General features: G+C 42.7%; 5 protein-coding genes and 1 long non-coding RNA gene across 14 annotated transcripts; 2 read left to right on the forward strand and 4 right to left on the reverse strand.

The window, feature by feature from the left end:
• Nucleotides 1-28,011: 28,011 nt before the first annotated feature.
• LOC132250869 (uncharacterized) lies at nucleotides 28,012-37,561 on the reverse strand. Its single transcript, XM_059728661.1, has 2 exons — nucleotides 37,492-37,561; nucleotides 28,012-30,101 (listed from the first exon to the last, which is right to left on the reverse strand). The coding sequence occupies exon 2, from the start codon at nucleotides 29,767-29,769 to the stop codon at nucleotides 28,183-28,185; it is 1,587 nt and encodes a 528-aa protein (XP_059584644.1). The 5' UTR covers nucleotides 29,770-30,101; nucleotides 37,492-37,561; the 3' UTR covers nucleotides 28,012-28,182.
• A 259,732-nt stretch (nucleotides 37,562-297,293) lies between these two features.
• Nucleotides 297,294-850,018, reverse strand: SUGCT (succinyl-CoA:glutarate-CoA transferase). 8 transcript variants are annotated; one of them, XM_019483386.2, is made up of 15 exons: nucleotides 849,864-850,016; nucleotides 845,441-845,492; nucleotides 845,272-845,345; nucleotides 835,829-835,914; nucleotides 835,289-835,339; nucleotides 823,795-823,915; nucleotides 769,149-769,240; nucleotides 757,157-757,300; nucleotides 729,995-730,090; nucleotides 617,314-617,385; nucleotides 606,691-606,788; nucleotides 583,864-583,966; nucleotides 380,688-380,751; nucleotides 379,097-379,129; nucleotides 297,294-298,905 (listed from the first exon to the last, which is right to left on the reverse strand). In XM_019483386.2, the coding sequence occupies exons 1-15, from the start codon at nucleotides 849,964-849,966 to the stop codon at nucleotides 298,742-298,744; spliced, it is 1,353 nt and encodes a 450-aa protein (XP_019338931.1). In that variant the 5' UTR covers nucleotides 849,967-850,016; the 3' UTR covers nucleotides 297,294-298,741. The 8 variants fall into 8 exon arrangements, 7 of the variants coding, with proteins under 7 accessions (XP_019338931.1, XP_059584646.1, XP_059584645.1 ...); XR_009462532.1 differs by lacking the exons at nucleotides 297,294-298,905; nucleotides 379,097-379,129; nucleotides 380,688-380,751 and adding exons at nucleotides 457,122-458,787; nucleotides 463,839-463,930; nucleotides 492,570-492,683 and having other exon boundaries at nucleotides 849,864-850,018; XM_059728663.1 differs by lacking the exon at nucleotides 729,995-730,090 and having other exon boundaries at nucleotides 849,864-850,018.
• A 5,940-nt stretch (nucleotides 850,019-855,958) lies between these two features.
• On the forward strand, nucleotides 855,959-868,553 carry MPLKIP (M-phase specific PLK1 interacting protein). Its single transcript, XM_019483327.2, has 2 exons — nucleotides 855,959-856,398; nucleotides 863,802-868,553. Exons 1-2 carry the CDS (start codon nucleotides 856,069-856,071, stop codon nucleotides 864,003-864,005), a joined length of 534 nt encoding a protein of 177 aa, XP_019338872.2. The 5' UTR covers nucleotides 855,959-856,068; the 3' UTR covers nucleotides 864,006-868,553.
• A 13,266-nt stretch (nucleotides 868,554-881,819) lies between these two features.
• On the forward strand, nucleotides 881,820-917,045 carry LOC132250870 (uncharacterized). 2 transcript variants are annotated; one of them, XR_009462533.1, is made up of 3 exons: nucleotides 881,820-883,952; nucleotides 906,892-907,082; nucleotides 911,674-917,045. It is a non-coding gene; the product is annotated as an uncharacterized LOC132250870 (long non-coding RNA). The 2 variants fall into 2 exon arrangements; XR_009462534.1 differs by lacking the exon at nucleotides 906,892-907,082.
• Nucleotides 894,481-972,332, reverse strand: CDK13 (cyclin dependent kinase 13). The gene is made up of 14 exons (XM_019483328.2): nucleotides 970,977-972,332; nucleotides 956,390-956,995; nucleotides 946,247-946,417; nucleotides 943,467-943,606; nucleotides 941,695-941,865; nucleotides 918,552-918,741; nucleotides 917,687-917,743; nucleotides 912,793-912,894; nucleotides 912,605-912,682; nucleotides 909,724-909,840; nucleotides 908,739-908,870; nucleotides 904,944-905,149; nucleotides 900,939-901,481; nucleotides 894,481-899,542 (listed from the first exon to the last, which is right to left on the reverse strand). Exons 1-14 carry the CDS (start codon nucleotides 972,113-972,115, stop codon nucleotides 898,686-898,688), a joined length of 4,509 nt encoding a protein of 1,502 aa, XP_019338873.2. The 5' UTR covers nucleotides 972,116-972,332; the 3' UTR covers nucleotides 894,481-898,685.
• A 31,261-nt stretch (nucleotides 972,333-1,003,593) lies between these two features.
• Nucleotides 1,003,594-1,055,767, reverse strand: RALA (RAS like proto-oncogene A). Its single transcript, XM_006260733.4, has 5 exons — nucleotides 1,055,666-1,055,767; nucleotides 1,023,724-1,023,876; nucleotides 1,022,382-1,022,590; nucleotides 1,014,079-1,014,253; nucleotides 1,003,594-1,005,561 (listed from the first exon to the last, which is right to left on the reverse strand). Exons 2-5 carry the CDS (start codon nucleotides 1,023,835-1,023,837, stop codon nucleotides 1,005,439-1,005,441), a joined length of 621 nt encoding a protein of 206 aa, XP_006260795.1. The 5' UTR covers nucleotides 1,023,838-1,023,876; nucleotides 1,055,666-1,055,767; the 3' UTR covers nucleotides 1,003,594-1,005,438.
• Between the last annotated feature and the right edge of the window lie 14,174 nt (nucleotides 1,055,768-1,069,941).

The following is a 1,069,941-nucleotide window of genomic DNA, read 5'->3' on the forward strand; positions in this document are numbered from 1 at the left end:
ATGAACAGGCAGGGTCCTTTCCAGTGCAGATATGCAAATCACTCATTTCAAATACATGAGTACATTCTAGATTGATCAATTTTGCTGGGAGAAGCATCAGTAACTATCAGTTGGAATTTCATATTTGGCATGCTAATACATCAAGGGGCCTTGATGTCCCCTCCAATTCCATGATCTTATGAAAACATACCCAGCTGGCTTAGTTTCATTCCTGAATTGGATTTTGCAATCCAGATTTGAAAACAAACTTGTCTTTGAAATGCCACATTCCATAAAACTAAAGATAAAGCAAAAAAACCCCACCAAAAATATATTTTGCCTGTTTTGTACAGAAATGGTTTGGTTCACAGACAGAAAGCAATGTGGGTCAAAACACGGGGGTTTTAGTACAGCAGTAAGGAGGCAAGAGTCAGACCCATGAAAATAGAATACAAAGTGGATGTTCAGCTGTTCCTGGTTGGGTCATGGGAAGTTATAGAAGTGGACACAGACAGGAGTCATAATTCATAAGACTAACATTTGGGTTAGTGTGAAGCAAAAAGTAAAGATAGGAAGATGTAGTGGAAACTTCTCCAGGCTTCATGGTATTTGGATTAATTTATTCATAGTTAAAAGAAAGGGAAATTGAACTGTCCCACTTATCAGAAGTTAGACATAATCCCACAACTCTGGCAGGCGCCTACAAGCTGGGGTTTTGATAAAGGAAATTTGTGGCTATAAACTCATTTCATGAATGACTAAACAAAGAGGAGACTTTTTTAATTATGGTGTCATATGTTGGTAATTAAAAGTTAGGGAAAAAATGAAAAGTATTCCTCTTTTCTAGTTTGAAAACTAAAATAAAATAAATAGCCCTGTTTATTCATTAAATCTACCTACTAAGGAGTCCAAAATGTAATAAACTGGACTGATACTTTGTGTACATGTGTTTGGTCTATAGTGTAATATGTGCTTTGTTGTTGCTGCTGCTTTCTACCCCATAGTCCATGCCGTTTTATATGAAAAAAAACCAACACAAAGTATACAAGTATACTTGCTATACTTCTCTCACCGTTTCATCAAATAATCAATTTTAATTTATCTAGTGCCATTTTATGGTTTAAGTTTTCACATATAAATCAACATAAGTACATGCAACACGATAGAGCCATGTAAGAAAGATGATAAGTAATATTCTGTGAGGGGGAACATTTGAAATAAAAAGTAGTTTTTTTTAATTTTGTGTAAAGGCAAATCTGGTAACTGACATAAACGATGATTAAAAAAAAAAGAGAGAGAGAAAAGGGCTTTTTTTCCCTCTGCCCTGATCTCAGTTATTACCAGTATATTTGAAACTCTACAGACACTGCATTTCTTCTACTGACTGGACATTTCTGAAATAGTACCACTATCAGGTAGATCAGATTGTTGGCAAAAGCTTTGGCACCAAAGAGACTCAACAAATAAATTTCATCACACTGACCCTGTACTAAACAGCAACTTTATGTGGATAACCTCATGGGAATGGAAGTTGAGAAAGAGCTATTTCAAGGCCGCCAATAACTTAATCTCTACTCAGTTCATAATGCCGAGCCATTTCTGTTTCCTTTGCTCACAGGGCTAAAGAGTTTTTGGGATACTGTAATCCTCAGAAAATGGGGAGGGCGATGTGGGGGGTTGGGGTTTGTGGGAGGGAGAGGAGATCCCACTCAAATTATGCACTGCTCCAAAAAAAATGAAAAATAAATAAAAAGCCAACTTTTTTTTCATCTTGGAAATTCTCAGCCTCAGTTACGTGAGTGCAAAAAGTAACTTTTATTTGAAGAACCAACACTCGCCTCTTTGTTAAGAAAACGTAGGGCACCACCCAGCAGACTTGAAGGCTCCTATGTTATCAGCAAACTATTTCCTGGGTATATGTTCACCCTTTCCATGCAGTTTGCTTATTTTTCTAACCCCCCCCCCAAAAAAGTGGTACAAACAAATTCTGTAAAGCAGCTGAATGATCTGTGATTTGCTGTTAAAACCACTACATTGATGTAATGGAAATTTCAAAAGGTATCCCACTTTGCAAAAACAAAATTGGAAAGTATCCAAAGGGAACCCTAGCACACTATGTTCTTTCCAAAGAAAAGGGATTCTGCTTAGCACTGCTTGCCATCATTTTAAAACAAGTCATAAGAGACAGGGACAGCGTGTGTGGCTGAAAGAAATCACTGCAGTAGGAGTGTTAGTTCATACTCCTCTGTTAATCATTAAGGAACTCTTGCTTACAGAATAGTTAACCAGTTACTGGAGATTTATAAGTTTAAGCCTATTTTTTCTATTATCAGGATTTTTCCTTTATAAAAATAATCACTGCCCTATTCTACACAACACTACAGTTCACAAGCCTGGTTTTTAACAGTGAGCCATTACTGTAGAGAACTAAAGCTATTTGTTAAGGGCTCAAAACAGACATTGGGTTTCCCCCAGGACAAAGCCTTTTATTCTGCGATCCTACAGAAGGTAGGAGCCTATTGTCCCACTTTGAGTACTGCGAAGTACCCAGATAAGACTTTTTTCCTAGGGACAATCAAGGCTAATTGAAGTGAGTTGCCGTTCGAGCTGCCTGTGTAAAGGACAGTCCCACACCTATGCTCAGAACAATCAGACCTCAGATAAACCTGACATCTGTTTTTAGCCTAGGTTTACCTGATATAACTCTTAATGGGTGTGTCTACACATGCAATTAATTTGACTGAATAAACTCTGACAGTGTCAGTGTCTACACATGTGTTGTGGTGGGGTAAATAACTCTGCAGTAAAGTAGTACTTGCGTCTGGCAGTACTATTCTATGGCAGAGTTAATTAGTTTACTCCAGCCTAATAGCACTGCACATGGAGACACTGACATGTTACTGTGGAGCTAATTAGTCAGCTCCACAGTAAACATCTTGTATAGATGTGGCCAATATGTATGTGGCATGAAATTCAGGTGATCCAGTCTTTACCCAGCTCTGGAATTCAGGAAACACAGCTCTTCTGATCCTAAATACCTATTTTCTTGGTCACAAAAGCACAAGCACCAATTTCCTTTATGTCTAAACATTACAGAGATAGGACCAAATCAGATCTGCTGACCTGAGCTACTCTTAGACAGCTAAAAAATTCAGATATGGATCAAATTGTTAGGAGGAGGGGGGCACTAGGTTTCTGTAGTCAGACTTTGTATGTAAAAGATTCAAACTTCTCCAAATCTTAGATCCAGATCTCAACTTCAGATTGCTTCTTGGCCTTTTGTGGGCTAACATGAAGGACAGCCCCCAGAGTGAGTGCACAAATGGTGTTTCTGTGTCTTTAGGGATCCTGCCTATGTAGTGGCCAGGATCAATAAAAAAAACCTCCACACCTGGCATGCTCTGGTTTAGGATGTTAGCAGAATCCAGACATCCTAAATGGTCCTGATAAGACAGGAGCCTGACCCATACAGCTTCTGAGCACATAACATAAAGCATGATCCAAAGAACTGACTCAACACACCCATTGTCCTTGAGCATAGGTGGGGGCTTCCATAACTCTTACAGCTTTGCACAACTTTTAACTTGGGTCAATGCCTAACAGGCACAATCTGGCCATTCCATAAAGCAGAGCAAGTTTTAAGACAATCTGTCCCCTAAGCTCATGTGAATGTGTCTTATGGTTTCTTAGCAAACTAAACAGGAACAGATAGTGAACTATTAATGAAACACTGAAATATTCTTCTGTTGTCCTCAAATTTCATTCAGCAACATAAATATGCCGAATTTCTGCTGAGAAGCTGAGCTTCAGTCAAGATTAAGCTGATGCAGAAAGTCTTTGTGATCTCACAGTTATAGAGTTATATAGTGGATGGGAGGCACTTCATTTTTTTTTTCAGCTAAACCTTTTTAAAATGGTGAAAGAAAAATGAAGACAACCGTTTTGCCCCTACTACTTTGACTGTAAATCCTCAGCACAAATATTTTATTCCTTTTTAAATACAATGTACCTTTTCATGAAGCAAGTCTTGGAATCCAGCCTTACTGCATGCTACTGTATATATCAAGGTACAGTACAGTTTATAGGGCAAGTTTCAAAGGGTCTGGGAGGGAGATGAAGTAGTCTTATGAGAGGAAGCTTTATTAACTAGAGGTTTAGTCTATGGATTTCACAGATTTTACTGGCAGCAACTAGCCATGGCATTTCTATTTCATCACGCCTGAGTTTTAAACACACCTTTGCATTTCACTGAATTTTGTCCTTGAGAAAGTCAGGTGTCCATGACTAGTGTATCCAGACACTAAACCAGATACCCAGCCCAAATTCAGGAAAAACAAAGGACTATTGTGATGGAATAAATGCTTCCTTCTCAAGCCCGCCTTTGCAGTTTCACTCTCTTTGTCTCCCAGTTCATTGCCCTGCTAAGGTGTCTAGCAGCCAACAAACAGAGCCTAAAATTTAAGACAGTCTGCAAAGTTCATGTCAGATTTCCTTGCACATTTAGTGAAAGAAGAGCCTAGGCATCTTGCCTTAGGAAAACTAATGTAGCAAAACAAAACAAAACAGAGTTTAAAAGTTTATCTTCTGGAAGTCTCTTGGATACTCAACAATGCCTTTGTATTCCAGGGCTTTTCAGCTGGCTTTGTCACACTGGAAAGATCACTGTACAGTCAAGAAAATCCTCCACACAGTTTGATCTCATAAAACCTCGAGATTTGATAAGGTTGCAAGTCTTAAGCTTTACAAAACAATAACACCAAAAGAGTGAAAAGCAAACCACATGAAAAAGCAAAATGTGAGATTATGAACAGACCATCGAGATCTATTTTAAAAATGTGAAGCTAAACATTCATTTGGTAGACTAATTTTCATGTCTGGCTCTCTAACACTGTTTCCCTCACCCATCTAAAGAAGCTTAATTTTTTCTTTTCTTGACTTTGACTTCCGAAGGTGGTGATTTTTCCCTTAACTGTTTTATTTTTTTCTCTGTTTTCAGTCAGGAAACAATTGTCATTTGATATCTGTAAAAGATAAGTACAGGTAGAAACGGGAACACAGATAACTAACACTTCCCTACAGACACATACTGTCCTATCTACACCAGATAAACTTCTATTTCCCTGTGGTAACTTGACCTTGTAAATATACCCAACAGTATTCTGGAGAGGGAATACCCGACTGGTTTAGTTAGTCTATAAGGTGCAAATCCACCTTGCTTTCTGCTAGACTTTAGTCTAACGCAGCTAGCTGCCTCTCTCTAGATAGTCTGATGGTAAAACAGAAAAATGACCGTCACAAATTTACAGGACTACAGTTGCAGCACCTAGGAAATAACCGAGATTGGTGATAAGAAACTTGGATGAGTTTCCGCATTGGAATTTCCCCTGGATTGTTTTCCTTGTGCCCAGTGGTCTGATACCTTTTCTCTACCCCCTAGGCCTATCTGACTGCTGATGAGGCTGCACTGCCATGACACTCCTCAGTTGCTTACAGACAAAGACCGCTCTCTGGACTGAGGAATTTCACACCAGAGGGGGAACATGCCATGAGTGAATAGGATCTCCTCTCAGCTTTAGTTCAAGTGAACAAAGATAAGGGGCTTGGTTGGAGGGGAATAAGTGGGACACAGAGAAGACATCCATCAGTCTCTCTCAATCCACCCTGGCCCTTCTCCTCTTCACATGTAGAGCCCCATCTGTGAAAAAGACAACATTAATGAAGGATCCAGGAAAAGTGATGGGAATAAGGCTGGAAAGCTGACATTCTCCTTTTTCATGCACTTAGGAAGACATCTACTGGGTTTTCATTCCTTTGGTCAGGGAGCAGAAGAGCTGAACTGGAGTTAAGTTTGTGTAACAGTGATCACATCTACATGTGCTATTAGCACACAACAACAAACTCCAGTGCAGACTGTGCTGGAATTTATTGCTCCTGGGTGCATGATTTGAACATGCACCCAGGACCACAGCACAGAAAGCCAGGTCAGAACAGCCCCAGCTGGCAATGGGTCCTGGCAAAGTCAACCTGCCAGCCTGGGGCTACTCCGACCTGGCTTAACATGCTGCAGAGGAGCTAGTTGAGGCACAAGAATGCTCCAGTATGGGACTAGCTGGGAGGCACAAGAAACTAATAAACTCTACAGCAGGATAGTACTTGTATGTACTATTCTGCTGTGGAGTTCATTAGTTTCCTTTGCCCTAATAGGGTAGCACATGTAGATGCAAGATGTTTACTGTGAATCTCATTAGTCTGCTGTGCAAAAAACATCTCGTGTAGATGCACCCAGTTATTAGTTTATTTATGCTTTGTAGATAAGAAAAATAGCTCAGAGAAATCCCAATTATATGATTACTTCCCAACATTTATGAAAAAGATTTAGTTAGTCCTGGACTATATGTTTTCTTAACAGGCTGTCAGCACAGGACACTTAAGAAATCCAAAGTCCTGCCTATACAGGGTGCCTTGGATTGTCCAAGATCATGGTGGAATTAGACCCATAGTCTATGTGAAAATGTTCCTGGTAAGAAGGAAACATATTGCCTGTTCCCATTTCCCTCTAACTGAATGAGAGGTTTTCACTGATTTCAGTGGGAGCATCTGTATGTTCATCATTTTTTAAAATCTTGCTGTTCTATTAAGTGTTCGGTATACCAATTTAGGAGCTTAACTTTAGCACCCATTTGTAAAAGTGTCAAGTTTTATTCTGCAGAGTAATGTTGGCCTTTGTCTCCTAAAACAGGTGGCACCCATAGTTCTATTTGTGAACTTTTAGTTGTATTCCCCCCAAAATATATACTTACAAACAAGAATTCTGAAGGACAAAATTCTTTCGGTTAGATTATTAGGAGCTCCCAGGGTCAGAAGGGTCTTGATTAATAAGTAGCTATCAGACTGCAATCAGGAAGAGATTATGAATCTCTTAACACTTGGAACTCCTAAAACAGCAGGGGATTAGCTTGCCAACCTGGGGCTTCTCCTCCTGGCTCAACATAGAATCAAAGAATTGTAGAACCAGAGAAGTTCTTCCATATATCTAGCATAAATCTTCTATAAGCTTATGTCTGTTGGTCCTCATCCTCCCTTGAGGTACCTTCCTGAAGAGTTGCTCTCCTAAATCTTAGTGTTCACCCCGATGTACTTGTAGGTGGCTATCAAGTCACCTCTCAGCCTTCTCTTACTCAAGCTGAACAGGCCCAATTCCCCAAGTCTCTCTTAGTAGGGCCTATCCTCTATGCCCTTGATCATGCAGGTGTCTCTTCTTTGTACTCTCGCAAGCTTATCCATGTCCTTCTTGAAGTGCGGTGCCCAAAACTGGACACAGTACTCCAGCTGAGGCCTCACCACTGCCGTATAGAGAGGGGGGAGCACTTCCCTGGTCCTATTGGACACACATTGGCTCATACACACCAGAGATCTATTTGCTTTCCTGGAGACCTCATCGCACTGCTGGCTCACATTCATTTTCCAGTCGATCATAACCCCCAGGTCTCACTCAGATACTGTGCCAGCCACTGGGCCACCATGCATTGTGTAGTTGTGGTGAGGGTTCTTCCTACCCAGATGAAGGGCTTTGCACTTATCCCTGTTAAACCCATCTGATTCCATTTCACCCATGAGTCCAGCCTGTCAAGGTCATTCTAGATCCTGACCCTATCCTCCAGTGTGCCCGCATTAGCCCACAGCTTGGTATCATCCACAAACTTAATAATTGAGCTTTCCACCCCCTCATCCAAGTCATTCATGAATACATTAAAGAGCACGGGTCCAAGTACCAATCCCTGGTACTGCCTTCCAGGATGAGCCTTCCAGGATGAGGCCATCCTATCAATCACCACCCTCTGGGAGTGGACTCAAAGCCAACTGTTCACCCACTTCACTGTAGACTGGTCAAGTCCAACAACCTTGAGTTTGTTTCAGAGAATCCCATGGGAAACAGAGCCAAAGGCTTTACTGAAGTTTAAGCAAATCACGTCCATTATGTGTCCCTCATCCAGATGGCTAATTACCTGGTCGTAGAAGGACACAAGGTTTCTCAGGCATGATCTACCCTCAACAAAGCCATGCTAATTGCTTCTTAACACCCCATCCATTTCCAGCTTGCAAATGATGGCCTCCTTAATAATTTTTTCAAAGATTTTACCCTGGACTGAAGTCAAACTGACTGGCCTGTAGTATGCAGGGTCACCCCTCTTCACTTCCTTGAAGATGGGCACTATATTGGCTCTCTTCCAGTCATCCGGGACCACTCCTGAGTTCCACAACTCTTCAAACAGCTTGGCCAGTGGTGCTGCTATTAGCTTAGCCAGTTTTTTCAGGACTCTTGGGTGCAGGTCATTGGGCCCAGCAGACTGGAAGGCATCCAAGTGTTGCAGGAGATCCCTTACCTGTTCAGGACTGATTTTGTGTAATTTGTTGTCTTCCCCATTTTCCCCAGGCCTCTGGTCAGGTGAACAGCCCACGTTTGATTTCAGGAAATCTGACGTGAAGCATTTAGCAGCTCTGCTTTTTCACGGGCATCAACTATGGGCTGCCCTTGAGCATTCAGTAGGGGTCCCACAGTGGACTTTTTCTTGCTTCCTAGTATGCATCTGTAGAAGGACTTTTTGTTGTTTTTTTTCTTCTGGTTGCCATCTTGATCTCCATGCCTGCCTTCACTTTCCTCGTCTCATAACTGCAGGCCCTGGTGATACAAGTGTATTCCTCTCTGGTTGCTGAGTCATTCTTCCATTGTTTATAGGTTTCTTTTTTCTTTTTCAGAAGCTCTCTAATATTCCTATTGAGCCAAGTGGGTCTATTGGCTCCTTTCCCATTTTTTGTCCGCATCGGGATGGGTTGTTTTTGGGCTGTGAGAATTGCCTCCTTAAGGAAGCTCCACTGTTTCTGAACTCCCAAGTCGTCTGGTTGCAGAGGGCCTCTCCAACTAGCCTCTTGAGTTTAGCAGAATCTGCCTTCTTGAAGTCCAGGATTTCTGTTTTGCTGTCTAATTTTCCAGTCTTACTGTGGAAGGTGAACCTAACCAGGTTGTGATTGCTGTCTCCCAAAGTACCACCAATCCTTAGGTTGCTTATGATGTCATCACCTTTGGCCAGCACTAGATCCAGAGTGGCCCTACCCCTGGTAGGCCCTTCCACAATCTGCATCAGAAACAGGTTGCCTATTGTTGTCAAGAAGTTGGCTGACCTGTCGGAGGTGGCTGGGTGATCCTCCCAACAGATGTCAGGGTAGTTAAAGTCACCCATGACTATCATGTCTCTAGTGTTAGCTGCCTCAGTCAGTTCTCTGGAGAATGCCTGATCACTTTCCTCTTCTTGGGAGGAAGTCCTGTAGTAGACTCCCACCATCAGGTCTCCCTATCTTGATCTTCTTTGTATTCTGACCCAGAGGGTCTCAAGGGACCCTTCCCTGTTGTCAAATGTGACCTGCAGGGAGGGGTACTGCTTTTTCACATAGAGAGCCACATCTCCTCCCTTCTTCCCAACCCAATCCTTCCTGTAAAGCCTCTAGCCCTAATATTCACTGCCTAATCATGTGTGTCATCCCACCAGGTCTCTATTAACCTGACCAGACTGAAATCCTCATCAAGCAGGAGGAGTGCCAGTTCCTCTTGTTTGTTTCCCATGCTTCTGGCATTCCTATAAAGACACTTGACCTCTGCCCTAGTCACCTCAGGTTTTCTCATGCACCGCCTGTGTCGGAAGATGACATTATCAATCTGGTTGTCCATTTCTTGAACACCCTTCCATGTGATGTTGTGACTAGTGGCTTCATGTACTGCAGGGGAACCTTCTCCCAGGCCCCTGATCTTGCCTAGCTTAAAGCTCTCCTCAAGAAGTTGGTGACTCGTAGCAAAGAGCTTCTTCCTTCTACTCATGAGATGAATATCATCCTTTGCATGTACAACATCCCTGTCATAGAACTGTGTGCCATGGTCGAGGTACCCAAAGCCCACATGGTGACACCATCTCCTAAGCCACCTTCTAAAGCCCATGGTGACACCATCTCCTAAGCCATGTCCTAAACATGCTGCAAAGGAGCTGGCTGGGGCCTGAGGCAGGAATCCCCAGCACTGAAACACCCTCATGCCTAAGTCAGGGTCTACCTGTGTGCTGCTGGTGGGGGGAAAAACTCCCCAGCAGGATAGCACTTGTATTAAATAAGCTAATTAGTTTACTCCAGCCTAACAAGGGTGCATGTGTAGATGCTGACCCTGTACAGACCCAGTTCACTGCGCTGTAGAGACATTTGCTATGCAACTAATTATTCTACTGCTCAGTAAACATCTCGTGTAAATGTGCCCTCTATGAAATATATGATTATAGCTACAGAAAAATTTAGAAGTACAAATCTCCTATGATATTTACTAATCTGGAACTCTGACAGTATTTCAGTATGAATTTCACATTGTCCTAACTATGTATACATGCTTACAAAATGTAAAAATCTGTTAGTATATAAGTATTTCAATGCAATGACGTGGGTTATGGTACAAAATCCCTTAGAAGATAGTCTTTACTAATAACATTGTAATTTCTTTGTTTGGAACGGCCCTGATAAGAGTGCCCTTACACAGCAATAGGCTCAACAATGATCTACATGAGCAAACAGCATCAGCAACCTAACAGTAACTACATATTTCTATACCAGAATTTCAGTATGAATTGATACAAAAGCATTCACTCAAAAAAGTGGTGCTGTAATGTTTCTGAGCTATTTAGTATTAGGCTTTGGTTCATTCCATGAATATTTCTTCCAAGTCTATTTTTGAAAATTATCTTACAATAAATATGAAAGGGTTAAAAAAAACCCCTACTGTAATGTACTGTGCAGCAGTGATTTCTTTCATAAGGAAAAATACTACTGCATTCATAACACCATATTCTATGATTTTTGGCACATTTTACAAGCTAAAACTTCAAGAAGTTACCATAATATCCTCCTCCTCTCCATTAATATACATAGGCTGACATACCATAATGCCTAATGTACCACCTGAAGAAGGTGATATCTCTAAGATTAGCATCATAGTGCCAACAAATTGGTACTTTTGATGCTGTTTTGTATTGCAAGGCCTTTTCATACAGGTCTTTCCTGGAGCTGGAGAATTGATATCATAAACTGTGTCCGTTGTTAGGAGGAGTTAATTTTTTTATTATTAACATGATATTGCTTGATCTCACAACTCTTAATTAGCCCTAAAGATGGTTAGAAGGTTTTTAGCAAATACAGATTTTTTTCATAAAATTGTACTGATTCTTTGAATCACTAATGTTTCAAAGGAATACACAACTTTGAAGAAACTTTCATTGATAAATGAAATATCAGCTCCAGAGTGGAATTCTGCTTCAAAGCAGATACAGTAATAAGAATAGCCAAGAGCATGATGCTTATGACACTCCCCCCGAATGTGACAGACTAAGGGCCACATACAGGCCTTGTAGAGACATTCAGTTTCTCCTGAGAGACTTGTTGCTCTTCCAAGAGAAACTATGGACACTTTTACACATGTTCTGGGAATGGTGGATGCAGCACTTTAATTAGAGTGACTACAAGCGCTGCTCTAATTAAAGTGCCACTGGGTCTCGTGTATCAGCGGCTCTGCGCTTAAAAATGGTGGTGGGGGCACGTGAACTAAAGCTCATTCAATGAGCTTTAGTTCACGTGCCCCCACTGCTACTTTTAATCACAGGGACACTGATATATGAGACGCAGGAGGTTGTTGGAGAATGGTAATTGCCATGCTCCAGCAGATTCAATTAATCGAGTCTGCTCTAACATGTTGGAATTCCAGTGCATTGGAGCAGCCCCCACACTCATATATAGGCACCCTATGAATGTACAGATGTTTAAGATTTTTCTTCCAAAATGTTAATGGCCAATCCAGGGAAAAATAACCTGGGAATATCCTTGGTTAAATCACTCCTGGGAGAGTTTCTTCTGGGAAAGCGAATGTCTGTACATGATCTCTTCTGGGAGAAGCCATAGCTCAGTCCTCCAGCATCAAAGGTGCTTTGCTTCTGCCCTGCCTCCTTTTTCCCAGGGAGAGTGTGTTGCTCAGGCTGGACTCTGCTGTTGTAGCTGAGCAAGAAGTAAAACATACTGCCCTTTGCAATCCCCACACTATGCTACAGGGAGACACAGACTGTCCCTGAGCAGTCTGGGTCAATCAATCAGGGCTGCCCTGTGCAATGCTACCATCTCTCTGCAGGCAAACTGAAGAAACCTGCAGAACATGCTGAGACGTGTGCACAGGGCTCCCCCTGTATGAGGTACAGCATCAGCATTGCAAACTCTCTGTTCTTTTGGGTCGCAGCATTTGAATATCTGCTCAGTCATCTCTAGGTAAGTTTTTATACCAGAAAACAAACCTAGGAGAATTCTCCCAGATCATTTGAACACATATACATAATCTAGGACACAACTCCTCAGCTATTCTGGGATAGACTCCTCTGAGGGAGCTACACTACTTTAGATAAGTAATTGAATATTCATCAGGGAAGAGTAAGGGACTTTCTTGATAACTTAGTGGATATGCCACTTCCCTGGGAAATTGAACATCCAAGTTCAAATCCCTAACCCAAGGGATATTTATCTGAACTAGAACATTTATAACAGAAGAGATCAGGCTACTCAATATGTTTGGTGGTTAGAGCACTCACTGGGGAAAATAGTGAGTGGGGGACCTGAATTTGGCTTCTCCTTAGCCGAGGTGAGTGCCCCAAACACCTAGCTATTGACTATGCTGGCTGATTCTGCATGCTTATATAAACACATGCCCACCCAATCACTTTACAAAAAATATGACAAATCTTGGTGCTGTTCTACTGCGCAACAGGATTTTTTTTTTAATTCTTAAGAGTTGAGGGAGAGGATAACCATTTCCCATCCCGCTCTATATGGGGCTAATTATACAAACAATAGTTAGAGACACATTTTTAATTTATAGCTCACAGGATTATTCCAGCAAATCATTATTTGTAAAAGTAGTCCTTGCTTTAGTGAGTAGCATCCTTATATTCAGTGGAACTGTATTTGTTAGTAAGAATCATTCATGTCTGTAAGGGCTTTCAGGGGTAGGTTGAATATTTTCATTGCAGTTGTAGAGGTTTGCAATGAATGCCTTTTAAATAAAGATAAAAATACATTAAATACACACAGGAATCCCTAAAGTGAGCGCTTAGTGCTGAGGCTTATAACATATTCACTCCTAGTTGATATCTTGAACCTCCACCTCAACACACACTTGTGCTGCATTAGAAGTGTTCTGAAGAGTTTAACAACTTGTTCCATTCACCGTCCTTTGTAAGAAAGTAAATAAATATATAAATAAAATACTCCCTCCTTGTTGCCCCCTACTGCTGCAGCAAATATTACATCAGAAAAGGTATATGCTGACTCTCTCTGTTTACAAGGCTCTGTAGACAGAAACACTGGAGAATTCATTCCAGGGAACAATCTTCTGTTGGCAGGGGAAATTGACAAGATGAACTAATAGGTCTTTTCCATCTCTAATTTCCATGATTCTACTACTCCAGGGGAAAAATAACCTGTCAGCAAAAATATTATAGAAGAAAATATAACAGTAAAAATAGTGATAGAAAATAGCCCACCAACTCCTTGATCTTAGATATGAATATACCTATTCATGTGACAGTTTCTTCTTACAAGCAAGTGTGAAAAATGTATTCCCAGATCCAGTACAGCTGGAAAACCTCCTTGAAATGTTATAGGCACAGAAATCTTGAGTTGCATTGGACAGTGATTAAAAAAGTTGGTAAACAATTCAAAAATATATAAAATGCTTTAGAAGTTGTGTGGCGTCTATATTCATTTACTGAACTTACACTGTAGAATTTTAGAAGCTATTTGAAAACTTTTTTTTTCTTTTACAGATGCAAAGGTAAAAAAAAATGAATTTATAGAAAATCCCCTGTTGATCTTTCTGTTCGACACCTTGTTAAAGCAATATATCATCAAGTGCTTTCACCAATCCTCGCCTAAGCATAGTTTAGGGACCTTCAGCTGCCAGCACTGATATTTCCATTATTTCCTCAGGCACACAAATTCACAAGATAGTGGGGCAGTGAGAGAGTGGAGAGAGGTAAGGAACAGTAGGAAATTTCTACCAAAATTACTACGGCTCAGGTCAGTATTTAAGCATGTGCCTAACTTTAGTCACGTTAAATAACCATTGAGGTGGTCCAAATTTGTGTGAATGATTTTGTAGGCTATCACCATCAGATTGAGGGATATAACTTTCTCTCACTTACGTTTTTGGGCAATTTGGATGCAGACCAAGGTCAAATCTCAATCTTTATGTAGCCCAGGCCCATATCTAATTAAAACAAATAAACCAAAATCCTTCAAATTTAGTTTACCAAGATAACTACAGGTCTCTGGGTTGAAAGTGCCTTCAAATGAATGCAGTGTTTGGCATGACTACTATTCTTAATTGCTCTTCCAACTTGAAGTATGTGGGGGGGGGAAGGGCAGCCTACTATCTGATACAAATCTCAACTTTAACTTCTTTATGAGGAAAAAAATTCTTCTTCCAAGTGGCCCATAAAAAGGTTAGCATATTATGGGGCCATTTTTGTGCCCATAGCTGTACCCATGGTCTGGAGGAAGTATCGGTTATTGAAAGTGAAGCTGTGTGAGAGGATAAAGTATATACATTCAGTAATATCTTTAGGTCTGTACTCCAAATTGTGATCTCGATCTTGTAGATCTGTAAGGCAGGCTTGGATGCCATCCTGGTGTGGGATGTTGGTATATAAGCTTGTAACATTCACTGTGACTAGGAAGGTACTGATGGGAAGGTGGTCTATGTTTTTACATTTTTGTAGAAACTCTGTTGTGTCTTGGGCAAAACTCACTCTTTGGATGACAAGAGGTTTTAGGATGGATTCAGTGAAACATGGTATTTCCTCAGTTAAGGTTCTATGGTTAGATATTGGCACCTAAGAAGGACTACTGGAGACCTTCTGGGTTAGAATACAAGGGGAACATGGAGAAGGGGATACAATGGTAGGAGTCTACTACAGATCTCCAAATCAGGAACAAGAGCTTGACTGTGAATTTGCCAGGCAACTGGCCAAGGCTACATGCTCTCAGTGCATGGTTGTCATGGGAGACTCCAACTACCTGGACATCTGATAGGAAGAACGCTCAACCAAATCTGATAGGTCTCAAAGCTTCCTCACATGCATGGATGAATTCTACCTGTCTCAAGAAGTGTACGGGCCAACAAGAGGCAAGACACTGCTGGACGTGGTACTGGTCAAAGAGGATGATCTATCCTTGCATTCACCGATGCATCTCAAGCAAGACCCAGGATATCATCTTGCTGCTGTACTCAGCCTTGGTGAGGCCACAGCTGGAGTACTCCATCCAATTCTGGGCTCCACAATTCAGGAAGGATGTGGAGAAGCTTGAAAGAGTCCAGAGAGCCATGCGCATGATCAGAGGGCAAGAGAACAGGACTTATGAAAAGAGGCTGAGAGCCATGGGACTCTTCAGTCTGGAGAAGCACAGGCTCAGGGGTGACTTGGTGGCAGCCTATAAGCACATAAGGGGTGTGCATCAGGACCTGGGGGAATACCTGTTCACCAGAGCACCCCAAGGGATGACAAGGTCCAACGGTCACAAACTCCTGCAAGACTGTTTTAGGCTGGACATAAGGAAAAAATTCTTTACTGTCCAAGCCCCCAAGGCCTGGAATAGACTCCCCCCAGAGGTGGTGCAAGCACCTACTCTGGACACTTTTAAGAAACATTTGGATGCTTATCTTGGTGGGATACTTTGACCATAGCTGACTTCCTGCCCTTTGGGCAGGGGGTGGACCCGATGCTCCTACGAGGTCCTTTACAGCCCTAATGTCTATGAAATCTATTAAAATCTATGTAATCTATGAATTATAGGTCTGCCTGGGTTCCCCTGTTTGTGGATTTTAGGGAGCATGTAAAATGTCCCTGGGCTGGGACTTTAACAGACCTGCATTTTGCATATTTGCTTGAGCTTCTATTCAACCCTAGAGAGTAGACAAACACCAACAGAACTCTCTATATACCTGAAGAGGGGGGCTTGTGTCCAAAAGCTTATAAAGAACAATTTTCCCAACTATTCAGTTGGTCTAATAAAATATCTTACATTTACCCAAATAACCTTTTCTGCCTATGTCTTTACCAACATGGCTACTAACAACACCCGCAAAACACAAGACTTCTAGATATACTTAATAGCAATTACTACCAAAGTCAACTTAAAAAATTAATAAATTAGCTATACAAATCTAAAACAAACATTAATTATTAAAGGATTATAGAACAGATCAGACCAATTGTCCTCTAAATTTCACTACATAAATCAGTCATATGCTGTTCCAAAATATTGATGACAAGGTACATCATTTTTGTGTGATGTCTCATGTTTTATTTTTAAAGGCTGGTCTGTTTGGTTTTTTGGTTGTGTGATTTTTTTGGCGGGGTGGGGGGGTTGTTGTAACCCCTAGGCTAAATTAGATTTTTTTCATTTTTAAGTTAAAAATCTAAAAGAATGTGCAAAATAATGTTTTACCATTACGCTTTAGATATCTGAATATGGGATTTTGTAAAGGACATGCCAGTGCAATTAGTAAGGTCTGTACTACTACAGAAAAAATGACCCTGAAAAAAAACAAATGAATGAGAAACCCAGATCTTACACTGAACCCAAATCTTACACCCACATGAACCCAAATCTTATGCAGATCAAACTTGAACCACTCTCCTGTAGATCTTCCTATAGATGGGTGGAAACATGCTAAGTTTATAAATATGATAAATCTTTATAAACCTGATATGATACCTCTTGATAGGTCAAAGAAAGAAGTCATTCCCTGAAGATCTGAAAAAAGAGCTGCTTCTGAAGACAGTGAAATGAAAGTGAAGTCCAGGCCCTGCTGAGACCTGAACCCAGTACCAGAATAAACAAGAGTAAAAATAAGCATGTTAGAGGGAGTGACTTACAGCTGGAGCAGTATTCCTGAATATTTTGCAGAGAAAAAGTATACCTTGGCATAACCTATGAGAAGAATAGGGCTTGGATGGAAAACAGGGAATGTCCTGACCTAGTGATAGCGCAAATTTTCACAAACTAGTTTCATATAAAGTTCCCAGTAGTTAGTAAAATTGTTAAGGCTATTTTATTAACCTTATCTTGCTCCCATTGAAGTCAATGGGAAAATTCTAATTGCTTTTAATAATACAGAATCAATTTCATAAGCTTTACCTTCTCAATGACAAAAATGAGAATGATGACATAAGATGATGAAATTAGTTGTCTTATTTTCCTTCATGTAACAAAAAAAATTAAAATAGACAAAACACAGAGTGACATACTCCATTTTAAAATACATCTGCCCATGAATAAATGATGTCTGCATTTGCCTTATTGATAGGTTGTCTTTGTACTGTAGAATTGTAGTTGCAGTAGGGTAGCTTCTGTCACTGCAGTTGTATTGTATTATGTTCTATCGTATCATCTTTGTTCCTCTAAGGCAGAGCTTTCCAAACTTTTCATGTTGGTGACACACTTTTTAGACATGCATCATTTCGCGACATAGTAATTCAGTTCCGGTGGAGGGGCCAAGGGAAGCAGACGCGAGTAAGGGAGCTCCGTGGTGCCCTTCCGCAAAATTTTCTGCATTTCGCGTGACACACCTACACACTGCCGCTGACACACTAATGTGTTGCGGCACACAGTTTGGAAAGCTCTGCTCTAAGGTATAAAATAAAATATGCATCTGGGTTATGCTTTCACAATTTCAAGATGGGACACTGCAACAATGCTTCTCAATCTTTCCGGACTCAAGGCAACCCTCTCACTGGACTTGAGACACTGCTCCATAATTTTTGTAATTGAATGGCACCCTAATTCAAAAATGAATTTATTACTGTATTTAACTCCTTGCAGAGGGGCCATGCAGTGGGAATGGGGAGAATAGCTAAGCAGGGAAAGCCTGAAACTGCCTGTATTTCCTTATCTCCTCACACCTGGAGCCCGAGTTTGCCCTTCTCCATTTATCTTCTCACACCTCACTTATCTCCTCATACTTCCTGTGGCACCCTTCAAGGGATTTCACAACACTCCAAAGTTCCCCGGCACCCTAGTTGAGAATCACTGCCCTCCAAAAATGTCACAGCAGTGTGTATATGCAAGTGGGGACAAGTCATCATCACTTTAAAATTAAAGGTAAGTACTTGAATTATTAAGAGGCCTGATGTATAAAGTGAGGAAATTTTGTTGCAAATCAATCCATCTGGGCCTCAAAGGCAACTATGGAAAGAAGCATTAGGCGTGAGCCTGTATTTAATATCTGAAAGATGGGTTCCCTACCAAATACTTTTGCTGTTTCCTAATTATTTGCAATGCATTTCAAACCAGTAATGGCATGATTTGAAAGAGAAGAAAACTTCTAGGACCGTTTGAGAAAATGCTTCCCATTTTTGTGTGATGTCTCATGTTTGTTTAAAACTCCAGTTGTATAAGAAAGCCACAACTTTTCTTTTCTCAAAATAATTTCATTCTAAAACAAGAAGTTGTATTAGGAAGGGCAAAATGAAATTCTACATGCTTGTGAAAGACTGTGGCAAAAAAAATAAATGAAAGGGGAAAAAAGTTCCATGATAAATAGCATGTAAAATTTCCCATTATCTGAGGGAAAGGAAAATTTGTGGTACTAATATAAATAATCAGTGTATAATAACAATTAATATCAGTACTGCCAAAATGGGGTATACCCATCAGCTAATGAGACCTAGATTCCTATTCCCCTTCACTTGCATCTCCTTTCAAATATCCTTTCGGCATTTCCAGTGAAATTGCCTCTCCCTTACGTACTACTAGAAAGGCCTCCCTTTGTCATTCCACTGACTTTTTGGAGGCAGGGAAGGCTCTTCAGGTTCTTTGTTGCACCATTCAGTAGCAAGGAAACCATCAGCAGCAGTTATGTGGGATAAAGTTGATGGACTTTTTATATTCATATGTAGGAGTTACATTTAATTAATTGTGCTGGAATTGCAATGATCCAGGTATTGCAAAGAAATGTAATAGCCCAGTAAGGTGGATAATTTACAAAATAACACTGCGCTATGTTAAAATTAAAGGTTTCTATTTAAACTCAAGATTTACCCAAGGGAAAATTAATTTCCAAAAAGTTCTAGAATATTGCAATTCCTGCTGTATTTTGGGAGAAATTTTGTTCTAATCCAATCTGTTTGAGCTAGAAAGAAAGCATGGATAGAAGCTATAGCTACTTACTAGACATGACAATAAATTCAATTATACCAAATAATACTACTGTGATGAATACCAGATCCAGGACCCTGGTTTGACAATGTAAGGCTGAAAAAGAAATTGCATTTTTTTTTAAACCTTTACAATTGTACCAACTGCTCTCACTGATGTCAACGTGAGTTTTTCCAATTAATTCAATAGGAGTAGAGTTAGTCCAGAGCCGAGCATTTTAAAAAATCCCAGAAGACACATAGCTTGGATGAATTAACACTGCACTCCACAAGCACCAGCAAAAGAAAACAGATTGTAATTAGACCTGGATAATTTTGATTCTTATTGTTGGATAATTTATTACTGAAAAATGCAGTTTAGGTCAAATATTTTCTGCTAAAAATATTTTTTTTTCAGACAAGATTCATAAAACAGGGTAAAAGATACCAACTTCTTTACTTGAAAGTTCAATAGTTGCGGCACTGCCAAGTGGTACTTGCCTGTGGGGAAGCAAGTCTCCCGATCCAGACCAGCAGGTTCCCCTGGGGCTTTATTTCTGAAACTTTCACTAATACTACTACATACTTAAACTTTAAGACTCCCAGAGGGCATTTAGAACTTGTTAATGAGTGTGAATATGTGATCCTTCAAGTTTTAAATGCCCTTAACAAAGTTTAATTGTAAATTTTAATCTTACCCATACATTCCACACCTAAGTCTGATGCTTAGTTTCCATTTCTTTGCTTGTGTTAAAAATGTCTGAAACCAACACATTTTGGTTGACCTGAAATGAATTTATTTTAGCTTTTCATTTTGATGAGAAAAAACTTTAAAAAAATCATTTCTATTCACATCAAAAGGAATTTGCAACTTCACTTTTTTGGGATTTGGCAGCACTAGCCATGTTCACACATGATCCTACTCTTCCTTAAAATTGTAGGAGCAAAAATAAACTATGGTTTATTATTTTGATCATAAAGTTGTCGAACTCAGCTCTGAACATTAAAAGGCTTGTGGATCTTCAAACGCTTCATAGTTCCTCAACCTTGCTAGTTTGGCTTCAGACATTGTAAACTATGAGAGCTATGAAGAAATGTTTAAACTCTTATGTGACAACACAGGGAGCTTTAGGTTGAAATAATCTGAGTGAAAAACCCATAATCAATTAACCAAATGTCAAAAATACCTAAAAATCTTCAATGGGGATAAACAAAAGAAACAATTTCTAGACAGTTTTAACTGTAAGAGTAGTACAGAAAAAGTATGCGAATACATTGTAAACATTAAGAAGAAATGTTTTTCAAGCACATCTTCAAGCACATCTTTTAACTTAAAAAAGAATCTTTCTAAAATATATTGATTGACCTCAAATTTTGTATAAACCTCCCTTTGCAATAGATTAAACCAGCGGTTCTCAACTTTTTAAGACATGAGGTCCCTCTTCCTAATTTTGTGAACTGAGTGGCAGACAATTCCAAAAACTAATTTACAGTGCTTACTTCCTTACACGGGCTGAGCAGGAGTGGGGGATTTCTCACTAGAAGGGTAGTAAAGCACTGCAACAGGCTACCCCGAGAGGTGGTGAAAGCTCCATTCTTGGAAGTTTTTAAGATCCAGTTAGAGAAAGCCTTGGCTGGGATGATATAATTGGGGATGGCCCTGCTTTGAGCAGAGATTTGGACTAAATGACCTTCTCAGGTCCCTTCTAATCCTAATTTTCTATGATTCTATGATTATCCAGCAGGGGAAAGCCTGAGTTCATCTTATCTCCTCACACCTCACTTATTTTCTCATACTTCACTTGCATCCTTCAAATGATCTGGTGGCCTCCCAGGGTGCTTTGGCATCCTGGTGGGGAACCACTGGATTAAATCTATAACTTTTCAAGCGCACATTTTTTTAAAGAAGTTGGGATTGAAAGAAATTGGGGTTGTTTTGGTTTGGGCATTTATTTATTTATTTATTTATTTTACAAACACTGTACTGCAATAGATTCAGTAATAAGATCTTCAATATGTATTCATGATAACATCGAGTTCTTCTGGATATTATAAAATGCAAAGCCATTTTAATTGTTTTCTGTTGCACTTGCACTGAAAAGCTTACTTAGATGTTACAGTTAAGATAAGAAACCAAGAAACAGTCCAATACTTCAGACTGTTGACTGATCTTCAGGGAACAGAATGATTAGCTTGCACCTACTTTCTTTCCCTATTTTAATAGGTAGGTCAAGTGCCAGGCTGTGTTTAGGAGCAAAAAGTCCATGTGAGACTGAACTCTAAAATGAAATCTAGAATGGTATCTTATGCCATTTTCGAAGTTGGAAACAAATGTTTATATATCCAGACTTGAGAACATGATAGCCAGTAGCAAGTCTGTTTCAACGCCACAATGGGTCTTCTCTTTAACCATAGTATATTTTATTTTATGCTGGGCTATATGAAAAGGCCTTCTTGAAATATTCCTTTTCTTTGTCTGAGGACTGTTCTTTTACAAAGATAATTTAAACCAGCAATAGCCCTCCCAGTAGGAGCAGCAAAAAGGTCTTTTGCCAAACAAGAAGGATTTGTAAGCACTGACTAAGAATAATCATTTATTTGATGTTAGCCTCTTTTTCAGTTCAACAGTTCATGCCCTATTCAAAATTACTCACGCTGAGTGAAATTCACACTTGGGAAGAGAGCTAGCACAAAACATATGTACCACTTAAGTCCTCATAATAGTATTCAAGTGGGTCTCAAGTTGTATATTGGCCTGAGGCAGCGGAATGATTTTCCCCATGATTAATCTGATTAGAGGTAAACCGTTTCTAAGCAGTTTGTTGCAATTGATTCCCTGTGTTCCATCTGTCAGTTTGTGGCCCTACAATTAGGCTGCAAGCTACTTCGGACAGGGACTGTCCTTTTACTGTGTTTGTGAAACATCCAAAACCATAGAGCCTGGTCGAAGATCGGGGCTCCTTAAGTGTTACCATAATAACAAGTAAGTAAACTGCATTCAACATCCTGAATTTGAGAAGAGCCTAAATGTCCTTTTCCAGTGAACAGCCCAGCAATAACCATGCTTGGTCAAAAGTTGCAGAACATTTGGAGATACTTACCCTTCTTCAGCTTTAATTACATATCTGTTCCCCTCACCCCCTCCAGTTCAGTACCATAAGTAAACTAGACTTGCAGGGGACAATTCATCCTGTAGCAAACAAGCTTATCAGAAAGCTTCTTTTAGGGAGGAAGAGAAGATAAAAAGATAGTTTTCATTATGGACCAAAACAGAGCAAAGCTCTGAAAACTGTTATGGGAAGGCCGTGGGCTGCTCCTCACACAGGTGCAGACCTTAGGAAGGAGACAAAGATACCTTAAGCCACATTCATCTTTTTCCTAACTCTAGACTGGTAGTGACTCCAGGAGCCTATATACGTGCAGTGAGGCTGCTCTGACACTAATTAATAGAGTCTGCTGGAGCATGGTAATTACCACACTCCTGCAGACTCCAGCCTTACATGTATCAGCATCCATGCACTGAAAAATGGCAGTGGGGGTGCTTTAACTAAGTTCAGGCACTTTAATTAGAGCGACTCTTGGAGCTTGTGTATAAATTCCCCCCACCACCACTCCCGAAGCACATAACCCTCCAAGAGTAACCTAGTCAGTCCAGAACAGCTGCCTTCAGTTACAGCAGCCCTTTCAGATTGTATATGGCCAACTGCACAACGTGGAAGTGCTTGCCATGGGCTTGTCAGGAGACCTTTGTAACGTAGTCTAACATACCTCTCACAGAGGGCCTATTTCAGAGCCGTGGCATCCCCTGTTCCTGACACCACCACATTTTTGGCTCCATGGGCCACTCCATAGGCTACATAACACAGCTCTGGTGCAGGGCTCCCTATGATTTCAAAATTTGGTGATAGCATTAATTGCCACGGCTCTAAGAACTGCAACAATTAACACTGGAACCACTTGCCATGCCACCACATTACTGGACCCCTGGCAAACCCCACAGGTCCAATGATACAGCTCCATGGGTTGGATCCAGCCATTACCTTGATCAACCCTGCACTACAGCAGAGTAAAAAATCCCCACCTACTTTTTAAGGGTAATGTAAGTTTCAAAACAACATTTAAGAAATGATTTTTCCCTCCCTGGACTATGATTAAATTGGTTACATACAGGTTCATAACTCACTGCAAGCTTTAATGAGGGATAGAGTGAGAAAAACAGTAAATACTTTGGCCTGAGTCTAATCTGACATTCTTTTGCTGAAGTCAAGGGGAGTTTGATGGGCAGGATACCACTGCAGGTGCCATTGTTCAAATGGTGGGGGGGGCACTAAATAGCAAAAATTTACTATAGGATTTATCTCAAGTTGCTCCACATGAACAGAGAGATCCAGTGTCCTTTACAGGTAATTGATTATCCTTACCATGAACAAACTTCAGAGTTCACATTTTGGTTACAGTTACTTAAAGTCCAAGAATGAAAATCTGGCTACACTGACAAAAAATAGCAAAACTCCCACTGACTTCAACAAGTGCAAGATTTCTCTCCAGTAGCCTTATTTTTTCCCTTACAGGATGTGAGCAACTCTCAGTGATTTATGCCAGGAAAAAAGGACCTCAGGCCCTTTAAAATTCCCCATCTCCTACAGGGGATTTCCTGCCTTGCAAGATGCATTCCTTTGAATAACACTGAAATACTGTAAAGAGACAGACAGACAGGGAAGGAGATGCCTGTCTGTGAGGAACTCCATTAATTAGCTGAATCTTTTCATTGAGATGGCACAAGCAGGTGCAACACCACTGAACCCAATGGAGCTGGACCTGTGTGCTCAGATATTTAGCTTGGCTCTCAATATCTGGCTACTATTTGGTGATTACAACAACTGGCAAGGAGACTAGGAATCATCCCCCAACTGCAGCATTGACAAAGGAAATAAAACATTACATACTATGAAGTGCTGAATGGAAGTGTAGCATCCAGCTGAGAGAAGCTCACCACAACTCTTACTGGCCCAGTCAGTTGTAGGTATCCCTCTAGCTCACTTGGAGGATCAAAAGATCTCCTGGCTGGGAGTTATAAGACTTCCTGTTGAAACTTCAGCTGTTTCAATGTGCAGGCCACTCTCTCCATGGGCTATGGTAGGGAGGGACTTCAGTTATCTGGCCACCTGTCACTATGACTTATTTCTACATCAAATTATGAGCCTTTTTATATAGGCCATTGTCAAACTACTTTCCCAGATGCATCAATATTGAGTCTGTTCAGCACTTGCACATGTGAGACAGTTTAATGCTCAAAGGGATATAAAAATTATATACATTCTCTACAGCTTTTCCTGGAATGAGGCAATAGTTCCCCTATTTTCTGGAGTCTCTGCAGTCTAAAAGCTGCCCAGCCTTTCAAGCTCAAGTCAGAGGACACAGGTTCTCTTATGAGTAATGCCTCTGAAATAGAATGGTTTCACATGTTATGCACTCAAAGAACTTTCTAAGCACATCACATGAAACTTCATCAAGCACACACACATACACCTGTTTTATTAAAACCAACCTAATAACTGTGCTCATACAATTGTTACAATGGGCCCATTGACTAAGCAGAACCTACAACAAAATGCATCTTGCAGATAGCACCACTGGACTTCTGGAGCAGATATGAATTCTGGTACAGTGCAACAGAGGGACCATTTGTTCTTTTTCTTTTAGTATCCTTCAAGCTAATCTACTTCCTCTGGAAAAATGGGTGAACACTGAACATCAATATTGAGCTTCCCAGCCATTCCTACAGGTTCAGTTAAATATATCTCACCCTTTTTGCAGATGAGAGAGTCCAGTACCTCAGATCAGGTGAAGCCATTGTACTCTCCCCTTATTTTGTGCATGTGGGAGATGGTAAGTCACTGCTGCTTACCATTTTTACCATGCAGATGCTTCTGCACAATCAACTATGTAGCCATGATCACCCTGATTTTAAAAAATCTATGCTTGGGCAACTACAACAAACAGTGTTCTAGCTCCATTTGTCAAAAACATTGTAGATGTCTTATTTGAGTCTCGTTAGAACCATTTAATACCTAAAAAGTCAAAATTGTCAAGTAGAAAACATTTTTCTTGTGTAGTTAATTCAAGATTCACCCATACTAATTACTAGCTCATAGGACTTTTGGTCTGCTTGGTTCTCAAACCAATGAAAAGGCAAAACCAGAGACAAATCATAGGACAATTACACCCCCAAAGTGACATCACATGAAGGGTTACTCTATAAGAAGTTTTACACTTTGAATAAGTAACAGACAAAAAGTAAAGGTCTTGCACAGTAACTGAAAAATTATAGCTCTTTTGTTTTGAATATGGTTGCTAATGTGTTCAAAAAAGTCTGTACTTCATCATATTTTATAGGGAGGATATACAGTATTTGCTCTGTGGGGAGCATATATAAGTCCTTACATTGCTCAGAAGGACAGTTAAATAAATGACTCTACCAGTCAAGTCACTGAAAAATGTGTATTTCTGCCAGCTCCCTTCCAGCTTTTGCACCGATGGACTGTGGTGACAGCAATTATGTCATCAGTAAAGTCAAGAAGCAGAGAATACTAATGCCAGCTCTCAAAATTGCTTATTTGTCCTTCCTCTGGTTGTCACTTCTGTTTACTACGAGCATTACCATGTTTGCAGAGAGCAAAACTGAGATGATAACAAACACAGATGTTGTGAAAATATGACAGAAGTTAAACTATCCCTGAGAGATTATCTTCCTTCTTCACTTCTAGGCATGTGCTACTCAAAATGTTCTAGGGTTGGAAGAGGAGCCTTTTTTATAGTCATGCATAAGTGATAAGCAGTGATAAAGGACCCTGCAAAACAGTCTGTCACTGTCAAATGCTTTACTTCATCTGTAATACTCTGCAATCTGACAAACTAGCTTGAAAAAAAACTTTGGTTGATTTTTGGTCTTGAAGGACTACTTGGTAGTGAGTAAAGAGTTTCACCATCACTGCAGTTTTACAAGGAGTTGACACTGACATACATAGCATGAATCATTCATTTTTCCCTAGCTTTTGCTTTTTGCAACGTGTGTGAAAATTGTACTTTTTGTACAAAAGTTTCAAAATAATAAGTACTTGTAGGAATCTCTAGAGGAGTCTAGATCTTTGTCACGGGATGTCCAGATGTGCTCTTTCTTATGAAAATATTTAGATTATGTAAAAGATTTGGTGTATTACTAGGATAAAAAGTTTATATTTATAATCATTATGATGATAATGATTATGAAGCTGAGATAAAAGTGGTCCTGGCAGAAGTGTTTCTGAATATGTCCAGTGGGCAGGATAAAGTTCACAAGCAGCAAAGAATATACACAGATTGGAAAATAACAAAACACATCGTGTTTGATAAATCTCGTTTTTCTACATCTGAAAATAGTTGATGAGTTGTGAGGTCTGCAGATGGCCCTGTACATAAGAGCAACCACAATCCAGATGACCCAACTGCTATAAGACAGGGTAGATACACTGGACCTACTGGAACTATGATGGCTCAGTGGCAATTGAGGACCTATCCTGATGAATCCAGGGACTCTCAGGCACTCTAGTTTAACAGCCACCATCCAAGATAGTATCAGATACTTTTTCTCACGTTATCAAAACATCACAACTGATGGAACTTGTGGGGAAAACCATTTTTGTTAGGTATGGTTTTTCTATCTCATGCTATAACAAGGTAAGCCTTTTACTGTCTCTCCCATTTCACTTGTGGCTTCTAGAAACTTTGGAAACTGAGTTTCCCTCATTGCTTTGAATGATGGAAAGACCTGTCATCTGGGTATATCATTCTAAAGCACCTACAACAGCTATGTAATATATTCGCAGAGGAAACTGCTCTGCAGGGCAAGTCCTAAACAAGTTAGGAAACAAGGAGCAAATCTTTCTAATACAATGCTGTGATGCCTCCCCAGGGTGCCCAGTCTTCTTTAAACACCATACCAGTCAATGTAACACCAGTCAATTTCGTTTTATTAAAAATTCTTGTGTTTCTACCAATAGAGATCTGTCATTCGTATAAGTGAATGAAAGGAAATTCCTCCACCTAAAAGGCCAATATTTTCTGGTTGTCTTGAAATGAGACAAGGTTTTCCCTGGTCTGTATGGTTTTTTCCCAAACATTTCCTATCTCAGATACTGAGGTCAACAAAGCCCTGTTCTGTAGGTCATAGGCTTTCTTAGGGGATGTAAATAAAAAAATAAATCCCTTAAGATTCAGAACATTTTTTGTATCACTTTCTAATTTTGTGCTTCAGGTGTTTAAAGGTTGGACACTTAGAACTTTGCATAGTCAGGTACCAACAGTGCTTGGGAACAATGCACACTAGTTCATAGCAGGTGGTGAAGAATGCCATCTCCATTTGAAAATGTTACTGCTGCTAGCCTCTCTCTGACCAACTGAATGAACATTCAAAATAATTGTTACTCATGAGGTTGAACATATACTAGATAGTGTACTGTTTAGTACTACTAAAAAGTTCCTAATGAAAACTGACTCTTGTACAACTTTCCTTGTGTTGTTTCCAAGAGGGCTTTACACTCTCTTCACAACTACTGTGAAGTACCATTCTTTTATTCATCTTGTCATGAAGACATGTACCACTGATATGGCAGTAGTATCCTCTAAATAACCTTGAATGATATTTTGTAATATAACCAAGGACAATTAGATCTTTCTTTTAGAATTTTTAGAAGTTTTGAGAGTATGATTTACTGCACGCAGACAAGGTTCCTTGGGTGAATTTGATATCTTTTATTAGACCAACCTGAATAGATGGAGAATAGTTATTAAGCAAGCTTTTGGGTTCAAAAACCCTTTGTCAGGCTAAGGAAGTTTCAGCAGTTGGTGTGTGCTCTTCCTGGATGGAATGAAAAGTAAACAAGCCAGGGGCTGGGCTGGGGAGTCAGTTGCCAGGCAGATAATGTATCAAAAATCCAATGCCTATGTTTAGTCCATGATCTCTAGTATCCAGGAGGTTGATGAAATGGAGTTCATAGGCTCGTCTCTGGGAAGCATTGTGTAAGTTTCCCTTGAGGATCAGGACTGAGAGATTGGAGAGAGAGTGGCCCTCCTGTGAGAAATGTGCCCCCACTGGTAATTGAGGGTTTCTGTCTTTGATGGATTTCCGGTGTGCGTTCATTCTGGTGCACAGTTGTCGTTTGGTCTCTCCTACATATCTTCCATCAGGGCATTTGGTGCATTGGATGAGGTATATTATATTTCTGGAGGTGCAGCTGTAAGATCCTGGGATGCTGATGGCTCTGTTGTGGGGTGTAGTAATTGTGGGGGTGGTGGAGATGTTTTGGCAGGATTTGCCTTTCTTGTCCTGGCACGGTCTGGATCCTTTTGGTGTGTTCTGGGGTTGAGGAAGTTCGCTTCTGGTGATGAAGTTGGCGAGGTTCGGTGCTTGTCTGAAGGCTAGGATGGGTGGCTCTGGGAAGATCTTTTTAAGAATAGGGTTTCTGTCTAGTATGGGTTGCAATTTTTTGAGGATTTTCCATACAGGTTCAAGGGAGGGGTGATACATCATAACCAGCTGCGTGCGATTTGTGGGTGTTTTTCTTCTGTACTGCAGCAGTTCTTCACATGGTATCCAGGTGGCTCTTTCAAACATGCGATCTACCTCTCTGCAGGAGTGTCCTTGCTGGGTGAAAGCCTTTTTAAGATTGGTGAGGTGGCAATCCCGGGTGTTCTCTTTGGTACAAATGCGGTGGTATCTGAGGGCTTGAATGTATATTATAGCTTTTTTGGTGTGTTTAGGGTGATTGCTGGTTCTGTGCAGATATGTATGTTGGTCTGTGGGTTTCTTGTATACTGTGGTCTGTATTTTACCCTTCTGGATCCTGATCATTGTGTCTAAAAAGGAGATGTTGGTGCTGAAGTATTCTAAAGAAAGTCGGATGGAGGGATGGTGATTGTTGAATTTCTGATGGAACTCAATCAGAGATTGCAGGTTTTCAGTCCAAATGATGAAGATGTCATCAATGTATCTTAAGTATAGCAAGGGTTTGATGGTGCAGTTCTTGAGGAAGTCTTCTTTCAGGTGGCTCATAAAAAGGTTGGCATACTGTGGGGCCATTTTAGTGCCCATAGCTGTTCCCATCATCTGGAGGAAGTGTTGAATATTAAAAGTGAAATTGTTGTGTGTGAGGATGAAGTGTATAAGGTCAGTAATATCTTTGGGTCTGTATTCTGAGTTGTAATCTTGTTCCTGTAGATATGCAAGGCAGGCTTGGATGCCATCCTGGTGTGGGATGTTGGTATATAGGCTGGTAACATCCATGGTGGCTAGGAGTGTGTTGCTGGGAAGGTGGTCTATGTTTTTAAGTTTCCGTAGCAAGTCTGTAGTATCTTGTACAAAACTTGCTCTGTGGGCGACAAGCGGTTTTAGGATTGATTCAACGAAACTTGATATTTCCTCAGTTAGGGTCCCATGGTTGGATATGATAGGTCTGCCAGGGTTCCCTTGTTTGTGGATTTTAGGGAGCATGTAAAAAGTCCCTGGGTTAGGTAGTGGGGAGATCAAGGTCTGCAGTTTTTCCTTGTAGTCTTGATGGAAATGATTTGATGGTATTGTTGAGTTTTTTGGTGAAAAGGGGAGTAGGATCTTCTTGTACTTTTTTGTAGTAGGTGGTGTCAGAGAGCTGTCTGTTGGCTTCCTTTATGTAATCCTCACGGTTTAGGATGACTACGGCTCCTCCTTTATCTGCTGGTTTTATTACTATTTGGTGGTTAGATCTTAGAGATTCTATGGCCTTTTCTCTGGTAGAGAGGTTGTTGTGGTGGCGTGTGTTGCTGATTATTTCATTGTTCATTCTTTCCCTGAAACAGTCAATGTAGCGGTCAAGGTTACTGCACCAAATTATATGAAGAGAAGACATCTTTTTTTCTCTACTATTTAATCCTTAAACTTTAGGTACTATTAGCATTTCAGCAAGCTATAATATTTGCAAAAAAACCCAAAAAAAACCTTTACAATCATATATCAAGGATCTTAAATAATGATTTAATCAAAGCCCTAAAATCATAGATTTCATAGACATTAGGGCTGGAATGGACCTTGTGAGATCATCGGGTCCAGCCCCCTGTCCAAAGGACAGGAAATCAGCTGAGGTCAGATGACCTCAGCAAGATAATCATCCAAACGCTTCTTGAATGTGTCCATGGTAGGTGCTTGCACCACTTCTGTGGGGAGTCTATTCCAGACTCTGGAGACTCGGACAGTAAAGAAGTTTTTCCTTATGTCCAGTCTAAAACAGTGTTCCAGCAGTTTGTGACCATTGGACCTTGTCATCCCTTGGGGTGCCCTGCTAGTGAACAAACATTCTCTCATGTACATGTCCTGATGTACTTATAAGCTGCCACCAAGTCCCCTCAGCCTACACTTTTCCACACTGAAGAGTCCTATGCCTCTCAGCCTTTCCTTATAAGGCCTGCTCTCTTGACCTCTGATCATGTGCATGGCTCTCCTCTGGACTCTTTTAAGCTTCTCCACATCCTTCCTAAAGTGCAGAGCCCAGAACTGGATGCAGTACTCCAGCTACAGCCTTACCAAGGCCAAATAAAGCAGGACAATAACATCTTGGGTCTTGCTTGAGATGCATTGGTAGATGCAAGCCAGGGTTTTATTTGCTTTACCGGCTGTGGCATTGCATTGGTGGCTCATATTCATCTTGTGGTTAATCATGACCCGCAAGTCTCTTTCAGTCATAGTGCTAATGAGTGTAGCACTGCCAAGCCTATACATATGTCGTGGGTTCCTTTCTCCTGAGGTGGAGCACGTTACATTTCTCTATGTCGAAGGTCATCAGGTTTTGATCCACACACTTTACAAGTCTGTTCAAGCTGACCTGAATCCCCAGCCTGTCCTCTAATGTGACCACGTTTCCCCATAATTTGGTATCAACTGCAAATTTAGCCAATCTGCTTCTAACACCTGAATCCAAGTCGTTTATGAATATGTTAAAGTTCCAAGTACTGAACCCTGTGGCATGCCACTGGTCACCATGCACCATGCTGACTTGGTTCCATCGACTACCACTCTCTGGGTCTGATCACAGAGCCAGTTCCCCAGCCATCAGACCATAAGGTTGTTGAGGCCTGTGACAGGACTGCCTCTCCTGGAGTCTGTCTATCAGTGACTCCACCTTCCTGTTATGGGCCAGCCTCCTGCCTTCTCGCCTGCCTTGCCTTGATCTTAATTAATTAATGGATGTTAATTCGCGGGAAGCTGCCCATGGTTTGATCTGGGCCTTGTTGTAATTTGGCCCTCCCCTTGTCCTCCCTGGGCTTTCCACAGCCCTATCTCGTTCTGTCTCACTCTGCGCCTTCCTGGCACTCGGGCTCTCTGCAGCCAGGCCTGGCACTGCGCCTTCACTGGCACTCGGGCTCTCCGTGGCCCAGTCTTGCACTGTACCTCACCAGTGCTCACTGCCCCCTCTCTCTGGGCTTCTCACTGCCCCCTCTCTCTGGGGCTTCCCGCCGCCCCCTCTCTCTGGGGCTGGGGTTTCCCCGCTGCTGCAGGTCCCCTATGAGGCCTCCTCCATCCCCTAATAGCCTCACCCAAACTGCCAGTTAAAACAGCAAACACAAAACACAAGCCCCTGGGCTATAACAAAAAATCCAAGCTGCCCAGCTAAAACATCGTTCAATCCTTACCAGGGAATACTCCATCCCATAACAGCATCAGGAGCTGGTCGTGCAGTCAGGCCTCTCCCCTTCGCCTGTTCCAGCAGAGTTCCCTTCCTCCTTTGGCTGCCAGCAAAGAACTACCCTCCTGGCCTCAGGCCTGGGATTTATGTGGGAGCCAGGCCCTGCCCCTTCTGGTCAGCTGACCAGGCACAGGTGCAGCCAATTCCCTCCTTAACCAGTTGTCCCAGCAACTGGCACCTGGGTTCCTGCCTCTGCTGTGAGAGTAGCAGGCACCTTAGTGTCCTGCTACAAGGCCACAGTTCCCCAATTTTGTGATGAGGACATCATGGGAGGCCAAATCAAAGGCTTTTTTGAAATCCAAGTAAATGATATCAGCCTCTCCTCCCCTCTCCATGTGATGTGTCACCTGGTCATAGGAGATGAGGCTGGGCAGGCATGACCTACCTATAATGAAGCTATGCTGGCTGTCTCTCAGGATGATGCCCTCTGTTAGCCTACTGTTGATGGATTCTTTAATAATTTTTTTCCTTGGTCTTTCCAGGGATCGAGGTCAAACTGATTGACCTATAGTTCCCTGGGTCTTGCTTCCTTCTTTTCTTGAAGATAGGCACTACATTGGCCCTCTTCCAATCTTCAGGAACCTCTCCTGAGCACCCTGAGTTCTCAAATATCCTAGCCATTGCTCACACTATGTCAGCCAACTCTTTTAGTCCTTTTGTGTGCATTTCATCAGGGCCCACTGACTTATGAATGTCCAGCTTCTCAAGGTGTTCCCTCACAAGGTCTTCACCAAATGTAGGCATGTGATCATGTATACTCTTCTAATCCTATGTCCTGTCAGGCAGGGTGATCCCCTTGGACTGGTGAAAAACTGATGCAAAGTAATCATTAAGATTAGCTTTTTCCTGGGTGCCAGATGTCAGCTGTCCCATTTTGTTCAGCAGGTGCCCAATGTTGCCCGTATTTCTCTTTCGACTTCCCATATATCTAAAGAAGGACTTAATATTTTCTTTGATTCCTATAGCTAGTTTGAGCTCAGTTTCAGCCTTGGCTTTTCTAGTCTGCTCCCTACAGGTACGGGCCAGTGATGCATAGTCCTCCTTAGAGGTATTTCCCATCTTCCAACTCTTATAAGCTTCTCTCAAGATTCAGGGGGTCCATGAGTTACCTACTGAGCCAAGGGGGTCTCCCAGCCCTTTTACTATCTTTCTTATGGGCCAATGGGAATGTACTTCCCTTGTGCATTTAGGATCGCGTCCTTAAGGAGTGACCGCTTATCTTGGACTCCCTTTCCTGTCACAGATGATCTTTCAGGGACTTGACAACCAACCTCCTAAGCTTATGAAAGTCAGCTTTCTTAAAGCTGAGGATTTCAGCACTGCTGACTGATTTACCAGCTTTGCTATGGATAGAGAAAGTGACTAACTCGTGATCACTGTCACCAAGCTTCCCTTCAATCCTCAGGTCACTCACTAGATCATCCCCAATTGGCCAGAACCAGATCTAGCAGCATCTCACCCCGTGTTGGCCCGTGGATTTCTTGAGTCAGATAGAGCTCGTTAATGCAGGTGAGGAAGTTGTGCGACTGATCAGATTTAGCTGAATGCTCTTCCCATGAGATGTCAGGGTGGTTGAAATCACCCATGACAACCATGCACTGAGAGCATGCCTCTGTTAGTTCCCTAGAGAATTTGTGGTCAAACTCTTCCTCCTGGTAAGGTCTGTAATACACTCCTAGAGTAATATCCCCTTCACCAAGTTGTTCTTGTATCCTAACCCAGAAGGTTTCAAGTCACCCTGCCAATGTCAGCTATTAGGGAAGTATACTGCTCCTTGAGCTACACCCCTGTCCTTCGTCCCAACATGGTCCCTTCTGTACAAGGTATAGCCATCTATACTTGTGGTCCAGTCATAGCTGGAATCCCACCAGGTCTCCATTATCCCTATGAGATCATATGCGTTATTGTTTAGCAAAAGGGTCAGTTCCTCCTGTTTGTACCCCATGCTCCTGATTTGTGTACAGGCAGATAAACCTACCATGAGAAGCCCTAGATTTCTTTGTGAGTTTAGGAGAGTCCCATCCTTGGGCTGGGTTTGGACTAAGTTTGATTGTATTTCCTGACCTGCTGATTACATGTTTGTCACTTCCTGGCCTTGCTCTGATGGTTGTCCACACGTCCCTCAGAGATCTTAGTTTAAAGCTCTGTCAAGCAGGTCAGCCAATCGAGTCAAAAAAAGTTTCTTTCCTGTTGGGGTGAGGTGGAGGCCATCTCTTCCCAACAGACCACTGCCTCTGTCTCTGAGGTGCGGACTGTGATTGAAGAAGCAAAAGCCTTCACAGTGGCACCACCACCTAAGTCTTCTGTTTACTTCATTGACACATCTCTCCCTCCTGCTCCCATGACCCGTAACCAGGAGGATCGAAAAGAAAAATCACCTGTGCCCCCAACCATTTGAACCCAACCCCAGAGCCCTGTAGTCACTCATGACATGGCCAGGATTGCTCCGAGCCATGTTGTTTGCGCCCACATGGATGAGGAAAGTGGGGTAGTGGTTGGAAGGTTGGACAAGTTTAGGGATCCTCTCAGCTACATCCCAGATAAAGGCCCCTGGGAGGCAGCAGACCTCACAGGCTGAGGGGTCAGGGTGGCAGATCAGTCCCTCTGTCCCCCTCAAGAGGGAGTCTCCCACAATGACCACTCTGCATCTCTTCTTAAGCGTGGTTGCTGGTTGCCTTCCTTCCTCAAGTGCTAGAGCTGGCAACTCTGCTGATGTTGCAAGGGGTTCATATCTGTTATGAAGCTCCAGGGGGGTGGTGACCCTGGTGCAGGGTGCTTTGGGGCTGTGCTTAATCATATGGTGCTTAATCCTATACTGCTTAATCACGGGAAAGTGTGGATTCAGATCAGAACTTTTTCCTTTACCCATTGTTCAATAACGCATAGAGCTGGTCAAAATTATCATATGCAGAAATATTTTCCTACCAAAATACAAAGTTTTCCTGACACCAACATTTTTTATAGAAGTATGACAAATTCAGATAAAATGTTTTTCCTGAAGGAACACTTAAAATGACAATTACCTTTTCACATAAAGTATTGTTTTAATAATCTTATTTAACGCAACTGAAATTAATTATATTTTATATTAAAACTTTTTTTGACACAATTTTAAAATTTTGTATCAGTACAATACTTCTCACAGGGAAAACAAAGGCTTTTTTAACCAACATATTTGGAACAAATATTTATTCAAAATTTCCCCCACCTTCTCTCAGGAATTTTTAGATTTCCAGGGAAATCTAATATTAGTTTAGAACCTCCAGAACCACCCCAAAGCTTTGCAGGGGGGGGGGGGGGAATCCAAGTCTAAACTTGGTGGCTAGAGTTTACTGTGCTATTAAGTTAGGATATTCCTTCCTAGTTTCCTTTGGGAAACTATTATGTCTTCTCCAATTTAACTTTTCAGTGTGTTGCAGGTAAGAAGTTCTTACTTTGCGATTGCTGGGAAGTCTTTCCATTTCTCCCTTGCTTTTTCAGAAGGAAGGTTTACTCAGCCAACATAATTTAATACAAAAGAAATAAAATAGATACAATCTGAAGCTATTTACTGTGAAATCCTAGGACAATTTAGTGGATTTAGGCTTATTTATATTTCAGTTTTGGATTGACTACACATCATCTTGCCTGAATGGTTTGAAATAACCTTTGACTAAACAAAGTGGTTTAAGTTTTTAATTAGCTTCCAGACTCAATTTTGCTTTAGTCCAAACATCTTACTGTTTAAAAACAACTTTTCCTCCAATCTAGCAGTTATTAGTGCATATTCTTCTCAGTTCCCCTTCTCATCACACTGGACTAGATGGGAAACATGAAATGAACTGAGAGGGGGAGCCTTTGTGCTCCAAAACGCATGTTGACCACATGACTAATTTTTGGTGGTATGCAAAAATGGGACTGAGCCAATATGGAGCAATGCACTGTATCAGTTCTTCTCTGGTGGCCCCAACAGCTGCTGCCTAAGTTAAGCTTTCTTTTACTAAAAAAAAAACAAAGAGGAAGGGGGGCCAGATTTCTGTCATAGTGCATTCACTTTGTGCCACTCTGCCAGTAAATTCTGTGTCTCAAGTCATTGCATCTCTCTGGCTTTGGAAGGATCACTCCAGTACAAGGATGACCCTTCACTGGTGTGGAAGGATTCTGTCTGTGACCCACATGCGGGGATAGCTTGAGGAAAGGAAATGTGGCTTAACATTGACTACTGGTGTTACATACAGCACCTGGAGTATCCACAAAATACAAAGGAGAGCTACTGTCCTCTGAAGTTCTGGTTATAGTATGTGTAGGCTGAATTCTAATGGATGTATTGATAGTTACATAACAGAACATGAACTTCAACCTAACAATTTTTCATGAGTGAAGTTGTTCCTTGGTTTTCCCTGCAGAACCTCCTTTGTCCTATCTCCTAATTCACCCTGCCTGGGAGGAGAATAGTCTAATCTTTCCATTATATTTATTTAAAATTAAAAAGATACATCTGCTGCTATACATAGACAAGTGATTCTCAATCAGGGATGGGTGAGTTCCTTTTAAGGGTGATACAGGATGCTCTGCAATAACAGAACTGTTGTGCATGCAAACACCTACACAAGTTCATGCAGAGATCTCAAATCGGAATCATAGTGTCAAAAAAATTCTGACCTGTTGCGGTCTTTCCGAGTTCTCTGCAACAGAAAATATGATCTATTTAATTTTTCCATAGTCAAGAAATGAGTGAAAGGTAAGAGCTGGCATTTTCTGAGTTGTGCCTGGAGTCTAAAAAGGTTGAGCACCACTGATTTAGACAATAAACTGTCAGGAACAGCAAACTGATACTTGAATGACTCTCTCTTTCTACCTGTGTTGATGTCAGGAATTTGGTAGGTTTGCATACACCCACTCATAGAAAACTAGGAGTTTCCAAGGTAATTTTATAGTAGAAACTTAGGTACTGGTTATGCATATTCAATGGAATGTAGGATCCTAGGGCTCAGATCCTAAAAGGTACCAAGTCTTAAAAAATGCAATGCATAAGACATTTTTTTTAATAAGACATAGGCCTTTATATGCTGAGCAAAGCAATTCCTTTCAGAATCTGAGCACTAGAGTTTTCTGTTCTATTAGTCAGATACTTCTAAGGCACTTACTATCATGGTATCCAAATATCAACAGACTTGTTAAATCAAATGCATTCCTGGCTAACTCTTAAATTTTTTAGTGTTATATCAGAGAGACACTTGGAGTTATCTATAGCAGATACATAAAAAAATACCATTCTGAATCAACTGTATAAAGTAATAAGAAAGGACTGAAAGAGCAGGATTTATAAAGTGATTTGGATAAAATTAATAATCTGATTGGCTGAAAAGGATTCCACATACTGTAATTATCTCCTAAAGAATGTACTCTCAGACTCTAAGTATTTTGATACTGCAGGTAGACAGAAGGAATGTTTCCCCCCCCCCGCAAAGATCTTTGTTCCCAAATAAGAAGCCTCAAGTAGTCCCCCAAAGAGGACTTACAGACTGATATGTGACCCACACTCCATGGAGGGGAAAGGCAACAAGTTCCTCTGTGTCACCTGGACTCCTGACACTCTTTTGCCATTTACACTTAATCAGCATCAGACCTGATAAATTATTTACCCTGGAGGAATGCAATAGGACGCCAGTTTGTCTGTGCATATGCTGTTATATTCTACTAGACTAAATAAGCATGATCAAGGGTTGGGGAAAAGAGCCCTGATTGCCTTCAATGGGACCCTTCTTTACACTCAGTTGGCTCTGCTTTCTTCACTGCAGTCTGTCTACAGTGACACAATGCATGTTTAGATGCACCCTTGACATGGGTTTCCTTAAAAGGGAAGTTCAGTGCAGTGACCATGCATCAAAGCATGATAGACACAACAGGGCTCAGAAACGATAAACTGCGGCATAAGGAGATTGATACAGGAAAGATAGCTTGGGGAAAAGAGATACTAGTTAGCATGAAAAGAAAAACAAGATCATAGATACCATGGACAATATAACCTTTGCTAACCTTCTTTATAAAGAGCTGATTTAAAGCCACTAATGCCTGTGTTGATGGTAAAACTACACAATCTTATATAATAATATATTAGCCTTAAATCACTGTTATGTCTACACTAGTTCCTATGCTGAAAAGGCCCCAGAGCACTGCATGATATTCTACCGCCCACAATATTTGCTAAGCAAAGGAGTGGGGAATTAATGCAGGAGTGCATGTGAATAGCCTTAGGACATCTCGAAAAAACCTGAAAGCAAAAAAGTATAAAAAAAAATCTGCAGTTACACAGTAGAACCCCATGAACTGAGGTAAGTCTGTCCTAACCAAGGAAATTTTCCTACAAAATTTTTCAGCCCTCATGCTGCAAGCTGATTTGCTTCAAATCATGGTAATTTTTTGCCGGACTTTTTTGCCTTGTGGTTCTCTGTCTTTGTGAACTCTGTTAATGTAGCCATGGCTCAGTCTAACTTTCAGTTATTTGCTAGATCATTTAGCCAGAACTTTAATATTAAATTTAATATAGGCTTTATTGATTTCTTTTGCTGGAGTCCTTCCAACCTGAAGTTACCCTGAAGTACATTTGATCTGAACAGCTTTGACAGACAATCAGACACTATAGTACTAGGAGTGTTATAAAATAAATAAAACATTATGTATAGTTACATGGAGTAACTAACAGAAGTACAACAAACACTTAGGCTACAGCCAAAAATTACACAAACCAGTATAAGTGGTTGGAAACCAGTTGAAATCTGTAACACAACAGAAATTCAGTGCACATAAACCACTTTCAAAATGGCTGAAACCAGTTTAAGATAAATTCAGATGGATGTAGCATCAGACTTAACTGATTTAGGTTAAATCAATTTATTGACCTCCTGTCCCAGATCCCAGTGAACTCATAGTCCCCCAGCATCCCAGGATGCTTTTGCCACCCCTACCCCCCAAGTCCCCTACTTGCAGGGTGGGCAGGCTAGCCTTGGCTCAAGCTGTCTGCTCCAGGCAAGTAGGGAGGCATGCTCTAGTGCAGGGGTTGGCAACCCCTGGCACACATGCCATTAGTGGCACACAGAGACATTTTTCCTGGCACGCCGGGAGGCACACAAAGAAATTGTTTATTTTATTTAAATTTTTTTAAGTTGCTGCTCCAGGCTGTGCAGCCACAAGTCCCATCACTGCAGCAGGCACTGGCGCAGAGCCAGAAGAAAGCAGGCAGGGATGCTGTCTGTGTTTTACTGCCCCCACCCCGTGCTCCCAGGCTGCACCCTCCAGCCTGGCTGGCCCCTGGGGGGAGCTGCCCAGGCAGGCAGACACCCTGTCCCACCCGGGGCAGCACTGAGATGCCAAGTGCTGGGGCCAGGCAGTCAGGACAGGGTCTGGCCGGTGTGGGGAGAGGCACTGCAGGCAAACCAGGAAGCTCTTAGGAAGGCGAGGGCTGGGTGGGAAGTGGGGGCTGCCCTGGGGCTCTGCAGGTTCAAGCTGTGGTGGGTGGGCAGGTGGGGGTACTCAGCGGCACCCGTGGTGGGGCCTCGCCCAGCCTGCACAGCTCCTCAGGGATGGGCCACAGCCACCCTGCACACATGCGGATGCTGCCTGGCTGGGGCAGGACGCCAGGCTCGGGAGACTTCCTTGTTGGGTCGGCCTCCCTGCATGCTGGGTACAGTGCAGACAGGGCAGAGCCATCCCCAGTGCAGAGGCCTGGCCGCAGGAGCCCCCTGGAGCCTGGGAACAGCCACCATGGCTGCCTCAGCTTGCCTGGGTCCCAGCTTTGCCCACCCACAGTTCCCCTCAAGGGGCCAGAGCTGGGGCAGGCACTGCACAGAGCCGCTGCACTGCAGGCTCCCAGCAGGCTCAGACCTGAGCACCAGCTGTGACGGTTGTTTCCAGAGCCCAGAAAACAGCCTGCGGCTGCAGCTCCCAATCATAATGTACCCAGCTGGCACAGAGACAAAGCAGGGAGTTCCTTGAGCCCGGCATCCTGCCCCAGCCAGGCAGCATCCCTTTGTGGGCAGGGTGGCTGGGCCCCATCCCTGTGGAGCTGTATGGGCCGGCTGAGCCCCACCTCTGGCGCTGCTGAGCCCCGTGCTGTGGCTCAAGTCTGTGGAGCCCTGGGGCAGCCCCCGCTCCCCGCCCGACCCCAACTCTCCTCCAGCTGCAGCCTTCCCAGGGGCCTGGCCAAGCCAGCCTGCCCGCAGTGACTCCCCTGGCATCTGCTGCTCCCCTCTCCCCCCTCATCACAACATGCTTAACAAGAAAAAAAATTCAGAAGTACAAGGCAGTTCATGAAGTTTTATTTATTGTCAACAGGTTTTGAATTTTTAGAAAGCCTGGTATTTACTGTAAAAAAAAAAAAAAAGAGGGGAAAAAAAGCAATATTAATGATTATTAATTGCATTAAATATGCAGTGCATCCTGCCATGTACCCCCTCCACCCCAGTTTTGTTTTTGTAGTATGCTGGCACTCCAGCACCTTCCAAGGTAGACATTGTGTTTTTTTCGGCACTCAGGCCAAAAAACGTTGCCTACCTCTGCTCTAGTGTCACCCCCCTCCCCAACTTCTGGCCTGGGCTACTGCAGGCATGCCTTTCTGGAATCAAAAGTGAATATCTGTTCATTTGCTTATGAGGTCAGTCTATGCAGCTTAGACTAACTGGCAAAGATTGAACCAATTCAGCCTTAGGCTTTTTGGCTGTCTGTACTTAGCCTTATACACAAGAAGGGGCAGAGAATGTGTAAATCTCAGTTTTTGTAATTCATTTTTGTTTTTTGTTTGGTTAGGTTTTCCAGTAAGTTTATGCATACTAAAGGGATCTGTGTACAGGAACAGATTAAGGTTAGAGTTTAACGTCTCATTGCGTTTCAGTTTCAGAATGGAGAAAGGCCGTGAAATGACCCTGGAAAATACTGTTCAAAGTAAAAATGCCCACTCCCTCCCCGTGCCCCTGCCCAAAAACACCACCACAAAACAAACCCCCCCCCTGATATATTTTGGTTGCTCTGGAACCCAAAGCACAGTTCCTACATCAGATGTGTTACTGGCAGAGGTCTACTGAATGTCAAAAAAGAGCAAACTGCAGTTAGGGAAAAGGTGGGATTTAATACCAGCCTTCAACTACCTGAAGAGCAGTTCCAAAGAGAATGGAGCTGCATAGTTCCCAGTGGTAGCAGATGACAAAACAAGAAGCAATGGCCTCAAGTTGCAGCTAGGGAAGTTTAGGTTAGATATTAGGAAAATCTCTCTCACTAGGAGGGTAGTAAAACACTGGAATAGGATACCCAAGGAGGTTGTGGAATCTCCAACCTTGGAAGTTTTTAAGATTTTGTCTGGATCATCCCAGCCAAAGGTTTGTCTAACCGGGTCTTGAAAAATCTCCAACGATGGAGCTTCCACCACCTCTCTGGGTAACCTGTACCAGTGTTTTAATACCCTTCCTAGTGAGAAAATTCTTCTTCATATCGAACCTAAATTTCCCTTACTGCAACTTGAGATCATTTCTCCTTGTTCTGTCATCTGCCACCACTGAAAAGAGTCTAGCTCCATCCTCTTTTGAACCCTACTTCAGGTATTTGAAGGCTGCAATTAAATCCCACCTCAGTTTTCTCTTCTCTAAGCTAAATAAACCCAGTTCCCTCAGACTGTCCTTATAAGTCATGTGCCCCAGCCCCTTCATCATTTTTGTCGCCTTCCATTGGACTCTCTCCACTTGGCAACATCGTTTCTGTAGTGGGGGGCCCAAAACTGAATACAGTACTGCAGATGTGGCCTCACCAGTGCTGAATAGAAGGGAAATAATCACTTTCCTTGGCCTATTGGCAACACACATACCAATACAGCTCAGTATGCCATTAGTCTTTTTGGCACCAAGGGCACACTGCTGGCTCATTCAGCTTATTGTCCACTGTAACCCCCAGGTCCTTTTCTGCAAAGCACCTGCCCAGCCAGTCACCCCCAACCTGTATGGTGCACAGGATTGTTCCATCCTAAGTGCAGGACTTTGCACTTGTCCTTCCAGGTTGTTGATGAAGATATTGAACAAAACCAGGCCCAGGACTGACCCCTGGGGTGCTCCACTTGATACCAGCTGCCAACTAGACATCAAGCCATTGACTACTACCCTCTGAGCCTGATGAGCCAGCCAGTTTTCTATCCACCTTACAGTCCATTCATCCACCCTTCCTTAGCCTTCCTGAGAGAACTTTGTGGGAGACCATATCAAAAGCCTTGCTAAAATCAATGTATACCACATCCACTGGTCTCCCTGCATCCAGAGGCAGTCACTTCATCACAAAATGAATCAGGTTGGTCAGACATGACTTGCCCTTGGTGAATCCATGCCTAATCACCTTCTCCTCCAAGTGTTTAGAAATGGATTCCTTGAAGATCTTCTCCATGATTTTTTCAGGGACTGAGGTGAGACTGACTGGTTTGTAGTTCCCTGAATCCTCCTTCTGCCCTTTCTTAAATACAGGCACTATGTCCACCCTTTTCCAATCATCTGGGACCTCTCCTGATCATGAGTTTTGAAAGATGAAGGCCAGTGGCTCTGCAGTCACATCAACCAACTCCCTCAGCACCCTCAGTTGTATCCCATCTGACCCCATGGACTTGTAAACACCCAGCTTTTCTAAATAGTCTCTAGCCTACTCTTTCACCACTGAGGGCTGCTTACCTCCTCCCCAAACTGTGCTGCCTATCTGCAAAGATGGTCTTCCCTCTCTTTGCCAGGTGGATCTCATCTCTTCCCAGCAGTTCTTCTTGGAAGAATATCACATGGTCGAAGAAGCCAAAGCCCTCCTGGTGACACCACCTGCACAGACAGTATTTTTTTGTTTTTATATGATAAAAACATTGCATTGGAGTCATATTTCACATTGGACAGAGCTGAGCCAGCATCAAGATGGATTGTCAAGGACATTGAGGTTTCCAGGGCAATGGAAAATAGGGCATTCTGTAACTACGTGGCTTGCAGTCTGTGAGGTGGCATCACATTCACAAGTGGCACTTGGTCCATTTGATGCATGTTATGGTGGAAGCAGCCATAGCTAGGTATTGATCTGCAGGATGCACCTGCTCCTACCCAGACCATTTCCTTTGACTGGAAGGATCGCAAGTGACAATGGTCTCCATCAGTGCCTCCAGACATGCCAGGAGGCTTCTCTAATGCACTGTAATTACAATGCATCAGAGCAGACTCAATTAATTGAGTCTGTTGGAGCATGCTAGTTAGCATGCTCCAGTCAGCTTCCATATCTTGTGCATCAGCAACCCCATATTTCAAAATGGTGGCAGGTGTTCTTTAACTAAAGCTCATTTGATAAGCCTTAATTAAAGTGCCCCTGACACTATTTTGATGTGTGGGGATGCTGATACTGCAGCACTTTAATTAGAGTGGCTCTCAGAGCCTTTCTAATTAAAGCCCCCACCCCACCACCACCACCCCTGGAGCACTTGTAAAAACACCCAAGGTAGGTCTCCAGGGTATCTATACTACAGCTGGCCTGGAATGAACCTCTAAATACATTAGAAAATATCCACTAATATGAGCCCTTTCACGATCTCATGAACTTTGCTAGCATGTGTCCATGGCATCAAATTAAGTCCCTTTGTCCGGTATTCTATGACTATCTTCCCACATTTACATGATTTGTGCCTTGTTTGCACTTGAAATTACCCTTGCTTTCAGCCACTGTTATTTTTTCTTTTGATCCCATGTTAACCCCTGCAACCAGTAAGAAAAGCAGTGACTTGCCCTGGCTGAGAGAACCAATTTTAAAAAAGAGGTCAGCTTTACCAGTGGAAATCATATCTCCCTTGACTAAACCAGGAGATTGAGGTCATGTACCAGTGGATGAAATTACACTGATGGATTCAATTCTAATGTAGGCAAGGTTCTGTTTTCTTGCACTGCCACTGCATAATTCAAGTCTGCTAAGAATCCCAGTCCTGCACTTGCAGAGAGTCTAAAACCCATGAGAAGAGCTTTTACCACCAAGGAGTTGCTCCTACCTATACAACATAAGTTCCCTTCTGTTTTCATTTCTCCTACAAGTTACTCCAACTTAATGTCAGCTCTAACTAACAAATCACTACACTCCCCTCATTAAAATCACTTTGAACATCTCACCTTCTTTCACAGTTCTCATATTAAGAAATAAACCAAAAACACCCATTAACTTTCCCTGTCTTATTTTTAAAGTACATTAGAAAATATTCCCCATACTAAACCACCTTAATGTGCACATGCCTAAATTGTGCAATCATATGAAAATGTGGCTGTAATCCCCCTCTCCTCCCACTGTTTGCCACAAACATCTATGATGTTAGATGTAAAATCCCAATGATGGGCTTTATGACAGAAGGACAGTTTCTTTCTTTGTCTTTGGTGATGCACACTGCAAACCTTTGGGAGCTATAATTTTTTTTTTTTTTTTTTTTTTTTTTAAAAACACACACCTACTCATTTATAGCATACTTATTTGTGCAATAGTCTTTTTATAGAGATTGGAAACCTGGAATATTTCTTAGTGCGGGTTGTGTATATAGTATTTCTTTGAAGTACTACAGTGCCAAATAGAGAGAAACCTCGTCAAAACGAATTTGAGGCCTACGTTTGTGACAAAATTACTACGTACAGGTTTCCAGTGAAGCTCCAAATTTAATTCTATTGCAAGAATCTGTTTAAAAAACTAGTTATGGTTGCTAAGTGACAACATCATACTTATCTAATGCATCATTATTTACAAAATCCAAACACATAAAAGCAAGGAAATTAAAGTCAAGGGCAACATAAATCTTCAACTGCCCACAGGATGAACAGAAGATATTTGTCTTATCAAGAAAAGATATGTTCTATCACAAGCCAAAAAAAAAAAAAATTAATTCAAACTTTGGATTTATATATATCATCTTTGCTATCTTGATTTCAGTATCCAACTATTTCATTTAAAAGTACATTGCTAAGTAAGAATGATCAATTAGTACTAACTGACAGGCGATTTTTCTGTAGTTATATAATTACAACTTCATGATAATAATATTGCAGATTTAGTTACATGTTAAACTAACATATTTTAGTAGGAAATATATTTTAAAAAAAGATTTAAACCGGCGAGTAAAAGAAGGAGAAAATAACAACCTCTGTAATTTAATGGTTTAAACCCTATGACGCTATAATTCCAAATAGATAGGATGCGTGTAAGAGTACATAAATATAGATTAGTAGACTGAAATAGAGGAAGAACAAAATGACAGTTATAAAGCTGGTAATTGAGTAAAGACATCTCATGAGAAAATGAAATTTCACAATTACTTTGGTTCTATGTGCTGTGCTTTGAAAATAAACAATTTTCCTTATTTGAATTTTTTTTCTATGAACATTTCCTAGGTTTTCACATTTCTGGCTTGTTACTCTGTCTCCCCTTTGTTTTTTCAACATTTCCCTCTCGTTTATTTTCTATTTTTCCACTGAAAGTGGAGGAGAATTAGAGGGGAGAAAAGAAGAATTAGAACATAGATTTTTTTCCCCCATTTTTGATTTTTGTTAGCAATGAGAATACTGAAAAGAAAAAAGAAAAAAAAAAAAAATCAAGATTTTTTTCTTATGTTCAGAAAGGCCATTTTTGACCTCCCTACTCCCCAAAGACACTAGAAAAAATTTCCACCAACTCCAATCAAATTGAAAACATATTTAACATGGGATTTTCCTCTGAGCCCTAAGGAAGGAAAGATATTGCCCTGTCACGGCGGGATCCTCGCGGAGCGCCGTGATCTCCTTGAGGCCCTCTCACCGCGCTACTCCGGCCCGAGGGCACCCTCCATTCTCGCCCGCCACGTCTTGATCGAATATGTAATAGGGAGACTGCCTTCTATTTCTTCGGGCCTGTCAGCTCCTGGACCCCTCGTGGGTCTCCCCGTACAATGGGCGCTACCCAAGCACCCTAGCCTTATGGGCTATGCGTGGCTCCTACCTCCCCTGATACCATGCCCCAAGCCTCGCAGATGTAATGGACGTTGTTCGGCCTATACGCCCGCTTCCCGGGCCTCCTCTCTCATGCCCAGCCTCTTCCTGGGACTCTCGTCTAGCCCACTCTGGGCCTCCCCTGCCGGTGTGGTTCCGCTCCGGGACTCTCTAGCGGGCCTCCGGTCCTATGGGCCAACCGCACGGATACCCTCCCTGACTCTGGCTCCCCGCGCTGCTACTCCCCGTCTTCTCAGGGGCAACCGCAGCGCCCTGCCTTGGTCTGAGGGGAATTGCCGCACTAGCTTACGGCCGGGCTCGCTATGCCCGTGCGCCCACACTGGGCTACTCAACAAAGCACAATGGCGTTCCCCCTTTCTGGGGCTCGCCGCGCCCACACTGGGCTACTCAATGATACACAATGGCGTTCCCCCTCTCTGGGGCTTGCCACGCCCACACAGGGCTACTCAATACTGTACAAGGGCGTTCCCCCCTCTCTGGGGCTCGCCGTGCCCGCACTGGGCTACTCAGTAATACCACCCCTTTCCTGGGGCCGGGGGCTATGTTCCCCCCACACGCAATCCGGGGTCTCAGTCCCCGTCCACAACCTACGGGCTGCGCCCACGACCCACTGGCCGCGCTCCTTGCCGCCAGCTGCTCGCGCAGTGGCGTGCGAGCTGCGCCTTCCCTGGCGCTATACAGGGGGCTATGTTCTCCCACACGCAATCCGGGGTCTCGGTCCCCATCCGCAACCTACGGGTTGCGCCCGCGACCCACTGGCCGCGCTCCTCACCGCCAGTCACTCATGCACTGGCGTGCGAGCTGCGCCTTCCCTGGCGCTATGACAATAATGCGCCCTCGTGGCGCTAGGGCCCCCCACACTCTCTGGGGCCCCTATAATTGAGGATACCGCACCCTCCTCGGGCGCTGGGGCCCCCACACTCCCGTGGGGCCCCTGTATGAGGCCTCCTCCAACCCCTACAGCCTCACCCAAGCCTCCGGGTGTAATATACAGAGCCAAACATAAACTAGAGCCTCCTGGCTATAACACAAACCTAAAGCCCCCTGGCTAAACCATAGTGCCCATCCTCTCAGGACTATCACAAGCTGTACTTGCGAGTCATGCTCCTTTCCATATCTCAGCTGAGGGAGCTCCTGCCTCTCCGGCTGCTGGCAGATAACTGCCAGCCTGGCCTCAGCCCTGAGCTTTATAAGGGCCAGGCCCTGCCTCCTACAGGCAGCTGGTTCCCCTTGGTTTCTCCGGCAACCCACAGCTGCACTCATTACCTGAGCAACCCTCAGCTGGGCTCGTTATGTCAGGCCAGGGTGCACTCCCTCGCTCCCTGGCAGTTTCTCCTCTATAGGAGCAGGGGCACCGAGGTGCCCTGCGACATGCCCCTTTCTAGACATACTTTCTTCCTGACTCCCCACCAACACTCACAAAGCTCCAGGAGTCAATCAAGTTATGTTACCTCATCCCAAACCAGGCCTAACAGATATATGTTCACAGTCACTGGGGGAAATGCTCCTTCACAGTTCAGTTTTATTCTTAGAAGTAGATTCTGGGAGCAGTCAGCAGTTGTGACAATACCTAACGACATGCATCATACTAAGATTTCAGTTGTCACTGGGTCCCAGACATCTGTGCCCTTTATGCCTGAGTATCTCTGCTGACTTCATAAGAAGCCATACTTGGGGGGCATGTGGAGAGGCAACCAGGTATCAACCCCAGACACTGCCTTTGAGTGGGAAAGGGTACAAAAATAACTGCTGATGCAGCTGGTTACACTGTCACTGCCAGCTGCAAGTGTTGCCCCATGTGCCAAAGCTACCCTTTTACACCTCTGGGGCTCTGCCCAGACAAGCATGGATGTGTGGTATGTGGCACCGTAAACCCATCTGCGACACCACACATTGCACATGCAGGCATTCCTCACGCTGCTACCTTGCAGTGTGGGAGGTTTTTTAACCCCGGGAGATTCCAGGGTCAAAAATGGTCACACCAAAAAAAGCACGGCAGCACATGCACCACCCAAAACTGGAGCCTGGCCAGCTGGAGCCACACTCTAGCTGTCAGCCAGGCTCCCAGCTGGAGGAGTGCAGTGGCTGCAGCTCCCTGAAGCCTCCAGGACTCCAGGTAAGGCTGTTGTGTGCCACCTTCCTATTGATTCTGTGCATTCAATAGATATATATACAAACTACAGTCCAAGCACCAGAGGAAAAGTTTGTGTGTTACATGTAATTTGTATGCCTTTGTATTTGTGACGAATAGCATGTTTTGCAGATCATATGACTTTCATCTTCCCCCACCTACTTTAAAGTGATGGATTTTGTTAAATAAGTATATGAAAGGTACCATAACTGGCACCTAGCAATCCCAACTAGTTTTTGAAAATAAAGTTACCCCCCCCCACACACACACACTTTCCCAACCCTATTTCTTTTAGATATACTGTATGTTAGTTTTAGCAGGAACCTCTTATATTGTAAACTGCAACAACTCTTGGCACTTCTAATCTTCCCCCATGATACCTTTAGTCAGCTTCTGCAATACTTCAAAACAAGATTGCTTGTCGGGCCACGATGTAGTTTCTAGTGACCCACAGAGCACTGCCTGGTTAAAAGGTGCTGACGCTCCTTGCTCCCCATTATGCAACAAAGAACACATGAGAGGAAGAAAAGATTAAACGAAGGATAGAATACTCACTGAACTAAGGACAGCTATAAAAATCCATTAAAATACTTTCCTAATATGACTTTTCTATGTAAACAATTTCTGTAACTGTCATAGGGATGCTACGTGAATGGGAGGGGTGGACTGCATGATCTCAAATAGGAAGGAAGCTGGTCTGTGACCCAATATCTCTAATAGAAACCCTTGTTCTGATGTCTGGGATGTTATAAGTCAGCACCAAAATAGAAACACTAAAGTGATACAGAGACGGACAAACCACAGACTGCCAGATAGGAAAAAATATGATACCCTAATGTGAGGCCCCACAAGAAGGAAAGATGGTCTGGACAATGTTACTGGTGAAAAAAAAAGCTAGTGAGGTGGAGAAAGAGCGATGAACTAGAAATATATGCACATAATGATGACCAAAAGCAGTTATAGGGGAACATATCACATAGTGCTGTGCTGTCATTTTACCTTTTACCAATGATATACCTGTGAGCTTATCTATCCTCATTATGCCAAGTGCTTACCCAAGTATCCACTGATTTGCTTACAGATAGTCTAACACTATGAACTTGATCCAAAGTTGTGCCTCAACCAGCAGTTCCACAGCTCCCACCAGGCTCCATGTGCTGCTCACAAATAAACTCCAGAGCAATACACTCCAGAGTTTTTTTACTCCTGGGTGCAGATTCAAACAGCTTGCCTGGGAATCAAAAAACTCCAGAGTGATAAGCTCTGAAGTTTATTCATGCACATTAATTGCACATATAGATGCCCTCACACAGCATGAAATTAAGTCTTTCAGGCTCTTCCAGGTCCTACATAACCCTAGCCTTCTTTTATCACCTGATTTGTACCTTGTCTGCAATTAGAATTGCCCCTCCTTTGAGGAACTGGTTTATCTGATGCTATGCCAGTTTCTGCAGTTAGTAAGAACAGCAGTGATTTGGGAAGGCAACGATGGAAAAGACTCCCATCGACCAGAATGTGCTTCAGCTCAGACCCTCTAGCTCTTCACTGTACCAAACATCTAGTAGTCTGCAAATAATGCAAAAGTAAATAGACTGCTAATCGGTCGATTTTTTTTTTTGGCAGACCAACCTGTACTCTTTGGGTACATACAAGCAATCTGAATGCCTGGGTGTGCAGGTGTTCACAGGTCATCCTAAAAATGGTACACACCTGATCTAAACTTAGCTCACATCAGAGGTGAACTAACTTAGACTGGCCTGAGTTAACCCAAATGAAAATGGGTTGCCTTGGCCAAATGAATGCTTGTACACATTCACAGTACAACCCGAAGATTGGGAAAGCCCAGACACTCACCACAGCCCCAGGGCTGTGCTGTTCCTACCCCTCCCAACCCAGATCAGGCTATATTTAGCCCTGCAACTACCTCTGTCCCACTGGGCCACCCCTTCTCCCCACTAAGCCCCTACCCACAGACCTGCCAGCTCCTCCCCTTCTCAGTGACTTTCTTTGTGCTGCCTATGCTGCTCACAACAAGTGGCAAATACCTGCACATGCCACTCCCAGTTTAGGTTTAAGTGGTTTAAAGCAAACCACCTTAACCAAAACTAGGTCCTGCAAATGCTTATTTGCACTCTCTGATATCTTTTTTATTATTAAATTAAATGGCCTCATAACATTTCCAACTAATAGGACTGTGCTCCCATTATGCATTTGATTTATACTAGACTACAGTAAAATTATATGCTGTTGATGGTACAAACCTGTCAGCAGCAACCACAGAGAAACACATTTTCATGGCCAACATGTAACACAAGGTATTAACTTCATACCTCATTTGAAGTAAATTCAAATACATTACTTCCTATAAAATGGCATCTTCTATAGTAGCACCCCCCCACCCCCAAATGAAGCAGCACAAAAACTATATATGTGCTCATCCACCATGTTCATCTGTGCAGGTGGGAATGACACAGAATAAGTCTTTTCATCCCTGCCCCCATTCCTCCAAACTTTGCGTGCCTCACAGCTTCCAGAGGTTGAGAGGAAGGTCCAGGAATGAGAGAAGACAATGCTATGAAGATGCCATTTTTCCTCCTTTGCACTATCTCTACTCCCAGGAACAAAGCAGCCAATTCAGAATTCCTATAACAGTGAGATTGGCTAGATTCTGCTCCCACACTGGCAAAAATCAGAAATAAGACCCCTGAAGTCAATGCATTTATAACAAAGTGCATCTGGTAAGGCACTGGAGTCTGCCCAAACAGGTCAATTATGATCTACGCTGTTAAATTCTACACATCCCTTTAATGAAGAAAAAGTCTGATCTCTGAAAAGGTCATTAAATTTACAGCTCTAACCATGACATGCAACTCATGAGTGAATCTTTGAACAGGCATATTGCTCATCTTACCAGCAGCTGCCATTCATTATTGTTAATACAAGCCCGTTAGTAATGTTTCACAATCGTACGCTTGTAAACAAATAAAGCAGAACAAAAATCCAGAAACTCTGGATTTATTTATTTCTGTACAGATTCACAAGATAAATGCTATGAGGTTTCAGATCCTATGCATTTTAAAAACTGTCAATAAATAAATGTAACCCAGTTACAGATTGGGGATGAATGAACCTGCAGGGTCCTAAAAGTGCCATTCATACTTGTTGAGAATGAAACAAATGATGTACATGGATAAAGAAGTTAGAGTTCATGTAAAGTCTACCTGGACCTGATCCCCTCTCAAGAGCACGGTTCCTCAATAAAATCACATTAGGGCCCCAAGCCAACAAAAACTTAGTCATAGGCTTCACTTTCCTCCTTTTACTGCTGTGAGATGTCCCTTTGCATATGCATATATGCAGGATAGGGGCCTAGGAAATTAGCCCCTAATGTCCAAGTAACCAGAGAGCAGTGGCACAAAGAAAAAAACTGCAAGTAAAGGTGGACAGGAATATGTCAGCTGTCCTGTGATAAAAGCCCATGTTCACACAGTTGGAAATAAAAAGAGCTAGAAATTTTTCACTTCTTCAGAACATGAGTGGCTGCAGCAATAGCAAAATTGTTTCCAAGGTTTGCTGAATAGATATGGGGTGTTGCTCTCTGCTGTTAACCCAGACAGCCAGGTAAAGATGAAGAAACATGTTGCACCTAATATTCATTTTGTTGTAAGCAAGCATCACAACTCATGAACTGCAATATGCAGTTCCCTTATCTGTCTCTGCAATACGTAGGGGATCTGTTTCTCAGTCTGTAAAATGGATTTAGGTTACCTGGGCAAATAATCAAATTTTTTAAAACTATCTGAGGACTCTACCTTGTTATTTTGTAAGTAGTATGATTATGAGCAAACTACAAGGTCCTTGAATTGGTTATTTGCATTTAGTAGATTAATTTGCAATTTTTAAAGACCAGATTAAATGAAAAAAGTTCTTTTCCAAATGTGAACTGTGTTATTTTAGGTGTGATCATTTTGACTGTGCTTATTTACCAATAGAAGGAATGAAAAACATTTCCATAAACAATACTGTCACATGCAAATTCATGTGCTTCTGTACATAGTCATAAGGCAAACAAGGATAACAGAAAAGATACTTCTATCACTCTAAATGGTGCTGCTAAAATGTTTTTAAAATACAACGTTTTACTGACATAATCTCTATATATCTTAAGCAATTCAGACCAATGCTATCCATTTCTAAATATATCTTCAGCTTGTGAATTAATCTTGGGTGCCTAGGTTTACTTTTGTTTTCATTACTTCCCAAATATTTCAGATTGTTTTAGCTGAAGACAATCTGGTCTCTTCTAATGATGGTCTCTTCCTAATTCCTTTGAAAACTATCTGGTTAGGAATACTAGGACCTTGTTATACCTTACACTAGATGCTGTATACATGTTGACCAGTGTTAATGCTAGCTCAACTTTGGAGCAGTTGCATGTTGAGGCCAGCAGGGGCCTGGAGGACTGAAAGGTAAAAATCCCACCCCCACCACAATTCCAGGCTTCCCCCTGCTCCCTGTCCCCTAGGGTGTGTCCCCCCACCCTGTCCCTTGGGATTCCCCCCTTGTCCCCCTCCTCCCCCACTTACTTGTGGCTGCCCATACTGTCTGTCCCAGGGGAGCAGGCAGGGAAGGTTTAACCTGCCTGCCTAAACCCCGCCACCTGGGACAGACAGCATAGGCAGTCACAAGTAAGTGGTGGGGGGGGGGGGGCACAGAGTGGGCAGAGGCAGTAAGCAGGGACCTGGGATGCTGGGGAGGGCAGCAGGGGGCAGTGGGCCTGACTCAGGCCACCAGAAGAGTGGGGGCAGGTGCTTGTTTTTACGAAGGTGTAACCTAGAGTGGCTGCACCTTAGTGTAACACGAACTGGGGAACACATTTCAGCGGTAACCTTGCCCCAGAGTGGCATAACTTTGAGCCACATAATACATGCTTAAAACCAGTTTCCATTGTTAAAGTATGGACAAGCCACGTGTTAAGACTTCCAGAAGCTGCCCAAAATTACCAGGATCTTGTTACACATTAATTTTAGGCAGCTCCTGGAGCTCTTCACCTCCAGACTGTCTGCACATTAACAACTGCAACTCATTTTAAGCATTCCTTAGGCAGCTTAAAGTTAAGCCACTCCAGGCTAGGTTTATCTCTGATCCACGTTGACTTGTGACAGCCAGCACTGCCCTGAGGAGGCAGGCAGGAAAGGGGAACCTGCCTGCTGGTGCTGCTGCCACCACTGCTGCTGCTCTCTCAGCTGGGCAGGCAGCCACAATAAGCTAGGGGACTGTAGCAGGGCATGAAGGTGCCTGCTACTGAGAGAGCCGGGATAACTCCTCAGGTGCCGGTTGCTGAGGTAACTGGAGAGAACTAATGATCCCCACCTGCCTAGCCAGCTGAAGGAAGGGGCAGGGCCTGGCTCCTATATAAATCACAGGCAGGAGGCTAGGAGGCAGTTCCCTACCAGCAGCCAAGGAGGAAGGAGCTCTTGGTCATGGAAGAGAGGAGAAGCCAGAGGCAGGAGTAATGTCTGACTGATGCAGGATGAAGAAACCCCAGTAGGCTTGAGCGTGATTATAGCCGGGTGGCTTCTGTTTGTGTTATAGCCCAGGGACTTGTGTTTATGTTGCTGTTTATAACTGGTGGTTTGGGTGAGGCTATTAGGGGTTGGAGGAGGCCTCATAGGGGCCCACAACAGTGTGGGAACACCAGTGCCAGCAAGGGCACAGCATTGGGGGTGCACAGACCCCAGCCCGAGAGGGGCAGCTGAGAAGCCCCAGAGAAGGGGGCGTTGCTGAGAAGCCCCAGTGTGGGCGTAGTGAGCCCTGGAGAGTTGGGTGGCATTTACTGACAGGGCCCTGGAGAGCGGGTGCAGAGAGAGACGGGACTGCGGAGAGCCCGAGCACTAGAGAGGGCGCAGTGAGAGAGAAAGACCTAACAACATCAGGCACATCTGCGAGGCTTGGGGCATGGTACAGGGATGGTTGGAGCCACACATAGCCCATAAGGCGGGAGTGTACAGAATACTCAATACCGGAGAGGAACTAGAGATGGCAGGAGAACTGTGGACAGGCAGACAAAGGGCAGCCTCCCTATAAAATATATAAGATCAAAGTTGTGGTGGGTGAGAATTGGAGGGTGCTAATCGGCAACTTGATGCAGTCAAGGAGGCAGCAGGGGAGAGCATAGCAACCCTGACCGCCCTCTTGTTACAGGGACATGGGTGAAAGTGCTATGGGTGGGCAGGGCCAGGGTGAACCCCAAGGAGCAGGAAGAAGGGTGGGGAGGGCCAGGGGGCAGAAGGAAACCCAGAATGGGGGAGGGGGGAATTCTTACCTTTCAGGCCCCTGCTGGCTTGAATGTGTGACTGCTCCAAACTCCAGCTAGCACTAACACTGATCAAAATTTAAGCAGCTCAAAGTACATATAACAAGGCCTCAAGTTCATTTGAACAAATGAATGAACTGTCATTTGTTTAGAGCAACTTTTACTTTCTAAATAACGTTGATTATAATTCTACATGATTCACTAATAATTAGGACTAGGCAAATAATGGACAATTTAATGTTCCTATAAGAAGGATCTGGAAGAACGTATCAAAAGATTTATGTTAAAGTCTCCATTATTCTCCTTTAACCTAAATCTAACACCACCTTTCATCCCTTTGTATCAGTAGCATAACTAGGCTGAGGCAAGCAGACCACCAGCCCCAGCTGCCGACTAGAAGGGGCCACAAGAATCACGTCTCTCTGGAAGTCTTTGCCAAAGCAGGGGCAGCAATGTTCTGCCTCTACCCATCCATAGGAGTTGGGCAGAGGAGCACCACACATAGCATCTGGCAGCTGAATGGAAAAAGTGGAATGGTGCCCCTATCCCCTCTGGGAACACAGGCCTGCAACCAATATGTATGTATTGCAGGATGCAAGCGATTGAGGGAGGCTAACAGGGAGCCCACCCACAGGTCTGCTGCTGCTGGATCAGAGCTGATATTGCTACAAAGGCAGCATCAGCAGTAGCCCAGGGAGGTTCCCCCCCCCCCATCCCCTTCTACAGTTGTTGGCAAACACCTGAGTGCCCCCAGGCACTTGGTTAGCTCATTATGCCTTTGCCTTGTATTGCAGGATATACCAACATATTCTCCCTTAAACATTAGTATAGTACATGAAAGGAGTGTTGAGTGCAAGGTATATTTTAATTTGTATAGGGCTCCCCATGTGGGCGAAGCAGTTTGCCGATGCACTATATGTCGCAGGATCGGATCCACTGATCTTACGGCAAAGGTTGCAACACTAAAAAGAATACCATTCATCTTGTACCAGCTTGTGTAGGCAGAAGGAATATTTTTTTGTATTATATTCTTTATCAAGCTCCAATCAAGTTCTATTCACGTCATGACAGAAATAGTATTTGTATTTTAAGTCTGTCTCATTCAGAGTGAGAAATTCTTTGCTTTAATTTCTGTTTAATATTTTTAGAGTAGAGAACTGTGTGTGTTTGTTTGTGGTTTTTTTTTTTTTGTTTTGTTTTTTTTACTTTTTCTACTTCTTGGTTAGTTCTTACAAGTTCAGCTGATTTTACCATTCTGCTTTTATTGTTTGTTTGTATAATTTGGTTATGGTGTAGAGAGTTGCCTCTCTTTTTTTTTTTATTTGTTCATTCAATTTGTGCATTTTTTTTTTAGTGTGGGGTTTTTTTTTTTCTGAAGTTTGACGGTTGCGCTGGGGGGGGGGGGGCGGCTATGCAGCAGTCTGGTAATCTTTATCAGATTAAAACAACACTTCTTTATGCCTTCTTCCACCAGGATTGAGCTTCTTTGTTTCTTAACTCTTTGCTGCTTGTATAGATCCAATGCACTTCATTCAGTCAAAATAGGAGTTCAGTACTTATGACATACATGTTAGAAAAGCCCTATAGAGCAAAGTCTACACTTGAACCACACTTAATATTTCTTTTTTCATTTTCAATTCATAGACAACTTTCACAGAAAGGATTACTCAATCTTCTACATGTTGTGCAGTTTGCTACATAGGCAGTTAAAGCCCCAGTTATATATGTTGAGCCCAATCCCCTGCTGGGATTCCTACATCCCTTTCAACTGTCCTAGCAACAGAAAGGGAATATAAAAGGTGAACAATCTGCCTAGAAGGAAATTCATATAATCCAGGGGCTTCTACAGATAGCCTAAAACTAGTTATGCTGATTCCATAACAATGCCCTCCAAACAACCCACAGAGGGGAAATATATGAAGATAATAGAAGCAAATGACTACTGTCTGCCACCACAGGGGCAGGCTCTAACTTACTATTTGGTTTGAGCAGGTGCAAGGGAAGTCCCAGAACATGAAGATGTGCAAAAGTGGTATTAAGATACAACTGTCTCCCTCTTCCTCCATCAAGCACAGGTTTCTTGGAACAGAAGCTTGGAGTGGTCTGACAAAATCTCTCATTGCTCTTTGTCACAGAGTCCCCATTTGTGATATGTTAATAGTAAAAATGTCAGTTATTATTTAGCAGCAGTGCTTTGAGGACTAGTTAACTAATATTTGTAAAGCGATAAAGCCTGTTTGATGGCAGACAGACTGCACTTGGACTATACATTACAGTATTCAGCATCTTATTTTGCAGCAGTAGATCAGATGCTATTTCATTTTTCTGAAGGTAATTACATGGTGCAGCTATTAGGTTTCGATCCTTTTTCCAATTATTAATTGCCCTTTGCTACTTTTCCATTGTTTGCCTTAGATGTACCACTAGAAGTTCCAGGCTGTTTGTAAAGATAAGCAATCTAGTACTAGAAATACATATTGTGGAAAGTGTTTACCATGTATCACTGAGGCCAATAGCTAAATAGAATTTAGAAAAGAATGGGACATGCACCTGTGTAACTAAAAATATAAACCCTTATAGTAATGGTATAATTCAACCACTGGCTAATGAGAGGTAGGAGGAAACTTCTTAATCTAAATGGGTTATATTACAACTATCTAGTCCCTAAAAGTCCTTCCTTTGAAGAAACTGGTGCCAGTGGTTATGGTGTTCACTTGGGACTTGGAACAGGGTTCAAGTCTCTGCTCTGCCACACATTCTTTATGTAACTTTGGGTCAGTTGCTTAAGCCATGCTTATGCTGTCTCCCTAACAAGCCAGGGAATGCCTCTCAGGAAATCAACTCCATCCACTAGCTCCCACTGCATATGCATGTGCAAGCTGATCAGTTTGTGCACACACATAGGCAGCTTACAGCAGTCCTGTGCACACACCTGGTCTTCATTCTCCGACTCTCCCAAGGCGGAGTAGTGAAGGGCGCACACTTGAATGTACATCCATGCTGGTTAACCGCCAGACTTGAGTGGAATGGGAGGAAGTAGATAGGGTTTATACCCTTGATGGGAGTCCCAGGCACATTAAGGAGGCAGTATTGATATAGCTCTAGTTTCAGCTTCTAGTCTGTAAAAAGGAGACAGTACTTCTGTTCATCACAGTGGTATTAGGAGGATTTGTACTGAAAATCCATACCTGTACTGTAGAGACTGATTGAAAAGAAGCGGGAGGGGGGAGGGTTTGAAAGAACTGGGGCTTCTAGCAATCGGGGTAATGAGTCTGAAAAACGTATGTTAACTCAGCGCTCAATAATCAGCAATAAAACTAATAATGCTAACTATGGATTTTGAATCTTCACATTGCAAAGAACAGAGCAATTCTAGTTCAGGTTGCATCAACTTACATGCAATTCACATTTGGAAGATATTTCACAAACCTAAAGATTAGCAAGTTGCAGCTTTATACCAATGAAAGCATGCACGCTGCAGCTCAGTCCTGTACCAAAAATAAATCATAAAGCAACCTCTATACCAATAGAATAAAAAGACCATGATCTTGGGGTGTGGTGGGTAGAGCTAGGAAGGATGAATTGGGTTTGGTTTAGAGTAGGCCTGGATTTTTTGCTTTGTTTTTCATCAGCAGAGATGGGCATAGGGAACTAAACAACAAACTGTCCCTGCATAATAGGATCTCATAACCACTGCCATTTTGTTGGCTGTTTATATGAGCACTTTTGGAAAAGTCTGGTAGCATTTAAAAAAAAAAAAAAAGACTAACATTTTTTATTAAGAGTTGTTCTATAGTAGGGATATAATTCTCGGTTGCAATCACTAGAATAGTTTAAAAACCATGTAAACATTATATATTGTATAGGTTTTCAGCTTATAGAATCCTGTTACATTCTTACAGAACTGTACTGATTTCCTCCTTACCTTACTACATTCTGTAGGACTTCTCCACTGGGAAAAGTTGAGCTTCAGCAGAATCACTACAATCGTTTAGGTTCCAGCTACTATAGAGCATAAACTGACAAAACACTTGACCAGGTTCTGACATTTTCCATTGACTAGAATTGCAGCAATACATATGTACTCACTGTTGCCAGCATCAAATTATGTCAGCTGAATTAAGTAAATGATGATTTAGCCTCAGTTAAGCTTTCAAGAGCAAAAATTGTTCCCTCAAACTTGTGTGATGGTTTTACTTCCTATATTCAGCTCTTGTTACATGTTAGAACTCTAGTTTATGAGCTTGCTGATTTCACCAGGCATTTTGCCCACTTTGAAAGAGCAGGATATTGGAGCTGAAACCTGCCATGTAATTTGGGGGTGGGGGGGAAGTGTAGTGAGTTTTAACAGTCTGTGGACAGAAGCAAGGTCCACAAGGCACAAAGATATTAAATATGCTTTATTACATATGTACTTGCATCTTTTTTTTTTTATTTTAATTTCCATTTAGGAATCCTTCCCTGCCCCTGCCCCCCTCCCATTCCCTGCACTGAGAAACATGAAAATTTAACTCTGTTGGAGCTACAGACAACTGTGACAAGACATTGAACTTTATTTGCCTAACAAGTAACCTTTGACCCAAAATTCAGGTCTCACTTCTGTCAGCACAGTTGTAATAATATTTGTAAAAGCTCGCTAAAATATCAGGAGTTCAGTTGTTCTTCTTTCTTCGATGGAGGGGAAACTCAAAGGGCCATGAGCTGAGAATGAGGACATCCTCAAGATGAACACAAGTACCTTAGACTAACTACTAACTACTCTACTGAAGACCAATGCACTGAATTTGACAGCTTATCTTCGCCTATCCTAACCATATAGTTGGTCCACTAAAGATATCTACCCACAAAAATCCTTGCCCCTCACATATTTTTCTAGACCACCATGGCTACAACATCACTCCAACTCTACTCTGTTAAAAGCTTGTTTCCTGATAGACAGAGTTGCTTTTGTTTGCCAACATGAGCTGCATCTGCATGCAGCCATGGCTATCAGAATGTTCAAAAAAAAAAGAAAATAATTGGAAGTCTGTCACTTTTGGCACAAAACCTGGATTATCTGTATAATCCTGGTGTAAAAACCCCTGCAACAGATGGTCTTTTCACTCAACACCCAACAGAATTCACAATACCTCCTCATCAGTTCCAGGGAGGACAGTATTATTCACTTCATCCCTCCTCTTGGCACATCTGCCTTGGTTTAATCTCATAATTATATTTGTCCTTCACAAAATCAGCATCCTTCCCTTACAGTAGCAGAGTGTGTGTGTGTGCATGCGCGCACGTACACACACTGTGTTACAGAAAGAGAGGCCCTTGTCATATCTAACTACAATTACACAAAAAGTGCAAACTCAGATAAATTGTAGGAACTCTAATATACTGATTATGACATTGTGGAGAACCAGAACATAAAACACAGGGAGTAAACCATAATGGGATGGGAGGTATATACGCTTTATGAATAGGAAAGTGCCAGATTCATTTCAGATGCTTTTAACTTTTAGAGTTCATTTTCTAATGATGTCCTTATTGTGTAAATCTACTCCTGAATTATAATTTCATAACAAGATAAATCAAATAAACTAGTAAGCATCCTATTTGTGGTGCGTTGATGAATAAGAAATACCTAAACAAGCTTGTCAGTCAGTGTGTGGCTAAGGTCTTTAAGTTCAAAGTGGCCTAGTTATCTCATCGCTAAGCATTTTCCTTAGAGTCAATTCTTGAACTGTCTGACTGGGCAGACTCTGTACAGAGAGGGTGAGGAAAAGTTCTCTAGAATGAAACAAACCATTCACCCCTCCACTCTCCTCTCATCCAAAGCAACCTAGATAAACAATCTGACTTGCTAAGTTCCTATAGAAATGATGTGTGTCTAGTATATAGTATAAGAAATAAGAGAAGTGCCTTTTGGGAATGGGAACTGTAAGTACTGATAGGCAAAGTTTTTTGAACAAAATGTTTTTTCAGTAAAGAAAAGCAGATTTGGCTTCACCAAAGTACTTGGCAAATTCTTGTAAATTTCTGCGAATTAATTTTCAAAAACAAAATAAAATAAATAGCAAACCAACCGCAAAATTCTAGAAAAGTTGAAAGATTTTACTTCTACATTTCCCAAAAGAAATATTTTGATATTTCTATGAAAAACGTCTCACTTTGAAATGTTCTTCACTTTTAATAAAACTTTTTAAAAGTGTTTTTAAAAAGGTCAGTTCAGTCAGCCAACTGAAAAGCCAGTTTTTTACACAGTTCTGCTTTTACGTAAGCACCTTTGACATACCAGCCATATCAATTTAGCAAAGATAGGAGTATTGTCTCAATCACTTTCATAAGTCTCAGCAGCCAGGAAAGCAGGAAGGGGTGTGTGTGTGCAGGTTCCTAACTCTCGTTCTTTGGCGGATATCATTAACCTCAGCTGGGAACAGGGTGTCAAATTTTGTTTTCTAGTCGTACCTTGGACAGCCCACTAACTTCATTAATAATAAATGAACAAGCAAAGGAGAATGTCCCCATGTGTTTGTATATGTGCAAATGATTAATGCTTAACTAAGTGCCAAAATGGAAAGCCCTGGATGTTAGTTCAGTAAAACAGACTTCAATCAAACACCTATTCTCCTAACTATACCTGCAAGCTAGAATGTAGCTTAAAGAGCTAAACTAAAATAGGAATAATTAACATGGGTGGGGAAAACAGGCTAGCTGTGAATAAATTTATCCCTTGCCACACACAAACTGCCAGAGGTGTGAAAATATTTCTCTGTCAAACTCTAGTGGGGGTGAAATTGAATGGGTTAAAATCCTACTGCCACAATTTGTACCCTGAAGTTGTACCTGGGAAGTTTCACGGACAATTCTTTCCTACATTTTATTTTGCTGAGAAAGGGTAATGATCTGGGAGGAGGAAAGTATTCTTTCATAGCTTTGAGTGCAATTTTTTTGCAGACATACCCAGTAATCAAAGCCACATTTTCCCACCCATTCTCATTTCCAGTAGAGCTCTGCAAGCCATTCTTTAGTCAGGAGAAACTCTACAGCATTAGCACTCAGTGGGCATGTCTACATGAGAGGCTTAATGCACAGTAGCCTAATACTACAGCGTAATAGCATGCCAGGCAAAAACCATGCTAATACACTACTACACAGTACTATAGAGCTACTGCATAGTAAGTGTCACTAAAAAACCATGCACTGGTGCTACCGCGCAGTAACTATAGTTAGTGCATTTAGTTAGTACTTTATTAAACAAGTACTAAACTAAATGCACAGTAACTACTGCGCATTGATAAACATGTAGATGCACCCAGTATCATGTAGCAGGAAAACAGTATTGTTAGCCCCTGCATCCAGGTCCATCATAAAGCCAGAACTTGTTGGGTTTTTTTAATGGAAATACTCTCTGAACTGTCTAAAATCAACATACTGGCCTCCCAACAGATGCATTTTCCCTTTCCTCCCCTTACATTTTTTCACCACTCTCACCTTCTTTCTCTTGCTCTCACAGGAAACAAAATAAAACACATACCACACAGACATAAGATAAACAAAAGACAAGTCCACAAAACAAAGCCACCAGGACACTGGTTAAAATATTTTCCCATGGAACTAAAAAAGATAACAGGCACTTGCCTATATGTCTTCTTTCATCCCTGAAAGCTTTAAAGTTAATTCATGGTTTCATAACTACAACAAAGTAACCATGTAGAGATTAAAATCAGGGCCTCATTTTATTTGGATATCAACAGCATGAATCCCACCCAGGTCTTTCTAAAAACAGCTTTGGCTGACACTGAAATGCTTCCTTAAGTTCCAACCCAGCCAAATAAGAAGTGGTCTGGAAAAGATTCACCCTTTTAGTGTACACAGAACATCCTCGTCTTGGATCTATAAACCAAGTCTTTAAATTCCATTGTAATTACTCTGCAGACATAAATAGAACAGTCACTATTTGTGGCATCCCAGCTGGCCTTTTAGACAAGGTGCACCCCTCTCCAAACAAAGCTTTCTTGCAGTGAGTAGGGACAATGGCAATGCCCACACAGGGTAAAACATGGGAGTAACCCACCCCCCCCACCAAATACTATGATACATTATACTTTGTGCAGATACCTAAAAGGAATATTGCTATATGCAGCATTACTTGCACAGCCAATGACTTTGTGCTTTGCATGTTGCTATACTGTCAATGAATACCTTTAACAAAGATGGGACTGTTGCTAGATAAACTTTGTTATAGTCGATAGTATTCTTCAGTGACATGCCTGAACATACAACATTTAACAACACTTTTAGGTATCCAGGTTGTAGCTGTATTGGCCTAGAGGAAAAGGCAATCAGGACTTGTAATAGAGATGATATCTTGTTGGTCTAATAAAATATATCATCTCTACTACAAGTCCTGACAACACTTTACACCTTTAAGTGACTCTTCATTACTAACTTTAAAAGAGCATCTTGCATTTTCATATTATATACAGCCTTGAAAACATAAGCTGACTGATAGAAATTTCAGTAAAAAATAGCAAGTTACTCATGGGGGGGGCCCCCCAACAAATTTAAAAGACTGTTTTCTGAAGAGTTTTACACAATGGCCATACATCCTTTATAGCTGAGGTGGGCAGTTCCATGGAGCATATAATTTACTAGAGAAAGATCATAGCAAGTTTTCTCTAATTCATATGACCATGGCTCTGCCGGCCATCCTGCTGAGCAGCAAAATAACTCTGGCCACCAGAAAGAACATGAAAATCAGTGGGAATGACTACAAGAAGAATGATTATTAAGGGGCTACTTTGATCTCATCTGACACTGACTCAATAGCACAGTATATATTTGAAAGAGATATACTGGAAGCATTATGTATAATTATAAAAATAATCTCAAGGTTGGACTTTATTGTGATGGACAAAGCTAATAAGTCATTGAGTGTGGCAGTTACCAGGGGGACACTGAATATGACCCAATTACATTAGATATGGGCAAACAAACAATGTAATATCCTAACTAGTAATAGCCATACTAGATTCATGGATTCATAGATGTTAGGGTCAGAAGGGATCTCAATACATCATCGAGTCCGACCCCCTGCATGGCAGGAAAGAGTGCTGGGTTTAGATGACCCCAGCTAGATGCGTATCTAACCTCCTCTTGAAGACCCCCAGGGTAGAGGAGAGCACCACCTCCCTTGGGAGCACATTCCAGACCTTGGCCACTCGAACTGTGAAGAAGTTCTTCCTAATGTCTAGTCTAAATCTGCTCTCTGCTAGCTTGTGGCCATTATTTCTTGTAACCCCTGGGAGCGCCTTGGTGAGTAAAGCCTCACCAATTCCCTTCTGTGCCCCCATGATGAACTTATAGGCAGCCACAAGGTTGTCTCTCAACCTTCTCTTGAGGAGGCTGAAGAGGTCCAGGTGCCCTAGTCTCTCCTCATAGGGCTTGGCCTGCAAGCCCTTAACCATACGAGTGGCCCTTCTCTGGACCCTCTCCAGGTTATCCACATCCCTCTTGAAGTGTGGCGCCCAGAATTACACGCAGTATTCCAACTGTGGTCTGACCAGCGCCCGATAGAGGGGAATTATCACCTTTTTGAGATGTCTCAAAAGAGGTAATTTCCAAAAACTGAAAAAATTATAAGGAAAACTGACTGAAAGGAAACAGACAGAAATATGTGAATGAAAACTGGAAGTCATTTAAGATCATATTATATGACCAAATAATACAATACACAATCAAAAGAGAAAAGAGCATTCAGGTTAAGAACCATTCCAAAAACAACCATTAGAAATATGGAGAGAATATATAGGAACCAATATCAATAAGTAGTAAAAAGCTTAAGGAAAAGCAGAGATATCAGGTACAAATCCATGCCTGACAACAAAAAGAGAGTTTATATATACTAAAGAACAAAATTAATCCCTCCAATGGTATCGTTTCATTATTAGAGACAATAACATTGTCAATAATGCTGCAAAAAAAGCAGAAACGTTCATGAAAGGTTTCTGTTCTGTATTTGGAAAGAAGCATGATGATATGCTTGTATTCATGAAGATGACAGATTACTTCCAAGTACATTAGTAACCCATATTCAAATAACATCTACAGGAGATAAACATAAATTAAAAGCCCTATATAACTTGCATCCCAAAGTCCTCCAAGTACTAACATAACATCTCTGGGGGGCTGATATTCATTTTCAATTAATCTTGGACGCCAGAAATTCCAGAACATCTAAAGAGTATTAATGTTGTGCAAAGTGTGTCTGAGTTCTTTGAAATAATTACCAGTTTAATTAAAAGAAGATAACTGTGTAGAGTAATATTGCTCTTGTAAGGCACTCACAATTTAGTACTACATGGCTGATTAGAAGATTAACACTGTGCATGTTAAATGGATGAAGAACTAGTTGACTGATAGTTCTTAAAAAGTAAATGATGATAGGAAATTATTATTCATTAAGTGGAAGTGTGTCCAGTGGGGCTGTGCCAGGACTGGTACTAGACCCAAAACTATTTGGGTACTACCCAAAACTATTTTCATCTTGCTAAAATATAAAAATTACTGCTGATAAAAATATATGGATGCCACAAAAGTTGGTGGAATGGTATGAGGACAGGGTAGCCACAAATGGTGATCCGGTTTGTATAGTAAACTGGGTTCCTTCAACCAGTTTAAATATATAGACAAATAGAGGGTCATGTATCTAGGAATCAAGAGTGTAGGCAGGAAAGGCAGTACTATAACTTGCACAAGCTACTGTGCTATAGTTTGTAGCTACTGCACAGCAGCACCAGAAAAAAACCATGCGGCGACACTACTTGGTTTAGTTTGTTTTAGTACTTTGTTATGAAAGTACTCAACAACAGCACAGTAACAACTGCGCAATTAGCTACTCATGTAGATGGAACCAGTATCTTGCAAAACATTTTAAAATTGTTACCAACTCTGTATCAGGAGCCTATACAAGGTATGGGTAGCACTCTGTCTCCCCCTCTTCTCCACCCCCCCTCCCCGCCAAAAAAAGAATCACCCCTTTAATCCTTTCCAGAAGGCTAGCCCTACAATGCAAGCACAGGATAAACTGAAGTGTATGGCAAAATTATGTCTCTGGACTGTGCTAAGGCCACTCTGGAATGAAAATAGAGCTGGTTTATAGTGTGTAGGCATCGTTTACCATCTCAGAAGACTGGCATTCCTGGCTCTGATCAAGGAATTTAATAAGGTTTCAGTATGTCACATTAATAGGAGAAAATTATAGCTGCTACCACTGTCAATGACGTTATCCTACTAATTTTTCACCCTGGAAGTATAAATGGGTCCTGAAGAACATGACTTATCTAAGCATTAGACTGAACAGGGGCTTAAATGGCATAATTAAGAATAATATGGAACCAGCCATGTTAAATATGCTGCAAGACTTCAGACGCTAGCATAAATTCAGTCTTAATCTCTGGGGAAGGATTAGTGATAAAGATGACTACAGCACCACAGTTTAATTTTGTCATGCAGATGTTCCCTGTAGGCACTACAAGGGGATATTTTTCTAAAATAGAAAGAATGATTCTTTTGGAGACATGTAAATCCAAAGCTTAAGAAAATAAAATTATATTCAACCTTGTGAAAATGGAGGGCTAAAACTAGCAAATGTAAAATGGGATCAAGTTGCATTCATACACATACCTAATACGTTATGGATTCCTATTTACAGTCCTCATGCCCTGGGCATAAATGGACAGGCAATACACTAAATTGCAAATCATATCTACAGTAACACAATCAACAACAGAAAAACTACATGTAGTGTAATCTACATAGAATTATGTACATAGAATAATCAATATAGAAAATGGGGTAATATGGTTTTGGTGCATATATACAAAAAAGCGTCAAAGAATTGCTCAAAACCCCATTAGAATAAGTGGCCTGAGGAGATATTAAGGTTTTGAAGATGCATACAAAGCATATTACAATATTTTATTAACGATTCTGAAAAATGTGAATCTTGAGACAGTCAAATTCTCAGTAATACTAGCTCCTAAGTGAAACCATGCAAGAATTGTTGGGCCTTGTTTTGAGAAAAAATCACCAGCTGATGAATTGACAGAAAAATCTGACACAATCAACACTGACCATACTAACATTTATCAGTTTTATCATGAACTGAGGCATCTGTTTTCACTTGTATTGAGGCTAGTAAGAGAATATGACTCCAAGAAATACTACCTCCTGTAGATTATCCCAAAGCTTTTGTTATGGGAGGAGAACATTAGGGGAAATATATGCAATAAAAACTCTGAAATACTTTTATAAAAATATGAAAGAGGACAAGCTAAAAGTACAAGAAGAACACTGAGCAATACTTCAGCTTCAAAATAAGGGGATAAAAGCAGTGTTGAAGCCAATGGGAGCAAGACCAAGCCTTATGGGCACTGGAAATATCATGGTGTGATGAGGGATTTGCATGTTTGTTTACTTCAATTATGCACAGTACTCTCAAGTGATTTAGCTGATCTCAATGAAACACTCAAAGAAAAATCACCTCTGGACTAAAAACAAGATGGAAAATTTTAGTACAAAAGTAATGTGTGAAAATTTGTTATAACAAGTTTGCAGTAGGCAGCACTAGCACTGTCATTACAGAAGCTTACTTAAAGTATGTAGTAATAGAATTACCGGTTTCCCTCGATTTCTGCTGTACATACATTCCTGGAGAATGGCACATAAATCGAATTCACATAAAGCCAACCCACTTTACAATGTAACAAATAGGGATAGGTTCCCATGGTGGTGAGGGAGGGAGTGAGTGAGGCTGGGACTAGGAAAGGGGTGTGGGGGAGGGGTGCTGCTCCCAGGGCTGCACAAGGCTGCAAAGCAGTGGAAACAGAGTGGCACTCACCCCAGCCCCAGCTGCAGCAGCCCTGCGAGCAGCCTGTGCCAGCTGCCTGCAGCTGCTGGGCTGCACCATACTCTGCCTGTTCCCACTCACCTCTGCTCCTGGGCTGTGCCATGCCCTGGTGCAGACAGCTAGTGTCGGCTGCTCCCAGGGCTGCTGCAGCTGGGGCTGGAGTGAGTGCTGCTCCCCGGTCCGCACGGGGCTCCACTTGTTTGCACTCACCCCTGCCCATCCTGGAGCAGCCCCAGGAGCAGCTGACACCAGCTGCTTAAACCATGGCAGCCCAGGAGCTAGGGTGAGTCCAGGTGCAGGGGGACAGGTGGAGCATGCTACAGCACAGCAGCTGCAGGCAGCTGGCACCGGCCACTCCCGGGGCCACTACAGCCGGGGCTGGGGTGATTGTGGCCATGGCCCTTTCCCTTCCCCCCAAAGATTTACATGCTTGGGCGGGGAGGGCGGGCATCAATGCTGATTGCATAAGAATGAATTTACCTCACATATAACAAATTATGGGTCTAAATATGCTCATCGTATAAAAGCGAATTCACATATAAAGAACCCACATAAATCGAGGGAAACCTGTATATGTACAATCCTATGCAAGAAACTGAAAGGCCTCCATCTTTCTAAATTGTGCAAAGTCATTCACCAAGTCAAAGGCACTTTCAAGGAAAAACCCTAAAATCGTAACTTTCACAGAATGACAGTCACAAAGGTGAAGTGCGAGCAAAGAATAACTGTACATTCTATTCCCCCAAAAGCTATTTAAAATATAATTAATGAGACCTCTTTTATCCCACTTCACATTATTCCCAAAAAATCTTTCACAGCAAACATTCATGCTTCTACATTGTAAAACACTTTTTGTTTTATGAAAAGAGATATTGATACAAATCTGATAGACTAAAATACGCTTTTGTATAAGTGATATAGTATTGTAATACTCTAAGTCTTCACTATTAATGAGACTCACAAGCTTCCTTTCATGTTATACTGACTTCATCTGGTCTTTAATCTATAGTGTACATGCCATTCAGCATACCATTTAGGAAAGAAAAATATTCCCCAGCATATTTTTGCAAGAACAATCAGGGTTACATAATTAATGTTGGTTTTGGGATTATTGGAAATTCTATGCTTCTCTTATTTCTAAGAAAGAATGGGAAAGTTTTTAGTATTGTCATAAGGTCACCAGAGATTGATGCAGTAGCTAATGTGAACAAGTCTCCATCAGGTAATTGCTGCCTTGCTGTCATTACTTGGGAATGGTGCTAGAATACTATCTTATTTTTATTGGCTTTAATTGAAAGACACCTTCTTCAGTTGATAGAAAATAATGCTGCTGCTTTAGTTCTAACAGCAGCAGCCTAGGGCTGGAATGCTCTAAAGAAACCCAAGCTTTTATAAAATGATGTCATATGCCAACTGTGCCAGGCAAATGTGTAATCATAGCTAAAGCATTCTATAATTAAAACAAGTCCCTTGTTAAAAGGGACTGAAAGTGATCAAAGCTCTTTTGTCCGCTCAGACACTTGATAGATGTGAAAGAGTTTTGCTCACAGTGAAGATGGTGTTGTGGTTTCTGTCTCCATCTAAAGTGACATCCTAAACTATCCCAATCTGCAAAGCAAGCAAGAAAAACAGTTCAGCAATATAAATGCTTAAAAAGGCTTTTAATTGGAAGATAATAGTACGCGCAGATTCAATCTAGTATATACGTTTTATTCACCTTTGCGTAGAATCATAGAATGATAGAAAATTAGGCGTGGAAGGAACCTCAGGAAGTCGTCTAGTCCAACCCCCTGCTCAAGGCAGGACCATCCCAACTACATCATCCCAGCCAAAGCTTTGTCTAGCTGGGTCTTAAAAACCTCCAAGGACGGAGATTCTACCACCTTTCTAGGTAACTCATTCCAATGCTACAACACCCTCCTAATGAGAAAGTCCTTCCTAATATCCAACCTAAACCTCCCCTGTTGTAACTTGAGACCATTGCTCCTTGTTCTGTCATCTGCCACCACTGAGAACAGTCTAGTTTCATCCTCTTTGGAAAACCCCTTCAGGTAGTTGAAGGCTGCTATTAAATCCCCTCTCAGTCTCCTCTTCTACAGACTAAATAAGCCCAGTTCCCTCGATCTTTCCTTGTAAAGTCATGTCCCTCAGCCCCTTCACCATTTTGTTGCCCTTCACTGGACCCTCTCCAGTTTGTCCACATCCTTTCTGTAGTGGGGAGCCCAAAACTGAACACAGTACTCCAGATGTGGCCTCACCAGTGCTGAAAAATGGGAATAAGCACTTCCCTTGACCTGCTGGCTCCTACAGATGCAGCCCATATGCTGTTAGCCTGCTTTGCAGCAATGGCACACTGTTGGCTCATATTCAGCTTATTGTCCATTGTAACCCCCAGGTCCTCTTCTGCAGAGCTGCTGCCCAGCCAGTCAGCCCCCAACCTGTACTGGTGCATGGAACTGTTCTATTCTAAGTGCAGTACTTTGCACTTGTCCTTGTTGAATCTCATGAGATTGCTTTTGGCCCAATCCTCCAATTTGTCTAGGTCCCTCTGAATCCTATCCCTACCCTCCAGTGTATCTACTACTCCCCACAGCTTGGTGTCATCTACAAACTCACTGAGGATTCAATTCATGCCATCTTTGAGGTCGCTCATGAAAACATTGAACAAAGCCAGTCCCAGAATTGATCCCTGGGGCACTCCACTTGACACCAGCTGCCAGACATCAAGCCATTGGCTACTACCCTCTGAGCCTGATGATCCAGCTGGTTTTCTATACACCTTACAGTCCATTTATCCATCCCATAATTTCTTAGCTTGCCTAAGAGAATGTTGTGGGAGACCATATCAAAAGGCTTGCTAAAATCAAGGTATACCACATACACTGGTCTCCCTGCATCCACAGAGCTGGTCATTTCGTCATAGAAGGCAACCAAGTTGGTCAGGCATGACTTGTCCTTGCCATGCTGACTGTTCCTAATCACCTTCTCCTCCAAGTGCTTAGAAGTGGATTCCTTGAAGACCTTCTCCGTGATTTTTTCAAGGACTGAAGTGATACTGAGTGGTCTGTAGTTTCTTAGATCCTCCTTTTTCCCTTTCTTATATATGGGTACTATGTTTGCCCTTTTCCAATCATCCAGGACCTCTCCTAATCGCCATGAGTTTTCAAACATGATAGCCAACGGCTCTACAATCTCATCAGCCAACTCACTCAGCACCCTTGGGTACATCCCATCCGGCCCAGCTTTTCTAAACAGTCCCTAACCTGTTTTTTCATCACTGTTGCCAGCTCACCTCCTTCCCAGTTGCTAGCTGCAACTCCAGTTGTGCTTTGACCTTTCTGACTTCATCCCTGCATGCCTGAGCAATGCTCTTATACTTTGCCCTATTTATTTATCTGAGCTTCCACTTCTTATAAGCTTCCATTTTGTGATTTAGTTTACTGAAGAGTTCCCTGCTAAACCAAGCTGGTCTTCTGCCATACCTGCTAGTCTTTCTGCACATCAGGATGGTTTGTTCCTGCACTCTCAGTAGGGCTTCTTTATAGTATACTCAGCTGCCTGGGACTCCTCTCCCCCTCAGACTGGCTTCCCAGGTGATCCTGCCCACGAGTTCCCTGAGTGAGTCAAAGTCTGCTTTTCTGATGTCCAGGGTCCTTACTCTACTACTCTACCTCCTTCCTTTCCTCAGGATCCTGAACTCAATCATCTTGTGGTCACTGCTGCCCAAGTTGCCATCTACTTCTACATTTCCCACCAATTCTTCCCTGTTTGTGAGCAGCAGGTCAAGAAGAGCATGACCCCTAGGTGGCCGCTCCAGCACTTGCACCAGGAAGTTGTCCTCAGCACTCTCCAAAAACTTCCTGGGATTGCCTGAGCACTGCTGCATTGCCCTCCCAGCAGGGTGACAGAGTCCTCCTTGAGACCTAGAGCTTCTGATTGGGAAACTTCCGCTAGCTGTTTGAAAAAGGCCTCCTCCACCACTTCCTCTTGGTCTGGTGGTCTATAGCAGACACCCACTAAAACATCACCCTTGTTGCTCTCATCCTCTAGCCTTAACCCAGAGACTTTCAACAGGCCTGTCTTCAGTTTCATACTGGAGCTCTGAGCAATCATATCGCTTTTACATAACGTGCAACTCCTCCTCCTCTTCTCCCCTGCCTGTCCTTCCTGAACAGTTTGTACCCATCCATGACAGTGCTCCAGTCATGCTGGCTATCCCACCAAGTCTCTTGTTATTCCAATCACGTCATAGTTCCATGACTGTACAAGGACTTCCAATTCTTCCTGCTTGTTTCCCAGGCTCTATGCCTTCATGTACAGGCATCTGAGGTAACAGGTCAATTGCCCTGATTTCTCAGGAAGTATGAGAGCACCTCCCCTGTTGCCCCCTTCTGCTTGCTGTTCCTCCAGGTCACCCACTTCCCCACTTACCTCAGGGCTTTGGTCTCCATCCCCTGGTGAATCTAGTTTAAAGCCCTACTCACTAAGTTAGCAAGCCTGTCTGCAAAGATGCTCTTCCCTCCCTGTGTCAGGTGGATCCCATCTCTTCTCAGCAATCCTTCTTGGAACAACATCCCATGGTCAAAGAAGCCAAAGCCCTGCTGGCGATACCACCTAAGCAGCCAGGTGTTGATCTGCAGGATGCACCTGTTCCTGCCTGCAGCCTTTCCGTTAACAGGAAGGATTGAAAAGAACATGACCCGAGTCCCAGACCCCATCAACCTTGCACCCAGAGCCCTGTAGTCACTTTTGATTTGCTCAGGGTTTCCCTGGCAATATTATTGGTGCCCAAATGGATATGCAGCATGGGGTGGTAGTCAGAGGGCCAGATGAGCATCGGTAGTCCCTCTGAGCCATCTCGGACCAAGGCTCTAGGCAAGCAGTGGAGCTCCTGGGACAACACGTCAGGTTGGCAGACCTCTGTCCCCTGCAGAAGGGAGTTTCCAACCACAATCACGTGTTGCTTCTTCTTCGTGGAGGTTGTCTCGATCTTTCCTATGTGGGTGAGGCCTGGCCTGTCCTCCTCCATCAATGGAGTGTGCTCCTCCCTCTCTGTTTCTAGGGCTGCATATCTGTTCTCCAGACAAACTGCTGCAGGTGGAGGTGAAGATTTCTGCTTGCTGCCAGAGGTCACAAGCTTCCACCATCCTAGGAGTTCATGTCCTCTCTTTTCTAGTGCTGCCTCTGGCAGTTTTTCCTCCAAACCTGGAGGTCTCCTCCAGCATCAAATCAATGAACTGCTCAGGGCAGAGGATTCTTCAGAGCCTCACCACCTCCTCCTGTAGCTCCCTTGCCTGTTCCCTGAGAGACACCACCAGGAGACACCACTCACACTGCAGGCACCCCCCGACATGGCCGTCACCTGCAAGACACAGTCCATATAATGCCAAACCCGGCCCTCAGTGGAAGCTTCAATGGTGAGCAGTCCTGCCTGGATAGAAACCTCATAGGCAGTGGCAGTGGCTCTGGCATTGTGATATCTTCCAGCCATTTCCCTGGGTCTTTTGATCTGCCTCTTCTCTTCTACTCCGTTCTTCCAAGCACACCTTCCATAGCAAACTCACCTGGAAGCTGGCCTGTTTACTTGTCATTGGCCCCAAAAGGTTCCTTTTTTTCTTGCTTCCTCACACCAAGATGAAGGGCTGTTCCCTCAAAAGCAGGGAGCATGGGCAAGATGCCCTGCTTACCCTGTTTGCAGCCCCTGTTTGTAATACATATTGGCTAGGTTTAAATATCTGTTGGAATATTTGGAACCAATACTTATAGGTAAGGGAGGAGGTATGCTGCATCCACTGAGAACAGATGACTATGGCTAGGTACATGCATTCAAGAAGCCTGAGATGGAATCAATTTAAGTTACGCAGTCTTCTTTCTGCAGCATAGTTTAGATTGGTAGCGAGCAGAACGCATGTTCGCCCTTTGGTGTGCATGTTTATTGGGGGTTAGGAGAGGAGAGAGGGCTTAGACCGAGTTTTGCCATTTTTAAATGAGTCTATGTGGGCCAAACTTCTGTTCTGTTACAGATATAGACTAGTTTCTGATCATTTATACAGCGTAATGTTTCTACCTGGCCTGTGAGATAATTTTAAAGGAAGCAGTTTGTTCCTGGTCATTTAATTATAGGTTTATTATTATTTCAAAAGCAAACTGTTTCTAGAAATGAGTGTGAGCATCTAAAGTCCTGATCCTGAATACATTTATCTATGTGAGCAGTTCTTCAGATTACACTCAATGTAATCTAGGAATATATGCAAATCTTTGCCAGAAGGGGACATATGTTCAAATCAGGTTCCATACACTCGAAGATTAAAAGGTGATCATTTATATAGTCTGCCTACTGGACCCTGAGAGCTTAACATGTTCTACTGAAATGCTATGACAATATAGTGAAAAGTTAAGACAATAGCATTCTTAAATGTATTTATAGCAAATAATTTTAGTACCAATGAATGAAGTTCATAAAGGTAACTTCAACATACAACAGCATGAATATAACTTCTGATCCAGGGCTTTGTTTTTAATACTTATCTCAGATTTTCAACTATACATAGCATCTTTGTAATTGACCATTTTACAAGGTTTTACTTGCATTTTGTAAAACAATATTGTATGTTGAATTTTACTCCCTCCCTCCATGTAGCTTTTTATTTCTTGTTTTGGTTTGGTTTTTGTGAGAAAGCTAAATCAACAGTCTATGTCATTTTTCCATCCTCTTTTAAAGGCTTCAATCATGTCCTCTTAGTGGGGCCCAAGACAGAATCATGGGATGTGAACTAAAAATTCTTTGTTGGGAACCTTCGAGATAGATTTACTTTTGCTTCAGTGGTGACTACAAATGATTCAAGTTAAAAACTGCAAGACAGATTTTTATGATTCTCCTCTCATTTTCTTTGTTGCAGAATTTTTTATTCCATATCTTTCTCCTTTAAGGTAAGTCTATCATGATTTCCCTAATTCCTTCTCCATTCAAGATAATGACTTTTCAACAAGGATTCAAACTTTACAAAGAAGTCTATGGCTTTGTATTAAACTACTGAGATCCAAAAACTTTAGATTATGGTATCCCTCACTCCTCTCTGTGTGTTGCTAGATCTATGCATTATTAGACCCATGCGTTACTCTGAAAAATTCAGCCATTTTGTACAGTCATTATTAGCTCTTATGAAGGTAGGCCAAGTAGATTTTTTTTGCATCTTTTGGACATATCATACTTTTCTAGATACTTCATTGCCTGTAATATGATTTACACAGAGGAAGAATTTGACTCAGCACCTCTAATTCTCTGATTCTTTTCCAGATATACATAGGGAGGAACCCAAATGTGAAAACTGATTTAAAATAGGGTTATATTTGTTCCTTATAGACCATCAAATATCATGTCTTTCCAAGAAATGTCAAACATCTCTGTTAATGGATTTTCAAATTCTTATAACTTCTCTTTGAAATTCAAGAATATAATTTGGTCAGGCTTGGATTTTCATCTCCTTTCTCCAAGTTCCTACATGGAACTTACTTGTCTCAACTTACACTGCCTTTATTGATACACACGTCAGTAAGTATTGGAGGCTGCAAAGTCTGTTGGCCCTGGGATAATGACTTCCATTGAAAGTCATAAACTTGTTCCCTCCCTCCCACTTTCCCTTTCAGGCCTTCTGCCTAACTTCAGACTAACATGGCCAACGACCTCTCATCCTTCCTAACTAAGAATACTATAATGGCACAACAGAAAATTGTGATAAGAAAATAAAGCATTAAAAATGTCTCTAGGAAATGACTTCAGTACTGATGAATGAACTTCACATAATAAAGTTAACTTCATTACACAATGTAGAAAATTTACAGAAAATTAGGAATTTGGGAAACTATCTAAGTATTATCAATAATTAGTATAATTCACTCTACATAAGAAACACTTTAAACCAATATTTTAAATGTTATTAACTTCATCTAGCAAGCCATCCAAGTTTGTTATCTATTAATTAACTTTAGGATCAGCATACTCTCTTTTAATATTGATCAAATATTTGCATTATATTTAGCTACACTGGCAGAAGCACTTTTATGTTGGTATAACAGAGTTCACTATAGGAGTATTGCAAGTATTGCTTTAACTAAAGTGGCATGACTTTTTTGCGCAGACAGGGCCTCATCTAAGTAAATGTGTTTTACTGACATCCAATTATTTGCTCTGAAGTGAGAAAAGAACACAATAAATATGAACATACTCTTGAACTATACTTTGATCCCCAGTCAGCCAGTAAATATTGCATATGTTAAAAGTGAAGGAAACTGCCTCAGCATCATCTAAGGCCCTGATGATTGAGCAAAGGACTAATGTGCATATTGAGCCTTCACCTATAATGGCATAGGTGACATTTGGTGGTGGGGGCATGGAAGATATGTGCCCCTGCCCAGATCTCTATGCTGATGGTGTGGTAAGGGCTGGAGCCAGGGACCGGCAGCAGTGGGGGCAGTGACAGCACGATTTCTGTGCTGTCAGCAGATCACGGGACTGCAGCCCAGTTAGAGCCAGCACCCAGCAGCAGCAGTGGCAAGCAGTTGTCCCCCCACCCCTCCCACTTTCAACACTTATACATTGTCTATGTATACTTTAGTAACTCTCCAGCACATGATAGCCTGTTGGTTATTTGGCACTGTAAATCACTCCTGTTGGCTACCTCTTCTTATAATCATTGGATAGTTTTATCCTGCCCATCAACATCTAGTGCCATTTAATTTCTCCTTCTCCTCTACACAAATGATCCTCTTCCACATATCTACCTTTTGCAAATCCTGCTACCACAAAACATAAGCTGCATCCCATTTCTATGCTAGGAGGTCTAAATCATCTCTTTGCATGCTGTCAGCTCCCAACCTGCAGCCATGTGGAAATTTTTGTTTAGACAAATTGTTGTAGTGGGATACACCTCTTTAGGAACCCAGAAGAAAAGAGTGACTAGCAGTGGGATCTTCATAAGGAAGCTGCTATAAAGACCTGTCTGTCTGAACTTCATGGGACATATGTCTATGCTAGTTGCCTCTGCTCAATTATAAATCTGGGAACATTATATTGATGCACATATAAAATAGACTGGCCACCAGCATTTTAACCATTCTGTTATCTAGCCCTGTTTACAACACATCTAGACAGTTGGCAGGAATCATCTTTTTGTTCTGTGTTCATACAGTGCCTAGCCCAGTGAGATCCTGATCCATGACTGAAACCCCAATGAGCTCCAATGCAAATACACCTAAAAAATACTAATGAATAATAATATGCTGCCAGCAGTCATTGGTGTGATCTAGCATGCTTTATATTTACTACCACCAGCGGAGCTGAATTTGGGCTCATAATTGTGGGAAATTTTAGGAAAGTATGTCTAATGTATACAAGATCACAGTGTCCGCCGCACCTTTTTTAATAGCATTGCAGGGTTCCATTTTTATTGTCAATCAATGACTTCCAGATTGTTTGCTTGGTTAAAAAATAAATAGATGGAAAATAAGATGGATTTTGAAACAGTCTGTGAAAAGTCATGGAAAACTGGAAAAGGACCAGGGGATTTTAACAAATTAAATTGTAGAATCAAGCTTTAAAATCTGAAAGCACTGTAATCCCAACAATAAATATTCAATAAATTTATGGCAACATCAATCTGCAGCTAATAGCTTGGGGGTGAAAATAATCCAAAAAATTTAACAACTCCCACAGTATGCTAAAACACTAAGTAACCACCCAAGAAGCAAGCTAAAATTTTCTGCTTTTTAGCTGCAAAACCAAATACTGCTACCAATTGAACTGATGAAATGCTCATGGCCCAGAGACTTTAATTAAAGGCTGCACAAAAATTACACTAGAAAAGGCTTAGGGCAAGTGTTTGCTTAGGATAAGGTTTTGTATATTGGAGGTCATCTTTTGTGTAGGATTTGCCATCTTGAACAACATACAATCAAGGCCTTACAAAACTGGGAAAACTTAATTTGCTCACTATATCTACCAGGAAAAAAGCCTTGCTTATAAAAGGGCAAGGAGGGGTAATTTTCTTATCAGCTTTACTGAGCTAGATGATATGTTTTCATATAAATTAATTTGCTCTTTTAGTTGAGACTCACTGAAAAAATAAGGTAATAAAACTATAGAACATTTATTTTGCATGCACCACATCCAGAATTCATGACTTGGAACAACGAATGCAGAATGAGGAACTTGGAACACAAAATATAGAATGTACAACATGGCATTACTCATAACCTGGCAAAGAGGACTCTTAGAAACCAAATACAGTTGGCATTCTTTTTAATTAAAAATGACACAACATTCTCACACAGCCTCAAATTTTGAAAATGCACATGAATCAATATGGAATGTTTTTATTCGTGATCTATAACAAGAATTCCTGACAGTTTTCCAAGTGCCGTGATATGTACTGAATATACTGTAGGCTGGAAACAAGTTGTCCTGAGAAATATACAAATGTACCTGGCATCCCTTAAAAGCCCATTTTAAAGGCTCTTTACAAGCTATCAACCAGTCCCTTTTGTATAAGGAACTTAAAGTAATAATCATGTCATCAGGACAGACAGTAATGTAGTATCAAAACAAATTTACTTTTAAAAATACTTTAGTTTCAAGTGACTTCAGTGAAGTAACATTATTGGCAAACCTGTATAACCAAGTTAAAAAATAGATCAAAGCTATTTTCCTTTGGGCCTAATTCTCTATTGCCTTGTGCCTTTTAGCACTATTTCCATTTGTGCAAATTAAGAGCAACTCAGAGCACTACTGAATGAAAACAGTGGAAGTCTATGCCCACTGTACATGAATGGGTGGCTACACATGGCCACTAAGTATAAAGTAACTACGTGTCTAAAACTAGGCACCCAACAGACACTGAGACTGAAGGCCCACCTTTGAAAATATAAACCTAGGTCTGTCTGTAACTCAACTTATCTCTACAACGGAACTCATAATATTTACATCATAGACAGACTGTAAAACTAAATGTATGTCTGTAAACCACTACAAGAACCTTAAAAAGAGGTGTGATAGGCAAAGTATTAAGATTTTATCCAGATTCATTCAGAACCAGTAGTCATATGCTACCATGCCCAAAATTTCAATATCTTTAAACTACAAAAATGTTACAAAGTATTGACATTATGTAGAGGCTCTTCCTAGCTGACTGACTTTAGAAGGAAGTATCAAGCAAAGAAAGGGGCAAATGCTTGGGTTTTTTTCCCCTCTGCTCTGTGTTTATTATAGAGAAAATGATCTGGGATAGTAAGAAAAAATGGCAGGACAGGAAAACAGGAAACTCAGACAAACTAAGGAAAATTCTATATACATGTAATGTCAGCGCAGGCCTCACTTTGAGAGAAGAACAGATGGTGTTGAAAGTCTCCTTACCGTACTCAATGAAAGGTTCACAAAGGAGGTATTAGGAGGTTGCATGGGCTATTAGCAGGAGGCTCTGAAATGCACTGCACAGAAGTGTGGCAAGGAGAAAAAGAGTAAGATATTACCCATCAGGCATTACAGTTGATTTATATACAGTTTGATTCCCTTGATTCTGTTCATATTTTAAGAAAAGGAGCCAAACCACAATGAAAGTATTATGGTCTTTATACCCCCCAAAATTATTTATTGTAATGTTTCCCATGAATCATAACCCAGACCCTTTTGAATCAAGCAAAGATAACTTGGGGAATATGGGGGAGGGGAATCTTTCTTTTTTCTAATTTAACTAAAGAGCATCTGTCTGCAACCAGAGAAAATAAGTATGCCTAATTATTCAGGCAGCCTGGAAGTACTTCCAAAACCTCCACAATCAATTTGGATACTTATGTGGTCAAAGGTATGCATGCGCTTAAGAACTTCACTGGACTGGGGCCAGAATCTAGACCCTAGATAGCCCTGTTGTAAATACTACTACCATATTCATGGATGAAAGTAAAAATTAGGGGAAAAAAGGCATTGGTATCAATCTTATATTTTCTCCCTTCCTGTAGCACACTGTCAATGTGTATCATTGTTTATTGCTTACTTGTGACTATCATAGCTGTGAGGGGATAAGTAGATGATTGTGTCAGCCCTTATTACCTGGGTGCCTGTGCTTGCTCACTGAACTAGGAGGTCCTGTTCAGTCCAATGTTTCCATGACTATATCAGGTCCATAGCTATAGATAAAATTTAAAAAATCCTGAAAATGTTAACAGAAATAAAAACAAAATAAAAAAAGACATAGAAAAATGAAAGAATAATATGGTTTTAGGTAAAGATAACTTCTGAGTGTTTAAGGAGTATGATATAATATCATATAGCTGGAGTCAAGATGGATACAATGTATTGACTACAAAGACAGACATTACTGAAAAATAGTTATTTGCATATTATTTTAGATGAGGATTAGATGATAGGAACCAACAGGGATTTCCCAGGAGAGGAAGGAGAAAACACACAAAGAAATAATGGTCACCTAAGAAGAACAGATGATCAACAGATAAAAGCATCTAAACTTGTGAGTGACAGGACTGCAAGGCCTATGAGAGATCCTTGCTCTTGGTATTCTGAAGTGAAATGGCAAGAGACAAGGTAGCTTTTCAAGGATACATTTATTGGACACTTCCTTCAAAGCAGTGGGATCACTGATGGTCTTTAGCAAAGTAAATGGAAACTCTAGAATATTCATTTAAGATGTAGGAAAGATGTTAAAATCCACAGACTTATTAGCAGGAGGCAAACTACTAGGAATACTCTCTCACTGTACTCAGGGGCATAAAAGGGGAGTCCATATTTCTTGTAGACAAGATAATTACAGAAAACAAAAAAGGAAGAATGACTGGATTTAGGAAACTGCTGTACCTGACTACTATGAGGCCTTTCCAGACCTCCTTTTGAATGCATATTAAAGGTTCTACAGGGGGCACAGTGTGTTACCACTAAACAGGTTTCTCTAAAAAGAAAACAGGCAGTGGCAAGCAGGCAATTTACCAAAAATATGGAAGTTTCTTAATAGATGCTCTCAAAACAAAAGGTTAATTCATATGATAGGGATTGAGATTTCCTTACGGTAATATTCCCTAATCCAAACTTTCTTCCAGATCTGCACAAGCCATATTTCTTTCAGTTTCTCAACAAAAGAGTTTCCATATTGAATCAGGCTAATAGTCTCCCAAATTAAATATCCAGGTTACAACAATGAAAAGTCTTAGCTGCAACAGGTGCAACAGAAAACTTATATGAGGTGGATATGGGCATCCTGTCCTGAGGAAAGTTTTCTTCTAGTCTCAAATAGAGGTTAGATTATGTGCTAAAATATGGGGGTTTATATAGGCTTCTTTTTGCTATAATACTGAGTATTCTCATAAATCATATAACAGACCAATGTTTTTTAATCTTTCTAAATTCTTGGCCTCAGTGAATTCTACTGCCTTTCTTTATATGAGAGAACATATTTTCTTATTACTTTTAAATTTGCTACCTATCCATGTAATTGAACATTCCCTTTCATTTGTGCTACGAAACAAGGTGAATAGATATTCCCAATCTCCCTTTTGTGGATTATTTTGTATACAGTTTCCACAGTACTTTTACTTCACCACCAAAGCTAGCCAGAAAAAATAGAATTCTAATGCTTGAAAAATGTCAGGATTTCAGCAATTTCCACTTAAGCAATCCAAAGAGCTAAGGGGAGACCCACTTAGTCTGGAATGACCATAATTAATTTGTTTGGACAGTCACCTGGGCTGTAAGGTTAGGTACAGACAATCAAAAAGCCCAAACTGAACCAATTCAGTCTTTGCAGGTTAAACTAAGATGCACAGATTAAAATGAAACAGATGTGAACAGACATTTACTTTTGATTCTGGAAATGCAGCCACATGCCTACAGTGGCTCAGGTCTGAAACTGGGGAGTGCTAGAGCACAGCTCTCTGGCTGTGTGTTCTTCCTCTTCCTGTTGTCCCCAAGATCTCTGGGATTTGCAGTCCACAATTACAGCAGCAGGACTCTGCAAGGTTGCTCGTCACTTCCTCTTCCTGCTTCCAGGTGCCTCTGGGATTTGTAGTTCACTGTTGCAGCCAGTAGTACATTTGAGTAGGGGAAGGAGTGTTTAACCCCTCTCCGTGGCCCCAGGCACCAGCCAGGGTTTGGCTGGGGGCAGTCCCACCACCCCCAATATACTGGGTTGCAACCCCAGCTGGGCTTGTTTCCCCACTTTGTCAGCCAGCCCTCACTGCTCCAGCTAGGGAGCAGAGAGGTGGGGCCAGCCCTGCTCTATGGAGCAGACATCCCAGCCCAGCCCAGGGCTGCAGCACATGCTGGGATGTTGAGGGACTTTGATTTAACTTGAACCAGGAAACAGTCTGAGACAGAAGTTTCATAAACTAATTTGACCCAAATCATTTAAGTCTGATACTACATTCAACCAGGTTTATCTTAAACCAGTTTTAGCCATTTTGAAACTGGTTTATGTGCACTGAGTTTCTGTTCTGTTACAGGTTTAAACCAGTTTCTGCTCACTTAAATTTGTGTGTAACTTCTGTGCCTAGCCTAGAAGACATGAGTACAAGTCATTACTCTGACTCAGGCAGAATAGGGAGTTCCTTTGGGTCTCCCACACCCTGCATTAATGTCTTAACCAGTGGCCTATTAGCTATTTTGGGATGTTTCTCTTCCTAAATTCCACCCTAGGCCTGGAAACCTCCCCACCAAATGGGTCAATGAAAAGTTGGGGTTAAAAAAGAAAAGAAAAGAAAAAAACCGAGCAGTTTCTAATGATAAACTGTCTTGTCATAGGGTTTCTGACCAGGTCTGGTACACGGTCCTAATCTTTTTATTCTTTCTTCATAGTTTTGTTTTCCCTCACCCCAAATCAGTCTCTTTATTTGTTTCTAAACCCCTACTATTTCTGTTCTATTCTTGTTCTGGAATAGGAAGACCAAGTGAATCTGGCACTCCAGGCAAAGATACAGCCCTGGTTTATATAATGATAGCTTAACATTTCCTGTACTCTCATCCTTCCCATGCTTGATACATTCTAGAATGGTTTGCTCTGAGAGTGATTACTGCATGTTAAGCACAGGTGTATTTTAGGTTTTCCTCTATGATGCCTGGGTCTTTTTGCTTCCTGAGTTATTGAAGCAAATTAGACCATACTGAGCTCCATGCTGCCATGCTTAACATGTTTCCAGTATATATTTAAAGCTAGTTCAAGTACCTCTACACTATACTGTAGGGCCCAGTACAAACTTACCCTTAGTATCACCTGCAAATTTTGTCACCTCACTGCTTCTCTCCACTTTTAGCTCATTACAATTTTTTTTTACATATACATCTATCACCACTCCTGATAGGGAAACTTGAGGGACTTTTGAAGCTCTTTTAACCATTAGTTATGATAAAAATAATAAATATTTTCCTCTTCCCTTTGTATCTCTAACCAATTTCTGATCCACAATGATATTTCTTTTCTCAAATTTAACTTCATTAATGACTCCCTGCAATGGGTTTTTCTGGAAGCTTTTTGGACCAAATTCATTATTTGCACTCCCACATGAGTATGCATCCTAAAAGAACATGTGCTGTAAGTCCTTGTGCTAACAACACTCTCCCTGATATAAAATGAGCCTGACCCTATCCATGAAAATCAACGGGAATCATTCCATTCATTTTACTAGGCAGTGTCAGGGCTTTACTAAGTACTGTATGATCTTGTCCAAATGCCTTACTGTAGGTGGTCAGTACTGCATACAAAACCTGTGTACATGCCCTATAGCCACCCACTCAAATTCTGTAATCTTTTGATAAACCTAATCAAAAAAAAGTTATGCATGATTTTCTTTACTTAAAAAATGCATTACCTATCTCTAAGATGAGATACTATTATTACCAACATGCCTACTTCAGAGGGGTGTTTTGACACTTACAAAAAGATATTTATATATCTTCTTGGCACTCCCTTCAACCACCCACATAAAATGTTATTCCCTTACCACAATGCAGGAAGCTGCAACAAATTTCAATCTACAAACAGTAAATTATTGAGACCAAGGTGTTGACAGTGGCATGCTCCAACAAGGAATGGGTGAGTCACCTCTGATAAAAGATCTGATGAAAACCAAACCGCAACTGGAGATTTGCTTTTTGTAATCCATATTTTTTTAACTTTATCTCAATTACTAAACAATTTCCATGCAGCACCCACATACTTTAACTATGTTAGTTTCCGGGTGGGTGGAAGGGAATCAATTTTTTTATCATTTTGTGTTTTATCCTACCAGGTGAGAGAAGCAGTACTATGTAAGACCTTGAACAGGAGCTAAATATTGGTTAATTTAACTGAAGCAGGTAGGGCCAGTATGAGGAAGCTAGACACAGATTCATAGATTCTAGGGTCGGAAGGGACTTCAGTGGGCCATCTAGTCTGACCCCCTGCCAGGCAAGAAAAGGGTTACCAGACCTGGGGTCATGAGAACCCAGCCAGGTGCCTGTCCAGTCTCCTTTTGAAGATCCCCAAGGATAGGGCGAGCACCATCTCCCTTGGAAGCCTATTCCAGATCCTGGCAACCCTGACCATGAAGGACTCTTTTCTAATGTCCAGTCTAAACCTACTCTCCAGTAGCTTATGGCCATTGTTCCTTGTTATTCCAGGGGGTGCCCTGGTAAACAGATCATTGCCTACTTCATGTTGCTCTCCCTTTATGAATTTGTATGCTGCCACAAGGTCCCCCCTCAGCCGTCTCTTGGAGAAGCTGAAAAAATTAAGGTCCCTTAGCCTTTCCTCGTAGGGCCTTCCCTGCAGGCCTGTAATCAGATGAGTGGCTCGTCTTTGGACCCTCTCCAGGTTGTCTGCATCTCACTTGAACTCCAGCATCCAGAACTGGACACAGTACTCCAGTTGCGGTCTGACCAGTGCCGCATAGAGAGGGAGAATCACCTCCCTGAACCTGTTAGTGAAGCACCTATGGATGCACAACAAGGTGCTATTGGCTCTGCTGACTACTTCATCACATTGATGACTCATGTTCATCCTGGAGTCAACAGTGACTCCAAGACCTCTTTCTGTCTCAGTGGTGCTGAGAAGGTTACCCCCCAGCCTATAGGTATGATGGCAGTTCTTTCTCCCCAGATGCAGCACCTTGCACTTGTCCTTATTGAATTGCATCCTGTTGCTCTCTGCCCACTTCTCCAACCTGTCTAGGTCAGCATGGATCTGGTTTCTCTTCTCCAGGGTGTTAGCTTCACCCTATATTTTTGTGTCATCCACGAATTTGGACAAGGTGCTTCCCACCCCCTCATCCAGATCACTGACGAAGATGTTGAACAGCCCCAGCCCCAGAATTGAGCCCTAAGGGACTGCACTACACACATCTTTCCAGGTTGACACCGACCCATCCACCACCAGTCTCTGAGTGTGACTCTTGGGCCAGTTTGCTACCCAGTCTACCGTATAATCATACAAGGAAAATCTCCTCAGTTAATTTATAAGGATTGTATGGGATACCATGTCAAAGGCCTTCTTGAAGACCAGATAGATAACATCCACCTCGACTCCTGCATCTAAACATTTGGTGGCCTTGTCATAAAAAGAAACTAGGTTAGTCAGGCAAGACCTGCCTGCTATAAACCCAGATTGGTTACCCCTCCACATCACATTAGCCAGCGGGCTCTCACAGATGTGTTCCTTGATAATTTTTTCTAGGATTTTCCCAGGGATAGATGTGTAAAGGTGATTGGTCTATAGTTCCCTGGATCCTTCTTCCTCCCCTTCTTAAAGATTGGGGTGACATTGGCCCTCTTCCAATCCTCCAGGACCTGACCCGAGGTCCATGAGTGCTCATATATCCTTGCCAGTGGTTCAGCTATGACACTTGCTAATTCCTTCACTACTCATGAGTGGAGTCCCTCCAATCCTGGTGATCTGAACATGTTTAGTCCCTCCAAGTGTCTTTTTACCATGTTAGCACTGACCATTGGTCGGCTGATGTTCCCATTGTTGGTGTCCATGATGCATATTGAGGGTTTGTCTAGGTTCCTATTTAAGAAGAGAAAGGCAAAAAACTCATTGAAGAGCTCTGCCTTGTCCCTGCTATCCATCACTAAGCCCCCTGATTTGTCTAGATCAGCAGCAAAACAAAGGGTATACCCCAAATGTGTGAGAAACCAGAGCTACCTGAGAAAGAGTTCCAGATCAAGAAGCATGCAAATGGGACCCTGCCAGCCCCTGGCTGCCCATAATCTGGACCACCTACCCTGCTCCTGCAAGCTGGCAGGCTGGGTAGGCACAGAACCACCTTGGCTCCTAGCCATACCCCTGCTTGCTAGCTCTTTAAGGGCAGGTCAAAGCAGTGCAGTTTACTGTGGGTGGGTATTAACCCTTCATGCGTGACTGCTCAAAGCATGTGCTAAGTTTAACACCAATTAAAATTAGCATGTGCTAAATGTAATGTGTCACAATGCTCTTAAGTGAACTTACAGGCATCACATCTATGACAGGCTGAAACATGTACATCACCTATTCTAGGTAAAATGAGAACAGACTAGGCCCATAATACATCCCAATAAAGCTAACTGTTAATTTAAACCCCAAATTAATTATAAAAAGGAACAGGTAAATGTAAAAGTATTTCTCCAAAGAGTAGCTTGTGAGTTTCTTTATTACATAAAATGAAGTAATACTTCTTTGACTAGCCTTGGCCTTGAATTATTTTGCACTTGTATTTCTAGTAAAATAAACTAAATGTAACAGTAATATTAAAAAGTACATAGGCAATTGCATTTTTTAAATAATATACACTCATTGCATATAGTCAGTGGAAATACAGTCAGAATCTTTGGACAACTTGCCACTTAAGAAGTCTGGTCAACTGGCAAAACTTACCTGCTTTGTACAACCCAATGGTAGCTAGGGATCCAGAACTAAATGGTACAAAGCCCGATTTCCACATATGTTGGGCCATTCTGAGCGTTGCTCCAATGACTAATCCTAAAGTGCCTCCAGTAATGCTTTGCAAGCCTTCGACTCCTCTCTAGATTGATGAGAATTGAAAGCAAGTATTGATATAACACAGGCTGCTTAGCATATCAATAGAACCTCCACTCACTCACTCACTAAGGCTCATTAACAAGTGCTAAGTGTCCTTTATGTGTCTAAGAGAAAACCACCTATTTGCTGTCCTCCAGTATCCCAAGAGGCACTGGTCCCAAGTGGACTAGCTATCATCCAGGACTCTATGGCCCTGGACTGACATCTGGGCAGCAGGTGAGTGGGGAGGGAGGGGAAGGGGGTAAAGGAGTAGGGGTGCCCCAGGTGGTAAGAGGAAAGGAGGAGTAGGGGCAGGAGAGGAAGGAGGAAAAGGGAGTGGGGGACAGGGGAATGAGTTGGTTGGGGAGCTGCTGGGCTATCATGGGAGCAGGGTGGGTGGTCCCATCAGGTCTCTATGCCCTAAACTGAGCCCACAGCACCATCATTGAGCCCCACAAATGCTTAGCAACTCTCCACAGGGGACAGTGGGGAGGGGGTGGGCAGGGAGCTGTTGGGCAGCTGTAAGTTTTCCTGGTAGCTCCCCACATGCCTAGATTGGGTCTGTATTGTCACTGTCAGGCTCCCCTGCCTGCTTTCCCCCATGGAAAGCTGTCAGGTAGCCACAGGGCCCAATAGGGGCTGGATCAGGTACAAGGTACATTGGCACAGCATGGGCTGCAAGAAGCCTGGGAGCAGGCAGGGAAAGGGAACACCACCCCCTTGCTCCTGGGCATAGGGGAGATTCAGAGACTGATGGGAAGTAGGTGGGGAGGATCTAAGAAGCACAGAGGAAGCCCTTGCCCTATCTCTCCAGCTTACACTGCAGCTAGAGGGCTAGCAAGTAGGGCAGGCACAGAGCAGACTCACAGCTCCTAGCCACATCCCTGCTTGCCAGTCCTCTAGCAGCAGGCCTGAGTACTGCATGTTAGAGACGATATTAACCCTTACCCTGTGACTGCTTGCAGCACATGCTGGTTTTAACAAAGTCTAATGTACCTTAGAGTTAACATATGCTAATTACAACGAGTAATCTCACCCATAGTGTAGTACTGTACCACCTTATAAACAAACTTTTAATAATACAGTCCCACTTCAAAAATTTCAACAGGAACCAGTTTTTTTTTTAATTCTGATGCTCTAGCACATTGACTAACACTATTATAATGAACACCCTTTTGTAGCGAACTTTTTTCCCTGTTTCATAGGGCTCATTGTAATGAGACTGTACTGTATCTGTTTCAATTGGCTTCATATCTGGAAAGAACACCAAGGTGTACAACAGTTAGCAAGACTCACTTCTGCCTTTATTAACTTGGACATGTTCCTTTATCCATTCAATTAATTGCTAACCTATCCTCAAATGAAATGGGACCAGATTCGGGTCCCTAATTTGCATAGCTCTTTCTGAGGCTTTACAGGCAATAAAATTTGTCATGGAGATTAATGTTTTTATTGCAATTTTTTCCTGTTTTGTTTTAATTTAATCTACAGTGTACCATGCTAATAGTTGCCAACTCCCAGGGGTCTTTCTTTCACGAGGAAAATCAAGAAAAAAATTAAAGATGTTTTGAAATATTTTTTTTTTATATTGAGTGCAAAAATTCAAATGGATCTAAATGTTGGAGATGGATGAAAGTAAGCTTTAACCCAGGGGTGTTAAATAAATGATGAATTCAATACACTTCCTTTTATCCCTGTTTCAAATTAGTGCAAAGAAAATTCATAGAATTCACATTTATTTCCTTTTAATCAGATATTTTAAAAGAAAAGTTACTGCTAAATTAAGTCTATGGCTATGAACTTCTGACATCTATATTTAGCTGCCAGTTGGTAAGATTTACATACCCTTGAATAAATGCCAAAAAAATGTGGTTTAGTAATACCCCTAGAGTGCTCCATGAAAAGCTTTTATTAAGCAAGATTAAAATTGCTCATTATCTTAAAATAACTTTGGCACATATGATATTGCAAAAAAAGAAGAAGAAGAAAGAAATACTGTAGCCAGGTAGCCAGACTGACGTTTTTTGGAATTTGAAAAGGTAGTTAGATTCTTGTTCTGGAAACAAGAAAACAAAATCTCCCCTTTTGTGAATATATTCAATGAACTAAATAGCTCCATTTGGAGGTGCACAAAACAAGTGATTCCTCTCTCTCTCTACCAGTCTAGGATTAAGAAGGAGGGACTATTAAAGACTGAAGTACTTGATTCAGTTTGTGCAATGGTTAGAGCTGGGAGAATTTTATTGGCCAGTTGTACGTTTGCTGACAAACACAGTTGTTACACAAAGCTGATCACAAATTCAACCTGAATTAGCCAAGTAGTTTTGCCTCAAAAATGTTTTGTGAGGTTACAGCCACAAAACTAGAACAAAAGATGGTCAGGATAGTAGAGTCTGCCTTTTTATCCAATAGCTCAGGGAGTTAGATCAATTACCCAGGATGTGAGGCCCACACTCAATTCCCTCTTCTGCTTGAAGAAGTATGAACCCAACATCTCCAATGTCGTAGGGGGTGGTGTGCTAACTACCAGGCAATAAGGTATTCCAGGGAAGGTGAGAATTTTCAGTCTCTTCTGTTAGCACTGTTCTGCTGTGTATAAAATAATAAACATTTGCTGGAAGAACTGCTGGAGTCTACGTGGGTTTACATTACAGGTAAGTGTCCCAAACACCAAGCTAAAGAAGCAACAACATTAAAAAAAAAAAGAGTAAGAATTAATTCTCAATGACTATTTCAGTACAGATTTTCCTATACAGCATAAAAGCACAACAGCCTCAAATAAAATGTTTGTCGTAGGTCACACAATATTTTGTGTTGAATAAAATGAAATTCACTAGGTTTCTCATTTTGAAGAGAAAAACTGAAACACATTTAACTGTGGCTTGAGCTAATCTAATATACTGTCCTGATTGTTTGGTTCAGCTTGCACAGTTCTACTAATTTTTCCCCATATGTCTTGATGCACAATAATGAAGAACAAAGCACTTCAAAAAGAAAAAAAAATCTCAACACTGAACCTTGTCTCTTTTCTGCAGTCGAACGAAGCTCGGTTGAAACTGCTGAAATGTTCGGTTAATGGTTTTTCCTTCTTATTTTTTAGTTTTGCTCGCCTTTGCCCTTTTGGGTTTTAGCCTGCCCAGATGTCAAGCATACGCGAAATCTCACAAGAAAACCTTTTCTAAAATGAATCAGGCAAATTTTGCAAGCCAACCCTGAGAAAACTTGGGTACTCATTTGCACTGCTGGACACTTACACTTCAAAGCCACAGAGACTTAAATATGTATCTGCTTAATTTCCATTTTGTCCTATTCATTTCCATGAAATTATTCGCAGTGAATAAGGTAACCATATGTGTAAGTCGTTGCAGGATTGGGACTTATACACTGGAAGTTCTTTCAGGCAGAACATTGCCATGGTATCCAAGTCTTCAAAAGGAAAGAGGATGCCTAGGGCTGGTTGTTCGGTACGTAGACAGCACCGTACCTAGACTCCTGGCGGCCCCAGGCAAATTTTAGTATCAGGCCTCCCTTTGCCAGAGATAATGGTAATAATAATTTTAAAATTGCCATTTTTCAGGCCTCCTTTCTGTCCAGGCAGCCACCTGGTTTGCCCATGCCTGTGTCCGGCCTTGTATTTAGAGGCCTGGGCTGATAGGATGCTATACAGGCAATCTGTATATCATGGTTGAGCTTAATGCTACAAGTTGAGTCTCCATTCCAGCATAATATTCTTGACATAGCCCTTCTTCCTGTCAGGCCCCTGGATTTGAGGCTGTGAAGAGAGAGAGAGCATACAGCTGGTGTTGCCAAGCTCCATACCACTGGAGAAATCTCTCCATCTTCAATCTCCTTCAATTGTGCCAGGGTAGCATAAAACAAAGGATCTGGTCTGCAATCTTTTAAACAACCTGTACATCAGATCTCAAAGAGCTCACCCTGTCAGAGCTGAGCCCAGGCTATTGGGATAGTAATTTTTGTACACAAATGTAGTAAGCAAGGCCAACCATCTACAAACAGCAATGGACTTTGTGTGCTACGCTGGAAGGCATGACACAAATTTTTTAAGTTTATATTGGAAGACAGAACTTGTACCCTTAAGGTCAAGGCAGATGTACAACAGGCAACCTTTGGCTAAGACTGTATGCATTGCATACACATTGAACAGAAACAAATGCCCCAGCGCCAAGTTAAACCTCTGGTCCAGTCTTTTTCTGACTATATTTGTTTACTTGAACCTTGGTACAGTTTGCACATGATTTGCTATATTTTGTTTATTATTTACCTTCCTCAAGACCATGTAGGCAAACTTGGATACTGTTTCCATAGCTACCATCTGGTCACTATTTAAACTCTCCTCTGTCCCAAGGGGAAAAAAATCCCTATTACCATGGTATCTCTTGTTTAAGTAGCTTTGTACTGTCGAAGCAAATGAAGCAGTGTTAGAGTCTGTGATACTCCAAGGGCCAAAAATATTATCAAATCTTCAAAGGGTTACTGCATGCCAGATCATCAGCTTCTGTAAAGCAATGGAACTCCAGGGAAGTCAGTGTAGCTACACTAGCTTACACCAGGAGAGGATCTGGATTACTACATGCAATACTGACTTATACCAAACACCTACTAGAAATGCATGTAAACAGTTCATTGTTAGAGGTCAGCATAAATGTACTGCAAAGTCCAGAGAAATGTAAATACCTAAAGCCAAAGGTAGAAGGGAGGGAAAGTTTCATATTACAACATACAGGAAATGACATAATACACTTTAATTTCTGAACATTAACTACACTATACTAATGATGTGGTATACTGGAGTATGACACCTCCTGAAACAAAACACATTCAAAAAGGTCAATATTTCCAAACGTTTCAAGGTGGGAGGCACAGAAAGCCAATCATTGTTTCAAAAACAGTGTAGCATTTGTGATACCTAAAATTAACTTTGCTTTCTTGCTCCTAAGGCAGCAATCCAAAGTTACTAAACTATGACCACAAACCTATGATTACAACACATCTCAGAGATTGCATTAGAACAGGAGTCTATTCTTGTAAAAAGTATGCAAGAGTATTGAAAGGGACATAATTATCCTTTATATTTAGAAAGCTAGTGTCATCATTTGATGGCTTACCAGACACCTTCAGGTATCTTAGAAAAGAATGCAATGGTCTTATTCACATCATACAACACTTAATACATTTTCTGCATGAGTTCATACCAGGAACAAACTGAATAATGCAGTCTTTTAAAAAGATTGTTCATTAATATAATCCTTACATTGTTCCCTAAATGAAACCAGTTCCCTAAACAAAACCATACTATTTTTCTGAAAGTTGTATTTTTTTAAATGTAGGAACTTGGGCCTGGAAGGATCACCCTTGGTCACAGAGTCTAGGTCCATTTTATCAGACAGCCACATCATATAATCTTTCACAAAAGTATTATGCTCTATCTTCCAGCTAGCTTGGGTTTTTTTCTCTGACTCCTGCTACTAGGAGACTTTTTCAGAACCTCACTTCTCTGATGTCTATAAACCATCTTCCAATTTCCAACCAAAATTTAATCATGGCAGATTTGTCTTGTTTCCGTATCACCCCTTTGCTTAAATGACTCTTTCCCCTTCCTGATATATTTATCAAGAGCAACCATATTCCCTTCTCAGCTTTTGTTTTTCTGGATTAAGCAAACTATTCTCACATAAGGAAAGGTCTCCATGTCTAGGATCATTCTAACCGTTCACCAAATGTTCCTGGCTCTCAAACACTTGCATTTGTAGAAACTTATAACAATCCAATGCTGTTGTAAATTAAGACCAACATTTTTAGTATTAACTGTCTAATTCAGAAGGCCCAGAGGAGTGATTTTTCATAAGTGTTAAGTTTCTAACAGCTCCTACTGACTTCAAAAGATGTCGTTGGGTACTCAGCACTTTTGAAAATTAGGCTTCTTAGGGCATGTCTACACAAAACGTTTGCTGCACAGTTGACTAATTAACTGTGCAGTAAATGTCTCTGTGTCTACATGTGCACTCCTTTTAGCATGCACAAAACTAATTAACTCCACAGCAGGGTAGTCTTGTAAAAAAACAAGTACTACACTGCTGCAGAATTTTTTCATGTAACGTAGTGCATGCGTAGACACTGCCCAGGGTACTTCAGTGTGTGACTAGGTGGCAGGCAGCCCCCATACTGAGGCACAAAGCAGCCAGCTGTGGAGTGGAGCAGATGGCTGGGACATAGCATGCCTCCAGACAGGGAAGTACCAGTCCTGGGCTGGCTGCTCCACTCTCTGTGTGCTGCCTGCACTGAGGTATACTGCCTGGGACACAGGGTTTCTCAGTGTGGGGCTAGCCAGTAAGCAGCCCCTGAGCTGAGAACCACTGTGCCCCAGCCAGCATCCGCCTACCCCCCATCTCCACGTGCTGCCGAGCAGCTGCTTGGGGTGCAGGATTTCTCAGTTCAGGGGCTGCTAGCTCCATGCTGAGGTACCCTGTGCCCCAGCCAGCCAGGACAGTGAATATACGTACACTGCTGCAAAAAAACTCCAGGGCAATAAACTCCAGAGTTTATTGATGTGCATTAATTGCACGTGTAGACGCGCCCTTAGGCACCTAAAAAAAACTTAGGAGTCTAGTGTTAAGGGTTCATTTCTTTCTGCACAATTTTGGTGTCAGTTAAGATTCTCAAACATATTTAACTTGGGTTTTCCTTAGTGTTTTGAGAAAGTTTGTTTATTTATGTTTCTATAACTGATGTGAGAACATTTTACACAGAGATACTTTCCACAATCTGGAACACAGAATGAAAGCCAGGACTGCAACTACTGAAGTTTATGAGCCACACAGCTTCCCTAAAAAGTCTATAATATCAACATTGAGCTATTGTATAAAATATGTAGAAGGCACTGGGAAAATCTCCATTAAATTCAGTAGGCTTGGGTCAGGGACCAAATGTGCATTCTTCATTGAAGATTCGCCTAAGTCAAATCCACTGTGCTATACTATATGCTCCTTCTACGTGTTGTTCAAGCCTTTCCTAACTCCAGATATCCTACCCCTCAGGTTAGTGTCATGGGAAACTAGCCTATATGCATCAGACTTGACATAAATTATACTCTGGATACTGTAGAACAAATAAAAGTTGACTCTGTCAACCAAGGAGCGCTGTTGAGGGTGCTTCTGAAGTATGGATGCCCACCAAAATTCATACCCATTCTTTGCCTGCTTCATGATGGTATGCTAGTGGTGGTTCTCTGTCACAGATCCCTTTGAGGTTAAGACAGGAGTTAAGCAAGGTTGTGATATCACTCCAATGATCTTCTCAATATTCCCTACTACAATGCTGCATCGGGCCATCAACAAGCTTCCAGTTGAAGTGGAGCTAAATTACCAAATGGATGGCAAGTTATTTAATCTCAGCCAAATTTGAGCCAAAACCAAGACCCCTCCCTCCCTCCCCCAACTTCAATCATTGGACTCCAGTATGCTGATGATGCTGTAGTGTGTGCTTACTCAGAAGCAAAACTTCAGGCAATCACTGACATCTTTACCAAGGCATAAAAGAAAATGGCACCAATGCTTAACATTCAGAAGACTAAGTTCCATCATCAACAAGCTCTTAATGAGCAATACCCAGCTCCAATAATTCAGATTCACTGTGAGACTGGAAAATGTTGAGTATTTTCTGTACTTCAGAAACCATCTCTCCCAGAAGGCTAACATCTATGAAGAAATCCAACATCATGTCAAATATGTAAGTGCAGCCTTCAAACATCTGAGAAAACCATTTGAAGACCATGACATTAGAACTGAAACCAAGCTTGCAGTTTATTAAGCAGTTACAATCCACACCTTACTGTATGGAGCTGAGACATGGACTATGTGCAGGAGACAGCTCAAGTCACTGGAGAAGTACCATCAATGCTGCCTGTGGAAAATCCTTCAAATCCAGTGGGTAAACAGATTCACCAACATTAGAGTCCTCTCTCAGGCAAACACCATGAGCATCGAGGCTATAATCATCTGACATCAACTTTGCTGGGCCAGCCATGTCATGCATATGTCTGACTCCAGACTGCTGAAACAAGTTTTATTCTCCCAGCTCAGTCAAGGCATACGTTCAAGAGGAAGGCAGAGAAAGTGCTTCAAGGACATCCTCAAAACCAACTTGAAAAAAATGCAACCTCAATATCAACCCATGGGAGACTACCACCCAAGACTACTCCAAATAGAGGAAGAGTCTGTTGCAAGAGTCTGTTTCAGTACTTTTAAACCTTACAAGAACAGGAGATGGAAAAATGGGATTGGCAGAAACAGCATGTTGCAGACTGAATCAAGAATATGGAGCCACCCACCCCAAACAGGAACATGTGCCCAAGCTGCAACACAGTCTGTTGATCCCATATAGGCCTAGTCAGACATCTTTGGACCCACAGATAAGGGAGTCATGGAAGAAAATCATCCTCAACTGCAAGGGCTTGCCAATGATGATGATGATGATGAAAGCAAATAAAGCTAGGTAAGTAGAGTCAGAGTCTATGCTAAAGGTTTGAAACCTATTGCCTGCGGGCTGGATCCAGCCCAACAAATGGTTGTATCTGGCCCACAGCATTCAGTGGCATTCTGCCTTTGGACTGCCTGTGTTAATTCAGCCCTTCACTGCTAAAAAGTCACTGACCCCTGCTCTAGGGCAGGGGTGGTCTACGGCAGGGGTAGCCAACCTGTGGCATGTGTGCCACAAGTGGCATGGACTGCCTCTGTATATGGCATGTGGGAGGCAGGATACAGTGATACAGAGGCAGGAAGCAGAATAGCAAATCAGGCAGTGAGAACAGGGTAGAGAGCAGAAAGCAGAGCAGCTAATCAGGCAGGGGAAGGGGTGGTGTGGCACTCAGAGAAGGTGTTGGTTTAATCTGTCTCATGCCTGCCAAAAAGAATGCCCTCTACTGCTCTAGGTTGTTGACTACTGCAGGTAACAAACAGATAAAGGATTAAGTAAGAGTGTGAAGTGTCACTTCTCTGAATCTATACAGACTGAGTGAGGGTTTTTTTCCACCAAACAGAGGTTATGAAGTAGAAACACAAAGCTGTACTTCTATGTCCACTCTTTTTTGTTTGCAAGGAAAGAACATGTACATCAGGTCTGCACTGGTTGGAAGAGTGCATAAACTTGATATGAGGGGAAAAGGCAATGTGAAAATACAAGGAAGCCAGACATACTACATCCTAATATTGTGCTGAAATAAAACTAGATAATATTGTGCTGAAATGAGACTCATAGGGTATGTGCAGACCTTCTATGTTCTACGGTCTACGATCCACAATCTACTGGTCTACAATCTTGCAACTTACTTTAAACTGCATGATTGTAGATTGGGAGTGGTGCATGCAGATGTTTGTGAGTGCCAGGAACCACACTGGGAACCCATTTTAAGGAACTCGGGATTGGGGGAGTGGTATACAGAATCAGTGGGGGGTGAGGTGTGGAGTTGGGTCTAATGGGGAGATTGTCCATCCAGAGGTGGGAGGATCAAGGACCTAAAAACAGCTTGGTTGTGGGGTGGGGAAGAGCACAACCCCAGGGCTGGGGCAAGTGGCTGGGCATTCCCAGTCCCAGAGCTATGGTCTGAATGTGTGCAGACATTTACTAGACTGGACTAACCTGTTCCTCATCTAAGGTAGTTCACCTCCTCACTTGAGCTAATTTAGATCAGGCCTGCCACTTTTTGCTCAATTTAATCTCCTTGAATGTCTGCACAGACCAACATTTAGATTGACCTAGCCCTAGTTAGCTCAATCTGCATGTACACACGGAGGTATCACTTAGGGCACAGATGCAAGTAACTGTCAGAATGGTTTAAATGGGTCATAAAACTAAAGCAGACAGACATATAAGTCAGTTAAACTGGTTTAAAGTTGTGTGGAATGGTTCAGAACTTTACCCTGAAAAATACTTGTTTTGAAAAAGTTCACTGTGAACTGGTTCAATGTTATGTGTGGACTCTAGATGTCCTGAAACACAAGTCTAGTCAGTTCTTCAAGCATGCCACGCTGCATCATTCCTCAATTTTACAGAAAGCAAGGACAAAAGAAAAAGAAGCAATGATAAAAGGGAAGTGAGAGCAGAGGAAACAGAAGAAGAGTTGAGCAGATTTTTTTTAATGTTTATTTCCCTAAAATGCAGTGTTGAGGACTGCCAAAAAAATTCACAAATCCAGCAAAATAAAATTAAAAGGAAAGGAAAAAAAAATCAAAACAGTCCAAACATTTCATTAGGTATTTTTTTCTTTAAAGAAAAGTTCTATTTTCATTTTGGAACACGTTTTATATGGAAGATTTGTCTATGAAAAGGGTTAAAAACTCCAAAACAAAAGAAAACATCATCATGCTCCAAAACGAAATCCTCTTTTCTCTCTCTCTCTAGTTCACCAAGAAAACAAAGAAAAAGCTTTGGATTCTGAAAGATTTCTTGGTTTGGCCAGAAAACAAACTAGCAATCATTTGCATAGCTCTAAACAGAAACTAGAAAAGAAAAAAAAGATTAGGTGGGTGAGAGAAGCAAAGACTTTTCTATTCTCACCACCAATGGACAGTGGATACTCCGACAATGGATACATTTTGAAGGCGAGCACATTAATGTTTTACTATCTCCACAGCCTTCACAAGATCCCAAGTTAGCTGGAGCTTTTCCAACCCACAGGCCTCTCAAGCCACAGCACTCTATTTCATCTGGCTAAGTCTGACCTTTGGGAGGGGCTGAGGGGGGTATGGAAACAAGGGAAGAATGGCTTGTTTACAAGTACATTCCTGTGGGGTCTCTAACTTTTCCCATACGAACATTTGGTAAATGCTTTAGTCTTGAAGGCTACATGATGATCTACGCGTTGCGGTAAGAGCCTGGAGAGGGTACACTCACTGTGGATACTATGAGTTGTAATTTTGACCCAAGTGAAGTTAGTGGGATCAACATTTTTTACTCTGGCTGTGTCAACCCCAATGTCTTGGGGCAGGGGTGTTCCGAAGCATGGACCATCTCCCCACTGCAACTTACATGCTCTAAACCTGAAAATGCAGCAGTAAATGACCTGATGTACATTTCAAGAGACCTCTCCAGTAGGCACTCAAGAGCGTACCATTAAGCCTCAAAAGCAAACAAGGGGGATATCTGAAACAGGCTGACTGGACATGCTTAGGGATGCCTCTGCTAGGACATACTGAAGACATGTTTTAAACATACCCTCATGTCATAGCTTCTCTCAAGAAAGAGTATTACAGACTTTGCATTTTGCTATTAACTGTTTCGGTACTGAATGTCTGACCAAGTAAAGTGATAATGGGCCCAAAATTTAAATATCTTTTTTTCTGACTACCTGTGGCTAGTTTATATCATTCTCAATATCTGGATATTCACAGTGGTAAAATTTTACACTCAGCTGTAAAATAAAAATACTTTATAACCTAGAGGAAAAGAAGGTAGTAAAAAAAAATTAAATAGCCACCAAGATGGAAATATGGTAGCAAGTGTCCTGTTTCTGATCCCTGTTTCTTCCTAACTTACTTGAAGTTCACTTAAAAGCCCAAGTAATTCAACAAGATACCCACTAACTGTGCCCCTGCTAGCATTCTCTGTGTCCACACTCTAGTCGCCCCAATAATAACTTTCTGCCATCACATAAACCTTTTTAGTTTACAGAAAAAACAATCATATGATATTCTGAGAGAGGTAGTTAGCCATGTTAGTCTGAAATCAGGATAAAAATGTACTTTATAGACTAACCAAATCAGGGATACATATGTTTTCTTTCTGCATAAGCTTTCTTATGCATTTCTGATTCAGTTAGCCTAGAAAGTTTATGCATCTCTGATTTAGGTACCCTATAAGGTACATCTCTACCCTGCCTTCTGCTATTCAAATAATACACATGAAGGAGACCTTCTGTCATAAAACTGACATGCATGCTTCTCATTCCTGCAGGTCTGAAGCTCTGGAGAAGCTCACCCCCTGCTTTGAATCCTGAATCCTGCATGTAATGATCTGGTGATCTAGGCTTTAGCAACTATGAACAGAAGATGATGGACTCTACTAATTGTTTAGCTCCATAGTAGTATTAGGCTGGTAGTTTGCAGACAAACAAAGAATGGTGTGAAAGGATTTCCTGCATAACTGAGCAAGACAATGGGAGTCATGTCAGGATGAGTCCATGTCCTCTTGAGCTCTGCTCCAGCAGTGACTTTTTGTAGTGGTCATGGTGAACATGAATAGGAGTTAAGCTTTTGGCTTAAACAAGACCCATAGCTCTTATACCCTTGCTGCTGCTTTTATTCTGTAGCACAAAGACACACTACCCTGGAAATACTGCAGGCAGGGGTTTCCTCCCCTATAAGAACAAGGAAATACCACACTTAAAAGTTAGCTTGATTTGGCTAGGTAATGCATATTAATCCCATAGCTTGTGAGTAGTGATCTCACTACAAAACCCAACAATAATTCATCTCAGTGAATTATCTTCCAGCATGCAGCCAAAACTGCACATGTTCTTACTAAATGTTCTTTGGAACAAGAAGAAAATTTTTAATATGTAAAATGATTGTGGCCCTTTCATTGCTATAAATTAAAAAAATACATTTGAGATTTTTTATTTTTTTAAACTTAATGGTACTTTAAAAGTCTTTCGCTGTCATAGCTGAACCGGAAGGTCAAAAGTTTGTTACTGCTCTGACCATTTTCTTAGGCTGCTACCAAATTGACAGATTATGGCAGTAAAACCCTTGAAATATTTAACCAAGGGGAAGCTCTGCTCTTAGATCCAAAGAGTTCTTTGTGAGACAAGTAAGAGTATGAACAAAGAAGATAAATTTCTGGCCCAACTGAGATTAATGGTAGTTTAGCCATTGATTTCAGTGAAGCCAGGATTTTACCCCAAGTATCCTGAGAAAATCCCCCCACCCAAGTATATAACAGCTTCCTCCTCCCATTTCCTAGAATCAAGAAAATGCACCAGATAAAACTGAACCAGTTTTTAAGAGTTTAAGTCTGTCACATGCAGTCAGGTTGAGAAACAACAAAAACCCCATTAAGCAAAGCCTGCTAAAGTAATAAAGTATTACTCAAAATGAGTAAGGAGAATCTAGCCCTAACCAATTAATATTTATTATTACTATAAGAAATACAAATAAAAATACTCGGGAATCTCTATGCTCTTCAAGGTTCCCTTCTATAGGTATTGTGCATTCATCTAACAGAAGATAGATCTTGCCTAGGGAGATTACAAGACTAATGAAGATGGGAAGTAAGCAAGTTTGATCATCTTCATTTTACAAAGAAGAACCTTAGCCACAAACAGATTAGGTGATTTGCCCAAAACTACTCAATTCACGAGAGCAGAGGTTCCCAAACATTTTCTTATTGTGTACCCCCTTCCAGATTTATCAGCTGCCCCTACCAGCATATGTTTTATATTTAAACCCCTTAAAGGCCAATTATGATTATAATGAAGATTAAATCTGCCATTACACACTTTCTCCTGTGTACCCCCCGAGAGATGTCTTGCATACCCTCAGGGGGTACACATACCACAATTTGGTAACCCTGCATTAGAGGCAAGGATTTTTTGAGTGATATCTTTTATTGAACCACCTACATCATTAGGAAGAGTTAGGCAAGCTCTCAAATACAAGACAGTCTTCTTCAGGTCTGCCTCTTGCATAATTCGTGGATGAGTACATTTCTACATTACATTTCTAACATTACCAATTTCCTTCAGTAGCCATTCTTTTTAATTTTTATTTTTGACATTTTAATTGCATACCTCTGAAATCAATTTATTTATTTTATATGTACACCTCTCTACATCTTATTCATGGGATTTGTTCAACTTCATAACAAAACGCTCCAAGTGCTTCATATCATAAAAATGTTTTGTATCATGAGTGTGGGATATAGTATTAAAGTGCTTAGAACAACCTCTTGTTCTTTAAAGTTGATCTCTTATATAAACAGTAAGACAACAGATTTACCTCAGTTATGATAACTGTGTTTGTATCTAAATTTAAAACTTCACAGAACTTAGGCTTCTCATAAAAACAAGGTAATAAAGAATGAACATTAGGTTCATGATTTAGGTTCCTATTATTACTGGATACCCATTAGGACTTAGCATTAGTTGCCTTTATTCCTATGCTATTCGGAGTCAAAGATTATTTTTTAGGTATTATCTGTGATGTAGGGAAAGGGTTCAGAAGCATCAAGCATGTATCTAAAGGAGAAACTGAGACTGCAAGTCCTAAAATAGACAATGATGCATAATGATGCATACAACCCAGAAATTATCCTTATATGCTATTGAGAAAAGAATTGAAACAAGACACTTCCAACAGACATTCAGAAATCTACTACCTGCAGAACTTTTTTCCAAATTAATTATTCATGAATCCTTTGAAAAAAAAAAACTTCATTTCCTCTATTATGGCATTCAGATCCAGATTTCAAGCAACCAGAGGACTTTGGAAGCTAGTATTTTTAGCAATCACTGCATATTAAAAAAATTAATTTCATTTTATAGTATCTTCCACTTGAAGATATCAACAGACTTTACAGATAAACTAATTAAGCCTTATGACACTGTTGTCAGAAAAACACTACCATCCTCATTTTTCAGGTAAGAAACCAAGGAAAATTGATTACCTTACTCAAGGTCAAACAGGAGGTATCCCAAATATCCATAAAATAGAGACCACATAACTCCCAGACCTTGCTTTCACTACAAAATCATCTTTCTTTCTATTATAATTCTATATAGGGTCTTAGACTAACTATACGGTTAAAAATTAATTTAAGAGCCAGAGACAGATCACTTTTTACAGGCTCACCACCAAAAATACTACGATGTTTGGTGGTTACGATGAGGATTTCCTTGGGGTACAGTGACTCAAGAGAAATGAACTCTGCAATAAATTTCTTGTGTGATGTTGGGGAAGTCATTTATTCCTTCTATGCCTTAGTCTCTCCTCTGATAAAGAAAGATAGTAAGAATTCTCGACCACGTGTAAGGATGCATTTTTTATGCCTAATAAAAAAATGTTGGGGCGTTCAAAGGAATACATTTGTTAATGATTGTGAGAAACTAACACACTGGAAATGGCTTTCTCCATACACAGCACACAGACACATGGATTCTCTCATTAACATGAATGGATGTATTTATGCCTGTTAACATTCTCACTCAGTGTTTGCAGGACTGGACTTCAGTCACGTGAGAAGCTCTTTCTATGTTAGTGTGGACTACATTCATCTGTCTATATTTTATATAAACAGTATCTAACTTTTCAACCTCTAACTCAGAGTTCAGCTACTGGCATGATTTAACATCTCTAATCATTTATATTGCATACATATTAGAACTCAAAGCCAACTCAAACTTCTGCTATAATTCAAAACATGCTTCTACTGTCATCAATTTCCTTGTGTCTATGTCCAATATGAATCAGCTATCTGTGATTAAGGCATTAATGAAAGCTTATGCTATAAAGCAACTGTTATTTATTTTCAATAAACATCAAATTCAATTGAATTCATCTCATGTTCCAATTTTTCCCCACCATAAAATAAGAACTGGCCTAACTTCGAAGAAAAAAACCCATAAAAACTGATCACTGCTATGCAGTGGTGTTGCAAGGCAAAGCTCCTGTATCCTGCCAACGGCTATAAGATTTTGGCTAAAACTTTAACAAAGTCAGTGGGAAATCCTGTCATATATTGAGTTATGTATCACTTCCTGATTGCACAGAGTGCTCTGCCTTTTAAAATTATTACTGTTCTTAAAAACTGTATATGCTCTTTACCAAATATGGCTTGATCTCAACCTCTGTGGCCTGCCACACAGATGCTTCCACTAAATTTCACTCTGGTAAGGAATGACCTCTAGAAAAAAAAATGCCACTTCAGTTTGCATATTTAAAACATTCCAGGGAAAAGTGAAAGCTCAGAAAATCAGCTAATCTAAAATTAGGCTTCTAAATTTATATTTCTGTGGCTAACACTAAGATTTTCAAAGGATCATAAATAGGGTGACCATACCTCCTGGTCTACCTGGGTCAGTCCTGGATTTCAAAGGCTGATCCCAGCCGACTGGTGCAAATTAAAACAAGCATCCCAGAAATGCAGGGGTGTGGGGCAGAGTCTAGCACAGGTGCAGAAAAATGCAGAGTGGCATGGCGTGCCAGGCAAACACATCTGCCTGCCCACCTGGCCAGTGCACCACACTGCCCCACCCCCACTTCTGCCTGCAGCAGCACCGCTGACTTGGGAAACTGTGGAGCAGGGGGCAGTGTCCCAGATGTCCTGGATTTCCTTATGGTCAGCCTAATCATAAAGGTCTTAGGTGCCTTAATTATATTGAAATTAATTAGGGATTGGACAGCTAACTGTCTTGGGCCGCATCTGGATCACAAACCACGCCTAGCCACAATGTTGTTCATGATGCTGCATGGTTCTGTGCAAGCTACTACCTAGACAGGAAGCAGCCTGGCTGACTCTATGCAATACCAAAGGCAGGCTAATTAGAGTTGCCGAGAGTCAGTGCCAGTTGGCCTACCCTCAGAGTACTACGCAGACTCTGCCATGCTGCACAAAACTGCACGGTGTATTGGAAGGGGCAGCTGCTGGATACAGTAGGTTTGTATTCTAGACATGCCCTTAACTTCCTTTGAATGGCGGATGGTGAACAACTGCATACCCCCCTAGAGACAAAAACTAATGCTCCCAGGCAGCTGCTGAGAACATGCACAAAAAATGCACTCAACAAAACCTAATGTAAGCCCTAACTGAATAAATGGTTTTGCATCAATCTCTGCAACCTTTACAAAGTTTCACTGAAGCCAATGATATTCTGCACAGGGTCTGCACTCATGCACTAATTTCTTTGCCCAGGTCTAATCTGAATTGTTTCCTTCTTCTATTAAAAGCGATAGCCATCCCAGGAGTGCTAGAAACAGATGAGCTCCTGCTCTCTAAATCTAGTTGTGCAAGCCACTCCCAGTCAAAAAAAAACAATTAAAAACATGCGAACTACCCCCACTCCATTAATCCCAACCCTACTTTTTAGAAATATATTCAGATATGGAAAATACACTCACAGCTAACAAGTAATTATTAAGGAAAGATCTATTTATTTTCTGCATTGGAGAAACAAATACTTTTCTCAGTGGGTGTAGGTCAGTTTTCATCCTTGGAACGAAACTGGGGGAAAGTCCGAGGTGCTTATAAACATGAGGTGGATTCCTGTATATCTGTTAGTGATGGTTATTAGACCCCACATCAAAATTTCCAATTTGCATCCAAAGTTAAATGACAAAATCTGGGATAGCCATCAATTCATCTCCCCCAAAGTCTCCTAAATAACTACTATCCTACTATGGAGGAAAATTAACTCACCATAACTAATGGGAATTGCAACCCAAGTAGAAGTGGTGAGCAAAAGGGAAAACATTCTGAACAATTCATAGATTCATAGATGTTAGGGTTGGAAGGAACCTCAATAGATCATCGAGTCCAACCCCCTGCATAAGCAGGAAAGAGTGCTGGGTCTAGATGACCCCAGCTAGATATTCATCTAACCTCCTCTTGAAGACCCCCAGGGTAGGGGAGAGCACCACCTCCCTTGGGAGCCCGTTCCAGACCCTGGCCACTCTAACTGTGAAGAAGTTCTTCCTAATGTCCAATCTAAATCTGCTCTCTGCTAGCTTGTGGCCATTATTTCTTGTAATCCCTGGGGGCGCCTTGGTGAATAAATACTCACCAATTCCCTTCTGTGCCCCCGTGATGAACTTATAGGCAGCCACCAGGTCGCCTCTCAACCTTCTCTTGCGGAGGCTGAAAAGATCCAGTTTCTCTAGTCTCTCCTCGTAGGGCTTGGTCTGTAGGCCCTTAACCATACGAGTGGCCCTTCTCTGGACCCTCTCCAGGTTATCCGCATCCCTCTTGAATTGCGGCGCCCAGAACTGCACGCAGTACTCCAACTGTGGTCTTACCAGCGCCCGATAGAGGGGAAGTATCACCTCTTTGGACCTATTCATCATGCATCTGCTGATGCATGATAAAGTGCCATTGGCTTTTCTGATGGCTTCGTCACACTGCCGACTCATGTTCATCTTGGAGTCCACTAGGACTCCAAGATCCCTTTCCACTTCCGTGCCACCCAGCAGGTCATTCCCTAGGCTGTAGGTGTGCTGGACATTTTTCCTCCCTAGGTGCAGCACTTTGCATTTCTCCTTGTTGAACTGCATTCTGTTGTTTTCTGCCCACTTGTCTAACCTGTCCAGATCTGCTTGCAGCTGTTCCCTGCCCTCCGGCGTGTCCACATCTCCCCATAGCTTTGTGTCATCTGCAAACTTGGACAGAGTACATTTCACTCCCTCGTCCAAGTCACTGATGAAGACATTAAAGAGTATCGGTCCAAGGACCGAACCCTGCGAGACCCCACTGCCCACACTCTTCCAGGTTGAAACCGACCCATCCACCACGACTCTCTGGGTGCGACCCTCCAGCCAATTCGCCACCCACCAGACTGTGTAGTCATCCAAGTCACAGCCTCTTAACTTGTTCACCAGTATGGGGTGGGATACCGTATTGAAGGCCTTCCTGAAGTCTAAGTATACGACATCCACCCCTCCTCCTGTGTCCAGGCATTTCATAACCTGGTCATAGAAAGAGACTAGATTGGTCAGGCACGATCTGCCTGCCACGAACCCGTGCTGATTTCCCCTCAGCATAATTTGTCCTGCCGGGCTCTCACAAATGTGAGCCTTGATAATTTTTTCAAAGACTTTGCCAAGGATGGAGGTGAGACTGACTGGCCTGTAGTTGCCTGGGTCCTCCTTCCTCCCCTTTTTGAAAATGGGGACCACGTTGGCCCTTTTCCAGTCCTGTTTCCAGTCATGTTTCCAATGAACAATAGTTGTTAGTCATCACCATCAGCAACAATCCCTTGCAGTCAATGATTATTGTCTTCCAGGACTGTTTTATCTGTGGGTCCAAAGATGGCTGATGAGGCCTATCCAGGATTGACAGACTGTTGCAGCTCAAGCATGTTTCTGTGCAGGGTAGGTGGTTTTGGGTTCTTGGTTCAGTCCACGACTCTGTTTCTGCCACTCCCATTTTTCCTTCGCCTGTTCTTGTCATAAAGTTTCAAAGTATTGGGATCCTTGCATCAGACTCTTCCTCCATTTGGGATGGTCCTGGGTGATAGTCTCCCATGAGTTGATATCAATGTTGCATTTTTTTCAAGTTGGCCTTGAAGATGTCCTTGAAGTGCTTTCTCTGCCCCCATCCCCTTCCCCACCCCCTCCCTTGAGCGTACACCTTGACTGAGCTGGGAGAATAAAACTTACTACAGCAGTCTGGAGGCAGACATAAGGATGATGTGGCTAGCCAGCAAAGTCAATGTTGGATGATCATAGCCTTGATGCTCATGGTGTTTACTTGTGAGAGGACACTAATGTTAGTGTGTCTGTCTACTCACTGGATTCAAAGAATCTTCCACAGGCCGCATTGATGGTACTTCTCCAATGACTTGAGGTGTCTCCTGTATGTTGTTCACATCTCCGCTCTATGCAATAAGGTGGGGATCACGAGTGCCTGATAAACCATGAACTTGGTTTCAGAACTGATGCTGCAATCTTCAAACACACATTTCCTCAGGTGTCCGAAGGCTGCACTTGCACACTTGTGGCAATGTTATTTCTCCCTTGCTAGGGGTTATCTGCCCTCTAACTGTCATGATTGCAGGATATTCAATCACAGATTTTTCCTGGAATACCAATGCTATAATAAATTGGAACGTCATTTGAGCACTGAGACAGTGCACATTCCTCTTAAGTGTGTACCTAGCTATAGTAATCTACTTTTTCATCGGTTCCAACCCAGACCACCACAGCACACACTTATGCAGGCATGACTGATAAAGTCACCAAAAATGAAAACTGGTTTTAAAACTAGCTATGCATTCTCTGGTTAGAACAAAGTAGTGAGAGAACCATCATCTGGAGAGTCTGTAATCAACACGGGTTGTCATTCTAATGGCAAGGTCCTGAATTCTTATCTCCCAAAACACAGAGTTTAGCTCTGGCTACTTCAGGGTGTTGTGACATGTTAACTTAAATACAGGTTAATGGTAATTAAACCAGGAGTGTCCACTTATTAGGATAGGAAAACATGTGCTAAGGACCTTCTGCGCATGGGGAGCAAGCAAGGAAGGGGAACTTGCCTGCTGCTGCCAACAAGGCATGGCAGGTGGGTCCCCTTCCCTGCCTGCTCCCCCAGTACAGCACCAGGAGCTGCAGCTAAGATGGGGCAGTGAGCAGGGATCTGGGATGCAGGGGGTGGCAGACCTAATCCAGGGTTGTGAGGACCTGATGCAGGCTACTGGGAGTACTTTACTGGAAGTGTGGGTCCCTTACTGAATAGAGAAGGCAACCTAGTGACAGAGGATGCAGAAAAAGCTGAAGTACTCAATGCCTTTTTTACCTTGGTCTTCACAGGCAAGGTCAGCTCTCAGACTACTGCACCGGGCAGCACAGTTTGGGGAGGAGGTAAGCAGCCAACTGTGGGGAAAAAAACAGGTTAGGGACTACTTAGAAAAGCTGCACATATGCAAATCCATGGGGTCAGATGGGATGCACCTGAGGGTGTTGAGGGAGTTGGCCAATGTGATTGCAGAGCCATTGGCCATCATCTTTGAAAAATCATGGTGATCAGGAGATGTCCTGGATAATTAGAAAATGTTGAATATAGTGCCCATCTTTAAGAAAGGGGAAAAAGAGGATCCAGAGAACAAAAAAACAGTCAACCGCACCTCAGTTCCTGGAAAAATCATAGAGTTGGTCCTTACTGAATCCATTTCTAAACACTTTGAGGAGAAGAAGGTGATTAGGAATAGTCAGTATGGATTCACCAAGGGCAAGTCATGTCTGACCAACCTGATTCCTTTTGTGATGAAGTGACTGCCTCTGTGGATGTGGGGAGACCAGTGGATGTGGTATTCCTTGACTTTAGCAAGGCTTTTGATATGGTTTCCCACAACATTCTTGCAGGCAAGCTAAGGAAGTATGGGCTGGATGAATGGACTGTAAGATGTAAGGAAACTGGTTGGATCATCGGGCTCAGAGAGTTATAGCGAACAGCTCGATGTCTAGTTGGCAGCTGGTATTAAGTGGAGTGCCCCGGGGCTTGATCCTGGGGCTGGTTTTGTTCAATGTTTTCATCAATGACCAGGAAAACAGCACAGAGTGCATCCTCAGCAAGTTTGCAGATGAAACCAAGCTGGGGGGAGTAGTAGATAAGCTAGAGGGTAGACCTAGATAAATTGGAGTACTGGACCAAAACAAATCTCCTGAAGTTCAATAAGGACAAGTACTCAGGATAGAATGATCCCATGCACTAGTACAGGCTGGGGAGCAGCTCTGCAGAAAAGGACCTGGGGGTTACAGTGGACAAGAAGCTGAATATGAGCCAACAGCGTACCCACATTGCCAAGAAGGCTAACAGCCTAATGGCCTGCATCGGTACAAGAGTTGGCAGCAGATCAAGGGAAGTGATTATTCACCTCTATTCAGTACTGGGGAGGCCACATCTAGAGCAATGTGTCTAGTTTTGGGTCCCCCACTATAGAAAGGACATGGACAAATTGGAGAGTCAAGCAGAGGGAAACAAGAATGGTTAGGGAGCTGGGGCACATAATTTATGAGAAGAGGCTGAGGGAACTGAGATTATTTAGTCTAGAGAAGAGAAAATTGAGGGGGGATTTAATAGCAGATTTCAACTACCTGAAGAGTGGTTCCAATGAAGATGGAGCTAAACTGTTCTCAGTAGTGGCAGATGACAGAACAAGGAGCAGTGGTTTCAAGTTGCAGCCAGAGAAGTTTTGGTTAGATATTTGGAAAAACTCACTCACGAGGTAGATAGTGAAGCACTGGAACAAGTTATCAGGAGAGATTGCAGAATCTCCATCCTTGGAGATTTTCAAGACCCAGCTAGACAAAGCCTTGGCTGGGATGATATAGTTTAAGAGAGTCCTGCATTGAGCAGGAGGTAGGACTAGATCAGTGATAACCAACCTTTTTCATACCGGGACCCATTTGCAAAGATTCATGACCTGTCATGACCCACACACCCCCTGTCCCTGCCGGTGCCTGATCAATACTCAGCCCTCCCTCCCCCCAGGTCATGCTGGTGTCCACAGCCCCCTCCCGATCCACAGCAGTGGGTGGATCAACACCAGTTAAAATTAGCATGTGTTAAGCAAAATATGTACCATGGCTTTCAGATTAGCTCTCTTCTTTCTCTTCCCCTCCACCCACCTCCCCCTTTCTCACCACATGAGCTGAATTTGTGGGGGGAAGCTTTATTTGAACTCACAGGGGCTGGTTAGTCTCAAGATAGGATCTACACCTGTGGAATTCACTCAAGCTGGAAGCCAGGCTAAACTACCCTTAGGATGCAGTACAAGATTTAGGCCTTAGAGTAGGTTTGCTCCCTTGTATCTGATGGATTCATTCCTTCCAACTAGGTTCTCCCAGAAGCCCAAAGGAGATTTGATCCCTCTTAGGAACACAGCTGTCACAGCAGAAAGGGAGGAAATTTTTATCTTTTTTAATTGACATAGAACTATTTCCATTATGTAGCAGACCCCACACATACCACCACGATGCTTGTTACTGCATATTCCCCAGAGCTCCTGCTCTCAAGTCATAAAAGCTTTAGGTAATAGCCAGAAAACTGCAAGAATAGATAATAAAAGATTAAAACATAAATGATAAAACACTGCCCTGCTTCAGCATAAGTTCTAGATGTCTGAGAAGGAACAAATATTAGATAGTTCAATCTGAATAAGAAAGGAAAGAGGGAATCCTTGTCTAGCATGTCTAGAAAGGCATATGAGCATATGCCATTTTCTTATAGGTTAAGTTTCAGCATTAATTCCCTGAACTGTCCTTTTTATCAAACCTTAATGCCATTTCAAAGTAGCAGTTCATGGTCTAATTCTTATTTTAATCATTTAAATGAAGCTTGGATACCAGTACAGTTTGTTGGATGGTTCCAATTAACAGGGGGCTTCAGAACCATCCAGGCTCTTGTTAGTTGGAAAATTCCTTTTTCTTGCATTTAGAATTTAAAAGTATAAACACAAAAGTGGAAAACCTGTTTTCCTAGTAAAAGGGGAAAGGGGTAAAAAGTAACTCAGGAGGAGATGGAACTGAAGTGGGTAAAAGAAGAGAAATATATTTTCCAAGATCACTAGAAGTCTGTTTTAAAGTTAAGTTGAAACAGGAAGGAAGCTTTGATTTCAAACAGTGCTTTAAAGTTAAGGATCCATTCCAAATGCTATTACTGAGCAGATTCTATTGTGATGGTAATGACATGTTGCGTGGGAAGTGGTGGTTTTACTTGGACGCAGAGAGAAAGAACTTTGCCATGATTGATGTACCATATGAAGGTCAAACCACAAAATCACTAACTCACTCACTGTCCAATTCAGTAGAATTGGGCTACTCAGGTATCTATGATTTTCAAGCCTTTTTTATTATTATTTGATTGTGATGGTGGGAATGTTTCACAGATTAAATGCATTGTCTCTTGAGGGGCTGCCACTGGAATTTAATTTACTTTCCACTGGTGCACAACAAGTTCCACTAAACCCTGCTGGAGGCCACCATTCAGTAGAAGTGTTATGGGTGAAGATGACCACCCAAGAGATACTTCATAGTTCAAAATGACCTCAAAAAACACTGCACAGCAAAAAAGCAGAAAGCAGCTAATGAGGAAGTTCAGAACTACTGGCAACCAAACCTTGTTTTGCACAATTAGGAACTGAGAGAAATGGCTAATAACTACGGGTTTAAACTCTGATATGGAAAAAAAAATCCTGGAGTAAAAATTGTAATCATCTTATTTTTCCTGTTACACAGATAAACTCTATTCTAATTTATTTTCACCTAAATAAGGATAATAAAAGATGGATGATCTTACAACCGTACTGGATTCTGTGAATGTGTGGTATAAGGACCTGAGCCTGTACTATGGAAGTCAATAAGAATTCGGGCTTTGACTTCAGCATATGTAGAATCAAGCTGTTGGGCCCCAAATTCAATGGTCTGTTTCTATTCAGCAAACCTCCAGCAGTGAAGTCAATGGGACTTTATTACATGCTAAAATGCCTGGCTCTGGAGAGAGTGGCTTGAGCTTGTGCTTAAATACACTGTTGAGTTGGGGGTCCCCAAAAGGAGACCTGCCTTGTGGATGTATGAGCATATACACATTTGCCGTTTTCCACAATTATGAGAAGTTCCTCAGATTAACAGCCTCTGCCTTTCAAATACTCGCTTGCTTTGAATTTTAAGATGAACTACAGCAAAGAATTGTTCAAACCCCATTACAAGACCGCATAAAAACAACAGCAAATCATTTAGAAAAAAAGAGATGTCTTCTATTTGCTTTCATTGCTTTAATAATAAAATACAAAAATATACAGGAGCATGCTTTTCTTTTTTAATTTAACTAGACAAAACCACCTGATATTTTTTAATCCTAGAGCAATTTGTTTGCATTTGACAAGTCTAAAAAGTGATTAATAGCTTAGATGCATTTCTACTGGGCTCGTTCATTTCACTTCTCCCATGCCATTGCCTATTTAAAATGAAACGTAATGTAATAATCAATGGCAGTCTTATTACTGTTAACATGTTCAGTGTTTTTTTTCCCTAATGTAATTCCATTCACATTTGGTAGAAAATTTCTCCCACAGTTAGGTCATATGATGTTTAAAATCCATTCAGTTTTTACAGCTGTTAGTGCTTTTCCACATTCAGCGTATTATGTATATGCCAATCTTAGGAAAAAATACTTTTTTGCCCTGAGATGACCGACCCACAGCAATCCTTAAAAGTGCGCATACCAGATTTTAAACCCTGAATATAAAATAATTGCCATTTCCAGTTCATCTTATGAAAGTCCATGGGCTTCCTTAGTTTGCCAATATCAATGATCGAATGAACCCAGACCAAATTCATGCAAGAACGTTTGCCAAGCAGCACAAAAATCAGGCCCTGTCCCTCCTCAAATAATAACCACACAAGGGTATTTTCTCAGTGGGAATAAATGCTTCATTGGTCTCTACTACTTGGTTCTCTGCCATTGTGGAATTAAATTAAATCAGCCTCAGGTCACAAATAATTGAGTTAGACAGTATCCACTCTTGTAGATTGTTAATGGACAGTAGACCAAAGAAGAAAAGTTTCTACACTGCTTACTACTGGCACTCTTTGTTCACAGGAAGCTTCCATTTGGCCAAGCCAGGGCAAAATGGTTCAGAGACACTGGCATTTGTTTCTATATTGATGGAGATCTGAAAGCAACACAGTACATCTCACACACCCAGCAGGTGTTCAATTTAATGCTAGTATTTCAGTTTGAATCTTGGAACAGGTTCTTTTAAATATATTTTTACAAGATTGCATCCTAAATAATACGTTAGCATTCATTCCATCAATGTCTTGTGGCTCCAGGAGGATTGCAGGAAGGATTTAGGGAAATTTGGTATTTATATTCACATAGAAAATCCTAAATGGGAACAACATTTAACACCCACACGTTCAAAACATGGGCAGTATCTATATAATAAAATTCTGTTCTCTCCTCTGGAAATTAGCCTCTCTAGGCCCTTCAATTTAAGTCAATGGGAATTCTATCAGCAACTGAAATACACCTCATGTGTGTGTTTGAAACCAATAAAGCTGGGAAAGCTAGATTTAATGCTAAAATCTATTCTTAATAGAATGATGCCAATACAGTTGCTGAAATTTCCAGTAGTAAGTAATCTTATATCCTATTTTCGCCATGCTGCAAATCTGAATCTTATCTAGATCCTCCAAATCTTCTGGGTCTACAGACTGGATCTCCTATGATAATAGGTTCTCCTCTACTCCACTATTTGAAGCTTTCTTTTGACTGAATATGAGAACAGCTCATCTGAGAAGGCTTTAATTCTTTCCCATTTACCACATGATTTGCCAATGTGAGAAAGTGAAAAATATTCATGGCTAGAATGTCATAAAGGGACCCTAAAATTCCCAGTTCTGGAAGGGTTAATATTCCTCTGGGCCAGGCACTCTGAAAGCCATAAAATGAACCTCTCAGGATATCTTCCCAACTCCTGGCATAGGTGATGTAGAAGGTCCATATTGGAGGCAAGTTCACAGGACTCATCATTGTGTAGGCACCATGCATTGCTGTTGCCTACTAACAGCCTATAGAATTTGTTGTAAGGTTTAGGTTTGTTTGGGCAGGGGATTTTTCTTTTATCATAGTCAAAATTTGTTTTACAAGTTTAATAGTTAAGTTGCTGCTTGGACTATTTGCTATTTTAATCTGTTGCTTTGCAGTTATCTTGTAAGGAATTGTCTATGTCCAGTGTCTCTACTGCACCTAGCACATTCTGGGGTCGTGATTCATATCTAAGGGTCATGTATGTTGACAAAAACATTTTCTCTCATTTCATTTCTAGATATCTACCTGTGGTTGGTTTAGCAATTAAAATGGCTCATTTAATTAAGAGAGAGACACCATTCTACACTGCGCCCTTTCTGAAGACTCAGAGTCTCTAACTACATAACACATTACATCAACACAGGTAAGAGAGATTACTTGCTTCTGCCAAGGTAAGTGCAACTCCCTCATAACATCATAACATGCAAAGGCTTGATTTCATAAAAGTACAGCTGAAACAAAATGACTTGAGTTTTAATATTCAGATTATTCTTCCAACAGGTCAATTTTACAGTAATGATATGTCATTTCTTTTTGCAGATACACTTATTATTAAAAACAGTTTAAATGAAAGAAGAGTCAGATCCACCTTGCTTAGCCATAGCAAAAGTATCTGCAACCAGCAGCATGAAGTGCCCCTTTGGTGCCAGAGCTAGAATATTCCAATGTACCTGACAAATTGTACAGAACTTACAGTTCTGGGACCAAATTCAGAGAGTACAGAACCCAACAACTTCTGAGAAGGAAGTCAGAATATGGAGAAGGTACCCTGATGCCATAAAGTTTCTGGAGTTTCTCCCCTAAGTACAACTCTCAAAAAAATACAAGAAATGCCAGATAGGTACTATAATGATAAACCCAGATTTCCCAGATGTAAATCACAAGGACTTCTGTGATATTACTGAAGTTCTATAGGTGTAGAATTGGTTCATGAGGTTGGGATGGGGGGACTAGCCATGCATTTGGTGTTTTGGGGGAGGGGATTCTTGTCAGCCATGTTTCTCAGGTTTGCCATTCCTGGTGACACCTCACTATAGGTTGGGATGAGTATTGTATGCTCCCTATCCATCTCAACTCTTAATTCTTTTTGGCTAGGTTATCAACAGCCTTCCAGTGTCCCTTCTACCTGTCTCATGCCTCATGGCTAATGTTCTAGGGTCCCTGTCTTGCATTCGCATCTTAGAGTCTTTCCCATGAACTAAGAGTACTACCTAAAACACTCAGGCCTCCCTATATGACCCAGCCCTACTTCATATTTTTGGCCCTTGTCTCATAATAGTCCTTTTCTAGTTCCTACCCCACAATAACTTCTGCAATCATAATGTCCTCTCAGTCTTCCTTCAAGTATCACAGAGCTTACCCTGTGATCATTCTCATAAATGTGCAGACCATATTCTACCACAACACAGTCCTCTTGGACTCATGGATTATATTTCAGATTGTTTCCCATAAACCATCCAGACTCGAACCAAAAATTAACCGCCCTGCATTGAGTTCTCACTACCCATCTACCATCTATCTAAAACTCACCTTTTGGACAGGCAATCTTCCCCTGTTGTACAGGGCTAGAAAAAAAGTATTGTGAGGGAGGGAAGTATGTGGAGAAAGCCCTGGATGCCCATTCATTTTCACCCTATGAGTCACTGTGCTACTGCTCAGCTTTTATTGACTACCTGGGCCACTTCCATCTCTGTCTCTTCCTACCATGTCAATCTCTCTCCTGGCTTCTCCAGTGCCATTAGTATTGTGGAGATGTCTCTTTCCAGTACTCTGCTTTTCTCCACTAGGTCCTCCAGTCCCTCAGCCTTTGCCACCCGCTGTTTGTTTCCCAGCTGTTGTCACTTTGCTTTTAGTGCTTTAGTCTTCATCCCTCCACAATCTGAACTCATTGCTTTGCCATCTCCCTGGTCTCCGGCTTCCCACAGTGAGCTGTCCAGCACCAACCCTCTGGAACTCCTTCCTTCTCACCCGTCTAAGAACAAGAGATTTGTCTCCAATATATGGGCTTGCTTCCTATAGACCCCTCAGCAGGACTAGAAGTGCTGGAGGTTGGAGGGGGGCATTAGCCTTTTAAAGATGACTGCACCTTTTTTACACTACCCTCACTATTAAACTCTTGTATAGGGCAAAAGACCATCACCACAGAGGACAACCAGACAGGGCTAGGTGCTGTATGCAGAAGAACTGAGAGCAGAGCAAGGAGGTGGTCATGGTGCCCTAATACCGAAGGTCAGCACCTGCATGATGCCACTTAGAAGTCCAAGTTATGCTGCTGACTTAAGAGTTGTCTGGATTAGTGGAGTGGAGCTCAGCAACTCCCTAACCTTCTTCCACCCCCGCTCATTGACATGCACTCAAACATGCCCCCTATGCTGATAGAGAGGAAAAGCATGCAGCAGGTGTTGGGCTCAAAGCCAGTACACTGGTGCCAGCAGGGAGTTCTCTTGTGACAAGAGACTGGCCATTTGTGGCCATTTTCCAGATCCTTTGCTCCCTCCTGAGAGCTGCAAATGGGAGCACAGTAGAGAACCTGTCTCAATAGAGAATCTAGTACAATGCACATATATTTTCTCCAAATAAACAGCAGTCTCTGCTCTTAAAAATCAAAAGCAGTCTGCTGCTATCCTTGAGGGGTCTGATTCTGAACACAGTAAGGTCAGTGGAAATTCTCTCTCTGACTTCAATAAGCCCTGGATCAGGCTCTATTTTTAATCATTAAGTATATATTTGGCTTGTGATGTTTTTGACCCCAATCCTGTTTGTTCATTTTATCAACCGGTTTACAGTTCATAAAAGTCAACCCTTAAAAAGGGTTTAGCCAATTAACCTCTAATAACCCAAGTAAAAGTCAGGAAAAACAGCAGTGTGACAGTAGTAAATAGCCTGAACTCATTATAGAGTACACAACAGAATGTAAAACAAATGGCCTTTGGCACCTAACTTGCAAAGTCATTTTCGTTCATTTCAAGTGGGGGGACAGGGGGAAGAAAAGAAAAAGGAAACACTGTGGAAGGAAACAAGAACTGCTGGGCTTAGCTGGGCCTGAGTTAGTGTCTCTCTGTTACCTTGCTCGGCATCTTTTAGGTGCTCCATGGAGACCTAACAACCACTCTGAATCAGCCTTCCCCGCCTCCTGCCCCCAAGAGACTATTAGATGATGAAGAAATAATTAACCCTTACACTCCCCACACTTTCCTGTTTGGCCAGAAAACATATGTGGTAATCTTGCAAGTTTCTTTTAATGCTTTGGCAAACAAAAGCCCTGCCATAATACCTTCTGTACCAAAGAAAAGTGCTCTGTTGCCTGCATCCAAACAATGTGGAACATGTTCAAGCCACATTGACTACCCACTCGAATATAAACATATGTAAGGTCCCAAAAAAGATAGTCCCTTGCCACAAAAAAGGAGACTTACTCATGTTTGACATTCCCTTTATTGTGAAAACTAAGGACAGACAGACCTTCCATTGACATGTCAATGTCTCTAAGATGCAAACCTACCCTGCCTTCTACTTGACTAACGCAGCTAACTGCATCTTTCATGTCAAATAATTTTCCCCTTCCCACCCCCACTCCTGTGCAAGTATAAGAATAGGTACAAAAGTACTTAGCAGTTGAGTGGGTTTGCTAAAACCAGGAATGAGCCTCAGAGTGTGTCCATAGTGAAGCTTGGGCTGCTTTAGACTCTGCTGGACCAGGTTAAAAGTGTCATGACTTCATCCTAATAAACGACCCCAATTGCTTAACTTAGTATTACATAACAGAAATGTCATGCTTCATGAAACCCACAAGCATAGGTAGTATGTAAGGATCCTGCCAAAGGAAATACAGGTCCATAAATCCTCTGACATACAGAAAAGAGATGGGATGTTACTTATAAATGCTAGTTAGAGCACATATTAACATTATGGGAGCCCTGCAGACCAAGGTTGCCATAGAATTTGCAGGTATATTTCTCCTACATAATGCAGGAAACTGTACAACACATGAAACTGCACTTGGCCCTCTTTGCTACAGGGTATCTTCAGTTTCTTCATTTCAAAGCATAAGAGAGTTTTTCAGATAGGATTTTCAGGGATGTAAGAGCCAAGGTTTGAACAGTGCCCCATTGATCACAGCAATTCTTCTGTTTTGGAACATTGATTTTTACATTTCCCGGACTCATATGATCAGGTGTCCAAGACTGCGGTTAGCTTGCTTGAATTATACCCGACTTCTCTTTGTGGAACAGGCAACTGTGGTTTGCTGACTAAGCTGCTCATTGTTTTTAATCTGTTTTTGTGAAGAGAAGTGCAGTTCCATAGTTGAGCTTTAAATTGTCATGGATGTCAATAACACAGAAGGAAAGGCCCTTTTGTTAAATATCCTCCTTGAATGCAAACGAAACAGACAAACTGCAGCCCTTTCATTAAAAGAAAACATGATAAAAAACAGAATTGAGTTCTGGAGACTGCAGCTTCACACAGCTCTCTCAAGTTAGCTGGGTGTTTTATGTCTTTTGTTTATTTTTTTATTGGATTCAGTATTTCATTACAAAGGGAGTAAAGAGACTGGAGGCAGCTGCCCTCTGCTTAACCCATGTGCCAAGTACACTGCAGACATGAGCGATACAGGCTTTCCACATTGCTTTGTTGATGCATCTCAAAGCTAGGCTGGAAGATACAACCCCATGCAGTTTGAAACTATACCAATGTATGACAGTTAAGAGATGCCCCAGCATGATGATGCCATCCAGGACCCAAAATACCCTCTCCTAACAGATAACGTGACATAATTTCTGAAAATGATAGTGTAAGAGAGATGGTGATTTTGCAAGAGATCATGCTGTGATACTGTGATAAATGATATTTTAAAACCAAGGATACAAGATTTAAAAAGAAATTAATATCTAAACTTATGCCACTATATAGTGTTCTGCAGAATCCAGGCTTCTTTCCTGTAACATCCTGTGATGCCAAAGGAATAGTCAATGGTGCAGGACCATTTTGTAATTGGTTAACAAGTATGTTTAAATTCCTGTCTACACACTTAAATAATTTATTTCCCTCCCTACCCCGAGTCTAAACAACAAAAGAACCAGAATTGTCTGGCTGCTTTAAATATATTAAATAAATTATTAGACCTTATTAATAACCTAAGAGTAGCATGCAAGTGTAACTTGCATTGTGTTATGTTTGGAAAAACCTAGCCAGAATTATAGAGTATTAATGCAGTACTACTTACCATTTGCCAAAATTATTTTTACACAGAGTTTTAGTGTTAGTACTGTATTGAAACAATCCACTGAAATACAAGCCTAAATGACAAGCTATATTGAATTTGACTTTATAATTTATATTTATCAGGGAATCAACTCTACATGTTCACATGTCATTATAGGTCTGTATGATGCAAGTTGGATCATCATTGCTCTGCAAAAATCATGCTTTAGACGCTCCCAAGGCTTGTTTGAAGAAGGATCATTTTAATGAATTAGTTAACAGCCTTAAATTACCATGTTTTAAAAACCTAGTGTGGGTTGGAAAAGTTATATTTAGTTGGTAAAGGTGAATTTTATCAATGCCCTTAGAATGGAATCTAGCCAGCCAACTCTTTAAAATACAGCTTGCCCAGTTCACATTAGGGTGTAAAAATATGTTAGTACATATTAAAGTGTGAGCTTTTCTAGTAGTGTTGGAATGTGGTTGATGCTAAGATGGTGCAGAAAATGCATGAGAAGCAAGGGTTTCTTCGTGATACCTTTTATTGGACCAACCTTTGCTGTTAGCTTTTGTACAAAGCCTGTATTACACAGCATGGATTGTAGCTACAGAGAACAGAGACATCTATAGATATGTTCCTCCTAAGCCAGAAGGGTACAGGGAAGATATCACAAACCCTTGACATGAACAAATCTATAGCCACTCCCTATTGGTTTAAACCAATGGTTTTCAAATTTTCTAAAGTCACAGTACCCTTTCATATAACTTCTACCGTGGAACTCCTACCAGAAAGACTAACATGGGGACAGGTGACTCAGCCTCGCAATGACAGTGCATTGTTTCTGGGTCTGCTCCCCATCAATCTCTTTGCAGAAGCCCTGTTGACCGATTGCAGAACACCAGGGTTCCAAGGAACACAGTTTGAAAACCACTGGACTAAACAATGGTATACTACACATACTCCGGATTTTGTGACCAACTGTTATGGCAATCCAGTGACTTTATGAATGTTGAGCTACGTTGTTTTAAGGTCAAGGACAGAGTCCATAGACTAGGCTAGTAATAAATATAACTATTTGGTCTGATTTGGGCTGCTGAGATTTTTTTTTCTGTCATTAATTTATAGGACCTTGCACTTATTTTGCATTTTGTCTTGTTTTGACAGCATCTGTAGGTGGTAATCCCATTCGAAGGAAAGTTGGTTTGGAACCAAAGCACTGGGAAGTGAGAAATCTGACTTTAGCATTTCATTTGGAAACACACCCTCAAGTGAGATTTAAGCCAAAAAGGAAGAGGTGAGAAATTTTTAAAAATTCCTAGATTTTTTAAGTTAAAGTTGTAAAAAGAGAGATCAGTTATATTAGAGAGAATAAAGTTTACTTGGCCCTAGAAGTTATTAAAAGTGCATATGAAAGTTAAGAAATCCCAATTTTTCAAAAAGCAAACAGTGGAAAGTCTGAAAACCAAGATCATCATAACTGGCAACACAAAGAATGACTACAGTTAGGATGAAACTGGCCCCTTCTTACTGGTAAAGTAAGGAAGACTTGGCTAATAAATGTTACACCCTTGGCAGCTGCTCCAGTGAAATGTGGTGAAATGTTCTGGCTAAACTGAGCAACAAGACTGCAGAAAAAGACCTGCTGATGCCTTATGCCTTCACCAGGCAGAAGGGGAAGCAGGAATTGAGAAGATGATCTTTTGCTCCGAGTTGGGGTTAGCCTAACAGTGATACGTGAAATTAAACTTTTGAACAAAACACTTGTGATATGGCTTAGTAACTGATATTTAAACAGGTTAAACCATGAAGTGTCAGGAGGACATATCTGTAATGCTATACCACTATAAATTAGTCATTCAAAATTCTCAGAAGTGATACCTCTTCTTGAAATGTCAACAATGATCTATTCATTAATGCGGGGAAATCTCTATGTGATGTCAGTGAAGCATTACATAATAGTTAGCAATTTGTACTTGGGTAGGACAGCATTTAAAAAATATATTAACATGAATTATGACAGAAGATGAATGAAAACCGGAAAAAAAATATCACACAGACTCAGTGGTGAAACAGTCTAGAAATGAGCCAGAGAGATGCAGGTTTTTTTGTAAACCCCAAAGCAGAGGAAGTCAACTCTAGGTCCCACTTTAACTGAGTTACTAGAAATTCAAAAGGAAGAGCTTGGATAAGAGGATTTAGTTTTGCCCCAGCTCCCCTTCATCTTTATTATGTGCAGTCTCTTATTTGCCCTGCACCTCCTCCAAAATGTTTGGAAATCTTAGATGTATCACTATGATGGGCAAGGTAGAGCTGTCTTGTCTTACTATCAGACTACATAGAAAACAGTTGGAGTTAGGAGCCTGAGCAAGAGTTAGGTACCTAAATACCTTTGTAGATCCGGGCCCTTCTGTCTATTATAATTTCTGAAGTCTCACTTTATAGCTGCCTTCACACACATAGAAGTTAGTCACACTTTACAAGCAATGCATTGTTTAAACAGCATTGGGTACCTGTGAACCTGTGTTCTTAGCTGCCTCTAAAACCATACCTAAAAGCACAACAATCTAACTATTCAAAGTGTAAAACCTTTCCCATGAGAAGATAGCTTAATTCCTTTCCTTTTGTATAATACCTTTATTCAGAACTGCTTAGCTCAGATTCGGCACTTGTTTTTTTGCTAGCTTTTTACCCAATACCTTCACCAAGTTCATTGGCTCAAGAAAGTCATGTCCCTTGCAGAAGGTCACACAGCAAGTTGCCTGCTCAACCATTATTAGATCAGAGGGAACCCTTGGCTTTTGTTCTCTACTCTAGCCACACAGTCTCCCTCACAGTCTTTTTTGGGATGACCAGAGGAGGTCTGAAGAAGTGTGATTCACACTGTGACCCCCTACTGCACAGTGATTCAGAGCATGAGTCTGCTTTACAAGAAGTCTTTGATTAGTGTTGAAAGGGGGGCAAGAGGGGGAGTCTGTTTTAAGTGATTTTCAGCTACTGTACAGTTTTCTCTACAGGGAAATACTCCTTTAAAAGTAGAAGCTAATAAAAATTTGATTCCAGACATTTATGTTTAGAACAAACTGGTAATGGACAAGTCCAAACCTACCAGCTAGGGCTCCAATACTTGCAAGCTGAATTACATGAGCAAATACCTGGCTCATATGGAGTCCCACTCTTTGAAGCCTACAACACTCTTTAGATCATAAATAGCCAGATACTTCCTTACAGTCATATATGTAGTGGATATCAGGCATTTAAATGCACAATGAGCCTGACTTTCAAATGTATAATTTAGGCTCTTTTATATTTACCAGTATTGTAGTATTGATATCAGACTACTGAAGATACCACAGTCAATGTAAATATTGCAGATGGCAAACACCAAGGTTTCTGTTGATGAAATGACACCACCCCACCACCTAGTGGCATCGCTTTAAGAATGAGTCAAACCCATGAAGCAATTGTCAGACAACAGAATGGTTTTAAGTTCTTGTTTTATTGGACAGATCAGTTTTTCTAAGGTTTTACTGTATGCACATGGCACTTGGTATTGTAAAAGGACATATAAGGGTATGTCTTGTCTATACCAGCACCATCCCGCTCATTCAAATTACCCCCTGCCTCCTACACACTTGGGGGGGCACCGGGGGCCCCCTCTGACAGGGTCATCCCCACCACCGACTCCACTGGCAGCTTCTGCAGGTGATTACCAGCCCTGTCCCTGCCGCTGGTGCCACTGGCGAACACATGTTGGTGCTTGCCAACCTCAGCCCTGCCGCCAATGCTGCTGGCGGCTTCTGCGGGCGCTTGCCAGCCCCACCCCGGCCCTGCCACTGCTGATGTTGCCAGCTTCTGTGGGTGCCCCTCCAGACTCAAGAGGCACCAGTCACCCATGACGTGCTGCATGTTAAACCATACACAAAGCTGCTAATTTCACCAAAACCATGCACAAAGCTACCATGGCAGCCTCCTGGTGGGGGGAGGGAGAGGAGGTGCGGATCCCATTGTCAATATCCAGGGTGGATCCCTCCTTTTCTCCACCCTAGTTGTGCTATTGGTCTTGGTATACCGAATTAACAGATGACATCTAACTAATTCCTGTGGCTTGCCCAAATTATGGTATATTCCTTCCACTTTACAAACCTCCTTCTAAGTATATAAGCACACCACGCTTTACCACTTTCTGTTTCATTTAAAAAGAAGAAGAAAAGACCAGATGCATAGAAAAATTAAAATTAAATAAAATAATCTTACTAATACTCAAGGGTTGACTGCAGCATAAAGTTTTAAGTCTGAGGTCATTTTGCGGTGGCCCCACACCTCAGCACTGATTGGTAGAGAGGCCCAGCAGGGAGGAAGGGCAATGGGGCAGCTGCCATCTTGATTGCTGGCTGCCCTTTGTGTGGCCTCACCCCTCAGCACTGATTGTCAGAGAGACCCCAGAATGGGGAGGAGGGACAAGGGGGCAGCTGCTGTCTTGTCTGCCACCCTTCATGCTGCGCTGCCAGCTGGCATCTTCCCCTCCTGGCAGTGAGCGGGAGCCAGCATTTTATTTTTATTAAGCTTCTTTTTTTTAGTTAATTTTGTGGTTTCCATGAAATCCACAAAACCACGAACTAAGTAGGCCCTACTTATATAAGACTGCAGACAACCTACAACCTGACACTGATAACTGGAATCCTGGCATTTGGAACATCTGTCCCTCACAGGGACCTGAGGCATACCACCAAAACCTTCAAGCCCCAAAGGTAGGATGCAATGTGTAAGTGAAATGAATCATGAAGAATGCAAAATATTATTCTTGCGAGAATTGAAAAGTGGTTCAGAACACACACTTTCTGTATACTCAGTTCGCCGATTACTTATTTTAACCAATACAAAAGTGATGGATCACAAAGTGTGCCTGATAAGTTAAATATCTAAGCTGACTGCCATCCTTCAAAATGTAGGATGGCCTGAAAAGACCAGTGAGCCACACTATAACAAATACCTAATTTTTTAAGGAGTGGTGTTCATTAGAACTAGAAAGCACAGGAAATATAACTGAAGCAAATGGATTTCATACAGATTTCTATTACAGATTTTTTAACCAATGAGTCTTGGATACAGCATTGTAAACTTCCAATAAAACACTAAACCAAGAAAGTTTTCAAGATTGGTTCATATCATCAGTCTTATAAATATTATGTTTTAAAATTTCTCCCCTCCCCCTGCCATTGGATTCATTCTCATATTTTTACATGCACCCTTGTAAAGTTAGCATGCTATTAAAAAGGAAGATAATAGCTTTCATTTAGTGGCCTGTTTTGCTTCAGGAAAGGACTGTTGCCAATTATACTTTTTTTTTTTTTCTTCAAAGAAAGAACAATCTGTCAAAGTGCTGGCTATATTTAGGGTAGGTCTTCCCTATAGCATTAACTTGCACTTTTCCTTGAATGTTGCTTCTCCTTGGCCCTTCCCCTACCATACGCACAAAACCTTCTCAACTTAGTGTAATGAACTCAGGCCAACTGGCCTGTCTGGATGGAGGGATTAAAATTTAGGTACCATTTTCAGTTGGACTGGTAACCCTATACTCCCTTACAGTGAGGATATAGGCTAAATCACGCGTCTCCCTGTACTTTTCCATAATTACCTCCGGTAACCAGGACAGACAGTTGGCCCATAGTTTACTGGGAAAGAATCATAAGCCAGATCTGGATGTCCAATCATGTGCATTTTGTGGCACTGCAAACCTCTTTGTGGCACTGCAAACTGCACACACTGCATAGGCAACTGGTGGAAGGGCACGAGAGGGCATTTTCCCCCCCGACAGGGCCATCCCCACCACCGACACCACTGGAGGTTTCTGCGGGTGCTTTCTAGCCCCTCCCCCACCGCCAGCAGCTTCTGCAGGTGCTTGCCAGGCCTGGCACCCTTGCCACCGCTGCTGCCAGCTTCTGTGAGTGCTCCACCCCACCCCCAACCAACTCAGGAGGCACCAGTCACCCATGACGTGCTACATGTTAAAACAAAGCTGATAATTTGCAGTCCTGGGGCAAAAATTGCTACTGGGATTTCCCAGTAGCAAAAAAAATTGGAAGAAAAAAGCAGTGTAAAGCACACCAAAGTGGTATGCACTGGGACAAACATGGAGATGGGGAGCAGGAAAACTTAGGGCTGCTTCTCTGTCTCCATGCCCTACAGAGCCCCCATGCTGAGGCACCCTGTGCCCCAGCCGGCCACTCCCCAGCTGGCTAGGGCACAGTGTGCCTTGAGACATGGGAGCAGGCAGCCCTGCTTCCAGCTGGCTGGGGCACAGGGTGCCTCAGTGTGGATGCTCCACGTGCCTCAGGAAAGGGGCTCCACAGCAGAGTTCCCACACTGAGGCACATGGAGACAGGGGAACAGCCAACCCAGGGCTGCCTGCTCACCCATCTCAAAGCACACTACACCCCAGCCAACCAGGAAGCAGCTGGCTGGGGTGCAGCGTGCCTCAACATGGGGGCACCGCAACACACAAAGATGAGGGAGCAGGCAGTCTGCGCTGCCTGCTCCCCTGTCTCTACGTGCCACTCCATGGCTGCCTGGGGCACAGGGTGCTTCAGCATGGGTATTGCCTGCTGGCTAGCCCCAAACTGAGGAATCCTGTGCCTCAACCAGTTCCCACCCCTGCAGCACATGGAGCAGTGGGACAATGTGTTCCACTTCAAAGTATATGAGCAGGGGCATGCACTGCAGCACAAAGTAGCGGCACAAATTTCTACAGCTACTATTTGTGCTGCTGCAAATGTACGCCCCTGCTTGTGTGGATGCGGCCATAGAGTGTTGTTATGTAACACAGGGAACTATAGCTTAATACCGTCAGCAGCATGAACAACGCATATAGCTGAGGGTGGCACTCAGCTAGGCTTTGTAGTGGTTGCTCATATCTGGGCTATGTTAACCCAGGTGCAGATCACTAGGGATAACTCAGCCATGAAAGCATACCATGTGTGAAATACTCTAAAAGCGTGTCCTATAAATAAAAATAATTGTTCCTTCTTGGATCCATCATGGGGAAAAAAGAGAAAGAGGAAAAAAAACCCAACGAAGTTGAAAATAATGTGAAGACTGAACCTACTTAAGCTTTATACAAGCTGAAATAAAAGAATTTCCAATTTAAGTACAGTAACATTTGATATTATGAGTACCATAGTTAAAGGAAAATCTTGTTATTCACCATATTTTTTGTTTTTTGAATTGATAAATTGCTAACAATTCTGATAACAAAGACTGAAGAAAGAATAGTTGTATCTTTATCCAAACTGCCAAGAAAGTCAGGGCCCAATTAGGTTGCTACTTTACAAGCAAAATGCCCATTGACTTAAAAGGATCAACTTCCTGCTTACTATCATGAGAACTTCTCATGAATTTTACTGGAAATGAGTAAGTCTGAATGGTCAAAATACTCTGAAATCTTAACCACCCCTGACATCAAGTGGTTTGTAAAAGATAAACAAAAGTATTTATTATGAAAAAAACAAGAACAAATGTACAAAATCAGTAACCATATGTTGAAATACTGACAGAGATATAATAATATATTCATAGAAGTTAGAGGCTGAAAGGGACCTCATAAGATCATCAGGTCCAGCTCCCCTGCACTTGGGCAGGAAAGACTGCTGAAGATATCCAGAGTAGGTGGCTGTACCACCTCTGGGGAAGTCTATTCCAGACCCTAGACACTTGAGTTGTAAGGAAGATTTTCCTTGTCTAATCTAAAGCAGTCTTCTAACAATTTATGACCATTAATCCTAGTCTTTCCCTGGGGAGCCCTGGTGAACAGACATTCTCCTAGTCCCTGATATGCACCCCTTCTATACTTATAGGCTGCTACCAAGTACCCTCTGACTCTTCTCTTCTCCAGGCTGAACAGACCCATGTCTCTCAGCCTCTTATCATATGGCCTGCTCTCCATACCTCTAACCATACGCATAGCCCTCCTTTGAACTCTCGCAAGCCTCCCCACAACCTTCCTGAAGTGTGGCACCCAGAAATGGATGCAGTACTCCAGCTGTGCACTCATGAAGGCCAAGTAAAGCAGGAGGATGACATTCTTAGTCTTGTTTGAGATGCATTGGTAGAGTTGTGGTGCCAGCAAATGTAGCATTGCCAAGCCTGTAAGCATATTGCAGGTTGTTTCTCCCCAGGTGGAGCACCTTACACTTCTTGGTGTTGAACATCACCAGGTTTTGATCTGCTCACCTTGTGAGCCTGCCCAGGTCAGCCTGTATCCCTAGCCTATTCTCCAGTGTGACCACAGTCCCCAGTAATTTGGTGTCATCTGCAAACTTTGCCAGTCTGCTTTTAACACCCAAATCCAAATCATTAATGAATATGTTAAAAAGCACCGGTCCGAGTATGGAACCCTGAGAGATGCCACTGGTCACCAAGCGCCATGTTGACTCAGTTCCATCTATTATTACTCTCTGGGTCTTGCCTTGGAGCCAGTTTCCTAGCCACTGAACCATTGGGTTATCAAGGCTGCAGCTCCCCAATTTTACCATGAGCACATCATGGGAGAGCAAGTCAAAGACTTTTTTGAAATCCAAGTATAACATCAACCTCATCTCCCTTTTCCAGGAGGTGTGTTACCTGATCATAGAAGGAAATGAGGTTAGTCAGGCATGACCTGCCCACAATGAAGCCATGTTGGCTATCTATTAGAATGTTGCCTTCTGTCAGCCTATTGCTAATGGATTCTTTGATAATTTTTTCTAGGATTTTTCCAGGGACTGAGGTCAAACTGATTGGCTTGTAATTCCTTGGATCCTCCTTCCTTCCTCTCTTGCAGATAGGCACCACACTGACCCTCTTCCAGTCTTCTGGAACCTCTCCCAAGTGCCACAAGTTCTCAAATAGTTTTGCCATGGGTCATGCAATGATGTTGGACAGTACTTTCAGCACTCTCAGGTAGAGTTCATCCAGTCCCGCTGACTTGCAGATATCCAGCCTCTCTAGATGTTTCCTTACAAGATCTTTGCCAACTGTTAGTGGGTAATGGCCTCCACCTTGATCATCCTGTATCCTGTCAGGCAGGGTAACACCCTTGGATATGTGGACTACTGATGCAAAGTAATCATGTAGGAGTTCAAATTTCTCTTGGGTGTTGGTTGCCAGCTGTCCGATTTTGTTCAGCAGGGGTCCAACATTTCCCTTATTTTTTCTCTGACTTCCTGTGTATCTGAAGAAGGACTTTTATTGTTCTTGATTTCCATTGCCAATTTGAATTCGGTTTCCATGTTGGCTTTTCTAATCCTCTCCCTACAGGTGCAAGCTATTGCTGTGTACTTTTCCTTGGTGGTATTTCCTGACTTTCATCCCTTGTAAGTTTCTCTTTTCAATTTTAGGAGGTCCATGACTTTCCTTTTGAGCCAAGGGGGTGTCTCAGCCCTTTCGCTACCTTTCCTGTGAGCTGGAATGGACTTCCTTTGTGCTCTGAGGATTGTGTCCATGAGGAAGGACCACTCATCTTGGACTCCCTCCTTACTGGACCGTGGTCCCTCAGGGCCTCACTAACCAAACTCCTAAGCTTGTGGAAGTAAGCTTTCCTAAAATCAAGGATTTCAGCTCTGCGGATTGATTTGCCTGCCTTGAAATGGATGGAAAAAATGATCATCACATGATCACTGTCACCTACATTCCCTTTGAGCCTCAGGTTGGTTGCTCACTAGTTTGTATCCTTTGGCCAGGACCAAATCCAGTAGTGCCTTACCCCTTTTCAGCCCATAGACTTCTTGAGTCAGGTAAAACTAATCAGTGCAAGTGAGGAAGCTTCGTGGCCAATCAGATCTTGCTGAGTGCTCTTCCCATGAGATGTCTGGGTAGTTGAAGTCACCCATGACAACCATGCTTCAAGAGCATGCAGCCTCTGCCAGTTCTCTAGAGAACTCCTGATCAAGTTCTTCCTCTTGGTTCAGTGGTTTGTAATATACTCCTACATTTATATCCCTGTCACGGCGGGGTCCTCGCGGAGGGCCGTGATCTCCTTGAGGCCCTCTCACCGCGCTACTCCGGCCCGAGGGCACCCTCCATTCTCGCCCGCCACGTCTTGGTGTAATATGTAATAGGGAGGCTGCCTTGTGTTTCCTCAGGCCTGTCAGCTCCTGGACCCCTCGTGGGTCTCCCTGTACAATGGGTGCTACCCAAGCGCCCTAGCCTTATGGGCTATGCGTGGCTCCTACCAGCCCCTAATACCACGCCCCAAGCCTCGCAGATGTAAAGGACGTTGTCCGGTCTGTCTCTCTACTGTGGCCCACCCCAGGCTCCCTCTCTCATGTCCAACCTCTTGCTGGGACTCTCGTCTGGCCCACTCTGGGCCTCCCCTGCCGGTGTGGTTCCACTTCGGGACTCTCTAGCGGGCCTCCGGTCCTATGGGCCAACCGCACGGATACCCTCCCTGACTCTGGCTCCCCGCGCTGCTACTCCCTGTCTTCTCAGGGGCAACCGCAGCGCCCTGCCTTGGTCTGAGGGGGATTGCCGCACTAGCCTGCGGCCGGGCTCGCTATGCCCGTGTGCCCACACTGGGCTACTCAATAAAACACAATGGCGTTCCCCCTTTCTGGGGCTCGCCGCGCCCACACTGGGCTACTCAATAACGTACAAGGGCGTTCCCCCTCTCTGGGGGCTCGCCGCGCCCACGCTGGGCTACTCAATAAAACACAATGGCGTTCCCCCTCTCTGGGGCTCGCCACGCCCACACTGGGCTACTCAATAACGTACAAGGGCGTTCCCCCTCTCTGGGGGCTCGCCGCGCCCACACTGGGCTACTCAATAAAACACAATGGCGTTCCCCCTCTCCGGGGCTCGCCGCGCCCACACTGGGCTACTCAATAACGTACAAGGGCGTTCCCCCTCTCCGGGGCTCGCCGCGCCCACGCTGGGCTACTCAGTATGGCCCCGCTCTCTAGGGCTGCTCAGTATGGCGCTCCCCCCTTCTCTGGGGCTCGCTGTGCCCACACTGGGCTACTCAGTAATACTGCCCCTTTCCTGGGGCCGGGGGCTATGTTCCCCCCACACGCAATCGGGGGTCTCGGTCCCCGTCCGCAACCTACAGGTTGCGCCCGCGACCCACTGGCCGCGCTCCTTGCCGCCAGCTGCTCGTGCAGTGGCGTGCGAGCTGCGCCTTCGGGGTCTATGTTCCCCCACGTGCAATCCGGGGTCTAGGTCCCCGTCTGCAACCTATGGGTTGCGCCCGCGACCTACTGGCCACGCTCCTCGCCGCCAGTCGCTCATGCACTGGCATGCGAGCTGCGCCTTCCCTGGCGCTATGTAGATAATGCGCCCTCTTGGCGCTAGGGCACCCCACAATCTCTGGGGTCCCTATAGTAGAGGCCTCCTCCAACCCCTACAGCCTCACCCAAGCCTCCGGGTGTAATAATACAAACACAAAGCAAAACCACAAGCCCCTAGGCTGTAACACAAATGCAAGCTGCCTGGCCATAACTCCTCATCATAGCTCAAGCCTCCAGGGCTATCATGAGCTGTACTTGCAACTTAGGCTCCTTCCCATATCTCGGCCGAGGGAGCTCCTGCCTCTCCGGCTGCTGGCAGAGAACCGCCAGCCTGGCTTCGGCCCTGGGCTTTATAAGGGCCAGGCCCTGCCCCCTACAGGCAGCTGGCTCCGCTTAGTTGCTCCGGCAACCCACAGCTGTGCTCACTTGGTTCTGCCAGGGCTCTCTCCCTGGCAGTTTCTCCTCTCTTAGGAGCAGGCACTAAGGTGCCCTGCGACAATCCCCTTCACTGTGTTCTCCCCACATTTTAAAACAGAGGGTCTCAAGTCACCTTTCTGTAGCCTGGGTGTACACGGGTTTGTACTCCCCTCTCCAACTGAGGGAATTATTGACAGGGCAGTATGCTATGGAGGGACACAGCAGCCGTCTCTGTCCCCTATAGAGTCAGGCCCAGCCAATCAATTACTTAACTATATACAAGTTTATTATTACAACAAGACCATTAAAGGGGAAGAATGAATACATATATTATACACACATATGTACTATATATATAAATATGTACTATATATATAAATATGTACACATTTACAAAACAATACATCCTTTACAATATATATAGGCACTCAATTATTATTCAAAAAATGAAAATAGAATAACCCAGAACAAAGGATATTGATCAGGCAACCTTAAACTCTATTAATATACAAACTATTACTTCAACTTATTCACATAAAATATAAGGTGCAGTCCACAAATATAATAATCAATCTTTAGACTACCTGGGTGCCCTCTAGGACAGAGGCCCCACTCCCAAGGTACCACTACAGGAAAGGAGGTGGGAGAAAGAAAAGGAGAGGGAGACCCCAAAGACTCCTAAGCCCTCCTCTATCACCAGGGAGCAGCCCATGTGGTGCCCCTTCACAACCCTGGGAGCCCTGCCCTGTGGGGACCCTCTCTCCCAGGGTAACTTACTATCCACAGCCCTGGAGGGCTGCCTCCCAGCCTCCGGGTCGAGCTATGCTCCCCACTGGGCTTCCCTGATGCCTGGCTCTGCTGCTGCTGGCCCAGCTTAGGGCCACTTTCACCACTGCGTGTAGCGGGAGCTTTGCCTTGTGCTAGGGGTTGGAGGCCTGGGCCACTTTGTGCGGCACCGGGGCTCAGTCCACTCCCAGACTTTCAGTGCAACGTTGCCTGCACCCACACCCTGGCCCCAGGCCAGGGGTCAGAGACCTGAGCTGCTGCTGTCAGCTCCAAGGGTCTTCGTCCCACCATGCACTGTCCCATGCACCGAGAAGCCTGGCTGCTTCCCAGAGGTTGCAAACCTTAGGAAACCTCACATGGTTCCCAGGGTCTGAGTCTCTGTGCACCAAGAAGCCTGGCTGCACTCCAGGGGTTGCAGACACGAGCCACCTCAGGTGGCTCCAAGGGTCTGAGCTCCATCCACTGCGCTGTGCACCGAATGGGGATGAGGCATGGGTCCCAGTGAATGATTCTTCAGGGCTCTTTAGGGCAACTGGAAATGCCCACTGGGCAGCTCTCCCCTGCTCTTCTATGCCCCTTCTTCCTTCTTCTCCACCCTCTCACATGTCTCCCCATGTGCTGGGCATGCAGCTCCTTTTATTTGCTTTGGAGCCTCCACCCCCAAAGTCTTGTCAGACCTGCAGAACACAGGCTTCAATCAGGACCAGGAGGCTATTTCTCCCACAACCCCTTCATACAAGGGGCAGGGCTGCCCCTGCCCAGCCCTTACTTGATTGGTGGACGGGTTCCACCAATCAAAACGAAGATCTTCCATGCCCATTTTAGCCTGGCTGAATTGGTAAACCTGCTACACTTCTTTAGAGCCAATCTCCGCTTCTAAAGGATGTGTACTGCTCCTTAACATAGAGAGCCACAGCCCCACCCTTCATCCCAACTTGATCCCTTCTGTGCAAGGTGTAGCCCTCTATGAGTGTGGTCCAATCATAGGTGGAGTCCCACCAGGTCTCTGTTATCCCTATAAGATCATATTCCTTATTGCTTACTAGGAGGAACAGTTCCTCCTGCTTGTTCCCCATGTTCCTGGCATGTGTGTACAGTCAACTAAGCCTGCCATTGGAGGCCCTAGGTTACCCAGTGTGCTGAGGAAAATCCTTGGGCTGGCTTTGGAGTATGTTCCCTTATGTTGCCTGACCTGCTGGTTCCATGGTTGCCATTTCCCGGGCTTGAATAAACAAACAAAAGAAAATACCAAACAATAACCTGTTCTTACACTGTATCTTAAATCCAAAGTTGTTTTCCTTAGCTAGATTTCCAGGTTAAAAAGCAAACCCTGCCCCTTACCTCATACCAGAGCCTTCTGCATCTCCCTGGGCATGTCGACATGTGATACTAAGGTGAAGCAATAAATTCTAGCACTTATTGTGATGGAGTTTATTGCTCCCGGGAGCCATGTTTACACACACCCAGGACCACAAGACATTGAGCCAGGTCAGAGCAGTCCTGGCCAGCAGAGGACTCAGGGAGTCAGCCTACCAGCCCAGGGCTGCTCCAACCTGGCTTTGTAGCAGAAAGCTCCCTTTTCCTCTTGCCTGCATTTGCTCTCCCCTCTTTGGATATGTTTCTCTTTTTCTACCTTTTCTTCCTTCCTCTCTCTTTCACTTTAAGATAAGGAATTGTGTTTTTAAATTTGTGTGCGCGCATTTTGTATCTCCCCTTGTAGTTTGGTATTTTTATCTATTTGTGTGCCATGGCATTTGTAGCTTATATTTTATACTCCTCACCTTTCAACTTTCAACTGAATATGTTTAGTTTCATAAGTAAATTATACATTGTAACAATGTTAACAAGGACAGGAATCAAACTGCCCTTCCCTGTATCAGGCTGGCCTCTCAAAGAGTGAGTGAATCAGTGATTGAATGTGTAACATAGTAGCAGGCAGCAATTATCACCTGGAAGCTGCAGGTCAACCAATGGAAGAACTCAATAGAAGACAATGTAACAACCGGGAATCTCTAAACGTCACTGATCAAGGGCTAGAAGCCCTGGCCTGAGTTAATCAACGCCAGAGACCAACTTTTGGGCTGAATATCTCCAGATTGACCACTCCCAGAGCCCTATTCTAAATTCATCAACGAACTCCCAAACCTGCACGTACATGCGGACAACCCCTGGGGCTGACAGATGCTGTCCAGTAGCCACTGAGGGGGGGGGAAGTCCCACGAGGGTCAATGACCCCTGGATTGGGCAAACCTGAAAACTGGGGAGTCACCAAAGTCTGCCAGGGACAGATAAAAGGCAGTGAAAAGTGACCCTCAGGGGCGCCCTCTTGATCTCGATCTCCAACTCAACCAGACCTGTCCAGCCAGAAGGACCAGCCGGCAACCCCCTTCTGGAGGATAACACCACGCTGAAAGAAGCCTCGACTGGCCATCGACGGCAGACTCCAGTGCTTGTAGGATAGGTATACCTGACTCTGTAGCCTGCTACTGTGTGTGTGTGTGTATGTGTGTGCGGGGACCAGCCCCAAGGTTTATGATTACAGTGTTTCAATCTGCCTAATAAACTAGAATTTTAAGGATCCCGAGTTGGACATTTGTAGCCAACAGCTTAATGTGGTGCAGATGGGCTGGCTGGGGCACAAGCTGGCAGGTGGCCCATGCACTGAAGTACCCTCATGCCTCTGCCAACCACATCAGTATCTACAGGTGCAGTGCTGTAGTAAAAAACAAGTACTATTCTGCTGCAGAATTTATTAATTTACTCCAGCCTAATAGCCCTGTACGTGTAAATGCTTGACATTTACTGGGGAGCTAATTAGTGTACTCCACAGTAAATGTCTCGTGTAGATGTGCCCCCTGTCAGTTTGCTTTTTTTGACCTCCTTTGAGTGAGGGACTGCAGCCCATCCCGCTACCTGGGAAGTACCGAACACAAAGCCAAGCCCTTAAGGCAGACTTAAGTAAGTTGATTATTTTGCCAGTAGCATATATCACCCCTTCATTTCTAGACAAGCTCACAACTTCTTGCCCTCTGCCCCTCTAAGGTACATGTTTACAAAATCAGACATTAAGACCAAGAACATACATGTATCTTTTCAAACATAGATTTGTTAATCCAATATTCGTAATTTCCCTTCACTAGGAAATGGTCTCCCCATTTCTAGATGTTAACTCCTGCAGCCTCTTTAAAGTGTAAATTCACCTGGCAGGGACTTTTCAAGAATAAATAACTCTAATCAAATGATAATTGTCAGCCACTGTCTCTTATAAGTGTCAAGAGGTGATGCCCATTTAAGTTCATCACTACCTCACAAACAACCTTGGCTATAATATACATATATTTATATCAAATTACATATATAATTTGATATAATTACCTTCATATCAATTACTATAATACATACCTGGAACTTAGTTTTGGAACAAATCTGCAATAGTTAGAATTAAGGGTGTAGCCTTAATTCAGCTTCTTCTAAGTATGCATTATGATAAAGCTTAAAATTACAGAATCACAATCTATTTTTTCCACCAGACCCTGCCTCAGTCTTGATTTGGTCCTTCTGGTGTCTGACAACACAAACAATGACCAGCTGCCACTAACACTTCCTGATAAACCCTTTATTTACTATTAAAATGAAAGTGACATCCCAACTGGGTACTAATTCCTATAGTCATGTGCCCTAGTTTTATTTCTTTTATGAAAAGCTTAAACAAACTTTTAAATCATGACCGCAGGTAATATTACACCTGCCAAAAGCCATCACAAATTTGCACAGGCAGTCATTTTTTACTCTACATTTTTCAAATACAATGAAGTACAAGGAAGTGTTTTCTTATTTATTTTAAAACATTCCTTAAAGATTATACTTAATAGTTAGAGTATACAAACAGTATTAAACCCTACAAAAAGCTGCCATTAGTTACAGTCTCTTCTATTTTTTTTGTAAGAAGAAAATATACATTTAATTTTTAAAAAGTATTATGTCAGGGTCACTTCCAAATTGCAGCGAGACACCCTTGAAGGCCTATTCCTAGCTCTATGTGTAGATGAACTTCACAGTACTGGCCTTGAAATACCATGGAGTTTCTGCCCGCCATGCAGCAAGAGCATCCAGTGTTTAATGAAACCAAACCCCACCCACCATGAGGAGCTCAAACTAGTAAAAGTCTGCTTTCAGAAGATGCCTTTAGCTGCTGCTGAGAAATTACTGAAGAATAAAGAGGCCTCAGTTATATCTGCACTGAAGCTATAGGAGAAACAGGGTGCATCTGCATGAGGCGTTTGCTGTAGAGCAGACTGATTAGCTCCACAGTGAACGTCTCGGCATCTACACACCTGCAAGACTATTAGGCTGGAGTAAACTAATAAACACCGCAGCAGGGCAGTACTTGTAAATACAAGTATTATCCTGCAGCAAAATCTTTTACTCCTCAGCAGTGCAAGTGCAGATGCTGATGCAGCTGGCTGGGGCACACGGGTGTTTCAGTGCAGGGGCTGCCTGCCAGCTATCCCCCCCTGGAGCACCCTTGTGACCCAGCCAGCCCCTCTGCAGCATGTGCAGCCAGGTCAGAGCAGCCCTAGGTTGGCAGGCTGACCCCCTGGATCCCCTACCAGCTGGGATGTTCTGATCCAGCTCAACGTGCTGTGGTCCTGGATGTATGTGCAAATGTGGCACCCAAGAGCAATAAACTCCAGCAGAATAAGCCTTGGAGTTTATTGTGTTGCATTAATATGCGCACGTAGACATGCCCACAAAGTAGCATCACGTTTAGTTTACCCTATCTACAGGAAAAGACAACAGTAGACCATATCATCAGTCCCTCAGGAAGCCAGTTTCTTTCTAAAAGAAACTACTAGGAAAGCCAAGCTACAACTGGGACAGTAAGGCTAAACTCGGAAAACTTAGCTAAGACTTGAGAGACCACTGAACTAAAAGAAAAAACAAACTGGAGTGGGCACCCCAGGAAAAACCTATTACAGCAACAGAACTATTAGCTGAATTGTTCTCAACTACTGCTGCAAAACAGTATAGTTTTTTGTTTTGTTTTGCTTTTAAAATAAAGATTGCTTGGAGTTGCCATGTCTGCCATCCAGGCCCTTGTCAGCCAACAGTACTTGGAACAGGATAGTCCTTGGATGCTTCTGGTTACTTAAAAATACATGTTTAAAATGATCCAAATGTGAAAGGGGCTGAAAATATTCAAGGGACATTCCTCAGAAGTCTTCCCCAGACAAATTATATTGCTTTTGCTATATTCAGTTTAGTCAGGAAATTTTACCTACACTTCCTGTGCCATGATAACATAAGAAATGTCCTATTTGTTTCTGATAACATAGGAAACTGCCTATTTGTTTCAATTTCTCAAATCTTTAAATTAAATGGAGGTGGGATATGTTTGGAAAAGCTCCTTTTTTTACCAGTTCTGTCCTACATTGGTTTTAGATTATTTGTTGAGGGAAATAAGGGCTCTGATACTACATGCAAGCCTGTACATGTTTAACATTATATATATAAACAACTGTTTTCATAATTGGGGTTTAGTTTAGCAGTAGTGAAGTAGTCCTCTAATCTCCAACCACCACCCCTAAAACAACACTTTTAGGATTTTTACACCCTCATTCGACATAATACCATTGGGATGTTTTTTGGACAGGAGGTAGGGGGTACAGAGGGGGGACTGTGTATTGTCTTCCTAGTCTATTTAAACTAGTAGCATAATTAGCTTCCACTATATAGACCAGTGGTTATACAGACTTTTTTTGCAAGACCCTGCTGTGTTCAGACAAAATATTATCATAAATTTAATTACCATGGGCAACTGGAACCTCTGGAACAACATTAAACTAACCTTTTGCCCTCTACTTTATCCGGGGCAAAAAGTTTTCCATAGAAGTTTTCCGTTTCACAAAAATTGTCCCCATTTCCATTGAAAGCTATTTCTGATGACATATTTTCTATTATCTCTAATAATAATTAAATCATTCTAATAATTAAAATTCAGCAGCACAAAAAACTTTAGAAACAGACAAATGTATGAAGTGACTGAAGGCCTAGCTTATTTGCCAGCTAACCCAGAGTAAGGGAACATAGTAAGTAAGCAAGCAGGGCCCCTAGCACATACAGACCTACTTCAGCAGCTGGATATCTAAGCAATACAAACACCTTCCTTTTTCCTATCCCCTGCCTTATTCAGTTAAAAGGCTGAAAAATAATTGTTAAAATGACACCTTACTCATCAGGACCGCTCCATGTGTGTATGCTGGCTCTGCTGACATGCTTGACAAACCTCTACGCATTGACTTTTACTCCTGTAAACTCTGCACAGCCAAAGCACCCAAGAGAAAATGAGCTGCATTTGGTTTAGTCTGGTGCATTACAATCCTTCCTATGGTTCCAGTCCGTTACACCTGTCCAACCCCACCAACAGCACTGGCGATGCACAGGTATGAGTATGGGCCCAGTACAACCCATTAAACTTTTATACTGATAGTGCTGTGTGAGAGGGAAAGAATTCAACTCTTAGAAACGTGGCTAAGTTTGAAGGACTGGCTATTTGAAAGAAACAGCTGCATGTGGGCACCAGGAACAGTTGATGGATAAGTGACTGGGAGACAACAATGTGAAGTCCTCTGGAAAAATAGACCAAACGTTTCATTTGGACACCCCTCAAAGAATCGACTCACTGGCTCACCCCAAAGAATCCTAGGTCAAATTTGTATTGGGCAAAAATGTTTTGTAGGCCTGCTGAAAAATGCAAAAGGAAGCTCAGCTATCAACCCACATATTCCCCAAGGAGGGGACAGGACTGTGGTGCTCTTTGGGAACCTCTTTATATTTTCATTATAACCTCATTATTTCACTTTGCTGTTCTGAATCAAGCAGGTATTGGGCTGCATAGGTTTAATGACAATTATTATTGTTAATGACAATTATTATTATTACAAAGGGTGGCATTGCTCCTTTTATTAATATTGCCCAACATTTACCATTAGAAGACTCAATTCCCAGGTGCCTCTAACTTTGACAAATAGTAAACTGTTCAAACTGAATTTTTAATTTTTCCATTCCAGTCATCTACCTTGGGTTTTATTTTCTTTAAGAAAAAAAAGTGGCCCAGCCACCACTTCTGAGATCAAAACTGAGCGGGGCAGAGGGGTAATGATATATTGCTCATGTTAATGAATTCTGGAAGATATACTCTTGCAGGCTGTGCCAGATCCTGATCTGGGCACCTGAAACAAAATCAGGGGGTTCCTGATGTTGAGTAGTTAAGTTAAACAAGGGGAACAATGACCCTATATTTCACCATACCCTAACTTCCTTTCCTACTACCAATCAACACCACTATATGGATCAATTAATGAAATGTAATTTTTTTATATAGCAGGAATGCTCCCCTGTGCATTAGCATCCCTGTTATTTTCCTGTTATATAATTTTTAGTCTTCCTGTTTTCAGATCTGAGACCTTCTCTGCACTTGTCAAATCCTGGGGAAGACTTCTTCCATGTTCCTGACCAGCACAGAGAATCAAATCACCAGAACAGAGGTAGCCAACAAAGTCTCCAGTTCTCTATTGGAGTATGTCAGATAAATCAAAATAAATAAAAAGTCTTGGTAACCTGAGACACAGCAACATTTTTTATTATGTTTGGCTGTTAGCAGCTACTCTAGTGTAAAATATGAATTATCTTGTTTATTCTCTGGAATAACAGAACAGAACAATTTCTGAAATTGAGATCACATGCACAAAAAAAAAAAAAGAAAAGAAAAGAAAGAAAAAGGGAAAGAAAGAATTAACAGCAGATGATAGGACTCACAGAATTCCAAAGTAACTAAAAACCTACTGGTAAAACTGTGACTGACCTTTTTTAAATAGATGAGACTACAAAAGATAATAGAGCCAGGAAAAGAAAGGAGGAGTGAAAAGGGATTTATAGGTTAGAAACGTTTGGTGAAAATTAGAGATGAACGTTAACCAACATGTTTGATCCAAATACCCCTGAATTTTGGAAGACATTCAACATCTTTAATTGGATTGGAATTCTGTGCACATGTCTTTCATAATGGACCTGCAGCCAAACCATAGATCCACGTTCTGGGAGAGTTTGAATATTTTTCTGGATCCATATAGTGCACCTTCAGCCCATCGTCACTGAAAATCACACGTTAGTATATACATTGAGACACAACTGTACTAAACAGATTTCTATTTTCAGCAGTTCAACATCCAGATCAGTTCTAGTCCACCTTAGTCTACTGGAAATCATGTGAATTTCGACCTTTGTTTAACCCAGCCAATTCTAATGTCTTTGTACATCATACAGAAACTGAGTTTATTGAAAGCTTCTTTCCAACACTTCCCTTCATATAACTTGTTAACTTAAATATCCAGCCTGAGGCAGTCCCTCTGGCTTCATAATACAATCTTACAAACTAAGAAAACTTACCTAAAAACGGATACAGCAGATCCCTGCTCACTTACTCAACTTTACACTGCCTGCTGGCACAAGGACCCTTGGAAATCAGCTCAGGTTCCTGTGGCAGTTTTCAGTGCTGGATACAAGTCAGCCACTTAACTGTTCACTCACACCAGCTGCCTTCCCTCCCCATATGGCCACCTAACTGTACCACAGTATTTACAGTATATTCCCTCATCCCCTGGCACTCCCCTCATTTGGTCCCTACTGGAAATGTCACTTTAGAATCCTTTTGCTTGCAAGTACACTTCCATAACTCTTAAAGGAAACCTATAACTGTATTTAAAACAACAACAAAAGTGCTATAGTATAATATGCTAATTTCCCAGGGAAAAATAGCATGAGAGGAGTTAAGAAGGATAGTTAGCACATTTATGGGCCATATTCTGCTTGGACTTGCATCCTAGGCAGTACCACACTGAGAAGGTAAACCACCTTGCTATCTGAACAGCTAGCCTCAGTCTATACTATATTGGTGATATTTATTTAAAATATTGAAGGTTATGAGTACTATCTTATTTTTGGGTACTGTCAACTGTACATTTTGAGAATAAGTAGCTGCATTTTATAAGATAATAAGTCTATCCACATTTAGGAAAAGGCATATTTTTTCCTGACCCATATTTTTGAGAATGCAAACATTTTTTCCTGTTCCAAGACTTGAAAAAAATCCACAAATAATTGTAAACATATTCTGATGCGGCCAATCAAAACATTTTGCCTCAATTATTTCAACATGTTTCATTTCAGTTTTGAAATTTGTAGTTTTTTACATTGTAGTACAAATTAACTAAACATGCACGAGTCATTTTGAACTAAAAAAAAAATTTGCTTAGAAAAATTGAAACAAGGTGTTTCAGCAAGTTCAAAATGTTTAACATTTTATCTTCTTCAAATTGGTAGACTTGTTAAAATCTACAGAACGTAAAAAATGTACATTCTCTATAACAAGAATTTTTTGCACCCCGGACAGTGACAGCAGCTGCCATTCTTAAGACCACTCTAAAATCAGTGCCTGAGGCTGATGCTCCCTTAGTTACACTGGTCAGAGACCAATCGTAGATGCTGGTACAGAAACCAAATGTCCAATACCAAAAGAATTTTAAATGTTCAGTTACGTTGCTCTACACCTATAGTACTGTCAACTCGTGGCGATTCTAATTTTAATTCCAGTGCCAAGGAGAAAATGAAAATTCAACCCCATGAAGTTCTGAAGTTGTCATGTAGTACTACATGGAGATAGTCAAGTATTTGTTACAAAAGTATTACTGTGTTGTAAGGTTTCTGAAGTGTCAACAGTATTTGTATACACCACTGTATCAAGTCAAGAGTCTACTCAAGCCTATAGAGTTACTGTGGTTAAGGCACACCAATTTCTGCAACCAATGGGACTCAAAAGAATGATGTGTTTACTAGGGCTGTGCAAAATTTCGCTGGCTGTTTCGTTTCGAGCTCGAAACAGCAAAATCAAAAGAAAACAAAAGGTTTCGAAACACCCTCAAAATGAAACAAGGGCAACTGAAATGTTTTGAAAGTTTCAAAATGTTTCAAGTTTCAAAGCTGGGCTTGCTTGTAGCAAAAGAGAAACTAAGGAGAGTGAGAGGAAAGAACGGGGACGGACTGCTCTCATATTGACATGTGTAGCCGGCCAGTGACTGTGATCCTTCCCTGAGGTCCCTTCCAATCCCAGTGCTTTGGGGATTGGAAATGCCAGAACAGTGTGTTCAAAACAAAATGAAATTTGAAATGAAACACTGTCCCGTCAAAACAGTGGAACATAAATTGAAATGAAACAATGCTGTTTCATACGACCCTAGGGTTTACCACCATGTCTATGTGCTTTTGACTGCCCAGTCTGAATGATCAGATGCTTGTTGACAGCTAGGTCAACTGGGGGCTGCCTTTGACATGAATCTAAAGGAGGGCTTGAACTCAAACTTGGAGTCATACTGAAACATCATTACTACTATGTCTATGTGCCCCACCCTAAGGCATACAAAGCATTTTATTTAAATCCTGCCGCTATCCCTTCTCACATTTCTACGGCAATTCCTTTTTTAGTTCCTGTGAGAGAAAAGCGGCTAAATTCACCTTTCCTATCAATCCATTTCAGGATCATATGGATAGTGCATACTCCTATTGCCCATGATCCCAAGAACTTTATTACCAGAAAAAGAAGAGGGAAGTGGGTCTTAGGAGAGAAAGCTATTATTAAACTGTATCACAAAGAGACTTTGAGACATCAATCCAAACAACACAGGTGGAAAAAAAAAGAGATTTCTTTTTATTTAAAATTTCTTCCATACAGTAAAATATAAACTAGCATTCAGAGTGAGAAAATAGGGTTTTTTGTTTTTTTAAATTCCATTTTGAGTGATTCCTTTTGGAAAAGAAATGTTGTATAAAAACACTGGCAGGAAAACCAGAATTTATTTTTCATCTCTGATGAGATTTTGCCTCATGATTCATCCTGAACAATCTGATTCCAAATTATTCCTTTTTATGTTGAGATATTTTCTTATATAAGCAAGAACACATACATTAAAGGCATGGGAAAAGTGTGGCAATCATACTTTAATGCATTTCTGTCTTCACATATACCCTGTAATCTTTAACTCCCCAGGATTTTAAAATAAACCAAAGAAAAACAAAAGTAAAGCCAAATGCAAATAAAGATAAATACTAAAAGCAGAAAGAAAAATACTAGGCTTCAGGCACACTCTTAAAATATTTCACCAATCCCATATTGATAACTCTCTCCCTTATGTACACTTCTTAGAATTCTATTTTCAAATTATTCAGCAATCTCTATTAATAATACCTACCACTCACTTTCAAAACACTATCGTTAGCCTATTAAGTCCTCAATACCCTTAGGAGATAGGTAAATAATTTAACCTAATTTTAAAAGATGGGAAAAGTGAAGCAGAATTAATGATGGTTAGGCTTAGTCAGAAATTGCCTGGTTTGATATTCAGAGTTTTCTACCCTGTAACTCAATCCATTATACAATATGCAAGGAATGCAGTGGAATAGTCTTCTTAAATACACCAAAAAATGGATACCTCATTTTTTATGGCACTGTCACAGATTAAAACTGGCCGCTATATTGATGACAAATATAATGGTCTACTGCACCCTACAATATATACATAAGCAAACAAATTCAGCATTTACTCAAATCTAAGATGAAGCCTCCCCACCCCCCAGTCAGCATGAAAGGGGAAACCCCTAGTCTTAGATTCACATACAAGGGAGTGGGCAGGAGGTTGCTGTAGCTCTGACTCTGGCCCTGAGCCTGGGTCACTTGCCCTCTTGCCCCCTTAGCCCCTCCTCCCCCCCCTTACTGTCAAGTGCAGCTCAGCTCAAGCTCAGGGACATGGAGCACTTGAAAACTGCATACCCTACCTTACCTTTTGATTTGTTCCCCGAGGCTAGGGATAGGCATTACATGTAAATCAGTTTAAGTGATCAGAAACTGGTTTAAACCTGTAAAAGAAAAGATGTTCAGTGCACATAAACCAGTTTGAAAGTGGCTGTAACCGGTTTGAGATAAACCTGGTTGAATGTAGTATCATACTTAACTGATTTGGGTCAAACCAGTTTATGCAATGTCTGTCCCAGACCCCTTACTGTTTTAAGTTAAATCAGACTCCTTTCCCCCCCACCGCATCCTGGCATGCTCTCTGGGCTGGGAGGGGCTTTCTGCTCCAAAGCAGGGCTGGCCCCTCCGCTCTGCTCCCTGGCTGCAGCTCCCCCCTGCGCCCCCTTCCCCTCTAAGCAAGGATTCCGCTGTCTCCTCTACCTTATACAGACACACAACATTAGCTAGCACCTACTGGCTATGGTCCATGCTGTGGCAGACAGGACAAAGACAAAATCAACAGGTAGCGGTTAATGTCTCTCTGTTGTTTTTTTAATGGGGTGATAAACACTGAGTTAGGAGTAATAAACATTGTGAATCAATTCTCTGCTGGGCTGGCCAGGAGGGCTTCTGAGGGACCCTCCCTAATCAGAGCGTCTTGCTGGAGCCTGGTGATGCCCCCCTCAGCTCAGCACTATGGTGCAGAAGGGATGGCTGCTTTAGTGCCCCCTGGCTTCTTGCCTGAGCCACTACAGGCATGTGTCTGAATTTTTTCAGTCCAGAAGCAATGTATATGCAGTTACAAACTGGTTTAGCCTAGCCAGGTTAAACTAACCTGTAAAGATTGTATCAATTCAGGCTCAGGCTTTTTGAATGTCTGTTCCTAATCCAACTGTCTGGTCTGATTAAATAGTCCACTCATTCATTTTGCAGTACCAAAAGCTAACTGACAACACTCTATAATCCAAAACCGAAAATGGGTCTGTAACAGGGAACGTAGCCTACCCTTGTTACTGGAGAGCAGGGTGGCCCCTTTAAGATCAGAACCTTCCAGGCACAGTCTGCTGGCAGAGCAGGGATTGAAAGCTGAGCCTGACTGGATGGTCAGTTGATGGGGCATCAGGTGACCAAAAGAGGGCTCAGGCCAGAACTATATAAGCTGGGCATGAGCTGGCCAGGGGAGCCTCAAGCTGCAGAGAGGGTGGACTCCTGAGGACTCACAGAGAAGCTGTAGCAGCTCCACAAGAGAGAGAAAGAGAGAAAGAGAAAAAGAGAGAGATGGAAATGTAAGCAGGCAAACTGCCTTCTTTACCTTTATTTTTGTTATAGCCCAGGGGCTTATTGTTTATGTTTTATTTTAAACAGGTGGTTTGTGGCTGAGGCTGTAGGGGAGGTGGAGGCCTCATTAGCATCCACAGAGCTTAGCTGGAGGGCTAGAGAGCCCGTGCTATAGCAGGCACAACCATACAGGACACACAGCGCAGAGTGGAGGGATGTGCTAGTGGCCCAATGCTGGGTCCTACCTAGTGGGCCTGGGCTAGGAGGCCTAGCTATAGAATAAGGGGCAAAGCCAGAGAAGGTTAGGGCCCCAACAACTCAGCACCACAGGGGTGCAGCCTTAAAGAGACCAGGGAGCCCAGTGCCATGGTGTAAAGGGCTAGGAGCCCAGAGTGGTTTGTGGAGCTAGGTCCTCAAAGTCAAGTCCTAGATCATGGACATTGGTTGATAGGCCTAGCCAGAGAAAAGAGGGCAGAAGCTCAGGAGGCTAAAGCCCCACAAAAGGACATTATTCAGGCACTACCTGCAAGGCTTGGGGCATGTTGAAGGGAGGTAGGAGCATGCAAAGAGCCCTTAAAGCTGAAGCTCATCACGTCAAGGTGTTCTTGAGCATAGACCCAACTTTGGGAAACTCTGGAGCAGCCTCCTCTTCAGAACCCAAAGAAACATCAAGATGTGGCAGAAGAGTCAAGAGGAGTCTGTTCCCAGCAGGAAGGGCAAACGTAAAGAGGCTCAGGAGTGCCCAAAGGTGCCCCTAAAGGTTGCTAAGGATGGGACTCTATTACAGGGTCCCAGCAGTTGTCACATCTAAAGTGCCTGATGTTTGGCCATGCATTTTAATTCAAATCAATATAAAAAGAGAGCTCAGTGGTGAAGTAAGTACACACCTAATTGTTCAGGGTTAGTTGGATTGGAAAGTTTTCATTTGGGCTCAAAGCCAGAGAATGGGCACTTCAGTTCATCACTGGAAAAATACATACTTCCTATTCGCTGGGTCAAGGGTAGTGCTCTCTTTTGCATTTAAATTTTATAAGCATTTACATTCCTGAAGTACATTTATAAACCTCTACATTTCTAGGGTTCATTACAGTCCAATCGTTAAATGATTAGGAATAAGGGTTCTGTCATTGCCACTTCAACTTTACTCTTCTTTTCGTATATACTTGTCTCTTACCAATTAACAAAAGTATGCAACAACAAAAGAAACACTAAATCCTTCTAGAAACAGCAACAGACATTTTCCATGGGTTCCTTATATATTAATCTGTCATGTCTGTTTACCATAAGACCTCCTAGCTCCTAAATGGGAGTACTTCAACCTCCATGAGCTGTAGGGCCTGGGATACCAATTTTGATTTGGACTCCACTTTTTCCCCATGCATTTTACTGAGAGCGTTGTTATTATTGGCTGCAATTGGATTGCACATATCTGTCCTTATTCCATTTATTACATGAACAAGATAGGTGAAGACAAGCAAGACATCAATACAGAGCCACAACTCACTCCAGACTTCAAGAATGAAGTCATTCTTTCTCACAGCTATTTTTAGTGGATTCCTTTCCAGTCAAAGGCAAAGAATGTTGTCCAAAAAAAGAGTTCATTCTAGCAATGCATCATTGGTCACTTCTTGATGCAGAAAGGCCTTTGGTGTCTCAGAACCTAACAATACAAGACAATAAATAGTCCTGGGCTCCTTTTCATTCATTTATGTCATTTTTTTTTCTTCTTTGATAGTAAAGACAAGGATCTTACAGAGAGGCACTCTTTTCCAGACTTGTCCCCTCGAATCTAGTTTAACAAAACAATGACCCTTGACAAGTTCACTATTTCCAGCAATTAATGGCCAGTTTTATTAATTAGTGTCCTGAGGCAAAGTTAATGTAGCATTTCCAACAGAACCCAAAACAAACACACAGCACATATCAAAAATATTGTAACAACTTTGTATTATCCAGAATTTCTCTTAACAAGGACAGATTTTTGCAGTCCAAATCAGTGGACCAACTTCATTAAAAAGGAAAAATAATAATAAAGTGGTTGTGGTTTTTGTTTCCCTGACCCAAAACATGGCAAGACCTCAATACAGTCAGGAAACGTTAAATAAAATTTAAGGGGAAAAAGAGCATTTTCTCTGCCTTTTCAATAAAAACTCCAATCAATCATGGAGGTCTTTCCTCACATGTCTTTTCCCAACCTCTTAATCAGGCAGATATCATCTATCAACTAGTGAAAAGAGTTTAAATGAGCTAGCTTTTTTTTTTCTTGTACACAGTAAGTTAATAGCCCACAATTTATTTTTACAAATTGTTTTTCATGTTCAAGATACTCCTTTAAGTGCATTACCAAGTAATGAGTTCTCTTAATTGTTATGAAGTCATTGTGTCAGCAAATGGAGTAACCATTATGTACTCAGAAATAGTTCACATATAGACATGGTCCTTTAGCTCATTTTTAACTTCATTTCTCTTAAAATGTGTTGAGATCATTACCTTCTCCTCAGCCAACAAGCAGAGAGGGGGACAGAGTACCTTCTCTCATACAAACGGCAGCACTCACGCCAACAACAACATTGATACTCATTTAATTCTTTATGGCTATGTGCTGGTGCTAAAACCAGTGTAGCTCTGTCAGCGATTACACAATGAAGAAGCGCTAAAATAGAAGGTTGGTTAATATATATATAGATTTCGTAGAATTAGGGCTGGAAGGGACCTCAGAAGATCATCGAGTCCAGCCCCCATGTCCATGAACTTCTTTATCACAAAGAAGTTCATGGACATGTCAACATACAACTAGTACTTGTCTGCTTGCCCATGGAGTAATAATCCATTGCACTTACATTGGGCTTTACAATTTTTCAGGAGTGTTCAAACATTAGGCTGCCCTTGTGGACCTTGACTATTATCAAGGTAACCAAATTAAATTCCAATAGCACAAATATCAGTACACACTGCATCCTGTTCCTGGGGTGCTGCACCCTCCCCTCATCTTCAGAGAGTCTGATTTAGGAGCTAGAATGACTTGGATGGACCAAAAAATGGTCCTCAATCAATAGGATGAGTTTCAATGGGGACAAGTGAGAAATCCTTCACTTCGGACAGAGTAATTGCATGCACAAATGCAAACAACTAAGGCAAAAATGACTAGGCTGAACTACTGCAGAGAAGAATCTGGGAGGTTACAGTGGACCATAAACTGAATCTAAGTCAACTGTGCATTCCTGTTGCAAAATAAGCCACAACATAATGGGCTATATTAACAAGAATACCACTTGTAAATCAAGTGAAGGGACTCTTCCATTCTATTTGATGCTCCTGAGGTCTCACCTAGAGTATTGTGTCCTGTTTTGAGCCCCACACTTCAAGAACAATGTGAACAGTTTGGAAAGACTAACAGCAGAGAGCAACAAAGATGATTAAGGGTCTGGAAGGCAAGACATATGAAAGAACTAGGGTTATTTAGTTTGGAGAGAAGAAGATAGAGAGGGATTTGATAACAGCCTTCAAATATCTGAAGGGTAATTACACAGAGAATGGAGATGGGCTTTTTTCTCTGTGTCCATAGGGGACAAAATTAGGAGCAATACCCTCAAGCTTCAGCAAGGGAAATTTAAGTTGGAGGGCCTTTCTGACTACAAGGGTGGTAAAGAATTGGAATAGGTTACCTAGATAAATTGCAGAATCTCCAGCCCTGGGAACTTTCAAAAACAGGTTAGACACTTGGCTGTGATGTTTTAGTTAAGGATAATCCTGCCTTGAATAGGGGGCTGGACTAGATGACTTTATGAGGTCTCTTCCAGCACTACTTTCCTATGAAAGTTCAAAAGTCAGCTGCTCTGTCCAAGAAGAGTATATATTTGTTGTGGATAGAGGAAACATGTCATTGATTCACTGCATCTTATTAAACGACCTCCACCAGCACAGTATACTTGATACAGAGCTTTCACCTGAGATTACAATTACCTTCTGTTAATGACAAGTCTTTCCTCACTTATCTGAATTCCCCCTACAGAATGTCACTATTTGCACCTCTTCTTCAGCCAATGGACATAAGACTAGATGCTTTCTCAGACAAAATTGCCATTGACTTCTTTCGCACATATAAAAAAAAGAACAATATAGAATAAAGAACTACTATGAGGGCCGCAGATTTCTCTTCTGCTCTCCATAGGGCTAATAGCCAAAGTTAAAAGCATGCCCATCTGGCTTCTTTATGAGGCATGCAGACACAGACAGTAGTACAGAGTCAGACGTGCCAGTTAGAGTGACTGGAGTAGAACAGCTCATAGGGAAATTTCTTCAGAAGGGAGTGAAAAAGCTGAACTTTCATGCTACAACAGCTCATTTCATGACTATCCAGGAAGAAGTGGGCTATAGTTGGCAACTCTGTGCATTAAAGACAGTGAAAGAACATTTTCCCTGCCACCAGGTGGTGAGGGCTTAAAGAGACACATTACCCTAGATATGAAATTTGCTTTGTTAACTAGGAATAGCCAGGCTAATTTAGCCTCAAACCTAGTATGAGCCAAAAAACACTGTTCCACCCTAAAACAGCAGGCATTTATAAATGCCTGCATTTAATAAAATGTTAAAACTTCTTAAAATAATTCACCATCCATGTTAAACCTCAGGAAATAGTCAAAGCAGCATCATGCTCAAATGACTTTACAAGGTTTCTATTGTATAAACTAAATTAACAGTTAATCCCAGAAATGATGCAATTAAATAGAAAAAAGTTGTGGCTGTAGTGATGTTGTTGCATTTAACAGCAAACCTAGCCACTAGATGGTTAAGTGGTCATTTCCCCCCATGTTAGTTTGCATGATGTGTGCAGTTAGAATGTGTATAAAGTAATGGAGGTTTCACTTAGCTAAATCCATTCACTTCATCAGGGCGTAGTTGCTATACATACGAAAGCAAAGTTACAAGGGTCATTTCTTCTACTTTCCAACCTTCTTTCCCATGAATCATAAATCAAAATATTGGCTCTCTGATTAATTTAACCTAATTAGAATAGTTACATGTGGGGACTGTCTGTGCATCTGGGAAGAAGGAATGTTGCCCTCTTCCCAGAAGATGTAAACTTTTGGGGTCATTAATGTTGCTTTGATAGACTACTACAGATGGCTAGTGATAGTGTCCAGTTATGCAATACTGATTGTCAGACATCCAGTTTTAGAATTTTTACACACAGTGAGTATCAGTTACTCAGCAGGATTGTGGTCATAGGAGATTTTAAGCTTCCTCAGAAGAGATGGGAGTCTGGTTATCTTCAGCTGATTATGGTCCTTAAGAAGTTACAATTTATAATCAACCTCAAACAAATATACTACATGAAACAATGGTTCAAGCACTGCAAGAAACAAGGTTTATTCATTCTATTGTTTATACTGCACTAGATTCTTGACAGACACATTTGAAGTTGGAAAATACAATTTAAAATGTAATCACATCTTAAAGCAACGTAGACCTCAGGCTGCAACTGCCTGGTAAAGCTCCTATTTGGGGAGCTTAAAGAATGATGTCTGAAGCCTGAATGTGGCTCACTCCTCCAGAACCACTTCACATTTCCACCATGCCATCTGGCCTCCAAACGGCTTTTTAAACTATGTCTTGATGACTAGACAAGCTAATAAATAATAGTTTACTTTTATATTGCACAGCCCATCCAAAGGCCTCTAAAATCTCTTTACAAACTAGTAGAACTGGATGGATAATAAAAGCATTTATTTGTGAATAACTTTATTTGGCAGTTAACAGAACTACTTTATCAGACTGTTCACAAAAAATAATTTAATTGGCTCCAAGGTCAGATGGACCCCAGCTTTAATTTTCTATCTAAACAACCCACCAACCCCAACTGTGAATGTCGAATGTCACTGGGACCACAATGCAAACCCATACCTGAATCCTGCCAATGACTAATTATTAGAAAGCACTATTTTATTATCTGCACTAACACAGAGATTCAACTCATGCTAATCCTGGAAGTTCTTGAATTTTCTATTGAAATGGCTCTTTCATCTTTAATCTGAATCCAACTAAGAAACAGCTGCCTCAGCAGTAAAACAGGACCACAGAGCAACATCATGTAGCAGTGCCAAAAAATAATACAAAGTGGAGTTTAAGTAGGGGAAAACAATGTGTCAAAAATCAGACCAGCCAACCAAGCATCATTCCACAGGTTTCTCTAGTTAAAAATAAATTTCCCCAGGAATGGCAATTAAAAACAGAGACAATATATATGTAAGAGTATTAACAGAACACCAGAGTTTCAGGATACCTGTATCAGCACTGAACAATAATGCATTGTCTGAGTTGCTTCTTATTGAAAGACAACACATTTTCTATTTTGGTTCTTAACACTTGAGGCAATGGTATGACTTTACTCGTACTTGTTAAGGCATGCACTTAATTTTGGCAGGGAAAGAAAGTTCCATTTCACTTTCTTATGTCAGCAATTCCTGGTTTTACCCTCCTGCAGGGGGTGGTGGGAATAACAGCTTATACCTGTGTGATGCCATCCATCAGGAATGTCTACTATCCCATAGGAAGCCAGTTGTCTACTGTGGTTGGGATGTTGTTTGCGTCCTGTGGTAAAAGTATGAATAATGATTCTAGTCCAGCCTGTATGTTGTAGATCTGCTCTTGGGATCAGAAAGAAAGCTCTATTCAGCTAAAAAGATATATTGAAAATGCAACAAAACCTATAGTACAGAAAACCCTCGCTATTTATGGATTTGGCATTCGTGGTTTCAAATAATCACGGTGCCGTGCCAACCCATGCTCTCTCCCCCCTGGCAGCATGATGACACCGTTACAGTGCCGGCGGCATCTGCGGGAACTCCATGCTTGCCGCCGCTGGGCTGCTGCTGCTGCCAGCACAGCCATGCCCCCACAGCTGCCAGGGGCATGTGCTGTTCATGACGCAGTACAGTACAAGGTCATGAATTTTGCCATTCATAGGGATCTCTGGAATGTATTCCCCGCGAATGGCGAGGGTCTGCTGCATACCTATTTCCACTTGCTCACCCACGCAACCACCTGCATCAGAAAATGAGGTGAATAGTATTTTTTCTCTCTTTGCAAACTGTTTTATGTTGTTGAGTCATTAATAGAGAAACACGGAGTGATAACTTCTACAGAAAACTGAAAAGCAACTGCAGATTGGATGCTTTCTAATGGACACGTACTTCTGATATGAAATAAATGAGACTTTAAAGCATACTCTTCCCTTTTCCCTTTTTAGAATTTCTTTCCTCATACAACTCAAACTTTTTCCCTCTACAACACCAGTCTTAAACTGGACTGGATCAACGGGAACACAAAGAAATGGCTATTTCTACCTATAATGGCACATACAATTCCAAAACGATGCCACAACAGACCCTCTTTCTTTGTGACGCTCCCATGGAAAATAAATGCTCATTGTCTGTGGTGTGACTATAGAAAGTCAAAAGCTCAGCTTGAAGCTCTTTATCATAAAAAGATAAGTACAATGAACCCTGCAAAGCTTGCCACCAGGCTCTGATCACAGAGCCACCAGTTCCAATGCACCTCCACTGCTGCAGCAAAGGGAGTAGTATCACTAACTGACTGCAGTAGTAGATTGTTATCCTCCACAACTGCTTGAGTGGGACATGGCACACTTCTTTCTGTATGTTCCATGAGTACTAAGCTAATGCTAATAGACAGTAGTTGGCTTAAACAGAATGGGGCAGATGTGAATAGCACATCTGTTGTGGAAGGCAAATAAGCCCAGAGCCCAGGTACCTTAGTGAAGCTCCTACTTCCACTTAGATAATTCATAAAAATGCACTTCACATGAAAATGCATAAATCTGGCTCTTTTCTTGTACAGCTACATAATGATACCCTTTCTCAAAGTGAGCAGAACCATAAGTTACCCAAGCATTCCCCTTTAAATGGATGCACTTCTTACATAGTAAAGAATCATTCGATGTGAAGAAGGCAGAACATGGACTATAAAGGTCTATTCCCATATGTTCTACCCATTTACCTTAGCTGTGTCTGTAGTGCTCACTATTAAGCCCAAATTCAGGAACATGTCCCTATTAATTGGGGACAATTAAGCATCTACTTTAGCACTGTCCCGATTATAAGTTCACCAGCACAACTGCAAATACTTCAATTGCTTAAGGCAAGGTTTAATGTCACTTTGTAACTGTTCTAAACATCTCAGTTAAAAAATAGTGCTAACCTTTTAAAACTCAGTTACCAACATTTTGGGATCAAAATTTATGTTTAGGAACTAAAAAAAGTGTCCTGGTTTAAACAAGTGCTAAAAATCCACACCTTCATCCAACATCTTAATTTCCACTGAAGTTAATGGGAAGTGTGGGGTGCCTAAGGACATTAAAAAAAACAGGTCATTCATTGGTATCTAAATTTAATTTTAGATGCCTAATATTAGGTATTCAGGTTTGAAAATTTTGCCTAAGCCTTTTAAAAGAAAAACAGAAAGTTGACATAATATTCCAACATGTTTTCTTCTAAATAAAAAGGTAAAATAATACCATTTCTCTTCAAACATTAATCTGGTTCTCAATAGCCAGACTCCAGGAAGTGGGGGTAAAAGTAGCTGGAAAACCTAACACTTTTTTAAATGATCTTACTAAATATGTACTACTTTCACTTTCTGTTCCACTTTTTACAATCCCCTCCCAAAATACTTTAAAATGTTGTCACTTTAAAGAGAAAAATGAACTTGTTAGTGTAGCGAGTTCCTTCAGTCTTATCCTTTATGCACATTTCTTCCAAGGATTGTTATACACATATATGCATGTAGATGTTTGAGACATGAAATAAGCTTGCATGGACATTCCGATATGCTTAATGTCTGCAAGTTGTAATGGATGCTTATAACAAACAGCAAAACAGAAAATATGGCAACACTTAGGGTGCGTCCAGAAGAGCATGCACAGGAGGTTTGCAGTGGCACAGACCTCTCTGCCACACTACAAACCACACACACTGCACATGCAGGTGTTCACTGCGCTGCTAATTTGCAGTGCAAGGGTTTTTTTGACACCAAGAGATCCCAGCCATGCTCCAGCTGCCACCCAGGCTCCATGCACTTGGATCGCTGATGCTGGAGCTCCAGGAGGCCACCAGTCCTAACCTCCCTTACTCCACCTGGAGCATTTTTTCTCCATGCTAACCCCATGTTCATCTTTTTCACTTCCTGAACAATTTAAACTCAGAGAGACCCATTTAGATATGAGATCATCATCTATCAGGTCTGAACATTGATATATATGCTTGTATTCTGTCCCATTTTCTTAAGACATGTTAACCACCACATATTATTACAATGCAACCACATTGGTGGATAATGAACAGCAGTGCAAAATGTAGCCAGAATGCTTTAATCTAAACTGGGAGTGTCAAATATATGGCCCCAGCAAATATGCTGCACACAGTGCCTACCCTAGGTGATCCCTGGCATGCTGCATGCAGTGCCTGCTCCAGCCAGTCCATCAGCTTGGGACTTGACTACCTGGAATAATTTGGTATCATCTGCAAACTTGGAGATTTCACTGTTCTAGATTATTAACTAAAATGTTGAACAAAATTGGGCCTAGCACAGATCCCTGCAGGATCCTACTTAGAATCATTAAATCATAGAAAGTTAGGGTTGGAAGGAACCTCAGGAGGTCATCTAGTCCAACCACCTGCTCAAAGCAGGACCATCCCCAACTACATCATCCAGCCAAAGCTTTATCAAGCTAGGTTTTGAAAACCTTCAAGGATGGAGATTCCACCACCTCTCTGGGTAACCTTTTCCAGTGTTTTACTGCTCTCCTAGCGACAAAATTCTTCCTAATATGTAACCTAAACTTCCCCTGCTGCAACTTGAAACCATTGTGCCTTGTTCTGTCATCTGCCACCACTGAGAACAGTCTTGCTCCATCCTCTTTCGAACCCCCCTTCAGGTAGTTGAAGGCTGCTATTAAATCCCGTCTCAGTCTCCTCTTCTCTAGACCAAATAAGCCCAGTTCCCTCAGTCTTTCCTCATAATTCATGTTCCCCAACCCCCTCACCATTTTTGTTGCCCTCTGCTGGACTCTCTCTAATTTATCCACATCCTTTCTTTACTGGGGGCCCCAAAACTGAACACAATACTCCAGTTGTGGCCTCACCACTACTGAATAATCTCTGGAATAATCACTTCTCTTGACCTACTGACAACACATCTACCAATGCAGCCCAGTATGCCGTTAGCCTTCTTAGCAACAAGGACACACTGCTGGCTCATATTCAGCTTATTGTCCACTATAACCCCCAGGTCCTTTTCTGCAGAGCTGCTGCCCAGCCAGTCAGCCCCCAGCCTGTACCAATGTATAGGTTTGTTCCGTCCTAAGAGCAGGACTTTGCACTTGTCCTTGTTGAACCTCAGGAGATTCCTTTTGGCCCAATCCTCCAATTTGTCTAGGTCACTCTGAATCCTAGCCCTATCCTCCAGCATATCTACTACCTCTCCCTCCCCTCCCCCCACAGCTTAGTGTCATCTGCAAACTTGCTGAGGGTGCACTCTATGCCATCTTCCAGGTCACTGATGAAGATACTAAACAAAACTGGCCCCAGCACCTGGGACACATCACTTGATACCAGCTGCCAAGTAGACATCGAGCCATTGATTACTACTCTCTGAGCGCAATGCTCCAGCCAGTTTTCTATCCACCTTACAGTCCATTCATCTAGCCCGTACTTCCTTAGCTTGCCTAGGAGGATGTTGTGGGAGATTGTATCAAAAACCTTGCTAAAACAAAGGTATACCACATCCACCAGTCTCCCTGCATCCACAGAGCCAGTCATCTTATCCTAGAAGGCAATCAGGTTGGTCAGGCATGACTTGCCCTTGGTGAATCCATGCTGACTGTTCCTAATCACCCTTTTCTCCTCCAAGTGCTTAGAAATGGATTCCTTGAGGATCCGCTCCATGATTTTTCCAGGGACTGAGGTAAGGCTGACTGACTGGTCTGTAGTTCCCTGGATTCTCCTTTTTCTAGACCTCCTTCCATACTGAAAAGTGATAATTTAGCCCTACTCTTTTCTTCTCATCTTTCAACCAGCTCTCAGTCCACAAAAGAACCTTCCTTCCAATATCATGGCAACACAGTTTTTTTAAAAGCCTTTGGTGAGGGATCTCATAGAATGCTTTTTGAAAGTTTTGCATTGTGGTCTCATAAGGAAACTGGGGAAATATGGTCTAGATACTGGTTGAAAAATGGTACTCAACAAGCATCAGTGGGAGTACTTTCCAAGTGTCCTGGGCCTAATTCTATTCTGTATTTGATTCTGTGAGTTAGGGTGACAGAATAGAGTACACATCTAAAATTTATGGATAACTTTAAGTTGGAAAGCGTTGCAAGTGCTTTGGAAGACAAAATGAAATACAGAGGGATACCGCTAATTTGGAGAAGTGGTCTGAAATCCAGGTAGTGACTAGAGAAAACACTACATTGAGGAAAATTCATGCACAGGTACACTTTGGAAACTAACAGGCTAAAAGAAAAGAATATGGAGGCTATAATGGAGCACACTTTAAACAGCAAAAAAGGCAAATCTTACTCAGGATTTATTAACAAAAGTTTCATATCTAAAGCACAGAAGGTAATCAATCCTTTCTTCTTGGTGCTGTGTTATGGAAGTCTCAGCTAGAATAATGAGTCCTCCTCTGGGTATCACATTTTAGGAAGGATGTACGCAAGTTGGGTAGATTCCAGAGGAGAGGCTGAAACAAGAGGTTTAAAAAACATAACCTATGAGGGAAAGGTTACAGAATTGAATTTGTTTAGTCTAGAAAACACTAAGGAGACACATAACAGCCTTCAAATATGTAAAAGGTTGTTATAAAAGGACAATTCAGTTGTTTTTCTGTGTCCAGTGAGAATAGGAGAAAGACTTAGGCTAGAGATTAAGAAAAACTTTCTAACTATATAAAGATAGTTAAACACTGAACAGGCAAACTTTGGAGGTTGTAGAATTTCCTTCACCGGAGGTTAAAAGCAGAGTATATAAACATCTGTTTGCAATGGTCTAGAATAGTGGTTCTCAATCTTTCTGGATTTGAGGCACCCCTTTATAGTCTCAAGGCACCCCTCAAAATGCCAGCTCTGAATTTTCACTCTTTTTTGACTTCAGAAAAATACTGGAATAATTCTTATGTAGCCAAACATTCAAAAAGACTACAGCAGGTCAGAATATTTTCAATACCATGGAGTACTCTTTGAAATCTCAGGGTTTATCTTTTGAATAATGTTTGCACACTTAACAGTGCTAACACTGCATGCAACCCTGTGGTACCCTGGAATGGATGTTAAGCCACCCCAGGGTACCATGACATCCTGGTTCAGAAACACTGGTCTAGAAATATTTGATCCTGCCTCAGGGGATGGGTTGGTTTAAATGGCCTCTTGGTTCCCTTGCAGCTCTACATTTTTTTATTCAGATACCTGAAGAGGATGATATGAAGAACCTGTGACAGTTCAGATATAAGGACTCAGCATGTTAGTTGCTAAGAATGTCCTGATATTGGACAAAGCCTGCCGAACCCTACCCTCTGTGAAAGCAGAGGATACTAACTGAAGCTAAATTGCTACACTTCCAGTGCAGGGGGGTGAATAACAGGTTGTGAGAAGCCTCAGAAGAGAGCTCCTAGGCTAAAAACGGACACTGTTTTTGTTGTGCCATCAGCTGTGCCAGGATGCATCCAATTCAGTGGGACAACAGCCCTGGTTGCCACTCCCTGACTAAGGCTATGATAGTTTGAAAGTGTGTCCCAGGAATCCCCTGCATGCCACCCTGCAGTACCTTTGAAGGGATCTTAAGTAGGGTGACCATATGTCCCAGCTTGGCTGGGCAGCTCCATGATTCTGTAGCCTGGTCCTGGCCATTTGGTCAAAGGTCCTGGGCCATGGCCAAGTGGGGAGACGGAGCAGCATGGTGTGCCAAGCAGGCTCCACTGCTCCTGTGAGGGATCAAAGATGTGCCATGTGCAGGGGGGATGTTGCCTGCTCCAGTCCACTTGCCTTGCGCCCATACAAAAGCAGCAGTGCCTGCTTGGCCACCTGCCTGATGCACCATGCCACTCCACCTCCCTAGCGGACTCCAGCCGGGACTTTTGACCAACCAGCTGGGACCGGGCTACAGAATCCCTGGAGCGTCCTAGCCAAACTGGGACGGATGGTCACATTAATCTTAAGGCACTTGTGTCATGTTGCCGTGCCCTGACCCATAGAACATGTGCAAGCACAGAGAGGGGCTTCCCTTCCTCTGCACTTGCAGACCACACCCTGACCCAAGACAATGAAATGCATGCCCCAACAATCCCCCTGGAAGGGGATTTCCAGGGTATTCATCAGCAAGCACAGAGAGTGAACTTCCATGGGGGGTTCCTGCTCCCCATTTGCACACTGTGTGCCTTGAGTGGGCACATGGCAGTGTGATATGTGCACCTGGGGAATCCTTTGCAGGGAAATTGCAGGGGTGCGAAGAATTGGTGTCCTGGGAATGCCTGCCCAGGATGGCTGAGAGCATGGGCAGCTCTGAGCTGTTTGTACTCTCCTGCCATAGAGCAAATAGACGCCTGCCACAAAACAGTGGCATAAATTCATATCAGCTATTGTCACAGCCATAATTTTGGGCATTTGTGGTGCAACAAAGGGGGATGTCTGTTTGTTTGCCCTCGTGCCACCATAAAGATTTTTATGGTTATAAAAGGTGATATCTGTTCCAGCTCTACAGTGTTCTACAAAGGTAATTGTCTTTGGAGAAAAAAATGTGGCTGAGGTAGCCAGCCAGGAAAAGGGAGGAATCTTCAAATGGTTTTCATTCATGTAGATCCAGTAGCCAAAACCAGAATGTGGAAAGATGAAAGCAAGACAGAAACCATGGCCACTCTTACAGGTCATGGGAAGGAGGCAGCTAGGGAGCTGGTTGGGAAGCACAAAACATTTGCATGAAGGGCTCTGACTTCCTGAGATCACAACTTCGGAGACAGGAACCCACCAGGGGAGGCACCTTTCCCCAAGAGACTAGAAAAGACATATTAGCTCTGTTTCTCAAACTGAAGTCATTATAGTGCAACTAATGTAATTTTGATTCCACCTACAAGCGTCAGAAGCATAATGCTCACCAGCATCACAAGATGATGTAGTCACCCCATACTTGAAAAACAAAATACAACACTTGTGCAATAAATAACAACTTGGTTAAGATAAATATTCTGACAGTATTTATGCTGAGAAATTAGATATACCAGTAGGAGTAGAAGAATTGCAATACCAGAGCACACCAATGGTCCAGCTAGTTTGGCATCCTCTCTCAGCCAGTGGCTTCACTGGATATTTCAGAGGAAGCACTGGATTCTTCAGAGGAAGACATAAACCTCTCATAATTTACCTAATTGTGATATACTTTACCATAGGGAGAAAGTTCTTCCTGACCCCAGCTGGTGATCAACTTATGCCCTGAGGCATGAAGATTGATAGTCCTTGTAACTTTAGCCCTAGCTAATGTAAATGCAGATGCTGTTCTTATTCATATCCTATAAATCAAAGATTCTCAATTTTTTTTATAAATGTGAACCGCATCTTAATACAGACAAATTATAGGCCACCTCCTCTCCCATTCAGCATTGCACAGACCACCTAACCTCCCCTTTTCTGATCCCATAACATCCTAGTGGCATCTGCCATTACTGCCTTAACATGGATAATATATTACCAAAGAGTATTTACTTATTTTTATACTATGTGTATACCATGAATTCAGTAGCTGGAAAATGAGAAAGAAGAGCCAACACCATGCATCAAGCCAGATCTCTGCATACTACCAGGAGGTATACCACAGACTGCCCATGGTCCACCAATCACAGTTGGCCCAGCCATTATGTAAACTTAAGGGGCAGATTTTACTATAGTGAGTAACAATTTACTTTCCAGTAGTTTGTAGTAATTAGTAATAGTACTTTGTACTGTATATTACTCTGTGAGTAAACTCATTAAATATGAGAAGGGAGGCAGAATCTGGCTACCAGCTTCATTGCTCTGTAGAATCTAGTGCTGAAGAATACGAATATAAATGTCCTTAGGATAATATGAATTGCTCCTTCTCCCTACACAGTGGCAAATGAGACATAGGAGCATGCACTTACATTCCTTTCTTATTTGCTATTTAAATGTAGATTTGAGAAATATGTGAGGAATGAAGTGGAAATCACCCACCTCTACTGATAACAGTAGAAGTGTCTATCCATGATCTCAATTGTATTATGGAAAAAATACAGAAAAAAATAACTACTACTTTGCACTTACATAGAACCTTTCATCTGAGTCTGTCAAAGCAATGAACAAGCATTAATTAGAGAAGTCTCACAACAGCCCTGTGAGGCACTTTAGATGCTGTATTATTTTACAGAAAGAATAACATACTACATCAACTAGTACAATTCTTAATTTTTCATATAAAACATACAGAGCATATTTTTATGAGTAACCTATCGCTTGATTTTGTAGGGTCTGCCCTCCAACTGCCCCAAACATAAATCTCCAAGACCTAACCCCAAACCACACAAATGCTTCTAGATATGAAACAAAAATTATATGCACGATTTGTTTTGATACAGTCTATAAAGTGGTAACAGTGCTAATTCCCTTGGAACGCAGCAGGTGATAAATGCCGCGTTCCAGTGGAATTATCACCTCTCTCTCCTTCCCTGCTTAGCCACACCAAAGCGGCAGAGAAAAAAAAAGAGGTGACATGAGGTTACACGAGAAGTATGCAATTAGGAATCCCAGTGGAGGGATGTGAAGCTCTTGGACTAAAATCAGAAGTTATATCTAAGGCGTTACTTTCAGACTCCTTTACATCAATTTAAACTCTTCAGTGCTCAGCTTATACTTGCTCTGTCTACATATGAAGTGAAAGTTAAGGTAGGTGCAAGCTTTAAAGGGACAGTTTTCTTTCAACACATACTTTTTATCTCTTGCTTGCCCCAAAGCCAGGCCAATTTAACTTCCTTATGAGTTGAGCAAGTACAAGCCAGTCAAGAGAAGTCTAAATGGGCCCATGTTTGGCCCTTTGTTTCTAAAAGCAACATGGATTAATTGAAAAGTATATAGTCACATTTTCCCCACAAAAAAAGAAATTCACAGAGTTTAAGTATTGTGCTGATTAAGGCCTGAAGGGATTAGCAAATGATCTAGTCTGACATTTATTTTTGCATTATTTCAAATTGCTTAACCTGGAGGGTTTTTTTGGATGACTAGAAACAATTGCTCTTGCTAATATATACTGCAAATATGTGTTAGATGCTGGTAATACAGAGAACATGGGCAAATGTCAGAGAAACTCACCTACCATCTTACACTGTACAGCTGTTCTACTGACTGAGAGTGTTGGGCTCGGAAGTTTATGTTATCCCCATCTAGTTTCAAGGGTCCTGCAGGATCTTTATTTCCCAGCTGAGGAGATGCAAGAAATGGACAGAAATTGCTTCAGAATATACAAATGTACTACAGAAAGTGTCAGACAAAAGTGGTGTGTGTTGCCTGTGCTCTGCAAAGGTCAGTTTACTTCTAATGAACCCTTCTGACCTTGAAGTCTATTGGCATATCCAACTCTTTTAGTTCTGTAGTTGTAATATAAGCACTGGGTATGGGCTTCAGCCCACCTTATTTTGATGTGGAGGAGAATGACTACTACATATGCTAAAGTAATACAATATATCAAGCCATCAGGGATGAATCCCAGATTTGGCAAAGGGGGATGCAGGAGTAGCAACCTGGGCTGTAGGGGTGGCTGTACCTGCTTCCCAACCTCCTCCTCCTACTCCTCCTCTCCCACACACACCGGTATGGGCAGACCGAGCAGGGGAAACCTCTGAGAATTTTTAAGGTCCCAAAACAACATACGAGTCCCACCTCCCTTCCTCTCCCTGGTCTGAATCATCCAGTCACCTCTCCTTCACCTGCCCCTGCTGCTTTGCCCTCTGTCCTGGGGGTGGGAGAAGTTTCAGAGTTACTTCTGTCCACTCCAGCGGGGCTACCTGAGAGCCGGGCTCAGTTGGGACTGCAACAGGACAGCAGCAGCAATGATGTGTGGGCCAGTGGGTTCTGCCTGCCCTGCTTGTTCCCTCCTGGAGCAGACACAGGAAGGGGGAAACCCATTCCCCCATTACAGCTGCTGCTACTGTCACTGTTCCAGCTGGAGCAAGCAGGGGCTTCTCTAAAGATTTCCCCATCCCCGAGACAGCATGGAAAGCGGCGGCAGCAGGAAGAAAAGAAGGGAAGAGGATGTGTCTCTAAGCATGGAGGGTAAAGGAGGGGATTCTCACATGCTTTGGGCACTTAAAAAAATCCCTAGAAGTTTCCATGGTATACGTCAGTCTGAAAGTGGGGTGCAGCTCTGCCACTGCACCCTCTCTGGATATGCCCCAGTATGCCATGATAAAGCAGCTGAGAACTATAGTTATACGAGACACATTACTTGTGTTTCAGGCTAGTGCTAAAGCTAATGCCTGTCACCCACTTAAACAAAAGAGAATACTGCTGGTCAGGTTGTGGCAACACACCATATACTCCAAATGAAGCCTTTTTGCCATGTTGTCAATAGTTTAGAAAGGTCATAGCAGCCTATATAATTCTACCTTTTTGAGACTTCACACTTTTCTTTCACTTTCATCTTAGACATCTAGCAGCAGCCACAGCAACACTGTGTATACCACAGTATTAAGTGTGCTGTATTTCAAATGCTGACTTGGATAAGTGCCATACACTCCCTGGAAGCATCTGCATTTGAATTTAAAGGGGTGGGTGAGTGACAGCAAGACTCAGTTCTTCTTCTGACAAGGCTTTGGCATATCATTGGTTGTCATCAAACCTATTGCGTTTCTTGCTCCCTGCCAGAAATTCCACCTACAAGCCTGATGGCAATTAGTCCTTTGTAGGTGCTAATGAATAAAAGCAGCACGCACACTTTACAAGATTAAAAAGAATATCCCAATCCATGTATCAACTCCATATATAAACCCACACGCGCACATACACAGCCACCCCTCTCCTTAGCCACATGCCAGGGTGCACCCACACCTAAACTCGTGCTTAGAAAAAAGAAAGCATCAGTGTGATGATCAGCATCAGCTGTGTAGAAATAAGATTTTTTTTTCATGAATCATTACCTGTTTTTCCATAACTCATACGCTAGAGAAGTATTGCTTTATGAATGTTGAAGACAGCCTACATATGTGATATTCAAAGAGATTTAAATAAAATAAAACCCCTCATCCTTCACCTCAAACTAGAACTTTTCAGATGCAAGGATTTCACTTAAATTACCCCTAAAAGCCATTACTTGTCATGTTTCCATTCCACTGGGTTCCCCAGATTCAAGCCAAGATCAAACAGTAGGTATCAGAAGAGCATAAGGAAACACATTTTTATGTAGCTCCCACTGAAAAAAAATTGGCAGCATAATTTTCTATTTAAAAATGCAGTTTTATCAGAAAAGAAACATTTTGAGAGAATGGTCAGTTATTTTAAAAAGCGTGAAAATGTCACAACAGTTTATTTTGACTTAAATATTTATTTATGCACACAAATAGTGTTTTAAATTTTGAATATAAATGTATAAAAAGACTATCAAAATGTTTTCATTGTCCTGAATCAATGGGGGAGGGGGGTTAAGAATTTTCTTTTCATGAGGAATTTTGGCTTTTTGTTCTTTTGTGCAATGAAACAAATTGTCAAAGTGTCACCATTTCCCAACTGGTTCTATTCTTATGGCACTCACGTCCTGGGCACAAGTGGAACTTAAACATCTTCTCATGTCATTTTCAGGCCAAATTGTACATATACTTAGGTTCTGGAAAAGCAAAAGTGTAACTGAAGTGGAGAGACACAAAAATAACAGCCACTGTCATTGCTCTCCCAGCTATCATGACATCACCAGCACCTAGGCTACTGCTACTGCCCTCCACACACTGCCACCAGTCATGGTGCTAAACTGCCCGGTAACACCACTGTTGAAAGATATGTAAGGCTTAAATTTAACACGTGGCAAAATGTATCTCTTCCCCATTCTCTTCAGTTGGTTCACAAGTCAGGTTAGTTTAAGAGTGCTGCTGAGATATTGGGAATTGAAGCAAAGCATTCTTGTGGTCAGTGGTGCTGCCTGTTGCCTGCTCAATGAAAGGCTAGTGTTGCTGTGCAACTTCTGCCTATGTTAAAAATTGCTTTTTTGAAATTTAAACTTTTATGGGCTAAGTACAGACAGTCAGAAAGCCTGAAGCTGAATCAATTCAATCTTCACAGGTTAGTCTAAACTGCATAGATTGAACCAATACACAAATGAATAGACATTTATTTTGATTCTGGACATGCAGCCACATGCCTGCAGTGGCCCAGGCCAGAAGCCAGGGGATGCTAGAGCACACCTTTCCGTTCCTCTGGAGCAGGCAGTTTGAGCCAAGGCTAACCTGCCCACCTTGCAAGGCAGGGGGGCCTGCATGGGAGGTGCAAAGCATCCTGGGATGCTGGGGAACTGTGTGTTAACTTGAAACTGCAGGGGATCTTGGACAGAAGTTGAATAAACTGATTTAACCTAAATCGGTTAAGTCTCATATTACATCCATCCAGGTTTATCTTTATTCATTTTGGTTTTGGCCATTTTGAAAGTGGGTTATGTGCAAAGAACTTCAGAAAAATCATTTGGGCCAGATTGTGCCATAAAAGCCTGCATTGGCAGCTGTGGAGATCAGTATTGCACCAGAGAGAGCTTCTTATGAAGCTGCTGTGGGTGTTCCTCTCTGCAGTTTGAAAAGAGAGTGGTAAGACAATAGCTGTACCTACTTCCCACTCTGCTTGGCCTCCTTTGGGATTCTAGAGGAGCACTATCAGGGAGGAATCTCTTTGATAAGAATGGAGTACAGACTGCAGTTCTGCCCCTCCTGTGGAAGGTAGACATAAGAGGGGAAAAACCATCTGTATTGTATTTCATGTAATAGGTTCCAGCCAGTTTTTGGACCCAGCTATTCCAAAATTTCAGGTGTAAGACAGTTTAACTCAGCTCCAAATTTCCTCATGGCTCATATTTTTGTTACAGACTAATGCAAATTCCATGACCTGCACACTCCATAAATCTTGGATTTCAGATTAGGATCTGGCATTACAGGCCAGCCTTTGATCTTTGGGGTTAGGGACAGACATTACACATAAACCAGTTTAAGTGATTAGAAACTGATTTAAACCTGTAACAGAACATTCAATGCACATAACATAAGCCAGCTTGAAAATGGTTGAAACCAGTTTGAGATAAAGCTGTTTGAATGTAGTATTGATTTGGCTCAAACTGGTCTGTCTGGTATGCAATATCTGTCCCCAAGCCCTTGCTGGTTTAAGTTAAAATAGAGACCCCCAGCATCCTGGCATGCTCTCTGGGCTGGGCTCTCTGCTCCAGCCCAGACAGGCTGGCCTCGCCCCTCTGCTCCCCAGCCAGAGCAGAGACAGGCAGGGGTACGTGTCTGGCCAGGGAGGGGTTTAAATTCCCCCCTCTCTAGCCCACTGGCAGGGACCCAAGTCAGGTCTGCTGGGTGCTGCAGCAGCAGGGCACCATGACCCCTGAGGCAGAGGCAGAGGCAGGCTTGGAGATTTAGCTACCCCTCTGGCCCCTGCCACTGGGTTTGTGCTCAGGGCAAGACCCCTCCCGGCAAGAGCCACTGGCCCTGAGCACAGGCTGAGCAGTGGCTGCAGTCAGGCCGGGCAGACCCCGCTCCGGTACTACCAGCCTTCCTGTGCTCGGGGCAAGCCCCCTCCCAGCAGGAGGGGGTTTGTTTAGCTGCTGGTACTGCAGCAGGGCCTGCATGGCCACTCTGAACTTGGGCCAGTGGCTAAATAAGTGCCCTCTGCCTGGAAAGGGGCTTGTCTCGAGCACAAACGGAGCAGCAGAGGCCAGGGCATATCCCTGCCTAGCAGCTGGAGCAACGAGCAGTGAGTGACCGTGATGTGCAGTAGCCCATTGTGGCTTCCCAGAGGGCAAGCCCCTTCCTGGTGGGGACTGATCTGTGGGGCCGGCAGAGCTACTGCAGACTGCAGCAGCACTGCGGAGGGCTTGCAGGGCTCTGGCCCGCTCTGGACCCCGCTGCTGTTGTGTGCAGCCCATTGCAGCTCTGCCAGCCCCGAAGAACAGCGCCCCTGCTGGGAAGGGGCTCGTGCTCCCTGACATTATGACAGGGGCTGCTGCCCCCAACAAGGGCCCTGTCCGCTCCCACTGCAGTGGTGGGGTGGGGGCATGCCCAGATGCCAGCTGGCATGGTCCCTTTGAGTGAAGAGGGGTAGGGACAGGGGTTATTCCGCCTCCCTCCCTCGTCCAGCGGAGGGGACAGCAGGAGGGCTATTCACAGGCAGGGAGTGCATCGGCAATGGGGGGCAGACCCAGCTGCCAGTGGGGGTAGAGGGAAGACTAACTCTCCTCCATGCCTCCCTCTGCCTCAGGGGCCATGGTGCCTTGCTGATGCAGCTGTGAGGGAGGACCGCCTGGCAGACCTGGCTCTAGTCCCTGCCAGTAGGATAAAGAGGGAGGAATTAAACCGCTCCCTGGCCAGTTCAGCCTGGACTGGCCACACCTCACCAGCACAGCTTCCCTGCAGCTAAGGGCATACTTTAGTGTCCCCCAGCGCATGGCCTGGGTAACCACAGGCATGGGCCTGCATTGCATCAGTCCATAAAGAATGTTTGTCCTGTTACAAACTGTTTCAGACTAGTCAGGATAGACTAACCTGCAAAGGTTGAATCAATTCAGGCTCCAGCTTTTTCAGTGTCTGTCCCTAGCCTGGGAGACTCCAGGCAGAAGAACTGAGCTGACTTCTTCATCTGGGTCCTCTTTATCCCTTTGTGGCCTGACCATTACATATCATGAGCTACATTCAATACCTTCCTCTGGTATAGCTTGGGAACATGGAACTGAGTATGGCTTTCTCCACTGTGGATCTTGCAGACAAAGTGCTCAAAGTGAAGGCACTAAAACTCCTAAGTTAACCAGTACCCCCTTTGCCCTAGCCAACTGTCTGTACAACTGACTGCCCATACTTTCCTCTGACTTTGAATGAAATCAGATGCTCTAGCTAAGGTCTGAGCATCAACTCTGGGAATGGGGAAGGAGGGCCTGAAGAATCCTCTCCTTGTAAGGGCAAATTACATTGCACAGCTATGCTTTCCCTTGAGGTGTCTTAGGATACAAAACCCTCCTTCCTGTCATGAAAATATTCCTACCAAGATTAAGAGAGAAGACTGAAGGGTTTGAGATCAGAAAAGGGAAAGATCTCCTCAGGCCATTTCACCACCTAAATGAAGATGCTTGGCACTAGGTCCTTCTTGATTGCTTCTTCTAAAAGACTGCTGACAGGCCCTTGAGTCCCCACCCATCTCCAGTAAGTAAGCTACATGTTTAAATGCAGCTACTGTCATTTCTGTAGTGTAGCCTCCCGTGAACAACTCAATCATGATTATGGAATAGGACCAGGCATCCTCATGGATGCAGCCTACAAAGGGCCAATTTCTCTTGTGCATAGTTTCTAATGTTATCAGCTGTTCCTACATAAAGATCTACCTCTGTTTCATTCACAAAGACTAGAACATGAAAAGCTTTTGGACAATGGGACTGCTCCTGGATTTCAGAGATAAGGTGACTAGTCAGACCCTGTATGGGGACCTCTTATCCATGGATTTCCTGACCACAGAAGAAACAAATAAATAGACTCTCTAATCTCACCAGTTTCGTTATTTCTATCCTAGTCTAGCATCTGCCCCTTGTCTACTTCTCCTTGGGGACTGTATGCAGGTCCTCTGGAATTTTTCCTTATGCTGAGCACAAAGCCTCTGGTCACCCACTGGTAGCCACAGCTACTGCTGGCCTTGGTCTCAACGAGGAGACTTATTTCAGATGTCTTTCAACAGTCCTGCAATCCAATACTGCCTCCAGGAAGCTCTCTATAAGATATGCTACCCCTCTACCGCTAAACCACTCTTTAGTCATGCTAGTAGAATCTGAAAAACCTCTTCAGTGTCACCCTTCTTTAATTATTTCTTCTTGAGAATGAATCCTCAGCTTTCACCAGCCAGAGCAAAAATCCTGTAGTCACTGAGCACTTGAGGCCAATAGTCTCCTGCTAATTATTCCCATCTAAACTGGAAGTAATATCCATCCTCACCAAGTTCCAGCCAGTCCAAAGTGATTGCTTTCAGAGTTGCATAATCATTTGCTGATATCCTGTCCATAGGGTAATTTACTCTCTGTGGTTTTCTTTTTCCATGAATGCAATTTTGAGAGCACAGGTCTCAGGACTTTTGGGTGGGTAGCAGGAAAGAGGGGATTAAGTCTTAAGATCTACAGAAATGAATGCTCCCAGTGGTTTGGTTGCCTCTTCTAGTGAGCCAGCTACTCTTCGGAAGCCAAATGGCTCTCCATAATTAGGGAACAACTATGCTCAGAACACTCTGTTTTACAAATCTTCTTCCCCTGAGTTGCACTAATTTAAAAAATGATCAATGTATTAAGGATTTCTTTGGGTGATATCTTTTTATTGGACCAACTGCATAGCTGAGATAGAGTTAGACAAGCTTTCAAATGCAAGGTGTTTTTTTCAGGTCTGAAGAAGAACACTTTGCATTCAAAAGCTTGTCTAACTCTATCCCAAAAAACATATTACCCAAATAAATCCTTGCCTCTTGCATAATTCCTGAACCAGCTACAACATCATTCTAACACTACCAGTGTATCAAAATCAAAGACAAATCCTAGTATTTTCAGCAAATCTGGAGAAACTGGACATTTAAATGGCATGTTTTAATGCTCTGGAAGGAATTCAGTTATGGCTGATGTTTTATATATACTCTCCATTCAGAATCCTTCATCTATAAGACTACATTTTAAATCTCTCAGTTATCTTGAGTACTAAAAGTTTTCTATTTTCTCTCCAGCTGAGTGTTTGGCAAAATGGAATGACAAAAATAAATAAAGGCAAAGAAAAGCATTAAAGTAATATTTCAGGAAAATTATTTCTTTCAATGTATTTTTAATTTTTACAGGATTCAAAATAACTTCACATACAGTAACCACTCAAACCCACTGAGTCATCTACATGTCCACATGCTTTCTTTAAAAACAGAAAAGTCTATTTTTTTTTAAATGCTCAAAACATAACATTTTGCTGGAACAGATGCCTTGTTTGAGCAAAGTGCCACATTTCTGTAATATTTAAAATGATGTTTCAATTTTAAACAAGTCATGACTAATAGCCAATGAGTAGGAAAAGGTACTGTGGGTAATGTCTGCATTCTTGTCCAGTATCAGTAATATTACTGAGAACCACTCTCGATAACCATTGTTTGCTTAAGATTAATGGCCATATTATATTTCCTGCCTCCTTGTCCTAGTGAAAAAAATGGACTGGTTATTAGTTTTGCCTGCAGGAGCTGACCAGTCCCAAGCAATGGGGCGAAGTCCAAAATCTTGGGCTAATATTGATTTTTTAAATGATTCATTTGTTATTCTTATGTCTTATTTCTACAACCTCCACCTAATTCTTTTTGTTGTTGGATCTCAAGAAAAGCCACCTACACTAGGAGCTGAAAGAATTCAACCCCTCCCCCATGAAGATTTCACTGTTGTTCTGCCTGCCTTTGCTTTTTTATTTTCCTTACCAACAGCACATCTGTTTCTGAAAGATCTTTATGGATTTTACAACTAATAAGATGCAGAGAACCTCAAGAATGTGCTTTGTTTTAGCTTCAATAAGGACTCCAATGTCTGGATGTGTTACAGATCATCTTGAGACAGCAAAAATGATTGAAAACTCAGGCTGTTTCATTTTGTTACTTCCCTGTAAACAATAAGGCCACAAATAGCACAATAGCCTTCCTTACGGTTTGCTTATATTTCTGAGCTAGATTCTTGCATCCAACTTAAATGCATTTGGCACAAGGTCTGGGTGTTGAGAGAGAGGGTCGAATGACTTTATAACATCTTACTCAGTTGGTCTAATAAAAGATATCGCATCTACACAAAGAACCTCACCTACCTATGTCCTTAGAGCAACACGGCTACAACCAAGAACCCTTTATGATGTCTTTACAGCTGTATGGTTTTGGGGTCAAACCAGTTAGTTCAGCCATTGGTAGTAGGGCAGTCTCGAGGCCAGATAGAAAACAGATAAATACAGCCATGCCCCCAACATTGACAATAACCAAGAGGATTGTACATAAACTCTACAACACCCAAGCATCTTCCCAGGCAGAAATCAGAACCTCCCATTTTATAACCCTCTGTTGCAGCAGACTGGTGAAACTAGGACATAACAGAACTGAGAATTGGGCCCTGAGATATATGCTACAATTCACAAATGCCCCAGAAACATGCAAGAATCCAGAACAAGTTTTTACTTTAATGTATCACCTACTTTTTTTTCAAACTGTAAAAAGACATGTTTCTAGCAAGGTTCATTTCTGAATCTCAGGCCAGTTCACAATGAAAAAAATGTTCTGAGTCAAATCTTGCACCATTTCACACAAACTAAAAACAGATCATGGTCCTAAGTGCTGAAGGAAACTCCACATGCAGAACTGGTGCTGTCACATTTCTATTATGCATCATAATTTCAATGTGTCGGCTCAGATCACAGGGCCATAACAATATGTCATCAGGTTGCTAGTGTCATAAGACTACTACATTGGTGCTACCCTCAACCAATCAGAATCTGTCCCCAGTGGCTTTTTTTTTTAATTCTAAAATGTTTATAATTCCAATGCTGCTCGACCCAGCCTCAACCACCCTAGGGTGGAGATATAAGTAAAACGCAATGAACGCTCACTGCTCTCGGCTGGTTGTCATGAGACCTGGACCACATTACCTCAATGTTTTCATTGTGAAAAGACACTGGAAAACTCTATAGATCTTCAATAACCTACAGTGCACTTAAATATGTACAGGGTAAAAAAAAATCAAGAAATACTTAGTTCACAGGTGCAGGGCAGAGGGCTCCTTTCCTTTTATATGTTATGAACTGGAAAATAAAAATGTATGTATGGAGCTATGTCTCTGATCATTAATACTTTTAGTAAAGGAAGTAAATGGGTTTCTAAGATCAGATCCTCAGCTGATCAGCAAAGCGCACGTGACTTCAGTGGAGTTAAGCAGATTTAAACCATTAAGAATCTGGCCCTTATCAAATCATGCTTAGCATGTGCCACAATGGTTTTTTTGTGTCTGAGTTTCATGATAAAACCCTATTCTCTATCTTGTCTACTGCTTGCTAGCAGCTGAATCTATAGTTTATATTTCTTGGACCCAGTGAAGACACTAATCCCACATTCAGCTATAGCAATAAGTATCACCCTGACAGAAACGTGCCCTTGCTGAGGTGTTAGGCAGTCAGCAACAGCTTTAATCTGTTGCTTTCTGACAGAAGCTACAACCATCAAGGCACTGAACATCTGGACTCGGTCTAGCCTTTGGACTCTGTCTCAGTGGTCTAAAGGAGGGATGGTAAGCCTAGGGCAGCCTCCACTTCTCCATACTCTTGCCTAGGTGTATGCATGGAAGGTCTTGGGGTGATCTGTACTGGCCAAAATGAGAGAGATTTGTATGCTGGAATGTTCAGACTCTGACCCCTGGGTTCAATTTGGTTTTAATTTATGAAAAACGGCACTACTAAATTATGAATCGGTTAGACTTGGAATTGACATTGATGCATTACCAGAAACTCGGCTCTCAAATACAGGTTCTATTCAAGGGAATGATTACATCATATTCTGGCATGGGAAGCCAGCAGGATAAAGGAGAGAGCAGGGAGTAGACTTTGCTATTAGAAACAGCTTACTATCTTTCTGTGAAAGCCCCAGTGCTGTATCTATTAGACTCATGACCCTAAGAGTGCACATGCAGAACGGCTTCACCACATTGTTTAGTGTCTACAAGCTGACACTTCAAGCTAGCAACAAAGACAAGAATGTTTTCTATCAACAATCTGAAGAAGAGATTGAGAAAACTCACAGAACCTGGACCATTATAATACTTAGAGACTTCAATGCAAGAGTTGGATGTAGTTTTAAGAACTGACCTCATATTCTAGGCAAACATGGAATTGGAAACATGAATAAAAATGACCAGTGAGTGTTAGAACTTTGTGCAACTCACATCTATGTGTTACCAACACCTACTTTGCTGGGAAAATCACAAGACATACATCATGGAAACTTCCAAGGTCAGGGCACTGACACTGATTAGATCTAGTATTGACCAGGCATAGCCACCTGAAAGAAATCCTGCATACGAGGTCTTATCACAGTGCTGACTATGACACTGACCATGCCTTAGTCTGCTGCAAAGTCAGAATCAACATAAAAAAGATCTACTGTAGCAAAACTACCAGTCGTACGAAGTGGTAAAGACCTAGAAAGATGCAGACTATTCAAAGAGGAAGTTGTGAAAGCAAGTTAACCTAACAACTCAGCCACTGAGGCTCAAAAACTAACATGTGCAATGCTGCTGTAACAACCTTTAGCAAAAAAATGCAAGAAAAATGCAGACAGGTTTGAAGAGCACCCTGAGACCATCCTATCACTGATTGAGAGCAAAAAGACAGCAAACTAACCAACTATAAGAAATCTCCCAATACCATAACCCTGGAAAAACTGAGAAAGGCTCAAAGAGAAATGCAAAAAGAGGCTAAGAGGTGTGCCCAAGATTTTTGCTGAAACTCTGTGAAGATATTCAGACAGCACCTGATGCAGGTGATAGCCATGGAATATATGAAGGCATCAGATGAGCAGCCATTCCAGTCAAGAAGAAAACAGATCCCCTGAAAGACTTAAATGGAAATGTCATTACCGATGAACAAAAACAACTCAAGTATTGGACTGAACACTATTAAATTCTATATTTCAGGGAGACTGAAATCAAACGTAAAGAACTCAAAGGATTAACACAGTTCAAAGTTATGATGGATTTGGACAATGAGCTTACATTAGATCTGCAGAAAGTCATTAAATCAATCCCTAGGAACAAGGCAGCTGGCAATAACTGCCTGCCTGCTGAAATCTACAAATGTGCCAACAATGAATTACTTTGAAAGCATCAAGAAGCGATACTACTCTATTGGAAAAAGGAAGTGGTACTACAAGATTTCAAAGATACTTGGTTTGTACACAGCCAAAAATTATACAAAAACAAAGGGGATGGAAGTGACTGTGACAATTTAAGTGGTATCTCCCTGTTGAACATCATCAGAAAAATTGTCACTCACATCATGCTCCCTAGGTTGCAATCTCTAGGTAAAAGAACCTATTCTGAAAGCTAATGCAGTTTTCACTCAGAGCATTCCACTATTGATATGGTATTTTCGGTCAAACAACTGCAAAAGAAGTGTAGAGAAAAAAGAATAGCACTATACATAGCTTTCATCAATGAGACGAAGTCCTTTGATACAGTCAGCAAACAGGGCCTTTTTGCAGTTCTGAAGAAACTGGGTTGTCCCCTCAAACTGTTAAACATCATTCATTCACTACATCAAGGTATGAAGGCAACTGTATTGTATGAAAACAAAAAATCAAATGCTTTCGACATCAACAAAAGGGTGAAACTGGGGTATGTCTTAAACCCTGTACTTTTTAACTTCTACTTTTCATTCCTGCTTCTTCACAAATTCAAGGATAACAATGACGGCATTTATCTTCAAACCAGACTAGATGGAGGTTTGTTCAACATCTCAAAGTTTACAGCAAAAACCGAGGTAAAAGAACTGGTTCTGAGAGATTTCCTGTTTGCAGATGATTCAGCTCTGGTTGCCTATCTCTTGGGCAGATTTTCTGAGTCATGCAAGAGCTATGGGATGGCAATTTGTCTCAAGAAGACTGTGATCATGTACCAAAGGGTAGAATAACCAATATGTGACATCACTCTGGAGGATAAATGTCTTGGTGTCATTGACAGTTTTTGTTACTTGAGTCCTATGATCAGTAGGGATCTTGACCTTCAGGCTGAACCATGGGCGACTGGTGCCTCCCGAGTCTGTGGGGGGGTACCAGATGGCCAACGGGGGAGTGCTTTCAGGGGGTGCACAGCCAACCTCAGGGGGTGCATGTGCACCCACACCCCCTAAACGTCGCCAATGGACTGAACTGACTAACAAATTGGAAAAGCAGCTAAAGATTTCTGGCTATTTCAGAAATGTGCATGGAATAACAGCAGACTATAAGTTAAGGTAAAGATGCAAATCTATGAGACTTGCATGCTGTCATCCCTGCTTTATGGCTCAGAAATGTGGACTACATATGCTAGACACATCAAGAGATTGAACAGCTTCCACATGAGATGTCTGCATAAGATCCTGAAAATAAAGCAGGAAGACAGAATACCAAACACAGAGGCAGTGGTGACGCATAGGGGGTGCACAGGGGTGCATGTGCACCCCCTGAGAGCACTGGTGCATCTCCTGACAGCCAGTGCTCCCCGCTTAGGCACCAGGCAGGGGGGCAGGTGCGAGCTCTGGTGCACCCCCTGCAAGCGCCAACTGGGGAGTGGAGGCACCAGGAGAAGTGCCACTGGCACTTGCAGGTGCCCTGCTCGGGCTTACTGGTCAGTGAGATCTGCCACAGGAGGAACCCAACCAATTGCTGACTGCACAGTCACCTATGCATGGAGGTACTAGAATACACAGGACTGACATACTTAGAAACCACTATCAAAAAGAGGACATAGGGATAGATCAACCACATCAGCAGAATGGGAAAAGACTGTATCCCCAAAAATATTTTCTATAACAAGATTCAAGTTGTCTTGAGAAAGTGGGTTCACCCTCTATGGCAGTACGACAATGTGTGCAAAATGGATACGAAGTTGTTCAACATCAACATGAAAAGCTGGTAGGAGCACACAAAATCAGTCTGATCTGAAGGGAACATCTGACACGGGGCTCAACATGAAATGGTTTTGATCCAGAGTATGGAAGCAAAGCAAGAAAGAGTTGGAGTCCAACTATGATAGCATGTGGACCTGTGAAAATTGTAACAAGTGGTGTAGCTCTTGAATTGGGCTTGCCAGCCACAAACAGATTAATCAGGCATCTGAGCAGACCTCTTACATGTACACCATGATCCAGAGAATTTACGGTTCCCTATATAAGAATAAAGAGAGTTGGGAAAGGGGAAAACAAAACCAAGAAAAACAAGGCCTGGCTACCACACTATCTATTGCATGGTGGGAGAGAAAACTAAGCAGAAGAAGAGAAGAGAAAGGCAAAAATAAAATAAAAAAAATCAGAACACCCATAAAATTCATTTAAAACCGTATTTTTCAAAATTGAGAGTTTTCTTAACACCAGATGCCACAAAACTATTGTTCTAGTTATATATTCTTCCACTTACTGGGCTTTATTTCCAAAAGTGCAAAGCACTCCCAACTCAAATTAAAGAAAGTGGTAATTGCAAGGGCCCAGCCCAAGGCAAATGAGGCTGGTCATATATGCCACTGAACAGGAATGTAAACTTTGTCATGGTTTGCAAGATTGATTTACAATCTGATCTGTAATATTTGAGAAACAGTTTCCTTAGGCTATAGCCCTACCCTTTACACCATACTGAAGCCTAGAAGATATTCACATATATCAATGACATCATATTAGTGGGAAAGCAAACATCAGGACCCTAGTCTTTCAAAAACTAAACTTTTGTAGTAAAAGCATTCCTATTTCATTTTTTAGAGATAAGTCTGGCTTGGAATATCTGACACAACGTCTCCTGAGATTCTTGAATGTTTGAAGTGGATCCAGATCAGGATTCCAACTTTGTGGCACATGTCTGACTCTATATTGGGCTAAACTAGAACACTAAATCAAAACACTAGGGAAAGCTTGATGTGGACTTAAATCCATATCTAAAAACTCTTTGGCACAGGCTGTCTGCAACATTACATTACTGTTTCCTAATACAAAAAAGGCGGGGTCCTTGAAGAAGCAGATGCTCCAGGACACAAATCAGCTGCTCAACATGATGTTGCTTCATACCATACAAAGTGATTTTCTCCATGAAATGTTTATTTTTATTATTGTCCTCACTACAAATATAGGCATAGAGACTTGAATCACTAGGTGAGTCATTACCAGAGAGGCGTGTCGTCCTGGGAACCTACAGCTTATCTCCTTGTTTGACTTCATTACCTAATCATTTTTGCTAGAAACAAACCTGCCCAGAGGCTAGGAAAACCCCACAGTAAGTAGACTGATGAGAAAAGGATATTTCATTGCCTGTATCATTCAAATAAGACAGAGTCACTGAAGTGGGTTCTCTGAAATGACACAAAGGGGTTTTCTCCATAATAATAAGACAAATGCTGCTAACTACAACGAGTGATTAACTCATTCCGTCTCACAGACAGGAATTACGGAAGAATCACCCCCTTTAAATCATTGGGATTATTTTAAGTGCATCAGAAGCAGTTTCCTGTTTACCTCAAGTAGAAGCAGTAGTCACATACAATAGCTAGGCCTACTACTGTATTGGCTATTTTCCCCTTTCAGGTAATAAGAAAGAAATAGTGAAACTTCTGGGAATTTATAGCAGGCTTTGTGTCACAGGGTTGTAAATGGTAATGATATATATGGAAAGAGGAAGTCTTTCCATGCTCATTTTAGCATATTTAGTAAACACTTGAAAACTACGGGTTTCAAATTTTAGTTCTGAAACTGTAATGACTCTTGCACAGGCACACTAAAGCCAAGCACACTAAAGTCATCTAGGCAGGCCTCATTTCAGAAATGAGCCCTCAAAGCATAACATAAGATGAGGTTTAATTTCCATTTGGCTCTGACAAAATGAATACCCAAGATTTATTTTCATTTCCCCCCCCTTTCTGTGGGACAAGAATTTGCCCTCAAGCAAGTATCTTCATAGTATGTATAACACAGACTTCAGTTTAAGCGTTTTCCATCCAGAAAGTAGTCATCTCTCAAGGTTGAAAGCCAAATATTAGACAAATTCAGGTTGGACACGCTATGCAAATGTTTAATGATAAATAGAAAGAACTGAATTGGAACAACTAAAATAGTAATAGACTCTCCATCACCCCATCACTTGCAGTCTTTAAAGTCAAGCTGAGATGCCTCTGAAAACTTACTCTATTGTTCAGTCAGAAGATATGGGCTCAGTGCTCACTACTTATTAGGTGAAATTCTGTGGCTTTCAGAAGGTCAGACTAGATATTCATAATGGTCTTTTCTGCCTTTAAAAAATGCAAATTAATTTTCCGTCTGGATACAATCATGTCAGGACCAGGCCCCTCTTAGTCTGCTAACTGGTACCATGTAAACCAGTACAGCCTATTCCATGGTCAGGTTGTTGGTGACTAAACTGGCACCTCCACCTAGGCTAGCCTGAGTGAGGAAGGTACGTCCAGCAGGACTAAAAACAAGACCTGTCAAAGGGCGGATGAGCGCTTTATGAGCCAACGGCCATCCATACCTGGAGAGGAGATGGGTGCTACCAGGTCATTTTGCCTGAAGAAGCACCAATGATGCACAGCATCTAATGTGCCCCAATGGTTGTAGCAGCCTCAAGCCTGACTTGATTTGACTTGGACACAGTGCTATACACAGACAATATGAGATGTTTCACTACCTTCAAAAGAAATGTGCAAAATACAAAATCTAGAATAAAAAGTTCTAGAAGCTTCTTGGAGTGAAAGAAGGAATCTCAATAGGACAGTCTTCAGTCCTTACTCAGTACCGAGCCAGAAAAATCTTCCATTGATGTCAATGGAAAATTTTCTTCAGGAATGAATGAAGGGTATTAAATAGAAGCCTAAGGCTCATTCCTGCCTCCTCTAAAATCAAAGGCAAGATGCCATTTATTTCAGTAAGAAAAGGTCCCAAGGTCCATATTTTAGACATTTTATTTGGTTCCAAAAATATGGACCCCAGGAATGAAATGTCTCATACCTTTCTGAATGAGTGAGCCTCAATATTATGGGTTCAGTTCTAACAAACTTCCCACAGCTATTAATGCTTATCAAAACTTTGCATTCCTTTTTGCAATTCCTCACTTGCAACAAACATTGAAAAAAAAAGCTATATATTTTTTGTATGTCTAGGTTTCTTTAGAGGTGGGATAAAGAAAAAAAAATTAGAACCTTTCAAAGCCTTAGAGCAGGGGTTGGCAAAATGTGGCACGGGGTCCTGGATATGGCCCACCAGGCCATTCTATCCAGCCCGCAAGGCCCCTAAAAAAATTAGAAAATTAATATTTATCTGCCCTGGGCTACCTGTCATCTGGCCCTCAATGGCTTGCCAAAACTCAGTAAGCGGCCCTCTGCCCAAAATAATTGCTCGCCCCTGCCTTAGAGGAATGAGTTTGACTTAAAATCCCTCTTTGAAATGCCAGAAAGCATTCCCCCCAGTTTGGGATGCCTCTGAATTTTGGGGATATTCAGAGTCTGGACATGAGATTTCCATATCCTGAATAAGTCAAGGCCAGGCCCTTGATATGAGCACCAAGGACTTTGAGGATATCAAGAACTAAAGCCAAGTTTTCCAGCCTTACTCTCCATTAAAAATGGACAATTCTCAGAAAGTGGTCTTTTTCTGAAAAGAAAATGTTTATCTTTTTATGAGTGAATTCACTAAAGTGAACTTATTAAAAGGTTCAGGGCAGCTTACAGGAAAAAAAACCAAATTAACTTATAAAAGCAGATAAAATATCAAAAAAGATATATACTTGAATAACAAAGACTCCCCAAACAACACCCCAAAATTAAACCTGGTAGCTAATTGCTTGCCCAAATAAAAAGGTCCTGCAGCCCTTTCTGAAGATGTGGCCCATAGGATTCTGAGTCTGGATAAGGGGGAGGACGCTCTACAGCAGAGGAGCTATTGCCAAGAAAAACCTCCCACATGCTTTTGTGAACTAAACTTGGCACACAAATGGTTGTTGCAGGAGTTTGCTTTCAGCTGACCTTAGAGACTGAGGTGAGACATAAGGGAGAAGGTAAAATTAATATAAGCACTACATGAATTTTGGAGACTGGGGTATCAAAGGAAAGAGAACATTCTGTACAATCCTGTGCAGATATGTCTGGATGATCAGGTAATATGATTTTTAAGTTCAAGTGGGACAGGATTTTCAAAAAGAGAAACCTAAACTCAAAGATCAAAGTTCATACTTAGGTGAGCGGCCTAATTTTTAGGAGTATAAAAAAACCACACAGCAGTACCCATTAGGCCTGTGTGAAGTGACTAGTATTCACTTCGGATTTGGATTCAGCCGATTCAGGGGGCAGTGATTTGATTCGGTGATTCAAATCACTGTCCCAAATCGGTTCAGCCGAATCCGATTGAGAGATATGGCTTTTGCTGAATCAGCTGAATCTCTGAATCTCACAGGCCCATCCCCCCACCCGCTTTCCCAGCCCTGCCCAGCCCCAGCTCCCGGCTCTTTGAAAAAAAGAAAGCCTCAACTCACCGGTTGCTGCCAGGCAGGGGGAGATCCCTGCTGCCGCCCACTGCCCCATGCCATGTGGGGGGGCTCTGTCATGAGTCCTCCAACCCCTGCCCACTGTCCCAGCCCCTGTCCTGGCTGTCCTGCCTGCCCCAGCTCCCGGCCCTTTAAAAAACAAACAAAAAAACCCCCTGACCTCACTGGCTCCTGCCCAGCAGGGGGCAATCCCCACTGCCCCAAACTGCATGGGGGGGGGCTCTTCCATGAGCCCCTACAAGCCCCAAAGCCACTGCAGGAGCCAGCGAGTCCACAGATTGTTTGTTTGTTTTTTTTTACAGGGCCAGGAGCTGGGATGGGCAGGGCAGCCATGGCGAGGTGGGGCTGAGAGAGCAGGCAGGAGTTGGGGGACTCATGGCAGAGGTCCCCATGCAGCATGGGACAGTGGGGGGCAGCGGGGATTGCCTCCCCCACCTGGCAGCACTCAGTGAGTAGGGTTGTTTTTTTTTAAACAATAGGGAGCTGAGGTTGGGCAGAGCAGCCTTGGGGGCTGCTGGGAGAGTGGGCAGGCACTCAGGGGGCTGGGGGAGCCAGCAGGGGATGGGGCCTGGCAGGGGTCCCCCCATGTCCACTCCCCCCTCCTCCAGCCTCCCTTCCCCACTCCACTTACCAGCATGGAGTCTGGGTCCGACTCCCTGCTGCAGCCAGCGGGGACTGAACGAATCACCAAAGCTCTCTGAATCTTTTCCAAATCAGTTTGGAAAGCTTTGAATTGATTCGGACCTTTTAACTGGTCCCCTGATTCAATTCAGATTCAGAGATATGGCCACCAAATCGAACCGTATCTCTACCAAATCGAATCAGCAGCCGAAGCTTCACACAGCCCTAGTACCCATATGTCTAAGAATTTAGTTTTATTTTTTAAATGGGGAGGCATATATATTCCCCTCATCCTTGTTGAATAGAACATGACATTTCCTCTATTTTTTAAAAGTCAAAAAAGAAGGGGAGAAAAACCCTTGGGGGAGATCAAACACAAAGAAATAGTCACTACAAAAGAAATGTTTCTAAAACTTGTTAAGCACCTGAAAACATGGAATTATAATGGAAATTGTTTTGTCGCCTTTCCTACAGCTTTCACCACAGTGATCGATATAAGATTAGTTTTTGTTTTGAATGAGTAGGTAAAAAAAAGGTATGTGTCAGTTCATTCCTAGACAGCTGAAAATTCCCTGTTTCTGCAGGGTGTGGCTAAAGGAATCCCCTGCTTTTTTGCAAACCTGGTAATCTGTCTAGACTTTACTCCACAGGCACACGTACAATATGACACCACTTTTCAGTCATCTATACACAAGCCAGGATGAAATTCTATGAGACAACACTCCCTTATAAAAGATTTATGTCATCATCCCTGCCTTTGAGTAAATACAGTAGTGTAAGTATTCTCACCTTTGTTAAGGAAACACATTGTCCAACCTTTGTGTGTGTGTGTGTGTGTGTGTGTGTGTGTGTGTGTGTTTGCTTCTCATTTTACCAGCACCAGTGCAGATCTGGAATAATCTTATTAATGTTAACAGAATTTTTTATAATTACACTTCTGTTCAGAGCCAGATGCAAAGCCCACTCAAGTCACAGGAATCCTTTTCCCATGGATTTTGGATCAGGCCCTAACAAACTAGAGTCTGCAACAGCTTCTCAGTCTGTACCCCTGGATTCCCATGCCTTGACTATGACTGCTTGTAACAGTGTCAATAACTAAAGTTACTTAGGAGAATAAGAAAGTCGATGCACTTAAGTGACGAAAAGGGCTTCATTAGAAATGCTTGCAACAAAATAAAGTAAAGAATCTAAGATCAATGTCTTAGCTATGCCTGACACACTGTCAAAGGTGGGAGGCATCCCAGTGCACAGAGCCAGCACAAGAACTGTCTACTCAAAGTAAGGTTTTAAGTGATGTTCAGACTTAGGACTACCCTTCTGCTGCATAGGGATGACTTTCACATGTGTATGAATACTGCACAGTTTCAATGATGAAGGAGGGAAGGATTCCAAGCTGCACAATTATGCTATTATAATCACATGGTAGAGGCCAAATGGACACAGTAGCTCTATTTTCTTGAATCCAGTTTAATAAGCTACATTCTAGTGGCACTCACTTACACTGCTATGCAGAAGTGTCTGTCATTGTTTCCATTACAAACAAACCTTTATGTCCTAAATTCATGTTGGACGGAAACTCGGCTTCCAAGACCCAAACCTAAGAATTATGTTTGTTTGTTTAAACAAATTTGAGGAAAAACATACTAAGCCATCTTTGAATTATATGATGACAAGATGATTTAGACTTCCCATAAAAGAGATTATTCTCTTTCTCTCTTCCCACCAAACAATAATGCATTATTCCACGAGAACCATACTCGGATAGTTTCGGACTAAAGAAAAAAATCATCAAGGAAAAACCAACTATCAGTTGTACTGATTGGGAGAGGCAGATGCTTTGCACCTCACAGGTTTTGATTCATCCTGTCAAAGAATATAAAAGTTTTAGCTCCTATGCTTCCAAGGCAAAAGTAGTATTATTCATGAATTTCTCTGTGTACATCAAAATTGAAAATTACTGTATTTTAATTATATTTCCTTATGCACTACTTCCATCACTTAATTCTTCTCTTTAAAAATACTTTACAAATCATATCCTGTAATGAGCTGTCTGTGAAAAGGAATATATTTAAAAAACAATTCATTTTAAATCTGAAATATTTCAGAACCTTCCTGCATCTTCTGTAGTCATTTACAACTACCTAAAGCACTACCAAAACCCAAATGTTTGCACACTGTGAAAGAATACAGCCCATTGCACTTTATCTTTGTGCTCATGTGAATAGTTCATAGTTTTCTCTACTTTGGTAAAACAAGTGTAATGCACATTGTGCATCACTCCCATAAAATAAAAAGCATTGTGATCTAAATGATTCGAACATACATTTTTCTATGTGCCTTGAATGTCAGATAATTTATTTTGAAGTATTTCAAGCACATATGGTACTTACAAAAAGGTATGGGACTGACAGCATAGAACACTTAAGATTTCTTGGCTATCAGAGAAATATTCAGATTTGGAAAGACATATTATTCTTGAAATGCAAGCTATTTTGGTGTCTAATACCCATTTGTGCCCTTGAAAATGTGCACCTTTGAACATAACAGAATTATATCTGAACATTTACCTAATCATGAACAATCTTAGCCTACAAATCATCAAGAGCAGAGGGCTTCAGCCATACTAAATGGCCAAAAGACCCTGCCTGCACAGTTATTTTTAGGACTGGCCTAAACTGGGCACTTCATGAAGACAGTCATAAATGAGACTGATTGTTTGCATCTGACTGGTTCTACCAACATGCATTTCCTACATTTATTCTCATGATTCAGAGTCCAGTCTTGACAGATACATCCTCAAAACAGAAAATACAAAATGTAACTTCTTTCAACATCTGTTTACCTTACTGCGTACATTAGTATACACAGTTACTGGATATTCAGTATTTGATACTAAACATCTTGTTATTTCACAGCAATTAGTTTTCCAGGATCCAGTCACTGGTCTATCATGTCAAATAAAGCCATGTACAGCAGTTCCCACTATACCATTCTCTGTCCTTAATGTCATCACTGTTTATTTCTGTAACCAAAAGTAGATTTTCTACTCTACCCAGAATATAGTATACAGTGACAGAGTAATTCTTTAGCAACTAGCTCATAATTATCTATACTGTTGGGCCATGTGTTTGTATATTCAGTACCACACTTTTCCTGGTAAAGAGTGGTGGCTGCTGCTGAAGTCAAACAAAACAATGAGCTAACAAGAAGCAGACACATATTGTAAAACTACTTTCCAGGAATACTTAAATCAGTGGTGCTCAAGATTTTGGCCCTATTTATAATGGGGGGGGGCAGTTGTGGGCTGGATAGGGCCCCATACCACCCTTGCCTGGCCCTGCATGCTGGAATCAGGGTCCAAGGCCCTTGACTGCCCTCACCCAGCCATTCATACCAGGATTGGGCCCTGCACTGCCCTGTGCACCCAATCTAGCATGCATGGCCACAGCCCATGGGGCTCCCCCTGGACCCAGGGGGAGCACCACAGACCCAACAATATGGCACCAATTGGTGGACTCTCACCAGCCCATTATGGCTCACCAAACTGTTTCTCAGGCTTTTTCTTATTCTCTGAATAGTCAGGTAACTCAGCCCTCCAGCTAAGACCCTAATATGAACACCTTCCAGAGTACCAAAGCCTACTGAGCCTTCTTGTCCTGCTTCTGGACTCTACTCTTGCCCTCCTGGCCTTTTCTCAGTCTTTCTATTGTTCCCCTTAGTATCAGGGACACTACATCATCTCACGAGAGATACTCAAACCCACCCTCTCTGGGTTCCCAGCCCTTTTCTCTTTGAAGAGCTGGACAGTCTGCCTTCATAAATAAGCCAAGAATTAGCACTCCTTCAAGGCCTTTACCTAAGTCTATTATTGGTCTAGCTAGCTAGCTTCGTACTCTTTGACAAATATCAATTCCTAAGGCCTTCTTCCTTGGAGGCACTGTCTGTTGGGATATCAGTATTAATAGCCCCCTTGACATCAGTAATGCCTTTGGTATTAAAGGGAAAAGCAAAAAAACCAAGAAAACGCCAGGAATATAATCCACCTACAGCAACTGTATTCCTTCAGACACAATGAGCCATCCTTTGGTCACCAACACAAGACAACTCAGCAACACACCATTTAAATTAGGGCTGTGTGAAGCTTCAGGTGGTGATTCGATTTGGAGGAGATTTGGCCCAGTTCAGTGGCAGAATCTCCAAATCCAAGTTGAATCTGGGGACCAGTTAAAAGGTCCAAATCAATTTGAAGCTCTCCGAATCGATTCGGAAAAGATTCAGAGAGCTTCGGTGATTCGGGCAGTCCCCGCCTGCTGCAGCAGAGAGCTAGACCCAGTCTCCAAGCTAGTAAGTAGCAGGCAGGGGAGGGGAGGCTGGAGGAGGGGGGAGGGGACCATGGGGGGAACCCCTGCCAGGCCCCATCCCCTGCCCGGTCCCCCAGCCCCCCCAACCTCTGCCCACTCCCCCAGCCCCACCATGGCTGCCCCACCTGCCCCAGCTCCCAGCCCTTTAAGAAAAAAAAATCTCCATACTCACTGGCTTCTACAGCAGTCTCGGGGTTTCTGGGGGCTCTTCTCATGGAAGAGCCCCCCATGCAGCGCAGGGCAGTGGGGGGCAGCAGGGATCACCCCTCCCACCGGGCAGGAGCCGGTGAGTGCGGGGGGGGTTGTTTGTTTTTTTAAAAGCCAAACCTGGGGCTGGTGGGCCAGCCATGGAGGGGTTGGGAGAGCAGGGGTCAGGGGCTTGTGGCAGAGCCATCCACGCAGTGTGGGGCAGTGGGGGACAGCAGGAATCGTCCCCTGCCAGGCAGCAGCTGATGAGTCGGGGCTTTTTTTCAAAGTGCTGGGAGCTGGGGCAGGGGGACAGCCATTGACGGGGCTGGGAGAGAGGGCAGGGGATGGGGCCTGTGTGATTTGGAGATTCTAACGATTCAGCAGTAGCTGAATCCCCAAATCAGATTCGGCCAAATCAATTCAGGACAGCGATTGAATCACTGAATCGAATCACTGCCCCCCGAATCGTCCAAATCCAAAGTAAATACTAGCTGCTTCACATAGGCCTAATTATAATCACTCAGGACTTTGTATCCTCTAGAAAGGAGGATCAGGGTCACCCAACTACTAGTCAGGTGGCTTTAATCATTGCCACCACAACTATGGATGTGGGCCCAAACTGGCACAATAAAACTTTTGTCACTATATATCAGGGTTCAATCCTGCTTCCCTCTCCAACAAAACAAGTGAAGTGAACTTTATATGCCTATATCACAAAAGAAATGTGGAGATTTGATGTGACTGGCATACTTTGCTCAGGAGCAGTCCAATTCTGGAACAACAATCAGAATGAGTGTGCATTGTCACGATTTTCAAGGAAATTTGTACTGTTTCCATTATACTCCAGCCAGTGCCATTTGTCCTTAACTTCCATAAAACTTGAATTCATCCCAAATATTTTTCAATTGCATTTTTGTGAGTAACAATTTTGAAGGCAGCACAATGCATAAATTCTTAGTTCCACTGAAATCAATAGTAAAAAATGTCCTCTGACTTCATTGTGGTCAGAATTACATTTGATATCCATAAGAAATAGAAAATACAGCACTTCTATAAGTAGGATTGCTTCTTCTGTCATTCTAATTGCTGGTGCTCTTGCAGTTGCATGGTGGTGTTTGTCTGTTTTCTTAAACTTTCCATTGCATCTAAAATCTCCTCCATATCATAAGGATTATACTTTTACTCTGTATAGCTCACCAAACATCCATTTTCATTTGACCAACATAGGTACATCTCTCCAATTTTCCCAATGACAGTTTTCTAGCAGAGCTGAAATGCATGTGGCTCTTTTTGTTTATTTTTGTGTTTAAATGCCTTCCTCTGATGATATTAACCTAGAGAACATTGCTGGTTGGCAGCAGAGCTCTACAAAAACTGGCAATTTTTGTTGGAAGGGTTTTATGAAAACTTTTCCTGTGGGTTTGATAAGAGGTAGGCTCTAGCCACAACACTTGGATCCAGATCCAGGCATGAATTTCAGATCCTCCCCATAAAAACGCTGTTCACATATAGGATTTTGGTTCGGTTGAATTCAATCTATCTTTATTTTCATTCCCTGAGGGTTACTATGACTTTCAGAACCTAAAACTCAAAGCAAAATGAAGCTGAAGTCACCTCATTTGACCTAGTTTCAAAAAGGAAGCTATTTGAAATTGAGAACTGTTAATATCACTAAACATGCATTGACAGCTAATACAGAATGATATCTAAGATGAATTTGCTAATCTGACCATTAGGAAATAGTGGGATATGAGAATGCAGAAGCTCCTAGTGAATGTTTATTTTTAAATGCTGACTACAATACCAGTCATTCCATATCCAGCTAAAACATTTGAGAAATATTCTTTTACCAGAATCTGGATTTTTTGACTAAACATATTTTTGCACACATTGTCTGCACAGAAAATCATACAGGTCTAGGGCAGTTTGAGACTGGTCAGGGGAGTTTCTGAGTTCTCATGCTGCTGAAAGGTAACTGCAGCCCAAAGCAAAGGGGTGTGTATATAAAGTTGTTGATCCCTTGCCATTTCATTTTCCATTACTTCAGAATGGATTTAAACAGAAGTCATTCTTTTTTTAATAAATTGTAAACATTTTAGGTTGGAGTCAACAGTATTTTGAAGCCAAATTGTGGCAGAATTGGGATAAAATTGGAACTAACAGTTTACTTGTGCTAGACCATTACTTTGAGAATTAATTTGGGTACCACCTTTCCCCTCCCTGTCCCCCTTTTTAACATCTTTGTTCTTAATACAATATTTGTTTCTGTTACCTGTGCATGTGACTTCTCTTTTTCACTCATATCAAGCAAAATTCGGTTTCTACCAGAAAACAGCAAAAAATGCCTTCTATACATCTGGTCAAATTATATAACAGTGGGCAAAAAGGAATATTGCTAAAAGGAGGATATTGCAAGCTAGTTACACCAGATACCTGGACCAGAGAATCCCATGAGGTCCCTTCCAGCCCTACTATCCTATGATCCTATGATTCTAGTTCAAACAGGAAGAACTACTGTATCAGCCCATCTAGTATAAGTGCAATAGTCCTTTTATGTGTTGTGTATATATAATCCAACAAAGTTAGTTGCTAATTCATATGCGCTTTTGATTATTTTTGACCAGCAGGGAATCCTGGTGATTCTGAGGTTATCTCACTGAATTACACTGGCTATGATCAGAAATCTTTCTGCGATACATGGAATACAACATGCAGTCATTCAAACTCCAACACATAAATACATTTATTTGACTTTTTTTTCTTCGTTCCATTTTCCAAATCAAATTTTAAAGGCCTGGATCTGACCTTCTCACCCTGAGAAACAGAGAGAGTGCTCAAGCAGGGATACCTGGCCAGTCACACTATTAAAACAAAAACAATTACTGCCTTATTTAACAAAACAAACCATAACTTCAAAATGGTAAAGACTGCCTTTTTTAAAGACCTTAATAGCATATTTTGTGGTTCCCTCTGGAATAATTCTCCTTATTCAGAGAAGCACTGTATTAACCTTCATAATTTATTTGTGGCTTCGCTAAACACGCATACACTGTACTGAACGACCATTAATCTGGAGAATGAACTCATTACTGATGGGTTAACCTTAAAAGGTTCAGCTTGGCTCAGATAGCCACCCAAATTTTTGGACACTTAGTCAAAATGTCCCAGCTTTTGGAGACTCCCTCACAGTTGTGATTTTCCCTGTTACATAGCTTGCTTTTTCTAGTCAACTCTTCCAACAAGTCCCCATTTCCCCCTCACCATATTATGGCAATGTATAATGTTGAACATTTGTTAAATGATAGTTACGCATGGCTTTTATCCATATGAATGTTTTGGGAAAAATCCATTATTGGTTAGAAGTTCCTAGAGTAAAACAGCCTGTCCAGATGTATTATATTGTTTCTTTTTGCCAACTACAGGCTTAAATATACAATTTGGCTAAAACAATGCATCTCCCACTTCACTCTTGTTCCTGGAGTTTTCCCCTGGCCAAGTGAGCTTGTAGTACTTTATTTTTGGGATTGCTACTACTGACTGGCTACAGACTATGCACATGGCTAGCCTACTAAAACATATCTCATCCTTTTTCCTCATTTTCACTTTTATATTGTGCCTTTGTCTTCTAGAATGTAAGCTCTTCCACCCAGGGAATGTCATGTATTTGTTCTCTGCCTGTCACAGCAGGATTCTGACCTTTTATAGGCCTCTAAGTCTAAAAAGAAAGGAACACTAATAAATTTTACAAACCCATTTTTTCAAGACCTATATCTACGTTGTTAGAGAAAATAAACTGTCAGAAACCAGGAAGTCAGAATTGCTATATTGTCTAGGCAGTGATAACCAGCATGTACTTTCCACATTCCCTTTTTTTGCTGGGGGAGGGAGGAAGAATGTGGAGGGGATTATCAGTATGGTTCTGCATTTTTTTCAGTGTTCAAGTGTCTACTGTACACTTAACTTGTTTCTATCACATTCCTTTTAAAAATGTGTTGCAGTAGTTACAGAAAATGGATAAATTCACCAATATTGTTGCTACTTTATGGAAAATTGTTACATGCCAACATGGGGATAAAGCTGATGAGATGATTTGTGACCAGCTGGTAGAGGAAACAGCCATACCACGCTTATGTGAGCAATTACTGCTTGAACCAGAACTAACTTTGCAGAAAGCTATAGTTACTGCTGGCCAAATTGAGTCTGCAATAGCAGAGGCTTAAATAATTGCTCAGGGGGCTAAAGACCATGTCCAGGCAGCTAATTCATTAACAGGGTGATCTCTAAACTGGCATAAGAGTAGCAGACAAGATGGTGGTAAATGGAGCACATTTGATACATCTAGAAAGCACTGTGCCATCTCAGCACCCTCTAATACTTCAAATTCAACTTTCGTTGTGCATTGCATATTGCCAACTATCTGACATAATGAAACCATCTACTACAGGCAATTCCTATATGACCTCGCCCATGGAGATAGGGCCAGACTAATGCACAGGCACTATAGATCTGCATCTACACCTGTTTGCATTAAAAAATACATAAGTTTCTAGCCTCCAACAATTTCAATAACAACTTAAAAACATGGTCAATCCATGAAGAACAGATGCAGCAAGTCTGCTGAAGTTTTCAGACAGCTGGAAGCAATAATGCTGACAGGTGTGAACTGTTCCATGCATATCAGTGGAGCACATATTCTGGGGAGTCATGTCAACATCAGCCCAGTGGAGAACTGTGCACGTGTAGAAGAATGATATGCTCCCCACATCCATTCACGGCATGGCTGCTAGGACATATACTGCAGATTCCTTTAGTGCCATCCTGTCCTGGGTTGGTGAGGAGAGAAAATCTGTTACTGGTTCCACTGCTTTTGAGGTCAGAGGAAATTCTGCTGATGGCCCTAGGGAGGGAAAGATAGATCCATTCTGTTGCCGTGATTTACCTGGAAGGAAGGAGCAACCTTTTTATCACAAAGACTCAGATGCTTCGTTGTATGCACTGGAAGCAATATTCACCCACTTGGAAGGACCTCTATCCATACATCACAAACACTAACAGGGCTGGACAAAAACAGTGAGTTGTTTAAAATGAAGCCCTTCATTCTGTTCGAGTAACTGAAAAATGTTGTGCTTACCTTTAGGCACATATTTATCAATGGGTTGAACATATGCCAGTATGTGGCAGACTTACCTGCTCAAGCCCCGGCACATCCCAGGCTTGAGAATTCTCAATTCCAATTAGTAGAAGCCAGCCACCAATCAGGGGAAAGCAAGGAGGGGCCAGCACCGCCCCTTTCCCAAAGGGAAGGAGCAAGGAGCTCCCGGACTGAGTTCAGACCTGCAAGCTGCAGGTCCGCTGGACTTCAAGGGGGGAACCCCCTGAGAGTATAAAAGGAGCAGCGTGAGCCACATGGGAAAGGCGGCAAGGGACATAGAAGACAGAAGCGCCTGAAAAGGGCCTCCACCAGGATTCCTTCTTTGCCCCAGAGGTGTGCAGATCGGTGCACGGGACTCAGCTTCTGGGAGCTGCATCAAGGCGGCTCGAGCCTGCATCCACAGCAGGGGGCCAGACGGAGTGGTGTGCAGACCAGCACACAGAGAGCCAGCCCTGGGAGCAGCTCGAGGCTGTTTGGGCTCCACACGGTGTGCAGACTGGCACACACACAGAGCTGGCTATGGGAGCAGCTCGAGGCTGCTCAGGTTAACCCTGGCATAGGCTGGATAGCCAGAGCCCCACAGTGTGGGCTGGCCCAGAGGAACTAAAATATCCCCGGAGCCTAGAGAAGGGCCCAGGAAAGGGAAGGCCCAGGCGTAAGGCTGGATAAACCCAGACAGCAGCGGCTGGATTCCCCCTCCCCCGAGAGCTGGAAGAATGCTCGGTGCCCAAAGCGGGCACAGGGCCAGCAAGGGAGGTCTCGGCGTGAGGCAGACTGTGCTGGGGACCTCTGACTGAACGGACCCTGAGGCCTGGTCGACAGCTCCTCGGAGAGGACTAAGAGCTGCTAGTGGAATCAGGTCCCGCAGGGAGGCATTCCTGAAATAAGGCACCCCTTAGAGGGAAGCCCCATGTGAAAGGTTCCCATCCAGCTAGACCTGTAGGAGGGGAGGTACCCCTTGCTAACTGGAATCCATGGGTAGACGCACCTTATATCATGTAAAGCTGTGCCTTACATTTTGTAAGACTGTTTCCATGATTATGGATATGTTGTACAATTGGTTTAGTTTTGTATAGTTGATTCCTCATTGCCTGCTCACACCTTCTCCCTGCCCTTTCTTTTTTCTTCCCAGTTGTACTCTGCCAATGGCTCCTCTGGGTTCCCTCTAAACTACCTGTTGACCCTAACTTACCTGGTTCACCCATCTGGGTATCCGCCCCTCCTTGCACGGGCATCCTGAGGACTCACCAGTTGTGCCAGGCCTCTGTAAGGCTGCAGGGTTGAGAAGGCGATCCCCAAGGTGGGTTGCCCATTAAGACAAGCAGTCCCAGGAAGTGGTTCCTGGCTTACCATATTATAAATACTTATCTGTATACCCCTAGTGTTGTTGAATGATATCACTGGAAATATTTACCAGAAGTTTTCCTTTATATACAGGAAATACTTACCTGTATATATTGGATAAGAATAGTAGGTATATTATAATTTAATAAAATGTAAATAGGAGCATTGGCATGGAGCTGACTCTATAGAGGAAAGAGGGACCCAAGCTCAAATCACAGGTGACCCTCTCACAGCACTGCTGTCTATGGGGAGAGGATACTGAAGGGACTGCATTGTTAACATCTCACCATACTACTATTGAGCAGCTTAAAACAGTTAATGAAGTAGTTTCAGAGTTTGAGACCACCTGAATAGGAGACAATCCCAAAAGACCCTACTTTTATATTTGTGATACGTTATGGCAAACATGTAACAGGTGACACTCATCTAATTTTTCCTAGCAATTTTCAAAGCCAGATGTCATCAACTTGATCACAAAGCACATCTGACAGTTGTCCAAACCAAAACTGGTAGCTTAGAATGGGTTCAAGTTGAGCACACTCTAAGATCCTGTTACTTGTGAGAGATATGACAAAGGAGTATAACACATGACACAATTGTATACATTACTCCTGATACAAGATACTAGGACTTTTCAAATCATGTCAGAGGTCTGGCCTTATGCTACAGTTTGCAATCTATCATGTTAGTTCAAAACTAGAAATAACCTTTTCTTTCTGCATCACTTCTATAACAATGTAGTACTAGAACACATTTATGCATTACCCAAATCATGCAACTATTTGGAATATAAGCTTTGTTGTTGTTGAAGAGCTCCTAGAAATTAAGTAGCATTTGTATTGATACTCAGTTTAAACTAGCAGAATTAGTCAAAAAGTGAGGATGGGAAAATATAAACATTTTCAGGGAGAAATATTCCAAGTCTTCAGTTCAAATGATTTGATGAATCGGTTCTACAGCTGACTGAGGAAAAAAAAATAAATCAGGAGACATTGTTTTCAATACTAATAATTTTTCTTCATATTTCCCACAAAGGAAAAAAAGGCAAAAGTGATTGGACAAGTTTTACTAATTAAAAAGATGTTAAGTGTACAAATATCCCTTTTATTTATATCATACTGATCATCACTTTGTTTATGATTTACCTTTACATAGATACACTACACTTTGACTCTGTTCCCGTCTCAAAGGGGCACTAATTCTTACTGATGTCATTATTTAATACTAGATTATTAAATAACAATAATGAAAAGAAATGTGTAAAGGCTATAGTCTATAGACCTAAACATTTCCACAATATCTACACTGAACATGTGACAAGACTGGGATTTAACAGGGTTTAAAAATTAGGGTAGGCTGTGGCCCGGAGTTCCCATAATAAATACTATACAATCCAATTCTCATTTAGCACCACACATCCTTTGGCGAAGGGGATGAGAGAAGAGCTTCCATTAGTCTCTTCTGCTCACTGCCCTGGTATGCTTCAGGTACAACAGGGTCATAAGCAAAGCAGCCTAACCAAGCCAGAAAGGCTAAAACAGCTATTTATTTACAAAGGATGTCTTCCTTCCTCTGACTTCCCTTCCTCCCTTCTTCACCCCCGCAGTCTAACCCTGCCCTGTCTGGTACGTGGGTATGTTATTTATCTTAAAAACATAACAAATAGAAGTTAACATTCACCAACTGTGACTTATCTGACAGCTCAGCACTCCATTTCAAGTTGCTCACTGTTGGAACTTGATTTCCACAAAGCCCTGCGTCATACCATGGCACACTGCCAGGCCACAGGCTCCTTAGTCTTTTAAAAATGGAAATTTGTTAAAATTTACTGAGCTTTCCCTCTTTCTCTGTATATATTTTTTTAATTAGAAGAACCTGTCAAACAATATTACAGGGAACAAAGATTCATACTTCAACAAAACAATCCCTACTTCTGCCTTTGCAGCTTGACACGTTATTGGTTTCCAGAATATAAATTTGCAGTTACTGAATTCCTTTCTTCAAAGGCATTTGGTCTGCTCATTTTCCTCTCTTCACAGAGAATAAGACAAAAATCTTCCTATTGCTTTAGATGTCAGTAACTCCAGTCTAGAGGCATTATCATTCTGCTCTCTAAGTAGACTTAGACAAGAGGCATTGGTCCAGACTCCTGATAAAATCAACTGCTTCCTGACCTCAGATGCACCATGAGATTATTTTACTTAAAGGGCCAGGGTACTTTACAGATTTGTTTTCTTTTTCCCTAGACACTGGATCAGGGCCAACTTGAGATACTCAGAATAATGACCTGTAACAAAACTGGAGTCCTATGTTGCAAGTATTTTCCATCATGGCGGAATTTGTCAGCAATAAGGTATTTTTAAGAGGGTTAGTAATAATTTGCTTTGTCTCACATCTACTTATATTTATAGCTATTTCAAGAATATAAGGTTCTTGATCCTTCAGCATATCGATGGAATCATTGCAACCCAAATCTTGGACTCACAGGCCCAATAATGCCTCCAAGATATGCATGGCAAAAGGTAACTAAATAACTTTCTTCCTCTGTTTCTTGCTTCCATCTCCCTCCTGCTTGTCAGGTTACATCACAGCCATTATTTTCATTCCATCCAGGAAGAGCACACACCAACTGCTGAAGCTTCCTTAGCCTGACGAAGGGTTTTTGAACCCAAAAGCTTGCTTAATAACTATTCTCCAACCATTTGGGTTGGTCTAATAAAAGATATCAAATTCACCCAAGGAACCTTGTCTGCCTATGTCCTTAGACTAACATGGCTGCAACCTAAACCCCTGCATCACAGCCATTAGACACTTAAACTTGCATCTTGCTGTTTCCTCCCAAGTCTCATAAATTAGACTCTTCCACCACTGCACTGAATACTCTATCTAGGATTAATAGCTAGATTCTTGGCCAATGCCTGCTGCTCCAGGTATGGAAAGCAGCCTGAAATCAGAGAGAATTTTCTCCTATCCAGCTGCATCATTTTCTGGCTCACTTACATCACGAGCCCTGAGCCAGCTTGAGGTGTACTGGAATCCTCAAGCTGGCTCAGGGCTACCATAGAAAGACCCACCCCATATCCCCTCACTGCCCCTAGGGCTAGGGACAGAAATTACACATAAACCAATTTAAGTGATGAGAAACTGGTTTAAACGTATAACAGAACAGAAGTTCGGTGCACATAAACTGGTTTCAAAATGGCTGAAACTGGTTTAAGATAAACCTGGTTTAATGTAGTATCAGACTTAACTGATTTAGGTCAAAATGATTTATGGAACTTTTGTCCATACCCCTTCCTGGTTCAAGTTAAATCACAGTCCCCCAGCATCCCAGCATGCTTTGCCCTGGGCTGAGCTGTGCTATCTGCTCAAGCAGAGAAGGATTGGCCCCACCCCTCTGCTCCCTAGCTGGACCAGTGATGGCTGGCTGACAAGGGGATGGGGGTGGAAAACCCAACTGGCATAGCCTGGTCTGCCTGCTGGGGGTGTAGCAGGCTGCTGGAGTGGAGGGGGCGGGGGACAATGGCCAGCAGGCTCAGGTGGAGGGATTCCTCCCATCTCCCATCCACATGGGACTGCAGCCCAGGTCTGCCTGGCTTTTAGTGGCAAGGGGCATGGCCAGAGCCCACCCAGGCAGCAGCCTCCGGTGAAGGGGGAAGGGAGGGTGATTAAACCCCCTTCCTCCCCTCTCCCCTGGCATGGGGACCCCATCCGGGGTCTGCCCAGCTTTCTGCCCCACTGGCCGCTCACATGGAAGGGGGTGTGTTTGGAGCCCAGGCCTGCTCTAAGCATGCCCCCCACTGCACGAGTGGCCAGAGGGGGGGAAAGCCAGGCAGACTCAGGCTGGAGTCCGTGTGCCAGTGGGAGAGAGAGGAGACAGGGGCGTTTAATCACCCACCCTCCCCTCCTTCACCTGAGGCACTGGCATGGCTTGTGTCTGGGCATGCCTCCTTCCCCCCCCCCCGGCCCCCCAAGGACAAACCTGGCAAGGGCTGCTTCCCACTTCCCCCTCCAGGTACAACCCTGCTGGGGTCCCTGCAGGCCTAGGTGAGAGTTTAAACTCTTCCCCAATCATACTCAGAGGCCTGCTAGAGCCTGGTCACAGCCCTTCCCCCTCCCCACAGGTCAGCTTCCCTCCAGCCTTGTGGCTGCTGCCAAAGGGAAGGGAGTGCTGCTCTATTGCCCCCTGGCTTCTAGCTTGAGCCACTGCAGGCATGTGGCTGCATTTCTGGGATCAAAGGTGAAAAGCTATTCACTTGCAATTAGGTTCAATCTATGCAGATTAGACTAATATGCAAAGATTGAATCAATTCAGGCTCAGTCTTTTTTGAATGTATATACTTAGCCAAGCAGAGGTACTGTGCCAAAGGAACAGCACAGCAAAGAAGAGCACCATGACATTTCATTGATCCTGGACCTCTGAGTCTCTCTCAACAACACTGCATGTACATTATTTACTAGTTATAAATAAAATAGTTTATGCATTACAAAACTGGCATACCTGCTCTGTGGCCTTGCATGCTGCCTCAACTGTACTTCAGCTGGACCTGAGAAATATGACTAGCATGTTGTTTACAGCTTATAGCACAGATGGCCATAGGGTTTTTGAGTTATGTAGCTCTATATGGGCAACACACTCAGACTCTCACCAGCTTAAGTAATAGAGCTGGGGCTGAGTAGGAACATAAGGGAGAGTTCTTTCTCCTAGGCTGCAAAGTGGTTGTGGAAACTGGCACAGCAGACAGCAGAAATTATGGTGCCACCCCTTTTCCATCTCTTCCCTTCAAGCTGTCATGGGGGAAGCATGGCACATGTACTTGGTGGCCAGTCCACCCTGCTACCAACTCTCCCTTCCAATTGAGAGGTCTCCCTTCCACCAGAGACAGGGAAGAATTTGCTCCCAAACATAGAATCTGATTTTGCTGCACTCTTCACTGAGTATTATGTTCCAAGACCCCTTCCCTTTCTAGCCAGAACAATCACACCACATCATACCAATGTTACTCAGCTATCAGTAATAACGACCCAAACCCTGAGTCACTTCTTACTCGGCCCATGGTAATGCAAATGAGGATTGAGTAAAAGCTCAAAGACCTTAGGATACAGACCATAATGATTAACTGTGTGACAAGTACAAGTCACTGAAAGTGGAGCCTGCTCATGGGTAGCCTATGACAACCCCATCCTGTTTCCCAAAGCAAGATAGTCTTACAGACATCCTGCCCTTTACTGCACCTCAGCCAGAAAGCAGGCCACTTTTATATCATTAAGGAGTTAGCAGCAGACTAATAAATTAATGGAATCCATAAATTAATGGAATCCATAATAGATTCATTACTTGTTCATGCTTCAGAAAAGCCCTTTTGCCTATGATTCCTCAATGGAAAGGAAATAATATTTGTTCTTTTCCTCCCTGTTGGACTCTCCCTTCTATTTGCCATATCTACAACTGTCATTCTATACTTTCTATGTTTGCATACCTAATATTTGTCATAACTTCATTTTTAAAGGTTTCTATATATTGTCACTAGAAGTAGTTAGGATTTTTTTTTTTTTTTGATAAAATCTGAACAGACAAATTTATTGAAACAAAACTGCTTGCAGAAAATTTCTTGTTTCAAAACATTTTTGGAGGCATGTTTCAGAAATGTGGAAAATGTCTTACTTTTTACAGTTTAACACTGAATTTCTTTGATGTGACTTGTTTCACATGGCTTGTTCAGAAAATTAAGCCAATTATATGGTCGTTAATTTTTTAAAAGAATCAAATTCAAAATGAAATATTTAAAATATGTCAAAATTGAACACCTTAATTGACCTGAACTATTTTTTTTCAGATAGTCTGTTAAGAACAGTTTTCACATTTTGACTTTTTTTTTTCCCAATTTGAGATGGGGGAAAAAATTCAAAATCTCAAAAATGTTCCCAGGGTCATAAAATTATTATAGCATTACAGAAAAGTTTCATTTTCATTTAAAGTTTTATCCAAGGATAATACTGCTTGTCCCAGAAATTGATAAAAGCCCATAGAGGGACTTGAGCATGGGCCTGATGACCTAAGTAAGGGCTATCTAGTTTCTGAGTGCCTGGGGGCCATAAGCCAAATGCTGTACACCCCAAGGCCATATGCTGCACAGGCTGAGCACCACACTGAATGCCCCTCCTCCCAGGGTGCCACATGGTGGGTGTCCCCATAATGCATTGCACAAGGGCCCCTGGGTCTCCATAAGCTTCCCAGCTGCAGGATCTCTCAGTCCCCAGGCCATCACTGCACACCCCAGCCCCAGACAAGCAAGAAGCTGGAGGAGGAAGAGGGAAGCTGGACACCTTGGCAGCAGGAGCAGAAGGGGAGGGGGAAGGGGGTTATACCTAACTTGGAGCCCAGAGGTCACAATTTAACTGCTCAGCAACTTCATGCAGCCCATGGGCTGCTAGTTGGATAACCCTGACTAAGCCAAAGGTACATCATTTTGTATTATTTGGCTCCTGTGAATCATTTTCACATTCAGCTTTGGATTCAATGAGTCACAATAAATTAGTGTTCAAGGTAACAAATGCATGGCTTGCTTGGGTCAGGTCCTCACCTGGAAGAAAGAGACAAGTTTCCTACCAAATGAGAGGAAGACTTTTGGAAATGGATAGTACTGCATCCGAGCTTAGTAAGAAGCCAAAAAGGACCCTGAGGATTTGCACCATTTTAATGAATAGGGGCCATATGTTTTCAATAAATGAAATGTAAATACCAACGTCTTGGCACACTCCTTGCAGGATTTCACTTCACTGGTCAGCAACACTTTGGTCTCACCTGGGTTCACCTTGGGTCAGTTGTTCTTCATTCAAGAACTTATAACCTGTAGATGTTCCAAAATTTGATGAACTATGTCATAATTGGTGAGACACAATGATCCCTTCTGGCCTTAAAAATCTCTAAATCTATTAATGTGAGGATCAAGGCTTCATTTTACTAGAAATTATACAAATACAAATGAGCATGAGAGAGTCTATGTCCCAAAGAGTTTACAGTCCAAATTAACAAGGCAGAACAAGAAAGGGAGAGGAGATGGGCAGGGGAGGAAACAGGCAAACAGAGAGGTATCCGCTGTTACCCACCAGCTCAGTGACACTGATCCTGGGTTTCTTGACTTCCTGTCTAAGACCTGGTTCACAAACTATACCAATTGCCTGACAAAGATTTCAGAGCATTTGAATGAGGAAAAATTTAATTAAAAAAAAAATTAAAACAGGTTTTCACATAATCACATGACTCTAAGAACTGGGACTTGAATATACCTACCAAGTGTTTGTATTGGTACAAGGCTTGTATTAAAAGCAGGAGAATCAGCAACACTACACAATGGCACAATACAATACATATAGTGAAAGGTAACATATCTCAAAGTATTAGTTATGTTACCAGTCCCAAAACAAACTTAATTTAGGACAGTTATGTTTTCTGGTAACCCTCCAAGTATCACAATATCAGAAGAGCAAAACCAGTTTGCCTTTGACAGTAAAAGGCTTCTAACTGTATAACATTTGCCCATGGACAAGATAACACAGAACAACTGACTACCTTTATTTTTTCCCCTTTACATTTTGGAAAACAATGGACTTTTGGGACACAGATATTTCCTGCTTACTATGGCTAGTCTGGGAACCAATATGATTTTTGTTGTGTCTAGCAGTGCCTTTTGGATGTCTTTTTGGCTCTCATCTATTTCCTATATTTGACATATATCATGTGAGATGTTTTTGATGAGAAAGGAATCTGGAAAGTCATTACATTTACAGATCAAAATAAATAACTTTATGATCAGCCTGTGGCATTAGCCCTTCACCAAACTGAGACTATATCAAGGTCATTGGTGGGGCAATGGGTGAGGTTTCTTGACCTGACCGGAGAGTGAAAAAGAAGAAAGGAACAGAGGAAAGATATAAGTATAATGAAGATAGGATATAGCTTGGGGATTTCTTGGACTTCATTATGTAATGAGCAATTGAGTAACAGACCTATTTATTCCAAAAAAGAATACTGACCAGGAATAAGAACACAATATCAATGAAACCCCACAAGTGTAATCTTGTACAAAAGGCCACAGCCATCAACAATAGATATCCATTTATCCTCCTCTTTCTTCCCCTGTTCCATCACTCCCACCCTATAATGAGCACATTTTATCAAGTGGTCATGGAGGGATCGGAGAATTCTTAATCCCTCAGGTACATTATGTTTTTACTTAGACATGAGACTGAAGAAAAAATCCTGCTGTCCAACTATCTCAGACTTTGCAGGTGTTCAAAGTTTGGATCCCTCTCAGAATTCCACCTCCAGGCCATCACTTGAAAAAGGCCCAACGAAAATCTGGCATCATTGTAAAACTCAGAGCTGGACCCAAATTATGATTATTATAAAATGAAACATTGAACAACAAATTATACATTCAATAACTTAGAAATACCAGAAAAGGTTGATATGAAATCAAACACCTTTCTAAGGACAAGGCAACTCTGCACAGCATGAAATGCACTGCTTCAAATGGAATATAGAGAAAAGTTTGTCAACATTTGAACACCTATTCAAAGTTATGGTTTCCTTCATAACATCTTTCTTAAAAACAATGATCAGACTCAGTTAATTTCTTTCCCTTTACCCATCCCTAAGTAATAATTCTCACTATTTGTTTCTTTCAGTTCTTTTATCTTTGGAAAGACACTTATGATCCCTAGAAAAGAAACTTAAAGCCCCAGTCCTGCAAACATTTAAGTGCATGGACAACCTTTGCAGCCCAAACACAGTCTTCATTACTATTTTGTACCAGAGATTATTCCAAGCCACAATATTCCACACAAAATTCTGAGTCCACATTTTTTGAAAGTTTGGGACATTCAAGAGACAATATTTTATTCAGAGATCAAGAGAAAGTCAGAGACAATGCTGAGTTCCCACTCCACTCCAGTCTGCAACTATTCCCTTCAGAAACACATCAACAAAAATGCTGGCTTTGGTGCTAACCATTAAGCATGAAACAGTGTGTTATTTCTACCCCATATTTTTTAGCCCTGCAAAACAAACCATTCTTGTAACAGAAGTATTGCAATTGTTCACAGTGCTGAAAAATATTGTTCAATCAAAATATATTTCAGAAAAAGATATAGATTTAGCCATTCCAAAACATTTTTAAAATTCCTATTAGTTTTGCCAAATTATTCATCCTGTATAAAATGAAACAAAAATTCAAAAAAATGAAAAATTGTTTCAACATTTTTAATTGTGTCCCTTTTCTAAAAAAGTCAGAATTTCATAATTTTTTTCAAATTACTATATTTTTTTAAGCTCTGAATTAACTGAATTGTAATGTTATTTGGGGTCAAACAAAATAATTCTTCATCTTTCCAACCCTGCCAAAAACTTCAAGAATGTTCATTTTGGCTCAACTTTTTTCTGAACTGTCACTGCCTTGAAAATATGTTCTAATAGTATCACGTAAAACTTTGTAATATAAATGCCTCCTTAAAAAAGCACAGCCACAGTTAAATAGTTCTGCATGAAATGCATATATAGCAAAAAGTTTCATTTTTAAGAGCTGGACTGTATACTCATTATTTGAACTGGTTGGCTGTTACTCATGCAATCCAGTGGATCAATTTCTGTGAATAACTGCTCACTACCATAAAAGATTCACAATCTGGCCCTACATTTTCAGATTAGTCCTGGCTACAACTAATCTGAGTAACAATGACCATCTCCTTTTTTATTTTTATTTTTAATTGCAAACCACAAGATTTGTTTTTCTAATTCTGCCAGGGGGGGGGAAGGAAGAAAAGATACCCTTGATTTTTATGCAATTAAGAAGACTAAACTCCCAAGATTCAGTGTATAATGGACAAAGGCACCTTATTTTTAAATGGAAGAAAAGGTCTTTAAGTGAAAAAACGTGGTGCCCCACTTTCTGGAGGTTGGTTAATATGGATCCCTTGGTGAAGGGTAACATAAACAGAACTATTTAAAAAGTAACAGAATGTCTTAAGATCTGACCTTGCAAACCTTCACATATAGCTCTCCTTAGTGGGACTACTGGTCTGGCTAAAGTTGTTTGCATGACCAAGTGTTGGTGGGAATTGCGTGTGACACAGAGAAGGAAGCAAAGTAGGTGAGTGAAGCATGAGTAGGTGAGATTGGTTTTATCCTCTCTCCTCCCAGACCAGAATAATGGAGCTAGTGTGCCTCTTAAGGAGGAGTGGTGTCATAGTTTAATGTTCAGATAAGCTAGAAACCAATTACTATCCATCAGAGTAGGAAGGAAGCAGTACAGTTGTGTCTATGAGTCACAATGGTTCTCGAAGGAGCTACCAGGATAATGTGACTTTTGTTTCCTCTCTCTTACTATACCTACAACCTCTCTGATGAGAATACCAATGAGGGTAGTCATTTGCCTATCAAGGTAATTTTAGGACCTCGTACTCCTGGTACCCAAGCACCTCAGAGACCCAAGCACCTCAGAGACGTATCCTCACGTAGGACTGATGTAAAGATTTTTGCCACCCTAGGCAATGTCATGCCAAATCTGGGCCTGGTCAAGTACACACACTGGCAGCCTGCCCAGAGTACCAGCCCCTACAATTTGCACCCTACGTGGCCATCTGTGCTGCCTGTATGGTTACATTGGCCCTTTGTGTAGTGCAGAAGTGTTATCACCATTTAGAGATGACCTGTCTAAGGTCATGCAAGTGCATGGCTGGGGAACAGAACAGAACACAACAACCCTGAGTTCCATTCCAGTGGTTCAACCACAAAACACAGCTGAGCACAAAGCTGTCTTTCTTTTCTTCCTTGCTATGGGTTGGATACCTATTCACTGAACTAAGACCACCAAACAGCTATCATATGGCAATCTGAGTCATCTATTTTCCTAAAAAAAATGCTAACTGCTGCATGTATGAATTAGCAAATGCCAGAAGACCCCCAAATCAGCCAAAAACCATATGCTAAAAATATTTAGATTTGTAATAGAACTTATATAGTAGGGGTGGAGTTTTTTTTCCAAGGAAACATTAGAAATTGACCTTAAGTATGTGAACTTAGTTTAAATGTCAGCTGAAAAACAGCTGCTCCTAAAAGATATCATCCACAAGCCAAAATATGAAGCTGGGAGGAAGTTGAAATGAGAGATGTTTAATTCTTTAATGCTCCTGTGTGAGGATGAAAGGATGAGATGTAGCGAATCTTCTTTGGCATAAAGTTGCTCGAGCATTTCTGGAAGTTTCTAGTTAATAGAATATGCTCTCCCCATATGGTAGTTTTGGGAGTCTGGTGAAAGAGCTCCAAGCAAAAGCAGCAGTGATTTAACATGGCCAAAGAGGTCATGCACCTGTGACTTAGCAATGGCATTAAGTTCTTCAGAAGCTGCTTTTTGACTTAAGAGAGCAACGTTTTTCAGTACATGTGTGTAAAACATGAATCCATTACATGTTTTAAGGCTCTTTCACGCTGATGTTGTGCCTCTCTGTGTGTAAATTAACATCTCCCACCCTCAAGACCTCCAAAAACCTTCTGGAATATATTTGTTCTCCCGTTTCAGAGTTTATCATTTGTTTCCTTCCAGTGCAAGACACTTGCCATATTTAGACTCTAAATGCTTCAGGACAGGGACTGTGATTTTGTTCCATGTTTGCACTCTTCCACACCCAAAAATCCATTACTGGGGCCCACAGGTATTTGCCGCAACCTGTACTGCTATGTACAGACTCGACATAACTAGCCTCTTAAAAAACACGAAAACAGTATGCAAGGCATTCATTTGCACACATGGACACTCAAATTCAATGGACTTCTTGAACATTATTGTTATTATTGGAATCCTTAGAAATCTTTTCATGACCTAATGAGTTTTTATTGGTTCACACCAAGCCTGTGCCATGGAGAGAATGACATAACACAGAGGCGGGCAATTATTTTGGGCAGAGGGCCGCTTACTGAGTTTCACCGAGCCATCGAGGGCCACATGACAGGCAGCCCGGGGCAGATTAATATTAATTTTCTAAATTTTTTAGGGGCCCTGTGGGCCGGATAGAATGGTCTGGCGGGCCACATCCAGCCCCCAGGCCACATTTTGCCCACCCCTGACATAACAGCAGCAATGGACACTACTTGCAACCTCCAGATTGTTGTAGTGACCATGAAATGACCCTACTACAGTTTAATGAGCAAAAGTGGAAACGGTATTCCCCCTCTACCGTGAGCTCAGCTCAGTGTATGGGAGGGCGATTGCCCCTATGAACAAAAATATTAAAGCACCTCAGGAAGGAAGAGGGCAGTCATCTTTGAAAACTGCCAATCTTTCCTAGAACATATATCTGTTCCCAGAAAGTGGCTGAGAAATTAGTGGAACAAAATTATGCCAAGCACTAATCTTTAACCTATCTTTTACCAACATCAGCACTTCAAAGGTATGTTGATTCAATGCTTTGTGCTCAGCTGTGTAAACTCAATTCTCTTGCAAACCATAAATGCTCGGCTTTGTATGTCTTACTATTACTTTTTGGCACCCACAATGAAAAAGTGTATTTCAAACACAGTCAAAGCTCCCTACATAGCTGTTCAACTTTTATACTCTGCCATCCCTTGTAAAATAACTGTGTTAAATATTTTTGCAAGTTGCTAATTTTTCAGCACGTCTGACTTCTAGTGATCAAGCATTCCACAAATATACAGCCAAAGCATTAAAAATAGGGGCTGAACCCATTCCATCTCCAAGACTCTGTCCAGTCCAAAAAGGCTATAACATTATTTATGCCAGTGGTTCTCAACCTTTGTAGACTTGAGGCACCTCTTGGTAAATGCCATCTCTTCATTTTAGCTCTAATTTGCCTACAGAAAGATAACAGGACAGTTTTTCTGTTGCAAAGAACTTGGAAAGACAACAACTATGGATTTCTCTTTGAAATGTCTGAGTTGATCCTGTGAATCATGCTTTAAATTTGACGTGCTAATACTGAAGAGATCTCAAGGCACCCCAGGTTCTGTGGCACTCTAGTTAAGAATCACTGATATATGCCACCATGTCACCTGCTTGAAGCATATTGACTACACTGGTAATGTCTTCATAGGAATATGTTTACTTGGAGAAGACTTAATGTTGGTGATCTCATTACCAGTCCTCCTTATGGTTACAGGTCATACATAATGCTGGATTATACGATTACATACAAAGAAATGTGGAAGAATGAAAGCGTCTTAGGGTCAGTCCTTTTTCCATAATTCAATTTTCTCCTTTTTTAAAGCCCAACTGAGATACAGAAAGTTTCTGCTTTCCATTGGATAGTCAGTGGCTAAATCAGGCCTCCCTACAGAGGGCTGAGTCCGAAAGGCACCCAACATTTCAGCTGCAGAGTGCTAAGTGCAACACAAAAGTCATCAGAGGAAGTTTTGGTAATCAGTGACCTTTCATCTAATACAGCTATGTGACTTAAGTCTCTTGTACAAAGCTCTCACACAGTGAATCTTTACAGTAGGTGCAGGTCATGCATCATCTTGCCTACACATGCATCCATGTATAATTGATGGGGCAGGAGTGGGGGCTACTGATAGGAAAGGGTCATTATCATTAACCAGTTCAGGGAGAATGAGCAACAAATGAAATACACTCACTCGGACTACACACACCTGCCCTGTACCACTTAGATTTTTGTTTTTTTTCAGAAGCAGACATGACTGGAAAACAAAGAGACAGTCTTTGTAGTCTGCCGACCACAGGCATAACAAAGCTAAGGAGCACACCTTCATATAACAGTATTTGGGCAAGTCAGTCATTTCCTGTGGTCTGGTGTGTATGACTGGCATTGAACCACACAGTCTCAATGACATAAGATTTCTTTGTCAGAGAGGAACACAGTGTCTGGAATAGCAGCACCATCACACTGTTCAGAATAAAGGCAGTTCACTGGCATTTGACATTATTTGTGACAACACCCACAAGGACTCACAAGTGGATACTATCAAGGATTACTATTTGTGTATTAATGAGTCACAATATGCCAGATTCATAAGAGCCAGATGTCACAGTTGACCCAGACAAGGCACTCAGACAGATCCCACGCGTTTCATGTGTCAGCCTTATATCCATTCATAAAACAGCTCCCTCCCAAAATATAAGTCTTGGGAAAATTTAAGATCATTGTGCAATTCTGAGTCTAGTTTCAATCGATTTCCTAGGTTATTTTTTTTCTTCTCCTTTTTATCCACAACAGTTATATTGTGGTTAAAAAGAAGGAGGGGCAGGAAGTAGTGTCCATCACAGAAAAGGACATAGCAATTGAAAAAAATGTAAGTAGACAGCCTCGGAAAAATAACATTATTTTTTCTGTTTCTAAATGTTACAGCTATAGAAACAATCCCTTGGACAAAGTCAGACAGATGTTTTTTTTTCTTTTCCCTTCCCCTCCCCTCTGCATGGAGTGACTTTCTCAACAGCACAGCTGAAAAACCTTTGAAACACACATACACACGCGCACACACACACACGTCTCAGGCGTTGGAGGTGTCTGACACTGAGGATTACAGAAGTTCAAATTGGCTCCCCCTGTCAAAATTACAGCTGCACAAAAGATGGTACAGTGCATCAGCCCAGGGCTCAAAAGGACTTTTTCCGGTTCTCAAGAACTATGCAGGTCTTGAGAAAATGCAGCTGTGCAGCGATCAGACAGAGTGTGTTGGCTGGGTTGGGTTCCTCCACTTAAGTGGATTATTAAGGATGCCAACCTGCTAAAGGGTGTGATTAGAGAATACCTCCCTAAGTGTATCTGTCATGTGGAAATGATTTACTATCAGGGCATGATCTTGGTGACTTTTTATTATATATATTTTGTTTTTGTTTTCATAATTCCCTCCTGAGACCTGAAATGTAATAGCTCTTCCAGCAAAACAGAGTTCTTGCTCCCTTGCCCTCTCTCTCTTTTTTTTCCATCGTATTATCTTTGTCCATCCTACAGATGAAGTGAGCAGATTAAAATTTATGTGCACTGTCATTGAGGTGCTATTTTAACTATACAAATGTGTTGCAAGGCTGTTGTTTTATTCAAATCTGCCCCGCCTTGGTGACCCTGGTAATCTCAAACTGCAGTAGTTGTCAGGTGATGACTGCTGAGGGATCCCCTTTACAAGCCGCACCACATCACAGTTTTGTGGTTGTTTGTGTGTTGATATAAGGTTCCAGTGTGTCACATTTGGATGCAGCAGCATCCGCCAGTTGAATACAGATGGAGCAGTCCAGCAGCATGCACAGAGCACAGATATTCTCAATATACTTTGCCAAAAGTTTTTGCCTACACACTTTAAATACCATATCTTCCCTTCTCCCTTTTCCCCCAAGCACTTTACTTCATCTATGCGGAGGAGTTCTCTAATGGCTCAGGCAAGGAATGGGAGCCAGTTACATGCAGATATCCCCAACTCCTACACTGATTTGATTGTACAACCCTGAGGAAGTTACTTGGACTCCCTCTGCCCCAGTTTGCCCACTCTGTAAAACAAGAATAATATCACTTACCTCAGACAGGTGCTAAATACTTCAAATGTAAAGCAGCCTGAGCTCCTGAGAGAGAAGGTGCTATATTAGTGCAAAGGATATATTTTAGAAAGGGAGACAACAAAAGTATTTGTTTGAAATCCATATCCCTGACGCCAAAATAAATTAATGCCTTATCTAAGGAGTATGAAAATCCCCTTAGTTCCTCACATATAGACTTATGGCCAAAATTTTACAGGATCTGACTCTTTTTCTTCCTTAATACTAGCTTTACATTAGTATAACTCCATTTGCATCAGAGCACTTGCTACAATTACAGAAGTAAGACCTGAGAATCATCAAGAGTTTTAAAAGCTCTTTCTTACTCTAAATTTCTACTACCAAAACATTTGTCAATGCCTACATCACCTGCTGTATTTACTGCTTTTTCTTCTCTTACTCAGCTCAAGGGCATCAAGAATTCTGCTAAAAATCACATTCTTCTTTCCTCAGCCTAATGTCCTTTCAGTTTTTAGGTGCCCTTCTTTGACCCCTTGCACTTTCCATATCAAGAAGGCAGAGCAGGCAGCACCTTAGGGACTAACTGCTTCAGAGAGGCATGAGCTTTTGTACACGATAGCCCACTTCATCTGATGTTTGTGCTATAACAAAGTAGGTTGTAGCCTACAAAAACTCATGCCTCTCTGAACAAGTTAGTCCCTAAGGATACAAACAAGGATTCAAGGGACCTAGCTCAGGTTTAGGCGGCTTAGCTTAAGCCACCTAAACCTGAGTCACGATCTGAGCATGCAAGTATTTGCTGCTTGCTGGGAGGAGATGCAGGTAGCTGGAGGCTAGTAAGTCCAGGGGACTGAGGGAGGGCTGGTGGGTCTTTGGCAGTAAGGCTGGCAGGTCAGTGCCCCCTGCTTGGTCTGGGGGTGGGGTGGGGGCGGGGTTGGCAAAGGGGAAAAAACAGCACAGTTGTGGAGCGTGGGTGGGCTTTCCCAGCTCCTGGGTTGTGGTGTGAATGCATACAGGTATTTGCTAGGCCAAGTTAACCCACAGTAGAGCAGGTTAACCCCATGCTAATCTAAAGTTAGTTTACCTCTGACCAGAACTAACTTTAGATCAGGCATGCCATTTTCAAGGCCACGTCAGCCCTGCAAACATTTGTACACCCAGCCATTTAGATTGCCCTGATTTTGGTTCGAGTGACCTACACGTAATACGTGCACATACCCCAAGGTGCCCTGCCTTCTGCCTAAGTTCAAATTAACATAGCTAACTACCTCTCCTCCCTATCAAGTTTAGTTTCCTCCTCTTCACACTCAGTGGGGGCATCTGTATCTGTGCTTTACTGCAGAGTTGACTAATTAGCTCTGCAGTAAAATATCACTGTCTACATGTGTGGCATTATTAGGCCACAGTAAACCAATTAACTCTGCTGTAAGACAGTACTGCCCGACATGAGTATTATCCTATGGTGGAGTTATTTTGTGAGCCACAATGCGCATGTAGACAGTGACTGGGGTTGGCTGCAGCAAGAGGGTGCTGTAGTATGGGGCTGCATGTCAGCTAGCCTCACACCACAGCACCCTTCTGCCCCAGCTAGTCCCTCTGCAGCATGTTGAGCTGGGGCACAGCAGGTGTGAGCTGGCAGGCTGACTCTCCTCCTTCCCTCCCCCCACCTCCCAGGTCCCCTGCCAGCCAGCCAGCCAGCGCTGCGCTGCGCTGCCCTGGCTCAATGTGCTGCAGCCCTGGGCCCATGTGTAAACACTCCTCCCAGCAGCAATAACTTCCAGCACAAACTGCACCAGAGTTGAGTTTAGTCAGCCACATTAACTGCACATGTAGATGTGCATTTCCCAACTCATGACTCTGGTTTTTGCTTTCGATTGGCTCAATGGAGCACTGTATACCTGCTCTGTGTACACTACACTTAGAAACACATACCACGTGGCTTTCTCAGAATAACACTGGTCACATGCAAATAAGCTTTTTTCTTGACAAGTGTAGATATAGCACACATGAAATACATGTGCCATGTTTCACTGTGGGATCCCTCGAATAGTCTAGACATACTTCTGTGTAGACATAGACAGAAATGTCTTTTACCCATTCTGGTCACTGTACTCCTTACACTTGGAACTGCCCCCCATCCACTTGCTCACCAAATGACTAATCTCTTTTCATTTAAAACCATGCCATGAAGCACATACATACAAGGAAATGGTTTTATAAATGTATATCTGTAAAGGTACAGATCTGAACTGCTTTGAGACTAGTCATGTCTTCCAGGTGCATTATGTAACCAAAATGCATTGTCTGCATAATTTAGAACTTGATTCAACCCCATTTTAATGGTTGCTGGATCAGGCCCTCAGACTGAACTTCTTAAGGCAGAAACTATGTCTATGACTACATCATCCTACATGTTTAATAGACTGCTGAATCCAATGATGTGCTCAAATGAATAAGTGAAATACAAGGAGAGTGGTGTAGGCAAAGGTTACATCCGTCAGAGCATTGGGAATGGGTTATTGCCAGACATCAGACACTAGAGATATTTTCCCATCCATATAATTCTTCCCTTTATTATTTGTTTGGCATCTACCCAAATCAGATCATCAGGTTGTCAGGATAGGGATAAAGGCAAGCACCCAGCATAAGCACTTTTAACTTCTTTCATTTTTTGGAATCAAAACAGCAGAGACTTCCTATGCCTGAAGAAGGGTGATTGCACCTGAAAGCTTGCAAAGAACTTTTTTTCCAACTACTCAGTTGGTCTAATAAAAGATACCACATCTACCCAAAGAACCTTCCCTGTCTATGACCTTAGACCAACACGGCTACAACCAAAAACCCAGCAGCATGAGCTTCCACGCACTTACACTGCTTTAATAGTAATACAACACAATAAAGAAGAACCCCTTATTGTAGTCTGATCCAGTAAACAACCCTATATTACATGGCCAAATATTTTGCATGTGTCGCTAAAATCTGTCTGATTCAATACGAGACCTGGAGGAAAGAGCAATGACATGAAAAACATACTCTATATAGCCTTTGGCAACTTGCTTAATTTCCCTACCTCATTTCCTCCATTTATAAATCAAAGATGAAAGTACTTATGCACTCCCTGCTTGTGTATAGGTGTCCCTAGATCCCAAGGATACCAATCCGACCATGGTCTACCTTGCTTATTTGCATTATAAGTTCTTCCTCACATAGACTGCCTTTTACTATGAGACCATATAGCTCTTGGCTCAACGAAACCCCGAAACTCAGTTGGCACTAACGTAAGACAAAACAACGACAGCCGTGAGAATTAACAATTTCCAGTGCTTTGAGCATGGAACACATTATATAACTGATAAGTTGCTTTCCTTTTTTTTCTTTTTGTGCATACTCTCTAAGTCGTGAACATTTTGTGAACAGAAAATGTGATTAGTAAATAATTCAATCTAAGTTATTAAGACATTCAATTACCTGGAATCTATTGCATGTAATGGACTATATTACAATCTTTGAAGTCTCTATTTCAGATGATGTATTTTGGGTAGGTTTTTAAATCATTCCCAGTTTCATACAGTTTTATACTACTTATCAGCCAAATTGCCAATATATTGAAAGATACTGAATGTAAAGTAAATTCTATGTACAGAATGTCTGATTGAGTCTCTTGAAAGCATATCGTATATGGCACCTGGTACTTTCCAAATGATTATTCTTGATAACAAAACTCTTCTGGAAACACAGAGAAATGAGGAAGACTTTCTATTGTTGCTAACTCATTTCAAGGCCTACTTGAACCAGAGGCTGACAATCTTCTACATAATGTTTCTTTATTGGGTTTGAGGAAGCAGAGGATTAAAGTTGATGCTTATGAACTTGAAGGATTAATAGTACTGGCTAGGCTCAGATTTAACGTTGCCATCTTTTATCCCTTCTTTAAATTCTTTTAAGTGAATCTGGTCCGCACAATAGGGACTTATATTACTGTCTAGCATCAGCATAGTGAAAGCAGAGACTGTACTGCTTTCTGCATGAGGCCATGCCAATGCATTTCACTCCCAGCCATCCCATTCCAGAGCTGGCCTCTCCACCAGAGCAGATATTTACCAATATTCTTACTGACATGGTAGCTTAGTGACTTGTCAATGTTCATTATAATCACTCATCAACCATATCTATCTATCTATCTATCTATCTATCTATCTATCTATCTATCTATCTATCAGAAACCAAAATTGAGCCTTGTCTCTAAGGAGCAATGGTGGTCGGGGGTTGAAGCAGTAAGAGGATGTAAGCAATAGTGCTCTGAAGCAGAGAGCCTAGGGCAGGTTGAACAGTACTCTTCAAACAGGCTGCAATAAGATGCAGGGGCAGAATGCCAGGCAGTACTGCCTGTTGTGCTATCATTTATACCAGTGTAGTAACCCAATTAAAATGGTAGCAGTTTGCCCTGGTGTAAATGACTGCATGTGATTCAGGGCCATGGTGACTTAGATGCACAGAGCCACGTCTATACAAGATGCTGACTGCGCAGTAACCCATGACTACTGCGCAGTAGTGTCACATGGCAGAAAGCATGATGCAACACTACTGCACAGTAGTCCCAGGCTACTGCACAGTCAGCATCATGAATAAGCCATTCCTTGGCATGACTGCACAGTAACTCTGGTTACTGCGCAGTCATTTAGTACAATAAACCAGTACTAAATGCCTGTGCAGTCAGTGTCCCATGTAGATGCAGCCAGCGTGCGCTTGCTTTTTTCCTGCATGTTTCTCCAGGTATGACTAGATAAGCAGGAAGGAGCAGACTCCCTTTTCTTTGTGCTTAGGAACTGCAATTGGTAACATTCACTTTGGGTCCTGAATGGGTTCCCTCTCCTCATTCATGGTATCTATTGCATTAGGATTTAGCCCTAGATCTGAAATCTGACCTCTGTTTAAGAGAGCTTGGCACTGGTCCCTAAGTCATCCTATATCTTAAAAGTATTGTTTGCAATCATTACCAGATTCTCATTCAGGATCAAAGACTTGTTTCATGCAACATGGCTTGAAATACAATGTTGAACTTGCATACCAATATTATTTGCCTATGTGCAGCATACTAAAATAATGAAAGTGATCCATCTTCCATTTTTCATAAGTGTATACTTTAAAGCTAGTTGGGAAGTGAAAAAAATTGATTTGTGAATTTTTTTAAAAGCTGTTTTCAATTCACAGGGTTTAGAATGAGAACATTCTTCCAAAAGGAATCAGAACTTGTGGTAGAGGAGATATCTTTTATTAGACCAACTAGATACTTGAAAAAAAAATGCTTTATTTGCAATCTTTCGGGCACCAGCCCTTCTCCAGGCATAGGAAAATGCAAAGTTTGTAAAATGTCTCCTAGGTGGAAATGCAAATTCATATTTCAGAGGCAAGCACTGATCAGTGGTCAGCAACCACCTGCAGATGTCACCGGTGGTGTTGGCAGCAAGGGGGGATGGCAAGTGGCAACCGCCCGCAGGTGCTGCCAGCACCCTCGGCGGCATCTAGTCTCAGGGGGTGCATCACCAATCTCAGGGGATGCACGTGCACCCGTGTGCACCCCCTACACGTTGCAATGTCTAGCTCCCATCCATTAGCTGATGGGGCTCCAGGGGTGCACTTAGCCACACGCTCGATTAATGGCGTGATAGGAAGCAACCACGAAGTTATTACAATTTTTTGTGACTTTGTGGTTAATTCCTTGTTTCATGACACCATTAATTGTTTTAATGTGTTGCTGGGTCACACCTTAAGACATGATTAATTGGTTCATCATGTCTTAAGTGTAACGTTTTGCAGAGGCCTGAAACAGAGAGACTACTCACGAGAGATTTCAACCTTACTAGTCAGTTACTGTGCAGAACAGAGTCCAACTCACTCTCATATAGCTCTAGAAGAATTTAAATGTCTAAGACAGGAAATATTTCCAGTTATTTGGGAAGAGGGGGAATGGTACACATAGTGCAGCAGTAGATGGATGAATGCAGAAGCCCAGAGGACTGAAGATCAAGGTCTTTTGCAATAATGCATCTAAGGGGGGGGTGACCAAGCAGCAGCCCCAGGCACTAATTTAGGGGGCAGTGGAAAAAAAATGCTGCTGCTGCTGTCTGTGCACTGCCACTTCCGAGGGCACAGAGCTGCCCTGTTACGCCTCTGCCCCCATGAGACAGAGGGCCCCACCAATTTGGAAGCATCACCACTTCTGCTGTTCTGCAGGCACAATAATCAGAACAGACAGCCCCCATAGAGTCTTGTTGGCTACAGGAGAACTTTTGCCATTATGGTCATGAAGAGGGGAGCAATCATAGGTACTGAAATTTAATTTTTTTTTGGGTGGGGGGGCTAAGATGATGATGCCTTCCCTAACCCTCCCCCTCCTCCCTCATGGCACAGCCAGAGCAGAGCTGAGTGGATCCTGTGGGAGAACAAAGACAGATGCAGGCTGCCCACTGTGGGCTTGGGGTGTCTCGCCTGCTGCCCTCCCCCTGGAAGCCCCATGCCACCATATCAAGGTACCCCCTGCCTACCCAGTAGCAGCAGGGAGCACAACCCCACACCACCACAACTACTGCTGCTGGGCAGGCAGGTGGCACCTTGCCATGGCAGTGTGGTCAGCATAGAGCTCCCAGGGGTAGAGCAGCGGGGCAGAGAGCCCCAAGTCCGCAGTAGACAGCCCATATCCACCCCTGCCCTGTGCACAGATCAGGGGGAGCACATGACACCCTACGCTCCCCTCCCCAGGAGTGTACACAGAGAGCTGGCTCTGTCCCCTGGACAAGCCACCTGTGGCTCTGTCCCACTCCCTGCCCCAGCTCTGGGCCTCGTGCACCACCCTGACTAGGCAGTGCCCCCAGGCCCAGCCCCTGCACCACTCCCTCCCTCACCGTGGGGGCTTCAATATGCCCCACTATAGACATACCTGCAGGCTGCTGGAGGAGCTGCTCTTCACCACTGCCTGGAGCTGTATTCCTGCCCACATGTATGTGTGTGCGTGCATACATGCACATGGTGCCCCCTGTGTCCTGCTCCCCACAGCCCTGCTAGGGCTCTGCCAGCCTGCCTGGGGAAACCTGCCATTTGCCACACATTTCTGTGGTGAATAGAAAACCCGGATCCCTGCACAATACTGGGAATCTAGAATAAATGCTGTCCCAGAATCATGCAGCCTGGGTCTGGGACTTAATATTCCCATTTTGGGACTACCTCTTTCCAAGGGGGGCCAGAGCCCTCAGGCCCTCATGTACTTGGCACCTATGGGAGCAATGCCAGCACAGTCCTATAAGAAGCACTCAGAGCAATAGTGTTGGCACCTAAGCCTCCTCTCCCTCCCGCTGCCCTCAAGTGAGTGACTCTTGGGTTGAATGGAGGAAGTGCAGGACAAGCCCTAAACTGCAAGGGACACCACAGCCAGAGGGAAAGGAGAAGCAGCAGCCTAAAAGTGGCTCTGCTCATCTCTTATGCACCAGTGGCTGTGGCTGTGGACTGGACACAGAAGGGCAATAGTGTTACAACTATACTGAGCTCCTAAGCTCAGAAGCCCATAGCTATAGGAATTTTCTTTCTTAATAGACGTTAAAGTACAGGGAGCAAAATAATAATTTCAAGTAACATCTGTATGCATAAATTACCAATCTCTCCAGAAATTAGCCTGGCCAGACCATTGGCCATGGAAAGTAGGGAACCCCAACTACCAGGATGAACCAGATTCTCAAAGGCCTTGGCTATTAGGGATCCTAATGCCAACTGTAATAATAGGCATGAGCATATTGGTGGGTGGGGGAGAAAGCTGATGTGGGAGGTCACAGTGAGGGCAGTCAATGCCCCCTCTTCACTTAAGAAAATTTTGATTGTGGTACTGACAGTTTTCCATGACTACGGCAGGGGTGGCCAGCCTGTAGTGCATGTGCCACAAGTGGCAGAGGCAGCCTCTTGGTGTGGTACATGGCAGATAGTGGAGGAGACAGGCAGCACAGCAACAGAACAGGCAGAGAGCAAAAAGGAGGACAGCAGACTGGGCCCAGGAAGGGAATTGGAATGGCATTTGGGGAGGTCAAATTTTTGCTCAAAAATGGACTTATGGTGTGTGTTCCAAAAAGATGGACCTCACTGGCCTAGTGCCTTGTACTAGTTGCTACTAGTAATTTATTCATAGCACAAATAACTTAAGAAAGACCATTTAGTAGACATTCTCTCTTTTTTTGTATACATCTCTCTCTCTCGCTCCATACAGACACACGAGAGAGAAATCTGTGTACAAATATATATATATATATATATATATATATATATATATATATATATATATACACATACATTTTAGATAGATAAATAATATTATGTGGGATATAGATATACATATTATCTATATATCATTTCCATATACATATTAACTATATATAGATATAGATATATAGAGAGATAATATGTATATGGGAATGATAAGATAAATAGAAACTAGAACAGGAAATTATAGAAGTGGCTCCTTTGGGATAGATACCCCAAATTAACCAGTACTTTAAGGCTTTAGAAAAAACCAATAAGATCATGTACAAGACAGGGCCCCAGGAAAAAATAACTTGCAAGAAAAGAAGCCAGTATCCAGCAGTAGTCAGGAAAATTAATCTGAACCTTGCTGCGCAGAGATGCTTCTAACAATGTACAAGACAAGGTTGCAGGAGAGAGTGTCTTGCCACAGAAAAGTGTCTTGAGAGAATGTCTTTCCCCTTCCTGGTGCTGGGGCCTCTGCACAACATGGCAGTGTGCCCCCATGAGGCCTCCTCTTTCCCTACAACCTCAGCTGGTCCACCACTGTAAACAACGGCAGGTCAAAATAACTTAGCTGGCTCAACACCAATAGCACCAGCAGCATCAAACGTATCCAGATGGAACTGTCACAAAGCCTTTCTTTTTATAAAGGAATTGACAGCAAGAAGTAAAAGCCCAGAAAGGGCTCACCTGAACACACACAGAGTCCCACAAGCACCCATGTCACGAGTTTTGTCTGCCTGCGGCCAGAGGTGCAGGGACCCAGAACCCAGACTCCCCCTGCACATATCTCTTTGACACTTGGCAGGCTTTGTAGCCACAGCAGGGTCTACCATCCCTGCAGTTTTCACCCCCGTGTGCCTTAACACACACACAGTGTCACCTATGTCATGAGTTTTGCTTGTTAGCAGTTTGAGGTGCAGTTTCCCAGAAACCCCTGCACCTATCTCCTTGAAACTTGGCAGAATTTCTGGCCTCAGCAAGAGCTACCATCCCTGCAGTTTTCACCCTACTGTGGCTTAACACACACATGTGATGCACGTTTTGCTTGTCAGCATCTTGAGGTGCAGTTTCCCAGAAACCCCTGCACCTATCACCTTGAAACTTGGCAGGCTTCATGCCCTCAGTAGTGGCTACCATCCCTGCAAGCTTCATCTGAATCAGGCAAAAAGCAACAAAGTTATAAATATTTCATTGATTCCCCATTATACTCTATGGTCGAATCTCTGAATCGCCGAATCTTTTCCAAATCAATTTGGAAGCTCCAAATTGATTCAGAAAGCCTAAAGCTTCTAGTGATTCAATTTGGATTTGTAGATTCGACCTCCGAATCATTCAAATCCAAATCGTGATCCGAAGCTTTGCACAGCCCTACTGCTTAATTACCAAATTAAGCTGCTTCTGCTCATGTGACTGGGGGGGGAAACTCAAATGTTATCTAACGATCTGTTTTCACAGTAGTTATACAATGATGAAGAACTTGTTAAGTGGGAATGGCTGCTTTACCCACCATCATCTGGAAATGTATATTTCATAGACATTTTAGACATTAGGGCTGGAAGGGACCTCGGAAGATCATCGAGTCCAGCCCCCCGCCCAAAGGGCAGGACGTCAGCTGGGGTCATAGGATCCCAGCAAGATAAGCATCCAGTTTCATCTTGAAGGTGTTCAATGAAGGCGCTTGAACAACCTCCGGCGGCAGGCTGTTCCAGACCTTGGGGGCTCGGACAGTAAAGAAATTCTTCCTTATGTCCAGCCTGAAACGATCTTGTAGTAGTTTGTGACCATTCGACCTCGTCATCCCTTGGGGCGCTCTGGTGAACAAACGTTCCCCCAGATACTGGTGATCACCCCTGATAAACTTGTAGGTGGCCATCAGATCACCCCTGAGCCTGCGCTTTTCCAGGCTAAAGAGCCCCAGGGCTCTCAGCCTGTCATCGTAGGGTCTGCTTCCCTGACCCCTGATCATGCGCGTGGCTCTTCTCTGGACTCTCTCAAGCTTCTCCACATCCTTTTTGAATTGTGGAGCCCAAAACTGGACGCAGTACTCCAGCTGCGGCCTCACTAAGGCCGAGTACAGGGGGAGAATGACGTCCCGGGATTTGCTTGAGAAGCATCTATGGATGCAAGCCAGCGTTTTGGTCGCTTTACTAGCCGCAGCATCGCATTGCAGGCTCATGTTCATCTTGTGGTCAATGATGACCCCCAAGTCTCTTTCTTCCATAGTGCTAACCAACATAGCACTGCCGAGCCTATAAGGATGCTGTGGGTTTTTCTTCCCAAGGTGGAGAACCTTGCATTTATCAGCGTTGAACACCATCAGATTCTCATCCGCCCACTTGCTGAGCCTGTCCAGGTCAGCCTGGATCACCCGCCTGTCTTCTGGCGTGGATGCTTTGCCCCAAAGTTTGGTGTCATCGGCGAACTTGGCCAGTCCGCTTCTGACTCCAGTGTCCACATCGTTAATGAAGATGTTGAACAGTATGGGTCCAAGGACAGAGCCCTGGGGGACCCCACTGGTCACAAGACACCACGATGAGTGACTTCCATCAATTACTACCCTCTGGGTCCGACCCCGGAGCCAATTTTCCAGCCAGTGGATCGTGGGGGACCCAAGGCGACAATTGGCCAGTTTCTCCAAGAGACGATCATGGGACACCAGATCGAAGGCTTTTTTGAAGTCAAGATATATGACATCAATCTCATCTCCCTTGTCCAGGTGATAGGTCACCTGGTCGTAGAAGGAAATTAGATTGGTCAAGCAAGACCTACCCGCAACAAACCCGTGCTGGCTATCCCTTAAGATGTTGGCGTCGGCCAGTCCATTAAGGATGGCCTCCTTAATAAACTTTTCTAAGATCTTCCCCGGGATAGAAGTCAGGCTGATGGGCCTATAGTTAGCCGGATCCACTTTCCTCCCTTTCTTGAAGATAGGCACCACGTTGGCCTTCTTCCAGTCTTCGGGCACTACACCAGAGCACCAAGAGTTTTCAAAGATCTGCGCTAGAGGCTGGGCTATGATGCTCGCCAGCTCCTTGAGTACCCTGGGGTGAAGATTGTCAGGGCCGGCTGACTTGAAGGTATCCAGCTTCTCAAGATGTTCCTTCACAAAGTCAGCATTAATGGAGGGCAGGGGATCACCCTCACCCGGACTTCCCGGCCCTGTAGCAGGCATGGGCGTCCCATGGGGCTGATGAAAGACCGACGCAAAGTACCTATTTAATAGGTTGGCTTTTTCCTGGGCGTCAGTTGTCAGTTGCCCCATCTGGTTCAGCAGGGGTCCAACGTTGCCCCTGCTTTTCCTCCGGCTCCCCACATATCTGAAAAAGGACTTTTTATTGTCCTTGATGCTCAAAGCTGGCTGGAGTTCAGTTGCAGCCTTGGCTTTCCTGGTCTGCTCCCTACAGGACTGGACCAGTGCAGAATAATCCTCCTTGGAGGTGACTCCCATCCTCCATCCTTTGTAGGCCTTTCTTTTTAGCCTCAGGAGGTCTGCTAGGTCCCTGGAGAGCCAGGGGGGCTGCTGTGCCCTCTTGCTGCCTTTCCTCCGAGATGGAATAGACTTAGTTTGTGCATATTGTTTTCCCTTCAAACATTTTTCAACAATGAAAGACACACTCCTTTATTGAAGGCAGTTGTTCTTAAGTAACCATGGACTTCCATTCCATGGTCATGAAGAGATGTTAGCATCACCAAACTAATGGAAGTATTTGGGAAATTTGCAACTAACGGCTCAATTTAATCTACCTTGGCTAATCATATGGCCATATTTGGACAGAAAGGCAAAGGTAAGTCTTATTATCTGTCCTCAAGCATCTGGGATGAATTCATAGACTTGACAGGACAAAGTAAAAAAACAAGAGCCAATGAACTGAAACTTGTAAAGATCTATTGCAGGGGTGTTCAACCCCTGGCCTGCAGGTTAGATCCAGTCCCTGACCATCTGAACCATGGGGTATGGCTCTGTGCTCTAGATCAGGTGCACAGGGCAGCATGGGACCTATCTCAGCACATGGGGCTAAGCAGGTGTGGTGCAGGACTCCAGGTCCCAATCCTAGCAGGAAGGTTCTAATCCAGCCCATACACTGGCCACTCATCTGGCCCATTGGGCAAAGGATTGAGTGCCACTGGTTTACTGGATTTGAGTCAATGGAGAGCCATATAGGTGCAAGTCTGGCTAACTGTATGTGACATAGTAAAGAACCTGGATGTAGACACATCCAACAGCATGGACAATCTTATGACAATTCTATCAATATACAGCGTAATCTTGTGTAGGTCCATTGAACTGGAGTAAACCTACTTACATACTTTTTCCTTATGCTGCACACCTCAGTGTCATTTAGTGGTGGTCACCGGTATTAACAACAGCTGCCTAAATGCTGTTATTTTCTTCATTATTATATGCTTCCTTCTGTGCATCAACCTATCACTAGAAATGTGGTTCTGGCACATTTCTACAACTAGACACTGACACTCAAAAGACTGTCAAACATCAGATGAAGAAGCCAAACAGATTCTATGACAACTTTGTATCAGATTCTGAAAAACAATAATCTGAAACCGAAGCAGAGGCAGCTTTCCTTCAGAGCCAAATGGAAAAATTAGAAATGGCCTTTATGACACAGTTTTGGGGCACAGTGCTTCAGCAATTTAAAATGACCAGCATACAATTACACAACCTTAGTACAGCAGTTCACCTATTATTCTTTGGAATAATTTTGGTGGCCCTGTGAGAAGAATTTGAGCATTTTGAAAATGCAGTTAACAACATGCAAGGTTGTTTCACAAAAATATGGAATTAAGCTGTACCTTACTTGAAAGAGGAAAAAAAATGAAGATGAATTTGGAAAGTCTGAGATGTTATTTCAAAAAAGACAAAATTGTTTAATGGAAACATTCAGTCTTTTAATCGCCAATCTGCTAACTTGCCTTCATCATTGTATTGATGTTTATAAGATGCTGACTAACCATTTTGTAGTCCTGTATGAACTTAGTTCCCTAGACATCTCTGCAAGTGTGTTCCTGAACTTACACTTTACCCCCAAGACTTGGATCATGAAAACTTTCCTGATGAACTTAAACCATTCAAATTCTTTGTACAGCTGAGCCAAATAAATCTCCAACCAAACTGGTCAAAGGCCTTGAGAGAGAGTGGTTTTCAGTGAGTGTGCTCTAATGTGGATATTGCTTTCTGAAGCTTTTTTTTTTTTTTATAAAACTGCCTGTCTCAAACTGTGAAGAGCACATATTCTCACTGATGACTAGGATTAAAAAAATGAACTTAGATCAAGAATGCAACAGAAATATCCAAATGACTTGTCTCTTAAAGCAGCAGAATCAGAACTTGGACTTCAGTGACATCATACAAGCTTTCTCCACCCATAAAGCTCAAAAGAAACCAATGACTCAAAAATAATAAATGCAGTGCATTCTTATGTTTGTGTCTTTTTCATATTTGATTGCCAATAGTTAAACGTGGCAATTTTCTATTATGAGTAGAGGCCAGGGCAATAATCTTGGGCCTATGCTCTTTGGGTCCAGGGCCCCAAGAATTATTAATTCATCTCTGATAGAGAAACTGACACTGTAGACAACACTATTTGTTCCTCTTGCCCCCTGGTGGAAAAGATATACCCTTCATGCTAAATCACAGTACAAATGTGCTAATTTCTGCAAAAACTCGTGGCGCTCAGGGGAGGTCCAGTGAGGACTGGAAGAGGGAAGATGTTGTGTCCATCTTCAAGAAAGGGAGGAGAGAGGACCCAGGCAACTATAGGCCAATTAGCTTAACTTCTATCCCAGGGAAAATCCTGGAAAAAATTCATCAAGGAATCTATATGCGATAGGCTTGCAGAAGGTAGGATTCTGAACAACAGCCAGCATGGCTTCATTGTGGGCAGGTCTTGTCTTACCAATCTCATCTCCTTCTACAACCAGGTAACTCACCACCTGGATAAAAGAAGAGGTCAACACTGTATACCTAGACTTACAAAAGGCCTTTGATCTGGTATCTCATGATGTTCTCATGAGAAAATTGGAGGATTGTGGGATTAACTGATCAACAGTTAGGTGGGTGGGAAGCTGGCTGCAGGGTAGGACCCAGAGAGTTCTAATGAACAGGTCTGTGTCATCCTGGCGAGAAGTGGCCAGTGGTGTCCCTCAGGGGTCCATGCTTGGTCCAGTGCTTTTCAACATATTTATCAATGATTTGGATGTGGGGGTGAAGAGCTCACTGACCAAGTTTTCAGGTGACACCAAGTTATGGGAGAGTGTGGTCATGCTTGAAAATAGGCTGCAGATAGAGGTGGACATAGACAGGCTGGCAAATTGGACAGATCCAGATGAAGTTCAACATTGAGAAGTGTAAAGCGCTCCATCTGGGGACGAACAATCCCCAATATACTTACAGGCTTGGTGGCACCCAACTGACTAGTACCATGACTGAAAGGGATCTAGGGGTAATAACAGACAATAGTATGAACATGAGCTGTCAGTGCAATGATGTAGCCAGCAGGGCAAACAATACTCTGGCATGCATCAACCGATGCATCTCAAGCAAAACCAAGGAAGTGATTCTTCTGCTTTACTCAGCATTGGGAGACTGCAGCTGGAGTACTGCGTCCAGTTCTGGGTGCCGCACTTCAACAAGGACATGGAAAAGCTTGAGAGAGTCCAGAGAAGGGCCACCCATATGATTACAGACTTGCAAAACAAGCCATACAAGGAAAGGCTGAGGGACTTGGGTCTCTACAGCCTAAAAAAGAGAAGGCTGAGAGGGGATTTGGTAGCAGCTTACCACTACATCAGGGGAATACATAAAGGGCTCAGCAAACAACTGTTCAGGAAGGCACCCTTGGGGAAAAACCAGGAGTAATAGCCACAAACTCCTGGAAGACCGTTTCAGGCTTAACACTAGGAGTAACTTCTTCGCAGTTAGGGTGTTCAGACTGAGGAATTAACTCCCTCCAGAGGTGGTGCAGTCACCTGCCCTGGAAATCTTCAAGAGGAGACTGGATGGTCACCTTGCTGGGGTCACCTGACCCCAGTTGTCTTTCCTACCTAGGGCAGGGGGGCTGGACCCGATGATCTTGCGGGGTCCCTTCCAGCCCCTTACAATCTATGAATCTATGAATAATCTCAATGACGCTAAGATTTTCAATATTGCAGTAAACTAGGCATAGATGACACACATAGAGATGAGATATACCAAATTAACAGATTACAAAAAAAAAAAAAAAAGTGGTCAATGCTGTGAGATGCATTACATCACTCTACTGGCCTAGACTCCATCTACTGACATAATATGAGAGGTTGGAATGGTCCTTCTGAGATAAACGTGATGCGTTACCATCTTATTGATCTTTTTTTCTATTCCTATACAGTAGCAAGTTCTTTAAGATCCGTTTACTCTATCTGTGAAGATCTGTAAGCAAAAAGGGAGAAACTAGCTTGTTTCATTGGTTATAATCTATAGAAAGCAAGAAGAGATGAAAATTTTAAAAATAAACAATGTTGCATTCAAAATAGATTAGTTATGTTTAAGGATAATTTGAAGAACCACATTTTCTATTAAATATTATTTGTAAAACTGTTAATAAGGAATTATACACAGTGCTGATAGTACTATGTATTTTAAGGTTGTGTATTACTTCCTGTCATAAGACCTTGCTTTTAGTTGATTGTGATTTTGCAAATATAAACTGTTGTTACTGAGTGAGGCAAGGAGCAGTAGGGGTGGTGGTGGAAATGGTAATTAAAGACTACATAGTAAAGTATGCAGGACTGAATTAAGGTCTAGAATTCCCTAACAAGAAACAATTGGTGACAGATAGGGGGGACAAGGCTGAACTCCTCAACGAGTTCTTTGCCTCAGTGTTCCTAAGTGAGGGGCACGACAAGTCTCTCACTGGGGTTGTAGAGAGGCAGCAGCAAGGCGCCAGACTTCCATGCGTAGATCCTGAGGTGGTGCAGAGTCACTTGGAAGAACTGGATGCCTTTAAGTCGGCAGGCCCAGATGGGCTCCATCCGAGGGTGCTGAAGGCACTGGCCGACATCATTGCAGAGTCACTGGCGGGAATATTCGAACGCTCGTGGCGCACGGGCCAAGTCCCAGAAGACTGGAAAAGGGCTAACGTGGTCCCCATTTTCAAAAAGGGGAGGAAGGAGGACCCGGGCAACTATAGGCCGGTCAGTCTCACTTCCATCCTTGGTAAAGTCTTTGAAAAAATTATCAAGGCTCACATTTGTGAGAGCCCGGCAGGGCAAATTATGCTGAGGGGAAACCAGCATGGGTTTGTGGCGGGCAGATTGTGCCTAACCAACCTAGTCTCTTTCTATGACCAGGTTACGAAACGCCTGGACACAGGAGGAGGGGTGGATGTCATATACTTAGACTTCAGGAAGGCCTTCGATACGGTATCCCACCCCATACTGGTGAACAAGTTAAGAGGCTGTGATGTGGATGACTGCACAGTCCGGTGGGTGGCGAATTGGCTAGAGGGTCGCACCCAAAGAGTCGTGGTAGATGGGTCGGTCTCGACCTGGAAGGGTGTGGGCAGTGGGGTCCCGCAGGGTTCGGTCCTTGGACCGATACTCTTTAATGTCTTCATCAGCGACTTGGACGAGGGAGTCAAATGTACTCTGTCCAAGTTTGCAGATGACACAAAGCTATGGGGAGAAGTGGACACACCGGAGGGCAGGGAACAGCTGCAGGCAGACCTGGATAGGTTGCACAAGTGGGCAGAAAACAACAGGATGCAGTTCAACAAGGAGAAATGCAAAGTGCTGCACCTAGGGAGGAAAAATGTCCAGCACACCTACAGCCTAGGGAATGACCTGCTGGGTGGCACAGAGGTGGAAAGGGATCTTGGAGTCCTAGTGGACTCCAAGATGAACATGAGCCGGCAGTGTGACGAAGCCATCAGAAAAGCCAATGGCACTTTATCGTGCATCAGCAGATGCATGACAAATAGGTCCAGGGAGGTGATACTTCCCCTCTATAGGGCGTTGGTCAGACCGCAGTTGGAGTACTGCGTGCAATTCTGGGCGCCACACTTCAAGAAGGATGCGGATAACCTGGAGAGGGTACAGAGAAGGGCAACTCGTATGGTCAAGGGCCTGCAGACCAAACCCTACGAGGAGAGACTAGAGAAACTGGACCTTTTCAGCCTCCGCAAGAGAAGGTTGAGAGGCGACCTTGTGGCTGCCTATAAGTTCATCACGGGGGCACAGAAGGGAATTGGTGAGGATTTATTCACCAAGGCGCCCCCAGGGGTTACAAGAAACAATGGCCACAAGCTAGCAGAGAGCAGATTTAGACTGGACATTAGGAAGAACTTCTTCACAGTTCGAGTGGCCAAGGTCTGGAACGGGCTCCCAAGGGAGGTGGTGCTCTCCCCTACCCTGGGGGTCTTCAAGAGGAGGTTAGACGAGTATCTAGCTGAGGTCATCTAGACCCAGCACTCTTTCCTGCTTATGCAGGGGGTCGGACTTGATGATCTATTGAGGTCCCTTCCGACCCTAACATCTATGAATCTTTGAATCTAACCTCTGAGTACTTGACTTTGCAACTTTAATATTTGTTTGACATAGTTTATGTGTGTACACATACAGAGCTCCCCATGCTTTAGGGTATAAATTTATCACTTATGAATGAGGTTAAGAAAATGAATCCTTAACCAGAAGACCATTCCTTCAGTGTCGCCCCAAATAACTTCTTATACTGTCTTCTAAAGCATGTGGAACTGACAAATGCAGAATACTGACTATACAATCTAATCTACTGTGATAATTCCACTGTTCCCAAAATTGTCATAATTTAAGATGGTCAAAGTCACCCATACAGGATTCATATGGTCCCAGTACCTAGGTTAAATGAGGGGTTTTAAATAACCTCTGGTTTCAGAACCTCCATAGTTAAGCAGATACTTCAGGTGTCAGGTTATCCAGAGTAACTGAGAGACACTCAGACAGCACTACTTTTTATTTTATTTTATTTTTTTAAAGGACACGGCAAATAATATAGCTACTACTTTGAATACGCTGCTGTGATTCATCTCCACTCAGTGCCACCAAGAACGAATATTAAACAGTAAGTAAATGAAAAGGTCACCGTGTTCAGGAATTCAATATCAACAGACTGGCGCAGCAGAAGGTTCAATTAACTGTCATTAGTTCAGACTCTCTTAGGCTGTGAGCTGCTCCAGCCCCCCAGCGCTATTACTAAGGTTGTGTCAGGGTGTCTGTTACAGAAGTCACTTTTCAAGAACTTATAACTCAGCTGCTAATGTTTTCTTTTGGGTCCTCCTTGGGAATACAGGATGAAAAACTAGTCAGAAAAAGGAGTGGACTGTGATTACCTTGTGTGCATAGAAGTTTATGACCTCAGTATGTCTTCAGGCTCTCATCCTTAATGCAAAGGTTTTTGGAATACAGGACTGGGAGGAAGATCTTGAGTCAAGTACGTTCCCCTGCTGTTACAGATAACCGGGTCTCATAATCCAAGATGTGTCAAGAAATTAGTTCATAATATAATCTAATTACAACTGCACTGAACTTCCCATGGTTGCTATTGTCTATCAGTTGTCTAGTTATAATTATGTAGTTATAATTTCAGAAAAACATAGGTACATAGTTATAACTAAAAATATATGCAAACTCTTCTATATGAGAAACTATAACAAATGCCAGAGAAAGCTGGTAGAAAAATAGCCTAATAGTAGTGCACTTGACTGGAACTAAGAAACCTGGTTTGTATTCTGTCTCAAAACCAAACTTCCTGTGGGAATTTGGGCACGTCATTTTAACCTGCCCTACATTTCAGTTCCTCCTTTCTAAACTGGGAGGATGTAGTGGCTGCATCTACATGTACAAATGCTCTGAGGTGGCTTTACTCTGAAGTAATTTACCACCCCAGGCAGGCATCTACATGTGTAGGGAAATAGGAGCAGATTTGCTGTCCAGAGCAGCAGTCTACTCCCACCCCTGCCAGCCCTCCACCAGCCCCCTTCAGCAGCCAGGGGGAGCTCTAGGCTCCCCCTGGGTGCTAGCCCAGGAGTTGGCAGGGAGCACAGAGCCAAGAGACAGCGGTCTTCTGGCAGAAGCTAGGACATTGCTCCCTGCCATGGGGAGTTGCCTGCTGCTGGGGCAGGCTCTGCCACCAGAGCCCAGGAGAGGACAATGTCTCCACGCCCTGGCAACAGGGAGCTTCCAGCCTCTACTTTGCAATCATCATCAGGGAACAGGTGCTGGGAGATTCTTACCTCCTACCCCCATATCTGCGGTCATGGGACCTAGGCTGGGATATTCTTATCTCCCACCCCCAACTATGCAGTTATGAGGCCAGAGCTGGACAATGCTTATCTCCCACCCCCAGGCCCACAATCATGGAGCCAGGAGTGGGAGATGCTTATCTTCTAGGCCTGGCCCCGCGAATCTCCCAGCCCCCACTCCCTGATCATGATCATAAAGTGGTGGCTGGGAGCTCCCTGCTGCTGGGTCAGGAGGACATTGTCCTCACCCGGGCTCCGGTGGTGTAGCGTGCCCTGTCAGCAGGCAGCTCCTGGAGGCAGGGAGCAATCTCCCGCCCACTGTTGCCTGGCTGACCGGGAGTACGGTTGCTCCTGGTCAGCCATCTACATGTGCTGTACCGCGCAGTAATTATTTGCAAGTAAATTTGCCACTTGTAATTACAGGTAGCAAATTTTCTCATGATTAGAGCAAATTACGGTGCAGTAAGCATCTGCATATGTAGATGGTGATGCTTACTACACAGTAATTTGCTCCAATCTTGAGTAAAGCGTCTCATGTAGTTGCACTCAGAGAGTACAAAAGAGCAGTTTTAATCTAAAGGGAAGAGAAGGGACAGGGATATATTTGTGAGTAGTAGCCGATGGAGTGAAATGGCTGGGTCAGCAGGGTAGAGTGGCAGATAATTAGTGATGGCAAGGAGAAACGTATGAGGATAGAAGAAAAAGAAGTGCATGATAAGAGAATAGTTTCTGAACTTGAAAAGCAATAGCTGGGACTAGAAGAAAACAGAAAGAGAGTAGGGCAGAAGATATGAGCTCTTCTGAACAGGGCCTATGCCTCTGAAACAGCTGAACAATTTCAGGCACAATCAGGCCCCAATACTGAGTAGAGGCACAGAAAATTCCCAGAATATAAACATCAGAAGTAACAGATTTACCCAAATGCAAGCATATGGTAAAGGCAAGTCATTTTCAGCCTAGGAGACAAAAAACAAAGAGATACTGGGCAGAAGTATGGGGTGAAAGGAATCTATGGATAGATAGTCATAAAGATGTCTGCCTTCTCTTCTGGCGCGACCACCAGATTGCCCAAGATACACTGGGCAATCTGGTGGTCATGCCAGAAGAGAAGGCAGACATCTTTAACAAATTCTTCACCTCCGTTTTCTTGTGCGGGGACCGGGACCCCCCACCGTGATTCAAGACGGACTCGAGGGGAACGCCCCAAGACCTAAGGTTGAGGAGGACCGGGTTAGAGTGCTTCTGGAGGGGCTGGACGTGTTCAAGTCAGCAGGTCCGGATGCTCTCCACCCCAGGGTGTTGAGGGAGCTAGCAGGGATTATTGCAGGGCCCTTGGCACGGCTTTACGAGCGCTCGTGGTGCTCAGGCCACGTGCCAGATGATTGGAAGATAGCCAATGTGGTCCCCATCTTTAAGAAAGGGAGGAGGGAGGACCCAGGCAACTATAGGCCTGTCAGTCTTACCTCAATCCTGGGGAAACTCTTTGAGAAGATCATCAAGGAGCACATCTGTGATGGGCCGGCATCAGGGGTGATGCTGAGGGGCAACCAGCAGGGTTTCATTAGGGGCAGGTCATGTCAGACCAACCTGATTGCCTTTTACAATCAGGTCACAAAAGCATTGGATGCAGGTGTCGCCGTGGATGTAGTCTTTCTGGCCTTTAGCAAGCCCTTTGACACTGTCTCTCACCCCATCCTCGTTAAAAAATTAGGCGACTGTGGCATCGATGCCTACACAGTCAGATGAATTGCTAATTGGCTGAAGGGTCGTACTCAGAGGGTGGTGGTGCATGGGTCATATTCGACCTGGGGGGAAGTGGGCAGCAGAGTCCCCCAGGGCTCAGTCCTTGGGCCCGCGCTGTTCAATTTCTTTATCAGCGATTTGGACAATGGGGTGAAAAGCAACCTGTTCAAATTTGCTGATGATACCAAAATCTGGGGTGGGAAAGACTGCAGAAAGACCTCGATAGGTTGCAAGGGTGGGCTGACAAAAACAGGATGCGTTTCAATACGGACAAGTGCAGGGTGCTGCACTTGGGCAGTAGTAACCGGCACTTATAAGATGGGAAACTCCCTTCTTGAGAGCACAGAGGCAGAAAGGGATCTTGGAGTCATCATTGACTCCAAGATGAACATGGCCGACAATGCGAGGTCACGGTCGGCAGGGCTAATCGGACCCTATTGTGCATCCACAGGTGCATACCAAGTAGGGCCAAGGAGGTGATCCTCCCCCTCTACGCAACACTGGTCAGGCCGCAGCTGGAATACTATGTCCAGTTCTGGGTGCCCCACTTCAAGAGGGATGTGGACAACATTGAGAGGGTCCAGAGGAGGGCCACCTGCATGATCTGGGGACAGCAGGGCAGACCCTACAATGAGAGGCTACGGGACCTGAACCTGTTCAGCCTTCACAAGAGAAGGCTGAGAGGGGACCTTGTGACCATCTATAAACTCACTAGGGGGGACCAGAAGGGTTTGGGGGAGACCTTGATTCCCCCAGCGCCCCCCGGGATAACAAGAAATAACGGCCACAAGTTGTGGGAGAGTAGGTTCAGATTAGACATCCGTAGGAACTACTTCACGGTTAGGGCGGCTAGGATCTGGAACCAACTTCCAAGGGAAGTGGTGCAGGCTCCTACCCTGGGGGTCTTTAAGAAGCGACTCGATGCCTACGTGGCTGGGGTCACTTGAGCCCAGTTTCTCTCCTGCCCAGGCAGGGGGTCAGACTTGAATATCTACAAGGTCCCTTCCGACCGTACTTCTATGATTCTAGGATAAAATAAGGAAGGGCAGGGGGAGGAAATCTTCCTTGGTATTTCCAAAACTATGTCTGTCTCCTTACAGCCTATTGAAAATGTGTTGGAAAACAATTCAAAGAGAGCAACTGCCTAGAACTGATCTAAACATGTTCATTCATTCCCCCCCTTCCCCCCCCCCGCCCCCAAATTTTGAATCACTTTTTCACCAAGAAACTTTTTAGGCACTTTATGGCTAAATAATTTTCAAATAAATCAAATGGATTTGGTTTATTTTTAGTGATTTTCTTACCTTCTCTCTTTCTTATTCATCCTTTTTACAGTTGAAAAAATGAACAAAAAGAAAACCACATTTTCAGTTAATTTTGTTAAAAAAAATAAAATGGCAAGTTTACTATAGATTTAAGTAAAACAAATATTTTTTGTTTCTTTTCATGCAAAATACTTACTATTTTGCAACAACCTCTTTTGCTGTCATCCTATCAGATATCACTATTATATTTTAACATTTCAAACAAAAACCCTAGAGTTTAAAGCTTTCTATCCTGCATGGTGTAATACCATGGAGTAGGACAGACTTCAGATTGATTCATTTCTCCCTTAATATCAAAGAAACAACTTCTAATCAAATTCTGACAAACAATCATCCAACCTCTTCCTTGACTCAGGAAACTCCAAAGTTTTCTTCTGTCTAATTTGAGAAAGACTGACCCAACAGAAAATGCACAAGTCCCAAAGTCTACTATGAATATTTATTATTTCTGCCGTTTCTCCCTTTTTCTTTTAAATCTGTTTCATTTTAAAACATAGCTGGTTCTAGCTGTTTTCTGCACCACAGGTACTGTTTGCTTGAGACATGAGTTCGAAATGAAAGACAGACCATTTTTGGAATAAGCCCCTGCCATGCAAATACTGATTAGAGAGCACCACAAAGACACCTGAATAATGCACAGCCCTGTGATCCAGAAGGGGTGATGTGCTCTTGCTTTCCTGTGCTACTGTACAAAAGGACTTAGGTGTTGCAATGCTAAGAATATACAGCCCAGAGTTATACCTAGAGAATTATGTTATGCACAGGGAGAGTTAGAGTGCTCAGAATGGAAGTTGCCATGGCTAGCATGCTCAGTGGAAAGCTACCTGTGCTAGCCAAAACGGAAAAGCGAAGACAGGGTAGGATTTAAACCAGGGGTGGGCAAAATGTGGCCCAGGGGCTGGATACGGCCCACCAGGCCATTCTATCCGGCTTGTGGGGCCCCTAAAAAATTTAGAAAATTTATATTTATCTACCCTGGGCTGCCTGTCGTGCGGCCCTTGACAGCTTGCCAAAACTCAGTAAGCAGCCCTCTGCCCAAAATAATTGTCCGCCCCGATTTAAACCCTGCTCTGCTCTGGGGCTTAGGTATTAAACTCCAGGTTGAAGACGGACTCCCATCTCCATTTGGGTTAGGTACCCTTTTCACCTTAGAAAAGAAATGCTTGGGGGGGGCACGATAGATATTTACAAAATATCAAATGACACAGAGAAAATAAATAGGGATTTATTATGAACCATCTCTCACAATATTAGAAGAAAGGACATGAAACTATTGGGTAGTATGTAGGCAGCCATCGATGCTTCTGCATCACAGTGTATGCATGAGTAGTCACCAAGGCCTTCAATACATACACCTACGCAGGAGGATAGAGGAGTGGAGGTTGGCCAGACCTTCTATCCTGTCCCTTAAAACCATTGAGACAAAATCCAAAGGCCAGACCAAGTTCAGATGTTTTGCATCTCAATGGCTATAGTAGTTACATGCACATCCAGAAAATAGAATCCAGGTCTCCTGTATAGCAAACAAGAAGCTTACCACTGAACCACAGCAGCAGGTTTTTGGGTAGTAGTTTATGACTAAAAAGAAGAAGTTCTTTTACGCTTAGCAATTAATTTAGGGAACTGATTGTTGCAAGAAATTGTGGAGACTGGTAGCTTAACCCAATTCAGAAGGGGGTTGGACCAATTCTTGAAGGAAAGGTCCATCAATAGCTTTTAAATATGGTAGATAGGGGAACAACCTTTGAATCAGAACTTTTTAAATCTCTGAGTGCTGGAAGCTGCAATGAGAGAGGAGCAGGGAGTGGAAAATTCTAGTCATGCCCTGTTCACCCTCCACTTCCACCTCTGCGTCTTCTCCTTCCGAGTGCGAGGCAGGATATTGGGCCTGTCCCAGCAAATAGCAGTTCTTACTGTTATGTACCCAAGTCCTTTAAAACTGGAAAAATGTGGTGTCATTCCTTTGTTTCAAAGCACTACTACTGCTGCTTTACTTATACAATAGCCAAATACTTACTGCCTATTCAGGATGGGCCCAATGTCTTCCTTTAAGAGATGGAACCTATAATAATCTTCAGTTCGGTGATAGTACACCCTCCTGGCATCCACAGTTTATGAATGCTAACTTCTCAGGCAGAGAGAATTGACCTATGACTTCCCAAATCCTGGCTGACCACTCTAATCTCTTGGCTGTTGTTTTAAGAGAGGGGAAGTAAAGTGGTAACACCACCATGACCATGTTTTAAAAGAAAGCAGTGATCCTTGCTCCACTTTTCAAAGATGGAAATTAAGCACATGACTGTAGAAGAGGCTCCAGGCTATGAATACCAAACAGTATTGTCCATGGCACTTCCTATTGATTAACTTAGGCAGTTCCCAGTTCGACGTGTTGCCTGTTATAAATCACATTGTGATATGCCTAACCTCATTTCATGAATAGTGTAGGGCAGGAGAGACCAACCTATAGCACACAAGCCACAAGTAGCATGGGCAGCCTCTGTGTGTGGCATATGGAAGATCAGGAATAGGACACGCTGCACAGTGGTAGATAAGGCAGTAAGAAGAAAGCAGAGAAGCAGATCAGGCAGGGGAAGGGGATCAGCGTGGCACTCAGAGTAGATGCAGGGATAATTTATGGTACATCTACCAAAATAATTGTCCCTCACTGGTTTAGGGGCCTAGATGCCTAAGACGTAGGTGTTACAACATCTGAGGCCTCATAGAGACCTTCAATATCTCCTCAGAGAATTGCTGCTCTCCCAGGAGAACCCACAAGTGTACAGATATTCAAGCTTTTCTCCCAGGATAAAAATGGCTGCTCTAGGAAAAAAATAACCTGGGAACAACCAGAGTCAAATCACTCCTAAGAGAATTTCTCCTGGGAGAGTGAATGCCAGTACATCTTTAAGTCATTTCATGGATCTAGCTCTTGATTCCTGCTTTTAAGAGGTACTGAATAGCTGCAACCCTGTTTATATTTATGGAACCTGTGAGAATTTAAATCAGCCCTGAATATCAGACTGCACCGCACTTTCCCAGCTGTAAAATGGCAATGACATAATTTCCGTATCCCACAGAGGAGTTCTGAACATAAACTCATCGATATTTGGGACAGGTCCAGACATTCCAGAGATGAAGATCATATCAAAACTATTAGACAGGGTGGAGCCAGGACACAGTACACAGTTCTGGCTCTGAGAAGCAGCTTGATTTAGATGTAGGAAAACTAACAAGGCCCAAGCTATTGAGAGCTGTTTTTCTTCTTGTATATATTTCCTGTATATTTAGTCTGTTTCATTCTCCTGTTTGTTATTTTTATTCTCTCCCAATTGCACTCTTTAATCATGCACAGTAACGTAAATGAAAGGCACCACTGTATGTTACAAGTAAAATCTGGACATAGAACCACTCTTTCCTACCTTCCACATGCCATCACTAGGAGCTGGGATGACAAGAATTTATTTTAGATCTTAATCCATGTATTCTACAAATCATAAATGCATGCAGTTTGAGAATCTGTAAACACAGGTTTTTACATCCCCATTCCTTTTAGCATTCATAGCAACAGAGCAACTTGTGTTATTATAACTACATGTAAAGCAGTAGCTAGGGTTAGCACAACATAGTGTTCAGAAATAGCATCTTTCTCGTGGTATTGGATTTGCTGCTAGGGGTGGATTCCACAAGCTGGTGAGTACACTGGTCCTGACTGGGTAAAGTACTTGGGTACATACTTAACTCTAAGCATGACTAGAGCTGTGGGTGGCTACAGAACTAAATATATGCTTAAAGTTGAGCTCACGCTTAAGTTCAGTATTGGATCAGGACCAGAGTGGTCAACACCTTGCCAGAACAAACCCTTAGGGAATAAGAGGCATAGTAAAGAATTGTATCCTGGGCTGTTGTTAGCAAAAAGCATTGTATGAAAACAAATAATGAAACATAATAACTGGCTATAATCCCTGTGTATTTAGTTATCAGATCCATTCCCATGCAATGCAAAATAAAAAGATTTGTTTTTGTTAACTCGCTGTAAGTGGTTTGCTTTATGTATACCTCACGCAGCTCTCAGTATGCCAGAGCTCTCATTTCTCAAGGGATTTTTAATACAGGGTGTTTGTTTTTTTTTAAAAGCCCACCTTTGCAGATCCTCCTCCCGTGATGCTGGTTTACACCTTTACCAGGCCTCATAAAATGTAGCATATAAAAGCTACAGCAAGAACGGTAAGGGGGAGGGAAGAGTGTGTAGGATGCTAGCATTAACGCATATGAAAACATTCCTAAAATTCCAGAGGGAAAAAGGACAGATGGATTTTTTTTGTAAACAATGTTGCTTCCCATTTCCTCGGGTCTATGAAGGAAAACAGCTTCCACTAAACATAGGAGCTCAAGTGGAGGGGTAACATGTGACGCAGGGTATAAAATGAGGTGTGAACTATTGAGAAATACATTGCCAAATGTTAATTCTGAAGGTGTTCATGACAGAAGAAACCACAATATAATACCAGGAGGCCAGTGTCTATATTAATCCAGAGTTAAAGCTAGGGAGATACTTTGGGATAGTGTTTCAGAAAAGTGGCCTCCTTTCTGACAAAGAAATCTGTGCCTGTATTTTTGTGCTGCATATTAAATGGTGGGTACAAATCTGAGTTGCTGAAGACCTGCCCAAGGATGAAAATCAAGAAGTCAGAGGTGCAGATAATTGGATTTGCACTTCCAATATCTGGTCCTTTCTGGATATTTAAAATTTAAATATTGCCTCTTCCCCCCTACATTCACCGTTTTTCCTTTTCCAGTCCAAGCGTGTTGTCTTCATCCTGCTAGGCCACTAGAATCTCTCTGTTTCAGAGCTGTCAGATGGATGGGTATGTCATGTGTGTGAATATATTATTTCTTACATACAACATACCCCATAATAATACAGACATTATTTTTGAAAGGGAGAATGAGGAAATACATTATGGCCACACACAGCAGGGAGAGGGCCTAATCGTCAGCTGACTCACCCTCCCTTTCCTAGAGACTGCTGAACACTGATTTCCATGGGTGGATCGATCATTTTGAAGAGCTAGAGAGTCTCTAGTACCATGAAATAGGAGGAGAGAGACCAGGAGCATGTAGCAGACTGCAAATTGCCCTCTGAAAGGTTAGCTTGATTATTAGAACATCAAGAGCCTTAAGAAGGAGAGACTATCCCTAACACCTGTGGATTGGAAAAAAATGAGCCATTAAGTCAATTGACTTCCTCAGCTGCACTGTGGAGCAAGAATATAAGCAAGTTGCTTCTACCCTAGGCAGAAAATCAGGTTCCCTCATAATAGACATAACCCATTTTGGGGGGGGAAAGTTATGCATTCTATGCAAGAAAATATAGTGTGTGTGTATGTTTGATAAGCTACACTGTTATATAACATGCATTCCTGATTCACCTGATACTTCATCACTGGGCCTTGGCCCTCTATTCCATCCTCAGTCCTCATTGGAATGATTTGTGTTTTATCACATCTAAGGTACTGTGATTTATATTAAGGGCTCCCACTGCTTTGATTGAAAAATCTCATGCACTAAAGCATCCTGTAGACCAAAATGTAGGCAATTAATTAAATACATTTGTTTGTGAAAAAGAATTAGAAGTATTTTGCTACTTCTAAAGGGAGAACTGTGCAGTTAGCAAAGAAAGCCTCAGCTGAAATGAACAAGTATACAGGAAACTCATACCAATAAGTTAATTTTGTACATACTACTGCCTGTGGTTATGAGAGAATTGAAAGCATTCACTGTGATGACATTTTCATTAACAAGTTTCCACTTTGGTTGCAACAGGATATAAACCAGTTGCCTCCAGTAGAAGGATCTCATCCCATGATCAGGGAAACATTAGAAAGGAAGAGACATAAATGGATTAACTTAATTTTAGAAATTGTTATGCAAAGACTGCTGATTATTAATGGAATGAAATACTCAGATGACTTCCTCATCTACTTCAGCTGAAAAAAATCAGCCAGTGACTGAAGGTTTAAGACTGCAGGGAATTCACATTTACTTCCCACTTGTCATTGCAATTGATGCAGTAGAGCCAGAGGAAGAGAATGGCTATGAAAGGAAAACAGCAGTAATGGCATTGGGCCATCAAAAGAAGAGAGAGTACTTATGGGTCCAATGGTAGCACCACAAATGTGTTGTTGATTCTGCAATGAGATCTGTGAGTTGAAAACATGGCATGGTATAGTGAAAGGGCTTTTCTGTTGTTGAAAAGCCCCTAGAAAAGCAGGCAACTTAAACAAAGGGAGAAGAGGTGTTTGGACTAGGGAGACAAGTAAAGGGCTTGACCACTGAAAAACAGGAAGAAAGTGAGACAGCTCTGGGATGTGGAACTGGAACACAGTGAGGGACAGAAAAGAAAAGATGGAAACCTGGAGCAAAGGGAAAGAGTCCTGGAGTATGAGGCAGAAGCTACTGGTGTAAGAGAGGAGGAGGAGGAGGAGGAGGCTTCTAAATAAGAGCAAGATTTTCAACAGCACAATGAGCAGCGAGGTGCTCAACTCCCACTGGTTTTCAATGGGAGTTGACTTTAAACACTTAATAATAAACAGAGGAAAAAAATACCTCTGGTTTCCCGACCTCACAACAAAAAGGAATCTATCATTTGCATTTTTATTCCTGGGCCCTCTAATGGTGATGGATACTGCAAGCCCTTCCCACTCACTCCAAAACTTTAAAGAAAGGGGCAATGATGTGATTTATGAGAACATTCTGACTAATGCGGAGCTGCAAGGTGCATAAACTAAACCTGCTTACTCTGGAGGTTGCATAAAAAAAGATGAGAAGTCTGGGGGCTGAGCTTTTCATTTGGGGGTGGTCTGACTAAGATGTGACTAAGAGTTATAAAGGAGAAAATATAATAAGCAGAAGAGCATCCTGGTGCATCTGCAAACAACTGGCACAAGTGTAACTTTTAGAACATCGAGTGACTAATATACACATCACCAAGCACTTTGCATGGCATGGATTTTCAGGTCATCTTATTGTGTGTAGGCTCACACACTGAAAAGCTCTATGAAAACTACAAAAGTAATGAAGGATGTGTGGGTTAGGGAAGCAATAAAAGTTTAGTAGGGCTAGAATGCGAGGGAGTGGTAGTGATATCACTTTTAATGGAGTTGCATGAGAAATTGTTGCCCTACTGAGCCAAGAAGTTGCTAAGCTTGGAAGAGTAACAAACTTCAAGGAAATGAATTGTTTCAGAAACTAATCATGGCAGAGTTATGGAAGCTGGTGTGCAAGGGAGCTTTGCACCGGGCAAGTGCTCAGGGTTTAAGAATCAGAGTTGGCTTCTTGCAGTAAGCAAGTGGCCACGTGGGTTTTCTGTGTGCTCAGGGTTCAGTGTATAAGTAGATTGAACAGGATCTTTTCATGCTTCAGTGCCTCACTGAAAAGTTCTACTTTGGGCTCAGATAAACATTTCACACTGTTACTTATTTATCAGTTAGTCTTTCTTAAACCTAATGCTAATGAAGGATGAAAAATAGGCATAAGCATATCCGTTGTGAAAGAAGCATTTCTCTTTGGTGTAATTTTGCACAATTGAGTGCATTAGAAAAGAGAGGTTATTTTCCTGTGGCTAATGATCTAATAAAACAGTGTTGGATACTAGTTGATTTATGTACCATATCCAGGAAAACAATGCTGAGAGCTTTATGCTGCAGGACTGCACATAGCAACATCTAAAAGCGTAAGGAGGCTGAGCTTTAAACCAAGATGTTCCTGGCCCCCCCACAAGACTACAAAGGGTGGATGAAAGGTGAAAAGAACCAACACATACAGGTACAAAGCAGCTGGAGGATCCAAATCTGTTCCTGGCTACTTGTGCTCCTGTTGCATGTGCTGAAATGGTCAAAGAGAGGGTGCTGAGGCCTTCCTCTGTACCAGCCTGCAGAGACAGACTGGACAAGGAAAAGATAAACTGTATTTGTTGCAAGGGAAGCAAAACTTCACACCTTCCCAGGAGAAATTCTAAGGCAAAAGTCCACCTGAAACTCATCCTGCCATGTATCTTCTCTGCACCCTTATCAGTATGCTGTCCCTCAGTATGGTCATCATTACAAAGGCTAAATTCTCATCTGTGCCAAGTCTCAACTTATCACAGCTACATATAATGTCTCAACATCATCCTCTGCCACCTCTCATTCTCTGCCCTTGCAGCCTCCCTTCACCTAGAGGCACAGCAGCAGAGGGTGACCTTATCTGAGAGACTCCTAAACTGTGCCTGTAGAGTAACAGGCAAGGCTAAGAACCTGGCCTAAGATGTCTACTCGCACATGTAGGTGAGAAAAGAAAAAAACCAGAAGTGATGGCTGGAAACCACTGTGGTTCAACAGGCCCTGGAGTTTGGAGATGTGGGGTGTAAGGTTTAGTTTAATAGTGACTGTCATATAACCTTGGCAACGTGGTTGTTCTCTGAGCCTCGTGATCCTCATCTCCAAATGAAATGAAGGATTTAGGGGATGATGGTTAAAAACGTCATTCTGTTGAAAAGGAAAAACTTTCTCAAATAGAAAGCCTTGCTGCACTTCCTAAAGGTACTCAGAGTGGATTTTTTTTCAGTCCCGGGAATAAGAGTACTTGCTTTCTCCTGCCCTTTGTGTGGTTTGTCTATTATAAAGCTTGGGAGGAGGAAATGCTTCTTAATCATAAAAGGGCTTTTAGGTGCTATTGTGAATGCACATAAATAACAATAGGTTGATAACAGGTTTTACACATTTATTGAGGTCTATCAGTGGTGATGCCAAAGCTAGAACTCAGAATCTTCTGGTTTCCATCCTTGTACTTATTTCACAAGCCTACGTACCTTTTTGGGGACATGAACTTCGGCCATGTTACTTTTGAAGCTTTTTAATCTTCAGACAGAGAAATTGGATCAAATTCAATTTAAACTGATAAACAACTGTAAAAGAGCCACAATTTAATGGTTATACTGGACCTATTTAGAAGGGAGTAAATGAGAGGGAGCCTTTCCATTGACTTCAGTGGACTGTGCTGAACTGTAGGCAAAATGGAGAGTACAAAAATACCTTGTGGTAGAAAATCACACCCTCTCCTAGTCACTTGAGTGTCAAGATGAGTGACCTAGGCATTTGTAAGGAAGAGAAGAAAAGGTCTAAGAAAAGATAGGAGGGAAACTCCTTCCTTCAGTTTTCTTTTGCCACTCGAAACAGCCTGAAAAACATTCTTGTATTAAATAAATCCTATCCTCACTTACACCCATGCAACTGAGGGCAGCATTTGGCTTCAAGACAAGTGTATTTCTTAACTATTTTGAGTGCCATATGTTCTATGAGTGCCATATGGTAGCATTTCTTAACTATATATAGCCATTTCAAATGCTATATGAAGTTAAAGGAGAGAGCTCCCCCCAAAATCCCCTTAGACTCCCCCCTTCTCTACTTTCCTCTTCCTTCTGTGCTACTCCCACCTACATTTGGTTTCCTTCATCGCACTTCCTACTATTTTTTTAACAAACAAACAGTATTTTATATTTCTAACAAACCTCTCCCCCCACAACTCCCATTTGACATCTGTTTTTATCATGCCCCCCCACCCCACATACTGCATGGAATTCCATTTCCTAGATGCTAGAATGATAATACATCGCTGTGATAAGAACAAGAGCTAAATGGAATTAGAGTAAGTGCTCCAGCGACTCTCTGGCCTGTCTTCTCTATGTCTGCTCTCTCTCTTTCTCACTCTTCCCCATCTCTCTAGACCCCTTCTGGATCTCTGGCTTTCTTCTGCTCCTTGAGCCTTCTGCTGAAAGCAGCTGCTTCCTATCAAGGCTTGTTCAGTAGGTATTTTCCTCTGCACCATGACATCATTTTCCCTGATTATTTTTCCCCTTTAGTGTCTTTTCCTTTCTGATGGTGCCAACCTGCCAGCTCCTCTTCCCTCAAACAGCTAATATGGGGGCAGCTTGACCTGGCTATCCCAAGATCATGATTTAGGTTGTTCTTTACTTGACATCCTGACATCAATAGTGCATCTCAGATCACTTTGTCTTCTTTAAAAATGTAGGGCTGGGATGAGGCCTCACCCTCCAGAGAGGCAAGAGGAGACATGAGACACACTTCTCTTCAGTCCCCTATGTGTATGCCTTATTGATGTCCTGTAGTGGCAAAAATGAATGGAAAACAAAGCTTATGAGGTCAGAACCTCTCTTCAGATGAGCAGGGAACAGACAGTACTTAAGCAGTGCTGCCTGAGCATGCCCAACAGGGCAGCTGAGCTGGGGTGGGATGTGAGAGTAGCATCAGCTACTGGGAAGGGTCTGTCAGCAAAGAAGATATGGTGATTCCCTTTTTAGGGTGTTCTTTAGGACATAGGGCTGTAACGTTAAATTTATTCATAACAACCCCCAGCCCCAGATGTCTACATATTTAAGTAATGTGATGTATCCCACTTCCCTTAACCAGCAAAAAAGGAAATTAAAACCTTTATAACACAGGAAAATCCCTATCCATAAAAGTCCTGTTACAACCCTTACCAAATAAAGCAATGAATGACAAGCATTTCTAAGGGAGAACATTCATTTGGAGTGAAGTCAAGCTCTATACATACTATCTGGGAAAATTGTATGCCAAGGTTAAGTTCTTAGGGCAAAGGGGTTGAAGTAGGACTTAATGATGCATAATCATGTATTGTAGACGAGTGAATTTCATCTTTTCTACATAAGTCATCCATAACAGGTTCCTTATGCCCTCTCGAGTCTTTCTCAGTTCTTCATTCACAATGCAAGCTTCTCATGGCAAGTGATCTAGAAAAAGCAAACTTACTCTGCTTCAGCCAGGCAGCAGTGACTCTTTGTTGCCATTAGTCCACTGGTCAACTATATCTGCCCCCTGCAACCTAGATCCCTTTGCTCTAAAACTGTTCTTTCTCACCAATAATTTGGGGGTAATCAAAATGGCTATGGATTCTCTTCAGTATATTTGCCCCCAAACCCTTTATAATAAAGCATCCCTCAAACATTCCCCATCTGCCTGGAACATTCCCAAAATCAATTTAGCAGGCTAATTTGTACCTCTTGGGAAATGTACAATAAATCTCATGCATTATTTTGAAATATTGTAATTTAAGATTTGCATCCTTTATTGCTTTATAATTATAATCCAACAGTGCCATCCACTGCTTCTCCAAATAATCTTTATTTCAGCTTCTTCCTTAACTGACACTGAAACTGATCTGTTTGAAATGTACACAAGTAAATATGAATATGATGCCAGATGTGCACAAAACATAATTTTTAAAGAGCAAGGTCAAAATTGCAATCCAGTGTTGCCAAACACGGCTGCCAAATGACATCTTTCTGAACCATAGATAATGCCACATTTCATAGCTAGAAATGCAGTGCTTCTGAATCAGACAAAAATAATAAATTTAATTTCAAAACGATATCCAATAGAATGGTAATTCCCCCTCAACTCAAATGTTCCACAAATAACTCCCAAAGTATCTGTTCTAATAGAAAACCTCATTCTGCATGAGATTAAGTTCTTCCTGTGGGTCCCTTCACCTTTCATTACCTTCATTGGGACATGAGTGTGCTCAGCACCCTTTGGGTTTAAGACATTAAACCTGCTATCCACATTTTGCTCTTTGACTCCAGAAACTCCCACTTTGCTGAATCATAGGATACCTGTTTTAAGGTCTCTTTAAGTAAAGAGGAAGTAAGTTCCTTGTGCACAGAGTTATTAAAACTTATCGCTATGTCCACCAACAGTATTACATTATCACCATGGATTCATAAAGATATGGCCCACATTCAATCAAAAGCAGTCACTGTTTTCTTGGGTCTTGTATTTCTTGGGTCTCCAAGTTCAATTTCAGTATATTTCTTGACAACTGAGTTTAGCCTTTTGCCTTTTAGAGATCCAGATGAAGGCAGGGCCAAAAATCAGGCATTGTACCCCATGCCTCTAAAAGAAACAATGATCGATGCTGGACAGTTAACACCAGGCTCTTACGCTTAGGACACTTTATCTAAGTCCTTAGTAACATACTAAATGATAAGATTTAAACTGCCCACATTCCAAGTAATCTCTATTTGTTTTCTACCCTAATATTTTATTTTTATACATCCAGAGAAAACCCCAAGGATAAGACACAATACAAATAAAAATAAAATCCATACAACTTATTTGATTATTTATTACAGCTACTGGTAGAGGAATTCCAATCACCAGAACATCAACGGCAAAACATAATTCAACCAACCTATATTATGTCTTGAGAAAAGATACCTTGAGAGGTTCGTTGCCTGTGTGTTTCATAAGTGTGACCAATAATGCGATTTTAAATAGCAATATAGAAGAAAAAACATTCATTATGATAAAATGGGTTATTGACTTTGGATCAGAAATTAGGGCTGAAGAATGGGAGGCCAAGTGGAAAAACGATCCTCCATATCCAGCTGTTAGATAATAAAAGATAATTATTTTAAAATCCTACATAAATGGTATCTCACCCCTCTTAAAATTAAACATATTTATGGTACATGAACAGGCAAATATTGGACATGGTGAGGGAAATAAACAGGACGCCAAGTATCAGGTAACTCCTTAGTAGTCTTAATGAACCTTCCCAAGAACTCTGCAATCTATAAGGCTCCTGGAAGATGTTACACCAAAAATATCAATCTTCAGATGGGATCATCTTTGTAATATTATTCTGCACTTGTACTGCTACTGCATAAGTAAATTTATTTTATTTTTATACATTATACATATTGCATATTTTTATAAAATTCTGCATGCAGTCATGATGAATTTACTATGTTAATGTTGTCTTGCATTTTTGTGAATAGAATATTCTCTATTTTGAGATCAAACATTTCCTCTATGCTTCTTGACACTGAGAACCATGAATGCTATATTCTGTTACCTAACAGTATGTAACACATCGTCTGCAAATTGAGTCTCTCTCTCACAGGACTGGAATGGACTTTGTGAGCTAGTGAAACCAGCACACAAAATAAAAAATGTCCAAATGTGTAGAACTGAATGGAATGTAATTCAGTGGTAGTTTCTATTTTATAATGAAAGAGATCATGTTTATACCAGTATTACTTCCACCAATACCTCCCACTATAGTTAATTTATCTAACCTTTGAATCATCAATAGTACATGCAAAATTATAAACATCTATCTGGCCACTATTGAGCCAGAACTCAAGCACTGTATATTCTGTCATCATGAATAAGCATTCAGTAAATTGTTCTATTTATAGTTCAAGTAAATGAAAAAGATAATTACAAAACCTTTAGTGCCACTAAAGGGGAATTCTGAAGCTGCCTGAGATTACAGTATTCAGGACTGCAATTTTACCATATGCAGTTAAAAACTAGAAGCTTTGATTGACAATATTTATCAGTTTTGTTTATGTGAAATTAAAAGGAAGAACTGTAGTACACTGCATAATGTCTTACTTGACACTGTACTGTATACTTGGAATGAAAACCGTAACTAAGTGTAGGCAAATTCAGTAGCTGAACACGGGCTTATGACGGAGGAAACATTTTCAAAACAGAAGATTCCTTTCTATTATGTTTGGTAATACAACTAATTTGCAACAAGTAACCTGGACTATTTGTGAACATTTGCAAGAAAGTAACATTTTCCTTCATTATTTCCCAAACCTACAGAAAACTATAGTCCACATTTTTTCTTACAGAAAAATGTTCTTAAGCTAAAAACCAAGCTGCAGAAGAATCTTTCCCTGACTTTTGTTACAGCAACCCAGCACTTGAGACCCTTCATACAGTCCTAAGTACACGGATGCTAGTGCTTTTCAGTAACCTGCAGCTAAAATGTAGAAGAAAGCTAAAGTAGTCATGACAGAAAACACAGTATGATACAGAGATGGACTTGTACACAAAAGACCAAATCCTCAGCTGGTCTAAATAAGTGCATCTCTGTTAAAGTCAATGGAGCTGTTATGCCAGTTCGCACAGAAGCCTTGGCTCAAATCATTTCCATAGATCTATGAGCCAAAGCAAGCCCCTCTCTGCTCTGTCACATGGACAGCACAGTTGCATTTCCCCAGAATTCTTCCGAGTCTAAATTACTTTGCAAGCTCAGGCCCCTACTTAATCCCTGAACCCTGTACTTTTAACAGCAAGCAAATGCTATCCTACTGCACAGAAACTGCCCAACCCTGAGAAAGGTTCCTAGGCTATCATGTACAACAAACTGAGAGTAAGATCAGATTAGTAGAAGGGTTATTTTTGCTTTCAGGGATATGATGGGCTGGGGTCAAAATGCTTATGACAGGCAAAATTCTCCTCAGCATGCTCACATGAATAATCTTGTTGGCTTTATTCAAACTCCTTGTTTGAGAAGCCCATCTGTTTGTATGTACATGTCATCAAAAATTACTTATGATATATTCAGGCCAATCCCACCACCAATCACAAATGAGGCAGGGAGATGGAAAGGGATTCCACCAAAAATAGACAAAGGATGCGCAAAATGAAAGAAAGACAGATTAAACAAATTCTAGTGTTCTTTTTATTGATGGAAGAGTCCAATACGACAAGTTGTACACTTCACTAGGAGAGATGACTTTATGCTCTGGCCTATAACGAGAGTGGAAAACATTGGTGGTATTCAGATAAGGAGTGAAAGGACACCACACACTGGCATCAAATGCTAGAGATGTTATGCCTGATTCTGATCTCAATTATGCTTATATAAACACAAATGGTCATAGGGAATCTAGTATTATTTATCCTTGAGGAAGCTATGTTCTGTCTTTGCATGTCAAAAACAAAGACCGGTAAAGTGATTACTTTTGTCCAGCATCATCAGTACTGGCTTCTTGAGTAACCATTTCAAAAGGACAGAAAGGGATAACTCAGTAAACAATGAGACACACGAGGATGAAGGTGAGAGCATCATCTGTCCATTCTTGCATCACTCTCGATGCATCTACACGTGCAATTAATGCAATGTGAGAAACTCTGGAGCAGTTTGCGTCAGAGTACACTGCTCCTGGGCTCAGTGGCAACATATGCACCCAGGACAGCAGCACTTAGAGCTGAGTCGGAGCTCACTGCAGACTCGGATGGTCAGCCCTGGGCTCCAAGTGGCAGCGGCAGGTAGCTCAGAGACTAGCTGGGGCAGGACAGTGCTGAACCTGCAGAGCCATGTGGCTGACCCGCTGAGCTTGCTGCCAACAGCTCTGTCCCAGCTCAAAGCACTGCTGTCCCAGTTGCCATCCACATGTGTCGCAGTGCGGTAAATGACTCCATCATAAGATAGTACTGTCCCTGACAATATTATCTTATGGTGGAGCTAATTCATTTACTGAGTCCTAATGCCAGTGCTCATGCAGACAGTGACATTTTACTGAGGAGCTAATTAGTCAACTCCACAGTAAAGTACATGTATAAATGCACCCTCTGTTGTGATTTCTAATGTTCCAAATCCACATGCATACACAAAGAAACAAAACAAGATACTGATGCTGCACTACAGCCCAAGGACAAAGTGGCCTGAAAACCAGGCCTAAGGGGGAGAGAAAGCATTCTCCATGGCATGGTGAGCCCAATATGAGATGATCTCCAAATGTCACAGAAATAATGTCACAATTCCTACTCGCCTGAGGCCTGTGGAGCAGACAGCCATGGAAGAACCACATCTAGGGCTGTTCCTATAAAAAAAAAAAAACCTCTCAAAACCCTGGCAATCAGAACAAGGTACAGCAATATGAAAGCTACAGTCAGCTGAACATCAAGGGGGAAAAGGCAGTTTAAGATCTTTTTGTACACTGCAGGTTGCACTGTGTCTTCTCAGCTGCAGGGCCTACTTCATAACTGGGAAAATTGCTCTGTAGAGCCTCCTGCTTGAAGAGAAATTTGGATGAAGTTCTCAGTGCCATCCATTCTGAAACAGTTGACAGTCATAATTTTTTTTTTTACAGAGTTCTTGTACTATCTGCAGGTTAGGCTTTCAGGCAGCCCCTGACATCTCTTCAAAATTAATATATCACCATGTGATTATGTTGACTAATTGCGTGGTGACACTTATTTGTGACAGCACAATGTCAGTATTCAGGTTCCAAGAGTGCCCAGAAGGGCACCCTTTTAAAAATCTTAATTCTGAGTACTTATTTTCTCCGTGTTGCTGCTGGGAGAAGATTTTTCTTCCATTACTATAGTTTCAAATTTTCCAGAGATTTAAATCCTTCCCCAAGATATTTTTCAATATTATAGCTGTCAGTGAGGATCAGGTTTAAGCTATACAACAAGCTACTGTGTATGTATCTGGAAACTGTAGGCAACATGTACTTAACTCCCACCTGTGAAACGGACTGACTGAATATATTTTCTTTTCTTGGTCATTCTTTGAGCAGCTTCCTTTAAACTTTAGGAGACACTAAACAAAATGGGAGAAACTATTTTCATGTATTATAAATGTGCAGAGTATCTTTAATACTGCTTCAGGAACTACAGAAGCACTCTATGGGCACATCCAAATGGGGACATAAGTGCATTTCCCCAAGGACAAATGGTAGTGACACATAGTTGTGCTGCTGCTACTTGTCCCCAGGGAACAGCCACGCACATGCGCTCTGGTGCTTGGCAAATTACCCAACGTGGGGTAAGGGAGCTGGGGCCAGCACCTGGGCTGCCCCAGCAGTCTTACCTGGGGTTCTTGGGGCCTTCTGGGGCTCCAGCAGTGGCAATCCAGGCATGCAGAGCCTGGCCAGCAGCAAATGTATGACTCCAGCCAGCCAGGATCTGGTTTCAGGTGACACATACTGCCTCCATGTGTGCCATCCCACTTTTTTCTGGTGCAGGGTTTTTGACACAGGGACCTCCTGGTGTCAGAAAACCCACTGCACTGAAAATTAGCAGTGTGGCAAATGCCTGCATGTGCAGTTTGCAGCACCACGGATGGGTCTGCAGTGCTGCAAACCACACATGTCCACTCATTATGCCAAATTTTATCATGTTGAAGGATGATGCTGTGATTTCTCATATTTGACCAAATTATGAGAGTGAGCTTGGTATGGACAATGGGAACTACGTAGCAGATTCTGACTCACACTAGTGAAGGGAGCACCTTGGACTCTATAATACTTTTAATTTGTCAAATTTCTATTTTAATAACACTCTCTTCAGTTAACAAGTGATATGATTAATTAAATATGATTAATTTCAAACAAAATATTATCAGCTAAATAGCTTATCCATGAGCAACTCATTGTTATAATTTATTAGCAATAACTAACTTGGAAGAAGATTTAGATTTGTTGCCTAACATTGTAAAACCATAAAATATTGGGTAGATTATACTACATTTTAATAGAGTGAAGAAGGAAAAGAAAGTCTAAAGTTGACCAAAGCCACTTGCTTATTCATTTCAGGGCAAGATTTAAAAAAAAAATCAAATGCTAAAGTTTGCATTGAGTTAGTTCTCTCTCTCTGGCCTTGCAGGCCTTGGGGGCCTATAGCCACCAACATTTAAACATTTAGGAACAATAATCATTGAGGACAATCAAATTACTGAAGAAATCAAGGCTAGAATTTACAGGCTCATATATGCTTGTTGAGCCTGGATAAAATAATGCCATCAAGGAAAATCTCAAGAAACATTAAAATGCAGCTTTATATACTTGTTCAACCTGTCCTTTTATATGGGTGTGAATCCTGGACACTGACCAAGGCAAATGGGAAAAGGCTGCAAGTATCTGAAATCAAAGTGCTAAGGAAAATATTTGGCGCAGTACGAAAAAATGGAGAAAAAAAGCTTGTGGACCTTTACAAAAGACCTAATGGCTTGTGCAAAATAAGAGCACAGAGAATGAAATGGACAGGTCATATTGTGAGAATCAATGACAGAAGGCATGTGAGGAGATTTTGGAAACTGACGCAGAAGGTTATCAGACCTCGAGTTAGACCAAAGATATGATGGGAAGATAAAAACTGCTCTGGAAGGGACAGGTGATGATGCAACAAGGTGGAAGAAGAGTTAAGTTGACATTCAAAGAATGGAAATCAAAGAAAGGACTAGGACAGGTTGAGGGGTTTTTTTTTACATAATTCATTATGTAAACTTTTATATGTATATGCTGATCTTTATGTACAGGCTATGAAAAACAGGCCCTTTTTAAGGTGCCTCCTACTGGACATAAAAAAGGAGCCATCCAAAATAGTGAGACACTTTTTAACAACCTTAGAAATTTTTGTGCCTTAACTTTCCTGGCTATGAATTTTGCAGGAGCGGTGAGGCCCTGTTCAACTTCATCGTATTTCTAACTCCAAGCCTGTCTGTGCATCAGTAACAAGATAATTATTGGACACCATAGCTGATCAGGAATGTTCTAAACATCAATGTCTGAACCTCATTAATTTTGGGGAAAACTTGGAAACTGAAAGGGGGATAACAGGAGATGCACCAAGCGAGCATCTGCATCTGATTAGCAGAGCAACAGCTTCAAACACTTCATGAAAAAACAACTGGCTGATGACTCCTAATAACACCTTCCAGGATAGCAATGTTGCTACCTCATTGCTGCCCATCCTCCCAGTAGAATTTAACATGTAGATCTCCTTGAATAACTTATCTCCCAGACTCCCAGAGAAACGTATGGATGGGAGAATGGAGAAATCAGAGAATATTATAGCCCCAGCCATGGGGAATGATGGAGGACCTCATAAAGAGGAAAGGAGATAGGGGGAGCACAGAACTCCTGCTGGAGGCAAAAGGGGTGACCCTGGTGAGATGGAAATGGGGTTGGAAGGAGGAGGGGGGAAAAGGGAATAGGGCTGCACACAGCTTTCCTGCTATGGAGTGAGGGGAGCAACCCGAGCCCGTGGTGTGGAACAGAAGGTAAGAATGGGGCTTACACACAATCTGTGCCGAAGTGGAAAGGGGTAAGGTAGTGCACAAATTGCTTCTGGTTTAGGGAAAGCTAGGAGTTATAGGGAGTCCCTGACAGAGAGGGATGGGAAGATGGCAGACAGGGAGCTGGTGGGGGAGACAGAGGAATGCAAGGAGCCTCTTACATGTGCAATGAGTTCAGTTTTCCAAGCCCAGAAGCTACAAAGTGTATGTTGTCATCTGTATGGAAATCACCATGTTGATTCCAGTCATGTTACCCAGAAAGTAAACTGGCACTGATCAGTTCTTGTGGACCTCTAAAATTTCCTTCAAACTGTGGCTCAAGCTTGGCAGTTCCAGGAAGAACTAAGGAAAGGAGTCAGCAGCCAGTATTAATATTTACAAAGCATTGTTATACTTTCAGATTATATCAAAAAGGATTATAAGATTTTTGTTTGTACTGCTTGCATATGGAGCTTTTCTGCTTTAATCATTTCTTCTGAAATATGCTCAGCATTATGGCCTGCATGTGCAGACAAGTTTATTTAAATAGTGAGTTAATTTCATCCTTGGTGTAAATCAGCTGCCTTTAACAGAAATGGGCCAGGATTTATTTTGGTCCACTCAGTTTTATCTTGTGGTGGGAATTGCATTTAGCTGAATTTAATGAGTTTAGTTTGATGGAACGAGCCATGGCTCCAATCCAACCAAACCACATAAGCATGCGCTTAACTTTAAGCATGTGAATAGTTCCACTGAAGGCAAAGTAAATTTAATGAACTACAGATAGGAACCTATATGAAAACAAAATAACACTACATGTGGCTGTGGTTGAATGTTCAGTGTTCCTCCATTTTCAAAGCCTTGTGCAGAGAGTGTACATCTAAAGATGGTTTTAAAGAATTCTGAAATTTTGATTTTGTGAAAATAAAATGTAGGAAATGTTCATAAATATTTCTGGTTTTCAACCAGCATGTGCTAAATATGCATGTGTCTGAGAGCCTCTGCAGCCCATGTTGGTGTCCCAAAGCATGAAATTGTGTGTGTGCTAATTGTAATATACAGCCATCTCTTTTTCTTGTACAAATGCTAGGCTGTGATGACACACTTCAGCGTCTGGGTATATTAAGCTGGGATTTAAACAAAAATTGCAGCCACTTTGGAACCTTTGGCAGTAATAAAAGAGCCCTACAAATAGTTTTTTGGACAGAACAGGACAAAATCAGTGGGTCAAGGTCATTTATATTTTCAGTCTTCTAATTATGTACCCATGCTTACTAAGAATATGGACAAGCATTCATTTGAAGAGCTAAGAATTTCTGTCGAGCACCATGAAAATGCAGCATGAAATGTATGCACAGCTGGATGAATTGCCATGGAGCATGGTAAGAACATGTACTGCTGGCACTTTGCATCCAGGGATTGGTGTGCACTGATCTCAACAGTCTTGGAAGGGCAAGGAGGCTTCAGGGATACGTAGGATCAGTCCCTACACCCATAGGAGAGACAGCTGAGGACTCAGAAGGTCAATAATGCCACCACCCAACATTCAGTCATGGTGGACAGTGGCCCACCTGCCAGCACCATCAACCTTACAGCACCCAAGTTGAAGCACACCATTGCATCCCCAGGGGATCTAAACCCCCAGACATCCAGCCTAGCAGTTTTTTGGCCCCCCTCCCAACAGGCACACACCTCGCTTTGTGACCCCACGGCCTTGGGGGTTCCTCTCTGCCATGCTGTCAATGTAGCAGTGCACAGGGTATTTAAGAGGGCTTGGTATGCCCAAGTAGCAAGGGAGGCATGGCGACCTAGGAGCTTGGCTCCCCCCGCCCAGGGGCAGTAGAGTTCTTCATGAGTCACAAACTGAGTCTCTAGAGCCAAGAGGATGGGGGAGGGACAAAGAGCACAGCCTCCTGGGAGGCTGGAGGACATAGCCATGCCCTATAGGGCTACGTGTAACTGCAGACATCACACATAATGCTAGAAATCATCACAGTGCTGGAAAACTGCTCTTAGAAAGGGCTCACATTTCATCATGGAACTGCTATGTATTTTCCACAATGAACCAGTTCCACCGCTGTACACTCACTGTTTGCAGCACTAAAAGAGTGTATTTGTTGCTACATATGTAACACCCGCCTGTGGCCCAAGGTTTGAAGTTTTACAATGAACAGTGCCAGACTGTAACTACAAGTTCCTGTCCTGTATTCAGATTGCTGGGGATGCCTTAATACTCTTGGGAGACCTTAAACTCCAAAGGGTTGGTTGTGCTATCCATATAGGGAAGTAGCATGACTGTCCTGTATTAACCTTGAACATCATAACTAGAGCAAAGAGAAAAGGTCCTTCTCCTCTGCACTATGCTACTTTTAGATTGGCCAACAACCCACAGAGAGCTAATAGAGAGCAATCCCAATGCTCATGAGGAAGCTACAAATGCTTTAAAATGTATTTTCAGTGATACTTGACTTTCCCCCATTGAAGGCGGGAGAGAGCATCTGAGGCCTTGTCTGCACTAGCATCTAGCAACATTTCATGGCTGTGGGCTAGAACGACTCAGCTCCAGTCTGACACAGGCTGGGGGCCTTTGGCAGCATGGCCATGGAGAGGGGCTTCAGGAGCAATCCAGAGGTGGGGGTCTTTGTTTGTTCCCACACCAGTGCCAGACAGTCCCCATGCTCCAGCTGAGAGGTAGGGAGAAGCAGTAACGATGCAAGAACAGCTCCCAACCACCTCGCCCTAATGGAGCAGCTCACTGCCCAGACCAGCATGGGCATGGGCAAAGCCTACCAACACACTACCAAGCTCCCAGCTCCTCTGAACAGATCCAGTGGCTCCATGGGCCGGATCTGGCTCATGGACCATATGTTACCAAATCCTGATCTACACCATGGTGACAGTGTTTTGGAGCTTGCCTAGAACAGGCTTGAGCATGCCCACTCTCCCCACCTCTCATCTGCACCTGCAGGCAGGCTTCCAACCCAGAAGCTAGTGAGTGGGCCTTGGGGATGATTTTTTAGTGACTTCTCACATTGGAGCCTTCCTGGTGGGCAGGGCATGGGCAGGAGGTGTGCATTCCTGCCCTAACCAGGACATGTCCCTGCCATGGTGATGGCAAGCCCAGAGTCTTCCCCTGGTAGTGACAGGTTATCTCTGTTATGCTTAGGGTGTACATTAAAAGAAAGGGTTGTTGTATCTTACACCTTTGGATTAACATTCCTGTACATGGCTTGTATCTCTGCTGAATTACTTAAGCCATATTATTCCCCTGACACACTCTTGGCATTTTCTGGTTTTTGCTGGCCTCATCCCTTTCTAATACTATCTCACTATCCTTCTGATTTTTTGCTTTCTCTATGGAGTTAAATTCCTTTCTCACAACAAGCAAATTCTAGATTAATTCAATTTGGATTACTTCAACACATGTACTTATTTTAAGACACTACAACATACACCCAGTATGTACACCTAACCATGGACAATTTAAATCACCATGTGCAACAACAGTTAACATAAGTCTCAAAAGTATCCACTGATTTTGAGTGCTTTGATTTAGGAATACTCCAGTAGAAATACTCTGAATCTGATTTTCAAAGGTGTTAGCCTAGGCATCAAGAGCTCCCCATATCTTCAACTGGAGTGGTGAGTATTCAACGTTTCTAAGAATCAGGCCTATAAAACAGCGAAATCATCCCAGATCAGTGGCAACTTGAAAACTGGACCTTAATCTCTTCCTTATTCATATAAACCCATCTACCTCAAGGCTCAAGACACATCAATTAGAATTTTTTTTTTAATCACAAAAGTGGCAGGAAAAAACACTTCAGTTGAAACTTTAAGCTGGATTTGTAAAGGACTACATGCTTGAATCCCACTGAAATGGGAACTGAGCCCCTAATTTCCCCCAGGGGAATATTTTGAAAATCCCAGCCCTACACAAATGAAATCAAAGCAGATGACATTTTGAAACCAGTGCTACTTGTCTTGAATGTCTTAAAATAGAAAGAGCTTATAATACATTGTTAACACTGCTTTGGAAGGACCTGTTTGAAGAAACAAGATTTATAAAAACATCACTCTAGTGTTACTGAAATTTTATTTATCCTCACAAGCATTAACATTGCCGGTCACTCTAGTTTAACATATTAGGAAAGACTGTTCTGCAAGCAAACTCATCTGCTACCATTTAAGGATCTGATAATACATTTGTTACCATTATTAACATTTCCATCCTATTCCTCACTAAGCAGCTGCTATAATAGCTGTATGTATTTTACAGTGTAAAATTCTGGGAAAGCCTATGTAGCCTTTTGTCTGCGGTTGTATTCGCATATGTGTTTGGACCTGCATCTTTACGACTTCTTCCATCTAACACTTACTCAATCCAGCCAAGTGGGGAAGGCAAAAACACAACAGAGATTTCTTGCTTTTAGAGAGCTCAGCATACAACCCAGAGATTTATATTCAAGCAATAGCTGTAAACAGTCATAAACAGAAATGATTACTATCAAAGTTCATCTAGAGGCAAATTTGATCGGGGGCACAGAGTCAAAATCATTCATTTCCTCCCCCCATGTCCCAACCGTCCTCTTAATAGTTCTAGCTTTTTTTCTTTAAGTTCATGTTCCATTATGAAGGAAAATTTCATGCATAACATCCCCTTCCCCCATTCATGAAGGCTTTGCACTATGGAGAGGAAGTAAGAAACAAAAATGAAAATATTTCTGGCATAAACCAAGAGTAAAAGAAAGGCTAGAGTAACTGCTAAAATTCCATATTTCCACATCTGCTTTCAATTATGTTTATGTCAAGTCGTTTTATTATTTGACGAAACCAATCCAAGGAATTAGGAATTGTCGGATGCCTTGAAATGTCATTAAATGCTCATAGACAAATACACACACACATGCACATGCAAATAAAGTCAAAATTTCCATTCAGTATGAATGTCTCTGCTAGTGTTTGGAGGGGGCGGTGAAAGAAAGATTGAAAAGTTACCAGCTTTCAAGCCATCACTTCCCTGGCCACCTATCGGTATTGCCCTTTCACATAAGGCTAAAGGGAGGGTGAGGTCTCTATTTCTCCAGAGCAACTGGTAAGAGATGTAGAGTTTTTGAGTGTGGGGAGCAGGAGGAGGAGGAAATGGAAGACTGAACACTGCCTAGATTAGACTGGGGAGGAAAAAAATGTGTCCGTTTACAAGTTCTAATTTTGTCAACAGTCCAAATCTGGTTTTAAATTAAATATTAGTAATAAACTCTGAGAGAAGAGATTTCCAAAATGCATGATGAAGGAAGTGCTAGGAGCATATGTCTTTTCAACAACTCAGCAGATGTCTCTCTTTCCTTCCCAGTTAGTCAAGCCCATCCATTTCATATTCTGTAATACTTTTAAGAGTTAGCGCCTTCAAAATCCTGTTGTGTACTGATTCCAGAGTCCTCTCATTTCTTATACAACAAGAGCAGCACAAAGTATTAAAAGTCACCTATAGTTTAGAAAAGGAATGATCAGAACTGTTTGGTGGTACCAGACTCATTTAAGGCGTTTCAAGTGAGACACCCAAATTTAAGGCAAGCAAAATCTCTAGTCATTTTTTAATATCTCATTTCTGATCTCTGTCGTATGACTTTTTGCCAATAAAGAAACGATTTTTGCCTTTTGGAAATCTGGACTTTGGCTGTTCATGACAGCAGCTCAGAAAATGAAAATGCTGTGTTGGTACATGTTTTTTAGCTTTGGTTTCTTTTCTTCCTTCATAATATGCAATATTAGGAAGGTGCTTAGGGACATAATGCTGCTGTAGCGGCCATGGGTATTGTGGCTTCATAATGACTTCATTTACTCACCTGCTGCAAGATAAAGATGTTATTATTATTAGATATTCTCAGGCAAAACATATTAATAAGGGCCCAGAAAATTTTTCCTAGTTTATCTCTCTCTGGTATATTTGTTTTGAATATTCCCATCCGTGGGTTCCTGTAGCAATCTGAGGTAATAACACTTTCTTGCAATACGGTTGGCCCCTTGCAAAATGATTCTTCGTAGTAGTTAGATTCACAGTTATTTTTTATTTATTTATTTTGTTTTCTAATCCATTTAAATCACTCTTTACTTCCATGCATAGAATGCAAACTTTGTTACTCCTAGACCATTCACCATCCCAGTAATGGCCTACCTTCCCCATCCCAGTAATGGCCTAATCCATTATTATTGCAGTCATTCCACAGGTATCAGCTATAGACATCAGAATATCCTATATACTTGCCACAGGCAAGGGGGAGAGGGTGCTATTTTTGCCCAGCTTTCCGTTCCATGGATATACCGTACTTCCCAACTATGACATTCTATTAAAATTGTTTAATAAGGAACATCTTTCCAATGTTACAGGCATAATGCACAGAGTTGTGGGACAATAGAAAGGTTTTATTGGCCCATTTGCACTACATATGCAAATATTCTGTTAACCACAACTAGCAAAATAAATACAGTTTATCATATGGTTCTGCAATGCGTCACTTAGCTTTCACAGTCACATATGTGGTATAATATGCATCAAATTACTACAAAACCATTGGGTTAATATGATTCAGACTTCAACAGACAAAGTATTCTAGAGATCTAACACATTTCCTGTCTTATCACCCTGTCTGGTGACAAAAAATTTAGAAGTTCAGTTAACCTTTTTAAAATGCCATTTCAACATTGCGACTCATTCTTTTGAACTATGAAATTCCAGCCAGAGCAAGAGAAGACATGCTTCTCGTATTCCTGGATCAATCAAAAATCGCAGAAGAAAGCCTGTTGTCACTAACTTTCCCACAGAGGGCGCTAACAGATATGCAGCTCCCTGCTCTAATTCCTGGCACTTCATAGAAAGCGACATGAGTTAGAGTCACCCCCCAACCCAACAGACATTTGCTGTTTGGGAGGGAGGGAGGGGAAAATGGAGCTCCACTTTGGAGCCAATCCACTGGATGCCTGCAGCCTCTCTCCCTTAAAGGGAACACACTGCAGGCTGGCGGTTTACCCAGCCTGAGCTGGAGAGGAAGGGGGTTAGGGGAGGCTGTGCGGCAGGGTGGCTCCAATCAACCCACCCCCCTCAAGATCAGGCTGGGCAAACCCTAGCCTGCAGCTTCCTCTCCCTCCCTTCTCCACCCTCCTATCCTGCAGACAGCACCAGGGGCATACAGGGACTGAAAGAAGTGTCCTAAGGCACTCTGCTTTGGTGCACCTTTATCTGATTCTTCATTACCTAACTGTTAATTTGTCATGCAATCAGCCACTTTTAAAGTGCTCTGCAACCACACATTTCTGTCATGGCACTGCTGTACACCACTTCTAGGGGGCCAATCATGTGACAAATGTCACTTCTGTCAGCACCCTTAGTTTTAATGACTGAAAAGGGTTAGAGAGTTCAGAGACAGTCCTCTAGTTAGCAATGCTTATATGAACCTTTTCAGGTTTTGCCATAACCAATTTTACTCCTTTCTGTATAGGATGATCTCACTGGACTCTTCAGAGTAGAGACAATATGTACTTGCGTATGAGCAATACCTAGCTAACTATATATAAATATTTGGATGCTAACTATATCTAAATAAATATATATGCTAACTATATATAAATAAATAAAGAATTGCCATGTTTACATCATAGTGTTGCAAAAGAAGTAGAGGCCCAGGCATTACTAAAACAAGTGAAACAGTTGGGAACTGTTTACCATTGCTGAAATATTTGTGTGTTGCATAAGACCTTCTCTGATTTCAAATACTGTTGTTTTTAGCTGAAGGAAAGGAGGATGATAATGATTTTTAATGGCTGATTTCTAAAATGGTGTTACAAAAGGATTGAGCATTTATTTGTGGTAACTACTATGCAAACAAATATGGACTAATCAAGGTAGAAAATAAAGCCTTGGCTGCGGAGCAGATTTTGCATGTTTCGTTCCAATGATCTCCTTGGACTATGCATACACACACACACGCATGCACGCACGCTCACACACACACACATACACACACACTTCTAAAGTAAGGAAAAAGTGAGGTGTTATTGCCTGCTGTTTCTCTCACTTCATAAATAATGTTCTTGGGGGGGGAAACATGGACCATCAAAGCCTGTTGGGCAATGTGGCATCAAATTAATCAAAGCTTTAAGCAAAGAAAAATCTGTTTGTGGGTTGCATTTCTCTAATAATGAAGATGTGACTCACTAAGTGGCTGAGAAAGTTACCAATTAAATGGTGATTTAGTGAGCTATCTCACAGCTACCTTGGCCTGCAATCAGAAAGAAGAATGTTTTTAAAGGGACAATCCATGCCTGGATATCCATGCAAAACAGCTATTGCATGACTAGAAATAATGGAGAATTAAATCACAATAAGCATTTGATGTGAACTCTTTTAAGCTCCTGGTATAATCTCTTATGCATCACTATATTCACGGTGGAGTATGTGTAATGTATGTTTTAATTTTTCCTTTATGACACATGATTTTTCTTCTCGCCTGTTTGTTTTTTTTTAAATAATGCTTTCAAATTTGTAGAGTGTGAGTTTAAAGATATGGATCGGTTTTGCTGTATTACAGAGAAAGCTGTTCAGGACAAAGAGTGTCAGATCTTCAAGTGATCTAAACTGGTATAGCCCAAGTGCAGTTATCGAAGTCAAAGCAGCTGGTCTGATCTACTTCAGCTGAGGATCTGGCTTACTACAGTTTTCTGTGCCGACCATTCTTGACTTCAGTTAAGGAAGAGTTTACTATAATATACTATCCTACACCAGTCTTAGACAAATGGCATCCTGATGACATAGAAGATCAAGTACAAAGTTACTGGAAGTAGACTTGCTCTTTTTGTTAACCATTTAAATTCTGTCAAAGCAAGAGGCTTGTTATGGCCCAGAGAAAGCTGTATATGCGGATGGAGAGACAGCGGCTGCCTTATCAGCGAGGCTGTTAAAATGTATATTACTAGCACCTCATTTCTTAGGGGGCTTCTCCTGAACAACCGCATACCCACTAGCTGGGACACCATCAATGTTTTTTTTATTGGAGCAGCACTAACAGTTTGAAGCAGCAAACTTTTATTGGAGCAGCAACAGATTTGGATACTGAAATATTCTACTCCAGACCTGTTCATTAGCAAAGTAGGATGAAAGTGCATCAGCAAGAAAATTCCTGAAGGCTCCTGAATAAACCAAAATGTTTCTAGGAGGAGAAAAAAAGCAAAACGTATTGCAGCACAGTTTGGATAACTAAAAAGGTAGTGGGCAGCTTACATTTATGGTAAGCATGTTCCATCGCATCTGGATTCCTCAAAGAAATGTTATGATTTAATAAGGGAGAAAAATCATTTTGTAGCTATGCTTTCCATGTAAAGACATCTTGGCCAAATTCATCTTTGGTATCACTCAGTTCAAATCAATCGAGTTACACCAGGGATGAGTCTGCTTTTTTGCACTTAAATAAAATAAGTCATCTGACAAAAGGCAGAAGCAGATGCTGTTGGTGGTGTATAAATGGTATATAATATTTTCTGAGGTAATCCACCTCAATTACTTCCTTGGAATAATGACATCTTTATGCACTGGAATCTGGCTTGTCATTACTTGAGCTTAACAAGCATTTAGGGAGACACTGTTGTTTAGCATGCTTTTGGCCTTATTCTCCTGCTGCTTTTAGTATAGCCCCTTTCCAGGAAAGCACTTACATTCTTGAGTCCTTAGCACTCCAGTCAATCTATCCATGGCTTCCTTCATAGTAATACCTGAGCACCTCACAATCTTTTAATCCTCACAGCCCTCCACCCTGTGAGGAAAAACAGGGCTATTATTTCCAGTTTACAGGTGGGGAGCTCAGGCACCTTGAAATTACCATGTCTGCACAGCATGAGTTCCCCAGACATGGGCTGCTACTGCAGCCATGATGGCAGTGGTGGCTCCGACATCATAAGCTTCATGGGGGCTACCAGTAATATAACTGAGAGGGACTTCATAAGGGGGGCACAAAAGCAGCCACTGCTGCAGTGATGGCTCATCATGCTGTTACAATTGCCATAGCAGGAGCCAGCACCGTTTCTGCTCCCAGGTGTGGAGTTGCAGTGCTATGCCTCTAGGAGCTGCCATTCTAGTTTTGCCCATGCCATCAAAAGCTGCCACCAGGGAAATGAATGTTCAAGCCACCCATGCACCCATCGACAACTAGAAAATGCCTTCTGTCAACATACCTGCATGTAAATGAATGTAGCCAAATTCATATAGCTCACCCCTAGTTACACTACTGCAGAACAATGCCTCCCCACTGACTCATTTTTCCTCTGCTTGAGTGCATGGGTTTAACTGATGTCCTAAGTAGGGGAACTTTCCTGAATCACAGCCCATTAGAAGACCACGATCATTTAAAGTTTGATTCCATTCTGATATCAGCGTAAAACCAGTAGCTTTCTGTGTAATATACCTGTTCCTGGTATGTACATATAGTTACGTCTACGTACTTTCATGACAAACAATACATGCTTACCATTTTTCACTTGAGTTGGCCCTGAAGAGTAGAACAGGTAAGAGAATACAACATGTGCATCAGCAGAATTTTTTACTAAGGTTTAATTATGGGATCACTGAGAGTATGTCCGTATGGCGCACTGCAGTGTCATGAGCAGGGATCCTAGTTTTCTGTGATTAAAAAACAGCAACATTCTCCAATAAAAAAAAATCGATAAAATGTGTTTTTGCATGATGAGCCCTCCCCACTCCCCAAAGCTAACTGGCCGAGGGGACCTGGCAGTGGCCCTGCCCCTTGCTACTGATTGGCTGAGAGGGCTGCTGTTCATGCAGCCCTGACCCTTGGTGCTGATTGGGGCAGAGCCCCCCCAACAGAAAGCCTTCTCAGCCAATTAGCAACAAAGGGAAGAGGGGGCAGCCACCATCTTGGCTGCTTCCCTTTGTGTCCACGACTTCTCCTCCCCTGGTGGGCTGTCACAGTGCCGTGAGAACTGCTGGCTCCCACTGGGAGTTTTTATGATTTTTTTCCAGCAATTCTAAGGATTCTCTGTAAAAATGCAAATTCCATGTTTTCCCATGGCAAATGGATTTCTAGGATTCCTGGTCATCAGGATATACCCAAGCTAATCCTGAATTAGGAAGCGTGGGTATTAGAAATGGTACAGCCACATTAGCACAGTGTTGTGCCTGGACTAATATACCCTGCTTCTCAGGGTACAGATATGCAGGGGATAGGTAATGCAGCTGTATTGGTTCTGGTGGCCAACCTAGTTTAGGTATCAATGTATGGCACTGCATTGTGTCATGTGGATCCCTAAATAATCCTTGAGCAACCCTACTTAATGCAATGAAGTTGCCTACCTATGAGGGCCTAATTTTTGTGCTACATAAAATCATAGAAATCAATAGAGCTGGGAGGGACTTCCAGCAATTATCTAGTCCAACTCCTGCCAGAGGCAAAACCATCCCTATCCAAGCCAAATCCCTATCCAAATCAAGTAATGATTTGGATATGAAAGACTTCGGCTTGATCTTCAGGGTTTTGGTTACATTTCCAAAGCAAGCTTTTAATTTTATTTTGGATTTACAGTAGTGATGTGTTTGTAAGTTTAAATCTGCATCCAATCGTCAGCAAGATTTGGGGGAGTGCACATTCAGTGTTTTGGTTTAGAAGTTTTTAGTGAGCACGAACCTGAAATTTAAAAGGGCTTGCAACCATCTGTATGAAATCTACCAGAAGGTAGGTTACTAGAAACATGTCTGAAACTAAATCTCTGGGTCCTGCCTAGCTCTGATCATAATAATATATTTGCGTATAAGAGAATGCTGAATTTGCATGTAGATATGTTGAAAGCAGGCACTTCATAATTGTAGATGGATGCATGGATGGCTTTAACATTCATTTCCTTAGCAACAGCTTTGATGGCATAGTCCAAATGATTCATTAGATTCTGATCTCATTCACTGAAACCAACAGAATGACTCCCATTTATAGCATGGGTAACTGAAATTAGCATTTGACCCCCTCCTGACTTCACTTGGAGTCAAGTAGTGAAACAAAACAGAACTGTGAGAGGAGAGCATCAAGGGGAATATAAAATTGATTGTCTGAGTTGTTGTAGCTTCATGTGTGAACATTCCCCTGTCTGAATTTCACACCTGTATGAACATTCCCTGTTTAATACATACCTCTGGTGCAGTTTCAGTGCATTAATTAGATACCATCATACTGTTCAAACTTCCTGTCTCAAATACAAGCATTTCTAAACAGCCTAGTACTAGATTAGCATTCCCTATGCTAACAGGATGCCTGCATTCCTTTAACCTGAAAGTCTCCAGTGTGCCAATTCAAATAAAAAGCATGCAATATGAATATAGTGGATATGCATTAGGGAAAGAGAGAGAGAAAAAAAAGAGGACATTCTTTCTCATTCTCTCTGTCTCTTTTGCCAGCTGCACTGCTATTAGATGCATACCAAACTAGTTAATGCTCTGGCTGTGTTTAAACATAAGAGGCATCTACAACTCTAAAGCCTGATAATGACCAACAGCACAAACCACCCAGAATCATCATCATAAAATTAAATTTCAAATGGAAATGTTAACACCAGAGCAATGTTTAAAAGGGAACACGTTGTATTTTTAAATGTACTTGGCCAGTCATTTCCTCTGCTGCCCTTGCTAACATGTTGAATCCCCCTCACCTCCATGTTCCCTGAATTTACAACCCTGTACTTATGATGTCATGCTCTGTTATCATCAAGAGGAACACAATGTCATGAGACCAGCAGAATTACGACTTCATTGTCAGATTAGAAAGGAAGATAAGATGCAGAAAGCATGCACAGTAGGTTATCTTGGCATGCATGTGTGTGTAAGGTTTCTTCTGACTTTAGTTCCCTATGATAATTAAATAGAATAAGAGAAAATAACAGAAAAGAGGAACTTGTATGTAACAGAGCTAATTGGAAATTTTCTGGTGAAACATGTTTTCATCACAAAAATGTCAATTTGATTCATTAGAAGAGATTTTTTTCCTGGGAACGTATATACCAGCTTCAACAGGAAAAGTAAGAATCGGGGAGAGAAACCTCATTGTATGCAGCTAATTCTAAAGTCTCAGCATTTAGCTGGGTAGTGGTGGGCTACCAATATAACTCTAGTCTCATAAATAGGGACCTACCAAATTCATGGGCCCCAATGGCCGATTACATGGCTATACCATGGCTGGGGCCCCCAATTTCACAACCGTATCATGGCCATTTTGAAGGCTGCATCAGGCAAGCAGTTTCAGCCAGGTGGCTCCTACCCTAGTGTGTGAGGCCCTGGCTTCAGCTTCTGGCCGCCGGATCTGCAGCCAGAGCCCCAGCACTCTGCACAGGGCTAAGGACCGCTCATTTGCATTCGAGCAGCCTGAGCAACACTCCCACCAGTGCCCGCAGCCCAGATGGGTGCTGCTCTGCACCCCCCACCTCCAGTTTCAGGATCTAGGGCTGGGCCCCCCATGTGCCTGCCAGGATTGGTGCGGTATGGTGCAGGAGAAGAGAGAGGAGAAGTTGCTGCTGGAGGCGGGGGATACAGAGCAGCGCCTAGCTGGTTGCGGCTGTACCGGGAACAGCCGACTGGAAGCTGTTCCTGCCCCTGCTGCACTGCACCGTGCCACACCACGCTGTTCTGGGTGGGTGAGCAGCTTCATCCAGGTGGCTCCTGCCCCAGTGCTGGGACTCTGGCTTCAGCTCCTGGCCACTTTCTTGGGAGCTGGAGCCAGAGGCCCATGTGCTGGGGCAGGAGCAGGAGCAGCTTCCAATGGGCTATTCCCAGGGTGGCTGCAGCCAGCCGGGTGCTGCTCTGCTCCCACAGCCTCCAACAGGAAATGGGCCATCTGCCTTTCTTTTCTCTTTCTTTTTTCTTTGCCCCCACCCCATCCCCACTTTTAGGAAAAAACTTTTTGCTGACTCTTTGCCGGCTTTTTGAACATAGCCGGTTCCCCGCACTTTTTCATGGGGAACCAGCTATTTCACCGGAGAATGCCAATTGCATTATTTCTGTGAAATCATGTATTTGATAGGTCCCTACTCATATAATACAGTCCAACTATGTGACTAGACCACCAGGCTCTTGCTTGTTCTTAAGTGGATACTTTCAGTCTTTGCTGCTAGAGCCTTTCTCCTTTAAGGGATTCAAAACTGGCTGTCCCACACTAGCTAAATCCTAGGCTATTGGTTATTCTGGCACTCTTTTTTTTTAATAGGAAACAAAACTTTTGAAAAGTTTTGGTTGTATCCCAGTAAAAAATAGAACAATTCTTAAAAACCTGAAAATGTTCATGATGTAAAAGCCTTGGAACAAGGCTAACATTTGAGTCAAACAGGGCTGTTTTACACTATGGAGTTAGTAAAAGCACGTGCCCCTCAAAACTGCTGCCATTAGCCACTAGAAAATATTGCTAGTTCCAGAGATAAGGGGCTTCATTTTATACGTACTTTAACACTATCACACAGTATGGGGGAAATACAAGTAACCTCCAGTAAGGGAAGTTGCCTATTGGCAATGTGTGCATGTGTGTAACATATATGTGTATTGATGGGACCATGGGGAGTGCACTATTTTATATTGTGTCTGTACTCAGGGATGGGGCCAAAAAAAGAGACTGAAAATGAAATTTTGACTCAAAAAGTAAAAGTCAAAATGTAAAAGTATCCCTGCTTAGCAGCACAGGTACTCCCCCTCTCTAAACTGGTTCTTCATTGAACACAGTCCAGTTCAATGTCTTTCCCTGATACTCAAAGCCCCCCCGTAGAGTTGATACTAGCTACTTAAGAAACAAGCCCTCCTTCCAAGACCATGACTTCCCATCATAGCTATAAAACTATGAAATGGCTGACCAATGGGGGAGGAGGGAGGTGGTGCATACACACAACTTTAATAGGAGCTGGATCTAGACTTTGGAACTGAATGAAGAGAATTAAAAGAATGACCATGGATTTTACCAATTTCCAGAATGAAATAAAGATTTGTTTCTTTAGCTTAACTTTTCCTCAGTAAGTTTTTACATGCACACACACCACACACGGTCCTCTGATCGCACATAAACATAAACACCCCAACTAACTAAGCAACTGGAAACTAGGAAAAATATATTTTTAAAATATTTCTACTCACAAATACACGGGAGATGCTCAAACACTCTGGTGTTTTGGGTCACCAAAGTGCCTGTATAGGTAGACAGGACACAACCCCATTTTAAATGATCAGATTTAACACATGCCATTATAGAAACGTGGTACAGAACATTATACAAGTGATGTGAACTAAGGACAGAGTAACAGCCTTCACACTCAATTTCCTGGTTTTTCTTGGTTTGCGTCACACCCTCAGTGTTATTACAGCATTGCATTTTGTCCTTTAAATTAAATGTACAGTAGGTGTTTTGTATTTAATTTTCTTACTATTTTTTTCCTAAAGGAAAAAGAATGGAAGAGATTCATGAAGGTTATAAAACACACATTGTGTACTCGAGAGACTGCAACAGCTCTTCTGGAGCCTTTTCATTCTCCTGGGAAAATACGTAATTAGGTAGTTTTTTAACATGTGTATTATGCAGTGAATTACATGTATTTATACATTTCTCAAAGGAGTATTGCTTACACAATAGCCTGGAGCAACTCTTTTGGAGCCATTTGGGTCTATCATGTAATTATGTACTTAAGACACATTTATAGTAAATGTTGTTGTTGTGCCTACTTTTAACTGACTTGAGGAAGGAGAGTAGGGGTGGAATTTCAGTGCTTGTGAAGGGTGCTACACTGACAGCCCTACAGATTGAAGTCTCCTGTTTATTCAAGGAACAGCACAGCTAGCTAAAGTATAGGTATCACCCCCTCTCAGTGGTGGATTAAGACTTATTGGGGCAAAGAGAAAATTGGAGACCCCTCCAGTGGGGACTCCAGCAGGGGGAGGGACCCCTTCCCTTCCTGGTGCTGCCACTGCCAAAGGCAGGGCGGGCCTCCGTGCCCCATGGGGGCGGCTGGGCGAACCCAGCCGGTCTGGGCATGTGCCCACCTCTCCTCCCTGCTCCCTGCCCTCCCCCATGGCCAGGGTAGAGCAGAGCTGAGTGCAGCAAGGGTGGGTGCAGGCTGCCCACTGTAGACTTGAGGCTCTCTGCCCTATTGCCTTTGCTCCAGGGGCCCTGGGCCAGCAGCAGGAGGCACACCTCACCACCCCACCACTTCTGGGTAGGCAGGGGATGCATCTGCCCTACACATAAATCTGGGGAGACACATGCCCTCCCATGCCTCCCTCAGACAGTGTGGACAGTGGTGGTGAGCTGCCCCACCCTCCATGCCCCCTAGACAAGCTGCCCATGGCTCTGTTGTGCTTCCTGCCCCAGGTCCCATTCACCAACCTGGCTGGGCAGCACCCCCAGCCCCACTCCTTCCATAACCATGGGGCCTTGAAGCCTCAATGTGCACCCCCCACCCCATTGACTTACCTGCAGGGAGCTGCTCTCCACGTTGCCTGGATGCATCCCTGGCCATGCACATGCATGCAATGCCCCCTGTGCCCCGCTCCTGGCAGCCCCAAGCAGGACCCTATGCAGGCAGGAATGCTGCCCACCTGCAAGAGGAAACCCATCATTTCCTGAGGGAACCCAGGCATCTGGGGGGCCCTAGTTAATTCACCTATGTCCCCTCTCAATGCATCTTATTGCTGCCCTCAAGGAGCAACCTCCAAAAAGTCAGAGGTAGATAAGATCATGTTGCTCATTCAGTACTCAGCCTTCCTGGAGCAAATTATGATGGCAGGTTTTGGGAAGAGGACAACAATCCGCCTAGAACTGGAACAAAACCAAAATATCATTTCACATAGGCCACTAAGTAGCAGCCATCTGCTTATCTGCAAAATATCTCAGTTCATTTTATTTTATTTAAATATACAGCAAAAGCATGAGGAGCCAGATTTTTTTTAAAGTACTGAAGTGCTGAAAGATGTAGGTAGATACCTCATGAAATTTTTAAAAAGAAAATCAGAAGTCCAGGCATTCTCCTAAGGGGTGTCCCCATCTGCATCTTTAAGTGCCTAAATGTATTTAAATATCTCAAAGGGCTTCTTGAAAAAATATATACAGAGGCCATTATAATTCTATAATGAAAAAAAAATTCAAAGCAGTCAGTCTTTAAAAAGAAAAAAAAAAACAGTCTAGCTGGTGAACACTTTCGTATCAAGATACCAAGGTGATAAGTATACTAGAAATACACAAACATTTATTTTTTCTTAAAAAATCTGAAGTCTATGAAAACAATTGTAGGGTGGACTGTTACTGGCCTTGAATATTGAAAGTTTGGTGGCAAAACTGAAAAACGGTGTGGAAAAATTTAGTTTGGCTCAAAGCAAATATTTTTTTTACATATTATATATCACTTACCTTTTTAATTCAGGCCAATTTTCAAACAACCCCCCCCCCCCAACCAATTCAATTTGAAAAGTCTAAAAGACTTTGAAAATATTGAAATAGGAGCATTTCAGGATTTCCAAAACAAAATATTTTACTTCATTTCAGCAATTTCAAAATGTTTTGATATTTTTTTAGTTGAAACTATTTGACTGTTTGCCAAATTCCCAATTAGTCTACATTCTTCCTCCTTCCCAAAATTCCCTTTTTTTTTTGTACAAATTTACCATTACTGAAAATATTTAACTTGGCTCCATTTAGAAATAGACCAAAGGTGACTCCTGGCTCCCGTCACCCTCCTCGCTTACGTTTGTGGGAGGAGCAAGTAAGCAGTTAACCAGCTAGAGTAGCTTATGCTGTTCCAGTATCAGACCCTCTAGTCTGCCTGATTCAAGCTGGCCAGCATTTTGGAAAAGGACAGTCATGGGATCAGGGTCCCACCTTTGCTCCCTTCCATCTATGCGGCTCAGTAATGACCTCTCATGCAACTACAGTAGCCTACACAGAAGGAAGTCACAACCTTAGCCTGCATTAAGAGAGTATCCAAGTGGTTGGGTTGAGTAATCACAAGTCAAGAAATTATACCCATTGTAGACAAAGATTTATCTTGGACCCTCTCTCATCCTAATTATGATATAATCTTGAATTGTACAACCACAAGCAATACACAACTAAGCAAGCCACAGATGCATGTGCACCAGAGCCTTTCTTAGTTGTGGACTTTGCCAGCTTAGCCCAACATGTACTGTACAGTCAGAGAGTGTAATCTTCAATTCGGTATAGCTTACTCAAATCAAAGCAAATTTCTACCTAGATACTGCATGATACTTTCCCTTCAGGCAGGGTAATTTTATGCTGATTGCAAGCTCATTTCCTGAACCATATCAGCATCAGATCTGTTAAAAAAACAAATCTGCATTTTTTTCTTAGCTAGGGCAAGGAAAAGAATATATTATTGCCCTTGCCCTTCACAAAGTCCAAAACTGACCATTCTTGCTACCTTGTTTAATATCACCAGTAGACAAGGGAGCAAGCCTAGGAAATTCCATCTGAAAAGGTGAAAAACTCAGAAAGGAAGAAACAAGAAGAGGGGCAGAGGGCTAAAAGGGAGGACTGCTGTTACACAAGCCTGGAGTGGAGAACAAGGCATTAGGTTAAAAAACAGGAGACCTGAATTGTATTTTCAGCTCTGCCACTGATTTGTAGTGAGAATCAGAGCAAGTCAGGTCTGCCTCATCTACACTACCACAGTTTGCCAGAAGAATTGACTTTCTGGTGGAAGAACATTAAGTGCATTCATACTCAAAGGTCCTCTGCAGCACCAGATCTCTCAGTATTAAATCACTACTGCCAATCAGTGCAAGGCTCCTGCCACCATCTGGCAAGTGAGAGGTGTCTATAGACTCCTCTGTGCCTTTTGCTAACTGCCGCAGTCCCTTCAGCAGCTGGCATCTCCTCAGAGTGCACACAGTCCAACAGCTGGGTGATGACAGCTGCTATTCAGCACAAGCAGAGAAGTACAGACAAACCCTCAGTTTTCCCATCTGTAAAATGGGGGTGGGAAAGCTAAATTCAACAGTGGTATTAAGAGCAGACCTCAAAAATCACAAAATAGTTAGTATGTGAAAAATAGTGAAAAAGTCTGGATCTGTGCCTTCTTTTTGGTGATGCTGCTTTATTTCCCAGGCTTTTTAAAATGACATGTTTAAGAACATGCCATAATCCTTTTTCACAGAAGTAACCATTATGCAGCTGAGAGAAACCTCCTGTAAGTCTTGTCTGTATGCCAAATTGACTTGGTGAAAACATGAGGGAGGTTGTTCTCAGTAGTTGTACCTCAGCTCTGGTACCTGCACCCCCTTGCAGCCCATTAGACCCCAAATCTGGACATCATGAGGAAGCACGGTGAGATCTTTATATTTGGGCAGGCATTTAGCAGAAGGGGTTAGGTTTTGGAGCATTTGTTGTTTATTATGCATTATTTTATTTTAATATTTTATCTATTTTTATAATTTATTGTAAGCTGCCCTGAGCCTTTCCCAGGAAGGGTGGCATAGACATCTAAGAAACAAACAAACAATATGGACACTCCAGTGTGTCTCCTGGCTTCAGCAAAGGCTTATTTATATGAATAAGAGCCATAGGACTAGTAAGGTATATTACTGACATCCCTACACTTCAACATTGGCAATTTCACTTTGAGTGGGCCCGGGCAATGTAAAAGGGAAAGACATCACTGAGAATCATGAAGAACTTTATCTACCCCTTTTACACTGATACCCTCATTATGAACGCGGGACTGGAAAGAACCTCCTAGATCAAAGTCCAGCACCCTGGTATTACAGACAAACATCTAATCAATCACTTCCATAAACTTATCAAGCTCTGTCTTAAAAGTTACCTTTTTTGTCCTCTTTACTCTTACTGAAAGGCTGTTCCACACCTTCACTCCTCTGATGTTTAGAAACTTCTTCACAGTGTGCAGCATAAATTTTATAGCTGCCCAGTTTCTACCCATTTGTTCTTGGGCCAATACTGTCCTTTAGCTTAAGACCTCTTTACCCTCTCCTGTGTTTATCATTGTTGTGAACACAATAATCATATCTCCTCTCAGCCTCCTCTCAGTCTCTTCTTATAAGACAGATTCTCAACCCATTATCATTCATCTATGTCTCTTCCACACTGAATTCCTCATATTTGAATATGGGTGACTAAAACTGGACACGGTATTTGAGCTGAGGTCTCAACAGGGCTTTGTACAAATGCATTAATACTTTGTCTGAGACCTAGAACAACGGTGACTTTTTTCACAGCTGCATCCTATTGGTAACACGCATCCCTCCTTTGACTAATATACCCTCATCTTTCTGTGTCCCATTAGCAGCCTTGTTACCAAGCCCTAATACATGCCCTTGCAGTTTGTGCCATTAAACTGCAGCCTACTTTCATTATTCCATGCCACAGGTCATCCACTTCTGCCTGCAAGATATTATGGTCCATCTTTTTACTGAAAATGCCTTCCAACTGTGTGCCTTAGCATGCTCCTACTTTTTGTGTCCGGGTAACTACTGAAAATATTAAATAAAAGATTGAGCCCTTGACTGCAGTGGGCAAGAAATAGATTTGCTTGCTTTCTGTGTAGGAAAGTCTCTCTGACTGCAGGCAATAGCATAACTGTTGGGGTGAGGGAGATGAAAGGGCAGGAACACCAGATACCAGTCTGGGGGGTGGTGCTACAATGCCCACTCCCCTGTGTGTAAGTCTTTGCCATGGCAGGCACAGCCCTTCACCCAGTAGTGCTTTTCTGGGAGGCAGAAGGGAGAGAGGAATGGTGCCCCACTAGCCCTTGGGGGCAGATGTAGCCCTGTACCCAGTAGAATACCTGGGGTGTGGGAAGCAAACAGGGCACCAGGGCTGGCTCCTGGGGAGCCCGCAGAGTGAAGTTGTCCCCAGCAGCAGCCACCCAAGTGTAGAGACCTGGGCTAAGTAAAACACCATTCCCCCTCCCATTCTCTGACCTGCTCTTTAACAGCCACCATAATTCCCTTCCCCCTGACCCCAGTCCAGGCACTGAAGGAGCTAGCTAGAACTGGCTATGGTTGACCCTCAACAGACCAGTAAGTTAGAGGGTGTACGGAGGGCCACTCCCAGTAGCTTTTTGATTAACAGGAAACAGTCCACAGTCCAGTGACCTGCCTGTTTTGCAAGCTAAAGAGTGCTGGGCTGCTTCCCAATATTACACCAGATTATGCAGTGCCCATGGATTATTTTGCCTTGCTGCTTCTTCCACTGCCATTGCCATCTCCAGGGGGGAACTATACCATCACATCTCTGGGCTGATTAATCCTGATCATTTCTGGTGCCAAACTGCAACTTCAAAGGCAGGAATAGTGCTACCCTGGTTTTCAGCATGCTTTTCTCTCAAACCACAGTTGAGCTACAGTGTCTCAGTTCTTCTCTTCCCTGCTGTGTGCCAGAATAAAATCAGTCACATATAATAAAATTGCACAGCAGCGGACAGCAGGCTTTTTGCCTTACTCTAACTAACTGTGACAGTCACGCAACAAGAACAGAACAGCAACAGTGTATAACACGCACACACAATCATACACTGGGCTACAGTAATTGGATGTCTATGGGCCTGGCCTATGGATGTTCTCCCCTGCTCCTCAACACCCTGTACATCTATTCATGTATGCTCTCTTTCTTCATTGTATCTTCATCGCCTCCAGCTGCTGCCCTGAAGCCAGTGCTCAGGCAGACACTCTAGTGGTGTCAAGGAAGAGCAGCTGTCCACATAATACCTTTCTTCAGCATTTGATAAGCATTCAGCCTGGGCAAACACCCCTTTAAGCATTCACAGACATTAGCCTCTACAGATAAGCACATGTCTGAACTGGAATACCTAATGTAATGATTTTCAGTCAGGGTGCCACAGCACTCTGAGATGCCTTAGGACCCTTCTGAGGGTGCTGTGGGTGCTATGCAATGTTAGCACTGTGATGTTTCCACAATCATGTGCACAAACATGATTCATAAGACAAACCAAGAGACTCCAAATAGGAATCCATAGTGTTAAAACTGCTGTGGGCTTTCCGAGATCTTGGCAACAGAAAAATTGCTTTATTATTTTTTTGTAGTCAAAAAACGAGTGAAAATTAAGAAAGGGCATTTCCCAAGGGGTGCTTTGAGTTGAGTTGAACCTATGGAAGGGTGTGCTGAGTTTGAGAACCACTGGTCTAATGAGTATCTGCTAATTTTAGTATTTTCTCTTACCGTTATTTCTTCTGCAGTAATCCCCAACAACCCCACTCAAGGATCAGGCTGTCTTGCAACAAGCACCTCATCACCAAGTGACACAAGGCCCAGAGATCTAGATTGCTGATAATATGGATTAGGTGATCAGGAGGCAGCCAGAGAGGGTGGAAGGTAAGGTAACAGCAGAGAGGGGAGGCAGTATAAGTTAGTAGTTACCATGTTAATAACATACCACTTCAGTCTGTGCGCCACATTTTTCTTCACACTTTTTTTACTACATCCATACACAAAGTCCCGACTATGCCTCCTGTTTGCAATTTATACACACAAGCATAACCTGATTTTCAGATGCACTCACACACTATCCCCCCACCTCCCTTTGCAATTCATACACATGGAGAAAAACATATTCCCCCATTTCTAACCATTCTCTCATGGCTTGATCCAATCCTCACTTTAGTCAACTGAAAACTCTAACTTCAGCTAGACTTGGATGAGGCTTTCTAATTACAAACCCTTTCTTCCCTACTCACAAATGTAACACATGCATCCTTCTTCCAATCCACTTCCTACAGCACAAATTACTTCTTTGTCATTTCCAATCAGAAAGTGTTCCCAGATTGTCACAATAAGTTGTGGACACACAATTGTAGATTTCCATAAACTTACTCCAGTCCCAAAAATGTAATAAAAGATGCTAAAATAGAGTCAGCAATGCCACGAAACCTGGTGGTGGTCAATGGGGAAAGCAATCTATCAATAGAAACACAACTCAGATGTCCAGTTTCCCTCATACCATCATTATAACCAGCACAGCTGTTGCAAGCAGATAACCAGCAACACAATTAGCCACCAACACATCAGACTCCCCAACCTGAATTACCACATATCCATGTACAGCTCTGTCAACTAAGGGCAACCTTTGGCCTGAGCCTAGAGCAAGATGTGAACTCACACCTCCAGAGCTGTAGCAAAAAGCTTGAACCATTTTGTCATTGTGCTCCGTAGCCTATACACATTTGTCATTTATTTTAACTACATGAGAAATGTGAAGTGATATAAGATATACCTGCACTGTGTATCACAGTGAAATGTAGAAAGAGCTCAGGTAAATGAGCCAGCTTGGTCACTGGAAGCATTTTAGACACAAAAGCTCTGCATAGGTTAATTTGCCCTGTTCAAGGCAAATAATGAAGGTAAATTAGCCTGGAAGACACTCAGTGCACCTGTGGCTAGGTACTCAGTTTCTGAAAGAACCCACTTTTCATCCTTTTAGCCCAAACTACTAAATATTTCACTTGCAAATTCTCAAAAAGTTCACTCAGAACCAATAGAGAAAATCAAATTACTTCTGGGAGAATATGCTGTATTTTTCATACAAAACAAACAGAATGAAACTCTGTTTTAAGTAGAAAAAGGAACTCAACCTTCAGATTTTTGGAGTTATGATCAACACCATAAAAATTTGCACAAAAACAAGTCCCTTGTTCCTTCTACACACCAAACTTAGATTCATCTTTACACCTTAATATTCCCACTGGGATAAAGCAAAGCTTCCCCCACCCCAGTCTTAAAAATACTAAGTGTCATAGAAGCCATCAGCAATTCTATATTCTTCCTCCAACTCCTTGTAGGTATTTGAATTTGCTTCCTGGTGGCTCCCTGGAAGCAATAATAACAATGGAATAATAACAATGATTATTAAATGTGTAGCAACTATTGAGATATAACATTCAAGCATTATCTAAAGGCTTAAAGAAAGGGGTTTTCAGAACTGCCTTGGATAACTGGATGCTCAGTTCCTAGTCAAGGAAGCTTTGAAAGAAAAATTTTGCAGAACCTCAAGCAGTCAGTTATCATGACTCAGGCCCCAGAATCATGAAACTTGATTAAAAATCATGAGATTCCTTTAAAAAAGTGGGAATAAATGTGGACTTCTGTTTGCTTGCTTTCTTGAGCCTCAAAGGCATGCTTAGTTTGTTTTCAAACACTTGTGCTTAACCCAGAGACTCAAAACCTTAACAGCTGGTTAGAAAATGGCATTCCTTTTAATTGAAAATTGAATTTTGATCAAGGAAAAATACGAAAACTAAGAAGTTTTTAATGAAAAATTTTCAACTTTCTTTTTTGAAATGAAGGCTATTACAGTCTCTTTCTTTTTCTAAAGCCCTGGATGTTGGTATAACAACCAATATTATCAGGTTTGAAATAAAATTGTGAAAAAATTGATGGCTTTCACCAAATGATTATTAAACAGTCACTATCCTACCTTCATATGTAAATGCTTGAGAGAAATATTATTTCTCTGCATTCATGCAGATCTCTACAAGTTTGGGTTTTTTCTGTTGCTACATTGTAGTGATTCCTCCATTAATTAAACTGGATAAGCAAGGGTCCCAGTGGACTTCATGGAGTCCTGAGCTCTTTTTTCTGGTTCAAAGAAGCCATATTACTAACAATCACGACTTGTAGGAGAGATGATATCTTCTATTAGACCAACCAGATTTTTGCAAAAAAAAAAATTCTTTTTGCAAAAATCTGGTGGGTTTAATGCAAAAATCTGGTTGGTCTAATAAAAGATATCATCTCTACTGCAAGTCCTGATTGCCTTTTCCTCTGGACCAATACGGCTACAAACTGGATACCTGACACATGGAAAATATTTACTGACAGACAGTTTTTGTTGTTGTGGAAACCAGTTGATGTTAACATCGCTATTGTTATAATGGAAAAGCACTAATCAGACCGAACAGTTTTACAGGATTTTGTGAGGATGGTTAGCCTCTGAGTCAGACTAATCTTTGGAAGTTTGTTCTATAATAATGCCTTGCCTCCAATCTTCTACATATGAAATAAAGCACAACACAGTATTTAAAGCCATGCCACTTTCACAGCACATCAGTTGTCACCAGCAAACAAATCTGACTACAATCAGGTACTTTAGGACTGATAATATGCACGTTCCTCCCACTTTGCATTTACAAAGCCCATAAACGGCGGCCAGCAGTACACCACAGGTAAGCAATAAGCAGGTAAGCAATAAGGGGCCCTTTGGGCATCAGAGCTGGGGGGCATCAAAGGTGCCAGTCACAGGGTTCAAGTGCCTATATACTAATGCTAGGAGCATGGGGAGCAAACAGGATGAACTAGCACTCCTGCTTGCACAAAACACCTACGACTTAGTAGGGCTAACGGAAACCTGGTGGGATTCCTCCCACGACTGGGTGGTACACATTGAGGGTTATAAACTGTACAGAAAGGACAGGGTGGGGAAGAAAGGGGGAGGGGTTGCGCCCTATGTCAATAAGAAATATACATCGACCCTTATCAAGACGGAATCAAAGGAGGAGAAAGTAGAAGGATTGTGGGTTAGGTTACATGGGGGTCAAGGAGAAAGGGATCTGGTGGTAGGGGTCTGCTACAGACCCCCACACCACGGGGAAGAGCTAGATTTGGGGCTCCTGAGGCAGCTCTCGGAGACCATAAAAACTAAGGAAGCGGTAGTCATGGGGGACCTAAACTACCCAGACATCTGCTGGGAGATGCAGACAGCAAAGTCCCACCGTTCACGCAGGTTCCTATCCTGTGTACAGGACCTCCATCTGACACAGAAGGTACATGGTCCCACTAGGGGAAATGCCTTACTGGACCTGGTATTGACAACGGGGGATGACATGGTAGGAGACCTACAGATCGGTAGCCATCTGGGGGACAGTGATCACCAAATAATAGAATTCATCATAAGACGTCGAGTGGATAAGGTAACTAGTAGGGTGAAAGTGCTAGACTTTAGGAAAACTGATTTCAATGAACTCCGGCGTTTAGTCAAGGACGCACTGCAGAGTAAGAGTTTTGAAGAGATGGGAGCCCAGGAAGGGTGGCTGTGCCTTAAGGAAATGATCCTTCGGGCACAAAGGGAGACGATCCCGATGCGAGGAAAAAGAGGGAAAGGGGCCAGAAAGCTTCCCTGGCTGACCAGAGAAATCCAGAGCAGCCTACGGGCTAAAAGGGGAGCAATATAAAAAGTGGAAACTGGGAGAGATTAGTAAAGAGGAGTATACCTCCTCTGCTCATGCTTGTAGGGATGCAGTTAGATGGGCCAAAGCTACCATGGAGCTGAGGATGGCATCCCAAGTTAAGGATAACAAGAAATTGTTTTTCAGCTATATAGGGAGTAAAAGGAAGGCCCAGGGTGGAATAGGACCCCTACTAGATGGGCATAAGCAATTGGTGACAGACAGGGGGGACAAGGCTGAACTCCTCAATGAGTTCTTTGCCTCAGTGTTCAAGACGAGGCTCTCACTGGGGCTGTAGAGAGGCAGCAGCAGGGTGCCAGACTACCAAGCGTAGACCCTGAGATGGTGCAGAGGTACTTGGAGGAACTGGATGCGTTTAAGTCGGCAGGCCCGGATGAGCTCCATCCAAGGGTACTGAAGGCACTGGCTGATGTCACTGCGCAGCCACTGGCGGGAATATTTGAACACTCGTGGCACACGGGCCAGGTCCCAGAGGACTGAAAAAGGGCCAATGTGGTCCCCATTTTCAAGAAAGGGAGGAAGGAGGACCCGGGCAACTACAGGCCAGTCAGTCTCACCTCCATCCTTGGCAAAGTCTTTGAAAAAATTATCAAGGCTCACATTTGCGAGAGCCCGGCAGGAAAAATTATGCTGAGGGGAAACCAGCACGGGTTCATAGCAGGTAGATCACGCCTGACTAATCTAGTCTTTTTTTATGACCAGGTTACAAAACACCTGGATGCAGGAGTAGGGGTTGACATCATATACTTAGACTTCAGGAAGGCCTTCGATACGGTATCCCACCCCATACTTGTGAACAAGTTAAGAGGCTGTGACTTGGATGACTACACAGTCCGGTGGGTGGCGAATTGGCTAGAGGGTTGCACCCAGAGAGTCGTAGTGGATGGGTCAGTATCGACCTGGAAGGGTGTGGACAGTAGGGTCCCGCAGGGCTAAGTCCTTGGACCGATACTCTTCAATGTCTTCTTCAGTGACTTGAACGAGGGAGTGAAGTGTACTCTGTCCAAGTTTGCGGATGACACAAAACTGGGGGGAGAAGTAGACACGCCGGAGGGCAGGGAACAACTACAAGCAGACCTGGACAGGTTGGACAAGTGGGCAGAAAACAACAGAATGCAGTTCAACAAGGAGAAATGCAAAGTGCTGCACCTAGGGAGGAGAAATGTCCAGCATACCTACTGCCTAGGAAATGACCTGCTTGGTGGCATGGAAGTGGAAAGGGATCTTGGAGTCCTAGTGGAGAATGAGTCGTCAGTGTGACGAAGCCATCAGAAAAGCTAATGGCACTTTATTGTGCATCAGTAGATGCATGACGAACAGATCCAAGGAGGTGATACTTCCCCTCTATCGGGCCCTGGTCAGACCGCAGTTGGAATACTACATCCAGTTTTGGGCGCCGCACTTCAAGAGCGATGTGGATAACCTGGAGAGGGTCCAGAGAAGGGCCACTCGTATGGTTAAGGGCTTGTAGACCAAGCCCTACGAGGAGAGACTAGAGAACCTGGACCTTTTCAGCCTCCTCAAGAGAAGGTTGAGAAGTGACCTTGTGGCTGCCTATAAGTTCATCACGGGGGCACAGAAGGGAATTGTTGAGGTTTTATTCACCAAGGCGCTCCCAGGGGTTACAAGAAATAATGGCCACAAGCTAGCAGAGAGCAGATTTAGACTGGACATTAGGAAGAACTTCTTCACAGTTCGAGTGGCCAAGGTCTGGAATGGGCTCCCAAGGGAGGTGGTGCTCTCCCCTACCCTGGGGGTCTTCAAGAGGAGGTTAGATAGGCATCTAGCTGGGGTCATCTAGACCCAGCACTCTTTCCTGCCTATGCAGGGGGTCGGACTTGATGATCTATTGAGGTCCCTTCCGACCCTAGCATCTATGAATCTATGAATCTATAAACATTCACATGCAACATATCTGCTATTCTAGCCATGCATTTCTGTGAAATACTTAGGTCTGATACACTGCAGGTCTGATAATGTTTAATGAAATAAAATTGTTGCTTCTTTTCCCATAAGAAAGAAACGTTATCAAAGAGCAAGTCATATCAGAGTCAAGAATAGAGAAGGACGTCCCAAAGATTCAGAAGACATTTGATGGATGAAAATTTCTGGTGTGTTTTGTTTAATACTGGTTACAAGATTTGGGCATGCCTATGCTCCCAACCAAGAAGTACAACAGTAAGACCATTCAGGTGCCCACTCACACAGAAAAATCTGAAGTTGTTGTAACAGGGTAGTCTTAAGAAGGGGTCTGTTAGCCCTGGTAAGGAAGATGAGCTGTAGGATATTCTGCTAAAGCACAGGAGAGGTGAGCCAGTTATGAGGCAACAGCTTGCTACGAGTCTACAGCTTGTGTGAGGACGATCACAGTCTAGTAGAGCTCCTGCCCAGGAAACAGAGGTGAGGAGGGTCACTCTGATTTGGACAAGTGATCAGTTAAAGGAAAGGTCAGGATCCAGAGTCTGAAAGGTTGGAGAGGCTAGAGGGCCTGAAGGCTGCCAAAATGCATAAGAGATGTCAAGAGCATTATGTATGCAGGGTGGGTTTTTGTTTGTTTGTTTCTTAATATCCAAATCACAGAATCCCTGAATCTCATGGCAAACATTTTAGCCTTGATACAGGGAGTTTATGCTACCTTTCAGCTCTGGTGCAGAGACAGACCAGCTTGTAGTGAAGCTCATGCTTATGGCTACGTAGAGTTCTGAGTCTTAGTGGATTTTGAGTTCTGTCCCATTCCTTGAGGACAACTGTCCACTTCACATCTGATGCAGCTTGTTGGTATATAAAGAGCTTCAGTTTTCAAAGCTGTAAATCTGAGACATTTCTCAAAGACTAAATTGCCTAAATATGTTTGTTTTATTTGTATATCACTCATGATGTCTGAAGTTAGCCTTTTCCTCTTTCAAGGATGTCTCTATGTGGTCATTTAATAACAGACCAAATAATAAACAGTAAGAAGAGAAGAGAAGTAGTTAACACTAAGTCTGCATAAATGAGTTCCTGTGCTGTGGTATGGAGTGGGGGGAAAATAGCACCCATTAGAAGGGCTGGCTGTACTGCAGACAGGCAGACACTTTAAACAGACCCAGAACTACTAAATCACAATAGTGCTCCATGGTTTAAGGAATACCGCAAACACCACATGAACATTAATTAGGCAAAAGGTAAGGTTGTAAATATTTTAATGGTAACCACTGCACCCTGGGAGGTCCCATTACCAACTGTGGTTGGCTCTATGCTCTGGCAGTTCTCCGAGGAACTTCTTTCTGTCACACCATCCTTCACAGGTCATGATGACCTACAGTTTTGGAAAGAATTTTCTAAACGTTCTTTCAATACTGTACTACAGTCTAACACAAAGGGGTTCATTTACAAGCATCTCAGTCTGCAGTTTGCAAATGCAAAATTCATGACAAGTGCAACTGGTAGCCTAAAGTATACTCTGAGGGTGTGTCTACATATGAATTTAAGCGTGCTTAAATTTAATGTGCATTAAGCATTTTTTGACAGGTGTCTACATGTGGTGAGACTTGGGACTAACTTTACAGGCAACCCCTGCTTAGTGCTCTGAATTGGTTCCTAAAAAATGAGTGTTAAGTGAAATGAGTACTAAGCAAAACCGAAAGATGGTGACTGGTAGTGTTTATAATGACCCAAGACGGCAACCATGAGTGTTATAATGACACTCACTGAGTGCTAAGTTGAATCAGGTATCAATTTAAAATGAGCGTTTTAGCAAAATAGTGCTAAGCGAAGCAGCGGTAAGCAGGGGTTGCCTGTAGTCTCAAGTCACACCAGCTCTGCCACGTGCTTCTGTGGCCACCAAGGGGAGTTCCAGCATATACCTGCTGTGCTCCTGCCGCAGCTGTTCTTCTCAGCCCTAGCTGCCCCAGCTCCTGGACCTGGCACCAAGGGACAGGCTCCCCTGCTCCTCAGGGCTGCTGCAGCTGTACTGCTCACCTGCAACCATTCCATGCACCTACCGCTCAACTGCCTAGCACCACCCAACTCCCCAACCTCCTGCTGGATGACTGATATAGGGCTTTCCAGGGCCCCCGCCAACACACAGCCACTCCTGCCAGCCCTGATAACCACAGGTTCCAGGATGCCACCGCTGGGCTCACCATCACCCTCCTGTCCCACCAGTCCACTGCCTCTGGGCCTGCCGCACCAGCCAGAACTGGTGGCAGCATGTCATGCTGCAGGAATGGGACAATGACCAGTGGGTCAACACATTCTGGATGACACTGGCCACCTTTGAAGACCTGCTGCATGAGCCCAGGCCCCACCATGAGCACCAGAACGTGGAAGAGTCAGGCCATCCCTGCCGACACCAACCTGCCCTGCTGCCCATACACCCTCTACCCCCCATGCCCCAGTACCATTCCAGGACATGTACATGTGTGTAATGAAACCTTTAATCCCCTCACAACCCCCACCCCCATCCCTCCACCTTCCCCCTCAGCCAGCAGAGCCCCCTCCCTTCTCCCTCCCCAATACACAGAGCCCCTCCAGCACCCTCCCCAACTGCCAATAAAAAAATCCACCTCCCAAAATGAAAACTATATGCATCAGTCTCAGTCTTTCTCTGAGGCCTGGAGTAGGGGGCTGTGCTGTGGGGGCACTCAGGGCACAGAGCCCGGCAACAGGTGGCCAGCACCCTGACTGCGGATACTTCCCCTGCAGGTCCTGCCTGCTGTGGGGCAGTGGGTGGAACCAAGGGGCCCTGTAGGGCCAGGGGCCTGGTGTGGGCGGGGCGCTGGACATAGGCTCCACAGGCTGGCCATTTGCTGCTGGAGCAGCTCCATGTGGCACTGCTCCAGGGCCTCTAGCTGGGCCCAATGCTCCTGCTGCTCCTGGTCCCATGCCTCCTCCTGGGTGGTCTCTCAGGCAATTTCTTCCTTCCACCCAGCCAGCTCCCATGCATGCTGGCACACCTGCTCCTGTGCTGCCCAGTTCTCCACCAACACAGAGCTGCTGGAGCAGGAGGGCCCAGGGAGTGACCTCACGCATGCATCCCAGCTGAAATGGCCTCATAAATATGGGCATTCAAGTGCCTGCCCAGCACGAACTGCCTCTGGATGGCCCCACTCCAAACTGCCATAAAGTTGCATACCTCCTTGAGGGTCCGGTTGGGGGCCTGGGCACTCAGTATAGGTGTGGGCACACGGGCAGAGTGCATGTGGATGACATGCTGGACATGCTTCCCATGCTAGCTCTCTGGGCCCCCATGTGGCTGTCTCTGTGATGCCAGCTCTGGACAGCTGCCAGCAGCACCCTGGACAGGGGCACAGCCAGGGATGGGGAGCAGCATGGTACAGGTGATTCACCACAGTGTCTGCAAAGAGACAGAGCTGGGGATGAGCAGGAGCAGGTACTGGCCCTGCTGCCATAGAGAACAGGGCCAGCAGCCCTGGGGGGAGGGGGGGTGGAGAATCCCATGGCTGGGCAAGGGGCACAGCAGGCTGCAGCCCTTAGCAATACTCACCTGTGGCCAAGGAGCAGCTGTGGCTAGGGGACAGGACAGGCAGAGGTCCTGTCCAGGAGGGTACATGGGCCTGGTGAGCTCACGTTGACAACACTGGCTCCTTCAGGCTCCCTGTGCTGTGTGCCCCAAGGCACAAAGTGTCTGGAGGCTTTTATAGCCTGCAGCTAGGGCTGCCAGAGAGCAGCCAAGCCCTGGAGGTGGAGAAGTGGCCAGCCAGGAGACCTGGGGATGGGATCTGACTGGGCTTCTAGTAGCTGGGCAGACCCAGAACTGAAGTCCCTGTGTTAATGCACATTAATGCATCTACACGTGCATTAATGAGCTTTAGTTAATCTCACCTAAATTTGATACTTGCTTTATGCAGATATCAAACTTAGGTGGGGTTAGCCTAAATTCACCATTTTTAAGGTTCATTAAGGGCACGCACGTGTAGACATGTGCCCTTAATGTGCCTTAAATTGGGCTAATACACAATAAATGCATATATTTAGATATACCTAGTCAGATATTTATACCTTAGCACTAGCATCTAGCATCTAGATGACACCAAACTTTGGGGCAAAGCATCCACACCTGAAGACAGGAGGGTGATCCAGGCTGACCTGGACAGGCTCAGCAAATGGGCGGACAATGGTGTTTAACACTGAAAAATGCAAGATTCTCCACCTTGGGAGGAAAAACCTGCAGCATTCTTATAGGTTCAGCAGTGTTACGCTGGCTAGCACTACGGAAGAAAGAGACTTGGGGGTCATCATTGACCACAAGATGAACATGAGCCTGCAGTGCGATGCTGCAGCTAGTAAAGTGACCAAAACACTGGCTTGCATCCATAGATGTTTCTCAACCAAATCCCGGGACGTCATTCTCCCCTTGTACTCGGCCTTAGTGAGGCTGCAGCTGGAGTACTGCATCCAGTTTTGGGCCCCACAATTCAACAATGATGTGGAGAAGCTTGAGAGAGTCCTGAGAAGAGCCACGCACAGGATCAGAGGTCAGGAAAACAGACCTTACGATGACAGGCCAAGAGCTATGGGGCTCTTTAGCCTGGAAAAGCGCAGGCTCAGGGGTGATCTGATGGCCACCTATAAGTTTATCGGGGTGACCACCAGTATCTGGGGGAATGTTTGTTCACCAGAGCGCCCCAAGGGATGACAAGGTCAAACAGTTATAAACTACTGCAAAACCGTTTCAGGCTGGACATAAGGAAGAATTTCTTTACTGTCCGAGCCCCCAAGATCTGGAATAGCCTGCCGCTGGAGGTGGTTCAAGCACCTACTTTAAACACCTTCAAGAGAAAATTGGATGCTTATCTTGCTGGGATCCTACGACCCCAGCTGACTTCCTGCCCTTTGGGCAGGGGGCTGGACTCGATACTTTTCTGAGGTCCCTTCCAGCCCTAATGTCTATGAAATCTATGAAATCTGCACTTATAATGGGCCCAATTCAGCACATTTAATTCAGTGGAGCTTAAGAGAGTGTTTAAGTGGTTTGCAGGATCAGGGCATTCCGTGCAGGCACAGCCAATATCACATTCACAATAATTAAGTCCACTTTTACAAATTAGGCCCAACGATTCTAGCTGTGATCGCTGTAAATGGAAAAGTTTAGCACAATATGGGTTTATCAGTCTTCTCTAGAACTAGACTAGCTGAAAGCTTCCTTGCATTTTTCATGTTTTTGTGACAAGGTATTTAACAGAATTTGCAGATTTTGTTGGAATCTGAAAAGCTATACCATAATTACTTTTGCTATGGCCTTGAGTTTGTAACCTCAAGGCTGTTAACCATGTACTTTAGGACCCACACCACCCCAGCCCAAAGGTGAAAGCTAACAGTATTATGTTTTCAAGTACATATTACTCTTACCTCCAGAATTCTTGAGCTAACAAAACTCATTATACATTTTACTAATGAAGATGAGTTTAGGCCCAGGACTGATATAAGCATTAGCACAAAACGTAAGCAAAACAGATCATAAATCTCACAAACCTGGATTTTTTTGCTGTTGTTGCTGTGATGTTTTATTCCTACTAAGCAACAATGTAATCTTCAGGACTGTTTAAAAGTGGAGAGAGAACCATTGATCCCAGGAAAAAATTAAATATGAGCTACTTGAAAATTTTTTGAGAAGTGAAATGTAAACTTACCTCCCTCAACAAGAGATAAACCTTTGCTGGAATCCATATGACTGCTTCAGCCTGTCTCTAAATCACAAACAAGTTGTTTACTGTCCACAAATCTTGTAACCTCTAGGACTTCTATTAAGTGCACAGGCAGCTCGTCTCTGACTTAGCAAAACCTCAAAGCAAGTGATAGTGCAAGAAAAGAGAAGCAAAGAAAAGCAAAGCAAAGAAAAGAAAAAGCCCAGCAGAGAAAGGGAAGCAGACAAACACTTATCCTCGCCTAGTGAGGCCTTTCAGCATTGGTGTAACTTTGAGGTATAGGAGTTTGACCTATTATAATTAACAGGATTTCTAATGGGCCTAGTCATATATTTAAAATGAGGCACATGCTGAAATAGACCTATAATGAGAAAGTAGGGCCTGTTCATAGGCAACTGTGATATGATGTTCTCTGGCTCCTTTTTATTTATTAATAGCTAAAGCTTCAAAAGTGCCCAATAATTTTGGATGCCCAACTTGCACCAGGTCAAGCCTGATACTCAGTGATACTAAAGGAGTTAGCACTGATTTAAGTGCAGCTCTGAAAAGCATACATCAGCTTATAGACTGCAACCTAAGCAGCCAAAATTCTAAGGAACCTAAGATCAGCAGTGGCCCCTTGCTAATTCGGGTCAAGGCATAAGGTACACCAGAATTCTCTAATTAATAGTTGACAGAAATGGAAAATAAATCATGTTATCATTAGGACTATGCAAAGCTTTGGTAGCTGATTCGATTTGGAGGAGGTTCAGCCCCATTTAGGGACTGAATCTTGGAATCCGAACTGAATCAGGAGACCAAGTAAAAGCTCTGAATCAATTCGAAGCATCCGAATCGATTCAGAAAAGCTTCAGAAAAAGATTCAGCCAATATTCGGCCATAGACTAAACAGGCAGCTGACAGTTGCCTCCAGCTTGTAAGTCTGTTGGAGTTGGGGGGAGGGGGAGGATGCAGGTGCGGCTCGCTCCAGGCGGAAGGGGGCAAGTGCAGCAGGGTATCGCCCCTGCTCCCAGCACTGCCGCACCTGCATCCTGCGCCCCCCACTCTGGCTGGAAAGCAGCGGCAGGGCAGAGCCCTCACTCCCAGTGCTGATGCGGAGGCTGCCGTGCTGGAAGCAGGGGCCTCGCCGCCCAGAGCGAGCTGTACCTGCATCACACCCCCCCACCAGCTGGGCAAGTGACACCAGGGCAGAGGCAGGCACAGCCAGAGGAGCCGTGGGAGAAGCCCCCATGACTGTCTTGCCTGGCCCCATCCCCCACCCAGCCCAGCCTCTAGGACCTTAAAAAAGAGGCCCTCACTCACCAGCTGCAGCAGTGGCGATTGGGGCCTCTGGTTGCTGGTGGCAGAGCCCCCCGCACGCAGTGTGGGGCAGCGGGGATCACCCCCCCCACGCTTGGCACCCACATGGAGGCAAGACAATGCATGCTTACTGGGAGCTGGGGTGGGTCCAGCAGTCAGGTGATGGTGGTGGCTCTGGGCTATTTCTCCAGCCAGCAACAGCAGCCTGCTGAAACTCCGCATGCAGAGCCAGGGGCCATGCCCCCTGGGAAAAGGAGGGGGAATGATCAGAGAGCTGGGGAACTGAACTGGGAGCTCCAGCTGACTGCTGGACCCACCCCAGCTCCCAGAGTTGAGTCACCTTCAACATATTATAATTATAGACCTACACTGCGTTTTCATGATTTTTGTGGAACCTGTCAAAAATGGCAGTTTCCATGATTGCCATGAAAAATGGTGCTTGTCACTATTTTTTGTGGAATCGCCCCCCCAAAATAAAAACTTACTAAAAATAAAATGCTGCATAGCCTCACAGCCCACAAAGGGGGAACGGTACTATATAGTGAAGCGGCATGAACGGGAGCAGCCAAGATACTGGCCACCACCCTGTCCTTCCTCCCCTACCAAGGCCTTTCTGCCAATCAGTGGCGAGGGGTGGGGCCATACAAAGGGCAGCCATCTCCGCCAATCAGCAGAGAGAGGCGGGGCTGTGTGAAATGCCCACAAAAGTGGCTCTGCACACTGCGTGCAGACCACAAAAAACCCTTTGTCTTGCCCCGATTTAGGTAGGTCCTTACTTATAGTGTTAGGTTCAGACCTGTCAAAGGAGTGGGGTTTATGTATTCTGTTATATTTAATGGAGATCCTGCTGAAGAAAGATCCACCTTTGACCTTATATAAATGGCAATGTTGTCTCTGTTTCAAACATGTTTGCAAGAGAGATATGAAGGCAATGAACACTGAGCCAAACAACTGGGAGAAGATTGTTGAAGACTGAAGTGCTTAAAAATGCTCTTTTAAGCATGGAATGAAGGCTTTTGAGAAAAAAAAGCCCAACATGCAAGGGAAAGAAGAAACCTCAGGAAGAACCCTGCACTACATTCAGGACCATTAGACAGGGATATCACATGTGATAAGAGTGGAAAGGACCGTCATTCAAAAATTAGGCTCTACAGCCATACTTGCAGATGTTCAACTAGCTGATGCCTTACTTGACGCAAATCTATATGCCTGCACTGTACTTCTGAAGACAGATCTGCCTTTTACTTTATATAAATGGCAGAGAAACCCACAAATTTAAAGCTATTTTAATCACTTCAGTGAAGCAAATGGATACATTACTTCAGGAGTTGGCAATGTTTTTGAGAGGAGTGCTTAAAAACATGCAACCTGGACTTGTAAGATGTTGGCATGCCTGGAGTGTACAGCTGGGGAGCCATGAGGGGCCTGATGCTTGTTGTGGCAGTGCAGCCCTAGCTGTCCTTCCCTGCCATCTGTTACAAGGTAGGTATGAGCCTGCTGCCAGCAACTAGCTGGGCCCTTCTCCACAGACCCTGGTTCAGCCATTTGCAGCCTCCTGGCTGCCTGCCACAGCTGACCCAGGTTCTGAGCAGGCCCTTGCCACCTACCACGTAGCCCAGACTACTTGCAGCAGGTGGCAGGGAGGCTGCAAGCAGCTGCACCAAGGTCCATGGAGCCCTGGCCCAGCTTTTTTCTGCAGCAGGTGCATGTGTACCTTGGGTGGATGGCAGGAAACGGGTTGGGGCTGTGCTGCCACAACAAGGATCAGACCTCTCATGGCTCCCCTGCCATCCACCCAGAGGCGCTGTGCCAACCAAAATGCCTTTGCGTGCCACACTCTGGCATGCATGCCGGGGGTTGCCTACCTCTGCATTGGTTAAATACAGTTTAGGGCATCTTCTTAAACAGAAAACATAAAACAGAGCACTGTATCCTGTTATGCTGAGTAAGAAGAGCTGAGCTTTAATCTGTGAAGTAAATTCTGTGAATGCTAATTTTAAAGGCATTAAATATACTATTCAGTACCATTAGCAAACAATGAGAAAGAAGTCAGAATTACAGAGAGAAAAGACATGGGTTTATTGAAAAATGAGCAAAACTGTAAATGTCGCCTTCAAACTAGACAATTTACAGCCCCAATCCCACTTACAGACAATAGGGTTTTAAGGTGGAACAACCATGAATAGTGAAATGAAGGACAGGATTGACTACATAGGTCAAAATCTCTTCTAACATCTAAGGCTTATTCATATTAGATTACTTGGCAACACAAAAGCAGGGAAAAGAAGGATGGAATCAAATCATGATTCAATATTCAACTGAAAAAGACAAAAAAAAAAGAAGAAGAAAAGCAATGGATCATATTCAGAATTGGATCTAAGAAATCATTGACTTCATCCTTTTTCCATAAGGAATTAAATTTTGCTTCAAGGAATTTCTTTGCGTCATTACAATCCACAAATACGTATTTAGTTTCTTCATGCTGAAATTTATCATGAAGAGTCAGTGCAGTAACTGCTCCAAACACGTTAAGAAATCCCCTTTTAATGAGCTCAGCTCTTTTCCTGCTGTTCAGTGCAACATGAGTAAAATCAGGAAACATATGGATTTGTTGCCTATTTCAAAATGCAGGATTTTTTCCTCCTCATTTTTGCCCAAACCCATTTCTTACTTTAAGCAGGTTGTGATTATGGTATAGCGCCCACCATGTTCTGCTAAACTTCTGGTTGTTTCCCCAAGATTAATAGTGATGTCAGAAATTTGAAATGGAAACTGAAAAGCTGTTTGGAACTTCAAATTTGGTATCTAATAGTTCTGATCTCTCCGACAGTCTGCTATTAGTTCCCAAGCAAAACTTCTGTTGTCTCCATAGTGCTTTGAAGATTGAAATATTTTGATTTAGTTGTCTCCGATTATGAGATTTGGCTGCATATCTTTAAATATCTTCTTAGGGCCCAGAATTGATACCTTGCATGCTTTTCACTAGCTCTGAACAACTTCTAATTTTCTAGAGAGAAAATAATTTTCATTAAAAAGATTGGTTCTTGTAGTTTTAAAGGATACAGAGACTACTACTTTTCTGTTGCATGCATGCAATTCCAATTAAGATGTTTTTATAGCTACTGAGAGCGTCTACATGTGTGCCTGGCTGCACAGTTGTTACTGTGCAGTCATTTAGTACTAGGTGACAGTGCAATAACCGCCATTAATGCATAGTCCTGGTGGTGCACAGGGTGTTTCTGACCCTACTGCACAGTAGCATTGGTGTCACAGTTCATGCCTGCTGACACTACGTCACCATAGCAATGATCTACATCACTGCAGCTCGTCGCTATAACAACATAGAGTCTTATGTAGATGCACCCAGACTGAGGAGCAAGGATTATGGAAGAGGCCAAGAGATACCAGCATTGCACTTGGTAAAGAGGAGAAACCCTCATGATGCAGTCTTAGGGTGTCCCTATAATGCTTCCCAGAGCTCTGGAGTGTGCCACTATGAAACACAACCCCTCCTGCTCCACATGCACCAAACCTGGATATGAGGCAGTAAAGCAGTGCTCAGAGAAGAGGCATTGCAAGCAGGCTCTGCACTCTAGGGGTAGGGGTAACAAAGGCCAGGACAATAGGGAAGGTGGCTGACATTTTTCAACTCCATTTAAGTGCATGCTTGAGTTTGGTGTCATGGTCATTCACTCCTAGTTAGGCTGCTGGTTCAGGGTGCCCCCCTGGCCACTGTTCTCAAGCATGCTGGAGACATACAGCTTGAGAGCAGCAGCAGGGGACACCACAGGGAAGTTTCACTGCCTTATTTCTGGGTTTGGTGTATGGAGAGTAGGAGTAAAGTGGCAACACTTTTCAGAGCACCAAGGAAATAGCATAAACATACTGTGAGACAGCAAGTCAGTGGACACCATACACCAAGGGCAAAGTATACATCACCTGCACAAAGAGCAAATGGAAAAGCTATGCTGGAGAGTGGAATTATTATTGCAAACCCTAAAGTGGATCAGAGGGTACCCACGGTATCACTCATTATCACCCTCTACTTCTGTCTCTATGCAGGACTTCTGCAATCCTTCTCCCCAGCTTCTGGATCAGCAATTCCATCCAGTGTATCTATCCACTCACAATCGCACTATTTGCTAGGAGTTTCATACGTGGTCTTATACACTTAGTGGCTTGGGAACATCTCTCTGCACACTGTTGGATAATCTGAACTCTCTTGCATTGGCTTCCCATGGCACAACCACCTGTACCATGGAAAGAGAGAGTAAATGCTTCATTTCAGGCCTTAAGCTCCCAAACAACAGGAAGGGGCAGAATTTCATTCTTAGAGACTCCTGGTTTGAATCGATAAGCCTGGTTAAATTCCCAGTTACCTGTGCTTCAGCTTGGCCATGGAAAACAAATGGTCTGTTTTTGTGCAAAAGGTTAATTCCTGGAATATAGCAAATGAAAAGGGAGAGGATAAAGATAACTTTGCACAGTCAAGCTGTCACATAGCACAGAGGTCATTCAGCATTTCTCTAGAAGAAAGCCAGCAGTGGGAATACAAAGCTGTCATTGCAGGCATTGGTAAATACCTTGTAAACACCCAGTAGACAGACCATGCAGTGAGCCATAATATGGAACAGAAAGAGAACCTCAGTTGGTGTGTGTTGGTGCAGCTCTGCTGCATCAATGGTGCTACAACAGTTTGCACAAGCTGACCATCTGGCTCACAGGCCCTTTGTGTCAGTCCTGGGAAGTCACTTGCTCAAGGCTGAAGTTCATATAGTTTGTGCACTGGCTGGCAAGAATGGTCCTTTTGTGATTACGTCCTTAAATCTGCTCTGGATGGGCAACAAATAAGCGGTGTATCAAGAAGCTCTCCAGGATTTATTGACTAGATGGCAGATTGTTTGTGTGGCTACAATAGGTTCACATTTTCATGCATGGACACTTAGGGCATCTTTACACATTATTGGGAGGGAAGGGCAGGGCTATAATTAAAGCAGCTCTGACAGCCACTCTACTTAAAATGCCCACATAGTCTCATGTATTCAGTGTCCCGTGCTTCAAAATGGGCACACTTTAACTGAAGCTCATTTGACTATTAAAGCACCCCTGCCACCATTTTTAAGTGTGGGAACACTGAATACACAAGACACCAATGCTGCTGGAGCGCGCAAATTAGCACACTCCAGCAGACTTGATTAATCAAGGCTGCTCTGACGTACAGTAATTACAATGCATTGAAGCAGGGTCCCCACACTTTTACAGGAACCCATAGATGGCAGTAAGAAAGAAAATGGCCAACAAGTCCCATATAGGTCTGCATCCTCTTGCTTCTTCATCAAAGTCTCCCAGTTCCACTGTGTCATAAAGAGAAAGGGAGAACACAGACTTGTCCCTTAGCAATAACACATCTACTGAGAGGAACTGAGCTGCAAGGTTGACCAAATAGAGTAGATGCTACTCATTCCTCTGGGCTCCATTCGAAAGATCTTAACTTATGGTACAGTGATGGACTGACTAAACCACATTCTGCTCAGAGTACCCATTAGAGGAAAAAAAAAAGTGCCTCCTCTTCAGCTAACTGAAAATCCACTACTCTGCAAAAAATCACATACCCTGCTGAAAACCGAGCTTTTCTGAAGTGGTTTACGTCGGACAGAGTGCAAAAACAATAATTGCAAAATATGCATTCTGTAAGCCCTCAAATTGTCACATATCTTGTTTTGACAACACCAACAAAAAAAAGGTGAATAAACATTGCAAATCAAAGGGGTAAATGTGAAGCAGGTTTGAGAATGTCAAATTTGGTATAATGAGGAAAAGTAAAAAATTCCAGTGTGGAACATAACACAAATTAAGAAGTGTGAAAGGCTGAATGTATAAGTAGGATTGCCAGTTTTGTTAGAATGCCTGATTATATATTATTTATGCCTTAATTATTTGCATTATTGTAATGTCCAACTGGCACAGAGACCCCTTTCTGTTAGGCACTGTGTAGGAATAGACACTAAAAAGAAACTGCAATCAAAATAGACAAGACAGAGGGTAGGAGGCCAAGCAGAAACACAAGAGGTGGAGTGACTTGCCTTCAACAGAACAGGTTTTATGACCTCTAGTCTGGACCCTGTTTAATGGAGGAAATTCCTTCCCATTACTTTCTAAGCAACTGTTTCTGCAATGACACCCACTAGTGTGCTTCCCTGCAGACTGTTTATTTTACAGTCCTAAATTCGAACCGTAACAAAGCTATCAAATAACAATTTTGTCACTTCTCTCTTGCAGATGTGCTCTTCATCAAAACCTGGATTAAACTCAAGAAGAACTACCATTTGTCTTAGCTGTTCTTATGGGACTCTAAGTGAGCTAGTGGCCTGAGTATGTGTTCAGTTGCCAGGAGGAACATGTGAATTTTAGTCCTGCCTTTGCTGCACTGCATGAGTTGGACAAGGCAAGTGGGAGTCTCTGAACTCCTGCAGTTCCTCTTGATTCCCAATGTCATTTTTACTGGGTGCATCTACATGAGCAATTAGTGTGGCTGAATGAATTCCCTCCTGTGCCTGTATTAGGTGGGAGTCATATCACTCCAGCTGGGAGTTGTGGGGACCAGTTTGGCTACAGATAGCAGCAGTGGTGCGCAGATACTTCCTTCTGGTGTCTGCTTCCAGCCAGTAAGGGAGACAAAGTATAGAGGGGAGCTGGGCAGGAAGCAGAGACAGGAAGGAGGAATCTTAAGTGTAGTATTTTGCACTTGTCTTTACTGAATTTCATCTGCTTTATTCATGAAAAGGATAAATTTAGTCAAACTTCCTTTTCAAATATGCTATTTTTTTCCACTATTAACTATGTGACTCGGTCAACTGTCAGCTGGATTGGTAAATCTGAAGAATACAGAGGAAAGAGCTTTCTCCACACCTTCAGTTCCCCAACACATTAGTTTGAACTTTAGTCATAAGGCTACCCCATCTCTCAACTTCATCACACTATAAGCAGCTCTTCCTGGGAATGTATAAGCAACAGCTCTCGCCCTAGTCCTGATGTAATTATCCAAGTTAGAAAATGAGTTTAACCTTTTGAACTTTTTGCAGTCAGGGTAGAAAGGCCAAACTCCAAATATTTGCAATCTTGATGTCTAATATAAGTACTAGGTACAATGATATTATCTGTTTATACCCAAATGAGCTGTGGAATCTTTCACCATGCAGTGACTGTAGCCCTTTTTCTCAGTAAATGGAAGGCTGGGAAATCTGTAGTTTCTGACTTTTTTTTACAAAGAAAATAGGATGTCTCCATGTTGGAAAACCATTTAGCAATAAAAGGTTATGCTATAACCGATCACATTTAAAATCACCAGAATAGCCTCATGACACAGACAAAATGGCTTCAGTTTGTCTAAATGGATGTAGCCCCAAGTATCAGAAAACCTCACCATATTTAATATATTAACCAGCATGGAAAGAAAACGATCTCTCCAGAAATGGGGGACTAGAGATTAAGGCACAATTGAACCAAGGCTGAACCAGGAAACCAGAGGCAAAGGAGGGAACTGAACCCAGGTCTCGGGAATGCCAAGCAAACTACAAACATTTGACTTTAACTGCTATATATTGGTAGAGCACCCCCAAAGTCAATAGAATAATGATCTTATATACTACTGGAGGATCTGGCCCCAAGTTTCTTCCAGTAAGCACTCATTTAATTTTATTGGGAAAGGTCACTTTTCCGGTCCCCTTTTACACCCAGAGAATTTGAATAACTGCCATTGACTTAATTGGGAGTTTCTTGTATCCTGCAGTTGGAGGGACAAGATTTCAAAATTTATTGTAATAATAATATTTTAGGTCCATCCAACTCACATCAGCACTTTAAATGACTCATGGGTTTTTCTGACAGCAAGTAATGAACTATACACCTTTCATACTTAGCTTACTAAAGGGTATATTACACAACACAAAAAAGTCAAGGTCTTGAGCATCCTTGATTAACTCTTAAAAAGTCTACCTCAAAATAAATTGCCTTGAGCTTTCTACAAGAGATAGCACAACTCCAGAAATAACAGAGTCTAGACACTGGCAGAATTCTCTTCCAGCAACTCCCAAGTCTCTACAAGACAGGCAGTAAAGACATACAAATTTCAGGCCAGCAAAAAAGCAAACAACAGCCTGAAATGTGTGCGCCATGCACATGCACGCACACATGCACACACATACACACGCACACGTTAGTACTGTCAGTTCTTGCATTGAACCATAAATCTCATGATTTTAGTGTTTTTCTTAAAGTCTTAGTTCCACGACTCAAATCATTACATGAGTCTCAATTTTTTATTAAGAAATGCACCCCCTCCAAATAATGAATTTTGTAGCTATCCTGCTTATGAAGCTGGATATTGTGATATGAACTTACTATAACGCCTCAGACACCAAAAGGCGAGGACAATTAGCCCAAATAATTAATTTTACCAATACATAAGAATGTTTAAGTCACTCCTGATTTTTTTGAGGCCTGACTCTGGGGTATTGAAAGCTAGGGGTTGACAATACTGCATGCTTTCCAGAATTTTGGTAAGGTAACCACAAAAAGGGATGGATTTTCCCTCTTTTTGGCAAATGTTTGTTTGCACATTTTTCTAGTGATGGCTTATATAACTATTCACAACATATAGTCCTCAAATATTGTATATGGTATGTGTTAGTGCTTGATTAAATAAAATAAGTGTTATATCTGAACAAGTATATCATTTCTACTGAAATTTAACGATACGTTCAACACGACATTGTGTAGAATGTCATCGAATATTTACCTATAAAAGAAAAAGAAACAAAGATATTTAAAGTTTCTGGATGATAATATTGTAAATTATGAATGTCCTTCCCCTGGGAAGTTAAAGCAATGATGGTTTGTGTACCTGGAATGTCTCTGATTACTGTACAAACTTTTCTGGAGAGAAAATATGTTAATAGCTTGTCTGCAAGCACGTTACTAAGTCTGGCTTATTCAAATATATGAAAAATGCAAAATGTTGACTTAGGGCCTCATTCAGTTCTCTTTGAAGTCAATGGGAGTCCTTCTATTTCCTTTAAATGGCAAAGTATCAGGCTTCTAATTCTGCAGCATTTATGGAGCAGTATGGGAAGGACGCAAGGATGTGTAGTGTTCTTTAATGTCTTACATACTCAAGACTGACCAAAGGCCTTTATCACCTGTAGACCAGGAAAACAGGGGGGCGGGGATTTCTAAAATCTGAAAAAGATTTGTTCTGAAAATATACAAGGGTAATTGGAGGTCAAAGGGAAATAGACAAGTCAGGGAAATGGGAGGAGAGTATGGAGAAGACACAACCACCAAATCTTGCAAAGGGCAAGCTGTCAAAGAGACAAGCTTAGGCTGATACTGGAGTAAAGGCCCTAGGACAAAGTTGGAAAGAGGTCATTGGAAGTCTAAGCAGCAGAAGTTTCATTGGAATAGAAAGGACAGAAGCCAGACTGCAGGGGATCCAGTAAAGAATAAGAGGAAAAAAAGGAAATGCAGTAATTTTCTAAAGGCTTGTTCAAGGGGGTCTAGTGATGAATAGAAGAAGGGAGATAGGACAGTAGCCCTCCAGATAAACACAGATGTCTCCCTGTTCTTATAAAGGAGATGCTTACATGCTCAGATGGGTGATACAATTGCTCATATGCTTTACTTGGGTAACTCTGAGTTAGTCTCTTCTAGATGAAACAGAATTCTGCCCATAGCAAACCAGGCTCATTGTGCAGGAAGCAGAAATGATGCACTGTGGGAGGGTACTGTTTGTGCCTGTCACTTTAAGGGCCTGGAGCTGGCAGCTGCCAGGTGCCTGATTAGGGCAGCCATTTTGGAATCAGGGGCTGCCCATATAAACAGGGCAGTTCGGCTGCTAGAGGCCAGGTCACAACACTGCCTGGCTGGAGAGCTATTGATATCATCTAAAGGTAAGGGAGGAGCTGTAGGGGATGGTAAGGAGGCTCCTGGTCCTGGGTACGACCTAAAAATGCACCCTGCCAGGAGTGAGTGGCCTGGTGGGGCTCTCAGGGGCATGGGAGCCCCCAGGAAATGCTAGGCCAGTTACCACCCTGGTGAAAGGCGGGTTAGGGCACCTTAGCCCCTAGCCCCCACAACCAGGTGGCTAACCCCTTTGTTGGAGGGTCGGGAAGGTGGACCCCATGGCGAATGAGAAAAGGGCCATAGACTCAGGCCTGTCGGAGTTTCCCCTGACTGGCCCATGCTGGGGCCAGGACCAGAATGGTTGAAGGGCCAGGGGCCCACCATGAGGGATGCCCAAGAGCTGAGGGCCTGGGGTCCCAGATGGCCTGGAGGTGGGCCAGGGCTAGAGGAGCTGAAGGTCTTGGTGGGGGGATCACACCTGAAGGGGAACCAGTTTCAGGGAGTTATGTTGCCCGGTGTGAAGGCGGATGAGATCGCCTGAAGGGAGGAATCCAGGTGGGGTTCAATAGGAGGGTTCTGGGGGCCAGTGACTATGAGAACATCTAGATGCCATCTGCAAGGCTTGGGCTGCGGTGTAGGGGAGGAAAGGAGCCGCAGATAGCGCCCCCTGGCATCAGGGCAGTAAATAGGCAGCCTCCCGCTTAATTGACATCTATTAATCAATTAACATCAAGGCATGGCAGGCAAGAACGCAGGCGGTTAGCCCAGGAACAGGTGGGTGGGCCACTCTGAGAATGGACCCAAGCAGGCCCCCTGTTACATGCACCTATACACAGGTCTCAGGAGACACCATGATGGCAAATCCAGATTGAAATGTTCCATTTTTAGCAAGAAGTTATCAATTTCTAGTCACAACTTTTTGGGATTTGGGTACTGAAGAAAAGCCAATATTTTCCAAAGAAAACAGACAATTTTTACCCGTGCAAAATCACTATGTTAGAATTCTAGTTTGTCACTTTTAAATAAGAACATATACCTACTCAACAGTTTTAGGTAGGGATTTAACTTATAACCTGGAAGCTCAGGAGAACACAGATATATCCCTATACCAGGTGCTAGTTCCTACCAGCCTGTTACACATCCTCAGATCCTTTTCAGAACCCTAAAATGAACTATACTAGGGGCAACTCTGAGATAGCTATTAAACAAATTAGTTGCATTTTAAATGAAGCAATACAGAAGCTATAATGAACTGGATGCTGCCACACCACTTTTCAAATATCATATTCAATTTTCATTCTCAAACTCCCATTTCTCACTTTAAGTCAAACCATCAACAGGGCCTGTCAAGAGTAGTAGTATGGAGCGCATTTTATACTCTGTCAAGACTAGTAGTATGGAGCACATTTTATACTCTGCTTTCAAGAGTTTCTTGTTAGTGGGAGGTTAATTTGTCCTTCCAATTTCATTGTATCTACAACCCTAGAGAATAAAGCAAAAAAAAAAAATTTAAAAAAAGAAAATTAACAGGCTGTCCCCACCTCACCTGTTGCTTCCTACAATGCAGACTCAGCAAAGTTTCATGGGTCTTTGGACATGTGTGATCCCAGGCATTTTCCTCATACTTCTGACTGATCCAGTTAAAACAGGCTCATGCAATAACTGAATTTAAGTGGTTGTCAACTTTAAAAAAGGTGACTACATCACTATTTAACAGCACATTTTTATCACCTTGGTTAAAAACAGGCAGCCCTCCTCTGCGTGGGGATGTTACTTGATCCTCCAGGAACTGTTCTGGGATTTTTTTTGCCAGCTAATAGCATTTAACATTTCACCAGGCCACATTAGACTCAAGGTACATGCAGTTAAGAAAAGAACCATATCTGGCACTGTTTAATGTCACTCACATGAAATCTGAGCAGCAGTGCCAGCATTCCTGAACTTTAAAAGTACTTTACCCTTCCTCCATTTTTGGCAAATAAATACATTTGAATACACTTTTGGCAAGTAAACACACTTTAATGCATTGGTATAATGTCATGCAGGTCAAAGGATTAACTGTGTCTTGTCATTTAGATAATTTAAAAAAAAAAATCATGACCATTTTAGTCCTGAAGCTGTCAGCCCTCCTTTCCTCTCCTGGCTGACTATGCTGAGGATTTACAGCATATCCAGAGTGGGAGGGTCTGGAAAACTTAATGAAAATTCCCTCACAAAAAGGCCTGGGCACATAAGCCCACACCCATCTACTCCCACGCTGTATATTTTGCTTCGGGTTGCCTAGCTAATTTTCCTAGAGGGCAGGAGATGATAGCATGTGAGAAGCAAAGATGTTACTTTAACTGAAATGTTAAGCCTCACCAAGTCTTTTTAGCCCGAGCCTCACCAAGTCTTTTTAGCCCGATTCTGCTTCTGTTAAGCGTCAAGGGCAAGAGTCCTGTTGATATCAGGAGAACAGGTCTGGCCCTATGTCAATAAGGAACAAGTGAACACAAGGTTTTGTATATAAGTCCAAAGTAGGAGATGTTTTTTCCCCCGACTTAGTTCCATGAAAAATTCAAAACAACCAACCCTCCCACCTCTTTCTGAGTGTACATCGCTGATTTCATTCATTGTTAGTGAAAAAGAAATGTTTGTCCCAGCACAGAAAGGTGATCCCACTCACATTAACAAATTTACATGTGACTTTGTCTCACTCTGGAACTGAACACAAGACAAGGCATTCAGTGAGGCTGTTAAGTGACCCAAACCTACACAAAGTGGGTTATTTTCTTCCCCGATCACTGCTCAAAATGGACCCAATTCTAAAGGCCAAATTTACATGAAATTCCTACTGCAGTCAACAAGCAAGGAATTCATGGGTACAAATGCATAGAGTTTGGCAGAGGATGTGTCGCAGGCAAGACTCCTTAATGTTATACTCCCAGATTACTAAATAATGATAAAAATTGCTGAGTTTTAATTTAAATTTTTGTTTCCTTTTGAAACCCAGGGAAGAAACACCCCCCCCCCCCCCCCAAGTATAAAACCTTGGGGCCGGATCTATAACTGGGTAAATCAGCATCGCTCCATTGACTTCAAAAGAGCTATGCAAATTACCCCAGCTACAGATCTGGAATTTTAAGTTTAGCTAGAAAAGGATGAATGGGAAGAGAATTTTTAGTTTCCCCTGTCAAGAGAAGAGAATGATGGAAGAGATATGATCACAAAGATGTTATCAAGGGATCCATGAGGCAAACTGTCAATCTAGTCCCCAAGATGCAAGTTGCCCTTTAAAAGAGATACATGGGTTTTGTCTTCAGCAGCACCACAAAATAACTATTAGCAACTATATCCTCTTTCTGACTTGACTGTTTGAACTAACAGGAGTCACATACCATATAGGCAAATAACTCTTTTTGGGTTAAGCTTTAACTAAGAAAATGGGTATGTCTGTTTGCTTTTATGCAATATGATGACGCATAAGTGCATCATCATAAAGCCAATATCATGCACATGCATGCACACACATATAAATCATGGCATGAACTAGATTTTAGCAGACAGGATAAAGCATTAGCAGCTTTGCCAGAAGAAGCCATGCACAATCGTGGCTCGCTACATACTTAACCTGAAAATTCCAAAGATCTAGTTTTATTAAACCCCAAATCTCACAAGATGACTAATTTCCCCTTTAGCAGGACAACCAAGAGAACTGTTTAAAAATTAAACATGTCAAATATATCAGTTGATATATAATCAGAGATGTGTATACTTGGGGATTGCTGAGAAGGGTGCACAGTGTGCTTTCAGAAATAAACGTTGTGTGGGTTTGGGTTTATTTTAAAGGAAAATGTTACTGCAGTAGTGACTGAAAATTTGGGTAATATTAAGGCAATTGTTTAGATTGTCTGAAAAAAAGCAATTTAAAACTCAAGGGGCCAGATTCTGGGAGTGAGATGACACAGGTTGCAGGATTAGACCTGAGAGACCTATAGGGTCACCCAGTTATTTAAAGTTTTTTAGCAGCAGCAAGCATACCCTTTTTTTTCCCCCAGCCTGTAGACAGTTAGCCATCACCCATTTATTTACAGAATCTCTTGTCCTTATCCTAGCAATGAATAGCAATTACAGGGTTTTCCAAAATAACGCCACTGATTATCTCCTTTAGGGCCATGTTACACGTTACACTTAAGATGTGTTAGCTGCATTTACAACCCAAGTGTCCCATGCGTTCAAGCAAGAAAATCTGTGCTAAGAGCAACTGTATCATAGAAAAGTTACAACTTTTCGCAGGAAGAGTATCTGTCATCAGATGTTCAGCTGTCATCAGACTGCCCCGCAGAGGTAATACAAGTAATGGTAGGTTCCCCTCAAGGCATCCATTCAAGTTGTAAGTGAAAATAGCAAGTGGAGGGGCTGATTCTTGCAAACCCCTCCCCCCACAATTCCTTTCTGGGCTCTACAATCAGCGTGTCCTGATGGGACCATAGCACTGTAGCCCACCGAGGGCCTGATCCTGCTTTTTCTCTTCACTGAAGGGGCTCCAGTGCTGGGGCTGGGACTGACAACCAGTTGATCATCAGTCCCAGCACCAGCACTGTACCAAACCCAGTTCAAGACTCAGGTTTGGTGGCAGGGCTGGGACCAACAACCAGTGAGCTGTGCATGGTAGAGATGTGTGGTATTATTTACTACAAACTGCTCAGATCATATTCTAACTTTAATACTGAGCAGATTTCACATGTACTAAGTGTTCCTTGTGATGAGGTCCTTAGTATCTGCATGTCAAAATAATAGAGAGAGAAACACTAAAAAGGGAAGGAAAAGAGAAACTCTATTTGTGTGGGTATGTTGGAAAAAATAAATCATGGGTCAGATCCAGCGTTTCAGGTGGTGTAAATCAGGACTGTCCTGTTAAAGTTAATGGAGCTATGCCACGTTTTCTGAGGGTCTGGCACTTAGGTCTTTCCAGTACTTGGCAAAGCCCTGAATAAAGATCCTTTGAAAGCCTTGAACTAAAATGAGCATGATTTTGCTGTCTCTTATTTATGCATTGAATTCTCAGAAATGGGGAAATAAGTGTCCCTCAATAAGTAGAAACAGCAAAGTTTATTTGTAAACATGACCTGATAGTGTGAAATAGTTCTAGCAATAAACAAAACTGAATTTAGTATCGCATTGCCCATTTTATTTGACGCTTGCTGCAAATCACTGTTTTTCTCATTAAGAAGGGTTGCTCCTCTTAGATTAAAGGTGGACTATATCATAACCCCTTCCAATCCTATTCTCAAATACTAACTCTTCCTCTAGGGTTTTCCTATTCCATTTGACTCTCAAGGCAGACTTCTTTCTATATTTAAGAAGTCACCAGTCCAGAATCTCATGATGCCTTTAGCACATGGACAGAGTGTTGAGCTTTATGCCAGGAATACAATGTAAGAAAAAAAAAATGACTAGTACAACATTGGAAAAAAACACAGAAAGACACACAAAACAAACAAACAAACGAACCAAAACACACACACACACAGAGCTTCAAAAATGACAACTGCAATGTGTTTCCATTTCAGTTTCATTATATCATAACCATTTTTTCCCCAGAAGGTAATATACAGTTGTGAAGTTCAAATGTAATACAGAGGATGTTGTTTGTTAAAGTGGAAACACAGTGACAAGCTAGTTATAATGCCAGGCCTGTTTCCGATACTTTGAGAGAAATATGGACATTATTTGTTGAATGTCAGTTTGAGTTAGCATTATTTACTTGTAGGAGTAGAAGGGCACTGCCTCACTCCAATGGTACACACAACAAAGGTTAGAGCCTTCCCATGCAGAGTTTACTTTAGATGTTAATTATATGCTTAGACATTGAGGCTGAGGGACTGCCAGATTGGTTTGTGTAGAAGAATAACTGGGTTTCCTTTAATCTGTTGCTTGCTGTTTATGATGGACCAGATTCTTCCACCCCTATTCAAAGTGAGTAATACTTTACTTCATGAGAAGCCTCAGAGTAAGATGTCATTAAACTTGAGCAAGGCCAGTAGAATCTGATCCTGTTTAAATCACAGAAATGGGCTTCAGCCAAAAATGTGGATCCAAATCTGAATTTTCCTCATAGTAAAATGGATGTCAGGTGAAGGGATTTGGGTAAGGGCCATTAAAGAGATGTGGATGAGTCCCCGCTCATAGAGCCAGACCCAAGTTTCCTCTAAACATTGGCCTGCGGTGCTCAAATATGAGGTCTTGGTTTGGGTCCACATCCAATCAAGGGCCGGGCTGAATAAAACTGCAGTAGACCAGTACCTTCCAATCATGTTCTGACTCTCAATGAGGCTTGGAACACGGCTCTTCGCTTAACAGGATAAATGCAACAGTTGAAGTTTATTTGTGCTACACACTCTGTGATTGTCATAGCAATGCAAGGCAATGTAAAGCAAATATTTACACAACTAGGCATGGGAATAGAAGGCAGTTTTACAATGGTCACTTCATCCACTGTTTAAATGAAAGCTCCACAAAGAGCTCATGAGCTCAGAAATTCTGTTTAAAATCAATCACAGAGGCTGTCAATTTGCTCAGTTCTTTGATTTCATGTTCAAATATTTTAAGAAGGAGCTTATGTGCAAATGGAGATGGCAGTGTCCAAATGTTTCAAGGATCTGCTTCTTTTCACCAACTTTGTGTCATTATAGGGACAAACATTTAGGCAATTATCCTCATTATGATAAGAATTATATTTCTCAGAAAAAAAAATATAGGAAATGATTAGCCATGTAGGATTCTGTGATTCCAACTTTTACCCCCTCAAAAATTTCCTTCACACAGTCTTTACCAAATTGCTTTAATCAATACAACAGTGCTAGATTCATTCCAAATGCACAAGGAAGAAAATTAAGAATTGAATTAAGCCTCCTCTTCTGAGTTTCCTTGGAAGGAGCTGAAAGGATCCAAAACAGGAGCAAATACAGAAGACTCAGCATGAAACACTACAACTAAAGTTCTTCATTTGACTTCATGCTGAACCACTGCTCCAGTGTTGAGCAATTCTTCTATGGTGCCATCCTCATATCCCAGAGCACCCTTCAGTACCTCTACAGTGTGCTGTCCAATAAGAGGTGGAGGTTTGGGATCTGACACACTGAACTCGCTGTATCTGACAGCTGGTCCTGTGAAAAAACGGACATAAGGAGAAAAAATTAAATAAGTAATAGTTGTTTTAAGTATTATTAATTTTACTCATTATGATAATTAAACACCTGCATTTAATTTCCTGTGGGAATGTTTTGAATTGGTTTAAGGGGTCATTTGCATAATAGTTATACAATGGATATCCCACTATTATTACATTTTGGAAATAAGTTTACCTTTTAAAAAATCCATTTGCTTGTTTAGGGCAAATTCCACACCAAAGCAATACATCCATAATCCAGTCAAAGAGATGCAAAATTAATTCCTTAAAGGCTGGATCCAATGTCTATGGAACTCAGAGCATCTTCCCACTGACTGAGCCAAGCCATTTCCACTTGAATTAGCACCATTTTAAGGTAACCGGATGTCCTGGGATGTCTCAGGAAAGATTGCAGTTAGCGAACTCTAAATGTACTAACAGTCACCAGTAGCAGCCTACTCACATCAGCACATCGCTCAGCTCAGGCTAATTTACCCCGCCAAGAAGCTTGTCTGTGACTACATGTCATGAAGAAGTTGGTAATGAATACTGAATCCTTCACTTTTACTGTAAGGTATCAGCAGTTCATGTCTAGTGATTGCTTGGTGCTGACTGGAGAGGCAGTGGAAGTCTTTTTAGCTCCTTGTGGGCAAGTGTTGATATCACAGGTGGCAATCCTCAGCACGCAGCTAAGACTGAATGGATATGGAGAACAAGCTACAACCTGCAATCACAGATGTGGCATATTTGCAAGAAATGCACAGTGACACTTTTAGTTCTGTGTCTGTTCTGTGGGGGAATAGAGAATATTAGAGATGCCTACTTCGTTCATTTCTGCCAAATCTGAAACTGTGCTTCAAATTCTACAAACCTTCTTTTATTTTTTATTTTTTTAAAGATTTTCGAATGATTTGCAGAAGCATTCCCTCTGGGTTTAATTAAGTCTATTATTACATCCACTTAATAGTTTCTAAACTGTGTCATGCCTACTTACTTCTCTGTTATTCTGCACGCGTAATAGTATTGAATGCCAGTGCCGCCACTTAGGTATGCAAATATATCACCCAAAGCAGTCCTTTTGACTTTATTCTTAAAGGAACATTAGAAACAAAAAGGGATAGATTGAAGCTCATGTAAACAATTTTTGGGGGAAAAAATCCCAATAATTAGGCACACTTTGTTTTGATGTACTTCTCACTACTTTTTGCAAATATTGAGCTCAGTACTTAGGAGTTCAGAATGTGAGATTGGAGCAGGGGTGGGGAAAACAGTGGATCTGGCTGGCAGCCTGACTCCATTTCCCAGAAGCCCCTGCCCACATTGCTGCAGCTGGTTTCCACGGAGACCCCAGCAGTGGTGGGACAGAGCCAGGGTTTCCATGGAGACCAGCCCCAGCAGCATTGGCAAGGAGCTGCTCCAGGGTCAGGGCTGGGACCTTGTGGCGGTGACAGCGTGGTCTGGATCACAGTCCTGCCCTGGCTCCGGACAACACTGGGTGGTGATGGTGAGGAGTTAAAACAAAGCTGCCTGTCTGGCAACTCTTGTTCTGAAGGCTGGCTGGGGCCTATGCTGCCCCAGTGTAGGCTGCGGCAGTCCCAGGGATGCTCTTACATATGATAGTTAAAACAGTTCCCTAGGATCTGTTCCACTGGTTCTTCCTGGCTGTTTAATGCCCCCTTTGAAGAGCAACAGAGCTGGGGATGTAGCCCCCCAGAGACTGATTTTCAAAATCCAAACTTCACATTTGGGTATTAAATAGTCTCAGATACTTAAATCTATTAGATCATCCAATCTGACCTTCTGCATGACAAAAGCCATACACTTGCAACCCCTTAGAGCCCTGTACTGAGCCCAATAACTTGTGCTTGACTAAAGCATCTCTTCCAGAAAGGAGCCCAATCCTTGATTTAAAGGCATCAAGAGATGGAGAATCCACCGTTCCCCTGTTACTAGCTTGTTCCAGTGGTTCATCCTCCTTGCGGTTAAAAAATTGTGCCTGATTTCTCCTTTAAATTTGCCAGGCTTCAGTTTCTTGCCATTGGTTTGGACTTTCATTACCTGGCATTTTCTCCATATATAGATATATGTGGGACAGGCTCGTTGCCACAGGGACAGCCATGATCCCCCTAGTGGCCTTGCCACTCCTGCCAGGCTCAGACTCTAATGGCTATCTCCCTAGATAGCTCACCCACCACACTTTGTTCTTAATATTATAGGTTGTTTCAGGGAGGATGCCAACAGCCTTAAAGTGAGCCCTAATCCCAGTAGGTTCCCACTGGGTCTCTCCTGAGGCCCCACTAGCCTCGATCCAGCCCTCCCAGCTGATAGGTCCCCATTGGCCTGATTAGGTCCCTGTAGGGCCCCTGTACCCTTAAGGGCAAATTGCATGGCTCCTTTTCCTCCCCTACACCACACCCCAAGCCTTGCAGATGTTTTCTCTCATTGATGTGACTATTTATGCACTTGACCCCCTTGGGCCTCCAACCCCTGGTCCCGCACACAGCCCCTCCTCTGGGCTCTCTGACCTCAGGTCCTGCATGCAGCCTCTCTCCGGACTCTCGGGCCCCTGGTCCGGCTTGGCCCACTCTGGGCTCATGGACCCTCTGGCCTAGCTCAACCCTTCCCTGGGCTCTTGGACCTTCCAGTTTGGGCCTCAGCCTTTTTCTAGGCTCTGGGACCCATCACTGAGCACCACCATCAGTCTGAGGGCTTCTGTGTTACCGATTCTCGAAATAGGACTTGAGGTTGCCCCAGCAGGGCTCAAGGCTAAACTACCAGTGTAACTTAAATAAGAAACACCACTGCCCTCTGGCAGACCCCCCAATCCCTGTGGGAGTTTAACAGAAACAAAGGCCACTTGCCTGTAAACCCAGTTTTTCTCAACCTAGGGAACTTGCCTCTGGTCCCAGACCTGCAGAGTTCCTCAACCCTGATGCCCTGCGACCAGGAGCTCCCCACTTCATGGTTGCTGGGGAGAGACTACCTGACCGGTGCAGGCTCTAGGCATATAGCTCCAGCCTGAGCCCTCTTCCGGTCAGGTGAGTCCCTCATTAGCTCCCCACTGCCACTCTTAAGAGAGCAAGTATGTCTCAGTGCCCTGCGACAATATGGACTGCCATCACTTCAGCTCCCAACCTTAGTTGTGAGAGGCTAACCCAGTGGAGCTCCTTAACTCTCCCACAATATGACATTTTCCCCAGCCATTCAAGCATGTTTGTGGCTCTCTTCTGCACCCCTTCCAATTATTCCATCTACTTTATGAAGTGTGAATACCAGAACTCTAGCTGTATTCTAATATCACTCTCCCCAGTACCTTACATAAAGGTAAAATCCCTTCCCTTTTCTTTCTCCCTATGTCCCTGATTAAGCATCCAAGTATCAAATTAGCCTTTTTTGCCACATCATCACATTTGGACCTTGTGTTGAGCTGTTTATCCACTGTGAACCCTAAGAGCACTTTTCAGACTCACTGCCTTCCAGGATACAGCCCTTTCCCATTCCATAGGTACGGCTTGTATTCTTTGTTCCATGTCCTTACATTTGGCTGCATTACATTGCTTTCTGTCTGAATAAGCCCAGCTTACCAAGCCATTTAGATTGCTCTGTATGGCTAGCTTGTACGAAGTCAAATGCTTAATAAAAAGCTAAGAATACTAAATGTAGCCAGTTACCTTTGCAATTCATCAAAGAATGGAACTGGATATCTCTGAAAATGACTATTTTTCATAAAACCAGATTGACTGGCTTTACCTATATTTCTTTCTTCAAGTCTTTATTAAAGGAATCCCATATCAGTTTGTTGCTATTTCATTCAGAACAAATGTAAAGCTAATTGACCTATAGTTGCACAGGTCACCCCCTTTGCCTTTTTCAAGTTAGTGTTCTTCAAGTCTTCTGCAATTCCCCCAGCATTTCAAGATTTATTAAATATAAATATCAGCGGGCCACAAAACTGCTCAGCCAAATCTTTTAGGACTTTTGGGTGCAATTCATCAAGGCTTGCAAACTTAATTTGAAATGTCATTTTAACATCCTTTTAACGTCCTTTCCAGTTATACTCATGAATTTGAAAGTACATCATCCTGTTTCTTCCAAGTATGTGTAGAAATATTTATAAAAACACTTTTCAGTTTTCTGCATCAGTCACAGTTTTACCATCTCTATCTAGTAATGGATCGATACCAGGAGTACTCAACCTCAGGCCAATGGGGCCATTGCATCTGACCTATGGGACTCCCCATGGGTCACGAATTTTGGAGATGGAGAAACAGTGGCAATTAATATGGCCACCCTCCCCCCTGTCAAATTCTTAAGCCCCATGTGGCAAGTTGGAGCTGGGCCACATCGACTCCCTTATCTTGCACCCCTTGCAGCTGGATCAAGGCTGGGCCATGACCCTTCCCCCCTGAGGCTGTATCAGTGTCGGGTCACACTTCTTCCCTCTCTATCCCCTCCCCATGCCCTCTGGCTGGATTGGGGCCAGGTCAAGCCTCTTTCCTTTGTGGAACCAGGTTGGGGCCAGGCTGCCCCCTGCTCCCCTCCACATGGCTGGATAGGGCCTGCTGCACCCACCCCAAGTGCCAGATCAGGACCACCAACCAGATCCAGCCTGCAGATGGACTAAGCACTGCCCATCTGGCCCACCATGTAAAAATCTTGAGCACCACTGCTCTACACCATTCCAAGGACTTCTTTTATTTCTAATATGTTTTGGAAAATTCCTCATTGTTGCTCTTAGATTTTCCTGTGACAATTTTTTCATACCTTTAAGCTTCCCTTATCACTATTCTACACTTAATTACTTCTTTTTTTAAATTGGTATCTATTTTCCCTTTTTTCATTTTGCTGATGTTATATATAACTATATACCACATTTACTCAAATCCTACAGGGCATTTTGCCTCATTCAACATAGGAGAAAAAAGCCTCCTCTGGCATTGGAATACTGCCCCTGGGCAGGCGGCTGCTGTGGCTCCAGCCCTGACCTAAGGGGAGACTGCACGGTGTGGGGGGAAGGGATCATAGGGAAGACCATGCAGTGAAGACTGCAGTCAGTGGTGGGAGAGCACAGGGGAGACCATGTGGTGCAGAAGGGAAAGGAAAAATGGGAGAGGCAGCACAGTGCAGGGTGGGGAGATCACAGGAGACATCATGCAGTGGGGAAAGGCAATGTGGGGGAGATCATGCAGCATGGTGGGTGGAGCATGAGAGAGTTTACATGGATTGAGGGGAGGAATGCAGGGCAAATCACACAGAGTGGGTGGGGAGGACGCAGTGTGGGTGGGAACACAAACAAGAGTCTGTGGTTTTGTGGGGGAAGAGAGTGGGGGAGACTGTGCAGTGGCAGGGTAGCTGCTGCAGCTCTGGCTCCAGCGCCAACCCAAACCCAGGGCTGGAGCTACCGCCATTGCTTGCCCCAAGGTGGGACTGGGGCCACCACATGCTCTGTGTCCCAGGCGGAGGCCACAGCCACTACATAGAATAAGCAGCAGCAGTGGAGAGGTGTATCAAGGAAGGCAAGCTGGGGGCTGGCAGCAGGCACTAGGAGGGCTGAGTGGTAGGGGGCAGGCACTAAGTGTGGCAAGCAACAGGGGAAACAAGTGGCAGGCACCAGGGGGAGTAAGTTGTCTGGAGGCAGGCTGCCTCCCCTCCACTGCTGTTTTTCTTGCTTCTTGTTCCCCTGCCACAGCAGTAGTGGGGGGAGGGGGAGAGGAATGAATTTAAGACAGCCCTCCTATTAGTTGATTCTGTACAAATTTATTATTTTTCATGTACTGGATCTAATTATTTGAGAGGACAACTTACATTTGAAGTTGTCTTGAATTTGGGTAAATACGGTATATATATTTCTCATTGGTGATCCCTCATGATCGATGATAATCACTCCCACAGGTCAAATATTTCTACCTATACACACACACATACACACATATATACATACATACACACACATACACACACACACACATTTCTACAGTGCTGTCTTCCCTTCACCACTTAACCAGAATGTCACTTCACCAAAAGTTTTCCTCTTCCTTCCAATTTTCATTCATATTTTTCTTTTTAATTTTTTCCACTCAATCCATTTTGCTTATAATTTCTCCTCAGCTTTGGGAACTTAGCTCTTCTGAAACTCCTACTACATATATATATTACTTCTTGGGACTGTTCTTGTTTATGCATATTGAATATAAAGTCCAATTTAGTTTATCTTTATCCATTATAATACATTCCAAATGAGAGTTACATTATGCTGAGGGCAATGACTTTTGTGTTAGAATATTTTTTAGAAATTCTCTTGATACTGTTGGAAAAACCTGTACATTGCTTCATAACTTGTATAAGCAATCCTAACTGGTGTAAAGGCTCCAGTGTGGGATAGGAATGTCAGTGTATGTGACACATTAGCAAACTTGACTTATAATTGTAATAATCTGTAGTAAGTGACAGCTTTGTTTAAGGAGGAAGTACAGCTTCATATTTATGGACGTGAAAAATATACAGAAATAACCATATGTAAGGTGATACCAACCTGAAGTGCTTGATCAGAGAGAGAATATTGCATAATAGTATCTGCTTTTAATTCTTTTCATGTTTCACATGTTAGGCAAACAATCAATTCTTAAGTAAACATTTGTTCTTCAGTAACTGTATACTTGTCTAAGTGCAAGTAAATCCATCCCAAGTGCCTTTCTAGCACCACATAAATCATATATTTTCCTATTTCATTTGATCAGCTCTCATCTATAAACAAAGCGCACAACATGTTCTGATGGTATACACAGCAAGAAGATAATTTAACATCCTCGGGGAAGCTTCCTTATGAAAAGTGACTATAAATATAGCATTGTGTACTTCCATATTTATTTCCTCTCTTTGACCTCCAGTAAGACATTTTGTACACTTTGCTTTTGGATTAGAGCTGATAAAGAGAAAGGAAAAACATAATTTATCCACCAATTTCTCAGTCAGATGCTGTCTGTGACAAGCAGCCACACTTTTACCCCAACTTCCAACCTTACATGTTCAACTTGGAGCTGAAAGTCAACTAAAGCTCTTTTCTTCTTGTGTGGCAACCAGTAATATAAGATCTAGAGACAAAATTCTGTCCACAGTGACACCTCTCTAAGCTCTAAAGCAGGGGTGGGCAAAATACGGCCCATGGGCCAGATCCAACCCTCCAACTGCTTGGACCTGGCCCATGGGTGGGTGGTGACTCTGGCAACTGCATGATTCTGGGCATGCAGGGCTGCCACCTGTGTGGAAGCAGAAGCGTGAATGCACCCGCAGCTGTAGCACACACCCCTCCCTTCCCACATCCCCTGAGTCTGGACCTAGCAGCTGCTGGCCGTGTCCACAGCTGCCCAAATATGGCTTGCAGCTTCCAGGTCAGGGCTCTGGCATGGGGTTGGGGTGCGCTACAGCTGCAGCCTTCAACCACAGCAGTAGCACCCCCCATCACTACTACCCTATGCCCAGAGCCCCAACCCAAAAGCTGCCAGCTACATATAGGCAGCTGTGGACACGGCCACTAGCTGCCAGGTCTGGACTGGGAGGGCAGGGCATGCTACAACTGCGGGAATATGGACTCTAGAAGTTGGGGGGAGGGGAGGGATGGTTGAAGTGTGCTAAAACTGTGGGCACGTTTAGGCTTTTGCGCTGGCCATAGCTGGGGTGGGGGGGGGGGGGGAGGGAGGGAAAGAGGGAGAAGTGTGGCCTTCAACGGACACCAAAATTCATTAAGTGGCCCACCAACCCAAATAATTGTCCACCCCTGCTCTAAAAGATATGAAGGGATATACCTAACTGGCCCTAAATAGGAACATAGTAGGGCTGTGTGAAATTTCACTGGCTGTTTCATTTCAGCGCTACTTAGGCTCATTTTGAGCTCAAAACAGTGAAATCAAAATGAAATGAAAGGCTTTGAAACAGCCTCAAAACAAAACATGGGCAATCAAAACATTTTGAAAGTTTCAAAATGTTTCGAGTTTTGAAGCTGGAGTTGCTTGCAGCTAAAGAGAAACTAAGGAGAGCGAGGGGGAAAAAGGGGGAAGAACTGCTCTCATATTGACATGTGTAGCTGCCCAGTGACCCATCCTTCCCTGAGGTCCCTTCCAATCCCAGTGCTCCGGGGGAGGGATGGAAAAACACCATAAAAAGTGTTGTTTGAACTGAGCTTCCTCTGTGCCTTCACACTTACAAGTGACAAGTTTTAATCTGAACAGTCTGAGGTGCAGTTTCCCAGAAAGCCCTGCACCTATCTCCTTGAGCCTTGGCAGGCTTTGTGGCCTCAGCAGGGGCTACCATCCCTGCAGTTTTCACCCTGCTGTGCCTTAACACACACACGTGTGACACAAGTTTTGCTTGTCAGCAGCTTGAGGTGTAGTTTCCCAGAACCCCCTGTACCTATCTCCTTGAAACCTGGCAGACATCATGGCCTCAGAAGGGGCTACCACCCCTGCAAGTTGCATCCGAATCAGAGAAGAAATGACAAAATAATAGGCAGTTTTGTGCTTCCCCATTATAGCCCATGGGTGAAACGTCAAAACAGCTTCGACGAAATGAAATGGAATAGTGGTTTCAAAACGAAACAAAATGCAAAATAAAACACTGTCCTGGTGAAATGGCGAAACAGAAGTCAAAACAAAACAGTGCTGTTTTGCACAGACCTAAAGCATAGTAAATTATTGAGCTGATGATACTCAAGAAGTAAGAGAATCTAGCTCCTATCTCTTATATATATTTTTTGTGTTGGCCACGGAGTGTGAAAAGCAGCAAAAAATAGGTTTCTGTCACTAATGCCAGCAGCTCCGTTTGTGAGTACACAAATGGAGAACCACCGGTTTACAAAGTTAGAGCAAAACCAACCTTTAAACAATGAATGATCTAAAAGTTTCAAAGATGTAATGAAACTGTCATGGTACATCTACACAGACCTATCTGTCTGTGTTTCTATCTAAAGATCCAGATAGAGCAATAGAGAGATCTATAGGCAGACTGATAGACTGACTGGTGTATGTAATACCATAACAATTTTATAAAAACTTTGAATCTTTTAGGTCATTTATTGTTAAAAGGTTTGTTCTGCTCTGACTTACAAAGCTACATTGCTCTACATGATCTAGACAGATAGATATAGATATACCTGTGTAGAAATACTGTAATAGTTTTATTGATACTTTGAATCATCTATATATAAATACACCTACAAAACTGTAACAAAAAGTGAAGTCTATAGATAAGACTAAATACATACATACATACATATTTAGTTTTGAAAGTTTGCGTGTGTGTATTTAGTCTTATCTATAGATTTCCTTTGCTATATAGTCAGCCTTTTGGAGGCCCTTCTGAAAACCATATATTCAGTCTGACCTATAGACTTTACTTGCTATTACAGACTTTGTCGGTGTAATTTTTGTATATATTAAAAATGCGGGGGGCTGTATTGACATCAAGGAGCTCTGAATAAGATCTTTGTAGAGAGAAAAATGAGTGATCACGTTGAAATAAAATAAAATACTAATCAAACTATTTTGAAGACAAAGGTATTTAAGGATGTTCTTTAATTCTAGACATGACTTATTCATCATACAGAAATAGATTTTTACAAATAAAATGTGCCTTCATGTATGCTTCCATGAAAAAGAATTTCAGAACTGTTCTTAATAGCATCTGCATATCTGATATCAAGAAACCTTAAAATGCATTTCTTATATATAATGAAAGTCAAATCATAGAAACAAAAGCTTTATTTGATTCTGCAAATTGCTTTAAAAGAATTCAGGGGAAAGGTTCCGTACCAGTATGCTAAAACCAAACCAGATGTAAGTAACTTTTAAGTATAATGTATACAGAGCTATAGCAATTTTAAGAAGAGAGTGGATTTTTATTCTTCTAATTGATAAATGCAGATTCCTGTTCTCATTTGTTGTGCAGTAAGATTGTAATTTATGAATCTGTTAAAAAAATCAAATGTATACCATATGGAAAATGTGTATGTGAATATGCTACTTTATCTTCTGAATTTACAACTCTAATAAACAAGAGAAGGGGTTAATGGGAATGTCAAAGCTCAAATAGCCCTCATGGCTGTACCTGGCAGCTGGGCAGCAAGTCAGCAAACAACTATATAGGATTTAGCTATCTTTTAACAGGGGCTGGGATAATTCAGTCAGTGAGGAGAATCTTGAGGGAGGAAACAGCTCAGGTGGGAGAAGATGGGAATGGACCTAGTTCCTGCACTGGGATATTGTTCATTTTATTTGGAATTAAGGACATTGAAAACCTGGGATAGGTGGGACTAGGTGTGACCTTGATGGATGACTAAATAGAAAACAGAAGAGGTAGAAGATGCAAGATATGCTACAACAGTTAGCAAGGAATGCCAAATGAGGGCTAATATCTGCACACCACGCACAGCCACAAGGGAGCCAGTACATATTGAGAGATCCTTCCATACCTGCAAGAACAGTATCATACTAAAAAATTACCCAGTAATTATAAAATAAATGTCTCTCTTGATCAATTATTATTTGGTTCCTCACTAATCATGCTATGTTTCTTTGTATAACATCTCTGATTCAGTTAGCCTATAAGGTGCAGCTCTATCTTATATTCTAAAATTAGTGGCATTCATTGAGGGGGGGCTATTTATTATTGATCCTCTGTTCTTTCCTTGTGTAAAACACTACTTGACTTCAATTAGGTGTGTAGGTAAAGGCTTTAGTACTTCCAGACACCTAGGCAGCGTTCCCTCTAAGCTGTATAGCGTGTGCGGCTGCACAGGCACGCTCATGCCACACTGCCAGGCACACCTGCGCGGCCATGCACACCGCACAGCTTAGAGGTGCTCCTAGGACATTTTTACAAGCGCTCCAGGGGGTGCAGGGGAGGACAGGAGTTTAACTGGAGTGGCTCTGAGAGCCGCGGTAATTAAAGCATCAATACCATCTCCCTTATCAGCATCCCCACACTTCAAAATGGCAGAAGGGGTGCTTGTCAAATGAGCTTTAGTTAAAGCACCCCTGTGGATTTTGAAGCACAGGGACACTAATGCAAGGGACACAGAAGCTGGCGGAAGTGTGCTAATTAGCACGTTCCAGCAGACTCAGTTGAGTCTGCTCCAGTGCACTGGAATTACAGCACGTCTGAGCAGCCTCCCTGAACATGTACAGGCACCCCTAGTGGAAACACACCAAATCTCTGTGACAGCTGCATTCCAGAAATCAGCCAATAAATTGCTATAGACATACTAGTTAACACAAATCCTGTGTGAGAAAAGTATAACTATCTCTTGACGCACACGGAAGTGTGGCCTTGATCAAGGTTACACAGCAAGGTCTTGATCTTTCAACTAATGGCATGTTGGTAGATTGCTCTGCCCAAGTGGAGGTGTTTTGAAGGAAAGGGGGCTATGCACAGGCATAGCAGCATGGACCCCAATTTGGAAGCCCAGGATAGTGACAGATTAGGGAGCACAACCCAGAAATTTTGCATCCCAGCCCTCTGCTTTAAAACTGTTACACTCTACTTGAACACCCCACTATGTTAGAACTAGTGGGCAGTTATAACAGTAAAGAAAAAGCTGTAATTCAGACTGCATTTTTCTTTTCAATGAGGATTTTAGGTGCCACATTTTCTACCTCAAGCAAACAAAAATCAAACATCTCTTTTAATACGTCTAAAATCCTACGTTAAAATGTTTTTATTTTGACTTCTTTGCCATTTTGTTAAGATAAATGCTGTCCATGCTGCTTAATCTTCAAGGCTTAATAGTGCAACAATTAGTCAAACTTTATATCAGTTAAAATTCTGATAGCACTTGTACTAGGCTATCTCTCAGTCTTCCCCAGTACTTGAACTCAACATCATCACAATAAATTCTATTTATTCGGCGCCTATCTGCCATAGCATCCCAGGCGCCAAGCAAAGCCATAAAGTTGAGACACTTTAAACACATTAAAACACAAGATAAAAACAGATAAAACCACTGAGACAGCATCATGCCAGAGAGGCCCTTAAAGGCTGGTAAGCATTAATTTTTTAAAGGTTAAGCATGTGTCACTTCTTGGAATGTGTCACAGGGCACCTCTGAGATTTAGGACTGTAATAATAAAGGTTAATACCTGTATCAGCTACATCACAAGGAGCAGAAGCTGCGATTATATGTATTAGTGCAGGTAATAAGAGTTAAAAACCTTCTGATAAACAAAGGTTGGTTAGTATAATACACAGGATGCTAGAGGTTCGTGAGATACTTGTGACTAAATGTATGACAGGAATTAGATATTAAAAGTTAGATTCTTAAACCAAGAGGCAAAAATAAGAGGGAGAACAACCTTTGCATCTTCTTCATAAATGAACATGCTTCAGAATTTTGCTGAGATATAGAGATAGAGATATACAGAGATATGTATATAATACAGGTACTGTATATAATGCAGGCACTGTATTAAACTTTTTGGCAGTCCACAATGGAATATACTACAGCAGTCCTACCAAAAACCTTATAGAGGGTAGTAAGGTCAGGAAAAGCTAGGCTTTGAAAAGTGACGGTGATGTTCATGGTTACTTGTAACCATTTTAATGAGTGAGGAGAACAAATACAAGAAGGGGGCAAGTCCGGCCCATTATCTAACCTGTACACACATGTTCTCTTCATAAGCAGCTGTGAACTCTATCTGTTCAAAAGAGCAATAGAAAATCATCCAGCATCACTGACTAGCTCCATACTGTCTAATACTCTTCATTTTCATCCTACTGAGGATGAGCTAGAGCAGAGGTGCCCACAGGCAAGATCTGGCCCTCAGGGCTCCCAGAGGGCCAGGGAATTCAGACGGCAGGGCCCACCACTAACTTTTCAGCTGTGGTATCCCAATGGGCATGCATGTCAGTGGTGGAGGGGGACGAGGATGGAGAGGGATGAGACAAGACAGGATGCGTGAGCAACAGCTGCTTGCTTCACTGACAACACCAGGTCCGGATCCAGCTTGGGAACCTCCTTGCGGTCCAGATCTACAGTATCAAAATCTGTCCAACTGCAAAAGTTGGTCATCATCACTGCATTTATCCACTATAGCAACACAGTGACTTAAGAATCTAATGAGATTGATCTCAAGAATATATCTACAAACCAACAAACAAAAAAATTAATGAATTGATAAAGCTAATAGCAGAATCATAGAAAAGGACTGGAATAGACCTTCAAAGGTCATCTAGTTCAACCACTTGTGCAAGACAGGATCATCCCTATCCAAACCATCCTATACAAATCCACTGTCTAACCTATTAGCAATATGGGCCAGGTCAGCAACCTGCCCCCACCCACTGTGCTGGGCTGGGTCAGCAACCCCACGCTCCCTCCCCTCCCACAACAGCTCACCGAAACTCCCTAAGTGGTCCAGGGACGCTGGACAGAGCAGGTGGGCAGGGTCTCCATGAAGACCAGCTGGGACTCCTGCAGACTATGCTGGGCACATGGGATGGGGTTGCAGGTGGGCAAAAAGCAGCGTCTGGAAGTGAGATGAGGAGGTGGGGCTGGGACAGGGATGGGATTGTGGGGTGGTAAACGTGCAGGGCCAGGGCCTGGGGCAGAGCTGTGATCTGCTTCCCGCAGGCCCCCGTGTTGCCATCACCCCACAACCCTGGCCCTGGCCCTGCCCGCCCACAGCACTCCCAGATTCTGCTCCCTGTCCACCTGCAGACCCATCCCATGTACCCAGCAGAGTGTGCTCTGCCTGCAGGAATCCCGGATGGTCTCCATGGAGATACCACCCGCTCTGTCCAGTGCCCCTGGCAATGGGTGCAGGGTACATAGATCAGGATGATCAGGGCAGCAAGACCGGGTCCAGCAGCCATCATGACACTAGCAGCAGCAGCTAGAAGGTGCCACTGCCACTGGGGTTGCTGGGATACACAGACCAGCCACCATACCACCCCAACCCCATTGTGCGCAAGGGGGCAGTCGGACTAGCAGCACACACCATGGCGCAAGCTGCCCCTTGCACTTGGGCTGGGAGGGGTCAAGGGACCCATCACAGGCCAGATAAAATACTTTGGTGGGCTGAATCCATCCCACAGCCTGTATTTTGCCCAACGCTATGTTAGCTCCTACCCAGCTTTCCAATCTGTCAAGATCCTTCGGAATTGCACTCTTGTCCTCCTATGTGTTTGCAATATTTCCCAGTTGTGTTGCCTGAAAATATACTCAAGCAACTCTCTATTCCATCATTCAAATCATTAATGAACATGTTGAATAGCACTGGGCCCAGTGGGACTCCACTCAAAACCTCCTACCATTCTGACATGGAGCCATTTATAATTATCTTTTGTTTGCAGCTATTGAGGCATTTGTCCATTCACTTTACAGTAGTTTTGCCTAGTCCACCCTTCTCCAATTTGTTTACAGAGGGTCACAAGGGACTTTGTCAAAAGCCTTGTCAAAGTCCAGATAAACTATATGCACTGCATTCCCTTCATCCAACCAGGTAGTTACTTTGTTGAAGAAGGAAATCAAGTTGGTTTGGCATGATATGTTCTTAGTAAATCCAGGCTGGCTGCTTGTGATCAGTCTTTCCTCCTCCAGATACTTGTAAATGGATTCCTTATGATATAATCCAATAACTTTCAAGGTATCAAGGTGAGAGTAATTAATCTATATATTCCCCCAGGGCTTCTTTTTTGCTTTTTTTTTTTTTTTTTTTTTTAAGAGGGCACTACAATGGCCTATTTCCATTACTCTGATACCTTGCCCCTCTCCCACGACTTTGTAAATATTATTGCTTCAAGATCTCCTCTGCCAGTACCTTTAGTACCCTAGTTTGAAGTTCATCAGGCCCTTCAGATTTGAATTCATTCAGACCCAACAACAACTCTCTGTTTCTTTTATTATCTCATCCCTCAGCTTGTCCCCTTCCTTAACCAAATACTCCTTATTAGGTGTCTGGTTGCAGATTAATTTTTTTTGTGAAGACTGAGACAAAGTAGCTGTTGAGTAGCTCTGCCTTCTTTGCACCTTCTGTTAAGAGTTTTTCGTGGTTATTTAACCATTTAGCCATTCACAGTTTCCTTGGTCTTTCTGGCTATTGTACTTATTCAACCTGTTAGTGTTGTCTTTCACCTCCCTTGTCAGGTGTTACTCATGTTTTACCTTTGCCTTCCTGATTTTGTCTCTGCAGCTTCTTCAGATTTCCTTGTGTATGTCCTTGTGTACTTCCTTCTCATTGCCTGTATCCTTTCTTGTTACAGTTGAAGAATCCTAGAAGATCCGTGTGCAGCCACTTTGGCTTCCTATTAGGGCTATGCGAAGCTTCAGTCGCTGATTCAATTCAGAGGAAATTCGGCCCAATTCAGCGGCCAAATCTCCGAATCTGTTCTTTCACCACTGAGGGCTTCTCACCTTTCCAATCTGTGCTGCCCAGTGCAGTAGAATGGGAGCTGACCTTGCCTATGAAGACCAAGGTAAAAAAAGGCATCGAGTACTCTGCTGCTCTCCTTTCTTCCTTGTCAGGATCCTGAACTCAATCATCTCATGGGCACTGCTGCCCAACTTGCCATCCACTTCCACATCCCCCAACAATTCTTGTTTGTGAGCAGTAGGTCAAGAAGAGCATGGCCCCTAGTTGGTCTCTCCAACACTTGTACCAGGAAGTTGTCTCCAACACTCTCCAAAAACTTCCTGGATTGCCTGTGCACTCCTGTATTGCCCTCCAGGCAGATGTCAGGGTGACTGAAATCCCCCATGAGAACCAGGAACTATGACCTGGAAACTTGTGCTAGTTGTCTGAAGAAAGCCTCATCTACCTCATCCTCCTAGCCTGGTGGTCTATAGCAGACACCCACCACAACATCACCCTTGTTGCTCTCTCCCCTCTAGACTTTGAACAGGCCTATCTCCAGTTTCATACTTGAGCTCTGAGCAATCACAGAGCTTTTACATATAGCACAACTCCTCCTCCTCTTCTTCCCTGCCTGTCCTTCCTGAACAGTTTGTACCCATCCATGACACTGTTCCAGTCATGAGAACTATCCCACCAAGTCTCTGTTATTCCAACCACATTGTAGTTCCTTTACTGTGAGAGGACTTCCAATGCATTGTGCTTGTTTCCCAGGCTCTGTGCATTTGTGTACAGGCACCTGAGGTAACTAGTCAATTGCCCTACTTTCTCAAAAAGAATGAAGCCTCCCCCTTGTTGCTCCCTCCTGCTTCTGCTTCCTCCAGGTCCCCTGCTTCCCCACTTACCTCAGGGCTTTGTTCTACATCCTTCTGCGAACTTAGTTTAAAGCCTCTTCACTAAGTTAGTGAGCCTTTCTGCAAAGATGCTCTTCACTCTCTTCACATGTGACTGCTCTTCACTCTCTCATAAGGTGGATCCCATCTCTTAGCAATCCTTTTTCTTGGAACAACTTCCCATGGTCAAAGAAGCTGAATCCCTGCTGCTGACACCACCTGTGCAGACAGACATTGATCTGCAGGTTGGATCTGCTCCTGCCAGCGCCCTTCCCCTGGACCAGAAGGATTGAGAACACCACCTGTGCCCCCATCCCCTTCAACCTTGTACCCAGAGCCCTGTAGTTACTTTTGGTCACCTCTGGCAGTATCACTGGTACCCACGTGGATGAGCAGCATAGGGTAGCAGTCAGAGGGTCGGTAATCCTTCTGTGACATCTTGAATCCAGGCTCCAGGCAAGCAGCAGACCGCTCAGGAAAACAGATCAGGCCAGCAGATGGATACCTCCATCCCCTGCAGAAGAGAGTCTCCAACCACCACCACCCATCGCTCCCCCTTCATGACAGTGGTCTCGATCCTCTCAACCTTAGGGATTCCTGGCCTGGCCTCTTCCACCAATAAAATGCACTAGTACTCTTCCACTATGTTGCTAGTGCTCCATATCTGTTCTCAAGGAAAACCATTGCACATGGGGATGATGACTTCTCCTTGCTGCCAGAAGATACAAGCTTCCAGCTTCTACCTTCCTGGGAGTCCATGCCATCTTCCTTTTCTAGCACCACCCATAGCAGTCCTTCCTCCACAGTCCTAGAGGTCTTCTCCAGCATGGAGTCAATGAAGTCCTCATGGCAGAAGATGTTTTGAAGCCTTGCTATCTCCTCCTGTAGCTCTCTTGTCTTTTCCCTGAAGACCACCACCAGAAGGCACCACTCACATTGCAGGCACTACCCCACCTGGCTGACAATGGAAGGAACCTGCAAGCCACAGTCTGCACAGCACCAAACCAGGACCTGGGTGTAAGCCTCAATGATGTGTGGTCCTGTCTGGACAGACATCTCACAAGTGGAAACAGAGGAAGAGCTGGAAGTGGCAGTGGTTCTTTATTTGTCTGTATTAAAGCACATTTTAAAATTTACTTCAGCAGAGATGAATTAATGGGTGGAGTGCAGGTGAGGGTGGTAAAAGGTCTGTGACAAATGCGAGTTATAATGTTTCCATGTTTTATTATATTAACATAACAACAATATGTGTGTATATATGTATGTGTATTAGGCCCCCTCTACACATCACATATATTACACAATTAACTGGTTAATTGCACAATTAATTTAGACCAGCTACATGTGCAAGTTAAATTACATACCACAAATAGGCTATAAAAGCTAGACCTGGAAAATGTGCAATAACTTTATAGCTGATTTCTATCCAGCTTTAATTTGCACGTGTAGCAAGGTATGTCCCCACAGCTGGGAGCCCCGCCAGCTAACAGGGGTGCTTCATGCAGGTGCACTGTGGGACACTGCCACGGCTGCGTGTTTCATCAGCTGTGGAACCCTGCAACTTGCTAGCATAGGGAGAGCCCAGGATGGCAATCTCAGGCTCCTCCTATATCAGCAATAACGTATGATTGGGTCTGATGCTGGATCCCACAATCACATTTCCTGCCATGCACATGTGGTATGGCAGGATGCACAGTTGTGTTGATCATGCATCAGACCCTATCACACCTTTACCTGAACATCCAGAGGGGCCCTTAATGGCCCATATCATGGGACTTTATGATGGCTATTTTGTTATAACATTTGTTTTAGCTTTTAAAGAAAGACAACATATTCAGAGGTGACTGCCCTTCTTCATACTGCCTTCACTAAAATATGTCATATGAGATATCATTCCTCATGTTTCCTTTAAATACATAGTCCACCCCATCTGATCAGAGCTATTCATAATCACATGCACATATTTTGCATCAGCAGCTATTCTTACTGTTAAGTAAACAGCTGTGACACAAAAGAGGCCTCTTGTTGTAAAGAACAAAAAATTAGTAGCTCTTCAGTAGCCGTCAAACCAGTCATGATTTCTGGACATTCTCTGTTGTCAACACTCTTGTTTCATGACCATAATGTGCAGGAATATAACCCAACTTGTGAAAGTTAAACTTTTCCAAACAGTACTTTGCCCATTAGCCCTCACAACCTGCAAATTCAACAATGAAATGATCCCACTGACCAGCATTAAATACATATCTGGAAAGAGTGAGCTGGAATACAGACATCATCATCTGTTAGGAGGCCAAGAAAGTTGTGATCATTACAAATCTTCACCATAACTAACAACCAGATACTTTATCACAGTTCTGAGCACCACTGAAATATTTGGAACTCTATTTCCAAGCAGGACAACCGTCTGTGACTGAATAAGGCTCAGTACCACACAGATGCTGATTACTCTTACATAGCTCCCTTATATCCATCCCAACCACCATTTATGTAACAAAACTATGCTGGCTGTACTGCAGGAGACTTTTCCTGGCAAAGGAGAAGGGGACGGAATTTGATATTTTGCTTTGGATTCCTTGGGCATATTATACTTCTAATGATTTCTGGGGATTATGCCCAGAGTCCTCCTAAAAATCTTGGCTGAGAATGTGTAATGTCATTAGCAATTTCATAGAATTTTTTTTTTTTTTTAAGTGCCCAAATTTCAGACACCTTAAAGGGGTCTTATTTTCAGAAAATGCTGAACCACATGAAACTCAGGCTTTTTCAAGCTGTGAACCCCAAAACTGAGGCTGCTCAAAAAAACTTGTGAAAATTGTGGTCAAGGGTTTCTGTTTTTTAGCACAAGTGAAAAAGGTGATGTGATCCTTTGGTTTAAGAAGCATAATGAAAAAGCATAAAAGTAGTTCTGGCAGACTGTTTCAGTTCTCCTTCTATATGCCCTATTTAAAATAAATTACTTGTATTTTCGTTTTAAAATCTTAAAAGAACATGCAGGGTCTGGCTCTGGGCTTTGGTGAAAAGTAGAGAGAGGGCTCATTCCAGATCTGGGTAATGTTTTCATGAAGTTATAACTGACAATTTGATCAATAATGTCTCATGCTGAAGGACTGGGAATTGCTTTGGCTTTCCATTGTCTGCTGCCAATCTTTGACATGTGATATTCAGTTCAACTAGTTGAAAATATCAAAGCAATATGGGGTACAGAAAAACAACCATTTCAAAACAAGCAGCCTTCAGTTGGATTTCTGGTTGTGTGGGTGTGCGGATGTGTGCATGTGTGCGCTAGTTAAGTATAGGCTGCTTCTATATCTAAGTTTTTGTGGCTTTTAACATTTGCCAGCCTCTCTTGTGTCAGACACGGATTTCAATGTTGCATTCTGCCCTACAAAAGCCAAAAAAGTCAGAAACCATCTCCCTTGCCCACAAAGACTGGAGTAGTATTAAGAAAAAGAAATTTAAGAGCCGGACACACCCATGAAGCGGAATGAGGCATAAGGTTAGGAAACCATCCAAAGCTCTCTTGCCTATCCCCTTACTAAAACTAAAAGACTCGTTGCACTCAAAAAGACAACTCAAAACCTGGGGAGCTAAATTAAAATTGGATTGAAAACAGCCAGGCATAAGCAATATCCCATCTTAAATATGCACAGATCAGTTTCATTAAAACAATTCCCCATCCTCTCTGTCTTTTTTCCACCTCCTGATATTTTGGCCATTTTCCTTACTCCCCTTTAACTGCAGAGGAAAATGCTTTTACTGACTGTGTGTAATTTTGAAGTCCTAATCGTAAGCAGCAGGTGCTTGGTTTTAATGGAATTTTTCCATCCCTGAATGTCTGGGAGCATCAGCAGCACCTTCCTCCCACACACCCCATCACCTTTGATCTTTTGCCATTTGCACTTGTGGGTTTTCATTTTACTGTACTACTTCTGCTTTCCAGACTCTGCTTTCTCTATGCAATCTTTTCAAGCTACCTCTCTCCCTTCTTTTACCTTGTATGATTGGAAAGTGTTCTTGTTTAAATATTCATATAAAAATTATTAAAGGCCTCACTGTCTCTTGCTACAGCATTAATGGCCTAACTCACATTTATGTTCAGGCCCCCTTCCACTGCTCTGGCAATGCAAAGCCCTTAGAACGGCTGTAAAGGTACTTGAGTTACCTGAGCAATGTACTGCCAGAAGTCTTAGGGTTAGCCACACAAAACTTGGAACCAAAGTAATTAAGCTGAGTTCACTTCAATCTTTTAGTTACTTTGGTATGTGGACACATTCATTTTGATTTCATGGAAATAATGTTAAGATATGACGTAGGAACACTCTTCATTCAGAGTAAAATTGTTCACAAATGGCCCTGGACTGCAATAAGGAAAGGTGAGAATTAAAACTCATCTAGTCATTTGGATTTGAGAATCTGTGTAGAATCAGATCTAATAATTGGCAGGACAAAAAAATGTAAAGGTGATTTAAAGTAAATGCTAACTCTGGGTTTAGCAACAGCTTTATTTTTGCCTGTATCATCTTCCTACGGTCAATATTATTTAATGGACTTAACTGCTAGTTACTTAGAATACTATAAAAGTTATCTCCTTAGTTCTATGTTTCTGCTGCATTTCCAGGTTTTTTTTAAATGTTATTAGTATCCATACAACAACTACTTCCTAGAGGAAAGCTTCTCTTTAATCCATTAACACAAACACATGTGTATTGGCACATAGATCTTGTTCAAAAAACAATGGCATACTGTTGAAATGACCATAGATCTATCCCTTAATAGCCAAATGTTAAGATGACACAATACTCAGCATAATAAAATATGGAAGTGGATTGTGCAACAGTAAATCATAAAGGCTCACGCAATTTTCTTGTAACAACATTTTAATTGAGTTTCTCATTCTTAACAAGGAAGGCCAGAGAGTCATACCAACTGCTTTCTTAATTCTCAAAGCTCAGAGGCTATCTTCTGCATTGACAGCATGCAAAAATGTTTAATGCTAACGCAAATACCTTTCATAGATTACTGTGATTCTCAGGCTGATTTCTAAGCCAGCTGTTCTCTGCCTGATTTAATGTGCAGATTTCATTTTAACACACTGAATATTCCCTGGTTACCTGCCATATAACTGGATCTTACAGGTGTAGGGCATGTTTGTAATGCTTGTTCATCCCCTTGCAGGAAAAAAAATCATAAAATAAAATACTTTGTATAGTTTTCCTGGATTCTAATGTTTTTCCCCTAGCTTTCAGATACTGTATCAATTGGAGAATGCCAGGAATTACTTCACCCCTTATATATGTACCTGTTACAGATTATATTCATTTTAAAATTAATTTCAAAGCCAGCTGTTATTTTTGCTTAAAGTAATCCTTGATGGTATTCAGGTTTTTTTAACCAAAAATCTTTAAGAGGGACTGCTTACTATGATATGTGAACATTTAAATCCACTCTGAATAATTAAATCACAGGTCTGTGCTTGCAACTTCCGCTATACTTAATATGTTTTTAAATAAAGGGGGGAGCATATGTAATGCTAACCCTTCTGTGATGTATTCACTTATGGATGTTTTTAAGTGAAAATTCAGATGAAGAAAACAAAACTACTGAAATAAAAATCAGAGGAGACCACTGGTCAATGTAGTCTGAGAACATGTCTACATTGCTTGTATTCTGCCATGAAACATGCCCCACCCATTTGCGTGCACCAGCTCTGCAAAATGAGACAATGTGACCACACTGGAGTAGCCCCGAGAGCTAGCCCAGAGCCAATCTTTGGTGTGCTTACTGGCTAAGGGTTACCTTGTCTGTGAGATCTGGTGCACACAGAGAAGGAAAAAGCACGCAGGGCATGATTCACAAAAGGTACTCTGGGGTATGGCAGAGATGCAGTATAGCCACAACTTCAGAGGTAGTGTGGTCCTCAAAACCAGGGCTCAAAAGATCTGGGTTTTATTCGTGGATCTGCTGTTGATCTGCTCTGTAACTCCAAGCAAATCACTTCACTTCTCTGGGCCTCTGTTTCCCTTCCTACCTTTGCCTGTTTCGATTATAAACACTTCGTAGGAGGAACTGTCTCTTACAATTTCTTTCTACAATGTCTGACATAACAGGCTTTGACCTCTACTGGAGCATACACTGATGAAATACAAATATAAACAAGAGTCGGATATCCTGTCTCTCAAAGCAGCCAAAGCTGCCTCAGAGGAATAAGAACCACCTTCACGTACTCTACCCATTACAGGTTTCTCTCAATTTATGTGGGTTCTTTATATGCGAATTCGCTCTTATGCGATGAGCATATTTAAACCCGTAATTCGTTATATGCAAGGTAAATTCGCTCTTATGCGATCAGCATACAGCCCTTCTGCCCAAGCAGGTGAGTCTGTGTGGGGAGGGGAAAGGGCCATGGCCCCATTCACCCCAGCCCTGGCGGCAGTGGCCCCGGGAGCTGCTGGCACCAGTTGCCTGCAGCCGCTGAGCTGCACCATGCCCCAAACTCCCTGGGGCTCTGCCTGTCCCCACTCACCCCAGCTCCTGCTGCAGATGTCCCAGGAGCGGCTGATGCTAGCTCCCTGTAGCCGCTGGGCTGCATCATGCCCTGGTGCAGGCAACTGGTGCTGGCAGCTCCCAGGGCCACTACAGCCGGGGCTGGGGTAAGTGTCATGTCCCGCATTGCCTGGGGCTCCGCTTGTCCACATTCACCCCAGCCCATGCTGGAGCAGGCCCAGGAGCAGCCGACACAAGAACCTATCCCTATTTCTTACATTATAAAGTGGGTTCGCTTTATGTGACATTCTCCAGGAACGCATGTGCCCCATAAATCGAGGGAAACCTGCATTCTGTTATGGGGAAAGATTCCATCTGATCCCAGAGGATGTGTCTGGTCTGTTCAGGGCCTAATGCACCTGTCACCAGCTTGCTAATATCTGATCAACTGTAGGACTGGTACTTTAGATTGAAAACTCCCTGGGTAGAAACTGTTTCCTGCTACTTTGTACATACTGTACCCAGCAGTGGGGGCGCCGGGGGGGGGGGTGGTGTTCAAGTTTTTTTTCTTTGCACAGGTACAACCACAACTGGTCCCTGACCTTGGCTGGTATATTTAGCACAGAGAAGAGTGAGGAAGAAGCCCATGCCACCTTCCTACCACATGGAGCTAAACATACAGACACCTCGAACCCTCGCAGGCCATGGACAGAAGCAACACTTATCTGTGTCTTTCCCCGTTCTCCACACCATCAATTTCTAAGCCCTCCTATTCTCTACTGCTCCCTGAGTACCTATCTAGCAGCCAGAATAATGTATACAAGCCAAAGTTTTGCACTATGTATTCAAAGCAAAAGACTGTGAAATTGAGAGAAAGAATAGCATTTTTGGCTCAACCAATTTTATTTCTGACCTAGTTAGATATTAGCAACTTGGATGCATCTCTAATGCTAGCCAAAGAGTCTGTACTTTACAGCATGCACTGTAACTGATGTCTTTGAAACAGGCATGGGCAAACTCAGCAAAGAACTAATGACCCCTAAAGTTGTTAGAACAATCTGAATTCCCACTGAAAGATGAAATGCCAATTTTAAATTTATAAAAAGTGCTTTCTGTGTAGATGTTTTAAAAGCTAAACACAAATAAAAGTAAAACAATGTGTCTTAATAAAAGAACAAGGGGAAATATGTGTCTGGGTTCAGACCAGTTAGGTTTACATACTCTTGTTTTTATGGTGGGTTTTTTCTTCTGTAGTAATTAATGGAATTAAATTATTCCACATGAATGCAGCAACTATTTTGTGGAAGGAGTGCAGGGCTTGTTTTCTATACTAGGTGTGAGGAATAATATCTTCTCAACCATGTAATCTGGTGATTTTTTTCCTGTGCCAGTAGAACAACAGTAAGATCCAGAGCTTCTATTCATTCTCCTGGCCTAGCAGATTTGCTTTCTAGTCAACAACAGATTTTAAGGGAGGAATATTGGGGCTAGGTCCTCAAGTTGTTTGAATTTTCTGACTCCCACTGGAGCCAGTGGAGCGTGGACAATTTACACCAACTGAAGAAGTGCTCCTGTCAGCTCCATTCCCAACAGTCACTAACTTATTACATGATGGAGAGAAAAAGCACTGAGGTGAAGATTTTCAAAGCAAGCAAGGATTCTGAGTACCTTTGCTTTTGGATACAACTGGGTTTGTTTTCAAAGGTCCTGTTTTGAAGAAAATGCAAAAACCATGATCCTTAACTGTGCCTCTAGCTGAGCACCCAAAACTTGAGGAATCACTTCTGAAAATTCTACTTATTTTTTTGTGCATCTCACTTTTCCTGCCCGCAAAATGGGAAAAATTGGTTGTCTATTTCATTAAAGGTGTCTCAAAATCTTTATATAAGCTGACAAAATTTTAGCCCAAATATTATTATATAAATGTGGCCCTTGGTGTTTACAAACCTATGCACACACAGATGACCAAAGTCTACCTTGCGCTGAGTGCGACATTAAGAAAAGCCCAGCTCCTGATGAGGTTAACGGTAATTGACAATGCAAAAAGCCTTGGAGGACAAGGCATTTTTATCTGTAAAAATCTGGTGGAAATCCATGATAGGAGTCACTCTCTATATCTTTGAGCTAGAGATAACCAGACTTAAATCTAGCCCTTTGTACACATTTACTGTAGATTACAAAAACAAATACACTGTTTTCTTAAGCTTTTGATCATAAGTGTTTTGTTGATTTTGAAGGAACTTAGCAGATGATCTTGTTCTTCACATTTAAATATATATATATATATATATTTCAGCTTCTGCAACACTAGAGCTTAGGTATGTATAGCAATGTTTTAATACATTAACTTGTACTTATAACCTTTAAACGCATTCATGTTATCTTAAATAGCAGCTTTAAAAGTCAGTGAGTGAATTATAAAAAAAATCCTACTTTTAAATGATCAAAATTGATCAAAAAAAGTTAGTGTGCACTATAATGTTTTTAATACATAATATTTGGTCCCTAAATCCTTATTCAAACTAACCAGAGATGGAGCAGAAGGCACTGGGATATATTGCTACATTTATGTTTAGGTTTCTTTGTTTCTGATGAGTACTTAGGAAGATTAATACAATATTAATTCTTGTACAAACAGAAATAATGCAAGTGCTAATATCATGATTCAACATTTTCATAACTAACTAATGATTTTAGGTCTGTTTTCTAAAGGTGAGTTCTGATCGGGCCCTTTTAAAGGTATCTCAAACCTAACACCTCAAACTGGTCATTTTCCAAAATGTTGACCTAGTATTTCCAAAATAAATGTAATTGGAATTTTAAAAGGAAGGCAATCTCAGGATATTTTCATGCTCATGCACTGAGTTGCATTCATATTGTGTTGTCCATTCATGGAAATACTATTGTGCAGTGGTCTCCAAATTTTTTTAAGCAGGAGATCACCTTTGGCATTTAAAAGCAACCCAAGATCTACTGTGCACCACTGCCACTCTCCCCTTCCCCCCCCCACCACTCTGTGCCCCCTACAGGTAAGTCTGTGGGGGAGGGAAGGGTGGGGGCAATCAAGGAAGAGGGAGAAAAAAAATGATTTGGGGGTGCACCTCCCCAGCAGGTAAGTCCCACCTGGCTGGGACCCCACTCAACTTACTCCTGCTCCTGCCTCCCTCACTATCACTCACCACGGGGGCCTCGATCTAGCCCCCGCCCCTTCCCTCCCCCACAGACTGACCTGATGGGCTGGGATGTGTGTGCGCTTACACACAGGCACTCAGCCCCTCACCCCAGCCTTGGATCGACTCCAAGAGGCTCTGAGATCTACCGCAAGAGGCTCTGAGATCTACTGGTTGGTGACCGCTGCTACAGCGGCAAGGAAAGAAATATATGAAACTGGCAGGAAAGGGAAAAAAAGAAGAATATAAGAAATTAGGGACGTGGAAGGAGAGGGGAAGAAGAAAGAGAGAAAGGTGTTCCTCAGAAGATCATCCTTTTGGAAGAATATTTGAGGTACATTCACATCTCAATCCTGATTTAAAAATGTGAAAATGAATAGGAATGTTTCTTTATCTCCTATGCAGATGAAATCATGTGGACAGCTTCCCTGACTGGACCACGTGTGGGAATACATTAAAACAGTCTCTTTCCAAGATTCAGAAATCTTCAATTAAGTGAAAGAATCACAGGGGTCTGAAGTTCATGAGAAGGCTGGCCTGCAAGCTGTGATTTATCTCCTAAGTGTAAATCAAGCACTCTCTATGATGCATATTTTGTAGTACCTCATTGCTTAGAATTGCTGTAAATAACCTATGAGAAATGTAAAACACGGAGCATAAAAATGAGAAAAAGCCAGTGTTTCTTGTGGGACGAATCAGCATAGTTTGTAAGCCAATATTTCAGATATAGCTGATGAGTATTTTATATTCAGTTTTGGCATAAGTTAATAATATTCAATATCTATTTTAGAAGGAAGAAAATACTGTACAACAATATAACCAACAGGACTCACATGGGGTGCGTAATAAAGTTTTAATGATGACAAAAGGGGAAACTAAGAATGTTATAACCTTAACAGGGAATATTTTTTCTTTAAGGAAAGAAAAGGAGTATTGTAATTCAGTTTCAAGCAATGTCCTCCACTGTTCTTATAAATGTGCTACCTATACAAAGAGTCATAAAGGTAGAAAGTGTTATAGAATTAGAACTTATTTCAACTGTATACACATACTTATAATAAGAAGTGTATATAATAAAAATACATGTACTAAGATATATGTCTTATTTTTATGACCAGTATTTTCAGAAAGAGACACAACTTCAGCAGAGGACACAATAAACAAACAGTAGGCACAGGTTACAGGTCATTCTCTTAAAGTGAAATAATGGTCTTACTGAAATCAGTTTGACATTGATTTCAACAGAAAGATTATTTCACCCCCAAAGTCCAAAGAGGATAACAGTGGAGGAAGAGGACTGATGAGGAACTAGCATATGACATAGAGTCACAAAATCCTGCTGTTATCACTGACACAATATGGCTCTGATACAGTAAATCACTTAAGTATGTGCTTAGGTTTCTCATCTATAAAACTGTATTTACTAACCTTATTTACAGGAGTATGGAGCTTTGAATACAAAAAGCACTATAAATATTATGGTACATGTTTATATTATTAAGCTCTTATACAATGAGTATGACTGAGTGGTTGGGACACTAACCAGGGACCTGGAAGCCTGAGATTTGAGTCTCCCTGCTACCACAGGCTTTCTGGTATGACCCTGGACAAAGTCTCTGTGGCTCAGCTCCTCATTTGTAAAACGAAGATAACAGTTCTTCTTGTGAGAAGAAATGTATTAAAGATTATAAGACAAGGGTTTGACACGAGGAATGGCACTTCGTGCTTGAAAGCTTGTCTAACATCTTTTCCGACTATACAGCTGGTCCAGTAAAAGATATCACCCAAAAAAACCATGCTTCTCACATATTTCCTGGACAGCTGCAACAGCACTTCAACTCTGCTAAAAGGTTCTGAGATGTTCAAATGCAATGGTAGTGAGGCCATTAACTGCACATAAATTGAATAAATAAAATAAATCTCTATACATCTTCCCTCCCAACCAATAGTCCACTTTCAACAGATAAGTACTGCCCACTCATTCCTTTTCAAATGCACACACAGGGCTACTCTGAGCCACCTACTCCCCCTAACTCCCCCTCAGTAGGAGACTCAGCTTAAGCAGGAAAGCCGTACCAACATGGCCAAAAGTACCTTACTTAGACAGATGTGAAATTATGCAAACACCATTCTGTGTTGTTACAAGTGTAACATCAAACAAAGGATTTTAAAATGATTTGCTTAAATAAAAATGAAATTGATTTTTATGATTATTTAGGATGCCAAAAGAAGGTGTTTTATAAAACCATGATTTAATCAATTGTGCAGCAATAAAAATCTGAATAACATAACACAAACAGCATGGCTGGCAACAGATTTAGCATGCATGATGCCTGCCAGGGTGCTGTAACCTTGACCTATGGAGACACACTTTGAAGGGAATATGGGCACCTCAACATCCAACCCCCTTCAATCATTGGCAATTGAGAATGCAAATAAATTATGAATGAGTGCCAAGTAAGGCAGATGTTTCTATGATGCATCTGCCTGACCACCAGGGCCAGAACAGAGGCCTCCAAAGCACTTTAGAAAAGGCCTCTACAACAGCCTTCGGACACTTATGACTTAAGGATACCCCTGCTAAAACCCTTTTTTTTCTTCAGTTCAAAGGTAAACAGCAAGCCTTTTCAGTTACCATATATGTCATTGGCCCTGCCTAGATTAGAAAAACATGCCATGATTAAAAATGGGTAAATTTAATGAATAACTTTTAAAATACATTTATGACTAGTCTAGACAGGGTGCCAAGAGCCTGATCCTGAGCAGCACTGAGCAACTTCAAGTTCTGCTAAGGACCCCTCCTTTCTGGAATGAGGTACTGAGGCTGAAAAGAATAAACCTCTGTATTGAGGTTTTTGAACACCCACTACAACCAAGAACCTTCCTTTGTGCAGGAAAATATAAAGCAAAATTTCTCTCAGGGACTTTAAAGCAGCAGTTTCCCAGGGATTTGTTTGCAATAGGTTTGCAGAAATACTTTTTTTTAACCTCAGATACGTAATACTCATCTTCTGCAAAATACTTCCAGTGCCATTTTCTATCAGATGGCCAGCAACAAGTCCATATGCCAGGAGTTCATAAACATCAATAAATCTTCTGCCATAATCCTTGCTGGTTTTACTGACAAATATAATAAAGTACAGGATGCAAAGCTTTAGAAACCTACTGGGGTTTCTCCCCCCCCCCCCCTTTTCTGTATTTTCTTTTTTTTTTTTTTCCCCTTAAGCTTTACAGAGTAGCACTTCTGAGACATGTTCAAGTGCTGTAAACCTAATCCTTTGCAATTTCCTCTTTTCTCAAATGACCCAAGTATCTTATGAATATGAAGGGTTTTCTATATCAGACAACACTTGCCTTTTTGTATTTAGGTCATTCTTGAGGAAACACACTTGGATGCAATGAAAAAATCATGTTTGCATTCCTAAGATGCACTCCTTAATGAATCCTCTGAAATTAGACTAATGAGAGGATTCCCTTAAGTCTCAAGAACAAGACTAGTTGGTGGGAAACATGGGGTGAAGTCTAGGATGTCGGAAGACCTGGAGACCTTTGTTTCTTGGACTTCAGTAAAACCCAAATTTTACTTTTGGGGTTTATTCCCATTTCTGCCAAAGATCTCCTGTGTCAGCTTTGTCGGTTTCAACAAATTACATATGGTTTAGTTTGCAAAGGCAATGAACACTAGGCCTGTATGAAGCTTCAGATTCGGCCAATCCAGAGGGACAGTGATTTGATTTGGAGATTCAAACCACTGTCCCAATTCGATTTGGCCAAATTAGATCCAAAGATTCGGTGCCGCTTTGGAGATTTGGCCATAGACTAAACAGGCAGCAGTTCCCATCATGCTGGACACAGCTGCTACCAGCTGGTAAGTCTGTTGTGGTGGGTGGAGAGGGGAGGGAAGGTCGTGGGGGTGGGGGGCAGATCAATGCCTCCACAGCAAGGGAGGGATTGGGGCTAGGACAAGCTGCCCAGCCAGGGTGAGGGACTTGGGGGGGGGGGGGATGCAGGCACAGCAGCGCTGGGAGAGGGGGCTATTCCCTGCTGCCACTTACCCAGCCGGGACAGGGGCGTGATGCAGGTGCGGCTTGCTCCAGGTTGAAGGGGGCAAGCGGCAGCAGGGCATAGCCCATGCTTGCCTGGGGTGGGAGGGCGTGGGATGGGAGTACTGCCACTGCTTGCCCAGCTGAGGAGAGGGGAGGGCACTGGATGTGGGTATTGCTACCACTTGCCCAGCTGGTGTGGAGGGGGGGAGTGCGGGAAGCAGGTAAGCAGCGGCAGCACCCACATCCCAAGCACCCCCGCCCTGGATGGGCAGCTTGTCCCAGCCCCAAACCCCCTCTCATTGTGGAGGCGTTGATCTGCCACCCCACACCACTTCTCTCCCCCCTCCGCCCACCACAACAGACTTACCAGCTGGAGGCAGCTGTGTGTAGTGTGGTGAGGACTCCTGCCTGTTTAGTCTATGGCCAAATCTCCAAATCAGGCAAAATCTTTTCCGACTCCATTCAGACCTTTTAATTGGTCTCCCGATTCGATTTGGATTCAGAGACTCAGCCGCCGAATTGAGCCGAATCTCCTCTGAATTGAATCTGCTACCAAAGCTTCGCACAGCCCTAATGAACACCTCGGTATAAGATTAATGGGACACTAATGTTTTCTGCTTTTAGGGCCTTGTTACATGCTCAAAAATTGATCAGTGTTAGTGCTAGCTGGAGTTTGGAGCAGTCACACCTTCAGGCTAAAAAAACCTTCTTTGACAGTCCTCACCCTGCACAGCTGTGACTTGCCACTAGAGGGCTGGTGAGCATGGGCCTAACTAGGAGCTACAGCTATGAGTTGCAACTACAGGGCTGGTGAGCAGGGCTAGGCTTCTATTGCTGTTCTAAGTAGGGTTGTACGAGAGCTGGGTTAGGAAAGGCAGGAACATGAACCTGGGAGGTGGAGAGTTAATGGGACTGAAATGAAGTTAGCCACTGAATGATAAAATAAAAAGGGTTTTGTGACAAAGGTGCCTTCCAAGCCTGATACTAGTATGGCCCTGCCCTTGTCTCTGAGCAAACCACCCACCTTGTTCTCCTACCACAGCTTGTTGATAAATGATTATGATATCAAATAGGCAGGAAGCTGCCCTTTGTGCACCCAAATGACTGTGGGCTATCAGCACATGCTCCTCCCATCCCTACACATGTCTCATGCCATGCTGATGTCTCACTGTGTGATGATACTCCAGCTCAATGCCAAGCCAAACTGGGCATACTGTTGTAGCTTATTCACACTGCCCACTTTGGGGCCACACACATTCCACCCTGCTCTCACTGGGGCCTCTTGCACTCCACTGGCTATCACCCAGTCTCTTGAATACTGCCTATCCAGGCCACACTCACTCCACCCTACTCCGTGGAAATCTTCAGGCTTTGCTCTTCACCCCTCAGTCAGCCCTGGCATGGTCTTTTAGGTCTGTCTCGTGACACTCAGCTAAACGGGACTGAGCAATTACACAACTATGGGCCTACTTTGCCCTTGGCCTCTCACCGGACCACTATGCCCCTCTCTCGGATCACAACTAGAGCCTGGGGTCCTCCACTCCTTAGGGCTCAGCTGCTACTCCCTGAGCTTAACTGGCCCCCACAATTCCGTCCTGCAACTCTCAGGGCCCAGGGTCTTACACCCACTTGACTCAGGTGCTGCTCATTCAGCATGCCTGGCCCCCAGGGTCCAACAGCCCATAGGACTCGGGCATTTCTCAATAAGCTTACCTGGCCCCACCTCTCCGAGTAACCCACCCAAAGGTGGGGGCAGGGGTTTAGGTGTCCCAACCCACCTTATACCAGGAAGCTTCTTGATCCTGCTATTTGAGTGGCCCTGCCCTGCCACAGACGGGACCACCAGGCCTCCCTAACCAACAGGATACAGTTTCATGTCATGTCCAGGACCAGAGGCCTCCTCCTTCCCCATACCCTCACCCTTACCTCAAAGATATTCCTAGAGCAGGAGCTTCACCAGGCAATGCTACTCTTCACTGCCTGATCTCAAAATGCTTTGCTCTTATAACAGAGCTCTCCCAAAATGGCCACTCTCCAAAACAGCCACTCTAATTAGCTCCCTGCTCCAGCCCTTAAAGTGACAGACACCCTAAAGAGTGTACTGTTACAGTTTTTAAAAAGGAGTTTAAAAAGAAATTAAGAGGAAGTAAATGAAAGAATATCTCATATTTTAATAAATTGGGATTTGGGATTGGAGTGTGGAGCATGCTGTTCATGTTTCCTGGAGCAGCTGGGAGATAAGAGAGGTGAGGGAAGGCTCTCTTGGGGGAGCTACTGTGCCTGTCCTGGAAGGAGACCCCAGCTCATGTGGGTCTGATCTGGCCTCCTAACTTGTTCCCTCTGACTCCCCACTACTGGAGCTGCAACCTGTCTAGCTGGCATATGCTCTGCAGGCTGTTTGCACAGGGTTGTGCCCCTGAAAGTAGGAGAGGGAGTTGGCTTGGTGCCAGAAGTGCCACTAGGGCAATACAGTTCAGGGGATGGAAAATTTGTCCACATACTTTCCAGGAAGAGGGGGAGGACACTGCATCCTGGGATGCTCTAGGACTGCAACTTGGGCAGCACATCTGTGGGGAATGGCCACACATTAATGGATCACAGATCAGAGATAAACCTGCCCTGGGGTGGCATAACTTTAAGCCATGTAAAGTGTGCTTAAAACTAGTTTCAGGTGTTAATGTAATCCAGGGGTTAAGAGTTCCAGAGCCACCTAAAATTAATGTGTTACATGGCCCTTACTTTCCTTACCTTAAAATATGGATAACATTGCTTAGGCCTGGTATAGACAATTTAGCAGTAAAATTTACTGGTACACATCCACACTTACATTATGTCCTATTCAGAAAGTCCTCTACATCTTATGGCATAATTATTGCCCTTTCTTCAGTGACATAAGTTTCCAGCTAGCAAGGTTCCACAAAGATAGTGTCACAGCACACTTGTACCTTTGTATCATTCTAAGCAAAATATCCTACAGTTCTAGATTCCCTTCAGCACTGACCTGTTTGTGCCACAGAGACTGGAAACATGCCTTTTACTGAAAATGTCCAGCACTTTGTTTTCTGGTTACCTCTAACATTCTCATAAGCCCTATAAACATGGCTCTACCTCTTTCTTATGATGTTATATACTCTAGGACAGAAGCTACAGAACTGAGGAGAGGAGATACTACTAAACAAAATCAGTCCATTATATCTTGATTATTCCAAAAGTCCATATAAATGGATAAACAATGATCTCCATTTGAATATTTGCATAAAAGCAGTAAAAAAACAAAACTGCCAAAAATGTTCTTAATACTGTCAAGCAACACTTAAGAAATTAATCAAATTGAAAGCTTTTCATTTTTTTTGTGCAACTAGCTGCAAATAACATGAAAGAATCAGGAAATCTTAAGACATGTCCCAAGAGACAAAAAAAGAAATACATGTTGTATATAGTAAATCAGGGGAGAGCGAGCAATTGAGGACAAAGGTACTGAAGTAAATGAGGAAATAGGGGAAGAGGCAAATCAGGAACTACGGGGCCATACAATGTACTTTTACAGGTGCTCCAGGGGTGGGGGGAGGTGGAGCTTTAATTAAAGCGGATTCAAGAATCACTCTAATTAAAGTACCTCTGCCGATCCTGTATCAGCATCCCCGGACTTAAAAATGGCACGGAGGCACTTGAACTAAAGCTCAAACAAGTTTTAGTTCAATTGCTGCCTCTGCCTCCACATATTTTAAGCACGGGGACACAGATACACAAGATGCAGGAGCTGCTGAAGCATGGTAATTGCCATGCTCCAGCAGACTCAATTAATTGAATCTGCTCTTACAGTGCATTGGAGTAGCCTCCACACTCATGTACAGGCACCCACAGTGAGTGGGGTAGGTAAAGGAGGTAGAGGATAACAGCAGTGAAAAAACTTTAGCATCAATGAAGACAGGAGAGTCAGGGTCAGGGATAAGTGGAGGGAAGATCAAGGTTCATTTTTTGCCCATCTTCTCTTTCTAAAGGTTAGAAATATCTTGCACACAGAATGGCAAAAGAGGACTTCCTGCCCCTGGGGTAGGGGGCTGGACTCGAGGATCTTCCGAGGTCTCTTCCAGCTCTAATGTCTATGAAATCTATGGAATCTATGAAAGAGTGTAAGGAGAGTGTCAAAAGTTGATGACAAGGCATTATGGCAGGGGTAGGCAAAATACGGCCCATGGGCCAGATCCAGCCTGCAGAGGGTCTTTGTCTGGCCTGCAGTGGGTCCCTTGGTCCTGCCTGGCCCAAGCGCCATCCTGCCCGTGGCACATCCTGCCACCCCTGAGCATGCAGTAGAGCTGGGGTGGCTGTGCAGCTGGACTGTTTTTCTAGGCAGCCCAGATGATGGCAGCTCCTTTTGGCTATTGTTGCCACTGGCCCTAGAGCCATGGTACTGGTGGGCACCCAGAGGCACAGCTCTGACCCCAGCCTGCCCCATGCCTGCTTTGCACCGCCTGCCCACACTAAGCAGCAGCAGCAGTGGCCAGCAAGAAGCTGCTGCTCAGCATGGGGTAAAAGCAGCCCCTCCCCCTTACTGCTGCAAGGTGGTTCTTGCTGAAGAAACCTAGCGCCCATGCCCAAGCTACCCTGTGGCTCCTCTGCACTGCCACTGCTGCCGTGTGAGACAGCCTGGAGGTGGTAGTGATGGTGATAGAGAGGAGCCACAGGGCAGCCTGGGCACAGGCTCTGGATGGCTGCAGCAAGAATGGCCCAGCAACAGTGAGGGGGAGAGGCCACTTTTCCCCCACACTAGGGGCAGGGCTGTGCACATGGGTTCTGGCTGGTCTGCTCCAGTCAGGGCAAGTCCAGAGCAGGCACAGACCAGGCTAGGGTCAGGGCTGGGGCTGCATGCTGGTAGTGGGGAGGAACAGCAGGGTGTGCAGGCTCTGGGCTGTTGTGTGGGGGGTGCTGACTGGCTCAGGGGGGTGCAGCCAATGCCTTGCTCACGTGCATGTGGCTTCCCCTAGACCAGCTCCTTTACAACCATCTCTTCTTCCCCACGTGGCAAAGCCATGCTAATCCCGGGGTTTGGAGCAGCAGCCCAAGGGACCTCACATATACTGCACCCCCCCAGCCCAGACCCTGCAGCCACCACTCCTGCTGTCATGGGGGCCCATTGGCTTCCACAGCAACAGCAGTGTGGGGTAGGTGGGTGGAGTGTGACAGGCCTGGATCCAGGCATCCTAGTCACTAAGGGAAGGTGGAGTGGAGGCTCCAGTAACCAGGGCCATGGGTGCCACAACCTGGCATCAGCAGCAGCCACAGTCCTAGGGCTCAGTGGCCCATCTGTCCTGACCTGTGCATGGGGAGGGTTGTCGCCTTCAGGCACATGCACGCATCTGCGTGTATCATGCATACCCCACCATACCCACACATCCTCCTCCACAAACCCCACAACTACATGCTCCCCGATGCACCACACCCACCCACACCCTGCTCACACACCACACCCACCCGACATACAAATCCCACCCCCCCACACACATCCACAGACATACGCCCCGACACCTCACCACACTCCACACACAATATACAAGAATAAGACTTTATTTTGAGTTATTTTGTGATTGCCTCTATATACACTATTCAAACAGATACAAATAAGGACAAAAATATTTTTTGAAATAAAATATGTTATAATAGATGTTTGAATTTTAGTATATGATTTGGTTTTTTTCTGGTTCCAAGATGGCAAATCTCTCTTCCCAAAAGGAGTACTTCCAGGATCAAGGGAAGGGACTTCAGGTGACAAACATCAGGGGTTAGGGGAGACTTCAGTCCCAAGATGGTGACCAGGGGGTGGGGAACCTGTCAAGGGGTGGAGCTACCCTTGTGGCCCTCCACAGCTCACCAAAACTCATTAAGTGACCTTCCAGCTGAAGTAATTGCCCACCCTTGCATTAGGGACACGTATCAATGAGAATAAAGGAGAGAAGCAACTAACTGGGAAAATGAAAGAAATTAAATAAAAAGGCTAAACTCTGTAGTGAAGAAGATCCATGCAATCACAGGAATTTCCCCCAAGGTATTCAGAAGCAGAACCAGGATGGTGTGGATAGCCCAGACTTGGGGTGGCATGGAGTGGGGAGTAGGACACGGGGTTAGAACATGGGCTGACGGACAGGAATAAAGAAGTGCAGAATGGAAGGAGATGACAAGAGATTTGATGGAAGATAATCAAGAGAGAACAGAAAGAAGTGCATAGGCAATAGTTAGAAGTCTTTGACATGGTTGACTTCAGAAAGACTGTATGATTGGGATGAGGAAGGCATACAGTTAAGTATTCTTGAAAGAAATAAGGAACTTAAATTTCCCAAGAGATTACAAGGTCCCTCCTCAGAGGAAACATGCCCTGTTTTAGGCATTACTTTTTATTCTAAAAAATTATGAACAGAACAATTATCTTCTTAGATCAATGGTGCTCAATCATCTACCCCACCAGGCCAGATTGCAAGAGCAGGGTCAGTCTGTGGGCTGAATCCAGCAAGGAGTCATCACTCTGTATCTGGCTGCAGAACAACCTCATGCGTACTGGATCCAGACACAAAGTGATCCCATGTGCATCAGATCTTACCCTGCGCACACTGAATTCGGTCATGTGTGAGCTGGATCTGGTTGCAGAGCAACCCCACATATGTCAGAGTCAACCCAAAGTGCACTGGATCCAACCCCATGTTCTGCTCTGAAATATGATATGAGACCAAGTCACGTGACCTGTGGGGCTCCTCATGGGGCTGGAAATTTAACAGTGCGGGAGCAGTGGCAGCATTAACTTCTGCAGCTTCCAGAGCTGTAGCAATTAATGCTACCACTAATTACTAGATTCATATATGTTAGGGTCGGAAGGGACCTCAATAGATCATCGAATCTGACCACCTGCATAGGCAGGAAAGAGTGCTGGGTTTAGATGACCCCAGCTAGATGCCTATCTAACCTCCTCTTGAAGACCCCCAGGGTAGGGGAAAGCACCACCTCCCTTGGGAGCCCATTCCAGACCTTGGCCACTAGAACTGTGAAGAAGTTCTTCCTAATGTCTAGTCTAAATCTGCTCTCTGCTAGCTTGTGGCCATTATTTCTTGTAACCCCCAGGGGCGCCTTGGTAAGTGAAGCCTCACCAATTCCCTTCTGTGCGCCCATGATGAACTAACAGGAAGCCACAAGGTCGCCTCTAAACCTTCTCTTGCGGAGGCTGAAGAGGTCCAGGTGCCCTAGTCTCTCCTCATAGGGCTTGGCCTGCAAGCCCTTAACCATACGTGTGGCCCTTCTCTGGACCCTCTCCAGGTTATCCACATCCCTCTTAAAGTGCAGCACCCAAAACTGCACACAGTATTCCAACTGCGGTCTGACCAGGGCCCGATAGAGGGGAAGTATCACCTCTTTGGATCTGTTCGTCATGCATCTGCTGATGCGCAATAAAGTGCCATTAGCTTTCTGATGGCTTCGTCACACTGCCAACTCATGTTCATCTTGGACTCCACTAGGACTCCAAGATCCCTTTCTGATTCTGTGCCTCCAAGCAGGTCACTTCCTAGGCAGTAGGTATGCTGGACATTTTTCCTCCCTAGGTGCAGCACTTTGCATTTCTCCTTGTTGAACTGCATTCTGTTGTTTTCTGCCCACTTGTCCAACCTGTCCAGGTCTGCTTGCAGCTGTTCCCTGCCCTCCGGCGTGTCCACTTCTCCCCATAGTTTTGTGCCATCCGCAAACTTGGTCAGAGTACACTTCACTCCCTCGTCCAAGTCACTGATGAAGACATTAAAGAGTATCGGTCCAAGGACCGAGCCCTGAGGGACCCCACTGCCCACACCCTTCCAGGTCAAAACTGACCCATCTACCACGATTCTCTGGGTGCGACCCTCCAGCCAATTCGCCACCCACCGGACTGTGTAGTCATCCAAGTCACAGCCTCTTAACTTGTTCACCAGTATGGGGTGGGATACTGTATTGAAGGCCTTCCTGAAGTCTAAGTAAATGACGTCAACCCCTACTCCTGCACCCCGGTGTTTTGTAACCTGGTCATAGAAAGAGACTAGATTAGTCAGGCATGATCTACCTGCTACGAACCCGTGCTGGTTTCCCCTCAGCATAATTTTTTCTGTCGGGCTCTCGCAAATGTGAGCCTTGATAATCTTTTCAAAGACTTTGCCAAGGATGGAAGTGAGACTGACTGGCCTATAGTTGCCTGGGTCCTCCTTCCTCCCCTTCTTGAAAACGGGGACCACATTGGCCCTTTTCCAGTCCTCCGGGACCTGGTCCATGCACCATGAGCATTCAAATATTCCCACCAGTGGCTGCGCAATGACGTCAGCCAGTGCCTTCAGTACCCTCGGATGGAGCTCATCTGGGCCTGCCAACTTAAACGCATCCAGTTCCTCCAAGTGCCTCTGCACCATCTCAGGGTCTACGCTTGGTAGTCTGGCGCCTTGCTGCTGCCTCTCTACAACCCCAGTGAGAGACTTGTCGTGCCCCTCGCTTAGGAACACTGAGGCAAAGAACTCATTGAGGAGTTTAGCCTTGTCCCCCCTGTCCGTCACCAATTGCTTATGCCCATTTAGTAGGGGTCCTATTCCACCCTGGGCCTTCCTTTTACTCCCTATATATGTAAAAAACAAATTTTTGTTATCCTTAACTTGGGATGCCATCCTCAGCTCCATGGTAGCTTTGGCCCATCTAACTGCCTCCCTACAAGCATGAGCAGAGGAGGTATACTCCTCTTTACTAATCTCTCCCCATTTCCACTTTTTATATGCCCCCATTTAGCCCATAGACTGCTCTGGATTTCTCTGGTCAGCCAAGGAAGCCTCTTGGCCCCTTTCCCCCTTTTTTCCCGCGTTGGGATTTTCTCCCTCTGTGCCCGAAGGATCATTTCCTTAAGGCACAGCCACCCTTCCTGGGCTCCCATCTCTTCAAAACTCTTACTCTGCAGTGCGTCCTTGACTAAACGCCTGAGTTCATTGAAGTCAGCTTTCCTAAAGTCTAGCACTTTCATCCTACTAGTTACCTTACCCACTCGACGTCTTATGATGAATTCTATTATTTGGTGATCACTGTCCCCCAGGTGACCACTGATCTGTAAGTTTCCTACCATGTCATCCCCCGTTGCCAATACCAGGTCCAGTAAGGCATTCCCCCTAGTGGGACCATGTACCTTCTGTGTCAGATGGAGGTCCTGTACACAGGATAGGCACCTGCGTGAACAGTGGGACTTTGCTGTCTGCGTCTCCCAGCAGATGTCTGGGTAGTTTAGGTCCCCCATGACTACTGCCTCCCTAGTTTTTATGGTCTGCGAGAGCTGCCTCAGAAGCCCCAAATCTAGTTCTTCCCCTTGGTGTGGGGGTCTGTAGCAGACCCCTACCACCAAATCCCTTTCTCCTTGACCTCCATGTAACCTAACCCACAATCCTTCTACTTTCTCCTCCTCTGATTCCGTTTTGATAAGGGTCAATGTATATCGCTCATTGACATAGAGCGCCACCCCTCCCCCTCTCTTCCCCACTCTATCCTTTCTGTACAGCTTATAACCCTCAATGCGTACCGCCCAGTCGTGTGAAGAATCCCACCAGGTTTCTGTTAGCCTTACTAAGTCATAGGTGTTTTCTGCAAGCAGGAGTGCTAGTTCATCCTGCTAGTTCATCCAATTTTGTAATGATATTTCATTACAAAATTTTTGGACGTGTGGATCTGAGTACCACCAAGTTAGATAATTATTGAAGAGACAGTGACTAAAAAGTGAAGGAAATATTGCTGTTCTTAGGCAACTTTCATAGATCTCATAGACATTAGGGGCTGGAAGGACCTCATAAGATCATTGGGTCCAGTCCCCCTGCCATAGGTGGGAAGTCAGCTGGGATCAAGTGACCCCAGCAAAAAATATATCTACCTGTTTTTTGAAGAAGTCCAGAGTAGGTGCTTGCACCACCTCTGGAGGAAGTTTGTTCTAGACCCTGGAAACACGCACCATAAAGAACTTTTTTCTTATGTCTAGTTTGAATCAGCCTTCCTAGAGTTTATGGCCATTAGACCTTGTTATCCCTTGGGGAGCTCTGGTGAACAGCTGTTCTCCCAGGTCCTGATGTACCCCTCTTATGTAATTGTAGGCTGCCACCAAGTCCCCCCTGAGCCTTCTCTTCTCCAAACTGAAGAGTCCCAAGTCCCTCCGCTGCTCCTCATACGGCCTTGGATCATACAAGTGGCTCTCCTCTGGACTCTCTCAAGCTTCTCCACATCCTTCCTGAAGTTTTGCCAGCCATACTATCACATTGGTAACTCATATTCATCTTGTGGTTGATCAAGACCCCCAAGTCCCTTTTGGTTGTGGTGCTAGTGAGCATAGCACTGCTGAGCCTGTAAGTATGCTGGGGGTTCTTCCTACTGAGGTGCAGCACCTTACACTTCTCTGCATTGAAGGCCATCAGGTTTTGGTCGGCCCACCTTGAGAACGTGTCTAAGTCAGCCTGTATCCCTAGCCTGTCCTGCGGTGTGACCGCCCTCCCCCATAATTTGGTATCATTCATGAACTTGGCCAGTTCACATCTGACTCCCGAATCCAGACCATTGATGAAGATGTTAAAGAGTACCAGTGCAAGTACCAAGCCCTGAGGGACTGCACTGGTCACCCTGAGCCACATTGATTTGCTTCCTTCAACTAGTACTCTTTGGGCCTGACCCCGTAGCCAGTTGCCTAATCTTCAGACCGTATGATCATCAAGGCTGCAGTTCCCCAGCTTAACCATGAGAACACCATGGGGGACTAGGTCAAAAGCCTTCTTGAAGTCCAGATATATGATGTCCACATCATCTCCCTTGTACAGGGCACGTGTTACCTGGTCATAAAAGGTTGGTTGGGCAAGACCTGCCAGTCACAAAGTCATGTTGGCTGGCATTCAGAAGCTTGCCTTCTGTTAGTGTGGCTTTGATGGATCATTTGACAATTTTTTCCATGGTTTTTCCAGGGACAGACGTCAGACTGATTGGTCTATATTTCCCCAGGTCATACCTCCTCCCTTCCTTGTAGACAGGGACCATGTTGGCTCTTTTCCAGTTATCTGGGTCCTCGCCCAAGAGCCATGATTTTTCAAATATCCCTGCCAATGGGGGTGTAATGATGTCTGCCAGCTCTTTCAAGACTCTTGGGTGCATTTGGTCTGGGCCCACAGACTTGTGAATGTCCAGTTTCTCAAGGTGTTCCCTCACCTGATCCACATCGATTTTGGGCCCGTCACCCGCTCCTGGATTGGTTTGTGACATTCCTGGCAGTGTGATCCTCCTGGGAGGGTGAAAAACCAGTGCAAAAAAGTCATTTAGGAGACTGGCCTTTTCTTGGGCATTGGATGTCAGTTGCCCCAGTGGGTCTCTCAGGGGCCCAGTGCTATCCTTGTTCTTTTTCAGACTTCCCATGTATCTGAAGAAGGACTTTTTGTTGTTCTTGATTCCCGTAGCTAGCCTAAGTTCGGTTTGTGCCCTGGCTTTTCTCGACCGCTCTCTATAGGTGCAGGCTGTCACGACCCAAAGGTGTGATTTTTGTTTTTGTGTGTGCTTTGGCACCACTGAATTATTTTCCCGCCGTTTGAAGTTTCCTTTGCAGGGTGCATTTCTTCTTTGCAGCATAGAAATGCACGTTGCAAGGAGTTCCTGCCATTTGTATTTAAATTCAAGCCCCATTATTGGTTGTTTTTAAATTATTCCCACGTGGCGGCTAGCGATTGGCTTGCTGGCCGTATAAGAGGCTTGGGTGGTTTCCGCCCAAGTTGGAGAACTTTGAGCACGCTGCAGAGTGCCTCTACGGAGATTTGACCTGAGGCCGCTGATCGATAGACTGATCACCTATCGATTCTTCTCCCCGTCGCCGAGCACAATCCTCGACGTATCCCTCTTCCCTGCGCGCAAACAAGGATCCACGGAGCCTCGACAACTCCGTGAGAGTGAGAGTTTTGTCCGAGTCCTCAAACGGGGATTTAAGCGGAGCTTTACCTGGGAAACTTTCCAGCCTACACCGCGACCATCTACGGTGTAAGTAAACAATCTTGAATCAACCACTAAGTGTCTGTGCCTAATTCTAGTGTGTTGCCTGCTTTCTCCGACCCAGCGTGTCCGGGCTGCTGGCCACAGCCCGCGGCGCAAAAAAAGGGCCCCGGATCGCTCCCGGCCCGCACACAGGCGAGTGCAGAGTAATCCTCTTTGGTAATGCTTCCTGTTTTCCAGCTAGTGTAGGCTACTCTTTTGAGCTGAATAAAGTCCAATAGTTCCTTATTCAGCCATGGGGGCTTCCTTGCCCGTTGACCGCATTTCTTGTGAGATGGTATGGCTTTGCCCTGTGCTTCAAGGATTATGTTTTTGAGAGATGACCATTCCTTGTGTACTCCCTTTTCTGCGGGGTATGGCCTCCAATTGCCTGACTGACCAATTCTCTCAGTTTGCAAAAGTCAGCCTTCCCAAAGTTAAGGACTTCTGTTTTACTGAGGGGTTTGCCTGCTCTTCAATGAATTAAGAAGGTGACCAATTCATGGTCAGTGTCACCAAACTTCCCCTTGATCCAGATTGGATTCACAATACTCAACTTGTTTTCTTTCCATTTTCCATTTGAGTTAGGACCACAGAAAGCTCTGGTTCTGTTATTCCTGGTGTTCTCCTAGCAGATGCCATGATCTTTCTATTTACTTTAAAGTGGAAAAACCAAGGTGGAAAATTACACCTAGGGTTGTTAGTAGTTTTTTATATGTCCACATTTTATACATTTTTTCATCATAAAGTTCACAAACAACCTAAAAATTACCCATGCAGAAACCACACTCATCATAAAGATACCATGCGCAGTGTGGGGTGTCATATGTTTTGCTGAATAGCTGAAGGAATCTATGCATGTCTTATTTCTCCATGTGACTTGTATAGAATATTGTGAATCCAATCATTTTAAAGGCATACTTTCAATTTCAAGATAAAATTCAGTTTATTTTTCATGTATTTTGCTTTGTTTTGTCAAATAATATTTGTCACAGTGTCATGTTTTGTTACACATAATGTTGTTACAAATATCAGTAATGTTAACATAAATGAAAGCAGCTTGAAGAATTATTCTACCCTCTACCCTGTTAAGCACTGTGCCTAAAGAGGGGCCTATGTCCCACCAAAACTAATGAGACTTAAGCACATGTTCAAAGTTAAGCTTGTGCTTAACAGCTTGCTTGAATTCGGCCCTTAGGCAATGCAGGCCTCCCAAACAGAAACAAGAATTGAAACAGGAAAATGTGACTGTAAAACCACAAAAAAATTGGCAGGATGGCTCACAGATGGGCTTATTATCTTTTTTAAGGCTTCTTTTTTTAATTGAGTAGATTTTAAGCCAGCAATATCAGTCTAATTTATTATCAACTTTCCTATTTTTAAAGGAAATATTTGACATGCCATCCGGAATTTTTTTAAATGACAATTGGTTTAAAGATTGTTTGTTGGGTGCGAGGTACAGTCAGAAAACCACACCTCTTAAAAATCACCTAAAATCAGGCATCCACATCTCCTTTTTTAAATCTTGCCCTGAGGCAAATAGAAAAATTAAGTTTGTACAAAAACAGTATTTATTCAATGTTCTTCTCCCTTTTATATTTGCATTAGCCCTTCCATATGGCACAAGCATTAAACTTTCAATTGGAAGCAAATGAGAACAATTCTAAGCTACCTCTTTTATAAAAACCCTTCAATCATTTGTAATGTTTTTTGACTAGTAAATAATATAGCTGCTTCACTGAGCTATTTAACTCATATTACTTACAGCTGGGGAAAAATGAGCAACAGTCATTTTCTAGATGTAGGGAGACAAAAAATATGATACCCTCATACAAATCAAATTAGATTAGGATTTTTTCCCATTGGTTTGAGGAGATAAAAGATAACCTTTTCAACTTGCATTTTGCTGAGCTTTGCATTTATATTTTCAAATGAAAGATTCTGAAAATAGAACTTCACAAGTGTTAATAAGTTGCAGTCCTATCTCCACTGCACTGAGACTAAATACAGATGGAACCACTGAAATTGTGCTGTAGTTTGGAATATCTATGCTGGCTTCTAAAATAGCATACAATGTCACTTAAAAATATTATATGGTGTCAAATTATACACTTGTGTTCAAAGGCTGGCTAAATAGACTTCTGAGAAAAAAACCTGTGCCAGAGTTTTGGGACAAGGGAGAATCTTTCATTACAACCTGTAGCCTTTACTTAGCTATCTCATCTTAAAACATTACTCCGTCGTATCTATTACTACTGAGCTCAGGATCATCAATCCAGACTGAGGCCCCACGATCTTACAAAAGTAGGGCTGGAAGGGTCCTCACCAGGTCATCTAGTCCATCTCCCTGCTCAAGGCAGGATCACCCCAGGAAACCATCCCAGCCAAGTTTCTGTCCAAAATGCTCATGAAAATATCCAGGGATAAAGATTCCACAACTTCTCTAGGTAGCCTGTTCCAATGCTTGACCACCTTCATGCTCAGAAAGTTCCTCCTCATCTCCAAACTAAATTTCCTCTGCTGCAGTTTGAAGCCACTGCTCCTTTGGCCACAGAGAAAAATCCAACCCCAGCCTCTCTATAACAACTTCAGGTATTTGAAGACTTATCAAAGACCTCCTCAGTCTTCTCTTCCCAGACTAAAATAACCCTAGCTCTTTCAGCCTTTCTTCTTAAGTTATGCTTCCCAGCCCTCTAATCATTTTTGTCACTCTCCAATGGATTCTTTCCAACCTCTTTACATCCTTCTTGAAGTGTGAGGCCCATAACTGGACACAATACTGTGGACTCTGGGTGAGATCTCAATAGTGCTGAATACAGCAGAAGATCACTTCCCTTGATTTACAAGAGACACTCATATCAATATAATCCAAGGTACTGTTGGCGAATTTTTGCAACAAGAGCACTGTTGGCTCATATTCAACTTATGGTTTATTGCAAACCCCAGGTCCTTCTCTGCAGTACTGTAGCCTAGCCCAGTCTATTTGTACATGCAATTATTCTATCCCAAGTGCAGAACTTTGTGCTTGTCTGTTGAATTTCTTCTGATTGATTGCAGACCATTTTTCTAGGCTATCTAGGTCATTCTTGATCCTATCCCTATCCTCCAGTGTGTCTTCAACTCCACCCAACTTTGTGTCACCTGCAAATTAGCTAAGTGTGCACTTGAACCCATCATCCAAATCATTAATAAAGATATTAAACACACTGGACCCAGGGCAGGCCCCTTGGGAACCCCACTTGGTGCTTCCTCCCAACTAGACATTTAGCCACTGATGTCTACTCATTGAGCACAAAGATCCAACCCATTATGTATCCATCTTACAGTGCTTTCATCTAGTCTGTATTTCCTTAGCTTGTTAATGAGAATGGGAGACAGTGTCAAAAGCCCTGCTAAAGTCAAGCTACATCACATCCACTGCTCTTCCCCCCATCCACAGAGACTGTCACTTTATCATAGATGGAAATCAGGTTGACAACCATAATTTGCTCTTGGTGAATCCATGTTCACTGTTTCTGAACACCTTGTTCTCCTCCAGGTGTTTCATGATAAATTCCTTGAGGACCTGCTTCATGATCTTTCGAAATACTGAGGTCAGACTGGTCTGTAGTTCCCTAGATCATCCTCCTTCCATTTCTTAAAGATACATTTGCCTTTTGCCAATTATCCAGGACCTCACCTGACCTCCACAAATTTGCAAAGAGGATAGTTAGTGGCCTTGAAATTACATCAGCCAATTCCTTCGGTACCCTGGGATGCATCCTATCCATTCCTGCTGACTTAAAAGTATACACTTTCTCTAAGTAATCCCTTACCTGTTTTGCCATTACTGTAAGCTATTTAACTTTTTAAATAGTTAATGGGCCTCTGATTCAAAGACCACTGAAGTCAACAGAGACTTTCCTGTTACTCTATTCAGGTACTGGGTATAAAGGTGGATCACCATTTGGAACAACTGACACTTTATTAGTACAGCAGAGATTAGCTCTTTTTTTGTTTTTTTTCCAGATTTTGGAGGTCATTTTGGGTGGATAGATTTTTTCAGGAATAAGAAAATTCTGATAAAATTAGTTTGAGACAATTAGATTTATCAATCTTGACAGCAACCATTCAGCTACAAAAGGAAAGCAACTAAATACTGTGCAATGAACCATAGCACTGTTTCTGAGAACACTTATGTACGTGAGAAACTTTACACATGTTAGTACTTCCATTAAGCTCTATAGCATTCCCCACTCATGTAAATTTACTCATGTGCTTGAGTGTTTGGGGGATTCAAGCCGCAATCTGTAGCAGAAATGAAAAATCTCTGCAGAGTCAGAAGTAGTTATCAGAGGGAGACTACATGGAGAAGCAAGAACAAAGAGACATTTTAAAATGAGGTGTGACACCAAAAATAGATGAGTCATGAAGATGATGCTACAATGATTCATTAACACTAGAACCTCAGCCAATGAGGAATGCAAAAATAAGAAATGAATGCCAATGCTTTAAAAATGCTAACAAACTATTTACTTTTGTAAACTTATTACAGGAATGATTTTCCTTTCCTCTCAATCTAAAATTTATTATGCAATTGGTTGTCATTTGAATAAACTGCATGCCTGCCTCTGATAACGGTTTGCTCAAAATGCTTAGAACTTTACAGTTTTTGTTTTAAAAAAGAAAAACACTAGGAACTTCAAGTCCTGCCAATTTGTCCTCCCTGCCAAGTCCTATTAGCATAAATGAATGGTTTATTTTAAGAAATGCCTGATAAATTACTCTACACAATCAGTAATGAGGGTACTGTCAGCAAAGGAGAATCATTTCCAAAATTTACTTGGCACAAAGGAGTGCCTGACTAGTTCACAACCATGTTATAAGGTCTCAGGCCTCATTTTATATCATAAATCTGCCTGACCTCCTTCAGAAGAAAATAAAAAATTATTCTATAGAAGGGGTAGTTCAGGCAAGTTTGTATATTTACTTTTAAGAAAAGTGGATATATTCAAGCTTCTTCTTCATAAAAATTCCCATTGCTGCTGCTTCTTAGTAGACTGGAATTCTCCCCCTAGGCCAGGGTAAGAGATAACACAATTCTGCACATCTCTGTATTCTTACAAGCCAAAAAATCCAAGCTCAAACCAGAAGTGAGTCAATAAGTGAGGAGCAATTGAAGAGACTGGGGTTTCCTACCTGTTGAGTTAGACTTCTAAAAATATTATACTAATGTAAAATACATTTTAGTTTTTCTTTGGGGTACAGTTTCAAAAGAAGTTGGCATTCTTTGGCAATTAGCAAAGAAGCCAATCATCCTTCATCATCTCTTTTAAACAATTCCTTAGTAAGGGTGCTTAAATTATTTACTGCTCATTGAAAGCCACATTAAGGAAAATACCTCTAGAAAATCAGAGAATGTTAAAAAGCAGAAGACCTAGGACAGCTTATGTCCAGCCTTCATTATTTCCTATGGCATTTTTTTATTGTTAGTGCTTTGTCCAGTCTACTTTTACAACTCCCAGATCTTTCACACATTTCCCTTGGAAGACTATTACAAAATCCAGTAAATTTCTATTTAAATTTCCAAAAGATTTCTAATAGGGTTTATATAATATTTGCCACAAAACAAGATCAAAATGTTGCTTGTTCCCTAGCAGGATACAAAAGTGTCTAATGCAACTTATGCTGCTCATATTTTGTGCTTAATGTGTTATATTCTTAATGTTTAACCATATTTTAAAGATATGGTTAAACATAAAGATCCAGATCCAGTGTCTAACACAATACAGTGTGAAGCAAAGCTGTATAAGGCACAGATGAAGAGAAAATGTCCCATAAGTCTTGTGAAGTTTCACAGTAAAAGGATATGCACCAACTGCTTCCCTAGGGATGCACTGGGAATCTCTCTTTGCTTGTCAACACACAGCTGTGGAATTGTCAGTAAGAATTCAGTCTACCTTTCTTTCAACAAGAAAAAAGCCTGGATAACTAAACAGATTGCCTTGAGCTCTTGGAGAGTGTCATGAAGATTGAATTTTGGAACTGAACTGACATGCTGACTGACAGATCCAGAATCTGAGCTCCCCTATCGGTGTCCTGGAAATATCTATAACTTGTTATTAAATCAGGGACTGGCAAAGAGAAAGGGGCCTCTACAGCAGCCAATGAACCAAGTGGTTCAAAGGTTGCCCCAATACTCAGACCCCTGCGATCAAGAGAATTGCTCTCCAGCAGGGTTTGCAGGGATGGTGTCATTTTTCTGAGCCTGGGGTTTTCAAACACAATAAACTTGCTTGCCTAAGGAATGTATACAAATTAGAATGTAGCCTGACATTTAAGAAAGGCTCATCTCTGCATAAGTGTAACTGTGTGAAACAGCAAGAAAAGCCCTATTCAGAGACTGCAAAATCTCTCAAAGCTTTCTCCGCTTTCCAATATTAAGCTGATTCCAGGCAGCTGCCTAATGAAATGCTTGTTTCTCCAGATTACGGTTCTGAATATGAAACCTTTACTTAACCCACTTGAAACATATACCACGCTTATTTTGCCAGAAAGAGCACTGAGGACCAACAAAGAAAACCTGCCAGCTCAGACACCTTCTGGAAGAAGGTTGCATGTAACCTCTTGGGAAACAAGTTTGGTGTTAGAGGAAAAAATCATGTTTTTTCCTTTGTTTGGTTTATTTTGATGTAAACTGTGAAGACAGAAACAGATCAGAAATGCCTATAGAGAAACTTCTTTTATTTTTCAAATATGTTACAGGAGGCTGTTTTGAATCATTTAAGGGCGCTTGTCGAAATCAGGGCAAAGTAGGACCCCAACTGCACTGGCGTAAAAACCAATGAGAAACTTGTATGAATAATGGTATGATGGTAGGATCTAGCAGCACAACTTCAGAGACATTTACCTTCAATTACCACTTTCCTCACTTCTTTTATTCTGGCTCAATGCATAAGAAATCAAGAAGATATGTCAGTGTAATATTTATCCTGCTTACACTAGTTGCATATATTTTATCAATTTGATTTTTATCCTCACACAAACCACTGCACTCCCAACCCTCTCCACTCACCTTTTCAGTAAAGTAATGGTGAGTTTGTAGGAGTAACATCCTCTTAAAAAGAACTCTGAGGTGGGGGTCTCGCATACGTGTACTGGATATGAAGCTCTAGGTTTCATGCAGATTGCAATATCTTTCCTTTTACTAACTATGGTTGCTGCTGCTGCGGCATCTTGTGTGTTTGTTGCTTGCTACAGCCAAAGGTTACAAGAAAGAACATAATCCACCGTAGGGACATGCCCTTTCCCACCAGCACATTCTGGCTTGTTAGACCTCAGAGATCTTCATGTGTTTTGGTCTTCAGACCAGACCTCCCAGTTCTTGTTAGTGTTATTGTCTGGAGGGAATTATTTGCTCCACCCTGTTACAATGTTCATTTACTCAATGGCATTCTGTTGTTCCTTATTTACTGGCTGCGTCAAATGAGATAATGCATATGTTCATTTCAAATCCTCCTCCAAGCATGCCAACTGGCTGCCACAACTGCAGTTGTCTTTGGGTTAATATCCACCACTAACCAGGTTCCACAGCTACCTCACGTGACCTGTGTCCTATTGCAGTGGACTGTTGCCTTCTGCTACTGATATGTATAGGTAGCAGATGGATGGACCCAGGATTGCTCAGTTGTATATAATGGCCTGGGTAGGCCCTTGCTTTCTTTGTTGTTAAGGGCTGCTTGCTCAGCTTTGTCTTCTCTTAACTGTTTCTACTTCCTGCTTGATTTTTCTCCCCTACCCCTTAGCAGACTACCCCTCAGCAGAAATGGTTCTGGTTCTTCTGTCTATCAGTCACTGTGTGGGGCTACTTTCAAGTCCCAGGGGACATGTATACAAAGGTATACCTTTTCTATCTATTTTGCCTTTGCCAATGGCTCTTGGCTGTCTTTCTTTTCAACTCTACCTTTCTTGTGCTCTGTTAATACCCAGGGGAAGATGTCTTGTGTTCAACTTCCCATGTAGTGCTAAATGATTTAAATTCTGCTGTGTGGTGCATTGTGGCCCACTGTTAGAACACAGTCTTCTAACGGATCTGATCTGAACTTTTCTTACATTTGAGAGTTCATGAAGCTGTACAGTCTCCTTCCAATATAGATCACTATGTTCTTTGTGTTCCTTCCTCTGTTGCACACATTCTCTCAAAGGGTCATTTGTATGTGGCCAGGAGACATATTCCCTCATTTCAGGGCTGCCTCTGTCACCAGGACAAGGAAACCTAAATACTCAGGAAGGTGGATGATGGCAGCTTTGGCAGCAGACTTCTGATCCTGAAGCTGCCCAGCCATAGAACAGGTTCAAAGCATCTTGTTCAAGATGCCTCTCCAGCAGGAGAGGCCAAGCCATGTATCCCAAGGGATGGGAAGATCAAGGCCACTGCCACCAAATGGAAGTAACAGGTAGGGCTGTGCAAAGTTTTGGTCCCTGATTCGGCTCGGTGGAGATTTGGCCTGATTTGGTGGCCGAATCTCCACATCTGAATCGAATCAGAGGACCCTTTAATTTCTCCGAATCAAATCGGAACCCTCCACATTGATTCAGAGAGATTTGGAAAGATTCGGCGATTCGGACATAGACACAGCTGTAAATGTTTTTTCTACATACCTCTAGGTAGCAGATGGCTCATAAATGCTGTGATGCTGGGGTGCATGGAGCATCACACAGGAGTGCAGAGGATTCCCCAGTGTGCTCGGCAGCAGACCCAGAAGTGGACCAGAAGCACTTCCAGTCCACTTCCGGGTGTGCTGAGGAGAGCGCGGGAGGGGCCCCCGCATTCTACCAGCTCGGTGATGGATGCCTCCTGGGTCTGGGGGGGCACCCGGGGTCCCTCGTGGCTGACTGCCGAGCTAGGGGAGCCCAGGGGACGCCCCCCCCGTGCACTCCCCAGTGGACTCGGAAGTGGACCGGACGTACTTCCAGTCTACTTCTGGGTTTGCCGCTGAGCACACGGGGGACCCCCCCATGCTCCTGTGGGACGCTCCATCTGCGCCAGTATCGCAGGATTCACAAGCCGTGCCTGGTACCTCGAGGTATGTAGAAAAAAACATTTAAAGCTGTATCTATGTCCAAATCACTGATTCTCTGAATCAGAATTGAATCTTCAGATTCAGATTTGGATGAATCAAATCAGGAACAGTGATCTGAAATAACGAATCGAATCACTGTCCCCAATTTGGGCCAAATCCGAATCAAATAGGGCCCATTTCGCACACCCCTAATAACAGGTGATGCTGCTGGTCCCCTGTCTGACTACCACTCCATGTTGTTCATTCATGTGGATACTAATGATACCTCCAGGGGTCACAGTGAGATCAAACGTGATGACACAGCTCTGAATACAAAACTGAAAGGGACATGAGCCTGGGTGGTCCCAGGAGCCAACCCTGGGTAGGAGCTGGTGCACCCCCAAGATCAATAAGTGGCTGCATAGCTGATGTCACCAGTAGGGCATTGGCTTCTTTGACCATGGGATAGTGCTCCAAGAAGGATTACTGGGAAGAGAATGGGGTCTGCCTGGAGAATAGGGTCCACCCGACTGAGAGGAGGAAGACAGCATCTTTGCATGCCAGCTGGCTAACCTGGTCTTATGGATTTAGAATGATTTTATTATACCTCACAAGCACTTGGTCATATTTTCCCTGTCTAATATTGCCGATTATCTGGTTGTTAGGATAATATTTTAGCTGGCTCCACAATCCAGCTAGAATCACATAGGTCACTGATTAAACAGTAGAATAATAGGGTAGCTGATAAGGCTGTGTGAAACGGCTCTGTTCCGATTTGGGTTCAGCCATTTCAGAGGGACAGTGATTCGATTCAGTGTTTTCACAGATGGGCCTATGAACTTCGCTTCATCAACCTCCTACATACAAAAACTCATGGACTCAATATAGACATTTGATTTATGACACACTATAACCTGCCTGACATCTGACTCCCCAGGTACCTCTATACTTTTACCTGCTACATCCCCCTTCCCCCACCCACCCCCAGCCTGTCTCTCACCCCCTGATGCCTCAATTTACATTTTCACAGACTGGCTTTATTGCTTGCATCCCAGCCTCTAAGTTCCTTACTGTTCCTTCCATCTAGAAAGAACACACACCAACTGCAGATGCTTCCTCAGCCTGATGAAGGGTTTTTAAACGTGAAAGCTTGCTAAGATATATTTCTCCAACTATTCAGTTGGTCTACTAAAAGATACCAGATTGTCTGTCTTGTGTGTTAAGGCACAGCGGGATGAATGCAGCAGAGATGGTAGCTTGTAACAGGGGACCTTGCCAGCACTGGTTAGATCTCGGCCCACCCACTTGTTTCTGGGCCAAACACCCACCCCTCTTTCTCCTGCCATGCCTTGATGGAAAACCAATTCAGATGTTACCCAGGCAGGAGGCTGCCCATTTAGGCCCCTGATGTGTACAGGTGACATCCATTCCGCAGCTCCATACCTTCCTTACACTGCACCCCATGCCTCACAGATGGCATCTCAGGCAGCTAAGCTCACCTGGAGCCTCACAACTCCACTGAAACCAGCAAGCCTCAGGTATCTCAAACATCTTACAAGGTCTAGACTTTCCCTAGCCAGGACTGTGCGTGCATGTGGTGGCTGAGGTTTTCAGGCACCTCCTACCCACATTTCACCAGGGAGGTTTGTGGTCCTGGAATTTCCTGGGGACTACCATGCCACTGGCAGTCCCACCAGGCCTCCCAACTCTGGCAGGGTGCAGTTTTAGGTTATGCCCAGGACCTGGGGCTTCCTCCTTCCCCATAGCTCTTGCTCATACCTCCAAGTTTGTCCTGGCACAGGAGCTCAGCGGGGAGATGTTCTACCCCTGCTGGCTGGTGAGACAGTGGGTACTGCCTCCAACTCTGAGAGCAGGGCATTAAATGGTTGTGAAACCAAACCAAAGAAAAAATGGAAATAGGTGTAGATGGAGTGAGGAGGGTGGCACTCACTCTGTCTGCACATGGAGCTTGGGGAACCCCAGCAGCAGGAGGTTCACTTTAAGGAACACCAGCTGCTCCACCAAACCAGGATACAAGGAGGTGCAGTGGGGTGTCACAACATACCCAGCAATGCTGAACATCTCTCGCTTGAAACACTGGTCGGTGGACAGGACAGGTGATCCCAGGCAACTATGGCCAGATCCTACCACATGTGGCTGAAGCTTGTCCAAGAGGCCAAGGGGTCACAAAGCAGTGGCTCCACATCCTTGGCAAGAAAGGTAGCCACTGAGGCCTTGGCGCTACCTGCCCGATGCTGGAGTCTAGTGCCTCTGGACCCCAACATGGAAGCCATGCCCTTAGCCCACATTGGCAGTGCCTGTAGTGGAGGAGACTGGCTGGTTGATGGAGTGCTGGCACGAGAAAGTGGATCCTCCTCTTCCATGCCCCCCTGCCTCTGCCCTTCTGCCTCCCTGACTCTGTTCACCAGCAACTCCACCCAGTGATCCAGGGTTTTGCTGTCAAGGACACTCCCCTTCACCCTCGGGTCACACATGCCCACCAGCACGTAGACCTTACTGGACCACAATGGATCCACCTGTTTCTTGATGCCCTCCTTCAGCTGCTTTCATAGTTTCATAGTTGGTAGGGTCAGAAGGCACCTGAGCAGATCATCAAGTCCGACCCCCTGCCATGGGCAGGAAAGAATGCTGGGGTCAAATGACCCCGGCTAGGTGATTATCTAGCCTCATTTTGAAGATCCCCAGGGTAGGAACGAGCACCACTTCCCTTGGAAGTTGGTTCCAGATTCTAGTCACCCTGACTGTGAAGTAGCGCCTCCTGCATGAATCTACTCTCAGTCAACTTATGGCCGTTATTCCTTGTTACTCTCAGTAGTGCTTGGAAGAACAGGGACTCTCCCATTGCCTGCTGGTCTCCCTTGGCCCATTTATAGATGGCCACCAGAACCCCTCTCTCAGCCTTCTCTTATGAAGCCTGAACAGGTTCAGGTCTCGTAGCCTCCCCTTGTAGGCCCACTGCTGCCTACTGACTATGCGAGTGGCCCTCCTCTGGACCCTCTTGGTGCTGGTCACATCCCTCCTGAAGTGTGGCACCCAGAAATGGATACAGTACTCCAACTGCGGCCTGACCAGTGTCACATAGAGGGGGAGGATCACTTCCTTGGACCTGCTCGTGATGTATCTGTGGACGCACGACAAGGTACGGTTAGCCTTTCTGACCGCATCCCCACATTGGTAGCCCATGTTCATCTTGGAATCAATAATGACTCCAAGATCCTTTTCTGCCTCTATGCTGATGAGAAGAGAGTTCCCCAGCCTGTAGGTGTGCTGCTGGTTCTTTCTCCCTAGGTGCAATACCTTGCACTTGTCAGTATTGAAACCCATCCTGTTCCATCCACCCACCCCTGTAACCTGTCCAGATCTAGTTGCAGCCTGTCCCTCTCCTCTAGCGTGACCACTTCTCCCATCTTAGTGTCATCTGTGAATTTGAACAAGGTGCTTTCCACCCCCTCGTCCAAGTTGCTGATGAAGATGTTGAACAGTGCGGGCCTGAGGACTGAGCCCTGGGGAACCCCACTGCCCACATCCCTCCAGGTTGAAAATGACTCATCCACCACCACTCCCTGGGTGCGGCCCTCCAGCCAATTTACAACCCATCTGACTGTGTAGGCATCGACACCAGAGTTGCTTAATTTTTTTAATGAGAATGGGGTGAGAGAGAATGTCGAAGGCCTTCCTAAAGTCCAGAAAGACTACGTCCACCGTGACACCTACGTGTACCTCTGGTGACAGCAGCTTGCCTCAGTCAGGAATATGGATCCCCTGGAACTTCTCCATTTGGCTCTGAAGTTCCCTCACTAAAAAGATCACCTGGCTAAGGAGGGCATCACTAGCACCGAGGCTCTCAGTGGCCTCGAGAAATGGCTTCAGAACCACCAAGATCCAGGAGATGATATCCCACTCAGTTTTGTTCAGGGGGCCACTGATTCCAATCTCCCTAAGCAAGGCCATCTCATGGATGGCCTTCTGTTGCTCGATCAGCCTTTTGAGCATCAGGTATGTGGAGTTCCACTGAGTCTCCGCATCCTGCATGACTCTGTGCTGTGGCATGCTCAGCTCTGCCTGTTTGTCCTGCAGCATCTTGCCCCCCTTGATGCTTCAGTGGAAGTAGCCTGACACCTACTTGCATTTTGAAATGTGCTGGCTGACTGTGACAATGCCCTCACCAGCAGCCCTGTCCCCCTCCAAGGCATCCCTAACTATAAGGCTGAACTTGTGTACTCCACAACGGATGCCAACAAAGTTGGCATTATGGACTGCCTTGACTTTATTGGCCCCATTGTCAGTGACCATGAACCCATGGGTGAGCTTGTGCTGCCCAACAAGCCAACCCTGCACCATGCAGTTCATGTCCTCCATGATCTCTGTTGCCGTATGGGACTCATCCATCACCTCTGCTTGAAGGAGAGCTCACGGACGGCCTGACTGATCACACCAGTGCCCTGCAATGAAGAGGTAGGCATGATCTCCACCCCAGCTACTCCAGATGTTCAAGGTGAAGTGCAAGGCCACCTGCAGACCTGTCTTGCACAGCTCCTCCCTCAAGCACTCCCTGCATACCTCATACAGGAGGGCACCACCATCCTACTAAAGGTGGTGCATGCGGGCATGCAACATGGTGCGGCCACAAGTGCCATGAGCCGCCTGAACCCTGGCCACTCAACTAAGGAGAAGGGCTGGCCATCCAGACCAAGCATCTCCCCAGTGCTCTGGGTGACCTTGCTCGCCTTTGGAATGTGCCCAGCTTTGTGTCCGCCTTTCCCCCACTGGTCCAGGGTGGACTGTCTCTGCTTCTGGGGGATGGGGGCTTTGGACCAAAGGGGGACTCCCCTTTGGGCACACTCCTACTGGTGCCAGGCTGAGGAGGAGCAAAGGCAAAGGGGTGGTGCATCTTGAGATGCATCAGCATCCCCGTGGTGCCTCCTTGCCCCAGCTGGTCTTGCTTTGGCAGTTCTGGCAGATAGCAGATCTGGGATCATCTGCCACCTCAGAATGGTCCCACACTACACTATTTCCTTGCTTCTGGGGTGCAGGTGGGGATCCTGCCTATCCCCCTCCTTAGCAGGCAGAGGCGCAACAACAGCTGAGCTGCTTGCCTCCACAACCTCAACCTCCTCCGAGATGCCTTCCAGAGAAGGAGACCTGGCTCTAGGGGAACTTTGAGGGGTGTGGAACACAAACTCAGATCCCTCCTCCTTTCCCAAAACTTCCCTGGCAATGGCACTCAGTTCCTCTGCTTCCAGACCCAGCTTCTCCTCTAGCAGTGGAAGGTTCAGGCTTGGAACTGGAAGTGGGGTGGAGGAGAGTGTCATGCTGGTGCTTGTGTTCATTATAATTGGTATTATTGGAGGTGGTGCAGGTGCAGACACTGCTCCCACCTCCTTGCTGCCACTAGCAATGGAAGCCTCATGCCTGGTAGAAAAGAGGGTGTATCTAAGTTTGAGGGGGTGGGACTTACAGCTCCTCCTCTGACCCCCCTCGTTTCCCTGGAAAGTGTGTGTCTGTCTGTATATGTGTAGTGCTTTCCTGCACAGTGATGAGACACTGCCAGGGAAAGCATAGCTTTCTTCTTGTTTGGGGGGGAAAGTAACAAGAACAAGCAACAGGATTTTGGGGGAGAAAAAGAGAAAGTTGAAAGGGATAACAATAGGGAGGGTAGGCAAGGGTAAGTGGGAAAGGATTGGCTACAACTTGATAGGAAGGGACTACCAAGCTGTAAGCTTCCAGATGCTTCTCTCTGCTGCTGCTCATGTTGCAAACACAGACACAGCTGAGAAATGGCAGACAGGAGTTCACACACAGAGCCTTATATTCTGTTTCTCTGTCCCTCCCCCAGAGCACTGGGTTTGGAGGGACCTCAGGGACAGATAGCAGACATTGCTACAGATGTCAATATCAGAGCAGTCCGTTCCCTCCTCTTCCCCCTCCCTCTTCTTAGTTTCTGTTTCCCTGCAAGCCTGGCTCCAAAACTCTGAAATTTTCTGAAATGTTTCGGATGCTTTTGTTTTGTTTCAGAGCTTTTTCTCAGTCTCCCATTCCAATTCGGTTTCAGATACCAAAACAGGCTGAAACACCTCCAAAACAAAACAGCTGCCAAAGCTTTGCACAAGCCTAGTAGTTGAATGAATGGCAGCTTTCCTCTGTAGTGCTTATACACAGAGAATCTTTGAATTAGCAGACCTCCTTTTCTGTCCTTGCTTCAGTTTCTAAACACCGTGTGTACTGCTGCTTTTTACTTCCTGAGGTAGTTGCAGCACTACAATATAAACTGGTCCTCTTAAATTGTTGTCCATAGATTAGGCATTTTTACTGCTGCTTTTCATGTTACTTTCCATAGCACATACACTGGACAATAATTTGATTCTCAATTGTTCATTCTCAGTTGATCTGTCCCTGTTCTGCTTCCTGAATTGCTTTAGCTTGATACAGTAAATTCATCCCGCACTGGTGACTATTACTGTTTTGATCCTTTCTTTCTAAGAAAAACCTTAGGTTGAATGCTTTACCAAGTTAAAACATTCTAAAAACTGATAAGTAAAGAAGGTATCTTCTGATATAAACATATCCACTTCCCTTCAGCCCAATATACAAGCATGTATGACAGTCAAAAAGATCTTTCAGTGTTGCCAGTATCATTACCACAGGGATGGATTTTACTGGAATAACAATCGAGTTGAAATGTACTTGAAGGGCTAGATTATGTTCTATTAAAGGGGAAAAATCCTTCTTTTGGGGGCAAAAATAATTAACAAAATATAAACAGGAATAAAACAGGTAGTTCATTTGTATAAAAAAGGGAAAACAAGAATTTTCACTGTTCTGTGGGAATTTAACCAAAACTATAATTATTCAAATCTTGTATAGACTTTAAGGCTGATAAATAGGTAACCACAGTTCACAGTGGGCGTTTCTACATGGGATGCTAAATGCACAGTAGACTAATTCTATTGTGCATTAGCACATCACAGCAAAAGCCATGCTATTGCACTAACACACATTAGGATTAGTCTATTGCGCATTACTGTCATGAAAAAGGTGTGTGCTGGCACTACTATGCAGTAGTGCAGGTTACAGTGCATTGCATTGTTACAGGTACTGAATGTCATGTGCAGTAACTACAGCACATTAATACACTTGTAGATATACCAATGTATGTGATCTGCATCTCTCCTGTAAGCCTATACAACAAGAGTAGAGCAAAAACCTACTGATGGGTATTAGATATGGGTTTTTAACATTCCTCTGTAATACATACAGTAGTATTTCAGCACCATTTTACCTTATTCCAAGTGTCATCACATGGTTAGTGGTCACAAAAAGAAGTGTTAAGTACTCTGCTAAATATACATTATCTTAATTATTTGGCTTTTTCCATTTTGTAGCTTTCTTACAACTATATAGGTGTGAATCAATTCAATCATCTTGTTCTTATTAGAGGCTAAATATTACTAGTGGGAGAACACTGCTGGCAAATGAACTGTATATCCATTATATCTTGAAGTTTAGGACAAAATTGCATTCTCTGCCAACATGCTTCAAACATTACATTTCACAGTTGCACTATTTAGGAAAGATTGGAAATATGAGACGTGTGGAATAAGTCAACGTATAATCAAAACCTATAAGTCTTTCAAAGGCTGCATGAGTTGTACGCAAATTACATCTATACCCAGAAATAACTGCTGTATTATGTACAATTGCATTCCTGCCTGGATTGGTATATTTGGCTGTTAGTAAAGTGCCTGAAAACAGTAATGAACTGGAAAGCAGATATTACTCTGATATAATGAGAAAAGCATATAGAAAATAATGTCCTTCCTCTCTCAAACAGATGGGTCAAATACCATGACCACTGATAGCTGGATATATCATCTTTCTCAGCGGTGGGAGATGAATAATAATTATATACTATAGATATAAATCTAGGGTTCGTGCAGCAAGGTAACATTCATAGGCTACTATGGACTGAGAAATTAAGCACTAAAAAGGGGGAAATTCCAAAATTAAGATAGTAATACTTATGTTCCACCTTAATTTTTGTCTTTAAAGCCTTTAATATATTGGTCTCCTTAATATTATTACATATTTCTCAAACAATAGTGTGTATAATGTAATAAAAATTGGAACTTCGTATGTGTCTTATATACTGTTAATGAAAGCTCTGTGTCATAAGATTCAGGTAAATTTATCACTGAATCCTAAGCTTATTAACTTGTATTTCAAACCGTAACTTACCTTAAAACTTTGTTATAAAAAAGGTTTTCCACATATGTAGTTACCATATGTGAAACAAAACAAAACTCGAACAATACAATTAGCCCAAATTCCATTGTTTTCACAGCATTCTAAAGCATCTATCATCCATAACAATGCTTTTCACAAACCAGAAAAACACCTGAGTTCATCAAAGAGATCAGAGAGTGGATGCTTCAGTCTTTGTTTTCAAATAAAACAACATGAAATTAATAGTTATATATTTGTATAAATAATTCAGTCCTAACAGGATCAATGAAAGCAACACCAGAAGTGGTCCTATTTCATAGCTCTCTCCATATTTCATACAAAAAAACCTCTCAAAAAAGAAAGAATTACCAGAAATAAACTGAGCAGTGTGGATAATGGACTGAACATCAAGTAGACATGGATTATGATACTGGGTTGGCCACTGATATACAGATTAACGGAGCAAGTTACTTATGGCCATGCTGCAGTTATGCTTAGGACGTGTTAACAGCACTTAAAATGTGAATGTCCACACACTCAAGCAAGAAACGCATGCTAATTGCAATTGTATTGAAGTAAATTATATAGATAGGACTTTTCTTGGAAAGAATATCTCCAGGTCACATTAAGGTAATAACTCCAGGTTGACATGTCCAGTTACTGTAGAACTGTTCTGCAAAGATAATCATGTGCAGATCTTTGATCTCTGATTGAACTGGCCCCAGCATCTTTCTCTCTGCCAGAGGCATAGATCTGGCTCACCCTGTGGATCTAGAAACATGAATGATGCTTGTCTGCACTTGTCTCCCCATGCCTCTCTCTACCCCAGCATCTCTCTATGCCAGCAGCACAGACCCAGCTCATTTCTGTGTGCCAGGGGCAAAAATACTTAGGAAATGCTGGGTACATGGTGGAGAGAGCAGTCTCCAGGCATGGGGATTGTACATCCTAATGGAATACATTCTAATGTTTAATATGGCATGATAATGCTTACTATGTCTAAGATAAAACACATGTGGCCAAGCAGTGGGTGAGTAACGAATACTCTCTCTCAGAGACTCTCCTGCCACGCCTTAAGATGTTGAATAAGAGAGTTAATTATCCCCGAGAAACAGTGTAGTTAATCACATAAACCATGAGGTAAACAAAATTTCATTTTATTGTGCTCCCCACATGAATGTTAACAATCACCACGATCTGCAGCACTCTTATGCTTTATTCTTCCCCTTTCTCATCTCCTGCCTCACTTAATGAGGGATTCTTCCTCCTCACCTGATCTCCCCTCCACTTCTTCCTATGTCTTCCACTGTGTCAGGTGTCCACCCGTTCACTTTGATCCCACATTTTTGGACTGTGTCAGGCATCCGTCCACTCACTGTGATCCCACGTTCTTCAGACCCTGAAGGTAAGTAACTTTTCTCCTCATCTTTTCCTCTCCTGATCTCTTGCTGCGGGTTTCCTCACCCGAGCGATCAGTTGCTGAAGCGAGGCTTCCAGCTGTCCAACGTCTCCAAATGCCCCGAGGGCAACCTCCCCTTTACATGCCACTGCTTTTATCCTCAGGCTTGCCGCTTGCTGGTTAACTCTTCCCCAGTGTGCAGATCCCCCCAGCAGTGACCAATGTTTTAATTACCCTTGCCCTTATCCTGACCTCACTCTCTGCCCCCTCCCTGGGGCTACCTCCTCTAGTACAGGGTTCTCTTTTACCCTGTTACTGAAATGAGCAGCCAGCAACACCATCCTTCAGTGTGATTTTGGTACACTGATAGCACCTACTTTTCTTCTTGCTTATGCCAGCATTGCACTGAGATAACAGTTTAATTCAGTATCTTTAGTTTTGATTTACACTGATATAACCAAGATGAGAATTAGACCCTTAAGTAGAAACATTTCTAAATTTGCTATTTTGATTCACTTCCAAGCACTCTTGGGGAATAGAACAAGTCTTTTCAAACTGTCAAAAAGCTCTAAACTTATATCATGCCTCAAAGCATAGCAAACAACTGCAAACCATCACCATTGAATAAGAGCCATAAGGACTTTGAGGAAAAATTCTGAAAAATTAATCTAATACAGACTCCTGAAACAGGGTGAATGAGTGATTATCAGTAAATTCTATGTTTTCTCTGAGGTACCCTCAAGCATATTCCCACTTATGAGCTCCTTGGTCCTCATCCTCTAGGTCTGTTGTAATTTCTTACTGTCCCAAGGACTCATTAGAACAACTATCAGTGCCCTCCCTCAATTGATACTGAGGGCCATCTGGCATGAACAAATAATAGCTATTTGTAGTTGATTTGAAGACACTGCAAATGTCAAACTCAAGGCAGCCAACTGTACTTTACTACCTACACTGCCACAGACTGTCACTGCAGACCACAGTAACACAGACAACACCATTGTACGTAGGAGTTTGTGGTGGATAGTGACATCCTGAATGGATGATCAGTCTGGCAATAAAAAAAAAAAAAATCTACAAATTGTGTCCAAGTAGAGATGACAGAGTGGATTGCCTCTCAAATCATTTGGTACAAAGGCTCCCTAAATCCCAAGATATCCTCCAAATCATGTCAGTCTCTGGGAGCTTTGACTTCAGATCTATTAGCCAGCCCTCAGCCTCTCAGTATTCTGAAAATGAAGCATTTTACATGGTATCAAGAGCCCACCACCGGATTCTCAGGCACTGCTGACAGACTCCCTTGGCAGTACTCCCAATTTCTGTAGGATTCCCTGCCACTCTCATCATCTCAGCATTTTGAAAAGTCTTTGTTCCATCCAGACCAGAATTGCACCTCATCTGGCAATTCTTGATACCTTTCCCTGTAGTCTAGGAAGGCTGACCCAGAGACCAGGAGAGCTGAGAGACAACTCAAAAGTCAAGGGTTCTCCAATGATCAGGTTACCAAGAAATCCTAGCAAAAAAGCAGGATTTGAGGAGCAGACTCTTAAACCCATACTTTCAGGTTAAAATAAAGCAACTAATAAATCCTACAACAGAGTTTTTATAGGGACACTGATTTGTGGGTATAATCAAAGCCAGGAAGTAAAAATTCCCTTTCAGGAATTAAACCACTAATCCTCAACTAGCTATCTAGGAAAGTAGAAGTAAATATACAACCTCATCCTTAGCTTCTGTATTCCCTTGAGTGGCAAGAGACAAAGAAACTGGAATCCTAGCCAAGGCTGTCTCCCTTGATAAATTCACTGAACTCTGATGTGCCTCCTTTTATTATACTAGGGCCAAAATTTAAGAGAGGCATATACAAGTGCATACACAAAACTATACACTCATTATTTATTCATACCAATACCTTGCCTTCATAACTGGCCAGCTTCATAACTGACTAGGACATTAAGGAAATAGCTGATAGAATTTAATAGAAACGGATCCCCTTTCTATAATTTCAAAGCACTATTCTGAATGAGTTCATGTTATTGATTAATGATTTAATTACTGGAAAATTATATTCCTGACTGATAATTCTGTGGAATGATTTCAGAAAACCTAAGAGACATAGGGACTGTTGTCACATTTTCAGAAGTGATTTAGGCACTTAGAAGCTTTAAGGTGCAGATAGAAGTGACCATTTTCACCTGATCTGGCCCCTGAAAGCTCTCTACAGCCATGAGAGCAGGGCTGGGCTGACACACAGCTGGACACAGCTTAGCCCTGAATGGCAGGAGGAGGGGAGGCATTGCTAGAGGAGACCCACATTGGATCTGGGGGATTGCTGTAACTCATGGCACTTCCTGAGAAGTGTCATGAGTTACAATGGGGAGCTGCTCTCTGGTCATTTGTAAACAGCACATCTTTGAAACATGGTCACTTAACATTCTTTTAAAATCATAAAGTCTCCATTCTCCACTATTCTTGTCTTTATTGTCTCTTAACATGTTTCTAAAAACAGCTGTTTGCCCTCCAGGGGATATTAAAATCTTGCTGTGTTTTAAAGGCGCCTTCTTCTCATTTCATCTTTTCATCCCATTCAGCAATGGTGAGGTAGTAAAGTATTTCCTATTTATGGAGAAAACTGTCCACAAACTTTTAGTTGCAAAAGACAAACTTTAAATTGTTTCAATTTAAAGGAACAAGTGGTCACCAACTTTTAAAATATAATACATTAGCAATACCCCCAAATTGCTGCAATCATCACATGATTATCACACAATGGCCACAATTTTCACAAGCAGAAATTGCTTTTATCAATAGATTGGCCCATCTAATGTTAAATATCAAAAGAAACAGGGATTTTGTTACTTGTCTTGTGACATTCTAGGGACTCTTCTAGGCACTTCTATAGCTTGATATACCTTTCTGTCAGGAAAATTTTTCTCATGCAGTACTGACCTAATACCTAATGACTTCAAATACATTTTGGATCAGACTAAACTAAATGAACAAATTCAGCTAAATAAACATATGAAAGGATGTCAGAAATGTAAAAACTGAACATTAAGCATTTCCAAAATTTTCCTTTGGGTACCTTTGTTAGGGGATGCAAAGCAGAGAAGAGGCTGTTGGCAGTCTCCTTATTTCCTTGTAGCCCTATGATTACAGCAGTCACAAGGAATGTTGGGAACAAAATGCAATTTCTTTCTCAAAGAATCATAGAAAATTAGGGTTGGACGAGACCTCAGGGCTATGTACAGACGGTAAAAAAGCTTGAGGCTGAATTGATTCAATCTTCACAAGTTACTCTAAGATGCATAGACTGAACAGATAAGCAAGTGAACAGACATTCACTTTTAATTCCAGAAATGCAGTCACATGCCTGCAGTGGCCCAGGCCAGAAGAGACGGGAGCAGACAGCTTGGGCTACGGCCAGCCTGCCCACCCTGAGAAGGCAGCATTGTAAGGAACCATCCTGGGATGCTGGGGAATCTAAATCAGTTAAGTCTGATTCAGCATCCATCCAGGTTTATCTTAAACCAGTTTTGGCCATTTTGAAAGCTGTTTGGTTGGGACAGAAGTTACACATAAACCAGTTTCAGTGATCAGAAACTGGTTTGAACCTGTAACAGAACAGACATTCAGTACACATAAACCGGTTTCAAAATGGCTGAAACTTGTTTAAGAGAAACCTGGTTGAATGTAGTACCAGACTTAACTGATTAAGTTCAAACCAGTTTAAGAAACTCCTGTACCAGACCCCTTCCTGGTTCAAGTGAAATCACAGTCCCCAAGCATCCCAGCATGCTTTCCAGCCCTGGACTGGGCTGTGCCTTCTGCTCCAGAGGGCAGGGCTGGCTCTGTCCATCTGCTCCATAACTGGAGCAGTGACGGGTGGCTGACAAGGAGTGGGGTGGGGGCAAACTTAGCTGGAGATGCAGCCCAATTGGCAGAGCATGGGGGAGACTGCTCACCCCCGCAGGCAAACCCTGGCTGGAGTCTGCGGCCAGGGAGGGTGTTAAACAACCCTTCCCCCACTCAAACTTACTGCTGGCTGCAACTTTGGACTACAAATCCCAGAAGTCCCTAGAAGCAGGAAGAGGAAGTGATGAGCAACCCTGCAATGGAGCAGCAGGAAGAGGAAGTGAACATACCGCTCATGCTGCCTACATGTCAGACAGCCATGTTCTAGCACCCCCAGGCTTCTGCCCTGAGCCATGGCAGGCATGTGGCTGCATTTCCTGAATCAAAGGGTAAATGGCTGTTCAGTTCTGTTTCAATTTAATCTCTGAAGGTGAGACTAACCTGCAAAGTCTGAATCAATTCAGCCTTGGGCTTTTTGTCTGTCTGTGGTTGGCCTTTATGTACAATGAATTTCTGTTGTGTTACAGATCTGAAGCAGCTTCTGACCACTTACACCAGTTTATATGTAATTTCTGTCCCTAGAGGAACTAACTCAGGAGGTCATCTAGTCCAACCACCAGTTCAAAGCAGGACCATCCCCAGCTATATAACCCTAGTCTTCCTGACTCAAACGAAAGACCTGCATATTCTACTTTCTACACGAGTGCCCCAAACAGCGGTCTCTACAGTATTCTGTAGCAAATCTCTCTCAATTTTGGTATTTCATGCTATTCCACTTTCTATAAAATAATAGTATAAAAGAACTACAGAGAGAAGGAAAATGACTCTATAAGCTTCATTGTTAGGATACTCACATGAACAGAATGACACCTGTATTCCAGTCCCTGTTCCAATTACTATTTTTCCTACACATAGTGAATAGATTGGTGAGTGGATTGGCACTACCACAAAATACTGGGTGTGAGGTTAGGGGTTGAGAGGTAGGCAGTTGGATATAATAGGGCCAAATCAAAATATTTCTTGATTGACCATGCCAAGGGATCTAGAAGCATGAGAATGTGCCATTCATCTCAGTGCTTCTACCTCAAAAAATAAATTTCTAAGGAAAAATAACCTACAACACAGATCCTTAATGGGAAAGAGAAAGCTGAAACAGTATCACTGATATTTCAGTATGATACTGGAAAGCAAATTGGGCACAAGGTTGAAATTAGTCCAGCGGAGAGCAACAAAAATTGTGAGGGGGCGGGGGGGACATGACTTATGAGGAAAAACTGAGGGAACTGGGCTTATTTAGTCTAGAGAAAAAGGGGCTTAATAGTAGCCTTCAAGTACTTGATTTGGGGTTTGAAAGAGGATGGAGCTAGACTGTTCTCAGTGGTGGCAGATGACAGAACAAGGAGCAACAGTCTCAAGTTGCAGCGAGGGAAGTTTAGGTTAGATATTAGGAAGAATTTTCTCACTAGGAGGGTAGTAAAACACTGGGGCAGGTTATCCAGAAAGGTAGTGGAAGCTCCATCCATGGAGGTTTTCAAGACTTGGCTAGACAAAGCTTTGACTGGGATGATCTAGTTGGGGATGGTCCTGCTTTGAGCAGGGGGTTGGACTAGATGACCTACTGAGGTCCCTTCCAACCTTAATTTCCTGATTTTATGACAGCTAAATTCATAGATTCATAGATGTTAGGGTCGGAAGGGACCTCAATAGATCATCGAGTCCGACCCCTGCATAAGCAGGAAAGAGTGCTGGGTCTAGATGACCCCAGCTAGATACTCATCTAACCTCCTCTTGAAGACCCCCAGGGTAGGGGAGAGCACCACCTCCCTTGGGAGCCTGTTCCAGACCTTGGCTACTCGAACTGTGAAGAAGTTCTTCCTAATGTCCAATCTAAATCTGCTCTCTGCTAGCTTGTGGCCATTGTTTCTTGTAACCTCCAGGGGCGTCTTGGTGAATAAATACTCACCAATTACTTCTGTGCCCCCGTGATGAACTTATAGGCAGCCACAAGGTCGCCTCTCAACCTTCTCTTGCGGAGGCTGAAAAGGTCCAGTTTCTCTAGTCTCTCCTCGTAGGGCTTGGTTTGCAGGCCCTTCACCATACGAGTGGCCCTTCTCTGTACCCTCTCCAGGTTATCCGCATCCTTCTTGAAGTGTGGCGCCCAGAATTGTATGAAGTACTCCAACTCCGGTCTGACCAGCGCCCGATAGAGGGGAAGTATCACCTCCTTGGACCTATTCGTCATGCATCTGCTGATGCACGATAAAGTGCCATTGGCTTTTCTGATGGCTTCGTCACACTGCCGACTCATGTTCATCTTGGACTCCACTAGGACTCCAAGATCCCTTTCCACCTCTGTGCCACCCAGCAGGTCATTCCCTAGGCTGTAGGTGTGCTGGGCATTTTTCCTCCCTAGGTGCAGCACTTTGCATTTCTCCTTGTTGAACTGCATCCTGTTGTTTTCTGCCCACTTGTCCAACCCGTCCAGGTCTGCTTGCAGCTGTTCCCTGCCCTCCGGCGTGTCCACTTCTCCCCATAGCTTTGTGCCATCCGCAAACTTGGTCAGAGTACATTTCACTCCCTCGTCCAAGTCACTGATGAAGACATTAAAGAGTATCGGTCCAAGGACCGAGCCCTGCGGGACCCCACTGCCCACACCCTTCCAGGTCGAAACTGACCCATCTACCACGATTCTCTGGGTGCGACCCTCCAGCCAATTCGCCACCCACCGGACTGTGTAGTCATCCAAGTCACAGCCTCTTAACTTGTTCACCAGTATGGGGTGGGATACTGTATCGAAGGCCTTCCTGAAGTCTAAGTATACGACATCCACCCCTCCTCCTGTGTCCAGTCGTTTCGTAACCTGGTCATAAAAAGAGACTAGATTGGTCAGGCACGATCTGCCTGCCACGAACCCGTGCTGGTTTCCCCTCAGCATTTGTCCTGCCGGACTCTCACAAATGTGAGCCTTGATAATTTTTTCAAAGACTTTACCAAGGATGGAGGTGAGACTGACTGGCCTATAGTTGCCCGGGTCCTCCTTCCTCCCCTTTTTGAAAATGGGGACCACGTTGGCCCTTTTCCAGTCCTCCGGGACTTGGCCCGTGCGCCACGAGCGTTCGAATATTCCCACCAGTGGCTCTGTAATGATGTCGGCCAGTGCCTTCAGCACCCTCGGATGGAGCTCATCCGGGACTGCCGACTTAAAGGCATCCAGTTCTTCCAAGTGACTCTGCACCATCTCAGGGTCTACGCATGGAAGTCTGGCGCCTTGCTGCTGCCTCTCTACAACCCCAGTGAGAGACTTGTCGTGTCCCTCGCTTAGGAACACTGAGGCAAAGAACTTGTTGAGGAGTTCAGCCTTGTCCCCCCTGTCCGTCACCAATTGTTTCTGCCCATTTAGCAGGGGTCCTATTCGTCCCTGGGTCTTCCTTTTACTCCCTATATATCTAAAAAACAAATTCTTGTTGTCTTTTACTTGGGTTGCCATCCTCAGCTCCATGGTAGCTTTGGCCCGTCTAACTGCCTCCCTACAAGCACGAGCAGAGGAGGTATATTTTGCACTGTGTACGCAGAAACTCCACATCTTCAAGCTACACAATACTAGTATTTTCTAATACTGCTCTGGTGCATTCTGAGATTCTGTTATGATCAAAGCATTATCAGACAAAGTTGCAGGGACTATAGGGAAGAACAGAGAACATAATTAAAAATTCAAAGCCACACACTAAGGGGAAAGCTTTTTAAAAGTAAACATGTATAGCTCAGATATGCAGCACCACAGATTTAAATGCTTGTATATTCAGGAATGTCACCAAAATTGAGGATACACTTTGTTTAGTTTATAAACTTGATCTTGCCCCTTTTCTTCTCTTCTGCTCAACCCAGCCTTCCCTAAATGAATAAACACAGAAATTATGGCCTTAAAACTGCTAGGTCAGGTTAGAGCTGAGACTCTTATGCAGGGTGCTCTGGTACCCCAGAGTGCCTTGACATCTTTCAAGGGTGCCTTGTTACACCACACAACGTTAGATGTGTGGGGCAGGCTGTCCTTCCAGGAGTGGTCGTGAAGCCTCTGGAGTCCCTGCAGCCCTCACTTTCTGTGTATTCACCCCTCCATTCACCTACCACACCTAAATATTTATTATGATTATGAGGGAGGCTACCGCAGGGCTTCCCAAATTACCCTCAAATGACCACCAGGTGCACTGCAGTCCATGCCTTATGGGCTAATTGCATGGCTCCATTCCTCCCCTATACCATGCCCCATGCCTAACAGATGGCATCCTCAGAGATGTTCTCTTTCACTTTGCTCCACCTCTGAAGGCTCCTGGACTGTATAAGGCTCAGTCTCACCTGCTGGCTCCCTGGGCCATCTGACTCCCAATTAGCCCTGGCCCACCCCTGCCAGCAGCTTGGCAGGCCACCTGACCTCTTAAAGTGGCAGGCACCCCAAGTGCCTGCCACAGTGTATACACATGATTCAGAAGATAAACCCACAGATTTAACACAGGAATCCATAGGGTCACAACCAGTCTGACCTGCTGTGGTCTGAGTTCTTGCAACAGAATTGCCTTATTACTTTTATGTAGTGAGAAAATGAGTATAAACTAAGAGCTGGAATGTTCTGAAGGGTGCCTTGAGACTAAACCTCTGGGTTAGAGGATAGAGCAGAATTTTTTTCTCTGATTATGGTGCTTACTTGGTATCTGACCACCTTCCCTTAGAGGCAGGAAAGTGCTATGATCTGACACGTTACAGATCGGGAAGTGAGACAAAGAAACTGAGTAGATTGTCTAGGGTCTTGAGTGAAGTTCATGGCAGACCAGAGAAATGAACCTCAGTCTCCCAAGTCCTAGTTTAGTGCCCCAGCTGCCTAAATCAGAGGTGAACAAAATGAGCAGGTCTTAAATTTTGACATCCTGAAGAGTCCATTGAGGTTCAAAGATCTTCTAACGTAATTTTCATTTTTTGCAATAAAAATGCACATAGAGAAAGAGAGAAAAGGCCATTTAGTGGATTTGTTTAGCTGGCAGCCAAAGATCACTAGCATTTTAAATCACAGTACAGCAAACTGGCCTCAACTGCTTTAAATTAGGATAAAAATAACTGCTGGAGACTTAAACTTTGACAAAATCTTGGAAAAAAAATCAGGCTAAATGTGACTATTGCAGGGCACCTGATCCAACCTGGGCTGGGCTCAAGGCAGAATCATCCCTGTCTAAGCCAGCCTAGAAAAATATTTGTTTCACCTGTGCTTAAAAACTTCCAATGAGAGAAATTCCACACCTCCCTAGGTAATCTGTCTCAGTATATAACCATGCTCATAGTCAGAAATTTCTTTTTAATATCCCTCCTAGCTCTCCTCTGTTGCAATTTAAGTCTGTTACTTCTTGGCATATCTCTGTGCCATGTTTTTATAACAACCATTATAATAATCATCAGGTCTTGTCATGTATTTATAGCTATTTTTGTATTTGAAAGGGTATCAAGTACCCTTCCATCTTCTCTTCTCAAGACAAAAAATTCCATTCCTTTCAAACTCTCCTCATATGTCATGTCTTGTAGAGCTCTAATAATTTTTGTTGCTCTCCTGTGAACTCTTTCCAGTTTGCCCCTGTTTTTCCGGAAACGTGGTGCTGAAACATTTTGGCATCCTTTCATCTATGGGAGATGGTGGATATTGCAGCCTATGACATAGTTAGTTTGCAGTGTCTCATGTGACTGAATAGTTCAATCTGAGAGTCGCATGTGGTACTGAAAACTGGACTCCATATTCCAAGTGAGACCTCACCAGTGCTGAACAGAGTAGAAGAATCACTTCCTATTACTTTGATATTATGATACTGTTAACACAACCTAATACAGAGCCAGGTTACTCTTGTTTTCGTTGTCATGCATTTGCCTCTGTATGTCTTCAACTGCTAACCTACTGAAAGACTGCCCTACTGAAAAAGATGTCTAAAAAAGATGACCATTTGATCAGAAGGGCATCTCCTAGAGAAATAGTGCTCAACCCTATGGCCCATGGGCTGGATTCAGTCACTTCTGGGGCCCAATTCAACAGGCAGCTCAGTTCAGTATGTCCCCTTCCCTGCCTTGTGCCTTGCCGGTGATTCCCTCTAAAGCTGGAGGTAAGCTCTCTTCCTTTCTACCACCCCTTCCTCCCTCTGACACTCGTAGCCACTTACCTTTCTGCTCTCTCTGTCCCCCAACCCAAGTGGTGGTTCCTGGTACAGTCAAATCTATTGCCCTGGAGAACACTGACTCCAACTTCACCTGGTGCAAAAACCAGCCCTGATATTTCTTGTTTCATTTGCTGCAAAACTCTTCCAATGTCTAAGGTGAATAATTTAATTTCTTGCTAATTCACAAGTTCTTTGGGGAAAAATACAGTCGAGGGATTAAGGATTTTGAATTTCGAAATTATCTTTGGTACAAATTTCAGGTGTGGTCTAAGCAAAAGTTCATCAAGATAGATTACTATAAAGGAGGTCTAACATGAGTGTTCTATGTTCTCTCATTCTCCCAACTGATGGTATGGGATAATGAAAGAAACCTTCATAGAGAAGTGGAGAACCACTATGCGACACAGAGCTCAAATGGAATAGGAACAGCTTATGAGTTATAAGCACCAAACTGAGCTGCCACAATGGTGTTGGTTTCCATATTGTTGGGAAGACTGACACATCCTTTTAGAAATCTTGCTGTGACTGAGTGCAAGAACACAGTAAAGTTGTCCATTGATGGAGAGAAGTCATTAAGGGCTGCCAAGCATAAGAGGGTTATAGAAGAGACCTGAAGTTTTCAATGATGATACATATTCCACAATGTCTGGTAACGATGATATCAGTGGACCAAAATAGCAGCTTATACTGCTCCCCATTTCAACACAGATTCTCCTTGTAGACTTCTTCCTTAGTTACGAGTTATTGAACATATATTGAACATGGTTTTTCAGGTCAGATATCTATTAAAAAGGAACTGAATGCAGGGAAGGAAGACTGAGGTGTCAAACCTTATCCTCAGTTTGGAGATCCAATTTGACAGGTAAGTGAAGAGGGGAACAGGCAGATGACTGAAACAAGTGTGGAAGCCAAAACTGCCTGGGCCAGCTAAGATTTACTAAAATAATTAGTATTTGTACAGTTTGATTTTAAAATCAGCCATCTAAGGACTTATGGTATTCATGAGAATGCATGTATTAACTGACCTAATGACTGAAACAGAAAAAAAATTCCATAAAGAACACTGATCCTAACCATTACCGGAGCAAAATGTAATTTGGACATTTCTTTACGTGCCTGGTAAACAGGTCCACAGCTGGATGACCCTAATACAGGAAAATTGACTCCATCACTGGATTGTGGAGTTCCCATTTGTGATCCCTGGAGAAATGTCCACTGAAACTATCAGAGAGTGTGGTTTGAATATCCTGTAAAATATACTGTTGACAGAGTGATCTGACAAAACAGGCACTAATTTCTGAGTCTTCAAACTTTTATGCATAAAACCACACTCAACTTCAAGCAGTGAATGAATGCATTTAGCTCTCTGATATCCCAATGCACACCAACTTCCTTTCTTTTGGAGAGAGAAAAATATGTGGAATAAAGAAAACTTTCCTCCTCTTTGCTAGAAGAAAATGCACCCTATTGGGAAAGAGACTGAACCACCTTCATGAGAGAACTGTAATAAAGGGCCCCTGAAAAGGGAGAGGGAAGGTGGGCTGGGATTAGGTACTATGTGAAACTGGATTGTATAACCAGTAGAAACAATTCCCAGTGCCCATTTCTCAGCAATTATAGTAGTTATAGTAGTCTTCCCTTTTGTAGATTCTAATGATTTCTAGGTGGGTCATAAAAAGGCTGATATCAGAATGTAGAGGGAACTGTCTTCTGTCTCTGGTAAGGGTTTGTATTAGAAAATTACCTCTTTATTGCAGGTGTGTAAGTTCCTAATGAATAAAGTATGATCCTGTTCTCTTTCATCATGTGGACGGAGTCATTCATCTACCTCCTGAGAAGACTACTGCTCTGAAATGGTAAGTTTTCCACATCTTTTGGAATACTGGAATACTGAAGACAGGAAGAGCATCTGGCTATTGCAGTGGTTCCCATAGACTACTAATAACTTACCTTTTTTATGAAAGGCATGCACTGATACCTGTTTTTCTGGGACAGTTTGCTGGTGTATTTCACTAACATATTTTAATTAATAAAAATAATACTTTGCCAGGAGATTTGGTCCTTCGAAATGCAATAGTGTAAACTTGCTGACAAGTAATTTTTTCACCCCCAAAAGTTCCAATTGATTAGTTTCTTTATTAAAAGGTACTTAGGTTGGGTTTTTTTCAAATGATGTTGTTTATGCCTAACATTGGCCGCTCATGTGAACATGAGTGGATTTGGAACAAGGGGTGAATAGAAATATTTTGCTTTCCTGGGTGGAGTATTATACTTTTTCCTAAGTTCCATGGAAGAATAGTAGCAGACATCTGTCACACTGCCTTTTCTGATTCAAAAAGTGCTTTATTAACAGAAAGTAATTTTATTGTGCATTAAATTGTGAAGAATAACCAGTGAGTTGTGGGGGGTTTCCTATACTTCCTCTGGAGGAATTTGCTGTGCCTCTGCTATTTTTTTAAATTCATTTCTACTAAGTTTTAAAATAGAGATGACAGAGTCCACGTTAATATACCTCTTCATCTACAGACTGGTCTTCATTCTCAACTGTTGATCCTGTTGAGAGATCTGAACCAGTTTGTTCTTTATATAAAACAAATCTCTAACTGATTTCCCTTGTGCAAGATCCTTTGTGAGAATGTTTTACTTATGGATCCAAGCTACCAATATGATCACTGCTCATGGCTAGGTACAGACATTCAAAAAGCCCAAGGTGGAATTCATCTAAGTTACGTGATTTTCTGTAAGCGGCATAGGCTAGATCAGTCATGAACAGAACTCACATCCCCCCCTTTGGTGGCGGCTGCTCTTGCAGGCCCTCCAGCATGCCCCACGGGCTCCCTGGGCTAACAGAGACTGCCAAGTGCCCAGGCCAACCTGATTAGCTGCTGGGCATGGGTGACCACACCCCAAAATCCCCTCCTGCTTCATTTGTCAGCCACAGGCATCTTTCAGCTGCAGGCAGGCCGTAGGAGTGGGGAAGGAAGGCATTGGTTTTCCCATGCACGAGCCCAGGTACCTGGGCACCTGTGCCCCTGGGCCATGCCCCCACACCCCATCATGAAGCACTCCACAGTGCACACACGGACCTAACACAGAGCCCAGGAAAACCCCCATGCTGGGGTGAAGCCCCATGGAGTCTGCCTGGAATCACAGTCGTTTCCACACTGCCCTTTATCCACAGGGGCAGAACATAAGCATAGTGGGGGTACATGGCTGGACAAAGTTGGCAAAAAGTCTTCTGTCTCAGGAACATGGAGTATTATGTGTAACTGCAATGAATGAGCATTCAAAAAAATAATTCATCCTATAAAATCAATCACTGAACAGGCCAGTCAATGGCAAATACTGCCACCCAAACTGAAGACAGACAAGCTCTTTTGCAAAGTAAGTCATCATAAAAAGAAAATTCTTCTCACACTTTTTTTGTCAGATTCTAACCCAAGAATAAAAAGTGGGTGAAATGATAGTAAAATACAAATAAATTCACCAGGTTGCTGCAAGGGATGTCTCACGTGTTTGCTGTATAACTTAGTCTCTGGTGACCCCTATCTTATCCCCTTTGTCGAATTTCTATGGAACTCATTTTGCTAATCAAATGGTTACACTATACCACCCCAAGTTGTCCTTTCCATATATGTAAAAATTCTCTCTCCATTAATACACTCTGTACTATATACACATGTGTGTGAGCACACACCTCCCACAAACACACTTAGTAATTAAAACTGACTACACACCTTACAGAGTGAAATTTAAGGAGCTCAGCCTATGCAGCTTATCAAAATGAAGGTTAAGAGGTGACTTCTGTTATGTAAGTAGTTTCATGGAATAAAAATCCTGAGTACTATAGAAGAAACCCATATATAAGCCAAGTGCTAACTGCTAGATGTTAAAGCCAGATAAGTTAAAAAAAAAAAAAAGTGAGGCGCATCTTTTTAACAGTAAGAGTGGTTACACCAGTCGTTCTGAATAGTTTTAGACTCAAGGTACCCCTCAGAAATTGTCAGCTTTCAGCTTTCTCTTGTTTTTTTGACTAAGGAAAAATAATAGAACAATTTTTCTGTTGCAAACTCAGATAGGCCATTACAGGTCAGAGTATTTTTGACGTTATGGATTCCTGTTTGAAATCTCTGGGTGTATCTTGTGAATCATGTGCAGGTGTCTGCATGCCTAACAGTGCTAATATTGATTGGCACCCCACAGCACCCTTAAGAGGATCTCAACCAGGCACCATGGTTGAGAATAACTGGATTTGACACCAGAAGACACGAGCAGATGAATTAGTGGATATCTTTCTGAATAAGAAATGTTTTCATCATACAGAAGTTACTGGGGTCAGTATAGTAATACCCGAATGGAACTGTGTGTCTTGCATTATATAGGTGAATGGACTAGAGGATTTAATGGTGACTTCTGACATTCAGATCTCCATAACTATGAATATAGTTTACACCTTATAACAATTAAATCCAGTCATTCCTTCCAGTCCTGCGTAGGGCTATATAAATCTATTTAATTTAGAGGAGAAAGCCATAAAGGGGCCAAGCACTAACTGCTGCAGGTTAAAAGCTCCTTTGTAAAAGAGAAACAGGGTTTGCATTAGGAAGACTTGGTGGGAATGGACAAGAGGATGAGTATACATAGCCTCAGAGTGTCTTACGGATTGAGTAAAATTGTCTAAATGTTTAAACATAACCAAATTTTTCAGTTGGAAATGGATTCCTTTACTTATCTGATAATTATTAAAGATCATAAAGATACACTTGCAATTTATGGGAATTGAAGCAATGTGACTGTTTTACAATGCACTCAAGAGAGGCACATATGTATCTTTACAAGTACACACCCTAACCTCACTGAGCACCTGGCTGTGCTTCTTACATAGGAAGAGGGTAAGAAACAGCTTTCTGAGATGCTTAAGTGGATAAATATGAGAGACTATTTTATTCAAAATAACAATAAACATGTTATTATTTTTAAACAAAACTGAATTCCAAAGACAAACATTTCAGCTGTAATAAATACCACTGCTGGCATGAGAACAGTGGTTTAACCAAACTGCCTAAATAATTCATTCTTTACTTTCATTCAGATGTGCAACTGAATACAGCAAAGTGATACTTTCTCTTTATTTATATCATTGGAAATGTTTGTGATATAAATGTAAAGAAAGCCAGAGAGTAACCCAGTGGGCATGGAGGAAAAAAGAAACATAAGGAAAATCTCGATTAGAGGGAAAACCATGGATTATACATACAGACCTCACTCACAAATTTGATTTTACCAGTCTTTGATTACCATCTTGTACACTGTAGTCATGGCTGCCTTTTTTTTTCTTTTTAGAGGAAAGCACCCTGCAAGCATTTTGCTTTCAACCGTTGGAAAGAAATGTGTCCTGCAAGAAGAACGTCTACCCTAGAGAGATACTTAAATGGTAACTCTAAGGTCTGCAAAGAGAAACTTCCAGCAGAGATGTGCTTAGTGCTTGGGGATATAGCATTGGTTCCTGTGGAATGCAAAATTCCTAGTTCCAGTCAGTGCTATAGTGCTGAAGTTAAATGCTATAGCGAAGTGTAGGATGCATGCACAACCAGTCTGGCTTTAAGGGAGAGGAGTTGTTCCATTTCTAACAGCCACCAGGAACAGAAGTCCCACTAATCAATTAGAAGGTCATTCCTTACTTCTTCCCTAAAATGTGGGAAAACATTCATTAAGGTACTTGGTGGTACTAGCATGTATGACAAATCATTTAAAACAATACTAAGAAAATGTATGTTATAGGGTTAATAAAGTCTGTTATCTATTATTCACAAGAAACGATCCTAAAATGAACATATCAATATCACATATTTGAAAAATAAAACCAGTTCCTTATTCTTCTGCATAACCTTCAAACTTATAACATACTCATTACCTTCCCCACCACCTCTTTTCTGGTTTTGCAATCAGTATCAATATGCTGTTTATAAATTTATTAAGATTTTTTTAAAGTATTTTGAGGCTAGCCAAGCGAGATGACATACATCATTTCTGCTGAGTTCCTGTAATGGTACCGAATTCCTAAAAATTGAAATCAACTCTGCGAATGTAAAAGACATAAACACTCAGCACTGATGACTAAAAAAGGCGAATGAGGTAACAGGAATGCTGGTGAAGCTGTTTGTCTCTAATGCTCCATAAATAGTGAAGTGAAATTAAAAAATTTCAATCAACTTCAGCTATGTGCACATGCACACACATGCACGCACACGTACACACACGTGTGATGAGAAACAGACAGGATCAGAAGTTCAAGTAATGATGTGTGCAGAGAATTGCTGGAATTTTTGCATGCTGTTGTTATTGTTTCTGTAGTGTGGGATCCCCTAGCTGCAGGAAACAATGTACTATAGTACATATTTCCTTAATTTCCTGCAAAATCCCTCAATGCAGGACAATGATTTTTGATGAATACATGCCACCATATATCTAGTCCTATGAATCTTCCCTCCTCCCTTACACTTCAATATTGAAAAATGCAATGTAAAGTTAACAGGAGTCTGTGGTTTCTGGCATTTGAGGGAACATACTAAAACTGAATAGCAGTTTTCACCCTCGTAATCAGCCTGAGTCTGCCTTGTTTGCCTGGACAAAATATGTTATATACATACACATACATATATATATATATATATATATATATATATACACATACATGTGTTTGTGTGTGTGTGTGTGTGTGTACACACACACATGCACACATTTTGACATTTTTATAACTACTTCCTTCTGAAGATATCAAAGAGTTTTTTAGATGTTAAGAGATTAAGAATTTTGGAACCCCTGCTGAATCTTCATTTTTTTTAAAGACAGGAAAACATGTATTTTGAAGACAGGTTAAATGACTGGTCTGATGTTACAAAACAAATCAGCATAACTAAAAGGAAGAAATCCAGATTTCTTTATTCCCAGATTCCCAACCAGAAATCTATTCTTCTTTGAGGACCACAACATAACAGTTACAAAGAAACAGCTCTGATGTAATTTCTACCAAACCATGACAAGAATCTAATGAACCAGACAATTAAAAAACCCCGATTGTTAAAAAATATTTTTCTGCTTACACAATTAAATACAATTTAAGAAAACCAATGAAAAAAGGATGGTTCTTTACATTGACTAGTTAATGTGGATGATCTGAACACAGAGCCAGGAGTTTATGCCAAAATGAAACACTATACCACAGTTCTTAACTGAGTTCAGATTAATTCTTCAAGCATGTGAGGATGATCTCAAGAGATTAAAAGAATGTTATGCCACAATGCAAAATCTGTTCCTCACCTGACTGATGAACCACTTGCTCTTTATAGAGAAAGTGGTACAGAATCTCAAGAGTCTGAGATCAATTGCTTTTCCTGGGACCTTATCTGGTAGCACTTGGCAGAACTGCCTACTTCTGCATCCAACCAGCTAAAGACTGCACACATTTTTAATATACATAAACCTAGGCAAGGTGATACATATCCCGGTTACCTCAAGGCTAGACGACTGCAATGTGTATTTACTGGTGATTTTCCTTGCTGATTTTTATATGTCTGCAGCTGGTGCAGTATGGGCATGATATCTACGTTTCGACGGAACAGATTTTTGTTTCAAATTTCGTTTCGATTCAAAACCGCTGTTCTATTTTGTTTCATCAAAACAGTTTCGCAGTTTCAACATTTCGCCCATAGGCTACAATGGGGAATCTCAAAACAGCCTATAACTTTGTCATTTTTAGCCTGATTTGGATGAAACATGCAGGAATGATAGCCCTTTGTGAGGGCATGAATCCTGCTATGTTTCAAGGTGATAGGTGCAAGGATTTCAGGGAAACTGTACCTCAAAGTCTTGAAAGCAAAAAACTCATGTCACATGTATGTGTTAAGCCACAGTGGGATCAAAACTGCAGGGATGGTGGCCCCTGCTAAGGCCATGAAGCCTGCCAGCTTTCAAGGAGACAGGTGCAGGGGCTTCTGCGTTCTGGGGCCCTGCATCTCTGGCTGCTGACAGGCAAAACTCGTGACATGGGTGCTTGTGGGACTCTGTCTGTCATGGGGCACAGGGGGGTGAAAACTGCAGGCCTGCTAGGCCCTGCTGAGGCCACGAAGCTTGCGAGCTGTCAAGGAGATAGGTGCAGGGGGAGTCTGGGTTCTGGGGCCCTGCACCTCTAGCTGCTGACAGGCAAAACTTGTGACATGGGTGGGTGACACTGTGTGTTAAGGTACGCCCTCACTCGAGTGACACCAAGGCAGAAAGCAGGGCAGTTCAAACAATGCTGCCTTTACGCAGTTTTTCCATCCCTCCCCCAGAGCACTGGGATTGGAAGAGACCTCAGAAAAGGATGACAGTCACTAGCCAGCTACACAGTCAATAATGAAAGCACTCCTTCCCTCCGCCTCCCCTTCCCTTCCCCACTCTTCCTCCTCCCTCTCTTTACTTTAGTTTCTGTTTCCCTGCAGGCAAGCCCAGCTTGAGCTTTGAAACTTGAAATGTTTCGAAAATTTTGAAATGTTTCAACTTGCCTTGTTTTGTTTCAAGGCTGTTTCGAAGCTCTCTGTTTCATTTTGATTTCTCTGTTTTGAGCTCAAAACAAGTCAAAACAGCATCGAAATGAAACTGCTGGTGAAATTTTGCACAGCCCTAATAGCAAGTTGGGAAGGAGCAGTGTTATAGTTATGAATGCAGATTTAGGGCCAGGAATATTATCTGATGATGCTTCCTTGCTTTGTCTTGGGCCCATAACTTCCCCAATGGTATTATGAATACAAGTTTTTGCAAAACTGAGACTCATGATCTAGCATTTACAGAGGAATCCCTCATGAAATTCCTAGTAAAAAGTTGTCACCTAATGGAGGTAGCCCCTTTGAATGGTTGAATATAACTACATTGGAAACCACTAAATACTTTGAAATGGATATTGAGAAAGGGTTAACCTACAAGTGAATTGTCTTTGTAAACCAAAATATATGTGTAACACTTGCCCTAGGAAAACATAGGATACTCCCAAAATCTACATTCAATAGTAATCAAGCTCTAGGTTCACTTTTTTAAGTTATAGGTAGAACCATATAATGTCATTCTATTCATTCAGGCTCCTTCCTCTACTCTATGCCAGGAAAGGTAGGAATTTTGCTTTTCCTGCTCAACTGTCCAATAATCATTATAGCCATCTGCTTCAATACAACAAGCCCTTCATAGAAGCCCATCTAAATGGCTAACCATCAGAGAATAAGATGATTTATTTTCGTTTCAATGCACTGTCACAGGTTTTGAGTTTTAATAAAGTAAAAAATAGCCAAGGATTTGGAAAGCACTGTAGTTTGCCTATGTGAAAACTTACTCTCCTGCCAGTGTTTTCTATCTCTGCTGACAGACTGTTAGAACATTCCTTTCATCTCCCTCCTCTTCTTGCAGTTTAACCTAGCCCCTCAAGGAGTATTTTATTTCTCAAAGATAGATTATGTATTGCATGCAAAATGAAAACTTTACATACTTTTTCCTGTTGCCATCTGCAAAGCTTTTCTACCTGGTTAAAAAAAAAGTGAAACCAAAACCTTTGTTTGCCTTTCCATTTTGAATAGACAAAATAGATTTCCTTTTTTCCTGAAAACTCAATTATCAAGGGGTACATTATCAAAAAAGTCCACTTCAATTGTGGAGGCATATTAGTGTATTTTCAATTAAATTCCTCAACCTGAAAAGGCCTAAAAGTAAAATAGAACATAGGATAAAGACCAAAAATGAGGCATATACAAAAGCATCCATGCAGGAAAGATTAAATGATATGGACTTCATTCCTCTCTAATCACTCTTTCTGTAACCCAGTGTGACTCCAGGATGTGCAACCTAAGAGAAATTGTATAGGTCAAATTCTTCCTGCAGCTACGTGTGTACAACTCAGTTGAAATTGATGAGAACTGTATGCTGTATTAGAAGATGGTATTTTCACATTAGACATTAGAGAGACAATATTACAAAATGTTACTGAAATGCTGCTCTGCGTGGAGGAAGAAAAGTCAAATTCTCTGACAGAAAAAACACAGAGAAACCACCTCACAGTTAGACAAATATTAGAAAAGGCACAGGGGTCAGAAATGGACCTGAGTGTGAAGATTCCAGTTGAGATTTTCACAAGTACTCCATGATGGCCTATCATTAGAGTGACCATGCCACCTGATTTGGCTGGGGCAGACACAGAATTCACAGGCCGTCTCAGTGTCACAGCTGGTTGGTGAGATGGAGACAAAAGTCCTGGATTGGTATCACTTTGCCCACACTGCCCAGCCCAGCTTCTCCTGAGCAGCGGCTGGAGTCCAGGGCGGGGGGCGGGGGGAGCTGGGCTGGAAACCACTCCTCCTGCCTGGGGTGAGGATCAGCTCGAGGAGGGGCAGGGATCAGTGTCCCGGATTTCCTTAAAAATAATATCTATCTATCATGGTTCCTATTGGACTTAGTAAGATTTCTAACTTTGCCTTCTCTGGTAGCACAGGTAGGGCACTTCTGTTCAGTCAGTCTCAATCACAAAAAACAAGCGAGAAATGGCAACTTCAAATCTTTGTCCTTCTTCTGAAATCCTTTCAGAACAAGACATCTTTATTGTCAGCCCTGCTATCTAATTTCTATGATCCTAAAAACACAGTGTCTTGGAATATGCTCCAATGTGAGATTCCCCTTCCTCCCGCCCCTCCTTCTTCTATTAAAAAGGCCCTAAAGGACAGTTTGTATAACTCTCAAAGCAGATCTAAATCAAAAGCAGATTTCTATGTCCTATCAGATAGCTTAATACAAATATTTCTAGCTGTGAGCATTTGCAAATATTATGAAATCCATGAGTCCATGTTCATGTTTTAGGAGAACTGACCTGTGAAAACAGTGGGATGGTCCAACACACATTTCAACCCACTTCTACCCCGTCACATTATTGGAGCATAAATGAGCATTGGTATCACCTGTCACTCAAACTTCTGTTCCTTTAATTGAAATAGCAGGATATATCACTCTTAAGCCTAGTTCTGGAAGTATTTAGTACTTCGTGAAACTTTTTTTTAAGTTCCATTTAAAAAAGAAAAAATAAATCTTCCAACCTGGAACAGCGATTCTCCCTGCTGTTGGGTGGTCCATTTCCATGATAAGTCCATTGTGCAGCACCTAGAAAAAATAAGAAAAACCCACTTACCAGGATAATAAATACAGTAAATTCTTACACTGAAGAAGTAAACAGGGAGCAGAGGTACAGTCACTGTCAGGTAGCACAAAAAATACACTCACACATTAACATTTTCACTTTGCTTCAGGTCAACATTGCCAGCATTGCCAAAATAGGATATCCTACTATTAAACACCTTGTCCATTTTTATAAATGTAAATAAGCACCTAAAAGTGAGCAAAAATATTTGATTTTATGAATACAGCTTAATTTGAAGCCATTGACATGTATATTTTTTCCTCAGTTTTAGCCCTAAATTGAGTTGTAATATTACTAAAAGGTTTTTGTTTAGACAGCCTTATAAGCTCTGTGGAAATGGATGCATAGATATTAGGTCGCTGACAGATGTGGAAACCCCTCCCCACCCCCCAAAAAACCAAAAAACAGCACTTTACTGGAAGAATAATATTGCATCAGTTTGAATCAGCTCCCCAGCATCTATATAACTTATATGCTTCAGCAGGACTTTTTGGTGCTTTTATCTAATAGCTGATCCAAACAGGTATTAGATAAAAGTGCCAAAAATTCCTGCTTCAGCACATGAGCTATACAGATGCTGGGCGAGCTGGGTCAAACTGACATGATTTCTCTTCTGGACATGCGCTGCCCCTGGCGCAGGAGTGCACCAAGATGAAAGTAAAGCACTGTTTTGTTTTGTTTTTTCTGCACCCATAAGCACTCCACAGTCTCAGATTCAGATGAACTGGGCTAGATTAGGCCCAGGAAAGTAAATGCCACCATCTCCTTGCTCCTGCTCAGAGGGAGACAGCCATCAGGGACAAACCATCAGGAGACAGAACAAAGGCCTTTGCTCAATTTCTAAACTTTGATTCCTTATCTTTCCTGGCTTCTGTTCAGGAACTTCAAGCAGCCTGGACTTAAATTATTTTCCTTTGATTACACTTACCTATCTGTGCTTCCCAGCAGGTATCTGCCTTAAGCTTTCCCACAGTTCACTGCTGTCTGTCTTTTTTCACTTCTTTTTTCCTTCTCACCTTCCCTCCCTGTCTTTCTCATGGTATTTCTATGCCATTCACACCTCTCTACTGTTTCTGCAAGCTCTTTTCTCTGCTGTGATGCCTACAAAAGCCCAGCTTTGCTGATTGTGGAGAGATGAATAAAAGGCTGTGCTTCCTTCACCTTTTTTCCTTTCTTATCCTTATTCTTCTCTTTCCATCTCTCTTATCCCAATTGGAAAAGAAAGACCTTGCTACTTTTGCACCTAGTGCAATTCACATAAATCTGCACCAATTCTTCATTTGTTGGCACCTTGTACCCACAGCCCCAGACTTCTGTTTGATGTCATTTAAGTTTTATGCCCTTACAGCAAGATTTGAATAGTACCCAATGCAATGGGGTTATAAGCTTTTGGGTGTCATCATCATATAAATATATATTACTAATAATAATTGGAAAGGAGTTGATAAAACGCTGCCTTCATCTTCCCAACTTGCTGCACAGCAGGGCTAAATTGAAGCAAGGGAAGGGGGGGATAATTTGTTACTAGTGCAAACAATGGATTAGACATGTAAAGCCATATGTCCAAAGATTTACTGACACTCCACCACCCAGACAATCTTCCGTGTCATTGTGGATGAAACTGCCCATGCAACATGTCTTCTTGGTGCACACTACATTCAAACCCATGAGAAAGAGGGCAGGGGGAGGGGAAAATATTTGGAGATTAAAGGCAAAACAGCAATTAAAAGATATGTATTACACTACACTTTCAACTACTATTGCCACTGGATGGTTTTCACACAGCCTTGATTTTTTTTTCATATTTAAATACATTAATCTCAAATAATGCATATAAGTATTAGAGATCCTAAGAAACAGCATCAAACTGTTAAACCTTTACCCTGTAAAATCCTATTAAAGACTTATGTGTAACTTGCACTCTCTTGTTTTTTCCACTATTATTCACTTGGTCTTGAATTTGCAACGGATCACCCTCTGTAACACTCTGCAGTCATCCTACCAGAAGATACATGTGAGAAGGAAATAAAAGTTGTTTGAGGAATTGATTGCTTAGTAGTATATCAATAGTTCAAGTGCTTTTTAGGGAGGTTCACCAGATTTGGGAAGGCATTACATTTGCACATGCAGTTTTTTCCCCCCAAAGTATACAAATACAAAGTATACAATACAAGATGAGGTTTTTTCCACCAGTCAGCATGAGGGGAAAAGCCCCTCAACTTACATTCACATACAAGGAAACCTCATTAAATACACTGTCTATCATTAAATTGCTGCCAAAGTAGCATGTGCTTAGTAACCAACCATGAAGTTGATTAAATGCAGCCAACACTGATCATGACTATAAAACACAGGGCCCATATTTGGCAAACATACCGGTGGGAATTTTTTATTTATTTATCTATTGGTGTGGCCCAGGTGTTCCCTCTGCAGGGAACTGGCACCAGGCCTGAAAGTACTGCTATCCCAGGCAGGCACAACAAGAGCCAGAACCAGCCCTGGCACCCTCTCTTGGGTACCAAGAGTACTACATTTGATATGCCAATAGGCACCTACCACAAGGACAGGTTAGTGCAGCCCATCTGCATACATATCTGGTAGTGCCCGTTGCACACAGTCCCCCTTCAGTACAGACTGTTTTTCAAGTTATAATAAGCTGCAACACTGAACACTTTCTTTTCACTCCCACAGCTGAGTTGCACCTGCGTTTCCCATTTCCAATGATTCCTGTTTCTTCAACAACCTTAAACATCAGGCAAACATCACCAAACAGGGTCCCAAATAGTTTACCCAGAATCCCTTTATGGCCCCCTCTTTCAGCCTGTTGCATAAGATTAGTGTGGCTCCGCCCTTCATTAAGTATTGCTGGACCACCTTGTCCTGCGCCTCATCTGTATATACATTTTTGGTGCATCCCAGGACTCATGACAAGAAGACCAAGTTCCAGTCATGTGGAGATAATTAGCACATGACTCCTTTATGGAAGGGTATCTATCTAGAGTACACACATATACTGAGCAGTGCTGAGCTGTGGGGTCACCATGGCTTGAAATGCTGTTGACCCTGCTGGGGCCCAGCCCAATGAACTATATGGTAAATCTTCTGGCTTTGAACTAATATCATGCATAGTTTGTACTCTATATTAGGAGGTGTAAAAATGCTGCTTAAAAGTATGTTTATACAGTACCTGTACTAAAACTTGCAGCAGTTTCAAAAAAGGTAAAATGCATAAGTTCTGAATGAAAGAAGTCTATGGGTTTATTTGTATGTTTATTTCAAGGTCAGTGTTTTCAAACCTGGCTCTCACTTCTATGTGCTCAGGGAGAGCAAGGTCAGACAGTAAGGAGGGAGGAAAGGAGCTTCAGGAGGGGAGAAGCTGGGAGGGCAGAGTGTGAGGGGGCTACCTGACCTCCCAGATTTTCCCTTCTCTGGCAGTAGGAAGGGGACAAATTCAAGGCAAACCTCCAATAAATAGATTCTATGCCTGGAAAATTATAACAGATGTATACATTTTCCATATATAGAATCTAGTTATTGAGAGGCCGTCTTATATTCAGCATCATGTTATATTCAAGTAAATATGAAAGCATCTTTCTTTTTTTTGTCCTACTGTACTTAGCTGGGCTATCTAATAAACCTTGCAATCTCAGCCCACTTCTCCTTAGCCTTAATTAATACTTTTTCCCACAATGAAGGTCAATTTTGTAAATTCTTTAAAGTTTAGTTCCAACAAAGTACTTATATGCATGTTTAACCTGAAACATATGGGATGCTTATGTGCTTAAAGATAAGAATATCCTTAAATGTTTTTTTGGATCAGAGCCTAAAATAAGTGTCTAAAAAGTGCACTTGCCTAGGGGAGTTGTAAAACTAAGAACTAATTGGAGATAGAAGATTTTCATGATGTGGCTTTATGGATTCCAGTTTCTTTGTTTAATGCAGAGAACTGCTTGAAGAACTTTACTAATTCCTATTTTTGGAGAAAGATCCTATTCTTGCACTAAATGAACAATAAAAGCATTTTTCCTTATATTTAAGCTAAAGATTATTAACCTAACTTGTTTTCTTTTTTACAGAAGCTTTGCTTGAGATGCAATCATGGCTTCCCCCGATTTTGGTGTACGTATGATGTTGATTTTCCCACTCAGACTGCTTTTCCCTAATGTACTATATCTCTAGTATTTTTATGTTTGTTTTCCAGGGTAATTAATCTTCACACCAATATATTTAGTTCTATTCTCCCCTTCTCTTTTTCAGACAGACTGAGTGATTATAAATTAGCCCCGTAAGAAATGGATCTGGCCAACGCCTGTACATTTTTGCACACAACAGCAGTATGGTTTCAAAGAAATGTGTAATTTCCTGTTTCATTCGATCCTATTATTGGGATTCCCAAAATAGAAAATTACTGGAACTTCATTTTTATTCCACTGTATACATCCTATACAAGGGAGATCATACGGACACACCGTATCATCAAGGAAAACCACTTTCTTTCATCCAATCCTAATGAAGAGACAATATTTACCTTCATTATCTATCAAGCAAAAGATAAATTCAGAGAAGGAACTAAGGGGGAAGCAGGGGAAAGACCTGGTTCTCCACTGTCTTTCACCTTGTACTCATTTATATTGTAAAATAAGAATAGAGTGGATTCAAAGGCCTACCATTCTGGTTTGGTAGTCTTACACTTTGTATTCTTTTTCATTCCATTGTAATGAAGTAGTGAATCAGGCTCAAAATATACAATGTGGTGGTGTCTCCCACCACTGAACATCTACTGAGTTAATATCACTTTACACAGATATATGGATACAGATATTTTGGACTTTCTTCCTTATGACTTTGCCCCTTTTATCAAAATGTTCTGATCTATCCTTACTACAATAGAGACCAGGTGAGATTTCAGCTGATATTATTTTGAATCAAGCTAGTAAAGGTAAGAGTGTCCTCCAGTGAGGCCCACTGAGGCAATGGACACAAGGCTCCATTGTTTCTTTAACTCTGGCATGAGGAAGTAGGTGATATTGTCAGCTGGTCACCTCTGACACCCAGGTTCCTCCTGGTACCCATTGGAGGGGAGGCTGGTGTCAGGACAGCAATGGAAGTGGAAACAATGAATGGAAACCGCCACCCCTGTCATCTGGGATCAAGTCCAGGTCCTTCCAGTCTGTAGCTAGTCACCCTATTGACTGAGCTACACAGCTTCCAAGTCAAGCTAGTATCAGGTGGAATTCTGCAAAGATTGACACTTAGATCAACGTCAGGGATAAAATCAGATTCTACTGGGATCTGCTGGCCTTCAACAACAGACCTTTTATGCAATCTCATTTTTAAATGTTTTAATCAACAGAGAGTCATCTTAGAAACTGAAGAGGCAGCCTTTCTTATCAGCTGAAGAGAAGAATGCCAGGTTTCTCCATATTTTACCTGGTGTCCTTATTTGCAGCATTTGTCTTATCAAAAGGGAACCTTGCATCATTCATACTTTTTCTATTTAAAATTCATTACCCTTCTCTTTTCTTGCAATGTAATTTTTTAAGGTCACTTACACTGGTACATATGTTTAGGCCTTTCCCATTGATTAGAAGAAAAAAAAAGGAGACCTCTTTTACTTACCAGCTAAAGCAACAATGCATGATAACTGTTCAAAGACTCTGCACACCCATGCTGACTTCAGTGAAAGCCAGGGTTGCTCAGCATCACAGAATCACACAACTATCAACTCAGACCCCTCATTTTCTGTTCTCTGGATCAGGCATTTTATGAATGACATGTTTTTTCTCCACCTGACATTTGTGTTTGTTCTCTGTTGATTTACAGTCTTTAACACTGTAGGATCCACTGCTGTACTCTGAGATTTTCCATATTCTCTGAGACAGTACGTGCACACACGCACATGCAAATGACGTTAGGTTTTTACCACATTAACATCAGTGGAACAGGAACTTCTAACTTAGTAGAAAACAATAACAGCAATCACCACAATTTACAGTATTATGTAGATCCCGGATTATTTTGTAACTTCAAAAAAAATTACAATGGCTACAGTTAGCCACATTACTTTCTCTTTTACTTTGGTGAGTGAAAAAAAAAATATTGATAACCTTTACTTCAACAGTAGTTTTATCTGAAAACAAGTGTGCATAAAAACTTTTAAGACTTCCAATGTTCTTTTTGCATAAGGAAAACAGAGAAGCACTCAATATATTTCATCACATATATTGTCAACTGTTTCATCATTTTCGGTCAGCTTGTCATGAAAACAACTACAAGGGATGTTTATATCAGCTGTTGGGAACATAAGAGAATGTAACTTGGGAATAAATGCAAAAGGTTAATTCCACTATTTCCTGGACACTCTTAAAAACTAACAACAATAAGATATAGAGTTGAAATCCCATGTGACCATAGCTTATGTTTGCATAATGAATTTTAAACTTTAACTTCAGTTATTTCTTGTAATCACACCTTGTTCAAAACAATCAATGTAGTCAAATTACATTTCAGTGTTAAGGTGTCTGTTAATATCATTGACTTTAAATACAGTCTTTATTTTTCAGTTGTATTTTGAGGCTACACTCTATGTTCCAAAAATTTAAAAAATGAATTGTTTTATGACAGAAAGAGAGAGAATATAAGGAAGTATAATTAATATTAAACAGTATACACCTGCAATAACATAATATTAAAATTAACTTATATAAAAGAGTCATGAAATTCAAAATTAAGGTTCCCTTAGGAACTTTATCTCTACCCTCTTGTGAGGAAGGACTCTTTCATTACAAGATCATAGTACATATACAATAATGAAGCGTGCCACATAAACTTTCATAGGTCATCTCTGGGGAGAAAATAAAACATTTACTATGTTACAGTATTTGACTTTATATTTATTGAGATAGACAGACAGAGCTTCAGTGCTCATTGAGTTTCCTATAGCAAGCATAGGAAATCCTGAAAATACCACAATATATAAAACTACCAACACACTGTAAATATCTCTAGATCAATTTGAAGAACTTTGACTCATTGCATCTCTCAAGGTTCATAAGAATATTTGAGGCCTGAAGTTAATTCTTCAGGAATAAAAAAAATAAATAAATTGCAACTAAATTCCAAGTCCGAATACTGAGAATTGTAAGAAATAAACAGATAGACTAAGGTTTGTTAGAGGCTAAAAAAAGTCTGACATCCTTTATCCTTTAAAAATTTGCTTGACTCATCAAAACGAGAAAAATACCCGAGTTTGATTATCAAAGGCGTCAAATACTAGACATAATTATTTGGTGCCTTACACATTTTGTGATTGTATACATTGATACAAAGACAAATGTCAAATGCCATCAAAAATAAATGACAGTGTTTCTGTTCATACTACAAGAGTTTAAATCACGGGTAGCCAACCTGAAGCACAGGTGCCACAAGTGGCACAGGCAGCCTCTATGTGGGGCACACGGCAGATCAGGGAGGGAACAAAAAGTAGATTAGACAGGAGCACCAGGAAGGAAGTGGAAGGCAGAGCAGCAGATTGGGCAAGGAAAGGGGACCAGAATGGCACTCAGGGAGGATGTGGGACTAAATTGTGGCATGCCTGAGAAAATGATTGCCCCTCCCCACCTTGTTTAAATGAGTCCCCTAAGGGCAGAGAATGGAGAATCAGGCACACTATACATGTTCATTTTCACGCAGATAAGGAGCTCTTTGCCTGCCCTATAGCTACTTGGCAAAAAACTGTAACATAAAGTATCTGATATCTTGACTTTGGTCCTTTTCAGTTATAATGTAATTAGGAATCTGATTGCCTAAACTGGAGCGAGGCTTCTCTTTGGTTTGTTAATCACCAAATAGGTCCCAAATTCATTCTAGCTGCTCGTTACGGCAGCCAACTTCCAAATGCTAACTGAGAGAGGCAAAGGAAATGGAAAGACTATGCAAAATACATTGCGAGAAAGGAAATCTCAGGTTTATTTAATTTTTAAATTGCTTATTGAACATGCATTCGAAATACACATACATTCTGATACCGCTCCTTAATATTGTTCTCACAAGTTAAAGAGAAGGGATTTTCAGTGCCACAAAGGAAATGATGTAACAACATACTCCATATCTTTGTTGCCACAAGATAATGAGCTATTGGTAACTGTAATTCCTTGCTTTAAGGAAGGAATAATACGAGGGGGTGGTGGGAAGGTTCTGTATCTGCTAAACAGAAAACCATAACCACAGCCACCCAGAAAACAAGCAACAATGTTTAGTTCAATCAGAATTCTCATGCTATTAAGTTATACACACAGAAAAATACCTCTCCCAAGTCAAAATAATCTAATATATTTGAAATTGAGAGTGTCTTGAAATCCTTTCTATCTCATTGTACACTGCCCTTGTCCTTGTACTAGCCAAATGGACAAATAAGAACACAATATTTGGTATACCTGATCCTATCAATTCTTTTTGCCTACGTAGCACTGCCCATCTTTTCAAATCTCAGTTTATATGGAAATTCCTTTATACATCTAATAACTTTAGACATCTGTATCTAAATCTGAAGCCCGAGATTATTTTATATGCAGAACAGTAGCAAATTTTAACAAACAGCTACATAATTTTGATAGCCACTGAGTCGCTTCCTTAAATTCTTGACTTTTCTTTGAACAGAATCTGGACTTTGTACCTTGGTGCTCTTTAATTTATCAACTTGTTCCAGCATTTCTTATTTTGACATATCAATTTTGATAGTCTCCTATTTTTGCCAACTTTCAGAATGGTTCCAGGTTCTCTCTCCTGCAAACATTCTCTTGGATACAAAGTAGTTAAAAAAAGTATTACATTTCTCTGTGTAACGTCCTTATTCTCCTTAATTGCTTCCTGGGAGACCAGTGGATCTAATTTCTCATAGGTGTCCTGCTTCTGCTATACATTTTATTTTCTTGGAGGGGAAATGATTATTTTATATGAAGGCAAGGATCGCTGATTAATTGCCCTTCAAAACTCCTAAAATGCATCCCCCCCTCCACCACTCCCAATTCCATCATATTTTTGACATGCCCTATCTTACAATTTTTTCTACTCGCTCCTCCAGAACTGGATTTTCATTTTCTGAAGGATGTTTGTTTGGGAAAAGAAAAAAAGAAAATCTCTATAAACCATGCCATGTAATTATATTTGATTATTTCTTACCTTCCTTCTTTCTTTCTTGTTTGGTGTCTGAATGCCTTTGTTTTATTATACATTACTTAAACTAGCTGTCTGCTAGTCTGCTAGTTTAAGTCTGACAATTTTAATTTTCTTCTTATTGAAATTTGCATCTTTATCTTTTTTAAATTCTCCTTTTTCAAGTTTCTTATCATACTGCTACTTGTTGGTATGAGCATGATGCTGACAGCATTGAATTTAACTGGACTGTAGTCACTGGCCTCTAGTTGCTAATAGTGCATATAGGCGGTTGCAACTACAGTGGCTCAACATATATTGTGTTTTATACCAGTTCTTGCATCTGTTACTTAGGATTAAGTAAAGAATAGGCACTCAGCTTGTATGCTCTAAGACAGTGGTTCTCAACCTTTTTCCTACCAGGACCCATTTGCAAAAATCAATGGCCTGTCCCCTGTCCTGCTCAGGTCAAAGCGCACTGACTGTGGCAGCCCCGGCTCATTTGGGCAGCAGAGGAGCAAGTCCAGCCCCAGCTCAGGCTGGAGGGAGAAGGAGGAGAGGACTGTGGCACCTCCCCTGCCCTGGGCTGGGGCTGCCACACCACAACAGGTAGCCTGGTCATGGCCTCTCCCATCCCCCAAGCAGCATGTCCTGGCTGCCCCGTGCCCACAAGCATGGGCGCCAGTGCCAGTGCCACCAGCCTGGCCATTCAGCTCTCTCCCCCACTGCCCCTCTGTCCTGCGACAGCTCGCAACCCTTTGAAATATTCTTGCGACCCACAAGTTGAGAAACGCTGCTCTAGAACTAAGTGCTCAAAAGAAGCAATCATTCAATGTGATGAAAAATTGCTTCCCTTATACCTTGTCCCACTGTGACATTTGACCAGCTGAAAGTAGTTGAAGTCACCCGTTATTGCTGCCTTATTATTAGGCTTAGTTGATTCTTTGATTCCCCCTCTACGTTTTGGACTTAATATCCGTTTCCTGATCAGAAGACCCAGTAGTATAGCCCTGGTGCTAGTCCCCTGGCTCTATGACCTAATCTGTCCTTCCTGTTCAATTTATAGCCAGGTATTACACTATCCCATTGATTTTTGTCATTCCAAAATTCTTCAGTAATGGCTAGCATGTCAAGGTCCTCTTTCTTTGCCAAGAATTCCAGGTCACCTATTTTTTTTCCTTTGCACTTCTCACACTGGTATATAGACATGTATAGGATGTATATGTGGGGAGGGAAAAGGAGGTTGGAAATGTGCGTTTATATTTAACCCTTTACTCTGATAATTTTAACTTTCCAAATTGTACCACTGTAGTCTCTACTGTTCCCCTTCAACTTCGCTATGATTTCAGTCTTATCCTATACCTAATACGGAGGCACCTTTTACATTACTTAAATCCCTAAAAAATGTTTGTACAACCCGAGTGCTCCGCAGCATTTGTCAGCCTTCCCGCAGCTCCTCACTTAAGTCTTCTTAATTTCCTGTGTCAGCTGCCTGGTCCTACTAGGGTTAAGGCGGAGTCTACCTCTGCTCTATAGGTTCTCATAGCACCAAACATCTCTAGTCAAGTTAAGTCAAGATAGTCCCGAGGCTGCTGCAACCTTTGAGACACCTTAGATCAGGGTGGACAAAATGGCAGATCCAGCCATTGGTCAGACTTCATTTCCCAGCAGCTTTTGCTCGCCTCACTGCAGCCAGTTTCCATGGAGACTCCAGGAGCAACAGGGTCATAACAGTGTGGGGCCATGGTTTCCCTGCACACCAGCCCGAGCACTGCTGGCAGGACCCACAGCTGAGCGAGGAGCTGCTCTGGGACCAGGGCGTGCAGATCACCGCTCTGCCCTGGCCCCAGCGCGCGTTGTCACCACCACAAGATCCTGGCCCTGGCCTCAAAGCTGCTCCCTGCCCAACCCACCCCTGCTTTAGTTGCTGTAACAACCCTCCTTTGGAGGTTACTCGAGTTGCTTTGCACCACTGGTGATTCTTTGGGCAACGTGGCTGATGGCACCCATCCCCTAGTGGCTGTGTGGTTAAGTCAAGAATAGTCACTCAACTTAAGTGCTCTAGGACAGTGGTTTCTCAACCTTTTTCCTGTCCTGACCCACACCCCTCTGGCCCTGCAACTGCCCAATCCCACTGGGCCATGCCGGTGTCCCTCACTCCTGCCTGATCGGCTCCATCTCTGTTACCCTCCCTTAACTGCTCACCCACAATGCCTTGTTGTTATTGAGATTAAGTAAAGCAGGCTGCCCATGGGCTTTAGAGTGAGTCTGAGTCCAATCAACTCATCAGCAGGTCCCTCCCGGACCCCCATAGTCTCAATCTAGCTCTTAAGGCCCTCTCGGCCTGGCTGTGCCCCTGCAGGGCACCTATAGCCTCAAGGGCACATTGCATGGCTGTTTTTCCCCTACACTATGCCCTAAGCTTCACAGGTGTTAACTCTTCAAATGTTCCTTTTTCTTAGCCCCTCTCAGGACTCTCAGACCCTCTGGGTCTCTCTGCCCTCTTTCTCTGGGCCCTTGGGCCCCTGGCCCCTTATGTAGTCCCTCTTGGGGCCTATACACCCTAATCCCGCACTCCAGCCCTCTCTGGCTGGTGGGTCCTCTGTTCCACCTCTCAGCCCTGGCCTAAGCTTGAAGTGGCAGGCACACCACAGTGCCCTGCTACAAACAGGCTGTACTGGTCTATATGGTACCAGATAGCAGACCAAGAGCAGCCTCGCTTGACAGGGAAACTTCTCTAGCTTGTGCCAAATTGAAACTCTTTTCTTGGACATCACCTTCTCAGCCAGGAAGTGAAACTCTGAAGTCCTCCCTGGGTAACTAAACTTAGCATTTCAGAGACAATGGTTGCAAGGACTAAGGACTTCAGATTTCTTCAATGCTGAAAGAACCACTCTTTTATGCCTCCCTACTTTATTAGTACCAAATATGTACCACAACCATGGGCTCCTTTCCAGCACTTATTGGCAGTTTGTCTGGTGTCCCCTGAGGTTCACCCCTTTGTACGCAATGGGCACCTCACCAATTTGTTCACGTGGTATACACATGCCCCAACTATTAATAGTCCCAATCATTTAATTGCCTTATTCTTCCTTCAAATTAAATTACTGAAGAAGTATTTGAATATAATATTTAGAATGTGTTTTCTATACTAATTTTTACATTTCCTTTGTACTCCTTGCCAAAGAATAAAAAACAGTTTACAAAACCCCATGCCAAACCACATAAACAGCCATGAAAAAATACACAAAACAAAGACAAATTAAGTAATCAAAACAATATTAAAACAATGAAAATCTTCCGTGACAGTTATAGTTGAAACACCTCACCATCATCTAATCGACAAACACATACTTATTCTCGGAGAAAAAGCCCCAAATTCAATTTATACCTCACAGTCTAAGTAAATATGAGACAGCTGCTAAATACGTCTGTATAAATCTCAAATGTTTTCATCAGTTTTATTGGAAAATAATGAAAATGAAAAAAGGAGGACTTTTTACTCTAACAGCAGGTGGTGTTCAAGTAAAAGGTCAATTTTTGAATTCTTTCAGAGAAGCAAATATTTCAAAGGTGTTTACTACAATAAGTCATAATAAATATTTGTGAGAAGTAACAGGGGATTTGGAAAAAAAAAAAGGATTAAAATTTAGGGCAGAAATTAGTCAGTCACATAAATGGGCAGATTTTCAAACTTGTTGAGCTCCCACTGACTTCAGTGGGATTTTTGGGTGTTCAGCATTTTTGAAAATCAGGCCCCAGGTATTCAGGTGCCTGAAAATACCTAACGGCTAAGATTTTCAAAAGTGACTGGTGATATGCGGTGATTCAATATTCAGGAGCTTAAATGCATGTAGTTTTGAAAGGGCCTGATTTTCAGAGAGTGGTCAGCACTTTTTGAAAACCTGGCTTTTTCATAGTATCTCCAGTTAGATACCCAAAAACTGATGCACACAAAATGATTAGTTGCTTTTGAAAAGCTTGGCTGTAGGAATCTAATTTTAGGCACCTGGTTTAAAACTTAAAAAAAAAAAAAAGATTAAAAAAATTGCATCAAATTTGCTGCCTCCCTTTTACACTGCTCTGGTATGGACTCTGGCTTCACTGCATCATCAGGGATAATCTGACATATGAAGTGTACAGCTGCAAGGATGAAAATGAATGTTGGGCAGGGAAGTGGTGTCATCAGAGCATGCTAGGCTCCAGTTATCCTGATCGAGCAGGTAGTACCTTGGGAAGGTTGCCAGCTGGCAAGCATTGAATCAGGTAAGGTACTTAACTAGAATCAAGGAAAGCTGGGATCTCAGGGCACTCTAAATGACTCCTTAGCCAATCGCGCCAGTGAATTGAGTACAGTCTGCTCTTTAAAGTTAAAATGGCAGAGCATCTGACCCCAGCACTGTAAAACAATTACATAATTAGGTTTTATTTTTGTTACTAATTAAACCCAGGAAAATGACTATTGAAAGGCAATTTTAAAACAACAGTCATGATTCTCTATTTGCAAATCCTACATTCATGGTAACATTCATACAAAGAGAACAGAGCTATTGCCATCATGGTACCTTCTGATATACCAGCATGAGAGGATGTCCTTTACCTAAAGCAGTGGACAAGGAGTCCAAACATTTGTGTTCTGTTGCTAACATTGGCATATATTTCTTGCACAACTCTGGGCAGGCAAATCATTCAGGGCCAAATTATTCATACTGAGTAGTAGCTTATTCTGGGAAACACTCCAGTAGAACTAATGGGACTACCATAGAGTAAAGCACTACTCAGAATAAAAGTGGAACTATCTGGTCTTAATCTTTCTATGCCTCAGTTTCCCCATATCTAAAACTGAGGAAATGATAGCTAATTATTTCACAGGGATCTTGTGAAGATTAATTTGTTAATACCCATAAAATACACGGCACGTAAAGTCCTATGTGAACAAGCTATTTTGCAACATGCTGGAACAAACTCTGGCCCACCTGTTTCTCATGCCCCATGCAGTCATAAGAACTAATACATTATTGATACATACATTGTTATGAATCATACACCTCTCAAATTCCTTCATCCAATTTAAAACAATAAAAAATATTACATTAAAAATTAACGTTATTTTTGCAGTTTGCAGATTTAAAAAGAGAAAACCAAAAGTAAATCAAAAAAATTGGAAAAAAAAACCCCCAAATGCTTTAAAAAGCCCAGAAAAGGATAATGATGCCATGCTAGACCATGCTGTCCTACTAAGCATAAAAGTTATCAAGAAAATTTAAGACTGATGAAGTTGACAATGGTCCTTTTGTTTAGTTGCCTTTTTAACCAAGAGATAAGCTTCCAAACAAATCCTTTTTTCTTTTTTTTTTTAAGAAATCGCTTTGAAAACATAATGGATATAAATGTATTGGAAAGAATAAAAGGAGCTCATACTTCAGATGAGCGTAACTGGGCTCCAGGTGGACAGGAAAAGACAAGAGAACCCTACCACCCTTGCTATCATGCACATCTGTTGGATCAGATACGTCTGCAATGTATCTCCATGCTTCACCATGCCAGGTCTTCACCAAACCCTCTGTTCAGCTATATTCCTACTGTTCTGCTAATGACAGAAAGATTTTCTCCAGTTTCTATAATGAAGAAATGTTTTTGTATAAATCAGATTTCCCAAAGAATCACAATGTCAAATGGGCTTGGGATTAAGCCACATGTTGCCACAATTTTGTAGTGAAAGTTTTCATGTGCATCTGTCAAATATAGTGGAGATTATTATATTACAATATACTTGATTTTGCAACACTGACATTGACTGGTCCCATTTAGTAAGAACTCCTATAATAGTTGTTCTGTTAAAGAAATCATGTACATCTTCTTATACAGGCATTTATGTTATGGCAAAAAATACACTATGTAGAAGGAAAAGAAATCTCCATAGTCAGGAAGCCTTAAATACTCACAAAGTTGCTGCCTGGGCTAATAGTAAGCAAAGGAACCATTAACAACAGCATTGTACCATTCATGCTAATATTTCACTCAGTTTTTGACAGTCCATGGGGGCCTCACCTGTTTCTCCATGCACAAAGTACATAATCAGTATAAGTTTTCCAATCTTGCACATCACACTGAGTTCCCAGGAGCCTTACTTTAAGTACCCCATCCATCTTTCACCTGCCATATAAGTGTTGTGGTTTATTTATATATCATTCATTGTTTTGTTAGAGCTGGCCTGTCGGCTTGAAGCACTCACCCCTTCCCATGGCTATACAGCTTGCTCACCCACAAAGGATTGCCACATAACACTGGCACCTGCTCAGCACTGTAAAGTACATCCAGATGGAAGTGTCTCCCTGCAGACTTTGGTCCTGCTGTGGACAGATTCTCTACCTTCCCCTCATAAGTAGTTCATTTCTGCGTATCCTTGAAGTGACCTTACACCCCGTTAGAAGAGGAACTGTGGTTATAGTTGGAACTGTGGGGTTTTGACCTCAGTCACAGAGCTCAGATATCACGCTGATGAGCACAGAACAGAAACACAGACAGATCACAAAGACAAACAATTTTTGGAGGATCAGCTTGAATTATTTTTCACCTCCCTGCTTTGCCTCCTGCGCCATCAGAGGAGCTATAATGGAACATTCATAGGATGACATTTGGGACCAGATTCTTTCTACCTGTTAGGCACTTAAGTGGACAGACAGGCCTAAGTGCGATCTTACTCCATACTCTGCTTGAATCTGAAAAACTGTTAATATAAGAGGATGGGTCCTCCTCTTTCCAACAACTTTTTTATGACTCACTCTTAAGGAGAAGATGACAAAACTAGCTGCATTTATGGATTTTCAAGGATGTGAGCAGAATTGCACTTAGGTTCCTAAGTATATTTAGATGCCCAATAGATGGAGCAGAATTTAGCCCTTGCTATGTGCTGCCTGTTATGAGGTTTGATTCATATTGTACCCCCATACCACTGACCACAGTGACCAAAAAAAAAAAAGGGGGGGGGGCAGGATATCAGTTTCAGACTAAGGAGCTGAGGACCAGGGTAGAGTATTGCAAGATCTCTTCAAGGAAGTAGAATGAAAAGGCAAGTACAATTTTCCTTTCCATATTGTTACCTTCTACCTTCATTCATTCTAGTAGTGGAGTTATTACATACAGTTCTAGTAAAATTTTTATTGTCATTTCCATTATAAACTTCTAATTTCAGAGGCTTTATTAGTCAACTATAAAACTGTACTCCAAATTACAGTAAGGCAAATGAGCTTTAAGGACAGCCAACTGTTTTGGAGCTATGAGGGAACAAATGAAAGAGGTGATTTTCTGTTTCATAACATTTTTGAGCTTCAATATATTAAAATATTATGGCTTGAAAAATATGACAATGTGAATAATATTAAATTTATAGGTATTTGGTCAACAACGTGCAGTAAGTGCCATATAAACACTTAATATAAAAAGAAAAGGATGAAATGATCAGTGTTTCCATTGCATATTTAACTGCTAAGCATGTATATAGTTATTTTTTTCTATATAGACTTGTTTTAAATACTGGTGCATATTAATTTTACAGCGGCTCCATACCGTTCTCACTTCAAAGTCAATTGGGATTATGCCGTTAACTTCAATGGGAACAGGACTGGGCTCAAGATGATAAAATACAACCAAAATATCATAATTTTAAATACTTAAATACAGACTTACCAAAGAGTCTGCAAAAATTACTCTCATTATTTCAGTGACATTGTAAGTAAGTCCCCAGGCCAGAAAGTCATCAGATGAAAATAGAGATCAATTACTTAATGGAAAAAAAAACCTTGAGTATTTTTGTTTTTTCAAACCTCACATATGTTAGAAAGCCTGGAAATTAAAAGTTAAATTTTTATTTTTACAAAAATAAAGCACTATAGAGTATTCATGAACATTTACCCTATTCACCTTCCAAACCATGCACACATTTGCATGTATGATTCATTAGGCTCAACTAGCTTCCTAGTACATATGGAACCTTGTTTTTGTTTTCTCTTCTAACAGGTCCATTGCTTAGACACATAGGTACTGTATCTGGGCTAGACTTGAGCATGACAAAACTATTACATTAGAAATTCTGCTCTCTCTAAACTGATTTCCAACTGTTTCCCAAGAAGCAATGTTTGTAATAAAAATGGTCACCCCCTTCCCATTTGACATATATTCTCTCTTTCTTTTCTACTTCAATTCTTTTCAACTGCTCTCCCTTTCACAACTTTCCACGTCAGGGTCAACATCTATTTGTGGACCATAATTTACACAGAAAACACTTTGCATAGTTCAGTAATTCCTAGAACAATAGCACCGTTCCTTCCCCAAACCCATCAGATTTACAACAAACTCAGTTTCAAAGACAAGGTGTTGGAAGTTATGATAGACCAGGGGAAAATAGGAAATTACCAAAGAATAAGACTTCTAATTTTTTAAATCTCAAGCATCCTGATATCTCATGAATTTTATATTCAAAATTTTATAAAAATTCTCCTGTGACAAATATATATCTGCAATTTTCTGACAGGATTTGTTAGGTTTTTTTAATTAAAATGGAAGGGATACAAAATCAGCTTTATAATGGAAGGCTACCCTCAATCTTATGATCCAATAAAATTACAGCTGAAATTATTTGACTTTAAGCAAATATTCAGTGCAACTGGAACTGCTATTTGTATATTGCTACATATTAAGCTGTTTTAGGACTTTCTGACTCCCTCAGTATAACAATATTTTATTATGTCTGAGTCCACTTTAAGCAGGTTCAACTGTAATAAATATTAAGAACATCTGCCAGATGTCATGTCAAGTCATACTCATTCCCTTGATAGGCTCATTCCATTGTACCTTTTCATTCTAATGACCACTCTATGGACCTAAAATAATTTAAGAGAACTGAACTGAAAAGTTGTATAGAAATAAGATCATTCTGTATGGATCCATAGCCTGCACAAACTCTCTATAACTTCAATGGGATTCCAGGGTGGCTGCAAGAGTCTGCGGGCCTCTCTCTTTAGTGTCAGGTCCTAGTAGAACAAAAATATTGTTGTCTTTGATAAACTGTTGTGGTATCTTCAGGATTGATATGTACTATTAACATCTTTTGAAGTTGTGGATGTGCTTACCAGGTGCTCAACCTCCAGCCCATAAATCAGACCCGGCCTGGGGAGAATCTTCAGGCACCTAAGCACATTTTAAAATACATCCCTAAGGGCCAATTCAGGAGTTTCATGCCTATTTTTATTAAAATAGGCACCTCTGAAAATTCCAGCCCCACTCAGTGCAACAACTTGATTCTCTGAGCACTGTCACTGTTGGGCTTCAACAAAGTCAACTTATACCATAAGTTACCTTTTGCACTCCCAAATGTTAATCTACAAGTGAAGTGAAAGCAACAAATCTGACCTTCCTCATCTGAGGAGGCATGTACACATGCACTTTAATGTGGAGTTGACTAATTAGCTCCACAGTAAAGCATCACCATCTACATGAGTGGTGCTATTAGGTCAGAGTATACTAATTCACTCTACCGTAGGATAATACAGCCTGACACAAGTACTATCCTACGGTGGAGTTATTTACTCCACCACAACACATATGTAGAAAGTGACTAGGGCTGGCTGGAACACAAGGGTGCTACAGTGCAGGGGCTGTTGGCTGGCTAGCCCCGCACTGGAGCACCCTCATGCCTCATATTCAGCCCTTCTGCAGCACACTGAGTCAGGGTAGAGCAGCTCCAGGCTGGCAGGCTGCCCCCATCCCTTCTCCCCTTCCTGCCCCCTCGCCCCACCCCCGGACCTTCTGCCATAGAATCATAGAATCAAAGGACCAGAAGGAATTTGCAAGATCATCAGGTCCAGTCCCCTGCCATGGGCAGGCAGTTATTGGGCTCAAATGAGTTCAACAAGGTGCTTAGCCATCGTCCTCTTGAACATCTCCAAGGATGGCGACTGCACCACCTCTGCTGGCAGTGTGTTCCAGATTCTAATTACCCTTACAGAAAAGAAGTTTTTCCTTTTGTCCAGCCTAAATTTTACCTCTCTTAGCTTATGCTCATTGGTCCTCATCCTCCCAAGGGGTGCCTTCCTGAACAGTTGTTCTCCTAGGTCTTGGTGCTTGCCCCTGACATACTTGTAGGTGGCTATTGAGTCACCTCTCACTCTTCTCTTACTCAGAGTGAATAGGCTGTACTGCCCTGGCTCAACATGCGCAGTCCCAGGCACACATGTAAATGCACTAGGAGCAATAAACTCCAGCACAAACTGTGCTAAAGTTTATTCAGGCACACTAATTTCATATGTAGATGTGCCCTAAATGTACTATATGCCAAAAGAACTGGACCACAAACTATCCTATCAACAGGATTTTGAAGAATACCTGAAAACTTTACATTGTCCTGCACTTTTATTTCACAAGATTCTGAGCATTACACTGAGAAAGAAATGTAAATTTTAAAAAAAAAGAGATTTACTGTCAACTGGCTGAAGTTTTAGGCAATAACCTGCGAAGCCATTAAGAATCTTAACTGATTTTTCAGAAATTTTCCATAAGTTTTCAGGCTTCCTCTAAAACACACACACACACACACACACACACACACTACTTAGTAATTCCAAGGATACAAGTCAAGTTTTTTTAGTTTCATAGTAAATTATGTATCTGCTTTGGTGATTTTTTCCCCTAGCTGAGCTTCTGATTTTTTCTTGTCTAAAGTCAAAGGGGATATTGAGCTCAAAAGACAACATTGTAAAAGGCATCTTACTTCTTTAAGAAACACATGGTTATTGAGAAAAAATGAAAATCAAAATTTCTCCCAAAATCTACTGGGCCCAAATATTTTTCAGATTCAAAGTGTTTCCTTAATGTGTTCATAATCAGACGCCTTGGCACAGTCTGGTTTCAGTGAGGACCAGGAAAAAAGGGGCAACGCATTCACTAGGGGCAAAGAGGATTGACTTGAGGTAGAAGAATAAAGGAGCTGAATTATTACAGCTTGGCTAAGCAACCACCATGGGGAAAATTGTAGTTTGCAAATTTTTGGTGTGTGTCACCACTCCAACTGCAGAGCAATTCTTTGGCATGGTGGATCGGGGTATTACTAAGATTAATGAGATAAAAACGAGAAAGAGAAGATGCAGGCTGAATATCTTTAAAAACTTCCCAATGCCAAGATCTATTTAGGCCTTTAGAGAACTCTCCTAAGGAATGAAGTGTGAGCCCCAGTGATCTGAATTTTTAAAAACTAGAATGGACAGAACACAACAAAATACAATTTAGAGAACAATTTTGCCCTGTCAGGAAATGGACGAATAAGTGTTTCTACCTCTAACTTCTAGACTCTTATGATTACATGAAAGGCCTCTCTTGCAGACTTCCAGTCAGGCTGAATCAGCAGTCATTGGAAACGTAGTAGAAAATTTGTTCATGTGAAATTTCTAGCCTAAGTTCCACACAAATAAATATCAGGCAACTGTGTCTTTTTCAATAATTAATAGAACCAACTCTGTGAAACTAGAGATGGTAACCCAATCAGTTCTCACTACTATTTATCTACATTGTGGGGGAAAAAGATACGAGTAGAATTCCCTACATTATCCCTAAATTCCCTAAATTGGAGGACACACAACTTCTGATCAGGGATCAGAAAACAGTTCTATCTTCATGTTCATGCTTCTCTGGCCTCCTTTCTAATGCTGACAACACAGGCCAGCAGCCTTTTGCAAGGTGCATTATTGTCCTTTTGTTGATATATCCCTCCATATATATTTTATGTCAACTACCAAACAGCTGCCACATGGTGACACCTTTCATTTACTAGTGCTGCGGGATGCATTTGAGTCATTGACCTCAGTGATAGAAGCATCAATGGGTAAGAATGGTTTTCTGGCTAAGAAACTGGACCAGGACTCAGGAGACCTGGTAGGTGACTTTGGCATAGGTTTACTTTGTGACTTTGGGAGGATTTAAAAAAAAAACAAAAACCCTCTATGTGCCTCAGTTTCTCACCTAAAAAAAGGGGGGAAAATTACAGTTCCTTCTCTTTCAAAAACATTTTAGCATTGAATAACTTAATGTATCTGAAGTTACCAAACAAATGGGATCTGCATTAATATGTGACTAAGGTGGGGTGGTAGACCTGATTTGTCTTTCCAGTTTTCACATTTGTTGCCAGCACAAACCATTTGACTTATACTGAGACAAGCCTCCTGACAAAGTCTGCACTCTCCAATACAATCCCATGTAACACACCATCACTTCTTCCACATTTTCAGATGATGGCACAGATGTTCCTTATCTGTTTTTCACAGACAGGAAAGTATTCAAAGGCTTAAAAATAAAACTTAGAGGCGTTAGGGGAAGGCCAATTATGCCTTTCAGTGAAAGGAAAATTTGGCCTGAATGAGTGAATAAAGTATAAAACAGTAGCTTAGATGCATGTTAATGATACTTAGAAAAAATCTTTATGGAAAAGCTTGAAAGGGTTGGCTGGGCTTTCCATCTTAAAATTATGATCTGTTAATGAGCTCCTGGAAGGTCCTTATATTATGCAACCAAGGAATGAGGGTTTGGCTACTTCACCAAACCTCTCCTACCAAATTCTAGATCAGCCCACCAGAAGCATAACTAAGGGGGGGTGACTGGGACAGCAGCCCTAGGGCACGTGTAGATGAAACGAGGGGCACGTGTGCATGACACTTTAAAGCAGGGTAAATGCTTTTGCACCGCTTTAATGGTGTTGGTATTTGCATGTGTCGGCAGCGTATTGTGCATTAATTCCAGCTGCAGTAGCACATTCAGTGGTGTAATGCGCCTCAAATGACTTTGGGGCACAGAAAACTAAAACACGTCTGAGGAGTTTTAGTTTGCTATCCTACAGCCATAGAGCAAAGCACCAGGCTCCATGTGGCTCAGAGGCTCTGCAGGCAGCCCGTGCAGGCAGCCTGGCAGGAGGCCAGGAAGGCAGGCTCCGTCGAAGAAGAAAAAAAAAACCAAAACAGCGAGCCTGATCTCTTTTCTTTTTTTTTTTCCCCTGGAGACTACCCGCCTGTCTGAGCTGCACAGGGACCCAGTCCTTCCCTCCATGGGTGCCCCCTGGGACTGCCCAAGCCAGGTGCCTGCGGGCAGGTGCCACCTGGGGGGGTGGGGCTGCCACTGCGGTGGAGGGAAGCACCAGCCTCCCTCCCCTACAGCTCAGGGACTGCTCTGCCTGCCAGCAGCTCGCCCTCCCCTCCCCGCCACTGGAGAGGCACATAAGACACGGGTGTACACAGCACGGGGGTTTACTTCACCCTAAATTGAAGCGGTGTTTTTAAAAACCCACCACTTCAATTTAGGGCGAAGTAAACCCCCGTTTTGTCTACACATGCCCCTAGGCATCATCTTGGAGAGTGCAGCAGAGAAATACCTCCTGCTGCAACCAGAAATCATCTGCCCTAGGTGCAATGCTGCCCTGTTATGCATCTGCAGCCCACTAATGAATCTTACTGGCTTTCTGTCAGAAGGAGAAAAGAGAGGTACAGAGGACATGTGTTTTAATTTCTGAAGACTTGTGACCTCCTCGAATATTGTCCTTTAGTCTCCCCTGGTCCCAAGTTCATGTCTACCCCAAAGCTGGTCTCTGGTAGCTTCTTACTTTTGCTAGAGAAACAAGCCACAGCAGTTCCAGTTAGTATTTATTTTCACCCTTTATACCATATTTTAGGAATATATATTTACTATCCTCACCCACCATACCTTCAGTGAGAAGGGAGGGGGGAAAAAAAACAACCAAACATCTTGCCACTTTTGTCCAGAGGAAATAAAAATGTCATGCTCCAAGAAGTGATTTAATCAGATCTAAGAAACCTGGAAAACCAGATATGATAGCTATAGCACATTTAGGGTAGAGCAAGACATGGCAAGGTGGCATCTTTCATCAGCAAGAGTGGTTGGTCCATGCTTAGGAATGTCTGGGAGCGGGTACTGGCTGGAGTCATTTGGCCCCCTCAACACTGACCTGTCCAGTGTACAGATTAGGGTTGGCAATCCTCTGGGATTGCCCAAGAGTCCCCAGGAATTAGATATAAATCTCCAGGAGACTGCTGAGAGTCACCCACGAGATAAATGATAGAGCATTTGTTAAAACAAATATTAAATTTAGAATCTGATTTATACAGTAGTCCAACAGGTTTTTAAAATGGAACGGTAATGTGCATTTGCTTTCCTGGTGTAAAGTGTATGCACCATAATCCACAACTGATATATGCAAACATATGGGCACATTCGTGTTGTGTGTCACGGGTATGTTGGCTTTCCGGAAACCTCCTGGAATAGAATCAAACAGGGTTGGCAACCCTAGTACGGATACAAGATGTAAATACACTGTGCAATTTCCCTCAGTTGTACCTTTAAGTCCATGCGTGGCTCCTACACATGCCATAGGTTGGAAGAGAGAACTAGAGACATCCAGACAGCAGAAAACATGCCTCTACTCTGATCAGGACTATGGATTTGCCAGCCTTCCGCCAGCTCCGATCAAACCCTTTCCCCACACTCCAGATGTGGAAAGGGACATTTTCAGAAAAAAATCCCACCATAAATTATTTCTTTTGCTATTCCTATTTTATTAATCTTCCTCATGTGTACTTTATAAATGGTGGTGTCTGTAACTGAGCTCTCTAAGTAGGAAATAAAATGAAGTTCAATCTTTGAAGTTAGCTATTTGCTTAAAAGGTTGCAGTAAAAAGGCAGATTTACCTTCAAGAAAAGAGGAGGGATGAGTAGATAAAGAAACTGAGGAACTGGAGAGGAAGCTGTGAAATATTAATTACAGACAGCATGTTGACCAAACAGAGGGACAGGAGATTCAATCCTGCTTCCACTAAAGAGAATGGCCCAAGAATGTTCCATGCTACTGCAGTTTAGCCAAGTTTTGCAGTTTAGGGCGCTAATGAAGAACTCCAAATAACCACTTATTTAAATATACTTTAAAAATGGAGTAATAAATAGAATTTATTAAAAGTTCAATTTCATTTACAGTATTACCAACCACAGAAACACAGGTTTTAAGCAATGGGTTAAAAGCAGCCTGGGCATATGCAGAAAAATTTTACCTCTGTTGTCAGATACTGAAGGAATCACTTCAGACTAACACACATAGGTGCCCATATCCCCTTCCTGAAATACGTGTATTTTTCTGTTTGCAGAAGCTGCCAAAATGGTCTTAAGGCCACTATTAACAACTGAAAAGATTTATCCCAAAGTCCAATTAGAGGAATATTCATTTTGCAGGCCTTTCAAACCTCCTAAATATTTCATCTTAGGAACAAAAAATATGATTGCAGAATCACTTAAGATATTAAATGGAAAGAACACAAGAAAACCCCAAATAAGCCTCAAATGAAGTTCAAATCTACCAACTGACGAGGCCAGAGAGCCAATCTGAATTCATAAAGTGATGGTCTTTCCTTTTTTCAATCACTGGAAACTAACCAGAAACGCTAAAGTTTCATTTTTCCAATGGAAATAAAAACACATCATTTTTTGATGTACTGTGATTTGGAGACCTGTTATTACTTTACTTTGAATATCTACATGTTTATGCAGTAAAACACAACACACAATAATTCATCTGCCTCATTACTGTACTGGACCTGTGATGACTTTAAAAGAATGCTTTTCCTTCTTGTTAATTAGTGCCAAAACTTTGGAATGAATTTGAGAATAACATGAAAAACATGTTAAAAGTTGATGCTTTCGATTGAATTACAACATATAACTGTTATTTTTTCTTTTTTAAGTTTGTAGTTGTGTTAAAAATATTTCCCCAAATTTTCACAAGCATTAACAAAATGCAGAAGTCTAGAAATCAGTAATGATAATGACATGAATGCATTTATCAAGCAAAGATGAAAAATTGCTATTTAATGTGTTTGCAACCCTCTCACAAACCATAACTTGAATACAAGCCATGTGTCAAAAAAATCAACAGCATAATTCATCCATTTATCCCACTTATAAAATTATAACTGCCAACTAATAAATTTTGGCCAAATATTTAGTCCTAACATGAGTTGAACTCCCCTCTCCTGTTCCCTAGCATGTCCCATTGGTAAGAGGATGCATGAAGATTATAGGATTTGGCCTCCTAAAAAAATCCTTTCTTGATCTCTGCATAATTTTCAAGAAACTTGAAATGTTCTATAGTCAAGTCAGTCAGCTGCATGATCAGATACCTCACTAAGAGAATTGTTGTTAGCATTACTTGACACTACCTTAAGAACCTCCCCTTCTGAACTCTTGGTAGATATTGCAGAAACTGGATACCAGAGCAACTGTAATCTAGGGATAAAATCATGGCCCCATTAAAAACAATGGCAAACTATAACTTCAGTGGGACCAGGATTTCACCTTAGAACCGAATACTGCAGTGATTCCAATCAGTGGCCACATCTACAGTGTTTAACTGCAGAGTATGCTAATTAGCTGCAAAGTAAAGCATCACTGTCTACATGTGCTACGCTATTAGGCCGCAGTAAACTAACTGATGCTGCTGACAGAGACAGTACAATCTTATGGTGGGGTAATTAACTGCAATTAAATGAACATATAGTGCTGACCACAGGTATAAATTGCACCCTCTCAACCCAGCCAGCAGGGGCCATACTCCTGCCTGTGCCTAGACACATGGCTCCACACTTTCAGAACCTGCACGCCCCAGCCAGCCCCTCCTCCACCCAACATGTGACACCGCCACCCGGAGCTGACCCCTGCCCTCCCATGACCCTGGCCCTGGTGTAAACTGCTCTGCCCTGACTCAAATTGCTACTGTCCCAGGTGTACATGTAGACAGGACTAGTTTACTCCAGCTCAAACTGCTCCAGATTATTGCTTTGAATTAATTGCACATGTTGATAATCCCAGAATGTATTAAAAATCTGACCTTACTGGGTCAATCTTTTTGAAATATACTTGTTGATAGCTAGGTTCCAGCATGGTTTCCTTGAGAAAGACAGATGGGGATTTCCTTCTAGGAACTGAGAAGGGTTTTAGAAGTTCCAGGGACTTTTTACTTATACACATAAGCGCACACTTGCATAGATGTGTAATGTTCCAAATATGCAATTTTATGCATAATGTATTTTAAAGTTGCATTTAAAGTTTGAAAAAGGATTAGTGGAGATTTGGGACTCAGTGAACATTATGAGAAAGTTAGTAGGTGCTCCCTAGCTGATTTGAGTAAATAAAATTTCTATATCATTCTACAGCACTGAAATTCTGAGGTCAGCTGCCATTGCTGGCTCTCTCTGAGGGACAGAGAGAGAGGATTTGGAGTAATGGCAGATGTCCTCTTGATTCCTACTTCCTAATGCCTGCTTGCCGGTACTTGCAGTTTTATGCGCTAGCAGGCCGAGGTCAAGGAGGAAGTCTGCGGTTGTTCCAGCAATCTTTCCCTCTCAAAGGAAAAGTCACTAATGAAATAAATTAAATTAAAAAAAAGACTAGAATAATTTGGAAAATATGGAGTGAGAGTACAATTCTGTAATTGCCAAATGTGCCATTGTTGCTGCAGACCATTTTTCACTATTATTATTATTAATATAGTCAAACTTTTTTTCCTACTTGTCCCTTTACTTTGGATAAAGTTATACAGAAGGAAAGAAAATTCTAATACCACTTTCAAAACTCCATGAATAGGGAATTTGCTGATAAACCTTTCCCTTCCCATTGGCATAACCAAATGGCTAAACTTGCTCAATCTTCAGCTTAAATAAGGAGGCCAAGCACTTGTGTTAATGTGCTTTAATTCCATTAATTCCAGTTTTAATTCTGTGAATTCCTGCTAGGCCCTTTAAATCACTGAGAAGAGCTTTAGGAAAAAAAGAAAGAAAGGAAGAGAAGAAACAAGCACATGGTTTTCATTTGTGGGGAATCTGTTATGAAATTCACTTCACTGCTGCAGGCAATATTGGAGGATTAAATGGAAACTGGCTGAACCTTAGCTTCCAGTTTATAAAGAGCATTCACTCTATAAAGTTTCCTTATAGCACCTTTTTACATAATGAGCTTTAACTAAATTCTGTCAGCACGGAGAGCAGTTCATATGGTTTAAGATGTGTCTTACTTCATGAATTCAGAAGCTTTTCCTCCCAAAGGCAGAGAAACAGCTTTAAAGGAAGGCTTGTGTCTCTAGGAAGCTGGAGGCTTGCCTGAGGAAGATGATGTGCCTTCCTGCTGCTTTCATGCTTCCAGCCACAGAGTTGAAGAAATCCATGGCAAGATGTTTCCATTATCATGAGCCAATAACAATTCTAACAGTAAACAATATACTAGGTGACACTCTGTGCCTGACTTCAGACTAGCATAGCTAACTACCTATCACTATACTAGGTAGAAATGTTTGTGGGATTGGACCATATGATGGTCTTTTTGCAGTGTCATTTATACTGTAGATTTTTTTAAAGTCAGGATTTTACATTATGAGCTATATATAACACCTTTAATTTTAGGTCAGGCACAGACATTACACTTTTACCAGTATAAGTAATTGGAAGCCGGTCTATACCCATAACAGAAGTTCAGCACACAAACCATTTTAAAAATGGCAGAACCTGATCTAACATTTGCCCCCCACCCTCCAGGGTGAATGTGAGTTCTGTTTGCTACTGATCTAAACTATGCAGCTTACAGAAAACTACGTAACTTAGACTGATTCTGCCTCAGGCTTTCTGAATGTCTGTATCTAGCCTTAATGGCCATGGACTCTTTTTTCTTGAATCCACATACCTCATTAGTTGGCTGCAGAGAACCTGTCTCCCTTCTATGGACAGCCAAGAATTCATTAAATCTTATGACAGAATCAAGACCAACAGGTTTTTTTTTAATTGTCTCTATATACAAATAAAGCTTTTACAATAGCTATCGCTGCGCTAAAAAATAACAACAACCAGCACAACACCCTACATTATTGTCATCACTATATATGTTACGGTAATACCAAGAAATCAACAAAAAGAGGGGCCAGTTGTGCTAAACATCATAACGTACAACGGCAGTGTAGACTGCTCCTGCTGCACGGAATCACAAACTACATGAGCAAAATAAATCCCTGAGCCTTAATCCTATAAACACCAATGCCACTGAGTAACTATCAGTTAAAGATGGGATTTACATCAGTTAATGGTCCTCATGTGTACAAGCATATTTAAAATAATCAAAAATCAGATTTTCAATCTTATGACTGTCACAACCCAGTTAATCAGTGCCCATGCCACTAGCAAGAGATACCATTCAGACCATCCTCATTTCACACACAATGACCTGATCAACTAAGGGTTAAAAGAAATCCTTGCCAGAGACTTAAATTTATGTCCACATCACAACCAAGAAATTAAACTTAAGCCCACTAGCAAGAAATGAAACTTAAGCATGATTTATGATTGGTCAGAGTAAAAGGGGATAGCCCTGCCATAAATCCCTGCAATTGGTCAAGAAATAAGCTCAGGCCCCTCTCACGTAACAGACAGGAAACCTGACCCACTACCTTGCAACCTGATAGCACAAAGAACTGCTGCTTGCCAGAAAATTAAAGATTCCACTTAGCAGTTCATCATTGGACACCTCTGTCAGACACCTCTGTCTATAAATAGTTTAGCAGTTTCCGCCCAAGGCGGAGAACTCTGGGGGGAAATCTCTGAGGAGAAACCTGAGCCCATCATCAGAGTAACTTGATGGTTTGATCACCCATCAATCACTCCCCGTCATCGCGGTCCTGACGTACCCTAACCCTCCCGCAGGCTCGTCTGGTCGTTCACGGTCGATTATAACCTGAGACACACCCTCGAATGTAAACAACGCAAGCCTTCTGCCTGCGTCGCACGTCACTATCTGGGAGACGTAAGTAAACAATCTCCTGCAACCAACACGCGTCTGTGACTGGTTAATTTTACCCCATCCATTAATTACCCGCCTGTCAAGGTAAAAGTTTTACTGCTCCGGGGGGGGGGGGGGGGGGCAGAAAGCGGCTGCCGGCGGCTGCTCTGATCCCGACATGGCGTCACAAACAGGATCAGGGGGAAATGTGATGGAGGTGGAATTAATTAAGAACTGCCCCTGGCGCAGTGGGGGGCACCGCACAGATAACGCGGATAAATTATGGGCGCACATCACTTATCACCAAGCGGGCGGAGCGGAGATGGGGTGCGTCAGCAGCTACTTCTCCCTCAGAGGAGAAGAGGGAGTCGGAAAGGAGTGCGGAGGCTCTGAGTGGGACAAAGGAAAGATGATTAACTTTCCGCTCCGCGCAGTGTCACTCCTGCTGCGTGAAAATGCAAACTTAAAAACCCAGTTAGCTACAGTCAGCAAAGCTGCCACGGAGATGGTGGTGCACCAAAACCCTCCGCCGCCACCAGAATATGGCGCTGAGAAAAAAATGAGCTGCCCAGAGGACCCGGAAAAGAAGGGCAGAGCCACAGAAGAACAGGCGGGACTCCACCCAGAAAGCCCGTCCCCTGAGGTGACGTCGCTCCCAACGGCCCCACCTCTGTACCACAGGGAGGGGGCAACGAGTGAAAATTTATATTCGACCCTCCCACCAGATACAGTAACAACTACAACAGCCACTCACCCTGTAGCAATAACCAAGCAAATAACCAACCTGTAGGGTGCAACCACCACCACCACCCTTGACGCCATCGAAGCATGCGTGGAGATTTACAAGGGAGAGGACACCATCACCCTTCACCTCCTCCTCAACCTGCTTGCTACTCAGCCAGCAGAGAATCTTCTAAGTCAACTTCCATGACTGCAAGCCTTTGTGGAGTCAGTAGCTACAAACCCAGCCGGCATATCAAGCCACCTTACTGCATACCCGGTCGGGCACCAAGGGCCAAGACATTCCCAATTCGACTCACGAAAGGAATCGAGACTGCCACCCCAGAGAATGCCGGAAAAAAGAGCCATGTTTGGGTTCCTCCTAAACCACTCCGCGCTTACCAGGCAACGGCTACGCGTCCTAAGAGATGCGGGACAACGACAACTGACACATATACTAGGCTACCAACCTCGATTGGTCCCGCCAACCGGTCCGGGCCCCGGAGGCACCCACGCCTAGCAGCGCACTCTGGATAACATCACAGCCTGCCCCAACAAGCAACTACTCGAAGGGGGCATCTACAAACTATTCCAACCACTACGACATTATGCTCGTAAATGTACAAAAGACAATTTTATTGTTTTTAATTTTCTTTGCTTTTAGCAGGCCCAGAACCTGAGACGCGCAGCAACAAGAGACCCGGCCCAGAGAGAGAGAGAGAGAGAGAGAGAAAGCACCACCGCAGACACCAAAGCCCGGCATGTGACGTCACCATGACGCCTGGCTGTGGTAACTGGATCTGAACCTTGTTCCACGACAATTCCTGGTGCAGCATTAATGAGTTCTGCCTGTCATAACAAAACTCTCAACGTTCATAAATCTGAAAGGGCCTGGGAAGCCTATGCTTTTTCGGGTAACTGCGCGTGGTTGTTTGCTCCCACTCCTTTGGGACTGTTGTGGGCTTGCTCAGACGGTCGCTTATGTACGACCCTCCCAGCCACACTTTCAGGGGTACAATGCTTTTTGACCACCGTATCTCTCTGTCCCCTTTGTATGCCAACACCTCTAGGCCATCTGGTCCAACATTGCTCCACCGTGGCGGGGGCAAGTCTGGGGTTCCCTCACTTCAGAGGAAAGACGTAACCAATTCCTCAACTGGGGACTCGAGGGCATCTTTGCCTGGAAAATAATACTGATGGGCAGGGCCCGAGTAGCTATCGCTCAGCTTGCTGAGCAAGTAGAGTTGCTTGCCAATCATACCGCCGATAGCCTAAATTTAATCAACCAACAGCTACAAGCCATTTCACAAATGACGATACAAAACCGTTTAGTATTAGATGCTCTTTTACTTAAAGAAGGCGGACTTTGTCAATTTTTAAATCTTTCCCTTAAACATTGTTATATTGGTATTCCCAATGTGTCCCTTCCTCTAGAACACCAAATTACGTCGATGCAAAAAATTGCAGCAAGAACCAACAACATCGCAGGACTAGGAAAGGGATGGTTAGCCGACCTTTTCAGCTGGATGGGATGGGATACATCATCTTGGTTAATGCATTTACTAACCCCGCTTATTACCTTGTGCTTGCCATTAATTGCAATAGCCGTAGTTGTGTGTTTAGGTTGTTGTATCTTGCAGCTCATAAAGAAAAGACTAATGATGCTTTTTACTTTTGTATACACCCGCTTGCCATTAGATGACTCCAGTGACAACGAGTATGACGACGAGAATGAGCTATAGCCAAAAGTAAGTGGTCACTTGCTGTGCCATGGGCAAGGGGGCATGTCACAACCCAGTTAATCAGTGCCCATGCCACTAGCAAGAGATACCATTCAGACCATCCTCATTTCGCACACAATGATCTGATCAACTAAGGGTTAAAAGAAATCTTTGCCAGAGACTTAAATTTATGTCCATGTCACAACCAAGAAATTAAACTTAAGCCCACTAGCAAGAAACGAAACTTAAGCATGATTTATGATTGGTCAGAGTAAAAGGGGATAGCCCTGCCATAAATCCCTGCAATTGGTCAAGAAACAAGCTCAGGCCCCTCTCACGTAACGGACAGGAAACCTGACCCACTACCTTGCAACCTGATAGCACAAAGAACTGCTGCTTGCCAGAAAATTAAAGATTCCACTTAGCAGTTCATCATTGGACACCTCTGTCAGACACCTCTGTCTATAAATAGTTTAGCAGTTTCCGCCCAAGGCAGAGAACTCTGGGGGGAAATCTCTGAGGAGAAACCTGAGCCCATCATCAGAGTAACTTGATGGTTTGATCACCCATCAATCACTCCCCGTCATCGCGGTCCCGACATACCCTAACCCTCCCGCAGGCTTGTCCGGTCGTTCACGGTATCTCGTCGTCACACGGTCGATTATAACCTGAGACACACCCTCGAATGTAAACAACGCAAGCCTTCTGCCTGCGTCGCACGTCACTATCTGGGTGACGTAAGTAAACAATCTCCTGCAACCAACACGCGTCTGTGACTGGTTAATTTTACCCCATCCATTAATTACCCGCCTGTCAAGGTAAAAGTTTTACTGCTCCTGGGGGGGGGCAGAAAGCGGCTGCCGGCGGCTGCTCTAATCCCGACAATGACCTTCACTAAAATCTTTTTCTAACTAAAATAAATAAGGATTTTGATACATTCACAGGGAACAATTTAGTGAAGACCATGTCCAATTAATCATAGGATCATAGGAAAGTAGGGCTGGGATGGATCGCACAAGGTTATCTAAGTCCAGACCCCTGCTCAAGGCAGAATCAGCCCTGACTAAACCATCCCAGCCAAGTATCCAAGTTGCTCTTGAAAACTTACAAGGATGGAGACTGCACAGCTTCTCTTGGTAGCCTGTTCCACTACTTGACCACCCTCACAGTCACAAAGTTCCTCCTAATCTACAACCTAAATATCCTCCGCTGTGGCTTGAGGTCATTGCTTTTAATTACCCCTGTAGCCACAGAGAATAGTCTACCTCCATCCTCTCTGCAATTGCCCTTCAAGTATTTGAAGATTGTTATCAAACCTCTCCTTGGTCTTCTCTCCTCCAAATGAAATAATCCTAATTCTTTCAGCTTGTTTTCATAAATCATGCTTCCCAGACCTCTAATCATTTTTGTCACTCTCCACTGGTCTCTTTCCAAACTGCCTGCATCCTTCTTGGAGTGTGGGAACACAGTACTCTGGATGAAGCCTCACCAGTGCTGAACAGAGTGGAAGAATCACTTCCCTTGATTTGTAACACTCGTAATAATATAACCCAGTATGCCTTTGGCTTTTTTTTTTTTTTTTTTTTTGCAACAAGAGCATACTGTTGGCTCATATTCAGTTAACAGTCCACTGTAATCTCTAGGCCATTCTCCCCAGTCAGTATTTGTGCATGTAATTATTCCATGCCAAGTGCAGGGCTTTGCATTTATCCTTGTTGAATTTTATCTGGCTGACTGCAAACCATTTTTTCACTGTCTAAACTGTTCTGAATCCTACTCTCTACCCTCCAGTGGCTGCAACTCCACCCAAGCTGGTGTTATCCACAGCTTTGCTAAGTGAACATTCACTCCCATCATCTGAATCATTACTAAAGATGTTAAACAATACTGGACCCAGGACATGCTCCTGTGGAACCCCATTGATGTGTTTAAAGGGGTGACAATGGAAGCAAATGTGCTGCTACATTTAAAGCAGTGACACATTAAAAATACTTTTTTCCTTTTTTAAAAAAGTTATGATTCTAATGAACAACGCAAAAGTAACAGGAGCAAATTTAATATGCATCCTTCGCCTAAGATTTCCGAGCAGGGCTTTGCGCTCCTGTGAGCTTAAGCCAAACGGTTTAAGAGCAAAGGTTTAGTCCTGGAATTAACTCTGCTTTTGTCTATTACATTAAGATGACCTGAAACCTCATCTATCATTAAAACAGATACCTTGTTGCTTGTGTTCCCTCTTGTAAAACTATTTCAATGTTAAGAATGCTAAGAGCGCTATGGGTTATACCACAGGTGGATACAGTTCAGTGGTAGGCAAAATAACCCCCGACAAATACAGTCTGTACATCAGTTCAGGAAAGCTGTCCCTTTCTAACACAGCACTCATAGATGATATTATCCCTTTAAAATGTCTCAAAGTGCCTATGAAGTCAATGGAAAGAACACACATGCTTTAAGTGCTATTTAGAATAAAAATATTCTGAAGGGCATGTTTACATTCCTGGTTGAACTGGGTTCTTTGAAACACCAAAGGAATGCCTGAGATGAAGGTACTGTTGAATGTAAGTACCTTGTACAGGGATAGTTTTCACAGGGTGCGTCTACGTGTGATGCTACAACTCTGTAGCAACACACTACGGCAACATAGCATCCACGGGCAAAAACCATGATGTTGCAGCTACGTTGCTGTAGCAATGTACTCCATAGCAGCAAAAAATAACCATATGCCATGCACACGGCACAGTACAGGCTGTTACCACGCCGTCATTTAGTACTTCCAAAAGGCCATAAGTGCATGTGTAGATGCGCCCACAGAGTATGATCATTACAGCAGTGTGAATAATTGATTCTTCATTTCAGTGGGCTACACAAGAAATTCATACAAAAAGGTTGGGTCAGCTGACTTGCTGCATTTTTGACCCAAACTCAAATTTTCATTGGCTGATTTCTTTCTTCTCCATTTAAAAAAAAATATGTGGGCAAATTTGGATTCCAAATATCAGTTCAAAATGAAAAATGATCAAGTTTTATTATGAAAATGTCAAAATAAAATGTTCTGACTTTATCCAAATACCTTTCCCCTTTCTTTCGGCTGAAACTCATCAAGCACTTGGTGAATAGTTTTGGTCAAACTGAAAACTGCATTTTTTACCAAATAACCTATTCACCCAAATAATTTCTCCCAGCTCTACATACAATGATATCTTCATAAAGAGCCCTGCTTATTTAAATTAGATGCATACCTCACACAGTTACAGACTCTGTGCATGTTGTCATGCAACTATTAAAATTGTATGCTAAGATAACAGTGGAAAAATATAAAGTATAGGTAAATTTGCACTGCCAAACAAGCCAACTAGCTTTATGTGTATCCATCATGAAAGTCAAAATAAAATATCAAAGGGTCTCACCACTGGAAACTAAGAGACAAAGGAGTTACAACAATGTAAAACAGGTGATAATGGAACTGGAATCAACCCAAAGGTATTATAATGATCCATGCATCCTTTAAAAAAAAAAAAAAAAAAGTTTGGCAGTCCAGTTTGTTTCCTTGAGCTAGATCACACAATTAGCAAATTTTCTGGCATACTACATCAACAAAAAGAGGAAAATCAATTTTACAAGTGTAATATAAAATGTGATATTTATACTGTTTTCCGGTAGTAATCAGCACTGTCTGATGTGCAAGTAATTTGCTTGATGCCAAAGACACTTATGTCTGGCTTGCAGTTGTTAGCTGATTTTGTTGAAAGCTGCATGTCAGACCAGGAATCTGTCTGTAGTAAAATGGTTCGTGCAGGAAGGGAGGGGTTTTGCTGCTTCCACAGACTGCACAAATGACATCTCTTACAAGAAATCTATTTTTCCACTTTTGTTAATGTCCCCCAAATTGAGAGGTCCTAAAATTTGCACCAGAGGAAAATGGTGATTTGTCCCTCTTTAAAAGTTTCAGTTCTCTAACTAATACATTAACCAAAATGGGAAACTAAAACCAGGAAGATCATACTAGTTCAACTAAAATTATTAAGCAGAATATTTTGAACCAACTAATAACTATACTTTGCCCTCCTACCTGAGGATCTCTATACTCTTTATGTTAGCTGATTGAGCCCCACAGCCTCATATAATGCAGGTGCTGGCATTGCCATTTTGTCCATGGGGACACTGGGAATGGTAACATGAGCACCAGATTGAGCAGAAATCCAGAGAAGGAAGGATGATACAAGTAAAACACATACTCTTCCCTGTTTTCATCATGTAAAGTAACCCTGAAGCCCTTTACTTGGTACAATTCATTTTTCTCCTCTCACTGATGAGACTCAGACCATTGGCATGTTAGGCTGAAGTGAAGGCTCCACCCATTGTCCAAAATTCTCCATCCTAACTCTACCCAGGTACTTGCCAGAGAGGAGTACCAGGCAAGCAGTGACTATTCCCTCCTATTCCCTCCTCCTGGACCTGGAATTGCAATGAGGGACACAATAATGCAATTACAGAAGTGGGCAGACGAGAATAGGATGGGGTTCAACGTAGACAAATGCAGGGTGCTGCACCTTGGGAGAAGGAATCCACAGCATACATACAGGCTGGGGAGTTCCCTTCTTGAAAGCACAGAGGCGGAAAGGGATCTTGGAGTCATTATTGACTCCAAAATGAACATGAGCTGCCAATGTTAGACCGCAGCTAGCAAGGCCAGCCATACCTTGTCATGCATCCAAAGGAGCATCTCAAGCCAGTCCAAAGAAGTGATACTCCCCCTCTATGTGACTTTGGTCAGGCCACGGTTGGAGTACTGCATCCAGTACTGGGCGCCGCACTTCAAAAGGGATGTGGCCAGCCTGGAGAGGGTTCAGAGGAGGGCCACCCGCTTGGTAAGAGGGCAGCAGGACAGGCCCTACAAGGAGAGACTGAGGGACCTGAACCTGTTCAGCCTCAGCAAGAGGAAGCTGAGGGGGGACCTGGTGGCTGCCTACAAGCTCATCAGGGGAGATCAACAGCAAATAGGCAGAGCCCTTTTCTCCCCAGCTCCACCTGAGGTGACAAGGAACAATGGTAATAAGCTGATGGAGAATAGGTTTAGGTTAGAGATGAGAAGGCAATATTTTACAGTTAGGGTGGCCAAAATCTGGAACCAACTTCCCAGGGAAGTGGTCCTCACCCCTACCTTGGGCAAATTCAAGAGGAGGTTGGACGATCACCTGTCTGGGGTCTTGTGAGCCCAGCATTCGTTCCTGCCTGTGGCAGGGGGTCAGGCTAGATGATCTGTTCAGGTCCCTCCTGACCCTAGCTACTTTGAAACTATGAAACATATCTTACTCTCCTTGCATAGATGCACAGGAGAAGATGATAATTCAACCCAAAATTGCACACCTGGGGCCACACAGAAAGACTACGGCAGATGACAAAATAAAACCTAGGTGTCCTGAGGCACAGGTCTAAACATGAATCACAAGGGTGTCCTACACCTAATGCTTTGTTTTATTTTCAGTAACATGATAGATTCTAATGCATCTCATAAGCTCATTAGTGCTGCATGCCAGTCTATCACCCATCTGCAACAGATTACTCTGAAGCCCTGAAGCCACTTGAGATGGCACTTTTTCAAGCTACACTAATCAAAATGAAATATTTCTCAATTAATTATCTCTGTAAAACCTGCATTCCAGTCCCTTTTCACTAATTAAAAATGACTTGCCCATTCTTCTTCACTAAGCCTAGAGTAAATTGGATAATTTTAGCATTTGTTTTATTTTGACTGTTCCTAAATTTAACGTGGGAAACACTTTTTCTCCTTTTTCTTTTGTATTAATAATGCATGTTGTCGAGAACCATCTCTTCACAAGTAGATTTTCCTCAAGACACTGGGATGAGCAATGGTGCAGCTGCTTATTGATCTTGTTATTACACCATGCGTGTGTTACAGCCAACATCTTCACCACATTATTTTTACAGTTTACCCAAAATAATGTTTAAAATAAAAAGAAATTAAATCTCTTCCAGACCAACATTCTAGAAAATATTTCCCAGTTCACATTAAATGCACAGGAGAACATTTACACTTATGATTAGGAATCAACTCTTGACCTCCCAAATGTATATTGTTCCCTGATGAGTACTCATGTTCCATTAAAGGCCATGACCTCCTGTCTGCCAAGGGTCAATTATAATGAAACCCTTAAAGCTTTCTTTTCATATATATTGTAAGATGTTTTCCAAGAATTACCTGTTCATATTGATCCCTTAGCTGCCTAAGATGTATTTCTATGCCTAACTGTTTTACAAAGAAAATGTGCTGTATTTCATTGGGCCCTTCCACTCCACAAAACAGTCCTTCTGGCTTATCACTGTCTCCACCATTTCTTACTCTCTTATAGGATCACTGTAAAGATCTATTCAGTCAAAAATTAGTCTGCAGTTCCATAGATAAATTTGAGAAGTACAGTTGGGCAACTCAAGATGAAGTCAGGTGGGGAGAAGGTGGTGAAGTGGTGTTTCTATCACAATCTGAACCCACAGCCCAGTTGGGAACTGTATGGATCTGTGTACACAGCTGCACTTGGAACTACTGAGATAATTCAGGAGGGAACTGGTGAAGAGATGAATGGGGATTACTGAAGAGGTAGCTGCAAATGCAACTTCTAGCCCAGGAGCTGCAGAAGTAGGATATGAAGGATAGTTGCAGAGCTGCAGACGAAGGGTATAAAGGTAGGTGCCGGCATGGGACACAAAACAGGAGACGAGGAACAATCTTTGCCCAATAAAAAGGCCAGAAGTACCAAAATGAGAATACCTGTGGACATGATAGGTGAGGTGAAAGGGTTATACTTCATAACACAACAATGAGCAAAAGTACTGCTATACGCAGTTTACAGACTATGGAAATGGAATAGAGGGGTTAAGTAATTCCAATGCCCCAGAAGGATTGAAAGTGAGAAGCCCTGGGTTCAGATTACAACTGTCTCACATAATGTTTTTAAAAGAATATAAAAAGGCCAAATAGACATATTAACTGATTTTGAATTATTAATGTATTTTAATATTAATGTATTTACATTTTAATATTATTTAAAGGGACATTGCCAATTTGATTTTTTTTTTATTTTGCTTTTTAAAAAACATTTTAGCTTGTGAAAAAGCACCCCTGAAGTACTATGGGTGAAATGCACAGAAGTCAAAGGCAAAAAGTTCCATTTCAGTGGCATCGTGATTTTTGTATCATAACTTGAAATCTTTTAAAGAAATTCTACATTTTTTAAGGATTTTTTTGCTGACCTGGTAACATTTATGCAGATCTTTTCATCCAGCTAGTTTCTTCCCTGATCATGCTGCAAAACAGTGCAAATGAGATTTCACAAAGGACCTTCCAGCACGCTAGCTAAAACAAATGGAAAACAAGGTATTTTCTTATCAAGGCAAGTAGGGACGTGGTAGTGAAGCAGTGTTTCAATCACAATCTGAACCCAGAGCCCAGTAGGAACTGTGTGAATCTGTGTACACAGGCCACTTAGAACTGTAAAGATGCCTTTGAGTTATAGTCACCCTGGGCTCTATTTTTAGCCACAGGTGTACAAAATGTCCAAAAAGAAAATTTTAACTTTCATTTTAAAATCTATAAAATAGTATTAACCTATTTGGAGAGGAAATACCTACTGGGCTGTTACACTGTGATTTCGTTAGAACTTAGGCTGGCAGTAATACCCGAAATATTCAGTTATATATACACACATGTAGCTGGCACACAGGTGTTTGGCTGATAAAAGTAGCAATAGAAATGTGCCCGTTAAAAAGCCACCAGATGTGTCTGAGGGATAGGCAGACATAGAAAAGAGAAAAGTCCACTGATACAGGTCCAACCTTGGACACAAATTTAAGAGAGAGTGGGGCACCAACCCCAGACACAAATTTAATGGGAGTACCATTTCCCATGCTGCTTCTATCATCCTAGCCAGTTCTACTACCCAATGAGTAAAACCTGTTTGTCATGAATCTGGACATATTAAAAAAATACACCAGAAGTATCATTGTTTACTGGTGTATTTTTTAAGTTCACATGATGAGGAACATACTTTCTCAGGTATAAAATATAAATATTAACATTATATTGCATTGTAAATGATCTTTCAGGCAAGCATATGAAAGCCCTTTCAAAATACATAGAAGTTAATCCTAACGTTGCCTCTGAGATGAGTAGTTTTACAGATGGGAAATTGAAATAAAGAAAGATTAATTGTTTAATTTTCAAAAGTATGGTATACCCAGTGCTTTTAATTGTTGCTCTGAGGGCTCAGAACCCCTAAAATAAGGGCATTAGTGATTAGTTCAAGGTCTAACTGTGATCAGATCCAGGTCACAGCTGGAAATGGAACCATTGGCTGAATTCTGATCTCAGTTCCACCAATATAAATGTGGAGAAACTCAACTCTGGATTTTCAGTGGAGGAACTAAGAATCAGCATCCCCTTATCTCCTGACTCCCACAATTCCTGCTGTAACCACAAACATCAGAAACACAAAGCTTACATGCAGTAGCCTGACTGTGCAGATCTGCATTATTTTACAACTGTAGTCCCCAATTGTTTTTGTTGTTTTAATACCCTACTTTTATCAGCCTCAGCAGAGCTGCTGTCCAGCATAAGACTGCTGGTAACTGTAATGAAGTGACGATGCTGCAGTCTTCCCTGCAGCTAGCGATTTTCCAGTGCTGGGCAGGTGACTGCAATTTCCATCACATCAGGACAATTACTTTTAGGAATGGAAGGAACCTTCTCCCTCCCTATTTTTCCTCCACCCCTCCTAACTTAGCTTGCACATCGCGATCCAGAAACTTTCAGATAATACTTTGACTGTGATTCCCAGCATAACCGGTGCTACAGGAAATTGAACTGCAAGACAGAAAAGTATTTTTTTAAAGGAAACTCTATTTGAAAAGCTAGGCCTGGGAAATAGATCATGGAAAATTTTGTGAATAAACTCGATTCTTTACATTTTGAGCTGGGAGATGATACGTCAGTCCCTGTAAAATAAGCTTTTCAGAAACAGTTCTTCAAGCATGTTAAAAATTTAGGCTTTAATTGAACACAAGCAACACCCTTCTCTGAAAACAACAGAAAATGAGAAGAAGAAGACTGGGAAATGCAATTAACAAAAAATTGACAACAAATGCCATAAACTATCATAATTTTGCATACTTCTGGTAATTTCAAATATAAGGAAAGAATTTTTCTCCTGAACTATTGACCTCCAGGGCCAAAACCTGCTTGATTAAAATCATAATTGAAATAATTTATTTTAAGAATGAAAAACTATGAATGACTGTAGTAAGAGAAAAGCCTATAAATATATGTCCCAAATAGTAAAAAGTCCTGATTATCAAACTACCATAATGGATTCAATTCTTACACTCTCATTTGAAACAGAATTGTATCCATCTACATCCATGCTTGCAATGTTAGAGCACCCACAACTGCAAGAACAAGGAAGATTTCTCCAAAAGAATATATTCCTAGATTTGATGTATGAACTTGGGCTGGTCACTTCACTTTGCTGTTTAATTTTCTTCTGTCAATAATATTTAGCTCAATATACTCCTTGAAGGCTTAACAGAGGTTCTTCTATAAATGGCACTGTAGTCTTGCAAAATTATTGTCAGTGTTTGTGATCAGAAAGGAGATGTTTATGCCCCTGCTGGGCACATTTACACATGCAAATAATACTGGATCAGTTTACTCTAAAGTAAATTGCTTTAGAATAAACTGATCCAGGTACGCGTCTACACATGCAGGGACTTGGGGCCAGATTTGCTGCTCATGGCAGAAGTCTGCTCCTGGCCCCACCGACCCTGCACTGCCCCTTTGCAGCAGCCAGGGGGAGCTCTAGGTCACTGTAGGGGCTGGCAGGGAACACAGGGCCAGGAGACAGCTGTCTCCTGGCAGGGGCTGGGACATTGCTCCTTGTCCCCAGGAACTGCCTGCTGCTGGGTGGGCTCTGCCACTAGAGCCCAGGCAGGGACACTGTCCCCCTGCCCTGAAATGCTCCCAACCTCTGCTCTATGATTGCAGGGCCCAGGTTGGCAGAGAAGAATCTCCCAGCCTGGGCCCCACGACTGTGGAGCTCAGGTTGGGAGATAAGAATCTCCAAGCATCAGAGCCATAACAATGCAGCTAGTGCTGGGAGGTAAGGAGGATCTCCCAGCCTGAGCCCCGTGACCACAGACCTCAGGCTGGGAAATAAAGATCTCCCAGCTTCGGCCCAACAATCACGGAGTTCAGGCTGGAGATAAGGATCTCTCAGCCCCAGCCCCATGATCACAGAGCAGGGGCTGGGAGCTCCCTGCTGCCAGGGCAATGGGACATTGTCTCTACCTGGGCTCTGGGGTGGAGCCTGCCCTAGCAGCAGGCAGTCCCAGGGGCAGGGAGCAATCTCCTACCCCCTGCTGCCTGGCTGACCGGAAGCAAATGTGCCTTTAGAAGGGGGCTGGACTAGATGACCTCCTGAGGTCCCTTCCAGACTTACTTCTATGAATCTATGGGATTCAGGCTATTTGCACAGTAGCAGACTTTACCTTACCAAAAATATGTGGGAATGTGCTTATATCTATTGAGTGGGAAGATATAAAGTGCTTACAGTAACCTAAAATGCAGCCACATACAACACAGAAGGGGCTGAACAGCAGAACTGTCACCTTGGATTTTAAACAAGCTGCTAGTTTTGGACCTGCTCCAAGGAGTGGTTATCAATTTCAGAAATATTAACAGCATTACCCAACTGGCACCCTCAGCAATCTGAGGAGAGGTAAGTATCTGATGGGCTTGGAGAATATCCATAATATCTTTGAAATGGCAGTCCAGGAAGTGGCTGAGGTCCCCTGAGATAGCATGGAGGAAATCTGTCCTGCCACTAAATGTTCTTTCAGCAGTATTGTACATAACCAAGGCACCTTTCCGCAGTACTTCCTTTCACATTTTAAAATGCATGACACTAACACTGAAGAACGGTAAAATAAATTTAACCTATGGGCAAACTAACCTCTATCTAGGTAAGAATAATGCTTCCAACAAAGAGGGAACACTTGACACTGAGTTCAATTTGCAAAGTGATGTGAAAGCAGCAGTTCCCAAACTAAGCATTGTGACATTCACAAGCTATGTTGCAGACTCCACAGAAAATCAACTATATCATAATAGTTTGGGACTGGAACTGGGGTGGCAAGTAGTTGAGCTAAACAGAAATTGGATGACTAGCCTGGAGTGGGTAGCTATGCAAAGAGTATTGGAAATAGCTATTTTAGAGCCTCAGATGGAAAGAAAATGGCAATGTATGGATTACTTTATTCTTTTTTGAAAGCAAGAACAGAACGAAGAATACTGATATGGTGCAGCAACTGATGAGGTAGTGGGTCCAAAACAAGACATATAAAACGTGACTAATTTCTGAAGGTGCCTTGGCACTTTCTGATAATCAGTGCAACTTTGAAAAATTTGGATTTCTGATGAGTCTAGTAAGGGTTTTTTGTTTGTTTGTTTTCTGATGTATTACATTTTTGGTAACATACCCCTTACCACACCCACATCACAGAACAAGAACACTACCCACTTGTTGGCTTCATATTCTGCTTTCAGTTTTTATGTCTAGTTTTGTCTAAGCTTGGTTAGCAGCTATTCACATAAGCTATGCTACTTTATTGCTATGTAGAGCAGATTTTTTCCTTTTGCTTAGACAGGAAAAAATTAAATCTTTTGTGGCAACTCTGGTTAATCCATTAAGAATCCATATTTGTAAGTTTAATTTGAATCCTTTTCTGAATATGTGACAGATATTAAAACCAATATTTGCCCACAGATTTAAGTAAAAACAAAATGCAGAATGACTTGCCTTAGCTTGCACCAAAAGAACACTTAAAAGTGATTTTATTAAGCCAACAATATTTGAACTATGTCAGGAGGAGGATAACAGCATCATTTTACAATGCTGATTCTCAGAGCTTCCCACAATGTGAATACTCCAATCATATCAAGTCTATCTCAAAGGGGGAATGTTTCAATTGCGGACTTCAGTGAAGTCTAAAGCAAGTAGCTTATGAAAACATAAATCCTCATAACTGATCATATGGACACACATTTGGAGCCCTTTCAAAAAGGCAGCAGCTGTTATGTTCTAATTGTTACTTGTGGACAAGCTGGGAACAATACAAATGTTGCAAAGCCACTCCAACTTTAACACTGCTGCATCCAGTGTTAAAATTGGAGTGGTTTTCCTACATTTGTTTCACTCCCAGCTTCTTCTCAGGTAACAATTAAAATGTAACAGCTGCTGCCCTTTTGAAACAGCTCCAAATGTACACATGTCCATACCCAAAGGGTCTTTTAAATTATGGGGGTGCATTTCATATAAATAAATAATATAAATAATATAGTCCAAATGTCGTATTTCACATACCATTTCATAACCTAATACTATACAAGCTAAACTATGAGCATGTTTATTATTTCACTATGAGAACAGGCAAAACAGAAATCCAGAATCCCAGAAACAGAGTATACCTGGCTTTGTTTTCCTATGGTTAAATACTTTTCTCATAGAAAATATCGGGAGTTTTACTTGTGGTCAAATTGGATCAGATTTGTCTCACAGAAACAAATATAGTTAGCTCCTTATTAATTTTATATTTCTTATATAGGCAGCTCCCATTAAATCAACAGCAAGGATGAGAGGTAGGGGGAAAATCAGATAATGGCCTCAGATTTAGCCTTTTGAAATAATGACTTTGGGGGTTTCAGGTGAAATTTTGTCTCCACAGAATTTGATTTTTTAAGAAATCTCAAAAAAAAAACCCCTCTTCTTGCATATTAGCTGCAAAGAATTAGGTTGTATTTTATGTTTCACATTATGACAAGTAACTCACCACACTGGAGTTTTTATAAAATTTGGAAGCTTTAAAACATGGCTTCTGGATTGATTCTTACAGATCAGCTTTTACCCAGTGGCACAGTGATCTCATATTTTTGTCATTCTGAAAAATGTATGAATATGAATAATACCTGTAGCCTTAATAATAAACTGTGAGTCAATAAGAACAATAGCATTTAATGTCCTAAGGTATACCTGTCTGCCTGTGAAGTGTCAGGAGACAACATCCTCTCCCAGGTACAACACTGTACAGTTAGTTGGTGTAATACAGTGATGGTGACGAAGCTAAGGTTAATTTTGCTTTGAAGAATAAAGCACTGGCTACTTCAGAAAAGAGGTAATAAGACCAGATGCACCAATGATTTGGTATGGCAAAGAAACACCCATGTTTCTAGACTGATATTGCTTTGAAAATGTCTGAAGTATGAGAAGAAGCTCATTGCATAAGTTTAACAAGCCTAGACTTTTTCAAGAGAGCTTTCTACAAACACAGTGAAAATCCCAAATTGCCTAGGAGAGCAGAAATATGAGACTTGTAAGTGGATAGAGCCAAATATTAAGATCACTTGCCAGTATCAGTAGCAATATGCCACAGGCATAAAGTGAAGTTAAACAGTGGCCAAGAATGAGAGAATAAGGGTATCTGGAGGTCAAATTGTTTCTAATGAAGAATGAGGATAAGGTAGAGGCAAGGCTTGGATGCCTGGAACGTTTTTATAACCAAAAACTCAAGAGATGTTGTTGTTTTCCTCTGTGAAAATCTGAACCAGTATGCACTACAAATAGCAACAGAACTCTTAAAAAAAAAAACCAAAAACAAGAATATGTATATAACAAAGAAAACCAATGGAGACCTTGTTGACATGCAAAGAAATACAACCGCAATAAAAATATTGGCACTCCTGAACTTTGATTTATCACACATGAGCACACTAAAATTCTAATTGGACTGCAATAATAATTCTAAGAATTCTTTATCTATCATTCATTAAAAGCAGTGGGAACAAGAGAAGTTCACAGAGAGAGACAAGTACATGCACATTAATAGATTCAATGCTGAGATGTTAATTACTACTCGAGGCATTGAAGAACCTAAAGAAAATATAAAATATAAAGAGATTGCTTGAAGAGTTCTGAGCCACTTCTGATTATTACTCTAAGTGAATTTAGAGATGGTCAGAGGTGCCAGATCACTGTCCCCTGAGATACAAATGCTCTGTTTACCCAAGGAAAGGAAACCCACCCTGGATACATCAGTTCTAGCCAATTACCGCCCAACGTCAAACTTCCCATTCCTGCACAAGCTTTCAGAGAAGTTAGCCAAAGGCCAACTACAAGCTCACCTAATTGAAGTTAACATTCTGGACCCAGGACAGGGTGGATTCAGGCCAGGAGACGGAACTGAAACCACCTAGTAGCACGGACTGATGATCCCCCTCCTGTTGGAGGGCAGACATTCATTCCCTCCTTCTGGCACCTCTTCAGCATTCAGCACTGTCCATGAGAGATGTGGCCAGGGGCTAGGATAATACACTTAAATGACTTGAATCATGGCTACAGTAAGTAGTGAAAAGGGACTAAGGTTGCATACACATGTTCAAATGATCTGGGAGCATTCTCCCAAGTTTGTTTTCCCAGTAGAAAAACTTAACCAGACAGCCCTGTACAGATGTTCAAGCTAAGCAGATGTGAGCCTGCAGTGCTCAAACTGGCCTGCCCAGGACCCTAGAGCACCAAATGCTGTGGGTAGGGGGTTGGGGGGTCTGTCAGGTCATTAGTGGGGGGCCTAGAGGGGTTGCCATGTGAATGATGGAAGCTGGAGAAAGGGTTTTGCTGGGTCAGTGACAGGGGCAGGCAGGGTTTGCTGGGTCAGTGATGGAGTGGGGGGTTTGCCAGGTCAGTGTTGGGTGGTGGCGGGGGGTGTGGTGAGGGGTTGCTGGGTGATTGAGGGGGGTGGAGTGTTTGCTGCCTCACAGGGGTGGTGGGCAGTGGGGTTGGCTGTGGCAAAAAAGCTGGGAGCAGAACACATCCCCTAAGTGCTTCAGCACTGGGCTTTTACAGCCTGAAGCATTTAGGGGTTATAATTTTTATCCCTGCTTAGCTGGTACTGACACAGTCTTCCTGTACCCGTGGGGGTGAACAGAGACGGCAGGGAGCAAAGTGACCATTTTTGCTCGGCAAGAAAAATCATGAATGTGTATGGACTCATGGTTTCTCCTGGAGAACATACCTCTTCCGCTAGACCCCACAGCTGCTAAGAGCAGCCGCAAAGGCAGTGAAATCAGAGGCTGCTGCACTGAGGTGAGATGATTAAGTGGGACCTGGGCAGAGCCAACATTACCCCAAGCATACCCTCAAACCCAGGATGTGAAGGGGAACCTTACTCTGGGAACCTGGGGATCAAGTGGTGCCTCCCCAACGTAGCAATTCCAGAAACACGTGATCTTCTTGGGGAAAAACTACAGAGATCTTCCAATCAGACACTAGCTATCAGGAGCAGCTGCAGAAGCAGCCAGATGTAGGAACTTGCAACATGTAGAGCAATGTTTCCCAAACTTCTCCAGCCCAAGACACACGTTAACAAAATTTTCTGCGGCACACCTGTTAAGGCATTCCCCATCCTCATACCTATTGTAGCTCATTGCCATGGCAAAATTCTGCGGCACACCTGTTCATTACTGACAGCACACTTCTGTGCCACGGCACACTGGTTGGAAAACACTGATGTAGAGAACTCTCTTCAGTTTTGACTGGACTTCACTGCCCTGATTGCTCCAAACCCCTCCCTTCTGTTCCCTTGGACACTCTTCAACCTCAGCTTCACCTTACCTTGTCTAACCTAAATACATTGCAACATGTATATTAAAAAAAAATCCTATCAAAACAAGATACTACTGCACATGCTTCAACCCCTGGGGAGAAGATGAGAAAACAATACATGACAGATGTTAGTCATTGCTTAACGCACTACTGGAAAGCATTCAGATACTATGTTGTTCTGTTCTAGCTAGATTATTATATTATGCTCATGCTATCACTGTGTAGAACTCTCTAGAACAGAAAAGAACATAGGAGAAAGCAATGGAAAGTTTCCCCATACTACTCTTTTAATCTGCCATACAGCCCCATTTCACCACAATAACTTAAATGCAATTTTTTAAAAAATTATCTATGTTCCCTCTTTAGCTTCAGGAGCATATCAGAGAAATTTTCTAGTATGAAAGCATCTCGTCTGTCAGGTGACACAAGACCTTTGAACTCTTAGTTATTCCCACACCGCCTGGATGCTGCAGTTTGTCAAGTATTGCTCTCAGGGGGTGTTCCCACTAGTAAACTCTTGTGCATTTCTACCTTTCTATCACCAAATCTGAGTCAGGCAACATATTATTATATACTATTGCATCTATTATATCTAGATATTAGACATTACATAAAGAAATTATATTGTACATAATATTGTGAATGTGTATATACAGATGCATAACGCCTACACATGACTTTATATAATGAATACTATTATTATATAGTATTACATACAAATTATAATGCATATTGTGCAAGATTGCTTATAAAGGAAAATCTAAGGTTGAACAATGAAAATGATCCATCTCAAACTTCTGCTGGCAAAGTCCAGAAGCCTAGGATGTGACTTTGGATTATTGATATAGAATTCAGAGAGACAATTATAAGTGCAAAGCTTTCTTTACAATATTAATACTTTTCAAAGCAGTAGAAGCAAAAGAGATCTTTAAGTTCTTAAACCAACTTTATACTATCCAAACACTGAATCATTAACATATTAATAGGACCAACCTTTTCATACAATACACTAGGGTAACATTGCAGATTTATGTCATTGTGGGTACATGTAACCTTCTTTCAGATTACACTGGTTACAACAGAATTAACCTTTTGAACTAACTGGGACTAAAACCTATTCATGAAATCAAATTGCCCAGCTAATAAAATATGTATTACATGATCAATAATGTACATAATACATACAACATATAAGCAAACTTTTTTTAGTTTTCAGATTATTTCAGTTTTTCCCTAATCATTAACACAGTTCTCTTTTAGTCATCATTGCTCTTACTTGTACCACACACCAGACAGGTTTGTGGCACATGTCTACATTCAGATTTCATAGATTTCATAGTCATTAGGGCTGGAAGAGACCTTGTAAGATCATTGGGTCCAACCCCCTGCCCAAGGGGCAGGAAGGCAGCTGGGGTCAAAGGATCACAGCAAGAGAAGTGTCCAAATATTTCTTGGAAGTGTCCAGAGTAGATGCTTGCACCACCCTTGTGGGGAGTCTTTTCCAGGTCTTGGGGGCTCAGACAGTAAAGAAGTTTTTCCTTATGTCCAGCCTAAAACAGTCTTGAAGGAGCTTGTGACCGTTGGACCTTGTCATCACCTGAGATGCTCTGGTGAACAGGCGTTCCCCCAGATCCTGATGCACACCCCTTATGTACTTATAGGTTGTCACCAAGTCACCCCAAAGCCTGCGCTTCTCCAGGATGAAGAGTCGCATAGCTCACAGCCTGTTTTCATAAGGCCTGTTCTCTTGCCCTCTGATCATGCGCATGGCTCTCCTCTGGACTCTTTCAAGCTTCTCCACGTCCGTCCTAAACTGAGGAGCCCAGAATTGGATGCAGTACTCCAGCTGCGGCCTCACCAAGATAACTGAATGGTTTGGATAATTGGTGCTCAGGTAACAGACTCTCTATTGCATTATTATTACTAACTTTACTAATCTTTTAACCTACTATAATTTTTGTTTTCACCCTTTCTGCTGCTGCTAGTACTACCAAATTTACCCCCATCCCACATACAACTTTTTCTTCAAAATCAGCCCTCCAAAGTGGGGGGTATATCTTAAGAGACGAAGCTGATATTCATTGCATGGAGGAGCAGAAGCATGTAGACACTGTGTTGCAAAATGGCTGCCTCTTCTCTCCGAAAAAGCAGCTAGGCAGGGGCAGAGTCTAGTTTTAACCCTTTGACAGCTGCTAATGAACTGTATAGCTTTTGAGCCGAAAACTGTTGACAAATACTATTGGCTGTGAATAATTGGGTTAACACTGGATTTTGCCTGTGCTTAGCTGTCATCCCAAAGAGAAAGGGAAGCCTTTCTGCAGTGCAGTCTCTCCATGAAAAAGCCAGATTTACTCTCTGTCTCTAGAAAACATCTTTTTTCCCTTACATTATGTCTTTGAAACACAAGGTACATGTCTCATTTGGTGGCATCAGGTGTGCAAAGAAGCATGGTGGTGGTGGTGGTTGCCTGTTTTGTTTTAAACATTCCCTGTATATGTGTTTTGAGAGAACTTACAATAACCCAAGAATGATTCGAGTGAACTTATGAAATGCTTAAATTTAGCTCTTTTTTGAGCATATAAATAGATCATGCTTTCCTGAGTTGCACTATGTCTCCTTTTTATACTGTGAAGACAGTATTTAACTCAGATTTTGATTTTGGCAAAAGTGGTAAAGATCACGGACTGGATTGTTACAACATCTGGAGACCCCCTTCTGAAAACAACACCTGACAGAAGAGGCTATAGTGCAGAGTCAGAGCTGGATGAACTTGTGTGAGAATTAGTAAAACACTGGATCACAGATATTATCAGAAACATATAATAATACAGACATCTTTCATATATCAGAGCTATGAAAACAACTTAGGGGCCTGGGAGCAGATAGAAGGGCAAGTTTATATGCAAGGTATTTTGTCTGCCATTCTTTGGGAGGAATTAAATGGTTTTACTTGGACACACAGATTTAATAAGCATGGACCTCAACTGCAGTCAATAGACAGATGCAATAAATAACTACAACGCATACATGTACTGAAGTGGTAGGTATAGGCTGCTACAAAGATGTACATTCCTACAGATAGATGCCTTACACAGCGGACTGAATTTTATGACTTAACATTTAAAGGTAAATGTGTAGAGATTACTGTAATCAGACCTTATTCTTCACTCCACAGCTCCCATATATAACATTTAACTCTGTTCCTCTTAGAGAGGACTAGTGGGGCAGAAAAGAAGAGGGAGCAGGAGAAGAGGCTTAGGATGTGGCTGATGTTAGCTTGAAGGGATGGAAAATGACTATGATTTCACTGTGGAACAAGAACAGGTCTTGCAGTATAAGATTAAACATATTAAGCATGAGGAAGAGGTCAGCCACAGTGCTGGACCACATACCATAGTAATGTACACACACTTCCTAAAACACACAGAAAGGCTGTACTTGACCCCTAAGCAATGAATGTCCAAACCAGATAAGGAAGGCCAGCACCTATGGTGTGAGTGTGACAGGACAGGAAGAGTTATAGTGCTCCCACCTGGAGGGTCCAGCCAGGAACCTTTCCTAAAGAATTCCCCAGTGTGTCCTGGACAGGTGTGACAATAAGTAAATCAAAGTTTAATAAAAAAAATATATTATCAGGCAGGAACAGCTGGTTACCACAGATGCTTCAGATAATAAAGGGAGTTTCAGTGATACTATATAATCTTAGAGGGATGGGAACAATAATAGCAGACAGTAAACCACCCTCTCCAGACAAAAATCTCAACAGTAGAACATCCATATCAAGCTAATAATGGGGAAATTCAGTTCAGGTAAGTGTCTAAATGTCAGAAGGTTCCACCTATGTAGTGGTGTTTTCTTGGCACGAAATTAATTTGTTTATTCTGTGTCCTGATCACATAAAATTCTATCTTTCCACATCACCCCAGTCCCTATATGAGAGTAGTCAATTTTTCACCCTCCCCCCAAAAATAATACTTTAAAACATTAGAATGATTAATAAGAGATTAACAGACATAGTTCAGGACCCTGTCTGCTCAAATGTCGCCTTTTGTGGTGCCTGGCAGTTCTTTTTTCCTTGAGGACACAGGAGGCGACAGTCTTGATCAGACAAGAGGCGCCCAAGTGTGCTTGTTGGCACAAACACAGACACTTATATTTTCAGTTATATAGGTTAGCCAAAAACTGGTTTTATTCCTTCTGGAAGAATGTGTAACTCAAACCTGTCCGTGTTTGTGATGTTACATTCGGCTGAACACCATTAATCTGAATGGTTGTACTTGTTACATGTTGGGTGATTAAACATTTGTGTATCGAAGAAAGTGTCTAGTTAATGCTGTGCAGAGGGCTTCTTTCTTCCTGCTGAAACCTGATCTTGACTAACTCTTTGCAAGAGTAAGGAGCACTCTGTATATGGATGTCTGGGCAAAGGAAAAATGTCTTATGTCTCATAGCATGTATACAGTGAGCTATTAGTCTATCTGTGGCTCAATTGTGATTTCACATCTATTATTTATGGGAAAACATGTTTTCAAAGGGCTAATAACATTCTTAGGTCAGAACTGTAGATAACAATTGTGGTGCAGTAAGTAGTGTAGATATGCATGTACATGCAGAATATAAAATGGTGTCACTTGGTTAATAATGGAATATTTTAACTCCTGACTCCAGTTATTCACAATGGACTCAATACAAAGCCCATGGGATTCAATGAAATAAATACTTTCTTATGCCTAAATCTTAAAAAAAGGGAGGAAGCTTGCTGTATACCAAAGACAAAGGAGTAAGCAAACAGTATGCTCCTGTCATATTCAAATGCACTGTATTTTCTTCTATATCATATGTCCCAAACAAGGTATGCACCTTGTTTTTGGAAGGCAGAACATAGAAACATAGAGTGTCCTGGAAGTGTGGCATCCTATGACGGTTTGGGTGAGGCACCAGGAACAAGGCAGGACAGCAACAAGGCTAGGCCCCTGGCGTGGCACAACAAGAACAAGGCTAGGCCCCAAACCCTTCCAAAGGCAATAATAAGATTCTTACTGCATATAGCTACATAGTTATATGAATAGTTTTTTGAATAAAAGTTACTGTAAATAATAAAGTATTTCTATGCCACAAGCCTCATCAACATACTACAGTCTGCATGAAGCAGCTCACTCACCCTAACTCTGATGAATGGCTCTTTAACCAGAAGCTACTACCTCACCAATGGCTATGAGAGGGTTAACACTGGACTTCACCCCACGAAGAAACAGCAGCCATTGTTGGGTGGCCATGAGTCAGTGTCTGATTGCTCTGTTCCACCCTGCCTCTATTCAAGTGAAGAAAAATAAGCTCTCCCACTTAAGATACATACTTCAATTTTGGAGGGCTCTTTTGGGGGGGGGAAAGGTGCATGTCGTATGAGTAAACACGGTGCATGAGTGAAATAATAGAATAGATCTACTGGCCTGAGGGCCTAATCCAAAGTCAACTGAAGTCAATGGAAAACCTTTCTGAAGGATAAGTAGAGCTGTAAAAGAATGACAGTTCTACTTTGCAACAATTCCAAGTTTTCTGAACTTGTTTGCATTCTTCATTGGAATAAAATAGAAACTCTTTGAACATATTAATCAAAATAAAATTGTGATACAATGTTTTCATACTGAGACTGGAGCATTTCTAATGGTCTGTTCTGTGTGGCCTAGTGGCTCGGGGCCCTGAAAATTGTGTGTTATAGTGTTACTAAAACTCGCACTTAAATTACCAAAATGTGTACTGGGAAACCTAAATCTTCAACTGAGCACTAAAATTCAGAATTGAGGGGTCTTGGCTATGGTGCCCCAATTTAAAATCAGTTTTGTACCATGAAAGATACAGAAACAATATGAATATTTGGTTGAAACTTCTCTAAAGATTTTAAATAGGTTCTTCATATGCCAATAATTAGGTCACATCTACACCCATAAGAGGATTCTTGGGGAAATCATATTGGACAGAAAAATATGATGGCTGGTTTGTGATTCCTAAAGCTACCCTGTGTGCTTCCCCTAACTCTTCTGAATTGCTTGAATATAAATTACTGGCCAGCCACTCTCTTGAATTAGGATGGTCTGTGGCAAATCTATATATACTACAGTGCTGATACCGTAAACTAGCAGAGTTACTGAATGAATGAAAAAGTAAAAGTTTGAACATAAAAATCCTATATGCAAGAGATCTTCTTGGCAGAACAAGGGCCTCACATGAACAGCAGGGAAGGACGCCGATGGTCTGTTCCATTAAAATGATTTATAATACATATAAAAAGACTACATCAATAAAAACAAGTTGGTTAAATAAACAAAAGACCAGTAAAAAGTGTGATCTGGGGAAACAGACAATAATTTTACAATGCAGTGAAAAGCTAAGACGGATTTATTGTCAAGTTTACTCTTGCTCTTCCACATTTGCAAAGTCCCTTCTTCGCTGTATGCACCATACAGTTGCACCAGAGGGAAATAGCCCATACTTTTCCTTAATGGAACCCTTAATTTCTTGGTTGCATCTGTATATGTGTGCAAGAGACCAGAGTGGAAGGTGAGAGCGTTCTAAAACAACAATCCGAAAGACAGCCAAAAAAGAATCTTTCCACTCAATTAATCAGCCGGGCCTCCATGCCAAACTATACATGTTTCTGGCCTCTCCCATTCACTCAACAAAGAGGGATCAAATCTGTTTGTGCCTTTTCCATAATGATCCCAAATGGGTAAAAGTATAAAATAATTCATTCAGAGAAAAAAATAAATCAAACTGGAGCTACTACTTAGTATGGTGACCATATACATCAACCCTCACAAAACACAAAGCAAAATATTCATTTCTTTTTTCTGTTGGAATACTTTTGATTCCATGAGGAACTGCCCCCATTAAATGGTAAGTTACTCTTTCTTGCTCAAACGTGGAAAAACCTACTGGGTAAAACAAGGGAGTACAAAGAAGAAATTTTCATCAGTAATACAATTTGCAGAGGTAGTGCAAAAAACTTTAAATTTCAACCATTCTTAAAAAGCAATTAAACAAGGAATGGGATCCAAACCCTGGCTGTTACATCACCATTGCAGCCAATATTCGAGCAAAAAGCAACCTCCTGCCTCCTGGCTGAATCTTGGCAATTATTGTTTTTGGAAAACAGAAATTTAATCTTTGCTATTCGATGTCCTTTCTATGACACAAGGGAATGAGATGTTTTGTCATCTTTACTATAGGCCAAAAGGTTGTGCCAGTAAGGTTTTTTTAAGCCAGCTTTTCCACTGAGATTCCTAAGCAATATCTTTTTCTTTCATTCCTACTTTACTTCCTTTGCTGAGACTTTACATAGAAGCCAGTCTTTTCTTTTGCACGAGAGCAAAGTTCTTGGAAAGACCATATAATTCTTCTTTCACTAGGAAATCTGTGTTTCCAGGCTGACTAGAGACATAAAGCAGATATAAGGAATTAAGTATTCATCCAACTACCCAGGCCCCCCTTCCCTCAGAGAGGCCTAGGATTTTGGGTACACCACTTGCCATTCAGTCCACATATAAAGCTTCAGCTCCAACAATGAAGCCTATACTAGCTGTAGCTGGATTTGCAATCATTCAGTATGCTGAAAATTAATAAAAACAAGAAAAAAAAATCAGCACAGAATGATGGAATATGTATTAAAGTAGTTCATGGCCTCCACCAAATGTCCCACTTACAATGAGTTTTAAAGAAAACTTGAATTTGGGTCTCAGCACCGTGGAAAAAAGAACAGCTTATTTTTCCCCTTCTGGTTGCCAAATGTGAATAAAGCAGATCCTATATAAAAATCACATTTCTACTTTACTTCTTTTCATGTGGATCTTTTAATGACTCTTTTCTTCACAGAATATTTGCCCTAAATATCACATCGCTTGTATCTATTCTGTTTAGCAATTTTGTTCTAAACCATTAGCTAGAGCTTTCTTTGGTTTTTTCTTCACCAAATTATAAAACAGATTTCTCCCCCAAATAGTACAACGTAGAATTTAATTAAATTAAAGCAAACAATTTTTCTATCACATATAAAAATTAGATCATATTTCATTTGCTAAAATGACCCATTTCACATAGCTCAAACAGGCAAATTGAGGTCTGAATGCATGTGTTGTAAAGAATCTTCTTCCCCTCCTTACAAGAAATAATTTATATGATCTGTTTTTGCTGCTGATCAAGGCATAAAATGATCGCATGCTGCTTGCACCAGGTCTGCACAATGAGGACATTTCTTCATAATTAGGAAAGTTATCATTTAAGGTCAGTAAGCAGCAAATGAAAGGGGAGCTTTTTATTCCCTTTTGCAAACTGTGCCAGCACTGTGAACAAAAATAGATTGCATTTGTTACTTGATTTACTTCTCAAAAGGAGAGGACAGATGTCAAATATTTGAAGTGTATCTGTGTGGGCTAGTTTAAGACTAGGTCACAGTTTTCCAATGGACAGGCTCTTTTATTCCTGGGCAGACAAGTGGGGTATTCCCCCAGGTAAGGGTTCTAACCTCAGTTGTCACATTGTCTATTTAACCCTGTAGCTCCATTTCTTTTTAAAGAACCGATTCAAAGAAAACTTTTTTGTTTTGCTAAGCTCTGATGTCATTTTACAGCTCTGTTTTATTGTTGCACTGAATTGGCTAACATCTTGCATACGGTGCCAGCAGTCTAATTAAGAAGCAATCTTTTTTTCACTTTCTTCTTTATAAAAAAGAGCATTCAGGGCATTCAACCTCTTCCAGAAACCCACCACGCTCTAACAATACTACCATTTTATACCTTAGAAACTTGAGAAAATACTTGCAACTGTATTGATCCTAAGAAAATAAGATGTGCATAAGTAATAATAGGAATTCTAGTGCCTTTTGGGAAGCTAACAAATAATCCATCGCCCACAAATGCTTTCAGGCAGAATACATCCTTTCCTCCTGCGATAACAAGCTTGTTGAGAATTAGATACCATCTGACACAGTAAATCTGTATTTGTCATACCAGTAGATAAATTAGATCTAGTCACACTGTCCATTTTCCCCAACTACTAGAAACTGCCAACTGCTTGAGCAGAGGCATAATTTTGCATTTCTGTTATTTTTGCTTTATTGGAGTTGAAAGGTAGATTACTTTTCTGTAATTTCTGCAGTCTGATGTATGGAAGACTTTTTAAATTATTGCTACTGTGAGACATTTAGGTACTAAAAAAGACACTGGCTCATTCCCAAAACCTTTGCTTCTAGCCAATAATAGCCTGTGACATGGGAAACTAGTACTGTCAGTGCACCATATGATAATCCAGTTTAATGCCTGTGCTTTGTCACTGTGTTCCACTCCAGGCAATAAGGTCTTCCCAAGTCAGGGAAGGTGACTTGGGTTTATCACCACCCTCATTGTTAGCCATAACATTTAGTTGTCTGACATTATTATTATTGTTGTTATTATTATTACTATCCTTATTATTATTGATGTTGTTGTTAACACTAGCATGGCCTATTTCATGCCTTCTATGAATGAGCCTTATGTGACCACCAGTGATGACTAACCATATTAACGTATAACCCACAACAGATCATCATGCTTCCACTTTATTGAAGGCCTCTCAAAAAACCATACCTGGGATCAGTGTAGACCAGAATCTCTGTGTGGGCAGTTGGAATATTATATATCTGAAGAACTGATCTCTGTCTCGCAAGTGAAGAAAATGCTAAGGTTTATCTTGCCAACTGTATCCAAAAAGACAGATCAAAAGAATGTTTAAACCACACTTTGAAAATCAATGAGAAGCATGCCTCCTGGCAGTCCTTGCAGCCAATGTAAGGATAAAAACTATACTAATAACAGAAGATGCAAATTTTTTTTTAAATTAGGTACGAAAGCCAGTTTGCCTGCTGCCGCTAATTGGAGTTACGCACATCTAAATTACAATATATTCAACATTCTAAGTATCTTTGAAGCAGGCACTGTTTTTTCATACAGGGCCCAGCACAGCACAGCACAGCACAGAAGCAGTAGTACTAGCAATAACAGCAGCAAATATTAATAATAAATGATTAGTAACAATAACAGTCTAGGTGCAGTAATGATGGGTTTCTGCTCTGCCAAGAAGTTGATTTGATCTAGCTAAAATGCAAGCCTATAATAAATTTGCACCCCTTTAGAACCAGCCTGGACATCTCCCTAATGGGACCAGTGAGGTCTTAGACCACTAGAGAGACTACCACCAAAAAGAGCAGCCCTGACAGAGATATACAAATGACTGAGGGCATAATTGCTCTCTTTCTCAGAAGTGACAAAGCACTAACATTTTTGCAGATGGCCAGTCTACGCCACTGCCAGCACCAAAAGAAGTCCTTCTTTCAACAAAGCTAGTATAAGAGACTTCTACTCCTTATCGAGACCTAGTGTTCTTGGGTAAAATTCTACAAAAGTTACAGGAGCTGCACCAAAGGCATGAGAACTGAATCTTTTCCGATCTGCCATGTGAAGGTGTTACCATATTTACTCATATAACACCCACTTTTTGCACAAAAAAAAGCTGCTGAAAACTGGAATGTGTATTATATGCTAGAAAAATGGTAAGAGCCATTTCTGCTGCTCATTCAGCCAAAGCAGAAGTAAAGTTTGTACAGATCCATAAGGAGCAGAACAGTGAGCAGGCTCAGCTGCCTAATTGCTTCTACTCATTTACTTACTTCAAGGAAAGATGTCTTTTTCAATACAGAAGTCCTTGACTTCAAGAAAGCTGACTTAGACAAGCTCAGGAGGCTTTTCAGTGAGGCACTAAAGGGCCTCAGCCCAAAGGGAAGGATGAGTGCAGGATGAGTGGTTGCTCCTCAAGGGAGCAATCCTTGATGCACAAGCAAAGTCTACCCCATCTCGGAGGAAAGGCAGCAAAAGAGCACAGCAGTCCCTGTGGCTCTGCAGGGAACTAGTGGACCTCCTGCGTCCTAAAAGAAAGGCCTACAAAAGATGGAGGATGGGATCCACCTCCAAGGAGGAATATTCTGCACTGGTCCGGCCCTGCAGAGACCAAACCAAGAAAGCCAAGGCTGCAACTGAACTCCAACTGTCTACAAGTATCAAGGACAATAAAAAGTCCTTTTAGATATGCGGGGAGCCGGAAGAAAAGCAAGGGCAACATTGGACCCCTGCTAAACCAGACAGGACAACTGACAACCGATGCTCATGAAAAAGCCAACTTTTTCAAGCTAAATGGGTACTTTGCGTCAGTCTTTCACCAGTCCCAAGGGACGCCCCTGCCCATTACAGGACAGGAAGGCCTGGGTGAGGGAGATTCCTTACCCTCCATCAATGCTGATCTCATGAAGGAACACCTTGAGAGTCTGGATACTTTCAAGTCAGCCGGCCCTGACAGCTTACACCCCAGGGTACTCAAGGAGCATCATAGCCCAGCCCTTAGCACAGATCTTCAAGAACTCCTGGTGCACCGATGAAGTGCCCGAAGATTGGAAGAAGGTCAATGTGGTGCCTATCTTCAAGAAGGGGAGGAAAGTGGTTCCAGCAAACTACAGGCCCATCAGCCTGACCTCTATCCCAGGGAAGATCCTAGAACAGATTATCAAAAAGACTATTCTCAACAGACTGGCCAATGGCAAGATCCTGAGGGATAGCCAGCACAGGTTTGTTGCAGGTAGGTCTTACTTGACCAATCTTATTTTCTTTTACAGTCAGGTAACCTATCACTTGGACAAGGGGGAAGAAATTGATAAGAGATCTTGACTTTAAAAAAGCCTTCAATCTGGTATCCCATGATCACCTGTTGGCAAAACTGGCCAACTGCAGCCTCGGCTTCTCCATGATCTGCTGGCTAGGGAATTGGCTACATGGTCGGACCCAGAGATTGGTGGTTGACATAAGTCAATCATCGTGGTGCCCTGTGATCAGTGGGGTCCCTCAAGGCTCTGTCCTTGGGCCTATACTATGCAATATCTTCATTAATGATGTGGACATTGGAGTCAGAAGAGGACTGGCCAAGTTTGCTAATGACACCAAACTTTGGGGTAAAGCATCCACACCTGAGGACAGGAGGGTGATCCAGGTTGACCTCGACAGGCTCAAGAAATGGGCAGATAAGAACCTGATGGCATTTAACACTGAAAAATGCAAGGTTCTTCACTTTGGGAGGAAAAACCCTCAGTATGCTTATAGGCTCGGCAGTGCTACACTGGCTAGCACTTCGGACAAAAGGGACTTGGGGGTCATGATTGATCACAAGATGAACATGAGCCTTCAATGTGATGCTGCAGCTAGTAAAGCAAGCAAAATGCTGGCTTGCACCCATAGATGCTTCTCAAGCAAATCCCAGGACGTCATTCTCCTGTTGTACTCGGCCTTGGTGAGGCTGCAGCTGGAGTATTGTGTCCAGTTTTGGGCTCCACAATTCAAAAAGGACGTGGAAAAGCTTGAGAAAGTCCAGAGAAGAGCCACATGCATGATCAGAGGTCAGGAAAACAGACCTTACGATGAGAGGCTTAGAGCTATGGGACTCTTCAGCCTGGAAAAGTGCAGGCTCAGGGGTGATCTGGTGGCCACCTATAAGTTTATCAGGGGAGCTCACCAGAATGTGGAGGAACGTCTGTTCACCACAGCACCCCAAGGGATGACAAGATCAAATGGTCACAAACTCCTCTGTGACCATTTCAGGCTGGACATAAGGAAGAACTTCTTTACTATCCGAGCCCCCAAGGTTTGGAATAAACTGCCACCGGAGGTGGATCAAGCACATACTTTGAACGTCTTCAAGAGACATTTGGATGTCTATCTTGCTGGGATCCTATGACCCCTGCTGGCTTCCTGCCCATGGGCAGGGGCTGGACTTGATTTTCTGAGGTCCCTTCCAGCCCTAATGTCTATGAATCTATGAATTTTCCTTCCTTCTGCCTTTCATAAAAAAGATGCATATCTTATTCCAGAGTACATTCTATGCCATAAAATATGGTAGATTACTCTCTATAAACTCATGAAGAGAAATCCTGGCCTGATTGAAGTAAATGACAATCCCCATTGACTTCATGAGGGCCAGGATTCTACCATAGTATCCAGAACCCGTTGTCATATTTCCAGTGAACAGTGTGTGGGGTCCAGCTACTCTCTGATCCCTCTCACTCTAGGGGCTGTAAAAACAACTGCCTGAAGCCAACTATTTCTACACTGAATGAGTGCACTGTCCTGTTACAGAGAATACCAGATGGCAGGATGCACCAAATAGCAGAATGACCATCACATGGACTGACAAAACTATTCTCCTATATTTCAATCTGAAGGACTACTGTAATCTTAGTTTAAGAAAAGCAAGGACAGTTCCTTTTGTCATTATATAAGTACTGCTGGACAGTCATAATGCTAAATGTGAACACAGGCACATCCTGCATAATCAAGCCTGCTTAGATACAAATTGTCTAGCGTCTGGCATAAGATTAAGGGTAAAAATAAAACAACATGGTTTTGGTCCCAGTAGGTGAAGAGGGGCTCCTGTGAATAAAGTGTTGGAGGTGGATTCGGTTTATTTTTTTTGAATGCTGCAGATTGGTGGATGTCTGGGGTGCAGCCTTATTATTGTCTGTAATGCTGATTATCATTATCTGAGGACTTTTTATATGGCATATGTGCTGCAACTCCCAGTTAGTCCAAGCAGACTATCAACATAGGCTGCATTTGAACTACAGCAGTCTCTCTCAACCCTTTCTACCTCACAGTCCCTGTCCCACCTCACTGGGATTATCAATATGGGAAACAGTGGTTGATCGCAGTCTCTTCTTGACACCTATTTGCAGGATTGTCAGCCTTCATGGGAAAAATCATGAATCATTCTACTAATTTGTCTTCACCATACTCAGAAATATGAAAGTACAGCATTTTGCTACAGTTTTATGAAGGCAGGGCAATACACAGAATAAAGCACACATATAGCTTTGCAATTTAAGCTAACAACCTGCACTTTAATCATTCAGTTAGTAAGGGAATTGATAACTAACATACTGTTCTCTCATAGACAGAGACCTGTGTTCAAGCCTATAAGCTCAGGGCACAAGTGAAAACAAATTTTATAGGTTTATTTAATCTGTACTGGATATCTGTCTATCACAAAACCACCCTGCAGTGTTATACAACAGTACTGTAACACTGAATGGGCAAGCAGGGCACATATCCCAGGTGACATGTAAAGAGAGGGGTGCCAGAAGCAGAGCCATCCCTTGCGCAGGGTGAATCAGGGTGACTGCCCTGGGCCCCGCAATTTGGGGGGCCTGTGGAGCCACACTGCAGAAGAAGCGTCCAGCCGCTCGCCGCCCCCACATGCCACTGGCTTTGCATCTGCTGAAGAGCAGCTCATCCGGGGTGTGCAGGATCTGCTTGGCCCTGGGCACCAAATTTCATTGCTATGGCACTGCCGTGCCATGCCCTGGCTTTGCGGGGGTCCCACAGCCCCGTGCAGTATTAAAGAGGCCCCACACAGGCTGATTTGCCCCAGGCCCCGCACCTCCCTAGGGTCAGCTCTGGCCAGAAGGATGGAGGGGGCGGAGGAGGGACTCACCTTACCTCCGGGCTACTTGTGCAGCTTACTTTGGTGCTGCCTGCCTGGTGCCTTGCCTTGTTCTGCTGCTGGCACTTTCCAGCATGGGGAAACAACAACCCAGGCACAAGAAATGGGTGTCATAAATCACAAAGTGCTCTAGGAACTGTATGCAGTTTTGTAAAACAGTAGTGGAGTTTGTGCTTATGGGGAAAGAACTGAATCACATTTTTCCTGATGAATTCAGCATTTTTTTTGCGTTCCGTGACATGGACTTCAGTGGCAAAGAAATGGGATGGACAATTCAATTCAATTTCAATTTATTAAGGATTCTGGTTAAATGCTGTGCTCCCGAAGACAACATAACACACATAGAACCATAATATAAATTAAAAAAAAGTTCAAAAAAAGTAACCAAACTACAAATATTATACTAAAAATAGAGCCCACCAACATAAAAACGTTATTAATATAAATTTAGTAGTAAATCAAAACATGACTCTATAATATTGTTGTACATAGATCCACAATTGAGACAATAAAATCAAATCTAATGTTAAAATGTATCACTCATATCAGTAATAAAGGATATTTAACTCTCATCACCTCAGCCTTGTAAGCAAAAACTGCGAGACAGTTTACTACATTTGGATCTGTTTGCTGTAGAAGCCAGGTTAATTTCTCTCTGTTTGAGAAATGTATCAGTTTCTGCAAGTACAGTAATAAATAGGTTCTCCTTATGTCATTGTATAAAGAACATTCTAATACATAGTGGATGGTATCTTCCAAAACTCCTAGACAGACTAGGCAACATCTTTTAGCCCTTGGTATGGAAAATCTATGTCCAACCAGAACAGCTGTGGTCATCTATTCAGTCCTGAGTCTAGTCAAAGGGGATCACCATTTATTATTGAGATCCAACTGTAAATACCTTTCTCCCCCCAATCTAATTTCCGAAGAGTATGCCTAGCCACTGCAAAATCATTCTGCCTGGCAATATCTCATATCCTCTGGAAAACCGGAACCTTTTCTATGGGGGAGAAAAATCTTTCATTATCTTTGAGATAGTATCCCGTCCCAGAAAGTGCGGAAAAGAAAAGCTAACCAGGGTGACTGGAGAGGAGGGGGATTATTAGTATCTTCTATGTAGCATAATTTACGCAGATGAGATGGTAAAAGGGACAGGATTTTAAACCCAAATCCCGCCATTTTAATAATAATATTGGTTAAAATAGAATCCATTCCCATCTCGAGTCTCAAAAAGATGTAGGAGTTGAGGGAGGAAGAGCCAGAAGAGCCCTAAGAAACTTGTTCTGAGGTATGTCTACATCATTACTAGTGGCATTACCCCATAGTTCAGCTCCATATAAGATCTGAGAGGTAACTTTGGCTTTATATGCTGATGTAGGAACTCAGAATGATCGTCCTGCTGTGGTTTCATAACATTTCTTTATAGCCACAGAAATGGGGTGAAAGTTTCCCCCTGGCACCAGTGAACTCCACTGTCAGTCTAGGGAACTATGATTCCCAGGATGTCTTGCACTCCATGGGTGTGTCCAGATGAGCCCGCACATGCCACTGGCTGCATCTCAAAGCAGTTTGAGACGTGGCAAGAGACACACTGGGAACAAAATAACTTTCTCCACGCTGCATATTTGCAGCACGGGCTCCAAATTTGATACCTGGATATCCAGGTATTAAAAAAAAAAAACCTGCAGAAAAAAAGCGGGGCAGGGTACAGTCCAGGACTGTGCCCTGGGGCAACCGGCTTCGGTCCTCCAAAGAGATGCTCTGGTAGCCAGTCAGATTGTCTCTATGGCTGCCCTTTACAGCACACTGCAGCATGTGCAGGGCAAGGAGCAGTACAGGTTGCAGTCACCTATACCCAGGCTCCATCCCCAGGTAATTAGGGACTGAGTATAGGGGGACTGGAGCAGGGGCTGTGTGGGTGGGGAGGACTGGTGGGGAACGGGGACTGTGTGCGAGGGAGGCTGCTTGGGAGGGGTGGGTCCCCTGCCTGCCCCCTGCAAGGCCCACAGCCCCCCTGCATCAGCAATGGCCATCAGGGCACTCAGGGCCCTCCTGGCACAGCCCCCCATGTGACATGGGGCAGCATGGTGTGGCCCTTGTCGCCTGGCACTACCTGTGCCACATCACACAGGACTGGCCTGGCCCAGCTTGATGTGGCATGGGGCCATACACCTTCGGACAGCTCCAGGCCACTCAGGCTGTCACCCAGGGGCTGGCACTGCTTGTAGGGACTACGTGTCATGCCAGGCCAGGTCCTGTGTGCACAGAAGAGTCTGGGCCTGATGGACCCAGCCTGGCATGACATCCGGTTCCTGTGAATGGCATTAGCCCCTGGGTGACAGCCCAAGTGGCCCAGAGCTGCCGAAAGGCTCACGGCCACATGCAGGGGGGCATGTGGGCCCTGTGGAGGGGGGGGGCATGTGGCCCCTGTTGGGGGGCTGTGGCCCCTGTTGGGGGGAGCTGTGGCCCTTGGTGCAGAGCAGTACATGAGCTGTGCAGGGGGGCTGCACCCTGCGGGGGGCAGGGGACCCACCTCTTCTGAGCAGCCCCCCCACTTGGTCCCCCCACACCCACAGTCCCCCTACAATCCACCCACAAACCCTACACCCCCAAACCATCCCCACAAACCGCTCATCAACATACCTGGCCCTGTGGGTTAGAAGTGAGGGGACTGGGGTGGGGAGGCAGGCTGTGGGTTAAGAGTGAGGGGCAATGGCAGGGCACTGGCATATCAGTGCTGCTCATCACTGCATATCCTGGTGAGCAAAGGGCCAGCTCTGATTTTTCTATGATTTTTCTATTCTAAAAAAGCTAAAAGTAAATGCCAAAGCATATATATGTTTAGAATATATTTTATTAAGATGATAGAGACACTGGTAGGCTTCCAAACTGCAATAAAACATTGCTCAACTGATCTCTCTATATATAGTGGCATTTCATTTTAATAGTGAAAGAACACTATTTGGGGTATTTTAATGAGAGAATTTGGGTTTCATATCAGAGAATTTGCCATTTTTAAACAGGGAACACAAGGATCTCTGCTGGTGAGACAAGTGGTGAGACCCAGGCAGAGGAGTCTGTCCAAGGCCAGCACTGGAGACCCAGCTGGAGGGCAGAGGAGGAGGCTGACCTCTTGGCCATTTGGTGCCAAGAGGACACATCTAGATAGTTCAAAGCAGACAACTACACAGAGCACATCTTCTGGGTGATAGCTGCCCAGATGCCAGACCAGGTCTGGCAGGCATGCAGCCATGGGGCCGCAGGTCCAAGGAGGCTGATGCTGTTGCAGGTGGCAGCATCCCCCACTGCCAGACTGCTGCAGTGGGTAGAGGGGAAAGGGGGCACTCCACGTTAGGGCTGCTTCAGCAGTCCAGCTGGCATAAGGGGTAGTGTCCCCAGATACTAAGTGGTTGGGCCTCAGAAGCTCCTGAAGGCAAATAGCCTTGAGCTGCTCACCAGAGCAGGTTTTTACATTGCTGGGGCCAGCACAGGTACTAGCCCCAGGCTCTAGCTGACCCTGGCTACAGATCTGGGAGGAGTTGTGCAGGGTTATTTTGCCCCAAGTGGCACAACTTGCCCCACACCAAAGTGCATGCCCGGGTACGTGCGCTGGGGAAAAATCCCCGGCTCAAATTTGTGCCACTCCTATTTGAGCTGCTGCAAGTGCACGTGTCTGCATATGTGGACGCACTCCATGAGACTGCCCATAAGCAAGGGTGGAGAGAAGGGGGCGCAGAGTGAGGCTAGGGACAGACATTACACATAAACCAGTTTAAGTGATCAGAAACTGGTTGAAACCGGTAATGGAACGGATGTTCAGTGCACATAAACCAGTTTGAAAATGGCTGAAACCAGTTTGAGATAAACCTGGTTGAATGTAGTATCATAGTTTCATAGTTGGTAGGGTCGGAAGGGACCTGAGCAGATCAACAAGTCCGAACCCCTGCCATGGCAGGAAAAAGTACTGGGGTCAAATAACCCCAGCAAGGTGTTCATCTAATCTCCTCTTAAAGACCCCCAGGGTAGGAGCCAGCACCACTTCTCTTGGAAGTTGATTCCAGATCCTAGCCACCCTGACAGTGAAGTAGTGCCTCCTGATGTCTAGTCTGTATCTACCCTCTGCCAGCTTGTGACCGTTATTTCTAGTCACTCCTGGTAGTGCTCGGGGGAACAGGAACGCCCCCAATGCCTGCTGATCCCCTCTGACTAGTTTGTAACAGACCACTATATCCTCCCTCAGCCTTCTCTTGTGGAGGCTGAACAGGTTTAGGTCCCTTAGCCTCTCCTCATAGGGCCTGCCCTGCTGGCCCCTGATCATGTGGGTGGCCCTCCTCTGGACTCGCTCCAAGTTATCCACATCCCTCCTGAAGCGCGGCGCCCAGAACTGGACGCAGTACTCCAACTGCGGCCTGACCAATGCCACATTGAGGGGGAGGATCACCTCCTTGGACCTGCTTGAGATGCATCTGTGGATGCATGACAAGGTGTGGTTGGCCTTCCTGACCACGTCCCCACACTGTCGGCCCATGTTCATTTTGGCATCAATAATGACTCCAAGATCCTTTTCTGCACTGATGAGAAGGGAGTTCCCCAGCCTGTAGGTATGCTGCTGGTTCTTCCTCTCCAGCTGCAGCACCTTGCACTTGTCAGTGTTGAAACCCATCCTGGTCTCATCCACCCACCCCTGTCTAGGTCCAATTGCAGCCTATTCCTCCCTTCTAGTGTGCCCACATCCCCCCACATCTTAGTGTCATCAACATATTTGAACAGGGTGCTTTTTACCCCCTCGTCCAAGTCACTGATGAAGATGTTGAACAGTGTGGGTCCGAGGACCGAGCCCTGGGGGGACCCCACTCCCCATATCCCTCCATGTTGAAAATGACCCATCCACCACCACCACTCTCTGGGTGCAGCCCTCCAGCCAGTTAGCGACCTATTTGACTTTGTAGGCGTCAACGCCACAGTCCCCTAGTTTTTTAATGAGAATGGGATGAGAGACAGTGTCGAAGGCCTTCCTAAAGTCCCCAGTTTATGCAATGTCTGTCCCAGACCCCTTGCTGGTTTAAGTTAAACCAGACCCCCAGCATCCCAGCATGCTCTCTGGGCTGGGCTCTCTGCTCCATAGCAGAGCTGGCCTCCTCCCCTCTGTTCCCTGGCTGTAACCCTGGCAGAGACTGCAGGCACCTGCCTGGCTTCTCCCTGCTCCCCCCTTCCCTCCCTACTCCCCCCCTCATCTCCCCACTCCCTGCTAAGGAGGAATTCTCCCCGTCCCCTCTGCCTTACACAGATGCCTCTCAGCATTAGCTAACAGACCACATGCTGGCTATGGTGCTGTGGCATACTGGACAAAGGCAGAATCAACAGGTAGCTGGTAATGTCCCTCTCGTTTTCTTATTGGGATGATAAACACTGAGTTAGGGGTGATAAACAATGTGTTATCAATTCCCTGCTGGGCTGGTCAGAGGCAGGGGAGAACCCCTCCCTAATCAGATCATCTTGCCAGGGCCTGGCCATGCCCTGCTCAGCTCAGCACTGTAGAAGGGAAGAGAGGGCTGCTCTAGTCCCCTCCCACTTCTAGTATGAGCCACTGCAGGCATGTGCCCACATTTCTGGGATGTCTTTGCAGTTACAAACTGATTCAGCCTAGCCAGGTTAGACTAACCTCCAAAGATTGAATCAATTCAGGCTCAGGCTTTTTGAATGTCTGTCCCTAGCCTGAGAGATAGCTGCTGAGGGCTCATTTTTCTGTGCTACACCTCTGTTATACAGTTTCATACCACTAGAAGTCTATGCAATGAATATGGTATAAAAGAGGTTGTCCCAGGGGAGTGGGGGCACTGGGAAACCCCCGCAGTGGCCAAGGGGTCTGCTTACCTCCTGCAGGGCCAGAGAAGCTGAAGAAACTCCACGCGCCGGCACTGCCGGCGCGGGTCGTCAGCCGGGCATTTATCCGGCTGCGGCTGAGCGGCGGGGGCGGGGCACACCAGCCGGGAGGAACAAAAGGCGGCCTCGCCAAAGCAGCGGGGTGGCTGAAGGGAGAGAGCTGGAGCGCGGAGCCCCAGTGCGCAGGGGATCAGCCGCCACCCGCAGAGTGCGGGACGCCGCTGCGTAGAGGCGGAGCAGGCTGCGAGCAGCGCGGCGGAGCACCCGGGAGTGAGAAGACAAGGGGAGAAGTCAGCCCCGGAGGTGGGGCAGCAGCCAGCTGGGAACCCGACACCCAAGGCAGCAGGAGGCATGACAGCAGCGCCGAGAGTGGGGCCAGCTGTAGCCTGCACTACGGAGCTGACGGCGCGGGTAACTGCGGCCAGGACTATTGGGGAAGCAGAGAGGACGTCTGCATCCCAAGGAAGGAGGGACCAGATCAGCATCCCTGCTGGGAGAGGCATACCCGGTCCGAAGACCGCCGGTAGTGGCTAGGGGGACTGAGCCAAGAGAGGACGAGACGAGGACGGGTTAGAGGCCAGGATAGGAAGACCTGAGGTGGCGTATGGCCGGGGTGTAGGGGAGGACGGAGCCCCGAGAGTACCTGCGAAGAAGCGTGTCGGCACCGGGGGATACCCCAAGGGAAGACCCCCCACTGAGAGAGTCATCAAAGTTGTGGCAGGCTAGTTCTGGGGTCCCCCTTTATACCAGACGGGGTAAACCCTGGGGCGTACCAACGAAGCCCGGGTGTGCAAGATCTCGGATCCAGGTGAAGGCGGCGCGCGAACTCCTGGTCGAACGGAGGCGGGTACAGAGATGTTCAAGACAGATGTTCTCTGGTAAAGTCGCATTTGAAAGAAAGCCTGCCCACACCATATGCTGCTGTTTGTTGCTACTGTCAGCTTGTAACTCTTGTGAACTTGAGAGCCACCTTTAGTATTTTTCTTAAAGAGGAAGTACATTATAACTACAAATATTATAAGGAGGCACTTTTGGTTAGTACCTAGCATGGTAAAGTACTATGCTATCAGACTATGTTTCTCAGTAGTCATTAAAGACTCTCACTGCTCTAACCTTGCATAGACAACCGTCAATCCTTGGGATCATGACATATGCTTAAGAAGTCTAGTCAGGTGTCTAATAAATCTGCTTATGGCTGACAAGCCCAATTCAAGAGTGATACAACTTTGTTACAAGTTTCAGAGATCCATGTGTTGCCTGAGTTGGAGTCCAAGTTTGCAGCATGCTGCTTCCTTCTTTCTCACTTTTCTTCCATCTTCTGGATATAAGCCACTTCATGTTGAGCTGGACTGAGTGCCAGATGTTCCCTCCAGATTGGATGGGATTTTATGTGCTCCTCCTAGCTTTCTACATCCCCATTCCCTCCGCTTGATGTTGAACGACTTCATATCATTTTTGTACAAATCATGGTACTGCCATAGAGGGCAACCCTATACTGTCTCCTTCTGTTCTCCTGACACAGCTGAGCCATCACAACCTCCTCTCTCTGATAATTGTTTCTAAGAGTGTCAGTTAGGCACATGCCAGCACCTCTGTGTTTGGTATTTTGTCTCCCCACTGTATTTTCAAGTTCTTATGTAGGCATCTCATGTGGAAGCGGTTCAGTCTCTTGATGCACTTAGCATATGTAGTCCACATTTCTGAACCATAAAACAGGGATGACAGCATACAAGTCTCACAGATTTGCATCTTCACCTTAATTGATAGTTTGTTCTTACGCCATGCACATTTCTGTAACAGCCCAAAATTCTTAGCTGCTTTTCCGATTCTATTAGTCAGCTCAGTCTGAAGGTCAAGATTCCTGCTGATGGTAGAACCCAAGTAGCAAAAGCTGTTGACAGTGCCAAGAGATTTACCCTCCAGATGATGTTAGGTGTTGGTCCTTCAACCTTTGGTATATGATCACAGTCTTCTTAAGGCTTATCGTGAACCTGAAGCTCTTGTATAACTCAGAAAATCTGCCCAAGAGATTTTGCAGGGAAGATTCACTGTACGCAAACGAGGCTGCATCATCTCTCAGGACCAGGAACAGGAAATCTCTCAGAACCAGCTCTTTCACCTTGGTTTTCACTCTAAACTTTGCAATGTTGAACAAGCTTCCATCTAGTCTGGTTCAAAGGTAAATGCCATCATTGCTGTCCTTAAATGCATTAAGAAGCAGGAATGAAAAGTAGAAGTTAAAGAGCATGGGAGCTAAGACACCCCTGTTTCCCCACATTGTTAATGTCAGAGGTATTTGATTCTTTCTTTTCATACACTGCAGTTGCCTTCACACCTTGATATAATGAGCAAATGATCAACAGTTTGGGAAGACAACCCAATCTCTTCAGAACAGTAAAAAGTATCTGTTTACTGTATCTAAGGCCTTCGTCAGATCAATGAAAACTATGTACAGTGTGTAACAGAGAGCCTGAAGCTCTTTCTTCCTTTAAGAAAGAAGAAGCCCAGCGAGGGAGCACTGCAGGCCAAGCAGGATGCAGCAGCTGCAGGTTGCTCTGGCAATGGGACAATGAGGCCAATTAGCAATCACCAGGGTAGTCTGCTCACTGGAAGGAGGCAGGGCCTTGGGAGGCATATAAGCCCAGGGCCTGAGCTGCCAAGGTGTTAATGTTGGTGGGCCCAGAGGCGACCATTATGTTATAACCCGGGGGCTTATTGTTTGAGTTACACTTTAGGACTAGTAGTTTGGGTTGAGAATGTAAGAGGTGGTATATGGAAGTCCCATTAGTGCCCTGGAGGCATATGATTGCTTTGAGCCCTGCCAGGGGCAGGCTCAAGGCCTGAGCAGGGGTTGAACCTAGAGTGGGAGTTGAGCCTGGAGCAGGCAGAGTATGAGGTCACAGAGCCACGCAGGGGCCAGGGGCCCAGCACCTGAGACGTGTGCAACCAGGCAGCAGCAAGGGGCCTGACAGACAGGGACCAGGAGCCCGATGCCCAAAAGGGCTAGACCAGAGTTGGTGCCTCAAAGCCAGGTCCAACACAGTGGACCCAGGCTAGAAGGCTTAGCTGAGAGCAAAGGGGTAGCAGCTGAGGATACTGAAGCCCTAACAGGTGGAAAATATTACAGTAACACCCGTGAGGCTTGGGGCCTGGTGTAAGGTGGGGAATGGGGCCACACAATTAGTCCTTAAAGCTGTAGGTGCCCAGCAATGGCATGGTCTAGACAGGCCCCGCAAGTGGCCTGGGGATAGTGAGGACCAGCAAGCAGTCTGGGGCTGAGCGTGCCCATTGGGATCAAGGGCATAGTAGGGACCAGTAGGGTGCTGGGGAACCCCAGTGGGGGTTCAACTAGACTGAGGCCCATGCGAAGGCCCATGGGAAGCTTCCCTTTTAATCTTATTATTTCACCAAGGTGTGGCAAGCGAGATAGAAAGTAAGGCACCCTAGGGGCAGAGAGGGGCATGGTTGTGGAGCCACCAGGGAGCATCACAGCCATTCCTGGGACCCCAATGTGCTACACAGCAATATTTATTTATTTTCCTTTACACTTCTCTTGCAGCTGCTTAACCAAAAATATCATATCAACAGTGGAGCGTTCTGAGCGAACAACGCACTGACTTTCAGGATAGATGCTTTCACCTAGAGAGTGCAGCCTAGGGTGCATAATGCAAGGAACAACATTTTGATGATGTTCAACAGGGAGATACCTCTATGGATGTCACAGTTACTTCTATCCCCCTTGTTTTTGTATAATTGTATGAAACAGGTATTTTAAAATCGGTGGTACTGCTTCCTCTTTCCAACAGCTTACTATTTTCCTGTGAAAGCCCCACTGCTGTATCTAGTTGATTCATTGCACTTAGAGTGTACACACAAAGAATGGCTGCATCACGTTGTTTAGTGTCTACACACCTACCCTTCAATCTAGTGACAAAGACAAGAATGTTTTCTACCAACAACTTGAAGAAGAGATTAAGAAAACTTACAGAAACGAGACAATTATAATACTTAGTGATGTCAATGCAAGATTTGGATGTAGTTTTGAGAATTGGTTTAGTATTCTGGGCAAACAGAATTGATAATATGAATGAAAATGGCCAGTGAGTGTTAGAACTCTGTGTAAGTAAAAATCTATGTGTTACCAACACCACCTTCACTGGGAAAATCACAAGACAGACATCATGGAAACATCCAAGATCAGGGCACTAGCACCCATTAGATCTAGTACTGACCAGGCATAGCCACCTGAAAGAAATCCTGCACACAAGGTCTTATCACAGTGCTGACTGTGACATTTACTACTGTGGAACTTTTTGGCATTGATTCTAACTTTGCAACAGACTAGTCATAGTCAAACTATCAGTCATCATCAGATTGACATCAACCAAACTAAAGACATAGAAAGATGCAGACTATTCACTGAAGAAGTTGTGAAGGCAAGTTTACCAAACAACTCACCACTGAAGCTTGGGAAAGCTTAAAATGCTGCTGAAACAGCATTTGCAAAAACTCCAAGAAAAATGCAGACATGGTAGAAGAGCACTCTGAAACCCTTCTACCACTGGTTGAGAAAGAAACAACAGTGCTAGACATCTACAAGAAAGCTTCCAACACCATTACCCTGGAAAATTTGATAAAGACTTGAAGAGAAATGCAAAAGGAGGCTAGAAGGTGTTCCCAAGATTGTTGCCTGAAATTCTGTGATGATATTCACAAAATAGCTGATGCAGGTGATAGCAGTTTAACTACGAATACCTCATGCCTCCTCAGGCTGGGGGGGCATAGCAACCTCCCGCAGGCATCAGTGTTGGCAGCAGGGGCATGACAGCAGTGAGCGGGGACTGCCTACAGGCAGCTGCAATGACATTGGTAGAGAGGGTGGGCCAAGCGGAGACTGCCCACAGGTAGCCACAGCAGTCTCAGCGGTGGGTTGGTGGTGGGGTAGCGAGTGCCGAGCAGCAATTGGCGATAACCCAGAGATGCTAGTGGCTGCATCAACATTGGGGGGGTGGGGGCACAGATGCTGCCGGGAGCATCGGCTGAGGCCAATCTCGGGGGGAGGGGAAATCTGTGTGCACCCCCTACACATCGCCAATGAGTTTGACTGAAATCAAACAAAGAATTTATGGATTGAAGGATTACTACAGTTTGAAATTAGGATGAATTTGGACAACGAGCCTACATTACAAGATTTATAGAAAGCCATTAAATTGGCTCCTGGGAACAAGGCATCCAGAAACAACTGCTTTGCTGCTGAAATCTACCAATGTACCAATGAAAAATTACTCTGAAAGCTCCATGAAGTTTTATTGCTCTAATCTGGAATACAGAAGATAACCTCAATGCCAAATCCAAATCCCAAACTCCAACTTTGCTCACTTGAATATCTCCCAGTTTTACTAGATATGGTCCTTTCCTTTGCTCCCTGTCCTATATTGTTGGGCAATGCCAGTAATACACAACTGCAGTGTTTTCTCTCTCAAGAGAGCTGCATTTCAGTTGTGGGTGAAGAGATTCCTATGTAAACGTGGAAAGATGCTATTGAGCCATGAACTTGAATTCTTGAATCCTAAGACTTGAATCCCAAGACTTGCTCAAACACTTGTTTAATCACTTACTTTTCCAAGTCATAAAACTACTTATTTAAATTACTGAAGCCTCAAGATAGGGCAAAAGCAGGAAGTGAATTTCAAAAGAATGTTACAGATGATCCAAGATGTGAAGCGATTATTACATCATTCTATAATAAAGAGCACACAACAACCTCTTTTTTCTTTTTGACAGTCACAAATGGAGATGAACTTTGCAGTGTCTCTATTTTTTTCTTTATAATAGGAAGATCTGAAAGCTCAAACCCAAATGCCTCAAAACACTTAAGTGATTGAAACGAGGATACAGATCTAAATTTTGTAGCTTAAAGCTATTTCTGACTAACTGCTCAGTTGACAGTAAGTTTCTGTTCTAAGAAAAACATTCTGTTACCTTTTGATGCTAGCACAGGCCCTGGAAATATCAAGACAACAATATGGGAAAGTGTTTTAAAACCTTTTTTCTATTTACTTTTTGTGTGCGCCATATCTACTCTAAACATTTGGCCGGCATATGGAGGGACCTGTGATTTAAAACTGGCTAAAAAGCATCAGACAAGCTGCCAAATAGCACATGCAAAGATGACTGAGCCAATGGAAGGTTATCCGAATGCTTTGAAACCTTCTTGTCTGTCTCCACATTCCTCTCAACCATCTGCAATTTCTACCTATATTAATGTTTCTTTCATTTAACACACACCGAATAATTTGCAATTATTAAGCAGAGCTGTTGATGAACACAACTTCCTTCATTCCCACGCACCGAAGTAAGAGCAGCTAATTTAGGCAACACTTTCAGAAGTATTAGTAACTTGTGATTTTTGTTCCTTCTACTTTAGAAGAGCCTCATTCTCAGAGGATGAGTGCGCAGATCAGCAGGGTTCATAACAGTCAAGTATGAATTGAGGTACCAAGTGCTTATTACTGCTTCATCTTAATTTATTGTGCTGTATGCTATAATACACGTTGTTCATATTTACCAGAGTTTTCTACCTTTTTCTTCAATGTGGAATATTTATTTTTAAAACTTTGTAGTCTCTAAGAGATATATATATGTTTTGAATGAACTAATACAGAGCTAATGGCCTTAATATAGAAGCCACTAACCTTCCAGGTTAGATTTTTGCTAGGGAAGGAGACTGTCCAACCTCTGGGATAATAAAAAGGGGACAATTATTTTCTCCCTGGAAAACTATTACAAAGTGTTTATAATTAATATAGCTAGGATTTTTTATTTTTTTTTAGTGAACCGTACAGTCAGTTTTGGAGGTACCAAAGCTATTTGCAAATTCAGGTCAGATCTGGCAAATCTGGCCCCCCCAAAAAGGGGGGGGGGGAGTGGTGGAGAATTAGAAAAGACAATAGGTTTGAAAATGTATGTTTCTATTTTGAAGTTCACATAATATTATTAGAAAATTATAAGAAAGGGTAAAGTAGCCTGAAAGTGTAACAAAATATTTTGATTTTCATCAAACGAAACATTTTGGATCAAACTGAAAGAAAATTTACCTTTTGTTGAAAAAAATGAACATTTCTGTTCAACCAGATGACTGTTCTACTGTGAGGAACAAGGCTGGTTCACTGTCACTTTTGCTAGTTTCTTAGCTATCTCTGAATCCCATTTGCAGTCGCCTTTCTTATTTTTCAGCACTCTCCAGCTAACTACAGACAGTCAAAAAACCCAAGGCTACATTGATTCAATCTTCACAGGTTAGTCTAAACTATGTAGATAGAACTGATAAGCAAGTGAACAGACATTCACTTTTGATTCCAGAAATGCATCCACATGCCTGCAGTGGTTCTGGCCAGAAGCCAGGGGTGGGTCACTAGAGCATGCCTACCTGCTCAGCCAGAGCAGGCAGCTTAGGCTAAAGGCTAGCCCTCCCACCCTGCAAGAGGAATTTGTGGGGGAGTTACAAAGCATCTTGGGATGCTGAGGGATTGTGAGTCAACTTGAATCTGAAGGGGATCTGGGACAAAAGTTCAATAAACCAATTTAACCTAAATTAGTGACATCTAATACTACCAGGTTTATCTTAAACCTATTTCAGCCATTTTGAAAGTGGTTTGTGTGCACTGAACTTCTGTTGCGTTACAGATCTGAACTAGTTTCTGATCACTTATACCGGCTTGTGTGTAATTTTTGTCCCTAGCCTCAAAGGAGTGACTCCACCCTTCCTTTCTGACCTCAACTCCATCTAGTGCCCCAATCACTCTGCCTCTTTAGTCATGACCTCCTCTCTATCTATTCTCTATTACCTTTCACTCATTGGCTTGTGCTGCTCCGTCCATCTGCAATGCTCCCCTAAACCACTGAGTCACTTCTCCTCTTTCAGTGTCACATTTTAGCCTTCCTTTTCTCTTTAGCTTATAACTGAAGTTTTTTGCGATTCTGTGCATTAAGGATACAATATAAAAATAATATTAAATTGAATAACTGGCCATAAAGATGTACAGATAAAATACAATGTGCTAGCTGAGGGCAAGAATTCACAGACATCTATTTGTAGTCACATAATAACTGAAAAGAATTAAATTTAAATGCTTTCTTAAATGCGCATGAATGGGGGATGGAACGTGTGGAAAGTGTTGGCCAATTTTCAATTAGGAACCAAAATCTGCCTAGATGCACATATAGTAAGCATTCCTGTCTTTGCATATATTCAGAAGCACGTTGCCAAAACAAAGCTATTTTAACAGTATACACACCATACAAATTAGTTTTTAAAGAAGCAGAAAAGTACCGTTATATAAATAAATCAAAACAGGCTTTCAAAACACAAATACATTTTACACAGACAAGATTAAACTAAATTAAGTGGAACCTACATTTAAAAGGCTTCCTACCTGTTGTGGAGCTTTGAAAAAAATGTTTTTGAGGAACAAGATTGTAATTACCTGTCAAGGAACAAAATGGCATGTATATCTGGAAAGAATGTGTTATTTAGTCAGAGTGACTACTTAAGAAAGAAGCTTTCATCGCAGGATATGTTCTATGGAAATATACAGCTTCCCTTGTAGCATAAATTGTTTTACTGCAACTCAATTCCTGTCTTGATACTCAGCTTTCAACAAAAATAGCCGATTACTACCATGAAACACAATAAAAAATCCTTTCAAAAGAAACACTGAAACAATTGTTTTTATTTATGTTGAATTTAAGAACTATGGGGCAAAAACTGGCAACATTTTATTCTGCGGTTACACCACATCATGCAAATACGTACATGAAATGGCAGATTAATGTTAATGTGTATTTGAGGACACATTATAGCTCTCACACAGCTCTGTCTAAGCATTTAAAAAGCAACAATCACCACAGCATCCAGGCATGAATATCAGTCTCTAAAAAGAGTTCACTGAATACAGCAGATCAATTGTAGAAAATCCCCATGAGCATAAATACCAGCATTTGCCATTACAGGAGCATTGTTAGCATAACTGAACTATTTTGATTTCCACTTAATGTGGATACATGGGACTGAATTCCAATTTCAGAGCTATCACCAGAATGTATTAAGGTATTTTCATTTTAAGCCATGTTCATTCCTGAATCAGGGGATAGTAAACAAGAGTGGATCCAGGATTTTGTAAAGCGGGGTGCTTGTGCCCCTGATTCCAACTTCTCCTCCCCCTCCCCCTCCCCCTCCGTCCCCATCAGTAAACCACACAGCAAGAGCAGCAGCAGGAAACTTGCTTTAAGTCACCATATCAAGTAAGAATCCTACCTCATCCCCCCCCCCCAAACCCTACCCCTTCCTCTATGAGCTCAATAGCACATTCCCCCCTGCTTCCCTGCCCACCACAGGGGCTGTCCCCAGCTAACCAGGCAGTGTTGGGGGAAGCTCCAGATGTGCTCCTGCCCTGCTCCAGTCAGCCTATATGGGGAGCATGCTCCTCTTGGGACTGTAGTAGTGGCAATAGCAACAAGTGGGCTAGTGGGTTCCCCCTCCCTGAGCCTGCTCCTGGACTGGTTGGGGACACCTGTAGGGATCAGTCAGGGAGGAGGAACTGCCTGCTACCACCACTGCCATTATCCTGGGCTAAGCCCAGCCGCTGCTCAGCCCAGCTGGAACAAAGCATTGCTGTGGAGTTCCTCCCACCCCCAGGTTAGCAAGGGACGGTGGCAGTAGCAGTGGCAGGCAGGGGAGGGAAGAATGGGAGGGGAGGGAACATAATGCTGAGCACAAGGGGGAAGGAGGAGAATACGTTCCTGCTTTAGGTACTTAAAGTCCCTGGGTGCTGTTCATTCAGTGTAGTCTGAAAGGGGGCTGTCACTGCACCCTCTACGGATTGTCCTTGGCAGTGAATGGTAAGTAAAGCTTCTGAGCCCAACCTTGACCTCCGTGATTCTCTTACAAATGTCATTAATGCTAGACCCCCAACTTGTGCTGAGTTTTGACTGGAGATAACAAGCTAGGGGATGCCATCAAGAAGCCAGTTGCAGTTCCCTGATTCTGCAACCTGAGGTTAAGGCACCTGCTTAGGAAACCAGCAGGGCACAGCTGCAGTGCATCCTGATGTGTTCTCTCCTGCCTTCGATGTGGGATCAAGGGTTGGTGTGACAACTGGGAAGGCTTCCAGAGAAATTCTTCCCCAGTTACTTCTCAGGTGGTCAAGAACAGTGAAATACTGGGTCCACTGAGCTTCAGAAGCCAAGAAAAGAAGGCAAATATGGGTTGGATTCAGCAGCATCTGCACAGGTATATCCTGAGGTCACAGAATGGTCCTCTACACGTAGAGCAACACGTAGAGCAAAAAGAGGCGGCTTTGTAAGAACAGCTGTTGTTCTGTTGTAAAAGGAATGCAAAGTGTAATTCATATTTGTAAAATGTCATGGTGCTATCATGAATACATAGCTTCCATCTTAAGAGAGATATGCAGCATCCTGTCCCTGTGGTTATAAAATTGGATACTTGCACCATGTTAAAAGACATCTGCCTTCAAGATTTTGCTTTTTTCTGTTCTTAAAGCCTAGTAACCCTGAGGTATCTTTTCCCTTTAGCCATAAACACACCTCCAGGTTGTTCTTAACACACATACACACACACACACACACAACAAAACAACTGTATAACAGGTGGAATCACACAAAAGAGTAAATGATTTCAACCTTTTTATTCACTTAGCAATATTCCCCCAACACAAACCTCAAACTGCAGGTGCACACAGAATACTTCTGTTATGACAAAAGCAGTGTATCTTCGTAACCAGCGCTTCACATAATGATGTGTGAACTAAATGCTAACTGGAATAAAATGAATAAGAGCCAACAAAGTCCCAGATGAGAGTCATGCATAGAAAAGGGACTAAGCCATGTGAGAACAAAAAACTGTTACATGGTTGGTGGCCCACAGGGAATTGCCCTCCCCTTTTCCCTTGAAATTCTTAAGTGTTACAGAAGCAGGGGTTGCACAATAATCGGATTTCCAGGTCACAGAGCTGTGTAAAAGAGATGGGAGGAGGGCAGGGAGGGCAGTGGGCGGTCATCACACTAGCTGCAGTATCACAGAGGGCTCTGATTAGAGGAAACACCTCTAAGGGGGTATAAATAAGAGTAGCAACTAACAAACTATTTGAAAGAGTGCAGTCTACCCTCCCCACAGAACCCAACCACCAGCCTTTTGAGGTGGCTAGTGTGGATTGTGGTGGCTAGTGCAACCAAAGCCCTCCCACTCTCCTGTCTACATCTTATTGTAACCCAAACATCTTAAAAACCATGGCAGAACCTGGGCAAGGAAGTTAAAAGTACAACATCCAGAAGGAGAGAGGCTCTGTGCCCTCTCAGTCCTCTGGAATGACAGAACATAATGCTCGGCATTTATGCAGCACAGCTTTGTACTCTTTTACTAATGAACCAACTTACATAACAGTTGTTTGAGGCACAAGGGAACAAAGGACAAAAAGGGACCTCATGACCACTGAGTCCAGCCTCCTGCTACTATACGTAGCACCACATGCAATTCCATTCTTCAATTTACCAATATTCACTTTTAATTCTAGTTGGGTTATTTGCCCCTCATGGCTGCTACTGGAAAGCTATTTCAGAACTTACTCCTCTGATAGTTGGGGACCCAATTCTAATAGCTAGCCTACATTTACTCCTGGCCATTGTATACCTCTTTCATCTGACTACATTGCCACCCTTCTTAAATGACTCGTCTGTCTCTAATGTGTTCACCTTCCTAATATATTTAGAGAGCAATCACATTCCCTCTAATCTTTTCTATTAGGCTAAAAAAGCCAAGTTTCTTTTGGTTCCTTCCTACATAGAACAAGGAAGGTGTGATTGTAGCAGAGGAAGGCTAATTAATCTAGTTGGCGTAGGGAAGTAAGACAGTAAAGGCACAGCAGCGTGGACTAGCAATCTCGCTGGGATCTTAGATGTGTACTTTGGTTCCTACAACATGCTGAAGTCAATACTGTTCCAACTTCACTGCTACTGTTACCTGTGCTAGCAAGATTAAATGAGCCTGGGTATGTTTTTGTAGAAGACTACCTGCTTTCAGGGGGCAGTAGTCCAGTGTAGCAGGCTGCTTGAGCCAGAGTCTGCAGCTCAGCTTTAGGCAGTAAGAAGTAACTGCAAGCCTGCTCCAGAGGAGTGGGCACAGCTGATAAAGATAATTGGCCGGCAAAAAGGAAGTAAAAAGACCCAGGAGCTGAGAGAAGATTATGAGAGACAGAGAATGAAAGAGGTACCAGGCTAGCAGCTTGCAACAGGGGGCCTTCCTGTGGCCAGTTAGATGTCGGCCTGCCTGCCTGCCTGCTTCTGGGCCAACCACCCACTTCTCTCACCTGCCGTGCCTTGATGGAACAATGACATAGAAGACCAAAGTCAGTGCCAAACTGTATAGATAATTAGGATTAATTTTATTATGATGGAAGCGCTGGTAGGTTTCGAAGTTGCTTTACAATTGTAACTATATTAATAAAACATTGCCCAACTGATTGATCAATTGAACTATCAATGTATCAATCTATCTATCTAGTGGCCTTTTGCTTTAATTGTGGAGGACCATGGAATTGGTGATATTTTAAAGAGTACATTAGGGATTTTTTCCAGAGATTTTTCAGGTTTTAAATAGGGAATTCCTGCTAGTGAGGTAACTGGCAGGACCCAGGCAGAAAAGCCTGCTCAGGGCTGGTACCTGGGACCCAGCTAGAGGTGGCTGACCTCCTGGCCAGTTGGGACCAGGAGGACATGCTTTGACAGTTCAAAGCAGGCCACTACACAGGAACATCTTTTGGGTGATAGCTGCCCATATGGCCGGGCAGGGGCACACATGGCAGTAGTGCCGCACAAAGGCAACTGTGCAGCCACAGCCCACTGGCAGCTGGCCCAGAGGGGCAGATGCCACTACTGGCTGTGCAGTCTCTATCCAGGTCTGGCAGGTGCACAGCAGGTCATAGCCAGGCAGCAGCCCCCACTGCCAGGCTGCTGCAGTGGGTAGAGGGTGCAGGGAACTCTCGGGGCTGCTTCGGCAGTCCTGCTGGCACAAGGGATAGTTTCACCAGGTACCAATAGGCCGGTCCCCAGAAGATCCTGAGAGCAAGTAGCCCTGAGCTACTTGCCAGGGCAGCTTTTTATATTGCTGGGGCCAGCACAGGTGCTAGCTCCCCCTGGCTGCAGATCCGGGAGGAGGCAGGCAGGGTTATTTTGCTCCAAGTGGCACAATTTGCCCCACACGAAAGTGCATGCCCAGGCAGAGGCAAAAAGCCCCAGCTCAAATTTGCACCACTTCTATTTGAGCTGTTGCAAGTACACATGCTTGCATGTATGGACACACCCAAAGTCTGCAGGGCTAATTTGTGGCACACCTGCTCAAAAGGCTGGCCCCCACTGGAATAACCTATTTCCAACAGTTGTGTAAAAAAGAAGCCAATCCAAAACCATTCATGTAACATTCTCTTTGGTGCTGGGTTTATTTTACCTTAACATTTGCTCTATATTTATAATCTTTGGAAACCACAGGCAACTTCTGAGACTCACTGTGCCCACGTATCTTTCCCTGGTTGATGCAACATATTTGAGTGCCAATCTATTTACTACAAGGTTTAGCACACAGAGTAATATGATTTCTCTTGACTTCAATGAGATTTAAATCACCTTTCTCCAAGCTTAGCACCAAGTGCTTGCAAGATCCTTTAAGTCCCCATATATTCAGGATGGCTCACTGAAGCTTCCACAGCTGTCCCTGGGAGTTCAAACTATACCCTTACACACTGTGCTTTACAAAACAAAGTACCCTGTTACTGTATTCTGTATAACATCTGACACTTAATGTTGGACTATGCCAAGATTATATACAAAAATATATATATCTAGTGATGGAGCCACACTCTGTGAAAGGTTACATAAGCAAATTTATAATTTCAATGCAATTTCCTGTGCCTACCTAGATGTAGACTCTACACTGCCAGTTCATTTTCAGATAAAAACTCTTCATGAAGTCCATTATTTTGGTAATTGTACAGAGGATAATTCAGATTTGCAATTAATCATTGAGTGCATCCAAGGGCTTACACAGTTGGTAACAGCATTTCATTCTTGAGAAGCTGGACTGTGAACTTTCAAGGGAACTTCAGCCAGAACTTTTATGTCACATTAACACCACTGTGCAAAAAACCCTAAGTAATCATTTCTGCAGTGGCCATACAGTAATAATTTTTCATTGAGTCACCTAGGAAATTTAAGTTCATTTTCTCCATGCAAGATATTTTATGCCGTTCACTCTTTACTTCTTAGATTAATTCAAAAACACAATCAAAAGCCTGTGCAGACATTATCCATTAACTCTGCAAGATCCTCTGCAAGCTGATTCAGAAAGGAATGCTTCTTGTTATGCTGGGGTTAAGGTGCAATGGTTAAGGGTGTGGAGAAAGGAGGAAGGGAGGTGACATTTAAAAACACTTTTTTAAACACCAGATGTTGCAGAACCAACAGAGTAGAACAACGTATTTGAATTATCAAAAGAAAGAGTTGTTTGTTCACATTTTTAAAAACTCATAGGATACTTTTAAGGCACTTAGTTGTGGTCTTTCTGTGTGTGAAGAACATAGCAAACGCCCTTATAGATTTGATATTTAAATGACATGCATGACAAGGAAACTGCTTGATGTGGTTCAGCATTTGCTCTTGTTACACTCTGTTCTGTGCTATAAACACTCCAGCTGTGAGAATAATATAAAAACTATGTAAAGGCCTTTTGCCATTCTTCGTGAATCTTTCTGGTGCCTGTCTGAATTCTATAAACCTGTCATGGGCACATTATAATGCAATACTGAAATATACAACAGTAGAGCTCCAACTGCAGATCTGGAAAGCCAACAAAAATGGATTTTGTTGTCTAAAGATACTGCATCCACAACTTCAATTTAAAAGACAACTTCAGCTGAGGCCTTACAGCTATTTTAACTTTATATTTCATAATCTTTTGGGAACCATTTCTCACAATGAGAGAAAATCATTTACTGCATTCTCACATCCCTTCCCTCTTACAACTAAGAAAACTCCTAAGTTTTTAATAAATCAATCCATTCTTGCAAATTTGAAGAGCTGCTGCCATTTCTGACAGATGTTGTGTTTGGATACAATTCTGCTTGCATATTGCATTATTTCTATATTTCTGAAGGAATGTGAGGAGTGAGGGCAAGACCTAGAAATTCTGAGTGCTGCGGCCCACCTCTGCCATTAGCTCACTGTACACTCTTAAACAAGCCATTCAATCACTGCGTACCTCCATTTCCCTATCTACATAAAACCCAGGCAATAACCCTTTTTTGGGTGCTGCGAATGTCAAAAACAATTCATCTCTGAAAGGTAATTAAGTAAAAATGTCACCTTCAGGCTCAGCAGAGCTGCTCGCAGGGTGACATTCACACATGAATGCATAGGGATCATGTATCAAGGGTGTCCTCGGTAGCCCTGTTGGTCTGAGACAAAAAAGATATAAAAAAAACTAGAACTCTTGGTTCCAAAATGATACCTTTTATTAGACCAACTGCATAGGGAACATGTATCACCTTACCCTTATATTAAGCACTTTAGCAGTGTGTTGCTGCATTCTGGGCTTGTACAGAGAAGTGAATCTCACATGCCTGACAAGATTTAGCTATGTGCACTGAATTTAGCAGCAAACATTTGTTTCTACTGATTTTACTCCTAAAAGTCACTCAGAATGGAAACAGCTAAGACTGAAGTAATTGCAGATTCCATTTCATCTGGTACTCCCTCAGCGCAAATCTTATTATCCTGAGTGAAATAACAGTAAATATCTAAGCAACACTACCCAGGTGGTAGTATATCAAATACCAAAGGTGTAATCTGAAGGCAGAGAGAGAGAATGAGACTGGGGGAACAAAACTGGAGCTGCATGGGTGCAAATGAGGGTAGCATCACATGGCCAACAAAAGCTTTATTACTGCTGATGGTCAGAAGAATCCAACCACTTCTCAGGGGACAGGGTCCTCTTGCAAGGAAAAAGGCCTGTGGTTTTACTTGGAGACTAAGTGCATGCAATTAGTAGCTTCTGAGGGCAACAAACATGAAAGCTGCCAACACCACTTTTGCAGACACTTTTCAGGGAATACCTGATCTTTAACTTATTTCCATGTATAAAAACCTGAGAAATCCTAAGGTGAAGGCACTATGGAAAGAATTCATATACTCCTTCCTTGCTTTTGAGGCCATTTAGAAAGCAAGCAAGAAAGCAAAGCAAAGCAGGAAAGGAAGAAAACCCAAGCTTTGCTTCTTAAAACATTATTTTTTACTTACACGACAACTGCTTGTGTTTGTGGCATAATCATTTCCACAGCTACTAATTACGAAAAACTAGGTATTACAATGCAAGATGAGGAATAAAGAAGGAGCAGCTGAAATCTTATGAAAGGCAGAACGATTTTTTTTTAATGCAGATCTCTTACATTAACAATAAAGAAGAAGGGTGCAACCACAATATCTGATGTACGACATGAGTCTGAGGGGCTAGTTTTCTGGGAGGGCAAGATTACAGAATTTACTTGGTGGTCTGTGGTGAAACAATACTGCCCCCAAAATTGAACTGTGCCACGTGGAGCTTCCTTGAATGCAGGAAGAACAATCCTGTCACACCATCACCTTATAAGGATGTACCATACTCTCCCTTTGAATATCAGCTCCACAGGTGGGTATCAAGGGAAGTAAAGAGAGCATCTCCTACCTTACTCACTTAAAGGCAGCTCCTGCTCAGCTGGAAACAACACAGGAGTTGGATCCATTAAGTGCAGAAACTGTGACTCTAGCTGGGCCTTGTATGAGGGAAAGAAGAAGCCTATCCATTCTTGCTATCCCTAGAACAGTAACACAAGAGACACTCTGGCTAGGGACAGAAGTTACACATAAACTGGTTTAAGTGATCAGAAACTGGTTTAAACCTGTAACAGAACAGAAGATAAGTGCAAATAAACCAGTCTCAAAATGCTTGAAACTAGTTTAAAGTAAACCTGGATGAATGTAGTATCAGACTTAACTGATTTGGGTCAAACTGGTTTATGAAACTTCTGTCCCAGACCTCTTCCTGGTTCAAGTTGAATCAGAGTCCCCCAGCATCCCAGCATGCTTTGCAGCCCTGGGCTGAGCTGTGCTGTCTGCTCCAGAGAGCAAAGCTGTCCCTGCCCCTCTGCTCCCTAGCTGGACCACTGAAGCCTGGCTGACAAAGGGGCAGGGGCGGGGGACAAGCCCAGCCAGGGATGCAGCCCGGTCTATGCAGGGGGAGGGGGAGGGGAGTGGACTCTCCCCCCCACCAGGCAAACCCCGGCTGGAGTCTGGGGCCAGGGAGTGGGGTTAAACACCACTTGCCCCGCTCATACTTTAGTGCTGGCTGCAACTGTGGACTACAAATCCCAGAGGCACCTGGAAGCAAAAAGAAGCCATTTCCAACTCTAAGACCTAGGGCCATCTGGTATAAGTGCAAGTTACGGATGCACAGAAACAAATTTACACCACTAGAGTAAAATCTCCAATGATGTAGGGGTTTTACATTAATGAAGGACTGGAAACAACAAAGCTCTGTTCTGCCACATGCCCTTCTGAATATCATGGCCCACCTCTGCCTGTTGCCAATGTACCACCTCTTGTGCTTGTAAAAGGCCATCTACATTTTGCTCCAAGGAATAGGAAAAGCCTTAAGATTTACCAGCTGGCAGCCTACTGAATCAGAAGGAAAAGAGAAGCTCCAGCTTCTAATACAGCCTGCATCTTTGCAAGTTTCAGGGATCTCCAGAAGAGCAGGATTCATAAGCCTAGACAATAATTATTTTCTCCCCCAAGCAGCCAACTAAGGTAGCTCTGGAGATGATGACATAGCACATTCTAGCTACTTCTTTCTTAATGCACTCCCTTTGTGCTTTTTTGTACCAGGAGCTTCTGGGAACAAAGCACAGGAGCTAGCAATACCAGCTGTACTCCCTTCCTCCCCCCCCCCTCCCCCTCCGCGCCCATTATGGAAGTCCCAGGCTGAATGTTCTCCATTCCTTCCTCTCTATGTTGTCAGAGTGGCACAAAGGGATGATAAAAAGCAGTTGATGGTGGCCCCTTGGCCTTTTTAGTACAGTATAAACTCATAAATTCGGCATGTTTGGGACCAAGCACCTGCCAGAAATTTGAACATTCCAGTTCTTTGAAACCGGAGTGGCGGCCGGACCCGGAGCAGTGGCTGCAGGCAGAGCAGGGTAGTGGATGGCAGCCACCGTGTGGCAAGCTTCCCCTTCCACGTCCAGGGAGGTTGGGGGGGAGGAGGAGGAGCAGCAGTCAGTCTTGGAGCAGCAGTCACACATGGAGCAGCGCGGGGTGGTGGATTGAGGTGGCAGCCACTGCGTTCAAGCTTCCTGCTCCACATCTGGGGGAGTGAAGGGGGAAGCTTAAAAAGTGCTGGATTTTCAAGAATTCCAGATTTTCGAGATCTGGATTTATGAAGGTATACTGTACAATATGTTTGGACATCAGGATAAAATCTAGTGAAATGAATATCTGGATCAAATCCTTTTCCTACAGAAGTTAATAGGAATTTTGGTGTTAAATTCAAGCGGATGAGAATTTGGTTAGCTAATGATAAATTTATTAAGGATTAACTGTATCAACCAACCCCATATGCAGGGTATAGCAGCTGCCACTGACAACTTCCATACTTCACTCTGGACAAAGTTGCCTGTTGGAAGTGAACAACAGTATAAACCTTAACTTTGTGGGTAGACAGTGGGGTGCTGTCACAGCAGTACCTTGTATAGGCACATGAGACCCAGAGAATAAAAAGTAGTCAGAAATGCTGCCCTTCTATGTGACTGAAAATAGTTAATTTACTGTGGCCTAACACTGGCTCATGTGTAGATAGACAGTGGCGCTTTACTGCAATGCTAGTTAGTCAACTCTACAGTAAAGCACGTATAGATGCACCCAGAGAGATGGGTGATGGCTGCCTCATGAGATGCAGAGCCCTTTACCAACTGATTCCATAAAGAAGCATAAGATTCAAAGAAACCATGCTTCTGGGGAGATGTAAGTTATTGAAACATTTCATTGCATCCTGTGTGGGGAATGGTGAGGAACAGCCTACAAATACAGATAAAGAAAGTGACTGAGCCTGGAAAATGGGGTTCTTTTGTAGCAGCAGGGGTTTGAATAACCACATACCAAGCAGAGTTGGCCTAGAGAATGCAGCCTGCTGGCAGCTGATTCTCAGACAGATGAAACAAAGAAAATAACTGCACAAAAAAAGGACATAGAAAGTGAAAGGACAGAAGTTAGTGTGGGGTAAGATCTGGAGAAACAGAACTTTTTTTACAGCTACCTACTCCTGTTAACCTAACTTTAACTCCCAGCATGACTACTGTGTGTCAGAAAACACAAGGATAGCAAGCAGAAGAGTTACTGGTTCTTTGTGCATGCCAGATGAACAGAGTAGCTCCTTGCAGCCATTTCCAAAGACAGGAAATGGCAGCAAGGTTGTGAAAAATGCACCAAGATTTGCACATTTATTTGCAGACTGCCATTAATAATGAACACTTTCTGCCATAGTAATATAACTACAGAGAGGTTCCTTTTTCCTGCCTTGCAGAGGAACCCAGACAAAAGACTCCTATTAATATGCATTAATCTTCTTAACTGAAAGGAAAATAAGACCAAGAGGCAGGTCAGAACATGCATGTACTTGGGCTTGTTAGCCCAGCTATGCCCAATAGGAGTGTAAGAAAAAAAAAGCCTGCTAGAGATGGAGTTATACCAGCAAAGACGTTCTGCTGCCACAAGTACTTGGCAAAACTAGATTAAGCAAACAATTCTTCCATTGACATAAGCTATGCCTTCTGCTGACATAAGCAGACAGTCAAAAAGCCCAGAGCTGAATCAATTCAATCTTTTCAGGTTAGTCTAAACTGCAGAGATTAAACTGAGAAACAACTAGAAAGACATTCACTTTTGATTCAGAAAATGCAGCCACATACCTGCAGTGGCTGAGACCAGAAGCTTGGGGGGGCACTAGAGAACAGGTCTCTGGCATGTAGCCAGCATGGGCTGTGCTTTTGCTTCCTCTTCCTGCTGCCCCCAAGGTCTCTGCTATTTGCAGTCTACAATCACAGCAGCAGGACTCTGCAGGGTTGCTCATCACTTTTTCCTGCTTCCAGGTGCCTGCGGGATTTGTAGTCCACAGTCACAGCCAGCAGTAAGGTTTTAGCAGGGCAGCTCTATACTCAGGGAAGGTAAGTTTAACCCCCCTCCCTGGCCCCAGACCCCAGCCAGTCTAGACTTTCAGAAAACAATGTCATATTTGCATGGACATGCTTGCAGCAACTGCAAGCACAATGAAGACAAAGGCAAGGATATATTTGTACCCTCACATCTAAGTATCTGACCCTTAAACAATCCTTTAGAACATGCAGTAGGCACTAGGTAGGTGCTGCATGTTGTTGCTGTTGGCAAGGTCAGATGGATACAGGCCTAGAAGTCCACTACTGAACTAATGAGTAGTTGTTTCAGACTGTTTGAAGAATTGGTAAAATGGCCATTGATGGAATATGTTTGGTTCCATGATATGGGTGATTTTCACTTCTATCTGTATACTGGCAAGCAGAGGCATAATTAATTATTTCAGCACCCTAGGAAAAGATGCTATCAAGTGCCACGATGTGAGTGGGGAGGCGAAGGAGGGAAGAGTTTTATTAGCTCTAAGTGGGATATCAAAGATCCCTGCTGCTGCTGCTGCTACTATTACTACTCAGGCACAGGCTCGCCACATCCTAGCCACTGCTGTTGCAGTACAGGCTCCCTGAGGGATGTCATTCTGGCACCCCCTCTAAACTGGTAGCTGCGGCTGGTACACTGCTCTATTTATACTACTGCTGGTGAGTTGCATTTACGCAAGTCATCTTGAAGCTAGTGATGCTATATCCCATCACAAATTACCTTGAGCTTTCCAGTTCTTTCAAAATCTCAAACATATTTACATAATACAAATCCTCTCCAAATGATCTGTATACATTTTGATCACAGAAAAGGTTGCCTATGCTTAAAAAAATATGCAAGAAATTGTTAACAGTATGCTGGCAAGCCAACATTAAATTTACTTTTAAAAAAGGGCTCCTGACATCAAACAAGAGCCCTGCACATTTATCTTCAGAGTACTGCATTACAGGTGACCTCTATAGATTGGAAATAGGATTACATCAACAAACCCTTCACTTTAAAGTGGTGGATGGTGCAAGATGAAAGGGCACTTTCCTTAACATTTTGCAGTGCTACTGGCTCAGGTTTAAAGAAAGTATGCAACCAGGTATGTGTGTCACATTCTAATCTGTGATATTGACATGGATGTGAAAAGCAAAAGCCTTTGAAAATAATACTTTCGTATGATGAAAAAATCTGGAGAGCTCTGTGCAAAGGGGTGTGAGAAATGTGATGGGGAGTGGAGATAAGGAGATAAAGGGAAACCTTTACAATGAACATAGCTGCATACATACACCATCAAAAATAACTCATGCTGGTAATAGTATGGATTAGCATGAGATAATATGATATCAGAGTTGGAAGTTTAAATGAAATACTAGTGCTGAGAGCCTTCTTGATTTTGCAAAGACTTCAAGAAAGTAGTTGTGTTCACTGCAGGCAAGGCATGAAGTTCCAGCCCTGATCTGCACTTGATGAACTAAATGTCTAGTCACTCACAGGTTTAGCAAAGAAAAATCAATCAAACTGAATTAAAGAGTGCTCAACCATCATTTCCTGCATATGACTCAGACGGGTTCCCCACTAAGTATCTAGAGTTTGTTTGCTCACCCATACATGTTGATATCAAAAAGCTTAACTTTCTCTCTGTTCAGACTGGCTCTATTCCATCACACAGAACTGAAGGAACGGCTGCCCTCTCTCTTTCTATCTCAGGATTCATATTCCATTCATTCCCATAGTATCCAAGTGCCTATCACATAAATTTGATAATGACAACAAAGCCCCAGGAAGGCTCTTTGGAGTCTCTGGCACTTCTCCTTTTTAGGGCATAAACCACTGCTAGAGATGGGGTTCCTCTGGTAATGACAGGAAGTATTGTCAACAGAAGTAGGAAAAGAAGCGAGCATTCACAGACCAACTCTGTCTTGGAGTTGGCTTCACTGAGGATACCTCATATAAATGAGAGGAAAATATGAATCCACCAAGATATGGGAACTGACCTAGCACAGTTGAAGGTAGTTGGGAGTTTTGTCTCTGATCTGAGTGGGAGCTAGACCAAGGCCTAATCAATCTAGGAAAACATTTAGAGAAACCAAGTCAGTGCAAATTGTCAAACTGTTATTTAATCTTCTACACCTCTAATTAGAAGCACCAAAAAGTGACAACATATAGCTATTGAATGCACGACCTCATGGCACAGTTTAGAATAAATAAACGCCTTTGGTATGAATGAGTTAAACAAATACATAAAATCAACATCAGCTCTTTGCTATTACCCAGTGATATGAAAACAAGTTCTTAACAGCATTATACAAGGCTGTCCAATATTTTTAAAGGCTTTATAATATCCCTGTGCTCCAGGTTCTATGGTAAATTGGCAGGAAGCCAGTTACTGGTTCTGGTTAAAAAGGGATACAACCCTCCTTCGCCTGACACTTCCTTAATTCTTCATAGTTTGAGTTTCCTTGGCAAAGATTTCAAATCTGACCACAACAGTTAAGAAAAAGAGCTTACATTCTAGTATAAAATATACAAATCAGGAAATATATACAACTAACAAAAACAGTTTCAGTACTACTTGATGAGAGGAATTTTTTTTTCTTCCAACATTCCAGTAATGTAAAACCACTGTATAAGGTAGAAAATCATTTTTCAATTTCAGGAAACATCGTTACTAGCTGCCAAAAGTCAATCCATATAATAAGAACTATTTGCTAAAGCTGAACACCTGCAGTTTTATAGAAGGCCTCTTAGGACAGCTGTAACTAAGTATTCCAGTCTACTGAAACAGCAGCCAATCAAAACCTTATACTTTTGTCTAAGAAAACAATGCATTCTGCTTGCTAGGTTTACATATATCTATATGGGGGTGGGGAGGGGTGTATGTGTGTCTCAGTACAGACATTCAAAAAGCCTGAGCCTGAATTGACTCAATCTTTGCAGGTTACTCTATCCCGCATAGACTGAACTGGCAAGCAAGTGAACAAACATTCACTTTTGATTCTGGAAATGGAGCCACGTGCTTGGAGTGGCTCAGGCCAGAACCAGGGGGCACAAGAGCGAGCCCTCCCTTCCTTTCTGTAGTGGCCAGAAGGCTGGAGTGAAACTGAGCTAAGGCGGGGTGTGGCCAGGCCCTGGTAGGCCTGAGTATGATTGGGGAAGGGTTTAAACCCCTACACTGGTCTGCTGGGACCCCAGCCAGGGTGTGCCTGGAAGGGGAGTGGGGAAGCAGCCCTTGCCAGGCTTTTCAGAGGGAGAGGGAGGGAGCATGGCCAGACCCTGCCCCAGCTGGCACCAAAGGCTACAGCAGCACGAGCGGGAGCATGAGGCCCCAGGCCTAAGGTGAAAGTGGGGGAGGAAGGAAGGAATCAGGGAGAAGCAGGGGTGGCAGGGACTGCCAGATGTCCATTAGTGTCTAGTCCAGCCCTGGCCTGAGCCCTATCCAGACCCTCCTGTACAAGGTTTGCTCACAGCATCCACAACTGAAAACACCCAGCAGGGGTACTGCTGTGGGAAAAAAAACCATCAAGGGCTTCCTACGGCCAGTTTTCCCCCTGTGCCCTACAGCAGGGCCAGTGCTGCGCCCCGCCAGCCCTGAGCACCAAGACAGTGTCATGCAAACCCACCCCCACCCACCCCCGGCCCTGTGGTAGGGTAGAAGGAGGAGGGGGTGAACCCTGCCTGCTGCAGCAGCTCTGTGACAGCCTGGCCCAGCAGGGAGCAAGCCAGATGCACAGCTCCTGCAGCCCCAGTCCAAGCCACAGCTGATTGGGAAGGGCCCTGCCCCCATGTCCCAGCCTGGCCTGGCCTGGCACTCTGTGCCCACCTCGCCCAGGGCTAGGGCTAGGGCTAGGGCTGCGGGGCTGAGCCAGGCCAGCCTGCAGGTACTGCTGAGAGCAGGTGTGGAGGAACCAGGCCAGGTCACGGGGGCAGACCTTCCCAACCAGCTGCGGCTCGGGCTAGGGCCACAGCAGCTGTGCACCCAGTTTGCCCCCGGCTCCCCATACCCAGGCTAAGCCAGGCTGTCATGGAGCCGCTGTGATAGGCAGGGCTCTCCCCCTCCTGCAAGTTAACTTAAACCAGGAAGGAGTCGGGGACAGAAGTTCTGTAAACCAGTTTGACCAAAATCAGTTAAGTCTGATGTTACATTCAACCAGGTTTATCTTAAACCAGTTTTGGCCATTTTGAAAGTGGCTTATGTGCACTGAATATCTGTTCTGTTACAGGTTTAAGCTGGTTTCTGCGCAGTTAAACTGGTTCATGAGTAACTTCTGTTCCTAGCCCTTGTATCTGTGCATATATATGCATGTCTGTATGTATATGCATGTACATACACATACATACACATATACATACAGACATATATAACACACACACACACACACACACATATACATATCTAGAATGTCTTCTGTACATGATTCAAGTATCCTATAACTGCAAGCCAAGGCCCCGTTCCAGAATGTTAGAAGCTTGCATCCTACAAAACAAAATGAAAAAGATTATGACACAATATGCATATATTACATGCATTCCCACAGTTCATTAGAATATGATTGTTTTTTATGGTACAGGTAAACTTGGCTGGTGTAAGCTAAATACCTTCCCACAAAACCCACAAACTCCACCCTCCAAAATCAATTATCCAACTAACTTCTGAGAGTTCTGCCAGTATCTTAGAAATTGTAGAAACGTGTTTTTATTCAACTAAGGAATAACTGCACTGGCATTGGGAACAATTTAGTAAGGGCAAGATGCTATTACTATTTCTCAGTCTCATGAAAACTATATTATTTTTGGTACTTCTACCTATAAAATATTCAGTCACAAATGTCTAACTGCTTGTGCACACATATTGCACCTAAATACTCTCACATTGGTTCAGGGTGTATATATCTAAGCCCACTTGGCCAGATGAATCGCCAAGGGTTAAGGCAAGAAGAAGCACAGCTCTCCCTTCTCGTCCTGGCAGGGGAGTAGCACTCTCCAACTGGTCACCATTCTCATTGGCTGGCACAGTAAGAACTCCCTCTCTAAGGTTTTACTTTAACCACCGTGTATCAGGTATTTTGCAGTACACTTGGCAAACAGATTTCTAAGAATGTGGGCTTTGTTGCTTCCTGATTAACTGAGCCACACATGACCGATGTTTTCAGAAACGTCAAGAGAGAGAGAAACAGGATCTGACAGACATTCTTCCCCCCTAGATTTTGGCCCTGTTGTTTGGAGATGAACCAAAGGGAGAGATGCCATGTATAACATCTGGCATTGGCTTCTCACCTTTTGCATCAGCAAAGATCATGAGCAAAGAAAGCTACAATACAGAGGAGAGTTTTTTACACTCCCACAGAGTAGCAAGAGCAAGCTAGCTTTGCAAATGTGGTCCCAACCACATACAATTTTGCCAACTGTAACAAGAATGCATGCCACACAAAGGGCATTTAGCATGAATTTCAATGAAATTGTAATTCAGCCTATAAAAACCCAGTGTACAGAATCCCCAACAATGAGTAGGATCTGAAAAAAATCACTTGAGAAAAGCACAGAGCCTGTAGGAAGATTTAGACACATGCACATGTGTGTGCACATTCAGGATAGAAATATAAAGAAAAGAAACCCAAGAGCTTAAACCACTAAATGGTTTTAACGGGTGTTTACAAAACCATGAATAGTATTCATTCCTGAATCAAAAACAGAAATTCTCCATGATTTTACTTCTTTGTAAACAAGAGCAGCTTGGTTCTTATCTCAAGTTTAGCAGATTGAACCTTATGCAGATATTTCTAAGCTAAAGGCTGAAATCAATGCTGCTAGCTGCCCTGAAAAGACTGAGGTCTAAATCCCTGGTTGGCTGAGAAACTGAAACTTCAGCCATTTGCAGATCTCTAACGGCTCTCCCTGTGTCAAAGAGCCACTTGAGCCAGTGCACGTTGTGTGGTTAATGGCAGCATCTGAAGCGTGGAAACTGTTTCAAGGAAAGTTTCAACAGCTGCATAGTCATACCTTAATTGAACCCTTGTCTGTACTTGTCATTTGCCTCAATCTCAGCCACCAGTACAACAGTACCAGTACAAATCCTTAGTGTAGACTGAGTGGAGCACTACAAAATTATTATTTGCACTAGAAGAGTTTTACCTAATTTCTGCCAATTGAAATCATAACTTTTGCCTCTTTATATTGTGGGATTGTGCTACTGAGATGAAATCGTGGGGCTGATAAAGTCAACTGCATTGACTTCAATAGGATCCAGATTTCAGCTTATATATTTGGGAAAGAAAAAATTCTACACTGACTAATTACAATGTTACTTCAGATATAGCTCAGTGTAACTGAGCACAGAATCTAGAATTCACTCTGAGATAAGTAAATACCTCAATTATCATAAGTCAGATACATCTTGAGAGACTAGTTTATAAACCAGCCTTCTGTTCCTAGTCAGTCCACTCAACTCCTGCCCTCCATAGGCAGTTGCTCTTCAGTGCTTTACAAAAAAAGTCTCAAAAGATTTAACAAAAATCATATTAGCATTAAATATTTATTTTACCCAGATACCAAACAGGTCAGAATCATATTTTCCAAGCCACTGCACAAAGAAAGAAAAGTATAGCTTAAACCCCAAGACACTAAAACAATCAACACTATAGACTTTTTAAATCAAGCTTGCTTGATTAGAACCTTGCTATAGAATCATGTTTCTAAAAACATAGCTAAAAAAACCCCTATAAAAGTCTATAGAGAAGGCTAATCATAAGAATATAACTCTTCTATATATTCTACAGCTGTTTACCCTGGAACTATACAGTTGTAAATCCATGTAGATCATGATCATTCATTAATCTTGCGTCTTCTGTCCAATTATTTCTCACCCACAAGAAATAATCCATTCTTTATTCCAAACAAATTAAGAGCTTGGTGAGATATAATAATGAACAAAATTAGAAATCTACTAATAATGTACATGAAGGACTAGTAATTACATAGGAACATGTGTTTGAAAAGTTAGGTTTAACAAATTACTCTTAATTATGTAAAAAAAAATAAACATTAATGAAACATTAAGTTCCATATTTTAATCATGCTAAAGGCAGGAAATTCAGAGTTGAAGTTCCCACAGCAACCTTAACTCTGTCCCATAGTGTATATTTATTACAACAAGGTCTTTCTCTGCATGACCTCATAACATGTGTGAAATGAAGATGATTGAAAAACTACAAAACCAGGAGCATGTTGTTCAGATTCACATTGCAGCAGAAGGGTTTTGAGAAGCTCTCTTCCTGAGTAAAAGATCTAAATGTTGAAGAGTGTGCACTTTTGTTGCATAACAATGCTAAACAATGCCAATTTCCATCCATCAAATCTTAATCTGTCTGTATCTGATGTCTTTTGCAAATAAATATCTGTGTGACTACTCAGAGACATTCTCTTAAAATACCTATCTAAAGGAAAAAGAACTGCCTGTACTATTTTCAGACCTTCAAAAGTCCTATTTCAAAAGCAACCTTCTTAATAATAGCCAAATACACTCTTCCACATTCAGGTTAAAGGACTAGATTCAGCAACCTATGTAAATGCCTACCTTGTGTTTCGTATGACTTCATGTTTATAGTCTGGAAAATGCTCAAGTACTTTACTAAATCAGGGCCTAAGCACCTACAGGCTAAGTACAGACAATCAAAAAGTTCAAGGCTGAATCAATTCACCTTTGCAGGTTAGTTTAAACTGTGTAGATTGAACCAATAAGCAAGTGAACAAACGTTCACTTTTGATTTCAAAATGCAGCCACCTATCTGTAGCAGCCCAGGCCAGAACCCAGGATGCGCTAGAGCATACCTACTTACTCAGCTGGAGCAGACAGCTTGGGCCAACGCTAGCCCACCCACCCTGCAAGTGAGGGTGTGCACGGGAGATGCAAAGCATCCTAGGATACTGAGGGACCGTGAGTTAGCTTGTATCTGGAGGGGATCCGGGACAGAAGTTCAATAAACCGATTTAACCTAAATCAGTGAAGTCTAATACTACATCCATCCAGATTTTTCTTAAACAGGTTTCAGCAATTTTAAAAGCAGTTTATGTGTACCAACCTTCTGTTGTGTTACAGATTTGAACTGGTTTCTGATCACTTATACTGGTTTACTAGTAATTTCTGTCCCTAGCCACAGAGTCTGAGCTTTAAAAATAAAGCAAATGAAAAAAGTGAAAAATAAAATACCAAATCCCAGAGATTTTCTTTTAACTACTAAAAGTAGTGTTTTTCTTATCTTGAAAACTCAAAAATAACTAAAGACACTTCAGGAAAATGTACCATTGAATATGATCTGAACATTCAAGTGCGCAGGAGCCTATGAGCTCCATTTCATCAACCTGCTGGATACTAGAGATCAGGGACTAAACACAGACATTGGATTTTTGATACATTACAATCTGCCTGGCAACTGACTCCCCAGCCCAGCCCAGCCCAGCCCAGCCCAGCCCCTGGCTTGTTTACTTTTCATTCCATCCAGGAAGAGCACACACCAACTGCTGCAGCGTCCTTAGCCTGACGAAGGGTTTTTGAACCCGAAAGCTTGCTTAATAACTATTCTCCAACCATTTGGGTTGGTCTAATAAAAGATATCAAATTCACTCAAGGAACCTTGTCTGCCAGGAGCAATAAATGCACCACAATATACCAAGGGAGGCAAGGGTTAAAAGTGGCTTCATGAAAAGTTTATTTCTCCCTATGCTGGGGACAGCTGGAAGCTGTTTGGGTTCCTGGTATAAATCAGAGCAGTTTCAGGGCCATTTTGTCACTGGGGATCACTGCTATTCAGCAGGGGCCCATCATACTTTGCCCCAGGTTCAGCATGCCTCTGACATGGGATGGAATAGCTAGAGAGCTGCTGAGGAGACTGTCTCCCTATAAGAGAAAGAAAAATATTTGAAGACTAATTGGAACACCTTATGTTATTTTTTTATTACCAGAATGGTACAAGGAGGACTTACTGAGGGCCCAGAACTGGAAAGATGATGTCTGGAGGACATGAGATTCAGCTTGATGAGTTTCAGCCTAAGTCTTCTCTCTCCTGAGGGTAGACAAGGAACATGGCTACAACCTATAACCCTGAAACATGGAAGATATTGAATCTGTCCTGAGAACATTCAAATGAAGAGCAGTTTAGAACAAAACTTTAAAAAAAAGCAAGGAAAAGTACTATTGTAAAGATGTAAAAAGCACTTTCAAGGGGGGAAATTATTCTGGCCATAATCCACATATTGCAAGAGGCGTTCAACATCTCTCAGGATGGAGCCCCTGGTTTGGCCATTAAATGAGGTGACCACTTCCTAGATGAAGGAAAAGGATATCTCTTGGTGAAATTCCTGCAGTGAGCTATTTGGCTCTCTCTCATACCCACTGGATTTTGAAGGCCCATTGTGTAACAGCCTGTGCATTTGAAAACATAGCAGCTGGTGCAGCCTGACACAAGTCACACACACATATGTGCGCAGAAATGTGCTAAGTTCAATTAGTCGAATATTGTATATTTATTGACCTAAATATACAACTCCCTTTGACACCAATAGAAGTTCCATGCACAGGTTCAGAGCTATATATAGGCTAAAATTTGTTTTTATCTTTACATTTTTCATTCACTTTCACAACAAAATACAATGCAGGATGATATAAATATCCTCTGTATTCCAGCACAGCATGTACAATATAAAAGGAGAGTATGGTCCTTGATCAGAGGGACTTGCAAAGGGTAAATCATATTGGTGTCTCACACACAATGTACTAGATAGCCAGTGTCCAGAGCTGCTGGTCTCAAAGCATTGCACTGTTGGATTATTTCCCCCCACCCTTTAGGACTAAGGACAGTCAAAAAGCCTGAGGCTGAATTGATTCAGTCTTTGCAGGTTAGTCTAAGCTGCAAAGACTGAACCAATTAGCAACTGAACAGACATTCACTTTTGATTCAAGAAAGGCAGCCACATGGCTGCAATGGCCCAGGCCAGAAGCCGGGGGGAGCTAGAGTATGGCTCTCTGGCACATAGCCAGCATAGGCTGTGTATTCACTTCTTTTTCCTGGTGCCCCTGAGGTCTCTGGGATTTGCAGTCCACAATCACAGCAGTAAAACTCTGCAGCATTGCTCATCACTTCCTCTTCCTGCTTCCAGGTGCCTCTGGATTTACAGTGCACAGTTACAGCCAGCACTAAGTAAATAGGGCAAGGCAGCTGTGTACTCAGGGGAAGGAAAGTTTTTAACCCCGCTCCCTGGCCCCAGATCCCAGCTGGGGTTTGCCGGGGCAGTGAGCCAGCCCTCGCTGCTCCAGCTAGGGAGCAAAGGGGCAGGGCCAGCCCTGCTCTCTGGAGCAGACAGCACAGCTCAGCCCAGCGATGCAAAATGCTGGGGGTCCATGATTTAACTTGAACCAGGAAGGAGTCTGGGACAGAAGTTTCATAACCCAGTTTGACTTAAATCAGTTAAGTCTAATACTACATTCAACCAGGTTTATCTTAAACCAGTTTCAGACATTTTGAAACTAGTTATGTGCACTGAACTTCTATTCTATTACAAAATGACACCAGTTTCTGATCACTTAAACCAGTTCGTGTGTAACTTCTGTCCCTAGCCTAAGAATCTGAAGATTTGTACTGAAAAGCTTCTAAGGAAAAGCATTTCTTAAGGAGAGATATGACTAGTCATAAGATAGCTACTTGGGTATGATCAAAGCCCACCAAAATGAAACCTCATTTTACAGGACTTCAAGGTTTGTCTACACTGCAACACTGCAGCAGGTTAGTCCATGTGGAGGTCTCTGTTATTTTATCCAGGCTGCTTTCAGCACCTGATTTAGCTCAGATATCTTTGTACTACTCTCCAGTGTGAAGTGCAGACATACCCTTGTTCAGGCTGATGTTGAACAAAGGTGAGGAATCTGTTTTAGGTTTGGAAAGAGAGAGAGATGAGTGGAAGAAAGACGGAAAGCAAGTAGTTAAGATTAACACTTAAGCAGATAAAAAGGGGTGAGGGCAGATGTTTTAATGCCCAAAAGACGATAATGCATCTATATACCATCTCTTTGTCTGCTTCATCTAAGATTTAAAACTGAATTAAGGCACGTATACACTGACATGGAACACTAAGGTCTGACTTTAAAGTATTATGATAACCACAGACAAGTGCATTCCCTCTTTTGAACTCCTGGAAGATTAATTCAGGCTGGACATTAGGAAAAACGTCTTCACAGTCAGGGTGTCCAGACTGTGGAATAAGCTCCCTCCAGAGGTGATGCAATCACCTACCCTGGAAATCTTCAAGAGGAGACTGGACAGTCACCTTGCTGGTGCCACCTGACCCCCAGTTCTCTTTCCTGCTTGGTGCAGGGGGCTGGACCCAATGATCTTCCAAGGTCCCTTCCGGCCTTACCATCTATGAACCACACAGACAGATTGCAAAAAACTACATTTATAATTTTTAAAAAGTTACCATCATATCCAGATTATGAACTCTGCAATCCAAGATAAGAACTTCCTGATACTTATATCTGTTGCTAAAAGAAGCAGCATTCTGTTTAAATAAACAAACAAATGAACAAAAACATTTTTTAAAACAATCCAGAGTTGCTTCTTTCCCTTTTTCCAACAAAGAAAATTCCTCACTAATAAACTCACACTACACAGGCCTTATGTTCACAGGTGCATCACTTGTACATAATCTCTCCATTTTCTAACTGTATGTGCTTCAAGACAGGGACTAGATCTTCATCTGTGTTTGCAAAGAGTTAGTGCACTCTACATGAGATGCTAAAAGGGCACTAGACTATTTGTACTGTGCATTAGCACGTCATGGGAAAAGTCGTGGTAATGTGCTAACGTGCAGCAGAATTAGTCTACTGCATATTAGCATCACGTAAAAGATGTGCTCTGGCACTACTGCACAGAAGCACTTATTATGGCATGTTAAGTTAGTACCTATTACAGGTATTAAACTTAATTTGCCATAATTATGGCACCTTAATGCACATGTATATGTACCCTCTGTATAATGTTCTGAGATAAAAAGCTAAAAACTAACCAAGAGGGTGTTTTCCACATGATACAAACATATAAAAAACAATCAGCAGGTTTATGCAAATGTATATCAGTGTTTTTTCAGATATCAGAAAGTTAAGAAGGTATTCAATGCATTTAAGGCACAAAAACCTGAAGTCCTTCTAACAAGCTGTGCAAGTCCCATCACAATGAGGGAAGATCTCGGGCCCTTCAGCTGGAGACTATTGTACAACCTGCTTAGGACAACACTACGGGGTGCATCCATACGAGCATGCTTGTGTGCTTTGTGGCAAAAATGCACCCCACATACATGATTTGGTTCTCCACATGGCAGATATGCAGCACAGAGCCAAATTTAGAAATTGGGAACTCCAGGTATCAAAAAACATGTGGCAAAAAAAAGCAGCACAGCGTATGTGGCAGCAACGTGCCCCACCCAAACCTGGAGCCTGGCCAGCCAGAACCATGCTCCAGCTGCCGGTCAAGATCTGCACACCCATATCACTGCCGTTGCAGTCCCTGGAGGCCCCCAGGTAAAGCTGCTGGGGCCAACCTAAGTGCTCCCCCCCCCCCCCCCCGGGCAACTTGCTGTGCACAAAATCGTGTGTGCAGGGGCATTCCCTGGAGACAAGTAGCAGCGGCAAAACAATGTGCCACTGCTATTTTTCCCTAGGGAAACGCATGTGCATTCTCATCTGGATGTGCCCGTGGAGTCATCAGCAGTGAATCAACTTGATACTGAGGAAATAAAGTTCTATATTTTTTTCGTATCTGTTCATTCCAGTAAAGTGACGGGAACAATTTTTCAGACTGTCAGAAAACACCTAACAACGTGCTGACAGCTCACAGAACAGCAACAGTCCCTTCTTACCATAAGGCTTCCTTATGTGCCTTCACTCATTCTTTGTTCATTCGTGTTTTAAGGAAATGTTTGCTTCCACCACTGTGAGGTGGTGAAAAATATATTAAGAGAACATTTCTAACAAATAACATCATACAAATGTCAGTTGGCAGTCAGCTAAAATTTTGTCCAGGACCATAACATGTATGATAGATAAGGGTCTCCCAATTCAAGGTGGTGGCTAGAGGGTTTCACAGACAAATCACAGGGCCAGCCACCATTTTTAAGGGCTTATTGTGGCAGCAGCCCCCCACATCTCTGATTGCCTGAGGGGCCCTGTTGCCCTCCCTCCCCCCATCACAGTTGGCAGAGAGGGCTGCCCATCATATAGCCTCACCCCTCACTGCTGATTGGTGGAAAGGAGCAGGGCCAGGCATATCAGAGCAATTGTTGCTGTTGGTGCCAGTCCACTAGCCACTGAAGTTAGAACTTTGTTCAGAAGTGATTAACACTGGATTTTCTAGGGGCAGAATCCATAGTAAAGTAAAGGCCATAGTAAGTCCAAAATAAAGATGAGCAAGCTCATAAAACAATTTGTTGTGTTTTGATTGCAAAATGCAAGGTGGAAAAGAAGGGAAAGAACAATTCCTGTATGTATACTGTAGCTATATAAAACATTATAGGTTGGTCCTGCTTTGTTACTTCACTTTTATATGGTTAATTTGGCATCACATTTCATCTGGAGAGGTGGAAGGGGTGGTCTAGCTAACAGCTTTTTAGGTGAGATGTACTTAAGAAGATACTGTGATGATTTTGCTTAATAATACAGAGAAGCAGCTTGTACTAGTTATCATTCCCTAACATCAATGTCAGGTGAGAAAAAATGAGAAGGAGGGTGAAGCATGGGTTAATCCTGCAGCTCCAAGTGAATCATAGAATCATACAAAATTAGGGTTGGAAGGGACCTCAGGATGCCATCTAGTCCAACCCCTTTCTCAAAGCAGGGCCATCCCAGACTATCTCATCCCATCCAAGGCTTTCTCTAGCTAGGTCATAAAATCTCCAAGGATAGAGATTGCACCACCTCTCTGGGTGACCTGTTCCAGTGTTTTACTACCCTCCTTGTCAGAAAGATTTCCCTAACACCCAACCTAAGCTTCCCTTGCTGCAACTTGAGACCACTGCTCCTTGTTCTGTCATCTGCCACTATTGAGAACAGTGTATCTCCAGCCTTTTTGGAACCACCCTGCAGGTAGATGAAGGCTGTTATGAAATCCCTCCATAGTCTTCTCTTCTCCAGACTAAATAAACCCAGTTCCCTCAGCCTTTCCTCAGAAGTCATGTGTCCCAGTTCCCTAACCATTCTTGTTGCCATCCACTGGACTTTCTCGAATTTGTTCACATTCTTTCTGTAGTTGGGGACCCATAACACAGTACTTCAGATGTAATCATACCAGTGATGAATAGAGGGGGGAAAATCACTTGCCTTGATCTGCTGGCAATGCTCCTACTAATATAATCCAGTATGCTATTACCCTTCTAACAAGAATGTTGTGGGAGACTTTAACAAAAGCCTTGCTAAAGTCAAGGTATATCACATCCACTGCTCTCCTCACATCCACAGACCCAGTCATCTTGTCACAGAAGGCAATCAGGTTGGTCAGACATGACTTGCCCTTAGTGAATCCACGCTGGCTGTTCCTAATCACCTTCTTCTCCTCCAAGTGCTTAGGAATAGATTCCTTCAGTACCACTCCATGATTTTTCCAGGAACTGAAGTGAGGCTGACTGGGCTCCCTAGATCCTCCTCCTTCCCTTTCTTAAAGATGGGAACTAAATTTGCCCTCTTCCAATCATGCAGAACCTCTCCCAACCACCATTAGTTTTCAAAGGTAATGGCCAGCAGCTCTGCAGTCAGGTCAGCCAACTCACTCAGCACCCTTGGGTGCATCATATCTGGTTCCTTGAACTAGACATGTCCGGCTTTTCTAAATAGTCCCTAACCTGTTCTTTTGCCACTGGTGGCTGCTCACCTTTTCCCCAAACTGTGCTTCCAGGTTTTTATTAGTTATTTATTAATTATCATTAATAGCAATTATTCAATATAAAGTAATGCTCCAAGGCTCCAGCTGGCATTGTGGCAGGTACCATACAAAGAGAAAAGATGACAGTGTCTGCCCTTAGGTGCCTATATACTAAAAGACCCAAGCAGATAAAGGTGATAGAACAGGGGTGCTCAACCACCATGCCACGGGCCTGATCTAGCTCCTAGTACCAGATTATCTGGCTTGACGGGCTCCCCATAGTTCTGTGGGAAGCCCTGAAGGCCATGGCCCTGCATACTAGGTTAGGCATATAGGACCAGGTTGATACGGTGTGAGAGCCCAGGGCCTAATCTGGACACATGAGGCCAGATGGAAGCAGCGTGGGGCCTATATTTGTATACATATTAATCCTTCTAAGCAATAGGTGTGAGCTGAAAAAAAGTCAGCTAATTATACATTGCACTAGCAAAAGCACAACCAAAATATTAATAAATTAAGATGAAAAACATTATTATGTATAGTCCACGGAGAGTTTGGTTTAATTCATTTTACCATCTGATACTTGTCACTAGTAGTATTATTGCAGTATGAACAAAAAGTATACTTCAACTAATTTTTTCTGAATCCATTTTTTAATATATGTAATGTAACCTGACACACAAAAGTAATTCAATCAGTGCATAGCTGGAATGAAAATAAGGCAAAATAAATACTGAGATGCATCCTTGAAAATCTAGATTATAAAGAAAAGCATAACTTTTATTATTTAGTGAATGCATTAAGATTCACCTAGAATACTGGGCCAACAGGATCTGCATCTATTTTCAGCAGGATCTGGCAGGTTGCATTTATTTACTGTTTTACTAGGGAAGCCTTCTGTAAGTTAAATTTCTATGTGCTGGTGACAAAGAATGAGTGTAAGAAAGTGCAAAGGAGTGACCACTGACACCAGAAGGAACCCTGATCCAGTCCTTAATTAATAGTCCTCATCTTTCAAGTCCTCCTTTCTCACTGCTTTAAGGTTATGGCTGACAGCTAGGTCATGTAATCAAGTGGCCTCTGATGAGATCCTGGAAGCAGCACCATTCCCTTTAAGAGAGACCTGTCCAGAGAAGAAGACTCGGAGTCAATGGAAGGACTGGAAAGGTGGTGCTCATGCCAGCGAACTAGAACATGTTTGCAAGGAGGCAAAGTATAAGCTTTGGCTGGGAGAAGTTTTAGGTAAAGCAGCAAGATCTGGGCTTGGGAAAAGCCCAAAGTCTATGGGCAAGACTTACACCTGAGTATTTGTTAAATAAACCAGTCCCCAAGAAGTGGGATGCACCTCAGCTATGTGAAGGCTTTGGGAAGCTAAGAAAGGAGAACTGACAGCAGACATATGGACAGAAAATGGCCAGATTCTTCCACCCTAAGTCTGCCAAAATTCTTCCTGAGGGCTTCAGCAACATGGAAGTGGAAAAGCTTTGCCACTTTGGAGATGATGCAATGTGCTCCACCCTCCACTTCTCAGCCAGCTCTTCAAGCAAGTGAGAGGGAGGAGAGGAGGGAGGGAAGTGGAACCACCAGTCTGCTTTAACCCATTCCACTTGCCTCAGATATCCACTTGCCTCAGACATCTGGTACACAAGGAGCAGAAGCTGTGTAACAAGAAGGCTATCGGGCTGGTTGTGATTCTCCAGGGGGATTTTGGCCAGGAGTCTGAACTCTCTGCTGAGCTGAAGCAGGACAGGGAATCTTCTTGCAGCTTTGCATGTGTACAATGACTGGTTGGAATCTGTTCTCCCCAAGTTGTGCAAAACAGATCAACCAACATTTCAAGAAAAAGATTATTTACATGAGGAAACAAAAAAGTGTGCATTGTTCAAGAAACTACCTGAAGGTGACATTCTTTGACAGTTACCCAAAATCCTGATGAGACTGGATGGAGTGGAAAGCAATAGACTTTTTGCACTAAAAACTAAGCCACGTCAGTAATGTAAAAATAAATCACTGTGGAGTAAATAGGGAATCTGGGTGGAATTCCAGCTCAGTGTATCACTCAAAGCGTACTAACCAGATGGAAGAAGTTGCCAAATGAAATCATCAAAGTAAATGATGTAGATGAGCTTAAAAGATACTTCAACATTTTTATGGCTAGAGACAGAGAAAAAGGGATTGAAGGATATAGTAGATATAAACCAGGTAGACGGGGAAGCAATAACCTGAAAGGAGAAGTTTCTTGGTTCCGTGTTCTTTTCCTGTCCAGAAATGCTTTTGTGCAAACCTAGTGATTAAACTGGAATTACCTCCTTACATGCTGAGAGTCTGCTGGTAGACATTATAAGTACCATAATCATTGCTCCTGAAGTTATGATGATTGCTGCATATCAAGAAAATAAACCATTTTGATTATTATAAACCACTACCATGATTATCACTGTAATAACTGGCACTAGGAACAGAACCCACAGCACACAATTTCAAACTTGCTAGCCTCCATCCCTTGAACAAGAAAAAGTACCCTTACCATATGGCAATAGGATCATGTATCTACATAATGATACACAAATCTGAAATTCCACCCCATTAATGTAGTACAGTAGTAGAGTGATAAACAACACAGTATATATTACAAATACCTTGATTCTATTCCTAGTTATACGGATGGAAACTAGAAGTAATGTGAATGATGCGAATGGATGTCACACAGGTATGAAGACTATATGTGTTTTTTTCAGTAAAGCAAGTCAATATTTATGCAACAAAATTCATGTACTACTCATATTTAAATAACATAAACTGTGGAGACAGCTGTTATGCAGATACGCAGAACAGTTTAAAACAGAAAAAGAAAAAATGGCACAAGCTATAAAATACAATATGCTCATTGATTTGATTTTTACACCTGTAGCATTTCACATTTTCACTTCAGCTTTGTGAAATAGCTTCCCAGTGATCATATATTACTGCTTATCATTTCAATGCAAATATCAGCCATGTTACATGCACTGTAACATCTGGACCTACATAAACAGGCAGGATTCCCCATAGTTCTTAATTGGTTCAAAATTGAAAGCAAAGCAAATTCATGGAATCTCTCAGAAATGTTATATAACTTTGGGGCATAAGGCCTAGCTGTTCTACTGAGACAGAGTATATGCTGCTCCCAAAGGATACTGGAGAAATAAAGGACAGATGGAATGATAAAACACGTAGTCTAGTTGTAACTCCTGTATTACAAGGTATGTATGGTACACGTGACAGATTAGACTCTTGGTCCATCACATCTGGGTTACTGTCCCTAGGGGAACGTGAAATTTATCTAACCTTCTACCAATAATGCACCTAGCTTTTGAGCCAAATAACACTAAAATAATAGGAGTCTTGCCACTGACTTAAGGTTTAGATCAGGGCCAGTGGAACTGCTGTACCCAAGACGTAGATTTCCTTTCTGATCCTTGTGGAAACATATAGGTGGGTGTAAGACACTCTGCATAAATGAAGTGCATGATTTATTTCTTCAGGAGACTTACTGCTATTGATATGTAACATTTTTTTCCACATATGGTATTGTTATCGCTTTGGACCTGAATAACTAGCCAACACTCAGAGCCTTGTGAGGAGGGCAAATTGCTTGAGTTAGATTTTTGACATACAAAAAAGACTAAAGTCCTCTTTCCCTGGAAGACCACCATTTCCTTGCATATAGACTCCATTTTTTTTAATCGCCATCTGATGTAGAAACCTATACACTGGCTTTGTGTGGGCTACAGACTGTACCAAACTGTTTCCAGGGTGTACCTGGAGCTTCCTTCCCTTTCTGTGTGCATGCTTCAGCTTTCTCTCATGCACCCTCCTCCCATACTCCACAATCTTTAAGCAAAGCTCTCCACCCAGATAGTTCAGATTCCTGAGTGGACTCATATAAACCTTATTTCATGTGGCGGCATTTGCCTGTGTTCTGACATGAGGAAACCCTAGTGTCCATTACAATTAGCTCAAATGAAAGGCAGTTGTTACACTAACCAATTGCAATCAGGTTTTAACTTCAACCAATATTTTCCCTAAAGGACAATGTTCACTAAAATTTTGAGCTGCACTTGGAAAGAAGACTGTATTTTGGGGGACATTCTGGTCCCTTTATTCAAAGTGGGACCCTTAACTCTAAGTAACTTCAATGGCATTACTCACGAGAGGACGGAACTACTGAAACAACATGATCACAGGGGTTAGAACCTTGCCTTGTGGATTTATCCCTAAGAAACCCTATGTTTTTATTCTTGTAGTCTTCACTTAAACACTTCATGCGACAGAGAAACCTATGACTGACATGCTTTTCTACTCTTAATTAAATTTGTTTAAAAATAGTTCTCATGAAAAAAATTAGATTGACAGCTGTGGAGACGAACAGCTTTTTTTTTGACCACAGAACATTAGTAAAAGCAGTTCAAGCTCTGTATGTTGTCCCACCAAGGTTTCAAGAAACCACCGCCATAATGACAAAGGGTGTTCATGCCCCAGGGCTACTCAAATACTTAATTTCTGTGATCAGACTATGAAAAAAAGCTAGTCATTGTAGGGGGCTTGCTATTCAGTGTAACCACATAACATTTTCAAGCTTAAGTGGCCAAAGTAAAATAGACTGATTTTACGAGGATCTGAGCACCCACACCTCTGTTTGAAGATAACTGGATTTGTGAAAGCTTAGAAGCTACAAAATTCAGGCCGTTAAACATTTGGACTTTTTTTTCCATGCTTCTGCTACTACTCAAGCTACAATTTACTGACAATGTCTTCATTTTAACCCCACAACATTTACAGGATGCCTACAGGACCAAGAATAGTGTCTTAACTAGATAGTTTCATAATTTCAAAGTTGGTAGGGTCGGAAGGGACCTGAGCAGATCATCAAGTCCGACCCCCTGCCATGGCAGAAAAGAATGCTGGGGTCAAATGACCCCAGCTAGGTGATTGTCTAGCCTCCTTTAGAAGACCCCCAGGGTAGGAGCAAGCACCACTTTCCTTGGAAGTTGGTTCCAGATCCCAGCCACCCTGGCTGTGTAGTGTTTCCTGATGTCTAGCCTGAACCTACTCTCAGTCAACTTGTGGCCGTTATTCCTAATTACTCCTGGTAGTGCTCGGGGGAACACGGACTCTCCCATTCCCAGCTGGTCCCCCCTGGTAAGTTTATAGACAGTCACCAGATCCCCACTCAGCCTTCTTTTGTGGAAGCTGAACAGTTTCAGGTCTCGTAGCCTCTCCTCGTAGGGCTTGCCCTGCTGCCCTCTGACCATGCAAGTGGCCCTCCTTTGGACTCTCTCAATGCTGTCCATATACCTCCTGAAGTGTGGCGCCCAAAACTGGACGCAGTACTCCAACTGTGGCCTGACCAATGTCGCACAGAGGGGGAGGATCACTTCCTTGGACCTGCTCACAATGCATCTGTAGATGCATGACAAGGTGCGGTTATCCTTACTGACTACGTCCTCGCATTAGCGGCCCATGTTCATCTTGGAATCAATAATGACTCCAAGATACTTTTCTGCCTCTGTGCTGATAAGAAGAGAGTTCCCCAGCCTATAGTTACGCTGCTGGTTCTTTCTCCCCAGATGCAGTACCTTGCACTTGTCAGCATTGAATCCCATCCGCCCACCCCTCTAATCTGTCCAGATCTAGTTGTAGCCTGTCCTTCCCTTCTAGCATGCCCACCTCTCCCCACATCTTAGTGTCATCCGTGAATTTGAACAAGGTGCTTTTCACCCCCTCATCCAAGTCGCTGATGAAGATGTTAAACAGTGCGGGTCCGAGGACTGAGCCCTGGGGGACCCCACTGCCCACGTCCCTCCAGGTTGAAAATGACCCATCCACCACCACTCTCTGGGTGCGGCCTTCCAGCCAATTTGCGACCCATCTGACTGTGTAGGCATTGACGCCACAGTTGCCTAATTTTTTAATGAGAATGGGGTGACAGACAGAGTCGAAGGCCTTCCTAAAGTCCAGAAAGACTACATCCACCACGACACCCATGTCTAAGGATTTTGTGACCTGGTCGTAGAAGGCAACCAGGTTGGTCTGACAGGACCTGTCCCTAATGAACCCATGTTGGTTGCCCCTAAGCCTAATCTCTCCTGTTGATGCCTCGCAGATGTGCTCCTGGATAATTTTCTCAAAGAGCTTCCCCAGGACTGAGGTAAAACTAACAGGCCTATAGTTTCCTGGGTCCTCCTTCCTCCCCTTTTTGAAAATGGGGACCATGTTGGCCCTTTTCCAGTCCTCTGCCACTTGGCCAGAGCACCATGACTGCTCGTAAAGCTGTGCCAGGGGTCCTGCAATGACCTCCGCCAATTCCCTCAGCACCCTGGGGTGGAGATCATCTGGACCTGCTGATTTGAACACATCCAGCCCCACCAGAAGTTCCCTAACTAGGTCCTCTTTGACCCTAGGCCTGGCTGTGCCTCTCCTGAGTCCGTCCGGAATCCCAGTGTGGGGGGATGTCCCGGTCTCTGCTCAGAAATATGGAGGCAAAGAATTTGTTAAAGAGGTCAGCTTTGTCATCTGGTGCAACCAACCAGATTGCCAAGCGTGTCCTACAGGGGCCCCACATTACCCGATGCCTTCTTTTTACTCCCTTTGTATTTAAAAAAGGACTTCTTGTTATCTTTGATCCTGGTCACTAGTCCTAGTTCTGTCTCTGGCTTAGCCTTCCTAATAGCCCCCCTACAGTCTCGAGCAATGGATCATACACTGTCTGTCAGGAGGGTACGTGAGTTTGCTATTTTCTGCCCAGATGGATCTACAGATAATGAAAATCTACAGATAATGGGAAAAATGTCACAAGAAACCCCTTCTTACCTGCACCCTCCTCCCCACCCTGCATTTTGTGACTTTATTTTTCCTTCTAAGTACTGGCAGAGACCTAGCACACTCATTGCATGGGTGTGGCAAGGCTCAGAGCAAGCCAAAAAGCTGAAAGCTGAAATGTCTTTCTGTTGGAGAAACCTACAAACTACATCTACATATCAATGGAGCTAAGTGTCACTAAAGAAAACAAAAGAACTAAAATATTCACTTCAAAACAAAGCCTGTAAGAAACAAGAAAAGCCAAGGTGCATTAAAAACATGACTGTAAATATATCCTGGTGAATACATTTCCCCTTTGATTAAAAACTATGTCTGAAAGCAGACTTCCCATATCTGTCTAAAGTCTATGCTAAATTAGTCTACTGTATCTAACCTAACTCACTTATTGTCCCCAGTGGCTGTTAATCCTCACTACCTCACATTTGCATGTATTGATTTAAGGTATATTTCTTTTATATTTAATCTGTTGCATCTTTACCCTGGCATTCTGTATTTTACATTTTATACCTTTTAACAAATGTATTTTTTCTTAAAGTCATATCTTGTATTACTAGAACTATTATTGTAAGAATGCATTGGAATTGTAATCACTGGAATTGCATTGCTGCATTGGGGCTGGTTTCCTGAATGAATGGGAGGGAATCTGAGTAAGTAAGTGACTGAATAATAGGTGTAACCAGCTTTAGTTACAAGTTAATGAGCAAGCATTAACAGCTCCTAGCCACAAACTGACAAGAGGAAAGTATTAATACGAGTGCTTGAAACTCCATTCTACGTGCAACAATGTATCCACCTTGAACTAATCAAAGCTGAAGACCCATTCCTGGAACTGAACATCCATCCTATTGACTACGCTTGTAAACTGTTGAATCAACCAAGGTCTGGAATGGGCTCCCAAGGGAGGTGGTGCTCTCCCCTACCTTGGGGGTCTTCAAGAGGGGACTCGACAAACACCTAGCTGGGGTCGTCTAACCCCAATGCTCTTTCCTGCTCAAAGCAGGGGGTCAGTGATCTACTGAGGTCCCTTCCAACCCAAACATCTATAAATCTGAAATAACTATTTGGCCCAAAATAGTCTGTACCCATTTCTTTTAATGTAAATTACTTATTATTATCAGGACAAGCCTGAAATCATTTGCAGATTTCAGAAAGAATACACAGGTAATTACAGTAAAGAGGCTTTTGAAAGAGGTACTGATTGGCTCTTGGAGCAAAAAATTGTGATTCAGGGGACTCTGGCTATACTCCTGCATCCTGCCAATAACTTGACATGACTTTCAGTCCCTCACTTAACCTCTGTGCTTCAGTCAAGGATATTAATGCTTATGCATGTTTACAGAAAACGTCAGAGTTCCTTTGAAATTTACACTTCTGGAGCATGTAAAAGTGCAACTCATCACCTTTATATTATTAAGACATTGCTCTGGTCAGAAACTATATGTAGAAGCTTACCCTTGTGACATTCGAAATTTGAGAGAGGTATTAAGTTACAGCAGACACACATGCCATGTTGCACTTCTTTTTCTCTCTGAAAGGGTGCAGTCCTTTATGTCTGGAACAACTACTCACTTCTGCATGTTAAAATTTTGCTTTTCAGGGGTGCTCCCTTAAGTCTAGACTGGGAGTAGATAGATACCCAAGGGTAAAAAAGAAGTCTTAACCCCTTGACACAGCTGCATGGCAGCAACTCACCACAATCGGCTCTGGGAAATACATGGGTTATAGGCTCCAGACTGTTTGGAGGAATAAAGCAAGGCCATATACATTCTTCTGTTTGGCATATGTCATAGGATGGGCTAGCATGGAGCCTGCACATCTCCTGTTCCTATCCATACATACAAACAGGAGCACTGACAGGTTCAGTCTCTCTGGAGCAACAAGTAAAAAGCAACAAGTGCAGCACCTGTGAATTACAGCCTCATACCATCAGCACTGTAGGACTGTGGTTTAAAAAGTACTATTTAGCCGTACTAGCATATCTGCTTCAAATTCACTGTTTCTCAAAACATTCCTGCCAACCTATGCATTTACTAGAACAATGGGGGCCAACCCTTTTTCACAGGTATACCACAAATTAGCCCTACATCTTCCCCAAGTACCACTCAAATCTCCTTACCTTGCCTGATCAGCTGCTCCACTTTCTGCTCCCTGCTGTGTCCCTGCCCAATCTTCTGCTCTGCTTTTTGCTCCCTGCTCCATCTGCCACTGCGTTGCTTGTCCTCTCCCCAGTCTGAAATATACCACACACCAGTTGCTCATGCTACTTGTGACACATGTGCTGCAGGCTAGCTGCCTCTGTGCTACAGTGTTCTCCAAAAGCAAACACTACAGGGGAATTCAGTGTTCCAGGCGAGTGATTTTTTGTGTGTGTGTGTTGTTTTTTTTACTGTACCCTGAAGAGCTGAATGGCAGCCCCCAAAATGAGAGATTCTGTTAGCCACAGTAATAGTACATGCTCACAGAAATGGATGTACAAAAGAGAATCCAGAAATCTCCACTTAAAATGCCTGCTCTGTATCTCATAAAGTTGGCAGTACACTTGTCTAATTCCTTTAGCACTTTAGTGGAAAAATCACAGCATGCAGCTGGATGCAACATCCAAGGCCGCCCCTTCTTGTGTTTTTTCCATTTCTGGCTGTGTACTGTCATATATACAGCATCTGTTGATTCCCACAGACCATAGCTGCACATTCAATTGAGCTAAATGGGTAAAAGAAAAAGTTCAAAGAGCCATGAAAAGCCAGGACTCCTAAAATTCTGCAGGTGTGGAACTCCAGATCACGGCTAGCTGCCATGCTACAGAAGACTAACATTAATGGCAGAATTCTCATATCCGTCTACTTCTACTAGAATGACATCTGAGTTTCAAGAGTTTTATTATGCTACCATCAAAGCTTCTATAAAAGTAATCCTCAACCTGATCTATGAGCTTGATATTTGTGGGTGGGAGGGAAAAGGAGGGGCAGCTTTCCTTCAGGAAAAAGCATTACTATTCATACTGCAGCACGAACACGATTTAATTAGACACAGAATGCTGTATTCGAGACATAGTTGTACAGATAAAGTATAATTTTCCTTTTCCTGTGACAGACACATTTTTCCCCAGTAAATAGCCAAATGTCACAAATGTCAAATAATCAAGTCAAAAAACTCTTTTTGCATACGGTGGAACATGGACACACTTCAGAAAGATGCTCAGTTACCTTTAGGGAGGTCATATAAGTGAAAAGAGGCTGAGTAGAAGTCTTTAATAACTAATTGGTAAAGATAAGTGAACAAATAACATTTCCAGTTATTCCTGTAGCATCTGGTGGTTCCATCTAAGCCCTGGAGCTCTACTATCCTAGGCAGGGGACAAACACTTAGTAAGAAGGAACAACTGCTTTGAAATGCCTACAACATAGATAATGTGTAGGGGGGCAGAGGGGGGCATGTGCACCTCCTGAGACTGGCTGCTGCCAAAGCCACCGCCAGTTTCTGTGGGAAGTTGCCACTCCCCTTGCCACTGACACAGCCACTGGCGGCTGTGGGTGGTCCCCACTCACCACCAGACACCACTGATGGTCCCCGCTTGCAGCCACGGTGCCCCCGTAGTTGCAGGAGGCACCAGTTGTTCATGGCCTATAATCTAAATGAAGACAGGAAAAAAAGAAAGGGAAATAGGAAAGGAAATTCTTCCTTTTATGGGTGGGGAACTGAGTCAGAGAGATTAAACAACTTGTTCAATATCATACTAAAACACTATGGCACAACTGGGAATTAAATTTGGATCTCTTGGGCACGTCTACACAAATGGTGACATAGCGTCTAAACTACCTGTGCACCACTGGGACTGCACAGTACCAAATGTGCAGTCAGGGGCACGTACAGTAGCACGCCTTGAGTCCTAAGTCACATACCATACTTTCACCATCACCTCACCTCCATGATATCTACTGTAGTATTTATATTTTCTACAGCAGGGGTAGTTGGGAAGGCCCTAGGGGGTATGTGCGGGTGGGCAGATACGGAGCACCACCACCCACCCTCCTATGCCACCGCCTCCCAAGAGTGAGGGACGAAGGCAGTGGCTCCCCTCTGTGGGCTGAACAGTCGCAACCTGGACATGGGGGGAGTGGGGAGCTTGCACGTGCCGCCACCCACCACCCCGTGCCACTGCTTTGCGTCCCACTGCCAGGGGTACTTATTAAAAAAGGTTTAAAGGGTTTTTGAAAACCCCTGTTCTACAGCAACAAAAGGGAAGCAAAGACAGTTTGCAGAAGCTGAAATAACTCTTATTTTATGGAGAAATGTGATCTTTCTGAGTACCACAACTGCAGTGAAAAAATCAGGAAGAGGAAGGTATACCTATACCACTGATTGTGCTTTGATTTAGCAGTAGTGCAGGAAAAGAAATGAACCAACTGCATTTTCATACTAAAAATGTAACTTGTGAGATACCAAACCCAAATAAATGTAATTGACATTTAATAAATCTAAGTGCAAGAATATTTCACTTGATATATCAATTTTGGGTCAAACGGTCTGTTGGCCTAAATAACTGACTCAGGATTAAAAACAAAAACAACGCAAAACAAAAAACAAAACAATTACAGCTAACATTAGGGTTCAGTGCCAGAAGCAGCAAGACAAAGAGGCTTTTTAGGTAAAACCAGGTTCTGCAAGTTACTTTCTGAGCAGAGTTGTTGGTTAAAGGTGTTTCTGTAAGCTTTAAAGCTTATCCCACTGTCTTATGATAATGACTAACAAATAATACATTTTATTTATACAATGCCTATCTGCAAATGGCAGTCTAGGCACTTCACACCAAAACAATCACACAGATTAAAGAGACAAAAAGTCACACATGATTCAAAACAGACAGCCAATTAAAAGCATTTAAAACAAACATGTAACCACTGTGCCTTGCTGAAGGACTTTAAAAGGTTTTAGAACTTGATTTAAAATTCCACGGTTGTTCTCACATCAAGAAGAAACACAGGGCTGCAGAAACCAAGATGCAATTAGTACCCATTCTGCTTCTGGACTGGCTCCAATAATCAGATACCCTTTGACCTTGGACATATGTAGGAAACCAAAAACTCAGGAAGGTAACCAGAAGTTAGTTCATGAAAGAGGTTGGAAAGTGCAGGTCTAAACTGGGTTAAACAGCACCTTCTCATTCCGAAGATATGTCCCGGGGTATATGATGATGGTACTTACTGATTTCAATTAACTTTTAAGCTTTTAGTGTGGGGGGGATTGCGTGTTTCTTTCATTTGGGAGGGGTTTTTTTTACTATTAGGTCAGCAGAGATAGAAGTATGTCTTCATTGCAAACCTCACCCAAGTAACTTGTATTCCAGTTGGCCTAGCAGCCACACTGCAAATTCTTCCCCAAGTAACCACAACCCATTGCCCTTGTGCTGTTCTGACTGGTGTGTATTTCTAGGACTTCTAGAGGCATACCCTGCGAGTCTTTATGATGCTCTATAGTACTTTCCCAGTGAATTGTTGAAGAACTTGTCTGTATCTGGTGGATGCAAAGGGAAAATTATGGGGAGGGAATTAAAACCTACCAGCACTTGAGTGATTTAGCTTGTGTTTTCACAGTGAAGTGGGTGGGATGCCAGCCTGAATGAAATTAGATAAAGTGGTCTCCAGACTTTAACCTCTACCTCAAATTGTGCCCACCTGCCTTCATTAAAATCGTGGCTACCCTTAGATGAAAGGGTGGTTTCATGCGGGCTGGAGAGGGGTTAGGAGTAGCCACCAGGTAAGAGCCTGACCTAACGCTGAAGTGAGGATGTACACTAAGAACGTTAAAAAATACCAGATTCACCCAAAGCACCTTATCTGCCTATGTCCTTAGGCCAACACAGCTACAACCTATATTCCTGGAGTTATTGTCTTATCAGCAGAACAGTTAGTTCACAGACAACTGCAAAGCCAAAGTCTCCCCTCATTTCCACATACTGTAAACAATGGGGTTCCTCATATGTAACCGGGTCTGGAATCTGAAAGCAATGAAGCTACCTTGTGAGCCTGTTGAACCCCTATTATTTATGAAGGTAAGGTCATTTGGGTAGATGTGATACCTTTTATTAGACCAACTGAGTAGTTGGGAAAAAGTTCTTAGCAAGCTTTTGGGTACAGTCACCCTTTGCCAGGCATAGGGAGTCTCTGCTAGTCTGAGGTAGGATGTCCTGTGGGGGCACACTTTGCGCAGGACAATCGCTCCTCCCTCTCCAGTCTTTCAGTTCTAATCCTCAAAGGGAACATACAACACACCTTTCATAGATGAGCCTTCGAACTTCACTTCATCAACCTACTCTATATTAAAAACCACGGACTCAATATAGACATTGGATTTCTGACACATTACAACCTGCCTGACATCTGATTCACCTGGTACCTGCCTGACCTGACCTCTCACATCTCTCTTTTCCCACCACCTTTTCTCTCCTCTCCTTGCATTCTTCTCTGCCCTTTTTCTTCCTGATTCCCTACCATTTCCTTTTTATTTATAGCCTCTTTTATACCTTACAATTACCACTATAATGCTTTCCCTTTAGCCTTTTTTGTCCCGTTTTTCTTTGCCCTCCCTTCCCTGCTTTACCTTTTATTTTTTTAACTTCTACCCTTTTATATTTTCACAACATCCTGTCACATTATTCGCTCCTCTCATTCCTGCTTTCCTGATCCCCAACTATTCCCTTTTTCATAGGCAACCTCTTTTCCACCTTGTATTTTATCACTGTTGTCTCCCTCTGACCTTTGGCTTTTTTCTTTCTCTCTCCCCCTGCTCTCTTCCCCCTCCCGTCCCGTTTTACCTTTTGTCTTGCTTATCTCTACCTATTTAAATTTTCACTGACATCCTACCACACTTTTAGCTTCTCTTATTCCTTGGTGTTTCAGGGCATGTGTAGACAAAACAAGGACCCTAAATTGAAGTGGTGGGTTTTAGAAAAAAAAGCTTCAATTTAAGGCTGATTAAATCCCCTTGTCGTACACACACCTGACCAGCAGAGACTCCCTATGCCTGACGAAGTGTGACTGCATGCAGAAGCTTGCCAAGAACTTTTTTCCAACTACTCATTTGGTCTACTAAAAGATATCACATCTAACCAAAGAACCTTGCCTGCCTATGTTCTTAGACCAATATGGATACAACCAATAACTCGGCTATTATTTATGATGATGTGATAGGAGAAAGAAACCCAGCGGGATGGTCAGACCCCAATTTCAGGTTCAAAGGCTGCCAGTTCGAGAAACTGTCCTTTTAAAAGGCAGATTTGAATGTCAAAATAAAAAGCAAACTCCAAATGATATTTTTTGGAAGTTGCAAAGTAGAATTCTACTTCCAATGTTAAAAACTAGAATTTTGGACTCTATGATCATCCTGGTGATCAGTAGAGTAAGCACATACCCGTTCCTATGAAGGTATGCATGCAGTGGATAAACAGTTGCATAGACACAAAGAGCCGCCTAGAATATGGAGGTAGGCTCAGGGTCACTTTTTGATAGTTTCTAGGTTTCAGAGTCTCATTGCACATTTCATTTCCAAAATTTATGTTGTTAACTGGTCCATAACAATTCACTGTGTTTTATTCATCAGGAAATGTTTTCATTTTAAAATCAGCATGAGTTCCTCAGAGCCACTACAAGGCAGTTAAGAAGCTGCAGGATTCAGAAACACATCATTCATTTTTTATGGGAAAGAAGAACCAAACATATAACTTGAAGCCTCAAGGTCTGAAAGGAGGATATAAAGGATCATTATCCTTCTGTTAGTTGGGTAGTTACAACATCCCATGCACTAACTGATACATTAATATTAGGTAGAAAACAGACACACCCACCCACCCCGCCCCCCCAAAAACCCCTGTCATATTTAACTCAGAAACAACCCTGAGTAGTTGCCTTGAATAACCCAAGGTCTACAGAGCACTATCTTTCTTGTGTTTGCTAAGCAGCTCAGTTTGTTTTAACTATTAAAATAAACAAACTTCATGTTCAAGCACAAGCAAAATGTGAGCATATGCATTTCTTTTACAAACTGGAAAATTCTTTCCACCTTGGTGGCATTTTTCTTTCCTTCCATTATATGTCCAATCCACTGTCATTACATGGCTATAAATGAAGGGAAATACATTCCTCTGAAAAAATAGTATTTGAAGAAAAAAAGAGACATGTTAAAAAGCTAAAATCCACAGAAAACAAGTTGGCATTGCAGTAATTATCCTTTTTCATTATTTGTCAATTCCCACCAGATCTCTCTACAGCAGTACTTTGGTAGAAGGTGGGGCAGGTTGGCCCTTTAGCAGAGGAACTCATTGAGAGACATAAGGCATAATATTTTGGTAAAAACTGTGAGGAAGAATTGCGAGGAATAATATCACTTCTTGATCGGAAGTCCTGCTACTGTCATATTTACATGAAATGCAATAATATAGCAATACATATTATGTATGAATTCTGTGCTGTCATTTATCCAAAATCCATGCTGTCAAATAACTATAGCTGGACATTCAAGAGAGCTGGATGATTTCATGAGGCCAAATTTCAGAGGAAGTCTAGATGGGATTGCGAAAATATTTTAATGCATATTTTTAAGTACTGCCACCTGCACCTAAAGGTGTTGGATTCTGTGTGCAGATGAGGAAATTCCTGCTTGCTAATCCAAGTGGGATATGCATGCACAAGTGGTAAAATCTATCATATGCAGATGTAGAGAATAAGTTCTGAAATATGCACACGAAAACCCATACACATTGTCCCAGCGACACCGGGGCTAGAGGGAAACCCCAGCCCAAACCCAAAGGAAACGAAAGTGCATACTTACCCTCTGCAGGAGTCGAGGGCAGCAGAGGCGCGTACGCCGGGAAACCACCCGCGCGGTTTATTAGCCGCGCTTACATTCAGCTGAGGCCGGGTAATGTCAGTGAGAGGCACCACCCGGTGGGAATAAAGCGCGGCCCCGGGGGCACAGGAGGCGCGCTGCAGGAGAACGTGAAGCCTGGAGGAAAGCCCGAGGCCGGAAGCAGGCACCCATGGGGTGTCTCTGCCGTGGGCAGGGTAAGCTGCAGCAGCGCCGGGAGCGGCAAGAGCAGCGAGAGCCGCAGCCACGAGGGTCCCAGCTGCAGAGCCGACGCAAGAGCTGCTAGGAGAGCGGGGACGGGAACCACCAGTGAAGGAACCAGTGGAAGAGCCGGCAGGGACACCGGTGAGGGAGCCAGAGGGAGAGCCGGCAGGGACACCAGTGAAGAAACCGGTAGAAGCGCCGGCAGGGACGCCGGTGAAGGAACCGGAGAGGGAGCCGGCAGGGACACCGGTGGAAGAAACGGTGGGAGAGCCGGCGGGGACGTCAGGGAGGAAGCCCGCAGGGGCAACAGAGTCTCGGGTCCCGTAGTCCGCAGACCGGAACCCAGCTCAAGTCACCGAGCCGAGCGGGTCGGGGACAAGGGAAGAGCCGAGGCAGGACCAGGGATAAGAGGCTGAAGATCCACGGCTGAAGGTGGCGTTGGCCGGGGTGTAGGGCAGGTTGGAGCCCCGTGAGTGCCCGCCAAAGGCGTGTTGGCACTGGAGGCCGCGGAGAGGGGGACCCCACCACTGAGGGTCCAGTTAAGACCGCGGCTGGCGAGTTCCGGGGGTCTGCCACCGTCACCCAGGGCACCCTCTGGGGACCCTCCCGCAGGACCGGGGCAGACCCAGTCAGCTACCCGCACAAAAGTAGCCCGGGAACGCCTTTTGGAGCAGAGGCAGGCACACACATACAAAAGGAGGAGAGTTTTCAAAATTAAAGCCAAGAACTGTATACCTTACAGAGATGATAAACCTCATAGATCAGGGCTAGGGTTCAGAGTAGGGTGGAGAGGATAACAAAAGAGACACTCTCCCCTTTCCCACGAACAGCATTGCATACGGCAACCTCACATGAAAGGCATTTGGCACCTTCCTCAGGATCAAGAATTACAAATCTGTCATGGGCAAGATACCAGATGCTATAAACTAGTAGCTCAATGTGGTATTAACAAACCCTGTTTCTGATGAATTAGTCCTAGCTCCCAGTGACATTTGGCATAAATGCATTTACAGCAGTGCTGGAACTTTTATGAGATAACTGTTATGAGATGTCTGTTTTCCTTTAAAAAAAAAATAAAATAAAATAAAATGAAGTGCACTTTTTCAATGGGAGAGAAGAGGGAGGGAGGGGGGAGAACAGAAGGGAAGGGAGTCATTATAGACCAATATGAAGTTTAAATTAGGAAATCAGGAGTCATCCCAAAGGATCTTTGGTGTGGGGAGCTTTTCTTCCTGTTCCCAGCCTTTTCCATTCTCTGTGAATTAGAATGGGCAACATTAAAGTGCAGCAGAGTACTTTGTTTTTTAAAAGAAGGTGCTGGATTGAAGTTCTTAACCATAAAGACCAGCCTCTCCTTCTTGTAAATTAAACAGTTGTGCCCACTTAAGAGGCACCGAAGGGGCACTGTGGTTTTCCTTTAAGTATTAGAAAGAGAGAAAAAGAGAGAAAGAAAGAAAGAAAATGAGATGGAGAGAGAAATATAGCCCTTTTCTTTTCTTAAAATCACGAGTGCTTCAGAAGCACAGGGCAATTATATTACATTGCCTGTTGGTAGTTAGATGAAGTTGCCAAAAAGGGGCTGCCTACTGAAGTGATTAAAAAGTGACTCTTTTTAACAAAGCATGTATTACTTACTCTGTCCCCCTACACAAACAAATTAATGAAGGCCAATGGTTATTTGAAATAAATTAAGACTAATAAGAAGCTTTGCACAGTGGGACTGCATCACTCTCCACAGTCCATAAAATCTCTCTTGTATCTTGTATCTGCTCAGAAAGAGAGGAAGGGATTCCCTCCCAGCAACCTCCAGGAGAGAAGCAGAGAAGCATGCAGTTGTTTTCCTTCTCACTGTATTTGCTGCTCAGCCATTATGCCAGCCACATGCTGATTATCTCTCATGTTACATAAAGTGCTCTCTTGTGGTGCCAACTGCCTGCCATATTGTCTGTATCCTCTTCCGTAAAGCGCTATCCTGTACTGCCATACACTGTGTCAAAGTGTTATTCTCTGCTACCACGAACTGTCTTCAGAGCTCAAATGTTCTTTGTTTCCATGCCTGCCTCTGCTCGCATGTTAAAACCTAACAAGGCAACGTCTCAATAAACAGTGATTTTTAGTTATGCCGAGAAAAGAAGAAAACAGAAAATAATTGTTTAGAGTGTACATGTTGGAGGTGGGGGGTGGAGAAGAGGGAAGGGTAATAAGAAAAGATCTCCTGGGCTAGGGACATAAGTTACGCATAAACCAGTTTAAGTGATCAAAGACTGGTTTGAACCTGTAACAGAAAATAAGTTCAGGGCACATAAACCAGGTTCAAAATGGCAGAAATTGGTTTAACATAAACATGGTTGAATGTAGTATCAGACTTAACTGATTTGGGTCACACTGATTTATGAAACTTCTGTCCCAGACCCCTTCCTGATTCAAATTAAATCAGAGTCCCCCAGCATCCCAGTATGCTTTCCAGGCCTGGGCTGGGCTGTCTACTCCAGAGATCAATTCTGTCCCCACCTTTCTACTCCCTAGTGGGAATAGTAAGGGCTGGGTGACAAGGGAGTGGGGGGAGGCAAGCCCAGCTGGGGACGCAGCCCAGTTTTCATGGGGGGAGACTGCCCGCCCCCCCCAGACCAACCCTGTCTGGGGCGAGGGGGGGGGGGGTTAAACTCCCCTTTCCCTGCTCAAACTTACTGCTGACTGCAATGGTGGACTACAAATCCCAGAGGCACCTCAAAGCAGGAAGAGGAAGTGATGAGCAACCCTGCAGAGTCCTGCTGCTGTAAATCTGGACTGCAAATCCCAGAGACCTTGGGGGCAGCAGGAAGAGGGAGTGAACACACAGCCAGAGAGCCATGCTCCAGCATTGCCCAGCTTGTGGCCTGAGCCACTGCAAGTATGCGGCTGCATCTCCTGAATCAAAGGTAAATGTTTGTTCACATCTGTTTCAATTTAATCTGTGCATCTTAAACTAACCTGCAAAGACGGAACCGATTCAGCCTTGGGCTTTTTGACCGTCTGTATTTAACCCTAAAAACAGAGCTACTGTGAGATCCTTACAATGTGGACAGATACCATACCTGCAGCTTTATATCGTTTAAGAACTATTTTGGAGATAGCATTTTATCTGGCCCAGCATTAAACAAAGCCTGTTCTCAGATCAGTAGTTCTGCCTAAGTTGAAAGTATCTGCGGAGTGAACTACATTGAGAACATTCACCCCTCTCATGATGTATTGCAATAACACATTGTCAAAGGGCTCTGTTGCTCTAGAAATCCAAAAGCCTGCAGTATCATCAAAATGATGCAGAAGTGATGATGTGTTACTGGAATGATGGCAGCATCCAAGGAAGAACACAGCTAGAAGCAATTTCACCTGACTGTAGGCTAAGAGCCAATTCACACAGTACAGTATAATAGAAACTGTTCTTTTGAGTGACCTGGAGAGAATGAGAGCAAAATCAATTGCTTTGGCATTACTGTTTCTGGCAACTTAAAATGGTAAGTCTGATGGGTATGTGTTAATCCATCTCATGCACACAAGGACAAGTGGATTCCCAAATGAGAAGGGGAAGTGAAGATACCACATTATCAAATTTTCTTTTTGTGAAACCACACAAGCTTAGATTCTTAAAATATCTTTCCGAGCTCAAGTCTCTTCCATAAAGTTTAGTCTGTACTAAAGAATTAAGTACTAAAAATTTTCCTGAAGGTTACTTTTTTCCACTTTAATTGTTATACTACGGAATACTTTGGTAAAATCTTACTTTCCATAATTTAAGAAATGTTTTATAAGTAGGAAAGCATATTGTTTTCTATGCATCACCTCTTACTTACAATTTGCATGGAAATTTTCAGATTGTGGTAGCTTCAAAGAGCAAAGGTACCAAACCCAAAAGACGGGGATTACAATGGATATACTTATTCACACTTAATTCCAAGAGTGCCATATGTACCCATTTAGAGATGAAATCCTGGCCCTAACTGAATGGCTATCCTCAATTTAACAGACTCTCACCTGGTGTAATCTGTCATTGTTCCACTGAAGTCAATGCCCCTGACATTTAACTAAAGGAATACAGAGTGAAATTCTGACTTCACTGAAGCCCATGGGAGTTATGCTACAGGCTTTTTAGCAGGGCAAAGATTTTGTCCATACTCTTCATACTGCAGGCAGCACTGTAACTATATGTTACTTCACAAGGACCTATTATCTGTCACCAGGCAGTTAAGGGTGCACCAATGAAGATTTTCTTGGCCAATACTGATAGCTGATTATTATTATTGAAAGGGACCTTGATGATCTCCTGAGGTCCCTTCCAGCCCTAATGTCTATGAATTAACCAGTCATATCGACTGATACCAATCCGATAACTGATTTACAAGAATGCAGCTGGGTAGCATAGATAGCAGCTCCCTGCAGGTAAGTCTGTGGAGGGGAAGCGGCATGAGGGAGTAAGGAAGACTGAAGCCCCCATGGTGAGGGAGTGAGTGGGGTGGGGTGGGGGCTGGAGGTGCTGCCCAGACAGGGCAGTGAATGGGACCTGAGGCTGGGTCAGGAAGTGGGACGGAGCCGTGGGTGGCTCATCCAGGGGATCAGCATACTGGCACTTAAAAATGATAGTAGCAGTGCTTGAACTAAAGTTCATCAAATGAGCTTTAGTTCAAGTGCCACCACCACAAAATATGGGGATATTTTTAACTGGAGTAGAGGCAAGCGGGGCAAGGGTAGGTGCAGGCTGCCTGCTGTGGGCTCGGGGCTCTCTGCTCTGCAGCCTCTCTCTCAGGAACCCCACGCCAGCCTTACACCCCCTGCCTGTCCAATAGTGGAAGACAATTCACCACCCCCACCACTACCAGGAGGGCAGGGGACATGCAGCTGGCATGGGACTCCTGAGCAAAAGGCAGCAGAGTGGCCTCATCCAGGCAGGCCGCATCCACCCTACACAGAAATCTGGGGGGGCACATGCCCCCATGTATCCCCCAGGGGGTGCATGCAGTGGTCGGGAGCCACCCCACTCTCCACCCCTCCTGGATGAGCTGGCCACACCTCTGTCCTGCTCCCTGCCCCGGCCCTGGGTTCCATTTACCACCGTGGCCAGGCAGCATTCCCAGCCCCACTCTCTCCCTTACCATTGGGGTCTTGATCTGCCCCCCCAGCCTCTTCCCTCCCCCATGCCCCTTCCCCAGAGGTGACCTGAGCAGGGTGCGGAACCCTGCCCCCAGATGCGAAGAAGCTGGCAGCGGATTCAGCAGCGGAGGGGGGGGGGTGTCGAATGGTTGGACATGACCCTGGCAGCAGCATGGAGTTGCCATTGCTGCTCCGCCCAGCTCTGCAGGGCCCCCCAAAGCATAGGGCGGTCAACCCAATTCGCCCCATGAAGGACAGCCCTGCCTTTCCCCTCTACAGACTTACCTGCAGGGTGCTGCTCTCCACGCTGCCCAGCTGCATTCCTGGCCATGTGCATGAGTGCGGCAGTGTGCATGCATGCAGCATCCAGGGGCCGGCCCCATCCAGAGGACATATTGTATTTATCAGTGACAGTATGAGCTACACCAGCTAAAAAAAGCCAATAGCTGATAATATTAATTTTCCTTTTATTTGTTCCGATCTGATATATCAGTGCACCTCTAATTGTAGTTATGCATCTGAATTCCAAACCAAATGAAACTAAAAACAGTACTGCAACTTTTGTATCACACTGCTAGTTGTGTGGTTCTTAGCAATTGCTATTGCTTTTAGAACATTTCAGAATCCTAAACATGAAGGATTCAGAATGGTAGTCCTTATTCCCCCTCTCTCCGCCTTCTGTTGACTTCAAAAGGAGTTTTAAATTGCATAGATAATACAGGATTCCATTGAACAAGGGTGCAGCAGGGTGTACAAACCATTCTGAAAACAGCCTACCATGTAATCCTAACTCCACACTGGGTATGTCTACACAAGACACTTATCTTCACATTAGCATAGTTTACTGCGAAGTAAGAATATGCGTCTACATGTGCACGTTTACTATGCAGTAAACCTCCCTAATTCCAAGTCAATTTGCTACCTGCAAATGCAAACAGCAAATTTATTCAAGATTAGTAATGGTGTAGTAGTGCCTGAGATGTTCCCTGCCCCCCGGGAGCTGCCTGCTGCTGGGGCAGGATCTGCCACAGAAGCCCGGGCAGAGACTATGTCCTCCTGCACGGAGCTCCAAGCTCCCTGCTCCAAGATCACAGTCAGGTCTCCCAGCCCGGGCCCCGCAACCATGGAACTCAGGCTGGGAAATACAGATCTCCCAGTTCTAGCCCTGTGACAGTGGAGCTCAGGCTGGGAGATATGGATCTCCCAGCCCGAGCCCCAAGACTGCTGCTGGCGGGGATAGGGGAGCCTGTTCCCCACCCAGCACTGTAAGCATGGAGCTGGGGGGGGGGGGAGGGGTTAGGGAGCTAGGCAGGGAACAAGCCCCCCAGCCTGTTCCCCCCCACAGCTCTGAGCTTGTGAAGCTGAGCAGGGAACAAGTTGCTCAGTCTCTGTCCAGCACACAGGGTGGGGGCTGGGAACTGTCCTGGTCAGGGCTTGGAAAGAGCTTCAGTGGTGGGGTAGGTCCCAGCCCCCTGCACCAATCTGCTGGTTGGGCAGCAAGCAGTGAGGGGCAGGGGGCTGGGACCTGCAGCTCTTTCCAAGTCCCCTGCCCCTGATTGGGAAGCCAGGGCCAGGAGTTCCCTGCTGGTGAGGCAGGGGGACATTGCCCCCATTCCAGCAACAGGCAGCCCCCCATGGCCAGAAGTTAGCTGTCTCCTGGCCTGGTGCTCCCTGCCAGCCCCTGAGCTGGCACCCGAGGGAAGCCTGGAGCTCCCCCCAGTGACAGCCGGTGCCCCTTGAAGGGCTGAAGGAAAAGGTGCAAACAAAAGCAAATCTTCTCCCTAATCCTTGCATGTGTAGATGCCTTCCTGAAGCCCTTACTCCAGAGTAGCTTACACCAGAGTAAATTTAGTCCAGATCAAATACATGTGTAGACATGCCCACTGACAGCAAAAGAAATGGACTAGCAGGGAAATGTTGTTCAAAGGCCCTGATCCAAGACTAACTGAAACAAATTTAGTCAGTGATGCTCCTGCCTTGAACAGGGGTCTGAACTAAATGACTTTGTGAGGTCCCTTTCAGCTCTACTCTCCTATGACCCTTAATAGGACATTTTCTCTTCCAGGCTTTGGAACACGTCCAAACTGCCCTTTTTTTTTTTTTTTTTTTTAATTTTTTTTTACCTACTGCCCCCTGGAACACTACAAAGAAATAGAGGCTTTGGAGAAATTTTGACAGAAAAAATTCTGACACATAGCAGCTTCATAATGCATAAGAAGTATAAAAGCAACGTTTTTAAAAGGCACTAATGTAAAAAATGTCATTGCATGCAGATGTGGAAAAAAAAGTGCTTTACTGGAAGAAGCATGCATTAGTTTGACTTGGCTCTGCAGCATCTGTATATATATATAGGGTGCTTCAGTAGGGCTTTTTGGCACTTTTATCTAAAAGCTGATTCAATCAGATTTTAGATAAAAGCACTAAAAAAGCCCCACTAAAGTGCTGGATCTATACGGATGCTACAGAGCTGGGTCAAACTGACACACTGCCTCTTCTGGGCATGTGTTGGACTCAACATGGGAGCATACTAAGTTTAAAGTAGTGCCTTTTTGTTTGTTTTTTTCATGTCTGCAAGGAGCCTGTGTATCTAGATAGGCTTCATGTTGCAAGATTGCTATGCTTGTATAACATACTGTATATTCTTCATTTCTTTCTATCATGTCTCAAGGGTCAAAGTTAGATGACAGAAAAATTCCTGTAATAATATCCACAATAAATTACTACTAACCATTATAATTCAACAAGGGCATATAAACATCACTTTAAAGAAAATTGAATTTGTTGAAAATTAAAGCAAACCCGCTGTTACTTTGAACAAGAGGCTGGCTGATTGTTTTCAGATTTCCATTATAAAATATTTTTTTTTGTTTATATGTTATACACCCTCTGAGGAAAGGATTTGTACCTCAAAACATATGAGCGTTCAGAATTTTTATTTTTAAACACAATGCACCATGCCCATAAAACTTTGCTTGGAAGCCAAGGGCCTATAACAAGGTGCATAACAGCAAGCTTTGCAGAGGCCTGTTGGAAGGCCTGAGATAAATAGAAATAGTGGTCATGTTCATTAACTAAAATAAATATAAAGAAACTTACAGTGCTTTTAACTTAGAAAAATTGTCTGTAGCTTAAATGTGAGGCCATTCTATCTTTGTCATTGCCTCTGCATTTGTGATATAACACATGAAGATAGACCAATGGCTGTACACATACATTTACTTAAGACATGCAGTCACGTAATTTTAACATCTATTACCTCATGCTTTAATTTGAATTTAATTTTATTCCACAAAGATGATATGTAATAATGTAATAAGGGAATCAGTCCTACTAGGACTTCACGAAACTATTTGGTACAATTGTTTAAAGCATGTGTGCCGTAAGAATAACAAGCACATAACGTTTAACAAAATTAAACTACAGTCCCACGTAAACAGGAAGGTTGTTAAATATTCTCTGTTCTTGCACCGTAGACTGATTAGTAAAATACACTGCATGTCTTGGGTGTGCTTTCACCTTGTATCTTCAACCACCTGTGAAAAACACTTATAGAACACAAATGTACAACCTGGACAAACTTATTTCTATTAGTTTATGGCTTATTAATTTTACATTTAAACAAACTTAAAGATAATTTTTTCTGTGGTATTAGGCAACACATCCTTTTACTCTGAAAAGTAATTTCAAGCAAAGTATAACAACTTTTTCTTTTCACTTTTTTTTAATTTTTCATCCACCAAGTCTAATACCTTGCTTTGTGAGTTAATTTTTTCTAACACAATTTTTTTGGACTCCTGACTAACCCTTTTACCTCATTGCCTTTAACTCCAGAAGCATTACTATTTCAGCAGTGGTTGTTCATTGCACAGAAGCTAATACTGCACTGAGGTTAGCGTTTCATTAGATCTTGAGATAAAAGTGCTGAGTCTCAAACTGCAGATAAAATATAAACTGGAGATTTTGGCAAGTGGGAGGCAGTTAGAAATATCACTTTACCCTTCGGCCCTCACTAGTCACCACATTCTCTCACGTGACTAAACTTCACCCCATTAGGATTTCCTCCTGTATACATGCATATTTAACATCATGGAAACAGAAACCAGTTTCTGTGTGGTTTAGTGATGACGCCCAAGATGGGCCCAACTCTGATGAACATGACAAGGCTCACTAAGCTAATCAGAATGTGGCTTTAAATAATCAGAACCCACAGCCAGCTTCTAGTGAGCTATTTATATTATACTGATTTCTGATATTTTAATTTTTAAAGAAACTAAAATGACACCATGTTATTAACTAGTAAAGCAGATAGATACTGATGCATTCTAAACAAAATGCAAAACCACCAAGGCAAATTCTCTGCATTGATTCTCTCCCTTTGTATCAATCCTGCGCTTACAACAGGAATGGACATTGGGCCCCCAGCCTCTGGTGATTCTGCTGCACAATGCTCTAATGCCACATTTCTAGTGGTTCTTGTAGCAGGTAGAGGTTGCTAGCATGCAGTCTGGATGAGTGTGCACAAATATCTAGTTTGCACACACAATCAAATTAAATTGCACAGGCAGACCTGGGACTGCAAGTTCTGAAAATTAGGCCCTATAACTATACAATGATTCACTTGATCTATATTAGTAGTATAGTAAATAAAGTATAATTAGAACAGAACACAATGTACTATTTTTCGCGGCTTTTTAAGCCTTCTTCCCTAGAGCTAAAAAATGAGCTTCTAATGAGCTTTGGGTAATCATACAAATAGAAAACCTAGCATTGCAGTGCCTGATAGCGATCTAAACTGCTTAGATATGTTTTGTATTATGCCACAAAACAGTGGTTTGTTCATGAAATGGAACAAAATTGCATGTGTTACTCATACTTTGGCCCTAGGCGTGCATGTGTTGAAACCGTAATTCCCAATGCATTTCAGAATATGTTTAGACAACCTATCTTGCTCTGTGAAAATGACCCAAAAGGAAAACCCCTATTCAATTAAAAACACAAATTACCAGGACCTAAATGTCTAAATTTGTATAAAGAAAAATTTCCAATATGCTGCTTACTTCCCCAGTTCTTTTGTTGGTTTGGGGTTTTTTTGGATGGGGGGTTAAGGGAAGATGATGTATTCAGGAACCATGCAGAAAAGCTGTAAATTACCTATATGTGGATCCACTGCATACACATTATATTATGCTGTCCAAAAGAAACAAAATATTCTATGCCAAGACAGGAAATCTCTCCACTAAAAATGTCTTTGAACGTGACTGTACTGATATATCCAAAATAGAGAGAGGGGTCTTCCTCTAAGGTTTACAATAGTGTCTCTCTTTTCTTGTGGGGAAGGTAAATCCAAATGCCATAGGTTAGGGGTGCTAAAAGTAAATTACATCTGTTCTCCCCCTCTATAAATTATTTACAGGTACTATATGGATCCTGGTAACACAAATGTAAAGGGTGTTATCCTCACAACACCCCAGTGAGGGACGGAGATTTTTTACAGATGAGGAACCAAGTCATACAGAGGCCAAGTGAGTTGCCAAAAGTCACGCAGGGAATTAGTGGCAGAGTCAGAAATTGGACCCTGATCCCCTAAGTCCCAGTCCAGCAGTTTAAATACAAGACCATCCTTCCAAACTAATATTAGTTTACCAGACATTAACTAATAAATGTATTCTACTTCTTGCTAGACTTAGATTTTATATGCAGAAGTTGAAGTTTCAGAAGATAGATTTATTCGCAGCCTGCGAAGAACCTGTTTTACATAAATGGACCAAAACTGGATCTGAACGTACCTAAGACCTTTGATACTAATGGCTCTAGTTAAGTCTAAACAGACTCAGCATCATGATCATGTTAATGGAAGCTATTTAATCTCATATTAATTAATGAATTTCTAGCACTATACCATAAAACCCCAAAACACTTAACTGTAAACCCAAACAAAACGGAGACAAAGGGAAATTACATTGGAAAAATGTTTGGACAAATCCTTGTCCAACCTGTCCTTGTAATAGGTTAGACAAGGATTTGTATGGCATGACTTGGATAGGGATGATCTTGCCTCAAGAAGGGGGCTGAACTAGATGACCTCGAGGTCCCTTCTAGTCCCATTTTTCTAGGAGTCTATGGGCACTTTTACATGTGCTCCAGAGGTGTGGGGGGGAGGAGGGTGGCGCTTTAATTAAATTGGCTCCTTTCATTCATTAAAAATGTATTTTATTATCTTAGCAATAATAAACAGCGTGAACAAATGAAATAGTAGTAAAAAGTTACAGTGAGCAATTCTACTGTATTATTACCTCAAGAAAGAAAAATGATGTCATGAAAAAAATATCCCTTTGAAATTAAAATCTTCCTTTTGAAAGGCGGTCCATCTGGGGCCTTGATCCTCATTTACAGTAAGGCCTACCTTGCCAGTGTAAACAGGCTCTGAAGCAGTCATTAGTGTTACTCACTTTAAGCCCCTTCACACAGCAGAGTGGTTTAAAGGTGCCAAGTGGTGTAAAGAGGCCTCAGTATAAATGAAACAATGGCTCAAATTGTGAAAATGACCAGAAGTAATAATGTTTGTACTGTTGAGAAAGATATGCATACCCACCGTATGATATCCAATATGCATGTTGTAAGCAAAGTGAAAGATATTCATGAATAAGTATGCATAATTCCACAGATCGCAAAGGGATTGTTTGTAGAATACAGCACTACTACTAAGTCTGACCATGGGGAAAGAAACTGATTCTATTGAGGAGTCACATTATTTTATACGGGAGTGCTCAAGTAGCAGAACATTATTCAGTGGAAGCAAAGTGCTGATCTAGCCAATAGAGAGCTGCAATGAACCACCTCTGCCTTTGAATAGTAAAAAAAAACAGAGGAGGAATTTGGGTTATGATTTCTGAGGTGACATATCAGGGCAAAATTGGCTACAACTACTGAGAGAAAAGCGAGAGGAGGCTGATTGACCATCCACCCAAGTATTCTGTCTGGAAATAGCAAAACTAAACCAAAAGTTAGAAACTGACACAGGCACATCTGCTGACACACACTGACAAATTTCTAGTGAAGTGGTTCTCATTATGTTCTGCACAGCACATCTGGCCTCCAGAACACTTGCTGTTGGTGTAGAAAGTGCTAGAGGGTCACACAGTGTGGGTCCATACAGTAGGCCCATATGGACAACTCCTTGTAGTTTTCTTTGGAGAGTATAAATAGTAGAAGTCAATCTAGCCACCTGTACAAGGGTATTAACCCCTGCCAAACAACATATAGTCTTGTAGAATGACCTTTCCTCATTTGGAAATTTCTGTGTACATATGTTCTACTCTCATAGGACAACACACAAGGGAGGTATATCGCAATGATGAGTGAATACAATACATGGAATCTAAAAGCCATCAGGCTTTCTCCATATTTTGTGATTTTCACACAGCCTTGAAAAGCAAATCAGATCTGCCATCCACTCAGTTACATCACTGAATTACTCTCACTACAAGTGCCCCCTACACCTGGCAATGTTCTTGCCTTTCTTTGACCTATGTATCTACTCTTGATTATCATTTGGGTAATCATAACGTAGGACACCTAATATAGCTCTAGAACCAGAATTCTTCAAACATGTGGACATACGCAGTAATATTATGTACAGATCCACTGTGCTGTAAATTTGGATAATCAGCTCCTCACTAGCCAGATGTGATACTCAGATAACATGCAGCAACACTTAGGTTTACATTTTCGGTGTTCAGAGTATTCCCATAAGAGAAGCAAAAGAAAGGGAGCACTGAGCAGGAAGAAAGGAAGAGGAACAAAGGTGCAAGCATTATATCCTGGGGAGAAAGGAACTGATTCAGGGAAGTACATAAAGAAACTGATTAGGGAATTGGTAAGCATAGAAAGGAGGACTAGAGAAACATGTATACGGGAAACCAATGACACTGGTTTCATGTGCTGTCCTACTGTAAACCATTAAAATTCAGTTGCTTTCTTCCTGCAGAAGTAATAACATTTTCCTTTAACTGTTCAATTTATCTTTGCTCCAACATCCACTTGTCCTGAGCTTTGCAAATTATTAACTCTAAACTTCCCCCCAAAAAATGCCTTTGGTTAGTTTTATGTAAGTTCTATCATACAATGTGATGCAGACAAAAGAATGCTGCTACTTTCCATTTTTTATTTTGTGAGACTCTATATAAACTCATGGACAACACATGCAACTACCTTCCCCTATGGCCCACTGATTGCAGGCTGATAGCCCCAAGGTACCAAAGAATCTGAACCAAGCAACTCACCGGGTAGCTGCTCAGATGGAAAAGTGCTTTCAAGGGCAGAACCAAAAAAGAAGGTCAAAGAGAAGAAGCTCTGTTCAACAGAGTCCTTCACATGGACTCTTGTTCCAGATAAGCCTCATTCCCCAGTGCGCGATCTGCTGTGAGGTATGGAATGGAAGTTTCCAACCAGCAAGGCTACTGCAACTTTTAGAAATAAACCATACTGACTTAGAGAACATGGCTGCATGACATGGCTCCTTGTCCATGTCAAATAAATTATGTGACTTCCAAAAACCCCAAAAGAAATTTGTATTTAGGTCACACGAGCTACAGAGGCATCTTATTTTGCCAATTTTCTGGCTTGCATAAGCAGGCAAATCTCACTGTGCTAGGGAAGAATTAATCTTTTCAGCAGTAAAAGAAATGACTTAGTCTTGGTAGAAAGATAAGAAAGAGGTTAAAACTCAGTACTGTCTCTCTTGGGCTACAGACATTACCTTTGTGCCTCCATGAAAATTTTTTAGCAAACAGGTGTCCATGCCCTTTGCCAAAAATGCTCAAATTTGTCACTGCAATAAAAGGCAGTATCAATTTTTGTCATGGTTTTGCAGTGGTTGCCTGTTTGTTTTAAGGCAGGAGAGTACAGACAGCCCAGACCTGTCCATGCTCTCCAGGTGCCTTGGGCAGGCATTTCCAGGGCTTCAGGGTCCTATTCTTACCTTCCACAGAATTCCCTTGAAGGGACCAGGTCCCTGACAATGCCTGCCTAGGTTTCCCAGTTTGCAGAGGCATGCCCTGAATTGGAATCCCTTCCTGCAAGCAAGGACACCCAGAGTTTCCCCGTTTGCAGAGGTGCATCCTGAGTGTTGTCCTGCAGGATCAGGCTCTTCAAGCCCTGAGTAGCAGGAGCTTGATCCAATGGGACAACAGCAACTTCTATTTCGTCCTGGCACAGCTGATATGCTTAATTTGGTGACATCTCTTTTTAGACTTGATATGTCTATGCTGCACGTTGTAGCCTAAAAACTCACCAACCTCATGAAGACAATAAAAACCTCGTTCAATAATAGGCCTTGGAAATAAAAGGCTGCAGCTCCAAGTAAACATTTAGCACTTAAAAATCAAGCACTGAAATATTCACAATTTTTATATCAATGTACCCAGGGGACAATGGATCTTCAATCATATTCAAGACAATACACATATCCAACATGGACATGATCTATGACTACAGCCTCCCTTGGCATCACAGAACTTTGTTATAAGAAATCAACCACATTACTGCATTATATAAGGAGAGTACTAAAGTTTCTCCATGTAAGCAATTTTTGTCACCATCATTTATATGTGGTGTGATCACAAAAAGGTATAGCTGGAAAAGACAATGAGTATTACAAAAAAAAAAAGAGAGAAATTAGTTTAATTTATTCAGCTAGCACCTAAGATACCATATGAACTGTAAGATTGTTGTAACTGAATCTGGTACATTAAAGGAGTCTTTTAAAATAAAAAAATAAGTTTAACTAAGATTAAAATATTTACTGACATAAGCTTATTTCTTTAGTAACTTAGTCATATTTACAGTAGATTGTTTATGCTGTATATTTAAATGTCTTGGAAATACTATAATAATGAAGCCTAAGAAAAGCTATGAAAGACTAAGCTTCCAAAAAGTAATATGGTTTCTTATTTTAAAATGTGCTGTGTTGAACAAGTCATGTTAATGGTTTAATGCATTAACATTTTGCTTGAAATTCAAGTACTAGGAGCATTTCTACCGAATAGAAACAATGTTTTATGTTTTATTTTTTCCTCAGAAATAAAGTGAAACATAATTTACCAAAAGCAGATCCCCAAGTTCTTTATTTGCAAGATGATAAATTCAGTCTTTATTAATACAATAAGACAACCTTCTGAAAAGTGATTTCAAAATATTTTATCTAAGTTGAATTTGAATTAACTTTAACTTTCACAATGAAGATTGTGTCCCAGTGGGGAAAAAAATGGAAGAACTTCATTCTTATTACTTGACTATCCAGGGTAGTCTTAGAAATGACTAATTTCAATAAGTAAGCTTTGTTTTTATGTCCACAATCAGATCCATCTGGAACCTGTAGGTAAGGGACCAATGCTTAAAGTGTTATTATCATGCACTGCCTGACATCACCACCAGCGGACAGCCCTAAATGTCATCACATATAATAGATGAGAATTAATCAGGTCATGCTCTCCCTTAAGGAAGCCTTATACATTGGTCTTTCCAGCAGAGGGTGCACCACCACTGATATCTACTGTACATGCCGCTCCACAAAGAGCAAACCTGGCTGGAGTTGGTGCACTAACTCAACAGACTAATACATCTTAATCCGGGTCACTGCACTGACCTTCTGTCCTCTAATGCTCTACGTTCCTTTGTTGTGCAATTCCAGCTCACAATGAGGTTTCAGTCGACTTCCAGATATCAGTCATACCAGCTTTGGAAGAAGAAGGAAAAAGAAAAGGAGGAGAGGGGGGTTCACTTAGGCAACAGAGTGTGGTTGCTTTCAGGAAAGGGAAAACCTTAACCCTTTCCTCTCTGTGGAACAAAACCTACATCCCATCCCCAAGGAAACGCATTAAAATGGTGACAGCTGCATTCTAGCAGAGGTATGCTTCAAAAACTTCCTGGCTTTAATACTAGATTTCACTGTAACACAGTATCAGGTTAAACACTTTAAAAAACCCAACCTAAAACAAAAAAAAAGCTCTAGCAGGCATCAGCAGTTTAATATTTAAATCACTGAACTGTACAGCTAAGAGTTGAACAAGCCAAACACTTCCGTAAAAATTAAACCTTAATGGACTATAACTATGTTTCTCAGATGCTCTCCTCCCCCCCAAAAAATATTACACTAAAAAGCTTGTGAAAAATAAAATCTCAATATGTATTAATTACACTGCTATCTGAATACAGCTGTCACTCAGCCTACATTTTAATGTGCCTGGATTGACTGAAAGATGCTACCCTTTGTAGAAGGAGTTTCAAAGCAGAAAATAAATTGTGTAATTTCCTCAAGGATGGCTAAAAAAAAATAACATTAGGCAAAATGGACTTGAAGAATCAAAGACAGACTCAAATAACAAACTCCACATTTGGATTTTAAATGATACAGAAATCCAAATGAAACATTCAGATCTAGGTGTTTCCTGTAACTCCTTACTAAAATAAGGTTTACTTGCAAAATCCGTATCAAGGCTTAGATTCTGAACAACTTCATGGTTTGGGAATGTTTATATAGGGCCTTGGTTCAAAGCCATCTCTGTTAAAACAAGGAAGACTAAGCATTGTTTAATGTGGTTAGGGAAATGCATTTGAATTATTTAAAATGGACTTTGAGAAAAACATGATTTTAAGTAACAGTATTCTAATCTATTATAGATTTCACCTTTAGGAAGTGTTACTACATAATCAGCCTATATTAATCTTCATTCTAAAGATTATTAAGTTATCTTAAACATTTCCTCTCATTTCTTGATTTTTATACTTTCCACATACTTGCAGAAGCTAATTAGACCTATTCTTAAGTATTCTTTGGGTAATCATAATGTAGAAAGATATTCAGTAACTAAAGCTACAGCATTCAGAAATACATAAGCTTTCATAAGCAACAGATTACTTCATCAGATGTTAGGGAGGGACTGCATAAAGAAGAGCTTCTAAACAGAAAGCGGTGATTTGAATACAAAGGATAGGGAAGGGAGATAAAATAAGAGGGCACCATTGTGGCTAAGTACAGACACTCAAAAAGCCAGAGGCTGAATTGATTCAGTCCTCGCAGGTTAGTCTAAGCTGCAAAGATTAAACCAATAAGCAAAAGAACAGACATGTACTTTTGGTTCAGGTAATACAGCCACATGCCTGCAGTGGCTCAAGCAGAAGCCAGGGGGCAATAGAGCACAGCTCATAGCCACATAGCTAGCAAGGGCTGTGTGTTTACTTCTTCTTCCTGCTGCCCCCAAGGTTTTGTCAGTCTGGGATTTACAGTCCAGAATCACAGCAACAGGATGCTATAGGGTTTTTCATCACTCCCTCTTCCTGCTTCCAGGGGCCTCTGGGATTTGTAGTCCACGGTCGCACCCAGCACTAAGTAATGATTTAACTTGAACCAGGAAGGAGTCTGGGACAGAAGTCTCATAAACCGGTTTGACCTATATCAGTTAAGTCTGATACTACACTCAACCAGGTTTAACTTAAACCAATTTCAGTCATTTTGAAACTGGTTTATGTTCACTGCACTTCTATTCTGTTACAGGCTTAAACAAGTTCCTGATCATTTTAAACTGGCTTATGTATAACTTCTGTCCCTAGCCTGGGAGAGGCAAGATGAAAAAAGAGAGAGAGAAACAAAGCAGTTAACCCACTTGAGCAACATAGAGCTTTTAAAAGCTAATCTGGGTAATGGGATAAGAATCTGTAGTCTCCATTAGATGATCCAGTCTGTGGATGTTTTCTTGTTCTGCAATTTCCAGTTCAAGTTTTTGGGGGTTTTTTAAGTTTTGTTATCTATAAACAGCTCTTCTGAGATGAGCAATAGAATGTGCAGGGAGGCTAAAGTGTTCTGCCACAGGCTTGTGCGTCTTTCTGGAATCTATGTCAAGTTGGTGTTCATTCATTACCTGGATTAGCTTTTATAAGACCCATGTCCCGAAGTGGGTAAACTGCTTTGTTTTTCTATCTTCTACCCACCTTGCCTCTACCAGCAGTGCCCCCGCTACTTTTTTCCTCCCCTTTCCCTAACCTTTGTATTCAAATCACTGCTTTCTATTTAGAAGCGCTGCTTCATGCAGTCTCTTCCTAGCATCTGATGAAGTAAGCTATTGCATATGAAAGCTTATACATCTCTGATTTAGTCTATAAGGTGTAAATGTACCCTGCCTTCTGCCGGACTTCAAATTAATATGGCTAATGCCCTCTCTCTGCTCATGAATTACAATCTAACCTTTACACACAGATAGCCTGGGAAAGTTTCCAGTTTCTGGTATCTGGATGAACCCTTAGGGATGGAGAAGTCAGATAAATGGTTTTCTGTTGTGACTTTAGGCCAGAAGGGAGAATGCAGCAAAGCTACTGCTCTTGTATTACCAGAGCTAGGGGAAATTTTTTTTACCATAATTTGCTATATTCTACCCATAAAATAGAAATCAGCATGCCTCCCAAAGTAAGGTTCATATAAATACTTTAAAATGCTGGGGTTCAAGCAAAACAAAGAAACATATCTGTATTCTAGAACTGTTTGAAAATCTTGAAGACGCAATATCCAAATTTGCTGTAGGAGTGTTTGCATGGGGACATGTCTAAACAAACAAAACTAACACACATGGGCATTACATTATGTGTAAGTCTGTTTATAAAGTATTATTAGTGATGAAGAAGTCTGGCACACTTCTTTTGTTTATACACTATTATTTGCAACAATGTAGGTAGTGCAATGCCCTGCCAAAATGAAACCAGTCCTGTCTTTGTTTCTAAACTAAGATGTTTGCTTTTACAATTATTTATTTAATTCTTGAGTCTTTGGTCTGCTATTTTAGTAGACAGTTTCTGTGGTAGTAACCTTTATGAAAGGAACAAGTGCACACTATAAATTATACACCTTTTCATTTTATAAAAGTCCCTAAGCAACCACCAGATAGCAACAATGTTTGAGGTAAAAATATGAGACCAAACCAAGGGACATCAAAAACAATCTCCCTACTATCAATCTTCTGAACTGTAGCAACCAATTGAAAACAAGAAATTAGAAAGAGGTGGCAAGATGATATAATATGAACAGCGTTTTGCTTTAAGTAAAGGTAGAGAGAGCATTATAGAAGGTCCCTAAATATACATCAGATCAGGAATTTAAAAACTCTCTCAGCATAGAAACCAATCAAGGGACCCACCGGTCTTAGGGGTGTAGGTTGTAGCCATGGTTGTCTAAGGGCACAAGCAGACAAGGTTCTTTGGCTAAATCTGATATCTTTTATTAGATATTTTTAAAGTTGCACCGCTAAATTGGTCCAATATCGGATTGGTACCGATATAAATAAAACTGGCTGTATCGGATATCAACCCAATGGGGCCGATAATTTAGCCAATGAATGCCTGTGCTGCACACAGCTGCAGCACAGCACTCAGGCAGCGAGGAGAGCTGCCTTCAACTGGTAAGTACATGTGGTGGAAGGGAATGGGGGAGAAAAGAGATGAGGGGGGAAGATCAATGCCCCCCTGTGGTGAGAGAAGGGGCAGACGCTGCCCAAGCAGGGTGGGGGAAGAACCAGAGCTATGGCTCGTGGGGAGGTGGCTCCTGCCTTTGCTCTCATGCCAGGAGCACACGGGGTGGGGGGTGCCCCCCCAGATCTGCCAGGGCTGCACAGGGCTCTTTTCGGCAGAGGCTAGACTCAGAGTGGGTGCCAGCAGCACTGAGAAGATTCTACATCCACCCCAAATGTTGCTGCCACTCTACTCCCAGCACAGCCCCAGTTCTTCCTGGTGCATGGGTGGAGGTGGGGCATTAAGCTGGGGCTGTACAAGGCAACTGGCAGCAGTGGCACTGGGAGCAGAGTGGCAGTGAAATTTGGGGTGGATGCAGCATCCTCCTAGCACCACTGGAACCCGCTCCAAGCCCAGACCCCACTGAGAAGAGCCCCACACAGCCCCGGCTGCAGCCCACCCTACCCCACACATATCTGGGGAGCACATGGCTCCCCCAGCCCTCCTGGGGTGTAAGCAGCGGCAGGAACTGCCTCTCCCCACCCTATGGGCCACAGCTCCCCCCCCACCCAGCCAGCACCTGTTCCTGCCCCCTCCCTTGCCGTGGGGGGCATTGATCTGCCCTCCCACACTCCTTCTCTCCCCCCTCCCTTTCCACCACACAGGACTTACCAGCTGGAGGCAGCTATATCAGAAATCAGATTGTTATCAGCCAATATGCCTCCTTAAATATCGGCCCCAAAAATCTCTATTGGTGCACTCCTACATACTTTATTAGATTATTTTATTTGACTTGGTCTAATACAAGATACCAGATTTACTGAAAGAACGTTGTCTGCCACTGGTTTTAGGAACATGGGGAGGGATTTCCTGGATCAAGAAGTTCAGTCCCGTGCTATCACAGTCAACCCTTTCATAGATGGCTAGGTTCTGACAATTAATTGCTAGCCTGACTTGCAAATAAGAGAATGTGTCCACTCGGGAGAATATGGTGCATGCTTCCCTCTGGAGGATAGCACAAGCGATGCCAGGTTTGAAATTGCAGTTGGGCAATGCACGGCATGTGGAAGGAAAGTAAAGTCCTTGTCTTCTCATATACTGGTTGGTGCACATGCCAGTAACAACCTGACCTAGAATACAGATAGATAGACAAAACTCCTTCAAGTCAACGGATTTGCAACCAAAACGAGAAATAAATCAAATGTTCATGTTTCACTCTGCATCAAGACTTAGTTTTCCCACATAAAACCTGGATGTTTAAAAAAACCCCATCATAACAAACTGACAAGAGGTTAATGAGTAGTGAGAAACAAGATAAACTGTTGCCAGATCGCGGTCTCAAATGGCTTAGGGAGGACTCATTCCCCAATACACGGATGAATGAAAATACAGAGAAATGACTGAATTGAAACAGACCACAGGAAAAGTTATGCCTATTTAGATAGCCCTTCGTGGAGGCACAGAAAAAATATATAATGTACTACCAAAATGGTTAGACAGTAATGTATGATTGGCTTCTTAAAAGACATGGTTTCTCTTTCATAGTTGATGGTGAATGGAAGGTTTTAAACTCTTAAATGGAAGGAAAAAATGTAACTGGGTAATAATTATTTGGGTGGCATGAAGAGTTGACTTGGTCACACATTTTTACATTTTCATTTGCTTTGGACCATAGACACATTCTATCTCCTCCTTGAAAATGGGTATTAATAGAACATTGTCAACATCAAATCTGTGTGTGGGTGTGTATTTATTCATGTGTGTCCATAAATATATACATGTGTATATCAATTTAACTATTTATGATGGTGGCTTACTTTTGGTAGTCTGGACTGTGAAACAAAATAGACTAGTTATTTTTGCTCTTTGGTTCTCATTTTCTACTAAAATAAAGTTGTTGTGCTTGGGTTTTCAGTATTGCAGAGGACTATTAATATTATTACAAAGCACTTGATTTAATCAATTTAATTTTAAAACAGTGCATACAAAAGGTGACTAAGGTTATGGACTCTTGGGTTGAAATTCAATACCCAACTAAAGTCAAAAGGCATTCCCCTACCAATTTAAATTTCAGTGGGACAGGATTTCAACCCTGTTTCTATTTCCAAGGCTGTTATGCCCAAGATCACACAGCCTGTTCAAACCATTAAACATAGTTAATTTTTCCTGTAAGGTTAACATTATCTAGTGCATATGTATAGGAAGACAATGTCCTTGCTCCAATTTGCTTAAAATCTAAAGAAGTTTACCATATAAATAAGCCTGCCCACAGAGCCACAGAAACATAGCCACATTGCTTCCAGTTCAGAAGTAACACTCATGGAACACTGTGGCACCACTGACCAGAACAGCATGTCTTGACTCGCTCTCCATTTATTTTGGTGCTTTCAGATGAACTGTGCTTCCAGACTTTGCTGTCTGGTTTTGAAAATACTGCCTGTAACAGCTAACTTCTCTAAGGTCTGGCAGTCAGCAGAATGGCTATTTCCCCAACTGCTTGGTAACATTAGGGTCACGGATATCAGTTACACATATACCGGTATAAGTGATTGGAAACCGGTTCCAATCTGTAATACAACAGAAGTTCAGTACACACAAACTGCTTTCAAAATGGTCACAACCAGTTTAGACAAACCTGGATGGATGTAGTATCAGATTTCACTGATTTATGTTAAATTGATTTACTGAACTTCTGTCCCAGATCCCCTCCAGATTCAAGTTAACTCACAGTCCCACAGCATCCCAGGATGCTTTGCACTTCCCCTGCAAACCCCACCTCACAGGGTGGGTGGGCTTGCCTTGGCCCAACCTGTCTGCTCCAGCAGAGCAGGAAAGCATGCTCTAATGCCATCCCAACTTCTGGCCTGGGCCACTGCAGGCAGGGGGCTTCATTTTCAGAATCACAAATGAATATCTGTTCACTTGCTTATCAGTTCAATCTATGCAGCTTAGACTAACTTGTGTAGATTGAATCAATTCAGTCTTGGGCTTTCTGACTGTCTCTACTTAGCCTAGTAGTTCAACTCCATATCACTTAAAATCCAGGAAGTTAATTCTGGGTCCAAAATCTTAACAGACTTCTCAAAGGACCTCAGCCCTTGGCCATTACCTCAGGGGTAATTGTTGGCTGGTAAGCATTTTTGAAAAGTTGCTCCAAATCTCTCAAGTGCTATAAAAGTTTATGGATGGTGATACCCAAGTAGGTCAGTTTACTGTCCCAAATAATCAAGAGGACACTATATGGTACAAAAGGGGACTTTACAAAACTCATCTGAAAGAGAAGATTGTTTTTCACTAGATTATTCTCTAGTCTTATAAATGCTCACAAACAAGATATGTGGAACTGTCTGATAATTCTTTTCTTTAATTACCAGATGGGACTATGATCAGATTGTATCTAACTCCTAGGAAGGAGCATATTTGAAATATTCCACTTTGGGGATCCTGAATTTACCAACCTGACTGAGCGAAATAGGAAAAATATCATATGTTGACATTAACATATTCTGCTTCCTCCCAGGAGATTTGCTATGATTGATCTTTTTTAAGCTATATTGGGAAGCAAAATCCTAAATTCTCCCATGATTGTAGAGGGGAAAAAAAGGAAAGAACAAATGGTTGTGGATCATATTAACTTTATTTAGAGAAATGATGTCAAAGCTCTAGGGATTATACAGATGCATGGACGCTCTCTCATAAAGACCTAAAACAGATTTGTGCTAACAAGATTGAATTTCATACCTTAGGACCCTTAAGACTTGATTCTACATGGCCTTACTCATGTAAGTGGCCTCCTTGAGTTCAATGGGACTAATTGCATGAGCAAAGGCTACCTCATGAGTAAGAACCTTCAAAACTGTATAATATAGTAAAATAATGTTAACCCCAATTTATATTTAACAAGAACCCTAGAGGAAATCGAAGCTAAGATCATTTTAACCTGGCATGTGGGAAAGAACCACAAAGTGATAAAAATTACAACCTAAAAGGCTGAAGACAAGAAGAAAAATGGACCATGTATTTGAAAAGGCCATTTCAATATGCTATCACATCCTCATTTTCTCAAAGGGAGGACTGACCTGCATTTGATAAGGCTAAATTATTTCCAGTTTCCACACAGGAAATTTTGGAGACTAATGCATGTTTATAAAATACTTACAATCCTAACATTAACTTCAGCACAAAAGCCAGCCAAGTCAGTTCTTTAAAGGTCCTTAAAAACAATTTAAACAACAGTGATTTTGTGCAAACATTCCTAATCTACCCAACTAAATTCTTCCTTTTTACGGGAACTCCTGTAAATTGTGCATGAAACTATTTAATTGTATAATTTATAAAGAGCTTCACTTTATACCATTCAATAAAATATTCTTGTGACAATACTAAGACGTGAGCAAATAGTCTAGTTTACCAATATCTGTAGTATTAAAACACCTGTGTTTGCCTCACTAGGTGGTAAACATGGGTGTCAAATTCTGACCTCAGGAGTGCTGATGTAAATCTATTAACTAATGTATTAATGAAGCTGCATCAGTTTTGCACTATTGCAACCAAGTGCAGAATCTAAACTTATCCATTTATTTCAATATTTCCTATATAGAACAGTAGGTCTAGGAGGGATATCAGGTGGTCATCTAGTCCAATGCCTTGTTCAAGGCAGGATCATTCCTAATTAAACCATCCCAGCCAATCATCTGTCTAAACTAGTCTTGAAAATTTCCAGGGATGGAGATACCACAACCTCTTTGGGTAGCCTGTTTCAATACTTAACCACCAAAAATAGTGAGCAAGTTCTTCCTGATATCCAACCCAAATTTCTCTTGCAGCAATTTAAAACCATTGTTCCTTGTCCTGCCCCTTGTAGCCACAGAGACTAGTCTATCTCTATCCTCCATGTAACCATCCTTTGTGTAATTTTGAATTTGAAAAGTTGTCAAATTTCCACCTCAGTCTTCTCTTCTCCAGATTAAATCCTTGTAAATCATATATCCCAGGCTTCTAATAACTTTTTATCACTCTCTGCTAGACTCCTAATTTGTCTACATCTTTCTTAAACAGAAGTGACCAAAACTGGACCATCACATTACACTAGATGAGACCTCACCAGTGCTGAACACAGCAAGAGAATTATTTCCCTTAATTTGCAAGTGATACTCGCATTAATACAGACTAGTGTGCTATTGGCATTTTTTGCAACAAGAATCCTTTTTTATCTTATATTCAGCTTATAGTCCACTGTGACCTCTAGGTCCATTTCTACAGTACTGAATCCAAGCCGGTTCTTCCCCAGTCTATATTTGTGCATGTGACTATTCAGTCTCAAGTGCCAAACTTTGTACTTGTTTTTGCTGAATTTCATCCAATTGATGTAGGACCAGTTTATCAAGGCCATATTGAATCCTAGGTCTACCCTCCAGTGTATCTGCACCTCCACCCAAGTTGGCATTGTTGGCAAATTTGCCAGGTATGCACTTAATCCCATCCTCCAAATAATTAATGAAGATATTTAATAATACTGGCCCTAAAAGAGACCTCTGGGGAACCCCACTCAAAACCACCCAACAAGACATTGAGACATTTATGACCACTTGTTGAGCACAATGATCCAACCAGTTTTGTATCCGCCTTACAGTATTTCCATCTAGTCTGTAACTCCATGGTTTACTAATGAGATTACGGGAGACTGTCAAAGCCTTGCCAAAGTCATATTCACTGCTTTCTTCATCTCTACAAAGCCTGTCACCTTGTTACATTAGGAAATCAAGTCAGTCAGGCATGACTTACTCTTGGTGAATCCATGCTGGCTGTTCCTTGTCACTTTGTTCTCCTCTATGTGCTTCACAATGGATTCCTTGGGTACTTGCTCCATGATCTTTCCAAGTACTGAGGTCACACCAACTGGTCTGAAATTCTCTGGACCCTCCTTCTTCCCTTTCTTAAAGATGGATGCTATATTTGCCCTTTTCTGGTTATCTGGGACCTTACCTGACCTCCATGAGTTCTCAAAGATGACAGCCAATGACTGAAATTACTTCAGTCAAATTCTTCAGCACTCTAAAGAGTATCCTGTCTGGCCCTAATGACTGTATATTCAAATGTAATTATGATAATGCATTTCATTTTTATCATAATAATTAGAATTCTATCAACCTAACAGAAAGCTTGTTTATTTTTTCTTTTTCTTCCTGTATTTTTATTTTTTTCTAGCACCACCACCTTAGTAACTAAGGACACCTCAAAAATTAAAGGTACCATGTTAATCCAAGCTAGGCCAAAATTTTAAGTTGTGCAGTATATTTTCTATTAAGCTCAGCTATTTTGGAATGGTAGCTGAGATAAGCAGCTGAGGAAAAGATGATAGTCAATTTAGCTTTATGACAAACTTCACAAAGGACTGAGTGGATCCATTGTTATACTATATTATTTAGTCCTGATTGGTATGACATACACAACAGACACCAGATATTTAAAAAAAACCTGAGCAACGTGAGTAGGGAAGTTGATATGTTGTCCAAAGTCAAAAAAGGCACCATAGCCACCTGATGGTGTGAGGTTCAAATGGGAGATTTCAAGAAATGTGAGATCACAGACATTAAACACATATTTCTTCAAAATTTGGATAAAATATTGAATTATTAGAGGGGATAGAATATTTCCTTCTCTGAAACAGGCACTGATGATTTCAATTATGAAAGCCAAATGGTCTTTTTAACTTTCATCAGCCATATGGTCGCCTGAAACTTTCTCAAGGCTTCCAATGCTTTCTCTGAGACTGGCCTCAAACCTAGTCAATACAAATGGGTTTAAGATCCTTGTTTTTCCTTTATGATTCTACCAATTTGATTAGCATAGTATGATAATTCAGGGTTCAAAGGAAAATGGAGACTTTTGTACAATTTATTGTAAAAAACAGTTTCAGCCATTTGGTGAGCTTCATTGTAGCTAAATGGTTTAGTTTCAGGGCTTTATTTTTCTTTTTGGAGAGGGGAGGATTGTTATGGGTCTCTAAATAGGGGATTTGCAATGTATTTCAAAATAGATTGTGATGCACAAATTGTGTTAGCAAAATAGCTCACTACAGCTCAGGCTGCAAGTATGTCCTAGACCGTCAGCCAAATACTTCATTCTCCAGACTTTCACAAAAAAAGAACTAATTGCAAAAGAAATGTTTAAATCATGTTAACATCACAGAGACAAAAGGCTGGCCCTGGACCAGAATGCTCTGCTATCTTTCCACTACAGTTAAGGAGGGAATTAATATAACTTTACATTTCCTGGCTTTGGTTGGTTAAACTCATTTAGGTTATTTAAATATGGAGACTTGTGGGAAGGATTGCCTTTAACAAATCATGATTAAGTTTCCACTAAGTGCCATGACCACTGCTAAACAGACTGAAAAGTCATGGCTGATGCTTTGTTTTTTATCCGCTCATCTAAACTCATTTAGCTACAATAGCTTCTGAAAATTAGCCATATACTTGTGTGTATTTATACACTGCACGGCATGCACATTTATTTATGCTACTACAGATTTATTTTCAAGCCAGAAATAGTGTTCATTTTTCTAGACAGAAATAAGAGGTTCTCCAGTTGATATGAATTATTTATTTTAGCACGAGAAACTAAACCATGCTAGAGGACATAGCAGTCATCAGTTGAACGATTCTCATTATCCACTGAAAAAGTCTACCTAATAATACGTACTGATATAACAAACGAATAATGATTGTTCTGTGCTTAACCCAAGTGAACGCCTGAATCAACTGGATGCAATTTCAGAGTCAATGCAAAAGTTTTAAGTAATTTATGGTTGAAGTCAGTGGTTGTTTTTGACACCTCTGGCCACCAGTGCTACTATGACTCTGTCATAATAGTGCTTAAACTGAGTGAAGCTACAGCCCAAGTGTAAAATTCTCATGCTTACAAAAAAGCCTGAGAATCCCCCACACTTTGTATCTACATGGCCTGGGACACGTGCTTAACTCAAGCTATCAGGGACGGCAGACTGCTTCTCAAATTAGGACATCAAGGTTTAGATGTTACTACTTACAATATTTTTCTTTGACCAAAGGAACTGACTTTCCTTCATAGATTAAACTCTTTATGTTATTAGCTAAGTTTCAATCATGCCTAAAGACTCACTTCTTTGGCACTAATTTCATATCCTATTTGGTTTAATTTTTTACATTTTTTTGTAAAGTATTACAAGATGTTTGCAAGGGCACTCAGTAAATGAGAATACAATTCTCAAATACGTACCACACATTGCATACCTAGACATACTATTTATACAGTGTATCCCAATGTGCACAAATTCACACAAACACTTGTATGCTCTTGATGTAAATATGGAAAAAACATTTCTTCTACGAAAAATTACCAATCATGCTATAAATAGCTGTTGCAATGCCCAGCTATTTCTCTGTTGTAAAATCCCTAATCCTCCCAAATGGAAGTGTGTGTGTGGGGAGGAAGGAGAAACAGGGTCCTTTTAAAGAAACCAGTTCCACAAACTTATAAACAGAGAAGATAAAAGTATTTAATTCAACACAGACAGTATTTTCAAGCAAAAAGCATCCTGGCAAGCAAGAAGTCCCCAGTGCTTCAAACTCTCCCAAGAGAATAACCATCAGATCCTGAGCTACTTCTTACAAGCACAATTTCCTCATTGTTAGCAGCTGTTCATTGGTTAGCATTGCATAACTGGCCAGGTGCATTATAAAGGGAATGAATGAAGAGGGAGAGGAGTTCTGCCTTCCTCTGAAACATCAGATGGCTTAATCATTTGCTCCAATACAGCAGTTATTGGCCCATATCCTGGGCTGCGTCTGAGCTTTGCTTGATACAGCTAAAAGCAGGGGGTGGGGGGAAGCTGATTATCAAAGATGGTTTTAAGCCACCTGTACACCACCCACAATCCTGTGCAATCTAGAGACTAGTCCTCAGAGCTTACCCAAATTACACCTTGCTGCTTTTAATCCTGAACAGCTATTCTGGAAGTTGGAGACCATGATGTAGGGACACCCTTTTTTCATGGCCACCCGGGAATTCCCTCACATGCCTGGAATGATGCATTGCTTTTCCAGATGCATTGTTTTTCCATCTGTTTTGGGCCAGGAAGCCAGCTCCTTGCATTCAAAACTATCACAATCGCATCACGTGCATTCTTACTGATACTAACATGGAAAAAAATAGTTTTAAAGTTATTTTTAAAAGAACATTACTTCATACTCCTGTGCTTTTTGTGAAATATTTCAGGCTTGGATTTGACTGAATTTAGCAGTAAGGGGCAGAGATTAAGATGCGACTCTTCATAGATGTTTTATTATTATTGGATTAATGCATGATTGCCTGAATGTGACTGGCATTATGTGGGTTAATCTGTCATGTCCATGGAAAAAAAGAATCAGTAGGTGAAAGGATGGATGGGTCTGTAGTTATATTTCAGACAAATGCCTCAAATTGCAAGATATTTTATAAACAATCTTTGATGTTAGCAGGGCCTAATAGGAAGAGAAACTGAATGCTACCTGTTTAAAGTACTACTAGTATCCAACATACAGAGAAAAATACAAAATCATTTCAGAACTTTATTTTTCTCCTGGTGGTTGAAACTGAAAAAGGTCCCCTTTTTATAATAATTTTGCCAATGTACATGCATTTTTTTCCAAGCAAAAATGTATTCATTCACATTGGAAGTCTTTGACAGATGATGGCTTTTGTCTCAAAAGCAAGACTTTATTGATTTGAAAAGAGTTGATTTGTTGAACTTACACAAACAGAAACAGGAAGGATACAAAATCAAGGAGAAGGAAATAGAGGGTATGTTTCATGCCAAAAGTCTGTGAAGCAAGAACTAAGTTTGCACAACCCCACATGCTACCTTCCAAATCATAATAATGAATGAGGCAAATTGTACATATTTAAGCCTTTCATCATACTGGAGATAATACTTAACAATATTACTTCCTGTAAGGTTATTTTGTGTTAGAGGTAATGTGGATGCAGAGTTAGAGGGTCTCTAATCAGGAACGACAAAGTTCCCTATATGTTAAGGTTACACACAAACATTTCAGATCTGTTTTCTTGCGTAGTCTATAAGGTGTCACCCTACCCTTCGTTCCTAAATCACCAGAGCCAATATAAACACATGCATTAGGATCTGTCAGTGAACAGCTATCCTAACCTGATAAACAGATACACACATTTTTATCAGCACTCAGCAAAAAAAAGAAGTCTTAATTGAAATTTGTCCCTTAAGGACTGGCACTTCAATATTAAGGCAACCGTCCTCTTCTCATTATTCCAAAGTCAAACACATAATGGAAAAATAAATAAAACAACACAAAAAGGATTGGCGGGGACTGATACTTTCTCACTTCTTTTTAATGATCTTTCCCTCATTTTAATTTTCCTGGTTGTATTTTGTTTCTGGGCTTGTTTTTAAGTCCTCTAATGGGCATATTTAAATTATACAGACTCACTATTCTAACTGAATGATGAGTGACACTCCTTGTGCTTGAGAAATCCCAAATAATGAAGCACTAGTGATGATAACCAATAAACAGCTGCTAACAACAAGGAATTTGTACTTTTAAGAAGTAGCTAAACATCTGATGGCTATTCTCTTGAGAACTATTAAACCAGAGTATTCTCTTGCTCTCTTGTTTATTTCCACTTGAAGATGTATGGATAATTTCTTCCCTAAATACAATGCAGCTACACCAGGAATGATTTAGGCTCACTATCTCTGAGTGGAATTAAACATTCTGCCAGCATTTTCCAACCTGAATGCCTAGGTTAAGCTACTAAAATTCATACTTAGTAAAAATTGCCTGATTTTCAGAAAGTGCCAAATGTGGATCTCATTGACATTACTGCTAAGTATTTTAAAATAGAGGGTATAGAATGTAAATATGGATTAATTAGCCTAACTAACCCTAAGTTTAAAAAAAAAAAAGTATTTTATCTTTATTTGAAATGTAAAAGGCCTGCTTCTGATCTCATACCAGCTTCTATATAAAACAGTAACTCCATCCATTTTAAAAATGATGATTCCACCAGTCTTTAATCAGAGTCAGGTCCACCAAATCTTTCCTTTGAGAAATGGAATGGGGTAGCAGCCCACATGTCACAACCTGGCCCAGTCCCCACTCTGGATGGACAAATGTTGGTCATGAGAAGACCCAATCCCATACTCTGAGACTGGAAAGTTACAATAAATGAGTTTGGTACTCTCAGCACATCTTCTCATGGACAGCTGTCTACTGCAAAAACCAAAGCTGTCACAATTGGTACTAATTCAGATCCCATGTCACTACACACACTCAGGACTGAGGCACCCCAGGGAACTTTGAACAACTGCTGCCTGTGCTATACGTATTTAGTGGCTAAAGAAATTATTTTGATATCAAGAGCCATCAACCTGTCAAGTGATGCCAGCACTAAATTCACACGGTAAAAGAGTCTTAGGTGAAATATTCTAAGCAGTTTCACCCATTTGCCTAGTCTCATAGGGTCAGACAATGAGTGGCCCTTGTGTGGGTGCCAAAGGAATGAAAAATTTCGTGTCTCCTGTCTAGTGTCCTGCTATCTTCACTGTGGGCAGAGAGGAGGGTTCCCAGTGATTTTACCCTTTCTACATCGGAAGAGAAAAACCATGATGTAGCGTGCATACTATGATGCATGGGGTTCTCCCCATGAACTCCTGGTAGCTCCTCACAACACAAGGACCATTCTGCCTTCCAGAAGCAGGGAGGCTCTCAACATGCCTCTCCTAAGTGCAGCTAGTCATAGTTTTTGCAATTGATTCCATTTAAGGAAGAACCAGTTATTTTCTCCCAGTTTACACTAAATAAAATCTCCATCCTGTGTTTCTCATGATGTTTCCAAGGAAACAAGTCATGACATCACACAAGGTTACTCTTATGCATCAGCTAAGCATACAAAGTCTATACCAGGGCAAGTCTAATGAGGCAATACCACTGTGGGAAAAAAAAAGTTAAAAGGAAATCCTGTATATTTATAGCCATTGTCATGAAAATACACAAGACTTAATGACAAATGGAAGACCCTTGGAATACCCTTTTAAAATCTGAACAGGTTCAAAAACATTTAAAATGTACTAGAGGAGTCTTTAAAACAGGATGTTATACTTAAGGAATAATGTAATATGTTTGTCTTTCACTGAGCAATTAATCACTGAATGGAGGAGTTAAGACCCAATCAAAATGGAAAGGTGTTTATTGCTGCAGCTGGTCATTAAATTATTTCTATAAAGCTTAAACACTGGATTTTATTGTTTTTATTACAGATCCGTTCCTATAAAAAGTACATTTAAACTTCCCTTTTTACATGTTGCAGTTTAGGTTCTTGTGCTTCTGTTAACCAAACATTTCTAGGGAGACATGAATATGCTTCCTGACCACTCCCCAGCCTCCCCCCACAGCCAAAAAAGGAACATGCTGCTATCAGTGCTAGTAGAACTGTCATACAAACAGAAATAAGAACTAAAGCAAAAGGTCTTCACGCCAGCACGTGATACTGATGCTATTAATATGTAGCAGAGATCTTAAATGATGGACTGAGACACATGGAAAGCAACAAAATGATATGGGACACTTTTCTTTGATCAAGTTTGTTTTTATTAACAACACATAATGTAGGTTAAAATACAGTAAAAATATACTGTGATATAGAAGCATGCACATCCATCCCACTAGCAAGGTTTGGTGGGTGAGGCAGGGGATGGAGGGTGGACAGGGACAGATGGACAAATGAGACTCCTTTGCAGGCATGTGCAGAATCCCATTTCGAATGACAGTGCAAGAGTAGGCAGACATGGGGCATGTCCTTGGAATACTTGCCCCAAGTCCCATGAAGAGACATGAAACAACGTGAGCTCGCAAGGTACAAGACAAGCTTTGCTGTGGTGATATGGTTAGATTCTAGCGGCAAGATCAAGTTAGCTAGGTTTTAAAGTAAGAAAGCCACTCACTGTGGAGTCCAGGGATGTCTCAGTGAATTAAGTCTTTGGGCAGCAATGAAATTTGCCTTTTGAATGTTTACTTTCAGGCTCAAGCTCAAGAACAGACTGTGTATTAGGGACTGGACCATGATTTCTTACATGTCTTCATGGTCTGCAGAATGGACAAGGGTTCCATGGGTGGTGTAGAAGAGTCAACCACAGTAGTAGCCTCCTCTTTGACAAGGCTACAGGCCACAGAATGGCCATGCTGCCATCAACAGGTTGGGCCTCTGTGGCAAAAGGGTTGGGAACCATGTCCCATGTGATGTGGGCCATGTGGTTGGGAACCATGGTCCATGTGAACCAGGCATCCCCATCTTTCTCATGAGATAATTTTCCAAGCTCCCTGAGAGAACCTGAGGAAGTCCTTCCTGTGTAAACATCTTGAGAGCCTTGGCTACTGTCTGACATCACTGAGGAAGCACACAAGGTCCAAGGATAGTGCATTGCTTGCAGTAATGGAGAACTGATAAACTTCTTGCCATGGGGACTGGTTGTTCTGGCAATGCCACTGAAATGGACTGCAGTAGTGTTTCAAAATCTCAACAGCAGGAGTCAGCTCACCAGTACTATGAAACATGACCTTGCTGCAGGTTGGTATGTAGCATATAAGCAAGATATTGGCCTCATCTCCCTCTGGGTGTGTCCCAGTTCCCGTATCAGTGTGTACCATACTGGTTTGTAAGGAATTTCCATAAAGGCTGGTGCCATAAGGGAAGCTGATGGAGCCAAGCCTAGGCATGACAAGGAGCCTCTGAAAGTGCCAAAGAGTCATGTTGAGAAATGCATGCTTCAGTGTCAAGTGCTCTGCACCATAATGTACATGAGCTTCTAGAACCAGTCTATGTCCCAAAGTTTCAGTGGGAGAGATCCCCTTTGGAAAGAGTTCTTCATAGAGGATGTGCCAGTGAAGATTTGTTTTCTCCTGGGTAGACTTCAACATTGGACTAGATGCAGATATTTTGTGGGATAATGACTCCATGGTCACACACTGACTACCAAAAAGCAGATTCTGGGAACCTGGGTCTGATACCAGGTCCACAAATTTGCCCATGAGACAAATCTGCTCCCCAATGTACATGTTTTTGGCTTAGGCAGAAAAATTTAGGGTGCATGTTGTTGGATGGCATGGTCTTTTCATGGGAAAGGTAAAACCTGTATCTGAGTGACTTTTGGAATCCCTTCCTGGATCCAGAAAGTTTTATTAAAAGACAAAGAAACTTTCCACAGGTAACTGAGATACGATTCATTAAATGCAAAACTAAAACTAATTTTACTAAGAAAACTAACAGCTTTAAACAATTAAACAATACTTTCCTCTGGCAGTTTGAACACAGACAGCAAGAAGCTCTACCTCAACTAAGGAGATGATTCAGAAGAACTGGAGTATGATGGTTTGTTCCTTCTTTTTGCCTTTAGTACACTGCTCAAGGATACTTAAAGCTTCATGTTTCCATATAGATTCTGGCAGCCAAATGTCTTGGAGCTCAAACAGATGGATTCAGGCACAACAATAGGAGAACATGAATATGGAAAAAATCATTCAACACAGAACCAGCGTGTTCTGTAGGAGTTGGGTGTCATTCTTTTAATATTCTGATACTTCACTTGAGAAGGAATATTAAATTAATTTATATTTTAGAAATTACTTCAGTGCTTTGTGATTAAAGAGAAGTATATAAACCAGATTACTGGAACCTTAAAAATGTTTTAATTTAATACTAAATCCTTACTTTCTTCCTTTAGCATCTGAATACGGTTTGTTGGCATTGTCACTGTTAGCATTTGGAAAATGATCCTTGAGGCCAATCCCTTTGGTAATAACTCTTTACTTTCATTCACAGGCAGGTTTTAAGTAGCAGATAATACAAGAAAACTAGAGTAAGGAAATGAGTATAGTTCATGATCTGATAGTTTGAAAAAAAGTGTTGGTTCTCAGGCCATCAGCTTTTCAAGACAGAAGTGGTAAGGAATCTGACATTAGCAAAAGAAAAGTCAGTGAAATCTCCTCTTTGCTGCAAAAAGCACGTGTCTAGGTTTTTTTGGAAACACTCTCTGCAATACTAAGGGAAAGTTATATATTGGACATCCTACTACTTATGGGAAAAATAGACTGGATTAAGCCACACCTGGTTAAAAGGAGAAAAACAGCATTTGAAATGTCTGCAGAGCTCATTAGTACCCTGATACCAAATGATTCAAAGCTATCTTTGGCTTTAATTCAAACTGTTGTCCTGAGCACTGCAACGTGACAATTCAAAAATCTACACAGATGTATGCTCGAAAATTTTAGTGTTTCATCCATTACTGAATAACAAACCTGCTTAATGGGTTCTTAAAAACTTAAGGGAAAACAAACATCAGAGGATGGAAAATGCATGCTGGAATACATGATGGAAAATATAAAATAAGTGGCACCTTCAAATTTCCGCACAACAATGGTTAGTTACAAGACTAGCTCCTTTATTTGTGTTAAGGCTTCAGTACTTGTCTTAAATCACCAGGGTGACAAACATAGAACTACTGAATTTCCTGGAGTTGAGGGTACTCAGTACATCTCAAATTGCTCAGTACCATGTAGGACCCAACGTGGCTGCTTTAACTAATTTGTTTCTTCTCTTTGAGTTTTGCTCCTCAGCTTTTGAGCAAGGCTCCTGGAAAATGATATGGACCAGTATTTAGATAAAACTAACTGGACAACTGGACCGATGAGTATTATGGGAAACAAGAAGTGAAAATGTCCTGTTGCTCTACATTTGGTTAGTTTAAAAAATGAGAGGAGTATGTACACTACACCAAGTAATTGTACCTATTCCACTATACTGGATTTCAATAATTGGTACTTGTAACCACTCTGTTATAGAGATATCAGTAACGTATCAAAACACATTCATGTTACTCATCTCCAGCCCTCCATCATTAGAGGTCAGCATGTTGTATAAAAATGCTAAGCTGTTCTCAAGAGCAAAGTGCAGGTTATCTTGAATGATGCTGGGACTGAACAAAAACAGTAGTGAGACCATCCTTTTTTTTGACATAGAATGTGATCCCTTACGCCCATCTCTAAACAAATGGCATTGCTGTCAAGGGAGCGGTCAAGTTTTAGATGCTGCTTCTACAAAAAGGGAAAAACAGCTTTTGGTAGAAAGCAACGGTGGGAAGTAGCAAAAGCTACTTGACCATGACTTTATAAATCAGTGTAAGGATCCAGATAAGTCCAGACTCATGTCCGTTCCCAGGCAGGGAATGCAAGGGGTACTCCTGTGCAGGGGTGCTTGACATCCACACAGGGAAAAAGGCCATATTCATGTGGTATTAATAATTTCAGTAACTTATCAGATACTATCTTAGAAGCTTAATGGTTACAGTGTGGTCAGGAAATGAGCAGTAATGAACGGTGTTGAATCATTTCATCTTTAAATATGGCAAGAACAAAGTATATTAATTATCCACAGCAGCTTAAATCCTGCAAACCACAAATGGATTTGCCAGCAGAGGAGGAGGAGAAGGGGGAGGGGAAGGGGGAACCTAGCAAAATCTGTGGCCAAAAGCTGAAAGAGGTAATTTAGGTCTTTAGAGATATCAGAAACTGTACTCTAAGCACTGATTCAAAAGCTTCTGATTCAAGTGGATGGCACAGAAACCAACAGGCTTTTATCAGACGCTAGTGTTTATAGAAGCAATATGAAACAGGATTTTGTTAAATGTATATATTACGCCAGGTCAAACTATAAATTGAAACATCTGTATCCAAGTTAATCTTAGATACAGCAAGGAGATTATTTGAATTGTGTGTTTCCTTTTGTGACCTTTTTTAGATGTGGTGTTTTGTTTTTTTTTGAGAGGGGGAGGATAATTTTCTTAAGTTGTTATTCCTCTGCAACAATGCCAATCGTTCAATATAACAGCAATATCTTTTAAAATCACCCCAATGAATAACAAAAGACCATTAGTAATTTCCCAGTATTGTTATAGAGGGAGCTCTAAAAATAAATTATAGTCATATAAATATAGGCATGTAGTGTTAAGCATGATACAAGCCATTCATGACATAAGCATTCAATTAAAACTACTTTTGTGAGCAATAATCACATTCTGAAAAGGCACATGTAGATAGCTTGAGGATCAAGCCACATTGTCTGCAAAATTAACTTTTAAAACAGGTAAACATAACTTGGTTCCTATGCTTTTTTAAAAGAAAGGTTTTAGAACGCCTTTGTTCCTGTCTGCAGGACACAAGAGATGGGAAGCAGAATTATGGGCTGAAGATAGAGAGAGAGAGAGAGAAAAATAAGTTGGCTTTATGGGATCACACTTGTTCACAAATTGATCTAATGTATAACTGAAGCAAAGATTTCAGCACAGAAATTTTAGCCAAGTAAATGAAACACCAAAATTGCTGTAGTACCTATCACTGAAAATTAGGCTGGCTGGAGATCAACTTGACAGTTTAAGGTAACAGGATATAGAAACTTTTAACTTTGTAGGACTGCTTCCTATCTACTAACAACCCTTTGGTGACTTATGACAGATATGATTGGTAAAAGGTTGGTCTACTCTGAAGACATTTACAGTTCTAACAACCACATTAAGTACTTAAAAATTATAGTTTTCAGACTTCTTACCATCCAAGCCAAATCGTTTATGACCCAGCCTCATGCATGTTAGATTTAATATTGACGTATCGACTGTAAATAAAATAGTAAACTAGATACAAGTACAGCAGCCATATGTTTCAATGAAATGGATGAGTTTATTTCTTTTCTTTAAGCTGAGAGAGATCTCCAAACTGAAAAAAGAAAGGCAGCTGCTAAATCTAGCCAAGAGAAAACAGGCTTAAGCTGTAACACAGCAGGAGTGTGTGTGGAGGGAGGTTGGGGGGCAGAGGGGAAGGGAAGAGGGCGAGAAACAAAAGCTTTAGGAAAGCCCTCATTACCCTGCCTGTTCCCCCATTTTTTTACTTCTGTTTGTTAGTTAGGCTGGCTTCCTATGCAGAGAGTGTAACTGGAAATCCTAATGTCCCAGGAAGTAAGAAGAGATTAAAAGCCCATATCCCCAACTTGCAGCAGGCAGCAAATTGTGCTAAAGCTTATAGCAGTGTATGCTATGTGAGATATTGTGCCCTGTTTGCTAGCATTTATACCATTTTTCCACTAAACAGTGTTACCTTCGAGCCAACAATGTTTACCTTCTGTGCCACGCTACATCCCTTCTTCTTTAAAAAGATGTCAAACAGAATGACACATACAGATTTTCTTCTTATCTAATATTTACTGAATGAACACTCCATAGTTGAGAGTACTGCAGGTATGATGTGGCTGTTCCACATTAATCTCAGCATAACTTCACAAAGCAGATAGCTTAAAGGATCAAAGCACACATAGGTCAAATGGCATTTTACTCATGATTAACTCTGGCCAAAACCACATAGATCTGCATCTTTTCTGTTCTCAGGGATATGGTTCTGACACCACTGCTAGAGTAGTGTTACACAGCCTCTCATCTCCTCCCATGCAGATCCTAGTCCCAGATGCAAGAACCAAACCAGCAGTGAGGAATGAGTATCTTGCAGCTCTTGCTGGGGTACCAGTGTTTCTTTCTCCCTTCCTCAAAGTAAACATTTGCATCTTTGGTGTGAATAGGTAATCAGGTTCCTCTATGAAGCTGGTAGGACAAATAGCTCCATAGAAAATTGATGAAAAGTAAAAAAAAAAGAGAAAATTTAGAATTTATAGGAATTTGGATAGAAAGCTGCGGGGGGGGGGGAGAGGAGGTCTTGGCTTTTTTTTTTTTCTTCAATGTTGTGGCATTTGCTTTTTCTTTTATTATTAAAAAATAATTAATTTAAATTTTCTTCCACAGAAATCAGAGCCTTTTAAAAAAAAATGTGTTTAGTTTGGCTTAGCCTCAGTTCCTAGTTTTCAGGCACATGGGATGGCAGAAGTAGCCCAAGGACAATCCCAGTGAACAGAGAGAAAATATGGTGGTTCCTATCAGGCTCCTACTAAAAGTTAAATTTAAAGTGAGGAGGTAAGAGATAGATTACTTAAAATACTGCTACAAAAGCAAAAGAATGAACTATTCAATAAAATGATATAGGATCATAGGAAAGTAGGGCTGGAAGGGACCTCATAAAGTCATCTAGTCCATCCCCTGATCAAGGTAGGACCATCCCTGACTAAAACCATCCTAGCCATGCGTTTGTCTAACCTGTTTTTGAAAGTCTCGCAGGATGGAGATTCCACAACTTCTCTAGGTAACCTGTTTCAGTGCTTGACTACCCTCATAATCAGAAAATACCTGCTAACCTCCTACCAATATTTCACCTACTGCAGCTTGAGGCCATTGGCTCCTAGTCCTGTCCCTATGGCCACAGAGAAAAGCCCATCTCCAACCTCTCTATTATTGCCTTTCAGGTATTTGAAGGCCGTTATCAAATCCCTAACTCAGTCTCGTCTTCTCTAGCCTAAATAACCCTACATCTTTCAGCCTTTCCTTCTAAGCCCTGCAACAATATGGAAATTAGATTTCTCGTTTAGTTTTCATATAGCATTTTATCAATTCTGTATTTAGTAGATGGAGAGTCCAGGAAATATTTTGACTGGAGAAAACTTTTGGCACAAGCAGATCATTTTTAAAGGCATTAGGAAACAAAAATCCACAAGGGGAACATATTTCCTATTGGGTTAGTTATATTTAGAACACACAAATGAATTCTTGGGGCCAAATTCGACAGGACACTGTGCATACATGCCATAATCTAGCAGCACAATAATCTGGGTGGTAATTTTCCACAATCCTCCTGATTCCCTCCAAAATACATAGAGAAAAAAAAAAAGAGACGGGCCTTCAGAGATAGAAGCTGTAAAGGAACTTACTCTGACATATCAGTGTACATTTACCCCACTGGCTTACCAATTTTACCACAGCATCACAGCCTATATGCATCGCAGGCTACATCTGCTGGTCAAAAGTATAGTGCACATCTTGACCTTTTCAACAGTGAAGCAGAATTTGTCACTTAATGTGTAAATTAAGGAAACGAACCAAGACCATAAGCTGCTCCCTGCTTCCCATTTGGAAAAAAGGGCCAGCTCTAGGCATTTTGCTATCCTAAGCAAACTACAGGATACATGATCATCCTGAACCAAACCAAAGCAGCACTTAAAAATTCTCCGAAGTATATTTTCTGCTGCCTCCCTTCAGTTCATTCAGCTTTATTTTGTTGACCTGTAGCTTGTATTCTTACTGGCAGCAGCACAGAGCAACTTCACATTGCTACCATTCAGATTTAGTGGCATTCTGCACTTTTTGCCCTGGTTTAAATGATGGTCCAAGTCAATGGACAATTTGGGCCAAACCCTGACATTTAAAGAAGGATAGCGAGGGAGTATGGATGTGTGGAGACAGCATATTCCAATCACTGTAATTACCTGGGTTAAAAAAAACCCAAAACACACCAACATATTTGGGGAGAAGACTGACATAGTAAGTATTTATGCTTTTATTCTCAGTCTTCAAACCAAGATCTCAGAGAATTCATATACAAGTTAAAAAATCCCTTTCCTGTTCTTGAAGGCACCTCAGTGGTATTTCTAAAAACTGTAAAATGAATAACACAGATACATTTTGACCATAAGGGTAAAACTTGTATAAATCTGAGAGACAGATTTCTTAGAGGTAGAAACAACTCCCAGCCAAGTAAATGCTTTGGAGGATGTTGATATCCTCAAGTCTCAAAAAAATTCAATTCTGCTACTTGTTAAAAATCTATTTGAGCTAGTGCAAATATTCTTAACACATTTTTGTTTGTGTGACTGACAAGCCTTTTCTTCTGACTTCAAGAAAAGAAAATGGCTAATGGATCTTTTAAATGTTTCTCTCTAGTCTTCTGCTTCATTGCTGCAACTATATAACTAATTCTATGAGAATTTGCAGTTTTTACCTGTCAGCCCTGAGACCCTAAGAAAAACTTATTATAGATGTATATGGAATACAAACAATCTAAGTTGGGCCTTCCTGAGTGTAAGGCAAAAGGTCTCAACTTGTGCTTTTTACTCCCTTATTCTGCTTAATGACATCAATATTTGATGCCATTCTAATGCAGCTGGAACTTAGAAGCAACTTTCTCAGACACCTACAGTAAGAGTGGTCCTCATCTAGCTTACAGATGGCACAGGTAACAAAGACACATATCACTGTAGCCCAGTCTGAATCCATGACAGATACAAAAGAGGGCTCGTGATCTGGGAGGTATGCAGCACAGTGCACTATCAGTAGAGTCTCTCTGTCCATAGAAAGAAACAGTCATTTTATAACAACTATTGTTGAACAGCTCCCCATGTGGACGCACTATTAGTCCAAATTAAGGGAGCCTTTATACTGTTTAGTTTACTTTACATGTGGATTAGGTTTAACCACAAAAAGAAAGACATTCTTAGTGCAGAATAAATGAAGCTGTCTCTGACTATTGAATTTACACCAAATTCTTACACTAGCTATTTCACAATGGCTTCCCTGTGTAGATAAACCCTTTAGAATGGGTTTATCTAGAATGAATTTCAGCATTTGTACACTGCTATTCTGAAAAGTAAAGTTTTATAGCTATATAAGTATCCTCTATGGGCTTAGAATGGTCCTGTGTGTAAGGCAGCAGAAAGTGACAGAGGAGCACACTGAAACCACAAACCTTCCTCCACCATATCATATGCCATTGTCTAGCATAGGGCCAAAGTGAGTGACAAAGGGCAAGGAAGGAACATAGCATGGCTCTCAAAAGATATTCCATTTCAACATCTGCTAGGTAGGTTATATGGTGTCTCAGCCACAACTCAGAGGTATCCTCTACAAGAAGAATCTCAAGGAGAATATACAAACATACCCTTCCCTGTGGGTCAATCTATATACTCCCTGAAAAAAATGGGGTGCCCTACCTCCAAACTAAACTAGACTAATCCAGAGTCAAAGACTTCTTAACAGAAGGGGTGGGAGGCTTTCTAAGAGGTTCTAGTGCAGAGATTTTCAACTTCACTAGACCCAAGACACCCCTGCATAACTTTTGTGCCTTGAATAGCAGCCAGTTTCAAAGACCAATTTGTATATTACAGTCCTTATGTCCTTGCAGAGGGGGTTGGAGGGATTGACCAAAGGCAGGCAAGCCTCAACTTGCCTAATCTCCTTACACCTCATGGCACCCTTCAAAGAATTTGTTGGCACCCCAGGGTGCCATGGAACCTTGGTTGAGAATCACTGTTCCAGATGTTCAGACAAGTATAGCTTTTAATACACTTCTGCATTTGCTGCTTCTAAGCAAGACTAGAAACAAAATTCCCAGAACAGCACAAGAATGGCTACTGTGGCCCTACCAGGAGGAGCGAAGGCCAGGAACTTTACAAGAAAGTCTTCTGTGAAATTTCTGTATCAGCTTTGTGAATTTCATATGTTTGAACAGTTCGGGAAAAGAGGCAAACTTCTAACAGCAACAAACCAATAATGCTTAGCATTTTTCCTTGGGTGGGTGATATGTTATTACTAAAACATTCTTGGGAGCATTCTTGGGCCTCTTCAGACTAAGTTACAGAGTCTACTAAGCTATTAACTCTAGATATTTTCTTAAGGTATTTAGATTAGATTTGCAATCAAAAAGTTGATTTCCCTCCTACTTTGCAACTGCAGATTTAGATCCTGATTTTCATATATTGGTTCTATTCTTATACCAGCAGTTTTGTGGACTCCAATGAATACACCAGCATCCACTAGTACCAGATGTAAGCTGCATCCACAAGTTTACCAACAAGTTTTTAAAAACCTGCCCTTATATTTGGTGAATGACTGTCAGCCACCTGAGTTCGTCTTTAAAGGAACCAGGGAGAGAACACCAAAGGATCTCCCAGGCTGGCAGGTCATTTTTGGAGTCATGTGTGTGTGTGTGTGTGTGTGTGTGTGTGTGTGTACTGCTGACACAGTAACTTTACGAGTATACTGAAGATATGGGGAAAGGGAAAACACTCCAACATTTCAGAATCGTGATGAGGAGGCAATCCCTCCAGCACAACTCAGTGTAGGGAAGGAACAGCTCTCTTTTCTTCATAAACCAACATCACTATGTTGCTGGTGGAGAATGTAATATTTCCAATCCTTAGGGTGGGGATATCTCACTGTCCTCCATCAAGTCCTCTGCAGTGCACCAAGTCCTTCCAGGGATTGTACAACTCCAGCACTTGGATTTGGAGGGAGAGGGGAACAGATCACAAACAGGCAACTGTGCCATGCATGGGCAAGAGGCCATGGACCCCCACTGTGCTGCCTCCCCAACTCCCAGGTGGTTGTAGAACATAATTGCCAGCAAAGAACTCTCCCTTGTCTTCCAAGGAGGCTGACCTTTCATCTGGATAGACTCACTTGCTGCTGAACACAATCCCCATGGCCTACTGGGGCTTGCATGGTTTGGAAGACCCTATATAATTTCCTGGATCAGACACTTAGCAAGCAAAGACACAACAACAGGTTGTTGGGGTAATGGGAAGAGAGCAGGATTAGATAGTATTTATGGGGGGAGGGAGGGAGAAATAAAACCGAGAAATCATGTTTCCTTACAAATATGCTGCTCAGATTAGCCAAACTTTATATTCTTAACTCAATCAATTCCTCGTTGGACACTGTCTCATAAACCCAAGCTCTCCCCCTTACCCGTAAGTTTTTCTCTATTTATGACACAAATGAGGATAAACTGGAGCTTTTGAGAGGAAAAAAAAAGGCACGAGAAATCTTAACCAAAATGTGACCTTAGCAGATGTAATCCAATCTGATCTCCACTGCATTAGCCTACGGATGCTTATGCAACTGCATAGCACAGCAACTGAGAGACAAAACAATGGAAGTTTTAAAGCTTTATTTATTGCTGGTTCTCAAAACATTCAGTCGCCATCATGCTTCAACTGCCAAATCTAAATTAGAGAGTAAAAAAAAAAGGGGGGATCTTCAGGGGAACATTAGAGCTCTATAGAGAGGTGTGAACTCAAGGAGATGGAGCATCTGGCCACAGACCAACTAGCCTATAAGTCCAGACCAAATGGACCCATATGGATAAGCTTTTAGAAAATTGTGAGGGGTACCAAGTACAACAAGATCCCTCCCTTACAAGTCTAGTCTCTTTTTTTGGCATCAGTAATTAAACTGTACTCAATGTCATTAGCAGATTACAGTAAATTCTACAAGAATCTAAACATTTTTCATATAATCTAATCACTTCCTTATTTATTCATGCTTATCCACAATTTTTCCTCCTCCTTCAGCTGGCCTGCTGTTTGATATTACAAAGCATTCTAAATGCTGATTTGATATTAAAGTTCCCAGGAACAATAATTTCATCTGCTTTTCCTATGACACAAAAAAGTGTAGTAAATCTGAGCCTAGAGGTTTAAATCATAGTAGGATTAGTGAAAAAAAAGGTCAAAATCATTACTGCTAAGGTTCTCTGTGCCTTAGATTTATAAACTGCATTCAAATATTCATACTTTTGCCTTCTCTCTAATTGCCAGTTATTAGCCTGAGCCCATGCTGATCCTGACAGATATCTTAGACCTACTTCTTAGACAGATATCTTAAACCTGGTGTAGACAGCACTTTTATAAATTTCATTATTTTTATTGCTAGTTTCTTATATGCTCAGTTCAAAAATGTGAATTCATCAATTCAGATGTGCACACAGCTAGGTAGACATGCTAATCAGAAATCAACGCTGTGAACCTCTGATATACTTTTTATTAAGTTCAAATTATATGACACTAGAAGTATTTGCCAACATTTCCATGGTAAACTTTTATGTATAGTGGATTATATGTTCTCCATCCAAAAAAAGAAGTAGGGAAGTCTGAGGTGAAATTGTAAAGTTTACAGCTGAGACAATGCGAAATCACTGGAGCTTTGTTGGTTTCAACTCAGAACCATCAATTTGACTTGGGCTGGTTGAAAGCTGGCTTGGGTTTGCTTATGCTCCAGTTCACTGAAAAAGTCTAGTAGCTCTTCCCAGAATACTGGATTTGCAACAAAACACGGAACTAAAAAAAGTCTTCTAGGTACTTTTGCCAATTCTGCATGAGGTCCATGCCTCAGTTTTCTGATTTGTAAAATGAAAATAATGACACTTACCTTCTTTGCAAAAATGCTTTGGAGACCTACTGATGAAATATAAATGTAAAGTATGTATAATTATTATTATTGGAAAGCAGTACCACTTAATACACGCTTAAATCAATTGCAAGTCTTAGTGTAATAAAGGAGCTGGCTATCAGCAGCATTATTTAATAGACAATAAGTAATGGCAATAAAAAGTAATAAGCACCAGAATTTACTTTAATAATTATTCTTAATTTCCAAGCTCTGTAACCACCCATGTTTTTAGATTCCTGGACACTACATTTATTTATGGGCTTCTTGATTTAATTTTTTGGTAAATACAATTTTTGTAAAATTGGAAAATAAAGGTACCAACTTTCCTAAAGGGTTTCCAGGTTAAAGAAGCTGCTTTGTATCAGATACTGACACAGTAACTTTAAGAGAGTTCCTTCCCCGCTTCTTTCTGTGCCCAGCTCACTCTGATCTAGATCAAAATTCTCAAACAAATTGTCGTAGCCACTGCACTTCTGGAAAGGATGAAATGGTCCTTGACAGTTTCTTTATGTTTGGAAGGTATGTGTCAATTGTGTCACCTGAGCATGAAAGGGCTTGCACATAGAGGTGCCAGGTACTAATAATATGGATTTATCCAATTTATTCTACAATTTGTTGGGATTATTGTCTTTCTTACATGGAAAATTATTTGATACCTTCTATTCAAATCTAAGAACACTGTTCTCTTTTCCTCCACTTTTTAAGAGGTGAAGATTTCAGTTAAATATAATCTATGTTGTTGAGTAGGTGAAGTGCACTGAAAAAATACTTATGTTCTCATAATTATATCTAGGTAATGAAAGCAAAATACAAAGGAAAAGTTTCCTCAGTGTTTACCCTGTAGCAGCATTTCTCTACATATGTTCATTTTCTTCAATCTTTCCTGATCAAATGTTAATTAAATACTTCAAGTCTAATTGGTAAATGTGTAGGAACACTGCCAGGTTCTGCTAACTTCAGTGGGATTTTCAGATATTGTAATCTTTGAAAACAAGATCATTCATCTTTGGACTCTTTTAAATTCCAATTTAATTATGCTTTTTTTTTCAAAATGAATGATACCTGACCATACCAGTTCCTAACCAAATTACACGTCTCCTAGGCTTCAGGGACAACTATAAAACCAAATACTACATTTCCATTGTAAATGTTTATTTACAGCAGATTATACCATTTACCTACAAATGAACAGGGAAGTCCCAGGGGACTACTGTGTTAACTGTGATAAATAATCATTTTTTTCTCCTGTCCACTCCATTTCCTTGGTCCAAGCTCTAAATTGATCTAGTACCTTGTACATTCTGACCAGGGAGATAAAGAAGAGCTTATTTGAAATTATAATGTTGCTGTAGTCATAACCATGTCCTTGGGGCTCGGGACATAAATTACACATAAAACAGTTTAACTGATCAGAAACCAGTTTAAACCTGTAACAGAACAGAAGTTCAGTACACATAAACCAGTTTCAAAATGGCTGAAACTGCTTTAAGATAAACCTGGTTGAATGTAGTATCAGATTTAACTGACTGAGATCAGATCAGTTAATGGAACTTCTGTCTCAGACCCCTTCTTGGTTTAAGTTAAATCAGAGTCCCCCAGCATCCCAGCATGCTTTGCAGCCTTGGGATGGCTGTGCTGTCTGCTCCAGGGAGCAGGGCTAGCCCCACCCCTCTGCTCTCCAGCTGGAGCAAGGGCAGGGGGCATGGCCAGATGCTGCCCCAGCATGGCCCTCAAAGGTGAAGGGGACAGAGAAGGGGTTTATTCCCTGCTCCCTCCTGGAGGACACCCCCTCAATCTCCCTATTCATTTCAGGATGCTGCCAGGGCTGACCATGCCCCCTGCTGCTCGAGTGGTGAGCAAGGCAAAATGCCCGACAGGGGTCTATGCTGGTAGAATAGGGGAGAAAGGGGGTGGGAATTAAACCCCCCTCTGTCTCCCCATTCTCTTCAGGCTGCTGCTGGAGCTGGCCACACCCCCCCACCACTACTTGAGTGGTGTGTGAGCAGTGCGTGGTTGGTGGGAAGTGCCTGGCAGGGGCTCCTTCCCCCTTTCCCCTCCAGGCACACCCCAACTGGGGACTGTGCAGGTCAAGGTGGGGGTATAAACCCCTCCCCAGTCATACTTAACCTGCCGGTCTTCCCCCTCCCCCACCCAGCTCAGCTTCCCTCCAGCTAAGGGCTCTCTCTAGCACCCTTTAGCTTCTGGCCTGAGCCACTGCAGGCATGTAGCTGCATTTCCAGAATCAAATGTGAATGTCTACTCACTTGCTTGCTGGTTCAATCTACACAGGTTAGATTAACCTGCAAAGATTGAATTCATTCAGGCTTGGGCTTTTAGAATGTCTGTACTTAGCTTAGCTGTCGTGAGAGAACTCTACTAGCAATAAAATAGTAAGTGCCGTTCTCAATATGGGACACATTAAACTAACACAACGTAAGTTACCTGACCTCTGCACCACCATAAAAATTAATCTCGAGTTTTTGCACTTGCACGGGAACTGTGATATTTGATTAATACCTTTCAAAGAAAGATTTTACAATAGTTCCGGAAACAGACATCAGTTTCCTGATTCAAGAAACTTAAGTCTATTTGGGTGCCTCTACATGTATAGATGCTCAAGTTGCTGTGGTCATATAGATGCCCAGATGCTGCACCCAGAACCACAGCAGTTTGAGCTGGGCTGGAGAAGCTCAGGGCTCCAGGAGGCAGCGTTGAGCTGGCTGGGGCACATCAATGCCCCAGTATGTAGAGCCCAGGCTGCCTGGGTGCAACGTACATACGGATCAGCATTTACAAGCGAGTTCAGGCACACTTACTTTTACTGCCATAAGGTAGTATACCCCCAACAGTACTATGTTATGATGGCAAAAATGAGTTTGCTGTGGTCTAAGTGTTGCACGCATAGACTCTGATGCTTTACACCACAGCAAATTAGTCTACTGTAGATGCACCCTCTGATTTAGAAATAAAGCACTTAAGGACATAGCAAACTTTAAGCACATGCTAGAAGACCTAACAATGTTAAGTTTCTATTATCTATAACAGCAATATTTATTTTTGACAAGGTGACTCTCCTTTTAGAAAAACAAGACCAGAAACAACATAATATTGGCTCATTTTTGAAAGAGGAGCTTTGCTGACAACACAACAAGCACAAGAGAAAAGAAGCAAAGATTTATGGTGACAACCTGCAGGAAAATTTGCCAAAAACTATAACCACTGTCAAAAGTACCAGATGCAGTTCACTGGCTGAATGCATTAGAGAATCAGACAGGTTTAAAATAATCGTGACTTTCAATCTTTGGTGTTTGAGGATGGGTACATCTACACGGACTGTAGCAGATGCAGATTTATCCAAGCTAACTTTCATCTCTCTAGGTCATGCAGCACCTGAAAGCATGGCAGCATAGACATCAGCACAGGCTGTAGCAGCTAGGTAGTTATGCAGTTTGAACTAGTAGTAGGGGCATATACCACATGGACACAAAGTCAAGGGGGATTTTTAAGTAATTGCTGATTAACCAAGGAGAAGAGAGGGAATCCTGCCTGTTTCAGAAGAAGGAGAGCTCCATCTTCCCACCCCATATACTTTTTTATTTTAAGCCTTGGTTACATCCATGTTCCAAACTGTTCTTGGCAGGCTCTCAAGAACTGGAAGTCTCGAAAGGTCACAGCACTTCTGGATGCATCTGAAGGAAAGCTAGGTGAACCAGCCAGAATTTTTCCATGAGGTTCCTTGGAAAGATATATGGCTACAGCTCACATCTTGCTCCAATGCTGATCAATATGGTGGTAGCTTAAAGGGAAATAGACACTGGCTGGCTAGGGACAGACATTACACATAAACCAGTTTAAGTGATCTGAAACTGGTTTAAACCAGTAACAGAACATACATTCAGTGGACATAAATGGCTGAAACTGGTTTAAGATAAACCTGGTTGAACGTAGTATCAGACTTAACCGATTTGGGTCAAACCAGTTTATACAATATCTATCCAAGACCCCTTTCTGGTTTAAGTTAAACCAGAATTCCCCAGCATCCCAGGTGCTTTGCAGTCCTGGGACTGGCTAGGCTGGGCTGGGCTCTCTGCTCCAGAGGTCAGGGCTGGCCCTGCCCCTCTGCTCCCTAGCCAGAGCTCCAACAGAGACCACAGGCACAGCAGGATCTGCCTGCCCCACCCCCCTCACCACTTGCTGTTCAAGCAGGGGATCCTCCCCCTCCCTCCCATCTCCCACAACACGGCCCCTAGACACGTGGTACACTAGCTAATGCTGAGAGGTGTCTCTGTGTGTGTGTGTGTGTGTGTGTGTGTGTGTGTGTGTCCAACTTCACTGGGACAGGACAAAGGCAGACAGGACAGTGCCCGCTTAGGGCTTTTTGGAGCTAATGAACAGGTCAGCTGGTAATGTCCCTCCGTTCCTTCCTTGGAAAGAGCTGTTTAAGAAGAACTTGAACTAATGAGAGGCTTTTGTTTTCTTGATGGGCTGATAAATGCTGTGTTACTAGCTCCTTACTGACTCCATCACTCCCTTGCCTGTCAGGTTTCCAGACAGTAGGAAGAAGCAGGGAGAAGGAGATTGAAAAGCTCAGTATCATCAACAAATGCATGCGGTCCATATCCTGCTTTACCGCAGAGTGCTAGCCAGGGGCAGGGGTCTGGCAACACTCCCACCCTTTGAGCAGTGAGCGGGGGGAAAGCCTGGGATGGTGCAGGCAGGGTGAGGGTTTACACCCTACCCTAATCAAAGCGTTCTACTGGGGTCTGACCATGCCCTCCCCACCCCCACCCCCGCTCAGCACTGTGAAAGGGAAGGGAGGGCTGCTCTAACACCCCCAGCTTCTAGCCTGAGCCACTGCAGGCATGTGCCTGCATTTTCTCAGTCCAGAGGGAATGTCTGTACACTTGCAAACCAGTTCAACCTAAGCAGGCTAGACTAACCTGCAAAGATTGAATCAATTCTGGCTCAAGCTTTTTGAATGTCTGTCCCGAGCCTCCATCTCTTCCCCCTATCTCAATCTATGGCACTGTCACAGTTGTATGAATAAAAGGAACTCAGATAATAAAAGTTGCAATCCATCCCCATTCTTCAGCTGTGCAAAGGAGACTTAAACGTGAGGAGTAGTTGTGTAGGATATATAAACTCCCTGTATGATTTGTGGTTTGCTGTACAAAACTGCCTGCACAACAGCATGAAAGAGGCAAGATATGAGCAAAACAAGAGAGAGGCAGGACCAGGCCATCCACCAACCTGTACCCTTCTGTGCTCACCTTCATAGGGGAGGGTGTCTGCAAATAAACTTGCATAGCCTGTTTCTTTCCTTGGGATGATGTAGCCTCTGGTGAAGCAGCTGTCCTGTGTAGGAGAACTCTGTATTCATCCCCATTGCACAACAGCTTTCTATCTCACCTGACTCTGGATTTACTCTATCATGAATGTATATAGTGGAAATTCATTTATAAACACGTGGAATGATTGTCCACAATTACTGAAATACACTGAAATGTGTTGCTACTGTGAGGCTCTGCTTTGAAATTACTTTAAAAAGGCACCATTACAAGAGGTTCTGCTGCATTCCTTTGTCCAATTTACATGCTGCCAGTTTATGAGCTCTGGCTGCTGAATAATGAGGGGGAAAACAAACCCAAATATTATTAAAATAGGTAGATTTTCCTATTCTTATACCAAACAATCCATTCTGACAGCTTGTATATTTCCTTAGCAGGCATCTTGTTATATCTGCTGGGAATACACTGAAATATGCATGTGCATTTACATGCATGCATACAAATTAAAGTTATAATATGTGTGTAAACTTCACTCTGTATTTACTGGTTTGTTGTAAGCACCATTCCTAATGGAAAATAGACCATGTCTCCTTCTTAAGAGGCTGATTAGGACCATATGGTTCACTGTCTTCTGTGTTTGAAGACTTTGCTTGTATTTTCAAAACCAATTTACTAAGAGTGTACCAAATCTACTACTTGTAAGCTGCTGGCTACTAACTTAGTGGCTATGAAAGCCTCTGTCCCTAAATAAGCAGGGAATTTTCACAGGCTGAAAGCCCAAAATGAGGGACAGAGGGCAAAAGGAAGAAAATGTCAGATGTGATAGTAATGTATTCTGTAGTCAAATGACCTTGTTTACCCAAGAACCCAGTATTACGTCACTTTCCCTACAGAGAAAATAAAAAGTGATTTTTTTTTTTAAAGAGGTTACTTAATGTGTAACTTGTCACCACTATCAACTTTGACATAATAAAATACATGTGGAAAATCCCTTGAAGCAAGCCTTCTGCAAAGCAGAATCTTCTCTAGTCTGGGTCAGAGGGTGTGTATGTCTATAAAGGAAATGCTATCTCTCAGTCATTCACACACCCACTCGCTGTAGACCATGCAGCAGAAAGCACTCCTGTGATTTGTCTGTTGCATGCGTGGCAGCAGCTACTTGAAGTGGAGAAGCTTATGACTGTTTCTTAGGGAGTGTCTTTAAATAAATTAAAATTTAAATGCTAGCATACGTTTATAGAAATTTCCAGCCAAGAATCTCCAAATCCTGTGAAGACAATGAATTAAAACTTGCTTCAAGCCTGCCACATAGGTAAATAATATGATCTATATTTTAGAGATAAGGAAATTGAGGCATAGAGAGGTCAAACAACTGTCCAAGGTCATTCAAAATGGGGAAGAATCAAGCATTATTGCTAAAGCTCCAGACTCCCTGTCAAGTGCATGAACCACACTGTAATCTGGTCACTGACTGACCCAGCTTCTTTAGCTAGGTCAGTCAGCTCTCAGTTCAGGCTTACAAATAGTTTTTATTCCTCTCAAGGTGTGGACACATGCAATGCTTAGAACATTCTAAGTACTTGTTAAATCCCAAGAGTCTAGGCAGGGGTGTAGCTTGTAGCCATGTTGGGCGAAGGACATAGGCAGACAAAGTTCTTTGGGTAAATCCCATACCTTTTATTAGACCAACTGAAAGAGTTGGAAAAATTCTTCTTAGCAAGCTTTTGGGCACAAACAGCCTTCATCAGGCTGAAGGGTGACAAAGGGTGTTTGTACCCGAAAGCTTGCTAAGAAGAATTTTTCCAACTCTTTCAGTTGGTCTAATAAAAGATATCGGATTTACCCAAAGAACCTCGTCTGCCAAGATTCTAGACACGCACACCACTTAAGACTAGTTTAAACTTCCTGAAACGTTTCAAGAGCACGCTGAGATAAATCGAGTGCTATTTTGAGACACTTTTGTTACGCGGGGGGACAGAGCGCTCCATGCCTAGTGTTTGGTCAGTCCTCCAGGTATCCTACATATGGAGGGTAACAGAGCTGCTCTATAATACAGACAGGACTCTACTGTGCAAACAGCAGACCACCGGCTGCATGAGTGGGTAAGCAAATTATCCACATCTATTTGCCTTCCCTGCTACAGATACTGGGCTGTGATGTCCCAAGCTCATTTGGGATGGGGAGTAAAAGCTGCTGGCGAGGTGGGGTAGGAGTGAGAGTAGATGGGTTGCCAGGTACTGACAGGTCTGTGTGACCCCCCAGCAACCCATTGCCTGCCCTACCCCGCAGGTTCCACACTGCAAAAACATTATTATGCCATTGCATGAATGGAAGTTTTGGAGGCTTCCAGGACCCCCTCCCCCTGACCCTTCTGAGCATCCAGCACCCTGGGAACCATAAATAGTGAACTGCACAGCCCTGCCAGTACCTGACAACTCCTCTATTCTCACTCCTATCCCAGTGAATCCTCAAGCACAGAATTCTAGCAGGCCAGTAAAATTGAAAAGCTACTTTCCAATGCAAGGGTTGAAAAACTTGAGATCGGGGGGTGGGGCAGAGCACCCAGCCCCCTGCTCACCACAAGAAAGGGACCACACAGCCCCACTGGGCACCTAACAATCCCTCCACTCCCACCTCTTTTTTGGGGGGAGTTTGAGAAGGGGGAGCAGACATCACAGTTGTGGGCCATGTCCTTTCTCTTTCTTAGTGACCAGCCAATCTGGGTCTTCCTCCCCTTGGGGAAGCTCCAGGCAGTGGGAAGGTCTGGATAGCCTGGATACTCTACCATCCTCTGGTGGCAGTCTGGCAGCTGTGCAATCCCTAAAACGTGACAGTTCTGCTTCAAACCCTCAGCAGTGTATTTTGGATAGTCCTGTCCAGGGACAAATGTGAACTGACCCAAATCAGTGATATTCTTCAAATGGTTTAAGTGTTATGCCTGTCAGCAACCTCAGAGAGGTTTCACAGTCCCAATAAGCAAATAAACCCAAATCACGGTAACCAAACAAAAAAACCAACCAAATAATCCAAGACCTGCTGCCTTCCTTCAGGCAGCAGGAGAGGGATCTGTCTGGCCCTGTGCTTCACTCCAGCCCTAGTCTGTCCTCTCCCAACTGTACTCCTCTTTGGAGTTTTTAAACCCCCTTCATGGTCCCTCCTGCATTAGCTGTCATTAGCTCCTGCTAGCTCCCAGTCCCCAACCAGGCAGACTATTGTTTGCCAAGCACCTGCTCCTGTGTTCCAGCCCCCTTACACCAGTGGCTGAGCACCTCCTTACACACATAATTCCCCCTCTGCTGTTAAAATTGTGTGATTTTTTGTGCCCACTAAAATCATGATCTTGCAAGGTACTGAGTGTTTCCAGAAAGAGCTGAGACCTATCAGCTGTTTTTGACTTCAGTGTAATATAAGGAAGCTGATGGTAGAGGCTGAATACTTCAAAAACTGCAGGCTAGCATAGTAAAGGTTTCTTGGTTAGACTATCCAGAAAGCTCATGAATCACCAAAACAACTATTATTACTGTATCCTAGTTCTCAGCTGCTTGTTACAGGGTATTGTTAAAAGTGCTGAGTAATGCAATAAGTTTGACATGCAGAAAACTGTTCACTAGGAATTAGAACACAACCACTACATTCCAATTTGTTTTATATTCACATCTACAAAGCCAGGCCTCCAAAGTTAAAAAGACTCCAAGCACAATCTAGTTCCATTTTTTTTTTTTACTATTATATTAGCAGTTCTTTGTCTGTTACTGTCATACTGGGTTCTTCCAATAGGGGAAGACACACACTACTTAAAATCTTGCAGTTGTTCAAAATCTTTTCGTACAATCCTAAATGGTTTAAGAAAAGCAGTAAAAGGGCTCGTTTCTCTACTCCACTCCACTTGTTTCTCAAAGTTGATCAATGACATTACATCAGTATAAAATCAGAATAACTAAGTAACATAATTCCATATCCAGAAAATAAAGATATAACCACTTATTTAGGGATTTCATTTTAACTTTGTAATTACCCATAAGCTGCCAAATGCCTAGTTAGGTAACTTCAGCTACATGAAGGAAAAGGTGTTTTTTTTTTTTTCAGGATTTTTTTATACTTAAACACTTGTTTTTTCATTAAACCATCTTTCTTAAAACTACTGAAAAAACACAATTACCGGCCAGCAGCAACAAGGGGTTAATACAAAGATGGTATACTATTAGATAAACCCATTACAGGTTTGCATCTGAAAGTCATAATACAACCTTTTATTCCATGTGTCACTGTGACAGAAGGTTTTCAAGACAGATTTCTTGAAACTGTAAGATGTTAAACAGATGTACTGTACAGCCTTCCAGATTTAAATCATGAAAAGTGCATTTGTAGTCTGTGAGTTGTACCCCCCCTCCCTCCCCACACCAGATTTGGACACTGTCAATAAAAAGTCTGTTTTATACACTTTTTGAAAAGTTACCCAAACTCATTTTTTAACAAACAATAGTAATCTAAGTTATGCATTTTAAAATAAGTATTTTAGGCATGGAAATCTCTCTTTTCATATACTGCAGGTGCTAGCAACCTGATTCCAGATGTTTGTGCAAGAAAACATCCATTGAAGATACAGGCAAAAATGGTAGCTGCAAAAAAGAATAAATAAAAACAGATCTGCTTAAAGTTCATCTCACACAAGCCTCAAAAATATTTGAAATATTTATTATCTTTTTTCCTCGCTCCCATTGATGGCCTCCCAGTTTTGAATATTGCTTATGCTCGGCCAAAGCTCAAATTCAGAACATCTGCATAGGCACGTAGATAAGTTAGCTGTTTGGTCAGTCACCACGGGCCCTTTGAAACCAGTAATATGCAATAATCTCTACAGCAGGTTCTGTATAGCCCAGGTAACACTTCACAAAGTGACTGAAAAATGTGCAGTTGGATTCTCATCATGGCATAAATTACATGCAAATCCATAAGCTCAGTAAACTGTGCAAACAATTCTACCACAATTGACATGATATAACACAGGGGAGGGCAATTATTTCCACTGGCTGGCCGCTTAATGAGTTTTGGTGAGGTTTCAAGGGCTGCAAGGGTAGCCTTGCCCCTTGATGGGTGGCTTGCCCCTGGTCACCATCTAAGTCCCAACCCTAACCCCTGACTTTTGCCACCAGAAGTCCCTCCCCTTGGCCCAAAAGTACTTCTTTCAGGAGGGGGTGGGGTTGCCATCATGAAACCAGATAAAATACAAATCATATACTAAAAAAAAAAAAAAAAAAAATCAAACATCTACTATGACTTATTTTAATTTTATTTTAAAAATATTTTTGTCCTGATTTATGTGGGTTTGCATAGTGTATCTAGAGGTGATTGAATCATAGCTCAAAATACAGTCTTACTCTTGCAGGGAAGTAAAGGGGTATATGTGGGGGGGGAAGTGTGTGTGTGTAGTAGGGTGTGGGGGGGTACAGTCTGGGTATGGTGGGTGGGATGTATGGGGGAGGGTAGAGGGTGTGTGTGGAGGGGCTTGGGTGGGGCTATGTGGTTGGGGTGGGGGCTGTAGGAGGCTGTGGTTGTGTGGAGGGGGAGGAAGTGTGTGTGGGAGGGTAGGTATGTTTGGGGGTATGGAGGGGATTGGCATGCATGGGAGGGCATGTGTGTGGGGTGGGGGGGCAGGTCCTTAAAGTCCCTGGAGTGTGCCAGTCCCTGGATCTTCATGTGGTGTCAGTGAGCAAGGCCAGCCCCACCCAGCCCTATAGTGCACTGCTCTGCACTCCCACCCCAGTCCCCAGGTTTACTCCAACCTCAGGCTTCCTCTTCCTTTTCCCCTTGTCCCCCAGCCCCTGGGGATTTCTGGGAGTTGCAGTTGAAATTAACAGTCAACACAGCTTTGCTGACTGCCCCCTGGTTTCTCCTGCTGTTACACACATTACATTCACATTACAATAAAATTGGAATAACTTAAATCTATAGTACTACAAGAAAACCAAAAGCATGAATAATCCCACTGTTGTCAGTGGAATTTCTCATGATAAGTACCTACTTAAAGAGCTTTGATAGACTGGGGTCAGAGCACTAAGCACCTTGCAGGTTTGCGCTCTTGGAGCTGTTCCATTTTAGAGAAAACTTAAGTAATTGCAAGCAGGTGGACTTTCCAACTTTCTCTCAGCAAAGTATACATAAACTGTACTGCCATACTAAGTTCTTTGCTGACTCTTAGGTTTACTGGTGACTGAAAAAAGAAAAGTGCATATACCACAGTCTACATTTTTTCTTAGCTGTTTCTAGGGTTTTCCTTGCAGGAATTCTAGTTTAAGATAATAAGACATACCAGCCAAGACAACTCCACCTCCATGAACAAATCAATAGATAAGTCAGAGATCCCTACTCAGTGTCAAAGACTGTCACCCTAATGCAGTTCTATTGCATGAACTTGATGAAAAAAGCTACTTACCCCAGCCCATTTACAGTTGTTTGGCTACAAGTCTTTGGACAGTGCCATAGCAAGGTGGGGGCAGAATGAACATAAATGATAATAACTGTCATACATAGTCCTCTCCTGCTGTTTTCTTTTTCAAATAGTTTAAACAACACTAGGCCTCCAACCACATGAATCATTCCTAAGAAATTATTCTTTGCTGACTGCAATAGAAAAAATTCTATTTTACTTCTATTATAACACCAAGCAAAATATTTGTTGGTCATTCTGGATTATATTAACTGAAGGATCTCAACATTAGGTCCATCTTGATATAATGGTACAGTATGCTTATAGTTTTATATATATGTGTGTGTATGTGAGTTAACTAGATTCTGAATCTATCACAAAAATAAGCAATTCCAGATCTTTCAAACCCAGACATTACTTACTCAATAGAGAATTAAGTGTATATTAAGATTTAAGTTTATTATGTAATCAATAGATTAGATCAGTATTGCCAAGCTGGCAACTCATGGGATGCGTGCAGCCCATTAAGGGGTTAAATTGTGGCCCTTGCCCTCTCATTTAGCTGCTGTTCCCCGAATTGCTCTGGATGGAGCAACAGAGACTCCCCCTCCCTCCTCTAGCTACTGTTTCCTGCTCTCACCCCAGTGCAGCATGGCAGGGAACTGAGAGTGAGTTTGGGGATGGGGAGTGGAACCAAGGCCCCCATGGGGCAGTGGGGGTGAATGTTATTTACCTACAGTACAGAAAGGCACAATACTAATTGCCACAACCCAAGGGTGTGATTTTGTGTGCATGCGCTTCGGCACTGCTAAATTATTTCCCGCCACAAGGAGCTTTCTTTGCAGGGTGCATTTCTCAGTTGCAAAGAGAAATGCACGGTGCAAAGGAGTTTCCGCCACCCGCATGCAAATTTGTGTCCCACTATTGGCCAGTTCTAAATTATTCCCATGTGGCGGCTAGCGATTGGCTTGCTAGCCGTATAAGAGGCTTGAGCGGTTTCCGCCCAAGTTGGAGAACTCCAAGGAGAACCCCGCAAGGGAGGACTCCATCTGGAGGAGGAAGGCTTCACATCTTGTGAAGAACTCTAAGCGCTGCGGAGCCTATCGAACCCAGCGCGTGCCTTAAGAAGGCTATAGGGGTCTGATGAACCTCTGGCCTCTCCCCGTGGCTGAACGATCCCTCGACGAACCCCTTCCCTGCGTGCAAGTTCCACGGAGCCTAGCAAACTTCGTGTGAGTGTATTCAGAGCTCTTCTCTGAGTTGTTTTCTTCGGTTGACACGACGGGCTCGCGTGTTTAGAGCCTTCAACCGGATTGAGCTAGAGTTTGCGTGGAAGGAACTCTTGTCCGCTTTTCTTCTTTCCTGTCTGTAACTGCAACTCAAGCAAGTTTTCCTGCCTGCACGACCATCTACGGTGTAAGTAAAATAATCTTTAATCAACCGCTAAGCGTCCGTGCCTAATTCTAGTCCGCCGGCCTGCATTCCCCGACCCGCGTGCCAGGGCTGCTGGCCACAGCCCGCTGCGCGCCCCCGAGGGCCTCAGACCGCTCCCGGCCCGCAAACTAATAACTACATGCTGACTGTAACAGGACCCCTACCCCTTTACTGAGGAAGAGGGGGCCAGAGAGAGACGTGTCAAGACTCCAGTCTGTCTACTCTGGGGCAAACTCCAAAGCCAGTGAAGCAATGCAGTTTGGTGCACAGGGCAAAGCCCGCAGCAGCAGCCTGCCCTCACCCCGTGCACAGAACCAGGGGCACCCCCCCATGCTTGCCTGGGAGTGTATGCAGCGGTGGCAGCCACCCTTTCCCCATCCCAAAATGAACAGCTTACAACTCTGTCCCACACCCCACCCTAGCTGGGCACTCCAGTTGGCGCCCCTTCACTTTGGTGCTCGCCCCTACCTTGCTATGGCACTGTTCAAAGACCTATAAGAGCTACTGTCTGGCTCCAAAACACTATAGAGAAAGTGTCAAGGCTCTAGTGCTATAGGAGCTGCTGAAGCCTCAGAGACTCTGGAAGAATTGCTGTCCCTACCCAATACTGGGAGTTCAGCCAGACCGCAGAGCCAAGAACCTGCAGGAGCTCCAGGCACTAATCAACTGGCTCTAATTGGAGAGTGGCTGCAAATGATCTGAGAGGCAGATAAGGTGGCCAGAAGAGGAGGGGTCAAGGGCCTTATAAACCCTTACCCACTGAGGCTGAGGGCTGGCCCTTGCCAGGCTCAGAGGAGCTCTACAGAGCCTGGAGTAGAAGAAGCCTTACAAGAAAACTTAGACTGATTTTTCCTGTGTGCTTTGTTTATGTTGCTGTTTTCATAGTTTCATAGTAGCTAGGATCAAGAGGGACCTGAACAGATGATCTAGCCTGACCCCCTGCCACAGGCAGGAATGAATGCTGGGTTCACAAGACCCCAGACAAGTGATCATCCAACCTCCTCTTGAATTTGCCCAAGGTAGGGGCGAGGACCACTTCCCTGGGAAGTTGGTTCCAGATTTTGGCCACCCTAACTGTAAAATATTGCCTTCTGATCGCTAACGTAAACCTATTCTTCATCAGCTTATTGCCATTGTTCCTTGTCACCCCAGGTGGTGACGGGGAGAAAAGGGCTCTGCCTATTTGCTGTTGATCCCCCCCAATGAGCTTGTAGGCAGCCACCAGGTCCCCCCTCTGCCTCCTCTTGCTGAGGCTGAACAGGTTCAGGTCCCTCAGTCTCTCCTCGTAGGGCCTGTCCTGCTGCCCTCTCACTAAAAGCTGCAAAGCATAGGACTGGCTGAAGGGATGGAAGGGGGCCACTGAAGGTATCTGGGAAAGTCATTCCAGCTTTGCCTGTTTGACTGCCGAGGACAGAAAACAGGGAAGAAATGTAGTCTGAATTCTGTAGGGCTGTAGCCTGGATTAAGGCCTGTCAGAAGGGGCCTGAGGCTTACATGAAAGGTCCAGAGAGGCCCACAAACTCTAAGGGCTATGATGAAGCCCATGGACACTAAGAGCTGAGGCACAGCTCTAAATTGGTGCTTGATGTGGGAGGGGGTAGATGTTTTAGGACAGCGGTGCTCAGCCTCTGGGCCATGGGTGAAATGCAGCCCAGGGAGCCGTAGCATCCAACCCACAGGGCCACCCATGGTTTGGGAAATTTGCCAGCAAGGATACAGTGGCAATTAATACAGCCACCCTCCCTGCTGCCAAATTCCCAAAGCCCAATGCAGCTAGGTTAGGCCAAGCCACTCTCCCTTCCCTCTGTACGGCCAGGTTAGTAAATGATTTTTCAGTTTAGCAGGTGAGGGGAAAAGAAAATATTGAATCAGATCAACCATAAATTAAAATTATATTTGTTTTCCCCACTCACTAAAATAAAAATGAGAAAAAAACAGTATTTCAGCTTCAATGAAAGGCTTCATTCAACCCCAAACAGAATATTGAAATTTTGAGATCTTGTAATACATTGCAAAGAAATAAAGGACCAGATTTACAAGAAGAGGTGAAAGTTGTAGTATTACCCGACACCTTGTAATCAGCTAGAGATTATGGTACTCATCTGATATTTTGGAGATGTAGGTTTAATTCTCTCCTCTGATTGTAGGGATCTGAAACTCACATCTTTCACCTCTTAAGAGTGCCCTAACATTTATGCCATAGGGCAATGGTTTTCAAACTGTGTTCTGTGGAAACTTGGGGTTCAGCAATAGATCATCAGGGTTTCCACAAAAAGATGAGGGGTAATGGTGGAGCATGCCAGGAGGCAGTGCACCACCACTAAACCAGGTTGCTTGGCTCCATGTCAGTCCCTGGGATAGTGGTAGAGGCTCTATGTAAGAATACATAAAATGAAAGGATGCCATAACATTAGGAAGTTTGAAAACCATTAATATAGAGTGTTCTGGATTGGGCTGCTCTCAATCTTTCCAAATGATACTATTTCACTCTACATGGATTACCAGTCCTTTCCCTTCTGTATACAGGTGTTTTTTTGTCTGCCAATCCATTCCAGCACAGCTGATCCTGCTCCAAAGACAACATCTATTTATAGCCTAAAATGCTACCCTGCCCCACTTTCTCTCAGATACTCAGTTGGCGCATCTACACGTGTGCTTTAATGCACAGTAGCCTATTTTACTGCACATTAGAGCATCACAGCAAAAGCTGTGCAAATACAGAAGTAAAATTAGGCTACTGCACATTAAGTGTCATGAAAAAAGTGCATGCTTTTGCTACTGTGCATTAAGGTAGCCCACTGCACATTTAGTTAGTGCCTCGCATTAGAGGTATGAAATTTAATGTGCAGTTGCAAAAGCACATTAATGAATGCATAGATGCAACCACTGAGTCATAAAGAAAGAGGGTATATATGCGTATCTCTGGAGGCCAGTGGCTACAACAGTCTACTGATAAGTGGAAGACCTTGGTTCAAATCCCTGCTTTAAAACAGGAAGAGACTGCATTTGAATAAACTTTTCACCTTTATTTTAGCCAAAACAATTAGATGACTTGACCTAAACTAGCAAATGATTTTAGCCATGCCAAAACAGCATTTTACCCCTTGCCTAACTGTTGAGCAGCTCATTCAAAGGTGGAGCTACTAGACAGGAGGCAGAAGATATAACTAGAATGATAGATATGTTTGGCAATGCGTATCTCTGCTGTAGCTATAATCTTGGAACTCAAGGTTTAAAGCAAAGATTAGCACTCATGAAAAAGGTATGAATTTGGCAAGCAACAGCTCTGGAAGAAATTACAGTGTGTACATTTACCCTGGAAATCATACAAAAAAGTATTTAAAGACAAAAATTTCTTAGCACTAATTTCTCAAACATCTTTCAGTATATATCATTACTGTAGATAGCCATGTCAGGTTACTATACATTTGCTGTAAAATTTTAGATTTTCACAGCAATAAAGTGTATGCAATCTTTTATTAGAGTACAAACTAAGCTCCTAAGTATGCACCCTGAAACTTTGTATAAATGCTGAAATATTTCTCAAACATGCTTTACTGAGATTAAACAAATAAATATATTATAGTTTACAAATAAATATATTACTGTTAAATTTAAATGAAGAATAAGTTACACCCTTCAAGTATGTCACGTTATATGTCACTGTATGTGAATTCAGATGATAACATATGTAGTACGTCACGATTCTTTCAGAAGATGGATTTTTATCACATTCTTTTTTACTTTTCTTGTGCAGAATATTGGGAACAGACCATATAGAAAGATTGGATTGGAGACACGGCGATGAAGACAACAACTTCTCTTGTTACATACCAACCAAGAGTGACCCAAACTCTTAAGTCAGTTCTTAGTCTCCAGGGCTAGGGACAGACATTCAAAAAGCCTGAGCCTGAATTGATTCAATCTTTGCAGGTTAGTCTATCCTGGCTAGGCTAAATCTGTTTGTAACTGGACAGACATCCCAGGAATGCAGGCACATGCCGGCAGTGGCTCAGGCTAGAAGCCTGAACACCTAGACTGATTTTAGAGGGCTGGAGCAGTCCTCCCTTCCCTTGAGGCAGCTCAGGTCTGCAATCCTGGCAGGCGGTCAGGGAGCGGTGCACGGATTAGTACATGGAGCCCAGACCCTAGGAGCCGCTCGAGGCAGCCAGGAGAGCGGTGCAGAGATCACTGCACAGAGGGTCTAAGAGCTGACCGGGACTCTGAGAGCTGTTTCAAGGTGGCTCGGGTCCCCAACCCCTGGCACGCAGCCAGACTGCCCACATGGCAGCACCCCCCAGCAGGTCCAGGAGCTGATTGAGCCCTGGTGTCACTCAAGGTGGCCCAGGCTTCCAACCACTGCCATAAGCAGCAAGCCGAATGGTGCACGGGTCGGTACACAGGACCATAAGCAGGCCTCAGGATGGGAGAGAGCCCCAGGCAGCGGTCAGCCACCATGCCAGAAGTGCCCGTCCCAGAAAGCCAGAGAAGCCCTGCATCACTAGGGGGGAATGAGTGTTGGGGACAAGGGTGTCCCACAGGGGAAGGAGCCCTCGGGAGGGAGCCAGCAGGGGCCCCCCTGTGAGGTAGGGGGTCCCATCCCAATCTACGAGGGATCAGAGTGGCCTGGAGTGTCGTCCCATTTTCCCCTGGCAGAGCTGCAGCCAGGTCTCCCCTCACTGAATGACGAGACCCTAGCATAGTAGCACCCTCAACACCCTGAAGAGTGAGCGATTGCCTCATATTTTGTCATTTGAGGTTTCACTGTTGTATGAGTAAAAGTGTATTCTTATCTTTGATTTCCCTGCATACATGAGAATGTTCTTTCACGGACTGTAAATAGTTAATTGTGTTTATCCCTGATGCCATGCTGTATATACCCGTGTTTACCTATACTTACCTGTTCCAGATCCGTTACTTACCTGTGTGAGTTGAAGTTCTATAGGAGGTATAAGTTATGTATATAATAAAGTCCTGTACCATTGAATAAGTGATTACTTATCTGTAGATAGATAGATATATATATATATATATATACACACACACACACACACACACACACACACACACACACCCCTTTATTTTATTAATTAATAAACCTGTATATAGTTAAGCAGTTGGGTCCTGGCCTGACTCTATAGGGAACTGAGGGGAAACTGTGCAGTTGACAGTCCCCACCCACCGCACCTCTGCCTGCTGACAATCCCCTTCAATTTGGAGAAGGGGGATACATACCCTGTGTACGTCCGGGCCATAAGTGTGTCAGAGCAGGCTCCCTGCACGTGCATAAGAGCCCCAAAATACCTGAAGGGCAATTCCAGAGAAGATGGAGATGGGCTTTTGTCTGTGGCCATAGGGGGCAGGACTAGGAAAAACAGCATCAAGCTGCAACAAAGGAAGTTTAGGTTGAAGATCAGGAGGAAATTCTTGACTATAAGGGTGGTCAAGCATTGGAGCAGGGTATGTAGAAAACCTATGGAATCTCCATCCTTGTAAATTTTTGAAAGCAAGTTAGACAGACATCTGGCTGGGATGGTTTATTCAGGGATGATACTGCCTTGAGCAGTGGGCTGGACTAGATGACCTTATGAGGTCCCTTCCAACCCTACTTTCCTATGATCCTGTACCAGGGTAAATCAGTGATGCATCACTGAATTATAGCATTATGCATACTGAAGCCAAGTTGATGCTAACTCATCAATTTAAATAAAAATGCATTTATAGAAGGATGAATTGCTCCTCCTCCTCTACTTAAGAAGTAGTGAAAACTTGTCCCTATCTGACTGATGTGATTAAAATGAGAAGTTGTTATAAAAGTAGCTGAATTTTTTCCTCTAGATGTTCTGTATTATGAAATGACAGCAGTTCCTTCTTCAACATTGTCTTCCAGTCAACTTGTAAAGAAATAAACCATCTCCACATGTTCTTATTTGGTGTTTGTTTTTCTAACAGGGGAGATAAAGTGTGTGTGCAGTGAGAGGGAGAATGTTTGTATTTCATTCTAATACAGAAAGAGAATTGACTGAAACTGCAAAGAATAAGAACTTTGGGGCAGCACATACTTCACAAAGTGCCCATAATTTTCTATTATTGTTAAAAACCAACACACCCTATTGAATGTAGCGACACATTTACTTGATTAAAATTACCAGTAGTATGCCTTTCTTTTGATTTCAGTCAGAATGACTAAGCTGGGTTGAATCTCATTCTAACTTTTTATATTGTGGGAGAAGACATGAAAGAAGGTTACAGTAATCTCCAAATATATTGACCTGTCAAGGAAGATGTGCTGAAGATCATACTGCTTTATTAACATTAGTGGGTATTTATAACTGAGGCTATTATTTGATATGCAGGAGCTTATCAGGCTATTCAATAAACCAGTCTTTAATTTAAGACTGGGTACATTCTGAATCTCAAAGCATAGAACCAATACACTGTAAATGCCTTAAGTGAACATACTCATAACAGTGCCTGGAAAAAATGGTATATAACGTTTTGAAAAGGCAATAAATTCTTATAATCCGTAAGAGCTTGTCAACACAAAATATGAAACCTGCTTTAACTATATTGGTATAGGATGCTTTACCAGTACAAGGCTTCTTTATAGTGAGATAACTATATCTATGCTAAAGATTACACTGGTATCAAAATATCGCGCACAACTGACACAAAGGCTGTATCCAGATGAGCGTGGTCATGCGGTATGTGGCACTATAGATATCTGTGGCACCACATACTGCACACTACAAGGGAGCAGGGCAGAGAGTTATCCAGGAGCCAAAAAAAAACATGGAAAAAAAAAGCAGAGTGGTGCACACAGCAGCAGCTTGCACCACTCAAAGCCGGAGCCACACTCTGACAGGGTCCGTGCAGCAGGATCGCCACTGCTGCAGCCCTGGAAAGCCCCCAGGACCCTAGGTAAGGCTGCTGGGGCCAGCCCAGTGCTGGTCCCAGCTTTCCCTACCCCATCTGGGGTAGCTTGCCACGTGCCAAAGGACGTGTGGTACAGGCATTCCCCATGGACAATTAGTGGCAGCACAAGGTGCACCACAAACTGTCCCCGGGGAAGGAAACGTCTATGCATGTCTGAACGCAGCCAAAAAGTGTATATGGAAGCTTAAACCGCATTGGTTAGCATTAACAATGACTGCAAAACTTCTTTTGTGAATGTAATAAAAAACAGTCAGTTTGCAGGAAAGGCAGACTAGAAAGCAATGTAACGAAACTACAGAATTAGCAATTATGGATCATCCACATTCTGCATAAATTTAGCCTCTCTTCTCTATACTTTTCACTATCAACAGACACTTGGGAAAAAGAGGGTAAAAATGTCTTCCAATACTCTGAATGTGCGCACCTGGCAGAAAAGAAATCAGGAGGCCAAAAGTAGCACAGCGGAGGCATTGAAAGATGGTTTGTTTCCAGCAGGAAAGATTCAAGCTAATGCTTAGACAGCAGGGAGGCAGAGGTAATTGTAGGATGAAATACACAGTGACGTGGCCTTAAGCAGACCGTGCCCTTGATGTATTCAGTTAAAGTTACTGAGTAGGAAGGAAGTCAGATCGTCTTACAGTTTTTCTCTAATAACACTGAAATTTATGAGCAGAATCATGTGCTACATACTGATCATTTCATGGCATGATACACTTTTTAGCTTTCCCTTCCAAAGATAACTGAAGCCTATCTCCTCACTTTTCAGTTCCAATAAAAAGGAGGTCCCCAAAAAGAGACAGTATTTTGCAACTCCCAGGTGCTTACTAATACCCAAGGAAAATCTTTTTGTACTAGTTTGCTCCACTTCTCACTGTGCTGTTTTCTTCTGGTTCTCATTTAACAATGATCTGTTTTTAAAAAAAGGTCTCTAAACTAATTACATTATAGCCTCTGCTTTCATTTGTGCCTGGGTCTCATTTCATATCTGAACTTGGATGAAAATTCATGAAGTCTCTTCCTTTGTTTCTTCCCATCTTATGCTACCTGAGAGCTCCCTTTTTAGTGCTACCACTGGTGCTTTTCTGTGTACCATCGCCCTGATGAGGTTACTCCTACATTGTGGGAATTTATTCCCTTTTATAGGCCATTACATGCAACACAGGCACGTATGAGACTGCAAACACCTGGCAGAGTTTCCCTGATGTGAGCTATAGTGTACCTCTAGCATTGTCCTGGACATCTGAAACTCATTTGGGTCATCCCAAAGGTCTCTTTAATCACTGATCAAGTTGGTTGGGTTTTGTTTTTTTTAATGAATTTAATATATCTTTTGTGGTTTATAGATCCCCCCCCCCCCCCAAAAAAAAAAAAAGTAATGCTACAAACAGCTGATATCACCAAAACCATTAGTCAGGATGCATATACATTTTTTTTTCCTTTAAAATATATTTTTGAAAATTACACAACATCCAATTTACCTTAGGCTTGCTAAGTAGCTAACTGAAGTTGGGTGGAAAAGATTTCTACATTGGGCTGAGGGTGTTGACATCTCAATGCTGTAGGCAGGCTAAAATTCAGGATGCTTTGCTAAACAATTTGTAACAATATTCCTGGCCTCATTTACTATCTATCCATTCACAGGAAGGTTTCCTGGTTCTTTATAAATGATCTGTTGGAACCAGAATGGAAGCATAAATGAAGTCAACCAGGACAAGAAAGAAAATGGTAATGACACAGAAAACCTGCCTGATGAATAAATACCTTTGTCTAGTTGGAAGGGCATCCCCTTCTATACAACCTGTAAACTACAGCTGTTGCCACGCACAATTGCCTCCTCTTTAATAAGAAATAAGCCGTTAAATCAATTGCTGTTCTAAGAAATCCTGCTTGGATAGGTTTATCAAAAGAGCAGAGCTGGCCTTAGGGAAAATAGTGCTCTAGCAAACTTGTATTTTGGTACTATCTTCCGCCCCCCAACCACCCTTGGCATCCCCTCTCCAAGTCAGCAGTGCTGCTGCAGACAGAAGCAGCCAGACAGGGGTGCAGGATGCAGTCCAGCAGGAAGGTGGAGCAGCATGTTGTGTTGCTGCCATCCACACTGCCTGGCTCCTCTCAAACAGTGGCTGGAGGCAAAGCACAGCAGACAGAGGGGAGGGGAGAGCCGGAGGGGGTGGGGGAGAGAGGGGGAGATGCTGGGCTGGGCCTGCTCCTTCTTCCAGGGGCTGGGCCTGCTCCTTCTTCCAGGAGCAGCAGCTCTGCTAAGAAGAGCGGAGAAAAAGGTAACTTAATGGAGGTGGGTTCGATCTGCCCTTCAGCTATTAAACTAAGCTGAAAAACTGAGGAAAAGCAGACACCTGATCCACACAGCTTTTGTACTGATTAATGTGGCTTGCTGCATTATTTTATTTTACTAAAAACGGTACAACCCCCAAAACGGATATCGTTACACCAGTATGAAAGTGCCTTATCCCCTAACTCTATGGAGTAGGGGGAAGAATCCCATGTCCCCCACTATCTTTTGACACCCACTTCCTTCACCTCCTTCAGCAGCACAATTCCCTCCTCCCTCATCAGCTGTGGTCCCTGTTGTCCCCAGCTGAATTGGGCATGGGGTGGAGGGACAGTGGGCTCCAGAGCTGCTCCTGTCCCACTCCAGTTAAATCAATGGTAGCAGGGGTGGGTTCCTCTTCTCCACACATCTCTCTGGGCAGTGAGCACAGGGGGCAGGGAAACCTGCCCACTGCTACTACTGCTGTCCCCCGCTGAGCCCAGCTGCAGCAGCATTGAAGCCCTTTCCCCACAACTCTTCCAAACCACAACCCAAGGGGAATGAGCAGAGAAAAGAATCCCCCACCCCTGCTGTTCACAGCTGGAGCAGGACAGAAGTAGCTCTGGAGCACCCCCCTCCCCCACATTCCCCTCCTGCTCCTGGATCAGCCGGGAAAAGTAGGAACAGTGGCAGCAGTGGGTAGGGGTGGGGGAGAATGGAACAGAAGTGGGGGCAGGATGTGATGCTGAGGATGGGGAAAAGGGAACAGGTGCCAACAGCAAGGAGGACCCTTTCTGGGGACTTAAAGTTCCTGCTGTTGCTCCTGCAGCATGGTCTGCCCCTCCCAGTAGAGTCGACATGTGAGGCTGGGAGCAGCCACTTCTCTAGCTGTGGTCACTTCTCCCCCACCCTGCCTTCACAAAATCCTGGATGTGCTCCTGGATATCACCCATATTAGGAAGTTTTATCACTTTAATTATACTAGTTGAAAACTAATGGTTGCCTGTAGATGTGTGCAAGGCTGCTCCGATGTGTTGTAATTACATCACATCAGAGCAGGCTTGATTGATCGAGTCTGGTGGAGGGTAGTAATTACTGTCCTCCAGCCAGCCTCTGCATTTCATGTATTAGTGCCCCCATGCTTCAAAATGGCAGTGGGGGCATTTAAACTAAAGCTCACCAAACAAGCTTTAGTTCAAGCGCCCCCACCAACATTTTGAAGTGAAGCGATGATGATACACGAGGTGCTGTGGCACATTAATCAGAGCGACTCTTGGAGCTGCTCTAAGTAAAGCCCCCCACATAAAAGTGCTCAAAATGGTTAAAATTACAGTAAAACTACAGACTTTTGCCATTTGCATGAATACAGAGTGAGATTTTTCCTGTCTACTCTGTTTAATTCAGTTTTGGACACGTGCCTATTTCTTTGTGACGTTTTGAAAACAAGTTGTATACTATTTCTTTGCTTAAATCTCCATTCCCTTGTGAAGCGAGTAAGTAATAAATGCTACAGATATTACTTCGTATTACTTCAAACAACTTTTTGGTAAAATTACACCTGTTTAGAGCATAAGAAAAGAGATGCAACTATTTAAGACTGTAAATGAAGAATAGTATTTTTAGCTGAAATTGTTGGGTTGATTTAAGTTGGCAGCATGTTACTCCCCAAACTGGAACCTGACCAGAATACTACTGAACGTATTTTTTTTTAAAACCTGCCTCCGGCTCCTTCATAGCAAAAGTATCAGGTTTTGGATTTGCAACTCATACAAATATCTCTTATTCTTCAGCAGTCCCTCATAGTCAAGGATGACTGTCTTCCATGTTTGTTTTATCTGTGTGTTTGAAGATGGCTAATAAGGCTTATCTGAGATAGACAGTCTCTCCTGCAGCTCAGATATGTGTTTCCATGTGGGGTGGATGGTGACATTTAGTTCGCAATATGCTGTTTCTGCCACTCCCACTTTTCCATCTCCTGTTGTTGCTGGGAGTTTTCAAAGTACTGAGATCCCTGCAGCAGATTCTTCCTCCATTTGGGGCAGTCCTGCGCAATACTCTCCCACAAGTTGACTGGTTTTGCATTTTAAGCTAGCCTTGATGACATATCTGAAGTGCTTTCTCTGTCCTCCTCTTGAGCACATGCCTTGGCTGAGCTGAGAAAATAAAACTTGCTTCGGGGGTCTGGAGTCAGACATCCAGATGACATGGCCAGCCCAACAACGTTGATGTAAGGTGATCATCGCCTTGATACTCATGCTGTTTGCTTGCAGGAGAACACTTACATTGGTGCATATGTTTTCTCACTGGATTCAGAGGATCTTCCACAGGCAGTGTTGATGGTATTTCTCAGCTCCATACAGAAAAGTGGGGATCATGTCTGCTTGATAAACCATTAGCTTGTTTTTAATCCAATGTCATGATCTTTGAACACCCATTTCTTCAGATGTCCAAAGACTGCACTTGCACATAGGAGGCGATGCTGGAATTCTTCATCGATGTCAGTCTCCTGTGAGAGATGGCTTCTGAGGTATGGGAGATACTCAACATTTTCCAGAGCCTCACTTTGGATCCGAATTACCAGAGCTAGAGACTGCTCATTAGGAGCCTGTTGGCGGAGGACCTTAGTTTTCTGAATGTTAAGCGTTAGTCCCGTTTTCTTGTATGCCTTGGTAAAGACATCAATGATTGCCTGAAGCTCTGCCTCCAAGTGAGCAAACACTACAGCATCATCACTCATCAGTGTACTGGAGCTTAATAATTGAGGTAGGGGTGGGCTTGGTTTTGATTTCAGTGGGCCTCCATACTTCAGAAGGATCCTCCACAATACTTCTTGGCTGACAGAGTCAAAACCTTTTGTGAGGCCAAAGAAAGCCATATAAAGAGGCTTATGTTGTTTTCCTGCAGCTGGTGAGCTGTGAAAATGTCAGTTTTGCTTCTTGATGCCCTAAACCCATGCTGAGAGTCCAGAAGTAGCTCTTCAGCAAGTGGAAGTAGACAGTTCAGGAGGGTTCTTGCAATGATCTTTCCTGTGGTGGACAGCAAGGTAATCCCTCTCTAATCTCCAGTTGGACTCCTTTCTTAAAGATTGTCACAATCATGGCATCCCTAAAGTTGTCTGGAATTTCCTCATCATTCCAGATCCTTAAGATGAGGACATGATGCTGTGATGTGAGCTCCTCCCCGCTACTTGAAGATTTCTGCAGGAATTCCATCCATTCTGGATGCCCTGTCATTCTTCATCTGCTTGATGGCCTTCCTCACCTCAGCAAGTGTTGGAGGGATTCTGAGATCATCTCAGACTGGGTGTTGCAGAATAGATTTGAGAACACTCTCGCTAACAAAAGTCTCGATTGAGAAAGTCTTCAAAACACTCCTTCCACTGGGCACTGATGGCTCCCCTTTTCTTAATCAAGTCTCCTCCATCCTTAGGTTTCAAGGGGGTTGGTCCCTGAGTGCTCAGACTTTAGATGGATTTGGTCATCTATGCATAGAAACCATGCATATCATGAAAATAAGCAAGATATTGAATCTCCTTAGCATTGTCTTCCCATTTGTTTTTCATACCATGGGTCCTCCTTTGGCTTGCTGGAGATCCAATTCCTTTTGCTTGGTGTTGGTGTTGTTTTGCCAAGCACAAAAGGCCTTGCATTTGCAATCAAACAATGCCAGGATCTCCCAGTCATGCTCATCAAACCAGTCTTGGTGTTTCCTTGTAGAGAATATGTAGGTAGAACAAATATTTACAGGTGCAGCACTATAACATGGTGTGCCACTGATTCACACCAACATAGAGCAAAGAATGCAATTTAGGGAGTCACCATCACCAATTCCTCCAGCATTTAGGGCAGTGGCTTTCAACTTCTTTAGACTCAAGGCAACTCTCCTTACACTCAAGACCCCTGGTCTCTGGAAAAATGCCATATTTTAGTTTTCACTCATTGTTTGACTACAGAATAATCATAGACTGGTTCTTCTGTTGCAAAGAACCCAGAAAGCCCACAACAGGTCAGAATGTTTTGAAACCATTAATTCCTATTTGAAATTTCTGGGTTTATCTTGTGAATCATGTTTGCACACCTAACAGTACTAACATCGCATGACACCCTGCAGCATACTTGAAAGGGTCTGAAGGCACCCCAGAGTGCTATTGCATCATGGTTGAGAATCACTAACTAGGAAAACCTTAGTAAACAGACCTAGGACAATCCTGCTTAGTTTACAAGAGCTGATGCGATTACAATTTAGGAATTTAAATACATATGCATTCTTACATCTAATAAATAGATTAGATGTTATGGATGTAAGGTGGATAGAAACCTGGCTGTATCATCAGGTTCAAAGTGTAGTTATTAATGGCTCAATGGTTAGTTGGCAGCCAGTATCAAGTGGAGTATCCCAAGGTGACTGTTTTGGGACCCATTTTGTTCAATATCTTCATCAACAACTTGGAAGATGGGATGAAGTGCACCCTCAACAAGTCTGAAGGTGATACCAAGCTAGGGGTATCAGCAGATACGCTGAAGAACAGGGCTAGGATTCAGAGAGACTTAGACAAATTGGAGAATTGGACCAAAAGAAATCTCATGACATTCAATACGGAAAAGTGCAGGGTCCTGCACTTAGGACAGAATAATCCCATGCACCGATACAAGCCGGAGACTGACTGGCTGCAGAAAACAACCGGGGGGTTACAGTGAACAATAAGCTAAATATAAGCCAACAGTGTGCTCTTGCTGCCAAGGAAGCTAATGTCATATTGCGCTACATTAGTAGGAACACTGCCAGCAGATCAGGGGAAGTAATTCTTCCCCTCTATTTGCAAATGGTGAAGCCACATCTGGAGTATGGTGTTCAGTTTTGTGCCCCCCACTACAGAAAGGATGTGGATAAATTGGAGAGAGTTCAGTGGAGTACAACGAAGATGGTTAGAGGGCTGGGGGACATGACTTCTTGAGGAAAGGCTGAGGGAACGAGGTTTATTTAGTCTAGAGAAGAGAAGACTGAGGGGGGATTTAATAGCAACTTTCAGCTATCTGAAGGGTGATTCCAAAGAGGATGAGACTGTTCTCAGTGGTGGCAGGTGACAGAACAAGAAGTAATGGTCTCAAGCTGCAGCAAGGAAAGTTTAGGTTAGATATTAGGAAAAAAATCTCTCACTAAGAGGGTAGGAAAGCAATGGAACATGTTATCCAGAAAGGTTGTGGAATCTCCATCCTTGGAGGTTTTAAGACCTGGCTAGACAAAGCCTTGGCTAGGATGACATAGTTGGGGATGGTCCTGCTTTGAGAAGGGGATTAGACTCATGACCTCCTAAAGTCCCTTCCAACCCTAATTTTCTAGGACTCTATGATTCTATAAAACTCCTATTCGCTAAACTGTAAGCTAAAAGACTTAGATTAATTAAGGCTTTCTTTTGATCCCAAAGTCGCACACAATCTCCAAGAATGAAAGTGACATTTTGATGAGGATTTCAGTTACACATTATCTAATACAGTTCCTTTAAGCTTGATGGTATCATCTTCTGTGGATTCCAAGACTGGAGTACTTGAACCACATGCTCTTGGATACTGATTGACATCACTTAGCTGAGCAGCAGCCTTAGAAGCCAGTGTGCAAACACTCCAAAGACTGAAGTCAAGTACAAGGCTCTGAAAAATGTGTGTTGTAGATTCCCAGCTGTCAAGCATACGTAGCGAGGAAAGACCAGGGAAGATATGAAAGGGTCAACCTGTAGCTTTCCACTGAGCTCCCAAGTTGTAAAACCTATGATCAGCATTTCAAAATCACTTGGACAGACTCTCTCTTTCATCTGAAACCCTGCTCCCCAAACAGGTTTATGTGCCCTTCTGATACCTAGTCACACCTGTGGTTGAAATACATTTGTTTTAGGAAAGACATTAACATGTTATGAAAGTCCAATATAGACTGATCTTCAAAACCTTTGCATTCACTACTACATTTATCTCATCATAATGTGTGTGTATGTATTACTAAGACAAATGTGCATGCTTCTTCTGATATAGTCTTTTATTATATGAACCCATATATATATATATATATATATATATATATATATATATATATAAACAGAACTCCGGCCTCATTGAGCAAATGGAAAGCTAAACAAAATTTCTTTTTTATCCTCATCAGGTGGCCCCAGGCTTTACTTAACGCAAATCAACCAACCTGGACAAATACAAAAGTACTAATTTCCTTCAGGGTATTTCTAGGGTGCTTTCATCAAAAGTTGCAGCATTTCTTCAAAAGGATTAATGATTTTTTTTAGCCCCATCACCTGGGCAGAGAATATCCCTATTTCAGAGCTAAAGGCTTAAGGCCAAAATTGTTAAATGTGGCCACTGATATTAGGTGTACAGTATCTTGGGCCTAATTTTTAAGTGGTTGGCACTACCGCACTTTATATGTTTAAAATACAACTTCAAACCAGCTCATTTATGTATCTAATGGCTCTATACTCCTGCCAATCTGGCATCTGGTATCTCATACTGGGCACTCAAAAATGAGAAATATACACTTAATGGCTTCTTCTGGAAAGTTTGTTGTAAATGGTTAGCCTAAAATCATATTCTAATTTTCTGGCAGAGGCAGGGGTTGGAATCCAGTTCACCATTCAAGTGCCCTACCAATGCAATAAACCTTCTCCTCCTGCCATTCCCTGCTTCATTCAATACCCTCTGCCCATGACAAGTGAAGCTCCTCAAACCTGAAGCATTCCCAGAGCACAGTCCATGCTGAGCACTAGATGAGGCAGAGTCCTGTAGGAACAAAAACAGCCTGTAAATAAGTAAGTACAACTAGCATCATCATTCATGCACGTGGCAGGTTGACCAAGCACTTTCTCACTTTTTACTGTTCAAGTTAACAACTGCAACACTAACTTGGACAAATGGACCTTGTGACCTCTTGAAAGAGGCTAGGAAGCTGGGGCTCAGGAGCAAGTATCAGATGTTACAATGTTACAGTCATATGTATGAGCCCCCAGAGCCATAAAATGTAGCTAACTTGCTATAATTCTGTAAAATTGCAGCTGCTGAAGTTGCAATGATTTTCCTGTCCTCATTTGCTGCACAATTACATCATAACAGCCTATATCAGTGTCATTCAACATTAATGTTCCTGTCATATCTATCTATACCCTCAATGTTCTCTTTATATTACTGTTTTAGTTTCTTATGTTTAAACATAAACATTGCAAAAAATACCTACAAACTTCATCACGTAAAAGCATACAAAACCCCATTTCATGGGTTGTCAGTAGGATTGACATCTTTAGGTTCACAAATAGCTTCCACTACTTGAAGCAAAACAGTGATCGGCAGCAGTAGAAGGCTGCTCTGCTATATGGGAATCTGTCTCTAGAGAGAAATGCACATCTCTGCTGGAGAGCAAAGGATTACTGATAGCCAGAACTCCTGCGTCCCATTCCAGGTTCTGGAGTGCAGTGTGTTCTAACGGTTACAGATCCGTCTGCTCCCACAGGTCCTCCCTGTCTCTCTATAATTAATACCTCCACACTTTCTGCTTCTGCTTTATGCTTCTGTCCCTGTCCCTGGCTATGCCTCCAGGCTCCTGACCATCTCTGGTTCCTGCTCTCATCCTTCTCAATTCTAGCTGCTTCACTTCCTCCTGTTCCTTTCCTCTAGATCCTGTTATCACCCAATCCTCATGCCCCACACCATCCTCCCTACCTTGGCAGTTCACGATAACCCTGAAGTCCTTGAGCTCCATGTTCTAGCACTGTTTTAGCTCTGCTTTGTTCCAGCCCTTGTTCTCCCTCCTCTCCTGTTTTCATCTCACAGGCTCCTAACACCACCGTCTTCCTCACCCTGCACCTCTTCTCCGACACCATCCTTCCCTTCTCCCTCTGCTCCCTCACCCTATGCATTTGAGTTGGGCTATGACCAGTTTCTCTCCACCTTACCTAAGTAGCAACACAGAAAGCGATGATAGCAAAGGACCACAGTATCCTTACAAGCAAGAGTAACAACTGCAGGGAAAGTTCTGCATAGTGCAAGCAGTTTCACAAGTAAACCTGCTTACCTACTTTATGAAGAGGGTGCATACAACATCCTCACAGCTTCTAGGACCTGTGTGGGGCTAAGACATCCTCAATGGAGACAGAATCTTCAGAGAATTTAGCTGGTACTTGGCCTAAATTTTTGCTGAGCGTGTACAAATTAAGACTGAGGGGTTAACAAGTTAGGCCAAATTTGGGTGGTTTCCCACAAGAACAGCATAAAGCACATCCATAACACTAAGATCAAATTGCTGCTGAATTTCAAGCCCCTGCTTCAAAGCAAGGAGGAATGGAGCTTGCCAATGAGACTATTGTCAGAATTTTTTATGTGAACTAAACAACCTTTTCTTTTCAACAATATTCTTAGAAATTGTAAAAATGCTTCCAAAGAAAACTGAGCCTAGAGCAGACAACTGGCATGGGAAATTTCAGCCAAGATGATTAAGTTTGGAAAAATTGAAAACGGAGAACAAGATTTGTAGTAGAAAGAGTCAAACAACTGCAATTATATACACTTCTGCCTTTCATACATCTGATATATATCTTTTGTATGTGTAAAAACAATAATTTATACATTATACATGCTCTCAGGTATACAAGTTATATACATATAAATATGTATGTATAAATGTACAATTTATATACATAAAAATGTTATACATGCACAAACCCTTACATGGTGAACAAGTAACAATTATACATTTGAAATCCTTCCTCGTGACAGCAGATGTACTCAGCTTCCAAGTCTATCAGTGCAAAGATTTGTAGATAAGTTTTATACATCTTAGGCAAAGATAAAATAGCCACCCAGGGACAAATTTCAACCACTGCAAAAACTCAAACATTAAAATCTTCTGCAAGAAGTAAACAAAAGCTATACCAAATATTCAAATAATATAAACTTACACTGTAACTTACACATACTAACTGGCCATTTACTTTTAAAGGAAACAGGAATTTATGCCCCATTTTAGAGTATATTTTTGATTATGTGATCTCCAGGGATCCTGGTTTTCTCTGATAAAAAACCCAAAATTCTCTGATTTAAAAAAAAAATCCACATTTTTCCATGATTAAAAGGAAACACTACAATATTTATAGGTATCAGTTGAACACAATATTTTATTGATATATTTACAATTTTAAAAGAAATCTGGAAGCCTACCAGTGTCTCAATCATTAAAATAAATTCTAAATACCATTATATTTTGGTGTTTGATTTTGTTTTTTTTATCATGGAAAATCAGAGAGAATTCCCTTGCTCCCTGGACACAGATCCAGCTGTGGTGGTGTCCCTGCCCACCCCCCGCCATACTGCTTTGTGCAGCTGAGCAGCCCTGATATGCCGGTGCCCCTTGCTCCCAAACCACAGCGTCCCCCCAGCTCTGTCAAGAATGACCTGCACCACCCTGCCCTGCCAGCATGTCCTACAGGCAGAGCTGGCCGTAGGGGTGGGGGGGAAGTGTCACGGCACCCCAGGCCCGGGCCCTGCCTCAGGTTGGGCAGGAGCAGAGGATAAGCCAGCGAGCCAGAGGTGCTCTTCATTCCTGACCTGCGTCTCCCTGCTCCCAGCAGCCCTGCCAGAGGAGGCCACCAGCTACTCCCTGCTCCCAGCCCTCCCCGCACCAGTGTGTGTGGGAGGGGAGAGTGCCTGACCATAAGCAACACCAGAGGTGATGCACTAGGGTGGCATAAGGGGAGAGGGGTATGTGCTGCCCCCCCAGTTTTCTGCACCCATAGCAGGGTAAGGGGTTGCAGCCTGGCTGGACCAGCACTGGGCAGGAGCTGCCTTCACAGCCCAGTGGGCGGGACCAGGTACAGGAGGGCAGAGCAGGGCAGAAAGACTCATTACTGCCAGGAGACCCACAGCAGCGCAGCAATGAGTCTTCCCGCCCCACTCCACTGTCCCACGCTGGGACATACCTGCTGGGCTGCAGAGGCTGCCCTGGGCCCTGCTGGACTGTAGAAATCTGGGGGGCACGTTTCTCCCCATTTCCAGCCCTCATGTCACTTCTGGTGACCAACCCCTCCCTGGGAATGTGCACAGTAGCAGTAACCCCTCCCTGGGAATGTGCCTCCCCCCCAGATGAGACCCCATGGCTCCATCCTGCTCCCCAAATAGGCCCCACAGCCACACACTTCTGCCCTGGCCCCAGGCACCATACACCATTCCTCACCATGTGGGATTGGTGTGAGCCACTGCTTCAATCTCCCCACAAGTTGTGCCCCCCCATCACCTATGTCCCCCACCCTCCCATGCATTGCCTATGCCTATAACCCACCCCCCAGCATAGGCTTACCTGCAGGCAGCTGCAAGAGCTGCTCTCCACCATGCTTACTGGGGTTGTATTTCTGGCCACATACCCTAACCCTAAGCCCTACCTCTGATCATCCTCCTCCCACTCCCCTCAGCCTCAAGCAGCCCCTTGGAGGCTGGAACTCTGCCAGCCTGCAAGGGGAAACTTGTGGATTCCCACATTTTTCTCCTTTAATAGGAAAAATCCATGATTTTCTCCTTTCAAGGAGAAAATACAGATTTTTCTGCAGCAAATGGAAAACCCAGATACCTGCTGGTCACTCTGATACAGATAAATCCTGTATCACTATGTAAATATATTCATAACATTTTATATAATCTCTCTCTCTCTTCCTCTCACCAGTTCCCATGTAACTTTTAAGAATGTGTGTGTGTGTGTGTGTGTGCGCGCGCGTACACACACTTTTAAGAGAGAGTGTGTGTGTGTGTGTGTGTATACGTATGTACACACACACACACACACACACACTCTCTCTTAAAAGTTACATGGGAACTGGATTTGTCATTTAAGGATAGGTTTCATGTTTTCAAAGCATACTTCCTCCCAGAACAGAACAATAAAACACTTTATAATTTCCAATGAACCAAATTCTTGAACGATGCTTCACTTTAGGGAAACTTAAATACATAGATTTGATAAAATCCATCTTTATTCCAATTTTACTTTAGTGTACGACATAGAATTTAAGAGTAATAAACCGAAATGAAACATTGTTTTCAAACAGAAAGTCAAAATGATATACTCCAAACAAGTTAAAGTAGAATATTTACCACTTATCAAACTTTTTTTTTTAATTTTATTTTCATAGAAACCAGGAAAAAAAAATCTTGTTTTCAACAAACCGGCTTTTTCCATTCCATCAGAAAATTTCTAATCAACTCTTAATAAGTACTTAAGAGATGCCTGCAAAATTTAATTTCTCTATTTCTCTTGTCTGCTAGGAATTACTTCCAGACACAGTGTATTACCTCAGGCCTTCATCAACAGTTTTTCAGTTGCAGGAACCTCTGTATATATGGAATTCCCTGCAGTGCTACAGACAAGAATACAATTTCACTGATTTTGGATAGCCCTCAGCAGACCACAAACCTATATTTCAACAAATAACAGCATTAAAATAATCAAAAATGTGGTCCTTAAAATACACTGTTATATTTAAACAGAACCCCCAAAAGCATAAAGCATTTTTTTTTCAAGTTTAGTTTCATATTGCTTTTTATATTCATAATTGATTGTGGAAGCTTTTACCAGATGTAGGAAAAAATTGCCAGAATGTATTCAAATGAAATGACTTACAGAATATGAGACAGTCTGGAGGTTAATAAAACCCACTAACTTCACAGGTTTCCACAAATAATGAGATGAAAACATCAGATAATTTCCAGCTATCAAATATTTCAATGTTTTAGCTTTGTTTGTTTCTGAGACATAGTCAGAAGGATGGCTGAGGAACTGTAATGGCCTTCTGGGACAGGAAGAAGGTTTCTGTAAAAAATGTTAAATTAATTTTTATACTGGAGCAAAGTTAGAGACGGGCTGTTAAGGGATGGCCCTCTGCCATAGGGTGGAGTTTTGTTTTGGTATCCTTTTAGAGCTTGCAGGTGTTTGGCATGAGCTGAAATCAGGGCCAGCTGCAATATTTCAGCTCTGATACTTCCCTCCCAATATTTCTCAGAAGTGATGCATCAGGGTGATGTCTTACACCTGATGTACTCAACTTGTGTGGTATGACTGTAACTGCTCAGTTTAAAAAATATATCATTTTCACGGCTTTCATTTTTATTTTCAGCTTGCTGCTTTAATATGGTAAAAATGCATCAATCATCCTGGGTGGAATCTAGTAAATGTTAACTAACAATTTATTATTAAATTGTCCATAAATTGTCTCGTGTTTTTTTTAATTTGTGCCAGCCATTCACAAACAACAGCCCATTGGATGGGATCTGTAAAAGAAATTACTCTGAGTGGAAAAAGAAAGAAAGAAAGAAAGAAAAAACCCAGAGAATACTTGCATTCCATTTGCTTACCAGCCAAAGATCTTTGTTCTTTCATAGCAATCTACAGTACAATGCGTACCTGGTTTTGTTTTGTTTCATCTTTGGAGGAATTTGAACAGTTCCTATTAAAAATGGTATTCTCTTTTAACTTTATTTTGTTTGGAAAACCTCAAACCACACTGTATTTCATACACATGTTCCCATGGGTACATTAAGTAGGACCATACTGAGGTCATCTAGTAAGTTTTTAAAACTTTTTAAGAATTCCTTTAATGTACTGTACGATCTTGGCCTGATTAAAAGAACATATTTTAGAAAAAGAGAGCTTGGAAAAAGTCTGACTTAAAAAAATTCCATGCAAATAGTCTTTACTGTATCATTACAGTTCACAGGACCTTTACAAATGTACTTTGCTCTCATTTTTTGTTAATAAAAGCAAATTGTAAACCTAAAAGATCTTGGCTGAGCGCATGTTTTTCTATCGACAGTATCAGTGATCCTAACAGAAGAAATTCTTCCTTTTCAACCTTTTTAACTCCATCACACATGTGCGCATGCACACATACACACAAACACACACTGATAGACTTAACAGTGAGGAAGCCTGTAGTATTCATTTGTGAAGTTAAAATGAATAAAAGGTTGTAAGCAGCTGGGAAAAAGGTAGACAATGTTTAATGCCATTAATGGAAAATCTATATTACCTTGTTCTCCAACTTAGTCAAAAACTTCATGTTTTTGTCAGCTCATTACTTTATGACTGAAGCTATTAATGATCTTAACAATATGTTCCAGGGTCAGGCAATTTGTTTTTGTTTTAATCTGAATTTATTAAAGAATTTGGATGACCCTCTGGCCTCCAAATTCCACTGCCTTTGTTTGGTTTAATTCTATTCCATTTCAGTCCTCTGTTTTAGACTTGGCTTCCCCATCTCTTCAGACTTTCTTCCATTGCTCTTCAGTATTATTTTAACCTTTACCCCCTACTCTTGGTCTTTGGCTGCTAAAGGCCTTGTGTACTGTAAAGCATTTGTAACCCTGCTAACAGCTGTGCTGGCATATCCTCTGACGGTTTTTCATATGCATGCACTACCTTGGAAGCCTCAGTCACCAATGGTTTGAACCCACACTTACAATGACCACTGCTTTATATTATAAATTCCAAAAAAAACATGAGGAATAACAGCGATGAAAAATCAATGAAACTGCTTTGAGATGTAATGTTGCTGAATATCTATTTTACAGAATCATTGCGAGTACAAGACAATGAGGGAATATCCTACATAGGATGTCAATTCCAAATACATACTGATTAGTGGTAAAGAAAAAGTCTGCCCATGCCTCAGTGGTGTTTTGAGGCCTCTACAATGAAGCAGAACAAGTAGAATTTAAAAACGTTACCAGATTGTTGCATTAAAAATGTGCTTGTTAATGTAATTTTGCTACCATCTTTCCTAAATACACCTTTTTTCTAGTCTAGATCAGGCCTGAGAGAAGATGAACAAAGAAAAAAATGTCACGCTATGGAGAGCATTTGTCTATTATTTCAAGATGATCACAGAGACATTGTACTGTTTATCACTAAAGATTAGTGGGAGAGGCTTTACATATCTGATCATCTGGCTGTTGTTATGACCTGGTGTGTTGGGAGGTATCTTGTCTTACTTTCAGTAAATGGGATTTGTGAATCCAAACCCTGAGCTGCTGCTGGATGTCCTGTCTTCCCAAAGTACTGCAGTACTTTCTCTAGCTTCAGGAAATGAATTTACAAGTAAGCACACAAAAGACTAAGGGGAAGAGAGAGTGTGTGCACGTGCATTTGTCACAGTGGTTTATGTGGTCATGTAGCTGCTGCTAATGCATGTGGAGAATGATCTAATGTGCACAGGTAAAAACTAACAAATGGGTAGGTGAAAACCCAAACATCTTTGTTTGAACTAGTTCTAAACTATTGAACCCCAGTCAGTCTTGGGTTAACTGGTTCAGGTGTGAGATTTCAACTGAGAACTCGTGCACAAAAGCCTTTGCCACAAAAATATTAAAATGCAAACAAAAAAACAAACAAAACAGACATCAAACAAGGCCCTTACTCTTGGATTTACTTCACAGGTATGTTAACAGTAGAGAAAGTATACCTACCCAAGAGATGTCATGCTAAAATTTCATCAAAGGCTTAGGGCAGATTTGTCTCCCTTGAGGAGAGGGAAGGCACTGGAGAACCTATTTGTTTCTTCACCTGAACACAAGTAGTTTCTCATACTTATTAGCAAAAGGAAGGTGACATCATTAGGGAACACAACTGGAAAGCTACACCTCACTAGAAATACTTACATTTTATTCTGAAAAAGAAATAAGAGCAAAATGATAGTGTAGCATTTATTTTAGAGGAGGGTGTGAAAGGGATATTTTTCTTATGAGTTTTGTGAGGGAAGTGGAAAATAAACATATCCTTCTCGGGAAACTCTTTTGAAAACCTGCCATTTAGTACCATCTGGCTCATTCCAAAGACAAAGGCATCATTACACATCACTAGCATAGGTCATCCCTAGTGGTGATGATTTAATAGTGTCCAGAGAGGGGCAAAATCTCTGGACAAATTGAAATGTTCTCCTTTTCATCATCACCCTCCCTAAAACCACCAGCCACCCTCAGGAAAATAAAGCCTCCTGCAGTGTACTGTTTAAAATGCATGCCTAATCCCTGTGAAAGTTATGAAGTGAGAAAGTTGGCCTGGTTATCCTCTATAGGCAAAGTCAGCATGGTGCATGCTGCTACCTCATTTCAAGAAGTAACAGTCATTAATCTACAAAAAAGCCCCCCAAAACTTTGCAACTCTGATGCAGTGGTAGCCTGAAAAATGTGGACTCTTGTTGCACAATAAATGTATTCCTTTATCACATGTCCATGTGCCGCCCTTTTATTCTTCTGCTAAGACTTTAAATCACATTCACAGTCTTGGCATGCATTGATGAACAGCAGACAGATGCAGAACAGACTAATCTATATTACCAGTTGCTCATATTTTCCCAGTTCTTGTGGTATGCGTGGATTCCTTGAACATTCTCATTTCTTTATTAGATATTGATTATGGAGGTTTTGACTATATGTGCACATGCACATAAATGCAAGTAGATTTGTAGTTTTTGTTGAACAGGGCATTTTATTCCATGATAAGAAAATAATTTGAATAAGATTAACTGTGCTATAAAACAGACTGTTATGCACTTAGACACAAAGTGACTGAGTTTGTGTTAGAAAATCAATCCAACAGGCACAGTGGGAAAATTACTGCAATGCCAAGCCTTATGCACACAGGAAAGGGAACATATTTTAACCAAGTGAATAGTGCCTCTTACAAAGAGTTAACTTCCTGTAATACTAAAAGCAAAAGCTAAAGTGCTCTCAGGGCTTATCTGTCCTGCTCCAGTGGTGGAAGTTTAGGAGGATGGGGCTCAGCATGCCCTGCCCACCCAAATCACTGACACATTCAAGAGCCAGAAGTTTACCCAGGAGGCTGCTCCAGATGCACTCTCAGACCCACTGGATACTGAAGGCAAAAGAGTAGTTGCTGGGGATGAGTCTGGAGCAGCCTTCTGGGTGGCCTTCTGACTCTGGAATGAGTCAGTAGACTCAAGAAGGGAGTAAGTAGGGGGAGAAGTACAGTGTGGGTGGGGCAGTAGTGCTCAACCTTTTTGCCCCACTGACTGAATGGGTGGTGCCAGGTCCCTCCACAGACCAGATCCAGGCAATGGGCCCAATCCCACTGTGACAGAATGCACAGCCTGACCACGATTCGTTTGCCTGTGGCTGGGGCATAGCAGAACAGCTTCAACAAGGAGGCATTGGGGGAGGAGGGGGAAGCAGCTTGATCCAGTCCTGATCCGGATGCATGGGGAAGGGCCAGGGAAAGGGGGCAGCACAGTTTTGATCCTGACTTGGGGGGGGGGGGGGGGGGCAGGGAACAGACCAGCCTGGATCCAGATGTGTATATGGGGGGTGGGGGCAAAACAGCACCTATCTGGACACACAGGGGAGGTGAGGGGTGGAAACAGGCATGCAGGTGAGGGGCACTCCCAGGGGGTGGCCTGGCCCTGATCCTACTGCATGGGCAATGGCCCAGGCGAGGCTAAATCCGGCCATGTGGAGCTTCCCCTGCCAAGTGGTGCCAAGTTTCTAATCCATGGGGAGAGCCTCACAGACCAGATATTATGGCTCTGTGGGCCAGATCTGGCCCATGGGCCAGAGTATGAGCACCATTGCTCTGTCTCATCCTCCCAAAGTCCTGCCATTGACACAAAACCAACTAGCCATTATTTCTGAAAACATCATGCTAGGAAAAAGTGTAATATCTTTCTGTATCAGATTTTCATTCTTCTCTATTCAAAACTTGGTCATTTCATACCAATTATATCATAGCTATATTTATACCAATATAATAATTATACATGCTTTAAAGAACTGTCACTTGTGGGAGTCAAGAAAGGATGCCTTCCAAAATTTAGAGCATTGCCAGATTTGCCTAGAAGTATATTATGTTTTTTGCCCTCCAGTCCTTTGAAGGCTCAGGAACTTACAGCTGTTGAAGTGTGCAAGACATGATGCACCAATGGTCTGATACAACATGGCAAAGCTCATATTCCCAAATAACTATTAATTTTAGGGTTGGTACTCAATTACTGTTTGTGATTACACCATGTTACTGGCCTCATACTGAATCTGAATGACTTGCATCCCATTTTTTAAAGTAAGGGTGGTGGAAATCAATCATGTAGCATTTGTGAAACACATGTTAATGACATAACAAAAAGGCTTAGCTAGAACTGACCTGAGGATCCGAGAATACTTGCTGCATAGTGTTGATTGGACCATATGGAACACCACTGCCTTCAAAGACTTGTAGCCATTTGGTGGTGGTTCTTTCTGAAAACCTGGGAACAAACAAGGAGCATGTGGTTTAGACTCTCCATTTCAGATTCCAAAGTGCATATAGCACCCTCCCACTGATTTTATCCTAAGCAGTCAATAATACAATAAAAATGTGCCACACATGTTCTTTGGAAATGCAAAGACCGACCCTTAGGGCAAAGAACTTAGTTACACTGACTTCAAATTCTATCTGATTGTCTGAAGTAATCCAGCAATGATGCAAACCAAAATTATCAGCAGCTTCAAATATGGATCAATGAGTTTCCCTCCAGTTCTTAATTACAGCAATGTGCTTCATATTTTTATTTATTTATTTATTTAACAACAAAAGAAAAGACATGATGTGGGTAAGGGCCTTATGTATGACACTGTTCTATTTTTGTCCAGAAAGAGCTGATTTAAAGCAGTACAGTGTTTTCCCTCCATTACATCTGAAACACATGTCAGAATTAACAACCACAGTTTTTGGTCAGATAACAATATTGACTACATATTTATTTGTTGTATGATTGTATAATCTGTCCTAAGGATATCCGGTTAAGCACATACACACTGTGCTTACCCTATGTAATTCAAAGTTCCCTGATTTTTTATATAATTTAAAAAGCTTTACCCACCCACTTCCTTAAAAGTATTCAATTTTCAGAGTGCTGGAAGTCCTTCTCTTTATTGTTTTTCTGTCTTTAGATGCATGCAGCTGATTGCCAAAAATGCATTTCCATGTCTTACCAACATAGCACAGTCTGGAAGCAAAGGAAATAACCAGCAGCTGAAAAGGTGATGCTTTTTATTGGCTTCCGACATTGGGAAGCAGAAATGATACAAAGTCCAACTTCTAACCTCATGTAAACCTCATGTATCATAATGATCAGACTTTCAGATGAGAATAAATACATACACACACACACATATGCACATACATAAGTATATATACATACACCCACTCACAGTCTTAAAAACTGAAGGTGAGGCAAGGAACATGTAAGATTCAAACACCTGAAGCAAGCGAGATGTGATAAGTTTCTTGATAAGTTTACCAGGGAATACCAGCAATGCAAGTAGTTTATCATTACCAAGTTCCTTTAATGGAATAATAAGCAAGAATTTTATTTTTTTTATTTCCTAATGCCCAAACTTCTTTTGCTGTGTAATAAAGCATACCTGAAGAAATATTATTTTAAAAAGGACTACACAGAGTAATACAATTTTTCCCCTTCAATGTGTGTTTAAGCTTTGCCACTGTGCTGCCCATTCACCTTGTTTCAGTGTCAGAAATTCACCACAGTTCTCTCTGGTCTTGATTCACCTTAATAACAGGTGCCATGTTTAAAAGGTTGCTCATCCCCTTTTCCAGATCATTAATATAGGACATATATTGGAAGCTGGAGGCACCCTGCTGTCAGCCTTTTACCACAGTAGAGAATGACCTTTTATTCCTACTCCTTGTTTTTTGCCTCCTAGACAATTTTTGATTCATGAAAAAACTTTGGTTGTCATCTTGTGACTACTTAGCTTCTTAGCTTATACTATTTTCTGCGAGAATTTTTGAAAGTCAAAGTAAATTATAGCAACCAAGTCTCCTGTATCCATTGCTTCACTGACATATTTAATATATAAGGCACAAATTTTGCAGAAACTGTGCTGGTTGGAGTTGATCATCTTGTAATATTAAACTGTTATATTAATAAATTTTAATGATTATTTTTGTCACCTTACTAGGTACAAAGACGAGGCTCACTGGTCTGTAAACCCCAAAACCATATATAAAACTTTTTTTGAAATACAGAGACAACATTTGGTACTTCTCTGACCTTGCAGTATGCTGCTACCTATGAAAGCTCGTGCCTTTCTGAACCAGTTAGTCTCAAAGGTGCCACCCTGCCCTGCCCTACAATATAGTAGCTGTTTTTATAAGCAATTTAATATTTTTGCTAGAAATTCAGACACTTCCCAAGCTCCTACTTGGCCTGGTGACTTAAGGCTTTTTTAAAATAGTAGGGTCCCCCCCCAGCACTGCTTCTTCTGACACCCCACACTCTGCTCATACCTCATCCTTATTACTAAAAAAGTACAGGCCCAACATGAGAACTTTCCAAATATCCTTTGTGGCGATAATCGAGGCAAAGGAAGCATTTAGCTTCTCAGCACCCCTCACCCTTCTTCCTTAATTGGTCTCTTTAGGCCTTTGCAGTCCAACAGACCCACAGATTCTTTCACAGGCTTCCTGCTTATGATAGCCTTTATGTCTTTTTGTTCTTCTCTCTCACAAATTGAATATAGATGTGCTGTACGGTTGAACTCAGATAGTTATTCAATAAAAAGCACACTAAAATTGGAGCCTTTTCAACAAGAGTGTCAATTACTTAAGTCTCTATAAACGTTATGCTCTCATGGCAAGTCTGATTAATTTTCAAGACAAGTACATTCATCATCAGTAGAGTTACACAAGTGATCTTGAATGTTCTGTGAAGTAAATGCATGTCACTTTCAAATCATACTCGGGGGCTGCGGGGCCGCCTAGCTTGTAATCACAAGGGAACTTTTGAGGTTTTAATATTTGTCTATGCTTTTTCCTGCCAGGCAAAGAGAGGGAAACTTACTGCAATTTTGTCAAAAACAAAGGGTGCACTATTTTAAAAATAGATATTTTTCAAATAAAATCCCGTTGTCTTGGTCTTATTTATTTATTGGTGGTTGGGAAGAAGCCGAGAAGTTTTAAACTCAATCAGTCAGAGACGTAACATTTCTACATTCCATTTACCCCAAAGGAGACATCCATCATTTTCTCTGAAATTGAAGCTCTTGACCTAAATCAGATGTGGGATGGCTTCCTTTATCTGTGCTGAAAAGCAGTATGAGCCTGTTTTTATTAACACATGGATAAAACTGTATAAAAGAAAAAAATACATTCAGCTTTCCAAAGGAAGAATACGCCACAACTCTGTCCTCAGTCTCATCCTAAACTATTTTGTTACTGTTCTACCAACTTTATCGCATGACAGGACAGCAGCATCAATACCTAACCAGCATGAATTAAAAAAAAAGAACAAGAGGCTTAAAGTCTATGTTTCCTAACCTTGGCTGGATTAAGCTTGGGCCTTTAATAAATTTTAAGGTTACTTGTTCTTTGGCTTTACAGGCAGTGGCAACTGACTACCTAGTAAGCAAAACGCTATATAATGTTATTTAAGCCAATCAATATTGCAGGCCTTTCCAAGCAAAGGAAAGTGTTGGTATTATAAGTATTCAGCTTTCCAGAATATAAACACAAGGTGGCAGAAGATTAAGATTTTTTCATCAAAAACATAGAGCTGGGTACCTCCCATACCACGGACATATGCAAAAGTACTGCTCTACTTCAGATCACCCCTTTGTCTGCACAAACTGTGTACACATTTGCTTGCACAGCCTTTGTGTGTGTTTGTTGGCATGGGCTCTGTATGCGTGTGTGCGCACATGCATGTGTGCATGTTTGCACAGGCTCTGTGTGCGCTTGTGTTTGCATGTAGACAAGTCCTTATCCCAGCACTAAGGGCTAGCAAAGGTGGAGTTTTGCACTGGCATGGAGATCCCATGTGCCACGTTCTAGAATTGGAGCGCTACACGATTCTATATATAAGTGCTTAGTCCATCTGTCTGTGTGTCTGTACTTCTCTTGGGGGGCATGGCTCCAGCCAGTGCTGTGTCAAGAATGCCCATCAAGAATGACGGGTGGGGTGTGGCGTGGCTCCAGCGGAGCGGATCAGGTGGACAGGGAGTGGGGGGAAGGCTGGGTGGGTGTTATGGGACCAGACGCGGAGTGGGGAGGAGCGGTGGTGCGGAAGCGGTGGGGGTGGCATGGGGCCAGACACAGAGCGGTGTGGGGGGTGTGGTGTAGGGCGAGATGCAGAGTGGGGGTCACTGGCTTGTAAATTATATGGCCTTCTAGGCTATGTCTGTTTGGGAACTTAACTATACTCCAGAGCAGTGTCTCTAAGCCTGCTGTGATGCTTTTGACAATCTGCTTCTTAAACCAAGAGCATGTAGGTCAGTGTGTCAGGTGCTCCAAATGCACTGATCAGTACTGTTAAGGCTCTGTGTGTGCGTGCCTGTGTGCATGTGTTTACACAGGCTACGTGTGGGTGGGTGTTTGTGTGCGTTTGCACAGGTTCTGTGTGGGGGTGTGTTTGTGCACATTTTCACAGGCTCCGTGTACATGTGCGTTTGCATGGGCTCCGTGTGTGTATGTATATTTGTGCACCATTGCACAGGCTCTGTGTGTGTGTGTGTGTGTGCGCGAGTGCGCGCACGCACGCATTTGCACAGGCTGGGTGTGTGTTTGTGTGTGTTTGCTCAAGCTGTGTGTATGTGTCTGTGCATGTTTGCACAGGCTCTGTGCATGTGCACATTTGCGTGCATATCCACACGGGCTTTGTGTGTGCACATGCGTGTTTGCACCGGCTCTTGTGTACGTGTGTGTTTGCACCAGCTGTGTGTGCATGTGTGAGTATGCGTGTGCGCATTTGCCTAGGCTGTGCACACCTGTGTGTATGCATTATTTGCTGGGTTTTCAGACTTCCTCTCTACTCTGATACTTTAAAATTATTACTACAGTCTTCTGGTAGGACTGATGGGTTTTGGTATTTGTTTTGTTTTCTTTTGTTATTCAGGTAACCAGACTCTTTGAATAGGGACTTGAGAAAAAATAACTGGTATTTAATTTGTCAAGTTTATTAGAGGGGAAAAAAGCACAATGATATAATCACATATCAGTTACTAAGCTAGGCCTACCATGGTAAACTTACCACACTCCAAAGCAGTGTCCTCAAGCTTTGCTGTGCTCCTTCAAACTTGCTACTGCCTGACCTGTTCCACAGGAGGAATAATTAGCACCGGGAGGGGTGGGGGAAGCTCATTGACATTGTTACTTAACAGTGCTGATCAGTGCATTTGGAGCACCTGACACACTGACCTACATACTCCTGGTTTAAGAAGCAGCTTGTCAAAAGCAACACAGCAGGCTTAGAGACACTGCTCTGGAGTATAGTTAAGTTCCCAAACAGACATAGCCTAGAAGGCCATATAATTTACAAGCCAGTGACCTTGTAAATTATATGATACTAGCAAACTGCCCATCAAAAATGATGGAGGGGGGCAGGCGGGGGGCAGCCTCTATGTGGCCAGCGCCACCACCCCACACTGCTGCTGCTCTGCATCCAGCCACGTGCCCCCTCCCCCCAGTCTGCATCCGGCCCCACACCACACCCCCCATACTGCTCTGCATCTAGCCCTGTGCCACCCCCACCGCTTCTGCACCACCGCTCCTCCCCACTCCACGTCTGGCCCCATAACTCCCACCCCGCCTTCCCCCCACTCCCTGTCCCCCTGGCCCGCCCCACTGGAGCCACGCCCCACCCCGCCCCACCCCACCCCACCCCACCCATTATTCTTGATGGGCATTCCTGACACAGCACTGGCTGGAACCGTGCCCCCCAAGAGCATTACAGACACACAGACAGACGAACTAAGTGTTTTATATATATATATATATATATATATACACACACACACACACACACACACACACACACACACACACAATTGAGTAGCGCTCCAATTCTAGAATGTGGCATGTGGGATCTCCGTGCCAGTGCAAAACTCCACCATCGCTGGCCCTTAGTGCTGGGATAAGGACTTGTCTACAAGACTCAGGCTGCAGACATAGGGCATTTATACACATACCTTTTCATTCGGCGACATACCAGAGATGCGCCACTGATGCGCACTGAGCTGCACCGCGTGCAGTTCTATAAGCAGCAAAATGCGTGCAGAAAATAGCAGCAGTGCACTTTTGAACTAAAGCACCTCCGAGTTCAAAAGTACACCAGCACCATTTGCTCAGTGCTAACGTGGAATTTTGCCACTTATACAACTGCAAGCATCGCAGCGCCAGGTGCCTAAATGTGTAAAAATGCCCCTAAGATCTAACTGTGTATTCAGGCAGGGGCTATTTTTTTGTTCCTAAAATGCTCATTCTACTCTCAGATGTGAGTGTACATCTGAAATCAACAAAAGCTGTGAATGGTTATCAGCACAGAATCTGGCCTTTATTTGTCAAGTCATTTTCAATTTGTAATTGTCTATTATCTACCAGTATTTAGACACTTGAGAAGATTGGGTTTAGTATATTAGTCAGTAGTAGGGAGCTAAGAATACAAGTTTTTCCAATTTCTAGTGCCTACTAACATTGGAACTACAGGGAATATAGGGGGGTTGACAAAGTCAGATCATTACTGAACTGCAGACCTTGGCCTTCAGAAAAGGGGCTTACACTTCATTCTCTTTGGTAAAACTTATTTTAAATCCTAAGGAGTGTTCCCATGTTTCCCCTGTACTGAATCATACAGCAGCTGATTGGCATTAAAAAAGGTGGGTGATTAAACCTGCACTTTTTATAAATAGATATTTCAGATGTCTTTTTAAAATAATCAAGAGCTCCCATTATGTATAAAAGGTTAATGGTTTACAAATAGGAAAAAACTAGTTCTACAATGAAAAACAAATAAAAATGCTAATGTTTGGATTTTTGATTGGTTCGAACTTCAAAAAATGAAACACTGATACATCAGCTTTCACTCACATGAGCTGTCAACCTGAAATGATGCATTTATGCACTACAATTATACATGTTAAAAAATTAATATGTACATGGGAATGAGAAAACTATGCTGTTTATGGCCATAAAACCAAAGTTGGAAGTCTAGACAAAAACATTTACTGTTCAGGTACTCAGTCAGTCTCTGAAAGTAAATGTGGCTTGTCCTTAAATCAGAACTAACAGGCATCACTAAAATAATAAAACTATTTTTCAATCATCTACCCAGTAAGCCAATGTAAAAACATCTTTTACTTCAACACAGTACAGGAAATGTCTAAAATTTGGATTAAAATTGATCAAATTGGATTATCAAACAAAAAGGATTATATTTTACCCCCCTGGCAAATGTTGCTTGTTCTTTAAAAAAAAAAAAAAAAAAAATCTCTGCTTTCTATTAATTACTACTGAGAGTCAGACAGCTTTTGCCTAGCAAATTTCAAACCATTAACATGACCTGATTTCCATCTCATTCTTTGGGCAGGCAGGGGTCAGGAATGTTGCAGAAGCACATGCAGTCCCTGGAGGATGTGGGGTGGGGAAAGCTAAAAAATGCTGACACACTCTTTCTCCAACCAATTAAGAAAGCAGTTTATTCTAAAGAATAGATGTGATCCATGCCTGGGAAAACAGGTGCCTAAAAATCACAACATTTCAGGACCTATTTTTTTAAATGCATAAAACCTTTCCTATTACCATAGGCTCTATATAAACTTGCTTGTACAACATCTAAACTGCTGGTATCGCCATCAAATACACTGATAGCATGCCTTTCAAAACAAAATGTATGTTTGAATGAGACAAATGTATTGTGCGACTTTCTGCAATATGTTCTTTACCTCCAACATATATATAAGATTAAATTTACTTGAGTGGTCATTTTGTTACTAATTGCCTCAAAGGAAAATGATTTCCCTGCATGACTCCTGGTTACTGGGGATGAAGTGAAATTAAAGGTTTTCAAAAGCATCCCTGTGATGAATATGACCCAGAAAGTGAGAAATCAACTACATCTCAGGGTACAAAAGTACTAGCTGCAACAATATCAAATTATGTTAATAGATGCAACGATGTATACATGGCACAGCTAAGCAATTATTACAGCTGTATGATTCTGTAGTAACTGTAGCAAAATCACTACAAGGTTAACCCTGTTTCATTGTTAGGGTGATTTAGCTAATTAGTGTTTCTTTACCATCATGTAGATTTAACATTTGCATTGCAACAGTTGCTCCTGAACATCAGCTCCCCCTTTCCTTTTAAAGAAGCTAAAATATAGACTTGTCAGTAATTTTAATTAAAAGGAGAAACCTAGCTTCTTTAGGAGAACCTACCAAACAACAATTTACTACGGCTCTCCCATATATGTGAAGGGCAAAGAAACTGTCCTCTAAAGATGGTTTACAGACACCTAGGTTAGGGACATAAGTTACACATAAAACAGTTTAAGTGATCAGAAACTGGTTTAAACCTGTAACAGAACAGAAACTCAGTACACATAAATCAGTTTCAAAATGGCCAAAGTTGGTTTAAGATAAACCTGGCTGAATGCAGTAATAGACTTAATTAACTGAGATCAAACTGGTTTATGGAACTTCTGTCCCGGACCCCTGCCTGATTTAAGTTAAATCACAGTCCATCAGCATCCCGCCATGCTCTGCAGCCCTGGGCCTCTCTAGCCAGAGCACAGGCAGGGGCATGGCCAGATGCCGGCCTGGCATGGGCCCACTGAGACAAACGGGGAAGGGAAGGGGCTTATTCCTCCCTCCCTCCCTTCTCCCACTGGGGAGCCACAGCTAGGGTCTGCCAGCCCCAGCTGCCACCCTCTGCTACTCAGCCCCACACAGACTGAGTGTCCCCTGACAGGGGCTGCTGCGCCATGGCCAGCCAGACCCTGGCTGGGATCCCCCTGGGGGGACAAGGGAGGGAGGGGAGAATAAACCCCCTCCCTGCCCCCTTCACCTTAGGGGGTCATGCCAGTCTGGTGTGTAGCTATGCCTGACAAAGAATCTGACAGGGGCAGCAGCACCATGGTGTACTGGGGACCACAAGCCTCTTCCCGGTGGGGGAGCTGAGAAGGGGCTGTGCTGCAGGCAGGAGCGGGGTGGGCAGAGCTGCCATTGCCTATGCATGGCAGGTGGTGGCGGCAGGGCTGGGAGGGGTGGCTAAGATGAATTTTGGGATGACCACAGCCCCCAAGCCTTCCTAACCGCTGCTTAGCCCCCACATTGCCACCCATCCCAGCCCTGCCGCCACCACTGCTTGCCCTCACTCAGTTCCAGAGCCCCAGCCCCAGCCCTGAGCTGAGCTATGGAGGCAGGGCCCTTCCCAGTCGACTGTAGCTCAGGCTGGGGCCATGGGAGCTATGTGCCCAGTTTGCTCCTAGCTCCCCGTACCCAGGCTAAACCAGGCTGTCATGGAGCCACTGCAGTGGGCAAGGCTTTCCCCCTTCTCCTCCTCCTCTCCCCATTTAAAACAGTTAAATGTACATTTATCCATACCTTGGCCATAGTGTAAAAATCTGAGCATAAAAGGTCTTTTCTCTCCCTCAGCTATCTCCTGGCATTTACACGCACATATGTTCCAGCTTGCCTGTGAGCTCTTATACTAGATATATACAGCATGATGTCCACAAATACTCACTTATAAGTTCCATTATAAATATCTTCTTCAGTATAACAAAGCTTTCAATTAGCACAAATGAAACTGCTGGGCAGTTTGGATAGTTTCTAAAAGATTTCTGATTTTCATGTTTCCAGTGCTTGTGACTATCATATTTAAAGATATCTGCTCCTAGAGAATCTTCTAAAAGTACATTATCTGGGAATGAACTATGCCTAGCATAGACCCTATGCTAGAAAGACATCACAGTGATTATAAACATATGGTACAGAGAAAACATAGAATATGCATTATTTTATTCATGCAACAATCTCCTTTTGGTGGGTCTCACACACCAAATAGCCATTTTTCATGAAGGAACCTTCTTCTCTGCAGCTGAGGCCATGCACAATAAGATTCCTCTACCACTGACCTTATTTGAGCCTAGAATAGGCTTCTTGTATCTCTCTGCTTCATTGCCTATCTCCTTTCAAATCTCACTCTAATCATTTCTTTGTTACCTGTTAATTAATAATCTCTGTCTCACTTCATCATTAATTAGCTCCAAAACTGTTGTTCTTTCAGTAAATAATTTGGGAGTACTTTTTTATGAAAGATGCTATACAAAAAGAATGTGTATTGTTTATCAAGTGTATTGTTTATCACGATTATCAAGTATTTTTTGCAAATTCACAAAATGGATCATTAGTCCCCAAGTGTACAGTAAATATGCAATTAGACTCTCCCCAAAATAACTACTTCAAGTATTTACTGAAGTCTCACTTGTGTTTGTGACTAATTAGACTCTTTTTGACTAGTGATCAGTGACCTATCAGACCATAAGTCCTCAAAGTCTTTGAAGTCAACATGGTTGCACTGATTTACTTGCAGATACAATCTACCATGACAAGTCCCACTTTAAAAGATTTTATGGTCACTGGATTAGGTGATAACTACACAAGATTTGGTTTATTAGATAAATGTAGGCACCACAGTCTGTAGTGAAATTTGAAAAGCTTTCCAAGAGAAAGTCTTCCAAATTTTCACCCAGTAAACAGTATTTACAACGAAACAACTCTATTTTTCCTCCCCATTATATCTGCATCTTCTAACTTTCCAAAGTACAGGAAGTCCTAATTACCAATTCCTCTCTTTCCTTTATACTAGGATCATTCAAGAACAGTCAAATGAGGGGAACCATTTGACTAGAGGATCAAATTTGTTGTAACCCAGAGGATGATGCCAGAAAGTCTTCAGGGATAATCAGAATATGTCCTGTCTTTCTCCCTCCCACCCTTTCCATATGTTTGTGCATAAAAAGATGGACACAGGTCACCATTTTTAGAAATACCGTGGCTTTCCAGTGTCCCAAGAAAGTGGCAGTAACAGACAGTATATGCGGGTTCCCATAGCCACTCATACTTGTTAGCATAAACTAAATGAGGCAGTCTTAATAGGACCAGTCTTCATCCTTTACCAACAGTTTAAAGACACTCTAGAGAAGGGAGGGAGTGCGGTGATGGAGGTGGCAACCAGAATCAAACTGGTTCTCAGATGTCTAAACACTATGCCAAAGTGAAGCTAGGCTTCAAGACATCTCAGACAACAAAAGCTTCCCCCAAGAGCACTAGGCACTACTGGTGTGGCTTTCAACAGAGCACTAGTCCCATAATACAGCTGGAGAGGCACCAATCTATTTATAGATGTATGAAACTTATTCAGTAGGGTTTCCTATTGCCAGCATAATGCGTGTCATGTCAACATTAAATCCACTATGGAAGTATCAGAAATTATACCACAGAAATGATGGGAACCCAATCCTTTTGTATCACTGCCAATATGCCTAAAGGAAATGTTCTCCTCGAAAGCTGAACTCAAAATTCCCCTCAGGAAAGGGAACTGAAATAGCAACATGCTTTCTTTTTTAAAAGTATTTGAAGCAGCACTTAGAGCTGTGAAATGCATAGCACTGTACCTGTATCTGAAACACAGAGAATATGTGGTAATTTAATAGATGCAAAAGGTGTAGTATTTTTCCCAAAATTTGGATATCAGTTCAATTAAGCAGAAAACATATATTCTATCTAAATGTTAACTACAGATACAAAAATCACAGTGAGCGAAAATGTAGGTTTAGCAACTGCCTATCATACTCCAAGAGCAGCTTAGTAAACAACTGTATTTATCTGTATTATGTTAGGTGAGGTATGCTTCTTTTTATTCAGCTATGTACTTGTGAAAAAGAGAATCACTGTGAAATGTGGCACAAAATCTGATTCTACCTCTCTCTAAGGAAACTGTGGAAACACTGATGTGTTTCAGCTTGTATTCTTCTAATTGTTAATTAAGGTGATGTCAATTAATTCTTTTGCCTCCAGTCGCCTCTTCTTGCCTTAATATATCAAAATATATCAATACTCTTTTAGAGGTCTGTATTTATAATTACACTCCATCACCTTTATCCTACACACATGCGAAATGGCCAAGCAAAGGTGGTTGGTACTGATGTAGTACTCATCTTGACTGGTTACAAGAATCACACCTGCTCTCAGCTTAGCTTCTAGTGAAGAAAATGGTTACAGGATCCAAGTTAGAGAGAGAGAAGGCCCATCATCTGTTCCAAGAGGAGTGGGTTGGAGAAATTCCAATGAAACATTTTAAGTTGGAATTTGCAGATTCATTGATATCAAAATATTTCACAGAAACAGTTCAATGTTGGTAAATTCCCAAAGGAAATCTATGTGGTTTCCTGCCAGCACATCCATCCAGTTCCTCCAGAGCTCATCTAATGGGATGCTGAGAGTCTAAGCTTCCAGGGTTTGCAGTTCTAAGGCACCCTGCCATATGAGCTACCAGATTCCCATGCCAGCTGTTTCCACAGGTTCCCCAGTTCTAAGGAGTCAACCTGCCTGGGGAGCCAGCTGGCCCAGGAGGTGGGCAGACAGGAGAATTCCAGCCCCCAAGCTCCCAGTTACTCGACAGTCTTCCAAAACAGCATGAAGAGAAGACAACAACCTGGAAGCTCCAGTGAACTCAAGAGCCTGGGAGTGTAGTAACTATGATTCCCAGGGTTTCCTGAACTCAGCCAAGTCCATACCTGCCCACCTGATGGGCTGCAGCAGAGACAAAGACAAGGTACTCTCAGAGCTGGGGAATTAAATCAACATAATTCACCTCTAAATAGCAGCAATGAAACTAATCGCTGTCTTGCTGTAAGACCATTAATTACAACATGTAATTACAACATACTGGAGCAGACTCAATTAATTGTGTCTGCACGAGCTTTAGTTAAAGCGCTCCCACTGCCATTTTTCAGCATGGGGACGCTGATACACATGATGCTCCAGGAGCTTTAATTAGAGCTCTCCGAGAGCTGCTCTAATTAAAACGCCATCTATAAACACCCAAGATTCTCATTAGTTTTACCACTGTGTTCAGAGGTGTGCAAAAGTGAAACAAGCAAGAATTTTGTCAATTTCAGTCTACAGCTGCCAGGGCTTCTGGGTTCACAGCTCCACTGCAACCTGGCAACGCAAGAATTTGGGAGAACATATTTTGTTTTGTTGTTTTCAAAATACTAAGTGATTTCAGTTCTGTAAAAATGTCAAGTTTTTGGCATTTCATATTAAACTAAATATAAAACAAGTTCCAAAACTTGAAAATTTTCACAGAATTGAAATTCTGCTTCCTGTCAGTGCCACTTCTTAGAGCCTTAGGGCATTTATACACGTGCTCCAGGAGTAGGGGGGAGGGGTGGCACTTTAATTACAGTGGCTCTGAGAGACGCTCTAATTAAAGTGCCTGGAGTATCTCATGTATCAGCATCCCCACACTGAAAAATGACGGCAGGGGCGCTTGTCAAACAAGCTGTAGTTAAAGCACCCCCACCACCATTTTTCAGCTTGGGGATGCTGATACATGAGACACTGGAGGCTGCTGGAGCACGGTAATTACCAGGCTGTAGCAGACTCAATTAATTGAGTCTCCTTTTAATGAACTGCATTACAGTACATCGGAACAGTTCACTGCTGTGTATAGACGTCCTTAGGTACTGTGGTGATAGGTGCTTTACAAATAATGAAGTGATTTTAATTTTTTCCCAAACTGCAAAATATTTTCCCGTCAGCACTCATCCACCTAGCAAACTGATCACAACTTGTGGCCAACTTTGCATAGGTTGAAACACAATGACGTGGAGAGGCTATGCATGATGACAGGTATGCATAGATCTCCTGACACCAATATATTTGGGTTGCTGCATTTTCTGGGAAGTATCTAATGTTTATCAAAGTAATGAATTCCTTGGATTTTCCAGTAGAAGCCCTAGTCTTCGTGGCAACCAGGAGGCACTTTGGTTAGCATTACTGGTATTCCAATAAAAGCTGAAGCCTCTGCCCCTTGGTGTCTTTCCATATCATCCTCTTGTCATGGGACACAAGTTCTTTTGCTAAAATTGATTAACTGTTATGTTTCAGGCCAGAATGATTTTTCTGAGGCCAAGTTATAAATATCTACAATATCAGCTTATAATAGAAATAGTAAAACCCTGAACTTTTGCCATGTAACTTCATAATAGATAGCTCGTTAGTACATAGTACTAATTTTGCCTAAATAATGTACTCAGAGTACATTATTTGTGTTTTCTCCTACTCCACGGCACTAGGATCTGGTGCACTGTCTTTTACCAAAATGTTTCAGGCTTGTTGTTATCACTGTTTTATGTGTGTAACATTTTACAGTACTCAAAAGCTAGAAATATGACCCCCTCTCCAAGTCTCTTTCTTCCTTTTGCCCAGGCTGAGCAAGAAAACTATAACCCAAAGATGCCCTTTCTTGTATACAGGAAAGAGAGAGTATGGTTAATTGCAAATCAGTAATGTATATAAAGACACAGCAACTCAATAATCATAGAAAACCATCTCATCATTTCATGTTCTTGTTATTTTAAGTGGTCATGAAAAGTAAAAGATGATAGGAGGTCTGATCACATTTCCATTGACCTCAGTGGACTTGGATTACGCCCAATATGATAAAAAGTCAATATCTGAGAATGTGCCCCAGTAACAATTATGTTTACCGCACAACTTCAGTGTCATTTATCCCTCCTCTCCCACCTCCTTATACTCTTCATCTAACAAACCTTTCCATAAGCTTGCTTTGCTTTTGAGTGTTTGCAGCAAAAGGGATCACTATAGAATGGCTTTATAATATGGACATATGTCATGAAGGAAGAGAGAGAAGATTCTACTGTAATCCCAAATCTGTACATCCTGCCTAAGTAATGCAGTGGTTAGGAGCTTTCTAAATAGGCAGAGAAAAAACAGACACCAAATTCTTGAGAACTTTCAATTCCCTTCATGAGCAAATAACTACACATATAATAATGAATACTCAGAAGTGTCAATCTCCTGGGTTTCTAATAGCAACAGTTTGAATAGCTATATTTTTATTGTTTTATATGAATGGATTCCTAGGACTTAAAGGGGGTGGATGAAGGGGGGGGGGGGACCCTCAAAAAAGCAGATGTTTTTAAAAAGGACAAATCACTTTCCATTAAATGTCACTTGAAAATTCTCACTGCTTCATTCTTTATAATTTCACTTTCCTCAGAGTTTTTATGCAATGTTTTGCTTTGTTTTGTTTTTAACAAAAACTGAAATTACATCCCTCTCAGGAGCCTGCAGTAAATACAATAGGGGAGATGAGACATTTGCAGAGAATGAGGCACATCAGTAGATGTAATCTTAGCTATGCTCCTCACTGAGCAAATTAAGCACTTCACTAAGCACTTTTCTCTAGGTGCTCCCCTCCTCTGCTAGTAGATGGAAATGAGTTAGCAAAACTCTCATTAATGGAGGATCAGGTTCCTCTGTGCTTCCTTCCTGCTCATTTCTTTTCTCCTTACATAAGCAACTCTCCCCAGCTGTGGTGGGCAGGGTTAAGACTAAATTGCCTAAAAGATTTTTTTTTTAAGTATAGAATAGATACATTATGATGAATTTTTCCTAGCTCTAATTCTTCTGTTGCCAAGTCTGTAGTAATTTAGGTCTCCAAATTACGTAGAATCAATCAATTACTGGTGCACAAGGCCCAGTTACAATGAGCTGATGTGCTTTCTATTTCACAGGAGCACCAGTTATGCTTCTGCTATAGTTAAGATTAAACTAAAAGAAGTTCTCAGAGGTTGACTGTTTCAAATACTCTACAACCCAGAGTGCTCTGAAATTTGCTGCGTCTCTTAAGGGTGCTATATAGGGTTTGTATTCCAAATACAGGGTCACTTGATCAAGGGTTTCCCAAAATAAGCTCTCTCTTCCCCTCCCAAAACAACTTTTTCTTAATGTTACCAAATACTACAAATGTTTTGCTTGTTGTTTGCTCCAGCCCTTGCATTCACTCTTTATTTAGGAAAGCAAAATTCAATGCAGAATTCAGGAAAAAGAATGGGCTCTCCTCTCAAGTGTGGTCAGCCTAACTCACAACTCAAATGGCTTACATTATGCATGCTCAGACAAGAGTAGCCAAAACGCTTTCCGGTCTGCCAGTTTTCACATGAACTGGGCCTCTCAGGGGATGTGCAGTAGCCACTGACCCTGACCTACACCCTGCTAGTATCATTTTAAATCTGATTCTTGGCAGAAATCTAACAAGAGAGGCATCTTCCTACAATCTGCCTCAGTCAAAGATTTATTTCTGTATTTGTTTTGGGGAAACGTAATCTGAGTACAGCAGAAAATTCAGAAGGCACTGAAACTCTTTTTTGAAAAGAAAATAAATGACACATACAAATGTTTGGTGGGAGAGTACAGGGAGTGCAATGGGGAATAAAGTGGAGTGGAAAAGTGTGGGGAATCAGGGAAAAGGAATTATGGGGAGGAGCACTGCAGGAGGAGAGAAGACAGGGTTGGAAGAAGTAGAACTTGATATGGGAAGTGTAGCAGGGCATGTGTGGAGATTAGGGGTGCTCATCAGACCAACAGTCTCCCCTGCTGAGACTACGTCACTGTTCTTGTTCTCCCACACATGTTGGGACCCAGAAGCCCTGTCTATCTGGTGGGGAGGTTTGAAACGCTCTCTTATTCCCAATGGAGCCAGAGTCTGAGTGGGATGGTCTAAGCCTTTTTCCCTTGTGCACACATGCTCTGAGATGTAGGAGTCCCTTTCTGTAAGCATTCCTAGCAATAACTGTTCTTCTGGCGTGGTTTAGTACCCACTGAGGTGTTGGGCCTTAATGCCCATTTTATAGAAATGGGAGGCTCCTCCTTAGCTTGCTCCTGCAGCCTGAGGGCAGGCAAAACTTGGGGACATCTGAACTTCAAGCCTCTGGGCTTGGGCCTGCACATAGGATGTCTGCCAAAAGACGTAGGAAATATCTGAAGCTCCTGGCAGGGGTGGAGGATGTTTCCTGGCAGTAGGGTTACTTATGGTTCTGGACTGATTCTTGGACGTGGAATTTGTTTTGGCTAATTTGGCTTGGAATATGGAAAATTTAAATATATAAAAAAATCTGAATCCTAACTCATGTGAACTGGCCTCTGGAGAAGCCCTGTTTCTCACAGCGCTGTCTTGCATAGTTGAGGACAGGCGTGCCCGATGCACACCACAGGCTCTCAAGCCTTGGCATAGGAAACGGGGAATGAAAAGATCCACCGAGATGAAAGCAGCACGTCACATCTCCCAAAGCTACTGTGTAAGGCTGTAGTTCTCTCCATGAATGTCCCAGTAAAGGCATTCTTTCTGTTTAAAGGTCAACCTTTCCAAGGACTCTAGTATCCACAAGCATACTCAAATTGCTTTGAAGTTTACTGTGCCTCATGGAAGTAGAGAAGAAAGCTACTGATCTGAATTTGGTGTCACTTGAGCTAGGGGTTCCCAAGACACAGCTCCCTCCCCCGCTTAAAAACCAGCATTTCTTAAGGTTGATAAATTCTACCAATGTTTCCTTTGTGAGTATTTAAATCATGGTTCTGACTGGACCCTGAAAGAGTCTTTATTACACTATATTTACCCCAGCCAGAGAATGGGATCGGCTTTCCCTTTGAAGAAAGAGTATTAAACACAATATTCTAATGACAAGTCAAGCAGGTACTCAGAACACGAGGGAGCCTCTATCCCTCTGGGTGCATGAGCCCCTCTCCCATGCGAGTGAGGATGTGAGAGATCCTGGTCCCTCTGTGGGGTTTAGGCTTTCTCCCTTGCTTCCATGATTGGGAGCCAGGATCTTGAGAGCCTTACCATTCCAGGAGAGTCTAGCACCTCTCCTATGTATTTGGTGAAACCTTGCATCCCTAGCGTGGTTGAGGTCCACTGACTTCTTCCAACATGGCAGTCAGAAGCTACATGACCAAAAGATAACCTAAACTCAAATCTCTGAAAAACAGGAGATACTTGCAAGGGACAACTGTGTACATACTAACAGCTTCTAAAACACTAATAGCTTAATGGGACAGGGAGGACGAGATAGAAATAAATGGAAAGCCCCTCAGGTTTGAACTTGTGTAGTACTGAGGAATGATAGCAAGACCTAATCACATAAATCTCCAAATGCCTACACAGAAAGTTTACTTTACAGAACAGTTTTACTGAACGAAGGACTTTCCATTACTGAATAAAAACAAAGTTACCATGGAATGAATATGCAAACATATGTAACCTCCCCTAGAATGCCAAAGATGTTTGTTACAATCAGTGTTCCAATACCGAATGCCAGAATAATTCACAATAACATGACATAATAGCATACTATTGGATATATCTACACTGAAAGTGTATGCACAGGCAGAATCTGCACTTGCACATAAATTACATGGAAATTCAGCCTAAATGATGCCAATAGAAAAGCACATAAACTTTGGCAGGCAAGATGTAAAACAGTAATTGAGACAGTAGAGAGGTAATTTGAACTAATGGCTACAGATATAAAAATGAATAAGAAAACACTGGCAAGCTACTCAAGGGCAACTAACTGTTCATTGGATGTCAGCTTTCTTTCTTATTCAAATATTGTCCATCTAGACACAAAAATAACTACACGGATCAGAAATCAAAGATAGCAGCACAGCCCACCCAAACTTGGCACCAGACAGAGCCATAATGTCAAAAGATTAATGCTATGTTTTAAAACCGAACTAAATTCAAAATAACAGCTTTATTTATCTCTGCAAAACAGTGATCCCATCAGTTTTCTAAGCACTAAGATTAAATTCCAAGAATGTCACCGCTCACACGTAGGTGAGAAAACATTAACTACTTTTCAATAATGATAGAAAGGGAGAGGAGATTGGCGTAGTTTCTTTAAATCTGTATCAGGAAACCTGACAGAAGTTCTGGGATGAAGAAGAGAAATTAACATATAGGGAAAAAATAACTTTAAGGATAATACTTTTTTTTTCTTATTTGAATAGTATATCTTGTTCAGTGCTAGTGACTCTTCATGAAATAATATACTATGAAAATCCCTGCATTAGAATTGATATTACTGCCAGATGGGCTCACAAGACACTTGTGTTTTAAACTGATATGGCTGCCAGATGGACAGTTGCAGCACTACAAAAAACAAAAAAAAATACAAAAAACAAAAAAAAAACCAACCTCCATAGTGCCTGTGTGGTAACAAGCAATTCAAATTTAAAGGGATTAAGGAAGCTAAAAAATTATTATATTTGGTAGACACCAACAAGGAAAATCTTTTCCACTTGGTGTCAAAGGTTTCCCTCACTGAGGGCTTATGATTGTCCAAGCGACTTGCATTAAAATTCCTGGAAACAGCCCAAGTAGAAGTTGACACGCTATGATGCAGTCTACCTGGTTAAGAAATATATGAAACTAGATGAAGAAATTAAATACATAAAGTGCCTTATCATAGCACTCCTCTCCCATGGTACCCACAAGAGCATGATAGGGCTGTGTTCAATCACCCTTCAGCTTGATTACAGGTAGGGTAAATACCCCTAAGGCTGGGTCCATAGAACTCCATGCTGTCTACACTTACTGACGATCAAAATGGACACCAAACACAAATAAAATAACTTCCTGTTCTTCATACATCACGCCAGGACTATTTTCCTGCAGAGCCCCCTTTATAGGCTCTGGCCCCAGTTGGACTCGCAGGCAAATCTGTTTGAATAGGCCCAAAGTAGTAGTTCAACATTGATCCCTTCTCTTCCTTTCCCTAAGGGACAAGATCGATGGAAGGTTTCAGTCTTCCGCCAGCCTTTTTTCATAAACTGAGGACTGAGAGCTTTGTATGCCCCCAACTGGGATGTGTTGTCCCACTTTGGTTCCTCCATCCAAGTCTAATACCTCTCATAAGTCAGGCTGGATGAGGCTCTCTGAGCTCACAAAATTCATTAACATTGTGTTGGGTATTGTGGGATTTCTATACATAAGGCCCACAGTCACTGAGCATAGGAGTATTCTGACTTTGGCCTTATAACAGGAAATCCAGCAGAAATAGGAATTTGAATACCAGATTTAGGAGGACTGAGTTGAAGAACTAGTGAGCTAACTACAAATTGCTAACATTTAATGAACTCTGTGCTGTTTGATCTCCCAGATGACTACTGGTATTGAATGAAAAGCATCAAGGACTCCGTGACCTTTATCACCGGTGGAACATGAAGCTTCATCTTCTCTGCCACAAAAGAGGCAGAGAAAAGCAAAATTACCATAGTTACCTATGTTCATTACCTATGAAAAGCAAAATTACCATAGTTTTCTTAAGAAACCACTCAACCTGAGTAGTGAACTTCTTGCTTATATCAGATTTGAAGTGTTGTGCCTCCCAGGAAGCTGGAGTGAGTGAGGTATGACAGGAAGGCAGAGACACCATTCTCAGAACCTGATGGTGTCTTGTCAGGCACAGTGGATAAGAATGAACTCTTAGGGCTGGTTGTATGCACATGACTTTGGAATTGTCAGTCACCTGTAATCAGCCTGTTTCTCATTTAAGCAAGAAAAGCTCTCCGAGATAGCTAGACTGTTCTCACCTCCAACATACATAACATGTTGTTTGACCTCTGCAGGTTTCTGCAGAGATTGTAACTGTGTGGTTGTCTAACTTGTAACTGTGTGGCAGCCTGTCCCCAATCCAGCCTTTTGAAGCAAGAGGCCTGGCCCAGCCCCAGGGGTGGGGGGACAAAGGGGCATGACCCAGTCCTGATCCACCCTCAAGTGAGAAGGGGCATGGCCCAGCCTCAATCTGCCCTCCCCCAGGAGGGAAAAAAGGGCATAACCCAGCCCAAATCTACCCTAAGTGGGTGTAACCTGACCCACAGGAGGAAGGGGGCATGGCCTGGCCCCAACATGGCTGGGTAGGAGGAAAAGGGGCATGGCTTAGCCCCATGGAGGAGAAGAGGGTATGGCATGGCCCCAAACCAGCTGCGCTGGGGAAGTGAGTGGCATGGCCCCAATTTGACCAGGTGGGAAAGAAAGGGGCACAGCACAGTCCTTAAGGTAGAAGAGGACATGGCCCAGCACCAACTTGGCTGGGAGAAGGAAAAGGGACATATTTTGGATCCACAGGGGGAGAAAGGATCATGGACTGGCCCCGAAGCAGCTGCACAGAGAGAAGGGGATGTTGCCCAGCCCCAATCCGGTGAGGGGAGGGTTGTAGCCTGGCTGCTACCCAGCATGTAAGGCTTGGGATTTTGGCAGCAGGGAGGGGTTGAAGTCTTAGCTGCCACTGCTCCCACACTAATGTATGGCTAATTTCCATGGGATGCCCCATGGGCTGGACACCAAGGTTCTGCAAGCCATATTTGGCCTGCAGGTTGAAGGTAGAGCACTCCTGGTCTAAGGAAACCTATACCCAAAATGTCTAGAAGTTTGGAAAAAGAGAATTGGAGACATTTTTGAGTAATTTCCTACCCTACCGGAAATCCTTCAGTACCTCATCACAGATTGCGGTGGTTGATATGCCACTCACATCATTTTGAGCTAGTATCTCAACTTAAGGTGGATACCTAGGAGTTAAGCCAACTATTAACGCATGGGTACAACTGAACACATATGTATCATAAATAAACTGAAACTCCTAGAAGCTAACTGATAAAAATGCTTGTAGATTTTGAAAGTCCAAAGGGAAATATGGGGTGCAATCCTCAATTGTTTTTGGTTTTTTGTTTGCTTTTTTTTTTGGTGGAGGGGGGACGGGGAATAATGGAAATAAGCTAGTTTGCCTGGATATTGTTGAATAATTGAATATGGTCAACTATTACTTTCAGTTGAAGGTACTTTACTTTGTTCATTATTGGAGGGACACCTGAAAGGGAATGGTTAAGAAGGGGTTGGAAAGTGCAAAGAAATACAAAAGGAGGTAATTGCATTCCAGGTAATTACATTACATATGAACTGGGAAAAATAGGCTTTATATAAGAGTTTACCCTTTCTAGATGAACTAAAAAGAGTAAACATGTGGCTTAAGATTTCCTAGTGCAGAAATAATTGGCTGTTTGAAAGACAGAGAATAAATATTCATTTGTAAATAGAAACTGACATGCCCCAGCTTTAAAATATCAAAATTATTACGTGGCTTTTTTTGGATTATTAACAATAAGACAAAATGCCTCCGCTATTCATCACAAACAAGTCCCGAGACATGCTGAAATGATGTGTGGGCTGGGTTATACAGCTTGCATTCTCATCTAGAACTGGATACAAAGCAAATAGCTGGTCCTGGGTACCTCCTGTTTCATGATGACCCTCTTCTTCAGCTAAACAGAGGGCAACTCCAAAGACATGAGATCTTCTCAAACATACTAGGAGGATGGGAAGGTTGCAAATTCTTTAGGAATCTTATGAGAATTCTCCTTAGGAAGCTGACCCTTAACTGCTGGGTACCATGTAGATCAATTAGGTCAACAAATGTTTTCTACAAAAGCACAACAAAGAATTTATCCATGGAGGTATCCAAGGAGAGAGAGAGAGAGAGAGAACCTTAAAAAAGAACAGTTCCACATGTCTAAAGCAGGAGATTCTTGAAAAGTCCCCAAGGCAAACTTCAAACTCCAGTCACAAAAGGAAACAAATTAAACTTCAAGGGCCTCAGGTCCAGTAGTGGAACATGCTTACTTCTTAACTGGGATTCAAGTTATGGAAGTTATGGAAGGCAAGTTAAAATGGTCTTAGCACAAGAAGCTACTGCTTAGCTGCTTGCTTGCCTAAAAATCTTCTAAATGAAATAACTCTTCGAAATGAAATGAAGTGCTAAAAAGTAATACTAGTAGTAGTAGGCATCTTTCTTGTGAGAAAATAGAATTATATTTTTTAAAGAAAAAAAATAAAGTGGATTTTAAGTAAAAATCAACATCTTTCTGTTAACACGACACAACCATGGATAATGACTGAAAGAGTAATAAGTAACCTAAATTACAAAAAGTACTCCAAAAGATAAAAAGAAAGTGGCAATCTTGGCAAAAGAAGACACAGCTTATACACAATACTATGTTGATTAATGCATTAAAGTAATATTTTCCAATTTAAGACACTTACCGGGCTGATAATATTTCAATCAGCTCTTTTCTATTCTGAACTCTGAGCTTGTTCGTCTTATATCTTGAATCTTTACTGACTTCAGGCAAATTCAGGATCTAAATTTAAAAAAAAAATGTGGTGATTAAGAAACATGTTTGGCAGTAACATAAAGACTGTCTGTTTAGCCAAGGACATTTATATGGACATAAGACACCTTTCAAGACACACTCTTAGTTAATCATTGTTTAAAAAAAAAAGATGAAAAAAGAAAGAAAGTAACAGAAGTTACCTATGTAGCATCATAAGCAAGTAGAAGAAGAGACAAGAGCACAAACTGGTCCTAAATCTAGTTAACTGTCAACACTGTCATTATTGTCCTATATACATTCCAGCACATTAAAAAGACTGCAAGTTACTATGTTGTGGGTGGAGAGAGAGGCGAGACACTCAAATGAAGCACTGAAAGCTATATCCAAGTTATACATCACAACAAAGATATGTCAATTATATTTGAAGTTTATGATACAGCTGGAAAATCCAGAGGAAGATTTTCCTATTTCCCAATCAAAGAAGAAAATTAAGTTGGTTTGGGATGATTTGTCCTTATAAAAATTCATGTGGACTGGTAATGATCATACCTTCATCCTCCAGATATTTACAAATGGAATGTTTTATAATGTACTCTAGCAGCATCATATGAACTCAAGTCAGGCTGTCCAATCCATCATTCCCCGAGTCCTCCTCCTTTTCCCACCCCCTTTTTAAAGACGGACGCTCATTTTTTAGTGGTATGTTCTTCTTTCCGTTGCCTGCATATATTACTCTTGATGATCAGATAACTAAGAAGCTCCTTGTGTAGCCACATCAGTCTCTTCCAGTTATTCTGATCTTTCCACTGTGTTGGAATAGCTCAGTGTTGATCCTTCAGGCCTCTTATAATTATTGTTGCTCTCCACTGGATTCTTTTTTCTGGATGACTGCTTTTGTTTCCTTCACCTTCTGAAATAGAAAGCCATGCTCTCACATTTTAAGACTTCCTAGACATTTTCCATATTTATTTTTTTCAACAGAAATCAGGGCAGTTTACATCCCCCTTAACAAGAATATCTGCAATTATGAGCTATGAGTATCTGCTGGAAGAATCCTTTATCCACATTCCTGTTTGGTGGTCAGCTGTAGGTGACCATGATACTATTCTTCACTCTCTTTCTCTTCACCCTGATACACGCAACAGTTTATCTGGTACTCTCTTCAACATGGACCTCAGAACAAATGATGCTATGTTCGTAACATATAGTGAAATTCCTCCTCTCTCCCCCAAATCTCTCCTACTAGAACAAGCTATACCCCTCAACTGTGGCAGTTCTCTCACCAAATTTCTGAAATGCCAACTAAGACTCAAAATTGTTTACACACTGTGGGCAAAATGTGATAACTTTCTAGGTCATACTGATTACTCTCCATATTCCTTTCACTGGTATATAGGCACCAAAATACTACAAAGATACCTTGCATACAGCCCTGCTTTTTTCTGTTTTCACCTTTTTCATACATATTGTGGTTTCCCATATCTTCCCTGGAACTGAACCCCTAACTCCTGGCAGTCCGAGATCCTAATTGTGTATAGACTACTGTATTTATTTCACCCTCCCCCAGAGCGAGGCTTAAGGCTGTCCTCACCAGTGCAGCTGAATAATGCCTATAGATGTTTTTACAGGCTTCCTCTGATGGATCCTATCCCTGCACAGCAATCATCATTCTTCTTGAAGAAGCCAAAACCCTCCTGCTGCCACCACCTTCATATGCAGGTTTGATTATGTGATTGTCCCTGCCAGGACTTCACCGTCAACAGGAAGGACTGACAACAGAACTACCTGTGCCACAAGCCCCTTTATCTTCCTGCCAAGAACCTTGGAATGTCCTCTCAGCATCATTTCTGACAGTATGACCGGTGCCCACATAGATGAGTAGGAAGGGACAACTGTCTGAGGGGTGGTTGACTTTTGGCAATCTCTATATCATATCCTGAATTCATGTTCCAGGCATGTAATACAATTTGCAAGATTACAGGTCTGTACAACAATTAGGTGCTTCCATCTTTCTCTTGGTAGTTCCCAACCACCACTATCCAATTTCTCTTCCTTCAGTGTGGTGGTCATGGGAGCTCAAGCCTTATGGTTGGGTGACTCCTGCCTTCTGGCCAGTGAAGTCTGCTTCTGGTGTCTCCTATCCACTGATTAATCAGCAGCCAAGAGCCTGAAATCAATTGCTTACTTCTAGCTGTGTCTAGTGTATTCCAGTTCTCTTCCTTCTTAAGGTCACATGCTCACATTGTCCTCTGAAGCGCTCAGGATCGTTCCTGGCAGTATACTTTGTACCCACACAGATGAGCAGCAAGAAATAGTAGTCCAAAGGCTGAGTGAATTCTTGCAATCTTTTCATCATGCCTTGAATTATCTTCCATATTTTTTAACTTCTCCTGCATTACCCCCTCTGAATATTCAGGATAATATAAGAACCATAAGAAGGAAACGGATTTTCTACCAAGGTATCATATTTTCTGCTCATCATTTCCTCATGAAGAATTAATAAAGAAAAATGGTGTTGTAACCTCCAGGAGAAATATATCTTCTGTAAGTAACTCCCACCCGACAACTTAGAAATGTTACTATTATTCACAGACAAAGTGAAATTAGACTGAAAAATGACAATAAAAATGTGGAGACAGAGTCTGGCAGTTTTATAGCAGCATTTATGGGCCAGAAGGACATATGGTCTATTGAAATCTACCATACAATCTCTCTATTAATGCCCCTATTTGTTTGTAACACATATTTTAATAGCTGATATAATTTCTAACAGATTAAAGTAAAAAACTCCTATGTCATATTATTAACAGGGTAAAGGAGAAGAAAATCTCTAAAAGGAGCAGCAAAATTTGTGTTCCATTAGCCTTGCTTTCACACACACAATATTCCACTACTGTACTTAACCTGAGTTCACATAGTCATTGCAAGCAATCACTGTCTGAAGATATAACAATTTACATAGTGTCTTTTCCAAAGTCTCACATCTATTACTATCACAAAAGTGATACTTGGATGGTACTGATATCTCTAGATCTGACCTCTAACCCTTAGTTTCTATTAATTCAACCCGGACTGGCAGCGAGTGAAGTCATTACCATTTCATGAAAGTCATTACCAGTTCATGGCTGGATGAACAAGGATGTGGTCTTGGTCCACTTACAAGTAAATGACTGTTGATAACAACAACAGCAGCACTGGCTCTAACTTGCAACCTTATCAGCCATCTAAATACAAAGAGTAAAATCCATGTTCCATGAAAGTTAATAGTAAAAATTCCATTCTATTGAACTACGGTTTCACCCAGAAAGAAGAGAGTAGGCATGAACAACGAACTGTCACAATAGGTGGTCCCTTCAAATTAGATCAGAATCATACTGTTAGAAAATGTGAGGAAAGCTGCCCAAGCTGTATATCCTCTGTGGATTAAAAAGTAACTACAATTTACTAACTGTCAGCAACACCAAATTCACACTGCATGAAAAAGGACTGGCGTAGCGCCAAAGCACAACCAAATATGGAAAACTCCATTTTAAGTATATTATCATGGTTAAACCGTGCATCTTTGGACTTCCCTGAAGTTCAGAGAAAAAAGGAACCAAATCAGCAAAAGTCCCCCAGGGAAAAACCTGGCCAGGTTTCCCTTGAATCCAAGGCTATGTAAGCACTGTCTTTATTAATACAAATAAGTCTTTGTTGTTGTGTATCATAATAGAGTTTTCAAGTTGTGACCGAAATAGTTTCACTGGTCATCCGTCTCACTCTCAAACCCGGTTAAAACTTATGGGAATGCCTCATCATGCTATACTGATTTCAGTTTCAGGGTTTTTTTTTAAATTAACGTCCACCTACATTATATATATAGAAACATAGCCTGGTTCCTCTTGCTCTTTTATGAATGACAAAAGAAGTATGAGGCAGTTGTTATTTTTTTTATGAGCAGTTATTTTATTTTACTGTGAGTGTTTTGAAATCAAGATGGTTCCCCCAAACTCCACAACACCTCCTTCAATCATCTGTTCAATTCAGTTGGCTGATTTAAAATGCAGATCTAAGAACTGATGTTTGGAGTTTATATGTTGGGCTGGTCTTTTTCAAAATAAGCACAAGTGTGCACATTTTTATATACATTAGCCCACTTGAGATGAGTCTCGTTTTAGAGATCAAAGCAGCCACACTCAAGAACATACTTTATTAATTGCTGACCACTGTAAAATGCATGTTGCCTATACTATGGGTATAAAAAATAGAGGGGTGTCACAAAGTCTTCAGCTATTAATCAAATATCAAAAGGATTTATTTTCTTTATTTTCAAAACCAGGGGAAACTACTGTAACAAATAATTTGGCTTTTTTCCCCCTCCTTGCTGATTACTTGTCCAAAAACATATGGTACTGGCAGAAAGTCTGCAATCATTTACAGCTTTAGGTTGGCTGTTACATCCCCATAGCAAATGTCTTCAGGGGCAACAGCTTCCGTATGTTCCATATTTTAATCATTGACCCTTCATAATAAGGTTCTTTGATACTAGTTCAAATATTTGAATTGGTATCTATATTTACTGAGGGTTCCTCTTGCCTCTTAAGTGTCTGGGGCTTCCCTGTAATTATTAATTCTCTCCATTCATTGCCTCTTCCCCTTTACTAGGTTTTTTAGTTCCACCAGTCACCTTCAACTTAGCCTTTAACAGTTTTTATAACACTTAATTTGACTTTAAACTAGGCCTCCTACTGAGTTGCTGGACATCCTAGCCTCAGTCCGTGTCTGTCACTACTCTTTAAGGACAGAAACATTCTAAGAATAAAACCCAAGCAGAACTTTTCCTCAAGAATTAAACTCTCTTTCCTCTCAAGTACAGGAATTTTTAACTGTGTTGTATGCCTCTACATTTTGTAACTGTGGCAGTTGTAATTCCAACATCTACTGCTTGTACCACGTATCTTTTTAGGTCCATTTGTTATAATAAAGTTCTCATAAAGCTGTCTTAAAAGTAGAAAGTGGAGCAGATTTCAGGATTTTTTTTTCCTGCAAATGTTTTTTCACTGAAAATCCAGCTTCAGAGCAGAAGAGAGTATTCATAAATGCAGATGATGGAGCCCCTCTTATTTCCAATAGCCAAGTAGTTAGGCAACTAAATCTGGGAAAGGAGAGACCCAGCAGACTATGGTTGCTATTAAGCAGGCCACAAACAAAGGGTCAGGTGCCCACTATATCATGTTTAATAATGTACTTTAAGGTACAACACATCCAGAAGTGTAAAGCATTAATCTAATACAACCAAAACAAGGAAAATAATACTTACTCACTTAAGTTTGACAGCTCAACAAGATTCTGAGAAGTGCCAGGATAGACAACCACATTTTGGAATGCCCATCAAACTAACACTTTAGAGGTTCACATAGCACTACTTTATGCATGACTGAAGTGGGATAGCAGAAGCAGATTTTCTTGCAGGGATAGGTAATTCACAGCAGGGTGCTTAATTAAGAACAAGCTGCTCAACTGCTTGCTGTGGCTTCTACTTCAAAGGGCACTGCATTAGGTGGAGTTCATCAGTGTCCTGCACAGTGGACTAGAGGAGCAGCACACTTTGAAATTAAAGCTGCAGCATACATCTCACCCATCTTGCACAGCTGTTTACTGTGGCCATCTACACCCCTAGCTAGGTTGCAAAACCTCATCTTCACAAGATGAGTAATGAACCTAACCCTGAAAAGAAGCTGGGATCTACTACAACAACTTGTGCTCAAACATTCATTTATAGCAAGGATGGATAAACTGTTTAGCTTTATCTAGTCCATTCAAATCCCACGTGTTAAGAAATTTGTCTGCTTCTCTCATACTAGCAAATTTCCCATCATGAATGATGGCGGGGTGGGAGCAGAGGGGACGACGACGGATTGCTGCCACCCAGCGCCCGCCAGTGCTGCTCCTCTACCTCCGGACCTATGCACCCACCTCACCCAGCCCCATGCGCCCCCCCCCATAACCTCTGCATCCCCCGCTGGCAGATAACACCCCCACTCGCTGCCTCCCAGCTTCCCTGCCGCCTCCCCCTCCCTGCCAGCTGTTGTTGGGGGAGGGGGGTGCGGCGTGGCAGCTTCTTTCCTCCCACTACCTGTAATGCCCTGGGCCCTTGTAGCCAATCGGCACATGCCCTCTCAAAAGGTGCATGTACAGTTGGCCTGAAGCATTACAGACAGACAAACAGACTAAGGCTTTTGTTATATTAGAATTATTCGTTTTGCAGAAGGAGCAGAAAGACGACAAAAAGAACCAATGGAAAAACAAGGTACCACATTTACTCGAATCTAAGGTGACCCCCAATGTTAGATTCTATACATGGACAATGTATAAATCTGTTCTGTTTTTATGTTTAGATTCTATTTTTGGAGGGTCATCTTTAATTCATCCTCTGCACCACTGCAGGGGAGCAGATAGCATGGGGAGGTCAAGCAACTTGTTCCCTGCATATACCAGGCCCCCTGCCACCTGTCTTCTAAACCTGTTCCCTCCTTTCTCCCAGCCTCTGCTCCCTGTTTGTCCCCAGCCTCCGCTCTCCCTCACAGTCTCTCCTCTGGCCCCTCTCCGGGCCCTCAGACCACTCGGTCTCACACAACCCCTCCCTGGGTTACCAAGCCCCTCAGTCTCTTGTCCCAGCTCCCTCTCTGGGCTACCAGCCCCTTTGGTCTATTGTCCTGGACCCTTTTGGTCCTCCACTTTCCTGGCTGCTCTCCAGGCCCTTGGACCCGTCTGGTCCCGTGCTATTCCTGGCCTCCTTACTAGGCTGCACTCTATTCCCAGCCCCTCACTGGGCCGCTGGACCCTTCTGGTCCCATTACACTATTCCCTGGCCCCTTGCTGGGCCTCTAGACTCACATCCTCACATCTGGTCCCGATCTTCCCTGTCCCCTATCAGGGCCACGACCCACATGGTCCTGATCTTTCCACTTGGTGCTTTTCTGTCGAGGTGTGCTCCCTCAGCCTTCCCCCTCCACGGGCTAACCCACAAGACAGCAGTAGCTGAGGCTTTCCAGTGCCCCATACTCACCTTTCCCTGGATTGGCCCATGCATGGCATTTCATGGAGGCTGCCCTGCCACAGGCAGCCAGCCACACCACACTAACCAGCCCCAACAGGGTGCAGTTTCAGGTCTTACCCAGAACTGGTTTTCAGGCCTTCCTGATCTTAATTGTCCCTCTCTGAGCTCCCCCTGGATGTCCTATGCCCCCCTTGGGCTGCCAACCTCTGGGCCCCCTGGCTCCATCTTATATCCATGCCCTCACCCATCTCTGGCTCTCTCTCAGACCCCTTTTCTTGATCCCTCCTCCTCAGATGGCCTAGCACCAGCCATAGCACCAGTCATCCTGAGCTGCATGCCCCTTGACCCCTTCCTCTCGGATGTGGCCACACAAGGACCTTTGGCCTCTCCTAGGCCCTGGCCCTGCTTCACACCAATCGAGAACTCCAGGCTCACCCAGCTCTGGCAGTCTCTGCCATGGTCTATTTCAACCTCCCGCCCCTCCTGGCCCATACAGGCCAGCTGAGATTCCCAGGGTGAGTCCTCTCTTCTCTATCGGTCTGCCTTCTCTAGCCCCTCCACAGATCGCACACTCTCTCCAAGCTCACCTGGAGCCCTCCATAAATCTTCACTAGCACAGCCCCTTCCTTCTCTGGGCTCATCTGGACCCCTCAATAGGTTCCAACACTCTGCCCCACACACTGGGTTTACCCAGACCCTTCACTAAGTCTCCTAAACACTCAGCCCCTCTCTCAGGGCTCACTAAGTCTCCTAAACACTCAGCCCCTCTCTCAGGGCCCTGGATCCCACAATGGGTCCCTAGGGACCTCCTCCATCCCCTTAGTTCCTATCCAAACCTCCACACTGCTTCATATATTATTTTCCTTGCTGGCATTCAGGAGTTGCAGCCTTCCTGCTGGGCAATGGTCCTTCACCAGTTCTCAAGATGATACTGTCACCCTACTCTCAGGTCTGGGCTTATACCCTGCCTAAACCCAGCCTTCCTCCAATCAAGTGACTGCCTTCATCAGGCCTGGCCTCACCTGCAGGCTCCCTGGGTCAGCTGATTCCACAATTAGCCTTGACCTATTAATTGGGGACCTGCTGATGGCTCTGCAGATTGTCTGACCTCTTAATGTCGCAGGCACCCAAAATGCCCCAAATCCTGGGATAATTAACATAACTGGAGTATGATCATGGGTGTTGCTCTATATATAAAGGCAATGTACACATGTTTTGAAACACAGTGCAAAAGTGGAAGGGAGGCCTGTTGAAAGCCTCTGGGTAAAAGCCTCTGGGTAAAAGTCAGAGGAGAGAAGAGCAGGTGTGATGTTATGGTGGGGGTCTGCTATAGCCCACCAAACCAGGAGAAGGGAGTGGATAAGGCCTTCTTTAAACAACTGATGAAAGCTTCCAAATTATGGGACTTGGTTCTCTTGGGGGACTTTAATTATTGGGACATTTATTGGGAGGAAAACACAGTAGTGCCCAAGCAGTCCAGCAAATCCTTGGATAGTTTTTTGAGACAGTTGGTAGACAGGCTAACTAGGGGGGAAGACTTTCTTGATTTACTGCTCACAAAGAGGGAGAAGTGGGTTGAGAATGTAAAAGGCAGAAGATAATTTTGATGACAGTGACCATGAGTTCAAGATTCTGAAGGGCGGAAGTAAGGAGAGCAACAGAAGAAAGACAGTAGACTTCAGAAAAGCAGAGTTTAACAGATTCAGGGAACTGGTGGGCAGGAGTCCATGGGAGACAAGTCTGAGGGGATGAGGAGTTGAGGAGAGCTGGCTGTACTTTAAGAAGGCCCTCTTAATGGTAAAAGAGCAAATTATCTCAATGTTACCGAAGAATGGGAAGGTACAATAGGAGACCAGCAATCTCTTCAATAAGTAGAAACTCAAAAAGGAATCCTATAATACATGAAAACTCAGTCATAGTACTAGCTAAGAAGAGGAGTATCACACAGATTTGCAGAGAGAATATTAGGAGGTCCAACACATGATTTGAGATGCAGCTGACAAGGGACATAAGGAAATAAAAAGGGATTCTGTAAGTATGTCAAAAGTAAGAGGAAGACCAAAGGTTTCCATAATGAACCATAATGGCAGAACAGGTTAGGGATTACTTAGAGAAGCTGGATGTTTTCAGGTTGGCAGGGCTGGATGAGATGTACCCAAAGATTCTGAAGGAACTGGCTCAGATAACTGCAGAAACAACTGCAATCATCACCAACTGCAGCTACCCCTGTTTTTGAAAACCGAAGTAAAAAAAGGAATTAAATACTTCAGCCTTAACTGTATCATCCATAACTATATCGCCTTCTGTAATCTGGAGCCTAACCCTACCCTCCAGAGTATAGAATGACCTGGACAGACTGGAAAAATGGTCCGCAGTCAATCAGATGAGATTCAACAGGGACAAGTGGAAAGTCCTGTACTTGGGACAGAATAATGGTACGCACAAATACAAACTGGGGAATGACTGGCTATGCTGCAGTACTGCAGAGAAGGACCTGGGGGTTATAGTGGACTATAAACTGAATATAAGTCAGCAGTGTGCTCTTGTTGCAAAAAAAAAAGCCAACAGCATACTGGGTAGTATTAACAGGAGTGTCACTTGCAAATCAAGGGAAGTGATTCTTCCACTCTGTTGAGTACTGGACTGGTGTGGCTCACCTGGAGTACTGTATCTAGTTTTGGACCCCACACTTCAAGAAGGCTGTGCACAAGATTCCAGTAGAGAACAATAAAAATGATTAGGGGCCTGAGAAGTGACATTTATGAAGGAAGACTAAAAGAACTAGGATTATTTAGCCTGGAGAAGAGAAGACTGAGTGGGGATTTGTTAACAGTCTTTAAATACCTGAAGGGCAATTACAGAACAGGATGGAGATGGGCTTTTCTCTGTGTCCATAGAAGACAAGACTAAAAGCAATGGCCTCAAGATTCATCAAGGGAAATTTAGATTGGAGATGAGAAGGAACTTTCTGACTATGGGGGTGGTCAAGCAATGGAAAAGGTTACCTAGAGAAATTGTGGAATCACCATCCGTGGAAATTTTCAAGAGCAGGTTGGATGGGATGGTTTAACCAGGTTGACTAGGGGGTTATACTACTTGACCAGCCCTACTTTCCTATGATCTTTAGTAGAAAATCCCCACTTGCCACCCACATATGACTCTGTTAACCATGGATTGAATGGAATCAGTCTGGGACCTATTTCTAAAAAGGAACTCAGGTATTTGACTTATACAAAGCTCACCATCCACAAAACTAGGAGTGGTTTTGGTCAGTCAAGTCCCCTGTAAGACCTACTGCCTGATTTGCAGAAAAGCTCAATACCTACAATTCCCATAGACTTCTACAGGAGACACTGGTTCCTAAATATCTATGCCAAACATACTATTAATCCTCTTTAATCATGTTTACAACATGAAACATTAAAAAGCCATCACTGGGATTGCCTTATCTTTACAGAGCTCAAGGTTAGTGTAGTACCAACACTTCATATTGTAAATTTAAAGTACTGTTACCTTGCACACAGTGACAAATTGCTGATCATTCCCTGCTCCCACCACAAGGTAGCCATCCATAGTCTTGAAAGCCTAGAAAAATAGATACGAATATTAAATATCATTACAACTAAAATATATAATACAAGTCTATCTTAAAGTTATGACCCTGTAACAAATTATCAAATGTCTTCTTTAAGGGGACTTTTATATTTAGATTCAGTTTATAGCTATACAAATAGCAGTTCAAAGTGCCACAGTGATTTAAATAAGTTTCTTCTGATTTTACTAGGGCAGGGAATTTTCTATTTTCTACACACAGTTTATTTGCTGAAAAATGTAGTTCTGACCCTCCAGATACTATTTGTAAATTTGACCTACATCGCCAGAAGAGAGATTGAGAGATGCCCACTTCAGAATACTTTAGCCCTCTAATTAGGACCCTTATCTAAGAAATTGCAGACCTTGGTCTGAGTCCATAGACTACTTGATGTTGAGCAGGGATTTGAACCAAAATCTCCCACCTTCTAGGCATGCATCCCAAATAAGTACACTGCAGTGGGTCTCCCTCAGTCCCCTCTGTCAGGGCTGTTCCACTTTTTATAAAATTATATACAAGGGCTTGGTCTGCCTGTATATGTCTGTCTGTCCATAACGCTTTTGGCCAACTGTGTACACACCACCGAGAGGGTGAATGGCAATTGACTGCATAGCCCAGGCTGTGCAGGCCCAAGTTTCAGCCGCTGCTGGGGAAGTTTGTGGCAGCGGCAAACATGCCCTGGCTGCCCAAGCAGCGGGGCTTCCCCATGCCTCCCAGCCTGATGAAGTGGCGGGTCATGGTAGCAGCCGACTGTCCCCAGTGTCCCGCAGAACAGCAGGCAGAGAGGGGGAGGTGGCAGACAGGGAGAAAGGGAGGAAACGGAGTGGGGGAGGCAAAAGAGGGGGTCATGGTGGTGGGTGCTGTCAGGGCAGGGAGGGAGGGAGGAAGGGGAATGGGAAGTGAGCCCTGACAACAGCCAGCAGGGAGGGGGAGGGAGGGAGGCTGCATGGACCTGGGTGGGTGCGGGACAGGACAAGTCATGGTGGTGGCTGTTGTCGGGGCTAAGTGGCAGGGAAGGAACAAAGTGAGGGAAGGGAAGGGGGGGGATCATGGTAGCAGCGCCCCCCTGCCACCCGGCCCCAACAACAGCCAGCGGGGAGGGGGAGGCAGCAGGGAGGAGGGAGTGAGGGGAGCAGGGAGGGGAGAGGGGGCAGGGGGAAGCCCCACTGTGAGGCAGAGGTGGGCAGGAGGAGGGAGCTCCTGCCCCGGAGGCTGGAGGATGCGGCAGCAGAGGGAATCTTTACATGGCCGGCCCCCAAGGGTGAGCGAGGCCAAAGGGGGAGACCATGTAAATACTCCCTGAAATCCATCGTTCTTGATGGGCAATTAGCTAATATGTACATCTTCACTGAAAAAGAGATAATAACTTTCTTGCCTGGTGGTTAGAACAGTAACCTGAGAAGTAGGACAGCATCAAAAGAAGAGGCTAAAAGCAACCAAGCCCAGAATATCATACAGGGCCAGGCTAACTGTGGTACTATCCTGGAGATGGGAGGTACAGGTTCAATTTCTCAAAGCAAAGGAAGGTATTGAATCCAGCTTTCCCATATCCTGGATCCATGCTCCAGAAAAAAAGGAACCATCTCCTCTGTTCTCCCTTTCTTACAAGTGCATGGAAATCAAACTTGTCATAACAACTAGAACGTTTTGTTTAACATGCAAAGGAGTTTTCCATTTTTCCTATTTCTGCAATAAAAACTGAAAATATTTCCAATCTAATTCAAAAACTATTTTCCCAGTCTGGCTGCTTAACTCAAAAAACCCAGTTATTTACACAGCTCTAGGTTTGTCCTATTTTACCAAAGCTTCTTTTAAGGCTGACAAGACAAATGGATTATTTTATTTGCCATATTTATCCCTAGAAGCAAAGGGGCTGCACGTGATATACCCGTCAAAAAGACTGGCCCTCACTGCCCTAATAGGAAGCACTGCAAAGGTCAAAGTATATGGAAACCTTCCAGTCACTTCATTAGCTCTTTGAGTATAACACTATTACTTAGCAAAGGGGGAACACATTGCACAGGCATAGTAATCCTCAAGCATGTAACTTTCGTACTGATTTGGCACTACAATACCGGCAATATAAAGGCATGCAGAATAGGGCTGTGCAAAACAGCTGTGTTTTGATTCAGTTTCGGATTTGGCCGTTTCAGAGGACAGTGATTCATTTCGGTGTTTCAGATCAATGTCCTGTTTCTTTTTGGCCAAATCGGTTTCAAAGCCGAGCCAGGTGGGGTTTGGGGCAAGGGGCTGAAGGGCCCCAGCGGGGAGCTGGACGGGGCCGTGGGTGGCTCGTCCGGGAGAAGGGTAGGGCCGCTACCCTCCGTGCAGGCAAGGAGACCCCTGCATGCTTCTACGATCCCTGCAGAACCAGTTTGCATGGCAGGGACCAGCACTGCCCTGCCACACAACCTGGCTCTGCAGGGAGCAGAGATCCATGCTGGGGTCTCCTCACCACCGTTGCCCGCCCTGTGTAGCTCCGGATCTCTGCTCCTTGCACAGCCAGGTCACATGGCAGGGACCAGCTGGGGCAGCAGGGACCAGGCACTGGTAGCAAGGAGACCCCTGGCACAGATCTCTGCTCCCTGAGGAGCTGAGTCACACGGCAGGGCAGCAGCATACAGCTGTTTCCCTGCAAGCCCAACTCCAAAACTCCAAAATTTTCCGAAACATCTCCAAAACATTTTGGATGCCTCATTTCGTTTCATAGATGTTTCTGAGCCTCCTGTTCCAATTCAGATTTGGCGTTTCGGGCACCAAAACGGCCCAAAATGAAATGGCTGCCAAAATTTCACACAGCCCTAATGTAAACTATATATCAGATTTAATTTCTGCTGGATACTTACACGCATCAAAACACAGAATAAACACAAAGAAATTTTGGTAAGAAGAACATAGAAAAAATTATGAAGGGGACAGAAGTTAGCAAGAATACAACTAAGAATATTAGCATTTTTTCTTTTTGCAAATGAACACTTGCAATAACTAACTGACTTTTCTAACTGTTACTGTATAAAACAAGTTACCTTGAGTTACAAACTGCATCTACTTCAGTACCCTTCTATCCATATGGCAATATTTTTTAATTGCTGATGCTTCCCGTTCCGAAACAAGCCAAACATTATCAGACAAGTTAAGGCTGAGTGTTTACGTGCTATCTGATATGCATGCCACACAATCGGTTTTTATTTCTGTGATCACAAACCTTCAAATTTCTTTTACAAATCATAGTGTTTTGCAGTTTCTAAACTTCAGGTCTGAAGCAGAACAACCACCATACTACAGGTAATATGTACACACAAGGTCTGTGCAAAGCAGTAAGTATTCAATTTGGATTTGGCCAATTTAGAGGGACAGTGATTTGATTCAGTGATATGAATCACTGTCCTGATTCGATTCAGCTGATTTGGATCTGGAGATTCGGCCACAGACTATAAGGGGGAATCATTAAAATACCTATAACTTTGTCATTTTTTTGCAGATTCGGATGTAAATAGCAAGGATGGTAGTCCCTTCTGAGGGCATGAAGCCTGCTAAGTTTCAAGGAGATACATGCAGGGGATTCTGTGAAAGTGCACCACAAACTGTTGAAAGCAAAACTCATAGCACTTGTGTGTGTTAAGGCAGAGCGGGATGAATGCAGCAGGGATGGTAGCCCCTCGTGCAGGCATGAGGCTTCCAGGTTTCAGGCAGAGTGGTGCAGGGGTTTCTGTGAAAGTGCACCCCCAGGTTCTGAAAGTAAATAAAAAAAGCAAATAGGTGCAGAGTGAGGAGGGTGGCACTCAGTTCAGCTGCACATGAAACTTGGGGAACCCCACCAGTGGGAGATTCGCCTTCAGGAACACCAACTGCTCCACCAAACCAGGATCCAAAGAGATGTGGTGGGGTGTCACAACATCACCAGCAATGCTAAACACCCTCTTTCTTGGAACACTGGTCGATGGACAGGTGGATCCCGGGCAACCGTGGCCAGATCCTGCCACAACTGGCTACGGGTTGCCCAATAGGCCAAGGGGTTGCAGTACAGTGGCTCCACATCCTCAGTGAGACGGGTAGCCACCCAGGTCTCCGCGCTACCTGCCTAATGATAGGGTCTGGTGCCTCTGGACCCCAACACTGAAGCCATGCCTTTGGCTCACATTAGCAGTGGCTGTGGTGGAGAAGATTGGCTTGTGGTTGGAGTGCTGGCATGGGAAAGTGGATCCCCCTCTTCCACGTTCCCCCGCCTCTGCCCTTCTGCCTCCCTGACTCTGTTCACCAGCACCTCCATCCAGTGACCGAGGGTTTTGCTGCAGCAGATGCTGCCCTTCACCCTCGGGTCGCACATGCCCACCAGCACATAGACCATACTAGACCGCAATGGATCCAGCCATTTTTTGATGCCTTCCTTCAGCTGCTTCACCAGTGCCTACACCTCCAGTGAAGGCGGCTTGCCCCAGGCCAGGAACACTGATCCCCTGGAACAGCTCCATTTCATTCTCAAACTCCTTCACTATGGGGATCCCCTGGCTAAGGAGGGCATCGCCAGTGCTGAGGCCCTTTGTGGCCTCAAGGAAAGGCTTGAGGACCACCTAGATCTAGGAAGTGGTATCCCACTCTGTCTTGCTAAAGGGGCCACTGATCCCAATCTCCCTGACCAAACCCATCTCATGGATGGCCTTCTGTTGCTCCACCAGCCTTTCCAGCATCAGGTATGTGGAGTTCCACGAAGTCTCCACATCCTGCATGATTTTGTCCTGTGGGATTCTCAGTTCTGCCTGTCTGTCCTGCAACATCTTGCCCCCTTGATGCTTCAGTGGAAATAGCCCGCCACCTGCCTGCATTTTAAAGTAAGATGGCTGGGAGTGATGGCACAGTCACCAGGAGCCCTGTTCCCCTCCGAGGTGTCCCTGACTATGAAGTGGAACTTGTGTGCTACATAGCAGATACCAACAAAGTTGGCATCATGCATCGCCTTGACCATATTAGCCCTGTTGTCGGTGATCATGATCCCATGGGTGAACCTGCCCTGCCCAACAAGCCATCCCTGCACCATGCGGTTCATGGCCACCAAGCCAAATCAAATCAGCTACTGAAGGTTCGCACAGCCCTAGTACATACAAAGGTTTTTTTCACTAAACAGGTAATGTATTTCCTCAAGCAGAAGATGAGGTTTTTTCATAGTTTCACAGTTGGTAGGGTCGGAAGGGACCTGGGCAGATCATCAAGTCCAACCCCCTGCCAATGGGCAGGAAAGAATGCCGGGGTCAAAAGACCCCGGCAAGGTGTCTATCTAGCCTCCTTTTGAAGACCCCCAGGATAGAAGCAAGCACCACTTCCCTTGGAAGTTGGTCCCAGATCCTAGCCACCCTGACTGTGAAGCAGTGCTTCCTGATAGCTAGCCTGAATCTACTCTCTGTCAACTTATGGCCATTATTCCTTGTTACTCCCAGTAGTGCTCAGGGGGAACAGGGACTCTCCCACTGCCTGCTGGTCCCCCTTGGCCAGTTTATAGATGACCACCAGATCCCCTCTCAGCCTTCTCTTGTGGAGGCTGAACAGGTTCAAGGCCCATAGCCTCTCCTTGTAGGGACTGCCCTGCTGCCCCCTGACCATGCAAGTGGCCCTCCTCTGGACCCTCTCCATGTTGTCCACGTCCCTCCTAAAGTACAGCACCCAGCACTGGACGCAGTACTCCAGCTGCGGCCTGACCAATGTCATACAGAGGGGGAGGATCACCTCCTTGGACCTACTCGTGATGCATCCGTGGATGCATGACAAGGTGCAGTTAGCCTTCCTGACCGCGTCCCCACATTGGCGGCCCATGTTCATCTTGGCTCCAAGATCCTTTTCTGACTCTGTGCTGACGAGAAGGGAGTTCCCCAGCCTGTAGGTATGCTGCTGGTTCTTTCTCTCTAGGTGCAGTACCCTGCACTTGTCAGTATTGAATCCCATCTTATTCTCATCCACCCACCCCTGTAACCTATCCAGATCCAATTGCAGCCTGTCCCTCCCTTCTAGCGTGCCCACTTCTCCCCACATCTTAGTGTCATCTGCAAATTTGAACAAGGTGCTTTTCACCCCCTCATGATGATTTTCTCCCAATCATCTTATATTCACATACAAGGAAACCTCATTAAATACATTGTCTGTCATTAAACTGCTGTCAAAAGCAGCATGTGCTCAGTAATGGAAACCAACTGTGAAGCTGATTAAATCCAGCCAGCGGTGAGCATGACTCTAAAACATGTGGCCCATTATGGCCAAACTTACTGCTGTTAACCCTCTTTTTTTGTGGACCTTAAAAAAAGAAAAGGGGGCAATTGCTCCCCCAAGAAAGAATAAGCACTGGGCCTGGAGGTAGTGCCATACCAGGCTAGCACACAGATAAGGTGGAGAAAACTCCAACACCTTCTGGTGCCAAAAATGCAGATGGGAACCTTTCTTCTGGCCCTCAAAAAAAATTGGCAGGTGTTCCCTCTGCGGGGAACTGGCACTGGACCTCGAGATACTGCAACTCCAGGCCAGCACTGGGAGGGCAAAGCCAGCTCTGACACCTTCCCCTTGGTAGCAAAAATGCTTCATTTGATATTACTCAAAAAGGCCAAGACGCTCATGGGAACCTACCACAAGGAGAGGTTACCACAGCACATCTGAATAACACATATACTAGTGTCTATTATGTGTAGCCCTTAATGCCAACTTTTTCCAGTCACAGCAAGCCACTACACTGAATACATTCCAACTTTCTTTTCACTTCCACAGCCGAGTTGTGCCTTTATTTCCCATTTTCAATGATTCCTGCTTCTTCATCAGCCTTAAATGTCTGGCAAACATCACCAAATGGGGCTCCAAACAGTTCACCCAGAATCCCTATATCACCCCCTCCCTCAGCTCATATGATTAGTGTGGCCACGCCCTCCATGAGGTGGAGCCAGACCAGGTTGCCCTGCTTATTATCTGCATATACATTTTTGTAGGATCCCAGGACTTCTGACAAGACCACCCAATTCCAGTCTGAGTGGGGCCTAATTAGCACACGGATCTTTTATGGAGGAGGGTGGTATCTAGAGAACACACAGGGAGCTGGCAGGGTTCATCACGGAGCCTTTGGCCTGGCTGTATGAGCATTCATGGTCATCTGGCCAGGTGCCAGGGGATTGCAAACTGGCTAATGTGGTCCCAATTTTCAAGAAGGGGAGGAAGGAGAACCCAAGTAACTATAGACCTGTAAGCCTCACCTCAGTGCTCGGGAAGATCTTGGAGAGAATCATCAAGGGTCCAGCAGGGGAGATCATGCTCAGGGGCAATCAGCATGGGTTTATCAAAGGCAGGTCCTGCCAGACCAACCTGATTGCCTTTTATGACCAAGTAACTAAATCCCTGGATGATGGTGTCACTGTGGATGTAATCTTTCTAGACTCTAAGAAGGCCTTTGATGCTGTCTCTCACCCCATCCTTATCAATAAATTAAGCAACTGTGGCATTGATGCCTGCACAGTTGGATGGGTAAAAAATTGGCTGATGGGGTGCACCCAGAGAGCAGGGGTGGATGGATTGTACTCAACCTGGCGAGATGTGAGCAGTGGGGTACCCCAGGGCTCGGTCCTCGGGCCTGCATTGTTTAACATCTTCATCAGCAATTTGGATGAGGGGGTGGAAAGCACACAGTCTGAATTTGCTGATGACACTAAGATGTGGGGCGAGGTGGACACACTTGAAGGGAGAGAGAGGCTGCAACTAGATTTAGAAAGACTACAAAAGTGGGCAGATGAGAATAGGATGGGGTTCAATGTAGACAAATGCAGGGTGCTGCACCTTGGGAGAAGTAATCCACAGCACACATACAGGCTGGGGAGTTCCCTTCTTGAAAGCACAGAGGCGGAAAGGGATCTCGGGGTCATTATTGACTCCAAGATGAACATGAGCTGCCAATGCCAGACCGCAGCCAGCAAGGCCAGCCATACCTTGTCATGCCTCCAAAGGTGTATCTCAAGCTGGGCCAGAGAGGTGATACTCCCCCTCTATGAGACTTTGGTCAGGCCGCAGTTGGAGTACTGTGTCCAGTACTAGGTGCTGCACTTCAAAAGGGATGTGGCCAGCCTGGAGAGGGTTCAGAGGGGGGCCACCCGCTTGGTGAGAGGGCAGCAGGACAGGCCCTATGAGGAGAGACTGAAGGACCTGAACCTGTTCAGCTTCAGCAAGAGGAGGCAGAGGGGGCACCTAGTGGCAGCCTACAAGCTCATCAGGGAAGATCAACAGCAAATAGGCAGAGCTCTTTTCTCCCCAGCACCACCTGGGGTGACGAGGAACAATGGTCATAAGCTGATGGAGAATAGGTTTAGGTTAGAGAACAGAAGGCAATATTTTACAGTTAGGGCGGACAAAATCTGGAACCAACTTCCCAGGGAAGTGGTCCTCGCCCCTACCTTGGGCAAATTCAAGAGGAGGTTGGATAATCACCTGTCTGAGGTCTTGTGAACTCAGCATTCATTCCTGTCTGTGGCAGGGTGTCAGGCTAAATGATCTGTTCAGGTCCCTCCTGACCCTAGCTACTATGAAACTATGAAATACTGAGCAGTGCCAAGCTGTGATGTCACCATGGCTTCAAACACTGTTGACTGCTGGGACCCTGTCCACCAACATGGTAAATCATAAGCCTTTTAGCTTTGGACTAATAACATGCATAGTTTGTACTATATATTAGTAAGTACAAACATGCTCCCTAAAAGTGTGTGTATGAGTTCCTATGCAACTGTTTCAAAAGAGGCAAAAATGCATCAATTCTGGATAAACTAAGTTTATGGATACCTGTAGTAACTTTATGCAAATTACTACAGAGAATTTTATTTCAAAGTCAATGTTTGCAAATTTGTTCCGAATTTCCATGTGCTTAGAGGGAGCAGGGTCTGACATTAAGGAGTGCAGAAGAGGGCAAGAGGGCTACCTAACCCCCCAGGTTTATTTGTCCTGAAGTAGCAGTGAGAGGGGCATAAATTCAGGGCAAACTTCCAGTAATGAAATTCTATACCTGGAAAACTGGAAGAAATTTATAAATGTTCTGTGTATAGAATCTAAGTATTGGGGGTTTATCTTATATTTAGAGTCATCTTATATTTGAGGGAATACAGTACATAGTCTGCAAGGCACAACATTCCAGCTATAAACAGTTATCCATGAATTTGGCAGAATGGCTAAAACAACTTGGCCTTTCTCAGTGATTTCCTCTGAGATGCTTGCAGTCTCTTTGAGAAATATGGCTAAAACAACTTGGTCTTTCTCAGTGATTTCCTCTGAGATGCTTGCAGTCTCTTTAACAAATATGCAGTCACAAAACAGGTTCATGCCTTTGGACAATATGCATTCAGACTCTTAAGCAATCAAAGCAGCAGCAAAAGTCACTCAAAATGCAAAAACCCAGTGATTAGCATTTGCGCTTTGACAGCTTTGTGGTACGTGTGGGAAACCTGATTATTCTTAATTGTCTTAAAAAGCAAAAACCACCACCATATTGCCTCTACTCAACAAAACCAGTATTATAATAGATGTGGCATTGTGTTTTTGCATGAACCTCAACTCAAGTTTCTTCAGCCGCTATTCTCAGTTTCCCCACCACAAAACAGCTGATTATTTGCCAGGCAATGTTGCTGATAAAGCAGACTTTCAAAATATTATTAGCACAGCATAGATGCCAACATTTAAGAGTGATAACAATGGTTTTATTCATTGCCCATGGATATACATACACTGCAGGTTACCACAGGTTGCTGCCCGGTCACAGAAAGTTTCATGATCTTATTATACAAAGGAGATTCAGAGAGAAAAGCAGAAAGATTTTAATGAGATTTTGTTTTTATAAGCTGCTGTTCATCAGATTCAATCACTTCACATTAGTTCAATTAAAGGAACTGCACACAAGACAAAAATCTTTTTTCCCCTCCCCTGGTTTTTGGAAAAATGCAGGCTTATGATAAGACCCTGGAGATCATCACATAAATTGCATGAAAGCTGCTGTTCTAATTTGATCTCCAGAGCTCCACAGCATACAGTAGGTAAAGAAAAAACCCCACATAAAACTGCCAGAAAAAAAATAAGAAAACTACTGTATTCTGTTGCACATAACATGTACTCCCCACCCAATCAGCACCCCAAAACCAGGGTACACTTATTAATCAGGAAAACTGTTTTCTTGCTCAGGAAAAAATGCACCCTGCTATGATTCATACACCACAGTTCATCAGTGACCTTACTGTTCAGCCACCTGAGGGAGTCGATTGACTTAATAGCATATTGTTCTTCTCTTCACAGGTGTTAATAACTGTCTTGTCTTCTAATGTTCCACTAATCAAATTAACCTTTCTTAGGGCAATCTTACTGTCTGCTAGTTGCTCCTGATGTCTCTCTTGCCGTTTCACAGTGTAAGCAGGAAAAGGAGGATGAGTCTGCTGAAGATTAGGCTTGTTCCCAGCTCTGTCCTTGTTCCTGCTCTATCCTCTGTTCCTGCTCATAACTGAACAAATCTTTTTTCCTGTCATTTTGTTTTTCAAAATAAGGTGTATACTATATTCTGGGGCATGCTGTATGAGATAAAATAGGGTATTTCAAGGGTTATTTGCAAAAGCAATAGAGACTGAAGATGCAACATCCCAAAGCACAGCCCAAGAAGCTCAGGAGCTTCCATGAAGGGAACGAGACTGCAGGGAAGGAGGATGTAAGTATTATATAGAAGCACAGAGAGTATAGAGCATCATTTATATCAGAGATGTTCCAAAAACCTTCAACTTCCTATACTGTATATAACAGACCTTATTTTCAAACACAAGCATGTTCTGAATGGGTTATGGGCATGCCCCAAACCATATGACATAGGCTGATCAAAAGGAAATCCAGGACATCCAGGACACTGCCTCCTTCCCCGCAAGTCAGGAGCACTGCTGCAGGCAGGGGCAGGGACGGGGTGGCATGGTATGCCAGACAAGTGGGCAGGCAGTGGTGCCTGCTCACCTGCTTGTTGGAGTGCCATGCTGCTCCATCTCCCCACTGGACTGTATTCTGTACCCCTGAATTTCTGAAACACTCATTTTAATTCATTCCAGCCGGCTGAGACCAGCCTCCAAAATCCAAGACTGTCCTGGCTGAACGAGAATGTATGGTCACCCTAATGCTACACAGACATGGTCAGGATTCAATGCAGCCTTAATTCAAATCAGTGGTGCTCAACCTTTTCATCCAGCAGGCCAGATGGGCAGCGCCCTGTTCCGCCATAGGCCAGATCTGGCTGGTTGACCCAATCCAGCACCTGGGGTAGGTGCAGTAGGGCCTCTTCCAGCATCATGGATGGGGGCAGGTGAGCCCAGGCCCAATCCAGCTGTGTGGGGGAAGGGGGCTTGGCCTCACGCCACTGGAGGAAAGGGGTTTGGTTTAGCCCCAACCTGGCCAAGCAAGAGGAAACAGGGCAAGGCCCAGCCCTGTGGGAGGGAAAGGGAACGTGGCTCAACCCTAAACCAGCCATGGAGGGCGAGGGGGCACGGCCCAGCCCCAATTTGGCCAGGTGGGCAGGAAAGAGGAATAACCCAGTCCCAACCTAGCAGGGCAAAGGGAAAGAGACATGGTCCAGACCTGTGCAGGGGGAGGTGGGACCTGTGCAGAGGGAAGGGAGCATGATCCAGCTCTGATCTGGTAGGGGGAGGGTCATGGCCCAGTTGCAGCCCACTGCTTGGGATTCTGGCAGCAGGGAGGGGTGGTGGTATTAGCTCCCACTGCTTCTCTGCCACCAAACTTCTTGACCCATAGAGTGCCCCACGGGCTAGATGCCAAGGCTTTGTGGGCTGCACTTGGCCCACAAGCTGAAAGTTGAGCAACTCTTGTCTAAATCATTCTAACACCAGTGTAAATGTAGATTTGGTGAAAATGCTAGTAAAAATTAGTCCATCCTCCAACTATTATTACTTAAGTGACCTTCCAAAAAATCTCCCAGTTACTTGTGAAGAATTTAACCAGAGAACATCTCTATCCATGTGTTTGGCTTTTCTACATGTATTGCCCCTCTGTTTTGAGCCAATTTATGATATGCAACTACAATCACATATAAGTAAAAGATCTTTGCAAATGTTTCACTCCTTCACTGGTTTTTAAACCATAAAATGGACAATTTAAGGGATTGATAGAGACTGACTACTCCTAGAGAAACAGATAGTTCCAATAAAATAAAAATTGATCAAATGTTTTTTATCAGTATTTGAAACATATCAAAGTCAAAATACTTAGTTAATATCTATCATTGTTTCTGGTTCAAAAGCGCATTGCAAGAATGTGCAAGCATCCATTGTTGGCTTAATTTCAGGTATTTTAAGATAATTTCTGAACTAAAATAGTAGGGTAAATTTGAACACATCTAATTTTTGGATGCTTTCCTAAACCAAACTACTAAGTTTCTTACCATTTAACCATTATTACCTGCCACGTTTTAAGTTCAAAATAATGGCATGGGTGTACAAGAACTTTTTAAAGGCTTGGGATATTGGAGGTGGGGAAGGAACTGTGAAATTATTAATTGCTTTTTCTTAGTATAATGTTATCACAAAGGTCCCAGTTCATGAAAGGACTTGTTTAAATGTTTTCTTGAACAGGAATAGATTGAAGGATGTGGTAACCGCCCCCCCAAATTCTAGTCATGGATACAGATGAAAATTGTAGATGAAGCTGAATCTTAATGTACTGATGACTTTAAAAATCAAGACCAAAGTCTTTAATTGAAACCAGAAGTAGACTAGAGACAGGTGAAGAAATGAAGACAGAGAACATATACTACTGTAGTCTTCTTCACAGAGGCAGCTGTTTTTACAGCATTCCCTCCACTTTCAACTCCAAGTACATTTCATTCAGCTAACCTAATCTGGAGGTGAAAACATGTGACCGCACCATTTTGTAGAGATGAGTTGCAAGGCCACTAGCAAGGTACAGTAAAGTGGAGGAAGGGTGTTTTTCCACAAATGGCACTTGTTGTTTAGGATAAATAAGTCAAAACCACTAGATTTTCTGTAACAGAGAGGTGGGCCCTCTATGGTAGGGAAGAACAACTGTCCCAAAAAGATTCTTCAAGGATTTTTTCCATTGTTTGGATCTCACCTAGGATAAGTCTGGACCAGCCACTCTTCAGCTCGATGCTGATCTTCAGTATTAATTATTTGTACTGCAATAGAACCTAGAGACCCTGGCTAAAATCCTGGCTTCTGTGTTAAGCACAATATAGACACATGGTAAGAGACAGCACTTGCTCAAGACCTAACAACAGAAACAACCAAGACAGAGAAAAAATGAGAGAGAGGAAGGATCATCATTTCCATTATTCAGATGGGAAACTGAGGTATAGGAACGTTAAGTGACTTGCTCAAGGCCAAACAGTCTGTGGCACAGCTAGGAAATGAAGGCTGATCTGACTCAAACCCAATCCCTTAAAACACAAGTTCTTTCACATCTTTGGTGATGCTTGCCCCTCTGGAAAATGAAATATCCCTGGAACTGGATTGTTGACATATTGTCAGCAGCACAATAGATGCATCTCCTCTCCCCTCCATTTTGTTTCACATAGATATTAAAGAGGTGAGGAAATGGATGAATCTCCAGAGGACTTCACTGGTGAGGCCTCTTTTCTGGGGAAGACAAAGGGAGCAGCAACTACTAATCACTAGTGTTTGGGTCCTGCTGTAGAAGGAGGATTGAAGGAATTTCAGAATTGCATTATCTAAACTTAACTACATCATAAAAGCACTTAGGGTTCAACCATGCCAAAGACTGTCAATAGATCAAGGAGTACCAACACTGAACTCTTGCCTCCATTCATTGACATGTCTTCCAGTCCTGCAAAGACTATCCATCTCTGCGCTGTGCTCTGATCTATCCTGCAAGGCTGGCTGTCACGATTTTCTCAAAGACTTAGGAGAAGGAAGCTAGAGATAAAGCTGTATGTGGAAAAGTTGTCCACACTGAATGATAGGTTTTTGAGGGTTAGGTTGAGCACTGCATTCTTGAGAAGTGGATAGTTCTGTTCTTTAACTCTCACCAACCAGAAGAGGCTCAAATCCATGTCACAGGAAGTGACTCAGAACATCATGGTTTATCACGTGTGACAGGCTGAATTATGTCAGGTATAGTAGGAGGGGTTTGGATTCTGATTTTATAAGTATTCCTAAGACACTGCATTCTTGGCTGATATCTTCATATTTAAACAATATCTGGCATTTGCAAAGGGAAGGGTATTTAAACTCCATATTCAAAAGGCCTCTGGTGTTCATTTTTTGAAAGCTAGTCCAAGGGTCTGGAAGTGCCATGTTGGTGTTTGGCCCAATCAATATGTAAAATGGCAAATATGCATAGTGGTAAGCTAGTCCAAAAGGACCAGATCATATGAAATGAAGGGGAAAGTGGCTGAGCACATGCTAAAAACTTGAGTGCATACAGTGGTACTCAGTCACCAATTCAGAAGTGGGCCTGGGGTATCTTTCTTTGAATGCCTGCCAGGTGTTGGTGTTGATACCCTTATATAAATGGGTCATTTCAGTATTCCTTGTTTGCATGCATGTCTTAAACAACTCAAATTATCCATGGGTGGAGACAGCCCTCCGAGCTCTGTCCCCATTAAAAGATCAGAGCACCCTGGTCAAGCTGTTTCGTTTCCAGGAGGGTGAAGGAACCGTGATTTCTCCTAGCCCAGCTACGGGCATCCTGGGGTAGAAAAGCCTCTTTTAGAAAACTACTAAATACAAAACTGGAAAACCCCTACAGATTGCAAAGGGGGCAGATTTTCAAAGTAATCTTCAGAAACTTGAGCCCTGAAGCTGTTATTGAGCAGGAGCTCCCTAGCCTCAGTTCAGACAATAACTGATACAGAGCTACAAATTCCCCTCAAAATGGGGTAAACCTGTGACATCTTTTCCACATCTTTACACATTTAAGTAAAAGCACCATCTTTATTTCAGCATCAAGGAAGTCCTTTTTTTCTTTAATGGAATGGGGACCTCTCTTTGGAGGTAAGCGATACTTAATTGCACTGTAACAAATGGGAATGAGACCAAGAAATCTGGTCAATGGTATTTCTGAGCAGTATGTATAAATCATAAGGACCACCCAGTTTGAAACTATTTGTCTACATTGTGCTCTCTTCTTGTAAAAGCAAACAGGCAAAGTAAAAATGTAAATGTCATGGACTTGAACAATGTATGTTGAATGCCCTCCCTTAGATGACTGAAGAAGGGCATTCAGCACATTAATTAAGAACGACCTTCCTTGCTAGATGTCTCAAAGCTGAACTATAGGGCCACTCATGTCCCAGCACAAACTCTGTTGTGATATCATTATCCCCACCACACTGTATTCCCTTAACCAGACTAAATAGAATCAAACCAATGTATGTGTTATTTGGCCATAACCACTTACCCCATATTTTTCAAAGGAATCCACCAATTCTGGATGCCTCAGTTTGTACCTAACTGGCCTGATCCACCCGATTATCATGATTTGGTAACCATGCACAACTTCAAGTGACATTAATGTGAACTTTGGGGCACCTGATAGATATTACACTTACAATGTGATCAACAGGTTAATCACATCTTAAGTAGTGACCTGGCCACATGTTTAATCAATTAATGGCATGATAAGAAAAAGACACAAAGTTATTACACTGCATTTTATCACACCTTTAATTGAATGTGAAGCCAGTACCCAGCCTCTGGTACACATAGAAATCTTTCAAGATACCCATGTGCTCTGGAAGCTGAGAGGCCCAATAGCTGGGTCTCCCAGCCTCAGGAGCACATCATAGACTCCTGCAGCTGGAAGCCCAGTCAATTAGCAGGGCTTCCAGCTGGGGGAACACACCCTCTGCTATGAGCTCCCTCTGCTGGGAGCCCCAGTCAGCTGGTCAGGGTTTCCAGGCAGTGGAGTGCACCATGTGCTCCCCAAGCTGGGAACTCTAATCAACTAACGGGGCTCCCAACCGTAGGAGTGCATGGTGATCCAAACCAGAATTAGGCTTTCCCTGCACTGGCAATATGATGCAATGGGATCTGATGCAGGATCCCACAATCACACCTTCTCCTAGCATGTGTGGCATGATTGTTGGGAACCCACATCAGATCCCAGCATGACACTACTTTAATGTCTGTCTGTCAGGTGCCCTAAAAAAATCATCACACCTTTCTCCCTGCAGTCTTTTGGCAAATTGTAGGATCCAGCAAAACTGATATCCTTTGAAGTACAAGGTTTGGTTCTTTTCTAGCCTTGGCTTTTATCCCTACTGTCACATTTAATTTACATTATTATGTGTGTACTGTTTATAGAAAAACATGTCATCAAGATTTCTCTCTCTCTCTTTTATAATTTAAATATCATTAAAGGTTTTGAGAAACATAACAAAAGCAGTAAAGGTCACATGTGAAATGGCAGTTGTTGGTATATACTTCATAAACAAAAATGTCAATCTGTTATCTATATAATGGACTCTGACAATAAGGTTATTTACTAATTAGGAAGCAGACATACTCAAGTAGATAGAGAGATGGCTATGCTTGCTGGTCTGAAGTCAAATAGAAAGAAGAGCAGGGTGACACCTTGTTACACTTTACACTTTGGGCTGCTCAAATATTGCTCGGGTTTGAAACAGTCACACCTTCAGGCTAAAAACCTTCTCTGACTGTCCCTTGCCTGCATATCTGTGACTTGCCACTAGCAGGCTGGTGAGCAGAGGCTGCACTAGGAGCTATTGCTGTGTGCTGCCCCTACAGAACTGGTGAGACAGGACAGGCTTTGACCCTTGCTCTAAGTGGCAGTGTAGAAAGAGACGGGTTGTGGGGATGGGAACATAAAGCTGGGAAGTGGAGAATGAAAGGGATAGGGTGAGTGAAATGAAATGTGAGGTGAAAAAGAAATTGGGGTGAGGAGTGGAAATGAAGGAAGCCAGCCACTGAAGGGTAAAATAAAAAGTAGTAAAAAAGAAAAAAAGAAAAGAACTGTAAAAAGAAATAAAAAGGCATTATTTGGCTCATACTGGAGAAGATGGCTGAGCTGAAGGTCAAGTAAAAGTTTCTGCTTGCTAGCTGGCTGGCTGTTGTGTGCTCTGCAGGGTGTTTGCATGGCGTTGCATCCCTGAGGCCAGGAAGGTCACACCCCTGGGGGTGGGAGGAGGAGTTGGCTTGATGCCAGAACCACCACCTGGGCAGTAAAGTTCAGGAGGTGGAAAGTTTGTCCACACAGAACAGGAGGGTGAGGGAGGTGACACTGCATCCTGGGATGCTGGAGAACTACAACTTGGACAACTCATTTTCAGGGAGAGGCCAAATATTAAATGGAACATAAACTGGGTAACAGGGAGCAGAGATAAACCTGCCCCAGAGAGGCGTAACTTTAAGCCACCTAACGTCTGCTTAAAACTATTTTCAGGTGTTAATGTGTGGACAATTCAGAGGTTAAGAGCTCCAGAAGCCACCTAGAATTCATGTGTAACAAGGTCCATAGAGACTAACTGGTTCAGAGAGGCACAAGCTTTTACAGGCAACAACGTACTTTGTCAGATTCTATGGGTGAATAAATCTATCGGGTAGATTAGGTGCATGTAAAATAATACAACATATAGCAAAAATAAAAAAAGGAGAAGAAAAAACAGAAATAAAGATTACAAACTCCCAATCCACTTGCCCAATCAAGGTTTCTTTTAATGTTCTTTTTGGTTTCTATTTCCAAAACACACATGCAATAATGCTAATCCTAAACATGCAAAAAACCCTAAGAAACCTGCATATGCACATATACAAAATCAACAATTGAGTTACAAAAAAAAAAAAAAATCCAAACAAACAAATGCATTTGGGGCTCCTTCTCTTTGGCTCCTTATTTCTAGGTCTTTGGAACACATGTTTTCAAGCAATCTGCCATAACCTTAAGAGCTATTTTTTTAAACTAATGCCGAGACTCTCTATTCCACGAACTGGGTTTTAAGTAAAACAATAAATATCACAAGACTCTCAATAAAATCACAAGAGTTGGCAACTTTGCACATGTAGTAACCAGAGATGGGCTTGAGTCATACAGATGAGATATAGATCTGGACTAACCCTAAGCCTCAGGGCATTCTGATCTGGGGTTTTAGTACAAGCCCAACACCAGCAACAACACAAATTAAATGTAGTGCTACTGAGACAAAATGTTGCCAAGCAGACAGAGAGGTAGGAAATAAGACAATCCCATTAAATTCCTCAATATATGTCTTAGGGATTCTCTCCTCAAAATGTTTAGCCTTCAATATACACAAAAAAGTTCCAGCATACTATTTACTACATTGTATTTTAATGCCCTAAATGATCCATCTCAGTTACCTCCTCACTAATATAAACATGTCAGACAGGAAAATTATTGATGAGAATTTTATAAAAGTGACTTCACTTTTAAATGATATAATGGAATTACAGACAATGTGTTTTTAGGCTGTGTATATGGTTTGGGAAGAACAGCGTTATTTTATTTTGTTTTTCAATCACTCAAAAAAGAAAATAAAAAGACAAAAAAGTGTGCAACAGCCCACTATAAAATTAGAGAAGCTCATTTTCTGCAGCACATTATCTATTTTTCCTAATATGAATAAGATATACGAGAGGCATAACTAGCCATTTTGGCACCCTGGGCAGAGATGCTGGAGAGTGATAGTGAGGGACAGGTTGTGTGCCATTAACTCAACGTGGGATTGCAAAAACCCTGGCTACCCCTTTCAGGGGCAGGCCAGTGCCCCTTCTAGTCATAAGTAAATTGTACCTCAATTAAAATAAATTAATTGATATTACAGACATGTATCAACTGTGTTCAGCTGCTAAAAAATAAAACATTATGCACAAGGATCACATTCTCCATTGCCACATTAGTTTTCCATTAGCTTTTCAACAATGAAATTATACACACATGCACACATATACACATGCAAAGTAAATAAACATGAATCATAGTATCACACTGGAGCCAATGTAATTAAGGTTGTGTCAGTATTTCCATTTAATCCACTATTTTCAGGAGGTTTATGGTATGACCATAAAAATTCAGTTAGGTTGAAATTAAGCAAACAAGGTCTTGTACAGTAAGCAATATTTAAGAAAAATGCATACACACATAGAGTAGTCATTTGCTGCTTATATAGGAATTAAATTATAAACTTACTCATTTTAAAGGACACTGCTGAGCTATTTTTTAAATACTTTCCTCGGAACTTATAATCTTTCAAAAGCCTGAAACTAAACTTAGTTTCTTTACCTTCCTATCTGTCACACAATGGTTAGTGTAGAAATTCTCATACTTTCTTGGATTGCTGGCCTTGTTTTTTATTTAACTTATAAAGGAAACAGAGCAATGAAATATTTATACTGAAAAATAAAATACAGCCAATCCCAAATGCAGCCTCTTGGCACTAATATACAGTAAAATCCCTATTATCTGGCACAAGTGGGGAACAGGGGGTGCCAGTAAGCTAAGCTAAAAGTGCGAGTTACCTAAATCACAGGGTTTCCAGCTAGATGCGGAGCGAGGCGGAGTTGGGGGCAGGGCAGGGCAGGGCAGGGCAGGGCAGGGTGGTGGTTGCAGCAGCCGCCGTGTGCAAGCTTTCCCCCCTGCACGCAGCAGGAGGCAAAGCAGCACGGCGCCATGTGCATCCTGCTGCTCTCGGCATGGCACCGAAATTCTGGTTAATAAGGTATTCCAGTTGGTAAAGTACCAGATAACAGAGATTTTACTGTAATACCATTAATAAATAGTCCCTGAACCTTGGAATCAAAAGATACAAGCCTGACTGGTCTAATCTGGGATCTCGATGGGTGCGTCTACACATGTATTTACACATGCTTAAACTTAACGCGCCTTTGCTTAAGGCTCATTAAGGCAATTTAGGCACACATCTATATGTGGATGTGCTAATGAGCTTTAAGGTGCATTAAATGTAGGTGTGAATAGATAACTCGCATTAGCACACATGCAGATGTACTAACGTGCAGATGCACGTTAACACAATGTGTGCCCATTGGCACACACCACATTAATGCGCATTAGTGCATCTACATATGCACTAATGAGATTTAGGTATTTGAGCTTAAATTTGATATTGCTTTATGCAGGTATTAAATTTAAGCTCACATAGCCTTAAATTGCCATTTTTAAGGTGCATTAAGGGTGCGCACATGTAGACACACACCCTTAATGTGCCCTAAAATGGTGATTTTAGGCTAAGCACATTTAAAAGAGGCACATGTAGACACACCCAGTGTAAATCTCCCAAGTAAAGCTTCAGTAAAGTCACTATTTTCAATACAGTTTCTCTGAATTTGTATAGGCACCACACAAGCAATACAGGAGGAAATCAAGGCAGCAAAACTCAGAACATCAGCATCATCAGCTTATCACAATGCACACTATCCAATTCTAAAATACCTGTACTCTCTAAAGGTCTGAACTTCTGCCAAGAGAAAAAAACCCAACAAAATACTAATACACAGAGAATCAGAAGAATCTTCTCCAGACTGTGCCCAACTCTTGCAAAATTTATTGACCATCGTGGTTACAATATCACTCTCACATTACCCTTTACATAGGCATAACAGAACAGACTTCTTATATTTCTCCTCTTCCTCCCTCACCCTGCTTCCCTACATCTTGAATTTTGGGCTCTTTAAAAGTGGTTTAAAATCTCAAAAGGTTGTTTTTCTTTAATACCAAGTGCCTTTCAATCAATCAAAGGTCAGCCAGTCAAACTGACATTCACACTGGGAACCAGATGACCCAATGCAAACAACCTAAAACTTACAAGTAGGGGAGCCATTTCAATTATCTCAAAGGTCCTGCTAAAAAGTAGGCCCTTTAAAAAGATATGCCAAGTGCTTTGCAGGTCTCTCTGACAACTGGCCAGCCAAGAAGGGTAGCAAATCAAATGAACCTGCTACATGAAGCCAGAGAAAACAGGCGGAAATCCATGCTCCTTTTTCTGTCATTTAAGTAGCCAAGGAAGTTTATATTATTTTAAAACATTGCCAGCCTGACACTACTCTCACAGATGCTAGTGAAAATGTGAGGAAACTGCAATGAAGCTATAACAGTTCTATACTGTAAAGCCACTGTCGTTTCACAATTTGGCCCTTTCACAGTCAAGATCAGGAGACTGTTAAACTAAATAGTGTTAAGACCATTTAGCTGCAGAACAGAGATAGATTGGACAAGGGCAGGAAAGAAACCCCATATTACCCTGCATATGTGCCTCTTCCCTACTTTGGAGATATTTCAAGAGTAAGTCTCTCAAACAGAAAATGATCTTATGTACCACTGTGTAGACACAATATGATGAGCTAAGGATGGATGTTCAAATAATTCAGCCTTGACTTTCAAAGTTCCTTGATTTGTGGTTTTAAGTCAGACTCATTAAGGTTTATTGAGTGTAGTTTGTTGTGGTTTAAAATATTACATTATCTCTAATCAAGGATTAAAAAACTGCCTTGGTCAGGCATTCATTATTAAGTCCTGAACTAGTGCCAAACAAGCACAGCCAGTCCAAAGGACCAGGACGAGTTGGTTCAATATCTAGCAAACTGCGAAACCAACATTTTTGGATTGAAAAGTAATGCCCTTATGCTGATAAGGTTATTTGGGTAAATGTGATATCTCTCATTAGACCCATTGAATAGTTGGAAAAATTGTTCTTTGCAAACTTTCAGACACTAGCACCCTTCTTCAGGCACAGGGAGTGTTTGCTGGTATCTGCGTACTTTCTAGGGTTGAATAGAATTTTAAGCCAAATGCAAAATGCAAGTCTATACAAATGTGTGGCAAGGAAGATCAGAGGGGATAAGAGTTAATGGGTGTGAGACAGGTAGGTGAGGGGAGGAACAGAGGGGAATGCTGACTGGTGATCAAATGCATCTGGTAACACGTAGAGAAGTTACCTGGGGTCATCAGATGGCAGGCAGGTTGCAATGTGCCATAAATCCAATGTCTATATTTAGTCCATGATTTTTTGTATCGATGAAGTGAAGTTCATAGGCTTATTTTCAAAAGGTGGTTTGTAAATTCCCTTTGAGGATTAGAACTGAGAAGTTGGAGAGAGAGTGGTTGTTGTGGGAAAAAGGCACCCACAGGTAATTGGGTATTTTTGTCCTTGATAGATTTTCAGTGTGCGTTCATTCTGGTATGTAGTTCTTCTTTGGTTTCTCCTACATAGTTTCCATCAGGACACTCATGCACTGGATGAGATGTATTAAAATTTCTCGAGGCGCAGGTAGAAGATCCAAGAATGGTGATGGTTCTGTTGTGGGACGTAGTTATTGTGGGAATGGTGGAGATGTATTGGCAGGTTTTATATTTCTTGTGTCTAAAAAGGAAATGTTGGTGCTGGAGTATTTCAGAAATAGTTTGATGGAGGGGTGATAAGTATTCAATTTATGAGGGAAATCAATCAGAGATTCTGTTTTCAGTCCAAATGAAAGATATTATCTATGTATCTTAGTTATAGCTTGGGTTTGACGGTGCAATTCATGAGAAATTCTTCTTCCAGGTGGCCCATAAGAAGGCTGGCATATTGTGGGGCCATTTAGGTCCCCATAGCTGTACCACAGTCTAGAGAAAGTGTTGGCTATTGAAAGTGAAGTTATTGAAGTCTGTAAGTGCAGTAATATCTTTAGGTCTGTACTCTGAGTTGTAATCTAGCTCTTGTAGATATGTAAGGTAGGCTTGGATGCCATCCTGGTGTGGGACCTTGGTATATAAGCTGGTAATATCCATGGTGGCTGAAACGGTATTGTTAGAAAGGTAGAATTTTCCCATGAGTATAAGGAAGCTGGCATCTCAAGCAATTCTGAATTTCCACTAGGCATGCAAATATTCCCAGTTGTGAACCACTGTAAAAGAATTCTGCAAAATATTGGGGTTTCACTACTCTCTAGTAGTTTGAGAAATACAAAATTTTGAAACCAAGTTAATGTGGCTCCCATCTTGCATTTCTTCTTCCAAACCTGAATCAAATGAAACACTGTGCTTGTCACCAAGCCCTTGAGAATCACTGGCATTAGAAAAGCAAGAAGTAAAGCATCTGCAGACTCTTAATCTCAAATTGAAGTGCTAATCTTTAGGTCTGACAAGGTTCTTTAGGTAAATATGATAACGTCTATTAGGCCAACTAAATAGTTGGAAAAATTGTTCTTTGTAAGCTTTGGGTACAAACACACTTTTCAGGCACAAGGAGAGTATCACACAAAGCAACAACATACTCTCTGTGTGCCTAAAGAAGGGTGATTGTATTTGAAAGCTTACAAAGAACAATGCTTCCAACTGTTTAGTTGGCCTGATGAAAGATATCACATTTACTCAAAGAACCTCATCTGCCTATGTCCTCTAGACCAACACAGCTACAACCAACAACCCTAAATCTTTAGCTCTAACATTTCATGACTGAAGTGTCATGTCAGACATGAATTGTGTTGGTGGGGAACAGAGGAATACATGTTTTATATTTTATACCCAATAGGAACTAACCTAGCTCCTTCCATCAATAAGCCCAAAGTGTTTTACAAGGATGGTAAAGCATTATTCACCTCATTTTACAGGGGAAAAACAGAGGCACGGAGTTTGAGGCATTGTTTGCAATTAGAAGCGTTTACAAGCATAGTTTAATCAGAATTCCATCAAAACCTTGTAGCTTAGACACGAGTATATCATCATTTATGGTATTACTTTTATAAGCTTCATTATTAATAATTAATTATTATTATTGTCAATTTACATTATTTATAATAAGGATGATCACCACAAGAATGATAATGATTGTAATAATGATGTTGATACTAATACTAATCATAATTACTTCTCCAAATCAACTTTGCTGGCTGCTCAGTAAAACTTAAAGCTAGATGAACCCTAAGTAGTTCTGAAGGTTAGAGATCTGAGAAGTCTAACTAGATCTCCTTACTCCCAGTCTTGTCCAGGGGCCTGTTGCTTTACCTGTGATTACATTTCACTCTTTGCCTGGGCTTCCCAGTCACTTCTGAGTGTAAGTATGTATCACAGTGGTTCCCCAACTGTGGATTGCAACCCCAAATGGGGTCCCCTCAATCACAGTCCTGTGTCCCCAGACTAATAAGCCCTCTCAGTCTGTCTGTACCTCTGCCGAGCACCTGTATCCTTAATGGCTCACTGCGTGGCTCCATTCCTCCCCTACACCATGCTTCAAACCTTGCAGGTGTTCTTTCCTGTTAATGTTGTATATTGAAACCCTCAAGCCCCCATGGGCCTTTGGACCTCCTGATACCCCCTTTATGAACTCCTGGACCCCTGGTCCCATACATAGCCCCTCCTCTGAGCTCTTGGACCCCTGCTTCTGCACGCAGACCCTCCTCTGGGCTCAGGGACCCTCTAGTCTGGTTTAGCCCTTTCTCTGGGCTTGCAGACACTCTAGCCCAGCTCAGCCCTTCCCTGGGCACATGGGCCCCCTGATCTGGGTCTCAGCTTTTCCCTAGGCTCCTTGACCCCTTTCCAGGGTCTGTGGCCACCCTCAGTCTGTGGCCTCTTAGGTTACCAGTTCTCTAAGCAGGCCTTGAGCCTGCCACTGTGGGGCTCAAGGCTAAACCACTGGTACTATTTAAATATAAGAGAAGCATCTCAGGCTGCTGGCAGATCCCTGAGATTCTCTGTGTGTTTAAAATAAAAGAAAGGCTACTTGCCTGAAAAGCCCCGTCTTCCTCTGCCCAGGTAACCCTCCTCTGTCTGTTCCCAAGCCTGCAGCTGTTTATGTAAATCCCAGTTCCTTATGGGGCCCTGCCACCAAGAGCTCCTCACTTTGTAGCTACCAGGGAGAGTGCCTGATCAGCTCAGGCTCTGGACTTATGTAGCTCCAGCCTGAGCCCTCTTTCAATCATGTGAGCCTCTCATTAGCCCTCTGCATCACCTGCAAGAACCCTGTCAGGCTGCTTGCTCCCTTAAAGGAGCAGGCATACCCCAATGCCCTGCTACAAAGTCAAGTAGCTACCCTCTACCTGTAAGAGTCTAAAAAGTATAATCATTTCTTCAAAAACCATTTTGATTTTGACAGTTCACCAATTATCAATGCTTCTTATCTTCTATTTTGAGTAAGAGCATGGAAAATGAGCGAAACTGTGGAGCCATAAAAGAAACCTCTCTTAGACATAGTTCTGACCTAAGTTTAGCCAGAAGGCTATCTTAGTGGTTGATTATCTCATCTTACTGTTCAACAAAGATCAGGTTTCTAGTCCACAGAGATCAAGTTTCTATTCCAATTCTTTTCACTTTGGTCAGCACACTTTTCCATAATTAACCATGAGGTTTTCACTGAATCATATATTCCCCAGCTTTCAAGTGGTTCTGCTCTCTTCCAGGTGGTTTCCTAGGGTGGTTTGTAGAAATGTCTCGTCTTCACCGAGCAATTTCTCACGCAATATATCAAAAGACTCGATTTTGTCAACTCATAGGTGCAACACATATGTGAAAAGTAATGAGTTGATCCGGATTGTGGTGCTATAAGTGTACAGAACAAGAAGAATCAGATGTGCAGTCTATTTAATGTCTCACAAAGATTGAGACTAGGATGTGGATGAGAGCTACACGGCTAAAACTTAATCTGGGTAAAACAGAAATAAATACGTTGAATAAAGGATCTTGAAAGTGACAGAGAAATTTTGACATTCATCTTTTGAGGGTCTGCCCACTATTCATCTAGTATATTCCAGATTTGGAGACATAATGCTGTCCTGCTCCTACAGCCGTAGATGATATCTGCAAAGTTTGGAACTTTCCACTGTAGTATATGCATCTGTGACTGATAGATCAGATTACTGTAGTATGTTTTGTAAAACGTTATACTAGAAGATCAGTCAGAAATCGTAACTAGTACAAAATTCAGCTGCCTACTTGTTAGCCTTTAATCATACTAGAGAATACAATATGTTGCTTCTTCGACAAATTAACTGAATTACTAACTACCAGATTTGTGTCAATGTTTTTGTCCTGATCTATACAATTGTAAATGGTTTTGAATCTTTTGACATTCTAAAGATGGTGCAGGCTGATGACAGTGGAAGTTTGTCATTTATGACAGTAAAGAATGTAATCCAATGGTTTTATTTTATTTTTTAACAAAGTATAAATAAAATAGTAAACTGCAGTTTCAAGCGTAAGCAGCTAAGGACCATATCCAGCTATGCTAAATATCATAGTACAGGTAAGAGGAAATGACTCAAAGTTATAGTATTTTCATCACAAGCAACTGCCACTGTTGAGCTGGTACCCAATTCTGCTCCAGCATTAGTACACTTCAAATACTCAATATGCAAATAAGAACATGTAACAGAAGCTTTAGCTCCTAGAAAAAATCCGTTCTGAAAAAGTATATATTTGAATATTTTTCATGTGTGTAATGCAATTAGAAACAACAAGTATAGCCATTATGCCTACAGATATCAAACAGATCTGAACAAACAATATAAATATAAACAGGTGCTTTCTTCTACTACACATATATTGTAGCAAACCAACATGAAAACTCATCTGTGTTAAGGATGGTGAACCTTGTTAGCAAGTGAGGACCCCAGCTACAAGGGGGATCAGCTTGGCTCTGGTCCATGCATGGTGCCAGCAAGTCTGCAGTCGCTACTTGGCATCTGGCCTGTCTTTTTCACAGACTCTCACCCTTCTTTCTGTGTTTACCCATGCAAGTCAAAGAGTTGACCTCCTGGTGACCCAGTTCACCTGCCAGTGACAGTGGAGCTGATGCCAAGTAGGCGGCAGCAGACCCACCACATAGCATACATAGATGCTCCATTGTATCTGCAAGGATTAAAATGGGCGCCTGGCAACAATCTGGGTCATTCTTACTCTCCTGATGAAAGCTTGAAGTGCTCCCCATGCACTGTGCCCTGAACCAGGCTAAGAGGTGACCTTGTCACAGCTCTCAAATGCAGAAATGAATCTAACCACCACTTTTGGAAATTAATAAGTACAACACAGGAATCATCTAATAGGAAACCAAAGTAAAAGAATGGAATGAGAAAGTAGCACCATCAAATGTGGACTATCAAAGGGTCAAATCCAGTATCACATTTATGGGCAGCATTCACCTCACTGAACCACAGTCCTTCTGGATAGCTCTTCTGTTCCTGCATGGATTGGAGCTTAGAGCACTTTGCTGAGGAATGACAGATGCAAATTCAACTCCACTCAAGGTGAGTAGAGGCCAGAACCTATGCTCAAGCAAGTGCCCTAACCACAAGGTACTGGGCAAAAAGGGAGCAGCCCCACTGTACATCTCCTCTTCCTTCCTCTGCAGCATCAAACATTTGTCATTATTTTCCCCCAATTAATGTTTCAGAATCTTATCCAGCATTGTACTTATACCCAGGGTGATCTTATTTCACCTGGCAGCCTATTTGGCCATAGTGCTATACACTCAGAGTGTATACATTCAGAAGGAAAGTGCAAGATGAGCTAGCTACAAATGACACACTTCCAGGCAGATACAAATAGAATCTAAAATTCCATGGAAGTTATAGACCTAGACTGCAAGGAACCAAAAGTAACATCAACACATGCATCAGGAGGAAATATTATTTGGGGAGGCTGGGGGTGGTACAGGACGCGGTGCAGAGTGCACCACCTGACCCCCTCCACCCCCTCTCTCCTGCACAACCATAGCAGGTTCATCGTGTGATGGTGCTGTACACAGCGGAGGAGCACACGGCAGGGGTGCTGGGTGTGGCACTGTGGTGGCACGGCATAGCGGTGGCACAACTGGAGCTGTGTTTGCGGGGCCTCAGCCCCATCAGCCCCAAGACTTCCACTGCCTATGGATATAAAAGCTGACATGTGCAAGCCTAGTTGATATTTCATATTTTTTGAAGGCAGAAGATTCTTAGCTTTATGGAATATAGGCTTACATTGTTGTTATGCCCAAGGAAAGTCAGAGTGTTCAAGGATACAAAAGACCAAAAGGGAGAATGTGACATCACCTTCTCCAGCCAAAAAATGTTAATGGCTAGAGGTGCACCGAGGTATCAGTCACATATTGGATCAGAACTGACAACAGGAAAATTAACATTATCGGCAACTGGCTTTTTTTGGCCGATAATGTAATCAATAAATACCGCATGCATGCACACAGTCATACCATGCACACAGCCAGGAATACAGCCTGGCCACTTGAAGAGCAGTGCCCTGCTGGTAAATCTGTGGGAGGGAAAGGGGCATGGGAGGTGCAGATTGAGGCACCACAGTGAGGGAAGGGATGGGGCAGGAGCAGGTGCTGCCCAGCCAGGATGGGGCACCGGACAGAGACACAGGTGGCTTGTCTGGTAGGCATTGAGGGGGTAGGGAGGGGGCACAGTCCCCGCCACTGTGCAGCCCCCAGGGGAGGCATGGGAGGCATATGTCCCCTGGATTTGTGTGAGGGGTGAGGGCCGGCTGCTCACTGCAGGCTAGGGGCCAGGGGCTGCACAAGCCTCTTTGGACTGGGGGGACTAGGCCAGGGCTGCACTTGGAGGTGGCGAGGGCAGGGCAAGCTAAGCTGCGCAGGGCAACCAGCAGTAGTGCTGAGACAGGTGGCTATGGGGGGGTGGGGCCCCAGCCCCACTCCCTCCCTCACCATGGGTGCTCCTTTCAATCTACCCTCCCATGCCTGTTCCCTGCCCCGCCACAGACTTACCAGCAGGATGCTGTTCTCCACACTGCCCGGCTCCATTCCTGTAAATTGGCTATCAGATTGGTATCGGACGATATGGCTGGTTAATAATCGGCTATCAGTATTGGCCAAGAAAATCTTTAGTAGTGCACCCCTACCAATGGCCAAACAAAATCTAGTCCGTCTCTATAGCAACCAGAATAGTAAATTGTCACTGGCTTAAGGTATCAACTATGCGGTAAATACTGCAGCTAATGAAGACATGCCTAAGTCAGTTTTAACTAGCTAAGCTCTGGCACTGTTAGCAGATACAGCTGTGGCAGTATGAAGCTCTGCCCGGGCAAACCACCTATTTACTTAGCTTCTTCGGTAAGTGTTGCAGCCTACGTTGAGCTCCACGCTGCCATGGTTGCACCTTTAGCAGTATCAAAGGTAGCTAATATACAGCTAGTTCACATATGTCCACACAAGCTACAGTTGCTTCATACCTACATACTTTAGGAGCACAGATTTTTTTGATTGTTTTCATATGGGAACAATAGTAGTCTGGAAAATCCTATGTAGCATATCTGCCTAAGGTGGTCATAAACTTGGAAAACAAGGCTATAGATACCTTGGGAAGTTCTGGATGGGGGAAAGTTGTATTTACCATATTGATTCTCTTCAAATAAAATACATTTCCATACAGCAAATGCTACAAGCTCTACCAGGAAGTAAAAGGCAAAAGATTGACAATAGCAGGGGACATATATTACCTGACTGTTTTCCCCTTTCATCAAACAATTAACAAGCCAAATATAAATACGAGACTTAGAAATGAGCATAGGCAGCAAAACAAGGATAATAGGAGAAGTGAGAAAAAGGATGGGTAAAATAATTTCAAATGATGTAATTTTGAATTCTCATCTCGTATACATATGATTTCATATGCATGTCATGAACCACAAAATTAAGGAAGTGATGGCTCTTACTGGCCAACTCTTCTATCCAAATCAGGCTCACTCGGTCTAGCCAATAAATCAGTGAGACAGGAAGAGATTAAATTCATGCTGCAAGCCCTATTTATTTCAGCCAGCACTTGCTCAACACTGGGCACATCTACACACATGCTTTACTGTGCATTACACTAATTTAATGTGCAGTAAAGTGTCACTATCTATGTGTGCACCACAATTAATGTGCAATTAGTGTGCAGCAGATTAATTTATTCTAGTGTAGTCCCATCAGAGAAAGGTACTACTCTACGTCACAGTAAATTACTGTGCTTAAATGCACGTGTAGGCAGGAATATCAAGATTAGTTTACTCTGGCTCAAAATAAGCTGGAGTATATTCAGTTGCATTAATTGTATGTGTTGGTGTGCCCACTCCCTATTCCAGATACATTGTCTTGAGTAGGCAATATTTGAGGAGTTACGGTGTAGGAAACTTGTTTGTACAAACTTTAATAATGTGCAGATTCCTAACCTCTGTTCGCCACAGAAGCAAGTACATTCTAGGAGTTTCAAAAAAACCCCATATCCAGCCTAAATCTCAATATCCTACTTAATTTCAAGATGATTGAAGCTGCATGAGCGCAGGAGGGAATCAGTCACCTGCAGCTTACTAGAACTTTTCAGTCATTCCATCACAGAGACAGGAAATAGGTACAGCACCAACGCGCCACTCCATTTCTCAGGATGTTGCTCCAACTAGCTTTACTGTTGGTTCCATTCACAGCTCAGTATAGATTCTGATCTCACTCTGCTGTTTTCCTGTCTAGCGCTGGCCATGCATAGCATGGTACATGCTGCAGTCCAAACAGATTTGTCAGCAATATCATCTTGCCTCCTGTCAGGCAAATGCACATTTCACCACCATCCTGCCACTCCTCAGCTTATATAATTGAACCTTCTTCTGTCCGGTCCTTTCACATCTAGGTTTGGCTTCATGACCTAAGGCAGTGGCAGAGGATGACTGAATCTCCTCCCTGTCCTCCCCTGAAAAGCCCCCAGTGAGCGTAGACACATCATTGGTTTCCATATGATTGGGAGAAAATAAAGGGTTTTTCTGTCCCAATAAATAAATGCAGAATCCCCAGAATTCTTTGCTGTCAATACCTTCCATGTCAGTATTCATGAAACTGCCTCTATGTTTAACAGCAGCTAATATACTGAGTGACTACTGTCTCTCCTAATTGACATACATATAGGCACCTTGTAGTATAGAGACAATGGCCATATGTAAACTGTTGAGGGCCCTGGCAGAAATTCTCTCAAAGGCAGTTGCAGGCACTAGCTATCTTCCCCACCTTTGGGCAAACCAAAGCTATCAGTGCCTCACAAACCTTCACTACCATATCATGAGCAAATGACTTTTTGCATGAGTTAACAAGCTTTAATGTGCAGATGCTCGTGTTTTAAAGGCCCTTAGTATTGAGTGTAATGTGTAGCTTCACCCTTAGTGAAGGAACACTTACACACAGGGGTCTGGGAAAAAAAGAGTTTCCACATTACACTGCAAAACAGTTCATAGTGTCTGGCTTAGTGCAATACTATGAACCAAGAATGTGCCCGAGACACCCTAGTACCCAACCAAATCAACCTGGCATAGTCCAGTGTATCCATGTAGTCCAGTGCATACAGTTACATGAGTGTGACTCATGTAATTACCATGAGAGTGCTTACACCTGGGCTTGTTGAAGAAATCTTGTGCCCAAATGCTCAGAACTAAGTTAACTCAGCAGTAAAACATATCTAAGGAGAGTTTACAGGCTCTTAACAGGAATCCACAGCAAGAAAAGAAAACAAGGCACAGGTGACTAGAAAAAGTTGATTAGAAAAGGAGTGTTATTGTAGGCTGGCTATGCTGAACAGCAGAGAAGAGAGCACTTTGATATACCTGAAAAAAGAAAGAGCACATCCTGGATGCATGAAAGAAAAGGATTTTATTTCAATATTAAAGGGGGATTCATATTAAAAAAATTCATATTAAAAAAAAGAGTAAGAGGGTGCCTGGCTTCTCTACATGTACAGGGACAAAATCCCTGTGCTACCCAATCCATGCTTCACAGAGTGGGCTGCAGGAATACATAAGGAGATATGCAGTTCCAGGCACAGACCACTAATTCCATCAGTTCTCCAAGGCAAAAACATGGGATAGAACTGTGCTGTGAGCTTTCCACAGCCTCAATCATTCATACCTACAACATAAAATTGTTCTCTTCCACTTTTCCTTTAAAGCTCACCCAGACTGTTCTACTTCACGTGTAAATCTCTTTTAGTGATACAGTTAGACTGAGGAGCAAGAGATTTATTACCGAACACTAAGGCTCTCTCCGTCTCCTTGGCTATAATTTTTCAGATGTCAGGTCAGGGACCTTTCCATTTCACTGCAACACCCAAGGGACTAGTTTATCTGGAATTTGAGTTTCCCATACCTTTAACAACCTCTACTAAGATAATATCAGCCCTATCCATGGGAGAATTCAAACTACCATTCAAAACTGGCTAAATCTCCATCTGTTGCAGAAAAGTATCATAAATCTCTGTAATATCACAGCTTTGTCTCATCACCTCTATCTTTTGTCCAATTCATCTCCACCCCTCATTCAATTAAGACAAAAAGGGTGTTATTGCTTTGAACATTTTTTTCCATTTAAAGAACCAGAAACAGAGCTAGGAAAACTGAAACCACCCTCCTTTCAAGACAGTTACACCTTTTCAGATACTACATTTTATTGCTTAGCAGATCAGTTTAGACTGAGTGGTGCTGACTGTTCCCTGACTTGACCTGAAGATTGACATACTTGTTGATCCTTTCCCTTGGAAACTGTGCTGCAATGTTCACTGGGTAAAAGCCCATGAAAATAGCTGAAGCTCCTGCCAGTTTCTTCTCTGCATTTTGCATTATCTTATGCTATGCCAGATTGTCACAGTGCTTCTGCTCCCCTCATTACAGTTTAAGGAATGAGAGATATCAACTAATGATACTGAATTAAGAAAATTCAGGTAGAACTTCAGTTCATTATAGAAATAACTCGGGATCCTGGTTTTCTCCAATTTAAAAAAAAATCTCCAATTTTTGCATTAAAACAAGTAACCCAAAATCCACGTTCTTCCATGATAAAAATGAAACACCACATATTCTCATTCATATATATGAGAGAATGCTGCAAACAAGAGTGTGTGCGCACGCGTGTGTGGCGTTTCATTTTAAATCATGGGAAAATGTGGATTTTGGGTTACTTTTTTAAATCCAAAAATTGGGATTTGGGGTTTTTTTTTTAAATGAGAAAAAAACAGGATCCCTGGAAATAACTAAGACACCTGTAACACTTTCATTACTCAGAGCTAGAAGCAGTGTCAGTTATCCAATTCACTATTGTGCAGAGGGGTGGGGGTTGTTTTTGGATGTGTGTGTACATACACACACACACACACACACACACACACACACACACACACACACACACCTCCCAGCAGTTGTTTGCAGCATTAAAGCTCTCACAAATGCTTCAAAATTCTATATATTCTTGAAGTCTGAGACTGACACTGGGAGCACTTTGTAATTTCCTGTGCCATAATGATCAAAAGTTGCATATCACAGAGCATTAAGAATAACTTTTGATTTTTTTCTTATTTGTTTGACATGTGTTTCATTTCAGTTGGCAACAAAACATAAAGGAAACAAGATTGTTCCAAAAAGTCTATTCACCAAAGGCAAACATTAAAATAAAATTATTGCTCTGGCATAAGCTCACAAGAGCAATGAAGCTTGTTGGTTAGGATCAGACCTCCAGCATCTATCACAATGGAGTGCAGTTATGTAAAATTAAGGTTGGCACTATATTGTACCCAGATACTTGAGGTTTAGATCCTTAGCTATGAATTGGCTTACTTTTATGATCCAAAGCCAGAAAACAATAGTTTTATTTTAGTCTTGCCTTTTGTGAATTTCCTTGGAATTTTAAGTATTTACATACACTGATACAACACTCAGTGATGGCACAAAATAATACGTCGTTACATACAATTCCAGCTGTTTACCGCATATGCTATGATATCATTGCAGATTGAACGAATCAAACTTTTCACATGAAATGACAATTAGGAATCCATAGCAAAGAATTTTGATAAATAAATAAATAAATAAATAAATAAAATGTATTTATCATCCAAGGCTACCTTAGATGATGGTGAATGCAAACCTTTATGATCAGAGTTAAAAGGTTCTGGTCTTCCATATTACTTTTAAATTATTTAAAATAAAAAATCTTTCAGGAATGTATAACAAAAACATTCCTCAGAATCACCCAGTGCCTTTTATTTTGTCATTTTATACAGACTGCAAACTCTTAAAGCTAAAATTCCAGGCTAGAGTCTCAGTCCATACACAGTGGTCTGACTCCATTGAAGTCAGTGCTAAAAGGATACCACTGATTTTAATGGAGTCAAAATTAATTTACAACAGCTGAGTATCTGGTTTTATTACATGTTCTGGGTTTTCTGCAGCACTGCACATATCATAAAAATATGTTTAAAATAAGTCATTTTGATTAAATATATTATTTTTCTATGAAACAAGCTAATCAGCTATCAGTGTCAAGATATGCAGCCAACAGGTTTTTAGAACTGCACATATACAAGTAAATCTTATGAAGTAAAGATTTTTAAGATTTACTTGCACAAAAGTTGATGAATTTCTTTATTTTGGCTTGAGTGTGTGCCCAGTTTCATCCCACAGGGAGCATTTATGGCCAAGATGCAGACCTCTGAAAATAAAATTTTATGATGGAAATGCTAACAAACCATTAACTATATGGCAGCTTTAGTGGATACCTCAATAATATTCCTTCCTTTTTATTACATATATTAAATATACTGAATCTGTTCCCTCTCCCTTTCCAAGTGCACGTATGACAGATAGACATATCAGTTTCCTTAATCTTGGCAGTGCCCTCTTCACTCATGGACTTGAAACTAAACTGCTGGTGGCCTTCAACAGTGTGATCTTTCACTCTACTTTGTTTTCAGAAGGATTCACAAGTAATAACTTGGATGCAACTTTCCATTGTTGAAAACCAGGTTAAAGGGTCTGAGGGTCAGATCTGAAACCCTTTGGCATCTTTACACGTGCACCGGGGGGGGGGGTGGCAGGGAGCACTTTAGTTAGAACAGCTCCAAGAGCTGCTCTAGTTAAAGTGCCTGCAGGGTCTTGTGTCTTCAGTATCCCATGCTTCAAAATGGTGGCAAGAATGCTCAACGTTTTAAAGTGGAGGGACGCTGAATGCATGAGATGCAAAGGCTGGTGGAGTATGCTAATTAGCGATTAATCAAGTCTGCTCCGATGTGCTATAATTACAGTGCATCGGAACAGCATCCCCGCACAGCTACAGGCACCCCATATGCCCTGTGATTAGCCCCTGAGTCCTTGTGAGATGCCAAGGACCTTAGTGAGACCACTCTTGTAGCTATGTGATTAGAGATACTGCAGTCAGGTTTTAATTTAGAACATTATTTCTTTGTTTTGCAGCCAGATGAATGTACAATGTGTGTGTTATCCATCCCTAAACCCTTTCTAAGCAGATGAGAAGATATGAGAACCCTCTCATTGCACTCTTTGAAACTGTGCTGGCACGGGAGTCCTTAAGCAAAAACGTTTCAAGACCAGCACCAGCCACAAGGAGCCAAGCTGCACCGAGGGCAACATATAATACAATCCTTTCAAGAGAAGCGGAAGTGGCCACTGTGGTTTACACTCCCCAAGATTTGCCTTAGGGAGCTCCCACTGGACTAGTGCACCTCTGCACTCTCTCTGCTGGGCTGGACTGCAACGATACAATGTAGTTTTTTGTGTTTTGCTTAAAGGGAGGAGATGCTTGTCATTTTGTACCTCTAGCCTCTATTTTGCAAAGAGCCGTAATGGAAATTCCTTCCTTTCCTGGCATTTGAGCTTTTTAGTTGTTAACAACTGCAAGGAGGGTAACTGCAAAGTCTCAGCCCATTGCAGCGCTGGCTCTACTGAAACTATCAGTACAATGTCAAAAGGTGAGTTAGGATATTTACATATCCAATTCTACTGGTTTTTATTATTGTTCTTTTATTTTATTGTACTGGATCTTTTCCCTGTGATTTTCATTTCACTCTGCTACACTGAAACTTCCTGAATAACTGTGAAAACCACAAAAAATCCCTAGTTATGACTGCTCACCAATGCACCCCTTTTTATGCATTGTGCAGTCCTTATTGTTCCCACACAAATCAGATCTCTCTCTGTCTCTTGGCCCCTTCCCAGCACTGGCCTTTCCTTAGGTCTCTTTATGATCCTTCTTATAAGCTAGTCTTTTTCTTGGCCTGTTTGGTCTTAGTCTCGTCTGTATTCAGCCTTTCTTTCCCAAGCCTACTAACAACATCTGCTCCCTTGGTCCAGTCTTCTCCACTGCTGCTCTCCTCCGCTGCTGAAACATGCCTGCCATTTATGGCTGGGGTCTTTCCCTTATGTCCCTTTCAGGGAATAAGCCTCACTTTTTTTTTTGTTTCTTTTGCTTCTTTATAATGGAGACCCAAGGAGGCCCTCTTACACTGTTAAAGAAAATCTTACATTTTCTATCGATTGGAAAAATCACATTAAGACATATAGTCTGAAATAAATACCCTTAAAAAGACTAAAGTTAAAATGTTATCTGTTTTTTAGATTTTCTCTCTCCAATGAAGTTAGTATATCTTGATTATTCTAATTTAATTGATAAATGTTCACAACAAACATTTAATACATGACATGGTTAAAAAAGAATATAGTATTTCTGTTTCCAAGAAATGCCATATAAAATATAAATGTGCTTCCTTAAAATGTCCAAGAGCCACTTAATGAACAGTTGATGAGGGACAGGCTGGCTAGGTGTAGAGATAATCTGTGTAATTGGCTTCTGTTGTACTTGAAGCATTCATCATAGGAGAAAGTGGGTTGTTTATTAGGATGATTTTGATGGGCAGATATAAAAGTTACAAATTACAACTCTCTATGGACTTCCTATGAAACTATGTACATTTTCTCTATCCTGTACCAAAGTGGCTGAGGGGACTGTGATTTGCCTGGCCAACTTCCAACTAGGCCAGGTTATGATAGTGACTCTGAATTGCTGCAGGATCTGGGGGACAGCTCTATGACTTACAAATCTTCTATTCCCTTGTCCAAGCATGCATCTTATTTGATCTTGGACAGTTCACCTTGCAACAAAATGCAAACCAGTTTGTGTCATGCTGGGCCATCAAAAGAGCACAGGACACACTACAGGGTGAAAAATAGATGGCTAGTCCTAAATGTGTAACCCCATGAAGGGTGATGGGACAATGGGAGTTGCCATCTCTGGTGATACAGGTTGCTTGCACTGACCAGTGTTTCATCCTCAGCCCTTATGGGGGCCACACATTTTTGCACTTTCACTTTTTGTTTTTAACTTCTTTTTTTTTTATAATAAAGCTTAAAAAGTTAAAAGTCTCTTTCTTTCTCTCCTACCGATACTAGAACACCCATTCATTTTTGGTCTTCCTTTACTATTACATTACTTTAATGCAGAGCAAGGAGTTGATTCTATTTTTAAGCAAATTTAGTGTCTCTGAAAGTTTTCAAATCATAGCCCTAGAATTAAAGTATCCTTTATGGGCACGTCCACATACGCAGGCATGCGAGCTTGCAGCAGCTCAAGTAGAAGCTGTGCAAATTTGAGCCAGGGCTTTTTTTGCCTCAGCGCACATGCCTGGATATGTACTTTGGTATGGTTCAAGTTGCGTCACTTGGGGCAAAATAACCCTGCCTGGCTCCTCTCATATCTGCAGTCAGGGGAAACTATAGCTTAGGACCAGCACAAGTGCTGGCCCCAGCAGTGTAAAAAGCTGCCCTCGCAAGTAGTTCAGAGCTACTCGCTCTGAGGAACTTCTGAGTCCCAGCCAATTGGTACCTGGGGATGCTACCCCTTGTGCTCGGTGGACTGCGGAAGCAGCCCCGAGAGTTCCCTGAACACTTTATCCACTGCAGCAGTCTGGCAGTGGAGGCTGCTGCCTGGCTGTGACCTGCTGCACACCCGACAGACCCAGATGGGGACTGCACAGCCATTAGAGCATCTGCCACTTTGGGCCAGCTGCCAGTGGGCTGAGACTGCAGAGTTGGCCTTTGTGCAGCACTACTGCCATGTGTGCCCCTGCCCAGCCATCTGGGCAGCTATCCCCTGGAAGATGTTCCCAGTGTAGTGGCCTGCTTTGAACTGTCAGAGCATGTCCTCCTGCCCTCAATTGGCCAGGAGGTCTGTCACCTCCAGCTGGGTCCAAGGTACCAGCTCTGAGCAGGCTCCTCTGCCTGGGTCCTGCCACTTGCTTCCTAGCAGGAATTCTGGTGTTCCCTATTGGAAAGCTGAAAAATCCCTGATAAAAAAATCCCGAAGTCACTCTGTAAAATATCCCAAAATCCATGGTCCTCCACAATTAAAACAAAAGACCAGTGTGTGTGTGTGTGTGTGTGTGTGTGTGTGTGTGTGTGTGTGTGTGTGTGTGTGTGTGTGTGTGTGTGTGTGAGAGAGAGAGAGAGAGAGAGTGTGATCAGATGGGCAATGTTCTCGATACATCTACAGCATTAAAGCAATTTGCAAGCCTACCAGTGTCTCTATCATCATAATAAAATGAATTCTAAATATCTATATGTTTTGCTGTTTGCCTTTGGTTTTCTTACCATAAAACAGTTAGAGCTCCCCCTGACCCCTTCACTAACCAGGATGTGGGGACAGCTTCCCTGCAGCCACAGCTCCTGCCAGCAGGTCTCATCCTGTCTGGCAGCTGGGCATGCAGGGTGTGTGCTGAGGGGATGTGGAGTTTGCAGGATGGGGGTGGAAAGAGGGTTGGGTGGAAGTGGATGGCTGTGGAGAGATGTGGGGGGCTGTGGGGTGTGTGAGAAGGTGTGGGTGGATCATGGGGAGATTCTAGGGGGCGGCTCCCCAGGAGGGGTGAGCCTCCTGCCCCCTGCAGGGCACAACCCCCAGGCACAGCTCACAGACTGTCCCCCAAAACAGGGGCCACATGGCCCCCACAAGGGGTACCACCCCCCATGCCTGCTCCCCCAGCTCCCCAGATTGTTGCCCCACCCAGCCCCCACTGGCTCTTGCAGCCCCCCCCACGATGGCTGCTTTGCACAGCCCCACCCCCTGCTCGCACCTCCAGACCCCCCATGGCTGCCCCACCCAGCCCCAGCTTGCACCCCCAGATCCCTGATGGCTGTCCCACCTGGCCCCAGCGTCCTCGCACTCACTGGCAGTAGAAGCTGCTGGGGTCACTGGGGCCTCGTGGCAGAGCTCCCCCGCCGAGCATGAGGCAGCAGGGGGCAGTGGGGACCGGCACTGCCACTGCCTCATTGCGTGGGTGCAGCCTGGATCGGTCGGCTGCAGCTGTCACCTGGGGCCCAGCACCACTCAGCCCAAGTGGTCCCAGCTGCCCGACAGTGCGTGGAGCCATGCAGCACCCTTCATGGTGTACCTGCATGATGAGGCGGTGGCAGTGCAGGTGTGAGGCAGCTGGGGTTGGTCCCTACTGCCCCCCGCTGGGTGGGGGGGCTTTGCCACCAGGCCAAAGTGACCCTGACAGCAGCTGCTAGTGCCGGTGAATGCAGGGCACTTTTTTTTTTTTTTTTTTTTTTTTTTTTTTTTTTTTTTTTTATTGCTGGGAGGCTGGGGCCAGGCAGAACAGTGAATGGTGGGTTCGGGGGGCAGGCAGGGGATGGGACTGGGTGGGGCAGCGATGGGGGGGCAGCCATCGGGGGTCCGAGGGAGTGGGTGAGGGATGGGGCCGGGCAGGGCAGTGACTGGGGGGCTCAGGAGGCAGGCGGGGCAGCAATCTGGGGGGCTCAGGGAGCAGGCAGGGGATGGGGCCAGCGGGGATCCTTCCATGGTCCCCTCTCCCCTCTTCCAGCCCCCACCTACTTACCAGCATGGAGCCTGGGTCCTGCTCCCTGCATGGGCAGGCAGCATGCTTCAACACCGGGGTGAGGGCCAAAGATAGAGACGCTCTGGCTGGCTACTAGAGTGTCTCTGTGGAGGATCCTGCCCCGCTTTTTTCCCCCCAGGGTATTTTTTGACCCGTGAATATCCAGGGGTCTAATTTTGTCCCCACGCTGCAAATCTGGAACAGGGGGAATGTTTTTTTATTCCCACATGTGCTTCTTGCAACATCTCAAACAGTTTTGAGATGCTGCTGGAGGCACATGTGCACTCGTCTGCATATGCCCCACGTCTCTAAAACAAATATCAGATAGTGTGTAAAGTTGGCGCAGTTACTATCTATATCACAATTCTGTCTCAGAAAACCCAACTCTGGAGACACTGGTTCCAGGACCTCTGTCAGACATTATATTTAAGACATGATTAATCTGTTAATTGCATTTTAAATAATAATCCAGCCATACATTCAGGGAATATTGATGGCACCACAAAAAGGGAAACCAGCCACAAAAAATATTACACAAAAAATGTATAATATTTTTGTGGCTGGGTTCCATCACAGTTTAAATTGAACATATGGAAGAAATAAGACTACGCTAGGGTCCAACTCCAGTCAGATGACCTTTGGCTGGCTCTGGGACCACACTGAGACTGGTTCAAGCCCTGGTGTAGTGCCAAACCAGCCAACAATCAGCTGATTGCTGGGCACCCACCTTTCAACCTGCCAGCGCAGTAGGAGCTCCAAATCATGACTCCATGCTCCTCCTGCTCTGGCAAGTAGGACACAATCAGGATTCAAGTATTGCATGGCAGGAACCACTATTAGATTCTTATCCCATCTTTAAATGCATATCTGTCAACTGCCTAGGAGTGACAAAGCTCATTCTTCATACTTAGTTGATCTGTGGCCATTCTAACCAGGAATAGCATGATGAGTGCCAATATCAGTAAAGATATTTGTGATGTTATCATCTGATCACTAAGAAACAGACTAAGAGCACCAACTTGCTTTTTTCTTTGTTTTACCAGGTGCATGCTACAGCTGTCAGATGGCAATGTTTGACCTAGGTCAGTTGGCAAGTAGTGACTGAAGGATGAACACTGTGTTTGGTGCAATCAAGTATTTATACAAACATTTTCCAAGATGTTAGTTGTTTCTCTGAAAATCCAGTAATTTTTATTTGATATGTTGTTCCAAGCACTCTCTTAAACTATGTTAAACAAACAAAATATGGTTAATTAAAAGGTTGATCAACATCTAAGCAATAAATTTCAATCTAACACAGCCTCTCTTATCTACTTCAGGATAAGCTTTGTACAGTCATAATTCCTTATAGCCATAACCAAATGGTACATGTGGTCGTTTAACATTTGGCAGGATAACCTAGGACTAGTTCTCCTTTATTGAGATAAATGGGGCCATGAACACTTACTGGTCAGGAGGAAGGAAAATATTTAGGGAATAAAATCTCTTTAGAAGTCTTGATAATCATAGTTTCTCCTAAAAATCTTTTTTATCTTTTATACAAAGTTACTATACCTGTTTAACCATCACCAGGGCACACCCAAAATTAACCGTCTTCTCTTACAGGTTTAAGCTATTAAGCATAATAAAGCTGGAAGAAACTTTTGAAAAGAAAACGAAATACTCCTCTCTAATCTACAAAGACACTAGGGCAGGGATTTTTGCTTTCATGTCTGAATGAAGTCCTTTGATACTATCATGATATAAAGATTTATTAATAATAAAATTGTTTAAGATATAGAACAGTGCTTGTGTAAAGTTTTGTTGGTCCATTTAATTCAACAGATCCACAAAAATTTAAACAAGCTGATAATCTCTCACAATATATATTTGGTTGCAAAGTTAGCATAGGAACATGGACTAAACCACTGTCTACACAAGAAAGGGTTTTTTGGTAAAGCAAATAGCAAACTTTCCTACTGGAGATGAAGCAGAAGAATCCTTTTCCTGCAGCAGTTTATTCTAATTGCCCAAATAAGTAAGTTATGCTGACAAAAAAAGCTCTTTTGCTCATGTAAATACATATCCAGCAGTGCTTTTGTTTGGGTGTGCTTTTTGTCCAAACGTCTAACCAACGTAACTGTGCTGGCAAACTGTTTTAAGTGAAGCTAAGCCTACTTCGTGAGGAGACTGTAAAGATAATTTTTCCATGTAATATTAAGTTTTATTGGAGATGCAGAGGTTATTAAAAGTCTCACTCAACTTGAGTCACTGATTCATCTATCATCTGAAAATAACACAAAAGAAGTAAAGGACAACAGTCAGAAAAACACGTATTTGCACTTTCTTCATATTGCAATAAGTGGGGATTAGGCTGTATATAATAGACAGATGTAACACTGTCTTGCTTGCATTAATGACCAGAAACATTTGAGCCAACTGTTCCTGGGTTGGATTAGTTTCATGATTCAAATTATTCTGAATTTACAACACATTTGTGTGTGTGTGTTTCATATTGGGACAGTTTTAATGTAAGAAAATTAAGAGCCATGCAATCTGCGTTTCATCTGGTTGTATTTCATTACACTTTGTTCCCATGTAACTACCCTGCAGAATTCAGAAAGTTCATCATATCAGGCAACAGTTTAAAAATAAGCAAGATTAACTTCAGTAGGGAGTGTTACACATCTGGAATTTCTGGTCCTTTTTATTCACTAAGGAAGTACAAGTTAGTCTTGGGGCCACTCTAATTTACACATTTGCACTAACCATGGTGGAAAACATTCCCAGCAGCTCTTCTCCTGAACATGTGCCAGATATGGAAGGAGTGGGGATTGCTCAATATAAAAGTAAAATAAACTGTCTACAGCTGCACAGAACCAGTCTGCAGTAAATGAAGAAAGATCAAAAGCTAGCAAGATTTACTAGCAAAATGTATCTGTGGTGCATAATTTTTCCTGCATATATTTCCATTGGCTCCACACAAATGCTACTTCCATGGTTTCCTGTAACCTGGTAGCTATGATATATTCTTGTTACTGTGAAATAAGAGTCTGAGAAGCCTTATTTTAGCTTTTTAGAAGCCTTTAGTTCCTATATTCCTGGAGAAACTCCATAATAAAATTAAACCACAGGAAATATGTTAAAACAATGTTAAAATTCTGTACTAAACCAACAAAACCCAAGAAATTCAGTGTTCAGCTGAAATTCCTTTTCAAACACTCCTTGCACTATATTGTGCCTTTCTGTTCCGAAACACGTACCACACAAGGTAAATCACCATATTTATCCAAACACAAGATGACCATGAATTTAAGATGGCCCCACAATAATTAAATTTGAAATATATTATAATTTTCCATTTATGGAATCTAATTATTGGAGGATCATCTTAAATTTCTACCCCCCACTACTGCAGGTGAGGGGGCAGCAATGGTACAAGCAGTGAGGGGGACAGATGCTGGGGGAGGCAGTTGGGGAGCATGTGATAGGGTAGGTGGTGAGCAGGCAGTAATGGGGCAGGTGGGAGGCAGTAGGGAGGCAATTGGCGGGGGGGGGGGGGGGGAAGGTAGTGTGAAGACCGTGGGGGACACAGTGAGAGGAGCAGGCAGCTTGCCTCCTGCCCCCTCCCACAGCCCCAGGCTGCTCCAGTTCCTTTTTCCCTTGTCCCTCCTCCTTCCCTCTCATCCCACTTCTGTCCTCTGCAGCCTCAAGTCCCTGGCCCCGCTTCTTCCCATCTCGCCTCCCCCCGTCTGCCCCTCCAGCCCCACTCTCCCTCACCTTTGCTCCATGCCAGCAGGCTCTGCCCCTGCTGCAGCCTGAGGCATGGAGCATGGCTCTAGCCTGGCCCCATAACAGTGGTGCAGAGCCAGAACTGCTGCTACAGGACTTAGCTGCAGCAGATGCTCCATGCACCAGGCTGCAGCAAAGACAGAGCCACCTGGTAGGAAGCAAAGGTAAAAAAGAGAGTGCAGCAGAGGGGGAGAGAGCAGGATAAGCGGCACAGGAGGAAAACTGGGGGCTATGGGGGAGGAGCTGCAGGTTGTGCAGAGGCAGCAGAGGGCAGGCAGAAGGTACAGCTGCAGTTGCAGCTCCAGCTCTGGCCTCAATCCCAGGTTGGGACCACAGCCACAGCTGCCGCCTGCCCCCTGCTGCCTCAGACTTGATTGTAAGGTAAGGGGCTTCCTCCCACCCCCATGTTAAGCAGTTGCCATCCAAAAAAACCATTTATTGGCCCTCATCATTTCTGGAATGCCAGATAATTCTCAGACTATGATAATACATGGTAGTATGACAATTACTATTGTATGCACATCATTAAATTATATAAAGATAGGTATGAGTATTTGATATAAGTTATTGTGATTGTTTGAGGAATATATCTATTCCAACTTCCAAATTTCTTTTTGTTTTAGGAAATATTATTTCTGATGGAATTAGAAACCCCCAGGCAGCAGGCACAGCTTTTGCCTAGAAAGACAAGATATAGCTGCTCAAGAAAAATAAATTCAATGTAATATACAAGAATTGCTGGGAAATCATTTAAACAAAAAGATAATTTCTGCCTGGAAAGCTGAAAAAAGACCAGAGTCATCAGAAGTTAAATGGTTCTTTTCCTACAGCTGCTATAGAGCAGGGGTGGGCAAAATACAGCTCGCAGGCCACATCTGACCCACTAGGAAATTTCACCCAGTCTGCGGGCAGGTGCCAACCAATTCACTGTATCTGACTTGGCCCCACTCACTCCTACAAGGCCAGTGAGCACTGTGCTCCCACCCTCACCCAGCCATAGGACAGCCCTGACCATGGCCCCACAGGTAGCGAAGAGGCAAAGGCAGGCAGGATAAGGGTGGTGGCAGCAGTGGGCAGGGAAGTGGCAGCAGTGGTGACGGCCGGGGGGGGACCAGCAGTGGCAGGTGGGGAGGAAGGGGCAGGAAGCGGGAACGAAGCAATAGCAGGCAGGAGCGAAGCCACAGGCGGGCAGGACCACGAGGCCTGCACTGGTGCCCTGGGGCCAGCAGGGACCCAGGGTAGGGCAGCAGAAGTGTGGAGGCCAGGGTCCACCTGGATCCATCGCATGGGGTTCACATGCAGGTCCCAGGTTCTTCACCCGAGTCGTGAATCTATGGGTGGAGAGCCCCATACAATGGAGCTGGTGGCCTGGCCCCACTCACCACCATGTGGCAGCTCTGAAGATTTACATCCTTCAGAAACTCTGATGACCTTTGGCTCTTTTTTCCTTCTACTTTAAATGGAATGTGCTATAAAGGTACAAGTATGTGCAACTTGAGGGGAAACATTTAAAAGAGCAGCAGGCTGTTCAAGTTAGATCATTTCAATGTTGAACCTCAGATCTGTTAGAAAAGAATTTAAGCAGAAAGATGGAAAAACTATCAAACCTATGTAATAGAAACTATTTGATAAATAGTTCCTTACTATTTTTAAACCTGTGCTTTGAATATTTCCACACATTTTTCTTCATCGCTCTTGAATACTGTAACATCACAAGTGTCACTGGGCAATAAATTTCAAAAGCACATCTCCTTTCAACCTCAGGTGTTGCTAAACTCCATAATTCATTCAGCCTCCTCAGATAAAACCAGAGAGATCCCTGATTCAGGTAGTAATTTATCATGTAATATAATACCTTTCATAAATTGCACCATGCCTTGTATACTGGATAAAGTGTACACACAGTTTGGTTCAAACCAGTGGGTCTTACTCTATTTATTAGAGAACAGAACTTACATGGGACTCTCTAGTTTCAGACAGAAGGGGTTTAACGTTGTTTGGCTTATCCACATCTTTATATTTTCTGCCAGGTCAGCAGCTGAAGGACTTGCACTTTTGTACAAAACCTAATAAAATTATGGAAAATGACAGCAAAGAGAAAATTAATGCGTTTAAAATGTATTTTATAGTCTTGTGCAGCCCAAAGGGAAAAAACGAAAATGGGAAAATGTATGCAAGAAAGAAAGCAGACCATTGAAAAAAAAATCTAATAAGTTACACAGACAGACCAGATAAATGCTTCATGAACATAATCATTCTCTGGGTTGCAGCTTTACGAATACTGTTGTCTCTGACCTATCGGAAAGTGGTTGAAATCCAACCTGAAGTCTCATGTGGAAAGACTGTGGCGTTCTCACCTCAGTCCCTAGAAGACAGTAGTCCTCATCACTAAAACCACATATAATTCAGAAAGTTGGCAGTTCTTGTTCAGGAGAGACCAGGACTTAAGCTGTTTGGAAACTGAACTTCCTCTCACCCTGAAAAGAGAGGGTTCTGTCAAACCAGGGTGAACCAACATGGAGAACATTTACAGACTATTAGTTTTAAAAATAATGGGCTTACATTTCCAGCTTGCTTTACTCTCCTTTCCACAAACATTTGCCATTGCTATTAATAAACTGCAACTAAATTTTTTCTATCCGAGATGTTTTAAGCCAAATGAGAAAATCCAGCGTCACGTGCGTATAATGGTATTTTTACTAAAAAAAAAAAAAAAAATAGAAAAAAAAAAGAAAAAGAAATGTGCAACCATATGAAATAAAGAGCTGAAAAATAAAGCTCAATGCTTCAGTGTCAGAAAAGAAGCTGAAATCAATGGCTCCTCTCTCTTGGAGTTATTGTTTTATCCTCCTGTCAGAGCCATGTCACTACTGTTGGATAATCTTTTCCCCAAGTGATAGGATTTATTTGTTATTCTGGGGTACATGCAGGAACTTCTGTGCACATATGTACTTGATGTAAAGGTAGACCTGATTAGAAATTTTATGACAGAATGTTTTTTCTCTGTTGAAAAATGATTTGTCAAAAGTGAATCGTTTCACTAGATTCCCAACATCAACAAAAAAATTAAGAAAGTTCAAAGCCATTTTCATTGTCTATTTTGAAATAGTGTTTTTGTTTCCATTTACTTATTTTGTAACATAAAATACATTAGAAAACAAAAAAAAAGAAAAAGTCAAAACTTAAAGTCTTTTTTTTAGAATTTTAGTTCATAAAATGTTTTAAAAATGTTTTGTTTTCATTCTGTTCTGGGACAGAATAATCTTTGAAACTGTAAGACTCCCAACAAAATGACAAATCCAGTTCCCCCAAAACTCTGCTCAGAAATGGTCATCTTCTAGGAGGCAAATGCTGCCACCCCGCTTCCCCCATCCTCTTTATAAAACTCCAAGTAAAAATGCATTGTGCAAAGAAAAGAGGGCTTAGAGCAGTGGTTCCCAAACTGTGTATCACAACCCCAAATGGGGTCGCAACATCAGCAGCTGGGATCATGAGATTACTGTGCCCACAGCAGAGCACAGGACTGAAGCAGCTCCAGGCAGAAGCTGCCTTGCAGCCCAGTGAGCCAGACCGAGTGTAGGAGAGAGCGCCGCACCGTCATGGGTGCCAAGGTGAAGTGCAGCAGCAGCAGCGGTGGCCCGCACAGAGTTGTGTCCCCACTGCTGCAAGGAGGGTAGGAGGCAACTCAGCTTGGCAGCCATGGCAGAGCAGTGCTCCCTCCTGTGCCAGGTCCCATTTGCTGGGCCATGGAGCCCCTCAGGGGGGAAGGCAGCAGAGCAGGGAGCCCCAAACGCACAACAGACTACATTCTCCCCCCACCCAAGGACTCTAATTGGGGTACAGGGGAGGGTATGGGGGCAGAAGAGGATATGGGGGCATAGTGGATGTGTGGGCCGGGAGCAGTCCCAGGTTCTCGGGGGCGCGCAGCGGGCTGTGGCCAGCAGCCCTGGCACGCGGGTCGGGGAATGCAGGCCGGTGGACTAGAATTAGGCACGGACGCTTAGCGGTTGATTTAAGATTATTTTACTTACACCAAAGATGGTCACGGTGCAGGCAGGAAAACTTGCTTGAGTTGCAGTTACAGACAGAAAAGAGAGGCGGACAAGAGTTCCTTCCATGCGAACCTCTAGCCCAATCCAGTTGAAGGCTCTAAACACGCGAGCCCGTCGTGTCAACCGAAGAAAACAACTCAGAGAAGAGCTCTGAATACACTCACACGAAGTTTGCTAGGCTCCGTGGAACTTGCGCACAGGGAAGGGGATCGTTGAGGGATCGTTCGGCGACGGGGAGAGGCCAGAGGTTGATCAGACCCCTATAGCCTTCTTAAGGTACACACTGGGTTCGATAGGCTCCGCAGCGCTTAGAGATCCTCACGAGACGTGAAGTTCTCCTCCTCCAGATGGTTGTGGAGTCCTCCCTTGCGGGGTTCTCCTTGGAGTTCTCCAACTTGGGCAGAAACCGCTCAAGCCTCTTATACGGCTAGCAAGCCAATCGCTAGCAGCCACGTGGGAATAATTTAGAACTGGCCAATAGTGGGACACAAATTTGCATGCGGGTGGTGGGAAGTCCTTTGCACCATGCATTTCTCTTTGCAACTAAGAAATGCACCCTGCAAAGAAAGCTCCTTGTGGCGGGAAATAATTTAGCAGTGCCGAAGCGCGCGCACATAAAATCACACCCTTGGGTTGTGACAGTGGACAGGATCTGGGCTCCACACTTTGCTCTGGTTGCAGCAGCTGCTGTCTGCCTTGGGGGGCAGCTGGGGCTTGGGCGCTGCTGGTGGGGGGGGGGGAGGAGAGGCAGGGGGCTGTGGGCCCTGGCCCTGGGGCACCTGGGAGGAGTTGGGGGCTGCAGGTTTGGAGGAAGAGGCACCAGCAGGGCCAGGGGGCTGTGGGTCATGAGTGAGGAGCACTGGCAGGACCAGGGGGCTGCAGGTTGGGAGTGAGGGGCCATGCTGAGGAAGTGGGGTCATGCTGGGGAAAAGTTTGGGAAGCACTGGTCTAGAGGGAGGAATTCATTCCCACAACTTAGACACTGAATACAAAGTACTTGCATAGCCTCTAAACATCCGCTACACAGGAGTTTTGGCAAGTAGAAGAACTGCACACAGTGCACCTCCCTGTCTGTCCATCCACTAACAGAAGAAAGCCTACTTTCTCATACTCATGTGTTGTTTTAGAGGACATTGCAAAGTACAGACCTGCAGTAAGCAGGACTACTTGTGGTATCACCATGTGCAGCCTGTCCTCATTACATCATAGAATCTCAATAGTCCTACAACAGTCACCCTTACCACACCAATGGCTCTCACTCCATTGTATGTTAAGCCAAGATGCACAGCTGTATTTCAGCTACCTTGGAGCAGGAGCCTGGCTCACACCTCAAGCTACTCCTGATCTTTTCACTTTATTGTTTTTTCCAAATGACAGGACTGACCATTCTTATTTCCCATTTGTTCCCCATAAAGTCTCCTTTCAAAAATATATTACTGAAGTGTTGTCATAGAAACCCAAAGGGCCACAACTTTATGTTACAAACACACTTACAAGAGGTTTATGCAGCTCTGAGTAGAAACCTTAATAGACTACAATTAGTTGCTAGTTCAAGGGCAGTCATAATGGGTGACTGGAGAACATCTGGAGAACATAATGGTCATAATGGTGACTGGAGAACATCTGGAGAACATAATGGTCATAATGGTGACTGGAGAACATCTTTACCAACCTGTGATTAACCAACACAAGAACACAATTCTAATGAGGAGGGGGACATCATCATTAGCTTTACCCCACTTCTCTCACACAAAGAAATCACAGGAAAGTAGGAACCACACCAGTGGATCAGAACCAAATTCCGTCTAGCCCTATGTCTTGTTTTTGAAATGGCTACTACTAGACATTTCAAAAGATCATACAGACGCTCTATGACAGGCAAATGTAGGATAGTCTTTTCCCCAGATTCTTGCCCTGGTTGCTAATAGTTTGACACTGCTTTCTAAAGTATCCTCAACAGCAGAAGGTATCCACTCCCAGATGCCACAGTAGAGAGTCAAAACACTAAACATATCCAGGTTCCTGCCTTCATAAGTTATTATCAAGTAAGCATATCTTTTTCAGCCCAGTACACCTAAAAACAACTCCCTAATGCCAAAGCAGCCTGGCATCAAATGGTTCATCAAAATTTTGGTATTTCATATGTGGTTGCATCACGTATTAGAAAACCAGTTTGGACCTGATGTCTTAGGTATAGCAAATATCCCAGATATATTATTTTTTGCCTTGAAACTGGCTTCTCTTTCCCATTCTGTGCCATCATTCTATGAATATATGATGCCATATAACCGGTCTGGATACAGTCTATTTTAACAGTACAACAGAAATTGAATTAAAACCTAAGTATCCAGATGACACAATGCCAGGGGAAAACAGCAATTCACACTAAACATTGAAAATTGATCGCATACTTCCAGAAAAAAGACCATTTCTTGTCTACACTAAGCTCCCTTCAAGTTTAAAAATTACTTTTATACTGCCTGTAGGTACATGTTTGAGATGTGATGCAGTGCAGGCAATGGTTGGTCACATGTTTTGGCCATACCTTATTATCATTTATTTTTGGAAAGAAATTATAACTATGGTTAATATGGTTTTGAACATAGCACTGATATCTTTGGCAAATATGTGTTCTTGAGTATATCACTATGGAATTCAAACAGCATCCTTCCCAGACTGCACTCTTATAGCAAGTCTTATTACTGACACAGGATTATATTGTTACAAGAGTAGGACATCTCCAAAGTTAAATTTTGGCATGATGAGATGGCATAGTTGGCATCTATGGAGAAAGTCATGGCAAGCAGGATTAACTGTTTTGAAAAGTTCAGTGCCAACTGTAGAGAGTAGAGATTATTTTGGCAATGAAAACACCACACTTCTCTTTTCTTCTTCTATCCATTCCTCTTCCCTTTCTTGTTTCTTTTTCTTTTCCCCTTTATTACTTATTGTGACAGACATGTACATCATGCATATATAGTTTATATTTCTGATTGTGTTGAATTAAAAAAAAAAAATCAATAAAAATACATGGTCAGGTTCTCTCAGATACCTAAATAATAGATAAAAATGAATCAAATAAACCAGTAGATTTTAAAGATGTCACCACCACCTAGGACTGGCATTATCTGCTGATATTGAAGTAAAAGAATTGGATTATCCTCATGTTCACAATAGCTGTTCTCTTGCTTGCTGTTCCCTCTTCTTATCTCTCTATGTCATATTGCAGAACCATAGAATAGTAGAGTTGGGGGAGGACCTTTAGAAGCCAACTAGTCCAAGCCCTGCCCAAGGCAGGGTTGTCCTTGACTGAACCTCTTCTTGTTCATCTACATTTTAATTAAAGCCCCAATCTTGTGACAGATCTATATCTTCATATGGGAGGCAGTATGTTCTGGGGGAGAGAAACAGTGCTAGATTTGCACTTAAGGGCGCAGACAAATGCAGTGGGTGTGGGTGGGTGGGCGTAGACAGAAATGCACTGTAAGTGAGAACACATTGCAGAAAGCATTCTGAGTTGCAATGACCAAACAGAAATTCACTGGTAGTTCCAGGTGAGAGGGGAATCTAGCTGCTGGCTGGGAGTCTGCAGCTGATTTCCTCTAGCAACAGGCCCCTCCTCTCTCCCAGCCTGTCACTGTTTTCAGAATGGGGAACGGGAGGAAAGGGAGCTCATCCTAGGGGTTCTCCAGCCAGTGCTGGCGGGTGGGGTGGGTGAATTGTAGTCCCCCCCCCCCCCCCCCCCGGGGCTCCAATACACCTGCCCACCCTTGAACCGGAGCTAAAAACAACTCAGACTGAACTCCCTCTGCTCCCTTTCCCCCCTCCCATTCTGAAAATAGTTTGGAAGCTGCCAGGCAGGCAAATACAAGTCACAGAAGACACTGAATTTCACCCAATTGGCCATTTTTTAAGTATTCTGCAGCTGTGAACTTGTGTATGGTCACAGCTATAGACTGCTTTGTCACTTCAGTCTGTGCTACAAGAGACCTTAGTTCTATTCCCAGCTCTGCCACTGGCATACTAGTAACCTTGTGCAAATTGCTTCAACCACAGACAGATTTCTTCAGCTGTTAAGTGGGAATATTGATATCCATCCTCCTTTTTAAAGCAAGCACTTTGAGGTCTACTGGTAAAAGTTGCAGTTGAATCAAGTATTAGAAAATCAGTTACCCTGCACAAAGGAAAAATTGTTGAATTAGAGGCAGGTATTGCTATTTTGATGATACAGAATTAATAAATATTCATGCAACAGTAACAGTCTAGCATAGCTGTCACCATCCCTAAATGAAACCAACTCTGAATAAGTCTTGTCAGTGCAGTTCAGATGCTGCCCAACTTCAAACCCCTAACTGAATGAGATCAAACTGTTAGGACCCCAAGAAAAATATTGCCCATGCACATGGAGTAAGTCAGATCTCTTTTTGCTCACTCTCCCCTGAAAAATCAAAGGTATTCTAGTCTTCACCACGGTTGTTCATGCTTTAGCCTCCAGAGCCACTGAAAATAAGGGGAATTGTCAATTTGAGCTGAGTTCCTCAGCATCTGTCCGTTCTTAAAAAGAGCAGCATCAAAAATAATGTTACATCAGCCCGAGGGCTAAAATCCTGCAAAGTGTCAGACTTCTAGTCAAACTGTTCAGCAGAATGAGCATCATGCAGCACAAAACAGGTTTTACCATGCAGGGGGTTATGCAGAAGATAAACTAAAGAAAAATCTTACCCACTTTACACCCTTGTATAAAGAACATTCATTTTCAGGCTGATGATCAAGGTTTCAAAAAAGGAGTGAAACAGGGCAGCCAAAATATTAAATAATGAAATGGAGCAAATGAAACTTTAACACAACTTTTAATACAGATTCACAGTGTGAGATGCTATAAAGACTGTACAAACCTTCTTTCCCTCACTATAAAATACTGTTTTATAAGGTTACCTGTGTACTTGTATATTCTGGCTCAAAAATCTACTGAAGTCCACTGGGTGGCATCCATACCAATTATGATGTAAAAGCCTTACTATAATCCACAAAAAGCTAATCTCTAAGGCTGATCTACTATATGTGCTGCACAATAACAACAAATTGTATTTCTATAGCATTCTTCTTACCCAAAAGAACACAAGTTGCTTCACAAATTCACATTGAGGTACAACCTACAGATAGGGAATGCGCACCAGCTACCATGAATATGCACCCACTACTGGACAGGAAATGCATCAATTATATAACAGCACTGCAATACTTCACAACATTTTTTCCAACAAGAAGAGGAAAATATTCTATGGTATCTAACTGAAACCAAAGAAAAAAATGCTATTAGGAAAAACAAACTGTAAAAAAAAAAGTTCACACCCATTTTCTCTTACAAAAGTGCTATAAGATTTCGTTACCAACTACAAGTGGCCAGGAACACCATTTTAAGTCTCATTAAAAAAAAATGTGTCTGCAGCACCACACAATGCTCCAGCACCACAGGCATCTTAGCTCAACAGTGAAGCAAAGGGAAGAAAATAGTATCCAATGAATCACTAACCCTATTTCTTGCCCCACAGTACTTGTATGTCCCTTGGGATTTCTCATCCATCATAGGCAGACAAGGTTTTTTGGATAAATCTGATATGTTTTATTAGACCAGCTGAAATAGTTGGAAAATAACTTCTTTGCAAGCTGTTGGGTACAAATACCCTTTGTCAAGTACCCAACAGCTTTCAAAGAAGAATTCTTCCAACTGTTTTAGTTGGTCTAATAAAAGATATTGGATTTACCCAAAAAACATAGTCTGCCTACGTCCTTAGATCAACACAGCTACAACCTACACCCCATCATGGGGCAGTCTCACCCTGCTCACGTTGTGGGGTCTGACAGGACCAACACAAAAAGAATACAGCTGCAAAACTGCACATATTATGAGTAGATAAACACATGGATCCAGCCAATAAGATAAGTTACCATCACATGGCTCCTACTATCAGGACAAAGTGGTCAGGGGAGAACAATGATAGGAAGTAGAGCCCAGCACTTCCAAACTAAATACAGGCACCTAAATAAAATCCAAACTGGTCTGATTTTCAAAGCTTTATAACAACATCCACACTCCAACTGAGGTCCATGGGAGCTGCAGGTGCTCAGAGAGTCCAAAATTCAGGCTGGGTTTAGAGAGGGATATAAACATGGTACTCATCTCTGAAATGGCTAGTGGTAACATGCACAGGAATTGATTGGTTTAATGAACCAGACTGGCTGTGCACAAGTGAGGACATTTTGATGAATGCTTCCCCCTAAAAAAGGTGGGGAGGAGGGAATGAATTTAACGAAACTTGGGAGAGAAACTAGAAAGAGATGGGAAGGGGAGAGGAAGGACACAGGGCTGCAGCCAAGCACTAGTTACTGTTTTTAACATGTGCCTGGAGCTGTGTATACATGAGCATAAGAGGGAAATGAGCCAGAACAAATAAAATTGCAAAGCAAATGCTAAACATGTTTTTCTTCCCCACCTCATGGGAGAATAAATATTTTATCCCACTACAGTGCTATTATTTATCTTCTTCATACCACATCCAATTGGGAAGTGAAACTGTTAAGTCTTAATGTCAAGGTTTAAGGGAACTGTTTAATTTCGAGTTCAAATGCTTCAGTCTGGCAGCAGAACATCTGCTTCAAATGTTTCAAAGGATCCTGACATTTATTAAACTATGCCCAAGAAAATACAAGTAACCTTAAAACATCACTATGTATATTATAAAATTGAGCATTCTGTGTCATGGATTCTTTCTACATCTCATGCCATCCAAGTGAATAAATAACGTGGAGCTCTACAGTAAGAACTTTATTTCAACAATGTAGTAATAACACACACTCTATTAGGGTGATAAAAATGTCACTTGTTTCTTAATATAAATAAAGATGACTGAAACAATTATACAAATGGAAGAAAAATGCTCTGAAAATCCTGTGATAAATGAAGAAAAGATTTTCAGGGATTGTAATCTGTTATTTAATTTCATTTCTGAGATCTTTTCTTTTGTGTTACACCACTTGATTACCAAGTTTTGCACTGCAATTATTTTCTACCAAATGCCTATTACAAAAAAAAAAAAACATTTTTCATGTGTTGTGTGTGTATTTCTTAGAACATTAAATAAAATACAATTGTACTAAGTATGGAATTCTCTCTTACTGCATTGAATCTTCTTCTCTTTATATTTGGCCTTAAAAATACCAAAAGCCAGAAAATGAAAAGCTGTAGAAATATTCTTTTTAAATTGCATCCTTTATATGGCAAAATTTAGCCAAAGAATCCTAGCATCAAAGAAAGGCACCGCCTATTTCAAGGCCAAATTTACTGAATGTGCTTACACTAAGTAATGAAAAACATAAGTGAAAGTCTTTGTCATTAATGGATAACAAATACAAAGCACAAATCAAAATGATAGCTTAAAGCAAACCTTTTATTAAATATGGCAAACAAATGCTGTATTAGAAGAACAAACACTTCTTTACACATCTTCTTTACAAATTTACACATCCCGCATTAACTGCCTTGGTCTACTTGAAACTTATTCCTGTTGCATGTAAGCAGAATAACCAAGGCCCAGAAACCACAGAAAACAAGGGCTGTTCAGGTGTCATGCCAGGTGGCTTGTTTACAAATGAAAGCTACTGCAAAACAAGCAATGATGAGAATTTAAAATCCAACAGCAATTGTCCGCCAATTCCCTGTTTGGACGGTCTTATTCTGCACTGACAGTGCCACTGTCCTGTTTAAGTATAGTTTGTTTCACTGCACAAAGGCAATCCTAATGCAGAATAACTGTGCCCATACAGGATGTTAATGCACAACAGCTATTCTGAGAGAAACATTTTTTTAGCTTCTTTTAAACGGGAGATGGAGCAGCTGTTTCAGACTGCTCATTCACTGTTACGAACTGTTACATCTGCATGAGCCTGTAGTGATGCAAGGTAGTTAACCAAATGAAACAGGGTTAAAAGTTGAAGTGGTTTTGCTATATTTGTACTGCTACAGAATCAGGCAGCCATAACAGCTGAATTGCAATAGTTTATACTGGTCTCCTTTTATATCAATAATTGTTGCATCAGTTTATCCCCTACCTTTCCATGTACAAAAGCCCAAAATCAAGGGAAAAAAAGATTTGCACTCATACACATGAACTGGAGTTGTAAACTACCAACTATTCATCAAGCTCTTTTCATACATATTAAGGCTAGGGACAGAAGTTGCATATAAACTGGTTCAAGTAATCAGAAACTAGTTTAAACCTGTAACACAACAGAAGTTCAGTGCACATAAACCAGATTCAAAATGAAACTGGTTCAAGATAAACCTGATTGAATGAAGCATCAGACTTAACTGATTTGAGTCAAACCAGTTTATTAAACTTCTTTCCCAGACCCCTTCCCCGTTCAAGTTAGATCACAGTCCCTCAGCGTCACAGTATGCTTTCCCACCCTTGGCTGGGATGAGCTGGGCTGGGCTGTCTACTTCAACAGAGAAGGGTTGTGGGGGGACTGCCCCCAGCAAAGAAGGCAGCAGGAACTGCCCGCTGCCCACGCCAGACAAACCCCAGCTGGAGTCTGGGGCCAGGGAAGGGGGTTAAACTTCCCTTCCCATGAGTACAGAGCTTCCCTGCCCTACTAACAACTTACTGCTGGCTGCGACAGTGGATTACAAATCCCAGAGGCACCTGGAAGCAGGAAGAGGAAGTGATGAGCAACCCTGCAGAGTCCTGCACTGTGATTGTGAACTGTACATCCCAGAGATGTCAGGGGCAGCAGGAAGAGGAAGCAAACACACAGCCCATTCTGGCTACGCGCCACAGAGACATGCTCTAGCACCCCCCGGCTTCCAACCTGAGCCACTGCAGACATGTGGCTGCATTTCCCGAATCAAAAGTGAATGCCTGTCCAGTTGTTTTTCAATTTAATCCCTGCATCTTAAACTAACCTACAAAGACTGAACTGATTCAATCTCAGGCTTTTTCACTGTCCGTACGTAGCCTAACAGAACATCTTTGGAAAACTCAACTTACTCATGAAGTTGGGTGCATAGTATTCAGCTGAAGAAGAAATGGTACTTGCAGTTAAATTCAGGCATGCATAGGGAAGTCAGTGAAAGAGATCCTCATCAGAACTAGAATGAATACAAGTTATCTTTCCTGAGAACTCTGCAGGCAGCACACTAAGGATTATTTCAATCTTCAAGAATATTTGCAGAGAAAAAGCTAAAGAAGTTACATTTAATGAACTGACCTAATGGAATTTCTGTGCACTAACTGTTCAGGCATGCTAGTATGTAGTACATTGTGAAATGTACCTCTTCACCAATTCCCATATAGCTATATACATAGGTGAAGGAAGAAGAATTTATCTGGGGGTGCTGCCATACCTGCATGCGCACATGTGTGAGCACCCCCCAGCAGGTAAGTCTGTGGAGGAAGGGGTGAAGGGAGGAGAAAGGGCCATGGCATGGCGGGGGTGCAGATCGAGGCCCCACCGGTGAGGGAGGGAGTAGGGCACAGGCAGAAGCAGGGGCTGGGGTGAGTGGGGCCCCAGCCAGGCCGGACGGTGGCACAAGCAGAGTCCTGTGGGGCACATGCCCCACCAATCTGTGCACAGGGCAGAGGCGGATGCCACTGCATACCATGTTTTGCTCCGTGCTGCAGAAGCTCTGGGAGCAGCACAATACCATGTGCATCCCACTGCTGGGCTGCGCCGTGCCCCCTGCCCACCCAGCAGTGAGAAGCACATGGCATCGCGTAGCTCTCAAAGCAGCAGGACTCAAAGCACAGCTCGCAGCAACAGCCGCCTCCTCACCACTCACAGATGGGGGGGCACATGCCCCCCAGGCCTGGCCAGGGCCCCAATCACCCCAGCCCCTGCTCCTGCCTGTGCCCTGCTCCCTCCCTCACCACTGGGGCCTCAATCTGGCCCCTGTATGGCAGTGAGATAGAGAGTGGGGCTGGATCTGGAGCAGGGGCTGGGGCAGGCCCTGCACAACTGAAGCTAGGCATGGGACGGAATCATGAGTAGCTAGTCTGGGGGGAGCCTGAAGTGAGGAGGAGGTGGTGGCTCTCACTGCTGAACACACCCCAGGAGGCCATGGGGGTGCGTACTCCAAATCTGCACGCAGGGCAGGGCAGGCTGCTTCTGTGGGCTGAGGCTGAGGGGCTATGCTAGGCACTTCCCAGCGAAAGGGCTGGGCCAGACTGTACTCATGGCAGGTGGCAACAGCAACAGGAAGGGGGATTGGGGGGGCTACGGTGAATTTTAGGGTGGCTACAGCTTCCCCTGTAGTCCCTCTCCCAGCACCGCTGCTGCCCAGCCCCCGCCGGGAAGAGCCCAGTGCTGCCCCTGGCTGCAGCCCACAGCAGAAGCCCACCCTCACACTGCACACAGATCCAGGGGCATGAACCCCAATGCCTTCCTGGGGTGCATGTAGCAGCAGGAGCTGTACCCCCCAGACAAGCCACTCGCAGTTCCATCCTGCGCCCTGCCCCGCTGTGCAGCGCCTGTCCCTGCCCCAGCCACACTTCCTCCCACACGGCTGTCTCTGTGCGCCTTGTGGCCCTACTCACTGCCACACATTTGGGGGCCCTAAGCCCCATTAGCCTCAGCCTTCTGCCGCCTATGGCTACACAAGCAATTCTAATTCTACTGCATCACTATTGTATGTGCCAAAACAGGCACACTGAGTGCACTCTAAATCACCTTACAGCTGACCCTGGAGAGAGGGCATACCACACCTGTACAGTTATAGAAACTGTTGCTTGCCATTTTCTTATTACAGCCCAAGGTAAACATTTTTCCTATCTCCACAGTACTTGGACACTGCAGACACATATCACTAGCTTGCAAGGGCCAAAATTTTGCCTTTATGACAAAACAGAAAACAATCTCTCTGAACCCAAAATCTAAACAACTTACTAAGTTGTTAAACTTAGGGAAAGGAAAGAAATGCCCAGCAAGAAATGAGGAGGTAAAAGTCATTATTGACTCCAAGATGAACACACCCCAGGAGGTGGTGACTCCAAGATGAACATGAGCCGTCAATGCCAGACCGCAGCTAGCAAGGCCAGCCGTACCTTGTCATGCATCCAAAGGTGTATCTCAAGCCGGGCCAGAGAGGTGATACTCCCCCTCTATGCGACTTTGGTCAGGCCGCAGTTGGAGTACTGCGTCCAGTACTGGGCGCCTCACTTCAAAAGGGATGTGGCCAGCCTGGAGAGGGATCAGAGGAGGGCCACCCGCTTGGTGAGAGGGTAGCAGGACAGGTCCTATGAGGAGAGACTGAGGGACCTGAACCTGTTCAGCCTCAGCAAGAGGAGGCTGAGGGGGGGCCTGGTGGCTGCCTACAAACTCATCAGGGGAGATCAACAGCAAATAGGCAGAGCTCTTTTCTCCCCAGCACCACCTGGCGTGATGAGGAACAATGGTCATAAGCTGATGGAGAATAGGTTTAGGTTAGAGATCAGAAGGCAATATTTTACAGTTAGGGTGGCCAAAATCTGGAACCAACTTCCCAGGGAAGTGGTCCTTGCCCCTACCTTGGGCAAATTCAAGAGGAGGTTGGACGATCACCTGTCCGGGGTCTTGTGAACCCAGCATTCATTCCTGCCTGTGGCAGGGGGTCAGGCTAGATGATCTGTTCAGGTCCCTCCTGACCCTAGCTACTATGAAACTAAGTGAAATGGTTGAAACTAACCACTTATTTTTTGAGCAATCAGGTATGTTGTAGTTACTTCAACAGAAATTCAAATGTCCACTTTTGTCCAAATTTCAAATCGTCACTGGTGTCCAAGTTTCTTCTGCAGCATGATCTTAGAGACTATACAGGATCTTAGTTTTTAAAACAGGACAGATTTAGTAGAGAAATTTGCAAAGTTCAGTAATGTTCCCTAGAATTTACTGAACGTAGCAAGTTACATTCCTTTTCCTCTCCTTATCACAAACAATACAGGAAGTTTCTGTTGCTCTAGTGGCAGCAACCTAGCTGTGGCAGCATAGAGCCCAGTGTTAGCTGATTTAGCCCACTGAGCCAAAACAAAGTAAACTGACTGCAACGTTGAACTCTACATTGCCATGGCTAGATTGTTCCTACTATGTGACCCAGGGGTTAGGAACCTCTGGTCTAAACTGTGTAGCTTGAACCAAGGAGCAAGTGAACAGACATCCACTTTGAAATGCAGCCATGTGCCTGCAGCAGCTCAGGCCAGAAGCTAGGAGGTGCTAGAGCATGTCTCCCAGCCTGCCAGCCACTGCCAAAGAAAAGGAAGGAAGCTCTAAGCTTTCCCCCCTCATCCCTGCTCTCAAGTGGAGGGGGCACAGCCAGGGTCCAGCCTGGGGCCAAGGGGAGAAGGGCTTTCAATCTCCGTCCATGGCCCACATGGGACCCCATCCTGAAAGTGGCAACAGGTGGGGGGGCACCCCTACCAGGCTTATCCTCCCCCCACCTCCCCCACTCCTGGCCTGGTCCACCATGCTGAAGGTGAAGAGAGGGTTTAAACCCCATCCCTGGCACACAGGGGACACCAGCCAGGGTCTGCCTGGTGGGGGTAGGCAGCCCCTGCAAGGCGTTCACCCCACTGCTCCCTGCTGGGGGGGCATCCATGAAGGATGGAGCTACAAGCAGCTTGTCTGGAGGAGTGGGGGGGGGCACCTCATGCCGCTGCATGCACCCCTGGGCAAGCATGGGGGGGCATGAGCTCCCCAAATCTGTGTGCGGGGTGAAGGCAGGTGATGCTGCTGCAGGCTTGGCCCAGGCACCAAACTTCCTTGCTACAGCACTGAGCCCCTGACAGACTTCTGCCCCTACTCCCTGTTGGAGGTGGGGGAAGGCAGCTTCTGCCAGGGTTTTGCTTCCCCCACTCCCTGCTTGAGCGGAGAGCAGGGTCCATGCCCATCCCCCATCCAGGGCCAGCAGGCTGAGAAGGGAAGGTATGGTAGAGGGTTTAAGCCTGGCAGGCACAGAGGGGGCAAAACCCTGGCAGGGGCTGCCCTCCACCCCCCTTGAGTGGGGAGCAGGGGAGGGACAGAAGTCTGGCAGGAGCTGCCCCCCTATAAGACCCTGGCTAGGGTTGTGTATAGGCCATGGAAGGGGTTTCAGACCCCTACCTCCCTGCCTCAGCATGTGAGCCCTGAGCCAGGGTATGGCCATGCCCCCAACTCTCCACTCCAGTGAGGAGAGACAGAAATCCCTGGCAGGGGCTACCCTTTCCTCTCCACTCAAGCAGGTGCAGGGAGCAGAAACACAGCAGCCCCCCCACGCAGAACCCAGCTGGGGTCCTGTGCAGCCACAGAGGGGTTTTAAACCCCCTTCCATCACTTCTACCTGCTAGCCCTGGGTTGCGGAATGGCCATGCCCCCCCTCCATTCAAGTGAGGTGAGGGGAAAGCCGCCCCCCAGGCAAACTCTAGCTGGAATCCAGGGTGAGGGAGGGGATTTAAACACACCTCCCTCCCAGCCTCAGCGCAAGGAGGGGAAGTGGGGGGGGGCCTGGCAGGGGCTCCCCCCTAAGACCTGGGCTGGGGTCCCATGCAGCCAGGGAGGGGAGTTAAACCCCTCTTCTCCCCTCTCAGCTTGCCAGCCCCAGGCTCAAGAGGGGCACAGGGTAGAAGGGTGGAGGGCAAAAGCCTTGCAGGGGCTGCCCCCTGCCAGAAAATCAGAGCTGGGTCCTTGGCATTCCTCCCATCTGCCTCAGCATGCCGGCCCAGGGCTGGTGTCAGGCCACCCCCCTGCTGCCCCTGGTGGAGCGGAAAGCAGGGAAAAGCCTGGAAGGGACTGCTGCGTCCCTGCCAGACAGACCCTAGCTGGAGTCCTGTGCAGGTGGTTTAAACCACTCTCCTTCCCCTCTGCCTTAGCGTGCCAGCTCCAGCTGGCATCTGTCCACACCTCTTCCCCCTCCACTTGAGCAGTGAGTGGGCAAAAGCCAGGCAGGGGCTGTTCCACCCTGCCAGGCAGACCCAGCTAGAGGTCCCGTGCCAGCAAGGGAAGGGCACTTAAAGCCCCCTCCCCACTCTCTGCCTAATTCTGCTGGCCTGCTCCCTCTCTACTCCAGCGTCAAGCGGGGGAAAAGCCTATGAGGGGCTGCTCCACCCCACCCAGGCAATCCTTGGCTGTGGTCTGGGGCCAGGTTTCCCACCCCCACCCATAGGTGGCAAAAGGGAGGGGCTAACAGGGCTTAGCCTCGCCAGTGTGAGGCAGCAGTAAGGCCACAAGGCAGCCCAGCCACAGGCTTCCAGCAGCTGCAGCAGGGGCAGGGGGGAGTGGGAGTGAGGCTGGGGCAGGGGCAGGCAGTGCAAAGCCGGGGCAGGGCTGGGTGTGGGACAGAGCTGCAAGCAGCTCGTCTAGGGAGCTGGAAGGGAGAGGCACAGCTCCTGCTGCTATGCAAACTCCAGGAGGGCATGTCCCCCCGCTTGGTGCGGGAGGAAGAGGGCTGCCACTGTGGACTGGGGCTGCACCAGGCTCTTCCCAGCGGGGGGGGGGGGAGGAGGGGAGGGGCTGGGCTGGGCTGGGCTGCACTCAGGGCAGGTGGCAGTGGCACTGGGAGGGGGCCTACAGGGGGAGCTGCAGCCACCCAAAATTCACCGTAGCCCCCCCAAACCCTCCTCCCAGAGCTGCCACTGCCTGCCCCGAGTGCAGCATGGCCCAACCACCTCCCCACCAGTAAGAGCCCGGCACACCCCTGGCCCCAGACCACAGTGGCAGCTTACCTCCCCCAGTGCAGATCTGGGGGCACACACCCTCCTGGCACCACCTCCTCCCCGCACCGGACATACCCCGGACAAGCCACTCACAGCTCCATCCCATCCCCATTTTGAGGGGCTTAGCGTGCACGCATGCTCAACCCCCCCCCCCAATAATTTTTTCTCCCTCCACCTATGCCACCAACCCCTTCTCAACAATAGTGCTCCGGTTAAACAGAGCAGAAGGGTGGGGCCAACCTTGCTCTGCTGGAGCAGACAGCCCAACCCATCCTAAGGCTGCTGGGGGGTTGTGATTTAACTTGAACCAGGAAGGGGTCTGGGACAGAATTTCCATAAACTGGTTTGACCTAAATCAATTAAGTCTGATGCTACAGACAATCAAGTTTATCTTAAACTGGTTTTGGTCATTTTGAAAGTGGTTTATGTGCAATGAACTTCTGTTGTTACAGGTTTAAACCAGTTTCTGATCATTTAAACAGGTTTGTTTGCAACTTCTGTCCCTAGCCTAGAAGACTGAAAGATAATCACTAACCCTATGGGCTAGTGCCAGCTTCTTCTTGGCTCTAACAAGATTGTTTCTCTGTTGATGAATATAATTAACTTAAAAAAAAAAAAAAAAAAAAGATGTTTCTGTGAAGCCCACTCTGGAATGGTTCCAGGAAAACCCGTTCAATCAAATACTTTCCATATGCTTTACCATGGGTAAGGATTTCTGAAATTCGTTTAGTTGAACAGTGCATAAGCAATGCATTGATCTAGAAGGTAAAAATAAAGAGACATCTATGAAATAAAACATTAAACTCCAATATGAAGTTAAATGAATAATGTCCCTACCTGACTCTTGTGTAGCATTTTAATAAAAAGACTTCAAACACTTTACAGGATCATTATTTCTACTTTACATCTGGAAAAAAAAACAGGTGCAGATGCGCCCACAGTCACATAACAGGCCAGTAGCAGAACCAGGAACAGAATTAAGTCTCCCAAGTTCCAGGCCATTGCTATGTCCATTTGATAACACTACCTTTTTATTTGCAATATTTGCTCTGACTGGGAAATAGCCTTTCTGGCTGAAGAGTAAATACAGGACACCTTGCAAAATTAGAACAGCCAGTTCTCTGACCTGGACTTACTGTGCCAAGTCAAACTGTTGGCCCTGTCAACCAGAATAAACTCCCTCCAGCAGTGACTAATATTCAGTGCTTTATAGCAAGCTCAGGAATTCCTTTCTGACCTCTGCCTCATACAACAATCAACCAAGGGATTAGAGAGCCACAAAGTAGATCCATACAGCAACAGGATAATTTGGATTTCAGTATAGTTGGCAAACTTCAGGAAAATGTGGCTTAAGTTAATGCCTGCCAATGTAAGATTTAGAAGAAAAGAAAGCTTTCAGCTCCCAATGATGCCACTAGAAGCTGAAAACAACCAGTATTAAATGCTGGTTAACATTCAAATATAGTAGTTGGTCCTGCTACCAAAAGAAGAAAAAAAGAAGGAATTGAAGTTGCTTGGCCTCTAATGTGGAAATAGTAACTTCTGAATTCAGAGAAAAACACAGTTTCTACTACAAGGTTTAGAAAAAATTATTTTTCTGAACCTGCCATGGATATATTGGTGACTCAGCAAAGTCTGTCATGCTCACCATGTCCCTGAATATAAAAATATATGTATGCGTGTAATTTTCCCTCTGCTTTTCACGGATAGGTATTTCTGAGGTTCATTGAGTTGAATAATGGATAACCATTACACGGATCTAGCAGGTAAAAATAAAGCATATGAACAATTCCATGGAAATCAGACATTTTTAAATATGCATTTTGAGGTTGTTGGGTTTACGGACTTGCTTGGGTTTTAGACAACCTTAAAAAAAATAAGGGGGCTTTTCAGTTCTGCAGTACAGAGGCAGTTCCTTATTGACGTACCTTCTCTGTTTTAACAAGATTATGTACTGCACCAGCCACTCATTATTAGAAATCTTGTGGGAAAATTTAGTTAAGCCTTTACAACAATATACGGTCCAAATATTTTTTTTAAAAGGGGAAAAAAGCACTTGCATATATTCTTAAATCCATCCCTATTCTGGGCAACACTACATGAGCTTAAGTACTTGTGAATAAAGATGTTTTCGTGAACCAGGATTTAAGTGCTAGCATTTTTCAAAGAACTTGCTAACTGCAAGTTCAAACCTCTTTTTACCAAGAAAAATGTATCTTTTGGATTGTTCCTGTTTTAATACCATCACTTCAGGGTTCATTCTCTTTCTCTTGCTCTCTCTCACACACACACACACACACACACACACACACACACACACACGTGTGATGTGCCTGTCTGTCAACAGTGGTTTACAAAGTAAGATCTCAGAAATCGACTTTCTGCATTCATGAATACTAATAAACTGCATATAATTTGTTCAACTGCTAATTTCCAGGACCACCATGGCAAAAGAGGAAGTAGAGGCATCCAAAAAATTATTTTCAGCTCCTGGGCACACATGTTCAGGAAAACAGTTTGAAAAATGTTCAAACATACAGGTGCACAAATTAATCCTGACGGAGGACAAAAGTATATGGATCAACATCTCTAAGGCCCCAATCAAGCAAGCTCACAAGTGAGTTCCTTCATTTACATGTCATTCCATTCAAGACAATGGGACTGGTTTTGTAAGTAGTTACCCAATTGCATAATGTTTGCATGATCTGAGTGTTGCAGTGCAAACTTTGCATTTGAAACTTATTTTTTCAGAAAATTATAGTGCATTTATCCTGGGTGGTATCTGGGCCTGTTAAAACTGTTGCTTAAAACATGAGAAGTGACTTTGGGCAGGGAGTATATACTATCTTGGACCAATTTGACCTGTATCAGTCCCTGTACAATCCAGCAGTATACACCATTCATTTTACTTTGCAACAACAGATTAATTAAGGTTTGAGTTTGACAACTGACTTCTTCTGATAAATGAGATCAAACATACTGGTGCACCTTTAAATAATTTGACTGGTCAAATCCACACGCAATTCATTTTCTTACTATGTCACAACAGACACTCAATTATATAAGCAAATAATAAAATGCCATACAATGAAGTCCCCTACAACTACCCCAAAGGATTACAATTACTTCATTTTAAATCTTCCTTTTCAGAAGTCTGTAATTCAGCCATGAAAAATTACTCCAGGCTGAAGCTTGGTATTCAAAAGTTTCAGCACAAAAGCAATTTTTAGTATAATTTGGTTTAAATTACAGTTTTCCTAACTGAGGGACAAGAAAAAGTTGTGGTCTTACTTTTCTCTGCTCATATAATGCAAAAATACCTCTGACTTTTCCACTTATTTCATGTTTAATGTTTGTTTGTTTAAAAAGAAATAATAAATGCATAATATGACTGGTATACATTGACTCACCACTCACCCCCATGTGATTTCAGTGAAGTCAAACTGGACTGTACAAGATGCAAGTTAGTACACAATAAGTAATCCCTTAAGGACTTTTCATATCAAGAAAAAAAAAAACAGTGACAGAAATCAGATATACACAAACCATTGGGCATATATAGTTACTATTTTTTCTAAAGCGTGTCAGTCTCAGCACCGTACTATGCATCTAAATACTATGCTGCATGACTTCTGTAGCAGGTTTTTTCACTTAGCTGTTATCTGCCATCTCAGTGATTGCCCATTAACTACCTAAAAGTGAAAGAGGACAATGCTTATGTCTGCAATCAAATCATAGAAGTGACTTCTCAGAGGAAGATAAATTAGCCTGCTTCGAGTTGGTCCTGTCACACCTAGATTGCTACCAAAGCTAGGTAGTTTATAAAATTAGCTCAAATATCTCTCACATATGCTGCAGTTCCCTTGTGCAGAGTATACAGCACTTTTTCCAAGACAAACCACAAGCTATTGAGGCTCTGTCTTGAGCATAAAGTAGGTATGGTTTTACCATGGCATGACCAATACAGCTAGGGGCAGACATTCAAAAAGCCGGAGCCTGAACTGACTCAATCTGTGCAGGTTAGTCTAACCTGCCTAGGATGAACCAATTTGCAAGTGAATGGACATTCAAGAAATGCAGGCACATGCCTGCAGTGGCTCGGGCCAGAAGCTGGGGGTGCTACAGCACACCCCTGGCTGCAGGGAAACTGTTCTGGGGGGGGGGAGGGGGTGATGCCAGCCCCAGCAGTAGCCTTAAGTGAACTGGCCAGGGAGGAAACTTAATTCCCCCCTTCCTGTCCCACCAGCATGCCTGGTGTCCCCCTCTCACTACTGCAGTAGTGGGGGCAGAGGCATGGCCAGACACCAGCTGGCATGGCCTCCTAAGGCAGAGGGGGCGGGGAGAGGGTTCATTCCCCGCTTTGCCCCCTCTGGCCCTGGGTGTCTGCAGCCAGGGTCTGCCAGCCCCAACCGCCACCAGTGATCACTCCCTCAGCAGCGCAAGCAGCGGAATAAGCTCCTTCCCTCTCCCCTTTCCCAGATGCTGGAGGGAGGGGGGAAATAACCTCCATCCCTGCTCCACCCCCTGCCTAAGGGGGCCATGCTGGCCGGCCTCTGGCCATGTCCCTGCCCCTGCCACTGAAGTTGGGAGGAGGGAAGGGGACAAGGACCTTGATGGGGGCAACACCCCCGAAGAGGCTTCTACTCCTGGGAAACCACGGGGTGGGGGGGGCATTGCACTGCAGGCTGGGGCAGAAGCAGGGCAGTCAGCTGCTGCAGACTGTGCAGGGTGAGCAGTGGCAAACCTGGGGGGATTTGGAGGGCTATGGCCACCCTCCAAGCCCTGCTGCTGCGGCTCTTCCCACACAGTCTGCAGCAGCTCTAACCACCCCACTCCCGCCCCCACTCACAGTGCAGCCCCCCCTCCCCCCCAGAAGAGGCTTCCATTGCCGGGAAACCATGAGACGGGCTGCTGCCCCCATCATGGTCTGTGCCCCCTCCCCACCCTAGCGGCAGGGACAGGAACACGCCCCCCTATCCCCTTAGATGAGCTATGGCTCCATGCCATGGCCTGCCCCAGCCCGACTGGGCAGCGCCAGCCCCACTCCCTCCTTCACTGCAGGGGTCTCTATCTGCGCCCCCCCCATGCCCCTTCCCGTCCCCCACAACAGACTTACCAGCCAGAAACTGCTCTCCACACTGCGGGGCTGCATATCAGAATTGGATCAATATTGGCTGATATGGCTCATTAAAAAAAAAAATCGGCTATCGGTATCAGCCCAAAAAATCTCTATCAGTGCAATTCTAATGGGAACCTATCATAAGACTAGGTTAGTGCTGCCCATCAGAATAAAATATAGTCTGAATAAGGTATACGGCACATTGCTCTCAGTCCCTCTCAGGGCCCACTTTCTTCCAGCTCATGGTGAACTACTACACTGAATATATTTTTTTAAAAAGGTAAATGCATGAATTCTGTATTAAATAAATCTACAGCTACCCAGAGTAACTAGCCTATATGCAAATTACTACAGGTATATTTATTTCAAAGTCAGTGTTATTTGGTCTCTTGAATTTTAAATTTCGCCTCATTTCCATGTAGTCAGGGAAGGAACAGAGCCTGAGCAAGGTCGGGGGGGGGGGGGGATGCAAAGGGAAGAAGTTGGAGAGGAGACGGAGGCCATGGAGGCCTCCTAACACCCATAGCCACTATTTTTCCAGCTGTAGCAGTAGGAGGGGGACAAAGCCAAAAAACCTCTGATAATTAAGTTTTTTACCTAAAAATTAAAACAACTTTATGTTTATAAATTGAGTAAATACAGTATACAGGTGCTCCATCATTCCTTTCTTGGCTGAAGTGCCAATGTAGAGGAAGCAGTCAGGTAATGAGTACAGGATCAGGTCTACAATATACTGTACCATTAGAATATTTTATCTGTTTCCCTGTGAGTCACCTCTATTTTATGGACCAAAAAAATCTGCTAACCCTCTGTGATACATGGAAAACAGAAAATACTGCTTTCTTCCTATAGAAGAATTATTTTTGGTGCTACTATTTAGATTTTAACTTTTAAATTTCCTTTCCCTTTAACAGCTAATTAAACTTGCATAAGAACCTGTTTCCACAGGGATCTGCTCCCACATACAAGTCAAACAGGTTTGGCTATATGTAACACTTTTGCACACAGAACATAAGGTTCATAGCTTCTTTGATAACATTTTATTTACCACTGGGATACATACCAGCATTCAGAACCAAGTAAAGTATAACATGCAAGAACAATATAAGGTTAGAAAGAAGTTCATTATGTAGCTAACTTGCACCTATTTGACATTTTTTCATAACCAATTATCAGCAATGGGAGAGAATCATATGAAAGTACTGGTAATGGTATATTTATATTTTTCTATGTACATTTTTTTCAACAGACAAAAATCTGATTACTAAAGTAATACAAACAAGTCCCTCCCAGAGTTTCCCCTGCCCCCCCCAAAAAAAAAAAAAAAAAAATCTCCTTCTCAGAATTATTTTTCCCCAAGTAAATCTGGATTAAGTTAGGATAAACCAGAAATAAAAGAAAATGGGTTTATTTGCCTACAGCTTCCTCAAAAGACCTCTGGCCTCTTTCTAGTGTCCCTAGTCAGTAGGAAAGGTTCCGGCTGTGAGGACATGCAAACCTTCAGTTTCTACTAAGAGAGTCGCTGCTCTCCCAGAAGAAACCACAAGTGAACAAACATTCAGGACCGTTCTCCCAAAGCAGAAATTGTTGCTTTAGGAAAAAAATAACCTGGGAACAACCAGGGTTAAAATCGCTCCTGGAAGAGTTTCTCATGGCAAAAGTAAATATCTGTACTTTCCCTTCTGAGAGAAACTGCATCACAGTCCTTCAGCATCCCACGGTGCTTTGTTCCTACCCTCCACCACAGGGAACAGTGTGTAGCTTGGGTTGGACTCTATTGCTCCAGCCTACCAGGGAGCAGAACACGTCCCCCTTCACAATCCCATATTGTGCTGCAGGGAGATACAGACTGATCCTGAGCAATATGGTCAGTGAATCAGGGCTGCTCTGTGCATTGCTGCTAGCTGTTGCCAGGCAGACTGAGGGAGACTGCAGAGTACACTGAGATGTGTGTACAAGGGCCCCCTGGCTGCACAGCATCAACACTGCAAGCTTGCTGCTCCTCAGAGGCTCAGTTAAAGTCTGTTAAGCCATCTTTGGGTAAGTTTTTTTATCAGGGAAACAAACCCAAGAGAATTTTCCTAGATTATCTGAATGTTTGCACACGGTCTATGTGTCCACCACACCTTCCATAAGACTTGTATAATTTAGGACTACAATTATAACTACTGATAGGAGCTCCACTTCCCAACATTGTCTGCTGTCTTGCAGCTAAGAGAGAAATTAGGCTGGGAACTAATTGTTTCTCAGTACTCTTAACTAGTCTTGTTCCTCACTACTGAATAGAAAGAAGAGTTCTAGGCTACTCTCCCTATGGAACTCTGATCTCTGTCACTAAAAATAGTCATCATAATCAATTTTCCATAAACCCTCAGGCACAAGCTGGTTGCCTTGACTACATGCCCTGAATTACAGATCTTGTGCTTTTAACAAGATAGTGCTAGCCAACCAGACCTTCCCCGTTAAACCCTAAATGTCTGGTACAGCCTGTTACAACATGTAAACATCTACATTTTTCTAGTAATCTTGATTTAAGTGACCATCAAAGTTACAAGCAGTGGGCTAACAATCACTTCCTCTGAAACAGAGCAAGCACTTAGGTTAGACAGAACAGTAAAAAAAAAAGTTTCACTTTATTTTTTCTTTTTATGTACAAATGATTAGAAATTTTAAATGCTTTTTAAAAACACATGCACTTAAAGATTGTTTTAATATGCTATTTAAACAGAATCTAATCATACTTTGATAATTCATCTCTTTTACATCATCACACCATGCAACCAGTATAATACAGAAGCTTCTTGTCAAGCAATAACTATAGCTTGTTTTAGTTGCAGCCCACCCAACAACTTGGGAAATAAATATTTTGGCCAAGCTTAAGCAAATATAAATATTTTTTTATAACTACGACTGATATCAGGAGTTCTTTCCTAGTTGTTATTTGCACAGACACAGTGGCATGAAGTATATTTCCACTAGATATATACTTTTTCGATCAGTGGTGCTCAACCTTTTTGGCCAGTGGACTAGATAGGCAGTGCCCGGTCCATCCACAGCCTGGATCTGGCCAGTGGTCCTGATCCAGCACCCAGGGCAGTTGTGGTAGGATCTCATCCATCTGTGCAGGTGTGTGTGTGGGGGGAGGGGCATCCTGTCCCCACAGTGTGGGGGGGGGAAGGGGCTTGATCTGGCCCCAACCCAGCATTGCAAGGGGGAGGGGCTGTGGCCCAGCCCCAATCCAGCTGCAAAGGGAAGGAGGCATGGCCCAGCCCTGATCCAGCTGTGGGAGGAAGGAGGCCCCAACCCACTGCACAGAGTTTGGGATTTGGGAATTTGGCAGAGGGAGAGTGGTGGTATTACTTGCCATTGCTCCCCCGCCACCAAACTCCCCAATGTGCAGGCCGGGAGCGGTCCGAGGCCCTTGGGGGCACACGGCGGGCTGTGGCCAGCAGCCCAGACACACCGGGTCGGGGAATGCAGGCCGGCGGACTAGAATTAGGCACGGACGCTTACCGGTTGGTTTAAGATTATTTTACTTACACTGAAGATGGTCGCGGTGCAGGCAGGAAAACTTGCTTGAGTTGCAGTTACAGACAGAAAAGAAGAGAGGCGGACTAGAGTTCTTTCCACACGAACCTTCTAGCCCATCCGGTTGAAGGCTCTAAACTGCGAGCCCGTCGTGTCAACTGAAGAAAATAACTCGAAGCAGAGAGCTCTGAATACACTCACACGAAGTTTGCTAGGCTCCGTGGAACTTGCGTGCAGGGAAGGGGTTCGTCGAGGGATTGTTCGGCAACGGGGAGAGGCCAGAGGTTGATCAGACCCCTATAGCCTTCTTGAGATACACGCTGGGTCCGATAGGCTCCGCAGCGCTTAGAGATCTTCACGAGATGTGAAGTTCTCCTCCTCCAGATGGTTGTGGAGTCCTCCAACTTGGGCGGAAACCACTCAAGCCTCTTATACGGCTAGCAAGCCAATCACTAGCTGCCACGTGGGAATAATTTAGAACTGGCCAATAGTGGGACACAAATTTGCATGTGAATGGCAGGAACTCCTTGCACCATGCATTTCTCTTTTGCAACCTAGAAATGCACCCTGCAAAGAAAGCTACAAGTGGCGGGAAATAATTCAGCAGTGCCGAAGCACACACAAACAAAAATCACACCCTTGGGTTGTGACACTCAACAGTTGGAGAGCCTCATGGACCAGATATCATGGCTCTGCAAGCTGCATTTGGCCCATGGGACAGAGGTTGAGCATCCCTGTTTTAGATCATTCTGATCCTTTACCCCTTCACACTACAGTAGTCATCAAGATGCTATAAGCAATGTAATGAATTATCTTAGACCCCTGGCAGAAGTTACAAGTCAGTAACACATTAATCATTCAATTATTTGTAATGATTTGCCACAGCGTCAACCAATTTATCATGCAACTGGCAAGCCAGTCACAAAGATTCTCCATATAAGTCACATCAAGAGAATTTACAATGAGGCGCCCCTCTACATGTGCAGGTAATGGCGTGATGGGATCTAATGTGCAATCTGCACAATCATGCCTACTGCCATGTCACATGTGCATGGCAGGAGGTGTGATTGTGGGACTGTGCATTAGATCCCATCATACCTTATTGCCGATGCAGAGGGAGCCCAATTTTGGGCTCCTCCTGCATCAGCAAGAAGCAGGCTCCCAGCTATAGGGGCCATGTGCAGCCAGGACCAAGAGTCCCTGCAGCTGACAGGATTCTCAGTTCTGGCTGCATGTGTAGCACAGCTGGGACGAAGAGCCCCATCAACTGTGGGACTCTCAACCCTGGCAGCTATGGAGCACCACACACCTGAGAGATAACAATGGCTGGAAGATCACAATTGCTAAAATCTCCCAGTTACTGTATGAAGCACCCCTGTAATCTCCTCGACTCAGGGGTGCATTGTGCTCCCAGTGGCTGGTATATTGAAGCAGCTGTGGTCTCCCAGCTGCAGGCTGCCTACATGTGCAAATTAAAGCTGGAGAGAAATAAGGTATAGAGGTATGACACATTTTTAAGCAATAACTTTATAACTGGTCAGAAATTTTTAAGATCAACCAATTTATGTGGTACAACTGGCAGGCTAGCCACAAAGATGTTCCACATTGAATGGACGCTGTAGTGCCCATGCATGCCACATTAAGATAATTTACAATGACAGCACTTATTTGGAATGGTAAAAGTGTTCAGACACTAGTCAAGAGTTTACTGTGGCTGGTTTGTACCACAGTTTAATTTGAATGTGTCACATTAAAGAGCACCTAGGGAGCCAGATGTGCTCCAATGTGTAAAATGCAGCATCCTTCTATACCATGGCAGGACATGCAATTTTTGGTATTTGGGATAAAATTACTCAGATCCCATCACATGTTTAAATCAATGTCTGCCAGGGGCCTTATACATTTTAAGATTAGGTATTTAAAACTTGTCCAGTTTCCATTCATTTGCTCTTTCCCCCCCATCTGTATCATGTTCCCTTCATTAACAAAGAAAACCTGGCTAGACTGTAATGAAATGAATAGAAGTGAAAGTCAACTGAAAAACTGGAGAAACTCACTTCCATTTTAAAATATATCTTTCTTTCTACTCCTATTTTAACAGCTGTATTCTTAACATAATAAAAATCCCCTTTTCATATGGCCAGTATTCATGATTGGAGCGGGGAGGGGAAGGCAGTAGGGGGGAGAATGCCCATTCTACATACCTTTTAATGACAGCTGGAATGGCAACTTCAATCTCTCTTCAAGAGCAATGACAGACCAATACCTAATTCTCTTTCCCATTTTCATTAAATTGTCCTTAAGTCGTCTGCCTTACTTTAAATTTAAAATATGCTGTAGTGCCCATGCAAGCCACATCAAGAGAATTTACAATTACAAAGCTTACCGGTAATGGTGAAAGTGATCAGACAACTAGTCAAGAGTTTAAAAAATTTATCTCAGGTTGGTAAAGTGAAGAAGAATCTGATTTTTAATGCTAGATTCTAGAAGCCCACAAACAGAAAAACGTCATATTACAAGTAAGCTATACAATGCCCTTAAGATGCGACACATAGCTAAAGCTCTTATACTTGTCCTAAGTAGCAACAATGGGAACTCCAGATGCCTGAGTAGCATTCCATACTAATATGAATATTCCCAAAGTCAGGACACAAAGTTAAAAAAAAATCACTATTCCCTTGGTACGTATTAATTAGCAGGACTCATCTTTCCTTACACTATTCAGAAATAAATTCTCACTTCTCTCCATATTTGACAAGTGTGTCTAACAGAATTCATCAGATAAGAAAATCAGAGGAACACAGAAACATTTTCATTAAATTTAAGGTTCATATTCACTGATCTTGTACCGTGCTAAAGTGTTAATGGAAAATCTGTTTTACAGACACAACAGGAGGAGTCCTCTTGACCAGTTTCTCAGCCACTTTAGCACAATAAAATTAGTCTAAAATTGAAAAGCTCTCTTACAGTCCAGTACACCGGAAGTCATGGAAACTTGCCCTTTTTTCCCCATCCAGACAACACCCAATTGTCTTCATAAAGGAAGCAATATATAAAAGTTTGGTTACAGTATAAAAATTAGTGAGCATGGTGGCACTTGAATAATCAAATTATCTGTGTTCACCATCAGATATCCTTATTTGATAAAAGCTAACTCAGCTGAGCTAAACCAATTATGCACCATTTTTGCCCCTTCAAGACAAGGGCCTATGTTGTGAAACCATTTAAGACGTGTTTACTCCTTCAGTCTTGTCAAAAGTCAAGTTCTTTTACCCCTACCAGTCCTCTGAGCTGGCAAATCATTAATAAATTGCACATTACATTTTCCTGCTTCTCCAATCATATGCGGTTGAATCAGACTGGCAGTTGCAATATGCTGCCATGCAAAAAAAAAAAAAAAAAGTACCCCAGTTCTGATCACCTTTATTATAACACTTTGATAGCAAGATTTGAAGAAGAACAGTATAATGAAGTGGAATAAGCTTAAAAATGTGTGTCTTCTACAAACGTATATACTAAAGGTATAGCATATATATATAGACATAACATGTGTGAGTAGGAAGAGACCTTGTGTTGCAAAAGAAATATCTGTATTTTTCATGCTGCAAAATGGTCATGGTTTAACAAATAGCATGTTGACAGGAAATGTACAGTACCAGTGCTCTAGGCTGCTGGAATGTAATGTACCAGTGCTCCAGGCTGCTGTCCCATAAAATAAAATTACAACTAAAGTCGTTACATCACTCTACAGGCTGGATCCCACCTTCTTTAAGGGTTACTTCTCCTTGAGGTGCGGAATAGACACAAACCAAGCGAACCAAATGAGTGACTAACAAAATTGTATTACCAGAGTGTTTTGAAAATGTCATTCTATGAAATATTATTTAAAAACAACAACTAAAGAAATAAAATATGAGTGTGGGGGTTAAAATTATGTAATATATCCCCACTCTTCTATGTTACTAGCAATGATGGCCCTAATTCATTAATGGGATTACACCCCTGGTTAAAATGAGACATATGTCTGAACACCTTAACAAACCAAGGCCTATAATTGCCTGCAGTTGTTTCTGCCAGTTTTAACATAAGTAAAAAGTCATTTTTTGCCAGTGTAATAAAATAATATAAAATAATGAATCACTGGCTAAGTGAGCAATACTGCCTCTCTCACTCTTCCAAACATTGTTCCCCTATAATGTTATTATTTCAGGGTTTTATAGAGAATAAGAGGAATAAAGAAGTAACATTGCAAATGTAAAATTATATTTTTATATACAAACATGCATCCACACATAATTTTGTTCGTCTTCTTTTTGCTTACTATATAGAAAATAACTTTCTGAAACTTGAGAAATGGCAAGAACACAGGTGACCTGTATTTTCAAATGCAAGGACATCAGAGACCTGAATCTTCAAATGCTTGACATTTTGCACACTTGATACTGCTGTGGGCTGAGAGAATATGGTGATAGATAAGCCATAAAAATGAAATAGAATAAGCATGAACCTTTGATTTCAGAAGTGTCTACGTGGCACTTAGATCTTTGGCAAATCATGTCTGTGAGATCAGGCCTTTGTGGAGGCTTGAATCAAGACCAAACTCCATAGAAATACTTGTGCGGATATGCCTAAAAGGAGATGTATCAGGTCCTCCTTATCTTCTTAAGTGATTAGTGACTTTGCTTGGTTAGGGAAAACAAGCTCAGTAGACACCTGCTAAACTAAGAGCTTTTCTTTTTTTTTTTTTTAAACTAGGAGCATAAAAATAAATCTATTTGCAAATATAGAAATAGAGTAAAATCCACATTAAACAACCCTCTTATATTTGTTTTTTTTCAGGGGGGGTTGGTGTTTTTTTTAAGTAGACCCTAGGAAACTCCATCTCGTTTGCAACATACCATTATACAATCTTCCTGCCTGATCTGACTTCAGGCTCAGTAGGGAAAAGGGAGGCCATTCTCAGGCTACTTTGAAGATGATCTATATATGGACATTAAATTAGAAGGGAAAAAGGGGTAGGAGTCAAAAGTAGTCTACCATCCTGTGCAGGTTATTAGTACACAAGAATCCTCAACAGAAACTTTGCCTGACAAAAGTGTGAGTTGGTAATGGAAAATAGCACAGAAAGACATAGTGGGACAGAAAAAATGGCTTCAAATACTTTATGGAAACACAAAAAGTTGTGAATTAAAATAAAAAAGGATGAATCTGAAGTGTGAAATTAATCTGGAAAATTCCCAAGGACCAAAAAAGTCATGTTAGATCCACAATTGCATCTGTAAAATTCCCTTCCAATTCTTTTCCCCTACAAGTTTTCAGGAAGAATTCTACGTCCTTTTTATCCCATCCTAAATACCCACTTTCTCATTCAATCTCCTTGGAAGTCACTGGACTTCTTCTTTCTTCCCTGTTTTTTCCTGGCACTTTAGTATGGAATCCGAGTCCAAAACAATTATGACCTAAATTTATCCCTTGATTTCAATAGTTACTCTAGGATAATATTTGCCCCTATACTTTTAAGCAATGGAGCAAGTTTACATGCCAATTTAAGGTTTTAAACTACTCCTACAGCCTTTGAATAACATTAATATTCTTAATTTACATACAGGAAGTAAATATGCTAGTCTGTAACTAAAATGCCCATTCACACTTCCATTGAAGTCATCATCAAAATATCTACTGACAATAAAAGTGGAACTGGTCCCAAAATGGAAAATAAAAAATTAAGGGCCTTAAAGCACGCTGAGATATAGCTGAGCATTCCCACTTACAACATATGGGCCAAATCCAAACCCTACCTATGAGTAGCAAGGACAGATAGGAACAGAACCCTTGCACTTTCAAGAATCTGCACTTCCAAAATGAATGAAGAATGGAATGGATTGAAATAAAAAAGATGATTTTGTGGTAGCTCAACCTGCTTTTCCCTACAAGATTACTTGAGAGGTAAATGTGTTACTAATATAACTCACGTATGACTTCACCATGAGTATGCTTCAAACTGTATTTCATACTTGTGGGAATAACCTCCCACTGGAAGCTTTCCTAGAAGAACATATATAAAAGAATATGATACAAGGCCCTTGCTTTTTGTAACTTACAGACATAGACACATAATATATAATGCTCTGAGTCATCATGTTAGTAAATGTCTTTAAAAAATATTCACTGATTAACATCGTTCCAATTGGGCTGAAACCACAAAGAAATGTCTACCATTTTCACTCTTGATATTAACTCACAATTCTCTGTGGGTAAATCAAGGGAGGAAACTAATCTCATTTTCCATTTTAAAATATATTTATTGAACAACTTTAGTGTTAACATTTCTGCTAAGACAATCACTGCTTCCAATTACTCTCTCCAGCTATGACTGTGCATGGCTAGAGTTTGTTATTATGATATATTAAACTTTAAACTTTTTTGAAAACACCACAACTCTAATCCACAAAAAAAAAATCTAAATACACTGAATATGCACCTGCTCAGTATCCTAGTTCGTCTATGTATTCAGTGAGGTTATCAAGTTCTCTTGTTAACTATTAGTCTGAATCACATCCTGGTTTTAAAAAAAATTCCACTAATGGTTCCACAAAAATATCTCAGTTTTTATTTCCAAAGTCTTATAACTAAACAGGGTTTGCTTCCCTGAATAACTTGACAGATTTCTTTCCACTCACCCCCCCCCCACACACACACACACACAAAACAGCCTACTCACTGTACAGTTTCTACTTAAAACAATTTGTTGCTGTTTTTCCAACACAGAAACCAACAATGTGAAGAAAGGCAGAGTTCATACTAACTCTGTAGAGAACAAAGAAGTTCAGTGTATCTTCTATAAACAGTAAGTGCAATATGAAAGGCTTATAAGTGGAGGTTCAACCTTTAGCTGAACTATTACAAATGGCAAAAATAAATTCAGTGGCTGGGGGAGGGAGTGGGTGATGAAGAGAAGGATGTGAAAGCTGAGATCCTGCAGCATTTTACTACGAGTTTCAGCGTCATTCACTTTTAGAGGATAAAAAGTGACTTTATGCACAAGAGAAGAGCACCTGATAAAACATTATAACATCCGCCCTGCAAATCTGTCATCTCTTCAAAACTTTCTTCCATTACTGAACTAAGAATGAAATAGGAAGAACATCAAAATTATTAAAAACCAAAAAAAGGTTATTTAAAAAACCCTCAAACTATTGAGATCATAACCAAGAAGAAATGTATCTTATTTGAAACACATTTTCCTTTATTCTAAAATCTTTTTTATTAACACGTTGAGTTCCTCCATCTACACTATTTTAACAAACATACATAGATAGCCCCAAGCAAATAATTGCTTTTCCTGTTTATGTAAAATAATTATGCTGGATTTCCTGAGAACATGATTTTCAAATTAGGGACAAACCAATCTGAAGAGTCTCTGTTTCCTTTACCACAGGAAATGTAGCGGATTTGGTTTTAAACTCAATTTATACATCAATTAAAAAACTGGGAGTTCTTATCTGTGACTGAGCCATGGCAATTAAGAAAGTTGGGGAAACAATATTCAAACAAGTATTTAGCTGTTGAAAATATCTTTTAGAAATGTTAAATGTAATGACTCTCCAGTGCATGTCTGGAATTTCTTTGTAATCTTCTTGAGCAATGTGTAATATTTTGGCAAGTTCCCAAACCTGCTCAGTCAGCAGTAGTAGAGAAAAAGAAAGGCTATAAAGCAAATTTGTTGTCTCTTTTTTAATATTAGTTTTAGAACCTTTAAACATGAAGGAAATCTTGCTCTACACTAATTTCATCCTGTTAGTACATTCCAGAAATTTAGTGCAGATTTGCATGTGCTCCTTATATATCTTTTCATATCTGCCCTTACCTGGCCTAAACAATTATTGTGCATGTGCTGACCAGCTGTGAAAGGGAAAGAAAAAAAAAAAAGGAACAGAACTTTGGACTTGGAAAGTAGAAAGCTGAATTTCCTGGCTTACCCTGTGGCCCATTTAATGTCTTCCATCAGATGACCAGAAGAGGCAAGTAAATTACACAGGAGCATACACTGGATGTCAAGTCAAAGACTATACCCATACAATATTCCAGTCCCCATCTCTAACTACGTACATCCCAATTTAAAAGAAATAAATTCTAAACAAATTTCCATCTTTTACTTCCCCAAATCACTACAAAGAGGGACATTTCTTTATTCAGCTAACAAGCTAAATAAAAACAAACTGCTTAACAAGCTGATATTCTTCATGTTTCTGTTCACAAAAATGACTGACAAATTGATTCCCACAAAGACAATAGTCTTTGGACAATTTTTTCTTTTCTTTGAAATGGGTAATACAAATAGGATACATCTCTACAGAGCTACATAACTCAACAGAAATGGCAGTCACCAAATGGATATTCAGTTAGATGAACAACTCTTCAGATTTTAAAGAAATACAGACTTTTTCTTTAGGAAGAGAAGAGACTAAAGCAGTCCTTTTTATTCTATATAGTAGAATGAGGCATGTTTTTCCAGTTGAACCACTAGTTTAAGTTCTTGTTCATAAGGAATGTGTTTACAGAGATATATTCATGAGTATCAAACATTGGCTTCAGAGATTTCATTGAACTAGAAAAAAAAATATGGTTAGTTTTTCATGTTTGCTCTGATTTATGGTACATATATCATTAGAAAAAAATATGCTTTACAACTTGAATGGCCAAAAACAAATTCTTAACTTATATCATCTTTTCATGTTATTGCTTCCAGACCCACTTTTCCTTTAATCCATTTTCCCCTCCCATTTACTGTTTGCAGCTAAAGCTCATGACTGGGGACATAGTATAGTAGAAGAGAGTAAGAGTTACACTACAAACTCCAGCTGATAAAGCAAGCATAGCCCAAATGGTGCACACATATTCTTATCTCCTTCAATGGTTCTAGATTATTATTTAGAGATCAGCATTCTTACCTGGTACCTTGAAAGCCCTGTCACATTCACTGCCAGTGTTATAATTTCACATCTGATGCCTGAATTTTAAACACATCAACTTGAAAAAGCAGCTGTATGCAATATGGGTTCATCCACTGTCCCAATCTTCTTCAATTTTTTAAAGAAAAGAACAGTGTTAATCCCCCCTAAAAGAGTAAAAGGAAGTATTATATTAGTTCACATGTGGCAAGCACAGTATACCCCCTGCCTGTGCTGAGGTTGCCATCATGCCGTTACTTAATTAATCATCAACTGCTGTCAGCTATATAACAGTCACTTTTCATAACGCCATGGAGACACCCAGTCTGCGTTATTTTTAATTAAGTTATAACTATTTTTACATGAGTGTTTTAAGACACTCAAAATGTAGCATCAGCATGACAAATACACACATTTTAATAACTAACGGTGTATAGTAAATATCTGACATTTGCCACAAACTGCCTACATCTGAGAACCTGCTGAAAAGCCTAGTTAGCCAAATTTTGTTGCAAGAGTGATGATTGAGAGGAGAAGTAAAAGACTCAAACAGGTCTCAAACTATATGTTATTGGGACTGGGATGTCAAAGTCAAACATCCTTTTGCTGGAATTACAGAAGACAGGGGTGAAGGATTTGATAACCAAAGTGTGGGGAGGAAGGCATACATACCAATTATAGTATTGCCAACCTCACGCATTGGGGGAAAAAAAAAACAAAGAGTCATATCTCTAAAATATCATGAGATGTTCTAAAATAAAAATTGTCAGGCCTTTTGTTTTCTTCCCAGTGTTTGAAGCTTTAGGAGATGCTGGCTGCCTCCCAAGGTATGTGCCAGGTTTTAAAGTGCAAAATCCAGCTTCAACAATACACATGCAAAAATATGTCTTCCCCACTGACTGTACAGCACAAAAGAGACTCTCTTTCCTGACACTGTCCCTAAGCTGGGGAGCTTTCTTATCCCATCACCATCACTATCCTTTGCTCTCTCCCTCAGCTTACCCTTGTCTCCAACACATTCCTCTCTCCAATTCCATGCAAGGATTAAATCCATTTAAAAAAATCTGAATTCACTAGCATCAAGACAAAATGGTGAGAGCTGGCAACACTATGATTAGTAATGCCTGGCCTTTTGACTTGCAATTGCACTGCTTTTAAACAGCACTGGATGGAGCCTGTGTAAAAAGAAACAAATGTTATGTGCTTTGTGGCACACACTACATGCTTCTGTTGTGGTAGCTTAGTTAAAAAGACAGTACAAGTATAAAAACGGTAATTAAACAATATTAACAGATCAAACAACTAAAACCGCTAAACAAATGCATTTGAATTCTGTCGGGACCCAGGGCAGCCAGCCAACAGCTCTCCCTGACTCCCACCCAGGCAGATAAGGGTCCGGGGCCTTAGAAGGCCGTCAGGCGGGTACTTGTGACGCTTGGAGTGGAATTAATTAGGTGGACACTTATCGGTTGCAAAGCAAGATTATTTACTCACGCCATCAAGGTGGTGAATAGCGGAGGTCAGAGATACTTGGTTAGTCACAGCTTAAGGTTCGAAGGTCGTATGTCGGTCTGCATAAGAGTTCGTTGATCGGGCAGATAAACGGAGAAAAAAAATCGAGCCAGCAGGTCGTTGATTTACGTCTGATAAGGTCGAGACGGGGGAGACTGACAAGCGATCAATTTGTCAGTTATTCTCACACATACGTTCAGAGGTTTTTTCAGGTGTGTGTGCGGAGGTCTCCCGTTCTTCACGGAAGTCAAGACGGGTTTTATTTGTATAATAGCCAATTGCTTTTCGCCACGTCATAAATTTAATTAGAATCGCCAATTATCTAGTGGTCTTCGCTAGGGTTCTCTCTCACAGGGTTACTCCCTGTTTTCTTTGACCAGTTATAATGATTTATGTACAGCACAGAAGGCTAAGTTTCATTTCTAGTTAGTGTCACAGTTATAAATCTCTTTTTGACATGCGCAGCAAAAAAAAAAAGCGGTTACTATCATTATTGTTAACCCTTAGTTAACCTAGTGCAGAAAAAAACTGTTTTGAATGGTTTTACTTGTTTGTGACATGGGCACTACTTAATTGGGTTGTGACAAATTCAAGATTACAGGTCTGTCCTCAACTAATCCAATCATAATAGTGATCTGTAGCTCATATACTCCTCTATCAGTAATCTTTGAAGGAAAAGGACATATTGTGGGAAAGTTACTAATGCACCATGTGAGCAAAAGGACACACAATAGATCACAAGGAGTACACAGAGAGAATTTACCCTTCTTGGTTCTGTATATTAAACATGGGCCCTTTAACTGTATTACTACATAATATTTTTCACTACTTAGTTCTCCTGCAAAACCTATACAAAATAAATTAGGGCATTTGCACTTGTATTTCAATGGGACTGCTGAATATTATATACAAAAATAATGGGTCAGATTTTCATCCAAAAGTTTAATCTCAAATACACTGGAATCAAAGTTCAGCCCACTGAATAGCAAAGATAGTTGGGTTGCAGGTGCAAATTGAGTGATAACGGTATCATACTCTACTTGGTTTCATCATGGTATTAAGAAAGCAAAATAACCTTATTTTTGTATAAAGCATAAAACCAAATAACAGTTCTATTCTCTTTGACACAACTGACCAAAGAATCCAACTATAGGTACATACAAGCATTAATTACATTCAGATTGACCTAACAAGGGATATGTTGATCTAAATGCCCACTCATGCAGGTGTTTGCAGGGTTTAAATAGGCCAAAAATGGTATGCAAAAAACTAACTTACATTGAGAAAGAGTTAGCCCAGCCTACAAAGGGGATAACAGAATGCCTACCCACATTTGCAGCACAGTCCCAGGGCTGGGAATGCTCAGCCATTTGCCCCAGCCCTAGAACTATGCTGTTCCAAACCCCCCACTCCCAACCCTGACTTGGATATTTTTAAGCCTCCAAACTCCCTCCAGAGTGGACAACCCCCACTGACCCACAAAACCTGTCCCCCCTGGATCCAGCAGCACCCCCTCTCCCCATTGACCTGCCAGCCCCCACCCCAAGTTACTTACTTCATGCTGCCAGCACTGCTTCCAGCAGCTGTGAACACCTGCACGTGCTGCTTTAAGTATAGGTTTAGGTGGCTTAAAGTATGCTGACGAAACCTAAACCAGGTATGGCAAATACATATATGTACCCTAAAAGTGTGTCCTCCAGAGCTGCATTTGTACATTCCAGTGATGATTTCTGAACGCTTTTTGGTTATATGCAGTCTATATGTAAACAGTGTTTTGCCTTACAATATCACCTAAGATAAGTCTGCATTCTAGTTGTTAGTACCCAGCAACAGATACAATGCAGCGTGTGGCACCCTCCACAGGCAAGAATTTATTGTTCAACTTTCAAATGTTATTTTATAATCTCTTACAAATAATGTACTAGACCAGCAATTTTTTCAGGCAGGGGGTGAAATTAGCAAGCCAGATCTGAGGCAGGTAGGCACTGGGACCTAACCACCTCTGCTGCTCTTTCCTGCCACCTAGTTGTAGCAAGGTACAGGGAGAGCCCCCCTTTCACTGGAGCCCTTGCCACCTGAGTGGGAGGAATTTTATAGGGCTGTAACACCATGTACCTATTACTCTGCAGTAAGTAAAAAGCTAAGTTAGGGCAGCTTAACCTTGAATTAAAAAGATCTGAGTGCCCACCTTCTGTTAATACCGTAATTCACTACCATCCCTCCTTTCCCAACATGCCCTCTTCCTTCCCCACACTGTGCATGCATCCACCACATGCCAAGGGTTCCATGTACCCGCTCTCCCATTACAATGACACATTTATCCAACCTTTTGCTACCTGCCAGAGCTTCTACATGACCCCACCAGCTTTCTCCTCCACCTCCTGCCTGTGGTTTTTATTATCCGTCCTTATCACCCTCTCCTACTGTCCGGGTACCCCATTCCCCCACTCCCATGTCAGAAGTTCTACATCAGCTCTCATTCTCTTCCACCCAATATCCTTCTTAATTCTTTCTTCTCTCTCCCAGGGGTTCTGCTGTGTCCTTCATCCCCACCCTTCCCACCAACCCACTGCCACACGCACACTTTTCCTTTTCAATATTTCCAATTCTCACCAAAAATCAATGGGGTTCTACTTGTTGATGCCCAGAATATTCCAAGAAATGTTGGGTTTGATTATAGTGTTGAAAAACTATCATGTTACATCGACACAGAAAAGCTGCCAAGGTGAACATGGGGCCTTATTTTGCTAAACAAATGATGCTCACAATAAAGGAAGTTCCTTTGAAATGGAAGACGCGAGGATGCTGTTCACGTTCTGCTTTGCAGCAAATAGCAAAGACAAGAGAACACGAGGCTTAACAGTGTTGCTAACTCACAATTTGATCAACAAGTTTCAAGATACTTGGAACTTTTAAGGTTCGACCCCTCAGTTCAGGTGATAGTTTGAGAAATTCATTAATCATATAAAAAGAAGTAACTCCTATTTTTCCCAGTCTTGGAAAAATAAAGACAAGCTAAAATTTTTTTGAGAAGATCTCCTAACTATTCAAGAGAATCTTATCATTTTGGGGAAACATAAGGATCTCTGAATGCTTGTGGTGGGGAAAAGCCTGCAAATCAAGCCTTATCAACAAAGTTATCTGATATCTTTCAAACCAATAACCTGAATTTCCTTTTACTATGTGATTGGCAAAAACTTCATTCTACATTTCTAATTAATAGAAAACTTTCAAAAACATACTCCTCAAGGACAATCCCTATTATATATATTCTCTGCTTTTTCTAATCTTCATCTGTATGACTGGAAAATATTTTTTGTAAAACCTAGGGTGTGCACAATTCCTTAAGATAGTATTTGTTTCTACTATTTATTCGTTAAGGGTGTATTTAACTTAGGTTCAAAGGGTTGACTCAAAAACTTAAATGGTAGTTATATCACACTTAAGCCCTATTTTTAAAAGGATTATGTGGGACTTGCGTGGCAAATTAAATCTTGTAAAGTTCCTCTCCAAGATAATCAATTCCACCTTACATGACATCATAATCCTTCATTTGGAACATTGTATCCATAAGGCCTTGGGGCCAGGAACTGTTTTTTATTTGTTGGTACGATACCTAACTAAGGGCTGTAGGCACTACAGCAAAACAAATATAATAAAACACAATAGCAATTGATTTTCTTATTACAAACAGAGATGACTTCACATAAAAGCAAGCAACAAATAGCCACATATAAAAGGCTTGGAGGTCTCACCAGGTTTCCATCAAGGCACTGACCTATTACTGTACCCACCATGTAGTATTTTTATTAAAATGGTGTCTGTAGGCACCACTGCACAGGAGACCGTACAAACAGATAATAAGGAACAGAAAAGGTCCATGCCTTGAAGAGCTTATTGTTTAAGTAGACAAGACAGGGAAAGGGCAGAAGAAAGGAATTATTATTCGCTCCATTTTACAGAGGGGAAAGTGAGATAGAAGAAAATAAATCACTTACACATGGTCACACAGTTGGGCAGTTTCAGTACAGTGTCTTATATAAAGTATCATCCCTCCCCCTTCATAGACCTCATACAAGATAGAGGACTGACTGAATTCTCCTCAAATGCACAGAAAACCTCTACCACCCGCAAAAGCTGGTTATTACACAACTAGATTGTTCTGAATATATATTAGTTTAGTAAAACCTCCTTTTCCCCCTTGTTATTTGAATTAAAGAACTTTAAAACCTCAAGAATATAAACTTGATGGAAAATTTTCTATTGGAAAATTTTATCTTTCATTCCTCAAAGAAATAATCAAACCTATTTGCCTCAATCAAAAAAACCAGACTAGAATAATGGAAATAGAAATAAAATAGAATGGCCTTTAAATAAGATAATGAGGCAAGAATTTTTAAGGGTGATATCTTTTATTGGACCAACTGCATGGTTGGGATAGACTTTGACAAGCTTTCTGGTATCACAGCATCTTTCCTCAGGTCTCTGGGAGAGAGACAGACACAGAAGAGGAAAGTAGCAGATAGAATAAGGGCTTGCATAAAACTTCATATGCAAATAAAAACATGATACAATAGAAATTATCAGACAGTTAACAGACAGGAGATATGTAGTTAAAATCTGACTTCATATGAACTATAAGGTTCGTTATATTAAATCCCTGGTTCTTAGTGTTCAAAAGACTGATGGCTTTTTGTTCCCAGGCTCATCTTTTAAAGTCTTTTGGACATTTCCTTTGAGCATGAGAACTGTGAGGTCAAAAGGGAGTGATTTTTTCTGTGAAAAATGGTCTCCTACCCGTGTTCTGGTATCTGTCTCTTTTATTTTTTCCAGCGATCTTTCATTCTGTTGCATAACAAAAACCCTCCCAGAGACCCAAGGAAAGGCACTGTGATACCTGAAATCTTATTCTAAGTCTATCCAAACCACACAGTTGATCCAATAAAAGATATCACCCTAAGAAATCCTTGCCTCGTATTTCCTAGACCATCATGGTTACAACGTCACTTCAACATGACTTGAAATAAAATATAGGTTTAATTCTGACTGGAAAAAAAAAATTAAAAAAAAAAAAAATCAGTGGGCCTAAAAAGAACATTTCCTTTCTTTGTTGCTGTTTTCAAATGTAAGCCATATTTTGATAGCAGTTTTATGAAAACAGCATACAAGACCCCACAAATATTTTGCTGCTTTCTAAATTAAGGACACAATTTTTAATAATATTAATGAGAAAAATAGTCTTTTCTTATATCAAAGTTGACATCCGTGTGAAAAATTCCAATTAGATACCAGACAAGGTTCTTTGAGTGGATCTGATATCTTTTATTAGACCAACTTAAATAGTTGGAAAACAATTATTAAGCAAGCTTTCAGGTACAAAAACCTTTTGTCAGGCTAAGGAAGTTTCTGCAGTCGGTGTGTGCTCTTTTTGGATGGAATGAAAAGTAAAGAAGCCAGCAACTGGGTTGGTATGCATACAAGACAGGTAGTCATTGAAAATGACTGAGTCAATGGATACCATGCATAACAACTGAAATACACCATACCTTAACAAAGGGAGTTTTAATATTCCTCCTTTTAACTAAACTGTTTGACCAGTGTTATCATGTGTTAGATTCTGCTCCAGCCCTGACCCTTTATCTCACATGTAAGAAAAACACTTCAAGACTATATGGGCTGAACAAGTCTCAGATTCTTTCATGATTCACACAGTAGTGCTAAGGTAATTTTCACTTCTCCTTCAACCCTTCCCATCAGTTCCTCTGATTACTAGTGTTGTCTCTATATAAGAGAGCAAAGTGATAGATCATGCGTTTTGACCACTCCTCTGCTTACATTACAGAAAGTGACAAATATACACTTTAAATAAGCAAAGATAGGTAACGGATTCAAATCTTGAATGGGCTATCCATTGCGATGGTACTTCATACACAGAGAAAAAGAGAAACAATTTATTATTATTATTATTATATATGTTCAAAGGTCCCAAACTTCCATTGTAATGGTCACTGTGCAAAATTCAAAGGCAGTCCCTGTTCCAGTGAGTTAATGTAATTATTTTTATACTACAAAAAAAAGGCTGCTTTGCTAAAATTATTATTCATGGCCAGAAGTCTGCATCCACTATCATAACCACATAGCTCAAGGATACATTTGACAAGGTCAGAAGAATTGTCTCAGTTTGTTTGGATGAAACATTATCAGACAGGCTGACATTGGTATTTATAATATTTTATACTCCTTGCCTTCATGCTGGTTTTTAAAATACATTATAAAAATTCAGCTGATGCTGCTTCTAGTTCACAGTGCCCATTTTTCATTAATACTGTGCCATTCTGCACCACAGTGGATAAGCATAATGTAGAATTACATTGGATATCAGCTGACTGAAGTACCGTTACAAAGGACAGTCTATTAAAGATTGACTTTGTACCTATTTTTGCTTATTTATTGTGAACTTAAAAAACGGTCATTTTTTTTTTAGGAAAATAACCTAACGTTTACCTTTGTACCCTGGGGTTTTTTTTCTAACCTTAGAAATGTCAGGGATGAATTTACTTCATTTTGCTGGAGGATGTATCTTGGACATCTCAGGATTTGTCTACATAGGCATACTGAGGGAAGTTAAGATAAATGTTCTAAGAGTATAATGTTAAAGGTATAATTTATAGCACATTAAACCCATGTATGAACACTTTTGCAGAAGTAAATTGGCTTTGATTGTTGTAGTGTAAGTAATTTATGACGGTCTTCAAATATTTAGGGTAGGGACAGAAGTTACACATAAACCAGTTTTAGTGATCTGAAACTGGTTTAAACCTGTAACAGAACAGAATTTCAGTACACATTAACCAGTTTCAAAATGGCCAAAACTGGTTTAAGATAAACCTGGTTGAATGTACTATCAGACTTAACTGAGGTCAAACTGGTTTACAGAACTCCTGTCCCTGACCCCTTCCTGGTTTAAGTTAAATCACAGTCCCCCAGCATCCCAGCATGCTCTTCAGCCCTGGGCTGGGCTGTGCTATCTGTTCCAGAGACCAGGAGGGCTGGCTCTGACCCTCTGCTCTGTAGCCAGAACAAGGGCAGGGGGCGTGGCCAGACACCCGCCCAGTATGTGCCACCCCCCACCCCCGAGGCAAAGGGGGCAGGGAGGGGGCTTATTCCCCCATCCCTCCTATCTTCTACTGGGGGACCACAGTCGGGCTCTGCCAACCCCAGCCAGCGCCTCCACCGCCTGCCCTAACAGCACCACTGAGCACCCCTAACAGGAGCGAATACGTCCCAGCCACGCAGCCCCCAGATGGGGTCCCCCACGGGGAGAGGGGGGAAATAAACCTCCTCCCTGCCCCCTTCACTTCAGGAGGCCATGCTGGTTGGCATCTGGCCACCTGGCCCTGTGGCCCAGCCCCTGCCACTAGAATGGCAAAGGGGTGGGATCCTGACAAGGGCAGCAGCCCCATGGTGTCCCAGGAACCACAAGACTCTTCCCTTTGCGGGTGCTAAGAGAGGGATGCACTGCGGGTGGGAGCTGCCACAGCCTGCACAGGGCATTGGTGGGGCTGGAAGGATGGCTACAAGGGCTAAGGCAAATTTTGGGGTGGCCATAGCCCCTCAAGCCTCTCCTAGTGCTGCCAACATTTAGCTCCTGTAGCCACCCCTCCCAGCCCTGTCACCACCCCCACCTCACCTGGCTCAGCCCCATAGCCCCAACCCCAGCCCAGGCAAGGCAGGAGGATGGCAGGGCCAGGCTGAGCTGTGGGGCAAGGCCTTTCCCAGATGACTGCAACTCAGGCTGGGGCCATGGGAGATGTGCGCCTAGTTTGCTCCTGGCTCCGCACACCCAGGCCAGGCCTAGGTGGGACGGGTCCTGCGGCCCAGTCCAGCCCCACCATCTACCTACTTCACCTGAGGCCTAGGCTGGAGCTGCAGAGCTGGTCCATGGGTGCTGCTAAGGGTGGGCAAGGAGGGGCCGGGCTGGACCGCAGGGGCAGGGCCTTTCCCAGCCAGCTGTGGCTCAGGCTGGGGCCACAGGAGCTGTGCTCTTGATTTGCTCCTGGCTCCCCAGGCCCAGGCCAGGCCCAGCTCAGAAGGGCCATCCACCTGCCTAGCCTGGGGCTGGGGACCTGAGCCGGGCCAACCCATGGGTGCAACTGAGGGCGGGCACGGAGGGGCTGGGCCCTTCCTAGCCAACTGCAGCTTGGGCTGGGGCCGAGGGAGCTGTGCACCCAGACTGCTCCCGGCTTCCCACACCCAGGCTGGGCCAGGCTGTCAGGGAGCCATTGAGGCAGGCAGGGCTCTCCCTCTCTTTGTCCTCCTCCCCTACCACAGGCTGGGGCAGAATCTGTGTAGCAATGCCTTCACATCTCTGTGACAGCCCAGCCCAGCCTTGGTGCAGGAAGCCAGGAGCAATCTTGGTGCACACTCCCATAGCCCTAGCTCAAGTCACAGCCAGCCCTGCCCCTGCAGCCCAGCCCAGCCCCTCCACGTCTACCCTCAACAGTGCCTGTGGGCCAGGACAGCTGAGCCCTGCAGCCCTAGCCCCAGCCCCGGGTGAGGCAGGCAAATGGTAGGGCCGGGCTGGGCCAGGCCATGGGGGTGGGGCCCTTCCCTGCTGGAGGTGGGGCTCAGTTTGGGGCTGCGGGAGCTGTGCACCCAGAGTGCTTCCAGCTCCCTGTGCCCCGGCCACACCGAGTCACAGGGGGCTCTCCCCCTCCACCTCCTCCTCCTCTGGCGTGAGGCCAGGGGAAGCTCTATATAGTGCTGACTTAGGGCTCAGGACTGGAGAAGCAGTGCTGGGCCCCGCTGTAGGACAGAGGGAAACTGTGTGCCCAGCTCCCTGTGATCATGCTGGGGCGAGCTATCAGGGAGCCACTGTGGCATGCAGAACTCTCCCTCTCTTCCTCCTCCCCTACTGCAGGGCTTGGGGGATGGGGGGAGGGTCTGGCCATGTCCCTGCTTTTGCTGCTCAACCCTTCAGTGCCTAGGGGCAGGGGTCTGGCCATGCTCCCTCTCCCCCACTCTGAAAAGCCTGGAAAGAGCTGCTTCCCCCCTCCAGGCACTCCCTGACTAGGATCCCTGCAGGCCAGGGTGGGTGTTTAAATCCCCCCCCCCCAATCATACTGAGGCCTGCTGGGACCTGGCCATGCACCCTCCCTCAGCTCAGCTTCCCTAGGCTACTGTAGAAGGGAAGGGAAGGCTTGCTCTAGCGCAGGGGTGGGCAATTATTTCAGGTGGAGGGCTGCTTACTGAGTTTTGGTAAGACATCGAGGGCCGCATGACAGGCAACCAGGGGCAGATGAATATTAATTTTCTAAATTTTTTAGGGGTCCCGCGGGCCAGACGGAATGGCCTGGCAGGCTGCATCCAGCCCGCATTTTGCCCACCCCGGCTCTAGCGCCTCCTGGCGCCTCACCTGTGCCACTGCAGGCATGTGGCTGCATTTCCGGAATCAAAAGTGAATGTCTATCCACTTGCTTGCTGGTTCAATCTACACAGGTTAAACTAACATGTAAAAATTGAATCTATTCAGGCGTGGACTTTTTTAATATCTGTACCTAGCCTTAGAGACAGGGATCAAATGCTATCTGTGTACATTGATTTAAAACAAGTAATAATCCACCTGATTTGCAGCAAGGAAAATCTGGTTTAGGTACTAGAAAAGACTTGGACTACAAAGTATTGTTAAGCACTGGAACAGTCTATCTAGAAGATTTCTGAATCTTCTATAGAAGCTTTTAGGAGCAGGATAAACAAGCATCTGTCAAGGATGGTCTGGATATAATTGATCCTTGTCTCAGCACAGAGGGTTGGACAAGGTAAACTCCTAAGATCCCTTTCCAAGAATATCTCTCTGGTATTCATTCATAGGAACTGAGTTCTAAAAGGAACAAAAGCTTTAGTCTAGACCCATCTTCCTTGTACTCTGTGAGGACAGCCATCTCAAAGTAGGGAACTGAATTTTAGAATAGAAAGCATTTTTCCCCCTGATCTAGAAAGGCCCATTGTGAATCTCTATACTGAGTATCAGTGGTGATTTTGAAGCAGGTCTGCAAGCACAGTGAATCTTCATTCCAATTACAATGAAGTTTCAGTCCACTACAAGCAAGTTCCATCACAGGCAAGTGTTAACCCCTTTGCAATGCAGCATTTATCACTTCTCATGTAAGAGGCCATTCCAAGAGGATTATCACTTCCCCATCCTGCCCTCTGTCTGAGCACACAGGGCACAGAAATTGTCTTTATTCCATTTGAGGGGGGATGGGGAGTGAAGGGAAGTATGATCCCAGGCTTCCAGTCTTGCTGTAGTTATTCCAAACTGAAAAAGGGCCTGTCCTAGCTGAGTGGCTGCCCAATGGGAGTACAGGTTTTTTCTAGAAGTTCCCTAGCTATCAGTAATACTTGCCATACTTCAAGGATGAAGAGCATGGTTTTGGTTGGGGGGTTTTTTTGCTAAGTTGACCCTCTTCCTGTAGTGAATTCCCATGTATAATAAGGGGGGGAGATGTTTGTTGTAAGAAGACTTCAACAATATTTTTGCAATTTTACTTGGATGCACACATCAAGGAAATAGAGAGAGACAATGTTGGCTCAGATGAATAACTCAAAAGGTTACTGGTTTTAGGCTTGGTGTTGAAGAACTCTCTCTGTTTAGCCTTTGTCACTTAAACTGTCATTCTGCCTATCCCACTATCCATTAACACCATCTGAGCATAAACCTCTCACTAACTGCAGTGTAAATCTATCAAGCACAGAAACTCCCTTACTGCTGGTAACAGATTTGTAAAGATCCTGCTTGTTTACCCAGTTTAATCCTGAAGAAAGTTTTTTTTTTAATCTATACATGCAAATTGGTTCAACCTCCTAGTACAGATATAGTTATATTGGTAAAAGTTGCTTATATGGTTATAACTTTCTATAAATTTATAGCATTTTAGATGCACCTTCTAAATTGAAATGCATTAAAAAATTTTAAATCTGTCAGAGGTGTAAAAAGTTTGGAAAAGGACATATTTGAAGCAGGCTGGTATTAATTACAAAGTAAGTTTGGTTTCCTTCAGTGCTGGATAAGCCTTAGACAGATCAAATAATCATTCTTGCTCTATGTTTCTAAACTTAGCTGCCCTCTATTTTCTCTCCCAACAACAAAAGCAGAAAATATATCCAGCCCACTTACATACAGTTATGTAACAAGTCAGCTCATACAGCAGGGCAGTTATAGGCAAAACCTTCAAAACAAAGGGTTTAGACAAAAAGATATATCAAACTAAATGTGGTTACAAACGGGACACTGTTTCAGGAAATTACCTACCTATGTACATACTATACATATTGCACAGTATGCTTATGGAAGAACAGCTGATAATTCTGATTACTTCTGTCATTTTAGAGTTGTTCAAAAATATACACTGCACTATTACTAGATTACATGAATGACATCTAGTGGACAGACACCATCACAACACTTAAGAGCTTCTATGCATACTTTCAGTCTTAATACTGAGAATGGAGAAACCAGAACTACAGTTAAGCTAAGGCCAGATCAAATTTTCTATTTTTGATTTTTTAGCTGTTTGTTTCCAAAGGACAGTATCACTATATGAACCCCCTCTACACTTCCTCTGTAATACAGCCACATATTTCAGTATTACCAGCCCTTTACATTCTTGCCAACAAAAGTGAACATAGAAAACATGCTTCTAAAATTGCATACATACTGATAGCTGGAAATGAACCAGTTCCTATTAATGTCATCACTTAAAGCAGCAGGGGCCAACTTTTCTGGTAGGCATGCCATAAATTAGCCCTGTACCCTCCCTAAATTACATTCCCATCCCTTTCTCCTGCCTGATTTGCTGTTCCGCTTTCTGCTGCCAGCCTGTGCTACCTGCCAGATTTGCTGCTTTGCAGCACCCATGCTGCAGGTTAGCCACCCCTGACTTAAAGTATCCCATCTTTATTTTAGTCGCCAAAATCAGGCAAGCACCTAGCACAGTAAGATCCTGATCCTTGACTAGAATTCCTGTGTACCATGAAATAATGTTATTTAAGAATAATGATATACGATATATGAAATGTACATTTATAGCAGATATCACCAGAAGGTGCTGGTACAGATACACCACATAACCTGGTAAATTCACTAAGCAGCAGCACCCCCAGAAATACTGCACTGCAGTGTAGCTGCATCCACATGAGGATTTCAGGTGGGCTAATTAACACTGTTGAGTGACAGTGCCAATTAGGCCCACCCATGTTAATTATGTAGTGCCACATGGTCAAGCTACACTGCTTCCAGTTTAGGATGCAGGCTGTGTGGAGTAGCAGAGTGTTTGATGGCAACATTTCCAAGCACAGTAAGCCATGTGGGCACATCCATAAGTCTTTCAAGTTATTTTTTCTTCAGCGGTTGAAACCATTGTGTTTCCTGTGATACGACGCACTGATAGATCATGCAAAATTTTGTGAAGAGGTACCTCCCAGAGAGACAGAGTTATGTGACCACAAGCAAAGTTTGCTGCCTACATTTTGGGCCCGATTAGAGTCCAGTTCCTCAGGTACAGCTGCTTCCTGAGATCTGGGGCTGAGATGAGATTCCTTCAAGAAGGACTTGCCTTGCAAACTGTTCGACGATCTCATTTTCAGCCTGGTGTTTGAGTAAATCTGAAGTAAACTATATATTCAGAGCATACTCAGATCTCACATCACTGACTCCAGCAGTAATATGAGAAGCAAGACACAGGACATATGCTACATCTCTCTACAGAGGCAAGAACTGGTGTCAGAAGAGGCTGTAAGCATCAGAAAAAGGGGTCAGGTATCCAGGTTTTAGCTGTATTGGTCTAAAGGAAAAGACAATCAGGACTCGTAGTAAAGATGATATCTTTTATTAGACTAACAAGATTTTTGCAAAAAAAATTCTTTGATTTAAAGAAAAAGGGGTGACACTGGATCAGAACTTAACTCACTCCCCTATTGTATATGCACCAGAAGAAAGAAAACTATTAAAGAACTTTAATGTCTAGTGGGCTAGTAAATCATAGGAGGAGAGGATGATCCATGAATTAATTTGTCTCTCTCACAAAGGTGGGGAAAGGAAGGAGATGGAGGGGGGGGAGGAGGGAGGGAAGGAAGGGATTAGTCACTTCCACAGCACTACTCTCTCCCCAGAATTCTATGCCCTAGACGCTGCAGAGATGTCTTCATGGGTCCAGAGACCTATATGTGGATAGGGGTCTAAAGGGTGTGAATCCCTCTCCACCCTAATTCTCCTCAAAGAGTCACAGTGGTTCTCCACGTTTTTAAACTCAAAGCAACCTTCATTAGGCCCAGGGCACACCTTGGAAAATGCCAGCTCTTAGCTTTCACTGGTTTTTTGACAATGGAATAGAGCAATTTTCTCTTGCAAAGAACTCACAGAATCATCAAGTAGTAGGGCTGGAAGGGACCTCCATAGGTCATTTAGTTCACCCCGCTGCCTGAGGCAGGGCCATCCCTATCCAAACCATCCTACACTAATCCATAATTTGCCCTCAGCAAGTTCACGGAAGACACCAAGTGGGGAGGAGTAGCAGATAGGCTGGAGGGCAGAGTTAGGATTCAGAGTGACCTATACAAACTGGAGGACTAGGGCAATAGAAAATCTCATGAGGTTCAATGAGACCATGTGCAAAGTCCTGCACTTAGGATGAAAGAATCCCATGCAGGCTTGGGACCAAATGGCTAAGCAGCAGCTCTGCAGAAAAGGGGTTACAGTGGACAATAAGCTAGATAAGAGTCAACAGTGTGTCCTTGTTGCTAAAAAGGCTAATAGCATACCGGCCTGCACTAGTAGAAGCACTGTGAGCAGATCAAGGGAAGTAATTATTCCCCTCTCTTCTGCACTGATGATGCCACAACAGCTGGAGTACTGTGTTCAGTTTTGGGCCCCCCACTATAAAAAGGATTAGACAAAATAGAGAAAGTGCAGTGGAGGGCAACAAAAATGGTTAGGGAGCTGGGACACATGACTTCTGAGAAGAGGTTAATGAAACTGGGCTTATTTAGTTTAGAGAAGAGAAGACTGAGGGGGGATTTAATAGCGAGCTTCAGCTACCTGAAGTGTGGTTCCAAAGAGGATGGAGCTGGACTGTTCTCAGTGGTGGTAGATAACAGGACAAGGAGCAACAGTCTCAAGCTGCAGCAAGGGAGATTTAAGTTGGATATTAGGAAAAACTTTCCCGCTAGGAGGGTGGGAATGATCACAAAAAGTAAAAAATTAGATGTTTATTCTGAAGCACTGGAATGGGTTACCTAGAGAGGTGGTGAAATCTCCATCTTTGGAAGTTTTTAAGACCCAGCTTGACAAAGCCCTGGCTAGAATGATCCAGTTGGGGATGGTCCTACTATGAGCAGGGGGTTAGACTAGATGACCTCCTGAGGTCCCTTCCAACCCTAATTTTCTATGATTCTATAATCTAACCTCTTTGTAAAACTACCATCAACACCAACACAACACAAGACATAATACCCTACCCTGCCACAAGTAAAGTAGGAGGACCACAGCAGCCAATGTCCTGCTTCTGTAAAGGCTATTATAATATAGGCTCAAGAAATCAAGCAGAGTGCCACATCCTTGCTACAAAGGAAGGCAAAAAATCCCACAGTCCATATGAATCTGACCACGGGGTAACATTCCTTCCTGACCCCAAATATAGCCTTCAGCCTATCAATTTGACCCTGAGCAGAAGGGCAAGACCCTTTAGACAGGAACCTCTAGTTTTAAGTCCCAGCAGGAGTATTGGCAATCCCCCAGTCAAAATCCTCAGCCATGGTTGAAGCCAACATCAAATCCCTCTGAAGAAGGCTTAAAAAACGCCCCCAACCCTGACGCATGTAGCAGCAAGGGGGATGAAAAGGGCACAGTATTCCCTCCCAACCCCATGCAGCAACCAGAAAAGTCCAGAAGTATGGGAAATACTCATAGCTCTTCTTCTTCTTTCATAATGCTGACTTGGAGCAACAATTATAAGTCCAGTTTAAGGTTAGTTAACCAGTCTAATGCGCTTGAAGAAACAGAATGTATGTCTGCAATGTCATCATCATATTTGTATAGAGGGTAGTTTGATAAGGATTGCCACAGTCACATTTTGTAGAACTCCTAATACATCATTTGTGCATCAAGTGACCACAGCAGCCATGCCTGATTTGGATCCGATTTAGAGCCTTCCATGTTTTTCACGAAAGGTTAGAAATTAGATATTTATTCTGCATGGTGGTTTTATTCCACACTTTCCTCCAAGATGCTGTACTGTCATGCCCTACAAGGGCTTCTACACATGTCCACAAAGGTTTCCAGGAGACCAAGCAGTGAGCTGGGAGGTTTTTTTAATCTCTATGGATGGGGAGGTCTGGCTCATCATTCATGTGGACTACCTCTCTGTATGTAGCTTTGTTGCAGCTAATGTCTGGAGAAGGAATATTAGCCAGCACCAGTAACTATTGATACCCACAGTAGAACACAACCCTAGCTGCACCTAGATCATCCCTGGCCAGTAGCTGTCCAACTTCCTTTTGAACACTTTCAATGATAGTAAGTCCACAACTTCCCTAGGCAGTCTATTCCATTGCCTCACTATTATGACAGTGAAGCAATTTTTCCTGCCATCCAATCTAAACCTATTGTGCTGAAACTTCAAGCAATTAGTCTGCATCCTACTCTCTGCAGCAAGAGAGAAAAGGTGTTTTCTGTCTTCTTTATGGAAGTCCTTCAAGTATTTGAAGACTGCCGTCATACCCCCTCTTAAATGACTTTTCCGCCAGCTGAACATGCCTAGCTCCTTCAGCTTCCCTCATGTGACTTGCTTTCCAAGCCCTTTTATCATCTTTGTCACCAACCTCTAGACCCTCTCTAACTTTTTCATGTTCTTTTTAAAATCCAGAGCCCAAACTACACACAATACTGTAAATGAGACCTAACCACTGCCAAGTAAAGAAGCCCTATTACATCCCATGTCTTGCACCTAATGTTTCTATTGATGCATCACAAAACTGCATTTGCCTATTGTGCAGCTGCATCACATAGCAGACTCATACTGAGTGATCTAGCAAGCCTCCCAGATCCTTCTCCATAGTGCTGCCACCCAGCTAAGCGTCACCCATTTTGTATTTGTATTTTTTATTATTCTTCGAGGCACATCACCTTCCATTTGTCAGCACTGAACTTCCTCCTGTTAGCTTCAGCCCATCTTTCCAATCTGTTGAGATCCTTCTGAAATGTACTCCCATCCTCCAACATGTTCACAATCCTTCCCAGTTTTGTGTCACCTGCAAACTTGCTCAAGAAGCTTTCTATGCAAGCATCCAAATAACTAACACCTTGAACAGCACTAGGCTCAGGACAGACTCATATGGGACTTCACTCAAAACCCCCTGCCATTCTGACATGGATACATCTATAATTACCCTTGGCTTCTGGCTACTGAGCCAGTTATCTATCCACATTATAGTTTAGTATAGACCACACTTCTCAGAAAAAACACTCGATCTTCCGAGGCCCCTTCCAGCACTAATGTCTGTGAATCTATGAAACATGTCACTATGTTTTTGATGCTATAGACTCCTATTTGAAATCTCCAGCTTTTTCTTGTGTATCACATATAGGTATTTGCACAGCTAACAGAGTTACTATTGTGCAACAACCCTGCAGCACCCTTAAAAGGACCTGGTGGCAACCTGTGTGAGAAACAGTGATCTAACAGGGATCCACTGGAGACTGAAATATATCATGGAGCTTTCTATATGGTGTAGAGAGCAACAGAAGTTTCCCAAGGCACATGTAGATGTATAGGGCTATGGGCCTACATGTGCCTCTAAGATCTTGACGATCTTCAGGATTTGGATGTCAGCCCTGTTGACCTCTCCCATGAGCTGGAGTGGGCTGCAACTCCACAAATCCTCTCCCCCAGACTACAGATGCTGAAATTGAGAGGAAAACATGAATGATACACTTAACAACATAAGTGGAAGAATCTGCTTCTGTAAGTGAGACCAGGAATCAGGAGATCTGGGTTTTATTCCCAGCATATCAAAGAGTTCATGTAACCATGGACAAGTCAGTTAGGCCAAAAAAAGTTGGAAAGCTGCTATTGATTTTGGATGCATACCTTATTTTGATGGGTGTTGTACGTGCTTATGGTTTGTAGAAATAACAGGCCCTAACAGCATCTCAAGTTGGCTAGCCAAAAAAGAGGCACCCAAAATAAATAGCCTTTTTTTAAATTTGTGCCTCCAATTCCCATCTGCAAAATGGGGACAAAAATACTTCCCTGCTTTGGCATGTTCTGAGGGCACATTCAGTCTCTGTCTAAATTCCTATGATGAGAAACACTAAAAACCCAGTACTTTACCTAAACAGAAATTTATGACACTATAATTCTTACAAGATTGGCGAGAGAAACTTTTTTCACTCAAACTTTAATTAATATCTTTCAGAAGAAAAACACAAAGTACTAACAGAAACTGTTTTTAAACAGAGACTTTTCAAAAAGTAGAAGATCAGACAAAAGACAGTATTAGCTATACAACTAGCAATCAAAAAGAAGTTTCCTAAGCAATAAATTGAATTATTCAAATATATTACCTCTGCAAATTCACATGGCAGAAGACTTGTGTCATGTTCCACATGCATTTCCTAAACTGGAGCTTAGAAGAAGCAATTTTGGGGAAAAACAGAAGAGCTGTTTAAGGTTGAGAATTATAGATTTATCAATTGCCTCAGAAAAACCATGTACAGGTAAGCAATGAAACCTGTCCATTTCATACAGGTAAAAGGTCAGCTTCTATGTAGCACTATTTTTGTGACAGAACAGGATATCAAATTATGAATTCTATTTTGTATTATGTGTTGAACATATGTCTAATCTTGCCCAAGGCAAGCCTATTTAATTGCTTTTCAGATGACTGCTCAGACCAGGAGAGGGTTTGGCAACTTGTTGAAGGACTGTCACTAAGAAGCCGTCAAGACAGCCATCTGGAGCTTTTGATTTTGAATCAACGACTGGCCCATCCCTATAGAATAATGATTTTCCATGCAAAACCAACTAAAAACCAACTGTGGGAAGGGGCTGTAACTTAGCGGGGAAACAGATGGCTAAGAGACAAGACTCCATTTAGAGGCCTGGTGATGCTCTATACTGACGCAAAGCAGCAGTGCATCCAGAAGATGCACAATAGAGCATATACGTGAGTGCAAGCAAATAGGTGCTCTTCCAAACCTGAAATGCTAACAAACCTCTCACAGAACAGGTGAGATCAGACTAAAAAAGAGGGCACCTCAGGATTTGTTTCTTGATTTCAAAGTTCTGTAATGCTTTTTAAAGTGTCTATGTTTACGAAATTCCTTTGCTAAACAATTTTTACAGTCTCCAAAACAGATTAAAACTAAAAGGCCTAAAGTACTCACAACCTAGCTAGAGTTCCGGCAGAGCATGCGTAAGCAACTTCGGAGGCCATAGTGGTCTCTAGAGGTCTCAGGGACTGATTTCAGGATTTAGCTCAGTGGTGACACCCTACATTTCAAGGAGGGCCTCAGGCAAGAGGTCTTAAGCTTAGGATTGTACCCTTTAGATCATAGGCAATGCGTAAGAGGGATACCTGGGGGGGGGGGGAGGGGGGGGCCCACATGCCTCCCCTGAGACTGGCCACCACTGAAGCTGCCGCCAGCTTCTATGGGCAATTGCCACTCACTCCCAACCCTTCTTGCTGCTGACGGCATCTGTAGGTGGTCCCCGCTCACTGCGCCCCATGCCGACACCGCTGGTGGGGGATGTGAGCGATCGCTACTCACCAACAACGACACAACCACTGGCAGCTGCAGGTGGCCCCCACTCGCCACCATAATGCCTCCCCGCCCGCCCCCCCCGGTCTCAGGAGGCACCAGTCGTTCATGCTTTAGATACAGACTAGACTCTGCCCAAGCCTAAGTGACTTGGAAGCATAAAGGACCTAGTGAAGGGTTTTCCCTCATTACCCACTGGTTACCATACAGAGTGGTACTGAGCCTGGTCACAGCAATGGGTGAGAGCATTTCTGAAGATGAGGAGGTTCTGCCCAAAGCCACATCTTCTCCTTTCAAACATAGTTTCTCAACTTGTGGTACGCGTAACCCTGGGGGTATGCGGGCAACGGAAAACAACCACAGCAAGGGGATGCCACCACTCCCCCTGCTGCCGCCGGGTTTATGTCTGGCCGCTTGCCCTCACCCCCAAGCCAGCCACAGGCTACTGCAGGAGGGGGAAGATGGGCACACAGATACCCATGCACTCCCCGCTGACAGGCAGGTAAGTTTTTTTTCTTTTTTTTAATCCTGCCTGGACTTGGGGGGAGTGTGGGGCAGACCAATAGCCCACAGTGCAGGCCCCACTCCCTCCTGCAATGTGGAGATTGGCCCCATGACACGACCCACCTGCAGCCCAGTTCACTGCAGGCAGGAGGGCTGGCGGTGGCACCAGGCTCTTCCCGGCGCTTGGGGCAGGCTGTGGTGATGGGAGAGGGGCTGCTGCCTGCCCCTGCAGTGCCACTGCTGCCGAATGCAAGGAAAAGCCCTGTGCTCCTACCAGCCCCCACCTGTAGCTAGCCTGGGCTCTGGGGCAGCTGTAGCAGGCAGCAGTCAGGCTGCAAACAGCTGCACTCGGCTCTGGAGCCCCGTCATCAGCTCCATGCCAGCAGCGACAGCACGAGCACCTCAGAGCAGAGAGCAGGGGAGGGCTCCTATCTCCGATCTCTGCTCTGAGATGCACGTGCTGTCGCTGCCGGCAAAAAGCTGATGACAGGGCTCCAGAGCCGAGCGCAGCTGTTTGTATCCTGCCTGGGCTCTGGGGCAGCTGCAGCAGGCAGGCTGCAAACAGCTGCACTGGGCTCCGCAGCCCCAGCATCAGCTGCATGCTGGCAGCGACTGCACACATGCCTCAGATCAGAGAGCGGGGATAAACCCGCTCTTTGCTCTGAGGCACATATGCAGTTGCCGGTATGGAGCGGATGCCGGGGCTGCAGAACCCGGTGCAGCTGTTTGCAGCTTGTCTGCTGCAGCTGTCCAGAGCCCAGCCTGGATACAGGCGGGGGCTGGCGGCGGCAAAGGACTTTTCTGGGCTGCACTGCCTCAGGACATGCCCCCACCATCTGCTTGGAGCCGCGGGATGCTGGAGCCTGGAGCAGCTTCTTTGCAGCCTCCTGACTGCAGCCAGCCCAGACTCTGGGTAGCTGCTGCCAGCCATAGAGCCCAGGCTGCTTGGAGCAGGGCTTGCAGCCTCCCAGCTGCCTGCTGGGAATAGCTCAGGCTTCCTTGGCTGGCAGCAACTGCCTAGAGCCTGGGCTGATGGTGGCGTGCCAAACAAAATGGCCTCGCATGCTATGCTCAGCACGCGTGCCCCAGGGGTTGCTGACCCCTGCCCTACAGACTTACCTCACTGTACCGCAGGCCTCTGCTTCTCCGCATCACCCCAACCCCTGCTGCAGCAGCCCAGGAAGAAGCCAACATCACCTGCCTGCACTACAGCAGGTGCAGCCCAGGGGTTGGGTGGGGTGACAAGCAGAGCCCCAGAGCTTATCACATAACAGTGAATTTACCTCACATATAATGAATTTGGGGTGTAAAAAACGGTCATCACATAAGAGCAGATTTGCATATATCGAACCCGCATAAATCAAAGGAGGGAAACCTATATATTTTCCTAAAATAAGATACTTTCATCATTCATCAACCCTGCACTTGCTTGCCAGCTTTTCTGCATCAGAACTCTCCTGCTTTATGAAAAATAGTCGTCCATAAAGTAGAGGGGAGAAAGATTGTTTCTCAGAGTTTAACCACGTGCCTGTCTGCTGTAGTTTCCACTTTAAGTGTTCAAATTTAAGTGGGCTTGTGTGTTTGTTTTAATGTTACTGTTTCGGAAGGTGTTAAAATGGATCGTTTCCTTGTAAAAAGAAAGACTTCAGATTTAGAAGGTAGTTCCCAGACAAATGTGCAACAAGTGCTGGAGCCAGAGGAACATGTTTCTAAAAAGACAAGCCTCAGTAGTGAAAGTACACGATTTTCACAGGTTCATAAAGTACATAGCTATGATCCCAGTTATCTGGCTTTGGGGTTTACAACAAACTGGGGTAAACCTTCATTATCACTTTGTGTGATTTGCAACAAGACATTGTCTAATCTTTGTATGAAGCCTTCCCTTCTGAAAAGGCACTTTCATACTAAACATCCTGATCTGAAGGATAAACCCATAGATTTTTTCACAAGGAAATGTGAAAGTTTGAAAAAATCCAGCGCTGCTATGAAATCGTACTCTGCGCTCCCTAAACAAGCTCTACAAGCTTTGTTTGAAATTGCACATATGGTGGCAAAAATGAAGAAACCACATACCACTGCTGAGAACCTTGTCATTCCTGCTGGTATCAGAATCGCTGAAATCATGTTTGGCAACACAGAAGTAGATAAAATTAAAACCATCCCACATTCAAATGACACCACGACAAGAAGAATTGATGACACGGCAGAAGACATAATTAAACACATTTCAGAAAAAAGTATCCAGAAACAACAGTTCACTTTACAGATTGATGAATCTACAGATGTGTCCAACTATGCACAATTGATGATGTTTGTCAGATACACTGATGATGAATATGAGCAAGAAATACAGGAACAAATATATGGTTGCAAAGAATTGGACACAAAAACAACAGGAGAGGACATTTTTAAGATCTTAACTTAGCACATTGTAAAAAATGGATCGTCATGGGAGTGGTGTGTGTCTGTGTGCACAGACGGAGCAGCAGCAATGGTAGGTCGAGGAAGTGGTCTTGTTGTTTGCTTCAAAGCTATAAATCCTTCAATCAAGTGGAACCATTGTATTATCTATAGACAGGCATTGGCTGCAAAGCAACTGAATGAAGATTTAAACAGCGTGCTAGGCACAGCTGTGAAAACAGTAAATTTCCTAAAAGCATGGGCTTTGAATTCACGTATTTTCCAATCACTGTGCCGTGACATGGGATCTGAACATACTACTGTACTTCTTCACACTGAAGTTCAGTGGTTGTCATATGGAAGGTTATTGAATTGCCTATTTGAATTGAGATATGAAGTTACTGTCTCTCTCAGAGAGATTAAATCTGAATTCTTACAGCATTTTGAAGATGAAGTATGGATTTGCGAATTAGCCCATCTTTGTGACATTTTTGATAAAATCAGTGACTTGAGCCTTCAGCTTCAGGGATACAACACAAAGTATGACAAAGTAAGAGCTTTTAGAAAAAAGTTGAGGTTCTGGAAAAATCAAGCTTTATATGGAAATTTTGGTTCATTTCCACAGCTCTCAGAGTTCTGCGAAGAAAACGAAATCCCTCTGAATGAAAGTGTGAAAGAAAATATTAAAGAACACTTGGTAAATTTGGAGTCAAACTTTGAACATTATTTCCCTAATGCTGAAGAGCATGAAGAGCCACAGAAACTGTGGATTTTTAATCCATTCAATGATGGCGCTATTGAACAAGTAGGGATTCCAGAAAGCATGAAGGAAAAACTTTTTGAGCTTTCCACAGACAGTCCATTACAGAGGATGCAAAGCATAGGATTGGATGACATCCCTGCATTTTGGCAGAAAATGAAATGGGAATACCCACAGCTGAGGAACACGGCTCTCACAGAGCTGCTCCCATTTGCCTCAACATATTTGTGTGAGACCAGTTTCTCACAATTGACTGGGCTAAAAAATAAAAGAAGAAATCGTTTGTGCCTGGAAAATGATCTGCCAGTAGCAATAAGTAGTTTAAAACCAAGATTTGGAATGGTTATGTCATCCAAACAGGCCCAAGTTTCTCATTAAATCCAGCTCTCATGAGAACTCATTTTTATGCTAACTGATAAAACTAGCAAAAAGTCCAGTCCAATCCCTGATTTGTAGAACAATCCTAGAGAGGGAGAGTATCAGTTCCAGTCACAAAGATACCTACATTTAGAGTTTTATTAATATAAATGTTTGAGTTATATATTGTTTTTACTGATCTATAATTTATGATTCAATTCAATTAATTTATGCTTTTGTTTCAAAAACTTGTAAAATTCAATAAAAAATAAAACTTAAATTTTGAATTATTGTATGCCTATTTATGTGTGTGTGTGCCTCCACGTCTGCCTGCATGTGTGTGCGTTTCAGCGTGTCGCTGCATGTGTCTGACTGTGTCCTTGTGTCTTTTTATCTCTGAACTACAGATCCAAACAGTCCCTTCACCCACTGCCACCATAGTCCTCCTGCAGACATACCCTTTTTTAGAAAAAAAAGCTGTCACAATCTTTCCTTCTCCTAAGGGCATCCCCACAATTACAGTTGCTACCTGTCCCCTCTCTCTCCCCCATTCCCTCTCTCTCTTCGCCCTCCCCCCTTGCCTGTCTCTCTCGCTCTCTTTTCCCCTCTCTCGCCCTCTCTCTTTCCCTGTCTCTCTCACCCCTTCTTTCTCTCAAAACTATGGCAAAACATTTGGCAAAAAAGTCCCCAGCAGTAATTTGGTATACCACGCTTTGCACAACGCTGGGTTCAGCCCTCCCAGCTTTGGCCAACATCACCTCTAGCCCAGGTACATACTTGAGCACCCCTGGTGTAAAAGGTAGCAACCCTACCCCCACTAGATTAGACATCTGTCATATCACGGCATTATATACACAGCCCTTCTCTCAACATATGGCAGACATTAGTCTGTAAATATAAAATCCCCTGGAAAATTGAGTGTTGGGGTACTTATTAAAATTTTCAGAAGTTAGGGGGTACTTGCTACTTAAAAGGTTGAGAAACACTGCTTTAGAATATCCATCTAACTTATTTAAGGACCCAACAGAAACTTTGCAACCTTTGTTGAAGGAATGCTGCCGCCCCCCCGTTAGTCCACATGGTACAGCTTTTTCTCTTGAAAAAGTCTGTAGCATTGTATTCAGCTTCTGTTTATACAGCTTTACTTAACAAGAGGTTTAACTTCCATGGACGTCCTAAAGAACTGTTTGGTCAATACATGCCAACCAATGGGGGTTCATCCTTCTTCCTCCTAGAGCTGTTTGCCATGAAAAGAATGGGCTGATAACAATGCTTTCATCAAAACTGAATAGAAAAAGGAAACTTAAGAGTTTACAGAGAGACCTTATGAAGGTAAAGAAACTACTTTTTATATTCCAGAAGAAATTCTTAAAGAGGAGCAAAATGAGAATGGATGTACCATTGACTTCAGGAGAGCCAGGGTTTTACCTGACCATGACTGTTTGACTCTATGCATAGGTACTTCAGTTTTCCAACTTATCTTCAATGTCAGGTCTGACTGTCTTTCCTTCTATGCTTACTACCACCTGATAAGAAGAAGTATCTGGCAAGAAACGAGGAAGTTCTGCAAATGCCCATCCACCCAAGTTTCTTCCTACTCACAGATAGGACAAGTAAAAGGTAGGTCTTTCCGCAGGAGGGTATACTCTCTTAACATAATATTTCAGCCCCTACTGAACAGGTTGGGTATCCTCCACACCCTCCTAAGAGAAACCTGTGAGTAAATTAATGTAATGTGAGCAACTCCTGGAGAATGAGGTTTTTCAGTGCTCAAATGAAGAACATGGGAACTGTTTGGCCCCCATTGCACTTTAAACTGTATCCACATGAGTAATATCTGGAATAGCACAAGCCTGATAAAACTTCTGTAAGACTAAGAGGGCCTTTCCTTCATTTCTGTAATCAAGAATGATTACATGGTACTTTGACTCTAAACAGGACTATTTCTCTTCAAAAATGCCATCCCATAAGAAATTAAGCTTTGGTTAAAAGAGACCATTGCTAGTCAGAAAGAGAGGTGCCTTTTAAACAGAATTAATTTCTAGAACCGTTAAAAATAAATTTTTACCCAGATAAGAAAACTTATCAAATTGTCCTAGTTCTGTTCTTTGTTGATATTAGCTCAAAGTAGTAACAACTGGGGGCATCTACATGTGCACTTTACTTCGGAGTTGACTAATTAGCTCCACATTAAAGTGTCATAGTCTACACATGCGGCACTATTAGATTGGAGTTAGCCAATTAACTCTGCCATAGGATAGTACTGCCTGATACAAGTACTATCCCAAAGCGGAGTTATTTAGCATGCTGCAAGGCACATGTAGACAGTGACTGGGGCTGGCTAGAGAATGAGAGAGCTACAGTGCAGGGCTCGCTGCCAGCTAGCCCCACACTGGAGCATGCTTGTGCCCAAGCTAGCCCTTCCTCAGCACATTGAGTTGGGACACCGCAGATCTGGGCTGGCAAGCTGACCCCCCAGATCCTCTGCCAAGTGGGGCTGCTCTACCCCAGCTCAACGTGTTGCAGTCCCAAGCACACATGTAAATGCTGCGCCCAGGAACAATAAATTCCAGCACAAACTGCACCGGGTGTTCATTCAGCTGCACTAACTGCACAGGTAGATGCACCCACTCTAAGTGGAAGTGATCCCAGAGGGACCCCCTTGAGGCACCGCAGAAAAAGCAGCCGAGTTCCTTAGTTAAGTAAGCACTGAAGTAAGTTTGACATTTTTCAACAGTTGATGTTACTTTGGTTGTCCTGCACATAAAAAGGAAAGCCCTTCCGAGTACAAAAATGGGTCTTAAGGTAAACAAAATTCTGCAAAGAATAGGACTTACATATGGCCTCTAGCGAGAAATGTCCCTGATAAACCCAACAATGAAGTAATCACAAGAATACTCATAATTCTCCTGTTTGTACAGAAAACAATAACCTTGTTATTGAGATTTAGTTCACCCAAGGAATGGAGCATCTGGTTACCAGAGAGATGCTTTCCTCTGGAAATTATTAACTCAGTAGTGATTCATGGTGAGGTTCAAACCAGAAACTTTCCTGTTTCAAGTGGCAAAGGGCTCAGGACAGATAACCCAGGAAGTGTTCTATGCTTTAGACTCATCTTCCCCATTGGAATTTAAATTTTTGGTGGACTGTGAAGTCTACCTCTTTTAGTAGGCTCAATGGGCAGATGAGTGGTAAATAAAAGGTCTGATTCAAGACTGCTACTAGAATTAGCTGGTGGTTTTATGGGGTTTGGGTTGTAGCCGTGTTGGTCTAAGGACAAAGGCAGATATTTTTATTAATAAAAGATATCAAATTCACCCAAGGAACCTTGTCTGCCTTGGTGGTTTTATGATACTTTAAAGAGTCAGAAGCCTCATAAAATTGCTTACAGTTTTATTTGTATTATCTGTGATCACTTTTGTAACTACAAATAATGAAGGTTGTATATCAAGATGGTATGTTAAAATTAAACTATAAGAAATATAAATATATATCTAATTTGCTAATATAATGTTAGAGCTTTACAGGGGAGCCTTTGGAGGGCTGCGTGCTGAAGACAGCAAGCAAAGAGAACTGTGCTGGTCACCCTGAAAAAGGACAGAAGACCTGACGCCCCTGGAAGACATTAATTTAATCACACAATAACTTCAGAGGAATCTTAACCTGGATCCCCAAAATTACACTTCCTGACATGCCAGAAATTCAATATTTGGCATGGCAGAATGCAAGATTGTTGGGATCTTGAATAAAACTCCTCAGGTTACATTGTGCATCTGCTAGGGCATGCAGAGGGCTGCAGTACATGCTGGGGTGTGGGAGCAATGGATCATAGCATTCCCCGTTCCCAACATATCGTGCCATGGGCTTTCAACAGCACATGGCTGGGGATGGGGTTGCTCCCCGATTCCTAACTGTAGGGTTTTAATGATGTGTGGCTGGAGATTGGGGAAACTTGAGGCAATCTGCATTTGCACCCAAAATCTGCAATGTTATTGGTTATTTTATGCCTGTTCAAATTATGTAAGTAAAATCCCATCTAAACCGACCTTATCTGCTCAGAAAAAGTAACAAAGCTCTTGCCCTCTAAACACTATCATCTTGTCTTTGGTTTGTTATAGGCTCATTGGCTGGCATGGAACTGGGATTTCAAAAGTGCTACAGAGCCTCCTGGACACATTTTTCTTTTTTTTCCTAAATAAAAATGGCACCTAAAATAGTGGGATTTTTTGTTTTTTAAGTTTTAGAAGGGAGAAAAATATGGGATGTCAGACATTTCTATCTGATCATTAATGCAAGATACAAAAAAACACACAGCTTCACACAACAAAAAATAAATTTGTACAGTTTTAACAAGTTAAAAAAAAATATGGTAACCATTTTTAAGTTTATTTACTAATATTTTCTAATCCTACCAATGACATGACTGCCTTTTCCTTCACAAATTAAGCTTGGGTTTTTTTCATGAAACGAAACCTGCGTTTTTGAAAGGCTCCAACCATGTAACAAAGCCAAATCATGTTAAAACTGAACCCCTGGTTTGCAGCTGTGGATATAAATTTATGGTTCCATAAATCTCTAAATGTCCACATTATCTTGTCCTCATAGGGACCATTTTGGATTATAGACGACTGGATCATTTTTATCAACATTAAATCTCACTAGCTGAAGGGATGTATACAAATTAATGCCTGGAAATGTTACATATCACTGCCTTTCTTTTTCACCTTTATGCTCTACAACCCAGTTGAGACCCAGCAGATAATTCCCACACATACTACTCCTATGTCTGTAGCTGGAGATGATCCAACGCATTGCAGCTGAAAGCAACCTCTGAGACAGCAGCCTCACTAGCATATTTTTGGATTTGGGAGTGCCTGCAAGTGGTAGTGGCCTAGCCTTACTCAGGAGCAGCCTTGCTAGGAAAGGCCATATTGTAAACAAGCCCTAAGTGAATCATTCATTGAACTAAACTAAATGTAGAAGAAACCTAGAGCAGAGATGTGTTTGAGAATTGCAACAATGGACCCTATATTACAGTACAATAAGGTAAAACAATAAACTACTGAAGAATATATTTAAAGAATGCATTTGGTGGTCAAATTATGCTGTAAATTACAATCATGCAGCCCAAGTGAACCCCGTGGAATTGCACAGGCGTATTCGGTACAAAATTTGGCCCTACAAGACCACTGATAAAGACACGCCAGCCAAAACCATGACATTTCAGTATCGTAAAATAAGAATTAAAAGAGTACTTAATAAACACTGATTAATGTATTCAACAAAGAAGTGCTAGAATATGTGGGCATCAATTAGATACAAACGTACTGACTAATTATGTGCACATTTAAAATGTTCTAATTAAATACGGCTTGCTTTGGACATTACACTGGTGTGACTGCGGTCAGAATTCTGTCACGCATAGAAATGCAGATGTTGTAAATTGTTTAGATTTTGGCATTTTAAAATCCTCAACATCTGTTAGAAAGCAATCTTTCAGTTACCTAATCTGCCATGATTAAACAACATTCTGACATTTTTAAGTACCAGAGCAAACTTGACATCACTTCAAACTTGTAATTTACTGCCTGTCTGAAAACTTACACACCCCAAATTAAAAAGTCTACTGTCCTAACAAGGAAAAAAATACCAGAGCTTTGCTAAATGCATTTCTTTGGAGTTACAACCAAAACAAATTTTCTCAAAATAATTATTATTTGAACAAGTTATAATTTATTGGTTAATCTGAAAGCATTAACACTTCAGAATCTGTACATTATTCCAGGAAGTAAAGGGTCCTGTATCTAGAAGTTTGGTTGGGAGACCACAGTCACAATTCCAGGATTCTATTCTAAGCAACACTACTAATGACCTACATAATTTTGGACAAGTCACTTTACCTCCCTGTGTCTTGGGTTAGCCATCTATAAAAAGGATGGAGTAATATTTATGTACCTTGCAGTAACACTATCAAAGGATCTTTGTAACTGTTGGACAAAAGGTGCCACAAAAGTAAAAAGAAAGCTTTAAAAAGCAAATGCTCTCATGGTTACAGAGTTGATCACTAATAGGATATTAGTGGATAATTTCTGAAGGCATTGAAAAACCATAAACACTCCCAACATAAATAACTAGCTCAAAAATATGGATTAAGATTGCTTATATACAAAAATCAGATTTAAAACAACTACTGGTATTCCTTATACTTGGGATGTAATCCATAAAGTATGAATATCACATTAGTGTTTTTCTTTTTCAATACTTCAACTGGGTTTGGTTGTGCAAAAGAAGAGCACAACCAGGGAAAGTATATCTAGGTTCCACTTTATCTAAAGTAACCAAGGTCACTACAAAAAAGATAAAATGTCTTGACTTGTCAGGTTTGGCTCCGTTTTTAGTTTATGTGAACCAGAGTTCAGAAGAGGCTGTGTCAAAGTTTAAAGCTTTGGCCTATTTTTATGGAAATGCAGCACCTCTTACTAATTCTGTACTGATATATTAATAAGTTGTTCACTTTAAAAATGCAACATTTCTGTTTTAAAATTTTCCGTTTACCATGGACAAATGTGGGATAAATCTCACAATTCAAGTTCACAAAGTGCGCACACAGTTTACTGCATCTACAGTCATATCCAAGCCACTAATCTTGTTCTTTGGGCTGAGACAGCACTGCAGGATTTTAGCTGAACCATCTACATGATAACATGAAAGTTTCAGCAAAATTTCTATATCCCACATGGCTGCCAGCAAGAGCTTCAGAAGTCAGCTACTCATTTAGGCTAGGGACAGAAGTGCCACATAAACCAATTTAAGTGATCCAAAACTGGTTTAAATCTGTAACAGAACAGAAGTTCAGTGCACATAAACCTGTTTCAAAATGGCCAAAATTGCTTTACGATAAACCTGGTTGAATGTAGTATCAGACTTAACATAACTTCAGCTGCAATGCCTTGGATCATTTGGGTCAAAGTGGTTTATGCAACTTCTGTCCAAGATCTTTTCCTGGTTTAAACTTAAACCAGAGTCCCTCAGCAACCCAGCATGCTTTTCAGCCCTGGGTTGGGCTGGGCTGTTCTGCCTGCTCCAGACAGCAGAGTTGGCCCCACCCCTTTGTTCGCCAGCTGGAGCAGGGGCCGGACATGGCCAGACACTAGCTGGCATGGCACCCTGAGGCGAAGGCAGCAGGGTAGAGGTTTTTTCCCCCCTCCCTCCCAACTCCCACAAGGGGACCACAGCTAGGGCCTGCCTGGCCAGGGTGTAGCAGCCCCTGTCAGGCCCACTTCCTTCACAGCCTGAAGCAAATGGGGAGAAAGAAGGGGATTTCATCTCCCACTCCGTCCCGTCCCACTGGCAGCAGGGGTCCACCGGCCAGGGAGGAGCAGCAAAGCAGCCCATCAGCCATTCACCCCCTCTCAACTCCAGTGGCATTGGAGGGACTGTGGCCCTGCCATCCACCTGCCTTGCCAGTGGCTGGGGCTGTGGGCTGGGGCTTCCTAGCCAGTATCTTGTTGGTTTTCTGTTAATACCAAACTTTGATGAAATGGGCATATTCTTTTCATTAAGTTTAGGTGCAAGTTAGTATCACCATAAGAAAAATATATATTTTTAAATTGTTAGCAAAGGGCAAAACAGAACACTTAGGCACCTACATCCACTTACATGCCTAATACTTGAAAGAAAATATAGTACTGTGTATCTTGACATGGCACAAACCAGGGCAGTATGGAGATACCCTGGAGTAGATCTACATGCAAGCTCCAGAACCAGAAGCAGTGTAACTGTGTTAGTGTTGGGCTGTGCCCTTTATCATATGGACATACCTTCTTTCTAACTGGCAAAGGTTCTCGCATAGGCCAGCCATAAGACGGCATTCTTAGAAGAGCAGAATTCTCTTGCATGCTCATTTACATGAATAAAATGATACTATTCTAGGGAACTTTCAGGCCTTTATAAAACACCAGCAAATTCTGAATTCCTAAAAGAAGAAGACCACACTTGTAGCACTGATCCTCCTTTTGGCCCCACATTAACCCCTTACTCTACAGGATACAAGTAATTCCCAAATATCAATAGGGTGCCTAGACCTCCCTAACCCTCCCTATCATTCCCTACAAAGACATACAGTAAAGCTATCGGAATTCAGCAGAAAAAAGAGTTCAGTTCATAGCAAACAAAACACAAATAGTCTCTTTTAAAATTGCTGTAGTCAGTCCTTCTCTCAGGTGAAAAACAATCAAGCCATCATGCTAGCTTTACAGTCATTCAATTCCAGTGAATGCCTTTGATCTATTCCAGTGTTCTGTTACTAATCTACAGCTGATGAAGAAATATACAAAATGCAAAATCTACAGTGAACAACAGAACCTTGTTCTAGCCAGACACAGATGTGTTACAGAATACTGTAGGTCACAGGAAGAGTAAATCATTTCCCAAACCCGTATTATACAAAACCACAGATTACCGAAGCAAAATACACCTTTTGTTATCTTCTTACCTGGTAAGGAACAATACTGCCATGAGCAGTGCCCCAGCGTTTGGCTTCCATTTTGCAATTAAGGTAATTAGCTGCTATATGGGTAAGACATGCAACCTGAAAGAGGATGAAAAGACTGTTGTTGATATATGATCCTTTGATATATGTTCTTATTTCTTTGATTTCATATTTTTATCCATTATATGCATTTCTGTCAGGCAGTTACGATTCATTTTTATTTTAAACTCAGATTTAATACAGAATCAATACATTCAGTAACACCACTTGCAGAAATAATGTAACAAAATAACATGTCCTTTAATACTAGAAAATGACAGTTGGCATTTCTGTAGCAGAGGGGTTCCCAAACTACGGTATGCGTGCCCCTGGGGGGTACACAAGACAGCTCTGGGGGGTATAACTGAGAAATTGTGCAATGGAGGATTTAAATTTTCATTATAATAATAATTGGCATTTAAGGGGTTAAAATTTAAACATATGTTGGTAGAGGTACAGGGGCAGCTGGTAAATCTGGAAGCGGATACGCAATAAGAAAAAGTTTGGGAACCTCTGCCACAGCACACAGCATGCAATATAATGTAAAATCATGGACAAGAAGATGAAACACCCTGTTCTTTGACTGTTAAATATTTTACAGAATGGTCAACTATGGCAATGAAATGCTCCACAACTTGCCCAAAGTCAGAAAGGAAGCATGCAATCGAGCTGTGAAGAGTACCTAAAATTCCTGACTCTTGATCCTGTGCTTAAATCTTTCCTCAGTCACTAGCAGATTATCTTTCCTCTTCCTTTCTCCTTCTTGTTTTACTTATACAAGCTAAGTTTTGGAAAATATTTCAGGATTCTCCAGCTCCATACATGATCTGCAATATTAATTAAGCAGCAGTCCTCAGTAAGTCATCTGCCATTAGAAGACAGGGAGAGTGAAAAGGTTAATTCTGTGAAAATATGGACTGCTATATTTAGTAACCACAATCTGAGGGGGTAAATCTGAAAGTAATTTGGACTTTATAACAGCAAGGATATATCTTAGGGGGAAAAAAAATCTAACATCTAAAATGCGGTCATGGCTGAAAAATCAGAGGTTCTCTTGCAATTAATGGCAGATTTTCAACTAATTGGAAAACTGCAGGATGTGACTATGTCTCCAATCCAAATAATGTATTAGATCATTATTTGCATCACAAAAATCCAAAAGTCTAATCCGTCAACTGAAGACCATTATTTTTACACTAATTTGATTAAAAATATATCTTAAGTTGCTAGTAATGAGTCATGTTAACAAAAGTTCCCTTTAGACAATAATTATATATTTTTTCAGAGCAACATCATATTTTCCTAAGATTTATCCCACAATTTGGTGCAAATTCATACTGTTTACAAGTGCTTAGTGATATTTTAGAACTTGTATTTTGATGATTGCAGAAAACCTTCTGCAAATAGCTAGCCAGACTACCTCTGTCAGAAGCAAGGAAGAAGGTGCACAAGGGGGTTACAAGTGACTCTGGGTTGTATGTACTAACAGCCCATACCCCCCAAGTAATTAACTCAGATCTGAACCACTTAAAAACCATGTGCCAGGAATTTTAGAGCATCTAGAAACAAGATGCTACATCTCTCTCTCAGCTCTCTTTTCTAGGTACCTCTTTTCCCATATGCCCTGAAAAGACAGCTAGAATTTGCTCCTTTAAATTTAAGCAGAGAACCAAGAGAATTGTCAATGTATAACCAAGGCCTCTATAATTAAGGATACAACCAAGCTTTAATTTACAGATAGATATTTAACTTTCTCACAGGAATAACATTCCCAGCTGAAAACAATCTTGCTTAATTCTGTGGAAGACCTGTGGGTAGAATCTTGGCCCCAGTAAATGGGAGTTTTGCCATTAGCTTCATTGGAGCCAGAATATCACTTTCTATTTGGCTCACGTTTCAGCTACACAGAACAAATAATTTCCTAGTTATAGGATGTTACAAATGGCTCCTTTGGAGAAAAAAAAAAAAGAATTTTTCAGTGATGTCTTGGAGTTCATTTCAGACGAATTTCACTGTTTTAAGCTGCCACCAAATTGACCTGTGTGCATGTCTGTAAAGCACTAGAACAGGGTACAATAAAGAGATTGGAAACACAAAAGGTTACTGATAACCTCCTTGCTGACTGGATCTTCACCAGGACAGCTGCTATACAAAGATTTTTGTGTCAGCAGCAACAGGCCACAAATCCAAGGGGAGTCAGAAATCCTATGCAGCTTAGTAAACTCTAAATGCACTTGGAGATACTAGTTACCCTCCTGAGGCCTCAACTAAGCAAGGCACTTAAGCATATAAATAGTCCCATTAAACTCAATGGACAGCTCACATGTTTAAAGTTGGATATATGCCTAAGTACGTTGCTGAATCAGGGCCTGAATTACTCGAGCCTGACAATTTCAAAGGAATCTGAGGGACTTGGGCTCTCAACTCCCATGGTCTTACAGTACAAGATTTGCACCCTAACGCCTTTGAATACTGAAGCCAAAACCTTTAAGGAAGATACAAATAAACTGGCTTAGAGTATAATTTAGTACTTTGATGCTACATATTTTATACATTAAGATGAAGTGTTTATCTGGATGAGCTCTCTTGTTACTTCTGCTTCTTCAGCCATAAGATTTCAGTAGGCTTAAAAGCTATTCCCACCTTCTACCATGCTGTTTTACTGCTACATCTGTGTGATCTTTGGACTGCCTCACTTCTCCACATCTCTTTCTTCCCCTTACAAAAGTCAACCCTGAACAAAAAGAAACATTTACTAAATCTTTCAGCATATACATTCCTTTCATATGTCTAAGTATGTAAAGAATGTGATTAAGTTGGAAGAGTGTGCTTCTTTATCTCATAGATCAAAGATAAGGCTGCTAGGAGAGTATGTGAAGTGGATTTTATCATGTGTTTTGTATCAATGTTAACTTCTGTAGGAATCTTTACTGAATGTTAAAGCTTTCTTGCAGAGCTCTGCTAAAGACACACTGTTCTTGATGCCTCATGCACTAAGGCTAAGTACAAACAGTGAAAAAGCCCAAGGCAGAATCGATCCAATCTATGCAGGTTTCTCTAAGCTGGGTAGACTGGGTGGGGAGCAAATGAGTGCACATTCACCCTTCAGTGGGAGGAGGCATGCAAATGCCTGTACTGGCCAAGGCCAGAAGCCAGGGGTGCTCCCACACACCTCCCGGCATACCGAAGACTACAGAAAGCAACCACGCATGGGCCATCCCCGATAGGCTGCCAGGCACATGCCCCCAACCTCCCCACTGCCATGCTAGACCCCTGCACCCAGGCACAGGCCCCCAGGAGAGCCCCAGAGGGGGCCACCATGGCATGCTCCTCCCTGCTGCCACTAGCCAGGTTGCCGGGTGTGCAACAATGACCCCCTTGGGGCCCTCCACCAAAGCCCAGGGAAGCACAGGAGAGAAGCAATGGCAACAGCAGGGGTCCAGGGGTGTGCACCCAACAGTCCATCAGGGGTGGCCCAGCTCCACAGAATGAAGGACTGGGTTCCAAGGAACCCAATCCTATCCCCTATGGAGCAATCTTGTCCCTGCCACCCAGTACAAGTCCCCTGGGCTGCCCAGTGCCTCTTGCTAGCTAACTCTGATACCAGGTTCTGGTGGGATACTCTAGGCAACCTGCACTGGGTGGTGGGGCCTATCATAGATTCATAAATGTTTGAGTCGGAAGGGACTTCAATAGATCATCGAGTCCAACCCCCTGCATAGGCAGGAAAGTATGCTGGGTTCAGATGACCCCAGCTAGATGCCTGTCTAACCTCCTCTTGAAGACCCCCAGGGCAGGGGAGAGCACCACCTCCCTTGGGAGCCCATTCCAGACCCTGGCCACTCTAACTGTGAAGAAGTTCTTCCTAATGTCTAGTCTAAATCTGCTCTCTGCTAGCTTGTGGCCATTATTTCTTGTAACCCCCGGGGGCACCTTGGTGAATAAAACCTCACCAATTCCCTTCTGTGCCCCCGTGATGAACTTATAGGCAGCCACAAGGTCGCCTCTCAACCTTCTCTTGCGGAGGCTGAAGAGGTCCAGGTGCCCCAGTCTCTCCTCGTAGGGCTTGGCCTGCAAGCCCTTAACCATATGAGTGGCCCTTCTCTGGACCCTCTCCAGGTTATCCACATCCCTCTTCAAGTGCAGCACCCAAAACTGGATGCATATTCCAACTGCAGTCTGACCAGTGCCCAATAGAAGGGAAGTATCACCTCCTTGGTTCTGTTTGTCATGCATCTGCTGATGCATGATACAGTGCAGTTAGCTTCGCTGATGACTTCGTCACACTCACGACTCATGTTCATCTTGGAGCCCACTAGGACTCTAAGATCCCTTTCCGCTTCTGTGTTACCGAGCAGATCAGTTCCTAGGCAGTAGGTATAATGGACATTTTTCCTCCCTAGGTGCAGCACTTTGCATTTCTCCTTGTTAAATTGCATTCCATTGTTTTCTGCCCATTTGTCCAATCTGTCCAGGTCTGCCTGTAGTTGTTCCCTGCCCTCTGGTGTGTCTACTTCTCCCCCCAGTTTTGTATCATCTGCAAACTTGGACAGAGTACACTTCACTCCCTCGTCCAAGTCACTGATGAAGACATTGAAGAGTATCGGTCCAAGGACTCAGCCCTGTGGGACCCCACTGCCCACGCCCTTCCAGGTCAACACCGACCCATCCACCACCACTCTCTGGGTACGACCCTCTAGCCAATTTGCCACCCACCAGACTGTGTAATCATCCAAGTCACAGCTTCTTAATTTGTTCACCAGTACGGGGTAGGATACCGTATCGAAAGCCTTCCTGAAGTCTAAGTAAACTATATCTACCCCTACTCCTGCATCCAGGTGTTTTGTAACCTGGTCATAAAAAGAGACTAGATTAGTCAGGCATGATCTACCTGCTATGAACCCGTGGTGGTTTCCCCCCAACATAATTTTTCCTGCTGGGCTATCTTTTACATATATAAGCCTTAATAATCTTTTCAAAGACTTTACTGAGGATGAAGGTGAGACTGACTGGCCTGTAGTTGCTTAGATCCTCCTTCCTCCCCTTCTTGAAAATAGGGACCACATTGGCCCTTTTCCAGTCCTCCAGGACCTGGCCCATGTGTCTTGAGTGTTCAAATATTCTTGCCAGTGGCTGTGCAATGATATCAGCCAGTGCTTTCAGCACCGTTGGATGGAGCTCCTTCCAAGTGACTCTGCACTATCTCGAGGTCAACGCTTGGTGGTCTGGCACCCTGCTGTTGTCTCTCTGCGATCCCAGTGTGAGACTTGTCCTTCCCTCCATGTAGCACTCCCATCCCCACCACCTGTCACAGGCCTCCCAGGCTGCCTAGTGCAGTCTAGCACCAGCAGCAGCTGGCAAGATGTGCCAAGCAGCTTGTGGGGCTCGCACTAGTTGGCAGGGATAGGAGTGCTCCATAGAAGGAAAGACGCCCAGCTTGCTGGAGGATAAGCCCCCCCCCGAGACCAACCAGCGCATCCTACTGGTACTGGGTTCTGGCAAGATGTGCTGGGCAGCCTGGGAGGCCCATGCCAGGTGGCAGGGCCTGAACTTTCTCTCTATGGAGTGTTGCCATCCCCACAGCCTGGTGCAAGCCCCCCAGGCCAGCCAGCATGTCCCACTGGAGCCTAGCACCAACAACAGCTGACAAAACAGCAGCTGGTAGGTTTGTTCCAGGTGGCAGAGATGGGAACACTCCTTAGAAGGGGAAGGGAAGCCCCCCTGCCACACATCCCTCCCCCCATGCTGGCTCAGAGCTGAGGCTGGTGGCAGAGGGCTCCATTCCCCACCACTGCCCCCTGCCCCCACCTCTGGCCCAGCCAAGCAGGCAGGAGGCAGAGGTTTTCCAGCTCCAGTCTGTGACAGCCCAGAGGCAGTGCTGGCCCAACAGATGAGCACCAGCTGCCCTGCAAGGGGAGCCTGGGATGCCAGAGGACAGCGAACTAAGTCGATTCGCTATAGGATCTGGAGCAGAAATTTGATAGACTGGTCTAAACTAAACTGAGTAATCAGATATTACATCCATCCAGATTTATCTCAAGTTCTATCGATCTCAGGTTCTGCCATTTAGAAACTGGTCTATGTGCACTGAACTTCTGATGTGTTATAGGTTTAGACTGGTTTCTGTGTGGTTTGTGTATAATTTCTGTCTCTAGCCATCAAGTAGCTGCAATAAAGCATTCATTTTGTGAAAATATTACACAACCTTTAGATATAGATCCTGGTAGGTAGGTAGGTATTGCTAAATCTAAAGTTGTTTTCCTGAAACCTGTGGGTTTGTTTCCTTTCGATTTTAATTAAAACCAAACCCACAACAGCAACCTTTGTACCAGTAAACATTAAAGCAAATGTAATACAATGCTAGAGAGATCTCTGTATTCATTTGCTTGCACAGACAGATCTACCTGCAGTAAATGTATATTATCAAGTGTCTATACAAAAACTATTCTTTATTTCAGTTCAGTAAAGGGAACAGACACACATTTACATTCCTTTGTTATATTACTATGGGTGGTTAAATCACATGTTTACTTTACACACCTACTTAAGCCAGAACAAAAAGAGAGCTACATTAAGCTCTGAAAAATTATGCTTAACAAAGACAGAATCAGACAGATGAGGAAACTGGATATTAAATGCCAGAAAGTAAGAGCAGACAGCAAAGAGAGACAGAGTTTCAAAGATTTTTTTTTAAGATAGCACATCAAACAATTTATTATACTTAGTTCACTGACTCCATCAATTATGTAGGGGTAAGCTCAGTTAAGTACCCACAAATAACAAAAAAAAAGTAGTAAGTGAAAATAAGAAAAAACAACAGGGACCTTTTTCTTTCTTGCCACTCCAATACAGTGTATATTTTTTTTCATTCATCTTTATCAGATTTTGATTCATATTCAAGTTCATTTGATGTCTCTCGGCTTTTGAATTTGTAATATGTATGCAATGTGTGCACTGGCTACTTGATTGAAAGCATTGATAAAAGGTACATAATTCTTGTATGCCTTAAGTTTTATAACATCACCTTTACAAGTGCAGCACAGACAACTTTTACAATATGCTGTGGAACCTGTTTGTTGTGAATGTGGATTTTAATATATAGTACTGTAGAACAAAAGGCTATGAATAATTTCAATGTATTGCAATATGCAAATACTAGTAACCCTCTACTTAATATCCATTCTGTGCTGAACATGTATTATGAAAAAGGTATCTTAACATGTAAAACTAAAAATGGCTAGAGGCATATCCTTCCTCCATAACTACTCTGGAATCCAGTTACTACCGTACAGCCCCGATTGTTTTGTGATTTTCCTCCCCATCTCGAAACAAGCGTTAAGCGAAACCGCAAGTATTTGAGGACCCAAGATGGCGAGTGCAATTGTTTTTATTGACCCAAGATGGCAATTGTGAGTGTTATAATGAAACTCGGTGAGCGCTGAGTGAAATCAGGTATCAGTTTCAAATGATAGTGCTAAGTGAAACAGCATTAAGCAGGGGTTGCCTGTATTTGTGTAAAACACTCCTCTGGTTGGATGTAAAAATTGCTTCTGTTAGAAGAGTTTTCTCCAACACTGCAGCCAGGGTGCATCTACACATGATGCTACATCACTGTAGCAATGCACTATAGCAGAGTAGAGTCCATGGGCAAAAACTGTGATGCCACATCTATGTCGCCATAGAGACATGCTCCCTCATTATAGTACATTGCTTTTGTGATGTACTGCCTAAAAATAACCGTGCACAGCATCCACGGTGCAATATGGGATGTTACTGTGCTGTGTTTTAGTACTTCCAAAAGAAAGTACAAAATGATGGCACAGTAACAATGGCGCCATAGCAGCACATATAGATGTGCCCAGAGAATGGAAGCAAGACTTTAAAATAACTACTACCATTTGATTGCTTCCACATATAATACTCAATATTGTTACATGTCTAAGAGAGATGTACTCTGCCCTACGATGCTGGTTTCTCATGAAAAGGATGCTCAGCTAGTGTTGTACTGTAGCTCTAATGAATCCTGGCACTAAGGTACCTGTTTTAGGCAGGAAGTACTACAGTTCATGATGAATAACAGTCTCTGATGGGAAAGGCTGCAGGTTTCACTATTAGGTCCACTTTTATTGTGAGAACTACATAGCAATAGGCCCAACTAAGTATGGAAATAATCCTAACAAGGCCAACAGAGACCTGCATACTAAAAGTTATCCACATTACATACCTTACTGAATCAGGCCTTATTTAAAATAGTCATTCATGATCTGGAGCTGATAGTAAACAACAGACTGGCATGGTGGTGCTCAGCCTCTGGCCTCGGGGTTGAATCTGGCCCCTGAAGCTTCCTATATATCTGGAAATTTGGCAGCAGGAGAGTGGTAGTTGCTTTACTTGGTCCTAGAGCAGCAGCGATTAATGCTAGCACTGCTCCCTTGCTGCTACATTTCCACATCCATAGGGAACCCAATGTTTTAGACCAGAGAGGCTTGCCCCCTGGATCTGTGTAATCCATCATATGGGGCTTCCCATAGGACCTATTGGGAGCCCCATGGACCATGGCTCCACATGCCAAATTGGGTGGCAAAGCCCAATTCTGAGGTGCAGGGGCCAGGCAGGGGCAGGAACAGTGCAGAGCCCCCTGAACTAGATCCCAGAGGGCTGAGGTGGCACAGAGCCCTGGAGCCTGGTCCCAACCAGGTGGGGATGACAGAGGCCCATGCCACCTCCTCCCGGCTGGGACTGGATCCACAATGGCCCCACCTGGCTCCCATGTGCTGGGATTGGGCCCTAGGGCTCCATACTGTCTAGTGATCAGGCTCCAGCTAGTTGGAAGCATCGTGGGACCCCAGGGCCCAATCCTGGAAAGCGAGGGCAGCATGGGGCCCAATCCAGCCCACAGATCAGCCACACCTCATGCATCTGGCCCACAGGGCCAAAAATGTGAGCAACCACTGGTCTAGATAACATACCCTTGCACTACAATAAATAAAAAATAAAGAGGGGGAAAAAAAACCAAAATGTGATTCATCATAATAAAAAACAGACTAATACACCTGAGGAAAAAGAATCTGAAACAGACACTCGGAGAAGAAAAAACCTTAAAAGAAATAACACTGACATACAGCATAGGTTATAGAAGACAACATATCAGATATACTGTTTACAGAGTGATGACAAAGACCAAAAAAGGCAAATGCAATTTTGGGCTTTATGAGCAAAGTCATTAAGGCACAGTGAGAATTCTCTAGAGAGAATTCACATGGAATACTGTATTTATTTCTGAGCATCTCAGCACAGAAGAGTAATAAATTACAGAAAATTCAGAGGAAAAGCAATAAAAAAAGTTCTGGAAGGACTGATTTATGAATGAAGATTTAGATACTCAGAGCTTGTGTGAGTGACTGCTCAAAAGAGACATGGCAACTGCTTACAAGTACATGAGAAGCAGAAGCACCAAGGATGGAGATCACCTCCTTAAAATGGTACAAAAGGATTAACAACCACAGAGATTAGCTGGATTTATGGGAGCAACAGCATTAAAACTGGGATTTTACAAGGAGGCTAAGTGAGTTTGGCACTCAACTCCCATTGAGAGTCATGAGTATTTAGATTCGTTATCTCCCTTAGTTAACCCTTGAAATCCCAGCATAAAATTTAAAAGGTCAAATTTCAGGTAAAAACGAATTAGGAAAAACACTCCTGATCAAACAGCCTTAGAGGAGTGGTTTTCTAATGGATTTGAGGGAAATGCAAATCTTTAGCGCACACAAAATTAGACTGGACAAAATACTAGAAATTCTAAATAGTAAAAAGGAATTAGAAATATAATTTTTCTATTATATTTCCTATGAAACTACACTTCAATTTGTTACCAAAAAAAATCAAGTAAAAAAGAAACTGGTGAATAAAATGTACAGCAAAAACACACTTAAAATGTGTTACTGTTGAAAAAAAACACAGCAAAAAATGTAAATGTATAACGGTATATATAACTTTTATATATCTGGTTGTACCAGCAGAATGGAGATGTCTATTCTTCACAGGGTCTCATCTATCTAATGCACTGTCATTTAAGCATAACTGTCATTACCCAATGACTGTGTGTGTGCTTCGGCACTGCAGAATTATTTCCCGCCACATGGAGCTTTCTTTGCACAGTGCAATTCTCAGCTGCAGAGAGAAAAACCCCGGTGCAAAGGAGTTCCCGTCACCCGTATGTAAATTTGTTCCCCATTATTGGCTGTTTCTAAATTATTCCCACGTGGCGGCTAGCGATTGGCTTGCTAGCCATATAAGAGGCTTGAGCAGTTTCCGCCCAAGTCAGAGATCTCCGAGAATCTCAGGAGGATCCTGAGAACCCCAATTCCGAGAATTCTGGGAGAAATCCGAGAGAATTCTGGCAAGGAGTCCACGATTACCTCGTGGACTTCTACGTATATCTCGGACCGAATGATGGTTTGATCACCCATCAAGAGTCTCTCCCCGTCACTGGACGATCCTTGATGTACCCCTGCCCTGCGCGCTCGTTGAGAGTCACAGCTTGGACTCTCGTATCGGTTCAGAGAGCTCTCATCGTGTTTGTTTTGTGGAGCCTAGCAAACTCCGCTCGTGTGTCTTCAGTGGAGCCTAACAAACTCCACTTGTGTTTGTCTGTAACTGCAACTCAAGCAAGTTTTCCTGCCTGCACCACGACCATCTACGGTGTAAGTAAAATAATCTTTAATCAACCTCCACGCGTCAGTACCTAATTCTAGTTCACCGTGCCGACTTCCCCGGCCCACGTGCCCGGGCTGCTGGCCACAGCCCCTCGGCCCAGACAATAACAAAGGAAGTCAAACATGGTAAGCAGTCTTCACTTCAAAATCGGCAGCTTTTAAATCTTTCAGGTTACCTAACCAAAGCTTTTTATTACTTAATGTCATTATTGCAATGGTTTCTGATTACTGGTTTGACATGACTACCGAGTTTCATTAAATGAAACTAAACTAATTTATTTCAAATGAGCTTTGCCCAACACAAGGATATGCAACATCTTTATTTATTTTAGGAAATAAATTCTTCATTCAAAATCTTGATAGGTATGAAGCAGTAATACAGTTGTTTTCTGAAGATTTAGGCAAATGTATTATTGGAGCCACAAAATAATTCATGTTTCAGCTGAATTTTAGAGTTCAGAGTCATACAGGGATGGCATAAATGAATCAGCAGAGTATATACTCTTTATCCTAAATGACATCCAATAAACTATGTTGAGGTTGCACAAGCACCCAAAAAATTAGGAAATGCTTTCCTGTGAATTACACAGCCTCACTCCAGCAATCACATCATTGTCCACGGAATACCAGCCACATTCAATGAATATTTTTTCTTAAGCCTTATTCAGTGTGTGGCCCCAAGCACCACTCTTCCTGTGCACCTATGTATCTTTTCTGTACCTGTCCACCAAAATCTCCAATACCAGCTCCTGTCTCATCCCAACTTGTTTCTGTACCATGTGCTCTTCCTAAAAGGCACATCCCTGAAAACAGGGTCTCATCTGCCAAATTTCAAGTCCCTGATCCAAAGCATGAAGACACTAGTGTTTCTCAACAAAACACTTGTTAAAAAAACTAACATATTTTCCCCTAACTGTATTCCTGGAAACAGCTGAAACTGTCAAAACAAATCAGCTTTCAGCAGTTCCCCAACATGGAAAATTTCAGTTAAAATGGTTAAAGTTTGGCAAAGTTATAAACAACTGAAAACAGGACCTCATAATGGGAAGTGTCAGGCAACTATGGAGTGGAGTGTTCGCTCCACCTATAATGAATTGTTTAAAGATCCATCTTCTCTGAAACATAAAGAAGTCATCAGCTAAAAATATTAAAAATGCTTCTGCCTTCATTTTTATAGTTTCAGCAAATACAAATCAAGTGCTTCTCTCAATATAACATTTTTCTTGTTCATTTTGTATTCAAATAGCCAGTATATTGTATTATTAAAACTAGTTTCCTATCTTATTTCCAAACAATAAAAACTGATAACTTGTGTTTTCCAACAAAATGCCATATTTTTCACATATAACCCACACTTTTTCCCCCAAAACCATCTGGGGAAAATTGGAGTGTGCATTATATGTGATGAAAAAGTCCCCATAGATCCAGAAATTTGGCTGGTGGTAGGGAGCCAGGAGGAGACGGAGTGGTGGCAGTGTTAAAACTGTCACTGCTCCCTACCCCTGCAACCTAATTTCTAGACCTGTAGGGAGACGCCCCTCCCCAACCACTACCATATTTAGTCAAATATAAGACTACCCCAGATATAAGAGAACACCCCAATTCTATATATAGAAAAGTATAAATTCTATATATAGAAATGTATACATTTGTTATAATTTTCCAAGCACAGAATCTAATTACTGGATACTTGCCTTTAATTTGTTTCCTTCCCACTGCTATAGCAGATAAAATAAATGGGGGGAGGGGGGGGAAGTTGGGTGGCCCTTTTGTCCCCTACCCCTCCAATTTCTTCCCCCTGCAGCCCCTTCTGCCCATCCTTACTGACCTTAAAATAAACATAACTGTAGGAATCTGAATATTGTACGCAAAGGCTTTGTTCATCCAGAATTGATGCAGTTCACCTTTTCTTGCAACTGCTACAAGTTTTAGCACAGGTACTCCATAAACACATTTTTAAACAGTACTTTGGTACCTACTTATATACAGTACAAACTACGCATGATATCGGTCCAAAGCCAACAAGGTCATGATTTATATAGTTCACAAGTCATATAGTTCATTGGACTAGGCCCCAGAAGAGTCAACAGCATTTCAAGCCATGGCAACCCCATAGCTCAGCACTGGTCACTATGTACGTGTACTCCAGGTACCCTTCACAAAGGATCTATGTGCTAATTAGCCCCCACTGATGACTGGAACTGGGTGTTCTTGTCATGAGTCCTGGGATCCTATAAAAATTTATACAAACATGAATGAGGTGCAGGGAAACTTGGTCCAGCTCCACCTCGTGGAGATCGGGACCACACTAATCATATGCAACAGGCTGAGAAAAGGGATGACAGAAGGATTCTGGATGAACTGCTGGAGCACTCTTTGGTGATGTTTTCCAAACATGTAAGGCTAGTCAAGAAACAGATGGTTAGAAATGGGAAAGAAAGGCACAGCTTAGCTGTGGGAGTGAAGACAAAGTCCAGATGCATGCAAAAGAAAAAAGTCAGCGCTGAGAGGGACTGACTGCAATGGGCACTACCATATATCTTAGTCAGACGGGCTGCACTAACCTGTCCTTGTGGTAGGTTTCCATTAGTATATTTGCCCAATATGGGCCATGTGTTTTATAGTCATGTTCAGTGTTGGCTGCATTTAATCAGCTTCATAGTTGGTTTCCATTAATGAGCACACGCTACTTTTGGCAGCAGTTTAATGATAGACATCGTATTTCATGAGGTTTCCTTGTATGTCAGTGTAAGACAAGGAGCTTTTCCCTCCCATGCTGACTGGGGAAAAATACCTCATCTTATATTTGAGTAAATATGGTATGTTTAATAACAGACTGTGGCATACCACTACAAGCAAAAAGTGGCACACAAAATTGCATATGCTAAGGTGCAAACACTTGGCCACCAGGGATGGTTAAGTTTAAGTGGTTAAGTTAAACTTAAGCATGTGGTTAATAGAATTTGTATATAGTAAAAAACATACAAAGAGAATTTACATGAGCAAAATCTATTACCTGCAGTAAGATGAGCAATTAAAATTTCTTTAATTACTCATCTTACTATTATTCGTCTTAGAGAAGTACCTGAAGGCCCTGATATGGGTCCCACTTTGGCTCATTGCCTGGTGTAGTCTTAATATGGGTCTACAGCAGTAACAAAGAATCTATAAGCTTGTTTTTACATGCAAAAATGACCTCTACTGAGACCCTTTCACATTTGGCCCTGGTTTTAGAAACCATACCATTTACATTATGAAACATATACACTGAGCCATATTCTTTGGCACCCAAGTCACTTCTTAAAACTAGAACATGGATGCCCAAGTCATCTAAGTGTTCTCAAAAATTTTAACCTTTGCTTTATTTTTTCCATCCTTCCTGTATCTTTTCTCATCATTGATATTTGCATGAAAACTGACTCTTTCTTAAGAGCTCCTCTGTTCCCATCAGTTATTCTTAAAATGAAATTATTATTTTTTCTTAATGAGGAGTACCACATCTCCAAAATCTTTTAAGTACTTCCTGCAATGTGTCATATGTTCAAGTGGTGCCTGGGGAATGTTAGAATTCCTTACCATTGCTGTCATAGCTGCATCTCCACTGGTGGTAGCACTATTGTGAGCAGGTGTAGAGATGAGGCTTCTAGTGCCCAATGATGTTTTAAACACTGCCTCTTTCCAATCCACTCCAAATACATGTACACAACAAAGTTTAAAATGTGTGCAGTTGGCTGGAGCCCAGTCAACAAGAGAACTCCCATGCTGCTTACACCAGATGAGCTAAACATTGTAGCAAGCGTGGAAATTTTTAGAGAAAAAAATTCCTAGTGTATGGGGACTTGGTTTGCTCATAACTATACAATCATCCTCTTCAAAAGTAAAAGTCTTATTTGGAAACAACCATCCCTAGCAATAAAAAGGAAATCCAGAAAGAATCTGGATACTAATGTCTAGTGATTTGGTAACAGGATTGGTCCTGGGAGGGAAACTGGAAGGTGTTGAGCCAAAAAGGATCCTTGTAGGAGTTTCATACTTGCTGGTGACTGATCCACCACCACTCCCTTTCACTCTTGATCACCTCCCTTAATGTTCAGTTGTCATACCTTGATGTTAAATAGAAGACAGAGAATAAGGAGAGGTGAGATGTTTGCTACCAGTACTGAGTAGGGTGATTCACAAACTTCTTTTACACAGCTCCGCCTCCCCTACACCCTGTCCTTACCATACCAATACAGGTATTGACTTGTGACCTGAGAGGTGCAGTTGCACCTTTGATTCCTGTTCCACCTAAACTTTAAAACCAACTGTCTGGGACAGGCAGCAGCATTTCTCTTCAGGCAATGCTAGTGGAGTTAACTGGCTTCATGACTCATTATTATGTACCTGATTTCTGCACATGTCTGTTGCTAATAAATCCCTTTCCTTTTTAATGGTCCTGATGTTCCATCAATCAAGTTATCCTTTCTTCTGCAGTTTTGGTGTCTCTTGGCCATTTCTGGTAATATTTCTCTTTTGTTTCACAGCCCTACACTCTGTTTTTAGTTCTAGCTAAAAACCTTAACTCAGGTATGGTAACATTAACTCAGGGGAACATCACTCAGGTGTGGAAATGATTTACTGCTCAGTGTTGAATGCACTGTCAACACACTCAAGAAGGCAAGGTTTTGTTTTACAAATCTGAATAAGAAATGTACCTTTAACTATAATGACTACAGAACTAAAAAACAATATTTTTGTTGTGCTTTTTTAAAATATAATATATAATCTAGCAAATTAGTGCATATTCCATCAATATTAAATTCATTTTTGCTTTGATCATACACTGAATAATACAGCCCTAAGCCCCAAGCATATTAGTAAAGCTTCCAATTTCTTTTTACCTGGAAAAAAGTGTGCTGTGTTATATGCGATGCTGCACCATCTGCACCCCCTTTTCAAAACCCTGGATCTGTCCATGCATGTAGCACTTCAAAAATAATATTTCGAGTTGCTACTGCTGCACTTAGAGTAACATCTAAAAATTTTCACACCACAGAAAACCAGCAGCAAAACTAAGTGAAGGTCGTAAGCAGAAATTTACAGAATCTATAACTGACCAGCTTTCCCCTGAAGAGGGATGGATTTGACTATGATGGGGCTTCTGTACAATCAGAATGATTTTTTATTTGCTATATCCATTTACTAAAGCAAAATGAGTTTGCAGAGATTAATAAAGAAATGTGCAATCAGATTTATCCACAGCAGGTGGCTATGGCAAGGAGCTCCATTGCTTTCAAAGCCAAGTTCCTTTTTTTTTTTTTTTTTTTTTGATAGGTCAGAGAACTGAACTTCATCAAACAGCAAAAGGCCATTTTATTTCACCAGAAATATCTTTTTAAGAAAATCTTACAAAAGCACTTTCTTGAAAGTGTCCTGCTTTCAACTGCTTTGGCACAGGCTGCTGTAACAAACTCCTGTTTCAGATACCAGAAGCAGAAAAAAGATAAAAAGGACAAGAGAGTCCTGCATTGTACTATCTCAATGGAAGAGCATTGAAGTAGCTGAAGGCTAAAATGCCCCTGGACGTAGCCAATTAAGCTCTTTGGTGCTAATGCACTATAGGGATAACATGCAAAACAAACTTCTGTAGGTGAGTGAAATGTTTGAAAAAGCACACATTTCAGAAGTGCTATATTACATCTACATGTCTCTGCAGCATTAATGAACACCCACCGCTCACTCATCCACTCTGCCTCCTTTGAATGCTTTATGTTATCTGCAGCACAAATGTGGGTTCATCTATTGAGGTGTCAAAAAGGGTACATCTCAAACAAAAATGTGGCCCAAAGTTATGTTTGATTTGGGAAATAAAAGGGTTGGCATTAACCCTGTGGATGGCTGCAGGCAGGATACAACAAAATTCCTGAATATGAGCACTAGAAAGTGAATGAACATTTAAAAAGTATCATATTTTTTCTTCTAATCCCTTAATTAAATAATTTGATTAAATACAAAATATTTGTGCATGGTTCTCTAAATAAGGATTTTTTTCCTTTTGCGACTCCCTTGTTCCTATGGGTTCTCTGCTTGTCCCCCTCCCCACTCCTACCTGCTTCCCCCTCCCTTCCCAACTTTTGTATTCAAATCATTCGCTCCACTTTGTACACTGCTCTATGCTGTCCTCCTGCATCTGATTAAGTGAGCTAGAGTTCACAAAAGCTTATGTTCCCTATATTTTATTTAGTTAATCTATAAGGTGGGTTCAGAGGTGAATTTCAGCTAAAGTTGTACTACAAGGAATGCAGCATTCCACAATGTATAGATTAGGCTTAACTGAAGTTATAAAATTATTTTCTACAGTTCTAGTCACATGAGTCTAGTTTGGTTAACAAAGTGCTCTTAAATCTCTGATATAGCAGAGTGCTCTTAAATAATTTTACTCTTCTTTTTGTATGCATGTTTACGTCTTAAACCCTAAGCCAGATTCTAATCATTTATTTTTATAGCACTGCACCTTAACTGAGCTTGCACCTAACTGGTCTCTGCTCTGAAGGATTCAGTTTAACTGATGGCTGAGAAATGATCCAATACAGAATAATAGAAAGCAAGGAGTGTATGATCCCTACTTTATTTGTCCATTAGATCAAAGCCATTTTTAACATTATAGTTTCCTTTCACTCCTGATAGAATTGCATCAGTGAAGCATATTCTAATCAGAGCTACACTGATGCTACAGAATCTCAGTAAAAAAAACACTGCAGCCACAGCCAACGTTCCATCAGCATGAGATAAAAACCAATGCCTGCATGCATTATTAACGAACTATGTTTAATTAATGCATCCAACTTATGCCAGATTAAACTGCAGACACATGACACCTATACCAGTATAATTTACACCAATGTGGCTTTATCCCATTTTTTTCAGGGGTTATTCTATACTATACTAGGACAAGTACCCTAACGTAAAGGTTTACAACACCTATATGCTTCTTGGTTACACCAAGGTAAATCGGTCATGTGTCCAAACCTTCTAGATAGCATACAGGGAAGCACAGGGGGGCGGGGCTTGTGTGGGTGCTAAGGTGCACGGTTGACAGCTCAGATATTGCAAGTGGAAGGCCAGAGCAGAAGCGCTCATGGAGCAGCCTGTCAGACTTCAATGAATCTGCAAATTCTGCTAAATACTTTGTAACAAAGACATAATAAAGGAAGGAACAGGAAGCACAGAGGGCCAAACTCTGCTCCCACGTTCATGTATGCAGTGGGACTTACACTAGTGTATGTAACTCGAGAGTTATATCCCTTTAAGTGAAAAAATAATTAAATGGTTCTATTAGTGATGTGCAATAATATACATTTCTCTACCTCGTGTATACATTATGTTTTGCTTATCTGCCTAAGAGAGAATTTAGTGTTTTGGAAAAGTGTCCCATAGTTGTCTTGGAGATAAAACTCTCTTATTTAGCCATCAACAAGAAAAAAGATGGACAACTGTGTAAACATATTTCACCCCAGCAATGACCATGTCTGGACAGGATAGCTTAAGTCTATGCCATTAAGTCCTGCTGATAATGTGGTTTAGGAGAGAAGATACATTGCCTAGGGGTCCGTACTATAAAACAGAGGTCAGCAACCCCCAGCACGCATGCCAGAGTATGGCCATTTTGCTCAGCACACCACAGCAGACCCAGGCTCTAGGCAGCTGCTGCCGGCCACAGAGCCAGGACTGCTCGCAGCAGGAGGCTGAAAGCCCTGCTGCGAGCAGCCCGGGCTCTGTGGCAGACAGCAGCTGCCCAGAGCTTAAGCCGGATGTGGCAGGCAGCTGCAAGCCTGCCAACAGATGCACCCAGATCCGGAGTCCCACCTGGCTGGTTGCTACATGCACCTCGGAGTACTGCAGGAAGGACCCAGGGCTGCATACCCACAAAGCCTGGCATCCCCACAGGGGGATGGAGAGGAGTGGAATGGGAGGGCAAGGAGGGCATGACCCTATCCCCGTCCTGCCAGGCTCAACTGTGAAGGGCAAGGTGAGCTGCGTGAGCATAGCACTCCTGTACAGGAGGGCTCCAGCCATGCGGTTCTGGGCCCCACTACCCCTGTCCACATTTCCTCTCCCTGTAGAGATTGTCCACATGCTCCAAGCCACACCCCAGAGGGAGCTTCATGCCGGGTCTGAACCACAGCGGGGCAGGGCAACCCTCAGCCATGCCATGGGACCAAAGGAAGATGCTTGTGGGCAGAGGCAGTGCTACAAGGACGACTGCCTCAGAGGGACTCCTCCTGAGCCTGAGTACCAGTGAACAAAGCCAAGCCATGCTGCCAGCCCCAGGTCCTGCACTGAGAGCCGGGTGCCAAGTGGCTGCCACAAGGCAACACAGACCTCAACCACGGGATGGCAGCAGGGTCTGCGCTACCCCTGCACTTTGGACCAGCACCCCATCTGCAGCAGGGAAGGGGTCAGCATCCCCCCTTCCCCATGCCCTGGCTCCTTTCCCACCGTGCTCCCCAGGCACACCCTCAATGCCGCTGGCAACAAGCAGAGCAGGGGCTCCAGACTGGTGCACTAGCTTGCAGGCTCATGGCTGCCTGTTGTGAGCAGCTCAGGCTCCACTGCAGGTGGCAGAGGCGTGCCCAGAATCTGGGCTGTTTGTAGGAGGCAGCCGCAAGACTGCAAGTGGGTACACCGGAGTCCAAAGCCACAGCTCTACTCATTGCTGGCAGCAGCTGCAGGCCCATCTCAGGGAGTACAGTGGGGAAGGAGCCAGGCTGCCCTGCCATAACAAGGATCGGGCCCCTCACAGCTCCCCCCACCATCCTTCCCTGGCACGCCAGCATCTTTAAAGTCTAGGTTGTGGGGCATTTTGGCAGTTAGATGAAAAATGTTGCCCACCCTTACTATAAAGTGAAAGTCAGGATTTAGTTTCAGTTCTGTCACGGAGACTCATAGTTGGACTTTAGTCAAATGACTTAAATCTTCTATAAAATTGGTATAATGCATGTTATTTTTGTTCAACCACTGGAATGAAAGGTAGTCTCCAAACGCATAGTACCATCACCATCACCAGTATCATCTATAATTATGGTTTGTGTGACACCTACCATTTAAGGTCACTGGTACATGTGACAGGAGTTTAGTTCTCCCTAAACTGTGACAGTGAGTTTTTCATTGCTGGGTTTTTAACTGGGTCGATTAAAAACCTATCATTTCAATGTAGGGACTTCCGTCACTGTGACAGAATAGTGACAGCCCCTATCAGCTCACCACTGCCCACCGACATGGGCAGGCTCCACCAGAAAAAGTGGTGAGGGGCCAATCCTGTTTATTTCCCCGCTGGAGCCTGCCTGCCTCTCCCATGACTGGGGTGGTGAGCTGCTGGTGGGCCCTGAGCTGCAAGGTGCCCCAGTCCTTCCCTCTGGGGCAGCAGCACCCCCTGGACAGCACCCACCCACTAGCGACAGCACCCACCCACTAGCAGCCTGCCCAAGAGGTCCAGGGGGGTGCTGCCATGGAAGGAAGGAGCAGGTTCCCCCCCCACCCCCAGCTCAGGGCCTGCTGACAGCTTGCCCCCCAGCTGCAGGAGAGGCAGGCAGGCACCAGGAAGAAAAAAAGATAATCAGGCCCCTCACACTTTTTTCTTATTTTTTTTCCCCCTCAGTGGAGCCTGCCTACACGAGCTGCCGCCAAGTCACACAGCCCCCAAGCTATGCGGGGCTCGGTGCTTCCTTCCATGGTGGCAGGCAGCACCCGTCTGGAACCACTCAGGTCGGGTGCTAGTGGGCAGGTGTCTCCCTGGGGGTGCTGCCACCATAAAGGAAAGCTCTGAGGTCCTCCACAGCTCTCCACTTGGCCCACTGGCAGCTCATTCCCTGTTCATGGGGAGGTGGGCAGGCTCTACCAGAGGAAATTAAAAAAGACAAAAAAGCTGGCCCCTCACTGCTATTTTTAAAGTTTTCTCCTTGGTGAAGCCTGCCTGAACAAACTGCCACCAGACAGTGCAGCCCATGAGCGGGGGGGAAGTGCTTCCCGCTGTGGCGGCTGTGCCCTCTGAGGCCACCCAGGCGGGGTGCTAGCGGGCAGGTGCTGCCCCAGGTTGCAGGCAGCACCCAGCCCGTTCCAATGGTGCACAGGGGGCTGGAAGCCCAGGCGGCCTTGGGGCATGCTTGGTTTTACTGGGCTTCCAGCATTTTGTGCGCTGCTCTTGCTGCCTTCCCACTGTCTGGGACCTCCTGGGAACAGGCCGGCTTGCCCCGGGGCAGTGTCGGAAGGCGGTAGGAGGGTGGCTGGGTGTGCTGGCAGCCAAAGAAGGCAGCAGGGATGGCGCACAAGGTGCTCGAAGCCCGCCAAGCCCGAGCTTCCCTGACCATGTCTGGGCTTCCAGCGCCCCGCGTACTGTGCCCACCACCTTCTCCAGATGCATTGCTGCAATTTGTTATGTAGCAAACTAGAACACATGGGATGCATTTTACTTTGCTACATAACAAAATAATTTAAAGAAAAATACACCTCTGCACATGTACAGCGTGACAAAATTAAAATGATATACACTGCCGCAAATGTAAACAGTGATGCCATTAAAGTGGTGCAAAAGGGCAATTAAGCCGCTTTAAAGACCAATTTCATCATGTGTACAAATGCCCTAAAACTTGAACTGAGAGCACTAGAGCACCACACACAGGTAACCATTAGATACTATCAAACCTGGACTGGATTGAAACAGGAAATCTAACAAGTTAACATTTCTGAATTTCCTTGCTAATCTCATAAAGTATCTTGCAATTCAAAACACATTTATAAATAATGATATGAGAGAAAAAAATAATGCATTCTAATTTGATAGACTTTCTGGGGTCATTTTACAATTATGAGATGCCGTTGTATTTCCTATAATGAATATAAACTAAAACTCAGTAATTAGAAGCAGAGAAGTGGCTTTAGAGCAATCATACAATACAAACAATATTAACCACATGATTTTGTCTGTGGAATCTGAAAAAATACATAATAAAACTGCAAAATGTTAAAGAACTACAATGCTTCTTACAGAATTTCAATCCAAAGGAAACAAACTGACTACAGTATTTTTTGGAGCCTGGTTGCAATTAAATACAGGAAGGATATTAAAACTTCCAAGAGATTTTTTTTAAGCCACAACAGAAGAATAGGCACAATTGCGTAATTGGAACCAAATCCAAAACCCACTTCCTTCTTATTTACTAGCATCATCTAAAGGATGCTATTTAGATGCTGACGCTAAAAGGTCTGGAGCTGACAACTGTTAATCATCTACAGGGGAAACATTTTCAAAAGAACTTTATGATAAGGGTTAAAAGTTTATAGACAAGAGACTGTAGAAAGTTAGTGCCCACTGCAAAACCACATCCAAGCAGTCGTCATGTCTCTCTTCAATAATGTCCTCGAGTTTTGTTTTGTGGTAGGGAATCTTAGTTAATAATCAGCTGTTATTCAGCTATGGGGTAATTTGTTTACTACACAGAACTGAAAGAAATCTTTTAAAAGGAGCCTAGGTTACAACGATATTTTTAGAAAATGATGTTCTATTTTGTTTTCAGACACTTGTCTCTACATAGAATAGATAAAATTAGCAAACATGCTTTCCTTGCACATATGTATCTATGAGGCTTCAGATCTTTATCACTGGCAGCTGAATTTCTGTTCCACGCGCCTTTGTTCTAGCTACCGATTTATCTGTACAGAAAGTTAATAATAAAAGGAAAAAGAAATCATCTTGAATTTTCTAAGTAATGCACAGGATGGCACCTCAGAATAATTATAGAAACTTAAAATGCTAGATTTTATATTTGGGTGTAAAAAAAGAAAACAAATATGTTTTTTCAACAATTTAAAATTATTCTGGGAACTTAAATATGTAGAATTTCTTACAATTGTTAAGGAATGATCTCTCAGATTGAGTGAGAAAGAGGCAACGCTATCCTTATAAAGATATAGTGATAACCCCTGACTTAATAGCCAAGAAACTAAGGGAAAATAGAAAGTTATGAGCAGTCTGTAATATTGTCAATGCTTATCAGTTAGAAGTAAAACAGTTCTTTATATCAGCCCCTGTTGTCATAGTATTATTAGTAAGAACATACGTCAAGAAGGCATTTGCTTTACCATCAGGGCAAGCTAAATCTTCTTCTTCTTAGAAGTTCATTACATCATAATCCAAGTCAATCTTCTGTCTTGGAATTGCTTTTTGGGACCAAATTCTGAAGTCTTTGCTCAGACAAAAACACATGTCTAGAACCCATTACAAGTTTTGCTTAGGTAAAGAGTGCTGGCTTTGTTTATTGAGCAAAAAACACAAATTATAGTTTCAAAAGTTATTTTGGATTCTTTAATGCTTTGGCTGTCATCACAAAAGCATATAAAGGACCTTGATTCTAAAAATGCTGACTGTTCACCATCTGAGCATCAACCCCCTTTAAAATATCTTAAATTGCACATCCAAAAATTTACACAGCTCAAATTACTAAACATTAGGGGTGTGCAAAGTGGGCCCTATTCAATTCAAATTCAGCCCGAATCAGGGACAGTGATTCGATTCATTGATTTGGATCACTGTCCCCAATTCGATTTGGTTGAATCTAAATCTGAAGATTCAATGCCAATTCGGAGAATTGGCCATTTGAACATAAACACAGCTTTAAAAGTTTTTTCTACATACTTAGAGGTAACAGGCGTGGCTCGTAAACTCTGCGATGCTGGGGTGGATGGAGTGTCCCACAGGAGGGGGTGCGGGTGTCCCCCACGTGCTCAGCGGTGAACCTGGAAGTAGACTAGAAGTACTTCTGGCCCACTTCTGGGTCCACCCGGGAGTGCACAGCCCCCCCCTTCCCCCATGCTTCTGTGAGACACTCCACGTGCCCCAGCATCATAGCTTTCACAAGCCCCTGCTACCTAGAGGGATGTAGAAAAAACATTTAAAGCTGTCTCTAAGTCTGAATCTCCAAATCTCTCCAAATCAATTCAGAAGGTTCCAGTTCGATTTGGAGAGGTTAAAGGGTCCTCTGATTCGATTCGGATTCAGAGATTTGGCCACTGAATCAGGCCAAATCTCCGCCAAATCGAATCAGGGACTGAGGCTTCGTACAGCCCTACTAGACAAGTCTGAAAAAAGAGACCTCACAAGAAACCTGCTTATGTCATATTAAGAGTAGTTACAATGTTTACTTGACTAGAAAATTATACTGATTATAAATGACACCCCCCCATACTGGATTCCATACATGGAAAACGTATACTTTTGTTATAATTTTCCAGGTACAGAATCTAATTATAAGAGGTTTGCATTGAATTTATCCCCTTCCCACTGATACAGCAGGGAAAATAAATCTGAGGGATCAGGTAGCCCTTTGGTTTCTGGCTCCCCACAATTTTTTCCCCTGGCAGCCCTTTCTCCCTCTCCTTCCTGTCAGACCCTGCTCTCCCTGAGCACATGAAAGTGAAAGGCGAATTTAAAAACAATAACCTTGAAATTAAACATGGCCATAGCAATTTACATAATTACCTATGCACTTAGTTTATCCAGAATTGTGCATGTTAAAAAAAAAAAAAAGTTAACTCCTGCACATTTTAGTACAAGTACTCAATAAACACATTTTTTTGAGCAGCACTTTAGTACCTACTTACATTTAGTTCAAACTATGCATGACAGTCTCACAGAGGACTGTCCTCCCCTGAAAATGTATACAGATTATTCTTGGACACTCTTATTCCAGAAAAAACTGATTTACTCCCTGAGCACAGGGTGGGAGCAACAAGCAAAGTCCAAAAGCATGGGAAATAGCCATGGTAGAAAATAGGCATAGCTACACCTAGATCATCCCTGACCAATGGCTGTCCAATCTCTTGTTGAACACCTCCAATGAGGGAGAACTTCCCCTGGCAGTTTATTCCACTGCCTCACTATTCAAACAGTGAAGACTTTTTCCCCAGATATCCAATCTAAACTTATTTTATGGCAACTTCAAGCTACTGGTCCACATCTTCCTCTCTACAACAAGAGAGAAAAAAGGCTTTCAAATGAAACCAGCTTCATTCTGTATGTTGTAAGTCTTTCTGTTAGGCCTCTGCCAGATGTGCAGGTAAAGGTATCATAGCATCTGATGTGCAATCCACACAATCACACCTCCTGCAATGCTTCACATGTATGGTAGAAACTGTGAATGTGGGATTGAGAATCAGATTCCAAAATACTTTATGGCCAGTGCCAGGAAACCCCAGGAGCATGATCCCAGGCTCTCCTTGTACTAGCAAATAGTAAGTTTCTGTGGTTAGAAGCCCTGTCACTGTGACCGCCCAGCCACCAGGGCACATGGCACAACACCCCCCACCCCCTCCAGGAACCCAGATCAGCTGATGGGACTTCCAGCCATGGGAGCACATTGGGTGTCCCTAGAGCCGGGAGCCCTGTTGGCTGATGGCGTTCCTAGCCACAGGGTGCACCTGGTGAGATGTTCAATTAATGTTGCCACAGGAATCAGCCACATTTATTTTGTGTAATAATTTTGTGGCTTTATTCCTTTTTTTATGATGCCATTAATTGCTTGAACGTGTGGATGGGTTACAAGTCAAGATGTGATTAACTGGTTAATCACATCTTACATGTAAAATGTCACAGCGTCCAGAGGCCTGCATTCCCCTTATGAATTATGCCTACCCAAAGTAGAATGGCCCCGATTTTGATACATTATACTAAGAGCAAATTTAACCAGGTGCCTGCAGAAATTAATATGCACAAACCTCTCCCCAAACTATACCCAGTGCTGGCCAGCGGTAGTGCTCTTAACGGCTGTTGCAGCATACACAAACGAGAGGGGGAAAAGAGGTATAGTTGATACATATAACCCTTTAAGATAGGAGAGATATTATTTTTATTAGGATATGACAGAAGAGATACTAATACCTGATTGTTTAAAATCTCTATATGCGTTCTACATTTGGCAAAACTCTGATTATGATTAATTTCACTAACTTCTCTGCATGGTCTATTTAACACTGCCCATTGTGGGCCTTTCGCATGTATAGATAGAAATTAAAAACATAATTAGCTAAAGACATTATAAAATTAAAAGAAAATTGGTAGGACAGTATCTGAAACTACTCTTAATTGAGAAAAAACAATGTGGTACTCTTTAAAATGTGTGAATAAAATTTCCTAAGACATACTTGAGCATAAATTATTTAACAGGATTTCTAGTTGTAGCACCATATAGTGTACCCTTAATACTACCCATTTATGTCCTGCAAACTTTAAAAAGAAATAACATTTATAAAAATTGATATCAACATGATCTCAGTCCTCATAAACTCTTTCAACAAAACCCAGAATTAAAACAGCATCCCTGTTCTTAAGACTTGTTAAAATGGACACTAAAAATCAGTGCAAACCTTCTATTAATTAAAAAGAATAATGGCTGAGGCCCAAAATGTACAGGGTGTCCCAAAAGTCAGAAGTCATAGTAATATAAGATATAAGGCTATCTGGCTCCTGACTTTTGGGACACCCTGCATTGCTAAGCAGTATAAAGTGGGAAAACATAGACATATATTAATACAATTTGGAATGAAATAAACAAAACATAATACAACTTTTTCTCATCTTTGGTCAGTATTTACTACAATCTTGTTACAGAACGCTTAGATTGAAAAAAAAAGATGCCTACCCAGTACATTATGTTGTACCAAGTAGCAAAAGAGATATTTTTGAAGCTAAAATGAAAATAAAATCTAATTACTAATAATATCTGATTTCATATTATTCAACATCACCCCCACCTTTTCAGAATGCCAGGATTCATGTATTGTCAAGTCATACACTGATGATGGTCACATGATTTACACTGGAATTTAATCTGTGGCTCTCATTATTTTTAAACAACTTGATTACCTTCATGATCAAAACATTCATATCTTTACATTTTGCTCAAGTTCCTGAGTTAATGAATGACTTTAGGCTTTGTTTTGCCCTGTAATTTTTGGAACTAAAAGACAGGTTTCCTAGATTATATTACTGATTCTGACAAACTGAATGATCTTGTGCAAGTCATTTAGTCTCTCAAGGTAATATAACCTGGTTCCAAGGTCCCATTCTACTAGGGTGATTTCACCATTTATGTATACCCACCTGTAAAACACATATAACAATAACTGCATACATCATGGGGGACAGGGGTTGAGGCTTGATACATTAGAAAAGAAAGGTGATGTTCAGGCAAGAAACAGAAGTACTATAGTAATAACTATCATCATATGATATAAATTGGTTACTACTACAGAAAAATGAACTGTGGAGTTTCTCTGTGCTAGTTTCAATGGATACATTTCTCATCCAACATGACAAATGAAAACCCAAAATCTTTATATTTAAGATTCAAGAAACTAATAAACTTTTTTTAATGCCTACCTGAGATGACAATAAGTTGCAGTCAATGTGTAGTCCTTTTCCAGTTTTGTATCTATGAAGCAGACCAGCCATGATTGCACCACATGTGTACAGGCCTGTAGCAAGATCCGTCATGGCGACTCCTGGTCTAACTGGATCACCACTCTAGTAAGAGAAAGAAAAACAGAACGAGGAAGAATTAATATTTTGTTGCTTTTTCATATAAGACTGGTTTACAAATGCAATGAAAAAACATGGTCAGAAACTAGAGCAGCTTCTGGAATGAAGTCAGATGAAAAGCCTGCCACTGAAAACCCCCAAAGCCTCTGTAGATAAACTGTTCTTAACAGGGAACCTGGTTTTCTCTGATAAAAAATCCCCAATTTTTGGATTAAAAAATGTAACCTAAAATCCACATTTTTCCATTATTAAAATGAAACACCACTAATACATATCTATAAATTGGGGATTTTTTAATTGGAGAAAACCAGGATCCCTGTTAATAAGATCCCTGTTAATAAGAACAGTTTATCTACAGAGGCTTTGTGGGTTTTCAGTGGCAGGCTTTTCATCTGACTTAGTTCAAGAAGCTGCTCTAGTTTCTGAATTGCATTTGTAAACCAGCTTTATACGAAATAGCAACAAAATATTAATATAATATCTATATATTAGTGGTGTTTCATTTTAATCACGGACTAGATTGTATTAGCTTGTGCTCCTTTTCAGGGTTCTTAGCTAGTAAGCACAAACACATGAAAACTTGCTCCCTTGCTTCCTTCCTGGAGCACATAGAAGGGCAGCATATCCAGCCACAGCAACATTGTTAAAGTAGAGCATTTCACTCTTAGCATAGAAATAAGGAAACACAATAGTTATCAAAAAAGATCTTTATTATTATCTGGATACAGTTTTATCTAGTGGATACAGTGCTTGGAGTTTTGAAAGTGTGTATTAGCATAGTCATCATCATTGTTGTGGTTGTTGCTGCCATTTATAATAATTTTAATAAATAATATATATAATTATAATTTTTATCCTCGAGAATTTAAGCTCAAATTTACGTGAAAGTATTTCCAAACATTCAGCATGCAGTGCTATGGTATTTCAACAAATAGGCAATTTTCACTGACAACCTTCAGGAGTTTTTCAAATGCAAATATTTTCTGTGGATTAAAAGATTTTGAAAAGTGACATGCAAAATACATGATCTTGTCTCCTTTTCATTACTTTTTTCCATCTCCTTTTGTACCGCCAAATGCGATGCTGCTCTCTTTGATATATTTTGACCTTTGCTTTTCTAGATCTTGTGTTCCTTTTACCAATACAGTAATACTTTGCTTAACGAATCCTCTGGAAGCAAAGCTCCTTTATAACGAAGTTGGCTGGCAATGAGCTCCCTGCAGGCTGGCAGAGTTCCAGCCTGCAGGGAACTGGGAGGAAGCAGAAGAAGGTGGTGAGACACGGTTCACCATGTGCACATACAGTACATGCACGTGGCCCCAGGTAGCCTTGAGAGCAGCTGTGGCAGGTAAGTCAGGGGGTGTGGAGAGGGGGATTGAGGCCCCTGTAGGGAGGGAGCTGGGTAGGGCTGCTGCCCAGCCAGGGGGTGCTTGGGGCTCAGGGCTGCAACGCGTGGCTCCAGGACCCTGCTGCTCCCTGCTGCACTGGGTCGTGCCCACCAGGCTGCAGAGGTTTGGGGGCAGGGAAGCAGGAAGGCAGGGAACAGTGGGGCTGCACGGAGAACCTGATAACCCTTGCTTGCCCCACACTGCCCTGGCCACGTGCCTCCTGCACATGGAGCTGCAATGAGGAAAGCAGCACAGAGCTGTGCTCCTCAAAGCAAAGGCAGGTGCAGGGGGCATGTTGCCAGGGCAGCGCAGGGCGAGGAGCAGTGAGCTGCCGCCGTTCCCTGCTGTCCTGCTTCCCTCCCCCAGATGCCTCTGCAGCCCGGTGAGCGTGACCCAGTGCGGCTGGGAACAGCGGGGCTGCAGAGAAGGTGCTCCCCGTTTCGTCGCCAGGGCAGTGCAAGGCAAATGCCCTCTGTGCATGCCACTGCTTGCAGCATGGAGCTCACAGCCTCTCTGCGCAGCCCCGCTGTTCCCAGTTGTGCCGGGTCACGCCCACCGAGCTGCAGAGGTCCAGGGGAGGAAGCAGGGTGGAGTGATAAGAGGTGAACTCCTGGGGTTTTAACTATAGATTTCCTAGCTTAATAACAAGAGTGGCTGACTGAGTTTGCTGTTCAGTTTTGGATTCTCTGTAATGGTAAAATCCCTTTATTCTGGAACATGAAATTAACAGTTTAGACTGACTTCTTTTTAGGTCAATTCCTGCATCAGAACCATAGAATCATAGAAAATTAAGGTTGGAAGGGGCCTCAGGAGGTCATCTAGTCCAACCCCCTGGTCAGAGCAGGACCATCCCCAACTATATCATCCTAGCTAGGGCTTTGTCTAGCCAGGTCTTAAAAACCTCCAAGGATGGAACTTCCACCATCTCTCTGGGTGCCCTTATGTACTACCCTCCTCATGAGAAAGTTTTTCATAATATCTAAAATAAAACTTTCCTTGCCGCAACTTGAGACCATTGCTCCTTGTTCTGTCATCTGCCACCACTGAGAACAGTCTAACTCCATCCTCTTTGGAACCACCCTTCAGGTAGTTGAAGCCTGTTATTAAATGCCCCCCCCCAGTCTACTCTTCTCCAGACTAAATAAACCCATTTCCCTCAGCCTTTTCTCATAAGTCACGTGTCCCAGCCCCCTAACTATTTTTGTTGCCCTCCACTGGACTCTCTCTGATTTGTCCACATCCCTTCTGTAGTGGAGCCTCAAAACTGAACACAGTACTCCAGATGTGGTCTCACCAGTGCCAAATAGAGGGGAATAATCACTTCCCTCAATCTGCTGGCCACAGTCCTAGTAATGCAGCCCAGTATGTTGTTAGCCTTCCTTGCAACAAGAGCACACCGTTGGCTCATATTCAGCTTACTGTTCACTGGAAACCTGAGGTCTTTTTCTGCAGAGCTGCTGCTTAGCAAATCAGTCCCCAATCTGTCCTGGTGTCCCCCAATCATGGGATTATTCTGTCCTAACTGCAGGACTTCGCACTTCCCATTATTGGATTTCTTTTGCTCCAATCCTCCAATTTGTCTAGGTCTCTGAATCCTAGCCCTACCCTCCAGCATTCATCTACTCTTCCACCCAAACTGCTAGACTTTAACACACAATTTCCAAATAAACATTCATCTCCAGATGAATAAAATGTCCAGAATGTTATTAAACTGGTTGGGCTTCAAAGTTCTGAGAATGTGTTAAAGTTTTAAAATTAAATGATTCTTAGGTGCCTGACGATCCTATGATAATGCCCCCCAAATTCATTCTAATATGTTTACACCATTCATTAATTAAAATCTCCGGCAGCAATTCCCAAAGCACATTCAAAGACCTTTTTATCAGAAGTTTTGGTATATTAACACTGCACAATATAGCCACAGTGATTTTCTGTGGATACAGTACTGCATAACAGATGCTGAACACATCTCTCCCATGCCTTCTGTTCAATAGTGTTTTTATCTTGAGGATACAAACATTTATAGCTTATCTAAGGCTGATCCAGATGGCCTCTCTTTTCAAATGGTGATAATTACTGAGTTAACTGGCAATCAATTATCTTAAAGTAAAGAAGTCCTGTGTAAAAATATCTTTAATGGTTATCATGAACTACTTTCCTCCAAAACCACCAGGGTCTTCACTTTTAGTTCTTAACACAAGATCCAAGAGTGAAAAATCTGGTCAAAATTGGACTTCACAGAACCAGAATTACAAGCTGCAAATCATATTCCCTTCTGGATTATCATTCTGTGATGTGTCAACAGAAAATTTAGTCTGATTCATGTATCACATACCCTGCTATTTTGATTTTACTTTAGTTTTTTTCCCCAAATGTTTTGGCCACAGATCAAAGCTACATAGGGTAGCTTGATAACTATATGACCATACCAGATGCAGGGACTTTTGCCTTTATTATTTACCTATGGACTTATTCAATTCCCACTATTATCAATGGGAGTTTTATTGGACTCATCAGACCCAAAGGCAAGGGTACCACACATTTATATTTTGATGCAGACTCCTGCCATGAAAAAAATCTACATTCTCGTAAGAGTTCACATAACCAAACATGAGAAAGGCAAAAGAAAAATAAATCCTTTTGTTTTACATCATCTGTTTCATATTGTTTTATCCTGCTCTAGGAATTACTTTAGTTTAAATATTTTCCTACTTTCTGCTCATTTTATATACATAGCTTATGGTACACGACTAATAAAATCCTTTAGAATGAAGCAAAGCTCTTTCCACTTACCTGTGCAGTGACTGAAAGGCTTTTCCATGGATTTTTTTCTCATTTTGGTACATTTTAAAATCCCATGCAGCTCTGTTACTTGCACATACATTACACTGTCCTTATAACAGTGACATTTATTTTAAACTAACAAATTATCATTAGTACTCAATTGTAATGTATGCATGAACTGTCATTTTAAAACCACTCTGACAATCAATTTTAAATGGTCTTTCATTGCAAGAGCCAGCCACAAACATCCTACTATGGGTGAATTTCATTCCAAAGCACAAAATCTATAGACCATTTACATCTCCAAAACATAACTTATATAAAGCTCAGAGTATGGGCCTTGTTACACATTGCACTTTGCATGCACTAATTTTAATTGGTGTTAAAATTACCTCATGCTTTAAGCAGTCACAGGTTAAGGGTTAATATGCCCAGTAACTTGCACTGCTCTGATCTGCCATTAGGGCTGGCAAGCAGATGCGGGACAACGAGACAAGTTGGCGCTCTGCCTCCGAACTTCACCTGCTGTCAGAGGCAGGGCCCTTTGGATCTGTGGCCCAGACTGTGGGCAGCTGGGCCTGTGAGGGTCCCATCCGGGCTGCCAGCCCATACCTGTCCTGACTGGGTCCCCACTGCTGCCCATACCCCCAGATCTAGCCCACTGCCCACCCAACCACCAGCCAAAAATCAAACCAGCCACTGTTCCCCTGTTCCCCCTGCCCCTAGGGCTCCCTTCCTGCCCCTCAGGACACCCCCTCTGTCCCCTGACCCTTGTGGCTCACCCCCACCTCCCATGTCCCCTGGCTCACCTGTATTGCCAGTGCTGTCCCAGGGGAGCAGGCAGGGAAGGGAAACCCACCTGTCACACCACCACTGCCGCTGCTGGGCCAATACTGCCCTGTGGTCTGAGCCCAGCCCAGAGAGTGGCAGTGGTAGCGGGTTCCTCTTCTCTGCTTGCTCCACCAGGCCAGTGCTAGGAGCTGCAGGTGAGCTGGGAACTGCTGGGGGGAGTGGGAGAGGGGGGCAATGCAGGCAGCACCCAATTCATGGACTGGTCGATACAGGCTGGCAGGGAGAGGGAACATGTGTGCGCCTCCCACACCCAGATTGGGCATGCTGTGCCACCTGCCCACCCCTCTACTGCACCCCCAGATTGGGCCCACTGTGCTCCCAGCGCCTGCCCTTACAATCCCGTTTGAACCTACCAAGCTTTTCCCCACGCCCTCTCGCCCGCACCCCTGGATGAGTCGCCCAGGCTCCAACCATCCCACAACCCATTCACCCCAACCCCTTCCCTACTCCCTCCGTCACTGTGCAGGCCTCAATCTGCCCCTCTCCTCATGTCCCTTCCTCTTCACACACTTGCCTGATGTGGTAGGCAGTGCTCCGCACCCTGCTGGGCTGCGATCATGGCTGCGTGCAGGATGCAGTTGCGTGTCTGAGTCTGTGCATGCCCCTCCCCACCCTGCTGCAGCCACCTGGAGCCCATGCCCAGGCTGCCCTGCAGCCCTCTGCACTGCCACTGCTGCCCTGCATTTGAGTGGACAGGGCGGTGAGGGGGCTGGGAAAAGGGAGAGTCCAAAGGGACAGGAAAGAAACCCTGGGAGCAGTGAGAGTGGGGGAGCCCTGGAGGCTGAGAAGAGCCCAGAATGGGAGTGGAGGTGAGTTTCTGACCTTTAGGTGTTCCCCTGCTGTCACTATGGGGGAACAGAGTGGCTGGGAGTGGTGCCTCCTGGGATACTGGAGGACTGCTCACAACTTGTTTTGGGCCTGTGAAGCAGTCACATGTGACTGCAACAAACTGCCCAAAACCAGAGATAATCCTCAATGGAAGAGGATTCTCTCTAAGCCACTTTGAGGGCCCTTAGCACATGTTTCTCTTCCCTCATCTATGAGCACTCCTGGTTTAAGGGCCCTTAGCACGTTTTTAAGTTAACATGTAACAACACCCTAAGACACACACAACATTTGCAATGGTGTCAATGGGGTTTAAACCTAAAGCAGACAGACATACAATCCTGTTAAACTAGTTTTCATCTCTTTGGAGAGTTTCAAAACTACATCTGGAAAATCAAGTATTATTTTGAACTGGTTCACTGTGAACTCGTTCAGTGTTATATGTAGACACCAACTGTTCTGTGACATGGACTTAATCAGTCCTCCAAGAATCCCACTCTGCACTGCTCCTCACCCACTCTGCCTCCACTGCTGTAATGGCACTTTTTTTTAGTGATTTTTCGCTGCTTTCAATAAAACCTATTCTTCTAACAACCAGTGTGTTCCTCACTCAAACACAGCCCTTCAATGTGCCCCTGCAGCCCCTTGGAATCAAAGAACATGGGTCTAAGCATTTTCCTTCCTGCTTCCTCATTCAACACACACAACAGGCAAGCACGCTATGGGCTTTGATCATCTGGGCTAGGGACAGGCATTACACAAACCGGTTTAAGTGATCAAAAACTGGTTGAAACCTGTAACAGAACAGATGTTCAGTGCACATAAACCAGTTTGAAAATGACTGAAACCGGTTTGAGATAAACCTGGTTGAATGTAGTATCAGACTTAAATGATTTGGCTCAAACCGGTTTATGCAATGTCTGCCCTGGACACATTGCTGGTTTAAGATAAACCAGACTCCCCCGGCATCCCACCATGCTCTTGGGCTGGAGCAGAGAGCCCCAAAGCAGGGCTGGACCCTCCCCGCTGCTCTCTAGTGGAAGCAAGGGCAGGGTGTGGCCAAATGCTGGATTGCCATGCCCCCCCCCCAGGCAAATTTCTCCCTCTGCCCCCTTTCCCCTCCTCCCCCAAATCCACTGGGAAACTCTGGGAACCACAGCTGCTGTTTGCCAGCCCCAGCCACACCTCCATGGTTTGCCTGCAAACAGGCAGGGACAGAATTAATTGTTCACTGTCCCCTCTCTCCCCTGGAACACCCAGGGCTTCAGCTTTGGCTACAGCCTCTGCCCCATGTCCCAGAGGGGGGAGACAGGCAAGCTAGTGTGAAGGTGGCAAGTGTTGGCAAAGACCTGGCAATCATCACATATGCTGATTAAAAGTTAAGAGAAGTTGCAAACAGCTTCACCAAAGAATGAAGAGAGCTACACTTACATTATAAAGCCTTTCTGACTGCCTGACTGTAAGGAGACACTCTGCCCTCAGGATTAGTAAAACTAATTCTTGTCTTTCTGGTTTACATTTTAAATTAGACTAAACTGTGTATGCTGTGTGTTACTGGCCTGTATCTTAGCTTAGGCAAAGATTTTTGGTAGTTCCCTGTTGTATGCTTTGCAAATTGCTGTGTACAATATATGCTTGCTTCAGAGAAAGGACTTCTTCCCCGTCCCCCTGTCTGCTAGCCTGGGCTGGTGCCTGGCAATGCCTCCTCTGCTCCAGCAGGAAGGGGTGAGACCCTTGGAGGACGTCTCTCTTCCCTCCCCTTTGGCAGTGGCTGGCAGGCATGCTCTAGTGCCCCCCGGCTTCTGGCTTGAGCCACTGCAGGCATGTGGCTGCATTTCCTGATTTAACAGAGAATGTCTGTCCAGTTATTAATCTGGTGTGTCTGGTTTCTCTTAGACTAACCTGCAAAGAGGGAATCAATTCAGGCTCGGGTTTTTTGAATGTCTGTCTCTAGCCTTGAAGGCTACTGAAGTTTACTAAACGTGTGGGTGCTTACTCGGGCCCCCTGCTGTGAGCGCCACAATACTTCACACAATTGTTTTCCATTCCTAGTCAGTGACATTTTGGAATGATTCAATTGTCACATGTGTCTGCACCTTTTAGACTTCATGCTGCCTTTTTCATGAGGGCATGAGTGTGTTTAGGGAGCAGGGAAGAGGGGCATTGCATTTTTAAAATGAAATATGAACTAAAAACTTCAGCTGAAGAAAAGTAAGAGGTAAGATTTAGCATTTACATTAATCAAACAAAAGAACGACTAAGTCTAAATAAATTGTTAAAAGCCCTTAGTGAACAGACAGAACTGTTAGCAACAATGGTTAAATCAGTCTAATGATTACACTGTCTGAAGTAGGAGTGAGGTGATGTGAACATCTATTTCAAGTGCAGATCTTAACCTTTTAATAAAATCCATCTTTATAATGGCCGCTGAGGAATGTTACTTACATAATACAGCTTATGCCCACTTCACTGTAATATTTGTACATTCTGTCATTCATATATCATTGAAAATATTTTTACTAGAGTTTGTTGGGTTTTTTTTTTTTGGGGGGGGGGGGGGGGGGTTAACTTTTCAATGCATTTCCTGTAACTCAACTGGTATTAATGACATTTGCCCCTTTGTAAAAGTTAGTACTTCCACAGAAAATATTGCACAAGTTTCCAGCTCTTGAGGTAGTGTGTGAAATGTTTGGCATTGTAAAGGAAGCAAAGCTTTCATTCCACAAGCACTTGGGTCAGAATGCAAAAAAGACAGCATGGATCCTCTTGTAGATACCTGTGCTTTATGCATGCTAGCATTAGAGGTGAAGGATTCGCAGGGAAAATATAGCAGCATAGGTTGTGTCCACAGTTGCCTACAGGGCTGCTTTGGCAACCATATAGCCAGAATGTCTTAATTCTTCTCTAGAGATCTGCAATATATCCAGCAGGAAAGGAGTCACCTTTTCTCATGCCAGGAGATTATTTTGTGAACAAATATGTGGTAACTGGACATATGGAATTGCAGTGAGGCAAGTGAGCAAACTGCTAACAGACAGATGTAGATCCTTGTCATAATGGCATGTCTTTCATAGATTTGGTATTTCCTATACTTGTGTAACAATCACAGATCCTGCACTTAGATGGAAGCAGTAGTACTCAAACTTTTCTAAAGGAGCAAATAGAGCGCTTCTCTACCCACTTAGTTGCATCTTGGATAGTAGCTGGAGTTTGCCAGAGACTGTAGGCTTGCTCCATTAAGTCCTCATTTAGAGAAACAGCAATTCTAACTGGGGGAAATGTAATTAAGATTTGAAAGAGTTTGTGCAATTTCTCTTATATGAGCATTGTTTCAATATCCAGCACCTCCAGAAAAGCCCCAGAAGATCCTGAAATGCACTAGCATCATTGCCATCAGAACAGGGACTGGTATGACCTCTCTGTCAAGTAACTATAAGAAATTTTTCAGTGGAAAGTACGACACTGCTGTTCTTCCATACTCCCAGTTCTTGGGTCGACAGCTGGGATACCAATGCTACTAGGGAATCCAATCTCTCCGACTTCCTCAACCTACAAAAGGAACTACTACAGCAGACCTAACATTATGATACCCAGGACAGTCAATATGGTATGGTACTGGGTAGTTGAGGCTGGTCAACCCAGTGCTGTTCCTGTCTTCCCAGTACTACCCTGACCAGATGAATCTCCAGTGACTCTCAGAAGGTCATAGAAATGTAACTCTATTCAACACCAAGGAGAAGATGTAGTCAGTACACCCTGAATGACAGTGCTACTGGTGTGATTTCTAAACTCTAATTCTATTATATGGTGTTTCACCAATATTGATGATATTCCCAGAGTCCTAAACTTGATACAACAGTTGTCACTGTTGTCTTCACTGGTACTGACTGGAAGAACTTGGAAGAGCGATGTACTGGAGTACTCTCTCTCTCTGTAGCTGGAGTCATATCTGAGCTCTGTTCGGCCCTTTCACGTGGCATTGCCCTTTATGTTCGGTTAAAGGTGTCAACTCCAGTAGAGAAGTTGTCAATGCGCAGAGGGGCTGGTTCCAAGTTCAATCCCAAGTCTGTTAGTACAAATCCCAAGTCTGATGCCAAATTGTTTTCCAGTTACGGAGGAACACCAGCAGGTGCCAACAGCTTTGGCACTGGAATGATCATATCAATATAATTAGCACTTGCTGGATAAGACTAGATGCCCTTTATTAGGATTAAAGAAATAACCTAGAATGTACAACTAGAGAGACTTTAATCACCGATTAGACCAGGGTTCTCTCACGGTCTTCCTAAGGCTTTGGAAAAACCATGATTCAACAAAGCCTTGGCTTCTATCAGACCTCCCTCCCCCTTCACCCCACCTCTTTCAGTTTAGCAAGATTTCTGCTTCTAAGTTCCCCCTTCCAGCCCCCTTCCTGGAAGACAGTACCAGGCTCACCTGGGCTGCAAGGAGTTGCAAAACCCTTAGAGATAACACCTGGAAGATGATAAATTAAGTGACACACCTTTTAGGGAGACAAGGCTGTTTGAGGAAAGGTTCAACAATAAGGGGACAACAAACTGGCACATATACCAATAGTGTACACCTGCATGGGTCTGGTAACTGCTGATTGGTTTTCTGATTCAATCATTAGAACCTGACTGTCTTCTATAGTTTTTAAATTTATTACATAGGTATAAAAGATGTAACTGGTCTATCACACTTCAGACATATACCCTCTGCTTACTTCCCCTCTGTCAACTGGTTTGATCAGTAGGCCAATAGTGATTAAAGTCTCTCTAGTCATACATCCTATGTTACTTGATTAGGCTTGAAAAAAATACCATGTATAATAAACCAGGAACAAAGACAAATTATATGGGGATGGGGCCTATCCATCTGCTCAAAACTGTGTTGCATTGACTTCAAATATAGACTGTCATACTGCTTCCCACGCTTCCTTTGCTACTAGCCCCTGAGATCTGCTGCTTGAACATAAGACAAACCATGGATTACCTGGAGGCAGATATGCGTTTTCTGAGTCAGAAATGATGTGCACTGATTGCTCTAATAGTTGTAGGTTTAGGCTTGAATCCCTCCAACTGAAGCCCTCAATTTTCAGATTTACACAGTGAGCATAGAAGAGGCATCTGTTATGCTCACTGATCAGGGAGTTGAGTCTAGCTCAGGTCAGAAGATTTAGAATCCAGAAGACAGTGCGAAGCATCTCACTTCGCTGTATAGGGGGAAGGCCCCAACTTTGAACTATGTGCATGCATAATAAGAGGCAGTCCTTGCCCCAGAGGGCCTGCAATTTAAATAAGTAAATCAAAGGATGAAGAAAAGAAAGTAATTTGTTCACAGTCAAAGGAAGTCCAGAGCACAACCAAGAACAAAACTAAATACTCCTTTGTATAAGGAGTTGCCTGACTGGCTCCCCTAGTTCTGTTGTGTTAATAGTTCCTAAAAACTTCAGCTTTTCCATCAAACTACTCTCCTCATGTCATCCCTTATTAACCAGACTTAAACAACTACTTAAATTCATGCAAGTTATTTTGACCTTGCCCATATTGCATACTCATTGTACATTTAAAAACCAGTGACATGCACCTTGATAATCTATCTAAAGTATTGGGAAACCATTCTATTGATTTTAAGATTCAGCCCATGACAGTTGAATGCTTTACACTGTATAAACTTATCTTTATAATAAAGACCCATCAGGAATCAGCAAAAAAACAACATGCCAATTTCTAGAATTTATTACCATACAGCATAGAAATCCTGCACACTAGGGCTTTGGCCAATACTGTTCTATTATGATAGGCCGGCCATTGCTTCATGACTTCTGCATTGCTCGTTCATAATAAATCAAAGCTCACATTTTATTTTCTCAGCTACCAACCTCTTTAATTCTATTTATTTCTATAAGCCACCTTATTGTATATAGCACAAAGTTTTAGTGCATCAGAAAATGATTTTATTAAATTTGCAATAAAGTTAAGTACCTCAGGCCCAGTGATATGCATGAGACCAGAAACAGCAGCTGCAACAGAATCATAACCTCCTCTCTGAAACACTGGACCAGTCTGACCATAACCTAAAACACAAGAACAACTATATAACAAGCTATGCATGACACATAATTGAGATATAGATTACTACTCCAGCTCTTTTAAAAAGAGCTGAGTTCAATACATTCTCATCAGTTTCTATACACGCATTGTCTCAATTATTCAGACAAGATATCAGTTTAATACTATAATTACACATCTTGCTGTGGTGGTTAAGTGGTAGGCCGGGCTGTGGCCAGTAGCCCGAAACGGCAGGTGGGTACTTTTGACCGATGGAGCGGAATTAGGCACCAAAACGTATTGGTTAAACTAAGATTGCTTTACTTACACTGGTGGTGATTACAGTGCAGGACGGAAAACTGACTTAGGTTACAGTTGCAAACAGAACAAGATGAAAGCTTTCTGAGAACGAGATGAGACGTCCGTGAACGGCTGAGCAAGCATGCAAGACGCGGGGGTACGTCCGGTAGGTCGGTGACGGGGAGTCGCTGGTGAGTGATCAGTCCGCCAGGTTTACTCCGAGAAATGCACGGAGTTCTCCGAGTTCTCCAAACTCCGAGAAATGTGCAGAGTTCTCCGAGTTCTCCAACGTGGGCGGAAACTGCTCTAATTTTTATATGACTAACAAGCCAATCGCTAGTCGCCAAATATGAATAATTTGGAACTGGCCAATGGTGGTGTGTGTGTTTGCATAAAGTTGGCAGGAACTTTTTCTAAGCTGTAATTTTCTACTACTGTGGCATATAGTTATTGGGTTCTGACATAGCGGAATTTTCCACCGTGCCATAGCATTTAGAATGATTGACAGCAGAATGATTGACAGCGGGATGTTCCACTATGGCGGGAGATTCCACTAAGGATCAAACCAAAGGAATGTTCCACTGTGCCATAGGCATACAACTACTTGGTTCTGACACTTGCCTTAGACCAGGAGCCAGCAACCTTTTCAAGACACGGGCTGGAACAACCCAGCTCTGGTCCAACGTGGGCCAGGTAGATTCCAGGGAGAGTCAGCAGAGGGTGTGGGTCTTTCCTTGAACTCATGATGAGACCAGGCAGATGGGAGCTGCACCCATGCTTCTCCTAGCTCCCTGTTCATTCACTGGGGCATAAGTGCAGCTTCCAGACAGCAAAGAGCTGCACTGAGGCTGGGCAGCTGGAAGTTGTGTCCATGCTGCTACCTATCTGCACTGTAACTGGGAGGCAAGGGGCAGGATAGGGAAGGGGAGAAGGAGAAGCTGCAGCAGCATGGATACAGCTTATAGCCACCCAGTCCTGGTATAATTCACTGCTGACTGGAAGCTATGCCCATGCCACAGCCAGGGGGACATTTGGGGTATGTGGGGAGAAGCAACAGTGGCACAAACGCAGCTGAAAGTTGCCCGGCCCCAGTGTGGGTCCTCACTGCTTAGCCCCAGTTCAGGAGCAGGCACAGGCATATGCAAAGCCCTAGGATTCAGTGGCTCAACAGGCCAGATCCAGCCTGAGAGTCATATGTTGCCAACTCTTGCCTTGGGCTAAAGAACAATTTCTATCCTAGTGCCTAATAATGTGCTCTCTGAGGCACTGTTACTCCATGAATCCTGAGGCCAATAAATCATTTGCAGGGCAATATCATGAACCCATTAAGTTCAATAGGAATGCCAGTCTCATGCTATTTAGGGTTTTTTCCCCTAAGCTAACTCAGTCTATCACTAATGGTGGCAAAACCAGGACCTGAGTAAAATACATAAAATTAATTTTGACAGAGACTGGAGTTGGTCAATAGCTTTGAAATGTTGATAAAAAAGAAAATCCTTTTCTATTTTTAATAGATTTTTGATCAGCCATGCAATTCACATTAAAATTGTTACTTAATTTTAATGAATAAACTTTAACTTAATAATTACTTAAGTATGGGTAGTATAATAGCAGTGTTGTAGCCTTAATACCATACTTACCTGAATACAAGATGATGTTGACTGTAAAACTACCCCCCAATAATTAGACTCCACACACAGAAAATTTATAAATTTATTATGGAATCTAATTATTGGAGGATCATCTGAAATTAGTGCATGTCCCCTTGCCCCCACTACTGCAGGGAAGAGGTAATGAGGGGGCAGTAATGGTTGTGGGGGACAGACAATGGGGGAGGCAGTAGGAGGGGCAGGCAGTGGGCAGCAGGTAGTGGGGCAGGCAGTGAGAGAGGCAGGCAGCTTGCCCCCTTGCTGACTTTGGCACCCCCCCCCCTCCATTTACGCACCACTGTGCCTGCCCCTCTCCCTTCGCAGCCTCAGGTAGTCCTGTTTCCCCCTTCCCTTGCTCTCCTTCCTCCTCTGTCCATGCCACTTTTGCCACCCACAGCCTCAGGTCCCTACCCCCTCCTGAAGTCTCTCCCCCCATTCCTGCCCTTCAACCAACCTCTCTCCTCCACCTTAACTTTTCTCCCACACCACCAGCCTCTGTCCATGCTGCAGGCCAGGGCATGGAGCATCACTCTAGCCTGGCCTTGTAGCAGTGGCACGGAGCAAGCACTGCTATTCCAGCCCAGCCCACGGCAGCAGGGAACCAGCACTGCTGCTGTGGGGCCAAGCTAAAACAGCAGTGCCAGCTCCATGCCACTGCTACGGGCCCAGGCTGGAGCCATGCTCCGTTCCCTGGGCTGCAGCAAGGACAGAGCCTGACAGTGTGGGAACAAAGACAAGGAGGAGTGAAGCAGAAGGGGAGAGAAAGGGAGGGGTGGCATGAAGAGGAAAGAGCCTGGGGACTGGGGGGGGAAGAGTGGCAGGGCATGCAGAGGTGGGGGTGAAGACATGCAGCAGCTGTGGCTCTGGCTCTGGATTTGGCTCCAGGCCCAGGTTGGACATGGAGCCAAAGCAGCTGATGTTTCCAATGGAGATAAACAGGTAGAAAAATGCAGCATCGATAAATAAATGCTACTCCGCAAGTGAATAGCAAAATGACCAAAGGAGAGTCTATTAAGCACATATGGAAGTAGAATCTACTGCCATCTAACGTTATTTGATTATTGTGGCCTTCTTTCTTACTAAACCAAGTCAGGTCTTTTAGGGGAGCTCGAGAAGAAACTGCAGCCATCTGACTACAATTTCCATCAGACCAACAACAGAAAACCCTGCAGTAATTGTAGACTTTATGACTCAAGTACGCCAAGTCTGAAACAAAAACAAAAATGAAAACTGTTCAAGAACTTTTTGATACCATATGAAGGAAAGCTATTCAATCCCAACTGGTTTAGAGGGTACATATCGTGTTTGGCAGTTATGTGGAGAAGTCATTGAAAAAAGGTAAATGAGAGAGGAGAAAGACTATTACACCAACAGAGTTTGTAAAACTGGACCCTGACACTCCTTTACTTGTTCAGGTGGAGATGTTTTGGCCTTCTTCAGCAAAGAAAGAGTTATTACAACCATCAGCCAAACAATACTTTTATGAAAAAGGAAGAGAGTAGCATCTCTCTTAGCATTAGAATAGCATTAAGTAGACCTATGACAGGAGAAAGTGACAGAAGGGAGGCCATAATGATCATAGATGATGGAATTCAGGTATGCAATCATCTGTCTGCTGCCTTAGAAGAAGCAGATATTTGGCTGGTCATCCATTTATTTGATGCAGTTTCATCCAGTTTCACACATGTCATAATGCTGTCTAATGATACAGATGATGTCCTTCTTCAATATCTGTTTCAACTGCTTGAAAAAGGACTTTTGGAACTTTGGATTAATGCTTGGGTGATAAAGTAAGATTAGTTCCTCTTCACACACTTGTACAGAAACTAGGACCAACTCTGGGTGGTGTTCTTATTAAGGCTCACATACTCACAGGATGTGATGACACCAGCAAAGTGGGAACAAAACTATCAGAACTAAACACATCACCAGAGAAATTCCTTTTAGGTTTTGCTAAAGATAACTACGTTCTCAGAAAATGTGCTAACAGAGCCAAAGAATACCTTGTTAAGGTCCTATACCCATCACTTCATTGCAAAAGATTTGATGAGCTTCATTTTGCACTGTACAAAAGCAAACCAATTTTACAGCTTCCCCCGCACTTCTTTCTCTATTTGAAATGGACATCTCAGGAGATAGTTTCATAGTAGCTAGGGTCAGGAGGGACCTGAACAGATCATCTAGCCTGACCCCCTGCCACAGGCAGGAATGAATGCTGGGTTCACAAGACCCCAGACAGGTGATCATCCAACCTCCTCTTGAATTTGCCCAAGGTAGGGGCGAGGACCACTTCCCTGGGAAGTTGCTTCTTTGTGGCACATGAATGTTTTAGCTTGGATGACAGCAGCTACAGAAGTGTGTTAAATCTAAAAGATTTTCAGTGGTACAAAGACCCAAGTGGAGCTCTTTTTCCAGACAAATGTCTCCATTCTGTTCCTGATGATGAATTATTGCTAACATGCAGTTATGCATGCTGCACAGTTACAAGATGCAAGTGCCAAAAAATTATACTTCTTGTACTGAATACTGCAAATATGGTGAAAACTGTATAAGGAAAACCAAGGGTTTTTGAGCACGAAAGCTTACTTAATAACTATTCTCCAGCCATTTGGGTTGGTCTAATAAAAGATATCAAATTCACTCAAGGAACCTTGTCTGCCTAAGGAAAACCAAGTAGTCTAATGGATGATGTGTTGGATCACCCCAAAACATTAAAAGAAAAATTATTTCAATAATCGCATTAATTTGTTTAATATCATGCTGTATGTTATAGCACTTCTTATTAATTCCACATTGATATTCCAGTTTTATATACAGCATTTAGATTTCAACTGGTATGTAAGAAATAAATGTCATAAATAATATAATGTTAAGATAATTTGCCTTGAGAGAATTGTGAACCCTACTTCCTTTTGCCACTATGACACTGGAAACATCTTTATTAGATTGTTTGACGTCAAAAGCATTGGGTTAGACACCAAGATTACTTAGGAGATGCCAGTCACCAAAGAGCAATTGTTGTCATGTTTAAAGATGGTGCCCTCCCACCTTCTGTGCATCAAGTGGTGAAGTCTACCCAAGTTTGTTTGTTTTTTTATCCTTACATGTGTTTTCTTAAGTACAGGTGATTAAGTTAATCAGGTTTGACTTTTCTAGAGGGGGGTCTATGCCAGGGACTGAACTATTAAGGGGAAAATACAACAAGACTAGGCTAAGTAGTTATACTGGTACAGAACTGTGTCATCTCAGTCTTACAAGGTGGGGACTTCCAAAAGAGCCCAAGATGGTTAAATGCCTAACAGCTAAATGAAATCCCTGTAGTTTCTTTACAAAAAAATCCCAACTTGTAATATTTCCAGGGAACTTCTACCCAAATCAGTTGAGAGTCACCTTTTCTATGCAACAGAATCCTCATCATTCTGGAAGCATCACATTTTGGTGAAAGGGAAGTTGTATTTATACACTACCTAGTATATTTACTTGAATACACAGATGATTAAAAAAAACTTTAGAAATAATATAAATAACATTTGTGCATAATAAGTATATCCTGAGTTCAGGAAAATATCGAACTAGACAGAGGTATGTGATGGTTCCAAGTATACCAATGAGTAACACTGGAGAATATCTAAAGCTCTGTCTACCCCCAAAAGTAATTATACTTGCCTAGCTTATTCTAGACAAAAATATTACTATAATATAGTTAAAATATTGTAAAATAACTGCATCTGTAGTTGTTTGGAAAGGAGGCAAGCAGCCCTTAGTGGTGAAAGAACAGGTTAGGAACTACTTAGAAAAGCTGGATATGCATGGCCAGATCGGATGCACCTGAGGGTGCTGAAAGAGTTGGCTGATGTGACTGCAGAGCCACTGGCCATCATCTTTGAAAATTCATGGTGATCAGGAGAGGTCCCAAATGATTGGAAAAGGGCAAACACAGTGCCCATATTTAAGAAAGGGAAAAAGGAGGATCCAAGGAACTATGGGCCAGTCAGCCTCATCTCAGTTCCTGGAAAAATCATGAAGCAGATCATCAAGGAATCCATTTCTAAGCACTTGGAGGAGAAAAGGGTGATTAGGAACAGTCAGCATGGATTCACCAAGTGCAAGTCATGCCTGACCAACCCGATTGCCTTCTATGATGAAGTGATTGGCTCTGTGGAAGTGGGGAGACCAGTGGATGTGGTGTACCTTGATTTTAACAAGGTTTATGATACGCTCTCCCACAACATTCTCACAGGCAAGCTAAGGAAGTAAGGGCTGGATGAATTGACTGTAAGGTGTACAGAAAACTGTCTGGAACATTGGGCTCAGACAGTAGTAATCAATGGCTCAATGTCTAGTTGACAGCCAGTATCAAGTAGAGTGCCTCAGGGATCGGTCCTGGGGCCGGTTTTGTTCAACATCTTCGTTAATGACCTGGAAGATGGCACAGAGTGTACAATGAGCAAGAGTGCAGATACACCAAGCTGGGAGGAGGAGCAGATATGCTGGAGGGTAGCGCTAGGATTCAGAGTGACCTAGACAAATTGGAGGATTAGGCCAAAAGAAATCTCATGAGGTTCAAAAAGGACAAGTGCAAAGTCCTGCACTTAGGGCAGAACAAACCCATGTACAAATACAGGCTGAGGGCTGACTGGCTGGGCAGCAGCTTTGCAGAAAAAGACCTGGGGGTGACAGCGAACAATAAGCTGAACATGAGCCCACAGTGTGCCCTAGTTGCCAAGCAGGCTAAAGTCATATTGGGCTGTATTGATACGTGTGTTGCCAGTAGGTCAAGGGAAGTAATTATTCCCTTCTATACAGCACTGGTGAGGCCACATCTGGAGTAGTGTGTTCAGTTTTGGCCCTCCCACTACAAAAAGGATGTAGAGAAATTGGAGAGAGTCCAACAGAGGGTGACAGAAAATGGTGAGGGGGCTGGGGGACATGACTTATAAAGAAGGACTGGGGGAACTAGGTTTATTTAGTCTAGAGAAGAGGAGACTTAATAGCAGCCTTCAACCACCTGAAAGGGTTCAAAAGAGGATGCATTTGTGGCAGATGAGAGAGCAAGGATCAATGGTCTCAAGTTGCAGCAAGGGAGGTTTAGGTTAGATATTAGGAAGAATTTTCTCACTAGGAGGGTAGTAAAACACTGGAACAGGTTACCCAGAGAGGTGAGGTGGAATCTCCATCCTTGGGAGTTTTCAAAACCTGGCTGGACAAAGCTTTGGCTGGGATGATCTAGTTGGGGCTACTCCTGCTTTGAGCAGGGGGGTAGACTAGATGACCTCCTGAGGTCCCTTCCAACCCTAACTTTCTATGATTCTACGAATCTATGTTTCACCATAGTAACATGCTTTAATTTCTCTCATACAACAAACACTTTTTCCTCAAAAATCCAGCTCCTGGCAATTGCAGTGCATGTGATATGCGAGAACAGTTTCTACTGGCAAAAGTAAAAGTAAAATTGGCATGGAAATCACAGGGAGTATAAGAAAAAGTTGCTGCTACTCAGCTATTTACTACAATGTTTTTTTCTCTTCATCCTGCCTTTTAAAAACAAAGTGCATATTTTATTCTCAGGTGTGTGTATGCAAGAAAATACAGTAATTAAAAATACACTGCAACTGAAAACAGTTCTACTGGTAAAATGTGTATATGGAACACTAGCCACTCTGAGCCTTTTGGATACACGAGATTATGAATCTAATAAATGAATAAATAAATTGTGCATTGTCCTTATCCTGAGTAACATAGATTCAGTTTTTTTTAAACACTTGGTCTCAGCACTTCTTGAGTTTGGGGCCTATCTACTGTCCACATCAGACAGGCAGGGAGATCTCTACATGCAGGAATGAACATCAGCTGCAGAAAGATGCAAAGGAAGGCCTGGGTTGGAACACTTTAATCCTGGCCACTCCATTGCCGACCTCAGACTTGTTATTCTCAGGCAGCAAAATGTTAAAAAACAATTTGAATGGGAAACAGTAGTACAAGAAATCATTCATAGAATGGATTGCATTAAGAATGGTCAAAACAGGAATCACAGATTCTTATCCCATCACCTAGATTAATTTTTGTGACATCTTTGTTCCTATAGTTTCTTTGCTTCTCCCAGAACTATCCTTCTTCCCTCTTCCCACTTCTTTTCCCACCTTTTGCATTCAAATCACTTGCTCCACTTTAATAAAAGATATCAAATTCACCCAAGGAACCTTGTCTGCCTTACTCCACTTTATACACTGTTCTATGCTGTCCTTTCACAGCATCTGATTAAGTACTCCGTATACACTGTGCTCTAGAACAAAACCACACTCTGCCTCATTCAGAGTACAGACTGAAACAAATGCCCCCTCCATCTCTCCAGGGGGCATCCTGAACACTCACTGGGACTTCCTCAAACCTTCCTGCTTGAGAAGTTCAGTTATAAGATACTTTGAGGCAGGGACGGGCAAAATACGGCCCATGGGCCGCATCCAGCCCGCCAGCCCATTCTATCCGGCCTGTGGGGCCTCTAAAAATGTTAGAAATTTAATTTTTATCTGCCCCTCATTGCCTGTCAAAGATGACAGGCAGCCAGCAGCAGCAGGACCCAGCGGGAGCCTGTGGCTGAGCAACAAGCCAACCTGGCTCCACCCTGCCCCCAGCCCCAACCCCCCTCCCACCCTCAGCCCCAAACCAGAAACCTCTGCAGCTTCTGGCCTCGTAACCCTGGAGCAACTCCCCCCAACCCCTCCCTCGGTCTGAGTGGAAAGTAAATTAAGATTGGACGGGGCAGGGAGCCCCATGGTGCTTCCTGGGCCAAGCTGGAAGCGAGGATGGGAGTGGGGGTGGAGGGAAGCTACTGCAGGGTGGGGGGGTAAGGGGGGCAGCAGTGCTGAAAGCAGCAGGGGCCGCAGGGATTGGTGGGAGCACACGCCACTCAGCTGCTTCTTCTCGCTTGAGCCAACCCAGCCAGGCCCGTTTTGTCCCAAGTAGCACGCGGCAAAGCAGCGGCTGGGCTGGCTTTGCTGCATGCCGCCCGGGATGGGATGGGACAAGTCCGGCTGGGTCGGCATCAGCGAGGAAAAGAGGAGGCTCAGCTGAGTGCCGCTCAGCACCAGCCTGGCCCAGCCAGAGTGGCACGCAGCTAAGCTGTGCCTTCCCTTACCTCCGCCAGCCTGTCCCAAGCGGCACACGGCTCACCACAGCTTCTCATCGCCGGTGCCCTCCCAGCTGGGCCCAGCCCATCTTGAGTGGCACACAGTGAAGCGGGGGAGGGGAACGGGACAGGGACGGACAACTTTGCTGGGTGCCGCTTGGGTCGGGATGGGCCTGGCCAGATCGGCACCAGTGAAGAAAAGCGGAGGCTGAGCCAGCTGAGCTCCGTCCGCTTCCCTGCACCGCTTGGGATGGGACAGGACAGGCAGCCGGTTGGCACCAGAGAAGCAAAGCTGTGGTTGAGTCTGTGCTGAGCAGCATGCAAGGAAGAGGCACACAGCTCAGCTGGCTAGGCCGCCGCTTCTCCTCGACGGTGCCGAACCAGCCAGGCCTGTCCTGTCCCAAGTGGCATGCAGCAAAGCCAGCTGCTTCCCCGCGTGCTGCTTGGAATGCGATGGGCCTGGCTGAGTTGACACAGGCAAGGAGAAACAGCAGCTGAGCCATGTGCTGCTTGGGACCAGACAGGCCAGGCATAAGTGCGCAGCTTTGCACAGCTGTTACCAGAGCTCCGGGGGCTCCTGCCACAGCCCAGGGGACTCCGCCCCACTTGCACTGTGCCCAGTGTGCACAGAGGCTGGGCCAGGAGCCCCCCAAGCCCAGCATCCTACTCCTGCTAGGCAGCATTCTCTCGCGGGCAGGGCGGCTGTGCCCCATCCCACAGAGCTGTGCGGGCCAGGCCAGGCTCCACCTTGGGTGCCTCTGGAGGCCCATCTGCAACCCGAGTCTGCAGAGCTGTGGGGCAGACCCCACTCCCGTCTCAGCACCCCCTCTCCTCTGGCTGCCACTTTCCCAAGGGCCTGTCCTACCCTCAGTGCCTCCCCCATGCCTGCTTCTCCCCATGTCTCTCTCCCTCTTTTCCTCTTCCTCCGACTCTCCCTCTCTCTCCCTCCTTTCTTCCCTCTCTCTTCTCTCTCCCCTCCCTCTTCCCCTCTATTAAGTTTTATTGGTCACCAGGTTTAGATTTTTTAGAAAACCTGGTATTATTTACCACGAAAAAGAAACAATTATGATTATTAACTATATTAATATGCAGTGCATCCTGTCATATAGCCCTTGCCTCAGTTTTGTTTTTATGGCATGCCACCACTCCAGCACCTTACAAGGTAGACATTGTGTTTTTTTCAGCACACTGGCCAATAAATGTTACCTGCCCCTGACATAAGACCATGTGACAGAGTATAACTTCCAGTTCCAAGGCCATACTACCCCCTCCCAAAAGGAGTACTTCCAAGGGCAAAGGACAGGGGTTAGGGGGCAGGACTTCTGGACACAAGATGATGATATGGGGGCAGGGCAACTGGCAAGGGGCCGAGCTACCTATGCAGGCCTCAACAGCTCACCAAAATTCATGAAGCAGCCCTCCAGCTGAAATAATTGCCCACCCCTGCTTTATGGTCACCCCCATACTGGTGCCGACCTTACACTTACAGACCTGGTCTCAGTGACTGGCAATCAATCTAAACCTCTAACAACCTGTAACAATATAGAAGTTCCATGCACACAAACTGGTCTAAAAATTGCAAAACCTAGTTTAAGATAACCCTGAATCCATGTAGTATCAAACCTATTCAACTTCGGTTACACTGGTGCATGGAACTTCTGTACACTTTTCCTGTGCAGCTCCGGGGCTGGGAAAACCCAGCCATTCGCCCCAGTCCCAGGGCTGCTCTTTTCATTCCCGCCCCACCCACACTGGGCTATTTTTGCACTCTTCAGCCTCTTGCACCCTGCCCTCCCCTCCCCCTGACCAGCCAGCCATCTCAACACCCATCCCACAACCTGCTCAGGGTGTAGCTGCTTTTAATCAGCATTCGCTACTGCCAGAGCTGAGCAAGTCCCAGTGGCAGGGAGGGTGTAGGTTCATTGGTTGGGGGGCAGGGGAGAGCCCACCCCAACCCCTCATAAGTCATGCCTCCCCCCCACCTTCTGGCAGACCACCAACCCCCATCCTGACTTACCGAGCAGACAGTTTAAATCAATTTAACCTCCCTCCTAATGCCCTCAAATGTCTGTACTTAGCCTAAGACTCAATGAGAGAGAAACAAATGAGAGACAATGACTGTCTAGCTGTGTGACTGAAGTGACCTCTTAAAAAGTAGGACAGATGGTTAGCCCCAAAGCATATTAAGTTATTTATGCAAAGTTGAAATGGGTTAATAAGAGAGAGTGGGAACCACCAGCCCCGCCCTTAGCACAGAATATCCTACTAAGCTGGCACTCTGAGCACACAGGATGAGAAGGGAGTTGAACCTGGCTCTCCCTAGTCTGGGTGCAATCCCTAGCCCGAGTTATTGGAGACCACCACCCTGACCAATCTTTAACCCTTCAGCCCTCCCAGAAATGTTTCTCAAAATTATTGAGTAGTTCCAGGATGATCAAAACCTCATTTCTCAGATAATTTACTTTGCCAAAATGTTGATATTTGCCAAAATTTTCTGCCCAGTTCTATTCAGGATCACTTCTCACACAGAAGCAGACGGGAAGAATCTAAGAGGCTAGCCTTAATTCTTGATCTTGATCTCTTCCCACACACATGCATACGCACACAAAGACTCTTTAATTTATGGAAAAAAATAATTTACTTTCACATATAATGGCATATAAGATTTTATGGCCGCATACAAAAATGCCATGCCTGGCTTTGATTATGTATGTGCCATTATCTCATTGGGATGAACTGCAGCACCAAAATTATTTTAATGTGTGTGGGTCCACTTCAAAAACAAAATCTTGCTCAATAAAAAAATACTCCAAACAACTTTAATTGGATAGTGAAAAGCATATTGAAATACGTGAGAAATTATGGAGAAGGAAAAGCACTGTTCTCAATTACTAACAGAGAAAAGACATCTCACCATGTCTAGTCATACAAATGTCTGCCTGAACAGAAAGCATCTGAAAATTTAACTTTTTGTATTTACGCAGACCAAGCATTAAAATTCCTTAGAATAATTTCTCTGGGAAAGAAAATGGCTATTCTGTAAAATCTTCACTCGGCATTCTTCAAAGAGACTGGCAATGACTTGCTGATTTTTTCTAACAGCCCTTCATATATTAGTTTATGTACTTTGAAGTATCCCTAATAAAACACCTATTTGTTTCTCTCTCATTGAGTCTTAGGCTAAGTACAGACATTTCAAAACATCTATCATTGCTACATGTTGGTCATGAAGTTAACTATAGCGGAGGCCAGAAAAATTTTAACTAGCTTTGAGTATTGTAACAAAATAAGGAAATGGGTACCGAATATCCTTTTTAACTTGATTCTTAATTGGTAAATTAACTGGCCAAACAGAAGCCAAAATCTATTTTTGGTAGGGGTGGCTTGCCAAACTCAAAGAATTTGGGATTAGGACCTGTCTGGAAGAAGTAGCTAAACAGCTTTGAGTTTCAAGTTTCAAGCTAATACTAAAGCTAAAAAACCTAGTAGTTCTCTTTCCTGGATAGATAAGGAACTGTGACGCTTTACTCATGAGCGTAAAAAATGGAAAAGAATGAGAGCAAGCAAAATCCTGTTTTTTAAAAACGAGTAGGCCTATTTTTTCAAAAGTAGGGTATGCATACTTGACCAGGTCTAGCATATATGAAACATACTGTGAAAAAAATTGAATGTTTAGCATACATAGGCAGCTTGACTGGGTGTTTGTCAAATGTAGACGTGCAATCATAAATTCAGAACACACAAATGTAGACTTGCAACTGCACACTTTTGAAAATAGATTCCATGCCTAACCTGAGCAGACCAAGTTTAGATATAGTTGTACATGTTTATGTAGTTAAACTAAATTATCCTGTTTCATGTGGGGGTTTGGTTTGGTTTGGATTTGTTGTTTGTTTTCTTGCTTGCTGTATTCTTGGAGTGGGGAATGTTTTTTCTTTAGATAAATGTAATAGTTCAGAAAATTCTCAGTTGTGCATTAACTGGAGAAATACATGCAACATGTATGATTGCTGGAAGACTATTTCCTTATTGATTTTGCTGACAGCCATGTGGGTTTTCAGAGTCCTTTCAAATGGAATTTCTAAAGATACTGGGGAAGAAAGATACATCTTAACAAATTCCCACCCTACCAGATACAGCAAAAGGACTATACTGAGACATTCAATACCCTTAACTACCCCCGAGTTCCCAAAGCTCAGCACCTCTTAGAATCATGGCACAACTGGCCACTGTTTCATCCACACACTGCAAATAAGCAAAATCTTACCACAAATGAGGTCATGAGAAAATAAGAGACAGAAGCAGCAACAACTGAGCACCGTCCCACACTGGTCACTGCTAAAGCATTCTTTAGTCCCGCTCATACAATGTCTTGTGCTGTGCTGAACACAAACGCTGAATGAGTGCTCGAGAAGAGCTCCCACGTTTAGCATGGCCATTTATGTCACTGCTGGCCTCAATTTCCTCTCCCCAGGCTAGAGCTGTGGCTGTGCTATCTCTTGCTGACAAGCTCATGTTTTACCCACTATGGAGCCCTGTAAATAATTATTGTATTTCTCCTCCCAGAAGCACAAAAATGGATGCAAGATGAAACAAGTCTGAAGGACAAGTTTGCTAGTCCATTGGTGTATAGCGTGGACTGCTGGCCACTTTGTAACACAAAGCGCTCAAGGGCTCAAGGGCTACGGACAGACATTCAAAAAGCCCGAACCTGAATTGATTCAGTCTTTGAAGGTTAGTCTAAACTGCTTAGATTGAATCAGTTTGCAACTGATAGACTGACGAAATGCAGGCAGATGCCTACAGTGGCTCAGGATAGAAGCCAGTGGGCACTAGATCAGCCCTCCCTACACTTCCATAGTGCTGAGCTGGGGGGGGGGGGAAAGAGGTGTGGCCAGGACCCAGCGGAACACTCTAATCACGGAGGGGTTTAGCCTCCCCCCACACCGCCTGCATTGTCCCAGGCTTTTCTCCACTCATTGCTCAAGAAGCAGGAGTTTTGCCAGCCCCCAGCTAGTACTGCATGCATCTGTTGATGATACTGAGCTTTTCAATCTCCCTCTTTCTGCTTCTTTATACTGTCTGCAAACCTGACAGGCAATGGAGCAGGGAGCTGATAACACAGTGTTTCTCAGCCCATCAAGAAAACAAAAGCCTCTCTCATTAGTTCAAGCTCTTCTTAAACAGCTTTTTCCAAGGAAGGAACTGAGGGACATTACCAGCTACCTGTTGATTAGCTTCAAAAAGCCCTAAGTGGACACTGTTCTGTCTGCTTGTCCCAGTGAAATTGGATACACAAATACACAGACACCTCTCAGCATTAGCTAGCATACCACATGCCTATGGTCTGTGGGGCCGGGGGCTGTGCTGTGAGAGATAGATGGGAGGGAGGGGGGAATCCCTACTTAAGTAGCAAGGTGGGGTGGGGCAGGAAAAAGCTAGGCAGACCCCAGAGATGTGGGGTGGAAAATTTTCCAGTACTTTATTTTGCCATGGGAACTTTTCCATTTCTAAAAATTCATTGTTTCATAAAATTCATTAGTAACAATGAATGGGTGTCAATACAATATTAGACAAGCTTGGCAGTTTCAAAGTTGTAATGGTTTTCAGGTGATTAATCCTAGGAAGTGTGTGAGAGAGTACATATATGTTTTATTGATTTGTAAACAGGTGGGTAAATATACTCGCATAATAATCCAAACCAAAAATCAAGTTATGAACTCATCTAATTGGCTGTGCGGGTCAAATGAAAACCAAAGCATGGCATATCACGCACAGTTCTTTGGCAGTGCTAAAATTAGTGAATCAACAATTTTCAATACCTGTGGGTTTTTTCTCCAATTTAAACAAACAATGTAAGGGAAGTACATACCATTGTATACTATCTTTACAGTTTTACAGTTATTCCAATAAAAAAATTTATTTCCGCATAAAGCTTTGACTTTGTTTGAATATAACATTTAAATCACATTAAGTGTGCTGTATTTAATTTTTTTTCCTAATCAAATATTTCAGCTCAAATACTGGTGGCTATTGGGACATAAAATTAATATGGAGGTACTTTTTTAGTTTTGTTTACTAAATAAAAGTCAAATAAACATGCTAAATCAGATCACACTCTAGTTAGGGCATAGGAAAGTTTTCTGGAAAACCCACATCTCTGGCAGCTTCTGCCGGAGTTCCAGATAGGGAGCAGAGGGAAGGGGCAGCTCTGCTCTTTGGAGCAGACAGCACAACCCAGGGCTGCAAAGCATCTCTGATGCTGGGGGACTCTGGTTTAACTTAACTCTGGTCTGGGACAGATATTGCATAAACCAGTTTGACCTAGATCATTTAAGTCTGATACTACATTCAACCAGGTTTATCTTAAACCAGTTTCAGCCATTTTGAAACCTGTTTATGTGCACTGAACTTCTGTTCTGTTCTGTTACATATTTAAGCCAGTTCCTGATCACTTGAACAAGTTGATGTGTAATGTCTGTCCCTAGCCAAATAGTTAGGAACTGCTTACAGTGCACAGTAAATGAATTGTACTACATTACTCCAACAGTCATGGGGTCCTCAGGTACAAGCATGTCAAACAGGAGTGAAAAAACTGGCCACAGATCTTAAGAGCTGTACTTAGCATTCTGAGCTTCAGAAACTCCAGGACAATTACCTTGATACAGCAGGTAAATGGGGCTGCCTTTTGTACAAAGAATTCCTGTCTTCCCCTTGGCGTAAAGCCAGGGTGAGAGAGAAGACAGTCTATCACCTACCCGTCATCTCTACTTATTTGTACCAAAGAACACATACAGTAAGCAAGTGTTCAAAATGCAAATACCTACTACAGCTTCTATTGCTCCCAAGTTTAACTTCATGTTGCAAGGAATGTTGCAATAAAGTGAAGTATCAGAAGAGATTAAATGAAGCAGCAGCTAAGAGAAAATAAAGCACTTCACAGTCACAACTAAGGGAATTCTACAAGTTACTAAATACTACAAAAGCCTACAAGTAAGAGCAAGCCAAATCTCCAGTACAGAGAAGCAAGACAGAACTTAAATATCCAAAAAAAATTCCACTAGGAAAGCCACAGCTAATAGTTATGTCAGGATAACCATTAAACCGTGATAATACAAGGACACTTTCCACTAACTAGGAACATTACAGGAGAAGCAACTCGCCTTCGTCCAGGAATAGTGACCTAATGTAGGAGAATATTTCCCCAGTAAAACTGGCTTATAAACTATCATTTTCAATTAAAAATAAAAATAAGACCATTTCCACTAACTGGCTGAACTACAAAAGTAATAATGCATCATGACACTTCCTGGCAGAAACAGAAATGGAGAGAAAAACATTCCTTTTCCCCAGGTTTTCCAGTTTGTTCATAAAGCTTAAAAACAGCCATTCTAGGGAGGCATTCTTACTCATAAAACATGGAGTCAACCAGCCCAGGAGAACCCTGAAATCCCACCCAACCTCTCTCAATGAAAGGTACTGAGATCTGAAAGGTGTCATGAGAGGTAGCCTGACAACATTTACAGATACAAGATAAGAGCCAGCGTTTTGCAAAAAAAAGCAAACTACAGTTGAGAGTTCAAGGACAGGAAGTGTTTAGACACACTATTAATAATTAATCCACAGAAGTCAAAACCCCATCAAGACAACTTGAAAACTTGTATCAACTGAATAAGTCTTCTACTAATGTAACAAAAAACTCCTTTAGGGTGTTCCAAAAGAGAGTAATGATAGGTAATGAAATGAAATACTACGGAACCTAAACAGTTCAGAATGAAGTTTAGGGAAAACTTCATGACAGTGCAAGCTATGAAACTGAAGAGCAGTGCCACAAGCAGAGACCCCAGAGGCCCAGTGTTCACATTTTTTTTAATTACACTTCATCAAATGCTAGCAAATACCATCTCCAACAGAACACACTGGAAAGCAAGTGCACTAAATATTGCATATGTATTCTCTGTCCCGTACCATGGCAAGGAAGTTTGGTGCCCAGGGCAAAGCCCGCAGCGGCAGTCTGCCTTTGATCCGCAAACAGATCTGGGGGGCACACCCCTCCTCCCCCATGCTTGTCCAGCAGTGAAAGCAGTGGCAGGAGTCATCCTCCTCCCAGCCCTGCACCCCGCCCAAACGAGCCACGCATAGGTATCCCGTACCCTGCCCCAGCTGGGCAGCACCTGTTGGCATCACTTTGCTTAGGCACCCAGGGTGGTCGCCCTGCTGCCCCACCCCACTGTGGCATTGTTTCTGTCTCTAGCTTTATAAGGCCATGTTAGTTATGAAACAAGCTTACTTGGCTAGCTGCTCTAAGTTGTATTGTTTTTGGTTTTTGTCTGCTTCTTTTGTTGGCCTTTTTTGCGTGCTAGATGACAGTGAGATTTTTTTGCTATGGCTATGACAGACATTCTTCATAAATTTTAAGAAAACTGGCAAACCAAATAAACAACTTTCCCCCAGACAAAGTCGTGTGTGTGTACATCTTCTGTTGTTCCAAGATGGATACTGCTAACACAAATTAACACTGTTTGCTTATTTAAGGATTCTCAGTGACACAAGGACAGAATTCCTTACAGATGTTGTATCCAAAAAAAAAAAAAACACCAACAACACTCAAAAAACAAATGAACAGTTTTTTCTGCCTCAGAGTTGCGTGTAAGCACCAAGGACAAAAAGAAGCCACCTGCTTTGCAGAACTGTCGTTTAAAGGGACATAAACTTAAAAATCATATTTCCTTTGAAGTTTACTCTCGCTTGACTAATGCTAAAAAATAACATTTAATATTACTGTAGCTGAAACAGGTTAAAGAAAATGCACACTGAGACTTTTCAATTAGTTGCTTTTGTACATTGTGTTTTGTCATATTCCAGTATTTCCACTGTACAGTCAGAGAAGCAAGGGTTTTTGACATGGGTATAACCCAGACCTGGGGAGTCACAGTTCAGAAGCCAGCAGTCAACAATCCTAGGGCTAGGGACAGAAGTTGCACATAAACCAATTTAAGTGATAAGAAACTGGTTTAAACCTGTAACAGAACAGAAGCTCAGTGTACATGAACCAGTTTCAAAATGGCTGAAACTGGTTAGAGATAAACCTGGTTGAATGTAGGATCAGACCTAACTGATTTGGCTCAAACCAGCATATGAAACTTCTGTTCCAGACCCCTTCCTGGTTCAAGTTAAATCACAGTCCCCAAACATGCTCCACAGCCCCTGGGGCTGTGCTGTTTGCTCCAGAAAGCAGGGCTGGCCCCACCCCTCCCCTAGCTGGAGCAGTGACAGCTAGCTGACAAGGGGGGCAAGCCCAGCTAGGGATACAACCTAGTCTACAGAGAGAGGACTGCCCCCAAACAAACCCTGGCTGGAGGCTGGGGCCAGGGAGTGGGGGTTAAACACCACATCCCCTGTTCTAACTTACTGCTGGCTGCAACTGTGGACTACAAATCCCAGAGGTACCTGGAAGCAGGAGGAGGAAACGATAAGCAACCTGCAGAGTCCCGCTAATGTGATTCTGGACTGCAAATCCCAGAGAGCTTGCGGGCAGCAGGAAGAAGCAGCAAGCAGACAACCCATGCTGGCTACCTGCCAGAGTGCCGTGGCTTCTGGCCTGAGCAACTGCAGGCATGTGGCTGCATTTCATGAATCAAAGGTAAATGTCTGTTCACATCTGTTTAAATTTCATCTGTGCAGTTTAGACTAACCTGCAAAGACTGAATCGAATCAGCCTTGGGCTTTCTGACTGTCTGTAACTACCCTAGAAGTCCAGAAGCCAAAGCTGAGGGTCTGAGGTATCACGCTGGGTGGAGAAATGGGTCCCTGATCGAGGCAGTCCATAGCTGGAAGACATGTTAGACAAGTTTCTGGGCCCAAACTGCCCTTCCTTTGAGACCTGTCTAGTATTTCTCCATCCTATACACCGTCAGACCAATAAAAGATACCAGCAGGAAAAAAAAGCAGCTTATTGCATATCCTGAACTAATCACAGCTATGATACTCCAACCCTACTCCAGTACAGACAGTCATTTAAACATTGTCTGGGCCTTTTGCACACAGCAAAAAGGCAGGGAAACATAAAAAAAAAAACAAAAAACCCAACCCCCCACCCCCGTAAAGTACAACTGCAAAACCACAAAAATTGGCAAGAAGATAAAAGAACTAGTGTAATACCTGAAAGTACTTTTAACTCTGGGTTTGGTTCTTTTTTGTTGTCTTTTTAAAATTATTTTCTTTCAAGTTAATGATGCCCAGTTTAATTAGCTGCCATAGGAAACTCGGAATAGGATATTCTGTGCTATAAAAAGGAACGTCAGCACTTTATTTGATGACCTTTGTCCAAAATATTAAAGTTGCATGCTAGACAAAACCAAAAACCACCATTTCTGCACTTTTTCACAATTCACTAGCAAGATAAAACTTTATAAGACAAAATATAAAACACATTGTGCTGGGGGGAAAAAAACAACATGGAGACATGCTGTCAACATAGACCAATTCCCTGTAGTTAGATTCCCACATGACAAATGACATTATAATGTTGGTCTGTATAGGATATTCTGAGTAAAACACAGAAAATATGTTCAACACAGGCATTCCTACAAATAGGGACTAAGCATCCTCGCAAATTCAATCCAGATAGATGGCTATCCCTGCTAAATAACAAATTAATGAGAAACACCTTTCAACTCATTCTCCTGCCAAAAGAAAACATTCAATTAAGGACAGCCTACATCTTTATTTAATAAAGATTAATGAAACAAGCAAAAGAACATAAGCAATTCTCTGTGATTAGAAAAGCCAAAATCTAAGATACATTATATGGAATTTTGCAATGTCCAAGTGGCCAAATATATTAACAAAACAAATAATGACTTTTGGAAAATGCTGGCCATCTGTGGGTCACAAGAAAAGGAAATACAACTTCCTGAGCAGACGCACTTACTAAAGATCAGAACTGATATGTAAAAGATGAAGCCTGAGCCAAATTGTCAGGAGATATGCAAGAGGAAAAAATAAACTAGAGACAGCAAGCATAAAAATCTGATAAGCAGTCTTGTAAATACACTTCCAATACTCCCCCCCCCAACCAATGTTTGTGGCCATGTAGAAAGTATATTAATACTTGTATCATGAAATACAATTAGTCCCTGTTATTAAATGTACTGTGTATTATAAAACTGCAGGCAAAAATAAAATGAACAAATTAACTCAAATTAGAAAAGAAAAATTATGGTTTCACTGTGTTTCAGCTCTCTAAGGCTAGGTACAGACTGTCAAAAAGCCAAGGCTGAATAGGTTCAGTCTTTGCAGGTTAGTCTAAACGGCACAGATTAAATTGAAACAAATGTGAACAGACATTTACCTTTGATTCACGAAATGCAGCTACATGCCTGCAATGGCTCAGGCCAGAACCTGGGGGGAGCTAGAGCACAGCTCTCTGGCTGTGCATTCACTTCCTCTTCCTGCTGCCCCAAGGCCTCTGGGATTCACAGTCCAGAATTACAGCAGCAGGACTCCGCAGAGTTGTTTATCACTTCCTCGTCCTGCTTCTAGGTGCTTCTGGGATTTGTAGTCCACAGTTGCAGCCAGCAGTAAGTGTAAGCAGAGGAAGGGTGTTTAACACCTCTCCCTGACCCCAGACCCCAGCTGGGATTTGTCTGGAGGGGCAGTCACCCCTCTCCCCCTTGAGGACTGGGCTGTATCCCTTATCAGCCAGCCATCACTGCTCTAGCTAGCCCTGCTCTCTGGAGTATGCAGCACAGCCCAGGGCTGGAAAGCATGCTGAGATGCTGGGGGGCTGTGATTTAACTTGAACCAGGAAGAGATCTAGGACCAAAGTTTCAAACGGTTTGACCCAAATCAGTTAAGTCTGATACTATAGTCAACCAGGCTTATCTTAAACCAGTTACAGACATTTTGAAACTAGTTTATATGCACTGAGATTCTGTTCCATTACAGGTTTAAACCAGTTTCTGATCACTTAAACAGGTTATGTGCAACTTCTTTCCCTAGCCTAAAAGCTCAAATGGAAATTTTCAAAAGGGCAGGCCCATGACAGGTATCCTATTCCCATTTGCTTTTAAATGGGTTTCAGACACCAAACTTCCTTAGGCCTCCCTGAAAATTTCAACCTTGGTCTTGAACTAAATCTAAAAACCATTTCAGACAATAGACACCCTTCTACTTGCTGCAGTGGGCTTTTAAAGTCGGGCTCTACAACGTTCTGGAACTTCAGCAAGTCTGCTAGAACTGCACAAGAGATTGGTAGAAGAGCAGACAGTGCTTTCCTGCATAGGTTACGCTGCAAAGATCTACAAGGGCAAGAGAGATCATGCTACTGTTCACCCTTATTTCTAAGTCAGCATGCATTTTAATCAGTTACATAACGAGTCTCAAGCCTAGGAAGCTGTTTTTGTCTTGACTTGGAGGAACTCCCCTAGGTAGCCTCGGAAAGCAAGATTCAGTAGACCGTCTTCTGAGGAAACAAACTGAAATTTTAAAAATAAAAATATACACCTGGTAGAGATTAGGATTAGTACTTTCATTTTGTTTGGGGCTTTGGGGGACTCTTTTGGTTCATGGGAAATATTCTTCCCCACCCAACTCTAGTATGTCTAAACTGTAGTCACTGCTATAACAGTAAATGTAGTATAAAGTTAGCTGTGTTATGATCTAACCTGGCTAGCTAAGGTATCACTGGCAGTGTAGCCACAGGACTCGGTAGAAGCTGCAAAACCTGAAGAAACTGAGTAAATACCCAAGAAACAGTAAATACCCAAACTGTTAGCCCAGGCTGAGCTCTATGCTACTTCCATGTACACTGCTAGCAGTATGCAAACTGGCAAGTTTACACTGGACTGTAGTCACACCAGTGTATGCATACTGTTAGAATTCTATATATAAAACATTTATCTTTTATTTAGCAAGCTAAAAGTCTGTCAAAACCTTCTAGCTGACACTGGGAACAGGCCTGACAATCAATCTAGGGACTGCATGTTCAATCATTGGACTACTAATAATACTTTAGTTACTGGCTCAGATAATCCATATGGCAAGAATAAAGACTGCCTACTAGGTAAGATTCCTAGTGAATAGTTACAGAAAAGTGGGCAAGCAGCAAGGTGATGAGATAGCCACTGAGCCATCTTTGAAAGTCAGGAGAGAATCATTGCTAACACCTAAATGTGTCTTCAATCTTCGCAGAAGTGAGCTGGAAGAGCCTAAAGATGCAGCATTTCTATCAAGGGACATCACTGCATTAATGTCAGTGGAGCGATACCATTTTCAAAGGCTGAGAATCTGGCCCAGAATGAGCACTGCAGAGCAAGGAGAGAGAGAGACAGAGAGAGAGAGAAAATCCTGAATATCCGCTCAGAAAATTCATCATACATATGTATCCCCTTGGAAAAAGAAACAGAGTCTTTTTTTTTTAAGTTGGAAATGTATATCAAACCCAAAATGGGTAAAACAATGTTCTTCAAACTTTCCAAACATGTTTCCTCACACTTTCCGAAAAGCAACAGCACGGAAAGTTGCAGTCCCAAAGGAAGATTATTTTAGTCAGCTATGTACAGGAGCAACACGTTTTTACAACACCAGGCTTTCACTACTAGCAAATAACTTTACTATAATAATCTTACTGAAAACCACTGAGTCTTATTGCAGTCTTTTTGGTTTATATACACATAATATGGATTAAATAGTTTATCCCCAACACAGCTCGAAGGATGAGCTGCTTACCTCACATTTTTAGCTTACCTCACATTTTTACCTTCTGAACTCAAAAATAGATTTTGCTTAGTTGTAAACTAACATTTTTTCACTTGCTATGGTGAAGACACCAATCCACATGCAAAGTTTAATTAACTGCTTTTGTAGACCAAATTCAAGTGGAAGTTTTCCATATTTTTCCATGATGTCAAAGCAAAGAAGAATTTTAGGGAAAATTTAAAGATGAGCTACTTAAAAGTACACATAAATGAACGTATGCATGCCTGGTGGTGAGCTGTCTCTATGACGCAATATTCTTGAATATTCCAAGTAATACATATTAACCATTTACAAGTTCATAAAATATACATTAAGATCACAATGGTATGTCCATCTTTTTTACAAAAACATTCAAGCCTAATTACTGAACTTTTGAGCTATATGATTTGACCCTTTCCCCCCCCCCCCCCCCCAAGTGCAAATATGGCCAGCAGATGAGCTAGCAAAACAAATTGTATTTCATTACCTCTATAATTATACACTGGATAAGACCTGAATAAGGTAGTCTTTTTAACTAAAATACTTATAGCTGACTTCAAATTTGCTTATTTAAACTTTTCCTTGTTCCTTTTTTTTTTTTTTTTTTTATCTACACCTAGTAAGTGCATTTATACAAGCAAAAGTCTCAAAACGTAGAAGGACATCAGTATGTGTTGTGTCTGGCTCCCTTGTACACAGTTGTTCCACTTCCTGCTTCATACCATGGACCACTTAAAATAACACCGACCCCACACCATACAAATCTTCAATGCAGCACAAGCACAGAAAATCTTTGGTGAACATTCTCTACAGCTGAACTAACACTTATTCCATATTCTCAATAGTTCTTTTTCACTAAGCCTCTTCAAAATATATATGGATTTATTTTATTCTCATCCACATTTGATTCGTATAGCTTCGATAAGCACCTTTTGAATGATAAAAAATAAACCCTCATCAACTGCTATGATCCATCCTGTAGTTTTTATGAACAGAAAATAAAATATATTGGAAAGTTGGAAAGGAATTTAAAGAATAAATACATTTAGGCCAGGCTCCTACAAAATATTGCACAACATTGGAAAAGACCCGCAATTCGTACAGTCTATCATAGTTGCTCTGAAGCTAATGGAACTCAGATAATTTATACCTGCTGAGGATCTAGTACCTTAATTCCTGGTCAGTGGGTTTTATCTTATTCAGGTTCTGTTAAATTCTTATGTTAAGGCAGTAATTCTCAACCAGGGTGGCACCTTAAGGCATGCTGAGATCTTTTGAAGGATGCCATGGGATGTTAGCACAGTTAGATGTGTAAACATGATTCACACAGTAAACCAAGAGATTTCAAATAAGAATCCCCAGTGTTAAAAACATTCTGACCTGTTATCTCTCTGCAACAGAAGAATTTCTTTATTATCTTTCTGTAGTCAAAAATTGAGTGAAAACTAAAACCTGACATTTTCCAAGGTATGCCTCAAGTCTATCAAAGGGTGTCTATCAAATCTAAGAAAGTTAAGAAACACTGTGTTAAGAGAATTTAAGGATACACCTCAAGGAGGACCCTCAGCATATCACAAGATCATCTCCTTAAGAAATAGATATCAATAAAATCAGAGCCATTATTCCTTCCTTAAATAGGAATCTTCTTCAAAGCTACAACACTAATTTTCCCTGGAACAAGCTGAAATAGTCCTTTGCTATGTCTACAAACATTTTTACTGCAACATGACTCAAATAATTAGTTTTTAAAAAAAACTCAGTGCCATGCCAGGTCATGGGCAGCCAAGTCTGGGGCCAAGGTACCAACCAGGAGCAAGCAGAATCCAGAGACAAGCCAAGTTGAGAAGCCAGGAGATCAATACAAGAACAGAGTCTAGGAACCAGCCAAATCAAGGAGCTTGGAGGTCAAGCAGAGGGCAGAGTTGGAGAGCAAGCCAGGCTGAGAAGCCAGGAGTTTGAGCAGGGAGCAGAGTTGGAGCACAAACTAGATGAACCAGAAAAGCATTAGTGATGGGGCCCTGGCCCCAGGTGCAGCCTGGGTGCACCCTTAAGACACTCCTGGGGTGCTTCTACACTTTGGGATGCCCTCCTGCCCCAAACCCCACACTGTTGTCTGCTGCTTGACAACTAAGAAAAAACTGAAATGCACCGGAAGCCAACTCCTTGGCCTGCAGTATCTCAGCCCCACCTGTCTCAGGCTGTTCCAGCCCTGAGCAAAGGGGATTTTGCCAACTAGATGGACCATGCTCTTATCTAGTCACATGCTTAGATTCCTCTCCCCCCTGAAACCAACAGTGAATTTCTGTTTGGTCCAAGGGATTGCTGCAACTCAGAATACTTCCTGCAAAGCGTTTTCACTTACAGCAGGAAGGTACACTTCTGTCCATTCCCCAAGTGACACATAGGTAAAAAACTCATATAGACCTTTCAATATTTGCCTTTCACTGGTGTTATGAACTATTAAGAGTGGGAGAAAAGGCAGGCATGGCTCATGGCAAATAGTGACTGAAACTGAGTGGCAAATATTGACAATGGATAAACAATCAAAGTTATTTAACATTTATTCTTAACTTTAAAAAGTTTTAACTTACTTGTTAGTCCATGCCTACACATTCTTCCTTGTTTATAGAGTACCTAAATTTAACTCATTTTGAATATGATGCAAAACCAAAAAGCTGCCTGATTAACTGCTGACTCTACAGCATATCCAGAAACCTATTCCAATTAAAACCTTATTTTCCAGTGAAATTCCAGTTTTTAATGACAAAACTTTCTTTACAATACTATATGCAGACAAATGAGTTTTAGTCAACCCCAGCTTAAACACTGATACATATAAAGCTATTTATGTTCAAACTAAGGGCAAAATGCTGGATTCTGCCACCATTTGCATTCCCTTCAATCAAAGAGCATGTTCTAGTTTTCAGCCCTCATTGCCTTTTTCCATATCATTTGGTTTGTTTGTTTTTTGTTTTGTGTTGTGTTTGGTATAAGCAATGCATTTTATTTTAAATGCTAGAATTCATTAAAATACATGTATATCAGGCTGTGTTTTCAAGTCAACACCAGCTTCACATAATGTTCCTACCAATTTAATAATAAACAGAAGAAAATACAGAGCATGAACTCATTGGCCATGTCGCCATGAGCAGGGGCATGTGGTTACAGCAGGAAAAAAGCAGCAGCACAAATCTGTGCCACTGTTTTTGCCCCAGCATACGCCCCTGCATGTAGGGTTAACACAAGGAAAATGCTCTGGGTAGGGTAGAGTGCTGGCCCCAGCAGCCTTTCCCGAGATCCTGGGGGCCTCCCAGGACTCTACTAGCAGCAGCGATCCAGGTGCATGGAGCCTGACTAACAGCAGTAGCATGGCTCTGGCTGGCCAGGTTCTGGTTTCAGGCAGCACAATGCGTACCTCCCTGCTTTTTTCTGGTGCAGTTATTTTTTGACACCGCTAAATCCAAATTAGCAGCACAGCAAATGCCTGCATGTGTGGCATGTAGGTTTGCAGCACCACAAACTACACGTGCATGTACAGCGGGTGACAAATTCATATTGATAAATCAGATCTAATCCACAAGATCAAAACATTTGTTATTTAAACCTTAAACACTTCCCATTCCCATATTGTATAATTCCATCACACAAGAAAAAGCAAAAAATGCACAACAATAAAATAAACCAGGAGGAGGATTTTTTCTCTGGAAAAAAATATTTCTCTTCCGGCTCCCCAAGGAATTGTAACTGGAATTCAATTATTTGTTGATATTTAGTTGAGTCGTTCCTGTAAGAAACTACTAAAACTCAAGTACAATAAAAGCCATTTCACAAAGTCTATTGCAGGCATGTTAAAACTCCCTAAAATTTCCCCATTCTATTTCTGTTAACTAGGCATTAGACCAAGTAAAATAGCTACTGAAAAATAAACCTTAAACCAGCAGGAAGTGTCTCCATAATGGTATTGTGTTGCTATGCTGTTCACATCCATAACTTCAGTATTCTAATCCAATTTCATTCACTGTAAACTAAGCCAATGTCAAAGCTTACCACTCACAGGCTCTCTGTTATGGCATTCATCATTAATACTGGAGCAAACAACCAAAAACTTCAGATTTTATATTAAATAGTGCTAGCTGCAGGTCACTGATATTTAGATGGGAGGTCAAGCTGTGACCATGAAACCTTGACAAACTAGCATCTCTCTGGGTGCCTGAAAGTAAATATTGAATTTTAATGAAAAAAAGAGTTACTACATGGTCATTAAACTTTGTATATACTTTATACTCAACAAGGAATGAGAGCACTGACAACAAATTGTATGTCAAAGCCACATACATTATCTGTTGTTTCTTATTCCTAAACTCAATTGCATTTCTTTGGACCAGAGGAGGAAGCAAGGCACCCGCCCCAAGCGCCAACTTAAAAGGGGTGTGAGAATGCCCTCTGGGGCTAGGGACAGAAGTTACACATAAACCAGTTTAATTGATCAGAAACTGGTTTAAATCTGTAACAGAATAGAAGTTCAGTACACATAAACCAGTTTCAGCCATTTTAAAACTGGTTTAAGATAAACCTGGTTGAATGTAGTTTCAGACTTAACTGATTCAGGTAAAACAGTTTATGAAACTTCTGTCCCAGACCCCTCCCTGCTTCAAGTCAAATCAGAGTTCCCCAGCATGCTTTCCAGCCCTGGGCTGGGCTGGGCTGTCTGCTCCAGAGAACAGGGCTGGTCCTGCCCCTCTACTCCCCAGCTGGAGCAGTGAGAGTTGGCTCACTGGCCAGCTCATTAGCCCCCCAGGCAAACCCTGCCTGGGGCCTGGGGCCAGGGAGGGGAGTTAAACTTTCCTTCCCCCAGGGACAGAGTTGCCCTGCCCTGCCAAACTTACTGCTGGCTGAGACTGTGGACTACAAATCCCAGAGGCACCTGGAAGCAGGAAGAAGTGATGAGCAACCCTGCAGAGTCCTGCAGCTGTGATTCTGGACTGCAAATCCCAGCGCCCTCAGGGACGATAGGAAGTGAACACACAGCCAAGCTGTGTTTAATGCTCACTTCAGAGAAAGAACTATGCTTGATCAAGCTTTTATGAATTCAATGCCACTACTTTTTTCCCCACCCACCCCTTCAGCCTGGCAGACCCCGCCCCCCAGCAGACCCTCCAGCTACCCCTGGGCTGGTGCCTGGCCACACCCCCTCCACTCCAGCAGGGAGGAGGGGAAGCCTTGGAGGGCTTCTCTTCCCTTCCCTTTGGCAATGGCTGGCAGACATGCTCTAGCACCCCTCAGCTTCTGGCTTGAGCCACTGCAGGCATGTGAATGTATTTCCTGAATCAGAAGTGTTTCTTATCGGTTCAATCTCTGCAATTTAGACTAACCTGCAAAGACTGAATCAATTCAGCCTCAGGCTTTTTGACTGTCTGTACTTAGCCATATAGACATAGCTTCAGGTTCAGTTCCCAAAGCTTTGCCACTCTGCTGGATTTTTCAGGAGGCCTTGAGTATTGTGACCCTGGGTCTCATAAAGCTAATTCTTCAAGAGGGATAAAAAACACAACATGAATTTCATTCACATAGGGAAGTTCTCATTGTCTACATCCTAACACATTATAATCCCATTAGTGCTGTCTAGTGGGAATTTTTTTTCTAACTTTTGGTTTTATTTGAAGATTCTGTAAAATTACCTTTGTGGAACTCTAGTTCAGGGGTCGACAACCTATGGTTGGCAGGCTACATCTGGCCCGCAGAGACATTTGATCTGGCTCACAGCCATGGGGCTTTGGCAATATTCAGCAGAGGGGAGTTTCAGAAGCAGTCATCGCCATGGGGAGAAGCGGCAGTGTTCTCCCACCCCATACTGTGTCATTTTGGACTGCAGCCTAAAAAAGTTGCTGACTGCTGTTCTATTTCATTGCGTTTCAATGACTGCTGAGGTAAACATGCCCACTTAACTAGTAATAAAAGTACAGTGCTTCATATTACTGCAAGTCCTATAAACAAAACAGACTTGAAAAGTCAAGTTCACCTCTCCTTAGCTGGATTAACAAAGCTTCTGTTTCTACAAACTGGGCTAAGTACAGACAGTCAAAAAGCCTGGTTTAGTCTTTGCAAGTTAGTCTAAGCTGCAAAGTTTGAACCAATAAGCAAATGAACAGATGCTTTTGATTCAGGAAATACAGCCATATGCTTGCAGTGGCTCAAGCAAGAAGCTAGGGGGCACTACAGCATAGCTCTCTGGCACATAGCCAGCATGGGCTGTGTGCTTGCTTCCTCTTCCTGTTGTCCCTGAGATCTCTGGGATTTGCAGTCCAGAATCAGTCCAGAATCACAGCAGCAGGACTCTGCAGGGTTACTCATCACTTCCTCTTTCTGCTTCCAGGTGCCTCTGGGATTTATAGTCCGCAGTTACAGCCAGCACTAAGTAAGCATGGCAAGGCAGCCCCATACTCGGAAAAGGGAAGATTAACCCCCCGCCCTGGCCCTAGACCCCAGCCGGGGTTTGCCTGGGGGGACAGTGAGGACAGTGAGCCAGCTCTCACTGCTCTGGCTAGGGAGCAGAGGGGTGGGGCCTGCTCTGCTCTCTGGAGCAGATAGCACAGCCCAATCCAGCCCAGGGCTGGAAAACATGTTGGGATGCTGGGTGACTCTGATTTGACTTGAACCAGGAAGGGGTTGGGGACAGAAGTTTCATAAACTGGTTTGACCTAAATCAGTTAAGTCTGAAATTACATTCAACTAAATTTATCTTAAACCAGTTTCAGCTATTTTGAAACTGGTTTATATGCACTGAGCTTCTGTTCTGTTACAGATTTAAACCAGTTTCTGATCAATTAAACTGGTTTATGTGCAACTTCTGTTCCTAGCCGGAAAGTGCACTATCATTTGCTCTTGTGTAGCCCCAGGTAAGGCATTCTGTTACTCTGGAAGCAACTGTCTCCAGTTAAGCTGCAAAAGGTAGTGAATATCTGACAGCAGTTAGGGCCAGACACAGGCCTGGGCAAAACGGGTGGCCACCTGGGGCCTGGTCAGAAAGGGGGCCCGAAAATGGTAATTTAAAAAATATTATCATCATTATCTCTGGTGAAGGGAGGGGCGATTCTAAAAGTTCGCCCAAGGCTGCCAGGAGTCTAGGTACGGTACTGACCGCAGTATTTGAACCTACAATTAAAATTTGATCAACGCCTGTGTTGGAATGGAGCACATCTTATGTGTTCCTAATTATGGTACCGCTCACGGCAAGCAGAAGCAGAAAGATTATGGTAAGTCTTAAAAAGCAAGCCATCTTCAACAGATTGGCTGCTTATACTATGTGGTCTGTCTTTAGAAAGAAAACATATTGGTCTCAATGGCAGGTGAGAATGTTTGGCACTTCCCCAGATCCTCCCCTTTTACAACAACCTTTATGGAGAGCTTTAGAAAGCCTATGCTTTTTTCAGAGGTACAGTTAAACCTTGATTAGGTATAATTACAAAAAAACCCATGAGAACTTTGTGCATGTCCACTCTCAGGAATTCAAATATCATGAATGAATCAAACACCCCAAAAGACTGTCACTGGCATAAAAATTAGATTTGAAATTAGTAGGAGGGATGGGGTTCTTTTTAATTGCCTTCTTGGATTCTCAGCAGTTAGGTGACACTTTGTTCAAGACATCGACATGTTCTCCAGAATCACTTGAACCACAAACTTACTTAAAAAAAAACAACAAAATAATCAGAAAATAAAAGGAATAAGATTAAAAACAAAAAAACTCTACCAAGTATTATATTCAACAATAAAATTGTGACAGACTGGCAACATGGAGGCTATTACATTCAGCAGCGTATATACAACATGTTTCATAAAGATGTGTCCAGGAGTAGAGGAAAGGCAACAGCCTGTATACAGATGAATTATCCATGATACGAAACAGGCAGTAAGGAAGGTCTCATAGAACAGCATAAGACTTAAATCCCTGTTTACCAGCAGCTAAAAACATCCAGAGTGGGTAACTGCTCTGTCAATGGGGAGGCAATTAACACCCCTTGTTGGGAATGAATACAAATGCCTGATGCCCCCTTTTACTCGTCTGTAATTAAAATAGTTGTTACAATCTCCACCAAATGCAGAGCAATTGTACATATGAAACTTTGCTTCTGTTCCTTGTATTTAATGGTGTTTACTTAAGTTAATGACAACTGGTGATATCAAAATATTTCATGTAAAATCCAGCCCCAAAACCTAATTATGACTGCTAATGGTTTTATTAGGGGAGTGAAAAGTTCAGGTAGATTCCCAATTCTGACACTATGGATTTTAATGTCCTGGAACACTCCTCTGCCAAGCACAAGTAGATTATGGGGCCTGGTGGGTCAGTTCCCCACATCAGAATATTTTCTTAGTCACATAAGAAATGTGTCTTATACAAGACACTTGTATAAGACACATACAAGTCCTAAAACATGTGGTCATGAATTGCACACAGGCAACTTCCTCCTGCAAAAATCTCAGCCAAATCACGACTTTCCTTTCACTAGGGGTCTGTCTCTTTTGGAGCTATCTCTCTCAAACTGTCCTGAAATCGCACAGTTCACGAGCTTCTCCTCCCGCAGTCACAAACCTATTCACCTAGGACCAAACAGCCTCAAAAAGGGAACCTAAGCATCAATATTATCATGTGGCTGTTTTGCAGTGCATAAGACTTTCAGGACTTGTCTGTGGAGGAAAACTGGTCAGTAATGTAATTATATCACCATAGCCATGCAGGTATAACTGTCCATAGGGATCCTCTATTCCAGAGTAAAACTGACCTCTAAATCTAGCAATATATTTATCCCCCTGCTAAGCAAGTTCCTTGTGCAAACAACTCTTTGGAAAAGGGTTCTAAAGCTTGACTGCCCAGAAAACAAATGCTTTGCTTGATATAATCAATTAACAACTGACTGGGGGCAGGGAAAGTTTATATATCCAGTGACTCATAGACATGTATGGCATTAGCACCCTTCAACATAAAATTAACTTCTGTGTTTTCAGTCAAAGCTAAATCATGGCTCTTTGCCAATAGTTAGTACCTTGTTGACCTGCTTAAAATCAGACTAGAAAACAGACTGTCAAAAAGATGCTGCTGTAGATTAATTCTTCTCCATAGGAGCAATGGGGAAATTAGGAAATGGATTGTCTTCCATAGAATCACAAGGTGGCAGTGAAGGTATGATGACCAGTGCATTGTGGAAACGGTGCCCATTCCAGCCAATACCCACCTCCCTCCTCACATGCTCAGGAAAGGACAGCAACTCCACTGCCACTGCTCTTGCCCCTGAACAACCCAGATGCCTAGCCACCATATACACAGCTCTTCCATGGAACAGAGTTGCCAGTGTCCTCACTCATCTATGCAACCAAGCTAATCAGGACATGATCTGCCTCAAAATGTAGAATCAATCAAAATGAATGCCTTGGAAGTTTGTGCATCTAGACTTGTATTACAAGTGATTGTAATACAATTGCCACTCCTCTGCTGCCAAATTTCTGGAACTGTGGTTAGTCCCACGAGCCAGATAATGTGGCCCTGCATGCTGGACCAAGCACACTGAGCCAGGTGAAGGCAACAAAGGGGTCCATCCGAGTGCACTGGCTCAGGCAGTCAGGGAGAGGCAACACAGTGCCCAATTCTAGTATGCTGGGCCAGACAGAGGCTGCATGATGCACTGGATCAAGTGGAAGCCACAGGCCTAATCCCAGTATGCTCAGTTGGGCGGAGGCAATGTGGAGCCCATTGGGGCTCTGGCCCAATCCAAGTGTATGGGGACAGGGAGGCAGTGCAGCGTCAAATCCTGAAGAGGTGGCTCAGAGTCCAATCCAGGTGTCTGGGACGTGATCTGGCCCACACCATTCAACCAGTCAGCAGTGTTGGGGGGGGGGGGGAAAAGTAGAGCACCAGTGATTTACACATGCAAGTTATACTATTTCAACTTACAAACAAACATCTCATTTGAGGCGGTCCTAAATGTCCCAGGTTTTAACTTGGATCAAAACAGGAATGGCACAGCTATTTACAAACACAGCCCTTCCCAACTACATTGCTGCTCCTCTGCCAGTAAGAGACCAGGGATACAGCCTGACAGGCTTGTCCCTGAAATGGTTCCCAATTAACTTGAATGCAACTCAGTTAACATACAGATACACACAGCAATGTCCTGAGTTTAAAAATGTTAGTACATTTTATCTCATATACTTCACAGGTACTTAAGGCAGAATGGGTGTGTACATCTGTAAAATCCTGGGACAAAAGGCTCTCTCCCAGGAGAAATGAGACATCTGCTTACAGCTGTATGGGTAATGATGGTGCTTTACAGCTAATCCTGCACAGGCAGAGAAATAAGCTGCACTGGTTTGGGCCACCTCTATGCCAGTATAACTGCATCCACGGTAGGGGTGTGCCAGTTTAAGTACTGTAGTTAAAAATAAATAAATAAACCAAACCATAATCATCACATTCTTAACCAAAACCATGTGTTAATCAGACCTTATTGAAATAAGAAGTCCTTACCCACTCAAAAAGTCCCAATGACATAAAAGAATTACTCATATGACTAACAGCTAGTCACATAAATAACAGTTTGCAGGACCAGGCATCAAGGGACATTATGAAATTCTACCTCTTCCAAGTTAAGAGCTTTTGTCCACATTAAAATAATGAAAGGCTGTTTATGAACAGAAGCAGAAGCACATGGGTCAAAATCATCACTTTAATTTTCTCTGACTTTTTCATTTGCTGAATCCAAGACGTAAGGACCAAAGATTTGAGAAACTTATCGCCTGGCAATAAAGAAAGAACTCATCCTTTGGCCTTGATTTGTGCCAAGGAATAACATGCAACTATAAATTATGCAGACTAAATGGCTTTATAAAAGTTTTGTAAATATCTGGCCAAGCTGTTTTGTAAATTAAAATTTTGAATCCAGAAATGTGAACATGCATGATGAGGGTTGCTCAATTTTTCTACTGGAAAAAATATGGTGTTGGGGTTTTTTTTGGAACAAATGCACTAGCAACATATTTAATACCCGAGTCAGTGCTTAAATGGTCACATTTATTATCAGGGACATTTAAATATTTTGGGAACAAACTATGGCTCAAACTTTGTGAAAGTGTCATATATTTTTCTATCTATATTTTTACATCCATTACTGCAAGCCAACAAAGTTTGTGCTCTATTCTAACAGAAACTCTGTTTATCTGTTCATGTTTATATATAGTCTCACATATACAATCATTGTTTCAGTGAGCATTTCAAAGGAGTACACCAATGCAGAGGAGAAAATCAGAACAATAAGATTAAGGGCAAAGATTAAAAATCAGAATGATAAGATTTCATTCACGATTGTCACAACTGCAAAATGTTTACTTTTAAATTTAGAATACTGTGTCTTGTGAACTTTTGGAAATACCTGGTAAGAGCTGTTTTCTGTCTTTAGTATACATGTACCTTCTGCTAATTTCTTTCTAAATCAAGTTGTAAAGTTTGCCATACACTATTATTGCATGTTCCACTGGCTCCCTGAGGGATGACAAGCAATGCGAACATTCTACTTTTTGAATGAGTGACCCAGAATACCAGTTTTAAACAGATGAAGTGTCAGGCTGTGGGCCCAGAACCTGGGCCCGTGGCCTGATCAGCATGGCCACTCATCCTGGCTTGCCACCCTGCAACTGGTCACCCAGGCTGGTCAAGGCTGCTCTGAAGCTTCCAGCAGAACCTAGCTCTCCACCTACTCACTGGCAACAGAGTGACCAGCCAGAGTCATTTGACCCTCCAGTTCCCCAGGTTTTTCCTGAGCCAGAATTGGAAGTTTCTGGGCAATAGACAGGCAACCTGATCCCAGACTTGCTCTCTGCTTAGTCTCCTGGCTTCCTGAGCTGGCGTGCTCTCTGCCTGATCCCCGGCTCCCTGCCTCAGCCTCTTCCTAAACCCTGTTCGCAGATTGATCACCCGGCTTCCTGACCTGGCTTGTCCCTAGATCTGCTCAGTTCTTTCAACCCTGCCTGGCACCTGGATCCTCAAGTGGCCCCAAAGTTGGCCTTCCATGACTCAGCATGAAATATGTAAACAGATAGATACAATCTTAAACTAAAACCAGAATTTAATTTGTTGGTAAAGTTTTTTTGCATACTGATCCAGTAACATACTAAATGGCACAGGTATGACATCAGCCAGTCCGCCTTCAAGCAGTGAATAGTCATCTATGGCCAACTGATGTCAATGTCTTATCTAATATACTTGGATAAATTTTAATTATTTTTTATTGCTATTAAAGGTCTTCTCCTAATGAGTTTGATGTGGTCATGAGTTCCACAGGTGTTTCCTTCTATCAATTTTAAATATTTGGCCTTTTAGTTGCCCTGAATGTCACTTTGTTCTCTTTTTATGAAAGCAGGTAAAGTAGGGCCCAATTTTAGCATCTATAAGAAGTTTATAACTAGTTTGGCAGCAGCTGTGAAAGGGTTAAAACTGTAGTTGTGATGCTGAAGTTACCTGCAAACTTAGCTACATTACACTGCATTTTAAAAAAAGGGAGTAAAAAAGGCAAATAAAGGATAAGATATTAAGAAAAGAACTGAAAATAAAATGGAAAATACCATTATGCATATATATATATCCATGGTCCATCCACATCTTAAACAGCGCACTGTTCTGATTGCTCCATCTCAAAATGGATATGCAGTAGAACTAGCAAAGATACAAAGGACAACAAAAATTATTGTTGTGTATTATCAACTGTATGGAACAGCTTCCATACAAAGAGAATGAAAAGTCTAGAACTAAAGACTCTTTGAATTTGGATGAGAGAACTGAGGGAGGAAAGAGAGATCTATAAAATCATGAGTGATGTAGAAAAAGTGAATAAAGAAATTTTATTCACTATGTCTCATATTACAAAAACTATGGGGCACCTGATGAAATTATCAACAGCAGATTTACAACAAATAAAAATACTTTTTTTTTTAAATGTAGTACATAAATAACATGTGGCACTCACTACCACAGGATGCTGTAAAGCCTGATAGTAAAACCAGGTTAAAAATGGAATTAGACAAACTTATGAAGGATAACCTTATTAAATGTAGAAGTTAGAGATGCAAGCACAAGTTCACAACATCCAGAAACCTATTGCTGGGAATAGGGAGGGCCTGACAGGGGATGGATCACTCTACACAGGCCTTGTTTCTTATACCCCTTCTCTAATTTATTCACTACTTGCCAGGCTAGATAGACATTTGGTCTGACTCAGTATGGCAATTACTACATATTTTCTTATTCTATAGATTGTTAACATAGCAAACAACACTGAGTTTACTATAACCTTTTATAAATTTGATCATATATTCTTCCTCTTTGTTTCTGTCAACCACTGGAGTTTGAAATCTGCCTTAAAAATGTCACATGAAAAAATCTGAACAGATAAAGTTAAGACATCTAGACAAATTATGTCATTAGTTTCTCTTCATATTCCTATTTCATTGTCATTGACATACTCCAACAATTCTAATAGACTGGAAAAGTATGATTTTTCATTTCAAAAAGCTCTGCAGATCATTTTATCATATCAAATTTGTTTGTTTTAACATTCATTGCAGGGGTGTAGGTTGTAGCTGTTGTTCTAAGGACATAGGCAGGCAAGGTTCTTTGGGAGAATCTGATATCTTTTATTAGACCAACTTAAATAGTTGGAGTTTACCATTTATTTGCAGTCAGCCATATCTACCACCACCAGAAATAACACCACTCCCAGGTAAGTGGTGCACAACCTTTTGGCCCCACAGGCCAGATAAGTGGCACACCATCGGTCCATGAACAACATGGGTCTTGAGGCCTGGCACTTTCTCTCCCACTGGGCTTGGGTCCTGAGAGCCCGGCATCCTCCCTTCCACCTGTCACATGCCAGGGTTGGGCTCTGGGACCTGGCATCCCCCTTGCCCTGCCCCGAGTATTGGGATATGGCACCCAATCCAGCACACAGGCACTAGGGCTTTCAATGGGTCTGGAAATCTGGCTGTGGGGGTGTGGTGCTACCCCTCTCCTGCCAAATTTCTGGACCTGTATGGAGCCCAGTGGGCCAGACGACAGGGTGCCATGGGCCAGATCTGGCCTGTAAGCCAGTCCTTGAACACCACTGTACTAATTCATTGGCCTGCATCTTCACACATCAGAATCCCTGTGATGAGAGGCAGTTCCACATCTTCCACCTCAGTCAATTCAGGAATTGGAAGATTCTGAGAATACTTTGACTAGAACCACACAAGTCAGCCTAGAGAAACTGTAATGGTTTTCTATCATGAAAGGACTCAAAATGACAGTGGACAGAATAGAATGTGCATCAAAACAACAAACATTACAACTTTTTTTGGAAAGCAGCTACAAATTATTGCTGCAAAACAATATGTCCTAGGAAGTCACCTACATTACTAAACAACAGCTTTATGTACACAGTGAGAGTGACAAACTATTCTGCATAGGAAGGATTTCTTTGAATCATCCATATTATATAGTAGTTTGGCATTGTTGCTGGAAGAGAAATGAATCCACTGTTTAGAAATGTACAAGTCTTATAGAACCTCTGGATCAAAGAAAAGTTGTGTGAAAATCTCTTTTCCAGTTTTAAATCCTTTTGCAACTAGAAAGAAGCTTGCTTATCACCTCTGAAGCACTTTGCTTGCATATTACCTGCATACAAAAGAAAAAAGCAGCACAATTCAAACTAAAATATCTTTAAAAAAAAAGAAATGGCTCCAGTTTCTTGTTGCACAAGAATGAAATCATTCAAAGACAAATTTCAAAACCTGAAGCACAAACTGAGAGCTTGGAGTTAAAATAAATGACTAAATAAATAAACAAACTCAGGACTCCGTAGTTGAAAGCAATACTCTGCCAGTGTTGTCCTTTTAAACATTGCCCCCTACTGTTCAGAAAGAGATCCTGATTTCCCTCATAGCTAAAAAAAAAAAAAAGTCTAAATACCATACCAATATCAACAAATGGTCACTCCCCTGTGACCGGTGCACGCTTATCTTTAACTGGCCAGTTTTCATCACCAGACAACTTGGGGCTTGCAAGTGCTTAGAAAGCAGCAGGAACATTGAGAAACATCACGGAGAAGCTAGCAACCCAGCAATAGCCTGTACAATGCTAAATGTATTCAATCAAGATTGCTTAGATAAGAAACTCCGGTTACTATTCAAGAGTGCCAAGATTTCCAAAAGGAGTTAGCATTTGGCTTACCTACAAGTAAACTCTTCCCCCATACATGACCCTGGCTTGACCGAAAAGCTACTTATCTTGTAAGTTGTTAACAATTTGTCACCTTAAATACAAGTCCAAATATTAAAGGGAGGCGATTCCAAAATACTACTGCTCAGATTTAAAAGACCACGTTACCAATACTCCAGATCATCAAAGCAAGTCTAAATTAATAAGATGCACTTGTACAAGTCCTAGCTTGCTCGTAAACAGTGTTACCTTATGTATTACTTCCATGTTTCTAATTAAATTCAAAACCAAGTGATTTTAATGGGAACAACAAAGGCTCAGAAATAAAATTATAAAAATGATTGTTCTAAGGGTAATTATGAATAGGTTTTTGAACATTTAATATTTTCACTGATCAAATTTTGTTTTCATTCATTTTGCCAAAACAAACAGCATTGCAGCTACTCAAAGGGCCAGATGTTGATTAATTTATCCAACTGATACGATCTATAATACAAACACTGCACATAGGCCACACAAAAATATCTGTGAAATTCACATTTGACATCCGGCTTAAAAAAACCCACCAGGTGCACATTCATTTAATATAGATCATTTTAATCACTATGGGGCCGATCCTGAGCCCAGGCTGAATTATTAAAAAAGAAATAAATCAGTCAATATGGTTCAGCTGTTTCTGAGAACTTGGTGAGGCACAAAAATATTCAATGTTAAAAGAAGATTTGCAAGCATTTTGTTAGGAAGCTCGTCTTCAAGCAGAGGATGCAACATTTGACATATCCTTTGCATATGCTTTTTGCTCTTCCTGTGAAAACCTTCCCCAGATTTGACCAAGGAAAAACCTGAAGCAATCTCAGTTTATATATGTTCAGTATTGACTTGTTAGAACTGCACATCAAACCGCACAAATGGATTTTAGTCCTGCCTCTGCCACAGAATTCATATATAATTCTGGTCAAGCCACATATATCATAAGCTTTCTTCATGTTCACAGGGCTAACTTAGAACCCCAAGACTTGGACGTGTAAAAGTTCTGACCACTTAACATCTGCAACTGAAATGAACAGTAGTGTTTTGAATAAAAGGGGCTTATAATGCTAAGTACTCTGAAAATCCAGGTCCTAGGCCTTTCATATTAGTACATGATTTTCACCATGTCTTAGGTAACAACTCCCCACTGCACCTACTTCTCTAAGCGGTTATTTAACTCAGGTAGAGAACTATGTTAATGTTGTCCTTCCACTACCCTAGCAAGCAGGAAAGAACTGCAATGTGCTGTGTAGATAGTGTGAGCATTGTCCACACCATGCACTGAATGAGACTGGGATCTGATAGAAAATATAGCATGCAATTTCAGGGATCCTGGTTTTCTATGATTAAAACATAATCCCCAATTTTTTTTTTATTTAAAAAAGTAACCCAAAATCCATCCATCCATAGTGGTGTTTCATTTTGATCATGGAAAAATGTGGATTTAAGGGTTACTTTTTTTAAATCCAAGAAGTGGGGATTATTTTTTAATCAGAGAAAACCAGGGGGTAATAATGTAAGAAAAGATAGCCATATAGTACAGATACAAGAAGGTCAGAGTAAGGATGCAAAAGCAAGGGTATGCAAACCTCAATACTGATATTTCTTAATTTTCCACTCTTCAACTTTGCAACATTTTAAATCATTTAACATGTCGTGTGTGAAATGTATATCTAAGTTACGAGAAAGCTGTCATAGGAATATTAAGTGAAGAACAAATAGGTGAAGTCTGAGTCATTTTACCCATGGGTGACTGGTGCCACCCTAGTGGGGGGGGGCATGTGACCCCCCCACCCCATGACTAGTCAGCGACTGAGGGGGGGTCTCCCCATTGCCAATCACACCAAACTGGGGTAGCCGCCCCCACAGCCAATCACACCAACCAGGAAGTGGCTGCAGCGCTCCCCAAAGTGGCCATGGCACCCCCACTCCCCAGCTGACAATTGTGGGGGGGCATCAGCACTCCTACCTCCCCCCCCGCCTGTCACCTAAGCAGGGAGCACGGCCTGTCAGGGGGTGCACCAGTGGTCTCAGGGGGTGCATGTGCACCACTGTGCACCCCCTAAGCATCACCACCAATTCTACCAGTGGCACAGAATCAGTTTAAGCTGTGGTTCTCAACCAGGGTGCTGTGAGACTCTGAGGCTAGGGACACAAGTTACACATAAACCAATTTAAGTGATCAGAAACTGGTTTAAACCTGTAACAGAACAGAAGTTCAGTGCATATAAACTACTTTCAAAATGACCAAAACTGGTTTAAGATAAATGTGGTTGGATGTAGTATCAGATTTAGGTCAAACCGGTTTATGGAGCTTCTGTCCCAGACCCTTTCCTGGTTCAAGTTAACTCACAGTCCCCCAGCATCCCAGGATGCTCTGCAGCCTTGGGCTATGCTGCCTGCTCCAGTGCAGCAGTGAGTGCCTCGCCCCTCTGCTCCTTAGCCTGCTTTCTACCTGTGTCCGTCAGCCCATAGGGATGAGGGGCAGGGGAACAGACCTCCAGTCCTCCTAGCCAGGGTCTACACAGCACACAGGGGAGAGGGAAAGCCCCTGTGGTGCCATCTTTTCAGACACTGCCAGCCTTCTCCCCTCCCAGCTGCTGACTGCTTCAACGGCTGCCACAGAAGGGAAAAAGAAGTCCTCTGGGCCAGGTGCCTGCCGATGCCGCCCAGCATGGGGGCACTGGGCAGCTCCTGCCTTGAGGGGCTAACCCCCAGCCTAGGGCAGCCCCAGGAGCTGAGGGGAATGTTCCCCTCCTGAACCTGGCCTCAGCCCCTGTGAGTCTCAGGCACCTTGAGGGAGCAGAGGGAAACTGTCCTGCTTCTCCACAACCAGTTTTGCCTTGGTTGCTGTGAGGCTCAGGCAAAATTAACGCAGCAGAGCAGAAGAATTTCCTTCTGCTCCCTGGGCTATCCCTGAGACTCCAGCAGCTAAGGCAAACAAGTGGGGTTGGGAAGAATTTCCAATGCTTCTGGCTGGAAAAGGAGACACGTCTGCAAGGGAAGCTGGAGTCTGTTAGCAATCTGTGGAGGCTGCTTCCTAGGGGCACTAGGTGCAGGAGCCTGCACTGGGGGCATGGTTTAAGCCCCAACTAGTGCTGCCCTAGCTAGGGCTGAGCACAGAGAGGAAGAGCTCTCATCAGAACACAAGTGGAGGGTCCCAGCAGCAGAACTCTGCTCAAAAGTGGTCTCCCCTCTCATTAAATCAAAGCTCACAAAGGGACTGAGGACTCCTAAAGGGCAGGAGCACTTAAGGCAAAAGGGAGCTCCACAAGGACTCCTGCCCCCTCTGTTCTCCCTGCCTGCTGCTCCACATAATGTCATTTCAGAAATGCAGCTCAAAACTGGAGTTGGTATTGGTTGGGGGGGGGGGGGGGGGACACATGTGGGGCAGGGAGGCAAGGGAGTTTGAACCTTCACACCAATAATTTACAAAATTTTGAAGCCAGGCAGAACCATCACTCCTTGAAGACACGAGCCCTGATGTTCAGAGCAGAAGCTCAGCACCTTTGGACAGGCCCCTTTAAAGAGTCTCAGCTGAAGTCTGCTAAAAGTGAAGCACCTAGAACAGTGATTCTCAACTGGAGCAACCCTGGGCTTCATGCAACCAGGCAAAGACAGGGAGAGGGGGCATGTCTCCCTAGAGAGGCGAAAGGAGGGGCTCCCTTAGCAGCACCCTCTGCGGATACAGGCAAAATTCAGAGAAGTTATGGAGGGGTGCCTTGAGTCTAAAAAGGTTGAGAACCACTGGCTTAAAGGACTTGCTCATAGGTGTTATTATTATTATTATTACATTAAAGGCAGTGGTATGATCCACTCACTCATAACCTTTAACTTGACTATTGCAATGCACAATACTGAGACAACCAAAGTTAAATTGCTCCATACGGTTCAATCTCAAGTGATACAATGAAGCACTACCTATGTAACATAAGAATGCACCACATTAATATAATTTAAGAATGCACCACATTAAAACTGGTAGTCTGCATCCCTACTGTGAAGTTTAACCATTAAAAATACGCTGACACCCCCCCCTAAAAAACCCACACAATTTAGGCAAATCATACATCAGTAACGTAGTACAAGAATACTATACAGCATATGTATAGTACAGAAGTTCTCAACATTTTAAACTCAAGGCACTCTTCAAAAGATGCCAGCGCTTAGTTTTCATTCATTTTTTGACTACGGAAAAAAAATTCTTCTGTTGCAAAGAACTCAGAAAAATCACAACAGGTTTGTGACACTTACAGATTCTTATTTGAAATCTCTGGTTTTAATTTGTGAATCATGTGCAGGGGTGTTTGCACACCTAACAGTGCTAATATTGTGAGATTCCACAGATCATCCTCCAAAGAATTGCATGGCACCCCAGGATGCCACGGTATCCTGATTGAGAATCACTGACATAGCCCATAGGACAACACAGCCTTTAATATATATCACAGAAAGTAAATATTTTTGCCACCCAGATACCACATGAATGGCTGAAGTCAGACAGGTAGTTAAGACTTTTTTTTAATTCAATGAATAATTAACAAGACTGAAGAACAAAGATAGAAACAAAAACCTCAGACATCTTGATCACAGCTGCCATACAACTTATTCTGTAGCACAGGAGAGATTCCTTCAAATTACTTGTTTATTGGTTACATTCCATGCTTATGATGTTCAAACTTAAAAAGATACATGCTTCCAAAATAAGGGAAACATTCAAAAGATATTAAAGTCCTGTTAATGACTTCTTGAACTACAATGGATAAGGGAACAGTATGCATTTCCTAACTGATGTTCCCAAAGTTATAATCACAGTTTTTTAAATTCAGTAAACAACTTCTGCAGTTAGGCATATACATCAGGAAAAAACAGAAACATGAAAGTAAAATATTTAAGTTATTCTTATAACACTAGTTCTGCTTTATTGAACATCTGTATATTTTTGGTTATGCATTTATTAACAAATCTTTTAATGTAATTTCAATGTTTTCTGTGTGACCTCACACCTAGAATCTAAATTGTGCCTATTACTTATTAACAATGGTAGTCATGACAAATATAATGCTGTCTATTGATGTATGATCAATAGCTTTAACAAAATACATTCAACAAAGACAAACAGGTTTATTACAGGCTGGCTGAGCTGTACAACAGATCATTTCACTCCTCTGCCTGGAGGTTTTATGTTATAACTCACATCGTATCATGTAACCATCAGCCCTTCTGTCAGATTCACAAATCAGAAAAAGCCTGAGGAAAAATCTGCTACCTAAATCTCCAGGCTGGTCCCCAGAGAGGTATAAAATATTGGATGCAATGCCAGCATCCGTCCCATTTACAGAAAAACTTTTCATCAAATGTGCCTCAAACAACTTTCAAAGTTTGGTGGATTAAAGGGACTGATGGTTGCTCTGAGGTTCTGGGTCACTGGGTTCCCACCCATTCGAAGAAGACATCTTTTGAACCTTTGCAACCCACACTCTTTCAGGATCTCTAGCTGAAGCATTGTACAAATACATGAATTGTGGAAATTAACACTGTGTTCTGTCTCTCTCTGTTCCTCCATCTCCTCTCCCCTACCTTCTCCACCCCCCCACCCCACCCCCAATTTGATACTGCTCTGAACTCTCAGGTTTCTAAACAGATTCTTTGGCCATGCTCACTTTGAAGCACTACAAAACTACAGTGCTATGAGAGCTATACCAACATTAAGAGCTCTCAAACTAGAGAGCTACAGTTATTGCAAATGTGTATTCTCCAGGCAAGGGGCAACACAGGGTTCTCCTCGGCTGAAGCCTGGCAGCGATCCTCAATTCTGCCACTGTGATGATCAGAGCTGCAGCCCCTCCATCCCAGTTGGGCTACATCTCCGCTCCCTGCAGGTGAACTCAGTCCTGATCTCACACTCACTGATGGACGACTCTTCGAGTATCAAGCTGTCAGTCAGCTCACTGCAGCCACTTTTCCACTCATCCTCTTTGGAGGGAGAGAGTAGAGAGTACTGTGGGATACTGGAAGAGTGACTCCCCCTGCAGTGCTACATGTACTCAAAACATAGCACTACAGAGAAGTTCTCATTTCATCCAGCAATATTTCTGTAGCACCTTTGCCATTTTTGTCATGCTACAGGCAGGAGGCATAATTGTACATCCACTTTTTGTAGTGCTACAAGGGCCTATACAGAGCTACAAATGTAACATCTGAACTTTTGTCAGAGGTTTCCAAGAAGCTAAGGCTCTTGTCCTTGCGCCTTGACTACATTACAAAATTCTGCGGGCCCAGTAACAGATGATGTAGCTCTGCCAACAAAATCCCCAGTATGGATGCAACTCTCACAGAGGAGGCAGCTTTTGGCAGAGCTTCTGCCATTTGTGGGAACTGGAATCACACTGCTGGAAGAAAAAAATCCTTCAAACAGCCACACAAGACTCCCCAGCTACTTTAGCACTACCTCTGCTGCAGCAGCCTCCTAGAATGGATCTAGTCCAGGGGTGGGCAACATGAGGCCTACAGGCCACACACGGCCTGTCAGGCCATTCTATCTGGCCCGCAAAGCCCAAAAAATTTAGAAAATATTAATTTGCCCCTTGCTGCCTGTCATGCAGCCCTTGATGGCTTGCTAAAACTCAGTAAGTGGCCCTCCGCCCGAAATAATTACCAGTCCCTGATCTAGTCTAAGCCAAAAACCTATTGCATACAAGCAGACTATTGTGCTAGGGCAAAAATCCTCTGATTTCAACAGGGCACAGTATGAGATGCACATAAGGAGTCCTAGGAAAAAGTTTAATCGGCACGTTTTCACAAGTTATTAAAAAAAACTGTCAGGACAGGTCACAAAACAAGATTATGCATGAAATGTCTCAACATTGTGAGGAGTGGGTACTTTCCTGAAACTGTCCTCATTTGCTGTAAATCAATGATTCTCAACCAGGGTGATGCAGCACCCTAGGTTGTCCTGAAATCCTTCCAAGGGTGCCACAGGGTGCCACGTAAAGTTACCAGTGTTAGGTGTGCAAACACGATTTATAAGATACACCCAGAGATTTCAAATAGAAATTCATAGTTGTAGTCTTTCTGAATCCTCTGCAACAGAAAAGCTGTTTTATTATTTTTGTGTAGTCAAAAGAATAAGGGAATTAAAAAAAAAGAGTTGGCATTTTCCAAGGGGTACTTCAAGTTAATTCAGGGGCACCTTGAGTCTAAAAAGGTAGAGAACCACTACTCTAGATGCAGTTATTCCCACAGCTCTGACTCATGGCAGAATATAAATGAAATGCTAATCTTTCATGAAATGTCTTTGACCGTCCTGGCCCCTCCTGGGTTTGGACCTCTAAACCTTGAACAAAGTCACCCCTCTTGGGTTTAGGCTTGCATTCTCTGCCCCTCCTGGGCTCAGGCCTCATTACCTCCAATAGACTCCATCCCTCCCAGACTACGAGCCCCCAACCCTGGTTCTTGCCCCTCACAAGCTACAGACCCCTGGCCCTGCCTGTCTTCATCACTCTTCAGCTGTGGCCTTGGCCCCACTCCTGCCCAGTTGAGATCTCCACCACCCCATAGTCTCAATCCCGAAATCACCAGTGCTCTCTCAGCCCTAAGGCTGTCTTACCCTAAGCAGTTGGGATGCTTTATCAGACCTCCCCCTGTCACCAGCTCAGGAGTTCTTTTATCCATGGCCCCCAGGGCTAGATTGCTAGCCCAGCTGAAGCCCTGGGCTTATATCCTGCAAGCCCAGTCCCTTTTGGGTCATGTGGCTCCCTTGATTGCCCTCTACCTTGCCTGCTTCTCCCGCAGCCTGCCTTCCCTTAAAAGTAGCAGGAACACCAAGCTCCCTGCTACAATATCTTTGCATTATACAGCTAAACAGATTTTCCTATTTTTAAACAAACTAAAAAAAAAACAACACAAAAAACAAAATCCGGACCAGGAAATGCTAAGTATGGGCAAAGTGGCTCTAACTTTTCTGTTTCATTCCGTATTTTTCCACTTGTTGTTTAGGCTGTATTGCCTTCTCTGCCTTCACTGACAGAGGGCTCTGTGAGCAGCAGACTGTCAATGAGCCCACTGCAAACAAAATACAAGACACTGCTGAACATTTTATCATTTAGAGCAGAGGTTCTCAAACTGTGATCCGTGGACCACCACTGGTCCACGAGCTCCATTCAGGTGGTCTGCAGAAAGGTGAGCTAAGGCTAAAGCTGACAAACATTACACCTGACTTCCCAGAACTTTGCTCAAAAACACAGGCGCATCCATCACATCAGAAAGGTAAGACTACTGATATTAAAATATACAAGTTGTGTGCTTTCATTTGTAGAACAAAAAAAAAAAGTTTACTAAGTGGTCTGCCGAGACCCTCAGCAATTTTCAAGTGGTCGGCAAAAAAAAAAAAAAAAAAAAAAAAAAAAAAAAAGTTTGAGAACCTCTGATTTAGATGAACACAGAAGACAAATCCTCCTGGGTTGAGCCCGGTTGCCTGCCACATAGTATTTACATGTTTGATTTCTGAATTTTAACACGAACCTAAAATTATGCATAAGATTCCATTTATAATCTAAAAAGAAAAACAACTGCCAAATGCCTAAAAGGGTCTCTCGGTGCTTGTACCTCAAATGACCCCTACATAGGATACCTTCAGCAAAAGCTGATCAGAATGCCACTATCTTTATAACTCACCCAAGGAACCTTGTCTGACTATCTTTATAAAACCTTTAAGGGAAAAAAATGTTCTCTTGATGTGATGACAAGTATCAATTAGAAGAGCATTCTCTTTATGTGATAAGTTTCCAAAATTACCTTCAACCTTGACATGTTTATAATTAGGGATCTGGGTTTTCCATTTCCCATAGAAAAACCGGGAAAAATATATTTCCCCCTTTACCAGAGGAAAATGCAGATTTCTCATTTTAGCCGATTTAAACCCACAGATTTTGCAGTTTTGCAAAGACATGTAGGGGACGTGTCACCAGGGCAACATAGAGCTCACAATGGCAAGGAGATGCCCTCACGGCCCCACTGTTCTCTGCAGTGCTGGGTCCCATCTGCTGTGCTATGGAGACCCAAGGGGAGGGCAGCAGGGTGGGAGCCCAAGTTTGCAGCAGGCAGCCCACACCTACCCCCGCCCCGCACATAGATCTGGGGGGCACGGGGGAAGGCCAGGCTCCGCCCTGCTGCAGCAACCACCTCCTCCTACTGGGGGCAGGAGATGCAGACCCAAGTCCCTGGCCCCACAGCCCTGGCAGCTGCGGTGGGCACAGGCCTTTCATTTTAATCATGGATGGGGGGCAGGGAGGGGGTTTTAAGAGAATTTGTGATTTTTTAATCAGGGAAAACCAGGATCCCTGCTTACAACACTTGGAATAACAAAATACATTTCAACTTTGAAGCTTCATGTTTCAGTTATTACACAGCAATACATATACTCAAAGCTAGTACACTTCACCCCGCCTTACTTTACTACTACTTTTTGTCTCTTACTTTTAATTACATCTTACATTTATTCATTGTAAAAAGCCCATAAAACAAACCAACAAGAAAGCAAAGATGATTCAAACAAAACAGAATGCGATAGTCAAGAAAGTCCTACAAAGATTCTCTCAAAAATAAAAATGCAAGAAATATATTTTGTAACACAGGCCTCACACCACATATTAACTGCTACCCAGGAGGCTGGACTCTAACCCAAAGACCTGTTTACTAGTGGCAAACTGCTACCAAAAAGAAGTCCCTGAACAACTTTGATATCAAGTCCAAAGCAGAAGTGACTTTTTCCTAACCTACATAAGTCCTTTGTCATGGGTCTTTAACAAAGAGAGAAACACTTCCAAATAGGACACATTTTCCTTACTCTTTTAGTTTCTAGTAGAGTGCAATCAGTGGTCCAGGTGAGTAAGAAAATTATTGAGATCATATTTTTCATTATAGCTTATATCCTCTGGAGAGTTGTTCTACAGCAGTTCAGGTACAAGCCAGACCAACTGTTTCTCTAAAACTTTAAGTTGATCTATAAACATAACTACTTCAGAAGTAAAAAAACAGAAAGTACTTACCCTTAATTTAAGCAACAACCTTTAAAGAAGTAGATCCCTTAATACTGCTGCTCTATCCCTTAATATTGCTGTGTTAAGGCTTTTCCATTTCTGAGTATTTACATTTTACATTTACGTGTTTCTACCAGCTACGAGTCAATAGGGGACAGCAAAATCAATGTAAATTTTGTTATGCAGGCGGATGAGCACAACCTAACACTCCTATCCAAAGAGAACAGATGCATAGCAGAGAAAACATATTGAGATCTTTGGAAACTGGAAAATGTCCACATTTCTAAATTTCCACATGGTAAGTCTCTAGCATATGTGATGGATGATCTGTACCAGGCTGACCGAATAAAACTGAAAAATTTACACCCAGGAACCTGCTATAGAGACATTTGGAAAAGGAACAGTAAAAAAATATTTTACTGATACAAATAGGGTCAGAATTTCACCCCAAGTAAATAACGCTCTCTGGAAGAAATCATTTCTAGCAAGGAACAAAATAAGGGACTTTTGGCTGCCTCTACAGGTGCTCATTGGCGTTCTAACTAAAACGCTGCAGTGTCGCCGTATTAAGGCCCTGCACATTTAAAAACAGCCACAGGGCGCTAGGGATGGGAGCAAGAAACAGAAGCTGGAGAAGGAAGAGCACGGAGACTCTGGAGGCACCGATAGGAGACCAACAAAGGAGGGTTGTATAGATCACGTGTATTAAGGCCCTGCATATTGAAAAATAGCCACAGGGCGCTTTAACTAAACCTCATCAAATGAAGTTTAGATGAAACGTCCCACAGCCATTTTTAAACGTGTACAGGAGCTTAATACACACATGAGGCTGAGGAATTTTAATCAGAGCAGATGCCCAGGAACTGCTCTAATTAAAATGCCTCCTCCTCACCCCCCATCTCTAAGCACACATATAGGCAGCCTTTGATTTAAAAAATAACGTCTCTTGAAATTTAGTAGAACCTGATCTGTTGGTGCTAGCTCTATCCTAAGTCCTAAAGTCAAAAGGTTCATATAGAAGCCTTTAAAAACCACTGCCCAACTCTTGAAAAAAGAAAGTCTCAATTCAACTAATTCACTTGACAGTGGGCATTGTGTGTGGATACCCAACTCCCAAAACAAGCGGTCTACTCCCAGCTTAGACCTGTGACATCTCAGATTACTACTTAGTAGTAATCTGAGATCTCACAGTTATGAAGGCATAACTCAAAACAACAGATGCCAGCATCAGGAGTTGGAAGGAGCTGACAGCCAACCAACTCCAATGGTGTCACATTCTCAACCAAGCAGCAGACTGTTTCAAGGTAAAGCATCTTACCCTTAAAGCAGAGAAAAGAGTGCGGACCAAGGAAAATGAGAGGAATCCAAGACTGCAGCCTACTCTTCCCTGAAGAAAGATCTGCAACTTCTGAAGCTGGATCTACAGCTCAAGGATTGAACTTTTAAGTTACTTGAAGACCCATCAATGAGCCATGGTAGAGACGATCCTTGAATTGAGAGATTGCCAGGAGTGACTGATGTCAAAACAGGTTATAAAGAACTGTTGTGAATTTATCTGAAAAGCCAATGTTATCCTCCCTCTCTCTAAAGAAAACTAAGAATAGATGATAAAGCCAACCTTACAGAGCAGGGCTATCCAACTAGAGTGGCTAGGGGCCACACGCCACACCAGTCACAGGCACAGGCCCCCAGTTGCATACTGCATGGGTCACATGCAGTGCAGGCTCCTGGGACCCCACTGCAGCCTCCCCACCACGCATGCAGCACCAGCCTCTCCCCTCCACCAACCCCATCACAAAAGCAATGCAAGCCCACAGCCCTTGCCACTGCCCAAGTCTACCCGCTGCCACGACCTCATGGGCGAGCCCCCACAGTACTGTTGTGCAAGCAGTGCGAGCCCGTCTCTTCCCTCTCTGGCCCCACTGCTGCAGTATAGGATTCCCACCTGAGCTCTCCCACGCCCAACGGCACTGCCATGTAGACAGCACAAGCCCCACCTCCCTCTCTCCCCCCCAACCACACGAGCTTAGCAAGCCCCGTCCTGCTGTGCTGCCCTGCCCTGCCCTGCCCCAGCAACCTTGGCTGCTACACTAGCAGAAAATGCCAGAAAGCCCCTCATGAGCTGGATGTGGCCCAACAGACATCTTGGACAGCCTCGATATAGATTATATGACAATGTAATGCACTTGTGGATCCCCTGGGAGTACCATATGAGGTGCTCTCCCAACACAAGCAGTTTGGCTCAAAAGTCCCAGAAGTAAGAGGCACTGTATTACAGAAAGTTGGATGGGGGTTCAATAAGAGGCACTCTCTTTGCAATAAAGAGTGCTGACCCTGTGCCCAGTGCAGCACTACGAGGTTTGAGGGAGCCACAGTTCATTACCACTGTATGCGCAGCTCCTAATATAGTTTTCAGAGATTGAGCACCAAAAACAAGATTATCCCTTTTGTCTCTTATAATCAGCAACAGTTAAAGATATCATGACTCAATATCACATTTATAAATCTGACTCTATTAAAAGGCATCACAGAACATATAACCAGGAACACGGAAAACAAGGCTCCAGTAATGGTAAGGCAATTTTCCATTACAGTGATAAGACAGAGTTCTTTTAAACCATATATAACTACAGCCATCGAGGCACCGAAAGTCTAGACTCAGTCTGGCTTTTGGATTCTGTCTCAATGATCTAAAGAGGGGGTGGAAAGTCTGGGCATTATATTCCTGCCTAGGTGTCTGCATCAAAGGTCCTGGTGACCTCTCACGCATACACCATGATCCAGAAGGATCGACGATTGCCTAAAAGGGATTTAAAATCAATAGGCAAGACAAGTGTAGCTACTACTGGGCACTACAACAGGAAGCAAACTTTTCAATCATAAAGAAGGATATATCCAAGTTATTTTTGTATATCCAAAATGCAAAGCAGAGTCAGCAGCTAAATCATGCTATCATGTGGACTGCTGAAACCAACATACAAGCTCTTGACAATGGAGCAGTCATAAGGCTGGAAAAGTTATAACTCTCCATTGCATCTGGCACAGGAAAGAACTTCCAATTTAGTAGTGTAAACGACACGTGAATACTCAACAGTCAAGCAAAGAGCCAGTTTTTCTAATGTTCCCTGCACTAACAGGTTGTGACAGGAAAACATTCCTTGCAGAAAGAAGTAAAAATGTGTCACAGATGCACAGAACATACATGGTATCATCACAGGCTTACTAATAAATCTAATGAACAAGCCATCTGTTATCACTGATGAAGATCTTGCAAAGATCAAACAATTTATTGTTTATCTCTATGACTGCAACAGTGATGTCACCCCTAGCATTCAGCCATATTAGTGCTATTTGCCCATAAAAACTGAGCACTTGAAAACATTCCACTCTAACTACACTAAAAACAGTATAGTCACCAAGCAACCCTCAGGCTCATTTTTTGCAGCATATATTCTCAAAAGGACAATAATGAGCAAATCTGGAAATATGGGGATGAGGAATGGTGAACAAAGATCGGTAGTCCATCTGAACAAGTCGATCCAAAGCAGCTGGCGGTCACACAATACTTGTCAAATATGCTTGATAAATGAGCAGTAAAAAGACATGCAAGTATCAAAAGGTTTCTAGTGTAGAGTAACAGACAGGTAGTGTCTGCATTCCTGCGGTAGGAAATGCAATTAAATGAGGAGCTCACAAGTATACAGGGTAGCCATCAACCTCAAAATCCAAAGGCTATGTATGACACCTTATCAGATCAATGACATCACAAAATGTATATGCCGTAAGTATTCCCAAAATGTGCATATGGATTAAACAAATGGGTATATATTATGGCAGGGCTGTCCAAAGGGCAGCCTGCAGGCTACATGCTGAAGTGTTAACCTGCAGCCCTTAGGCTTCCAGCCCAGGCAACCCTCCTTTTTTGGCCTCCTACTGGTGCCTCCAGAGTCTCCATGTTCTTCCTTCTCCAGCTTCTGTTTCTTGCTCCCAACCCTAAAGCAGGGTGGGGCTGCATGGCCTGCAGGGCTGAGGAAACCTATGGCTGAGGGACTCAGGAAGCCCAGGACAGCAGAGGGTCATACAGCCCCCAGCCCCTCAGAAGCAGGACAGCTCTGTATTATAGGATACAAACTAAAAATAAAAAGCAGAAGCTGATGGATAAAACTGTAAATATCTAAGATATTTTTGAGAAATAAACATTAAAAATTCACAATGGTCATAGTAACCTGTAGCAATTACTGAGGTTCTGTATTTGAATAAAATCAGTTTGAAATGATAGATTCAGATATAAAAATTCTATTTATGAAACACAAAACTGTATGACATCATTATAATGCAATAATCATGTAATATTGGTCATTTCCAAGTACTGCGAATTTTAAAATCACATCGGGCTGGTCAATTACCAAGATAAAATTATGACTTTAATATCAAAGGCACAATTCCATCATACATCGACTGTACTAAAAAAGAAATTCTCTCATACACGGACAACAGAAATAGCATGCCTACACTTAAAAACAAAGGGTCTACTTAATTATACTGGAACATGCACATTAAAAAAGTTATTTACAGGTAAGCAACTGATTTTTATACTCAGTTTTCAAAACTGGTTAAGCAAGTTTTAATGAAGGGTATGTTTTTTAATTTGTGCTTCTGAATCGAGTCCAAATACTGACTCTAAACAATACAGATTTTAAGATATTTATATTTTATTCAAAATAGGGATTTAGGAGAGAAGCAGCATTACAACCCTAACTAAACATCATATAGTGCACCTAGCAGATCTAAAGTGCCTTAGCTAACGTCTCTACTTTCCCATCTCTGTCCTCAATTTTTGTAATGCAGTAATAGCACTTAATGCCTGACTCCTACAACCACTTATGTGAGCAGAGCCACTGAATTATCATTTATCAGGCAATTCACATGATTAAGTGAGTATATGCAGAATCAAGGCTTGTAGTGGTAGTTCTGTATTTAAAAAATAACTATAGTAATGATTCTGTCCCAGTATAATTTACATTCTGAACTGCATTTACTTACCAAAGCAAAGCTCAAGGTTCAATTAGTGTAGTAAGTGCATCTTATCTTATAAGATACAGCTACAAAGAATATAAAGCCTCACACCTCAGGGCAGGCACAATCCCTCAGATCCACAACTACCTTGATAGACTAGAAAAGTGATCCACAACCAACCAGATGGGATCAACAAGGCCAAGAGCGAAGTCCTGCACTTGGGACAGAATAACTGCATACATAAATACAGACTGACAAATGACTGGCTAGGCTGCAGTACTGCAAAGAACAACCTGGGGGTTACAATGGGGCATAAGCTGAATATGAACCAACAGCATTCTTGCTGCAAAAAACACAGCGGCCTACTGGGTTGTAGTAGCTGGAGTGGCACTTGCAAATCAAAGAAAATGATTCTTCCACTCTTTCCAAACTGTCTATATGCTTCTTGAAGTGAGGCCCAAAACTGGACACAGCACTCCAGCTGAGGTCTCACTAGTGCTGAATAGAGTTCAGCACAAGGCAATAAAATTATTAGGGGACTGGGAGGCAAGATTTATGATGAAAAGCCAAAAGAACTAGGGTTATTTAATCTGGAGAAGAGAAGACTGAGGGACGATTTGATAACAGTCTTCAAATACCTAAATAGATTATACAGAGGATAGAAACAGACTATTTTCTGCAGCTGTAAGAGACAAGACTAGAAGCAATGGCCTCAAGTTGCAACAGAGGAAATTTAGGTTGGAAATTAGGGGGAACTTTTTGACTAAGGGAGCAGTCAAGCATCAGAACAGACTAGCCAGAGAAGTTTCATTCCTGGCAGGTTTCAAGAGTAGGTTGGGCAGACACTTGGTTGGGATGGATAGTCAGGGATGTGCTAGGTCAAGGCTCCTGGTTAAGGCTAAACTAGATAATCTCATGAAGTCCCTTCCAGCCCTACTTCCTATGATCAGTTGGACATGGTCTTCACTAATTCCTTACCCATGAATGTATCAAAATTCCTTTGTATTTTAGTTAGAAAAAGATTTTAGTGAAGAACGCTAGATTGTAAATCTAATTTTTGATTGTTCTAAAAACACTTACATGCATGAGGGCCTTTACTAACATAAGTCCTATGGCCCTACTAAGGATTAGAATGAAATATGCATGTACAAAGGAATTTTGCAAGGCAAGTGTTTCATGTACTCTCCTCTGAAGCAGCTGCTGCTGGTCACTGTTGTAGACAGAATACTGGACTAGAGGGACCACAGATCTCTCATTTAGATAGCAATGCCTTTTTCCAAGCAATTTATCATTCAGAAGCTTGCACGGCGGCTGCCTGGATCTTCCCTACTGTTGCTTTCTACATAAATAGAATGAGCCTAAAAGAGGAGTATTTGTTTGAAATGACATGGTACCTGAGGCACAGAAGCTTTTTCACAGGTTTAGGATGTTAACATACCTGTTATTGAACAATACACAATATGAGGAGCAACCTTTTTAATGTCCTTGTAGCCCAGACCCATTTCAGCCAGTTTCCCAGGGATGTAGTTTTCAACAAAAACATCAGAGACAGCTGCAAGCTGAAAGAAAAGGGGAAGAGGAGTCAGACTTCTTAATGAACTTCCAAAAACTCAGCGAGTTCCCCCCAACAGGTAACTTAATTTAAAAAACAAGATGGGTGCTGGCCTTCCTGAAGCACAGAATTCACAAGGCAATCATGACTGGCTTAAATAAACTGATATACTGTGCAAGTGGCTTCTACACCCTGGTCAGTTGCATCTAAAAATGCTGTGTATTCACAAGAGACTCAATGTTAAGGTCTTGTGTGTATCAGACATCACATGATTGGCCAAGGGCTGCCTACATTTGACGAGACAACCACCTGGTATTTGCTTTTCCTAACCTTGATAATGAGTGGGAATAGGCAGCACCTTCACATGTCCTCCGTTCCACCCCCCACAGCAATAGATATTTTGGCAATTGCGTTTTTGATTTGTTTCCATGTATAACAATCCAATCATGTAACATAAAAATCCTAAAGTCAGCTTCAGGAACACTGAAGATTTTCAGGAGCACTGAAGAGCAGTGAAGCCCTGGAGTCTGACTTTCTAGATCACAGAAGTAATGACAATATAAACTGTTTGATAAGAAGCAGCTAGTCCCATGGTTAGTACACCTAGAAATCTCCATGCCAGGTGGAATATTTCTCAGCACAGAAAACCAAAGACTACTGCCATTTTCTCAAATGTATCCGTTTCTTATGTTCTAATCCAGGGGTGCTCAATCTTTGGCCCCACAGGCCAGATGAGTGACATGGGGCCAGTCCACACACCAAGATCAGGACTCATGTCACCTCTGCCCAGCCCATATGCATCAGGATCTGGCCCTGTGCCACCTATGCCTGGGCCTGCAAGCCCAATCTACCACCTGCAGGGCTCCCTATGGGTCGGGAAATTTGGCAGCAGGAAAATAACCATGACTCCACCACTGCCAAATGTTTGGACCTGTGGAGAACTTTGCGGGCCAGAGGACAAGGCTCTGCAGGCTGCATCTGGCTGGTGAGCTAGAGAATGAGCACCCTGTTCTAATCTACAACTAAAACTTCTCCATATGCTTTTGTAGTTGACCTTGGATGCTTTTGCCAAGAATAGCTAGTTAAATGTAAGTTTCAACTTGCAGAAAATCACCTTATTATTTTCCAGTTGTTCAATGGGGTGGGGAGGAGGCTAAGGGGGAGATTTAATAGGACTAAACGCCCTTGAATAGCAAGCACTTTGTTTGATATTTTATGTTTCCAGATTAAGGTTTGGGCTGGTTTGTACACACATTTCACCAATTTAACTAGATCAGTCCCCTTAAAAAAAAAAAAAATGAAAAAAATAAACAATTGCTATCAGTTTTAACTAAGTCAAATTTATATACTTTCATTTCAACAAATGGAAATACTTATCTAAAATACTTACCAAATACCAATTAAAATAACTAAAGCCTTACCTAAACATAGGATTCCTCTGAGTCTAACTAAACTGGTGAAAATTGGATGCATTAGGACTCATCTAGGTTTAAAAATAGTTAATAGTTTTTATTTTGAATTAAAATATACAAGTAAATTTACTAACACATGATAAATCAATAAGCCAGATTTAGACTAGTGTATCGGCTCTAACACACAGTGGGCACATCTATTAATGCATCATAATTACTGAGCATTAAGTTTAGTACTTGGATAACCAAATACTAAATCAACGTGCACTAACTTGCGCTACTGCGGCTTTTTAGTGGTGCTTACTCCACAGTAGCCTAATACTACTGCGCAGTAGCGTATTAACCAAAGTTTTTGCTCGGCATGCTACCGCACAGTGTTATTAGGCTACTGTGTAGTTCGAGTCTAGTGTAGATGTGCCCAGTTTCACCAGTTTAACTGATTCAGTACAAAACAAAACAAAAATGAATACACCTATGTAATTTTGTACATACTTTGTATATGGACCAGCCCTCTGTCATAAAACATAAAGGAGCAGCTCTTTAGCGATCATGCAGCTATATAAATGGCCCAATTAAAAAACAATTGAAGTCAATAGAAGGATGTCTGTGCCCTCACTGGGCTTTGAATTAGACCTTAAATCAGATGTTCTTTAATCCCCACAAAAAAAAAAAAAAAAAAGTTATATAATGTTTAATTATATATATTTAGGCCATGGTAACAAAGTTAATTATGAACCTTTGGAAAGGAAAAAAAAAAAAAGATATACCTGAAACTACAGCAATCACAGTAGTTTTTTCAGTTTTGGTTTTTTGTTGTCTTTTTTTTTTTTTTGAAGGGGGGGGTGTTAAGAAATCTGAGAAACACCCTAGTAATATATATTAGGCACAGGCTTTGTGAACTGTTTTAGATTACTTCATGTTGACCAAAGAGTCGTGCTCTCTGGAGCTATCATGTATCTGACTGATTATTATACACAGGACATTGGAAGTGTTTCTATAAACTAGTGTCATTATATCAGCAGTCACAAACATTATTGTTCTAGCATGTAGGCAGTTTTGTTGCTTTAAGGCCAGAAAAGCAGCCAAACCAGCAAATATTTAACAGGACAGACAGAAACCAATTTTCATTCAGACAAGGCACGCAACTTATGATTCAACTGGCTACTTGAAGGAGACATTAATAACATCCACAAATAAAATTCAACATAAGGCGAAAGTTCATTTTGGTGCCATGAATTATACTTAAAGGGGCAAGGCTAAGGAAATCTAACTGCAACTGACTTGTTTAAAATCACTAAGGACTCATGAGAAATGGTCCCCAGGTTCTACATCAGTGTTATTGTTCATGGAGACGGAGTGGGAAAACCGGTTATTTATCGATTTACTAAGCCACTGTAGAGAAATAAAACAGCCAGTATTTGGTAAAGCTACAACATATGTGCAACTGGCACAAAAGGATTCCTGGATCCCAAGAAAAACAAGGTTTCCACAGAGCTAGTGAATCCTCCAGGGTTAAACCCTACAACTACGGAATCAAGAAAGCAGGACCATGGCTTTCCAACCTCTCTGCATGCACTGTGCAGGTCATATGGAAGATGCACATGGAACATGCTTTTACATTTCAACCAAAAACTATCTTGGGCTTTTCCTTGCATGTTGTCCTCATGTGTCCCAGCCAGACATATAACCACCTCACCCAAGTTTGGTGGTGCTTTAAACCTAAGTCAAAACATCCAGATGATGGTAAACATCCTGGATACAGTTTTCACTGGGGCTGGTAATCCCCCTCCTAATCAGTGAAAGTGTAGGCTAAATCACTCAAGTTTTCTAATGCCAGTGTTTTTCAAGGACAAAAAAGCTCTCCCTCACAGGCTACTGGGTAAGAATCAAAAGTGACTCAGTCCTTCTCCCTCTCCCTCATTGTTATGTTGATTCTTTATACAAAACCAATACTGTAAATGGATACTACCATTTTATTAACATTTAGAAACTGCTGGAGTGATGTTGTAGCCATGATGGTGCAGGAAATATACAAGAAGCAAGGACTTTTGTGGGTGATCTCTTTATTGGACCTGCTGGGTACAAGGCCCCCTCCTTCAGGTCAGTCAGATTTTTGCCACAGCCTTCACACCTTAAGAAGGCTGCCTTGTAGCCAAAAGCTTGTCTAAACTTCTTGCAGTCAGGCAGCTGGTCCAATAAAAGGTCACCTACAAAAATCCTTGCCTCTAAAATTTAGACAACAGTTTTAATATTGTCAATTCAGCCTTCTGGAAGAACAGTTGTAAGAATCCTATAAAAATAACTTATATTCAACTTAGCCAATTTCTCATCCCTAAAATAAGTATGAATGGGTAGGCTAGATAAGCTGAATCCAGAGACAGCGGCAGCTAGAGTGCTGAAGTTAAGGGGAAAGCAAGGGAAAAAAAGGATCCTGTAAGGAAGAACTATCCCATGCACAGTAGTAGAACAAAAAAAAAAAATTAAAGACTGATTTATACTAAGAACAACAAAAAAATATGTTATAGGTTCAGCCTCTTGACAGTGAGTTTTGATCAGTTGCAAAATCAGGCTCTAAAATATACTGAATCATACTGGTGTATAAAAGGGCACAATGACAAATGTGAGATTAGTGATCATTGGGGATCCTCGTTCTCTGTTAAAAATCCAAAATTCTCTAAATAAAACCCCCCAAATGCACGTTCTTCCATGATTAAAATGAAAAACCACTATGTATATATGGGTATCAGTTGGACACAATTTTTTATTGATACATTTACAATGTTAAAGCCATCTGGAAGCCTACCACTGCCTCAATCATTATAACAACATTCTAAATAACTATATATTCTGGTGTTTTGGGGCTTTTTTACATGGAAAAATCAGAGCTTCCTCTGCCCCTTTGTTAACCAGGATGTGGGTCCAGCTATGGCTGTTCCCCCTGCTGCGCCTTGCCCCTCACTCCCAAGCCACAGCCCCCCTGCTCCTGCTAGTGCCCCTCACTCCCAACCTGCAGCCTCCCCCTGGCCCTGCCAGTGCCCCTCACTCCCAACCTGCAGCCTTCCACTCCCCCCCCCAGGCCTGCTGGTGCCCCTCACTCCCCACCCGCAGCCCTCTCTCAGTGCCTCTCACTCCCAACCTGCGCGCCCCCCCCCAGCCCTGCAAAGGAGAGCCCCCAGCTACCAGGGCTATCAGACACAGCAGCTGCATCCTGCTCACTCCGTTCTGCAGGAACCAGCTGCAGCCAGCCAGCAGCACCCATGCCACCATGGCAAGTCACCCCCTGCCTGCCCGGCAGCAGTTGAGGAGCCACCGCCACTGCTGGGAGTCCTGAGCCAGCTACACTGCTATGGCAAGGCCCCCCCCTGCCTGCCTGGCAGCAATGGGTAAGCCACTGCCGGGAACCTTGCGCTAGCTACACTATGGCAAGGCCACCCCTGCCTGCCTGGCAGCAGCAGGGACAATGACAGTGGCATGTTGTGCCCCCCAACCTGCTGCTGGGCAGGCAGGGGGCACCATGCCATGGGTGTGTGGCTGGCACAGGGCTTCTCCCTACCCTGCCCCATTCTCCCACACCAGGTCCTGCCCACTAGGCCACAGAGGCCCCCCGGGGCAGGGCAGCAGGCCAGGCAGCCCCAAACCCTGTAGCAGGCAGCCCACATCATCCCCTGGCCCACGCACAAGCCTGGAGGGGGCATGTGCCCCCCCCCCCCCCACCTCGTAGCACCCAGCACATCACCTCTGGCACCCAACCCCTCACCAGGAGTGTGCACAGTGGCAGGGAGACGGCCTTCCCACCAGCCCCTAGGACAAACCACCTGTGGCTCCATCCTGCTCCCCCAGCTGGGTCCTGCAGCCATGCCTTCATTCCCACTCTAGCCCCAGGTACTGCCCTAGCTGAACAGCGCCCCCAGTCCCAGCCACCGACCCAGCTCAACTACCTCCCTCAAGTTGGGCGCAGCCATCTCAATCTGCGCCCCCCTCAACTTATCTGCAAACAGCTGGGGGGATGCTCTCCATCACTGCATGGCTGTATTGCTAACAACGTGCATGCGTGCACACACACACATGCACATGGTCCCACTCCCCCCCCAGTCCCATGCAGCCCCTTGCAGGCTGGATCTCTGCCTGTCTGCAAGGGAAAGCCAAGCGTTCCCTGTGCTTTTCCCCTTCAAAGACAAAAACCCATGTTTTTCCCCTTCAAAGGAGAAAATCCACATTTTTACGTGGCAAACAGAAAACCTGGATCCCTGACGATCATGCTTATTCTTGGAAGAGAGAAAATGAAAGATAAGATAGCTTTTGGCAAGTAGCCCATCCCCTTACTTTTGCATACTTTAGAAGCTGCCAACAGTAAAAAATAAAAATCACAGTGGTTAAGGAAAACAGGGGTGTGAGCTGAGGGTAAAATGACCATGTTACAAATGATATGAGAGCAGATGTCTGGATAATCATCTTGTACTGCTAAATAAAAGGATGAAATTGGACCAGGTTGCTGATTTACAAATGATTCCTGCAGATTCATGTGACAAGATACTTCTGCCCCATTGTTGAGGCTACGTCTGTGGAATGTGCTTCAAAGTCCTTTGGAACAGCTAGTCACTTCATCATCCAGATCCATGTAGTGTGTCTTTTGTTTGCATGCCTGTTTCTCCTCTGCCAAATATGAAGTTTAAGAAATAACACCATTTATTTTCTGATACAGTCAGTCATCCTGATAATTTTTAGTCAACACCTAACAATTACTTTGCTTTCTGGTGCCATTATGACCCAAAACTTTAATTTGAGGCACAGATTTCCTGTTCTCAGTCAAAACTACCTTTTTTCCATAAGGAACGTGTAACATGGAATGAGGTTCCAAAATGCTAGGCCTACCACTGTTTACGCATTTCACAGTGAAGAGTCATTAGATAAAATGCATTAAAAGATCCCTGGAGCAGAACCAAAATCTCCCCTCTGCCAAGAGAATTGCTGGGATACAAAATTACATTTCCTCTTGTGTTGTTTCCTGGCCCTATGACTCTTCTATGCCCCTCTGTGGTGTTCCAACTTCAACAAGTGTGCAAAGTACCCAGCCTAGGACATAGCCTAGTGGTGAAGGCACTTACCTGGGAGATGAAAAATCCAGGTTTGAACCCCCATCACATTTGAGAAGTGCTTAGAATCTAGTTTTCTACTTCCTAGGCAAGTGCCCTAACCAGTGAACTATTATATAAAATGCAGGTAAGCCCACAGATCAGATCCAGTCCTTAGAGCAGTGGTATTTGGACGGCAAGGCTCCTCATGGGTCAAAAAATGTGGTGGTGAGGGAGTGGTGGCCGCTCCCCTGCTGCCAAATTTCCAGACCCATGGAGAGTCCTGCAGGCTGGAAAGCGTGGCTCTGCACACTACATCGGGTGCATAGGGCCCAATCCCAGTGCACAAAGCCAGGCAGGAGCAGTGTGGAGCCTAATCCCAGCATGTGGGGCTAGACAAAGCAGTGCAGGACACCAGTGTCCAATCCCAATGCATGGAGTTGTGCAGAGGCAGCAAGGGTGGAGTGTGGGGTGACATGGCCCAACCTGTCCCATGGGGACCAAAGGTTGAGCACCTCTATCCCTTCCTCAAAAAAGTCAGTCATCTATACTCAAAAAGGGGGAACTAAAGCAGGAAGGAGTTTGGGGCTGTAAATCATTCTCACAAAGGGCCCTAAGCCCCTAACCCTGACCTGCACTCTGGCACCTAAATCAGAGAAAAAGGCTGAATTTCAGAAACTTCAGCACTTTCTACTGATTAGTTTGTGTGTTATTCCCTCACCAACACGCTGGCTATACATATGAAATTTAGATACATAGCTCATGTCTGTGAATTCCCACTTCTAACGCCTTATGCCAAAAAAGCTAGGTGCGGTGATGCTTGAGGACTGCCAAACAAAAGCCACTTTGTGGATCTGACCATAAAGATCATTTTAGTCCAAACAAAAACAACTCCCCTTCTTTGCCCACCTCTGATGTTATTGCATGACAGCTTCGATTGCCATGGATCCAGTGGAAAGAAATTTATGCTAGCATCTTTTTATAAAGGGTGGGATTTATGGAAAATCTAATTGAGAAAGGTACATCTGTTTGCCCTTTGTTGTTTGGTGGGGGAGGGGGGGGAGTGGTTAGGTGAATGACTGCACAGTTTTTGAAGTTGCTTTTTTTTCCTGCTCAGTTAGGCTTTCATTTTGCAGATTTGCTTTTCTGAGGGGAAAGAAATCAGCCTCAGCTGGAACAACAGTCTCCTTCACTTCCACAGCCACTGTGACGATGATTTAAGGCATATAGTTCTGGCATCTGGTTCTCTTTCGGAACTTCTACAATATCATGACTTGCCTATTAAGGCATTTACCCTTGGAAGACTGCTCCTATTCAGACCTGATTACTTCATTTAGAACAACACTGAGGAAAAACCTTTTTTTTCCTGCTGATGGGAAAGTATTTGCCTGTAGGGGATATTTGGCTTCCTCAAACTCCTGTTTCCAGGCCAAAAGCCAAGATGACTCAACAACAGAGTTGAAACAGTCTTGTGGGAAAAACCTGTTTGGGGAGTCTACTTCAGACTTGTCCAATCCCAGAAAATAGGGTCCCCCCATTTGTCAACTAATGAAAAATCTGCAGGTTGGTAGGAGCCTGAAGAAGATGGAACTAAGTGCTTCTTGAGCTTCTAACCTTTGGATTCTCACTTCTTGTTTTCTATACAGTATACAGCTTTGGTCAGAAGAATACTTCATTATTTTAGGGATGGACAGGAGGATATGAGTCCTATCTACCTTTTCCTTATGGGACATTAAGAATGATGATTATCATGCCCCAACAGCTCTCAAGGAAAGAGGCACTTGGGATCCACCTACATAAGTCAACCTTTTAACTTCAAGGCACTCCCCCTATAACTTTTGTGAACTGACCAGCACCCCATTTCAAAAACTAATTTATTACCAAATTGATCTCCTTACAGAGAGACCAGGCAGTGTGAGCAGGGAAGCAGCCAGACAGGGAGAGCTTGAACCTGTCCTTACCTGCTTTTCTCCTTGCATCTGGAGCCGGAGCCTGCTCTTACTTTCTTACACCTCATTTATCTCCTTACGCTTTCTGCGTCATCCTTCAAAGGATCTTGCTACACCCCCTGGTTGAGAATCTCTGGCCTACATTCAGAAGAGTGAGTGGGGGAAGATCAGATGTACATACGAACATAAGAGCAGCCATTTACCAAGTTAGACCAGAGGTCCTTCTTGTTCAGTATCTTGTCACAGAGTGGCTGCTGAAAGGGAGAGTGAGCAGGGTATGACCAGGGTTTTTTTTTCCCCCCCCACTGTGCCTCTTTCCCTTTCAGCCTCTGGCATTTAAGGTCCAGGAAGTTCTGAAAGGTCTACTTCAACAGGGTCAATAACCTGTACCTATATAAGGTAAAAAGATGGAATGTTATTTCATAGATTTCATAGACATTAGGGCTGGAAGGGACCTCAGAAGATCATCAAGTCCAGCCCCCTGCCCCAGGGGCAGGAAGTCAGCTAAGGTCAAAGAATCCCAGCAAGATAAGCATCCAGATGTTTCTTAAAAGAGTCCAGAATAGGTGCTTGCACCACCTCTGGGGGGGAATCTATTCCAGGCCTTGGGGGCTCAGACAGTAAAGAAGATTTTCCTTAAGTCCAGCCTAAAACAGTCTTGGAGGAGTTTGTGACCGTTGGAACTTGTCATCCCTTGGGGCGCTCTGGTAAACAAGAGTTCCCCCAGATCCTGATGCACACCCCTTACATATAGGCAGCTACCAGGTCACCGCTGAGCCTGCACTTTTCCAAACCACCCCTGAGCCTGTGCTTTTCCATTTAACCTTTTAGCTAGCTGCAAAATAGCCTTGGCAAACCTTGGGGAAAACAAACTCCACTGCTGTGGTCTTCCAGTATAGCCCCAGGGGGATTTAGGGTGACATGCTGGGTGAAGCAAGTAATACTGGCAAGGAGGGGATCTCCAAAAGCCCTTCTCTTGTTATAAGATTCACAAGGTTCCCTGTTACTGCACTGATACTCCCTGCTTCAAGAGATTGCCTTGCTTCCTGGAATCTGTGCATTTCTTGGTAGTTGACTCCAGTATGGGGGGGCTCTAAGCTACTATTATCTTCATCCTGCACAACAGATTCTGACTCAGTGCCATGCCGCCCTATTGCTTCAGCTGATGTCTTAGTTGTTGATCTCCTGGGATAGGAAGGAAAGGGATGGAGAAGGCATAGGATGCAGGAGGAGAAGTTGCTACTTCAACTTGCAGTTCATATAAGATTAGCCAGTGTCTGGCTCTTGTAAGCAAAATAGAACTTAGACTCCAAACACACATGGAACCCCCATACTGCCACTAGTTGGAGTTACACATGCTTCAGCCACACACACTCTTCAGGCAGTAAAAGAACAGTCCACAGGAAAAAAGATAAAAGATAAAAGTAAAAATGTAACAGAAAGGAAAACAATGAGTGCTAAAAACAGAGAAGCAGTCATAAAAAGATTTCATTTTTGGCCTTCCAATAAACGTCAAGAGGGGAAAAGGAGAGCTCTCTAGCTACCCATTATTAAAGCAGTCACATCTGATAGGGAGCTGATAGTCAGCATCTCCCCTACAACTCATCCTGACTCTCAACTCCAGCTGCCTCCATCTCTTAATCAAGAAGACCCAACCTACATGCAGGGGAGCAGCGGACATTCTGTTGAATACAGTAGTTCATGTTTTTCCCAAGAAATGTGTCTCTAAAAAAAAAAAAAAAAAAAATCTAACAACACTTAATAGCAAGAGTAACACACACATACACGCACACAACAGGAACCACACATACACTTTACATTACAAACAATCATTTACCCTCAAATATGTCACTATTGTTCTGGGAAAAATAATCCAATTTATATGTTAATTTTCTCAATCCTTCAAAATAAGGCTAAGTAACAAACTGTGTTTCTGTTCTGAAAAATGACTTGGAAAACAGCATGATGGATCCACATCTAAAGCTTTCCACATTAAACAGTTCACTTTTGCACAAGTAAAAGAGCAAGCTCAAACTGGAACTGGTGGCACATCAAAGCCAGCAAAACATTATGCAGATCAGATTCCACACACATGTGGAAACTCACTGCTTTCAGCCGAGTTGTTCAGGTATAAATGACTGAAAGTGATTCCATAAGTGGCAACAGTATCCAACTCAGTCTCTCTTTTGCTGTGCGAGTCTTGCAGGACTAACAGGAGTAATGGATAAAATATTGTGTGTGCAGAACTCTATTAAGTAAATGTGGTACAAAGAGAAGATGTAAGGTACCTTTTTGTACTTATCCGCACTTCAAATCCTAACCTGGAAGTATAGAGGTGCAGGAGAAGGAAGCAAAACACAACAGAAACATGAAGTCTGATCTGGCAAGTCAACACAAGTTGAGGAGGCTTAGCAACTCATAGGCTGCAAAGAAGAGTGATAAATTGCAAATACTGGTGCCCAGTCCTCCTCCTAATAAATTCCCATTTACTTCTCTGGGAGAAGGACCAGAAAACAAAGTTGCATAGAAAATTTACGCTATAGAAAGACAACAAGGAAAGTATAGATAAATCAATCACAGCTCACTGTTCCTAATGCTAGGAAAATTAAACATGAAACTTTTTTCATAGACTACTTCACTCTAACCACAATAAACAGAAGTGGAATTCTTCCCTTGCAACACACCAAATTTGGTATTTCTGTTTTACTTCATTTTAAAGTGGAGCTCTTGGTGTCTAACTTTGCTCAGAGTTGCACTGTTCATTGGGTTCTGAAGACAAACATTCAAAACTGTGAAAGCAAATGAATAAAGCACTGTGGTTTAACACATTTAATGAACAATGACTTATCAGACATTAAATTAATATTTGAAATAAAGAAAATAGTCTCTTTATTAGGCAAACTTAAAACAATAAAAAATGCACGACTTGCATTATACTTGCACTTACCTCTCTGATAATCTTTGCCCCCTTTGAATCCTTCATATTGACAGCTATGCTCTGAGGACAAAAAAAAAACAAAAACAGCAATATTCTCATTTATATGAAGTCCTTCTGTCACTCAACCTGATAACTTATTGAAAATTTAAATAATTTTGAAATCTCCCATTCAAAATATTAATTTTGATTATTTCAAAGAACTATTCAGTTCCTTACTGTAATTCAATGCTAATTTTAATCTTGTCATGTTTACATAACATAGGGTTTACACAAATATTAACTATATTTGGGTCATTTAAACTAAACTATTTAAATAATATTCAAAATAAACTAAATATTTAGAAATCTAGCTTAAATTGTTAGTTGTTGATGTCTACCTGTTACATTTTTCTGATTTTTCAAAAATAATGCTGCTATTCAGCAGACTCCAGTCTCTAACACTACTAGAAAAATAATTTAAGACCTTAGTACACAAATTATTACGTTTGGCTTTAAAAGTTACTCATCACAAAAAAAAATTAAACACACAACAGGCAAGCTTTCACTTACCTTTTTATTCCGATTTACACTGAGATAATAAACGCTTTCTGTTCCAACAAAAGGTGGCCCCCAGGCTCTTGTATCATCACCAGCTCCTGGAAATAATGTTATATTCTTATATAGTGCCTTGTTACACTGCACTGAAGATACTGGCAAACATGCATAAAATGAACAGTGTTCTTCTCCCAGTTCACCATTCACTGTCTTAAGTATAAGCTAGGACAGTCAAAACACATCCTTTAATCACCATGATAAACAGTTCAATATTGTACATTTTTTAAATATTTTATAAGTGTAAAACCAAACTCCCAAACATGATTAAGCAAACGGACGTATTTTTACCATTGTTCTGACCATTTAAAAATATTTTTATTGCAGTCAAAGCACAAAAAGTACAGAACAAGTGTTGATATGAACATTAAAAAAAATGTGGACAACTTCTACATAAACATTAGCTGTTAACGTGCTTGAAAATAAATATTCAGGACTTGAATTGGATTGGATTATACTGAGTTGGTAATCAAGCACATCCTTTTAGGGTGGCATCTTGTCCTCCAAAATTTTAAATTTTTAGAAATCAATAACAAAGGGGGTGTTTCACCTTTCATGTTATGAAGAAAATCTTCAAACTGCACACTACGTAGGACTGATGTTATACTTGTTTTAGGTCAGCATTTCACCATTAATCTCTAAAAGGCATTCATTCAAATGATTTAGATGCCCACATATTAAGTATTGCACCATTGGTCATAACATGTAAAAAGAAAAGGGAAAACATGATATGAGTGACATTTCATTTTAATTTCATTAGTGTTAATGCACAAAGAAGATAACCATCTTTTTCCTGAAAAAGTCAAAGGGAAAAGGAGGCCTGTGGCCCCTCTAAGCCTAAGGACAGATGCAGACATTCAGTTTCTCCTGTAAAGCGTACAGATGTTCCTGACTTTTCTCCCAAATAAAACTGTCCACTGCCTTGGTTCAAGAGGAAAATAACCCAGGAACAACCAAGGTTAAATCACTGTCAAAAAGAGGTGTTCCTGGGCAACTAAATGTCTATACATGTTTTCTTTTAAGAGAAGGCACACAGTCCTCCAGCATCCCAGAGTGCTTTTCTCTCATCCATTCCCTTTTCTCCCTCCCCAGTGAGATAGCATATTACTCGCTGGACTTTGCTGCTCCAGCCAAGCAGGGAGCAGAATACACTCCTTCACAATCTCATACTGTGCTGCAGGGAGACACAGGCTAACTCTGAGAAGTCTGGGTCAGTCAATCAGGGTTACCCTGTGCACCACTGCCATCTGTCTCTGGGCAGACTGAGGGAACCTGCAGAGTATGCCAAGATATGTGTACATCAGCAGTACAAATTATCTGGTCTTCAAGGGCTCAGTCTTCAAATGTCTCTTCAGGGGTTCCCAGGTAAGTTCTCCTACCAGAACAAACCTGGGAAAATTCTCCCAGATCATCTGAATATGCCTATACAGCCTAAGTCTATTCAAAGCTGGCTAATACAATCCTGAATTGCTTACTTCCAAAATGCCATAAACGTCCAAACTCTGCCCAGAGCAATGGAGACCTGGTCTACTCTGACAGAGCATAAGGGACCTGGTAACTTCTGCCCTGTTGCTGCTGTTCCTCCTTTTACTGGAGAAAAATTTGTAAGTGAAAATTTAGATTAAGATGTAATCACATAACTCTAAGAACTAACATCATAGGGACATGCCTATTGTGTCTAGACTTCAACCATGTGTTATCTATATAGGAATTCAAAACCCATGGTGAGAGGAGGCAATCCTGGAGTAGCTTGGAAGAATGTGTGTGATTACATATTATTACTACTTATATTTCTATTGTAGTAGTGCCTAAAGCCCATAACAAGTTTGGGATCAATGGTGCTACACACGGTGCAAGCATATCATAAATGGCAATCCCCAACACCTGCATGTTTTGGGGTGGAGCTTTGGAAAAAAAACAATACTTATTCTACACAGTCTTATGTCAAGTTCTGCCAACAATACCCTTCTCCCACATAAGGAGTTAAAGTGCATTTCTAACAGGTCAAGCCTAATAATGCTACTGTAGAACAGAAATATTGCTACCAAATGCACTGATTTCCCTCCCATTTTACAAACTCTGGAAACTCAAAGATCATACTAGACTAGCTCTATGTCACAACACAAATTTGGTAACAGAACACAGGTCTCAGAAATATTGGGCCCATATTTTAACTTCAAGACGCTGTTTTCTCTCCATAGGCAAGATACTTGGAATAAAACATTTTCCAGATTTACCTGCCTGTCTGCATTGGGTGGGGGAAAGGACCAAAACTATCCTAAGTGAAAGGATTTGAAACCCTACAGAAGGATGGTTGCAGGATGACTGGTTGGCTGAAGTGACAGAATAATTTTCCTAGGTATTCACTGCAGATACATTTCATGCTTAGGTAGAGGACACAGAGAGAGCGGTTTGGCTTTAGCGGTTCTCTTAAAATAAAATAAAGGCTTTTTTGTTTGTTTTGTTTTTTAAGGAAAAGCATGGAAACTTATATAATAAAAACACATGACAATGGTGCAGCTGCTACAAAGTAGCTTTATGCCTCAAGTGCGCAGTGAGGTACAATACTGGAGGCTAAAAATGAGAATACATCCAAAACAGCAGGCCCTGGAGTCTATTACTCTACCTGTAACATTTTAAGAAAACTAAACTAAACAAATTCAATATGGAATAATTAAGAAATGTAAATATTTCCCTAAAACAAAACAAAGAAGAAAATGTCCTCATATCTAAAAAAATGTGTGCAAAGTGAAAAAAAGAAATGTTATGTTAAACCAAAGCATAGCCAAGAATCTTGCTGTTCCCAAAAGCATGAGATAAATTCTAGCCATGCTTATATTTGCCATAAGTCCAACTGTACTAGGATTAAAGGCAACCATAACAAAACTCGTAAATATGATCTAAAAGAGTTTTCTGTACCTAAACATTTACACCTGCAATCAGTTTACCTCTGATACTTCTAGAATGAGAAGCACGTCCTCTGTGCAGGGATGGACACGTGACATTTTTCAGTAACATAAATCCCATTTCTATATACACAGGGATACCAGATACTGGATTTGAAAGCTGTAACAATTTGATGTGCAAAAAGTCTTTCATTTGTCCAGGATTAAATCTTGCATATCTTGTGAAGGACAATTCCCCATTTAAGAGAAGGAAGCATTTCTCTTATAGGGTGATTAAATAAAAGAAGGGAAAAAGAGAGAAGAGTTATTTGAAACTGTTCAGTAATTAGAGCCATGGATATCAACCTTTTGGTCCCACACGAGTACAGGGCCAGTCAGTGGGCCAGATTCGGACCCACACTAACCAATCTAGCACACAGGACCATGCTAATCTACCTGCAAGGTTCCCCAGGAGTCTGGAAATTTGGCAACTGGAGAGTGGCAATTAACACTACCACTGCTCAGCCACCAAATTTTTGGACCCATGGGGAGGCCTGTGGGCTGGATGACAGCATTGAGCACCCTGATAGCATTAGAATTAATCTCAGGAGAGATGGACAAGTTAGCAAAACCCCCTTTTATTCCATGAATCAAAGGACTTACAAACAATATTTAAGGTCAGTGCAACACCATCAAAAAGTATTGCAAAATTAATGTAAAAATATAGTAAAGCACTGAAATTTTTTTAGTAAACACCAATTGCTTGTTTCATATGATACCAATCCACCTACTGACTTAATGCTACTTCATCTCTCTAACTTACTGCCACTTTAATGACCAAACTCAGGAAGAAAATAATTATCTCTGTATTCGCTTTTGAGCAGCAACATGTACTCCTCCTGCTTAAGTTCACATAGGAAGGCTTTAGCTCAGAGAGAATTAAACTACTGAAACAGAATACCACCATGGGAAAACACCTGCTTTCCCCCTTATTTGCATGAGATGTGTCCTAGTGTGCATGTTACGTGCGTGTTTATTTTGTCACAGTACAAAATACACTTTAAAATTCATAACATTGGGCTAATGCAATAGAAATCAACATCATCTCCTTGGTGGGACACAAATTTCTATTTCTTGTTTGCCTTACCAAAATGTTGTTCACAAAAGTTTAAAGGGATACTTTCAACTTAAATCTGGTCCAGATTTTAGGGGGGTTCTTCCCCCTAAAGGACCATTTTTGTGTATTTTCAATAGAGACATTTATAAACACAGGATAGCCTTTAGAATTAGTACAGACAGGACTAAATGTTGCTTTTCCTAATCTAGGTATGGAAGACTTACCCCTAACTTTTAACTGTACCAGTTTCTATGCATCTATATTGGTTCCTATGTGGGCACCCATCAGCTAATTAAAAAACCCCAAGGACAGCTCCTGGGCACTCTCTCTTCCTTTGGAAGGGACAGCCAGGAAGCATCAAGATTTTAAAAACTATAACAACAACTATGTTTGAGAGTTGAGAACCTTGCAAAGGGATAGAACTAAGCATATTATCTAAAATTAAACATACTAGGGTGGGTAGTATGGAGGACTTGACAGAGATAGAAAAAAAAAAAGTGACAGCAAATTCTCACACATGGAACATGGATTTGAATGTTGAAAATACCAGTGTCCATTTTGTTGCCGCCTTCTGACACCTTGACTACGTCCAAATAAATACACCAATAATGACTTACAGACAAAAAACATTCATTTTTTTCATCCATCCAAATCAATCCTTGTTACCATATCCATCCAAATTCAAGATTACTTGAATGTAAGATGATGCCCCAATAATTAGATTCTATATGGAAAATGTATAAATTTGTTATCATTTCCCATGAATAGAATCTAATTATCAGAGGTTAGCCTTAAATTTGAAAACAGCAGCAGGGAGGTGTGAGGGAGAAAGGAGGGGAGGGCAGGCAGCCCTCTTGCCCCCATCATTTGTCCTCCCGCTTCAGTGCTTGTGTCTCTGCTGATGATGCCCTTAGCAGCCTCTGTCCCCCTACTACCTGGTCCCAACAGTTTCTGCCCCACTGCAGTCTCTGCTCCCCCAACCTGCCTCCCACAGGCTCTGCCCCCTCCCATGGCTTACTGTCAGGTGCAGGACATGGAGCACATGGAACCTCCGTCCCCTGCCAGGCCACACAGCATCGGCAACAGCAACAGCTCTAGCCCCAGATCAGGATGGAGCTGGAGCCACATTCACTAGTATGCAGTAGAGGGGAGGGGGCAGAAGCTGCAGGGTGCAGGTGGCTTCTGCAGCTCTGACTCTGACAGCAACTCGGGCTCAGGCTGGAGTCAGAACTGTAGGAACAACAGTAGTAGCTGCCACCACCACCACATACCCTACCTTGTACTTGAATCCAAGACAAGGAATTCCCCCATCCCTCCCCGCCCCCAAAGTTGAACGAGAGAAATCTTCATTTTGGGTTAAAATGAATATGGCATTTTTTTCTCCTTTGTACAAATCCAATTTCATATGCTGCCAAATGAAAGTGTTATGACATATAGATGTTGAAAGCTCATTACAAAAGCTCTGACAATCACCACTCCCTAGGACTACACTGCACGTGGTAATTACTGTAGAATTGAAGGGGGGAAAGAAAGTGCATCAGTGCATGGACCTTCTAGGATTCCAGTACATCAAATATCGATAAGTAGGAAGACTTAATTTATTACATATATTGTGGGGTCTGGCTATATCACTTTTTGGGATCCAGGCACTGTTAAGAAGCCTTTTATTGCACCCCTGTAGTGAGAAGCACCAGTCCTACAATTCATAATTGCTGCAATAAAGGATCAGACAAAATTAAGACTATTAAGATTAATAGTGTCAGGAACCCAATATTAAAATTTTGCACAAGCACACAGGTTTCTGTTACATTAGTGGGAGTTAGATGTGGAAATCCACTGAGTACTAATGGGAGAAAAGAGCCCGGAGTGACCAGTTACAAGCTTGGTGTTTCGATAAGTAACAGATGTCTGATTAATATGCCAGATGCCAAAGATTCACAAAATCCAGCTGTAAAAGCAGATGGTGTATTTTCCTTCCAGAGGTCAAACAGAATGGGAGTGCTTCTGCAGCACTTCCAAGACCTCCCTGAGAAACAAGTGATGAAGCTATAGGGCACTTATACATGTGTCCGACACCTGCTCCCACATGCTCAAATTAGTGGTGGTGCAGCCGACTCGACTAATCGAGTCACTGGAGTGATCTAGTTAGATGCTCCAGCAGACTCGGGGTCCCATGTATTCAGAACCCCCATGTTTCAAAATGGCAGGGGGGGGCTTTAACTAAAGTTTGTTCAATGAGCTTTAATTACAGCACCCTTGCCACCATTCTGAAGTGCAGGACACTGAATACATGAGATGCTGTAAAGCATGTGTAAAGATGCCCATAGAATCAGAGATATTTCACGGGGTAATATACAGTGCTAATTGTAGGGCCACCACCTGGCAAGATCTGGCAAAAGTCACCACATAAAGTGTATTGTGTCACCAGTAATCAGCGATGCCATCAGTGTGGTTTCCAATTCGAGGTACATGAACCATTTCTTCATTTCAAACTATTTCTGTTAGTAGAGTAGGGTTAGGTTAGTCCTAACTCTTCTCGCTCTTAAATCAATATATTCTCATAAACTGCGTGTAGCAGGGCACTAAGGTGCCTGCTACTTCTGGAGCAGTGAGGAAGGAGCCCAGCTGTGGGTTACCATGGCAATCGGAGGGAACCAGTGACCCACACCTGCTAGCGGTCAGCTGACCGGAAGGGGCAGGGCCTGGCCCCCATTTAAACCCCAGGGCTGAGGCCAGGCAGGCAATTCCCTGCTGGCAGCCAAGGGGGAAGGAGCTCTGCCTGAGCGAGGAAAGGGAAGAGGCCTGAATGCATGAGTGGCTTGATACTGGTGAGAGATGGAGCACCCTTGGGGTGGCTTGAATGATGTTTTTAGCCGAGCAGCATGAATTTATGTTATAGCCCAGGGGCTGATGTTTTGTTTGCTGTTTGACCAGTGGCTTGGGTGAGGCTATAAGGGGATGCAGGAGGCCTCATAGGGGGCCCACAGTAGTGTGGAGACCCCAGCCCCAGAGAAGGGGGCAGCAACTGAGAAGCCCCAGGGAAGGGCGCAGCACTGGGGGTGTGCCAACCCCAAGCGCCAGAGAGGGCACAGCACTGGGGTTGTGCCAACCCCAAGCGCCCAGTGAGTCGCAGAGCGAGACACGGCTGTGGAAAGCCCAGGTGCCAGTGAGACATTGGGTGAGACCGAACAACATCCGTTACATCAGTGAGGCTAGGGGAGTGGTAAAGGGGTGGCTGGAGCCACGCATAGCCCATAAGACTGGGGTGTACAGAAAGCCCATTATCGAACAGGGCCAGTGTACAGCAGGAAGCCGTGGCCAGGAAGACAGAAAGGCAGCCTCCCTAATATATACTTTACATCAAAGACGTGGCAGGTGAAAATTGAAGGTGCTTTTAGGTTGACTTGACACGTTAAGGGGGCGCTAGGGGAGAGCACGGCGACCCTTAGGACACCATCCTGTGACACTCCCTAAAAAGCAATTGTGAATGATAGTAGGAGCAAACAAGTATAATGTGTACTTTGCACTATCTTTCACAGCCACCAACAGCATTTAAGTCGTGACATTATACCCTTTCCTCACCATCCAAAAAGTCGCATCATGATATTCCTTGCCTGGCCATTAGACTATACACCCCCAGGGCCTTGATAAACAGAGAAAACCAGGATCCCTGTTTAAGAAATCATAAATTCACCCATTAAAAACAAAAAAAACCACCAAGAAAAACAATGAACAAACCACACACACACACACACACTCAGATTTAAAAAAACAACACTAAAATTCATGTTTTTCTGCATTTAAAATGAAATGCCAGTATATACATATTTATCAGTTTAACACAATGTTTTATTGATATATTTATAGATGTATATTAAAGAAATTTGGAAGCCTACCAGTGCCTCAATCAATACAATAAAATAAATCCTAATATTTTGGAATTTGATTGGGGGGGGGGGGCTTTATCACAGAAAAAAAATCAAAGCTCTCCTTGACCCCTTCACTCACCAGGACATGGATCCAGCTGCGGCTGTTGCCCTACTGTTCTGTGGCACTGAGCAGTCCTAATATGCCAGTGCCCTGCTCCTCCCCACATCGGTGCCCCTCACTCCCAACCAAAAGCCCCTGTTCCCAGTGGTGTCCCACACTCCGAACCCACAGGCCCAACCCTGCTGATGCCCCTTACTCCCGATCTGCAGCCCCAATCCCCACCAGTCTCCCTCACTCCCAACCCACAGTCCTCCTGGTCATGCCCCTCACTTCCAACTAAGTCCCCCACCCCCCAGGCCATGCTGGTGCCCCTCACTCCCACCCCACAACCCCCCTGGCCCTGCTGACCCCACCTCACAACACACTCAGCCCTGCTGGTGCCCCTCACCCTGGACCTGCAGCCTCTTGCCCCTCCAGCCCTGCCAGAGTGGGCCCTCAGCTGCCCAACCCTGCATGGACTCACAGGATAGTGGTCTGCAGGGTGAGGTACATGCAGTGAACCATATGTAGAATCACAGGCAGCAGCTGGGGCACCATGTTGCAGGCTGCGGTTGGGGCTGGGGCACGGAGGGGAAGACCAACACCACACTCAGCCTGACCATGCTCCAGACAAGAGGAGGGCGAGAAGTTCCAGGCCCCATCATTGGCTGGAAGGAGGAGGAGGTGGCATCCCCCCATCCTCTGCTAGAACAAGGTGGCTGGCCACAGCCCTACCCTGGGCAGCGTCTTCTGGCCGCCCGGTCCCTGACACCATGGGCACTGATCCCTGGCACCTCCACCCAGGCCACACAGTGACCCGCCACCCCCGAAGGACCCCCCTGTGCTCCCTTCCTCTGCTAGAGGGACTGAAGAGGGACAGGGGGCTAAAGTGGCATTTGGTGCCACCAATGAGCCCAGCTCCATGGCGCTGGTAGCGGGGCCCACCCAAAGGCATTGAACACTGTCTCAGCTCCCCTGCCCCACCGCAGCCCCGACACCTGGACACCTCCCTCCCTCCACACACGTGGCCCATGCAGCACCCCAGACAATTCCCATGCCCTTGCCCTCTAACCCCTTCCCCCCATAGACTTACCAGCTGCCAGGGCTGCTTCCACCACCCTGCTTGGCTATATGTCAGCCACATGTTAACGCGTGAACATGCATGTGGTGCTCCCTGCCTGCAATTGCACTTCCCCCACTCCTCCCAGCGCCAAGCAGCTCCTTGCAGGCTGAAAGGCTTCTCCTGTAGTTTCCTCCTTTAAAGGGGATAATCTGCATTTTTCTCCTTAAAAGTCCCAACTATAATTCAAACAGATTTTCCACATGGTGCAGGGCACTCTTCACAACAGCACAAAGGGGGGAGAACAGAAAACTAAGAACAGATTATAACTAATATTGAAAGACATTCTTACGATATAAAGAAGCCTTACCTGGTTTTTCCACTTTAATAACTTCTGCTCCTAGGTCTCCTAAATTCATTGTTGCAAAGGGTCCTGCAAGCACCCTGCAGCATTAAACAAGAATAGATTTTCTTAGTTGTTTTACCAAAGCATTTAAATCTAGAAAGGCTATGTTGCATTACAAGCAGATATTACAAACCTTGTCAGATCAAGAATTTTCACACCATCCAGTGGCTTCAGGATATTACCACCTTAAAAGGAAAATAAAACAGATTCAGTGTTTTGTTTTTCGGAAGACTTGCATCCTTCTGCTAAAGTTTGAAATATCTCCTTTATTATTCTCTGTTCTCGTGTGTTAATTAAGGATAAATAAAACTGTCTCTTCTTGACATGAGAATTAATTAGTTAACATTTATTATTAAACAACTCAAAGCAGGAAAGCACTGCTAATGTGTTTAGTATTACAAAACCAAGTTTAGACTCCTTTTAGCGGTAGTGTAAATGCTTTAGTTATTTTTTAAATTTGCTGTTCACAAATGCAAGTTTGAAACTTAGAATGAGCAAACCAAAGAAAGATCTAATAAAAACCACAACAATCAATATCAAGAACATGGACATATTAAAACTAACAACATATTGACACAAGCAGAGTCCCCACATGCTGAAAGATTTGACCTATGCAAACAGAAGTGTGGCAAATGTTTTTTTTCATGTTGTAAAGGGCACTTTAAAAAGCAGACAAGATGTACCAACCAGGGAAATGTTTGTTCCGTCCTTTAGCATGTATAAAGGGTAAACACAGGGTCCTATCTATCAGCACATTATCTTCCCTTTTAGTTTCCCCTTCTCCCCATAGCACTTCTGCCATCCCTGAAAATACCAAAGGCACTAAATGCCATTGGGAGGAATGATTTCCCAGGTGTCCTTGGGCACTTCACCTCTCTGTGGCTCAGTTTTTCTACCCATAAAATGAAGATCACCCTGCTTCCCTCCCTCAGAGGGATGTAGAGAAGCTTAAATAATTATGTACGAGTTGTTCTGATACTACTACAGCAATGCATTTTTCTTTACTTACATTATATGACATGCAATCAGCATTCTGTAAACACTACAAAGGTTGCATGGCAATGCCAGGAAAAACATCTCTGTATTTGCTCAAGCAAGGAAGAGAGACATCAATCTTCTACATAATTTCTCTATGTTTTAAATGCTCCCTCTCTGTGTCACAAAGTATGCATACAGAACATTAGAAAGCATTGGGAATTCAAGGTTACTACTAAAAATATTTTCATTGAAAACATGGCACAGTGAAAAAAAATGCAGCATTCCATTCTTGATTCTTAAAACATTTTGCTTAATGAGTACAAATCTCTCCTTGGGTTTCAATATTTTTGTTATTTTTTGTTGCTACTGTCACTACTGCTGCCAGGGAAGTGCAAAATATGCAGACCAGACAGTATGTTAAAAATTTGCTTGTTGAAATATATGCTTCTTAGTTGTTTGTGGGACAGGACATACGGAGAGACTGGAAAATTCTAACAACAATACTGGATAAAAATATAAAGTACCTGTGTGCACAGTCTTAATATAAATCACTTAGAGCTTTGTCAAGCATCAATCAACTCATTTACGGGCCCTAGTTGAGCAAGAAACTTAAGTATATGCTTAAGTTTCAAGCAGGGTGGTCATCCCATTTAAGAGTGAGGCTAGTCATATGAATCACAGCTTTACTTACAAGTACAGTTCCACAAGCACATCTATAGAAGACAGAAGGTCCAAATTTCTCAAACCCAGCTCTCCTTTTTTCCAACCTCCCCCAAACTGTTAGCTAGTCCAGATTATAAAGCTCCCAATTCTTATCCTGTACCATTAGACAATCACATGCACCTTTCACAAATAGGTCTCTCAGAGAGACAAAAAACAAGGCCACAAACTTCCAAGACTAGACGGGATCTGGTTCATTCAGTCCAGTCTGGCCATAGGCCACAAACTTCGTAGACTCAGAGACTGCGGTCAAACATACATTTGAAACACCTCAGACTTCACTCCAGTTTGGAGCACAAATTTGGAGGGCTTTAGTACCATGTTCCCACCAAAGCACTTCAAAATTGTCATAATAGCATGCTTCCCCTGGTTGGAGAGCTCCTGCATGCCTGTAATCCCTACATGCCTCATGGCCTCCAGAACTTCCAGAGGTTCCCAAGTACAGTAGAGCATGCAGGAAAGTCCGCCATTGCTGTCTCCTTAGCTCTTCTTCCCACTCGCCCTCCATGGGGGAAAAGAGGGAAGGGAGATGTGGACCACTACAGAATATCAAAGAATGAAACAAACCCCTACCACACTGCTGGAGCATACAAGCATTTCAGGAAGTGTTTCAAAGATGTTCCTCATTCTTTAAGGATCACTTCTAAAGCACTTGGACCATTTTTTAAGTGCTTTTTTGGCCATCCATGTCTGTACATTCACTGCCTGAAACATTTCCAAGTCATATGAAGTACTTCAATCAGCACTTCTTTCCACGGCCTGAAAGTGTTTTAGAATCATAGAAAATTAGGGTTGGAAGGGACCTCAGGAGGTCATCTAGTCCAACCCCATGCTCAACTAGATTATTTTAGCCAGGGCTTTGTTGAGCTGGGTCTTAAAAATCTCCCAAGGATGGAGATTCCACAGACTGTCTAGGTAACCCATTTACTACACTCCTGGTGAGAAAGTATTTCCTAACATCCAACCTAAACTTCCCTTGCTGCAACTTGAGACCATTGCTCCTTCTTCCGTCACCACCAAGAAAAGTCTGCATCCTTTTTGGAACCACCCTTCAGGTAGCTGCTTTTATCAAATCCCCTCTCAGTCTTCTGTTTTAAACTCAAGACTCCCACAATTTTTAACAAACAGGGAAGTCATTTCTGTCGGTATATATTTAAACAACGTAAGTAACCAACCAATGCAGAAAGCTATTTTATAGTATATTAGAGTTAGGATATTTTTTATCCTGAAACTAACAATTGTAGTGCAGTTGTCATTATTTCTTATGTGCTTTTTAAATAAGTAAACAGGAAAATGAAGATCTCAGTTCTGCCTTTAAATTGCCAACAGAAGCGAGTTTTCTTCATTAAAGGGGGAGAAAGAAAAAAAATGGTTTGCACGAGAGAATTACAGATTCCTAAAAACAGTAAAAAGCTCTGCAACAGGTTGCTTAGGACTAAAACTAGACCCCACTTGATTGCTTGCATCTGCAAGCAGCTGGATATCAACACTAGAAATGTAGACACACTCTTTATATGGCTGAGAGGCAGTTAATTGTGTTAGTCTGAATTTAGGCAGAAAGCAGGGCAGAGCCGCACCTCAGACTAACCTATTCAGACATGCATAAACTTTAATCAACTGCTCAGTTCATCAGCTGCTAGTTAGCTGTTGCTTCCAATGCATCTCCGAATTAGTTGGTCTATAACAGGGGTGGGCAAAATGCTGCCTGCAGGCTGGATGTGGCCCACCAGGCCATTCTATCTGGCCCGCGGGGCCCCTAAAAAATTTATAAAGTTAATATTCATCTGCCCCTGGCTGCCTGTCATGCGGCCCTTGATGGCTTGCCAAAACTCAGTAAGTGGCCCTCCGCCCAAAATAACTGCCCACCTCTGGTCTATAAGGTGCAACTCTGCCCTGCCTTTTTTATATTGATGGTACTACAACTACCATCAGCACCTTCCTAGTCTTTGCCTCTGACCCAGGCCCGCCCAACTCTCCCTTTATTTTTAACATGAACATATCAGTTTTCCGTCTGAGCTGGCCACATTCAAATCCAAATGCTTGAAAGTGTTTCCCACCCACAGCGGAATATTAAATCCTCCTGGGACCTTCCACTGGGGGAGGAGGAAAGAAGAGCGGTCACATGGAATCAGGTCAATAACGAGGCCGATGCAGCCAAACTGAGGAGTAAAGTCCAATCCCTGATCCAATCAAAAACTAAATAAATCAGTCACCAAAATGAACTTCTCTTAATGCTAACAGGAGTAGCACACTCCAAAACCAGGGCAATTCTGGTGTGCTGCAGTGACAAGACATGATCTTATTTTCTCGCATACCACATGCCCCCAAACATAGCTCAGACCTTGCTGTTGAAAGGCAAAAAGGAAGGGTGGGGGAAAAAAAAGATTTGGCCAGTCACAGCCCCTCAGAGCCTAATCTTTAGCTGAGTTCCCTTTCCTCATTCTGCACAACCAAAGCTGAATCCCTAGCGGCTGCTGAAGCCTGGTCTCAGCCAATGGAGCTGGGATTTGGAATAAGAGCTAAAGAGCCACGTGGAACAGCTCAGGTGGCTGCAAAACAGCGAGCCCAGCAGCCAGCCCAAGGGCCAGGAGAAAGAGGCATGAGCCACCAGGACATTTACAGGGGGAAAAGACTGCTGTAAGGAGCCAACCGACTCCCTGGGCTGCTGCCCTGCGAGGCAAGGCAGGGATCGCACCCGGGGGCTTCCACACTTCATGCACCCTCAGTTGGGGGAGTGCAATTGACGTGGAGGAGGAGTGCGCAGGTAGGCGAGAAAATACGGTAGCGGGACACCCCACTCTCGTCACGCCCCCCCCCCCGCTCGCTCCTGCCGAGCCCCTGCCCGCCCACGCAGCTACCTGGCAGCCGGCCGCTGCTGCGGGCCGTGCACGCGGCCGCCCCTAGCGCGCTGGGCCGGAGGGGCCTGAGCCCCACGCTTCGTCCCAGCCCCGCGCGCAGCATCCCCCCAGCCAACAGCGCCAGGGAGCTCGCAGCTACACCCCGCCAGCAGTGGGCGGAGACCTAAGGGGAGGACAGTACCACCCCAGCGCCTGGGAGGGGCTGGTGTGAAAAAGTGCCCACCCGTGCGAATTGCGCAAGCGCGGTGTCCTCTTTTTTTTTTTCTTTTTTTCCCCCACTCCGTAGAGAGTAAGAACGCTCCTGTTCTGGCGCACTGCGCAGGCGCAGGTTTCAATGTGTTCCTCTGCCCCTCGGTAGAGTGAAATTGTTCTCAGCCTAGCGCAATACGCAGGTGCGGGGGAGGGGGCGTGGCTGCAGCCTGATAGCTGGTGTGCGGTGCGCAGCCAGCAGGTCGCGGCTTGGGCTCTGCCAGGGTGCGATTGCTTGGGGGGGGGGGGTTTCTCCCAGAGGAGTGGTTTTGGCTCTCCATGCTCATTTGTCAGCCACATCTGAAGTGTTAAAGTCCAGGTGCTTCACATAGCCCAAGAAGGGCATAAATCCCGCCCTTGAGAAATGGGATAAAGGTTGTAGCTGTCTAATAAACGATACCGCCTCTACCACACTGACCCTTGAGGAATTGGGGGGGAGTAACCCTGCTTGGTTCAACAGACAGTGTGAGGGAAAGTCTCTGCACCAATCTGCTTTTCTGTAAGTTGGTAGAGTGATCACAACCAGGCAAGGTTCTTTGCGTAGATGTGATATCTTTTATTAGACCAACTGAGTAGCTGGGGAAAAAAAGTTTTTGGCAAGCTTTTGAGCACAGTCACCCTTTTCCAAGCATAGGGAGCCTCTGCTGTTCTGAGACTCCAAGAAATGGTTTCATTTCTTGGAGTCTCAGAACAGCAGAGGCTCCCTAAGCCTGAAGAAGGGTGACTGCACCCAAAAGTTTGCCAAGAACTCTTTTTCCCAACTACTCAGTTGGTCTAATAAAAAAACAAGAACAACACATTTATCCAAAGAACCTTGCCTTCCTATGTCCTTAGACTGACATGGCTACATCCAAAAACCTGGACTGATCACAGGCATGCATCAGGGGGTTGGCATGGGGCCCTTCTCAGTTTTTAATATTGCACCCCACCACCAACAGTACCAGTAAACAGAAACATTCCCTGCTGGCACAGAAATGGGTGGTTATTCTCCAGGGGTTGACCCAAGTTCTTCACTTTTTGAATGAAATCAGCCTGAATAAGGGGATGCTTGTTAATTCTCCAGATAAAGGTCACCGTGTTTGTATTTTCACAGCTTTTTGTAGGAGCTGTGAAAGAAACATTGGAGAAAGACAATTGCTGCTATTCCTGCTTTGGAATACTTAATCATGAAGCTTCTGCAGTGCTAGATATAAGTAGACACAGTAGTTACATTATTACCAAATGGGCTGCTGATGATTCCCCCAAATCATTTTGCTGGGAATCAAAGCCTTGAGTATTCCTATAGAGCATGTGAAAGAAGGAAGGGCAAAGTTGTTTCTTGAGACAATTGGGCTAGTGGTGTAGCTTATGAAATATTCTGCCTGACAAAGCCTGATAAGACAAAGACTCAGTTCATGTGTTATATATGTTGAGAACAGAAACAATTCAAGTAAATATCTTAGAACTTTGACGTAACTAGTGCTTATATACAAGGGAAAATTTATCAGCATACCAATATAACACTGTTGTTATACTGGCTTAGCTACCTGAGTAGATACTTTTATTCTGGATGTTTAATTTATCCAAGAATCATAAAGAGTAGGGCAGCAAACTTCAAAATTATCTAATCCAATCTGCCCTGAGGCAGAATCAACTATACCTAGATTATCTCCAATTGATGTTTTGACTGGCCTCCTCTTAAAATTTTCAGGAGAAAAAGGTTCCATAGACCCTGCAAGGTAGCCTACTCCACTGTTTCATCAAGCAAGGCTTTGATATGAATCCAGAAAAACCTCCTTAACTTCTATGGAGTTACTTTGGATTTACACTGATATAGCTGAGAGCAGAATGGGTATGCTACAGATAATAGTATTTAGCATCTGAAGGAATAAGAATTTATTAGTCCATAATATATTAAGACATTATCTATGCAATGCTACTAGGAGAATATTTCGCATTTGAATTGTGCAGGCTCAAGCATTTACCTTGCATGGATCCGATTGCATGATCAGGGCTTCACAGTGTTCCATTCAAGCAACATTTATAATGAATGATCAGACAGATAAAATGGTGAAATTTAGGACATAGAAAGTGCTATTAAATAGCAGGAAGATAGATTTGTTTGTACAAACTTCTCTCTGCCTCCGTAACATAAGATGTCTCCTGTAATTATACACAGTTTAGATACCTGAGTTCTTTTTTCCCAGGTTATGTTGTCCCTTCAATTTAGGTGTGAATTAATAGAGAAATGTAGCCCTTTCAGGATGGTTAATTCTTAAATTTGAAAAGCATACACTCCCCAGAGCATTGATTCAGTATGAATCAATGCTTGAATTGAAATGAGTTGGCAACCTTATACTTTTCTTGTTTTTTCAAAGATCTTAGCTTAAAACAAAAGTTTTTAGACTCTTCTTTGAAAAAAAATATCAAATGTGAATAAAGGTGTGAGAATATGAACTGCTCCAGTCATCTGAGTACCTGAGACTTTAACTATAATCTCAGATTCCTCGTTATAATTTAAGGGTCTACATTGTTAGCTCTTTTACTGTAGTTCAATACAGTGTCTGTACAGACAGGCTTACGCACAAATAAAAACTGGACAGGTTACAATGAGTGGCATATTTATGCCATCACTGTGTGGCACTTAGGAGACTACCAGACTCTTTTTTTACCCCCCACAAAAATCTAAGCATGGCCAATGAGAAGGGCACTGAGGCACACAAGAGGAATCCAACAGGGTGGGTGGGATGCTGTTGTAGTGGTTCACATCCACTGAAGCAGGAGGGGGCAGCTCTTAGTGCACAAGCCAAAGAGGAGTGGGTGCTGCAAAGGCTATCTAAATTAGCAAGCTACTTTGCACCCCTTTACTTTGACCCCCACCTGCCAGTGTGACCCCTTGCATGCCATCTCCCAGGAGTGGCATTGAAGGTACTATTCATCTTGATAAACTACAACTCCTCTGACCTGCTGTATTAGCACTACCCCAGGGAAGTAATTGTCTTTTTCCCAGGGCTTCTTAACCATTTTAGACTGAAGGCACCCCTCATTGGCATCAAGGCACCCCTCAGAAATGCCATGTTAGCTTTCACTCTCTCTTTGCCTGCAGAAAAACACTGGAGCCACTTTTCTGTGGCAGAAAGCTCAGAAAGCCCACAGTGGCTCCCCTGGTTTTCAGCACTGTGGATTCCTAGTCAAAATCTCTGAGTTTATGTCCTGACTGATGCCTGCAGCACCTTTCATAGTCATAGTAAAATATGGCTTGGAGGGACCCCTGGAAGTAATCTAATCCAGTGGTTCTCAACCATTTTTGTACCAGGAACCATTTGTAAACATGGATGGCCAGTCCCAATCCATTTAGCCCTCACTCTCAATTGGCTGCCCCTGTTCCCAGATCCCCATTGTGTGAAGCAGGGAGTGGGTGTGTGGGGCAGGGAGGAGTGTGTGGGACTTGGTTGGCCCAAACCATCCCTTGCAGGCTGTAACTCTGCCAGCCTGCAAAGGAAAACCCATGGTTTTCCATGTTTTTCTCCATTAAAGGATAATCCGTTTTTAAAGTTTGTTCATGACCCTTTCATATATTCTTGCAACCCACTTTTTGGGTCATGACCCATGGACTGAGAAACGCTGATCTAGTCCATCCCCCTTGCTTGGAGGCAGGGTCATCCATATCTAAACCATCCCCTACAAGGGCTGTTTAGCCTATACCTAAAACTGTGCAATCAATGTTGTGGCACAGCTACAAGACATATTGTCCAGACATCAAAAACACCCTCATCTGCCACAGAGAAAGCAGTGGGACAACTGCTGCTGCCTTAGTCAGGGGGGGCACATGCCCCCACAGCAACCAGTCAGTGACCGGTCAATTGCACTGACTGGGAGGTGGGGGTCCCCCAGCAGCCAATCTCAACAATTTACTGACTGGTGAGTGGTTGCACTGCTATATCCAGCGCTTGCACTCCCTGGCCAGCATTCACAGTGCTCCTGCCTGACCCCTTGCCTGTTGCCTGAGCGGGGAGCACGGCCTGACAGGGAGTGCACCGGCGGTCTCAGGGGGTTCATGTGCACCCCCGTGCACCCACTATGCATTACCACTGACAAGGGTTGCTAAAATGCACTCCGGTGATTCAAGAACAAGTCAAACACTCCACCATCGGCACCAATCTGACCACAGGGTAAAATTCTTTCCTGATCCCAAATGTGGCAAATGGCCTGATCCTCGGCAGGGGGTCAAGAGACCCTAGCCAGGAACCCCTGGGCCTTAGCCTCAGCTGGCAGAGCTAAGATTGCATGGCAATCCTCAGCACCCTTGAAAGGTGCTCAGGGCACACCAATCCCTGCCTGAGCCATAGCTCAGGCTGCTTCTCAACCTGGGAGGGCTTCAATGCCTTTGCTCTGAGCAGCCCCTTCTCCAGGGCCAGATTAACCCTTTAGTGGGCCCTAGGCAAACAAACTCATGGGCCCCCAGCTGAAGATGAAATTTTTCTTTTGCTTTTTTTCACTCAATAATTATATGCAAAATAAGCAAAACTGGTCCTCTTCTTCACTTAGGGCCCTAGACATGTGCCTAGTTTGCCTATGCATTAATTCAGCTCTGCCCTTCCCTCCCTCCCTGCTTGTATGACTGAAGAGTGAGGACTCTGAACTCTTCCCCAGCTCCTACCACTGCAGGGCAGCTGCTGCACCAGCACTGCCCGGTCTTAACTATGGTATTGGAAGCTCAAAATTATCATATTTGCTGAAAAAACTAGGGCAGTGGTTCCCAGCCTTTTTAGGCCACGGACCAGCAAAATGCAGATCAGCATACTGCAGACCAGAAGTGACAGGCATACTGCAAACCAGCAGCCAACCCTTTTCTATACTCAGTATAAAAAAAATACTGAATATAAAAAAGGGTTGGCTGCTGGTCTGCAGTATGCCAAGCACTTCCAGACCGGCAGCCAACCCTACTGTACCGTGGGTTCAGGAACCTCTGAACTAGGGTACACTGAAAAGCATGTGAATGACTATGCAAATGAGTATGCAATGATGAGTATCTTCAAAAGAGTATCTTCTTCTTTACTTTATATTGTTCATTGTAACTGCCAGTGACTGTGTGAGGACTGGGTCATCTGAAGTGAAGCCTTTCTTTATTTTGTGGCAAGCAGTCCTAAGGAAGTGCTGACAGGCAGCCCAAAAGTCAGTTAAAACTCCCCAAGAACAACTTGGGTTTTGCACGTGCGGCGTCAATGAGCTGCCTCAAAAATGCTCGTACGTTTTGAACACTTTGACTAGGATTGACTTTACACCATGCCGGCGTGTTGCCACCTCTCATAATTGTTGGTGTTGTTCTTAAAGTCTGTGCTTGGGGATGTGAAAACCTTAGCTCTATCTCTCTATATATAAGATATAAAATTTAAATGTTTATATAGAGGATCTTGGCCAGGATATATATAAAAATATATAAATAAATAAATATAGAGGATCCTGGCCAGGATATCTATCTAGATAGACAGATTTATATAGAGGAGCCTGGCCAGGATACAGCTCTCTATCTATAGATAGATAGATAGATAGATAGATAGATGATGCTGGCCAGGCTATAAATATACAGGTAAAAGAAAGAGCTAAGTTTTTCATATTCCCGATGCACAGACCTGAAGGTCAACGCCAACACTCATGCGAGCCGGCGACACTGGAGGCGGACGCACCCACACACCGCTGTCACCACCGCACCCGGGACAGCACTGACTGCGTCATAGCAGCAGGGGCGGGGCGCGGCCGCCCAGCCACGCATGCGCAGTAGCCCGCGGCGGGGCGGTGCTGAATCCCTCACTCCACTGGCGCGCGGGTGCTCCTCGTTTCTCTTCCCCCCACTCCGGCCCGGAACCTTGGGAGCCGGAACGTCGCAGGCGCGGCGCGGGGCGCTGGAGGACCCGCGAGCGCCGCACCCGCGCTCGCAGCCGGCGGGAGGCCTGTGGCGCAGTCGGGCGCCGCGGCCATGTTCCGCCAGGGCTTCCGCCCTCCCACGCCGCCCTACGCGTCGGCCGGGGTGCCCTGGACCGGCGGCGGGTTCCGGAGCCCGCCGCCCGGCGCGGGGGGCCCCGTGCCGCCCTCCCCGCGCGGCTACTGCAGCCCGCACCACACCCCGCCCTATGGGCCGCGGCCGCGGCCCTACTCTCCCCGCGCCCGCTTCGGCAGCCCCTCGCCGCGCCGCCCGCACAGCGCCAGCCCCCGCTACGCTGCTCCCTACGGTGGCGGCGGCAGCGGCTCTCCGCAGCAGCAGCAGCAGTACAAGCAGTCCCCGGGGGGCTACCAGCGGCACTACCAGGTATGGCGGAGGGGCTGGGGGGGACGGGGACTGAGCCCATCTCACCCCCCGCGCCTGGGGGGCGGGGGAAAGGAGGTTTGTCATCCCCCCCCGCCCTTTCTTTTTCATCTTTATTATTTTTCTCGCTTTCTTGTTTCTCTTTGCCAAGCGCAGGTCTGTTCCAAATTCAGCTGAGCGAAGCCCGAGTCACGTTTCAAAATTCGCCTGTGCAGCCCTACCCCCCCCACCACCCCCTGTCCTCCCTCACAGATCCTCTCTCTGATACTTCCCCGGGCCCAGGGGCCCAGCTCTTTCGGCTTAGATCAAGAGGGACTCAGGGCCTGCATTTCTTTCTCTTCCTTTTCCTGGGTTTAAGGTTGGAGAGGAACCGCATGTCTGATGTTTTATCTGGATGCTCTCTAAGAAAGCAGCAGCACGGATTCCCCTCCTTCCTCCCTGTCTTGAGAAACAAGTCTCATGGGGGCCCTGCAGAGGAGGGAAAAGCCCCCTTCCCCCCACCCCAATGGTGTGGAGTGCCTTTACTTTTTGAGTTACCCTTAGCTGATTTGCTTTTGCTTTCCTGCAAGTCATCCCCCGTCTCCTGCTCTTCCCTGTCTCTCTTCCTCTTCCACTAGGTTTAGTTGAGGTGCATCAAATGTTACAGGAACCAAGCAAGGTGGAGGGGACATCTAAACCCCAAGACCCCTGAGACTGGGGCTTGCACATCAGATACCTGCCATTTTGGGGGGAATATCCAAAGCCCCCAGACTGACGGGTCTGGGAGGGAGGATACTTGCCACACAGGCTTGACAATTGAGTTCTGCTCAGTCAAATTATGGAACTTAACTATTCAGCTTTGCTCAGTTGAATCTGGAACTGATTTGTCATTGATAAAGATCTAAAAATATACTCATCACACACCCTTCCCCTCCCTGGGAAACAGGAGCTTCTGGCTGGGAGCTTCCACATGGTGGTGGCATTTGCTCTTTGGATTACCTGTAGGTGATTTGCTGTGGCTTCCCTGTGAGCCCTTCAGTAGATGAGCCCCCCTCTGTCCTTCTACTAGGTTTAGTTGAGGTGAATCCAATCTTATAGCAACAAAGCTGTCTTGACGCTATGTGGAGGATGTGGGCCAAAACTACTGCCAAGCCAGAACTTCTCTTGTAATTAAAAGTTGAGGAAGCTAGGATCTGCCACCCATGGGGAAAACATCTGTGTGGTCTCATCAACTGAGAGGTCTTCAAATATAACATACCACATGCTGCAGTTTTAAGTTGGAGCATAGGGCATAAAACATGGCCTTTGATTGGTACCACTCAGTGATCATTCTACAATTGGGCTGTAGCCATTCCAGTTACTTTGCTCCATGTGAAGGTAGAGAGAAACAAGCTCTTGAATGACTCCTGGAAAGGGTCTGTAGCAAAACAGGTTAAGATGATGTTTATGTCACTATTTTTGTGTTGTCCTATTAGCTGGAATTAGTCATATGGTCATCCCTGCACAGGATATACTGAGTTGAGGATATGTTGAACTGAGAACAGGACTAGCTTGTCAGACATGATCTTTAACTGGGAGGAAGGCAGAAAGGTTTGAGTGACAAAATTGAGGCAAGCATTTTGGATCTATTGGCATTACATTAGAGTGTAGAAACAGGGTTTTTTCCTTCCTCTGTCAGGATCCAAGAGCTGTGCAGGAGCAGAGACCTGAGTGTGGGTAAGGGAATATGCCTGAAGCCAGTCATTCTTAACCTTTTTGGACTTGAGGCACCTCTCTAACTTTTGTGAATTGAGTGGCACCCAATTTCAAAAACTAATTGATGTGTTATAGTGCTTACCTACTGGCAGAGGGGGGGTAGGGCATCATTCAGGCAGGGACAAGTCTGAGACTGTATTTATCTACTTAGTTTATCTGCTTATCTTATCTCCTCACATCTCTGGGCATCCTTCAAAGGATCTGGTGAAACCCTGGTGTGCCCTGGTACCCTGGATGATAATTGCTACCTTAAGCTGTGAGCACATGCATGCTGGGGTAAAGCTTGAGACAAAGCTGTAGCCAATTTGAGTATGTTCTGCACTAAAAGGGAGGCATTTGAAAGCATGAGAAAATAGCATTAATTTGTTCATTCTTGAGGCAGGATTACATTGCATGGTCTCAGCATTCTTAAATTGGAACAGCTTGATTTGCCCACAGGTTAACTAACCTATTCATGTGTCCAAGACATTGGGTTAACTGGATTCTCTTTAAAAGAGGGTATTTGCATCCTTTTTGAGGAGAAGGAAGGAGTAGGTATTTGGAAGGAAGTGAATTGGAGGCCTTTAATAGTCATGGTGACATATTATAATTTCATAGATTTCATAGACATTAGGGCTGGAAGGGACCTTGAAGACCATTGAGTACAGCCCCCTGCCCCAAGGGCAGGAAGTCAGCTAGGGTCAAAGGATCCCAGCAAGATAGGCATCCAGTGGTTTCTTGAATGAGTCCAGAATATTAAATTGTTATTTAATAGTTATTTTAACTGTTGAGTAGTACTGATAATGGAGAGAAATTGAATTGTGACTATCCTTACAACTTTGTGTCACAGATTAGACCCATGTGTTAAGGATGAGGTTTCCTCATAACTTCAGCTTGGAGCCTTTTTGCTACAGACAGATATAAATATATGTAACCAGTAGCAGAGAATCCTAACATAAATCTTGGAATAGCACTTTGTGGGCTTCTTTCATTCTCCACTCCAAAGTTTTGAGTTTCTGTTGGAGAGAATGATGATTCCCTATTCCTCAAACAGCCCATTGTTGATAAAGACACATATTAACATTTTGAAGCTCCTACTGTCACCTTCAAATTTGGGAGCCCTATGTAGACTATAATCTGTCCTGTGGAAAACAGAGGGTGTCTATACACAAGAAGCGAGGCTGCTCCGATGTGCTGGAATTCCAGCTCGTCAGAGCAGATTCGGTTAATTGAGTCTGCTGGAACGTGGCAATTGCTGTGTTCCAGCAGCCTCCTGCGTCTCATGTATCAGCGTCCGCACGCTTAAAAAATGGCATTGGGGGAGCTTGAACTAAAGCTCATTGAATGAGCTTTAGTTCAAGGGCCCCATCGCCATTTTTAAGCATGGAGATGCTGGTACCTGAGATGCAGTGGCGCTTGAATTGGAGAGGCTTTCGGACCTGCTCTAGTTAAAGTGCTGCCATACTCCTACCCTCAGAGCATGTGTAGAAGTGCCAGTATTACTGGAAAGGCAGTTCTTTTAAAAGTACTTCTTGTGCTTTTTTTTGCTTAGTATCTGTTAGTACAGTACTCAAATACAAATGAAGGCCGCAATAGGTTTTGCACCCTCTCTGACTGTGGTCTTTGCTAAAATAAACATAGAAGAAAACACAACTATTACTAAGTGTTTTAGTTCAAGTTGTTTTACTGACTTTGCCAAAGCAGTCGCTGAAAACACCTGTCCTTGTCTGCTGTTACCAGGACTTTCTCTGCACTGATATCTTTACTCATGCACCATATGTACTTTTACTTTCAGTACTGACTCTTTATGCAGACTTACTTGATGATTATGTTCAAAAGATTCAATACTAATAAGATTTAAAAAAAATAGAGACCCCCATCTACATTAGGCAAATGTCTCATTGCTATTAGCAGAGTAAACGTCAGTAGCGGGAATAAGGGTGAATATGTTCAATACTGTTATAGGAAATGTAAGATCTAGTAAAATGGTGTCTTTCATACTGTCTAAAATTTAAAAGTTAGAATTATAGTACTAACAAAAAGGAAATTAAACAGCGGAATGACTGCCATCTTTCAAGGCATAATTACTACGTTCATTCCTGTGTTACCAAAATGCAACAAGAGACTATTTTTCCTCATGTAGACAGAATCTTACCTTTTTCCTTCCCAAAGAAGAACCAGTACGAGAGTAAAATCACTATTTTTCTGTTTAAAAAAAAAAAAAAAAGTGACATTATTTTGTGTTGCCCTCAAAGGATAGTGTGGAATTTGTCTCCTTTTTCCCACAGAGGCTTAGTGATTAAAAAAAAATGGCATGTATTTGTGTTCAGTAATACTTTTAATGGCTAGTATTCTTAGATTTCACAACATGAAATACTACATGCTTGATTTGTTTAATTTCTACGTCTCCCTGAAAACAGACAGGATTTGTATTGCCTGGCTATATAAGCTTCCTAGATTTCCAACATGCAAAGATAATTATTATTGTGTACATTGCATTGGACTGTACTCTAGTGGGACTTGAATTTTGCCAAGGCATTCTTGTATTAAATTATCTCCCCTTCACCAAACAAGTACTACAAATCCATATGTGCCAGTTTTAATTGAGTATTGTTTTCTAAATTTTTCTCAGAGTGCTGGAATTAGGCAGACTGTATCAAGGGCATCACATTTTCCTAGACATAGTGTTTGAGAGAGGAGCTGTAGCCTGTAGGTTACAACACTTGGATAATCTTGGCTTCTGATAAAATCTTAACTCTATGATGTATTTTACACAACTTTGGTCTTTAATAATTAAAGATGAAATGAATGTCCCATAATACCTGTTGTTACTAATTTTGTTCGGCTTGACTAATAAACCCACTGTCTTATGGAAGGCAATCAAGTATATTTTGAAATTTTTCTTGTTTTATGTTGTTCTCCTTTTTCCTCCTCCTGCTTTTTATAACTTGGCATGCTGATCAGAAAATCTGCCACTGCTTTTACTTCTCTATATGTAGTTATTGTTCTGCTTGTGTGATCCTAATATTAACCATATTGTACTCTGTGTTGTCACAAATAGATTAAAGAATGGTTGAAAAGACCAGGTGATCTGTTAGGTAGGCTTTCCCTATTCTTACTTGCAGGCTGTGTCCCCAGAATTACTAAACTTCAGAAGGTATTTACAAAAATAGCATCTGTTGTGAATCATGCAAACACCACTTTGAGCATCAAAGATCTTAGGCTTTCAATGCTGGAAAATCCCCAACATCCTCAGTTCCTTTTTTTTCAGTGCCTGGGTACAGACCTTCGCTTAATCAAAGTCTTCTTGGCCTTACTTAGGAGTCATATGTTGCTGTCTAGTATTGATAGATTTAGTTTCCATACCATGATTTTGTTTAGAGCAGGGGTGTCAAAATAGTCCAGTTTATGGGTCAGATGACTCTTGTGGGCACAGACCACAGATTGGATCTAGAGAATGGAGCTTTGTCATCTGAGGCCCAGGGACAAATTTCCAGGCTCACAGGCCAGATGATAGCTTCACATTCTAAATTCAGTTTGCAGGGCTCCCCATAGGGCTGGAAATTTGTCAGCAGAACAAGCAGCAGCACTGTTAATGGCCACAGCTCATCCCACAACCGAATTTCCAGCCCCATGGAGAGTGCCTCACAAGCCCGGTGACACAGCTCTGTGGGTCGGGTGTCTGACACCTGGTTTAGAGACTAGGAATCTGTACACCTTGTCTGATCCAAAAGGCTAAAGAAACAGATGGCTAGTAACCAGAATTTTTTATACTTCCTATCCTTACTTGCTGCCTAACTGCTACAGGGAAGCCCATTCCCCTGGTCATTCAGTATATCAAGCACATTACACATGCAAAAGTAAATCTATCCTGTGATAAACTGTTTGCACTGTTTTAATTCAATCTGCAGTTAAATTGAAAATTCAAATTTAATGGATGAGACCTTTCCCTTTGGACAAAAAAGTATTGCCTGTTTCTTTGTAGTAACCCATCCTTCTAGGTGGGCTGAAGGAATGGCATTCACAGACCCACAATGGAGTGATGTTTAGCTTTCCTGAAGAGTAACTGCCATGACTGATGGGCAGCCATCTTCTACGATTTCTGAAAATATATGGCCTCCAAGAAGAGATTGGAAAAGGTTTTGGAACAGTTCTGTGGGGGAATATAGCATGGGACTGCAATAAGAACTGCACAAGAGGTACACTGAGAGGAGGAGGTTAAAATTAATTATGTGATTTTTAGAGTAGCTGAAAACCATTTAAATGCCACCAGGGAAGAATACAGTAAAAGCCCTGTTATCTGGCATTTTACTAACTGGCATTTCTATTCATTGGGATTTCTGGCCGGCCAGACTGGGGGGGGCTCACATGTGGCCACTGCCACCCACCTCTGAGTGGTGGCCGCCACCCCATCCCACATCCTGCCAGAAACCCCTGTGCCTTTGGTAACTGGCATTTTTAGATTACCAACACCCCCCACATTCTCCACTCATGCTGGAAAACAGGGCTTTTACTATAATGACTACTGATTGGTACTGGCAGCAAAACTATACTTGGATAAAGCTTCTCAAACTTGGCATTTCCTTATCACACTTGCTCTTGAAAACAAGTACAGAAGAGAACCTTGAAATAAATGGTTTCAAGGGATGCAACTTTAAATCTGGCCTATTTGAAGTGGGGGGGGGGGAGGGGAAGAGTATAATGTCAGATACTGAACCTACCTATAAGATCCCCTTACAGAATTTGTTCTAAAATTTCATCTCTTAAAGTGTGAAAAGCAAAGGGAAAGGGCCTTGCCAGATGAAAAGAACAAGTACATAAAGTAAACTTATGGCAAGGGGGAAGCCTCCCCTTTGTAAAATTAGGTGGTAAAATAAGTTCCTCTTAATATTTGATTTTTGCAAAAGCACGGAAAACTAAGTTCCAGCAGATAGAACCTTTTCTTTTAAATAGATGTGCTGAATTTAATTTTCTCATTTATGTAATAATGCTACCTAAATTTATCTGCCCAAAGCAGGGCATCTTTTATGTTGAACTTGGAATAACAACTAACTTAGCTGAAATACCATGTTCTTTGGGAAAGCTGAGCCAGTCGGCTTCATACAGTTCAATATGTATACTCCGCTCTCATAGTGCCTAGATCAGGGACGGGTAATTATTTTGGGCGGAGGGCCACTTACTGAGTTTTTGCAAGCCATCGAGGGCCACATGACAGGCAGCCAGGGGCAGATAGATATTAATTTTCTACATTTTTTAGGGGCCCCGTGGGCCAGATAGCATGGCCTGGTGGGCCACACCTGGCCCACAGGCCGCATTTTGCCCGCCCCTGGTCTAGATCTTGCTACTTGTAGATAGCTCTGACTCTTCCCAGACTTAACTCTTCCTTGCTTTATTGCTCAGCTTTTAAGTTAGACCCATTTTAGGACTGGACAGGTTATTAAAGATAGTGATTTTCATTTTCTGTCATGATTATGTACTAGTATCAATTTTGAAACAAGTTTACTTTTGTATACTACTACATTGTTCAGAAGAAGAAAATGGCACTTAAAAGTTGTGATTTTAAAAAAAGTTCTCAGGCCATGGTAATTATCATTAGCAGCTGGAACTTGAAAGGTCTGCTACATTAGAGGAAAGCTTCTTTAGTTTTAATTAGTCTATTAAATGTTTCTTTACCTGATGGTTTTCTTCCAAAGGGATCACCCAGGACATCTACTCCATTTGATACAGCGCATGGCAGAGAGAAAAGAGTGTCTAATGATGTGGAAAACTATTACAGACCTTCAATGCTTGAGGACCCATGGGCTGGCCTAGAGCCAGTTTCTGTTACAGACATAAACCAACAATACAGCAGTGAGCAAACAACATATACTGGTAAAAAAGGGAGGTATTTCAGTTAACATTTCTAAAAGCCAGATAAACTCCATCTGTCAGGAAAACTTTGGAACAAAATCTTTACACTTAACACAAGATGAACAGTAATCAAGATCTTAGTTAACGCTTTTATTTGATCAAATGTCCACCCTCTTATCCAACGTTTTTTTTACTACATTGGATATTTTTATGTGTGGGGAGGAAAAAGGAGTGGTAGGATCATTTACGTTTCTGGCTATGTGGAAGTGCCTACCAGCTTTGAAGAACAAAGTGTTCTTTAAATCACCAGCGACTGATTTGTGACACTTAAAACAGGTTTCCATATATTGACTTCTTCCATGCCAGAGTGTTAGCCTAACTTTTATTGTTACCTTCTTTAGGAAATGGTATTTTTTTATGTTTCAACATTTTTAGAATGAAGTGGAAATACAATAACATTTTGTAAATCCTTGTTTTGTAATGTATAAAGATTATTTTAGGACCTTTGTTAAGGTGTACCCTTGAGTAGAAGTAGTACTAGTGAAATCTGTAAATATAATGCTTGTATGCTGTGGTTAACCTCTGATTTTGTGTGCAATTTTTGTTAATTCTAGTGTAAAACAAGTGAATCATCACTATTTTAGCCATCTCAGGAAACAAATGTATTGTCTTTGGAAAGTTTAATTTGTTGAACCAGCTCTTGACTAAAACATACTTCTGTAATCACTGAATTTTTTTTCTTTCTTTTTTTGTATATTAAAGGAGTCATCTTTGAAAATTATTTGAAAACAGTGGATCGTAGCAGATAATGAATGAATGCAAAAATGCCTTGCTCTAATGTTTGGAACAGTGTAGCTCTGATGAGTCAGAATCATTTTGTATGATTGAGTAACTAAATTTAGTATCTATAACACTGTTCTTAATTTTTTATCTTGGATCTGAGATCTGTCTTTGTCCCCAAAACTAGCTGCTTTACCCTTCAATAGTATCTCTTCCTAGAGGATCTTTTTTCTCTTTTTTTTTTTCTTCTTTCTTGTATCCCAGTTAGTAATATCTTTTGAGTTGCATTACTTTTTTAGAGTTTGTCTTCACATGAAGTTATTCTCAATAAACTCCCTGGGTAGATACTCTTCATTCCACAATAAATTGGGTAACTTTGAGTATAGGCCCATGAACAAGATGTCAAAGTAATTTAGAGTGTTAACTTACATTGCAGTTATGGTGCAGTTGCCATAAAGTAGCTGATGTACTGTAGGTTCACACTTCAGTTTACTACTTAGTAACTCGTTTTGTTCCTACACCTTTTGTGTATGAACAAATTCTTCATGTGGCTTGTTACTCCTAGTAATTCTTGAAAAGTATCAGAGCATGGTTAGACTTACCAGTATTTGCTTGTTGATCTTGGCAATTGGATGCTGGATTTACAAAGCAGGTTCATGGTAAAATGTCTAAAAGGAAGTATTAGATGAATTTTCAAATCTCAACATTAAATTAAGCTTCTTGAATGCTTCAGAAAATGTCATAAAAATACTTTGATAGTTCTACAGTTTGTGTGTTCTCTGAATTTCTCTCCTTCCCCTCCCCCACCATGTCAAGTAACTTAAAAAAAAGTTGTACCCAAGAATGTCTTTAGGGCACTATTTGGTATATCTTACTGTCTCGTGGTTCCCAAAGTAAATGTGAGTTTTGCTTGAACAAGGAATGTTAAAAGGGCCTTAAATGTTTGAAAAATAAATTCTGTACTTTCTGCTTTATATCAATATATAATCCCTCATTCCAGAATCAAAACTGGTTCTCTGTTATCTGGCAGCTATTGGTGATGTATTGCTACAGACTGCACTTACGTTTATCCGTAGTACATACCAGCAAGACTGAGATGACCTAAAATAATTTGTAGAAAGTTTTATACAATTAATAAAGCAATTAAATGCATCATTATGAAAAAGTGAAGTATTAAGCTTCGCTTTTTTTTTTTTTACCTGACAGGTGCTGTAAAATTCAGACAAGAAAGCTATAGGGTGCTTTTATTGAGTCATCTTTCTGTTACTATATCCTGTGTAATTCATTGTAATTTTTTTTACAAACTGTTTGGTGCTTTTGGGGAAAGAGATCTGGGTGCAATCTGATGGTCTTAAGAAACTACAAAATGGTCCCAGTTCCAGACATGAGAAGAAACTGGGTTGGAAAGGAAAGGATTCATAACTTAAGATTCTGTGAGAGGTGGGACTACTTTTACAGTAGCCCAATATCAGCTGCAGTGGCACTGTTAAAAGATGCTTTACAATTGACCCAAGGATAAGAGCCAGCCATCTCTTGGAACAACTCATAACCACTTGTCTTAGACTTCAGAAGACAAATTTTGTTCCAGAAAAAGAATTGAGGAAACAATCTTGAAGCATTGACTAATGCAGGCCTTCAGCAGTACCATCTGTTAAGCTATTAGTCCTGTACACTTCAGCACTTGCGATAAAGTACATCAAACTGCCAAAGTCTCCAGTAATTCAGTCAAATCAACAAGGAGTTTTTAAATGTAGATGTAATATTTCACTGAACTACTTGTACCTCACCAAAAACCTAATGCTAATAGTCAACCTTTTTACCTAAGGAAAAGGATGTGCGGTTTCAGTAAACTGATCAAAATTAATATGTCATTGTTGGATAGGTGCGACTAAAATGCATGAATACTTATTTTGTGATTTTAAATGTAAAATACTTAAAACCAATTTTAAACTTTGCCTCATTTCCTATACTGTCCCAGCAGCTAGAAAATACCTGTTTTCCCACTGATTTTTTTTTTCTGTCTACGTGGCAAACACCTTCTCCTAAATGCAAATGCATCTAATGGAATTAGAATACAACACTTTCTCATTTGTTTATGGTATCCAATCATGATATCTGCATGGCTCTTGGAATAGCATTTGATTAGTATAACTACAGCTTGGGGAAGCACAAATACATCGTAACTTCATGAGCTCTGCAAAAAAAGAAAAAACGTGCCTATATGGTGTTAAGGAGTAGACTCTTCATAAAAAGAAGAAAACAAGAATATGGAGTTAAGTTCATTCCTCAGAGGGCTACATACATTTTGAGGTAAGTTGAATTGATAAATGATTCCACCTACTCCATCAGTCTTTTTTCTTCAGTGACCTTTTTCTCTTAATTCAGTTCTTGAAAATGTTAGGACAACACCCCATTAGTGTACCATATTTTCTCACATACATATGCGCCTTTCCTCCAAAATCAGCACCCCTCCCCCCCAGAATTGGGTGCATGTATTAATCAGAAAATCAGTTTCCCTGCTTTGTTTCTTGCTTCACGGTGCAGCAGCTGTTGCGTTACTGTTCAGGCAGCTGAGGGATTCCATTGAGTCAGTGGATCATTATTCTTCACTCTAAAGGTGTTAACAATCATCTCTCCATTTTAACGGTCTCGATGTTCCACTAATCAAGCTAACCTTTCTTGGTAATTTTACTCTCTGGTAGCTGCCCCTCATCTCTGTCTTCCTATTTCAGCTTTAGTTAAGCAGGAAAAGGAGAGTAATTCAGCTGAAGAATTAGGTTCTGTCCCTGCTCTGTGTATCCATAACTCTGGAAAAATCTTTATTTTCTTCATTCCACCTTTCAAAAACAAGGTGTTTGTTGTATTCTGGGGTGCGTGCTATATATGTGTGTGTGTGTGTGTGTGTGTGTGTGTGTGTGTGTGTGTGAAAGAAAATAAAATATTTTCTTTTGATTAGACTGAAGCAAGTCTAATTCAAGACTTGCTTTGCAAGGTCTTCTTGTTTAAACTGAATTGGTGTTCTCTTATTAGATGGAATTAGTAGTAAAAATCCTCAGCTAGTATAACTTATCATAGTTCTACTGTGTTAAGTAAAGTAACTCTTGTGTGGTAACTTGGGTTTTTCTTTTATGTACATATTTGGAGATTATTTTGGAACAGTTATCTCCTGACACGTTCAAGTAATCAGAATTTACAATGTTAATTTTTTGGTTTGTTTTTTAAATGGCATCTTCAGAACATCAGACAAAATGGACATTAATACATTTACTTTAAACAAAATTAGACCATTTGTAAAACTTAGGTAACTAAATGTACTGAGCATCTGAGTTAAGCAATGAGCTTTACAACTTAACTATTATAGGTAAGATGTTCATACTGGATACAGTTTGCAAACAGAAAGCACATGGGCAACAGAATAGATTACTATTTTGTGGCACCCACCTGATTCTATCTTCATTTTCAATAAAAGGATTCCATGTGGGGAAGCAAGAAAAAATATTTTAAATTGGTTACTCCAGTTTTTGAGCACACTTCTATAGAATATATTCCAGGTACTCTTTTTTTTTCCCCTTCAATTTCATCCTAATAAAGCAGTCTTTAAGGCTGAGAGTCTGAAAAGCTTTCTGGCCATGTTTCTTTTGTTTATACATGTGACTATTAATTGTTTAAAGTGAGATCAAATGTTAAGCCTGTGTGTAAGTGTGATCTAAGTTTGAGAGTTGTGATATGCATCTGTATTCAGACACTTTTATTTAAAGATAACTTGTACTTTTCCACAATCTTTCCAGCAAATAAACATTATTGGTAACAACTGGTCTGGATTCAAAGTCATGCTTTTCTTCAGCTTATTGTTATTAGAGTAGACTGAACTGCCTAGAGATGAATGAAACTGAATTTAAAATATTTCTTTAAATGCTATTTCTGTGAATTTTATTTTGTTTTCTCCCAGATCCAGCATTTAGCCATTTGATAATTTCTTCATATTGTGGGAGAAGGAGTAGAAGGAGAATTGGATCCACTGTAATATAAAGAATTTGTGGTGGAAATTAATTTAATGCATGTTCTTGTGTAAGCTTGTTTATTCTGTCTCTCAAACTCATAATTAAGTATAGTACCAGCATAAAGACCACTTCAGTCTCCAGTCACTGGGCCATTACCATTACTAGGATGTTAATAAACTATACTAGCTTTTGGTGTCAGTTCAGCAGTAGTCTGTAAAAAAACTGAATTATCTGTTATGCAAGGTTCACAGTTTGCCTTTCATTTGTTAAATATATATGCCACTGATGTTTGTGTTCTAAGACAAAACATGCAGAAAATGTGAATGTGGAAGCAAAAGTCTTAAAGCTGAAATATGGATTGGGCTTAGCTACAGTATTAGACCACAGAGCCAGTCCTTTAATTCTTCTGTTTAAAGCATTGAATAGCTGGTAGGAAAAGCTCTAAAGACTTTTCAAGTTCCTGTCTGGTGCAAGAGACGGTGCATGAAAACCTCCTGGGTTCTGAACCAGGGAGCTTGAGAGTGGTTTCTCAACAGTGTGAATGATCTTCTTTTAAGTAGAAACTTGTATTTTTAACTGTGCCCCTTGATTGTCTCCACCCTTGCTTATTTTTTAATTAGCCCTTAGCTAATTTTCTTTCCTTGCAGTAAGTTCCAGCCAGGTGACACATTCATCCCTCTGGTGGCTGATGCAGCAATAAGTAGCTATTCCCATGCCCTGAGATCCAGGAGTTCAGCATGGGACTCCATGGGCTGTCACAATGTGGGGCACCTGCTCCAAATCTGTGCCCAGGACTCGTGATCTGCTTGCTCCCTCCTATTTATACTACTGCTAGCTGTGCTCCCTTGATCACATGACTGAGTGGCAATGAATTATTGAAGTTCACTGTGCATTTGTATAGCTTTTATCAATAACTTATGCCTGCAAAATGTAGGTGTCTGCATACCAATTTTTGCTCATATGGTTTAAGGATAGGATTTTCATAAACAGTCAAGCCTACTATCTCTGCTCCTGTTATAATCATAGTTGTTTCGGTGGTGTCTTTATTGGAGTGTGATTATGCTAATGCTGAGTGTGTTTGAAAGTGCCAACCTGGAAATAGAAAGTGACATTTAAAGGGGTGGCAGTGGCATGGAGGAGTTCTTAATGTTTGCAAGACAGACATTCTGGTCATGAGCTAAGGAGATGCCCAAAAATGGAGGAATTTTGCAGGCCTCCCACATCCCAAGCCAGCTGGTTCTTGGTTACATCTGGTGAAGCACTGGGCCACTGTTGACAGCTTTAAGTCTATCATTGCTTCCTGAAAATTAATACCATCAAGTGAATTGTATGACCCATTCTCTGGTTAAAAACAAAAACAAATTAGCTCACTGTAATGGCATACTACACTTCACAAGATTTTTATGCTTATTATTTACATATAGAAATGTCTAACACTCAGGCTTCCGTGCAATTTAAAAATAATATGGTTTAATTGTCTAAATCTACACATTGGTCTTCAGTCAGCTCTCTAATACTAAGCGTTTCTTTGTGAGATTCAAGTTTGACAAATTTTCCCCTGAAGGTCTGTATTTCGTTTTAAATAAATACGCATGTTAGTTTAGTTTTCAAGATTCATACTTTTCAGTTAGTGCTGCCACTATATTGGGAAGGACCAAGTATAATCACAACACAACTAAAACGTTTAATCTTTCTTAAGGTGTTAATTCAGCCAGGAGATTGGTGATTATCTCTATACTATAGTTATAAAGTGTTTACTTCAACCTTGTCTTACTTAAAGCTTTGCTTAAGTTAAGCTCCTATTTAGAAACAAACTAATATATTTCATTAAAGACCAGGGTCTCAATACTTTTACTTAAACAATTTGAGCTGGACTGTTCTGTGTATGATAAAAATAGCCATCATATAGGGATTCTGTTCCAGTTGCATTTATTAGGATATTCTTTGGTTGGCCTAGCACTGTCTGCATTCTTTGAAAAATGACATTGTACTGAACTGCGATAAGAAATATCGAGTACTTGTCTATTAATTTAACGCCTAGTGTAGGTTATTATAATATTTGTATAATAGATAAGATGCGTTTCTCGTCTGTAACCAAAAATGCCCTGTATAGTTTGGTTCTCAGAGTCCACACTGAGTCGCATCATTGCTTTGGGCAGGTAAGAAGAAGACTGAAATGCTTCTTCTGCATCTGCAGTACCCATGAATGGGTAAAGGACTTGCATTTTTCAAGCTGAATCCTCAATTATGGTTATACAGTAAAAGCCCTGTTATCCAGCACGAGTGAGGGGGTTGGGGGGGCAGGTATTTAAAAATTCTGGTTACCCGAGGTGGGCAGTTTTTAGTTGGACGCAGAATGGAGTGGGGGGAGGCAGAGCAGCAGCAGCATAGTGGACGGTTTGGCCGGATGCGGAGTGGCAACAGCGCAGGGCAGTGGATGGTGGCGGATGCATGTGAGCTTATACCCCCCCCGCCTGTGTCCAGCGGGGCAGCCGGAAAATCCAGTTAATAGAGTATTTCGGCTAGTAGACTGCCAGATAGCAGGGGTTTTTCAGCCTCCGCAAGAGAAGGTTGAGAGGCAACCTTGTGGCTGCCTATAAGTTCATCACGGGGGCACAGAAGGGAACTGGTGAGTGTTTATTCACCAAGGCGCCCCCGGGGGTTACAAGAAATAATGGCCATAAGCTAGCAGAGAGCAGATTTAGATTGGACATTAGGAGGAACTTCTTCACAGTTCCAGTGGCCAAGGTCTGGAACGGGCTCCCAAGGGAGGTGGTGCTCTCCCCTACCCTGGGGGTCTTCAAGAGGAGGTTGGATATGCATCTAGCTGGGGTCATCTAGACCCAGCACTCTTTCCTGCCTATGCAGGGGGTCAGACTCGATGATCTATTGAGGTCCCTTCCGACCCTAACATCTATGAATCTATAGTTAAAAGGGCTGTTCTCACTAAATAACTGTCTTGCAGACTTACTTGCCTATGTTGCAAGAAAAAGCTTGCTGGGTGTTTATATGTTAAAGCTGATATTTAACCTTTTGCATTATTTACTTGTTTGCTACCTTAAAACTGTTATTTAAATTCCTGGCTTCCAAATGTGTGGCTTACCCAAGGCAGATGTGGAAGAGTGTAATGGTGGTCAGTTTCCTTCTAACATGCATACTTATACTGTCAACAATGATAGTACATGAAAGAGCTAAAGTGTTTTTACACCGATGCAAGATATTTCTATGTCTCTACACACAGACTTAAATGGCACTGGAGTAAAGAAAGAAGAAATAATTAACATACTCCAGGTAGTTAATATGTGCAGGGATGTGAATAGATGCTCCACTACTGTTTGTAGATAGGAGGAGGTAGTAGATATGCTGGAGGGTAGGGCTAGGATTCAGAGTGACCTAGGCAAATTGGAGGATTGGGCCAAAAGGAATCTCCTGAGGTTCATCAAGGACAAGTGCAAAGTCCTGCACTTAGGACAGAACAATCTCATATACTAGTGCAGCCTGGGCAGCAGCAGCTCTGCAGAAAAGGACCTGGGGGTTACAGTGGGCAATAAGCTAAATATGAGCCAACAGTGTGCCCTTGTCGCCAAGAAAGCTAATGGCATGCTGGGCTGCACTGGTAGGTGTGTTGCCAGCAGGTCAAGGGAAGTAGTTATTCCCTTCTATTCTGCACTGGTGAGGCTGCATCTGGAGAACTGTGTTCAGTTTTGGGACCCCCACTATAGGAAGGATGTGAACAAATTGAAGACAGTCCAGTGGAGGGCAGCAGAAATGGTGAGGGGACTGGGAGACATTACATATGAGGAAAGACCGGGGCAACTGGGCTTATTTAGTCCAGAGAGGAGGGGACTTAATAGCAGCCTTCAACTACCTGAAGTGGGGCTTGAAAGAGGATGGAGTTAGACTGCTCTCAGTGGTGGCAGATGACAGAACAAGGAGCAATGGTCTCAAGTTGCAGCAAGGCAAGTTTAGGTTAGATATCAGGAAGAATTTTCTCACTAGGAGGGTAGTAAAACACTGGAACAGAGAGGTGGTGGAAGGTCCATCCTTGGAGGTTTTCCAGACCCGGCTAGACAAAGCTCTGGCTGGGGTGATCTAGTTGGGGATGGTCCTGCTTTGAGCAGGGGGTTGAACTAGATGACCTCCTGAGGTCCCTTCCAACCTTAACTTGCTATGATTCTATAGCACACACAAGAAAAAGTAAGTGGGTATGGTCAACAGCAATCAAATGCTTAAGTATTTTTGAAATTTGGACCTCTTAAGACCACGAACAAGTTATTGTGAGGCAAAGGCAAGTAGGGCTTACCACAACAGTTGATGCTGGGTAAGTGCTTCTGTATTCTGTCAGGCTTTGGACAAACTTAACTTTCAACTGCCTCAAAAGGGCAGTTCCAGGCATCAGCTGTTAAAAGAAAAGGAGAACAATATTGCAGTAACTTTGATCCTAAATGAAACATAAAGTTACAACAGAGTTGCTACATTTTGTATTGCTTCTGGAGCACCTTACATCCTAACAGTTTATTCTGGTGTTATTCAATATCAACGTAATCGTTAAGTTTGTCTGTATCCTTACCATAAATGAAAGTTAACCTGTGGTAGTTCGCACCCATTTCTGCAACATTCATGCTATATTTATCCCAAAAGGAACAGCATAAAAGAGGTTTAAACCACCCCAGGTTAGCTGTTTTTATTATGGGCTAAAATTATGCATCTGGACACCTGTTCTGAACACCAGTTCATGTGCTTGTGCCCTTATTTGATCCTACAATGTGGCTTTTGGGTATTAACTTAAGACCCCTGTTCCTGAAAACTTTCTGTTTGCCAAAGCATTCATACTAAGTCACCAGATCAAATTTGGTTCTTCCATTTGCTCTGCATCACTGAGCTTCCCCCTACCCTGGACCTTGCTGTGGATGTCTCATCTCTGAGAGTACCCCTTAAAGCCAGCTGAGGCTCAAGCTTGTAGATCAGTGTGGGAGACCTGGCTCCTTCCCACTCAGATGCTGGCTTTTTGGTCTCTCGTCCTTTCTGGTTTTCTATGGCTCTGACTCGGGGAGCAAGCATCCAGTTCCACTCCTGAGAGGAACATTATTTCTTATCGGAGAAACCAAATGCAACTCGAAGTTCCAAGCACCAAAGCGAACAGCTTCTCTAGAATAAAGACGTTTAATGACGAAAAAGCCACTCAAGCCAAAGGTTTTCTGCCCTCTCCAAAGGGTTAAGCAGTCCTGTCACTGATCCAGACCTGAGCACCCCGGAGTTTCTCAGTTGTTCCCTTTTCAGTCCGTCAGCTCTCTAGCCTGAAAAGCGACTGAAGCAGACACAGCTTGTACCCCTTGCCCTGTTTATTGTCATGCTCATAACATGACATGACATCCTGGGTGGGTATGTGGGCAGGGCCAGACACGAGCGTGGGTGAACTGGGCAGCTGCCCAGGGCCCAGACAAAAAGGGGACCTGAAAATGGTACATTTTTTATTATTATCATTATCTCTGGCAAAGGGGGGCCTGATACTAAAAGTTCACCCGGGGCTGCCAGGAGTTTAGGTATGGTGCTTTGTGTGGGAGGAGAGCAGTTCCCACCTTTGTTGGCTTGTCAGCAGCTCTGTTGGTCCAACTTCTTTCCTCCCACACAGACCGATCTCTTGCCTCACTCTCTCTAACCCATCCTTTCCCTGTGTACTAGCTTTAGGAAGGATTCAGCCTTGTTAACAACCGGAACATATTAAAATAGTTGTTACAATAAAACTTAGAGAGTCCATCACACTCTCGTGTTGTGATCGCAATATCTCTGCACCAACTATTTCAGTTATAAACATAGAAAGTAGTGTTTTAATTGTCTTCTGTGTGAAATCTGGAAACAGAAGAGCAGCATGTACATAATGGGCAACAGTTTGGGAAACGACTATAGATTATTCTTTCTAATTAATCTGTGCTAGATGTGTGATATAACAACTTAACTGAACCTCTACAGCTCATTAAAAATGTTAATGGCTGGTAAGTATCTTTCAAAACTGAAGCCAGTGTATTTGCAATAGCAGATCCTTTGCAATTTTTTTAATACAAACTTTTCCACTTGAGTAGAAAATCTGCAGGAAAAAACTGTTTACAGGGTTTCTGTTCCACTTGGCTGTTTTTTCTGAAGGCAAAATCATTCTTGTAACTATTTTATCCAGTGGCTTTCTTACAGCTTATCACCACGCCAATAAAACTATCCTTAGTGGCCCTAGCAAGTGAAGTAGTAATAGTTTCCAAAATTTAGGGATGCACAGCTGTTGAACAGAAAAATGAGTGATCTGCTTTTAAGGTCATCTATGGTAGAAGACTAGAACTCTGCTCATTAAGCCCAGCTTCATCATCTTACTTTTACTATTAAAAAATGCTAGCAATTGAAGAGGAGCTGGTATTCCTGGGACTCACCAGGGAGAATGCAGAGTACCCGTCTCCCTGTTTTCTTGGTCTCAGAAACTCCTCTGAAAGCCTCCAGTTCTGCAGATAAGATAAAGAGAAGGCAGAATGCCTAGAAAGCCTCCAGATGTCATTTCAGCATCAGTTGGTGATGGCTGTAGCTTGTTTTGCTCTGGATAACTTAAAACTTCACAAAAAGATAGTGTCTTTCTAACTGGCCAGTTGCAACCTCTTCTCTCGCAGATGATTGCTCCACTATCCCTCCTGTCTATCTCGCCTGCATTCAGCTTTTCTCTCCCTGAATAAAATACTGGCCTATGCCTATGTTCCCTTTTTCCTAGGTGAAGAGAAGGGGAAATAAAGACTGCACTACAAACGTTATCAACATAGCTCTGTTACGATTGTGATGGAAAAAATACCTTGCAATTATGGAAACACTCCTCTGGAGTAGATGCAGCTGCACTGATAGTAGACTGCGTTTGTCATTGCTAGGCTAACAGAAAAAATCCTTTTGCGAGTATACGCTACATCTCCACGAGGGGGCTTCACTGGGAGAGGCTGTTCTGTAAATCTGCTCCTACTGTAATCTTATCACTGCTTTCCCTTCCAGTGTTACAGATGTTGCAAAATCAAATGCACTTTCCTTCTCAGTTTGTTGGCTGCTGGTTTCTCTGATTCATAGAACAGATTGCCTTTGCCTTTATTAAATCCTGTCCCTACTTGGGGAGAAAATTGTTTCTGCTCGTTTCTCTCATATTCTTCTGTATATACTTCTTTCTCTCTTCTAGGACCAGGCTAGGACATGCCAAACCTCTTGGCATGTCATCACAGGTAACCTATGTACAGCTATTCACAATGACTACTGCTTTCTTTAAAGATACAAAAAATCTGCACTCTACTACACAAACTGTACATGTATTAAATATTCAAAAGATGATAAGCACTAGGCACAAAGACAAGACCCCGATGCAAAAATTTCCCCTATCTTCGGTCATTTTTAGGATAAAAGGGATGCAGTCAAAATTAGAATATTTAGTGCAGTTTCTTTGTTTTTAATCCTCTCTCTCTTTTTGGCTTACAGGTCCACATACCTTTTTCTACTCAGCCTCTGCTTATAGCATCTGGACAGAAGATGTGGGGATAACATCACACAAAAAATGTAAAACAAACCATCAGCCACTGACCTCTAAGAGTTTAACTCTGCTTTTGAGGTAGAAGGCAGCAGATCATGGGTCATATTCACTGAGAATTAAACCCTGTGGATCAGTGATGGTAAAAGATTCAACTTTTGGATAAGCACCTTTTTGATTTTTAGAAATCTATACTAAAATGGGAAACGTGGTCAACTGTTGATTAAAGTGAAAGTTTAGGCTATATACAGCATTAGCTTTTTCTCCCAGCATAAATGTTTCTCCAGCATAAAAGGAGATCATGCAACCATTCAAGCCTTTTTTGCAGAAAACATGGCTCGTCCGCAAGGAAGTTCTACATCTGGTGGCAAGGGGCAGCGTTCAAACCGTTTGACTGCGCCGTGCCCCCCCCCGGGCCGCTGCTTGCTCCACTGTTGCAGTTAGTGGGTAGTGAATGGTTTAAAATGACCATCCTATGTTTGGATTCCAGACATGGAAAACTAACAAATTTATAAATTTTCCAAGTCTAGAACCTGATTTGTTAAGGGGTCATCTTAAATTCAAAGACCTGTGATTCAGGTCAGTATGGTATTATAATAATCTCACTAGAACTGTGATGCCAAAGTAATACTACATTGCTACTGCTACTTAATATGCCTTTTGCTTATACATCTAAGGTTATGTCTGCCACCCTAACCCTAGCATCACACTGACTGGCCTTGTTCAATTAGTTATTTACTGTTATTCCCAAATCCTATTTAGTTGCACTCCCTTCCACGTTACATATGCATGTCTTGTAAGTATGGCCCTACATGTATTGTTCTTAGATGTAATACAGTGAAACACACAATCATATAACACCCTATAGGGCCTGGCTCTTTTGAGGTGGTTGTTCAGGGTTGACTCTAAAATAAAACAGTGGTGTGCCATAGGTCTAAGGCACCTGGAGGCCAATTCTTGCATTTGCACCCCCACCCCCAGGGACATCTGAGCAGGGTGCAGGGTCCCACCTCCCAACCCACAGCGCTTCCGCGTGGAAGTTAGCAGTGTGGCACACCAGCCATGGGGGAAGGGGCGGCAGCTAGAATGGCCAAAGAAAGCTACAACCCGCAAGACAGGCGGTTGTGCCACTCAAAGCATGGGAGGTGCCCTGGCGCCTCTGGCCAGCACCCAGGGGCCATGACCCCCTCCTGCTTCCCCCCTTGTTGGTACACCACTGAAATAAAACTGCCATAATATAGATTAATGCTATGTGAAGCCTAAACAAAATATCCAGTAAGTCATACCCTACTCATTTTGAGATCTTAAGGCTTCTCTCTCTCTAAATGTCTGCCCTGGAAAGCAGCAGTTTAAATAGTCCTCAGCAAAGAGGTTGAAGCACTTAGCAGTTGTTCCATGCAAATTTCCTTTCTTCTCAGTGGGTGCATCTACACGTTCAATTAATGTAACACGATAAACTGCAGAGCAGTTTGTGCCAGAGAAAATTGATCCCTGGTGCAGTGTCTGCACATGTGTACAGGACAGCAGCACTTTCAGCCTGGGCTGACAGGGGGCATGGGGAGTCAGCCCCAGGTGATGGTGCCAGGCTGCAGAGGGTTTAGCTGGGGTACAAGGGTGCAGAACCTGTGGAACCACGTGGCTATCCAGCAACCAGTCCCCTCAGTTGAGCAGCCTTGTGCCCCAGCCAGCCGCTGTCACCATCTACATGTGCGCGTCACAGCAGTTACCTACTCCATCGTAAGAGTACTGTCCTCAAGAGTGCTATCTTACAGCAGAGTTAATTTAGTGTGCTTTAATACTGCTGCATGTGTAGATGGTGACACTTTACTGCGGAGCTATTTAACTTGCTCCTCAGTAAAGTGCACGTATAGATGCACTCGGTCTATTGACAAGGTAGAGATCAGAACAGTCGCAAACTTCCATAAAACATTATATAAGCAAAGACATAGGCATCTGTTCACAGTCAATGTGCTCTTCCCTTTCCTTCTGATAAAGACAAGCTGTTAAGCTCAATTATTTAAAATTTGGGGAAGAAAATAATTTGGTTTGCTTTCAAAATCTAAGATTAAATCCAAGCAGCCTTCACCTACTGGACTGGACTGCTTCATGCACAAAATAAACTCTTCAGGAGCAGTACATTTCTACTCTCTGAAGACCATTTAACTAGAGCAGTGGGCTGAGAAAATTCTGTCACTTTTCCCCCGAGCACAAGTCAGACAGTTACTGGGCAGTTCATTTACTTCATCGGTAAGCATTCTTGTAGTTTCATTGTTAGGACTTTGCATCGTTCAGTCTAGAGCTCTGGAGTGCTCAAAGGTCTTTAAGCTCCTGTAGCTAAGTCAATTTTTGTGCTACACATTTTTTTCATATGCAGCTCCACTTCACCTTTAAACTCATGATACCCGGCATGTTTTAATGCGTAGATTATGTAACAGTTTTTTTCAGCAGGGTCAGTACTATTATGTCATCACATTAAGATGCGGTGGAGAAAAACAGGTGAGGTGACTAGTTCCATTGACTTACTGCTATTAAGTGAGAGGATACAACCTAGGAGTTACTGAATCCCAGTTCAGTCCACTGACTAGTAGAGGGTTCTTCCTTTTCAATAATAGGGATTCCTAGAGTAACTTCCAAGTTACTGGCTGCCAGCTTGCTGGAAAGGAATTACAGAGGCCCTCCAACGAATGTTATCTTTTACAATATAAAAGCCAATACAAGTTTCTCACCTTGCCAGCATAATCATTTAAAACCATTGAGAGTCTTTTGCATTTTCTTTGCTAAAATTAGCACCTTTCACTCACATGTTTATACTACTCAGTATTTTGGAATATTTATGGCACAGGGTTTTTTTATGGTTAAAAAGAAATCTTGAAACTAAAACACACAAATCATCTAATTTCCTTTCATGGCAGATATATAGGCTGTTGTGGCTTGACTAAAATGAACACTAAGGGAGAAAAACCTTTCTTTGGTGAATTAAATCGGAAAACTCCCATTGGCAGGATTTCACTCCTTATTTAAAATAGATAATGGCACCTCATAATAACGTAGTTTATTTTGCATGCAGGACATTTCAACAGTTTAGATTTCAGCCTAACTCTGAACAGATAAGGACACCAGTACTGTTGCCATTAACTTTTTCTGTTCGTGGAAGTGCCTTTGGCATTAATTCACAGAAGTTTTAGTTGTTACCAATGGAAAATTCTCAAAAGCAGTTAACATGGAATAAACCAGTCACTAATTTCAGTGGTTATTTTTTCTCTTCATAACTAATGCTTTTATAACTGGAAAAAGCTGCAGTAGACCACTAGCTAGTCAAGTCTACGGAAAAATGTTCAATCAAGCAGAAAATAAAATGTTTTTAAAATTTATCATAATACTAGGTATAAGTATCACCTCTATGCTTCAGGTTACAAGAAGGAAGGAACACAGTTTGACTCGAATCACAGGTTGAGTTTGAAAGTCTGGCAGGGCTTGGAGGTTTTAAGTGGTTGATTTTTGTTTTGTAAAGTGAGCAAATTTTACGTGAAAAAATAGCGAGAAACACATGGACCTCCACAGCACAAGGTTTACAAAAGAATAACACTTTAATGGCTTAAATTCTTCAGAATATGAAGGTGTTGGTTCATCAATAGTTTGAGAATTAAGCATACTTTGAATACATTGGGGTTTTTTTTAAAGAAAAGTACAAAAATGAAATGTAAGAGTTATGTTACTGCATCATTAAGGTTTTTCTTTTATGGACATTTTTCCTATTTTGTAACATGCTAGATCATGAAAAGAAGTTTCATAAAATATGTAGCATTCATACTACAGTTAACGTTGCTGTTAGGAACCTTAATTTTTTTGTGGGTGACCAGCCTAAGTATCTCACCAACTGGAATTTTACCCACATTGAATGACTTATTTAAAGTGTAAGGAGAAAAGAAACACAAAAATCACTTGTCTTTTCTGTACAATTTGAAGCATATGCTTAAAAAAATTAATTAGAGAGCATGCTTACTAATTAGTCCTAATTCAAATAATTGGGACTCCTCACATGCTTATGTCTCTAAATGATTTGGAATCTAACAACTCTCAGTCTTCTCAACTTGTTTCCTCATCATGTAAAATCCCACAGCTGTGACCTCCTGAAATGAAGAAGTGCAGCTTGTCAGAGCACCATGCAAACAAATAATGCTCTGTTAAGAGCCACACACACACACAAGACTGTAAGTTGACTTGAGTATCTTGTTCTTAATATTTTTTCTTTCTGACAAGTTCCTGTCTTGTTAAATTGCTTTGTTCCACTAGAGCACATAAGCCGTTCATTGATCCTTTTCATTCCTCAGTTTTTCCCAGCAGAAGATAGGCCATAACCACGTGGATATTAATCTGATTTTGAAAACTCTGATTAGGTTTCACCACAGTGAATTAATCTGAGTTGAGATGCTTTAAATTAGAGCTGTCAAACTGGCAGCCCATGAGAGGTTAAGTCGTGGCTCCCGGGCTCTGCCCAGCTGTTGTTCCCCTTACCACTTGGGCTCCAACAACAGCTGAAATCTCTGGGCTGCCCCTCTGTCCTCAGACTTGCTGCCTGCCCCTGCTACAGTGGGTCAGGCAGTACAGCATGGCAAAGCCCAGGGAGATGAACAGAAGCCAGGGGCTGGCTGGTGGGCAGGGGCTGCAGGTACTCAGTACAATAATGTTAGGGGACCATAGACCCACGAAGGCATGTGGTACACTGGGGGGAGATGGGGGGGGCTTGGGAGAGGGGGATGCCTGCATGGCATGTAGCTCAGAGGAGCTGTGGCTTATCCTAGTGCAGCCCACAGTCTTGGGTCCTCAGCCAAATAGCAGTTGGACAGCCCTGCTTTAAATAAGTCTTGTAGTTTGAGCTTCAAATGCTGACATTTTCTTTCCTTCTGATGGTGCTATTTTGTTTTATTTTTAATGTTAGTTTGTGCATCAAATACATAACTACTAGGGCTATGCAAAGCTTCGGTCACTGATTCAATTCGGTGGAGATTCAGCCCGATTCAGCGGCCAAATCCAAATCGAATCAGGAGACCCATTAATCTCTCCAAATCAGACCAGAAGCCTCCAATTTGATTCAGAGAGATTTGACAATTTGGACATAGACACAGCTTTTACGTTTTTTCTACATACCTCACAGTACCAGGTAGCTTGTGAACACTGAGATGATGGGGTGGATGGAGTGTCCCACGGAAGCACAGGGGGTCCCCAGCACGCTCGGTGGTGGACCCAGAAGTGGACCAGAAGCATTTGGCCTTGGTGACTGGTGTCTCCTGGGTCTGGGGGGGCACCTGGGGTCTCCCTGCGGTCGATCGCCAAGCCAGGGGAGCACAGGGGTTGTTCCCCATGCACTTGGTGGCAGACCTGGAAGTGGACTGGGAGTACTTCTAGTTCACTTCCAGGTCCACCACTGAGCACACAGGGTGCTCCCCCCTGCTCCTGTAGGACTCTCCATCTGCCCCATCATCGCAGTGTTCACAAGCTGCGCCTGGTACCTTGAGCTACATAGAAAAAACATAAAGCTAGGTCTATGGCCGAATTGCTGATTCTCTGAATCAGAATTGAATCTTTAGATTTGGATTCAGTCGAATCAAATCGGGACAGTGATCCAAATCAACTAATCAAATCACTGTCCCACAAATCAGGCTGAATCTGAATCAAATACGGCCTGCCTCGCACACCAGTAATAACTACATCTTAGCACTGCAGGACTTCACTTATCCAACGAAAGAGAGTTCCTTTTCCTCTCTAAATACATTTACCTTCCTCAGAGATTAATTTTATAGGGTCAAACTCTGGAATCTTTGTAGACAGCAGTTCCCTTTTCAGTATTGATGAATTACAAACTTTCTTATTCTGTCCTCAGTACAGTGACTGCAGCTAAGGCTAATGGGCACTGTACTGTGCTTCTTTCTAGCATACTGATGGCATGCTCATGAAAGAATTAGAGATGGAATTTGGTCAGTCATTATTTATTTCCAGAGCTGGTCAAAAATTGGAGGAAGAAAAAGGTAGATTTGGGTTAACTGAAACATGCTTCAGTGATTTCACCCAATAGTTTCAGTCCAAAGAGCAAAATACCAAAAAAAGGTTCTGACTTCTTCAGAATCTAGCATTTGGATATTTATAGTTTTTCAAAATAGCTGTTAAACTAAAAAAAAAAAAAAGCTATTTGCTTTTCTCTACTGCTGATTATACCTGGAGATTTTTTTTAATAAAACTTTCCCTACATATATTGCATACATAATTTTCTGACACACAAATATTGGACACAATAAAAAAAGTTAAAGTTCCAACCCTTTTTTTCTACTTTCAGTCACAGAACTCTGATTTGTGCATCTTTTCCTTTGTATCAGTCTCTATTGATCACTGTGAAGTCTAGTGCCCATTGGGTACGCCATACTCTTCCCTTTAGCATTCTGTTCTAATATCCGGAACAGATGGTCCCAAGAAAAGCACCTGAATTCAAGGTAAAAAATCAGCAAGTATAAAATATGAATTAAGCCCTTAATATAAAGAACTTGATACAATATTTTTAGAATTCAAAAACCTTTCTGCCCATTGTAGACAACTCACTCTCCCTCACTATAGCACTCTGACATCTCCAGAGTCCTGAAGAGCACAGAATAGGAACATTTATAGTTTCTTCTTCCTTTGTTTTTAAAGTGCATGACACACACGCTTCAGCTGAAGCAGATCAGTAGCCCCATCAAAGTGACCAGAAATACTTGTTGTATCTTTAAGAAGCTGTATTATTTCAGATCACAGTCAAATCTACCCACTGGACATCAGAAAGATAATAAGGACAGGATAGGGCAGTCAAGACTCTCATCAAGAATTATTTTAGAGTTATTTGGATTTCTCCCATGTAAGCATGGTACATTGCCATTTCCAGTGATTTAATCAGTATCAGAACAACATATCAACGTGAGCAGTAATGTTATACCGGTTATCCATCCTTCCCTTTCACCTTTTTCTTTTCTGTATTCAGTTCCATCTATCCCTTTTCAACAGTACTTGATAGTGTAGGATGATTATCCAGGTCTCCCTTTCCATAGGGCTGGATCTCCCCCAGTCTATCTGTGCACCATTTACCATCCACCTTACACAAATAGCTTGGTGGGATAAGTGATCATCAGTCTTTCCTTGTACACAAATCAATCTATGCATCTAAAAAAATCCTTTGTGGAAAAAGGCCATTCCCTTATTACAAAATAAGGAAGCAAAGAGATTCAATTATATCTTTACCTTAATAATCCCTCTTTCTTTCACCTCATAAGAAAACTTTAATATTTTGCTTCCATTTTATACAACTCCACTTGCTGCAGTGAATTAATTTTGTCCAAGAGCAAAACACCATTTCCTGCAGTTTTTCTAGTCTCCCATATACACACTTCACAAAATTAGTTCAGGAAGTAAACTCATTTCCACCTTTTCTCCTATGATAAAGGCTGGATCAGGGTTGAGGTTTTGATGCAAAAAAATGGTTTTCATTATACATATACCACATAGTTTTAAAAATAAGAAGGAACCTTGCTACTTACCTCTCCTGTTGTTTTCTCCATGATCCTACACATCTCCATGCTGGACATGATAACAGGAACATAAGCCATGCTTCACAATCTCAGAGCAGAAATCTGCCATCCACAACTGGAAAGGAAAAGGTAATTTGTTTTTTTTTTAATCTAGCATGTTAAATATGGTTCTCTCTTGCTGCTACTGCATCCCCTCACAACCTAAATGTTAACTGTTAAAAGTAACAGCCAGTGCCCCTTCATAGATAGTTACTATGCATAGAACAGATTTCTGGTCACTTATGCATATTGTTGTTATTTTTAGTTTTTATGTTATTTGCATTTTTAATGTATTTTGAACAATATGAAGCAAAAGGAGTCTCACTGCTGCCATTTGCTTAGTACAGATAGCAAGGAAAAGTTCTTTGTCCCTGTTCCCCAAAACATGTTATTCTTAACTAACCTTTAAAACATGTACTTGCTTATGGAAAGGAAGTTCCTCCCATGCAGCAGGCCTTGTTTAAAAAAAAAAAATATTAACAAATCTCCAGGCACAAATCCCAGTCAAATGTCCCTTTGAGAACAGTTGTCTGAGGCAACAGAGAACCAGAGTTTTGAAAAGGGGATAATACCAGTGCTCTTTCACTCTTTCCCCTAAGACCTTTTGGGCTCTGTTTGATATGCTATGGACCTTTGGGCTATGTTTGATTGGACCCACTAGAAGAGGTACAATTAATAAAAATAGGGTCCGAATAGAAAGGAGGGTTCAGAGACATTTTCTGCAATAGAAAACCACCAAGTTTAAGGAACACAAAACTATATAGCTCTACTTTGGTTCATCTAAAAGATGCAAATCTCCCCTTCCTTCTACATCGAAAACCTTGCCAGATGTTTCTGCATTCGTGGTATTAGGCAAAATAGCCAGATTTCAAGTACTGAAAAACAGTTAATTTTCCATACTACTTGGTCCTCATTTAAAACATGGTGGTAATGGAGTTGGTAGTAGTTCAGTTAGACATCTAATTAGTAGCAGCGTAATCTTCTGTATCAACATTCCAACAATTAAATAGTAGGTGAAGCTAGAGCTTGCTTTCTTCATGGAACTTGCCCATTCTTCAGTGTTTTGTCTTTTTGCTGTTGTATAGTAAGCGTCTAACAGGACTGTACTTTCACGTGTCCAATCTTGACAATTGCTTCTGTGTAAGGTAGAATTAGACTCTGCATAATTGGCCTTCCTGGATGGTGACAGGTTTTTTAGTGGTGGAAAGAAAGTGTTACTCTTTCAAAATTTGCATTTTCTTGACACTGAGTCTGCGGCCAGATGAGCACAGATGTTTGTTTCCCCAGAAACAAGTAGCAGTGACACACTTTGTGCCACTGCTTCTTGTCCCCAGGGAACACCTGTACTTCACACACTCTGGCACGTGGCAGGTTAGGTGAGGTAGAATAGGCTGGGGCCAGGAACAGTACTGGCCCCAGCGGTCTTATCCGGAGTCCTGGAGACACTGCAGCTGTGGCACTCCTGCAGCTGGGAGCCTGACCAGTAGCTGGAGTGTGGCTTTGGCCAGCCAGGCTCCAGTTTTGGCTCCAGCACGTGCTTTGCTTTTTTTTGGCATGGGTTTCTTTGACCCCGGGAGATCCTGGGGTCAAAAAAACCTTTGTGCTGCAAGGTAGCAGTGTGGGGAATGCCTGCATGTACGGTGTGTGGCACTGCAGACAGATCTGAGGTACACATACTGCACGTCTGCACTCATCTGGACGTGGCCTGAGAGTGCAAAGTTAACTGCAAAGCTAGACAAATGCATCTTTTTGCACTAGGTTTGGATTTAAGTCCTAGGATCTTAATGAAAAGGTTCAAGTAGCAGAGCTAATTATATAAAAGCAGTAGTTTAACATTGGTGATGTGAGAATAAATGCATTAAAGATTGTGAGATGCACAAGTGCCATGTCATGAGGAAAGTATGCCCTGATTATGGGGGTGGGGAAATAATTTACTTTGGGTTACGCCTTATCATTTGCACTTTCATAACATTAAGACCCCAATGACAAACTTGTGATTCAGAAAGAATCTAGGTGGTAAGCAATCCCTCTAGCTAAAAGTGAAGTGAATTAATAAGTCACGGAGACCTGGCGCTTAGAACTGGGAACTTTTGGCTTCAAGATTCCATAAGAAAACTGCAGATCTTTTCTTTATACAGTACTCCACTGAACATTTTTTACAGGATACTTGCTTTTGCTGTTTCATCTCCAAGTCTATGAACAGTAATTTGATGTCAGATAACAATAACACAGCTTCTCTGCAAACTGCCAGGCATTAAGTGCTTGTGTATGGCTGATACTGATTTTTCTTCTCCCAAATTCCTGCTATTGAAGGCAGAGGGATATAATCCACTCTGTGAAGGGCTAGGAAAGTATTGGAAGATAACACTAACATCCCATTACACAAGCTCACCACCACCACTTGATGCCTACACTCAGATGGGTCGCAAATTAGCTGGAGGGCCGCACCCAGAGAGTGGTGGTGGACGGGTCTTATTCGACCTGGAGGGATGTGGGCAGCGGGGTCCCGCAGGGCTCGGTCCTTGGTCCCACACTGTTCAACATCTTCATCAGTGACTTGGATGAGGGGGTAAAAAGCACCTTGTTCAAATTCACAGATAACACTAAGATGTGGGGAGAAGTGGGTGCGCTAGAAGGGAGGGACAGGCTACAACTAGATCTGGACAGGTTACAGAGGTGGGCGGATGAGAATAGGATAGGATTCAATACTGACAAGTGCAAGGTGCTGCACCTGGGGAGGAAGAACGAGCAGCATACCTACAGGCTGGGGAACTCCCTTCTCATCAGCACAGAGGCAGAAAAGGATCTTGGAGTCATTATTGATTCCAAGATGAACGTGGGCCGCCAATGTGAGGACACGGTCAGGAAGGCTAATCGCACCTTATCGTGCATCCACAGATGCATCACGAGCAGGTCCAAGGAGGTGATCCTCCTCCTCTATGCGACACTGGTCAGGCTGCAGCTGGAGTACTGCGTCCAGTTCTGGGCGCTGCACTTCAGGAGGGATGTGGACAGCATGGAGAGGGTCCAGAGGAAGGCCACCCACATGATCAGGGGCAGCAGGGCAGGCCCTACAACGAGAGGCTACGGGACCTGAACCTGTTCAGCCTCCACAAGAGAAGGCTGAGAGGGGATCTGGTGGCCCTCTACAAACTGGCCAAGGAGGACCAGCAGGCTATGGGAGAGTCCCTGTTCCCCCGAGCACTACCAGGGGTAACAAGGAACAACAGCCATAAGTTGACTGAGTAGATTCAGACTAGATATCAGGAGGCACTCCTTCACAGTCAGGGTGGCTAGGATCTGGAACCAACTTCCAAGGGAAGTGGTGCTTACTCCTACCCTGGGGGTCTTCAAAAGGAGGCTAGATAATCACCTAGCTGGGGTGATTTGACCCCGGCAGTCTTTCTTGCCACGGCAGGGCTCAGACTTGATCATCTGCTCAGGTCCCTTCCGACCTTACCAACTATGAAACTATGCCTGATCAAGGAGAAGTACTAGGGAGTCTGATGGAAATGCTTCTAAGAAATATTTTTCTACACTATCATATTAAAAACACTGAAAATCACTGTAAAGATTCAGAGTAAATGTAAAGACTAAAGAGAAAAAAGAAGAATACTCCCAATGTAGTACCACTAAAATTACGTTCTCCAAACACTGCTGAAGGGCCAGGATGACATAAAAGCTTTGGATTTTTCTGAGGAAATAACCAGGTTTCTGGACTACTTCTTCTTAGTAATACTGTCCATATAAGGTCCAGGGTATAAGCCTTGACATATGGATATCTGGATGATTCTCAGAGAAAGTTGGAAGTTGCAGGTATGTATCTGCAGCAGGTCCAAAGTCTCTTGAAAAAGAAATCAGGTTTAGCATTGTGTAGAAAAAATTTAATGCAAACCCCACTTGGCCATTAGGTTGAAACCTGCATATTGACTCAGCTACTGCTAAGCAATCTAGCTTTCAGGTTTGATTGAATTCAAACTTAAGTGATTAAGACAATTATAATGGACTTCAGCTTCAATACTGGCTTCTGATTCCTTCTTGCCAGGATGATGTCATACTTAAGCAGAGAGAGGTAGTTAGCGGCATTACTCTGAAGTCAGGCAGGAGGCAGGATAGATTTTCAGTTTAAACTAAATCAGAGGACTAAATCAGACTAATCAGAGCTATTGTATTGTATTGTATTAAAGCTATTGTAATCAGCAGCTTAAGCTATGAAGGGACTACAGGAATCAGAATGTCTAAAATGAATGGAGCTTTTTGTGTTCTAATTAGAAACTATTTTAGAAGCTCTGTTTTCTGCAATACCTCATCAGATGCTATGAAGGTAAGCTGTTGCTTTAAAAAGCTCATGTATCTCATGATTTAGTTTGGAAGGTGCAAATCTACCCTGCCTTCTGCTTGATGTCATACTTGTCTCATTACTTCATATTTACAATATTGCAGGAAGTGCCATGGAACAGGTTGGCAAGGCCACTGAGAACTCCTCATAAGGCCCTGGAAGGTGCTTTGTTTCTTATTGCTATAATGAGCTTCTTGACCATTTCTCTGAGTTACAATATGTTCTCACATATAACATGGCCCTGAATATAACGCACACCTTATTTTTGAAAGGCAGAAAGAAGAAAAATATTTTTTTTTCAGAGTTATGGCTGCATAGAGGAGGGACAGAGCCTAATCTTCAGTTGACCCACCCTCCCTTTCCTTCTTAACTTAAACTTGAAACCCTAGCTGCTCCTGAAGATGACTATGTAGATCTACGGATAGTCTTCATGAATAGCTCTGTGATTTTGAAAAGAGCTAAAGAGTCTCCAAGGCTGTGAAATAAAAGAGGAGAAACCAGAAGCAGCTAGCAGACAGCAATATTGCCCTCAGCAAGGTTAGATTGATTAGTGGAACATCAAGACAAATAAAAAGGAAGGATGATCATCAACACCTCTGGAGTGAAGAACAATGAGCCATTAAATCAACTGACTTTCTCAGCTGCCTCAACAGGAATGAAAGAAGAGTACTTCTAACCCCAGCAAAAAATCAGCTTCTCTGCTCAATACATGCACCCCAACACTGGGGGGGCTGGCTAGGAGCAGGGGGAAGGTGCTTTTATATGTGAGAAAATATGGTACTTTCCTTTTCCAAGAGACATTCCTTTTAGAAAAGAAGAAAGAAGGTACAGCTGATATACTTACTCTTGAAACAGTTCCTCCAGAATTATTGAGCATGACAAAACACTAGCATTTCTTGTACCCCACACTTTCCCTGTGAATCATGGGTATCAGTGGCACTGCCAATAGAACCACGAAGATAGACCGGCATCTGTAGAGTTAGGTGCTGTACGAACATCTGGTTAAAATTCCTTTTGGTTTTATGATTTTGGGTATAGACATGAGACTTTTATGTCTCTCTTTCTTGGGAGGAAGAACTCTAGGGAAAGTGTGGCTTCAACATAAACGAGAGAAAAATGTGTAAAAGATGGTCAGAGGCTTTTCTTTTTGGAATGAGTCCTGAAGACAGTGCTTATCCTGCTGTTGAAGAAAGGTAAAGGCAGAGAGCCCTTTAGAAATATTCTAAAGGGCTGCATTAGAAATATTCCCTGTGAAAAAGCAAACTGGTAGATGGTCCTAGCTTCTTTGATTTTAAAAAAAATGTTGAAATGTATGGTCTTTGGACGAACGGAAGATCAAAAGATGTTTTTTTGTCCATAGAGATACTCTGAACTTCCCGGTATGAATACCAGTAAACTGAGTGATGATTCACATAGGTTTCCTAGCAGGGATAGTAACAGCAGCTCTAACTGAAACTACTCATGCTGTAGACTACCTCAGACCACAGTGCTGAGCTCTGCATGGCACATGTCAGGTTTCTTTCCTTCAGTCCACAACAGTTTCATCAGTGAAAGGACAAAACACAAGTTCTGTCTTTGAAAATGCTCTTTGAAGTTGCTGTGGGGTTGGGGAATGGCTACAAATAGCTGCCTCCTTGATCCAAGAACTGAAGAAATCCATCAGCTGGAGAGGAACTGGAGGGTCCCATCTCATAACCATACTTGCTGTTGAGCTAGAGCAAGTGGGTGAAAGATAGCAAAATCCTTTGTGGTAGGAGAGTAGAGAAACCTCTTGAACATAGCTGCTCTCTTTCCAGAAATCAACAGAGGTGTGATGGATTGGTTTGGATTTTTGTATCCATGTGAGTGGGGGAGACCTTAGAACATAGTTTCTCAACCTGTGATATGTGTACGTGAGGACACATGCAGGGGGTACGCAGGTACCCCAACACTCTCTCTTGCCCTCTTTTCCTCTCAAAACCATGGCAGAAAATTTGGTGTGCCGCATATTGTGCGGCACTTTAAATTTACCAGTAATAATTTGGTGGGCCGTGCTTTGCACAACACTGAGTTCAGCCCTCCTAGCTTTGGCCTACATCACCTCTAGCTCAGGTACATACTTGAGTTGTGCACCCCGGTATAAAAGGTGGCAACCCTATCCACACCAGATCAGACATCTGTCACATCATGGCCTTATATACACAGACCTTCTTCCAACATATAGTTTCATAGTTGGCACACAGTCTGTAAATATAAAATCCCCTGGAAAATTGAGTGCTGGGGTACTTATTACAATTTTCAGAAGTTAGGGGGTACATGCTACTTAAAAGGTTGAGAAACACTGCTTTAGAACATACTTAAATCATAGGGCTGGGTTTGAAGGGACATCTCATCCAAACCTTTACGTGAATTTATATAAATCGTACCCTATCCAGTGCTTATTTTTTACCCATCTCTAGACCTTCTCTATTTCCTTTACATACTTCTTAAAATGTGGAGCCCAGAACTGCACACGCACTGTAGCCAAGGCCCAGCTAATGCTGAGTGGTGCTCTTGCTTCCCATGTCTTGCACCTAATGCTCCTGTTGATGCAGATTTTTACAACTGCATCACATTACTGATTCATGTTGAGTTTGTGATCCACCAAAATCCTTAAATCCCTCTTAACAAAGCTACCCTGCACAAATTCTTTATTTTTATATGGTGAATGTAGTTATTCTTCCCTAGGCATAATACCTTGCATTTGTCTGTGTTTTGCTCTAGTCCCAGCTTTCCAATCTAACAAGCGCCTTTTGAATTTAAAATGTTTGTGATCTTCCCAGTTTCAGATCATCTTCATTTTTCTTAGGAAGCTCTATTCTGGCATCTAGATCATTAATACATGTTAAATAGTATGACCCAGTGTAGTCCTCTGTGGAGTTCAGACCTATGTCATCTGGCTAATCGGGCTGAAATTTGGCAGTGACTACTTCAGATCTGGGCCCATAGGTCCAGAAAATTGGCAGCAGGATAAGTGGCAGCAGTTTAGCACACTGCCAATTTTCCAGACCTGTGGGGAGCTCCATGGGCTCTGCAGGCTGTATCTGGGTTGCCCCTGATCGAGTCTGTATTTCTCTAGCTAACTTATGAGAAAGCCATATGCATCTTTATCAAGAGCCTTCAAAAATGCAGAAGTAGCAGAATTGACATCATTGCTAAAAGGATGGGAATCTTGTCATGAAGGAAGGGTATTGAAAATATTTTGCATAACTCTAATTGCCATTAACTGTAGAGCAATTACACTCTGAAAGGCAGCTATGTGAAAATGGCACCTTCTCCCACAAGATCATATTCTTGTATCCGCTCTATCTAGTGACTAAAGGTTTGCTCCCGTCATAGCAACAGAATCTCAGATGCCACCAAAGCTGTTAAACTGGAACTGCTGGGCCAGATTCTACCCAGTTATACCAAGGGCAGCATTTGTCATTCAAAATCCTTTACTGAAGGTATTACCTGCCGACTGTTGACTTTCAGATCTCAAGGTCACGTTGCAAAGCCAAATGGCTTTTCCAAGTTAGTTGCATTTAAAGTTTACTGCCTGTTAAAAGTGTCTGCTATTCTGTATGCTTTGATATTTTTTTTAAAAATCTGGCTTTATAAGTGCTATTTCAAAGAGATTCACTCAATCTAATAAGATCAGTACATGAACAGAGCTGCATATACTTTTACAATTGCAGCATCAGGCCCCTTAAGGCTCAAATATAGACAGACATGCAGTGGCGACGTGTAGGGGGTGCATGTGCTCCCCGCTTAAGTGATGGGCGGAGGGGGGCAGGCAGGAACACGAGAGTGGCCACGGGGGGGATCGCCCCCCCCCCGGTTGCTGAGGGGACATGTGCCCCCCTGACTAAGGTGGCACCAGTTGCCCATAGACATATGATACCAAGGTAGAAGTCGAGGAAGAACTTAAGACCTATCAGCTGATTTGTGGCAACAGTTTTGTGTGCCCAATTCTAACCTGCAGTAAGTGGAAGATAAACTTGAAGTTAACTGCTGAATGAAACCGCTACTTTCCCAGTGTAGCTTGCTTTTACCACAGGATAGACTAGATGCACTAACTGATTACCACAGATCAAATGACACACTGAAAGTCCCCCTGCCCTCCCACTTTTAACTCTGGATAAATTGTTTCTTCTGTCTATGCCCACAGAGTACGTTCATGGAGAATCCAGCCTATTTTGGGACAAGTTATTTGAATATTTTGTATCAACAGCAAATGCTGTTTTGCCTTGAGATAAAAATAGTGAAAAGTTACAGTGCAATGGACTTGCACTATAAAAACATTCAGAGTATGAGTCTATATGATGACACAATGCAGCACTTTGTGGAGATACCTGAACTCGCTCTTATCCTGGAAGTAGTTGAGTGGTCCCACCTAGTCAAACTAGCCTAGCTAATATGAAAGTATGAGACCTAGTGCAAGGCTGATCCAGAGGTTGGATGAGTAGCATGGGGCTAATCCACAGGCCAGATCAGGCCTGCAGCCCTGTGCACTGGATCCAGTGCCTGGAGCTGAATCAGCTCTGCATTGTTCTGTGCACACCAGCACCAGGCCTGCATATTTCACAGTGTGGGTAAGGGTCAGGCTTGTATGCCACATGCAGTACGTGGCACCAGGCTGGCACATGCAATATGTAGATCTGGTCCAACACCTACCGGTGATGCAGCAGACTGGATAGAAGTTCTGGGGGCCAGATCTTTGATACTGCACTGCTTTACGGCAGGAATAACATAAGTATACTTCTCCCAGGCCTCAAACTAAAGTTGGTATGAAATGCCATCTTGCTGAAGGCAAGAGCAGAGCACTCTACCCTCACTAAGGTGATTTTACAATTTCAAGGTTCACTAATTTGACAATTAAAACAGCCTGGTTTGAGTGATTATGAAAACTGAACCGGCTTTATGGCTTGTTCTGTGCTGCTCTTTGCTAGCAGGTGGGTGGGAAAGAGGAAAGTGAGGCTCAGTTCTCTTTCCTGGCGGCATAGAGGAGTGGAAAGCTGTCTTCCCGCACATCTCTTGTAGCTGCCAGTAAGTCTGAACTTCAACTTTCCTCCACAGGAGTTCTGGTGAAACTAAGACTCTTGACTCTGGGGATGGTCTGCTAACAGTTACCAGCCTAAGCAAAACTGCACATTGCTGTTCCTTATGGAAAGAAACGCAGTTTATGATCCAGGTCTGCAAACATATGCAACTATTTACAAGCATTAACTGCAACACTGCATTTCTTCCCTTTGGTCCTTCAAAATGAGATGCTTTAGCTTGTAGCTCTAATTTGAAGTTGCTTGTTTCTGCTTTAGCCTCTGATCCAATTTCATATTCATTACTCTAGTTAGCCTTTGTAACTCGCTCGCTTTTCTTTATTAAAATAAGGTGTCACTTTCTTCTTTCCCATATGGCTTGACACTATTTCCATTCAGCAGCTGACTAAGCAAACACAGCCTAGACCTTTGATATAAGATCTGGCTTTTCAATGTAGTTGGTACCAAGGCTTCCTTCTCCTGAAATGTGAGAGGTATCCCCAGGCTGTAGCTTAGATACTGTCTCTGTAATAACCAGCTGGGTCTTTTCAACTTGCATACTTTATCATCCTGCTCAAAAGGATTATATTCTTTAAATCCAACTCCCTCCCCACAAAAAAACACCAAAAACAAACAAAAAACCCCCAGACTTAACATCTATTTAGAAGGAAAACCTAGAGCTGCATTTGCTACCTCTGTGGTTTTCCTGGTTTAAACCTTAAAAAATCTGGGTAACAATCACCAATTGACTCTTTCTATGCTGGTACACTTTCAAGCATCCTACTACTGCTTGCATTCATTGTATAAAAAAGCATGTTACCAAAAAAGGTCCAGTTATCATTAAGTCCTTACCACTGCTTACAGTGGTGGCACCAACAGCATCTCCACCCTGGAGTCTAACTCCACCAAGCGTCCATCTCGCCTGTTTTACATGAACAACCCAAGACTGTTTCAAACTATTACGTTTCTTCACAAATTACAAGTCAGCGACGCAATAGGAATGAAGAATTAATACCACAATACTCATCAGTAATTAAGAATTTGTTGGATACACAAATTTGTGGTTTTCTTTGAAAATGAGTGGATCGATAAAAAGGTCTTTCTAGCCTCTTCTAATCTTCTGAAAGTTATTTAGTATTCAAGTTAAGAAAATAATGGCAGTTCAATCTAACTCAAAGTAAAATATGAAGTCCTTTTGTGAGACGTTAGCACATGTCCAAAGAGGGAAAACAAGGATAAAAACTTTGAAGTTACCATGGTATTTTATTTACAGGTCACACAATACATCTTATATTACAAATGGCTTAAAGAAACAAACAGAAAAAGTAAGCTGAAGTAACAGTTTTGGTATTTTGAATTAGGTTTTCTTGCACTAAAATAACTTCTGCAATAAAGGGTACTTAACTCTGTTAAGCACAAATTAGTTTAAAGTTTAAGTCGGGCTGTATTCATTTAATTTGTAAATAGTAAACCAAGTTTTGATCTGAATAGGTTTCCTGGAATTGTTTATGTCACGGTACACTTCATGAGTATGAAGAACAAATCAATGCTTCCTTTTTATGGGGGAAATAAAAGAAGCATTATCAAATATTTTCCCATCTACATAAGTTCATTCTGGGCCATTTCATCCTTAAATCTAAAACAAGTCATCAAAAAATGTGACTAAAGTTTTTTTTTTTTCCTCTATTGGAAATTAAACTTAGGGCCAGAGCTTGTACTTTGGGATCTGATGGAATTTTCTCTCAATAAAGACCACAGGAAAGACCCTAGTTATCTAGGCTAGTTAATGTTTAAAAAAATACTTTTTTACTGAGCATTTACAAATCTAAGTGATCTGTGTATAACATCTTCCTCAAAACTGGTACCAAACTCCTGCTGCAAACACAACAAGAAAAGCAATCTCAAAGCACCGAGGTTACATTAAGACTCCTTCCATTCCTGTTTAATTAGGCATCTTATGCCTATTACGATGAGAGGAAATCATAATTAAACTTGAAACAATCATTTAAGGAACAAGTACAGAAGTTGTTTTTAAAATCTATAATTAATCTTTCCAGCAATTATATTTGCACTCAAAATAAGTATCCCATTACATTTAATTTTCTGTTCTTTTTTCCTAGATCATGAATTTGATTAATGTATCTTTTCCTGGGGTCAAAGCCATGTACTGCAGATGTTTTCAGTCACTGTCATATTAGCACCATCATGTTTAATTATTTTCTTCTCTTGTAACATTAACAAGAAAACTAATGAACTATTAAACCTTCGGTATGTCCAAGGCCAAAATACTTTACTATTTTCTTCTGCATTGTAGAGCACTTACTTTTTGATGCCAGATCCAATTCTTTCTAGTGCATCTTAGGTGCAGCATAGATGGTGTCAGCCACAGGGAAAAGGGAGCAAAGGTAATAAAGCCACCTTTGTGTTGCCCATATTCTGAATGAACTGGGGGCTAGAATGGTTCTTGGAAGTTTCTGACCAGTCCCAGGGGTTACTTTTTTTTTCTTTTTGCAGCCTGAGAACTGCCCAACAAGCTATTTCTCTGCCTGAAATCAGTGTGCACTAAGGAGACACTTCCTCCCATGCATTAAGTTTACTTGGAATGGGAGTAGAGTGATTACACTCTTTGCACCACATAAATCCTCTCAGCTCCTCACAATACACTTCAGGTGTTTGCAAGCTGGCGAAGTGCCATATATAGGATGGAAGAGGGGGATCTCTCATCTTGATTTGATGTATGAGCATAATTCAGCCCCACCTCCAGATAACCTGTGCTGTAGGCTGCATGCTTTCAAATGTTAGGCCAATATTCTGTAAACTAAATAAGTAGAAAATTGTACAATGCACTCTCCAGCAACAACGTGTGAAGGAACTCACAGTTCTCAACAAGCCTGTTTCTGATCCATTTGGAAGTCAGCTTTTTAATCTTTTGTATTTATACATATACAGTTAAGACTGACTTTTTTTTAATAAGTTAGTGATCTGTTAAATATTTTCAAGACTAAAATTAGTCAAGTGATTTCATATTAACATTCATTAAACATGCCAAAGTTTCAATGTAATTGTCACAATATTTCAGTCCTTACACTGCGGTACCACTACATATGTACACAAAGGAGATAAGTGAAAGGAACATCTTGCTGGCTTAAATTTCCCTCAAAGTCAGAAGTGGCAAAGAGGCTCTATGATCGCTTCTTTAGATTTTGTTATTAGATCATTTGTTCTTGTAATTTATTTTTTATTCTGACTTACCTGTTTTTTTTTAATGAAGTATCACCAGCATTTACTTTTTGAAGTGTAGCAGCTTGGCATTTTATCATGCATTTCCATCCCTGACAGTTGTTCAAGGGATTTGAAAGCATTTTGCCTGACTTTATTAAAAATCATGGATTTTGTTTCTATCTGAGAATGGTGGGATTTTTTTGTTTAACAAGTAAGTTGTAGCTGACACTGTCCTGTCTTAAGACACTAATAAAACTATTTTCTCTTGATTTTACAGGGGAAATGACAAAACTAAGATGTGCGTACAAGAAAAACTGTCCAAACAGAGTGTCATTATATAAAGTGTTTAATTTTTGAACATAGGCTACTCAGGTCACAAATATTTCTTTTCAGCTTAGGCAGCAAAATTCTCCACTGAGGGCAACTTAGATAACTGGCAGATTTACAGGGATATCTTAAGCAACCAGACTCACCATTTTTCCTATGCAGATGCTCAATTGCTACCTAGTTAGGTAAGCTTTTTTCCCCCCCACACACTACAATGCAGTAATTAGGCATAAATTAGAATCAGAGTATTAAATAAGACAACTTTGGCTTCTATTTTTGAAAATCCAAAAAGTCACTGACAAGACTACATTTGCAATAGCCTAAGTAGAAATTTTACTTTTTAAAAAGTAATAATTAAACACGCAGTTACATAATGTACTGACTTATCAACTGGATAATCAGTTGGAAAATTGTTTCCAATATGGGCTTTTAAACATTCATAAGTACATGCAAAATAGTCGTACCTTTCTCTCTGCAGAAGAGAGAGCGCTGTTCTCAGACAAAAAACATGCTGGAATCTCTAATATTAAAACTGGAGCAGTGGTTTCTGGTAGCAATTTCAGCTACAGTCACTATCCGCTGTTCAAAGAGATCCAACTCAAGTATTAAAACGATCAAAGGAATAGCCGAATATAAAAGGGGTTAGTTGGCACCATCACAATTTACAGAGAACACGACCCAATATAAAAAAATTGCTGCTGTATTAAATACTGGTCATTTACATTTGGTTACTTTCTATAACGCTTCTAAATATGTGGTAAGAGAAGACAGTGTCAGCTTTTCACACAGAATTAATTAATTGCTGTTGTTGACGTTTAAAAGAAAAATTCATATTTCTGTCTTAAAAAAAAATCTAACACCCAACAGGCCAATATAATACAGAGCCGAAATGGCAGGATGACTGGAATATTTAATATGCCTCTTGGGAAAGAGTGAGGTGAAGGAAACTTTTTTTTCCTCACATATAGTGGTCAATGTGGGGACTTAATAAAATCAACATGAGGACTTATTTCAACAAGAGAAAACCAGGTAGCTACTAAGTGGTTGGTTCATCTGACGTAAATGACAAATGATATTTTAAATTATGGTCTACTGAAGTCTCCTATAATGACTGATATTTTTATGCAGTGTAACTATTTATATTTAGCACTATTCTTTGTTTCAAACCACAAAGTACTTTTAAGGAAAGGGGTAAACATACAGGGAATTTTTGCAGACCTTAAGCTTACATGTTAAGGCACTTACCATTCAAGTAAAATAGTTTTCATATAAACGTGTGGGAGATGGGGAGGATTATTTTACTAGGACATCCACTTTTTGAAAGGAAAGAAAAATAACATTGACCAATATTTATAAAATGGTTGCATCAAGAGAAAGGTTGTGTTTTATTATCTGAAATGAGCACAAAGTACACCTTCCACAATAACACTGAAAGCAGTGCAAAGACTGACAGTGACCTTTGACTAAAGGTAGTTCTGTAAAAAGAAAAATACCAAATAAATCAGTGCCCTGCTTTGATTGTTGTAAAATTTTTTTTTACATAAAAGTTGGTCCAAACTTACAAAAAAAGCACAAATGTGCATAGTTCAGAAGTTCTGAAAGAGTGCCATAAAAAGCTGATGTCCCTAAATTTAGCATCCACTTAAAACTGCCAAAATACAAAATAAAATTCAGAACTAGAATCTGTGACCATGTACAATCAATTTATCTAGTATTCAGACAGCATGAGTTTTAAGCATTTTTTTTAAATTTTCCTACTGTATGCAAGACCCTTTTCCACATAAAAATAAAGCTGTTGAATTAACATTATTCAAGTCTGTTGGACTGCTGCTTTAAACGGCAGCTAGAAAAAAAAAGTCTTTCCAGATAAAAATGATGTGCCTGAGGAAAAACAGATACTCAATATGGTAATCCTCTGCCTCGCCCTCTGACTGTTGATGTGCTAATGTGTCCCCTGTATCCCTGGGAATATCCAGGTCCTTGGGCAGGAGAAGTCCAAGTTTGTCCATGCAGGTGACTAATGCCACTAGGGTTTTCCTGTAGATTACTTCCATAGCTATAGTTGTGCATCTTTGTGGGTAAAGAATGAGTACTCTCTGACCCCGTGGAAGTGTCACCACTGTTTCCCAGAACTGGGATAGGGCCATGGCTATATTCAAATCGATGGTCCTTATCAGCACTAAATAGCATGGGACCAGTATTGAGGTAAATGTCTCCATAACCAGTTACTGAGCTGGAAAACGGTTCTGAAAAGGCAGAAGATGGAGGTGCAGCCCCAGAGTGAGATGAAGCAGTACTGTAGTTATCCAAAGACTGAATATCTGAGTTTCCAATGTAGCTCCTCCTTTCCAATGCCCCAGACGATCCACTTCCTATTCCATCACTACTACTGTAATGGGCAGAAGAGAAGGAAGATGAGCCAAAGTTATCCTTGTAGTCTGGACCTGGTACGTAGGAGTCTCTTGCCTGATAATCCACACTAGTTTTTACAGGCTCCTCATCTGTTGTCTGAGCCTGGTGCTGAGCCAGCAGTTGTAGGAGAGCTGCTTTCACTCCTGCATGAGGATCTGTTCCTGAAGAATTACTAATAGGCAAATGCTGGTTCTCTGTCCGATAGTCAAGGTCTTCATCAGTGAGAGGTGGTGGTTCTGGTGGCTCAGGAGGACGTTGGTCTGGGGGCAAGATGCGAGGGCGCTCTTGTTCTGGCGTGCGGTTTAGAAGCCTCATCTCAGGCTGTCTAACCACATCATCTTGACCTAAATTGATTTGAAAGAAAGGAAGAGTCTTAGAAAGAATTCTGGATCTCCTAGTCAAAAAGCTCCAAGGCCAGAAGGGAAAGACCACTTGGCTAGAACACCTTAAACTCTGCCACAGCACTTAAAAGGAAATCAAGTTGAAGGAAGTACAGTCAAATTTAAAAGCAACTGGGGCACAAGGTGCTTTGGAAAAACAAAGACCTGGTTTACCTCACCACCCAATTTAAATCGGAAATGGCACATGACCCTTAAATGCTATTCCAAGAAGTGTAGAAGAGTGGACAGAAAACATGAACCAAAGCCCTTTGAGAGATGGGTCCTGGGAAACAGAAGGGCTTCTACCAAATGTAACAAGCAGATGTCATATCCTCTGTTGTTGCCATTGTAGGTCTATACCTTCTCTTTCTCTCCAAAAGAATCATAAAAAGAAGAAAATGCACACAGGGTCGAACTATTAATTGGGCCCTCTGCAATCTTACTTTTGTATTTGCAGCATTTTTGTGCATGCAATAAAAATCTTAAGTCAGACTTTATTTCAGTCCAGCAGTCTTTAAGCATTTTTAGTGAATTTGACTCAGGGTCTTTTCCTCAGTTATACGATTCTTCAGTGGGATTTTGTCAGGCCAATAAGCAGCTTAAGGTTTTTATCAAAAGCTAGCAACTCATTTAGTAAAGAAAGGTTCTGTTCAAAAACTAAACCAGAAAACACATGGGGTCAAATTATAATCAAAACAATACCGTACCTTACAAAAAATTTGTGCAGAGTTGCCAGCACCATTTACCAACTAAACCAAAAGGAAGTATAGCTGAGGTAGTCACCTAATTATATTTAACACAACTTCTGACAAGTGTGAGGAAGCTATAGCTAACTATTTGAGGCGTACGCGGTACCATGTCTCCAAACTGTCCCATTTTCACTTCGCAAATATAATTTCCGTAGATGCGGCTTGCTCAGTTAAAAACGTATTATTTGGGGCGGACCAGTTTTATTTCTGAAAACAAAAGTTTACCAAAAAAGTAAATGGGTGCATATGCCCTATTAAACCTTTTCGAGGAATTAGCTTTTGCTTTGTTTGTAGAGCATAAGCACAACGGGGCTGCAGTTTTGACTGAGGAATCTAGGTGCTCCCAAAATAATGCTAATGAAAACACCAGAGTATCGGCACATTTGTCAGCAGAAAATTGTGGACACAATCAACTTTCCAAGTGACAAATGGAAATGAAACCTCTTCGTTTCAACTACTTCACTTTCAACCCTATCCCTTCCGCACATGTTCTGTGCTTTCTAAGTTGGTACAATTATGCATCCCCCAGGAGTGTAAAGCATGTTAACTCTTATCCCCCAAACTAATCACGTTTCCTTCTACTACCTAGCGGCATGTAAGACTGTCAGTACCTGCAGAGGAATACAGTGATTTGATCAGATGTGGGTAAGCAGGAACTGGAGAGTCCATCTCATCCCGGTTACCAGAGACAGGAGTGCTGGGCTCTGGAGGCTGCCTGAGTTGCAATGACATTTCATTTCCTGATCCATTCTCTTTGTCTTCCAGTATAAGATCTTTCTGTTTTGTTTGCTGAGCCTTTATTAACTGAGACAACAGAACAGCAAATGCACTCTGCACAGCCGCCTGGGTAGCATCAGTCTCAACTTTAGGCTGATTCAGCTGAGCAGGTGGTACAGGAGGCTGAGTGACTGCTGGCTGTTTTAAAGACTCCTGGTCTGGTGGTGGTGGTGGCAGCTGTTCAGACTGTTTTTCACCTGCTGCTAGAATTCCAGCAGGAAGGTTTAATTTATTTAGTTGCTGCTGAGTCTCTGGGTTTACTTTAATATTCAACGCTTGGGCAAATTGTGCCAAATTAACACTTGTTTTAGACTGTAGCAAATTTAGTAGGATTGCCACTTCGTTCTGGTTTAACTGCTGTCCAGTGCTTGTTTTCACTAAAAAGAAAAAAAAGAAAACCAACAAGGTTAGAACTTAGAATTGTCAGACTTTGGTGACTCCAAATCCAGATCTATCTACCAGGGCTGCTATAATTGGCAAAGTACGGTTCTCTGACAACACAGACATGGAATGTTTTTACAAATTAATTGCATTTGGAGGAGAATTTATAGGAAATGGTATCGCATGATCCAATACTGAGAAAATGGCTTAAAGGGGTTGCATATGCACACACACACACACACGCACGCATGCACGCACAAAAATGAACAGATGAAAACCATCAGGTTTGAGCTCAACTTTCCACAATACAATTAAGCTGGGGCTTAAGGCCACCTGTTCCAGGCAGCTGTAAGATTTCCAGTTCCTACAGAATTTCCTATCTTTGACATATTACATCCCTTTGTGAAAAACTGGCCATCTGCAAAACACATTTCCAATCATATCCTCTCCCATCCAAATGTTGAATTTATATTTTGACACCTGCTAAAGTGACCAGGCTCTAACTGACCCAAAAGCTAATAGCATACAAACAAACTGAAAAAGGAAACAAGAGCTGAATGGACAAAGTTAGTCATGAACATAAGACTAGGAGTAGCAGGCAAATAGTTTTGTGAACATAAACGGTTTTCATTATTTTTTAATAAAAAATAAGGAGTTTATTTGCCACAAGTGAAAGGAAAGTTTGAAGAAGCAAGGAAGTCAGAACATGCAGGTGTAGGGGGGGTTATCAGTGAACACGTGGTTTTAAAACTTCACAGCAATGTGTCATTAGCTGCTGTTAGAGGCGGCAGGCACAGATCTGAACGTTAGCAGCAAGGCAATGACAGAGAAGCTAGAAAAATCTAAGTTAAAAGTGATACTGAATTTTGCGTTCTGAGACCTATGAATTTAAAAGAGCCAGGACACACCTAGAGTCTTCTCAAGCTGAAAATGTGCTGTATGGATGAAGCAGGATCCCTTTTCCATGGCTTACAGATTAAGTCACTCAAAAGAGACTTAAGTCAAGCAGAAAGAAATGGCTCCATACTACACTCGCGTACTAACACTGCAGCTGCTAACAGGGAATGCCACAAAATCCAATTCATTCCGATTACAGATCTGCCAGTTATGGAAACATAAAAAAGGCCTGGGATAGAAGCTGATTTAATTTAAATAAAAGACACTGAACTTCTAATGAAGCAAAAGGCTCAATATCTTCCTATTATAGACTTTTTTATCTGTCAAGCCAATGTACAGTCTCAAACATGAAACTAAAGGAATCTCAATGCTTTTCATGATACCCAACAATTGTTTGAGCAGTCAGGGTGTTTAGATTGTTAGTAAGGGAAGTTAAAAGCTGGGGGCACAAAGAGGGCACAGTTGGGAGCATAATGTTGCAGAATTAAATCAACCTGATTGTTGACGTGCACTGTGGTGCTAGCAGTTGGAACGCAGTGAAAACAGGCAATTCGGAAACAGTGACATTTTAATTGGCAACGCAACAAGCTACCGCCTCAGATTCTTTGCACATTCTCTTGATGTTAAATCAGCCGTGTAACAAATATCAGGTCTGTTACTGATTGATTACACGGGATTTGAATTATGGCCTAACGACTAGGAAGAGATGATTTTCCCTGGAATCCAAATTTGAAATGTGCAGGAAATATTGACAATAGGCTGAGGAGGATAACTGCTGTATTAGTGTGCCTAGCCAAAATGTTTGTTTAAAGATTCCTCTGAAACAATCTGCATCCTGGGAAACTGTAGCAGTTTCTACTTAAATAATTTCAGTGAGTCCCGCATAAATATGTTAAGCTAAGAAATCCAATGACAAGGGTTCCTGTTAGAACCTAAACATCAGCAATTAATCCAGGATTAATATTTTTTCTGCCCAAAATGAGAAATGTGAATGCTTGGTGCATAGTCACAAGTGCAGCCATTTAAATAGTGCACTCATGTCCAGGTCTTTAGCATGTCTCCCAGGCAGTTTTACATACTTCTGATATGTTTGCTCATCAGCATTGTTCCACAGCTTAAGAGCATACATCAAAAATATTCATTATTACACAGAAGTCTCTCTGCTCTACTACATATTCTTGACCTTGGTGCACTTTTTATATACTTATATGTATGCAAAGAGCAACACAGGTCTGAATGATTAATTTTTGCATTAGTTAGTTAATTCATTTGATATATGCCATTAATACTATATTAGTAATGATTAATGCAACTAGTACTCTGTTCAGTGGCCACCTGTTATAACAACATAAAGAAAATAACTACCGCCATTGGGACCCTTAACAAGTTTCTCTATAATATTTGACATTTTGTGGGAAAAATTTTCAGGACTAAGCAAAGCAAAGTTTAAAAGTCTTGCCAAAATTTCCAGCTGAAGTGGAAGAAGTGGCAGAATCCCACAGCTGTTTTAGAGGGAAACAGGATGAACAGCAGCAAGTAGTAAAAAACTTCACCAGTCAGAAAGTGAATTACTGCATCACTTCATAATGTACTTGAAGCCCCTGGCCTTCTGTTAAATTGAGAGTTGATTTGGGGCAACTGTCTATCCAGACAGAATATCCATTTATTGTCTTTTAATTCTTTGACCTCCCACTTCAGTAACATTGTATACTAGCTTGGAGCATCAAAAGCTTGTTTTGAACCTTACATGCTTGTTTCTTTGTTAACTGTGCATTAGGTTTAGCTGCACTCTTTGTTATGATGTACCATGTCTGTCCTTCAGCATGCACACTAAAAATGTGTGTAGGCAAAAGTAGATGCCAGGGTACCAGCACTTGCAGGAGACTACTACTTTATCCCTCTGATTGTTTGCAAATCAGCATTTTCTTCTTGGTAGTTTACAAGCCACCAAGCAAGACACTTGAGGTTTGGTTTTCGATTTCATGGCTGAAGGTCATGAAGACCACAGAAGTAGTTCTCTAGTTTTTGCCATTGTATTAGGATTTCTCTCATTAGCTAGTATCTGCATTCAACACTGTCAAATGGAAGAGACTTGCAAAAGCAGATATATTTAAACAAGGGAAAAGATTAACACAGCCCAGGGAACAAAATAACTTTACTGAATTGAAAACTATGTTTGTCCTGCCATCCTCTCTCTTCACCTTGTCTTTACCAATAACACTGATGCATCGTAGGAGAAGCTATGTAACTGGGATTGGAGCAGCTAGCGTGGACACCATAGGGAGCCCCCAGCTGAACATAGATAAAAACACCCTCAAAGTATTAGTAGTTCAGATAGCTGAGTTTTGACACAAGGTTAAAAGCTAATAATGCAAGTCATATTGGGAATGCCTGCTTACTGAGGACAAGGATGAATGTTTTGGCAATAATATTTTGTCCCTTTTAACAAGCCAAAAGTTCCTAGGAATTTGAAAATGTTAACATTAGTTTTCTAGGTGCGTAATCAGCAAGGCAGAAGACAATTAACATCATGAAAAAATGACAAATAAAAGATTACTGACCAAGTGCTACACTAGAGTTGCCCTGAGTTTTGAGTTGGGAAGAAGTTTGCATGCCTTGTGGGGTGTTGGTTCTGCTCTCATCCATGCCTAAAGACATATCCTTCCTAGGCATTTTAGCTGCTGTTGCATCGTCACTCATTCCCATCTGCTTCTGCCTTCTTCGTTTCTTACTCCACAGCTCATGGCAATCCTGCCATAAAGGAAGGCTGAAAAGAAGTGTAGTAACATTTAGTTTTCTCTGTGTATGAAAATTCATCACATTAGAATAAATACTCAATTTAGGATTAAAAAAAACTGAGTCTTTCTATTGGGAATCTGAAATATGTCTTAAGATCATAAATGCAAGCAAAACCTCAAAAATGTTCCCCATGGGAAATGCACTTGTCAACAACCTTTATTTCATAGTAAACATTCTCCTAGGAAAAGAAATGGCAGTTAAAGCTACCTGCCTGGAACTGACCATTTTCTTTATAAAAAGGAAAGTCTCCATAGTACTCTAAGGTGGTTCCCAAGCTGCAGTCTGCAGTTGATGCCGGCCTTTTCCACTCATACCCACCCACCCACACTATAAAACAGAACACAGTGATGGTCAATGACAAATCTTGATACTTGACAAAGGCCTGTTGGTCCAGAAAGTTTGGGAAACACTGCCCCAGTAACTTGCAACCCAATCAGCCACTTATCTTTGAACATCTGTATTAAAATTATGAATTTTGCTGTTCAATCTGATGAACAACAAGCCGGGTTGTTCTACGGTATCAGGACAGTGCATATGATATTTATGCAGTTGGTTGTTATGTACTGAGGTCTTCCCTTTAATAATGGCTGAAGCCCCTAGACAGGTCTCTCTCTTCCTCCTGCTGCTAATGCCAGAGGAAAAGGCAGCCAGTCTACACTGTGCTCTACTGCAGACACTCACTTGAGCATCTAGTCAAGAGGCACAAACAACTTTAAGTAAACTCAGTGCCTTTCTCCTTTCTTCTTCTGCTCTCAGGGCATAACTGGTTCATTTTTAGGAAGTTGTTTTTTCAAGCTGGAGGGCTGAAAGCAACCAGCCATGGTATGGCACACAAAAAGTATATGTTATAGTAGAAAATGCTTTAAACAAAAGAACTAAGGGTCTACCACCTATCTCATTAAATTGCTTTCATTTAACTGCAAGTCAAATGCAGTAAATAATTACCTGCATGTAACTGATTATCTGTAGCAGCTCATAGAAGGACTTATCTATAGAAACAGGGATAAAATGATGGCAACATTCACTTCTGGGGTGTCTAGTACAGCTGCTCAACATGCAGAAGACCGGAAATATTCCTGTTTAGCTAAGAATGTATAGTCTTAAAACACATCTGGCTCCATCCTTGCTGACCTAACACTTCTAAAGAAATCAATCTATAAATGTATCAAAATAAGATCAGGGGGATGGGACAAGCTGCTAACTCCCCTTGTAAAGGTTTCACCCCTGCTGAGATCCATTACTGTTCAGCAGAAGCAGGCATAGCACATGGAACAAGATACGTGGTATACTCAGTATTCTCTTGATGTATCTAGTAACAATGGACAGGAAGGCATACATCTACCCCTGCAAAACAAGTCATATTCAAAAACACATCTGCTCTCAATCTGGCAGTCAGGAAGGGAAGCCAGCAAGAGCCATTCCAACTGAGAGAACAAGGCAGAGCTTTGTTGGGGAGCTAGCTCAACCCTGATTCTATGCTTGCCACTCCTGCCTACAAAAGGACCCCTGCTCTCATCTACCAATAGAAGGGAGACACTATGGCAAGCACGCACTTCTATGATTGACGGTTTGTTTTGTGTTTCCCACCACCTATAGAAACATGAAGTAGAGCATTCACCTCATCTCCAATTGAAGAAGAGTGCATGGTTCTTTGGAGTGAGAGGAAAGAAATGACAATTTCTTCTTTGTCTTCTTTTCCCCCCACATTAGAACAAAGGCCTGCCAAATAGCTCTGCAAGCACCAGTTGGGAGGAAATTAGAGAACTCATCACTGAGAGCAGGCTGATCTGTCCTTCAGCAATCCTCCCACTTTCTTTGAAGGAACAGCTGTTCCTTCCTAGGCTGACAGATACTGTGGGGAGAAGGCAGAAATAGCTTCCTCCTGCAGAACCATCTTTCAGGTGAGTGGGGGTTTTTCACAGATATCAAGTGGGATTCTTAAGGGACATTCACTTAGTAAGAATCTGCCTAAATGTTTTGCCTACTCTTACAACACTCAAGACAGCTGATAATAAAGACAGCTGGGAGACTACATTTTTTTTTTTTTTTTGGCATTTTTTACCTGGCCATGCAGGTAGTCAGTTTAATTATTTTCTCTGTATCTTGTTTAGGATGTGAGGGAGCAAAAAATATGGGGAAAAAATGGAAAATGCAATTCAAACAAAAAGAGTTAGCAAGGGGGCTCTGGCACAAGTGTTGCACTGGAAATAATCTACCACATTTTTCAAATTAACTAAGTTTAAGATGCCAATGTCTTTTTTTAATAAAGATCAGGCACATTTTCCTGCTACTACTGTCCTAAAGCATATAGGCTGTTTTTCAATTAAAAGGTGCCCACTAGTGCTGCCTCTGACCATATTCCCAGTCAGTGACACCCAGCTCCCACAAAAGGCTTCAGTAGAAAGTGTACCAAGCCAACTAGTAGCAACTGTCATTAAGTAGGGATTCCCTCAGGAATTCCTGAAAAAAACACTTCTTTTAAATGAAAAATGCTCATTTAAAAATGTGACGCCACTAACTTCAGCTTCTCTACATGATCTGCAAGTGCAACTCACTCAAAAAACATTGGAATTAAGTGCTCAGTGTCTCCAGATAACTGTATCAGGAACACTGCTGAACACAGATCCTGAAATATTTACCCTCTAATTCCCCTGCTCTTAGTATGTTTGCTGTTAATAACAACAAGACAGCCATCACAAAATCCCAGTGAACAACAAACATTATTACATTATAATACATAGCTCTGTTTAAAAACAAAAAACAACACACCACTACGTTTTATGGCTTCATGTTCCTACAACCACAGAACTGCACGATTAATTTGTGCAATATCATAAATCTTCTGCAGCCCACACAATTACAAGTATGCTTTTGCATGACTCTGGCAACTGTTACACCCCAGCAGAGAACATGTTGGAGCAGGATATAGACACTAGGATCCAACAACCACTTGTGAGTTCAGATATTTCAACCCAGAAAGAACAAAGACGGACTTTAAGTGACACACACAGGTCATTAACTCTGGAAAAGACATATGCCATGTTTAACAAACCAACTATACTAAAACCTTGTGTGTGCTGTCCTGCCATGACTAGGGACCTATTGAATTCATGGCTGACGTGGGCTGCCCAGCAGCTCCTTTAATTTTTCAGGTCCCCCCATGCACCTCTCCCCGACCACCCATTGCTGAATGGCAAAGGGGCCCCAGTGGCCCTGTTGCTTGTTGTTGACCGGTTGGGAGGCAAAAACAGTGCCATATTTAAAACCACAGGTTTTGCCTCCCTGCCTACCAGGAATGAGCAGTGGGGCCTCTCTGCCAATCAGCGGTGAGGGGTAGGAATCTGAAAGATTAAAGGAGCTGCTGCGCAGCCTACTTCTGCCGTGAATTCGGTAGGTTGCTAAGTCATGACAAAGGAGCCAGTTAACTGTGCAGTTCTCTTACTGGGAAAATCAGCACGGACCACAAGTATTTGTATTTAAACTATTATTGATTATTTTCACCAATACGAATGACTCCATTTATTGAATAAGCACCATTATCACAGGAAGGGACTTACTCTGGTGGAGGCATTTTAGAAGGTTCCACATCTCGCAGAAACTCGCACTGAAGAGCCTGTTCAGCTGTACAGCGCTTGCTGGGGTCCAGAGCAAGCATATAATCAAAAAGATCTAATGCAGCTGCTGGAATACTGAAAAAACAAAAAAAGAGGGTGTGTCACATTTGTATTTTTAGATGCCACATCTTTATGTTATAAAAAAATACTCTCTAAGTAGGTTTTAATAGTATGATTACTGGAGCCTTAAAATAAAACATTTTTTTAAATTACCCTTTTAACAAGGCTGCATACAATTACTGTACGCTTCGGAATTTAGCAGACGAAGGTTTTTGTCTTTTCTTTAAAAAAAAAAAAAAGAATAATTGGCCTACAAATACTAACTGTACTGCTTTAAAGTTACACAAAGTAGACTCCATTAATACAAACAGGATGATACATTTTCCTAAACCCCAAAATAGTGGAAGGGGAAAAAAGATTCTAAACAGTCTTACAGATGTTTTCTGTAACTTTCATGTTCATTATTCGCACAAAACGACTCCAGTGGCACTATTCTAGGATACATGGCTCAGATAATGTACCTTATGTACTAAACTTATGGCTAAAAACTCTATAATGGTAACCATTCCATGTATTTAGATGTAGGTGGGTACTGCATTAAAAGGAGTCAAGTATTCTGAGCAGCTTTTAGTCCCAGGAACAAGAAGCAGGTGTGCCCAGGCCTGGAAAGCAACTATTTCTAATGTAAAAGCTGACTGGTGGCTGAAAAATTAGGGTCAAGTCTCCCTTCTTGACACATGCATGCAGCACCCATAACTAACACTGACAGAAGATCTGCATGCACATCGAGTGTCACGGGAAGGATGGGAACTTAGAGTCATTTTTCTCCACATGTGAGCACTGAATGAAATCTCTGGGGGACAATGACATTCATTCAGGTCCTCAAAATACTTCATGCAATACAGATAGTTAAGGAAGGCATCCTTACAAAGCAAACTCTTCTCTCAATTTTCGACGATACTGCTTCTTTGGTTTCATTGTATTGAAATAGGCTAACTTTATTACATCAGGCCAGACCGCAGGACAAGGACTCCCACAAATTCGGCTGTATAAAAAAAAACCCAAAAAACAAACAGTTGTATGAGAACCAAAACAACAAAATGAAAGTGGCTCAAGTTTTATAAACACAAGCACTGTTAATACAAAGAAAACAAACTATAGTCTAGTTTTCAGGCTTGTTTAGGCAAAACCTCTCCACAAAATGCCTGCAACCCACAATCATGAACAGCATTGTGAGTTGAGGAGCAAGGATGGGTACTCATTCTTCACAGGCCAAAGCAATTCTACCTGAAAGTTCATGTTGCATCTCATACTCTTCTCTAAATAGTGATTCTTTAGGGCCAATTATGGTATTTTTCAAAATAAAAGAATTAACTACACCTGGCTAGCATCACCAGTAACCCAACGGAAGGTTGGTGTCTCCTACAGATGGCAAGGTACCAAACATACAAGAAAGAAATTTGGAAGAACCCCTCCTAGGTTTAGAAATCCAGCGTGTCTAGTTCATTTTCTCTATATCTCTAAGCTCTGAGGTGAACAGAAACTATGCCAAATGCTAGGAGCAAAAAGCTCTCTACTGACAACTTAAAAAATTCAACTGTTAACAATGAAAGAATAAAATTGAATAGTAAGGCCCGGAGGTGGTGACTGTTTTGTTTTCATCTGCAAGAGGACGGACTACAAGAGCCCCCCACCCCTTCCTTGCTTTATCTGACATGTTCTAATACCAGACTTTTAAATCCAAATTGAACCAGGCCATTTATTGTAAAACAGGGTTTAAAAACTTTGTGGGCCCAGTAGCTGGAAACCTAATTTTTCATAAATTAATTTATCTTCCAGCTTTGCAGATATTTGGTTTTGGCTTCTACAGCAAACGTTTTTTTTCCCCCTCTATGTAGGCTATACTTGTGCAAATGAAGAACCTTCTGTTGTTTATGGCATTTTAAGGTCACTACAAGCTACAAATAAGTCCAAGTTCTGCCTTCATGCTTGCTTACATGTTCTATAGCATACTTGGAAAAAAAATAGAAAAATGCTATTTTTCCATGATGACTTTTCCTGGTTTAGCATTACATATGGTCCTGGAGGGAAGGATTCAACAGATGGGAAATGGAAAAGGATGAACTTTGCCATATTTTGCCTGTCATCTATGATGCTGCTAAAGATATTTACAAGTTAAGAACTTACAAATACTTGATTAAGAACTATGCTATCTACAAGCAGTTTAGATCCAGATAAAACATGCCAGAAATCATCCTGCTGTTTTAAAGTGATACACAAATGTGGGGTATCAGGAAAGAGGAAGCAGCAAAGCTAATGATCATCTATTTGAATATCCTTTTGATAGCAAGAAGCAAACAGCAAGCTATATCAGTTAAATCTATACAAAACTCTGAGTTCTGTGAAGTACACGAGCTGGAATTAAGTGTTATACTGCCATCTATTGGATAAAGAAAACACACTCATACAGCATGAATTTATTTTCACTAGTGCAGCAGTTCCCAATCTGTGGCACAAAGGCAACCCGTCAGTGCTACGCGTTAACAGATTTACTATAATTACTTTATATGGTAAAAATTTGCCGGTGGTACTTAAGGTTGTATCATTGGTAGTGCACAATCTGTCAGGGTTTGGGAACCGCTACACTAGTGCAAAGCAACAGAATAACTACTGCCATGGTTTACACTTCCTAAAAAGCTGTTTGTAAAGACCAGCTTTCCTACATGTTACATAAAGCATTTACAGTAAATGTAAATCAATACTTTTTGGCATCTCAACATCACTGACCTCTCTCTTGAAAAAGATCAGGTGAAAGTTGGTCTGGGCTTCTATTACATTTGCTAGGACTAACTTATATGCTCTTTCCACCACCTTCTAGGGTATGAATTCTTCCTCCTTTTGACATCAATTATATCAGAAGCAAGAGGAAGGACTTTGCTGGCTGAACTGTGAAAGGAGGCTCTGCACCAATTCAAAGCAAGAACTTCCCAAGAAGACTTATAGGGGTGACGAGAAGAGAATATTTACATCTACAAAGATCTGGAAATTTATGGGGCAAGGCAGAGAAGCTCCTTCCTGCAAAAGTCCTTGCGCAGCTATGTGGAAGACCCAAGCGATGACAGAAGCCAGCAGCATGCAGAGAATCTTTTCCTGAGCAATGCCCTCCCCTTTGTCCTTCAAATGTCCACCTCCATGTTGGCCTTTAATTTGCTAAGGCAAAGTAAGGAAGGAAGGAAGCTACTCTCTCATCTGTAAGACAGGGCATGACAAATGCCCTGCTCTGACACAAAGACATACAAAAAACTAGAACTCTTGGTTCCAAAATGATACCTTTTATTAGACCAACTGGAAAACGGCAAGAAAACTCCTTTTCTGCAACCTTTCGGGATCAAAGTCCCTTCGTCAGGCTCTGGGAAAAGTGTAGATGGTACAAGATGGTAATAAGTCCCCATAGGTCGGAAATAAACTTAAAGGTATCATTTTGGAACCAAGAGTTCTAGTTTTTTGTACGTCTTTTTGTCTCAGACCAACACGGCTACCAGTACACCCCTACTCTGACACAGACTACAGTAAGTCAGCAGAAAGCAACTCTAGCTTCAATATACATAAAAAGCTCAGCTCACCAAGCCCATGAAGACTACAAGATTACTCAATTCCAAGTAAAGGTCATTTTGCTTTACAGTTTCCCAAAAGTTACTGCCATTTTTTGTTCTGGGCAACAATTCTGACATACTTTAAATGTTGCTACTGTAAGTCCTTGTTTTGGCACCCATGGAAAAGTAAAAGTTTTGTAAGTGCATACAAATTACCTTATTAGTTCCAGCTGTGCAAGTTCCTGATTTGCTTGAAATATTGGCTTTTTAGTAAAAAGCTCACCTAGGATGCATCTGTAAAATAAAGGTTTACATAATTCCATCAATATAACTGTTAGGATCAGAGAGTTTCACTTTTGGTTCATGGCTTACACTTCATCTACTTTTGCATTAAAAATTCTTACCCACAGCTCCATACATCAATAGCTGGTGTATATCTTTCCTCTCCAAGCAGTAGTTCAGGAGGCCGGTACCATAATGTAATAACTTTGTTGGTATATGGTCGACTGGGGAAAAAAAGAGAGTTCAAACTTTAACTATAGCCTCAATGCAAGAAAAACAACAGTCTAGATTTCTAAAAAAATAAGTGAGAAAAGTAAAATGTTCCACTTTCTGTAATGTCCCTGTTACTAGTTTAAGTCCACCATCATCGCCGTCATACAAAAATAAACAAAAAGCTGCCTAAATGAGTCTACCAAAATACAGCCTGAAACAATACCTCCTAATCATGAAAGACCATCACCCACTTCGATGCGACAATAAATCTAAAGGTTAACAATATTTAGTTAGCCTCTTTAGTTTTACCACACTCAGTTCTTCTCAGATCCTCCTGGATTTCAAGGTTATTAACTGTAGCACTACCAGATCTTCAAAACCAGCTCCCCAAGAAACCCACTAGAATTCTACCAGACTGAAAACTGAAGGGTATATTAAAATGACTAAAGATAACAATACAGCACCTTTTTCTTCTGTATCTAATGCTATAAGAGTTTTTACTTTTGTCTTTACTTAGGAACCACAGAAGGATTTCCGGTGTAATACAGAATTCAGTTGCTCAGGGCATGTGGTAATCAATTCTGATCTTCCTTCACTAATTCCTTCATCAATATTTTTTTTTAATTATGGATGCTAACCTTAGATTATGTTTAACACCGTTTTAGAGCTCAGATTCCAGTATTTTACCATGTGGACAGCACTGATTTCAGCATTGAAGATAGCGAATATTCAGTAGGAATTGCCTATTTCAGCTTTCCTACTATACATTCTGGACCTCTGCAAAGTCCTATTTCAGGTTGAATAAATTATGCTCTGTTAGTGACAACAATCAAGTTCAAACCACAAATCCATACAGGTACAAAGGAATGCATTTGAATAACCTAAGTATACTTCAAATTAAACAAGAATATTGCATGGTGCTGGCCAAGATTGCCAGCTCCAAGAGGTTTCTAGGAAAACAACCTTTCTTAGGCTAATGTTCTGCATGGCTGCTACCACAATAGTTACCTGCAGGGCAAATGTCTCCTGATAAGACACTGACCTACAATGAGGACTTCAGTATCAACTAAAAGGAGCGATGCCCATGCACTGAAGTCATCAGTCACCTTCTAAAAGTGTGCCACAAGCATGGACATTTATGCCAAAGAAACAGATTAAAAAAAAAATAAATAAAAACTTAAATGCCACAGGAGTAATGCCACCGACAAACGCTCTTTTAAAGCTATAATAGAATCTGATCCCAACAATTGTGTCTCCTGCCATGCCAGCCACACATGCAATTCAGGGATCAGAGATCAGACCCCATTCATGCTTGCCAGTGCAGGAGGAACACAGGCTCCCGAGCTGAAATCTAGGTACCCCACAATCAGCCAAATGTCAGTTGGCACTGGAGTCTAGAACCAGTTCTGATGTGATTTCTGCCAGGCTGGCAATTAGTTGATTGGTGGCTGGATCCAGTGAGGTCCCTATTGGACCAACCATCAAGCTCACAATCTGTCAAAGCCATACTCAATATTTTTTCATAATTTAGGGCATGATTTTTAAACAACCTATCAATACAAGGACTAGTGGTGAGTTGAGTGGAAGTCAGGTGAATACAAACTAATTCTATTTTATTATAGACAACTCCTCCCTTTCCATATACAAAAATCTATGAATTCACAAGCTGAGCACAGAATTGAAAGTGCCTTTTAGAAATACAATTTGTAGCTTATGTAAAAATTCTATTTTAAATTGTGTTTGACAAATGGAGAGTGTAAATCTAGAAATCACTGAAAAAAGTAAAACATTCTAAATCTCAAATCCTTTTAAACGGCACATAATTAGGTCAGTAAATCAAATGTCAAAATATGGACAAGTGAAAATTTAGAAAAGCTTATATAATACAATTGTTTAAAAGCACCCAGAATCACTGCTATTACTGCAGGTCAAAACCACACTCAGTAGGCACCTGACTGACGAATCAACTGCCAAGAGCTAACCAGCTTCTTATTAACCTTCTAAAAGTTAATATGCAGTTATGTCAACCAACATAGATAGCTTTTAATCTTCATTATGTTGATAAAGTAATAATGTTGCTGTTTAGGTTTATTCCATCTGAATTTTAAGTTTTGCCATTCCCAAGCTATATATTCTATTAATTAAGGAAGTATTAACAAACACACCTGGTCTACACATCAACACCATCTGATAATGGCAACCACAGTATCAAAACTTAAAGTTACACAAAAATTAAATAAGCCTGGCACACACTGAATAGTACTGTGCTAGGGTTGCATCCACCTGTCAGCTCATTCACTTTGCAACAAGTGTCTCCATGAAAAAACTACATTTCCAAACAGTGGCTTGAATTATTCACCCTTATTCACCCTGCAACCCTCCTTTCACATGACAACTTGCAAAATTGTCTTTCAGCATCAAATTTATATTCTCAACTTAATGCAGCTAGCTAAACACAATACACTGAAACCAACAACACTACCATCAAAACATGCTTGCTAGGAGTGTGCAAAACAGGCTGTATTTGATTCGGATTTGGCCCGAATTGGGTACAGAGATTCTATTTGTTGATTCGGATCACTGTCCTGATCCAATATGGCCAAATCCGAATCTGAAGATTCAATGCTGATTTGGAGAATCAGCGATTCGGCCATAGACAGTTTAAATGGTTCTTTTTACATACTTCAAGGTACCAGCATGGCTCATGAACACTGCAATGGTGGGGTGGATGGAGCGTCCTGTAGGAGCAGGGGGGGAGGGGAAGAGGTCCCTTCCGGGTCCACTAGGGAGCATGTGGGGGACACCCTCCCCCCACTCAGCGATTGGCCATGAGGGGACCCCAGGTACCCCCTCAGACCCAGGAGGCACCAGTTGCCAAGCAACTGGTGGTAGAGAGAGTGTCCCCATGCACTCCCTGGTGGACCCTGGTGCCTCTGGTCCACTTCTGCGTTCGCTGCCAAGTGTGCTGGGAACCCCCTCCCCCTGTGCTCCCCTGGGACACTCCATCTGCCCCAGCACCTCAGCATTCACGAGCCACCTGGTACATTGAGTTATGTAGAAAATACATTTAAAGCTGTATCTATGATCAAATCGTCGATTCTCTCCGAATTGATTTGGAAAGATTAAAGGGCCTCCTGATTCGATTTGGATTCGGAGATCTGGCCACCGAATTGGGCCGACTCTCCACTGAATTGAATCACCAACTGAAGCTTTGCAGAGCCCTAATGCTTACCACTGGAATCCATAGTAAACAATCATGCTGTATGGCATCAACACCATAGACCTCATTTTCAATATCAGGTATGCACCAATCAAATGTGTGTGTATAACATGTGTTCAAGTGTCCAATGTGTATTCCTTGTGATGTAAACTACAGATTTTTGTGAACCAGACCACACACTACCTTTCATACAAGGTAAACTTTAAATAAGCATGAGACTAAGTGCAAATCTTTATAACAAATTACTACTATACCATATAAACTCTGCAGCTGTTTGCTTAAATACAAACAGGAGCAGAGTTCAACTGTAACATCAAACTCATTTTAAAGTACTTCTTTTCACAAACTAAAGCAAAGCAAATTTTTATTCAAATAAAACCATTCCCATATCTGTTCTTCAAAGCTCACCAGACCTGTCTGCCCAGAGGACGAAATTAAAATACGCAGGTTGCAATGGATAAACTCAATGCAAGCAAAATGTTACTTTTTTCTTCCTATTTGAACCCTTTCCTGGTGCAGAAAGACGTGGATAATAGTTTTTAAACTACAGAACAGAAATATTATTTTATGCAATCAGGCAGACCATTTAACACTGCAATCTTTTGTTTCCAGTCAATTTAGGTTGAAAATAAAAGGATTAACTGGGGTGTCACTAATCCTTGGAGGTTTAAAGAAAGGACATAAAACAACAAGTGAATGCTCAAGTAAGAAGCCACCCCCCAACCAATGGTATTTTGAAACAATTAGGAGGAAAAGAAACAAAAAAAACGCCAATATGTTTGTCAAACATCTAAAAAGACAAAACCTTGGTATCGCACAAACACAATCTTCAGTTTTTAAAGCACCATGACTACAGGTGTTCTTCATTCTCTCCCCACTAATCATTTCTATTGTACTCTGGCACTACCAACAGAAGAATAAAAAAAAACGTTTCTCCTGGTACTATTGTATTTTTTTGCATAGATTCCACTCCTGAATATACCATACATCCTGTTTTTAAAAAGGAACTATGAAAAAAAAAATCTTACCTTGGCAGCAATTAGAGCAACAACCAAGGCAAGCCTGAGCCTGCTGCTAGCCCTTTGGGCCAGATAAGGCCCACAGACCAATCCAACACTGGCAGTCCAACCCAGGTGCTGTCCCACATGGCACGTAGTTCCAGAGCCAGCGTGTTGGTGGACCAGGCACACCAGACTCAGCTAGGTCGAACTCAGCATGCCAAGTCTGGCCATGTACCAACCCCAAGCATCAGCCTGATCTGGTGTGTGGGTGGGGAGTATGGCACCCTACAAGTCAGGATATTTGACAGTGGGGGGAGGAGGGACGGAGGGGAAGCAGTGGTAGTGTTTAATTGCCATGGCTCCCAGGTCCATGGCAATTAACACTGCCACTGTTCCTCCTTCCTCCCCACTCCACCCCACTCCCTGCCAAATTTTCAGACCCATAGGGATTCCTTTTTTTTGTATATAATGCACACCCCAATTTTTCCCAGCTGGTTTTAGAGGAAAAGGTGTGGGCTATATGTGAAAAATATGGTATAATATTTTCTTTTAAATCCTTTCTCCAGTGCAGCATTATCTTACCTCTCTTCCGAACTGTACAGTCGAGCAAGCCCAAAGTCTGCAAGTTTAATCTGCCCTCTGGTGGAAAAGGAACAAATAACTATTTAGTGAATAATCTCATCAAGAGGTCTGCAAACAAAATTAAGTAGGTGCCAAGTGCTCAGATACAGCTTCAGATGACCCTCGCTAATTCACACTACTAAATAATCTTTTCAATTATGGAGTACGCTAGCCATCAATATTTTTGAAAAAGTGAAACAGGACATTTTGTAATACTTCTTGATAAATGCAGGCATGTCCTTTGCAGTATGTTAGTAAGATTCAAAACATATAATGTAAAAGCACTTAAATAACTGTGTTAGCAAACATCTGAAGGGGAACACCACCATTTTGTACATGAGGACCAACCTGAATACAGGTGTGCCATAAATTAGCCCTTCACCCTTCCCAAGCGCCACTCTGATCTCCTTCCCCAATCCAGTCTCCTGCTCTTTCTGTGCCTTGCCCCATCTCCTGCTGTGCTGTATGTTCCCACTCTGATCTGCCAGTGGCTGCCAACATGTCACACAAATGGCAGAGGCCACTCTTATTGTATACTGTACACTTTAACTGAAAACTGTCAGAATCAAGGTATTAAATCATAAGCAAATGAGCATCAGCAATTGCACTTCCCTGTGGAAGCCACAGAAGACTCTGCTCTTCATATGTGTAACTAAACTTAACATCCAAGGACTATTTTCTGCAAATGTGACAGGTGCTCTAATGACTAGCACACTGGGCAAGGACTAGGAATATTTGCATTCTTTTCCCACCTTTGCTGCTGGGTAGCCATAGGCAAGTCTGGTATTAGTGTATAACATATCTGTATATACTTATATTCACATACCTATTATTTAGAAGAATATTAGAACATTTAATATCTCTGTGCAAAAAGTTCTTCTTATGGCAGTAGGCTAAACCCTCCATCAACTGCCTCATAAATGACTTTATGTGATTTTCATTAAAATGAACCAGGCCAGATTCCAGTAGTCCCATTAAGTCATGGTCCATATATTCAAACACCAAGTAAAATGCACCTGGAAAGAGAGAGAATATCATTTTTAGAACATCCCAACACATCTGTTTGTTTTACCTTTAAAAATGCAGCTTAGTATTTTTTGTCCTCAAATGTTAAGCCTAACTGCTCACATTTTCATAGTATCTGGAGATGGACTTCATTGGCCTCTTATTTGAAATGCTAAACTGCACTCAATTACCACTAAAATTAAAATTATTTCTTCACATAAGCAACTGCTATGGTTGTCATAGGTATGTTAAACTTAGCAAAATCATAGTTTATAGTGTGTATCTGACCAGGCACATGGATTGCTACACCATCTAAGAACCAGGTTTCTTTGTAAGCAAAATGGTTAACCTGGATTATATTTCATTACGCAGACCTTATGGAAAAAATAAAAAGTGTAATAGTACAGAAGGCAACAGCTGAGCTGTCATCATCCTTTGAATTTTAAAGTTTCCATTGTGGAATTGTGTTAGAAATGAGCCTGTTATTCTCAGATTGCAAGTGAATGCAAGACTGACCAGAATGAGGAAGTACAGCTAACCTAGTAGTCACCAGTAGCAACAGTCATTCAAGAGTCAAGAATTCATGTCCCAAGTTCCTTCACACCTATAGTGAGGGAAAAATTGGTCCTGTCCCACACCAAACAGCACAGATTATCCTGTAAATGCTACTCAATGAAAGTACATAGGGGCACTTTTACATGCCTCTGCAGATGGGGGAAACCCAGGTTTCCTTGCTTGCAGATGTGCTACATTCTCCGGCAGCTCAAGCCCTGGCCAGTCCTAGGAGCAGCAGTTGCCTGACACTGCAGGACAACATGGGATGCCTGTTTCACCCAATGAAGTGGATCAGCTGTGCTGGAACACATCCTGGTACAGCTCATGTGCTTCACTGGATGACATTTGTTTATCGCCTTACAGACTAAAGCAGAATGATTCACATTCTAGGACAGGGCATCAAACTTATTTGGCCATGCAGACCAGATAAATGGCCCAGGACCAGTCCGTGGGCCAGATGAATGGTTCAGGGCCAGCCCTGTGGGCCAGACTGGACCCACAAAACCCCTCTCCCCTCCCATATGCTGAATCCAGTGTCTTCTATACTCACTCTGGCCAGATCAGGATGCAAACACAATGAAGCTCCACCTCAGACTGGTCCAGGGCACATGTGCAGTACAAGTCCCAGATCAGCAAAGCAGGCACTGGATCTGGCATGCAGGAGACTCAGAGAGCAACCTCCCACATGCCACATGAACTTGCTAGTCCAGGACTGCATTGGAAGTGGCACCTGCCCCAGACCACCTGGAATGGGTACACCAAGTGCACATCACATCCCAGACTGACCAGAGTGGGCAACATATACAGTACAGTCCCAGACCGACTGGAGTGGGCACTGGATCAAGCACATGGGGAGGGGTGCTGAACTGGCCCTGCATAGGGATGACACCAGGGGCTGGATGATATGGCTCTGCTGGTCAGATCTTTGACACCTCTACTTTAGGACCCATTTCCTGCTTCCTTCTCCTCAACTGAGGCTCAAACAAATCAATGGGGACTCTTAAGCAATACTTAGCCCTTTCATTGCACACACAGATGGTTGCAATGGAGAAACCAAATCCAACTGCAAAGCCCCTAAACAAAAAAAAGGCAGAACACCTTTTAATGCTAACACAATACCTTGGTATAAATGCTAGCATCTACTCAGGGCAAAACTCTTGACATTCTACCATTCCCAAACAGAAGAAAATGCAAGTCTGAAGTCTAGCATTCAGCTTGTCAGTTTACCAAACAAAGGTCAGTATCTGATGCACAGATTGGACAAGAGAGAGGAAGGAGTAGATGCTGAACAACTTCTGTCCAAGTGCATGGTACTTCTGTCTACTTACCTTGCGCAGCCCTGGTGCTGGGAAAACCCAGCCACTGACCCCAGCCCCAGCCCCAGGACTGCTCTTTCACTCCCCCCTTCTACCGCACTGGTCTATTTTTTTGTCCCCACCCTGTTGCTCCCCCCGAGCCACCCCTCTCAACCCCTATCCCACAGGCTGCTCTGGGTGCAGCCATTTTTATCAGTGTTCACTACTGCCGGAGCTAAGTCAGTTAGTCCCGGTGAGGGGAGAGGCAGGAGGGATGGGGTGTGGGTTTGCTAAGGGGGACCCCACCCCAACCCCACCCAGGAGTCACACCTCCCCATCTCGATCCCTTGCAGGTCATGCCTGTCCTCTTCTCCCTCCACAGGTTAAGCCTGCCCTCTAGTTTGCTGGATCCCCAATCCCCTCCAGCCTGCCGGACCCCCAATCCTGCTGGCTAGTCCCTGCCATCCTGGCTTACCTGATATCAGGCAACCATTATGAATCAATTTAACCTCCCCCTAATGCCCCCAAATGTCTGTACTTAGCCTTGGGGTTTGTAACTTTTATTGTTGCTTTTGTCAACTCTGCCAAGTGAGCAGGATACTGATTAAAGGAGCACTTGCCTGGATGTCATACACACTTGCACACAAACTGGGGAAGTGCTGAGCAGATGTACCTGACCCATATCCACAGAGCTCCCTGTGGGCAAGCAAAGATTCTAGCATTTATGTATAGGGCAAAATAAATAACTGGTACTATAGTAGTGGATGTATCCACTTGAGATTAGTCTTAAAAAACTTAAGTGAAAAGCACAAAGAACTACACAACTAACATTTATTTTCCCTACTCCAAATGTGAATTAAAAGGAAAATAACAAGTTTATGACCTTGGTTGGAAGAGGTGCTCTATCTATATGATAGATCAAGGGCACCCCCCAACCTTAACCTAGTCTGGGGTGACTTCTCACCTGGCTTTTCAACCACCACAATTAGAGACATGAACTTAAGAAGAACGATAGCAAAGGTAGATGCAAAGGCAGATGCAAAGCAACAGTGGACTCACACTTTACAGACTACGACTAAATATATGACTCAGATTGCACCAAGAATCAACAGCTTCTACAATCTGCCAGAGCCAAATCCTGCTAGCCCTAGATTACCAGGCATTCAAGACCGGCTACATTCACCTGTAGAGCAATACTGCAATTTTATAATGGCAATTATAAACAAGTCATTACAAATTTGATTTTTAGTATCACACCAACATTTTCAGAAATGGTCATGGCCAGAAAGGGAGGCCTCAGACCAGTTCAGGAGAGGCTTTGTTTTCAGGCCATTCAGAAAAAATGAAACGGGGGCTATTTTTATGGGGTGAATGTGATTCTATTGGGAGACAGTGGTTAATCCATTTTACTTCACATTTGTTTAGACTGCAGTGACTCCCAAAGGGTGTCATACTATGAGAATGACAAGCGTGCTGTAAAATCCCTTTGTGTGAAGAGGTAAATGCTCTCCACTCCATCTGGTACCTGCCCCAGCTATTCCAGTGGCACCTGCAGCTACTCCTCTATGGACTGCCACTGCTGCTGCCTTCCCCGTCTTCACACAGCCCATGATGTCTGTATCCGTAACCTTCCTGACCTCCTGCAAATGCTCCCAGCAGCACGCTCTGCTGTAAGCAGGTGGATGCATGCTTTTCAGCCTGGCTCATCCCCTCATCTCATACTCTGAGGGCCAGGAGGAGAGGCTACAGGGGTGGTTGCCAGATTTGGATTCATCTTAGATTTGTCTGTAGCGATGGTGATAATCATTTATGCTCTGCTGGTGCTTTTATTCTAAAGGCCCGTGAAGATTTAGTTTAAACTGCAGGATCTTTTTAAAACTATGCTAAGACCGAGAAAGGCAAACAATCATATTTAAAAATTAAGAACTATTAAATTATACAGTCTACCTCCCTGCAAAAGCACTACTGTTTCCTATGATACATTTGCTGATGTACTGCTCTACTTTTAAGGCATGCTAAACCTGTCTTACAATTTCTTCTTAGGTGATTTTGTTCCTAGTTTTTAAATCTCTCAATAAAACATCAGCGTTTTAACGTACTTGCTCAGATTCAGCAGCTCATTTTACATTACTTTCTACCCAACCATACAAAACATTAGGTTAAAATGCACAATCAGGTTACAAAGCCAATCACTCAAAAATTTAGAAATGCCAGGGTTAATTCTGCTAGTGCTGACTGTATTTTGTTGCTTTGTGTCTATGCATTATGACGAAGTCTTTGCTTACAAGAAGTCCATTCACTTTTCTTTGCAGGACCTCTGCCTCTTCCAGTGCATGGTGCAGATGATACCAAGTTAATGAGCTGCTATTCAATATTTCGTTTTTATCATCACTGTTCGGAGTGTTGCCTCAGGCCTTATTTGTTATAGACTATTCAAATCCTGCTCCTCGGACAGACTTAATTCCCCTATGGCTTTTCTGCTGCCTTTATCACTATAGGATGCAAGTGCTTCAAATCCTTTATCTCCAAAAAAATCCTATGAAGTGAGATGCAGTGTTACCCTACTTTACTGATGGCAGGGCAAGCACAGAAAGATCACTACTTCTGGTTGCCCAACATAGGACTGTAAGAACTTGAGACTCGAAAGGGCCTCCTGAGCCCTCGCTTTTACATTTTATTATTTTGAACTCTTTGTATTAAAGGCACAACTCTACTGACTCCAACTGTTGCGAGTGCAAAGCACCGCAAGTGCTCCAGCTGTGTACGCTCGGTACTTCCACAAATTAGACCCTCAAGTCAAGTCTCAAGTCAGCTACCTAGAAAATGAGGAGCATGCAATTAGAAACACCTGTGAAAAGTCTGGTTAAGAGGTTTGCCCAGCAGTACACTGAGGGGGATACAGCAGAAGCAGGGAAAGTGTCCAATCCTCCAGGCTGGCATTCAGCAGCCTTAGCCATAAACCCATCTCTTTCTGCAATCCCCTGCCTCATTCACTATATACCTTCCAAATTCTGCAAAAATGGAAGGAGAAGTCTAACAGATAAGTTTCCTTTAATGCACAGCTCTAACTCATTCCCAGAGCAGGTTCAGTCTCAGCAATTAATGAAGCAAGGGCCTTAGGGAAAAAAGGCATGATGAGGCCCTGAAATTAAGGAAGATGTATTAACATAGCATGAGCAACCCTAATTCTGAAATTCTGTGCTTCTGACTGATTCACCTTCTTCTAGCTTAGGTTTGTCTCTCTCTCTTTTTTTTTTTTTAAAGCACACTACAAACCAGAAGTCCCATTCATAGATTCATAGATTCATAGATGTTAGGGTCGGAAGGGACCTCAATAGATCATCAAGTCCGACCCCCTGCATAAGCAGAAAAGAGTGCTGGGTCTAAATGACCCCAGCTAGATACTCGTCTAACCTCCTCCATTATGTAACATACAACAGACCATCAACTAGGTTGAAACCTCCAGAGCCAAGCAGACCTCTGCTACTTAAGCTAACTGCAGGGGAATGGATAATGACTACCACTGTTATCCTCTGTTGCAGAAAGGGCCAGATTAATGCAAGGGCAAACTAGACATATGCCTCAGACCCTGAGCTACAAGGTAGAGGGTGAGGAAAAACATCGCTTCCCCTCAAAACAGTAGCATCTGCCTCCCTACTCTTCTCTTCCTTTAGATGCTGGGGGGGAAAGTATAACTAAATATATACAATTATTTTTCAATTTTGACCCACTTCTCATTCACTCACTGGCCAGTCACAATGAGCAAGACAGAACAAACAAGCAGATTCATTTGCATAAACCATAATTATGCAAATAAAATATACAAATAAGTCCTCCCCTCACTTACTCCACAATGCTCACTGTGACGGTACAGTGAGCGAGTGAGAATTGGGTCACAAACCTCTACACCACCAGCATGTGGAAAAGAGGTTTCTGAAGCCCAATTCTGTGACAAGATTGTAGCCTATGAGGTTGAATTCAGATACAATAATTGCTAGTTGGAAACTTTTTGTAATTCTTGGGCAAGAACCTCTCCCCAGCCCTTCCAGCCTTGCCTGGGGCTCACTAAATGGTTAATCTGCCCCTGATTGTTGATCAGGATGCAAAGGGGTTCAGGCATTGGGGGGGAGAGAAGATGGACAGTGACTCTCATGGATGCTTGCTACCAGCAAAGGAATGAGAGAGCTCAGCAATTGAGGGTTCTACCTCAAGCTTGAGGAGTGTACACTCTAGCAGAAGTACAATTTTCTACTCACTACACTCAGAAATGAATATTTCTGCCATGTCCCCACATCCTATCTCTTCTGCAACTGTTACTGGGCAAGGAACCAACCTCCTTTGTCAACAAGTTCTAGTCTCATTCCCTTCCTTAGCCTTCCTCCACTCGCAGTTTCCTTGCCCAGCCATTCCTACTTCATGCTCTTCTCAGCATCTCACGTGATCTCTTTCCATTCTAATCTCTAGTCATCTCCCCTAAAACTACAGCCCATTTTTCACCACTCCAGGCTCCTTCATCAGTTTTTGCCCTTGCATTTTGGCAAATGTCCACCAAGCCTGTTTCAGAACTTTTTCTGATCAACCTATAGAGGCTAAGAAGGGACTGCTCTCCTTTTTCTTATTTTTGGACAGGGGTATGAGGAGGAGGGGAACATATCACATAGAGGTTTTTGACTAGAGTGAGTTGATGCTCCTGCACATAAGTAGAAAACACCCAGAAATGCTTTTGCTCATTCTCCCCTGGTTTTACCTACAGCATGTTGTAGGTACTGGTATTTCTGGTTTTAAGGCTTAGAGTTGTGGGTGAATTTGAAGTGGCGATTTTGGGACATCCTTGAGAAAACGGCTGTTTATGAACATATAAACTAGACCAGGAGGCCCCCTTCCAATCCTATGTTCCTCTACAATGTTGTGCTTCCCCACAGCTCAGCTTACCTATCACTTTTCCCAGCTAGTGCCAGGCTTTTTTTTTTTTTTTTTTTTTAGCTATCTACTGTACTCTTGTCCCTCTCCACTGTTCTTAGTCAGCATACCTTCTGCTGTCTCCTTGGTCAGCCAGTCAGTTTTTTCCCCCATGCCCCAAGACTCCAATCTCCCTCCAACAACACCCAGCCTCAGGCTCCACCTATTCTTATTATCCCTCTGTATGTTTTTATCCCCTACGCATTTGGGGATAGGGTCCAAAAGAAGGGTCAGTGGGGTCCCCTAGCTCTTAGTTCATCTGCTTTAGGATCTACAGTTTCAAGGAAAGTTCTGCTCAGACCCAGACTGGAGTATACCCAGTAAATAGATTCTTTGGGCAATTTAGCTGTGAAAGTCTTTACCAAGCACATGAGAACTGTTTTTTTTTCAAATGCTTTAAATATGCCCAAAGCTGAGCAATGTTCATAGGAATGGTAAAATGCATACCCAGGCAAATAACACATCTGACCAAAAAAGGTTTGAGAATTTAACATGGACTGAACATATTTTTTATTAGCCTTCTTCTTGGAAAATGTAGAACTATTTGAGCTCAAGTTTTTAAAAGAATGTTTGGCCTACAGCAGATATAAGGAGGTCAGCACCTGTCTGGTTGAAGTCTGGAAAAGGTATAAACAATTGAAAGTAAGGTCTTAAAAGTGAAGTGCGTCAAGTAGCTTTAATGATGGTCAGTGCTATGTTAATCTTCCTAGGTTCCTCTGCATTATTTTTGCTCCTCCCTGATGGGTGTTTTTTAAATTAATATTGCAAGTGGCAACATTACTGTTATAAAGGTGCAGGTCATCGCACCTCAAAACAAACATAGATATTTTTTTTTTTAACTGATTGTCCAGCAACTCCAGAAAGTTACCTAACTTTGTGCAAGTAAGCAAGTATTACCTCCTTCAATTCTGCTCCCACAGTCCTGTATCCAAGCTTGAGGAACTACAAAAAATAGACGATTCTCTGATTTACAGGCTGCAAAGCTTGAAGACCAAATGAACATACAAATAAAGCCACACTCATTCTTATCTTCTTTTTAAAAAGCATCACAACACCAGTTAGAAGCCCCCCTGAGCTCTGAATCTTTTCTCCATGTTACTCCAGCATGCAAATACAGGTGTCAGGTGAAACAGCCAAACAAGCAGGCTCCCATTTGTGCTAAGCAAGAGCCCAATGAAAGTGTAAAAATGGAAGATACTTCTCGTCTAACCAAACCATTTGTGGATATAGTGTTTCCGGACTTCAAAAAGGCTTTTTTGACAGAGTCCTGCACAACTTTCCTATAAACAAACTGGAGAAATGTAAGCTGGACAAAACTACTACAAGGTGGATAACTGGCTCAATAGCCACAAACAAAGCGTAATTATTAATGGGTCAGAATGGCAGGAGCTTTCAAATTTAGTCCCAAAGGAGTTTGTCCAGGGCCCGGTGCTGTTCAACATGTTTATTAACAATTTGAATGCTGGCATGGAAAGCTTCTTAAGAAACTTTTCAGGGGACACTAACTGAGATGGATTGTTAACATGTTGGAAGATGCAAGTGCAATTCAGAAAGATCTCGACAGACTGGAAAGTTGGGCTAAGGCTAACTGCATGAAATTCAACGTAGAAGACACAAGGTGCTGCACTTCAGTAGAAATAATCAAAAACACAAATATACAACAGGCTATACCTGGCTAAATGGCAGCACAAAGGAAAAGGACTTGGGAGTCTTGGTAGATCACAGACTCAATGAGTCTGGAGTGTGATGCAGCCATACAAAAGACTAATATGGCTTTGTGCTGCATCAACAGAAGCATAAGAAGCAAGACACAGGAGGTGATACTGTCCCTTCTACTCACCAGTGGTTAGGTCTCACTAAAGTATTGTGTGCAGTTCTGGGTTCCACATTTTAAAAAGGATGTGAAGAAGTTAGAGAGGGTCCAGAGGCAGGCAACAAAGATGATAAAGGGCTTGGGAGCCAAGTCATATGAGAAGAAGCTGAAGGAGCTGGCATGTTCAGCTTGCAGAAAAGGTGTTTAAGAAGAGACATGATAGCCATCTTCAAATACTTGAAGGGATGTCACAAAGACTATGGAAAGCACCTTTTCTCTCTTGCTGCAGAGAGGAGGGCATGGACCAATGGCTTGAAGGCTCTGTCCTTGGACCCATACTGTTCAACATCTTCATTAATGATGTGGACACTGGAGTCAGAAGTGGACTGGCCAAGTTCACCGATGACACCAAACTTTGGGGCAAAGCATCCACACCTGAAGACAGGGCAGGTGATCCAGGCTGACTTGGACGGCGGACGAGAATCTGATGGTGTTCAACGCCGATAAATGCAAGGTTCTCCACCTTGGGAAGAAAAACCCGCAGCATCCTTATAGGCTCGCCAGTGCTATGTTGGTTAGCACTATGGAAGAAAGAGACTTGGGGGTCATCATTGACCACAAGATGAACATGAGCCTGCAGTGCGATGCTGCGGCTAGTAAAGCGACCAAAACGCTGGCTTGCATCCATAGATGCTTCTCAAGCAAATCCCGGGACGTCATTCTCCCCTTGTACTTGGCCTTAGTGAGGCCGCAGCTGGAGTACTGCGTCCAGTTTTGGGCTCCACAATTCAAAAAGGATGTGGAGAAGCTTGAGAGAGTCCAGAGAAGAGCCACATGCATGATCACAGGTCAGGGAAGCAGACCCTACGATGACAGGCTGAGAGCCCTGGGGCTCTTTAGCCTGGAAAAGCGCAGGCTCAGGGGTGATCTGATGGCCACCTATAAGTTTATCAGGGGTGACCACCAGTATCTGGGGGAATGTTTGTTCACCAGAGCACCCCAAGGGATGACAACTAGGTCGAATGGTCATAAACTACTACAAGACCGTTTCAGGCTGGACATAAGGAAGAATTTCTTTACTGTCCGAGCCCCCAAGATCTGGAACAGCCTGCCACCGGAGGTGGTTCAAGCACCTACATTGAACACCTTCAAGAGCAAACTGGATGCTTATCTTGCTGGGATCCTATGACCCCAGCTGACTTCCTGCCCTTTGGGCAGGGGGCTGGACTCGATGATCTTCCAAGGTCCCTTCCAGCCCTAATGTCTAGGAAATCTATGAAAGTTGCAGCAAAGTAAGTTTAGACTGGATATCAGAAAAAACTTCATCATTAGAACAGTGAGGCAGTGGAACAGACTGCCTAGGGAAGTTGTGGACTATCTAGCTCTGGAGGTGTTCAAGAAGTTGGACAGCTACTGGTCAGGGATGATCTAGGCATCCCTGTTTCTACTGTTTATGCCTGTTTTCTACTATGGGTATTTCCCATGCTTATGGACTTCGCTGGTTGCCTCTGCCCCCTTCATCCTTTCTGCTACACCTGTCAAAGCGTTTTTAAACTTTGCTCACAGGCACTGGGTGTTGGCTACAGCCAAGGCTAGGGACTTTGACTGAGGTTGTCAATGCTCTTGCTGGAAGCAAAGCTGGAGGTTCCTGGCTAGGGGGTCTTGCCCATTCAGGGTCAGACCTATTGCCTTATTTGGGGTCAGAAATTAAGGAAGGAAATTACTCCATGGTCAGATTGATACAAAGTGTGTGTGTGGGGGGTTTGTCTGGCCCTATAGCAGGGTGTGGGCCCTTTACCCAGGATCCCTTGAGTGTATATTGACAGCAGTACATAGAAGGAGGACACTGGCTTCCATGGCTCCCCTGCTTCACCTGTGGTAGGTAAAGGGGTTCGGGTTGTGTTGTCAGGGGTAAAGGTAGTCTTGGGCAGAGTTTAGATTATGGTTTGTATGGTATGGTTTGGATAGGGACAATCCTGCCTCAGTCTTGGGATCGGACTAGACCTCTGGAGGTCCCTTCCAGCCCTACTTCTTTATGATTTTATGATTGATTCTTGGTATCTCAGCTGTTGTGTGAAGATAATTTTGTAAGAGATGTGAGGGCTACCATGTCACTAGAGACTTTTGGAACTGTATTTGGTTTGGTCTCAAACTGTAGGCAAAGGACAGTAACTCTTAGCGAAAAGCTGCACTGCAGGCAAGATCATATAGAAGGGAATATCTGTGCAACATTAATATGAGTAGATCCGTACCAGATTTAAGTTTTCCTAGTAGAAAGTGATTGTCTTTAAACTTTAAACCTTTACATGAGTTCATCCACAGGAATACAATAGGAGGTTCACCAATGGGGATTAGGGACCATTAAATGTGTGACATGGGCAGTCCTAAGGTGCTCTCTCTCATAGGAAGACAATAAGCTGCCCTGAACCTTTCTACATACAGTGGAATATAAATCTAAATCCAAACAACAGCAGCAGCTCACCACCACCATCACCAATCTGGCCAGTAAAAATGTGAAAGTCAAGTTACAGTAGAATTAATCTTGGTCTGACAAAAAAATGTTCCTCTTTGTTCCAGAGTACTGTTTCTACCAATGGAGAGGAAGCACTTTCCATAACTAAAACTAGCACCCAATTTATCAAGAATCCTCTGCAAAATAAAGCAAATAGAAAGACACATTCTTGATACATCTGACTAGATTCAGATCCGCTTGAACACTATTCCACTCCTGTATAAGGGCTGTGGTAAACAGGAACATTGGAAAAAATCCTTTTTCTACTGACTCTCCAAACACAGTGGATTCACCAAGTTCTGCCATTCCCAATGGACCTCCCCCTAACCCCCCCACAGAGACTGTATATAGTTCACAGACAGACAGACAGACAGACAGACAGACAGACAGACAGACAGACAGACAGACAGACAGACAGACAGACAGACAGACAGACAGACAGACACTCTGCAGTGATATATTCTCTGATGATTTCATGACTGCTGTCAGGGCATCTTTCTAAATCACAGGATTTCAAAAAAACTATATGAACTATTTCTTGATAGTGGAAGAAACTAACTAACCAGTCTTACGAAGTTCACAGGTACTTTGTTCTGCGAGTAAAATCATAATCAAGGTTAAAAAAAAATTACTTTCAGGAGTGAAGTTGCTAACTACCTTAACCAAGGAGGTAGCATGCAGGAAATCTGCAAGTACTATGAAGTCAACATGCTTCAGATTAGTCTTCTTTAGAAACAGGATTACAAAAACCAAGGCGTGTTATGTTCATTAGATGTGCTTCCTTATCAAATTTTCCCAAACCCTGATCTGCTTTCTTATGAGATGTTAGTGCTGACAAACTAATATTGACTGACAATTCCTTCTGCAATGTAAATGATTTAACTGCCAAGATTGCATGCTTACTGGTTTTACATTACCCAACCAAATGTCAGAATGGTTCTTTTGAAAACAAATGAACCTTTATTGAGTTAAAATCCTAAGGGTGCTGTTTTTTCACTCAAGCAGACCATAACAGAAACAAAGAACCCCAACCTATCTCAAAATGAAGACTAAAGGATACACGAACCAAAGGTTGGCATGAGCACCTTTTTTTTTTTTTTTTTTTTAAACAGCTGAAGGATTCTTCAAACTAGTCATATCTCATCATTTTTTCACTCAATCACATATGTAAGAAGATTTAAGCATTATTACATTTAGGCTGTTATGAAAGGTACTGCCTATTGGTAATTTATACTTCATGAAAATGGAAGATAAGTCAGGTAACAAATTATATTTTTCAGTAGAGGAAATTAATGAAAGCAAGTTAAAACAGGCCACATCAAACTTCTGCAGTGTTCAGCAAAAATTGAGATTAGGTACATACAAAAACAGTTGGATTGTTAATCATTTATACAACAATTCTTAATTGTTAAAGATTCTCTGTATTCTCCAAGTTCTCACATCTCTGTGGTCTTATAAAGTCCAAAAACTGAGAGAAAGAAGATACCCACAGAAAAACTAGTTTGATAGTTAGGGGTGGCTGCTGTAGATCAAGGTAAAAGGCATTTAGATGACAGGGGGAACTAAAAGAAGCTAAGACTTACAGCGGGGTCTGATAAAATGCCTTTTAGACATTTAAGATCTCTATTTTCCTGTGGCTAAGCAGAGAATGGTTTATGTAATTCAGCATATGAAAAACAGATTTACACACATTAAACAGTTTCTTGTTTTAGCTTGGATGCAGGGGGGGGGGGTGTTGTTTATTTGTTTTCTTGCTTGTTGCAGGAATGTCACAGACATCCTCAAAAGGGAGAAAAACCCATAACTTCCAAGGAAAAATGGAAGGAAAATGAGAGGAAATGGAAGGAAAAAACGAAACTTTTCAAGTACCCTCTTAGTCTGTCATGGGGTACGTACAAGACACTTTAAGCAGTTTCAGAGGGGAAGGGGAGCTGCTGCTGGAACAGCATTGCAGTTTTTACATTGTAACAGTTACATTTCCAGGAGCCTGTAGCCCTAAGAGTATTACAGAACCACTCCAACTTTAACCCTGCTTCATCCAAGGTCCAAGTTGGGGCCTTTTAGTGCACTTTTATTGCTACAGGCAATTACAATGGACCAGCTGCTGCACAGTCCTGAGTAGCAGCTCCCACTTCCCTTCTGAAGATACTTCAAATGTGTTTGTCCATACCCTAATCTGTCAGTGAGCTGAGCTGTCCTCAAGCAAACTGAAAGGAGAAACCAAAAGGCCAATGGAAATATATGACTTGGCGGTAATGTTGCTCACCAGGACCTTGCACAAAGACATCCATTTCTACTGCAGTTAACAGAGGTTGTGACACCAAGTTTTGTCTTCAGACCAATTCAGCTGCAGAAACTATATCCAAATGTCCCTTCCAGGCTTACTTCTCTATGAGTCTACGCACAATATGGCGGCTCTCAGAGATGGACAGACTCTGGTACTTGAAGGTATCTTACACATGCATGGAAAAGGCTTCATCTGCTGATAGAAGCAGAGTAACTCTTCCTAACAGATAACCTGTATTAAAAAACTAAGTTTTTCCCACTTAAGATGTAGACACAAGTAGCCACAACCTTAAGCATATGTACTCATTCTATCTCATTTGTCTATAAAGGTTTTTTTTGTTTTTTTTTAGTGTCATTCTCCTTCATTACATTCATCCCTCAAGAAATATGTAAAATGTTTCTTCTCCCTATGACATCCTACCACCAGAGGAAAATGTGACCTCACCCCTGAATTCTATACAGACTGCTAATTGCTGTTAATAATTCTGAACCCTTCATGATCCTTTCTATTGATTAAGGTCTCTGTGTTTCTGAGAGGTAGAAACAGACATGAGACTCGCCTATTATACTTATAGCCTTCCAGAAAAATATGCTAAATGTACTGGCTTAAGTGTACTGCCTATAAATTATTCTTACAGATAAGCATGGTGTGAATCACCTGCTAATGGCTGGTTCATACAGAATCAGTTTATTCTTTCTGTCAATTAAAGCAGTCTTCAGCTCACTTGTTTTGTACTGTTTAAACCATGTCCAGAATAATTATATACAGCTGCATCCTTTTGTTTTCAAAGAAAAAGAAAATAACCCTGTATATTCACATGTAAAAAAAAACATTAAGACCATGAAGCCAGCAAGCCAGGCACTTTAAACTAGCAACACACAGGATCATGTCATTAAAGAGAATATAAAGAATATGCACAATGAGACAACTGAAAAGTACACAGACAAGCTGGAATTACATAATTTTGAACGTTTGATTTTACAGTCTTAAAACAACCTTTAAAACATTTTATTATATAAATGATCCTACTGTTTATATCGCTCTGTCAGGATATTAAGAGGTTTGCTGTATTCCAAGTGTTCTAGTTCTCTAATGGCATCTCACTTAAAGTCAAATAGTGATGAGCCCTGTGTATGAGACATAGGGTACCTTAAATAGAAAGTAAGCTCCTCCCACTTGACACTTAAAGAGAAAAAATATATGTAAAAATTATAATTCACCTTAAAACAGTGTATTCTCGTCTTAATAACAAGAAATAGTAAAAGAATTAGCATTACCACCAATCTGACATGGTAACATAGTCAAAAATAAAATGTGTAAAGTGCTCAGTAACCACGGCTCTAAGATGCAGGCAGCACAGAACCTGCTATAAATGTGTGCGCGCATCATGAACTTGGAATCTGTTAAACTACAGTGTCTGTTAGGGCCATACATGGACCTGTATCTCCTTGTGCTCCCACACAAGCACATGAAAGGAAGCAGCCATGCATGACCCTCAGTCAGTTCTCTCTCAGTCCAGAGACAGCAGCTGAAGACTCCAAAAAGCAGGAGTGAATGGCAGGTCAGCAGGTAATGGGACTGACAGATTACAACATTCTGAAGAACCACAACTAGCTTCTTTCTTTGCATATGGGTTGCTCTGGATGCTACTGTAGGTGGGTTGCAAGAAATGACTTCTTAGAACATGGTTATGAGAATCAGCCACATCAGTAAAAAAAAAAAAAATCAAGACTACTCTCCCAAACATGGCAAATGATATAGCAGTTAAGGACCAGTACATAGAGTCTGACAAACAGAAGCGAGTTGCTTCATATAGTGACCTTGCAGACTTCAGATATTAGAATGCTGCTTGGAGTCTGGTGCTTTAAATTTTGGTTGGTTGCTAGCGAGCTGGTAATACGACATACAATTTTTTAAAAATTATTTTACAATCAATCACTCAGCCTGGCCTTTGGGGCAGCTGCTTATAGCAACAAACACAGTAGGATAACTTTTAGCGAATGCAGCGTGCTTCAACATTTTCCCTTGTGTAGAATGCAGCATTGGAGAAAAGATTGACAAATTAGGAGTTTCCTTTAAACCAAATCAACAAAGGATCCATCAACCTCTGGAACAAAATAGCCTCTGATGTCTCAGTATTTACGTGTTATTATAGAAGGTGTATTACCAAGTATGTCTGAAGGTCACCATTAACCATGGTTGAAGCGATGGCCAGAGATCATTTTGAGCACGAGCATGTACAAGCGTGCATTAGATCCTTGAGAAATATGAGTACCATTGGTCAAGAAATCCTCTATTGAAACATACTGGTATTGCTGGTAGACATTACTGAGTTAAATAAAGGTCAAGAATGTTTTAACTGCAGCAAGTGTTCAAAAAACCTTGGGTACCCAGACCAGGCTGGGTCTAAGTTACATTAGAGGTTGCTTATATTGAGAATCCTCTCTACTTTGAGAAATAAGTTTCTCCTGTGAGTCATGTCCCAATCTGTATCAGGATCATTCAACATACATGAGAAGCAGTGCCTTTCCATGGCACTGACCTAGCCATCACCCAAGACCATCAGGAGGACTGTTCTGAGGTCTCAGTGCAGGAAATGACAGTGACCTTAGGATTGCTAGCCTGACAGCCTAGCAAATAGTTGCACAGACATCTGTGAGAAGTCTGTTTGACAGAACTGCTTTAGCAACTAGGAAGCCACAAAGAGTCTCATCTAGCATTGTACTCTTACAGGGGAATAACAACATTTGTGAGAATATACATCAGATGTTATGATTTAACTGCATAAGACAACAACTGATAATAACCCAGGCTCACGATTTAGTTGCATTGTGCATCTTAAATGCTTCCTGCGGGCTGGATGAAAAGCAATGAAGAAGCATGTATTCTTTACATCAGTGGTGCTCAATTTAAACATTTAAGCCCCATGGGATGTAAAAGTGACAGGGCCCATCTGCAGCCCAGGCAGGGCCCTATGCCACCCACCTCCACCTGGCACTGTACACTAGGATAGGGCTCCAATTTCTCCTGTGCACCCAATCTAACAGGTCTGGAAATTTGGTAGCAGAGGAGTGGAAATTAGCAGCCACTACTCCCCCACCACCAAATTTTTGGGCCTGTGGGGGAAGCCTCCTGGGCCAGATGACAAGACTCCATGGTCCAAATCTAGTCCGTGGGCAAGGGGTTGAGCACCTCTACTTTACATCAAAAGACACAAACCATGCAAGAGTCTGAAGGGAAGAAATGATGACGACATCCTAAATTGGAGATGCTTATTCAAATCTCCACAAAGCAAGGAGAGTATGAAGACCATCTTTCCTCCTATGGAATCATTTCTATGATTCCTATATGAAGCCATAAGGTCACTTATTTTTGAAATAGGCATTCATAAGGAGAGCTCCTGAACAGTAGGCAGGGAACAAAGAATGAAAATAGATGGGTAGCTGTAGGTAGGGCTGTCCAGCACTCTCTGTGGTTTTTCTTTGTGCAATATCAAGGATGATGGGGGGGGTGGATTTCCAATGGTTAGCTATGAGATGCTTTGGGCACAGCTCAGCACCTCTATCAAACCTGCTGTCTCTGGAAGTGAGACTGATCTACAATAGAAAAGAAGGATGACTGGCACACTCCTAGTATCACTGTGCAGTTTTTTAGGTGGGTATTCAGACCAGCATCTGTGGGAATAAGACTACCGCATTTAGCTTTGCAGGGGACAATACTACAAGTACACACAGATTCATAGCATCTGACAGATGCTGTCACCTATGGAAGTTTATGCCAGTGATTCTTAACCAGGGTGCCATACAATGTTACCACAGTTAGGTTTACAAGCATGATTCACATGATAAATCCAGAGACTTCCAATAGAAATTCACAGTTGTGGTCTTTCAGAATTCTCTGCAACAGAAAAACTGCTCTATTATTTTTCTGTAAGCAAAAAATGAGTAAAAACGAAGAGCTGGCATTTTCCAAGGGGTGCCTCAAGTTTAAAAAAAGGTTGAGAACCACGAGTTTATGCCTTCTGAACTAGTCAGTTTCTGAAGTGTCTTCTGTCTGACAGTATAATCTTCAAAAATCTGCACTGCCCTTGAAACCAAAGGGACTAAAGTGTCTAATCTCTCCAGTTGCTAAAGAGTTCCTTTACTTCAAAGGGTAAGAGGTCATCTGCTGCCTGGACTTTTCAATATGACAGACACCTGTAATAAGATGACTTAGCACCTTATGACTTACTACATGTGTCCCTTGCTGCTCTTAACAGCATGTTTATTACCACCTACTCTTGACTGCCACTCGTGATTCCTCTGATGGTTCTGTGAAAGCTTAGGCAGGAAAGATGCTATCTTTTCCTCACTGTAGATTTATTAACTAAGGTAGCTCAAATTGAAAAATCAGAAGGAAGAGTTTGGCACGGTCTTCCAACCCAAAAAAGATCCTGTTTTTTGAGGTGTCTATCCTTGAAGTCATCTTGGTGGATCAGGTTTTTTTTTCCCCCTGACCAGTGGTTCCCAACCTTTTTTACACTGTGGGCGAGCAGCGGAGCTGGGTGGGAGTGAGGGGCTGCAGGGCCGGGGGATGTTGGGGCCGGGAGTGAACGAGTGAGTGAGGGCTGAGCCACTGCTGCTGGGAGCTGGTTAAAGCTTGTGCCACAACCCAGGAACCAACCCTTCGTGGCCCAATACTGGGTGGGAACCTCTGCCCTAGACTACAGATTCCAGAAACAACCCTACTATGAAAGATACAAAAAAATGCTTAAGTCTCCTACTATGCTTAATTTTAGTACTTACTCAAGTTTTATTTTCTATTGCTTCAAATCAAGGGAAGAGGGGCAAGGGAATAACTTAGTTCTAACTACTCCTTCATTAAAACTGACAGATTATTTTTGCTGCCATTGAGAAGCTTGTGCATGTTCTCTCAGATTCCTGATGTCTCTACGTCCAAGCTTGCAGCAATGAACAGGTCTTGGAAAGCTCTAGTCATAATTGGTCAACATTCAAGCAATATCTTGTACAAACTAGATGAAAATTCCTCAGATGGAGAAGGCAACCGGTGCACTTTCCAAGCCACCTCCACCTTCTCACAAAGGGGTTTGTTTTTGTTGCAGGAAAACTGGCTGTCAATGCCAGTGACGTTAACCTTTCTCTTTACACACAATGGGGTCCCATTCTTGGCCCCTGGGTAGGCTGGCCTCAGAGATAAATTTTAAGCCAGATAGCATATGACGTCTCACCTACCAGTCATGAATCAATGCCCAGCATGAAGTGCTTCACCAACTATTTTTGAATATTGTTCCTAATTAATGGGATTGTTCCCTGCCCAAAATTTGGGGGAAAGAAGGTTCAAATAGTAAAGACAATGACACCTCTGGAAACAGAAAAGCTTCCTTGACTGGTGCTGAAAGCAGAGGGATATGGGGTGGGGGCAGAGTTGGTTTACAATGCTAGGAAGGGCTCATTCATTATGAGTGACACTACACTAGCATGGGCTTTTGTGTTGATGTTGGTAAAAGGTTCTCCTTACACCATCCTCTTGGATGACACTTGGCCTCTCCCTCTCAATGCTAATAGAACTTTTAGGATGTTTCAAATCCTCCTTGTGAGGAAAACCAGCTCTATTCTTTAAGCCTCACAAACTCAAGTGCAATTCTGTCCAGGTGCCAGTGCTTGATTTTATAGATTCACAGATTGTAAGGCTGGAAGGGACCTCAGAAGATCATCAGGTCCAGCCCCCCTGCACCAAACAGGGAAGACAGCTGGGATCAGGTGACCCCAGCAAGGTGACCGTCCAGTCTCCTTTTGACTATTTCCAGGGTAGGTGATTGCACTACCTCTGGAGGAAGCTTATTCTGCAGTCTGGACACTAGTTGTGAAGTAGTTTTTCCTAACGTTGAGTCTGAAACAGTCTTCCAAGACTTTGTGACCATTACTCCTAGTTTTCCCCAAGGGTGCCCTGGTGAACAGTTGTTCACCGAGCCCTTGATGTAGCGGTAAGCTGCTACCAAGTCCCTTCTCAGCCTTCTTTTTTTTCAGGCTGATGAGTCCCAGATCCCTCAGCCTTTTGATTTATTAGATCATGGCGCTAGTGCCAGTGACACTAATACCCTCTCAGATGTCTTCAAGCCTGCTGGATTGGGGTTGTTGCGGAGTACTTGCCATGGACAACTTTCCTGGAAAATGTTTCCCTCTTCCAAATTGGATGCAACATTCAGAGGCTGCTTTAAGAGATGTAATTTAAAACTTGAGTCTTCTGTGTTTCAGGTACACAAAAGGAAATTAGGTGGGTCTTTCTCCAAGACAAAAGAATATTTGCTATGTTGACCAGCTAAGGAATGTAATATCACCACACGATGGACAGAGTTTAAATCCTATGATCTTAAAATCTTGCACAATGGTTATTACCAAGTGTTTCACCCTAATGTACAGGAAGTATACAAAAGGACTCCCCATATTTGTTGGGAAACTTGCAAAAGAAGATGGGGGGAGGAATAAAGTGGAAAAAAATTCTTCATAAAATCAGGCAACTGGGTTAAATCTAAGGCTCAAACACAATAGCTGAAGACTGTATAGTTTCCAATCTCACAACATAGATGGCTTGTGGCTGCTCTACCCTTTCTATTGCAAAGAAATAAGAAGCAACAAAGCACACATATGGGGGCCAATGACCACTCCTGTTCCAAAAACTGCAAGTTAATGCACAAGGCACACATGCACATGTAAGTGGAACCTAACTCACACTCCAAAAATTAAAATCCAAGTACTTTAGGAGTATACAGAAAAAAAAGGTCTATAAAGTCTATACATGTCTCTTTCATATATGGGCATTAAACAAATCAGGTCTTTAAAAAATTCTACTTTAGCTCAAAGGAATTTAGAAGAAACTTCATTGCAAACATTGCTATACTCTATATTTTTAATCTACGGCTGAAGTAGAACTTCCCCAACAGCATACTTATAATTGGATTTCTGCTCAGTCAGGGCTGTGAGTTGGCCACAACTCCTCAGCAATAAATGTTCATCTCACAATGCATTTCCACAACTGCAAGATTTGTCTATCATTTCACTACTACTACTGTCTGTTCACCAAAAGGTTGTCAGAAACTAGTTTTGTTCAAGCCTCTTTACAGAAATCCAGTGCTGGGAAACTGTCTAAATTCACATTAGTATTTTAACAACTGCTGCTAATTCCTTTAATTACGAATACCAAAAGCAGAACAAAAGACTCAGTCTTACAAGTAAAGAATCGCTGAAAAAACAACAGCGTTCAGTAATTCTGTAGCATCAAAAGATATACTGGACACTTTTGAGTACAAAGATACTGCCACCACCCTAAAGAACTTACTGCTAAATTTTAGATGTTGCACAACAGGAGGCAAGGAAGAAAATGAAGCATGGTGCTTACAGAAAGAGCAATGAGGCACAACTATCTGGATAACTTAGGAGTGGGCAAAATATGGGGGGCCCCATTCTGCTCATGGAGAGACTCTGTCCAGCCTGTGGTATGTCCCTTCGTCTTGCTTGGCCCAGGCACCATCTGGTCCGTGGTGTGTCCAGCAGCCCCCAGGGCTGGGACGGAGCTGCAACTGGACTCTGGCTGTGGCCCCACATGGACTGGCAGGGAGCCACATGTACAGCCCTGGCCCTGGCAGTCTCATGCCCACTCTGGACCTGCCCTGACTGGAGCAGACCAGCTCCCAAGCAGCTGGGACCTACGTGCACAGCCCGGCCACCCTGCGCCCTCTCCAGATCTGCCTGCCCATGATGAGCAGTGGCAACAGCCAGGCAGAAGCTATTCCTGGGTGCAGGGGAAAAGCAGCCACCTCCCCCTCACTGCTGCCAGGCCCTTCTTGCTGCTGTTGTCCAGAGCCTGTACCCGAGCTGCCCTGTGGTGCCTCTCTGCCACCAGCACTGCTTCTGGACTGTCCAGCAGGGGAGAGGTAGACTATCCAGCAGTGGAGAAGAGCTGCAGGACAGCCTGGGTGCAGGCTCAGAGCAACTGCAGCAAAAAGGACCTGGCAGAGGCAAGGGGTTGCTTTTCCTGTGCCCAGCAGCAGCTTCTGCCTGGCTGCTGCTGCTGCTCATCGTGGGTGGGCTGGTCCAGAGCAGGCATGGGGTGGGCCAGTATTAGGGCTATGTGTGTCAGTCCCGTTTGGTCCGGAGCTGGTCCACTCTAGCTGGCAAGGCAGAGCCAGGGCCAGGGCTGTATGCTCAGCTGCTGCGCATATGCCACAGGGTATATGGGATCCAGGCTATTGCAGGGGCTGACTGGCTCACAACAGCTCTCCAAAAATGTCTGTGGCCCACAGGCCCAAATAACTGTCTGCCCCTGGGATAACTGCACCTCAAACTGGTCGCATGAGCTAATTAGTGTAGGTCTAAATAAAGACGAACAAAAAGACAAACAGAAAATCTGCTGCCTGCTGCAACTGATGGTTGTTTTCAGAAGCGGACACACTTCCCCCATCACTGTCTTTACTGAACCAAATGTGGTGTTATGGAAACTGTACTGGTAGGGATACATACAGAAAAAACAATGCCCTGGTCAAGTGTGATTTTCACAGACTCTAAGGACTTCTTAGAGTTGAAGGTTTTAATCCTGGCAAATTTAAGCTGCTACTCTGACTGACCAAGATGCCAGTTCCTGTTTCAGTGATCCCACTGAGCTTTCAGAAACTGACAGACAGACTAAACAAGATGCATCTACTTTTCTTAAAACAACATGTTCTCAGCCAAAATTTTTATTAACAGTCACCAACTTCTGGGGTCCAGAACAAACCAGACTACTTCTCTGAAGACGATCCTGTTGATTAACACAAAAGACACGAGTCCTCCTAAGATGGCATGAGCAATTCTACTATCAAATTTACACATGCAAAGAGCAATACACAGCCTTCCCTCACAGTTTCCCTATAGCAGCATCACTTCTGTCTGCTTGGAAGGTTGCAATAGCTCAAGCTAGCTTTAATATAAAGTGTACAGAAAAAGGAAGTTTGTAGATCTCTGATAAGCAAGAATAAGCCCATCTTGCAAATAATCTTTTTTTTTGGCCTTCAAAGCAACCTCCTTATTTACTTACTATGCTGCCCTTTGGCTTCCTCTTTTTGGATTAGGCACATATTGCAAAAAAAGCACGAGCTTGTAAGGAAGCAGATACCCCTCATGGGGCAAGGCAGCAGCATCCCAGTGATGCAGGTGAAAATGATGAGAGCGGTGGAAGGCTACAGGAAAAGATCCAAGATGAGAGCATTCTGCCGACTGCTATCCTGCCTCAACTCAGCATGTCTGGGAGCTACCTCTCTGTTAATACATTAGTCTAATTGCAACAAAGTTTGTTTTCTCAACAGAGTTTAGTGTAATACTCCTAAAAGCAATGGCAGGGCTGTATTTGTTAAATATAGAGCTTGCAGCAGACGCAAGTCACCTTACAGCTCAAAGGTCTCTGTTACAAGTGCTGTTCCTATTTAAACTCTCCTGAAGTTGCTGAATTGCAGGCAATTTGCTTTAAAAATAGGACTGCAAAGACACACATGCACGGTACATATGCCCATACCTTTGTCCTTCTTGAAGTCCAAAGCATCCTCCTTATCTGTCACTATTTCCTTCATGTTGATGATACTTTGGTGGTTCAGCTGTCGAAGAATCTTAATCTCCCGAATAGCTGTAATTGGAAACCCTTCTTTTTCATTATCGAGCCGTACTTTCTTTAGTGCCACCATTTCTCCTGCAAGAAGGGTTCAACATAAAAAAAAAAAAAATAATAATGCTAGTACTCAAAAATGAAAGTTTACATTTTTCAGTCTTTTGTCACATGTACAACGACTCTAGTTGATCTGGTTTTGTCCTTCGGCTCAATATTGTAATTTAAAAAAATTATGCATTCATGTTCCGGGGCTTGCACCTGCACTGTGTTGTAAAGAAAGTAAAGTCAGGAAATATTTGCAGAAGTGAAACTTGACATAACTTTCTTCAAACTGCTATGTGGTCTCCTTCTTCCTGCCACCTCAAGCTTCCAATCAATAATCTCACACACAAGAGTAAGAGACTTAACAACAGTTCTATCCATGGATGCCTGCACAGGTTGCCGACTTCATATTACAGCCCCATCTGAAGTCAAAGTGGGAAGAGATTTTTTCTTGCTCTTTTTCCTATTAATAATCAATATGCTTTGTATTTATAACAGAAGAACAGCAATTTAAACCAAGATCAAGCAAGCAAGAGAAACTCTTAAAATTTATTGCATTTTATTAAATGTAATAACCTACTTAAATTTAATTTAACCGGTTTATTAAAAGGTGCTGGCAAACATTTCGTGACACTGATGGGTGTATTTAACAACTATTTTGTGTCTCAATGCCATGTATGACATTTATCTGCCATACTGCAGGAAAAACAATCCTATAGATGACATTTTGGGAAGAGCAAGATTTTCCCCTATTATTCAGAGAGTGGCTATGAGTCTGAGGCACAGAGCAAAAACAGCCAAATTCCAGAACATTTTCCAAATCACACCCTTTGGCTGTGTACAAACATTCTCCCAGGTTTGTTTTCCTGGTAGGAAAAAACAAAACAAAACAAAACTTATTCAGAGCCACATGTACAGACATTCAAATCCTGAGGCACTGAAGAGTGGAGAGCTTGCAGTGCTGACATTGTGCAGCCAGGGTGGGGGTGTTATGCACACATCTCAGCATGCTCTGTAGGCTCCTTTAGTCTGCCTGACAACAAATGGCAGCAGTGCATAGGGCAGCTCTGATTGGGAGCAGTAAGGGCACAGTCTCCCTAGAGGAAGGGAGGGGATACTAGAGGACTATGTTCTCTTTTGAGAGAAGTCACAGCATGTACAGACATTTGTTTTCCCTGGAGAAACTCTCCTGAGAGTGATTTAACCTTGATTGTTACCAGGTTATTTTGTTCCTAGAGTGGCCATTTTTACTCGGAGAGAAAAAGCCTGAACATCTGTACAGTCACAGATCTCTCCAGGGAGAGCAGCAACTCTATCAGGAGAAACCGAATGTCTGTACAAGGCTACTTACAACAACAGATGCAAAGGTTATTGTTCTGTGAGTCTGTCTCCCCTCCTCTCTTCACTTTTAGTGTGTTCAAGGCAGGAATAACAAATTGGCCAAAAATGTGCAGCTTACTTTTTGAGCAGATGCACTATTTTACGTAGCTCTACCATGGAGAACTTTCAGCATTAAAGACAAGAACAACTGCGAAGAATTCAGCCGCTTGAGGTGGCAGAAATACACGGTATCCATATTAAACTCCTGTAATACTACAATTCTGTAATCAATACTCGTTCGTTATGTTTTTAGATCTTACCTGTATCCTTATCCCTGGCCTTGTAAACTTGCCCATATGTGCCTTCTCCAATAATCCCAATAATGTCAAATTTATCCACGCAGCGTTTTCCCCAGTCAATTTCTTTTTCCTTTGTTTCACCATGACGTGGGCCACATATTCTGGTAAATAGAAGTAAGCTCTAAAAATTAATCTTTAACAACAATGTATTTATCTGAACTTTGATCAACTTATAAAAAAGCAAGGGTTCCTTTCTCATGTTACTGTTCCTTAGAAAATAAGAGCTGTAAGACCCAAAATAATCCAACTTTCAATATTCATGTTCTTTATTTCTCTCAGCTTGGAAAATGAAACTATTTAGTTAATTTTAGTTTAACTTCTCTTTCAAGACAGTTTCACTTTCCATTTCCCATATACTAACATAGTAGGCCTGTGTGAATAGGGAACTATTTGATTTGGCCGGTTCAGAGGACAGCAATTCGATTGGGCCAAAGCAGAATTGGAGAGTCGGTGCTGATTCAGAGATTCGTATCAGCCGGGGAGAGTCACCAGAGAAGCCCCGATGGCTGCCCTGCCAGGCCCCATACCCTGCCTTGCCCAGCCTCCCAGCACTTTAAAATAAAAGCCCCATACTCAGCAGCTGCAGCAGCGGGGATCAGGGCCTCTAAAGGCTGCTGGCAGAGCACCCCCTGTGCAGCACAGGGCAGCGTGGGGATTGCCTCCTGCCTGGCACCTGCACACCAGCTGCCCCATGGCACAGGTGCAGTGTAGCTTGGCAGGGCGCTGTGCACTATTTGGGAGCTGGGGCCCCTGGGGCTGAGCAAAGCCAAGCTCCAGCTGCTTGCTGGAGCCTCCCCAGCTGCCAAACAGCTCACGGTGTCCTGCCGAGCCATACTACACCTGTGCCATGTGAAAGCTGCCGTGAGACTGCCAACTGGGGGAGGGGGTGGGGAGGAGGCAATCCCCACTGCTCCCCACTGTATGGGCAGGCTCTGACAAGAGCCCTCAGAGGCCCTGATCACTACTGCTACAGCCAGTGAGTGTGGGGCTTATTTAAGTGCTGGGACGCTGGGGCTGGGCAAGGCAGCCATGGGGGCTTCTCCCACAGCTCCTTCAGCTGTGCCTGCCTCTTCCCTGGTGGGGGGAGCCACAGGAGAAGCCCCTATCCCCTTCCGGCACTTAAAAAAAAGCCCCGCACTCACCAGCTCTGGCAGCGGGGATCAGGGCCCTCTGGAGTTCATGGCAGAGCCCCCCCATGCAGCACCAGGAGGCTGGGCCACGCGGGGGATGGAGCCGGGCAGGGCAGCCATGGGGGCTTCTCCCACGGCTCCCCCTGCCCAAGGAGCCGCAGGAGAACCTGCAGCTGCCCGGCTGTGCCTGCCTCTCCCTGGCCAATCTGAATCTCTGAATCTTTTCCAAATTGATTCGGAAGCTTCAGATTTGATTCAGGCCTTTTAATGGGTCTCCCGATTCAATATGGATTCAGAGATTTGGCTGCTGAATCAGGCCGAATCTCCTCTGAATCTAATCGGTGACCAAAGCTTTTCACAGCCCTATAACATATGGCTGTCCAACTGATGGCCCCTAAGGGGTTAGTCTCCCAGTCTGGATGCTACTTCCCCATTTTTCTCCTGTTGCTGCTGCCACTGCAATCTTGAGTTCCTCCTCCCTCCCTCAGCTTCTACTTCCTGCCTCTGACATCAGGGCAGCAGTTTGATGTGCAGGGCAGAGGGAGTCCATGGCAAGGAAACTTAGGGGATCCTGTGCAGTGCAGTCATCAGTGCATCATGGTGGGGACTGCCCACTGCAGCACAGCAGATTTGGACCCATGTGGCATAGCATGCAGGGGCTGTGCAGCCATGTGGTACGCAGATAGGGTTGGACAGACCCGGATTACCATAAAGCTGCTATATTTTTTAAATTTGTAACTTGAAAAAACAAACAAACAAATGAATGTCTGTTTGAAACTGATTTCCACAGGAATTTAAAAATATATTTCATCTTCTAACTACATTTTTGAAACAGTAGTGCCAGTGTCAGTCCACGCAAGACACTTTTACTGACCTAAAGATGCCATCCCATTTAAACTACAATGTGAAACATGCAATTCAACAGCCAACGCTTGCTCCTGGGTGTTGCAGGGGCATTATTCTTGCCCATAAGAGGCAAAAGGATGGGAGGAAGGGGGTGAAATGCAAAGGAAGGAACAATTAACTGGCCATAGCAGTGATTCTTTCTGGGTAGTTTAAGAGCAAAAATGAATTCCTGAGAAGAAAATGTTTTAAGAGAGGATATAAAAGTCAAGGAAGTTTTAAGCCAGACCTGGGTTAACACACATATCTAATCTCAAGCACACATTTCTGGCTGCTCATCAGCAGATATTTTCCAAAAAGCTTCTCTCTCTGCCTGTCCTTTCTGTTAACCAGTCCCTCAGTGATGTGCACAGCTAAGCAGGCATAAATGAGGGGAAAACTGAACAGGACTTAGGGCAGATGATGCAAATAGGAAACTAGGAGGTAATGTGTGATCAATTCTTCCCCAAATAGGGCCAGAGCTCCCAAGGATTGTCCTGAAGAGGACTTGAAACAAAAAAAAAGTCTTCCTGATCACGTAAAAGAAGACCAGACAGATCAACAGAATGGGAACAAATCTTGAGTCAAATCTTTTTTTATCTCCTATATTGAACAGATATGAAAAGCCAGACAAATGTCATCTATTCCACATTCGTATACTGTGGGGAAACTTACCACTTTAATTCTATGCAACCAGACTGTTTTTAAAAGGAAGTAGTACACACTTACTTAGGCCTCCTTTTGCTGTGCGTCTGAACTGCTGGTTTCTTTTCCTCAGGACTTTTGGATAGGTCATCTCCTCCAGGCAACTCAGGTGGTAGTGGCAAGTCTGCAAGCAGATGTCGGAGTTTCTTCTCCACTTCTTTTTTAACTGACTTGACTGTAATAGTCTCTCGTGAACTATATAAATAAAACAAAAATAAAATCAGCTAAGATGTTTAACTCACTGAAATTTTCAATGTTGTGACTGAAAACCTAACAAGTCAATATCTGGATGAAATGCACTGTAAATCCTACATTTACTTGAATGCAAGATGAGGTGCCCCCACCCCTCCATCAGCATGGTGGGGAAAAGCCCCTGGTCTTAGATTCATGTACAAAACAGAGGGGTGGGGGACAGGTGACAGCTGCAGCTCTGACTGGCTCCAAGCCAAGTCGGGGCCAGAGTCAGGTTCACAGCAGCCACTTGCCCCCACCTCCACTCCTCTGCAGCTTCTGTCCTTGATTTGCCCCATTCCTCCCATTACTGTCAGGCACAGCTTGGCTCTGGTTCAGGTTGGATTCCCTCCCAGGCACAGAGCACCGTCCCCTCTCCATCCCCTGCCCAGACAATCAGCAGTGCAAATACTGCTATGTGGCCAGGCAAGGGCTGTGCTCCATGTGCCAGGAGGAAATAGAGCTCAAGCAGCATCTGACAGTGAGAAGGTGGGGGGAGAAGAGGCAGAGATGGTAGAAAGTGGGTGGGGGGAGTGGAAGAGGCTGTAGGGAGATGGGGATGGGGGCTGCAGGAGGGAAAAGTGAGGCAGAAGACCAGGGTGCTCCATGGACCCAACAGCTATCTGACCCCTCCCCACCCCCAGCCACTACTTTCCTTGCTGTAGAAGTGGGCAGGAATTAATTTAAGACAGCCCTCCAATAATTATATTCTATACCTAGAAAATTCTAACAAAACTTATAAATTTTCCATATATAAAATCTAATCACTGGGAGGGGGATCATCTTGGATTCAGGAAAAGACAGTATTTCATATACTCTTTTGTTCAAACAGCAGTTCAAATGTTAACATTCAAGACAAGAGAGCAAGCATTAGTGGCCAGAACAGAGAAAGAGGGAAAAGAAACCTGGGTTCTGTTTAATGTCTACCATACACGTCATACGTGTGGTTTTATAATTCAGTTATCCAGCCTATTTCCCCTGATAATAAAGGGATATTTCCCCCTCATCCTAAGCCAGTGTTTTAAGATCCTGTATGAAAGGCATACAGGAAAGGGAAGGACAGATTACAGCAGGACCTGGACAGGTTACAGGGGTGGGCAAATGAAAATAGGATGGGATTCAATACTGACAAGTACACAGTGCTGCACTTAGGCAGTAGGAACCAGCAGCATACCTATAGGCTGGGGAACCTCCCTTCTCAAAAGCACGGTGGCAGAAAGAGATCTTGGAGTCATTACTGACTCCAAGATGAACATGGGCCGACAATGCGAGGACTCGGTCAGCAGAGCTAACCATACCTTGCTGTGCATCCACAGATGCATCACAAGCAGGGCCAAGGAGGTGATCCTCCCTTTCTATGTGACACTGGTCAGGCTGCAGCTGGAGTACTATATCCAGTTCTGGGCGCCGCACTTCAGGAGGAACGTGGACAGCATTGAGAGGGTCCAAAGGAGGGCCACTCGCATGATCCGGGGACAGCAGGGCAGACCCTACGAGACCTTAACCTGTTCAGTGTTCACAAGAGAAGGCTGAGGGGGAACCTGGTGGCCATCTATAAACTTACTAAGGGGGACCAGCGTGGATTCGGAGAGACCTTGTTCCCCCAAGCGCCTCCCGGAGTACCATGGAATAACAACCATAAGTTGTTAGAGAGTAGGCTTAGACTAGACATTATAAGGCACTACCTCACAGTCAGGGTGGCTAGGATCTGGAACCAACTTCCAAGCGAAGTGGAGCTGGCTCCTACCTTGGGGGTCTTTAAGAGGAGGCTTGATGTCTACCTGGCTGGGGTCATTTGAGCCCAGTTTTCTCTCCTGCCCAGGACGGGGGGTCGGACCAGAAGATCTACAAGGTCCCTTCCGACCCTACATCTATGAATCTATGCATATAGCTAGAAGAACAATAAATTCTCCGTATCCCATTAAAAGCCTCAAATCACAAGAAGCAGTATGAGCACACATGATGTGTGGCAGTCAAACTCTACATGCTCAACATCAGGGGTGGGCAATTATTTGGGCCTGAAGGCTACATAGGCTGTTTTGGTGAGCTGTTGCGGGCCAGGACTGCACCCCCAACCTGCTCCACACCAACTCACCAAAACTCCCTATGTGGGACAGGACCCCAGGCAGCAGGTCTTCAGGAGCAGGAGGGGTGGGTGAGGCTGGGATCACAAGGAGGGGTTGTATGCCAATGACAACACAGGCCAGGGCTAGGTTAGAGCCACGATCCCCATGACAGGAGTGGATTCTGCGGGCAGGGATGTGCAGGGAGCAGATTACAGCTCTGCCCCACACTTACTGCCACACGATCCCAGCCCTGGGCCTGGACACAGCTCCCTGCTCACCCACACACCCTGCCCATGCAGGTCCCTGGAACTGCATGTCCAGGGCCAGGGCCAGAAAGTTGTGGCAGTGACAGCACAGGACCAGGGCAGAGCTAGAATCCATCCTCGGGCCTTGCTGGAGGGCTGCAGCACCCACAAGGGGAAGAGGCCAGCTGCAAGCCTGGTGGAGGAATCTTGGGAGCAACTTAGCCTCGCTCCTGCCTTCCCTTGCCTGTTGCCTCCCCTGGCCCAGGACGCACAGCCCACAGGCAGGAAAGGAATAGGGATGGATCAGAGGCTGGGCTCGGACCAGGGATGGTAGATGGTACTAGGGCACCCCCATTCTATACCAGGCTGGCACAGGACAGAAGTGCCCCAGCGCTACCAGACAGGACCAAGGGACCCACCGCAGACCAGGTAAATTTGCTCCAGAGGCCAGATTTGGTCCACGAGCCGTATTTTGCCCACCCCCTCTCTATACCTAGCACTTACTGCTGCTCTGCATGACTGCATTGTTTTACTGTCTGCTTCCTGCTCTCCAAAGAAAAAAAAAACAAACACTTCTTCAAAAGGAAACAGTACTATAATGACTTCTCCCCATTTAAGTATTTTTCAAGTTATTAAAGTATTATTTCACTGGAAAAAAAATTGGTCATTGAATACAGTTTTTATATGGAGGCCTCACAATACTTCAAAATTTTCAAATTACAATTCATTGCATTATGCGCAACGGTTAATGGCTGTCAGTATGGTGTTAAAACAGTAACCCAAAACTGGTCTACCAGAATAATCCAGAGTCTAATGTAGAGCTATCTCATGTAATGTTGTCTTTTTTTGTACTCCCACTTCCTGTTTTCTTCCTGCTAATTTGCTTCATTTGTTTCTAAATTCTAGAAGGGTAATGTATCATATTTGTTTTGAAAATGTCCCTGCAGGGAGAAAAACATCGTTCATTCATACTTCTTGGTCCCACAACAGTTATTCAAAGTCTTCTAAAGAGCAGCAATTTGGGAATTAGTTATGCACAAGCCAATAAAATGAATACACTAGAAACCGTGTAGACATTACACACAAAGCAGTCTCGGGTAACTCAATTCTAAACTCATGATTAAAACTAAGTCAAATTTAAATATTTATGTTGGTTTACTTCATTACATCCAGCCTGGATAATGAAACTGGACAGATCAGCTTCACTTTTGTTTCCTTAGCATCACCAATTCTCATGGATTAGCAAAATCTACCTCTACAATTTTGCCTACCTCTACAAGAATCTAAAAAAGCAGATTTCATTTCCCACTACAAAGAGAAAGAATAATCACACACAAAATGAAAGTATAATCCCAGATTTCCACACTTGCTTAACTTTACTGAGAGACTTAATGCAATCTACATTGCCAGGAGATTTATTAGTCAGTACTGTATTTGCTTCCTGGTGTGGCAGGAAGTTCTTGTTGCCTCAACCAGACTGTCTCCTGGGTGTCACACCTCCTGGACACTATGTTTCCAGGAGCGCTTATTCTACGTCACACCTGGTTAGGCCCCAGACCCAGCAAAGGGAGTAACAAGATTGTTAATTCTTTGGTGAAAGTAGTTCTTTATGTAAATAGTGCTGTTTCCATAACACAAGTCCCATCTAGATGCTACCAGCAGCTCATCCGCTGCTTCAGGCACAAGCTACAGCACTCAGTCAATAGCCACAGCTGAGAGAGGGTTCAGAGAACCCTCTGTCCCTCCAGCGTTTTAAGTCAGATAGGTAGCAGCCATCTTGGCAGCTGCATGGCATTTATAATGTCTCCAGGCATACTTCTTTTCCAATGACGAAAACAGCTTCCCTGCTTAATAGACACACCTCAAACATATGTGTTGTATGCAAGAAGATATGGTTATTTGTTCTTCCACACTGAGAAGTATGAGGGCGGTTTTAAGTTAGCAGGCAAATTTTAAACTGAGTTTATTTCATAACGTAAACCTGATAAAGGGCATAGTCTATTTAGGAAAGTAGTAGTTATTTAAGAAGTAGTTTAAGCAGTAAGCATAAGTTCTCCTATTGTATTACTGTCAGTACACATGCATTAAACTAGGCGGGAAATGGCAACTTTGGTGGAAAAAAGCAGAGAAGAAATACAAATACTTCTATTTTGACAATGCCCCCAACGCTGTGGTAAATGAACACCTTGCAAAACTGTAAAATCAACCCCAGTGAGCAATCTACAGACTAAAGTCGTCTTTCCTCTTCTCCAGTAAGATACAAATTCTCAATAATTTTCCCTACCTGATCATATTTTACTTTCCTCACCATAAAAGTTAAGATAAAGTACCTTACATTTCCCCCTCCCACTAAATATGCTCAGTGTTTTGGGGTTTTCTTTTTTTCATGCTTTGGCTCTCATTTTAATTAATCTTTTTGGGGATATTACATCCAGTACTGATTTCTAGAGTTATCTTTTCTTGTCTTATGGGGAGTTAGCAATGGCTACAGCACATAATTTACAGTTTGAGCCATCAGAATGTCAACTTTTAAGTAGACAAGATTTGTGTGGGGTTTAGACAACTTTTAAGTAGACCAACTTAAAACAGTTGGTCTAATAAAAGATATCAGATTTACCCAAAGAACCTTGTCTGCCTGTGTCCTTAGACCAACACAGCTACAACCTACACCCTTGTAACTTTTAAGTAGTTCACACTACCCTCTGAATGTGTTACCCGCTGCCGTTACTTCCATCATCTCAAATTACTATGAAAGAAATAAGCAAGGGAAAATTATTCAGTTTGTTTACTTAGTGCAATGTGATATACACAAAAAGTTTTAAAGTATACAGTTTCCCTTTGGAGCCCAACACACAGTTCCAAAATATTTTGAATTCAAAGTGTTTCAGATATTTAGGAAAAAAGAAAAAGGTTTAAACAGGAACAAATTACTATAAACAAACAAACAAATTACAAGAGGAAGTCAAAGTCATTTTTATTGTTTTATTTTTAAGTTGTCAGTACTCACTAAAAGAGTCCTCCCAAATAAGGGGTGCCCAACCCTTGGCCCATGGGCCAGATCTGGCCCACGGGGCTCTCTGTGGATCTGGAAATTGGCAGTGGGGGAGCAGCAACATCACTACCCTGCCACCATATTTCCAAATCTGTGAGGAGGCCTGAGCCCTGGATCCTGGCTCAGGCTGCCTATACCAGTGCATAAGGCCAGGAGGGAGCAGCCCCAGGCCCCTGGGGCCCATTCATGGTGTGTGCAGGGTGGGAGGGAGAAGCCCCTGGGGCCCAATTTGGCCCGAGGTTCAGCCCCATGCCACTCATCTGACCTGCAGAGCCAAAAATTTGAGCACCAATGTCTTAAACTATTAGAAAATAAAAGACAAAACCTAACCAAATATGCTACATGACAGGTACACTTCTCTATTTTTGACACGACCAGTTAGCCAAGGTTAGAAAGAAAGAAAGACGACACTGGTCATGAGTCAGGCAGCTTCTATGCAATTATGTTTGTTGACAACGAATTAAGGTGCTGCCCCACAAACACAGGAAGCAGCAAAAAGGAGGACAATCTTCACTCAGAGCTCCAAGCCTTTTTTAGCTAACAATCAGCTCAAAGCTCTCCCATTTAGCTTTTGCTCCGAGCAGTGCTCATGTATGTGGTGCTTCCCTTGCCCACTCTCAGTTCCTTTGGTATTGTGGGTTCTTTCAGAAACAGGCATCTTCAAAATGGCCAGAAAAACCTCTCTGCCCATATGTACTTTGAAAACACGTTTGTTCTGGATGTGGACTTGTGCTCATGTATGGGGTTTAGACTGCTATTGTCCCAACTACCTGGGACTCTTCAGTCTGGAAAAGAGAAGGCTCAGGGGGGACTTGGTGGCAGCCTACAATTACATAAAAGGGGTACATCAGGACCTGGGAGAACAGCTGTTCACCAGAGCTCCCCAAGGGACAACAAGGTCAAATGGCCATAAACTTTAGGAAGGCTGATTCAGAGTAGACTTAAGAAGAAAGGCCTGTCCAGGGTCTGGAACAGACTCCCCTCAGACGTGGTGCCTACTCAGGACTCTTGCAAAAAAATTTGGATATTTTTCTTGCTGGGATCATGTGATCCCATTTGACTTCCTGCTACAGTGAGGGCAGGGGAGCTGGACTCTATGGTCTCAAGAAGTCACTTCCAGCCCCTAATGTCTATGAAACTACCTGCTTGCCTACAGGAAAGAGCTTAATGGCTTCTTGTTACACCCACTCTCAGCAAAGAGATAATGTCATCCCTGTTGGGTCAAATCTGTTTTAGCTTTTGCCAGTCATCAAACTAGTAAATCCTAAACAACCCACCACAAACAAAGATAAGAATATTCATCTTGTTTATGTGCACCAGGATATTTTCACAAACTAAACCAGTTTGACTTTCTTCTAAATCTTTTGGTAGTTGTTACTTCTCTGCCAGATTTCCTTTCAAACACCTTGGAGGCTTTATCTCACCGATCCACTGAGGAATGCCTAGTGTTTCTGTGTAATCTGCTCTCTGGGACCAGACTTGCCCTTCAATTCAACTGGCGAAACACATTACACTCACAATTTTTCCAAACTCAGTTTCCACAGCTATCTTAATGGTTTAAGGTGAATCCATAAAAATTCTTCTCACATGATCCTTACAGACAACTCTGAATTTAGTCACGGGTATTAACCGTATCCCAAACAGCACTTCAGCCATATCAGTATTGTATCCACCCATGTTTATCCAAATTAAGGCTTCTACCCCTTCCTTCTCCTAGAATTGTAAAATCATTTTGGGTCTTCCATCTTAAAAGTTTCCCCATAAAATCATGCACCATAGAGTCTTCTTATTTTATCAGTGCCTATGCTTAATTTTTCCTTTACAAAAGTATGAGCTCTTTCAAGTTTAGATTCTAGGGTTTCCATGAGGCCCACGTGGTGCAAACCAATTGGTTCTTCTCCAGGAATGATCTCAAATAGGTTCTTTGGGATTGTGATGTCACGACCAAAATAAAACCAGTGAAAGGATCTCACCAACTACTATCCTAATCTCTTTACTGATTTTTTTTCCAAAACTAACTAAACAAAACAATGACAGATGGTTGAAACAGTTCAACACCCAATATAATTTTTGTGGATCCCCACAATCTCCTACTTTGTTGAAACACTCGCAAAATCAAAATTTGTCTTCACGAGTGTATAACCTAAGTGAGGCCCCATCTACGAAGCCTTGGTTTTCTTTGTCAGTGAAAATTCTTCTCAGATGGGTTGCATGCCCAAGGTAAAATACCTCTTTCTGAAACAAAACATTTTTCTTTGACTTCATTTTAGACTAGTAGCCTTAAGCTTATAACAGTTTGTAAACATATCAGTTCTTGTTCAAAGTCTGAGCATGCATCCCGATACCACATAGGTAGAACAGGCTGAGGCAGGCATGCTCCGCAATACCCTCTCGTTTAACCTTCAAATATGGCTGACACATTGCACAAGACAAACGTCTTTGCACAAAACTGCCAGAGGCCTTGACCTGCTACGACAGCTTCTTCCTTCTATGACTGGCAAATGGCGAGGTTTGATACTAAAGGAAACCAGTCCATTTATCTTTTGCTGAATCAGTGTGGTTCAACTTCTATCTTTGCTGGATTGGTATTACTTCTATTACTAACCAGATTATCTTTAGTATGACAGTTCCAGAAATTCAGATAGCTTGAATAAATTATAAAACCTTATTCAGACGTCTCATTGAGGAAAAATGTTACTATTCACGCAGGATCAGAAGAAATCGCACTTCCCCCACCAATAACCAATGCTACCGAATTGGAAGGGCTCATTATAGCTTTGTGTCCTCCCCATTCCTGCTCCCCTCCCAACTCATATTTTCAAGCTACTACTCCAGAGCACTGTTCCTGCTGAAACTAAGGGGAGCTTTGCCACTGCCTTAGAAGGATACACAACAGAACCACCCCCCCTTCCTATATTCACTGTATAAATTCAGCTCTGCAAAAGTGAACTGAATTCTTTTGCTTCTTTTCCTCAGAAGAATCCATGTATTTTCTACTATATAAAAAGTCAGCCAGGCACTTAGATTGCATTTCTGTTGGCTAAGATCTGCTGTCATATTTTTTTAAGCAAGCAGTTTAATAGAAAGAAACGTGGGTCTGAGCTCTTACTAATTTTTGACAGTAAAACAAAACAAGGCAAAGACAACATGCGTGTATGGGCTCCTACTACCTTTTCAAAAGATAGGTGAAGTTTAATAGCTACCAAGAACAAAAGATAAAATACTACATAAGCCTTTGTGTTTCCTTCTAGCTGTTGAAGTCTTGAGGAAAGTCTGTATATAGCCGTAGAGCACTTTTAAGTTATGTTCTCACTGCAGCCTGAATGCTGAGCAAATAAAAAGGGATGCTTTCAAATGTTATCCTGATTTTTTTTCCCCACTAGTTTTCTGTATCTGATCTTATAAAACTGCAAGCAAGCTGAAAATTCTAACATTAAATCACATAACTCATAAGAGGGTAATACTGGAATACGTCCTCCAGACCAAATTTCATCAAAAAACCAGGAAGTGTGACAGATTTCAATTCCAATATAGATCACAGTAAGGTTTTTATCTTAAGGCTATAAAACTTTGCAATAAAATCTAGATTCCAGAAGATGTCTGAGATCTACAAAGGAATTTCTCTGCTATGGACATGCTGTATTTTTGTACAGTAGTATAATGATAGGTAGGGAGGTGAGGCATAAGCCCCAGAAACTGCCTTAAGGGACTGGGGGAGGTGCAGAATGGACCTTGGGTGATGCTTTACTGCTGCCATTCCCACGCATGTTTCCCACAACAGCTCCAGCAGCACAAAATGCAAGGAAAAGGCAGTACTACACAGCACAGAAGCAGCAGCTAGTGGTTTGCTGCTGCTGCTGGATAAGTCAGCTCCTTTTTTGCTGCTTTAAACTAATGGGGTTTTGGCCCTTTGACATGCATATCAGTAGCAAAATAAAAGGTGACATCTTCCCTAGCAGCAGCAGTGAACCTCTGACCACTTCTCCCACACCATGCCCTGGCCAGTTACATTTCTGTTTCTGTAACTCATCTTCACTTCAGAAATGAACTGAAGATGCTTTATATGCAAGCACTTGGAATAATACCAATCCTTGAAAGAGTTAGGAGTTTCATTCATTACACTACTATAGGTGTTAGTGATGTTAATAGCTGTCAGAGGAGAAAGAGCTTGGAATACAAAACAATAGCAAATAAGTTATGAAAAAACTAGCTTTCAAATACTGTTACTAAATATATATTTTATATGCTGCTGTTCTGAGATCTCAATTAGCTGTCTATTTATACTCTTATAAAAACCACCAACCACCTCTGCTTTTCCATTTGCCCTCCAGCATAGCTTGTACTCACAAATACCTCTTAGAATTAAACCTTTCCCCATCTTAACTCCTTGAGTAAACTAGTTTTCTTACTATTATGCTCAAATCCTGCAAGTCACTAATCATTATCATTTTAAATTAAACTATGGAAAAACAGAAAAAAACTACCGTAAGCTTCATCTAAAAGCTGGAATCAGGCCCACAGAAAAGCACATTTCTACTTGAAAACATGTATTAAAAAAGTGCATCAAACTCACCTGTCAGTATCTTTGTCTTCAGGCAGCATTGGAGGCAAAGGCAAGGGTGGCAATGTGGAGGTTGGTAGTGCAACATTTCTGTCCTTTTCCTTGGCTACTACACTTGGTGTAGATGGTTTGCTTTTCTCTTTTACAGTGACTGGTTGCTGTTTTACAGCAGTTGGGTTAGTCTCTTTCACTACTGTAGTTTTCTGCTTGGTGACTTTATCCACAATCGAGTTATTTTCTGCTTTTGTCTCCTGAAGAGTTACCTTTGCTTTTGCCTTGTCATTTTTCAAAGTTGCACCAATAGTAGGAGAAGGTGTATGCTCAGTTTTTATTTTCTTCAGATCCTTCACATTGTTTGTTTGAGGCGCATTTGCGCCAGTGTCAGTATTTCCCTTAGTAGGCGTAGAGGTGTTTGATGCTTTTGCACTGGCTTTGGCCGCCTCTGCAGCTCTAGCTTTTTTGTTCTTGTTCAATTCAGCAGCCAGGCTACTTTTCAGAGTCAGTGTACTAGGAGAAATGCTTGAGTGACGACTTCTGGATCTAGATAATCTGTGCCTGCTCCGAGACCTTGAGTGCCTTGATGAGTAAGGGCTTCTGCTGCGGGATTTTGCTGATCTCCTGATCAAAACAGCAAAGATTCAATTAATGCAGGTTCAAAAGTTGCATTTCTTTTTACTAAATGTAGCTGCCTTTATGCAATTATCATCACTATGTTTAAAGGGTAAATGAAAGAGTAAGGGAAAATATGCCAGTTGCAGCCCTGAATCCAGTACCTACTAACCACAGAGGAGCCTGAGAAACACAATAAGCTATACAAAGATGAAACAATCATGCCAAATTAAAAAGAGAATGGAGGATGGGGGTAGGGAGAAAAAGAGTCTTACCACATTTAACTGTTTTGTATGTCATCTCTATTCCACAGTAAACAGAAGCTGAACCACAGTATTTTACTCCTGAATGAAACAGCTGCTAAATTACTGCAGTTCAGTTTCCATTTACTGAGATACAGCAAGCATTCAGTTATAGTGAATCAGACTGATGGATGACAAGTTATCCCCCACTCCTCAACAGAGTTTTTCTGCCTCGCCATACCTTAAGTTTCTTCCTTTAAGTAGACCTTTTTCTAAATGTCCTAGCTTTTCCTGATTTGACCATTTTTTAAAATTTGTGATCACCACAAAACAGGAGTATACATTTTAGAAGAAAAGTAGTCCTTTCCCTCCCCAAATATGAGGGCTGTTCTTGGTTTGTTGAAAGAATATTGACTGTAATCAATTTATACAGTATTAATTTGCTTAACCACATCCAAGTAAGGATGAGGCTGCTTTGGTAGAAGTTAAGAAAAAAGTTAGGGAAACTATAGTAACATGAATTTGAAAACAAAATTGAACTATATTAAGCTACTAATTTAAGAGGGACAACAAAGCTACATAGCAACCTACAGTTATATTTCTGTGAGAATTTTAACTTTACCTCTTAAAAAATTACTATACAACTATAATCAGAATAATCTTTTTACCATTACATCTAAAAACTACTAAATACAGAAACACTTCTACAATGTCACTGGGCACAGAGACGTACAGAAAGACAACATTCAACTTTAAGCTTCATTTCTAAGGATTTAAATAATGTTGTATTAAAGTGTATTTGTATGAATTAAACAGTAGTTCCAGTACATCTGTATTAAATGTAATCATAAATGAATGTAATCAACAGGTGCTCACAGTACAGTAAATACTTAATTTACATTTAAAGAATGGGATCGCTATAATCCATAAATCCATACATATTTTCATTTTACTTATTCGCTGTTTAAGAATAGCTCATATTTTGACCTGCCTAGGAACTCTGATTTAGTTCTGTTAAAAGCTACTGGGAACACACTGCCAATTTAGACCATGCATTTGCTGAAAAGTAAATTCTCCAATTAAAACCAATAAAGTAGACTAATTCATTGCAATTACATTACACTCCCTGTACCTGAAGAAGGGTGTTTATACCTGAAAGCTTGCAAATAATTTTTTCGACTATTTTAGCTGCTCTAATAAAAGATATCAAATTTATCCAAAGAACCTTGTCTGCCTATGTCCTTAGACCAACAAGGTTACAACCAACACCCTTGCAATTACACAGAAATTTATGAAAGAGTTTCTTCATGTTTTAACTTATATACATGCACTGGATGTATTCATCATGTCTATAATTGCTGGCCTAAATTAAATTTGTAGAAATATACCAGCCTCTCTTTTCTGATCGAAACATTATTGGGAAAGAGATGATTCACAGTGATTATATTTATACAAACAAACAGGAGCCATGATCAGTTCCCAGTCTGCTAGAGACTCTAAGACATAATAAATGCAACCAACAACACCTGAGAGATGGTAAGTCTAAAACAAACAAAAAAAAAATAAAAATATCATTAACAGTCCTTGCTGTTCAAAAATTTGAAGAGCCAGCAATTCAATTCTGACAACATAACTGCTCTAGGTCAACAAATACAGCATCTCACAGGATAGAAGTGGAGAAGTTTCTACTGCATGCACTATACTTGCTAATTTCCAGGAAAGAAATGTGAATCCCCATATCAAAATAAACCTTTTCAAACCCTTTTACTAGACTATCAGCTTCCCTGAGAACTTGACAGCAGGTTGACTGCACTACTTCATCTGAATTTGGGTCTACCGTAAAATGCTAGAAACTAAATTTCAACTTAATCCAGTGAGTATACAGGTCACGTTTCAAAGATGTTATGGCCTATCAAAATCTTTACATCAAAATACTTTTCAGAAAACAGGAGTATCAAACATAGTCATCTTGCTGTACCAGAGGTTTCTGCAAACCCTACTGCTTGCCACAGAAGTAAACAAGGTGAAAAAGTGAGAATTTAAGACACTGGGGGAGGGAGCAGAGAGAAAGGAAATCACCATCTCCAACTAGCCTTAAAGCAGTTATGTAAAATGCACAAAAGTACTTCGTATTTACTTTAATAAATAAAGCCCTTAAATGCACTGTAACCAAAACGTAAAACAGACCAGAACTGAAAAAGCAAAATAGAAATCAACCTGTTCCGTTTTGGTTTCTATATGACATGCCACAACTGGAACCTCCGTTTTGTTTCCTAAAAAATGTATCTTTTTAAAACATGGAAATAAGATCCATCAAAGATATTCCTCAATTTTCCTAAAGGACTTCTTGAACAGAACCAGATTAAAATAAAGTACATATTTTTAAAACATGCCTAACAAATTTATAAAAACCCAGCATAAACAAGGCAAGTTACTTTTTCATGTGATTGGAACAGAAGACCCCCTTATCCTTAGTGGCTAGCATATTAAGTGCAGCTTAATATGCTATATTATGTGCATATTAAGTTCAGCTTAATATGCCATGGGCTTTCAAAAAGTTAAAATATAACAGGCAATGTGTTTTTAAAATGCATTTTTCCCTCAGTTTGGTGAACACATGGCTTTTATATGGGTATAATTATTTCATTTAAGAATTATTTTTCTTCAAAAATAATTATAGTGTTTCTATGCCTAGTTATCCAGTTATACTGACACATATGAACAGTGTAGCTTTGTATACAGAAGTGAGGAATACTAATAAATACCTTTGTACCAATGTAACTGCATCTACACTGGGAAAGATGGGTAAGCATCTGTATGTATATCTGGACACAAGACCCACAGGCTATGAACAGATGTCACCCAAATGAAGCAAATCAGCTGTGCCAGGGCACATCCCAACACAGCTGATCTGCTTCACTGGGTAACACAGACATCACCTGTCTCCAGCAAGGGATGTCCCAGATGTGCCTACCCTGTTGCCGCACCATGATTCAGGGCACAGTTCTGCCAAATGGGAAAACTCTAGGAATGTGTGCTTCCTGAAGCCCCAGGAAGACCTGCCCAGGATTCCCTCATTTGCAGAGGTGTACCCCAAGTTGGGGGGCAGCAGCATAATAGGCATCTACGGAATACTAGGAAATTCCAAGGGCACATGTCTGCAAGTAAGGAAACTGGGACCCCCACAACTGCAGTGGCACACCCCAACTTGAACTGCAGCAATGAGATGCATGTGTCCATAAAATGCCACCTGGGGGGTTCCTGGGGCAAGCATCTGCCAGTGGGAACCTGGGGTTCTCTCACTTACAGAAGCACACTGTGAACTGGGGCACAGCAGTGCAATAAGCACCCAGGGAGTCCCCTGCTGGGAGATTTCTGGAACCAGACCAGGTTGCTCTGTGCCTCATCTGCACAGAAATGTTTGGAGGATCCCAGGACCCATTACAAGAACCCCAGTTCCACACATGGATTCTTTGTGGGGGGGGTATGTATCTGAAGTAACTGAGCAGCGCTGAGCTGTGGGATCACCATGGCTTGAAACACGGTTGACTCTGTCGGCGCCCAGCCCAATGAACTAAACATAAGGTAAGTTGGGAGCCTTTTGGCTTTGGGCTAGTATCATGCGTAGTTTGTACTATATCCAAGTAGGTACAGAAGTGCTGCTTAAATGTGTCTTTATGGGGTACCTATGCTAAAACTTGCAGCAATTTCAAAAAAGGTGCAATACACCAATTCTAGATGAACTAAGTCTACAGGTACCCATAATAATTTGCCTACATGCATAGATTTAATAGATTTTTAGGGTTGGAAAGGACCTCAGTAGATCATCAAGTCCAACCCCCTTGCCCTGAGCAGGAAAGAGTGCTGGGGTCAGACAACCCCAGCTAGGTGCTTGTCTAGTCTCCTCTTAAAGACCCCCCAGGTAGGGGAGAGCACCACCTCCCTTGGACGCCCAATTTTGGCAACCCTCACCGTAAAGAAATTTTTCCTAATGTCTAATCTAAGTCTGCTCTCCATCAGCTTATGGCCATTGTTCCTAGTAACCCCGGGGGAGCCCTGGTAAACAGAGTACCCCCTATTCCTTGCTGCCCTGCCCCCCAATGAATTTGTAGATGGCCACAAGATACCCTCACAGCCTTCTTTTGTGGAGGCTGGAGAGATTCATGTCCCTCAATCTCTCCTTGTAGGATCTTACCTGCAGGCCCTTAACCATACACATAGCCCTCCTCTGGACCCTCTCAAGGTTATCCACATACCTCTTAAAGTGCGGTGCCCAGAACTGGACACAGTACTCCAGCTGTGGTCTTAACAATGCCACACAGAGGGGAAGTATCACCTCCTTAGACCTGTTCGTGATTCACCTTCTAATACATGAAAGAGTGCGGTTGGCTTTACTTATCACTTCATCACATTGACAACTCATGCTCATTTTGGAGTCAACTATGACTCTGATACCCATTTCTGCTGCTGTGCTCCCTAGAAAGTCACCTCTCCGTCTGTAATGTGCTGGTGATTCTTTCTCCCTAGATGTAGTACTTTGCACTTACCTTTGTTAAACTGCATCCTATTCTGCATCCAATGCCCACTTGCCCAATCTGTCCAAATCCACCTGAATCTGCTCCCTGCTCTCCAGTGTGTTTACTTTGCCCCCAAATTTGGTGTCGGTCACGAATTTGGACAGAGTGCTTTCCACATCCTCATACAAGTCACTGAAGATACTGAACATCTGTGCAATATGCAATTTAGTGAACATGCAACTTACTGTTTTCAAAGTCGGTGTTTTCAAACCTGCCCCTCACTTCTATGTACTCAGAGAGAAAGGTCTGACAATATGGGGGGCAAAGGGGCTATAGAAAGAAGAAGCTGGGGGAGGCAGAGACCAAGGGGGTCATCAGATCCCCCAAATTTATCTTCCCTGCTGTACCAGTTGGAGGGGGGCATAGTCAAGGCAAACCTCCAATAAGTAGATTCTATACCTGAAAAATTATAACTAATTTATAAGTGTTCCATATATACAATCTAATTATTGGGGGCCATCTTATATTCAAGTAAACAAGACCCCTTCAGGTCATTTTGTACTTCAAAGCAGAGAACGTTACAAACAATTTTTGTCCCCCTTTATAGGTCATGTTAAGGGGCTGCTTAGGTGCGTGCACAAAGCTTTAGGTTCGCATGTGAAAAGAGGGTTTTACCTCAAGCATAAACCAACTGGTTTTAAATGACTGCTAGGAGGTACCAGATTTAGGTTAAAACAGAAGTTCAAGTCGGAGTTCAGACATGATCTCCCCCTACTTCCACCAAAAAATTTGTTGCACAAAGCACTAAAAAGCCTCTCTGGCTTTGTTAACAGGAACTAGAGACACAACCAATCCTCTTCGACCAAAAGAAGTTATCACAACGTTAACTTTCAGAAAAGAATATGTGCACACGTGTATGCAGATAAGAGAAATGATACATAAAAAGAAAAAAAATCTTTGCTTCAGTCTTTTTAGATGCTTTCCTTCAAGTTGCATGAACAGCAGCTCTGACCCGCATATTGTCTGGCTTTTCCTGGGTACAGGCACCTTTGTCAGGATTACTAATTAACTGCTTCTCAAATGCATCTTAGATGAAAGACATCCTGCATTGCTACATTGCTGTAACACCTTATACAAAGTTACAATTCATATATTGCCATGCATTTGAAAACATGAAAACAGTTTACGGCAACAGTGTAAAATAAGAGTTGTTGTTCTTTTCCAGATGGAAAAAAACAATTGCTTGCCTAACTAGTGTCAGTCACAAAACTCAGATGTTCCTCAAACAACCATATTGTTTATGATGCAGCTAAAGAAAAAAACAAACAGGTGGAGCAACTGGATTACACTGATTTCCCTCAGTAGCTGGTTAAATATATAACACTATAACTAGTTACACAGGAAAGAAGAGAAAGATAGAGAGAGAAAGGACAAAGAAGTTACTCTAAGCAAACAAATTGAAAAGAAACGGATGAAAAGAAATTGTGAAGGGAAGATAAGGCCAAGACTAGAAGACACCCCAAAACACCCAAATCCCTATCTATGTAATCCCTTTAAAATTAGCAAACAAATAAGGAACAGGACTGTTCCTTTAAATTTAGAAATACATGCATACACTTTGAACAACTCCTTAAAGTTCTCCCAAAATAAACTGATAGCAACTGATTTCTGCTCAATTATGGTAATGATTTATAACACTATCCTAAACTGCTTCAAAACTGTCAAACATTCTGTAGTTTCAACCCGAGCTACGTAAACTACACCAAACACATATCAATATGCTATTACAGGAGTCAAATTCCAGCAGTCTATAGCATCAACACTGTGGAAATTAAATATAATAAAGAGTTGAGATGCAACGAAAAAATAGTTAATTGAAGATGAAAGCTTTATAGACAGATTTTAGCAGTGTCAGAACTGAAGAACACTTCAAATTGTTTAAACATATTTACAATCAGTAAAACATGTATGAGTGTTTAATGATGCATGGATATTCCTTTTTCTCAAGTATTTTAAAAATACCGTCATTTTAAAAGTAGCAAGCTTTAGCCATTTCAGTTATAAATGCAAATATTTTAATCAGAGGCTATAAAAAAAAACAACAAAAGTCGGGAAACAATTGATTTGGTCCCCAAGTCTCCAAATTTAAAAAAATCACTTCTAGACTAGGGTACAGCGCAAGACTTTAGGAGAAGAATTTGAGAGATATGAATAACCAAAATGAGAACAGACTGAAATACACACTGCAGCTCAAACTCAGCGTTTACTACTAGCAAATTCTCTAATGTTACACAAGAGGTACAATATTTCAGTTCCATATAGGTTCCTCTAAAAATATTCGGAAACACATACCTTAATATGTATACTGGCTTTATTCACAAATCTTCCAAGCCATTATATTCCCGTATAATTGGTCAGTAATTTGAACCACTTGAAACAGTACATTCCAATTAGCTATAATTTAGTTTAATTTTATTTTGTGCATTAATGGGCAAATTTAAAATGAAGTCACAACTAATTCACCTAATTCATGACAGGACTATTTTTTTCTAAACTGATATTATGTTGACTGTATTTATTCCTTTAAGTGTCTGGTACAGTTTTGGTTCACATACCTATTTATTTTCTAGGTAGCTGCACTAAAATTGAGCTAGTTAGGGTTTTTTCTGCACAAGGGACACGTACCATAGCCATTTTCATGCATCTATTATCCCTTCAAAAAGCAAATCTTTCAAAAGTTTCAAAAACAAATAGGAATACTAGAAAATTCTGAACATTCATATTTTATTTTTCTCTTTTCATAACAAAAGTTCTCAGTTGAGAATTTCTGCCTACATCTACTAGCATAAATAACATTGAGCCCAATTCACCTTCAGAGCACATTGCAAGATTCAATGTTTTGCACTATTCCTTTCCATAATAATCAAGGAGAAAGAAAAAAAATCCAGTTAATCCAGGAAGGGTAAAAAGCAACTTTCATTATAAGTAACAGTGCAGGTACTAATAAATTCAGAACTCATACTGGAATGACAGAAACCCTTCATCTACATGAAATGTACTCAATCCAATATAAGAACAAGAATCTAATGCCCTCTCTCTTCTGTGCCTTAAAAAAAAGTTTTATTTTATTTAGTTTTGCTCTAAAGGGAACTCTATATACAGGTCAGTCGCATCAGACGCGCATTTAACTTACGCGAAAATTCAACTATACGCGGGGTGAGAGGGGGGGCGGGGCTTGAGTTTGCACACAGCACTGCCGCTTACCTGGAGGCCCATTATGGCAGTGACAGCCACTGCCTCCAAAACCTCCTGCTGTCATCATGGAGCCGTGCCCGGAGCTGTGGGGCCGACCGCTGGGCAGCAGTGGCAGCACAGTAGTGGCCAGGCGGCAAGCAGCCATCCCCACCACCACCCTGCGCTGTGCTGTTGCTGCTGGCAGCACAGCTCTAAGCACGGCTCCGCGGCAGGAGGTTTTGCAGGCAGAGGCAGTCACCACTAGTCAAATCGCTGGCACAGTAATACGCGATTTGACTATACGCAATTTTCGCCTTACGCACTGACTTTAGAATGTAACCCACACGCAAGATGTGACTGACCTGTATTGATGGTGAGCTTTACTTAAGAAAAACCCTTCCCCCCCCCCCCCCCCAGCAGAAAAAATTCTGAAGCTAAAACCAGAGCCAACCCTAGGGGGATGTGGGGCCTGAGGCAAATCAGCCTGTGCGGGGCCATGCTTCTTCTGCAGTGCGGGGCTCAGCTGCCAGCTCCAGGTGGGCCCCATAGGAAGAGCCATGGTCGCTCTGCCTGGCTCCGCAGGCCCCCCACAAAGCGCAGGGCCCAGGGTGGTTGCCCCGATTCACTGTATCCTAGCTCTGGCTAAAACTAACCCTTATCCAACTGCAAAAAATGACAGCTACAAATGTTGAAGCTATTTTCAGACCAATGTATATTAAACTAAAGTTTCACCTACATAAACTAATCATCATATAAACATTGACTCTTCTTTTATTACTTTCCTTTATCACTGCTTTTATCTTATTTTCACATGTATGCCTAAGTTATTTCTAAGAGCTCTCTAGTTTTATGGACTAGCCTCATTAGTGGAACCTTAGAATGGCTGCTAGTGTTATGGAATTAAGAAAGAAACCCCCTCTCATCTTAATGCTGTAATGATGTGCATAACTGTTCTGTACTACAGCTGCTCTTATTTCCAGGAAGCCCAATGGAAATTCAAGTTAGACATTTTAGAGACTGCTGGGGTGTGGGTTCATACCACCCCCCTGGCCTACACTGTGGCTCAAATATACCTAAAAGTTCACTCTACTCCAAGGCAAAGCCTGAGGCAGCTCAGAAGTGTATTCTTCCAGCCCCATGATCAGAAATAGTACCAGTACAAAATCAAGCAAGGTTACAGGCCTTATAGATGGTTATCTTTGCCAGCTTGAAAGTACACGAGAAAGTGCCTTGGAAAGAAAGCACAACAGGTGTAAAAGGATAATGTACCAATCAGTGGGAACAAGTGTTTTATCATAGTGACAGACACAGCCTTGCTTTACACTTGTTCAGCTGGACAAGCACTGGGTTTGCAATTATCCCTTTTAGGAAAGTCCATAGTACCAAGCAATGAGACAAAAGTTTGGTGCAATCAAGTTTGAAATATTACTGGGTATGAGCATATATCTACCCTAACCATATGAAATATTCTATTCCAACACATCAGTATTCATATTGTGATATTCAAGAATTCAAGCATTTATTATATGTTTGATTACCTGAACTGAATGTGTAATCACATAGACAACTGAGTGAAGCCAGGGGAAACCCTATTTTCTGTCACAGTTCCATACTTTGTTAAGCACATCTGGACTAGTTACCAAACAAAAAGTATAGATGCTCTATCACAGGCTATTGACAGTTGAATTTATCATAGTTTTGTTAAATGAAACGGTATTTTTCAGAGCTAGAGCATTCACAAAATTCAAATCACCTTGTTGCTATAGGAAAAACTTCAAACCCTCACTTCTCTATTCTGAAAATGCCCATCCCCATAGCACAATGGAATTACTACTTACAGAAGTAACACCAATTATTCAGGGTAGCATCCTAACAACTAATTCTCATTGTCTTGCCTGCTAGAGCCAAGAAATATTTAAACACTAGCCAACCAATCACTAGACATGAGGAAGAAAGTCCTCCCTAGCAAATGAAGCAACCTGAATAACTGCTTTCTGCAGAATTACAAAAAAACCCCCCACCTAAGTTTCTAACCTTTATAGTGGCTAAGAAACTTCCAAGTTTGAATCACGTGTAGAGGCAACCCGAATTGGTTTGCTGCTACTCAGAGCCTACCTGCAAAGCAATCCCTAGGTAAAACTGAAAACTAGTCAGAATCAGTGCTGCAATTCAGAACTCTAAGCAGACAAGTTTTGTATAAGTTTTACTCTGCTTCTGTTTAGGAATGTCACAAGCCAAAAATCAATTCCCTGAAGCTGTTGGATTCCTCAGCCTTGCCAAAGGTCCCTCTAATATTTTATATAAGCTTCTGGTGGAGAAGTACCACGATCTAAAAAGGTCAAAAGTACCCAGCCTTGAAGACCAATGTACCTACATCACAGTAAGTACCTAGACTAACTAATCTTACCCTTATTTTCAACCTCCACAGATATCAAAATGGCTAGTCCAATAACACCAGGCAAGGCAACACAGCACTACTAAAGGTGCATCTTACCTTACACAGGGTATTTATAATTAGGGAAGAGAAGAAAAACATTAAAAGAACAGTGAAAGGTGAGTTACCACATAGAGCCACTTACTGTCTAGACACAAACCAGAAATTAAACCCTTAAATCATCCAGGACAAAAAAGGCAGGTGTCTTAAGAAGCTGCTGCCTTTGTGAAACCATTCCACTTGTCAGTTCCAAAGCAAAGGACCCTTGCACTATGACCTAAGCTACACAGCAAAACCTTCTTAATTCATGTAGTGGGGCATAACTCAACCATGTGACATGAGTATTATACAACTATGCTAACTGACTAAAAAAATCGCATCATGACCTTCCATGTTTTATTTCTAATGGCTGAAAAAATATGCAGCAACAATATATAAGCTGCACGTAAACAAGTATACTGAATCAGAGGAAAGCTGTCCATTTTTTTGCACAACAGTGAAGCTGTTCTTCACTCTCTTCCAAGTAAAAGAAGATTTGGGACTGAACAGATTCTGATGTTTGGAATTATAATTTTGAAAACAAATTTTGGATACTTCAGCTAACTCAAGTGAGTACACTGATCTTTAATTTATCTTTCACTGAGACCTGTGTGCCTAGGCCACCTTGGAAATTCCAGCTCTAGGTGCTTTAGAAACACCTACATTCAAGTGCTCTCAAGATATTTTTCTTACTAATCCAGTGGCTGTTCTGCCACTGGATGGCTCACGTACTCCTGAAAACCAGTTAAGAAGCTTCCTATACACCTGTCTAAGACAATACAACTAAGAGTTTATCTACATTAAAAGCCATGCCAGTTAATAGCTTATTGTAAGCCACTTCAGTTACACTTGGTACAGAAAGTTACCATAAGAATTTATTTTAGTTTAAACAAGGCCCATCTCAGTTTAAGCTAAACTGAAATAAGGGAATCTACAAAAAAGATTTAAAAAAAACAAAACCCTAAAATTAAACTGGCCAACTTTCTTGTTCAGATAAGGCCAAATCTGAAACTCCTCCTTACCCAAGAGGAGCCCATCACTATCTGCTGCTCTCAATCTGAACAACATCTTTGAGAACAGACACAGAACATCCACTACAGTTTTCCAGCACCAGACTAAAGAAATGATTCTGAACAAATATAAGCAGGGCAAAAATAAGATTTGTCAAGGCCAAAAGAAGAAATCTAAAATAGATATGACATGAAATAACGAGGACTTGGACAATAGTTTTAGTTATGCGACTGAAAAGAAATGCTAGATTTTAGAAATGCTGTGCGGGAATATACTGGAAAACTCAGACATACTCTGGATGACTGTCTAGAGAGGATCAAGTGAAGACTATCATGTGGCAAGGCCCATCACAGAAAATTAATCATTTAAGGAAGGGTGGTTTGTTTGTTTGTTTGGGTGGGGGGTGGGAAGAGAGGGTCATTTTTTAAACCAGAAGCTGACAGGACACCAGGCATGTACTAAATTTTATCTATGGCTTCTATGACATTAGTCCCTGAATCCCGAACAAATATTAGTTAACATATCTTCACCTTCACCTTCCTTAAAGATACTAACACATTTTAGATACAGTAAACTAAATGAAGAACTATGACCCAGCCAAAGTCAGTAGTAGAAATAGGAAGGAATTTAACCCAGTTCTCCTTCATCCAAGGCCTGGAGCAGGGACCATCATCCCTTGAAGTCTCTCTAAATGCTATCATCTCTCTTCTGTCCCTGACAGACGTGCTGTGCTGTCCCAAGCAAGAAACGCACCTGCTTGGAATGCTAGTTAATACCAGGAAGTCTGCACCAGTAAAATACTGAACACAAATTACAGCTGAAGAAAGGAAGGACTAAAAAAATCACAAAAGTTAAGGAAGATCTACATTTCTGTTCACAACTGTCGGATTTACAATCCAAGAAGGGTTTGCATCGGTTTGAGGCAAATTAAATAAGAAAACAAGACATCAAGTCATAAGCAAATTTACTAACTGACAAGGGTTTAAAGAAACTTTTCCTATCACAGTTTGTCCCCCTCACTATCCACTAAGAAGCTGAACTGTCCTCTAAAGCGTCTCTTAATGGCCAGTGCATACAACAAATACTAGAATGGATGGCCTAGTAGTCTGATTAAGTATAGCAACTCTTAAATGCAAACCCCAAAGCATATTATTGCACTTTGACTAATTGTGTACAAAGGAAAATTACATTTTGAATTCATTACTCAGAATATTTCTTCAGTCCGTTCTCACAACTCACATCAAAATATTTGTAAAACTATTTTTAGCCACTTACAAAGCACTCAAAACACAAATAAAAATCAGCTGCCTAGTAGTTTCTCACCTTGAAAATGTCTTCCAATCTGCAGATATTTCACAAAAGTCTTATCCTCCAATACACTACTTCTATACTCTGTTATGCCACTCTTTATTTTTGAAGCCATCTTTGTTTTACACCTCCTACCCGAAGACAGACAAAGGTTCCTTACTTAACCCTTTCAACAATGTTTATCTTGAAAGACAGACCTTGGTGAAAAGACTCAGTCAAACATGAGAACAGTCAATAAAACATGTAAGATTCTCAGTTAGCACGGGGTGCAAGGCTTCTAGCACTAACTGATACAGAGCCAACAGGTTTAAAAGGTAGTCTTTTTCATAAAGATCACAAGGCTTTGAAAAAAAAATCTTGCCAAAGAGACAAATTTAACAAAAAGCAAACCATAAGCAATAATTTTAGATATTAAATTCAACAACTTTGAAATCAATGCTTCTACAGCCTGCCACAAGACTTTTTACTAGAAGAACCAATCTTCATTTAGAGGCACACAAGGGTCAGTTTTACAGCGCCAGAAGTCTCATTAACTTTGAAGCATGTTTTAAGGGCATTAAACTCAGCAACTTGAAAAGTAGATGACCTGTCACTACTCAAACTAACTGAATTCAGGCCACTTGTGATCTCTATAAAAAAAGCACACGAAACTGAGCTAGCAGACAAACCGAACATGTGCATGGGAAGACGACCCCACCACTTCAAGCTTCTACTAGAGTGCAGAGTTTAATACACTGAGCGGCCTCCCTTGCAAATGGCAGCGGGACTACTCACAGGGTGCAAAGCAAAGCATACCTGGGCAAAAAAGCACACCGGGTAAAGGCCGCATTTTCAAGTGATCTCGCGAAAGATGCAGTGCAGGATATTTGAGACCCTTTTCCACAAGAAAAAAGGACTGTCCCCAGAGCTGCGCTTCTCGATGCTGGAGAAAACTCAAGTTTCTAACCCCTCTCACCTCCAAGCACCTGCCCTGGGGCCTTATCCACCAGACTTCACAAGAGGGTCCCCACCTCTGCAAACACTCTGGACACCTGGAAGCCCCCTCACAGCTCAGGGGTCTGCCCTCACATGCAGGGAACCGCAGCCCTCTCCCCCGCCCCCCGCTCTTAAGGCAGCAGTGCCCATTTTGCTGGGAGCGCTGGGGCCTTCCCTCAGCTCCCAGGACCACAAGAGCAACCCCAGCCCCCAGGCAGGCCCAGACTCACCTGACGGCAGGGCTGTAGGGGCTGCGGGAGCGACGCCAGCTGCTGTAGGGGCTGGGTGACACATCCCCACGCTCATAGGAGCTGTGGCGGCTGTAGCTGGGTGAGCGGCGGCGGCTGTAGGGGCTGAGTGGCGAGCGGCCGCCCAGGGGGCTGAGCGACTTGCGGCTGCGTGGGCCCAGCGAGGTGCGGTGTGGGGGGCTGTCGTCGCGGCCAGGGCTGGGCGAGGAGCGTTGGCGCCTGTAGGCCTTGGGCTCAGCCTTGTCGTCCCGGTAAGCCTTGGGCGGGTCCCGGTAGGCCGACGGTGGCTCCTTAGTGGCTTTGGGCCGGCTGCGGTGTGCCTTGGCCTCCCGCTCCTTCCTGCCCGGTGAGGGAGAGCGGCCCTTGCGGCGCCCCTCAGGGCCGCCGGCGTGGTTGTGGCGGCCGCGGGGCTTGGCGGCTGCGGCCGAGGAGGAAGAGGAGGCCGAGGCAGGCTCGGCCGCCGCCGTCTTCTCCTTGTCCCCACGCTCGCGGCGGTGCTCGCGGTGCCGCTCGCGGGACCGGCCGCTGCTGCCGCGGTGCTCCCGCCGCGCCCGGCTACCGCGCTCCGCCTCCCCTCGCGACGGCGCCGGGCGGCTGCCGCCGGGCGACGAGGCCGGGCTACCCCCGCCGCTGCCGCCCGCCGCGGCCACCAGCCCCTCGGACTGCGAACTCACGTCGTCGTACTCCTCCACCAGCGTGCTCAGCGCCCCCGCCGCGCCGCCGCGCCGCTTCTCGGCCTCCGGGGCCGCCGCTGCTGCCGCCGCCGCCCCCCCGCCGCCGCGGCCCCGCCGCCGCTTGTGCCGCGAGCCCGAGCGCCGCTTGCCCCGCGGCCGCTTGCGCTCGGCGCCGTCCCCGCAGCAGGCCGAGGCGCCCGTGGCGGCCAGGAACAGCAGCGACTGCGGCGGCAGCGGCGGCGGCTGCAGCAGCGGCGGCTGCAGGAGCGGCGGCTGCAACAGCGGGAAGAGCAGCGGGTGCGGGGCCGGCGGCGGCGGCGGAGCCGACGGCTGGGCCGCGAAGCGCTTCCGCCGGCGGTGGTGCAGCCGCTTCTTCTCCGCCGGCTCCGCGCCGCCCCAGCCCCCGCGGCCGCCGCCGCCCGCCGCCGCCTCCGAGGTGCTCGGCATCGGGCTCGCGCGCGCGCGGCCTACGGGCTCAGGCCGCCATGGGGCCCCGGCCGGGCCGGGCGCAGGGGCGCCGTGTCAGCGCCGCGGGCCGGGAGGGAGCGGCCTGGCGCTGCGTGACTGACACACGCACGCAGCGATCGCCACTGCGCATGCGGGCAGGCCGGCGGCTGTGGGGGGGGGGAGGGCGACGGCGGCCGAGAGGAGCGAGCGGGGGGGGGGGGGGGGGGCAGGCGAGCGCCTCTCCGGCCCGAGTCCTCTGTCGTGCCTGCCGGAGCCGGGAGCGGGCCAAGACCACGCGAGACTTCCACCCCCCTCCCACCCGGAATGTCATGAGCGGAAACCCCGCTGCGACACTTCCGGTGGGGAAAGGCTGCCTGCGGAGAGGGGGGAAGCGGGCAGCCGCTTCCGGCTTCAGAGAGGAAAGGCAACGACGTACTTCCTGTTAGCGGTGGGGGAAGGGGTTGCTGAGAATCGGGCTGCTGCAGGGAGACAGGGGCGGGGTGAGGGATAGGCCCCGCCCTCTCCCTCGGCTCCTGAGACTGCACAGCGCAGCTCATGCCCAGCCCCCCACGTCCCGCTGTCAGAAAAGGCTGCTACCATGTTCTCCGGCGGTCCCCAGCGAAGGGACAAAGCTCCGGGGGGAGGGGGGGTGTGCCAGCGGCAGTACGGTGGCAGCACCCACTGTCGCGTACACCCTAAGGCCATTCCACCTAGCCCCAGGGGTTTGCGTACCCCCTCTTGAAAGCCTCTGACCTCGATCATCTGCAGTGGATTTGAACGGGATAGTTTGGTTAGGGATGATTACAAAGATTGAGCTAGAGTTAGGCTGTTCTCAGTGGGGGCAGATGGCAGGAACAAATCTCAAGCTGCAGCAGGGGAAGTTGAGCTGCAGCGGTTCCCGAACTCTGACGAATTGCGCACCCACCAATTTAAAATGATGCAATCTTAATTACTACCAGTTCAGCGTTAAGTATATGACAAAAATTTCCTGGTGGTAAATTATAATAAATCTGTCAATGTGTACCACTTACAGGTTGTCTGCATACCATTAGTGGTACATGAACCACCAACTGGGAACCGCTGGGTTAGATATATTAGGAATAAACTTCTCACGAGAAGGGTAGTGAAGCACTGGAACAGGTTACCCAGAGAGGTTTTGGAATCTCCATCCTTAGAGGATTTTAAGACCCAGGTAGACAAAGCCTTGGCTAGGATGAGGTAGGGCTCCTGCTTTAAAGCAGGGGTTTTGGCTTGAAGATCTCCTGAGTTCCCTTCCCATTCTTATTTTCCCTGGTTCTATGTCCTTGACTCAGGCACAAGGTTGGACTAGATAGCTTCTGGACATCCCTTCCAGTCCTACATCTCTATGACTATGATTTGCGTGCTGAAGACAAGGCCCCAACTCCCTAACCTTTGTTGCCCCTGGTTTTTTGTTCTTTTTGTTTGTTTGGTTGGGGTTTTTTTAATCTTGAAGTATCTGATGCTTTCTTTCAATCTCCAACTCCCCCATTCTAATCAGTGCCTAAGCATCTGAACCTTTTTCATTTTTGAGTCAGAGTCACTCAAACCTTTTCCACACGCAAACAGGAAAAGCATAAGCATATACGAGCAAATGAGTAGAATTAGTTCTTTTTAAAACTCGTGTTTTTTAACCCAACCTCATGATGTTTCAGTACTTCATCTTGACCATACTGACTTCACTCCTGAAATATGCACTGAATACATTAATGGCACAACAAGGTTTAACTTGAAAGCAGTGAAGGGGGGTGGGGGCTGTAAAGCTGTAATCACATTGGGACTTGAGTTGCATGATTTTTTGGGGGGAGGGGGCAGTAAACAAATTTTTTGGTCAAGGAAATGGATCTATTACTTCCCTACTGTACTTACTGGCTGAAATATCTAAGGCTGCTAAAACTTCCCCCCTCCCCACACCACCTCTAATACCCAAATCTGTTAAATACAAAAAAACCCAGCAACATAAAGCTCCTAATGGACACTCATAGCAAGACGTACTAAGCTGCTGTTGCATACGTACAATATAACATGCAATTGAAAATGTTTAACATAAAAGGAGTCACGGGAAGCTTTTATAAAATGTCCAGAAATAGAGACTGGAATACAAAAATGTAATTTTTCCACAAGTTTTCTACCTACTTCTGAGACAGAGTGTGTTTTGCTCGTTTATAGTGTCTTCCATTGTAGAAGAAACCAATAAGGGGGGAGAAAAATCAGCAAATGTAGTGCTTTTACAGTGCAAGTCATTAGACCAAATAATATTTGAAATTAAAAAGTAATTAAAAGGAGCAGTTAAGAACGAAGTTCAAATTGATCATATATTATAAATTCCACAAGATATAAATTTATAGGGAAAAAAGTTTCAGAAGAGGTCATCTAATAATCCAACTCCAATTTTAGACAGCTGTGCTACACTTGACAGGTTTTCATAGAGGTAGAATATTGGTAAAGAATAAGAAATCATTATAGAACTTGGAGGTGGACAACAGAAATAAAGCTTACAAAACTAAAAGTCGTCATATGGTAAAGATATTCCAGATGCAGGCCCCAAACGTATCCTGTAGGCCCCTAAAGGCCTCGAGATGTCAAGGAACAGCAACAGTTCGTTTCATAATAGACATTACTTATCATTTGATATTTTCTCTATTATTACCAGTTACAGCAATTTAGATGGCACTGAGTTTGCAATTTTAGTCCAAGAAGTCAAGGTATAGTTTAAGAATAGTCTACTAATGATGACTTTTCAGATTTCACAGAATTGGAGATCAAAGAAAGCTGTATTACTATTTATTTCCAAGCTCCACCCCAAAAAGTTTAAAATAGGAAAATCATTTTAGTGCACCATTCTGCAAGTTATTTCTCTTCAAAGAATGGGACAAAATTGAATGATTCATACTACACAGAGCAAATTTATTGAGATTAATTTTTTTCCTTCGGAGTATTAGTCTTCATGATTGCCCTTTATAATAAGGAAAGTTGCTAAAAACTTGGTAAACACACTTCTAGTCTAGTTTTTAAGTTTCTCAGCAACTAAAGTAATAATGAAATTAGAAGTATTTAAACTGACAAAAGAAAACACTTGTGTGTTTTCAAGTTTCACTAAGATAAGAGTTGCTTTACAGGATAACAAATGGCCATTTCAAAATATTAAAAGCTTGATTAAATAAAAGATCGCTATACAGTACCCTTATGAGGTGATTCCAAGGAATGAACATCATAACCAAATTTCAGTACAAACAAAAAATGAACTTTCCTTCCCTGACAAAAAAGAGATGGGGCATCTTTGGCTGGTGTTTCCTTACCAAACCTTTGCAGCAGCACTGTTTCATCAGAACTCTCTCTTCTCACTCCCTTTCCTATGAAAAGCTCTCTTCACCAAGGCAACGGACAAACATTCAAACAGCCAGAGCCTGAATTCATTCAATCTTTGCAGGTTAGTCTAACCTTAGAGCTAACCAGTTTGCAACTGGACAGACATTCCCTCTGGACTGAGGAAATGCAGGCACATGCCTGCAGTTGCTCAGGCCAGGAGCCGTGGGGCACTAGAGCACGCCCTCAGCTACAGGGAAGCTGTGCTGGGGGGCATGGCCAGCCCTGGCAGTAGCCTGGAGTGAACTGACCAGGGACGGAGTTTAATTCTCCCCTTCCCTGTCCCATGGACCTGAGTTGGGGTCTGCCAGGCGCTCCCCACTCCTTGTTGCAGTGGCATGGCCCCCTGAGGGAGGCAGAGGGGGCAGGGAGAGGGGTTATTCCCCCCTCCATCCCATCTGCCTTTAGGGGACCACGAGGGGGATCTGACAGCCACCACCGCCACCTGCTCCCTGCATGGGGTGAGTGGTGAGAAGCCCCTTCCTGTCCCCTCTGCCAGATGCTGGAGGGAGTGGGGAATAACTCCCCTCCCTGCCCATCCACCCCCTGCCTAAGGGGCCGTGCTGGGCTCTGTTCATGCCTCTGCCCTGCTACTGGAGTGCTGAGCAGGGGGAAGAAATAGAGCATGACGGGGGTAGCAGCCCCTGTCCTGGTGTCTGAGAAGTGCAAGCTTCTTCCTGGCAGGGGGCCTGCGAGCAGGGGATCAGAGCTGCACTCCTTGGACACCAGGATAGGGGCTGCTGTCTGCATCAAGGGCCCTGCTGCCTTGCTGCTCCAGCAGCACCATGGGGGCACAGAGCCCAGCCGACATGGCCCCTTAGGTAGGTAGGCAGGGAGTAATTCCCCCTTCCTCCAGAATCTGCCAGAGGGAGTTATCCCACCGCTTGCCCCACGCAGGGAGTGAGTGGTGGCAGCACTCAGGGCGGGCAGATCCTGCTACAAGGACAGAGGGGACCAAGTGGGGAATAACCCCCCTCCCTGCCCCCCCCTAAGGGGGCCATGTCAGCTAGCCTCTAGCCACACCCCCAGCCCTGCTGCTGCAGCAGGAGGTAGGGAGCACCTGGCAGACCCCAGGTAGAGTCTGTGGGACAGGGAGCAGGGAATTCAATCCACTCCCTGACCAGTTCACTTCAGGCTCCCCATGGCTCCCCACTGGAGCAGCCAGTGGAGAAATGCAGGTGCGACACAGGAGGGAGAGGTGGGGAATAAACCTCTTCTCTGCTCCCTCCCAGGGCCAGTGTCTGCTCCAGCTGGGGAGCAGAGGGGCCGGGTGAGAGAGCATTCTGGGGTGTTAATTTAAACCAGGAAGGGGTCTGGGCCAGAAGTTGCATTAACCGGTTTGAGTTCAATCAGTTAAGTCTGATACTACATTCAACCAGGGTTGAATTTGAAAATGGCTGAAACCATTTTTTGATAAACCTGGTTGAATGTAGTATCCCACTTAACTGATTTGGCTCAAACCAGTTTATGCAATGCCTGTCCCAGACCCCTTGCTCATTTAAAGATGAACCAGACACCCCAAGCATCCCAGCATGCTCTCTGAGCTGAGCAGGGCTCTGCTCCACAGCAGGGCACATCTTCTCACCTGTGTGCCAGCCTTGCAAAGATTAGGGCTAGATTAGGGTGACCACCCATTCCTAATTGAGCAGGACAGTCCCAGAACGGAAACATCAGGTCTCAGTCTCGGGCTGCATGACTCTGGCGCAGCATTTATCCCAGATTTGCAGTATAGTATATGCAAGGATCCAGGTTTTCCATCCACTGCTGGAAACAGTGGGTCCCCCCTTCCAGGCGGGCAGCATTCCAGCCTGCAAGGAGCTGCCTAGAGCTGGACGCAGTGGGTACCACATGCATGTGCGTACCTGCACCCATGCATGTGGCCAGGAGTACAGCCAGGCAACATAGACAGCAACTCCCTGCAGTGAAGTTTATGGGAGGGAGGGGGTATAAGGGAGGCAGGGTGGCAGATCAAGGGGTGCTGCCCAACCAGGCAGTGCATGGGACCAGGAGCAAGACAGAGCCATGGGCAGCCCATGGGGGGGGGGGGGGGGGCGGGGGGTGACTTCCCACTGCTGTGCACACCCCGACGGGGAAGGACATGGAGGGGGCAAGTGATCCCCAGATCTGTGCACAGAGTGGGGGTGGATGCAGGCTGCCAGCTGTGGGCTTAGGGCTCCCCACCCTGCTGACCTCCCCGCAGGAGCCCTGCATTGGCTGCGCCACCATACACCAGGCAGGCAGGGGGCGCACACAGTGCGAGGCTCCCAGAGGAAAAGCAGCAGGGCAGGGAGCCCCGAGTCTGCAACGAGCAGCCTGCTTCTGTCCCCACTCCACTTAGTTCTGCTCCGGCCATGCCACTGGCCGGGGGGGGGGGGGGGGGTGAAGGGAAGAGGTGGGCATGTGGTACTCTACAGTTCTCAAAAGGAAAAGAAAACTCCTTTACACATATTAACTCTGATCCTGCCAAACCCCTATGGATGCCCCGCCCCCAATTCCTTCCAATCCCACAAATCGCTCCCAAGGCTGGCTTTACTGGCATTCGCTAGTCCCAAGGGCCTGATTGAAGGGTGGGGGAGAGGACTGGCAGCTTCACAGGGTTGGGGGGGTTAGGATTTGGGAAGGCTGGCAGCTCTGTGCTGGGGGGGGGGCTCTCTGTTCCCCCCATTTTTATCCTCCCAATCCTCCCCAAGCCCAAACAACCCCCCTACATATCCTGCCTGCCCCTTCCTCTACCATGACTTACTTCTATCAGCTTCCAGCACTGGCAAACACAGGTAAAAATGGCACCAGGAACAGCTTGCAGGATTGCAGGGGGGTGGGGGAACGGTTTGGTGGGCTCAGCAGGGGCTGGCTGGTCCAAAGTGGTCTGTCTGTGGGTAAGGGGAAAGGCTGAGACACTAAAAATAGTCTGGTGATGGTGGGGGGATGGGGAGAGGGTAGGAAAAGCACAGCCCTGAGGCTGTGCTAGCAATATGTACATCGTGGTAGATGGGTCGGTCTTCGTGGTAGATGGGTCGGTCTTCGTGGTAGATGGGTCGGTCTCGACCTGGAAGGGTGTGGGTAGTGGGGTCCCGCAGGGTTCGGTCCTTGGACCGATACTCTTTAATGTCTTCATCAGCGACTTGGACGTGGGAGTGAAATGTACTCTGTCCAAGTTTGCAGATGACACAAAGCTATGGGGAGAAGTGGACACGCCGGAGGGCAGGGAACAGCTGCAGGCAGACCTGGATAGGCTGGACAAGTGGGCAGAAAACAACAGGATGCAGTTCAACAAGGAGAAATGCAAAGTGCTGCACCTAGGGAGGAAAAATGTCCAGCACACCTACAGCCTAGGGAATGACCTGCTGGGTGGCACAGAGGTGGAAAGGGATCTTGGAGTCCTAGTGGACTCCAAGATGAACATGAGCCGGCAGTGTGACGAAGCCATCAGAAAAGCCAATGGCACTTTATCGTGCATCAACAGATGCATGACAAATAGGTCCAGGGAGGTGATACTTCCCCTCTATAGGGCGTTGGTCAGACCGCAGTTGGAGTACTGCGTGCAATTCTGGGCGCCGCACTTCAAGAAGGATGCGGATAACCTGGAGAGGGTACAGCGAAGGGCAACTCGTATGGTCAAGGGCCTGCAGACCAAGCCCTACGAGGAGAGACTAGAGAAACTGGACCTTTTCAGCCTCCGCAAGAGAAGGTTGAGAGGCGACCTTGTGGCTGCCTATAAGTTCATCATGGGCGCACAGAAGGGAATTGGTGAGTATTTATTCACCAAGGCGCCCCCGGGGGTTACAAGAAACAATGGCCACAAGCTAGCAGAGAGCAGATTTAGACTGGACATTAGGAAGAACTTCTTCACAGTTCGAGTGGCCAAGGTCTGGAACGGGCTCCCAAGGGAGGTGGTGCTCTCCCCTACCCTGGGGGTCTTCAAGAGGAGGTTAGACGAGTATCTAGCTGGGGTCATTTAGACCCAGCACTCTTTCCTGCTTATGCAGGGGGTCGGACTTGATGATCTATTGAGGTCCCTTCCGACCCTAACATCTATGAACTATGAAGTTCAATTAGATCAGTCTAGCTCAGGGGTTTTCAACCAGGGGTACATGGCAGTAGTGCGGAGAAGCCAGTGGCACTCCTGGTCAGTTTCCCTGCCACACAGGGGATTCCCCCCCACACCTGCTCCTTGACCAGCCACTGGGGGCATCCCCACTTCTCAACTGGCTGCCCAGGGGTACCCTGACCAAAAAAGTTGAAAACCCCAGGTCTAGCCATATCCCATCTAACTTAGTGCACCTCCAAGGTATAGTTAAATTAGATTGGATTAGCCCTATTCCAACAAATCTAACCTTCCTAATTAAATAAAAAAGATTGCTATACCCTTACAAGGAGATTCTAAGGAATGAACACCTTCCTAGAACTTCTGTACAGTTTGTAATCAGCTCAACATAACTAGGGGCCTAAGTGTAAGGTCCGCACACGGGCAAACTAAGTTAAATTGGGTGGTCATTTTTAATGTGGTCTAACCTCCCTGAACAGATATCTGTACATACCCTAAGGCTAACTGCTGACAATGTGAGTTGTGGGACAGTAGTCATGATTTCCCCAAAGATGGGGTGTACAACTACTGAGGCCAAAACTACCATTTATTCCATAGTCCAGGCAAAGTATATTAATCCTACCCCCCAATCAAACTAAAAACAGTAAAGGTAAAGCTTAGTTTTGTATAGGTAACAGGGGAGTAGAGTGATAGTGTCTCACTACCTTAGTATTGCTCATTTTTAAGTAAAAATCAGTGTTGCAGAGAACATCACACAGACAGTTCTGTTCTCTCACCCACTACCGTTCTTATTAAACCCGAGTGCTGTTTGTTCCAAAGTTCAACTCAGATACTCCCTTCTTCTTGTCAGGGTTTCATAACACAATGTCAAATTAATCCAAACATTCTACCACCCACACTCAAGGAAGGATTTTTGCATTAGGGAGGCCATAGGCATTATGTCTCTTAGGGCTGCATATTCATCTGTGGAATAGATAAAGACAAGCAGTCCTGCATATAATACAGCTAGAGGGGAAGGGAATGCCCTCTGCCCTTCCTGGTTTATTTAATCCACCAGATGCTCCTCATCCTTACAAAACTGAATCCATTAAAGTGAATCCTATGAATTCTTGATGATCATGCATATAACATCATTTTCAAAAATAAGCGAGGACCTTGGCCAGCTCTGGGCAAATGGCTGTCTTCCTGCTGTATACAAAGGTGAAAAATCTCTTGCTCCATAGGCAGCAACCTTTCCTAATGCACCAGATAAATCAAAGAACAACCTGTTTAATATGATCCCAATTAAGGCCTTTGGGAACCTCCCTGCTAACAAAGTTCGCAGGTTTCAGCTTGTACCATTTTGGAATTGCCAGGGAGATGTATATTTTTGGTTTAGTAGCACTGACGAATATCTGCCTGTTCAGTGGTTGTTAGGGCACTGTAGGCATGTGTTGTTTATAACTACTTCTACATTCTTCTTCTCTGGACTGCATTCCACAATTTTCTCTCATCCGCCACTGTCTCTTCCCAAGCAGCATTCTGCAGAGCCATAGTCCATTAACCCCACCTTTGCCCTTTTCTAATGATACAGCACATCTCTTACTTCCCCATTGCTCAGTCTACATATTCACTGCATCACCTGTTTGCACATTTTCCTAATTCATGTAACCAAACAAAAAGGAGTCCAAATACACAAGCAAACCCATTAAACCAGGCTTCCTTCTCTGTAATGATGGGCTTGATTCAACCCTTTACCAGCACAGAGCCCACCACAAAGATTAGTGAGAAATGGCTTGAATCTCCTGTAGTCTGGGGCTATGGAGTCCCCAGCACAAACGAGAGCAGCCTTAACCAGCATCTTGGGCATTATGTCCCTGGGGGTCTTGGAGATGCTGGCAAAAAGGTCGGGGGTGTAAGAACATTCCAGTCACCTCCTGGCTAGAGTAGAGTGAGTCTGGTGGCAGAATATAGTAACAAGACACCAAAGACTCATCCAGGCCCATCATGTTTCCTACAATCATATATATGTAGTATGAACTGTACACTAATAATGCTAAGGACCATTTCAGACAGTTTTGCAAGTATAAACAGAATTATTTCTTTTTTTTTTTTAAATCAATGTCACTATGCTCATCTTATATCCCTCATGACCTAGTTTAAAATTAATCACTACCTGGAAAAATTGGATACATGTTGTGGAAAGGACATAATACAAACACTGCTTTGTGTTATACAACAGGGTAGATGTGGGAAGCTACAGCCATTTAACAAAATAAGCCTAAAACCAGACAGATATTCTACCAGTTTGTGTCTAGGTCTTTATATTCCCAAATTGATGACAATTATATACACTGATATCCTTGTTCAAGAAAACATCCTTTTTAAGAGGTAGCACTCAAGTTCATACTTAGTTTTGGAGTCTCAAGGGGATTCTATGCACTTGCTTAAAATTTAGCATGTCTGTTGCTGCCTTTCAGACTGTTAAAAAAAGTCTCATCTCTGTGCTCTGTTGTCAGCCCCTATGTTCAGGCTTCTAATACCATGCCTGTGACCTCACTCCCTTTTCTGGTATGGTTTCAGGTGTCCTGCATTAGTTGAATCCAGACAGTCTGTAGTCTCTTGTCCTTTGGAGACTCTATGCCCTCCTCTGAATTCATATAGCCTGTTTTGCAAGGTCTCAACTTGCTCCTTTTTTTAGATGTTGGACAGGGGACATTATATTCTCTGAAAAACTGTATAATAAATAGAGTGCTTATGAAGAATTTACAATAACACATTTTCTTCAAAAGGAGGCTAGATAATCACCTAGGCGAGGTCATTTGACCTCAGCATTCTTTTCTGCCCATGGCAGGGGGTCGGACTTAGTGATCTGCTCAGATCCCTTCTGACCCTACCAACTATGAAACTATTTTGAAGCTGGGGTCCTACAAACTTTTCTGTTAATCCAGCCCAGGTGCAGTCTCTTCTGGATCACAGCTGTATTTGTGGTGCACCCTCAGATTTTTCCCAGTGAGTGTTAGGGTAGTACAATAGGTTGAATAACCCTCAGGCATTTGGGACAATGAAGTCATCTGCAGTGCTTCTTTCATATTTTCATAATTTGTTTTTCAAATCCTCTTCAGAAGCATTACTTGATGGTTCAGGCATTTGATTCTGTTTCCTTCTTACACATGGGATTCTGCATCACCATAAAATGTCAAAAATTAAACACCAGTGGGAGATTTTTCAGTAAATCGGGAAGAGCACAGACCAACGGCAGATGCTTTCTCAGCCTGCTGAAGGGTATTTGTACCTGAAAACTTGCAAAGAAGAATTTTTTTAACTACTTGAGTTGGTTTAATAAATGATATCTGATTTACCAAAAGAACCTTGTCTGCAAATGTTTAAGAGCTTTATCTACTTCTGCACAGTGAATAGCACCACACATCAGCCCATACACCTGAGAGCAGACTCAAGCCTGGTCAGAATCTTTAATTAATGTGACGTTTAAACAGTTTGCTTTTTAAGGCTACTGAGTGGAGTTTCTTGCTGTTGTATTTGTATCAAATATCATATTCTGTGTGCTCACATACAGAAATCTGTCTTAATTGCACATGGAAGTTCTGAATAGTTTGGCTAGGTTTCCCTTTAGGCTAGGCACAGACATTCAAAAAGCCCAAGGCGGGATTGATCTAAGTTGTACGGTTTTCTGTAAGTGGGATAGTTTAGATTGGTAGCAAACAGAACACACATTTGCCCTCTGGTGTGATAGGGACAAATGTTAAACCAGGGGCGTGTGTAGACAAAACAGAGGCCCCTAAATTAAAGCAGTAGGTTTTAAAAAACATTGCTTCAATTTAGGGCTGATTAAACCCTCATTGTCATGTACACACCCCACTGACTTACCTGCCTCTCCAGTGGGGAGGGGAGGGTGAGCTCTGGTGGGTGGAGCAGTCCCTGAGCTGTGGGGGAGAGGGGACTGGTGCTTCCTTCTATGGCAGTGGCGGTCTGTCCCCTCCTCCTCCCCCAGGCAGTACCTGCCCGCAGGCATCTGGCTTGAGCAGTCCTGGGGGGCACCGCAGCCACAGAGGGAAGCACTGGATCCCTGTGCAGCTCAGGCAGGCTCCAGGGGGTGGGAAAAAAAAAAAAGAAAAAGATCAGGCTGGCTGCTTTTCTTGTTTGGAGCCTGCTTTCCAGGTCTCCTGCCAGGCTGTCTACACGGCTTCCTGCAGAGCCCCTGAGCTGCATGGAGCCCAGTGCCTCACTCCACAGCTGTAGGGGCAGCAAACTAAAACTCCTCAAAGGAGTTTTAGTTTGCTGCGCCCCAAGTCATTGAAGGTGCATTATGCGGCCGAATTTCCAGCAGTGGCTAGAATTAATGCAAAATATGCCGCCAAGGTTTGCAAACACCAACACCATTAAAGCAGTACAAAAGCATTTAGCCCACTTTAAAGCATTGTGCACATACGCCTTTCGTTTCTTGTACATGCGGCCGAGGTTCCACCGTTTTTCAATCTATGTGCTGAACTTCTTTTCTGTCACGGGTGTAGACCAGTTTCTGATCACTTATACCAGTAAAAGTGTAATGTCTGTGCCTGGCCTTAGTGTCTTTGCCACCTGAAGATGTACTAAGTCAGGAGGACTAATGTTTTGGTCTCCTGCTTTTCTTTAGAATTGTATATAGTTCCATCATTCAGCCTGCTGAATATTGTTAAGCAGGTGTTTTTTCTGCTGCCTGTATGTGTTTCCCTTTCAAGAAGCAACAAGTGGACTGAATACTGGACCTAGGTATTAAGATAATTGTTTCCATATCTATGATAGTAACTACTTAGCTATGTGACCTCAGACAAGATATTTTACTTAGCCACCTGCATTACACTTTTGGTGTAATGAGGATAATCTTGGATGAGGTCATTGTACTAAACTACTCTAACACCTAGAGCTCAAAAGCTACATAGTTTGTATGAAAAGGACATGCATTATTACACATGCCATCATTCTCTCATTGTACTGTTCTATGATGGCAGGAATGGGTTTTTTGTACTCGATTAGTGAAATTGGTTCTGTGGAGTGATTGCAAACTGTCAGCATCTGTTCACTGCTTGGTTTCTTTGCAGTTTTCAAATATGCCAATTTATATGAATTATTTTACAAGATCAAAACAATTGGCCAAACAGGAAGGTGTACAAAACCCCATAACAAACAACTGTCAAATAGCTTGGCATACGGAAGGTTTCTTTCAAATGTGGGATTTTCCTCAAGAAAAGATGGTTAGTATCACTAATTTCTGAGTGGTGTCCAGTACAAGTAGTTTTGACAACAAAACTGAACAATCTGAACTAGATGTGCACAGCATAAGACTAGATATTTAAAAAGTGGGGAAGAGGGGAAGGAGTGATCTGAGTAGCCCATTAATCTGAACTTAGTAGCATGTAAGGCTTTAAAACCAATCTTGAAAACAGAGTAATCAAAAATACAAAGCCAAATGGAAATATGAGATAAAAATGCAGCGTGGGCTGGCCAAAGATGAACTTCTACATTGTGTCATATTAATCTGATGTTTTTAGTTGATAAAATACTTAATTAACGTGGATGTTAATTAAGGATTTTTCTGAACAATAGGAACATATTAGGTCTAATCTATCTGGATCTCAGTAAAGCATTAAACATGATGCCACACAAGAAACTAAGTGGGAGATAGTACAAATATTGTACTAAGTGTTAAGTCAGCAGCAGAAGCATGAATCAACTAGCTAAAGAGAAAACAAGGTGTGTTGAACAAACTATTAGGCTGGAGGGAAGGTTACTAGTTCTTTAATGGAGTTGTTTGGGGACCTCTCATTTACTATTTTGATCAATGATGGTGGTATAGACAGCAGGTGGTATAAAAAGTTGGGAGGCATTGTCAATACAGAAGATGAAAAAAAAAATCATACAGGAAGAATTAGATAACTGAAGATTATAGAAATGGGATAAAATTTAATACTCCAAAAAGTACTAGGTTATGCACCTAAGGACCAATACTATTTGGCTATAAATCCTGAAAGCATAGGAGATGAAAAAGACCTGAGTGTTTTATTTGAGCACAGGATGACTAATACTAAGACCTATGTGAATATGATGAAGCTGTGAGAATGGCAGAAAGCAGTCCTAGAATGTATAGGCAAGGAGTTTCTAGTATCCATAAGGCAGGATTAGCACGATCAAACAAGGCAATCGTGAGACTTCATCTATAACTGGGCTGTCCAAAAGGCAGCTCATGAGTGTTCAATTCCTTCAGTGCCAGGATGGAGATTACAAAACAGTTTCCAATCACCAGAGAACTGAGGATCTAGAACAGCCTCCCTACTGAAGTAACAGGGGCAAGAATGCATCTGGTGTTATGATGCAACTTGATGGCTTTCTGACAAAGATTATATAAAAAAGTGGTTGCCTGAAGTAGCAGGAACCTAGCCTGATTGACGCAACGGGGTCCCCCCTTCCAGTATTAGTCTTATTTTTAATATTAGTATTTCAGGAAGTTTTCTGCATGAACACTGTGTCTAAAAGACAGATCCTCTTTATTGGATAACTGTTGCCTTTTAACACCCATGAATGTTTCTTCTTGATACTAGAAAAGGAAAAGAGCTCCTGACTTTCTCCCCAAGACATTAACTTGGCCCAAAGAGATACTTTATATCTTTTTCTATCACATCACTTAATCTCCTCTCTAGGTTAAATAGTCATTCAAAAAATAAAATGCTCTTAATATACAAGACCTGTTCCATCTTGGAGTGGTGGGCATGGAAACCAGGGAGATGGGGCAGGGGTAAGGGGGGTGGGGGGCAACTTCATTTGTCTATAAAAAAAACCTCTAGTTCCATAGTCAGTACTATTTTGGTAGTTTCAGAAGAAAGGCAATGAACTGCATGAGTAGAGAGACATTTAGTGTTTCAACCCATGCAGTATTCCTTCCTGGACAGAGTTCTGGCCTACTGGTAGAGGAAAGCTTGCCTAGCTTCTGCTTAAGATAAACCTGTTCCCCAGAAGGATGTAATACTCCCACATCTAACAGGTTGGCACCTTTCCATGAACACTTAATTCATTTGTTTCTCAAGTGATCCAAGATGGGTACAGGCAGTCCTCGACTTGCAACATTTTGAGTTACAACGTTTCACACTTACAACAGTTATAAATTGACACCCTGTTTTGACTTTACAACGCTTGATCCGATGCCATGCCATGCCAGCGAACAAGTTCACTGTGTCGCTTATCTCCCTGGAGAACATCTGTCCAAACTTCCTTGGACACTTTCTTTAAGAAAGGACACAAGACTCCAGAAAAACCTGCAGCCAAGACTCCCGAAAAGACTCCAGCCAAGAACCCTTCAAAAAGTCCAACCAAGAGCCTTTCAAAAGTCCAGCAAATTCTCCTCAAAGAAGTCCTTCCAAATCAGTATGATTGCTATTTAAAATATAAATACATTAATGTAGCTATTGTTGCAAGGACAGTTGATAATTTTAACTTAAACTAGTTCTCTGTATTCAGTTCCTGAAAACTGTTTTACCAAATACTTCCTCTAGAGGTCAGCATAGCAAAGAGCATGAGACTGAATTCACATGAGAAGAGTTTCAAAATTCAATTTCAAGAAGGGTGCCTGGATAAGTAATTGTTCAGGAATAATTTGTGACAAATTCAACACAAAAACTATCTGGATTTCCACACCATCCAAAGAGATTAAATTTAACACTTAACACCAGCAAGGCAAGATGCTCCTGAGATTGAAGTATTGGTTGGGTCTCAGACATTACAGAGCCTAAGTGTTCAGAATGCCTAGACATTTAAATGAAGGAAAGGGAAGTTTCATATTCTATTTCCAAATGTGCCATAGGCTTCCTGTGTGACCTTTGACAGATCACTCACTCTCTTTGCCTGTCTATTCCCCTGCTCAAAAACAAGGATAATAGCCTATATTTCAAAACATGAAAAGAGATTTTGGGATACTGTATCTGAAATACTTTCTTTTCATGTTCAGAAAGAGGACTGGTGTTCAGCTTTCCCTGTGAAATCGGACCATGTAAAGTTGCTTCAAATGGGGTATCCAAAACTTGAAGGACCTAGAGCTTTTGGTCAGTTTTGGATACTTTAAGGCACTAATTCCCCAGATGAGACCCCTGTAAGGTGTTTACATCACAAAGGTGAACACTACAAGTTTATAAATAAAATATCACAGCAAAATAATTTATGTAGGAGCTGTGGATTTCTAACCCAAAAAGGTTATTCTTTAACTTTAGTTTTGAATAAAATTAAGGCACTAACCCCTATAGACAAACAATAGGAGAAAGGCTTTTTAAACTGCAACCCCTATTTATCCAAAACATGGACCAAATGCAGCCAGAAGAAAGCAAGTCCATATGCAGTGAAACTTTCTGGGCCATCAATTACAAATCTGAAAAAGTGTCAGTGTAGTACAATTTGAGTTGGAAAGTGTGCAGACTATTGCAAGTTATGTACCAAGAGAGCAGAAACGTGTGTATAAATTCAACAGAATAGTGGCTTTCTGGAGTACAAAGTAAAATAGTCTTTCTGTAGGCATAGGAGAACATATCAACCCCAGCTTTTCTGGGACCTAATTCTGCTCTCGTGTAAATTTTGGAATGAATGACTTCTACAACGGTGAATTGAATGCCTGCTGAATAGAGTGTAGAACACTTATAGAGAATATACAGTGGCATAAAGTACTTCACCTTTGTCATTTACACTCATTTTCTGACCATTTTCATTCAGACTTTGCCCATCCAGGACAAGCTATGGTGCACTAACATTCCACATAGGTTAGTGAGTGTCTAGAAGTGCCCTTGTGCAAAGTACTATAGTTCACTTTGAAAGAATTAATCTGGAACCATTAGCATGCTGTACATTCATACACTCTAGCTTACTGTACACCGACTTCCCCATGTAAATAAGCTTAGTGGATGGTTTACACCATCCCTTGTGAGGTTTCTGTATCCCTACGTAAATCCAAGGTAATTCCATTAAACTTATAGAGCTTATTTTGAATTTACACCAGTGCAGCTGGGAACAGTCTGACCTCTTCCTGTATTTTTTTTTTTTATTTAGGTGTATGATGTGTTCAGAGAGAGGGTGCTGCTCTCAGATTTGCCAGAGGCTGGCTAACTGGCCATTGGAAACTTAAAAATCCCTAAATAACTCATCTGCATAAACAGGATTAAGGTAGACAAGGTCCTTTGGGTAAATCTGGTATCTTTTATTAGACCAACTCAAATAGTTGGAAAAATTCTTTAGCATGCTTTTGGGCACAAACACCCTTCATCAGGCTAAGGAAGCATCTGTAGATGGTCTGTGCTCTTAAATAGCCATCTTCACAATATTTTGAAATAGTGCTCCTAAAATCTCAGAGAAACATAACTGTTTACCAGCCACCATTTCTCTTGGTTCTCATGTTTCTGTTAACACAACTAAGTCATCGTCATCCATACTTGTGAAGAGCCTCCTTTGGGGGAGAGGATAAATTGTCATCAATTGATCCTTGGCATCTGCCAGTTGTTCCTGTGGAGTCAGTGATCTGAAGTTCCTCTGAGATGTGAGTAGCTGACATCATCTTGTTTCATTCCAGAATGGACAGAGAGAAAGATTAAGAGATAAGGAACAGTAAAAGCTACTGAGCTGACATGCAGTGCTAAGCCAAGCTAGCCCTAGGACCCAAAAAGGAAAAAATGTCAAGGGCATTTTCTTTGACGCATAAGAAAAACCTCCGTCCCCAAGCTGTTTTGCATTTTCCCCCACTGCCTCAGATGATGCAGAACAGAACTCTTTAGCAAGGTTTCTAAAAGCTGTAGGCATTTGTAGTAGTAGCATCTCTCTTCCTGTTCTTAAAGCTAACATCCTTTCACACATGCTGGAAAATATCTTACTCTATAGTTATGATTTGTTATTGTTGCACATTTATCTCCCGGCCCTTTTTCCAGTTGTAAGGAGTCTGAATGATAAATTATCTTAACAGTAGCTCTGGGAAAGTCAGGTGTGTGCCAGCTACAATCAGCAGCATCTTGGACACAGCCTCTTTAAGCCAACCACATTAATTCTGCCTGTCTAGTGTACAGCAGTACAACTGATTTTTTTTTGTTTTGTTTAGGTCCAAAACAAAGAAGTTTTCAGGAAACCGTTTAGTTTTCAACTGTACTTCTGCAAAGACATTGTTTCTCCCTGAACAACTGCACACCCTAAGCCCATGTATATAATGAGCTAGGGTAACTTTCTAATTTCTTATGAATTCCAGCTTTGGTTAAACACACACATGCACACACACTTGCATGCATTGTTCCCCTCCCTCCCCTGCAAAAAATCATTTAACCCAGACAAGGAAATGGAAGTCATTTCAGGTTTCTGTTAAACAGAGAAGCGGAGATTGTGAAAAGAACATTTCCCTAATTGTTACTAGTGTAAGAAGGCTAACAATATTAACCATCCAAATAAATGATCACTGTTCTCTTGTATGGTCCTGCTTATCATCATTTCACTGTAGCAAAATAAAGTTGGATGTGCCTTAACTGAGAAAACAATTCTAGATTCATAGATGTTAGGGTCGGAAGGGACCTCAATAGATCATTGAGTCCGACCCCCTGCATAAGCAGGAAAGAGTGCTGGGTCTAGATGACCCCAGCTAGATACTCATCTAACCTCCTCTTGAAGACCCCCAGGGCAGGAGAGAGCACCACCTCCCTTGGAAGCCCGTTCCAGACCTTGGCCACTCGAACTGTGAAGAAGTTCTTCCTAATGTCCAATCTAAATCTGCTCTCTGCTAGCTTGTGGCCATTGTTTCTTGTAACCCCCAGGGGCGCCTTGGTGAATAAATACTCACCAATTCCCTTCTGTGCCCCCGTGATGAACTTATAGGCAGCCACAAGGTCGCCTCTCAACCTTCTCTTGCGGAGGCTGAAAAGGTCCAGTTTCTCTAGTCTCTCCTTGTAGGGCTTGGTCTGCAGGCCCTTGACCATACGAGTTGCCCTTCTCTGGACCCTCTCCAGGTTATCCGCATCCTTCTTGAAGTGTGGCGCCCAGAATTGCACGCAGTACTCCAACTGCGGTCTGACCAGTGCCCTATAGAGGGGAAGTATCACCTCCCTGGACCTATTCGTCATGCATCTGCTGATGCATGATAAAGTGCCATTGGCTTTTCTGATGGCTTCGTCACACTGCCGACTCATGTTCATCTTGGAGTCCACTAGGCCTCCAAGATCCCTTTCCACCTCTGTGCCACCCAGCAGGTCATTCCCTAGGCTGTAGGTGTGCTGGACATTTTTCCTCCCTAGGTGCAGCACTTTGCATTTCTCCTTGTTGAACTGCATCCTGTTGTTTTCTGCCCACTTGTCCAACCTATCTAGGTCTGCCTGCAGCTGTTCCCTGCCCTCCGGCGTGTCCACTTCTCCCCATAGCTTCGTGTCATCTGCAAACTTGGACAGAGTACATTTGACTCCCTCGTCCAAGTCACTGATGAAGACATTAAAGAGTATCGGTCCAAGGACCGAGCCCTGCAGGACCCCACTGCCCACACCCTTCCAGGTCAAGACCGACCCATCCACCACGACTCTTTGGGTGCGACCCTCTAGCCAATTCACCACCCACCGGACTGTGTAGTCATCCACTTCACAGCCTCTTAGCTTGTTCACCAGTATGGGGTGGGATACCATATCGAAGGCCTTCCTGAAGTCTAAGTATACGACATCCACCCCTCCTCCTGTGTCCAGGCGTTTCGTAACCTGGTCATAGAAAGAGACTAGATTGGTCAGGCACGATCTGCCCGCCACAAACCCGTGCTGGTTTCCCCTCAGCATAATTTGCCCTGCCGGGCTCTCACAAATGTGAGCCTTGATAATTTTTTCAAAGACTTTACCAAGGATGGAGGTGAGACTGACTGGCCTATAGTTGCCCAGGTCCTCCTTCCTCCCCTTTTTGAAAATGGGGACCACATTAGCTCTTTTCCAGTCCTCCGGGACTTGGCCCGTGCGCCACGAGCGTTCGGATATTCCCGCCAGTGGCTCTGCAATGATGTCGGCCAGTGCCTTCAGCACCCTCGGATGGAGCTCATCCGGGCCTGCCGACTTAAAGGCATCCAGTTCTTCCAAGTGACTCTGCACCACCTCAGGATCTACGTATGGAAGTCTGGAGCCTTGCTGCTGCCTCTCTACAACCCCAGTGAGAGACTTGTCGTGTCCCTCGCTTAGGAACACTGAGGCAAAGAACTCGTTGAGGAGTTCAGCCTTGTCCCCCCTGTCCGTCACCAATTGTTTCTGCCCATTTAGCAGGGGTCCTATTCCTCCCTGGGCCTTCCTTTTACTCCCAATATATCTAAAAAACAATTTCTTGTTGTCTTGATGTTCAGAAGGACAGGTATGGGTCTCTCCTTAAAACCTCTTGCTTTTTGTTTTGATATCTGACTTCTTCCTCTTTCTCTCAGGCTGCACCATGTTCCTTTTGACAAGGGAACCAGGTTTGTAGCTTAGTGTCACTGCAATATTTTCTGATCGTTACAAGATTCTGATTGAAAGTTAAACTCGTGTGCATCCAGAATCAACACATCAACATCAGTAAAGTTACGCTGGTGTAACAGATCAGCATCTGGCCCGTGGGTTTGAAACACCATACATTGATGTCTTGAGTGACCTTCAAGTGAAAGACTCTGTTCCCAATTTCCATGTAAATTCAGAGTTATTTGATTGCTAAAATTAAGTGCACCTAGTGGTACAAGAGCAGGCTCTATCATGCCAGGTTTACACTAAGGTGATTAGTTCAATTGTTTAATTCAAATAAGTTTCTCATGATTTACACTGGTGTGGGGCTAGCATATTTCTAGTTTTTTAAAAAACAAACACCTGGGGTGGACAAGTATATGACGGGGGGGCGGGGGGCGGGCGGGCTGTGCCCCTCACTCCCAAGCCACAGCCTCCCCCTGTTCTCCCAGCTCTGCTGCTCCTCACTCCAGTCCTCCACCCCCCTGGGCCATGCTGGTGCCCCTCAATCTCTACCTGCAGTTCCCTGCTCTCCCCCAGCCCTGTAGGATCTCTCAGTCACACTGTCCCTGTGAGCAAGGGCACTGGCCCTGTGCTGCCAGCCTGGTCATGCAACTCCCTGCTGCCCCCAAAGGGCACTCCCCATCCCATCCCCTTCCCAGGCTGGAGGGGCACACACCTCCCCACCCAGAGCCACTGCAGTTCCCAGCACCCAGACAGCTTGCCCCAGTGCCAGTAGGCACCTGCCCCCCCACCCATCCCCTCCACACCTCTCCCCACCCCCATACACACAGTGCCACATGCCCCACACAGCTGCCCAGACTGTCCCCAAGCCCTGGCCCTCCAACTCCTGCTCCCCATAGACATACCTGCATCCAGCTACCAAGGCTTCTACTATTATCCTGCCTGGCTGCATGCCAGCCACATGCATGCATGTGCACAAGCACATGTGGTGCCCCCTGTCTCCAACTGCCCTCCTCGCCAGCCCCAAGCAGCTCCTTGCTAGGGTAAGCCAGGAAGTGCCAGGAAAAAACTTTGATGCTGAGCAGAGCAAAAACCTGGACATTTGTTTATATTTTTAAAGAAACACCTGGACAGAGACTGGAAAACCCAAGAAGACACGTCCAGGAAAGTCCAGACATGGTAACCCTACACTGGTGTGAAGTCAGAACTGCTTCCAACACCATAATATCTAAGGGTATAAATAGATGTTGTCAAATTAAGCAGATCAGCTGTGCCAGGATGTGTTGCCTGTTGTCCCACCTGTTGATCCTGCAGGACAATAAGCAATGTGTTCCCTGCTTGCAGAAATGTACCCCAAGGAATTTCAGGGGCACATCTGTAAACAGGGAAGCTTGCAGGCTAAGGGTCTTGGATGGTAATTCTGGGTCCGCTTCCAGAGTCTGATCATTATAATTTACTGACATAGTCACTAGAAAAAAAACCATACAAAACACAAAACATACACAAAAAAACAAACCAGAAGAGGGACAGATTGTGTTTAACAGGCACCTAACTCCTGGACCAGTGTTATTTAATATCTTCATCAGTGATTTGGACAAGGGTGTGGAGAGCACCCTCTCCAAGTTCGCAGATGATATGTAAGTTATGGGGCAAAGTTAACACACCAAAGGGCAGGGAGCAGATATAGGCCAACCTGGACAGGTTGGATCAATGGGCGGAACGAAATAGGATGCAATTCAACAAAGATAAATGTAAGATACTCCACCTAGGGAGGAGAAATCCCCAGCACACCTATAGGTTGGGGGATGACCACCTCAGCAGCTCAGAGGCTGAGAGAGATCTTGGAGTCATAGTCGACTCCAAGATGAACATGAGCCGGCAGTGTAATGAGGCAATCAACAAAGCACCTTGTCGTGTACTAGCAGATGCATGACCAACAGATCAAGGGAGGTGACGCTCCCCCTCTATGCAGCATTAGTCAGGCCGCAGTTGGAGTACTGTGTCCAGTTTTGGGTGCCACACTTTAAGAGGGACACGGAGAATTTGGAGATGGTTCAGAGGAGGGCCACTCACATGATTAGTGGCCTCCATAAAAGACCCTACGAGGGGAGGTTGAGAGATCTGGATCTCTTCAGCCTTCACAAGAGACAGCTGAGGGGAGACCTTGTAGCTGCCTATAAGTTTATCAAGGGAGAACAACAGGGAATTGGAGAAGAGCTATTTACCAGAGCATTCCACGGAGTAATTAGGAATAATGGGTGCAAACTAGTGGATAGTAGATTTAGGTTAGATATTAGGAAGAATTTTTTTACAGTAAGGGCGGCCAGAATCTGGAATGGGCTTCCAAGAGAGGTAGTACTATCACCTAACTTGGAGGTCTTCAAAAGGAGGCTTGACAGTCACCTGGCTGGGGTCATCTGACCTCAGTCCTCTTTCCTGGCAGGGGCAGGGGGCCGGACACGATGATCCATTGTGGTCCCTTCCGACTCTACAATCTATGAATCTACAAAGTATGCGGCATGCAATAAGCAACTCTTATAGAAAATGTTGCTGCTAATGGTTCTCAGCCTCCATTCCCTCCTATGTTTCAGACTACAGAAGTCACACTTCATTAATTTTAACTTTCCTACGTGAAAACTAAAAAAAAAAAAAACCCTTCAAAAATGAAAATGCTCTGAAAATATTTTAAAAACAATAGCAGGAAATAAGACAAGTACCAATTTACAGGCAATGTTCTCCAAATGGAAATATGGTATGTATATAAAGCAAAGCTGAAACAGGGTTTCTACAAAAACATTTGTAAGGAGCTTCACACAAACATGCTACATAGGAGCTAAATACTGCATCACTGCATTAGTGTGACCGGATATAATGCTAGGAGCAGCAAAGAGCATCATGAGCTAGAAGAAGTGGAGTCCTACAGCACCACACTCTTCAATCTGTGTCTGCCTTTTGAGTTTCTTGCTCCTCCTACCATACAGTGGGGTGGGAACGAAGTCATAGCTATTGTTTTTTTCTTTTAGCCTAGGGATAAAGGAGCCTGGGACATGAACCACCCACATTTCCCTGAAATTAGCCGTCACTGGTTTTCTATATCACCTTCCCAGAATAGGAGGGGAATGAAAAAAGCTTGCTGCTAGGCCTCCCCATGCAGAAGAGCAAGAAAACAAATGGTTAGTGCCCTGTGAGTCTATCAGCCAGCAACCTTTATCTGTGTCCCAGGTATCTTAATACTCAGCCACTGAGGCTTAGAGCTGTTAGGCTTGTTTTCATTGCAGAGGTTGCAGTTGAGATCTCTCCTAGTTTTTACTGTCTCTATTTCCCTGTGCTGCACAACAGCATCAACAGAATTGTGTCTTATCACCTTCCGCGTAGAATGGGAGGCCACATGAATGAGGAGGATGGGAGGGAAAAAGAGGAGGAAACCTTAGGCAATTTTCAGGCCACTGGTCCAACTACTTTGTACTTTCATTGAAGCTTGCAAGAGTGAAAAGTACTAGTTTAGGCTGCAGTTTTTATAACACTGTATTCAGCAGCTCTGACCAGGTCTGGGTAAAACACTTGTTAGAAAAAAAAACAACTGCCTGACTAGTCTGTGTAAACACTGAACAATGCCAGCAATGGTGTTAAACTAGAAGTGTTGGAATCTGTGTTCACACAGCCAGGGGTAACAGGGAGGGCGAACTAAGGTGTGGCAGTCACTACACCTGTTCTACAGGCTGCACCTGTGCTCACTGCTGCCTTTCATTCAAGCCAACATAAGAGCAAAAGCGCAACCTCATTCTGGGCCTGGGAGCAGTAAGGCATCTGGACAGGGCCAACTCTATCACTCCAAAGAACGCTCCTACCCCTGCCGCTGTGCAGATACTTCCCAGTTCTAGAAAGAAAATCAGTTTCCCAAGTCCTTTCCTTGCTCTACCACTCAACAGTCACTTAAAAATAGAAAAGGAGGAAAGAATGGATCTGAACACTACCAAGTCCTGTAAGTGGGGCAGGAGTCTTTTTTGAGCCCAGGCAGGTTCTATGTTGTCTTTTTCACTCCACTTCTACAAATGGCAGGCAGGCACCCTATACAACAAAGAGAAACCAAGTCACTTCAGGCAGCTTCCCCCATGTGGGAGGGCAAGCAACCTGCTCTTACTGTGTGGGGGAACAAATAGGGTGAAGGAAGGCATTTAGGATAAACAACACAAGGGATCTGATGGGCCTCTAGACAGAGGGTAGGGATTGTCTGTTGAATGGAAAGTGTAAAAAGTTGCTTCTTTGTTGTCTTTGTGTGTGTTTTGTCTCGTCTTTTATACCTCAAGCTTCTCAGGGTAGGGATTATTTTGTTCTATGCTTGTAAACTATACAGCACAGCAGGGCTTAGATGTTTCTGGTTCATAAATTATAAAAAAGCAGTAGTTTAAAAACTTTTTAAGACGACTTTAGAATGAAGTCATTCTTATTTACAAGTTGCGAATTGAAGTGGTTATTGGATTGATCCTACAACATAGCTTAAAAACCGCATCTGGCTTCTCTAGTAACTCAGGTTATTTGAGTGATAAAACTTGAAAGATCCCTTTACACATTGTTAGGCCAACATAGCCCTCACTTCAGTCTGAAACACTGTTTGCACTTCTAACTATAAAAGCCTAAAAGATAGTTCTAATCCATCTGCAAGGCCCAAATGAGAGCAAGGTGGGCATTTGGAAAAGGAAAAGAGAGAAGACAGTGCACAGAGGAGAAGGAAATGCATCTTTTAAACAAACAATATTATCTGTTAGTTTCTTAAGTCAGCATTAAATAAATAGCAGTAAAAGGTGGGGACTATCAAGACTACAGGCTTATGAGAGATGGGTCTATTTGGTCTGAAATTGGCAAATAACCAGGAGTGTCTGTCAGCACCTCATTAACAAACTACACAGAAAACCTTCTATCTAAGGAACTGGAGAGCAACTTAAAAACATTTAGGCTCAAATTCCTTCCACCATGGAGAATTATACAGATAAACTGATACCCACTAGGGTTAAGGGCCATCCAGAAACAAAACCAGAGAGAACTGACACCCTCACATGCAAAGTTTAGAAAGACAAGACTCTCCAGAGCTAACGCCAATACTAATCCCTACCTGTTCTGGAAGGGATATTAAATATGCTTCAGGATTTAAAAACCATCTCCAATTCATGAGGATAAGAGAGATACCTTGATGGGAGAGTGACAATCTTCATCCCATAGTGACATGCTTGCTCTTTCCTCTCTTCTTCCATCAGGGAATGGATATTGGATGAGAAGAAATACATCTTGGATTGAGTACAGTAGTTCCTATGTTCCCTTGCTCTGGCTATTACCTCAGTTATATGATGATATTCTATAACAAAAGTAAAATATCAGTAGATACTGCTGTTGTTGGGTACTTGAACCATTACTAGTTAAGTACTACAGTATTTCTTAGGCTACATCTATTATTACATGGCCTGGCAGCCAGAAGTGCTGGTGGTAGCCAGCAACCTCTATATCCAAGCTGTCTCAGCATATATACACTTGGGGACCTCTGGGGCACCCAGATGGATCCATTACAGTAGCTCTGCCACCAGAGTGCAAAGTGTACCCTGGGAAGGTATCACAGGCTAAGTGAACTGTAGCAATCATCCACATGCACCTTCACTTCTGCTGCTTCCCATCAAAGAGCTGGAGTACCTACCAGCAGAAAGGAGGGTTCTGCCATCACAGAGGGGCTTTGAAAGTACTTGCATTCAAATTTTTCCTGGAAAAAACATTAGTATGGACTAGGCGTTATTTTTATAGGTGTAATATTCTTCTTCTCTTCATTGAAGAATAGATTAGGCCAGTGGTGCTCAATCTCTGGCCTCCACATGGGACTCTCCACAGGTCCAGAAATGTGGTGGCAGTGGAGTGGTTGCAATTAACACCCTCCCATTCACCAGGCCTTGCATGCCACAGGTAGCCACCCACAGACTGATCTCACACCACCCATTGGGTCAAAAGGCTGAGCACCACTGAATTAAAGCCATGCCCCTTTGAGACAATTGTACTTGAAAGTATTTTCCAGGAATTTAGATACACCACTGAATACTTGCACTTTAAAAGTTATAATGCAGTAATGGCTTTAATGAGTTTCATTCTATTAACCTGAGGCATTTAGCTATAGCGCCTGTTGATCTGACTTGCTTCAGGGCTGCTAGCAGCCAGCAGATGATAGGCTGCAGAATGTGAACCGTTTTACGAAGCTCAGGCTGCTGGCTCCTTAGCTATGATACTCAACCTCTCTGCCAGTATTGCACACAATTTGAATAAGTACTTTAAATAACACATCCTCACAAAGCCTTCACATGCATCATCTGTGATGGCAAAAAAGGCAGAATACAACATCAGGAAGAAACCATAGCATGAAGAATGCCTTTTAGGACAGTGTTTCAAAGGATGAGCACTGTAGCTCTAACGCGTAAAGCTTATCTCTGACATGAACATCAGAGCTTTTGTTTCCATTTATGCTACTGCCAACAGCACCACCAAAAAGTCTGTTACATCCTGGTGTTTCTTTTCTTCTTAATCTTCTGTATGGGAGGCCCAGCAACAAGCCATTTCTCATTCCCCTCCTATTCTGGGAAGGTGGCGTGGAACAAAAGTATATCAATTAGAGGTATCTATAATCAAGTACAGAAACTAGAATAAGGATGACTCTACAGAGATTATAGTCTCTGTAGATTATCATAAGTAATTATTGATATGTTTGCAAATGTAACTATATCATGCCTTAAATTCACTGTGACAGCAATGCCACTTCACTTCACTAAAGGAACAGGGCACAGAATTGGTTTTTCTCAATTTACTGTGATAGCCCAAGTCAGTCTTTGTATCCCTGTATCCAGTTTTGCCATCTGTAAAATAAGGGATAGCTGCACACCTTTGAAAAACTCTTTGGAATGAGTGCTGTTGCTTTAATTCATGGATAATGAGATTTATTCTTAAAATAATGGCTTAAAACCCATTTAGTTTTCAAATACTTTTAAGAGAATTTTTTGTGCAACTGAACCCACACTTCACAGCACAATATATACAAGAGTTTCCAGTCACTTCTGTTTTGTAACAGCTTTTCAGAAAAACTTTGATTCCAGAATTTCACAATGAAACATTTTAAAAAGAGTTTCTTCTTTTTTTGTTTTTTGGTTATTCCCAAGCCTATGTTTAGTTAGCTGCATATGTTCTGTAGTGGAAGCAAGTGATTAAATATTTTCCATTATATTTGGACAGTTTCAAGAGCACTCTGGAATCTGCTTATTCACTAGGAAAGAGTTTAAATTGTAGTCTACCTTCTCCCCCTTGCAACTCTACTTTATAAAATAAAAGGTGGGCACAGTTCAAAAGCACTTAGCCCCAACCCTCTGAATGGGGCTCCTTAAATAAAAGAACGTGGATCCAAATCAGCCTTAGTTGCAGTTTTTCAGAAATAAAATTTACAGATAAGATACTGAAAAGAAGTTCACTCCAGCAGTTTTGTTTCTCTTATCTCTTTGCTTTCACAGTGTTTTTCATCCAGCAAGAGCTTCAGGCACCTTTATAAGCTGTAGCCCTTCCCAAAAGTAGTGCCTGCAATATTGCACTGGCAAGAAAGTAGTTAACTCAAAAGTACTAGCAGATAAGTGTTTATGCAAATTGTCAGATTACAGCCTCAAATGTCAACTAAGCTGAACCTCTTTAAGTAGTCAGGCTTTAAATAAATCCAGCAACACAGCAAACCAGCCATCACTGCTTTACATAGAAGAGAGCTTAGAAAATAACATATTGAATAATTTTGGAGAAGCAAAGACAGTATGATGACCACAGGAAGACCAACCCACGATGCCCAAAGATGAAGTTATTGGAGGAGAAAGAATACAAAAGGAGTTTTTCAAAACAGCAAGTGGGCATTTGGCATCAGCCCCCAACCTCCAAGGTTGCTGACATCGGACAGTCATGTGAAGAACCTCAAGGTGGCGTTTATGTACCAGCCAGATGGACTGCTCGCCTTGTCTATATTCCGGGCACAGGGGAATTTGGGTAATGTATGCTGTAATCATGTTGCTTGCTTTGCCTGCATTACTTTTATTCCCTATCAATAAAATTTGCCTATTATCAATCGGAGGAACTGCGGTCGATCTGAAGCTTGTGCTTGCCTGGAGCAAAGTATCGGGCCTGGGCTGTGAATCCAGTGCCAACAGTGGGATGGGTACAGCTTCTAGCTGGTGGGGAGCTGTGCTGAAGCCAGGCAGCTGACATTGAACCAGTTTGGTTGTTCCAGCCTGTATCTTATTAAAGGCTGCCAGCCACTGTATTTCATAGTTCTTAGTACTGATATAAACAGCTTGACAAAGTGCAGTACTTATCTGAGGTGGTAAGGATGGGTAATTGTACTTGATAGCTTGAAATTTTGAAATGCTTCCATTCTGCACTGGAACCAAAGCAAACTTTTGACTGTTTTCATGAAGTGGGATTGTGTCCAAAAGGTCAGGTTCAATCTTGACCTTTGGAACTTGCCAAAAGCCCACCCTGGATCTCAACCCATACTGTCAAAAACTACCAAAACAGTTCCATGTCACTGACGTGTTTTGACCATTTTCAGATTTCAACCAAAAATCAGTTTTTCCATTAGATGAGCCACTTTGGCACCCATTCCTGTTGTTCAATGTTAGTTACAAATTTAGGCTGCCTCAAAGTGCTTGAGCATGCTTCTCATATGAGTAATTTCTTTTAAAAAATTGCCAACCTATTTCAGTAATAGCGCTGCTGAAAGACTGGCACGATTGTTTGAAAAATGTGATTTATGCACATAGCTATTGTGTGGCTGGAGAAGCCAAGGCATGCGAATTGATTGCTGGACTCTAACAAAAGATAAGTGCAAACAAGTTCAGACTAGTATAGAAACCGTTAGAATTCCACCATGTTGGATTTTGCAAGTTGATTCATAGTTCCTCTGAGTCCTCCAGAGAAAACTAGAGTTGCAAACAGGGTGTTAGAAAACATTATCAGAAGAGTGACACAAAGCTGCAGATATGGTTCCAACTCTCTCCCCCCACTGCCTGTGGGTTAAGGAAGAATACATTTCTGAATAGTAAAGGACATGGGTCACACTTGCCTAATTTCTGACAGCTCTTCAAAGATGCATGGATAAGATGAAATGAAGTCTTCATATTTTCTCAAGCAGGAAACAACTTTGACCATCTGAAACCTGAGATCCTACTCCTGCCTTTGTCTAAGGTAATTTGCATCACCACAGCCTCACAGGAGAGCTGAGACTACTTGCCAGCTAAGAACTGTTGCCCAGAGGATGTTTCCATCTATTGACTCCTCCGTGAAATCCTATGAAATATGAACTTCCATTTCTACCCAGGAGAACTTTTACAATCTTTTCTCTGATGCCTGATGATGAAGGGTGTTTGTGCTTGAAAGCTTGCAATTAAAGAATTTTTTTGCAAAAATCTTATTGGTCTAATAAAAAATATCACCTCTGTCCACAAGCCCCGATGGCTTTGGACAAGGTGAAGCTCTTCCAAGCCATATCGTAACAGACTACGATGTTACAGCAGATGCTTTGTTTAGAACATGGGATATATCAAGCTCACCTAGCTCCATGGGGACTGAACCCAGTTTACAGGACAAGTGGCATCAGGGATCCACAGGATTCAGCGCTTACCTCCCACTACTAACACTCCCTCCCCTACAGTGGAGCTCTGTATTCTGCATTTGGCAGGTCTCCCTGTGGCCCCTCTTCAGCCTCCCCCCCCAAATTCTCAGCTCCTCTAGGAGTCCTGCAGGCCAGATTATACAGCTCCACAGTCCAGACCTAGTGTATGGGTCATATGTTTGACACTCCTGGTCACAAGCAAAGACAAGGAGAAAGCAACATGGGCCTTACTGAGAAACAAATTCAAGCTCCACACACCTACCTTAGAGGTGATCCTTAGAGCTCAAGTTTTCTACAGAATAAAAAAAAAAAGCCTTGAACTCCCAGCATTTCTTCCAATTTTAGGTGGAATCTTGCAAGATGTCAGCAGCTAGAAGAGTTTTCCTGCTCCACATTTAGAGGAAATCCCTACAACTTTCTTTGTAAGCATTTGCCAGTCATTACTTTGCAGCAGTATGAGATTACCAGTGGTGTGGGACAGCAATTCAGACACTGAGTGAAATGGGTCACTGGCTTTATCTGTTTAAAAATTCAGTGACCTAAAAGCAATCCTGGAAAGAAAGAATAGTCCTAACGTTGTTTTACAAGATAATCAGCTCTAAATGTTCTTAGTTAATCTAATAGTCAGCATAACTAAAACAGAAATGCCTAACAAGGTTTACCAAGAGGTGGTCTCTTTTCACATATCCTTTAACCAATTTTCAAGAAGGCCACCTAAAATTACTAAATGGTCTCAAACTATGATTAGAAGTTACTCAGGAGAAGAGGAATCTATATGCATATCAACAAGGTTTAGTACTAGTTTTACATACACCTTGGCAGACTGGACCATCTTCAATTGTGATCAGCTACAGTGTATCCCTGTGGAGAGGCCAAATCCTCACACGTGGGATTTAACAGGAGGTGGTATAAAGGCTAATAAGATTATAGCCCAATTCAAGGACTTCTTCATGGAATCTGGATCTACCTTTCCAACAAGTCACTCTTCGCTTCATGAGGACAAATGGGGAAGCTTGCAGTATGCAGGAAGTTTAAAAATAGCTATCCCTAAGCTTTGGAACTTTTTAAGGGAGGACAAACCAGAAGGGGAATCTTACCAGACTTCCCCCACAAAAAAAAAACAACCTCAAGCCACTTTCCCTTACAGAGTTCATAGATTCAAATCATCCTTCAATTTGCCATATAAACACATAGAAATATAGTCCAACTCACAAAAAGTTTAGAGTACATTGATTTTAGCAGGTGTGATTACAGTGAGCCAGAACCTTAATGGAGAAATGTTTAAGTTGACAGATGGAAGAGTAGCTGTAACAGAATACTGTACAGACAAAATGGGAGAATCCATTAAATGGAAAAGCAAATAACATACTTACCTTACAACAACATGTCTATGTCTTGCAGAGAAAATCCAAACAATTCATAAGACTCCTCAAGTGTGAAACTCCAAACAGTATGCCTCAAAACAAGCACAGAGGTCAAGCAACTTTAAAGAAAGGAAGACTGTGAGAACCAGAAACAGTCCTCAGATTACTCGGAGATCCTTAGTCATAAGGTGCATTTTAAGGAAAGAATACTGAGTGTATTACATTCAATGGCAGCTCTTATACACAATTCTTGGCATAATTGTATCCAATATTTTTTACTTTGAAACAGAAATTTTAATGCAGAGCTTTCTATTTTTAGTGATTTTCTGGGACACGTTGATCTTACTCTATTCCTTCATTGCTACCCGAAGGAGAAGTTGGTACTGAACAAAATGCAGAGGCAATTACTCAGGTCTGTTCTGAGCCTCTGACATGTACATTACTCAGACTAATAAGGTTAAAGCCAGAACTCTGTTTCACTGATGCATGTAGAATAACTGAATACTCAATTTTATTAATCCATGATAGATTGTGTCAGCTGTGCTAACACACAATTTGTTTCTTCATCAATTAACACTGCACAAGTATTTAAAAAAATGGAAGTTTATTTTTCTTTCCATGGCTCAAATAGCAAATAAAAAGAATTGGGTAAGGCATCAGCCATGACAAGTTCCCTGTGTCCAGTGGCTTCATAACACCTCAGTTCCCATATACAGTTCTCAAAATAAAGTCACAATGTTAGTGGTTAGACTCCCTGGTTAACCAGACTGAAAGTGAGCACACAGGAAGATGAAGACTGGCTTACTTGGCTGTAGTTACATGAGTAACTTTAATTCTGCACATGGTAGTCTACTAAATGTACATACAAAATTCCTTATTGATAAATATTTAAACATGACAAATGTTATTTCTGAAGAGTTGAGTCCCTAAAATGTCTATTATTAGTTAGCATGTAAATTATATATTTGATTCCTAGTTTGCTTGAACACATTTTGAACTGTCAGTTATAGGTTTACACATGTATAAAAAAAGTAATATAGTTTGTGGAATTGAGCTAGCCTTCCCTACTCCAAAATAAGTCCCAAACCTCCAAAGATTCTGGCATATTTTTAGTTAAGATGCAGCATACTAACAGTGTGCTAGTATTCTTTCCACTCTGAAGCAGCTGAGGCAGTACATTTCATTTGGGATTTTTAGATGCACATAGTAAATATTTCCGAACTGCAAAGCATGTTTGATATCAACATTAAACTAGAAAAAGTAGCTACAATGTTCCCCATTATCAACACAAACTAGACTAAACAGTACAAAACCTACAAGTAGCTTCAGCATAACACACCATGTTCCCATAGTTTAGTATTAGGAGCACAAAGGAAGAAATTAACTGATGACACCAGATTTCCCAGACCACACCTTAATGCAAAACACATTAGTGCTACGGAATGAGCTCCACTTTGCTCAAGTCCAGGGGCTTTTAACACCTACAGACATTGACTATTTGCAAATGGGTAGTTTCAAGGCATCAGCACAATAAGAGGTAAATGCCCATTTTGGGCTTACCTGTGCCATACCACTTATGGACTTCAACTTAAATCTATTCTGACCCTTCAAATTTAAGATACCATATCATTTATTAGCTTACAGGTGACAAAATGTGCTCTGGATTACTCAGAGGACCAGAGTATGGCACACATTTTAAAAGCAGACACTGCTAGTTGACAGCTAGTTAGTGAGATTGTTCAGATAACTGCACTTCACACTAGAGTACACTCTCCTACTGATGCACAGGGACACTGTCTCTATGCAACAAGTTGAAAATACACCCTTGACTATGTAACCTGCTATTTCTATGTGGGTTTTTTTTTTAAATTAAGGCATATTTAAATGTTTCCATATACAAGATTATACCACTTTAAGTTAGATCATGTAATGCAGATCCATGTATAAATGACTCCCAGTATAAGTTAGGCAAATATACCACTCTTTTATAGTCTGCTTATCTCCACAGCAAGAAAACTCCATACCAGTTAGTTAGGTATCATGTTCACAACTGTAATTTTCAAGGCAGTAGAAGACAAGATGAAGTGACAATTCTTAATGATATAAAATTTATGCTTTACAAGAAATCAGAAAGTACTACTTCTTTCTGTTTACAGTTAAGACTGCCTATGAAACACTACATTCATAAGAAGAAATGTGATCATGTAGGCAATTACGAAATGGGTTGAACTCTGCTTCTCTGGAAGCCACATAAATTTTTCAGTGAATTTGACTTTCAGTGCAGTTCCAATTCATGCTTTTAGTGATACATTACAATTTCCAACATGTTAGGATAATTTCAGTCATTTGAGCCTTCAATGGCATGCTTATAAATTATGGGTTTGGTATTTTTTTAGTATGGTCAAGGTAGGAAAGGAATTTAGGATTTTTAATTATAAAATGCAGCATCTTTCTCTGATCCTCTTAGCTAGGCTTTTCCTTTTTTTCTTCCCATTCTTCTCTTTGCTGTCTTCCATCTTTCTGGCTCTTATTTCTCTCATCAAGTCGAAAAATACCTAAAATTATAAAAACAAATGGTAACACACATGTATCATTGATACTTTTATGCTGAGTGAACATAAATGATGATATTTAATGCACCTTGTTTGAATGAGAAAGTCCCAATACAGGTTCCCCTTGCTTTATGCTGTACATGCATTCTTGGATAATGGCACATAAGTAGAATTTGCATAAAGGAAACCCACTTTACAAAGTAACAGATAGGGATACATTCCAAGACCTCGACTATACTGACCCTCAGACCCATTTCTACCACTTTTACAAGTACAGTTTTGGTACTCAACAACAGCAGACAGGCAGTTGCTGCTGCACGCTGCGCTTTGCACCCAGCTGCAGCTGCCCTGGGAGTGACGCCACTGGGTTGCACTGTGCCCCCTGCCCACCCATTGGCGGGACGCATGTGGTGTCACATCACTCCCAGGGCAGCTGTAGCTCTAGAAGCATGGGCACCAGCTGCCCTGAGCAGCAGGCTTCCACCACACCGACCAAGTGAATTTACCTTGCATATAACGAATGTTTGGTATAAAAAGGGTCACTGCATAAAAGTGAATTTGCACATAAAGCAAGGGAAACCTGTACCTACAGAAGGCCGGGGTGAAAGGACAACTAACCTTCAGTAATCTTACTCCGTCTACTAGGTTTCCAAGGACATGCACTTTTTTCAATGTCTGGTTGGGTTCACCCCTTCCTCTGACACTGAGCCCCATCCATTCCCAAGATCACAGATTCATAGAAAAGTAGCTTTGGAAGGGACCTCAGAAGGTCATCCAGTCCAATCCTCAGGAACAGGAATTTTAGGAATAGTCTGGTCTAATCTACTCCTAAAGCTACACAACCAACCCTGTCAAGACCCCCCTACTACAGAGCAAACAATCCATACTAGCGTGACCATGGGATAAAATTCCTTCTTCATTCCAAATGTGCTAATTGTTCTGACCCTGAGTGAAGGGGAAAGATTCTCTAACTAGGAACCTCCAAGCACTGTCAGATCCTTGTAAAAATCCTGAGCCTTGGGGTGTAGCCAACATCTAATATTTCTGACAAAGGCCAACCGCCCCCTCCCCCCATGCATAGCAACAGGTGGGAAAAAAATTCCTTCTCAGCCCTCTGTGGCAACCAGCAAACATCAGAAGTGTAGGAAAAAAACAGACACCCTCCCATGCTGCTCTACAATCTAGGGACACCAAATGTAACTCTACACATCTCACCCTCTAACGGCAGAGTCAGAGTTGTCCTTTCTGTACCCCCTCCATAAACTTATCTCAACTCCTTTAATGTTTTTTCATAACTAAACTAGTTACAGCTCTTCTTTCATCTCATGCTGTCAAGCCTGGTTCTCTCTAATATCCAGCTGCTCTAGGCAGCACAGCTCTTCTTGTGATCTCCCAGCAATGTGCATGTGGAGGGGCTCCCAGGCTTCCAACTGCTGCTCTTTATAACACACTCTAGGCATAGCTACTCCCTAAACCATTTGCTGACCCATGCTTATCCATCCTCTTTGAAAGTCACCAATGAAGGACATTCCACAACTTCCCTAAGCAGTCTATTCCATTGCATCACTGTTCTAATAGTGAAGATTTTTCCCCCTGCTATTTAATCTAAATCTACTTTGCTGCAACTTCAAGCCAATGGTATGTCATGTTTTCTGCAGCAACACCATACTTGGGATCAGGAAGCTTGTTTTAAGGCCTTCCAAAACGCTACAAGACTAAATGCCATGCCTCTATCGAGTCTTTAAAACTTACTTCTATTTATTACAGGAAAATATAGCTTAAATCATAGCATAGTTGATGACTGCAACTTTAATAGGTTAACAGAAGCAGATAGAACTCTCTCGTTCCTGAAGTCTCATTTTTACTAGATCAGGTACACACTAAGATACTTTATTCTGTTTTCCAGATTCCATTCATGATTCGCGTCTAAAAACTAGGGGTAAACCAATAAAGACAGTCTTGGCTGATAGCAATAGCTGATTATTCACCAGACATATTGGCCAATACTGATCCAATAACCAATTTACAGGACCACAGCTGGGCAGTGTGGTGAGCAGTGCCCTGCAGGTAAGTCTGTGGAGGGGACAGGGCATGGGGGAGGGAAGGGGTGTGGGAGGAAAGGGGGCAGATTGAGGCCCCCACAGTGAAGGAGAGAGTAGTGCAGGGGCAGAGGGCAATGCCCAGCCAGGGCAGTGAATGGGACCCCAGGGCTGCAGCAGGGAGTGGGACAGACCTGTGGGTAGCATATCCAGGGGATCAGAGTCCTGGTGCTTAAAAATGGTGGTGGGGCTGCTTGAACTAAAGCTCAGCGACCATTTTTAAGTATGGGGATGCTTTTAGGAGCATGGTGAGGGTGGAGGCAGGCTGCCTGTCATGGGCTTTCTGCCCTGCTGCCTTGGGAGCTGCATGCTGGCCATGTGTCCCCTGCCTGTCCGGCAGTGGAAGGCACAAGTCACCAGCACCACTGCTGCCAGACAGGCAGGGGATGCACAACCAAAATGCAGCTCGCAGGGCACAGGCAGCAGGGCAGAGAAGGCTAAGCTCACAGTGGGCAGCCCACCTCCACCCAACACACATGCCCCCCCATGCCTCCCCCAGGGGTGTGTGCAGCAGCAGTGAGCCGCCCTCACTCTCCACCGCTGTGGCTCTCCCATTCCCTGTCCTGGCTGGGCAGCACCCATCCAGAAGGCATATTATATTTATTGGTGACTATCAGCTACACCAGCCAAAAAAAGCTGATAGCTTATAATGTTAATTTTCCTTTTATCGGTGCCAATCTGATACTGTATCAATATATCGGTGCACCTCTACTAAAAACACAAGCAAAGAGACTGGGAAAACCTGGCACAGTTCCTGGAAATCAGTTATTTGCAGTGTCCAGTCTGAAAACTGGACTTATTTCTGAAGTGGTGACTCAGATTTTTCCAAGGCTATGTAAACAAATCTTCAAAATAGCTATTAGCAAAAGTTACAGCTGCAGGCATTTTGAAAAGGGAAGGAAAAATTAGGAAGTGGGAAAATCCTACTCATCTGATAATGCAATTTAAGATCCTGCTGTCAATTCACTTTTAGATGAAACTCTGCGCCAACCTGTATTTGTGCTTTGCACTATTTTTATTCATTCCAAAGTATTCCAACCTGTTGGACTCCTACATGCTTAAATATAAAACACTCACCTTCAGGAATTTATTTTAGTGGATGTATTTAAGCCAATTCTATGAGATTTCCTTTCTGGAAAGGGAATTGTCATATAGACATCCACACTTCCTAGGAGTTTATACAGTATATTATTTGAAACATGTTGTGGTGGCCTCTTGTGAACTTTAGAACAGTAGCTTTCTTTTTTCTGTAAAAAGAACATATTGCCACAGACCAATCACAGAACAATTAAAACTGTGTTACTTTCACTCTACTTATTTTGGGGGAAAAGTGGCATATTTGTATGAACTTTTCATCTTCAAAAGTCCTTTTGATTTCTAAATGGATTGTTGTCCGCTTGTATTCTAAACCATCCAGAGTGTAGGGCGTTATCCTTCTTCCCTTACTTAAGCAGCAATATAGTCTCTAGCTGCCTAGACTATTTAGCCTACTTGGATGCTGTCCAACTCTTCTCCTAAGAATTGAACTTTTTTTCTTTAATAGGTTTAGAAACAGACCATGTTGAGCTGAGCTGTTTACTATTTTTCTAATAAGCCGGAAATGTAATTTATTTATTTAGATCAACAACTTCAATTCATATAGTACAGACAGAATAGTTTCAGATGTTTTAAACAACATTTAAGAGAGACTTCCTGGCACTTATACAACTTTGTCAATTCACCTTAACTCTGGCCTGAAGATCTCAGGCGTTGTATAGACTGAATTAACCATGAGATAGATTGCTGATTTGCTTCTCCTTTTACTCTTCAACTCCATGGGATTAAAATAGTTTTGTAGCAGCCATAACATCACTAGCTCTGAAAACCTGGGGGCTAAATCAATGTGTAAGAACCAAAACTTGAATATTGAGAGATGGCTGAGGTAATTTAGTTGTGTAAAATTTTCCAGTTATAGAAGCTATTTTTAACATTTCTCACAGAATGACTGCTCCCTCTCTGACCTGAGTATCTACATACTCAAGGGAAATTTACCTAACACCTTTAAAAGATGACACCGGGAACAAAAAATAAGATGGCTGAACACTAAGAACCAAGGTCTAAACATTGATACTGGGTTCATGGCAGATTGTTTTATCCACAGAAAGGTGAGAAGAAAGATGAGAATGACCCCTGCCCCTTTTGATAGGGCTTGATCTCTAAGTAATTAGCTTCTTTTCCTCTGCTAATTGTTTGCTACCTCTGGGAATTCCTCTCCCCCCTCTTAAGGTTTTTTTTTTTATTTTTATACATACATACATACATACATACATACACACACACACACTGTAACCATGTTGGCTTTCACTGCTCAGACCTGATGAAGAATGTCTTGCATCTGAAAGCTTGTCTGGCTCTATCCCAACTATGTACTTAGTTCAAGAAAAGATAGCACCCTAAGGGCTGTGCTACAGATTTAAATTAAAGCTCAATAGAAACCAGCTATAGAGCTGCTGCACATTTTCAAGCACTAATTTTATTGCTGGTTGGCTCTTTATAGCTGAATACTCATTTTTATCATGTGATAATTACTTTGTACTTGTGGCTAGTCTTACTTTGCTCATGTGGCCAGTCTAAATGTATTGCACAATAACCAGTTCATGGCATAATTATGTAATATACAACAGGGGCCTAATAAACCCTTGCCTCCAGCATATTTTAATGTGATATTTTCCTCCTGTTAAAATGCGGGGAAGCAAGCTAAACCTGACTAAGGCATGAACAGATGTTGCCCTTGTCATGGGAAAAAATGTCTTCCAGCAGGACAAAGTGCAAGCTTTCAGACATCCTTGTTGCTGGACCAATCCCCAAAAAGAGTTACAGAATAAGACCTTCAGGACAAAGCATTAGTACCATCATGACTGATGTCTGGAACAGTTGTCCCACAATATTCCTGCAAGGCTGGCAAGTCAATCAGTCCTCAAGGTATCCCCCAATGTACTACTGAAGCTCCAATCCTGGCCTCTCTTGAACTCCACCTAGCAACAGGGATATCAGGCTTCAGGTGGCCACCTCCATCTATTGACCGTCTTGCATGGCAACTTGCCAGATGTCTTTTGCTCACCACTCACCCAAAACCAGTATTGGAGCCTACATGCACTGAACACCATCAACAATCAGGAGCCTCCAGGACTCATCAGACCCATCCAGAACCTCTATACCTGCACACATCCACCCATCTTATCTCTTCACTATGGCCTCTCAGTCTGACAAGCCCAGTGCCCTGAAAAAAGTGTGACATTAACTGGAGACCAGGAAGCGGGTAATGGATTTCATCACCCTCTGGGGTGATAATGACAAGCTTTGCTGCATTAAAATGAACTACCCAGGCACTGACCCATTAGCACTGGAGCAAAACATTATTGTCTGAAGTGACTGCAGAACTAGCTGTTACAAATACAACATAAAGGTACACAAGAACTGGCAGCTTTAGGTATCCCAAGGAAGTCCAGCTCCCAGTTTACATCTGATAATAGGGTAAAAAGGTATCACCCCATAGGCAACTCATTGATAGAAGTGGCCACAGTGCATTTCAGGAAGAGGTGGTCTACCTGTGTCAGAGAAGTTATGCTGCCAATTTGGCAAATTGTGCATGTAGCCACCATAGTGGAATTCAAGATGGCTAAAATTAATTCATGTTTTGGTCAATATTTCAGCCCCCACTTGGGTTACAAAACTAATTCCAATGACAAAACCAACACTGTTGGAACTGAAGCGATTGATCATAACACATCCACTGTGGTATAGAATCACAAAAAAAAAAAAAGCCAGGATAGGAAGGGACCTCAGGAGGTCATCTAGTCCAACCCACTGCTCAAAGCAGGACCGTCTCCAATTAGATCATTCTAGCTGGGTCTTAAAAACCTCCAAGGATGGAGAGTCCACAACCTGTCTGGGTAACCTGTTCCAGTGCTTCCCTACCCTCCTAGTGAGAGAGTTTTTCCTAATATCTAGCTAATGTGTCAGGATTTGATTTACCTACAATCAGGGGACAAAAAGCTCAATTCCAAAACATGTTGGATTGAGGCTTGCTGATACATCACACAACTAGATCTAAGAAGCTGGTACAAAGTCTCCATCCATGCTGCTGAATACAGCATACCATATGACAGTGCTGAGGACAGGGAAAAGAGACCCCCTCCCCTATCCTGTGGCCAGCGCCCCGTGCTGCAGCTGCTCACAGCCTGCGTGGGACTGCTTGTGCCTGCTCAGGACAGCACCACATGGGCTGCGAGTGCCTGCAGCAGGGAGCACTGGCCATGGGGTGGGGGAGGGGCTGCTTTTCCTCACACTCAACACCAGCTCATTCCCTGCAGGCAAGGCGGGGTTGGGGCTGCGCGCTGCCCCCCCACCTGTACCACAGGGCTGAGGGGGGAACTGGGAGCAAGCGTAGGGCCCACACCAGTGTCCCAGGGCCAGCACCGGTGGGGCCCAGAACAGGGCGGCAGGAGTACAGGGTCCTGGCTGGCAAGGGCTCTATGGAGCCGGGCCAGCTCCCCCCTCTCCCTGCTGGTGCAGCCCAGCCTGACTCCACAGACCCCTGCCAGCCTGCACCCTGCTCTGGGCTCCACCGGTGTTGGCCCCAGGACATTGGTCCCAAGACATTGGGACACTGGTCCCAAGATGGGGACCAGGGGGCAGGGCTCCCCATGCGGCCCTCAACAGCTTGCCAAAACTGGGTAAGTGGCCCTCTGCCCAAAATAATTGCCCACCCCTGTGCTAATGTGTTAGCCATCTTGGAATCCCAATATGGCTACCACAACAGAAATGTTATGATCAATCTCCTCAGCTCATACAATGTTGCTTTTGTCATTCTAACCCTTGTGGGGGCTGAAACATTGACCAAATGTGAATTCATGGCAGTCATCTTGGATTCCAATATGGTGGCTACATGTACTCCTTGCCAGATTGGCAATGTGATTTTTCTGACATGGGTAGACCACCTCTACCTGCTTGAAATGCACTGCACTTGCTTGTGGCAATGAGTTGCCTAAAACAACAAAATCTAGAGACCTTTTCGGTTAATCTATACCCTACTAATGATAACTCAACTCAGACATGAGCATTTCTGCTGTGGAGGTTTTATACCTGTGTGGCCAGGTCTATATGTAGGTCACAAAGGCTGGCACATTAGAACTACGTAAATCTCCCCTCGCCCATGTAATATATTACTTTGCATAAGAATTCCCAAAGAGCTCTAACTTTGATGTTTATAACCTTTAACATTTACTTAATACTTGGGTAAGAGTCAGCCACTATCTCACCACTTTTCCCATGAAAACATGGGCTTCACCTTTAATCTTTTCTTGCCCATTTTCAACCCAAACTGCTCTCTGTATTTATTTGACCTCCTGGTGCATGCTCCAGCTTTGCGCAGTACATCCATTTTTATTTCAGCTAGACAACTCCTACGCAGCCTAGAGAAGATTCCAGTCCTCATTAGTAAAACTATTAACTGTAGGAATAAAAGACCAGCTAAGACTAATCCCTCCCCAGAAGTTATAAATTTCCTGGCCATGTGTAAAAATATAAGTTATAAAACAGAATCAGAAGTCTCCATGAGATTAGTTTGTCCCAAGAGATAGTAATAGATTCAGGGACTCGCATGAACAACCTTTGCTGCCTATGTCATAGAATTCATAGATTTCCTAGACATTAGGGCTAGAAGGGACCTTGGAAGATCATCGAGTCCAGCCCCCTGCCCCAGGGGCAGGAAGTCAGTTAGGGTCAAAGGATCCTAGCAAGATAGATATCCAGATATTTCTTAGAGGAGTCCAGAGCAGGTGCTTGCACCACCTCTAGAGGCAGTCTATTCCAGGCCTTGGGGGCTTGGACTGTAAAGAAGTTTTTCCTTATGTTCAGCCTAAAACAGTCTTGGAGGAGTTTGGGACTGTTTGACCTTGTCATCTCTTAGGGCACTCTGGTGAACAGGCATTCACCCAGATCCTGATGTACACCCCTTACATACTTATAGGCAGCCATTAGGTCTCCCCTGAGCCTGCAGGGCTGTCAGGCTGTTAAAAACTTATATTTTATCTTCTCTACTCTCAATCTGAACAGACTACCAGCTCACTTTCAACCGGACAGCTATTGGATTTAATTGGAACTCAGCTACTCCAAATGGTCAAGAATGACCATCTAGAAGAAGGGAAGCCTGTACAGGGAAACTTTGTGCTCTACTGACACTGTTGAACCAACTCTAAGGTTAAAGAAGCAAAAAAGCCAGTGAACAGTCAGTCAGTCCAGAAATACTCACACAGTATTTAATTTGTTACTCATGAACATAATATACTTAAACAGGAAAGAGCAGGATTCATGAAACAGGAACTGAGAGCATTAAGTGAAAGTGATGCTTTTTTACATTTAAAAAAAAGTTAACAGTTACCTTGTCAACATTAGCCCGTGTTTTGGCAGAGGTTTCCACATAGTTAACATTCCATTGGTCAGCTCTGTTTTTTGCTTCCTCTACAGAAACTTGCCTTTTATCTTCCAAATCGGATTTGTTACCAACTAGCAGGAAGGGAACATTCTCATCCTCTTTTACTCTTAAAATCTGCTCCCTGGAGGAAGGAAGGAGCATTATTATTATTCAAAAAAAAAAATCTATGCATGGAGGGCATTCCTAGAAAACAAGCAAAAAGAGCCAGGTTGCATTTTTTTTACTGTGTTACAATGAAAACCCATTCATTCTTTCAAAACATTTAGATAAAAGCTGAAAAAATCCTTATCTTGACATGGTGCAAAATGAAAGTAAGAAAAGCAACTTATTTCCCAGTCAGTGGAGAATGATTCATTAAGGGTTTGTACAGAAATGATAAAAGCTGAACTGTTCGAGCCGAATTTTAAATTGGTAATTTATTCTACTGCAAGAGACATTAAGAGCATTTCACAGTTTCCTTCCTATTACTATTTATAAGTAAGTGCCTTATATTAGCCAGAAAGGTTGGTTTCATGTCTTTTCTTAATGCACAGCAATCACCATTTTTAAGCTTTGTAAAAGACCATAGATTAAAAAAAAAAAAAAAACTAATGTAGCATGTCACAACCCAAAGTTGTGATTTTTTGTTTGTGTGCGCGCTTCGGCATCGCTAAATTATTTCCTGCCAATTTGTCGCTTTCTTTGCACGGTAGAGTTCTCTGCTGCAAGAGAGAACTCTGGTGCAGCAGGGGATTTCCCGCCAGATTACAGCTTCTTTGCAGTGTGCATCTCTTTTTTGCATCGTAGTGATACACGTTGTAAAGAAGTTCCCGCCATTTGTATTAGGATTCGCGCCACGTTATTGGCCCATTCCTAATGTAGGCACACGTGGCAGCTAGTGATTGGCTTGCTAGCCGTACAAAAGGCTTGGGTAGTTTCCGCCCAAGCCGGAGGAGGGAGGACGAGAGAGATTCTGTGTGAAGATCTCCAAGCGCTGTGGACCCTTGCGGACCCGACACGCCTCCTCTAAGCAGGCAATAGAGGCAATGGAACCGAGCCTACGGAGCTTTAGCTTCTCGCCTCTCCCCGTCGCCGAGCGCAATCCTAGACGTATCCCTTTCCTGTAACTTCGGACCCGCGGAGCCTAAGTAACTCCGGGGAAACTTTTCGAGCCCAACCGAACCGGACCCACGGAGCCTAGCAAACTCCATGGGAGCAATCAATTTGTCGTGTTCCTCTAGTGAGGATCCAAGCGGGAGCTGTGCCTGGAAATCTGTCCAGCCTACACCAATACCATCTTTGGGTGTAAGTAAACAATCTTTTCAATCAACCATTACGCCTCCATAACTAATTCTAACTTGCGTGCGCTAAACTGCCCCACGGTTCTCTCCAGCCCCGCGTGCCCGGGCTGCTGGCCACAGCCCGTGTGCAACGAAGATGGGTCTGGTACGACCCCGGTTCGCTCCCGGCTCGCCCATGGCGGCCAGAATGGGATCAGAATCACCGCCGCGCATGGCGACGAGAGTGGGATCGGGGCCCAGCCCACACATGGCGACGAGGATGGGATTGAGATCGGGAGAGAATGCGCACGTAACCACTCAGACGGAATTAAGAGAGAACACGCTAGAGTTAGAATTGGTTAGGAATTGCCCTTGGCGCGATAACCAATGCCAAGTGAAAAGCTTCGAAGAATTAGAGATACATATCGCTTACTACCAGGAGGGCGGAACGGGTGAAAGATTTATAAGCGGCCGTTTGTCGCTAAAGGGAGAAGAGGGAATCTCCGAAGACGGAGCCCCGAGAGAAAGGGAAGTGTACTTGCTCCCTGCGGCATTCGGGTGTATAACGAGAGATGAGCGGGTCCTGTTTAGGCCCCTCGATACTGTGTTCCTCGCCAAACCCAACCCAGCGGGCGAAACGAAGCCGACTTTCACCCGGGAGCGTGCCCAATGCCTACGATATGCTCGGGAGAGTGAAGAACCGGAGCCCATCGGCCCATTTCCCCCGGGAATGATAATATCTAGATTACAGGGTCGCGAGCTTCCATCCGAGCTCCGTGAAGATCTGGAGACGGAGGAATGCCCCGCAGATGAAAGAATGGCCTTGCGATACGACAAGGGGGGAGAAGGTAGTGCAACTATTCGTACTATAATGAATCTAATGCAGAGGAATTTAAGTTTAAAGACCCAGCTGCAGATGGCGATCCGATCGGTCAAAGAAGCGGCTGAGAAACAGGAGCCTGAAACGCCAGTCCAAGATGGCGCCGAGCAAGAGGGAGACCGCGTGGAAGAACCGGAAAAGAAGGATGGAGCTTCTAACGAACCCGCGAGAGTTCGGTCAGCGACTCCGCCCATCAACGCAGCATCGTTGCTGGCAACCCCGCCTAGAGACGCAGCGGCGTCTCGGCCGACCACGCCTTCCTGCCAACAAAGGAGAGAGTCAAGCGGAGGAGTGCATCCGCCCTTCCTGCCTGAAGCAGCAACAGCAGCAGTAACCCCCGCGGCAGTTCAGACTATGACAGCATCATCTCCCGGAGGAGCAGCTTGTTCTACAACAACGACTAATCAAGTTGCTACTACTTATTATGCTCGCACCAGAACTGAGTTGCAGGATTTATGTAGAGCATCAAAAATTCAACCTGAAGAGACTCTAGCTGTATGGTTAGGACGTTTAGTCATTGAACTTGGATCCGACCTGCTGAACCAAGAAGAAGCAAGCTTCTTAGTCAGACAAGCTTCGTGGAGTAGAGGACATGTCACCGACATCGACATGATAGCATGTAATACTCACTGGCCTATTCCACTGCCAGCGCTTGTTGCAGGACTGATTAGTCAAAAAGCCCACGTGTGGCATGCAGGACGGCCGGAATATACCGGCGCAGATCACCTTATGCTGGTAATGATTGGTGTCTCGTATTGTGCTTGGAACCTGAGAGCATGTGCGCTAGGATTAACATCACTCCAGCGAATAAGACTATGGCCTCACCGTCACTTGCGAGATCCTGGAACCGTTCCACTAACCTCTCATAGCCTAGACAGTTGTCTCGAGATCTACGGACAAAAGAACATCGTCGTTCTTCGAATTCTGCTCAGTCCAATGGTAAACCAACCCGTGAGTAATCTTCTTTGTCAATTGCCAAGACTGCGTATCCTGATGGAGCCAAGATTGTCTTATGATCGGGACTGTCAACACCTGACTAGGCCTCAGGGCACTAGACGACGTGGATCCGATCTCCCACCACTGCCACCGAGAACCCTAGAGGAACAATACATGTTTGGATTTCTCCTACAGCGTTCCAGACTTAACAAGCGGCAGCTTCGGATTTTAGGGGACGCAGGCCAATAGCAATTAGCTTATGAGTTAGGTTTCCGTTATTTAGAAGAACCAGATGATGAATCTTCGATGATCTCGTCTAATTAAGCCATAAGAATCGTTTACAATTGTTTAAGTTTGTTAAATTAGGTCATTAACCTGTTTTGAGAGTTTTCTGTTTACAGATCCGGAATTCAGAGCGTGTAACGAGGAGGAGCCTTAAGAGAGATGACATCACTGAGGAAAGTGAGGAGATGTGTGACTTCGCCATGATGCCCACTGAAGCCCTGATCGTGCAATTTTGTTATGAATCAGATTATGTGTTTATGTTGATTATTATTTCTTGATTGTTATGTAACTTGATCCCAGGACAGCGAATTATGTTTGTGTATTTGTTTGATGGTCTGTTTACTCATTGGATGACCACGACAAAACTCTAGATTGCTCAAAAGAGTGTGGCATAATTTAGCTATGCTCTCAGCAAGGGGGGATGTCACAACCCAAAGTTGTGATTTTTTGTTTGTGTGCGCGCTTCGGCATCGCTAAATTATTTCCTGCCAATTTGTTGCTTTCTTTGCACGGTAGAGTTCTCTGCTGCAAGAGAGAACTCTAGTGCAGCAGGGGATTTCCCGCCGGATTGCAGCTTCTTTGCAGTGTGCATCTCTTTTTTGCATCGTAGTGATACACGCTGTAAAGAAGTTCCCGCCATTTGTATTAGGATTCGCGCCACGTTATTGGCCCATTCCTAATGTAGGCACACGTGGCGGCTAGTGATTGGCTTGCTAGCCGTACAAAAGGCTTGGGTAGTTTCCGCCCAAGCCGGAGGAGGGAGGACGAGAGAGATTCTGTGTGAAGATCTCCAAGCGCTGTGGACCCTTGCGGACCCGACACGCCTCCCCTAAGCAGGCAATAGAGGCAATGGAACCGAGCCTACGGAGCTTTAGCTTCTCGCCTCTCCCCATCGCCGAGCGCAATCCTAGACGTATCCCTTTCCTGTAACTTCGGACCCGCGGAGCCTAAGTAACTCCGGGGAAACTTTTCGAGCCCAACCGAACCGGACCCGCGGAGCCTAGCAAACTCCATGGGAGCAATCAATTTGTCGTGTTCCTCTAGTGAGGATCCAAGCGGGAGCTGTGCCTGGAAATCTGTCCAGCCTACACCAATACCATCTTTGGGTGTAAGTAAACAATCTTTTCAATCAACCATTACGCCTCCGTAACTAATTCTAACTCGCGTGCGCTAAACCGCCCCGCGGTTCTCTCCAGCCCCGCGTGCCCGGGCTGCCGGCCACAGCCCGTGTGCAACAAAGACGGGTCCAGTACGACCCCGGTTCGCCCCCGGCTCGCCCATGGCGGCCAGAATGGGATCAGAATCACCGCCGCACATGGCGACGAGGGCGGGATCGGGGCCCGGCCCGCACATAGCACACCTATGACAAATATCTTCCTTTCAGGAGAGAATGTGAGAAGATAAAATAATTATTTTCGATTTCTATAAATGTCTCTCTGTTTCAGTTACAGATATCTGGATGGATTCAAGTCACTCAACTATTGGCTTTGATAAACCAGATGCTTCCAGTGGTGGAACTGCTAGGATGCATAGTTTGAAGTTTTACTTACAAAAGCTCATGTAGAACTCTTGAGTTGTAAGGGTCTGAAGGACCAAAGATTTCTTAAAAGGGGTTTTTCATTTAACTGACTTAAGTTGGAGGGTAGGCAAAACAGTTTTCCAGAGTATGAAGGGGGTAGGTACTCTTTATCCAGGCCCAGAAAGTATCAGAGGGACGCTCAAGAGTAAAATTTAGCATTCTGTGATTTCCCCCGCTACATGTACAGTGGAGAAACTGTTCTGCAAGACCACAGAACTTCTAGAATATTACATGGGGTTTGATATTTGAGATGTCCAACATAACTTAATTTGTCTTTCTTCCAAAGAAAGGAGAAGTTTTTAGAATTGCACTAAATGTAGTTCCAGTTGTCTGAGATGCACTATATGGAAAATTCATCATTTGGCATGGGGAAGCTTCAAACAGCAGACAAAGCCACCACTTTGGAAGCAGCATACATATATTGAGAAACCAGAGCTCACACAAGCTTTTAAAAGCAAGTACACATATTTCAATAAGGCTTGTGAAATATAAATGTAACATTACAACTCCAGTGGAAAAGTCCAGCACTGTTAGCCCTACAGAGAACATTAAAACATTCTTCTATCATCTATAATCAGGGCAGTATAAGGAAGGAAGCAGGCCTGTTTCCTTAGTGGACTGGAGGCAGTGATAAAGTTAAAATCCACCAGTACAATATACTACAAATCTGGGTATTTACACTGCTTCAGAGAGTTGACCAGTCAGAGCACTGCCTAGTTGTCTAAGCAAGGTTTTCACAGAGTAATCATGTACTTGAGCTGTTTAAGGATTTACCCTACAAGAAACACACAGAGCTGTTTAAATCCTCCATCTGAAAACTGGTGATTTTAAACAAGTGATTTCTCATGGAGATGTCCCATCATGAACATTAAATTTAAAAATTAAGTCCCAACTGAATATCCATTTAGTCACTATAACTTCCCTCTCCCTTTCCCCCCAACTAGTGGGAAAAAAAGCAAACAAACTGTCATGTAAATGACATGACAAACCCAATACTCTCATGTATAACCCAATCATATGGAGCAGGTGGGAAAGAATCAGTAGTGTGACAACCACTGGTCTGCCGGAGCTCTGGGCCTTAGACCAGTCTGATGGAAACAAACTTTCATGTATTTCTGAGAGTTTTAGTGCTCTGGTCAGTAGCATACCCACAGCACTGAATAATCTGAGGGCATTTATACCACACATTAGTCGGATGCAGGCTATGTTTAAAAAAAAATGTCATCTCAGAATTAGTTTAAATACAAAAGCGTGAAGCCTTGAGATTTTTTCAATAGTCTACCTTGTCTTAGGAGTACACCAAAAAAGGATTTTGAAAAGTTTAGTTGGGTCTTAAGTTTCCTCTCTGCCACTAAAGGATTTTCCAACCCCTTAGAAACAGGTTAGATTCAGTTTTTTTCAGGTTCTGAAGGCTGTTTCAGCACATATTGCTACTGGTCACTTTAGCTGAACGTATTTGTCTTTTAAATCTCTGGAAGACAATATCCTTTGCAGTGTCAGGTACATGAACGAGATTTTTCCTGTCTTGGTATCTAAACTGTAAAGTAGGATTTCACCAGTTCTCTAGGGCAAATAACAATCTAAACCTCTAGCATAATCCATTTTAAAGAAGTATTCTAGCCTCCTTTGTACATCAAAAGAGCAAGAATGGGAAGGAATAATTTTGTCCCTTTAAAACATCTTTAATATATCCTGAATTCTGATAATAGCTTGTCATGTGGCAACATCTTTAGGGTACTCCCCATTATTTTATGAGGAGTATGCCCTACCTATTTTTGGTATCATGGTATCTACCATAGGTAGGGTAATGGTATGAAGCAGTCTTCCTTTCTATGGCCTTACCGGATTGCACTAAAAAAAAAAAAATTGTTTTTTTTTGTTTTTACATTAACGTAGCACCTTGAGATTCTGCTCATGGAACAGAACAGAATGTGCTAGGTCAGGAGTGGGCAAAGTACAGCCTGTGGACCAGATCTGGCCCAAAAAGGGATTCCAGCTAGCCCAAAATGGGCCCTCCGGCCCTGTCCAACCAAGGTGTGTGTGGCTGGTGATGCCACCCTGGGGCAGGGACGACATGGTAGTCAGAATCTAATTCCTGGCAGCCCCACAGTGGCAGCTCACTCAACTCAGCTGCCAATGCCAATTCACTCTGCATCCACTGTTGGGGCCGCTGGATGGAGTGGGCAGACAGGGTTTCCATGGAGACTGGCTCCAGACCCTCATGGGCAGAGTGTGCTCAGCCGGGTAAATGGGATGGGGCTGCAAGGCAGGTGGAGAACAGCATCTGGGAGTGGGATGGGTGGATGGAGGCCAGGATCACTGGGTGGTGACAGCATGGGGCCGGGGCCGCAATTTGCTCCCCACACATCCCTGCCCACTGAACCAGTGTCTGTCACAGGGACATACGGGGAGCAAATCACTGCGTTGCCCTGGGTCCTGGCCCTGTGCTGTCACTGTCCTGTAATCCCAGCCATCACCCACCCATCCCACTCCCGAATCGCGCTCCCACTTACCCACAGCCCCATACCATTTGCCTGGCTGAGTGCACCCTCTCTAGAATTGTCTGTATCAATTTCTGCACTTTGTGATCCACTGGCAAGCACCCTTAAAAGGTGGTAGGTTTGTGAAGTGTGCTATTTGCAAGAGTACCTCCTTGAGGATGGAATCCTCAAGTTAGACAGAGCCCAAAACATTTGTTGATAGACACCACATGAGGCTCTCCAGCACTCATTTTTCGTGCAGCAGCTGGTTTCATCTCTGTATTTATTTTAACATGAAGCAGTCCACATGCTATCACTGGCCTGTTTGCTCCTGTTCTCCTTCATAAGTTAATAAGGAAATAAGCAAGAGATGAACATTGGTACAACACAAAAATCATGGTAGAACAAACAGCAAATCAAGACTGCCCTGGGATAAATGTAACTTAGTACTTGCATAATGTGCAAGTGGGCAGCCTACAAGATTACTCAGTTTGACCCATGTGCCTCAGCCCTTCTGAATCCTGACAAGAAGCAGTTCCATGATAGGCTCCATGTTACATTATCATTTTTGGTACTTAGGAGACCTGAAAAGACATGAAGAGCAGGTACAAATGACTGCAAAAGAATCTGTATGGCTATGCTCTAAGAAGTCCTCTAAGATGTCATGCTATTATCTAGGGTACAATCTATGTAACCTGTAAAGGCAAAGCATCATAGGGAACATCAAATGACTACAAGAAGTTATCTGTAGTTGTGAGAAGCATCTCAAGAAAACCTGTTTGGAGTCTATTGCAATTCAGTTAAATTAATAATTTTCCCTGCACGGTTACCTGAAATCTGCTGTAGCCGCAAAAGATTCCAGTTCTGTAATAGAGAAGACACAAAGAAATCCCTCTCCACTTCGGAAGTAGTTGTCTCTAATTGCAGCATAATCCTCTTGCCCTGCCGTATCCAATATATCTATTTGGACTTCTTCCCCATCCAGAACTACCTTTTTCCTGTAGCTGTCCGCTTTAGTAGGCTCATAGTCTTCCACAAACTGTAAACAAAGCAATAGAATACTATAAAGACATACCAGCACAGCCAAATAAATGAGTGCCTAGGTAAGAGAAATGAACACATACATCTACATTTGTATGTAGTTACAGGTTGAAATTAGTGTCTTCAATAGTCACAGTAGCTATGTACCCTATTTAATCAGGCCGTGGTACTTCAATGTTACTTCTGACAGTTACTTAAACCCACACCACGTCTGCTAGCAAAGATGCTCTTTATTACCCAGAAAGCTTGCAGGTTCTCACTTGCTGCTATCAGCCCAAAAATTCACCCAATTCAAGACTTCTTGCCTTAATTTCTCAGGTATTATAAATTATCAGTGATTATACCTGCAAACCAGATGTTGCTCTCTGCTCAATGACAAATAGGCAATCTGGCTTAATTCTGTAATCCTGTAGTACAAGTGCGTCTAGAAGATTTTGAACAGATCGAAATATTGGTTTTACTCTAAGTGACTTGGCAGTTCCTACGACTACCTACCCAGTCAGTGCCTTTCATGATTATCTGACCTCGTACTTAATTAGAGAAATCTTTCCTATCTTTCTCCAAGAGTCTAAAACTTTAGAAACAAGTATTTCAACTGGGTGCAAATTCATTTTGAACCCGCCCTCCTTGTGAAAAAATGTTGTGGGGGGGGGGGGAAATGAGTTTTGGGGAAAATATCTGAAATTAAGCAGGGGGAAAAAATGCAACTCCATAAGAACCAAGTAGCACCCACTGACAGTTCATTCTTAACTCATGCAGTTAATATATCTCTATTTTGAGACTCATATATTAATATATTTCTAAACAATCCTGGAAATTAAACTGAAACAGTGGTAATAGGTTCTATCAGAACTCATTGCTAACTAATCAGAGATCTGGAAGAAAGACCCATTTTCACATCCATGAGTCTTAGGGTGAGCTTGCAAAGCCAAGAGACTCCTTAATGTTTTCTGTTCAGCATAATGGCCAGTTGTCATACCAAAACATCTTTAGGAGAGACCAAGTCATAGTTTACTTAGAGCACTTCAGGTATTGATTTTATTGGCATCTTTAAACTAAATACTACACAGACATTGACTTCAGTTAGGAAAAGGAGACAGGAACCTCCATTGTAAGAAGTTAGTTTCTTACCTCATCATACATGAACTGCAGCGTTAAAGCAGATTTTCCCACACCACCACTTCCCACCATGATGACTTTGTGCAAAGCCAAGGAATTCTGACCTTTGGGCTTATTTGCTGCCATCTTTGGATTGCAGGTATTTCACAGAAGTAAAATGAATATCTAGGGGGGAAATAAATTGCTTCAATTAGTCTTCATTGATTATTTAAAGAACCTGTCACCATTCTGTTACCCTCAGATATATGGCAAAGACCCTTCTTCCCCAGGAACAAGCCAAATGGTACCTCATTTCCAGGGATCATGGTTTTTTCCATTTAAAAATAGCAAATTCTCTGATGAAAATCCCAAATTCTCTGATTTAAAAACCCAAATTGAGCATTTTTCCAGAATTAAAATGACACGTTACTATATATATAGGCATCGCTTGAATACAATGTTTTATTGATCTACTTGCAATTTTACGGCAATTTGGAAACCTACCACTGCCTCAATCATTATAATAAAATAAATTCTAAATATTTATATATTTTGGCATTTGATTTTGGGTTTGTTTTTTTTTTTAAATTACAGAAAATTAGAGTTCCTCCCTGCCCGCTTCACTCACCAGGATGCCGGTCCAGCTGCAGCTGTCCCCAGAGCTGCTTTGAGGCACTGAGTAGCCCTGATATGCCAGTGCCCTGCCCCTCACTCCCAACCCACAGCCCCCAGAGCCCTACCAGTGCCCCTCACTCCTGACCTGCAGCCCCTGCTAGCAGCAGCTCCCTCCCTACACCAGGACATGGGTCCAGGTGCACAGAGCTGCTGCTTTGTGGCTCTGAGCAGTACCAGCCCTTGCTGTTCTGTTCCCTGCAACTGTGCCCAGGCCCCAGTGATCCCCATGCCCTTCTGGGCTCAGGGACTGAGCTGCACAAGCCCCTTTCTTTCCAGGCTGGCCTCCCCCTGCACTGGCTGCTCTAAGGGCCAGGCGGGCTCCAAGTGGCCGCTTCTACACCTAGAGCGTTGCTCCCCCTCCCATCTCTCTCGCACACACTCCTGCTGCCACCCCCTGTCCATCACGTACACACATAGACTCCGTTACCCCCTCAATCCCCACCCCCTTTCATCATCCACCCCTGCTACCACCTTCCCTCCTCCCCCTGACCCATCAAGCCCCTCCCTCCCAGTGGTTCCTGGGACCAGGAGCCCCGCAGGCCAGAGCCATGTGTCCCGGTATCAGTGCAGGTGCAGAGCTGAAGTGAGGCAGCTGCCCGTGTGGCCACAGCTCCTGCCAGCTTGTCTTGTCCTGTGTGGTGGCTTGGCACCCAGGGGCGGCCATGCTCCCCCAGGGCCAGGCAGGCTGGTGGGGCCCAGGCTGGGTGGCATGTAGACTGACCGCACTGCTTCTCTCCTCCCCTCCCCACCGCTCAGCGTGCCCCCACTTGCCACCTCCCAGCACTAGCCCCAGCAGAGCTGCCAGCAGCTGCCAGAGCTGCAGGTTGGCAGGATGTGGCCCAACAGTGACAAGCAGCAGGGCAGCAGCTGTTGCTGTGGAAGATGGGCAATACTCACCTAGTGCCCTGGCCCAAGGCACTGCCCTGGCTGGGCAGCGCCCCCAGCCCCCAACCCTGCCCCAAGGATGCTCAGCCTGGTGGGCAGAGGTGCAGCACGCACTCTCTCCCTCCCACATCAAGCGTGCTTCCACCACTGCTCCAGCTGGGCAGTGCCCCCAGCCTAAGCCAAGCTGGGACAAGGAAGCATGGCTGGGGATGAGGCAGCCCACACCCACCGCAGCGTCGGCCCACAGAGCACGACAGGGTGATCGCCCCTATTCACCCCTGCCCTGTCCCCCACCCACCCACCCACCTGCTGGCTCTCCTTGAAGGCCTCAGCCCCCACCCCCCGCTTTAAAAGTGAAAACTCACATTTTTGTTTGGGAAATAGAAAACCCAAATCCCGGCTCATTTCTGTAGGAAGATCATTTCCTTTTTTTTCTTGCATTAGCAAGGGAGGTTCTCTCCCACTGACAAGCACACATTAGTTTAATTAGTTGGTCAAGAGTTCAAGGAAGAGTCTGACCTGCTGATGCTGTACCATGTTTGATTTTATGCAAGAAATCCAACATTTGCCAAGATTTATGGCTGCTTTATAGAACAAGATTGCCAAAACACTCACATCCGTGAATCCATATCAAATGCAAGAGAACACATCCTGGGGCACCAGGGAAGGTATGTTAGAAGTTAGTGGGAATTTCCATTTTAAATAATGGACATGCAAAATATTTCCACTAAGTGATGAGTATAGGACCTTTCAATAGAAAAAAGCATATCAGTGCCCAGTTATGTGGAAAAAAGCCAAACAACATACTCTAGAACAGAGGTTCTTCAAACTGCGATCCGTGGACCACCACAAGGTCTGTGAGCTCCATTCAAGTGGTCCGCAGGAAGGTTGCGGAACAATCGAGAATATCTGTACTTGTAAGGTAAGACTACTGATATTAAAATATGAGTTGTGTGCTTTGATTTGTAGAACAAAAAAAAATTAAGTGGCCTGCCGAGACCCTCAGAAATTTTCAAGTGGTTTGTGAAAAAAAAAACAAAAAACCTTTGAGAACCAATGCTCTAGGAAGATAGTGGAGGTTAAGGGTGCCAGTCAATTTCTGCTTCATTTCACTCCCATGCTGACCACTTACTACCATTTCTCTGGTTTAGAAAGCCTGGGTACAGTTTCCTTTGACTAGAATCAGTACTGCTCTTAAATCAGGGGGCCCCAAAACAGGGTGACACCCTCCTTCACGCTAATTAGGCTTTCTTCACTCTGAAGGTTTGGTCTCAAGGGAAAACTCTTGAGGGAAAACTCTGACCCTAAAGGGTACGTTACAACTATGAGACAAAAGAATGTAAATATATAGTAAATGTTTACACTGGCAACAGGAATCCACTGTGAATCATTAGGCTTCGCAAGCTAGGAAGCAAGATTACAGAGAAGCCATTCATATGACAATGTTTAGCATTATCAAATAATGCATTGTAAATAATTGTGTGTTAAGCAAAGACAGGGAACAATGTAACATTACAACTACATTTTTAAGTCAAGTAAGTCACCACTGTGTACAGATTGAACTGGAAATTAATGAAATATGAAATTTTCTTTAAGTAATATAAATTCCTCAGTTAAGACCATATGCTGTAATTTGTTATTAAAAAGTAATTAAGTGTAAAAGCCTGTCAACTGAAACTTCATTAGAGATTAAGCCAGGCCTTCCTGGAGCGGGGGGGAAACTGGGATTACAGTCATGGTTAACATCAGTAGCACTGTCCATTACACTGAAAATGCAACTGAAAATTAAGTGGCTTAGATAAATAACCTTAATGGGTGAAATTAAGTGAACAAAACATGATGGAGCATGCTACACTAATTAGAGACATGTGGCAGAGATACATAATTAACACTTTCATTTTGAAAAAAGGAAAGGAGCAGTGACGCTACAGCCAAGGACTTCACTTCTAGACTGCTTAGTCTAGAAAGTGTTGTTTTCTGCTCAATCAAAATGTGATAAGACTTCTCCATTTTTTTCAAAGTGAAAATCACTTGAAACTATTCACATGCAAGTTACAGCATTGATTTCCACTGAATGCAAGCCATACTCTGGACCAGGCCATTAATCTCTGAAGACAGCATATATATTCAACAAGTCAGGCTTTATGTACTCTTCCCACTTCCAAGGGAAGTTTTACATCAGGGGTGTCAAACTCACCTGGCCTAGAGGGCTTGGATAAGTGGCACAGGGTCAGTCCATGGACCGTATCAGACCTACGGACCTTGCCTCCCCCCACGTGCCTAATCCAGCACAGGTGGCACCCACCTAAACCAGTTTGGGATACTGGTCCAAATGAACGTATCACACAACCCAAGACCTGTACACAGGGCCAGTCCTGGGGGCCAGATTATGGGGCTCCATGGGATGTTTCTGGCCCACGGGCATGTCTGACACACCTGGCTGACACAAAGAAAGTGTTGTTCTAATGCTAACTGTCACATGACAACAGCTGTACCAAGTCAGTGTTAACACATGCATAATTTAGAAAAATAAAGGCAACTGAATGCCAACATAAACAGAAGACACGTTCCATCTTAGTCTTGTTAAAGATGACGCCAGACCCCTCTCCTGCTAAACTACTTCCTTTGCACTAATTAATGAAAATAGTGCAGGATGACATGCACCAAAAAAGAAAGGAAAACAAAAGAGCATTTGAAAACAACTTATATGTAGCAGCCTTACCCAATAATCTTATGTTACTTATAAATACACGACTGCCTCCACCCAGAAAGAGTTTACCACAACTTGAAAACAAAAAGGGTGCGGTATGTTACCCCGTCCCCACCATAACCTCTTCTGCCAATAACCAATTAGTAAACTATATTCTTCACACATGTGGGGGAAAATAATCTGGTCATGAGATGTACACAGGAGGGTAAAAGAATGATTTAAGCTATTGCATGGTTATAGAAAGGTGTTTGTGGCTGGGTGGGAGGTAGAACTGCTGGTTGGTATAACCTCATTTCCTTCCTTTTGTGGGACTAGGTCTTTCACGTAGCAACTTTAACCTTGTTTTGTACTTTGCACAGTGAGAACGGTGAGATGGGACTGTATGCAAAGCTACATTATTGTTCATTTGTTTCATATAATGTCCAAAGGCCACATCCAGGAACCAGGGCTACATGTGGTATGGCCCACACGTGCTGCTGCCCACCCATTTCCCTGAGTAAGCCATACCATGCCCTGCCTGGGCCTCACAGGCTATGCCATCCCACCCCACTCCACCTCCAGGAATGGAGGCAGGAAGCAAAATACAGAGGAAAAAAAGAGAGAACACAGAGACCCCATTGAAGCAACATTTTAAGAAGTGGGGAAGTGATGCCCAGGTAGGAGCCCATGGGCCACCAGTTAGCCCTGACTTAGATGATTACATATCCAGATGAGACACCTTTATAAGCCCTCACCCTGTCAATCTGCAAGAATAAACCACAGCTCAACAGAAGGGGTTGGATGGATAAAATGGCAATCTACCTAACAGTAAAGACACTAAATCAGGTGATATCCTTCACTGTATGTTTGCAAAAAGTCTGTAAGAGGAATTTCCAGTCTGTTTACTATCACGTGCATGAAGATGTTTTTTCTCCTTCACTTGACCTACCATCAGCCAAGAAAAATCAAAATTCTTTACTGTTCTATAGTCATGAAACCAATAAAAATGTTCACTGTTTTAAGGAAGCCACCTTCCTCTCAACTTGTTTTTATCTTCTAAGCTGTTAAATTCAGGAAGGTTACTAAGAAGGGTCACCAGTTAAGGACACTGATTCATCACACTCAAGACCACCCTATGGAACTACTAGCTGGGGAAAAGAAGTCAAGCCATGGCTCTGTGCACATCAGTCCTATATAGGGTTCCATAAATGAAAAATCCATGTAACCCTAGACCAGAGAAGGAAAACCATTATAGTCACATAATTATAGCTATTAATTCAGCTGACATCTACAAACTGAATACTGTCTGAAGAGCAAGTGTTCTGAATTAAGGAATTTTGATTTGCTAGAGGTATTTGATTGAAGGAGACTATACAATATTTTTTATTTTTTTAAAAGATTCCCTGTATAATTAGCATGCAAGAGTCTAGTTAATATGAATGAACTTCACAGTATAATGCATCTTCTTAATGATTGTGTAAATGCAGTTTCTTGCATTTGGTATTTTTATAAATTCAAAAACAAAACATGAATAAATGTTAGTTGCATTTCCCTTCCTTCCCTGGAAATTGTGTGAAAATTACACAAAGTTAAGATTTGTAAGACTGTCACATTAACCCCATTAGCAACTCAATGGTATGATGAGTAAATTTCTTCCCTGAAGGTTATTTCAGATAAAAAGCAGCAATCACAACTGGTAGCTCATCCTCCGCAGCACCAACTGTTACTGTAGTCTTTAAATCAATGAGTTGTTAAAATGAATGTGGTAAATTCAGCAGCAGAAGAAGAGTGTTATACTTGGAATAGTATAATTATTGAAACTTCTGCAAATATATCTATGAACATGCTGACCAGAAGTTTAATTTCATGTGTATGGTGACAGACAGGTGAGGCTGGAGAAGCTTTAGTAATGGAGTCCTAACCCTTCCTCTAGACAGAATATATCAAGTTAGCTAAACGGAACCTAATGCCCATAAACATCTTGGGTTCTGCTCTTTACCTTTTATAAAGTCTGCAATCAAGTGACTCTGCGAAGTTGAAGATCCTTAGGGTGTGTGTAGACAAAACAAGGGCCCTAAATTGAAGTGGTGCATTTTAAAAAACACAGCTTCAATTTAGGGGTGAGTAACTCCCCCCTCCCGCCACTGCATCATGCATGCACCCTGCTGACTTACCTGCCCCTCCAGCGGGGAGGGGAGAGCAAGTTGCTAGTGGGTGGAGCGGTTCCTGGGCTGCATGGGGCTGGGATACTTCCCTCCATGGCAGTGACGGCCCCCCGCCAGGCAGCACCTGCCCACAGGCACCTAGCTCGGGCAGCCCCAGGGGGCACCGCAGCTGCAGAGGGAAGCACCTGGCCCCCGCGCAGCTCAGGCAGGCTCCGGGGGGGGTGGGAGGGTGGGAATCAGGCTTGCCACTTTTTTTGGGCGGTGCCTGTTTTTCCAGGCTGCTGCCAGGCTGCCCGCAGGGTTTCCTGCAGGGCCACGGAGCTGCATGGAGTCCAGTGCTTCACTCTGTGGCTTCGCTTTTGCTGCACCCCAAGTAATTTAAGGTGCGTTACACCACCAAATTTCCTACAGCTGCTGGAATTACTACACAATATGCCACCGAGACATGCAAACACTGACACCATTAAGGTGGTGCAAAAGCATTTGGCCCGCTTTAAAGTGTTGTGCACACATGCCTCTTGTTTCGTCTACACGTTTTTAGTCCAGAAGGAAATTAAGGCCATTTACATAGAATCTTTGACAGCAACTGTGTTTGGGTTCTTCCTCCAAGCTTTTAGGGTCCTTCAATCCTCAACTCTTGTGTCTCTGATATCTTAAAAGATTCCAAGTTCAGCATTGGGAAGGAAAAAAAATGGAGAGCTGAGGATGGATTAGTAGATTTCAATGTCACAAGGAGCATAATTTCATTAGGTTACTTTTGTAACTTTTGATACTTTTTGTATCAGCAATTCTGATTCAGCTAATGTGTATTTTTTAAAAGCCACCCAAGTCTTGAAGGGATTAAAGAATGCAGAGTAGCCTATGTCCCTCCATAATTAGTTCCAACAGTCAGAGAGCACTGCTAAATTGTACTTAATTTCCAGTTCTCAGTTTGCTTGGTTTTTGCTTCCAGCCACTAGTTATGTCTATGTCTATCTCTGCTAGATTAAGTAACCTCTGACTAATCTCTCACCACAGGAAGGTACTAACTACAACAGAGTCACCTTTTCCTGAAGCTGAACAGATGGAGCTAGCTCTTAACTTCACTGTTGGACATTTTTTTTTTACCCTTCAAGTCATTTGCCTTCAATCCTCTGTCATTTAATTTGACTCAAAGGCCAAGGACTCTCAGCTTTACAAGCACCAGTTTAAAACAAACAAAAAAACCCAAACAATAAACTTTGGACAAGTATGCTGCATTTATTTCAGTGACAAATTTGGAAGAGTCTTGCTTAAAAAAATCAGCAATTTTAGAAATCTGACATTTGCATGGTACAGAGATCAAGCCCAAGCTCTTCCCCCCCCCAGTCAAAATTCTAAGAGACAATATTATTTTGAGGAACTTGGTATGGTTAAAATGTGGTTGCAACCTGCAGCCATTAGCAAACTTAACTGTTAAGCTTTTGCCGCTTTCTTTTTTTTCTGATGGGATTTACTATAAATAATATTTTTTCCCCCTTTGTAACTCTGCTGTAAAACAGCTCATCTTCCAGGATTTTCATTTTAAGTATTCCCTTTAAAATTTATGAACTTATTTAAGAAAAATAAAACAAAAAGGTAAGAAACGCTATATTCCCATTTCCGCCATTTTTATCACAAGACTCTATACCCAGTATATTCATGGCATAGGAAGTTTGCTTTGGGTTTTCTTTTTTTCCTATTCACACAAAGAAGTAAAACACAAAAAAAATGGCAGAATGGCAACCATGAAGGATTTTTGACCACAGATGCTCTTAGGTTGTAGGTAACTTCTGCCCAAACAATACACTGTATGGACACAATACCAATATCAACATAACTGAGGAAGTGCCTCATGAGGACTACTAAAAATGAAATAAATTTGTGAAAAAGCTTTGAATACTAGAACCTACTGAAGCATTTGGAAATATTCATGAAACACTTAAAAAAAAAACAAAAAAACCAGTTCTAATACGAGTTAAAAAGTCATCCTGTTTGCTAGGGCTATGCAAAGCTTCGGTCCCTGATTCAATTCGGCAGAGATTCAGCCTGATTCAGTGGCTGAATCTCCAAAACCAAATAGAATCAGAGGATCCTTTAATCTCTCCAAATTGAATCAGAACCCTCTGAATTGATTCGCAAAGATTAGATGATTTGGACATATAGACACAGGTCTTGTGTTTTTTCTACATACCTCAAGGTACTAGGCGGCTCGTGAACACAGCAATGCTGGGGCAGATGGAGCATCCCACAGAAGCACGGGGTGCTCCCCAGCGTGCTCAGCAACAGACCCGGAAGTGGACCAGAAGCACTTCTGGTCCACTTCCGGGTCCACCAGGGAGCGTGCAGAGCCCTCCCCTCCCCCACTGGCTCAGCTGCTGGTGCATTCTGGGTCTGAGGGGGCATCTGGGGTCCCCCCATGGCTGAGCCAGGGGAGGCCCCCCAGCACGCTCAGCAGTGAACCCAGAAGTGGACCGGAAGTACTTTCAGTCCACTTCTGGGTTCACTGCCAAGCATGTGGGGGGCCCCTCTGTGCTCCTGTGGGACACTACACCTGCCCCAAAATTGCAGCATTCATGAGCCGTGCCTGGTACATCGAGGTATGTAGAAAAAACATTTAAACTGTGTCTATGGCCGAAATGCTGATTTCCCAAATCAGCATCAAATCTTCAGATTCGGATTCAGCCGAATCGAATCGGGGACACAGCGATCGGAATCAACTAATTGAATCCCTGTCCCCGATTCGGGCCGAATTTGAATCGCCTACGGCGTGTTTCACACACCCCTACTGTTTGCTGCTTCTGGGATAACAAGTTGTATTCTTGACCAAATTTTACCAGCAATCACTTTCCAATAGTTATACCGAAGGGCACTATATTAAATCTCCTCTCCTTAACACACAGCATTCTCCTCTGAACAAAGGACAGAACCCAACACTACTGACCCCAATATTCAAGCCTCACTCAAGTTCTTGGAAAGCCAAGCCAGGCCTAATTCCTTTGACTCCAACTTTAAATAAATGTGATGTCAAAAGGTGATAACCTATGTTTATGGCTATGTAGAGGGAGAAAGCAAACAGAGATGTAAATGATTGCTGCACAGTGGATAAATAGCCAAAATGATGCTGATGCCCTTGTGACTGACTGTCAATGAACCTCAGCCACAGATTAGCATTTTTGTATTATGTAGGTGATGTCGTATGACCATTATGAAGGAAGTCAGAACTACACAGACAATGTAGGAAGGCACAATACAGCTACGGGTCCGGCACAGCTGATAATTTCATTTTAATAGGAGATTTATTAAAGGATAACTGAAGACTAAAAGACTTGAATAGCACCCCCTGCCCTTGATATTTTTAAAGTTTTATATCGGTCTTCAGTACAGATTTTGGAATGAGATTTTCTCCATATACTCTATTCATTTAATCATGAGAAGAACAGAAAGACAAAAGATCAAAACTAAAGAAGCTTCCCCAGGACACTTTTGCTTTGCTTCTCAGATGGATTTCAGCAAGTTCCTGCTGTAAAGGGTCTGATATCTTGCTAGACTACTCAGGATAATGATATCACCTTGACTTTCTGAATCATTCTGACTAAGACACTAGAATCTAGAATGGCAGTGGAACACTTCGCATAAGTTAGTGGCCAGTGTGCATCAGTAAAATAATGAACAATTTTGCACTGGAATTAGCGGCATATAATATACAAAAGCTTGTCAGTAAACTGAAATGCTTCCCAGAAGTCATCTCTGTATAATACCCTGTTCAGGTCAATGTGGAAGAAGAATTGCACAGCCAGTTTATAAGCTTCAAATTTTAAAGCCTGCTGATATGTAGGGTCACGTGTCTTCCAACCTAGTCCACATACTCAACGCTGCTTAGTATGCCTCATTCAACATGATCCTCTGCAATCTTCAGTAAGTTTATTCCTTCCATGAAGAGCCAAATCACAGAAGCATCTTGATCTTTAAAGATGTCTTCCAACCAGTCACTGGAAAAATCTTACAAGGCACAGGACACATCAAGGCCAACCTGCCTTCAAAAGAAATTTCAACATGTAGAAAGAACGGGTCTCCTAGTTAAGAGGTTCAAAAACCACAATCAAGTACACCAAACAAGAAAGACTTACTCTCACATCTGGTTTGGATATACACTATGGGACAGAGAAGGTCCTCTTAACAGTGCTAGATACACAGATCTGTATTGTTACCGCAAGTCCTATGTCTCCTTTAAATTTTTTTTTTTAACTACAAGTTTGTTTATGTCAACAGATGTGTAACAGTATCTTTATATGATGGTTAAGGGACAAACAGAGCTTTTATGAAAATTCTGGAATAGTCTGGATACAGAGAGTATTCTGTGATTCTTAACCAGGGTGCCTTGAGATCCTTTCAAGGGTGCTGTGGGGTGCCATGCAAAGTTAGCACTGTTAAGTTTGCAAACATGATTTACAAGATAAACCCACCAGAGATTTCAAATAGAAATCCACAGTTGAGGGTTTTCTGAGTTCTTTGCAACAGAAAAACTGCTCTATTATTTTTCTGTAGTCAAAAAAGAGTGAAAACTAGGAGCTGGCATTTTCTGAGTAGCACCCCAAAGCTATCCACAGGTGCCTCGGGTCTAAAAAGGTTGAAAACTATCAATTAAACATTAAGTGTTTCCACTGATCAATTAGACCAGGTACTCTGCATTTCTCAAACTAATGCTTTATTTAACTCTGGACTGTCATATAACAATTAAAGCAAATAGTTTTGTTACAGATAACATTAAATTCTCATGTACTTTGCTTTTTTTGTTTCTTTAAGGACCATTTCAAGGTTTATTTCACAGAATTTTGCAAAACTAAAAGTAGATCAAATTTTGCAATCTGATTGAGAGATTTTTGCTGTCATTAAAAAAGTTATAGTCAATATCAGCTAGTTTACAGAAAGTAGTGATTAAGAATATGCCAAAAAGCTACTTATTAGTCAAGTTTAAGGTTCCATTATAAAACTAGCTATTCTAGTGAGTGACAAGTGACAAGTTAATCACACTGCAAAGAAATGCAGTCCTTTGAATAGCTCCGTTTCAGTCACCTGCAGAGTCTGTTATATTGTTGGCTGAGCAAAGCAAGACTGTAGAGAAATGCCAGAGCTGAATGTAACAAATCTTTTTAATCTATTTGATCAATTCTAGAATCTTAAAGTATTTTATAGGAAGTTCTACTGGATATGGTTAAAACAAAAACCACAAAATGTAACTCAGTGTATCTTAGATCTTGTAAGTCTGCAGCTACAAACTATCACTGATTAACAATAAAGTCCATTAGCACCTTCCAGAATAATATCTTTCTCCCCACTTCAGCTCAGTTTCCTTCCAATTCAGGTCAACATTTTAGGTCAATAATTTTTGCCTGAGAGATGATGAGAAAGATCCTGGTATAGAGAAGCCAGAGCTCCTGCCACGAGGAAGGGTAGGGAGCTGTAAAATAGGGGATGAGAGGGAGGCCACAGAGCACTTTTGAGGGAATGGAAGAATACGGGAAACCCTTGGTGTGTGCAATTCACTCAGAAGAAATAATATGCAGCTGTCTACTTCTGGTGATAGCAATCTACAAGGTGTTAATAACCCTGTGATTTTGGACCATGGTAGCATCTGCAAGAATTTTAGGGAACAATTACTTTTGAAATTCTAAATGCATGCAGCTGGTAAAAAAAAAAAAAAGAGACAACTGATGTATTCCAGCTCTTATGAGATTTAATTTTACTTCCCTACAAACAAGGGAAGTTCTTTTGCATTTAACATGAGTGTGATACAGTCAGCTTCTACAACCTACAGCATGCTATTTTTAAATAACTGCTAGGGCAGCTAATAACTTGAAATAAGCCTAATCTATAGATTCGCTTCACAACTAATGCCATCACCATGATGGTTATGACCTTGTGTCTAGCAGCATCATGAATTCCTGTGATTTTTTTCACTAGTCATGATAATTTTCCTAATGATTCCAGCACCCAAAAGGGAGATGGTATAAGAATCAGTTGGGGTCAGGAGCAGTGTGAGGAGGGAGCCAGGCACATGTGTGTCCCTTGCCTGTCCCTCCTGTGCCTGGCTTAGGGCCCTGGAGGAGTAGGTGAGGGAGCTGAGGTGAGCAGGCTGCAGGGAGGAGAAAGACAAAGGGGATGGCTCCAGCGGGGAAGGTGCTGCTCCATGCATGACAAAGATGGCACAGAGTCGGAGCACAAGGAGCAAAAAATGCTGGGTCTTCATGATTTGGGATTCCATCCTAAGGGGAACCATCTGCCAACCCGACCCCATGGCCCAGGGCTCGGATCCAAGACATCACAGACAGGATCCTGGCCTTCATTCAACCCTCGGACCAGTACCCCATGGTCCTTATCCATGTGGGAACAAATGACATGGCCAGGGGTAACCCAAACCGCATCATGAAGGAATTCGAGGCCTTGGGGGCCAAGCTCAAGGAGACAGGGGCGTAGGTGGTATTCTCCTCTATTCTCCCAATAAGTAGACGCGGATGGCAACACGAGGCCTGCATTGGTGAGGTTAACCGTTGGCTACGGAGCTGGTGCAGGCAGGCAAGCCTTGGGATCCTGGACAACGACCCATACTTTCGCGCAGGGGGCATGCTTGGGAGGGATGGGCTACATCTGTCCCCTAAAGGCAAGCATGTCTTTTCTTCCAGGTTAGCTGATCTAGTACGGCATGCTTTAAACTAGTTTTGCCAGGGGATGGGGCCACAGGAGGACACCTTCCAATCAAGACGGGTGATGAGCACAAGGAGTACTCAGGTAAGTGACAGGGGTCTGGACAGTCCTAAGAATCGGGGGGTGGTGCATGCACCAGTATGAGGCCTTAAATGCCTCTACACTAATGCTCATAGCATGGGAAATAAGCAGGAGGAACTCGCCCTCTGGATAGCTAGGACAAACCCAGACATAGTAGGGCTCACAGAAAATTCATCCCACAACTGGGCGGTAAACATTAGGGGCTACAGACTATACAGGTGGGATAGAACAGGGAGGAAAAGTGGAAGTGTGGTGCTCTATGTCAAAGAGCACTTAAGGCAAGGGATGTAGTTGTCATGGGTGATCTAAATTACCCAGACATCTGCTGGGAGCAGTCAGTCAGGTCGGACCGCTCATGAAAGTTCCTTGTTGAGATACAGGACCTCCACTTAACCCAGGAGGTGCACAGTCCAAGCAGGGGGAATGCCCTCCTGGACCTGGTTCTGGCCACAGGCAATGACTTGGTGAGGGGACTCCAGGTTCTTGACCACCTGGGTGACAGTGATCATCGCCTACTGGAATTCACCATCCAGCACAGGGTGTCAAGGGCCTGCAGTAAGGCAGTAGCCCTTGATTTCAAGAGGGCCAGCTTCAACAAGTTGAGGGGATTGGTAGGAGAGGCAGTGGGGTCCTGGAGAGTTGGGGAACTGGGTGTCCAAGATGAGTGGTTGTTCCTTAAGGAGACGATCCTCCGTGCCCAAGGGGTGACAGTCCCAATGAGAATCAAAGGGGGCAAGAGTGCTCAAAAGCCCCCCTGGCTCACCAAAGGCATTCAGGAACACCTGAAAGCCAAATAAGAGGCGTACACCCAGTGGAAGGGAGGGGCTATCACCAAAGAGGAGTATACCTCCATCGTTTGGGCTTGTAGGGGGGCTGTTAGGAAAGCTAAGGCAGATATGGAACTAGGGCTAGCATCAAGGATCAAAGACAACAAAAAGTCCTTTTTTAAATACATAGGGAGTATGAAGAAGGCACCGGGTAACATGGGGCCCCTGTGGGATACGCTAGGCAATCTGGTGGTTGCACCAGAGGAAAAGGCAGACCTTTTTAATAATTTCTTTGCCTCCATTTTTTTGTGCAGGGACCAGGACTCCCCCACTGAGATTCAGGATGGACTCAGGAGTGACTCTGACAGACCTAGGATCGGGAAGGACCGAGTTAGGGAACTTCTGGTGGGGCTGGACGTGTTCAAATCAGCAGGTCCAGATGCTCTCCACCCCAGGGTGCTGAGGGAATTGGCAGGGGTTATCGAAGGGCCCCTGGCACAGCTTTACGAGCACTCAGAGTGCTCTGGCCAGGTGCCAGATGACTGGAAGAGGGCCAATGTGGTCCCCATTTTCAAAAAAGGGAGGAGGGAGGAGTCAGGTAACTATAGGCCCCGTTAGTCTTACTTCGATCCTGGGAAAGCTCTTTGAAAAGATTATCCAGGAACACATCTGGGAAGGACCGGCAGGGGGGACGATGCTCAGGGGCAACCAGCATGGGTTCATTAGGGGCAGGTCCTGTCAGACCAACCTGATTGCCTTCTACGATCAGGTCACAAAATCATTGGACACGGGTGTCACAGTGGATGTAGTCTTTCTGGACTTCAGGAAGGCCTTTGATACTGTCTCCCATCCCATTCTCATTAAAAATCTAGGCAACCGTGGCATTGATGACTACAGAGTCAGATAGGTCACAAATTGGCTGGGGGACAGCACCCAGAGAGTGGTGGTGGATGGGTCCTATTCACCCTGGAGGGATGTGGGCAGTGGGGTCCCCCAGGGCTCAGTCCTTGGGCCTGCACTGTTTAATCTCTTTATTAGCGACTTGGATGAGGGGGTGAAAAGCACCCTGTTCAAATTTGCTAACGACACCAAGATCTGGGGCAAGGTGGGCACACTAGAAGGGAGGGACAGGATACAGCTGGACCTGGAGAGGTTACAGGGGTGGGCAAATGAGAATAGGATGGGATTCAATACTGACAAGTGCAGCAGCATACCTATAGGCTGGGGAACTCCCTTATCAAAAGCAGTGGCAGAAAGAGATCTTGGAGTCATTAGCTATTCCAAAATGAACACAGGCCACCAACGTGAGCTCAGTAAGGCTAACCGCACCTTGTTGTATCCACAGATGCATCACAAGCAGGGCCAACGAGGTGATCCTCCCCCTCTGTGCAACACTGGTCAGGCCACAGTTGGGAGTACTGCGTCCAGTTTTGGGCACCACACTTTAGGAGAGACGTGGCCAGCACAAGAGGGTCCAGAGGAGGGCCACTCGTATGATCCGCGGACAGCAGGGCAGACCCTATGAGGAGAGGCTATGGGACCTGAACCTGTTCAGCCTTCACAAGAGAAGGCTGAGAAGGGACTTGGTGGCCATCTACAAACTTACCAGGGAAGAACAGTGGGGAATGGGAGAGACCCTATTTCCCCAAGCACCTCCCAAAGTAACAAGGAATAACGGCCATAAGTTGTTTGAGAGTAGGTTCAGGCTGGACATTAGAAGATACTATTTCACAGTCAGGGTGGCTAAGATCTGGAACCAACTTCCAAGGGAAGTGGTGCTGGCTCCTTCCTTGGGGGTCTTTAAGAAGAGGCTTGACAATTACCTAGCTGGGGTCATATGAGCCCAGTATTCTCTCCTGCCCAGGGCAGGGGGTCGGACTTGATGATCTACTTAGGTCCCTTCCGACCCTACACCTATGAATCTATGAATCTTAGTCTTCATTTTAAAGTCTTTTACTATACACAGCTGAAGGAGAAGGGAGGAGAAGACTTGCAAAAATTAGGGATGCACAAATAAAATTTTCTTGGCTAATACTTATAGCCAATTATTCACCAGGTATTATGGCTGAAACTGATCCGATAACTGATTTACAGAAGCATAGCCAGGCAGCATGGAGAGCAGCTCCTTGCAGATAAGCCTGTGGAGGGGAAGAGTTGGGGGGGCAGATCAAGGCCCCCAAGGGGAGGGAAGGAGTGGGGCAGCGGGTGCCAAGGCAGGGAGTGGGATGGAGTCATAGGTGGCTCATCCAGGGAATCAGTGTCCCGGCACTTAAAAATGGCAGTGGGAGGCTTGAACTAAAAACTGTCAAATGAGCTTTAGTTCAAGCACCGCACCTACCAGTTTAAAGCACAGGGATGCTTTTAGGAGCAGAATCAAGCAGGGTGACGGCAGAAGCAGGCTGTGTCCACAATGGGCTCCAGACTCTCCACTCTGCTGCCTTTGCCCCAGGAGCCATGCGCTTGCTGTGCCACATCCCTTCTCCACCTGACAGTGGGAGGCACAACTTCTCCCCACCGCTGCTGCCAGACAGGCAGAGGATGCATGGCCAGCATGTGGCTCCCAGGGCAAAGGCAGCAGGGCAGAAAGCCCCAAGTCCACAGTGGACAGCCCGCCTCTGACCCACGCACAAATCTGGGGGGAGCACATGCTCCCCACTCCCTCCCCTCACCATCAGGGCCTCGATCTGCACACCCCCCCCCATACCCTTTCCCCCACACAGACTTACCTGCAGGGCACTGCACCACATTGCCCGGCTGCATTCCTGGCCACATGCATGCATGCATGCAGCTGCACATATGCATGCAGCATCTGGAGGCCCCAGCCAGAATGCATATTATATTTATTGGTGACATTATCAGCTACACCCACCAAAAAAAACCCAATAATGTTAATTTTCCTTTCATCTGTGCTGATCTGATAGGCAACCGATGTATCAGTGCACCTCTCATAAAAATGAATGAGTGAAGCCTAAAACATCAATCCTAGTCTACACAGATGTTTCAGTAGTGAAACTCGTTTATCTTTGCAAGCCAATAATTTACATTCTCTGTACAAAAGTGTCCTATGTTGTATGACTTATTGGTATACGGAAAAGGAAGCAAACAGATCCGTCAGGTCTAGGGGGCTGTACTGGTAGAACTGTACTAGCATAGATAAGCACAGCAGTTGATCCAGACAAGCCTTCAGAAGGCAAAGAGTTTTTTTGGTTTTGTTTTTTTTAAAGAAGGACCCTGTAATTTAAGCTATTCTTCAAAGCTTTTTGGACATAGCTACCAAAACCAATATCAAAAGGGGGGGAGGGGAGGGAAGGGTGTGTGTGTGTGTGTTACACACAACTACCACAGCTTCCCAAGTCAATGCATCTGGTTACCTGCAAGTGGTTACCTGATTACATGTCCTGCAAGTAAGCAGGCAGGACATGTAATCCATTTCACAAACTTCCCAAGATCCATCTCAAAGCCAGTAATCAAGGTCCTCAACAATTTTAATAAAACACTGTAAATGTGTACACAAGAATTTGTTTTGAGAATGAGTTAAATAACGACTTCACAAGGAAATACCAATATCCTCTTTCCTTAGAGCTTTCTTTCCCTTTTACATGTCACAGTGGCAATCCCTGAGCAACTTCATAAGTTCCCCCTGTGGCCTGCAATTAAAAAAAACAAGCATCTTCCACAACTATTACTGATTCACTACCAGAGATCAGCCAAGTTCAGAACCTTCTTGTACCCTTTCTACCTGAAGTTATATTTTTCATGCTGGTTCCTCTGGAGAATCAATAGCTCAAACTACATAGCAACTTCCTACATGAAAACAGGTATGTTTCAGGAGATCAGACTTGTCACACACTGGTTAGAATGGACGTTTTGCCATACCACAAATGATTTCATGAAGCAATTTCCCTAAGTCAGTCTTCAGCAGGGAAGCAGAAGTTATTTGAACAATGTGCAACTGGCTTAAAAAAAACATGAAGCCTAAAATGTAAAGCCATTCGGTGTTCATATTCTTCCCCACAGATGTTCATGTTTACAGTTTATCAGCAAGCTATTCAGCAACACCCTTCTTTTGTTGACTGGCCATATGAAATGCAGGAAAGATTTCCTAGTAAGGCTTACTTTACATATTATAAGCTATCACAGTATAAGCATTGAGCTATCTGAACTCAAGCCCATCAACAAGGGAAATGTTATCATTTGTGTTCCTGCTGCTTACTGTGCTGCCTTATAAAGTATAGCATGGTGTGTTTTCTAGTTGGGTAAATTAAGAGATTTCAGCTATGCAGAGATGCTCAACCACTTATCTTGTTTGGCAATTAAATATGCTGTACATTTGAAATCAATCCCAGGCCTCACCACCACCAAGTCTGGCCCAAGTTTATGAATAATCCTTTACCTTACAAAAATGCATTGGCTAAATTATTTTTTTGTTTCCATCATCTTGAAAGTCTGAATCTTAAAAGCAGTGGCTTCACTTCACAATGTTGTCCTTTTACTTTATTATCATTTAGCACTTGCTGAACAGTCATGCTAATTATTAATTACTTAGGTCATGGCTGTACCTGGACTTTCCAGAGACTGCATAACACAGCTCATAAGAAGTAAAGTACTGTAGAAGAAGGAGCATAACTTTTGCTGAAGGTAGCACACCACAGTAAATACCACAAGCAAGCCTGCTTTAGCAGCCCACGTAACTGTTTTAAATATAGCTTATAAGCACAGTTGCAGCTCACTTGATACTTATATGCATGCAAGTATGCATGAGCCCCATCTTTCTCAGGAAAGTCCATATACCACAGCCATAACCCCAATAAACTGATTCCACTTCCCCCCTAATTCCCCTGAGCAAATTAAGATGCTTCAAATTAAGAGTAAATTAATTTAAGAACTAGCATTCTTTAAGGCTACAGAGCTACTAAGTTAAAGATTTTAATCAGAAATGTTATGCATTACATGCAGTCCAATAATAGGCTGTAGTAGCACATGGTATTATTCAGTAGAAAGAGGGAATACTAACATTAACCACTGCACAAGACCTAAAGAATTATCAGCATCCAGATATTTACGTTGATTCATCAGGGGAGTGTATGCAGGGGCAGGAATAATATTCTGCAAGGAGAAGACCCAGCAAAGGAGAGGACGTGCTAGCATAAACAGGGGTGGTGAGAGGAGGGGGCTCCATCAAAGTGGTGATGGTCAACCACGTGACGACATGGCAGCCTGGAGTACTGCAAAATCCTTTTAAGGCTGCTTTGTAATTAGCACTGTTAAGTGTACAAATACCTACATAGATTAAAAGACAAATCCACAGATTTCAAACAGAAATCCTAAGCCTCAAAAACATTCTGGCCTGCTATGTTGTGAGCTCCTTGCAGCAGCAAAATTGCTCAATTACAAGGGTGTCAAATACAAGCCAGACTGGAGACCCATTTCACCTGGTCCACTGGTAGTTGGGGGTTTGGCCACAGAGTATGCCCTGCCACTGAATTCAGAGTCCCTGGGCCCTGATGGACACTGCCATTGTCAGCAAGGGCAAGAGCAACAGCTGTGAAGATACAGCTCTTGCCTGCCCTGTTGCCACCTGCTCCTGGATATGCACTAATGCCTGCGCTGCCACTTAATGCCCAACCTGCTCCCATACTCACCACAGCTGCCACTGGCTCCAGATCCAGCCTGGGAGGAGCTCTGGCAATCTAGATCCAGCCTGGCGTGAGTTTAGAACCCCTGTTCTATTATTTTTCTTTAGTCAAGAAACAAATGAAAACTAAAAAGCTGGCATATTCTGAGGGGTGCCTTGAGAAAAGCGCTTAAAAGGCTGAGAACCACTTAGAGAAGAGAAAAGCAAGCCCAATGAATAAATATAATCAAGCCCCATGGAAACGTATTTTCTTGAAAGTTTCGTGAGATTTGTGAGAGAAAATAATTTACAGCATACACAGACAGACTTACCTATTAGAGGACAACACGAACAGTTTAAGCACTCAAGTCTGATCCTGCAGAGTGGAAGTACAACAATGTAGCCTTGAGGTTAGCTGTGCCTGGCTGCAGATGGAAAGCCAAAGAGACAAACACCTGCTCCTCATCTAAATTCTAAGCAGCATGGTAAAGATGGGACTATTTATTCCAAAAGGCTTATTTCTTTGTCCCTCTATATTCAGGTGTAATGGAACAGAAATGCACCAGAGGCTTGAGATGTCCATACCTTACTTGTTTTTTGTTTGTTTAGTTTTTTACAGTCAATGCTAACACTTACTGAGGACAAGAGTGTCCTACTACACACACATCATAACCAAAGGAAACATAATTCAACATCCTGCTTGACACCAGCCAACATCAAGGTAAAAACACTGTTCCAACTTTTATCTGAACCTAATTGGCACAAAATGAACTTTTCCAACCAGGAGATCTTAAAACACCTTCAGCTCTCCTGTGAAATATGAATTTTCATTTCCACCTAGGAGAAATTTTACAATCTTTGCACTCTCCTATGCCGGAAGAAGGGTGAGCGTGCCCAAAAGCTTGCAAATAAAGATTTTTTTTTGCAACTATCTAGTTGGTCTAAGAAAACACATCACCTCTGCCACAAGTTCCAATTCCTTTTGCCTGTAGAACAATATGGCTACAACCTGCATCCCTACTACACACTCTGTAGACCTGCACAATGTTTTCACATTTACAACCAGTGGCAATATCCGATGTCTCAAATTTAGAGCATTTTCACAGTATCATGAAAACAACTTTGTCCAACATAATTTGAGACAGCTAAATACCTATGATACACTGACAATGCTCATGGACTCCAAGATGCTCTAATCAGTAGTAGCTTAATAAGTAAGAAAGACTTGAAGACCAATTTAGAAATGCTGCTGTTGCTTTAAGACAGAAATTTAAAGCATGTCATCCACAGTAGGCTGGATCACTTCAATACACTGTGCAAAAAAAAGAGTCAGAAAGTCAAATCAAACATACAAATTCCTCCAAATACCTAATGCTGGCAGTATCCATGTTATGCCTTAGCTAAAGAGCTCTGAATCCTGTCACACTAAAGTTATGCCCACAGCAAGGAAACATACACAGATTTTAGGAGATCACAGTGGTTTCAGTGGTTAGGAGATTTTAGGAGATCACAGTGGATAGGGCAAATCATTTTCCCCCAGTATAAAGTTTTCTATTATAATTACATGTGGCCTATTTATAAGGTAGTAAAGCAAGAACTTGAGCTGCTCCAAATAGTTACTGAACTCCATTACTCAGGAGTAAGCAACCTTTTCTGGATGGTGGCCAGAACAAAACATCCCAGCTCAGAGGTGGGTACCTGCAGTTAGCACTTGTCCCCCCTACAGTGCAAGGAGGCCCACACCCAACCCACCCTGCTGCAGAATGCCACTGAAGCCCAACATCCACAGGCCAGATCCAACCCACAGGCCACAGACTACTAATCTCTAGCATAATTTACCTACATGCTATTGATTTAAAAAAACACTAAAGCTGAGGTCTATACTAAATTTTCAAAATTAAAACTCCTGCTTCCTTCAGCATAAATATTCCTGGACAGTTTATTAGTAGTGTTAGCTGTTCAGCATTAACATCCAGGTCCTCCGATCTTCCCCTTCTCATAGCACAGAAGACCAGGTTTTCAAAAACACTGTTTTTCTACTCAGTGCTATAAGTGTAACTATCTTCTTATACTGTACTATAATGAAGAGAATATTGCATTTGAAGATTTTATTTAATCCTATGCTTTTGAGTTTTAGGAATGTGCTTCTAATTCAAGTGACAACTCAAAGGCTTTTTTAAATAGTTTACTGACTGGCACCTACAATCAACAATTTCAGATTAAGCTCTACATATTAGCAGAGTACACTGTCTAAAGAGATTTCGCCTAACAATTAGGGCAATTATGACAAATCCAGAAGCTCAATTTCTGCTCCTGAAAGCCAGTACAGTTCAGTATCTCACAGCAGCAGGGAAGCCAAGAATAGCAACTGTCAGAGTTCATGTAAGTGTCTGAGAGGAATGAATCTTAGGAACAAATGGCTAATGGTAGTGAAGAAATAAGGATAAATAATTTAGTTAGGTGTTTCCCACTAAAGTAGCATTTTTCAATTTTCACCATTTTACTTGTAAGAGGGTTTTTTTTGCATAGCCCAGCTATATGAACATCTGAGATACACTTATTCAGTCTGATCAGTGCTGCTTATTTTACAGAGCAATTGACTCTGAAGTGACTTCAGTGGCACCTTCCTACAAACATCTGTCCTTAGTGAGTTCAATCAACTAGTTCACCACCATTGTCAAACTTTTTTTTAAAATCCTGATTGTGTTGCAAAGCCAATTCTGCCAAACCCAAGCAGAATTCAGGTCTTTCTTGTGCCTCAGAAACCACCAAATTCTCATGTGGCTTGCATCTGTGCAACACTGGCATTGTTTGTGGGATTATCTGTGTGTAACACAGGATGCTACCTGGCCTGCAGAGCCTTTAATATTGCTGGTGTATGAGAAGGAAACACTCACTTTCCAGATTGCTTTTTATTCCAGTCGTGATTTCTTTTATAGGCTGTTTTGTACAGATATTCTTTTTCTGCAAGATAGCCAAGTCCCACATGAATCCTGAAATTTCCAGTTTCAATTATGGGCAAAGGTCATTCTGACTAGCCAGACTTCCTTCATTTGAAGAAGCAATGAGTTTTCCCTAAAAATCATTCCTTTGGTTTCCAGCTAGTGACAAAGCCAGTTGAATTCCTTTCAAATGATAAAATGTCAATATGACAGTTTTAAGGTGCAATTCTAAATTTGGGTAGGAGACGCATCATTATTTGTTCTAAAAGCTGAAAAAAAGAAAAGGAATTTGGCTTTTAACTTTCTCCTCTTTGGAATAAGACTTCCATCAAATTGAGCATCATTTCTTCTTTGGCAAAAGTTCTGCAAGAAATTTAACCTAGGGCTACAGCAAAACGCACAGGGAAAATGTGCATATCACTTACAAGATAATGGCAGTTTTTCCTTCTCCCCAACTCTTGTTCTTCTCCAAAGTGGAAGTGTTTATATACTGCATCTGCTTTTGGAATCTACCAGATTAGAATGATGATCAACACTCAGTTTCAGCCTATGTTTAGCTCCAAAGATTCCTCTCCATCACCAAATTTTGTATTTTTGTATTTAAAGGTCTAACAACTTATCCTATCTTTGGAACAAAAACACAACATATGAACACGTAACTTTACTTTGACATAGCACTTCAGAGAACCGTCTCTTTCATTTCAACACATATTTAATCTGTGACAAACTTTTCAGTTTTACTGACCTTGAGCTTCTTTCTAAGTCTCTAATATGACTGTACTGCAAATGCATTCATTTATTTACATATTCATTCAATGTATATGCCCTCCTTCCCTAAAAAAGGGCTCAGGGTGGTTTACAATACAAGGCAAAAACATTTTAAAAGATATAATAAAAACTGCACCTCCCCTTCAAATTCAAAAGCAATGCATGCCACCTCCCACCCCCAATCCACTTCCTTTGATGAAAGAGCATCCCCCTGCCCAATCCCCATTCAGTTACTCCATAAAAAGAAAGCAACACCACCCCCCACTGCCGCCTTTTTCCTCTCTTTCCATGCTTTCCTACCCACTCTTATTCCCTTGACTCTTGCACGGGAGGCCTCCATCTCTAACCATAGCTTCTTCTCTCAGGGTGTGGGGAAGGGGCTCCAAGTCTCCCCTCATCCTCCCTCCTCCCCATCTTCATCACCCCCATTTCTGTCCCCACCAAAAAGTAATGCCAAAAGGTGCCCTTGAACATCACCCACCATGGACACTTGCCCCAGGGTGGCCCAACCTGCTTCTAGCCTAGGTGGTCATCCTGTGTGCCTGGGGCTCTATGCAAAAAAAATATTTTCTGCAGGCTAGTCAACCAACTCTACCTGCCCTTCTGCAGATCTTGTACCTATTAAAGATATGCGCCCATAGGGCCTTGAACAAAGCTAAAATGCATATAATTTGTGGCCAAAAGTTTTACCTACCTGGACACTGAAGCAACTCATGGTATTAAAAAAGTCTTACTTTCAGGAATGACATTATATTGATCAGAGGAAGAGCACTTTGTGCCTAAGAACCTGTCTAACAGCTCTCCCAATTGTAGACTTGGTCTAATAACAGATGACAGGAAAAAAAATCCTTGCCTGATTATACTGACAAGTGATCTTCATTAAACAAGCTGGATGCAGAATGTGCATTGTTAATGGGCACATGTGCACCACTAACACTAAAATACTCAGTTCTGACACACATCCATATTTGTAGGTAGAAAGTACCTAATTCAGATATGTCCCATATGAAATAATCTTTTCAGGGATGCTAAAGCATAAGGCACACACCTCAGTGTGATCCTTTAAGTGGACAATGCCCAATTCAACATGATACTTGAGCACAAGTCCCCAAGCAACTTGATGCTTCTGACCCACTTTATAAGCCTACACAACTGCATCATTTAGGTGGTAAGCATTCCAATATAAAGCCATTCAAATTATCTAATGTGACAAAACCCCAGTCTGTTTTTCAGTGCCAATATGCAATACACAGTCTACAATTTTTGGTTCATTTTGCTTGCAAGACATATAATGGGATACAGGAACTATAGCTTAATTCACTTGGCAAACCCATTCCATTTAACTAAGACTAGCATCCTTTAGTTTTACGAAGCCCGATTTGGACCAACCAACTTCTTCAAAAAATGGAAGGAGAGGGGAAAACGGCAAGCTGATCTTCCATTTTTTTAGAACCAATCTTGCAGCCAAGATTTAACTTCCACTTACAATTTAGTGAAAAAAGAGAAAAATTGAAAAAAAATTGTTTACAAGACGTTATTAACTATTGCCTTTTAGGCATTTGTTTTTGCTCTGAATTGTAAGAGCAGAGGAGAAAGTAAGCAGACACTCAGAAGCTATGAAGATTTATTCCTTGGTAAGAAAGAAAAACAGAAGAGATCTTTTCACAAGTTTCTGCCACATGAGCCAAATCCTCTTTTTTCCCTTCCTTCCCCCTCATGCAGTAATATAGCTTCTTCCCCTCATGACTGCACACAAAAGAAGCTTTCCATGTATTAAATATCTAAGACAAAATGATGAAACCTGTAAGCAAACTCAATATGAAGTCACTACTCCAGACACATGAAGTACTGATCCAAATTAAGAAAGGACATGAAAATTAAACTTTTCCTGAAGATATACATAGTCAAACTCGTTTTTACGTTACATGGTGATGAGGTATTTTAACCACTCAAACATGCTTCCATGTGAAAGAACACAAGAGCTATCTTGATATCAAAATCAGATTAAAACAAGTTAACTGATCTTATGGTGGCAGAATAGGAAAGGTAAACAGTACTGTTCACATCAGTATTCAAGTTGCCATCCACTACTGTTATTTTTTATTAAAAAAAGCTTTTAGCACAAGGATGGAATCCAATGCTTCATAGCAGAGACAGCTAGTTTCTAAATAAAAGCTAAGATCCCACAACAGCAAACACTATTACATAACTGTGGCTGAAGTTTGCATCCAACAGGTTTTAAAACTGAGGAGTTTCTTCCCTAGAAAAGAACCAGTAGTATGCTACCCTGCTAGAGCTGCGTTGTCACATGAACTAAAAGTGATCTTCTTGACTAAAAGGAGACATACCACTATTTACTGTAGTAGCTTTGAAATGCTTGCTGAGAGATTCTGGAAAAGGGATAACTTTGTTTTAATTGCAGTGGTTTAAGCCAGTACCCTGGAGTGGCTAAGCCAATACCAATGCAGTGGCTAAGCCAGTACTAAAACAAGCCAAGAAGATGAAGAGGAATTCAGACTGGTACCAGATCTCTTAAATCTGCATATTTTATCCTTATACCTAGCTTGGTTTTAGTATTTAGCAAGATGTCACGATCAAGAAAGAAAAGTATTCAAGGCAAGCCAATTTTTTCTTTTCAGTGTGATAACAGACACTTATTATTTCTGTGCTGCACTTTTTTTTTTTGTGTGTTGAATACTGCTTGAAAATAACCCCATTGTTTTTCCATTAGCCCCCTGCATACTGACACCATTTAGAGTCAGTTTCTTTAAAAATGTCATTTAGTTCAATATACCTGTTCTTCTTCATAAGTTCTGAATCACATCTGATTTTTCACCATAGATCTGCTCCCTTCCTTGTGCACTGCATTTTGCTTGCTACGTTCTACCACAAGCATATCTTGCTTCCATTCAACCATGGATTAGTTCTGGAGTTTTCAACATTTTAAAATAAGTGTACCCCCGGCAGTCCCCTTTTTAGTAAGTGTACCCCTGGGAGGGGGCAAGCGGATGGACGTGGAGCAGTGGGGGGAGGCAGCGAGCAGCTGGACATGGAATAGGGGGGGATGCGTGGCAAGCCGTGGCAGCTTAGCATCTGTGCAGCCCTGCTCTGGCCCCAGCCCAGCCCTGCTCCTGAGAGGCAGCGGCACGGGGTAGCTGTACTCCAACCCTGCCTGCCCCTGCATACCCCTTAGGACCTTTCAAACTACCCCCAGTGGTATGTGTACCCCCCATTGACAACCCCTGGACTAGTTTATGGAGTTTCAGAGTACAATTGAATTCAGGGATGTCAAACATATAGCCCCCAAACTGTTCCATCCAACCCTCTGGTAGTCTGGTAGGCTACTGGAACTTGGTATGTGTGGCCTACCAGAAAATTTGGGGTTCCTGGACCTCAGTGGACATGACCATTGGCAGTGCCAATGCCAGAATGAAGTCCTATCACAGTTCCTTCTGGCCCTGTGGATGAAGCCTGGGAGGAGTCCTTGCTGTCAAAATCTGGCCTTTGGCAAGTTTGATGACCTTTGTCTAAGCTAAGCCTAAGCAGCACGTTGATTTGTAATGTCCAGGACATGGCACCCCTGCCATTCAGTACACAGCACTCCTGCAAGTGTAAACATGGCTAATGTAATACAACATTGACAATGTGGATGTTGGTCTCATGACAGCTATGTACTAGTCAACTATAGACCTATCCAACAGCAGCTCTGCCAGCAAGACACTTCTAGTTAAGTGCAACATTGTATGATGACACCAACTAATTATCTTTATTTCATACTATAACTGACTTTCAAATTCTAATCTTTAAGAGTTTGGCACACAATAAAAAAAGGCTGCATAGCAGTGATCTGAACTGAAGCATGGCCTGCCAAACCCAGTCAGAAATGGGGTCCTTACGGCCCAAGCACTGGACATTTATAATAAACGTCTCCTTCCTGCATGTTTAAGCTTCAAGTTTGGGTCTGAGACATGCCATTAGGGAAGACTATGATGAATTGTGAAGATTTCTATTTCTTGAAAAACTTTAAGCACAAAGCTTTTAAGGTTCAAATGTTGTTATATTTAAGTGACATGCTAGAAATACAAGAAGCTTTCCTGGTTAAAACAAGCATGTAAATATTTTGCCCTTTAATAATTTCCATACCAAGATGGTTCTTTGTTGGAATAACCAGCCAAAAGGCTGTAGTCTATCTTTCTCTCATTCTGATAATCTTGAGTGACACAATGACCAAAGTGATTCAAGTCCAAATGTTGCCAGGCTATCTAGGACCAGAACTTCCAAAGCAATCTTAGCATAAAGTTGCCAGTCAAGAGGCATTTGTGCCTGGCACACCTTTGCCAACAAAAGTACCTAGAGCTGAGGCAGCTGCACAATATAAGTTCAGGAGCCTGGAATAAGCTACACCAGCATAAGCACAGTTGTGCCAGTATAAGCTTAATCTTTTGTGGTATAAACTATCTGCACTGCAAAAGCTGGCAGGCCTGGCCTTGCTCTGTGGTAGCCCCAATTAAGTCAAAGGAACAATTTGCATAATAAATTATTACTTTATGTGTAATATTTTTCCCATTTTGTTTTTATTAAAATCTCAACTCTGGAAGGCTTTTGTTTTCTGCACTCCTGTTAATGTTGATTTAAAAAATGTCTGCCTGCCTAAATCGTTAAGAGCACACGTGTGGGTGTTTTACGTGGGCATTCTCAGAATCCTGGAGACTAGAATCAGAGTTAGAGATTAAGTTTAACAATACAGGGAAAAAAGATGTGCTAGCATTTCTCAGCAGAGTAAAACAGATATCAAGTGCTAAAATGTCTGTCTGCCACCTGGTTAGTCCCAATATTAAGTCTAGTAGCTGGGTCCCCACCCTACCACTGCAAAACTGCAAGCCCTAAGATTAAGAATAAAACTGTATACCATTTCTGTAGTCATGCACCATTTTAAAATGTAATGCTGCAGGGCTGCTACCAGGGTCCTCCAGACAGGTTATATCAAGTTTTAATCAGTAAACTGACTAATCTAGATTTTTAGTAAGCACAGTTACTGAAAGTTTGATGAATTCCACTGGTATTAGTCTAATGTGTTTAGACTAAAGAGCTTTTCTTTCATTTCACTTCTCGTTGTCATGTTGTCTAACTTCTTCCGTGCATCCATTTCACCTTTCTTTTCTATCCAACCTCTACTCCTCTTTTCTAACTTAAGTACATCAGTATTACTCTCCTACCCACCCACATTCATACAGGCCCTCTCAAGCAGGAGCTCAAGCCTAGGTAAGATCAGCAATACAAGAGACTGGACAACCCACTAGGCAGAGGCAACTACACTTCTACAAGAGGTTGATGCTTATTTCAGATGTAACTCTTCTCCCTGCAGCTCTCACTTGCATTTCATCCAAAAGAAGCCTTAGAGTAGCTTTCTGTGGCAACTCACAGTTCTTGAACCCAAGCAATCTGAACTTGACCTGAAATTCAACATACAAGATTAAAACTGACAAGTCTCTGATCAGTGCTCACTGTTCTCCAGCTTCGGCAAACTGAAGAGCAATGACATCAGCACTGGAGCAGCATGCTTTGGATCAAGCTGACTGTGGCTCACAATGGTAATGTACTCTGCATGTACAAGGACTAAACACATTTAAATTTGGATTCTCTATGCAATAATACTCAACCAGGAGGCTTTCCAGCTTGGATTTTCTGAATGTTGCAAAACCCAGAGTAATCATAAAAAAAAGTGTCTTCACAACTCAGTAATTTAGAAGACACAACGTGTTCAGGGGAAGCTACTGATGTTCAGATGTTTTTCTAAAATAATTAACAAAGTTGCATTGTTTTCTTAGTTCTTGGTAATGTCCTGTCACGTGGAATATAAACTCAGGTAGTATTAGTAGTGCAAATTATGCCCACATCGTGTTGAGCAAACAAAAACATCTTAGGTAGAGGGCTGTTGCTAGCAGATATCAAGAGGTATGATTAAATATAGTTTAGAAGCAAAATAATCAACACCACTGCATTTTTACTTGAAGTCTGTCAAACATACACGCATGAATAGGACCAGTTAACTGGCTGCTAGAGCTCTATAGACAATATACATTAGCAGCTGCTTATAAGCAGCAGGACCATTTCCTGGGTGGGGGAAGGGGGAAGCTAGGGTGTGTCAGAACTAGAGGAGGTTAGGGGCTAGGAAGGGTCTACGGTGCAGGAGCCACTGAGGTCAGACTGAGTGGGTGGGACTGAGATTCAGAGGGGGAGGGCCTGTGTCTACACTACAGGGTAGCAAGTACTAACAAATTTACAAAGATAACTAAATCCTATATATTTTTTCCTCCTTCAGTTCCTGCTTGACATCTCTAAATAAATAGTTCTTAATCATATCCAGCAACCCTGCTGCTTAAAGATCTTTTAAAGCAACAATAGTAATACACTGACAGCACAATACAGGCTAATCCTTGAATTAGCAATCTGCCATGTGTCACCTCCCAAATAATAAGGCCTTTTGCCTGACATTAAATTCTAATGAGCTCGTGTATATGAAATTGAATGCGATGAAGATGGTTTTACGCATGTTCATGGAACAAGGGAGCCTTTTTATTTCTTCCTTCCTCCTCTTTTTTCTTTCTTTTTTTTTTTCCCCTAACATAAATTGACCCATTTCAGGAGCATTTCAGTTATGATTATTCAGGGGGATCCTAACAGACTCACAAAGATTTAAAAAGAAAAGCAAGATGTTTGCATGCACGCGCAGATAATAGTTTTTACAACAGTGAATCTAAACAGACAACTGAAACAGGATGTAAACTATTCCAGCTTATTAGTCAGCATCCCTTAACTACTTGCTTTCCATTAGTAGATATCATCTTCTATTGCTCTTTTGGCACAATTAATCTCACTTTACAAGGCATCTACTTCTATGTATTGTTCCCAGAAAGAGTTTATGCACAGAGGCAAGCATGAGATCACTGCACAAGCACATCTTGTAGTCATGCTGAGAACTCCACCCTTGCATCAACTCATGAAACTATTTGTGGTTAGTATAAACGATCCCTTATGACAGCAGCACAAAAAAAAACTCCAACCAAAATTGGTTCTTGAATTAGAACAGATTAACTGGGGGGCTCCTCCATGACAGCTGGAGTTTGTTATGACATGTCTCATTCTTAAGGCATGTGCTTGTTTACCCTGAACATTAAATTTTCCCAGCCCCGAGCAGAACCCAAAGTAACTCAAAATCAGAGATAAGCATAAATAGCGGAGGAATAATTCAGTGTTCCACTGCAAGACAATGGTTCACAGCTCATTTCCAATGCAAAAGGGTTTTTTTTGTTTGGTTGTATTTGGGGGGGGGGGGGAAGAGAGAGAGAGAGAGAGAGAGAGAGAGAGAGAGAGAGAGAGAGAGAGAGAGAGAGAGAGAGAGAGAGGGTTTAAGAGGGGAGGAAAGCAAGGGCATCACTATTCATTCCTACCACAGCTAACTACCTCTATAAAAAGCAAGGAAGAGAGAACAGAGCAGGGGCTCTAGTTTAGTATACTATTTTCACCACCTGAAAGGACTTTAGGGGCAGTTATGCTTGACAAGAGTTGTCACAGGAGTAGACTAGAAAGGGAATTGACATTTAATGTGCAAAAGTCACTCAATACTTCCTTATCCTATTATATTAACCAGAACAGGCTGAGTGGTCCGATTTACCTACCATTAAATGGGTCTGGAGAGAGACTTTTCCTTTATACACCCAACTATACCTGCTGAATTGAGCTGGTAAGGAGGAAATCCAAGCACCAGGTTCCCCCAGAAGGTAAGCAATTTGCTTTTACAAATAAACCCCTTCTCACAGCTCAGTCTTGCTTAACCCCCCAAGGCCTGACTTCATCCTAGGTGTGATATGTTGCTGTGGAAACCAAGCAAGAGAAGCTACACAGGCGTTGGCAGCTGGAGACTTCTGCATACAAAGCTGGACGTTTCCGACACCTCCGCCCCGACAGAGCACGACTGCCTGGCCCAACCCTCTAGCCGTTTTCCATTACTAGATATCACTCTCCATTGCTCTTCTGGAACAACTATTCTCACCTTAGGAAGCATCTACTTAGACATTTTATTTTTGTCCAGAAAATAATTTTTCATTCCAGGTCAAATCAGCCAAGTCAGTTCTGAATCCACCTGATGAAGCAACACTCCATCGTTCAAACACCATCAGGATTCAAATTATGGGGGAGTCTTGGAGGGCTGAGCCCCCCCAGAAGAGACGAGAACCCTCCCCACACCCATAAGATTTGAAAATCATGACCGGGGGGACTCTGATTTTCTTAGGGCATGGCGATGAGCAGCCCCAATTTTTCTGGCAGACCCCAAGTGTAATTCAAACCCTGTGTGGCGCTACGACCAGCAAGTGTCCTCCAGCCCAGACTCCTCAGCCTGGGGCTGCAAAGACTCCCAGATCCCTTCTACTAACCTTTGCAGCGAGAAACGCGGCGCTAAAGGCAAAGGCTTAGGAGTGCAACGCCCCGCCCCGCCGGGCAGCGAAGCTGCAACCCGCGGCTTGTGCTGGGGCTGCAGCGGGCGGCGGCTCCTTCAAGCCCGCTTCCCTGCCGCGCTGCCACGGGGCGGCGCTTCACACACGGAGCAGCGGGGCAGGAGGCCCCGGCCCCGGCCCCACACACACACCCACCCCCGGGGACGGACAGGGTACACCGCCCCGCCTCACCTGCCCCGCGCCGCACCCGCAGCGCCGCCCGCCGAGACGCGCCCGCTTGGCGGCAGGAGCCGGGGCCAGCCGCAGCCGCAGCCGCCACACACTGCTTCCGGGGCGTGGGGCACGGGGCGGGGCCAAGAGGCGCAGCTGCTTCCGGGGGCGGGGAGGAGGGGTGTTGGCGGCGGGGGTGCGCGCACAGTAGGCTCAGGGAGGCGGCGGGGCTAAGGAAGGGGAGGGGAAGGTGGGGCTGTGACACAGGGGCGGGGCCAGGCGCAGGGGGCGGGGCGTGTGTGGGTGGGGCGGGCTGGGCGTGGGCGGTCTCCGCCCTCGGGTTAACCCTGGAACCTAACGGTGCCTGCTGGGGGAGTGGGATGGATCCTGCTTTTCTTTGATTAAAAAACAAAATATCCCCAATTTTCAGCTAAAAGAGGTAACTCAAAAGCCACATTTTTCTGTGATTAAAGTGAAATACCACTAATATATAGATATACATACATAAGCATTTAAAAGGCAATGTCATGGTTACTGGGAAATGGTCATGGTCAGAAGGACTGGGGAAAAGAGGAAGAAGGAAAAACCCCTTTAAAGCTGCGGTCAGGAAGGAATTTGACCCAATGATCAGACTGGTACAGACTGGGCGGGGGGGGAGGTTGCTTTCCTCTGTAGTGGGGGACATGACCCTCTGCCTGGGATCTCTTAAGCATACATTGACAACATTTCATAGAAGCAGGGCATTGGTTCCCCTGCTTGACCTGTGGCAGGTTAGAGTGTTTGATCTGTGTTGTGTCAGGGTTGAGTTTAGATTATGGATTGTGTAGACTGGTTTAGATAGGGGTGATCCTGCCTCAGGCAGGGGTCAGCGGTTCCCAAACTCTGACAGATTGCGCACCACCAATTTGAAATGACACAACCGTATGTACCGCCAGCAAATTTTTCAGTTCAACCTTAAGTACCACCAGCAAATGTTTGGCATAAAGTAATTGTAATATATCTGTTAATGCATACCACTGACAGATTGTCTGCATACCATTGGTGGTATCTGTACCACAGATTGGGAACTACTGGACTAGATCACCTCTGAAGGTCCCTTCCAGCCCCACTTCTATCTGATTCTGTGACTTGATGATTTTATTTAAGGCAGTGCCCACTGGGTTGTAAGGAGCAATGACTGGCATTTTGGAAAATCCAAAATAGATTAGGTAAGCTCCTTGATAAGTTAGGTAAATAGTAAAAATGCAAGAGAGTATCACATGAAGAGGAAAAAAAGAGAAAAGGGGAAGAGGCATGCTTTCCAAGCTCCTAAAACTATAGTGAATCAAGTGTTTCCTGGAGGTGTGCCAGAAGTCAACATGTCATTAAACAGCAGCAAGATAGTTCACAATGGCCTGATCTTTAACAGGCCTTGCATTCTTTATGTAAATAATACAGTGGACAAATTGAACAAAAAGGGAGAACAAGGGAGATACTGCATTAGCAAGATCTGAACAGATTTCAGGATGTGTAACCTCTCCTTTTTTTGGTTCTTCCACTAAAAGTTTCTGTTCTTAACTGTGGCTATGTAAGTGTGATTTGTACATTTTTCATACATATGATGCTGGATGCTAGATTCGATGTGAAAATTGTCACAACCCAAAGGTGTGATTTTTGTTTTTGTGTGTGCTTTGGCACCACTGAATTATTTTCCCGCCGTTTGAAGCTTTCTTTGCAGGGTGCATTTCTTCTTTGCAGCATAAAAATGCACGTTGCAAGGAGTTCCCGCCATTTGTATTTAAATCGAGCCCCATTATTGGTTGTTTTTAAATTATTCCCACGTGGCGGCTAGCGATTGGCTTGCTAGCCATACAAGAGGCTTGGGTGGTTTCCGCCCAAGTCGGAGAACTTTGAGCACGCTGCAGAGTGCCTCTACGGAGATTTGACCTGCGGCTGCTGATCGATAGACTGATCACCTATCGATTCTTCTCCCCGTCACCGAGTGCAATCCTCGACGTATCCCTCTTCCCTGCGCACAAACAAGGATCCACGGAGCCTCGACAACTCCGTGAGAGCGAGAGTTTTGTCCGAGTCCTCAAACGGGGATTTAAGCGGAGCTTTACCTGGGAAACTTTCCAGCCTACACCGCGACCATCTACGGTGTAAGTAAACAATCTTGACTCAACCACTAAGCGTCTGTGCCTAGTTCTAGCGTGTCGCCTGCTTTCTCCAACCCAGCGTGTCTGGGCTGCTGGCCACAGCCCACAGCGCGAAAAAAGGGCCCCGGATCACTCCTGGCCCGCACAAAAATTAGTACTTTTCTTGATTTCTTTCTATGCTGCATAGGAAAAGTTAAATTAAATTATTTTTAGAGTGAATATTAGTGAATTTTAAGTTATGTCCCTAATTCTGTTGATTAGTCCAAAATATTTTTACGATCAACACATGCTTTTCAGGCTAGGAAGTTAGTCAAGACTCAGATACAGCACCATGCTTGCTTGTAAACCATTGTTTGGAAAAGGAAGAATATTTGAAGAGACCTATTTTGTAATCACAACCTGGGCCATCTTTTTTGGGGAAGTTGGTAACAAGATTGTGCTTGAATAGCCTCCACACGTGCTGGAGGCTAGTGACTTGGAAAAATGGTGGTGGGGAGTGGGGCATGTGTTGCTGGATAACAAAGACATGTTTTGGTAGCAATTAATTTAAAAACAAGTATTTTTAATGGAGATAAGGAGGATCTTAGGTATTGTTCAAGTAGCAAGAAGCAGCAGGGGAAACACATTTAAAAAGAGCAAGTGTGTTTCTTGTTCTTTAGTAACCATTTCTTACACTCATAAACTTAAATGGGAGTTTTGTGGATGAACTCAGTAAGCACTTCAAGATTTAACCCCATGATATAAAACACAACCCAGTTAAATTATTAAACTAACTATAAGATATAGATTTTTGATTAATCAAACCATGATACAGTTTAGCAGTATGCCCCACTCAGAACATCTTCAGCAATTAGAGCTGGTTGAGTATTTTCACATTTTCAAAGAAAATAAGGTGAGAAAATATTGTTAACATTTTGAAAAAAAAAAAATGACCAGCTATGGAACTGGTTAAAATGGTCTAATTTTGAAATTTTCAGTTTTTGACCTACTCCACTGATCATCTTGAAAACTGAGTCTTGTTAGTTAAAGCAGCAGTTGTTGTCTCTGTAGCTGTACAATGAGCACACTTTATTATAATTCAATATTGTTCTTTGTGCTCAGTTTTCTCTAAGACATGGAATCCTAGGCATTCAGCCAGTGCTTGATCAATTTCTCTCTGGGATTCAGCTTATTTGGCCTCAATTTTTGTTATGAGCTAATTTTTGCATCTCTCATAGAGCCCCAGAAACAGCATGGCTTGATATCATAACATGGGAACACTCCAAATCAATTCATTTTAATAAAATGCTCGATCTTATGGACATGTTCACATAAACTGACCTAGCTTTGACCCCATAAAACAGAGTAAGACAAATCTGATAGCCCAGAGCTAGATCTGTCCAAATCTCTCAAAGATGATAAACAGATGTAAAATATGTTGCATGTCTCAGCATGATAAGAAATTCACACATTAGCTGCTTTTTATGTTGGCACAGATACTGGCATGGCAAGAGTAAGGAGCTAGGGGTGAGAGCTGCCGATCTTTGAACATCTGTACAATGTTCAGCTCTGTGGAGGTTATTCAACATCTTTGAACATCAGCACTACGTATAAAAGAGACCTAGGGATAATAATTGACCATAGTATGAACATGAGCTGGCAGTGCGACACTGTAGCCAGCAGGGCAAATAATACTCTGGTGTTCATGCATCGCCAGCAAAACCAAGGAAGTGATTCTTCCGCTCTACTTGGCATTGGTGAGACCACAGGTGGAGTACTGCATCCAGTTCTGGGTGCAACACTTCAACAAGGGCATGGAAAAACTTGAGAGAGTCCAAAGAAGGGCCACCCGTATGATCAGAGACTTGCACGGCAAGCCATACGAGGAAAGGCTGAGGGACCTGGGACTCTTTAGCCTGAAAAAGAGAAAGCTGAAAGGGGACTTGGTACCAGCTTACCGCTACATCAGGGGCGTACATCAAGGGCTCAGTGAACAGCTGTTCACCGGGGGACCCTTGAGGCAAACCAGGAGCAATGGTCACAAACTCCTGGAAGGCCATTTCAGGCTCAACATTAGGAAAAACTCTTCACAGCTAAGGTGCCCAGGCTGTGGAATAAGTTCCCTCCAGCAGTGTTGCAATCGCCTACCCTGGAAATCTTCAAGAGGAGACTGGACAGTCACGTTGCTGGGGTCACTTGACCCCAGTTGTCTTTCCTGCTTGGTGCAGGGGGCTGGACCTGATGATCTTGTAAGGTTCCTTCCAGCCTTGCAATCTATGAATCTATGTATGTAGTATGGCTGTTTAATCCACCATGTTCTCACTGTAAGTATGGCATTGAGCTATTGTTCACCCTCTAGTTTGCAGCTACATAGTGCTTCCTAGTACTGGAAGAACCTGAAAATTAATTATTATTGTTGCCTACAGTGACTGCTCTAGTTTCACTATATCTGTCAACTATAAAACTTGAAATCCCATGGAACCCCAAATATTCCTTATTGCTGTGAAGGACTATCAGTGGCCAGAGCTAAGAAGTGTCATGCTGTGCAAACCACTGTTCCGATATCACATAGTGCAAGAAAGAATACTAACAGGTGCAAAGATCTTTAGTTGTTTTAAAGAATTACAATACTAAACAGTATAAAATCATGTTATGCTGCCTGCAATAAATCTTGCTGTGGCATTTCAGTACACAGAGTATGAAATCTATAGCAGCAAATACCTTTCCCTTTTAGACTTTTCCTTTTAATGTGACACGCTATATATTTTCAATATTATATATATATATATATATATATATATATATATATATATATATATATATATACACACACAATTTAAGGCTGTAATTTTATCTCGAGTTTCTGGTGACATAAATGAATGAGCCCTTTCATTGCTATATTCCTGATATATTTAAAGTAATAAGGGTGAAGGAGATTTATTTGTAAATTAATAGAGTCCTTCCAAAACAGTACTGAAAGATATAAACTATAAGTTGCAATGTTCTGAAGCAGTCTTGCCTGATGGGAAATGTAAATGAATAGAAACCCTCAACTTTCTCTGTTCATTATTACACATCAGTACTAAATAAGTAAAACTACTGCTTGACTAGTTATGAAAATTGTATCATTTTTCAACCGTGTCACAGCGTATGCGTGTGGGGGAGAGGCGGAAAGAAGGGAAAGACAAATGTAGACAAGAATAATACTCATTGGCACTGAGATCTCAGTTCTGTTCTGTGACTGTCACTAACCTACTCTGTGTTCCTGGATAATCACTTTACATCCCTTAGCTTCTGTTTTGTTATCTACCCTTATCTGACCCATACATTTGGGTTTCAAGCTCTTTGAGACAAACATAGTACTTAATATTTCTGCAGAAAACACAGCACAATAGGGCCTTATCAACTGGACTGCTATTGTAGTGAGGCTCATGATGCAACAACATCCAGACCAGACTGTGAATACATAAAGCTGTACACCCTCCTTACAAACATAGGTACTAATAGTCAATACAGGCAGTCCTCAGATTTACGACACAATTGGTTCCTGAAAACCGTGTCTTAAGTTGAATTGTTGTAACTCGGAACCAATTTTCTCATAAGAAACAATGTTATAAATGGGGGATTGGTTCCTAAACCAAGGCCTGATACCCTATTTTTACCAAAAATACCCCAGAATTTTGTACTCAATCAATTATAGATGAGTAATATATCTACATTAATGTATTTCTATTGTAAATAGCAATCATATTGATTTGGAAGGACTTCTTTGAGGTGACTTTGCTGGACTTTTGAAAGGCTCTTGGTTGGACTTTTTGAAGGGTTCTTGGCTGGAGTCTTCTCAGGAGTCTTGGCTGCAGGTTCGTCTGGAGTCTTATGTGCTTTCTTAAAGAAAGTGTCCAAGGAAGTTTGGACAGATGTTCTCCAAGGAGATAAGCGACGCAGCGAACTTGTTCACTGGCGTGGAGTCGCATCGGATCAAGCATTGTAAAGTCAAAACTGATGTCATAAAATTCAAACAGGGTCTCAATTTAGAAACATTATAAGTGTAAAACGTTGTAACTCGAAATGTTGTAAGTTAAGGACGGCCTGTACATTAGATTGTAGAGTAATGCATTTTGACTGCCAGCTTTGTACCCTACCCAGTAATACATTTCTACTGGCATTACTTTTACTTTTCTCAGGCTTCTTGCCCACATAAAATATCAGCTATTTTAAAAGAGAAAATTTCCACAACATTCTTTGAATTTCTAGAAAAATGTCATTGACCAGAGATGCAACATACAATAATTAGCTCTTCATTTATAGCAAGTTTCAAGTCATGACTCGGGGTAAGGAGTGCTTGCTGACTTCTGTTTTGCAGATTGCTAGGAATCCTTTGTTTTCAATGCGTGACAAATTGTGAAAAATAAGAACAAAAGAATGGCAACATTATTATGAATATAAACTGTTTTGGAACAGTCAGAGTTTCCTTTAGCATATAGTTAACTATGAGTTAATAATTACTTATGAAACCTTTATAATTATTATAAACAATAAAACTGTGGGGCTGAAGCATGGGAGGGGCTGAAGCATCTGCTCTTGTACTTAACAACTACTCTATGGTTGCCTGGTATTACAAATTGATGCCTTAGGTGGTCCCTTCTGGCTCTGTATTCTTCTGTCCCCTGTGTTCTGAGATAGAGCATTTTACAGTTCGATTCAGATCACCTGGTTTTACCCAGGGAAGGATATGAAGTACCAGTCTTGTTTTAAACCTTTTGAAAATAATGTCTATATAAGAAAAAACTGAACGTATGGAATACATGACAATATAGTATGGTATGACGTATTAACACCTGTTTGGGATGACCTGCATAACTTAGTCATGGCTTCCTGATTCCTGAATACTGCATTCATCTCATGATAATACCAATAACAGCATTTATAGTCCTGTACTGTTTCCCTTTCATCCTGTACATCATATATACTTGACCCCCTGATCAAAGTTAGACCAGAGCATTCTTCTCCAACCCATTACTAAGCCAAATGTGACTTAGGACCAAAGGCCTAAACTAGACTCATTGTCCTTCAGTTCTCTCTTTTCTGCCACCAAAACATTATAAATACAAAGTAAATAAAATAGTTTATTATTTTCTAAACTTAAATGTGTGTGTTATGATTTCCTTTTTGTTTCCCTTTTATATTGTCCTTGTATTCTGCTTCCTGCTTACTTCCTTTTTTAAATCTCAGTTTCTGTTTTTTGTCTTCCACCTTTTCATTTTTTTTTACATTTTTCCCCCCATTTACTTCTGTACCTGTGCCTGTTTGCTTCTTCCCTTATTTCTTTTTTACTGTGGTCCAGTAGACATTGTATTAGAGTGGGGCTCAAGAACACTTGGGTTTGATTCCTGCTTCTGCCGCTGGGTGACCTTGAGCAAATCAAATATCCTCCATGTCTCAGTGTCCCCATCTATAAGATGACATAATAATAGTAATAATAATAATAGTGACAGTAATAATAATAATAATAACAGCAATAATAATAATGTCCTTCTTTGTAAAGCCCTTTGAAATAGAAGGATAACAAGCTCTGTATAAGAGCTGCTGCTTTCTCAGTGTCTCCAAGCCAGCTCCTTCTTTCTGTCCCATACATCCCCTATACTCTATGTCCTTTCTGCCTAGTGGCCTTCCTGGATTTCCATCTAATCAATTAACTTTTGACCTCTCATTCTTTTTACCCTCACTGAAGTACTATTTTAATTTTGGACCTAAGACATATCCTGGTGATTTTAGTTCTGACCAGTGCTGCATTAATCGTTTAATCTGCGTTTAAATACCAGCCTATTGTATTCAATGAGATTTTATCTGTGAACTTCTATAGGACTTTGGTCAGGCCATCTGTGAATGGTTTCTACTGCTTTTAGCTAGGGGTTATGTTAGATCACAAACTCAACCTGAGTAAGCCAGGCAATACTGCCTCAAAAGAAGCAAATGCAATTTTGGGCTATGTTAACAGAAACATTACATACAAGGTAGTCGTGGCAGGAGGTGATAGTAGCACTCTACACAGTGCTAGTTAGGCCTTATAGTTGGAGTCCTGTATCCAGCTCTGGACATATTTAAAGAAGCACATAGAACAAATGGAGAGGATCCAGAAGTGAGTGACAAAGATATTAAAGGGACTGGAATACTAACTATACAAAGAAAAGGTGAGAGAATTATGTACATTTGGATTAGGCAAAAAAAAGATTAAGGGGGGGAAGCATGATAGTAGTTTTAAAAAACTTGAAGGTTGCCATGAAGGATAGCAAGATCAAAAGTTTACCTTTGCCATGGAGGACAGCATACAAGAACATGGGTTTAAACTGCAGCAAAGCAGGTTTAGATTAAATCTTGAGGGGCAGGGGACTTTCCTTACCATGATAACAGTTGGAAAATGGAAAAAGCTGCTCAGAGAATATCTTTCACTGAAGTGTTTCAAGGAAAGACTGTATAGGCACACATCTGGGAAAGTTTAGGAATAGTGCATCCTGCATCTCTTTAGGGGCTTGAACTAGATAATACTTGAAGTTTCTTCCAACTCTGTGCTTCTGTGAATAAAGGAAACAAAAACAAAAATCTGACTCTCAGATATAAATGTATTCTGGTTGTACTGAAAGAAAGACAAGAGGAACAGAAGAAAGTGATAGTTTCTGTACCAGTAGGCAATCATTCCTGTGATATCCAAGACCTTGTCCAAGAAACATATACCAACCTTTTCATACCTTGGTTAGAAGAAAAGCTGTATCTGGTCTCTACTGAGTGGGAAAGTAGCAATATTTGGAGACTGAAATGCTACCATTGTGCAGAGGCAGGAATGCTTGACATGTCATGTTTCTCTTATTCCCAGAAGAGAAGATGTGGGCTAGTGAAGGCAGTGTAACTTTATTTTTGCATTTTTTATCATTTGCTATAAAGCTATTTTTGTTCCATGCCTCTCTGTGAAGCCTTTGCTTTCCAATGGCAAAGTAGAATGGTGATGATATTGGGTGAGAGAAAAGGAAGCAGGTGAAGCTTGGCACTGTTAAGTGTCTGACTGAGCAAAGTATGAAGTGAAATTAAATCAGCCTATATAAAACTTAGCACTAGAAGAACTTAATTAAATTTGCATAGTCTGTTGATAAAAACAACTGATATTTCAGATCAACCTGTTTTGTTGCTAGTATTTTGATCCTGTGAAAGAAAAAATTCCCTTTCTCAGGCACCAAATGCTTATGCAATGTAATTGTGAACTGGAGGTAGTAAGTAAATGAAGGTTTAAAAGGCAAGGCTGATGGCAAGGCATGCCAGTCAATGCTGTGATTGTTGCTAGTTCTTAATAGCAGCATTGAAATAAGGTTAGGCATAGGTGGAAGACCAGCCATGGTGGATTAGGAAATACATTTTGGTGGTTCATGTTTGGTAAAAACTGATGCTCCAGAAGGGCATTTTGCTCTCTTTGGGTAAGATATAATATAAGATTCTAATAGTTTCTGGTCACTATATATCCTCTGAAACACCTTCTGGAATAACATGCCCAAATACCAATTCAGATGATTACACATTGCCTATTTAAACATCTCCTGTAGTTTCAGATGGCTACGCTTGTTTTCACTTGCTGTCTATCCTAACTCATTTGTGTGTAGTTGCTGCAGGCTGCATTCTCAGCCTCCATCAATCAGTTGAGGCCTTAATAAAAATAAAGTGAAGGAGACTCCCCCTATCCAGCCTCTTTTTGGGAAAATAACTGAGACTGTATTTTAACTTGTTTGATATGCAATGTTACTAACATTTTTACATGTAAATTTCATAGGAAAAGTTTCTGTATTGTACCTATAATTAATAGAAAGGGCAGGAACAAAAATAATCCACTAATATCTTTTAAATATATAAATCACAATCTCAGAACCTTTGCCAAATTGCTATTAATTAAAAATGTTGGTCAGTTTGCCAAATTGTACCACTACTATAAATCTGAAATAACTTCACTGAAGCCAACAGTTTCTTTGGTTTCATATTGATTGAGAACTTCTATTGATTCTTTCTCAGAATATCAGAACAAAGGGGTATTCAGTTAAACAGGGAAGTAGTAAATTCAAACCTAATAAAAAGAATCACTTTGCAGAATGCAGGATTACCTTGTGGAGCTCCTCATTGTCCAAATTATCACTAAGGTTGGTAGCTTAGCTGGCTTCAGTAAAGAGCAATAAGGAGAGGAAACATCGAAATATAGTAATAAGTTTAAAGGAAGGATAAAAACTGACAACTTTTAAGGTATATTCCAATCCCCAACTATGCATAGTTAGGGTTCTGAGGAAATTTTTCTTGGAAACAAGTTATTCCACACCTACTGCTATAGAGTTTCTTCCTCAAAAATGGCAGGATATTTGCCTAGATGGGTTCATTCATCAAATCTTAAAGGGGAATATTGATTCTTTCACACACTGAAACTGGAGTTCGGCCTACTCCCCTTATTTTCTTTTAATGAAATGACATAACATTATCATTTCTATTTTTAATCTCCAAGGAATGCTATATGTCCCAGAGACACCAGGGCTATGGGGGAACCCCGGGCCAAAACCAAAGGGGAAGAAAGCCCCTACTTACCCCTCATAGGAGCCGGAGGTAGCAGAGGAGCGCACACTGGAAAACCGCCCACGCAGTTCATTAGCCGCGCTCATATTCAGTTGGGGCCGGGTGACGTCAGCGAGAGACACCACCCAGCAGAAGTAAAGTGCAGCCCCAGGGGCACGTGTGGCAGGCAGAAGACCGGAGAGCCCGTGGGAGAACCTAAGGTCAGGAGCTCGCATCCACAGGGTCTGTTTGCCCGAGGTGGTGAGAGCCGCAACTACTGAGGAGCTGTTAGAGCGACTGGGGGAGAAACCGGCAGAAGAGCCGGCAGAGAAGCTGGTGAAGAAACCGGCAGAGGAGCCGGGGGAAAAACCGGCGAAGGAGCCGGCAAAGGAGTCGGCAGAGGTGCCTGTGGAGAAACTGACAGCAAAGCTGGTGGAGGAGCCGACCACGGCTACAGGACCTCAGGGGGCTGTAGCAATGTCCCCAGATGGGAGCCGCCTAGGGGACTCTGAGGCACTGGGCAGTTGCAGGGCTCCTTGGGCTGGGGCTCGCTACTTTCCTCGTAGGCCTTCTTGCCCTGTGGTTACACCTCCCCGGCAGGCACGGTGGTGGGGTGTCTTTTTTTTCTACACATGGTAGCACAACGGGTGTTGGAATAGGGTAGGGTCTGCAGGTATCAAGGGCCTCTTAGCCCTCACACCAGAGTCCAGCCTAGGCCACCAGGTCCCACTGCGCTGGGACTACGGGAAGTCCAAGGGAAGAGACGAGGAGGGGCCAGTAATAAAAAAAGACTTGGAGACCCGCGGCAGAAGGTGGCATTTGGCTGGGGTGTAGGAGAGGTTGGAGCCCCGTGAGTGCTTGCCGAGGGCGTGACGACCCTGGAGGCTGCTTTGAAGGGGACCCCCTCCACTGAGGATCCATTCAAAGTCGTGGCAGGTGAGTTAAGGGGGTCTTCTGACACCATCTGAGGCACCCTCTGGGGTCCTCTTGCAGGCCCGGGGCAAACCCGGTCAACTGCCCAGGCAAAAGCTGCTCGAGAACGCATAGTAGAGCAAAGGCGGGCACACTATAATTGGCTTCTTTTTTAATTATTCAACATTTCTAACCCTCCTTCTGAGTATTATAACTTGTTATGACACTTTCACATACTTGAACAATACCTTGATGTGAGGGGCTTTCTACCAATACATAAAATGCCAATTCTCACATGTAAGGATAGCATACATTATTATGTTTATGTAGCCAAGTAGAAAACCACTCTTCCAAGACAAACAGCAGCTTTACAAAACTAGCACTTGCAACATAACATCCATATTCAGGCAGCATTAAATATAGGCAGTCCTCAGATACAACATAATTGGTTCCTGAAAACCACCTCTTAAGTCGAAACCTTGTAACTCAGAATCAATTTTCTCATAAGAAACAATGTTATAAATGGGGGATTGGTTCATTTCACCCAGGTCAAAGAGTCCTCCACTAGTCAGAAGTACAAACCACCTTGAAGTAAGCAAAGACTCTAGGATGACTGAAAACATGCATTTACAAAATTGGGTTAAAGTTTTAAACAAATGCACCAATCATAGAATCATAGAAAATTAAGGTTAGAAGGGACCTCAGGAGGTCATCTAGTCCATCCCCCTGATCAAAGCAGGACCAGCCCCAACTAGATCATCCAAGCCAAAGCTTTGTCTAGCCAGGTCTTAAAAACCTCTAAGGATGGAGCTTCCACCATCTCTCTGGGTAACTTGTTCCAGTGCTGTACTACCCTCCTAGTGAGAAAATTCTTCCTAATATCTAATCTAAACTTCCCTTGCTGCAACTTGAAACTGTTTCTCCTTGTTCTGTTATCTGCCACCACTGAGAACAGTTTAGCTCCATCCTCTTTCAACCCCCCCTTCAGGTAGCTGAAGGCTGCTATTATATAAATCTACTCTCAGTCTCCTCTTCTCTAAAATAAAAGCCCAGTTCCCTCTTATAAGTCATGTCCCCAAACCCCCTCACCATTTTTGTTGCCCTCCGATGGACTCCAATTTGTCCACATATTTTCTGTAGTGGGGAACTCAAAACTGAACACAGTATTCATGGTTTCACCAGTACTGAATAAACACTGGAATAATTACTTCCCTTGACACTCTTACTGAGGCAGCCCAGTATGCTGTTAGCCTTCTTTGCAACAAGGGCACAGCCTTGGCTCATATTCAGCTTATTGTCCACTGTAACCCCCCAGGTCCTATTCTGCAGAGCTGCTGCCCAGCCAGTCAGCCCCCAGGCTGTAGTGGTGCATGTGGTTCTTCTGTCCTAAGTGCAGGACTTTGCACTTTTTGTTGAACCTCATGAGATTCCTTTTGGCCCAATCCTCCAACTTGTCTAGGTCACTCTGAATCCTAACCCTACCTTCCAGCATATGTACTACTCCCCCCAGCTTGGTGTCACCTGCAAACTTGCTGAGGATAAACTCTATGCCATCGACCAGGTCGCTGATGAAGACATTGAACAAAAACGGCCCCAGGACTGATCCCTGGGGCACTCCACTTGATACCAGCTGCCAACTAGACATCGAGCAATTGATTACTACTGTCTGAGCCTGATGCTCCAACCAGTTTCTTATCCACTTTACAGTCCATTCATCCAGCCTGTACTTCCTTAACTTGATTGCAAGAATATTGTGGGAGACCGTATCAAAAGCCTTGCTAAAATCAAGGTACACCACATCCACTGGTCTCCCTGCATCCACAGAGCCAGTCAACTTGTCATAGAAGACAATCATGTTGGTCAGACAATTCACAGATGAAACTGACAATTACATCTGAAGCTGCTGCAATAATTTCAGTCTAAAAACTAATTTATACATGATAATACCAGGAAAAAACAAGTGGTAAGTCTGGGGATGTGGGCATCAATTTAAATGTACATCAGTAATTACATCTTCAGCATAACTAATTGCCTCATTTTGCATTTACATTTTTTTACTGAATATGTAGCTTCACCCACCTGCCTATTTGCAATGCATGTTTAACAATTCTGTGGTTAGCACCTGAACTGAAATTGGTTGGACATAGACATCGATTTGTTTTACTTCCCTGTTGGATTCAATGGGACTACTCACTTCTTACTTAATGTGCTTGAGCATTTGGAAGCTCAGAGCCTTTGCTCTCTAATGATATTTTAGGCTTCCCAGTACACATGACAAGAGCTTTGTAATGCTATAGCTTACAACAAGGAAAAGAATATAGATAAATACCAAAACCCACCTAAACTACAGCATAAGATGTATATGAATGTGGCATTTTTCCAATAGAAGATCACTATGCTACTATGAGAGGTGACCTGATAGCTGCCTACAAGTGTAACAGGGGTGAACACCAAGATCTAGGAGAGAAGCTTTACAGAAAGGCACCCATTGGGAGGACAAGGTCCAATAGACACAAACTAATTGGGGAAAAAATTAGGCTGGACATAAGGAAAACCTTTTATTCTGTAAGGGTTTCTAGAATCTGGAGCACACTCCCAGCGGAGGTGGTGCAGTTGTCATTCTTGGAGATGTTCAAGAGAAGGCTGAACAGGCACCTTGTTAAGCTAGTTTGAGCCCAATCACCTCCTGCCCAT

Source organism: Alligator mississippiensis, chromosome 5 (assembly GCF_030867095.1).
Source record: "Alligator mississippiensis isolate rAllMis1 chromosome 5, rAllMis1, whole genome shotgun sequence".
In the NCBI taxonomy this organism is placed as follows: Eukaryota; Metazoa; Chordata; order Crocodylia; family Alligatoridae; genus Alligator; species Alligator mississippiensis.

Bases quoted from the DNA above. Each gene is read 5' to 3' on its own strand.
- LOC132250869 (XM_059728661.1), bottom strand. From the start codon at position 29,769: ATGCTCCCTAAAATCCACAAACAAGGGAACCCTGGCAGACCTATCATA.
- SUGCT (XM_019483386.2), bottom strand. From the start codon at position 849,966: ATGCTGCGCGCGGGGCTGGGACGAAGCGTGGGGCTCAGGCCCCTCCGG. The intron at 845,493-849,863 runs GTAGCTGCGTGG...TTTCCTTTTAAG, and splicing joins CAGCAGCGGCCGGCTGCCAG to GTGGTAATATCCTGAAGCCA. The intron at 769,241-823,794 runs GTATGTTAACAT...CTTGTGTTTTAG, and splicing joins TGTGTATTGTTCAATAACAG to GTTATGGTCAGACTGGTCCA.
- MPLKIP (XM_019483327.2), top strand. From the start codon at position 856,069: ATGTTCCGCCAGGGCTTCCGCCCTCCCACGCCGCCCTACGCGTCGGCC. The intron at 856,399-863,801 runs GTATGGCGGAGG...TTTCTTCCAAAG, and splicing joins GCTACCAGCGGCACTACCAG to GGATCACCCAGGACATCTAC.
- CDK13 (XM_019483328.2), bottom strand. From the start codon at position 972,115: ATGCCGAGCACCTCGGAGGCGGCGGCGGGCGGCGGCGGCCGCGGGGGC. The intron at 912,683-912,792 runs GTAAGAATTTTT...TTTATTTTACAG, and splicing joins ATTGATGTATGGAGCTGTGG to ATGCATCCTAGGTGAGCTTT. The intron at 905,150-908,738 runs GTAAGTCCCTTC...ACTTCTTTTCAG, and splicing joins TCTAAAATGCCTCCACCAGA to CCTTCCTTTATGGCAGGATT.
- RALA (XM_006260733.4), bottom strand. From the start codon at position 1,023,837: ATGGCAGCAAATAAGCCCAAAGGTCAGAATTCCTTGGCTTTGCACAAA. The intron at 1,022,591-1,023,723 runs GTAAGAAACTAA...CTTTGTTTACAG, and splicing joins TGCAGTTCATGTATGATGAG to TTTGTGGAAGACTATGAGCC. The intron at 1,005,562-1,014,078 runs GTAACTGTTAAC...TTATAATTTTAG, and splicing joins CACGGGCTAATGTTGACAAG to GTATTTTTCGACTTGATGAG.